General features: G+C 37.9%; 56 protein-coding genes, 3 long non-coding RNA genes and 2 other non-coding genes across 94 annotated transcripts; 30 read left to right on the top strand and 31 right to left on the bottom strand.

Moving 5' to 3' along the window:
* The first annotated feature begins 26,815 nt into the window (after nt 1–26,815).
* On the top strand, nt 26,816–30,477 carry LOC126373707 (protein insensitive-like). Its single transcript, XM_050019940.1, has 9 exons — nt 26,816–26,924; nt 27,014–27,090; nt 27,390–27,794; nt 27,880–27,963; nt 28,027–28,154; nt 28,265–28,408; nt 29,204–29,258; nt 30,035–30,118; nt 30,424–30,477. The coding sequence occupies exons 1-9, from the start codon at nt 26,816–26,818 to the stop codon at nt 30,475–30,477; spliced, it is 1,140 nt and encodes a 379-aa protein (XP_049875897.1).
* Nucleotides 30,478–31,994: 1,517 nt separating this feature from the next.
* On the top strand, nt 31,995–33,003 carry LOC126373706 (protein insensitive-like). The gene is made up of 5 exons (XM_050019939.1): nt 31,995–32,090; nt 32,197–32,280; nt 32,363–32,475; nt 32,586–32,729; nt 32,883–33,003. The coding sequence occupies exons 1-5, from the start codon at nt 31,995–31,997 to the stop codon at nt 33,001–33,003; spliced, it is 558 nt and encodes a 185-aa protein (XP_049875896.1).
* Nucleotides 33,004–80,922: 47,919 nt separating this feature from the next.
* On the top strand, nt 80,923–82,158 carry LOC126373705 (protein insensitive-like). Its single transcript, XM_050019938.1, has 5 exons — nt 80,923–81,081; nt 81,361–81,444; nt 81,522–81,634; nt 81,744–81,887; nt 82,038–82,158. Exons 1-5 carry the CDS (start codon nt 80,923–80,925, stop codon nt 82,156–82,158), a joined length of 621 nt encoding a protein of 206 aa, XP_049875895.1.
* A 51,561-nt stretch (nt 82,159–133,719) lies between these two features.
* LOC126373617 (protein insensitive-like) lies at nt 133,720–135,180 on the top strand. Its single transcript, XM_050019819.1, has 6 exons — nt 133,720–134,001; nt 134,112–134,189; nt 134,263–134,375; nt 134,485–134,628; nt 134,779–134,921; nt 135,111–135,180. The coding sequence occupies exons 1-5, from the start codon at nt 133,834–133,836 to the stop codon at nt 134,897–134,899; spliced, it is 624 nt and encodes a 207-aa protein (XP_049875776.1). The 5' UTR covers nt 133,720–133,833; the 3' UTR covers nt 134,900–134,921; nt 135,111–135,180.
* A 5,509-nt stretch (nt 135,181–140,689) lies between these two features.
* LOC126373616 (uncharacterized) lies at nt 140,690–172,021 on the bottom strand. Of its 4 annotated transcripts, none has more exons than XM_050019818.1 (11): nt 171,794–171,911; nt 171,575–171,623; nt 169,484–169,843; nt 168,185–168,277; nt 166,807–166,925; nt 165,259–165,396; nt 163,550–163,781; nt 162,167–162,366; nt 161,635–161,768; nt 161,469–161,519; nt 140,690–140,869 (listed from the first exon to the last, which is right to left on the bottom strand). In XM_050019818.1, exons 3-7 carry the CDS (start codon nt 169,832–169,834, stop codon nt 163,637–163,639), a joined length of 846 nt encoding a protein of 281 aa, XP_049875775.1. In that variant the 5' UTR covers nt 169,835–169,843; nt 171,575–171,623; nt 171,794–171,911; the 3' UTR covers nt 140,690–140,869; nt 161,469–161,519; nt 161,635–161,768; nt 162,167–162,366; nt 163,550–163,636. The 4 variants fall into 4 exon arrangements, with proteins under 4 accessions (XP_049875775.1, XP_049875774.1, XP_049875773.1 ...); XM_050019817.1 differs by lacking the exon at nt 140,690–140,869 and adding an exon at nt 159,195–159,364 and having other exon boundaries at nt 160,543–161,519; XM_050019816.1 differs by lacking the exons at nt 140,690–140,869; nt 171,794–171,911 and adding an exon at nt 171,939–172,021 and having other exon boundaries at nt 160,112–161,519.
* A 316-nt stretch (nt 172,022–172,337) lies between these two features.
* LOC126373610 (early boundary activity protein 2-like) lies at nt 172,338–177,771 on the top strand. Of its 2 annotated transcripts, none has more exons than XM_050019799.1 (7): nt 172,338–172,584; nt 173,543–173,658; nt 174,512–174,622; nt 174,975–175,541; nt 175,876–175,988; nt 176,543–176,686; nt 177,386–177,771. In XM_050019799.1, exons 1-7 carry the CDS (start codon nt 172,401–172,403, stop codon nt 177,549–177,551), a joined length of 1,401 nt encoding a protein of 466 aa, XP_049875756.1. In that variant the 5' UTR covers nt 172,338–172,400; the 3' UTR covers nt 177,552–177,771. The 2 variants fall into 2 exon arrangements, with proteins under 2 accessions (XP_049875756.1, XP_049875755.1); XM_050019798.1 differs by having other exon boundaries at nt 172,339–172,584; nt 174,969–175,541.
* Nucleotides 177,772–179,350: 1,579 nt separating this feature from the next.
* Nucleotides 179,351–180,170, bottom strand: LOC126373621 (U6 snRNA-associated Sm-like protein LSm3). Its single transcript, XM_050019822.1, has 3 exons — nt 180,005–180,170; nt 179,666–179,773; nt 179,351–179,583 (listed from the first exon to the last, which is right to left on the bottom strand). Exons 1-3 carry the CDS (start codon nt 180,023–180,025, stop codon nt 179,404–179,406), a joined length of 309 nt encoding a protein of 102 aa, XP_049875779.1. The 5' UTR covers nt 180,026–180,170; the 3' UTR covers nt 179,351–179,403.
* Nucleotides 180,171–180,719: 549 nt separating this feature from the next.
* Nucleotides 180,720–201,149, top strand: LOC126373604 (probable ATP-dependent RNA helicase DDX46). The gene is made up of 18 exons (XM_050019789.1): nt 180,720–180,866; nt 180,966–181,175; nt 181,425–181,572; nt 182,018–182,207; nt 182,988–183,097; nt 183,562–183,685; nt 184,152–184,321; nt 184,969–185,183; nt 189,274–189,508; nt 189,929–190,090; nt 191,335–191,454; nt 191,919–192,126; nt 193,536–193,698; nt 194,385–194,596; nt 195,984–196,147; nt 197,638–197,841; nt 198,489–198,656; nt 200,872–201,149. The coding sequence occupies exons 1-18, from the start codon at nt 180,853–180,855 to the stop codon at nt 201,112–201,114; spliced, it is 3,060 nt and encodes a 1,019-aa protein (XP_049875746.1). The 5' UTR covers nt 180,720–180,852; the 3' UTR covers nt 201,115–201,149.
* Nucleotides 201,150–207,990: 6,841 nt separating this feature from the next.
* On the top strand, nt 207,991–211,935 carry LOC126373624 (uncharacterized). Its single transcript, XR_007567337.1, has 2 exons — nt 207,991–208,699; nt 211,563–211,935. It is a non-coding gene; the product is annotated as an uncharacterized LOC126373624 (long non-coding RNA).
* A 17,915-nt stretch (nt 211,936–229,850) lies between these two features.
* LOC126373619 (enhancer of split mbeta protein-like) lies at nt 229,851–230,923 on the bottom strand. The gene has a single exon (XM_050019820.1). It carries the CDS (start codon nt 230,851–230,853, stop codon nt 230,242–230,244), a length of 612 nt encoding a protein of 203 aa, XP_049875777.1. The 5' UTR covers nt 230,854–230,923; the 3' UTR covers nt 229,851–230,241.
* Nucleotides 230,924–265,802: 34,879 nt separating this feature from the next.
* On the top strand, nt 265,803–266,670 carry LOC126373622 (uncharacterized). Its single transcript, XR_007567335.1, has 2 exons — nt 265,803–266,011; nt 266,245–266,670. It is a non-coding gene; the product is annotated as an uncharacterized LOC126373622 (long non-coding RNA).
* A 1,073-nt stretch (nt 266,671–267,743) lies between these two features.
* LOC126373620 (enhancer of split malpha protein-like) lies at nt 267,744–268,638 on the bottom strand. Its single transcript, XM_050019821.1, has one exon. It carries the CDS (start codon nt 268,591–268,593, stop codon nt 268,117–268,119), a length of 477 nt encoding a protein of 158 aa, XP_049875778.1. The 5' UTR covers nt 268,594–268,638; the 3' UTR covers nt 267,744–268,116.
* Nucleotides 268,639–315,983: 47,345 nt separating this feature from the next.
* Nucleotides 315,984–317,649, bottom strand: LOC126373654 (uncharacterized). The gene is made up of 2 exons (XM_050019871.1): nt 317,500–317,649; nt 315,984–317,319 (listed from the first exon to the last, which is right to left on the bottom strand). The coding sequence occupies exons 1-2, from the start codon at nt 317,581–317,583 to the stop codon at nt 316,954–316,956; spliced, it is 450 nt and encodes a 149-aa protein (XP_049875828.1). The 5' UTR covers nt 317,584–317,649; the 3' UTR covers nt 315,984–316,953.
* A 44,159-nt stretch (nt 317,650–361,808) lies between these two features.
* LOC126373704 (uncharacterized) lies at nt 361,809–367,457 on the bottom strand. Its single transcript, XM_050019937.1, has one exon. It carries the CDS (start codon nt 367,455–367,457, stop codon nt 361,809–361,811), a length of 5,649 nt encoding a protein of 1,882 aa, XP_049875894.1.
* A 13,318-nt stretch (nt 367,458–380,775) lies between these two features.
* Nucleotides 380,776–382,192, top strand: LOC126373651 (enhancer of split mbeta protein-like). The gene has a single exon (XM_050019867.1). The coding sequence runs from the start codon at nt 380,814–380,816 to the stop codon at nt 381,594–381,596; it is 783 nt and encodes a 260-aa protein (XP_049875824.1). The 5' UTR covers nt 380,776–380,813; the 3' UTR covers nt 381,597–382,192.
* Nucleotides 382,193–400,751: 18,559 nt separating this feature from the next.
* LOC126373649 (transcription factor HES-4-B-like) lies at nt 400,752–405,610 on the top strand. The gene is made up of 3 exons (XM_050019865.1): nt 400,752–400,846; nt 401,090–401,249; nt 404,228–405,610. The coding sequence occupies exons 2-3, from the start codon at nt 401,112–401,114 to the stop codon at nt 405,269–405,271; spliced, it is 1,182 nt and encodes a 393-aa protein (XP_049875822.1). The 5' UTR covers nt 400,752–400,846; nt 401,090–401,111; the 3' UTR covers nt 405,272–405,610.
* A 959-nt stretch (nt 405,611–406,569) lies between these two features.
* On the top strand, nt 406,570–415,626 carry LOC126373646 (uncharacterized). The gene is made up of 3 exons (XM_050019864.1): nt 406,570–406,971; nt 411,351–411,571; nt 414,500–415,626. The coding sequence occupies exons 1-3, from the start codon at nt 406,854–406,856 to the stop codon at nt 415,409–415,411; spliced, it is 1,251 nt and encodes a 416-aa protein (XP_049875821.1). The 5' UTR covers nt 406,570–406,853; the 3' UTR covers nt 415,412–415,626.
* An 85,085-nt stretch (nt 415,627–500,711) lies between these two features.
* On the top strand, nt 500,712–501,674 carry LOC126373702 (uncharacterized). Its single transcript, XM_050019936.1, has 3 exons — nt 500,712–500,793; nt 501,018–501,600; nt 501,644–501,674. The coding sequence occupies exons 1-3, from the start codon at nt 500,712–500,714 to the stop codon at nt 501,672–501,674; spliced, it is 696 nt and encodes a 231-aa protein (XP_049875893.1).
* Nucleotides 501,675–515,892: 14,218 nt separating this feature from the next.
* Nucleotides 515,893–521,388, bottom strand: LOC126373701 (uncharacterized). Its single transcript, XM_050019934.1, has one exon. The coding sequence runs from the start codon at nt 521,386–521,388 to the stop codon at nt 515,893–515,895; it is 5,496 nt and encodes a 1,831-aa protein (XP_049875891.1).
* A 17,563-nt stretch (nt 521,389–538,951) lies between these two features.
* On the top strand, nt 538,952–539,033 carry Trnas-uga (transfer RNA serine (anticodon UGA)). Its single transcript has one exon. It is a non-coding gene; the product is annotated as a tRNA-Ser (tRNA).
* Nucleotides 539,034–539,308: 275 nt separating this feature from the next.
* Nucleotides 539,309–539,400, bottom strand: Trnay-gua (transfer RNA tyrosine (anticodon GUA)). The gene is given in 2 exon segments: nt 539,309–539,344; nt 539,364–539,400. It is a non-coding gene; the product is annotated as a tRNA-Tyr (tRNA).
* Nucleotides 539,401–543,797: 4,397 nt separating this feature from the next.
* LOC126373645 (uncharacterized) lies at nt 543,798–609,145 on the top strand. Of its 2 annotated transcripts, XM_050019862.1 has the most exons (8): nt 543,798–544,020; nt 561,276–561,784; nt 604,180–604,242; nt 604,581–604,778; nt 605,091–605,217; nt 606,232–606,428; nt 607,365–607,519; nt 607,880–609,145. In XM_050019862.1, exons 2-8 carry the CDS (start codon nt 561,617–561,619, stop codon nt 608,352–608,354), a joined length of 1,383 nt encoding a protein of 460 aa, XP_049875819.1. In that variant the 5' UTR covers nt 543,798–544,020; nt 561,276–561,616; the 3' UTR covers nt 608,355–609,145. The 2 variants fall into 2 exon arrangements, with proteins under 2 accessions (XP_049875819.1, XP_049875820.1); XM_050019863.1 differs by lacking the exons at nt 543,798–544,020; nt 561,276–561,784 and adding an exon at nt 594,095–594,217.
* LOC126373650 (pancreatic lipase-related protein 2) lies at nt 578,494–601,030 on the bottom strand. The gene is made up of 8 exons (XM_050019866.1): nt 600,807–601,030; nt 598,838–598,937; nt 597,126–597,274; nt 594,393–594,459; nt 589,372–589,559; nt 586,284–586,502; nt 579,910–580,063; nt 578,494–578,733 (listed from the first exon to the last, which is right to left on the bottom strand). Exons 1-8 carry the CDS (start codon nt 600,850–600,852, stop codon nt 578,670–578,672), a joined length of 987 nt encoding a protein of 328 aa, XP_049875823.1. The 5' UTR covers nt 600,853–601,030; the 3' UTR covers nt 578,494–578,669.
* A 69-nt stretch (nt 609,146–609,214) lies between the features above and the next one.
* LOC126373652 (NADH dehydrogenase [ubiquinone] 1 beta subcomplex subunit 5, mitochondrial) lies at nt 609,215–611,058 on the bottom strand. Its single transcript, XM_050019869.1, has 3 exons — nt 610,864–611,058; nt 610,462–610,672; nt 609,215–609,808 (listed from the first exon to the last, which is right to left on the bottom strand). The coding sequence occupies exons 1-3, from the start codon at nt 611,016–611,018 to the stop codon at nt 609,602–609,604; spliced, it is 573 nt and encodes a 190-aa protein (XP_049875826.1). The 5' UTR covers nt 611,019–611,058; the 3' UTR covers nt 609,215–609,601.
* Nucleotides 611,059–611,658: 600 nt separating this feature from the next.
* LOC126373641 (brefeldin A-inhibited guanine nucleotide-exchange protein 3) lies at nt 611,659–640,623 on the top strand. Its single transcript, XM_050019847.1, has 24 exons — nt 611,659–611,893; nt 613,144–613,277; nt 613,834–613,953; nt 629,159–629,339; nt 629,504–629,633; nt 630,066–630,245; nt 630,765–630,863; nt 631,142–631,369; nt 631,775–632,011; nt 632,091–632,143; nt 632,401–632,569; nt 632,787–632,901; nt 633,183–633,350; nt 633,709–633,880; nt 634,095–634,218; nt 634,619–634,796; nt 635,038–635,179; nt 635,450–635,660; nt 635,729–635,822; nt 636,054–636,206; nt 636,725–636,925; nt 637,227–637,400; nt 637,602–640,214; nt 640,319–640,623. The coding sequence occupies exons 1-24, from the start codon at nt 611,809–611,811 to the stop codon at nt 640,529–640,531; spliced, it is 6,174 nt and encodes a 2,057-aa protein (XP_049875804.1). The 5' UTR covers nt 611,659–611,808; the 3' UTR covers nt 640,532–640,623.
* Nucleotides 625,896–626,933, bottom strand: LOC126373653 (uncharacterized). Its single transcript, XM_050019870.1, has 2 exons — nt 626,852–626,933; nt 625,896–626,497 (listed from the first exon to the last, which is right to left on the bottom strand). Coding segments are annotated over exons 1-2 (543 nt in total). The 5' UTR covers nt 626,854–626,933; the 3' UTR covers nt 625,896–625,956.
* On the bottom strand, nt 640,614–672,933 carry LOC126373642 (reversion-inducing cysteine-rich protein with Kazal motifs). 7 transcript variants are annotated; one of them, XM_050019853.1, is made up of 18 exons: nt 672,639–672,933; nt 668,417–668,765; nt 665,302–665,357; nt 648,750–648,833; nt 647,823–647,859; nt 647,065–647,244; nt 646,314–646,493; nt 645,591–645,817; nt 645,382–645,514; nt 644,964–645,105; nt 644,668–644,779; nt 644,389–644,554; nt 643,628–643,780; nt 643,191–643,370; nt 642,704–642,878; nt 642,233–642,378; nt 641,829–641,968; nt 640,614–641,734 (listed from the first exon to the last, which is right to left on the bottom strand). In XM_050019853.1, exons 2-18 carry the CDS (start codon nt 668,517–668,519, stop codon nt 641,102–641,104), a joined length of 2,847 nt encoding a protein of 948 aa, XP_049875810.1. In that variant the 5' UTR covers nt 668,520–668,765; nt 672,639–672,933; the 3' UTR covers nt 640,614–641,101. The 7 variants fall into 7 exon arrangements, with proteins under 7 accessions (XP_049875810.1, XP_049875806.1, XP_049875805.1 ...); XM_050019849.1 differs by having other exon boundaries at nt 647,065–647,247; nt 668,417–668,667; XM_050019848.1 differs by having other exon boundaries at nt 647,065–647,247; nt 668,417–668,590.
* LOC126373644 (golgin subfamily A member 6-like protein 22) lies at nt 656,200–688,122 on the top strand. 4 transcript variants are annotated; one of them, XM_050019861.1, is made up of 11 exons: nt 656,200–656,414; nt 666,739–666,788; nt 682,631–682,753; nt 682,923–683,095; nt 683,588–683,800; nt 684,282–684,393; nt 684,660–684,827; nt 685,565–685,692; nt 686,609–686,808; nt 687,526–687,707; nt 688,014–688,122. In XM_050019861.1, the coding sequence occupies exons 3-11, from the start codon at nt 682,703–682,705 to the stop codon at nt 688,068–688,070; spliced, it is 1,284 nt and encodes a 427-aa protein (XP_049875818.1). In that variant the 5' UTR covers nt 656,200–656,414; nt 666,739–666,788; nt 682,631–682,702; the 3' UTR covers nt 688,071–688,122. The 4 variants fall into 4 exon arrangements, with proteins under 4 accessions (XP_049875818.1, XP_049875816.1, XP_049875817.1 ...); XM_050019859.1 differs by having other exon boundaries at nt 682,588–682,753; XM_050019860.1 differs by lacking the exons at nt 656,200–656,414; nt 666,739–666,788 and adding an exon at nt 664,598–665,071 and having other exon boundaries at nt 682,588–682,753.
* Nucleotides 688,117–699,284, bottom strand: LOC126373643 (NADH-ubiquinone oxidoreductase 75 kDa subunit, mitochondrial). 2 transcript variants are annotated; one of them, XM_050019857.1, is made up of 14 exons: nt 699,204–699,284; nt 698,763–698,929; nt 698,086–698,417; nt 696,432–696,573; nt 695,855–695,980; nt 695,296–695,391; nt 694,727–694,900; nt 694,101–694,266; nt 693,328–693,479; nt 692,525–692,725; nt 691,857–692,031; nt 690,862–691,024; nt 690,300–690,447; nt 688,117–689,277 (listed from the first exon to the last, which is right to left on the bottom strand). In XM_050019857.1, exons 2-14 carry the CDS (start codon nt 698,925–698,927, stop codon nt 689,131–689,133), a joined length of 2,187 nt encoding a protein of 728 aa, XP_049875814.1. In that variant the 5' UTR covers nt 698,928–698,929; nt 699,204–699,284; the 3' UTR covers nt 688,117–689,130. The 2 variants fall into 2 exon arrangements, with proteins under 2 accessions (XP_049875814.1, XP_049875813.1); XM_050019856.1 differs by having other exon boundaries at nt 699,241–699,278.
* Nucleotides 699,285–699,775: 491 nt separating this feature from the next.
* Nucleotides 699,776–700,868, top strand: LOC126373934 (elongation factor 1-beta'). The gene is made up of 3 exons (XM_050020291.1): nt 699,776–699,932; nt 700,154–700,397; nt 700,477–700,868. The coding sequence occupies exons 1-3, from the start codon at nt 699,853–699,855 to the stop codon at nt 700,819–700,821; spliced, it is 669 nt and encodes a 222-aa protein (XP_049876248.1). The 5' UTR covers nt 699,776–699,852; the 3' UTR covers nt 700,822–700,868.
* LOC126373933 (erlin-2-like) lies at nt 700,863–703,943 on the bottom strand. Of its 3 annotated transcripts, none has more exons than XM_050020288.1 (7): nt 703,735–703,943; nt 703,402–703,516; nt 703,137–703,217; nt 702,625–702,748; nt 702,245–702,396; nt 701,631–701,783; nt 700,863–701,447 (listed from the first exon to the last, which is right to left on the bottom strand). In XM_050020288.1, the coding sequence occupies exons 1-7, from the start codon at nt 703,818–703,820 to the stop codon at nt 701,094–701,096; spliced, it is 1,065 nt and encodes a 354-aa protein (XP_049876245.1). In that variant the 5' UTR covers nt 703,821–703,943; the 3' UTR covers nt 700,863–701,093. The 3 variants fall into 3 exon arrangements, with proteins under 3 accessions (XP_049876245.1, XP_049876246.1, XP_049876247.1); XM_050020289.1 differs by having other exon boundaries at nt 702,640–702,748; nt 703,735–703,942; XM_050020290.1 differs by having other exon boundaries at nt 703,740–703,879.
* Nucleotides 703,944–704,129: 186 nt separating this feature from the next.
* Nucleotides 704,130–714,495, bottom strand: LOC126373922 (SET domain-containing protein SmydA-8-like). The gene is made up of 8 exons (XM_050020270.1): nt 714,349–714,495; nt 713,911–714,107; nt 713,380–713,603; nt 713,007–713,294; nt 705,559–705,796; nt 704,979–705,209; nt 704,638–704,726; nt 704,130–704,515 (listed from the first exon to the last, which is right to left on the bottom strand). Exons 1-8 carry the CDS (start codon nt 714,390–714,392, stop codon nt 704,288–704,290), a joined length of 1,539 nt encoding a protein of 512 aa, XP_049876227.1. The 5' UTR covers nt 714,393–714,495; the 3' UTR covers nt 704,130–704,287.
* Nucleotides 714,496–714,908: 413 nt separating this feature from the next.
* LOC126373924 (protein lin-54 homolog) lies at nt 714,909–732,093 on the bottom strand. 4 transcript variants are annotated; one of them, XM_050020272.1, is made up of 23 exons: nt 731,692–732,093; nt 731,202–731,349; nt 731,011–731,096; nt 730,796–730,921; nt 730,200–730,482; nt 729,574–729,725; nt 729,208–729,283; nt 729,010–729,134; nt 728,832–728,940; nt 728,674–728,753; nt 728,175–728,234; nt 727,891–728,002; nt 727,159–727,242; nt 726,551–726,615; nt 725,954–726,059; nt 724,949–725,085; nt 724,147–724,263; nt 718,392–718,491; nt 717,214–717,421; nt 716,645–716,756; nt 715,952–716,085; nt 715,674–715,875; nt 714,909–715,193 (listed from the first exon to the last, which is right to left on the bottom strand). In XM_050020272.1, exons 1-23 carry the CDS (start codon nt 731,737–731,739, stop codon nt 715,182–715,184), a joined length of 2,682 nt encoding a protein of 893 aa, XP_049876229.1. In that variant the 5' UTR covers nt 731,740–732,093; the 3' UTR covers nt 714,909–715,181. The 4 variants fall into 4 exon arrangements, with proteins under 4 accessions (XP_049876229.1, XP_049876230.1, XP_049876231.1 ...); XM_050020273.1 differs by having other exon boundaries at nt 730,796–730,918; XM_050020274.1 differs by having other exon boundaries at nt 731,011–731,090.
* Nucleotides 717,652–718,114, top strand: LOC126373925 (uncharacterized). Its single transcript, XM_050020277.1, has one exon. The coding sequence runs from the start codon at nt 717,764–717,766 to the stop codon at nt 718,094–718,096; it is 333 nt and encodes a 110-aa protein (XP_049876234.1). The 5' UTR covers nt 717,652–717,763; the 3' UTR covers nt 718,097–718,114.
* A 449-nt stretch (nt 732,094–732,542) lies between the features above and the next one.
* On the top strand, nt 732,543–737,076 carry LOC126373671 (COP9 signalosome complex subunit 4). 2 transcript variants are annotated; one of them, XM_050019903.1, is made up of 9 exons: nt 732,543–732,727; nt 732,811–732,890; nt 732,955–733,106; nt 733,405–733,508; nt 733,699–733,884; nt 733,985–734,103; nt 734,209–734,363; nt 735,668–735,884; nt 736,891–737,076. In XM_050019903.1, exons 1-9 carry the CDS (start codon nt 732,633–732,635, stop codon nt 737,022–737,024), a joined length of 1,242 nt encoding a protein of 413 aa, XP_049875860.1. In that variant the 5' UTR covers nt 732,543–732,632; the 3' UTR covers nt 737,025–737,076. The 2 variants fall into 2 exon arrangements, with proteins under 2 accessions (XP_049875860.1, XP_049875859.1); XM_050019902.1 differs by having other exon boundaries at nt 734,209–734,393.
* Nucleotides 737,077–737,413: 337 nt separating this feature from the next.
* LOC126373672 (voltage-dependent anion-selective channel-like) lies at nt 737,414–746,748 on the bottom strand. Of its 3 annotated transcripts, none has more exons than XM_050019904.1 (6): nt 746,598–746,748; nt 745,774–745,941; nt 745,424–745,587; nt 744,753–744,980; nt 738,565–738,773; nt 737,414–737,884 (listed from the first exon to the last, which is right to left on the bottom strand). In XM_050019904.1, the coding sequence occupies exons 2-6, from the start codon at nt 745,936–745,938 to the stop codon at nt 737,793–737,795; spliced, it is 858 nt and encodes a 285-aa protein (XP_049875861.1). In that variant the 5' UTR covers nt 745,939–745,941; nt 746,598–746,748; the 3' UTR covers nt 737,414–737,792. The 3 variants fall into 3 exon arrangements, with proteins under 3 accessions (XP_049875861.1, XP_049875863.1, XP_049875862.1); XM_050019906.1 differs by having other exon boundaries at nt 745,783–745,941; XM_050019905.1 differs by lacking the exon at nt 746,598–746,748 and adding an exon at nt 746,407–746,504.
* A 592-nt stretch (nt 746,749–747,340) lies between these two features.
* LOC126373674 (uncharacterized) lies at nt 747,341–749,965 on the bottom strand. 4 transcript variants are annotated; one of them, XR_007567357.1, is made up of 3 exons: nt 749,852–749,965; nt 747,849–747,959; nt 747,341–747,544 (listed from the first exon to the last, which is right to left on the bottom strand). It is a non-coding gene; the product is annotated as an uncharacterized LOC126373674 (long non-coding RNA). The 4 variants fall into 4 exon arrangements; XR_007567356.1 differs by having other exon boundaries at nt 749,837–749,956; XR_007567355.1 differs by lacking the exon at nt 749,852–749,965 and adding an exon at nt 748,476–748,636.
* On the top strand, nt 748,862–753,931 carry LOC126373669 (SET domain-containing protein SmydA-8-like). The gene is made up of 8 exons (XM_050019900.1): nt 748,862–749,160; nt 749,859–750,066; nt 750,790–750,988; nt 751,145–751,269; nt 751,628–751,854; nt 752,314–752,474; nt 752,736–752,928; nt 753,262–753,931. The coding sequence occupies exons 1-8, from the start codon at nt 749,031–749,033 to the stop codon at nt 753,492–753,494; spliced, it is 1,476 nt and encodes a 491-aa protein (XP_049875857.1). The 5' UTR covers nt 748,862–749,030; the 3' UTR covers nt 753,495–753,931.
* Nucleotides 753,931–756,130, bottom strand: LOC126373670 (myb-like protein X). Its single transcript, XM_050019901.1, has 4 exons — nt 755,866–756,130; nt 754,637–755,704; nt 754,441–754,548; nt 753,931–754,150 (listed from the first exon to the last, which is right to left on the bottom strand). Exons 1-4 carry the CDS (start codon nt 756,001–756,003, stop codon nt 754,013–754,015), a joined length of 1,452 nt encoding a protein of 483 aa, XP_049875858.1. The 5' UTR covers nt 756,004–756,130; the 3' UTR covers nt 753,931–754,012.
* Nucleotides 756,131–758,324: 2,194 nt separating this feature from the next.
* On the bottom strand, nt 758,325–762,534 carry LOC126373937 (uncharacterized). 2 transcript variants are annotated; one of them, XM_050020295.1, is made up of 2 exons: nt 762,484–762,534; nt 758,325–758,917 (listed from the first exon to the last, which is right to left on the bottom strand). In XM_050020295.1, the coding sequence occupies exons 1-2, from the start codon at nt 762,495–762,497 to the stop codon at nt 758,332–758,334; spliced, it is 600 nt and encodes a 199-aa protein (XP_049876252.1). In that variant the 5' UTR covers nt 762,498–762,534; the 3' UTR covers nt 758,325–758,331. The 2 variants fall into 2 exon arrangements, with proteins under 2 accessions (XP_049876252.1, XP_049876253.1); XM_050020296.1 differs by lacking the exon at nt 762,484–762,534 and adding an exon at nt 759,811–759,892.
* LOC126373936 (sedoheptulokinase-like) lies at nt 760,021–761,733 on the top strand. The gene is made up of 2 exons (XM_050020294.1): nt 760,021–760,301; nt 760,411–761,733. Exons 1-2 carry the CDS (start codon nt 760,021–760,023, stop codon nt 761,507–761,509), a joined length of 1,380 nt encoding a protein of 459 aa, XP_049876251.1. The 3' UTR covers nt 761,510–761,733.
* Nucleotides 762,535–763,740: 1,206 nt separating the features above from the next.
* On the top strand, nt 763,741–765,764 carry LOC126373676 (ubiA prenyltransferase domain-containing protein 1 homolog). Its single transcript, XM_050019909.1, has one exon. It carries the CDS (start codon nt 764,040–764,042, stop codon nt 765,027–765,029), a length of 990 nt encoding a protein of 329 aa, XP_049875866.1. The 5' UTR covers nt 763,741–764,039; the 3' UTR covers nt 765,030–765,764.
* A 936-nt stretch (nt 765,765–766,700) lies between these two features.
* On the bottom strand, nt 766,701–780,554 carry LOC126373675 (ubiquitin conjugation factor E4 B). The gene is made up of 20 exons (XM_050019908.1): nt 780,381–780,554; nt 779,586–780,227; nt 779,303–779,444; nt 778,666–779,231; nt 778,345–778,593; nt 777,901–778,147; nt 774,846–775,019; nt 774,140–774,260; nt 773,283–773,414; nt 772,530–772,787; nt 772,061–772,235; nt 771,636–771,803; nt 771,038–771,133; nt 770,622–770,740; nt 770,163–770,301; nt 769,742–769,855; nt 769,236–769,356; nt 768,960–769,066; nt 767,491–767,584; nt 766,701–767,075 (listed from the first exon to the last, which is right to left on the bottom strand). Exons 1-20 carry the CDS (start codon nt 780,402–780,404, stop codon nt 767,020–767,022), a joined length of 3,744 nt encoding a protein of 1,247 aa, XP_049875865.1. The 5' UTR covers nt 780,405–780,554; the 3' UTR covers nt 766,701–767,019.
* Nucleotides 780,555–781,922: 1,368 nt separating this feature from the next.
* On the top strand, nt 781,923–795,085 carry LOC126373727 (serine/threonine-protein kinase mTOR-like). Its single transcript, XM_050019962.1, has 12 exons — nt 781,923–782,375; nt 782,549–783,319; nt 783,417–785,986; nt 786,062–786,231; nt 786,306–786,591; nt 786,672–788,413; nt 788,490–788,649; nt 788,779–788,994; nt 789,394–789,765; nt 790,197–790,511; nt 791,817–793,688; nt 794,996–795,085. The coding sequence occupies exons 1-11, from the start codon at nt 782,153–782,155 to the stop codon at nt 792,249–792,251; spliced, it is 7,260 nt and encodes a 2,419-aa protein (XP_049875919.1). The 5' UTR covers nt 781,923–782,152; the 3' UTR covers nt 792,252–793,688; nt 794,996–795,085.
* Nucleotides 795,086–796,645: 1,560 nt separating this feature from the next.
* On the bottom strand, nt 796,646–797,871 carry LOC126373542 (cytidine deaminase-like). The gene is made up of 2 exons (XM_050019662.1): nt 797,699–797,871; nt 796,646–797,173 (listed from the first exon to the last, which is right to left on the bottom strand). Exons 1-2 carry the CDS (start codon nt 797,817–797,819, stop codon nt 796,749–796,751), a joined length of 546 nt encoding a protein of 181 aa, XP_049875619.1. The 5' UTR covers nt 797,820–797,871; the 3' UTR covers nt 796,646–796,748.
* Nucleotides 797,872–800,505: 2,634 nt separating this feature from the next.
* On the bottom strand, nt 800,506–810,244 carry LOC126373677 (serine/threonine-protein kinase mTOR). The gene is made up of 10 exons (XM_050019910.1): nt 809,869–810,244; nt 808,876–809,673; nt 806,214–808,795; nt 805,963–806,135; nt 805,601–805,886; nt 803,626–805,515; nt 803,098–803,313; nt 802,410–802,775; nt 801,946–802,260; nt 800,506–801,713 (listed from the first exon to the last, which is right to left on the bottom strand). The coding sequence occupies exons 1-10, from the start codon at nt 810,086–810,088 to the stop codon at nt 801,243–801,245; spliced, it is 7,317 nt and encodes a 2,438-aa protein (XP_049875867.1). The 5' UTR covers nt 810,089–810,244; the 3' UTR covers nt 800,506–801,242.
* Nucleotides 810,245–810,530: 286 nt separating this feature from the next.
* Nucleotides 810,531–819,416, top strand: LOC126373749 (probable actin-related protein 2/3 complex subunit 2). The gene is made up of 8 exons (XM_050019987.1): nt 810,531–810,766; nt 811,292–811,385; nt 811,606–811,705; nt 813,331–813,523; nt 813,994–814,129; nt 814,320–814,404; nt 814,998–815,205; nt 816,484–819,416. The coding sequence occupies exons 1-8, from the start codon at nt 810,693–810,695 to the stop codon at nt 816,509–816,511; spliced, it is 918 nt and encodes a 305-aa protein (XP_049875944.1). The 5' UTR covers nt 810,531–810,692; the 3' UTR covers nt 816,512–819,416.
* Nucleotides 819,412–821,220, bottom strand: LOC126373750 (transmembrane inner ear expressed protein). Of its 6 annotated transcripts, none has more exons than XM_050019992.1 (4): nt 820,958–821,220; nt 820,566–820,742; nt 820,145–820,234; nt 819,412–819,766 (listed from the first exon to the last, which is right to left on the bottom strand). In XM_050019992.1, exons 1-4 carry the CDS (start codon nt 821,079–821,081, stop codon nt 819,600–819,602), a joined length of 558 nt encoding a protein of 185 aa, XP_049875949.1. In that variant the 5' UTR covers nt 821,082–821,220; the 3' UTR covers nt 819,412–819,599. The 6 variants fall into 6 exon arrangements, with proteins under 6 accessions (XP_049875949.1, XP_049875950.1, XP_049875945.1 ...); XM_050019993.1 differs by having other exon boundaries at nt 820,590–820,742; nt 820,958–821,218; XM_050019988.1 differs by having other exon boundaries at nt 820,145–820,329; nt 820,958–821,213.
* A 675-nt stretch (nt 821,221–821,895) lies between these two features.
* Nucleotides 821,896–828,282, top strand: LOC126373665 (UPF0047 protein YjbQ). The gene is made up of 4 exons (XM_050019888.1): nt 821,896–822,264; nt 822,477–822,613; nt 823,657–823,785; nt 824,652–828,282. The coding sequence occupies exons 1-4, from the start codon at nt 822,108–822,110 to the stop codon at nt 824,724–824,726; spliced, it is 498 nt and encodes a 165-aa protein (XP_049875845.1). The 5' UTR covers nt 821,896–822,107; the 3' UTR covers nt 824,727–828,282.
* On the bottom strand, nt 828,032–853,983 carry LOC126373664 (putative leucine-rich repeat-containing protein DDB_G0290503). The gene is made up of 12 exons (XM_050019887.1): nt 853,787–853,983; nt 845,263–845,327; nt 833,706–833,925; nt 832,831–833,067; nt 832,325–832,523; nt 831,584–831,751; nt 830,945–831,096; nt 830,058–830,218; nt 829,486–829,642; nt 828,830–828,889; nt 828,589–828,754; nt 828,032–828,455 (listed from the first exon to the last, which is right to left on the bottom strand). Exons 1-12 carry the CDS (start codon nt 853,802–853,804, stop codon nt 828,406–828,408), a joined length of 1,653 nt encoding a protein of 550 aa, XP_049875844.1. The 5' UTR covers nt 853,805–853,983; the 3' UTR covers nt 828,032–828,405.
* A 1,162-nt stretch (nt 853,984–855,145) lies between these two features.
* LOC126373663 (uncharacterized) lies at nt 855,146–862,759 on the bottom strand. Its single transcript, XM_050019886.1, has 14 exons — nt 862,614–862,759; nt 862,438–862,519; nt 862,222–862,309; nt 862,016–862,118; nt 861,803–861,884; nt 861,431–861,527; nt 860,789–861,002; nt 860,168–860,249; nt 859,387–859,477; nt 858,716–858,821; nt 858,324–858,417; nt 857,390–857,486; nt 856,212–856,553; nt 855,146–855,909 (listed from the first exon to the last, which is right to left on the bottom strand). Exons 1-14 carry the CDS (start codon nt 862,633–862,635, stop codon nt 855,163–855,165), a joined length of 2,247 nt encoding a protein of 748 aa, XP_049875843.1. The 5' UTR covers nt 862,636–862,759; the 3' UTR covers nt 855,146–855,162.
* Nucleotides 862,760–862,987: 228 nt separating this feature from the next.
* On the top strand, nt 862,988–879,451 carry LOC126373944 (DNA-directed RNA polymerase, mitochondrial). Its single transcript, XM_050020320.1, has 24 exons — nt 862,988–863,246; nt 863,368–863,478; nt 863,562–864,129; nt 864,311–864,454; nt 865,014–865,188; nt 866,411–866,521; nt 867,046–867,207; nt 867,573–867,902; nt 868,160–868,300; nt 869,162–869,280; nt 869,622–869,781; nt 870,270–870,388; nt 870,944–871,159; nt 871,468–871,617; nt 872,105–872,332; nt 872,698–872,907; nt 873,304–873,458; nt 874,392–874,543; nt 875,089–875,248; nt 875,562–875,691; nt 876,117–876,239; nt 877,093–877,264; nt 878,080–878,171; nt 878,613–879,451. The coding sequence occupies exons 1-24, from the start codon at nt 863,102–863,104 to the stop codon at nt 878,737–878,739; spliced, it is 4,200 nt and encodes a 1,399-aa protein (XP_049876277.1). The 5' UTR covers nt 862,988–863,101; the 3' UTR covers nt 878,740–879,451.
* Nucleotides 879,452–880,094: 643 nt separating this feature from the next.
* On the bottom strand, nt 880,095–887,717 carry LOC126373700 (katanin-interacting protein-like). The gene is made up of 15 exons (XM_050019933.1): nt 887,641–887,717; nt 887,329–887,430; nt 887,033–887,136; nt 886,715–886,894; nt 886,173–886,477; nt 885,822–886,004; nt 885,599–885,736; nt 885,261–885,519; nt 884,863–885,099; nt 884,441–884,618; nt 883,999–884,195; nt 883,022–883,172; nt 882,066–882,159; nt 881,862–881,980; nt 880,095–881,546 (listed from the first exon to the last, which is right to left on the bottom strand). The coding sequence occupies exons 1-15, from the start codon at nt 887,715–887,717 to the stop codon at nt 881,429–881,431; spliced, it is 2,442 nt and encodes an 813-aa protein (XP_049875890.1). The 3' UTR covers nt 880,095–881,428.
* A 506-nt stretch (nt 887,718–888,223) lies between these two features.
* On the top strand, nt 888,224–890,524 carry LOC126373963 (arginine--tRNA ligase, cytoplasmic). Its single transcript, XM_050020367.1, has one exon. The coding sequence runs from the start codon at nt 888,347–888,349 to the stop codon at nt 890,396–890,398; it is 2,052 nt and encodes a 683-aa protein (XP_049876324.1). The 5' UTR covers nt 888,224–888,346; the 3' UTR covers nt 890,399–890,524.
* Nucleotides 890,521–934,203, bottom strand: LOC126374010 (monocyte to macrophage differentiation factor). The gene is made up of 4 exons (XM_050020456.1): nt 933,846–934,203; nt 921,371–921,561; nt 916,598–916,850; nt 890,521–894,127 (listed from the first exon to the last, which is right to left on the bottom strand). Exons 1-4 carry the CDS (start codon nt 934,008–934,010, stop codon nt 893,942–893,944), a joined length of 795 nt encoding a protein of 264 aa, XP_049876413.1. The 5' UTR covers nt 934,011–934,203; the 3' UTR covers nt 890,521–893,941.
* A 666-nt stretch (nt 934,204–934,869) lies between these two features.
* Nucleotides 934,870–935,926, bottom strand: LOC126374015 (BLOC-1-related complex subunit 6). The gene has a single exon (XM_050020461.1). It carries the CDS (start codon nt 935,714–935,716, stop codon nt 934,961–934,963), a length of 756 nt encoding a protein of 251 aa, XP_049876418.1. The 5' UTR covers nt 935,717–935,926; the 3' UTR covers nt 934,870–934,960.
* A 626-nt stretch (nt 935,927–936,552) lies between these two features.
* LOC126373949 (ATPase family AAA domain-containing protein 2-like) lies at nt 936,553–966,917 on the top strand. Of its 2 annotated transcripts, XM_050020334.1 has the most exons (28): nt 936,553–936,674; nt 936,888–937,007; nt 939,011–939,089; nt 939,328–939,412; nt 940,905–941,038; nt 942,564–942,736; nt 943,251–943,349; nt 943,940–944,106; nt 944,504–944,577; nt 945,376–945,504; nt 946,122–946,202; nt 946,429–946,525; nt 947,040–947,139; nt 948,033–948,311; nt 948,598–948,734; nt 948,952–949,163; nt 949,746–949,852; nt 950,930–951,108; nt 951,461–951,626; nt 952,534–952,725; nt 952,993–953,149; nt 954,149–954,315; nt 954,824–954,972; nt 957,619–957,803; nt 958,315–958,475; nt 959,137–959,339; nt 959,733–959,809; nt 959,986–966,917. In XM_050020334.1, exons 2-28 carry the CDS (start codon nt 936,915–936,917, stop codon nt 960,198–960,200), a joined length of 3,897 nt encoding a protein of 1,298 aa, XP_049876291.1. In that variant the 5' UTR covers nt 936,553–936,674; nt 936,888–936,914; the 3' UTR covers nt 960,201–966,917. The 2 variants fall into 2 exon arrangements, with proteins under 2 accessions (XP_049876291.1, XP_049876292.1); XM_050020335.1 differs by lacking the exon at nt 936,888–937,007.
* Nucleotides 966,918–968,957: 2,040 nt separating this feature from the next.
* LOC126373699 (ATPase family AAA domain-containing protein 2-like) lies at nt 968,958–973,631 on the bottom strand. Its single transcript, XM_050019932.1, has 9 exons — nt 973,566–973,631; nt 972,982–973,260; nt 972,488–972,624; nt 971,344–971,555; nt 970,773–970,885; nt 970,255–970,430; nt 969,857–970,025; nt 969,425–969,616; nt 968,958–969,137 (listed from the first exon to the last, which is right to left on the bottom strand). Exons 1-9 carry the CDS (start codon nt 973,629–973,631, stop codon nt 968,958–968,960), a joined length of 1,524 nt encoding a protein of 507 aa, XP_049875889.1.
* A 1,314-nt stretch (nt 973,632–974,945) lies between these two features.
* Nucleotides 974,946–980,258, top strand: LOC126373698 (ATPase family AAA domain-containing protein 2-like). Its single transcript, XM_050019931.1, has 10 exons — nt 974,946–975,011; nt 975,419–975,697; nt 976,118–976,254; nt 976,853–977,064; nt 977,256–977,362; nt 977,858–978,061; nt 978,249–978,410; nt 978,938–979,129; nt 979,506–979,662; nt 980,224–980,258. Exons 1-10 carry the CDS (start codon nt 974,946–974,948, stop codon nt 980,256–980,258), a joined length of 1,551 nt encoding a protein of 516 aa, XP_049875888.1.
* Nucleotides 980,259–981,732: 1,474 nt separating this feature from the next.
* On the top strand, nt 981,733–986,329 carry LOC126373697 (uncharacterized). The gene is made up of 5 exons (XM_050019930.1): nt 981,733–981,928; nt 982,483–982,616; nt 983,683–983,785; nt 984,163–984,349; nt 986,326–986,329. The coding sequence occupies exons 1-5, from the start codon at nt 981,733–981,735 to the stop codon at nt 986,327–986,329; spliced, it is 624 nt and encodes a 207-aa protein (XP_049875887.1).
* Nucleotides 984,815–1,022,199, bottom strand: LOC126373983 (protein jim lovell). Its single transcript, XM_050020412.1, has 3 exons — nt 1,021,147–1,022,199; nt 991,597–991,725; nt 984,815–989,588 (listed from the first exon to the last, which is right to left on the bottom strand). The coding sequence occupies exons 1-3, from the start codon at nt 1,021,907–1,021,909 to the stop codon at nt 988,939–988,941; spliced, it is 1,542 nt and encodes a 513-aa protein (XP_049876369.1). The 5' UTR covers nt 1,021,910–1,022,199; the 3' UTR covers nt 984,815–988,938.
* Nucleotides 1,022,200–1,153,433: the final 131,234 nt, after the last annotated feature.

Raw genomic sequence — 1,153,433 nt, 5'->3', positions numbered from 1 at the left:
GAGTATACCGAAGTACTTTCTTTTCTTTTAAAATATTTTAACATCTCATTGTTATGTGTTTTAAAATGTTAGATATTCGGTATAGCAAATTTGATTTAAAGTATAAGTAGTTATCTATTTTGTTTGTATACAGTTCGCAATGGCACTTTTCCATTTCACAAACAAATTGAAGAAAGACGCCGCCGTCGGCCCCGCTGAGGATCAGCTAGAAATTCGGGATAAACTTGAAGAGAATCGTTTGTCTGGTGGTAAGTGTTAAATTAATATTTTTTTTTGTCTGGATATATAACGTTGTGTTAATGTAGAAGTTATTCGGGTTGCTAATGGTGTTATATAATTATCATTGCAGCAAATACACCTGAACTGACGTATGATGTCTCCAGCAGCAGCGACGATACCGAACTAGCTGCACTTCGTTTCGTAACAGTAAGTTTTAATTCTAAGTGTTCAAATGATGGTATTTTTAAGAGTTTGAATTATTGTCTGGATTATATTTAACTGACATCACGTGGTGTCCAGTATTTGTGCCCGATTAATGACAATAAACTTACCGCCTATTACATGGCTGTGAAACAAAGCCGGGAAAGAGTGGGCGTGCATACTATACACCTCTGCCTTTCCCTTTGGGCATTCCGGCGTGATGATATGTTATATTGTGTTGTTATATTTACTTAATCTGGTTGTTGAAAGTTAGAAAAAGTGTTGTCATAATTAAAATGTTACTTTCAGTCACCTGTAAATATACTACGCCCCATCAGCAACCCTCGAATTGTGACTAGATGTATCCTTCCCGGAAATACGTCGACTCCGCGTCAGAAAACACTTGAAAATAACGGACCCAAATTGTATAAGAGATACCTGCAAGAACAAAAACGATGGTCTAGGGAGAAAGCTGCAAAACTCAGGCAACTAAAGTCAACTTCTCTAAAGAAAAATAAAGTTAAAAGATCCTCTAAAGTCAATATTACAACTACTATGCAAGAGAATCAAACAGTGTTAGAGGACAATAACAGAAAAGCACATGAAACTAACGAGCAAATGCCAGAGTCTAAAGAGGTTAATGTTTCGCTTCTTGATTCCTCTGCCCAGGACACATTGAAGAGTAATGAGGATCCAAATTCGAGTTGTATAACGGTAAGTTTATTTGTATAAAAACAACCGAAACGAGTATCTTTTCTATTATTTCAAAATATGTCCCTATATTACAGAATTTCTCAATAACATTAAATTAGGATGACGACAATATAGCGATGTAATTTGTATAATTATGATTTTATTGTGATGTTATATTGAAATATTGTAACGCAGTTTATAGAATGTGTACCTACTCATCGAAATATTTGTTGACGTGTAATATTTATTATGAATAAATAATGGAATTGAATATTAACATTTTCAATTTTTAGATGACCACGTCTGTTGAATCTGAAAAAGAAGCAGAACCTGAGGAACGTGCAAAAGTAAAACGCTCAAACGTTAGTATCAACTTGGTAAGTGAAACATTTTTAAGTCCTAAAATGAATTACTCCCTGTTTTGAGGATTGGTTTTTAATTTAGTAATTTACAGGTATCTATTGGCGACGGGAACGCTAAAGTGCCATCTAGCCTTCTGAATAGGCTGAACTGGAGTTCCTTTTTTTTTTTTTTTTTTTTTTTTTTTTGGTTACGAAGGGGAAATCCTCATGGATACCTCGCCACCCGGGGGAGCGACGAGGTTATGTCGGACTCTTACCGACTAAAACCCCTCCGATGGCCCTCTGCTGCGCATGTCGGGAAGCTCCGGGATCTCTAACGAACGCACCGGTGCTTCCCTCGCGCCTGCTATAAAAAGCGCGTCCCGGGGTAGGTCCCCACCCCTACGCCATCCCAGTTTTACGGCAATGCGAGGCCATGTCACATTGCCGTCCCTCCCGGAGACCGTATGAAGAGCGGCTCGGGCCCCCGCCCTTACCACTCACGGTCTCCAGTGTCCCCTTTCAGTCGCCTTTTACGACAGGCAGGGGGTACCGTAGCCCTATTCTTGCGCCCGGAACTACAGGGCGGGAACTGGAGTTCCTACACCAACGTGACAAGAAAGCTCCTCTCCGCCGTATTTTCACGCAAGTATGCAAAATTTATATATTATCATAGCATTTTATGATTTAAAACTTAAACATTAATAGCAAAATACGTGTGTTGACACATTAAGAACCTTTGTCGTAATATTTTGCAGTGTCCTCGCCACGCATTCGCTGACTGGCAGACCTTCTCCTGCCTTTCCGGATAAGCCGGCGAAGAAGAAACTTAACTCGGCGATTGTCAACGACATCGTGCAAACCGTAGTTCAGAGATGCAAAGTTGCAGAAAATCTCGTTAGGTACGTTCCCTAGGCCTTTGTTAAGCATGTTATCTCCATCTTTTTTTTATTCAACAAGTGGAAATGTATCATCAAACTAAAATTCACAAGGTCAAGTCAGATTTGCAGGATATTGCTATTTTATTTTAATATTTGTTGGTTTTCTTCCAGGGTCAGCATTACGACCAAATGCGCTGATGAAGCTAAAATGCTTCGCAAAAGAAATCAGCTGAACGAACGACGAGTCCAGAAGCTGGAAAACACGCCGCCATCCGACTCTGACAGCTCTTGAGAGAAATGTTGTTTTTGCTAAGGTGGGTAAAAATAATTACAATCAGAGGTTTTGAGATTATTGTTTCCAAATAGTTTGAAGCAATTCACTGATTGCAACTGTTTATTTTAATGTTGTTTTGAGTGTAATAAACAGTTATGTAATTGTAATTTATAGTGTTAGTACCTTGTTGTTTATGGTAATTTTTATTTCACAGGTCCTTCCTTTCGTCTTCATTCTCCAGCCCGTGGAATGACACCTAAACAACATCAGAGCACTCAACGAATAAACAGTGTGTGTTTTTTTTTGTAGTTTAGTAAGTAGTTTTAATTTTAAATCAATGCACTTTCTATCATTAATTGTCTTTTTATTGTCATGTAATTTTTATGTAAGTACTTAATATAAATATTTTGTGAGAAAAGTTCTTTAATATCGAGGTACTATATACGCCGTTTCGTTTTCTGTTGTATTCCTGGCGATACACAATTTATACTTACACAAAAGGGATAGGTAGTAAGAAATCACCGTCATAAAGGTTAATACAAATAAAAAAAAACTAAAACTGGTTAATAATGCATTTATTCGTGTGCGTACGTTATAATGTGTTACGATCATAATTAGAGTAGTATCAGTACAGTCCGCCAAAAATACGCATTCAAAATTTAGTTCTACATAATATAATGTTAGCGATATCGTAACGAAAACCTTGAGGGATGATTCAGACCAGTATTCTGAGTAGTTATCGAGTGGAACTGAAAATAATTTAAAAATACTCTTAAATTTTCTTGGATTTTCCGACGGGAAATTCCACTTCATGATCAACTCAGAGTCATGGTCAGAATCATTCTCCTCAGTATTTGTTACGGTGTCACTAACACACTTCTATACGCACTTCTATGGCTACCTATACATACTTACTTGTATGGGGCGAAAGTTCCATCGTAACGTATTCGTTACTGAAAGACCAACGAACGAAACGTATTCGTTACGCCGATATACTGAAAGGGGTTATTCAGCTCATTATTCTGAGTTATTGTGTTTTTTTTGATGTGACTTATTGTAGATTTGCCGCAGGTGGCATTAACTACTTGGCCGGACAAATGGGGAGTGCTGAAGGCTCTCACCCGGTACAACATTTAAGACAACAGGCCTGAGGGTGCCCAGTTGGGCGCGAACCTCGGCTCAGGGCGTCGTCTGTGAGGAAAAACTATTTGAAAGCATGAATCGACGCAAATGGGTCAATAGCGACAAGCGCTGATTGACGACTACCCAGTCGTCGACCACGCCGGCGGGGTCGGTATCGGGTCCTAAAGTGTTTGTTGTCACGAGCTGATTGGCTGCCTCTATGGCTAGAGTAAACGGGTCGTCGGGATCGTATATTACGTCCTTCGGACGCCGATACTTTTCAGTACCGTCTCTAAGCGGGATGTATTCGGAAGCCGCAACTACCAGGGGATGTGGGTGGTGCGGAACAGAATCGAAAAAAACGTTTTGCAGCTAATTTGAGCCATTGGGCAATGGTTGGCAGACCTAGGTCAATGTGCAGATTTCCCGTTGCTTTCGCACGAAACGATTTTGTATTACCTGTAGACGGTGAATTTGAGAGGGACTCGCTTGAGCGTAAACTACCCCTGCATAGGTCATGATCGGACGGATGCTAGTCGTGTAGATTTTTACCTTATTCCTAAGGGACTATTTACTACGCTTATTAAGGAGACAACGAAGATGGCCCATTACAAACGCGGCGCGATCGCGCACACGTTTGATATGTGCCTTGAAAGTAAGACGTCTATCTAAGACTACGCCGAGATATTTGACTTGCTCCTCTCAAGGGATCGGCTTGCCAAAACATCTTGATGACTTTAAGTTGACGGCGTGACCGTGGCGTGTTATAAAAGCCCCTTGAAAAGTACACCGCTGCACTTTTCTCCGGGTTTACCTCGATTCTCTATTTGCGAAACCACTTGTCCAAAGCATTGGCCGCACGTTGGAGAATTCCGGTCATCATAACTCGACCACGGCACGAAGAATAGATGGCTGTATAGCCAGCCGCATCCGCAAATAAAGCTAGTTCGGTGTTAGGGGATTTGCGATTGTCACTGAGAATAGTAAAGGGGAGAGGAAGGAGCCTTGTGAGACTCCGGCATGTATCGGGTGCAGTGACGAGAGCGTCCCTTCCACGCGGTAGCGAAAGGTTCGATTTGAGAGGAAGTCTCGTATGATGTGCACGAGACGGTCTGGCACTCCCAGTGAATAAAGCTTGTAGATCAAGCCGTTGTGCCAGACTTTGTCGAATGCTGTCGCCACATCGAAGATGAGTGCTCCCGTAGCGACAGGTTTTATTAAGTTTAAACTGAGTTAATATCAAGTAGGATTTTCTATCGCAAAAGTTTAGGATAGAAAATAATTTATAAAATCACAAAAAAGTCATGGATTTTGCGACAGAAAATTTCATTTGATATCAACTCAGAGTCAGGGTCTGGATCAGCCCCTCAGTATTCGTTATGATGTCACTAACAACCTGTATTATCGTGCTTTGAATAGCATTAAATTATAAAATTAAAATAAAACGTTTTCAATACAAATAAACTTTTATTTATTAAATAAACAATTCAAACTTGCAATAATATTTCAATAATAAAAAAACATCCAAATATTAGTTCTAAACTATCATCATCACTTAAAAAAAATCCGATATACTATAATAAGTCTTTCTGGCTAGAAATTTAAACAAGCGGCATTCAAATTTTGAAGTTTTAAAGCAGCAGAGTCAACAAATGCAAATGATATTAAACATTATATATTACAAAAGACTAAGGAAAATGTTACGTTGCAAGAAATTAATATGAAAGATAAGAATTAAGAACACAAAGCCTACAAAATGTACGTAACAAAGAACCGGTTGCCTATGTTTCTTGATGAAAAATTATGTGGCCTATGGGTATAATCTGTCGCCGTTTTGTGCATTTTAAGTAAAACGAAAATGTAGACAGACCTAGTTCTGATAACGCTACTAATAAACAATCTTAATGGATAATACACCACATAATTGTATATTCGTAAGTTTTAATTGTAAAAACGTAAAGCGTTCCGTAAACCAGATTAGGGATCTGTGTGACTTCGCTGACATCATTGCACTGCAGGAGACGTGGCTGATGCCGGATGACCTGGCTTTCCTGAGTACCATTAGCGATGACTTTGCGTGGACGGGAACCTCGGCCGTGGACACGGCGGCAGGCATGCTGCGTGGTCGTCCCCATGGTGGGACTGCGTTACTATGGCGTAAAAGTGTATTTCCATCCGTGTCAGTGATAGCGTGTTATAATCCCCGAATTTGTGCAATAAAAGTGCAGTCTTGTGATAAACCGTTATTAGTATTTAGTGTGTATATGCCCACGGATAAGGCGGAACATTTAATGGATTTCGCTGAATGCTTGAGTACTTTGAACGCTATAATAGTGGATAGTGATATTGAATGTGTGTATATGTTAGGCGATTTTAACGCACACCCCCGTGAGCTGTTCTACTATGAGTTGCTAAATTTCTGTGCAGAGCAACAGTGGATCTGCGTATACGTTTGTGAGTGAAGCGCATGGCAGTGAGCGCTGGTTAGACCATTGTGTTACCACACAGTCGGCTTGGGCCTCGATTGGCGATATTTTTGTGCAATACGGTGTTTACTGGTCAGACCATTACCCTTTAGTTATTAAATGTAATCTTGATTTAATTAAGCCAAAGACTTTTTGTAATGAGTTAAATAGGAATAAAATAGTGTGGAGAGAAAGAAAGCCATTTCAAATTGAGAAATATACTGTTAGTTGTAATGAGTTATTGAGAAAAATAGACTTCCCTATTGAATTAAGTAATTGTAGTGATAAGTTTTGTAATAATCCGTCCCATAGTCAAGTGATACAAAAAATGTACTGTGATATCGTATCTGCTTTAACAGAGTCTTCAATAATAAGTTGTAATTTTAATCATTTTAGTAGTAAGAAAAAACAAGTAATGGGTTGGAATAAGCATGTTCGAGATGCTCACGTTCAGGCCAGGCTTGATTTTCAGACCTCGTTACAATATGGGAAGCCGCCGGTTGGCTGGGTATATGATGCGATGTACACTAGTTGTAAAATTTTCAAATCTAGACTTAAGTGGTGTCAACTACACCAAGATCAGATTAGGATGGACATACTAGCATCTCACCATGTTAAAATCGACTTCCGTAGTTTTCGGAAAAGTACCAAACAGCTGAATAATAAGCCTGGACTGTCCGTTAAGTGTTGATGGGGAAACCGAGCCTAAGGATATTGCTAATATTTTTAAGGAACATTTATCTGTAAAGTCACCGTTAAATTCGACGAGGCCAGTGAGCGCTCATACGCGGCGGTGTTGAACACAAACCGAATTATTAGATGCCGAGAGTTATTCTTCACTCTGATAATAAAATGTATGGTATTTCTAAGAATACCCAAACATTATCGCCGCGACAGCGTTAAGACCCATAAATAAATTCATGTACAACATGCCAATAATAATAAATTGCTAGCTTCGTTAATATTCGGGATGATGAGAATGTCAGCGCGATTAGCGGGGCAAATTTATTCCAATTAATTATGCAATCTTAGCTTTCTTGGTCTGATAGAACCCGTGATAGAAAGCTTCACAGATTATCCTTTTTTTTCAAAAATCTCAAAGTTTGTGTAAATGCTCAATGTTTCGAAACGCTTTAAATATTTAACGTGCTGTTAGATTCAAATTGTGTAAAATTTTGTTGTCTATAAAATAGGGGTTGATTTGAAGTTTCAAATCTTCATACCAGAAATTAATTAAACTTATTAAAACTTTAATTTCGTGAAATCAATTTCAGAATTCACTTTTTATATTGCCTTTTACGTTTCTTGAAAAATGCCATGTGTACATTTTAGATTTTCAATAAGTTTTACAACATAATCTCCGTTTTAATCTTAAACGTATTGTAAAGTATAGCTACCTACAGGAATACAATAGGAGCAGGCTTCTTATCTTTTATAAAACAAAAGGGCAGTTATATTTTTCACTGAAACTAAGGTATTAGCAAGTTAACAATGATGTTGAAAGCGATTAGTGTTCTTCAATGTGTTTGTACCTGAATAACAATAGAAGAATAATAGGGATGTCTTGTACCAGAATAAAAGGGAGGGAGAAAAAAGGGTGGGAGGTAACTTCGTTAGACATGTTAGAGATGTGTAAGTACAATCAGTGTACCTCAGTGCTCCGTTGTGGCAAGTCGTCTCCATCAACACAAATCTAACAATTATAAAACTCATTAGTTTGAAGTGAAAACTTTGCCGAAAATAACTTTATGTGAGTATACCGAAGTACTTTCTTTTCTTTTAAAATATTTTAACATCTCATTGTTATGTGTTTTAAAATGTTAGATATTCGGTATAACAAATTTGATAAAAAGTATAAGTAGTTATCTATTTTGTTTGTATACAGTTCGCAATGGCACTTTTCCATTTCACAAACAAATTGAAGAAAGACGCCGCCGTCGCTCCCGCTGAGGATCAGCTAGAAATTCGGGATAAACTTGAAGAGAATCGTTTGTCTGGTGGTAAGTGTTAAATTAATGTCATGTTTTTTGTCTGGATATATTTCGTTGTGTTAATGTAGAAGTTATTCGGGTTGCTAATGGTGTTATATAATTATCATTGCAGCAAATAAACCTGAACTGACGTATGATGTCTCCAGCAGCAGCGACGATACCGAACTAGCTGCACTTCGTTTCGTAACAGTAAGTTTTAATTCTAAGTGTTCAAATGATAGTATTTTTATGAGTTTGAATTAATGTCTGGATTATATTTAACTGATATCACGTGGTGTCCAGTATTTGTGCCCGATTAATGATAATAAGCTTGCCGCCTATTATATGGCTGTGATACAAAGCCGGGAAAGAGTGGGCGTGCATACTATACACCTCTGCCTTTCCCTTTGGGCATTCCGGCGTGATGATATGTTATGTTGTGTTGTTATATTTACTTAATCTGGTTGTTGAAAGTTAGAAAAAGTGTTGCCATAATTAAAATGTTACTTTCAGTCACCTGTAAATATACTACGCCCCATCAGCAACCCTCGAATTGTGACTAGATGCATCCTTCCCAGAAATACGTCGACTCCGCGTCAGGAAACACTTGAAAACAACAGACCCAATTTATATAAGAAATACGTGCAGGAACAAAAACGATGGTCTAGGGAGAAAGCTGCAAAACTCAGGCAACTAAAGTCAACTTCTCTAAAGAAAAATAAAGTTAAAAGATCCTCTAAAGTCAATATTACAACTACTATGCAAGAGAATCAAACAGTGTTAGAGGATAATAACAAAAACGCACATGAAACTAACGAGCAAATGCCAGAGACTAAAGAGGTTAATGTTTCGCTTCTTGATTCCTCTGCCCAGGACTCATTGAAGAGTAATGAGGATCCAAATTCGAGTTGTATAACGGTAAGTTTGATGAGTCTAAAGTTGTATAAAAACGACCGAAATGAGTATCTATTCTATTATTTAAAAATATGTCCCAATATTACAGAGTTTCTCAATAACATTAAATTAGGATGACGACAATATAGCGATGTAATTTGTATATTATGATTTTATTGTGATGTTATATTGAAATATTGCAACGCAATTTATAGAATGTGTACCTACTTATCGAAATATTTGTTGACGTGTAATATTTATTATGAATAAATAATGGAATTGAATATTAACATTTTCAATTTTTAGATGACCACGTCTGTTGAATCTGAAAAAGAAGCAGAACCTGAGGAACGTGCAAAAGTAAAACGCTCAAACGTTAGTATCAACTTGGTAAGTGAAACATTTTTAAGTCCTAAAATGAATTACTCCCTGTTTTGAGGATTGGTTTTTAATTTAGTAATTTACAGGTATCTATTGGCGACGGGAACGCTAAAGTGCCATCTAGCCTTCTGAATAGGCTGAACTGGAGTTCCTACACCAACGTGACAAGAAAGCTCCTCTCCGCCGTATTTTCGCGCAGGTATGCAAAATTTATATTTTATCATAGCATTTTATGATTTAAAACTTAAACATTAATAGCAAAATACGTGTGTTGACACATTAAGAACCTTTGTCGTAATATTTTGCAGTGTCCTCGCCACGCATTCGCTGACTGGCAGACCTTCTCCTGCCTTTCCGGATAAGCCGGCGAAGAAGAAACTTAACTCAGCGATTGTCAACGACATCGTGCAAACCGTAGTCCAGAGATGCAAAGTTGCGGAAAATCTCGTTAGGTACGTTCCCTAGGCCTTTGTTAAGCATGTTATCTCCATCTTTTTTTTATTCAACAAGTGGAAATGTATCATTAAACTAAAATTCACAAGGTCAAGTCAGATTTGCAGGATATTGCTATTTTATTTTAATATTTGTTGGTTTTCTTCCAGGGTCAGCATTACGACCAAATGCGCTGATGAAGCTAAAATGCTTCGCAAAAGAAATCAGCTGAACGAACGACGAGTCCAGAAGCTGGAAAACACCCCGCCATCCGACTCTGACAGCTCTTGAGAGGAACGTTGTTTTTGCTAAGGTAGGTAAAAATAATTACACTCAGAGGTTTTGAGATTATTGTTTCCAAATAGTTTGAAGCAATTCACTGATTGCAACTGTTTATTTTAATGTTGATTTGAGTGTAATAAACAGTTATGTAATTGTAATGTATACTGTTAGTACCTTGTTGTTTATGGTAATTTTTATTTCACAGGTCCTTCCTTTCGTCTTCATTCTCCAGCCCGTGGAATGACACCTAAACAACATCAGAGCACTCAACGAATAAACAGTGTGTTTTTTTTTGTAGTTTAGTAAGTAGTTTTAATTTTAAATCAATGCACTTTCTTTCATTAATTGTCTTTTTATTGTCATGTAATTTTTATGTAAGTACTTAATATAAATATTTTGTGAGAAAAGTTCTTTTTTTACTTTTGACTTCATTTTATAAGATATTGATAATCTTTAAGGAATATGACAACATTTCATAAATTATACCGAGGTACTATATACGCCATTTCGTTTTCTGTTGTATTCCTGGCGATACACAATTTATACTTACACAAAAGGGATAGGTAGTAAGAAATCACCGTCATAAAGGTTAATACAAATAAAAGAAAAACTAAAACTGGTTAATAATGCATTTATTCGTGTGCGTACGTTATAATGTTTTACGATCATAATTAGAGTAGTATCAGTACAGTCCGCCAAAAATACGCATTGAAAATTTAGTTCTACATAATAATAAAATAATTTAAAAATACTCTTAAATTTTCTTGGATTTTCCGACGGGAAATTCCACTTCATGATCAACTCAGAGTCATGGTCAGAATCATCCTCCTCAGTATTTGTTACGGTTTCACTAACACCCATACGCACTTCTATGGCTACCTATACATACTTACTTGTATGGGGCGAAAGTGACATCGTAACGAATACTGAAAGGGGTTATTCAGCTCATTATTCTGAGTTATTGTGTTTTTTTTTTGACGTGACTTATTGTAGATTTGCCGCAGGTGGCATTAACTACTTGGCCGGACAAATGAGGAGTGCTGGAGGCTCTCACCCGGTACAACATTTAAGACAACAGGCCTGAGGGTGCCCAGTTGGGCGTCATCTGTGAGGAATAACTATTTGAAAGAATGAATCGACGCAAGTGGGTCAATAGCGATAAGCGCTGATTGAGGGAAGTCGTCGACCACGCCGGCGGGGTCGGTATCGGGTCCTAAAGTGTTTGTTGTCACGAGCTAATTGGCTCCCTCTATGGCTAGAGTAAACGGGTCGTCGGGATCGTATATTACGTCTTTCGGACGCCGATACTTTTCAGTACCGTCTCTAAGCGGGATGTATTCGGAAGCCGCAACTACCAGGGGATTTGGGTGGTGCGGAGCAGAAACGAAAAAACGTTTTGCAGCTTATTTGAGCCATTGGGTACTGGTTGGCAGACCTAGGTCAATGTGCAGATTTCCCGTGGCTTTCGCACGAAACGATTTTGTATTACATGTAGACGGTGAATTTGAGAGGGACTCGCTTGAGCGAACACTACCCCTGCATAGGTCATGACCTATGCATAGTCGTGTAGATTTTTACCTTATTCCTAGGGACAATTTACTACGCTTATTAAGGAGACAATGAAGATGGCCTATTATCTGTGAAGTCACCGTTAAATTCGACGAGGCCAGTGAGCGCTCATACGCGGCGGTGTTGAACACAAACCCCGATTCGCCGCCGCAAGCGCCCGCGTCCGTCCCTCCGAACGACGCCCGCACCGTCGCCGAAGCCGGTCCGACTCCAGCCGCCGCTCGCCCCAGCGAGCAAGACGATTCCGCCCATCGTGGAGGACCAGCTGCCCGACTAGCCGCACCACTTCCGCAAGCTGCGGGAGGTGCTCGGCCACGTCCCCAACGCGCGCCCGTACGGGAAGGGCGTCCGGTTCATGGCGAAGACCAACGAAGAGTTCCGGCTTTACCAACGCTACTTTGCCGGCCTGGAAAACGCGACTGGACTCTCCTGGTTTGCCTACGCCCCCCCGGCGGAGCGCATCTTAAAGCTGGCCATCAAAGGCCAACCGGCGGACACCAACACCGCCGAACTGGAGCAGACCTATCTACGACCCCTAGTACATCCGCCCCATCCAAGGCAGAGTGGGTTGCATCTTCTTTGCGGAGATCCGAAAAACCCTGGGGTTCCAAGCCATCTACGGCACCACCGAGCTCCTCTGCATGCCCGGTGTCAAGATTGAAGCATGGAGGGAGGACACCGCGTCAAGGAACAATTGTTCCGAACAGTCCTAACTTGTACAAGAGGAACTTGCTGGAGCAAAAACGCTGGAATAGGGAGAAAGCTGCTAAATAGAAACTATTCTTATCTTATCTTATCTAGCCTAAAATGTCCCACTGCTGGACAAAATTGAGACTATTAAAATCTGAATAAACTTCTGCAGTGGACAAGAAGTCCCGTAAAGTTAACTCATGTTAACTGTCTTTACGAGAGACACAATCCGAGTTTAAGGTTATAAAAAAGCTAATCTTCTTTCGAGAATTAAATGAAACTTGACGAACTAACACCAAAACCTGAAGCGCCGGTTGATATTTCCCTTCTTAAGACACTAAGTAATCGAAGTATAATGGAAATGCGAATACGAGTTGCGTCACGGTAAGTTTAGATGTGTGTATATAAACAAATTTAATGAGGACGAGGGTTGTTTTCTATTGAAATATTATATTAATATATTTTGATTTTTATACGACATCTGATGATTCTGGTAAAGAAATCGAACCTGAAGGAAATACAAAAGAAAGAGGCAACATTGACTTGATAAGTGAAACATTTAAGCCTTAAATTGATTTTCCGGCGTTTTGAAGTTTGGTTTCTAGTTAAGTAATTAATCTAATTAACCTGAAAAAGAAACCGATTCCGACGAAAACACGAATGTTAAGCGCAACAACATTTGCATTGATTTGGTAAGTGAAAAACTTACTCCTTAAATTGTTTTTTTCGCTGTTTGAGAGTTGATTTTAATTTAGTAATTTACAGGTGGCTATTGGAGACGGGAACGCCAGAGGACTATCCACCCTACTAAAGAAGATGAACTTGAGTTCTAAAACAAACGCGACAAGAAAGCATTTAACAACAGCAATAGTATTTTTGCACAAGTATGTATCTGAACAAATCTGATACATTTTAATATTAATTTCGAAATAAGTACCTATAAAATACCTTGTAATATTCCACAGGGTCCTCGCTACGCTTTCCCTGACTGGTAGAACTTCTACAACCTTTCCTAATAAATAGGCAAAAACAAGATTGAACTCGGCGATGGTCAACGATATCGTGCAAACAATTGTACAAAGATGCAAAGATGCGGAAAATCTCGTTAGGTAAGTAAGTTGTCTAGGCTTTTGTTAAGCATATTATCTTCATGTTTTTCTATAACAAAATCAAGTTTGATTGGCACGATCTTGCTATTCCATAATAAAATTAATTGGTTTTCCTCCAAGGTTAGTATTACGACAAGGTGCGCCGATAAAGTGAAAACGAATTTGGAGTTTGTATGGAAATACTGTCCTGTGACGTCATCAACAAAAGCGGTCACACGTCGTAGGTACTCATTGTATCTTAATTCATAAATTAAATTCGAAAATACATCCAAATGTAAAATGAGATTGATTTATGATCGTCTTAGTCTGGGTTTTAATTTATCTTTGACCCAATCATATCTTTGAATCAATCAAATCAAAATACCAATTGGCTAATGTGAGCCTACTATATAATACTATGTATTATCGCAGCTTAAGAGTGCTTAAATCTGCCAGTTTCTAGATATTAACGTACAGATTCTAGAAATTACCTACTTTCTAGGTAGGTACCTACTTATTATAAATTATTTGTCTGTAAAAATCGTCGTACTTGGCGCACCAAACCATATCAAGAGATTGTAGAAGATCACAAAAAGATCAGGCTTGTTTTCTAAACATTAAACTTAAGTTATAGGCACCACTAAACCCGCCACCCGCCGGCGACAGCTGAGCCAGATTTGTTACTTTACGTTAAAAATATTGTCATCGAAAAATGACTAGGCACTTAAAACATTATTAAATACTTAAATAAGTAAGAAGTTAAATTACTTACTTACTCGAAATATAGTTTTTCATTTTTGCATATTTTAACCAGTCTGAGTCTGAAAAAATCATTGTAAGAAACGAATTCGGTACCTTGAAACTGACGACTACCTTCTTATAAAGAAAACGTCTTATTTGGTGAGGCAGGTATCCATAAGTTGTTCAATTTCCTACCTACCTTCCTCTTACATACAGTAACAAATTATTTAAATAAAATATTAAACAGACAGGTTCATATCATAGTAGTGTGTTTGCAATTACTTACTATTGAACATAATTATTTTTATCCATGAAAGTGTGTGGGCATGTCGTAAAAACCGACAGAGGGATTGTGTCCTCTAACATGATGGACTAATGTTATGGGCGATAGGCTGATCCCTTATCACCATAAGGTTCATCATATCCAGCTTACGAGACATCGTATCAACAGTGGCTGCAAGTTGTCTTTGATTACTTGTGGCTCTGCCCACCCCATTAGGGATAACGGGCGTGAGTTTATGTATGTATGTATGAAAGTGTGTCTGTCGCCTTTGGAAACGAAATGAGTTTACATACAATTAAAGGTACATTTCAAGTCTTATAGAAAACTGTAAGTAGTAAAGTAAGTGCATAATGAGTAGGTATTTCATTATAATATATTATTGATTTTCTTTATTGTTTCACAAAACGATTTTCCTTCTTTGAATCAAGTTCGATATTTTATTTGTAAATTGCTTTTAGACAGATTTTAGAAAAATGCCATGTGGTTTTTTGGTTTTCAATACAGTGTACGACCGTAATTATTGTTGTTACCCAGTAATATTACAATTAAAGGAATACAATCAAAGCCGACACTTTATCTTTTCAGCGAAAAGCTTCTTGGAATCGCGTTCGGGTAGGGTATTCAGGTATAAACATACTGAACAGCACTAATTTATTATACTTCCTTTTACTGACCTTTTGTTTAACGAAAGATAACGAGTCGGCTCCTATTGTATTCCTGTAGGTACACAATACACAAAAGAGCAAGTAACATATTATCGTCATAAACGTTTTATTCAAAGAATTCTGAAAGCAATAAACCGAAGGAACTCTGTATTAGGTATAAAAAAGTTAATTTTTATTCCGAAATGAAATGCTGCTAGAAATGCCAATTCGATGCTACCCGAAACACTCCTATAAAGGATGTTAGAGACATCGTAACGAAAACTTTAAGGGATGACTCAGACCATTAATCTGAGTTCATTCCAAGTTCCAACAGCACTAATTTATTATACTTCCTTTTACTGACCTTTTGTTTAACGAAAGTCGGCTCCTATTGTATTCCTGTAGGTACACAATACACAAAAGAGCAAGTAACAGATTATCGTCATAAACCCTATTACAAATAAAAAATCTACACATGCCCTTTTCTTAAAGAATTCTGAAAGCAATAAACTGAAGAAACTTCGTATTAGGTACAAAAAAGTTAATTTTTATTCCGAAATGAAATGCCGCTAGATACCCAATTCGATGCTACCCGAAACACTCCTATAAAGGATGTTAGAGACATCGTAACGAAAACTTTAATGGATGACTCAGACCATTAATCTGAGTTCATTCCAAGTAAAATAAACACATAATTTTCATGAATTTTTGGACGGAGAATCATGGTCTAAATCATCCCCCTCAGTATTCGTTACGATGTTACTAACACCAATACATACTCGTATGGCTACCTGTATGTACTTGTATGGTATGTAGGAAAGTTTTTTTAATTTATTTAAATGAAAAACTTAAACGGTAGTTTTACAAATCATCCCCGCCAAACTTATGAAGTTTGATGGCGAGTAGCGCTCATATGTTTATATCTTAATAAGTGACATGGTTACGAATACTGAAAGTAAAAATATTAAAGAAATATTAAAAATATTTAATTCGGAAACTAGTCCACATTATGTTAGTTACAAATATTTGAATAATCTTAGATTTTAGCTTACAATTCAGATGAAGTTCACCTTAATTATAGAAAACAACAATTTACACAATTTGAATCTAACAGCACGTCTAATATTACAAAGCGTTTCGAGACGTTGGGCATTTTCGCAAATTTTAAGATTTTGAAAAGAAAAATAATAATGTGTGTAGTTTTATGTCACGAATGGAATGGAATTTGACATAGCAAAAGTGTAAAATTAAAAATAATTGGAAAAAAGTTGCGATGGAAAATTCCACTTGATATTAACACAGAATCATGAGCTGAATCATCCCCCTCAGTATTCGTTACGATGTCACTAACAACCTGTATAAATGGTGTAACAGGAACAGCCCCTCTACATACATCCCAGTGCTGGGCATACGTAGGATACCTCAATCAAAGGTAAGTATATTTAACTAAAATCAAATTCAGTGTGATTTTTTCAGAAATCAAATCAAAAACCAAAGCTTACATTGTATTCTTGAATGACACTACTTGACCATATTGTTTAGTCGTAGCTAACTGATGTACTTATAACAGTGCCGCGATTTATTGTTTCAATAGAAACTGTGAGAATAATCGCCATAAATTAAATCTCTGTTGTTATTATTACATAATTAATCGATATTTATCGTTACAAATCTAAATCCATCTTAGTATTATTTACACATTAGTTAAAACTTTAAATAAGCAGGTTCGTTGCTAAATAGTATACCTAATACGTATAATGGAAACTATAGTAATCCGCCCAGAAATAAAAAGACGTCGAAATAAAAGAAAAATGCACACGATAATTTAACTTTCTATTAGATGCCGAGTGTTATTCTACACTCAGATAATAAAATGTATGGTATTTCTAAGAATACCCTACTTTATCGCCGCGTCAGCGTTAAGACCCATAAATAAATTCATGTACAACATGTCAATCATAATTATTGCTAACTTCTTTAATATTCGGGATGATGAAAATGTCGGCACGATTAGCGTGGCAAATTTTGTTACAATTAATTATGCAATCGTAGCTTTCTTGGTCTGATAGAAACCGTGATAGAAAGCTTCACAGATTATCCTTTTTTTCAAAAATCTTAAAATTTGTGTAAATGCTCAATATTTCGAAACGCTTTAACTATTTGACGTGCTGTTCGATTCAAATTGTGTAAAATTTTGTTGTCTATAAAATAGGGGTAGATTTGAAGTTTCAAATCTGCATATCGGAAATTCATTAAGCTTAGTAAAACTTTAATTTCGTAAAATCAATTTCAGAATACTTTTTATATTGCCTTTTACGTTTCTTGAAAAATTCCATGTGTACATTTTAGATTTTCAATAAGTTTTACAACATAATCTCATAATCTGTTTTAACCATAAACGTATTGTAAAGTATAGCTACCTACAGGAATACAATAGGAGCTGGCTCCTTATCTTTTATAAAACAAAAGGGCAGTTGTATTTTTCACAAAAACTAAGGTATCTAGCAAGTTAACAATGATGTTGAAAGCGATTAGTGTTCTTCAATGTGTGTGTACCTGAAATACAATAGAAAAATTAAAGGGATGTCTTAAACCAGGATAAAAGAGTGGGAGGTAACTTGGTTAGGAATGAGACAGATATGTAAATACAATCAGTGTATCTCAGTGCTCCGTTGTAGCAAGTCGTCTACATCAACACAGATCTAACAATTAAAAAGTTCAATAGTTTGAAGTGAAACCTTTGCCGATAATAACTATCTGTGAGTATACCGAAATACATCCTTTTCGTTTAAAATATTTTAAAATCCCTTTGTTATACAAGAATTTTACGGTGTTTTGAAATGTTAGATAGTAGGTATAGGAAATTTGGCTAAAACTATAAGTATCTATTTTGTTGTTATACAGTTCGCAATGGCACTTTTTCATTTCTTAAACACATCGAAAAAAGACGCCGCCGCTGCCGCCGCCGAGGATCTGCTAGAAATTCGGAACAAACTTAGAGAGAATCGTTTGTCTGGTGGTAAGTGTTTAGTTAAAATGTATTTCATCTAGAATTATTTCGTTGTGTTTATGTAGAAGTTATTCGGGTTGCTAATGGTGTTGTATATCATTGTAGAAAATGGACATGAACTGACTAATGATGTCTCCGGCAAGAGCGACGATACCGAACTAGCTGCACTTCCATTTGATGATCGTTTCGTAACAGTAAGTTTTAATTCTAAGTGTGGATCATATTTAACTGATATCACGTGGTAATTATAAGCTTGCCGCCTATTACATGGCTGTGAAACAAAGCCGGGAAAGAGTGGGCGTGCATACTATACACCTCTGCCTTTCCCTTTGGGAATTCCGGCGTGATGCTCTGTTATTTTGTGTTGTTATATTTACTTAATGAGGTTGTTAAAAGTTACAAAAAGTGTTGTCATAATTAATATTTTACTTTCAGTCACCTGTAAATATACTACGCCCCGTCAGCACCTCTCGAGTTGTGACTAGATGCACTCTTCCCAGGAATACGTTGACTCTGCGTCAGGAGAAACTTGAAAATTGCAAATTGGAGAAAGCTGCAAAACTCAGGCAATTAAAGTCAACTTCTGTAAAGAAAAATAAAGAAAAAAGCTCCTCTAAAGTGAACATGAAGTCCATACAAGAAATTCAAACAGTGCTAGAGCATAACAATAAAAAAGCACATGAAACTAACGAGCAAATGTCAGAGTCTAAAGAGGTTGATGTTTCGCTTCGTGAGTCCTCTGCCGAGGACATATTGAAGAGTAATGAGATTTCAAATTCGAGTAGTATAACGGTAAGTTTGATGAGTCTAAAATTGTATAAAAACAACCAAAACGAGTATCTATTCTGTTATTTGAAAATATAAGTAAGTACCTATGATTATTAACATTTTTCAATTTTTAGATGGCCACGTCTGATATATCTGAAAATGAAACGGAGGAACGAACTAAAGTAAAACGCAAAAACATAACAATCGACTTGGTAAGTGAATCATTTTTTCAAAAATATATTATTCCCTGTTTTGAGGATTGGTTTTTAATTTAGTAATTTACAGGTATCTATTGGCGACGGGAACGCCAAAGTGCCATCTAGGCTTCTGGATAGGCTGAACTGGAGTTCCTACACCAATGTGACTAGAAAGCTCCTCACCGCCGTATTTTCTCGCAAGTATGGAAAATTAATATTTTATCATAGCATTTTATGATTTAAAACTTAAACATTAATAGCAAAATACGTGTGTTGACACATTAAGAACCTTTGTCGTAATATTTTACAGTGTCCTCGCCACGCATTCGCTGACTGGCAGACCTTCTCCTGCCTTTCCTGATAAGCCGGCGAAGAAAAAACTTAACTCGGCGATTGTCAACGACATCGTACAAACCGTAGTTCAGAGATGCAAAGTTTCAGAAAGACTTGTTAGGTACGTTCCCTAGGCCTTTGTTAAGCATGTTATCTCCATCTTTTTCTTATTCAACAAGTGGAAATCTATCATCAAACTAAAATTCACAAGGTCAAGGCTGATTTGCACAATATTGCTATTTCATGTTAATATTTGTTGGTTTTCTTCCAGGGTCAGCATTACGACCAAATGCGCTGATGAAGCTAAAATGCTTCGCAATAGAAATCTGCTGAACAAACGTCGAGTCTCGAAGCTGGAAAACACCCCGCCATCCGACTCTGACAGCTCTTGAGAGGAACGTGGTTTTGCTAAGGTGGGTAAAAATTATAATACTCAGTGGTTTTGAGATTATTGTTTTTAAATAGTTTGAAGCAATTCACTGATTGTAACTGTTTATTTTACCGTTGTTTTGAGTGTAATAAACAGTTAGGTAATTGTAATGTATACTGTAAGTACCATGTTGTTTATGTTATTTTTTATTTCACAGGCCCTTTCATCTTTATTCTCCAGGTCGTGGAATGACACCTACACAACATTTGAGTACTCGATAAATAAACAGTGTGTTTTTTGTAGTTCAATTAGTAGTTTTAATTTTCAATCAATGTTCTTTTTTCATATATATATTTTTTAATTTAATATATTTTTAATGTACTTAATATAGATATTTTGTGAGAAAAGTCCTTTTTTTATTTTTGAACTCATTTTATAAGATATTCATAATCTTTTAGGAATATGACAACATTACATAAATTATATCGAGGTACTATATACGCCGTTTCTTTTTCTGTTGTATTCCTGGAGTTACCCAATTTATTTACAAAAGGGATATATAGTAAGAAATTACTGTCATAAAGCTTAATACAAATAAAAAAATATCTTAAACTGGTTAATAATGCATTTATTCGCGTGCGTACGTTATAATGTTTTACGATTATAATTAGAATAGTATCAGTACACTCCGCCAGAAAAATACGCATACAAAATTTAGTTCTACATAATATTGTGTCAGCGATATCGTAACGAAAATCTTGAGGGATGATTCAGACCCAATTCAGACCAGTATTCTGAGAAGTTATCAAGTGGATTTTTCTGTCGCTAAAGCATGGAACTGAAAAGAATTTAAAAATACTCTTAAATTTTCTTGAATTTTCCGGCGATAAATTCCACTTGATGATCAACTCAGAGTCATGGTCAGAATCATCCTCCTCAGTATTTGTTACGGTGTCACTAACACCCATACGCACTTTTATGGCTACCTATACATACTTACTTGTATGAGGCGTAAGTGACATCGTAACGAATACTGAGAGGGGTTATTTAGCTATCAAATGGGATTTTCTATCGCAAAAGTTTAGGATAGACAATAATTTATAAAATCACTAAAAACATGAATTTTGCGACGGAAAATTTCACTTTATATCAACTAAGAGTCATGGTCTTAATTACCCCCTCAGTATTCGTTACGATGTCACTAACAACCTGTATTATCGTGCCTTTAATAGAATTAAATTATATAATAAAAATAAAAACGTTTTCAATACAAATAAACTTTTATTAAATAAATAAAAATTCAAACTTGCAATAATATTTCAATTATAAAAAACATCCAAATATAAGTTCTAAACCATGATCATCATACAAAAAAAACCGACATACCATAATAAGCCTTTCTTACTAGAAATTTAAACAAGCGGCATTCAAATTCATTAGTCACTCGACTTCAAAATAACTTGTGGCAAGTAATTATAAAGTTTTGACGCCATAGCACAAACATTTTTATGAAAGAGGGTAGTTTTGCAACGAACCAATTTTTGTTGTAGGTCTCGTCGCCCACTTACTACTTTGTTAAAGCAATTTAAATGATTTTTACAAATAGAACAGTTTCAAATACATTATTGACAGGATCGTTAGCAGTTGAAGACGTGTGAAGTGTGGCTTACAAGTATCTGAGTTTTAATCCAGTAACTGCTTGAATGCACCACCGTTTTTGTGCAATGAAGACATCATCACTAGTGTGACATTGCCCCCGAACATTATCCTGTAAGTATCTTAAGTAAGATAGACCTAACAAATTCACCGTAAGCCAGCATGTTATTAACAACTGCGTTGTCAAGAAGTACTTTAGATAATCTCCACAGTGCATATAAAAGCCTACATATTCTCATACATAAAACTTTATAACGTTTATATAAGCTTCTCTTACGTTAAATGAAATGTTCAGCTTCCGATTCATTTATGGCAATGATTTCATTATTTTATTGTAATCATCATTAATTTTATTTATGTTCTGTATGAAATTTAGTTTGTACTTAACCATTTTATTATTGATAATTTTTCATTAGTTAATCCATTATCATAATCAATGAAGTACATTTCTATTGTAAATATCAAAAACAACTACACTATGGTGTATAGCAACATTGGATATTTTGTAGATTGGGGGATACACTCAGATTATGAGCGAATGTAATTGCTTTGTCTTTTGACAAATATAAATTACGTAATTATCATCGCTGCGGCCTTATTCCCCTAAGCAAATGCCAATGATAATAAGTAATGAGCAATGATACTTAGTTCGTTTTACGACGGATGTACCTCTGACTACCCCATGGTATTTATGTTATTATGTAGGGATGAGCGGCACGATTAGCGGAGCAAAATTTATTAAAACTTTCAGCTTATCTGGAATACAAATAGATGTGCTGTTAGATCAACCAGAAAAGGCACTTTTTAATTTAAATTGTAAACCAAAACCTAAGATCGGATAAATAGATTTCTTTTTTTTACTTTCAGTTATCTAGTAATAGACCAATCACCGTCAGCGTCTCTCCAGTTATAACTGGATGCACCATTCGGAGAAATACTTCGACACCGCGTCAGGGAACAATTGTTCCGAACAGTTCTAACTTGTACAAGAGGAACTTGCAGGAGCAAAAACGCTGGAATAGGGAGAAAGCTGGTAAATTGAGACTAATAAAATCTAAAAATAAATTCCTATGAAGAAACTTCTGCAGTGGATAAGAAGTCCTGTAAACCGATTCAGACAAAAACACGAATGTTAAGCGCAACAACATTTGCGTTGATTTGGTAAGTGAAACACTTACTCCTTAAATTGTTTTATTCGCTGTTTGAGAGTTGATATTAATTTAGTAATTTACAGGTGGCTATTGGAGAAGGGAACGCCAGAGTACTATCCACCCTCCTAAAGAAGATGAACTCGAGTTGTAAAACAAATGCGACAAGGAAGCTTTTAACAACAGCAACAGTATTTTCGCACAAGTATGTACCTGAACAAATCTGATACATTTTAATATTAATAAGTACCTATATTTAAATACCTTGTAACATTCCACAGGGTCCTCGCTACGCTTTCCCTCACTGGCAGAACTTCTACAGCCTTTCCTAATAAATAGGCAAAAACAAGATTGAACTGGGCGATGGTCAACGATATCGTGCAAACAATTGTACAAAGATGCAAAGTTGCGGAAAATCTCGGTAGGTAAGTTGTCTAGGCTTTTGTTAAGCATATTATCTTCATATTTTTCTAATAATAAGATCAAGTTTGATTGCTTTTCCTCCAAGGTTAGCATTACGACAAGGTGCGCCGATAAAGTGAAAACGAATTTGGAGTTTGTATGGAAATACTGTCCTGTGACGTCATCAACAAAAGCGGTCCCACGTCGTAGGTACTCATTGTATCTTAATTCATAAATTAAATTCGAAAATACTTCGAAATGTAAAATGAGAATGATTTATGATCGTCTTAGTCTGGCTTACTTATATTTGTAGATTAGTATTTTATAATTTATCTTTGACCCAATCATATCTTTGAATCAATCAAATCAAAATCAAAATACCAATTGGCTAATGTGAGCCTACTTTATAATACTATGTATTATCGCAGCTTAAGAGTGCTTAAATCTGCCAGTTTCTAGATATTAACGTACAGATTCTAGAAATTACCTACTTTCTAGGTAGGTACCTACTTATAATAAATTATTATTTGTCTGTAAAAATCGTCGTACGTGGCGCACCAAACCACATCAAGAGATTGTAGAAGATCACAAAAAGACCAGGCTTGTTTTCTAAACATTAAACTTAAGTTATAGGCAACACTGAATACCCGCCGGCGACAGCTGAGCCAGATTTGTTACTTTACGTTAAAAATATTGTCATCGAAAAATGACTAGGCACTTAAAACATTACTTATTAAATACTTAAATAAGTAAGAAATTAAATTACTCGAAATATAGTTTTATAAATATAGTTTATTAATATAGTTTTATTAAATATAGTACATTTCAAGTCTTATAGAAAACTGTAAGTAGTAAAGTAAGTGCATAATGAGTAGGTATTTCATTATAATATATTATTGATTTTCTTTATTGTTTCCCAAAACGATTTTCCTTCTTTGAATCAAGTTCGATATTTTATTTGTAAATTGCTTTTAGACAGATTTTAGAAAATGCCACGTGGTTTTTTGGTTTTCAATACAGTGTACGACCGTAATTATTGTTGTTACCCAGTAATATTACAATTAAAGGAATACAATCGAAGCCGACACTTTATCTTTTCAGCGAAAAGCTTCTTGGAATCGCGTTCGGGTAGGGTATTCAGGTATAAACATACTGAACAGCACTAATTTATTATACTTCCTTTTACTGACCTTTTGTTTAACGAAAGTCGGCTCCTATTGTATTCCTGTAGGTACACAATACACAAAAGAGCAAGTAACAGATTATCGTCATAAACCCTATTACAAATAAAAAATCTACACATGCCCTTTTCTTAAAGAATTCTGAAAGCAATAAACTGAAGAAACTTCGTATTAGGTACAAAAAAGTTAATTTTTATTCCGAAATGAAATGCCGCTAGATACCCAATTCGATGCTACCCGAAACACTCCTATAAAGGATGTTAGAGACATCGTAACGAAAACTTTAATGGATGACTCAGACCATTAATCTGAGTTCATTCCAAGTAAAATAAACACATAATTTTCATGAATTTTTGGACGGAGAATCATGGTCTAAATCATCCCCCTCAGTATTCGTTACGATGTTACTAACACCAATACATACTCGTATGGCTACCTGTATGTACTTGTATGGTATGTAGGAAAGTTTTTTTTAATTAATTTAAATGAAAAACTTAAACGGTAGATTTACAAATCATCCCCGCCAAACTTATGAAGTTTGATGGCGAGTAGCGCTCATATGTTTATACCTTAATAAGTGACATGGTTACGAATACTGAAAGTAAAAATATTAAAGAAATATTAAAAATATTTAATTCGGAAACTAGTCCACATTATGTTAGTTACAAATATTTGAATAATCTTAGATTTTAGCTTACAATTCAGATGAAGTTCACCTTAATTATAGAAAACAACAATTTACACAATTTGAATCTAACAGCACGTCTAATATTACAAAGCGTTTCAAAACATTGGGCATTTTCATAAATTTTAAGATTTTGAAAAGAAAAAGAATAATGTGTGTAGTTTTTTGTCACGAATGGAATGGAATTTGACATCGCAAAAGTGTAGAATTAAAAATAATTGGAAAAAAGTTGCGATGGAAAATTCCACTTGATATTAACACAGAATCATGAGCTGAATCATCCCCCTCAGTATTCGTTACGATGTCACTAACAACCTGTATAAATGGTGTACTTACATAACAGGAACAGCCCCTCTACATACATCCCAGTGCTGGGCATACGTAGGATACCTCAATCAAAGGTAAGTATATTTAACTAAAATCAAATTCAGTGTGAATTTTTCAGAAATCAAATAGCTAGTAATAATTTCCTTTCAACCAAAGCTTACATTGTATTCTTGAATGACACTACCTGGCCATATTGTTTAGTCGTAGCTTACTGATGTACTTATAACAGTGCCGCGATTTATTGTTTCAATAGAAACTGTGAGGATAATCGCCATAAATTAAATCCTGTTGTTATTATTAGATATACAATCGATATTTATCGTTACAAATCTAAATCCATCTTAGTATTATTTACACATTAGTTAAGACTTTAAAAAAGCAGGTTTGTTGCTGAATAGTAGGTATACCTAATACGTATAATGGAAACTATAGTAATCCGCCCAGAAATAAAAAGACATCGAAATAAAAGAAAAATGCTACTTTCTATTAGATGCCGAGTGTAATTCTAAACTCAGATATTAAAATGTAAGGTATTTTTAAGAATACCTATATTTTATCGCCGCGGCAGCGTTAAGACCCATAAATAAATTCATATTGTACAACATGTTAATCATAACTATTGCTAACTTCTTTAATATTCGGGATGATGAGAATGTCAGCACGATTAGCGGGGCAAATTTTGCTACAATTAATTATGCAATCGTAGCTTTCTTGGTCTGATGGAACCCGTGATAGAAAGCTTCACAGATCATCCTTTTTTTCAAAAATCTAAATATTTGTGTAAATGCTCAATGTTTCGAAACGCTTTAAATATTTGACGTGCTTTAGATTCAAATTGTGTAAAATTTTGTTGTCTATAAAGCCCTATTTTTGTTGTTTTGAAGTTTCAAATCTGCATATCAGAAATTCGTTAAACTTAGTAAAACTTTAATTTCGTAAAATTAATTTCAGAATTCAATTTGTACATTGCCTTTTTCGTTTATTGAAAAATGCCACGTGTTCATTTTAGATTTTCAATAAGTTTTACAACATAATCTCTGTTTTAACCTTAAACGCATTGTAAAGAATAGCTACCTACAGGAATACAATAGGAGCAGGCTTCTTATCTTTTATAAAACAAAAGGGCAGTTATATTTTTCACAGAAACTAAGGTATCTAGCAAGTTAACAATGATGTTGAAAGCGATTAATGTTCTTCAATGTGTTTGTACCTGAATAACAATAGAAGAATATTAGGGATGTCTTGGACCAGGATAAAAGGGTGGGAGAAAAAAGGGTGGGAGGTAACTTCGTTAGACATGTTTGAGATGTGTAAGTACAATCAGTGTACCTCATTGCTCCGTTGTGGCAAGTCGTCTACATCAACACAAATCTAACAATTAAAATACTCAATAGTTTGAAGTGAAACCTTTGCCGATAATAACTATCTGTGAGTATACCGAAATACTTCCTTTTCTTTTAAAATATTTTAACATCTCATTGTTTGTGTTTTAAAATGTTAGATATTCGGTATAGCAAATTTGATTAGAAGTATAAGTAGTTATCTATTTTGTTTCTGTACAGTTCGCAATGGCACTTTTCCATTTGACAAATAAATTGGAGAAAGACGCCGCTGTCGCCCCCGCCGAGGATCAGCTAGAAATTCGGAATAAAGTTAAAGAGACTCGTTTGTCTGGTGGTAAGTGTTAATTTTTTTTTTCTGGAATTATTTCGTTGTGTATATGTAGAAGTTATTCGGGATGCTAATGGTGTTGTATATCATTGTAGCAAATAAACCTGAACTGACGTATGATGTCTCCAGCAGCAGCGACGATACCGAACGAGCTGCACTTCGTTTCGTAACAGTAAGTTTTAATTCTAAGTGTTCAAATAATAGTAATTTTATGAGTTTGAATTAATCTCTGGATTATATTTAACTGATGTCACGTGTCCAGTATTTGTGCCCGATTAATGACAATAAACTTGCCGCCTATTACATAGCTGTGATACAAAGCCGGGAAAGAGTGGGCGTGCATACTATGCACCTCTGCCTTTCCCTTTGGGCATTTCGGCGTGATGCTTTGTTATGTTGTGTTGTTATATTTACTTAATCTGGTTGTCAAAGTTAGAAAAATTGTTGTCATAATTAAAATGTTACTTTCAGTCACCTGTAAAAATTTTACGCCCCATCAACAACCCTCGAGTTGAGACTAGATGCATCCTTCCCGGAAATACGTCGACTCCGTGTCAGAAAACACTTGAAAATAACGGACCCAAATTGTATAAGAGATACCTGCAAGAACAAAAACGATGGTCTAGGGAGAAAGCTGCAAAACTCAGGCAACTAAAGTCAACTTCTCTAAAGAAAAATAAAGTTAAAAGCTCCTCTAAAGTCAATAATACAACTACTATGCAAGAGAATCAAACAGTGTTAGAGGATAATAACAGAAAAGCACATGAAACTAACGAGCAAATGCCAGAGTCTAAAGAGGTTGTTGTTTCGCTTCGTGATTCCTCTGCCCAGGACACATTGAAGAGTAATGAGGATCCAAATTCGAGTTGTATAACGGTAAGCTTAAGGAGTCTAAAGTTACGAAACGAGTATCTGTTATTTAAATGTATAAGTACCTATATTAAATTTTTTCAATTTTTAGATGACCACGTCTGTTGAATCTGAAAAAGAAGCGGAACCTGAGGAACGTTCAAAAGTAAAAAGCACAAACGTTACTACCGACTTGGTAAGTGAAACATTCTTAAAGTCCTAAAATGAATTATTCCCTGTTTTGAGGATTGGTTTTTAGATTAGTAATTTGCAGGTACCTATTGGAGATGGGAACGCCAAAGTGCCATCTAGCCTGCTGAATAGGCTGAACTGGAGTTCCTACACCAATGTGACTAGAAAGCTCCTCACCGCCGTATTTTCGCGCAAGTATGCATAATTAATATATTATCATAGCATTTTATGATTTAAAACTTAAACGTTAATAGTAGAATACGTGTGTTGACATATTAAGAACCTTTGTCGTAAAATTTTTTCAGTGTCCTCGCCACGCATTCCCTGACTGGCAGACCTTCTCCAGCCTTTCCTGATAAGCCGGCGAAAAAGAAACTAAACTCGGCGATTGTCAACGACATAGTACAAACCGTAGTTCAGAGATGCAATGTTGCAGAAAATCTCGTAAGGTACGTTCCCTAGGCCTTTGTTAAGCATGTTATCTCCATATTTTTCTTATTCAACAAGTGTAAATCTATCATGCAACTAAAATTCACAAGGTCAATGCAGATTTACACGATACTGCTATTGTATTTTAATATTTGTTGGTTTTCTTCCAGGGTCAGCATTACGACCAAATGCGCCGATGAAGCTAAAATGCTTCGCAATAGAAATCAGCTGAACAAACGGCGAGTCTAGAAAGCTGGAAAACACCCCGCCATCCGACTCTGACAGCTCTTGAGAGAAACGTTGTTTTTGCTGAGGTGGGTAAAAATGATTATACACAGAGGTTTTGAGATTATTGTTTTCAAATAGTTTGAAGTAATTCACTGATTGTAACTATTTATTTTAACGTTGTTTTGAGTGTAATAAACAGTTTTGTAATTGTAATGTATACTGTAAGTACCATGTTTTTAAAGTTATTTTTTATTTCACAGGTCCTTTCATAATCATTCTCCAGCTCGTGGAACCTACACAACATCAGAGTGCTCAAGGAATAAACTACTATGCGAGAATCTCAAATAGTGTTGGAGGATAATAATAAAAACGCACATGCAACTAACGAGTAAATGCCAGAGTCTAAAATGGTTGCTAGAAATTCGGAACAAGCTTAGAGAGAATCGTTTGTCTGATGGTAAGTGTTTAATTAAAATGTATTTCATCTAACAATATTTCGTTGTGATTATGTAGAAGTTATTCGGGTTGCTAATGGTGTTGTATATCATTGTAGAAAATGGACATGAACTGACTAATGTTGTCTCCAGCAACAGCGACGACACCGAACTAGCTGAACTTCAATTTGATGATCGTTTTGTAACAGTAAGTTTTAATTCTAAGTGTGGATCATATTTAACTGATATCACGTGGTGTCCAGTATTTGTGCCCGATTAATGTTGGCTGTGAAACAAAGCCGGGAAAGAGCGGCGTGCATACTATACACGTCTGCCTTTCCCTTTGGGCATTCCGGCGTGATGCTATGTTATGTTGTGTTGTTATATTTACTTAATGAGGTTGTTAAAAGTTAGAAAAAGTGTTGTCATAATTAAAATTTTACTTTCAGTTACCTGTAAATATACTACGCCCCGTCAAAAACTCTCGAGTTGTGACTAGATGCACCTTTCCCAGAAATACGTCGACTCCGCGTCAGGAGAATCTTAAAAATTGCGGGTCGAATTTGCATAAGAGGTACCTGTAGAAACAAAAACGATGGTCTAGGGAGAAAGCTGCGAAACTCGGACAATTAAAGTCAACTTCTGTAAAGAAAAATAAAGAAAAAAGCTCCTCTAAAGTCAATATTACAACAAATTCCCGCACAGTAAACGTGAAGTCCATGCAAGAGACTCAAACAGTGTGAGAGGATAATAATAAAAAAGCACATGAAACTAACGAGCAAATGCCAGAGTCTAAAGAGGTTGATGTTTCGCTTCGTGAGTCCTCTGCCAAGGACATATTGAAGAGTAATGAGAATCCAAATTCGAGTAGTATAACGGTAAGTTTGATGAGTCTAAAATTGTATAAAAACAACCGAAACCAGTATCTATTCTGTTATTTAAAAATATAAGTATCTATACTTATTAACATTTTTCAATTTTTAGATGACCACGTCTGATGTATCTGAAATAGAAACTGAACCTGAGGAACGAACAAAAGTAAAACGAAAAAACATTACAATCGACTTGGTAAGTGAAAAATGTTTTAAGTCCTAAAATAAATTACTTATTCATTGTTTTGAGGATTGGTTTTTAATTTAGTAATTTACAGGTATCTATTGGCGACGGGATCGCCAAAGTGCCATCTAGCCTTCTGAATAGGCTGAACTGGAGTTCCTACACCAATGTGACTAGAAAGCTCCGCATCGCCGTATTTTCGCGCAAGTATGCAAAATTAATATATTATCATAGCATTTTATGATTTAAACTTCTAAACATTAATAGCAAAATACGTGTGTTGACACATTAAGAACCTTTGTCGTAATATTTTGCAGTATCCTCGCCATGCATTCGCTGACTGGCAGACCATCTCCTGCCTTTCCGGATAAGCCGGCGAAGAAGAAACTAAACTCAGCGATTGTCAACGACATCGTACAAACCGTAGTTCAAAGATGCAAAGTTGCAAAAAATCTCGTTAGGTACGTTCCCTAGGCCTTTGTTAAACATATTGTTATGTTCATATTTTTCTTATTCAACAAGTGGAAATCTATCACCAAACTAAAATTCACAAAGTCAATGCAGATTTGCACGATATTGCTATTTTATTTTAATATTTGTTGGTTTACTTCCAGGGTCAGCATTACGACCAAATGCGCCGATGAAGCTAAAATGCTTCGCAATAGAAATCAGCTGAACAAACGGCGAGTCTAGAAAGCTGGAAAACACCCCGCCATCCGACTCTGACAGCTCTTGAGAGAAACGTTGTTTTTGCTGAGGTGGGTAAAAATGATTATACACAGAGGTTTTGAGATTATTGTTTTCAAATAGTTTGAAGTAATTCACTGATTGTAACTATTTATTTTAACGTTGTTTTGAGTGTAATAAACAGTTTTGTAATTGTAATGTATACTGTAAGTACCATGTTGTTAAAGTTATTTTTTATTTCACAGGTCCTTTCATAATCATTCTCCAGCTCGTGGAACCTACACAACATCAGAGTGCTCAAGGAATAAACTACTATGCGAGAATCTCAAACAGTGTTGGAGGATAATAATAAAAACGCACATGCAACTAACGAGCAAATGCCAGAGTCTAAAAAGGTTGCTAGAAATTCGGAACAAGCTTAGAGAGAATCGTTTGTCTGATGGTAAGTGTTTAATTAAAATGTATTTCATCTAACAATATTTCGTTGTGATTATGTAGAAGTTATTCGGGTTGCTAATGGTGTTGTATATCATTGTAGAAAATGGACATGAACTGACTAATGTTGTCTCCAGCAACAGCGACGACACCGAACTAGCTGAACTTCAATTTGATGATCGTTTTGTAACAGTAAGTTTTAATTCTAAGTGTGGATCATATTTAACTGATATCACGTGGTGTCCAGTATTTGTGCCCGATTAATGTTGGCTGTGAAACAAAGCCGGGAAAGAGCGGCGTGCATACTATACACGTCTGCCTTTCCCTTTGGGCATTCCGGCGTGATGCTATGTTATGTTGTGTTGTTATATTTACTTAATGAGGTTGTTAAAAGTTAGAAAAAGTGTTGTCATAATTAAAATTTTACTTTCAGTTACCTGTAAATATACTACGCCCCGTCAGAAACTCTCGAGTTGTGACTAGATGCACCTTTCCCAGAAATACGTCGACTCCGCGTCAGGAGAATCTTAAAAATTGCGGGTCGAATTTGCATAAGAGGTACCTGTAGAAACAAAAACGATGGTCTAGGGAGAAAGCTGCGAAACTCGGGCAATTAAAGTCAACTTCTGTAAAGAAAAATAAAGAAAAAAGCTCCTCTAAAGTCAATATTACAACAAATTCCCGCACAGTAAACGTGAAGTCCATGCAAGAGACTCAAACAGTGTGAGAGGATAATAATAAAAAAGCACATGAAACTAACGAGCAAATGCCAGAGTCTAAAGAGGTTGATGTTTCGCTTCGTGAGTCCTCTGCCAAGGACATATTGAAGAGTAATGAGAATCCAAATTCGAGTAGTATAACGGTAAGTTTGATGAGTCTAAAATTGTATAAAAACAACCGAAACCAGTATCTATTCTGTTATTTAAAAATATAAGTATCTATACTTATTAACATTTTTCAATTTTTAGATGACCACGTCTGATGTATCTGAAATAGAAACTGAACCTGAGGAACGAACAAAAGTAAAACGAAAAAACATTACAATCGACTTGGTAAGTGAAAAATGTTTTAAGTCCTAAAATAAATTACTTATTCATTGTTTTGAGGATTGGTTTTTAATTTAGTAATTTACAGGTATCTATTGGCGACGGGATCGCCAAAGTGCCATCTAGCCTTCTGAATAGGCTGAACTGGAGTTCCTCCACCAATGTGACTAGAAAGCTCCGCATCGCCGTATTTTCGCGCAAGTATGCAAAATTAATATATTATCATAGCATTTTATGATTTAAACTTCTAAACATTAATAGCAAAATACGTGTGTTGACACATTAAGAACCTTTGTCGTAATATTTTGCAGTATCCTCGCCACGCATTCGCTGACTGGCAGACCATCTCCTGCCTTTCCGGATAAGCCGGCGAAGAAGAAACTAAACTCAGCGATTGTCAACGACATCGTACAAACCGTAGTTCAAAGATGCAAAGTTGCAAAAAATCTCGTTAGGTACGTTCCCTAGGCCTTTGTTAAACATATTGTTATGTTCATATTTTTCTTATTCAACAAGTGGAAATCTATCACCAAACTAAAATTCACAAAGTCAATGCAGATTTGAACGATATTGCTATTTCATGTTAATTTTTGTTGGTTTTCTTCCAGGGTCAGCATTACGACCAAATGCGCCGATGAAGCTAAAATGCTTCGCAATAGAAATCTGCTGAACAAACGACGAGTCTCGAAGCTGGATTACACCCCGCCATCCGACTCTGACAGCTCTTGAGAGAAACATTGTTTTTGCTAAGGTGGGTAAAAATAATTATACTCAGAGGTTTTGAAATTATTGTTTTCCAACAGTTTGAATTTGTGAATTACACATATTGTAACTATTTATTTTAACGTTGTTTTGGGTGTAATAAACAGTCATGTAATTGTTGTCTGTTAGTACCATGTTGTTTATGTTAATTTTTATTTTACAGGTCCTTCCTTTCGTCTTCATTCTCCAGCCCGTGGGATGACACCTACACAACATCAGAGTACTTAACGAATAAACAGTGTGTTTTTGTAGTTTTTATGTTAATTTAATGTACTTTCTTTCATATATTGTCTTTTTAATTTAATGTAATTTTAATATACTTAATATAAATATTTTGTGAGAAAAGTCCTTTTTTATTTTTTACCTCATTTTATAAGATATTGATAATCTTTAAGGAATATGACAACATTTCATAAATTATATCGAGGTACTATATACGCCGTTTCGTTTCCTGTTGTATTCTTGGAGATACACAATTTATTCACAAAAGAGATAGATAGTAAGAAATTACTGTCATAAAAATTAATACAAATAAAAAAATCTAAAACTAGTTAATAATGCATTTATTCGTATGCGTACGTTATAATGTTTTACGATCATAATTAGAGTAGTATCAGTACAGTCCACCAAAAAATACGAATCCAAAAAAAATTGTTCTACTTACATAATAATAATTATATAAGCGTCGTAGTGTTAGCGATATCGTAACGAGAGCCTTGAGGGATGATTCAGACCAGTATTAAGAGCTACGAATAAATATTATTCGTATATTCTGTTATCAAGTGGATTTTTCCGTCGCTAAAGTATGGAACTGAAAATAATTTAAAATACTATTAAATTTTCTTTAATTTTCCGACGGGAAATTCCACTTGATGATCAACTCAGAGTCATGGTCAGAATCATCCTCCTCAGTATTTGTTACGGTGTCACCACTAACACCCATACGCACTTCTATGGCTACCTATACATACTTACTTGTATGGGCCGTAAGTGACATCGTAACGAATACTGAAAGGGGTTATTCTGCTCATTATTCTGAGTTTATATCAAGTGGGATAGAAAATAATTTCTATAATCACAAAAAAATCATGACTTTTGCGACGGAAAATTTCACTTGATATTAATTCAGAGTCATGGTCTGAATCACCCCCTGAGCATTCGTTATGATGTGACTAACAACCTGTATTATCGTATCTTGAATAGCATTAAATTACATAATAATAAATAAAAACGTTTTCAATACACATAAACTTTTATTTAATAAATAAACAATTCAAACTTGCAATAATATTTCAATAATAAAAACATCCAAATATTGGTTCCAAACCATCATCATCATACAAAAATCCGACATACTATAATAAGCCTTTCTGAATAGAAATTTAAGCAAGCGGCATTCAAATTCATTAGTCACTAGATTTCAAAATAACTTGTGGCAAGTATTTATAAAGTTTTGACGCCATAGCACAAACATTTTTATGAAAGAGGGTTATTTTGCAACTAAGCAATTGCAGTTGTAGGTCTCGTCTCCCACTTACTACTTTGTTACATACATAACATACATAAATAGCCTATATACGTCCCACTGCTGGGCACAGGCCTCCTCTCAATCAACCGGAGAGGGTATGGAGCATACTCCGCCACGCTGCTCCACTGCGCTACTACTTTGTTAAAGCAATTTAAATGATTTTTATTCATACATATTGACAGAATATATATGGAGCGAAATAAAGAAAAATGGCTGACGAAAAACATTGAAATTCATTGCAAGAGAAGAGATAGACTACTCATACAACATAAAAAAGATCCTCATAATGCTGTTCTTAAATTAGAATATAACAAACAAAGAAATATCACTAACACACTAGTATGGAAAAGTCGAAATGGTTGTAACATAAAAAAAATTTTGGAAGCAAAAATGATCCTAGGAAGTTATGGGAAATATTGAATAGTATGTCGGGAAGAATAAAAAAATCGGTAGATGACATTATTAGTAGAGCTTTCAATGTAGATGGAAGGAACGAAAACTATGTTGCGAACAAATTTTGTAAGGAATTTCAGAAAAATGTTAAAGAATGTGTCCCCAACTGTAACGTCCCTCTTCTTAACTTAAGCGATCATACTGTTTCTATTGACAAATCTATGCGATATCAGAAATCAAATAAAGAAAAAAATTATAAAATTATTAAATAAATTAAATGAGCACAAATCGCCTGGAGAGGACGGTATACGTCCTATAGATATATTTTTTTTTTTTAATTAAGATGGGTTTGCTCTTGACTTCGTTCTTCTACAAGAAGAAGAGATCGACGTTGGAACGAGCTTACCCAGAAAATGCCTATTTACCCGTGATTTAAAGGACCCCAGGTTATAAGAGTCAGGGAACACCGACGCCGGCAGCCCATTCCATTCCTTGGCTGTGCGCATTATGAAGGATGAAGCGAAGCGCTTGGTGCGGATTAGTGGTATGTCAACCAAGTAAGGATGGTAACCCGCCGTACGTCTGGATGTCCTCAGATGGAATGGACTTGGTGGAATGAGCCGATGGAGCTCCTGTGCACACTCCCCGAAGTACAATCTGTAAAAAACCGACAGACAGGCGACTTTACGGCGGTGGTCTAGGCTATGCAGTTTGGCTTCCACCAGCTTCCTGTCGCCGATCAACCTCTTAGCACGTCGCTCAACAGAATCCAACGCAGCAAGTTGGTACTTAGCTGAGCCATCCCAAAGGTGATATCAAGAATATAGGAGAAAAAATAAGTATAGCAATACATCTAATCTTATAAATAAGAGTGTCTATGCAGGAAAGTATCCTGATGGTCTGAAAAACGGAATTGTGAGACCGATTTACAAAAAAGGCGCTCACGACATTTACTCAAACAACAGACCCATAACCATACTACCGATATTGGATAAAATCTTCGACAAATACGTAGCTGAACTCAATAGCGTACTTACGGAGAAACAGTTTGGCTTCCGAGCAGAGAAGACTACAACTTAGCTGCTGTCTCAATTTACAGATGAGATAAATAATTATCTTGACCAGAGATTGCATGTGGTATTAGTATTCATTGACTACAGCAAGGCTTTTGATACCTATATTAAACATATATTAAACAGACGAGGCTAGTGACAAATAAACAAATGATAACAGGCCGCTCCCATAATACATAATAGTTTACCAATTGAATGAATAAATAAAATACATTCCAAAAACATAAAAATATATATTAAAACATTATTTCTTAAATATAAGCAAAATGCCTAACGTATAGTATATTTATACATAAAATAATATAATATTATGTATGTAATGCTATGTTTGATAACATTACTGTATCATAAAGTAAAATATGTAGTGTAGTATAACTATTTATTATACACAATCCGAGCTTGAGGATATAAAAAAACACTAATCCTTTTTTCGAGAGTTTCGAGAATTAAGTGAAACTGACTAACTAACACCAAAACCAGAAGCGCCGGTTAATATTTCCTTTCTTGAGACCTCTGCCCAAGACACTAAATATATCGAAGTGTAATGAAATGCGAATACGAGTTGAATCACGGTAAGTTTGGTGTGTATTATATAATGTTGTAAAAACAAATATGAGGACGAGGTTTTTTTCTATTGAAATATTATATTAATATATTTTGATTTTTATACGACATCTGATGATTCTGGTAAAGAAATCGAACCTGATGGAAATACAAAAAAGTAAAGGGCAACAACATTGGCTTGATAAGTGAAACATTTCAGCGTGGTTTTCCTCCAGGGCCAGGGTCAGCATAACGACCAGGTGCGCCGATAAAGTGAAAACGAATTTGGAGTTTGTATGGAAATACTGTCCTGTAACGTCATCAATAAAAGCGGTCCCACGTCGTAGGTACTCATTGTATCTTAATTCATAAATAAAGTAAATACGAAAATACATCGAAATGTAAAATGTGAATGATTTTATTTTTATTTTTTCAAATCTTTATTCTTTATTCAGGCAACTAGGCCCATACAATTCATTACATTAAATAAATTATAATTAAATAAATAAAATGCATTAAAATTAACATACAATTGTTAGTAATTCCCTATACTTACTCTATGTTAGTTATTTAAATTGGTCATATTTTTGATCGTCTTAGTGTGATTAACTTATATTTGTAGATTAGTATTTTATAATTATCTTTAACCCAGTCAATCAAATCAAAATCAAAATACCAATTGGCCAATGTGAGCCTACTTTATAATACTATGTATTACCGCAGCTTAAGAGTGCTTAAATCTGCCAGTTTCTAGATATTAACCCTCAGATTCTAGAAATTACCTACATTCTAGGTAGGTACCTACTTATTATAAATTATTTGTCTGTAAAAATCGTCGTACGTGGCGCACCAAACCACATCAAGAGATTGTAGAAGATCACAAAAATATCAGGCTTGTTTTCTAAACATTAAACTAAGTTATAGGCACCACTAAATACCCGCCGGCGACAGCTGAGCTGAGCCAGATTTGTTACTTTACGTTAAAAATATTGTCATCGAAGAATGACTAGGTACTTAAAACATTATTAAATACTTAAATAAGTAAGAAATTGAATTACTTACTCGAAATATAGTTTTTCATTTTTGCATATTTTAACCAGTCTGAGTCTGAAAAAATCATTGTAAGAAACGAATTCGGTACCTTGAAACTGACGACTACCTACTTATAAAGAAAACATCTTATTTGATGAGGCAGGTATCCATAAGTTGTTCAATTTCCTACCTACCTTCCTCTTACATACAGTAACAAATTATTTAAATAAAATATTAAACAGACAGGTTCATATCATAGTAGTGTGTTTGCAATTACTTATTATTGAACATAATTATTTTTATCCATGAAAGTGTGTCTGTCGCCTTTGGAAACGAAATGAGTTTACATACAATTAAAGGTACAATTCAAGTCTTATAGAAAACTGTAAGTATTAAAGTAAGTGCACAATGAGTAGGTATTTCATATATTATTGCTTTTCTTTATTGTTTCCCAAAACGATTTTCCTTCTTTGAATCAAGTTCGATATTTTATTTGTAAATTGCTTTTAGACAGATTTTAGAAAATCCCATGTGGTTTTTGGTTTTCAATACAGTGTACGACCGTAATTATTGTTGTTACCCAGTAATATTACAATTAAAGGAATACAATCGAAGCCGAAACTTCATCTTTTCAGCGAAAAGCTTCTTGGAATCGCGTTCGAAACTAGATAATAAACTTCTTTTAGAAAATGGAAAATGCCATGTGTAGTTTTTATTATTAGTAGGTAGGTTTTACTATTTTAACAATAATCCCTTACTTTTATTTTTTGTATAGGAATACAATGAGAGCTTATCTATAATTAAACAAAAGAATGGTAAGTAAGTAATATTGTTCACAGAAATGATGATTAGCTAAACGGCGATCTAGAAGGCGTAACGACTAACGGCTTAACAATAGGGTTGATTTAGACTAGGATAAAGGGTGGGAGGTAAGAATGATGCTTCAAAAATAGTAGTGTCATGTACCTACGTTCAATCAGTACACCTCAGTGGTCAGTTGTGACAAGTCGTAAAGCCTCTAACTACCTACTTAATACCTACAAATTATTTTTCGTCTTTAGTGAACCTTTAGTGCACCCTTAGTAAGTAAATCTGACTTTGTGTCTTCAGTTTTAAATATTTTAAAAACGCTTTATTTTCCAAGACCGAAATCCTTTTTTAAAAGTGATTCTTTTACATTAGTATTGTAGATTTTTGTGGGATGTTACGTAATGTAGTGATTAGTTAAGTTATCGTAACATTTAATTAAGGAGGCGATGCTAATGCTAACGTAAATCAATATTTTAATGATACAGTTCGCAATGCCGCTGGTACGGGTCACTACCTTTTTGGAGATGGAAGCGGCTACGACGCTGCTGCAGCTCAAGATTTCAGGAAGCCAGGCTAGTCGATCGTGTAAGTGTTTCCTCGATGATTGTCGTTTAAGTCTTGATAATCAACATTTGCTAAATGACCTACTTATTTGTTATTTTAGCAAACGAAGGGGAGGCTGAATTGGCGATTGACTTAGCCGGCAGCGGCAGCGTCAACGACGACAGCACTGCAGTTGTGGTAAGTTTCTAACACAAGTTATTATTGTTAAGTATATCTTGTGGACCAGCACTGTAAATTAGAACATGTTTAAATTCTAAAATGTTATTTACAGTCGCGGATTAGTATCCCAACTAACGCCGCGGCAACTGTAGTGCGACTTCCCGATGGAGCCAGCTACGTCAGAAGGAATACTTCGAGGCCATGCTGGCTCCCGCTACATATCCGCCGGCGAAACGCACGCACGATGGAAAGAGTGAAGGTAAATTCCAGATAATAAATAGAGTTTTAGGTACAGTTTGATGATTTGTAAGTAACTACTCATAAAAGCGTTAGATTGACTTCAAAATAGATAAACAAGAAGGAACGCACCATGCAAAAATATAAATCTGTTACTACAACACTGTTTGTAATTGTTACTTGACAGCGATTGGTTTTCAATTTAGTTTTTATTTACAGTTGCTGTCCCGTTTGCTGAAGCAGCAGGATTGGCGACCTTCAGGATCTGACAAGTACGTAAAGAAAGATTGCAGTTTGCAGTTTACTAAATCTTCTAGATGCTATTCAAATATAAATTGATAATTATTTATGGTTTTCTAGCAGAGTGATAAGCAAACGCAAGTTGCAACGCAGAAGACATCAGGCGCGATACTTCCTTCGGCGAATGTGTAAGAGGAAGTATTCGTCTTCGGACTCCGACAGCTCGTCGTGAAAGGCAGCTTGCGTTTGTTTAGGTAAAACATCTACTTTCAAATAATACATGAAATAGATACATTACATACTTATTTGTTACTAGCTAACCACTGCCACAGTTTTAAAAACGACATCTCTTGGTTTACTGTATAATATTTATTTAGGTACTTACTTACTGTTTTCTTATTTTACAGATGGGTGAAAATGATCTTGGTGGTCGTTCCACCACCCTTGTCAGAGGACTTTTGTCTCCCGACAGCGACAGGTTGGTGAGGGCGGTCATCGATCAAATAGAACTGACTTTTAAATGTTTTTTAGATTCTGTAAACATAGATTTAAGTACATAGGTACGTAGGTGCTTATATGTATTTTATAGTCGGTACCTATATTATTTTTACATATATTTTACAATTGAAATTCTTAACAATAAACAGTTTGCAAATAACGCTAACTTTTATTTATCTCTCTCAACAACTCAGTATACAAATACCTGTATCCTTATGCGGCCCAGATTTCCAGACACAATAGGTACTTAGTTAAAAAATAGCATTCAGGTTTTATAAGGTTTTTAGGCTCTAAAATCTTTACATTTAAGCTACATTAAAGCTTCTTGTTTTGATGACGAATGCACCAACAATGGTGCCATTTTGCTTCTTCTTCTTATCGTGTGGGTTGTGAGGTGGAATACTAGCCTCATCAACCCTGGTGTCAGGGTCAGGGCCATTTTGCTCTAACGTCAGTATATTTATTTTTTAATAATTTTGAGGCATCAAGTGTTTTCTGTCTATTTATTGGAGAGTCAGAATACATTCAGATAAGACAAATCGACTAACAGCGGTAAGTAGGTACAACGTTTTTTTTTCGTAGTTACTAGAGTGCAAACAATTGAGAATATATTTTGTAACAATAAAAAGACGTTGGACATTGCATCATAGATATTTATGGCCTATTATTCCACAGCAGCGATAGTTTAGTGCCCTTTGGTCACCCGCGAAAATGATCACCTGGGTGATCATAGGCGACTCCAATTCAAATTATTATTTCGGTATCCTAAAATCACCGGAACATTTTAGTCGTTTATTATACAAATTAATGAAAATAGTTTTATACGTGTTTATTAAATCAGCAAATCCTTGGCATGTATACATTATTCTGGTAATGTGAATTGAACAATTAAAAATTACATTAAACAAGGTTATATGGCTTATTACCTTTGCTTGTCCACTAAGACCTAATTTGGCAGTAAACAGAAGTGTTTTATTTTACTTCTTCATTAAATTTAAATAGAAATCAGTTCTATCGCCACTGCGTGTCCCTCAGCAAAGTTTTGGCTTTACCTCCGGAAAACAATATCCCTGAAGGATGGATTTATGTCAAAACAGAATTCTAAAATTATCCAGCACTAATGCAATTCCTGGATTACTTCGAAAACCAGTGGATGAAGGATGATAAGTTGCATATTTGGTGTGTGTGGGGAGAGCGACACCGAACTACCAATTTTCTTGAAGGGCGGCATGTTAAATTGAATAATGCCATACGTCGCAATAATAACTTTGTGCATTTACTTAGTGCACTGCAAAAAGATGCTGCTTTATATGCGGTGTATATGAAACAGAAAACTACACGTATGCAAGAAGAATTAAGTAATCGCAGTGAAATAGCAAAAAATCGTGAAAGCTTTATTAAAGAGTGTCAAATGGCATTACTGGATGGTCAACTAAGTATAGGGCACTTTTTAGAGAATTTGCGTTGAATAGAATTAAGATATTATCGTCACTGGAAAGGCAATATTACGTAAGCGCCAAAAGGTCATTTCGAGAAAAAGCCGTTTAAAGTTTCATTTTTTCGTTTTTATCATACCTTTTTATCCAATTATCCAATTTAGATGACGTCAACGTAAGGTTACATTTTTTTAAATTTTCTATGTCCAGCAATACATATCATAACAGCTGGATTGCTATTTTAGGATATAGTGGCGCTTACGTAAAAATGACTTCAGTTTACAGTAAAGCAAATTTACTTAACCGCCATCTGGTTAAAATATTAATTGGAAACAAAATTACATACAGCTCTTACGACAATGCATACGAGAACGACAATTTTCTTTAAATATAACAATACTGTAATGTTAGCGGAGTAAAAGTTACTGTAACGACTTTTACACATCTGCTCTCATTATGTAAAAATTATCTAAAAAGTGATCGATTGATTATGTCAGTTCACCAAAAATTCTTTAAAGTAAGTTTTTGTAATATCTTACATGGATAAAAAGACGTAAGAGACAAATAATTATTCTTAATACCTCCTTAAACTACTTATTACTTCAATTGATTTATAAAAATGGCTATTAAAATACTGAAGTGCCAGAAATAAAGTTACATAAAATATAAATAACAGCGTATAAACCGTTATATGTATGTAAAAGTTTCTTTTTAATCGGTTTTATTTAGCTCAACCCGTACGGTATTTATTTGGGTCAAAAATAGAAATAGAAATTTAAGTACCCTAGTCAAGTCTCTGGAAGGGCTATGTATTTAGGAATTAGATTGTAATAAATTATCTATAGTTAAAAAAACAGTTTTATTTTATGTGCAGTGAAAACTAGAAAATATCAACCTACGTAGGTGGTCCCGGTCATTACTATCTCTGATGATAGTGGTCGTCATAACATGAACCATGTCAGCGGCCGAAAGGCGGTTTATAAAAGAACACTAACACCAGGGTTTGCTTGGTAGGTAAACTAAGCAGCCCACACCATAACAAGTAGGTATTTTGAACTTCTAGTTCAGGAATATTTTAGTACTAGGCAGAATAGCTTTTAACCATATTAGACTGAAATAAAAACGTGGGGCCCCTCTAAAATCCTACCTATGGCAGAGCATATATTATCTTTATACTTTGGTAGATCATGAGATCGGCGTTCGTTGGTGAAGCTCCCACGGCTGGTTATTGATTGTCAAAATCTCCAGTTACGATTATAGTAAGCCAATGAAATCCAAACTTAGTATAGTAGAAAGTAATACAGGAATAGATAATGGGCGCCACGTTTGTATTCTATTAGCTAGCTGTTCTGCCTAGTACTAAAATATTTCTGAACTAGAAATTCGAAATACCTACTTGCGCTATTAAAATATCGGTTATGAAAGTATTAAATTAATACATATTTTAGAAAAGCTTCTACTTTTTACGCAAACGACGTTACTACATAGTATAAGGCACGCCTTTTAAGTTTTGTCGTTTGAAGAAAAAAAATCAATCAGTCAATCAATCCTTATAGTAAGTACATTTTGTTGTTTTTCAAAGTATTCACCACAAAGTTTAATATACTTTTCCATTCGCTCGAACCAGTTATTATAACATTTATTCCACTCCAAAGTAGAGGTGTTCAAAATGGCTGACCTGAAAGCGTTGGCCGCTTCTTCACCGCACAGGAATCTTCGACGGCGAAGAGTCTTCTTAATTTTAAGAAATGTAAAGAAATCCTTGGGGCTTAGGTCAGGACTGTATGGAGGATGGTCAAGAATTTCTACGTTTTCCTGTTTCAAATACTCAATCGTTTGACGAGCGGTGTGTGAGCTTGCGTTATCATGGTGTAGGATGATGCGTCGCTTTGGGTTAGATTTTCGAAGTTCGGCGATGACTTGTGGTAAACAAATTGTGGTATACCAATCCGCATTAACCGTCCTACGATCTTCAAGTGCAATTGTCACAACATGACCGATTTTCGCCACGAAGGTAGCCACCATCTTCTTTGAAGTGCTTCGAGAGCGAACAACTTTAGTCGGCTTTGACTCGTCTTGGAAGACCTAAACTGCGGATTGCTGTTTGGAATCAGGATCGTAGGCATAAATCCAAGATTCGTCACCACTGATAATGTCGTACACGTGATTTGACTCTCCTCGGTTGCACCTCTGAAGAGTTTTCTTACACCATCTGATGCGGGCCGCCTTATGATCGTCAGAAAGCAAATGCGGGATCCAACGGAAAACTAGTTTTTTCACACCAAGTGCCTCATACAATATCTTTTGAAAACGGTTGTCTCTGAAATGCCTAATAACGCCTCTATCTCTCGGTATGTCACATGACGATTTTCGAGGATTAGTTGTCTCACAGCAACGACTATCTTCAGTGAAGGCGGATTTTAGACGTACTTCACGAGATTTGTGACTGATTGTGGTATGTCCATGCTCGAATTCTAAATACCAGCGTTCGATGGTCCGCAGACAACTATTTAGGTATGTCACATGACGATTTTCGAGGATTAGTTGTCTCACAGCAACGATACTATCTTCAGTAAAGGCGGATTTTGGACGTCCTTCACGAGATTTGTGACTGATTGTGGTATGTCCATGCTCGAATTCTAAATACTAGCGTTCGATGGTCCGCAGACATGGCACTTCATCGCGGATTACAGATGTTAACTCTTCGAGTCACTGAAGTCGCGTTAGGCCTCTTCGAAAGTTATAGAAAATTATTGCACGGACATTTTCCTTTGTAAGATTCATTTTCGGACGTGACCTGACAGATTCTTACCAACGCTGTGATTAAACAATTGCATTAATCCTAATGCTTTCAATTGTTTTGATATTCTAAATTCCAACAAATTTGGATTTTGTGTTCTAAATTCAAAATTGGCGCCAAATATGCAAACGACACAACTTAAAATGCATAACAAAGTCGCTTAAAATGCATAATAGCCTGTATAAATGATGTACTTACATAACAGGAACAGCCCCTCTACATACATCCCAGTGCTGGGCATATGTAGGATACCTCAATAAAAGGTATATTTAACAAAAATCCAATTAAGTGTGAATTTTTCAGAAACAAATAGCCAGAATTTCCTTTCAACCAAAGCTAACATTGTATTCTTGAATGACACTACCTGGCCATATTGTTTAGTCGTAGCTAACTGATGTACTTATAACAGTGCCGCGATTTATTGTTTCAATAGAAACTGTGAGGATAATCGCCATGAATTAAATCCCTGTTGTTATTATTAGATATACAATCGATATTTATCGTTACAAATCTAAATCCATCTTAGTATTATTTACTCATTAGTTAAAACTTTAAAAAAGCAGATTCGTTGCTGAATAGTATACCTAATACGTATAATGGAAACTATAGTAATCCGCCCAGAAACAAAAAGACATCGAAATAAAAGAAAAATGCTACTTTCTATTAGATGCCGAGTGTTATTCTACACTCAGATAATAAAATGAATGGTATTTCTAAGAATACTTATACTTTATCGTCGCGATAGCGTTAAGACCCATAAATAAATTCATGTACAACATGTCAATCATAATTATTGCTAACTTCTTTAATATTCGGGATGATGAAATGTCAGCACGATTAGCGGGGCAAATTTTGTTACAATTAATTATGCAATCGTAGCCTTCTTGGTCTGATAGAACCCGTGATAGAAACCTTCACAGATTATCCTTTTTTTTTCAAAAATCTTAAAATTTGTGTAAATGCTCAATGTTTCGAAATGCTTTAACTATTTGACGTGCTGTTCGATTCAAATTGTGTAAAATTTTGTTGTCTATAAAATAGGGGTAGATTTGAAGTTTCAAATCTGCATATCGGAAATTTAGTAAGCTTAGTAAAACTTTAATTTCGTAGAATAATTTTCAGAATTCACTTTGTATATTGCCTTTTACGTTTCTTAAAAAATGCCATGTGTACATTTTAGATTTTCAATAAGTTTTACGACATAATCTCATAATCTGTTTTAACCTTAAACGTATTGTAAAGTATAGCTACCTACAGGAATACAATAGGAGCAGGCACCTTATCTTTTATAAAACAAAAGGGCAGTTATATTTTTCACAAAAACTAAGGTGTCTACCAAGTTAACAATGATGTTGAAAGCGATTAGTGTTCTTCAATGTGTGTGTACCTGAAAAAGAATAGAAAAATAAAGGGATGTCTTGAACCAGGATTAAAGACTGGGAGGTAACTTGGTTAGGAATGAGACAGATATGTAAATACGATCAGTGTACCTCTGTGCTCCGTTGTGGCAAGTCGTCTACATTAACACAGATCTAACAATTTAAAAATTCAATAGTTTGAAGTGAAAACTTTGCCGATAATAACTATCTGTGAGTATACCGAAGTACATCATTTTCGTTTGAAATATTTTAAAATCCTTTTGTTATGCAAGAATTTTACGGTGTTCTGAAATGTTAGATATTAGGTATAGCAAATTTGGCTAAAAATCTAAGTATCTATTTTGTTGTTATACAGTTCGCAATGGCACTTTTTCATTTCTTAAACACATCGAAGAAAGACGCCGCCGCTGCCGCCGCCGAGGATCTGCTAGAAATTCGGAACAAACTTGGAGAGAATCGTTTGTCTGGTGGTAAGTGTTTAATTAAAATGTATTTCATCTGGAATTATTTCGTTGTGTTTATGTAGAAGTTATTCGGGTTTCTAATGGTGTTGTATATCATTGTAGAAAATGGTCATGAACTGACTAATGATGTCTCCAGCAAGAGCGACGATACCGAACTAGCTGCACTTCAATTTGATGATCGTTTCGTTACAGTAAGTTCTAATTCTAAGTGTGGATCATATTTAACTGATATCACGTGGTGTCCAGTATTTGTGCCCGATTAATGATAATAAGCTTGCCGCCTATTACATGGCTGTGATACAAAGCGTGGGCGAAAGGAGGAAAAAGTGGGCGTGCATACTATACACCTCTGTCTTTCCCTTTGGACATTCCAGCGTGATGCTATGTTATTTTGTGTTGTTATATTTACTTAATGAGGTTGTTAAAAGTTACAAAAAGTGTTGTCATAATTAATATTTTACTTTCAGTCACCTGTAAATATACTACGCCCCGTCAGCACCTCTCGAGTTGTGACTAGATGCACCCTTCCCAAGAATACGTCAAATTTGCATAAGATGTACCTGCAGAAACAAAAACGATGGTGTAGGGAGAAAGCTGCAAAACTCAGGCAATCAAAGTCAACTTCTGTAAAGAAAAATAAAGAAAAAAGCTCCTCTAAAGTAAACATGAAGTCCATGCAAGAAACTCAAACAGTGTTAGAGGATAATAAGAAAAAAGCACATGAAACTAACGAGCAAATGCCAGAGTCTAAAGAGGTTGATGTTTCGCTTCATGAGTCTTCTGCCGAGGACATACTGAAGAGTAATGAGATTCCAAATTCGAGTAGTATAACGGTAAGTTTGATAGGTCTAAATTTGTATAAAAACAACCGAAACGAGTATCTATTCGGTTATTTAAAAATATAAGTAAGTAACTATACTTATTAACATTTTTAAATTTTTAGGTGGCCACGTCTGATGTATCTGAAAAAGAAACGGAACCTGAGGAACGAACAAAAGTAAAACGCAAAAACATTACAATCGACTTGGTAAATGAAACATTTTTTCTAAAATACATTATTCCCTGTTTTGAAGATTGGTTTTTAATTTAGTAATTTACAGGTATCTATTGGCGACGGGAACGCCAAAGTGCCATCTAGGCTTCTGGATAGGCTGAACTGGAGTTCCTACACCAATGTGACTAGAAAGCTCCTCACCGCCGTATTTTCTCGCAAGTATGGAAAATTAATATTTTATCATAGCATTTTATGATTTAAAACTTAAACATTAATAGCAAAATACGTGTGTTGACACATTAAGAACCTTTGTCGTAATATTTTACAGTGTCCTCGCCACGCATTCGCTGACTGGCAGACCTTCTCCTGCCTTTCCTGATAAGCCGGCGAAGAAAAAACTTAACTCGGCGATTGTCAACGACATCGTACAAACCGTTGTTCAGAGATGTAAAGTTTCAGAAAGACTTGTTAGGTACGTTCCCTAGGCCTTTGTTAAGCATGTTATCTCCATCTTTTTCTTATTCAACAAGTGGAAATCTATCATCAAACTAAAATTCACAAGGTCAAGGCTGATTTGCACAATATTGCTATTTCATGTTAATATTTGTAGGTTTTCTTCCAGGGTCAGCATTACGACCAAATGCGCTGATGAAGCTAAAATGCTTCGCAATAGAAATCTGCTGAACAAACGTCGAGTCTCGAAGCTGGAAAACACCCCGCCATCCGACTCTGACAGCTCTTGAGAGGAACGTGGTTTTGCTAAGGTGGGTAAAAATTATAATACTCAGTGGTTTTGAGATTATTGTTTTTAAATAGTTTGAAGCAATTCACTGATTGTAACTGTTTATTTTACCGAGTGTAATAAACAGTTACGTAATTGTAATGTATACTGTAAGTACCATGTTGTTTATGTTATTTTTTATTTTACAGGTCCTTTCATCTTTATTCTCCAGGTCGTGGAATGTCACCTACACAACATCTGAGTACTCGATAAATAAACAGTGTGTTTTTTGTAGTTCAATTAGTAGTTTTAATTTTCAATCAATGTTCTTTTTTCATATATATATTTTTTAATTTAATGTATTTTTAATGTACTTAATATAATTATTTTGTGAGAAATGTCCTTTTTTTATTTTTTACCCCATTTTATAGGATATTGATAATCTTTAAGGAATATGACAACATTTCATAAATTATATAGAGGTATAGACCTACGCGTGGATGCGGGCAGCGTAGGACCGATCGTCGTGGAGATCCTTGGGGGAGGCCTATGCCCAGCAGTGGGCGTCATACGGCTGATGATGATGATGATGATAGACCTCTATACGCCGTTTCGTTTTCTGTTGTATTCCTGGAGATACACAATTTATTCACAAAAGGGATAGATAGTAAATCACTGTCATAAAGCTTAATACAAATAAAAAAAACTAAAACTCCAACAACGTTCAGATATCTACCCTTAATATGACCAAGTGCGATAAATGTGGGAAATATATAACAAAATCCAATCCAGGCTTAGATTGTAATCGGTGTGAGAAACTAGTTCACCTCAATGTAAATTGCTCCGGACTCACCACCAAGCAGAGAACTGCGCTTAAGGCCGCTGGGAATCTGGAGTGGACCTGCACTGAGTGCCTTGAACACTCTCCGCGACGTAGCTCCATATATATACCTCATGAAGACGATGAAGAGGACGAGGAAGGTAACGTTGAATCTCAAAACAATTATGCCAAAAACGTCCAAATTGATTTCAAGCAACTGCTCAAAGATATTTCTAAGGAAGTGGACAAGGCTCTCCAAAGAGATTTAAGGGACATAACTAAAGCTCTTGAACATCAAAGTGATAAAATGGACGAGATAAATCAATCAATGGACGCATTTAAACAAACGATAAAAGAGCTACAGAAAAAAAATGTCGAGCTTCAAAATAAAAACAATTATTTAGATACACGCGTCGGCGTACTGGAACAACGATTAAGAGACAAACAATTAGAAATTGGTAATGTACCGTATAATAAATCAGAAGCATTAGAGGTTATTACAAAAAAAATGGCAGATAAACTAACGGTCTCCATCACTGAAATTTAAGGAACGAAACGTCTACAAGGGAAAACCGATAAGCCGGGTATCATTCAAATCAAATTCAAAAACGAAACAGCGCCTGCTAAATGGATTGCAGCAGTGAAGGAAACAGCCTTGTGTGCCAGTGACGTAGTTGACAACTTATCCGAAGAGACCGGGAAACTCCCCATATGTACGTGAAGCCCTATCCTACCAAAATAAGAAACTTCTGTGGGAAGCCAAACAGCAGTTGAAATCTTCCTACAAGTATGTCTGGTGCAAAGGAGGTGTTATTCGTGCCCGAAAAGAAGATAACGGGGAGATCATTATCATCAGACAAATAGAAGACATTCCTAAATTTCTGAAACAGATTAAGTAGGTAGTTCGCACACGCCCCCACAACATGAGGTACAGTGTCTGAAGTATTTACATTCAAATTAAATTAAAATGGCTTTCCTAGATAATATCACTGAAATAAAAAAATGCCCTAATATTAACCATTTTTTCAATAGCATTCCTAAAAAAATATATATAACATTTATTCACTTTAACATCCGATCACTAATTTTAAATTTTTCTAACCTAGAACACTATATTGCCACTTGCCCTCGCACCATTGACATAATAATTATAACTGAAGCTAATATCCCAGAAACATTGAGTTGTATCTTTCAATTAGATGGCTACAACATGTATACGAATCTTAGAAAGAAAAGAAAAGGTGGTGGAATTATCGTGTATACACTTAAACGACACAAAATTCCCACAAAGGACACTAAATCACTGCACTATGAAGGAATATTACTTATGTAAAATTACGAAATCCACAAATTACACTTTTAACCTTCTAGCAATTTACCGCCCGCCGGATACGAGTAAACACCTATTTATACGTGACTTACAAATGTTATGCCGCAGGATTGATAAGTTTGAGGATTTCTATATAACCGGGGATATTAACATTGACGTTGCCTTGAAAACTCCTATAAAACATAAATACACTACAATGACATCCAGCTACGGCCTGGTGAGTGGGATCTCGGAATACACGCGAATTGAAACAAAAGAAAATAAAACTAGTAAATCGTGCATCGATCACATTCTCGCGAGGTCCCGCTCACAAGACGTATTTACAGCAACACTACGAACTGTACTGGCCACTGGCTGATCACCGAGCTGTTACATTTGCTTGCGCCGGGCCGTACGGCCAGAATAATATACAGGGGGCTCCTAAAACATTTAAAACATATATTGAAAAAAGAAAATTAATTCTTTGTTGAATAATGTCGATTGGGATTCTACAAAGAACATGATATGTCCAATTGAAATCTATCAATTTATTAAAAACAATTTTAACAAATGTTATATTGAATCTCAAACTAAAATTCAAATAAAAAATAGCACAGCAACGAAAAAACAAAACAAATGGGTAAACAAATGGACGAAAAAGGCGAGTGAAAGAAGAGATTATTATCTTAATAGGAATAAGAGTAGTATCAGTACACTCTGCCAAAAAATACGCATACAAAATTTAGTTCTACATAATATTGTGTTAGCGATATCGTAACGAGAACCTTGAGGGATGATTCAGACCGTGTGTTTGCAGTGGATTTTTACGTCGCATGGAATTAAAAATAATTTAAAAATACTCTTAAATTTTCTTGGATTTTCCGAGGGTAAATTCCACTTCATGATCAACTCAGAGTCATGGTCAGAATCATCCTCCTCAGTATTTGTTACGGTGTCACTAACACCCATACGCACTTCTATGGCACCTATACATACTTACTTGTATGGGCCGTAAGTGACATCGTAACGAATACTGAGAGGGGTTTATTTATTTATTTATTTATTTATTTATTTATTTATTTATTTACACAGACCTAAATATTATTATTACAGGCATAACTCCCAATACAATAACATTTAAATGTCAATAAACAAAAAATAAAATAAAACTAACTTATGTCAACTTAAGATTAAAAATAACATTCATACTATTATGGGTTATCTAGCTATATATTATAGGGTACTATAGGTATAGGGTAGTATAGGTATATATTATAGGGTACTATATTATAGGGTTATTTAGCTCATTATTCTGAGTTAATATCAAGTGGGATTTTCTATCGCAAAAGTTTACGATAGAAAATAATTTATAAAATCACAAAAAATCATGAATTTTGCGACGGAAAATTTCACTTGATATCAACTTAGAGTCATGGTCTAACACACCCCCTCAGTATTCCTTACGATGTCACTAACAAATTGTATTATCGTGCCTTGAATAGCATTAAATTATAAAATGAAAAATAAAAACCTTTTCAATACAAATATACTTTTATTTAATAAATAATAATAATAATAAATTCATTTATTCCTGTTTAACATAATTATCCATATCTAATAAATTAAATTAATACAATTACAATTATCATTCAAAATTATGATTAACAATTTAAAAAATAAAAAAAAAAGTAAAGTAATTAATGGTTATTTTATCCCAACTGGGGATTATTATATATTTTATCCCAATAAACAATTCAAAGTTGCAATAATATTTCAATATTACAAAGCATCTAAATATATTATGTTCTAAACCATCATCATCATACAAAAAATCTGACTTACTAAGCCTTTCTGACTAGAAATTTAAACAAGAGGCATTCAAATTCATTAGTCACTCGATTTCAAAATAACTTGTGGCAAGTAATTAAAAGTTTTGACGCCATAGCACAAACATTTTTATGCAAAAGGGTAGTTTTGCAACGAACCAATTGAAGTTGTAGATCTTGTCTCCCACTTACTACTTTGTTCAAGCAATTTAAATGATTTTTACAACTAGAACAGTTTCAAATACATATTAACAGAATCGTTAGCAGTTAAAGAAGTGTGGCTTACAGGTTCAAAAAACCTTGTTTTACACAGATTTTATGAGGTAAGTACATTCCCATATTTATAACAATAACCTAATCAATCCCACTAAAAAGGTATCTATAGAATATTAAAATTGCAGCCGATACGATGCGAAACATCTGAAAATCTTGTAAGGCAAGTGTATTCTCATATTTAAAACAATAGCCTAATCAATTTCACTAAAAAGCAAGTAGGTATCTACGGAAAATTAAAATTGAAGCCAATTCGATGCGAAATAATAATAATAATAATAATCTTTATTGAACATAGGCTTACAATTTTACATTAATAAAAATATAGACAACTATAATAAGACCAATTACTCTAGATATGCGGCGGTCCCTGCACTAAGCTCAGCTTGTATCGCAGGGGCCAGAGTACGATTTCCTGTCAGGATTTACAAAATGGACACACGGACAGAATACAGAGCACTATGAAAAATTATAACTGCTTATATCAGAAAAAAGTGTCAATTCAAAAACCTTCTTTTTTAAATCGGATAAATATATTTAAACCTATAAGGCAGGCACGTAAATAATTATTAGGGTGAATATCAAAATGTGCCAAGTTTGGTGGCGAACGGTCATATATTTTTTTTTGTTAAAAGGATCCTTTTGGATCTTTTTTCATGTCTGAACCGAGGATCCTTTTGGATCTTTTTCATGTTCTCGTTCTTTTTTTTGTTAATGAAATTTTGATATTCACCCATTACATTCAAAATATTTTACGTTGAGTATTTTTTGTAATTTTTGACACCTCTCATTTTGAACAATCTAACAATAAGTACCAAATCTCAATGTAAGTATGTAATTATCATTGAGAACGAGTTGCATAAATAAAATTGAAAGTTTGGGTATAAGTAAAGCTTTCACGATTTTTTGCTATTTCACTGCGATTACTTAATTCTTCTTGCATACGTGTAGTTTTCTGTTTCATATACACCGCATATAAAGCAGCATCTTTTTGCAGTGCACTAAGTAAATGCACAAAGTTATTATTGCGACGTATGGCATTATTCAATTTAACATGCCGCCTTTCAAGAACATTGGTAGTTCGGTGTCGCTCTCCCCACACACACCAAATATGCACCTTATCATCCTTCATCCACTGGTTTCCGAAGTAATCCAGGAATTGAATTAGTGCTGGATAATTGTAGAATTCTGTTTTGACATAAATCCATCCTTCAGGGATACTGTTTTCCGGAAGTAAAGCCAAAACTTTGCTGAGGGACACGCAGTGGCGATAGAACTGATTTCTATTTAAATTTAATGAAGAAGTAAAATAAAACACTTCTGTTTACTGCCAAATTAGGTCTTAGTGGACAAGCAAAGGTAATAAGCCATACAGCCTTGTTTAATGTAATTTTTAATTGTTCAATTCACATTACCAAAATAATGTATACTTGCCAAGGTTTTGCTGATTTAATAAACACGTATAAAACTATTTTCATTAATTTGTATAAAAAACGACTAAAATGGTCCGGTGATTTTAGGATACCGAAATAATAATTTGAATTGGAGTCGCCTATGATCACCCAGGTGATCATTTTCGCGGGTGACCAAAGGGCACTAAACTATCGCCGCTGTGGAATAATAGGCCATAAATATCTATAATGCAATGTCCAACGTCTTTTTATTGTTACAAAATATATTCTCAATTGTTTGCATTGTAGTAACTACGAAAAAAAAGCGTTGTACCTACTTACCGCTGTTAGTCGATTTATCTTATCTGAATGTATTCTGACTCTCCAATAAATAGACAGAAAACACTTGATGCCTCAAAATTATTAAAAAATAAATATACTGACGTTATAGCAAAATGGCCCTGACCCTGACACCAGGGTTGATGAGGCTAGTAATCCACCTCACAACCCACACGATAAGAAGAAGAAGCAAAATGGCACCAACAACGTCATCAAAAGAAGAAGCTTTAATGTAGCTTAAATGTAAAGATTTTTAGAGTCTAAAATCCTTATAAAAACCGAATGCTATTTTTTAACTACCTATTGTGTCTGGAAATCTGGGCCGCATAAGGATACAGGTATTTGTATACTGAGTTGTTGAGAGTGATAAATAAAAGTTAGCGTTATTTGCAAACTGTTTATTGTTAAGAATTTCAATTGTAAAATATATGTAAAAATAATATAGGTATCGACTTTAAAATACATATAAGCACCTACGTACCTATATACTTAAATCTATGTTTACAGAATCTAAAAAACATTTAAAAGTCAGTTCTATTTGATCGATGACCGCCCTCACCAACCTGTCGCTGTCGGGAGACAAAAGTCCTCTGACAAGGGTGGTGGAACGACCACCAAGATCATTTTCACCCATCTGTAAAATAAGAAAACAGTAAGTAAGTAATTAAATAAATATTAAACAGTACTTAAACCAAAAGATGTCGTTTTTAAAACTGTGGCAGTGGTTAGCTAGTAACAAATAAGTATATAATGTATCTATTTCATGTATTTATTATTTGAAAGTAGATGTTTTACCTAAACAAACGCAAGCTGCCTTTCACGACGAGCTGTCGGAGTCCGAAGACGAATACTTCCTCGTACACATTCGCCGAAGGAAGTATCGCGCCTGATGTCTTCTGCGTTGCAACTTGCGTTTGCTTATCACTCTGCTAGAAAACCATAAATAATTATCAATTTATATTTGAATAGCATCTAGAAGATTTAGTAAACTGCAAACTGCAATCTTTCTTTACGTACTTGTCAGATCCTGAAGGTCGCCAATCCTGCTGCTTCAGCAAACGGGACAGCAACTGTAAATAAAAACTAAATTGAAAACCAATCGCTGTCAAGTAACAATTACAAACAGTGTTGTAGTAACAGATTTATATTTTTGCATGGTGCGTTCCTTCTTGTTTATCTATTTTGAAGTCAATCTAACGCTTTCATGAGAAGTTACTTACACGTCATCAAACTGTACCTAAAACTCTATTTATTATCTGGAATTTACCTTCACTCTTTCCATCGTGCGTGCGTTTCGCCGGCGGATATGTAGCGGGAGCCAGCAGCAGCTGGCTCCATCGGGAAGTCGCACTACAGTTGCCGCGGCGTTAGTTGGGATACTAATCCGCGACTGTAAATAACATTTTAGAATTAAAACATGTTCCAGTTTACAGTGCTGGTCCACTAGATATACTTAACAATAATAACTTGTGTTAGAAACTTACCACAACTGCAGTGCTGTCGTCGTTGACGCTGCCGCTGCCGGCTAAGTCAATCGCCATTTCAGCCTCCCCTTCGTTTGCTAAAATAACAAATAAGTAGGTCATTTAGCAAATGTTGATTATCAAGACTTAAACGACAATAATCCAGGAAACACTTACACGATCGACTAGCCTGGCTTCTGGCTTTTTTTTGTTCCTGCAGGTATCTCTTATACAAATTAGGTCCGTAATTTTTACGTGTTTTCTGACGCGGAGTCGACGTATTACTGGGAAGGATGCATCCAGACACAACTCGAGGGTTGCTGATGGGGCGAAGTACATTTACGGGTGACTGAAAGTAACATTTTAATTATGACAACACTTTTTCTAACTCTCAACAACCAGATTAAGTAAATATAACAATAAACATAACATAGCATCACACCGGAATGCCCAAAGGGAAAGGCAGAGGTGTATAATATGCACGCCCTCTCTTTCCCGGCTTTGTATCACAGCCATGTAATAGGCGGCAAGTTTATTGTCATTAATCGGGCACAAATACTGGACACCACGTGATATCATTAAATATGATCCAGACATCAATTCAAACTCGTAAAGATACTTACTATCATTTAAACACTTAGAATTAAAACTTACCGTTACGAAACGATCATCAAATTGAAGTGCAGCTAGTTCGGTTTCATCGCTGCTGCTGGAGACATCATACGTCAGTTCAGGTTTATTTGCTACAATGATATACAACACCATTAGCAACCCGAATAACTTCTTCATAAACATAACGAAATATTTCCACACAATAAAATGTTTTAATTTAAAACTTACCATCAGACAAACGATTTTCTATAAGATTATCCCGAATTTCTAGCTGATCCTCGGCGGGGGCGACGGCGGCGCCTTTCTTCAATTTATTTGTGTAATGGAAAAGTGCCATTGCGAACTGTATAAAAACAAAATAGATACTTATATTTTTTGCCAAATTTGCTATACCGAATATCTAACATTTTAAAATACCGTAAAATTCTTGCATAGCTATGAGATGTTAAAATATTTTAAAAGAAAAGGAAGTACTTCGGTATACTCACAGATATTTATTATCGGCCGTCCGTGTGGTTTCTTCTCGTCGCGGGCGAAGCCCGCGACGGGGAGACATTCACGGGGCGTAGCCCCTCTAATGTAGCAGCAGTCGCCGCCCGCAGAAACGGGCGTGGCACGGGGTTGGGTCACGGCGGGCGAGAACGCCCCTCCGTGAGCCCGATGATGTTTCGTCCGTGGTGCCGCCAGCGAGGTCGAGCCCACCGGGTGGTTCCCCATTGGGGGAGGCCCAGTGAGCGCCCGTCAGCCGGCGGTGGTGTCAGTCCGGTGAAGCTGCTCCGTCGCCGGGGCAGCTGGTGTCGAGTCGGCTGGAGGGGGGGAGAGGACTGCTTCCACTGCCACTGGAAGCGTCAACTCATCCCCCGGGGGGGGTGGCCACAATCCTGACTACTCGACGGGGAGTAGTGGATGTGGGCAGCCCCGGTCCAGTCCGATGTCCGAGGGGTCAGTGCCCACCAGTGAGTTGGCCCAGCAGTGATGCCAGGCCTCCCACGATGATGGGCACAGGGTCAATCCGTGAGCGGATGGCAGCGAGGACGTTGTGCAGCAGTTGGATCGTCTGCTCCAGCACTTCCAGTTTCTCACTGGATGGGGCCGATGGTTCCTCCACTTGGGGCTTCACCCATTACATTCAAAATATTTTCCGTTGAGTATTTTTTGTAATTTTTGACACCCCTCATTTTGAACAATCTAACAATAAGTACCAAATCTCAATGTAAGTATGTAATTATCATATGAGAACGAGTTGCATAAATAAAATTGAAAGTTTGGGTATAAGTAAATTACATTTTATCATTACAAATAAAACTTAAAATTAGCCATAATATAAATACATCCAAAATGAAATTATATACAGAATTAATTACATTAAAGTCATTTTTATTAAAATAAAAATATTTATTAATACTATTTAATATACAACACTAAGTACTTACTTACTAAACTTATAAAGCTAGGTACCTACTTATTTCCACGCGACACGGACACGACATCTGCAAAAAAAGATTCAATTTCAATTGTTTGCTTACATCCATTACTTATAATCGTAGCCGAGTAAATAATACACCGTGTTTATCTACCGTCTAACTGCGAACTTATGAGCAGCTCTCGGAGTCTGGTGGATCGTTCTCCAGCTTGGACACGCGACGTTGCTGGTGCCGCTGTCTGCTGCGAAGCATGTGTGAAGCATTTTAACACGAATGGAATAGAATCTCCCATCGCAAAAGTATACCATTAAAGATAATAGAAAAAAAAAAATACCTCAATCAAAGGTATATTTAATCAATCCAAGTCAGTGTGAATTTTTCAGAAACAAATAGCTAGAATTTCCTTTCAACCAAAGCTTACATTGTATTCTTGAATGACACTACCTGGCCATATTGTTTAGTCGTAGCTAACTGATGTACTTATAACAGTGCCGCGATTTATTGTTTCAATAGAAACTGTGAGGATAATCGCCATAAATTAAATCCCTGTTGTTATTATTAGATATACAATCGATATTTATCGTTACAAATCTAAATCCATCTTAGTATTATTTACACATTAGTTAAAACTTTAAAAAAGCAGGTTTGTTGCTGAATAGTATACCTAATACGTATAATGGAAACTATAGTAATCCGCCCAGAAATAAAAAGACAACGAAATAAAAGAAAAATGCTACTTTCTATTAGATGCCGAGTGTTATTCTACACTCAAATAATAAAATGTATGGTATTTCTAAGAATACTTATACTTTATCGCCGCGACAGCGTTAAGATCCATAAATAAATTCGTGTACAACATGCCAATCATAATTAATTGCTAAATTAAGTGATAAGAATATCAGCACGATTAGCGAGGCAAATTTTGTTCCAATTAATTATGCAATCGTAGCTTTCTTGGTCTGATAGAACTCGTGATAGAAAGCTTCACAGATTATACTTTTTTTTTTTCAAAAATCTTAACATTTGTGTAAATGCTCAATGTTTCAAAACGTTTTAAATATTTGACTTGCTGTTAGATTCAAATTGTGTAAAATTTTGTTGTCTATATAATAGGGGTTGATTTGAAGTTTCAAATCTGCATATCAGAAATTCATTAAACTTAGTAAAACATTAATTTCGTAAAATCAATTTCAGAATTCACTTAGTATATTGCCTTTTACGTTTCTTGAAAAATGCCACGTGTACATTTTAGATTTTCAATAAGTTTTATAACATAATCTTCGTTTTAACCTTAAGCGTATTGTTTACTTTAGTATAGCTACCTACAGGAAAACAAAAGGAGCAGGCTTCTTATCTTTTATAAAACAAAAGGGCAGTTATATTTTTTACAGAAACTAAGGTATCTAGCAAGTAAACAATGATGTTGAAAGCGATTAGTGTTCTTCAATGTGTTTGTACCTGAATAACAATAGAAGAATAATAGGTATGTCTTGGACCAGGATAAAAGGGTGGGAGAAAAAAGGGTGGGAGGTAACTTCGTTAGACATGTTGGAGATGTGTAAGTACAAGCAGTGTACTTACCTCAGTGCTCCGTTGTGACAAGTCGTCTACATCAACACAAATCTAACAATTAAAATACTCAATAGTTTGAAGTGAAACCTTTGCCGATAATAAATATATGTGAGTATACCGAAGTACTTCCTTTTCTTTTAAAATATTTTAACATCTCATAGCTATGCAAGAATTTTACGGTATTTTAAAATGTTAGATATTCGGTATAGCAAATTTGGCAAAAAATATAAGTATCTATTTTGTTTTTATACAGTTCGCAATGGCACTTTTCCATTACACAAATAAATTGAAGAAAGGCGCCGCCGTCGCCCCCGCCGAGGATCAGCTAGAAATTCGGGATAATCTTATAGAAAATCGTTTGTCTGATGGTAAGTTTTAAATTAAAACATTTTATTGTGTGGAAATATTTCGTTATGTTTATGAAGAAGTTATTCGGGTTGCTAATGGTGTTGTATATCATTGTAGCAAATAAACCTGAACTGACGTATGATGTCTCCAGCAGCAGCGATGAAACCGAACTAGCTGCACTTCAATTTGATGATCGTTTCGTAACGGTAAGTTTTAATTCTAAGTGTTTAAATGATAGTAAGTATCTTTACGAGTTTGAATTGATGTCTGGATCATATTTAATGATATCACGTGGTGTCCAGTATTTGTGCCCGATTAATGACAATAAACTTGCCGCCTATTACATGGCTGTGATACAAAGCCGGGAAAGAGAGGGCGTGCATATTATACACCTCTGCCTTTCCCTTTGGGCATTCCGGTGTGATGCTATGTTATGTTTATTGTTATATTTACTTAATCTGGTTGTTGAGAGTTAGAAAAAGTGTTGTCATAATTAAAATGTGACTTTCAGTCACCCGTAAATGTACTTCGCCCCATCAGCAACCCTCGAGTTGTGTCTGGATGCATCCTTCCCAGTAATACGTCGACTCCGCGTCAGAAAACACGTAAAAATTACGGACCTAATTTGTATAAGAGATACCTGCAGGAACAAAAAAAAGCCAGAAGCCAGGCTAGTCGATCGTGTAAGTGTTTCCTGGATTATTGTCGTTTAAGTCTTGATAATCAACATTTGCTAAATGACCTACTTATTTGTTATTTTAGCAAACGAAGGGGAGGCTGAAATGGCGATTGACTTAGCCGGCAGCGGCAGCGTCAACGACGACAGCACTGCAGTTGTGGTAAGTTTCTAACACAAGTTATTATTGTTAAGTATATCTAGTGGACCAGCACTGTAAACTGGAACATGTTTTAATTCTAAAATGTTATTTACAGTCGCGGATTAGTATCCCAACTAACGCCGCGGCAACTGTAGTGCGACTTCCCGATGGAGCCAGCTGCTGCTGGCTCCCGCTACATATCCGCCGGCGAAACGCACGCACGATGGAAAGAGTGAAGGTAAATTCCAGATAATAAATAGAGTTTTAGGTACAGTTTGATGACGTGTAAGTAACTTCTCATGAAAGCGTTAGATTGACTTCAAAATAGATAAACAAGAAGGAACGCACCATGCAAAAATATAAATCTGTTACTACAACACTGTTTGTAATTGTTACTTGACAGCGATTGGTTTTCAATTTAGTTTTTATTTACAGTTGCTGTCCCGTTTGCTGAAGCAGCAGGATTGGCGACCTTCAGGATCTGACAAGTACGTAAAGAAAGATTGCAGTTTGCAGTTTACTAAATCTTCTAGATGCTATTCAAATATAAATTGATAATTATTTATGGTTTTCTAGCAGAGTGATAAGCAAACGCAAGTTGCAACGCAGAAGACATCAGGCGCGATACTTCCTTCGGCGAATGTGTACGAGGAAGTATTCGTCTTCGGACTCCGACAGCTCGTCGTGAAAGGCAGCTTGCGTTTGTTTAGGTAAAACATCTACTTTCAAATAATAAATACATGAAATAGATACATTATATACTTATTTGTTACTAGCTAACCACTGCCACAGTTTTAAAAACGACATCTTTTGGTTTAAGTACTGTTTAATATTTATTTAATTACTTACTTACTGTTTTCTTATTTTACAGATGGGTGAAAATGATCTTGGTGGTCGTTCCACCACCCTTGTCAGAGGACTTTTGTCTCCCGACAGCGACAGGTTGGTGAGGGCGGTCATCGATCAAATAGAACTGACTTTTAAATGTTTTTTAGATTCTGTAAACATAGATTTAAGTATATAGGTACGTAGGTGCTTATATGTATTTTAAAGTCGGTACCTATATTATTTTTACATATATTTTACAATTGAAATTCTTAACAATAAACAGTTTGCAAATAACGCTAACTTTTATTTATCACTCTCAACAACTCAGTATACAAATACCTGTATCCTTATGCGGCCCAGATTTCCAGACACAATAGGTACTTAGTTAAAAAATAGCATTCGGGTTTTATAAGGATTTTAGGCTCTAAAACATTTACATTTGAGCTACATTAAAGCTTCTTGTTTTGATGACGTTGTTTGTCATTAGGTGTCATTTTGCTATAACGCTTAGGTATTTTCCTAGACAGCAAGCAGTATTCTTACCATCATTTCATCATTCATCATTCAGTATTTATACCATCTTGATTATATGGCGGCGCAATGCGCAAAAGAACCTAAATATCCTGCGATGCTTATCAGGTGTGTGGTGGGGTGCACATCCCTTCTCCCTTTGATTAATGTATAATGCAATTATTCGCAGTAAACTTGACTACGGTACCTTTCTACTGGACCCCGCCAATAATGCCGGTCTGAAGAAAATAGATCACATTCAGTCTAAGGCCCTCCGAATAATAACCGGTTCCATGAAGTCTAGTCCTATTACTGCCCTTCAGGTAGAATGTGCCGAACCTCCATTAGACCTTCGCCGTCAATATTTTTTGTAATTTTTGACAACTCTCATTTTAAACAATTTAACAATAAGTAACAAATCTCAATGTACTTAAGTATGTAATTATCATATTATGAGAAAGAGTTGTATAAATAAAACTGAAAATTTGGGTATAAGTAAATTACATTTTATTATAACAAATAAAACTTAAAATTAGCAATTATAAAAATTACATCCAAAATTACATTATAAACAGAATTAATTACATTAAAGTCATTTGTATTACAATAATAATTATTATTTATACTATTAAATGTACAATACTAAGTACTTAGGTACTTATTAAACTTATAACCTACTTATTTCCACGCGACACGGACACGACATCTGCAAAAAAAGATTCAATTTTAATTGTTTGCTTACATCCATTACTTATAATCGTAGTCGAGTAAATAATACACCGTGTTTACCCACCGTCTAACTGAGAACTTATGAGCAGCTCTCGGAGTCTGGTGGATCGTTCTCCAGCTTGGACACGCGACGTTGCTGGTGCCGCTGTCTGCTGCGAAGCATCTTGCTCTCGTCAGCACACTTAGTAGTTATGCTGACTCTGAAACCAAATAACTAAATAACTCAAAAGTGTCTTAGGTAAAGTGCTTACTTAGGTAATATAAGTAGAATGCTTCGTCTTTGTGGTTTGTTTATTATTTCCGTTAGTACCTACATGTAATACATCTACTTATATAAATATTTTTTCGCGTACCGACCAAGGCTCTCCGCAACCTTGCACCGTTCCACCACAGTTTGAATGATGTCGTTTACTAGGTTGGCATTCACTTACCGTGTCGTTATTGGTAACTGAGGTATTTTCTTAATAATTTTGGTTGATTTTTTTTTCTGCAAGGTGGTATCTTCGTCGAATGGAGATATAGATTTGCTGGGTTGGTTTATTTTGCATTCTGTATCGTCGGGAATAGTCTATAAAAAGAAATTCATAATTAACAAAGTATTATAACATCACACACTAACATTGCAAAGCATCACGAACGGGTAGGCAGAGGTGGATAGTACACCCACTCCTCGCAAGCTGTTTATATCCCGTGTAATAGTGATGTAGGTGTATTATTACATATAGTTGTTCTTACATCATTGAACACATGGGTCATACCGTTTTACGACGCGAATTTCGCTTGCGCGAAACGTTATTCTCTTCAGCACCGGGCAGCATGCTCTTGTCAGTTGTATTTGCTTCTCGGAGCCTTCTCGATGAACATGGTTCAGACTGAAAATATAAGTTGCACATAATAATATTGTAATGTAGGTCTAATAAAATTAAAACAGCAAATGTACATTGTCGCGCGTCGGCAATTACTTACTGTAACTTTAACAACATGAAGTGTCCTGTCGACAGGGGGCTTGGTAGCGTCGTCGATTGGTAATTGTGCTGCAATATTATAAACTTAATTATTTACTGTGATAATTATTTGTAGGTATTATAGCAAGAAACATTACGTTCATAATTATATAGATTTCAGATAACAATGTAGAATTTAGGTACTTACGTGTTTGGTCCTTACTGGGATGGATTCTTACACAATAGCTCAATTCCAAGAGAGCTTCGGCAGCTTCCCACTCTAAGTCACTGATCGGACGAACAGACGGCATTTCGAACTGTTTTATAGAAAAAAAAAAAACAAAATTTTTAAGTAGGTACTATAAGAATTGACAAATTTTAGCTGTTCACAGTTCAAACGAACATGTAGGTATAAATCTAAAACGAAAATGTTTAATATACTCACAGCTAGGAAAAGTTGTAACTTAGAAGACAACGAATATTTAATAATTGTCAGAGAAGTAGTTATAACGACTTGCCACGACTGACCACTGAAGTATAATGATCGTACATCTCTCACTTTCTTGATCACTCAACCTCCCACCCCTTTACCCTAATCCAGGCTTACCTTTTGTTTTTCTATGGGTATTATTGAGTATTCAGGTATAAACATACTGAACAGCACTAATTTACTATACTTCCTTTTACTGACCTTTTGTTTAACGAAAGATAACGAGTCGGCTCCTATTGTATTCCTGTAGGTACACAATACACAAAAGAACAAGTAACAGATTATCGTCATAAACCCTATTACAAATAAAAAATCTACACATGGCCTTTTCTTAAAGAATTCTGAAAGCAATAAACTGAAGAAACTTCGTATTAGGTACAAAAAAGTTAATTTTTATTCCGAAATGAAATGCCGCTAGATACCCAATTCGATGCTACCCGAAACACTCCTATAAAGGATGTTAGAGACATCGTAACGAAAACTTTGAGGAATGACTCAGACCGTGAAACTGAGTTCATATCATGCGCAAAAAACACAAAAATTTCATTACTTTTCGGACGGAGAATCATGGTCTAAATTATCCCCCTCAGTATTCGTTACGATGTCACTAACATCAATACATACTCGTATGGCTACCTGTACGTACTTGTATGGTGTGTAGTGTAAGTGACATGATTACGAATAGTGAAGGTAAAAATATTAAAGGAATATTCAAATTCAAAATATTTATTTCGGAAACTAGTCCATATTATGTTAATAACACAATACATACTTATTTGAATAATCTTGGAATGGTCTCGTCTCCCACTTACTACTTTGTTAAAGCAATTTATATGATTTTTACAAATAGAACAGTTTCTAATACTTATTGATAGAATCGTTCGCAGTTGTAGAAGTGTGGCGTATTTGAGTTTTAATCCAGAAATTGCTCGAATGCACCGTTTTTGTGCAATGAAGACATCATCACTATGACATGTGTGACATTGCCCCCGCACATTGGTGCTAATTCCTGTAAATACCATCTTATTTCCTTTTAAGTTATATCTGTCATTTTCTTATCCGCCGAAAAGGAAAGGGACGGATAATCGACAAACACAAAATTTATGGAACACACGTCAATTTTAATCACCAATCTAAAACAACCGTCTAAAATTTTTACATTTGCCAATAACCAGACAGAATTAAGTTAACAGCACACGTCAAACGGGTTGCATACCAGCGAGATACCTTTTTGATTCGCCCGGGTTATTCATTAAGTTACTCAATCTTTCTAAAATTAATAGCTGTCAATCATCCGTCCCTTTCCTTTTCGACAATGACAGGTATAACTTAAAGTAAAATTAGGAGGTGTCTGCAAGAATCAGGGCCAAGAAACTTAGAAACTTGCCTGCATTTGGCCGGAGCCATACTTTACCTTGTTACAATATTTATTTTTTATTTCACAGATTACCGTCTTTCCTTTCATCGTCATTCTTCAGCCCGTGGACTGACACTTATACGAGCCAACGATATACTTTAATTAGTATTTTTTTCTTATTTTATGTTAATTTAGTAGAATATAAATATTTGATGAGTAAATTTCTGTTTTACTTTGATCTTAATTTTATAGATGTTGATAACATAATTTTGAACCTAATAAAATCGACTATTCGCGTTTATATTTAACCACATAGCATATACACCACCCTTATTAACGATGTGGCCAAACGTTGAAGTTAGTGATTATTTAGAAGATATGAATGCACGGGATTAACTGTTTGAGAACTGATATTAGGCAGCTAAATTACTCAATTGTATACCAATATTTTGTTTATTTCTATTTTTTTTTAAGAACGTCTAGGGCCCTGTGCCGAGGTTTTTCTTGCAGCTTCTTTTCCCCGGCTATACAGGTTGTGAGAAGCTGCAGTAGTTTTAGGCGGATGAGACGTTCGTTATGTAAAATTGACGATTCAAAGTGTAACTATGTTCTCTCTCTTTATTTAAGAGCTGCGCTCTTGTCGGTGGAGTAATCGCTATTACTCCATAGATAGGGCGTGTAGAACGGTGGTTGCCCCAATCGCCTTCCGTTCCGCAGTACAGTGACCAATTTCTCAATCGGTGATGTTCTAGCTAGAGCCCTACCAGAATCCATTTCCTCGGCCTCCAACCAGTACTGATACCGCTGCAGCCCGGCATCAGGGGTGCGCTTTGTTACCTATGTAACGAACTACTACTGTTACTTTGGTAACTATGTTACCTATTGGATAAAGATATTTTTGAATTTGAATTGAAATACTTATTACTAAACGTTGACGTTTCAACGATATGGTCAACTTAAGTTGGCTACTTCAAGAAATATGACCATTTCATGAAATGGTCGAACACATCATGAAATGATCAATTCTACGATCTGGCCACGACATATTATTATATAAGTACACCTGCAAAATTTGGTACCTGCGTTTAGATGCTACATAGACTCAAATATACGAATGTGAGCAATTATTACGATACTACTAAAGAGTCAAATCAATAACCTCCTTTTTAAATCGGATAAATATATTCAACTCTATGTATTTAAGGTAGGTACGTAATATTATATTCATAATATTATTTTCGTTAGGTTTATTTTGTAATTTTTGTACACTCAATTTGAACAATCCAACAACTAGTAAGTACCAGAATGTATGTAATTATCACATGAAAAAGAGTTGTATAAATAAAACTGAAAACTTGGATATACGTAAATTACATTTTATTTTTTCAAATAAACTTAAAATTAGCAATTATAAAAATACATCCAAAATTACATTTTAAACAGAAATAATTACACTAAATTCATTTATTTTATAATAATAATAAAAAAATAATACAATAAAATGTACAACACTAAGTATTTACTTTTTAAACTTATAAAGCTAGGTACCTATTTATTTATTTGCAATAAACTTGCTGACACGGACACGACATCTGCAAAAAAAGATTAATTGTTTGCTTACATCCATTACTTATAATCGTAGTTGAGTAAAAATTACAACGTGTTTACCCACCGTCTAACTGCGAACTCATGAGCAGCTCTCGGAGTCTGGTGGATCGTTCTCCAGCTTGGACACGCGACGTTGCTGGTGCCGCTGTCTACTGCGGAGCATGTATGAAGCATTTTATCACGAATGGAATAGAATATCCCATCGCAAAAGTATACAATTAAAGATGATAGAAAAAAAATGCAATGGAAAATTATACTTAATATTAATTCAGAATCATGAGCTGAATCATCCCCCTCAGTATTCGTTACGATGTCACTAACAGTCTGTATAAATGGTGTACGGTCACGAGCATTCATATGTATACAATTTGGTACCATGTCACATTAACTTTTTGACAAATTGAAATGTAAGTCTCACTAAATGTCAAATATGTTAGTGCGACAGAGTCCTAAAGTGGGTACATTATATTGCTCATGACTGTACTTACATAACAGAAACAGCCCCTCTACATACATCCCAGTGCTGGGCACATGTAGGATACCTCAATCAAAGGTATATTTAACTAAATTCCAATTCGGTATGATTTTTTCAGAAATCGAATAGCCAGAATTTCCTTTCAACCAAAACAAACATTGTATTCTTGAATGACACTACCTGGCCATATTGTTTAGTCGTAGCTAACTGATGTACTTATAACAGTGACACGATTTATTGTTTCAATAAAAACTGTGAGGATAATCGCCATAAATTAAATCCCTGTTGTTATTATTAAATAAACAATTGATATTGATCGTTACAAATATAAATCCGTCTTAGTATTATTTACACATTAGTTAAAACTTTAAAAAAGCAGGTTCGTTGCTGAATAGTATACCTAATACGTATAATGGAAACTATAGTAATCCGCTCAGAAATAAAAAGACATCGAAATAAAAGAAAAATACACACGATAATTTTATAAATTAGATGCCGAGACTTATTCTACACTCAGATAATAAAATGTATGGTATTTCTAAGAATACCCAAACTTTATCGCCGCGACAGCGTTAAGACCCATAAATAAATTCATGTACAACATGCCAATAATAATAAATTGCTAGCTTCGTTAATATTCGGGATGATGAGAATGTCAGCGCGATTAGCGGGGCAAATTTATTCCAATTAATTATGCAATCATAGCTTTCTTGGTCTGATAGAACCCGTGATAGAAAGCTTCACAGATTATCCTTTTTTTTCAAAAATCTTAAAATTTGTGTAAATGCTCAATGTTTCGAAACGCTTTAATAACTATTTGACGTGCTGTTAGATTCAAATTGTGTAAAATTTTGTTGTCTATAAAATAGGGGTTGATTTGAAGTTTCAAATCTTCATATCAGAAATTAATTAAACTTATTAAAACTTTAATTTCGTGAAATCAATTTCAGAATTCACTTTGTATATTGCCTTTTACGTTTCTTGAAAAATGCCATGTGTACATTTTAGATTTTCAATAAGTTTTACAACATAATCTCCGTTTTAATCTTAAACGTATTGTAAAGTATAGCTACCTACAGGAATACAATAGGAGCAGGCTTCTTATCTTTTATAAAACAAAAGGGCAGTTATATTTTTTACAGAAACTAAGGTATCTAGCAAGTTAACAATGATGTTGAAAGCGATTAGTGTTCTTCAATGTGTTTGTACCTGAATAACAATAGAAGAATAATAGGGATGTCTTGTACCAGAATAAAAGGGAGGGAGAAAAAAGGGTGGGAGGTAACTTCGTTAGACATGTTAGAGATATGTAAGTACAATCAGTGTACCTCTGTGCTCCGTTGTGGCAAGTCGTCTCCATCAACACAAATCTAACAATTATAAAACTCATTAGTTTGAAGTGAAACCTTTGCCGAAAATAACTTTATGTGAGTATACCGAAGTATTTTCTTTTCTTTTCAAATATTTTAACATCTCATTGTTATGTGTTTTAAAATGTTAGATATTCGGTATAACAAAATTTGATTTAAAGTATAAGTAGTTAACTATTTTGGTTTTATACAGTTCGCAATGGCACTTTTCCATTTCACAAACAAATTGAAGACAGACGCCGCCGTCGCCCCCGCTGAGGATCAGCTAGAAATTCGGGATAAACTTGAAGAGAATCGTTTGTCTGGTGGTAAGTGTTAAATTAATAATTTTTTTTTTTGTCTGGATATATTTCGTTGTGTTAATGTAGAAGTTATTCGGGTTGCTAATGGTGTTATATAATTATCATTGCAGCAAATAAACCTGAACTGACGTATGATGTCTCCAGCAGCAGCGACGATACCGAACTAGCTGCACTTCGTTTCGTAACAGTAAGTTTTAATTCTAAGTGTTCAAATGATAGTATTTTTATGAGTTTGAATTAATGTCTGGATTATATTTAACTGATATCACGTGGTGTCCAGTATTTGTGCCCGATTAATGATAATAAGCTTGCCGCCTATTACATGGCTGTGATACAAAGCCGGGAAAGAGTGGGCGTGCATACTATATACCCCTCTGCCTTTCCCTTTGGGCATTCCGGCGTGATGATATCGTCACTGGAAAGGCAAAATTACGTAAGCGCCAAAAGGCCATTTCGAGAAAAAGCCGTTTAAAGTTTCATTTTTTCGTTTTTTTATCATAACTTTTTACCCAATTATCCAATTTAGATGATGTCAATGTAAGGTTACATTGTTTTTTAATTTTCTATGTCCAGCAATACATATCATAACAGTTGGATTGCTATTTTAGGATATAGTGGCGCTTACGTAAAAATGACTTCAGTTTACAGTAAAGCAAATTTACTTAACCGCCATCTGGTTAAAATATTATTTGGAAGCAAAATTACTTACAGCTCTTACGACAATGCATACGAGAACGACAATATTTCTTTAAATATAATAATACTGTAATGTTAGCGGAGTAAAAGTTACTGTAACGACTTTTACACAGCTGCTTTCATTATGTGAAAATTGCGTAAAAAGTGATCGATTGATTATGTCAGTTCACCAAAGATTCTTTAAAGTAAGTTTTTGTAATATCTTACATGGGTAAAAAGACGTAAGAGACAAATAATTATTCTTAATACCTCCTTAAATTACTTATTACTTCAATTGATTTATAAAAATAGCTATTAAAATACTGAAGTGCCAGAAATAAAGTTTCATAAAATATAAATAATAGCGTACAACCCGTTATCTGTTTGTAAAAGTTTCTTTTTAACACTTTCAAAGACAGAACGTATACCGACGTTCTGATTCCAAGGTGTCATACTACTTATTATGAACCACCAATCACCCATGGTCTCTGTCCGTGAAAGGGTTAAACGGTTTTATTTAGCTAAACCTGTACGGTATTTATTTGTATCAAAATTAGAAATTGCAATTTAAGTACCTTCCTGTTGTCAGAAATTTGGTACACACCTTTAATTCCGATGTCAGTACAATATAATAAAATCAATAACATTATAAATCTGAGATGGCAGCCGGTACATAATGGGGGATTACATATTTTTCCAAACCCCCTCAATATGGGTATCAAATGAAATAGCTACACAAGTAGAATACTGTGATTATGTCAAAATTTAAAATCCAAGATGGCCGCCGTTCCAAAATAGCGGACTAGGTAGTTAAGCGTCCAGACTGCCTGGAGAATGCGCCACGTTGCACATTCACCAAGATAAGCTCATGAAGCGTCTAGACTGCCTAGAGAATGCGCTACGTTGCATAAGATAAGCCATGATGAGATCAGACGCTTGGTCCCTTCCCATTAGTTTTTAAGGTAGTCTTAAGCTGAACTTCTTTTAGACAATACGTGTGTCTTATTCTAAATAAATAGTTTTAAATTCAATTAAATTGTCTTTTTAAAAACAGTCCTCTCACCCCGGGTGATTTATCTGGCGCAGCCGGTAGGATATTTGCATTAAGGCTGCACCTGAGGACTAGAAAATCGGTCGTCGGGTCAAAAAGTCGCAGATATCCACGAACCAAATAAATAAGTTAAACACAAGTGAGTGAGCGGACAGAGTGAAAATCGTTTTCACATAATACGAGAGACACATAATTCTACGAAGTTCAGTGCAGCTTTATCGTGGAGGATATGGCAGTGAGCAGATTGTGAGTGACTAATTCGCATTCCACTTCTTATGCTTATCTATTCCTGTTAGTTGCGGGCTCAATTATTAATAAGTGAACTCTATAGCTCTATATAGTTTGTTTCGGTTAACTTCACTGAGATAAAGAATATCTGATTTTCACATATCGCACTAAAATAGGTGATAAGTGAACTTTTAAGTATTTTTATTACTTTTGTTTGTTACATTTATTTTATTTTGTGTGTGTTTCGTTATAAAACTAAATATGGCTCAAGTAACGTTAGTTCCCAAAGAAATGCTGTGTTTGATACCGAAGTTTAGTGGTCAACCAGAACAGCTTAATTTATTCTTATCTAAAGCTCAATATGTACTAGATAGTTACACGATACAGGGTAACCTTGCTCAGAGCACATACCTTTTCCATTGTATAAGTAGTAGGCTTGTAGATAGAGCAGCTACCCTTATCAGTGAGAGACAAGACATTACGTCCTGGGATGCATTGAAATCTGTGTTACTTCAGCATTTCGGTGACCCACGCTCAGAGGAGTGCATTAGTATTGAACTCGAGAGCATGAAAATAAAGTCGGGGGAGTCCTACAATGAGTTCTGTAACCGCATTCAACATGTTCGCAGCGCCTTATTTGCTAAAGTAAACCGGTTGACCGACGAAGGCGTAAAAGCAGCCAAAATGATCATTTACAATAACAGCGCGCTCAATGTTTTTCTATATAACCTTCCGGAAAACCTAATACGTATTGTTCGCCTAAAAGGTTGCTCCACTCTCGAAAATGCGTTAGGCATCGTAACTGAAGAGGTGAATTTCCAGCACCAATATAACTCTAAACACAAACAGTTAACTTCAACACATAATGTACAACCACAAAATTCTCAAAATGTTCAACCCCAGAATTTTAAATTTAATATTCCACAAAATACACCTGTCTTTCGACCAAGTGCTTTACAACAGTTCCGGATGCCATTACCTGGAAATCCTCAATTTAAATTTGGGATTCCACAGCAGATGGGCTATAAGCCAAACCTGACCCAAAACCAAAATAATTTTAAACCAAACCCTCAATTTAAATTCGGTATTCCCCAACCTCAAGGTTTTAGACCCAACTTCAATCAAAACACACAGGGTTTCAAATTCGGGATTCCCAATCAGTATCGGTTCGGGATTCCACCCCAGCCTCAGGGATACAGACCCCCTGTAAACAACTCCAAACCATTGGACACTGATGTCTCTATGCGAACAGCAACAAGACAGTACATGTTAGATGAACCTGAAGGTAATAATAACCTTTTCTATAACTATGAACTTGCGGAAACTTACTGTCATCCAAATGAAGGAGATTATGAAGCATATTACGATCTGTATGAAGAGCCGACCAGCTCGGAAACAACCGAAACTACCCCGGATTTTCACGAGCCGGCCGCACCCAACAACCCGATATAGTAAATCTTAATTGTGATAGCTTATTAAAATTACCACACATTAACTTACCTGAGATAAATGCTCGTTTTATGATAGACACGGGAAGCACTCGATCGTTTATCAGCCCAAGGAAAGTTGACGAGTTCTTCGCCAACTATAAGTTCTTCGAACCCTTCGAGGTTGTAAGCACTCACGCTCGTAGCAGACACGACGAAGTCATCGTCATACCCCTTCTGAAAACTTTTAAGAGCATGTTACAACATAAGTTTTATGTTTATGACGTCGATAATCGCTACGATGGCTTGATCGGTTCCGACCTTCTAAAACAACTAGGCGCCACAATCGATATGCAGAATCAAGTTCTCCGAACGAAAAATGTAGAAATACCAATAATATATAACCCACCATACGAAGTGCAGCTTCAACCACGTACTGAAACACGCGTGACGATTCCTGCGGACCTGAAAGATGGAGAGGCGATTATTAATTTCGTAGATTTCGGTAAAGACGTGCGTATGCCGAGCGCAATAGTGACATGCAAAAATTATTTCGCGACAACTGTAATACAAAACGCCTCTAGAGATATCGTCACATTAACTTTTTCTAAACCGTTGCACGTCGAAAAATTCGAACGAAATGAATGCAACATCAACTTTACCACGACTAATATCGAGATTGACGAATTACTGAAAGACAATTTAAAACGACTCCGGCTTGATCACATGAACAAAGAAGAAAAGGATAAAATATTTAAATTATGCCATGAATTTCGCGACATCTTTTATTGTGAACAACTACCGCTAACTTTTACCAACGAAGTAAAGCATAACATTCGTACAAAAAATGAAGATCCCATCTATATTAAACCATTTAGACAACCACCAGCTCAAAATCTGGAAATAGAAAAGCAAGTGCAAAAACTCCTCAAGGACAATGTTATACAAGAATCCCATTCACCATGGAGTGCCCCAGTCCACCTCGTCCCAAAAAAAATGGATGCCTCAGGCGAGGTCAAATACCGAATGGTAATAGATTACCGTCGCCTGAATGACGTCACCACCGATGATAAATATCCACTGCCCAACATTACCGATCTATTCGATAAGCTGGGAAAGTCTACATATTTCAGCACAATAGACTTAGCAAGTGGATATCATCAAATAGAAGTTGCAGAGCAGGACAGACCGAAAACAGCCTTTTCTACACAATCGGGACATTACGAGTTCACTCGCATGCCGTTTGGACTCAAAACAGCTCCGGCCACGTTCCAGAGGGCCATGGATAGCATTTTAAGAGGATTGCAGGGTATACACTGTATGGTATATCTTGACGATATCATTGTATACTCATGTAGTCTTCAGGAACACATAGAAAAGCTCAGGAAAGTTTTCGAACGGCTCAGAGCAACTAACCTTAAAATAACCCTGGATAAATCCGAGTTCCTCAGGAAGGAAGTTCTCTACCTTGGCCATGTCATTACAAAGGATGGACTACAACCAAACAACGATAAGATAGAGGCTGTTCTCAATTTCCCATTGCCTAAAACACCTACCGAAATTAAGAGTTTCCTTGGCCTCGTGGGATATTACAGGAAATTCCTGAAAGATTTCGCCAAAATTACACGACCCCTAACAGTCTGTCTGAAAAAGAAAAACAAGGTTGAAATCACCGATGAGTTCAAAGCAGCTTTTGAAAGATGCAAAGAGCTCCTCGTAAGCGCCCCTCTACTTCAGTTTCCGGATTTTTCGAAACCATTTGTGTTAACCACCGATGCTTCCAACTTTGCCATCGGTGCAGTACTTTCACAGGGACCAATAGGAAGCGACAAACCCATTGCATACGCGAGCAGAACTCTCAATGACGCAGAAACTAAATATAGCACCATCGAAAAAGAGCTTTTGGCCATTGTATGGGCCGTAAAACACTTTCGTCCGTATCTGTACGGCAGAAAGTTTACAATATACACAGACCACCGACCCCTCGCATGGTTGAATTCCATGAAGGACCCAAATTCTAAATTAACAAGATGGAAGTTGCGACTTTCAGAATTCGATTTTGACATTATATACAAAAATGGCAAACAAAATAGCAACGCGGACGCGTTATCCCGTATAAGGCTAAATGCTTTAGGTAAAGACGATACTGAATCCATGCAGGTGAATGTAGACGAATCTGAAAGACGATTACATTCTTACTTGGATGATGTGGTTTCTGAAATTGAAAGGTTAAGTAACGCGCAACCAAATCGGGAAGACGAAGTAATATCAATAAGCAGTGGAGAGAAAGAAGAAACAACAAAGCATGAGTTAGAAACTGAGTACCCTATATTATCGCCTTCTGAAAGCACCATTACAATACCAGAAGGAACGATGAGTAACATGTCTCTATCACAAACTGTTCATTCGGCACCAGACATGGACACAAATGGCATACCTATTCTAAACGAAGCCATAGACTCTAAACCTAATCAGATGTTAATTTATACATGGAACAGAAACGAAACGGCTGTAAAGAATATCTCTAGTAACAATCAAAAGATATTAGAAGCACATTTACCAACAAATAGGCCAGATTTGGTCACTCAATTCCTAAAAGAATATGTAAAACCGAAAACTAAGCATTTCATATATTTTGAAAATGAAATTCACCGTAAACAGTTTACACAAGCGGCTATAAAACTTTTTAGAAAAGGGACAGTCAAACTATTTGAATGCACTAAAAGAGTTATACATGTAGAGGACGAAGAAGAGCAACGACAAATTGTTTTAAAATACCACGAGAGTAAGACATGTCATCGAGGAATCAACGAAACTCTCATGAAGCTGAAACGCGTATACTACTGGAACAATATGAACATAACAGTCAGTAGCGTGATAAACGCGTGTGAAATTTGTAAAGCAATGAAGTACGACCGCAAACCATACAAACCTGAATTGCAGTTGACACAGACGCAGACAAAACCTTTCCAAGAATTGTTTATGGATTTGTTCTCAATAGAAGGGAAATACTTCCTGACCATCATTGATGCGTTTAGTAAACTAGGACAGGCTTTCGAAATTCCTAATCGCTCTACACCGGAAGTAGTAAGAGCTCTGATAAAATACTTTTCATTCTACGGTGTCCCTGAGAAGATAAGCGCTGATCCCGGATCAGAGTTCAATAATACATTAATGAAAGAAACGTTAAAATTTTATAAAATAAACTTACACATAGGGACACCTCATAACCCGAATTCTATGGGCATGATCGAAAGATTTCACTCTACCATCCTAGAAATTTATCGCCTTGCGAAATATGAGCAGAAAATTACGGACGCAACTTCGATCATGACATACGCAATAATGGCGTACAATCACACCATACATTCGACAACAGGACTTACACCTTTTGAAGTCGTATTTGGACATACCGACTGTACTAATGCTTTTAACGTCGAGTTTGACAAATATTACACGCAAAAACTGGTAGCCGAACACGCGAGACGAACCAAATATCTGTATAAATATATGACGGAGGAAATGCTAAAAAAAAAGGAAAAGGTTAAAGAAAGACGGGGAGGAGAGACAGGGTTTAATCTAGCAGAAGGAGACACGATATTTATAAAAGGGGTAAACACAAGACGCGGTAAAGATAAGCCCCGGTTTCAAAAAGCAGAAGTGGTTGGAGAGATAAGTAGGAATGTAGTACCTGTCGATGTTAGGAACCGTAATACCAATGTACCTATTAAGGACATTCGTCGTCCTCCACAGGGTCGTGCTCCTGCTGGTGGTCCAGTTGAGCCAGAGCCAGGAGGAGGCCAAGCTACAACGGATTGAACACAATCCCGGGATACTTCCTGTAAAAGAGGGAACTGCTATTATAAGTTACGATAAGTGGATAATAATTAAGAATCTAGATTTAAGTTTAGTATACGATGATATAGAGTTTAATTTCAACCGCTATGCGAACCTCAACAAACACGTCCTAAACCATTTTGGCAAGAATGTTTTTAATTTCGAACTCGCGAATGTCAAAAGTCAAACTGATCACCTAAAACACATAACTTTCACTAAACTCAGACAATTAAATCCATCAAAAAGAATAAAACGTGGACTACTAAACCCTTTAGGGTCACTTATAAAAGTAATAACTGGCAACTTGGACAATGAGGATGCTGTGAAGTATGATAAAATGTTAAATGAACTCAAAACTCGACAAATTTCAGAATTAAAGAAAATTAGTCTGGTCACTGAAATGTTGGGGACCTTTACGAATAACAGCAATGTAACAAAAAATAATTTCATCCAATTGGATAGGGAAATTTGGGACATTAGAAAAATACTGAATGAGTCAATGACAAATTTTACAAACAATAGATTAATTCATATTTACAATTTATTTTTACATAACTTCCAAATGTTGTATATCAGATTGGATGAAATAGAAACAGCAATAGCATTTAGCAAAATGGGAACTCTCCACCAGTCAATATTAGACACTGACGAATTTGTAACTGTTTTAGGAAAAATTGAACGTAAAGAGAGCCTTGCATATCCCGTAAATTATGTAAATTTAATTAAAATAGAGCAGTGTGTAGAGATTAAGGCATATATCAAAGAAAATCAGATAGTCTTTATCATCGAAGTTCCCTTGGTCAAAAAGGGAATATACGATTATTATCACGTCTTTCCTCTACCTATTACAAACAACCTAAATCAATCTGTCCTAATTATCCCAAAACAACCTTACCTTATTGCGAATGGTTCGAACACATTCTCACTCACCAAACGCTGCAAAGAGTTGGAGAGAGGCTTCTTTATTTGCTACGAAGAACACATTCCCCCAAGATCCATGGAGGATACCTGTGTGGCGGACTTAATGAAGTTTACTATGAATATTACCACCTGTTATCCTGTCCTGGTGGAAGTGAAGACAATTAAAGTAGAGCCCATACAACCTAATCGATGGATTCTCTACTCTAAAGCCAACATCCTTTTGAAGACACGCTGTGGAAGTGAGATGAGCAGAATCTACATCAGAGGTACTTACCTGGCTGTGATCGATGATAACTGCGAACTAAAAATCGATGACGTCACACTGAGGCATCATAGTTCCGAAGCATCTCCAATACTATATCCCAAGTTACCTCTTATAAATTTTCCGGAAATCCCAACTTCAGCAGCAGCATCGCCCTGGAAGCCTATCAACTTGGATGAGGTCGACCTGCGACATCTCCAAGTGTTGTCGTACGCCCTAAAAAAAGCTGACAGTGTTGTGCTAAGTGAAAGTGATGAAAGTGTAAGTGCGGTAAATATAAATAGCATTAGTATAGGAACTCTATTTTTATATATAATCTTAGTTTTAACAATTTTTATCGGTATCTTCATAACTTTAAGAAGACGTCGAAATTCTCAGTCTCAAAAATCATCCCCTGAGAATTTCGAAGTTATGGAGGGAGGAGTTAAGCGTCCAGACTGCCTGGAGAATGCGCCACGTTGCACATTCACCAAGATAAGCTCATGAAGCGTCTAGACTGCCTAGAGAATGCGCTACGTTGCATAAGATAAGCCATGATGAGATCAGACGCTTGGTCCCTTCCCATTAGTTTTTAAGGTAGTCTTAAGCTGAACTTCTTTTAGACAATACGTGTGTCTTATTCTAAATAAATAGTTTTAAATTCAATTAAATTGTCTTTTTAAAAACAGTCCTCTCACCCCGGGTGATTTATCTAGGTACATATTTTTCCACAACCCCCTCAATATGGGTATCAAATGATAGGACTACACTAGTAGAATACTGTCATTATGTCAAAATTTCAAATCCAAGATGGACGATATTACAAAATGACTGAAAGAAGGATGTTGCCCTTAATTTTGTCATTGGCATCCACCGTTCATAATATGCAGGGCAGCACAGTGGATCGCTGGGTAATGATGCCGCCGACGAACTGGCAAGGAGAGGATCAGACACCAGGGTATATGGACCCGAACCAATCCTGCCGATACCTTTCAGTCAGTTACGCTCGTGGGTAAGGGACCATACCCAGCAACTACACAACGACAGATGGGCACAGCTGCCCACATGCAGACAGTCGAAGGATATCATGCCTATGATATCCAATTCACTCGCCGACTGCTTCGCTTAAACCGCAATGACCTCCGAATAGTAGTGGGCAGTATAACGGGTCACCGCCCACTCAACAAGCACCTATTTAACTTAGGGATAACGGACAGCCCACTTTGCAGAGGCTGTCTGGACGCAGAAGAAACTGCCCCCCCATGTAATCCTGGAATGCACGGGAGTGTCAGCACAACGGGTAAAAATCCTCAAAGGAATGGGGTCGCTCCGCGAAACCTGTGAAATCCCCAGGAGGCTTCTGAGCTTCTGGAAGGAGATAGGTTGGCTTACGTAGTCAACAATTACACGCATAATGGGCCACCTTAGAGTCTAAATGCGGAAAACAGAGCCCACTAACATAACATATGCAGGGCAGCACAGTCGACCATGCAGTAGTATATTTGGGCTCAAAATTGTTTGAATTAGGACAAGCATACGTGCCTCTAAGTCAAGTCAAGTCTCTGGAAGGGTCAAGTCTTTTTAATTCCTCAATATTTTTTTAATTCCTCAATAATTCCCCTTATTGTTTTTCAAAGTATTTACCACGAAGTTTAATACACTTTTCCATTCGCTCGAACCAGGTATTATTTAACATTTATTCCACTCCAAAGTAGAGGTGTTCAAAATGGCTGACTTGAAAGCGTTGGCCGCTTCTTCACCGCACTGGAACCTTTGACCGCGAAGAGTTTCTTTTTTAATTTTATGAAATGTAAAGAAATCATTGGAGCTTAGGTCAGGCAGTCCTGACCATACAGTTATGGAGGATGGTCAAGAATTTCTACGTTTTCCTGCTTCAAATAATCGTTTGACGAGCGGTGTGTGAGCTTGCGTTGTCATGGTGCAGCATCCTGCACCCCTGCGCATCATCATGCGTCGCTTTGGGTTAGATTTTCGAAGTTCGGCGATGACTTGTGGTAAACAAATTGAGGTATACCAATCCGCATTAACCGTCCAACGATCTTCAAGTGCAATTGTCGCAACATGACCGATTTTCTCCACGAAGGTAGCCACCATCTTCTTTGAAGTGCTTCGAGAGCGAACAACTTTAGTCGGCTTTGACACGTTTTGGAAGACCCAAACTGTGGATTGTTGTTTGGAATCAGGATAATAGCATAAATCCAAGATTCGTCACCACTGATGATGTGGTACACGTGATTTGACTCTCCTCGGTTGAACCTCTGAAGAGTTTTCTTACACCATCTGACGCGGGCTACCTTATGATCGTCAGAAAATGCGGGATGTAACGGCAAACTAGTTTCCTCACACCAAGTGCGTCATGCAATATCGTTTAAATGGTTGTCCCTGAAATGCCTAATAAAGACAACTATTCCTCAAAAATCGTCATGTGACATACCGAGAATAGAAATTCATTTTCGGACGTGACCTGACAGATTCAAACCAACGCTGTTACTAAACAATTGCATTAATCCTAATGCTTTCAATTGTTTTGATATTCGAAATTCCAACAAATTTGAATTTTGAGTTTTCAATTCAAAATTGCTAAATATGGCGCTAAATATGCAAATGACAGAACTTAAAAAGTATAACAAAGTGGCTTTTTCTGTCCCTATATCCCTATGTACGCTTAAATCTTTAAAATTGCGCAACGGATTTTGATGCAATTTTCTTTAATAGATAGAGTGATTCAAGAGGAAAGTTAATAGGTATGTATAATAACATCCAATAAATAGTGTAGAAATACTGTTATTTTTGAGGATTTTAATGTGATGTCGTAAATAATTTCATTTTTCCTCAGCATTGCACCCGAGCAAAGCCGGGCGGGTCGCTAATAAATTATAAAATCAATTCTAAAATAGTTTTACTTTTAGATCTATTGTTAAAAAATAACTTCCTGGGAAACTTACTGCTAGCCCACAAACTTGCTTAATAACAGCATAAAAATGCGAAGGCAAATTTACGTACACGCCTTACTTATTCTAAATACTGTAAGTCAAAATTACTTATTCGCCATTCACTGCATAAACATGCTAAGACATTTTTTTCTTATACGCCTTACTTATTTTAAAAGCTGTAAATAAAAATGACTTATAAATACTTAGTCTATTTTTTATTTTCAGAAGTCCAAAATTACTAATAAAATGATACTTTTCAAACTATAGAATGCCAAATTTACTTAAAGTTAATATGTAGTTATTATATAGGAACACAATATTACTTATACACCAGTCACGAAAAAAACACCAAAATCTTGTCGTTTAAGAAACTGGAATTGAAAAAAGTCAACTATTTTTAAATTTACGTAAGCGCCAAAAAAGTGCTCGTATCGCAATGCTACCCAGACAGATCGACGCAGAATGAAACGCTGATTCCGAATATATAAAAAACCCAAAATACCTATTTTGGCGCTTACGTAATTTTGCCTTTCCAGTGACGATATGTTATGTTGTGTTGTTATATTTACTTAATCTGGTTGTTGAAAGTTAGAAAAAGTGTTGTCATAATTAAAATGTTACTTTCAGTCACCTGTAAATATACTACGCCCCATCAGCAACCCTCGAGTTGTGACTAGATGCATCCTTCCCAGAAATACGTCGACTCCGCGTCAGAAAACACTTGAAAATAACAGACCCAATTTATATAAGAAATACGTGCAGGAACAAAAACGATGGTCTAGGGAGAAAGCTGCAAAACTCAGGCAACTAAAGTCAACTTCTCTAAAGAAAAATAAATTTAAAAGCTCCTCTAAAGTCAATAATACAACTACTATGCAAGAGAATCAAACAGTGTTAGAGGATAATAACAAAAACGCACATGAAACTAACGAGCAAATGCCAGAGTCTAAAGAGGTTAATGTTTCGCTTCTTGATTCCTCTGCCCAGGACACATTGAAGAGTACTGAGGATCCAAATTCGAGTTCTATAACGGTAAGTTTGATGAGTCTAAAGTTGTATAAAAACAACCGAAACGAGTATCTATTCTATTATTTAAAAATATGTCCCTATATTACAGAGTTTATCAATAACATTAAATTAGGATGACGACAATATAGCGATGTAATTTGTATATTATGATTTTATTGTGATGTTATATTGAAATATTGTAACGCAATTTATAGAATGTGTACCTACTTATCGAAATATTTGTTGACGTGTAATATTTATGAATAAATAATGGAATTGAATATTAACATTTTCAATTTTTAGATGACCACGTCTGTTGAATCTGAAAAAGAAGCGGAACCTGAGGAACGTGCAAAAGTAAAACGCTCAAACGTTAGTATCAACTTGGTAAGTGAAACATTTTTAAGTCCTAAAATGAATTACTCCCTGTTTTGAGGATTGGTTTTTAATTTAGTAATTTACAGGTATCTATTGGCGACGGGAACGCTAAAGTGCCATCTAGCCTTCTGAATAGGCTGAACTGGAGTTCCTACACCAACGTGACTAGAAAGCTCCTCTCCGCCGTATTTTCGCGCAAGTATGCAAAATTTATATATTATCATAGCATTTTATGATTTAAAACTTAAACATTAATAGCAAAATACGTGTGTTGACACATTAAGAACCATTGTCGTAATATTTTGCAGTGTCCTCGCCACGCATTCGCTGACTGGCAGACCTTCTCCTGCCTTTCCGGATAAGCCGGCGAAGAAGAAACTTAACTCAGCGATTGTCAACGACATCGTGCAAACCGTAGTCCAGAGATGCAAAGTTGCAGAAAATCTCGTTAGGTACGTTCCCTAGGCCTTTGTTAAGCATGTTATCTCCATCTTTTTCTTATTCAACAAGTGGAAATGTATCATCAAACTAAAATTCACAAGGTCAAGTCAGATTTGCAGGATATTGCTATTTTATTTTAATATTTGTTGGTTTTCTTCCAGGGTCAGCATTACGACCAAATGCGCTGATGAAGCTAAAATGCTTCGCAAAAGAAATCAGCTGAACGAACGACGAGTCCAGAAGCTGGAAAACACCCCGCCATCCGACTCTGACAGCTCTTGAGAGGAATGTTGTTTTTGCTAAGGTAGGTAAAAATAATTACACTCAGAGGTTTTGAGATTATTGTTTTCAAATAGTTTGAAGCAATTCACTGATTGCAACTGTTTATTTTAATGTTGATTTGAGTGTAATAAACAGTTATGTAATTGTAATTTATACTGTTAGTACCTTGTTGTTTATGGTAATTTTTATTTCACAGGTCCTTCCTTTCGTCTTCATTCTCCAGCCCGTGGAATGACACCTGAACAACATCAGAGCACTCAACGAATAAACAGTGTGTTTTATTTTTGTAGTTTAGTAAGTAGTTTTAATTTTAAATCAATGCACTTTCTTTCATTAATTGTCTTTTTATTGTCATGTAATTTTTATGTAAGTACTTAATATAAATATTTTGTGAGAAAAGTTCCTTTTTTTACTTTTGACTTCATTTTATAAGATATTGATAATCTTTAAGGAATATGACAACATTTCATAAATTATACCGAGGTACTATATACGCCGTTTCGTTTTCTGTTGTATTCCTGGCGATACACAATTTATACTTACACAAAAGGGATAGGTAGTAAGAAATCACTGTCATAAAGGTTAATACAAATAAAAAAAACTAAAACTGGTTAATAATGCATTTATTCGTGTGCGTAAGTTATAATGTTTTACGATCATAATTAGAGTAGTATCAGTACAGTCCGCCAAAAATACGCATTCAAAATTTAGTTCTACATAATATAATGTTAGCGATATCGTAACGAAAACCTTGAGGGATGATTCAGACCAGTATTCTGAGTAGTTATCAAGTGGATTTTTCTGTCGCTAAAGTATTGAACTGAAAATAATTTAAAAATACTCTTAAATTTTCTTGGATTTTCCGACGGGAAATTCCACGGGGAATTCATGATCAACTCAGAGTCATGGTCAGAATCATCCTCCTCAGTATTTGTTACGGTTTCACTAACACCCATACGCACTTCTATGGCTACCTATACATACTTACTTGTATGAGGCGAAAGTGACATCGTAACGAATACTGAAAGGGGTTATTCAGCTCATTATTCTGAGTTATTGTGTTTTTTTTTGACGTGACTTATTGTAGATTTGCCGCAGGTGGCATTAACTACTTGGCCGTACAAATGGGGAGTGCTGGAGGCTCTCACCCGGTACAACATTTAAGACAACAGGCCTGAGGGTGCCCAGTTGGGCGTCATCTGTGAGGAATAACTATTTGAAAGAATGAATCGACGCAAGTGGGTCAATAGCGATAAGCGCTGATTGAGGGAAGTCGTCGACCACGCCGGCGGGGTCGGTATCGGGTCCTAAAGTGTTTGTTGTCACGAGCTGCACGTCTCACGATTGGCTGCCTCTATGGCTAGAGTAAACGGGTCGTCGGGATCGTATATTACGTCTTTCGGACGCCGATACTTTTCAGTACCGTCTCTAAGCGGGATGTATTCGGAAGCCGCAACTACCAGGGGATTTGGGTGGTGCGGAGCAGAATCGAAAAAACGTTTTGCAGCTAATTTGAGCCATTGGGCACTGGTTGGCAGACCTAGGTCAATGTGCAGATTTCCCGTGGCTTTCGCACGAAACGATTTTGTATTACCTGTAGACGGTGAATTTGAGAGGGACTCGCTTGAGCGAACACTACCCCTGCATAGGTCATGACCGGACGGATGCTAGTCGTATAGATTTTTACCTTATTCCTAAGGGACAATTTACTACGCTTATTAAGGAGACAATGAAGATGGCCCATTATCTGTGAAGTCACCGTTAAATTCGACGAGGCCAGTGAGCGCTCATACGCGGCGGTGTTGAACACAAACCCCGATTCGCCGCCGCAAGCGCCCGCGTCCGTCCCTCCGAACGACGCCCGCACCGTCGCCGAAGCCGGTCCGACTCCAGCCGCCGCTCGCCCCAGCGAGCAAGACGATTCCGCCCATCATGGAGGACCAGCTGCCCGACTAGCCGCACCACTTCCGCAAGCTGCGAGAGGTGCTCGGCCACGTCCCCAACGCGCGCCCGTACGGGAAGGGCGTCCGGTTCATGGCGAAGACCATCGAAGAGTTCCGGCTTTACCAACGCTACTTTGCCGGCCTGGAAAACGCGACTGGACTCTCCTGGTTTGCCTACGCCCCCCCGGCGGAGCGCATCTTAAAGCTGGCCATCAAAGGCCAACCGGCGGACACCAACACCGCCGAACTGGAGCAGACCTATCTACGACCCCTAGTACATCCGCCCCATCCAAGGCAGAGTGGGTTGCATCTTCTTTGCGGAGATCCGAAAAACCATGGGGTTCCAAGCCATCTACGGCACCACCGAGCTCCTCTGCATGCCCGGTGTCAAGATTGAAGCATGGAGGGAGGACACCGCGTCAAGGAACAATTGTTCCGAACACTTGAACACTAACTTGTACAAGAGGAACTTGCTGGAGCAAAAACGCTGGAATAGGGAGAAAGCTGCTAAATAGAAACTATTCTTATCTTATCTTATCTAGCCTAAAATGTCCCACTGCTGGACAAAATTGAGACTATTAAAATCTGAATAAACTTCTGCAGTGGACAAGAAGTCCCGTAAAGTTAACATGAAGTCTTTACGAGAGACACAATGCGAGTTTAAGGTTATAAAAAAGCTGATCTTCTTTTGAGAGTTTCGAGAATTAAATGAAACTTGACGAACTAACACCAAAACCTGAAGCGCCGGTTGATATTTCCCTTCTTAAGACACTAAGTAATCGAAGTATAATGGAAATGCGAATACGAGTTGCGTCACGGTAAGTTTAGATGTGTGTATAATGATATAAAACAAGTGAGGACGAGGGTTGTTTTCTATTGAAATATTATATTAATATATTTTGATTTTTATACGACATCTGATGATTCTGGTAAAGAAATCGAACCTGAAGGAAATACAAAAGAAAGAGGCAACATTGACTTGATAAGTGAAACATTTAAGCCTTAAATTGATTATCCGGCGTTTTGAAGTTTGGTTTCTAGTTAAGTAATTAATCTAAACTATCCTGAAAAAGAAACCGATTCCGACGAAAACACGAATGTTAAGCGCAACAACATTTGCATTGATTTGGTAAGTGAAAAACTTACTCCTTAAATTGTTTTTTTCGCTGTTTGAGAGTTGATTTTAATTTAGTAATTTACAGGTGGCTATTGGAGACGGGAACGCCAGAGTACTATCCACCCTACTAAAGAAGATGAACTTGAGTTCTAAAACAAACGCGACAAGAAAGCATTTAACAACAGCAATAGTATTTTTGCACAAGTATGTATCTGAACAAATCTGATACATTTTAATATTAATTTCGAAATAAGTACATATAAAATACCTTGTAATATTCCACAGGGTCCTCGCTACGCTTTCCCTGACTGGTAGAACTTCTACAGCCTTTCCTAATAAATAGGCAAAAACAAGATTGAACTCGGCGATGGTCAACGATATCGTGCAAACAATTGTACAAAGATGCAAAGATGCGGAAAATCTCGTTAGGTAAGTAAGTTGTCTAGGCTTTTGTTAAGCATAATATCTTCATATTTTTCTATAACAAAATCAAGTTTGATTGGCACGATCTTGCTATTCCATAATAAAATTAATTGGTTTTCCTCCAAGGTTAGTATTACGACAAGGTGCGCCGATAAAGTGAAAACGAATTTGGAGTTTGTATGGAAATACTGTCCTGTGACGTCATCAACAAAAGCGGTCACACGTCGTAGGTACTCATTGTATCTTAATTCATAAATTAATTTCGAAAATACATCCAAATGTAAAATGAGATTGATTTATGATCGTCTTAGTCTGGGTTTTAATTTATCTTTGACCCAATCATATCTTTGAATCAATCAAATCAAAATCAAAATACCAATTGGCTAATGTGAGCCTACTATATAATACTATGTATTATCGCAGCTTAAGAGTGCTTAAATCTGCCAGTTTCTAGATATTAACGTACAGATTCTAGAAATTACCTACTTTCTAGGTAGGTACCTACTTATAATAAATTATTTGTCTGTAAAAATCGTCGTACTTGGCGCACCAAACCATATCAAGAGATTGTAGAAGATCACAAAAAGATCAGGCTTGTTTTCTAAACATTAAACTTAAGTTATAGGCACCACTAAACCCGCCACCCGCCGGCGACAGCTGAGCCAGATTTGTTACTTTACGTTAAAAATATTGTCATCGAAAAATGACTAGGCACTTAAAACATTATTAAATACTTAAATAAGTAAGAAGTTAAATTACTTACTTACTCGAAATATAGTTTTTCATTTTTGCATATTTTAACCAGTCTGAGTCTGAAAAAATCATTGTAAGAAACGAATTCGGTACCTTGAAACTGACGACTACCTTCTTATAAAGAAAACGTCTTATTTGGTGAGGCAGGTATCCATAAGTTGTTCAATTTCCTACCTACCTTCCTCTTACATACAGTAACAAATTATTTAAATAAAATATTAAACAGACAGGTTCATATCATAGTAGTGTGTTTGCAATTACTTACTATTGAACATAATTATTTTTATCCATGAAAGTGTGTCTGTCGCCTTTGGAAACGAAATGAGTTTACATACAATTAAAGGTATATTTCAAGTCTTATAGAAAACTGTAAGTAGTAAAGTAAGTGCATAATGAGTAGGTATTTCATTATAATATATTATTGATTTTCTTTATTGTTTCACAAAACGATTTTCCTTCTTTGAATCAAGTTCGATATTTTATTTGTAAATTGCTTTTAGACAGATTTTAGAAAAATGCCATGTGGTTTTTTGGTTTTCAATACAGTGTACGACCGTAATTATTGTTGTTACCCAGTAATATTACAATTAAAGGAATACAATCAAAGCCGACACTTTATCTTTTCAGCGAAAAGCTTCTTGGAATCGCGTTCGGGTAGGGTATTCAGGTATAAACATACTGAACAGCACTAATTTATTATACTTCCTTTTACTGACCTTTTGTTTAACGAAAGATAACGAGTCGGCTCCTATTGTATTCCTGTAGGTACACAATACACAAAAGAGCAAGTAACAGATTATCGTCATAAACGTTTTATTCAAAGAATTCTGAAAGCAATAAACCGAAGGAACTCCGTATTAGGTATAAAAAAGTTAATTTTTATTCCGAAATGAAATGCTGCTAGAAATGCCAATTTGATGCTACCCGAAACACTCCTATAAAGGATGTTAGAGACATCGTAACGAAAACTTTAAGGGATGACTCAGACCATTAAGCTGAGTTCATTCCAAGTAAAATAAACACATAATTTTCATGAATTTTTGGACGGAAAATCATGGTCTAAATCGTCCCCCTCAGTATTCGTTACGATGTTACTAACACCAATACATACTCGTATGGCTACCTGTATGTACTTGTATGGTATGTAGTGAAAGTTTATGAAAAACGTAAACGGTAGATTTACAAATCATCCCTGCCAAACTTATGAAGTTTGATGGCGAGTAGCGCTCATATATTTATATCTTAATAAGTGACATGGTTACGAATACTGAAAGTAAAAATATTAAAGAAATATTAAAAATATTTAATTCGGAAACTAGTCCACATTATGTTAGTTACAAATATTTGAATAATCTTAGATTTTAGCTTACAATTCAGATGAAGTTCACCTTAATTATAGAAAACAACAATTTACACAATTTGAATCTAACAGCACGTCTAATATTACAAAGCGTTTCGAAACGTTGGGCATTTTCGCAAATTTTAAGATTTTGAAAAGAAAAATAATAATGTGTGTAGTTTTATGTCACGAATGGAATGGAATTTGACATAGCAAAAGTGTAAAATTAAAAATAATTGGAAAAAAGTTGCGATGGAAAATTCCACTTGATATTAACACAGAATCATGAGCTGAATCATCCCCCTCAGTATTCGTTACGATGTCACTAACAACCTGTATAAATGGTGTACTTACATAACAGGAACAGCCCCTCTACATATATCCCAGTGCTGGGCATACGTAGGATACCTCAATCAAAGGTAAATATATTTAACTAAAATCAAATTCAGTGTAATTTTTTCAGAAATCAAATCAAAAACCAAAGCTTACATTGTATTCTTGAATGACACTACTTGACCATATTGTTTAGTCGTAGCTAACTGATGTACTTATAACAGTGCCGCGATTTATTGTTTCAATAGAAACTGTGAGAATAATCGCCATAAATTAAATCTCTGTTGTTATTATTACATAATTAATCGATATTTATCGTTACAAATCTAAATCCATCTTAGTATTATTTACACATTAGTTAAAACTTTAAATAAGCAGGTTCGTTGCTGAATAGTATACCTAATACGTATAATGGAAACTATAGTAATCCGCCCAGAAATAAAAAGACGTCGAAATAAAAGAAAAATGCACACGATAATTTAACTTTCTATTAGATGCCGAGTGTTATTCTACACTCAGATAATAAAATGTATGGTATTTCTAAGAATACCCTACTTTATCGCCGCGTCAGCGTTAAGACCCATAAATAAATTCATGTACAACATGTCAATCATAATTATTGCTAACTTCTTTAATATTCGGGATGATGAAAATGTCGGCACGATTAGCGTGGCAAATTTTGTTACAATTAATTATGCAATCGTAGCTTTCTTGGTCTGATAGAAACCGTGATAGAAAGCTTCACAGATTATCCTTTTTTTCAAAAATCTTAAAATTTGTGTAAATGCTCAATATTTCGAAACGCTTTAACTATTTGACGTGCTGTTCGATTCAAATTGTGTAAAATTTTGTTGTCTATAAAATAGGGGTAGATTTGAAGTTTCAAATCTGCATATTGGAAATTCATTAAGCTTAGTAAAACTGTATATATGGATTATATTAAATTGAGTATTTATTAATATATGTATGTATAGTATAGAGTATTTATTATAATATTAACTTTAGTTTTACTTTTAGGTATTTATTTATTTTTTTTTTTGTTGCACCATCCCGCATCCAAGTTGTAAATGTTTGTTTCCTTTTGTTGGTTGCCTGGAAGAAATTGCTCTAGAGCAATAAGGCCGCCCAAATTGTACTGTATTCATGTGTTGTCTGATTGTTGAAATTCTAGTTCTGTGCAATAAAGTATATTTGATTTGATTTGATTTGATTTAATTTCGTAAAATCAATTTCAGAATTCTTTTTATATTGCCTTTTACGTTTCTTGAAAAATGCCATGTGTACATTTTAGATTTTCAATAAGTTTTACAACATAATCTGTTTTAACCTTAAACGTATTGTAAAGTATAGCTACCTACAGGAATACAATAGGAGCTGGCTCCTTATCTTTTATAAAACAAAAGGGCAGTAATATTTTTAACAAAAACTAAGGTATCTAGCAAGTTAACAATGATGTTGAAAGCGATTAGTGTTCTTCAATGTGTGTGTACCTGAAATACAATAGAAAAATTAAAGGGATGTCTTAAACCAGGATAAAAGAGTGGGAGGTAACTTGGTTAGGAATGAGACAGATATGTAAATACAATCAGTGTATCTCAGTGCTCCGTTGTGGCAAGTCGTCTACATCAACACAGATCTAACAATTAAAAAGTTCAATAGTTTGAAGTGAAACCTTTGCCGATAATAACTATCTGTGAGTATACCGAAATACATCCTTTTCGTTTAAAATATTTTAAAATCCCTTTGTTATACAAGAATTTTACGGTGTTTTGAAATGTTAGATATTAGGTATAGCAAATTTGGCTAAAAATATAAGTATCTATTTTGTTGTTATACAGTTCGCAATGGCACTTTTTCATTTCTTAAACACATCGAAAAAAGACGCCGCCGCCGCCGCCGCCGAGGATCTGCTAGAAATTCGGAACAAACTTAGAGAGAATCGTTTGTCTGGTGGTAAGTGTTTAGTTAAAATGTATTTCATCTGGAATTATTACGTTGTGTTTATGTAGAAGTTATTCGGGTTGCTAATGGTGTTGTTTATCATTGTAGAAAATGGACATGAACTGACTAATGATGTCTCCGGCAAGAGCGACGATACCGAACTAGCTGCACTTCCATTTGATGATCGTTTCGTAACAGTAAGTTTTAATTCTAAGTGTGGATCATATTTAACTGATATCACGTGGTAATTATAAGCTTGCCGCCTATTACATGGCTGTGAAACAAAGCCGGGAAAGAGTGGGCGTGCATACTATACACCTCTGCCTTTCCCTTTGGGAATTCCGGCGTGATGCTCTGTTATTTTGTGTTGTTATATTTACTTAATGAGGTTGTTAAAAGTTACAAAAAGTGTTGTCATAATTAATATTTTACTTTCAGTCACCTGTAAATATACTACGCCCCGTCAGCACCTCTCGAGTTGTGACTAGATGCACTCTTCCCAGGAATACGTTGACTCTGCGTCAGGAGAAACTTGAAAATTGCAAATTGGAGAAAGCTGCAAAACTCAGGCAATTAAAGTCAACTTCTGTAAAGAAAAATAAAGAAAAAAGCTCCTCTAAAGTGAACATGAAGTCCATACAAGAAATTCAAACAGTGCTAGAGCATAACAATAAAAAAGCACATGAAACTAACGAGCAAATGTCAGAGTCTAAAGAGGTTGATGTTTCGCTTCGTGAGTCCTCTGCCGAGGACATATTGAAGAGTAATGAGATTTCAAATTCGAGTAGTATAACGGTAAGTTTGATGAGTCTAAAATTGTATAAAAACAACCAAAACGAGTATCTATTCTGTTATTTGAAAATATAAGTAAGTACCTATGATTATTAACATTTTTCAATTTTTAGATGGCCACGTCTGATATATCTGAAAATGAAACGGAGGAACGAACTAAAGTAAAACGCAAAAACATAACAATCGACTTGGTAAGTGAATCATTTTTTCTAAAATATATTATTCCCTGTTTTGAGGATTGGTTTTTAATTTAGTAATTTACAGGTATCTATTGGCGACGGGAACGCCAAAGTGCCATCTAGGCTTCTGGATAGGCTGAACTGGAGTTCCTACACCAATGTGACTAGAAAGCTCCTCACCGCCGTATTTTCTCGCAAGTATGGAAAATTAATATTTTATCATAGCATTTTATGATTTAAAACTTAAACATTAATAGCAAAATACGTGTGTTGACACATTAAGAACCTTTGTCGTAATATTTTACAGTGTCCTCGCCACGCATTCGCTGACTGGCAGACCTTCTCCTGCCTTTCCTGATAAGCCGGCGAAGAAAAAACTTAACTCGGCGATTGTCAACGACATCGTACAAACCGTTGTTCAGAGATGTAAAGTTTCAGAAAGACTTGTTAGGTACGTTCCCTAGGCCTTTGTTAAGCATGTTATCTCCATCTTTTTCTTATTCAACAAGTGGAAATCTATCATCAAACTAAAATTCACAAGGTCAAGGCTGATTTGCACAATATTGCTATTTCATGTTAATATTTGTTGGTTTTCTTCCAGGGTCAGCATTACGACCAAATGCGCTGATGAAGCTAAAATGCTTCGCAATAGAAATCTGCTGAACAAACGACGAGTCTCGAAGCTGGAAAATACCCCGCCATCCGACTCTGACAGCCCTTGAGAGAAACGTTGTCTTTGCTAAGGTGGGTAAAAATAATTATACTCAGAGGTTTTGAGATTTGAGATTATTGTTTTTAAATAAGTAGTTTGAAGCAATTTACTGATTGCAACTGTTTATTTTAACGTTGTTTTGGGTGTAATAAATAGTTACGAGTATGTAATTGTAATGTATATTGTTAGTACCATGTTGTTTATGATATTTTTTATTTCACAGGTCCTTTCATCTTTATTTTCCAGGTCGTGGAATGACACCTACACAACATCTGAGTACTCGCTGAATTAACAGTGTGTTTTTGTAGTTTAATAAGTAGTTTTAATTTTAAAACAAAGTACTTTCTTTTATATATTGTCTTTTCAATTTAATGTATTTTTAATGTACTTAATATAGATATTTTGTGAGAAAAGTCCTTTTTTTATTTTTGAACTCATTTTATAGGATATTGATAATCTTTTGAAATATGACAACATTACATAAATTATATCGAGGTACTATATACGCCGTTTCTTTTTCTGTTGTATTCCTGGAGTTACCCAATTTATTTACAAAAGGGATATATAGTAAGAAATTACTGTCATAAAGCTTAATACAAATAAAAAAATATCTTAAACTGGTTAATAATGCATTTATTCGTGTTATAATGTTTTACGATCATAATTAGAATAGTATCAGTACACTCCGCCAGAAAAATACGCATACAAAATTTAGTTCTACATAATATTGTGTCAGCGATATCGTAACGAAAACCTTGAGGGATGATTCAGACCAGTATTCTGAGTAGTTATCAAGTGGATTTTTCTGTCGCTAAAGCATGGAACTGAAAAGAATTTAAAAATACTATTAAATTTTCTTTAATTTTCCGACGGGAAATTCCACTTGATGATCAACTCAGAGTCATGGTCAGAATCATCCTCCTCAGTATTTGTTACGGTGTCACTAACACCCATACGCACTTCTATGGCTACCTATACATACTTACTTGTATGAGGCGTAAGTGACATCGTAACGAATACTGAGAGGGGTTATTTAGCTATCAAATGGGATTTTCTATCGCAAAAGTTTAGGATAGACAATAATTTATAAAATCACTAAAAACATGAATTTTGCGACGGAAAATTTCACTTTATATCAACTAAGAGTCATGGTCTTAATTACCCCCTCAGTATTCGTTACGATGTCACTAACAACCTGTATTATCGTGCCTTTAATAGAATTAAATTATATAATAAAAATAAAAACGTTTTCAATACAAATAAACTTTTATTTAATAAATAAAAATTCAAACTTGCAATAATATTTCAATAATAAAAAAACATCCAAATATAAGTTCTAAACCATGATCATCATACAAAAAAAACCGACATACCATAATAAGCCTTTCTTACTAGAAATTTAAACAAGCGGCATTCAAATTCATTAGTCACTCGACTTCAAAATTACTTGTGGCAAGTAATTATAAAGTTTTGACGCCATAGCACAAACATTTTTATGAAAGAGTTTTGCAACGAACCAATTTCAGTTGTAGGTCTCGTCGCCCACTTTCTACTTTGTTCAAGCAATTTGAATGATTTTTCCAAATAGAACAGTTTCAAATACATATTGACAGGATCGTTAGCAGTTGAAGACGTGTGAAGTGTGGCTTACAAGTATCTGAGTTTTAATCTAGTAACTGCTTGAATGCACCACCGTTTTTGTGCAATGAAGACATCATCACTAGTGTGACATTGCCCCCGAACATTATCCTGTAAGTATCTTAAGTAAGATAGACCTAACAAATTCACCGTAAGCCAACATGTTAGTAACAAGTGCGTTGTCAAGAAGTACTTTAGATAATCTCCACAGTGCATATAAAAGCCTACATATTCTCAACATAAACCTTTATAACGTTTATATAAGCTTCTCTTACGTTAAATGAAATGTTCAGCTTCCGATTCATTTATGGCAATGATTTCATTATTTTATTGTAATTTATTTATTTATGTTCTGTATGAAATTTAGTTTGTACTTAACCATTTTATTATTGATAATTTTTCATTAGTTAATCCATTATCATAATCAATGAAGTACATTTCTATTGTAAATATCAAAAACAACTACACTATGGTGAATAGCAACATTGGATATTTTGTAGATTGGGGGATACACTCAGATTATGAGCGAATGTAATTGCTTTGTCTTTTGACAAATATAAATTACGTAATTATCATCGCTGCGGCCTTATTCCCCTAAGCAAATGCCAATGATAATAAGTAATGAGCCATTGCATCGTAAAACGAACTAAGTATCATTATACTTAGTTCGTTTTACGACGGATGTACTTCTGACTACCCCATGGTATTTATGTTATTATGTAGGGATGAGCGGCACGATTAGCGGAGCAAAATTTATTAAAACTTTCAGCTTATCTGGAATACAAATAGATGTGCTGTTAGATCAACCAGAAAAGGCACTTTTTAATTTAAATTGTAAACCAAAACCTAAGATCGGATAAATAGATTTCTTTTTTTTTTACTTTCAGTTATCTAGTAATAGACCAATCACCGTCAGCGTCTCTCCAGTTATAACTGGACGCACCATTTGGAGAAATACTTCGACACCGCGTCAGGGAACAATTGTTCCGAATAGTCCTAACTTGTACAAGAGGAACTTGCAGGAGCAAAAACGCTGGAATAGGGAGAAAGCTGGTAAATTGAGACTATTAAAATCTAAAAATAAATTCCTATGAAGAAACTTCTGCAGTGGACAAGAAGTCCTGTAAACCGATTCAGACAAAAACACGAATGTTAAGCGCAACAACATTTGCGTTGATTTGGTAAGTGAAACACTTACTCCTTAAATTGTTTTATTCGCTGTTTGAGAGTTGATTTTAATTGAGTAATTTACTGGTGGCTATTGGAGACGGGAACGCCAGAGTACTATCCACCCTCCTAAAGAAGATGAACTCGAGTTGTAAAACAAATGCGACAAGGAAGCTTTTAACAACAGCAACAGTATTTTTGCACAAGTATGTTTCTGAACAAATCTGATACATTTTAATATTAATTTCGAAATAAGTACCTATAAAATACCTTGTAACATTTCACAGGGTCCTCGCTACGCTTTTCCTCACTGGCAGAACTTCTACAGCTATTCCTAATAAATAGGCAAAAACAAGATTGAACTCGGCGATGGTCAACGATATCGTGCAAACAATTGTACAAAGATGCAAAGTTGCGGAAAATCTCGTTAGGTAAGTTGTCTAGGTTTTTGTTAAGCATATTATCTTCATATTTTTCTAATAATAAGATCAAGTTTGATTGCTTTTCCTCCAAGGTTAGCATTACGACAAGGTGCGCCGATAAAGTGAAAATGAATTTGGAGTTTGTATGGAAATACTGTCCTGTGACGTCATCAACAAAAGCGGTCCCACGTCGTAGGTACTCATTGTATCTTAATTCATAAATTAAATTCGAAAATACTTCGAAATGTAAAATGAGAATGATTTATGATCGTCTTAGTCTGGCTTACTTATATTTGTAGATTAGTATTTTATAATTTATCTTTGACCCAATCATATCTTTGAATCAATCAAATCAAAATCAAAATACCAATTGGCTAATGTGAGCCTACTTTATAATACTATGTATTATCGCAGCTTAAGAGTGCTTAAATCTGCCAGTTTCTAGATATTAACGTACAGATTCTAGAAATTACCTACTTTCTAGGTAGGTACCTACTTATAATAAATTATTATTTGTCTGTAAAAATCGTCGTACTTGGCGCACCAAACCACATCAAGAGATTGTAGAAGATCACAAAAAGATCAGGCTTGTTTTCTAAACATAAAACTTAAGTTATAGGCACCACTAAATACCCGTCGGCGACAGCTGAGCCAGATTTGTTACTTTACGTTAAAAATATTGTCATCGAAAAATGACTAGGCACTTAAAACATTACTTATTAAATACTTAAATAAGTAAGAAATTAAATTACTCGAAATATAGTTTTATAAATATAGTACATTTCAAGTCTTATAGAAAACTGTAAGTAGTAAAGTAAGTGCATAATGAGTAGGTATTTCATTATAATATATTATTGATTTTCTTTATTGTTTCCCAAAACGATTTTCCTTCTTTGAATCAAGTTCGATATTTTATTTGTAAATTGCTTTTAGACAGATTTTAGAAAATGCCACGTGGTTTTTTGGTTTTCAATACAGTGTACGACCGTAATTATTGTTGTTACCCAGTAATATTACAATTAAAGGAATACAATCGAAGCCGAGACTTTATCTTTTCAGCGAAAAGCTTCTTGGAATCGCGTTCGGGTAGGGTATTCAGGTATAAACATACTGAACAGCACTAATTTATTATACTTCCTTTAACTGACCTTTTGTTTAACGAAAGATAACGAGTCGGCTCCTATTGTATTCCTGTAGGTACACAATACACAAAAGAGCAAGTAAGAGATTATCGTCATAAACCCTATTACAAATAAAAAATCTACACATGGCCTTTTCTTAAAGAATTCTGAAAGCAATAAACTGAAGAAACTTCGTATTAGGTACAAAAAAGTTAATTTTTATTCCGAAATGAAATGCCGCTAGATACCCAATTCGATGCTACCCGAAACACTCCTATAAAGGATGTTAGAGACATCGTAACAAAAACTTTGAGGAATGACTCAGACCATTAATCTGAGTTCATTCCAAGTAAAATAAACACATAATTTTCATGAATTTTTGGACGGAGAATCATGGTCTAAATCATCCCCCTCAGTATTCGTTACGATGTTACTAACACCAATACATACTCGTATGGCTACCTGTATGTACTTGTATGGTATGTAGGAAAGTTTTTTTTAATTTATTTAAATGAAAAACTTAAACGGTAGTTTTACAAATCATCCCCGCCAAACTTATGAAGTTTGATGGCGAGTAGCGCTCATATGTTTATATCTTAATAAGTGACATGGTTACGAATACTGAAAGTAAAAATATTAAAGAAATATTAAAAATATTTAATTCGGAAACTAGTCCACATTATGTTAGTTACAAATATTTGAATAATCTTAGATTTTAGCTTACAATTCAGATGAAGTTCACCTTAATTATAGAAAACAACAATTTACACAATTTGAATCTAACAGCACGTCTAATATTACAAAGCGTTTCAAAACGTTGGGCATTTTCGCAAATTTTAAGATTTTGAAAAGAAAAAGAATAATGTGTGTAGCTTTTTGTCACGAATGGAATGGAATTTGACATCGCAAAAGTGTAGAATTAAAAATAATTGGAAAAAAGTTGCGATGGAAAATTCCACTTGATATTAACACAGAATCATGAGCTGAATCATCCCCCTCAGTATTCGTTACGATGTCACTAACAGCCTGTATAAATGGTGTACTTACATAACAGGAACAGCCCCTCTACATACATCCCAGTGCTGGGCATACGTAGGATACCTCAATCAAAGGTAAGTATATTTAACTAAAATCAAATTCAGTGTGAATTTTTCAGAAATCAAATAGCTAGTAATAATTTCCTTTCAACCAAAGCTTACATTGTATTCTTGAATGACACTACCTGGCCATATTGTTTAGTCGTAGCTTACTGATGTACTTATAACAGTGCCGCGATTTATTGTTTCAATAGAAACTGTGAGGATAATCGCCATAAATTAAATCCTTTTGTTATTATTAGATATACAATCGATATTTATCGTTACAAATCTAAATCCATCTTAGTATTATTTACACATTAGTTAAGACTTTAAAAAAGCAGGTTTGTTGCTGAATAGTAGGTATACCTAATACGTATAATGGAAACTATAGTAATCCGCCCAGAAATAAAAAGACATCGAAATAAAAGAAAAATACTACTTTCTATTAGATGCCGACTGTAATTCTAAACTCAGATATTAAAATGTAAGGTATTTCTAAGAATACCTATATTTTATCGCCGCGGCAGCGTTAAGACCCATAAATAAATTCATATTGTACAACATGTTAATCATAATTATTGCTAACTTCTTTAATATTCGGGATGATGAGAATGTCAGCACGATTAGCGGGGCAAATTTTGTTACAATTAATTATGCAATCGTAGCTTTCTTGGTCTGATAGAACCCGTGATAGAAAGCTTCACAGATCATCTTTTTTTTCAAAAATCTAAATATTTGTGTAAATGCTCATTGTTTCGAAACGCTTTAAATATTTGACGTGCTTTAGATTCAAATTGTGTAAAATTTTGTTGTCTATAAAGCCCTATTTTTGTTGTTTTGAAGTTTCAAATCTGCATATCAGAAATACGTTAAACTTAGTAAAACTTTAATTTCGTAAAATTAATTTCAGAATTCAATTTGTACATTACCTTTTTGTTTATTGAAAAATGCCACCTGTTCATTTTAGATTTTCAATAAGTTTTACAACATAATCTCTGTTTTAACCTTAAACGCATTGTAAAGAATAGCTACCTACAGGAATACAATAGAGCAGGCTTCTTATCTTTTATAAAACAAAAGGGCAGTTATATTTTTCACAGAAACTAAGGTATGTAGCAAGTTAACAATGATGTTGAAAGCGATTAATGTTCTTCAATGTGTTTGTACCTGAATAACAATAGAAGAATATTAGGGATGTCTTGGACCAGGATAAAAGGGTGGGAGAAAAAAGGGTGGGAGGTAACTTCGTTAGACATGTTTGAGATGTGTAAGTACAATCAGTGTACCTCAGTGCTCCGTTGTGGCAAGTCGTCTACATCAACACAAATCTAACAATTAAAATACTCAATAGTTTGAAGTGAAACCTTTGCCGATAATAACTATCTGTGAGTATACCGAAGTACTTCCTTTTCTTTTAAAATATTTTAACATCTCATTGTTATGTGTTTTAAAATGTTAGATATTCGGTATAGCAAATTTGATAAAAAGTATAAGTAGTTATCTATTTTGTTTTTGTACAGTTCGCAATGGCACTTTTCCATTTGACAAATAATTTGAAGAAAGACGCCGCTGTCGCCCCCGCCGAGGATCAGCTAGAAATTCGGAATAAATTTAAAGAGACTCGTTTGTCTGGTGGTAAGTGTTAATTTTTTTTTTCTGGAATTATTTCGTTGTGTATATGTAGAAGTTATTCGGGATGCTAATGGTCTTGTATATCATTTTAGCAAATAAACCTGAACTGACGTATGATGTCTCCAGCAGCAGCGACGACACCGAACTAGCTGCACTTCATTTCGTAACAGTAAGTTTTAAATCTATGTGTTCAAATGATGGTATTTTTATGAGTTTGAATTAATCTCTGGATTATATTTAACTGATATCACGTGGTGTCCAGTATTTGTGCCCGATTAATGACAATCAACTTGCCGCCTTTTACATGGCTGTGATACAAAGCCGGGAAAGAGTGGGCGTGCATAATATACACCTCTGCCTTTCCCTTTGGGCATTTCGGCGTGATGCTAAATTATGTTGGGTTTTTATATTTACTTAATCTGGTTGTTGAAAGTTAGAAAAATTGTTGTTATAATTAAAATGTTACTTTCAGTCACCTGTAAAAATATTACGCCCCACCAACAACCCTCGAGTTGAGACTAGATGCATCCTTCCCGGAAATACGTCGACTCCGCGTCAGGAAACACTTGAAAATAACAGACCCAATTTGTACAAGAGATACCTGCAGGAACAAAAACGATGGTCTATGGAGAAAGCTGCAAAACTCAGGCAACTAAAGTCAACTTCTCTAAAGAAAAATAAATTTAAAAGCTCCTCTAAAGTCAATAATACAACTACTATGCAAGAGAATCAAACAGTGTTAGAGGATAATAACAGAAAAGCACATGAAACTAACGAGCAAATGCCAGAGTCTAAAGAGGTTGATGTTTCGCTTCGTGATTCCTCTGCCCAGGACACATTGAAGAGTAATGAGGATCCAAATTCGTGTTGTAAAACGGTAAGCTTAAGGAGTCTAAAGTTGTATAAAAACAACCGAAACGAGTATCTGTTATTGAAATATATAAGTACCTATATTAACATTTTTCAATTTTTAGATTACCACGTCTATTGAATCTGAAAAAGAAGCGGAACCTGAGGAACGTTCAAAAGTAAAACGCACAAACGTTAGTACCGACTTGGTAAGTGAAACATTCTTAAAGTCCTAAAATGAATTATTATTCCCTGTTTTGAGGATTCGTTTTTAGATTAGTAATTTACAGGTACCTATTGGAGACGGGAACGCCAAAGTGCCATCAAGCCTGCTGAATAGGCTGAACTGGAGTTCCTACACCAATGTGACTAGAAAGCTCCTCACCGCCGTATTTTCGCGCAAGTATGCATAATTAATATATTATCATAGCATTTTATGATTTAAAACTTAAACGTTAATAGTAGAATACGTGTGTTGACATATTAAGAACCTTTGTCGTAAATTTTTTTCAGTGTCCTCGCCACGCATTCTCTGACTGGCAGACCTTCTCCAGCCTTTCCTGATAAGCCGGCGAAAAAGAAACTAAACTCGGCGATTGTCAACGACATAGTACAAACCGTAGTTCAGAGATGCAATGTTGCAGAAAATCTCGTTAGGTACGTTCCCTAGGCCTTTGTTAAGCATGTTATCTCCATATTTTTCTTATTCAACAAGTGGAAATCTATCATGCAACTAAAATTCACAAGGTCAATGCAGATTTACACGATATTGCTATTGTATTTTAATATTTGTTGGTTTTCTTCCAGAGTCAGCATAACGACCAAATGCGCCGATGAAGCTAAAATGCTTCGCATTAGAAATCAGCCGAACAAACGGCGAGTCTAGAAAGCTGGAAAACACCCCGCCATCCGACTCTGACAGCTCTTGAGAGAAACGTTATTTTTGCTGAGGTGGGTAAAAATGATTATACTCAGAGGTTTTGAGATTATTGTTTCCAAATAGTTTGAAGCAATTCACTGATTGTAACTATTTATTTTAACGTTGTTTTGAGTGTTATAAACAGTTATGTAATGGTATTGTATACTGTTTTTATTTTACAGGTCCTTTCATCATCATTATCCAGCTCGTGGAACCTACACAACATCAGAGTACTCAACGAATAAACTACTTTGCCAGAGTCTCAAACAGTGTTGGAGGATAATAATAAAAACGCACATGCAACTAAGAAGCAAATGCCAAAGTCTAAAATGGTTGCTAGAAATTCGGAACAAGCTTAGAGAAAATGGTTTGTCTGATGGTAAGTGTTTATTAAAATGTATTTCATCTAGCAATATTTCGTTGTGTTTATGTAGAAGTTATTCGGGTTGCTAATGGTGTTGTATATCATTGTAGAAAATGGACATGAACTGACTAATGTTGTCTCCAGGAACAGCGACGACACCGAACTAGCTGCACTTTAATTTGATGATCGTTTCGTAACAGTAAGTTTTAATTCTAAGTGTGGATCATATTTAACTGATATCACGTGGTGTCCAGTATTTATGCCCGATTAATGTTGGCTGTGAAACAAAGCCGGGAAAGAGCGGCGTGCATACTATACACCTCTGCCTTTCCCTTTGGGCATTCCGGCGTGATGCTATGTTATGTTGTGTTGTTATATTTACTTAATGAGGTTGTTAAAAGTTAGAAAAAGTGTTGTCATAATTAAAATTTTACTTTCAGTTACCTGTAAATATACTACGCCCCGTCAGAAACTCTCGAGTTGTGACTAGATGCACCTTTCCCAGAAATACGTCGACTCCGCGTCAGGAGAATCTTAAAAATTGCGGGTCGAATTTGCATAAGAGGTACCTGCAGAAACAAAAACGATGGTCTAGGGAGAAAGCTGCGAAACTCGGGCAATTAAAGTCAACTTCTGTAAAGAAAAATAAAGAAAAAAGCTCCTCTAAAGTCAATATTACAACAAATTCCCGCACAGTAAAACGTGAAGTCCATGCAAGAGACTCAAACAGTGTGAGAGGATAATAATAAAAAAGCACATGAAACTAACGAGCAAATGCCAGAGTCTAAAGAGGTTGATGTTTCGCTTCGTGAGTCCTCTGCCCAGGACATATTGAAGAGTAATAAGAATCCAAATTCGAGTAGTATAACGGTAAGTTTGATGAGTCTAAAATTGTATAAAAACAACCGAAACCTGTATCTATTCTGTTAATTAAAAATATAAGTATCCATACTTATTAACATTTTTCAATTTTTAGATGACCACGTCTGATGTATCTGAAAAAGAAACTGAACCTGAGGAACGAACAAAAGTAAAACGAAAAACATTACAATCGACTTGGTAAGTGAAAATTTTTTTAAGTCCTAAAATAAATTATTCGTTGTTTTGAGGATTGGTTTTTAATTTAGTAATTTACAGGTATCTATTGGCGACGGGATCGCCAAAGTGCCATCTAGCCTTCTGAATAGGCTGAACTGGAGTTCCTACACCAATGTGACTAGAAAGCTCCGCATCGCCGTATTTTCACGCAAGTATGCATTTATATAATATTATCATAGCATTTTATGATTTAAACTTCTAAACATTAATAGCAAAATACGTGCGTTGACACATTAAGAACCTTTGTCGTAATACTTTACAGTGTCCTCGCCACGCATTCTCTGACTGGCACACCTTCTCCTGCCTTTCCGGATAAGCCGGCGAAGAAGAAACTAAACTCAGCGATTGTCAACGACATCGTACAAACCGTAGTTCAAAGATGCAAAGTTGCAAAAAATCTCGTTAGGTACGTTCCCTAGGCCTTTGTTAAACATGTTATGTTCATATTTTTCTTATTCAACAAGTGGAAATCTATCACCAAACTAAAATTCACAAAGTCAATGCAGATTTGCACGATAATGCTATTTCATGTTAATATTTGTTGGTTTTTTTCCAGGGTCAGCATTACGACCAAATGCGCCGAAGAAGCTAAAATGCTTCGCAATAGAAATCAGCCGAACAAACGGCGAGTCTAGAAAGCTGGAAAACACCCCGCCATCCGACTCTGACAGCTCTTGAGAGAAACGTTGTTTTTGCTGAGGTGGGTAAAAATGATTATACACAGAGGTTTTGAGATTATTGTTTCCAAATAGTTTGAAGCAATTCACTGATTGTAACTATTTATTTTAACGTTGTTTTGAGTGTTATAAACAGTTATGTAATGGTATTGTATACTGTTTTTATTTTACAGGTCCTTTCATCATCATTATCCAGCTCGTGGAACCTACACAACATCAGAGTACTCAACGAATAAACTACTTTGCGAGAGTCTCAAACAGTGTTGGAGGATAATAATAAAAACGCACATGCAACTAAGAAGCAAATGCCAAAGTCTAAAATGGTTGCTAGAAATTCGGAACAAGCTTAGAGAAAATGGTTTGTCTGATGGTAAGTGTTTATTAAAATGTATTTCATCTAGCAATATTTCGTTGTGTTTATGTAGAAGTTATTCGGGTTGCTAATGGTGTTGTATATCATTGTAGAAAATGGACATGAACTGACTAATGTTGTCTCCAGGAACAGCGACGACACCGAACTAGCTGCACTTCAATTTGATGATCGTTTTGTAACAGTAAGTTTTAATTCTAAGTGTGGATCATATTTAACTGATATCACGTGGTGTCCAGTATTTATGCCCGATTAATGTTGGTTGTGAAACAAAGCCGGGAAAGAGCGGCGTGCATACTATACACCTCTGCCTTTCCCTTTGGGCATTCCGGCGTGATGCTATGTTATGTTGTGTTGTTATATTTACTTAATGAGGTTGTTAAAAGTTAGAAAAAGTGTTGTCATAATTAAAATTTTACTTTCAGTTACCTGTAAATATACTACGCCCCGTCAGAAACTCTCGAGTTGTGACTAGATGCACCTTTCCCAGAAATACGTCGACTCCGCGTCAGGAGAATCTTAAAAATTGCGGGTCGAATTTGCATAAGAGGTACCTGCAGAAACAAAAACGATGGTCTAGGGAGAAAGCTGCGAAACTCGGGCAATTAAAGTCAACTTCTGTAAAGAAAAATAAAGAAAAAAGCTCCTCTAAAGTCAATATTACAACAAATTCCCGCACAGTAAAACGTGAAGTCCATGCAAGAGACTCAAACAGTGTGAGAGGATAATAATAAAAAAGCACATGAAACTAACGAGCAAATGCCAGAGTCTAAAGAGGTTGATGTTTCGCTTCGTGAGTCCTCTGCCCAGGACATATTGAAGAGTAATAAGAATCCAAATTCGAGTAGTATAACGGTAAGTTTGATGAGTCTAAAATTGTATAAAAACAACCGAAACCTGTATCTATTCTGTTAATTAAAAATATAAGTATCCATACTTATTAACATTTTTCAATTTTTAGATGACCACGTCTGATGTATCTGAAAAAGAAACTGAACCTGAGGAACGAACAAAAGTAAAACGAAAAACATTACAATCGACTTGGTAAGTGAAAATTTTTTTAAGTCCTAAAATAAATTATTCGTTGTTTTGAGGATTGGTTTTTAATTTAGTAATTTACAGGTATCTATTGGCGACGGGATCGCCAAAGTGCCATCTAGCCTTCTGAATAGGCTGAACTGGAGTTCCTACACCAATGTGACTAGAAAGCTCCGCATCGCCGTATTTTCACGCAAGTATGCATTTATATAATATTATCATAGCATTTTATGATTTAAACTTCTAAACATTAATAGCAAAATACGTGCGTTGACACATTAAGAACCTTTGTCGTAATACTTTACAGTGTCCTCGCCACGCATTCTCTGACTGGCACACCTTCTCCTGCCTTTCCGGATAAGCCGGCGAAGAAGAAACTAAACTCAGCGATTGTCAACGACATCGTACAAACCGTAGTTCAAAGATGCAAAGTTGCAAAAAATCTCGTTAGGTACGTTCCCTAGGCCTTTGTTAAACATGTTATGTTCATATTTTTCTTATTCAACAAGTGGAAATCTATCACCAAACTAAAATTCACAAAGTCAATGCAGATTTGCACGATAATGCTATTTCATGTTAATATTTGTTGGTTTTTTTCCAGGGTCAGCATTACGACCAAATGCGCCGAAGAAGCTAAAATGCTTCGCAATAGAAATCAGCCGAACAAACGGCGAGTCTAGAAAGCTGGAAAACACCCCGCCATCCGACTCTGACAGCTCTTGAGAGAAACGTTGTTTTTGCTGAGGTGGGTAAAAATGATTATACACAGAGGTTTTGAGATTATTGTTTTCAAATAGTTTGAAGTAATTGTAACTTTTATTTGAACGTTGTTTTGAGTGTAATAAACAGTTTTGTAATTGTAATGTATACTGTAAGTACCATGTTGTTAAAGTTATTTTTTTTCATAGGTCCTTTCATAATCATTCTCCAGCTCGTGGAACCTACACAACATCAGAATACGCAAGGAATAAACTACTATGCGAGAATCTCAAACAGTGTTGGAGGATAATAATAAAAACGCACATGCAACTAACGAGCAAATGCCAGAGCCTAAAATGGTTGCTAGAAATTCGGAACAAGCTTAGAGAGAATCGTTTGTCTGATGGTAAGTGTTTAATTAAAATGTATTTCATCTAGCAATATTTCGTTGTGTTTATGTAGAAGTTATTCGGGTTGCTAATGGTGTTGTATATCATTGTATAAAATGGACATGGACTGACTAATGTTGTCTCCAGCAACAGCGACGACACCGAACTAGCTGCACTTCAATTTGATGATCGTTTCGTAACAGTAAGTTTTAATTCGAAGTGTGGATCATATTTAACTGATATCACGTGGTGTCCAGTATTTGTACCCGATTAATGTTGGCTGTGAAACAAAGCCGGGAAAGAGCGGCGTGCATACTATACACCTCTGCCTTTCCCTTTGGGCATTCCGGCGTGATGCTATGTTATGATGTGTTGTTATATTTACTTAATGAGGTTGTTAAAAGTTAGAAAAAGTGTTGTCATAATTAAAATTTTACTTTCAGTTACCTGTAAATGTACTACGCCCCGTCAGAAACTCTCGAGTTGTGACTAGATACACCTTTCCCAGAAATACGTCGACTCCGCGTCAGGAGAATCTTAAAAATTGCGGGTCGAATTTGCATAAGAGGTACCTGCAGAAACAAAAACGATGGTCTAGGGAGAAAGCTGCGAAACTCGGGCAATTAAAGTCAACTTCTGTAAAGAAAAATAAAGAAAAAAGCTCCTCTAAAGTCAATATTACAACAAATTCCCGCACAGTAAAACGTGAAGTCCATGCAAGAGACTCAAACAGTGTGAGAGGATAATAATAAAAAAGCACATGAAACTAACGAGCAAATGCCAGAGTCTAAAGAGGTTGATGTTTCGCTTCGTGAGTCCTCTGCCAAGGACATATTGAAGAGTAATAAGAATCCAAATTCGAGTAGTATAACGGTAAGTTTGATGAGTCTAAAATTGTATAAAAACAACCGAAACCAGTATCTATTCTGTTAATTAAAAATATATGTATCTACGTATACTTATTAACATTTTTTAATTTTTAGATGACCACGTCTGATGTATCTGAAAAACAAACGGAACCTCAGGAACGAACAAAAGTAAAACGAAAAACATTACAATCGACTTGGTAAGTGAAAATTTTTTTAAGTCCTAAAATAAATTATTCGTTGTTTTGAGGATTGGTTTTTAATTTAGTAATTTACAGGTATCTATTGGCGACGGGATCGCCAAAGTGCCATCTAGCCTTCTGAATAGGCTGAACTGGAGTTCCTACACCAATGTGACTAGAAAGCTCCGCATCGCCGTATTTTCACGCAAGTATGCATTTATATAATATTATCATAGCATTTTATGATTTAAACTTCTAAACATTAATAGCAAAATACGTGCGTTGACACATTAAGAACCTTTGTCGTAATACTTTACAGTGTCCTCGCCACGCATTCTCTGACTGGCACACCTTCTCCTGCCTTTCCGGATAAGCCGGCGAAGAAGAAACTAAACTCAGCGATTGTCAACGACATCGTACAAACCGTAGTTCAAAGATGCAAAGTTTCAAAAAATCTCGTTAGGTACGTTCCCTAGGCCTTTGTTAAACATGTTATGTTCATATTTTTCTTATTCAACAAGTGGAAATCTATCACCAAACTAAAATTCACAAAGTCAATGCAGATTTGCACGATAATGCTATTTCATGTTAATATTTGTTGGTTTTTTTCCAGGGTCAGCATTACGACCAAATGCGCCGAAGAAGCTAAAATGCTTCGCAATAGAAATCAGCCGAACAAACGGCGAGTCTAGAAAGCTGGAAAACACCCCGCCATCCGACTCTGACAGCTCTTGAGAGAAACGTTGTTTTTGCTGAGGTGGGTAAAAATGATTATACACAGAGGTTTTGAGATTATTGTTTTCAAATAGTTTGAAGTAATTGTAACTTTTATTTGAACGTTGTTTTGAGTGTAATAAACAGTTTTGTAATTGTAATGTATACTGTAAGTACCATGTTGTTAAAGTTATTTTTTTTCATAGGTCCTTTCATAATCATTCTCCAGCTCGTGGAACCTACACAACATCAGAATACGCAAGGAATAAACTACTATGCGAGAATCTCAAACAGTGTTGGAGGATAATAATAAAAACGCACATGCAACTAACGAGCAAATGCCAGAGCCTAAAATGGTTGCTAGAAATTCGGAACAAGCTTAGAGAGAATCGTTTGTCTGATGGTAAGTGTTTAATTAAAATGTATTTCATCTAGCAATATTTCGTTGTGTTTATGTAGAAGTTATTCGGGTTGCTAATGGTGTTGTATATCATTGTATAAAATGGACATGGACTGACTAATGTTGTCTCCAGCAACAGCGACGACACCGAACTAGCTGCACTTCAATTTGATGATCGTTTCGTAACAGTAAGTTTTAATTCGAAGTGTGGATCATATTTAACTGATATCACGTGGTGTCCAGTATTTGTACCCGATTAATGTTGGCTGTGAAACAAAGCCGGGAAAGAGCGGCGTGCATACTATACACCTCTGCCTTTCCCTTTGGGCATTCCGGCGTGATGCTATGTTATGATGTGTTGTTATATTTACTTAATGAGGTTGTTAAAAGTTAGAAAAAGTGTTGTCATAATTAAAATTTTACTTTCAGTTACCTGTAAATATACTACGCCCCGTCAGAAACTCTCGAGTTGTGACTAGATACACCTTTCCCAGAAATACGTCGACTCCGCGTCAGGAGAATCTTAAAAATTGCGGGTCGAATTTGCATAAGAGGTACCTGCAGAAACAAAAACGATGGTCTAGGGAGAAAGCTGCGAAACTCGGGCAATTAAAGTCAACTTCTGTAAAGAAAAATAAAGAAAAAAGCTCCTCTAAAGTCAATATTACAACAAATTCCCGCACAGTAAAACGTGAAGTCCATGCAAGAGACTCAAACAGTGTGAGAGGATAATAATAAAAAAGCACATGAAACTAACGAGCAAATGCCAGAGTCTAAAGAGGTTGATGTTTCGCTTCGTGAGTCCTCTGCCAAGGACATATTGAAGAGTAATAAGAATCCAAATTCGAGTAGTATAACGGTAAGTTTGATGAGTCTAAAATTGTATAAAAACAACCGAAACCAGTATCTATTCTGTTAATTAAAAATATATGTATCTACGTATACTTATTAACATTTTTTAATTTTTAGATGACCACGTCTGATGTATCTGAAAAACAAACGGAACCTCAGGAACGAACAAAAGTAAAACGAAAAACATTACAATCGACTTGGTAAGTGAAAATTTTTTTAAGTCCTAAAATAAATTATTCGTTGTTTTGAGGATTGGTTTTTAATTTAATAATTTACAGGTATCTATTGGCGACGGGATCGCCAAAGTGCCATCTAGCCTTCTGAATAGGCTGAACTGGAGTTCCTACACCAATGTGACTAGAAAGCTCCGCATCGCCGTATTTTCGCGCAAGTATGTAAAATTTATATATTATCATAGCATTTTATGATTTAAACTTCTAAACATTAATAGCAAAATACGTGCGTTGACACATTAAGAACCTTTGTCGTAATACTTTACAGTGTCCTCGCCACGCATTCGCTGACTGGCACACCTTCTCCTGCCTTTCCGGATAAGCCGGCGAAGAAGAAACTAAACTCAGCCATTATCAATGACATCGTACAAACCGTAGTTCAAAGATGCAAAGTTGCAAAAAATCTCGTTAGGTACGTTCCCTAGGCCTTTGTTAAACATGTTATGTTCATATTTTTCTTATTCAACAAGTGGAAATCTATCACCAAACTAAAATTCACAAAGTCAATGCAGATTTGCACGATATTGCTATTTTATTTTAATATTTGTTGGTTTTCTTCCAGGGTCAGCATTACGACCAAATGCGCCGATGAAGCTAAAATGCTTCGCAATAGAAATCAGCCGAACAAACGGCGAGTCTAGAAAGCTGGAAAACACCCCGCCATCCGACTCTGACAGCTCTTGAGAGAAACGTTGTTTTTGCTGAGGTGGGTAAAAATAATTAGTTATACTCAGAGGTTTTGAAATTATTGTTTTCCAACAGTTTGAATTTGTGAATTACACAAATTGTAACTATTTATTTTAACGTTGTTTTGGGTGTAATGTGTCATGTAATTGTTGTCTGTTAGTACCATGTTGTTTATGTTAATTTTTATTTCACAGGTCCTTCCTTTCGTCTTCATTCTCCAGCCCGTAAGATGACACCTACACAACGTCAGAGTACTAAACAAATACAAATACAAATATTAGACAGTGTGTTTTTGTAATTTTTATTTTAATTTAATGTGATTTCTTTCATATATTGTCTTTTTAATTTAATGTAATTTTAATATACTTAATATAAATATTTTGTGAGAAAAGTCCTTTTTTTATTTTTTACCTCATTTTATCATCATCATCAATTTAAGAGCCACGCTCTTGTCGGTGCAGCATTTCTGTAAAATACTATCCATGCTACTTTTTTAGGGAAAAATAGGGCAGTGGTTTCCCTCTTGCCTTCCGCCCCGCAGTACTCTGTCTGACGCGAGTGGGATGGCGCCCAGAGTAGTCTATTACAAAGCCATACTAGGACTCCTGTCCTCTGCCTCTGAATAGTACTGACAGTTACTGCTGCCCTCTGTCAGGTTCCAGGTTACAGTCCCTGTGACATGCCCCTTCCGTCCTGCATTGCCGTACCGATGGCTCCCATCTCCGCCTCTGCAGCCGTTGAGGTCTTCACCCGTATCCCTGGGCAAGGGTTCTACGTTATACCCCGTAGGTCTGGGTCCCTATTCGAACTCAGCCACCATCTTACTCCGGCCTACTGAAGTAAGAGGCGCCCACCCCCGCGGCAAGGACGCGCCGAACAGGAATTGCCCCAGTGGAGGGCAGAGAAGATGACTCTGTCCCCCCTGGGGCCGGGTTAAGGTCTTGTATGGAACCAAGGCCAAGGGCACCTCATTTTATAAGATATTGATAATCTTTAAGGAATATGACAACATTTCAAAAAAGCTTCTTGGAATCGCGTTCGAAACTAGATAATAATCTTCTTTTAGAAAATGGATAATGCCATGTGTAGTTTTTATTATTTATTTATTTATGGATCACTTACAGCTATGCACATTATAACATTTAGTTAGAACATAATTAAACAAAGTAAAACAGTACTTATGTGTAAGCCTATTACAAGTGAACACAACATTCACCATAAAAAGAAAACAACATCTAGTCTGTTGAGACTAACTTCTCAACAGAACAGAATTTATTATCAGTAGGTAGGTTTTACTATTTTAACAATAATCCCTTACTTTTATTTTTTGTATAGGAATACAATGAGAGCCTGTCTATAATTAAACAAAAGAATGTTAAGTAAGTATTATTGTTCACAGAATTGATGATTAGCTAAACGGCGATCTAGAAGGCGTAACGACTAACGGCTTAACAATAGGGTTGATTTAGACTAGGATAAAGGGTGGGAGGTAAGAATGATGCTTCAAAAATAGTAGTGTCATGTACCTACGTTCAATCAGTACACCTCAGTGGTCAGTTGTGACAAGTCGTAAAGCCTCTAACTACCTACTTAATACCTACAAATTATTTTTCGTCTTTAGTGAACCTTTAGTGCACCCTTAGTAAGTAAATCTGACTTTGTGTCTTCAGTTTTAAATATTTTAAAAACGCTTTATTTTCCAAGACCGAAACCCTTTTTTAAAAGTGATTCTTTTACATTAGTATTGTAGATTTTTGTGGGATGTTACGTAATGTAGTGATTAGTTAAGTTATCGTAACATTTAATTAAGGAGGCGATGCTAATGCTAACGTAAATCAATATTTTAATGATACAGTTCGCAATGCCGCTGGTACGGGTCACTACCTTTTTGGAGATGGAAGCGGCTACGGCGCTGCTGCAGCTCAAGATTTCAGGAAGCCAGGCTAGTCGATCGTGTAAGTGTTTCCTGGATGATTGTCGTTTAAGTCTTGATAATCAACATTTGCTAAATGACCTACTTATTTGTTATTTTAGCAAACGAAGGGGAGGCTGAATTGGCGATTGACTTAGCCGGCAGCGGCAGCGTCAACGACGACAGCACTGCAGTTGTGGTAAGTTTCTAACACAAGTTATTATTGTTAAGTATATCTTGTGGACCAGCACTGTAAATTAGAACATGTTTAAATTCTAAAATGTTATTTACAGTCGCGGATTAGTATCCCAACTAACGCCGCGGCAACTGTAGTGCGACTTCCCGATGGAGCCAGCTGCTGCTGGCTCCCGCTACATATCCGCCGGCGAAACGCACGCACGATGGAAAGAGTGAAGGTAAATTCCAGATAATAAATAGAGTTTTAGGTACAGTTTAATGATTTGTAAGTAACTACTCATGAAAGCGTTAGATTGACTTCAAAATAGATAAACAAGAAGGAACGCACCATGCAAAAATATAAATCTGTTACTACAACACTGTTTGTAATTGTTACTTGACAGCGATTGGTTTTCAATTTAGTTTTTATTTACAGTTGCTGTCCCGTTTGCTGAAGCAGCAGGATTGGCGACCTTCAGGATCTGACAAGTACGTAAAGAAAAATTGCAGTTTGCAGTTTACTAAATCTTGTAGATGCTATTCAAATATAAATTGATAATTATTTATGGTTTTCTAGCAGAGTGATAAGCAAACGCAAGTTGCAACGCAGAAGACATCAGGCGCGATACTTCCTTCGGCGAATGTGTAAGAGGAAGTATTCGTCTTCGGACTCCGACAGCTCGTCGTGAAAGGCAGCTTGCGTTTGTTTAGGTAAAACATCTACTTTCAAATAATACATGAAATAGATACATTACATACTTATTTGTTACTAGCTAACCACTGCCACAGTTTTAAAAACGACATCTCTTGGTTTACTGTATAATATTTATTTAGGTACTTACTTACTGTTTTCTTATTTTACAGATGGGTGAAAATGATCTTGGTGGTCGTTCCATCACTTGTCAGAGGACTTTTGTCTCCCGACAGCGACAGGTTGGTGAGGGCGGTCATGACCAAATAGAACAGACTTTTAAATGTTGTGTAGTTTTTTAGTTAAGATTCTGTAAACATAGATTTAAGTATATAAGTACGCAGGTGCTTATATGTATTTTAAAGTCGGTGCCTATATTATTTTTACATACATTTTACAATTGAAATTCTTAACAATAAACAGTTTGCAAATAACGCTAACTTTTATTTATCGCTCTCAACAACTCAGTATACAAATACCTGTATCCTTATGTGGCCCAGATTTCCAGACACAATAGGTAGTTAAAAAATAGCATTCGGGTTTTATAAGGACTTTAGGCTCTAAAATCTTTACATTTAAGCTACATTAAAGCTTCTTGTTATGATGACGTTGTTGGTGCCATTTTGCTTCTTCTTCTTATCGTGTGGGTTGTGAGGTGGAATACTAGCCTCATCAACCCTGGTGTCAGGGTCAGGGCCATTTTGCTATAACGTCAGTATATTTATTTTTTAATAATTGTGAGGCATCAAGTGTTTTCTGTCTATTTATTGGAGAGTCAGAATACATCCCGGTGAGAAATAGGCGTGAGTTTATCTATGTATGTATGTTATTGGAGAGTCAGAATACATTCAGATAAGACAAATCGACTAACAGCGGTAAGTAGGTACAACGTTTTTTTTTCGTAGTTGGGCATTTCTACGGAAGGGTCTATTTTTTCTCAATTCGGTGCCGAAATTGAAATTAGGCTTTTATGAATATTTTAATAACAAATATTGAACTATATTTCATCTTGAATCTTATGATGCAATTGGGACCAGATTTGGTGAAGTGGTTTATGAGAAAAGTTAATCACCGAATTGGGCAACCACCGAATTGAGAAAATGAAACACCGAATTGAGAAGTGGCTCAGCGAATTGAGAAAATGAATCACGGAATTGAGAAATAAGGCAGCGAATTTAGAAATGCTGTCAGTTATTATAGAAATTATGAAATGAATGACCAATAATGATGTGGTATGGACATCTGATGAAGAGGAATGGAAGTCATATTAGATGATATGTGGTAAGTAAGAATGTGCATGGACATAGGGGGTAGGAGACGACCGAAAAAGGTGTGGATTGGATTGCGTGAGGACGGATATGTGTATGAAAGGTGTATTAAGATGACGAAAGACAAACAAATGAATATCGTAAAAAATAGGAAACTTTTCCCCACGAAGGGAAGAAAATGATATATTTCATGTCTTGCCTAGGCTTGACCATGTGAGATTACACCTTCCTCACTTCCCTTTGACATGCGTAGTTCTAAGCGTTAATCTCCCTTGCGTTCGTCTAGTAAAGGTTTCAGCGCTGGTGGAGGAAATACCCAAGCTAGGTCGAAGTCCCATGTTTTGCTGAATGCATCTATGAAAATAGCACCTTTGTCTCTCACATCTCAGGCCACATAAATTGGAACTACTTTCGAATGAGAAGTTGCGAAAAGGTCTATCTGAAGAATTCCCCACTTTTTGAATAGAAAGTTCGTCACTCGATCCGACAGATGCCAGTCCGCTAGAGATTTCTGCCGCGAGAGGCTGTCGGCAATCTTTTTAAAAACACCCAGAATGTAATAAGCAAAAATTTCTATTCTGTTCCTTTGAGCAAGTTCCAGAAGTTTTGCTACTAGGTCTGTTAAGAGACTGGAACTTGTTCCCCCCTGATTCCTTACATAGGACACAACCGTCAACAGACAGATCGACGTAGCATGAAACGCTGATTCCGAATATATAAAAAACCCAAAATACCTATTTCGGCGCTTACGTAATTTTGCCTTTCCAGTGACGTTATGTAGTTTTTCTTTTGTTGTATTTAATTGAAGTTGATTTTGATGACGTTGTTTTGTGGAAATTGGTTAAGTTTTATAATTATTTCGAATATATGTTTTGACCTAGATGTGACAATATGACCTACAGTGCAATCAATTGAGAATATATTTATTATTTATTCGTAGACGAGGAGTTAGTGGCATCGTGACGAATACTGAGGGGGATAATTCAGTTCAGACCATGATTATGAACTAACTATCAAGTGGAATTTTCCGTCGCGAACTTCATGGTTCTTTTTGAGTATTCTTACATTATTTAAAATTTATAATTAATATATAATTAATAAACAAAGCTTTATTTTCTCCCACACAGACAGTTTAACAAACAACATAACGACATAACAAGGGCATATCTATCACATCTGTGTGAGAGACTGTTGTCTGTACTAGGATGCCCTATACAGACAGATCACCAGCCTCTCCGCTCTCCAAATCAGGTGCTAGGTATTATATTATGTTTAAGTTACAGTTTGAATTATAAACTATATACAATAATAAGGGTGGGATATTTTTTTATAAGTACCTATTACAAATAAGAGATGGTTAAATAACGTTGGGCATGCTTGTGTGTGTGTGTGTGTATGTGTGTGTGCATGTGTGTTGTTTTGCGATGGAAAATTCCACTTGATATCAACTCAGAATAATGAGCTGAATCATCCCAATTAGTTTTCGTTACGTTCGTTAGTGACACGGTAACGAATACTGAAGGGAATGATTTAGACCACGATTCTGAGTTGACATCAAGTGGAATTATTTCTCAGAAAATGTATATAAGATTATTTGTGTTTTTTTTTAATTATTTTCAGTTCCATACTTTTGCGCCGCAAAATTACACTTGTTATCAACTATTACTATTAGAATCATTGGCTAAATCATCCCAAGTTTTAGATCCCAAGTGGTAGATAATTGTACCAAATTAAAACACCGAAACTTAATGACTTTAATTAATACAAACTACATGCAACATTGTGGTGTTACTGTGTGACAGAAAAAGCCAGAAGAGAATGCAGAGTTGACGTTAGACTGTAAACGTACAATGTAAACGTGAAGTGCCATTAGGAAGACTTGGTGAATGAAACGTTCAGTCTTAATTTTAATCAGCTAATTAAAAGCGGCGTACTCGAAGGCTTAGAACGCAACTCTTCATAACCACAGATTACTAAATAGACATAAGTACTCCCCAACTTGCACAAGAAATACCTACAAGAAGAGTCTGGTCAAAAGAAACGATAACCCGTGTAGGTATCTAATAAAATCGCCATGCTGCAGAAAATCAGAAGAACCATTGTCTCAATACGAATAATGGGATGGATTAGAATACAAATACCCAAAAACTAAAGACAAGTGTATTTATGAATGAATGAATGAATAAGAATTTATTTCGGATTTGAAATCCATAGATGTTAGTAAGTACAAAGTAACTTAAACCTAATGTTAGTAACAGATACATAAAACAAACAAAAGCAACAAAAATAAAATAATAATATGACATCTGATAATGACGTAGACATCTTATACGAGTTATAAATTATATCTACCACCAAAAATAAAATGACGGTAAAACTAGCTATCTTAGTACCGTTTGCATTTAATCGCCATTTTGTAAATAGAAAGAAAGCATCTAAAAAATTGATGTGGATTAAATTCTGCCTCCTGTAAAATGTTTCTTTCTGTTGAAAATGTTCAAATTCTAAAATCACGTCAGTAACTCACATCGCGATTCACACCTAAGTAACACACCCAGGAAACTTCGTACAAAAAATCTTGTTTTACACAGATTTTATGAGGCAAGTATATTCCCATATTTATAACAATAGCCTAATCAATCCCACTAAAAAGCAAGTAGGTATCTACGGAATATTAAAATCGAAGTCGATACGATGCGAAACATCTGAAAATCTCGTGAGGCAAGTACATTCCCATATTTATAACGATAGCCTAATCAATCTCACTAAAAAGCAAGTAGGTACCTACTGAATATTAAAATTGAAGCCAATACGATGCGAAATATCAGAAAAAAGGGTCAAATTACTAAACCTTCTTTTTTGAATCGGATAAATATATTTAAACCTATAAGGCAGGTACGTAAATAGTTATTATATTCATAATATTTTTCCGTTGAGTATTTTTTGTAATTTTTGACACCTCTCATTTTGAACAATCTAACAATAAGTACCAAATCTCAATGTAAGTATATAATTATCATATGAGAAGGAGTTGTCGTGTGTCGTGAGTTGTTGTGTTGTTGTTGTTGAGTTGTTGTTGTTGTTGTGGCCGCCTATTGTACTAATTCTATTTCTCTTTTGTTTTGTATTTTGTTTTTTCCTGTTTGTGCAATAACGTATTTGTTATGTTATGTTATGTTTGTCTAAATAAAATTGAAAATTTGAGTATAAGTAAATTACATTTTATTATTATAAATAAAACTTAAAATTAGCAATTATAAAAGTTCATCCAAAATTACATTACAAACAGAAATAATTACATTAAATTCATTTATTAAACAATAAAAATAATTTAAATACTATAAAATGTACTACACTAAGTACTTACGTATTAAACTTATAAAACTAGGTACCTATTTATATATTTGCAATACACTCGCTGACACGAACACGACATCTGCAATAAAAGATTCAATTTTACTTAATTGTTTGCTTACATCCATTACTTATAATCGTAGTCGAGTAAATAATTCACCGTGCACTCACGAGCAGCTCTCGGAGTCTGGTGGATCGTTCTCCAGCTTGGACACGCGACGTTGCTGGTGCCGCTGTCTGCAGCGAAGCATGTGTGAAGCATTTTATCACGAATGGAATAGAATCTCCCATCGCAAAAGTATACAAAAAAAAAATGCAATGGAAAATAATACTTAATATTAATTCAGAATCATGAGCTGAATCATCCCCCTCAGTATTCGTTACGATGTCACTAACATCCTGTATAAATGGTGTACTTACATAACAGGAACAGCCCCTCTACATACATCCCAGTGCTGGGCATAATGTAGGATACCTCAATCAAAGGTATATTTAACAAAAATCCAATTAAGTGTGAATTTTTCAGAAACAAATAGCCAGAATTTCCTTTCAACCAAAGCTTACATTGTATTCTTGAATGACACTACGTGAACATATTGTTTAGTCGTAGCTAACTGATGTACTTATAACAGTGCCGCGATTTATTGTTTCAATGGAAACTGTGAGGATAATCGCCATAAATTAAATCCTTTTGTTATTATTAGATATACAATCGATATTTATCGTTACAAATCTAAATCCATGTTAGTATTATTTACTCATTAGTTAAAACTTTAAAAAAGCAGGTTCGTTGCTGAATAGTATACCTAATACGTATAATGGAAACTATAGTAATCCGCCCAGAAACAAAAAGACATCGAAATAAAAGAAAAATGCTACTTTCTATTAGATGCCGAGTGTTATTCTACACTCAGATAATAAAATGTAAGATATTTCTAAGAATACCTATACTTTATCGCCGCGACAGCGTTAAGACCCGTAAATAAATTCATGTACAACATGTTAATCATAATTATTGATAACTTCTTTAATATTCGGGATGATGAGAATGTCAGCACGATTAGCGGGGCAAATGTTGTTACAATTAATTATGCAATCGTAGCTTTCTTGGTCTGATGGAACCCGTAATAGAAAGCTTCACAGATCATCCTTTTTTTCAAAAATCTAAGAACTTGTGTAAATGCTCAATGTTTCGAAACGCTTTAAATATTTGACGTGCTTTAGATTCAAATTGTGTAAAATTTTGTTGTCTATAAAGCTCTATTTTTGTTGTTTTGAAGTTTCAAATCTGCATATCAGAAATTCGTTAAACTTAGTAAAACTTTAATTTCGTAAAATTAATTTCAGAATTCAATTTGTACATTGCCTTTTTGTTTATTGAAAAATGCCACCTGTTCATTTTAGATTTTCAATAAGTTTTACAACATAATCTCTGTTTTAACCTTAAACGCATTGTAAAGAATAGCTACCTACAGGAATACAATAGGAGCAGGCTTCTTATCTTTTATAAAACAAAAGGGCAGTTATATTTTTCAGAGAAACTAAGGTATCTAGCAAGTTAACAATGATGTTGAAAGCGATTAGTGTTCTTCAATGTGTTTGTACCTGAATAACAATAGAAGAATAATAGGGATGTTTTGAACCAGGATAAAAGTGTGGGAGAAAAAAAGGTGGGAGGTAACTTCGTTAGACATGTTAGAGATATGTAAGTACAATCAGTGTACCTCAGTGCTCCGTTTTGACAAGTCGTCTACATCAACACAAATCTAACAATTAAAATACTCAATAGTTTGAAGTGAAACCTTTGCCGATAATAACTATCTGTGAGTATACCGAAGTACTTCCTTTTCTTTTAAAATATTCTAACATTATGCAAGAATTTTACGGTATTTTAAAATGTTAGATATTCGGTATAGCAAATTTGGCTAAAACTATAAGTATCTATTTTGTTTTTGTACAGTTCGCAATGGCACTTTTCCATTTCACAAATAAATTGAAGAAAGACGCCGCTGTCGCCCCCGCTGAGGATCAGCTAGAAATTCAGGATAAATTTAAAGAGAATCGTTTGTCTGGTGGTAAGTGTTAAATTAAAATATTTTATTCATCTAGAATTATTTCGTTGTGTTTATGAAGAAGTTATTCGTGTAGCTAATGGTGTTGTATATCATTGTAGCAAATAAACCTGAACTGACGTATGATGTCTCCAGCAGCAGCGATAAAATCGAACTAGCTGCAATTCAATTTGATGATCGTTTCGTAACGGTAAGTTTTAATTCTAAGTGTTCAAATGATGGTATCTTTATGAGTTTGAATTGGTGTCTGGATCATATTTAACTGATATCACGTGGTGTCCAGTATTTGTGCCCGATTAATGTTGGCTGTGAAACAAAGCCGGGAAAGAGTGGGCGTGCATACTATACACCTCTGCCTTTCCCTTTGGGTATTCCGGCGTGATGGTATGTTATGTTGTGTTGTTATATTAACTTAATCTGGTTGTTGAAAGTAAGAAAAAGTGTTGTCATAATTAAAATGTTACTTTCAGTCACCTGTAAAAATATTACGCCCCATCAACCACCCTCGAGTTGAGACTAGATGCATCCTTCCCGGAAATACGTCGACTCCGCGTCAGGAAACACTTGAAAATAACAGACCCAATTTGTACAAGAGATACCTGCAGGAACAAAAACGATGGTCTATGGAGAAAACTGCAAAACTCAGGCAACTAAAGTCAACTTCTCTAAAGAAAAATAAAGTTAAAAGTTCCTCTAAAGTCAATATTACAACTACTATGCAAGAGAATCAAACAGTGCTAGAGGATAATAACAAAAACGCACATGAAACTAACGAGCAAATGCCAGAGTCAAATGAGGTTAATGTTTCGCTTCTTGATTCCTCTGCCCAGGACACATTGAAGAGTAATGAGAATCCTAATTCGAGTAGTATAACGGTAAGTTTGATGAGTCTATAATTGTATGAAAACAACCAAAACCAGTATCTATTCTGTAATTTGAAAATATAAGTAAGTACCTATACTTATAAACATTTTTCAATTTTTAGATGACCACGTCTGATGTATCTGAAAAAGAAACGGAACCTGAGGAACGAACAAAAGTAAAACGCAAAAACATTACAATCGACTTGGTAAGTGAAACATTTTTTAAGTCCTAAAATAAATTATTCCTTGTTTGGAGGATTGGTTTTTAATTTAGTAATTTACAGGTATCTATTGGCGACGGGAACGCCAAAGTGCCATCTAGCCTTCTGAATAGGCTACACTGCTGCTGAACTAAATTGGAGTTTCTACACCAATGTGACTAGAAAGCTCCTCTCCGTCGTATTTTCGCGCAAGTATGCAAAATTAATACATATATTATCATAGCATTTTATGATTTAAACTTGTAAACATTAATAGCAAAATACGTGTGTTGACACATTAAGAACCTTTGTCGTAATATTTTGCAGTATCCTCGCCACGCATTCGCTGACTGGCAGACCATCTCCTGCCTTTCCGGATAAGCCGGCGAAGAATAAACTTAACTCAGCGATTGTCAACGACATCGTGCAAACCGTAGTTCAGAGATGCAAAGTTGCAGAAAATCTCGTTGGGTACGTTCCCTAGGCCTTTGTTAAGCATGTTATCTCCATCTTTTTCTTATTCAACAAGTGGAAATGTATCATCAAACTAAAATTCACAAGGTCAAGGCTGATTTGTATGATAATGCTATTTCATGTTAATATTTGTTGGTTTTTTTCCAGGGTCAGCATTACGACCAAATGCGCCGAAGAAGCTAAAATGCTTCGCAATAGAAATCAGCCGAACAAACGGCGAGTCTAGAAAGCTGGAAAACACCCCGCCATCCGACTCTGACAGCTCTTGAGAGAAACGTTGTTTTTGCTGAGGTGGGTAAAAATGATTATACACAGAGGTTTTGAGATTATTGTTTTCAAATAGTTTGAAGTTGATTGTAACTATTTATTTTAACGTTGTTTTGAGTGTAATAAACAGTTTTGTAATTGTAATGTATACTGTAAGTACCATGTTGTTAAAGTTATTTTTTATTTCACAGGTCCTTTCATAATCATTCTCCAGCTCGTGGAACCTACACAACATCAGAGTACTCAAGGAATAAACTACTATGCGAGAATCTCAAACAGTGTTGGAGGATAATAATAAAAACGCACATGCAACAAACGAGCAAATGCCAGAGTCTAAAATGGTTGCTAGAAATTCGGAACAAGCTCAGAGAAAATGGTTTGTCTGATGGTAAGTGTTTAATTAAAATGTATTTCATCCAGCAATATTTAGTTGTGTTTATGTAGAAGTTATTCGGGTTGCTAATGGTGTTGTATATCATTGTAGAAAATGGACATGAACTGACTAATGTTGTCTCCAGCAACAGCGACGACACCGAACTAGCTGCACTTCAATTTGATGATCGTTTCGTAACAGTAAGTTTTAATTCTAAGTGTGGATCATATTTAACTGATATCACGTGGTATCCAGTATTTGTGCCCGATTAATGTTGGCTGTGAAACAAAGACGGGAAAGAGCGGCGTGCATACTATACACCTCTGCCTTTCCCTTTGGGCATTCCGGCGTGATGCTATGTTATGTTGTGTTGTTATATTTACTTAATGAGGTTGTTAAAAGTTAGAAAAAGTGTTGTCATAATTAAAATTTTACTTTCAGTTACCTGTAAATATACTACGCCCCGTCAGAAACTCTCGAGTTGTGACTAGATGCACCTTTCCCAGAAATACGTCGACTCCGCGTCAGGAGAATCTTAAAAATTGCGGGTCGAATTTGCATAAGAGGTACCTGCAGAAACAAAAACGATGGTCTAGGGAGAAAGCTGCGAAACTCGGGCAATTAAAGTCAACTTCTGTAAAGAAAAATAAAGAAAAAAGCTCCTCTAAAGTCAATATTACAACAAATTCCCGCACAGTAAACGTGAAGTCCATGCAAGAGACTCAAACAGTGTGAGAGGATAATAATAAAAAAGCACATGAAACTAACGAGCAAATGCCAGAGTCTAAAGAGGTTGATGTTTTGCTTCGTGAGTCCTCTGCCCAGGACATATTAAAGAGTAATGAGAATCCAAATTCGAGTAGTATAACGGTAAGTTTGATGAGTCTAAAATTGTATAAAAACAACCGAAACCAGTATCTATTCTGTTATTTAAAAATATAAGTATCTACGTACTTATACTTATTAACATTTTTCAATTTTTAGATGACCACGTCTGATGTATCTGAAAAACAAACGGAACCTCAGGAACGAACAAAAGTAAAACGAAAAACATTACAATCGACTTGGTAAGTGAAAAATTTTTTAAATCCTAAAATAAATTATTCGTTGATTTGAGGATTGGTTTTTAATTTAGTAATTTACAGGTATCTATTGGCGACGGGATCGCCAAAGTGCCATCTAGCCTTCTGAATAGGCTGAAATGGAATTCCTACACTAATGTGACTAGAAAGCTCCGCATCGCCATATTTTCGCGCAAGTATGGAAAATTAATATTTTATCATAGCATTTTATGATTTAAACTTCTAAACATTATTAGCAAAATACGTGCGTTGACACATTAAGAACCTTTGTCATAATATTTTACAGTGTCCTCGCCACGCATTCGCTGACTGGCAGACCTTCTCCTGCCTTTCCTGATAAGCCGGCGAAGAAAAAACTTAACTCGGCGATTGTCAACGACATCGTACAAACCGTTGTTCAGAGATGTAAAGTTTCAGAAAGACTTGTTAGGTACGTTCCCTAGGCCTTTGTTTAGCATGTTATCTCCATCTTTTTCTTATTCAACAAGTGGAAATCTATCACCAAACTAAAATTCACAAAGTCAATGCAGATTTGCACGATATTGCTATTTCATTTTAATATTTGTTGGTTTTCTTCCAGGGTCAGCATTACGACCAAATGCGCCGATGAAGCTAAAATGCTTCGCAATAGAAATCAGCTGAACAAACGGCGAGTCTAGAAAGCTGGAAAACACCCCGCCATCCGACTCTGACAGCTCTTGAGAGAAACGTTGTTTTTGCTGAGGTGGGTAAAGATAATTATACGCAGAGGTTTTGAGATTATTGTTTTTAAATAGTTTGAAGCAATTCACTGATTGCAACCGTTTATTTAAACGTTGTTTTGAGTGTAATAAACAGTTATTTAATTGTAATGTATATTGTTAGTACCATGTTGTTTATGTTATTTTTTATTTCACAGGTCCTTTCATCTTTATTCTCCAGGTCGTGGACAACATCTGAGTACTCGTTGAATAAACAGTGTGTTTTTTGTAGTTTAATAAGTAGTTTTAATTTTAAAACAAAGTACTTTCTTTTATATATTGTCTTTTCAATTTAATGTATTTTTAATGTACTTAATATAGATATTTTGTGAGAAAAGTCCTTTTTTTATTTTTGAACTCATTTTATAGGATATTGATAATCTTTTGAAATATGACAACATTACATAAATTATATCGAGGTACTATATACGCCGTTTCTTTTTCTGTTGTATTCCTGGAGTTACCCAATTTATTTACAAAAGGGATATATAGTAAGAAATTACTGTCATAAAGCTTAATACAAATAAAAAAATATCTTAAACTGGTTAATAATGCATTTATTCGTGTTATAATGTTTTACGATCATAATTAGAATAGTATCAGTACACTCCGCCAGAAAAATACGCATACAAAATTTAGTTCTACATAATATTGTGTCAGCGATATCGTAACGAAAACCTTGAGGGATGATTCAGACCAGTATTCTGAGTAGTTATCAAGTGGATTTTTCTGTCGCTAAAGCATGGAACTGAAAATAATTTAAAAATACTCTTAAATTTTCTTGAATTTTCCGGCGATAAATTCCACTTGATGATCAACTCAGAGTCATGGTCAAAATCATCCTCCTCGGTATTTGTTACGGTGTCACTAACATCCATGCGCACTTCTATGGCTACCTATACATACATACTTACTTGTATGAGGCGTAAGTGACATCGTAACGAATACTGAGAGGGGTTATTTAGCTATCAAATGGGATTTTCTATCGCAAAAGTTTAGGATAAATCACTAAAAACATGAATTTTGCGACGGAAAATTTCACTTTATATCAACTAAGAGTCATGGTCTTAATTACCCCCTCAGTATTCGTTACGATGTCACTAACAACCTGTATTATCGTGCCTTTAATAGAATTAAATTATATAATAAAAATAAAAACGTTTTCAATACAAATAAACTTTTATTTAATAAATAAAAATTCTAACTTGCAATAATATTTCAATAATAAAAAACATCCAAATATAAGTTCTAAACCATGATCATCATACAAAAAAAACCGACATACCATAATAAGCCATTCTTACTAGAAATTTAAACAAGCGGCATTCAAATTCATTAGTCACTCGACTTTAAAATAACTTGTGGCAAGTAATTATAAAGTTTTGACGCCATAGCACAAACATTTTTATGAAAGAGGGTAGTTTTGCAACGAACCAATTTCAGTTGTAGGTCTCGTCGCCCACTTACTACTTTGTTAAAGCAATTTGAATGTTTTTTTCAAATAGAACAGTTTCAAATACATATTGACAGGATCGTTAGCAGTTGAAGATGTGTGAAGTGTGGCTTACAAGTATCTGAGTTTTAATCCAGTAACTGCTTGAATGCACCACCGTTTTTGTGCAATGAAGACGTCATCACTAGTGTGACATTGCCCCCGAACATTATCCTGTAAGTATCTTAAGTAAGATAGACCTAACAAATTCACCGTAAGCCAACATGTTAGTAACAACTGCGTTGTCAAGAAGTATTTTAGATAATCTCCACAGTGCATATAAAAGCCTACATATTCTCATACATAAACCTTTATAACGTTTATATAAGCTTCTCTTACGTTAAATGAAATGTTCAGCTTCCGATTCATTTATGGCAATGATTTCATTATTTTATTGTAATCATCATTCATTTTATTTATGTTCGGTATGAAATTTAGTTTGTAACCATTTTATTATTGATAATTTTTCATTAGTTAATCCATTATCATAATCAATGAAGTACATTTCTATTGTAAATATCAAAAACAACTACACTATGGTGAATAGCAACATTGGATATTTTGTAGTTTGGGGGATACACTCAGATTATGAGCGAATGTAATTGCTTTGTCTTTTGACAAATATAAATTACGTAATTATCATCGCTGCGGCCTTATTCCCCTAAGCAAATGCCAATGATAATACGTAATGAGCAATGATACTTAGTTCGTTTTACGACGGATGTACCTCTGACTACCCCATGGTATTTATGTTATTATGTAGGGATGAGCGGCACGATTAGCGGAGCAAAATTTATTAAAACTTTCAGCTTATCTGGAATACAAATAGATGTGCTGTTAGATCAACCAGAAAAGGCACTTTTTAATTTAAATTGTAAACCAAAACCTAAGATCGGATAAATAGATTTCTTTTTTTTTTTACTTTCAGTTATCTAGTAATAGACCAATCACCGTCAGCGTCTCTCCAGTTATAACTGGACGCACCATTAGGAGAAATACTTCGACACCGCGTCAGGGAACAATTGTTCCGAACAGTTCTAACTTGTACAAGAGGAACTTGCAGGAGCAAAAACGCTGGAATAGGGAGAAAGCTGGTAAATTGAGACTATTAAAATCTAAAAATAAATTCCTATGAAGAAACTTCTGCAGTGGACAAGAAGTCCTGTAAACCGATTCAGACAAAAACACGAATGTTAAGCGCAACAACATTTGCGTTGATTTGGTAAGTGAAACACTTACTCCTTAAAATGTTTTATTCGCTGTTTGAGAGTTGATTTAAATTTAGTAATTTACAGGTGGCTATTGGAGACGGGAACGCCAGAGTACTATCCACCCTCCTAAAGAAGATGAACTCGAGTTGTAAAACAAATGCGACAAGGAAGCTTTTAACAACAGCAACAGTATTTTCGCACAAGTATGTACTTGAACAAATCTGATACATTTTAATATTAATAAGTACCTATATTTAAATACCTTGTAACATTCCACAGGGTCCTCGCTACGCTTTCCCTCACTGGCAGAACTTCTACAGCCTTTCCTAATAAATAGGCAAAAACAAGATTGAACTCGGCGATGGTCAACGATATCGTGCAAACAATTCGAGGGTTGAAAGGCAAATGGGTTTAAGCGACATTTTGTGAACTTTACAGGAGAGCCATTTAAAGTTTTATTTTTTCGAAAAAAAATCATATAAAAAAAACTACTGAATCAAAAGTGTTCAAAATGCTAAGAATTATTTTAAATTAAACGTTGCACAATTCTGTATTTATTTGGTTCGAAAAACACATCAGTTATAGATTTTAGAAGTCGCTTAATACAAAATGCCTCAATTGAACTAAATTACAGTTGAAGGAAAAACGGTTGATATCCACTAGAGCCAAATATTGGCTAAAAGCAAAATGCTTTAAGAGACCTCTCACTTATTAGTTTGACTAAAGCTAAATGAGTTAAACGACTTCTTAAAAAAAGAAGACTAGAGGCAAATCAGCTTAACCTTCATAAAAGGTTATATGACAGGGAAGGAAAATATCTTAAGTGACCATCTGCTACTAATTTCAATTGTATGAAATCCAAATATTAGTAAGATCGGAAATAAAGTCGGTCCTTAAGCCATTTTTCCTGGGAGAGATTTTAGTCGGGCAAGGCATTTGTACCTTACAATATTAGGAAAAATCACGGCGGATATAATGAGTAAATCGATTTCATTAAGAAACAGGATCTAGAATATAACCATAAAGATTGTTACACATGCTTAATTCGACTTTTTAAGTATATGGTAAACCGCGTATGATGGCGGATGACAGATGACTGTCACCAACTGAATGCGGGCAATAAAAGAAACAAATAGCTTTGAAAAAGTCTTAATGTGCTTATACTCTGTGCTGAGTTTAATCTCACTATCACAATTTGTTTCCGATTTACTGAAAAATTTAAGACCACGTGCTTGGATGCAAGTTCCAAGCACTGGCTCCTACTAGATGGTACGCGGTACTAGGACAGACTGCAGTGAAGTACTGATTGCTCTCATATTAAGAGGCGGCCAGGGGTGGATAGATCAGCGACTTGTTTGATCAAAATTTCTGTTACATTTGCGCCTAAGACCTCCACTTCGAGCTGGCCATAAGATACCGTCGAAGTTGACAAAGAATAACAGAACTCGATCATGCTTTTAAAGCCGAGATACGTCGGACATCGCAGCAGACACATCTGTCGATGAGATAATATAGATGATAATAATAATAAATAGATGGTGTTCCTTTGCCGAGCATTTTTATAGCTGTGCTCTGCTCTACCGAAGTTATTGGTTGGTAAACCAGACCGCAAAACTAAGATTGGTGCGATGGTTCTAACGTGAAAATCAGCTCGTGGGGAACTACAGGCGGGCTTTTCTGTCACCATATGTCTCAAAAACAAATGCCAGGTGGAATAAGCTTGTGGAATTCAGCTCTATGCTGATTCCTATCAATCCAGTTCCGGTAGATTTTCGACAGCTTCAAGACTGTTTTCGGCCACAAACTTTGAAGAGAGTTTCAATCTACAACAAGGAAACCCAACGCCTCACTGATCAGAAAGACTTATTAGCAGCGCTTTGGACACATTTTAACGATGTCTTAAATCCCAATAGTAATACCAGTGAAGTTTGTTACAATATATCGGTCGAGTTTGTTACAACAAGGTCGGGGGTTTCGCTTAAGATCTAGCGGCACCCCCGACCTTTGAAGAACTTCTTACCGCGCTAAGAAGGATGACGAATACCAACACATCAAAAATACCATCTGAACTGTATAATATGCCTACACATTAATAACTGGTTATACAAACTCATCCTGAAGATATGGGAGTCAGCTGCTGGAATGATTTTAGACTTCTTCCTCTTTGCGAGTCGATGGCGATCGATATTAAATTTTAGCCTTAACGTTATTCTATCCCATGATGCAGAAAAGGTACTTCCGGAAACCCAATGATGATTTTGTCCGGACAGAGATATGGGGGTACGGTTTTGTTATTAAACAGATTCAGGCCAAAAGGCTTAAACAACATCGGCCTTTGTTATGTGCTGCGTGAGGCTTCACGCGGCTTGTGGATTGCTCTAAAGGAAACAGATTGTCCTGAAAAGTTATGACTTATCCTGATACGACAATATCATGACGACATGATGACGACAGTTTGATTTAGAAGTAACTTTTCAGAGCTATTCGTCGTTACCTACGGCGCGAAACAAGGCTATGTCATAACACATGGAGCCATGGTTCCTAGTCTATTTTCTTTATATATCGCTTCTGTATCACGCATAAGTGGGATACTCTGTGGAATTGTTATTTATAGCTTAATTGAAATTAAGGCTAAAATGAATAAGATCATTTTTGATCTCTCACGTCTCACATCTATGCGTCAGTTAACCAAACTTGCCGAGGAATGGCCGATTCAATTAAGTCACACACCAGAATATTTATAGTTTTGTGCAAAACCCTTTTAAAATAACCATCCAGAGGATGGTCCGGGGATGTAGCTTCTTCCAATGTTGCTTTAAAGGGCGCTGAGCTGGAGGAAGTTTCAAAATCAAAATATTTGGGTTCTCAAATATGAAATGACTCCAAAGTCATCTGAGTTGCCAGCCCGTATAACAGGTGCGGTGGCAGCCTTTGGAAAACTTAAAATATTAGTGTACAAAGTCTCAGCGGCGTACTTGATACGTAACACTTTAAATGTCTAAGGTCCATCCTTCGCATAAAGCGGCAAGATGGTTTTCCAATAACAGAAGTATTACGTCGTTCTGGCATATTCGGAATAGAAGCTCTCAACATAAAACATCACCTACAATGGTGCGGTCACGTCATGCGAATGGATGGCAGAAAGGTTTTCTATTTCGAGGTGTCTAGAACTGTAAACAAGGTGGACAATACCTGCGGTACAAAGACGTACTCAAGCGCAACCATGTGGCTTTCAACATGCCAACTGATAGTTGGGATGTGTGTGTCTGAACCTGGAATAGCGCGTGATATAGTCCTCGAAAATCTTAGTCCAAGACGCCAAATACGGAAAACTCAACGGAAACCTTCCTACAATTACACGGTAAACTCGGCTGGCCAGCTTGATTGTTTGCCATGTGACCAGATCTTCAATTCGAAGTTCGGTTCCGCTAGCCACGTCAAAGTCCACCACAATAACGACTTGGGATAGACACAAATAGAAGTCACCATCAACGGATACGGCTTGGGTGACATGATGACACGCACACTCCCGGTCTTCCCAATCGTATTTTTTAGCTGTGTGAACCGCCCAACCAGGACCTGCCCATACTTATTTTGATATGTTGAAGTGATGCGGGCACAAGGTTTCATACAAAATTGCGATGACTGAAATGTTAGCGTTATTTCTTTTTTGTTTTGGAAAAACGTTTTAAGTCCTTTCAAAAGAAAATGATAGTTGTTTTATACGACAAAAAATTAAAAAAAATGTAGCATAAATAGCTGAAGTCAAATTCTATGAATATTTTCGGTAAAGGCAAAACAGTTCAAGTGCCAATTTTACTTTTAAACTGTCGAAGGCAAAACGGTTGAAGCGACAATATTTATAAAATCTGGATTAAAGCAAAAAGATTTAAGCGCCAAATCTATTTTCGTTTCGTCTAAGGACAAATGATTTAACCGACTTATCTATAACAAAACACTGTCAGGGAAAACGCTTTAACAGACTTCGAATCATGAAAATGAAAAGACATAACAGCTTATGTGACCGACTCATATCCCGGAATACGACTGATATGCCACCCGCCCAGAATTTTGTGCATTTTTTTGTCGGTTAAAACACGGGTTTTTAAAAATGTACCCAAAGTGCTAATTGGTTGAAGCGCCAAAAAGTAGCTTCGATTGATCTGAAACCAAGATCAGTCGACGCGGAAAAAATCGCTGATTCCGAATATATATATAAGTCAATTTCGCCCAAAATGTCGCTTAAACCCATTTGCCTTTCAACCCTCGAATTGTTTGTACAAAGATGCAAAGTCGCGAAAAATCTCGTTAGGTAAGTTGTCTAGGCTTTTGTTAAGCATATTATCTTCATATTTTTCTAATAATAAGATCAAGTTTGATTGGTTTTCCTCCAAGGTTAGCATTACGACAAGGTGCGCCGATAAAGTGAAAACGAATTTGGAGTTTGTATGGAAATAATGTCCTGTGACATCATCAACAAAAGCGGTCACACGTCGTAGGTACTCATTGTATCTTAATTCATAAATTAAATTCGAAAATACTTCGAAATGTAAAATGAGAATGATTTATGATCGTCTTAGTCTGGCTTACTTATATTTGTAGATTAGTATTTTATAATTTATCTTTGACCCAATCAAATCTTTGAATCAATCAAATCAAAATCAAAATACCAATTGGCTAATGTGAGCCTACTATATAATACTATGTATTATCGCAGCTTAAGAGTGCTTAAATCTGCCAGTTTCTAGATATTAACGTACAGATTCTAGAAATTACGTACTTTCTAGGTAGGTACCTACTTATAATAAATTATTTGTCTGTAAAAATCGTCGTACTTGGCGCACCAAACCACATCAAGAGATTGTAGAAGATCACAAAAAGATCAGGCTTGTTTTCTAAACATTAAACTTAAGTTATAGGCACTACTAAATACCCGCCGGCGACAGCTGAGCCAGATTTGTTACTTTACGTTAAAAATATTGTCATCGAAAAATGACTAGGCACTTAAAACATTATTTAATACTTAAATAAGTTAGAAAATAATTACTTACTCGCAATATAGTTTTTCATTTTTGCATATTTTAACCCATCTCAGTTTGAAAAAATCTGACGACTACCTTCTTATAAAGAAAACGTCTTATTTGGTGAGGCAGGTATCCATAAGTTGTTCAATTTCCTACCTACCTTCCTCTTACATACAGTAACAAATTATTTAAGTGAATAAAATATTAAACAGACAGGTTCATATCATAGTAGTGTGTTTGCAATTACTTACTATTGAACATAATTATTTTTATCCATGAAAGTGTGTCTGTCGCCTTTGGAAACGAAAGAGTTTACTTACAATTAAAGATACATTTCAAGTCTTATAGAAAACTGTAAGTATTAAAGTAAGTGCATAATGAGTAGGTATTTCATTATAATATATTATTGCTTTTCTTTATTGTTTCCCAAAACGATTTTCCTTCTTTGAATCAAGTTCGATATTTTATTTGTAAATTGCTTTTAGGCAGATTTTAGAAAATGCCATGTGGTTTTTTGGTTTTCAATACAGTGTACGACCGTAATTATTGTTGTTACCCAGTAATATTATAATTAAAGGAATACAATCAAAGCCGACACTTTATCTTTCCAGCGAAAAGCTTCTTGGAATCGCGTTCGGGTAGGGTATTCAGGTATAAACATACTGAACAGCACTAATTTATTATATATACTTCCTTTTACTGACCTTTTGTTTAACGAAAGATAACGAGTCGGCAACTATTGTATTCCTGTAGGTACACAATACACAAAAGAGCAAGTAACATATTATCGTCATAAACGTTTTATTCAAAGAATTCTGAAAGCAATAAACTGAAGAAACTCCGTATTAGGTATAAAAAAGTTAATTTTTATTCCGAAATGCCGCTACATACCCAATTCGATGCTACCCGAAACACTCCTATAAAGGATGTTAGTGACATCGTAACGAAAAGTTTAAGGGATGACTCAGACCATTAATCTGAGTTCTTATCAAGTAAAATAAACACTAATTTTCATGAATTTTCAGATGGAGAATCATGGTCTAAATCATCCCCCTGAGTATTCGTTATGATGTCACTAACACTAATACATACGCATATGGCTTCCTGTACGTGCTTGTATGGCGTGTAGTGTAAGTGACATGGTAATGAATAGTGGAGGTAAAAATATTAAAGAATTATTCAATATATTTATTTCAGGAACTAGTCCACATTATGTTAGTAACAAATATTCGAATAATCTTAGATTTCAGCTTACAATTCAAATGAAGTTCACCTTAATTATAGAAAACAACAATTTACACAATTTGAATCTAACAGCACGTCTAATATTACAAAGCGTTTCGAAACGTTGGACATATTCACAAATTTTAAGATTATGAAAAGAAACAGAATAATGTGTGTAGCTTTTTGTCACAAAAGGAATGGAATTTGACATCGCAAAAGTATAGAATTAAAAATAATTGGAAAAAAGTTGCGATGGAAAATTCCTCTTGATATTAACACAGAATCATGAGCTGATTTATTGTTTCAATAGAAACTGTGAGGATAATCGCCATAAATTAAATCCCTGTTGTTATTATTAGATAAACAATCTATATTTATCGTTACAAATCTAAATCCATCTTAGTATTATTTACACATTAGTTAAAACTTTAAAAAGCAGGTTCGTTGCTGAATAGAATACCTAATACGTAGGTACTTAGGAAACTATAGTAATCCGCCCAGAAATAAAAAGACGTCGAAATAAAAGAAAAATGCACACGATAATTTCACTTTCTATTAGATGCCGAGTGTTATTCTACACTCTACAATCGTATTTCTAAGAATACTTATACTTTATCGCCGCGACAGCGTTAAGACCCATAAATAAATTCATGTACAACATGTCAATCATAATTATTGCTAACTTCTTTAATATTCGGGATGATGAAAATGTCAGCACGATTAGCGTGGCAAATTTTGTTACAATTAATTATGCAATCGTAGCTTTCTTGGTCTGATAGAAACCGTGAAAGAAAGCTTCACAGATTATCAGCTCAAAATTTCGAAACGCTTTAACTATTTGACGTGCTGTTCGATTCAAATTGTGTAAAATTTTGTTGTCTATAAAATAGGGGTAGATTTGAAGTTTCAAATCTGCATATCGGAAATTCATTAAGCTTAGTAAAACTTTAATTTCGTAAAATCAATTTCAGAATTCTTTTTATATTGCCTTTTACGTTTCTTGAAAAATGCCATGTGTACATTTTAGATTTTCAATAAGTTTTACAACATAATCTCATAATCTGTTTTAACCTTAAACGTATTGTAAAGTATAGCTACCTACAGGAATACAATAGGAGCTGGCTCCTTATCTTTTATAAAACAAAAGGGCAGTTATATTTTTCACAAAAACTAAGGTATCTAGCAAGTTAACAATGATGTTGAAAGCGATTAGTGTTCTTCAATGTGTGTGTACCTGAAATACAATAGAAAAATTAAAGGGATGTCTTAAACCAGGATAAAAGAGTGGGAGGTAACTTGGTTAGGAATGAGACAGATATGTAAATACAATCAGTGTACCTCAGTGCTCCGTTGTGGCAAGTCGTCTACATCGACACAGATCTAACAATTAAAAAGTTCAATAGTTTGAAGTGAAACCTTTGCCGATAATAAATATCTGTGAGTATACCGAAATACATCCTTTTCGTTTAAAATAATTTAAAATCCCTTTGTTATACAAGAATTTTACGGTGTTTTGAAATGTTAGATATTAGGTATAGCAAATTTGGCTAAAAATATAAGTAGGTATCTATTTTGTTGTTATACAGTTCGCAATGGCACTTTTTCATTTCTTAAACACATCGAAAAAAGACGCCGCCGCTGCCGCCGCCGAGGATCTGCTAGAAATTCGAGAGAAACTTCAAACTTAGAGAGAATCGTTTGTCTGGTGGTAAGTGTTTAGTTAAAATGTATTTCATCTAGAATTATTTCGTTGTGTTTATGTAAAAGTTATTCGGGTTGCTAATGGTGTTGTATATCATTGTAGAAAATGGACATGAACTGACTAATGTTGTCTCCAGCAACAGCGACGACACCGAACTAGCTGCACTTCCATTTGATGATCGTTTCGTAACAGTAAGTTTTAATTCTAAGTGTGGATCATATTTAACTGATATCACGTGGTGATTATAAGCTTACCGCCTATTACATGGCTGTGAAACAAAGCCGGGAAAGAGTGGGCGTGCATACTATACACCTCTGCCTTTCCCTTTAGGAATTCCGGCGTGATGCTATGTTATTTTGTGTTGTTATATTTACTTAATGAGGTTGTTAAAAGTTACAAAAAAAGTTGTCATAATTAATATTTTACTTTCAGTCACCTGTAAATATACTACGCCCCGTCAGCACCTCTCGAGTTGTGACTAGATGCACTCTTCCCAGGAATACGTCGACTCTGCGTCAGGAGAGACTTAAAAATTGCAATTTGGAGAAAGCTGCAAAACTCAGGCAATTAAAGTTAACTTCTGTAAAGAAAAATACAGAAAAAAGCTCCTCTAAAGTAAACATGAAGTCCACACAAGAAACTCAAACAGTGCTAGAGCATAATAATAAAAAAGCACATGAAACTAACGAGCAAATGCCACAGTCTAAAGAGGTTGATGTTTCGCTTCGTGAGTCCTCTGCCGAGGACATATTGAAGAGTAATGAGATTTCAAATTCGAGTAGTATAACGGTAAGTTTGATGAGTCTAAAATTGTATAAAAACAACCAAAACGAGTATCTATTCTGTTATTTAAAAATATAAGTAAGTATCTAAGATTATTAACATTTTTCAATTTTTAGATGGCTACGTCTGATGTATCTGAAAATGAAACGGAGGAACGAACTAAAGTAAAACGCAAAAACATAACAATCGACTTGGTAAGTGAATCATTTTTTCTAAAATACATTATTCCCTGTTTTGAGGATTGGTTTTTAATTTAGTAATTTACAGGTATCTATTGGCGACGGGAACGCCAAAGTGCCATCTAGGCTTCTGGATAGGCTGAACTGGAGTTCCTACACCAATGTGACTAGAAAGCTCCTCACCGCCGTATTTTCTCGCAAGTATGGAAAATTAATATTTTATCATAGCATGTTATGATTTAAAACTTAAACATTAATAGCAAAATACGTGTGTTGACACATTAAGAACCTTTGTCGTAATATTTTACAGTGTCCTCGCCACGCATTCGCTGACTGGCAGACCTTCTCCTGCCTTTCCTGATAAGCCGGCGAAGAAAAAACTTAACTCGGCGATTGTCAACGACATCGTACAAACCGTTGTTCAGAGATGTAAAGTTTCAGAAAGACTTGTTAGGTACGTTCCCTAGGCCTTTGTTTAGCATGTTATCTCCATCTTTTTCTTATTCAACAAGTGGAAATCTATCATCAAACTAAAATTCACAAGGTCAAGGCTGATTTGCACAATATTGCTATTTCATGTTAATATTTGTTGGTTTTCTTCCAGGGTCAGCATTACGACCAAATGCGCTGATGAAGCTAAAATGCTTCGCAATAGAAATCTGCTGAACAAACGACGAGTCTCGAAGCTGGAAAATACCCCGCCATCCGACTCTGACAGCCCTTGAGAGAAACGTTGTCTTTGCTAAGGTGGGTAAAAATAATTATACTCAGAGGTTTTGAGATTTGAGATTATTGTTTTTAAATAAGTAGTTTGAACCAATTTACTGATTGCAACTGTTTATTTTAACGTTGTTTTGGGTGTAATAAATAGTTATGTAAGTAATTGTAATGTATATTGTTAGTACCATGTTGTTTATGTTATTTTTTATTTCACAGGTCCTTTCATCTTTATTCTCCAGGTCGTGGAATGACACCTACACAACATCTGAGTACTCGTTGAATAAACAGTGTGTTTTTTGTAGTTTAATAAGTAGTTTTAATTTTAAAACTAAAGTACTTTCTTTTATATATTGTCTTTTTAATTTAATGTATTTTTAATGTACTTAATATAGATATTTTGTGAGAAAAGTCCTTTTTTTATTTTTGAACTCATTTTATAGGATATTGATAATCTTTTGAAATATGACAACATTACATAAATTATATCGAGGTACTATATACGCCGTTTCTTTTTCTGTTGTATTCCTGGAGTTACCCAATTTATTTACAAAAGGGATATATAGTAAGAAATTACTGTCATAAAGCTTAATACAAATAAAACAATATCTTAAACTGGTTAATAATGTATTTATTCGTATCAGTACACTCCGCCAGAAAAATACACATACAAAATTTAGTTCTACATAATATTGTGTCAGCGATATCGTAACGAAAACCTTGAGGGATGATTCAGACCAGTATTCTGAGTAGTTATCAAGTGGATTTTTTCTGTCGCTAAAGTATGGAACTGAAAAGAATTTAAAAATACTCTTAAATTTTCTTGAATTTTCCGGCGATAAATTTCACTTTATATCAACTAAGAGTCATGGTCTTAATTACCCCCTCAGTATTCGTTACGATGTCACTAACAACCTGTATTATCGTGCCTTTAATAGAATTAAATTATATAATAAAAATAAAAACGTTTTCAATACAAATAAACTTTTATTTAATAAATAAAAATTCAAACTTGCAATAATATTATAAGTTCTAAACCATGATCATCATACAAAAAATACCGACATACCATAATAAGCCTTTCTTACAAGCGGCATTCAAATTCATTAGTCACTCGACTTCAAAATAACTTGTGGCAAGTAATTATAAAGTTTTGACGCCATAGCACAAACATTTTTATGAAAGAGTTTTGCAACGAACCAATTTCAGTTGTAGGTCTCGTCGCCCACTTACTACTTTGTTAAAGCAATTTGAATGATTTTTGCAAATAGAACAGTTTCAAATACATATTTACAGGATCGTTAGCAGTTGAAGACGTGTGAAGTGTGGCTTACAAGTATCTGAGTTTTAATCCAGTAACTGCTTGAATGCACCACCGTTTTTGTGCAATGAAGACATCATCACTAGTGTGACATTGCCCCCGAACATTATCCTGTAAGTATCTTAAGTAAGATAGACCTAACAAATTCACCGTAAGCCAACATGTTAGTAACAACTGCGTTGTCAAGAAGTATTTTAGATAATCTCCACAGTGCATATAAAAGCCTACATATTCTCATACATAAACCTTTATAACGTTTATATAAGCTTCTCTTACGTTAAATGAAATGTTCACCTTCCGTTTCGTTTATGGCAAGGTTTTCATTATTTAATTGTAATGATCATTCATTTTATTTATGTTCTGTATGAAATTCATGTAAGTTGTTTTATCTGAGTTATTTTTAAGATATTTAGTAACCATTTTAATATTGATAAGTTTTCATTAGTTAATCAATTATCATAATCAATGAAGTACATTTCTTTTGTAAATATCAAAACAACTACACTATGGTGAATAGCAACATTGGATATTTTGTAAATTGGGGGATACACTCAGATTATGAGCGAATGTAATTGCTTTGTTTTTTTTACGAATATTGATTACGTAATTATCGCCGCTGCTTATATGTATTTTAAAGTCGGTACCTATTTTATTTTCACATATATTTTACAATTGAAATTCTTAACAATAAACAGTTTGCAAATATGGTGGTCGTTCCATCACCCTTGTCAGAGGACTTTTGTCTCCCGACAGCGACAGGTTGGTGAGGGCGGTCATCGACCAAATAGAACAGACTTTTAAATGTTGTGTAGTTTTTAGTTAAGATTCTGTAAACATAGATTTAAGTATATATATACGTAGGTGCTTATATGTATTTTAAAGTCAGTACCTATTTTATTTTTACATGTATTTTACAATTGAAATTCTTAACAATAAACAGTTTGCAAATACGGTGGTCGTTCCATCACCCTTGTCAGAGGACTTTTGTCTCCCGACAGCGACAGGTTGGTGAGGGCGGTCATCGACCAAATAGAACAGACTTTTAAATGTTGTGTAGTTTTTAGTTAAGATTCTGTAAACATAGATTTAAGTATATATATATACGTAGGTGCTTATATGTATTTTAAAGTCAGTACCTATTTTATTTTTACATGTATTTTACAATTGAAATTCTTAACAATAAACAGTTTGCAAATAACGCTAACTTTTATTTATCGCTCTCAACAACTCAGTATACAAATACCTATATCATTATGCGGCCCTGATTTCCAGACACAATAGTTAAAAAATAGCATTCGGGTTTTATAAGGATTTTAGGCTTTTAAATCTTTATACGTTAAAGCTTCTTGTTTTGATGACGTTGTTGGTGTCATTTGGTATAACGTCAGTATATTTATTCTTTAATCATTTTGAAGCATCAAGTGTTTTCTGTCTATTTATTGGAGACTCAGAATATATTCAGATAAGACACATCGACTAACAGCGGTAAATAGGCACAAAGTTATTTTATTTTTTCGTAGTTACTACAGTGCAAACAATTGAGAATATATTTTGTAACAATAAAAAGACATTGGACATTGAATCATAGATATTCATGGCCTATTCCACAGCGGCGACAGTTTAGTGCCCTTTGGTCACCCGCGAAAATGATCACCTGGGTGATCATTTCATTCATTCATCACCAGCCCATTTATGTCCCCACTGCTGGGGTACGGGCCTTCCCTATGGATGGATAGGGAGATCTGGGTGATCATAGGCGACTCCAATTCAAATTATTATTTCGGTATCCTAAAATCACCGGACCATTTTATTCGTTTTTTTTACAAATTAATGAAAATAGTTTCATACGTATTTATTAAAAACAGCAAAACCTTGACAAGTATACATTATTTTGGTAATGTGAATTCAACATTTAAAAATTACATTAAACAAGGTTTTATGGCTACCTTTGCTTGTCCACTAAGACCTAATTTTGGCGGTAAACAGAAGTGATTTTACTTCTACAAATTAATCAAATTTTATAACAAATAATATCTTATTGTCAGATTAAAGTATACTAAGTACCTAGTCGAAGTAAAAAATGTGTGAAATGTCTCGTTACAACATTTAATTTGTAGTAGATCCTCGGCAGATACACTTTATTAAATAAACGTGCAGCAAGTTCAATACAGTTTTTGTGTTTTCTACAGTTCGCAATGCCACTTTTTATTGCAATAGTGTATCTGCCGAGGATCTACTACAAATTAAATGTTGTAACGAGAACCAGCTAAGAGAGGATCGTTCGTGTGTTCCATCGAAATATCTCTACAGCAAGTTGATAACCGTAGCCTAACAGCTACGAATAAATAATTATTAACATTTTTCTCTAATTGGCGTTCTAATAATCATATTGGTTAAATTTAGAAAAAAGAGTTTCATATTATATTTTATTTTTCAGTCACATACAAATGTACTGGGCTTCATCAGCGGCTCTCGAGTTATAAATGGACGTAACATTCCGAGAAATGTTTCGATCCCGCGTCAGGAAGTACTCGTTCCGCACAGGCCTAACTTATACAAAAAGTACTTGTGGGAGCAAAAACGCTGGAGAAAGGAGAGACCAGCTCAGTTGAGGCCATTAAAATCTTAAAATAAAGACAGTAAAAAGTCCCATAGATTTATTATGAAGTCTCTAAAAGAGACACAAACCGAGTTTGAGGACTGTGAGGATAGAATTGAACGAAATCGGGGTAATTTAGCGGGTAGCAGGCTTCGAGAGTCAACTGAATCTGATGAGGAATTACCAGCAGCTGAATCGCCGATTAATAATTCTTACGGAAAACTGTAAGCGGAATTGCAAATACAAGTTGTATCACGGTAAGTTTGACGTGTGTATTATAATATAAAAAACAATTCAGTACTTACGAGTATTGTTTTCTTTTTAAATATCATATTAATGTACTAACTATGATTTATTAGGTGTCATCTAATGAATCCGACAAAAACACGAATGTTAAGCGCAACAACATATGCGTTGATTTAGTAAGTGAACTACTTTTACGCCTTAAATTGTATTTTTCGCTGTTTGAGAATTGGCTTTTAATTTAGTAATTTACAGGTACCTATTGGAGACGGGAACGCCAAAGTGCCATCTAGCCTTCTGAATAGACTGAACTGGAGTTCCTACACTAATGTGACTAGAAAGCTCCTTACCGCCGTATTTTCGCGCAAGTATGCAAAATTAATATATAATTTACGAGAGCACTTTATGATTTAAAACTTAAACCATTAATAATAAAATTCGTGCGTTGACACATTAAGAACCTTTGTCGTAATATTTTACAGTGTCCTCGCCACGCATTCCCTGACTGGCAGACCTTCTCCTGCCTTTCCGGATAAGCCGGCGAAGAAGAAACTAAACTCAGCGATTGTCAACGACATCGTACAAACCGTAGTTCAGAGATGCAAAGTTGCAGAGACTTGTTAGGTCCGATCCCTAGGCTTTTGTTAAAGCATGTCATTTCCATCTTCTTTTTATTCAACAAATGTAAATCTATCAACAAACTAAAATTAACAAGGTCAAGGCAGATTGACACGATGGACTTACTATTCTATATTAATATTTCTTGGTTTGTGTCCAGGGTCAGCAATACGACAAAGTGCGCTGATGAAGCTAAAATGCTTCGCAATAGAAATCAGCTGAACAAACGACGAGTCTCGAAGCTGGAAAACATCCCGCCATCCAACTCTGACAGCTCTTGAGAGAAACGTTGTTTTTGCTAAGGTGGATAAAAATAATTATACTTAAAGGTTTTGAGATTATTGTTTTCAAATAGTTAGAAGCAACTCAGGGACTATATTTGTTCATTTTAATACTATTTTGAGTGTGATAAAGTGTTTTTTAAGTCCAATTTTGGTAAGTGCAACTTCGAGAAAGAGATCTCTCGTCGGATCCAACTCGGACGGGCAGCGTTCGGGAAGTTGCGGAATATCTTCTCATCCAAAATACCTCAGTGTCTCTTGATGACCTACGGCAGTGAGACGTGGCCGCTTACTATGGGTCTCGTGAGGAGGCTCGATGTCGCTCAGCGGGCAATGGAGAGAGCTATGCTTGGTATTTCCCCGCTTGATCGAATCAGAAATGAGGAGATCCGCAGGAGAACTAAAGTCACCGACATAGCTCGGAGAATTGCAAAGCTGAAGTGGCAGTGGGCAGGACAAATGGCGAGGAGAACCGATGGCCGCTGGAGCGGAAGGGTTCTGGAGTGGCGGCCGCGTGTCGGACGACGCTCAGTGGGTAGGCCCGCTACAAGGTGGACCGACGATCTGGTGAAGGTCGCGGGAAGTGGCTGGATGCGGGCAGCGCAGGACCGATCGTCGTGGAGATCCTTGGGGGAGGCCTATGCCCAGCAGTGGGCGTCGTACGGCTGATGATGATGATGAAAGTGTTTTTAATTGTAATTTAGAAGGACGTAATCGATTGGCAACACTATAAAGATATAAGATAAAGATTTTTATTGTGTATAAAAAGTACAGGTATTGGTTTAGGTTTTAATTGGGGTAATTTAGGTACGGGTCTTTAAATACCTTGTAATTATGGTATTTCTTTTATTTCATAGGTCCTTCATCCTTTATTCTTCAGCCCGTGGAATTGACGCCTACACGACACCAGAGTACCCTACGAACAAACAGTGTAATTTAATAAGTAGTTTTAATTTAAGACTGACTGACTTTAATAAGGTATCTTTTTAGTTTAACGTACTTAATTTTATTTATTATTATATTTCTTTTTAATGTAACCGTAAAAAGTAAAAAAATTACAATCATAATAAAGTAGTATCAGTACATTCCGCCAAAAAATAGGCAAACAAGTTTTTGTTCGACAGAATATTATTATCGTACATTGAATATGAATTGAATAACATGCATTAAATTAGATAATTAATAAAACATTTTCAATACAAATAAAGATTTAATTTAATAAATAAACAATTCAAACTTGTAATAATATTCTAATAATAAAATTAAAATAAGATACATCCAAATTTTACTTTTAAACCATCATAATCATACAAAAACTTGACGCACTATAATAAGCCTTTCTGACTAGAAATTTAAATAACCGGCATACAAATTTATTAGTCACTCGATTTTAAAATAACTTGTGGCAAAATTAAGAGGTTATGGCGCGATAGTACCAACATAGGTAGTATTTCATTTAAACGAACCAATTGCAGTTCTACAACAGCAACCTACCTACATCTCGTCTCCCACTTTCTACTTTGTTAAAGTAATTTAAATGATATTTTTACCAATAAAACAGTTTGATACGACTCGTGATACCGTCTGAGCCAGGGGCTTTTTGGGTATGAAATCTTTTTATGAGACCTAATTCCTCTTCTTCAGTGACCTGTGGAAGAGGAGGATCGGTAGGAGGTACTTCTGTACGGGTTCGTAAGGCTTCTGCACTACGCTGAACTTCAGAGTTCAACGTCGAGAGGTGCCTACGATCGCTAGGGAGAGTGCTGGGCGAGCTTTGGGCTTCGAGACTGTCGGCAAGGCATTCGGCTTTTTCGTCATCGTCAATGTCGGTAGGCAGTTTCCAGCGATGGTCTTCCATGTCCGGAACCTGTTTTAAACTTTCGTTCAAAACCGACCTCACGTGATCCGTGAGGGAGTTAATAGCTGTCGAGGCCTCCTCTAAAGGGGTTATTTCTACTGGGATACTATCTAAGTATACTGAACTGGAAGACAGGAGGCCTTCGGCCACCTTCTCTTAGTCCAGCATTGTCTTAGGGGGTGCTGGATTATCAGGGGGTCTAAACGGGAGCCTAGTTTTAATATAGGTCGGTGGTCGGATTGTAACTCGTGTAGTACTTCTATAGAACATAGATAAACGTAAGTTTATGTTCTTTAGAAGCGCCAAGTCGAGTATTTCTGGTTTGTGGTTAAGTCAGGGGGATATCTAGTGGGCTGCAATGGTGTTATTATATCATAATAGAGGGGCTCGGCTAGAGTTTCTAATAACCCTGCCTCTTGTTTTTGTTGTTAATCAACTCCAAGAAAGATGTTTAGCGTTAAGATCGCCTGCAATTATGACTGAATTACTTAGATTAAAAAGGGCTTCGAGGTCACTTCTAAGTAACCTCTTAGAGTTATTAGGAGATAGATAAGCGGACACTAATGTGATCGGCTGATGTTCTGGCATGCCTACTCGACAGATCGAAGCCTTAATGTCAGTGAGGTCAGGCGGGTCTATGGGGATACAGTGAAGTGACTTTCTATAATAAATGAGAGTGCCCCCTTTGGGCGCAAAGATACTGTCGTTTCGCACTAGATTATAATTCGCCATCTTGGGGTCGCGATTAGAGGGTTTTAGGAAAGATTCCTGCACTAATAAAATATCTACCTGATGATGTTTTCAAACTCGTGAATCTCTGCACGTTGACCTAAGATGCCATCAGCATTGAAAAAACCTATTGTAAAGGAACGCGGTTTGACTCTACTTTTATTCGTACAATCCATTATTAGGTAGCTTTAAATTGGGACAGGGAGTCTAATAAACTATCAAGTTGACTAAGGGGCGACTTAAAGAGAATACTAAATTCCCTAACCTGGTTGACAGGAAACGCAGAGGCCTGAGGGGTCATCGCAGGAACCGGACGAAGTGCGAGAGGGGGTGCAGGAATACCTAAATTGCTACTAGGTTGGGCGCGGGGCGGATTTGTGGGTCGGACGATTGCCGGGGGACGAGTCCATGTGCCGGCAGTGCCGGGAAATCGCGAGTAGAGTGCGAGGAAGGGGCCATTTGGGCCTTAGTGGGACCGGGTTGGGAAGCTGCAGCGCGGGCGGCCCTTCGTAGAGCTACTTTGTGGTGGGTGCGTGGAGCCTTGGTGCATCCGCGATAGTTCGTAGGATGACTTTGCTGACCACACAACACACAGCTAGAGGGTTCTACCTCGTTTTTGCCTCTAAGGCAATCCGAAGTAGCGTGATCACCTAGGCACTTTACGCACCTAGGCTTACTACTACTGTTACTAGGCAATGCCTACTAGAATGCCCGTAAAGTTGGCATCTATGACACTGCGTTGGGGGGCCTCCCTTATGGGGAGTTTCGACTTTAAGGCCAGATAGACCGCAACAAGTCTTCAGGTTGAAGATCTTCTTGCCCTCATCCGTCCTTTCTATTATGACTGTGACCATGTCGTACGGGACCTGGCCACGACCGCGATGCATACGGTGCACCTCGAGAACCGGAAAACCGTTTTGAATAAGGTCCTCTTTACCAAGAGTGGTTTCCCACTCCTTAGGGATTCTCTTTAGAATGGTACGGAGGATACGTTCCTCCGGGAGGGCGTAAATATGGAATTGTATTCCTCTACCTTTTAGAATGGAAGTGAGCTTTATATGCCCAGAAGATGACGGGACGAAAAGACCTGAACCAACGTTTGATGTGTTCAGCAAAGCCATCGAAATATCTCTACGGCAAGTTGATAACCGTAGCCTAACAGTGAGTATTTTTCTCTATGAAAAAGAGTTAGTTGGAGTTAGTGACTGTGAGTTTTTTTTTGTTCTAATAATCACATTGGTGAAATTTAGAAAAAAAGGGTTTCATTATTATATTTTATAATTTCAGTAACCTACAAATGTACTAGGCTTCATCAGCGGCTCTCGAGTTATGAATGGATACATCATCCCGAGAAATGCTTCGACCCCGCGTCAGGAAGTACTTATACCCCACAGTCCTAACTTGTACAAGAGGTACATGCAGGAGGAAAAACGCTAGAGAAGAGAGAGAGCAGCTCAATTGAGGCTATTAAAATCTAAAAATAAAGACAGTAAAAAGTCCCGCAGAATTATTATGAAATCTATACAACCGAGTTTGAGGACTGTGGGGATAAAATTGAACCAAGTCGGGCTAATTTAGCGGCTAGCAGGCTTCGAGAGTCAACTGAATCTCACGAACAATTACCAGAAGCTGAAGCGCCGGTTAAAAGTTCTGTTACGGAAAACTGTAAAAGAAAATGCGAATACAAGTTATATCAGGGTAAGTTTGATAATATATATATAATACAAACCAGTACGATTGTTTTAAGTTTACGCGGTTATTATCATAATTAAAACACATAATAACGGGTTCTTACCGCGTTTAAATGGGGATATGAGACTCCCTGGGAGTCTCATGTGTGGGAGTATTATGTGTTTTAATTAAAACCAGTACGAGTACTGTTTTCTATTTAAATATCATATTAATATACTAATTTTGATTTCTTAGGTGTCGTCTAAGGAATCTGAAAGGAAACGGATTCCGACAAAAACACAAATGTTAAGCGCAACAACATTTGCGTTGATTTGGTAAGTGAAAAACTTACGCCATAACTTGTTTTTTCGCTGTTTAAGGGTTCTTATTTTATTTTAATTAAGTAATTTACAGGTTACTATTGGAGACGGGAATGCCAGAGTACCACCTGGCCTCCTAAAGAGGATAGATTGGAGATTACTTACTATTGAACATAATTATTTTTATCCATGAAAATGCGTCTGTCGCCACGAAATGAGTTTACATACAATTAAAGGTACATTTCAAGTCTTATACAAAACTGTAAGTATTAAAGTAAGTGCATAATGAGTAGATAATTCATATATTATTGCTTTTCTATATTGTTTCCCAAAACGATTTTCCTTCTTGGAATCAAGTTCGATATTTTATTTGTAAATTGTTTTTAGACAGATTTTAGAAAATGTCATGTGGTTTTTGGTTTTTAATACAGCGTACGCCGTAATTATTGTTGTTACCAGTAATATTACAATTAAAGGAATACAATCGAAGCCGATACTTTACTTTTTCAGCGAAAAGCTTCTTGGAATCGCGTTCGAAACTAGATAATAAACTTCTTTTAGTAAATGGAAATTGTCATGTGTAGTTTTAATTATCAGTAGGTAGGTTTTACTATTTTAACAATAATCCCTTACTTTTATTTTTTGTATAGGAATACAATGAGAGCCTATCTATAATTAAACAAAAGAATGGTAAGTAAGTAATATTGTTCACAGAAATGTGATTAGCTAAACGGCGATCTAGAAGGCGTAACGATTAACGGCTTAACAATAGGGTTGATTTAGACTAGGATAAAGGGTGGAAGGTAAGAATGATGCATCATAAATAATAGTGTCATGTACCTACGTTCTAACAGTATACCTCAGTGGTCAGTTGTGACAAGTCGTAAAGCCTCTAACTACCTACTTAATACCTACAAATTATTTTCAGACTTCAGTGAACCTTAAGTGCACTCTTAGTAAGTAAATCTGAAGTGGTGTCTTCACTTTTAAATATTTTAAAAACGGTTTATTTTCCAACACCGATTTCCTTTTACATTAGTATTAAAGATTTTTGTGGGATGTTACGTAATGTAGTGATTAGTTAAGTTACTAAGGTTACATTTAATTAAGAAGGCGATGCAAGTGCAAACGAAAATCAATATTTTAATGAAACAGTTCACAATGCCGCTAGTACGAGTCACTACTTTTTTTGAGATAGAAGCGGCTACTGCTGGTAGATATTATATCATTGCTATTTATTAGCACATTATACACGATACAGTATAACTTAAAATTATCATTAATTATTTATTATTAATTATACGGAGAGTTAGACATCGTGACAAATACTGACGTGAAATGGGAATGCGTTGGTACCGTCCCAACTATTGAAGAATCTAAACTGGGGGTCGTACAAAACTGCAAACCGTAAATTGTTAGCCACAGTATTTTCACGCAGGTACATATTTGTTTCGCGAGAAATGAACCTTCCTATTACGTACCTACCATACGTATATACCATATTCATAACAATAGCCTAATCAATCTCAATAAAAAGCAAGTAGGTATCTGCGGAATATTAAAATTGAAGCCGATACGATGCTAAACATCCGAAATCTTTGGAGATAAGTACATTCCCATATTAATAACGATGGTCTAATCAATCTCACTAAAAGCAAGTATTTATAACGATAGCCTAATAATAGACCACGATCTACGAGCAGTCACCTCGTGACGACGCCAGTTCTGGATCCAGTACCAAGACAATTGTAAGGCTACCTGGCGGTGAATGCATCGTAAGGAAAACTAAATCAAAAGTTACTGCACCACGTAACGTTGAGGCTTCACCTGAAAGTGGGTGTCAGCTTCCTATAGTACAGATGTCCTCCACGGTAGTTATCATATGGCAACGAGTACTGACAGAAGTATCGCAGAAAAAGGCACGTTACAATCGCGTTAAGAACAGCACGGACCGGCAAGTTGATAGCCCTGCCCAGACAAGGATCCAGCGCAGCCGGCAGGTCAAGACCTCCAGTAGCAGTGTGGTTCTTACAATAATTTCAAAAAATTTACAAATACTTAAGAAAGCTCAAAATTTTAGTATAACTTCATAATTTTAAGGGCGCTGATTATAGCGTCTTCAGGATACTTCAGGACTATGGATAATGTAATATTACTAAGGTATTATACAATATACATTTTATTCATTCAAATTCAATTTTCATAGTCTTAGCCACACACTTGTTAACTGGAAAAAGGTCGCCAACGTTTCCTAACAAACCAGCCAAGAAGAAACTGAATGCTGCACTTGTTAATGACATAGTGTATTTTCACGCAGGTGGATATTTGTTTCGCGAGAAATGAACCTTCTTATTATGTACCTACCCATATTTACAACAAAAGCCTAATCAATCTCAATAAAAAGCAAGTAGGTATCTGCGGAATATTAAAATTGAAGCCGCTACGATGCGAGACATCGGAAACTCATATGAGGCAAGTACATTCCCATATTTATAACGATAGCCTAATAAAAGACTACGATCTACGATCAGTCACCTCCTGACGACGCCAATTCTGGATCCAGTACCACGACCATTGTAAGGCTACCTGGCGGTGGATGCATCGTTAGGAAAACTAAATCAAAAGTTACTGCAACACGTAACGTTGAGGCTCCAATCGAAAGTGCGTGTCAGCTTCCTATAATACAGATGTCCTCCACGGTAGTTATCACCCAGGGCCCTGATGCGGTGGCTTGGCAAAGAGTACTGATAGAAGTATCACAGAAAAAGGCACGTTACGATCGCGTTAAGAACAGCACGGACCGGCAAGTTGATAGCCCTGACCAGACAAGGGTCCAGCGCAGCCGGCAGGTCAAGACCTCCAGTAGCAGCGTGGTTCGTATGATAATTTCTAAAAAATGTACAAATACTTAAGAAAGCTCAAAATTTTTGTATTACTTCATTACTTTAAAGGCGCCGATGATTGCGTCTTCAGGATACTTCAGGACGATGGCTAATGTAATATTACTAAGGTATTCTATACATTTTATTCATCCAATTCAATTTTTATAGTCTTAGCCACACACTTGTTAACTGGCAAAAGGTCGCCAGCGATTCCTAACAAACCAGCCAAGAACAAACTGAATGCTGCACTTGTTAATGACATAGTGTATTTTCACGCAGGTGGATATTTGTTTCGCGAGAAATGAACCTTCCTATTATGTACCTACCCATATTTATAACAAAAGCCTAATCAATCTGACTAAAAAGCAAGTAGGTACCTGCGGAATATTAAAACTGAAGCCGATACGATGCTAAACATACAAAATCTTTGGAGATAAGTACATTCCCATATTAATAAAGATAGTCTTGTCAATCTCACTAAAAAGCAAGTAGGTATCTACAAAATTGAAGGCGATACGATGCGAAACATCCGAAAATCTTGTGAGGCAAGTATATCGCAGAAAAAGGCACGTTACGATCGCGTTAAGAACAGCACGGACCGGCAAGTTGATAGCCCTGCCCAGACAAGGGTCCAGCGCAGCCGGCAGGTCAAGACCTCCAGTAGCAGTGTGGTTCGTATGATAATTTTAAAAAATGTACAAATACTTAAGATACTCGTAGCTCAAAATTTTTGTATTACTTCATTACTTTAAAGGCGCCGATGATTGCGTCTTCAGGATACTTCAGGACTATGGATAATGTAATATTACTAAGGTATTATATACATTTTATTCATTCAAATTCAATTTTCATAGTCTTAGCCACACACTCGTTAACTGGCAAAAGGTCGCCAGCGTTTCCTAACAAACCAACCAAGAAGAAACTGAATGCTGCACTTGTTAATGATATAGTGTATTTTCACGCAGATAGATATTTGTTTCGCGAGAAACGTACCTTCCTATTATGTACCTACCCATATTTATAACAACAGCCTAATCAATCTCACTAAAAGCAAGTAGGTATCTACGGAATATTAAAATTGAAGCCGATGCGATGCGAAACATCCGAAAATCTTGTGAAGCAAGTATATTCCCATATTTATAACAATAGCCTAATCAATCTCATTAAAAAGCATGAAGTTATCTACGGAATATTAAAATTGAAGCTGCTACGATGCGAAACATCGGAAACTCATGTGAAGCAAGTACATTCCCATATTTATAACGATAACCTAATAAAAGACTACGATCTACGATCAGTCACCTCCTGACGACGCCAGTTCTGGATCCAGTATCACGACCATTGTAAGGCTACCTGGCGGTGGATGCATCGTTAGGAAAACTAAATCAAAAATTACTGCAACACGTAACGTTGAGGCTCCAACTGAAAGTGCGTGTCAGCTTCCTATAATACAGATGTCCTCCACGGTAGTTATCACCTAGGGCCCTGATGCGGTGGCTTGGCAAAGAGTACTGATAGAAGTATCACAGAAAAAGTCACGTTACGATCGCGTTAAGAACAGCACGGACCGGCAAGTTGATAGCCCTGCCCAGACAAGGGCCCAGCGCAGCCGGCTGGTCAAGACCTCCAGTAGCAGTGTGGTTCGTATGATTATTTAAAAAAATTTACAAATACTTAAGAAAGCTCAAAATTTTTGTATTACTTCATTACTTTAAAGGCGCCGATGATTGCGTCTTCAGGATACTTCAGGACTATGGATAATGTAATATTACTAAGGTATTATATACATTTTATTCATTCAAATCCAATTTTCATAGTCTTAGCCACACACTCGTTAACTGGCAAAAGGTCGCCCGCGTTTCCTAGCAAACCAGCCAAAAAGAAACTGAATGCTGCACTTGTTAATGATATAGTGTATTTTCTTGCAGATAGATATTTGTTTCGCGCGAAATGTACCTTCCTATTATGTACCTACCCATATTTATAATAATAGCCTAATCAATCTCACTAAAAAGCAAGAAGCTATCAACGGAATAGTAAAATTGAAGGCGATACGATGCAAAACATCCGAAAATCTTGTGAGGTAAGTATATTCCCACATTTATAACGATAGCCTAATAAAAGACTACGATCTACGATCAGTCACCTCCTGACGACGCCAGTTCTGGATCCAGTACCACGACCATTGTATCGCTACCTGACGGTGGATGCATCGTTAGGAAAACTAAATCAAAAGTTACTGCACCTCGTAACGTTGAGGCTCCAACTGAAAGTAGGTGTCAGCTTCCTATAGTACAGAGGTCATCCACGGTAGTTAACAGCCAGGGCCCCGATGCGGTGGCTTGGCATCGAGTACTGACAGAAATATCGCAGAAAAAGGCACGTTACGATCGCGTTAAGAACAACAGCACGGACCGGCAAGTTGATAGCCCTGCCCAGACATGGGTCCAGCGCAGCCGGCAGGTCAAGACCTCCAGTAGCAGTGTGGTTCGTATGATAATTCCTAAAATTGTACAAATACTTAAGAAAGCTCAAAATTTTTGTATTACTTCATTATTTTAAAGGCGCCGATGATAGCGTCTTCAGGATACTTCAGAACTATGGATAATGTAATATTACAAAGGTATTGTATATATTTTTTTCATTTAAATTCATTTTTCATAGTCTTAGCCACACACTCGTTAACTGGCAAAAGGTCGCCCGCGTTTCCTAGCAAACCAGCCAAAAAGAAACTGAATGCTGCACTTGTTAATGACATAGTGTATTTTCACGCAGATAGATATTTGTTTCGCGCGAAATGTACCTTCCTATTATGTACCTACCCATATTTATAACAAAAGCCTAATCAATCTCACTAAAAAGCAAGAAGTTATCTACGGAATATTAAAATTGAAGCCGCTACGATGCGAAACATCGGAAACTCATGTGAGGCAAATACATTCTCATATTTATAACGATAGCCTAATAATAGACTACGATCTACGATCAGTCACCTCCTGACGACGCCAGTTCTGGTTCCAGTACCACGACCATTGTATCGCTACCTGACGGTGGATGCATCGTTAGGAAAACTAAATCAAAAGTTACTGCACCACGTAACGTTGAGGCTTCACCTGAAAGTGGGTGTCAGCTTCCTATAGTACAGATGTCCTCCACGGTAGTTATCATATGGCAACGAGTACTGACAGAAGTATCGCAGAAAAAGGCACGTTACGATCGCGTTAAGAACAGCACGGACCGGCAAGGTGGTAGCCCTGCCCAGACAAGGGCCCAGCGCAGCCGGCAGGTCAGGACCTCCAGTATCATTGTGGATCGTATAATAATTTCTAAAAAATGTACAAATACTTAAGAAAGCTCAAAATTTTTGTATTACTTCATTATTTTAAGGGCGCCGACGGTAGCGATTTCAGAGTAGAAAGAGCGAAACAGGATGTCGAGATATCTGACGATGATTCTTCTTTAAAGCATGGGCCTGTTGTTGCTAAAAATATGGAAAGTTCAATATTAAGGATGTTCAAGAAATTCCATAATATCTAGAAGTAAAAATGACACATATTGAGATATTTTGTTGAATTATAATTATTAAATTATTAACTTGTGTTGTGTTTATTATATTAATAACCGCCTGATTCCATACAGCGAGACGCGCTTTAGTTATTAATAGACTTATGGATTTCTTGATCTTGGCTTTCGAATTGTGTTCATGCAATTTTGTGTGGCTGGATATGTTATATTTTATTATTATTTTGCAGGTGCCCATTGGAAATGGGAATGCATTGGTACCGTCCCGACTATCGAATAATCTAAACTGGGGGTCGTACAAAACTGCAACACATAAATTGTTAGCCGCAGTATTTTCACGCAGGTAGATATTATTTGTTTCGCGAGAATAGTAAAATTGAAGCCGATACGATGCGAAACATCCGAAAATCTTGTGAGGCAAGTATATTCCCACATTTATAACGATAGCCTAATCAATCTCACTAAAAAGCAAGTAAGTATCTACAAAATTGAAGGCAATATTATGCGAAACATCCGAAAATCTTGTGAGGCAAGTATATTCCTACATTTATAACGATAGCCTAATAAAAGACTACGATCTACGATCAGTCACCTCCTGACGACGCCAGTTCTGGTTCCAGTACCACGACCATTGTATCGCTACCTGACGGTGGATGCATCGTTAGGAAAACTAAGTCAAAAGTTACACTTTGAGGCTCCAATTGAAAGTGCGTGTCAGCTTCCTATACCTAATACAGATGTCCTCCACGGTAGTAATCACCCAGGGCCCTGATGCGGTGGCTTGGCAAAGAGTACTGATAGAAGTATCACAGAAAAAGGCACGTTACGATCGCGTTAAGAACAGCACGGACCGGCAAGTTGATAGCCCTGCCCAGACAAGGGTCCAGCGCAGCCGGCAGGTCAAGACCTCCAGTAGCAGTGTGGTTCGTATGATAATTTCTAAAAAATGTACAAATACTTAAGAAAGCTCAAAATTTTTGTATTACTTCATTACTTTAAAGGCGCCGATGATTGCGTCTTCAGGATACTTCAGGACTATGGATAATGTAATATTACTAAGGTATAATATACATTTTATTTATTCAAATTCAATTTTCATAGTCTTAGCCACACACCTGTTAACTGGCAAAAGGTCGCCAGCGTTTCCTAACAAACCAGCCAAGAAGAAACTGAATGCTGCACTTGTTAATGACATAGTGTATTTTCACGCAGGTGGATATTTGTTTCGCGAGATATGAACCTTCCTATTATGTACCTACCCATATTTATAACAAAAGCCTAATCAATCTCACTAAAAAGCAAGTAGGTATCTGCGGAATATTAAAATTGAAGCCGATACGATGCTAAACATCCGAAATCTTTGGAGATAAGTACATTCCCATATTAATAAAGATAGTCTTATCAATCTCACTAAAAAGCAAGTAGGTATTTAAAAAATTGAAGGCGATACGATGCGAAACGAAGCATATTCCCACATTTATAACGGTAGCCTAATAATAGACTACGATCTATGATCAGTCACCTCCTGACGACGCCAGTTCTGTTTCCAGTACCACGACCATTGTATCACTACCTGACGGTGGATGCATCGTTAGGAAAACTAAATCAAAAGTTACTGCACCACGTAACGTTGAGGCTTCAACTGAAAGTGGGTGTCAGCTTCCTATAGTACAGATGTCCTCCACGGTAGTTATCATATGGCAACGAGTAGTGACAGAAGTATCGCAGAGAAAGGCACGTTACGATCGCGTTAAGAACAGCACGGACCGGCAAGGTGGTAGCCCTGCCCAGACAAGGGTCCAGCGCAGCCGGCAGGTCAGGACCTCCAGTATCACTGTGGATCGTATAATAATTTCTAAAAAATGTACAAATACTTAAGAAAGCTCAAAATTTTAGTATTACTTCATTATTTTAAGGGCGCCGACGATAGCGACTTCAGAGTAGAAAGAGCGAAACAGGATGTCGAGATATCTGACGATGATTCTTCTTTAAAGCATGGGCCTGTTGTTGCTAAAAATATGGAAAGTTCAATATTAAGGATGTTCAAGAAATTCCATAATATCTAGAAGTAAAAATGACACATATTGAGATATTTTGTTGAATTATAATTATTAAATTATTAACTTGTGTTGTGTTTATTATATTAATAACCGCCTGATTCCATACAGCGAGACGCGCTTTAGTTATTAATAGACTTATGGATTTCTTGATCTTGGCTTTCGAATTGTGTTCATGCAATTTTGTGTGGCTGGATATGTTATATTTTATTATTATTTTGCAGGTGCCCATTGGAAATGGGAATGCATTGGTACCGTCCCGACTATCGAATAATCTAAACTGGGGGTCGTACAAAACTGCAACACATAAATTGTTAGCCGAAGTATTTTCACGCAGGTAGATATTATTTGTTTCGCGAGAATAGTAAAATTGAAGCCGATACGATGCGAAACATCCGAAAATCTTGTGAGGCAAGTACATTCCCATATTGATAACGATAGCCTTATCAATCTCACTAAAAAGCAAGTAGCTATCTACGGAATATTAAAATTTAAGCCGATACGATGCGTAACATCCTAAAATCTTGTGAGGCAAGTATGTTACCATATTTATAACAATAGCCTTATCAATTTCACTAAAAAGCAAGTAGGTATCTACGGAATATTAAAATTACGATGCGAAACTTCCGAAAATCTTTTGAGGCAAGTATACGTACATTCCCAAATTTATAATATGTAATAGCCTAATCAATCTCACTAAAAAGCAAGTAGGTATATACGGAATATTAAAATTTTAGCCAATACGATGCGAAACATCCGAAAATCTTTTGAGGCAAGTACATTCCCATATTTATAACGATAGCCTAAGAATTGACTATGATCACGGGCCTTAGCCAAGTCGCAAACGTTTGCGAACAATGACAGTGCAATCGAATAAAAGTAAATTTTTAGTTTTAGTTTAGTAAATAAGTATTGTAATAAGGTGATATGTAAATCCCACGGGTCATTTTATCATTCGATTAGGTACCTACACTGTCGCTTTTCGAAATCGAGCAAAAAGTGTCGCAAACAAGCAACAATCTCCTGTGACAGTGGTTTTATTATCAGAAAATGTTGGTGTGTTTTAAAGTCTTCAAGCAACAGAAAGATGTTTCGTCGGGACTTTAATGAAAGTTGATTAGTCTTACTACCACACGCGACTACCACAAGCCAGATGCAGTCTTTGGCGCAGGACAGCGTCGCTACCTACTCCATTTGTCCCCATCTCGGAGAACCTTCCACTGGGTTTTGAGCTATCCAGGCCGACCTGGAAATCTTTAAATAGACTTCGCACACAGGTTGGCCGAAGTAAAGATAACCTGTCCAGGTGGGGTTTTCTCAACGGATCGGAACTTTGCTGCTTGTGTGGTGTTACGCCTCAGACTATGGCTCATCTAAATTCTTGCCCCGCGTGCCCTGATACCTGTACGCGAGAGGAGCTGATGAATGCCACCGAAAAAGCTGTCCGAGTGGCAAAATACTGGGCTGAAAAAATCTGAATGCCATCAAAACGACAAGAAGAACCACACGCGGCTATGAAACTTCTATCAGTTAAGTTATCACGCAATTGTGCCCTAGTAAATAGTTAGGCATTCAGTAAGTGAACAATAATAATGAATTAGCCCTGAAAACTACTTAACAAAAAAGTTATCAGCCTTATAAAAACACAAACGTTTTTAGAAGATTGCAACCTTAAGGCAAACAAGAAACAATTGGATATTATGGTTCAAGAAATGTCGTCATTCAGACAGTGATTGAACGTTGCACGGTAGCGGATAATCTTGTTCTGAGATAGGTGCGTTCCCTTCGCTCACTATAAAGCGCCTGCTTTATATTATCGAATGCAATATTATTATTTATTACTAAAGCAAACACCATACGTTTAGGAGTAAATGTAACGCTTGCTAATCTTGTCAGAGAGACTGTTACAGCTACTCCTATTTACATTGTAATTCTTTGACTTTAAAATAAGGTAAACGCTCCTATTACCGCCAGGTTAAGCTATGCTCTGATTACCTCTCAGAAATTAAGTACTTCTGTATTTGATAGTGCAGCTTATTTATTTTATTTGTATTTTTATGACTGTCTTCTGCTAAATACATCAAGAATTTTTAATTTTGAGTGAATATTTTGGATAAAAAATAATTTTATGTCCGAAAACTCACTTTCCTCTATTACCGCCACATAAATTGCGGTTTTTTCTATTACCGCCTTTGCTGCATCGAATACCGCCAACGAGATATCTAACCAACTATTCAGGTACAATAAAATACTTTATTTAAAAAAAAGTTGTTTTAATACCGTATTTTTACCACTGTTAATGTAGTTAATAGATACATAAATTGGGAAGGCACTGTCTCTCAAAATACAGGTTCACCTAGTTTGAAAGAGGTCGTCAATCCAGAACCTTTCCGCCCCAGCGGCCATCGGTTCTCCTCGCTATGTGTCCTGCCCACTGCCACTTCAGTTTTGCAATTCTCCGAGCTATGTCGGTGACTTTAGTTCTCCTGCGGATCTCCTCATTTTTGATTCGATCAAGCAGGGAAATACCGAGCATAGCTCTCTCCATTGCCCGCTAAGTGACACCGAGCCTCCTCACGAGACCCATAGTAAGCGGCTACGTCTCACTGCCGTAGGTCATCACTGGCAACGCGCGCTGGTCAAAGACTTTCGTCTTGAGACACTGGTATTTTGGACGAGAAGATATTCCGCAGCTTCCCGAACGCTGCCCATCCGAGTTGGATCCGACGAGAGATCTCTTTCTCGAAGTTGGACTTACCTAACTGGATTATTTGTCCTAGGTAAATGTACTGGTCTACAACTTCGAGTGTAACATAATTGGACATAATTTTTGTCTTTGCCATGTTCATGCTAAGACCCACTCGTTGGGATGCGTTACTGAGATGCTCGAGCATGGTGTTCAGTTCTTCCAGGGTCTCAGCCATTAGGACTATATCATCGGCAAATCGAAGGTGCGTCAGGTACTCACCGTTGATGTTGATGCCAAATCCATACCAGTCCAAAAGCTTAAAAATATCCTCCAATGCAGCAGTGAACAGTTTCGGAGAGATGACATCTCCCTGTCTCACTCCTCGCTGCAGTTGGATCGGATTAGAGCTCTGGTTCTGTACTCGAACTGACATAGTGGCATTTTGGTAGAGGTCCCTTAGCTTTTCGATGTACCTATGGTCCACTTGGCACCTCTGAAGAGACTGCAACACCACTCAGGTCTCGATCGAATCAAAGGCTTTCTCATAGTCCACAAACGCCAAGCAAAGTGGCAGATTATACTCTTCGGTCTTCTGTATAACCTGCCGCAGCGTATGGATGTGGTCTATGGTGCTAAAGCCTTTTCGGAAACCGGCTTGTTCGGGAGGCTGGAAGTCGTCAAATCTGCAAGCGAGACGATTCGTAATGACCCTCGAAAACAACTTGCAGACATGGCTCAGAAGCGAGATAGGTCTGTAGTTCTTCAGTAGGGCTTTATCGCCTTTCTTGAAGAACAGGATCACCTCGCTTCCGCTCTATGCCCTCGGCGTTTTGCCCTGAAATATGACGGAATTGAAGAGCCTCTGGAGGGCTTTGAGTATTGGCGTTCCGCCCGGTCTCAGAAGTTCTGCTGTGATTCTGTCATCTCCTGCCGCTTTGTTGTTTTTGAGCTGTTTGAGGGCCATCCTAATCTCGTACAGGCTGACGTCCGGGATATCTTCAGTGTAGTGTCGGGTAAGCTTGACTCGAGGGTCTCGAGCTGCTTTCGCCTGATGTTTTCGTGGAATATAGCTGTCTATAGAAACTCCCAATCTCCCTCAGGATTTCGGGAGTCGACGAAATGATTCTGTATGAGGAGTTCTCAATAAACTTTATTATTATAGTTATTTTTTTATTAAATGAATTATGACATAAACTACAGAAAAATCTTTTGGTTTCATAGATTTATATACATAATTGACGTCTATCTCTGTCCATCCGTCTGTCTCTGTCCGTCCGTCTGTCCATCCGTCTGTCTCTGTCTATCCGTCTGTCTCTGCCGGTCCGTCTGTCTCTGTCTATCCGTCTGTCTCTGTCCGTCCGTCTGTCCATCCGTCTGTCTCTGTCCGTCCGTCTGTCTCTGTCCGTCCGTCTGTCTCTGTCCGTCTGTCTGTCTCTGTCCGTCCGTCTGTCTCTGTCTGTCCTTCTGTCTCTGTCTATCCGTCTGTCTCTGTCCGTCCGTCTGTCTCTGCCTGTCCTTCTGTCTCTGTCTGTTCTTCTGTCTCTGTCCGTCCGTCTGTCCCTGTCCGTCCGTCTGTCTCTATCTGTCCGTCCGTTTCGGTTTGTCCGTCCGTCTGTCTCTATCTGTCCGTCCGTCTCTGTCAGTCCGAAGAATAATGCATCACCCTGTCTATAAATCATAAGAGGGAATCTATGGTGGCGGTAATAGAAACATGTATGTAATTTCTGTGTTTCAATTTCCGCCACATAAAAATTAGCCTTAAGAAAACAAATAAATATTCAAAATGAGAGCTACGTATGTAATAACCAGTTTCAAAGCATATTTTAATAAATATATAAAGTACTTAAATTAGAAATTCATAATTACTTCAACTACTTGTTCATACATTTCTTAAAAAAATACATTAACTTATATGCAGCACAGGATACTTGAATTCCACCAAATGTGTGGCGTTAATAGATTTTAATATAGTTCATGAACCATACTATAAAATAAGATGATAACATTATGAATGATTGGGCATGTTACCTTAAATAACTAAAAAATACAAATATCATACAAATATCGATCGCCGCCATAGGTGGCGGTAATAGTAACCAAACTGCAAATGTATGCTTCTATCACCGCCACATTTTAAAACTCAAATTAATCATTTAAAACTAACACAAATGTCAAATATAGCATGCTTTCTCAGTTCTTAAACGTATTAACAAGTAGTTATAATTACTAAAATGAAGAAAAATATGTTTCATCGGACACAAAACCTTAAGAAAAAAATGTTGTATGCTTATGCATTTCATTAGTGGCTTGTATGGAGCGCGTTGCTTGCGCGGACACTGCACACTTACAGACCAATCCCAAATTAGACTGTTGTTGCCCACGCTCAGGGGTATGTTCGTTTCATGGTCAATTAATACATGTATCTTTTGACATTTGAATCAATTTTCTATCTCGGACACAATTCAAAATATCCGCAATTTAAAAAAGGTGGCGGTAAACGATGTCGATTTTTGGGTGGCGTTAATAGGAGCGTTTACCTTAAATAAACCAAGTCGAAATCTCGAGTAATAATAGAAACATGGTTTCGTCGGATCCCTGATAGAAGTTGAGTAGATATCAATTTACTCCAATAAATTTCGAGGATTGAAAAAAAACCAAGACCCAATATTTACGGGAAAACCTTAAACGGTTTAAATGACTAGGATCAAAATATGGAAATGACATAGTACAGACTATAATAGAACGTTGTAAGGTACCGGAAAATATTATTAAATTCGCTCCGTATAATGTACAGACAAAACTTGGTAGGTAATATATTCGAAACTAAAGGAACACAGCGTACGAATGAAACATTTCTTATGACGATTGGTCCGAAACATCTAAGGACTTGTAAATGCAAATGAAAAATACAGAATAAAGAATAATAGGTACTAAACTAAGTACGTATACAATGCGGTGACTGTCCACCCTACATCACTTGATATCATTCGCCAACCTCACCCCCTCTGGGTCTTACTTTAGTCTTAAATAGCCGTAAGCCGCTATAAAGTAAAGGGAGAGCTTATTTCTGAAGAATTTGAATGATATAATGATTTTAGAGTGAGTATAACTACAAAGTATGGTAACATCGACAGTAGGAAGGTACTTAAGTACATACAAATGTTGTTAACAAAACTGGTGATCACCTTCTGACTCCGTACGAGAGTTCCCATGAAACAAATTCCTCAATGATATAATTAATGTTAATTTTAAGTTGTACTGTATCGTTTTATAAATAAGTAGTTACCTATTCGCAAAAAAAAATAACCACGGCTACGACACTACCCTGCTAGGTAAGTACTAAGTGTAGGAAATGGTAACGGTGTCGAAACAAACGTTATATTAAAAACTCAACTTCTTCTATCGTGTAGGATCAACCCCGGTGTGAGGGTTACTATTGAGAATCGACAAAGGCCCCTGACTTGGCTCATACTGTGACGATTACATCAGCGCGATCGAAACGTCGGGAAAGTAATTAATAAGGTAAGTAAATTTAATTTTCACCTATGAAGGTGAATACGCATAGACACGTTTAATAATCTAAAAAAGATGCCACGTGCGTGTCCTTTAAAAGTGGCATCACAAATGTCGCGACAAAATAGGAAGTAATTCCACGTTACGACTCTAATACGAGTGTATGAAACCTCTCACGACGTCACTCCAGTAAGTATCATAAATACTTATTTGAAATTTCGTCTTATTTTGAATATAAGTACCTACCTAACGATATTTATAATCGGGTCACGACTTAAGACTACAAAAAAACCTCAGTTACCAATAACGACATGGTAAGTGTAACATCGTCTGGTCTCTGTGATTAAGCAATTGTGTTGCAAGAATGTGTTATCACTTTGGAATGTTACAGGTGCCAATTGGAGATGGGCATGCCAGGGTGCCAGAGAGGTTGATGGAGCATTTGAATTGGTCGTTGTACACCAATGCGATGCGGAAACTTTTGACGGCAGTGTTTTCACGGAAGTATGTGCAGCAAACGGATATTTGAATGATATATTTAAATAGTAATGTCAGATATTGAAGGTTTAATTTTTAAATATTTGCCGGGTCCTGGCAACCCATTCCTTGTCAGGAAAGCCATCACCGGCTTTCTCCAATAAGCAGTCGAAAAAAAACTGAACGCCAACCTAGTAAACGACATTATTCAAACTGTGGTGAAACAGTGCAAGGTTGCGGAGAGCCTTGTTCGTTACGCGAAACAATATTTGTATTAAGTAGATGTATTACATGTAGTTACTAAAGAATATAATAAACGAACCTTAAAGACGAAGCACTCCGCTTATATTACCTAAGTAAGCACTTTACCTAAGACACTTTTGAGTTATAGTGTTATTTGGTTTCAGATTCAGCATAACTACTAAGTGTGCTGACGAAAGTAAGATGTTCCGCAGCAAAGTGTAGAAGCACAAATTTTAATGTCTTCGACGTCGCGACAAAGGTACCTAGAAAGAACATTTTTACCTTCCACTCCAATAAGAGATAAATCTCGTAGGTAGGAAGCACAAATAGGTAGGAAACAACAGAATGGTGTCCTATTACCTTCCAGAGTCAGCATAATTTCAATAGGTGCATAAATAACTAGCAGACGAAAATAAAGATACAACGTTTGGTCGCGCGATCGAAACGTCGGGAAAGTAATGAATAAGGTAAGTTAATTTAATTTTCACCTATGAAGGTGAATACGCATAGACACGTGTAATAATCTAAATAAGATGCCACGTGCCTGTCCTTTAAAAGTGGCATCACAAATGCCGCGACAAAATAGGAAGTAATTCCACGTTACGACTCCAATACGAGTGTATGAAACCTCTCATGACGTCACTCCTAAGTATCATAAATACTTATTTGAAATTTCGTCTTATTTAGAATATAAGTACCTACCTAAGAATGTTTATAATCGGGTCATGACTCAAGACTACATAATTAAAGCACATAATAACGGGTTCTTACCGCGTTTAAATGGGGATATGAGACAGTCATCCCGTGATCATGGCACTTGCAACAGTGTCGAAATATCGGGAGTCTCATATCCCCATTTAAACGCGGTAAGAACCCATTATTATGTGCTTTAATTATGATAATAACCGCGTAAACTCAAGACTACATTCCTAATTAGTCTAACCAGAGGTACATCCACCGTATATGAACTAAATATCCACGCTTCGCCGAGCGATATTGTAATCGTTATAATTAATGTTACTCTTAACTTGTACTGTATCGTATTATAAGTCGTTGTTAGTAATACTAATTAAAATATCAGGTAGCAGTATGTACCTATTAGTATAGTTTCGGTGTTTTAATTTAATATTATTATTTTATCAATAATTTATTTTTATGAATAATTATTTTGATTAACAGCAGCTATTTACTGTATCGTTTTATACTTAATACTTATTATCTATTATCTTTTCTGTCCCACGTTGACACGGGCGTTACGAGTTTTGTTCTTAGAGTTAAATAAATAAAAAAAATATAATTTAAAAGCTAGCGAATCTAACAGAACCGTGTTATTTTACAAAATAAACAACCGAAAATTTATTTTACAAATTAAATTCTTTTGTTTTGTAAATTCGTTGTTGCACTTTCAACGTCGACTCTTTCAGATGGTGAAAATGTGTTAAAAAGTGAATTTATAATTATAATTACCCTTCGTAACTTTTTAAAATTATAAAATAACACAAGCTTCATGTTTTCTTCTATCTTCTAACCTTAGTCATAGAATGAGCAATATACCTTATAACACGCCTTAGCAGTACGTACTGATGCGGTTTCGGCAATCGGCACCTTTAAAAGAAAAAAAAAGGATATTAGATAGGTACCTAACTTATCGGCTTGAAACTTTTTTAACGTGAGTATAGTAGGCACTTAATTTATTTAGAATTAAAACAAGCTGACTTACCTGATTAGATTATTTTTTAAATTAGGAATAGAATACGATGTCTGTATTTGCCAATTTGCCGAGTTCCACTGTCAAGGCATTCAGCATTATTTAGTCAATATACAATATCACAATCTGTTATTTTCATGTTCGTCCTGCAAATAAAAAAATACTAGAATTAATTCAAATTTAAGTATTGTCAACGATACAACACTATCAGTCACGTGCCCCCTATTTTCGGCCACGAATGTAAATGTTATGGAAAATACCTAGCCTTTAATGTACTTATTTTATATAGGTAGTTCTTTTTATTATTTATTTTGTTAGAAATTACTAACCCGCTATTATTATATTTGTACAAAATTTTCCTGTGCCCAAAGGTTGCCTGGAAGAATTGTTGCATGAGCAATAAGGCCGCATGTTGTCCTTTTCTGTATATGTTGTCCCTATCTCTGTATTTTGTGTCCATTGTGCTCAATAAAGTATTTTATCTATCTATCTTTAAGCAGACAGGATCACAATACAAGAAAAATTAAGTAAACACAATAATTACCCATTTTCTCATTACTCGAGTAGGTACATAATTATTCCAAAATACAATGTAATGGCAGAAGCATTATATAAAAATAATTGTTGCTTTATATTTGGATCACACTATGTATAGAATTATGTTGCTATGTTGCTTCTGTTTCTTATGATCAGAATATTGATGTAATTGTGCCTTCGTGTAATAAGACGGGTCATCATTTATACCTAAAAACAAAGATAAAAGATGAATATGTCTGCTATACATGAAATTAGAAGGTTAAAGGAAGACAAAACTGTACAGCGCCATCTACAGTTTTTTTTTGGCGAACGAAACCTGGAATGTCCCTCATTGCTTTTACATGAGTATGGGACAGGGACACAAAAAAGAAACTTGTTGGCTTTAGTACCTTTTTTTTGACGTGACTTATTGTAGATTTGCCGCAGATGGCATTAACTACTTGGCCGGACAAATGGGGAGCGCTGAAGGCTCTCACCCGGTACAACGTTTAAGACAACAGGCCTGAGGGTGCCCAGTTGGGCGCGAACCTCGGCTCAGGGCGTCGTCTGAGAGGAAAAATATTTGAAAGAATTAATCGACCCTAGTGAGTCGATAGCGATAAGCGCTGAATGAGGGAAATCGTCGACCACGCCGGCAGGTTCGGTATCGGGGTCCTGAAGTGTTTGGTGTCGCGAGCTGATTGGCTGCCTCTATGGCTAGAGTAATCGGGTAACTTTAGTACCTAATACTACTTATTATACCCGAACCTACTTATTATTGTTATTTTTTGGTTATTATAACCGAAATATTAAAACTTTTTTCTACTCCTCTACTTTAATCGGGCATTTAAATAACCAAAAAGTCTAATATAAGTACATACATAATTAAACTCTTTGAAAAAGTGTACGCTCTATGGCCTATAAAAGCATTGTTTACAAAGTGTAACTGTACTATAATGTCGCCAAAAAAGCATTGTTGTTGTTTTTTTTTTTGACCTGGAAACTGGCACCTTTACTTTGTTTGGTGCCATAGATATACTATAAAAAAAAAGTATACATTTGCCGCCATTTTCCCGCGCGTTGGAAAATAAATCGGAAAATTTTTGTGTTTCGTTTAAAATTACGTCGTCGTAGAAAAAGTATTGTATGCAACGTTGTATAACTAGGTCAAAAAATGCTCGTGGCGTCTCTTATTGCGATGTTCGCCAAGGCTCACATCGCAACTCACGCCACTCGCATTTTTTGACCCTTCTTATACAACTGTTGCATAAAATACTATTAATATTTTGTTATTTTTCGGTTATAATAGGTAGTATTAGGTACTAAAGCCAACAAGTTTCTTTTTTGTGTCCCTGTCCATACTCTTGTAAGTATGTAAAATAACGTAGATAATTACAAAACTTTTACGCACCTTTACATCTCATTCAATGCAGATATATTATAACTTAATAATAAATAATTGATAATTATATTAATAAGTATTAATTCCAGATTTAATTTAATGTGTCGTGGTAGACGGCCCTTCACCAGCTGAATCGGTATCATCACTAAAACTTTCTGTAGTACTCGTCTCGGAATCCTTATTTCTCTTACGTATGTCACATACCTTCCGTTCATCATAGCACATTGTAGTAATTACTTTCCTGACAAAGAAAATATACAAGTAACAATAAATAACTATTCATCATCATCAGCCCATTAACGTCCCCACTGCTGGGGCACGGGCCTTCCCTATGGATGGGTAGGGAGATCGGGCCTTAAACCATCACGCGGGCCCAGTGCGGATTGACGGTTATTAACGACTGCTAATGCAGCCGGGACCAACGGCTTAACGTGCCTTCCGAAGCACGGAGGAGCTCGAAATGATTTTCTTTTTTTTTTTGTGGTCACCCATCCAATGACCGGCCTTTGCGAAAGTTGCTTTACTTCAACAATCGCAGACCGAGCGCGTTAACCGCTGCGCCACCGTCATTTGAATTTCTACCGTCAGTTGAATAGGTAATATCTCAAAATCGCATATCTGCGTCCCGGTTTTCCAGTAAGTAAAATACTACGTACCCTGTTAGTAAACAGGTTTGTACTTAACAATATAAACGATCAATAAGCATAAAAATAAGATATACAGGGTGTTAGTAACATCGCAACGATGCATGATTCAGACCATGATTCCGAGTTAATATCAAGTGGAATTTTCCGGAGAATTAATTTTTCGGAAAAAGCCACTAGATATTAACTCAGAATAATGGGCTGAATCATTCCGCTCAGTATTCGTTACGATGTCACTTGCACCCCGTCCAAGTACATACAGGTAGCCATACAAGTAGGTGCGGGTGTTAGTGACACCGTAACGAATACTGAGGGGGATGATTCAGACCATGATTCTGAGTTGATATTTAATGGAATTTCCTGTCGGATAATTCATGAAAATTTTAGAGTTTTTTAAAATTATTTTCTGTTTCATACTTTTGCGAAGGAAAATTCCACTTGATATCAACTGAGAAAGTAGTTTTTTTGAAAATGAAGAGTTATTAAATTGAATTGAAAAGGTAGACTTCACAATGGTGGGTACCACTATAAAGACGACGATGCGGCTCACCACCTATCACGTCGGTCTAACAGAAAGCTCGGCGAGGCTTTTTTTTTTTGACGTGACTTATATACGTGACGTAGATTTGCCGCAGGTGACATTAACTACTTGGCCGGACAAATGGGGAGAGCTGAAGGCTCCCGGTACAACGTTTAAGACAACAGGCCCAGTTGGGCGCGAACCTCGGCTCAGGGCGTCGCCTGAGAGGAAAATAATATTTGAAAGAATTAATCGACCCTAGTGGGTCGATAGCGATAAGCGCTGATTGAGGGAAGTCGTCGACCACGCCGGCGGGGTCGGTAACTCGGTGAGGCGTAGGTACTTAGTTCATCTTGGGATTGATGTACCTCTGACTACCCCTTTGGTGTAGAGAACTCTAGAGCTCACATAAAAGAATTAAAAAAAAAATTTCATTAATTTTCCTACAGTAAATTCCACTTGATATCAACTCGGAATCATAGTCTGAATCATCCCTCAAAGTTTTCGTAACGATGTCACTAACGCCTTGTATATTTATATAATGGTTTACATACCTGACTGCTTTGACCGGCACCTTACAGAGCTGAACAACTGTGTGTATGATGTCACCTACCAGGCGCTCATCCAGTGGCTTCCTAGTACCCCTGCCTGGCAATGTTTCATTGCCTGGTAAGCAGTGGGTGGCCATAGTCCTGCAAAATTAAAAAAAAAATAGGTACGGTCACGAGTACTAATATGTATACACTTTGCAACCATGCCACATTAACTTTTTTGACAAATTGAACTGCAAGTCTCACTAAATGTCAAATATGTTAGTGCGACAGAGTCCTAAAGTGGGTACATTATATTGCTCATGACTGTACAATGAGGGCCTTTCTAGAGTTCCGGCCAAGTAGTTAATGCCATCTGCGGCAAATCTACAATAAGTCACGTCAAAAAAAAAAAAAAAAAAAGGCCTTTCTAGACTACATTCACCAGAAAATTTAGATAGCGCTGTATGACGTTGCCTTTTAACCTTCTAATTTTATGGATAACATATTTATATCTTTTATCTTTGTTTTTAAGTAGGTATAAATGATGACCCTTGTCATTACACCCAGGCACAACACAGTCATCTTCCACCCATTATTATTCCAATCAAAATAGAGAGAAGCAATACATACGTATCTCATCCAAAGATCAAGTTGGAATTATTCTTATAATTCCTCTGCCATTAAATTGTATTTTTGAATAATTATAAAATATTATTATTTATTTATATAATATTATTTATTGAAGTACACGTACAGCAATACATATAAAACTTTTACAGACAACATTATAAATACGAGTAGAAAGACTTGGTAGGTATATCTGCTTGTCAAAAATGCCGTAAGTAAATGAAAACAAACAAACTTTATAAATTATAAACTGAACATAGTTTTTGGCTTTGCCCTTTGACACGTGGCTTTACCCACCTCATTACGAATTACAGGCGTGTAAAACAATAGAATAAGCCGGCATTCGCAAGGATCTTTTTTCGAACTTTTCCCCATACTAGTATTTTGAAAGCGACTTCTTTGCCCACCTACTTTTTAAAAATAAGCGTTTTGAAACGTTCTAGGCTTCGTATTTGTATTAGTAAAGTAGGTATCTAATACTAAGTTGGTTGTATCCACGGTTTTGGACTGTGCGCTGTATAATTTCGATGTTGTGAGTATGTCCGTACGTCCGTACAACATTCCTACCTAGATTTTGTTTAGGTTTGTTATATTGGTTGTCCAACCAACTAGTTCTGCCATCACAGTCAAAACTAAAGAGGTCAGTGCATTTTTTTTTAGGTAAGTAGGTATCATCGTCACCAGTCGTACGACGCCCACTGCTGGGCATAGGTCTCCCCCAAGGATCTCCACGACGATCGGTCCTGCGCTGCCCGCATCCAGCGGCTTCCCGCAGTGGCAGTGGGCAGGACACATAGCGAGGAGAACCGATGGCCGCTGGGGCGGAAAGGTTCTAGAATAGCGACCACGTTTCGGACGACGCTCAGTGGGTAGGCCCGCTACAAGGTGGACCGACGATCTGGTGAAGTAGGTATAATAATATATAGTGTAATTGTTTCTTACTCGCGAGTGAATATGGCGGACATCAACTTTTTGGTCGCAATAGCATACGAGGCAGGATCCCACTTGATAGATTGGAAATAATTCAAAGACACCCTGGCAGTGCCCAGTCCAATTGGTACCTGAAAATATACAAATAATTAAATAGAGACTTTCCACGAAAATTACGTTTCACAGGACCATCTAGATAATTATCATAGACGACTAAATGTACAGTGCTTTTTGTCCGGGTGAGAGCCTTCAGCGCTTCCCATTTGTCCGGCCAAGTAGTTAATGCCATCTGCGGCAAATCTACAATAAGTCACAAAAAAGTGGTTTTTGTCCTGAAAAAGGAGACAAAACATCATAGAACACGTTCAGTTGAAATCATAGCGATAATCGACAACGGTCTATTTACCAAATGGGTCGTGTACTAGGTTAAAGATAAATTATGAAATTCTGATAACTAAATAAATATAGATACGTAGATCGAACAACAGTTTATTTTTTCTATTTAACTTATTTATGAATTTTAATCAAGAAAAATTTAATAATAAGTCCGATTTTTTATCACGTTTTTCTATGACGTCATCTATGCAAGACTAAGTGTGAAGTCGTTGGTAAATACCATTTATTTCCTGATATGTCATAAAACTGATTGGAGGATTGTGCCGATTCCACTATGATAACCTGTCACACGAGGGATTAGCTGATCATCTGTCACCATGTTTATTATACATTTTGGAAAGAAAGAAACAGACACAGACAGACAGGTAGGTGGGTATATTACATTCAACACGGGACAGATTACACACGGAAAAAAACTAAGATTAAAAAATATTAGAAATAGAAAATCAAACCAAAATCACAACAAAAAAACAAGTATTTATAAATGCAACGCACTGACAGTCCGATCCTCGCGATGGCGTCCGGAATAAAAGGACCTCGGGCGGTATAAGCCGCCGCGTGAGCCACGACTCTGGTATTCTGCGCGTCCTACCGAGTGACATTATCATCATCAGCCCATTAACGTCCCCACTGCTGGGGCACGGGCCTTCCCTATGGATGGATAGGGAGATCAGGCCTTAAACCATCACGCGGGCCCAGTGCGGATTGATGGTTATTAACGACTGCTAATGCAGCCGGGACCAACGGCTTAAAGTGTCTTCCAAAGCACGGAGGAGCTCGAAATGAAAACTTTTTTTTGTGGTCACCCATCCTATGACCGGCCTTTGCTTAACTTCAACAATCGCAGACCGAGCGCGTTTACCGCTGCGCCACCGAGTGACATTAGCGAGTGTTTTTAGGACTTCGTATCAAAAGTATCTGCAAATTATCTTGCCGTAATTGGCCATTAGGGGTGGGCGGACCTCAAAAATCCGTTTCGGGTTGTTTTACTTACCAAGTCTTCGAAAGGGGTTCCGTTGTAGACGTTACGATTTGCCGAAGGTCCTAGATCATCTGTGTCATAATCGTAATCGCTGTCGCCAGAAACCTTCAAATACAAAATTATGCAAGTTCATATTTAAATATTTATTTTATTCTTCACCCTTATATCGCCAACTCCCATAAAATACACTTTTATCACAATGTTAGCGTGCTAAGAGAATTTTAGTTTTGTGTTTTTAAGTGCAGAAATATTTTTTATTATTTATTATTAACAGCTTATTGAATAATAATAATTTATTATTAATTTATTACTGGTGACTTATGACTGACTGTTATAGGTGCCAGAACCGTCACTACACTAAAGTGAATCATATTTTTGTTTGGACACAAACTAAGTAACAAAAAACACTGCCAAACATAGCTTGTTAAAGATTTTCTACTATAAAAGAAGTTACAATTGGGTCGTGTACTAGGTTCAAGATAAATTATGAAATTCTGATTACTTACTAAATAAAGACACATCTAAAAGTAACGAAAAAAGTTTTCTTTTTTCAATTTAACTCATTTATGAATTTTAAATAAGAAAAACGTAATAATAAGTCCGACATTTTATCACGTTTTTCTATGACGTCACAGTGTGCTTTTTCAAACAAATTCCATAGTAATTTCGTGTTTTGACGTTTAGTAAAAAGTAACTGATTTGACTAGTTGGAAACTAGCCTATTCGACGTAATATTTAAGATTACCATTTAAGTCAACACAAAAAATGTTTAAAGGTTTCATTAACTTCCATTAATTCCCCGTTTGCCATTACATTGCATTTTGGAATAATTATGTACCCGAGTAATGAGAAAATAGGTAGTTATCACGTTAAAGCTGTACAACGCCATCTATATTGTTTTTGGTGAATGTAACCTGGAAAGTCCTTCATTATAAACCTTCATCATCATCATCAGCCCATTAACGTCCCCACTGCTGGGGCACGGGCCTTCCCTATGGATGGATAGGAAGCTCGGGCCTTAAACCATCACGCGGGGATTATAAACCTTACCTAGATGCAATTATTTCTGGAACGACTTAATGATTAACGTTAACTTTCGTTCAATGTTCCAAAAAGTAGGTAGTTTTAAATTAAAAAAAGTTAAAAAAATGACGATGATGATGTGATGGTGTTTCAATATTAGTGTTAAGTTAGGTAATATCGGGAGTCTCATATCCCCATTTAAACGCGGTAAGAACCCGTTATTATGTGCTTTAGTTAAAAAAAGTTATTTACGAAGTTCACTATCTATGCCTAATGTAAGCTACTTACATTTTTTTTGGTGCGTACAGGCCCACCGTTGGGTGGTTCAAGTCCGTTGTTGTAGTAGCGATTATTAAAATCTTCCAACACATGTTTATGCTCTGTAGTGCCTGGCTCCGACGAAGATGAAGACAGGTCGGATGAAATATTATCTTTAGCATTGTCAACATTGTAACCCGAAGTGGCTGTTCCTATTTCGTTCGCAAGACTATTTCCCGTTCTTTGCGCTCCAGGCGATACTGTAGCCGCCTCAATCATTTTGTTCGCCACATTTTCCAAGTCTGCGTGGTACGCAATTACATTAGATATAAGTTGCTCAGTTACCTCTTGCCGCATAAATTCGTCTTGCTGGGTTTCCATGCTTTTTTCCTGAAAAGGTTAGGCGGGTATTTTAGACCTAACTCCTTAGTTGTAAAGCTTTTTATTGTTTAGAGAAGCTGTAAAATTTTACTGCAAATCAAAAATGTAGGTAGTTGAAGGTTGTTCATTTTAAATTCTCACTTACCTCCATTAAAATTAGTTCAAAAATATATGTAGGTTAACGACACCTTTCCAATTCACAAAGAGTTACATTAGCATTATTATCTAGGAATTTTTCTTCACGCCATACATTTTACGGGAAAGACAGATCATAGGTGGTTTAGGTGCCTAACATAAAGGTAAGTAGATTATCGACAATAATGATCCTTAGTTTAGATAGGGCGCGAGCATTGCAGGCTGCTCATACGATTCTCCGAAAGTAAAATGATCCGTGCTTCGGAGGGTACGTTAAGCAGATTCCGGTTTGTTACTTTTTTTACCTTTGCCGGGTTTGCTCTTGACTCCAGATTTACTCGTAGGCATTAACGAGGCCTAAGCTCGCCCAAAAGGTGCCTGTTCACTCTGGCCTTGAAAGCACCCGGGTTATAAGTATGCATTAGGAAATACAGAATTCCATTCCTTACTATTTACTAACGACCTCCGTGGTCTAGTGGTTGAGCGGAGGTCCCGGGTTCGATTCTCGGTGGGGACTAATCACAAAAAAATACTTTATGGTCCCTAGTTTGGTTAGGACATTACAGGCTGATCACCTGATAGTCCGACTGTAAGATGATCCATGCTTCGGAAGGCACGTTAAGCCGTTGGTCCCGGTTACTACTTACTGATGTAGGTAAGTAGTCGTTACATGAGCCATGTCAGGGAGCCCTTGGCGGCTCAATAGTGACCCTGACACCAGGATTGATGAGGTTGGTACTCCACCTCACAACCCACGCGATAGAATTGGACTATTTACTACAGTAACCGTAAAAGTACCCTGGTACCTACTTATGTATTTTTTACACGATGTCACAGGTTTTTGGCGGTTTCAATAGCAACCCTAAAACCAGCGTTGATGAGTTCGATCATAGACCTGTTTGCCCATGCTAGATTACGTGTTTTTACACGCAATAGTCTGTCTTTTTTTAAAGCCAAGTGTTTCAATATTAGCGTAGTTACCTTGCAATAATTTATTAATATGACTAAGTGTACGTACTTACATGAATCCATCTTTTTTTGGGGTTATGTGTATACTTTTTTACAATAAAATAAGTACCAGATAATATTTTAAATTTGGCAGAAAATATACGTACATTTAAAGCTCATGTGAAGGTTACATTATGTAAAAAAGCTTATAAGATTAATGATTACCCCAAATTATGAAAATGTCTGGTGTTCCGCTAGTTATTAAATAACTTGTAATGTATACCCTCAATGATTTAAAAGATTTTACATTGACCTTCAACAAATTCATCCATGATAATTACGTTGGATAAATGATTCTGATTTCTGATCAGTACTTAGAATTTTTCGCGCTTAATGATAGGATTTTTGTCACTACTGGTTGGAGGCCGAGGAAATAGATTCTAGGGCTCTAGCTAGAACATCACCAATTGAAAAATTGGTCGGTGTACTGCGGAACGGAAGGCGATTGGGGCAACCACCGTTCTACACGCCCTATCTATGGAGTAATGAAGGCGATTACTCCACCGACAAGAGAGCAGCTCTTAAATAAAGAGAGAGAGAGAGATAGGACCCAACTCAATCTAATCGCTAACTTTATCAAAGTGTTAAAAAACTCACCGTCTGATTAGACGTCGTCGTCGTGCTGCAGAGTGTCGGACGTCTAAACCTGTGAAGAAAAAAATACATTAATATAGGCGAAAATGTCAAAGGAATCATTTCTACACGACTTCTACAATACGATCGGGGTTTCATAAGCAGAATTTCAGGTTTCACACTTTACGTGAACAATGACTTGCACTTTTGCCAAATCAGACGTTACTTTTTAAATTCACGTACCTAAGCACCTGATTTTATACCAAACAAATCCTTTTTACAGAACTTTTATTTAAATTATTTAATATTAATTTTAAAAATTATAATCTTAGCTACTTAATTTTATTTGTAAGTAATTATGATTAAAGAGAAAATTAAAAGATCGTACGTCTATCTTCAGCGCAACCGCTTGCGTCAATGGTTGGAACAAAAAAGAACGAACTTTTCAATATTCTAATGGTTTCAAATTCGAGACAAACATATTTTTAAATACCCTCATTTCATTAAAATACAGACTTGTGTTTTTTAAGCTGCGAATTGATATCTTGTAAAAAGTGCAAGCTGCGCTACGCTACGTTGATGGTTCTTTAATTTCGCAATGGTTTTTATCTATATTCTAATGCTATTATTTGTTCCTTTCATCGTTGGGGTAGGGTCCTATGTACCGTTATGGTATGGGGTGTAAGAAACTACTAACAATAGATTTTTACCTGCGCGTAATGCTAGATAGGAGCGGTTTGCTATTTCAGTTACACATCGAACATCGTCCTGACTAGTTCAGAATTAAAAAGTAGTGAATTAAAAAGTAAAACAACAGTGTTTTGTCAATTGTTTCTTCATCCTCCCCAAAATGTCTAGAAATCACTGGCTGTTAGTGGAGTGGGTGGATGAGCGCAACGTGTTTCCGTGTTATGGAGTAGTGAATGCAGACTCTTTGGTGAATGAAGAACCGGACCTACATCCGGGGAAAATGATTTTCGTACGAGCTAAACACGGGAACAGTGCGAGAAGAGCTCAAATTTTAAGGATTTCGGGTGAGGAAACTGTGTGTTAATTATTTCTTTTCTTTAGTCTATAATATATTAAATTGGTAACCGTATGTACTAAGTAAGTACAAAAACAGATAAAAATAGTGAAGGAAAACTGTTTTGACGCAAACGCTGTATGGTTGGCCTGTTGTGCCTGTCGTTATTTTTGCCTGTTTTAGTAGATACTGTATCTAGTATACAACAATGTTGGTATATTTAGCCACAATCTCAAGTAGGTAAGTACGATATTTACTTAATTGTAAACTGGTATGGTATTAACGTGGTAATTATTAATGTTAATAGAAAAACACGGACCTCCGCGGATCTAATGTCACATCAAATATGCTGTTATTTTTAATGCTAACTTTACCTAGAACATCTTAGTTAGATTCCTTTTGTTCCTGTATTGAAACTAGCGTGTCTGAAGATATGCGAAGTTTTGTTAACAAAAACCACATCCTAGTATTATCACAGGGTCCGCTTACCTAACATGAAGATTTGACAGGTCCGGTTTTTTAAAGAAGCGACTGCCTGTCTGACCTTCTAAACCGCGAAGGGAAAACCAGCCCAATACAGGTTAGGTCACATACCTCCGAAAATTCATTTCTCGGGAATGTGGGTTTCCTCACAATGTTCAAAAAATAGTAACATCCGAATGTTACCACGCATATACCGCTTCCTGTACTCTTCTATTTATTTTTAGTTTGTATTTTTTTTATTTCCTGCGTGTGCAATAAAATATTTGTTATGTTATTTCCCAAATAGGACATTGCAGGCTAAATCACCTGATTGTCCGGAAAATTAAGATGATTCCATGCTTCCGAAGGCTCGTTAAGCCGTTGGTCCCGGGCTACTAACCCAATCACATCCACCAACCCGCAGTGGAGCAGCGTGGTGGAGCTGCATACGAGGCCCATGGCACGTATATAAGCTGTTTATGTTATGTTTCCCGCATTATTTCTAGATGACAAAAGGCACGTGAAAGAGCATAAGTTATTGTTGGAGCGTCAGGATCACCAGGTGAAGAACATGCTGTCGTTATGCATGCGTACCATCAAGGAGATGAAGACGGATCCCTTGGTAAGTTGTTCCGTAAATTGGCTTCTCATGTGGGTTGTGAGGTCAATGGCCCACCTCAACCCTGGTCATAGAATAAGGAATAGTATTACGTATAGAACTGCAACTCTCAGGTTTACCTGACCCCCTCGGTCTTAATTTAATGTTCAACCGTATGGGCGTCAGACGTCACTCACCCAGATTCGCGTGTACGATTACGTCAATGTGTACCGTCTGTGTAAAACGAGGATTTTTGTATGAAGTGTCCGGGATGTGTCCTGGTAACTTTATATATAATTTATCTTAAATGCGGTTTTCACTAACACAGTGGGCTCGGACATTATAGGCGCCCATACAATCATGTTGCTCTGACTGAAAGCTCGGTGAGGTGTGAGTACTTAGTTCATCTTGCGACGGATGTACCTCTGACTACCCCAATTGGGGTATAGTCGTGAGCTTACATTATTAACCTTGTTGTGAGAGTTGCTATTGTAATCTCACCATCTTTGTAAATCATCTAAAGATGGGTACTGACTGGTAGTATGTGGCGTAACGTACCATTCGCAGGGAGCATGATACCTTACGCCGTGTGTTAAAATCAATTTTGATGCTCGCTACGAGCACCTTGATTCCCCGTACTGACTGCACGAACGCTCGCTGTGTAACACGTTACATAACCTCGTAACTCGTAACACATGTCAGCATCCACCTTTACACACGCGCACTTGAATGTCGCTAGCTACGCTGCTGCTGGCTCTGTAACGAATAGGTAAGTTGATTCTAAATAGGGACCATTTGTTTGTTACATAAACCCTCCGCATATACCCGTCGGCCATGCTTAAACGTAAAAAATGACAGCTATACCGAACTTTTGCAGATATTTGGATCATTCAACGCGAACCAACAATCAGTACCCGGCGTCGCCGGCGGCTCAGGAGCTGCCCCAATACACGATGATAGCGACTCCGACAGCGATAGCGATGGCAGGGTGAGAACCGCATCTTTCTATTATATTTACAAATAAATACAATATAATACTATACAAACAAGTACAGGCAGCCCCATTTAGCCTCTTTAAGCGTTTTCTTGCAGACAAGCATACCTAAGGCGGCAATACTAAGTAAAACTATAAAAAGTGACAGGTGCATTGTGCACCAGTTTATATTTGTTGTCAATGGTGTAGGTTAGATCCTAAAGTTGCGAGGTAGTAGGATTCAAATAGAATGTCGATATTAATTATGTTGCCAGATATAACACCACATCAAACGCTTACTTACCCGAATGACTTTTTATTGAGATTTTAATGCTACCTAATAACTAATGTTAAACTTTAGTTGCAGATAAACGAAGATCTGAGATCTCTTCCTTTGATCAACTCTACTGTTAAAACTCTAGCGCAATACAAGCGTATAGAATCGCCTCCTGTCGTGAACAATATGTCTTCTACTATTCAAAGTGCATCACAGAAGAAGCGATCTATAGGTACTATACAAAGCAGCACTCCGCTACCTCAAAGCAATATTGTGAAGGAAATACCTAAATTAACGTTCGACCAGGCAACTCAAACAGACGACACACAAGTGCAAGTGCCGGTGGAGAAGATAGAACAAATGGAGACAATCCTGAACCAACTGCACGAACAGTTTCTGGCACTAGTCGGACGCCTTCAACTTGACTGTCCTGAATCTTCAATATACAATTCTGACGCGGAGAATCGTGAAAGGGAAATATCTGACAGAGAAAATTATGCTGAAGTATCTATGTCGCGAGCGGATAGATCTTTGAATCAACCGAAGATTGAACCGGAGGACCTGAGACGCAATGTGAAGTCGCCGCAAGTTAGGAGAGTGTCTGCTCAAACGACTAATAATGTGGAACCGCCCGTACCGGCAAATAGGAACGATATGGTAAATAGACATTACAATTCGTTTGATAAGACAATTTTTGGAAACTTAATAGTGTAGGTACCCCACGTTGTACCTCTCACATTACTTCATTTAGATATATAGACACGACATTCGCTGGGTATTGAACTCCATTTATCTACTGCCTTTCTTCACTTTTTCTTTCATCAGCGGAAGAATAACTAGCAAATTCAGCCAATAGACGCACCGAATGCTATTGAACGAATACCTCGCTAACCAAAGTTGTCTATTTGCCTCCACCTAATTATCATAATTCATCTGACATTTTGCATATAGCCCGTATCTATTGATTCATGTCATGATGTAATTACTTCAGGTGCCCATTGGATCAGGCCATGCGACTGTGCCGGCTAGACTGATGAATGAAATTAACTGGGGATCGTATTCGTCGGCTACGAGGCAGTTATTGCAAGCTGTGTTTCCTCGCAAGTAAGTATAGCTCGTTTGATCAGTAAAACCTAATTATTATGTACGGTCACGAGCATTAATTATGCACTTTGGTACCATGTCACATTAACTTTTTTGACAAATTGCACTGTAAGTCTCACTAAATGTCAAATATGTTAGTGCGACAGAGTCCTAAAGTGGGTACATTATATTGCTCATGACTGTACCTAACGGCCTCCGTGGTCCAGTGGTTTAGCGTTGTACTCACGATCCGAAGGTCGGGACCTTCGTTCGGATCCCCGGTGGGGACAAAACACAAAAATCACTTTGTGATTCCTAGTTTGGTTAGGACATTACAGGCTGATCACCTGATTGTCCAAAAGTAAGATGATCCGTTCTTCGGAAGGCATGTTAAGCCGTTGGTCCCGGTTATTACTCACTAATGTAAGTACGTAGTCGTTACACGAGTCATGTCAGGGGCCTATAGCGGCTCAGTAAGAACCCTGACACCAGGGTTGATGGGGTCGGTAATCCACCTCATAATCCACACGATAGAAGAATTATGTGATTGAGAATCAATGTTTACTTTCTTGCAGAGTACTAGCGACCCATTCTCTCACTGGCAAACAGTCTCCAGCTTTCACTAATAAGCCAGCGAAGAAATGTTTGGACCCAAAATTGATCGATGACATTGTGGACACGGTCGCGGACCGCTGTGGGGTGCCGAAGAGATCCGTCAGGTCAGTTCTTTAGAAAAAGACTTATCGTAATTTAACGACTATACTCCTATTGCATGATGAACTAGGTACCTACCAACTATATATATGCAGACGCCTTACCTCACCGAGCTTTCTGTTAGACGTAACTTATTTTTTCATTGGTAGGTACCTACATAACACTTATATACGCTAATAGTGGCAAAAATTCAGGCCCACACTTACAATTTAATAAATGTGGGGAGGGAAGAACAACCAACCATAATGACTACAGAGGTGAGGATGAGGGGTGTGTGTGTGTATGGTGACAAATAAACAACCTGCAAATCGCATGGTTTTCCCTTCAAATTGGTAGTTGCTTCCGAAAAAAACGGACCTGTCCAATCATGGAATAACGCTAGGGATAATGATGATTTCTTCCATAATTTAAAATTGCATTGCAGTAAATAGCACAGCGTCGTGTAAATTTATTGTGCAAATTGTTTATAAGCATATTGTAGGTATTGTTCATTTTATTTCTATGATACTTACAATCAATCAATCAGTCGTGGCAGACCTCGAAAGAGATGGCGTGATGACTTGGACGCATGCCGGAGGAACTGGCCGGAATACGCACAGGACCGCAAAAAATGGAAAGAGGAAGGGGAGGCCTTTGCCCAGCAGTGGGGTCTAGTAGGCTAGATTAGATAAGATACTTACAATGTAAAATTATTGATTTTCCAGAAATTGCATAACCATCAAATGCACCGACGAAGCAAAGTTGTATCGTAATCGTATGCTGGGACGTAATTCGGGACAGATGCCAGTAACGACTAACCAGGACAACCGAGAGAATGTCCCGCCCTCGCCCATCTCACGCGAGTCCTCCAATGGAACGCCCACTGACTAGTTCAACCGATGTTTGTCGTTGTACCATAACCACGTGCTGGGACGAAGTGCGAGCGATTACCACGAGAATGTCCCACCATCCGCCAATTTCATGAGAATTGACCATCAAAACGCTTAAATACATGTTAATGAGTTCAACCAAATGTTTGTTGTTTATAAAAATGTACGTTAGTATTATTAAGTATTTGCAATTTTGACGATATTAAATGATTAAAAAGTAAGCACTTGAATTTTCATTTAGTAGTTTATTTTTCTTATCATGTTTCACGAGGATTTAATTTTCAGTCTAAAATAATGTCATCATCATCATCAACGCATTAATGTCCCCACTGCTGGGGCACGGGCCTTCCCTATGGATGGATAGGGAGATCGGACTTAAACCATCACGCGGGCCCAGTGCGGATTAATGGTTATTAACGACTGCTAATGCAGCCGGGATCAACGGTTTAACGTGCCTTCCGAAGCACGGAGGAGCTCGAGATGAAAACTTTTTTTTTGTGGTCACCCATCCTATAACCGGCCTTTGCGAAAGTTGCTTAACTTCAACAATCGCAGACCGAGCGCGTTTACCGCTGCGCCACCGAGCTCCTCAGTGCACCTATAAAATAAAATAAAATAAACTAAAATAATGTACCTACCCTTAATTAAAGATTTAATAATTATTATGTATGTAGGTAGGTTTCAAATGGAAATTTCTATGCCTAGAGCGATTTGATAGAAATGGATCTGTTTTGCCTTGCCTATAGATGTAAGGCCAGTTTAAAACGAAAAAAAACCGTTTAAAACCGAAATCAACCATTTAATTTCGGTTTAAAACGGCTGCTGTTGATGACTATGTTTTTCTTAATTATAACTACATTTTCTTGAGTTTACCGAGGTAGGGATAACGGAGTAGGTACCTATAAACAGTGTAAAGAATTTTTGAATGTGTAATAAGTATACTGTTATTGATAATAATATACTTTAATAGTCCTATGGATACTATTTATTGATATTCTATAAAAGCAGAAACTGACTGACTGACATATCAACGCACAGTCTAAACGTAGGCACTTGAAATTTGGAAGGGAAGGGACGTAGATTAGGTACCGTATAGGTGCACTAAGAAAGGAATTCTCGAAATTCCCACGGGAACGGGAATTAGCGGGAAAATCTTGTTGTATGAAAAATCTAAACCGCTTAAGATAGACGCTTAAAATTTGGCATGTAGGTACCTTAGTAAACTTAAAGCTTAGTTGCAACACGATATTGCAAAATTCCCACGGGAGTTAGCGGGAAAAACATTTGTATGAAAAAATCTAAACTGCGTAAGATAGATGTTTTCAATCTAGCATGCATATACATACCTTAGTAAATATAAAGATTAGTTGGCTGTATTTTGAAAAATGGGAGTTAGCGGGAAACAAATGTTGTATGAAAAAATCAACTGCATAAGTTAGATGCTTGAAATTTAACATGCATATACCTTAGTGAATGCACAGTTAAAAATTCCCCTGGGAACGGGAGGGAGTTAGAGGCTTGAAATTTATAGCTCGCGGTAGTGACAACCAAGAAACATCACATAAAGTTACTCAGGTACCATTCCCTTTCACAAGTGTGAAGGACTATGAAGCCTACATCAGAACTCCTTTAGGGAACACATCCCTGAGAAGGGTCACAAAAAGCTTATCAGATCCAATGTGATTACGATTATAATCATTGAACCAATGGGTGAAGAACTGCTTGTACCAAGAAACCGTAAATTCAAAAATGAGTCTGTTATCAAGTTATTAGGACAGAAATCTTAAAATAAAATTGATATAATGTTTACTTAGTAGTTTTATTATAGAAACTTATGAACTAATTCATTTATACTACATGCCAACACGCACAGGGGGAGATACAAGAATTACACCATCACCTCGAACAAATAACATGGGGATGTTTCTTTTTGTTGTTCTGTATACTTCCTCATACGTCTCTTCGTCAATTTCAACTGTTGTTATTGTCTCTTCTGCATCACCGAGTACCATGTTTAAATGCTGATCATAAGCCTAGAAAAATACATAGCGATTATTATAAGCCCAAATAAATTTGACATTTACTCCAGTAGTATTGAATAAGATAAGTACATACATGTAATTTCCCCCGGAGCTCACGTTCATTACGCATTTTTACGTATATTCTTTCATCTAAACTAAGCCTTATCAAATCCAGAGGTTCTTTCACCGTCATTACTGCCACCTGACAAAACAAAAAAATATATAATAAGTTCTAGGGTTTGGACGCCATTTATTTACATTTCACGACATTACACTGCAGTATTGTGACTAATGCTCTAAATTTAGTCATAGAAAACTAAACAAATAATCTTCTTTGCTCAAGTTTCTATTAATTTCACAGCCGCAACCGGGCATTATTACAGTAGTTATATTCTCATACAATATATACATGAATTGGTAAGTAAATACTCACATTTTCACCGTCATCTGCCATAATAATGGTTTTTGTATGAACTCGAGTTTGTAAATGTAGTAAATAAATCGAAATAAGCACAAAAGCTTATTTGTTAAGCAAAGAAAACAAATCGGTATTTTGAAATAGTTTTGAGGTTAAGTTAGTTGTCAAATTTCCATAGATTACAGAGTTATTTTTAGAGTAGCGGTGTGACTAATTATAGGATAAGCAAGTTATAGGCATTTTTTGCTACGTATTTCTTTACGTATAGTTTTTGTCACACTTTTATGAAATTTTCTACTGCTGGTCAAGGCTGTAGTGTATACGTTAAATCCGTTTAAATAGTTTTCGGACCCACCGCCGGTTTATAAAAAGTGAATTTGTATTAATCAGTACTAGCTATGAATAGTTATAATAATATTATTATAGCAATCCCTACGATATAAAAAAACAACAAAAAATCTCTATGGTTAGCTGTCAGTTACGTTTTTTTATGATGAAATATGCACTAATCTATAATGTAGAGTAATATTAACTATTATTAACAAACTCTTTAATTTGTTCTTAAAATGTAGGTAGGTTTCTTGACTAAACATAAGGATAAAGTACCTATCTGAGGTACCTACTTAGGAAGCATGAATATATATTTTTAAATGAGATAAAAAACAAGTTTACGAAAAAGCATTATATTTTTGTTTGTTGTTCATATCACAATTACTGTCGTTCATTTCAGACAAATTAATCGGAAGTTGCTTGTCAAAAACGCTGCATTGAGCTTTGGTTACGCGTGCTTGTTTCACGAAAATAAATCGGAATTAAAGACTAATTTTTGGCCCTGGAGTCTTTTAGTTCGTTTGAAAAGAAGTATGGTCCGCAGCGGGTAAGTTTTTACAATACTTTAGATACACAAAGCGAATAACGCCTACTTTTGCAGCAGACGTATTTGTCTACATGTCAATATAATTTTTTTGGTGTTTAGGCGTGACCGAGACAGGGACCGCGATCGCAGGCGGTCTCATAGCCGGTCGGCGTCCCCTGACCGCAAGCGCCGCCGGTCGCGATCCCGTAGTCGCGACCGCAGTCGTGACCGCGCTTCCAAGTCCTCGAAGCGAAAGCGTAGTCGCAGCAGGGACAGGGAGAGAGAGTCTAAGAGAGATCGTAGTCGAGACAGAGATAGAGACAGGAAAAGGTATGTACCTACTTCATATGTTTCCCTTGGCATAAATACCTAAATAAATAAATAATGACAATACATGATAATAAAACCCCCACAGTACCAATTGAACTCATTCTCATTTCATTGGAAATTAAGCCACTAACTATTGTGTAATATAATGCAATAAAAACATTTTGCTTTATACAAGAATTTATTTACATTTAGATTCTTCATTATACTCCATACTGTTTTAATATAACTTGTTAAATATTTGCTGCACAGTGACAAGAGAGATGACAAGGGCAAAAGTAGTAAGTCATCCAGGAAGAAGTCTCCGGACAAAGAAAAGGACAGAGACCGATCTAAATCCAAAGAAAAGTCTCTCAAAGCTGAATCTTCTGAATACAACTTAGGTTCCTCTGTTGATAAGGTAATTATTATATATTTTTTGTAACATTAATCCTTTTATAACAACATAACATTGCATGCATCATACCTGTATCTCTGAAAGGGTAGCCAGATGTGTATAGTATATACAACCACTCCTTGCCAGGTCTGTTTGTCATTAACAGGGCACTTATTCTGGAAATCATGTGATATCAATTATCTATGTTTCAAAAGTGAATTAAGATTTAGTAATTTAGAGCCCAAACCAACATTTGAACCACCATGTAACCTGAATAGGGCTATGAGGCATCTTTAATCTTCAACTTATTTAATTTAAATTGCCACTATGTGTAAAATTAGATAAAGTTGTAAAAAGTGATTGTGGTGGTTAGTTGTGACTGTAAAATGTATAAATATATTACTGTACCTATTTGAATATATTATTTTGCTGATCTGTAAAATTCAATAACCACATAATTCTTTCATAGGAGGAGGAACAGAATCGCTTAGAGGCTGAGATGCAAAAACGTCGTGACCGCATAGAGCGGTGGCGTGCAGAGCGCAAACGTAAAGAATTGGAGTCTACTAAGAAGGAAGTCCAGAAAGGCAGTCTTGTCAACAACATTCAAGTGCCCACTGCCAAGAAGTGGTCACTCGAAGATGATTCCGGCGATGAAGGTATGAGAAATCAGACTTTATATTTGATTTAGATAGATAGATATGATATAGCCTTTATTATGGACTTATTGTAACAATTTTTTTTTTTTTTTTTTTTTTTTTTAGCTTATACATAATATTAAAAAGAAATAAAGATGTGTTTAATTATGCTCTTCGTCCATTTGTCTTTTGACAAAGGCCTCCTCCAGCTCTTTCCACTTTTTTGAGGATTTGATTTATTGAGGATTAAATAAGGCTGCCCAGTTGTATTGTATCCAGGTATTGTGTCTGTATGTTGAAACCGCAGTAAAGTGTATTGTATTTGATTTTACTTGTAATATGTTTTGATCAGTCAAAAGTCAAACTTGACCTGGATTAACCTGTTGGGTACAATTTTTAGTGTTCTTAGAGCAGTTCAGATTATACACACTTAAGAACCCTGATACCAAACCCGCCAGGTGTTCGATGTTTCCCTCCTTCAGCATCTTGTCCCAAACATAATTCTCTCAGTCGACGTCCTGAGCCGACCGCAACGACATTTTTCCGGCCCCTATTTGTCGTAAGGCATACATACAATAAATTACGTCATAAAACGCAGATCATGATGGTAAAAAATGGATCCACTTCATTCTTTCATTCTAGAGAGTACTAAACACAATATAGTAGGTTCAGTGGACCTTTATTGTATTGAAGGACCAAAAATAAGTAACCAATTAAAAGCCCGAATAGACGTCTAACTTGGAAAACATACATCCAAATTAAAAGCCATTATGATTTATCCCTTTCCTATGTTTCATTTAGGAGAGGATGGGGAAGCCAAAGAGAAACCAGCAGTTGTAGAGGAAAAGAAGGTAGTAGAAGAAGAAGACGAAATTGATCCGTTAGATGCTTACATGCAGGAGGTGCAACAGGTAAGTCAAATGTAAAACACTAACAGTAAGACCAGTCACACTTTGATTTTGTTTTTCTGCTTATTCAACAACTTGCGGTCAGTGTGCACAATCCAACCCTTCGAAGGTTGGATTGTTTGTATACACATAAATAACTTGCACTCAGTGTGTGCACTCCCACTGTACTTCTACAATGCACACACTGAGTGCAAGTTGGTTGACATGAAAAGAGTTGAATAAGCACAAAAACAAAATCATAGTGTGACTGGCCCTTAGTGTATACACATAAATCGAATTAGAACGAAAATATTCAAAGTGCAACAGGCCTTATGGATCCAACTTGTCTTATAAATAAATATATATAAATTCTTACACAACATGTGAACATATACCCTTTTGACGAAAATTATGTTATTGAATTTTTTAAATGGATCGAAGTTTATCTCTCCGAATGAATAAAGTTACAAGTTTTTTTCCGTATGTAGGAGGTCCGTAAAGTGAACCAAATGGATCAGGAGCGCGGGATCAGCGTGCCGACTACTGGTGGCCCAGGCATCGTCATTCTCACAGGCACGGCCAAGAAGAAAATCTCCGAGACTAAGAATAAAGGTTAGTTTTCCACTGACTACATAGCGATTCGTTCCGCCATTCGTCTGGTCAATAAGAAATCCGTTGGTTGCAAAACACATTAACACTTTCAAGGACAGAATGTCTAATGACGTTCCGATTCTAATGTGTCATACTATCTATAATGAACCATCAATGACCCGTGGTCTCAGCTCGTGAAAGTGTTAAAGAAAAAAATCGACCCATCCACACTTGTCAAAATTCCTGGTGTCTATCGCGATACGGGAACGAACGACATAATAAGCTCTTAATATGCATAGTAACATAATTATAATAGTAACTATACTTGGAAACTGCAAAATACTTAAGATACACTTCGTAACTGCTTTTGCTAAAATAAATAAATAAAAAAAAATTTTGCCTGCCTTATTGCCTGGCATAGGGCTATCACTATCTCTCTCTATCATTCTAATGCTCTTATTGACACTAAGTATATCGAATTCAACAGGTGAATTAATAGAACAGAACCAGGATGGACTAGAATATTCCTCGGAAGAAGAGACTGAAGACATCAAGGACCAAGCAGCCAATCTCGCCTCCAAGCAACGGAAGGACTTGGCTAAAGTCGACCACTCCACTTTGAAATACATGCCGTTTAGAAAAGCTTTCTACACAGAGGTCAGTAGAAATGAAAATTTTTTAACCTCTAGCATGAAAAAGTGCGCTTTTTCTACCTTAAAACAGTGAGGAAACCTGCGTTTAGACAAAGTTTCTTTTTAATATTACTTAGATTTTCCCGTAACAGAAGGCAATCTCAATAGGAAATTATTGATCTCAGCTCTCAGGCTGTGTTCATTTCCCAACAAATAAGTTTTAACACTTAATGGGTATTAAACGTTCACCTCTGTGCCATGTCTGCCATAAGACAGATGAGCTTTGCCATATATTGTTGGAATGTGCCGGGAATTTAGACGTGGGAAGGGTTTTTCGCTCTCAGGGTGTGATTTCCCTCGGCATCGGAGAAGTTAATTGATCGCAGAGTCACTATAATGTAAGGCTTTTAGTTCACCAATCCTTTTCCTAAGGGATAGGTACTCGAAAGCACCTATGAGGCTGGCATGATCACTCAGAGTGTCCAAAGCCTCGTTAAAAATTAGTTAATAAAAAGAAAAGGCAAGGGAACACAAATATCTGCGCAAGTTTACGTAGCATTTATTTTATTTTAAGATCAATATTGCTCCTAACTGCTTATCATCAGTAACTTTAAAAATTTCAATACTTATAAGGGCATAAATTGATACAATAATCTTCTTCTATAACCTTAGGTGAATGAGCTATCAAGAATGACAACGGAAGAAGTGGAAGCATACAGGACTGAGTTGGAGGGCATCCGCGTCAAAGGCAAGGGGTGTCCCAAGCCTATCAGGAGCTGGGCGCACTGCGGTATCAGCAAGCGAGAGATGGATGTCCTCAAGAGACTGGGCTTCGAGAAACCTACTCCCATCCAGGCGCAAGCTATCCCTGCTATTATGTCTGGGAGGTGAGGACACAAAACGCCTTATTACAAAACGGAGACTAAAGATATATAGTCCGCGCCACGAAAGAATTCCCGCAGCCGCGTTGCTAGTGTGGCAGAATAGGGTATTTCATTGGGTCAAAAGTAAATTATAAAATGCTGATCTAGAAATAGAAGCCAGTCTAAGATGACCTAATATCAATCACATTTTAATTTTCGACTTAATTTCGAATTTTATTTATGGATTAAGTAGCAATGAGTTCGCTTTTATTGATGACGTCACAGGACAGTATTTCCATACAAACTTCAAAGAAATCTTAAGTTTTGACGTTATGTAAAAAGTATTTCATTTGACTAGGTTGGTAAGTAGCCTATTCGTAGATTCTGCATAGAATTACTGACTTTTAGTGCCGTATATTTTAAACCTAGTATTACCTTTAGTGATGCGGTAATAATTTCTCGCCCATAATACCTAGTCGGAAAGGTAATCAATGTATTTAGAAGACAGCTACATCATTACATCCATACAATATGCTGTGTATGTAGTGGATATATTCTCCTTGGAATCCATTGTACCTATACAATATACCTACCTAAAAATGAAAATACATAATAACACTAACAACATTATAAATGCCCGTTTTCACAAATTCCCATAACGCGTTCTTATAAAAACGCGTCTTAAGGTGATTCGTTTTCCATACAAAAGTTGATGCAGTGCTACAGGAAAACGGATAGAGGAATATTGTTATAAAACCGATAAATAGTAATATTTTGGTGTATTATTTTCGCAAACTAACAAAAATTTAGGGTCCGAATACGAGAAGTACCATATTTCAGACCCTCAATTTTGATCAATTCTACATTTGTAGTGGTGCAGATTACAGTGTATTTGCTGAGCGTGTAGTGGTGTCAATGTTAGTGTGTGTGCGTGATAGTTTTTTTTTCTCTAAAGGCTTTGACTACTTGACAAGTGTAATAGAATGTCAGTGACAATTTATAAAGAGATTTTGTATGAATAAATAAAAAACTAAAAATATTACAATCTGAGAAAAGGAATATTGGAAAAATATTTTTGTTTTAACGCATATTTTTTAAACATTTTTAAATAATGGGTAAGTACCGTGTTTTAAAAGAGGACATATATTATAATAAAAAATCAATACATAAAATGACATGGCTGTATGGGCATAGTTCCCTTTGCCTTACCCTTCGGGGAAAACCAAATCAAAAAAAAGTTGTTGCATTTGCCGGCCTAAATAGTAGTCATTTATAATTAATTGTTTTTCATCCAACATACAGATTTATTTATATTCTCTTTGCCGCGGACTTTTTGGTGGGACCGGGAACGAGAAGGTTGCTTTCTTCATTGAATAATCTTAATAATCAATACGAAGTGGTGTTTTGTGGTTAATGATCACATTAAGTTAGTCGGAAAACATTCCCGATAGTATTATTAAATCGGAATATTCAATAAACAAAGTGTACCTATCTATTTTCGCTTTGCGCCAACAAGCCGCTTACTTCGTTTGGGGTTTGGAGTAAGAGTCTGTGTGGGGGCTTAGGTTTCATCATTTCATTAATCATCATCAAGAAAAAAAAACACAAGACATGGCTGTATGGGCATAGTTCCCTTTGCCTTGCCCTTTGGGAAAAAAAATAAGATAAATTTTGAAATTCTTATCTATACTTATAATAAATCTGTAGAGAGGTCAATTCTGTACATTAAATATTTTTTCAAAATAACTATCAGGGGGTGATAAGTGGTCGATACTGATGCCAAAAATGCAATCAGTAAAATTTTTGTCTGTCTGTCTGTCTGTCTGTCTGTCTGTCTGTCTGTCTGTATGTTCCTTATAGAAACAAAAACTACTGGACGGATTTTAATGAAAGTTGGTACAATTATTCTTTACACTCCTGGACAGGTTATAGTATACTTTTCATCACGCTACAATCAATAAGAGCAGAGTAGTGAAGGGAAATCCTTTTGTATGAAAAATCTAAACCACTCAAGTTAGACGTTTGAAATTTGGCATGCAGATACCTTAAGTACCGTAGAGGTGCACTAAGAAAGGAATTCCCGAAATTCCCACGAGAACGGGAATTAACGGGAAAATCCTTTTGTATGAAAAATCTAAACCATTCAAGTTAGATGTTTGAAATTTGGCTCGCAGGTACCTTAGATACCGTAGAGGTGCACTAAGAAAGGAATTCCCGAAATTCCCACGGGAACGGGAATTAGCGGGAAAATCCTTTTGTATGAAAAATCTAAACCACTCAAGTTAGACGTTTGAAATTTGGCATGCAGGTACTTTAGTAAACTTAAGGCTTAGTTGCAACAGGATATTGCAAAATTCCCACGGAAACGGGAGTAAGCGGGAAAAAAACATTTGTATGAAAAAATCTAAACCGCGTAAGATAGATGTTTTCAATTCAATTCAATTAAATTATTTATTGCATTCCATGTAGTACAATGGGGTGTTACATAGGCATAGGAACTAAATCATGGACCCTATAGGGCACAGCAACGTTGAAGGGAAGAGAGGAAGTGTGTATTAAAATTAAAACTCAATGAACAATCAATTTAAAAAAAATCAATTCAATCAATTGATTCAATCTAGCATGCATGCATACCTTAGTAAATATAAAATTTATTTTTGGCTGTATTTTGAAAAATGGGAGGTATTGGGAAAAAAATTGTATGAAAAAATCTAAACTGCATAAGTATGCACTCCCACACACACAAAGATCTCTCTCTTATATAAGACGCCACGCGGACGAAGTCGCGGGCAAAAGCTAGTACACAATATAATTATTATGACATATTGTGGACTTTCCGGTAGACCTACAAAAATGGAACAATTCAACCATACGTTGTTTTGTTATATCTCAATGGGCTCAGGCAGCGTTTTCGCCGAAAGCTCCAAGTCGGCTATATTTGTAACGATAATTATGTTTGATATTCATCATCATTTTTGAACCATTTTATACAAACAAAAAATACTTGTATAAATTATATACCCTAAAGCACGCCCATGAATCACTCTACTCATTGGTGAAAACCGTATGAAAATCCGTTCAGTAGTTTTTTAGTTAGCCGCATGTTCACTGATGCGATTAATGCCTGTTAGAATTTTACAAAATAAAAAATACGGAAATTACGGAAGGTACTTTAGTGCAAAGTACATTATTGTATAATTATAATATTACTGGTAAAAGTGATACTTTTTGAAAATTCCGTAACAAATAAACGGGTTCGCCAAATTCAATTGTAAAAAAAAATACAAAAAGTAAAAACAATTAAAACATGCACTTGGGTTTGAACCGTGAAACTTAAGAATGGCGGCGACTGCTTTACCAAATGCGCCATTTAGAAGTTAGAAGTAGACTTCAAATTATGCATCTCTTTTAATAGCTAACCTAGTTCGCATGTGTGTGTGACAGCTTCGTGTTTGTACACAAATTGAAATGACACCAACTTTTGATGCAATGTTTTAATATGATATCTGCAGTAAATACTTCAAAATTGTAGCTTAACTTAAAGATAATGTATGTAAGATTTCGCCACCTAACGTTTCACTGGGTCAGAACTCAACACTAAACGAATAAATGGAAAAAAATACGAAAAATGCAGAAGTAACGCCATCTGCTGACGCAGCGTTACCTAGCTGACTGACACGCATCACCTTAAAGTTCATCATATCCAACCTTCGACTTTGTATCGAATTTGCAGGTTGTCTTATGATACTCGTGACTTTGCTTACCCCGTTAGGAACTACGAGGCTGGGTTTATGTATATTCGCCCCCGATAAGACCGCCGATAAGGCCGCCTTTGCCCACCTTAGAATAAGTTTATCCTGTTAATGTTTTGTGAATTTGTGTGCAATAAAGTGTTTTATTATTATTATATTCTAAACGTTTTACAAGAAACTTAATCGTAAAATTTTACGCAATTGTCTTTATTTACGTAACAACTCCTTATGTTACTCTATCCTTTTGATTTTGGTGCAATAAAGTACATTTCACAACATTATATAAGCTCTCGATTGTATACCTAATTGGGGTAGACACAGGTGCCCTCATTTCTATTCACTAATTTGATCATAATTTCCAGGGACCTAATAGGCATAGCAAAGACGGGTTCCGGCAAGACCTTAGCGTTCATTCTGCCGATGTTCCGACACGTCCTCGACCAACCGCCGTTAGAGGACACCGACGGGCCGATATCGCTCATAATGACGCCTACAAGAGAACTCTGCATGCAAATCGGCAAGGATATCAAGAAATTTGCCAAGTCTCTAGGCTTGAGGGTCGTTTGCGTTTATGGTGGTACTGGAATTTCCGAACAGGTAATTTAACTATTTAGTTTATTACTTTCTGATTTAGTGTATTTGTTAGCTTAGAAGTGGTTCGGCGTGCGTGTGAAAAACAATTGATGTATGTTGAGGAAGCTAGAGAAGTGTGTCAGGATCCAAGCAAATGGAATTTCACAGTCTGTTTACCCCGGTGGGAAATAGGTGTGAGTTTATGTATGTACCTATGTATATGTAAGGCGGAACTTTGGAGAGCTATTGATAAAATTACGAAGTAAAATTAAGGAAGTCTCAAGCATTACTCTGTATTATCTGAAAAAACTTTGACATAATGTAAGATTGTATTGAGCACAGTATAATAATATATCGTATCGTTCAATTTTAGTAAAAAAGGGGTACTTGTTTAGGCTTTTGCTCAATATTCTAAAGAAATAATAGAATAATGTCTTTCCCCAGATTGCGGAGTTGAAGCGCGGCGCAGAGATGATAGTGTGCACGCCGGGTCGTATGATAGACATGTTGGCTGCCAACTCCGGCCGCGTGACCAACCTGCGGCGGGTCACTTACGTAGTGCTCGACGAGGCGGACAGGATGTTTGACATGGGCTTCGAACCACAGGCAATTAATTTTATACCATACACCCACTGACATACTATAAAGAAATGGACTTATAGTCGCTAGATTTTTTTTAAAAAAGCATCCGAACCGCTTTGTAAATACCTATACTGCATTTTTTTCTAATTCTCTACAAAGATAGGTTGTCTGCGACCTGGTGACCCCCTGACATAAAGGCTGGATCCGCTTCTGTGTATATATATGTTACGGCTAATACCCGAAGTGCGGCTACACCTAGTTTTAGCCGGTTAGTACAAGGTGTAGCCACTTACTCTTGGTTAAACCTAGTACGAGCCGATTGTTTTCGGTTGAAACTAGGTCTAGCCTTCATCATGTCGGCTACAACTAGGTCCAGCCATTCCTTGTTGGATAAAACTAGGTCTATCCGATATCATTCCGGCTAGAACTAGGTCCAGACAATCCCTGTTGAATAAAACTTACATGCGTGTCCCGCCAAGCCTTCCGCCCCGCGTCACATCATTTGTACACCGGCACAACGCGTACTAAACTCAAAGCGCAAGGGCAAACGCTCACGCGAGACGCGTCGCGATCGCGCGCCCATGCCGCCCGCTACCTGTACACCAGCGTTTATAGATATAGAAATAGTTTATTATTAAAGGACGGCACACACAAAAACAAGACAGTAACATCATTTAAAATTTTCACAAAACAATTTAAAAAAATCAAACGACGTCCTGATTTAAAAGGGCTTCACTCAGCACAAGTTGCGGCGTAGTACAGTCTGCCAGTACGTATGTATTAATAACGCGTAAATACTAACGCGTAAATATTAACACGTAAGTACTAATCACCGCCCTCGGTAAGCTCACGGTAAGACGAAGAAGGACGCGATTGATTGTTTGGGTGACTTAAGTATAGAGCTGATTCAGTCAATCAGTTTAGATCTTCTTCTAACAAGGAAGGCACGTTAAGCCGTTGGTCCCGGTTACTACTTACTGACGTAAGTAAGTAGTCGTTACATGAGCCATGTCAGGGGCCTTTGGCGGCTCAATAGTAACCCTGAGACCAGGGTTGATGAGGTTGGTACTCCACATCACAACCCACACGATAGAAGAAGTTTAGATTGGCGGACTGAATCAGATCGACACTCAATCCACCAATCAGTGATTTTCTATCTTTCCCGTCCTGCAGTGAACATACCTCTGGCGGTAACTAGAGTTTCCGCGCATACGGAACTAACTACTAAATACATGTTATACAAGTATGTTATGTTCTGTTGGACTCAGGTAATGAAGATCATAGACAACATCAGGCCGGACCGGCAGACGGTGATGTTCAGCGCGACCTTCCCGCGGCAGATGGAGGCGCTCGCTCGCAGGATACTGCAGAAGCCCATCGAGATACAGGTATACATAACATTTAAACGGTATATACATCCCACTGCTGGGCATAGGCCTCTCCCCTCTGTCAAGCGAAGGGCGTATCGAGGATACTCCACCATGCTGCTCCATTGCGGGTTGGTGGAGGTGTTTTGGGCTAGTAGCCCGGGACCAACAGCTTAACAGGCCTTCATCTGAATCATCGTTACTTTTTCGAACCTTGAGGTATACAAGTATAACACTACTATTTACAATATTATTGATTGATGGGATTATTATTCAACGGGAAATAGGCGTCAACTTATATACGTACATAAGATGTATCGATTGGCAACCCTCTGTTGTAACATAACATAGCTTCACGCATGTAGTATATTATACAATACACCCACTCCTCGACAGCTATATTTAAACGTCTGTTTTACGTAGTATATAGTATATATTTATGTGTGTAGTAGTAATGTGTGTAATACGTATGGACTAACCCACAGGTTGGGGGCAGAAGCGTGGTCTGCAAAGACGTGGAACAGCACGTGGCAATTCTGGAAGAAGAGGCAAAGTTCTTCAAGCTTCTGGAGCTGCTCGGTCTGTACAGTCAGATGGGCAGCATCATAGTGTTCGTCGACAAGCAGGAGAACGCTGACAGTCTACTCAAGGACCTGATGAAGGCATCGTATTCTTGCATGAGCTTGCACGGAGGTCAGTACGATGTCTATGCTTTGAAATATGATTAGTGGCGGTTTTATTAAGTAACATCGTATGGGGAGAATGTTTTTAGATTTTGTGAAAAAAATGCTCGTATTCTCTGATAAAATGGGCAAGCCTTGCGGCCAAAGGGGGTTTAAAAAGGCCACATCAAAGCAATTAATCTAAAAAAAGCAATATTCCTATTTGACATTTGTTGGCATTGCGCACTTACGTTTATATGCGCAAATGTCAAATTGCAATATTGCTTTTTGGCCAGGCCTTTGGAGCCCCCTAGATGACACCCCACAGCCACTATTGTTTTTTATAGATAAAATGTTGATGCAACAGAAAGTATTTAATCACAGAAAATATAAAAAATCTAATTCTCAGTGCATTACAATTATTGAGACTCAAGTTCTAACTTTGACTATAATATAAATTATTTTTTACGATTTTTGCAACATCAAAATTCTTCAAAGGGCTTCGACGCGTTATGAATTTCTAATTACTTCCAAGGCAGTAAGTGTAATTAATTAAATCGGACTTTTCAATCTGAAGAAAAACTATCAGAACCTTACTAATTGACCACATATTTTTATTTCAGCCTCCATCGTCGAGAGAGGAGAACTCCTTAATTCTTTTTTCTGTTTTGCTATAGGCTGTTAGGTGTAAGCGGGCGTTGTACACGATTTCGGCAGGCGATATTGCATCGATCTTAGTCGATCCCAAACGATTTACAGAAACCGACTAAGCGAGTCTAACAGTCATACGGGAAAAAAATCAAAAATTTGAGGTGATACACTTGAATTAAATTTGATTTCCCGTCGGCAAAACAGATTATTGCTGTTTGTGTTGACGTCATTCATTCTGATCTTATGGCTTCTATAGTTACTATATCGCACCAATAACTTTATAGCCTATATACGTCTCATTGTTGAGCACAGTCCTCCCCTGAATGAACCGGAGAGTGTATGGAGCATGCGCTGTTCCAGTGCGTTGCAACATGCCTTCTGAAGTACCGAAGTAGTATTAGTATGTGTAACTTAACTTACTTAAGTTAAAGATACTATTCGTTGATTCGCTAGTGCACTTTATCACGCAGTTTACATTCTCAGCGGATTCTCCGCATTTTCTGACAAATCTAATCTAGTCTGTATGATGCCACTGCCAGACAAAGGCGTCCCCTTCATTTTTTTCCATTTTTCGCCGTCTCTGGCCATTTTCTAAATGTCAAGGTCGTTACGCCATCGAGCCACGAGACGCCTGAGGCAACTAATGCGTGACAAGCCACATTCTCCATTGCATAATATCTGATGCACAGCTTCAAGCAATATCTCTGCCGTGTCACGGTCTCGTTTGCACCTACCACCCTATAGCGCGCAGTACCTTGTAACGAATATGTTAACGGTGGCCTGTTACAGGGATTGATCAATTCGACAGGGACTCTACCATCGTGGACTTCAAGAATGGCAAGGTGAAACTCCTCGTTGCTACCAGCGTCGCGGCGCGGGGTCTAGACGTCAAACAACTTGTACTAGTCGTCAATTACGACTGCCCGAATCACTATGAAGATTATGTGCACAGGTAAGGAAGAATGTTGGTATTATAAAGTGTCTGTTGGGCTGACGTTGGGACAGCTGGATGTTAAAGCTCGTGAGATTTTATTATAATCTCTTGCAATGAGATTAATTGTAATGATTTTCCATGTAATTGAATAACTATTTCTACTTGATAGTTACTAGGAATGTACCGTAATCTATAGTACCATAATGATTTGACGAATGATGTTTCATTACCTTTAATAGAGTATTTGACTGGATCAAAGATAATAAAATTATAGATAATCTAAAATGAAATAGGTTTCGGAGGTATGTGATATAACCTGTATAAGGCTAGTTTTCCCTCTGGATTGGAAGCTCAGACAGAAGTAGCTTCTATAAAAATCCAGATTTGTCAAATCTTTAGGTTACCTAAACTGAAGAATCTGATGGGCTTGCCTAAGTGGGACAATGAGTACGACGTCGCTGTGTTGTATTCTCATGCAAACGTCATACAGTGCACCATTTTGAATAAAATATCTCATTTGACTAGAGCTCGTATTTTTTAATCATTCATCCCTAACTCACGTGAGACAATATATAACTGTCTCATCTAACAAATGACAATTTCGGATATGCTATGTGAAATGGGTATAACATACGCTAGTGGGATGGAACGATTCAAAAATACGGCTCTTGGTAGTTATGTAGCGTGTCGTATGGCGTGTGTAGGTGCGGTCGCACAGGCCGCGCTGGCAACAAGGGCTACGCGTGGACGTTCCTGACGCCGGAGCAGGGCCGCTACGCGGGCGACGTGCTGCGGGCCTTCGAGCTGGCCGGCGCCGTGCCGCCGCCGCAGCTGAGGCAGCTGTGGGACACATACAAGGAGGCGCAGGAGAAGGACGGCAAGAAGGTGCATACCGGAGGCGGGTTCAGTGGGAAAGGTGAGTACTGTCGCGAATGCGATGTTGTGCAAGGATTTACCATAATTGGGACTTGCATAAGAGACCGGTACATATTAGGTTGCAATCACTTGAGAAAGAGAAGATCTTAAATACAATAACAAGGGAACAAACTTGTTCTGAAGGTCTGACGGACCTCAGAAGTCAAATCAATAGCCCGAGCAGCCGAATATATACCAATTTCTGTAAAAAAATAAATATACGAAAATTCTAATAGCTTTATTTGAACCGTAAATTAAGTCACGGCCAGTAACACAAATCACAGTACTATCTTCCTCTACTTTAGAGTTGAGATAGAACCCAGCCTTAGGGCTGGATTTAAATCAACGCGGAGTTTAAAGAATACTGGTGTTGTGTGGAATCGACCAATCACAGTATGCAAGAGAGTGATAGAAGGTGCATACTGGAGGCGGGTTTTGTAGGAAAGGTACTATCTCCCTCTACGCTAAGGCTGGGTGAACACCAAAGCGGAGATTCGATGAGACGACTATAGTCGTGCGGAATCGACCAATTACAGTATTCAAGAAAGTAAGAGAGAAGGTGCATTCTGGTGGCGGGTTTAGTGGGAAAGGTTAGTACTATCTCCATCTAAGGCTGGGTTTACATCAACGGGGAGATTAGAGGAGACGACTGGAGTCGACTAACCTAACCACAGTATGCAAGAGAGTGAGTGAGAAGGTGCATACTGCAGGCGAGTTCAGTAGAAAAGAAGGATTAGTACATATTTCTTGAACATAGATCTTGCCAGTGCACTTGGTCGTTTATTTGCTGAATATAAATAAGGTGGATGTTAGGTCTTTACAAAGCGAAATGTCAGTTGCTTTATGCGCTATAAAAAGTCTGATGTCGCGTTGAACTGCGCATTTAATTGAGCGGCATCAGAATGTACAGCGCAGCGTTCTATACTGTACGATACACGCGCGTTCAAATTTTAATTTAATAAGTTGCCTTAGTATTGTTATTTAGTTTTACACGTGTGGTTTACGTGTGTACATAACTTTACATTTTGTTACCTAATTATCATTGTAATATTAATATAACAAGCAATTAGTGTCGCCTCTTTTATATTGCTGTGCCCTTCCAGGGCGTGACAACCTACCTAGATGCCTCCTTAATTGTTTTTGTAACATTCAAATAAATATGAATTTGTTTTAAACCCAATCATACCCTTTAATTTGTATTTAGAACACAGGTTTTCGATACTATTTTATCGCGCCAAATCTTACCTCTGTCACACCCTAGACACTTGAGACAAAACACCTCGTTTTACACAGCCACTACACATTGACGTTATCGTATATGCGCATCTGAGTCGGTGTGCTAGGTTTACCCCACCCCCCATTATTTCTTATTCTATGCCTCTGTTCAGGCTTCAAGTTCGACGAGTCGGAAGCTCAAGCGGCATCTGAGAAGAAGAAATACCAGAAAGCGGCGCTCGGCCTGCAGGACTCTGACGACGAGGACGTGGAGGGCGACCTCGACCAGCAGATCGAGACCATGCTCGCCGCCAAGAAGATTGTCAAGGAGATCAAAGTAACTACAACTAACTCAGTTATAGGCTACTTACCAACCTAGTCAAATGAGATACTGGTGCTAATTCCTGTAAATACCATCTAATTTTATTTTAAGTTATATCTGTCATTTTCTTATCCGCCGAAAAGGAAAGGGACGGGTAATCGACAAGCATAAAATTTATGGAACACACGTCAATTTTAAGCACAAATCTAAACCAACCGTCTAAAAATTTTACATCCGTCAATAACCCGACACAGTTAAGTAGACAGCACGTCAAATGGATTGCATACCAGCGACGTACCTTTTGATTCGCCCGGGTTATTCATTAATTTACTCATTCTTCCTAAAATTAAGAGCTGTGAATCATCCGTCCCTTTCCTTTTCGACGGATATGAAAACGACGGATATAACTTAAAATAAAATTAGGCGGTGTCTGCAGGAATCGGGGCCACTTTTTACTAAACGTCAATACACGAAATTACTATGGAATTTGTATGAAAAAGCAACCTGTGACGTCATAGGAAAACGTGACAAAATGTCGCACTTATTATTACATTTTTCTTTATTAAAATTCAGATATAAGTTAAATAGAATAAGAAAACATCTTTTGTCACTTTCAGATGTGTCTTTATTTAGTAATCAGAATTTCATAATTTATATTTGACCTACTACCGAATTGTTATAGGCGATAGGTTGGTCCCTTGGTACAACATGGTTCATCATACCCATCTTAGGATTCAGTATCAACAGTGGATCCAAGTTGTCTTTCGATTAGTTGTGGCACTGCCCATCCCATTAGGCATAACGTCTATGAATTAAGATAATATAATAGCAAATTGTGATTCGCCTAAAGTAAATAATTACCTCAGGGATTCAAGAAGCCAAAAGTCGTTTATTTTCAATGTAAGTCTGTTTTGAATGACTTTTAATCGACACGAAAGAAGAATAATGTAGGATCGTTAAAGAACACGTATTGAATTATAATGTCCGTTTTAAGCACCCTACTCAACTCAAGCTTTTATTTTGGGCATTTAGCGGCTCAATAGTATCTTGACAGCAGAGAAGACTCAAATTGTAATGCATTATATTCCTTCATAGGAGCTCGGTGGCGCAGCGGTTAACGCGCTTGGTCTGCGATTGTTGAAGTTAAGCAACTTTCGCAAAGGCCGGTCATAGGATGGGTGACCACAAAAAAAAGTATTCATCTCGAGCTCCTCCGTGCTTCGGAAGGCACGTTAAGCCGTTGGTCCCGGCTGCATTAGCAGTCGTTAATAACTATCAATCCGCACTGGGCCCGCGTGGTGGTTTAAGGCCCGATCTCCCTATCCGTCCATAGGGAAGGCCCGTGCCCCAGCAGTGGGGACGTTAATGGGCTGATGATGATGATGATATTCCTTCATATAAGGAAGTCAAACACCTTTGATAGACAAGAATGGAGAATGGCACACCGACAAGATCGTGGCTCTAATGTAATGATGTAATGTAGTAATGATGATATTCCTTCGTAGCCCGGAGTAGCGGCGCCAGGTGTACCGGCGGCGGGCGCGGCGCCGGTGGGCGCGGTGGCTGACGCAAACAAGCTGGAACTCGCTCGAAGACTTGCTTCCAAGATCAACATCGCCAAGGGACTCGGGTCTGAATACAAAGGCGCCACGCAGCAAGCAGCCGAGGCCATATTGAAGGGCGCTCCATCTGCACATACTCTTATTACGGTAAGAAAGTCGTTCTTTTTTCGTACGTAACTTCTACTTTCTGAAAGTACAACAGAATAAGGACGTTAGGTAAAATAAAGTAGAGTAAACTGAAATAGATAGTGATGATGATCCTGATATCAGTAACGCAACTCTGTTTATGAGAAAAACTGTGCTGATTTTTTTAGAGTAGTGTGAGATAGAGCATAAGTCTTTCTCACACGCTTTTACGCGTTTAATGTAAAATAAAGTATTGTAATATCTTAACCATCTTAATAGCTTTTAGCGCGTGGTGTAATTTTCTATCTAATAAACCGTGATAACCCTATTCGGAGAACGCGTGACTTACACCGTAGTCTCACAGGTTCGAATCCCGACTCGGGGTCTAAGTCACTGAATTCGTCTTTGAGTTTGAATTCATGTTTGAATCATACATAATTGATATCACGTAGTTTCCAGGATTTGTGCCCGGTTAATGGCGTTAGGCTCGCCCCCTATTTCATGGGACTTAAACATGGCCGGCGAGCAGTGGGTGTATATCGTCGTTGCCAATTTACGTTGCGTTTTTTTTTGTTTTTTTTTTTTCGCCTGTTCCTTTATGGATACAGCCGTGATGCTGTTGTATGTTTTTGTCTATATTTTTAAGTATATTGACTGTGTATTTCTAGGCTAAGACAGTAGCGGAGCAGCTGGCAGCAAAATTGAATACTCGTCTCAACTACCAACCTCGCGACGAGAGCGCGCCCGAGCCCGCCGAGGAGGTGTTCCGCAAGTACGAGACCGAGCTCGAGATCAACGACTTCCCGCAGCAGGCGCGCTGGCGCGTCACCAGCAAGGTAACAAAACATCTTGTAGGGGTTGAACACCAGAACTTCGATTAATGCTGTACCTATAAATACTTAACAGGTTACCTTTTAATATAAGAAATATAACAAAATACCATAAAGCAACACGGATTTCCGCGGACCGGAGGGGAGTAGCCATGGCGTTAGTTGCCAATACAACATTTTCTGCTACTTTTCGCGGGGCGGGAAGGTGTGAGACGTCACGTTGTGGTTGTACCAATTGTCGATAAAAGGAACTATCGATAAATTCAAAAATTCGTTCAGGGTAATCAAGTTTGAAATATGATAATAAAGATAGTTAGATAGTTAGTTTGAAATACGTTAATATCGATAGAAAAAGTCAACGAATGAGGTTGACTATGTTATGAATAATAGCGACAGTAATGGAGCAGCTACCGACCGAAAGAAAGAAAAAGTTGGCAATACAAACATAAACATACTATACATAGCAAATAAAACAATTCAGAGTTTATAGATGATTATTTTGGAGGCATATAACTTAGCCTAATTGCACATGGCAGTCGTTTCTGTAAAAATCCAGACCTGTCTGTCAACTTCAGGTTAGTAAACAACTAGAGAGATGATGATGAATTTAGCGTTGGATGTGGAACTCTATGACCATTAAACTAGGAGTTTTAGTTTCCGAAACAATTTAGGAAACGTCCCTTTTAAATAGTTGATCTTCTATAAAAGTTTCTAGTCAAAACATTGCGCAGTATTCAATTAAAAACAACGAAAGAGTCTTCGAACCTACGTTCTAGAAACAACCTTATTTATTGTTTTTCACCTCAGTCCTTAGTCTATTAATGTGTTGTTTATTTGTTCCTGACCTGTAGTATGATAACCTTTGCCAGTATATGCACAATAACTGCAAACATTGTCAGTGTAGCCTCCGGTATTGCACAAACCAGTCGAGATGTTACTCAAACTAGCACTTATTGGAGCGTTAGTATTTTTCTGCGTAAAGTTACTGAAGAAGAGACACAAGTGTTTCTATTGTAATTAATAATGATATTCAAAAAGGTACGTGATAATTCTAGCACTCTACAACGGTACTTATGACAGCAAGACAAAGATAGATTACAGCGTAGTGTGACTGAGACAGACTATATAAATGACAATGACAGCTGGCCTAAGTATGGTGCTGTAACCACAGCCTGGACACTCCATACAAAAATCTCTTCTTACCGTGTGTTGCCTTACCGCGGGTATGCGCGCGCTCCCTTGCACTAAAATAGACTAAAGTATCTTCCATCGAGTTGTGAGGTAAACCAAGCTCGGTAGCGGTGCGGGGCGGAGAATGTCCCTTCTATACGTAGTATTAATCTATGCTTTTGTGACAAAGACAGACAAAGAAAATGACTCTGACAGCCACCCTACGCTCCATGCTATGACGCAAAAGGTATTAATGATAAGATGCATTGATAGCTTAGTCAGCATGATGATTGAAAGCGTCATGTTTGTAACTTATCTGTTGATAAGTATTGTCTACCAAACAGGGTGTGATTGTAACATGTTTTGACTTCACGTCGATAAAGATACATAATTGATAGCAAGTTGCTTAGACAACTGGTCAGGAACTGTATAAGCTACTAAGCAAGAGTCAATAATAAAGATAATTCATAAACTCTCTTTGTTGCTTAGAAGTAGAATTCTACATAGTATTAGGTTATTAAAATATACGCGGTCCCTATAGTTTTACTAGTTACTACTATATAATATGTAGTATAAGTCTTACTGATGTAAGTATGTAGTCGTTACATGAGCCATGTCAGGGCCTTTGGTGGCTCAGTAATAACCCTGACACCAGGGTTGATGAGGTTGGTATTCCACCTCACAACCCAGACTATAAGAAGAAAAGACTAGTTAGAGTACTGGGAACATGGGAAAGTCGGTATTTTTGTGCCACGCATTTATCAAATCACAAACAAAACATACAAACAATTAGCAACAGTGCAAATGGGCGGCGTTATTGCTCTGGAGCAATTTCTTCCAGGCAAACACTACCAGGAAATGATTAATGAAAACTTCTAACTAGTCTAGCCTACAAGATCCCACTGCTGGGCAAAGGCCTCGACTTCCTCTTTCCATTTTTCACGGTCCTGTGCGTACTCCGGCCCGTCCGTCCCTTCGGCAAGCGTCCAAATCTTCACGCCATCTCTAACGCAATGTAAACTTAAACTAATCAAAATGTTTCGTTTAACAGGAGGCTCTCGCCCTTATCAGCGAGTATTCAGAAGCGGGTATCACAGTACGAGGTACATACGTCCCACCAGGGAAGACACCGCCCGAAGGAGAGCGTAAACTGTACCTCGCCATAGAAAGCTCGCAAGAACTCGCCGTCGCGAAAGCCAAGTCAGAAATCACACGGCTCATCAAGGAGGAACTGCTCAAACTGCAGACCTCTGCCCATCACATGATCAACAAAGCTAGATATAAGGTCATCTGAATGTCAATGTCAATAAAAGTGCTCGTGGATATTTAGTACTTTGTTTTATTTTTTCTAAGTCACTTAGGTCCTACACCAGCTTGCTTCTCAAACGGGGAAAGAGGGTTGGGGCGTCTGCAACTTGCACCAATGAGTTATTTAATTTATCTTAAGTGCAGTTTTCACTAACGCAATTGGCTCGGCCATTATGGACGGCTCATCAAGTCACAACATATAACGTTGGTATAGCGGAAAGCTCGGTAAGATGTGGGTACATAGTTCATCTTACGATGAATGTAGCTCTGACTACCCCATTGGGATATTGTCGTGAGCTTATGTTAAGACATGTAAGAATACACCATCTAATAATGGTGGTCGACGATATAATAAGTACTAACTCCAATCTGAGGGTCGTTTCCACTGGAACGGAAACATTTTTCTCTCACTCTCGTACGCTTTGACTGATTAACTACACACGTTTACCGCTCTGTTCAGTGAAACCCCACTCTTAACGGGACGGATTCATTACATGCTAGCCTAGTAATTACTACAAGACTACAAGTTTTCACACGACTTTTGGATATGGCTCTAACCTACCCCAATAAGCCACCGATATTATCTATATCTAGTGAATTCACTAGGTATTTCAATACTACTAGGTTTATCTTCTAATAACTGTATCTCAAATGAGAGACTTTCCAGGCTATATTCCCCAAAAATAATGTAGATGGCGCTGTCCAGATTTAACGTGACAATGACCTATTTTCTCATTACTCTGGTACATGGTAGAGATATATAAAAATAATTGATGCTTGATATTTGGATCAGATTATGTATAGAATTATATTGCTAATCTCTTTATTTTGATCAGAATATTAATGGGTGAAAGATATTGTAATTGTGCATGGGTGTAATAAAAAGGGTCATCATTCTGATATGGCAATGCAGGACAGATGGGGCAAGTCACAGGGACTGTATCCTGGAACCTGACAGAGGGCAGCAGTAACTGTCAGCACTATTCAGAGGCGGAGGACAGGAGTCCTAGTATGGCTTTGTAATAGACTACTCTGGGCGCCATCCCACTTGCGTCAGACAGAGTACTGCGGGGCGGAAGGCAAGAGGGAAACCACTGTCTTATGTTTTCCTAAAGAGTAGCATGGAAAATGCTGCACCGACAAGAGCGTGGCTCTTAAATTGATGATAAATCTGAAAAGTCCGTCATTACTAGAGTGATGTAATGTGTAAGTGAGCTCTTTGATTTCGGCCTATTGTTTAACTGGGTGTGTCGTAGTTTTTCAATGTCACGTTTTTGCCAAACGTATATTTCGTTTAGCAACAACGATAGCGCGTACGGTCGACACGTGTCCCCGAGATAGTTGTCAATTGTTTGTTTAGTTTCGAGTATAAATAACTAAGTATATTATCGTTCTCGTGCTCCATAGTGATGTAGCGAGTCTAGTATCTATGATGAATAAATAATTAAGTATGTTAATTTGTTTTAAAAAATGCCTTATAATAAAAAGTAGGTATTTACAAAAGGTGAGTCTCGAAAACAAGTCTGATTTGGTGAAATAGTCCGATCTATGACAAGGAGTTCGTCTAAGTTCTAAGTGTACGTTTATAGAGAAATTGCATCTTAATTATAAACAAGACTATCTACAAAATAATTTCATAAAAATGGGCACAATTTTCTCAACGTACTTTCTTATTTTTGTTATGCATAAAACCATACAGGGAACGTAAGGGATTACCTGTCCTCAATGTAGTACACAGTAGTTGATGGACGGTCACAACCAGACCAGTAGGTCTACTGGTACGAAGCCTCTTCCTCCATCCTCCTTTTATTTTTTCTTCCCTTGACCTTTTCTTTTTCTTTTTCGTCTTGTTGCGAACTTAAGTCCTTCGCTGGCCTGTGAAAAACATACTAATGCCTTTCTTCTTTTTAGATTTTTAAGTTAAATATGTTAATGTTAAGCTATGGGGAGGGATATTGTGTATGTGTGGGTACATCTCGGCGTCAGCCGTTCGATAATCAATATACGTCAGTGTGCAACTAGCCGGTCTTTGATTTACTCGTCCATTATGTTCGCATATGTAACAAGATACTAAGTACTTAAATAAAATATCCCGGCCATCACTAGCACGGGGCGCCTCGATAGCCCTGCGCGCCGGGTACCAGGGGTTATCTCGCGGGAAGATTCCACTGCAAACAAGTGCCGCGCAGACGCACAGCGGCGTAACTCACGCAATTAGCGATACCAAGACCCACTTGCCTGAGGTCGGGTCGCGGGAAAAGTTTCCTAGCCTATAAATAAGGGGTGAAAGTTTGTCGACCAATACAGTGTGATTGATGCTGATAACGCCGCGCTGCGCTGGTGCATCATTATTCGTGATGTCGGTTTTGATGAATAGACAAAGGCGTTTAAAATATAATAAGTAATTATGACTGTCTTGAATGAAGGCTAAGAGCTAATTATAAATGGTTTATCGTTCATACTTGCAGATTAGAAAGATCTATTGTGTATGTGTGATGATACTTTTATATTATAGCTTACGTATATGTTATACTTACTTAACATGTTGTAGTCCTCTTTGACCTAAGTATCCGATAACGACAACCCTAATCATTTCTTTTATGTACTCTTGTGTGGCTTGCGAAACCGAACTTTGCTGTCTGTCACTTTTACTAAGTACAGTCATGAGCAATATCATGCACCCACTTTAGATCCCTGTCGCACTATCATATTTGACATTTAATGAGACTGTTTAATTTGTCAAAAAAAAGTAATGTGACATGGTTTCAATATGGTTTCATATCATTCATGTCATTCATATCATTCATTATCATTCATGGTTTCATAATTGTACTCATGATGCGGAGGTTCTGTTGTGTAGACAGGTATAGGTATGTTGTCTTGTCGTATGGTAGGTTGCGGCTCTGCCCACATCTGTAGGGATTACGGTAGTTGTATCTAGTGTGTTGTAGTTATGTGTGGATTGGAGGTATCCTCTTATTACATAATTATTATCTCGTAATTATTTTTTTTTTCATGTTTGGTTGTTCTCTCTAATATTTAGAGATTTTGCAATCGTAGTCGTTACATGAGCCATATGAGGGCCTTTGGCAGCTCAATTGTAACCCTGATACCAGAGCTCATGGAGTTGGTAATCCACCTCACAACCCACGCGATTAAAGTAAAGAATTTTAAGTGTAGTAAGTGGGTAATTATCATTGTTGTAAACATTGGCTTTATATAGATCGTTGTTTTTTTTTTTCGCTAAACAGAGATCTGCTCTGGAGCAGCGTTGCGGAGTCCATACCCCTTCGATTGATCGAGGGGAGGTTCAAGCGCCTATGCCCAGCAGTGGGACATAGACTATTTAGGTCTTACCTAATTAAAAAAAATACTTAAGTTTATATTTAGCTATTAACTAAGTAAGTATAATTTATACTTATAAAAAAAGTTTTATCTATTGCGCGAGTGATCTTTCTTATTACGTACCTATTGATTACAATTATAATTACTAGGTATAAAAACTTAATTCCTGATAACGATATATTTGTGAATATAATATAGTTTTACGCGGCTATTTCGAAATTACGTCAGAATACAATTGATAAGTATATACCTACTTACATAAGTAATTAAGATTGGATTGCTACTTTTTTTTCTCGTCACTATGCTACCTTTGAACTGTTTATCTAATTATAAATATAATACATAAGTTTTACGACTATTATTCCCAATTGGGCTAGGTAAAGGTAGGTAAATAATATCTATCGCAAAATGAACTGAGTACCCACGCTTCAGCGACCTTTATGTTATGTCATACCTACATCATTTTCAAAATATCTATTAGGTAAATTGTGGTCTTTTCCCTTTGTGAAATAATATTTCAGTCTTCTTGTATGAGTTACTGATGATGATGATGATGGTGATGAAGAAATAGATAATCGATTTGGATATATTTGGTTGAATATAATGAACATAAGGAGCGGGAAAATAAAACGGCGTCGTGCTTGTTACTCCATTTTGTGTCTATTTTTCTATGATAAAATATGTGGATGTAGCCAGCTAGCTAAATTGTTACCTCGGTTTTTGAGTTACTATTGAGCTGCCAGAAACCCTTGACTTGGGTTATGTAACGACTACATATTTAGGTACCTATCTAATTAAATAGTAACCAACCGGACTTACGGAATCATCTTAATCTTACATCCAGTGTTAAACATTTTTCGTATACTTCTACCGGGGAATAGATCTTCCTTTCCTGAAAGTTCATGTTAAAAAGTTTCTTCTTTCCCTCGTGTGGGTTAGGGGAGTTAATGACTGAGCACACTACCCTCTCTGGCCGGTTATCCATCTCATTTGACACTCAGGCTGCCTGTGACTGTTTCTTTTGTCTTCTGCGAAACTAAATATGTCTGCAAATCCTCTTTAGACCGTAACGTCTACACCACGTTTATACATATTGCATTGTATTAGTGCCCGAGAAACCCTATCCATATTCATGTACTGACTAGGTACCTAATATGTAATAAAATAAATGAATATATAAGAAAAATGGTCGATTTAACGTGGGTCAGACGTAGATGTATGAAATCTTAAAAAAAAAGACCTTATCTCTGTTTTGTGGCTTATAAATTTTTAAGTAAGTATTCAACGAAAGCACAACAGGAAAAAAACAAGTGGTCAGTCGAATCATAATGTTTTCTTACAACAATAGGCAGGGGTCAATTCAATTTGATGTCGTGTCAAAGAAAGGGGTCTGGTTAATTAATGTCTTCTGTTCGTATATTGCTGTTAATTACTTAACTATCTTCTCGCAGAGTGTTATTTGGCGCCGGAAGTGATATTATTGTAAATGTCCTTGTTAATACAAAATGCGAAGGACTGCACACCCCATCAGGAATTTCGGGCGGGACTTTGTGTGTGTAACAATTATGTTCCAAATAAGAAAGAAGGTGAGCAGTCTAATGGCCGTGCCTGGTTTCAGCTGCTTAGGCGTTAAAATATAAAGGAACAGGGTCATTATCACATTTTAGACCTAATTACCTTTCTATAATATTCAACTATGGATGAAGTAAGTAGGCGTGCATGAGCTTAGTATAATTCTGTTTCAGAAGTCATGGCCAAAAATAAAATAAAACCGTGTTCACAAAGTAAACAGATAGGTACTTTTTTTACTTACCACGCGATGAATATCACACAGCGTATTTAAAAGGGTTTGTAACAATGAGACAAATCTCATTACTACATAGTATAAAACAAGTCGCTTTTTCTGTCACTATATCCCTATGTACGCTTAAATCTTTAAAACCACGCAACGGATTTTAATGCGGTTTTTTTTTAATAGATAGAGTGATTCAAGAGGAAGGTTCATATGTATAATAACATCCATTAAATAGTAGACAAATACTGTTAATAATAATTTCATTATTTCCTCAGCATTGCACCCGAGTGAAGCCGGGGCGGGTCGCTAGTAAGTAATATAACTGTTCATTGATAGGTACCAGTATCTACTTAGATTGTTGTTTGAACTTTTAACAACACAGCGCTAGATAAAACTGGTTCCATATCTGCAATAATAAAAATTAAAAAAACATTGTAAAATTTACTACGTCGCCTTTTTGAACTATTTCGATAATTTGAGATCAGGTTGTGTACCCACAAATTAATCAGGGGTCTTAGCTTGATTGCAATCGATTATGAAAAACCACAGTGATTTGGTAACAGAGGTGAGCTCCGAGTTGGCACGTGGCCCAGGCAACTTTGGGAACCAGTGGCATAAACTATTACAGGAAGAAACAAAAGCCGGTCAAGTGCGAGTCTTACTTGCGCACCGAGGGTTCCGTAGAAATTGCCACCTGGTTATCAGACCCTGAATACCAACCACCAACAGCCACTTGGCCAGAGAGCTCATCAAGATTTGTCTTGATGACACTTGATGAAAACTTGAACCCAAACTCGGTGGTCTTGCGTTATGGAAATATCGAGTTCCAATCCTATAACCATGGTCATCATCAGACGCTGAGTACCAACCACTTAGGGCTGGAGTGATCATCAAGACAAATCAAACTACGACATGTTATGGTTATAATTTGTTACAATTGCCGTGCAGAGATCGCTGATGGCTGTATAGCTATGGTGTGCTGTGCCGATGATAAAAGCTGAGCTGTGCTGTGCTGATAGAATTTAAGCTGAGCTGAGCTGTTATTTATTATTACGCAATTATTTTATTTAACAATCAAAATAATACTCCTTGGTGGAATTTAGTTGGTATAATCTAGCAAGGAGGCTCAATATTAAATTGATACAGGCATAATAGAAACTTGTTACGTTCGGTACATTTTTTAGTCTGTGGTTTTAAAAAGAAAAGGGTGAATTCTTTGTTGTTAGTTTTTGATGGCGGCAATTGTAAAACTTGTTATAGTATTTTATGCAACAGTTGTATAAGAAGGGTCAAAAAATGCGAGTGGCGTGAGTTGCGATGTGAGCCTTGGCGAACATCGCAATAAGAGACGCCACGAGCATTTTTTGACCTAGTTATACAACGTTGCATACAATACTTTTTCTACGACGACGTAATTTTAAATGAAACAAAAATTTTCCAATTTATTTTCCAACGCGCGGGAAAATGGCGGCAAATGTATACTTTTTTTTATAGTATATCTATGGCACCAAACAAAGTAAAGGTGCCAGTTTCCAGGTCAAAAAAAAAAAAACAACAACAATGCTTTTTTGGCGACATTATAGTACAGTTACACTTTGTAAACAATGCTTTTATAGGCCATAGAGCGTACACTTTTTCAAAGAGTTTAATTATGTATGTACTTATATTAGACTTTTTGGTTATTTAAATGCCAGATTAAAGTAGAGGAGTAGAAAAAATAAATAATGGCGCAATTATACACATAAAAACTATTTCGTATTTAATTCAGCATCTCCTCTTACATTCAGAAGCGGGATAAAGTTAAGTACACGCCTAGTTATAATTTTTAATCAAATTTATAGATAATTAAAATTGGTCAGATTTCTTTGTAAAGCAAGCTTCATGTTGATTATTTTGTAATAGGCACCAAATTTGTAACCGTGTTTATTTTTAGTAAAGGATAAAAAAAAAACGTGTTAGACTTAAAGACTAAGGTAATGTAACGCAATATTTTTCTGCGAGATTTCAGAACAATGGATGAACCGCCTGGTAACAAAAGTCGGGACCTGTATCGACCGAGGCTCCTGACTCCTGGCACCAAGGTGACACGCAGTGTCACCTGAAGTCCAGGCTGCGATCAGCCAGGTCGTGAGCGCATCCTTTTACTGGAAAGGGAGTTTCAACGCGAGCAAGAACGGCTCGCGCTCGCTTTGCAAGAACTTCGCCCCACGCCGATGCGATTGCCGGGGTGAGCAGCATGCTGAGCGTCGGCCTGAGCCGCATGCGGATCGTCGGGGCGGGCTGCATGCTGGGCGTCGGCCTGAGTCACGTGCGGATCGCCGGGCTGGGCTGCGTGCGGAGCGTCGGCCTGGGCTGCGTGCTGGGCATCGGCCTAAACTGCATGCGGAGCGGCACGCGCAGCGGCAGGGCGGCGCGGGACGGTTAAGGTGATGTAGGTGGAGGGATTTTGTGGATGTTTCGCATTAAGAGATGGTCTTTCATCGCAGTCTCGAGTGTAGGGCATACAATCAAATATTTCTATTTGGTAACAACCCAACGTTTGGATTAAAGAAAAAGTAAATTAATGTACCTCGGTGTATGAAAAAGAATGCTTAAAGATAGTAGTTAGCCGTTTGAGTTTGTAGAGGTGCTGCTACTTATTATGAAAGGGTCACACTTCAAACACTGATACTGCTATGTAGGCAAGCGTGGATTGTATAGTTCATGGTATCCATATAATATAAAAGGGAAAGGTCACGACGTAACAAAGTCAAGGTGCTGGGAGTTTTAAATTTTGCATGGGGATTCCGAAAGGGCTGCGTGATGGCGCATGCTGACTCGAGTGATGGACCGACAGAGGTTAGTTCGTTTTAGTAATATAATATAATAATCGTTTATTTACTAAAAAAAACACAGGTACAATTATAAATAAATCATACAGAGTTACATAACAGTAACAAGACGGATTGCGGCGGTCCCTGCACTGGGCCCGGCTTGTGTCGCAGTGGCCAGGATGCGATTTGTTACGTACCGATGCAATAACCGACGTACGGATCTTAGCCAGATAAAACATAGTGTAGGTATTATAAAGGTGAAATAAAGGGTCAAATAAAGAGTAACAGGAGTCTGGCAAGAGATTGAATAAGGCTTTTATGTGAGAAGTGTGCGAGTGTCTGTGGCGTGTGTGTGTGGGGTGGGCGGATGAGTGTGTGGGTGTGTGCGTGGGAGTGGGTGAGAGGGGGAAGGGTTGATGCAAGCGGCTTTCTTTCGGCATAGGAGCCTCTAGTTGTAGTTCAGCTCTTGAAACTAGCTTTGAATCGTTCTTTTTACCTTAGACGTCAATACCTGGAGATTTTATGGGCCGCAGGGCTCGACGTGCCATGTTCTGGAGGTAAGGATGTCGAAAGTGTGGATGACGTTTGGCAGAGCTAGTGCTTGCGAGGCCTATGATGGTGATGTGACTTGCAAGCGCGAGGGCAAGGGGAGCGGAGGCACTGTGGACTCGGAGTTGCAGCGGTTCGTCGGATTCCGGGGAGCGTGCGGTGTGCATGTGTGTTCTAATGGCGGCTCTGAATATGGAAAGTTAGTGCCGGACTCTCAAAGCCTTCACTTCATTGTATAGGTGTATACCATCTGTGGTGTGCCGATGGGGTATTCGTGGCATTGCTTTGAGGGCACCTCTTTGGGCTCTCAAGGTCCAACATTTGCCAGCACCACTCCAAACTCCAATGCAGTGTGAACGAATAGATTGACTTGGCTTTGTATACCATTGGAAGTGTCTCCCTTTGAGCTGCGCTGCGAAGGCGCTTCACTATAAACATGATTTTTCTAATCCTACCGGATAATAAAGGATAGCATGCTTTATTTGTGGGAGAGATTTCTGTCTAACACTACGCCTAGGTGCTTGATATTGCGGTGGTATGTACGGACGATTGAGAGTGGTGTGTTTGCTGTTGCTTTGCTCTCTTTGAGGATGATGGACCTGGTAACGGGAGGTGGGCTTGAGTTTTGTAAAATGCTGGATTTTTGGTTTTGGACAGGTTCAGCGTGAGTGGCTTTTTATCTAACTGAGTTGCAATAGCATTCATGCTTTCTTGCACTGATTTGTGGATTTGTCCCAGGGAAAGCCTCTGAAGATGATTGCAGTATCGTCAGCGTAGCGTGGGGTCTTGGCATTGTTGGGAGTGGGTTCCACGATGTCAGCCATATAAATGGTAAAATCTCTCCGAAATCCAACGGGGGCTGGTCACTGGCGGCTCCATCCTCTCTGACACACTGTTTGCGATTGGTGGGGTAGCTTTGGAACCGGTCATGGGCTTTGCCTCTGGTGCAGTGCCGAAGGCCTTCGCAGGATCCATGAGGACACCAAAACAGCGTGGTTTCTGGTCTAGGGCTGGTGAATTGCATTGGAAAGTTCCAAGATTGTATCCTCCGTTGATTTACCTTTACTAAAGCCAAATTACGTATTTGGGATTAGATTGTTCTTTACGAGGTGTCGAACTACTTTATTAACTAATTTTTCTAACAATTTTGAAGGGAAATAGATAGGTAATTGCTGGGGATGCATTTATCTTCTCTGCCCTTGTAGAGTGCACTTGTTTTCCCGTTCTCTGAGAGAGTCCCCGATGAGAAGCTTAAGTTGCATAAGTGGGTGGCTGCAGGATGGCATCCAGTTCGGGGGCGCTATTAAATTTCAGCTCACTAATAGGCATGGGTACTGGTTTCGTTTTCGCTAATCGGGGTCATATGAGGAGGAATGCAGGGATGACCCTTGGAGCGCCATATCGGCTGCAAGAGATCCTTGTGTGGCAGAAAGTCTTGTAAGGGTTGTGTTTGCTAGAGTTTTACCAACGCTGGAAAAATAACTATTGCAGCGATTTAGAGAAGCCTGAGGATCAGTATATATTTGGCACAATCTTGAGGAATCATTATCTCTTTTATTCGTATGACATAATGTATCGTTAATAGTAAGCCAAAGCTTCTCTGGATTATCTTGTTTAGAGTGATCTTTTAGGGTTCGTATTGTTTTTAACTTGGGAAGTAGATTATTTAAGAAATTGCGGTATCGTTTGTGGATTGGCTGGTGAGTTTTACTAAGGGTCTGACTTTGCTTTAAGATGTAATCTGTCACGATTTTTGTGACACTTTATGGGACGTGGCGTAATCCAAGGCTTTAGATTAAACTTAGACAGGGTTTTAGTGACAAGAAGAAGAATAAAATAAGCAATTGGATAAGGAAGATTTGGTTGATTCAATAGAAAGTTAACCAGTTGACTAATGCAATGCGCTCCCAATTGCGGGAGCAATTGTTGCAGGATGGCCGATTGTTACAATTGCCGTGCAGAGATCGCTGATGGCTGTATAGCTATGGTGTGCTGTGCCGATGATAAAAGCTGAGCTGTGCTGTGCTGATAGAATTTAAGCTGAGCTGAGCTGTTATTTATTATTACGCAATTATTTTATTTAACAATCAAAATAATACTCCTTGGTGGAATTTAGTTGGTATAATCTAGCAAGGAGGCTCAATATTAAATTGATACAGGCATAATAGAAACTTGTTACGTTCGGTACATTTTTTAGTCTGTGGTTTTAAAAAGAAAAGGGTGAATTCTTTGTTGTTAGTTTTTGATGGCGGCAATTGTAAAACTTGTTAAATAAATAATGGCGCAATTATACACATAAAAACTATTTCGTATTTAATTCAGCATCTCCTCTTACAAATTATAAGTTTTTTTGTCACTCACAATTACAGTAAAACTTAACATAGTTACTACTCACAGTAAACATGTTTCTATTGTGAGAGAGACTGGTGTCCATGTGTGTGTGTGTGTGTGTGTTTGTGTGTGTGCGTGTGTGCGTGCGTGCGTGCGTGCGTGTGTGTGTGTATGTGTGTATAATAATAAGTTTATAAACGTAAGATTTTTTCGCCATTGGAAAACTGTTGTCTCCGCATTTTGCCATATGGCTACGGAACCCTAACATAAATATAACTACCTACCAGTCGTTGGTAAGTTCTAGTACAGAAATAAATAATTGTGTGTTTTGTTATGTATTATATACCTAGATACCCATGGTCGCGTACACGTGGTGCCTTTAATGCCTTTGACGTCAGAGACGCCTGATCAGGTATTCCAACAACATTATTTACCTGCGTTTTATCTATACAGGATGTCTATTTACAACACAACAATACAGGGAGTTTACATTGTATCTTGGCGCTATTAGTCTAAAGACATACACGGACAGAATTGAAGTCTGTCTGTTTTCTTTGTATACTACAAGGAGTATACACTACTCCTTTTTTACTCAGTGTACAAAGACAAATTCGTTCAGAGGGTGGTTCTGCCAGATATCTGTCCGGTACTGGTCGATAGAGAATCGCTACGGGTATGCGACCCCGAACTGCTCTAGCTACTACTGTCACCTCCCTCTTCCTCCTGTGGCAGTAGTATCCTTTTCCCCCTTCCTCACCACTCCTATTACGGATGTCTCCCGTTAAGATCGACCGATGATCCCGATCGGTCACAAAACCTAGCTTGCTAGCTTTCGGTCCGCAGCGTTAGAGGCCTTGCTAATGCTGATGCCGTTCCTACCGCTCTCCGATCGTAGCGGCTCCCCGTTCCATTGGATATAGGGCGGTAGGGGCAAGAGTGCACCTGTGTTCGCGCGCACACTGTCAAACCTTTGTTCCGTGCACTATAATATTTCCTGCGCAAATGGCTCGGCTTCTGATAATGGACTCCGATTATTAAAAGTTCCGCGGCGATGGACAGAGGTAGAGAGGTCTGGTTTGATGCAACCAGGCTTTGTCTGATGTCTGCACGCGGGCGGTTCAGAGAGAGTGGTCGCTTCAGCGCTGCAATGGGCTAACAGTGCGATTCGGCAGCACTCTGGATGACAGAGCAGCCCTTTTCAGGGGGGCCCTGCTCTCCCCAATCCGGGGAGGGGACTAGAAAAGGTGTCCTAAAAAAGGCTTAGCCCAGCATATTCGGAGATAGTAACCACGGCTGTCTCTGCATCAACTCTCACGTGGTCGAAAGAAACAAAAGAACAGAAATACTGCAGTTAAATTCCGGAATATGACCTTTGCAGCGTGGAATGTACGCACCCTCCTTGATCGCGATGCCAACTTGGCTCTTCCTCGTAAAACTGCCCTTGTTTCCCGAGAACTTCGTCGCTACAATGTGGATATTGCTGCTCTCAGTGAGACCCATTTAGCTGATGAGGGGGAGAGGGTGGAACGCCTGGGCGGGTACACTTTCTTTTGGAAGGGTACTCCGTCTTCAGAGCCTAGGAGGTCTGGTGTTGGTTTCGCGGTCAAAAATCGTATCGCATTTAAATTGGAGGAATGTCCTATTCACATCTCGGACCGCGTCACTACCCTGCGTTTACACCTGGACAATGGCAATCACCTAAACGTCATCAGTGTATATGCGCCAACGCTGGACAAGGATGATGACATCAAGGCCAAGTTTTATGAAGAAGTCTCGCAAACTCTCTCTAGAATTTCCCCTAGAGAAAAGGTTCTTTTGATGGGCGACTTTAATGCAAGAGTCGGGCGTGACTTTGAAGCTTGGCCTAAGGTCTTGGGTAGACATGGTATAGGCAACATGAATGCTAATGGACAACTTCTTTTGTCATTATGCGCCGAATTCCAACTGGCAATTACCAATACCATGTTCAGACTCCCGGCAAAATATAAAACCACATGGATGCATCCGAGGTCGAAACATTGGCACTTGATAGATTATGTGATTGTCCGGCAGCGAGATATTTCCCAAGTGCATATCACTCGCGTTATGCGCGATGCTAACGCCGTTTGCTCAACTGACCACAGGCTTGTCGTCACAAAATTACATCTTCGCCTGCACCCTCCTCGCAGATCTCAAGGAGACAAGCCTAAGCGTCTAAGCATAGGCAGATTACAGGATCTAGAGACGCGTGAGGCCTACACACAGGCAGTTGATTGTTCGGTTCGGGCGATGGAGTTTAAGAGTGGTGATGCTATTGCGCACTGGCAAACTCTCTCGTCTAATTTGGTTATCGCCGCCTCGGAGACGCTCGGTGCTAGGGCCAGCAGGCACGAGGATTGGTTTGATGACAACGACGAAATCTTGACCAGAGCAATTCAAAAGCATCGACATCTTTTGCGTCGGCATCGTGATGACCAACAAGCGGAACATGTCAGGCAAAGTGGTGCTGAGCTACGTCGATATGTACGGGAAATTAAAGACAAGTGGTGGAAGGACAAGGCCGAACGTATGCAGTGGCTCGCAGATACCAACCAGCTGGGTGCGTTTTATGATGAGGTTCGCAAACTTGTTGGCTGTGCAATTCGTACTAGAGTGCCCCTGAGGTCCCTCGATGGCACTAAATTGCACACTAACAAGCAAGAAGTTCTCGACCGATGGAGAGAACACTTCGATAATTTGCTCAATGTCGACAGAGCTGCGGACCTTCCATACATACGCTCTTTGCCATCTTTACCCATTTTTAATAAGCTGGACGATTCATTGTCTCTGCGTGAGGTTGTTGTTGCTATTCATCAACAACAGAATAAAAAGGCGGTCGGCGTCGATAATATTCCGGGGGAACTCTTGAAGTACGGAGGTTCAGAGTTGCATCAGGCCATCTGGGAGCTGTTCGTCCGTATGTGGGATGAGGAGCGGGTACCTGATGATTTTAAAATCTCGCGCATTTGCTCTTTGTATAAAAACAAAGGTGACAAAGCCAATTGCGACTCTTATAGAGGTATATCTCTGCTGACTACTCCCGGAAAGATCTTCGCTCGAATATTACTCAACCGCTTGATGCCCTTGTCTGAAGATATACTGCCTGAAACCCAGTTTGGCTTCCGTCCAAATCGAGGCACGTGTGAAGCTATTTTCTCTATTCGACAACTCCAAGAGAAAAGCAGAGAGCAGTGTCAACCACTGTACCTATGTTTTGTTGACCTTGAAAAAGCTTTCGATAGCGTGCCTCGAGAAGCTCTGTGGGTTGTATTGACGAAACTGGGATGCACGGATAAATTTGTTAGGTTGGTCCGACTCCTGCATGATGACATGAAATGTTGTGTCAATGTACAAGGCGATGATTCAGAGTTCTTTTCTGTGACCTGCGGCGTGAAACAAGGCTGCGTGCTCGCACCAACTCTTTTTGCCTTGTACTTTGCAGTTGTAGTTCGGGAGGCCATGCAAACTGTGTCTGAAGGCATTCGTATTCGTTTCCGTACTGATGGTGGTGGACTCTTCAACCTGGCTAGACTGAAGGCTCACACAAAAGTGTCTCACGCGACTATAACTGAGATGATGTACGCAGACGATTTATGTTTTGTGGCGGAATCCCCAGATGGTCTACAAAGGCTTATGTCGAGTCTTGATGAGTCGTGTCGCTTATTTGGCCTCAAGATAAGTGTTAAGAAGACCGAAGTCATGGCTTCTGATACGCTTAACAGTGCCCCGATCGACATCAAACTTAGTGAAGACTCTCTGAAGCTGGTAGACAAATTTAAATATCTGGGCAGCACTTTAACATCCAAGTGTCTCCTTGACGATGAAATTAACAGCAGAATTGGAGCAGCTGCTGCAGCCTATGGCAGACTTCGTCCCAAGGTGTTCCGCTCTCATGACATAAAGCTCTCTACAAAAGTAGCTGTGTACATGGCGATCGTTCTGCCAAATCTCCTGTACGCCTCTGAAACGTGGGTCCTTTACCGTAAACATATCCGCACATTAGACAGATATCATCTGAAATGCCTACGCGACATTATGAGCATCCATTGGTCGCAGCGTGTGCGAAACACGGAAGTTCTGCGAAGAGCTAATGTCGGTGGAATAGAGGCCTATCTAATGCGGCGGCAGTTGCGGTGGTGCGGCCATGTCTCCCGGATGTCTGATGACAGAGTGACGAAGTGCATCTTCTATTCGGAACTTCAGAGTGGCAAGCGGAAACAAGGCGGCCAAATTCTGCGGTACAAAGATGTGCTTAAGCGTCACATGAAACAATGTGACGTAGACCCGTTGCAATGGGAGGCGGAGGCAGCTGAACGGTCGTTATGGAGGCGTACAGTGAACACCAAGGTGTTTGACTTCGAGAAGGAGAGACTTCAGAAGCTCGATACGAAACGAGACGAGCTCAAGGCGCGACCACCTGCTGCCATAAATTATAATTATTTAGGAGGAGTGCTGACGTGCATTGAATGCGGTCGTACATTTGATGCTAAGATCGGATATGTCAGTCACATGAGAGCACACGAACGACGCTCTCATTAGTTGTCGAGTCGCTGTGGCCGAATACGGTCAGGAAGGATTATTATTATTACAAAGACAAAACAGATTTTATTGTGTAATATATAAATAAATAATTAAGTACGGGCACGGTCTAGAGGTCTGTGTTCCGTTCCAAGTAAGATGATTTTGTGCTTCAGAAGGCACGTTAGTGTTCTCACTAACATCTCTCTCAAATTACGTTGGTCTTACAGAACGCTCGGTGAGGTGTGGATCATCACCATCATCAATTTAAGAGCCACGCTCTTGTCGGTGTAGCATTTTCCTCCATGTTACTTTTTAGGGAAAAATAGGGCAGTGGTTTCCCTCTTGCCTTCCCCCCCCAAGCAGTACTTTGTCTGACGCAAGTGGGATGGCGCCCAGAGTAGTCTATTACAAAGCCATACTAGGACTCCTGTCCTCCGCCTCTGAATAGTACTGACAGTTACTGCTGCCCTCTGTCAGGTTTCAGGTTGTAGTACCTACAACCTTAATAAATAAAAATATTAATTTTTTGTGTATTATGGCAACACAGGCCCAATGATTAGTATACAAATGAGACTTATATCTATGAGACTAAAAGAGTCTTCCAAACGTTTTGGAAGACGTCTGCTGTCGTTGGGAAGCACGCCTGGGCTTCAGGGTTGAGTTGTACCAACTACCACATAATATTCTTTGGAGGCTCTTTTAGTCTCATATCAAATTTACTCTTTAGATCAAAAAAGTACCTGAAGATTCTGAAGTAAAATATGTACCGGTTGGTTTGACTTTTTTTCCATTATAACCAAAAAAACTGCGTCTAATCTAATGCTTTTTTTGACGTGACTTTTTGTAGATTTGCCGCAGATGGCATTAACTACTTGAAAAAAATAAAAGAACAAAATTCAAAATCAACCATAAATCTTGTTGGCCAGTAGCATGTACATCACAGTCAGTGACACTGGGAACATTCCTCGCAGGAATAAGGCGCAAAACTTATGTAAAAAGAGCTTTATTACCTAACATTTAGGCAGATAAGACCAGAGTACAAGAAAGAACAGTTTGAACAAGAAAAACAGTGTCTTTACTATAAAGAGTTTTTTTACATTTCCAGTTTGGGAACATTCTCGGAAACGGCATATCACTGATCACAGCTCATCTAAGAAAGCAATATTGCTATTTGTCATTTTTTTTTTCATTGCGCACTTAGTTTTATATGTGCACTTTGTAGTGAAATTCACGTAAATGCCTTTCTGAAAAATTACATTCATATTATTATTATTATTATTATTTTATTAGATAGGTAAGCTAGTTTCAATCCAGGTAAAAAATGGAATTAACTTAATGAAATTGAGGTTTTGTTGAAGAAAATCACATCAGAATGTGATTTTTACCCGACCGCGTCGAAGCAAAGGAGTGTCGGATGCCAATTTGTCCTAAGAGTTTGCTTACCACGCATGTGTATACGGCCACGGATATCTTCTTAACATCACAATTCGGAAGAATCTCAGAGAAACATACCTATTTTCTTGTTTCATACTTTTTAGAGCGTGATTTTTCCGTAGTCGGGTTAAAACCCGAACATAAGTAAGTAAGTAGTATAAGTTTACAAACTAAAGTAAGATATAAGTTTAAAAACCGAAATATAAATAATAATATTAAAATAAAAATAATATTATAAATATAATATTTTTATTGAAAAAGACGCTTAAGTACATAGTTTTCACGCCGACGTTATTTCTATTCTAGTAATTCTGCTAGGCTCAGCGGAAGAAACCGCGTATATTGCAACTGCGGCGTTATATAATATTCAGGTTAATTGTAATTGTGCGGCCGGCGGCACGTGGATTAACATTGACGTAGGTGTTGTGGTGACTCAGCTACGAGCGAACGTCACTCGTTTGTGCACTGTGTATGATGGATTTTACAAAGAAAACTGTTTCGACTTGGGGATTTAAAAAGGCCACATTGAAGTAATACATATTATAAAAAAGCAATATTGCTATTTGACTTTTATTGACATTGCGCACCTGTTTTTATATGCGGAAATGTCAAATAGGAATATTGCTTTTTTGGAATTTGCGCCAATGTGGCATAGAGTACGAGTTGTGGACAAGGTGAATATCACCGTAATGATCGACCAAAATAAGAAAATTGACTTAATCGTTATTAAACCTATTCAATGTTCACAAATTTGATGCACACGTTACCTATTACTATGATTTAAAAAAAGCATCGTTTAATTTATTTAATTTTTCTTTTTTTGAAGTAATATCTTCCTGAACACTTTTTTAAAGTCGATGTTGATTTGTTTTTGTGGAGGTAGCAAGAGAAGTGTGTCAGGATCGAAGCAAATGGAGTTCCATATTATCTGCTTAGATGATACTTATGTACTACGCCTACTAAGCACGCGGTCTTTTATAATAATTCAATTCTACATACCTACTTACAGACAATGCTCTTTTCATCACCACTACAATTAATTATAAGTACCTAAATCCTTTGGTACTACGTACAGGTGATCGAACTCACGACCTCTGCAACAATAGGTAGGTCAACTTACTTCAGATAATTTCAAAAGTTAAAAAAAAAAAATTTTGAAATTTCAAAAGTTTAAAAAGTTGTCGGTGTACGGACAAACCAAAGTTGGTTTTTGTTGCACCGTCAATTGTAAACAAATGTATTAAGTACTGTACTTATTTTTAATAAATAAAATAAATAAATTTCAAACTACGTTGCGAATATTCATTAGGAATAAATTGTTATTTAATATTTATCAACTAACTACCTACTTACTCAGCTTTCACCTACCAAGTGATATATATATATATATATATTTTTAAAGCAAATAAGTATTACCTACTGTTATACGAGTACCTAAGTACATGATCAATATGCAGAAATACAAATGAAACCTGTGGAAGTGTATCTATACTCATGATAAATCAGGGCCGTAATCCCTTAAAGAAGCAGACTTCTCATAAGTCTGCCTTCTTCTTTCGTTCTTGTTGTCTTTTTAAGTTATGGTTAGATAACTCTGCTTATAACTTATAAGAAGACATCTTACAGCCACTTTTGCTGTGAAGTCCTTAGATCCATGATTAATAATGTTAATTGGTGGCCAGCCCGACGCCAATATCATTGCAAACTTTGGGTTTACGAGCCAAATCCGTGCTCGTCAAAGAAACTAAATCCAAGGGTTGCTGTAGGTAGAGGGATATCTCTGGGGAAGAATGCGAAAGCGTCCTTTATTTATTTGTACACAATAAAACAGACACAAGAATCATACAAAGAAAACACACACACAGACAGACAAACACACTCACACACAGATACAGATCCTTTCAGCTTGGCATAACGGTGATATGGACACCGGGGTTACCGGGGGAGTCAGTGCAAGTTCGACATAACCCGCTCGCTGCTCCCGCGGCGGGAGGGTATGCGGCGGGCATATCCCCTCGAAAAAAAAAGGTAGACGGACATCTATGTCAAAGCCATGGCAGCCGTGGTAGCCCAGTTGGTGGAACGCTTGCCTCTCACTATGAGGTCGCAGGTTCAAATTCAGCACAAACTAAACAATGATTGTCGAAGTTGTTTTCGAATTCATGTTTGTATCATAAATGGTTATCACGTGCTCAGCGGTGAAGGAAATCAAATTGAGGAGACTCACATTCTAAAGTTATGCATTTTCGGAGATATGTGACCTAACCTGTATTGGGCTGGTTTTCCCTTCGCGGGTTGGAAGGTCAGACAGGCAGTCGCTTCTGTAAACAACCGGACCTGTCAACTCTTCAGGTTAGGAAACGGGATAGCGCTAGAAAAATGATGGATAGCTATGTCCCGGAAGACATCATCATGTTTTTCACTCTCTATACCAACTGATAAAAGATAAGTATCATTTTGAAGTTATATCTTTATCTGTCATCGTATTAGTTTTGCCGCGGGGGCGTTCTAAATCTGAACATTGCTACTCAATTCAGCTGATAAGAGGTGGCTGACGTGCTATCTACGTGATAATAGTCACATGGAACACACGAGTCGACTCGTATTTACGAATTCACTTCAAGGAGATAAACAACTATTTTGTTCTAGAACGACATGTGTTATATTTTGTTTGCCGTATTTGCGCCATCGCCAAGAAAAAATATCGCTTTTTTTCTGAACTTTATCTACAAAGAAAAAGACGCTTTATCGATAAATCATACATTCTAAGCAAATTTTAACATCCTCAAGTGCATTTTCACTAATTGTTAATAGTTTTCGATATAATTTATAATAATTTACAAATTATTGCCACCCTCTTGCACAATAGGTACAAAACTTATGTTCTGAAAAGACAGTGTCTTGTACTTGTACAACAAATACAGGGAGTTAGTGACACCGTAACGAAAAATTTGAGGAATAATTCAGAGTTGATATCAAGTGAAATTAATAAAAAAAAAACACTAAAATTTCCATGAATTTTCCGACAGGAAATTCCACTTGATATCAACTCAGAATCATGCTCCAAATCGTCCCCCTCAGTATTTGTTACGGTGTCACTAAAACCCATACCTACTGGCTAGGTACCTGTGTGTACTTGTAGATACGGGGTGTAAGTGACATCGTAACGAATACTGAGAGGGATATGATTCAGCTCATTTTCTGAGTTACTTTAAAGTGGAATTTTCCAGCTTGATATTAACTCAGAATCATGGTCTGAATCATCCCCCTCAGTATTCGTTACGATGTCACTAACATCATGTATTTATTAGTTTCATCTTATTTGTTACATGCTTACCTCACGACTATATTCCTTATTGGGGTAATCAGAGGTAGGTACATTAATCGCATGATAAGCTTAGTTCTTCCCCATGAAGATATTGAGCTTGCTGACCAAAATGATAGGTTAGGAGCCGTGTTGCCGCCGTTTATAATTGTCGAGCCAACAGTGTTCTTTGTTCAAGATAGAATATTATTATCTTCTGTTTGTGTTGTCTGTTCTATTATTTATTTTTACGAAAAGAAAGCAAAAAATTGTATTTTTTTTCGTATGTACCTATACTATCGTTGCTAGGTATCGTTGCAGAAATTAGCGTGAAAAGGTCGTGTATTAACAAAACATTATTTTTCCATAAACATATTTACTTATTATTAATTAGGTATGAATATTTAGTGACTTATGTTAGCTAGCAGGCTGATGTAACAATTGGTCGATAGTTTAACTTTACAAAGGTCATAGGTACAGTCATGAGCAATATAATGTACCCACTTTAGGACTCTGTCGCACTAACATATTTGACATTTAGTGAGACTTACAGTTCAATTTGTCAAAAAAGTTAATGTGACATGGTACCAAAGTGTATTAATGCTCGTGACCGTATACACTTTGAAACCAAGTCATATTAACTTTTTTGACAAAAACCGTAAGTCTCATTAAATGTCAAATATGATAGTGCGACAGGGTTCTAAAGTGGGTACATGATATGGCTCATGAGTGTACACGACTTATATTTGTTGCACAAGTATTTTTTCATTTACTTCATCTTCCAACGACCTCAACACCACACTGTCATTTAATTTTTATATTATGGCGTTTACACTCTTTTGATTTCAGTATACTTACAATCTCCTTAGTTCAAAAAAAATATTATGTTTTTTTATTTGCCCATTCGGGCAGGCAAAGGGAACTTAGCCCATACAGCCTAGTCTTTGGTCATGTTAATCTTTTTTGGAGGAGCACCCAGAAAAAAATATTATGCTTTATTCCTCCGTATGTCACACTTTTTCTTTTTTCTCTTGCCAAATTTTAGCCCGGAAGATCGTACGTGTTGAACCTATTACGTAATAATTGTTAGTTACGTTTTTAATTATTTTTATTTTTTTTACTTAGGTACTTACTTCGTTCAAGTATAGTGTTGTGCTAATAAAGAAAAATACTATGTAAGTAATCCTAGTATATTCTTCATCTTTTAATCCGTAGAGCTGTTACAAGTCATTCCCACAATAGTTTTTTTTTTTATTATTATTTATTTATTTATTCCAAAAAGGTTGAGCTAGGAGGACCAATAATTCATCAGACACTAAGATGACATAACATAAACTCACGCCTATATTCTCAATTGGACTAGACAGAGGTACATCCATCGCAAGATAACTGAACCTACGCTTTTCCTGAGATTTCTGTCAGACCAACTTCAAGTATTTAAATGAAGATTTGCTTCAAGTACTAGTTCTAGATATTTATCACTTATCTTCACACTCGCTGTTTTCAGTATAAGAGCACGTGGGATTTCTACCGCATGACAGGATTAAAGCCCTTACTGTACTATTTATTAGATTATATTTGGCGTATAATCTTCACAGACACTTATCGAAATTGTGATCAGGTTTTCTTACATGATAAGATTTATATTCATACGTTTAGGTAGCTAAATATAACCATGACCGTTTAAGATTCACATAATATTTCGAAGAACAGATAAGATTATTATCACATGGTTTCCAGGATTTATGTCGGGTTAACGGCAATGCGCTTGCGTCTTATTACGTGGGCCTTCAACGTCGCTGGCGAGGAGTAGGTGCATATTATTACTTCTGCCTATCCCTTTAGGGATATAAGCATGATGCTATGTTATATTATATGTCAGATAAGTTATACCTAGGTACCTATGTGAAGTGGAAGGAAACGTTTAACCTCGTAACATCGAGATATTCAGACATAATGATTAAACAATGGGGTAGCCATTGGTCCCGGTTACTACTTACTGATGTAAGTGAGTAGTCGTTACATGAGTCATATCAGGGGCCTTTGGCGACTCAATAGTAACCCTGACACCAGGGTTGATGGGGTTGGTAATCCACCTCACAACCCACACGACACTAGAGAAGAAGTATAGGGTTTGAATTTTAAAAGAACATAATGGTCTTACGACCATACGTGGTGAGAGGAAGGGGTAGACCTAGGATAACATTTATGAAACAAATAAAAGAGAAGGTGCAGGTCGTGTCGTATCGGGAGGTGAAGGTTTTGGCGGGAAGAAGAGAGGAATGGTGATTACTCCGCCGACAAGAGCGCAGCTCTTAAATAGAGAGAGAGATGGTCTTACGACTTTAATTACACAAACAGTTTTGTAAGTGGTAAGTAAGTAGGTACCGTACATTTTAAGATTGTATTATATTTCTATAAGACTGAGTATTTGGGTCTGGATCAATAGTATCGTTGTAGACTAATACAGTGGAAGAGCTACAGCTGAAAGGCTCTGGGTAAATCTAGTCAAAGAGATATAAGTAGGTACTGTTTACGAAACGTGAAAATTATCTTGGTATATGGCGTCATTAAGAAAAGCGATAATAATAAAATAATAATAATAAAAAAGTTTATTTAAGCGATCAAAATGTCTTAATCATTTACGTAAGTCTAAAATAAATATGAGATTGTTTTTTAATTAATTTTTTATACTTTTGTTTCTGGATTAGCATTACACATATATTTTGTCTTCCACTTACTCATATATCTATTAGTGCATTCTTTTATTATTAGTAATTATCATCGGCCTTGATGTGTTTTGCATTGCAGACGATTTTATATCCATATTACATGTAAATCCTAGAATTATGTTCTACCTGATAACTAAATAATTATCAGTAACATGATATCAGATTTTACGTCCTAAACAAAACAATATTGGGCTATCTATAACAAGAAGCAAGCGGAAGTGGAAGGCAAGAGGGAAACCACTGCCCTATTTTTCCCAAAAAAGTATCATGGAGAATGCTACACCCACATGAACATCGTCCTAGAATTATCCCGTTTTGCACAGGGTCCACTTACCTAACCTGAAGATTTGACAGGTCCGGTTTTTTTACAGACGCGACTGTCTGCCCTTCCAACCCGCGACGGGAAAACCAGCCCAATACAGGTTAGGTCACATACCTCCGAAAATGCATTTCTGGGGAATATGGGTTTTTTCACTATGCTTTTCTTCACCGCTGAGCACGTGATAACCATTTATGATCCAAACATGAATTCGAAAACAAATTCGACAATCATTGGTTTATTCCGGTGCTGCATTCGAACTTGCGACCTGAAAGTGTGAGGTAAGCATTCTACCAACTGGGCTTCCACGGCTCTACACCGACAAGAGCGTGACTCCTAAATTAGTGATGATATAACAATTGATGGGTTGATTGCTGACCTGTCACCATATTATCCTAGTTGGAAGTATACTAATTTATGTGCGTCAAGTCAAGTTTGTAATCTAACGGGGTGGGTAAATCCCTAGTCATTAATGAGAAACCCCGCGAGCAACCCTGATGTTCATTGTAAAATTATTTAGTTACTTTGTCTATCTGAAAAGGAATTCCCATTTACTATCAAATAAAACCTGCCACTGAAATTAACTACAGTAAGTCTATATCTATTTTTATATGTATTTATAACTAGATGTTGCCCGCGGCTTTGCTCGCTTTAAATTCGGGGTAACATAACCCCGTTCTTAATGTATCAATTGTTAGCTCTCTACCTTGAAAATTGCGGAATGCTCCATACAAACTTCCACCTTTCATTTTAGGGTAGTGGGGGGTTAGAAAGAGACAAAACGCATCCTATGTCACTCTTCATCCCTTCAACTATATCCACTTAAGATATTATGTCAATTCGTCGCTCTGTTTCGCAGTGAAAGACGGATAAACAAACAGACAGACACACACATATATACATACATAAACTCACGCCTATTTCCCACCGGGGTAAGCAGAGACTATAGGATTCCATTTGCTTCGATCCTGACACACTTCTCTTGCTTCCTCCACATTCATCAATCGCTTCATACACGCACGCCGACATGACATATATACGTTCTCATTTATCATATTAGTGTGGATTATTATTGTTCTCAAGATGAATGTCCCAGTACTGGCTCGTGCGTCCCGTCCTTATCAACTGAGAAACTTTCCATTCATAATAGTTATTTTTCATACCATCACTACTTATTCTAATTATAGCGTCTTTATCTTTCTGCGCCCAAGTATGATGACTTTTTATAGTATAATAATATGAAAATAAATCTTCTATAAAAATACTCATTAGTGGGTTATTTATTCTACGATAGGTAAGTTGAGTTGTGCCCGGCAATCATTGCAGAGGTTACGGGTTTGAATCCAGCGAGTAACAATGAGTAGGTAGGTACTTTTAGAAACTACAAGTCATGAGAAAAGTATAAATTAACAATAACTTCAAATAAATTGAAAACTAATTGTAAGAAAAACTACTAAATTTGTATATTCGTACCTACCTATTTGCTTGCCTTACACCTAAATTAGAAATATACATAATAATCTAATTACTTGTTGCGTAACTAGGTACGTACCTATACCTACCAAGAACTTGTTGCAAATAATATACATGGTAAATGTTTAAACTGTTCTATAAGAATTTTATGTAATGTAATATTTTTTATATACTTACTGACAAAAATAATAATGTGGAATATGACTTATAATCGCGAAAGTAACTCTGTCTGTTTGTCTATAACTTTTTAGCGCCTAGATCGGATGAAAAATGGCACATAGCCGGAAAATTTTGATACAAATATCAAAAAAAAAACAAATATCATTATATCGATTAATATCAAATATAATTTTGATGCTTTTCAGGGACGGGCTTAGGATATTTTCCAATGACGGACTTATGCTTGACGCGAATATTACGCGGAAAAACGCGTGTATCAGCTACTTAATATAAATCAGCCAACATACGGTCACGAGCATTCATATGTATACACGTTGGTACCATGTCACATTAACTTTTTTGACAAATTGAACTGTAAGTCTCACGAAATGTCAAATATGTTAGTGCGACAGAGTCTGTCGCGAATCACCGCGAATTGATATAAAAAACATAAACGACAGAATATTAATAGATGAGAGGGTAGTACGAGTTTTCACTCTGACGTGACTTGTGGCCTGCCGCCAGTCAGACGGGTCACAACCTCGGCAGCTAGTGTGTGCGTGTTCTAGTAATTCGGTGAGTTTTTCATGCTAATCACTTTTATTATGGAGATTTAACTATTTTTTATGCCCTGTTATAATGTGTGATGTGTTGATTTCGTAATACTATTTAGAAGGGAACGTATAGCAGATAACAAGGTGATTGTTTAGTCATCTTGTTATTATGAGAAATTGTATGGATGCATGTGGCCGGTTGGTCCGCACCCAGTGCTCAGTACTCACTGCTTAGTGGGTATGGTTTAGTAATGAGATTGCTCGGAGGAGCCGTGTGGTAAGGGGTCGCTGTAAGGGGTGGTTGGAGGCGACTACTGAGTTTAGATAAACGTGATCATTAATAGATGGTGCTTACCAGATGAACACGTATATAGTTTAGATGGTGATCGTTAAGCGATACCAGTATAGTTTAGATGTTACTGCCTGCGTAGGCGGGAGTAACCTGTGTGCTTACACTGTAGACTACATATTATATAGTAAGTATTCGCTTCTACTGATGTGGATTGCGACAGAGTCCTAAAGTGGGTACATTATATTGCTCATGACTGTACACAGTACAAAAGGAAGTCTGTCTTAAATACCTACGTTATGGTCGGACTAATGTAGACAACCGCTGAATGAATGGTGAAGCGGTTTTTTTTACGTGACTTATTGTAGGTTTGCCTCAAATGAAGTCAGATGGCATTAACCCCTTGGCCGGAAAAGGTTTTTTACTTTTTTATTTGTTTTGGTTTTCCCCGAAGGGTAAGGCAAAGGGAACTATGCCCATACAGCCATGTCTGACGTATTTTTTTTCTTGATGATTAATGAAATGATGAAAGGTGATGATGATGAAACCTAAGCCCCCACCCTCGGAGTAGACTCCTACTCCGAACCCCAAACGAATTAACTCAAAAGTCCGCATAAACTTTTGAGTTATGAAGCGGCTTCCTGACACGAAGCGAAAGGTTTTTTACTGTTATAAGCTAGATATACGGAAGTGTCAGCTAACTTTGCAAGGCAACCGGTCGATACAGTCATAACAGCGCTCCTTTTGCCCGGCCAAGTATTGAATAACATATAAGGCAAATCTACAATATAAGTCACAAAACTATAAGCTGGTAAACATAATTAACATTACCTTCCTTTGCATGGCGCAGTTCGGTAAAATAGTACTATGTATATTTGAGCTAATCTTGAGAAACATTGAACGGTTTTCACTTAATTTTATGCGTTTCTCTAAGAAGACTAAAGAGGTAGTGTTAGTGGTAAGTGATTGGTGGCAAGCCCAACGCCAATATAATTGAAAAGTTTGGGTTTACGAGCCAAATCCGTGCTCGTCAAAGAAACTAAATCCATGGGTTGCTGTAGGTAGAGGGATATCTCTGGGGAAGAATGCGAAAGCGTCCTTTATTTATTTATTTATTTGTACACAATAAAACAGACACAAGAATCATACAAGTTCAGTGCAAGTTCGACATAACCCGCGCAATTTTATGCGTTTCTCTAAGAAGACTAAAGAGGTAGTGTTAGTGGTAAGTGGTGTGGTGTTGATGGTGGTGGTAGTGGTATGTGGTGGTGATTAGCATAGATCGTGGTCTTTGAACTTTTCGAAGACTGCTGGGTAAAAATTATTACAAGCGAAGCCGGATTAAGCCACTAGTTTCTTAAACTTATTACAATATTACTCGGTGATAGGCTGGTGTTGAAAAACAAGTCTTGAACCACGTGCGTTATCACATGGCGGCGTCAGCTGATACGGCCATGATGCAATAGGAAGAAACCCCGGGTAAGCCGGTTATTGTTTGCGTTCGACATTACATATTGTTTACTAGGAAAATATGGAGTAAACCCTTTTTATTAGTTTTATTCTTGTAGACTTCAGTTTACATTGGCAATGCCAAGTTGCCAACAAGCAAAAAGTATTTTCCAAACGATCAAAGTTGCTGATTTTTAATATAAAAACACCGATTGCGTTCTTATATACGGCATTAAATACACTGTGGGAATTGAATTATAATAATGGCTTTATAACAAAGGAACAGTGAGTTAGTTATATACAAAAACCAGAAAGATAAATAATTTTAATTAATTTATTGTTGACGCACTGAATAATATCAACCATAACTTGCATAATTATAACATATTAAGAGACTGTTCACATACGGAATATTTTGTATACCTACATAATATATAGTAAAATAATATTTATTAGTACAATAAAACCACAAGATTTGTTAAATAAGTAGATCTAAAATCTGTGTGCAATATAGGTAAGTAGGCTATAAAGGTGACGGCTAAAAGTACTTAAAAGCTCTCAGTTCTTTACGAAGTTTGTTATCTTAAAGCTATATTAGTTGAGGAGCTTTCCGACAGATGGCCAAGTGCTACGAGAGCTTTTAAGTATTCTATGGAGCTTACAGTTTCCCAGAGATCACTAGAGGTGGCGTTACTAGTACCGATTTGAGAAAGGATCGAAGTTAGATTGTGGAGGGAAAACCTATACTGAATAAATAGTACTTATTAATAGTAAAATTGTTTTTGAAAAATATCTGTGTAGATTAGATTTGACGTGATTTGCTTTACGACGCAATTTTATCTTAAATGAAAGAGGTTCAAATTCATGTTTTGTTTTGGATCATTAGTATTTTTATATTGCGTAAATTAAGTTTTCAGGAAAAATACGAGACCAACGCATTAGTGGATTTATTGACTAAATTTGAAATCTGGCAATTTATTTGGAAGAAACTTGTCTATGATGTAGTGGCCGTATTACAATTGAATACACCATCTTACTGTTGCGTGCAACAATAACAGATTAATTAGTAAATTACTCTCATAAGATTCGTCTAATATTTTGCTGTCGCTTAATGCGAATAAGTATTTTACACAAAGTATTACTTATCCTAATGTAAACGTAGCCTAAGCGTGCGTATGTTGTTTGTTTTTCCGTGACGTTTGGCACGTCTAGTAATTGACTTGATGTGTTATCTATCACAGCAATGTCATGTTGCTTATTATCTAGTGTACACGACTCGCCAGTATGTTGGTATATTGTGGGTATACTGTGTAGTGCACTACCCGTGTGTAGTGTAAACAGGAAAGTTACCGAGCACGCGCTAAGAGTCAAAGGTCCCCGTCGTGCCCTTCACCCCTTTTAAATATTTATCAGCAGAAGAAGTATTTATAGATTCGGCTATTTATTTGTATCTAATGGTAATTCTGAGATCTTGTCTGTGGTTTTCGACAACTATTTTCCTCATAGATTTTGTTAATGTCGTTGTTATTGTGTTGTGCAGATTTTTTTTGTGTTTTTCAATTTCTTGTGCTTTAGCTTAGAATTATTTTTTTCATGTCTATAGGTGTGTAAGGGTATCGCAGAATGAAATGCAGAAATATGATTAGAGATAATATTTTTTTATTAAGTTACTCTTTTGTAATTTGTTCACAAATCTGTGAAATCTTTTCAACGATAAAAAATAACAATCTGAACCAACTTTAAAGTTTCAAGGTTCGATACAACATCTTTTACTCTTACAATAATATTACTCTTTAATATCACAATACACTTATCGACTACATTTAAAGCTTTCAAGTTGAACTTACATCTAGGTTTTTAACACTAATTAAATTGTGAGATCTAGACTTCTCTAATTTTCTTCACGTGAGCAAATGATAACACTTGTTGGAGCGGGGCGGACACTTGTGAGGGCGTGTGCGACTCCGAACGGTGCTGGAACAGATGTGACCGTGGAGCCGGGCCCGCCCGTCCTGCAGGCCTGCTGCCTTACCAGGGGCGCCACACCGCCGGGCCCTTGCTCAAGCTGGTGGTGGTGCAGTCCAGGGGAGTGGCGGTGTGCATGGGCAGGGGTGACGCCGGCGGCGACGGGGTCACGTAGCCGGACGACGAGGAGGCTGTGGACAGCGCCGGGCTGGGCGGGCTGGCTGGTGGGGTGTCAGCGCCGGCCGCCGCGCGCTGCATGTCGTTCAGGCGATGTCCAAGGTGGGTCATCAGCTGGGTTCCCAACCTCACATCCACTCCGGGAATTGAAGCCAAACATCTAGACACTTCGTTGGCGGCGTGGGTGAATCCAGCTCTGAACCGGTCGGCATCCACGGTCGGGTTCAGGGATAGTCTCCTCTGGCGGCGAAGCTTGTGCAAGTGGCGGACGGTCAACTCCAAGATATCAGCTTTCTCCAGCTTGGCCACATTCTCACCCTCCGACTGGAGAGCACTGACCATCAGCTCCTTGAGTTCGTCGAGGCAGCGATTGATGCGAGCACGTCTCTTGCGCTCAAGCATCGGTTTCATCACTTTGCGATATTGGTAAGTTCGCGAGACGGGCTGCGGGCCGTCGTCTGCGAGCGAATACGCGATCTCGTAAGACATGTTGGACATTTGTGTGTAGTGAGTAAGCGTGCGTTAGCGTCGAGCGTAGAACGCGGAATGCGGAGCGACGGTCGGGCGGGGGCTTATATAGGGAGCGGAGGGCGCGCGATCGTGGGAACGCACGGAGCCGTCGAGTTCCCACACGCGCCACCTGTGCGGAGCAGCTGCCGGCGGGGCGCGGGGGGCCGCGCGTGCGCGCCGTAAACAATCGCCGGCGCGGGCGCACGGGCCGCACCGCGCACCGCGACGCCGCCCGGTAATTGCCGGGCCTCGGACGGATTCAGCGCTGCTACCGACTGCCTAATACGGAAGTCGTAGGTACACGCTTAGGTCATACCAGAGATCTTGACTTGCCTATCTTGTTGATCTGAGGATTGAAACACTGCTGTTTTGTAACCTTTAAAATGCTATGCTGCTTCGTTGGATATTTGTTGATGTATTGAATAATTTGATGTTTTTGAACCGTTGCGCTTCTTGGACTCAAAGTTTTGGACTGTGTTTCGGTAGCAGCATCGTTTGTCACGATTTGGTGCGGTCGAGGAGCTCGAAGTAACAATTAATCAACTGTTACTGCATCAGATCAAACATGACTTAGGTTTCATCACACACGTATCTAATTAAGCCCGCATCTAATTAAGAGCGCGGATTTATTCAGTGTCGCAAGCCTGGGGCGATCAATCACCTGGGGAGCACAATAGGGGCGTCAATTACTGTACTGGCCGCTACTGTTGGCATTCATCAATCTCGGATTACGCGCCGTAATAATTATTGACAGACAGAATTACGGGCATTGCGCCGCTGTTCCAACCCGAATAATGCTTGAATAATGCTAATGGTAGGGTGATTGGGTTTAGATAAAGTCGTCTGTGGAACACCTACTTTGGATGGATGTGTCGCAAGGCGTGAGATGTGGAGTAGCGGGTGGTGGTAGCTGGTGGTCGGATGGTGCATTACTCAGCGAGTGGGCGGTCGCCTACGCACTGGGTCCCAGTGAGAAATGTCTCCTTGTCCGGCTCCGACGCGATTATATTACCAGTAATCGTCGGCTGTACTTTCTCCGAATGACACCTACTTAAATGTTTATTGGTGTTTATATTTTGATTTAGGACCTGTTATTTGGAACCGATATGATCATGGTTCTTAGAGTGCATAATCTAAGAGATGAGACATTTGTAATTGTTTACATCAAACACATTGTCGTTAATTAGCAGCTAAATCTCCAGTATTATCGATTAATTGATAATGCTGAAGATTTAGCAGTTTTTAATGGAGTTATAAGTCAGCCCTTTGATAGGTATCTATGATGATTCATTTGACCCAAATGACGTGGTTACGTCCAGAAATTTCCTTTCTACGCGAAGCCGTCGCCTACATTAAGTAATGCATTAGAAATCATCGGTTCGGGCATTAATTTAAAGAAGTAGTATAAAAATTCCATTGGCCTAATGAGTGGCGAATGGAAAAATGACAATTTGACAGCAATCGACGGTATGCCGTCACGGCACGCGTTAATAGAGTGGCTTATTAACGACCCATCGAAGACTTGCCTAATTCCCAACTTAGGTAATGTCTTGATTCTATAACAATTGTAGATTCTCTATTCAAATGACGCTACAATGCAGTTTTGTTAAAAGGATACTCGTTGGTAAGTAGTCAGTTGTGATTGGAATTTGTGATTCTCATAGGTGTCTTAGCGTGTTAGATATTTGTAAGATCGTCAATATTGATAAACATTGTAAGACTCCAGTATCTTTAGTTTCTACAGAAGCAATAGCTATTATGATTGAGATCTTGTGTTGTGATGGGATATTTTCTGTGAATTAACTAGTCTAAATTAGTGTACAGGCGTAAATATTATCCTGTTTCAAAATGTGTCTTATTCTCTATCTATTTACTCAGCCTGTATCCACCCACTGCTGGGTATAGACCTCCTCTCTTTCACGCCATCCTTTCCGGTCCTGTGCAAGTCTCATCCATTGCTTCAACGTTTCAACGTTTCGTTGTTCGTTCGTCTTATTATTTTAAGACAAATATAATTATATGGTTAATATGGTTATATGGTTAATTATGTCAAGATATTCATTGATGAAGACTTCACATCTTTCCGGCTCACATTCAAAATTTTACATCATACTTCGAAGAAGGATGAAGGAGGAAGGAAAACCTCAGAAAGCCGCATCCATGACGTTAGTAACATCTACAAACCGCAAGACATAATTATAAATATACATCTTGGCTAGTATACTGTGTTGAATGACCATAATAGTCTGCAACAAATTGTTTGTTAGCTGGAAGCAGTGATTTATTAAGGGCTCGTGTTTCTTGCGGTTTCTAGAATGTATTCAGAAGGTCTCATGACTCAAATTCTACAATGAAAGCGTACACTGTGCCTTCTTATGTACCTCTATATTGAAGAAATATTTTATGCAGGGGAACGTAGAGCCACAATTCAGAAGCTAACTTCCAACCACTCATCTCATTATCATGTAAACTTATCATGGCCCTTTTAATGCCGTCACTGTTTACGTTACCTTGGAATATTTATAATTAATTCACAAGAATTTTGCTAAATTTTCCTTTCTTTATCAAATGTTAATTTCGAAACTCATCTAAATTCTATTTGCGTATCGCTTATCGGCTTTATATTAAGGTTAATGATTAGAGTCATGTTCTATTCATGTTTGTATGCACTTGGGCGTAATAAAAGGAATTTTCCTATCTATAATTAGAGTCTTTGTAGACAATTAGCTGTAGACGAGCACGCGTTATGATAACGATCAGATAAGGGCTGTGTACAATGCTATCTGAGTAATTTTGACTTCATTGTATCAATCATTCTGCGCGTGAAGCTTATTGCTTAAATCGCGTTTGGTGATATTTGCCTTAAAGACTTTGATAAAGGCAAGTGGTTGAATGTTGACATATACCTCTATGATCGATGGATGCCGCGTAATGTAGATACCGCTCACGTGGTGTTTTGTTACTATGTCTAAGTAATTGGTGCTGTCAACAACAAATTTTCCTCTTCACACTACCTATTATCACATGTTTTTGTACATGTGTTAAGTATTATTCATCCTTTGTATAAGCTCCATGTAGAGGTAAATTATATATCAATATTATCTCATGTTACCTATGCTATTGTATTTACCACATAGGTTGTAAGTCATCGCACTTAAAGTACACTTTGTTTTGTTTAAGTACTTAGCAAAGAGGTTTATAAGGTCTTTTCCCTTTGCACAACTTAAAAACTAAGAAACGACCGACCAATATCTCCAATATTATGTAAGCACATTCGGAACTGATACTAGTATCACCTAGTATTAACACCCAAGGTATTAACATCCCTTGATCCCTATGATTTCAGTGCACTAACGTGGAAGTATGTAGATTATCTTGCACCTTCATTTTTTGCTTATAAAAAGTATTATATTGTGACTGTTAAAATAAACGAGGCAAAAATAAATTTACTACTACCTCTACTTTTTTAATACGTCGATTAGTAATAAAGTATCCTTCAGTAATTGACTAATTGTCCTATTGTTGTGTACAAATATACCGATATTTATATTTTGTTGACGTGCAAAAACATTTTGACCTACGACCGCAGAATCCAGCGGTTTCGCGTACGTGTCTCGCTCGGCACTCTTGCGTGCGGCATGCCACGCGTCACGGCGGCGCGACCTCGGCGCTCGCATGACTCATGACATGACGCTCGCGACCCGCGCGTGCGCGTGACTCGTGCGCGACAACCAAACACTTCTCCGTCAGCCGTACTAGGGAAATAAGTGGAATATTCTGCAAATGTTATAGAAGATTTTAGCGTCAGTATTTCGTTAGAGACTTTAGGTAAGTACTAGGATTCATTGTGGCCAAATGGATGTTAACATGATGAGGGCTCTTTATGGATACGAGTATTAGTATTCTTTTGATGGTGAGAGTTCGATTTTTCTTAATCAACAAAGTTTATTTTCCCCTTTTCATAATACAAATATTTTACAAGTTAGTAAAGTATTTGATTACTTATTTGAAGGGCACGCCCCTCTACTGCAACCGTTGACACAGATTGGATGCTTTCAAATGATTCAACGTCAATGTTTTGTGTTGCAACAGCATGACCCATATGCTAAGCATTCATTTGGAAGTATAATTAAATTGGTTCACCAGAATTAGTCATTACATTCTAAATAATAACTCATTTATTGACGCTTCTGATTCACTGTTAACAGACGATTGGTCGTCTTCGCTAAGTCAATAGGTACATTTGACTTTGCTTTATCGTGAATTCTCTGTGACTCGTGAGTCATGGTGAAACTCCTTAGGCATTTGTACCAGGAACTGAAAACTCCCGTACTAATACGTTTATGGACTTACCAGATTACGATCGAGATGACGGCATGAGTTTTAATGACGTTATAGCCGGATCTCTGATGACGGTGTCAGTTCGACCGAAGCGCGAACCGGTTTTGCGGTGATCGCATCTAAACAACATCTTAAAGTTAGGATCTTGTATCACTTCCAGCTACTATTGATGAATCAGAAGATTTTATAGTAAATATGTGAGTAAAAACGCCATATTATGAGTTTGTCGATCACTTTTGATCATCATTTACGAAGTTTCTTGTTGATTTTACATTTCTAAAAAATTGTAATAGTAAATAGGATAGCATTTCTTCATTGGTTTAGTCAATTGTTCCGTTCCAGATACTTTGACATAATTTTATTTAGGATGCTCAGAGTATAACCAATGTTTAGCATTCATATTTTTCATTTGTTCATCCAAATTTATGTCCTTACGCGTGATTGAAGCGATCTAGTAACATGATCCTTATATTTGTCTACTATTTTAGCATATCGACGGGGAAGAAGCAAATACTCCTATCTTACAGTTAGGTCTGTGTAAGATAGGAGTATTTGCTTCTTCACCGTCGATATAGTGAATTATGAACCTACACAATGACGCTTGCCTTTTATTTCTGCGTGTTATGTGCGTCCCCGAGATGTATGGTTTTGACAGTAACACCTTACTGACGTCACTGAAAATGATTAAAGAAGCTAAAAGAAACCCTGCCTAATATACGTCTTGAAAGGAATTTTGTTGACTCAACTATCAATATAATCAGGATGATTATTGTACTTAGTAGGAGATATCAGTCGCCCGTCAATTTGATTATGTACAATACACAGACTAGGTGCGCTAATACTGATTGTGATTATCATTGTTAGGTATAAGCATTTCATATGAATAATAAAATATTGTGAAATACGCACTTCAGTTATCGTAATCCCGAGCACGCGCTGTTTTCCTCTTGGGATTTCATAAATGGATAAGGGTGTTGTTTGTGCGAGTACGGGAGCGTGTTCAGCTTTTAATACTGTGGAATTAGAGAGGATACATAATCCACATAATCCCACGGTCATTTGTGTTCATTCGCCGTTTAGCAAATATTATCGTAGCTGCCGTTCCATAAAAGTGTTTGGTGTCGGCGGGTAACTACAAAGTCGGCATCTTCGTCTCCCTGGCGCCGAGATTTGCAAGCCTCGCCAAATATTTGAGACCGACATGCCAGCCCTGACTAATGACTTACATGTGCACACCATTTTTTGCAACATATCTTTCTGCCAAGATAAAGATGCTGCGATTTTTTACATTTCCCTCTTGAGTTTGTAACTTTGTATGTTTCTGCGAGATGTAAAATATTTACTGCCGTTAGTGCCAAGTTAACTGTCGTGGGCCATAAAAGTATACTTTTTGACGCTATCAAGTCGGCATCACGAGGTGCCGGCGCTCGGCTAGACAGTAATCGCGGAGACAGTAAAGTTTTCCATCGTCATTATTAAACACCTGCTCGTGGCTAATTTTTCTGGGAAGTTCCATTTATAAACAATTTACAAAAAACAGGTACCGCGGCAAGTGCAGTGACTAAACAAAGAGCAGATTATGTGAGACAGTCGCTCCCTGGGGTCGGCGCGGGCGCAGTTGAGATAATACAATGTGGCGCCAATTTTTTTGCCACTTGTTACAGGGGAGATTACCGCCGCCGCTGAGAGGTGTCGGGACAAACGACGTGAAACGTCTGGCTTTTGTACAGATCTCAAGTGTCAGGGACGACAGGACACTTGTGTCTGGGCATTGCTAATAACAGTAATCACACCCGAGGATAGAGACCGCCACCGATGAAGAGGGTCACTAACATGCCTCAAAAGTAACCCATGGACATTTCTAGGAACTGCTCCCCAACTCAATTACACTTTCACGATTGGTACTCCATCCTATAATTTTCCTCATTGACTTATTCACATGTACACAAAGGGTATTATAAGCCGAGTTTATAATTAACTTATCTTTATTCCTTTAAGCAGATGTGGTGAATGGCAACAGACTACCGGATTTATTGGGAATCAGTAATTGTTGTGTTTATTATAATTAACTTTTGCATTGCAAGTTTCACCGACCGAATTTGCGGACTTTCTATGGCGTTCTGATAACTCGCATACAAACACAATATAGCGGCAAATCCGCCCACAACGCACAATAAACTCATAAAAGATCATTACATCGTGAATAGGTATATATGCAGGTATCCGTGAAAATTTGAACAATAAAAAGGTTCTTTCTTGGTTTGTGTAACTGTCCGTTAGGGCGTTTGTCTGTTTCCAGGGATGTTGTAAAATTAAACGCTTAAACCCCATTCTGGTTAAGTGCGAAACACTACCAAGGGCGATGCCGCCAAAGAGCCTCTCCTAGTTTAGAGCCCACTTCTCATTATTGTGAAGGACGCGTTAGAAATAGTAAAATCCCTCAAAAGCCTTTTCAAGAGCCGCCCGGTTTACTTGAATAGGCAATGATGTTTACGATTTCAAAAGTCATATTTCTGAAGATCGCAGCCAAAATTTTATGGTTGATTTTAAAGTTTTATTTGATGCCTTGGAATTTGTAATTTTACGAGAATCTTTGTTGTGTCACCGCGATTTTATGGTTAGTATAATAGTAATTATTAAGAATAGATTTTTGGTGTTAATGGGCCTTTTGAGAGATCCTTTTAGCATGTTTAAAATATTGTTAGATGATCTTGCTTATCTTTGGTCTTTGTAGCTTTAAGTACATTAACAACCCATATGCACTCACTACTGAGACTCACTGGCCTATCAAATATTAAAGGGGAGGCCTTTGCCCAGCAGTGGGATCGTATAGGCTAAATAAGATAAGATAAGATTTACTATGTACTTACTATCAGATAATTTATCGGAAAAGCTCTAAAACTCTCTACTTACCTAGTAAATATTTTTAAAAGCTCTGAAGTGGAATCACTCCTAAATAGGTCTTAACACTTGCCACATTAGATTTATTATCTTCGCAGGTGTTATTACACTCTTAACAGAAGCTACTCTCATAACTTTTAAGATCAATTGCTATTTTTCTTTGCCTATCTTACATTACATAATAACTGGCTTCAAGTGATATATGGAGTGGGCATTTGATGTCCATTGGCACAGTAATTCTAGCCTTCGTCTAGCTAACGGTATAAATGGTAGTTTATGACGACTACCAATCTTTGTCGATTGGCAGTTCGTACTCTATAATATTTAATTTGTGTTCGTCATGTTATTTAGTTAGCGGAGCCTTTACTCCGTCCTATTACTTTTATGATGTTGAGTAAATTTAATGTATATAAGGTTTAAAAATGAATGAAATTATGTTATCACAGTAGCTGCTAGATCCCGCTTCGCCTGATGGGTCCAATATTTACCTTAAATCGTTTTTCTTTATGGAGAAATGTAGATCATAAAAGTAAAAACCGCTTGTAAATTCATTCTGTAATTTTCTACTAAATTAATGCTAATCTCCGAATACACAGATGCCTACTTTTTATAATATGAATGAATATTGTAATTAAAAAAAGTTTACCCGCAATATTGGTCGGCGGCGGACGTGACTATATGCATGTATTTATATGTGTAAATATCACCTCAATAGTTTTAGTTGCAAATATTGCAATATTGGGTTCGATAAAATGCCTACCTTAATGGAAAAAGGCGGAAGAATAAAAGTGCTGACGGGTTTAAAAACTGATAATTACGTATATAATTAGTGTATACGTATATTTAGCTTCGTCAGTAAGTAGTCCGTATTCTTGTCTCGTGTGGATTTTGAGATCAATGACCGACGTCACCAACCCTGGTATCAGGTTTACTCTTCAGTCCCATGGGCCCTTGACATGATTTTAACGGCCTTACAAATAAACGTGTTGTAACTATTTATACTGAGCATAAACTAAGAATAGAAAAGTGTTTACTTATTTAGTCATATTGGCTGCTCAGTTTCTATTGACTAATTTACCTTTAGATTGCTTTTATTTATAACTTTTAAGTACGGAATAATAAGGGAAAACCGTTGGTCCCGGTTACTACTTACTGACGTAGTAAGTAGTCGTTACATGAGCCATGTCACGGCCCTTTGGCGGCTCAATAGTAACCCTGACACCAGGGTTGATGAGGTTGGTACTCCACCTCACAACCCACACGATAGAAGAAGGGAAAAATAAGTCGTTTTATTGGCAAACATAACTCATCGCTATAATAAATAAATGTTATTTTCAGATGTAATTTCAAGGAAGTTCTGTTCAAAATGAACATTAAAACAATGAGCAAATACAAAGGTCCATGTTCCATTCCAAGGTTACATTAGGTGACAACATTGTTAATAATTTTGGTTTTGTTATAATTTATCACTGAGGAAATAATTGCAGTCGCTATCTATTACGTTATTGATTATGTATTATACCTATTTCTTAATTCTAGGTAGGTATTTGAATAGCAACAGGCAGGTTCAAAGGCAGGCAGGTACAAATGGCTACCTATCAGGTACTTACGAGTACATAGGTACTTTACTTACCATAGAAACCGAGTGCATGGTCTTATTATTACGATGAGGATTTCTTTAATTTTGAATAAAAGCCAAAATATTCTATAATAATAAAAATAAACTGTGGGTATCTCATAAAATGTGATCGGGCTTCAAACTGCGCAAATCCAAGTAGCTATCTTTAATCTAGCTTCGGACATCGAAAAAGGAGAACGTTGTCTGATCAAAACTGCATCTTATATCTAGTACAATAACACAATAAATAAGATTCGGACGAGAGCATCGCGTCCGGCGGTCGTGTTTCTCCGATTACCATCGCTATCGGCCGGATTTACGACGCTGATATTAATTCACTATAATCATTCGAACACGACTGGCCGCTACCATGCGCCCGCGCCGATCGCCCGCGGCCTAACCAAACACCTATCTTTATAATCTCTTTAATAACTACCGGGCGTTTCCTCCTTTTTTACGTCATACAGATTAGTTCGAGACCAAAGTACGCGTGGTAACGTGATTAACTTGGTTGTTAAGTCGAGATGCGTCAGTGACAAAGTTCAAGTTCGAGTGATTATACTGGTGTAAGCATGCGCATGATTAGCGTAGGTATCTGTTGATCATATGCCTTCCGGTATAGATAGAGAGACTAGAGTGACAATGTCTTTACTTGACACGGTGTTCCAACTAGTGTAATATACACAAATATAAATTAATATATAAGTAAATATATATTTATTATCTGTGTTTTTTTATTCGTGGGTTAAGTAATTAATGTTGATAAATTATGTAAAGAAAATGTATGTCTATGACATTTGTGGTTTGGCCGAAATAAGCGTTTTATTATTTTGTATATTTTGTTAAGTACAATGTCGTATTAACATTTATATTACTTTGTGTTTTAGGTATATACCTACCAACGCGAATGGGCTTATGGGGTAAGGTAAAGTTTTATGAACAAAATATGCAGTGCCTTAAAACTTGAACCCTTTATTATCTTATTATACCTTATATATTATTTACCGTAAATGCCTGCAGGTGACAAATTAAATTCCAGATAGGTAGAAATTAAATCGAATTATGTAGTCACAGGGCCCTCCAAGACAGACCTTGAAGGGACATATACGCCTGCCACCACAGACTCTTGTTTTACTCCCATGTAGGTACAAAAAATGAGGTTTTCGTAGGTACAGACAAATTTCCTTATAAAGAAAAAAATTGCTGTTTTTGCGACTTGTAAATGTCACTACGTGTGCAGTCACATGTTGCTTTTTTATTCACCGTTTTTTGTGTTTAATTAATTTTGTTTATTGCTGTATAAGTATTATTCTTGCTTGAGCAATTTAACATGCATGGAATGCGTGGTCAGAAACGAGAAGATATGAATATTACTGAAACACATTACAAACTCATGTTTCCTTTACCAAATCTAAAACGGCCTCAGTAGTGCAATGGTTGAGCGTTGGGCTCACAATTAGGTCCCTGATACGAATCCAGATGGGAACATATCACAAAAAAAAAAATGTTCCCTATTTTAGTTAGGACATTGCAGACTGATCACTCAATTGTCCGGAAATAAGATTTATTTATTTACTTACAGCCACACGCTACAGTATAAAAAACAATTCGCTATAACAGGTACGGTCACGAGTACTATTAATATATGTATACACTTTGCAACCATGTCACATTATTTTTTTTTGACAATTTAAACCGTAAGCCTCATTAAATGTCAAATATGATAGTGCGACAGGGTTCTAAAGTGGGTACATGATATTGCTCATGACTGTACACCAAATAATATTTAGACTGATTAACGAAAATGAGCTTTTCTCGTAACAAATAACTAAGAGTGCTACTTTTATGAACTCACTCAGAGCGCAGATGAATAGATCAGTTTTTCTGCTATGTGGTTAAGAGAGATGATCCGTGAATCGATGAAGCAGTTGGTCCCGGCTACTATTAAGTTGGCGTTCATTTGGCGGCTCAATAGTAACCTTGTCACCAGGGTTGATGGGATCGGTCGTTGATCCCACAATCCACACGAGAGAAGAACTAATCCAATCGTACCAACCTTTCACAATAATGTAAGATGCTGTACATCTTCTGATGGGCTGAAGGGCTGGTGTGTGGTGGAATTACAACTGAAGAAAACCACGATTTGATTGTAGCACTTTCACGTATAATATAATTATTATGAGTACAATGCGAGCGAACGATGTTCGATAAATCAATATGGCGAATATTATTATAAAAAAATTATGACAGCTATAAAAAAAGGAGTTGGTTGTCAAATTGACAGCCAAAATTACGTTGGTAATGTTGGTGTTTCCAACATATTGCGGCCTACAAAGAACCTAAATATAACAAACATTTATAAACTGAATCTTAATGAACAAACTACACTTATATATAAAACTAAGTCTTAATAAACAAAATATTTTAACAACAGAGAAAGAGTTTCATTTAAACAGAAACCAAACTAATTATTTAACTCTAATTAATGTCTTAATTAAATCTTAATTTATTGGCAGTTGACAAACTTTGGTTACAGATCGCCTATGTGTTTTGCCATTGGCAGTTTTTACTTCAACCGCACGAACTAAACCATCAGAGCCTGGAAAAACATTTATTACTCGTGCCATAGGCCAATACATGGGCGAGCTGTTATCATCCTTTAAAATAACCAGAGAACCAATAGCAACATTGGGTAACATATTTTTCCATTTTGGCCTACTTTGTAGAGTATTTAAATATTGATTACTCCACACCTTCCAAAACGATTGTTTAAGATCATTACATTTCTGCCAAAAGGTTAATCTATTATTAGAAATGTTGGTTACATCTTTTTCAGGATATGAATTCAAGGCAGTACCTATCAAAAAATGACCAGGTGTTAGATATGAGTAATCGGTAATATCATTAGACAATGGTAACAGAGGTCTACTATTTAAAATAGCCTCTATTTCATACAAGACAGTTATTAATTGTTCAAAAGTAAGTAACGACCTTTGTACTACTCGTTTTAGATGGAATTTGGTGCTTTTAACAGCAGCCTCCCAAAGGCCACCAAATACTGGTGAATAACAAGGTATAAAGTGAAAGTTTATACCCCTTTCACTACTAAAGTCTTGTACCTGATTTTGGTGTTCTTTGGAATTATACAATTTATGTAACTCTGAGTTAGCACATTTGAAATTAGAAGCATTGTCGCAGTAGACATCCGTTGGAAGTCCTCTACGTGAGATAAAGCGCCTAAATGAAGCCAAAAATGTTTGTGTTTTTAAATCAGAACACAACTCTAAATGTACGGCCTTTGTGGTGAAGCATACATACACGCAAATGTACCCACTACCTACTATTGACCTACGCATCGTCGATTGTTTGACTGACACGGGACCACAAAAATCTAATCCAATTTTTTGAAAGGGACGACATACATTTATTCTGTCGTGTGGCAACGAGCCCATTAACTGCTCAGAAACCTTTTTCTTAAGTTTCCAACATATTACACACTTATGGGTAACCTTTTTAATTTCACGCAGAGCATTTACGATCCAAAACTTTTGATTTATTGATGACAACAGTAGTCTAGGTCCTGCATGTAAATTCTTTATATGCTCGCTTCTAATAATTAGTTCTATAAGACGGGAACCTTTAGGCAGGATAAGTGGATGCTTTTGCGAATATGGCAAGCTTGATTTTTCAAGTCGACCACCCACTCTTAACATACCATTGTCATCAACAAACGGATGCAACGATTGTAGGTTACACTCTGAGAGAGGCTTGTTATTACTAACATTATGAATTAAATCCTTCATATGTCTTTCTTGTTCATACTTTACTATTAACAATAATGACTTTTCTAGCTCCTTAGAAGTGAGATAGTTACATTGAACCCTGTCCAAGTTTGTGCGTGCATTTTTACAGAATCGGAGTATATGTGCTAGTACTCGCTGCATTTTGTGTAGGTTTGAGAACCTGTCTAAAAAACTTAGATTCAAAGGTACATGGGTGGTACATACCAAGGTATGTGCTGGTTCCTTTTTCGACTCGGGAAGATCCTCCATGACTGCAGGGACATTACAAGGCAAATCATACTCACTTGTGTGGAGAAATCCAGGGCCTTTCCACCAGAGTGGGTGAGACTCGAACTCGTGCGGGAGGAGACCTCTACTTAAGCAATCTGCAGGGTTATCTGTAGTGTTTATGTAAGACCAAGTGCACCCTTGTGTATTTTGTGTAATTTCCTTTACACGGTTAGCAACATACGTGTTTAGTTTTATGATGTCAGTAGCAATCCATGCTAATACGATTTGTGAGTCAGAATATAAAAATACGTTATTTATTTTAAATTTTAAAGATAATGTTTTGTGTACCTTAGCACAAAGTTTGGAAAGTAGTAAAGCAGCATTCAATTCCAATCTTGGTGTTGTGAGGTTGTTATTGAGTGGATTAATTCTCGATTTAGCGCATAACAAAGAAACTTTAACATTCCCTGCGGCATCAATGACTCTGAGATAAATGCAGCACCCATAAGCAACTGTGCTTGATGCGTCAGCAAACCCAATTAATTGAAAGCAAACTGACATGTCTAAGCATATGTACCTATTGATGTTTATAGGATTCATTTTAGTTAAGCTATCATAATAATCAAACCAAGCCTTTTTTAGGTCACCTTCAACCTTTGTATCCCAATCAACACGCGACTTCCATAAATTTTGTATAAAAAGCTTAGCTGAAACAACAATTGGGCCAGCCAGGCCCAATGGGTCGAAAAACTTGCTGATGAAGCTCAGGATTTCGCGTTTTGTTTGGGGTACATTTCCTTCTGAAACAGGAGAGGCAAGGATAAGATTATCTGACTTTACATTAAATTTAATTCCTAATGTTTTCAATAAAAGATTATTTTTTTGCAATTCAATATCATCAAAATATTGTTTTTCTAATGGTATATTTCGTAACAATTCGGGTGAATTAGATGACCATTTATGTAACTTAAAACCTCCTAAATCCATGATTCTACAAAGCTGTTCCTTTGACTCTATCAATGACTCTATGGATGAAGCAGTTCCTATTACATCGTCTACATAAGTCTGATTTTTTAAAATAAATGCAGCTTGCGGATGATCTTTGTAATAATTTTCGGCTAATTCCATTAGACAACGAGTTGCTAAATAAGAAGAGCTTTTCATACCGTAAGTAACGGTATTCAACTGTAAACAATCCAAATTATCTGTTGGAATGTCTCTCCAAAGAATATTTTGTAGAGATCTGTATTTTTTATCAAGATCTATAGCTCTGAACATATGTTTAACATCTGTAATGAATATGTATTTCTCAAGCAGTTCGTTTTGTACGACAGGTCCATTCAATAATATATCGTTTAAAGCTATCTTTTTACTACCTTTCATTGAAGCATCAAACACTGTTCTACATTTAGTGTTTTTTTTGTCCATACGTACAACAGGATGATGAGGCAGAAAATAAACAGGGTCCCTATCAAGATTATATTGATTAATATCAATTTTTGTGGCATGACCCAGGTCAATATATTCATGAATAAAGTTAGAATAAAGATCAAGTAGAACTGGGTCTTTTTGCAATCTTTTTTCTAAGTTATAAAACCTTTTTAGAGCTAAATTGAGAGTGTCACCCAAAATTTGGTTAACGGAGTCAAGTGGCAACTTTAGTGGCAGTCCCACTGTGAATTTATTGTTCTCAAGTGTTACAGATTCCTTAAATTGTTGTTCACAAGTTTCATGTTCTGAAAGCTTTTCAGGATATATTTCTGGAACTGATTCAGTTTTCCACAGTTGGGTGACGCTGTCATGAATATTGTGATCACATGTTTTGCAAAATAATGTTACCGGATTTGAAGCAGCAGGGATGTTTGGTAAGTTACCGGCTACAATGAAACCAAATTTTGTTTCTAGAAGTGAAGGTGTAGATGCAGAGGCTGGTGTAGGTATATGCAGTGCAGGCTGTAGCGTTGATGTTTCATGTTGCGTGCTCAGCACCTGAAAAAACACATCAGCTCCCAATAAAATTTGCACTTCACTTGGTTTATGAAACTCATTATCAGCAAGGATGATATTTGGGGGCAACTTGAACTTGGTCAGGTCGACTTCCTGCTGGGGCAACTTGGTGGTTATTTTGTTCAGAACAAAACATGAAACCTGAATGTTAAATTCATTGTTTAATGAATGTAATTTGATTGGCACATATTGGCTTAAGTGACTAACACTGTTGTCTATGCCTATAACGTTTGAATTTGTTTTTTGTGGTTTCAAATTTAATAATTTCACAAGGTCTGACTTTATAAAAGAAAGTTAGGAACCACTGTCTAGCAGAGCCTTGACATTCAGTTCTATGCCATTATCAGCAATTATTTTTACTTTCACAGTTGGCAATAGGACTTGTGTACCTTCTGTTTTCGATACCAAGGCGACAGGTGGTAATTGCTGATCTTGATGTAACAATGTGTTATGCTTTTTTCGACAAATATCACATCGAAAATGATATCTGCATGGTTTAGCATGTTTGTTTAAACATGTAGTGCACAAATTATGCTCTGTAGCAAATTCAGTTCGATCAGAGACATTCATCAATTTAAATTTGGGGCAAGAAAACAATTTGTGGTTTCAATATCTATATTTAGATTTTTTAATGCAGCCTTTTGCTGTTTAATCGTTGAAACAAACTGTCTAAGAATAGGGGCATTTGTTTTTGTTAATGGTTGAATATCAAGTAACAAATTCAAATGTTCCATTTTAATTTTAAACTCATTGTTGTAACGTTCATCTATGATTTTCAAAGCTTCATCATAACTACTTTCCAACATTGGTAAGTTCTTTATTAGGTTATAAGGTTCACCTTGTAAAAACATTTGAAAATAATAAAATTTTTGTATTTTTTCCAATCTTTTGTCCTTATGTACCACTGCATTAAATATACCTATGAATGTTTTGTATTCTGTATATTTTCCTGTAAACGTAGGTATATTTATTGGAGGCAAATTGACAGGCAATCTTGAGATCGGGTCACTAACCGGCTTTTCGTCTTTTGAAAGTTCCCTATTCGATAACAATTGTTTTATTTTAACAAGTGAGTGCATATATTTCTGCTCAACAGTCACGTCCATGTCAAAACTTGGATCTACAGATATAATTTGTAAAAGACACTCTTCATACTTGGTAAAGTGAGCGCGGAGGCGCTCTTCTTTGACTTGAACGATAACTGCTGTTGCAGTTTCTGCAGTTAGTGTCTCGACCTCGTTTGCTAACCTAGAAACCCAAGATTTAATACCTTTTAGTCGTTGTTTCAAGGCGGAAATCGAAGTTGATTGCTCACAATCTTGATCGGCAGGCATGGTGGTTTATGTTACGCACAACTTACAACAGTACTATAACAATTTGTACACTAAAACTATTGAAAAAACAGGGCACAAAGGCACATTATTTAAGTAGTAGTAAAGGCACTTATTATTTGTATTGCTAGTTTTCTTAAAATTAATCTTAAGTTAAAATTTACAGCTCGAGTTTCAACAAGCACGAAAAAAGGAAAAAAAATGGAATTCCGTTGAATTCCTGTTATAGGTCCGACGTGGCGTCCTTTTTCTTGAATTAGCCAATGAAATAATTTCCTTTGCGTGTCGGCTAATAAAATAGAAATTCTTTCCGGGTAGGCTGATATGCGGAATTCTGCTTGCTGATTGGTGGACGGGCGTCATGCAGCAACGCGTCATAACGCGTGATTCGCCGGAAAATTTCAATTGACACTTGTTCCGTCGGCGGCAAATTCAAGTATGTAGTTTGACGTTTTAAAAGGCAGGGTCGGCAAACGGCAAAGAATATATTATATTGAGCCTTACGTGACTGCGTAATTTTGATGTTGATTGATGGATTCCAAACCTGTTGATGAGCTTGATAAAAGACGTAATTTGTTGAAATTCTGCAAAAAACACTGATATCTTGCGTTCTTCTGTGTTTTGGTAGGTAAAATTTACGAGTTTTTGCAGGCGGGCGGATAATATGTATGACTTGCACTCGCCCCTCGTATATGAAACCTAGGCGTACTCAAACCAAATATTTATTACACACTGCACTCTGTAGAACAAATCGATCTGTGGCGTTGTGGCGGATGTAGCTTAATCCTGGCGTATATTTAGGTACTACTGCACAGAACAAAGGGGCGTTGTCCACGACTGCACACTGGTTTTCCTCGGTCCGTATTTCCTTGTTCTCGCTCGAAGGACCATGTACATCTTCTGATGGGCTGAAGGGCTGGTGTGTGGTGGAATTACAACTGAAGAAAACCACGATTTGATTGTAGCACTTTCACGTATAATATAATTATTATGAATACAATGCGAGCGAACGATGTTCGATAAATCAATATGGCGAATATTATTATAAAAAAATTATGACAGCTATAAAAAAAGGAGTTGGTTGTCAAATTGACAGCCAAAATTACGTTGGTAATGTTGGTGTTTCCAACAGATGCATTATTTTAAAGCAGGATGTCTATTACTTTCCTAGTGTAAGGCAAGTCGTAAATGTTGCTAATAAGCAGCTGTAAAGTTACCAAGTCAATTTGCCCGGTCTATTTGTAGGCAAGTTGAGAAATAATCCCGTCTTTGATTGGCCATTATTTTTCCCATTTCCTCTCGGAGATAGAAAAATTACATGAACTCGGCTTGCAATAACTACCTTGCTAATAACATTAGTATAATGATATCTAATTTAGATTTATTTGTAAGATTGGAGACTGAGAAACTGCGAAACCGAAGAAAAAACTAATTATTCTTGATAATTTTTTCTAAGTTTTGTAATGTAATATTCACCTATCTATCCATCTATCTACTCAGTCTGTATCCACCTTCTGCTACCTGAGTTAATTTTTATTATTTCTTATTACATAACATAGCATCACGCCTTTATCCCCGAAAGGGTAGGCAGAGATGTATAGTATATACCCACACCTCGCCAGTTTAGGTCCCATGTAACAGGGGACAAGCCTATTGCCATATTATTATTAATAGTCTTAAAGAAATGGATCTTACCACTAAAAACCTCATGAAAATCCATTTAGTGACAATGGTTCTTGAGACTACACTGATCATACAGAAGACAGACTTCGGATCGTAGTGAAAAATTTGTTGATTGATTGGTATTGGGTGTCATCATCATCAGCCCATTAACGTCCCCACTGCTGAGACACGAGTCTTCCCTATGGATGGATAGGGAGATCGGGCCTTAAACCATCACGCGGGCCTAGTGCGGATTGATGGTTTTTAACGACTGCTAATGCAGCCGGGACCAACGGCTTAACGTGCCTTCCGAAGCACGGAGGAGCCCGAGATGATTTTTTTTTGAGGTCACCCATCCTATGACCGGCCTTTGCGAAAATTGCTTAACTTCAGCAATCGCGGACCGATCGCGTTTACCGCTGCGCCACCGAGCTCCTCACGTATTGGGTGTAACTTCTTTTATTCTACATTTGAAATGTTGTCTTTAATTTCGAACTGAGCGCAGTGTGAATCGAATGCTCCCCAATCCCCTTTCAAGTTACCGCGTCCAATTAACAACGCCATATTGATATACACATCCACGGATAGTTCAATTTATTATAAGTAATATATGTAGATAATATTCAATTACTCGAAGCAATCATTGCGTGACTGATCGTGGCGTTATTTCACTTCGCCCATGCCGGCCTGTGGTCATTCATTGGCATTAATCAGCCGGAATTTCCTTTACACGCCTACAACTCGCCAACGTAATCGTAAAACTACAGCGTCTTCTAATCTCAACTCTGTGTCAAAGTGTGAAAGAGGTCAAATAACATTTCGAGAGCAAATATAACCGTGTTTTGGTTCAGTTTTCATGATTGACTGTCAGATATTACTGGCGCCATTGATTGAGCATCTCATTAGGTAAAGTCCGACTCGAAAGCTTCGGCTTGATGGGATTACCGCCATGTTAAAAACAGTAAAGACACAATCATTTATTTTTAGAAACGATCACCATTTATTCTTGTTGAAGTGTACTCGATTTTACAGAGCTTCTTGTGAATTTATTTGCATTTTTAAATTGAGTTAACAATTCGGGCTAAATTGCCGGAGGTTTGCGCCCCAAATGGTTTGGCTGGAGTGTGTTAATTAAGGTTGAAGACTATTTCCAGAGCAAAAAAGGTACTTTATTAAAGTAAATTAAAACCAGTCCTTTAGGTATATTATTAAATAAACTAAAATTCGACCAGAAAATCCTAATTATGCATACTAAAAACGTAATTTGAAAAACTTGAGCTTATTTCTGACAGCAATGGGAGTCAATATTCCGGGTACTAATTAAACTTCTTTTACGCATGCGCGGGAGGTTCATAAAATTTGAACGATCCCAAACTTAATTGGTTCAAATTGGTCCAATGGAAGTTTCGAAACTTAAGTTACGTGTGAATATAAAATAATATATTTTTAATATCTGTAAAATGAAATTCGAGGGTTCCCACAATTTAAAAACTGTGAGTGGTTCACGGTAGTTATATGTATAATTACAAAAAAGTTCCGAAGTCCAGAAGTAATACTACAAGATTATAAAAAAATAATATAAGAAATTAATGTATTTAACTCAAAAATACACACTTACATGAGATAATATATATGCAATATTAAGTAGTACTTACCTATAATAAACCGCCAAATCTTTGGCACGTCACTATATAAAATACAGGTTTTGTAGGAATGCCTAAACGTCGTTTGCCAACACCCGTAGCCTCACATTAGCATCGTATGTTTAATGTACCGTATGTTCCTGGGAATGCACTTTTTGCACACCGCGAAACCATGAATGGATGTGTATTAAGCACTAGTAGGTGATCCATCCACGCGAAACACATTGCATTTACGCATGTGCAGTAATTGCCAGGCCTTGGGAACATTCCATCAATGAATACAGCCTTTAAAAAAAACAAAGTCATGTGCAAATGTTCAGCTATAATTATTAGATTATTACTATCTGACGTCTGCAGAAAATATCGAGAATTTTCCATTCAATCTACAGTAGGTAACTAACTACCTACTACTCGTATTACGGCGTATAAATCTTTATTATTATCCTACTAAAGTACTAAGTAGGTCCGCCTACGTATAAATAAAAACATCATTATTAATCTTGCGGTCTGCAGCGGTCGAGTGACGGTGTGTGGCGTAACTCACTGATTGACGCTCAGATACGATCATTTAGTTATTGGAGCTTAAAAGGTATCTATCCCAAAACAATTAACGAAAAATTAATCCCAAGCTAAATCCGTGACGTGCGCCCGCCCACACGAACCATTCCTAAAAAAGTTACGTCCAGTACATCTTATAAAACGTCTACATACAAAATCTAATTCTCTAAGACACTGTACACGCACACAGAGACGGAACACCCATTAGTATGTGACGCGGACGCTGCGCGTGCTCGCCACTCGCTCCACGGCTCCTTATTATTATTATTTATTGTTGAATAATGTGAATGGTAATGCGTGGTTGTTCACGATCCCGCATAACACCTGCCGTCTTTTCCCACACTCGAGCTCTGGCTGACGCGGGCTGGAGGCGCGCGCAGGAAGCGTACGCGCGGCGCGCGAGTGCGAGCGGGACGCGCGATACGCGTGCTCAGCACGCGCGGGACTGCGATGGCGATACGACCTTAGAACGGGATAGGACGAGGAGCTTAGCGTAGCGCCACGTAGCGCGTAGCATGTAGCACTGAAAAAAATACAATATTCTAGAAAGAGGAAATTAATGGCTGTGCCTGGCCCACTCGTCGATTCAGAGTTAATTGAAACCGTTCAGTGAGTTATGAGAGGAGACATGTTATTGAGGGTGACCAGCTTGTTATAAATTGGCGGGAACACATTCGTTTTATTTCAACTTGCCAATGTTGTTAATTGATGATGGTTCTTATGGAATTATTAATTTGCCATGCGCCATTAATATAATATTTTATTGATCCGCTTCGCTTCTAGTCTGAGTAAAAATGAGAGTGCTATAAACTTATTAGTCAGATATATATCTTAAAACATGATGTCCCAAGGCGTATGTGGTGGTAACGCCAGTTGTTTGTGCAGTTTTGCTTTTAAATTATCGTTGAAAAAAATAGTGCGATAATTGCTGTTGAGAAAGAGGTTTTTTAAGAAATAAACAGAGAATATAATCACGAGTATATCTGCGAAAGTCGTATAATTTATTATGTAAATTAAGTGTTTTTTAATAACTTACTTGACTCTGCCCAAAGCGTGCGCCTAGAGGGCATCGAAAGAGTTTTTTAAAGGTATACTTAAACATATTTTTTAGTTTTAACGTAAACTTGATTACTTAATTTGGAAGCCGCGGGTAGTGTACGGTTCGAATCCTGTTGCAGCGTAATCACAGCCTTATGATTATATAAAAGTATTCGTACCCATTTTTCGTAATTCATAATATAAAGGCATTACAAATTAGGTATAAGGCCGTTAAAGATAAATCAAGGCCTCACACAAAGTTTTGGACTTTAACTTAATATTATAATAATGATGTGGAAAATTTGTCTTATAATTATGTAGCTTAGGGTAAAGATGGCATAAGATATTTGGACCAGGTGAACATATATTCCATCATTTTAGGAGTAGATTTTTCATATATACAGAGCAGGCAAACTATTGTTTACATCAAGTACCTACTCGATATCCCGTCGATTCCGCGATTTCTATAACTTCGACAACTGAGTAATGTCAACAACAATAACATATCAAATTACTATATTCATTCTTGAGTGCACCGAGCTTCCTTAACAAGATAATTTTCCTGTTATCCATGTCAATAGCACAAGCGGCACAACTGATAAACTACAACCAATAGACACCCCGGATGTTCGCAATTTAGTTTCGTTCAAACCAATGAATGCCTCTATAGTTGAATTAACAATAAAAATTGCTCATCCCGTGTCCTCCGACATTTTTATAACATCAAAACGTCGTAACTCAGTTTAGCTACTTAAAACTATGTATGCCTTGTAATAAGAAAGGTTTTTGGTTGTTGTAGTGATGGAAGACGGTCCATTTCTCCCCGTTCGAAGGATTGTCCATCGCGTAGGGCAGTCTATTAAATCTTGTCAGGGACCGGATGGGGCGATCGTGTTTCACTGATTTTGACAAAAGCACTTCTTATGTTACGTCACCCAACACTTTGTTTTCTTCGAGGGTGGTTTTGTAGCTTAGATTATCTAAAAGATAGTTGTCTTCTGGGTCTGCATATGATTCATTATGTAATTTCTTTATCTTCTTTCATAACATTTGTACATTCACACACTACGAGCATTGTGGTATCGTTGATATCTTTCCTATGGAAGAAATTTATATGATCTAGAAATATAAAAATATAATTATGACATACTTATTCCTATAAAAATCTGGAGTAGGTACCTACTTCATTTTGTATTCGAACATAACGATGTTAAATGACAGCTTTACCCTTGTATATCTCGGGTTATGTTCTATACAGTTTCCGTGTTTTTTGTGAAGCGCCTCCATTGTTTGTTAATCAATGAATCTCGGCAGAAGGTCAGGACTTCCAGGTCGGCGGCTTTCCGCCTCATTGGGTTTACTCCCTCAATGACTGCGTTTTTCGGTTTTTGCACCATTTGGTCACGTAACCAGTGTGGCCGCCAAATGTGCCATTTTGCATGTAACCTGATCCCCGATAGCCGATACGGCCGAGATTCACGTCACATGGCTCCGCACATGGTGCTAAAGGTCGCCCAAGGAGGTATTTTTTGTAGCCTTCCTGCAACAATGTGGCAAGTAAACACGGTCGCATCCAGCCGCTGAGTCCACATCATCGTTCGCTAAGCGGCCCCATTAATAACCGACTCGCTACCAATTTATACCACTGTAATAATGGCTCCCGACTCGATTACGGTTGTGAAATAACAAACGGCACTTAACTACAGTAGCGACGACTTGCCGCCAGCACCTCCCGATAAATCAACATCTCCATTACAGTTTTATTCTTACTTTCAAATAAAAAGGCCGGCCGATCTTCCCTTTCACGGTTCGCATCTAAAGACTCGAATCGAAATTCGAACGCTCACAAATTATTGTTGGTTGTCGTTATTTTATTGTCATATTATTTTTTCCTTTCATTTGGTGGTGTCCTTATCTTGCTAGGTGAGTTGGTATGTTGCGTCTCGCTCCGTCTCACGGAGGTTATAGTAGCGTCTCGAGCACGTGCGACACGTTAAAGGCAGAGCGTTCCCACGGTCGGGCTCGAGGCAACCGCCGCCGCCGCCGCCGCGCCCCGCTGCTGCGCGTGATTCGACTGCGCCACTCGTGCCAATGAAATAAAGTGCCCACACAGCACGTTCCAATTGCAAAACACTGTTTGAACTTCGTGGAGCGATGAAAGTGGCGGAAATGTACTTCACGATTCGTCTAGATGAGTAACGAAGATTTGCAACACTCGAGTGGCAGTCGTGTGATACAGTCGAGATAACTGTGCAAGTGCTAGCCGCGCAAATGTGCAGATTGTATCTATTTAAAGCTCATCTCCTTTTAGATTACAAGGTATTAATTGCATCGTAATTAGTCGCAAGCACAGATAAGGGAACTCGAGGACTCTATCTTGGTAGAGTGGCGCCTAGAAAGCGCAGTGCCATAAACCGGCTTTTAATGCGTCACCTTATTAAATTGTAACTGTACATGGGTACGTTAGAATAGCGTTGTAGCGGGGTTGCTAGGTTCCCATTACAGTTAGTCCAAGACTTGCTTATTCTGTAGGTATCATTAACATGTATCAGGGATTTAGAAACAAGCCATTAACGTGGTACATGGCGGACAAAATGTCTAGGAAAAAGTCGTTACACGGAGCAATTGCCATTGTCTCTATTACCTCTAAATTCTTCACATTATACATTGTGTAGTTATACTTACATAATATAGGTCCTATAACATTCACCATCCAATTCAATACGCAATTATGTACGCTTTGGTAACAAATCTGATAGAATAGGTGTTTTCGCGTAACTTATTGTAGATTTGCCGCAAATGGCATTAACTACTTGGCCGAACAAATGGGGAGCGCTAATAGACTAGACACTGCGTATCATTTATATCATGCTGAAATAAAACAAAAAATCCATTAGATCCAAGACTAAGAAGTTGGTACTGCCTGACCCGGACCACAGCAACACTGGGAGTCGTGACATTGTGCGCGTGCGTCCGCGACCCCGTCCGCCCGTGCCGTGAGCGTGCCGCGCATGCTCCGCGCCGGTCCCAGCCAGTGGTTGAAGCGAGTACGACAGGAATGTAAACTCTTTGGTTATATACCATATTTTTAAGAGAATAAGGAATGGAATACATTATTAAGTATGAAAATTCCACCTTCGTCTTTCGTATTAAAAGTAGCTGCAAATTGACGTCTGTATCTATATACAGACGTCAATTTCCTGACGTAAGTACCTATGTACTTACGAAAAGAATGGCTTAGAAGTTCCATGCTGCTTGTTGCGAGTCGATGGTGAGAACACAGATATTAAATAAGTAGGTATTCAATTGTTTGGAATTTCCATTTAGTATCAATGCTTATACATGTACTTACCTACTGAATTATAGACTTTTTGTATAAGAGCCATATCTCACCAACAAAACACCATCAACATTGAAATGCCTTTATATAACTGCATACATTTTGTTGGTGGCGTATCCATGGTGTCCTAATGAAATAGGGTTCTAAGACATGAAAAGCTTCATCCAACAAGTGTTCAAAAAAGTGTGTTCGTGTGTGTGTAAAAAGATAGATCTTTACCCAAAACGCAAAAAAGTGTTTTTCTCAAGCTTTGCAGCTGGGTATTCGTAAGTTTCTGTTAGCGATACAATAAAATTCCATTAATATGGACCTCATCATCTAAAGTAGAAGTAACACAGCATAGTCGCGCGTGCGACTGTGACCCCGATCTATTGGTAGAGCGTGCGGCGCATGCGGATAGCTGACGTAAGCCACGAGCAGAAGCGACGCGCGCACTCTTTTTAATATTTGATCATCTGCTTGCGAAGCATGTACTGACTGGTATGACTGCGGTTACCGGCCCCTTTGTTGTCCTTGATATGTACTTATAGTTATATTGCATAATAACATAAACTAAGAGCGTTATCTCAATGGGACACCATGGTGAAGACTACTACGGTTGTGCCATCTACAAAATGTAGTAAGCACCTCACTTAGTTGCGCACCGAATCCCGAATACTTTCTGAGGGTCCTTACTGTCCCAGGACATACAAAACCACAAGTCGATAGAAGTAACTACTTTACTACTTGTAAACTCTAAGAACTAGTAATGGATTTGATGAAAATAATTAAAATCTGTTGGTATTGCGGCACATGAAACCTTACCCAGAAGTTGTTTGTGCTATAACTAAGACTTTCTTAACCGCATCTTAGCCTTAGAAATGAGGTCCTGCGATAGTGTCACACGTTGCGTGTAATCGCGATACCCAACCACGTCCCTTCCTACACTAAGGTTTATCGCTTCGTGTGAACAAGCTCTATCTACCCGCACATCATATTAATTAACGGTTTCTTAACCCGAGATTTTCTACCATAACCCCTAATGCTATACAATTTAAAACGATTTTCTGGCCATAAAACTATAAAACAACAATAGCAAATAGTAGTTACAAATGTGTAAAAATAACAATAGCGTACGCTTCCTCTGCGCGGGAACTTCTCGAAAGAATCCAATGGCTAACGGAGCGAGATCGATTATCATTTTCATACAATCATATATCTAAAGGTCACGCGTAATGCTATTCAGTTTACACACGGCCGTGTATTAATCTATATTGAAGAAACCAACCAAGTACACTTGAACAACATCGTAAGTAACATTATTGTGTTTGAATTCTGAACTTTAGTGGGAACACAGAAGTCATATTTCAATAGTAAAATCCATTTCGACGTAACAATTCCAGACTATTTGTGAAACATGGAACAGGAGCGCGTAGTTATCGCATTTTAGCATCTTTGTAATAGATCTTTAAGGTGAAAATGAAGTTACGATTTCGAAATGCGATTGTGTGTCGTAAGCCAGGAAGCGCATTGTTAGGTCACGTTCTCACAACTCCCCCTTTCTTCCAGCGGGAATAAATAATTGCACTTTTTTCTGTCGCATATGGCCAAGGAAACGGTGGATTGCGCAAGATCGTTCCCACGGTTCGCCCCTCGGGCATAAAGGCGAGGTCAAGAAAAAATACGTGCCAGCATAATGTGGGGCTCTTTTGTAACGGCAGATGCACTAGGGTTAAGTGTGGAATCGCATGAAAAAGTGAATTGATTGACGTGATATTGTTAGTGAGTCTTATTGGAGGACCTTTTTTGAGGTCTTTTGGATTCTCGTAATTAGTTACGTTCCAGGATTTCGCGTAACCGAAAAGATTTAATGCTTTCGGTTTTTAGAAGAATTGTTAGCCGACTATTTTATTGCCTCTTATTCATCATATTCATGAATAATTTGTAAATAAATTAGTTCAGTTTATTATTTTTCTAAAAATACTGAAACCTTAACAAAGTAGCCGTTAGTCAGTAGCAATATACCCACCTACGGAAGGACGTCTCGAATCAGTTTACGTCAGTAAAAAATGGAAGCCTCACGCGTTTTACGAAAACAACTAAAAAACATCACAAAACCTCTAAAAGTAGCGAAACTGTAAAACCCAAAGAGTTGCACCAATAAACGTAAAAAAACCATTAGCGACATGTGACGCTCAAACAAATATACGTTTTTGCCGAATACATTTTAAATATCTGGAAAGACAAAATTCCTGAGGTCTCCGATTTCAAATCCACTCTCCAGTATGGCTGCCATTAGAGATAAAAACTTATCGAAAAAAAAGGAATTGCACCTTTTCTAAGGCGTTCTATATTTGAAAACTCGTCGCGTTCCCACGATCGCTCGCGCCAGTTGCGCGTCTTCCCCTCGATCTTATTTATTTTTTCTTTTTGCTTTTTTTCACTGCCATTATGAAGGCGATATTTGTGTGATGCTCGTAGGAGGCGCTCTAAAAAGTACCGTCATATCTGTTACATAAAAAGAAGGACTGTATTTGTGATAACAAATGTCCATAGATGATAAAATCATGCCTTTTAGGATGTTGATAAACGTAGAGATATAATGATTACTGACTCTATATTTGAAACGTTACATTAATGTTACATTAGTTTCCCCCTGCATGTTAGTGTTCTCTAATTTATCTTTCCAGAGTAGCTTAAGTCCACAAATTAATTAAAAACAAACACTTTATTGTATACACAATGTTTTCACGCGCACTTACCCACTGAGTAATCATAATACACGGTCAATCAATAGAGGGCATGTGCATGAAACGTCGTCACTTCATGCCTTTTCAAAACGCAGTCAAAAGGACCAGAGAATTGAGTTGCTTTTAGTTCAAACTTTCTCTTTTGGTTTTTACGATGTGAAATTTAAAAAGGTGCTTTATTGTGAGGTTTTTGGATCGAGTTTTGTAAGGGAGTGCGTTCAAGATGCGTTGACAGTTGAGTGTGCGCATATTGCGTGCGCGGGATCCGTTCCCACGATCCACGCGACATATGGCGCGAGCGCGCAGTCGGCGATCAACGGTGACGCGTGGACAAAAAACTTGGACTTAGCGGATCTACGGGATGATGGTCGCGTGTAAATTGAGATAAAGGAACCGGTACGGGCCGTCCTCTACTTTGTTTATCGTCTCATGAAGGCTTAGAGTAAATTACTGTGAGATCCAACTGTATATTTTGCTCAATTGCATCATGTTATCCCACGCATTTTAAAGTACGACAATCATATTGTGATATTTTTAAAATAATCTTGCGAAAAGTTTTGTTGCACTTTCACTTTCCTTTTTGTATATTAAGTAGTATTATTATATATATTATATAATGTTTATATGATAAGACAAAACATGTAAAAATAAGATTGCTGACGGCATTCCAAATAATATGAAATAAGTAAGTACTATCACTAATTAATCTCAGCTTCATACACGTTCCAATTAGCACACGAAAAACAAGTAAAGTTTGTGAACTACAAAAAACCTTTAATAAGCAAGGTCGAGCAAATCGTTCCGAATTCGAATTGGGAGTGTTTTTTTAGCGGGGGGCAGGTGGTGTGATCGCGCGCACAACTGTCGCCGTTCCCACGGCTCGCGCGCACCGGTCCCGCGCATGCGTCATTCATTACCAATCACTAAATTACGTACTGCAATATTTGCTATCTTTACGAATAATCTAAATATTGTTTATGTTTTGTGAGTTACTTTTGAAAGATTTTTGTGGTCTTTAAGAAAGTGTAAAAAAATACTAACTTTTACATTGCTGCCTTCATGAAATGTAGCTTTTATTTATCGAGAATCATTCTGCTGAAAATGACAAGATTTCAGTCAAATGTATCATGGTTCAGCAGGGCAACATGCGCAACGTGATAAAAGTTTGTTTTTTCCCTAACATACGTACCACGTGACTTTGTTCGTATTTTGACAGAACGTCATGACTTATTTGAATTCACATATTAGCACCAATCGTCAAAACGATATAATGATATCGTCAGAATCGATAATATGACCGTGACAAAATTTTATCACTTTGCGCATGTTAGCGCTACTGTACGAGTGCACTAAAATAATAATAAGCAAGTACTATACTTATTCGCAATACTATATTTAGTACTCTGATTCAGATCTTTACTTGTAAGCAAGCAATTAGCCAACCTCGTATGTAACGTGTGATATAATAGAGCAATTAATACTGTATGAACGGAGGTCTGCTACATTTTTGTTTTTATTGGCGCCTTTTATAAATATCTTACACAATCTTACTGATACGATGATTAATAGACTCTAACCTTTAAATAATGCGAAGCAAATGTCAAAATTATTGCTCCTATTGCCTTTGAAGCTTCAATAAAAGATAGTTTCTTTATTGACTACCATTATTACTAGTAATAACTACTATTATTGTTTGTAGTTACGTAAATAGAAGTAGAAGTAGGTACCTATAATGCGTATATAGTTTTACGCGTTGGGTCGGTCTTATTGCTATATTGTGAAAACTTTTTTTATGCGTCGGGTAACCTTGCGTCAGGCAACTTACGCATAAACCAACTAAACCTTTATTAATTCGCATTATACTTATAGTAACCTATAAATGTAACCATTTATCTGGTGTCCTTAGCTCAGTTTTACAACTTTTAGGGAATACCAGCTGACTCAGAATGAGATGCCACAACCTGTAATTCTCGTGAATGTGAACTAATATTGTCATAATTATTTAGGTTTTTTCAGAACACGTGACTGATTATAGATTCATGTGTTTTTGTTCACTTAGAACTACAAAATGATAGATGTTTAAGATTATTATGTATAATGTGCCCGCATTGTTGATGTACCTTAAATAAATAAATAAATATCAATAAGTGAGAGTCATTGAGCAAATACTTACTAACAAATAAAAGTCAAACGTGCGCGTGCGATTGTTTTGGAGTGCCACGCGGTTGATAGTCGTGACAATAACTTATAGTCGATTGACGAGTGTTTGTATTGTTATTGTATTGTCCATTAGTTACTGTAGTTTGTAGTACAAGTGCAATAAAGTTCTGTCTATGTTGTTTTGTTATTGTTTGATTTCAGTATGGAATTGGCTCTACCAATTAGTGAAGAAGTTACTTTAAGGAGTATAATAGTTTCTCTTTAGTTGGTCAGGGTAACTTGATGTTTGGTCCCCTATTGTGCTTATGTTTTATTCGTATGTTTATGTCCTTTGTATATGTTGTTGTGCAATAAAGTATTATTGATTGATTGATTGATTGGTTTGGTTAGTGGTGACAGATACAGGTTTAACAATAAATAAAGAAATAACAAAAAGTTGTTATTATTTTCAATTTATCATTGTTGAAAATTCGTTACCGCATTGATTTAATCGTACTACTTTTATTGATGATTCATCGTAATTACCTTAAGTGAAATGTTTTTTCTTAAATATTTCGCAACTTAGCACAATTTCCGGCCATATTTTTTACTTCCCGCCAAAAATAATTGCGCAATGAAAGTTTCACATGATAAGTTGGCTACCATGCCACCTAGCGGCAAACCGTTGAACTAACATAAGGAAGAGCGGTAATGTCCTTATGAAAAAGAACCCTAGGGGAGTAGGAAGTGTTTGCAAGACAATAGATCACCAGACAATAGTATCTTTGTAGGTCAAAGTTTATTAGGGGAAGATTTCGCGGGAATTCCCAGGGGTTACTTGTATATATTTAATAGACTTTACAGTTTTGAGTTCAGTTATTTTCGAGTACTCGAACAGGAAGTAACGGTTCAGTGTGGTGATTAGAAATGTGCAGTCTAGGCGTCAAGTGATAGTGCTGAAAGTTTTCAGTGTTAGTGTGGAAGTTTTTTGTGTTTGTGTCAATGGAAAAGTGGAAAATTTTGTTCAATTAGTTGTTGTGTGATTGAAGACATTACCCACGTATACAAATACAAAAGCGAAATACGTGGAGTTGATGAAATAATTTCTATTATACATATATGTTTGTGAATTACTACGGTTATTTAATTAATGCAGCTTTACGTTCACCTACCTAATTAATATGCAGTATCTACAATAGTGTTCAACACTAGTACGAAATACTTCATATATAGTCATTGACGACGATAGCCAAAGTAATCTGGTAGCAATACAGTTGATGTACATTGGTTAAACAAGTCTTATCAGTTGTGTAACTACATTTGTAAACAGAGGTTGACTCATTCGTATTAACTCTAATTAAGGAGAATGTATTTTTTTGTCCGCTTCGCCGGTTTAGGTAACTGGTCACCGAATTCGTACGAACTGTACGAGTAGGTAGGTACTGTAATGAACTTGATTTTTTCGAGAAAGGTTTCACATAAAATCGATTTTGTATCAGTTAAAGAATGTCTTTCTGAAAGTAATCCCTTAAGTATTTAGGTAAATGTAACTGTATTTTCAGATATTTGTAATTAAGACAATTGCTCACTTATGAGTCAGTAACAATTTATATAATATTGACTGCATTAGTGATTTATATACTTTTCAATAATCATTGTGTGTAATGAAAGTACTATTGCATTTATACTATAGAACATAATTGCATATGTTTAGTGTACTTTTCCTTCTCGTGTGTGTCATACGAAGGGCCTACATTATTATATGTAAATGGGAATAATTTATCATGAAGCCACTAACCAGTACAAACTACGTAAATTTTACCTACTAAAAAGTAATTTTCGCCAATTGAAGGACTTAGCCTTAAGTGTTTTTTTGCCAGCTCACGGATTGACGCAAGTAGAATGTTGACTCTCGTACCATACCTCCTATATACAAGGATGATATCATACTTTTTCCAAACCACAGTTTGATTGCACAGCTGTACTCTTTGTTCCACCTGTTTATCACTAAACTATGACTTATTTTGAATCAATAAAGCCGAAATACCCTTGAAAGATGACAGGGACGCCATAAGTGTATCGCACTTGAATTGAAGGCTGTTTGTTTCTTTACCTTTGTATGCGCCTCTTGCGTTGGATCAGAAAAGCCAGCCACAAGTATACTATCAGAAATGCTTTTTCTAAAAATGATAAGTACCTAATTATCAACGATATTTAGTGACCAAAACAATAATATTAAGAATAATTTATAATAAATATGCATGTAGCTGTTTATGCTATTAACTAGTGTTAATAATGAAACTAGTAAAACGTGAAGATTAAACAATAATTGGCTATAATAACCGTAGTTATTTGTAGTGGTCAAACTAGATTCAAAATAACGTTATTTTTATTGGCAGGATAATTTAGAAATTAACGTTATTTGGAGTGTATTTGTCACTGTTCTTTTTTTAAAGTTTGTTTGCTGAACAGTATGGAATCTGTTTTGAATGCTAAAGACTTAGCAAGATATTGAATTCATTACCTACCTAGTATTGTGTAAGTATATGTTTTAATATTTATTTCGATAGTTCTTTTATTTATCTAGCGGTTAGACGGCAGAAGAAAATAGAGACAACGGCATGTAATAAGAATAAGAAGAGTAAGAATAAAATAAATTTATTGCAAGTAACAATTTACATTTGCTATATGAACTAGGTAATTATGAATATTACGATTACGGGTAGAGTTTTGGAATAACAATACGTATATATGACAAAAATGTGAAGTTTTTTTAATGACGACTCGTAACTCTGCCTTCACACTCATAAGCATGGGAATACGATGAACATATCTATTAGTCGGCTTTTTATATGACGGAACCAATCGCCAGCATGTGTTTATAATGGGTGTGTAATAAAATTGATTCAGTTATAACGCAGTGGAACAATAATGATAGTAATAGTTCCTGCAAGTTTGCCGCGTGAACCCGTTCACTTACTCTAATTGCTTTTATCGGGATCGCATCAACTGCTTCAAAAACCAATTAAAGTGTAATTGAAAACTAATTAACTACCACAATCTCCAATTAGCCATACATCATGACTGTAATAACAGATGTTCAGCGCGATTTAATTGCCCATTCTTAAGCTTACGAAATGTGTAATTGTGTAAACCATTTCCTATTTTGAATTAAGACACTGACAACGGATTAAACGTTTTATTGACTAGATTGAGGGACATTTATACCGGCACAAAATGTTAGCACATATTGCCAAATAGGTACTTAAATAAAAGGAAAAACAAAACAAAGTATAACTTATTTGAAAGCCCTTTCTTCATCTTTTCTCGGAGGTCTTGCACACGAGCACACGTAGAGATTTAATAATACCCTGAAAATATCTAAGCCTAAAAATCCTTTCTACCTGTGCGTGTGCGTCCATCCATTTAAATTCGACATTTTACAAACATTCCAAACTGACAATTGCCATGCACGTGTCTAAAGTAAGTACAAGCCATTCGAAATTAGAACGCCGAAAAAAATATAACCCAAAATTTGCAAGAGTTGCGGAATTGGAAATAAGGGTTGCAAAAAAATCCTTTCTAACCCGAGCGTCCGAGATGCATCGAACACGTGCATTCACAATGGTCGATGACTCACGAAGCCTCGCGATACGGAGCGAACTTATTATTAAACTTGAGAAAAAAAAGATAAGCGCTCACTCGTCCTACCGCGTCAAGAATTGTACATCTGCCGAAATTTCTCACGGGCGAGTCGCGTATGGTATTATTACCGGGCTATCGGAGCCTCGCATTATAGACTGAGACGGTGCTCGTAATTATGACGACTTGGCTAGCGGTATTCTTGGCCACTTTTTAATCAATAGCCACCGATTAGCATAGCAGGTTTTGCTGGATAGTTCGCGAAAGAACTGGTGGTTCAACGCGATTAAAGAATTGTCATGCTGTTTTTGCTTACTGTAAATTGTGTTGGTTTGGTTTTGCATTTCTGCAAACACAAAAAAATGCATTGGTTTATTGATTGTGTGTGAATTTGATAGAAACTGATAACACATATTAAAATTAGTAATTGCTTAGTCTAGTTGTAACAGAGTTTTTTATGACTTCATGTTTGTAGAGTTTGTTACAGAGTTTGGACAGTAATCAAATCAATGAATAATTATTGTTATGATATGATTTCTATTGTATTTAGAATTTTTGAGGCTTCATCTTTTGACAAGAAAACTAATGTGACGTCACTAATATTTTTTTTAACTTGATTATTGCTTTACATAATATTATGTAGAGCTTTAGTGTTATGTTTATTGGACTCGTTTTTGGTAGTTTGTTTAAATAAAGGGATCTATGATGGCAGACACTTGGTAGAGTTAGTGCATCTAGTAAATCCCGCATTTTTTTTACTAAATAACTAGTTGAAACCGGGGTGATAAGTGAAAAACCTTTGTAGCCTCATGTTGAGGTCCCGACACTTCTGTACCGAATTACCTCTTTTAAAGGTACATTAGAAACCTTTTTATCTGGGATTGGTCCTTCAAGTTTTACCCTCATAATTTCGTCTGTAATTGGGATACTAATAAATTACCTTGTTTACTGAAATTTTTGGATAGTACTTAGCTGAAATCTCGCAGTGGTTTTTAACGTTGACCTCGTTGTACCTGGTGGGGATATTACATAATACATTTCGTATGATACCCCATTCCCCATTATTATTATTCCCCGTTTCGTTTGATAGCCGTTGGTCCCGGTTACTACTTACTGATGTAAGTATGTAGTCGTTACGTGAGCCATGTCAGGGGCCTTTGGCGGCTCAGGTTGGTAATTCACCTCTCAACCCACCCACACGATAGAAGATGAGTATGATATTTGAAAACGCAATTACATGTGACAACAATAATTAAACATCTGTAAGTAACTGAGATTATCACTGTTCCCAACTCCATCAATGGAACCCACTATATTTTTCATAAATCTGTATCCGTGATACTAAGAGAAGAGGTAAGAGGAATACTAAGTGCTCCCTTGACATCTTAGTTATCCAGGATTTACTGTAATAAATAATTAATACTAACAAAATATAGTGTTCTAATAGGTAACTAATATCGGGAGTCTCATATCCCTGCTTTAAACGCGCTAATAAAAACCCGTTATTATGTGTTTTAATTAGGTATCTATCAACACTGGGAAATTTCCAATATGCATGTCTTTTTAAATTCTATTATTATTTAAGAAATAAGTGGCATTAACAAAAGCCAAACGATTTATTACTTCTGTTGATAGAGAAAGCACGCACGTGCATCTTTAAAAAAATACGAAATCAGCATTGTCCTTCGCGCTTTGTGTGAAAAATAAGAGCACCACTGACTTTTGTTATCTGTATAAATACTTTGCACAATAATGGCTTTTTTACTTATAAATGGTTTCGAACATGTCTCGACCTGTGGAGGTGCGATCTTGCAACAGGTTGGAACATGTTTTGCCTGGGGGTGGTTTGCACAATTTTGCAGGATTTTTTTAGTTACAATGCCATGAAAAACTTTTTGCATTACCAACTTACTGAATTTTTATTTAGTTGAATTCTATGGTTGAAAGGCAGTTTATTTAAGTAGATGCTATAGTTAGGGGAAGGCTGGGCAAAGTGAATACCCCGGGCAAAGCGAATACTCCTCACTACTCCTAAAATATTAGATGTTAATTCAACACACCACTACTGTTACGTCGGGCCATCTTGGATTAATACGCGGCAAACATAGAAACGAGAGGCCGCGTCGTGTCCCTTCCGGGGAGTGGAGATTTGTGTTTTCGTAAATAAAAGATTGATTTTAAGCGGTAAGTACATTGATTAATTCTCCTATATTACTAGTTCTTGATTCTTAGGAATGTCTTAATTCAGTAGCATACCAAAGTAGATTTTTATGGTATATTTAACAGAAAGTCAGAATTATTAGTTTTTGCATGAAATGTGTTAAGCTCAAAATTTACCTAGTGGGGCAAAGTGAGTAGGGCAAAGTGGATACCATATCCACTGATGACTTATTATCTAAAAAGGTGTTTTACTTCAGATGATGAATAAATATAAAAAAAAACTGTTTTCACCGATGATTAGGAAAATATATATAAAAGAAGACGGTAAACTAATTGAAAATTGGATTCGATGTGACATTTGTCAACAATGGTGTCACGAAGATTGTTAACTGCTTTTGATGGCACATAAGGGTATTCCTGTGACAATTGTCAATCTTAATTTTATAATTTTATGGTCAATAAAAGTTATTTGTTTCAGTTAATCAAAGTTATTTCTATATTTTCAGAGTCTGATTATGGGTATTCACTTTGCCCAAGTGCTGTATCCGCTTTACCCGGGGTACCGGGCAAAGCGAATACAATCGTACTTTTTTTTATTTTAACTGCAGTTGATTATTGTTTAAATATTCTTGGTTACTGATGTTCGTATTTGTAAGAGCAATAAATAAAGATTGATTTGTGATAATTATTTTGTTTTTGTATTGTAAACCTTTTCTGCTATAACCTTAAATACCTTAAGGTATCCACTATGCCCGGCCTTCCCCTACATATACCCCCTCCGGTTGACTGAGGGGAGGCCTGGGTCTGGCATATTATAATAGGCTATTTAGGTACATTGATGGTTAAGTATAGAATGCCATGAAAATGAGTTTTGGTTTTTTATCTGTTTCAATTGTAGAAACAGACGTGTTGCGTGTGCGTTGTTGTTGTGTTGTTGATTGTTGTAGATTTTAAAACAGCACTGAATTTTATGATGCAAAATAATTATTGTTAATAGTTTAAAAATAAATACTAAGTAGGTTAGTTACCCTTCGTTTTGTTGTTGACTGTTGCATGGTCAGAAATAATGGTGTTGTCTACAGTTGTTGCATGTTGTTATAAATAAGGTTGATTGTGTGCAAGGTTCTCAGACCAAATACAAAAGCATGGCTTAGATTTTGCTACCTATTCAAAATGTTATCTTAATTTGATTTTCTGCTTGTAATAAAGAATTATTATCACCGATCACTATTATTTTAACTACTGCGGTGAAATTTATTCCATAAAATTATTAATGCATGTGAGCACAAGAAAAATACAACAATGATTTGCATTTAACTAGGTAACCACAGTGCTTGATTCAACCAAATTAATAGCGGTAGGCCACTCGTTTTAAAACAAGAGAGAAAAGTTGTTGTAAAAAGCGACCATTTAAAGCCAGTAGCTGCGCCGCGGGCGCTGCACGTGCGAGCGTATAGTTGCCGCTCTCCCGCTATGGCGCGACCAGCGAGTGACCAGTGTCCACGGGCCGTGGCTCGCGCCGCCGACCACTCGCCCGACCACTTTTTAAACCCGCCAGAATAAGACTCCAACACGACTCGCATAAAACTTTATAGCCTCCCAGACCAGTCTTATTAGTATACCAGTATTATAAAAGTGATACGACTACCGTATTACCAACGCATTGTGCTTTAACGATTGTATTTTCAATGATATGTTTATTACTGTGTCATTTGTGTGTAAAGGTTTATTATGGTGTTCAAATGAAAGCAAGGAATATGTTCAATATCTTTTTTTTATTTTCAACTCTTCATTCTTTTATCATCAGAATATTCTTACAAATAAAAATAATTTATTATTCCTAAAACAATTAAAGCTCAGTTATAGGAAGATCACAATTCGATCACTACGCCCTAACGCTAAGTGTTATACAATACAATATTCAAAATATCACAACGCGATTCGAAATTACAATTAAAGCTTTCGAGGAGTTATCACGAGTATTGAGCAAGCCCTAACTCTAACCTAACACTAGTATGGCACCGTAGAATCTAATACTAAAGCTAACATCACAGACGATTGCAGAAACCAACGGAGCAGGCACTGGTTTCACGGAAGACACTGATTGTTGTCGAAGGCGTGGGTCTAGTCTAGGCTTGGACCCAGCGGTCGTGGAAGATGGGGTGCTGCTGCTCGGCGGTCTGGCACTCGGTGTAGCAGTGCGCGGCTGCGAAGTCAGCTTCGGGCTTGGAGACGGTGGTCCAGAAGAAGGTGCCGGCGTCGGTGCGGGCGAAGTGCACCGGTACGTAGAAGTTGTCACGTGTGACGGGCACGAGGTCGTAGGTCGAGTCCTCGTTGTAGACGAGGAAGGCGGCGCCGGGCTGGCACGTCTCCATCTCGGCGTAGATCTTGCGCTCCAACGACTCGTTGCTCGAGTTCTGCTCGTCCTCGTAGCACGTGTCGCACGTCTTGGCGGGAACGCGCTTCGTCGTCTTCTTGATCATCTTCATCAACGGTCTCAGCAGCGCCTTCAGGCCGCTGTTCTTCATCTTCTCACTGTTGTATTTGTTCTCGTTCATCGAGTTGTTTGTTGCGATGATGTATTCGTTGTTAGCGTAATAAGACATTTTGGTAAGAGTGGAAATAGCTGGGTACGTGTATCGCTAGTGAGATCACAGGCGGGAATGTGGGGCTGGTTGAGCGCGGCCTCCTTTTATACCGGTCGGGCCGCCCCCGACATAAAAGCTCTGTGCGTGAAAAAGCTCCCTTGTGTGTGTGGGTGAACCGAGTGGATAACTCGATACCCTAATATGTTTTTCATACGTAATGCCACTTTATCAATTTTACCATCGTAGCAAGTTGATTATAGTGTTATGATAACAAGTCGTACTTGGTCATCTGTATGAGATAAGATTCAAAGACTTTTACTTGATTTTTCGCTCGAGGAATGTTGTAGTTGGATATGACTTAAGTAGACCGCGGGAAGTAGGTAAGTACTTTAAGAAAGTAACTAAGTGAGAAAAATTCGCATGACTCATTCGTTATTGCATATTTCATAAAATAATTTCAAGCTTACTCATAAGTGTTCTCAATTCTTTGGCTGAAACGAGTGCATATTAAGTGCTTTTACAAATGTGATTAGGGCTTCTATGGGAAGAGTGTCCACGTGCCGTCCACACGCCCAGCGGTGGGCAAACAACACATGGCATTCATTAGCCGAGGATAACAATAGGATTGTTATCGCCCCGTGCAAGGGGCGAGGTCACCAAGTCACGAGGGGTGAAGGGGAACTCTGACCCCTGCGTTGCTCACGCGCAAGTCGCGTGACAATGATGCACTTGATACTTTAGCGCATGGAGGTGATTAGGGGAAGCAATTGTTTGTGTGACACCATTTGTCGCATAGAGTTCTGAAGGATTTGCCTCATGCAAATTGACCTGCAATAAAGGATTTAATCCACAAGAAAGTTGTTAAGGAATGCTTTAGACCTCAGTAATTTAACCCTATCTTAGATCAAGCATTTGAATTATTCATTAGCATTTTGTTTACAAAAAGTATTACTAAACATAAAATGCCACCTACACACAAATATTCGGCTCGTACCGGTCCAAACATGTAGAATTTTTTCATCATACGTCCGAAGAGAGTTACAAAAAATTTAGTTAAAAAGAAATCTCTGTAGCGGTGATAGTGGTTGCTCAGCCAATGGGGTGCGCGAGCGCCGGCAGGTGTTGCGCGCCGAGAGCCGCGCACACACGCGTACGCCGCGAATATACGACCGCTGAACACGTGCATTCGAAGGGGATGAACATACCAACAGCGCCGACTCACGACAGAGACGCACGATATTTTTTATCGACATGAATAGATTCACGACTCCCTCATATCCGAAATAGGGTAACGCAAAGGCTAATTTGGTTATTGAAAATTGAGGGGTTGTTCGTGGGAATGCTCTCCGCTCGTAGGTTCCCAGGGTTGCTCGCACATTGAGCTTTTTTTCGGCGATGCGAGATTCGGAACCGCGACAGATGGCAAGCGGGCGATCGTTCCCGTTCTGCTTTGTTATAATAAATCGTATGGGGTATTGGAATTAAACATTCCATTTTGATGGCTCAGTGGGTTCGTGTTGAGGGTGGCGAGGGATGAAGATGTAAACAAGTGTAAAAGGGGTCAGTGGAACTCGCCCGGGCCTATAATTAAATGTCTATTAGAACCATTTTAAGATTATTAGGAGAGATTGTTAGGGGTTGAAGTGTAATTTTTTGGATAATTGCAGCAATCAAAGAGCTGCGTGGGATGGTTTTGGAGATGCCTTTGGGTTGTAAATTAGTATAAGATCCTCACTGTTCACTTCCAGATAACTGTCTGATTATCGCTTTTGCGCTTTCAGCTGCGCTATTATCGTTTCTTGAATATTTTGACGGCGGTACTTAGCACTTTCTGGAATACTCTTATTTGAGATAATTTTAAGATGTCCTACTTCGATAGCCCCAAAAATTGTCAAAGCCCAATCCAATAGAACGCTTTTTTCTGTCCCAGGGCCGTCCATCATCAAGACGGGGCTGAGGTTCGTTCCCACGGCAGAAGATGCAAAAAGGTTCGCAACAATAGATGCTCGAGAGAATAGATAGTTGGACACTTGCATCATAGTTAAAAAGCGAAAAAGTGGTGCTTTGTGCCCCACGGCGAGACAAGTGCGTGGGAGTGTAGGATCGGGGGTGAACTGTATACTGTTTAATATTATTTAAGAGGGTGCCACCCATCACCCCGCACCCCTCAGGGGCACAGATTTACACTTGTCACGACTACCTTGCCGGAGCAGGGGTCGGATTGAAAAGGTATTTTTGAATAATAAGTATGTTTAAAGTAAGTAAGGTGTAAATAAAATACTTTGAGCACAGAATAAAAAATACGTAGTACCTATGAGTCTTAATAGGTTTTTGATTATATTTTTTTATCAAATTTAAGTTTGACTCATGTGCTTTTCTTATCTTACCTTACCTACCTACCCTTACCTTATTTACCTTTATAAATATTTTCATTAAATTGTACAAGTACTTAAAGTAATTAATATTCAACTGATTTGTTTTATATTACTTTTCTAATTTAATTTTACTAAAGTAAAATTATATTTATATCTACTATTTATGTTAGTATTTTAATGTTTTATCCTGAAATAAACGTCTTTAAGTACGTAAATCTCTAATTTATTTTTCTCAGACACCCCAATACCTATTACCAACCGTCGTATAAGAGTAAAAAATCACAAAAGCCATAGTGGGTTCGAGTGTGGGAATTTCAGTTACAAGATTAGTTAAGAATTGGGGGTGGAAAATAAAAGGCATGTATAAATCACCCCTAATCGCATCTTTTGTTGACTGTACACTTGTTGCGTCACCCACACTATAGCATGAAAACAACAATGCATTTACCTCTCTTTACTGAAACCGGTTACCATTCTGAACTTTATGTTTTTACAAATAGAGCTCAATCATAAGCGAAGCGAAGAAATGGCAAAAGTAAAGTGGTGTTTAGACCAAAAATTATAAGGGTGAATATTTTTAGGGCAGTTTGACAATTATACGAATCGCAGGTAACCTACAACCAATGAGATGGGCGGAATAGATTGATGATTTTGCGTAATAATGCAAGGTTATAATAATAATGTGAAATTAATGTTTAGAGCATTACTAGATATATTTAGTCAACCAGATTCGGAAGGTTTGTTTAGACAACCAAAAGTGGTTGCTAGTTGCCTTTTGACAACTTATGACTTTTTCCATCCCAATACGCTTCACTGACTTTATTTTAGGTAGGTATGTAACAAAAAAAGGATTTATTTCAAGCCATATCCAAAAACAACTTCAGGTGCACATAACAGCACACACACACACACACACACACGGTACTTCTTGGCCGGGCAAATGGAGAGCGCTGAGGGCTCGCACTCGGTACTATTTCGCCGGACAAATGGGAAGCGTTTGAGGGTTCTCACCTGGTACTACTTGGCCGGCCAAATGGGGAGCGATGAGGGTTCTCACCTGGTACTACTTGGCTGGCCAAATGGGGAGCGATGAGGGTTCTCACCTGGTACTACTTGGCCGGCCAAATGGGGAGCGATGAGGGTTCTCACCTGGTACTACTTGGCCGGCCAAATGGGGAGCGATGAGGGCTCTCACCACATACACCTACTTACTTCATTTTTACGTATTCCAGTGTCGCCAAATAGGGCAATTTGGCTTGTATAACATGTCCTCATTTGCTTCCTGCATCTCACTTAATGTAAATGTATGTATAGGTATAATATGCAGTTGGATCCAACCATCTTCTAAGGTCATCTCCAATTTGGTCAATGTAAGATCTTCCTCTGCCAGCCCTACCATCAACTTTCGCTTTATATACCGCTTTCGCAATTCCATTATCCTTCATCAGCTCTACGTGTCCAAACCAACCTAACAACTCGATTTCTAAATGTCTTGATTTTATTCTGAGTACTTGAAATCTGAATAAATACGCATAGAAACAGATTTGATAACGAATATTAATTACTTAATTAGGTACCTATCCTTCTAAGCTCCAGAATTATTGGTGACTCCAGTATTGTCATAGTTACTGAACTGCTCAATAATTGATTGAGTTATCGCTAACTGATGTACAGATTGTCATTTACATCGATTGACTCATGTTTCATGAACACCACTTTAGAAAACTGTTTTGGTGATTCGTATAGGGAACTCTAAAATGGACAGCATAGTTATTGCTCCGAAGTTTTAATTAAGGATTAGACGCGCTCTGTTTGAGCGGTGTAGTAAAAATTCTTCAAAACTGTTCTTCCTTTTGTATCAGATCCTACTTGCTTACGATGTGGGCGTGATTTGGAAATGATAGCAAGATATATTTTTTTAATCGGTTGGGTAATCATAGACCGTCAGGAGCAGTGTGATGATTATTGTTTCAGTCTTCTTCTATCGTATGAGTTATGAGGTGGAGTATCAACCTCATCAACCCTGGTGTCAGGGTTACTATTGGGCCGCCAAAGGCCCCTGACCTGGCTCACGTGACGACTACGTACTTAAATCAGTAAGTAACCGGGACCAACGTCCTCTTCACCATGTCCGGCGGTAGCGACTCCTTTATTTATTTATTTATTTATTTATTTATTCGGGTTAACAACAGCTCATTTACAATACTTTACAATAATATTATGTTATAAGCTAGTGAAGCTAATTACAGTTAACCACATATTAATTAAAGTAGTAGGGGCAGACGAGTTCACGTATATCAGTGGTACGCGTGTGTGTGTATGTGTGTGTGTGTATGTGTGTGTGTTATGTGTTGTGTTATGTGTTGTGTGTTGGCCCTGCGAATTAGTAATTCTTGGGATCGGAGGCTGCTATGAAAAGAGCTTCCATAGCAGTTATATATTTAAATCCGTTAGTCCAATGATAGGCTCTATCACTCGTAAAACCGAATTTCGAAAACAAAAACTCAAGTCATGGTGCAGCCACCAAGAGGATAGGTTGCAGACTTCTCCAGTATAACATTGAACAACCGAGCTCTAGAAGACGTTTTAGATGGATAATCAAGTACTAACATAGACTCATAATAACCAAGGCTAACTGAGTCGATAGTAAAATCTACACATAAACAGCCTATATACGACCCACTGCTGGGCACAGGCCTCCCCTCAATCAACCGGAGGGGGTATGGAGCATACTCCACCACGGTGCTCCACTGCGGGTTAGTGGAGGTGTTTTTACGGCTAATCACCCGGACCAACGGCTTCACGTGCCCTCCGAAGCACGGAATCATCTTACTTTTTCGGACAATCAGGTGACTCAAGCCTAAAAAGTCCTTACCAAACAAATGACAGTCTCACAAATGTCCCCATCGGGAATCGAGCCCGGACCTCCAGATCGTGAGCATAACGCTCTAACCACTAGACCACGGAGGCTGTTAGTAAAATCTAGATCATTCTATAAAGTGTTTAAACTAATAGCGTCTGTCAAAGCCTGGACTGAATCCAGTCACAACGAGAACCCAAGAGTAAGTGGCGTAAACGGAATAAATGGCGGGAAATAAATGGACGCGCGGAGTGCAACGGACGGCTGATTTGAACAATTTGTGCTGCTGCAAAGTGAACGGTGTAGATCAGGAGCTGACTGCGATATTGTAGTCGATCACAAGGAAAACTGGCAAATGGCATAGAAGTTTCCAGGATTTGTGCCCGGTTAATGGCTATAGGCTCACCCCATATTACATGGGTCGAGATGTCTGTGTAGATTTGTGCTCGGGTAATGTTAATAGGCCCGATTGATCGCCCCCTATTGGGTCTAGAAGTAGGTTTATTACATTATACACCTTTGCCTACCTTTTCGAGGATACTGTGCTGCTATGTTATATCGTTAGAAAGACGTAAGTATCATAAACATAATTATTTTGCATGACATGAAATGTTTAAATATGTCACGCTAGTACCTCCTCCAGTTGACATCGGGTGAGAGCCTTCAGCGCTCCCCATTTGTCCGGCCAAGTAGTTAATGCCATCTGCGGCAAATCTACAATAAGTCACGTCAAAAAGAAAATAAACCTCCAGTTGAAAATTAAGTTCTAAATAAATACTTAGAACTCATAATTGAGTACAATCTGACTCACTACTCCATTTTGGATTGGTAAAGGTATCTGGGACACTAGTCAACCCAGTTACCAGGTATTTCAAGCCTAAACAACTTTACACCCAATAGAAAAATCTACTAATTCATTGACTACAGAGATTCAATCAACATTAGACCTAACTTAATAAAGGTACTTATTTAAAAAAATTGCGACAAAGGAAAATAAATAAATGCACTAAAACATATGATATAAACCGCCTGTTGCTTATGTCTTGTGGGTGCGCACGCGCTGTAATTGCAGTTAATAGTTGTCGCGAGCCGTCCATTAGCTCGCTTGCTTCGGATTAGCGGCCCGCGCTGACTAATATCGACACTGTACACAAACAAACCTAATGCATTTACGTACTTGTAATTAAGTACTTACTTTATAAGAATATTTTTTGTTAGTTAACAGCTTTATTTTTCTTTGGATACCACTTGTTGACAAGTAACCAAACTTTGCTTTTTTAGACTGACCGTTTATCCGTCGACTTGTGATAGCTACTTTGAGAGGAGTTAATAGTCAATGTATCGTATTATATTTAAAATTAGATAACGTAATAATAGAGTCATAGATATATTGGAATGTATTGAGTACATCACAAACCACTGACGGAAGGGTTAGTCATTACAATAAAATTACTATTGTGTACCGAAAGAAAATCTACCTACAATAAGGAGACTAGGTGACAGTTTCCTCGAAACATGACTTTTTTAGATAAAACATGATTTTTTTTACGAGTGCTGTATGTCCACGCTGTAGATACCAGAGGCCTGTTTAATAAAACTTACAATTGTAAATTACAACGACAATTTGATGTTCATTACGTAGCTAATATGAAACTTATAATGTACATCAATAAATTGTCATTGTAATTTACAATTGTACGTGTAGTGTATTGGTCTCAATATAATTATATAAATAAATATCGGCTCGTTGCCACACACTACGTCTTCACTCCACCCCCGTACATACCCGTACAGTTTACTTTTTTAATTGTGGCCACCGCATAGTGCATTGCCCGAGACGACAGAATATATATGTGAATCGATTATATCGATTCAAGTATTTTATAATATATTACATATGCCTGCAGTGGGACACTGAGTGTTACTAATAATAATAATAATAATTACATATTTATTTATACCTACGTGTATTACAATAAGATGTGTTTATGTACTTAAGTAAACACTACAGTACGTTTTATTAAATAGGCCTCAGGCCTTTATTGAACAATCTTCATGAAGACTCATGGAATATTGTCAACTTTGTAAACAAACTCATCCGTCTCGTAGCGACAAGAAATAATCTTTTTTAAAAGCAATTACGTTCCATTTTCAATCTACGTGCAGATTCCGAAGTGTCGTCAAAATAATGAGTTAAGGGACCGCATCTTTTTACTTAATCAAAGTTATTTCTCGACTTGAAATTAGAAGCTATTATTTAGCATCATTAGCGACAATAACATTCAATCTAACGAGCTTTTGTATCGCTTTTTTAGAACTAACTAATTATATAGTTAGTTGAGGTGATGGAAAATTAAATCGTAAAAGGTGTTTAGTTTTTATACATTTTCCACTTAAACACCTATTTACAAAAATTGGATCAACAAAAGAAAATTGTTTTCGGCATTTTTTGTACAGCTCGTTCTCACAAAAGCGGTTGAACCACAAGTTATTTATTACAAAATTAACACGTCAGTTAAGGGTTAAAAGTGATTTGGTAAAAATAATCCTTTCGTTGTGATGAGGGTTAATATAACCCTTTGGTTAACCGACAATCAATCGGTTGGAGGGAGAAATTACTGCTATTAACGACTACTGGTTTCGCTGATACAGGTTGAAGAGGAAATACTCTTAATGTTGCAATCAGTCTCAGCTACTGACAATTGTTACGCACTATAATTTGGAGTCGTTGCGTAAAGTGTAGGGTTACAAATAACATAATGCTGCTGTCGGTCAGTTTTGGTGTTAGGCTGGTCTTACTCTTAAGTTAGGTGCATCCGAACCAAAATACTATAAACACAAAATACATAAATAGCTATACGAATAAACAAACTGTTACTGCGCAGCAACCCAACACTGGCTAAAGTAAAAAGAATAATAGCTCTACATATTGTCCAGTGATAAAAAAGTAAATACCATGTTGCTTGGCATAAAGAGAAATAAGAATAAATACTTATGGTCTTTTCTAACATGATGGTTATCGAAAGGCAGAAATAGATATAGAAATATACAGTGACACCGTTACGAATACTGAGGGGGATGAGTCAGATCATGATTCTGAGTAAATATCAAGTGGAATTTTCCGTCGCAAAATCCATGTCTCAAACTAAACTTAACGTTATTTTACCTAAGTACGTATATAGTCAAGAGTTCCTACTAATGTGGTACACACAGTTTCCTCAACAGTTTGAAACCAGCCTAAGTCTAAGTCTTTTTTGACTGACCGAATGAATGAACGTTTGGGAGCAATTTACTTTATGATATTTTGCTCTAATTTCTCGTTACACGACAAAAACAGCACTAATGCGTTCACTTATCTCCGACAGCGTGCAATTATGGCGTCACTAAACGATGTTTTGATGGCGAATGATACTTAACCCTTCCGCCGTCCAAATTACGAGATGTTAATACATAATGAATTTAAAAAGTATAAAATTCTCGAATATAACACCTTTTTGCGGCAAAGTAAGTCCGGAACACCTAATTATCGGCGATTGGCATCGTTCGAGTTGATTTGTCCTAATGATGGTAAATTACAGTAGGGAATGCGATCGGCCCGTGCGGTCCTGCAATTATGTTCCAGGACCATTTACAGGGAATCTTACTTATTGACGTTCATTAGTTTTACTATTCCCAGTTTATGGTGCTTTTAAAAGGGCAGTTTTAGCGTTAGTTTTTTGTTTTACAACAGCAAAATAGATTGAATGTTGTATACAATTTTACATGTTTTGTGACCCTGCTAACGACGGCTGAACGATCTTTCAGTTTTTCGAATCTTATGAGAGTTTAAGAACCTTATTAAAAACCAATTTAGTACTATATTTACAAGCTATTAGTGTATTTATTACATAAGGCAAGAGCTATAAATAAATAAATAAAAATGAAAGTCACAGGAACAAAATAAAAAGAAAAATGTTTCAATCAAACCTTTTTTGCAGTCAAATACGAATTTCCAATTCCAATCAGACAGTATAAAACTCTAAAGCGACATAAAATAAACCTCAACCTTTTTAGGGGTTTATCTTTGTATCGTAAATAAGGTTGATAGAGTGGCAAATAAAAAGATGCCGAAAGATAAATTGTGTATTTGAAACATTTTATCTGGTGGATAAAATATCGCAGCATGACAACATGTGAAAAGGACCTTCTGACCACGCGGTCGGTAAATCTGACCTAAGAGTTGTGTTAGGTATGTGTTTATATGTATAAAGTAAACTTAGCCTCTAAATTAATATCCATTATATTTTATATCGAAAGAAGGACCCAACGATTATATTACAATAAGGGGCCTGTTTAATAAAACTTACAATTGTAAATTACAATGACAATTTGATGTACATTGCGGAGTGTGTGATCACAAATATTTTGCAGTTTCAAATTAACTACGTAATGAACATCAAATTGTCATTGTAATTTACAATTGTAAGTGTTATTAAACAGGCCCCAGATAACATATTGTGTGTATCAGTCGATACTAGGTCGATCGATTCTTTTACAAATATAAACAAATATAAATTTAAATACACGCATATTCACATAGTTACATACACATATGAAGCTGAATAGTATTCTAACTTAAACTTAGAGGATTATGACATAAATACCTATTATCGATTGTGGTAAAAAAATAAAGTATGTAATTCTAAAATCATCGTTGTCTTGATTTATATGTGTATTTATAAACCTTCGCCATACCTTAGCAACACAGCTTGTAAAAACAGTCATCAATTCGTAATGCTTCAGAACAAAAATATAACAACATCAAAATCGATTTACCGATGAACCTGTAAAAACAAAGAGTCATCATCGATCATTTTGGAATCGGACCGTTGGTGCCCGAGTATTCGGTAAACCGAAAACCGTGCTTCGAAATTACGGCCCTAAGAAAACAAAAAAAAAAATCCCGAAGATTTATTTAAGGGAGCGTAAAGATCTGTTTATGGTATGCGTCGGTAATTAAGGGGCGGCGTGCACACGTGCGCGCGCGCAAAAACGAACAAGAAAAAGTTATACCTGTTCCCGCTCGAGAGCGACAGGTCCGCTGACACGCTCTTCAGGTCCAGAGGTGCTCAATCTATAGGGGATATACGGGATAAGATATCTCCCCCAGGGTTGATTGAGGGGAGGACTTTGCCTACCAATGGAACATATTATTAGGCTGTTTATGTTATATTATACGGGATAATGTATTTCGTGAAAAGAACGTAGTTTACAAAGATTGCCTCTCATGGATTTTGATACCAGAAGAAATGCGTTTTCTTATAAAAAACACCATTGACTATTTCAGCGATTGTATTTAAATAGAAACTAACATATCAACTTTACAGAAAATGCTGTCATAGTAAAATAGGAAAGTTAAGTTAGTAAACCTGTACCTAAATCGAGGGTTGGCTACCACTGACTTTGACTTCCCTTAATGTTATCTTATTATAGCTAAAATGAGTCTGGTGTTCAGAGATAATGGCGGGTCCCGGGGTGCTTCACCATTTTTTACCGCCCTTTTTCAACTTGGCCTGATAATACGCTTTTAGATATCGCGTGTTAGAATTTCGAAGATTTGACTTCACAATAGCCATAAACTGTAAAGTCGTTAATTTTACTAGCAAGAGACGTAATAATGTATTAAATTACAGGGGTTGTGCTTTAGTTTAGATTAGGTTATGCATTGCAAGTTATACTGCATAGATTTATTTGTAAGTTAAGGCTGTCCTTTGCGTCAAATTTTAATTTTAAATTTGAATGGTTAAATGAAACAGTTCTGTAGAATATGTCTAATTTTTTTGTTGGTGCGTGACAAAAACAAAAAACAAAATAAACATAAAAAATGTTTATAAAATTCATAAACAAAAAACATTCTATTCCGTACAAACCTATTGTTTTCATATTCGTATCACGATTTCATTCTATCACAATCTTAACTCCTAAGAATACTACATTGAATGCGTGTCAGATTGATAATTCAGCTTTCTAGCTGCTGAACAGTTTTGTCCGTCTACTTGTAGGATAAAGTGGAAATAAGTCTACAGCGGCTGATAGGTGAAGTTAATGGGTATGATCCATGGGGGTTATGGAACGATGGCATTCCTTCGGGAATGGAGAAACAATGTTATCATACCATCGGCACGTGTTTCGAACACAAATCATATTGTTTTTGCTTATAAATGTATGTTTTTATGAGTTATGTGACTGTTTAAGAAATAAAATGTTGACCAAACCGCTGATGATTCTTTCTTTATTGAATTTAAATCGAAATTAGTATGTTTAAATTAAATATATTTAATTTATCTTATTTACAATTTCAGTAGATAAGAACTTTATATTGTGTAAGGGGAAAAAAATGAGGAGTTTTAGATAGGTAACAAAGTTAAATTAACATTTCAAAATAAAACTAAATAACTTCGTTTCACTATTTCAGTAGATTCCTATATTGTGTAAGATCTCTCTTGTCTCAATTTAACATGCGTTCCACATTTATCCGACTTTATACTTAGATGCATGCCATCCAAGGGAAATCTATACCTATTAATGTCATTCCTAAGTCAAGACCAAAAAAACCTTATTTGGTAATTAAGACGTGTTCTACTGACACATATATAAAGGCAATCAAATAAAAATAATGTAAGTACGGGTAACATATTACCACACGTGTGTAGTAACGCCTAATCATTATCAATATTTGGCTCATCCTTGACATCTCTTGTCCTGAGACTTCCTGTCATTACCAGCACATGATAAATCGAGCGCATGGTAAAAAAAAGACAAGATCTCACGCCGCAGGGGAGACCCGCGAACACGATTAGCGATGACAGATAGACTTGGTTGTAAGTTTAATTTGATTACTGCAGTCTCGTGGGAGGAGGTAAATGATGATGGAAACAATCCCAAGTTGAAAATGATTTGGGTACAGAAATTAAGTGTAAATTTATTTCTTCGCGACACCACCCGCCCAGTTGATTGAGTGGTTGGTTAAATCCGGCCAAATAGTTAATTCCATCTGAGGGAAATATAAAAATTATTTTTATATTATATTTTTATATTTCCCTCAGATGGCATTAACTATTTGGCCGGATTTAACCAAATAATTTTTATATTTCCCTCAGATGGCATTAACGATTTGGCCGGATTTAACCAACTACTCAATCAACTGGGCGGGTGGTGTCACGAAGAAATTAATTTACACTAATAAAAACGAATAAAAGCAATGATCGGCTTATCTGGTTGTATTGCTTCTGAAGTGGTGTTTGAAACAATATTTTATGCTATATTTCTAAAATCAAAACCGTGACACCAAACACTTGAGAACTTATGAAACTGATAAAATCAGCGTCTCAAACATCACCACACAAGTTCATAATTCACACCAACTGTATCTAACAGAAATCGCTAACCAATGTTCCTTATTTTAATGGCGTTGTGAACTTACCACCAGTAAATTACCTTCAACAAATGATCTCGTTTTATCTTCCATCTCTCTCAACCCAAGTGTTGGTTGACGAGGGATGATGCGATGCTATCAGCTGATCGGCAGTCGGTTTGTCCACAAATATCCTTATTTCTTATCTGGATCTCAGTCCTGAGTCACTGAGCTTTGTCGACGTGTAAAGATCTCGTTAATTACGTTAACGTATTTGTGTATTTTTTTTTTAAATTCTGTATTTTGCTTTTGGGTAATTTATATCTGCAGTAATTATTATGGTTTATAGTTAGTAGGTATAAATGAACTAACCTAATATGATCTTCTTCTTATCATATGGGTTGTGAGGTGGAATACCAACCTCATCAACCCTGGTGTCAGGGTTATGATTGAGCCGCCTAACATGGCTCTCGGGACCAACGGGTTAACGTGCCTTCCGAAGCACGGATCATCTTACTTTCGGACAATCAGGTGATCAGCCTGTAATGTCCTAACCAAACTAGGGATCACAAAGTGATTTTTGTGATATGTCCCCACCGGGATTCGAACCCGGAGTCTCCGGATCGTGAGTCCAACGCTTAACCACTGGACCACAGAGGCCGTTACCTGACCTGATATGATAAGAATCCACAGGCGCGTATTTTGTACAAAATATGGTGTTTTGTAAGTTTCGGAAATTTTCGGAAGTTTTCTTATTTTTTCTTTCAAGTTATATTATTAAAGCGCATGGTTACCATCTCCAGCCCAAATCATAAAAAGCACCCACATCCCTATAAGCCTCCTTTTGTCCACAACCACTGTGTACCTAGCATGTTATACACGTTTGCACAACATCATAATCTTGTCACGCTACACTTGACACCAATGTGGCTCCATTGATCAGGGATTACTGAGATGTTTATCAATATTTCCTTGCAAATATTTTGCGAAATCTTCACCTCCCATGACAATGAGGACATAATATTTATATTGTAAACTCTGATAGAAAATCTTCCCATTGTGTAACATTAAATCTTAATGTAAATTTTGAATGACACGCAATTTTGCTTGATATTTTATCGGGAATCTGTTATGCAAAAAGTGCGTACAATACTGCAATCGTAAGTAGGTAAGAACCTAACGCGTCGTCATATGGGATTCCAGAATTATACAATAGTTACTGAATGACACGTGAAAATGTCCAAAAAAAACCGTGTTATGTTCACGCGCTTTTAAGAAATTTTAGAAATGTAATGACCAGCAAAACAAAGTAGGTATATTATTAGTAGGTATAGTATTAGGTATATTATTAGTTTATTAGTAAATAGATTTTATACAAACAATCTCGTAAACGACATCGTATAAAACATTCTTACAAAGTCAGTTGAAATTCAAACAGTGCCCCGCATTCGTATATTAAGTACAAAACAAACAACCGTATTACAGCCATATTGTAGCTTATAACAAGCTACTCATAGCAGGAAATAAATATCTACTATCTTCACTATAACGTGTAATGTAAACATTTATACGAAGAGAGAAATAATACTCAATAAGCTGGCCTGTACCCTGCTCTAAATGGGCCGGGTTTAAATCCTGCCTTATCTAAGACACCATCGCGGCAAACGCATAGAGTTACAATGAGACATTCTACAAACTACCAAGAAAAGGAATTCAATGCTTCCATTTGACCCTTGAATGTGAAATTCACGCCTGAACTAATTTGAATCAACATTGAGCATCGAAAAATTGAATTCTTTCCGTATTTGTTGTTCTGTAATCGCCTGTTGTATGGTTAGCATTAGATGTTCTAATACAGTTGCGATTATAAGGAACGGTGACAATTTATTTTATGGTGTAAAAAAATAGTTTGCTTACTAAAGTTTTAGTTTCGGTTATGCTAATTCTTATTGTTATTTAGCCTATTCGATCCCACTGCTGGGCAAAGGCCTCCCCTTGATTTTTCCACTCCTCTCGACGTGCTTTCGATAAGCATTAAGGTCGTCACACCATCTTTTACTCACTGGATACCTCAGGGCGGGCATAGAAGTCGAGGAAGACCGCGTAAAAGATGCTAATGCCGTCGAACTAACTGAAAGATCACTAGTTAGCTCTCAGTATCCCACAAACTTTACTAAGTATAGCTACTCAAATACAGATTCTAAATCTGTGTTTTATTACAAATATTATCTAATTAAATTACAATATAGGTACCCGTATTCTAAATTGAAATATTTTCAAGAATTCATTTGCAGATAATATTATTAAGTAATTTAAAGTTCTTTTTAAAGTATTGGAAATATATCGAGGGTTGAAAGCCAAATGGGTTTAAGCGACATTTTGGGCGAAACTGACTTATATATATATTCGGAATCAGCGATTTTTTCCGCGTCGACTGATCTTGGTTTCAGATCAATCGAAGCTACTTTTTGGCGCTTCAACCAATTAGCACTTTGGGTACATTTTTAAAAACCCGTGTTTCAACCGACAAAAAAATGCACAAGATTCTGGGCGGGTGGCAAATCAGTCGTATTCCGGGATATGAGTCGGTCACATAAGCTGTTATGTCTTTTCATTTTCATGATTTGAAGTCTGTTAAAGCGTTTTCCCTGACAGTGTTTTGTTATAGATAAGTCGGTTAAATCATTTGTCCTTAGACGAAACGAAAATAGATTTGGCGCTTAAATCTTTTTGCTTTAATCCAGATTTTATAAATATTGTCGCTTCAACCGTTTTGCCTTCGACAGTTTAAAAGTAAAATTGGCACTTGAACTGTTTTGCCTTTACCGAAAATATTCATAGAATTTGACTTCAGCTATTTATGCTACATTTTTTTAAATTTTTTGTCGTATAAAACAACTATCATTTTCTTTTGAAAGGACTTAAAACGTTTTTCCAAAACAAAAAAGAAATAATGTTAACATTTCAGTCATCGCAATTTTGTATGAAACCTTGTGCCCGCATCACTTCAACATATCAAAATAAGTATGGGCAGGTCCTGGTTGGGCGGTTCACACAGCTAAAAATTACGATTGGGAAGACCGGGAGTGTGCGTGTCATCATGTCACCCAAGCCGTATCCGTTGATAGTGACTTCTATTTGTGTCTATCCCAAGTCGTTGTTGTGGTAGACTTTGACGTGGCTAGCGGAACCGAACTTCGAATTGAAGATCTGGTAACATGGCATACAATCAAGCTGGCCAGCCGAGTTTACCGTGTAATTGTAGGAAGGTTTCCGTTGAGTTTTCCGTATTTGGCGTCTTGGACTAAGATTTTCGAGGACTATATCACGCGCTATTCCAGGTTCAGACACACTCATCCCAACTATCAGTTGGCATGTTGAAAGCCACATGTTTGCGCTTGAGTACGTCTTTGTACCGCAGGTATTGTCCACCTTGTTTACAGTTCCTTCTAGACACCTCGAAATAGAAAACCTTTCTGTCATCCATTCGCATGACGTGACCGTACCATCGTAGGTGATGTTTTATGATGAGAGCTTCTATTCCGAATATGCCAGAACGACGTAATACTTCTGTTATTGGAAAACCATCTTGCCGCTTTATGCGAAGGATGGACCTTAGACATTTAAAGTGTTACGTATCAAGTACGCCGCTGAGACTTTGTACACTAATATTTTAAGTTTTCCAAAGGCTGCAACCGCACCTGTTATCCGGGCTGGCAACTTCGATGACTTTGGAGTCATTTCATATTTGAGAACCCAAATATTTTAATTTTGAAACTTCCTCCAGCTCAGCGCCATTTAAAGCAACATTGAAAGAAGCTACATCCCCGAAGCATCCTCTGGATGGTTATTTTAAAAGGGTTTTGCACAAAACTATAAATATTCTGGTGTATGACTTAATTGAATCGGCCATTCCTCGGCCAGTTTGGTTAACTGACGCATAGATGTGAGACGTGAGAGATCAAAAATGATCTTATTCATTTTAGCCTTAATTTCAATTAAGCTATAAATAACAATTCCACAGACTATCCCACTTATGCGTGATACAGAAGCGATATATAAAGAAAATAGACTAAGAACCATGGCTCCATGTGTTATGACATAGCCTTGTTTCGCGCCGTAGGTAACGACGAATAGCTCTGAAAAGTTCTGAAAGTTCTGTTCTGAAATCAAACTGTCGTCATCATGTCGTCATGATATTGTCGTATCAGGATAAGTCATAACTTTTCAGGACAATCTGTTTTCTTTAGAGCAATCCACAAGCCGCGTGAAGCCTCACGCAGCACATAACAAAGGCCGATGTTGTTCAAGCCTTTTGGCCTGAATCTGTTTAATAACAAAACCGTACCCCCATATCTCTGTCCGGACAAAATCATCATTGGGTTTCCGGAAGTACCATTTCTGCATCACGAGATAGAATAACGTTAAGGCTAAAATTTAATATCGATCGCCATCGACTCGCAAAGAGGAAGAAGGCTAAAATCATTCCAGCAGCTGACTCCCATATCTTCAGGATGAGTTTGTATAACCAGTTATTAATGTGTAGGCATTTATACAGTTCAGATGGTATTTTTGATGTGTTGGTATTCGTCATCCTTTTTAGCGCGGTAAGAAGTTCTTCAAAGGTCGGGGGTGCCGCTAGATCTTAAGCGAAACCCCCGACCTTGTTGTAAGAAACTCGACCGATATGTTGTAACAAACAAGTCACTGGTATTACTATTGGGATTTAAGACATCGTTAAAATGTGTCCAAAGCGCTGCTAATAAGTCTTTCTGATCAGTGAGGCGTTGGGTCTTTTCCTTGTTGTAGATTGAAACTCTCTTCAAAGTTTGTGGCCGAAAACAGTCTTGAAGCTGTCGAAAATCTACCGGAACTGGATTGATAGGAATCAGCATAGAGCTGAATTTCACAAGCTTATTCCACCTGGCATTTGTTTTTGAGACATATGGTGACAGAAAAGCCCGCCTGTAGTTCCCCACGAGCTGATTTTCACGTTAGAACCATCGCACCAATCTTAGTTTTGCGGTCTGGTTTACCAACCAATAACTTCGGTAGAGCAGAGCACAGCTATAAAAATGCTCGGCAAAGGAACACCATCTATTTATTATTATTATCATCTATATTATCTCATCGACAGATGTGTCTGCTGCGATTTCCGACGTATCTCGGCTTTAAAAGCATGATCGAGTTCTGTTATTGTTTGTCAACTTCGACGGTATCTTATGGCCAGCTCGAAGTGGAGGTTTTAGGCGCAAATGTAACAGAAATTTTGATCAAACAAGTCGCTGATCTATCCACCCCTGGCCGCCTCTTAATATGAGAGCAATCACTGCAGTCTGTCCTAGTACCGCGTACCATCTAGTAGGAGCCAGTGCTTGGAACTTGCATCCAGCCACGTGGTCTTAAATTTTTCATATAAAATTTTTCATACAGTAAATCGGAATTTAAATTTTTCATACAGTAAATCGGAAACAGGTTGTGATAGTGAGATTAAACTCAGCACAGAGTATAAGCATATTAAGTCTTTTTCAAAGCTATTTGTTTCTTTTATTGCCCGCATTCAGTTGGTGACAGTCATCTGTCATCCGCCATCATACGCGGTTTACCATATACTTAAAAAGTCGAATTAAGCATGTGTAACAATATTTATGGTTATATTCTAGATCCTGTTTCTTAATTAAATCGATTTACTCATTATATCCGCCGTGATTTTTCCTAATATTGTAAGGTACAAATATCTGTAAATGCCTTGCCCGACTAAAATCTCTCCCAGGAAAAACGGCTAAAGGACCGACTTTATTTCCGATCTTACTAATATTTGGATTTCATACAATTGAAATTAGTAGCGGATGGTCACTTAAGATATTTTCCTTCCCTGTCATATAACCTTTTATGGAGGTTAAGCTGATTTGCCTCTAGTCTTCTTTTTTTAAGAAGTCGTTTAACTCATTTAGCTTTAGTCAAACTAATAAGTGAGAGGTCTCTTAAAGCATTTTGCTTTTAGCCAATATTTGGCTCTAGTGGATATCAACCGTTTTTCCTTCAACTGTAATTTAGTTCAATTGAGCCATTTTGTATTAAGCGACTTCTAAAATCTATAACTGATGTGTTTTTCGAACCAAATAAATACAAAATTGTGCAACGTTTAATTCAAAATAATTCTTAGCATTTTGAACACTTTTGATTCAGTAGTTTTTTTTATATGAATTTTTTTCGAAAAAATAAAACTTTAAATGGCTCTCCTGTAAAGTTCACAAAATGTCGCTTAAACCCATTTGCCTTTCAACCCTCGATATAAAGGAAGTATAACCTACTGGCTGTTAGTACCTCGCATCCCCGCCTCCTACCGCCTTGGGGTGGTAGCGCGGCGTCACAAATGTTTTGGAAATATTTCTGCAACTTGTCGGCCTTTTATCTACCGCTTTCCGTTTAGTTGGTTATTGCGTGTTCGTATTTCAAAAATATACGTCTAAAAAACTTACACGTGTGTTGAGAAATTGGACCTTTCTTCCAATATATGAAGGATTATTTATGCGAATATAAAAGGGGCAGTTACGGCGTTTTTGATACCAGAAATATTTTATTATCTAACAGCGAAATCTTTACGAAAAACTTAAAATAGATGCGCGCAAAAACTAAACGACCCAGTTAGGGGTAGGGCTGTTGCATAATTTTTAATTTGGTTAATATCCTTAATTTAATATGATTGACGTTTATCGATGTTAACTGTTTATTAAGGGTCGTTGTTTCCCTTTAATCGGATTTTAATTGTTTTGATTTACTACATTCCTTAAACCTTTTTTGGGGAAGATATAGCACTTGGTGAACGTAATATAATATCTACCTAATAACGTACAGAAGATAATAATTATTTGGTAAGTTTAGTAATCCCGACAATGACATAATTTTACTGAAATGTTTGAGTTTTTGGCGCATCAGCCCTAAGGTTTATCTGACATCTCGTGCCGCGTAATTTGACACTTTCTGCCAACGTCAGCCATATTGCAGCAAACGTAAAGCAAAAACAGTTTACAAAAAGCAATTAGCATTTTTTGCCGAACTATTTCGTTTAAAATTAATATTTAGAGGAATTTTAGCAAAAAAGTCATCTCAGCACGTGTTAACTAAAAGTATGCGAACTGTAAACTATGTCTTATTTCTCTTAATTAGGCCGTGAAGTTTTTGGAAGCGGATTTGTGAATTCGGAGCGGAACGAATTAGGGAGGTCTGAAGATGATGTGGCAGGAAGTGGGAAAACTGTTTGGTTTTTTGAGCTAATAGGTAGGTCTGTTACGAATAAATCTATAGCAATAGCACACACATATATATGTGCTATTGCTATAAATTTATTCGTAAAATATTTTATGTTCAAGTCAGTCATTTTCTGTGAAAGTATAACAACAAAGCAGGAACTAAAATAACAATTGATCATCGCAAGCCGATAGCATTACGATCGGCACCAACATCAATCACACACTTGCGATTCATCCGCGATGTAAAGATACGAAGCAACAATTGAATGAAGATATGACCCCGGGCAACACGAGATCCGTATCTCGTAATCCGAACAGGAAACTCATTGTACACACCAGATGCGAAATTCCGCACAAAGTTGTTCGAATTCCAAATTGTACCATGAATAGTGCACTTGTGGGCGTGGCAGGATTGCATTCTTAATTTAAATGGGTATTCGGATCTAACGTTTCGCCTATATCAAATGATTTTCTTTATCTGTAGAAATAATGTTCTATTTACAAAACTGTTTAAAAAAATACGTTGCGGCTATTTGGATTGTCTGAATTCTGAATGTTAAGATACAATACGAATAGATTGAAAAGGCTGTATATAAGAACTGCTATTCTTCAAATGCAGTATAGATTTATTATAATTATTATCACGAATATCATAAAATTTATTTCGTAACGATCAACTCTACTCCACTTATGACCAATAGAGACACGGACACTTCTCTTTGACAAAACGTTGGAGGTCTTCATTGTAATTATTAACTGTTTTTTTTAAATAAAACTGTTAATCAAATAATTCTTACTAAGGACTCTTTTCTACGAGCTTAACCCGCCTGCATCGACGCAACTCCTTTCATCAAATCATAATACATGACAAATTAAAAAAAATGTTTTAAAACACATTGCGATCCAAAAAACGAATCAAATGGAGTAATTCAGGCGGCAAATTGATATCGAAAGGGATTCTCTACTGTTTTGGAAATAGAAGCATGCGAAGGCGGCATACTTTGTAATAAAAAAGGGATTTACTTCGGTTTCTGTGCAGGCTTTTATTCGGATTGTTTTTACAGCTTACGGAACCCTTTGTCGGTTTTGCGGAATTACGGAGTCTTGAGAAAAAGGATAATACATTGGCGGTGTTATAATGTGTTCAGAGCATTGAGGCACCAGTTTACGGTTGTTGAATGGTTGCTATAGTCCTCAGCATCCTTTGACGCAGAACCTACGTGCTGATCAATGGGTGTGTTTCTGTTTCATGCTTCCTTCAATAGGGCTGAAATCCTTTGCCATTTTGTATTTGTTCCGCCACCTAAGTTGGTTAACTCTTTGTTTGGAAGCAGCTGGACGCTTTCAGGATTGTTTATTTTACGTTACACTTGAGTTCCGCTTCTAGGTGGCTATTGAATTGATTTCTTTCTTTGCATTATTTCCATTTGGGGAGTAGACGGTAGGATTAACGCGAAATAGGAATAAAAAGCTAATACTGTTATCATGTCCCGTTAATCTATTAGTGACACCTTACATCCTAAGGTCTCCGCTAAAAGAAGAAAATGACGAGTATTTGCCTAGTATGAGTTGCAAGAGAATTATAATACGCGACCTAAACTAAGTGTCTATCTGACCCCAATACCGACCACGCCGGCGCGGTAGACGATTTCCCTCATTCAGCGCTTATCGCTATCGACCCTCTAGGGTCGGTTAATTCTTTCAAATATTCTTCCTCTCAGACGACGCCCTGAGCCGATGTTCGCGCCGAACTGGGTACCCTCAGGCCTGTTGTCAGGTCTGTTGTGTTGTTGTGTTTGTTTTTGTACCGAGTGAGAGCCCTCAGCGCTCCCCATTTGTCCGGCCAAGTAGTTATCGCCATCTGCGGCAAATCTACAATAAGTCACGTCAAAAAAAAATGTCTATCTGATTTTAACAGAATTCTGGTGTTAATAGAAGTAAAGGATAAAAACTTTTGCCCGACGGCAGTAGCAAAAACCAGACACAAACAAAAACAATAGGAAACAGGAATCCTTGTCGCCGAACAGTAAACACCATTATTTATTATAGCAAGAATACGCTAAAACCGGTAGGTACTTATCTTGAAATATTTGTTCGCTACCCGAGTTTCGCATATGTCTGATAATTAGTCTAACATAGCCACATAAACCGCTTGCCTATTGCGGTGTGCGCTACGACTCACGCACATGGTACGCACAAGAGGTCTTGTTATACAAAATAACCTGTTCTGATAAACTTTTTAATAGGCTACCTGTCTAGGACACCACGGTCTTCTTCGTATCGTGTGGGTTGTGAGGTGGAATACCAGCCTCATCAACCCTGGTGTCAGGGTTATGATTGAGCCCGCCAAAGGCCCCGGACATGGCTCATGTAACGATTACTCACTTACATTAGAAAATAATAACCGGGACCAACGGGTTAACGTGGCTTCCGAAGCACGGATCATCTTACTTTCGAACAATTAGGCGATCAGCCTGTAATGTCCTAACCAAACTAGGGATCACAAAGTGATTTTTGTGATATGTCCGCACCGGGATTCGAACCCGGGGCCTCCGGATCGTGAGTCCAACGCTCAACCACTAGACCACAGAGACCGTAAACCGTGGCGCCACGATTTCTCGCTGGTGAAGTAACCATGGTGGCCTAGTGAGACAGAACCCTAAGTGTCTCATAGCAGTTCTACTGTCTGCTGAAACGTACGTGATAGGCTATCAGTAAAGCAGGCCCGAAGATATTTCCTACATTTTAAACAAATTTAAACTTAGTAGATGTGGTAATGTTGACGTATGCCCATCGTATCTGAGCTAAGCAGGCAGTCAAACTTTATATACAAATGGTCAGAGAGAGTAGTCCGAATTTCGCACTCAGGCGATAAGTAGCCAGACTGCTTTGGACTACATAAGTCTCATTAAATATTTTATGTTCAGAGGAATTATGTAGATGTGTCTAAAAAAGAATTCTAAGAGATTATATCAACGAGGTTTATTTCTGCAATAAACTGTACAATATTGACACTATGATAGAAAATTCCATTGCTACCCGTATGAATCTAATAAGTTAATAAAACTTCTAAACATCCACGAATTCCTGTATAAGTATGTAAAAAACGAAGTGTCCTTTTTCACAAGATATTTTTAACTACATGAGTTTGTGTATTTTTTACTTTTAAAAATCCATTCGAATAGGGTTGTAATCTCCAAGAGTTCGCTATTCTTCAGACTCTATAATTTTGAAGACGGTCATATATTCAGATTAAGGTTTTCTATTGCACGTGGACCATTACTAATCCTATTTCTAGATGTTTCGAATTCATGCAAAGGTTAAAATCATATATCACGTTCAATATGCATTGTGTTGAAAAAGAGGGTTAGTTCGTTTCGTAGCATTTTTTAGCATAACCCACTCGAAATAGCCGGAAGCCATATGCGCACAAATATTTAAAAGTGGTTTGCCTACGGACGTTTTTTTCTAAAAAAAAAACCTTTTTTGTCGCGCCCTGAATTTATTTAATGGTTACTAAGTAAGAATCGGACCCTTTTCGTTTGACAATGGAAAACGTGGACGAAAAAGATTAACGTCACTATAGTCAGCCATTTTTTGAGTCGTTTTTTGTCATATTCGTGACGAGGACATTAATAAACAACAAATGGTCTAATAAGGGCGAAAAAATAGATTTAATATTAATATTTGTAAATTAGCGATGAAGATTTTTTACCTCAGATCTCTTGTATAGATGTTTGATGCTATTATGTCGGTGATTTTTTAGACTTTTCGAGACAGGATGTTGTGTGACTTTAATTGTATATAAAATTTCTAATCTATATTCCGTTCTTCAAGTGTCAAGAAATAAAATCAACTGATTGATGATATGTATCGTAGATATAATTTAGCACTGTCGCTATCCACAATAAGCATTCATAGCCCCGAATGCGCCTTCCGAGTGCGTCCTATAAATAATACATTATACACTTCATTGTTAAGGTTTCAATGCAAAGCTTTAAGGGTGGATGATCTCTTAAAATAACAAGTGTTTGCTTCAATGATTATCGACAATGCTGAGACCTTTAGCTGCCCATGAAAGCCTTCTAATAACACAGGAATAAAGAATTTTGTACTAAATCACATAAAGAAAACTTCAAACTTTTCAGCGAGATAATAAAGTCGAAATTCAAATGGAAGGTTACAAAAATTCACATGTTTAAGTTGCAATGGGTTTTGAGCTTAAAGTTCAGTATGTTATAGTAAATGTTTGTGTGTATAGAAATAGTGCAATAATACCTAAATTCGGTTTTAAAATAAAATGTGCGTGAAACATCACGGCCAAGATGGTTCACCGACACACAAAGAAACATTCAATCTATTGATACTCTACTATTTAAATGGTTTTACACATTTATAATATGAGTTACGGTAAATAGGGGCTATTGTGTTGCAGAGTTTTTATTTTGTTCTGAAGTTATTGTATGAAAATAATGCATTTAATTCTATTTCAATATTTGGACGATAAGTTCTAAGGGTGCTTGAAGGAATTGTAATTATTATGAGTAAGTATTAATTTGTAAAGGTTTAGCGATAAAGGTTTAGCGATAATGCTTTTGGTATTATGAATAAACAGTTTAGTTATTATACTTATGAACGGATTAAATAATATTTAAAGCATGTTTTTTTAATAGCCATTTTTTATTCTAAAGTTAAAATAATATCAATAATAATTACGTTATTTTCAAATAAACAAACCATAGAAAAAAAGAGACCTGGTTTAGTAAAAGTCATTAAAACTATCACCTGGTGACCACTCCTACTGAAATTAATTTTAAGATATTGCACATACTTATCATCTGCGTTGGCTATTTTTTTTAACGGGTCATTGACGATTCCCCGCCCTAAGACCGTTCTCCGCCCTAGCTACGCCCGCTATATCGAAATTTTAACAAGTTTTCTGCGAAATAGGTTGACTTTTGTTAAGTGATATTAATATTGTAAATAAGGTGGTGAGATCAGAGTTATTAGGGGATATAAAAAACTTATAAATCAATATACTTTTTAGAGAAGTTAAGAAGGTTCTCAAGACACAGACGTATCCTATCCTCTTTTCTAACACAAGAGTTTTTTTTTAACAAAGTATTGGCTTTTTTGTTGATGCTGATTTAATATTTTGTATGAGTATAAATAAGTACGATACCTACATGTATTTAAAATTATCATTGTTCAGGAATTTTAAAAAAAGAACATTGTTGGTCTAATAGAAAGCACGGTGAGGGTACTTAGTTCATCTTGCGACCTGTGACGTCATAGAAAAACGCGACAATGTCGCACTTATTATTAAATTTTTTAGTTTTTAGTTCATAAATAAGTTAAATAGAAAAAAGAAAACGTTTTTTGTCACCTTTAGGTCTGTCTTCTTCTTCTTCTTATCGTGTGGGTTGTAAGGTGGAAAACCAACCTCATCAACCCTGGCTGATCACCTGATTGTCCGAAAGTAAGATGATCCGTGCTTCATCGTCCGTTGGTCCCGGTTACTACTTACTAATGTAAGTAAGTAGTCGTTACATGAGTCATGTCTTTATTTAGTAATCAGAATTTCATAATTTATCTTTAACCTAGGAAACTACCCAATTGTGTCGTTATGCGCTATAAGGCCGTTATCAAAAGTGCCAAAATGTACAATGACTCGACAAAACTGCACCTTGAGGCGGCACTTTACATGTAGAAATATAATCTAACAAATTGGCATCGTTTTTCTAAGAATTCCTAACAAAAGTGTCTAGTGTAGTTTGGAGTACCCCGCCCTAGGTATTGAGCGCCCCGCCTTATCACGCCTTGAGCGTAGGAGTCGAATTCGACAGCCAATTCTAAACACACAGAACGACTAAGCCAAGTGTTACTCCTACATTGCTTGTTCAAAACTACTACTGATGAAATGTTTACTCAGACACCCAGCAACGGATATCGGAAATAACCCGTATATTTCCGCTAGTGTAGTAAATTTTGATTATGATTATGAGAATTATGCACATGAAAGTGGGCGGAGAAGGCGGAAGATGTAAATGTAAATTGTTTGGTCAAAATTCGAAAATTGCCTTCCTTTGTGTTTCAATGAGTTTCTTAGAAACCGTCGAATGTGGTGTCTTTAGAAGTAAAATTAATATCTTTCCAAATTACTTTTTTATTAATATTTTGTAAGTAACTCGTAGAATTTTAATAGGTACTCTTCAAGTTACCTTTAATAATATCCAATATATAGGTAAGTACATAAACAAAACTTGCTTAGGTACCTACTGAGATTAGTTCTTCTCTTTGCTTCATCTGTGACCAAGCTTACACCACAAGCATACGAATCACAAATAACATGGTATATTTTCTCACAGCGCAACAGATGTGTAAAGTACACACAAATAAGTACAGAATTATAAGAAATCCTAGATGATTCAGCACAACCATTATTGCTGGCGCTAAGCTTAAGAGCTGCATTGTACCAAACAGCGGGATTCTGCAGTCTGACCAGAATACCGTTAATACAAAAACATTGATTGACATAAAGGTAGTGCAAACATCGTCCTAAAATACAAAAACTCCTCAGTAAAAACTATCTTTTTTCTTTTTAAATGTAGACTAAACTTTTCCCGTATTGGGTCTGGGATTGTTACAACAATGAGAAGTTCAGTGTTCTTATCGGTCTGATCTTCGATTTTGAAAAGGATCGAGATGTTATCAGATTCGGAGATGGTCTTAAAGTCCCATACGGGCCGGGACAATGGGCCAAATCGAAACGACACGTGGCCTGCTATTCAACAATGACAAATTGGGCATTATGATCGAGTTTTTGTGTTGAATAAAGGCTATTGTTTCTCTGAGTGCTTTATTTGTTGATTTTCTTGATTTGTACTACTATAAAAGTTTATATATTAAGTAATGTCCAATAAGTCATGTCATATAATGACCGTTTTAAGGTCCTCTAAATACAAAATCTATGCACAAGGTATATTTTATTTGATTATAAGTACATAAACGCAAAAGTTCAACCAGAAAGTTTCCGAATTTTGCGAAGAAATTGAGACTGAACGTATAAAATTATAATAAGTAAAATAAGCGACACATCTGCAAACAATATTATCTACGATGCAAAGGTAAGTGACGTTGAAATTTTATTGAATTCCTTACGCTCAAACTATCTCGAATTTGAGACATTTTATGTAGACTTTTGTTGGAAATTAAAGGTGTTTCGAAGTCATCATTTCTTAATACACATCTTAACGATGATAAATTTACGCTAAATGTGATACACGAAAAGGATTCGTCGAAGCGAGAGATCGGTCCAATATTTTTTGTTCGCTCTATTATGGATGTTATTAGGTGCTTTGTCATATTTAGGCGCTTGATGTTTCTGCTAAACGGTTTTAGGTATACAGGTTGTTCTCAAATTGTGTAGCTACTTGTAGGGTCCATTGTCATTTTTTTAATAAAATTATTTGATTTCTAAATTCAAAATGATATTATTTACTTCAGGTAACTCAAAAACTCAAAATATGGACTAAGATAATTATTAAAATGTTAAGGTTTGTATTCTATATTTAAATGTGTCCATTTTAAAAACGGTTATGTACTTACCAGAATCTGTTTTGTTTTAATCAAAGGTATTTTATACGTAGGTATATCTTCTTTTAATACTACAAACGACAAAATAAGAACATCCTACACAAGTTATGTTCGCGTGATGTCGCAGTCAAATACAAATCAATAGCCAACAAAAGGTCGTTTAATAGACCCTTTAGCAGTTAAAATGTAGACAAATTCGCTTTAAACGCAAAATTCGAACACGTGTGCACTATAAATCAGAAGTGTGTTCATATATTTACGTTATTTCTTGTAAAATATAAAAACTGGACCTTGCATAATATAATGGGGACCTAACTACAGTTCATATGAATGCGAAATAAGAAGCTATATCACTTACAAGTTCTATGTACTTATTTGTATTCTACATTATGTTTATGTTTGATCACTTGTTTCGGATTAATTAAAGTATATTAATCATTTCAGCTATCTACGACGCATTAGCATGGTAAACTTTTTGTTGTAAGTCATAAATGTCAGCAAAACATCGCACCAATGTACTATACTGGATCCCATATGGTTATTAAGAACAACCGCTAGATTTATTTCTAAGAAAGTCTATGTCTGTATCCCAATTTTAGTCGATCATAACAAGTCCTACTTTTAACATCTGCTGCAAAGCTGAGAAAACATTCCAAGACGTCTTTCCGCCTAATATCATCCTTCTTACGGACTATAATATAATTATTGTCAAATGCCATCCGCGTACATACACTTCTTATCCGCTCGAATGAATTCCTGTGCAAAATATATGAATTTCTTACGCTCAATGCCGTAAACTGAATGGTAGCACGAATGATCTTTTGGAGGCAGAATCTCGACAAAAGGGGACAGGATAAAGCATCATATTTATTTCATAATAAATGACAATTATCGTAAATTGATTTCTGAGTCGACAATGCGTGGCGCAGCTAACCAAACATTGGCCAGAAAGGATCGTCCTTGTCATTGTTACGACTTGATATTGTAAAAAATATTTCGAGTTATAAGTCGATGGTCTGAATGACATAGGAATGGTTTGTATTTATTGTGCTAGAGGCAACAAATATTATGTATGAATTGAAATTCTGTTATTGGAGTAAATACTTGGGAAGTTAGATATGTGTGTAAATTGGTAGGTAAACTTCTATTATTTACTGTATCACACGACGTGGAACTTTCTTCAAATTTACTCTGTTATTATTCATGATTTAAGTGTTATTTAGGTAAGTCCGTTTGTTAAACTTATAGTCCTGTCAGAAACGTGTGTTTCGTTAAGTACCTTCCGAGGTGAGGTGATCAAAGTAAATCCTGTAACACATAGTAACATATTATACATCAATGGTGTAACAGATATAGCTAAAAATTAAACACCTAGACAGAGAGCGCAATTTGATTAGCAGTTAAAAGTAGTAACTAACAAATACGTTGATGATAGATTTGTAGCAATGACGCATCTCTATAGTTATCATATAATTATATCAACGTTAAAATATTTTTTGAATCCAAATTACTAAAATATAGTAATAAATATGTTTCTCCACCTACTTTTTTGACTTATTGTAGATTTGCCGCAAATTTGGTATTAACTACTTGGCGCCATTTATTTTATTAATTTTTAGGCCGCCATTTGCCATGTATTTATAAATATTAAATAAATATTTCCTTTTATTTTGGTGCAATAAAGTATATTTGTATTGTATTGTACTTGGCCGGACAAATGGGGAGCGCTGACGGCTCTCACCCGGTTTCCTTCTATTTGATTTAAATAATTTACTCCGCATTTACAACCCTTAGAACAAGTTTAGCAATTATTATTTCAAAGGATGCACTTAAATTTCAAGTAGAATACAATATGATAAAGCAAAGACCACCTGTGTTCAATAACACTTTGACAAGACCATAAACAGATGTCGCCTAATGACATGCAGTTCCCAAATGTTCGTAACTTGTTCTACAAGTACAATGAGTGGCAATCAATCTAATATAGACAGCTCTATATGTTGCCACTTCCCAAAATACGTCGTTTCTGTTAAAAACTAAATAAGTTTAAGGAAGAAAATAAGTCCAGGTGTATGGAGACAATTAGGGTATAATCACTATATTTGGAGTGTTGTCACGGAGGTTCGTGGAAGGGTATTGTGGACTGCCACCCAGTAGGTGATGTTTGCAAACTGGATGAATGGACGGAACCAATATTTGCTTTTCGAATGAACGAAACAATGCCCGTTGGGACAACGGTCGCGAGACACGGGACAATGTTAAGGGGCTGGTTCGTCGTTGCGATTTTGTGAATAAATCGCATTTATAAATCCGTAAGTATTTTAATTCCTTACAGTAAATGACGAATAATTCACTTTTCAGACTTGAACGTGGAATCATTTGTTTATAAATAAACTTTTTTATTATTAAGTATTTTGTTTGTCATTTCCATGTCTCGGGACTGTGGAGTCCCGGACTTTTGGAAGGCGTGCGTGGGGCCGAATCCAACACGTAGTGGCCCCTTAAGACAATTTAATCTCAATGTGTGTGTGACACCAACCAGCGATTATCCCTGTATACACTATGGGAGTGAACCCAAAGACAATCCCCGGTTCGTGTAGGACTATTGCAGATTATGGGAACAAAGGGAACTGGGCTATTATTATTAATAAAAAATAATTATTATTTCTTTTGTAACAACAATTTCGACATGAAACTTCAAATTATTTCGATTAATCCAGACTAAATTGTTTGCACAAAAACTCCGATGTCGTGATCCAGTTTACATAGTCAAACTTAATCAAAAAAGTCCGAAAGATGCCGTTGAAACTGTACCTTAACAAAATTTTGTCGCGAATGTACCTCAAGTTGTCACGTTGGAACCTTCACCGCGGGACCTCACACTATTATTGTCACCCTGATTGATCTCATTCTTGCTTCAAAGCCATTGAACCAGCACGAGCGAATTCATTTATTCCATTTAATAAGAGTCCGTCATAAATATTGCTAAGCCAATGAGTAATGGATGTTTTAAGGGTGTGACGTGTATTATTGTGTCTTTATAACGGCCTCCGTGGTCTAGTGGTTAGAGCGTTAGGCTCACGATCCGAGGTCCGGGTTCAAATCCCGGTGGGGACATTGTCGAAATCACTTTGTGAGACTGTCCTTTGTTTGATAAGGACTTTTCAGGCTTGAATCACCTGATTGTCCGAAAGTAAGATAATCCGTGCTTCGGAAGGCACGTCAAGCAGTTGGGCGTAATCGATTTCTTTTGTAATCAGATTAGTAATCTGATTTAATGTAATCATAATTACATCAATCGTGATTACTTTGTATCTTTGACTACTATCAATCTTAATTACATGTAATATTTAATCATGATTACAGTAGTTATTAATCAATAATTACGTGATTTATTAAATATTAAAAATATATTGATAAATATTATTTATTTGCCAATTAAGTAATAATTTTATTAAAATTCTTACCTATAGCGTGACAGTCTAAAATGGCAAAAGATTTTTTTATACAACCACAGTGCAAGGGTACATATAGTTGGATATAAACATAAATTTCATCATTAATAATTAAATTAAAATTATTATTAATAATAATAATAGTAAAAACACTTTATTGAACACAATATATTTAATTAATTATTTTATTATTATTTTTTTATTTTTGCGTCTTTCTTTAATTATAATAATCAATGCTAAAGTATGATCTGTGTTTTTGTTCAATTAACATGATTAAGAAAATATGGATATCAAATAATTATGTTCATTAATTTGAAACCTAAGTAAAATTATGTAATCAATTAATCTAAATTACAATTTAGATTTATTAATCTGTAATCAATGTCAAGATTAAACTCTTGATTTAATTTCTTATTTTGTAATTATGATTACAGATTATTACGTCTGTAATCTGTAATCATGATTGTAGATTACAAAAAGTAGTCGTAATCAACAATGAATAATCTAATTACTTTTTGCCCAACACTGACGTCAAGCCGTTGGTCCCGGTTACTACTTACTGATGACTACGTTACATGAGCCATGTCAAGGGCTTTTGGCGGCTCAATAATAACCAGGGTTGATGCGGTTGGTAATCCACCTCACAACCCACACGATAAGAAGAAGATAAGAGTATTTTTTTCAGTAACCTGGAAACTGGCAGAGGGCAGCAGTAACTGTCAGTACTATTAATGACTCTAATAAAATGAAATGATTCTAATAAACCTCAATAAATTAATAAGAAATAAGTATAAAAAATATAACGTACTATAATCTGAACCCACCCATAATCAGATTCAATAACTCAAGACCACAGAAAGGAGTCACATTTAATCACTCCAAACCTCCCCATTGTCGCGTCACGTGGGTCGCCAATCAAAGGAGGACCAGACATCATACTGGGCCATTATCCATACTCCAATAGTGTGACAGTATTGTGAAATTTCTCACTCTGCATGAGACGACCCGCAGTGTGTTCGGTAAACCAAGCCATTGTGATCACACGTGCGTACTCAAAAGGACTTCGAAACAGTCATTCTCAAAGTATGATGGGTAGCAGACTATTTAGTGGGCTTTGATAAACTTAAATTTCATACACACAGTATACATAAAATAACACATTTAATTCTTATTGGGATCACGTGGGCAGAAACACAAATCATCAAAATACAACATCTTGAAGCCGCTTGGCTTTTATGAACTATGCAGTCAGTACCTGTTAAGATCATCCCTTCGTTAACTTCTACAACATGGGGGGGTTAAAAAGGCCACATCGAATCAATTCATCTAAAAAAGCAATACTGCAATTTGACATTTACGCATATAAAAGTAAGTGCGCAATGCAAACAATCGGTTTGATGTGGCCATTTTATCCCCCCTGATTAAGATGACGAGCAACATCTTTCTAAAATATAGTTTTATTTTTTCGAATAAGGCGCTAAAGCGGATATTGTTTAAAAAATATACTAAGTTCATTAAATTTTGAGAACCACTGCTTCAGAAGGTTCTTTGACAACCCTATTTGTGTTTGCGTCTAATTGAATTATAGGGTATGCGGGATGACAATACGATTGTTGTATAATTGGTTGTTGTAGACCGGGTCGTTGGTACATTGTTTTGTGAAGAGGTTCATTGGGGAATGAGGGATTTGCGTTTGGGTTATAAGGGAAAATCATTAAGATTTTTTCAGAACATACTATGCTGTGTTTGTCTAGTCTTAACAATCAGTTTTGCTAAGTTTTCACTCGACTTTCTTTTCTATTTGCTAAAAAAAATTGATTCAAGGTTTCATAATTAAATTATGCTAGTTGTCCGGCAAAATCAACTTGATATAAAATACCTGCATTATTTGAATTCGGTATTTACGCAACCATTTAAAGTAGACCTTTAAAAATGGGTTTTCTTTAAAAAATCACCTGTAGATTCTTTAAACGGGAGCTCTTACTATCCTGGTTTCTTAAACTATAGAATTTTGTTGTTAATTTAAACACGAGTTTGGGTGTTTCAAGGGCTCGGTACATATTTGTTTTGCTTCAAGCTTTTGGGATTGACTCTGTGTTATCTTTGCAAACAGAAGTGGGTATTGTTTGTTATTGGCCAGAAAATGCCGATTGGGTATAACAAATGCCTTCCGATAGAATAAGTTTAAAGTGTTTATGGGTGTATCGAGGGTTGGGAGCGATTTGTGGTATTAGTATTAAAATAATAATATTATGTTTAGACATATTTCATTCATTTCAATGCAATATTCATTTCTTATCTGTAATATTGTGACTCCAGCATCGCAATAAGAGTGATGTAAAAATTACAATAAAATAATACACATATAACGAGTAGTGTTGGAGTGTCGCGTCGATGATACCTAAAATGCTGCCCTATGTTACCATTTAAAGCTTAAATATTCATATCTATTTACGTTTTCTATATCTTTATCCCCTTCCTCTCTTTCCTTCTAGCTTTCCTTCTAGCTTTCCTTCTATGATGTTTTAATGAATTCGTCGTGTCTTATTAGGTGCCCAATCATCTTGCCTCTTCTGTCCTCAATAATTCTCAGTATTTGTCTCTTTTCCCTTACTCTTACTAGCACTTCCTCATTTGTAACCCTTTCTGTCCAACTTATTCTTTCCATCCTCCTCCAACACCACATTTCAAAGGCCTCGAGTCTCTCTCTCTGTCCTTCTGTGCCAGTGTCCAAGTTTCACATCCATAGAGGGCTATACTCCATACGAAGGTTTTGACACATCTTTTAAGACCAAGAAGAGCTTACATGGAACAGATTAAAGAAAAGGTTAACGTCGTGTCTTATAGGGAAGTCAAGGAATTGGCCTTTGATAGACTGGAATGGAAAATGCTACACCAACAAGAGCGTGGCTCTTAAATTGATGATGATATCTTTATCATTGATGAGTATAACAACTTTCAATTATTACACTTCAACTACCGGAAATATATTGTCATTTCCCTAGCATTATCCCGTTTATCACAGGGTCCGCTTACCTAACCTAATGGTTGGACACATGCATTGCTGCACCGATTGCATAGTACCTCAACCCACTACTTTCTTCCTGCCTACTTGCTCATCCTCAAAACGAGAGTGCATTCCATAATACAAACAATTTTTAAATAACACTTACTTTTCACGTAAGCGTAACGTAATGTATATGTCGTGGCCAGATCATAGAATTGATCATTTCATGTTGTGCTCGATCATCATGAAATAGGATATCATTCGTTGCCCACATCATGATGTAGTTTGGCCAGATCAATGAACACAAAACGTTTAACGATATGACCAACTAAATGCATGATTACTTCATGATATGGCCAAACGTTGGCAATCATATCGTAAAATTAGTAACATTATCCACCGATTGTGGCGCTGGTGTCGATTATATTTAAAACTTGATTGATATTATAATCGATGAATCAATTTAATTGTTCAATTTTCCATATCGAATAGGTACATAATTTTGATAATAGTCGACTATTCGCATTTTTATTACACCACATAACATGAACACCGCCTACATTAACGATATGGCCAAACGTTGATTGATATATCATTAAACGTTGACGTTTCAACGATATGGTCAACTTAAGTTGGCCATTTCATGAAATTGTCGAACGCATCATGAAATGATCAATTCTATGATCTGAAAAGCCACCATACTTCAATAACAATGGAATTGAAGCACACACAATAAAATAAGATTCCACTAAAAACGTTCAGTTACCCAACTTGCGCGTAACTAATCAAGTGAACAGTGAACTCAGTTAAACTGCACTGTTCCATTCATAACTGCACTTATTGTATTGTAACAGTCTATACAATAAGTGTATTACAAAATGGCAGATAATAAGGAAATGCGAATTATGCGCGTCGGCTACGGATATAATTTTGAGGGAGCTTACTAAATGCTATGTCGTTTTCGGTTCGTTTTGATATAGCTTATACTTATACAATCCGCGCTACTTCACTTTGTGGTCGTACCAATTGTCAATTCGATTAGTCATTTAGGGAAATTAGGTTTAAAATATATTTATTACAATCAATATAGGACTAATTATTAGTTTATTAAATATAATTTAACAAAATTCAAATTCAAATTCAAAAATATCTTTATTCAGTAGGTAACATAGTTACACTTTGAATCGTCAATTTTTACATAACGAACGTCTCATCCGCCTAAAACTACTGCAGCTTCTCACAACCTGTATAGCCGGGGAAAAGAAGCTGCAAGAAAAACCTCGGCACAGGGCCCTAGACGTTCTTTAAAAAAATAAAAATAAACATCTTCTTCTATCGTGTGGGTTTTGAGGCGAATTACTAACCTCATCAACCCTGGTGTCAGGGTTACTATTGAGCCGCCAAAGGCCCCTGACATGACTCATTTATAACGACTACGTACTTACATAGTAAGTAGTAACCGGGACCAACGGCTTAACGTGCCTTCCGAAGCACGGATCGTCTTACTTTCGGACAATCAGGTGATCAGCCTGTAATGTCCTAACCAAACTAGGGACCACAAAGTAATTTTTGTGATATGTCCCCACTGGGAATCGAACCCAGGACCTCCGGATCGTGAGTCCAACGCTCAACCACTGGACCACGGAGGCCGTTAAAAATAAACATAAAATATTGGTATACAATTGAGTAATTTAGCTGCCTAATATCAGTTCTCAGACAGTTAATCCCATGCATTCATATCTTCTAAATAATCGCTAACTTTATAATAACCTATTTTGTAAAGTTTTTGTTTAACTACTATCTTAAAACAGTTGAAAGGCAAATTCTGAATATCAATGGGAATCTTATTGTAAAAACGTATACATTGCCCCTTAAAAGATTTAGTAATCTTATGTAATCGACTGACTTGTAAAGCAAGTTTATTTTTATTCCTGGTATTAACAATGTGCCGATCGCTATTTTTTGCAAATAATCCTATATGAATGTAATGTAATGTAATAAAATGTAATGTATATAATTTGAAAATGTAATAATATCTACACCGGTTTAATTCTGGGTACCCGACTTTTTCACTAACACAGTTGACTTGACCGTTATAGATAAGCTCAACACCTATCACGTTGGTCTAACAGAAAGCTCAAGGAAGTGTGGTTACTTAGTTCATCTACCTCTAACTCATTTAGGAATATAAGTAGGTAGTCTTTTCTTATATAATTATGTATATTTCTCTAAATAAATCTTATTTTACCTCGCATCAGATTTCTCCGTTGATCCAACCAATGTTCACCCAGGTTTACAAGAAGCCGTACCGCAGATTTCCTGCAACGGTAACCGTTACATAATTGATTGCGCACACGCCATACTCACTCATTCATAAACCCATCCAAGCATACATCCCAGCCTCAATGAATGGCCCTTAAGAAGTTTTCAAAACTCCCAAAATTCCCAAAAGCACTTTCAAGTTCCTCGAAGAAACGACGGTCTTTTACAAGCAAAGAAAGATTTGAATAGATAATAATGGCAATTGAAATGACCAATACAGGAGGAAGTCCTAAATTTTGAAGTACTACAGGACGATGGTTATTATTATCATCACGATTTTTTGAGAGTAAGAAGACGACAGATTTGATTTAATGAGGCAAATTTGTGCTCAACATAAATGGCCATTATTACTGAGATATTACAACTTCAGTACTTTTGCGACGTGAATTTTGAATATCAAATATAGCAATAGAAGTCATTATCAATTCATATTTAATTTAAACGAAAACCGACCTTGAGTACATTGCTTCTTAAACACAAAAGACATCAACGCGCGCAATTTTCATTTATTGAACTCCTCGATTTTACGAGAGCAAAAAGAAGGTTGAAAAATTCAAAAATTATTGGGCTTATAATGAGCCCCTATAGCGCAGCATGGGTCCGAAATTCAATCAAAAGGAATTTATTACCCAGATTCGCAAAGGCTACGCTTCTTTGAGGCTTCGATTGTGAGGCGGGGTATTTTTTTTTTAGATAATAGGCCGGCGCGAGACGCGACCGACTATTATGTGCTTGAAAGAAATGACAGTAAAAGTAACGCCCACTTTTTTAAATCTTTTTGTGGAAGCCTTCAAAAGTTTTTAAAGATTAAAGAATAGGGTAAGGTTTCTGTTACGGTCTTTTGTACAGTATATGAAGAATGAAAGGAGAATTTATAATAATCGACGTATTGGTACGTGAGTCCAGGAACAAGAGTTTGCAATAAGTACTTACTTAAAAAGAAAAAATGCACAGCTTATACAAATATACATATTTATACTTATAATGTACTTATCGCTTATTTTTATAGCTTATTTATGGTTATACAACGCCAATAAAATCACCAAGGCGCTATATTAAAAGGACATCGTAAAATACCTACTTTATTACCTACTTGATCTGTTAAAAACACTTTTCTCAGTTTTTAATTAAATTAAGTACTTTATCTACATAAACCGCATTTTAAGACCTACAAAAGAAACAAAGTAATAAAAAGGACATCAAGATATTTGAATACCTACATTTTTTTACACATATCTCTTTAAATAGCAAAACTAAGAAAGGATATCTTAGCCATTATCACAGTTACCATAAACAAGATTCAATACCATCATAGTGACCGACCAACACGTGTTCAGAATACATTGTCATTAAAATACTTTACACATAATGACGTAACTGCTATAAATATGATAGAACAAAATCTGTTTAATTTAAGAAGCTTAAGCATCAGTTTTCATTGGACGATAAATACAGAGTTGTTTATAGTATAGAATCAAAAAGTAGTAAGAGTATTGAAAATTTCATAAAAAAATGATTTCTATTTCTTTAATAATAAAGATGAAATTTCATGTAAAGGAATAAGAAGGGTAATAGATAAGAGTTACCTGTACGTAACAAGCATAAAAGTGAAGAATATCACTTGATTTTTAAGGGGCACTTTGAGGGCCTTCGTCGTAGCGAATGATTGTGTTACAGCCATCCATCAACCCGAGACTTTTGTAGGCTTCTATTCAGCTTTTTGCCGCCGTCTCATTTCCTGTACCAAACGAGCCCCGAGGCGAAGATTTTGACCAAATTTTTGCAATTATTTTTTCAACCTTTTTTTACTTTTTTTGGTCATCCCGTATTATGTTACCGCCGTTCGATAAAATAGCGTCGATTTTTTTAGCGGCAGATAAGGTCATTTACGAATGGTTTGAGATAGGTCCGTGGAGTTTTTTGCAAGGTTTTTGGTTCCTTTAGCGATTTTTTTTTGTGTCGGAAAGAAATAGCCGCGTTTTCTGAAAGAGATAAGTACCTACCTAGTTGGTTTTGATAATAAAAAATCGGAATGTGCATCTGCAGTTTTTTTATTGGACAGAAATAGGTATTAAAGGAGGAATATAGGTACTTATCCATAACGTGCAAACTACTTACTCCGTCGCAATTGCAAAGGCTAAAAATTTTTTTTTTCAAGTAGACTATTTGACTGACTACTACTAAAACTTTACTGCACCTTTTCATCACAGTAGATAATATAACAAGAACCGCATTCCACTTTATTCGTCAGATCTACCAGCGTCATTAGCAGAATCAATAATCATACAACAAAAACAACGGAAATGCAAGCAAATTCCAAAACCTGTAAATTAAAAAAATCTCCGAGAATATGACACGATTTTAACAGTAACTGTCGACGACCTTTCACTTTATCATCGGCAAAAATCCGCGGTTTCCGGTAAAAAAGGAATTCGCTGCAATTTGAGAACACACCAAATTACGGTGTGCACGTGTGTGTCAATATTTTTTTCCACTTGTAACCGTGTTTTTGGAAAAGGAACATTTTTTCACAAAAAACTTCGGGTAGATACAGTATGTCCGCAAATTACACATTTTTTACTGCGTACCTACCTACATTATTTTGAAAATCGTTATAGACTGTTAAATCTGAATATATATAGAATATATTCTTTAAATATTAAAAAAGTCTAGGAATGATTTGTTATCTTCATAAAACAGCACGATGGAAATGATAATGAGGTAATTATTAGTATATCGTTTAATAACACTGTATATTTTAATGCTTATGAAATAATTAATTACTTTCTACTCGTAGCGATTAAAAATCTAATGCATTGACACTAATGTATAACACATCATTTTCGCAATAACTTACTCCATTATTTCCAAATAAGTTGGTATAAAAAGTTTTCTTTACTAAAAAAACATGCTTTTTGCTCCATGTTTCGTTGTCACGTGTTATTGATTTGAGCGGGAGTGATTGTGCGTGTGTTTGAAATACATTTCCTCTGGCGGCAAACTTTGTGAATGTGTCGAAGGCGCCTGCGCATTGCGATTTGCTTTAGCTAATCTCAGTCGTTAGAGCTGATGGTTTTTTATTGACGTGACTTACTGTAGATTTACCGCTTATACTTGGCCGGAGATATAGTTTTTTTTTTTTATTTAAAAAAAATCTTTTTTAGGTATATACAGATGTATAATACTTAAAAAAGGAATGTATATACATTCTTCTTCTTCTTATCGTGTGGGTTGTGAGGTGAATTACCAACCTCATCAACCAATGTATATACATTAAAAAATAATACTAACGGCTCACCACCTATCACGTTGGTCTAACAGAAAGCTCGGTGAGGTGTAAGTACCTACTTAGTTCATTTTGCGATGAATGTACCTCTCTCTATACTACCCCAATTGGGATATAGTCGTGATCTTATGTTATGTTACTATCCACTACAGTCCAATACTTCATAGAATTCCACAGGAAGAAGCTAATGTTGATGACTTTGTTATAGGTCGGAAAGGTGAAATATTTTTTTTCAGGCGGTGGATGGTAACATCTACTCTATACTGTATTACCATCAAGATCGGTCAGCGGAGGTCCGTGTTGCTCTATGATCAAGATTAAGTAAATATCCTACCTAATTTCCGACTTATAGTAATAAGTTTTTCTAAAAAAAAACACAAGTTACCTATTCATAACATAACATAAACTGCCTATATACGTCCCACTGCTGGGCACAGGCCTCCCCTCAATCAACCGGAGAGGGTATGGAGCATAATCCACCACGCTGCTCCACTGCGGGTTGGTGGAGGTGTTTTTACGGCTAATAGCCGGGACCAACGGCTTAGCGTGCCTTCCGAAGCACGGAAGTTACCTATACAATTGAAAATAATTGCAAATAAATCCCTACACAGGCAAGCCTCAGCATACTTTACACCAATCGGAAGTGGCAAAGTGTTACACAACAAGACCTAATTATGAGGCTGTCTTGAGGGCCAATTTCCTGCACTTAACAGGTCCTTAGTAGTTACATCCTTGCCACTAATAGCTGAACTTAATGCTTTACTAGTAGCTAATGCAAGTTTCATGTTGAATGACAATGGTTTGGCGCCATGGTCACTCGAAGATTTGCGACTCGAAAAGTGGGTGTTGGACTTTGCGTAATGAAGTCTAAAAGTGACACTTGTAAAACGCTTTTTTGGTTACGACACGCTTTCAAGATGTACTAAGAATACTTACTTACCAAGAGGTTAAGAAAATGTACTATAAGTAAATTAAAAATACCAATAACTAAGTAAAAATACTAATATAAATAATAATTTGGGCTAATTTACTTACATTGTGTAGGTACCCGATTTTGCTACGACGTATTGATATTTATTTTACTAAACAAAGCATAATCCAGTAGAATGTAATATTCCTTACATTTTGTCAAAAACTCAAAATATTTATTCAACGATGGATTAATAGCAAATTCCTACTGCTTTTAACAATATCATCATCATTTTGCGAAAGTTCACGCCGGAATTCACATAAAAGAGGCAAAATTAACATCTTCCTTTACAAACTTTAGCCGCGTGAAACATTCGCACCTGAAGGATGCTTATTACGTCATAAAGACCAAGGGAACTGTGAAATGCGGCACTTTTGGCGATAAATGATAGAGGGATATCGATGCGTAAACTCTTTTTCTATTCGACAACTTTACACAACCCTATACAAAACAATTTGAATAAATTCTGCAGTTTTTATTCCTGAGACCTTAAGGTTCATTTTAAAAACGTTTTTGGATTTCGAAAAGTTACAATAATTTAGTTTTTGGGTAGTATTTTTCTTTTACAACAATACATTTGAATTCACTTTACGATTTATTTTGAATGTTCAGCATCTATTCCTAAGATGATAAGGATTAAAATTCGAATGCAGTAACTTGATTTAAAGGTAAAAAGTAATGTTGGTTTTGGACAGTTTTACCAACAACATTATCCGAATTTCACGGGAGACTTATTTGTCTTACGGCTCGCGGCTTCACACAAAGCGTTTGAGTTCAACTTGTGAATTTTAACAAGGCAAGTGACGATCTTTATTGATATTCACAGGTCTGTGAGTTTCCACAAAGTGGTGGGCTCATTTTGATGGACATTGCGTTAACTGAAGCTGGGATTAATATTGGTTTGAATCTGGAATTAGATGTGTCTGTCGTCGAGGTACAGTTGGCAAAGAAAAGTAGCCAGATAATCAATATTGTGGTTTAAAGAGTATTCTTATCCACTCATAACTCTTATTAAGCCTTTGGCAGCCTTTATAATCTACCATAACTATTTAATGAAAACGAAAGACAGCTTTTAAACTTAAATTGTGATATTGTCAGCAACCTAGCCAATAATAAAAAGAACACCAACAAATTAAGATAAACGTGTTGATATATAAAATATTAATAAAATGCACTAAGAGTGCTCGTAATCAGAATGCGTACTTAAGTTAGTGCAAATATATTTGCTAAATAATAATGGAATAGAAATTGTTTTTTATAAAAGGATACCACACACGAGAACAAATCATTAACATAAAAAAAATGTAAGTCGAAATGATAATGGTGGTGATGTACGTCCTGAAAAAAATGGTCTCACACGGCACAAGCCGCGGCATCAACCAAGCTGGTATTATGGTCTTCTTCTCCTTCTGTCGTGTGGGTTGTGCGGTGGATTACCGACCCCATCAACCTTGGTGTCAGGATTACTATAGAGCCGCCAATGGCTCATGTAACGACTACTTACATCAATAAGTAGTAACCTGGTATTATGGTGGACCCTGCTGAGTGAGGCATGAACATAGTGTTCCATAACTATGTGTTAATAGTGTACTTATATTATGTAATTTAACAGAATATAGGTGTTCATATGCAGAAATAATAAAGTACTTAGTAAGTACTCGTAGCTTCTCTTTTAAACATGTTGTAAATTTGATAAGACATCCACGCTGACCTTACAACAGCTTATCGCTACGTAAATAAGTAGCCAAGACGGTCTAAAGGCCCAATTCATCAGCACACAAACGAGCCGACAGCGGCGGCGACTCAAGCAAGACTCAAAAGGCTCAAAGTATCACAGAATACCGCACTGGGATTATAAGCTGAAGTTACGACACTGTCATACATATGTCTTTCATGTTCATAGCTAAACTTTATTATAAGTAGGTAGGGATGTATTTTGTGTAAGTTATGGTCTACGTTTCCTGTCGTGAATACTTGAATACGAATGACGTTGAATTGACCACGTTTTGTTTGAGAAAATGTAGAAGCATAAAATTTATCCAAGACATGTTTAGGAAATGATTCTTAGTGAATTGATAAAGGATCTTATGGTCATTAGATTGTTACCTACCGAAATAGGACACTATATTGTTTTTATTGGTTATCAGTGGATTTTTATAACAGTCACGATGTTACGACTTTACAGTCTTCACTCTTGACATAGGTTATACCTAATGCAGGTGTGATCATGTTGGTCTTACGCAGTTGTCAATATTATAAATGTTAAACCTACTTAAATACTTCAGTCCATATATCTTCTCTTCTTCTATCATGTGGGTTGTGAGGTGGAGTACCAACCTCATCAACCCTGGGGTCAGGGTTACTATTGACTCAATAGTATTAAGCCGCCAAAGGCCCCTGACATGGCTCATGTAACGACTACTTACTTACATCAGTAAGTAGTAACCGGGACCAACGGCTTAACTTGCCTTCCGAAGCACGGATCATCTTACTCCCATCGGATGTCTTTCTTCTTAGTCAATATATGAATAAGACTCCTTATTGCACTTAAAACAAACATTAAAATACGTAATTATAAACAGTTAGGAAGTACAACAGACGGGCTTATTGCTAAAGTGGCAATCTCTTCCAAGTAACCTTTAGGTATAGGAAATTAATTTAAGAAAAACGTAGCGGGATGTTTACGTACTTCATTTTCTCATGACAAGGAGAAAAGGTCAGTGGTATGAACATAAGCGGTCTATATACTTCAAATTTATGTAAGTATTTCTAACATACTTACTTATATGATTATCAAACGAATGATAAATGAACGTTTCTAAGTATACCACTGAAAAGGTTTATGTTCTGTCATGTCGTAAGATTCATAACTAGCAGCTGTGACGGAAGGTAAGTCAACATCAATGTAACGCGTCGCAAACCGTGAAATCGTACGCGAAATCCAAAAGCCGACGCGGATTTTACAATGCAAAACCATTCTAAATCAAAGGACATGTGTTTGTAATACTGACACCCGTTCAGCGAGACTAATTCGTGAAGAAAGCCCGTACAAATCCCTAAGAAATAACCGAAAAACCGAAATTTTTCTGCGATTCGATACGCGCCGCGATTTCACGGTGCCCTATTACCTCGTCCTGCTTATAAGACACGAATAAAACCTTCGTAGGTAGTTTCTATAAGGTGACACGATCGTAGGTGTCGCTCACTTTTGTCCCGTCCGATATCGCAGGGTCGGAACGAATCGTGTTTAGAATTGGGCCGATTTATCATCCTTAACAGTCGAGCCGCGTTCTTCATTGTAACCATTAAATGGACATCCCCGAGTTTTGTGAAATGTCACGTTTTCCAAACGGTTTCCTGACACGTAAGACTCATATAATGTTAGTTTTTTTTATAAAGAAGCGGAGGTTTAAAAAAAACTTGTATTTTTTACAGTCCATTTGTTTATTTACCTTTACAACTTCTTGCAAATCCTAAAATTTTGTCCTCATGATGTCATTTCCTCAGGAACAATGAGCGCGAGTTCCTCTATGTGTATAGTACCGACCCTTACATACCTTACGACCTCAATTTCTATCATAATAACTTGCCCTTTAATAGACCGTGCAGGACGGAAGGGGCAAGTCACAGGGACTGTAACCTGGAACCTGACAGAGGGCAGCAGTAACTGTCAGTACTATTCAGAGGCGGAGGACGGAGTCCTAGTATGGCTTTGTAATAGACTACTCTGGGCGCCATCTCACTTGCGTCGGACAGAGTACTGCGGGGCGGAAGGCAAGAGGGAAAGCACTGCCCTATTTTTCCCTAAAAAAGTAGCATGGAAAATGCTGCACGGACAAGAGCGTGGCTCTTAAATTGATGATAACGAATAAACCGTGACCACCATGATACAAAACCCTGCACGATGGTAACGTCTTATACGAATAATATGAACACAGCTAGACAATTTTTGCGTGATTGAAACGCAAACTTAAATACATAATTATATCAATTCACTATTATAGAAAACAAATACACATAGTCGTCAGAACTATAGTAACATATTATACCTACATCATCCTACATCATTGGTCAGAACCAGTTATGTGCCGTTCCTGGAAATTTTCCCACTTTGGGACAGTTCCCGGCAGTAAAAATGCATAAAGCTTATGTTAAAAGAGCTGTATTATCTAACCTTTAAGCAAATAACACCAAAGTACACGAAAGAACAATTTGAAAAAAAAAGCAGTCAGTTAAAGAGTTTTTACAACAGGAACATTTCACTTTGGGAACTTTCACGTCACGGTCGGAACATAACTTGAAACTTTGGTATTTCAGGAGCTTTAAAAAGGTCACTTTAAATCAGTCATTCTAAAAGAGCAATATTGCAATTTGGCATTTGCGCATATATACGTAAAAGCAAGTGTGTAATGTCTAGAAATGACAAACAGTCATAATGCTATTAAGATGAATTAAGTACTTACTTCAATGTCGTCTTCATACTTTTTCAGATATAAGTACCTAGTTGAAATACTATAACTTCTGATTTTATCTTTGTTCGCTTGGTTTTCGTTTACCTTATATTTTGCTATTACAGGCGTAACTTTATGCAATTTAATCACGCTAATTAATTTAATATGACATCTTATCATTAACGATTTCACAAACGGAAACCAGTTGATTGCTTTTTTAGCTAACATCTACACTTAATCAGACTCATCAGTCGTAAACAAATTGCTTCCTCTTGTGGCTGTTAGCATTCTTTGCTGCATTTCTACGTATTATTTTACTATAAAATAAGTTTCTTACTATCTTCATTTCCTCTGACCTGGGCTGTCGAAAGTCAATGGCCGGCCTCACCTACCTTTGATGCCAGTTTATCTCTTTCTACTGTTGTTGTTGTGAGTTTTAATGTAACATTAAATGAAAATATTTACGTACCCACGCTCTCTAGACTGGCTCAGAAAAGAAGTGTACTTAAACGGATGTCATCATCTCCCTAGCATTATTTTAGCAAATTAGCAGTTCCTATGTATGTGTAATGTGTGTGTAGGATAGGTACTAACATAGTTTAAGTTCACATTGGTGCTAATTCCTGTAAATACCATCTAATTTTATTTTAAGTTATATCTGTCATTTTCTTATCCGCCGAAAAGGAAAGGGACGGGTAATCGACAAGCATAAAATTTATGGAACACACGTCAATTTTAAGCACAAATCTAAACCAACCGTCTAAAAATTTTACATCCGTCAATAACCCGACACAGTTAAGTAGACAGCACGTCAAACGGATTGCATACCAGCGACGTACCTTTTGATTCGCCCGGGTTATTCATTCATTCACTCATTCTTCCTAAAATTAAGAGCTGTGAATCATCCGTCCCTTTCCTTTTCGACGGATATGAAAATGACGGATATAACTTTAAATAAAATTAGGCGGTGTCTGCAGGAATCGGGGCCATTGTTACTAACAAATATGGATTTAGATTTGAAATAAAAATAATTCATTCATCGTCCCGTTTTTCACAGTTTCCACTTACCTAACCTGAAGTTTTGACAGGTCCAGTTGTTTACAGAAGCGACTGCCTGTCTGACCTTCCAACCCGCGAAGGGAAAACCAGCCCAATACAGGTTCACACACCAGGTTCAGCTCACATACCTCCGAAAATGCATTTCCCGGGAATTTGGGTTTCCTCATGCTTTCCTTCAACGCTGAGCACGTGATAATAATTTTATGATCCAAACATGAATTCGGAAACAAATTCGAGAATCAATGGTTTAGGCCTGTGCTGGATTTAAACGTGCGACCTTATAGTTAGAGGCAAGCGTTCTACCAACTGGACTACCACAGCTTCTCACAGCCACGGCTTACTTTTTCCGAAAAAGTAAGATGATTCCGTGCTTCGGATGGCACGCTTAGCCATTGCTGCCGGGCTACTGCCCAAACACCTTCACCAACCCACATTGGATCAACGTGGTGGAGTATGCTCCGTACCCCCTCCGTTGATTGAGGAGAGGCCTGTGCCCAGTAGTGGGACGTGTATAGGCTAGTTATGTGTATTTTTATAGCCCTTAAGAAAATAATCTACAAACTGATCAATTCAATGACGAGTAGCGTGCATTGTAGAGTTATAAATAGAATATTATAATGTGTATTGAATGCTAGTCAACGAACGTTGGTAGTTAATGAAGCGGCTTCAATGACTCGAATCCCCTGCGCGTTTATGTAGTGGACAGTGAATGAATATTACTTGCAACAATGGTAGTATGTGACTTGGAATACGAATGAGTTTTGATAGCTTTGAATTTACAATTGTTGTTTTGGCTGTTATCGAAACAGCTAAAGTAGCGAATAATGTGAAGATTAAGGCGATATACGAAGACAAACTGTCAAAAAAGATGTATTTAAAATCGGCAGTACTCCGCCTTGAACGTATTTGAAACCTTGAAATAACTTGTATAACATTAACTACTCATTTATTTATCTATTTAAAATAAATAAATATATAAGAAATAAATAACATTTGTAAATTATGATATCTCAAGAGACTGACAAAGTTTATTTCTTCTATAATTTTGTGTATGAAACGAAAATAGATTATGTCTTTTACTTTATTTTTAACAAAGTTTTATGTTGTTTAAAATCTATTGAGTATTTATTAGAATCCATCAATCTAACTGCATGTTATGTGTGTGTACTTATATATAAGTTTTAAAAAATGTTTGATTTGCAGGGAGTTTCGGGTGCAGATAATTAAAAGGAAATATTATTTTAAACATCATTTATTAAGATTAGAGATCAAACGAAAGTCTTGAATTCCTTAATAATATCAGTCTACATGCATGACATTACAAGAATATTAATTACAACTAACGTAATGTACTTATTAATGTCAAAAATTAATGGAAGAATTTATAAAAATACTTAAAACTAAGCTTAAAGTATCTAGCATGCAAACTAATTTTAACAAATAAAGAGTCCGGACTCAATTAATCAAAGTTACACAAAAATATTCCAAAATGAAAGAAAAGTGAAATATAAATCTTAAACTAAACAATTGGCACCTTCGGCCCGCTTCCGCTCGAAGCAAAATTTTCAAAATTTCTTCAACTGCTCTACGTACTAAAAATTACGAACTATTAAAGCTTCATTACTGATATGTACCATTCATATCAACACGTATATCTATGTATTAGAACTTTACTGAGCGCTTTAAAGCGGTGTACATTTAATGTCACGAGAATCGCTAAACTAAAGCTAAGAAACTAAAGAATTGGAGAATTATTCCGCTTGTAGTCTCACGATCTTTAAGGCACTTCAGGAATCATAATAATCTTATTAAATCTCTACTTAAAAGTTTATAAATTCTATGATAAATCTCTCTTAAACCTAATTAAAGCTTTCACATTTATACTCTTGATATCACAGTCAATAATATAAAACTCTCTTACGAACTAATGGAAGACGTTGGATATAGATATAGAAAAGAATTGGAAGCAGATCTCTGCTCAAGTTTAGGAGATAGCTGGAAACTGGTGCTTGATAATTACAGTGCAGTCACGTTAAAGCTGTCTACCAAACTTGCTGACAATTTATACTGTTATTAAACACTAATTTAAGAGTGAAAACACAACGCGTCACTGGTGCGATTATCGCTAGGAATCACAGTCGGAAACTACTCGTTAAATCACAATGAAAGCACTGAAGGAAGCGTTGTGTCTACACTCACTAAGTCTAATGGAAGACATTGGATATACTCGCACTCGAGTGGACACTAAATCTACTGTTGGAAGACAAGATTTTGTTTCACTGCATATTTCGATTCAAAACTAGCGAAGAAAATTGGGAAGGTCGAAAGAGTGGACGTTATTAGAGCGGGAACTAATAACAAAGTTTACATACGATACAGTTGGTGTTGGCCGAGTAGCAGATTTCGCGGACTTCGTTGGCCATGTTGTCGCTGATCTCCGAATCGTCGGTGACCAGCTCGAAGCGACTCGAGTTGAGGATGTTCTGGTTCTCGGCATTATCATTGTCCTCCACCGGGATCGGTTTGACCGGGTCCACCGGGTAGAAGAAGTCGGAGAACGGGACGAGGATAGGCTCCTCAGGGTATGCAGTCTTTTGCGATGGCAGGTCAGTGCGCGGCGACGCGTTGGAGATAATCTCCCCAAGCTTCGACCAGCACTTGTTTAAATTCACACGCGTGGAGCTCGTTATCTTCCTCGGAAGCCTTGGCTTTGAGTTCTGTAAATAAATCAAAAATACTGTTATTTTTTGAACTAACAAACTAATTGGATACCTACTTAAGTGGGAGTAAAAAGAGTAGGATATGGAATCAAAACAACTCTAAACTGAATAAAATCTGAATAGAAAATCAAAATCACGATTGAAAACTATTAGTAAACGAAAGGATTGTCGTCTTACCTGGCGGTTCAGAAGCTTAGCCCATGGCGACCGAGGCGGCGAGGCCTCCTTTTGCGGCGAAGATTGATCCTTAGCTAAACACATGTTAACTATACTACGAACTACGTATTTACAGGAGAGAGAGCGAGCGACACGTACGCGTTGAGCGTCAGTCAGGGAATGGTTGAGTCAGGAAGGGCGAGTGGGCTTTTATAGAGAGTCCCCTCTAGCGCGCGTGCGCCGAGCGGCAACGGCGGGAACGCGCCGGAGCGCGCGCGCGCAGCACGAGCGGTAGCGCGCGCCTTCAGACTGGTTTTTACACCGCACTTCTACGAATGGAGGCTTTGACGTGCCGCGACTTAGAATAGTTACTGCACTAGTCTTACCACGACTCTAGATTACGTTCATAAACCTTATTGATGAGTCCGCCGAGATGAGGCCGTGATTGAAGATAACTTTTTTGAGTTGTTTGATTGATTGAGGCACTGCGCGCCTGTAATTGATAATGACTTGTATGTAAATGTCTTATCTGGCGCGTAGTAGTAATTTTAGATTGGATTTGAGGCAATGAATAGATAATTAAGTACCTGTTCTTGTTGCGCTTTAATAACACACAACATGAATAAATAATTTATTAGTTTTCATTCGGAAAAAATAAATCGTCACTAAAAGTAACCTTCATCCCACATCATAGAATACTAACACACCTACATATAACACTGTCCTCTCTTAGTTTAAACCATTGACATTACCAAGTCGACTTCATTAGTCTTGTCAGCCCCGCCATTTCTGATTTCCTTATCGGCGGAAAAGCATGTCCTTTGAATCCTGTCGGTTCGTTCTTTACACCCGTCGCTCCGTAGGCTATACGCAAATAGGCTTTAATATTATATTCTAGACTATCGCAGCATGAATCACGCCTAACAGCTGCCGCCGGAAGTCTGCCCGTCATTGCATAGATCTAGCCTGTGGAAATATCTAGCTTTAAATAGGTTTCCTAGGATTAGAATATTTTAAACGAACAGGTGGTGTTCCTTGCGTAGGTGCGCTGTCTAGTTTGTTTTGTTAGACATCTATTTGATTGGTTAGGGTTAGTTCAATGTACTACTCTTTCTTTTGGGTTCAATGACCTGTGACAACTCCATAAAAAAGATTCGACCGAATCAAACCGAAAAATACATTTATTAAAAGTAAAGTGAGTATAAGTAAGTATTTAAAAAGCAAAAACATTGGTTTCAGAAGAACTTCTGGAAGGAAAATGTTTTATCATTCATCATCATTATAGATAAATTAGATACCTATCTATGAAACCTATCTATCTATTGAATGAGGGTTTTATAAAATATTTATTTTATAGGTAGAAAATAAATTTATTCAAAACATATTTCTAATGTATAAATAAATATTAATAGAAACAGCAAAACAATTCCTTGCAGTAGAACAATAGTATAAACTGCAGCTTTTCTCCCGGCGTGTTCTAGCACGGCGGCTAGATAACTCGGCAGATTTATCGCGCAGTGTCGCTTCCTGCGATTAAATCGGTGCGCCCGCGCCGCCTCGCGCCAGCTACTCGCAAATCACGTACAACCCTGATGTATCATTTCCTCCGGTCACTCGCGACGGCTAAATTATATTAATGCCAGATACATTTGATATCTACTGTACTGTGATCTATCACGGATTGAAGTAAAGCAAACTGTGCTATCATTATGCATGTTATTGAGTGCTTTGTAGACTTAAAATATAAATAATATATTTGATTTTATAGTAGTTGAGGAAAAACGGTAGAAAAACTGTGCTACGAATTCGTAGCATTCGTAGACGATACTTTGTTAGCGGCGTAGCAGCGTAGACGAGAGTTCATTGTAAAAAAATGTCTTGTAGGATTTGCGAAATGTTATCAATATGTAAAATTATTTCAAAAATACGTACTGAGCCATTAAGATTTTATCTCACAAGTAAATGTTTTTCGCTTGGCAATTAGCGGTTCGTAAAACATAACATGTGGGGAATCTTTTCGGTGAAATAAATGACGACATCAATAAGATAACTGTTTGTGCTGTTTTAATGTTTGTAATTTTAAATCAATGCTTATTTGGCTCCTGTTTGATGGGTTAATATTTATTATAGTCACCGCTTACTTACCGCTTTTTTAAAATCTTGTTTATGTTTTAAAAACAGAATTGTTTAGGAACGGAGCTTTTGGTTTTTTTCTCATTATTAATAATTATTTTTAACAGATCAGATGTGATAGGGAATGCAAAAGAGCTTACGTTTAATGTAGATCCTTTTAATTTTAATAAAAACTTAACTCTGAGATAGTGAAAAAAAAACATTTTTAGACAGTTGATAAAAATGTGATAACAATATTACATACATAATAAGTTAGGTGATTAGGTAGTAAGTACCTTTCTCTGGAAGAGCTCGGTGGCGCAGCGGTTAACGCGCTCGGTCTGCGATTGTTGAAGTTAAGCGATTTTCGCAAAGGCCGGTCATAGGATGGGTGACCACAGAAAAAAAAAAGTTTTTATCTCGAGCTCCTCCGTGCTTCGGAAGGCACGTTAAGTCGTTGGTCCCGGCTGCATTAGCAGTCGTTAATAACCACTAATCCGCACTGGGCCCGCGTGATGGTTTATGGCCCGATCTCCCTATCCATCCATAGGGAAGGCCCGTGCCCCAGCAGTGGGGACGTTAATGGGCTGGTGATGATGACCTTTATCTAAGATAAAGAAACGAAGATCTAGATTAGCGACAAAAAATAATCCCTCGGCGCAAGAACTCATCTTGCATGTAAGTATATTTTATTATTGCAATAAGAATGTCTTGTAATGAATGTGTTTATCTAGTACTATAAAGTGGCTATATTAGATTATATTACGACATAAAATGCGGTATGTATGTTTCAAAACAACATTAAGCGCAGTACTTATAAAGACAAAAACAATTTTATGATTGTTCTCCTCACTCAAGATAAGGTATTACTTTGTAATAAAACGTAGAATTAGACTCTGTTTGTGCTTAAAAAGACATAAATGCCATTTAAAATTACATTTTATGATGACTTCATTCCTAATAAGAACTATGCAACTGTTCCAATGAGATAAATAAAAACCGTTTGCAGGTACATAATAAAGATTCTAATCAGACCTGAAAGTTAAAAGTGTATTTTCTTATCACAAAATCTAAGATGTCTTGGTCAATAAATATAGTCGGCATAATCATTAGACCGCAAGTCCTGTATAACTCGATAATCCAGTAATTATAATCAACTCGTCGGTTCTCGATCAAAATTGATACTTGCTTCAAAAGCTGTTGTAATCGACACCAGCACTCCGCTGAAGAATTTTACACATAATACTTTCATAAAAGAAAAAAAAGCTAGACCACAACCCGACCACGTGCAGCCAGAGGTTTTGAAAAAAGAAAACGAAATGCGTTTTTTGTCTCGTCCCACAGCGGGTAGGGTTACACAAATGGAACTTTGTATTCTGAACGTATCGGAGTATGGTTTTTGAGTATGTTATACACAAGTATAATGTGAAATATGCATGCATTGAGTGTGCCATGTGTATATGTGTGTGAAGCGTGCTTTACACACGCCTTCCACGCTTCTCTTATTGTTAACTTTGCTTTCAATTGTAACCCTTATATGCTGGTAACAATTATTTCACAGGTACGAAACTAGTTCACAGTAAGTACATAACTTTTATATTTTAAAGGTTGAGTATTGGATTCTGGGTTTCTAAATTATATGTAATGGAGGAAATATTTCATTTATAGATTTAGTTTTTCTCGTCGGCGTGAGTATGTAATACTAAAAACCCACATAAAGCAAAGCCACGCATTTTTTTCGGGTCCTGAAATTCCTGTTCTAAAGAACTATAGAGAGAAAAAGTCTAATTATAAATACATAGTAGGTAACTACTTTATATACCTCTATATAAACATAAACATACAGGGTGTTAGTGATACTGTACCGAATACTGATGATTCAGCTCGTGATTCTGAGTTAATTTCCGTCGTAAAATGCATGATTTTGAAAAGTTATTTTCAGTTCCATACTTTTGCGACGGCAAAATTCCACTTGATGTCTGCTCAGAATCATGGACTCAAAGTTTTCGTTACGGTGTCACTAACACCCTGTATAAGATTCTAATGCTATCCCCGTGCCTCACTTATTTGAATAAAATAATAACACAAGTGAACTATATATTAAATATAAAATTATGACAGACAATAGCAGTTTATGACATATTTATTGGAAATAGTTTCGTATTGAATAAAACAATCACGCGGCGATAACAGCGCGCGCGCCGGCCACGCGCCGCGGGTGACAATCGCTTGCGCATTCCGATGGCGAGGCCCAGGCAAGTGTTGTCAATCACTTTTACAACCCACCGTGAATAGGGGATAAAAGATTGACCGCGGAATAAATTATTCTGAAATATATCTAAATATATTATATAGAGTAGGAGTAGTAAGACCGATACCACATTGTTTAACTATTGTGTCTGGAAATCTCGGTCATAAGAGGTTATAAGTAAAGACAAATAAATTAACACATAAGATACAAACAGTAGCTTATTTCTCTCTTCTCTTCCAACAGACCATATTTTATATAAAAACCTGTTGTATTTGGAAAAATGAGTTTTTCTTACTTACTTAGTTATTTTTAAGATTAGAGATAAGTAAATGCTTAATGTAAACCATGTGGCAGTACTTTATATAAATAGATAAATAAATAAACAAATCACGAAAAAACATAGGTATTATAAGAATGACTGGTTGCGTTTGACCAATCAGCAAAAAAGGATAGGTATAGGAATGATAGGAGCTTTACTCTACGTAAATATTTATAAAAATAAATGCCTCAATACATATTTTTTTTACAATGTTTTATATTTTTCATATTTTCCGCAACACACTCAACTAAATGATTATAATGTGCTTTCAAATAACTTTAGTGGTACGTACCTACGCATCTACAATAAAACAATTACATTGCAATCACTGCGTGCGCCGGTCACGTGTCTCGTGTGACAATATCCGTCGAGGAGGACGTATGCAAGCATTGTTATTAGCGCATGCGACCACCTTTTCAAATTGGTGTAAAATAAAATATTTTTGGACAATTATGTAATTTGAAAATCGAATCAAATAATCTTTTAACCTACACTTAACGTATTTCTAGGGTAGTTCTCCGAACACCGGAAGTTTTTTTTTGGACGTGACTTAGATTTGTAGATTTGCCGCCGATGGCATTAACTACTTGGCCGGACAAATAGGGAGCGCTGAGGGCTCTCACCCGGTACAAAATTTAAATCAACAGGCCTCGAACCTCGGCTGGTCAATATGATTACAATACTTAGCAACACATCTATTAAATCAATGAAAGTATAAATTACAAGTTATTTAATAACTAGAGGTGTTCCTCTAAATCTAGTTAAATGTGTTCATTTAACTAGAGAAGACATCAATAATTTCGAAATTTTCGAAAGTCAGACAGGTTTCACTTGATAAAATTAAACAATTCACCAATGAATGTAAATTCCAAAACTCGATATTCAGAAAAATGTTTATTGAACATATTATCCGTAACATTAGTTTGACTAATCGACAGGGCAATCATTTAGGGGTGATCATGAATACATAGAGCGTCGCGCGGCGCGGGCGCATGCCGCTCATTTAGATCGCGTGGACTATTGTGTGAAGGGCGCGATGTCAATATTTGTATGCATACCGCCACTCATAGCCGCATAGATTCATAATATTGTTTATGAACCACACCACCAATACTAATGAAGGAAACATGCTGGTATTATACATCAAACATGACCATTTAATTTAATCACTGCCTACTCAGGACATATAAAAGCACGTTCCTATGCAGTGGTTTGCTTACATATCCCAAGTCAAGTCATGTCACCGCAACCTACCCTGTACTTTAATCAAAGTTTATGATATAATTTAATCACTAAATTACAGGATGCGGGCATAATATGCACAGGACTAGTAAACAGGAGAAAAACGACTTGGTCCGTCGTAATCGTTATCATAAAGCTAACAGCTTGAATAAATCAAACACCGCGACGCACACAGACACCTGTTGAACGTAAACAGCCCTTCTAAGGGTACTTAGTTGAGTAAATGGTGTGGCGACGCACACAGGCGCAGGCGCGTGTCACACACGGGCGCGTTCTAATCGGCGCTTTCCTTCGCGTGGCGGTCGTGTGTGTAGCATCCCCGTTAAGGGCGCAGGTGTGGCGTGGTGAATGACGCGCCGTGGGAACGCACCACAACCCCGAGTTCCCATGCTACCACCACCTGCCACCTGCCGTACTACGCATAATTCGCGTTCGTAAATGAACGGTAGTGACCACGTGTGCCCACTTTTTTCAACTCGGGACGCGGAAGACCGGTGGTGCTCAATTAATTTTATCTTAATGACCGCTGACTCGTTTCGGCGGGGGATGATGACGGAGATTTCTTCGAGGTAATCGATTACCATGATAATTTTACACGGAAAGCTTATTTATTCGGAGCATCTTAAAAATATCCGGACATTTTTTCTCGAAGCTATAAAAAGGTTTCGGTAAAAAGCCGCTTCAAGTTTTTTGTACGTGGCAATCAATCGCGTCTTCATTATCTAGAAACAATATATTTAAAACAAGAAAATCTCCTTTGAAATTATGAACACTGCACTTTATTGTAAATTTGTTTTGCATAAGTACTTAACTTGCAAACCTCCTTCATTCCCCTCGAGAGCCTTCAGCGCTCCCCATTTGTCCGACCAAGTAGTTAATGCCATCTGCGGCAAATCTACAATAAGTCACGTCAAAAAAAAATAAAAAGTCAAACTAAATACAACCCCACACGTCCGCACATCTACGAAAGCCGTTACACCCCTGCTACGTAAATAGATTTATAGATAACAATATGTGACAGTTGACCTTTTGGTCGATGCGACAAGTGAGTACACTACAGGGACTTGTTCTTCAACCTGTACCCTTGTTCCGGTCTGTTGGTATTGTTCCGTTTCGACTTACCGATGTTCCGCGGTTCCGCTCGTGCGCTATGACGGTTGACGCGACGGTTGCTCATTAATGCTAATTGGTTAACGAACAAGTGCTAGGTCGTTGTGGTATTATTATATGACTGGCGAAACTACATACATAAAAAAGTATACGTCTATTTCCTATTGTTACTACATTGCAAAAAGTCACGGAATTCAACATATGGCTACGACCGTGATTCACCGCTAATGTTATGATGACGTTAAAAGAGTATTATATCGTACAACCTACATATTTTTGGCCGTATATTTAATTCTTCTTTTTCTTAAGCAACTATACCAAGCATACTTTTCTTGACTCTCAAAATATTTTAAAGTAATACATTATACCCGATAAGTGCCTCGACCGTGAGCCTCATTAAACCCCATATTTGGCTCTACTTATACATTTTCTGTCAATCACTGGTCATCCACCACTTTATTAAACTATAGAGTATTATTACAATATTAATGCAACATACCCAGTATTATAATTCAATAATGCACACCACTTTCAAAACGAAAGCTTTAATGAGTCGACATTCAGAAGATCTTTACTTAGGTACTTACATCAGCGTAAGGGAAAGTCACAAAATTAAAGTCACTAGTCAAACTAGTCCAAATGCCAGATAAAAGTGTCCTCAAGTACTCAATATATAATCTGTAATAAGAATTGAATATGGATAAAAGATACTAAAAGGGAGCGCCGTGCGCCGAACTCTCGCAGGCGCAAATTAAAATCGGGCGAAAAAAAATAAGTTTTACTCAATCAATAGGTGGCGCGTAGCCGCTAGCAGGGTGACATTTCTTCGGTGCATAATTGAGCTGCAGGTTTAAACGTGTTTTAAAGATAATTATTTACCTGCGGGGCGTGGTGGAGTTAAAAGTTTTGCGCCCTGGGGTGGCAATCACATGGGCGGGGCCGCTACCGAGTACTCGAGTCGAGAAGACCGGAATATTCCAAATGGCACCTTTACAACGCATTCAAAGAAGGCATGAACAATGACAGAATTTCTTTTTTTTTTGTTTAAAAATAAAGGAAAAATCAGACGTTTATTTCGTATCTTATAATCAGAGAAGAAGTGGGAAGCTTCTTTACTGAATACCAATTTGAAATATCTTTCAGGTAAAACTTTATCACGCTTCACGATTTCTCGGGACGATTTCCACGGATCTTGGGGAGTAAGGATCTCAATTTCGCAATAGCGCCCCGTACGCTCCCCTATACATCAGACCTGTAAAAAATGTGCAGTGTAATAGAGTCTTTAAATTGTATAATAATATTATACTGTGATGACATACGTACCTATAAGTTTACCTACGCGAATTTATGATATATCAATTCGGTTTTATAGTATCAAACTCCTTCTCTTTAATTTGTTCCATGTAAGCTCTCCTTGGTATTCCCCTTCTTCTCTTTCCTTCTATCTTCCTTTCTATAATGTATTTAATAAATTCGTCGTGTCTTATTCACTGTCCAATCATCTATCCCGTCTTATGAGGAAGACAAAGAATTGTGGCCCTTGATAGATAAGAATGAAGAATGCGACACCGACAAAAGTGATGATTAGTATCAAACTCAAAAAACATAAACATAACATACATAACTATAATATAAACATACTACTACTATAATATAATATAACATACATAATACTATAACATACTAATATAATAAACATACATAACATAACTAGCATCACGCCGGTATCCCGTCAGTGGTAGGCAGAGGTGTATAGTATACACACCCACTCCTCGTCATACTCAGAAAATTTTACTTAAAATATGTTTAAACAATAGTATGTAGGTTACCTACCTCAACTTGTATGTAACTCTTTTTAGACCAGGATTTTTAAGTCCACCGACGAGTGACTGCAATTACATATGAAATTATATTTTATTTCTAAAAGAATTATGTCCAAATGACTGTTTAAATTATACGGTAGGTATTTTAGTTGCAATTTACTGTCATATTTGCCTCATATACTATAATTTCAGCACTAGTGTAGTGTTCGGTGTCTGTAATAGACCTAAAGAGGGTCATTAATGTCATTATATTATATAGTATTTTTAAAATCTCTTGTTCCCAGAAGTAGCACAAAGTACTGGTTGTCCGAGAACAATCATTTCTAGGCACTTGTTTTGCAGAAGCTAATATATCGGCAGTTAAATATGGCACCTACTAAAGTTGATGTAATCCTTGAGTTAATTTTATTTATTTTCATGCAAATTAGGTATGCACAATAAAAAATCTTAATATTATTAATATTTATTTTTGTTGACTCTATAGTCTTAAAAGTTATTCATAAAATTAACACTAGCAAATTAATTCTTAAATACATAAAGTACATAAGTAACCGAAATACGTCCCACTGCTGGGCACAGACCTCTCCTCAATTAACCGGAGGTTGTATGAAGCATACTCCACCATGCTGTTCCAACTGTTTAAAACCAGATTGAATGTCTCTATATGCTTTTAAATTTAAAAAACAAATATTTTCAACAATCGATTGGTATACATAGCCCTAGCACCTCAAACCACCGCTCACAATACAACCGAGCAAACCCAACATGTCATTGAGATAATACTCTAGAGTGTTGGTTCCCGTGTAATTACTTATTACGGTCAACACCTGGTGCAGGCAATACCCTGCCCTGTACTATTCCATGCCTACGTGATTTTATTCTTGAGATTGTCTAGTATATTGTGGTACTTATAGGTACATTATTAGGACTCTACAACTGGTATTGTGGTTCGTATATATTATGAGGACTTGTTAGATGATTTGGTAGTTATAGCGATACATAGATACCCGCTTTTTACTTAGCAGCGACAGAGGAGGTTTAAGATACGTTACAGTATAATTGCGGTCAACTGAGTAATGACAACCCCCTGAGTGATGATGCCGCTGGATGCGGGCAGCGCAGGACCGATCGTCGTGGAGATCCTAGGGGGAGGCCTATACCCAGCAGTGGGCGTCGTACGGCTGATCATGATGAGTAATGACAAAAGAAAATGCCAAATGCCATCCAAGGTAAAACTACAATAAATCACGTCAAAAACAATTTTTTTTTTTAATAAGTAGACTTGTTTAGATTAATCAGCTATTATTAATTAAATACAAACTAAAAACGACATTTTAAGTTGCAAAAAATGCTTAATTAATTTTTGTAGAAAGTTAGCCCATAATAACATTTAATACTTCTTACAGAATAGAGGCTTCATTAAAAAAATTTACGCCTTTCCCAAAAATGATACTTTTACTTCTTCTTCAACCCTGGTGTTATTGAGCCGGCAACAGCCCCTGACATGGCTCATTTAACTAATGTTTGTAAAAATGTTGTGTAATAATAAATATATAAGTTAAAAACTACTAATTTACTAGTTTTACTTATAAAAACCCAAATATTTATGTTTAACATCACGTACCAACCTAACTCTGGTGTACCTAAGTTGAAAATGTAATAAAATACGTTTTCTACATTCAACAAGTCACAAGCAACTCCCCTAGATACAGACTAAAAATATCCAGACAAAAAGCATAGTATTTTCAGATACAACTTTCTGATGATTATGTCCATATTAGCCAATAATTCTAGGCGTTTCTGGCACACCTGGTGAACGCAATTACTGAGGCAACTACTGAGGTAAGTACTGAGTCCAACATTGCTCTACCATCTCTGCGTGATTGCTATCCTTGCGATTGTCTACTGCAAGTAATTAGGGCTAAGAAATGCTAGAAATTACGCAGATGGTGCATCTAAATTAGACTAGTACTAGTTATCTCCTTGAGAAAGCTGGTTTGTCCTCGGATGAAATAAGAAAAGTTTAGGCGCCATCTAATGATCCAATTGGACACGCTATATGAAAACGTTCTTGAGGTTGCCTATAAAAGATTTCTTTAAGCAATAAGGCTGAAAATTTTCTTCAAGATTAAGTTACTTGAATCATCATCAGCCGTACGACGCCCACTGCTGGGCATAGGCCTCCCCCAAGCATCTCCACGACGACGGTCTACCTACTTGAATATAATAGTCAAAATATAAACAGGTAGTAATAGGTTCGGAAAGCACGCTAAACCGTTGATCCCGGGCTGCCAGCCCTTATACCTCCATCAACCCACAGTGGAGCAGCGCAGTGGAGTATACTCCATACTCCCTCCGGTTCATCGAATGGAGGTCTGTGCCCAGCAGGGGCTATTTATGTGAATATAAGTATATTACAATACCTTTTTGGCAAAAATGTTAAAGTTTTTATGGTAGTTAGTATCTATTAGCTATTAGCATGTACCATGGACCATGGCAGACATGAAAGGGCCACTCACTAAGTGCTTATTTTTCTCAAAGCAGCTTAGCAATTTTCTATGCCTTAACGTATTAATATACCATACTAAATATTCATATGGGTCTTTAAAAGTGATATTCTTATCATGAGCTGTTAAACGACGCAAATGCCTTGATAAAACTAACAGGCCTTTAACATTAATGCGGTGCTATTTGTCTGCTAGTGGGCACTTAAGAAAAATTGCGGTACATGCGCATTTACCATATCAGTCCCCATCTAGAACCTACTATGTTATATTTATACCCTCTGATAGATGACACATCTACGCAATATTTATTCCTACTCGTTAAAATTCATGTCCAAGAAATACGAGCACTCTCTAGCAAAGTAAACAGAGGAAAAGGTCACGCATCGCTTTAACGACTACACTTCATTTAGCTGCACCAATTAAGGGTAACTTAATAAATTTTACTAAAATAAAAGACAAGCCACATTCAGCCCCTCAAAAGCGTCGCAAAAAACCCTGTCGTCTGATAGCGCGCACCAAAAAAGTAAGCAGTATCATTAAGCACACAAAATATGTTTTCCATTTACACAGACGCTTCGAGACGGTTATAATTTTGTATACGCTGAGTGTTTACTCAGTAAGAAGTGCTGAGGATCGGTAACACCTGCCACGTTTTCCCACGACAAGCTTCGGGCGCCTTCGGGACCGTTCGGTTAGACTCGGCTACGCGCAACTTCGCGCATACAAAGTGATAGATTGGAAAACATTGTTGCGCGCACGCTTATCGCCCGTCACGCGTCAAAAGCACCATAGAATAGATACGACGGCATGCGACGCCTTACCACTTTGGTATCGGAGTTGTTCTGCTTTCTTTTGCATTGAAGATAGTGTTATTTTTCGTTTATGTAAACGATAAAATGTAACCTACCTACTATTAATAGGATTTCTTGAAAACATACCTGTGTGTAGTAAGCATACTAAATGCTAATACCTAAATTTAAACTTAAACCTAATTATCATTACCAAGCCAATAATGACTGCAACACAAATAGCTTTATACGAACACAATAAACAGTTAAAGTTAACAAGTAGATTTTATTTTTAAATCAACAGTACCGTAGACATGATTACCATATAAATGCTCTCTTTGTAAATATAAACCTTGTCCTTTACGAAGCATTCAATAAAAAACACAACGTAATGCGATATTTGCAGAGGCCCGTTATACAAAAAGATGCGAATAAAAGATACATTTACGCACAGTCAGAAGCAAATAGTGTAAATAAAGACGGTATTAAAAATAAAGAATAATTGGTCGGGGACTAGGTAGTTGGCTTGTTTATCGCGCTATAAATTACTAGGGCATACAAATAAAACAAAATAGCAAGCACCGTTATAGGTACCGTGCTCGAGACAATCTTGTGACAAATCGACGGGACTATGAAAGTCGCCAGGCTGCTCGTAGGCTGTGTACACATTCGTATTATGTTAACATTGCTAATTAAATTAATCTATGTAGAAATTAGAGTTGTATTGGAACGATATGCAGGATTTTCGCTACTATTTGTTCAATGAAGCGTTTTCTAATTAATAATTCTATTCAATACCATTATGATGTGAAACATCTGCATTATTAAGTACCTATTTACTTTTAAACATTTTTACCTGTAGAGAGCATTCTTCTTGTTTCGTATTCGCATTCCTTATTCGAATTTTAAATTTTCCCGCTATTCTAGTAAGTAGGTTTTCATACGCAGCAATCTGGACCACTGATTTATTGTTGGAATGTCACCCAATCGCAGAGTGTCTGGTATGCGACACTCATACGCTCCGTCCAATCACAAGCCGTGTCTGGCTTGCTACACGGCGGTGACGAAATCGACGTCATTGAGAACGACTGAGGCTTTATGGGTCGAAAGATCTGCTCCGAAGCAAAAATCGAATTTATTTAAAAATCCTTAAATATCTTGACGCCGCGAGTGTTACAAATCATCAATGACTGTTTATATAAAGGTGTGGTGTATTTTCACGTGTAAATAACGTAATTGATTCAATCCTCGACTCCTGCTTGTGAGGCACGTGCCCGCCTGGATCCCGCAGCCGAGCTGATGAACGCAGACGCTGGATCGGAGACGTACATATGCTGATCGGGTAAGTTCCCAATATTTCAGTGATTCCCAGACGCTGCAGCCTCTTTACAAAAACGTAGCTGCCCCCAAATGTGTATCGACCACGTTGCTGCACATTTTTTTGGTGCCGAAACCCGGGAATTAAGCAAGTTTCCCCGATAGATATGCTTATTTTCCCATTAATATTCTAAATATTACCGACTACACGCATATTTTAACAAAAATATAGTGTATTTCACGAGATTTCTAGTACATTCCATAGTTTTGTGTACGTAATCACCACCATTATCGACCTTTCGCATTCGACATTCCATTGTCATTCATTCAATTCTATCTTGTTTTTATGAAACAGTTGTATTCTAAAGCATATGAGCAAGAAATTAATGTTTTGATACGTATAAAATTGTTACATTTAGCTATTTGGTAGAAATTAAGTATGTTCGGTTTTGTATGAAATCTTTTTACAAATACCTACCGTTTCGTTTGAAAAAATTGACATAAGATTGTTCGGTATGGTTTGGTAGTAGGCATAACCCGGACGAATTCCGAAGCTGTTCGTTTACTTCTAATCGATACGTACGCACGCACCAACTTTAGTTATTCGTATTATACATTTTAAACTTAGAACTATACTCGCGTTATAGGTGTTTTACTTGTAGACTTCGTAAACAATTGGAAATCGTTTTTACGTTATTGACTTCTATTCTCCCAATTGTTTTAGTAGCAGATCTTTATACATTTGTACTTATACGAAATATACGCTTTAAAAATGTCTTTTACGTCTAGACGAAATTCCAAACCTAAAATGACAAAGGAAAAGGATATTGTCTTCTCTTTACATGACCTACCTGTTTTGCGCCGCAAGCGCACTATCGCGCTAAACCGGTTAAGGAAAATGTATGAGGTGGCCGAGTTAGCTAAAACGGACGAAACACAATTGGAAGCGTTTCTATCTCATTTCGCGGTCATTAAGAAATTATGTGACAATTTCGAAGAGGCGCATTTTGATATTCTCAGCGTGATCGAGAGCGACCAGGAGGAGCAGGAAGATATAATTCGCGAGCAATTCGATAATATTTATTTTAGTATCACGACCATTCATAGGCAATTAATACCTACTGATTCTTCGCCGTCTTCCGCAACCGCTGTAGATCGCCCTTGCGTTCCTAACGTCAAGCTTCCTAAGATAACAATACCTACTTTCGCCGGCTCATTGAAGGCTTGGCCCGAATTCTATGACATTTTTAACTCATTGATACACATGAATGATGCCTTATCGGACACGGAGCGCATGCATTATCTTGTGTCTTCTCTGTCTGGGGATGCCCTCGGTCTTATACGTTCATATCCTGTTCAGGGTACTTTCTACCAAAAGGCATACCAAACTCTTATCGCGCGATATCAGGATAAGCGTGAACTTGCATTCATGTGCTGGAAAGAAATATTAAACGTTAACTTCAAATGTAATTCTCCTATCGAATTCCGTCGTACACTAGATCTTATTAGTGAGAATTTAAATATTTTAAAAGGATTGAATTTACCTACACAACACTGGGATTTTGTTCTCTGTTATTTAATTTTATCTAAATTGGATTCCAATACTCGTTGTTCATTCGAACAAAAGTACACTACTTCCGAGTTGCCTAAGTATGAAGAATTAATAAAATTCTTAAATTCAAGAAGTGATGCACTTATTCGAGATATACATTTCACGTCGCAAGGCAATACTAGTCGCGTACAATCCCAAGGAAAAATGAACGTAAATATCAATCATAAACCAAATAATAAACAAAACACAACTTCTGTATTTCTTTCCAACACCACTGCGAAGTCTCAGTCGTATAATTCAAAGCAGCCTCAGTCAACCTCCACACCTGTCACACCTTCGCTTCCCGTGTTGAATTGTTCGTTCTGCTCAGGGAATCATTCGATCAACTTGTGTAAAGACTTTGCACAGTTGCCCATCTCTGAGCGAATCGACTATGCTAAAACACATCGATGGTGTTTCAACTGTCTCCGACCGTCTCACAAGGTGACCGATTGTAAATCTATTTTTAACTGTCAAAAGTGTCGTCAACGCCATCACACGCTCCTTCACCAAGAAGCCAGTGTGACTAATCCTTCTTCTCAATCCGCTTCGATTAGTCAGACTACTGAACATGTTCGCGTACTTACGAATATAGGTGAATGTTCCCTGGTGTTACTTTCGACAGCTATCGTTCAACTTCGTGACTCGTCAGGCAACTTTCAATCGTTTCGCGCCCTCATAGATTCTGGAAGCCAAGCTCACTTCATAACCGAACGCGCTGCCTCTCGTTTGGGGGTAGGTTGTACTCCCACTTCTCGGCGGGTTCGGGGTTTAGGTCAATCGTCTTCTGCTGTTACCGGAACAATCAGACTCGAAGTCGGTGCTCATGGTAAGAGTCTTCTTCATGTTGACGCGCTCACGTTGCCTACCATATGCGGCAAGATGCCAACTACACGTATTGATAAATCTTCGTGGCATCATTTGCAGGGCCTACAGCTTGCTGACCCGGAGTGTCACAAGCCCGGTCCTATCGACCTTCTCCTCGGCGCTGAGGTATTTGCTTCGCTGTTACTGCCCGGTAATATTCGTGGCGATTCTAAGCAGCCCTCTGCCCTCAACTCAGTTTTCGGCTGGCTACTCCTTGGAGGTGTAGGTGGTAAGGAGGAGGAGATTCAATCCTTTTTTGTCAAAAATGACGATCAGTTAAACGCAGATATTAAACGCTTATGGGAGTTAGAAGCTTTCGATACTCCTAAACGTTTAAGTCTTGAAGACGAACGATGTGAGGAGATTTTTGCCTCTCAATATTCTCGTGAATCAACCGGAGGTTACATTGTTTCTTTACCTTTCAAAACCAAGGAGAAGGTTGAAACCTTTCCTGGTTCTCGTGAAATCGCTCTTCGTTGTTTCCACACGATTGAACGAAAACTCGTTAAGAACTCCGACTTGTACCAACAATACAGCGACTTTATGAGGGACTATTTGGATGCAGGTCACATGAGTTTGGTTCCCATTTATGACTTGAGGAAAGGAAAATATTATATTCCTCATCACTGTGTATTACGCCCCGACTCAGCTACGACCAAGCTTCGCGTCGTTTATAATGCTTCTTCAAAAGATGCAAAAGGCATTTCACTTAATGACACTCTCCTCATAGGACCCAAACTTCAATCAAATATTGTCGAAATTCTTCTTAACTTTCGGACTCATTTTGTGGTTTTTACAGCTGACATGAGACAAATGTATAGAATGATTTCAATACACAACGATGACCGTGATTATCAACGTATCTTCTGGCGTTTCAATCCCGATGAACCTGTGCAAGAGTATCAGCTCAACACCGTTACGTATGGCGTGTCTTCCGCTCCCTTCCTCGCATGCCGTACTATCAAGCAACTGATTGCAGACGAAGGTTCAGCGTTTCCTCTCGCCAGCAAAGTTTTATCTTCTGACTTATACATTGACGATATTGTAACCGGATGTGACACCCTCGAGACTGCTTTACAAGCCAAGTCCGAAGTCATCGACTTGCTTCGACGAGGCAAGTTTGAGCTTCGTAAGTGGGCAAGCAATTCACCAAAACTTTTAGCAGATTTACCGCCAGAGCACTGCTTAACCGCTCCTGTCACTCTCGACATAAAGGAGAACCCCACGCTTAAGGTTCTAGGCCTTAAATGGGATCCTCTTCGTGACTGTTTCTTCTTCGCGGTAACCCCGCAAGTCCAGAAATGTACGAAGCGTAACATTCTCAGTGAACTTGCTCGCATTTACGACCCTTTAGGTTTTCTTTCGCCACTGACAATCATTGCAAAAATTCTCGTACAACGTCTCTGGATTCTTGGTGTAGGGTGGGATGAAGAACCTCCTGAAGATATTGTTAACTTCTGGTATCGTTACCTTGACGAGCTACCTCTTTTGCGATCGTTACAGATCCCTCGATGCGTCACAGTAAAACGAATACAATCATGTGAAATCCATGGCTTTTCCGACAGTTCTGAAACCGGTTACGGAGCGGTTATCTATTTACGTACTATCGACGCTGATGAAAACATTCAAGTCTTCTTTGTGTGCTCGAAGGGTCGTGTGGCTCCTACCAAGTCAACGTCATTACCTCGTCTTGAGTTGTGTGCTGCTGTCCTTCTCGCCGACCTGCTAAAATTAGTAAAGGATTTATACTTACCTGTATTTCCGTGTACCGGTGTGTATGCGTGGTCGGATTCTACCGTTGTGCTTGCGTGGCTTCGATCTCATCCTTCTCGTTGGAAGACTTTCGTTGCGAACCGCGTAAGTCACATTCTCGATATCGTTCCCGGTGTTCGATGGAGTCACGTGAGTTCTGAAGATAATCCAGCGGATGTAGTTTCCCGCGGTCAACTTCCGTCAGCTCTTGCCGATAATTCGCTATGGTGGGCGGGTCCGTCGTGGCTCTCTCAACTTTCTTCTCATTGGCCCTCTCGTTCTGACGAGGTTCCCGACGAAACTGCTCGCGATTGTGAAGAGCGAGCTCTCCGTGCCCTCTTCACACACGATGATTTTTCCGTCTCTTTCATAGACACTTTACTCGACCGCTATTCATCAATTCGTAAAGTTCAACGTATTATTTGCGTGTGGACCAAGTTCATTGAATTTCTTCGTAATAAACGTACACGCTGTTCTGATCTCATTCCTAATCGTACAGAACTTCACAATGCGCTTATGATCGTCGTAAGACACGTTCAATCAATTCATTTCGCTACTGAAATTCGTCAAATTCAGACTAATAGTCTTTTATCTAAACAAATGCGAAAACTGAATCCATTTTTGGACGCCCTCGGAGTTCTTAGGGTGGGCGGGAGACTAGCCCGCTCGGGACTTGAGTTTGAACATAAACACCCCGCTCTACTTCCTCGCCACGCTAGATTCACTCATCTTATTATCGATGCGTTTCATCGTGAGCATTGTCATCCCGGTGTTAACACGATGCAATATCTTTTGACACAACAATTCTGGATTCTCCACCCTAAACGTGCCATTCGTCATTGTTTGTCAAAGTGTTTGCCATGCTACAAGACGAAACCTACTCCTCTCGAACCGTACATGAGCGATCTTCCTGCTACTCGCGTCAATCAAGTTAAACCGTTTTCTATCGTTGGTACTGACTACGGCGGTCCCTTTCGCATAAAACTTGGAAAGCATCGCGGTGCAAAAATTGGCAAAGCTTATCTGTGTCTGTTCGTGTGCTTCAGCACTAAAGCGTTGCATCTTGAAGTTGTTTCCGACCTCTCGACTGACGCATTTCTTGCCGCGTTACGAAGATTCGTTGGCCGTCGTGGAAGGGTTAATATTATACATTCCGATTGCGGGACCAATTACGTCGGCGCGAGTAATCAACTCAATTCACTCATGAACTCAGCCGCTCAGAGTGAGAACATCGAATTCCGATTCAATCCGCCTTCGAGTCCTCACTTTGGGGGAGTTTGGGAAATACAAATAAAAGCTGTTAAAACGCATCTTTATCGTATCGTTGGTGATCAGGCTCTAACGTTCGAAGAGTTATCTACCCTCTTTGTTCAAATCGAGTCTATGCTTAACTCGCGTCCGCTTTGTCCGTTGAGCTCTGACCCCAACGATTTAAACGTTCTGACACCCGGTCATTTCTTGACCTTAGAACCGTTAACGTCGGTTCCCGATGAAGATTTTACTTCTTTAAACATTAACCGATTAGGCCGCTGGCAATTAATTCAGCGTTTCCAACAAGATTTTTGGAATCGTTGGAAGACTGAATATCTCCAAACTTTAACACAACGCGCTAAGTGGACTAAACATTCGAAACCGTTAGACGTGGGAACAGTCGTTATTCTTAAAACAGAGGATGCTATGCCATTGCATTGGCCTCTAGCACGCGTTCTAAAACTACACACTAGTCCGGACGGCTTGATTCGTATCGCTACTGTGCGTACTGCGAATGGCTCTCTCTTAACGAGACCATTAGCTAAACTTTGTCCATTACCTAACCAAACCGAATAAGTAGTTCGTAATTAATTCGTTAGTTTACACGTTTTTTACTTATAATTATTCGTAAGTAGTTTTAGTTCATATGGTTTCATTAACTGTTTCAACTGCCTTCAGTGGCTTAGTTTTCTAAGATAGAAAATCCACTAATGTATTTTGGTGGGCGGGATGTTTCGTATTCGCATTCCTTATTCGAATTTTAAATTTTCCCGCTATTCTAGTAAGTAGGTTTTCATACGCAGCAATCTGGACCACTGATTTATTGTTGGAATGTCACCCAATCGCAGAGTGTCTGGTATGCGACACTCATACGCTCCGTCCAATCACAAGCCGTGTCTGGCTTGCTACACGGCGGTGACGAAATCGACGTCATTGAGAACGACTGAGGCTTTATGGGTCGAAAGATCTGCTCCGAAGCAAAAATCGAATTTATTTAAAAATCCTTAAATATCTTGACGCCGCGAGTGTTACAAATCATCAATGACTGTTTATATAAAGGTGTGGTGTATTTTCACGTGTAAATAACGTAATTGATTCAATCCTCGACTCCTGCTTGTGAGGCACGTGCCCGCCTGGATCCCGCAGCCGAGCTGATGAACGCAGACGCTGGATCGGAGACGTACATATGCTGATCGGGTAAGTTCCCAATATTTCAGTGATTCCCAGACGCTGCAGCCTCTTTACAAAAACGTAGCTGCCCCCAAATGTGTATCGACCACGTTGCTGCACACTTCTAGTTTTCCAAGGGTCCAAATATAGGAGAAGAGTCTAAAAAGAGGGTGTAGTGTCCAAAATTGTTTTTATCTTCAATTAAGTCTTAAGTAATGTTATAAAATCACTCATTAAAACTTTTTTATATGCAACGCTCATTTTTGCCGTTAAATTTAAATTCGCTCGTAAATACGTAAGTATGTTTTTTTTCCTTACATAAGTTTATTATCAATTGACTCATACGCGAAGACATCTTAACTGGAAGGCAGGATGTAAAAAAAATATTAATTCGGATTTTAAAGACCAGTTCGGTAATAAGAGTTTAAAAATCGTTAATAAGAATCTCCGATTCCGTGCAGTTACTTTAACGGGGACTAATTAAAAATCAATAAAAGAACTGCAGAGAATTTCCGGCTTTAGCAAAGATTGAGGCAAAAGTCTTCACAACATATTCTAAAGCCCAATTCACTACATAGAGTAGGATGAGTGATATTGACGATTTAATAGTACCAAAGTAGATGGATGACCGTTTAATTGAATCTATGTACAATTTCTCGGCGTTCAGTTTTAACACACAAAGTGTCACTATCAGGAGCTGGCATTTCAATGATATAGTGAAATAAATAGAAGCCATAAACTATTTCACTATGACACTATCGTCACCAACAAAATGCATCAGTGGTATAAAACATTTTTTCTACTATATTTTGAATTTGTTAGAAAATAAATTTAAAGCTTATGTAAAGCTTATTATGAGTTTAATGATTACCTAATTAATAAAAAATACGATATTCAACGTGTTCCTCTAGTTATTAAATAACTTGTAATATACCTACACCTACATTGATTTAAAAGATGTGTTGCTGTTGCAGTTTCTTGTCATTTCGTCTCCCCAGCCACCTTACCAAATGACGTTAGATTCAAAAATGTTACATTGACCTTCAGCAGTTTATCCATGATAATTAAGTTAAATAAATGATTCTGATTTCTGATCACTCACCTGGCGTCAGCATGGTTGCGCAACAAATAATGTTGCTGGCTAACGAATCACACCGCTGGTGGCGCAACCATGGTGTATTGGTGTCCCAATAAAATAGGACCATCAGAACGGCTCACTAGAAGCTAGCAAAGTTAGCTAATAAAAGTAATAGTAGACACTAGCTCGACAGTCTCCAATAATCATAAACATAAACAGCCTATAGAATCCACTGCTGGGCACAGACCTCCCTTCAATCAACCAGAGAGGGTAGCATACTCCTCTAATCAAAGGATTATAATCATTGAAGTTGCATCGATAACGAGACTTGCAAAAAATCAAAACACAAAAAAAAGACAACATCATAAAAGATATTAAAAAAAAAACCTAGCCTTTAGCTCTTTAGCCTTTTTGTAAAAGTCTTTCAAAATTCGCCTTAAATAGATCGTTTCTCCCAATTTCTTGCCGCATAAAACTCTCAAATTAAACATTTTTATTATTAATTATTGCAGAATATAATATTCTTGTGTCGTGCGTTGTGGTCGAGTCCGTATCGGCGCAGCGCCCACCTGCTTGGTTCTCCCACGGCATCGCGGGTTTTTGCATTTTTTACACTCTTTTGCATTTTAACCACTTTCCTTCGAGTTTTACAACTCCTTATGGGCGCACCTCGTTTTTCATTAATATATACGCTTTTTTATCATTATAAGGCTATACTGTTTATCATTATTAGGCCAATATTAGAATAGGCTATTCATAGCCTATATTTATGTTGATAGAAGTGCTTATGGAGGACCTTTTTCCCTTTATGGAGCATTCTAGTACTTTTCATGAATATGATAAATTGGGTATCATTAGAATCCTCATATACAGGTAAAAAATAATACATAATTACCAATAATTAAGATGTTTTTTTTATAAAGTACATTTTATAAAGGATAACCTAGACACAACATGCTATGGTGCATAAATAATAATATGATAATTTATTATATTTACCTGTATCGACTTTCAGAGTAACCAATCGGTTGTGATTTTATTATATTTACCTATATCGACTTACCAACCGTAACCAACCGTTTGTGGTTTGTTGCCGAAATTATAAAAATATATTTATAAAATATTATAATTACTTACTAAAGTGATAACGGCTTCTAGTTCTTCTTTATATACAACTTAAGATTTATACGGCTATTAACATTTTTTATCGATTAAATATATTTTATGCTGACACGTCAGATAGATTTATATAACTTAATGTTAAAACTTAAAACATTAACATGAACCAATCAATTAAATCTTTTTTTTTTTCAGTTTGTCAGTATCCAGTAACGCAGTTGGTAGAAAGCTTGCCTCTCACTTTGAGGTCGCATGTTCGAATCCAGCACAGGCATAAGCCAATGATTGTCAAATCTTCAGGTTAGGTAAGCGGACCCTGTGACAACGGGATAATGGGATAATGTATCGAAAGCACATGTAATTCCATGGAATAGTCTCTATAATAGGCGTGAGTTTTTGTATCTATGGATGTAATATTTAAAAAAAAATGACATCTTCATCATCATCATTGTAGGCCCCATAGTTTTAATTTGATTACTGATTGACCTAATCTTGATTACTAACATAATATAGGCTGACGACTGTAATATTTTTATGGTATATGTACCATAAAAGTATTATACTCCGACTGTTATTACATGCTTAATTCAAGTTACAAATTAGTGGATTCTGTCAGGTTGGGATATATTTTCCCTATTGGGCTGACTAGCCCTAGACTAGACTTCTGACTAGAAGTCCATCAATCGAAAAACTTGAGCACCCAACTTCCAACGCTTCATCACAATGACTACTGGTTATAAGAAAACATTATTAAATCGCATATTAGGTAGGTAATGTACCTGTCGCATAACTTCACGGGCACATTTTTTGCACCTCGGCAGCACCACTCTTTGGACCCGTGTAAAAAAGTATTTTACAAACAAAAAGTGTAGAGTACAGGTGTGCTATTGTTGTTGTTCAAATATGCATGGGTTTCGTATTTTATACCCCATTGTGTCGCGGGGGCATTAGGGCAAAGCCTTAACAGATATGGCTGGTTATTTTTTTAAAGCTTACCATATTTTAAAAAGGTTCAGGTCATTGGATATTTTTAAAATGATCTGATAAGGAATTCTATTTGTGGTAGCTTCACCGATTTAAAAAGTAAATTATTTACGATATTTTTTCTTGTGATATGTAAAAAATAATACTTGTTTTATAATATTCTTTATTTCATCATCCTTGGATTTTGCATTTGTCAAAAAATAAAATAGGATTGTAATGTCTTTTAACTGCTACTTAGAATGTTCCTTACATTACAGGCTCTATACATACCTACTTACATAAGAAAAAACAGGCGCCCAAAATAAATGAACTCGTCCGTAAATACATTTTCCTCATTAATCCGGAAAAGCGCATCATAGGCCGACCTCTAGCTGTGATTGGCGGCGCGACGACCAATAGAAAAGATTGTTTCAACCCACGGGCGTGCGTGCGCACGCCTTCCTAACTTCTATTTTTGAATTTGAATAGATTCCAATCGTTCTAATTTTAAACATTACTACTGTAGGACTGATCTATATGTCAGCATGTTCGTGCTTAGTTTATAAATATTTTTCAAAGAAAGGCGCTTGTCATGTCGTATGATACTAATAACATAACTTATTTATGCTTTTATCTAACAACTGTCAGCTTTTTTAACCGACTACTACGAATTTGACCCGTATGTATGTAATATCGTTGGAGTTGCACATTATTTGTATATGTTAGACTATGTAGGCTTCTAAACGCGCGTGTGCCTTATTTCGCTGGTGTATGTATAACAACAAACATAGCATCACGCCTGAATCCCCGAAGGGGTAGGCAGACGTTTATACCTAGTATAGTACACCCACTCCTCGCCTCCCTCGTAAGTATTAGGTATGTTTTATTATGGAAAAATAACAATTATCTCGTTGATGTCTTTTGTATGAAGGAAACCCTTATCAGTGTTGAAAAGCCGTTAGAGGTCATTTTAATAGGTAGTATGTATTGCAAAAAATATTTTTTATTAGATTATGTCCTTCAAGTAAAGAAACAGTGCAAATTTCATCAAAATCGGTTTTTTAATGTCATGGTATAAAAACCGTTAAAAATCAACACGTATAGGTACCTAATGCTGACACATACATAAACTCACGCCCTTAATCCCTAATGGGGTGGGCAGAGCCACAAGTAATCAAAGACAACTTGCAGCCACTGTTGATACGATGTCGTAAACTGGATAATTATGATGAACCTAATGCTGAAATTAGGTAATAGGAATTTTGGTTTTCGACTCTTTCGACCATATTAATATTGTAAAAGGGTGTAAAAGTACATTTTGAAGTCGTCATTTTTTATATTTTTAAATTACTTTTTTCTTTATCTCATATACTATTTAAAGCATTTAACTGGGCACCCTCAGGCCTGTTGTCTTAAACGTTGTACCGGGTGAGAGCCTTCAGCGCTCCCCATTTGTCCGGCCAAGTAGTTAATGCCATCTGCGGCAAATCTACAATCAGTCACGTCAAAAAAAATAAAAAAAATAAAGAATTTAAGGATATTTTATTATGTATGTGAACTTCAATGGAAAGTAAGACAGATATATTTAAGATAGATTTAGATAGAATGAATAAGATTCTGGCTTGCACCTTGACTGGTACCTTTATTTTCCGAAAAAATCGTCCTCACATCAGTCGAGGCTTGTAAAGTCTGAAATAATCAGATAATTATTTCATAATAAACACACAGACAAGAATTATTTACTCTATACGTTTGGGCCGGGTCAGCCACAAGGCTTACCTCTTTTTTGTCCTGCCGGCGAAGTACGGTCCGGTCACGCACGAGCATTAATATGTATACACTTTGGTACCGTGTCGCATTAACTTTTTTGACAAATTGAACTGTAAGTCACACTAAATGTCAAATATGTTAGTACGACAGAGTCCTAAAGTGAGTACATTATATTGCTCATGACTGTACACTACAATAAGTGTCATTAACAAATATTTCGACGTGTCAGAATACAGAACTTCCAGAAATAGCTATGAAATGGAGTCATATTGTTATGTCTGAATACCCACAACGGCGGTAAAATGATAAAAACATTCCTCTGTATTTTCCAAACAGAACCACGTGAAACCCGTGCCTTCATCACAACAGAAGACGACGTATTTTTAAAACAATATTACACCTTTTGAGAAACATTATCATAAAGTTTTAAAATAAGTAACTGAGTCGTGCGTGTCTGATTGGTTTTCTAATCAGGTAGGTACGTAAATCTTGTTTCACGAAAAAATCAGCCAGTCTACAGATAATTAAAACCTTTTTTCCAATAACCTTTTACCTTTTTTTCTATAGTCTCTGCTTACCCCGGTGGGAAATAGGCGTGAGTTTATGTATGTATGTATGTTTTTCCAATAAGTAGCTACTAGTAGGTATTCTATAACTCTGTCTGTATTATTCGTTTAGAGGGTAGGTTAGGTATTTATTTGTACGTTTTAATTTATAAATGTATAATTAACCTTTAGATAAAAAGAAAACGCTTTTTTATTCATAATAATTATTAAAGTTTTCATGCTGTAATAGAAAGTATTATTTAATACCAGCAACAATATCAACGAGCGCCATCTATCCAACAACAAGCATACTACGTCAGAGTTTTACAAAAGACCCGCAGCTGGCGCAAAGCGCTAGTGTCGCGAGTAGAGTCAGCGAATGTCCTGCATGTAGAGTACCTAATTTGTTTCAAGATTTCCATGTTAATTATGATGACTTTTCTGGTTTAATATGTTTGTCTGGCAAAACAATAAATACAAACTGTACTTTATGAATTAATTTTCAAGTTCTTGTACCAATAAAAAAGAACAACATAGCAAACTTTTAAAAAGTTTACCTGCGTTTTACCGGCGCAGCGCGTTCCATGTTTTCTCAAAAGTTAAAAACAAGAAACGCCGGAGAAAACAGTTATGATGGCAATATCCGGCAGAAATATCATCATTTGATAAAGTCACCGGCCTCAATTAACAATGGTTAAGCCGGTAGATCCACTTCCTCATTATGTTTAGTAAACTCATTATTGTTCCAGATTTCACATAACTCCATTCATACGACTTTGTTATAATAAACGTTCACAATTCTGTAAGCTAAAACCGCCTGAAAACAACGCCCTCTATCCACCCGGCGCGGAAAATGCCCGACTCGTGCGCTGAAACCGCCACGAACCATAGGTATGCCCTCTCTTTTTCCCCCTTCATAATATCAGTATAATACTTCTCTTTCCCGCAGCGTTTAGTGTCGTGCTTCTCACTCTTATCGCATCGATCATTGATCTTTGAAATTCGAATGCGGTAACTCGAGCGGCGCGCGCGCGGGCCTTCGGCCACCGAGTTCCGTCCCGCTCTCTCGCGCGCGCTACGGTTACCGTTGTCTCGTGTTTCTTTTATTGCCGTTTTATTATTTCTTGTAGATGATCACGCGATTGTGAGCTGTCGCTTGGCGCGCACACGTCACGTTCGCCGTCCTTGTTGTTTGCGGTGTACTTTGAATGCTGCGTCTCGTTCTGTCCGGCGCACGTCGGGCTCGCTGCCGTGCGTCGATGTTTTGGGAAGTGCACCCGCCCGGCGTTCCCACGGTTCACCTTCGGTCGACTTCCTTACGAAAAAAACAAACAAGAGCACTTTGTTGAAGAAAATCGACGTCTGCCGGTCGCGTTGAATGATTAATACAATTATGAACGCGCACGCTGCCTACTGGCCGGTAATAATAGTTCTTTATTAGACACACGTGGGCACTGCCCGGGCAGGGTCTTGCCTTTGGTTTAGTAATAGATGTTACGTTATGTTGCGCATATCACAATGCGGTAGCTAGCGAATTGTTATTATCTATGAGTAAGCTTCAATGCGGGAAAAGTGTGCTCTACATCCGTAGACCATTTTTCGTAGCTTATCTCGTAGTCGTAACGCAATGTCGTAGGCGGTTTTATATTGTAAATGTGGAAGTGATGAGTGTTTAGTTTACCTACTTATTACATCATCATCATCATCATCAGCCGTATGACGCCCACTGCTGGGCATAGGCCTCCCCCAAGGATCTCCACGACGATCGGTCCTGCGCTGCCCGCATCCAGCGGCTTCCCGCGACCTTCACCAGATCGTCGGTCCACCTTGTAGCGGGCCTACCCACTGAGCGTCGTCCGACACGTGGTCGCCACTCCAGAACCTTTCCGCCCCATCGGCCATCGGTTCTCCTCGCTATGTGTCCTGCCCACTGCCACTTCAGCTTTGCAATTCTCCGAGCTATGTCGGTGGCTTTAGTTCTCCTGCGGATCTCCTCATTTCTGATTCGATCCAGCAGGGAAATACCGAGCATAGCTCTCTCCATTGCCCGCTGAGCGACACCGAGCCTCCTCGCGAGACCCATAGTAAGCGGCCACGTCTCACTGCCGTAGGTCATCACTGGCAACACGCACTGGTCAAAGACTTTCGTCTTGAGACACTGAGGTATTCTGGACGAGAAGATATTCCGCAGCTTCCCGAACGCTGCCCATCCGAGTTGGATCCGACGAGAGATCTCTTTCTCGAAGTTGGACTTACCTAACTGGATTATTTGTCCTAGGTAAATGTACTGGTCTACAACTTCGAGTGTAACGTTCCCAACCTGAACTGGAGTGGGTGCGACATGGTCGTTGGACATAATTTTTGTCTTTGCCATGTTCATGCTAAGACCCACTCGTTGGGATGCGTTACTGAGATGCTCGAGCATGGTGTTCAGGTCTTCCAGGGTCTCAGCCATTAGGACTATATCATCGGCAAATCGAAGGTGCGTCAGGTACTCGCCGTTGATGTTGATGCCAAATCCTTTCCAGTCCAGAAGCTTAAAAATATCCTCCAATGCAGCAGTGAACAGTTTCGGAGAGATGACATCTCCCTGTCTCACTCCTCGCTGCAGTTGGATCGGATTAGAGCTCTGGTTCTGTACTCGAACTGACATAGTGGCATTTTGGTAGAGGTCCCTTAGCACTTCGATGTACCTATGGTCCACTTGGCACCTCTGAAGAGACTGCAACACAGCCCAGGTCTCGATCGAATCAAAGGCTTTCTCATAGTCCACAAACGCCAAGCAAAGTGGCAGATTATACTCTTCGGTCTTCTGTATAACCTGCCGCAGCGTATGGATGTGGTCTATGGTGCTAAAGCCTTTTCGGAAACCGGCTTGTTCGGGAGGCTGGAAGTCGTCAAACCTGCAAGCGAGACGATTCGTAATGACCCTCGAAAACAACTTGTAGACATGGCTCAGAAGCGAGATAGGTCTGTAGTTCTTCAGTAGGGCTTTATCACCTTTCTTGAAGAACAAGATCACCTCGCTTCCGCTCCATGCCCTCGGCGTTTTGCCCTGAAATATGACGGAATTGAAGAGCCTTTGGAGGACTTTAAGTATTGGCGTTCCGCCCGCTCTCAGAAGTTCTGCTGTGATTCCGTCATCTCCTGCCGCTTTGTTGTTTTTGAGTTGTTTGAGGGCCATCCTAATCTCGTACAGGCTGACGTCCGGGATATCTTCAGTCTTCTACTTATTTAATTGCACAAAATGCATGTTTTCCTTGAATCTATTGATACATAAGTTTTTAAGTTAATTTTGTAACGGTTCTTTACGTCCTTCTTTTTTAAGTAGGAGGTACCTGCTTTACTCCGAATGCGAAGCAAAGTTTTTGTACAGGTTTTTAGGCAATCAGTAGTAAATAGATAGTAAGTTTTTAACAAGATAAGGTAGCTGCTTCTGAATTACTTACTAAAAACGTTTGAGTAAGTATCTGCAGTTTCGATACAATAGGAAATTCTTCAACTTTTCTTGTTTTGCACAAAAAGTGTTTTAATAGATTTGACAGGCAAAGTCGACTTAAGTAGGCACTAAAATATTTTATCATTAAGTTGGTACATTTAAAAAATTACATATTTTTTTATTATTATTTTTCACTCTTAAAATATGTAAGAATTTGTAAACGTTAGAAACTTTAGAAAAAGATCATCTAGCCTTTAGGCACATAGGATCAAAGAACAAAAATAACAATTTGAAAAAAACAGCCAGTGTCTTTACTATTAAAGAGATTTTTTACAACAGAAATATTCACACTTTGGCAACGGCACATAGCAATGTTCAAAACAAACCCAAAAAAGCCTAACCCTTAAGCAAGAACCCTTAAAAAGCCCAAATCATAAATCAACAACCAACAAATTCCCTGAAGCAACTCATTAAACAAATGGGATAACTCAAATCAAAGCTAAAATCTAGGGCATATACGTTCTGGGAACTAAAGTGTTTATTTGACGTAATAGCCATGATGTGAGTCAGGACGACGGCAGATGGCAAATCTTCCTTTTGTGCGACGCGCATTCAATCAACCGGGAGCTATCGTGAGAATAGGGTGGATAAGACAGGACAACTTTGGTTAATTTTAGTGGGTTTTGACAACGAAAGGTATTATGGTGTTTTTATCTATCGATACCTGCTGTGTGACTACAGATCTTCAAAGGATTTTCCTTCTAATAATAAGTCAGATAAGGTCGATACCTTATAGAAACCTTGTTTGTTAGCTACCTACATTTTAATACGTTATCATATCTAAAGCTTACGTTTTATTTACTTTGTTAATACGATGATTAATATTATTCACTTTGTGATCCCTAATTTGGTTACGACATCACAGGCTGATCACCTGATTGTCCGAAAGTAAGATGATCCGTGCTTCGGAAGGCACGTTTAGCCTTTGGTGCCGGTTACTACTTACTGATGTAGTGAGTGATCGTTACGTGAATCATGTCAGGTCTTTGGCGGCTCAATAATAACCCTGACTGCTGTCTGAACTGAAGGGTTGATGAGGTTGGTTCTGATTCACCTCACAACTCACACAATATAGATAGAAAAAGAAGATTATTCAAATAAATGTCAGGGGAGACATTTCAAATCTACAATGCATACATTATTTCGAAGTTACTTAAATAAAAGTGGAGTCATATCCACACTACTCCTCACGTAGTGCCGGCATGTGCTCAAGAAACAATATCCCTACTTAAGACGACGAGAGGGCGACGTGTTCCCACGGTCTCCCCTCCTCTGTGTGCACGTGGCTGTCGCATACCTATATATATTATGAGTTTAACCACATTATATATCTTATAATATGTGCAAATTATCTAAATGTTTTTGTCTACATTCTGATATGAGAGAAGGAAGCGAAAGTGGCGTGTCAGAGTTGCAGTAAGTAAAACTCCGTAGTTTCTACCTACCCTATTGCAAATAGGTGTAAATTATGCTAACCCATCTTAAACAACGTATGTTCCACAGAGCTAAGAGCTCTTAATAAAAAAAAGCTTAAATAGGCGATATAGCTGTGTCCCATTTGTTAACTACAGTTAGGACATTACAGGCTGATCACCTGATTTTCCGAAAGTAAGATGATCCGGGCTTCGGAAGGCACGATAAGCCGTTAGTCCCGGTTACTACTTACTGATGTAAGTAACACATGAGTCATGTCAGGGGCCTTTGGCGGCTCAATAGTAACCTTGACACTAAGGTTGATAAGGTTGGTAATCGACCTCTCAACCCATACGAAAGAAGAAGAATTGTCGCAGAGTCATGTACTTTTTTCATGACTGTGCAAAGCCAATTCTGGAGCGGCAAATTCTATCGCACACTCACACACGCACACAGGAATTTATCTATCAGTAAATCAGTATTCTGCTGATCATCTTTGCCAGCGTATCGTATCACCTCGTGATTAAATGATGAACGTAGCTTGAAATCCCGTCATTACACCAACAGCCTAACAGAAAGCTCTGTGAAGTATGGGTACTTACTTACTTAGATCATCTTACGGTGGATGGACCTCTGAATACCCCAATTGAGAAATAGTCATGAACTTATGTTGTTACCAACATATTGTTGCAAAGATTTAACTTGCTTTGTAAAAAATATAATGTTTAAACCACGGACTATCTTCGAACTAGTTAGTTTCTCGTTGATCCACGTTTTGCAATAAGGGTGGGTTTTAGGGTGGTATTAATAATCTCAGCTTTGAGACTGCCCTAAAGATCATGTTAATGTGACAGTTCTTATACAAAACCAGGGACTTGAGCATGGTCTTGAGGACAGCCTCAGCTGATATTAGTTTATTAATACCACCCTTAATCCTAGTTTTAAAGTTAGAACAGTAACAAACCTGGACCAACTAGTCCGGGTATAAATCTGACTAATGTATTTTTTTATAGTGAGACGGTATTTGTTCTACTTTGTGCAAATCGTGTACAACTGTACCGTGCTAATCGTGTAACTATAAAAAATACTTTTTAACGTTTTCATTTGGTTCATGAGTTTTTTAATAGGTACGTGGTAAAGTAGCATGGAGAATTCTACACCGACAAGAGCGTGGCTCTTAAATTAGTGATGATGAAGTACCTATATATGAAAACGTTAAATTATTATAATTAATGTATTGGTGTAAAAATGTGTGTGGTGGTGTAAAAATATGACATCGACAAGAATTTATTTTTAATATTTCTTACATCTAAAGGTGATATCCCTCAGCGCCTCTCATTTTTCCTGCCAAGTAGACAATACATCACGTAAGAATGCTAACGTATGCAAAGAAATGATACGAAAAGAAAGCCTATTATGCTTTCTATTTTCGTAACGTAATTTTGCCTGTATCCTTGAATGGATAGGCAGCGGTGTATTATTATATACAACAACACCCATTCTTCGCCAGCTTTCACACAAATACACACAGACAGATATCTATGCAATATTGAGGTACTAGTAGTGAGATCAGTTACATAACTTGTCTTAAAGTAAGTTTATGCTAGATGAATCATTTGCCGGTCACGGCATTACATCCCGCTTAGGGACGGTACTGAAAAGTATAGGCGCTTAAAGGACGTAATATATACGATCGCGACGACCCGATTACTCTAGCCATAGAGGCGACCAATCAACTCGCGACAACAAATACTTCAGAACCGCGATACCGACCCCGCCGGCGTGATCGACGATTTCCCATATTCAGCGCTTAAGGCTATCGACCTACTAGAGTCGATTAAATCTTTCAAATATAATCCTCTCAGTCGACGCCCTGATCCGAGGTTCGCGCCCAACTGGGCATCCTCAGGCCTGTTGTATTAAATTTTGTACCGGGTGAGAGCCCTCAACGCTCCCCATTTGTCCTTCCAGCCAAATCAAGCAGTTTATGCCATCTGCGGTAAATCTACAATAAATCTAAAATAACTCGTTGACAGCATTATACCTGACCGTTAGCACTTATCAGGTTTCAAAGTAACTTGATATCAAAACACTTTTTACTTGCTGCAGATTTCAAGGTCGAAAAAAGTGGAAGTGGTGAGTGAGGATATACGTGTAATCAGGATGGTGTTGTGAGGTTTCTCACGACCGTTAAAAAAGTTCTGATGATAGGGAGAAAGTTCTAGAACTGATACCGAGACAAAGTAGCTTAGGAGCTTAGCAAATACTTACCCTCTCTTAGCATTAACATTGAAAAAGTCAGTACCTAGGTAATTAATTTCATAATTGATTACTTAGATAGATAGATAGATAGATAAAATACTTTATTGAGCACAATGGACACAAAATACAGAGATAAGGACAACATATACAGAAAAGCACAACAGGCGGCCTTATTGCTCATGCAGCAATTTCTTCCAGGCAACCTTTGGGTACAGGAAAATTTTGTACAAGTATAATAATAGCGGGTACTTACCGTAAGTACTTGGTTTCATTATACAAAAAATAACATACTAGGTCCCCTTAAAACCCTATCTCACTAGGACACCGTGGTATGCACGTAATGGTATGTACGCAGTTGTATTATAAGTACCTCACCTAGTTGCGCAACCAATTTGTTGCCGGCATTCGAATTCTGAACAATTTCCCGATGGCGGCGCGAACAAGTTTTTTTTTACGTGACTTATTGTAGATTTGCCGCAGGTGGCATTAACTACTTGGCCGGACAAATGTGGAGCGCTGAAGGCTCTCACCCGGACGCGACCAAGGGGTTCTAACAATATAGGGCGCATAAGACTTTCACGGGATTAGTGAGAAAAATAAAAATCAGCCTACTGTTGAATGGTTTATTCCGGACTGGCGCAACATAGTGGTTTTATGTCTACAGACAATACCGACATATTTAGTTATTAATAATTAATTATAAAGCATGTAATGTGTTTTGTAATTGTTTTTAATGTTGTGTTTATATATGCAATAAAGCGTTTTTGTATTTGTACCTAGATTACAATCCATGCAAGGCTATGCAGCTGTTTGTCCACACTTTTCCTTTACTTCCATACCAGCAGCGAAGTTATTATATTAAAATAATAATCTGGCCATCGCCTTTGACATATTCGTGTCGACGTCGAAAAAAAAACTCAAAACCGCACGCAGTGATTCACTTAGCACGCGTAAATGTTTAAATTAAATGCCTACTTTCAATACTGTTATGACTGCCACCGTTCATTTGTGAGAGAAATTGATATCTTATCTATATTCATAACACGAAACATTCTGCACCTTATAATTAAAGTATGAGAGTCGAAATAAGGTTGTGTTGTGGAGGTAATTAAGGCGTTGGTGGCGGTCGCGATAAGTAACAACATAACACCTGCCCGTTTTCCCACACGGAACGGATGTCACATGTCAAGCTATCTGAAAACATTTATATTGTACGTGTGTTATGTACGTAAGTATACTTATATACATGTGGAAGTTTGGTTTGTGCTATGAAATTGTACTATAACCCTGCCGAATCAACTAGGTAGGTCCTAAACTCCAAGTGAGTATGCAATCCCCTTGACGCGAGATGTCTTGTTAATTCTAACAAAATCAGAGGCCGATTTACAATCATGGATAAGGGGGCCCACAGCTTATTGTTAACTGAGACGCAACCCCACGTGCGCCCCTATTATGTAACTTATTCGCATAAATAAGAAGTAATACTATCTCAGAATAATACAAAGTTTAATATTAGGTCATTTTCTTAGAGACGTAAATGGTCTGATGATTATGAAATGGTGTGGTGTTCTGTACATAAGTACATAAGTACAGAATGTGTTCGCCACGTTATATTTTTTGTAATTTTAGGCTGCCGTCCTTAATATCTGGCCGCCCTAGGCTCGGGCCTAATCAGTCTTAAGCTAAATCTGTCACTAAACAGGATAAATACATGGTAACATTAAAAAAATACAAAACAATAAATGTACTTTTAAATGTTAGTTACATAGTATCCTGTTAGACATAAGTACGTCTTTTGATGGAAAATCGTAGGTATAATAGAGCAAGCTGAAAGTGCGGCTGTAATATTTTTCATCCGTCGTACCTAAGTGTCCGAATCCTCACATGTAATAACGTTTTTTAGTTTTTTAATTCGACCGCAAGATGGCGCGTCTAGCACTTATTACTCCAACTCTCAAAATGTAAACTATAATATTTAAATTCATACCAGCTATGCACAGTAAGTGGCCGTAATCCGAATTAGTTATACATTCCGAATTTCGGAGAACTAAACAAAACTTTTATGTTATCTTACTATAACACGAAAACACAATAAAAATATATTGTTATTGATACGACTACAAATGTAACACTTTATTATACGTGTCCAATGGTTATGGTTCTTCTTTTGTTTTCTACAGTAGCGGGAATTGATAAATAAAAAAAAATATACGAGGACATTATTATGATACATAGTCCTAAGTAAAACAATAGCGTATTTTCTATCGCTTAGATAATGTTTAGATTTGAAGATTGATAGTAACACAGTAGTAACATCAATTCGGTAGCTTCGAACAGAAGAAAACATAAATAAAACGTGTTCTTTTTCTATATTTATTGTAGATATCTATAAGTTATTACGTACCTATCTATTATATAATATACACTATGTTATATATGGTATATACACACTATATATACGTACAGGTTGTTAGTGACATCGTAACGAAAACTTTGAGGGATGATTCAGACCATGATTTTTAGCTGATATCAAGTGATATTTTCGTAAATTTATATTAGTATATTTCGTCGCAAATTTATATATAATATTAAACAGAACGACTATTTCAGTACATTTATTATTTATAATAAGATAACAATTTACAATCGTCTCAAATTCTCAATGCGCGGTAAGTATAAGATCTGTCAAAGTTCGTAAGCTATTATCAGTATCAGTCGATATTAGGTAGAGTGATTCTTGAAGAAATAATCCTATATTAATCCTATATATACACACACACATACAATTTATTCTCTACTTTCATCCGAGATAATAGGTTATCTACCTCATTTTTCACATCGATTAATTATGGTCCAATCATTAGTAAACAATTGGTAAACAACAGGTGTATAGATGCATCGGTTTTTTATTAATTACTAGATCAGTGAGGTCCAGTGCGGCAACCGGACCACCCAATGGACCTGTAAATCATTAACGGAAGCCGCTTTTATATTTCAACACTGCGGGGTGTATTTTTTTGGTTTTAAGAACCAGTAATCCAAATTAGATCATAATTCAAATCTTCCACTTTATTGTGTCGATGGCTTTATTCATTTGGGATTTGAATGTACTTCTCCAGAAATACCTAACTGTTACTTTTTTTCTTTAATTTTATTGAGGGTTTATTCTGATTAGAATATGCCACCCTCATAGTGTTCACAGGTTTGTGTTTAATAACCGAGATTTGCAACTAACAATCTACGTTTAACAAATATTTCTACAAGTTTGTACACTGCCGTAGCTTCCTCCGACCTGGGGTCTGATAGGACACTGTTACAGAACCCTACTTCACCATTACAATTAAACTGAATTATGCCTATTCAACGCGGAAACGCAGCCAGCATTATGGATACATTTGCACCAGGTACGATTAGAGGCGGGCTTTTTAATTAATGTTAAGTTTAAGTGTGAATTGTATACAATTTATTTTATTTTGAGTTTTGTTTATTTGTTTTAGTTATTTTTAATTTTATTTTTGTTTTGTTTGATATTTTTGTGCTGTAACTGTTTTTTTTTCTGGTTTAAATAAAGTATTTTGTTTTGTTTAAAAACTGAAACATAAATTGAGATCTTTCAGCTTCGTTCCGGAGACATACCTACCTAACTCTTATAAAAATAGTCACTGTCATATTTGTTAAGGATTGTGTCCTTTCTACATGACGGGCAAATTTTAGGGGCGATAGGCTGATTGTTCAGTCAGCCAGCCTTTGGTTTTTTGTGGCTCTGCCCACCCCATTAGGGATTACGAGCGTGAGTTTATGTATGTATGTCATATTTGTCAATGTTACCGTTTTAGTATGTTTTTATCAAAATTTTCTTAAAAACTACAAATCACAGTGACAATTATATAGGTACTTTTATCTAGCTTATGTCTGTAGAGTGCAGTGAGTGCAGTGCCCGAGAATATTCCTTCTTTAGAAACATTCCCAGGAACGACATATCACTTGTACAGTGTACAGTATATGTATATTCAATCCGAAAGCGATGTTTAAGCCATATCGTCACAATATACTTTTACAACGCTCTTGCCATATAAACGTAAAAATAATCACTGCCTATCTTAAGACTAATCACTATATTAAAAGGAAACTTCCATACTACAAGAGATACAAGGTCGGCAATTCTAGCGGTATGTTTTGAAAGTCTATCCTCAATCGATATCTTGAGAACAATGTTGTAAATTATATGGCGTTTAGCTGAGAGAGTACAGGAAGTCGGACTATTGACCCTCTAAGTACTTTATAGAGCAAATTGACTTTAAATAAAATCGATGCCTACTTTATGACGGTTCACACATAATGCCGGACGCCGCAAAGATCATCCGTATGAGTCGTACCAATCATGCTATTTACGCGCGCGACATATATCGCGACCATCAACCAATAGGCGCATCGGAGGTTGTCTACGAAAGCAAACGTTGTAGGTGCATCTGGTGATGACGCAGTCATCTGTGCAGGAATACTTAAAGTGCATTGCCCTCTCTCGGCCCTTGTACCCCAGTGGAACGGAAACCGATAGGTAGATCTATTGGTTGAGAAAAGCCGTGATATCGAGTCTAGTCGAGTGTAACTTATACTGCAGAATTTGATTTTAGAAAACACACGAAGCCGCTCACACCCAACCCTCAGGCCTATTATCTTCAATTTAGTACCGGGTGAAACCTTCGGCGCTCCCTATTTGTCCGGCCAAGTAGTTAATGCTATCTGCGGCAAATCTACAATAAGTAGGGCATGCAATCCCGATCTCGCTTATGACGAGATCCCATTCGAGATTGACGGGATTGCGCGAATCTCCTTAAGTATATATTGTTTTGATTATGCTGATTTCCAAAGAAAACTCAATTATTTAGTTAGTACTATTGACGAATAAAGAATTTTGTTTTGTTTCAAAAAATATTTTGTTTTAATTAACCTCACTATCACAAACAAGCAGTTTTCATCGTTTTCAGAAATTCTTACTTTACTTTTTTTTATGACCCGTACGAGATCTCGCGGGGTTGACATTTCCAATCCCGCGGGATCTCGAATTTACGTTCTTGAGTCGAGATTACATTCCCTACTCACACCCAACAAGAATGCTATCATACAACAAATACACAGAGGCATAAGTCGCGCCTGACGAAATGAGCTTGGGCAGAGCCACAACAATTAGCAGTCACATCTGGTAGTGATGATCCATGTACAGATTCTAGCGATGCAGCCTCGTATAGACTAGACCATTGTTTTGTCAGAATTGTTACAATGGTAATCCGTTTTGAAAGACTTCTCGTTTTCAGATAGACCATATAATATTGTAAAATTACCAAACAATTAACTTCACATCACGTACACAGGATGCCAGCAATCAAACTGAAGGCAATTGTTGATAAATCACCATGAATAAATCGATATTTCTGGGCTTTTAACCGTATAATCATAACTGTGGATATTCAACAATACGAGTACGAATTTAGTACAATTACAGGGTAAATGTGTCTGATTGCAGGATTTAAAGGATGCTTGAAATCTCAACGACTTCATTGACACGGTTTTCACTTGGTTTTTGTACGATATCTCTTAATAATTCCAGGTTATGATTACTCATAACCCCCAATTCACTAAGATAATTTCGCATGTACGTTGTCGGTTAACATACTTTTTTATGGCGCGCCGTCACCGGGTTTTATTTCATCTTAATTAATAAGGGAGGTAGATACTAAATCGAAGGATAAATCGAAAGACTAAATAGAAGGATATAAAACAAACAGTATAAACATTTCAGTTAGGCGATTCACACACGACACTGAGGTATCTTTAATATAGATGGCACTGTACATATTTTTCTTTGTATAACCTAATAAATTCATGGATAACAGACATAATAAATGCATCTTTTATCTTTCTTTTTGGGTATAAATGATGACGCTTTTTATTACACCCAGGCACAATTACATCTTCCGCCCATTATTATTCTGATTAAAATAAAGAGAAGCAATATAGGTTAGCAACGTAATTCTATACATAATGTGATCCAAATATCAAGCAACAATTATATATAATTTCCTACCTTTCCTTACTTGTTCAGTACATACTATATACGTATTATTATAAGATTAGTATCTGGAAGATATGAATACATGGGATTAGCTGGCTGGGAACTGATATTCGGCAGTCAAATTACTAAAAAGTATTTTGTTATAATTAAAAAAAAGAACGTCTAGTGCCTTTTGCCGAGGTTTTTCTTGTAGCTTCTTTTCCCTAGCTATACAGGTTGTGACGAGCCGCAGTAGTTTTTGGCGGATGAAAAAATGACGATTTAAAGTGTAACTACTATGTTACCTACTGATTAAAGATATTTTTGAATTTGAGTTTGTATACTTACCATACTACCGTAGCCCATGGTTTTCCCGCGTGGTATAGTGGTCCATCGTATACCAAAAGCCTTAAAAACGATTGTTCTCAGCTACACATTTATAATGTAATAAAATGTCAATAAAATATAAATTAGCAACACTCCACAGTCCCCTCGCCATCTCCGACTCAAACCACATTATTTGTTTAACGACCACATAAGAGGGTTTTTTACGATTCATTTATTTCAATGCACAATCCATTGCATATTGACGATTGGATATGCTTACTTTTACTAAGTTTGAGAGATCAAACTTTGTTAATTTGCTAATAAGGAAAATTTAAAGATTTTGAAGTTATAAGATTGAGCCTATATTAAATAGCGTTTTTCCCACAGATATATAGTTGGGGAGGAAAAGGAAGGGAATTTCCTCCCTGGTATAACCCGAAGTTACGGCAAAATAAATTACAGTTAGGTCACTTTTCAATAGGTGTTTTTTTGTTGTTGTGGTGTTACAGTTTTACAAATAATATAAATACGGAGTAGTTTGAGGTGGCCATTGCATGGTGTACGTTCGTTTTACAGACGTTTATTAGACCAACGTGTCTGCGTCAGTGAAAATTCAACATAACATAATATTAAGTGAAAACCACGTAAGCGCCCTTTTTGAAAAATCATATTCGGATGTGATTTTTTCCAAAACCTTGATAAAAAAGCAATCTAAATAAAAAAAGTGGTGTAAATTTTTTCCCGACGTGAAATAAGTGAAAACTACGTAAGCGCTCTTTTTGTATTATCATATTCAGATATGATTTTTGTTAACAAAACAATGTTGATAATGAAAATGTGGTGTCAATTTTTTCCCGGCGTGAAATTAATTGAAATAAAACGAGATTTAGGTAAAAAAGAATAAGGTGTTGACAGACAGACGGACAGACCGACGGACAAAAACGTGATCCTATAAAGGTTTCGTTTAACCTTTTGAGGTTCGTAACCCTCAAAATCGTATTCCGTCATTTAAATTTAGATTTTGAAGAAAAAAATAAATAGTTATTTTGAACATAGCCCTTATATCTGTAGATTTAACAAGACAACAGCCGAGATTGCAGGACAGGACGAGTGCTAACTGACGGACGAGGCAATCTGTCCGCCATTGAGGGAAATGTAATTGCAATTAAATTGAATCTGAGTTGCATGTCGCATGTCAATGACCCGCGCTATTGTGTCGGTGATTGTATATCGTAAATCTTAGACGGAGTGAAGTATAGATTTCCTAAATTGAGTAGTATTCTACCTAAAAAAAATTTTTTTTATTCAACTTGTTTATGAATTTTAGCCAAGAAAACTGTCCAACATGATATCACGTTTTTCTATGACGTCACAGGTTGCTTTTTCATAGAAATTCCATAGTGATTTCGTGTTTTGTCGTTTAATAAAAACTGATTAAACAAGCCTAATTTAGATTCGTTTTCTTCGGAGAAAAAAATACTTATATTACTGCTTTTCATACATAAATGGGTGTATATTATATATATTTTTAGTTGAAAATTGGGACATAGATAAACCGAACACTGTTCCAAAGAGCAACGGAAGACTGTGCTAAGTGGCAGACCAGCCAAGTATTTAATGCCATTTACGGGAAACCTACATATCCTTTAAAAAATAAATATTTCGTAAGTATCAGAAGAATTTGCCTCGTCTAAAATACTGCGCTCCAAAAGAAGTTGCTGGAAAAAAGGGAAAGCTAGTCAATAATAAAATATAAAAATTCGTAAAAGATATAATTCTCAAGTCTTACTTGAACTAATATTTAATTGTCATAGTTCATGTGAAACGTAGGTACATAAGATATAACCGCACAATCAATCTATCAAAACGAGTAGTTAAAATGTTAGACCGTAAAATTAACACAACGAATCCTAACAAACGTAACATAAATAACGTTATTTTATTCAACTTCTCGATAACAATAGATCTATACCCGTTTTGTACTTTCACCACAATTTTTTTTCTTTCCATTGCTTAGGTATTTAAATTGTGGTGAAAATTTTCGAAAATTTAAACTAATGAATAACACACCTTTACATAGAACGCTGCGTGTTAGAAAAAGCTTATTTTCAATATTTTAAAACATAGAACTAATTCAGTGGTTTATCATCCGGAATATACTTATCGTAAAAGTCGACTAAGTAAGTCAGTACATACTTAAGTCACTTAGTCGACTTTACTTATATATTTAAAAACAAAAAATCAAAGAGCCTTCCCGCGGACACCTTAAGTAGCTGCCATAACAATTTTGATAAGAAAATTATGATTTGTCTGGACAGTATACCGTTTTGGAAGCCGTCAAAAAAGTATCGATCGTGATAATTATCTTGTGTTTCAATAACGGCCGCCAGCAGCTGTTGAGGAAATCGGCAGTTAAAATATAGTAGTGTAAATAACCGTTCAGTGGCTGAAGTGACCGTATTGAGGATATTGGCCCGTTACCATCGCTGGGTAAGAGAGTGGCTTGACTACCGGCCAGTACCTAGCGGCAGAGGGGCCCTATCACACCATGGTGGTTTAATTTTGTCGTGACTTATTGTAGATTTGCCGCGGATGGCATTAACTACTTGGCCGGACAAATGGGGAGCGCTGAAGGCTCTCACCCGGTACATCGTTTAAGACAACCGGCCTGAGGGTGCAAAGTTGGGCGCGAACCTCGGCTCAGGCCGTAGTCTGAGAGGAAAAATATTTAAAAGAATTAATCGACCCTAGGGGGTCGATAGCGATAAGCGCTGAATGAGGCAAATCGTCGACCATGCCGGCGGGGTCGGTATCGGAGTCCTGAAGACACCATGGTGACGCTACCAACAAAATGTATGCAGTTGTTGTTGTTGTTGTTGCGGGTACCTCACCCTGGTCGCTCTCAACCAATTTGTTGCCGGTGACCGAATAGCGAATAATTTCCCGCTGGTTGCGCAACCATGGTGTCCTAGTAAGATAGGGTCCTTATGAATCACGTGTGATGGGTAGGTACCTATACGTACCTGAAATAGAAAAATAGATGGCATTAACTACTTGGCCGAACAAATGGGGAGCGCTAAAGGCTCTCACTCGGTGGTACGATGTCACTAATATACACAGGTGTATGATATACATTCCATTATATTATTTAGTTACCTATGGTTCTGCCCACCCCAATAGGAATTAGAACTAGTTTCTCTGGAACACTTCAATTCTACTTTCTAAAGGGACATAATAGTTCTGTAACGATAGCCTGTAGAATCATTTATCCAGAGCGCTAGAGTGCGGTTACATTAATTTACTAAATTTTATAAGTAAAAACGCAACAATAAGTTTAATATTTCATCACGTTTTCGTATGACGTCACGATTTACGTTTTCATACAAATTCCTTACTTAAGTATTTCTTGTTTTGACAAAGTAGGTAAATTATAGATACTAAACTACTTTATAAATGTAGCAGGCTGAGCTGTAGGCCATCTACGGGGTCCACAGGTGGCGAGTAGTGGAACAGCCATCAGATATGATGGTTAGCTGCGAATTTAAAAATAAGCAGTCCCCGACCAAACAGCGACAGGATTAGCACAACGTAGTGGGTAGCTCACTGGGACGGGCTAACCTATAAAATGCTACTTAGGCTCTATGACGATCTTGTGACGTAGCGAGTAGGCGCCTCAAAAGCGCACCCCTGATGCCGAGCATCAGCGGTATCAGTACTGCTTGGAGGCTGAGGAAATGGATTCTGGTAGGGCTCTAGCTAGAACATCACCGATTGAGAAATTGGTCGGTGTGCTGCGGAACGGAAGGCCATTGGGGTAACCACCGTTCTACACGCCCTATCTATGGAGTAATGAAGGCGATTACTCCATCGACAAGAGCGCAGCTCTTAAATAAAGGGAGAGAAACTACATTATCTTAAGTTATATAAGTATATACTATAGGTATATAAGTATATGGTATATATAAGTATATACGAGTACATGTATTTCCACAACTTGTCTGACCAAAGCATTAGGAATAAAATCCGGTATTTCCACAGATATTAGAAAGACCAATCTTAACACCGTGGTGGGGTCTGTGATATGGCGATATGCAATATGACACGTGCTAAGATAAGCGTAAAGCTGAATGGAAACGACCACCGGAATGCATCGTTATTACTTATGCATATAAAACAGTTTTGATTGAATATTATTTGTACGGGACTGTAAACCGCACGCTATGTTCTATGGGATGCTGGTTCTAAATAAAAACAACTATTTAAGATTCATTTCTGTACAGTTGTGTCTGTACCTAAGCTATGTTGTGTAAGGTCCTATTGCGACCTTCCTAAAAATAAACCTCGAGTTGCGAGGTGTGCGAATTGTGTGTGTTTTCGACGCCGTCTCGCCCTAGTCATATACGATTTTACGGTTCGCAACTAGTGGGCCTTGCGCGCATTAAGACGAGACGGCGCCGCGAATGAGGTGAGTGTAATTTATTGGAACAAAAATAATAATATCACATACAATCGTTATCACAATATTTTCTTAACTATACTTATTTAACTATCTATATCTTTATTTCAAAATCTAAGTTATTTACAATAATTTGTTAAACTATGAGATCGTTCTGGGCGTCGTCCGGCACATTCCTCCCGCCGTATGTTGACGGCGCTGGAGTCTACGTCGACATACTCCTTCTTCTGTTGTGCGGGCGGCGTCCCTCTACTCCTTCTTCAAGCTCCCATGTGCATGGAGGGTGGCATTTGCGAGCCTCTGCTCCGAATTTCTTGTGGTAGTAGCAGATTGTCGCGTCGGAAGTGAAGTAGTCCCGAGAATATGGAGAGCCTCGAAGTTGGCTCGCTCTCAGGTAGATGATCTCCCTCTCCAATTGTTCTATTTTCCGTTGGAGATCGCGTAGAAAATTCGTCGATTCTGTTTGCGTCGCGCGGGAGCGGACGCGAGGGCCGAGGTAGCGGCGCGGCGGCGGGGGGGCGGAGCAAATTCGGACGGCCTCTTCTGTTGTTTTCTTGGCCGCTTCGATTGTTTTCCCCAGCGTCTTCATGTTTTGCTCCACCACTCGCGCCGCCTCTTCGAAGGTTGTATCAGGCTCCATGCTGTGATTGGTTGAAGCGGTTACTTGTTGAGCGGAGATGTTACTCGTGCCGTGGCTGAGCGAGTTGTGTGGCGGCTCGGCGCCATTTTTTTTCTTATATAGAGAATTATTGGTTCGCGATTGGTGGGGGTTGCGGGGAGTAGAGAACCAATAATTTCTTGACGGGTCTTCTAAGTGTCCCCCCCTTCGTCTTGACATCGACGACTCGTACTATGTTGTCCGTTCCAGGGTAGGTAGCGGTGATTATTCCGCGGGGCCATACGTTTCGTGGTAGCGTGTTGTCGGTAATGAGCACGACGTCACCCATTTTTACTGTTCCTTCGCCGTGTGGCTCCCGCCGGTTTTGGAGCTCGGGGAGGTACTCTCGCATCCAACGAGTCCAGAATAGGTCGGCGAGTCGTTGAGAGGCTCTCCACTGGGTTCTGTTGGATAAGTCGCTGTCATCGAAAGTGCCCGGCGGGCTCTCGCGGGCAGTGCCGCCGAGCAAAAAATGGTTCGGAGTGAGTGCTTCTGGGTCCGCGGGGTCCACGGAGACGTGTGTGAGTGGACGGCTGTTGACCGTGTATTCCACTTCGGCGAGTAAGGTGTGTAGGACCTCTTCGGACGGGCTCGTTCGTTCTAGTACGGTGTATAGAGCCGTTTTCACACTCCGCACGAGACGTTCCCATGCTCCGCCCATGAAGGGGGCGGCGGGGGGTATGAAACGCCAGCTGATTTTTCTGTGTGTGGCTTCTTCTTCTGTCGCTCTGTCTATAGTTTTGCGAAGCTCCTTGTCGGCGCCTTGTAGATTCGTCCCATTGTCGGACCAAATTTCTGTAGGGCACCCACGGCGCGCGATCATGCGTCGTAGTGCCATAATCGCCGAATCTGTCGTTAGTGAGGCGGCGATTTCTAGGTGTACGGCGCGTGTTGTGAGGCACGTGAACAGTGCGACGTACCTCTTTTGTGTCCCTCTGCCCACTGTGACCGTGAGGGGGCCGAAGTAATCAAGCCCAGTGTATGTGAAAGGGCGTTGATGGTGCGCTAGTCGGGTCGGCGGGTGGTTACCCGTCGGTGGTCGCGGTGGTGTCGACCGTCGTATGCGGCAGGGCAGACATCTATGTATGAGCATGCGTGCGATTGGACGCAAGCGTAGGATCCAATAGTACTGGCGGCATTCGTTGATCGTAGCTTCGACGCTCGCGTGATGTAGGCGTCGATGTATGTACTCCACGTATAGTTTTGTTACGTGGTTGTCGCCGTCGATGACCGCCGGCGCTCGTGTCTGTGGTGTTATGTCCGTCGCCGCGTTTATACGTGATTTAAGTTGAATCACGCCGTTGACTAGTTCGACCGCGATAGGACGTAGTCGGCTCGAATGGGGTATGTTGCCCCCTTTCTGCAGAGTGTCTATTTCGCTCTTGAACGACTGTTGTTGACTGGCGCGCACTAGGAGGGCTTCGGCCTCCTTGCTATATCGGGCATCTAGTGGGATGAATTTTCTGTAGCTGTCGTCCCTCTGTTTTGTAGGCCGGGGCGTGGCGGTTCTATATTTTCGCCCCCATGTGCTGTCTGTTTCTCTGACTTTCGCCGTACGTTTGTAGTTGACTTTCTCGTCAGCGCTGCGGCGGCATAGAGCTATAAACTGAAGGACGCGAGCGGTGGCTCGCAGTAGGCGTTCCCATTTCGAAAATCTATTACTGTCCGGGAGCGCTGTTGTTAGTGTCGTTGTGGTGACACTTCTGTGTGTTGTATAGTGCAGTCTCTCTTCGCCGGTGTTTTCTATATGTGGTGGCTTCTCCGCAGGCCACGTAGTTGGGTCGTCACGTAAGAATTCCGGGCCTCTGAACCATCTGTGTTGTACATCGAAGTCACTTGGTACATCGCGGGTCGCGTCGTCGGCGACGTTGAGTTTAGTTGGAACCCAACGCCACTCGTTTAGCTTGCTGACCTCCTCTATTGCCGCGATTCGATGTGCGACATACGGTTTGTACGAGCGAGCGCCCGTTTTTAGCCAGGTGAGTACTGTGCGGCTATCGGACCAATACGTGACTGACGATGGTTTTCGATCGTGTTCTTCTATTACAGTCGCGGCCATACGACTGCCCATGACGGCCGCTTGTAGTTCGAGGCGTGGGATTGACGTGACTTTGAGCGGTGCGACTTTGGCCTTCCCCAAGACCAGTGATGTAGTCACGTGTCCCTCCGGCGACTGTATGCGCCAGTATAACGCGGCGGCGAAGGCTGTTTCACTAGCGTCGACGAAAACATGTAGTTGCATGTTACTAGCGTCGCTGTAATGTAAGTGACATCTGGGTATCGCGACGTGGGTTAGCTTCTTGAGATGTTCTATCCACTCCGTCCATTGTGCGGCGAGGTCAGTGTCGATCGGCTGGTCCCATTCGATGTTTCTTCTCCATACTTCTTGAAGGAGTTGTTTCGCCTTAGATGTGACAGGCGAAGCGAGACCGAGAGGGTCGAACAATGACATGACTATTTTGAGCGCCTCACGCTTGGTGGGTTGTTTTCTGTTTAGCACGTCTTGTGGCAGACGTGCTAGGTCGAGGTTGAAGGCTAACTCGTCGCTGTACGGCTTCCAGATGAGACCTAGTATCCGTTCGGTCTTCGTGTTTTCGTCGAGTGAGACTGACTGAGTTGTCGTCGATGGCTCCGAGAGTGCTGTGAGAACCTCCTGCGAGTTTGAGGTCCATTGTCGTAGCTCGTAGTGTGCTTCGCTGTGTATCTCGCGTACTCTGTTCGACGTAGCTACGGCCTGTTCTATTGTCTCGAAGCTCTGTAGATAGTCATCGACGTAGTGATTGCGGACTATTGCGTCGTACGCGTCCGGGTCTGTGACTTTGTACCGCTCGGCGTTGCTATTCTTTATGTAGATTGCTGTCGCAGGTGATGACTTTGCTCCGAAGATGAGTGATGTCATGCGATACTCTCGGGGAGTCGTGTCGCCTCTATTGTCGCCTCGCCAGAGGTAGCGGAGGGCGTCCCGATCTTGTTCACGTATCTTGACTTGCATGAACATTTCCTTGATGTCGGCGGACACGGCGTACTTGTGCTGGCGGAGGCGCATGAGTACCCCCGGTAGAGACTGTAGTAAGTCGGGACCGGTGAGCAGGTAGTCGTTGAGTGATACACCTTGCGTTTTAGCTGCGGCATCGTGTACGACGCGTACTTTTCCCGGTTTCATTGCGTTGAGAACGGGGAAATGAGGTAAGTACCAAGTTCTATTGGCTGTTTTGGTACTCGGAGCGGGCTCGGCATAGCCCTTTTCTATAAGCGCTTCCATCTGTTCGTTGTATTTCTGTTTAAGTAGTGGATCTTTATCTATCTTTTTTTCTGTAGACAGTAGGCGGTTGTACGCGTTATTGTAGTTGTCGGGCATAGACGCGTTGTCTGTGTGCCACAGTAGCGACGTTATGTAACGACCGTCGTCGCTACGTGTAGTGCGTTCGGCGAGTATGTTGAGCGCACGCTGTTCGGGGTCGCTTTGTGGCCTTTTCTGTTCTATAGCGAGAGACTCGATGGCGAAGTACTGACGAAGTTGTTCGTCCATACTATCTTCGGGTGTGGGTGCGGTAATGTAGTTGATTCGATGTCCTATAGTGCGCGTGTGTGCGCCGTGTAGCACCCAGCCGAGAGGGGTGAGGGAGGCGACCGGTTGATGCCGCGCCCCTCTTCTTGTTTCGGTGGCGAGGAGTAGCTCCCAGTTGTCCTGTCCTATTAGTATCTTCGGTGTCGCCTCGTAGACTAGTTGTAGAGCGATGTCGGACAAGTGGTGGCACTCGGTGAGGTCGTCGTTTTCGATGCGTTGCGGTGAGAGCTGTAGGTTTTCTATCGTCCGGGCATGCGTGTCGAAGGTGTTAGTCGCCCCGTGTAGCGTGAGTGTTACACGCTGTGATTTCCTGACTCCTATGTCGGTTGAGAGGGCTTCTATGCGTAGCGGGTCGCTCGGTCCCTTTATGCCGACTTGGTTGGTGATGTCGGCGTCGACTAGGGTGACTGTGGACCCGTCGTCGAGTAAGGCGAAGGTGTCGACATCGCCTTGTGGACCGGAGACTTTGACAGGGAGGATTTTTAAGAAGGTGTGAGTTCTTCTCGTCGTCCATGCCGTGCTGACTGTTTCTGTTTTCTCTTCGGGGACCTCTCTTTTCAGGAAATGTAGCATAGGGTGATGAGTGCGGTTGCACTGGTTGGTGTTGCATGTTCGGGCTTTGCACTCATGTTTGAGAGTGCGTCGAGTGAGGCATCGAAAACATAGTGACTTGTTTTTTGCCATTTCCCATCGTTTGTCTGTGTTCGCGTCGGTGAATTGTTGACATTTTACCGCCGTGTGTCCCGTCTTGTCGCATACGGGGCACGCTGTCTTATCCTTTTCCGTCGTGGAGTAAGTACGCTGTTGTGTCTGTTTTCGAATTTGGACGGCGCCGGGTGCTGTCCGCTGTGTTTGTGATGAAGCTGTGTCGCGCTCTGGTTGCGCGTACGGTCCACAGCGTTCAGCCTCGCGTTCGAGGAACCTTGCGAGTTTCAGTAGGTCGGCGTCGTCTTCTGATTGCTCAGCCGCGAAGTCGTACCATCTATAGCGTATTGTCGGTGTCAGTTTGTCTATAGTGAGCTTAGTTATCTCGGGGTTATACAGGTACTGTTGTTTTCGGAGGGCGCGTAGTGTGGCCACAATGTTGTTTACCCTCGTCGCAAATACGCATACTTCTTTGGCTGAGTCGCTGAGGCGCGGTAGAGCTCGGAGGCGGTCGAGCTCGGTGTGAGCTATAGCGTCGGGGCGGCCGAATCGAAGCTGTAGTGTCTTCATTACGTCGGTGGGGTTCGCGTTGTACATGAGAAGACTTTCAACCGTTTCTTTCGCCATTCCCTTCAGGCTCTTCCGCAGGCGTACTAAGTTCTCCTGGTCGGAGTAGGATGGAGCTGTCGCTGTGTAGGCTGCGTAGAAAGACAGCCATTCTGTGTGAGATCCACTGTATGTTGGAAGCTCGAAGGTGCTGCGCGGTGTGGGACACGCTGATCGCGCAGCTAACGTGATCGCTTGTGCTAACTGTGTAATTTCTATCGATGGTTGTTTGGCGATCACATGTTCTCCCGCCGTGACGGGAGTTGAGATGCATCCACCTTGTGTAGTGGGTGCCGCTATGCTGTGTTTTGCCCCCTTGTTTATAGGTGTCGCGTGACTGTGTTGAGTTTGCGACGGTTTTTCTTCTACTGTGGTTCTGTATTCACCCGTTATAGTTAAGGGTGCTATGTTGGTGGGCAGCGGGGGGGCCAGCGTTGAGTGCTGGTCCACCCACGTCTTTGTGCGTGTGCGTACGTCGCTCACACTTGCTATCTCTATGTCTGTGTCGTCGTCGGATTCTTCGGCTAACGTAGCGATGCGTGCTGCTGCCAGTTCGACTTCTTTTTTCAGGAGTTCCTCTTTTGCTTTAAGTAAGGCTAGGCGTCGTTTCTTTGAAGCTGTAGAGTGTGGCGCTGATGGGGCTCTGACCACCGATCCAGGTCGTAACGTCTCGTTCTGTACGCTATCTTCTGTGTTGGATTCCCCCGTAGTCCTATCTGTATCGTCTGTTGTGCCCGTCGTCGTCGTTGTGGTGCCCGAGCTGGTCCCAGTGGTAGTAGATGTTTCGGTACTACCACCACCAGGCTGTTCTGTAACCAGCGGGGCTGCTGTATCTATTCTATCTGTGACGGCGGCGGCCGCGACTGCGGGAGTTGCTGTGTTGGTGACCGGTGGGTCTTCTGTTGATGGCCGTTCCATCTCTGTCGACTTCATACTCCTGGTTTTCATACTGTGTCGTGTCTGGCTGTTGTCCAGACACTCCTGTATCCCGGCTGTTACCCGGGATTTAACTATACCCGGCTGTTATCCGAGTTGTACTATAGGTTTTCCGACTGTTGTTCGGAACTATGTTTTCGATATCCGACTGTTATTCGGAATCTTCTATGTTCTATCCGGCTGTAATCCGGCTCGAAGGACCAATGTACGGGACTGTAAACCGCACGCTATGTTCTATGGGATGCTGGTTCTAAATAAAAACAACTATTTAAGATTCATTTCTGTACAGTTGTGTCTGTACCTAAGCTATGTTGTGTAAGGTCCTATTGCGACCTTCCTAAAAATAAACCTCGAGTTGCGAGGTGTGCGAATTGTGTGTGTTTTCGACGCCGTCTCGCCCTAGTCATATACGATTTTACGGTTCGCAACTAGTGGGCCTTGCGCGCATTAAGACGAGACGGCGCCGCGAATGAGGTGAGTGTAATTTATTGGAACAAAAATAATAATATCACATACAATCGTTATCACAATATTTTCTTAACTATACTTATTTAACTATCTATATCTTTATTTCAAAATCTAAGTTATTTACAATAATTTGTTAAACTATGAGATCGTTCTGGGCGTCGTCCGGCACATTATTAATATGGTAATTAGTAGTGTGGTGGTCATTTACAAACATGAAGGTAAGTAATTGAAAACGGTTGACTTGTTTTTATTTTGCCTAAGTAAGTATGTCCAATGTCGTAGCGTATAATTGCTTGAAGCCCTCATAAAATAAAAAAATGTCAAATGGGCAGCATGATATTATATTTATTTTTCTTTTTCGTTGGCCAAGTATGAAATGAAATGGCATTTTAAACGAATTTAACAGAATTTTTAAGTCTTGACACTTCGTTTTTATTTTTTTAAGTATTTACGAACTTGTAATGAAACCTACTAAAGATATTCATTTATGTGTATGTATATATATATATGTGTGTATAGTAGAGTATATACTCAGCTGTTTCACAAAACAGTAAAACACCAATTATTGTAACCATACATACATAACAAACGAAAAGTATGAATTTGAACGAGCAGCAAACGAATTATTACCCGTACCACCAAACAATGTGTAATAATTACACGATTTTTTTAATAATTTTTCTTTCTTTCTCTTTACCAAGTATCAACACTGTATAATATCTAGTATTGTGACCATATTGTGACAAAAACGTCATCGCTAACCTCTTGTCCACTTAAAGTCATCATTACCAATTCTCACGGGTGTTTTTGTGATGATAAGGCACATGCAGATTCCTAGACTTGGTCATTCCCAGGCCTGCCAGCTGTTAGGTCGGGACAATTTAAATCGCATTATTGTGATAACTCAATTCAGAAGGTGCTACGAGTTCAGACTTGAATATGCTCCATCTTGAGAATGTGTAGAAGTGGGTGTGAGAATGTTGATATGAAGACCGAGTGACTAGCCAGTCAGCGTACAACTTAACCTGCAGGGAAGAAAAAAATAATATATTGCAAGAATCTTCCTTATAACCGACTAAGTAAGAAATACTTTTTGAAAATTCAAAGTCCTCGGGGTGAAAGGCCTCACGGATGACCACATCTAACATCCAATTTAGCACATAAATATTAGCACGGTCTACTATTAGACTTACTAAAACGATTTTCATATTCATAAACACCACGTATTTATTATCCATGTTTTCAATTATTTGTTAATAAATCGCCTTAATAGAGCTAAAAATCAAATAGCGGAACGGATTCTCGTGAGTCAATATTTTGAGCGAGCTTGGTTTATCATCCAGGTCTATGGCTTTCTAGCTCTTGCAGTCGGTACATTACTTATGGATATGTGCCCATTAAGCTTGATTTAAATGTTAGCGCTGCCCTGTCCTGGGGGCAATTTGTCCTATAAGGGGCATGCATTATGGCAAATGAGGATGGAGTGCAACTTAGTAACCCTAGAAATGAAATTAAGGAGACGACTGACGGTTCCTGTGACGGAAATTATATATATTTTTTACGACATACATAAATTTGATGAATTTTGTTTAGCACTTACCGGTGCTTAGGGAAACTCACAAAGAGAAAATTCACATAGAAAAAAATCTGACACGATCGGGACATGAACCCGCGGCACTTGTCAACAGACAAGCGTGTTAACCATTACACCACCGGGTCCTCCTCTGTCCATGGGAAATTATTTCGATCTATGTATCGTCATTAAACCGATCAAATTTTCTCTTCTCGTCACTTTTATGTTTTCAGGTGGCTGTAGATACTGATTGGACTCCCAAATCAGAAGCCTCCACGTGATTACCCTATAGAGGAACAGCTTAGCGTAACTTTACAATTTATGTTATTAGAAAGAAAGAAGAAAGAAAAAAGAAAGAAAGAAAGAAAGAAGAAAGAAAGGTTTATTATAAAGGGACACTACTGTAACAAATATAAAACTAATAACAAATATATAATATTATCATCTTCTTTAATGAGTAAGCTTGCTTAAATTCTGAAAGATGCAGTAGTTATAACCCCATTGACAACATAGGACAATTTACCGCCAATTTTGAAATATTATATATTATTATAGATAGATATAGAAGCCAGAAAGAAAATAGACTAACAAAAAGCTACATTTTGAGTTACCACATTTTACTCTGGGTCAAAACATTAGTACAACGTCGTCAATGCCACCGTACCACACCAGATACCGCATTTTAATGCGTAAATAGTGCGACGTCGATAAGGGTCGTTAGCGATTCACTTTTTGTTATTTTATCCCTTATGCTAGTAACTACATGTCGATTTGCAAAACCTCAATTAAAGTACCATCTACCCCAACGAGACAATCTTTGATTATACCTGTAATTTATATTTTTCTCTATAACATATTTCTTTACGGTTCAGAATTGACTGCTAAGAGGTGTACCTGTGGGGTTTTTATAGTTTATTATACTGATTATTCTATCCGGATCAGATAATATGGAGTTAAGATCATAAGTAGAAGTATGTTGTTTTATTACCAACGTTATTATATTTGGATACACTTTATGAAAGGATCGGGTTGATGAAGACATTAACTTTTTGTTTCGCAGTGCTAATGTGATGCCTTACGACTGGTGGTTGGCATTTATAAACATCTGCTATAACTTTATCCCGTAACTTTGCTTGCGTGGATTTCGATTACAAATAAAAATACGTGACACTTTCTGCGTGGCAGAGTCCAATTTAAGTTTAGCATCGTTATAACAGCCTGTACATTCTTTATTCGAAGAAATCACTCGCAAATATATTATAATGATTAAATGTCAGTCTTTATTTAGTTTCATCCATATATAAGACTTGTTTTATATTTGCATTCTAGAAAGATCTAGCCAAATCATTTCTCTTACACACAGACACTCCGTGCATAATAAATAGGTATTAATTTATATTGAAATTGTAAAGTCGATCGATTAAATGCTTAAGTGTTTAAGAGAATTTAAGTTTTCTTATTTTAATAAAGTTTTATTACTTGTTAAGTAGTGGACTACGTTTATGGATTTACATTAAAACATGGATATGTCAACTTAATGAAAACAAATGTGCTTGACGTTTAAACATTTATTGCAATGTCTTTACGATATTAATTCTCTTGCTTCTTCCACATTCATCAATTGTTTCTCGCATGCCAGTTCAGTGTGAATCGTACTGAACCTTTTCTAAGGACTTCTCCAATTTGGCCATGTACGTCCTTCTAGGTCTCCCTCTGCCAGCCCTACCACCAACCTTCGCTTTATATATGCTTTCATAATCCTACCCGGGTCCTGTCAGAATCGAAGCACATGGAATTTCATAGTCTCTGCTTGCCCCAGTGGGAAATAGGCTTAAGTTTAGGTCATCATCATCATCATGATCAGCCCATTAACGTCCCCACTGCTGGGGCACGGGCCTTCCCTATGGATGGATAGGGAGATCGGGCCTTAAACCATCACGCGGGCCCAGTGCGGATTGATGGTTACTAACGACTGCTAATGCAGCCGGGACCAACGGCTTAACGTGCCTTCCGAAGCACGGAGGAGCTCGAGATGAAAACTTTTTCTTTGTGGTCACCCATCCTATGACCGGCCTTTCCGAAAGTTGCTTAACTTCCACAATCGCAGACCGAGCGCGTTTACCGCTGCGCCACCGAGCTCCTCATAAATATTTTTTCCTCATAAGTTTATGTATGTATGTATTAACGATATAATTAACTGAAAACAATGCACATTATAGCGACATTATGTGCATTGTGCTCAGTACCATAAGCAATATCGTTATTATTATAAGAAAGTTAAGTCTTTTGATCATAAGAGAAAGAAAAACTAGATGCATATTATACGTATACTTATTACACTGTTAATATATTATCCTATTATAAGTCTTAAAACATAACGGCCTCTGTGGTCCAGTTGTAGAGCGTTGGGCTCATGATCCGGAGGTTCCAGGTTCAAATCCCGGTGGGGACATATCACAAAAATCACTTTGTGATCCCTAGTTTGGTTAGGACGTTACAGGCTGATCACCTGATTGTCCAAAAAGTAAGATGATCCGTGCTTCGGCCGTTGGTCCGGGTTAGTAGCCCAAACACCTCCACTCCACCCGTAGTGAAGCAGCGTGGAGGAGTATGCTCCATACCCCCTCCGGTTGATTGAGAGGAGGCCTGTGCCCAGCAGTGGGACGTGTATAGGCTGTGTATGTTATGCTTTTATATGGAAGAAAAGAACAAACCTGGGATGTTAGCCAGGTTGCAAGCGATTTCGAAAAGCGACAGAAACAGTGATAAAAATCTATGGGATTGACATAAGGTGACAAGCTTGTTAATTCCATATAATGTCATTGACGTTTTTGTAATCGTTTGCAACTTGGTTAAGCCCCTGTAGTATATACCTACCTGCGATATGTCACCTTAAATATTTAGTATACTAACTAATTGCGAACTTAGCACAATGAAAGATATTCTTATCCAATGACGTAAATGGCGGTTGTAAAGTGCAAGATAAGGTGAAATTGGACGAGTGGCACGTGTGTTAGTAGCACGTTTAAGTGTCGCCTTGTGCCCTGGTGCAGTCCGAAGTACACTATAGTGCATCGCTATTTTATTGACATAACGTTTGCCTTATTAAGATTCGAATATTTCGACCGCTGTTAGGTATCAGGTGACCATCCCCCTAGCATTATCCCGTTTTTCACATGGACCGCTTACCTAACCTGAAGATTTAACAGGTCCGGTTTTTGATAGAAGCGACTGCCTGTCTGACCTTCCAACCCGCGAAGGGAAAACCAGTCCAATACGGGTTAGGTCACATACCTTCAAAAATGGATTGCTCGGTTATGTGGATTTCCTCACGATGTTTTCCTTCACCGCTGAGCACGTGATAATCATTTTATTGTTTTTTTCATTTATTTTGTTACGTATTAGGTGATAAAACTGTTATATTACTAGCCTTTGCTCGTCCGGCATCTCTATCGCCTCCTAAGGGAACTTCTCCTAATGGAGATACCTCAGATATCGCATGGAAGTACTATTTTATTATTAAGATACCAGTAATAACAACTTATGATGAGTAAAACCATTTTATTTCTGGGCATCCACCAGCACCTTATGATCATTTCGACACCCTTTTATCCTATTTGTAATTGTTTTGTGACTTATTTTTGTGTGGCGTCGTTTTATAATAAACCAATTTCTATTCTATCACACTCTTTGACGACGTCGTACTGAACTCATTATTTGTCAATTTGTAAAAAGTAGGTTGTCATCTACCCTGTACTCAAATCGTCATTTAATAGCGTCAAGAATAGCATCGCGTCATGAAAGCTCGCTTAGACTATCGAGGTTTATCACGATGTCTGGCGTGACATAACCGTGGGCTGATCCAGGGGGGTCATGACAAGGCGACAGGTTGGGTCATGGCTGGCCATTGTTTATTTATTTGGTCAACCAACGGCAAGTAGCTGATACATGGTTACAGTTTGCAGTTAATACATATAAAAAACTAAGCGCCTCGCCACTTACAGGTGGACACAACATGCACTAATACTTTAGGTACTTAATTACAAAATTAAATTAGAGTTAGAAAAAGTAACAACTTCAATGACTAAAAAGGATCTGTTATAGATAAAACAGTTTTTTTGATTGTCTGAGACCTTGTGACCCCCCCACCCCCTGTCACAAAAGCTGGATCCGCTCCTAGACAGAGTGTGGATTTGTTTACAAATTGACCAACTAGCTTGAATACATCATATCATCACATAAACAGAAAGGTGACACAGAGCAAGCATCAAAACAAAAAATCTCATCTAAACTTCTCGGTAACCTTACCTCAATTTGTTTATGCAAAGTAACAAAGGCTACCGATGTTCGGCACGGTGTGGTAACCACACGCATGACCATAACCCGAGTGGTGTACGATTTCGCACGTCCGCGTTAAGTGGGCGGTCACCTTATTGTGGTATATCCTGCGTGCTGATTCACTACTACAGAAATGTATTTACTCATTTATGTACACAATAAACCAAACAAAAGAAACATACAAAGAAAACATAAGTACAGGTAATCTTATCGCTAGGATGGACATTTTAAACTCAGAAGCAATAAAATTAAATTAACTTTTATACAGAACTGTAATCACTAATAATTTTCACTCATTCACTAATATTCTGTAATTATCATCACTTCTCTCGTGTTTAGTTTAAGAAGGACATTTTCAACTTAAAAGCAATTAAATTAAATTAATTTAACTTTTATACAGAACTGTAATTCTTAAATTCATTAATATTATCATCACTTCTCTCGTGTTTAATCCATTTTTATTTTTTTCACGGAGTCTGTTTATCTAACCTATAAAAAAACAACAAGCATGTTTGAGACATAAAATTGACAATACTGAAATGCACTTAATAATGTAATGAATATTTGCACTTATTTTTCCCGGAAATTTCATTAACAAAATGTATTTGAAAAATTGTTCAAGATTTTTTTTTGAGCCTATGCAAGTTAAAGTCAAAACCAAAATATTTTACCCATTTAACCTTATCTAAAACTTTTCCTCCGCCATACTAACAACGTTTATAATATCTTTAAAAATATATATTTAGATTCGAGAATACCGCTAGTACCAGTAGTAACCCATCGGCCACAAAGTTCAACTAAAATTTTGACGGTCAGATGAAGTGCGCAATTAGTTTTATGTTACGTGCTGGGAACGTCGGCCGTTAGTTTACACTCCATAGCACCAGATCGGACGCGGTGGAACTGATGTGCTGCTGCTCTTCAACCCACTCTGTGGGGTGAATGCCTTAAGAAGGCTTCTGCCTGATTATCAGCGAGACAGATTTACTCTCAAAGAGAAAATTTAAACGAAATCTGACTCGGACGGGACTTAAACCCGCAGCTCTTGTGAAGCCAAGACGAGTGTGTTAACCATTTCACCACCGGATCCTAATTGTGTCCATGCGAAATGTTTCGATCTATACCGTCATGAAGCCGAGTTTTACTTTTACGAATATTATTTTTTATGAATAAAATTGGTTTTAAGATGCTCCAAATTAGGTACTCGTCCTCAAAAATCATTCATTGCGAGATAAAAGCATCTTCACATAACCATACGGCATATTTCTATACTATCCAGTTAAATGGTCCAGTTTTATCGTAACCTTTCATCACAATGACAATCGACACAAACAGAAATAAACATAACTACATACACATACTGTTCGCAATTTTAACATAACACGTAAGATACGCTTACAACTATATCCCAATTGAGGTAATCAGAGGTACATCCATCGCAAATTGAACAAAGTACCCAGACCTCACCTCTGACTACCTCAATTGGGATATAGCCGTGAGCTTATATTATGTTATGTTAAAACCTAAACCTATTCCGTGATCCGCTACTCGCCCGCAGACAGACTAAAGCCTTCTTTAGACATGAGAGCCGAAAATTGAATTATAGAGTTCAACGCGCTCGAGTAGTTAACATACATATCAATGTCAATCACCGCGAAGACAGCAGTAACATTATGAATTATAAAACGTCAAACTGCATATCGTGTGAAAAATAAACAATAGAATACCTATCTAAGGTCTTTAGAAAATGTCATGCGATATAAGCATTGCGGCGCTTGAGTTTAAGGTCGTAGATCGGTCGATAATCGTATCATGAAGTCATAGAAATAGAATGTCATGTCAGGCAAACGAGAACTCTCCCTGTGAAGAGATGTTACAAAAATGATAAATTCGAGTAAAATCGCCAAACGTAGGCCGCGACCGCTAACACACTTCCTTCCACACCCCGCCGGAGTGGTCGATGATTTCCCTCATTCCCACTAGTCGATTAATTCTATCAAATATTATCCACTTAGACGACGACACCCTGAGCCGAGGTTCGCGCCCAACTGGGAACCCTCAGGCCTGTCGTCTTAAATTTTGTACCGGGTGAGATCCCTCAACGCTTCCCATTTGTCCGTTAGTCCAAGTAGTTAATGCCATTTGCAGCAAATCTACAATGAGTCACGTCAAAAAAAATTGCTAACACACTTTAAAAGCAATGTCACCGTTTTTTTTTTTTCATATCAGGCCAATAATCTTATTCTGCCAACTTACGAAGTTCATAAAAAAAATCGTATGCCAAATACGTAAGTGCGCAGTATGTGAAATAGCTGTGGTTTAGCACGCCTCCAACCACGCCCGCACGCAAACACTTGATGTGCAAACACCGCGATCGTCGCAAGCGCATGTTTACACACGGCAGTCGGTGCCTACTGTCTGTAGCGATAGGCGGGCTATATTGACTGTAAATTGAGAATGTCATATGGAAATACTTCAATATGAATTTGTGGTATTTGTAGCGGAACCATTATCTCCCATAAGGTTTTGATGCCTATTTCATTTAATTCAGAATCCACTTACCTAAACCGAAGTTATTGACAAATTTGGCATTTACCTATCACAGAGGCAAAAGAGACATTTGTTTGTTCTGAGAGCACGATAAGCAGACAGTCCTGGCTACTAATGGGCCAATAGGAAGCCAGTAGTAGTAGTGATAGTTATGCTGTAGTTAGGACTAGTCGTTACATGAGCCATGTCAGGGGATTATGGCGAATCAATAGTAACCCTGACACCAGGGTTTGCTGAGCGCGCGATCTGATTTCAGAGCAGAGAAGGGAAGAGAAGCTGGATTGGGATCACTGAGTCATCCATACGTAACTGAAGTTTCCGCAAACTCCGTAATACAATATTCAGTCAGATTAGCCATCAGTGCAGACAAATTCAAAGTAAGTTCTTTCAGGTTCACGTGTGGCCGCAATCCCACAACAAAAAATCAAAACTATTTATTCTTCAAAATTGGTTTATATTGCTGAGGGAAAGACGTGGCCAGAAAACCTCCCAGCGCAGGGCTCTACTCCTACTGTTTCATGTTTTCCTTTCTTTTTTTATTATATTGTATTCCAATTGGAGACGGAGGAAGCAAAGTGAAAAATAAAGAGAATTTATGTGACTTTTTCACAGAAACAGTGTTTTACGAGCTCCCTGACAGAAGCAGGCCTGTCCACATACGCAGCACCCGATCACGAGTTGACGCGAAAGTCAGCCATCGCTCTCTTCGCACCTGATGATAAGCGAAAACATGACGACTCGTATGTATTATATACCATATGCAATCTAGCTTCGCAGATTCCAAGACAAGTTCGAGAAATACAGACTGTGTGGTAGGATGTTAACCCGTTTCATGCAATTTTGCGGTGTACATAACATGTTATTTTGAAATATGCAAATGATGTAACGTGAACACGATATTGAATATAGTGTGTCGGACATGACTGTCGGTTGATTCTTATTTAAATGTTAATGATTTTCGGAAATCACCCAGACATACGTAGTCCGGTTGACATTGCTTACTGCACTGTTAATACTGTTATATTACAGTACTGGATAAAGTATATAAGAAATAATGCGCTTAAAAACACATACTAATTTCATCAATCACGTTGCACTATCTACTGGTTTTGTCATCTGAAAATAGATATAAAGACAGCATCTTTACTAAATATATAACTCTCAAGTATCATTTATGCAAATTACACTTACTTATTTATATATATATATATATATATATATATATATATATATATATATATATATATATATATATATAAATATATATATATATATATATATATATATATATATATATATATATATATATAGGTACATACACAGTATGGTCGTCAGAATATGTAAATATTTAAATAAGAAGTGCAAGAAAGAAAAATAAAAGAAACATAATGGGCGTCTGAATTTTACGATGTTTTACCATAAAACGTGAGTTTACTTAAACAAAAGGCTATTTACAATATTTGTTTTTTGTCTTTTAAATAAGTAATATAATTTGTAATTCAACGCGATACCTATACTTACGTACTTATAACAATAAAGTTATAATTTTAGCGTATCAAGCTTTACGTTTTGGCGATACAACTTTTTTAAATGTCACTAACTGTATCAACCTGTTGATATCAAGGAAAAAATACGATAATAAAATATACGTTTATTTCGTATCAAGTGTTCTGTGTAAATATTAACGTCCAATGTTGATTTTTTATAGATTAAAGTGCGATATAGCGAGTGTCAATACTGTCGCCCGCGCCGCCACAGAGTTCAATACTCCCGAAACTTTACAAATATTTTAATCTTACTGGAAATTAAATTATATTCCCATCTTTATAAACATATTTACATAGATATGATGATTATATCGACGATACATTTACATTTTTATAGTGTGAAGTTTCAAGATAAAATTATTATTCTAAATGATTCTCGACTGCTCAGCTCCCGTCCTTCACTTTCAACATGCTTGAAGCTCTCAGTAGGTGGAGCATTGGAATTCCCCTTTCGTTTGTTCTTCACACGAGCACCCAGTTTACGGTATAAATCATCAGCATATATTACGTCGCCTACGTGGAATTTATTAGCTGACATAAAATAGATACGTGATAGAAAAAATAAAGATGCAGCCCGGTGGGTCGCACTAGTCGAGTCCTTCGTCCTTACGTCACCGCGCTAACAAAGAGCCATGCCCACGCGCTAATGTATTCAACGCGTCGATTGATGAAGTATAAAATTTCTTAGTACCGTCTCACTCACAATGGAATTATGATAATTTATCGGTTGGCTTGTGCCGGCCGAGTGTGTGGGAACGCGCGCGGCACGGGCTTTCCCACGACGCGGTCTCGCGAGGGAGAACGTCGCGAGTTACACCGCGCGAGCCGTCGCTTACGACCGTTATCTCTCGAGACATATTTCACAGTCATTGGCAATAGGTCGCAAGCGCCAAGTAGCCGCCGGAGAGTGGTACTTTTCGTAGATTGTAACGACTCGTGTTGACACTTAAGACGTTTTGCCGTCTGTTGTGTTAGACAGAATTGGAGTAAGTAGCGTCACGGCGGTTTCGACCGCACAATAGCGCGGTGTCTCGGCTAGCGGTGCTGGGAACTAACTCACACCTTTGCAATGATGCGGTTATTGTTTAGGGTGACTAATTAGGATGGGATGGCTTTTTATTAAGGATTACGCCAAAACAAAAAGAAAAGGCGGTTAAGCACGTCTTGTAACTTAAGGTTGCTTAGTTGAAGGACGTAAGTATACCTACGTCATGTAGGTATGTCACATGATTAAGTTACAACATTACCTGACTCTTATGGCACATTTTAGCCACAAAAAAATTACCAACACTGTTGAAATTGTTTCGCAAAAGCTTATAGTTTTGAGTAACATAAGTCAAATACTTACAGAAACGGGTAACGCGAATTTTCAGTAGCAGCACAGCAACTCCGGTACAAAGTGGGTAACTTGGTATCGAATGCATAGTGTATCTAGGACAGCTAGTAATAAAATTAATAAGTGAATATGCTGGTAAAAAGTGAGTGCAACAGTAGTGTTCGTCAGTTCGTCTGTCGGCGGCCGACGGAGGCGATAACACGCAGCGTGTCGCCTGCGCCCGCGCACCGCAGGGCTGCCTCTAACAATATGAACTGCTTAAAAAACTTGTACTTTTTGGTACACAATTAAAAAGAAAATCAGTTTATTGCACATAAACAAATACAATCGGCACACATTACTGAAAACTATACATTTTGTAACCTATACTTTCATGTTATGTTAAAGATACTAAAATAAATAAGTATTATTTAATTTAGTAACACGTGGAAAATAACAAGAAAAGCAGCCGGCAGGTTAATAATTTACTTTTGTTTTTTTTTGTCACACGTGCAACATAAAGTACTGGTTAGTTGCCACAATAGAAATACGATAATGGATTTTTGGTGCGTTTCTTTACCTGAAACAATTAAAAAGATAACAAAAAAATAGACAAAAGGCAGCCTTCTTTTCAGAGAATTAATGGGTACCTACTTACTTAAAATTCTCGGGATTTATCAATATTAAAAAATATGTTGAAAATATTAAATATTGTATTTAATATAAAAAATATACCCTTCACTACAAAATAGACATATTTTCATCTTTAATTCTTAACCTTCCAGTTTAAAATAAGCAGAGGAAACATTTTTAAATCATAGCAAAAAACTCCTTGAAATTCGCATTTTACTGTTTTACCCTGTTTTTAAAAATGGCGAGTAGTGACAGTGATTTAAAAATAAAACATAATAATGGCCACGAGACATAACGGCACAGCGGTAAAAATGTGACGTCACAAGGTGAGGGGTGCGTCTTGCGTGCGCCAGCGCAAGGGTCGCGCGTGGGAACGTGCTGGCCAGGTGCTACGCACTGACACCCTTGATCATCGCACAGCTGTTTCGTCTTAAAGTTTAAGAAATAATAAGTAAAATCATAAAATTGAGGACGAAAGAAAACATAGAATTCAAGATGAAAGAATTTGCATAGTTTTACCAAATTGATTAATCACGTATTATATTAACTATCTGTAGATGAAAAATAAAAAGGAAATTATTTACGTACCCATTTTAAATTAAATTACTTACCTACATTAAAATAAAATTAACTATTTAGATACTTACATAATTATCTTTACTTAGTTATAATAGTCTTATAAAATATTTTGAACTAGATAAATGTATTTCACATACTTTTTTTAAATAAATCTAGAAACCTCAATACAAAATCAAGTGAAAACAACTGAAGTTAAAATACATTAATATCATATTTTCCACGCATGACACCCCTGCTTTTATCACGGGCGTTTTGCCACAATCGGTGTAGGGCGCATAAAAGCTGTGCGAGCGCGGCGCGCGCGCCATTCGCTAAGAGACCGCCGCGCGCTCAACATGATCCTCCCCGCGCGCACCATGTCCCCGCCGCGCGGTGCCTTCCACCCGCCCGCCGCGCTCGCGCCCTGCAACGCCAACCCCGAGGAAGAACCTGTCTCCCGGACCTATCAGTACCGCAAGGTCATGAAGCCCATGCTCGAAAGGAAACGCCGAGCCCGCATCAACCGCTGCCTCGACGAACTTAAAGACCTAATGGTCACGGCCCTCCAGGCCGAAGGCGAAAACGTCTCCAAACTCGAGAAAGCCGACATCCTCGAACTCACCGTTCAACACCTCCACAGCCTGAAGCGAAGAGGACAACTAGTGCTCAAACCTGAAATGTCATACGCGGAGCGATTCCGCGCCGGATTTACACAGTGCGCCACTGAAGTGTCTCAGTTCATCGCCAACGCCACCCTGGCTGCAAACGCCATGCAGCGCCAGGGGCCGGTTGATCCTCAAGCTGGAGCGAGGTTACTGCAGCACCTCACCAACTGTATCCGAAGGTTGGAGAATCCTCAAGTGGTGCAGCCTCAGCCGATTGCGCCTAACGGTGTGGCGAGGCCGACGCCTCTGCAACCCATAGCACCAGCGCCACCGCAACAGCAGCCACCGCCGGGGCCTCAACCGGTGATGGCACAGCAGAGGACGATGCTGCCGGAGCGAGGGCTGAAGAGGCCCGCGGAGGCGCCGATGGACAGCGAGGCGGCGTACGCAAAGCGCGCGTACGCGCCGCCCTCCCCGCCGCACAGCCCCGCCTCCGAGCCGGACTCCGCCCAGTCGATGTGGCGGCCCTGGTGATCACCAACACTGACCGCCTCCTCCTGATCTCGCCTGCTTCCAACCAGGACTGTGTGTCTGTGTGATATCACCAAGAACGTTTTGTTGTTTGTTTCTATTGACGTTCCTAGAACCGATGTGTGTTAAAGTTAACGATGCATGTTGTCCGTCGCTTTGCTTGTTGAAGTTTGTTTTTAATTTAAATAAAGTAAGGGTTTTGTTTTTGATATCGATCTGTGTTATTTTGATATTCCTAACTTCAACGTCTTCCACGTCGGTGTAAGCCTTAAGCATTTACTTTAAACTTAAGAAGTACCATAATGTAGAATAGCACCTAAGCTAATACTGTGATATTGTAGTTGTCTCGATCGACAATCGATCGTCTAGTTTGATATCGATAAACAATTAATACTGTTAGGTTATATACCATAATGAACAAATAAACAGAATAATAAATACTGTGTTCTATGCTAAACTTTGATTGTTTCATGTTCTTTCAACCTCGTTACATACCACTCCTAACACTAAAATCATGTCTTTTCTCTTAATAATAATTTTATGAGCTGTTACTTTTGTCAACTGTTTTTATCTTAATAAATACCTACGTATCTTAACGATTCACGATCATTTTATTTGCATTGCATACCCATATCATACCACTTAAAATAAAAGCATTTAAAAAGCTGTTAAGGTATACTCTTATCCTTGCGACTGCTCGAGATAATTGAAAAGCTTCGTTCCCTGACACGCCCTTTTAAAAACTCATTTCCTTACAAACATGAGATCCTTAACCATTTTCATTTTATTACCGTCTATAAAGTACCCCTTCAGGTTCTTATTTTAAAGTTGAAATTACTTGAGATGATTTGCGAACTTTCAACGCGCAATTATCACTTAGCAGAAAACAATAGGTAATAAACTGATTAGAGTGCTCTTTCATGAAATATTCAAGAATTTCTTTGTTTTACAACTAAATGTCAGTTCTCACGGTGTTCAGCGGACGCTTCAGATCTGTTTTGGTGTATCTTTGTTCTTGTTTTTGTACATTAGACGCTTCAAGGTTACTGACACTATACAAAAAGTGTCGGCTGTCAACGTTAATCTCGGTCTATTACTCAACATTTCAATACACTCTTTTAACATAGTCATAGATTTGGTAAATGTCAGAGATAGTAAGTAAATCATCTTCGTTACTAAACGATTGGCGATGAATTGACAATGCATTTCCTCTGCTGTGCAAAGGGTTTGTACTTGACTTTGCGTTTAAGTAATCGCAAATTCTAGTGTATTTCATTTTGCCTTTTTTATATCATTAAGTACTCCAAATGATTATGACTTATGACCAAATGTTTCAAAAAGGGCTACTTTTGTCACATTTTATCACCGCACAGAATTCGAGACCTAGCAAGTCTGTTGATTAGAACTTTCTTACAAACCAAACAATTGCAGAAGCCAAAAGTTTGCTTATATTATACTTACAGATCGTAGATATTGTACGACTGCTTCAAAACAGCGATAAAACATTTACACTGTATTTCTCTAAAGAAAAATACAAATTATAGTTCACATCACTCATAGAAATATAGTGCTCATATTATACTAGACCGACGATGAACTCATTTATAAAAAGCAATTTCTAGAAGTGCGCATAAGTCTAAATGAAGCAATTTTCTCACACCATCTCTTTACCTATTACGCCATTCTTAACTGAGGGAGCTCCAGGAAACTTCAAGAAAAATCATGCATACATTGGTAGTTACAGGAGCACGCACGCACGAGCGATTCTTGGAGCCATATTCTCACGACTCCTCTTACAACAGCCTTCAAGCTTCTTAACTGAAGAAGCAGCTATTACCGGTGTAACGAGGGGCGCGCACGCGGTAGAATTAGTTCGGCGCGATCTAATTGGGGCTCGCTTGCGTGCGCGCCGCGGTCGTGGGAAGCGCCCGCGCCGGTGAAATGCCACGGATACCCGCAATTTGAATTTAGTTATGGCCGTAAGCTATTTGATTTTATGAACCCAGTTTTATTGTTTCGTGAAATAGTACATCGTAGGAAGACGGTATGTTACAAACAAAACAATTAGCCTTTTGGTCGTTGCCCTCGCCTACCTTCCATTTGGTCTCACGGTTAAATTATGATTTACCCAGTAGCCATCGATTGTTGACACAAATGCGTCAGCTTTTCACAATGACCAATGATAAGTCGAACGTTCGCGTGAATGTGTAATTTATGACAAAGCTACTCGAATTTTATGACTGAAAAAGGAGTTACTAGAACTTTACGACTCGTGAGTCTTGTTCACCAAATTGAGTATGAAATCTCGTTGATAACAAGTGGATAGGCACTTACCTATTACTAAGGATTCATGTTATATTATTGCATGCAATAGTCAAGGTCTTTTAGGGCGTAACCACTGTACAATCGATCACAGATATTTACATAAACAGTACCACAAAAACTGTAATGTCTTATCTAGAAATCCTCTGAAATAGTGTCAAGTTCTGTGATAACAATCTATTGTTGAACAATGAAAATAAATAGTATTACCTGTAAACGGTAAGGTGTGTCCTTTCTTTCTCATTTTTTTTAGATGTTTTATAAACGGGAGCGTTCGAATAATATAGTGATCGCGTGATTGACATTGTTCTATAATGTTGTCTGTAATTGCTTAATAAATGCTATCAGATTAGTAAGTAGGTCATCAATTATAGTGAAACTATTTTGCGTGGTCAATGTTGGGTACCACCCATAATCTAAGCAATCGCCTAAAATAGGTAAGTTTCACTTACCTAGTTTTGGTATCACAAAATCAAGTACCTAATATTTTTTATGTATGTGTAATTAAACTAAGTTTTTACTAACATAAAATGGCAATAAATTTTTCTTATTCCGTGTATAAGTTAAAAGAGATATTTTTCCATCAATGATATCACAAATTATACTTCATACTTTTTAATGTAATTTTTCCTTCTTCTTTTACGATCGACTGCAACGTAACATGTAATTTTTGTCTCTAAATGAAAAATATAACGTGGTCGACTCAAGGTCGCCGTATTCTTTTCACCATCTATCATCTGTGTGCGACAATATCCATAATTAAATTAATCATTATTATAAATTTTATTAACTATTTCATTATTAAACAATTCAGATTAATTTTTATTAGTGTGTGATAGCTTTGCCATAGCAGTGAAAGGAATTCAGCAATCAGTAATCAGTCGCATTTAAAAATTAAGAAGTATACTTCTTTTACGCCAAAAATCAATTGTTATCCGACAAAATTATAAAATAAGTAGCTATACTTAGTTTACGTCAATTAAACTGTGATTGTGTGATGCTCTGTCGCGGGGCCACCACCTCCAATTCAGTTGAAAACGATATAGATTACTGTACGTACCATGTACATAGTGTACGTGAAAAGATTTTATGTGTACGTGCTATAATTAGAAAGAAAACAACAAATTAAAGTGGCTTCGCTGGAGAGCATACTCCCCAGCGGAGCCACTCAGTTTGCATACTTCGAGATGTTTTCTTCCTGTAAATTGAAGTATAGTTTGATGTACGTACTACGTACATAGTGTACGTGAAAAGATTTTATGTGTACGTGCTATAATTAGAAAGAAAACAACAAATTAAAGTGGCTTCGCTGGAGAGCATACTCCCCAGCGGAGCCACTCAGTTTGCATACTTCGAGATGTTTTCTTCCTGTAAATTGAAGTATAGTTTGATGTACGTACTACGTACATAGTGTACGTGAAAAGATTTTATGTGTACGTGCTATAATTAGAAAGAAAACAACAAATTAAAGTGTATATGACGGCATGAACAAAACGTGAAGCGCTGAAGATTTTAAGAAACAATCTCCTTGCGAGAACTTTTTATCTATGCACAAACTAAACCTATTTCAGACGAACGTCTCTCATACAAAACAAAGAGCCTCAGAATTTAGAGTATGACACTTGATTTGACATATAAAATTATATTGCCACACGCAAAAATAATTGTGGGGTTGCCATAGTAATGATATGGCACGGCGTGGCAGTAGTGATAGCTTTAAATTATTTAGATTACTTTAAATTTTGATGACAAGGTTTATAAAAAAAAGATTGCAGTTTACTTGTATAACATTTTATTTTTTAATTTTGTTTTATATTTTATGGATTTTTTTTCTGAAATAGAGCTTTATTATTGTTATTTTAAATATGCCTTTTTGCATTAATGGCAAACTTTCCTCTAAACTCTCTAATCTAGAGACATCTGTACCCTTTAATATTTTGTTTATAATAACACTGCTAATCTTGAGAGACCCGGAAAGTTTCTAATAAAAATGTCTTTGTGCAATCCGCATGGCAAACACAATTGTTCCCAGTAGTCCTAAGCCTTCGCAAATTGTCATCACACAAACACTGTAACTTCTGCACTTCTAGAGTTCTTCCTAGCTCACTTTTAGGAAACTGGTGAAATGCGTCTTTTCGTCTTTTCGCTTACTTATCTTACACTCATACTGTATGGATATCACAGTTTTCTAGTTGAGAGGCTAACTACGGAATTTATTCAACGCAAATTTCACTCGATCACTTACATTTATAAAACTACAATGAAACAATGATTGATTTTGGATTTTGTTTGGTTAGGATGCCGGGCGGACAGCGCTTGCCCTTGTGTCTATGTTTATATCCTAACCTAAGATTGTCCCAAGATGGCGGAAGATCGCAGAGGGGTGAAATGAAGTAGGAGAGGGGTGAAGTAGCTGTCATTTTCTAAACTCGGTACATTTGCGCTATGGTACAATTTTTTTGTATGAACATTTCCGGCCGTGTATCTATGACAGATTTGACATAAATTGTCAGTGCCGTACCGATCCGTCACCAAACCTTGTCATCAAAATTTAAAGTAATCTAAATAATTTAAAGCTATCACTACTGCCACGCCGTGCCATATCATTACTATGGCAACCCCACAATTATTTTTGCGTGTGGCAATATAATTTTATATGTCAAATCAAGTGTCATACTCTAAATTCTGAGGCTCTTTGTTTTGTATGAGAGACGTTCGTCTGAAATAGGTTTAGTTTGTGCATAGATAAAAAGTTCTCGCAAGGAGATTGTTTCTTAAAATCTTCAGCGCTTCACGTTTTGTTCATGCCGTCATATACACTTTAATTTGTTGTTTTCTTTCTAATTATAGCACGTACACATAAAATCTTTTCACGTACACTATGTACGTAGTACGTACATCAAACTATACTTCAATTTACAGGAAGAAAACATCTCGAAGTATGCAAACTGAGTGGCTCCGCTGGGGAGTATGCTCTCCAGCGAAGCCACTTTAATTTGTTGTTTTCTTTCTAATTATAGCACGTACACATAAAATCTTTTCACGTACACTATGTACGTAGTACGTACATCAAACTATACTTCAATTTACAGGAAGAAAACATCTCGAAGTATGCAAACTGAGTGGCTCCGCTGGGGAGTATGCTCTCCAGCGAAGCCACTTTAATTTGTTGTTTTCTTTCTAATTATAACACGTACACATAAAATCTTTCCACGTACACTATGTACGTAGTACGTACATCAAACTATACTTCAATTTACAGGAAGAAAACATCTCGAAGTATGCAAACTGAGTGGCTCCGCTGGGGAGTATGCTCTCCAGCGAAGCCACTTTAATTTGTTGTTTTCTTTCTAATTATAGCACGTACACATAAAATCTTTTCACGTACACTATGTACATGGTACGTACAGTAATCTATATCGTTTTCAACTGAATTGGAGGTGGTGGCTCCGCGACAGAGCATCACACGATTTATTGTCAAAGTAAAATAGTAAGTATATGAGTAGTATATTGGTGATAGTAAGGTAGTGAGTGGTAGGTGGTAGTTATAGCAAGTTAAAATACGTGCAGTTTTGTCTTAAAAATCATTTGAAATTTTATATTTCTAAGCAGTTTCACTGCACTGTAACCTAGACGAAACTACGCGCATCCTATAAAAACATCAATTGTAAGTTCACACAGACTTTTATGAATCGCCAGCACGAGCTACTATCAAAAATATATAAAAAAACCTAACCCCATTTATCATACCGACGGATTGGGTTATCCGAAAGCGTAACAGCCGACAAAAAGTAAAAGTTATCTTTTTATCTCGGAGCATCGATTCGCTTCCAGTTTTACGTAAGTCCCTTTCGACGCTCTGGGATCCTCAGCACTCGTAATCGTAATATTTCTTGCTTGTATTGACCGTCTTATTTCGTCGTGATCTTACGGAAGTCAAAGGCCTCACGACCGACCGGAAGCAACATTAATCACAATCGAACAAAAAGTTACATTGTTATTGATGATTCTATCAGAAAGAGAGTAGAACTGTCTGGCCATTTGTTATCTGAGTGCTACTTACTTCACTATACAAATCATAAAATAAACTACAAAGTTCTTTGAACAATAATATCATCTACTTACCCTTCTTTAGTGTTCAATTCTTCCTCAACTATTTAAAATTTACTTCAACATTACATAAGCTTCCGACTATATCTCAATTGGGGTAGTCAGAGGTACCTACCATCCATCGCAAGATGAACTAAATACCCACACCTCACCGAGCTTCCTGTTGGACTAACGTGTGAAACTTACTTCCTCTTTTAGTTTTACTTTTTGTAATTAGCACCCCAATTAACTAGATCGGCCTCGCAGCGCGCACGTTCCCAAGAACTTAAAATAAAAACGTGATGACCTTTTCAACAAACTCAATCGATTACAAAAAGACTACAGCGGTTCTCGTGGCAAAACAGACTGCGATGAGTTGTAAAGATGATAATATAGCAGATAGCTACAATAAGCATGAAACAAATCACTTGCAAGATGCCGAATCATTATGAAACGCAAACGTTTTTGTTGTTTAGGACAAAAAGTTATTTCAGCAAACAAATTACGTGAAACTCAGTGAAGACCTGATTAACCGGGAAACAAAATCGTTTTCTTTTTACTGTAAGTAAATCTCGAGCCAGTTGTTTTGCAACAATCGCAGCATGAGCGGCTTAGTGTGATGACCCATGCAAACTTACATCATCATCTTACCAAAACTCACTGCGAAATATAGTTTTTGACACAACATACCTACCTTCTACTCAAACGAAACCGAAAAGCATCATAACATAGCGTACTATTATGTAGCATAAAGACCTATTGCGTCGAAATGTCTGAAGTCAAGCATGACAAGACCTTACCGTGGTGATCGAGCCTTTTCTTGTAAAAAAGCATATCGAGACAAAACAGAAGCAAACTGAACAGCCGGACTGCATTGCGTTGAGTTACAGAAGGCCAAAATGATGATGTCTTGAACTCAGCCATGTAACATTGCAAAAAACAATTTATGTTACGCAATTGAATAAAAGCCGCATAGAGTATTGATGATAAGTTGTACCAATAAATGCTAGGTTAAGAAAATTTCCACCCTGTCTAGATCTATGAAGTAAGTAGTTGTTGTTTTATTTAAATGTCTCCTATAATAAGCAGGTAGGTAGGTACTTGTTCAGGGCTTTTCCCGCATCATATTTTATTTGACTTTGTATATACCTATAAGTATTGTTCACACTTTCCCCTTTCTAACTAGCACACTACATTTACGTCTCAAAAGCCTTTTATCAACACGTATTTGTCATTCATATTTTTTATTTTCATATCAATCGTATTTTTTTTTCTGTGTGAAGTCTGCCCTGTGTTAAATGTAGCGTACCTGTCTGTCTGTGTCTATAGTGTCTGAAAATAATTAATGTTTCTTAATTTCCTCTCACACGAAGGTCGCCTCATAAACTTGGCGAAGTGTATGACCGACAGACCAAGTCCAAAAGCATTGGGAACAAGCTGGGCACGTTACGTACGGGCTGGGAGGCAGGCGTTGCGTCAAGAAGTCGCGCGAGTCGTGATTGCGGCGCGCGCCGCCGCCGCCGTCACGCGCCGCGGTCGCTGCACGAGCACACAGGCGCGGACTCGGGTATCGCAAGAAAGGTACCTTCTTGTTTCTAGAATTCTCTCATAATCCTACTTCTAAGCATCCCTGCCTGGGCGAAAAATAAGTAACAGTTTAAGCTCTGGTTGGGTCTTGTGGACAAAAAACATCGAATCATCTAGAATTTGCCTTAGTTGTCATTACGAAATTCGTGAAGGAATTTAATACCCTACGATGGGGTGTTGTAACTTTGGATGATTACTCAGGTTCCAGTTGTTATTACAGAGGTAAAGCCAGATACGAACATTATCTTTAAAAAATGCCCGCATGCCGTACGCCGCACGCATTGCTCTGTGTTATTGCGCGCGTATGCGTGCATAGCACTTGCCTCGCCAAGAATTATCTAGTCTATCTAGGTATATACACACATTGAGAGTACTTGCGAGGCGTGCGGGGCACTAGACAATTTTATACGCGAAAAAAACAGAATACAATACGCCTCGAAATTAAATGATAATTTGGTTTGGGTGGGTGGGTTAAACATGAAAAGAACTACTACAAAAGAAAGATGCGCTCTTGGCGTACTCTAAGTTGTTTTTTGTAAAAATCTTAATAACATTTTCAGGAAATGAAAAGTACTCTAGAATTTAAAGTGCCCACTGACCCTAACTCATCTACTACTAAGCACGCTGTAGTAACTAAAAGTATCTAAAAATCGGTGTTTCACGAACATTTCTGAAATACTGCAAGATATTCCAAAACAAAAAGCTCTAAGTAAGTAAAAAGAGATTGTTGATCTAAAACTGAAGATATGTATGTCACTACTTTCTGCTTTTATGTATTCTTTGCCGTGTCGCGTCACGATGTAACTTTTTCACGATGTAAGTACCTTTTTTACGATGTAAACTTATGAGTAAGTAATTGTAATTAATGTCGCTAAACGATAGCCCATTATATGATTGACGTCATCAACGGCGCTTAACTTGTATCATTCTAAACTGGACAGCTAGGCTCAAAGTCCGAGCACTATCTTGCAGAATTAATTAAGCCATTGAATCATGATACCTATTAGTATCAATATAAAATAAAGCACCATGATAAATAAACAGCAACCGGTCTTAGTGGGTCTCTGTCCGCAGCTCGCCACGGGCGATAGTTTTCCCACGGTCGCGACCGCCCGCTCGTCGACCAACTATAGCGCTGCCATTTGCATCCCGTCCCTCACTCCTACTGTATTAACCGGCCGAACAACTCCTCACCTCCGACCAACGACATCCGACCACGCTAACCCACTCCTCAAACCCGCCGGCTTATCGTGTCCGACAATTCATTTCTTAATAGATGACCAAGAACCTGGTACTAGTTAAACTAGATTCGAGCGGTGATTTATCGTGTCGTTATACCGTTGTGATGTACCCTCAACTTCGGCAAGTTTGTTGGGTGATAGGAGTTTTCTTTATATTATTGCTATAGACAGAACACACCGCGACCTTCTGATTATCTCATCTTACGCGTCTTTAGGATTCCATCGAACTCTTTGGAATAAGTTACTAAATTGTACCTTTAACTTGACTGAACAATATGATCGGTATTCCGCTTCTTTACAGTACTTATTTATGATTAATTCCACAAGTTGCAAACCTCCCTTCTTTATCTTGCTCTTGTTTCTTTACACAGAAACTGACAATTTGTGGGTAGGTACAAGGCTGTTTGACTGCAGTAGGTAGTTTATATCGTTAAAGAATCAATAACTGCATATTTTGAAGACAGTGTTTATGTGAGAGTATTTTGCATACAGGATACACGCTCAAAAGATATTACCCTATATTTTTACTTAATCGAGTTTGGGGTTTATGCACCTATTTCCAGTAGTCTTACCAGTAAGTCTATTGGGAAGGAAATTCCCAATATTTCAACTGGTAATACTATAATGGTAATATATATATATAGGTACTCGGTAAAACTACTGGGAATAGGGGGGGTTTATGAATGTGATGTTAAGTCACAAAAAGTAAAGTAGGTAAGTAAGTAAGTGTGAATGTGGTGTGTGGATGTGTATGTGTGTTTGTGATGTGTTATAAGCTAAAATCTAAGAATAAAAAGAAAGGGCAAGTTGGTTTACCTACTGAATACCAACAGGACATAATAAAATATAATATAATTAAATTATAATATTAGATAGACCACCGAGGCTGTACAGACAGGCAGGCAGGTCTAATACTTATATACCTATTTTTAAATTGACTACGAATAAGCCTCTCATAATCAACATTAAAACTACCATTAGGAAGCCAATTCACTCCACTCTCATCTAAACATCCAGCCTAATCTTTGACCGTCAAAGACGTTATTATGTCCAAGGGTATAATTTGTCTACCGGAGAAGCCTTCAATTGACCACTACCAACGCCCGTGACGCCCATCTCATCTTCACATACAATTAAATTAATACTAAACTAAAAGTTCATCAATATTTTAATGACTTCTAAAGAAATATGAACGATTTAGCAGCTTCAACTTTATTTTTGAAGTGCTGTGAGCTACTTTATTTATTTTATTTTATTTTATTTTGTTTGGGGAGCTTGCAGGTATTAATGAAGGGGTTTGTCTGATAGCCACACAGCTTCCGTGGTCTAGTGGTTAGAGCATTAGGCTCATGATATGGAAGTCCGGGTTCGATTCCCGATGGGGTTATTGTCGAAGTCACTTGTCCGAAAAAAAAAGATGATTCAGTGCTTCGGAGGGCACGTTAAGCTGTTGGTAACGGCTATTAGCCGTAAAATCACCTCCACCAACCCGCAGTGGAGTGTGCTCTATACCCTCTCCGGTTGAATGAGGGGAGGCCTGTGCTCATCAGTGGGACGTGTATAGGCTGGTTATTAACTATAATACTACTTAACTATATGCTGGAGCTTCTCAGACAGTAATATCAGTAAGTGGTGTAAATATTTACTTCGCGACTCTAAAGTTGTATGACACATAATACTACGCACTTAAAATATGAATGTGTGCACTTATAATATATATGAATTCTCAAAGGAACCTTGTTTTTCCATCATCGCATTGGGTCCGCCTGTAATGGTGATGTGTTTGTACTATTAGATATAAGTAAATGAATAAATTAAATAAAAATAAATAATTAAATAATTTTTAAATTGACATGTTTTATTAATTGAACATCAATGTTTTCTTGGACAGTCCTATTAATAAAAGCTATTAAGTTCTCGCGAAATCTCCAAGGCGGCTGAGTCTATCACGGGAAAAGGAAAAATAAAATAAATCGTTTTACAGTGATTTTATTGAGAAGAGACGGGGTCCGACGTTCCCACGCCGGTTTCCGGCCGCGGCGAATTTTGACTGATAACTTCAGAATCACTAACTTTATTGGTACACATTACAAAACAACTAGACTTAGGGTGGTATTGGCCCCGATTCCTGCAAACACCGCCTAATTTTATTTTAAGTTATATCCGTCATTTTCATATCCGTCGAAAAGGAAAGGGACGGATGATTCACAGCTCTTAATTTTAGGAAGAATGAGTAAATGAATGTGTCGGGTTATTGACTGATGTAAAATTTTTAGACGGTTGGTTTAGATTTGTGCTTAAAATTGACGTGTGTTCCATAAATTTTATGCTTGTCAATTACCCGTCCCTTTCCTTTTCGGCGGATAAGAAAATGACAGATATAACTTAAAATTAGATGGTATTTACAGGAATTAGCACCATTAATAAACTAATCTCAGCTGAGACTGTCTTCAAGATCATGCTGAAGTTTGAAATGTTTATTTTTATTTTTTTAAAGAACGTCTAGGGCCCTGTGCCGAGGGTTTTCTTGCAGCTTCTTTTCCCCGGCTATACAGGTTGTGAGAAGCTGCAGTAGTTTTAGGCGGATGAGACGTTCGTTATGTAAAATTGACGATTCAAAGTGTAACTATGTTACCTACTGAATAAAGATATTTTTGAATTTTGAATTTGAATTTGAATTTTGAAGTCCCTGGTTTTATATAAGAACTGTCATATTGACATGATCTTGAGGGCAGTCTCGAAGTTGAGATTAGTTTATTAATACCACCCTTAGTATATTTGTTACTCCATGGCTAAACATTATAAATGATCTATGATCGATGACTTCTAACTTGATACTGCAGCAAAGGGGTTGTGATTTCTAAAATCAATTAAATATTTTATTTTTTTGTGAAAATACCAAAGCCGAAGAAATTATTAAATTACATGTTTGATTGGAAATATTGTAAAAGAACCCCTGAGAAATACTTCAATTCATCATTTTGTTGAATCGGTGATTAAAAAAGTCGATTTGTAACATAATCGTGCGTAAAATATCAGTAACTATTCTAAGGAATGACATCGACCTATTTATAATACCTACCTATCTCTAGTAGAAAAGAGTATTCCATCCGTTTCTAATATTTGCTATCTACGTCTCTAAGCAAGATAGGTACTAATAATTAAAAAAATAAAGAATATCTAAGTATATAACATTAAAAACATATTACGTTTCGATGACAGTGGACGATGCGAGGGTGATGAGCCAGAAACCTTAGTTAGGGCCTATGTAGGTATTGAAAATATACAAGTGGCATAGAATTTCTCTGCTGACGCTGCGCCGGCGCAGAGCCTGGCAATTAGTTGCGCGGGCGCCGCGAACTAGTTCTGTAAACTATCCGCTGCGTGGAGTAAGCGCCGTTTACAATCACCACTTTTATTGGCTGTCTTTTATTTTTGATGGTGGCACTGCCTGCTCCAATAAGGCTTACGAGCGTGAGTTATATGTATGTATGTAAGGCTTTTATCTTTTTTCATAACATGAAGGCGTTTATGAAATCAATACACCAACAGGAAATTAATAATATCTAGATTAGTAATCTAAAATTGCACATGTACAATAGTCAAATGAAAAAGGAATAATTTTAATATTGATTCTTAATCGTTAACTTCCGCAATCCCACGTACGTTTTTTTTTTTGTAATAAATATTACTTTATCAAACATCAAACATTTAGGTATTTATATAGATTCATAAGGTCGTAAGGCCCAAAGTCGTTTTAATAGCAAATCAGCGTTGATTAACTAATGTATCACAAAAATAACGCGTGTGTGCCTGTGGTTGCTTGGGAGAAATTGCCACCATCTGTTCGCCATCCATTTGAGAAGCTCCATTTCAGCATTTCCTCGTTCAATGGCTACCATCTACCAGCCACCCACCATCACCACCACCTCCGCTGGCAGTCTTAACTCAGACCTTCACTATTTCGTGATTTACTTTCAGAAAACGTTTTGAAGTACTCAGACCCGTACGAAGATACATCGTTAAAATAAATCGTTTTAGAAGGTAATGGTGCTAATTCCTGTAAATACCATCTAATTTTATTTTAAGTTATATCTGTCACTTTCTTATCCGCCGAAAAGGAAAGGGACGGGTAATCGACAAGCATAAAATTTATGGAACACACGTCAATTTTAAGCACAAATCTAAACCAACCGTCTAAAAATTTTACATCAGTCAATAACCCCACACAGTTAAGTAGACAACACGTCAAACGGATTGCATACCAGGGACGTACCTTTTGATTCGCCGGGGTTATTCATTCATTTACTCATTCTTCCTAAAATTAAGAGCTGTGAATCATCCGTCCCTTTCCTTTTCGACGGATATGAAAATGACGGATATAACTTAAAATAAAATTAGGCGGTGTCTGCAGGAATCGGGGCCATTGTTATATTAAACACATTTTATAAACATGTGGGTACAACGAAATCCCGTTCTGCGCGGTTACCTCAAAACGAATTTTAAGCAAAGATATATCTGCTGAGCGCACATTAACGAGAACAGATTTTTTTGTTTTTTTCATTAAAAAATAAAAAGCACCTATTGAACAATATGCACAGAGCTTTACAATAACCGCTGCACCGTGTTTTGTTTTCAAAATGCTTTTATCTTGTCTAACTGTAGCCGGTACCGGAGATAACGCTATTGCTATGATGGTGTGGAACCACTTTATATTTGTTAACATGCAGATTTGTTTTCGGCGTAAATAATTATAAAGTTTATTGTCAAGAATAAATATAAAGTAAAATCTTTTAAACTATTACGGTTCATTCATCTACAGACTTCCTTATTGTAGAAACATAACGAAGTAGAAACATAAGCTCCCAATTACATCTCAATGGGGTACTCTCAGATGTACAGTCATGAGCAATATCATGTACCCACTTTAGAACCCTGTCGCACTATCACATTTGACATTTAATGAGGCTCATGGTTTAATTTTTCAGAAAAATTTAATGTGACATGGTTGCAAAGTGTATACATATTAGTACTCATGACTAAGTAACCACTCTTCAACGAGCGTTCTGGGGGGTTGAAATGGACACATCGAAGCAATTCATCTAAGTAAGCAATATTGCAATTTGACATATAAAAGTAAGTGAGCAATGCAAACAAATGTCAAATAGCAATATTGCTTTCTTAGATGAATTGCTTCGATGTGGCCATTTTAACCCCCCTGTTATTGTAAAAAACTTAATAACCAAATGAAACATGACATAACATAGGTACCATCACGCCTGCATCCCCAAAGGGGTAGGTTTATACACACACACTCTTGGTAGTTTTAATTAAGTCTCATGTCATAGGGGGCGAGCCAATGGCCATGAAACGGGCACATCGAACTAGTCGAATTCAGCGGTTTCGAGCGAGTCAGGGTTCGAACCTGTGACACTACGATGGAAGTCACGCGATCTCCGAACAAGGCTATTACGAATTCATAATATACATAGTGGGTCGTGTACGTTCACGAGTACTAATTTACTAATATGTTTACACTTTGAAACCATGTCACATTAACTTTTTTGACAAATTAAACCGTAAGTCTCATTAAATGTTAAGTGTTGATAGTGCGACAGGATTCTAAAGTGGGTACAGGAGCTCTTGACTGTACTAGGTTCAAGATAAATTATGAAATTATATTTACCTACTAAATAAAGACACATGTAAAACTAACGAAAAACATTTTCTAATTTCTATTAAAATTATTTATAAATTTCAAACAAGAAAAACCTAATAATAAGTCCGGCATTTAATCACGTTTTTCTATGATGTCATAGTCAAACAAATTCCATAGTAATTTCATGTTTTGACGTTTAGTAAAAAGTAACTGATTTGACTAGTTGGAAACTAGTCTATTCATCTATTTACACATACTCGTGGTTTGTACATCATAAAAACCCATCTCAATCATCCCAGCACATGTGAACATGCTATTTTAATCCAATAAGAATGAGAAACAGTCGGGCTAAGTGTTTATTTTTTTGATACGCTAATACGGCATGTGTCGGGTGTCCAGTGACGTGTGTAGTCGTGTGAACGGATCCGCGTTCGATTCCCACGCGTGCCACGGGCATGGCATGCGCTGCGGCTGAGCGTGTGGCGTATAAACAAAGACACCTACACACCTTAGTTAATGATAATGAAGACAGGACTGTATGTAGGAAGAAAGTTCGAGAACTCAAGAAAACACCGTCTTGCAAAGGCAGGTGTGAAAGAGATGAACGATGATCGGATGTAGTGTCCGACCGAACTTTCGGTTTCGGTAGAAAATCCTGTTTCGAGCTGATACTGGTCGGATGTCATACCACCAACTTTGTGGAGTAATCACAATGAAAACAGGACTGTAGCGGTAAAGAAAGTTCGAGATCCATGAAAAGGTAGACTTGTATTATGTATTCTGTGGTCTTGCAAAGGCAAATATGTAAAAGACTCATTACTCCACAAAGCTGGTGGTAAGACATCCAACCAGTGTCCGATCGAAACAGGTCAAATGTCTCACACACCACTAGCTAATGGCATTGCGAAGTACGCCAAAGGATAGAATAAGCAAACTGGAAAACACCGCGAGATGATGATACAAGTTACAAGAGGAAATGACTGAAAACCAGCGCTGGATGGCGCCATAACATGGCTCCATGGTAGCACAAACTGAGCCATTTCCTTTTGCCCGTATTCGCAATATTCATAATTACTTAGTTTATATAGCAAATGTAAATTGTTACTGGCAATAAATTTATTTTATTCTTATTCTTAAAAAAAGTTGATTGACAATATTAGGCGGAAACCACGGAACAGTAGAAAGAAAAATTTATCATAAAAAATGCTATAGTTGAATATATCGGAAGAGCTAACCATTTGCTTAATATATCAAATACTAAGCAGCGGGCATAAGAAGTCGCTGCAAAACATCGCGAGGAGTGAAAATCTGTTATTCGAACCCTACATCCCAATAAGGGATAAAAGGATTAGAAGAAGAAGAAGAAGAGAAGCAACGGGCATAGTCAGACAGACTTATCAATCAATCAATCAATAATACTTTATTGCACAACAACATATACAAAGGACATAAACATACGAATAAAACATAAGCACAATAGGCGGCCTTATTGCTAAACAGCAACAGCAGCAGACTTATCATCTCACAAATTCCTGCATATCATACTCTAACTACGGACCTGAGTGAAACAATTATACCTACAGAAGAGACATTCTGACCGTTAGACTCGTGCGAACCGAGATCTTGAACACTTTCGACCGTTTTATGCCATAAACGATGTTTACATAATTGAGGATTATGTCGTTGTCAACGATTATAGCCATAAGACGAATAGAGCTGCGCTTAAAACGCTTGCTATCGATACTCGCGCCATTACCAACCATAAATATTGATTATTAAGGGTCACAATGTTTTGATAACCGGACATAGTCGTAAAGGCTAATGTGTTAATCGACTATAAAGTGACTATGACTCCATAATTCCTACATGTAAAGTTTTAAGAACTAACAAAAAGTGTGACAAAATATTGTCATTACGTTCACATTTTATCGGCTTACAGATTGTGTGACAACTTATAGCGTATAGCCAATTAGCTACACTATGCATAAGTATGTACTCACCTTGACTTCGTGTGAAAATCTAGTAGGCCTCGTCTACTTAGGCTTATACATGGCCACACTACCTATGCACTGAAGAGAAGATCTTACATAACATAACATAAACAGCCTATATACGTCCCACTGCTGAGCACAGGCCTACCCTAAATCAACCGGAGGGGATATGGAGCATACTCCAACACGCTGCTCCAATGCGGGTTGGTGGAGGTGTTTTTACGGGTAACAGCCGGGCCCAGCGGCTTAACGTGCCCTACGAAGCACGGAATCATCTTACTTTTTCGGACAATCAGGTGATTCAAGCCTGAAAAGTCCTTACCAAACAAAGGACAGTCTCACAAAGTGATCAGATCAGATCAGATCAGAATCATTTATTCAACGTCATTATCATGGATAAACTTGTTGAAGGTCAATGTAACATTTTTGAATTTACGTCATTTCGCAAGGTGTTATGGCTGAGGAGAAGAAATGACAAGAAACTGCAACAGCAACACAACAGCGACAATGTCCCCATCGGGAATCGAACCCGGACCTCCAGATCGTGAGTCTAACGCTAATGCTGAAGATCTTATTGCTTATTTTTTATAACAAAATTATTTTATTAGCTTACGTGCGTATCGTCTGCCACAGTGAGCGAGCGGCTTGATGCCCACGGCTCAAACCTGCGTAATGTAATGTCGGAGTTTTGTGATGTTTGAGTGTTTGACCAACTCTCACTCGGACTGAGTCACCCGGAATGTGTCATTGTTTAGTCTAAGCAAACCCGAGCTCAAAACTCGGTAACATTGGTTAGCATTTTATTGTAGACAAAATACAGGCTTTAGTCTCACCGCAGGAAGTCACACCGATAACGCGTGCATTTGATTACGTATCCTCTTGAGAATGTCTGATTTATTTGAACAAGAACCGACATTCTTGGGTCCTCGAAAATCTTGGGCATAAGTGCGATCTTTATCGGAGTAACTCGTCGCGAGCTTACAAGCTTTTAAGGCGAATTTGTAAAATTCTTTATTGGTGCGCTTTCTTATGAATTGATTTTTTTTTGACGTGACTTATTGTAGATTTGCCGCAGATAGCATTAACTACTTGGCCGGACAAATGGGGAGCGCTGAATATGAATTGAAGTAACTACCTACTTACTATCCAATGTAATCAAGAACTCCACATATCTCATAAACAACTTCCATCTAAGTTTCCATCTTATCGCGTGGTAAATATATATAAAGATAACAAGCGTAAAACCATTAAATAATAGATCTAAGTCTTTGTAATCATAAAGTCCATTCTAAAAGGTTAAACTAACGCGGCCTGTCAAAAGTCTATAATTACACTGCAATTATACAGTTTTAAAACTGTAATTTTATTTAAATGGGGTCCGAAACGGACAATAGCGGGCCGATTGTGAGCCGAAGATCGCGGCTCGCGCCAATTTTTACCTGGCCCGAGAAAAAATCGTACAAGGGCCATTTTGACTTGTGTCCCATTTTAGGGCCCCTTCCATTTGTTACGCGAGGTTTTTCAACGTCTTTTGTCTAAGTCACTGAAGGCACCGACAAAGTGAAGGACGTGTAGCGGTCGGACAGATCGAGCTAAAGGTAATTAACGATAAAAGTCAATAGGAAAAAACGAAAATAACTGTTCTTCTTAAAATTTCCAATGTGCGGGAATTGCCGGAACCCATAATATTATGAGCAAGCTATACAAGTATTTGGAATTGAATAACGATATAACGTGATTTTTGGAAGGAAAAGGATTCTGCAAACAATGCTTTGTAAGTCAATAGAGGCCGACACACGTGGTACTCTGTGGCAAAACTATAAGTTTTCTAATTTATTTCCCATTATTTATGATATTAGTAAAGTTTATACCATACTACTTATTAAATGATTCTGTAAATCTAGAAGTGCTTATGGCGGTGTTTATGTAGGTAGGTATTAAATCTCAATCTACACTAATCGGGAAATACTGAAAACATGTCTACTTAATAAAGCTATAAATTAAATACAGTCAATAAATCTAGTTTAAGCCAAGACCTTATTTCGTCAATCACGCCACCTTTTACACAAATATTTCTTTGTAAAAAATGGCTATTGGAGCGTACCCTGGGAAAAGTATGCGACGCATGCATGAAACTCGATAGTCGGGCCACACGTGGTCGTAGGGCATGAATGGGCGCGGGGCTTGCGCCGGCGCAGGGCTGGTGGGCGGGGGTGGGGACGGCGCGGGAGGGGGCTAAGGCTTTTTTCAGGCAGTACTTATCGAGGCGCGGGCGGAGACGCGCGCACGAGCTTAAAAGCTCCCGTGTAGAAGCCGTTGTGTAATTTGAATTCAAGTGTTTCGTGTCTAAGTTTTTTCTATAAGGTTGGTACGGTTTTTAATTCATTTTGGTTTGTGATGTCTGTTAAGCATAGGTTATGATGTTTTTTCCTATAGTTTGGAAATATTTGTATTTTTTAATTTGATATGTAGGTACTTTATTATCTTTAAATTACCTACCTAATTTATTAATTTGTGGTCTCAATGTTAACTGTTTAATTTATTTCAAATTCAAAAATTAACTTGAAATGGCACTCATAATTAACACTCAGTTTATCTTTTTCTTAGATAATAATATAACATAAGAATCATGTCTGCTGATCCCGCGCCGCTGTCAAAGACAGCCAAGTACAAGAAGATAACGAAGCCATTGCTTGAACGCAAGCGGCGCGCGCGCATCAACCGCTGCCTGGACGAACTCAAGGACCTCATGGTCGGCGCTTTGGAGGTCAGTACAATAATTTATTTGTCCTACCTTAACAGCTTTCTTTACATTTATTACCTAAATATAAGAAATTGTCAGGAAAATCAGCCTTTTAGCAGTGAAATAGTGAATACAGTTATCTCTCTCCTTACATGTTAGCTGGATATTAAAACTATTATTGATTATCTATAACTTCTACAACTTATAATTTTGCCTTTTGACGCACAATGACCAATAATACAATGGTTTTTTTCGCAATATGACACATTCGCATATTGACCTATTAGCATTTCTACTAAAACGCAAAATGACGCGTACGTGAAAAGACGTATACGTATAATGACTAACGGAAAATTCGAATTTAGACATACACGCAAAACGTCCAAAACGCATAATGACGCTTTAGCAAAACTAACAATACGCATAATGACCAATACCAAATCATTTATTGTCATTAAACACGAAACAACAAATACGCTGTTAGGTTAGCCAATACATAATAAGAAACAATACAATATAATAAATAATAGTCTATGAATGGGGCAAAGAAAATAAAATCACACATAATATGAGAAGTTGAAAGTCCACATAATATGAGAATAATGAACGGTTTATTAATGGATATTTTTGAACTACAAAAATAAACTTAAAAGTGACTCTGGTAATATTCTTACATTAAAATAATAATCATGCAATACGTTTCAGCCGCGAAAACACTATCTTCCTAAGATATTGCATGGTGTTATTTTTTTTTGCATGCAGTTCACGCAACAAAATAGACAGTTTCATATCAAAATCGATATCACATTTTCTTCGATTTACTTTTGGCTCGCGAAATAACGATCTTGAAATTTCATGGTCATAAAATTTTGTTTCCTTTTTAAGTTTAAAAATAAAACGGTAAAGGCTTGGATGTATGGACATTCTCACGTTCAAACGGTGGTGCCACCCTTCTAAACAGTTGGTAGTGCGGTGTAGTAATGTGGCAGAGCTAAAAACATCAGGTGAAAATGTTTTAAGCCACTGTCGCTCAAAGTAGTGTATAAACAAATGCATTTCTTCGCATTCAGGCGATTCGGTTACAATCAACTCCCAAGCTTCCTTGATACGGTTAGCAGGCAAAAGTGGCATTTGGCTTATTAACCTCAGTATTTTTCGACCTTCACTTATTTTAGTCAATTTAATTTGTTTAGCTTTTTTCCAAATAGCTCTTGAAAAATGATAGTAACATCCAGATATTTGGCAGTCTGAAAAGACGCGTCTGACAGCATTTATAGCTGCTATCTCGTAATCACACTTGAACGACTTAAAATGGACTTTCAACTTCTCATTTAACAATTTAAAGAAACGTGTGTATGTATCCTCACTCTTATCAGGTAAGAGACCATAAATTACTGGAACTACATTAGTTGATTTATGTGTGGATCCCAAATCAACGTGAATTGTGTATAGCTGATAAAATGGAGACGGAACACATTTAAACGTGCCGTCGCCAAAATAATCAAATTTCGAATTTTGAATAAAATTTTTAGCAATATTGGAACAAAATATTAGGATTTTCCTTGAATCACCATCCTCACAAACCAATAGGTTTTTTCCTAGTACCTCAGGGACCGTGACATGTTCGAATTTTATGAACTTTAAGCTATTGCAATCAAGATATTTTTTTCCGGCTCTATATAAAGAATCTTGTATTTCTTTTACTGAAGGAATGTAATGTATATATTCAAGTGCATCTTCAGCCTCTTTTATAGGCTCAAATGTGTTTTCGACAATAGTCTGCACAGTTGATGATAAGTCTTCACACACTTTCCTTTTACAATCCGCACGAAGTTGAAATATTTTATTGAATTTAGGGTCAGACTGGCACAAGTGATCACTCGATCTCACTATATTATTCATATTGTCTAATGTTACTGTAGCAGAACATATCTGGCGTTTTACACATCTCCAGATAGTCGTATCATTGAAATTTTTTCTCGTGTTCTTGTTGTAGCGATAGCCATTATGCAATAGAGATGGGAATCCTTTTTGGTTATTCACGAATTTCATATTGAATTAGTATAGTAAACGTCGTTATTCTCTTCAATACAATAATAATTAATAGGGAAAATATTAATGAAAAATGCTATTTTATTTCCTTTTATGCGTCATGTAATGAAATGATACTTATGTCATCATAATACTTTTTTTTTCTAGCAATACCTATGGCTATTGGCCAGTACCTAAATTGTATCAAAACCTTGTTGATTGAAAACTTTTTTTACAGACAAGCTTAAAAAATGTAAACTTGTTGCGCGTTAGTCAAAATGCTAATAGGTCAATATGCGAGTGTGTCGAATTGCGAGTTGGTCATTATGCGAGTTTAATTGGTATTGGTCATTATGCATATTGGTCGTTTTGCTTAGGCGTCATTATACGTGTTGGTCGTTATGCTTGTGTGTCAATATTCGTATTACCTGTTGGTCATTGTGCGTATTGGTCATTGTGCGTCAAAAGGTAATTTTGTTACTACTATTTCGCTAGGTAACTTGCTTACTAATTTTTGGCAGCCTCACACATTCAGGGGCCTTTAAAAATATTATGTCAGCTCTAATCTTCTACCCTATACCTAATTATATTTAATATATACGTAGGTAATTAATTTAACAGCTAGGCGAGGTGCTTGGCAAAAACAATATGATCTCCATCTATTTATAGACAAGCCCGTCCTATCCCATAAAAAAACTGATCTCAGTACTCATCAAAACGCGATCCATCATCAATTCACGCGCCATTTATTTATATCGCAGACCGGTTGTCCTTCTGTTTATTACTCGAATACTTATCATGTCCCGACTCGAGGCTAAACTGGAATATAATAGTACAAGTTCCATTAAGGATCAAGGCCCCGAGTACCTCCTTGTTTTGTCGTACAGTTATATTAATGTGACGCTGCCCGCCGGTACCGTGAGAAACATCGCGCGCACCTGCTCCTGCCTACATTTTGCTTTTTTTTCCAGATCGATGACGACAACCTGAGCAAGCTAGAGAAGGCAGATATCCTTGAATTAACCGTTAACCACCTCACAAAGTTGCACAGCCCTAAAGACCCAGTTATAGAAGCGAAAAAGTTTCAAGCGGGTTTCGGACAATGTGCCGCGGAGGCGTGCCGGTTCATCATGTCGGTTCCGGACTTGGAACCGAAGGTTAGCCAGAGCCTCATCAGTCACCTGTCCAGACTCATCACGGCGCAGCCTTTGACTATTCAAGTGCCGGACAGACCACACTTCTCGCCACCGACGTCACCATCTTCCATAGTGTCCGACAGACAGCACTACTACAGCGACCCCGAAAGGTCATCATCAGATGCTGAAGATTCCGTGTACTCCGGAGACAGCACCTCCAAGCAGTGGGCCTACAGCCGATCACAGCCATCAGGCCCGAGGTCAAATCCCCCCCTGTCGGGGCTGCTGACGACAGTCGACAAGATCCCTCAACATCACTCTGAACAAGTATCCGGAGTACCGAGAAACGGAACTTATTTCAACAGAGTTCCAGCAGAAGCGAAAGACGTAATATTGCAGAAAATCAGACAACACATTATGGACAAACGCGGCAACGACGGCGTCGACGCGAACATGACCGCGGACCCGGCGGAACCAAAATATTTACACAGAGAGGAGCCATACAGAGGCGAGTACGTGCACCAATACCCCCCGCCCAGCGTACCTAGCAGCAACGCTACATTGGACTTAAGAAAAGTGAGATCCCCAATAAAATCAACGCCGGAAGTTTCGCCGAAAAAAACAGTCGCGTACTACAACGCGAATCAATTAGATGCGACGCCATCTGATAACAAAGTTGAAGCGCCAGTCAGTCTTCCGGAACAGTGCGAATCGCCTATGGATTACAGCAACTTGCCGCCTAAAAAGAAAAGGAAATTAATCGAGTACCAGGAGTACAAAAAACAAGAGGAGGCGAGGCGGCAGCTCGATGCTTTTTATGCTGAGAAAAAAGGCGAGAGACCACCGGCGGACCTCGAGGACAAGTGGCGGCCGTGGTAGACCGCGCTCGCCGCCGCCACCGCCACCGCTGCACATTGTGATATTAATAGTCTCTTCCATGACAAAGCTTTAATTCGTACTTTTAAGTATGTTATCATAGATTAAGTAAATCTAATAATGTTTTCACGTGCCTTACTTTTATGATTTATGAAATGTCATAGTCTCGTAGTTATAATTTCACGTTGTTTGTAAATGTGCCATTTTTATTTGATCTCGATGTCTTCCTGTGAATGTTCACTTAGGAAAGTCTTCCGAAATTTTAAACTATGTTGCTTGGTTATTTCTATTAATGTGTGATTCTGATTATCTTATATTAAATGTGTACTTTAAAAGAATAAACTGTCTTTCTCTGTCTGAGTAGAACGGTCAAGCAATTCATTCTCTCATTCTCTCTAGACCTACTAGAATACTTGCCGCTCTACGTAACATAAGCTCACGACTATATTCCCTATTGGGGTAGACAGAGGCTCATCCATTGCAAAGTAAACAAATACGTAGATACCCACGCCGCCCCAATGCCGCCGTGCACAGTGCGCCCTATCAAGCATCGTCAAAACGAGTAAACCTATCCAACTCCAAACACATGCCTGACATGATAAACAGTACGGGAAATAATTAGGTTTTCTTTATATGCACGGTATCTTTCGACAACTTCATACATAGTAGGTGGGTACCTTGATTTTCCTGACTAGGTAGCTACCGCAGAAAAACATTTGTAGGTGTTGAGAAATAGTAGGCACCTACATAAATATTATGTAAATGACAAACGTAATGAAATAATTATAATTACCTGACCTAATATTGTACTAATTTTAATTATTATTAATTTAGTTATTATAATATATTTGAAACTTGTAGTGACATCTGTATAATTTTATTAATACAACTACGAAATAAAAGCGCCATCTGTTGTATCTAAAGTATACTATTATTTTTAGACTCAACATAGCAATGTAATACTGGCGTTCATAAAATGGACTAGAGGTCAGCACCTCTGAACTTAGCGACATCTATTGATAACAAAACATTAAATATTAGTATCACAAGATGGCAGCACTAGCGTTAAACTTGTACCCAACAGTGACATCTATTGATATAAAAACATTGATGATTAGTATCACAAGATGGCAGCACACACCATTGTCTACTCGACACTAGATGGCGGTTTAGATTAAAATGTATTTCATTTTAGTACAAACTATTAGCTGATAGATGGCGCTATGCAGATGTAAACAATATTCTTTGTAGTAATTTCCGATTGGTCTCGTAGTAGCGGAGTAGGGCGAGTGGGGCAAACGCAAATCAACTCCATTCATTCATTGACGCGCCGGCCGGCCGGCCAGTCGTCAGAGAGAATCTGAAGGTAACTAACGACGGTTACGCGCCGATTTTATAACGAACTCTTCGAACATTTAAAAAAAAGAAACGCGTTTGACATAAATGACAGTTGTTTTGAATTGAAAATATTGACTAGCGTTGTAAAGTGTATGGTGTATAGACGTGCTTATTGTGGATTTTATTTGTGTTTTGATGATTTTGGTGTGGTGTGACATGTCATTTGGTGTGATGTTGTGGTAAGGCGATGCTTGTGGGAGAGCAGTCGCCGGCGCCGCGGGTGGTGGCCGGTTTGCGAAAACTCCGGCCAGAGCTTACCCCTGGACCTGTACCTACTCCTGCAGACCCCAATTTAAGGATATCAGGTCAGTACCAGTAACATAACATTTAAACACGATGAAAATATTTTATCTCTTAGTCCCTGTCCGTAGTAGGTATTCTTTTTCATGTTTCCTACTAGTAGGTAAGATTAATTTCGTATCCGATAAGAACATTGTAATGATAAGAAAAAAAAATTGGTTCCTGTAAAATTATACCTACCTGTCTACCTGGATTAAAAGATGTAGTAGGTCATTGAACTCGAAATATTATGTGCATACTTCTGTTTTATAAACATTAATCTATTGTTTTAGTTTGTAATCAAATTGGTAGGTAGGTGTGCTTATAACCATGATGCCTATTCGGCCAAACTGTAGGGTAGGTCAGTTCGTATAAGAAATCAAACTACCTATATTCGTAGGCAGGCTATCGAATCGTTGGCTACGTTTTACTTAGAATCGATTATTATAAAACATCTGCCGTTATCGAAGCTGGTGGCTAGTGGTAGACTTGATGGGGCAAAACATCTGGCATTGTCTATCAGCTGTGATCAACATGTGCGCTAAATGTCAAACATTGCATTCGGATCCCTTCGCCTTCATTCCAAAGTTGTGAAAAAATAAACAAAATAAAAGGCGTAATACATGTACTAGCTATTAATAGGTAGGCTATTGGTAGGAACGGAAGGCTATGGTTATTTCAGCTTTCTAAAATAAAAAAGGTCATCTCATCATAACCTAAATTAATCGGCTCTTACCTACCTACCTATTTTAAATCACACACAGATCGATTGTATGTACCTACCTACCTAACAGGTTAATAATAAAAAATAGAATTAGGACACCTGTCTTAATGCTTGCATAACGTTTTAATGATTCACTACATTGTGTATCAATAACGTGTTAGGGTGAAAAACCAGTAACGCATTTTTCTTATCAGTTGTAATGTAGGAAATACATGATGCAATTCAAATTCACATAGGTATACCTACCTGCCTTGGTACTTACATGCATCCCCCCCCCCCCCCCCCAGCGTTATTCTGTTTTCACAGGATTCCCTTTCTTATCCTGTGACAGGTTCGGTTTTTTACATGCTTACCTACCTACCTACCTATCTATTGGGTTTATTAAGTCCCCCAAAACGTTTAACAGGTAAGCTGCATATTATTCTGATTACCTACATTACTAAGTTGAAACTCAAAGCAGTAACATACCTAAAATAATAATAACAGCACCACAATTCATGCAGCAACTAAAAATAATGACAAACAATGCTTATTCTATTGATACGCCATACTTACATGGCCAAAATATGCACATTCGCTTCCTCACGGTGATATGGATTATGATGGTCATCCGCCTACACGTTCATGAACTTGACCGTATAGATAGATAGGTAGGTAGGTAGCTACCTATAATATGTTATGTAAATGTTACACTACTCCGTATAAGTACCACAATTAGGTATGATGACATTAATCCTTCTTCTTCTGATCGTGTGGATTTTGAGGTGGAATACCAACCTCATCAACCCTGGTGTCAGGGTTATTACTGAGCCGCCAAAGGCCCCTGACATGACTCATGTAATGACTACATACTTACATCAGTAAGTAGTAACCGGGACCAACGGCTTAACATGCCTTCCGAAGCACGGGTCATCTTACTTTCGAACAATCAGGTGATAAGCCTGTAATGTCCTAACCAAACTATGGATCACAAAGTGAAGCTGGAGCTGTTCGGTCTAATGACCTAAAGTAAAGAAGACTATTCATTATCTTAAACTGTAACTGATATTAATGTAATGATAATCTAGCATTCATTTCTATTGAGAACTAGTAGCTTTTTTTTTTTTTTGACGTGACTTGTTGTAGATTTGCCGCAGATGGCATTAACTACGTACTTGGTCGGACAAATGGGGAGCGCTGAAGGCTCTCACCCGGTACAACGTTTAAGACAACAGGCCTGAGAGTGCCCAGTTGGCCGCGAACCTCGGCTCAGGGCGTCGTCTGAGAGGAAAAATATTTGAAAGAATTAATCGACCCTAGTGGGTCGATAGCGATAAGCGCTGAATGAGGGAAATCGTCGACCACGCCGGCGGGGTCGGTATCGGGGTAAAGAACTAGTAGCCTAATTGGTTTAGAAGTATTGTAAAAAGAAAAGGTCAGTCATTGACTATAATCGTATCTCATTGATATTACATACACAATACTGTATATATTTTTCGCCTTTGAGCTTGAATTTACAATAGATAATAGTTTTAAATATGAATAGGGCTCGCATGATAGGTATTTTATAAATATAAAAGAGCATCATATTCAGAATTAAGAACAATTGAATTTGGTAATTTCGTAGTGTTTACGCTTATCTCAATTACCTATACTAAAGGGTCATTAGAAAATTCATTGTCAACATTTATTTACTGGTATTACCAACAGCATAAAATAATATAAACAGTTTATGTTCGTCACACTGCTGGGCGCCAGTCTCTCCTATAAGATATAATCCCTTTACAATTCACACAGACCCTAGTGTATTTAGAACCGCTGGTTTCTCCCTAAAGAAAGACTTAAATACCTTTCTTGGAGAATCTCTTGCGCCGCCGCATCTTTCATTCATAAAATATGTTAGATGGTTAATTTTTAACCCTTTAAGTGCGGTGTGGTCGTACCAAAAATGTCTTCCACATCCTGTACCAGCGACACACAAAATGTTCGCTTATATATTCGTCGATAAACGTGTAAGTTGGTTGACGCGTATATTATAAGAGCACATTTTAGGAATTAACACAATTGGGTATTTGACGGGACAAAGATAAATAAAATGCCAATCTAGAAATAGAAGCCCGTCTAAGATGACCGAAAAGCAATCTCATTTAACTTTTCGACTTATTTACGTATTTTATTTAATAATTAAGTAACAATGAGTACGACGTTTGACCGCTTTTATTGATGACGTCAGAGGACAGTATTTCCATACATATTCCGAAGAAAACTTCCGTTTTGACGTTTTGTAAAAAGTATCTCATTTGACCAGGTTGACAAGTAGCCTATTGACTCTTTCATTACAGACGATACGGTTCACCATCACCACCTATCGTTGGTCTAATGAAAAGTTCAGGTGGATGTTCAGGTCGTCAAATCAAATAACATCAACAACATCCTCTTGCTATGGATGTACCTCTGACTAACCCCATTGCTTATGTTATCAGTAGTTCGACAGCATTGAAAGGTTTAAAACGAACCCTTGATGTACTACTAACCCTTTATGTGTTATGTATGTGTCTTCCTCTGCTCATTAAGCATTAATAAGTATAAGTAGGAACTTGCAGTAAAGCCTGTTTACTTACCAATCCCCATAAGCTTGCTCAAACAAGATAATCTTGCTCATTGCCCTACTTTCGTATTCTTAGTAATTCACACTCGAATACAAACAGATTAAAACCACACGCGATGGCTATCGCTTTTCTGAAAATACAATGTTTGATGTGACTTTTAAAGTACCATCTGTACATATCTTCATTACTTCGACGTATTAGCTGTTGATAATGTTATTTTCGCTTCATAATACTCAAATTTCTTATTATTGTTTTAAGATTTATATCGCCACGTTATACAAGTAGGTAGGCTAGGTAGTAGGTAAAAACCCGTGGTAGCCCAGTTGGTAAAACGCTTTGAGGTCGCGGGTTCGAATCCAGCACAGGCCTAAACCAATGAATGCCGAATTTGTTTTCGAATTCATGTTTGGATCATAATCACATGATCAACGGTGAAGGAAAACATTTAATCCACATTCCCGACAAATGCATTTTCGGAGGTATGTGACCTAACCTGCATTGGGTTGGTTTTCCCTTCGCAGGTTGGAAGGTCAGACAGGCAGTCGCTTCTGTAAAAAACCGGACCTGTCCAATCTTCAGGTTAGGTAAGCGGACCGTGTGAAAAACGGGATGATGCTAGGGATGATGATGATTCAAGTAGATACTCATTAGTTCCATTCGTCGGCGTACGAATCCACAATAAATATCTGGATTTGACGTGCGTGTGTAGGTACTAGATACCTAAGTACACTTAGTTTAATATTCTAATACGAAGCAAACACCGTCTCGCCTTATCGACCGATCTGTTACCACACATTCAGTAAAGTTTATTGTATTGTAAAGACGAAAGATCGTCTGGGATGCTCCCTTTTTTGCACCCTAAGCTTGCGCTTTGGAAGTACGAATTTTCTTCACACGTAAACGTATATCTATGACGACCAAAAGTTGAGAGAACATTGGAACTGTCCGTGCGTGTACGACCGGCCTTATACAATCACCATAAGCCGAACGCGCTCGCGAAGTCATCGCATCGTATCTTATATCCGCGCAGCACGACCCGCAATTTGCCGCAAAATGCACTTACTCCTTACTAACTCCAAAATCTCTCTCACAGGCGTCCTTCGCCAGTACTACTCCGACGATGCCACGTCCTGGGCGTGGGTGCGTGCTGCCGTCCGCGGCGGCTGCCTGCTCGCCTGGCGTGACGGCACGCTGCCCCGCCGGCCGGCGGCCCGGCTGCCCCTGCGACACCTGCACCTGCGGCCCGCGCCGAGCCTCGCCAACGCCTTCCAGCTGTCGCGACTGCGGGATGACGCCTCCGTCGCCACTTTTCAGGTGAGCTCTGTCTTCACGCTTGTTAAAGGCCGCTGCGTACAGGACCACATTGACAAACGGACCACAAACCTCGGGAAATTTGTTGTCCTAGAAGCCGCCGGGTCCGGACGTTGTGTCCAGTAACGAATAAGTAGGTGAGTATATTAGGTAAGTACTTTGTTGTATTAGGGTGGTATTTATAAACGAATCTCAGCTGAGACTGCCCTCAAGATCATGCTCTAAGAACTGTCACATTAACATGATCTTGAGTGCAGTCTCAAAGCTGAGATTAGTTTATCACAAAGTAGGTACTTACCTAATATACTCACCTACTTATTCGTTACTGGACACGACGTCCGGACCCGGCGGCTTCTAGGAAAACTAATTTCCCGAGGTTTGTGGTCCGTTTGATTTCGTGAGCGTACAAATGCTTTGATTAAGTATGGAATGTAAAGCTTTGTTGAATATATGAGCAATGCTAACGATGCCCGGCATTTTGTGATCTTGTATTATACACGAGTACCTTACCTACACGTGTTTCGCGCGCAAAAGTACCAAACAGTTTTATTATCTGACGTGGAATAAAGCAAGCAATAAGGTGAGAAGTATTTATTACCTACTATTCTCGCTTGTGAACGGGTATGATTTCGTACGACTTTGTGTTATGGTTGTCTAGATTTTAATAATATCTTTTTTCCAGCCAGGCCCATAGCTTAAAATTACAAAAATAGAACATAATTACACCTACTACATAAATAAATCATAATTCATAAGTTTAAACACTGAATAATTGGGTCGTGTACCTACTAGGTTCAAGATAAATTATGAAAATCTGATTGCTAAATAAAAACAGATCTAAAACTAACAAAAAACATTTATTTTTTTATATTTAACTTGTTTATGAATTTTAATCAAGAAAAACGTAACAATAAGTCCGACATTTTATCACGTTTTTCTATGACGTCACAGTATGTAAATGTTATTAGAGAATTTCGTTCTAAATTCAAAATATGTATTTTTGTAAATTGGCTTACAGAAACGAGCTTTTACGGAACTTTTTCTGTTCGTTCAGTGACTTATGCTGTGTTCGTATTGACAGCATTTGGGTAGTCTTTGCGTAAATAGTATCCAACAATTCGTATTCAAATTCGTGTTCATACGCTTCATCTGTATTCAAAGAATAATTATTTCGTGTGGAGACATTTTGTTCCTTAGGAAATAAGTTATGATTGGTATATTATGATCACAACTAGCTCTTGCCCGCTGCTTCGCTCGCGTTAAATTCTGAGTAACAAACTCTTTAAAGGGCTTGGTGGCAGATTTCTAAAATATGCACATTTTTTTAGTCATCATCAATTTTTATTTTGCCTTTCTACCTTGAAAATTCTGGAATGCTACATTACAAATTTCACTCCCCATTTTAGGAAAGGGGGCGGTTAGAAAGAGACGAAACGTATCCTATGTCACTCTCCATCCCATCAATTATCTCCACTTAAAAAATACGTCAATTCGTCGCTCCGTTTTGCCGTGAAAGACGGACAAACAAACAGACACACACACTTTCACATTTATAATATTAGTATGGATAACAGTGTGAATTTAACGGGATTCGTACATGTTTCCTCTTATAAGTTAGATTCAGTTTTTACCATTAGCAAAATATACAGTTTGTATTTCATTTCCGCGATATGAGTGATTCTGCTGTATCCGGGAAATGTAGCTCACCGAAGAACCAGAAAAACTTTTCACGAGCAGTTTGATTTCGATCATTATTCTAGATTTGCGGTTTGCGGGTTCCGAGCTGATCTGGGCTAATTGCTAGCACACTGGACGCATTATGGCTGTGATCTAGATAAGTAGATTCTAATGAAGTGCAATAATGCCAGCTATTATGTGAACGTGTTGGTCCGTGACATTGACTGCGTGAATGCATGGTTTTTATTATTTTACGTACTTGGAACGTTTTGTTTTTGGTATGGCATGAAAAAAGCCTTACAATGTTTCATGCTCAATATGTGGATGTTTCCGAGTTCCATTTATTTAAACATGGCCGATTTTATACTCATTATTTAATCAATTTAGGCATCTGCTTACTTCGTGTGTCGTTGTTTAGTCTTTATGGTCATTCTAAGCTAACAATAAGGCAAGTTACAATATTGCATTTCAAACAGATAATAGAATATCGATAATTTAACAAATTATATGCACCTATGCGACAATGTCCATGTCGTGGTCACGTCGTCATATCATTGTTCATAGGACAATGCCTTCATAAATAATTATAGACGCCAAGTTATATAGCAGCCCGGCTTCCACACACAAATGAGAGTGCAAAACATTTTACAACGTTGGATGCTAAAACTAGACAAAATCCATTGAAATGCACAGCCTTTTGTATAAGCTGTTTATGCTCTAGACAAATTGACAACAAATATACTTTACTACAGATTTGCTGGGACCGTAAGAACAACCAGTTACTTCTTTCGTAAAAATAGTACTTGATTCTCAGGAGTATTTGAGCAACGTCTTGCAAGACGCCTCGGACCCCTCAAGACGCGCCTTTCTCACGATTCGTTCGCTTTAATAGACCTCAATAAAGCGAAACACCCGTAAATCACCGCCATTGTACCTAGCGACCTTTTGATAGCGCTATTTAACATAAGAAGGGCTAGACGCGCGAAGGTGTTGACACCTAAAAGAAACACGTTTGGACGACAAAGTCATAATCCCCGTATAAAAGTTCTCCTTCTTGTCGCGTAACATGACTAGTCCTGATTGTAGACCAAAAGACCCCTCGTAGCTCCCATTGATCACATTTGCATACGGATTCGGTTGGCCTATTATTGCCATTCAAAATTCAATATCATCTTTGCGTATAATGTTATGATTAAGTCATAAATTGTGAGCTGCATTGTAGCAAAATTTAAATGTAACGTTTCGTTGTTGCAGACTTGCAATGCGGCGGAATACGCCCGCTGGGTGCGCGCGCTGTGTGTCGAAATACTACGTCAGACACCACTGCCACAAGTCCGGTTTCTGGACGTACTACCGGCGGCAGACACAGGCAGAGAACCAAAGAAAGAGGCTCCTCAGCAGGAGACGCCGGCGGGCCCGCCTCGCCCGCCGCCGCGAGCCCGCCGGCGACTGCTGACGTCACCGGAGACCCTCCTACCGCGCAGGGACCACTCGCCGGCCGCGACTGATGAGGGCATCGTCGTAGAAGACGACGACTACGACTCATCGTCCGACCGCAGCCTCGACCTGACCCTCTCCCTCGACGCCTTGAAGACCACAGACGTGGTCGATGCGCCCGTACGGACGGCTGAGGTCATCAAATGCGACAATTGCAGCAAATTGAGCGCGAGCGCGCAGCAACATCACACGCTGCCGCGCGCGGCGAGATCTAGCGAATTGGAGCAAGGTCGACACCGGTACCTCAAGCGCTGGGAGGGGACGGCCGGCGGCGCGGAGCGGGGCAGGGTCGCCATGGAGGCGGCGCGCCGCAAGACCTCCGCGCTCGAGAGCCGCGCGCGCTCCTGCTCGCCCAACGCCCACGAAGCGATAGCTCAGTATGTTCCTGTCAGAGAACGTAGGGCATTGTTCGAGTCCCTCTCGCAGAGCGGCGGCAGCCTGGCGCGCAGCACGGAGCAGCTGCCGACGCGGCCGCCGGCGGTGCTGGAGCCCGCGCCGCGGCGCGCCGCCTCGCTGCACGACCTGCAGGCGCCGCCCTCGCGCTCCGTCAGCGACCTGCGCCAGTTCTTCGAGGCGGTGGCGCGCGGCGGCCCTTGCTCCGCTGGCTTGCAGCGGCACAGTGCACCACCCAATCCCATACGCGCTTTTGCTTCTCTCACCTGCGCCTGATAGTGACTTGGAATGTTTCCATTGTGAGATTTGCGGCGATTGTTAGCGATAAACTGCAAAAAAAGTGCTGAATAGACTGTGCGCGACAAAAAACACGCGATTCGAATGTGCCAATGAGAACGATTTGTGTGATGGCGCCCTGACCGTTCCTGTACATATTGTAGATAGACTCACGGCGTTGACCGCCGACCGTCTCACTAAGTCGTTCGTTTTAAGACTGTTAAAAGTATTGTTATAAAGTACCTAATATAAATAAAATGTATTATCTATTATACAAAGTTTTTTTGTTGTACATTCGTAACCCAGTCTGTCGTAACTACTAGAGGCAATAGCTGTCGCACATGCGAACGCATTGTGTAAAGTTTAATTAAAAGTGATTAGTTTTATTGCTTGCAGTCGTCACGCTTTGTTTAGACGGAGCTGATATGGCAGGTAATAACATTTTGACAAAGAGGTAGAAATGTCACTAGTTAAATGGCGCGGCAAAGGTCGCGGGCGCAGGCGCGGGCTCGCTTCGCGTCCTCCACTGATTGTGTTGTAAAGCACATTCTCTTGCAAACTGCTAAGTACCTCCCGCACTGCGTTCAACCCGCTCATTGTTATCAAAACTTATTCATGCTTTTGTTATGTTTCAAAATGGTCACTGAACGGCGCGGGCATTGTTGAAATTTTGTGAGATAATTATCTATTATTCTAAATAACGATCTGTAGTTACTACGTCAACAAGTTGCCATCATCTGTGACCTGTTTGTGTGCAGACATGTCACCTTGGATATTCATCTATTTATGGACAGAATCTCACTTGTGAATATTCATGTTTGTTGGACTATTTCCATCCTCTTTGCATCGTTGATTTCCATGCTATTATTTCTCCTAATACAATTTATCTGCGTGACTTCGTGGCGAAACAAACGAAGGTGACGTCATTGTCTACAACTTGTATTATTACGAGGAACGTCGGATATTCCCATACTAATGAATGAAGCCGATAAGATTAGGAAATGCTTCCGAAGACAAGTCATCAAAGGATAAGTAATGAACTTGAATGAGTCAAGTTTTTCAGAATCGAATTAGCTAGTACGCAAGTCTTATCAGAGACTAGATAATGTAAGCAAATATTGGTATCTGTTTCACGACGCTATTGTATTTAGTATTATGCCTTCTTAAGCACGGAATCATCTTAATTTTAGGGATATTCAGATGATTTTAGTCTGCAATGTCCTGACCTCAAGGGACAGATCACAAGGTCATTTTTGTTTTACGTGTCCAGAATCGAATCCAGGACTTCCGGCTCGTTATTCATAGGTTAACATTTAAATCCCTCAGTATCATGTTAAAGTTCGAAATGAACGTTCATTGAAAACCAGTTCTGACTGTTACCATCACCTTACTTGGTCAGTCTTAGGATTTACCGGTAAATCATAAGATTTAGTTAGGTACCGTACTTCGGGCTTTTACAGTAACATACTTATATTACATACCTCTTGTCAGGCCCGACTAGATCCCATTTCAAACATGACCACGTCGACATGAACCGACAAAGGCCATCATCCGTCTCCTTCTAACACCAGGACATGCGTGTTCCATTTAATAGTACCAAATTAGCAGCGAGAATGCCGCCGTGTCGAATGATGGCTGCAACCTCACAACCAGTAATTCAATCTTCACAAAAAACGGACAAAGAGATAGTCAAGAAAAAATATAAAAGGAGCCGAGGGATGATACAGGTAGCCCGGTTATAAAGACAGGGATTTCGATACCCAGGGTGACTCTATAAAATTTCTTTAACGGATTACTTTTGGTCGGTCGTAAAATGACCGTTCGTTATAATGGTCTGTTTAAAAGATCTGTTTTATAGTTTCACTATTCACTACTATTGGCTCATTAAGGAGATATTGTTTTTCTAATCTAATTAACACGGGTCCCTTTAGGACGGATTAAATTTTATGGGCATTGACTAGAAGAATTTTATGTTCACTCTGTTAATTTACTTTGCTGGAATATACTTAACAAAGGCGTGATGTTATGTATGTATGTGTGTTAAAATATTATCCTATACTTAGGCATTTTGTTCCTATATTATCTTTCTATTCTATTCCCGGGAAGAATTTAGTATGTACCTATGATTGCTTGCATTCGGAGATGCGTAGTCACACTATTTTTTTACGAATTACAATTTTTTTTAATTAATTTAATTTATTAGAATTAGGTACTTACAATTTTTGACACATTCATTAAAATAAGTTTAGGTAATCGCAGATCCGTAACGTCGACACAAACCTGCTCTGGGTCACCGATGATGTACCTACGTATACATACACCTACATTGATGTATAATAAGTACAGACCTTACCTACCTATATTTCTATTATAAAAGTATGAAATGGTATAATATAAACAATATAAGGTCGTACCTACCTAAATAGAGTCAAATCTAATAACTAGATAAGATAGTCCTACTACTCTCCCTACTATCCTACCTGTCTTGACTTCATGACCAATATAAATAAAGTTTTAATAACAACAAAATAGAATCGTGACTTCGATGCAGTTCTGGGTCACTTCACTCGAGAAGCCATCCATTAGATAAAATTGATCTATTCTGTATATAACCCAAACAAATCAAAATGTGTATCTCGGTCAGATAAAGTGACCTTGATCATGTCGGGTGGTTTTTTTAGGATGTCAGTATACAAGGTGCAAGGCTTGTCGTGTCGTGAGATTGAATCGATTTGAGCGTGCTACGTTGGGTTAAGAAATAGCTAAGTACTAATAGGTACTTATCACAGTAAATGGCGGTACCTAACCGAACATTTTAGAAGGATAGATAAAGCTATAGGAGTACGATCAAGTTGTAGTCTATAGGAGATTATGTGAATTGATTTGGAATAGTAAATTACGAGTATTATTTTGTCTACTGAACGAGAATGTTACTGGTATTGCACATGGGAATAACGAAATTATCATTAATTGGGCTTTGATATTCGGGCCATTTGGGGGCTTTAATATGCTCGGCTGTGCAGGTTGTCAGAAGCTGCAGTAGTTGTAGGCTATGAGACGTTCGTTATATACAAAAATGAAGAATGATTTAAAGTATAACTATGTTACCTACTTAATAAAGATATTTTTGAATTTGAATATTAGGTAGTAGGTACTTAAATGCATGAAACGCGATAAAAAATATGAGACAATTAAAACACCTTCACCAACCCGCAGTGCAGCAGCGTGGTGGAGTATGCTCTATACCCCCTCTGGTTGATTGAGGGAAGGCCTGTGCCCAGCATATTTTCACAAAATGCACAAAAGAGAAGGTGGAGAATTACGCACGACTAACAACTTACAAGACAAGTTAGATACAAGTTGTTAGTCGTTAGAATTAGACTATACTGGGATCGAGAATGGAATCTTCAGCCAATAAAACGATACGGTGTGGGTTGTGAGGTGGATCACCTCATCAACCATAGAAGATTCTCGATTGAACAGATATTTAATTTTGGGTGAATTGCAAAAGCGAAAAAAAAAGTTGTCTTGGCTGAGAACGGTAGTGCAAAGTTCTGCTAAATGATTTTGAATATTTTTTCTGGGTAAAGTAAGTAGTCCTCTACCTTGGCAAAAAAAATCATTCAGTTTCAGCAACTGTAACACGCTGAAAAAATTTTTTAAAGTGTCATTTTATCATTTCGGTAGCTTGTCCGTAACCCATTATCGCTTATAAAATGTCTTGCTCTACAATTATTTTCTATTATTGGGATTTAAATTGATAGAATTTCGTTAAATTATTAAATAATCTAACAACAAAAACTATTTCTGTCTGTTTACCTTCCTTCTCATACATTTGACAGGCAGTTAAATTTTGTCCGAAAAAAAGTTATCATTTCAGAGGACAGTAAGTTTTGGTAGAATAACTCCGTCAACATTGCGTCTATGACACCTCCTTACCTGCCAACACCTCGCATTGGTTCGGCTCGACCGCTAGACGTGAACATACCCGTCACAGCGTGTAATGGTTTCCCGCCAAAAAAAGAAATTTATCATTTCGGTGATAGGGGGACAAAAAAAAATCAGTAAAAAATCATTTCGGTAGCCATTATAACTCATGTTAGATTAGTTCAATTTATTTCATATTGATGTGTTAAATCGGCTGCAAGTACTGTTTTGTTTGAGAAGTGTCGATTTTTCGATAGTTATTTAAATTCACAGTTTATACAAAAATAACCTGTTTTTTATCATCTCGGTGTTATCATTCCGGTGGATTCGGTGGACTGAAATGCCAATAACAGTCCATGGGAATGATAAGTAACACTGAAATGATAAAACCGTTAAGTTTTAGAGATCCGTGTGTTAAATTTTAGTTTCGAATTAGGTATTGTTTTAAGGGCCTTTTTAACAGTTCTGTGGAGCTATTTTATTTTTCCTCGAGATGATCTCATGGTTTTCCAAAACCATTTTGGGTGATTGGAAAACGTCATATAACCTTCTATCAAACTCCTCTTTCTGCTTGTCTCGGTAACGTTGAATACCCAGACTTATCCATTCTTTAGATCCTGGTGGACACTGGCCTGGATAAAATAGTTTACACCAGTGTCTACCGATCGCACAGCGGTAACTCTGAGACAAGCAGGTTATTCACCTACCTCAGTAGGACAGTGGAGTTGGCACGGCGGAGGTATCTCTCAGCGCAACTTGTTCTTCTCCGGGACTCCAACGCCCACCAGCAAGAGTGGTTGTTCCCATTCCAGAAGACCAACCATGCTGGCAAAGAGGCGCAAGCTTTTGCCATGTATGGCAAAACCTCTCACATCTGGTGAATTGCGTTACAAAGATACCTGACGTTGCTAACTATAGCGCCAACTGCTTGGCCTTTTTGCTGATAACTGATCCGGACCAATATCAATCTCTATCAGTGACTTCCCCCTTGGGACCATCCGACCATTGTCTGGTGAGATATGTGTCTGTCTATTCCTCACCTGATTCTAGCCCCAGACGATCGAGGCAAATATGGTGACACACGCTAGCAGATTGGGATGAGATGCGGCACTTCTTCGCAAACCTATCCTTGGCGTGAGGTTTGCTTTTCTTCAGAAGACTCGACGAGCTGCGGAGATGCCATATTAGTTGTCAGGCAATGGAATACTCTATCCCATTTTCTGACATATCATCTGACGATAAGGCTCGCTCATGGTACATCGCGGAGTATGCTAGTGCAGAAGCTCTAATATGCCTCCTAACATGCGGGCTCTGAAAAATTCCCTGAATACCGCTGCAAAGTCTTGCAAGAAGACAATGCGCAGGGCACGTTTCGACAATATTGGCCAAATTGATGCCAAACTGACTGAGCTGGTAGTAAAACCTTTTAGCCGCTAGTCAAATCGGTCGAAGCAAACTTCTGCCGTATAAAAATGCTTCGCACTCTAGACGTGAATAAGGTCAGTAGTCCTGATGATATCCCAGCAATAGTACTGCGGAACTGTGCACCTGAATAGTCTCCTACTGACACGCCTCTACCTGCTCTCTCTGGGTTCAGGACAATTCCCGAAACCATGGAACCTTACCAATGTTCAGTGTATGCCCAAAAAAGGCACTCATACCAACCCTGCTAACTACCGCCCCATCTCGGTACAACCGCCGCTAATCCTGAACAACCGCTTCCTGGCGTACCTTGAAGCCAACAATTTACTCAGAGATAGGTCAACTGATGTTCTTCTTGTGTATGCTACACGCTTATGGAGTGAGGCAATCTAGAATCAAGGCGAGGATCTTGTTATGTCCCTTGATATATTCAGGATCCCTTCTAGCCTATGTAATTGGATAGATAGGGATAGATTGATTCGGGTAGTAGTTGATGGGTGCTTGTCTGATCTACATGCTATTAATGCCGGACTCCCTCAGGGATCTGTTCTCTCCGCCACGTTTTTTCTATCAATGATCTGCTGATTATGCCGGCATTATCATTATTTATAAGCATTATTTAGGCATGCAGACGATAGCACAGTGACGGAGAGATACATGTCCAATGCACGCGTAAGCACCAGAGATGATAGTGCCCTCAGAGAGGATCTTATGAATCGTGTGAAACTGCCCCTTAAGTCCGTCTCAGACTGGGGTGACAACAAGTAGGTTGGACTCAACGCTTCCATGACCCAGGCGTGTCTGTTCACCGCAAAACGGAGTCCTTTCCTCCTGACTGGGACTTTCCGGAGTGAATTACCAACCATCTTGAGCTCTTGGGTATGGATATAACTTCCAACTCGTTATAATCTAGGAGACTTCAAGACTAGGGTGAATAGGCATTTGCTAGGTAAGTGTGATCCACCCTAGACCACATCGTCATTTACCATCAGGTGAGATTGTGGTCCTACGTGAACCTATATTATTTAAAAAAAATGTAGGTAAGTAATAAAGAAGCAATGACAATAGCCACAAAAAAGACATATTGACAATAAGCATCATCCCCCTAGCATTATACCGATTTTTCACAGGGTCCGCTTACCTAACTTGAAGATTTGACAGGTCCAGTATTTTACAGAAGTGACTGCCTGTCTCACCTTCCAACCCACGAAGGGGAAACCAGCCCAATACACATTAGGTCACATACCTCCGAAAATGGAATTTTCGGGAATGTGGGTTTCCTCACGATGTTTTTCTTCACCGCTGAGCATGTGACAATCATTTCTGATCTAAACATGAATTACCTTACCACCCACCCATTAGCTACCACGGCTCCACATATTGACAACAACTAAATGCATTTTTTATTGCTCGATGAAAGAAACGAACAACAATCTATTACTATTAGTAAATAGTATTAAACTATTTTTTATTTAGCAAGTATTGAACTATTTATCTAAGAATGTATAAATCGATCTCCACCAACCCGCAGTGAAGCAGCGTGATGAGTATGCTCCATACCCTCCGCGCCCCCCCCCCCCCCCCCCCGGTTAATTGAGAGTAGGCCTGTGCCCAGCAGTGGGACGTATATAGGCTATTTATGTATAAATCGAACTTCACTTTGTACGGAACCCTAGCTAAGCAGCACAATTTTTTTTGACTGTATCATTTCCGTGGGTTAATTTCATTTCAGTGGACTCATTATCATTTCAGTGTACATTTATATCATTTCGGTGTATATTTATATCATTTCAGTGGGTACTTATCATTTCAGTGGACTCATAAAAATTCAATTTTAAATATCTCAGTAAGTTTCGATCGTATTTGATGCCCACTCACGCACATAATTCAAAATAGGTTAAAGTTTTATTTGTCGTCAAATATGTGAAGAAAAGTATTAAAATAAAAAATCTCACCGAAATGATAAAAAAATGAGACTTGTTGAAATTCACCCTTTTGTTCCAACATTACCTGACGCAGAATACAGTATCTGTTCAACGAGGAACTTTCCAGGCTAAGTTCTCCAAAATAAACTATAGGTGGCCCTTACAGAGTTAATAACAACAAAAGTTACTACTTACTCTCCTATCTTGCTATCCTATCCCTTATTAACCTTATAATTTAATGAATATTATGCATCTTTTATCTTTGTTTTTGGGTATAAATGATGACTACCCCTAATATTGCACCCAGGCACAACACATATTTTCACCCATTATTATTCTGATCAAAATAAAGAGATGCAATATAGATAGTAACATAATTCTAAGTATACATAATGTCATCCAAATATCAAGCAACATATTTTTACATTGTATTTTGGAATAATTATGTATCCGGGTAATGAGAAAATAAGAAATGATCACGTTAAACCGGTACAACTCCATCTGTATTACTTTTGATGCATCGTTAGTGTCAGTTCGATACTATAGTTATTATAGAAAAAACCTACTGATATCTGGGCAGGTACCTACCAGAAAAGTCAATACCTACCATAAATTGCAATTTGTGGTTGCACCAGTAGTGGACTTACATTCAAATATCACATTACATAAAGTCATTTCTGTATCAGGACACAGCTGAAATTCAAGGGCATCTTAATACCTATCTAAATGTTAATGTACCTAGTAATAAAGCAGTAAAATAGCACAAGACAGACCGTGAACTTAAATAAGAAGGTTTGTATAATGTTGGCTCTCACACAGCGGTGGGCTATTATCCATAATTAAGAGAATAAACGAACTGACCTGTAAATGAAGTTCTATCTCAATTATTATTTACGAAGCTCCTTGTTCGAGACGGAACTCCCTTCAATTTTAATATCCCGCCCTAAAGACCCTACAGGTGATAGAGTTGTATATAAAACATGCTTTAAACATAATGACATTCGTTGTTCCCGATTCCTGAACGTACCTTTGGATAAGGGCTTTGAAAAAATTGACGATGCTGGGGCATAAGACTTAGACTACACTGTTAAATACCGTCTCGAACAAGGAGCGAGTATAATTTAGTTTCCTGGTGTACAAATTATATACAATACCAACATGTATAGGTATAATATTGTAAGTATATAAATTTACTACTAGGCACAGGATACCCTCAACCAACTGATGGGATATGCAGCGTACTCCTAGGATGCTAGCAATCTCTGTCACGCTACACAACTAATAGGAATGATTTAGGCACTAAATCATCAAACCAAACAATAGGTAGAACAGGTAAATGGTAAATTCTAACTTTTACTACCGGGCAAACAGAGAAGCGTGACTACGTACGTAGATATATGACGTCAGTATATTAGTGGATTACACAATTAAAGTAAATTACCTATTGATTTGGAGTGTCTATTCTCGAGCTAGTTTATATCGGACTTTCGTCAATAGATAAAATATTAAGCAGGGGATGAATTGTACGATGTGTCACATTTTATAATAGCTACCGCTTGTATCGCAACCAGTTATGGATTGCATGTACCTACATTGTACATTATAACTCCGTGCTACACGAAACTGGTTATTCAGAAAACAGCTGATGCATCGAAGACAGTGATTGCCTCGTACTCTCGCTTGGATGACATTCACTACTTGGTCGGACAAATGGAGAATGCGAAAGGTTCTGTAACCAATACTGTAATCCCGTTGATATTCAATCCTGTCAGGGGAGGCGTGAAGTTTCTAAAAAAAATACTTAAAATGAACTTCAACCACGACTTATGCATGTATAAATCAAAAGTAACTTTGAATTACATAATATTTAATTTTTTACCACAATCGGGAAGTGTACCTAAATGTGTTTAGTATAGTGTGGTAGGTGCCGATGAGGTCAAAGGTGGGACACGTTTAGTAAACTCCAAAAGTTTCGGAAACACAGAATGCGACTGGCTATTCTTCAGTCCGCTCATGACCTACCAATATTTTTCCTATACTAACCACTGTTTGCAAATCATGCAGTAGGGGAGTCGCGTCAATTAATGGTGTCATTCCACAATAGACGTCCATTGTGTTATAATAAACTGACCTACATCACAAATTCTTTTGGGAATCAATGTTCTCTCTAGAGGCATGTATTCTAATGATAAAAAGAGAGAAATTACGTTCGCGACGTGATTGTTTACTACTGGGCACAGGTCTCTCCTCAATTAACCGGAAAGGGCATGGAGCATACCTATACCTACTCGGACATGCTGCTCCACTGCGGGTTGGTATAGGGTTGAAGGCTAAACATGTACCTACACATAATTTAATTATACCATCATCATTAAATATACTTTATTGCACAAACAGGAATATTCAAAACAAAAGAGAAATAGAAAGAATTCAATAGGCGGTCTTATTGCTAAGTAGCAATCTCTTCCATGCAACCTTTAAGTATAGGAGACTTTCAATATTACATAATATAGCGGGATAGTGCAGCATGTGAATACTTGTACATATAAAAAAAATACAAAGATAGATACACTTACGAGTACATAAAATTATTTTAATATCACAATCAAAAAAGAAAGTTTCACATGTAGGTGTAAATTATAGTAATTCCTTTAATTACGAACGAAATCTAAGGAGTATACCCATAGCTATGTCGAAATCTATAAGCTGTTGACGTGTTTACTCTAGCGAATTTTTAAAATGAGAATGAGATCAATTTAACCGCTTCAAATCACACATACAAAAACACCTCCAATCTAAAGCTCTACATATATGTACCTATTTACCTAATAGTACAGTTCCGTTAGAAAATTAGCAAAAAATTCACTCAACAAACAATGTGAAGTTTTGACAGCAACTTAAATAAGTTACGGTATTGCAATGAGGCAGCATAATTTCAATTCAGTTCACTCGATTGATTTCTGCTACTGCGCATAATAATTATCGGACAACGATCTTACGTTTTTGGATTGAGTGACTGTACCGCATGAGATAAGTTAGTCTGATGTTAGTTTTACAGATTCAAATCTTACCTAAGAGGTATAGTATAGGTACGCTTATTAAATTAATTAAATATAGGAATTACTCTCAGAAAAAAGTAAATACAAAAATGTCGGTTATCCAACAGGCATTTTTTTAAAAGAACATTTAATAAAAAAAACTTGCTGATTTTTATAAAAATGTCTTTGCAAATGCCATAAAAATATTTAAAAATATATGATTTCTTTTTTTATCGAAAATGGCGTTTCATAAATTATTTCGATAAGCAAGTAATTTAATAAAATATAAAACCTTTTTCGGTTTTATAAAACAACGAATAAAATCAGTAGTAGTTTGTCCTGTGTGCAATGTTTTATAAATTTGTGTGCAATAAAGTGTTTTATTATTATCAATAAATATTTTTAGGTCGATAGACAACCAAACTGTAGTAAAATATTTAATATTTTTTTTCAACGAAGTTAATGATAAATTGCCAAACATCGATATTTTTAATGATTCCCCTCGATGCTACAAAAGTAAAGTGCTAAATCACTTTGGTTGTCGCTATAAGCGTTAAACAGTACTTACATTAATATTTTGTTAAAAAATGTGTTAATATATATATATAGTTTATAATTTATATAGTTTAGTATTAATATAGTTTGTTTGTTTCCATTTACGGTGAATGCTGTGTACGCATGTAATTGGCAAACATATATACCAAGTATTTCTTTCTATTTATAATGTTGTCTGTAAAAGTTTAATATGTATTGCTGTATGTGTACCTAAATAAATAAATAAATAAATAAATAAATATTTAAATAGAAAGTACGAATAACGATCACGTTTTAGTTTTTACGAACTACTTATTGAAATCTTTACGGAAGTACTTACAACTTCCTTTTAAAGTACATATTTTAAGAGCACTATAAAACAAATGTGTAAAAGCTTTAAGTCGAACTTAGTAATCATTTCTCACGTACTTAATAAAAAAACTTTCAACGTTATTGTGCCCTTTCAATGGCAGAGTGGAGTGTATAAATATATTACATTCTATCGACCAATTCTCGGTGAAAAGTATGTATCTAAGTGCTTTACATAGCACTGAAAATATTGCGTGATGCCTATACCAATTTACAACAGGGTACTTTCTTTAGGTATTAGAATAGACTAGTTAGACTAAAAAAACAACACCATAGATTTCTTAATAGTTACTACGTCACATTGAAAGTTCTCCACATTCGCCTATTTGCCCTTGAATGCACGAATGACACACAGCATCATAAAACCCACACTAGTATTGTATTGTCATCTATCCACGGACAAAATAACAGGGCATAAGTACAATATGTTACTTAACAACCAATTAGCCGAATTGGTATCATATAGACACATCTGCGCGTGTGAAAGGTCCCGAGGTCAATAGGTTGGCAATTATTTGTATCAAGACATAAAACCAGAGATCAGAGAAGCAAGGATAAGTGGTACTTACTTAAAACGTATAAAAACTCCCAGCATCTACAGAGGACATACATAGTACTTAAATATTGTTGGCAACATCAAAGTCATAATATTTTTATTAACTATAATAATATGTGAAAAACGGGATAATGCTATAGGGGGATTATGATTATTGACTCTTAGATCATTGACAGACGACAAGGAAGTGCTAAGTTTTCTTTACCATTAATGTATTTCGCTTCACACATTTACCTTAATAAAGTTGCCATCACACCTAACAGTACATACACTCGATTCGATAGTGACGTCATAAGATATCAACTTTGCTCTCCACTTCCAATTAAGGTTTGGTCTCATTAAAACACGTACTGAACGGTAACGGTTGAAGGCGCCATCGATGACTTACTTTGGTAATTATGACTCAGAGGCCCATAAGTTACCATGCCGTTCCATAGATGGTCATATTATAGATAATAGGGTATTTTACTGGGTCAAAAATTAATTATAAAATGCTAATCTAGAAATAGAAGCCAATCGAAGATGATCAATAATCAATCTCATTTTGCTTTTCGATTTATCTTCGAATTTTATTTATGAATTAAGTAACAATGAGTATGACATTTGACCGATTTTATTGACCGATGACGTCACAGGACAGTATTTCCATACACAAACTCCAAAGAAACCTTGCATTTTGACATTTGTCGAGGTAGTAACGTAAAGTAGCCTATGATTATTGATAATTGAAAATATCAACACCGCGAGATTCCAAAATTTTTGGGATCTCGTCTAGTCTTTAAAAAAAATCTAAAGTTAGGCTGGCTGAAAACGATAAAAACTGATTGTTTGTGATATTGAGGTTAATTAAAACAAAATATTTATTGAAAGAAAACAAAAACCTTTATTCTTCAATATTCCTAACACAATAATTAAGTTTATTCTTATTCTTTTCTTTGGAAATCGGCATAATCAAAACAAAAAGTATAACTGACCGGAATCCCTCTCCCAATCCCATCAATCTCGAATGGGATCTTGTCATATTATGCTTCGGGATTGATCTCGAAAAATTAGATGAGATCTTGCGAGATCAGGATTGCTTTCCCTAGTGTTGAGGGAGGCGCTTGCTAGGGATTTCCTAATAAAACTCCGGGGCAGTTATAGAACGATGCACTCCATATTATGGTTGCACAGGGACAGTTACGGAAACGTGTTACCACCTTAAGAATAACTATTAAAAAATAATCTATTTTAGTTGGTGTTGCCAACAGTAGACATTAAAGTTATTTAAGTACGTAAGTATTCTACAGACACGTTGTAATGTTGCGTTTTTGGCGCCACCACATTAGGCCGCCACCGATGACTTGCCTTTGACTCAGCAGTCCGTATTTTGGAGGATTATTTAAGGATATGACTCAAAAGGACCGATTCTTACAAACGTCGACATTCTTAATTTAAATGATGGTTTGGAGCCAATTAATGTTGTGTTGTGCTTCATAAAGTATCTACCTAATAAGTAGGTTAAAGTAACTTTAGCTTATAAACTAGGAATGATTTTTGTGATTTGAGCAACGTGGAATATGTAAAGAAAGAAAGGCAACATTTAGGTATTTCTTTGCATTCGATAACAAGGAAAAGATAAAAAAGCACTTTAATAATTTATTGTTAGTGGTTTTTATATATTATGTAAAATACAGTACCTAGAGAGATAGGTACATTCCTTTGCAATCCTTACGTGTTCGTATGCATAGCGTGCACACAAGTATTTAGGCCAAGACTATAAATTGAATTGTTACCTATTACTGCAACGAGATGTTACATCAACCTTAATAGATAATGTGCACTGAAAAGTTATAGGTTTAGAAGGCCATAGAATTAAATCAGAAGTTATTTTTACCGACTTCAAAAATGAAAGAGGTTTTTACATTTGGGCTGGTGTAAACGACTTAACAACACATATGCTTGTCGAAGTTAGATCCCGACCCCGCCGGCGTGGTCGACGACTTGTCTCAATCAGCGCTTATCGCTATCAACCCACTAGGGTCGATTAATTCTTTCAAATATTTTTCTTCTCAGACGACGCCCTGAGCCGAGGTTCGCGCCGAACTGGGCACCCAGACCTGTTGTCTTAAATGTTTTACCGGGTGAGAGCCTTCAGCGCTCCCCATTTGTCCGGCCAAAAAAAAGGTACATAATTATAAAAAAAATATAATGTAATGACAGAGGCATAATATAAAAATAGTTATTGCTTGATATTTGGATCAGATATGGTATAGAATTATGTTGCTACCTACGAATAAATAATAATTATTCGTAGGTTGCTACCTATATTGCTTTTCTTTATTATGATCAAAATAATAATCGGTGGAAGATGTGTTGTGCCTGTGTGTAATTACAAGGCTCATCATTACCTAAAAACAAAAATGAAAGTGACGTATGTCTGTTATGTATGAAATTAGGATGTTAAACGAAGGCCACTGTGTACAGTGCCATCTATATTTTTTTGAGGAACGTGGCCTGGAAAGATCCTCCTTTAATTTATTGGTATTACTTTAGTACCTAAACTTTTTTTAAATTGGTTGAATTTTAAGTCTTTACAATTTTAGTAAAATCCTAAGGACGTACAACCGTCTGAACTTCGTCATTTATACGATAGTTTATCGTGATAAACAAACAAGAAAGAAAAAATATTTATTAAAAAATATGATATCATTTAGTAAGTATACAAGAATCGAATACTCAAAGAGTAAATTAATCTCCCGCGAGTCGCGACAGACGATAGATGGGCGCGACGTCGGGACTCGCTCATTACTCATTCCTCTCAGAAGTAGAACGATTAATAAACTCTTAAATATACAAGTAATAGCCATAGGATGTGGTTGGTGAGGACTACCAGCCGGCAGATGGATTAGGTTCATTTAAGGAACTTCTACTTATTACTAGATCTAATATTACGAAAGCGAAACTCATTCTGTATATTTGTGACTGGCAAACAAAGTTTGAAGTTACCGGAAAGCCGGTAGAAGTAGTAGTAGTTTTGTAAGGAAAACAGGGGGGTTAAAAAGGCTACATCAAAGCAATTTCTCTATAAAAGCAATATTGCTATTTGTCATCTGTGTGCATTGCGCACTTACTTTTATAAGCGCAAATGTCAAATTGAAATATTGATTTTATAGATGAATTGCTTTGATGAGGCCTGGGGGGCTAAAATGGCCACATCGAAGCAATTCACCTAAGAAAGCAATGTTGCAATTTGACATTTGCGCATATAAAAGCAAGTGCGCGATGCAAACAAATGTCAAATAGCAATATTGCTTTCTTAGATGAATTGCTTCGATGTGGCCATTTTAACCTCCCTGTTTGCCCCCTTTGTTTTCCGTACAAGCGACCGTTGTGCGGAGCTGGAGTTAATTTAAATAAAATTTCACATAAAAGTTAAATTTGGACCGTATTTATTAATATTATAGTTACATGTTGAATGAGTAAGCAAAGAGTTTAAGTAAACCGCCATCTTGTGGTCGAATTAAAAAACTTAAATCTAGTGTTGCCACATTATTTTATGTGAGGATTCGAACAACCGTCACTGTTTAATAATAAGTACTTAATAAAAACGTTTATTTCGTACAAACCACGTAGGTATGTGTACACGGGTATGTTTTCAATTATGTCAAAAATAGGAAAACACCCACAATTTCTCTGAACATAACATGTGCTCTGGAACGTCATGCGTGTCGGTACCAAATGGAGCGAGCAACGCCAGGGGAAAGTATGAGTGTGTGTGCTAGACAACTGTGCACGCATTTAGAAGGAATAGAACCCCATTCCCAAAAAAATGTTTTATTATTTATTTGTGACTAGGGCATGAAACATGGCCTCTGTCGTACGAATTACGCAATTATAATAATTCAATCAGTTTAAATAATATGTAGGTAGGTAGGTATCGTCAATTCGTAACTTAAAATAAAGTAAAACATGCTTCTCAACTAGAGGAAATTTCTATCTAGCATTTGGCGTTAGATAGTTTTTATAGATTACTTACTACAGGATGTTTTTTTTTTGATGCGACTTATTGTAGATTTGCCGCAGAAGGCATTAACTACTTGGCCGGATACTACAGGATGTAATAATAGGAAAAAGTATATAAAATAGTGTGTGATGTACTCTTTTGTTGTTAAGTGAAAAGCGTAGCGCATGTAACCGCCGATAATGCATCAATTATACATAAATGAATGAATTATTAATCACTTTCGTACAAAATGCGGTGAGATAAGTAAATATTGGTTGAGGTGGGCGAGATTTGAAGAGTGTTTGGCGCCTTTCTCTTGATTGCGGTGAAGATGTAACGTACTAAATATTGGTTAAATTCTTTTGTTACTTCTATTGTAAAATTAGGTGATATTTTTTAAGGTGCTTAGTTAATCACATTACTTATGTTAAAAGTTTGAAGTAAGGTAGCTAGACACATAACACTTTATTGCTCGAAAAAACACAAAAAGACATTTTTAAAGCTAGGTAAGTACCTATATCCAAATACAAAACTGGGCAAACAGACCTTGTCTCTAAAAGCGATCTATTTTATTTGCAATTGCTTTTGCGAGCTGATTCATGTACAGGATACACAGACTTAAGTAAATAAGAAGATAAAACTTGTTATATTCAAAGCGACATTTCATAAATAACAATATCACACCAAATAAGTAATCAATGCATACTTTCATCACACTTTAGCCCTAGTTCCCGAGAACTCTCGGAGGGATCCCGATACGAGAACCTCAGGTTTCAGTCAATGCTCATAATCTGTGTAGGTAGGCATGTCAACAGTTGCTCGACCTATTCCGATACAAAGGTCGTAACCACTAATTTCACTAAAACTACTTTTTCATACTGTCTTAGGTGTACCTAATCGATAAAACATAAAAAGTATGCTTTCTTTTTATACCCTTTCCATAAGGGTCGAATGTAGATAACTACAATAAAAATAGTAACTTGTACGACTTACGGTTTTAAGCTGTACTTCATCTCCCTAGCATTATCCCGTTTTTCACAGGGTCCGCTTACCTAACCTGAAGATTTGACAGGTCCGGTTTTTTACAGAAGCGACTGCCTGTCTGACCTTCCAACCCGCGAAGGGAAAATCAGCCCAATACAGATTGGGTCACATACCTCCGAAAATGTATTTCTCGCGAATGAAACCCACATGAATTCGAAAACAAAAGTCAATGGTTTAGGCCTGTGCTGGATTCGAACCTGCGACCTCAAAGTGAAAGGCAAGCGTTCTACCAACTGGGCTAGCACGGCTCAAGGTTTTGTAAGCTGTACTTAAGTAGATGAATTTTCCCACAAAAAAGTTCTTTTTGCTTGTCCCCGGGTTCTCGACGACCCGATTACTTCCCGACGACCCGATTACTCTAGCCATAGAGGCAGCCAATCAGCTCGCGACACCAAACACTTCAGGTCCCCGATACCGACCCCGCCGGCGTGGTCGACGATTTCCCTCATCCAGCGCTTATCGCTATCGACCCACTAGGGTCGATTAATTCTTTCAAATATTTTTCCTCTCAGACGACGCCCTGAGCCGAGGTTCGCGCCCAACTGGGCACCCTCAGGCCTGTTGTCTTAAACGTTGTACCGGGTGAGAGCCTTCAGCGCTCCCCATTTGTCCGGCCAAGTAGTTAATGCCATCTGCGGCAAACCTACAATAAGTCACGTCAAAAAAAAAATTCTTGTCCCCGGAAGTTTGCAATTTAAAGTTACGACCTTTAGAAGAGTGTTGAATTGTGTGTGTTCAGAAGCTCGAAGCTCATTTTACTCACTTCACTCAATTGCTCATTTGCTCACAACACCCACGCTCAGGACGAACGTGTGATCAAAGAGAAAGTCTAAGCCTTTTATAACTGCCGCAAGCGATGACCTGAATCCATCACCTTCAGGTGTTTGGTAGCTTTTTTGATTATCATACTTAGCATGCATAAAAACAGTTTAAAATATAAGTCACAACGTTCCTTTTTAGGTTTAAAATGATAGGAACGTGTCCATTCGAATTATGTTTCTTCGTCAAACGGTAAAATATCTCTCTTATCTACAAAACTAGTTCTTCCTTGGTCCACTTTCGGCATGTTGACGATTCCTTTCTCAATGTTTCTGCTTCGGTAATAATTCTTTATCATCTTTTTAACAAATATCTACCTAGGTAAATTTAAGTTTAATTACATTTCCCCAGCGATATCTTGTTTTTCGCGGCTCCACTTACCTAACTTAAAGATAATATATGACAGATCCAATCGTAAAAGAAAAAGTTGTAGACATAGTTAAAGATAGAGAGTAAAACCTGAAAATTGACTTACTAACGTCGTCAACCAAGTAGCCGCAAGTAGTCTTCTCACGAGTTGAAACTACCCATCTCAATAGTGATTATCAGGGTTATAAGATTTTTCCTTGTGAGAGGCAAGACAATTTAAATGTGTTCCTCTAGTTATTAAATAACTTGTAATGTATACCCTCATTCATTTAAAAGATGTGTTGCTGTTGCAGTTTCATTTCTTCTCCTCAGAAATAACACCTTGCGAAATGACGTAAATTCAAAAATGTTACACGACCTTCAACAAGTTTATCCATTCTTATTTCTGATCTCGCCTTTCTCTCTATCTTCGACTTTCGGGTAACCTACGGACTAAAAAGAGAGGTCCACAGACGAGACATCCAATCCTACGTACACTTTTACAGAGTACGGGTGTAAGTTTGTTTGCACGTAGAACTATACTTTAGAAATGTTTGCTATACACTGGTGTAAAGATCATTATCGCTGATCCACTGTAACAAGACTAGCCTGAAATAGTAGACCAGACAGGCGCACGAGTTTCGCAGAAACCCCACTACGCTTTCTTCATCGGATTCTCTTTGTAAACATACACCTTTTAGTAAACTTGTAACTATATACTATTCGCATTTATTTTGTGCAAATATGTTTTGGAAATTAGGTACTTACTTACTTACTTATTTATGCTTCATCACCATCGTTAATTTAAGAGCCACGCTCTTGTCGATGTAGCATTCTCCACATGCTACTTTTTAAGTACAATAGGGCAGTGGTTTCCCTCTTGCCACTTGCTTCTTGTGCTTATTATTGATAAAACACTTGACACCTTAGTTTCTTGTCCATTTTATATAACACAATTAAGGATATGAATGTTACGTAGTGAACATAACTAGGACACCATAGTGGCACAGCCTCAGTCGCGCCAAAAATAAAAAAACAAAATGTATGTAGTTGTATAAAGGCCACCTCACCTAACTGCATACATTTTGTTGTACCTGGTGTTCTAGTAAGATATGATCCTTAATGTTACTTAAGATATTTTTTATATAGTAAACAAAGTACAATGTAATCGCTTTATTTTCTCACAAGAGACGAAAACATTTACAGTTTTAAATTATAAGAAAAAACAAAAGCTATCTCCACACACCGTGTAATTCAATGTCTCTATAAAAACGATTGAACACTTATTGAACATAAAAACTAATTTATGTTTATACCATGACATTGAACTATGATTATCATTATTACTCGTGAAACGACATTGTGTGCAAAAAGTTGAATAACACCAATTATTGTGTAAACAATGTGATACTATACACGATAGACAAGTCGATGGCAGTTCGCATGAACTTTTGTAAGAAGAAAATGTTCTAGTCTCATTCGTTGTAAAGTCGAGTTTACTCTGCGAACAAAAACATTTTGTCAGAGTCAAAATCGTTTATTTAACGAAATTATCAAATATGATCTTTTAGAAGGTCAATTTCAATTTTTTAGAGTTATTTCGTTAGATATTATGGCTGAGGAGAAGAAATAACAAGCAACTGCAACAGCAACAAATCTTCTAAAACAATGTGAGTACCTAAAAACGCACTTTACAACAAGTTATTTAAAAACCAGAAGAACATTATACAATACAAGTATTTTATAATTTCAATAATCATTCAGCATTTTTATTAATTTATTGCTGATCATTGAACCAATACGAGCTCTGTACAAGAAAATGTACAACGTGTATCCTTTCTACCCCCTAATGTATCCAACACTGTTTGTCTTGGGAATGGTAGGCTACTGCAAACTAGAAGTGAGGAGGAATGCCGCCTTGGTTTTATACGTCTTTAAGGTATTTAGAGGAATGATTCATAACCCTCAGATACTGGAATCGTTACACTTGAGAGTGCCCAGAGACGCGAGAGAACCAAGGCGGAGACCGCAAATGTTTCGGGTGCAGCCCTCGAAAACGAACATGGGGGACTGTGCTCCTGTCACTAGAGCCTTGCACTACATTAATGATATAGCGGAACGTAACTACGAGGTTGACTTATTTACTTGTTCGGTGGTGAAATTCACAGAACGGTCTCTAAATTATTTCAGTGGGTACTAGATGTTATGTTGTGTGTGTGTTCATACTTTGTTTTATAAAATATTTAATCGCATTTATGTATCGATATCGCATTGGGTATACCTGTAAAGATATTGTTTAAGAATTATGGAAATAAATAAAAAATAAAATAAAATAAAAAAAACGACAAATACACAGTGAATATAATAAGGATGATAAACTGTGAATAATACGAAAAAGATAATCAACGAATTTAAAGGTTTCTAGATGATTCGACAACACATCAGTATCCATCAACCCCGCTGAAAACTTGCGTGGTAATGTTTTATAAACAAATTGATGTAAATTATATACACCAGATCATTCGCTATAAATGACCCTTTACAATAGCATTATTACTGCATTATTTGTACACAAGTTGCGTAAAAGTGACAACAAGAACGTCAACAATTATCAGTGTGAAAGTGTCGAGTTTTTCACGACACCACCGCTCGCAGGCTAACTCCGACCACGACCCGTCGTGTCTCGTGATAGAAGACAAAATAATGTCGGAGAAATAGACAGACACGGCTCAATTGAACTATTTGTTTTGCACATACTTTTGTATTTGCTAAGTATACTTATAAGTACTTCAGTTGTCAAAAAATAAAAAAGAGTAAAACACATTCGTCTTTTCGCGACTGTGGTAATGTGGACAATTGACCTAACAAGCCCAGATGTCAGGGTTACTATTGAACCGCCAGAGGCCTTTGATATGGCTCATGTAACGACTACGTACTTAATTCAGTAAGTAGTAATCGGGAGGGCGTGCATTCCGAAACACGAAATCATCTTATTTTCAGACAACACATACTGAAGGTAGCCTTATGAAATAAGGTAAAATAAGTAGGTATACAAACATTAATTTTAACAAGGTAAATTTTGACTTCTTTGCTATACTTACAAGGTAAATAGGTTACAAAGTAAATAATCTTCCTTACTAAAACCTCCAGTTTGACCACAACAACAATCTTGACAATAAGTTGCCAGTCTAAGTAGTTTCCTGTGTCTGCGGCTAGGTCGTTGAAAGTGAGAGTGATGGGATGCGCTCGCGCACCTCGCTTTGTGGTTCTGCCATGAATGGCCACGGTAATTAAAATGGTCGAACGTCGTGACTGTCAGGTAAACAATTGTTGACTTTTGCTTTCCGTGCCGTAATCATTGCTTGAAAAAGTAACGAAAAGATAAACAGTGTTATTACAAAAAGAAGGCTAATAGATAAAAAAACTAGGTTTAGAATATAGTCCATATCCCGAAAGAAGTCCCGCGGCCGTGGCGCTACTGCCGCAAAATATTATGATTTATCAATTAGTTTCATTAAAATCCGTCGACTTCTTTCGTAGTGCGGATTATTAATTTAAACCCAGTTTATTTACTCTTTACACTTGGTTTTATAATGACACTGAAATTGAATAGACTAGGCTAAAGTGTCCCAGCATAGACCACATCTTCATCATCACTAACCATCAGGTCAGGGGGGTTAAAAGGCACATCGATGCAATTCATCTAAAAAAGCAATTTTTCTATTTGACATTTGTTTGCATTGCGCACTTACTTTTATATGCGTAAATGTCAAATTACAATATTGCTTTTTTAGATGAATTGCTTTGATGTGGCCTTTTTAACCCCCCGAAATCATTATAGTTAAACTGTTTGATTGAAAAGCTGCCAAATCATACATATTTTAGCTTATTTGTAATCTTGTCAAGAGTTCAAGTCTGCATTTTGACAAAGAAATGTATTATTATCGTTGGGTATTTTAAAGTATTCTTACTTACCTTTCTTACTTATATTTCTTACCTAACCAGCCATTAATGTTTTGCTACACTTCAAAAAGAGAATGTAGCCAAAAGTTTCGAAACTTTTGAACAATGTGTACTTAAGTTATTTAAAGTCAAATCTAGTTATGAAATTTAGTATTATTCTAAAGATAATATCGACATAGTACTTATATACCTAGTCATATGTAATTATTTACTTGGAATTTGTAATTGTAATTAATTATGCAGTCTTTGTGCCAATAGACGGGAATCGGAGCAAAACGGATTACCAACCATACATACATAAAGTGCAACAATTAACTATCTATGCATGTAAATATGTAACACAACACAACACTTACTTGAACAAGTTTTAGAAAATTAATGCTAGAGAAAATGAATCACGTAGATATGAGTAAAGTTATCAATTGGTAAGATTTCGCTATAACTTGTTTTCTCGTATTTGACTAAATTATTTATCTCTACATTCAGTAAATCTGGTATACGAGTACATGTTTCACAATCTTCTTGAAACAACAGAGCGATAAAACGACATTACTTTTACCTATTGTTTTTACTTCGAATTTGCTGCAAACTATGTATTCGATGACCTTCTCTAATCGTACAGTCTTTCCTAGGCTTCAGGAAATATTACAAATTCCGAGTCGATCTAGCGCATCTGGGGTTCCTAACTAACTATTATAACAAGTATAATAGAACAAAAAATCCTTAGTTAAAACAAATATCCGATAAATAAAAACGGGTCTTTATTCTTTTACACAGTCATACAATTAATAATAATAAAAGTTTTAAAGATGCCTTAATAATAATAAAATGAAATTAAAAGGAAAGAAAGAAATGATAAAAGGAGAGAAAATATATACAATAATAACATACGTCAATGAAGTTATAATAGTAATAACTGTGCAGCCAGATGCTGGCCGGACAATGGATGTAAACAGTGATACAGCTGGACTTTCACTGGCGGGTTTAACGATGTGTGCACTCCGGTTATTATAGACGAGACGGCTCTGTGATAGTACGATGTATAAATTTGTAAGCGGTGAGGTGACAGCTCATAGGAGACGACTTACACACACACCCATATATTTATACGATGATTTAGATATTATCCGTCTTCGTAATTTTACACATAACAGAGACACGCCTGTTTCCGGTAGTGGATAGAAGACGTCGCAAATTGTAATTTTAGATGTTCAATATTGTAGTAGATGAGTAGGGATTCTGAATCTGCAGTACTGCACTACAAAAATTCTAAGTTATTGCAAACAATCCTTAAGAAGGCGTGCATGTGTCCGGCGTGCGTGTAGAAACGATTGATGAATGTGGAAGAAGCAAGAGAAGTCTGTAAGGATCGAAGCAAATGGAATTCCATAGTTTCTGCTGACCCGGGTGAAATAGACATAAGTTTATGTATTTATGTATGTATGTACAAGACAGTGGTGTTCAACTATAAACTTGGTTACTTTCCGTAGGCTATTAATCTGTTCGTATATCAGTTATTTTAAATAGGTGAGATAACTAACATAGTATCGTATTCGACTTCGGTCCAAGGAGTAAATATATTTTACTATCAGATTCCAAGTAGTTCATCATAAAATCATCACAAAAGGCTCTCATCATCATCACAATATTCTAAACATAGGTACTTATACTTCATTCACCCTTTTGTAATCACTTCCCAACATGTGTAATTTTAAAATAATTTAAGTTTTGTTCGCGAAGTAACCTATAAATTAAATTTCCTCAAATTACAATGTCACCAGCAGCCACTAAAATAGACCGTCTACATTTATCTTTACAATTTCAATTATCATTCTCATTCATACTCTCGATTTCAAAACCGGTTTGAATACCGTAAAAACTTCTAACAAAGCTTACAATATTCATATTTCCGACTCATTACCGCTTTTTAACTTCAACCACCGTCTATTCATGTTTTTGAGAGGCGGTAGTTCCATGCAAATTGTCAAATTTTGGCCCTAGAACTATTCCCACGGAAGCAGTGATTCTTATACTAGGGTCCGTAGGGTTGTTTTCATTGTCCCCTTAGTTGAATTTCATTTTTTACCACCGAGTGTCGTTTTAATGACGCCACCTTTACTTTCTTGTTTACTTTGTACTATTATCTATGTCTTTGTGAGTGTTCGAAGGGTGGTGTCTTTGGACAAGGAATGAATAATGCCTTTTCTATAATTGAATCGGATGTTCTTTTACCGTTATTTGTTATTTACGAATGAGATGTGGACTGGGGATTAAAAATCTGTTTGATAATTTGCTGTACATGTTTTTTTAATCTTTCCTGTCATGTGACTTCTTATAAGCATTAAGCCTACAACTTCATTGGTCATTTAATTGCTTACTTTATTGTTCAAACAGCCTGTTACCATCTCATCACAAGGTATAATTAGTTAATTCTCATCTTTAAGAGTCGTAATGTTAAGAGATACACAAAATTACGGAATGGACAGACAAATATAATAATATTATTCATAATGCTTATCTTAACGATGTATGTAAGCATCAACATAAGCCATTACATTATCAAGCTGCCTTTTTAAGCATTTTAGATATCTCTGATGATCAGCATACACATTTGAATAAATTGTCCCGATGCGGTGCTACTGGGTAACATGACATAATAATAAAGATAACTAGTATTTTCTAGAAAATTTTAATATTGTAGAGACTCTAACCTTATTAGTTTCTAAGAAAAACATATTTTTAGCTAATTACGATCTTTTATTATATTCTATTATTAAGTAATTTGGCAATTAGCCTGTATAATCTATTTGTCTTTTCTTTCCTCTCTATGTCACTTTGCTGGAGATGTCACTTTCTAGAAACCAAAACACAAATAACATTTTGGTGGTGATTGGTGTTTGCGTCCTAAGATAGGTCCCTTTCGAACTATGCATTACAGCGATGGACACCAGGTAACCAGACCATCCTACCTAGATCTACATGTTGGTAGGTAATCCATCATTATATTAGACAGAACGTGAATCAAATCAAGAAGTCAGGTCAGAGATCGTATACCTCAGAATTTTGGTTCGTCCCTGACGATCAGTCCATCTGGGCCTCGTCAAGTCTTTACCAAGTCAGTTTAACCTGGCTGACACTAGAATTCCTTCTGATCTGTAACCTACAAGGTCGGCTCATTTACATTCACGGCATCTCCAGAGCCATAAGACTCAGTCAGAGCGACACATTCCTAATCCAAATCAATTCATCTTATGCCGTCCATTATGAGGTAACCCGGCGTAACCCGGCCCGCATTATGGAAGATAATGGCCACGTCGGTATAATGGTTGGACTCAGTCCCGATGTCCCATTGTCCCGCTAGTTTGGGACCAGGAGCAAAGAAAGGCAGGATCCAGTTGGGAATTAAGGGAAAAATATTACGTTGCGCTTTATTTTATAGTTTGTTATTCTTGTAATATTAGTCCGAATTTTATAGCTATTATGGCAATTTGATATTCTGGACAATTCTGTAGTACGTACCAGTATGGAAATAAAAAAATACTACAAACCGGTACGGAAATATTGGTACTTATTCCTTATTATAATTATATTACTTATTATTCATTGCAGAAAAAAAAGTTTCTCAGGCAGGTGATTACTTAATTAATTCATTGATTGGTTTTGCTACTCCTGCTCTTGTTTTATATTGTAGATACCAATTTGAGATGACCTAAGGATAGTCAATCTCTTCACTTAGATATTTTTTGTAAATCAGAATCATTTATTCAAGGTGGAGTTATGCATCATGGATAAATTTGTTGCAGGTCACTGTAACATTTTTGAATCTACATCATTTCGCAAGGAGGAGAAGAATTGTCAAGAAACTGCAACAGCAACACCTCGTTTAAATCAGTGTACGTATACATTACAGGTTATTTAATAACTAGAGTAACACATTGAATACCAAGCATTTTTATCATTTAGGTAATCATTCATCTTATAATAATCTTTAATTTCTACTGGTTCGCTTTCGGCACGCTGTCACTGTTAAATCTTTTTGCCTAGTAAAGTAACATTTACGTACCTACGTATTTTCTTGAGAACATCCATTTATCCCGCCACCGTACTCCCAAAATTCCCGTCTCCCAGCTGTATATTAAACACCTCAGCTGTCAATCGTGAGCGATCGCCGTGAAATCGTTGACGCTCTTTAAGGCGACCTACCGCGCGTTGGTTTATCTTGACTCTCTAATGGACGTCATTTGACGTCTTTAACGTTTCCTAGGTTATGATGTGATATGACTGCTATATATATATATATTTTTTTTGTTTTTGATATATGTTCGTTGGTGCTTTATTACTTTTTTTTACGAAGAATTAAACGTCGGCAAAACAATCCTAGTACTTTATATTTACGTCTTGTTCACATAAACTACACTTTGTCCTTTAATAACGTAATGTAATTTGAAATAGGTCCGTATTGAACCTAATTGTTTTACTTGGTACCATATTATGTTTGTGCGCGTTGAGTATGAACTTCATATTTTTTTTATTTAGCTAACAGTCGTTCTTCAAATATATTTTAACTTGTGACATTATACTTTTCGCCACCGTTTATGCGACGAAAGTTCTGCATCTCACTAAAAAGTTAGTCTTAAAATAAACTGCATTCATAAAAATAAACACAAAAACGTAATTTCTCATAAAAAAACAGGGAAAGTGCAAGTCCATTCGCTAAAGTTGCAGTGTGAGAATGGGAACATTTCAATATGGTAATATACCTACAGCCATTTTAGGAAATTTTATAAATGAAGTTGTTTAACGCACTTATGTCCGGAGATTATATACAATGCAAATTACCTCACAATTTTTTATTATTTGAAAAGTTGTAAGTTATAAGTAGTAATTGTCGTTTTATTTCAAATTACTCGTATAAAGTGCGTGCATTATCTTTGCCTTTCTCAACATTTATACAATGTACAACACACAAATTCACCCGCACTCACACACACACACAACTCACACATCTTCACTCCAACATTTAAATGTAATGTAGGTAACTAATTATTCTTACTCAAATTTCGATTTAAGGTTCCCAATTGTTTTTATTTGGCAAATTTTGCTTCAAACTTCAAGTAACCCTGTTTTCTACGGTTTCCCAAGATAAAGGCTCTGCCAAATTTAGAAACCTCGGTTCATTTGTTCAATTTATAATGACACGTGCCTTCAATATTTGCATTTTTTCTGATAATAAACACATTTTTATTTTCAAAACTACGCAGACAGTACGACTCATTATACCTAACGAACATTCCTAGACATTTTTTTTTATATTAATGTTATCGGTTATAAATTCGTTAGAGAGGTGTTTCAAGTAAATCAAATCGTTATCCCATTATTTTTACTTTCCTAAGTTTTCGCTCAGTAACGAGTAAGTAGAATAAAATACCTCAACTTCATTATATCTTCGTGTCTATCGGTGCTGCTAAACTTGAGCATTCACTTGTAATGAGCATTTGTGCGAATGTTACAGCATATGAGAAAAATACGAGAACATTTTAGCGAGCATTCTATCGAGTGTTCTTGCTCATGAAAACGTTCATAGCAGTATTTGGCTCTATGCTTGGCTCAGGTGGTTGTTAAGTTCGACAAATACAGGGTGTAAATGACATCGTAACGAAAACTTTGAAGGATGATTCAGACCATGATTCTGAGTTGATCTCAAGTGGCATTTTCCGTCGCAAAAGTATGGAACTGAAATTAATTAAATTAACAATTAGACAGGAAATTCCACTTGATATCAGCTCAGAATCATGGTCTGAATCATCCCCCTCAGTTTTCGTTACGATGTCACTAACACCCATACTTACTTGTATGGCTACCTGTGTGTACTTGTATGGGGTGTAAGTGACATCGTAACGTATAGTGAGAGGGATGATTCTGCTCATTATTTTTAATTAATATCAAGTGGAATTGAACATAATTTAAAAATACTAAAAAGAAATCATGAATTTTGTGACGAAAAATTCCACTTGATATCAACTCAGAATCGTGGTCTGAATTATCCCCTTAGTATTCGTTACGATGTCACTAAGTCACTACCATCCTGTATAAAAACGGCGAATGCTCGATGTTCTGTTACAAGTGAATGCTCAAGTCTATCAGCACCTTATTTTCTCAGCTATCTATTTCTATTGCTTCTATGCTGTTCTGGGAGCATATAAAAAACATAGAACACGTTCAGCTGCTTCTCTTCCCGGGCATGTCGTAAAAACCGACAGAGGGATTGTGTCCTCTAACATGATGGACTAATGTTATGGGCGATAGGCTGATCCCTTATCACCATAAGGTTCATCATATCCATCTTTGGACTTCGTATCAACAGTGGCTGCAAGTTGTCTTTGATTACTTGTGGCTCTACCCACCCCATTAGGGATTACGGGCGTGAGTTTATGTATCTATTTCATACAGTACGGAATCACAGCCATCTGTCGCCACTACCTAATAAGTGCGGTTTTATTGTGTGAAAGTAGAAATTGCAGGTTTCATTATGAGTTTTTATTGTCTCTAAAATCAGATAACACTTTCGACTTGACAGTTTTTCCAAAAGTATTCAAGACAATAATATCTAACTAAGATGATTCTGTATTATGTAATTTATACTTACATGATGATGTGATTTAGCCGGTTTCGGCTGCAGTGACTGCTTCAATACTTATGAAATTGGGTAGTTTCCTAGGTCAAAAATAAATTATGAAATTCTGATAGACAGATCTAAAGGTGACGAAAAACGTTATTTTATTTGTTATTTAAGAAATTTATGAATTGTAATAAAGAAAAATGTAATAAGTGCGATATTTTGTCACGTTTTTCTATTTCACAAAGTGATTTTTGTGATATCTCCCCACCGGGATTCGAACCCGGACCCCCCGGATCGTGAGTCCGACGCTCAACCACTGGACCACAGGAGGCCGTTTGGTATTCTGAACGCTATAACCTATATAATAATGTATGTGGTGACTTGAAGCTTAACACTAGCGTAGGTATATACCTTTTAGACTCATATTCAAATTCTTTAATAAAAGGAAATTACATTGTCCACACAATAACAACCTTGACAATAACATAAGTATAAGGAAAAACGCAAGGGAAGTGTTACAATTGAGTGGCTGAGTTTGCCTGGTTGTCTTCCGAGTTTCCTTCCCGTTACATTTCCTAACGCATGTCATGCTGCAGTGGCGCAGTTTCAAAACTGCGCGTGCGACAGTCGAAGCGGAAAATAATATCGTTTGTTGTTGTTTTGTTTGCTATGTTCATGAGGAAAAGCGAAGATGGTTGATTTAGTACTTTAGTAGATAATGGAGTTATTAACTGCGTGTTAATAGACCAAGGAGGGTTAAAAAGGCCACATCGAAGCGATTCATCTAAAAAGTCAATATTGCAATTTGACATTCGCGCATGTAAAAGTTAGTGCACAATGCAAACAAATATCAAATAACAATATTGCTTTCCTAGATGAAAAAAAAAATGAAAAAAGCTACAGAGTGGGTTCCTGCAAGTGCTGTCAGACGTCGGGGAAGGCCACGGAAAAGATGGCGCGACGAGTTAGACCCCTTCTCGAAACGGTGGCGCGAGCAAGCTGAGGACAGGGAGGAGTGGAAGAAGGGAAGAGAGGCCTTTGCCCTGCAGTGGGACATTGAGGGCTATTAATAATAATAATAATAATAATAAGATGAATTGCTTCGATGTGGCCATTTTAACCCCCCTGGTTAGAAAAAAAAATCTATTTGAAGTTCTGATTTCATTGAAGCACTTAAGTTTTAATAGAAATAACAGTGTTCTAAATGCTGAGATTTTAATAAGTACTTACCTAAGTATGAATAATTTTATTAAAACATAAGTAATTAGCTCTCAAATGCCAATTTAGTAACCATTTTATGATTTAAGTAGGTATACCTACGTAATGTAACTTCCAGGTTTTTGTTCTACAATACCTCAGTTCCCAAAATTACACTGTTTATTATATTAATGTACAAAATGTAACATTCTTCTAATTCTCGAAACAGTGGGCGTCGACAATGAAACTGTTTCATTTTGTTTGCGAAAGTCCGCACTTGCTACGTGCTGTAACAATGCGATTCTATCTTGTAACTGTTTTAGTTGCGACAGTAAGGCTACATGTTGTATACAAACGGTGAAACTTCTTAAATTAGCACAGAGACAGAAGAAAGAAGAGTACCTATTCAAATTCAAATAATATCATTATTCAGTTGGTAACATCACACTTCGAATCTCATTTTTTACATAACGAACGACTCATCCGTCTAAAACTAGTGCAGCTTCTCACAACCTGTATAACCGGGGAAAAGAAGCTGCAAGAAAAACCTCGGCACAGGGCTCTTTAAAAAGATAAACAAAATATTATTATACAATTTAGTAATATGTCTGCCTAATATCAGTTCCCAGACAGTTGATTCCATGCACTCATGTCTTCTAAATAATCACTGACCTTATAACCTTTTTTATTCAGTATTTAAAATCAACGTGTTCGCCTTTGAAGAGATTGACTTCGAAAATCTCAGTATAATTAATCGGCCATGTACACCCAACACATGAGCCCAACTAGACAGCCTCAGTCTTAAATTTTGTACCGAGTGAAAGCCATTGGCGCTCTTCATTTTTTCGGCCAAGTAGTTATTACCAGCTGAGGCAAAACTACAAATGGTAGGATAACTCCATAGAACTGTCTCTCTCACAAATGCACTGCTATGTAGAAGCAAGTCTAAAACTACTTTGCTGCTACACACATAGCGTCATGCTTGTATAGTATGCAGATGTGTAGTATTGTGTGTTTTTTTTTTTTGGTATACATTCCCACTCCTCGCCAGCCCCACATGACTACACTGCCCTATGATAGAATGTAATAAATAACTAAGTATATAATAAACACACATTCTACTCTTATGACGAGGTTAATTGTTAATTTAAAAAATATATAGGTAATTTGTTAGTACCTATCTACGTATCTATTTTGTTAACACTTAATAAGAGTTATTTTAACATGTATTAATAGGTATTATGTTATCTATTACTACGAAACTTTAATGATAACAAATATGTGACGTGTAATAATTCTTACCAATAAATTATTATAATTTTGAAACAACTAAAAAAATGCTTCGGAAGGCACGTTAAGACGTTGGTCCCGGCTGCATTAGCAGTCGTTAATAACCACCAATCCGCACTGGGCCCGCGTGGTGGTTTAAGGCCCGTTCTCCCTATCCATCCACAGGGAAGGCCCGTGCCCCAGCAGTGGGAACGTTAATGGACTGGTGATGAGTTGAGTTGATGAGTTGAAAAAAATACAGCTTCCTACGATAGCACAACCAAAAGGTCCTTCACATAATTATCAGAAACAGATGAGATGATTCTACATTTGCATACCTACTGTACTGATTATATACACCGTCTTAGCATGCCCGCTGAAAAATCGCTGGGTGACGAATGCACGTCATTTGTAGCTGCATGGGAATACAGCAGGGGTCCAAAACAGATTCGAATGTAAAGAGAATAAGGGTACAATATTTGTCCACGTCACCAGAGAATTGGTGTGAATTTAAAGTCACGTAAATGTTCTTTAATGGTACGTTTATGTTGTCCACTTAAAAGCGTTTGATTATTTGGACGGATGTATATTCTCTTCTTTCGCATTCCTAAGTATTTTTCTGACGTGGCTTGCCGCATATGGCATTTAACTACTTATTCCCTTACCTGTTTAATGGATTTCATAATGACTGTAGGTACTTACCGTACTTACTTATTACATAAAAAATAAAACACTTTCTTTTGAAGCGAAAGAGACACTCAATGTTTTGTGCATTTGATATAATACATGTTATTTCAGTTTTTATTCCAGTTTTATGACACGGAACCTCAAACTCGCATGTTTTGGCAACATTAAAACCATTACAATAGCACAGCACGGGTACATTGAGCGTATTGTGCAACTCCTGCGCCGATCGTATCGCGCTCTCTCCGTTAGATCTACAGATAAAAATAAATTCGTGACAGGAATTTTGAATAAAAAAACATACAATGTTCGGAAGAAATGTATTGTATAATTTTTGAAGTGCGATTCAGAGCCTTGTATAATATTTACGACCTTGAGATTTGATTATCATCTTCATCTTATTTTTTTCTAATCTATGTTGGTATGAGATTTAACTTATTCATACAGAATAATTAAAATTCGGGCTGCATATTATACATACCGTTGTATATTAGGCAAGACGTACCTACATATTTTAACATAACTAATATTATTAACATTAATTTGCGTTGCAGTATAAATGTTATGCATTACGCAAAGTCGTCATTTTGGAATTTAGATATTTAAAAAAACATATATCATAAATATTGAATTACTTAATGAATAACAGGTTTTCACTGTGTTTTAGCTAATTTAACTCCTTTAGACTCTGGTGACAGTACACTATAACGTAAGTAGAAATTCTACTATTACGAAATGTAGGGTTCGTTAGTTATACGGCCAGATAACTAAAACTAAAGAAACGAAACAGAATTATACTCTACTATATTCTTAAATAGTTTAAACTTAAAAAAATAAAGCTACCTAACTTTAAAGTTTATTTCTTTTTTTTCTATTATAAAATTTTCAAGTTTTATAAGTACGTAGCTTAAGCTCGCTAGGAACATTCTTACAAAGAGAAGTTTCCAAACAATTGAACTTCAAATCGTCAGTTCAACAACAGCTGAACTATCGGTTGAACTTTGTTCCTCGTTTCACAATCCCTGTAGTCCATGGATATTGGCAACTGTTTTCTTATTGTGCAAGTTCATTCAATATTTCATTTTTTACGTGATATTATTGGGTAAAAATTTGTTTACCTTGAAACATGACAAATATATAACTTTATAATACAACAAATATACTCATTTACTATAGACGGCTTGTTGTGGATGTTTTATTACAAATATTATATTTTTTTATTCAAAATGTGGAAATGACGAAAAGAAAGAGTTACTTAACTTAGAGTTAGTTAAGACCTATGCTGTTCAATATTCAGGTATGGCAGAAGTTGGCAGTCGTCTTGTTAGGATACTAACAAATCATATAAACATGTTTTAGTCTCGACATATTCGCCGTACCTATCTATCTCTTCTCGATGTTCTCGATATTTACTTACCACTATGGTGAAGCAAAGGAATGTGCTAAGATTTCGAAGTTATCCGAAGTGTTTCGAAGTGTCACGTCTCTCATAGCGACTTCCCGTTTTGCACACAATATGCCTAATATGATGGAAAGGCACAAAGCTCTCTTTTACATAACCCAAGTCAGCAAATTATTAACCGGTCCCGTATTATTCCATTTTACTAAGTGCGTAATACTCACCGGATGCATTCGCAGCGTTATTAAGTACCTCTCCATTGTCCTTACACATTAATATTGAAGGGTTCTGTTCCCACGTCACTTTGTATGACGGAGCAAATAATTACTCCGCGGGTGGTCTGCGAATTGTAGAATAAGTCACTCTATGTAGTTTTTTACAGGGTCCTTATCTACTGACATTCAGTGCAAATGTCTCGCCTGTGACCTTTTAAAACAAAATTATTTTTATACATAATTATTTTTTCTTTTAATAGCTGCTGCTAGCGACTGAATTTCGTTATATGCAGCTCTGACAACCTATATACAAAATTTCATGATTATCGGTTGAATAGTTAAGGCGTAAAAGCGTGACAAACTGCCAAACTTTCGCATTCACAATATTAGTTATAGATTTCCTGTCTATATAATTTCTGTGATACTGTTTGAGCATGTATATATGAGTTTTTAACCAATGTATACAATATACATAATATATATAACGTTTAATGTCCATTATATATAGGTATATACCGATTTTTCATTAATTCAAACATAGCATGATATCCAGGGAAATATAAGGTGAGGTGAGGTGTTAGAGAAAGATGAATATTATAAGTATATTTAAATATCAGTTAAATATTGATTTACATAACCTTATACAAAGATAATACAATATCTCGAACTTTATTCCACACATCTTTAACTACATTTAACCTGTCGCATAATGTACCTAGTATAGTTACCAAACTATATACAAATCGATCTTTTGTATGTAGGCTTGATTACTTATGTACATGTTCAAGTAATTAAGTACTAGCAGTCCCAGTTGCCATTGATTGTGATGAAACGAAGTTGCTTAACAAATCTTGATTGACACAATGTGTTTTACTAAGTGGATTCTATGTGAACAGGCGAGACGACTGCAAGAAAACGTCTCTTGTAATGGTTAGCTTTCCAACTAGTCACATCATTTGCTTTTTACTAAGCGTCAAAACACGAAATTACTACGGGATTTGTACGTGTTGCTCTAAGGAGTTAATATGAAAAAGCACACTGTAACGTTATATAACTTTTACAAAGTTGTAAAAGTGTTTTCAATTCTTATTTACTTTTCTTACCAAATCCTTTATTTTTTTAAATAATGCGTGGACTTGGTATTAACAAAAAAGCGCGGAATGACCGAATAAACTATTTCACTTAGTCATATTTTAATTCGACCTAACGTTACAACAAGCAAAGAGACTATTGTGGGAACAAACTATATTATGATTATGACACAGCAGTAAAACAAATTTACGAATCAAAAATCGATTATCGACGAATTTATAATAACCAAAATTAGTTATGCAGCTGCACATGCATGATTAGAAAGAAGTATTAGCAAAGTAAGTATATTGTTCTGTTTGACACGGTGTTAACCCACTTCGAATGAAAGAGGGGTTCTATTATGTTGGTTATTGAATCACCGATGTGGAAATAATTTTGACAAGCGAACGAGTGAGCAAAAGCTTAGCGCGTTATTGACAGCCAGTCAAACAAAGCGATTATATAAAGTATTACCCACAGTGAGAGACGATACGAGACATACTGGTATTATGATGACGAAAGAAGTAGAACCTAGATACTTATATGAACTTATTTGTTTAGTGCCTAGCAAATACGTTCGTAGGCATTTTTTTTTTTACCTTTGATGGGTTTGCTCTTGACCCCAGACTTGCCCGAAGGCATTGACGAGGCCTAAGATGAATATTTATTTTTAAAAGATATTTTTTTATTTGGATGGATATTAGCCTGGAAGAACTATTTTCTGTTTCGAGTTATTTTCTTTTGTTCAATATATTATTTCAGTTCATTGTATTACTTATAGTAATAACAAGAGGCAGAGCTTGTTCAAGGATTTTTAAACAATGATTTCAGACCAAAATAATCGAAGCTAGAAAAGTAAAATATTTGACAGGGAATAGGGAAACTAATAAGCTTAGATTAATCCCTGTGATGATGATAACGGCAGTTCAATAACTATAAGATCCTAGACATATATTTACATTATGAGCGAGCATTTTTGACTCTATTATTTATTACTAACAGCTTGGCTTTAGGTACAACTCTAGCGAGTAGCTAGTGAACAGACGTTTCAAACAACTTTTGTGAGTTATTACCAGATTCGTAAGAGCATTTCTCTAAGTGTCGAAGTGTGGTAAAGTGGGCATGCGGCGCGGGCGCAGTGGGCGACTAACACGGAAAAGGTCAACCGTCACGTAACTCATCACACATTATGTGAACATTACAAATATGGACAACAATACAAATTAGCTCTCAGTCGGTGTATGTTTGTTTGGATTTTGGTGTTTTGTAATATTTCTTCTTTTTACTTTCATTCAGAAGTAGATCACGGGCCTTAGCCAAATTGCAAGTAATTATAACAATCGACAGTGATAAACAGTGATAAAAAATGTATAACATAACAGAACAAACACTTTCTTGCACAAACACGAAATTCAAAATACAAAACAAAAGAGAAACAGAAAGAGTAGGTACAATAGGTGGCCTTATACGTTTTGTCCATTAATTGGCAATTATCGACATCCCACCCTGAAGCTTCAACAAAGGTAATAACAGTTATAATCGTTTACATAGAAATAAAGATAATCTAAATGATTATAAAATAGCCATGATCGTCAGCTGTCACTATGTAATAAAGTGAGTACACACCATTACACTGTTATGTAAATAAAGGTCGGAGCACATTGCACTCGTGACCGGTTGCAACGTTGCACACTCGTTTGTTTTGTTACGTTATGTGAAGATCTAGGTATGCCTGCAACCAGTGCTGTGCCGTTCCCGGGGAAGTTCCCAGTTTGGGAACATTCCAGGCAGTAAGGTGCAAAAGTTATGTAAAAAGATCTTTATTGCCTAGCCCTTAGGCAGATGGAATCAGAGTACAAGAAATAACAGCTTGAAAAAGAAGCAGCTAGTGCCTATACTATTAAAGTTTTTTTTTAATTTGGGCACATGCCGGCAATCTCTTAGTGCAGCAGGCAGAATAAGTCGTCGGACATGAGATATGCTCCCTATGCCATTGGCAATTAAAGTATTTATTAATAGGTAATAATGTGCTACAGAGGCCGTAAAAGATTGCGAGGAGTGGAAATCTATTATTCGCGCCCCACATCCCAACAGAGGATAAAGAAGATTAGAAGAAGAGAATGATTTTGTGACAAAATAAAATATTTACAAAAGTTGGGTTTATTGAGTCAACCCTGTATGGTGTAAATGGAGTTTTTATTCAATTATTAAGGACATTCTAATAAGGGTGCATGGAGTATAGTCCATAATCTCCTGTTGATTCGAAAAATTTATAATAGATATGTTGTTATTTACCTTTACCGCACTACACTTTTGCAATATCGAGTATTTCAAGTTTACTTCGTTAAGGGATAGGCGCTGGATTGCGGACCAAGTGTTATTGTATAAAATTATACATGGTCATATAATATGTCCACAATTGCTGGCTAAGTTAAGATTCTCGATACCACGATCAAATGCTAGATTACAAAATTTCCGCCCTTTTTTAATCAGGAACTTTAAAACCAATCTTGGATTTTTTAGCGTTGTACCTAGAATGTGTCGTGAACATAATAACTTTTATAAGGAATCCAAAGTCGATTTGCTATCCTGTTCCTTACCTAAATTTAAAAAAATATTAAATAATTTTGTGAATGTTCGTTTGGCCGAGTGATCTTTAACCATTTAAGTTAAGTGTTGTTTTATTCTTTTTAAGATTTATTTCTCTGTTGTTTTTTTTTATTTTATGTAGATTGTCGTCCTTTGTAGCGTTAATAAAGTAGCATGTTGTGTTTGCCTATAATTGGACGAGCACTAGTCCAGTATTTGTAAATAGGTTAAGTTATATGTAAAAGTGTTTTTGTCTGTTGGCAAACCTAATAAAAAAATAAAAATAAATAAAAATAAAAAATAAATATTTAGCTGCGTGTACGCAGATGTAATATATTATGTACTATTACACAATGCAGGATAGGTACTGTAATGTTGTTGCCATGACTCCTGACACTAACATTATCGTAATGTGCTGTAATCGTTGTAATAGCTTTATATAACTCTGTAAATAGTCCTGCGAGCGATGTAATGATTCTACTACGAGTAGGAATGAATATTTAAAATAATTATTTCATTATTTATTAATTTCAAGCGTGGTTTTTGTAAAACATTTTTTTTGTTTATTAGATACACAAACAGATAATAGATAACACATAACAGAATTATAGTATACAGAGTACAGATCTACTTAATCTAATATCCACAATGGTGCACAAACATAACTACATAATAACAATTATAGTGAAAAACGACTACTACAATGTTATACTAAAGTATCAATAGACAATTTTTTTGAAATCACAAAAACGATGAACAGAGGAAAAAAAGAGAAACAAAAGATTAGTACTCGTAAGTAGGTAATTATTCGATTATATTATTTATGCTTAAGGCGACCAGAAGATTTCTCCTAAAATTATTTAGTATAAAATATATTTGATATAAAGTATTCTTCCTTTATACTGTTATGACAAAAGTGATAATTTGTAGTTTTCTGTGTCAATCGATTAGACATGTGGGAATCTCGGCCTTTAAGTAAGACATTGTACCATAACATAAGTTCACGACTATAGCCTAATTGTAGTCCGAGGTGCATTACATACATCTCAAGATGAACTAAGTACCCACACCTCACTGAGTTCTGTTAGACCGACGTGATAGGTAGTGAGCCGTATCGCTGTCTATAATGGTCGAGCCAACTGTTTTAGCCATAATAATACTATGAATAAATAATTTCCGTTGATGATTTTTCAAATAATATTCCACAGACGCAAAACAGACTCATACAAATCATTTTTTTGCGTACAAGTACTAAAGGAACTTATTGCAAAAACCTGACCAACGTGTTATTGGATATCCAAATAACGGTAGGCAATTCAATTAGGGTCGAACGTGAAGGTTTTATTACTGAAAAATATCACGCTAACTTGTATGGATGTCGGAATTGATGACGAACTCACGACGCGGATAATCTCCGTGCAATGTTATTTGATCACATTCGTACATTTGCTTTTGAAACGTGCATTGATTGGTTACTTCGGGATAAGAATTGGAAATGTCATTATTAGTGGACGCGGTCAGCAATATTCAGTCAACATATCTAATATGGTTCACCATATCGATCTCACTCCCAGGTAAAAACTATGTGGTCTCAATTTTGCCCTGCATGAATCTACTTAGCGTGTGCCTATCGAAGTTTTGTCAAAGAAAATCTAAGTAAAGTAAATGCGCTTACCAGGTTTGCACTATAACACGATGGTATCCAATATCACGTTGAGGCTTAGCGCAAAATTACGGGAGTAATTGTTCGTTTGTATAAAGTATCTTATTAGTTTTATTTTATACTACTATGAATGCCTACGTATTTAAAAAAATACTACCTATACGTATTATCATAAATAACATTAATCATTGTATACAGTCAATAGATTGCAACCTATAATAACATTTCCTGGTCATATTTTATGCAATTAATGATGTCAATTCCTGTAGCTAAAGTGACCGAAACTAAAGTTTGAAGCGTCTGGAATCCGGCTTCTCTATCAACCTAAAAAGAGAGTAATTTGAAATTGTAGAAAATAAAGACTTCTGGAAAATTACATTAACATGCTATATCCTCGTAAGGCCCGGATTTCCAGACACAATAGTTAAACAATGGGATTTGGATTTTAAAAGGCATCTGGGCCTTACGACCATATACAAAGAGCTAAACAATAGATCGATATAAACATACAAGCTGCAGTGCAGTGCCACTTATCATATATGATGCTGTCTCCTCTTATCGCTCTCAATAAATCGTTCTTGATAAACATGTCACTGTTTGACACGGCTGCATTGTTTTCAACTTGATATTCGGACGTTGTTATGTAACAACAGCTGATTGAGAGGTACTTTCCGTTGACCTTGTTTAAACCGGTCCGGTAAGTATAACTATAGCTTTATAGGTTAACTATTGATCTACAAAGAGCGTTCTACGTCGACCGCATGAATCGGAGCCCGGAAACGAATCGGTGTAATGATAAACCACGAAAAAAAAATCGGTTTGTAAGTCAAATGTTTAATTGACGATTGTTGCGATTTTGACGGTACGATTAGTTTGTTTCTCTTTATTAAAAAGATACATCAAAGATGTTCGATTTTTAAACGCTTGACAACAGCTTAGAAGCTAGAATGAGTAGAAAAATGTTTTTTGAAAATGAAGTACACCGAAATGCCGTTGCGAAGTGGTAAGACGTCGATGCAAAACGATTCTGGCTTGCGTTCTGTTTGGTCGGTGTGAACTAAGCCGACGAAAACAGTATAACTTCATTTGAATGTAGATTGTATTGAGATTACTTGAAACGGTAGCTAATTGTTATATGTTATATTAACTCACTGCAATTTAGATGATGACAGATATGTCAAACAGTTACGACTGGTGTAAAACGCTACACGTTTGTTATATTAATGACGTTGAAGTATAATACATAAGAGTCTGTAGGTAATTGCGTTCATCATCATCATCATCAGCCCATTAACGTTCCCACTGCTGGGGCACGGGCCTTCCCTATGGATGGATAGGGTAATTGCGTTACTAATAACTTATTGATAAAGCCAACTTAATGAAGGTATTGATGTAGACACCTATATATAACTTAACGTAAGATTCAGTAGCTTTATGTAAATCAGATGAGGAGAAAGTACGTTGCCTTCCAAAATAAATGTTCGTCACGTAGTTATTGTTCGTCTAATCCCACTAACTTGATCTGTAGGCAACCACCCACCAGTGGTTGTTACCAACCACCCACGGGTCTCCATTGACGTCAAACATTTTTTGTTTACCCCTTAGTTTCCAGTAATAAGAGATAAATATGTCTGAGCAATTTATTTATTTATCCTTAGCTCATCAGACTACGTTTGACCCGTGTATAATTAATGTATTTATAAGTTAATAGTTATATAACATACTAGGAAGAAAGATACCTAATAAGTAATAAGTTTAATACCAATATAGAGTGTTAGTGACACCTTAACGAAATCTTTGAGGGATGATTCAGACCATGATTCTGAGATATATATTTTTTTTATTTTGATATGCATTTTGACGCATATGATTTACGCGTGACGCGTTCAGTTTTGCGAAGACTAAGGACAATTTATTTTTATGAAATCCAGAATCTTACATAACACGTAGTGGTCTTTTCCTTGCAAAAATAGAAGTCGGAAGGGCATCCCACTACTCGAGAAAATATGTTGTATATAATCATTTTCATCATCACGCCACGCTGTAACCAACTGCAGACGTGTTTCCTTCTCGACTTAAGGTATGAATTTATTACTTGTAATAATTTTGTAATTGCCGTCATACTGGTAATCACGCGGAACCATTATAACTGCCCTTTATTAATATTTCCGATGTCGACCAGCTTCCTGAGTTTATGTGAGAACGATGTTTTTTTTTAATTAGTATAACTTCGCATAACGTTCACCCGTTTCGTTCTACAGCCTACAGCTGGGTACATAATAATCATTAACGCCAAAATGGCAGGACCAATTGCCTAATGTTGAAATTGCATATTGTTAGATACTAACTATCCACTAATATTTGATACCTAAACTAAAAAATCTACTACTTGACGTCAAGATGGCGGGACCAGTGTTTAACGTGTATATCTTTTGAATGAGAAAGGTACTACATTTTTTAGTGTAAGTATTAAATAGTAGTGGATAGGTAGTATAACAATATGCAATTTTAAGAAATAAACATGAAGAATAAAGGATTAACGGAGGATTAAAGGATTAAGGATTTTTTTAAGGAAGGGTTAAGGGTTTGGGTTTATTTTGGATTTATTAGGATTTGAGATTTTTTACATTTTTCCTCACCTTATGGTTGTCTGGAAGAAATCGCTTTAAGCGATAAGGCCACCATTTGCCATGTACTTAGTTAAGAGACTTTTTGTAATTATTTCTTTTCATTTTGGTGCAATAAAGTGTATTTGTATTGTATTGTAAGAAATTGGTCCCGCCATTTGAACGCTAATATAATATCTTCCTCTTCTCTTCGACAGAGAAAGTACGTATAGGTACTACTACTGTGCTCTGTAGGTTAATAAAAGCACTCAGACTTCCTAAAGTTCCTATGTTTCTTAAATGAACTCGACCGGGTATTGTAATTCCAGCCGGATCAATACCCCATAAGAATTTTTATATACTTAATTTTTTACAACTACGCAAGTATGAGTGCTTTCTTTGACTTTCGTAGAGTTTCGGCATATGGCTTTACTTGGAGCTGAGAGCTCTCACCTGGTTCTGAGTGGTACGTACACAAGAAAAACTAACTGTAAACCATTATTCTACATTAAATAAACACGTAACATGGATCATTTACAAGATTAACAAAGAACCAACAAAGTGCTCGATTCGCACTCGCCACTTGCAGGGTTATCTGCGGGTCAGTGCAATGCTATAATTAGTTGCGCACACGCACCCGGCCACGTACCCATTCATGTGGATAATGATTCAGCTGCAACAAAGTCCTTTAAAATAATCTCGTTTTGTATGATGAAAGGTCATTGAAACAAATTGTGTCAAGTTACTTTTTGAGTTGAGTAAAATAAAGAGTTCTTTTAATCGATTTTCGCCCCAACAAACCTGAATGGACTTGTAACTGTTGCAGCCGACCACTATAGTCTTTCTTTTAACATGACTTATTATAGATTTGCCGCAAATGGCATTACCTACTTGGCCGGACAAATGGGGAACGCTGAGGGCTCTCACCCGTGCCGCTACAGAGTTGGCTATATTCATTTAAAATATTGATACCAAAAATACACAATATTTGAATACTCTTCTAAGGGATTATGGGCGTTTAAAGATCAAAAATACGTCAAGTAGGTGTGAACTTTTCTACAATATTAATAAATTGTGGAACCAACATATAGGTACTCTTCTTCTTCTATCGTGTGGGTTGAGAGGTGGAAGACCTACCTCATCAACTCTGGTGTCAGGGTTATTATTGAGCAGTATTATTATCATTGAGTGATAGAGTGAGAAACAGTGTGATAAGACAGAGATGTGGTGTAAAAGACGATATAGTGACTAAGATTGAGAAGGGAATGTTAGGTTGGTTTGGACACGTAGAGCGGATGAATGATAATAGTATTGCAAAAGCGGTATACAAAGCGAAAGTTGATGGTAGGGCTGGCAGAGGAAGACCGAGAAGGACTTACTATGACCAAATTGGAGATGTTCTTAGAAAAGGTTTAATACGATCTACTCTGAACCGGCGTGCGTGTATGAAGCGATTGATGAATGTGGAGGAAGCAAGAGAAGTGTGTCAGGATCGAAGCAAATGGAATTGTACAGCTCTGCTACCCCGGTGGGAAATAGGCGTGAGTTTATGTATTATTATCAATAAGAATAGAAAAACAAGTAAAACTCAATGCAAACATTCCTATCTCCCAATCAGCTTGTCCATTTTTGTCTTAAAACCTTCGACCGCCACATTTCTCATGCCAGTGACACTGCTGTTTCTATTAGCTCACCTAATTAGGTCCTAAAAGCCATGTCTAGATCTAGCCTAGCCAAATCTAGATAAAGTGGCTAACAAGGCATATCCACTGCAAGGCTGGGCCACTTACGTAACTTTATGGTTAATGCATGTATTGAACTACACCTAGGAATGTTACCTACATCGTAGTAACTGATAGTTCTAGAGCTTGGTAGGAAATGCTAATCGTATTTTGTTCTAAAAAAACGCTTTATAAATTAATTTGCCAGTGTAACTATCGACTCAGAACTAAACATAAAACATCTATAAAAACAACAACAGCATCTTTTCTTTTTTTCTGTGCTTTTTTGCGTTGTCACATAGGGCGCAAATGGAATTCCATAATCTCTTTACCCGGGTGTGATTTTATGTACGTGTCATTTCTTTAAAAGCGATACTATCTCAATTAATTGTTATATTCATCATATTTAAGACTCAAATGAACTTACCTGTTAAGTGATGTTTGATTCCAATTATGCGAGGGTGTCAACCGAAGACGATTACATATTTACTTGCAGCAGTATCTTCATCACACATTGTTTATTAGAAGAAATGTGACTAGGAGTAACTATGAGAAACCTATGTCATTTAATTTTCTGAATAGGCCTAGGGGGTCGGTAGAAATTACGAGTGTTACTTTTGTTTATGATCTCTTGGTCTACGTATAGTCCCCCAATAGCGTGCGCCCTCAGCATACTATTATCTTGTTGACAGACGCCGGACGCTCGCTGACGTTTGTCATAACATTCGTCTGAGTGCTAGCGATTAGCGAACAACGAAGAATGATTTGCAAATAATTATTTCGAGGGGAATCATACGGTACATTTTCATGGTCTATCTGCGTTGGTAAAGCAGATGAATGCCCACCCGATATTTGCATCTATCTTCGAAACTACAATTACCCACGTGTTGTCTTATATTGGTACCTAGCGTGGCATATTTCAGAAATTCCTACACAGATCACTAAGTATTGGTTGCAGTAGAAACCTATCGACACTGGCAAGCAAGCAAATCGGAAACGCAATAAAAATATAAGTTTAAAAACTAAAACCCGACTACGGAAAAAATACGCTCTAAAAAGTATGAAACAAGAAAATAGGTAAGTATAGGTCTCTGAAATTCTCCGGATAGTAATGTTTTGAAGATAGCCGAAGGTCGTATGCCGTAGAAAGCAAACTTTATGGACAGATTAGCATAAAATGTACTAATGAACTTGTATACTCAATATCACAAATATACCCGGATATTCCGTGCAAGGTCTGCAGCGTTTCGCGCAGTTTTGTGTACTTACTTAAATACAATCTGCTAACGCATAACGGCTAAATGCTCGCGTAAATGTTAATCGCTTTTACGCGAATTGTTGGACATCTACCATAATCTCCGATTGTTTATTGTACATTATATTACAATATAATAGAGGATATCGTCGCACTACGCTTATGAATACTCGAAGCTAATTATTATTCCGTCGAAGCTCTGCGCCTGATGGTATGCGGGAAATAATGGAGTTTTAATGGATGAATTTAAATCAAGACGGCATTTAAGGTTTATAAGGAAATAAGTATATTATTTTAATAAAGAGTTTCCTTTTGGATGATCAGTTTTATGTCCCCTTAAAGGTCATGCAAATGTGGAGAAAAGATCTTACATTTCTGGGTAGATAGAGTTAAAATTTGCTTTGCCACGGTCGAAAGAACTCTGCAATAAATGTTATAAAATATGTCTAATGTCACTGATTTCTTTAAGTACATACATCCATATAGTAGGTATCATCTCCCCTCTCTACCGGAGGAAATGTGCACTCTACACAGCTCCACTGCGGATCAACTAAACACAGGAAGTTGTTTTGTTCCAATACTAAAACGGTTTAATATCAGATTCCTAAAAAGTGTTGAATAACAAAATGCGCTTAACAGAGATGGAAAACATAGTGAAAAATCCTGTTGCCTGAGAACAACTTCGGAGGTATATTGTAACTTTGCTCCTGAAAATTTAACGGTTACGGTAGGTACTTAAGTACATTAAACTGCCGGGTCGCGGAAGTATGCTTCGGCGATTCCCGGGTCCTGGCAACACAGTGGACAAGATGGAACACCGTTGGGTTTTAGTGGGTATACCGGGTGGCGACACCTGGGGAGCCCCACATAACCACGTCGTGCCCCCGGGGGACGTGAGACGTAAAAAGTACTTAAGGACATACACTTTATCGCACCAAACTTAATATTATATACAGACATAACACATGGACACAACACGAAGAGGGGTTCTGAAAGAAAACGCTATAATACAAACCCTGGTTCTGCTAAAAACCAAATTTGTACAATATTACGTTACATTTCCAGTAATATGTACAACATACCTGCTGTAACCACAAATATTACTGCAATTACAGCAATGTGTATCGATTGCGGTTTTCAAAATATCGGTCAAATCATTTGCAATAACAATTTACTGAATTGTGTCCTGACCTATGTCACGTTTGCCATTTTCAAGATTTATGGAGACATTAAAAGTGATGGAGAAAGTTCTTTAGGGTTTTATGTGTAAAACAACATACACGTATAGTTTAAGTATAGGTAATCTGACTGACGGTCATTATTGATATACCAACTCATTATATTGTACATAGTAAGTAAAATTCTAGGTTCTGGTTAGTAGTTATTTTTATATACATAATTGCTAGAAAACTTTCAGGGTCACGTTCATATTTCAACCAGCCCTGAAAATTGATAATTATATTAGATTCAAACCTACATGATTAAACTTACTAAGAGACATGATTTTCAAATTTTCTCCCAGGCTTTCAACACACACTCACTAACACAGACTTTCAACTAGCAACTTGTTGTTGTAGTAAGTTTGTAAAATAAATTTTATATTTAATGAAAAAGGCAATGAGTCTGAAACTGCCAAATAAGGTCTAACCTTAACTTACACTATTATTTACGGAATGATAAAGGACAGCCGCCATCCGATGCATGGTGACATTTCGGTGCCTCAAAGGCTTAAAAGTCGTCACAGCTTCCTTAAAGAGGTGGCTCCATTGGATTCCGAACCTAGCCAAGCCCGCTTAAATCTTTGGCGGCGGAAGTGTTCTCCCACCCCTTTTATCGCGCCATCGGAGGGTCTTCCGCCTGGAAGTAATCTAGCGTGGCCCACATGGAAGTCTTTAAATAGGCTCCGGACACAGGTTGGCCGCTGCAAGGATAATCTCTGCAGGTGGGGATACCTGGTTGATGGTTGCGATGATTGCGAGTGTGGGGTATCACCACAAACTATGGCTCACCTTTTGTGCTGTCCTAAGTGCCCTAACACCTGCACTATTGAAGACCTGTACAAAGCCACTGACAATGCCGTAAGCGTGGCCAATTATTGGTCAGCAAAAATTTAGCTTCGATCGCCATCGACTCGCAAAGAAGAAGATTTACGGAGATAAAACAAACGTCATAGGAAAAATTGCGGTTTAAACATAGCATGTGCTTTATTTACTTACGCACTATAACATATAAAAAAACAATGTACGTACGTCGTACGTATAACTATATAAGTCTATCATGCTCATTTATATTTTGTGGTTACGTATGACTCATTTATAATATGACATACCTACATAAGGCAGACACTATGGACTTACAATATTTAGCAAGGTTGGGATTGGAACCATTTAGTCTTCTTCTATCGTGTGGGTTGTGAGGTGAATTACCAACTCATCAACCCTGGTGTCAGGGTTACTATTGAGCCGCCAAAGGCCCCTGTTATCGCTCATGTAACAACTACTTACATCAGTAAGTAGTAACCGGGACGAACGGCTTAACGTGCCTATTTACCCAGTACTTTCGCATTCGCAAGCGAATCAAAATCTAAGTATTCAAAAATACGGCTCCCTGACTCATACCCTAATAAATAAGCCTACAGGTAAGCTCATAAAGTTCAATTTTCTTGTTGATCTGTTTAGCTCTACAACGCACATTCTGCGGCGATGTTTGCCTACGGGGCCAAGGACAAGAGCAGTTGGTTCTAAAGTGTATTTGCACGTAGTACTACGAGTTATGTGAAGTTTATGTCTGTTTGTTTGTCACACCCACGGCCGGTTTATTGCCGGTACGAAGTTCTTACGAATAATGATGATTTACGTCCTCGTGGTACGTAGGCATTCTAATTGGGTAGTTTAGTTTCCTAGGTCAAAGATAAATTATGAAATTCTTATTAGTAAATAAAGACAGATCTAAAGACGAAATAAATGATTTTTATTTTTTCTATTTAAGTAACTTATTTATGAATTTGAATAAAGGAAAATGTAATAAGTGCGTGTCACGTTTTTTTATGCGACGTCACAGGTTGCCTTTTCATACAAATTGCATAGTAATTTTATGTTTAGTAAAAAATAATTGATTTGACTAGTTGGGAACTACCCTATTGTATATTTGTCATTATCTCAAGCAAGTACAACACTCTCCTGAAATCGCCTACCGAGGCGGAGTGAACTACGAGCCATAGGTTATCATAATTATGATGACTGAATGTTCAATCCCGGTGGGAACATATCACAAAAAATAACACTTTGTTATATCTCTAGTTTGGTTAGGCTTAGAGGCCTAGCCGGGATCCAGATGGCATTAACTACTTGGCCGGACAAATGGGAAGCGCTGAAGGCTCTCCGCATCCGTGATCCGCACCCGTGACACTATGATGTAAGTCATTATAATAGTACCCTAGAGAATACATACAATTGTAAATCAATCTTAGAAAGAGATTTATAGAAATAGAGAGAATAGAGATAGAAATGAAATCAAATTAACTTAGACACAAAACATACCTAAAAAAAACTAAGCACTTGGACTAACATTTTTTTCAACACGCCTTCGCTTTCTACATTCTACTATAGGTAAGTTTCTAATCGTCGTAACGTAACAACAAAACTACACTACCTTACTCATGTTAAGACCTAATTCCTTTGTCTATACAGATCTTTACGAAGCCGAACATTTCTTAGAAAATCCATTGCAATAACTCCGTAGTAAATAAAGGAAACGCTTGTAGGACAGCCGCGTTGCGCCACCACCGCCGCCACCTAATACTGTTGTTACTCATACTTGTTAGTAAGGGGTGTGGTGTATTACAAAATATCCTTTGCAACGATCGATTCGCTTCAAATTATAGTAACGAGCTCCGAACTGTCGCTTGTTGCATTATAGTGCATAGGTATAAGGTATTATTTATGTTTGTTCACTATTTTGATATTGTACGGTCACGAGCATTTATTAATATGTGTACACTTTGGTACCATGTCACATTAACTTTTTTGACAAATTGAACTGTAAGTCTCACTAAATATCAATTATGTTAGTGCGACAGAGTCCTAAAGTGGGTACATTATATTGCTAATTACCTTAATAAGTCTTCCCTTCTCTTCGTCCTGAGCGTGTCATGCACGCTACGATATTGGCCGGCGATGGAACAGTCTAGCGGGCGTTGCCTTACTTGGGTGCACGGTAGTGCCCCCTCCAAAACGAGCAAAGCGAAGCGCAGTGGCAGGGGCACTACCTACCTTTTCATCAAAAAGTTATCAGATCTCATGTCAAGCTAAGCTTCTAACTCTACACGGGCTAACTATATACAAACACAATGTTAACAAATTCTACATGTTAGGTAAAATATGTGGCTTGGTTTCGCTACCATCACATGAGCGTAAGGTGGAAAAAACTATTTTATGTCGTCACCATGGGCAACTTTATTGACTGTTCATTGCCGTTCTGTTATTACAGTTCTTGTAGGAACGAAATGGACAAGACCCATATTTTGCCTAATGTGTAGAATTTGTAAACATTGAGTTTGTATATAGTTAGCCCGTGTAGTGTTAGAAACTTGGCTCTACATGAGATCTGATAACTTTTTGACATTGTGATCGATATGATCTCGTTTTGGCACATTTTACATGACAATGTTTTTGTTGAGATACAAATTGATACAAACAATATTTTTTTGTCTGTGCCGTGACGCACAAGGTGTTAGAATGAAATATTTCTTAATTTATTTATGGTAGGTATCTACGTAAACACTTTGAGGTTACAACGGAATAAATGCACGGACTGGGCATGGGACTGTTTAAGCAGCAAGGGAGCTGAGATGGTAACTTTTGTCACCCTTACGGTACGGTCACAATATGGTAGGTTTATCAAAATCAAATCAAACACACTTTATTGCACAGAACTAAATTTCAACAATCAGACGCAGCCTTATTGCTTTGGAGCAATTTCTTCCAGGCAAACTATCTACATTATTATAATATTATGTTATTCTCCACCAACCCGCAGTGGAGCAGCGTGGTGGAGTATGCTCCATACCCCCTCCGGTTGATTGAGGGGAAGCCTGTGCCCAGCAGTGGGACGTATATAGGCAGTTTATGTTATGTTATTCAAATGTCTCATGTTAAAGAACTGTGTGGCTCTGTCCATCCCAATACGGGCGTGAGTTACGGTTTCTAGTATTTATTTTTTTATTCTACTAGTTCCTTTTAGTATTCTAGGTTAAACACTAAAGACGAACCAGTTTGATAGAGTTGGTATTGACCTTAATTTCAACCGTATTGTAGAGACGTATGAAGATACATAAGGTATCTGTCAGACCTTGATACCATTTACAAATTGATAAATTATTGAAACAAATGCACGATAATTTCGGCATTGAGGTGCCGAATGTTGGCGGAAGAAGATAAATTGCAGTTTAAAAAACTGCATAATGTGTTGATAAGAAAATCGACCAGACTTAGATGATTGGTAATCGTGTAATTCATCTGGTACTTACATCAGAACTGTTCGGAAGACATTAGTGTACATAAAGATACGCCCGTAATTCTCAACGGGGTAGGCAGAGCCACTAATCTTCAATAAGACTCCCTTCAGATGGACTGTCGTCAGATACCAAAGAGAAAAATACAGAATAGATAGCACTAACATATTAACTGAAATTACTATCATCACATGCGACGCTATTAGTGACATGTTTGTCGCATGCACCCTGAGCGATGGGCACGGATCGTCACGCATTGGGTGCCTCATGACGGGTACAGGCGTCGTGGTAGACCTTGAAAGAGATGGCGTGACGACTTGGACGCTTGCCGAAGGGACTGGCCGGAGTACGCACAGGACCGCGAAAAATGGAAAGAGATTAAATTAGATTTCCTTGTCAACCGTCAACGTGCCAAAATTCTATTACATATATACAATACTTAGACCTTAGCACGGTTATGCAACGGAAATGTCCTCAATATGCAATCCAGTTCACAATATATCTTGTATAAACATCCTGTGTCCCATATTAGACAATACACTTTCTTTTGAACAGTCTAACGATAAAGTTGTGTTGCATTAGTTTACTGTTTCGATAAGATTAGTTCCATAACGTTATCAAAAGATTCGAATACCAGCAAAAAAAAAAAACCACAAAAAGCCATTTAACAACAATTTAGAAGTTACAAAATTAGTAAGGAGCAAGTTACAAAATAATAATTTCAGCTGATGCCTAAATAATTAAACCAGTGATTTTCGAATTTATGTTTGGATCGTAAACGATCATCGCGATCCGAGACCGTTTCTCTTTTAAATGCTCTGTCTTTGATAGTACCTTGCGTTCGTCCCACATCTTTTCCTTAATATCCCTATCCACTCCACTGACTTTTATTTTTGTTCTTTCACATTGTAGGCAGTCGGACTCTCTGCTTGAGTCAGTCAAGAGAGCCCCTTCTCTGGACTCTTTCAGAGCAAGAGTGAAGGCGGTTTTCCTGTTGGATTTATTCATTTTTATGTATTTTTTATTCTCCTTTAGTGAAAGTAGAATGTCAAGATCGTAGTAAGTGGAATCGTGGCCTCTGCCTACCCTAACAGGAAATAGGCGTGATCTTTTGAATGTATTATATATGTATTTATGTCAAACTCAGACTTCGAATCAATATGTTATGAGGCGGCGACCACATCTTTGAACAATAGTAAGTTAGTCATAGACGTATGACTAGTAATTATTTAGTCATTTAATTGTGAACTGTGCCCTGTAGTCTGTAGTTATCAACAAACGGGAAACTAAATTCCAATTTCGGCGTCTTTTCATCATCCTATGGATGATGAGCCTAATGCCGAAAGATTATATCTGCAACTTCATCAGACTGATGATGGGAGGGGAATGCCCACAGTGTAACGGACCTACTTGGTAATTATGCGTGATAAGTATGTGTTTACATACTTAGTTACGACATAAGTAGTATAATGAAATACGATAGTTATACGTAAATGTCATTAGCCAAGTGCATAAATCACCAAGTCGCACCCAGATGCAGATTCCTAACTTCAGGCACGCATCCAGCATCTGATTCAAAGCGGAGTCGAACAGTAAAGCATTGATTACACTCATTTCATTAATACATAAACAGGATTATATAGGTCTGCTGGGCCTCTGCTGGGCAGAGGTATCCTCACTCAACCAGTAATATGGTCTTTCTTTACCAGGATGCTCAACTGTGGGATGCTAAAGGTAATTCAATCGTACTCACCTCTCAGTTAAAAATAGACTTTCCATTTTTAGCAGTCAATGAAAGTCATTCTAGACAAATCTACTTACAACAAGTCACGTCAAATAAGATTTTCCAAATTATATTGACATCGAGATTATCTAAAAGAGAGTGAAGCATCTAATTCTTCATAATGTACCATACATTTTTATGTATGTCACTACTTACTATAATGAGACAAGTTGCCTGATTAACATAAGTAATGAAAAATTTAACAAATTGACTCCATTTAGGAAAACCTCTGATAGTCTTGAGGGCCGTTACCTACTTAACTACTGCAAATTTTCAAATACTCTCTCTGAATACGTCCCACTACATCGTACATTGCTTGCAGAACAATGAAGACACACAGTCATTATCAGCACTTTATCAGCGGACCTCAATCTGTCATGTCTTCATTATCGCCAGCTGACCTTACAACCTGATCGTAAGCTATTGTTTGAATACCTCCGCAATCTTGTATGTTGAATCCAAAGCTTTGCTTCTGTGGTTTAGTATGTTTTCGATTGTTTACAATGTTAGAGTAAGTATGAGTTTTAACAACTGAATCTTTATGCATGTGTAAATTAGGTTGGTCTTAAGAATTATTCAGCGTCTATTTATCTCTGTTTAACTCTATGTATTTAACAGTATCTATATGTAACTAACAGTATTGTTATATAAATATTGTTACACTCGTGACAAGAAGTACAAATATTAATTTCGTGATTCGCAACTTACAGCCAAATAAGTCAACTATTGTAAATAATGTATTACAGCCTACAGGCTGTGGAGCCATATGACACGATAATAATTAGAAAAAGACGAAGAGGTCCCAGAAGGAGATACAATATTTATTTTTAGGTTAAAAAACTTGTTCAGAGCATAGGTACGTTGTGTCTCCAACAGATTACGTTAGAAGAAGCTTTATGATGAAATACATCATCCCCCTAGCATTATCCCGTTTCTCGCAGGTTCCTCACGATGTTTTCCTTCAGTTTAAGCCTGTGCTGGATTCGAACATTCGACCTCAAAGTGAGAGGCAAGAGTGCTACCACGGCTCTAAGACGAAATACATTACAAATATTTGTAAGTAAGGGATTTATTTTGATACATTTCAACTAAAACTAAATTTTGATAAACTTCCTATGTCCATTAACGGCTTTAGATTTTCTGCTGAGTCTGTTCTCTAGCATTAGAATTGATTCTGCGATCTAGAATCTAGGCATTAGTAAAAACAACCTCTATGATATCCTTGTCAGTCTGCCAAAACATTTAATTTCATTGAATTTCGCAATCGTCCTAGAAGTCCGCAGAGCCATTAATTTATTTAGAGTCTGTTAACGTTAACAAGTTTGTTTACAGGCTCTAATGCAAGAGTCACACTAGACCAGGCTAAGAATAAGTATTAAACTAAACTATTATTAAACAATTTATTTATGGGCAGGTCGTGAGCTATGGTTGGTAATTTTCAGCTCAATAATAACTAATTAAACGTCTATGTTTTACTTCGATCGTAAACAACATACCTATTAATAGATAATATAGCATTATGCCTGTATCCCCGAAGAGGTATACAGAGGTATATAATATATACACCCATCGTCAGCTATGTTACTTACTTTTATGTATGTAGGTACTCAATACTTTGTCCTATAAAGCACAGCTTTCCTTATTAAAATCGGGTTCCTTCATCATCTGTATATCTTCTAGGATCTGTGCAGAATAGTCACCATACGCTATGAAGTATTTGGCATAAAATACATTTATACAAAGCTCTGGAAATGGCCTATGTTTCCGGTGCAAAACAAATTGTGAACCTAAAGTAGAGATATTTAGAGATACCTAGTTTCGGAGTCTGTCTAATCTCTTTGAGCATCCCCACACTAGCGCCTTTCGAGCGTCGTCGACGTGCCAGCGTCTGCGCAATGTCGACGCGATGTCGGCGCCAGCGCTGGCCGGCTGCCGAACGCCGAGCGAACGAGGCGCTGGCGTCGCGTAGCCGCGCCTCCTGACGCGTACAATCAGTGTAAAAATGGATTCCGACGAAGAAACACTGTTGTTGATATTACTGATCCAAAAATTACGGTGTCGCGTCACCGCGGCGTCGTCGTCGTATCGACATTGCTCGGACGCTGGTCTTTCGACGACGCTCGAAAGACACTAGTGTGGGGGGTCTCTTTTTCTACTACTTACTTTAAACAATATATGGATAGGCGTGAAGTTCATTATGAAGTTATTACCAAGTATAACGTATAAATCGTACAGCATGTTAATCACGAATGAGAAAAATATGCAAATATTAAATTGCTCTGTGGACACTGGACAGGTAAATCGCAATTATTTCCTCGTTCACATTCCTACATAATAAATAATTACTTCTGTATAAATTACTTGAACAGAGCAAAAGGATAAGGACAAAATAAAGAGGGATAAGAAATGTATTTTACAAAATAAGATGAAAAGGAAAATGGGCCAAGTTTATAAGTGATATAAATAAATACCACGCCAGCTTATGGTAAATGTCAATGAAGAGACCACGTCTTAAATGAGTGGAGTTGGGGATATTGTAAGTTATGGCTTCATTATGAACCTTTAAATTATCTTCTAGAGGCCTGCGTTTTTTTAAAGGTAGGTATGCCAGCCTCCGTGGTCTAGTGGTTAGAGCGTTAGACTCACCATCTGGAGGTCCGAGTTCAATTCCCGATGGGGACATTGTCGAAATCACTTTGTGGGACTGTCCTTTGTTTGGTTAAGGTCTTTTCAGTCTTGAAACACCTGATTGTCCGAAAAAGTAAGATAATTCCGTGCTTCGGAGGGCACGTTAAGCCGTTGGTCCCGGCTATTAGCCGTACAAACACCTCCACCAACCCGCAGTGGAGCTTGGATTATGCTCCATACCCCCTCCGGTTGATTGAGGGGAGGCCTGTGCCCAGCAGTGGGACGTATATAGGCTGTTTATGTTAGGTATGCCAGGCGTAGAACCAGGTATCTATATCCACTGTTCATGGCCAGACAAAACCTTGATCGCTCGTAATCAGTCATTTTAAGCCGCTCTACCCTATCGATCTATCTTAGATTCGGAGAACACTGGAGCTGTCAATTCGCATCACCGTCAGATAAGCAAGACGGATCTCTTCAGATGACAGCATGACCGTGACCTTCAGATATTGATTGGTTCCTCACGTGCAGTAACACGGGAATGATGAAGATTGGATTATTTATTTAAACAATGACCAATTCATAAGACCAGATGGTTATGGTCACGAACAATAGGTATATATAGGTGTCTAAATACCGTCGCGTCGACACAGTCGCAATCCCTAAAGGAAACAAACGTTAGGAAACATAGTCAATATTTTTACATTGACGTCGTAAGAACTATGATAGGTTATTTTTTATTTACATATAAATAAAATTACATACATATATACAGTAGTCAGGTAATATTTTGGTTCCTTGCAGATACAGACCCATCGGGCAGGGTCTCGCAATAAAGTATGGTTTTCTTCTTCTATCGTGTGGGTTGTGAGGTGAAGAACCAACCTCATCAACCCTGGTGTCAGGTTTACTATTGATCCGCCAAAGGCCCCTGACATGGCTCATGTAACGACTACTTACTTACATCAGTATGTAGTAAGCGGGACCAACGGCTTAACGTGCCTTCCGAAGCACAGATCATCGGATAAAGTATGGTAATAGTACCTAAATTACGTACTTATTACAGTACTTACTCCAAAGTACCTAGATTCATTTACAACATACCAAAAGGCACGCACCCCTCTACATATGGAGTATTCCTTGACGATTTCTTTACCAATTTACTAATTAAACATTATGTAAGTATTTCCTTCCTCACAACATAAGACTATCCTGCCTAAATCGAGAAAGCTAAATAATATACGGCGATCCGGTACCTCGGACAAACGACTCACTAGTTACTTTCATAAGACGTAAAACTGGTATCGTTTCGTCGAATAGGTAATAAATCCGGCTAACTAAATCTAAAAAGAGAAAGTTATAGACTAATTGCACGAGAAGAAACTTTAATAATAACGAAGGGTGTAAAGTCGGTTTTATGTTGGAGGGAAGTACGTACTTTCACTGGCTGTTAACCGATTTAGCCGATGAAGAAAAACGTTTCCTGGAGACAGCACATTAAGGTTACATGTAAAGATTACGAAGAGCTCGGTGGCTCGGTATGTATGAGGAGCTCGGTGGCGCAGCGGTAAACGCGCTCGGTCTGCAATTGTTGAAGTTAAGCAACTTTCGCAAAGGCTGGTCATAGGATGGGTGACCACAAAAAAAAAATCATCTCGAACTCCTCCGTGCTTCGGAAGGCACGTTAAGCCGTTGGTCCCGGCTGCTTTAGCAGTCGTTAATAACCATCAATCCGCACTGGGCCCGCGTGATGGTTTAAGGCCCGATCTCCCTATCCATCCATAGGGAAGGCCCGTGCCCCAGCAGTGGGGACGTTAATGAGCTGATGATGTAAAGATTACGCTATATATAAACTTCGACCAAAATGTTGTGAAGAATACCTATACTTGGTCATAAGAGAAAGGAGACGGCTTGGCTTTTGTCACGATGTCAATTCTTCTTGGGAAAAGAGTTTCGGAATATATCACAACTGTGGGGATGACTGTCGCTGAGAGGAAAGACCGATAAAAAATAGAAAAATTGGTCACGTAGTATGGGCACGTCCCCTTGGGCCTCCAATACTATTACTGCGGCTGCCAGTTGCCGGCCGGTGGCTTTGCTCTTATAGTCAACTTCGTGGACTTTATTTGTATCACTAGAGGGATTGCTTTTGTGCAAAACAATTATAACAAAACTTTCGCCAATGATTTCACATGTATATCAGATAAATCACTGAAAATAAAAGCACTAATAATAAGTTCATCAGACATGAAATAAATCCTAATAATGATAGTATCTGGAACACTGTAATTACTTCGTATCGATCACAAGAACAAAACACTTTAAAGATATTGATTAATATTTTACATGAAGTTCTTCTGTACATAATGAATCAGTGTTTTAAATCTTTGACTTTTCCTTTTTTGACCGACACACTTTTACCTCGGCGTTAGTTAGTATTGGAAGTATGAGTTTAATAAGTATTAGAGTAGAACGTAGATCAAAAAAACTACTCAACTCTCATTTAAACTATTCCAAACATTAACCTACAGGTCAAGTAACTTCGGTCAACGCGGAGTACTACTCAAATGAATTTAACAGGACTCACTGTACTAAGAAAATACTTTATCAGACCCGCGCTTGTATTTCATTTCATTACCTTACTTTATGGATCATTCATAAGACTATGTTTGCCAACTCTTGGATATAAAAATGCTTTATATTCGAGTATATAACACAGATGTAATACTTTAACAACAAACTACATACATACTTATACGAATATGTGAAATAGCCAACTCTAATAAGCAAATCGAACTGAATAGAGACATAAATAAGAGCTGTCAATTGGAAAATGACCGATAACGACTAGGTCGAACCGGCCGCATCGCGCATCGTTAGCCAATCAGCAAACCTGTTGCGATGCCCCACTGCGCCGGCGCAGGTGCGGCGCCGAGCCGTCTCCCGCGCTTTCCACACCTCGCGCCATTTTCTACAAACATTACGCAAGGCTGTTCACATTTAATTTTTACGAAATTTTATTATTTCGTCCTTTGTTTACCAGCCTTAAAGATCTTTATGACTTAATCGCTCAGGTATCTACTTAATTGGATATGTCACAATTGAATGTTGTGCTGCTGAATTCGTTTTAAGGGGCTCGTACTTAATGAGTTGTCAATGATTATAAGTACTTATTTTCATTTTTAAAATTAATGCCGACAAAAGTAAGTACCTAGGTGCCTTTCCATATAGATTGATATACATATTTGATCTTTATGTTGAATCACTTCCGGCGATTTAGATGATGTAAGTAGTTCACAAAGCTAAAGATAAAGAAGAAATTGAAGAACGTTATTCAAGAATATTTCGCAACACATCAGCAGTAAAGTATGATGACGTGATCAAACATGACCTTCTGAATTCTGTAGGATTGGCACGACGAGCATGAACCAACACTCCCTGTCACACCCACACCGAAGATTCAACTCAATTATAAAATCGGGAGTTGCTTCATTGAACACTGCAACAATAGTTAATAACTCATCAAGATATCGGCGAACAATTGAAGCGTAGGTTCACTGCAATTACTCAGACGAGGAGCGAAGTTAGGTTTTGGAACCTAAGAAGACTAAACTGAAAAAGGACACTGAACCAAAAGATGCAATATTATGTCCGTATTCGGGCAGTGCGGAAGGAATGATATGATGATGATGATGTTGATGTCCTCCGCGACGAATCCACCGAAGGCGAATCCTACCACACCCAAGCCCAAGCCCTGACACATGCCAAGAAGTCAACAACGCGTGAATGATATGACGAAATTGACGTAGCACTGTTTTTTGGTGAAGGCGTTTCAAAAACATACTTCAACAGACAATTTTTTTTATTACTGCCATTTGGTGAGAAGTCTACTACTTATCATAATATTAATAACCTTTACATCTACGTTAACATACAATACGATCGAATTTAAAAAACATTTAACATCTGTACATTAACGTAATTCAATATCAATCGATCATCATCATCTTGACCCTTTTAATTTACTAGAAGCTGTGGCCTTAATTTATGGAGCTGGTTTATTTTTAAGGACATACTAAGCTCGCTAGTCCTTAGAGGAGTGTGACCACCTCATTGTCACATTAGCTTTAAACTAAGTAGTGTCCATTGGTATTACAATACTTCTATACCTACTTACTCTACAAGTCTATGTAACCCGATAACAACTCACGCCTCTGCGGCCGTCCCTGTCAAAGTTATCTCCACAACAATGCCTTGTCAAAGTACATATCAGTTACATTATAAGCTCAGACATATTCCGAAGTTCATTGCCCTAGTCAAATCAATTTGATTGGCTATCATATACCATTAATGATGCCCCAATAACTTCAGTTATGTTGATACTACTACAGATAGTTGAAGAATGCGACCATCTACTACCGCAAAAACTGTTAGATAAAATAAAAAGTACAGTTACTCTGAATAAAAAATAATTACAGCAGAATTAAAACAGGTACTTACTATAATTATGTGTAGGTATCAGCCTTTATTAGCTCGATAAGTAATCTAAAAGCTTAGGCTAGTTACGTCCATCAAAAAGCGAATTACTTTAATCAATGTATCCTTAAATGGAGACCGTGACTTAGCACTGTAATGAAATGAAATGTATTTATAGTGTTATACTTACCACCATCATTGGCCACAACATCTTGACAGAAGATGGTAACAGTAGCCGTGTAGCTGTCACGTTTAGCTGCAGGACCTCTGACTTATCAAGCCAATAGCAGCACAGCATCATTTCACACAAATAAAACGTGGGGGGGGGACAGTAGTGAGAAAGTGAAGACTTTTCTGCTTCAGCTTGTCCAGCCAGGCTTCGTCATGTCTCGACACTCCAGCAGACAAATCGTGGCGCCACTCCGGTCGTATATGACCGCGAGTCTCCTAACTTCTAGTGTCTATGCCAAAACTTTCCATATCATGCTTACACGAGTCTTTGAATAACAACATGGGGTGACCTACTGGTCTTTTGGCGTTAGCAATTTGTCCGAGCATGACTTCACGTGACAATCGAAGGGAAGCCATGCGATGAACATATAGTATAGCCATTGGAGTCGTCTCTACTTAAGGATCGCTGTGATGCTGTTGCAGTTGGATCTTTTAAGGACAGCCCCGTTACCTTACCAAGAACTTGACTTGCGAAAAACCATCAAAGGGAACAGTCATACCTTGACACATTTGGTTTGTTTTAGATTCTATCTTAATCAAGTGTCTAGAATTATTTCCTTCTGCATTCTGCCTTGCGTTATTTTTGACTGAAAGACTAAGTACTCAATCAAAAGAATCAAGGCTTGATGAAGCAGAAGCTCTAAATGCTCCTATGTCATGCAACAGGAATTCAATAGATATAACAAATTATGATGTTCTGTGACCTTCGCAACCTACATAAACATCAAGCACAATGTTTTTAAAGTTGCACAACTTCTCGGTTGGTTGATGTGTACCGACATCAACCGCTTTTAGTTGTCATGCTCATTGACTCGGTAATAGTAATGTGTTTATCATAAAGATGATTTGCTTTTTAGAATATTAATTTGTCGTCATGATTTGATAGTTTTTTTTTTTGGGATATACACAAAAACAAAGTGTCAAGATGTAGTAGGTTAACATATTATTGTCTTACAACAATAATGGCCTTATATTTCAAAGTTAATTTCGCTAACTATAGCGAATTTGATAGATCGTTCATGTCTAATGCCAAGATTTAGAAAGTGATTGTCTTTTGTTTAGCTTTGTTTCCGTTACCTAGCCTACTTTTCAATGTTCTATGCAATTTTACAAATGCTGTTCATCGCCTATATATTATCCTTTTTTGATCTAATAGACATTAATAATAATAATAATACAAATTTGTCTTTGAGTACACTGCCATAGTGTATACAGGGATAATCGTCGGTTGGTGTCACTTTGTTAATTTAGATTTAATTGTCTTAAGGGGCCTCTACGTGTTGGATTCGGCCCCACGCACGCCTTCCAAAAGTCCGAGACTCCATAGGCCGGAGATATAATAATATATAAAACAAAAAATAATAAAATCTTCAGAAGAATATCACAATGATTTGGTCTAGGTAATGATGCTTCTCCTTGCCTAACTTGAAAGTTAAAAATTACTTGAAAAGTGTTGATACTAAATCTTAGGAACTCTATTGATCTGATTATGCTAAGTAAAGATGTGAAAGTCACACTTTCAACAAAAGCTGCGACAACTTTTTAATGTGAGAAAATAATGAATTTCAAATCTTAATGGAAAACAAATATTTATTACTTACTAATAAAGCATCTCGGGAATACATAATAGCTTACATCATATAATAATAATGAATATTCATTTTGATGTTTATTTTTTCCATGTTAAATAACTAGTTAATATCTGTTAGTAATAATTAATCATAAGTTTACGAGTTTGTGCCCATTGAGTCATGCAGTCGAAGCACGTGGAATGTGGAACAATGCACGTATTTGCACGTAACTATAGTTCGTGCTATAGCGCGAATATCTAGTGCGATTCAATTGCTATAATTGCTAATTCATTCGTAAATTCAATTATACGCGTGCAATTGAATTATTTCTGGCAGTGTTTTAATGGATTAATAAATTGAATTCGAGTTGTACCTACTTATAATACTTTTGGCATACTTATAATACTTATAAGTTGTATGTTCCGTAGTTTAAAGACATTTATAGACTGATAAACATATGGTGATATGTAAAGGAACAATTCCCACCTCAACATCGAGATAATGTACAAAATAATGTAATTTGATTTTGAATGCGTAACCAATTAAAGGTAAACACAGCTAACAATTTTTAAAAACTTATCAAGCTAAAAGTAACGCGTGGGTGTGTGTCCGTGTCCGTGTGCGTGTGCGTGTGCGTGTGCGTGTGCGTGTGCGTGTGCGTGTGCGTGTGCGTGTGCGTGTGCGTGTGCGTGCGTGCGTGCGTGCGTGTGTCTGTGTGTGTGTGTGTGTGTGTGTGTGTGTGTGTGTGTGTGTGTGTGTGTGTGTACTGTGTGTTTGCATAAGTATATATATGTATATAGTATATAAACATAGATACATACGATATAATATACTTACATAAATATCAGCCACCATAAATTGAGAGCCCTGTTGATCCTGCATTAAATGATTGTAATATTTGCGACTTTAGCCCCAATTTACTGATAGAAAATGAGCAAATGATATCTTTGAACTGATTGTTGTAGGTTAAAATCATTCGACTAAGTTTACTGTAACACGTGGTAGTACAATATATTATTTTAGTACCTATCCTAGGTACTTACTACGTATTTACTTAAAATATTTCCATTTACATTTTGGATAAAGAATACCGTTGGCAATTAAAAAATACTTACTTACCTACTTACATGACATATTATTATTCAACTTTTACCTACCTACCAGCTTTGCAATCGCGGAAGCCTTTTATTATTTGCCCATCGACTTGTAATTTATTTTGTAATGAAAGAAAAGAAATATCAGTAGGTAGTGGCAACACTCGCGACATTACACAATAGATCGTAATTAATCTTGCATACACAACTCAACATGATTTATGTACTCTCATAGCATAGGTGAATATTACCAATGCCTTTCGTATCTTCGTATATAATTAATCTATCTAAAATCAAATAAAAGCACATAAAAGTGCAATAAAAAAGCGGTTTATTGAGGGGAGGCTTGTGCCCAACAGTGGGACGCATACAGGCTGTTTATGATTTTATGATAAAAGCAAGCTGTTATTAAAAGGAAAAGGAATAATGTATATTATTTAACAGAAATTGAACAATGTTTTGTCACACCAGGTATAATTATTATGTCGCGGAAGTATGCGTCGCCGGTTCCCGGGCCCCGGTAACTTAGTGGACAGGACGGAACATCCTGGGTTTTCAGCCAGTAAGAGTCCGGTATAATAACTTCGTCGCTCCCCCGGGTAGTGAGGTATCCATGAAGATTTTCCCGCGTTCTTCTTCTTAAATCGTTGTTAGGTGGATTACCAACCCCATCGACCCTGGGTTATTATTGAGCCGCCATAGGCCCCTGACATGACTCATGTAACGACGTACTTACATTAGTAAGTAATAACCGGGACCAACGGCTTAACGTGCCTTCCGAAACACGGATCATCTTACTTTTGTTGTTTCCAGTGTTCCCAGATTAAAAATAAAAATACCTATTATATAAGTAAGTACGATATTTTTAGATCAACTACGCACGCGATTAATGGGGCTAGCGTAATCACTAAGTGATCAGAAGACTTAAAAAATATATACGCAAAAACACAAATAGGTTCACACAAAAAAGCTGCGGATGCTACGTAAATGTAAAATAAGTAAAGCGATCCATTACAATTTGCGCTCGTCACGTAAACAAATCACTGGGGATTAAAACCCAATTTATTTTGATTGTACCTAATTGTACTTATTATTAGGGTTCCTTACCAAAGGGGTAAAAACGGGAACTTATTACTAATACTTCACTGTCTGTCTGTCCGTCTGCCTATCACCAGAACCGCGATAGTTATACAGTTATTTTTTTCATTAATTATGTATTTCTGTTGTCGCTATAACAAAAAATATTTAAGGGGAGCTCCCATACAACAAACGCGTTTTTTTGCTCTTTTTTGCTCGCTATCAATACCTACTGTTGTTTACCTATCCAATGGTACGGAACCCTTCATGCGCGAGTCCGAATCGCACTTGGCCGGTTTTTTTTTGTTGCAGAGAGTTCGGAGGAATTTTCCGGCTCCAATCCGGCCTCGTGGTGGAATTAAATAATTTATAATTTGTCTAAAACAAAGACGAGGTCGTGCAGCCATTACTGTAGATGCGTTGTGTTGGTGATTGCAATAGCATTTACCCAACACTGTTGTCGACACTTTGTTACTTACGTTTGCGTAAAGATCATAGCATAAAAGCATGTTAGATATTAAAAAGCTTGAAAGTATACGTTTGAATTGTATAAAGCAGGTCTAACCATTTTTATCACAAATAATGAACCCGCTTTTTTACTCATTCCTTCTAGGTGATTTTATTTATTTATTTATTTATTAGGTGATTTTAGTCAAAATCAAAAGTCAAAAGCAAAACATTTTATTAAGTAAATAATTTTCTCTCTCTCTATTTAAGAGCTGCGCTCTTGTCGGTGGAGTAATCGCCATTCCTCTCTTCTTCCCGCCAAAACCTTCACCTCCCGATACGACACGACCTGCACCTTCTCTTTTATTTGTTTCATAAATGTTATCCTAGGTCTACCCTGTTTGTAAATAATTACAGGTAAGTAATTCTATTAACAACATCCGCTATAGTTTACCCCTCTAGAGGTGTTCAGTAATCAGAGAAACACAAATAATAATTATATATGATCGAAGATGAAGGCTCAAAGAAAACACACGAAGCATCTACTATAGGCATAAGTAGGTAAGCATACACGACGGGCATATACTTGCAAGCTTGAGTGACGTCTAAGGACCGCGCATGCGCCGTGGGAACCATCCTCACGTGCGCAAGGTTGTTGTATGTATCACCTCTGTTTCCAACTCTAAGGAACAATAGCGCGTGTATTTCAACAAAATGTAAATAATATTTTATTCTGTCTTATAAGTCGTACGAAGTATCAGTGACAGATGGTAATACCGGGCATCTATTGAGGGATAGTCGTATCCGTCCTATCCAATGTGATAAATTTAATAAAAGCTTTAGAATTGGGCTTATGATTACTAAAGTATTTAAACGTCTCGTTAAACAGCCAATAATAACTATGACCACTATGACTGTGGCTCAATGATAGATAACTGTTTGACACTAGGACTGTTGAGATCGCACTTTGATTCTACAGCTCATAAGAAAAGAATAAGGCAGCTACTAGACACTAGTAGCTACTTGTCCGTTGGTGCTCTACGTGGAATAGTTTTGGTGATCCAAGAATTGGTGATCTAAGCCGTGGTGCTCTGCGTGGAATACGTCGCTTTTCGTAATCGTTTGCAACTTGACTACGACGTTATCCCATTGATAATTATTATTACTGTATCTTCATAATGGTCGGTATACGTACCTAATGGTAGTCGCAGTCATGGGCAATATCATGTAACCACTTTAGAACCCTGTCATATTTGACATTTAATGAAACTTAAGGTTTAATTTGTCCATACAGTTAATGTGACATGGTTTCAAAGTGTATACATTAGTAGTCGTGACCGTACCAGAAACCACATAAATCTGTTTCCAGCCAAGTAGTTAAAGCCATTTGTGGCAAATTTACAATAAGTAATTCCAAAAAGAAAAACACGTACAACACGTACAAGTACTTACTGTTTGGAAAACCTTTACAATGACCTCTGAGATGGTTTACTTTAGAAGTATATACGGAAAGGCACTCTTAAGAGGGGATAGAACCATAGAACGGTGGAACGTCACCATTTACCATTTGTCACGGCCACATGACATCCGAGCACCAAGGTTGCCGGCAACCAGACACCATCGTATCGCTTCGTAGAATCTAAGTACTCGTATCAAGTGCATACTTCAATAAGTCTCAAACGTACAAACTATCGGTTGCTATTTGACCATGACCGTGCAACCACAATTTTGGCACCTCAATGATAACTCCACCGACAAGAGCGCAGCTCTTAAATAGAGAGAGAGAGAATGATAACTCATCGGCCTTCTAACCCATACGAGAAGAAAAACATTAGAAGGCACGCTACTATAGCTTCCTTGAGCTATCATAAAATCAGATTTTACAAAAAAGTACCTTTCTCTATTCGCTTCCTATCTATTACAATAATTGTACTTCCACGGTTCATTAAAGATTATCCTGCAAATTAAAACCATTTAAGTGCCGTGAAAATTGGACTTCAAATTGCTACCGTTGGTTACCAACAGTTGATTAATGAACATAAATACAGAACAAATTACTTTGCTTATTAATTGAAAACTTACGGTGGAATAACTAAATAAATACCTACCATAAAAGAACGTTAGGTAAGTTGGTTTGTTGTGAGTAAAATGAACTGACGCTACATAAAAAATGCACACAAAGACGTTATACGGTAAGTCAAGAATTGCGACGTCCATGCAAGTAGCACAATGTATGGACCGGGCCTCCAAACATCGTAAACATTACTGACAAAAGACATTCTATGAACATTGTGCTTACCTTCCTGTGACCCATTATGTGGCATTAGATATACTCCAAAGACGGAGTGAGCTTTAGCCAGAAGTAAGATACGAATAGTTTGATAAATTTTATAAAAAATGTTTTGTATGTAATCTAATCTCACATACTAACTTAAACAAGCATGAAAGTTGGGCTAGTCAGAGATAGGGAACTTACGTACATCCATCGCAAGATGAACTGAGTGCTCACGCTCCGTCCAAGTCTGTCCAACATAATAGGTGGTGAGCTGTATCGTCGTCTATAATGACGGAGCCAACTTATTAGTCGTTTCCTGTTTGAAAATGAAACCAGTGGCTGACAAACAGGACCATCATAATAAAGTATCAATAAACCCACCAAGATCTTAAAAGAAAAGTCGTTATATTGCAGCGAATGTTAATCAAATACCTACTTCTACGAATAAATAATGTTGTTTGTGGTTCTCGCAACATCTGCTACTCAAATGTCTGAAATAAAACTGCATTGTTCGTAGACAAAATTGTCTCCTATCGGAAATGGGACCATTTTGTAATTCATCTCTACAAAAGACACGTTATCCCCAGACGGATTTGGCTATAAAAAGGGGCGCCAAAAGCTTCTGACGCCGCAAGCATTTGTGCAAGTGCATTTCAGATGCAGTATGGCGGGCAACACTGGCGACTGTTTTTTGCGTAATGCACTGGTTATTTGTTAAAACAAAGGGGTTGTTATCTATATTTAGTGGCGCCAGTCGGCCAAATGATAATGTTGGCAGGAATTTATCGCAACTTTGGAGGTCATTTCGGCCCGGGTCCCGGTTCCGTTCATGATTCATTGCATGTTTTGTTTTCTATGTTTTTGCCGATTCTGTGATGTCATCATTTGTGCAAGTGACGGAAGAAGTACTTATAGATGCATAATTTCATAGTGCATTGTTACAAAAATTGGTTTCCAAACATAAACAAGAGCCACTCTTACTGTCCTCTGGGATTTGTTCAAAATTTTGAATGTTGAAATATGTTCAAATTCAAATGAATACACACTCACACATAATAATTATATAGCTATAACAAAGATCAAGTAAGTAAGTTTCAAGATAGACATCAGTGTAATAGACAGAATTTACATTGAACTTACACATGATCTTAAATTTTAGTATCGGTATTACGGATTTAATCAAATCATATTTATGTGGCGTGAAGTACTGAAACTTGACTAGGATACAATAGTTCGCGGAGCATCTGTCTGGGATGGTCGAGTTGGCTACATTTTACGACTATTTTAATAGCCTCCTTAAATTTTATGTCATAAAACTTTAACTAAGCACAAAGAGATGTTTATGATGGTCCATATTTCACTCTATTATGATGTAAATGTCTAGCTTATTGTAGCAATATATTTACCGAAAAGTAAAAGTTAATGTTGTAATATTACGAAATCTTCTATTTAAACCGGTATTATGAATGTTTATGGTAATTTTTGACTATCTTTTACTTTAAAATCAGATGTAACTTATATGGGAGATTAAATGTGATATTTTTTTTAATCACTCTAAATGTCCCATAAATGTTAGTTTAGTTTGAATGATGATAGAAGGGAGGTAGCTGTGAGATATTTCAAAAATCCTAATCTTTCATGTTGACATATGAAACTACCTACCGTCACTAGTCTCTGGGGAAAAAAAATAAGAAAACAACCCATACATCATCTATAGATTATAAAAAGTGAGGGTTCTAATCGCTTCGATGCGTTTCTTGCGCTACCTGTTTTGTATATACCCGAAGATCTGATCAGGAATACTTTTCTAAAAAGGGTAAAAAAGCACGTTGAAGGCCGTAATCATTATGAATCTATACCGTTTATTGCCTTTGAAGTAATAAAATTAATATGAGTAGTCACGAGAACAACGGGTCGCTGACCTAGGAGCCGTGTTTAGAGAAGCAACGTTGAAACCCTTTCAACAACTTTTAAAACTAATAATAAACACATTGTTTTCCACACCGCCATAAAATCTGTCATCAAATTTTGATTAAATAAACAAATCTCAGGCATTGTTTATTAAATAAACTCCACGTTCCGAGAAGAGATACACTTAAACAGTTTGATGAGAAAACTTCACACCTAGGGATACATTAATCTTCCTTTTTTTTTATAAAAACAAATAATTTTAAGATTCGTCTGATTTCCGAGAAAGATCTCCTGTCAGCATGTGTGATCTGACACTCATGTTTGGATGAGGATTAGAAGCCATACGCGCACTTGTTCCCATGACCTTAAAGATTATTTTCTCGAAGATTCGGACTTTAAAAAAAGTAGCCCGAAGACGTGATTTGTCGCCCTTCACGAGGTAAACTACTCGTGATATAAATACAAAATTATGTCCTTGGGAACCGAGTCCCCTTTTATTTGTCGGCTTAAACACAATAAACATGTTTTAAAAATCTTTAGAATGTGGTTTTTTCGATGGTAATAAAGTTTTCTCCCCTCTTTCTGTACTGGCTTTCAATGTTTGTTATTTAATTTATTTGCATTTTATTAGTTGGTAATAAAATTAACGTGACCTTTAAATTTTGGGACGGTTTTTAGATTTCTATCAAGAAATTTGATACTGCACTTTTATCCATTGGGGTTATGAAATCAATGTTGTTGTTCTTTTGTATTGTATTATTAGCCTCCTCTATAGGCTGTAGGCATTAGAAGTTGTCTTGTTAGGCAACAGTACTTACTTTTCGCACCAAACCTTTTACATTTTGGCACCAAACAAGCAAACTCTCGCAATGTCGTCCGTCTTTTACTGCAGACTGTGGCTTCTTATTTCAAACTTGATGAAATATTGTTTGACCATTTATACCATTCATAAAAACATTTTTGTTCTCAAACAGTTCTATCCGTCTCTCCTGGTAATAAGATCGAACTTCGACTATCATATTGAACATTAGGATCTCTGTCCTTCGCCGAACTAATTCCAGTTGCTTATTCAGGTGTATCCCCTCGGTTCGTAAATTAAGATTAACTAAGATTATAGTAAGCTTCCAATGTAGGCATAAGTCAGCATCTAAGATACAGTTCCATTAGAATAACATTACTTCATGATATGGTATGAATAAATTGAGTAGATTAATTTAATATAGAAATAGCCGTAATTTTAGGAGTTACAAAGGTTATTTAATTTTAAGTTTATTTAATACTAAATGGGTTAATGCTATCACGATTAATAGGCATTTCAGTCGTTTCTCGTGTGGGTTGTGTTTTGAGATCTATGACCGATGTCATCAACTCTGGTGTCAGGGTTACTAATACTATTGAATGTCATTTGATAGTTGATGATTTTGAAACTGAATTTTAGTTATATATTCACAAAAATATTATATATGAAGGATATTTAGCTTAGCGTCATGAAATTGATTGGTTTCTTAGTTTAATAGTTTTAACTATATTGATGGATTTCAACTTGTGATTAAATGGTAGGTAAGGGGTGTTTATAAAAGCTCATGGTAAAAGCTCTAAGAAAGTAAGTAGCGAATTATTATTTTACAAACATGAGTAAATTGAGTTCCGTCTGTAATAGCATAGGGAGGAGACAATAGGAAAAGTGAAAACGTTTCTTACAACAAAACATGATAGCTCTAGAAATCAGAAAATTGGATCAGTCACAAAAGGTTGTCGGTGGGCGCGTCCCGTGTACGACAAACCAATGCTAAATTAATGCCAATTCATTCAATACATTTTGTATCGAATTCAACTTCAATACAGAAAGTGGGGAAACCCGAACCATCGATCAAGGATAAAATGTAGCTTTTGATAAAGTAGGTTATACGGTTACACCCTTTTGACACGAAACAGAAAGCAGAATCGATCGCACTGGTCTGATTTCAGTTAAGCCCAAATTCAGATTTTAATAACTGTTATGTGTAATTTATCTTCGTGTCAATTTATTTTTAATGTAAAAGCACACTTACCTTAATTTTGATAAATTGACAACATAAACTACATAATATATCCTTTAGGACAAAGTGGTTGTTCTTTTTTGGGTAAGCACCACGAACTCATTATCCGGTATATTCCTTCCCGCTCAGAATATAGTACATGGTCCTACAATCCTCTAACTGGTACAGGTACCCTTTTATTCCTTCGGAGTATGAAAATCTCCTTGGAGGATTTGTCGATAGTCATAAGATGGACTAGAACGCAAAGAATGTTTGAAAGTGGTAACTAGCTTCTAAAAAGTTCTGTCTGCCTTTTGTTAGTAACTATTAACGAGACCAACCGTAAGGATGTTCATAACTACATATAAAGTTGGTTTTGACAGAGATTAATGAATTTTACAATCAATATACCAAATTAAAACCAGCTACACAAAAAAAAAAACAATCAGATGCTTCTCATCGAACGGAGGAGTAAAAATTAAATTATCGGTATCTCTGTATCCCATCAAGGATCTTATGATATTAGTCGTTAAAAACATCCTTTCTAGTTGATTAAAATTACTTTACAAGCTACAATTAGTATAGATTTTGATCTTGGTAATATATATTTTTCTAAGTTCGTTAGAATGGATTTGGACTTGTTCTTTTCACAAATTGAGTCTTCTTGTAAATATAAGTATTAATAGATATTGTAAATATAGCATTATGGACAGGTTATTTGTATAGTATTTTGTTTAATAGTTTTAATTTGTACTTAAAGTACAAATAAAAACATAAATAAATACTTTACAGACGTATTTTGTTATAAGTTGGTAAATGGGTATTGTTCGGTCGTAATAAGGGTTCTATAAAGATAGAAATTTCCATAGGCGACACTTATGTGGTGTCAATCGAGTACCCAGTCCTCGACCTCGATGCTGCCGCTGGTGACCCTCCAAGCATGTTATGTTGGGATAGAGCGCTAACGGTACTAAAGTTATACCGTAACGGTACATTTTCGACGTGTAATAATTGAATCAGTCTGTAATTTATTTCGTAAAGCAATTATTTCATCTGTAATATGGAATTTTTGATGTAATTCATTTTGCGGAATCATCTCTAATTCACTGTGATTAGATTTCTTAGTAGCGGTAAAATATTTCAATCTCCAATCATTTATTTCACGGAAAATTATAATGTGGGTGGTATTGTTTAGATGCCGTAGGGTGATGCTATGAAAAAGTTATGTATGTAATAGGTATCTATGGTGCGAGGATCATTTTGCAATGTAAAAATACAGTGAGGTCAATGCTCTGTTGTCTTTGTATTTAAAATAAATGCTTCTTAATGATATTAATCAATTGGCAATTTGATCCGAAGAATAAAGTCACTATTTATAACAGTATTACGCACAAACATTTAAAACAAAAGATACTCGCCATCGTTTTTCATCGATGATAATTTATAGTAACCGAAATTATGTAGTCTGTGTTGTGAGATATAATGTAAATTTTAGTGTTCTAAGATTTTGTTTACTAGGTAAGGAAACGGGGTTCGTCTTCGGCATAAACTTCTGCACGAGTAAGGCTAAACCAAACCCGAAACAAAATAAAAGCTTAACTCTATACGTCGACCCATGCTATTATTCATATTAATATTAATATTTTAATTATCCTCCTTTGATATTTTTTTTCTTTTTGCTAACTGCACTATCCTCTTGATATCTTTGCAGTCAGGGAAATACGTGTTATTAAAACTGCAATATTGTTAAAAAATATTATTTCTCTTTTTATATGTGTATCACATTCGAAAATACCCGATTCGCTGGAAGGTACATCCCGTCTGAATCACCATGTGACACATTTAGGGCATCCCGCGTTCAAATATACTTACTGCATAAAATACATACAAACACGATCACGCCAAACAGTTTAACTTACATTGCAGAGAGCTTACACGATTATCTTCATAAGGGACGGGTAATCGACAGGCATAAAATTTAAAAAACCCTCCTAAAATTGTATATTGGCTAATATCCCGACAGAATTAAATTGACAGTACACGTCAAACAGGTTGCTACTACCGAGATATATATTTCATTCGCCCCGGTTTTTAATTCAGTAAGTCGTTCACTTTAAAATTAACAATCATCTGTCCCTTTCCTTTTCGGCGGATAAGAAAACGACGGGTACTTATAACTTCCAATAAAAGGTGTCTGTAGAAACCACCACTTTTGTAATTAGTTCTTTGCCTTTAACGACTAGGAACGATTGATAAATAGCGTAAACATAAAACCATTTTTGTTCAGCCTTGATATTACCAGCAATGGATTTAAAAATGTTGATGTGTTAATATTTCAGTAGCAAGCTATGTATAACTTAGCAGGAGAGGGAAGGTCCACGCGTAGACATATTTTTAGACGCCGTATCTTATTAGTCATGTTAATGTACTGTCCCAGCTTTGGTTGAGCTTTTTCTTTTATTGATAAATGTATTTATAACTTTATTACAACGAAATTAGATTCTAAATCTACAAAAAAAAAACGATTTAATTAGTAGCGCTCCTGCTTTGCTAATGGCTTCAGATTCGCAAAGCTCCTAGGTCAGCTTACAATCGATTGAAGTGTATTTCCAGCCTTCCTCTGAGACTGTTTCTTAATCACGTCTGATACGATTATTGTCCACCGCTTATTGTTTGTCACTCTCATTCCACTAAACTTCTATATTATCATAATAATGTTGTATCATCTATCTCAATTCACCACACACAAAATGTATGCAATTGTATAAAGGGTACCTTGCACAACCAATTTATTGCCGGCAAACAAATCCCGTATAACTTCCCGCTGGTGGTGCAATCATGGCATCCTAGGAGAGATAGGGCCTGTAAACATCAGAATGCTTTTCACCTAAGAATTTATAGTACTTAGGTATATATACATCATAGTACTTTTCACAAAAGGTATGTCTAGTACTGCTAGAAATGTCAACCTAGGAGAAATCGAATTCGTTCAATCAAATACAATTTGCGATCAAAAGTAAATTCCCTAGCCATCCCCAGTTCGTTTAATGTCACAGAACGTTTACAGTCAATTCCGATCTTTTTAGATTTTTCTGAGCACTTTTCTTAAAGGTCAACCTTTAATAATACTGCGAACCTTAGGGATCTCTTTGACATGATTGAATTTGGACTACCCTTTTCAAATACATGTCCATAATATAGGTATAGGTAATATTGATATAACAAAGAGCACAATAGACTAACATGGTGTTTTTGCTTGATATAGATCTCCTAATCATATAGATAGCGTAATCATAATAGTCAATATCACGTAGGTTATATCCCCAGCATCATCATGCATAATGCTGCTTCAGTTTTAATCAAAAAATTATAAACATCTTAATAGCAATGGCATGTACCACCGGGGTAAGTAGAGACTAGAATTCCATTTGCTTCGATCCTGACACTTCTCTTGCTTCCTCTACATTCATCAATCGCTTCATACACGCACGCCGGTTCAGAGTAGATAGTACTAAACCTTTTCTAAGGACATCTCCAATTTGGTCAATGAAAGTCCTTCTAGGTTTGCTTCTAGCAATGGCATGTAAGTATAGAATTAAAGATGTTTGTCCAGAACACCAGTACGAGTAATTAATCCGCAAGTAGTTGGATGGGAACAAACAGTCGTCTTATTCTGTCTGGCTGTCTGTCGGTAACAGCAATTGAACCCGCGGCTCTCTGTTAACCCTTGTGAAATGTCAGGCTAAAGAAAGCAATGTAATTAGTTCTGTAACATACACTTGTTGATTGTTCTCTTTGTTTTGAGGATATCTTGTGTTTGGAAGCTTTTTGCTGCGGTCTTTCGTAGAACGGGCTTTTACAACCGTTCTGTATTTACTCTTAATAATAGCTTCGCCAATTTAATGTACATATTTATTTATATATATTACGTGCCCGATATTTAACTTTTGCAATTTATCTTTTTGAAATTGAGGTGCTATTTTGAAATTGCATCACTGCAATTTGTCATTGCTCAGTCTTCTCAGTGTATTCCTGTCAATGTAGACTATGGCAACAAAGCTTTAATAAATTTCATCTGAATTTCATGATTGTTTGACTTTTCAACCATTAAATTATGGAACTCTCCTCTTTGATTATTTTAATCAACTAGCACTTTTTTTTAAACAGCACATGGAACTAATGCATAATAAAAGGATAAAACAAAGCAGTTTCAAGGAGGCATCATTACATAAACATTTTGCCGTTAAATCCCGCACTGGCCTTCTAAATTGTATCCAGATACTATCACAGATCATTGCATTTGATTACTACCAAATTTGGCCACCCGTATAACAAAGTTTGTCCAACATGTGTTTCGACCACGTGTGGTATGGTAACTTTTTGTGGTTGTTTTTGCGCCGCATTCCTTCGGCGACGGTTTTAAAAAAAATAACCATCCGATTAAAGTCTCATTGTAATTGAGATCACGTCGCGTGGGTGAGGCCCAAGGACACTCTGGACGTGTCTTCGAGATTTTGCTAATACCATCAATAATTCAATACGTGGCTTGCAAATTGCCCATAACAAAATAACTTTAAATGTGGAATTTACAATGTCGTTTTGAATAAACCAGTTGCTAAAATTACCCACCAACGTGAATCAACCCACTAATTTCATGAAGCTTCAGAAAATGCTAACCACCAATTGGTAAGTAGGTATCCTTTGCTGACAAAGTTTATCGTTTTAGCAACGTATTTATTATCTGCTATACGTATATTTTCTTGAAGTCCATTGTCGAATGATACGATTGATCTTCCTACGTTATGTTTGCTCGTAGACTATTATCAAAAATATTTTTATATCACATACCTTTTCTTTTTTAACTTAATAATTTTAATATACCGGAAACAATTCGCATTAAGTATATAGGCACTTTCTACGATGACCTCAAAATCTATTTTTGTCAGTTTCCTGTCAGAAATCTGTGTTGTTATAATACCCATCACATGTCCAGTTCGCATAGTGTTTGTTATCAAACAGTGGGATGTAACGTGTGGGTTAATCTTCATTCGAATTACATAAAATTACCGTCCCACTCGTCCTCGAACGATCACGCGAAACGTAGCCGTAATTATACATGGAACACGCGTTTTTGGATACGAAAAATGAGAGGCGTGGTGAGTTAGGAAATAAGAAATGAAATATGTGTTTGATGTGGCTTGTAAAGAAATTGTATGAAAGCTTTTACGACTCTTGTTTCAAGTAACTACGACTTTTTTTACTTTTGATGGGTTTGCTTTTGGCCCCAGACTTGCCCGAAGGTATTGACGAGCGCCACCAGCGGGAAATTATTCGGGATTCAGTTGCTGGTAACAAATTGATTGCGCAACCAGGTAAGGTACCCGTTATACAACTGTATATACCTACCATTGTGTTCTAGTAAGATACTGCAGACCTAATGGGTCTAAAGTTGACGGGATCTTTCTTTCAGTAACAGAAATTAAGCATAAATACAGGTAGTAATTGACGATGATGATTAAGATATATCTTAAATAATATAACAATAATAAAATAAAATAAATATTTGAACAGAATCGTATCCATTACCTTACAGATCCATGTCCGTCCAAGCTCCCAACTTAAAGGCAATTACACACGCGACGGTTGTAATCTGTCTACTATTATTATATCATTAAGGCCCGTTACACATGGGTGGCTAAAGTGGGCCTCCAAAATCACTTATTGTGGTTTCCTTGATACGTGGAATGCCTCATATATCGGTCACCGTTGATTGCAGTGGTTGGGAAGTTAACAAGACTGACTTCTGCGGATTATTGCTCATAAAACTCAGCATACATACCTACTTAACTACTTTTAGCAGCTGTTTTTTATTTTTTGTGTTGCCTCTTGTTTCCATTGCAACTTTGGGAGGAAATGTCACTCTCTTAAAGCATCATAAAGTTTTTAATGAATAGTCGAGTAAATAGAGGCGACCATACTTGACTTTAAAAGCAGTTTCTTTCGTAATAGTTTGCTAATATGGAGTTATTGCCTAATACAAGGTTAGGCAGTGATATTTTTTCATCAGTTAAACTATATCACCTGTCGGCTTAGCGAAACTATAGAGTACATCAATTACAAACGCATTAGGAATGTCACAGTAACAATATAAATCATCAGATCGCTTCAAGGCTGCATTAATATTCATATTCATGGTCGGTTCCAAAAATGTTTGTTAGAGTTGGTTTATCGTAGCTTCTTTTTGGTAAGGCACTACTATTGATTATTTTGCTTTCTCAAGAGCATAATCGACTATAAAATTGAAAACATTTATATAAAATACCTGGGGGGGTTAAAATGGCCACATCGAAGCAATTCATCTAAGATATAGCAATATTCTTATTTGACATTTGTTTGCATTGCGCACTTACTTTTATATGCGCAAATGCCCTGTTGTAGTTGTCATGGAGTTTTTGCTTGGGCAGCCACTGGCTGGTCTCCGGTCCCTCATATTATAAAAGTACTTACTAAAGTGAAATACTAGATCAAAGACAAAAATTTCTTTCTTCTTTCTTTCTAGAAGCATTATATATCAAACTCTGTTTACTGTTTGTTAAGGCTATATTTGTGCAACCTGGCCTCATGCAAATTCAAATACATCCAATGAATGCAATAATTCCATACAGCCGTGGTTCGCGTTTGTAGATAATTTTGACGATTATGTCGACTGTCTTGATATATTTACGATGATTGTACAACTGCTTAGTATCGAAATAAAGTGGTCCACTTGATTTAGGAGTAGCATGAAATTGGTCGTAATTTCAATCAACAAACATTTAAATAATTTATGTTATAATTTAGTGAATTTTTTAGTACTTACTTTTCAATGATCATTAAAACGGGCATTTAAAGAAATGGCCTCTGTGGTCCAGTGGTTGCGCGTTGAGCTCACGATCCGGTCCCGGGTTCGAATCCCGATGGGGACATATCACAAAATCATCTCTGTGATCCCCAGTTTGGTTAGGACATTACAAGCTGATTGTCTGAAAGTATGACGATCCGTTCTTCGGAAGGCACGTTAAGTCGGTGGTCCCAGTTACTACCTACTGATGTAAGTGAGTAATCATTACATGAGCCATGTTAGCGGCCTTTGGCGGCTCAATAATAACCCTTACACCAGGGTTGATGGGGTTGGTAATTCACCTCACAACCCACACGATAGAAGAAGAAAGAAATGAAGCTCTTATAGAAGACCTATTAAACTACGGTAGGTAAGTATATACCTATCCTGCATCCGGCTGTTATAATTTACAACATAACTCACCTTACTAGAATTCCTGTTGAGGGTCTTAACACAAAGGCTAACACAGTCACACCCAGGCTTAAAACATATAAAAGGGTTGTTCCAGAGCTTTACAAACGTTTGTTAAATCCCTTTGTGGTTCGGACACACAATAAAATATAGTACCTACATTGTATATACATATATTGTGCGGATTATAAACCAACTATGCTGACCTTAATTAAACTACATTTAAAATAGATGATATAAAATCATTATGATTCTAAAATTCACATAAATAACAAACCAAAAAAATAAAAAAACAAGAGAAGAAAATAAGAGTGAGCATAAATGCTGATGATGGTGATGATGTTGATGTGATTTTGGTTTGTTTTTCTTTTTGTTGTGGATTTCTTTTTCTGTGTTCTTATTGATTTCCGTGTGGTTTCTGTCCTGTGTTGAATGTAATGTACCTGTCTGTCTGTGGCTGTGGTGTCCGGAAGTAATAAATGTTTCTTTCTTTCTTTAAATATATTCTTTACATAACATTTATAATGCAAGGCAAGAAGACAAGAGGAAACCACTGCCCTATTTTTCCATAATAAAGTAGCATGGAGAACGCTACACCGACAAGAGCATGGCTCTCAAATTTGTGAGTGTGAACATTATTAAGCTCACGACTATATTCCAATTCGAGCAATTAGAGTTACATCCATCGCAAGATGAACAAGTATCCACACCTTATCGAGCTTTCTGTTAGACCAACGTGGTGAGACGTATCGCCGTCTATTGGCCCCGATTCCTGCAGACACCACCTAATTTTATTTAAAGTTATATCCGTCATTTTCATATCCGTCGAAAAGGAAAGGGACGGATGATTCACAGCTCTTAATTTTAGGAAGAATGAGTGAATGAATGAAGAACCCGGGCGAATCAAAAGGTACGTCGCTGTTACGCAATCCGTTTGACGTGCTGTCTACTTAACTGTGTCGGGTTATTGACGGATGTAAAATTTTTAGACGGTTGGTTTAGATTTGTGCTTAAAATTGACGTGTGTTCCATAAATTTTATGCTTGTCGATTACCCGTCCCTTTCCTTTTCGGCGGATAAGAAAATGACAGATATAACTTAAAATAAAATTAGATGGTATTTACAGGAATTAGCACCAATGTCGAGCCAATTTTGTATATTCTTTAACACTGAATAAATAATTCAATAAAGGTTTTCTGAACTGGGACAGGTTTGTGGACGGGCTGTGTGCAAAAGGTCCGTCCTTGAAGGTCGTGGAGCCACGTGCCTCCATAAACACATGAGGCCCGGAGGACCCGCTAATACCGGTTTCTGTTCGGACACTCGAATGCAACTGCACTAACGGCATACTATAACATTCGTAGTAGAGTATGGAATGTGTAGACTGGTGAAACCGCTTTACTATTACTGTAACATTTTATGGCCTCGTAGAACACATTATGGAATTGGAAATGAACTTCCGTTTCTTTCACGACAGTCTTTCTGGAGCTTCTCCAGGTTTTCAGAGAATGATGAATTTTGTGTCCTAACCTGTATTTGGCTGGTTTTCCCGTCGCGGGTTGGATTGGAAGGTCAGACAGGCAGTCGCTTCTGTAAAAAACCTGTCAAATCTTCAGGTTAGGAAAGCGCACCCTGTGAAAAAATGGGATAATGCTAGGAAGAAAATGGTGAATTTTTTCGCGCAGTATTTGTTACTGGTCCTTCCGTCAGATCAGGTGTAGACACCGCAGTATCCGCCTGAAAAAATAAGGAAGAATGGTATTAAGAACAGATGTTATGCATAGTATACTATTAAAATTAATGATATTCTCGCTTAATAGGATTAAAATTCACATTGGTTTCAAGGCGACTGTTAACTATTATCATAAATCACTGTGTAGGTTCGACGTTGTAGCAAAATTTTGCACAAACAGTACTTACACCTCAACAAACAAAAAACTATCGTAGGTACGTATCGTAAATCACGTGCTTCACCGATCAATATCTAATAGAGTGAATAGAATCAATCAGTAGAATCAATAAGCTTCTGAGATAACAACAGTAATATTAATGATGCGGCGCAGATAGGCGTGTGACAAACAGGCAAAATTGATGATCGTGCGCAGATCGCGCGCCATACAACATTTGTACGCGATTGTACATAAATGAGTGCGCAAGAGTGTCGCGTCGACGGTTCGAATAGCAATTTAATGGTCGTAACTAACAACCAAATCCAACGGAAATTCTCAGCGGGAACCAAACATTTCGAAACACATCGTAAATTTGACTTTGGTTGGAACGTTGAAAATATAGGTGCTATTTACTAAACCGTTAATGACGGAGTCAATCAACGTTACAAAGGCTCTGCTTCTATAACGGAACACGTGAGGTTTTATAATATTTTATTATAATATGATAATAAGAATACGCTACCAAATAGTATAATGCATATGTAAAGCCCTCACTTCCTAAGTAACTTAAATTATCAAGATTATGTAAATTATCCATAATACAGTAAGTACTTAGCTACGTAGTCATTAAATAAGCAATATCTAACATATTTCGCAAGCTCGCGCAAATACGGTCCGAGTCAAACATAATAATTACAAACGAGGTATACGCTTTCCAAACACGCAATGTTGACTTTTCCATAAAACATTTTTTTATTTAAATTCCAAGTCGTCACCTTGAATTCAGGTAAATATCCATCAGATCGTGAAATTGGCTAAGTGACCGCAACGAAATTAATAAGCCGCTTACGGTAAGGTGGAATGGAATTGCCTTAAATCCAATTTTAAAAACGCAAAATTCAGTTTTCTCTATCTCAGGGTATTAGCAAGTCAACACGGTTTAGAGTATTAATGAGAAAACCTTGAAGTTTAAAATGTGTCTAGAGTAGATATCGAACAACTTATGTTGTATCTACCTGTACCTACTATAACAGTAAGTACCTAGGTAATTAATAAATCAGCGTATGTACCGATATTTTAGTGGTACAAATTTTCAAGAACTTAAAAAAAAAGAAACAAAAGTTTTTTCTAAGATCAATGATCTGTCTTGGGTGTTTTGTTTTTTATTATGATCTTTTCAAAAAAGGTACTTTGGATGACTTGTTTTACTAGTGCGATAGGCTTTTCAAATTAATCGGAGAGATCATAATTAGGTCGTAGCTGCATCATAACTATATCTAACGCAACTCCATCTGGTGGAGAAATGTTACCAAATACTTAATTTATTAGTTTTGAACAAATTCTCACTCCCCCACTTATTCCTTATGCTATTCCCCCACACCCCACATCCGCAGATTCACTCACACGGGGTGACGAGCACAGATGCAATTGCCCACACAAAGGACCTTCCACGAAGGGACGTTAGCTATTGTTTGCGGAACGTGCCATGTGATCCGGACAATTCCGGACCTTTGTCGCAGTTAAGTCCGGTTTAAATTTTTGGGTTGATTCTTGTTTGTTTCATATTCTGTTTACTCTATTTAGTTGAAAACTTGTTACAAAGTTCATTTACTATAAAATCAACTTAACTCATTAGATATGACTTATAGGTACCAAATAGGAAGGACATTCGCTTAGGCAAGGACATACACTTCGCAAAAAATCGAAGCACCTCGCAAGTTTATATTTCGTATGGATAAATAGTTTAAATATTTAAATGCGAATATTTGGAATAAAGAATAAATATCATTTTATAGTGGTGGGTATTATAATAAGAGTTTTTAAGTCTTACCAGGTAAGTATTAATGTTCCTTTAAAAAAATGAACTCGTGTTTTGTTGAAATTTGCTTCTTGTGAAAAAGATTGATTGATTGTTTCTTCTTGAGATTATATATATACAGGATGGCCCAGAAGTTCACGTTCAAAATGAAAAAATAGATAGAGGGACTCATTAGCTACCAGAAACACCCCCATGTATGTTTAGCGATTATTTACGGTTTAGGAGATATGACCCATTTTGTACCTTTTCCTTGATTTTCTACCTTACTTCTTTTTTTACCTGAACTTCTGGGCCATCCTATATATATATACGTTACATACACGTTCACGTTATATATAAATATATATATGTGTGTGTAGCAATATTGCTTAGACGAATTGTTTCAATGTGGCCTTTTTAACCCCACAGTTATCAATAAAACAATAACGTGCCTAACCATCTTCAATACTAAAAGTAGATCTGATTACAATTTTGTTACCTAGAGGTACACACCTATTAGATAATCTACGAGTATTTGTTATATGCTTATCGACTGTATATAACACACGTTTGCTCCAGTTCTACTGGTCTAAGAACCAGACAGTCTAACGTTCCATAATTCATAATTGTACCACAAAAAACTAACAAGTATCTACACGTACCAGATACTTCGTATTCGCGTGTTGTTCTCATTTATACAGACCTTAATTACATAAGGAAATAATTGGTAGTTACACAAATAAATAGCCCAGTTCGTTACAAATTGTCTAGTGTAACTATTGATGAGGTAATACGCAGATTCGGCAATTAAATCGAATTATATGTTACACACACTCATTAGGCAACATTAGGGTAATACAGTACGTAAGATCATGTCATACTAACGCTGGCCGTTCGTAGGTGCTGTTATTTACTCGGTGCTATTACGTACCAGTACGTACTAAACTGAACTGTAGTACGTAACGTACTAGAGTTTGGTAGAGACTTCTGTGACTTCTGTCATGTGGATTTTGTTTATAAATTCAACTCTTCTTCTATCGCTTACATAAACTCATCTGCTCTTGACCGACAAGAGAGTGGCTCTTAAATTAGTGATGATGATGATGAAAGTCATCTGAATAACACTTTTTACAACCATTGCGTTGTGGCGCAAGCATTAACTGGAAAGGTCCTTACTTCCCTCAGGATAATGTAAAGAGAATGCTTTGGACGCATCCTTAATTATTATTTAATAATGAATAAGTACTATACTAAGTTAGCAAATATTACGACATTACCTTACTAAGGTTACTTAGGTACTTAGGTATGTACATAAACCATCAGAGACCAGAAATCTGAAATTCTATCACAATATTTGCATAGTCAAACTGATAAGTTTGTCGTCTTTCCACAGGACAAGCAGAAGTTTTGATTGAATACGGAACTTGGTCAGAACTCGGGAAATCAGGCCGATTCAATTTATAGTCAAACTTTGAATGTCACATGAATCAAATCAACATAATTGAGTTTTCTATTATTATTGTTATAAAGGTTTAACAATCAAAACCATATCTGATTTCTAATATAATAGTAATACTTAGTAAATATTGCACTCTTTACCGAGGAAGTTCAGACCCCAAACCTGCCATTATGATCTTTACTTCTTCTATCGTGTGGGTTGTGTGTTGAATTGCCAACCCCATCAACCCAACAACATCAACCGTGTCAGGGTTATTACTGAGCCGCCATAGGCCCCTGACACTCATGTCATACGTACGTAGTACACTCATGTGATAGTACGTAGTCGTTACATGACTCATCATGTAACGAGTACGTACTTACATCAGTAAGTAGTAACCGGGATCAAAGGCTTAACGTGCCTCCCGAAGCACGGATCATCTTACTTTTAGACAATCAGCCTGTAATATCCTAACCAAACTAGGGATCATAAAGTGATTTTGTGATTTGTCCCCACCGGGATTCGAACCCGGGACCTCCGAATCGTGAACAGAACGCTCAACCACTGGACCACGGAGATCGTTATGATGTAGGTAACTAATTGTACCTTTAGGCATTCACTACATGGCTGGACAAATTGAAAGCTCCGAAGTCGGCCGGTGGTATAAGCCTGCACTTATGAAAGGGTACATTAATAAAGGAATTGAAAGACAGTAAGCTATAAACTTAACAAGATTAACAGAATAGCCACATAAAACGAATGAAAGTACAAATGGAACACGGCTTGTAATAATTGATCTAAATACGATCAAATTGTATTCTAAGTGAAAGCACAGTCTGAACCAGGTAAATGTTGTATCACCAGCCCTTTAGCGTCCCCACTGCTGGGCCACGGGCCTTCCCTATGGATGGATAAGGAGATCGGGCCTTAAACCATCACGCGGGCCCAGTGCGGATTGATGGTTATTAACGACTGCTAATGCAGCCGGGACCAACGGCTTAACGTGATAACGTGCGTCATCCCGTGATCATGGCACTTGCAACAGTGTAGAAATATCGGGAGTCTCATATCCCCATTTAAACGCGGTAAGAACCCGTTATTATGTGCTTTAATTATGGCTTAACGTGCCTTCCGAAGCACGGAGGAGCTCGAGATGAAAACTTTTTTTGTGGTCACCCATCCTATGAGCGGCCTTTGCGAAAGTTGCTTTACTTCAACAATCGCAGACCGAGCGCGTTAGCCGCTGCGCTACCGAGCTCCTCCTCCAATGTTGTTTAAACACGCTTTATTACGACTTCCTTTACCATTCTAAAGATATTGGATTTGGCTGCAAAAGTGAGTAATATAATACTAGTACAATACTAATCACTTTGTCTTAAGTCCCACTTCACAAGGCGTTCTTGTCTTCCTGACGCTAGGGTAAACCGCCCTGTGTTGTACAGCGTTGAGAAGCAACAAGTGCCCCTTGTTCTGAGATAGATATACTTTAACTTGCTTATTTCCTACTCATCATCATCTCCCTAGCATTATCCCGTTTTCTAAAGGGTCCGCTTACCCAACCTGAAGATTTGACAAGTCCGGTTTTTTACAGAAGCGACTACCTGTCTGACCTTCCAACCCGCGAAGGGAAAACAAGCCCAAAAAAGGTTAGGTCACGTACCTCCGAAAATGCATTTCTCGGGAATGTGGGTTTTCTCACGATGTTTACCTTCACCGCTGAGCACGTGATAATCATTTATGATCCAAACATAAATTCGAAAACAAATTCGACAATCATTGGTTTAGGCCTGTGCTGGATTCGAACCTACGACCTCAAAGTGAGAGGCAAGCTTTCTACCAACTGAGCAACCACGGCTCTTAACTTGCTTACTTCCTACTTAATAAAAATACGAAACACTTTATAGCAAGATAAACACAATATAAAGAACAATTACAAATTGAGAGCAGAAGCACAACCGGCGGCCTCAGTACCTTAATAAGTAACAAAATTACGTTCGAGCATGAAAACATCTGTCCGGCCAAGTAGTTAATGCCATGTACTGTAAAACTTCAATAAGTCATGTTAAAAAACGAACATAAAAACTTTTACTAGACTTTGCCCGGGTGAGAGCCCTCAGCGCTCCCCATGTGTCCGGCCAAGTAGTTAATACCATCTGCGGCAAATCTACAAAAGTCACGTCAAAAAGAAAAACTAGACTTTGCCTTCCTCTACACTTCCCTTACCAATATTATTTTTATTGCACAGAAACAAAACGAACAAAAAGGATTAAATTCAAACAAAATTCTCACTACTTCATTGAATACGAATTGTATTGCACCAGCGGTTTACATTCACTTCCCAATCTTCGTATCTCATCAGAAATAAATCACAAAATAAGCGTTACGCGTGAACTGCCTGGTCAGGGTCGTTTGAACGTCGATTCTGCAGACCACCTGATACATCCAACACATTAGCTATAACGTGACTACACGATGGATACGCCAGAACATCGTGGTAATCATCATCATATCACTATTATTACATTTTATATGATATGACTGTTTGATTATGTTTTTTTTTGGTCCTGTGAATAGAACCCAACATAATAGGTGAGTAATATATTTTTTAATCCGACACAAATTACTTGTTGGGTTTTCGATCTTTAGTTGTTCCGACTAATAAGCAGTAACCATGAATAAATTATTTAAAAGTTACTGTTTACCATCATCATCGTCTCCTGTTACCAATTTTCACAGAGTACTAGCCTGAAGATTTGACAGATCCATTTTTACAAAAATCAGCTCAATACTATACAGGTGCGGTCACGCACCTCCGAAACGCATTTCTCAAGTATGTTGGTCCCATCACGACATTTTGCAACATAGAGTTTTTACCAACTTAAGTTCAAAGTTCAACTTAAGTTCGTAAGGCATCGATGTAGACGTATAATTTTATGTTACTGTATTAAGTAGGTGTAATGTTATAGGCCTCATACATTTTTCCAGATAATTTAACAATAAATATTTATGTAAAACAACACCAACCACACAACGAGATACATAGGAAAAAAAATGCAAGCATACTCTATAGTCAACACTAAATCATTATACCGAGATTTGAAGATACCATTGATGAGCCGAAAGAGGAACAATTTGAAGCAATCAGAGCTGATAAATGCCAATGATACTAAACGCCGATGAACCTTGAGATAAGCTGAAATTTGACGGCAAGGGTTCTAAATTAGGATGCAAATCAAATCTTTGTGATTTATGTTAAGCCACCGGAGGGTATCAGCCTTGGAAAAGAAGCACAATCTCATTACAATAACTAAAAAGCTAGCTCAATGAGATTTTTTATAATATTTTAAATTATCTTTCGTCGCTTCATACTCTAATATAAATTATACTTATACTTAACTATGGTTTACTAGTAGTACCCTTTACGTACTCGGCAATATTCGCACATTTAAAGAAAGAAAACAATTTCTTTTTATTATACAAAAACACTACCTCACTTCCTGTCATCCCCACTACCGCACTCACATGATGGCCGCCTAGTGCGGCGCTGCCTCATTCCTTTTCTGTGCGCGGCAGTGTTCGCACGTAATAATAGCACAAAAAAAAAAAAAAAAAAAAAAAAAAAAAAAAAAAAAAAAAAGTAATAATGCCGAAACAAAAGCGTTCTGCGGAAGAAAAGATGGAATATTATAAAAATAAAATTCGGAAATATGAATTACGACGACAAGGTAAGCATTTTGATTTATTTTGTAAAATGCCAGGAGGTTAACTGAGGGTTAACACAACGGCAATTAACTGTGCCTAAGGCTGGTCGCGAACTAGCACGTGGCACATAAAGTTTAGCCTAGAGGTTAACCGCGAGTTAACACAATGGCAATAAAATAGCCTAGAGGTCGACCGAGAGTCGACACAATGGCAGTTTATTAAACAAAATGGTGTATGTACTTTCCAGGCGCTGGTCAACAACCTAACCAGAGTCCCTCCGGTTATACACCATGCATGGACTATTCGGAAGAAGGGCCTATAATTGAGGCGATACCAGTGGATCCTGTCGATGATACAGTAAACGATAGTGACGACTCCTTCGAAACCATCCCGTCTACTACAGCTGATCCGGTATTAGACCCGTCATCAGGTGCCGAAGAAACAGTTCCTAATAATCCTGAAATCGAGAACGTGGTACCTGAAATAGACCCGGAACTTTTACAAGCCTTAGGCGAAGTAACAGAAGGGACTCCTGAATTCGGGGAAAAGATCCACGAAAACCTAGCACAACTGTGGGCACCCCTGCTTAAGAAAGGATTATCAAAGGAGAGTAAGGAAAAGCTTACGAAAGATTATCTTATTCCCGAAAATTGTAAGTTATTTCAAGCACCTAAACTAAATGCTGAAATAACAGCAGCTATTTCAGAACTAGCAAGGAACTGGGACAAGAAAATGATGGCAACCCAACAACAGTTAGGCATTGGCCTAACGGCTGTCAATAGAGCCATGACAATCCTTCTAACCAGCGATAACAAAGTTAAGGCAATGAAGTATTTAAGCGACGGGTGCCGCATATTATGTGATTTACATCAGCAACAGGGTTATTATCGAACAAAATGCATAACGCCTTGCCTTGATAAATCGTTCTGCCAAGTAATACAAGACGTAGAAAGAGACAAAACTCTGTTTGGCGCTAAGTTGTCGGACCAAATAAAGGCCTCTAAGGCTATAGAACGTCAAGGCCTTCAAATTAAGAAGTCTAATCCGAAACAATCTACGTGTCAAACCACAGCTGGACGACCTGCATCTGTTCCGGGAAACTGGGCAGGTCCTGCTCGCTCGACGAACAGGGGGGGGCGAGGAGGCAACCGGAGAGGCGGTCATGCACCGCAGCACAACGCACCGCGAGCCCCTCCACCGCAAGCTCAGACATCAACCCAGCAACAAGCTGTCAGGATGCGTGCACCACCGCAGCAGCAGCAGCAGCAGCGCCGCTAAATCAGGTACACGCAGGGCGTATACAAACGTATTATTACTCTTGGCTTACGGTTACAAAAAACGCTGAAGTTTTAGATTGGATCCGTAACGGAATTACCATACCCTTTTCTGGTGAAGTTCACCAATTCTCAATACCGAAACCTAAATGGTCAATACAAGACAGACAAGAAATGATTTCGTCAATCAACAAGTTAATAAAGTTGGGGGCTATTACAAAATGCTATCCGTCAAACGATCAGTATTTATCAAAAATATTTTTAGCTCCTAAGCCTAATGGCGATAAAAGATTCATTCTAAATTTAAAATCACTTAATAGATTTATTTCAAATTCACATTTTAAAATGGAAGATTTTAGAACCGCATGCAAATTAATACCAGAAAATGGATACTTAGCTAACATTGATTTAAAAGAAGCCTATTTACTTGTGCCTGTCTCACTAGAATATCGCAAATACCTTCGATTCAATTTCCCATACGACCATTATAACTCTCTCGAAACCTTTGAATTCACAGCTATGCCATATGGACTCTGTATAGCCCCAAGAATATTCAGTAAAATTATGAAAGAAGCCATTACAACTTTGAGAAGTAATGGATTCAAATCTGTTACATATCTCGATGATATTTTATGTATAGGGAAAGATTATAATGAATGTATGGCAAACGTAACAGAAACATTAAAATTACTAGAATCCTTAGGATTCGTTATAAACTACGATAAGAGTTCACTTATACCTAAACAGGCTTGCAAGTTTTTGGGCTTCGATTTCAACACGGTTAATTTAACATTATCATTACCTAAAGAAAAACGTGTAACGATTAAATCTTTACTGGAAAAAATTAAAACTAACACTAGATGCAGTATTAGAGATTTTGCTAAGTTAATTGGTACGCTCACAGCTGCGTGCCCAGCCACAAAATATGGTTGGGTATATACTAAGATTTTAGAACGAGAAAAGTATCTGGCTTTAAACAAGTATAAAAATTATGACTCTTTTATGAATATACCTAAAAACATTTTTCACGATATAAATTGGTGGTTAGAAAACATTTTTTAACATTGAATCACATGCGACCCTTACCTTATAAATTAGAAATTTTCACGGACGCATCCAAATCCGGCTGGGGAGCATTTTGTAATGGCGTAAGAATAAATGGAAAATGGAAAACTGAAGAACTTCACTTTCACATCAATTATTTAGAGTTGTTGGCAGTTTTTCTATCACTAAAAACTCTCGCAAAAGATACAAATAATTGTTCAATTCTGTTGCGCGTAGACAATACAACAGCAATTTCTTACGTCAACCGTATGGGGGGTATACAATACCCGCACTTAAATAAATTATCTACCTCCATTTGGCAGTGGTGCGAAATGCGAAATATTTGGATATACGCTTCGTATGTAAACACAAAAGATAATTATGAAGCTGACCATGAATCACGGAAGATAAATCCGGATATCGAATGGCAACTGTCAAATACAGTCTTTAATAAAATCGTGAAGGCTTTTGGAGAACCAAAAATTGATGTTTTCGCTTCACGAACTACTGCCAAATGTAGTAATTATTTTTCATGGAAACAGGATCCAGATGCAATTGCCGTTGATGCATTTACTGTTACTTGGAACACATTTTTCTACGCGTTCCCGCCGTTTTCATTACTTTTGAAAACTATCCGAAAAATTATACAGGATAAGGCTATAGGCATTTTAGTATTTCCAGTGTGGCCATCTCAACCATGGTATCCACTTCTGACAGATATTTTGTCATCTGAAATTATGGTTTTTAAACCAAGTAAAGAACTTTTATTTTCCGATTACAGACGCGTGCATCCCCTACACCGACAGCTTACGCTGGGTGCCGCGAAAGTCTGCGGACAGCATTTGTGCGGAGAGGGACGCCAACATCGGCACTTAATCTGATGCTTGCTTCACTCTCAGATAATACGCTTAAACAGTATAATGTAAGTTTGAAATTTTGGTGGCAGTATTGCGCCAGTAACGGAATTGATACATATGAAGGGTCAATTCAATCTGTTATTAGTTTTTTATCCGAACAGTTTGACAAAGGCGCGTCTTTTAGTTCCTTAAATACCCACCGATCGGCTCTCTCTTTATTATTGGGCGGTCATATTAGCTCCGATGGTAATATAAAACGTTTATTAAAAGGAGCGTTTAAATTACGACCGGCAGCACCTAAATATAATTACACATGGAACCCACAAATTGTATTAAATCACATTTCTAATTGGTATCCAAATTCAAATCTAACAATAGAAAAAATTACTAAAAAACTTGTCATATTGCTTGCTTTATGCACCGCCCATAGAGTTCAAACATTTTCCTTAATAAAAGTACAAAATATAAACATTACGCCAAACGGAATATACATAAATATATCGGATATTATTAAGACGTCTGCCCCGGGGCGAGAGCAGCCCGTCCTACATCTTCCCTACTTTTCTGAAAACCCTTCTATATGCCCAGCTACTGCGTTAAAAGATTACTTAACGATAACTGAACATATCAGACCAACAGGCGTGGACAGGTTACTGTTGACCCATAAACAGCCACACAGATTTGCCACATCACAAACCATAAGCAGGTGGTTAAAGCAAGTATTATCAGAGAGCGGAGTAGACACATCCATTTTTAGTGCCCATAGCACGCGTCACGCGGCCACGTCTGCCGCAGCGTCCGCCGGTGTCTCCATCGAGACTATCAGACGCACAGCAGGCTGGACCGAAGATTCTAACACATTTGCAAAATTCTACCATAGAAAAATAATAACTGGAAATGATTTTGCTAGCTACCTATTAAATCCATCGCATTTGGATCCTACTGATTAGACATATATTTAATTATTTATACATATGCATGAATAAAATTGTTAAGATTGATAATATAAGCCGGGCGATAATTAGAAAATAAAATGTCTTTAATTATAAATCTATATTTTATTTTTTGCAAAACTTCCCTATCTCTAAACATCTACTAGTAAACCATAGTTAAGTATAAGTATAATTTATATTAGAGTATGAAGCGACGAAAGATAATATAAGATCAAACGAACTTCTTGAAGTGAAGTTCGATCATTATTATCTGAGTCGCTTCATACGAATAATATAAATTCCCACCCTCCCACATAACCCAAGAAAGGTCAGTTTTGCGATTTAACTCAAAAGAGTGTATCATAGGCCAAGTGGAACTGGCAAGCTCTAAAGGAATGAGGCAGCGCCGCACTAGGCGGCCATCATGTGAGTGCGGTAGTGGGGATGACAGGAAGTGAGGTAGTGTTTTTGTATAATAAAAAGAAATTGTTTTCTTTCTTTAAATGTGCGAATATTGCCGAGTACGTAAAGGGTACTACTAGTAAACCATAGTTAAGTATAAGTATAATTTATATTATTCGTATGAAGCGACTCAGATAATAATGATCGAACTTCACTTCAAGAAGTTCGTTTGATCTTATATTATATTCTGTATATTTTTTTACGTCTCGTCGACGTATATATCCATACGTTATGTTTCTAGTGAAGTATTGTGTGCTATCCGATGTAACAACAAGTCGCACCAAGTAAAAAAACTAACAAAATGGCTAATGGAAACATAACTTAATTTACCAAAGGCTCAAAGAAAAAATTTAACAGCTGTAGATAAACCACTACTTAGAAACGAACCCGTATAAATCAAGTAAATTAGCACCTCAGGTACTTAAGGGAATTAGTAGGAAGTGTTAGTGAAAGTATGCCGTGACTAATGAGGTAGCAAACGGACACTCAAAGCGATTCAGCATAGTGCTTGACCACTGGGTGAAAGGTGCAAGTGCCGGGTGCAAACGAAGCATGAACTACAAACTATTGGGTGATCTAGTTCTCAGTAGTGTTGATTGTTTCTATCTTGAACACTTTAAGGGATATGGATAATGTGATATAAATGAGATTCATAGTACTTTTTGTACATAATGATATCGAAGTAACTGTGAGTGATCATAGACAAAATACGATCATAGACAAAGTACTAAGCAAGGGCGAGCTGACTAGGTAATTAGTAGTCTATTTTTAAACGTGACTGTAAGGTTAGCCTCAGGTGGCATAAACTATATGGCTGGTCAAATGGGGAGCGGTGATGATTCTCACCCGGTAGTAGTTTAAACGTGAGTTCTGAATATTTATATTAAATAATGTGTTATTATAATAGTTTAGATAACTTATACTATTCGTTTCCTGAAATCGCAACTAGTTTGAACGTTTCCTCAAAAATTATCAGCAAATGTGATAATTATGGTAATCTTTATAATTGCAGCTATTATACAATACAATAATGTTAACTTTCACGGAAATGCAGCTTCTAGTCAAGACACGTTGATTGTAGTAAATTAGTAATGATACGTCTGAGAGTGGTATCTAGTATTTATCGTATTCCTTTATTGCTAGAAAATAACGAGCGTGTATAATTCTGAAGGAAATAGCAATTTCTTACTCTACTTACCTAATATGGAGCATTTCGAATAACAAACGAAAGCTGGTCTAAAAACAAAGTGAAAACAAACTTTGACTTAGATGATAAGATACAATCGATTTTTACGAAAGTTCTCTTCAATTAAAATTATATCGCGAAGTAGTTAATATTAATTACAAAATAGAAACAGCGTATTAGCAGTAAGATAAAATAAACATAAATAAAAAGTAATCAATGTTTTTTTTTTTCTGGAACACAGATATAAAATAATAACAATCCATGTCAGTAAAATTCCTAAAACCTAAATGCTAAATCATGTAAAAGTATTGCAAAATTTATCAGTGCAGGGTTGCGTAGGATGTGGACACTGAACACAGATACCACAATATGTTGTATACAGCCGGTGTAGTCACTTTACGAATAGTTCATATTGGTATATCGAGGGTATATCTAGCTCATGCACACGTACCAATATGTCGAAAAAAGCTTAGAAATAGTTACTAAGTACATATATAACAATGAAATAGGAATAATAAATATAAAGCAACGATACTCTTACAATGTTTGCATGAAGCTTTGGCACACTACACTGTACAGTAATAACACCCTTTGTATAAAAGTTTGAGGCTATCAAACTGTTACACATTATCCTACAAGTTTATTGTGTCCTCGTATCAGACGGCGAGGTACAATTTCAGAGTCGGTGAAAGTGCTGATAGCATACCCGCATACCGGTAGTTGAGCAATTCTTCTGCAATATTTGCTAATATTCTCGTAATTCATTATTTTTATCAGCTCACTGTTTTTGAAACCAAGTGAAATAGGCAGTGACTTCATTTGATAGGATTATTAGGTTTTGTGTTTCGTCAGCCAAAAGGCTATGCCATTTAGGCACAATTTACATTGCATACGCACAGTTTGTGTGTAGATATGTTTTCTGAAAAGAAATATGGCGCTAATCCTATTTGATAATGGCCTATCGTCTCTCCTCTAACACCAAGCAAATGGCGTATGTAGGTATTTATCAAAGTCAAAGCAAAAACCAATTATCTTTACAGAATTCTTAAATAAGACTTCACAATTGATTGCCTTGAGGATACCTAAACAATTAAACAGAAGTCAATCGAGTGAATCTTCAATCGAATCTACACAATAAAACTTTCTGGTCATTCATTTCCAACCAATTTTAAATAAAAACGTTTTTTACTGAACGAATTTTACAGCAAATTGTTCCATAGATTTACAGACAATTCAGTGCTAGATAAGTAATTTGCTTTATTGCTTTTTAAGGAAAGAAATCACAAATCATTTCAATGGTAATTTGTCTCTGTTCAGTGAGATGTTGAGTTCTACTTGTCTACGGCTAAAATGCTCTTTACTCTGTAAAAATATACACTAAACCAAAACATATATTTAATGCACATTTAGCTTCACATTCACATTATGGCGTTTTACACACGAGTACACCACACACTAATTTACTAATTTCCCTATTCAATCTTGCCTTGAAAACTCCAAGATTATCACAAGTACTATGATTGATTTGCATCAAATACACTATGGTAATGTTTTGTTTATCGACAGCGGTCAGCGCAACCGGAGCGGGAAGCGGCGGCGGTGGTGCGCCAGCGCAGATTAGTGCGCGCGCCCCGTGAAGGTCGCCGATAAACGCTTCCTACCACGTGCGATGACCGTTGTGGGATCTCGCTCTGAACAGCCTGGGAAAACACCAGCTGATAGACAAGCCGGAAGAGATAATTCCATTATTTTCATTGTATTTTATTACAATGACGATAAAGAGGAGAGTGATGAACTGTGGAAGTAAAAAATAAAATGAAAAACAAGCCGCACATAAACATTTATAACCAACGATTGCAATTCCTATTGGACTGGGTAGAAGGATTGGTAGACAAAGTCACAATTTGTCACAATGGTGTAGGTACTGTTACTGTAAATGACAGGTTACCAGCTCTCACAATTTCCTACGTCCATCATGTGAGATAATTATTACGTCGAATTTTAGGACATGACCGCGATACATAAACAGCATGATACATTCTAAGTTCATCTTTTAGTTCCATAGGCGTCCGATTTGCAAAGATCACTGACAGTGTCAATAGCTGGCCACACACACGATGTTTATTTTTTCTCACGTATCCACATTTGGTGGGTTTTGGATTTCAAAAGGTCACCGCCTTGTGATGGACGACGACGATGGGGTTCACTTCGTCGCAGAACACACACAAACAAGTTTTTATAAACACGAGACAAAGGCGGGACCATTACATCGCAAAACAAAAGACGCTCTAAAAGTTATTTTTATAACACATGCTTAGGCCTTAGGCAGTTAACAGACGATAGACAATCATACATTCACGTACAAAATTTTAATGACAATGGCAATCGATAAATTCAAATTTGCTACTCTTCTACTACTTTGGAACTTCATGTCTATAATGAAAAACGTTCAAAATACGGAATATTATATCTCAATAAACTTTGTTTGAGGTTAACGCGGTATTATTATCATTAAAACACATAATACTCGTACCGGGTTCGTTCCATGATCATAGTACTTGCAACGGTGTGGAAATATCGGAGATGTACTTCTGATGTGTTTTACTGAAGTTTGGTTTTAAAGAAGTTACAAGCAGTTCTTAACAAATAAACAAGTTTCGAACTGCCTTTATAGGTTTTGTGCCACCTCATAATGTTTTAATTTCACAGTTTAAAATATTATTATCCAGTCATCTGTAAAATGCCTTAAACTTCTCAGAATGGCAAAGAACTGTTGACCCTTAAAATATTTCAGTTCATTTATCTCAAGAGACAATTTACGACATGACCAAAGTATCGCCTTACGAAAGATTGACGTTCCATGAAGATTGTTATCCAAGTAATTATTAAGAACGTAGTCAGGTTCCAATCTTGATTTTAATAATTATATATCCTGTGGAAGGAATGAGAATAAGCGTGTAAAAGGATGAGATCATCGCGAAGACATTTGATTTAAAGAAACAAGGTGCTTTCGCAAAAAGCTGATGCAAGTACTTTCATCCAATTATCGAGAACAGGTTTCGTTCTCTGTCCTCTGTCGCCAATTGACTGATTGTCTCCAAGCCCACACTTGACAGGTTACAAATTGTTTTGGGAACAATTTCTCTTGTTCAAACAGAAAAATACACCTATCGTCTTCTGTTGGAAATCTTAGTATAATATTAGAGATTTTTCAAGCTACAATGATCAGTAGCATGTCCATTTTTTTTTTGAGCGATTACATTAGGAAGCTGTAAGTACTTTTACTTTCCGTGCTTCGGAAGGCACGTTAAGCCGTTGGTCCCGGCTGCATTAGCAGTCGTTAATAACCATCAATCCGCACTGGGCCCGCGTGATGGTTTAAGGACCGATCTCCCTATCCATCCATAGGGAAGGCCCGTGCCCCAGCAGTGGGGACGTTAATGGGCTAATGATGAAGTACTTTTACTTACATTGATGAAGATTACACCTGGATAATACTGGTAGTCTTATTATTTTCTCGACACTGTTTAACTGAAGGCTCAAATATTACAGTATTCCAACCTAAACACAGGTCTATTCGACCCATCATAATCCCCAAACCGTTATAATTTTCATCATCACTTTACAATTTCTGTGACATTTGTCTCACGTTACATTGGGTTCAACGGCACCGGTCATTTTTGCAAATGGCTGATATTTTTTGCTCTGTGTACTCGATTCTTTTATACTGTGCTTCCTCCTCATTTTCTCAGGGTTCACATCCGTCCTCAATCTTTGTAATGACTAATTTAGGAAATTACAAAAACATGACTTTACGAAACTGTTGCTTTTTGTTAGACGCTAAGCTAAAAATAATATACTTGGGTTAAACATCTTCCTGTTTATCTACGTAAAACAATCTTAATATCCGCCAACTTAATTATAAAAAATATTATGCTTCACGAAGAAACTGCAATGGATGACTTGATACTGCAGACAATACAAACCATCTATAATCAAAATATAAGTTCTTCAAAGAACTTAGTTCTCATAACCATCTCCCTAGCATCATCCCATTTTTCACGGGGTCCGCTTACCTAGTCCGGTTTTTTACAGAAGCGACTGCCTGTCTGACATTTCAACCCGCGAAGGGAAAACCAGCCCAGTACAGGTTAGTTCACATACCTCCGTAAATGCATTTCTCGGGAATGTGGGTTTCCTCACGATGTTTTCCTTCACCGCTGAGCACGTGATAATTATTTATGATCCAAACATGAATTCGAAAACAAATTCGACTATCATTGGTTTAAGCCTGTGCTGGATTCGAACCTGCAACCTCAAAGTGAGAGGCAAGTGTTCTCATATTAAATAATAATTGCTACGCTCCTCAGATATCTAACAGTAAACATATTCTACCGAAGCGGTATACTTAAAGAATTTTACAAGGCATTAGACCCCGTCAATCACGGTGTCGGGTAGCAAACTGCGCATGTGTTGTGCAAATATTTCTCTCCGTTTGCTATTACATCCTCCGCTTTGTTACGCATGCGTACCGACGGCCAGTCGGCAACAGTCACTATTGTGCTCACATCATTATTTTGTAAACATCTAAAAATTGCCCCAGGGCTTTGTTCTTGGACCTGTCTTGTATAGTTGTGTATAAACATCACCTATTGATCAATAATAGTCTTCACTAGTACTTTATTGAAACAATAATCTCTGAACTTTGCAACTATCAGTTTACAATAACTGTTTAATAGTGTTTTATAAAACTTATTACTTTTTCTACTAAATTCTTCTTACGGTTACGGCATTAAACATTAAATTATTGTCCTGTTATAATCATCAAGATATAGTTTGCCATCAAAACAAACTATCAATTATTAATATTCTTTTAAACTTTACTATCGCGTTCAATCCTCAGTCATACCTACACTTCGTGCATAATTTAATGCAATTCTCACCCAGCGGGATATCGTTAGATCTTATCAAAAAACCTTAGGGAATTTGGAAACCTTCAAGACAATTAATATGCCTAGTAAGTATAAAATTAATTAGTAATCTTACAACTTTTTGTACTCCAGCAAAGGGTGAATGCTAAAATTCGCATACAATAATTGTATGGAAATCTTATCCAGCCTAGCCGGTGGGAAATTACCTTAAAGCAAGATTTTAATCAATGGATTTCCTAGCGACCATCCCTGGCTAAGACAATGCGCCGGTCATCGCCCCCGGGTCGCTAATTACATGCAGCCATCATGTTATAAGGCAGCATTTCCCAAACTATTATATCTCACTCGAGTGGACCCTGCAACTACACCGATAGACCGGAACTAGAGTACAAATGAATAAAATTTTCTTTGCTAAGATACCTTAGTACAAAAACGTCTAAGATCTGATGAAAAAATATTTAAATAAAATTTTTAATATATAATAAACAGCAGTAAGTATAGTGAACCTTTTTCCTGAACAAATAAGATATAACTAAAGTATGTAGTTCTGCGACCTAACGCAAGAAAACCTTAACATCACTTACACATAACTATATTTACGTTCTATGCTTTATTAAGACACATGAGCAGTGAATCCCGAATTTCGAAGCGTTTGTTAGATATGGGTCGCAGTTCAATCAACTTTGGAAACCACTGTTATGCGGTATCATGTGCCAAACGTTGTGGGTGTAGACACTAGTAGAAGGCTCAATGCGATATTAATCATATGTGCTTAAGACGTTTTGTTTTAAAGCCAACCTAATGTTTGTGTCAAGGTTGTATTATTCACGTTCATCGCGGTGTGGGATTCCGATTGTCTTATCGCCAATGGTTATGTTTATTCGCAAAGATTAACATCATTACTCGCCTTTTAATGTTATAAATGTTTATACGGAACAGAAATATAATATATGTACATGACTCGTTTTGAGCTCAATTTATCTATACTATTATAAAACAGTTGTTATCAATTTAGTTTCTACATTTTGTGTAGGTATGTGTATGTCTGTGTGAGACGTTTCCAGCTCATTCAGCTGAGTACTGATTGCCATCCGAATCTGATGTACTTTAGTAACATTAAAAAATACAAGAGTACCTACCAAAAATACAAAGAATAAAACTATGTAACTGGACTGTACAAAACATTTCATATTGTAACAAACCTTAATTGGCAATAAGGAATATTCCTACCACAAACAGACGAAAGTTCAAAACAAATCTATTATGACACTCAATGGAAAAAGTGTTAGAAACAATTGTTGATTATCGTTTAACACGCTTCCCGCGGATGAGAGGGCTGCAAACAAGGAAGTATGTTCGGATTTGATTGATAACACTGCGCCAAAACACGATGCAGTTTCAACAGTAAATATACACTCGATATATTTACGTACAGCTAGTCAGTTCTTGTGTTTTCTGGGATACTTACGCATGTTCTGCTAGGATGAATAACACTCCATTCACATTTTACAATGTTATAAATGAAATCATACCGAAGAAAGAGACTAACGCAATAACATCAAGTTTTATTTTCTTAGATGTACCTTATTAAAATAAGTAATCAAATCTGTTCAAGTACGTATTTTTTTTCAAGTCAAGTCAAGAGACTTAAAACATAAGTAGGTACATACATAAAATGTACAACCAATATATTTTTTTACAATCATTATATCCATACATTTACAGCTTGTTGACACTAATATATTTATAACTTTTTGTTGGGTACACGTTCACGATTAGTTTTTGTTGTTGTAATTAATTCATCTGGGCTGAGTGTTTGAGTTCAGTACAATTAGTTAAAATATGATTGATCATTAAGACAGGTTCGTATTAAGAAAATTAATTACTTATTTCAAAAGTGAGAGAGAACATAGTTATAAACTTGTAGTTAGATTGTTTTAGGTAAACTCTTGTTTAGTTCGCTTATCTGTACTTCTGTAAATTCCTGGGAAAGTATTACTACGATTAACTGACAAACTGTAACAAGGTATTTTGGTAAATACGAAAGAAACAGAAAATTTAAAAGATGATAGATACAGTTAAAATATACTCAAGAGTGAAACGCACATAAGCTAAGAAGATTATTATCGATAAAGTAAACTAGAAGTTCTTTAAGAGGCATTCCTCAAAGCAAGTAAGTATGGAAAGAAATACCTAACATACTTCAATAACAACAAATGATACTTCTAAAATAAAATTAAGTGGATTTAGCTTGGTGAAAACCAGTGCCTGATTTTTTTGTGTGTTTATGTTAAGCTAACGGTCTTCAACAAAAACGGGATAAACGCTACAGCAAAAAAGACAACATGACTCTTTGAAAAGTCACCTCGATCCACCACAGTGCTGTCAGCATGACGAATGCCAAAGCACTTTTTGCTAAAACCGCGAATGCCAACCATCATCAATTTTCATCACCATATCTCATCACGACGTCACTCAATTAGCCAGAGTTCACTGACTCTAAATACAAAATGGTAATTTATCCTCGCAGCAGGAAGAAAGCTCTTTTATGCAAATCCAAAAGAGCACTTCGCAATGTTTAAAATGATAATAAAGTGTAAGCTTCATGGCTTAATTGGCAGTTTCATAATTAATTGCTTGTTTCTAAATGTGTCGGATTATAGCTTTGCGTATTATAAACGTGGGATCTGATTACACGCTTCCCTTCAAAGTGCTTGCTTCAGAGGCTATTAATAACCCAGAAGAGCTTGATTATTTTACTTTAGAGAAACATAACATAATAATCTCTAAAATTGCAGTTATTTAATATTTTGTTATTTTATTTGTTACGTTAAAGAAGTCCCAGATTCTACATGATCCCACGCTCCTGGCATCCTCCACCTGACAAGACCTGACATAAAAATACCTCATGTAAACAAAAGCCGCTCAGATCCGTTTCAATAATCAATCCTTGCGCTTCATGTAAGCCAGTCACGCATGTATCAACAATTTGATTTGTGTAACTCCTGCAAATCAACTAGACACTTCGCTGGTATGCAACTCCTTTACGCGTAATGTCTTTTTAATTCGTATGGGTTATAAGTTGGCAGGAAGTGCAGTGATGTAGAGCGCCAATTTGTCTGGCTATCTGGCAGACATCCAGCCAGACATGGCATCGTCGTTGCCAACTCCGCCAAATCCATGCAGCGGTTGTTGACCCTGGCAAATTGCATGTGTCTGCAGTTCGGTTACTTTCAATAACTGCGGTATAGATTTGCGTCATTTTAGAATTTGGAGATTTGCGTGATAATAGCATTTTGCACGAATTGCATTATGTAGTCGGTAGAAAGTATAGTCTTATATAAAACTTCACTTAAAACAGAATAATGCTATATGTATTAGCTCATCTATTGAAACACTTTACCGCTCTAACTAACAAACTCAAACGCCTTGGTCGATCACATTCACTTTGTTTTTTCTTGGACAGGTCAGGGTTATAATTTCAATACATTACGTATCAAACTATCGATATTATAGGAACAAAGATCTTCTCATTATCATCATTTTGTAGAAATATGAAACTATGACGATGCTGTCGTGAACCATACATAATCATGTAAGGTCACGAATTATCTGAATTCTGAATCATATTCCAATACTGAATATGTGCATTAGATAGATATGCACATGCATCTGACTACACTATGTCTCTGCAGTGCTCTTACCTACTACAATAATTGATGGAATCAACAAGTTGTTTAACTATCTGAATATGGGGTAGAACCCCGCGAATGGCCTCCAACCGCCCCTTACAGCCATCCCTGTCCACCTGATTGAATTGATATGTTCAACTGATTGCCTGATAGAATCACCACAGCGATATTACCTACTGAATGCTTTACTGTTTACTGTCTGTTGTTCTATTTGGTAGTAACATTTCTGTATCAGCTAACACACATATAGCATAAGTGATAATTAGTAAAATATAACCAGGAAAACTGTATTAAAAGACTTACTGATAATTCTCCTTCCCCAACACACTAATATTGCTTATAAAACAGAACTATTCTTCTGGTTTTAACTACTGTAAATTATATCCTTTTGTTATATTCGTAAACACCGCCGGCCATCTTCCATAGAGTCATCGCATTCCCTTTTTTCTGGTGTCAGTGTTGTCATGTCATAAATGACACTACAAATCGATTACTCATTCGAGTAAATATAAAATCGATTGGATGCTTTTATTATGACAAATTATTATGAATTCGATTATTTAAATCGAGAACTGATTAAAGTTCGAGACACTGCCCGCCGCGAAAGTTATGAAATAATATAACAAAATTAGTTTGACATTTAGCTTTAATATTCGAAAATTAAAGAAATAACAAATAAAAATGGTAGTAGCATACTTGAATCATTGAATTGTGAATAGTAGTAATTAAATGTTTCTTTCCCTTTTACAAAATTATACTGATCAGCTGTTGCGTCCACTGTTTGACTTTCTCTCTAGCTCTCTGGGCAGCTTCTCTCTTCGTCCCAGTTTTAATCTGGTCAACTTGTTCAGTAGAATCTGTGCGACCTGATATGTCTAGTCCTGATACGTCATGTGTCGGGGTGTCTCGATATACAGTAGGTGTTGTTGGTGTTTCTGAATCTGTTTTTGCTGTAATATGAACTCCGTCTGCATTGTCATCTTCACTGTCTTCGAACTCGAGGGGATATAAATGACCGATTGATCGGGTCAAAGTTTCTCCATTAGGCATAGTTACTTTCACAACTCTGATTTGACCGTCCGAACCCTGGATTACCATTGAGATACGCCCAACTTTCCAAAATGCTCTACTCTTATCGTTTTTAATTTGTACTCTATCTCCAATATGAGGAATCTTGTTTACAACAACTCGTGATTGTTTATGAGTGTTTCCTCTCTCACGCAAGCTGGTTAAATATTGTGAAATAAACATGTTAATATATTCTTTTAAAATCATCTGACCTCTTTTCCATCCTTGAATTAAGTTATCCTTAGTCACTGTCGCGTTGTCTAAAAATTCTGTTTCCGATATATCTGTCAACTGTGGACCACCAACTTTTAAGAAATCAGCTGGAGTTAAAATTTGTTCAAATTCTTGTCCAACTGTAGTAAGAGGTCTGTTGTTTACCACTGCCTCTACTTCTTTTATAGTTGTACACAATTGGCTGTGGTTAAGCAGATGTTTATCAATTGTCCTTTTCAGGCAATTTTTAACTATACCAATCAAGCGTTCATAAAAGCCCCCAAACCAAGGCGCTAGTTCGGGAATAAAACGCCATGCAATTTTATTTTTGATGCAAAATTCTGAGGTTAATACGTTTGAAGTCAACTTAAACTGAGTGGCATTATCTGATGTGATAACTTGTGGAAGTCCTCTTACAGCGACAAATCTTCTAATAGCCATTAAACATTCCTCGGCCGATAAATCTCTAATTACCTCCATATGTATAGCACGGACCGCTAGACAAGTAAACAAGCAAACCCATCGTTTTTCTGCAATATCCTCCTGAATTTTAAGAGGACCAAAATAGTCTAATCCCGTAAACGTAAATGGAACTGAATATCGTACTCGTTCTGCTGGTAAAGGTGGCATTAACGGCATTTTGTAAGGCCCTCCCCCATATTTCCGACATTGCATACAATTACGTAAAACTCTTTGAACTTGTGAGCGACCTTGCAAAATCCAGTACTTATTCCTGACTGTGGCCAAAGTATGTCCTACTCCAACATGGTAATTATTTTTATGTATATCCTCTATAATTTTGTCTGTGAATTTAGAATTTTTAGGGAGAAGTATTGGGTTCTTCTTATCATCACTCCAATTTGCGTTTCCAAATCTGCCACCACATCTTAAAATACCTTTATCGTCTTTAAATAAGTCAAGTGACCTGGATAAATCTGTTTTGCAACCTTGTGTTTCTTTAGGGAAGTATTCTTTTTGCAATTTAATAATTTCTACAGATTTTGCGGTTTCTTCATTTTTTAAATTATTGCTTGCTTCTCTCATTTCTACATCTTCCTCTGTCATTTCCTCTACGTCTTCATCTGTTACTACGTTTATTTTTTCTGTGGTCTTTTCTTTATTTTTATCTGTTATATTTGATGACTGATTGTTTTCCTGTATCTGTGTATCTATATTTGTATTTTTAGAAGATTCTCCGTTAAGCGAAGAAGTTTGAACCTGAACCTGATCGATATTGTGATCGTTTTTGAATAATTTAGGCCATTTTTCTGTTGATAATGTTAAAAATTTAGGGCCTGTCAGCCAATATTTGTTATTAACTTCTGCATTTATTGGTCTGGTAGCTCCATCTGCTGGATTTAATTCGCCAGGAACATAACGCACGTGCAGGGTTTTATTCTGTTTTAATTCCTTTATTCTTCGTGCAATAAAAGGCGGCAACAATTTATTAGAATTGAACCAACTTAATACAATCTCGCTGTCAACCCACAAGAAATGATTTTCTATATGCAGTCGTAAGAATTTGGCGACATATTGAATCAATCGGTTTCCGATTACGGCACCTAACAATTCTAATCTTGGTATTTGCAATTCTTTCTGATCTTTTATAGGGGCAACTCTGGATTTTCCCATTACAAAGGTCGTGTAGGCTTTCCTTTTATTATTACTGTATACACGTAAATATACGACAGCTGCATAAGCTTGCATCGATGCATCTGCAAAACAGTGTAGCTCATAAACCATCTTATCATCATTTTTATTGGCAACGGTGTCAATGAGTGGTCGAGGAATATGCATGTCATTTATGCAATTGAACGTAGTCTGTATAGTTTTCCACTTTTTTGATATTTTTTCAGGTAATGTCTCGTCCCAATGTAGTTTCTGTTTCCAGAGTTCCTGAAGCAACAATTTCGCAGGTAATATTATCGGAGCAATAAACCCACATGGATCATAAATAGCTGCAGTTACTTTAAGTACTCCTCTTTTTGTGTTTATATTTGTCGCAGGTTCATAATTGGGCTTTAATCTTAATTCATCTCTACTTGTGTTCCATTCAATACCAAGAATTTTAATCACTTCATTGTGATCACGGTCATCTATAGGAATTTGATCAACAAATTCTTTTGAATTTGAGTTCCATTGGCAAAGATTCATAGACAGATCTTTAAAAGTGTCCTTTGCTGTTTTATATAATGTTAAGGCTTGTTCCGTGGTACAGCTACCAGAAACCACATTATCAACATATATATCTTCAGCAATTTGTTTGTTAATTGTGCTATCTGATTTAATCAAATGAAATCGAAGCGTCGCATTCAACAAAAAGGGACTGGAAATTACACCAAACGGAACACGACAAAACCGTAAATGTAAAAGATTGTCTGATGTCGCTTCTTTGCTGAGATCTTTAAGCCATAAAAATCGAGTGACGTCGCGATCATTCTGTTGTAGCCCGATTTGCAAGAACGCCTTTTCTACATCAGCTACAATACCAATTTTATGTTCCCTGAATCTAATCAAAAGTCCCGTTAACTCCTCTAATAAAAGAGGTCCTTTGTGTAGACACTCATTGAGACTGCTATTGTTTTTAATTTTAGCAGAAGCGTCGTATACAATTCTTAATTTAGTTGTTTTATCTTCTTGTTTGATGCAATGATGTGGCAGGTAATGTACAGGATGATCGTCAGGTAATGAATGATCATTAATATCTTCAATAATACCTTTGCTCAATTGATCTTTTAAAACATCGTCATATTGTTTGATGGTAACAGGATCAAGACGTTTAAGTAAATTTGTTAACCTACCCAAGGCTAAACCAAAATTCACTGGCAAATTTTCAGGTGGATACTCCGTCCACGGCCATTGCACATAATAGCGGTTTTCAATATATTCAGTTGTCTCGTTGAACCTTTTTATGGCTTCTTCTTCCCTTGTAGTTTTAGGGGAATCTACTATTCCAATTGATTCTAAATCCCATAACTGTTTTAGATTATCATTTTGAAGGGGCAAATCAGGTTCGTAAAAAGGAGTCATGGTATCTATGCTGGATTGAAAATATGTTAATACTGATAGGTGATCCTTTTCATGTTTGGACATTAGACACTGTCCTGACCACATCCAACCAAAATCTGTTTTAACCAAATATAAGTTTTCGTCAACTTTGACTCTTTTATTAGCCATAAATGAGTAATAGTAATCATTCCCCAATAGAATGTCCACTTGATCATCTCTAGAACCATCGTCAGCCAAAATTATATCTTCATCATGTATCAACTCCTCTACATTTCGTATATTGTCGTAAGGACACGGAACTCTATTTGTTATTAGCGGTACAATATTTGCATGAATAGTTGTTCTGGTGTTTGTCCGAGTCACGATATCAAAGGCTACTAATGGACTGTCAATCTCTTTAGGCGTTTGTGCACCGAAGGTAAATACTGTTAATTGATTTTCCTCTATAACTGGTAAATTCAATTCCTTTGCGACCTTGCTGGTTACGTAAGAGCGTTGACTTCCACAATCTAACAATATACGACAGTTAACATAGCTTGAGTTATCTCCTACTCTGTGAATATGCGCTGTGCTGGTTTGTAAAACTGTAATCGATTTAGACGTATTAACATGAAGCGTGTTAATATGACTCAGACTAGGAACAATACTGGGGCATAGAGCACGATTATGTATTCCGTACTTATCACAATGTCTACAATTTCTCTTTGCTTTGCAATCACTTCCTTTATGTCCTTTTCCAAAACAGTTAAAACAATGACCCTTTAACTTTCCTTTTCTGTCCTGTAGTGTTTTGAATGTAGAACATTCATCGTTAAAATGATCTTTCTCACAAAAAATGCAAACAAGTTTATTCCTTTTTGGTGCTGATGATTCGTACTGAGTTGGTTTAGTATTGTCATAGGGCCGTTTTTTATTGAAGGGTCTATCAAATTTCTTGTTGTCAAACTTTTTATAGCTTTCTGTTTTATTTTGTACATTGTATTGTCGTCGTCCTTGAAATCTCTTTCTGCTATTATTCTCTGTTTTTACGTGAAGTGTTTCAATAGTAATGTTTTCTCCTACATCCTTTTCAGTTTTTCTTTTAATTCTATTTGAAGTCTCTCTGGCTGATATAATGTATTCTAAATTCTTTCTAATATTCTCAATCGAATCTTCATCTGAGCCTAATTTAACCCTAAGCTCATAAATCAAGTCTTCGGGAAATTTCTCCATAATCATCACTCTTAGGTGATTATGATTTACATCTTCGCCTAGAGATTTCAAAACTCTTAAGTGACTTTCGACTTCACTGAATACGTTTCGACACTCTTTAACTGAACTACCTGCTGTGGGAATACGATACAGTGCAACGTAATGAGCATCAATAATTACGTTTGGTTTGCCATAACGTTCTTTAAGAGTTTCAATAGCAATTTTGTAGTTCTTGCTTGTGGTATCCAAGCCTTCAATAGCTTGTTTAGCTTCACCTCCTAAGACGGATTGTAAGTATAACAATTTGTCAACGTCATTGATATTACGACTGTCTACGTTTGACGCAAATTGATCCCAAAACTGGTGCCATTTAAGTACATCGCCATTGAATTTGGCTAGCTCCATTTTAGGTAACTGGCAAGTAACATTAATACCAGAATTTTCTCCAATTGATGTTGGTGAGTTTGGTTTCAGTTGTGTACGGACATCTAGCTCAGCTACGATTTCATCTGCTTGAATTTGGAGTGATGTATACTGAGATAAGTCATCTGCTGAAGGCACTTGTACTAATTTGTAGTAATTGTACATTTCTGACACAAAACGCTCGTTCATAGTTTTAAGTTTATTATTCGTAATACACGCCTCTTCAATAGTAATACTTTTATCGCGTAATTTTACTAGAGCATCTTGAGCATCGATTAGTAATTTTTCTACTGAATCGTTTATGAATTTTAGACGGGTTCGGACTACTTCCTCCATCTTAATCAAACACCGTATGTACGCAAACGAGAATGTTAAAAAACCACCGACACAAGACTATGTTGACAGTAAGTATTTCTCTCTGTAACAATATCAATTAATATTGTTAAAAACATTGATGAATTAAGAAAAAAAATCTAATTATGTATTTGATTTGATAAATTCTACTTTTTGTATATCCCTTTTTTTGATAATTTTATCTATTTATTTATTGAATTTATATTCAACTATTCCTGTTACACTAGCAAGACATTTAAATTACAAACAAACGACAATCATAATATTTTACTCTGAAATATATGCATACTGATGATTTACTACCTAACATTATGATGTATATAATATGCGTATTAAAGACAATAAAGTAAAAGATAAATAAAAATATAGCCAAATAACACAATTTTTTCAATAAAAATATTTTTAGAATCGATTAAAAAAATCGATTTTTATTTTATTTTTTACTAAACTTTCGAATAGGCTGACTATGAATGATTTCATTGCTTGTCCAGAATTTGTGAATATAACTTATGGCGGTAAAAACGTTTCCCGCTTACCAAATAAAATTGTTATTATGATGTTATTGTAGAATCAACAATAATCATTCAACGCTTACAAATGAACTGAATTATTCAGAGATGTTGATCTCTGCTGACCAAGTATTGATTAAGCACCTATTATGTATCTGCTGACTTTGTACTGGGTTATAACACTAAATTACATTATTTAATCACAGATCCCAGCATCTCCACCATGTCGTGAACCATACATAATCATGTAAGGTCACGAATTATCTGAATTCTGAATCATATTCCAATACTGAATATGTGCATTAGATAGATATGCACATGCATCTGACTACACTATGTCTCTGCAGTGCTCTTACCTACTACAATAATTGATGGAATCAACAAGTTGTTTAACTATCTGAATATGGGGTAGAACCCCGCGAATGGCCTCCAACCGCCCCTTACAGCCATCCCTGTCCACCTGATTGAATTGATATGTTCAACTGATTGCCTGATAGAATCACCACAGCGATATTACCTACTGAATGCTTTACTGTTTACTGTCTGTTGTTCTATTTGGTAGTAACATTTCTGTATCAGCTAACACACATATAGCATAAGTGATAATTAGTAAAATATAACCAGGAAAACTGTATTAAAAGACTTACTGATAATTCTCCTTCCCCAACACACTAATATTGCTTATAAAACAGAACTATTCTTCTGGTTTTAACTACTGTAAATTATATCCTTTTGTTATATTCGTAAACACCGCCGGCCATCTTCCATAGAGTCATCGCATTCCCTTTTTTCTGGTGTCAGTGTTGTCATGTCATAAATGACACTACAAATCGATTACTCATTCGAGTAAATATAAAATCGATTGGATGCTTTTATTATGACAAATTATTATGAATTCGATTATTTAAATCGAGAACTGATTAAAGTTCGAGACAGATGCGCTATTGCAGTTTATCAAACGATTTTGCTTAATTTCACACTTACTGATAGGTTATTGTTCTTGGGAACAGGCATTTGCACTTAGGCATTTGTTTGTTTTGTTTGTGTTTTTTGTAATTTGTATTTTTCCCAAATTGTACTGTATCCATGTGTTGTGTCTGTTTGTTAACATTGAATTATGTGCAATAAAGTGTATTTGATTAAAAAAAAAAACAAGTCTTTCTTTCTATTTATAATGTTGTCTGTAAAAGTTTAATATGTATTGCTGTATGTGTTGATTTCTTGTTTCATTTGACATCATCTTATCTTATTGATATAATTGATAGGTATCTATCCCATATGAGATACTTCTTTGTCATAAGTTAAAGCTTTACCATCCTACAAGTGCAAGAATGCATCAGTCATCCAAACGTCCTTGTCTTCAGTTTACCTTTTTGAGTAATTCCTATTAGGATTCCAATGCCATCATTCATCATTTAGTCATCTTATACGTCGGCGTATTTATGATTTGCAATGAAATGATCATTAATTTACATTACAAGAATCTACACCTGCGACAGTGCAGTATTATTCTCTACTAATTATAAAAATCTCTATGTATCACGTTGGTCTAACAGAAAGCTCGGTGAAGTACATCTACATACATCTTGTGATAGATGCACACCACAGCTTATTTACTTACAGTTATCCTGTTCACAGGGACCGCTTACCTAACCTGAAGGTTTGAAATGTTCGGGTTTTATACACAAGCGACTGCTTGTCTGTCCTTCCAACCCAAATACAATACCAGCCCAATACAGGTTAAATCACCTACCTCCGAAAGGCATTTCTCGGGAGTATGGGTTTCCTCACGGTGTTTACCTTCATCGCTGTGCAAGTGAAAATCATTGGTATAGACTCTTGATGGAATTCGAGAATATAACCTCACATATAGAGTCCAGTCAATCAAGCGTTCCTCTTACTGGGCTGTACACCTGAAATATCAGTCATCACTATTCATCTTAGGATGCAAATACCAAGTGTGGCTGGGTGTTTTCTTTAACAACAAATTTGACCAACGACGTGCATGACTGGGAGAGCAGGTATGTTCCGTACCGCTTCCGCAAGCGCCCAGCCATGAGATGTTAAGTACCACTGCAAAATATCATGAACATGTCATCAGTGGCACTCTATTATAATAATAATAATCGCTAACTAATCACAGGGTATTCTGTAGTTAATATTAAAAGCTTTTATGATATTATCTACAATAAGTCTACAACTATAACCGATAGGTGAGTGAATGGAAATGTCAATGACATGGCACTTTCTGACTGACATTGAGCGACTTTGTGCAATCGCGCGATCTGAGGGCGGGTCATTCATTCTCTACTCTACCACAGCGCGGACACTGCATACAATAATATCTTTCTTTACTTTTTTGAAGTGATTCATGACAAACATGCTTTCTTATACGGTTTTATTAAATAAACTTAACGACCTCCGTGGTCCAGTAGTTGAGCGTTGGGCTCACGATTGTTGTTGTTGTTGTTGGGTTGGTTCGATTCCCGGTGGGGACATAAGATTACTTTGTGGTCCCTAGTTTGGTTAGGACATTACTGGCTGATCACCAGATTGTCCGAAAGTAAGATGATCCGTGCTTCGGAAGGCACGTTAAGCCCCGGTTACTACTTACTGATGTAAGTAAGTAGTCGTTACGTGGGCATGTCAGGTGCCTTTGGCGGCTCAATAGTACCGTGACACCAGGGTTGATTAAGTTGGTAATCTACCTCACAACCCACACGATAAAACAAGAAGAAATAAACATAGTTTCTTGATAAGAGCCTAACCCTTATCAAAAAAAATTACGTAGGTACATTATCTCCACCACGCTGACTGTGTGTGTTCAATATTTTCATATCTATAGAATATAGTACTCTACCTATACTCTTACACGCTTATGCGGGTAAACGGGTGGTAGCATATCACCCGTTCTAAGGAAGTGTCAATCATAGATTGATATAGACTTTATCTATTTGATACCACGATAATTTTGATAAGATATGATTAGATTAGATCGTTTCTCAGGATCACTACAATGTGAAATTTACGTCGCGTCGTAAGAAACTAATGTTGTCAATACCAGGAATCAAAATCAATATCTTTTTACTCACCTCGGGTACTTATGTCAGAAGTAAGATAAACTTGAAGGTGTATGTGGTATGAAGGTACTTAATAGAAATTCTATGATATATATGAATGAATAAACACTTTATTACACATACAAACATAAAGAAGGTACATGGGAAAACTAAAAGTACGCAAAGGCGGCCTTATCACTAAAGGCGATCTCTTCCAGAAAACCTTCGGTGGAGTATTTATCCAGAAATTTCAAACTCACTCGTATGTTGTGGTGGTATCCTGCTAAAAGGGCCTGGCGATCGTTTGATGGCGGGATGAAAATAAAACCCATATTGAAATCCAGAAATGTCAGGCAGACGGTCTATAAAAAGCATGCAAGCCAGCTAACCTAACCTAACCCAAACTCTTTTGGATACATAAAATTTATTATAAGTACTTAAAAGTCTTAATAGGAATTGACCTAGTATTTTAATACGTATTGCTGACTAATAAATTATATACGAATATGAACGCAGAATTAGTTCGCAATTGTAATTAAAAAATCATCAACGACATTACTCAGTAATTATTATTTATTCCACACAGTCAAATTAACAACTATGTTATTAGTTTTTATGTGTCTAATTGAAGTCTTATTAAAACAATGGAGATGGTAATCAGGTATGTTTTTACGTGTGTTTAGACACGAACCAATATTTAAATGTTTAGATGACTCATAGCCACTTGAAAATTACTCCGAAATATCGTCTTTAATATGGTGCAGTAAGAATTGGATTACGATCCACCCATGGGATATAATTCACCGCTTCCTATATGGAAACAAAAGAATTGGCATTTATGCGTTTTTTATGGGTGATCTTTTAATTTAATACTACAATAAGTTCACATCCTTGATAGATTGAGATCGACATAAGCTGTGGTTAGTGGCACGAAAACGCATCGACTCGCAGGTGTTTTTGGGTGTTCCGTATAATCAAAACCCAACAAAAACATTTTCATGTAAAAATGTTGCCAAGACGAGATCATATCGATCACAATGTCAAAAAGTCATCAGATCTCATGTAGCGCCAAGTTTCTAACTCTACACGTCCTAATTATACAAACTATAAGTTCACACCCTATACGTTGGGCAAAATATGGGGCTTGGCCGTTTCCATATCCTGAGTGTTTAGTTTACCTACTGTAATCCAAACCTGAGGGTCAACCAGCTCGTGGGAAACCAGTTACCGTCACGCTGGTAAATCTAAGTTGACGGACAATCAGTCATTCGGACTCTCGTCCAAAGAGGGGTATGCCGGACAAAGTTCGGTAGCCCCCTTATCCTGTGGTAATGTGTGATAACATATTATGTGACTGAAACGAATGAGATTATGAGGGTTCAAAAAATCGGCGAAACGTTTCGAGAAAAGGTAGGTATGCCTGCCCTTGCGCTTCGCATTGCTCATCTTGGCGGGGGCACTGCCGTGCCCCCCGATAAACAACGTGCACGTAAACCTCCAAATTGGGGCGTAACTCAGTTTTTACATTGACATAACGAAGAAAATAAATCCTATCCTGTGATTGGTTGAAACTAACAACACCTGTAATCTCATTAAAATTTTGGCCAATCATAGGATATGATATAGGGTAGGATAAGAGTCGAGACAGACACCGAGTTACTTCACGAACACCCCCCAGTTGTAAGTAGATAGCAAAAATATTCCTTGACTCGCAGAACAAAGAAAATCTGAAAACTAATAAATCCCAAGAGAAGTTATTTTTTCAAAAACCTTTCTGTAGACCTTCTTCTATCGTGTGGGTTTTGAGGTGGAGTACCAACCTCATCAACCCTGGTGTCAGGGTTACTATTGAGCCGCCAAAGGCCCCTGACATGGTTCATGTAACGACTACTTACTTACATCAGTAAGTAGTAACCGGGACCAACGGCTTAACGTGCCTTCCGAAGCACGGATCATCTTACTTTCGGACAATCAGGTGATCAGCCTGTGATGTCCTAACCAAATTAGGGACCACAAAGTATTTTTACCTAGGTATTTTACCAAAGTAATATAATAAATAAGTATAGTAGTAGTTATGTAGTGATAATTATCGGAAATGTTTATGTAACAATATTTGCATGCTATTGTTGATAGCTGATAAGGAGACACTTTTATGAGCATCCATCTATTAATGTACCCTTTTCAAAAGCAAATAAAGAGTATTTCTATTTCTATTAGTAGGTACACAACAACTCAGGGAAATATGTAGGTGCCTAATTTCAACAAGCATTTTCACTTGACTAATCTTATCGTGCTATCTTCGTGTTATTGTGCTCCAAATATTGCCCTCGTTATCTCAAGTGGACTCTAATACATTTTTGGAGAGCCAACATGGCGGTGACAAGTACATTAAGGTTTGTAGAATAGTGACCGTTTAGAAATTTCTTCTTTTTCGAACCAACGATATGTCATATCGTGTAAAAGGATTAACAAAACGTACGAACGGCCTCCGTGGTCCTGTAGTCCAGGGTTCGAATCCCGGTAGGGACACATCACATCATAGTTTGGTTAGGACATTACAAGCTGACCTCATTGTCCAAAGTAAAACGATCCGTGCTTCGGAAGGCACGTTAAGCCGTTGGTCACTACTTACTGATGTAAGTAAGAAGTCGTTACATGAGCCATGTCAGGGGCCTTTGGCGGCTCAATTGTAACCCTGACACTAGTGTGGATGAGGTTGGTAATCCACCTCACAACCCTCCGATATAGTTCGTCCGGGTAGTGTTGGAGGTAGGTACATTGTCATTGGCCCTGATTCCTACATACACGTCCCTTTCATTTTTGGGGTATATAAGAAAATAAGTTTTAGATTTCTGCCTAAAATTGACGTGCGTTCCATACATTTTATGCCTGCCGATTACCCGCCCCTTTCCTTTTCGGCGGATAAGAAAATGACAGATATACTTTATGAAACCAACGCCATTATAATTTGTAGACTGGTGATAACTGGTACGTAAGCATCTCTCTATAACGTGAAACCGAACATTACTTTTTAAAACTATTTTCGATAAATAGAGGTAATGACCCCGATTCCTGCAGACATTTACTAATTTTATTTTAACTTATACCCGTCATTTTCATATCCGCCGAGAAGGAAAGCCCGGGCGAATAAAATAGGCGTCTCGCTCATATGCATTCCGTTTGACGTGTGCTGTCAATTTCATTCTGTCGGGTTATTGACAGATACAAAATTTTGGAAGGGTTTTTTAAATTTCTGGCTAAAATTGACGTGTGTTCCTTAAATTTTATGCCTGCCGATTACCCGTCCCTTTCCTTTTCGACGAAAAAGAAAATGACAGGTGTAATTAAAATCAAATTTGCGCATATAAAAGTAAGTGCGCAATGCAAACAAATGTCAAATAGCAATATTGCTTTCTTAGATGAATTGCTGCGATGTGGCCATTTTAACCCCCTAGAATCAGCACCATTATAAGAATAAATTAAGTTTTTTATAAATAGTGGGTACTGTCAGTGGTATCAGCCAGGGCTACTTTGTAATAGACTACCAACCATTATGCCATACTCAATTATCAATACCTATTAAAATGACAGTAAAAGGCCACACCACCTGACGATAAAATGGGTAGTAAACAAAAGGCAGATGCTTTGTAAAGGTAATTTTCACGGAAAGTTACATGTCACATGGTAATAGTTTAAGTAGACAGTAAACAAAAGTATATTCCTTAGTAAGGTGGCAGCTAAGTTACGAATTGTTTAAAATAAGCATTTGTTGGTTTTGTATTTTTAGAAATGGACGGATCCTTTTGAACATCTTAGACGCAACATAACATTATTCTTTTGTTATTGTGGAATTATGTATTGATTATTTTGGTAAATTTTACTTAGTGCAACAATCTCCGTGGTCTAGTGGTTAGAGAATTAGGCGTACGATCTGGAGGTCCAGGTACGATTCCAGATGGGGACATTGTCGAAATCACTTTGTGAGACTGTCCTTTGTTTGATTTGCTTTTCAGGCCTGAATCACCTGATTGTCTGATAAAGTAAGATGATTCTGTGCTTCGGAGGGCACGTTAAACCATTGGTCCCGGCTATTAGCCGTAATAACACCTCCACCAACCAGCAGTGCAGCAGTGGAGCAGCGTGGTGGAGTATGCTCCATACCCCCTGCGGTTGATTGACGGGAGGGCTGTGCCCAGTAGTGGGACGTATATGGGTTGTTTCTGAAGATGATAGGTACTTAGTACATATTTGATTGCTGTTTTAACTACCTACTTGGCCAGACAAATCAGCTAGATAAAGGGCTATCACCAGTAAGACCTGACACCGGGTCTGAGAGCCTTCAGCGCCCCCTATTTATCCGGCCAAGTAGTTAATGCCATCTGCGGCAAATCTACAATAAGTCACGTCATAAAAAATAAAAAGTAAGACCTCACGCAACAACGACAACGAGCAGGGGACAGAGTGCTAATGCTTTGCCTGTCCTCTTCAATATTAGGTATAATCAGTGCAAAATAATGCATGTTAAAGACTTCTAACATCATCATCATCATCAATTAAGAGCCACGCTCTTGTCGGTGTAGCATTTTCCATGCTACTTGTTTAGGGAAAAATAGGGCAGTGGTTTCCCTCTTGCCTTCCGCCCCGCAGTACTCTGTCGGACGCGAGTGGGATGGCGCCCAGAGTAGTCAAAGCAATACTAGGACTCCTGTCCTCTGCCTCTGAATAGTACTGACGGTTACTGCTGCCCTTTGTCAGGTTCCAGGTTACAGTCCCTGTGACTTGCCCCTTCCGTCCTGCATAAGTTCTAAAATAAGGATCCCTAAAAACTAAAACTACATCTCCTAAAAGCACAATAAATGTTAAGAGGTGCTTACAATCTAATTACGTAAGCACCTATGTCTCGTTTTAAAGCAAACCATGAGTGTAAAACATAAAATATATCGTAGGTACACACCGCTCGTAAAATTTTACAATCCTATAGAAATTCGTAAACCACCATTATCTGCAGATAATAAAAAATTATGACCGAAACGAATAACTCTTAATATTGGGCCGAAATACGGTGTTCTTTCGACAGTCTCACTTTCATTTATATTACAGCTTTTTTGTATGTTCTTCAATTGTTTTAATTGTAAGTACTTAAATAAGTTTGTAGACACTAGTAATAAATAAGATAATATATTATAATAAGTTACCAGACTAATAAGTATTTCCTATTTTGAATCTTTTATGTATTTTTGAAAGTTTTTACAGCTTGTTTTAAAAGGAACTGTGTCATAACTCCATAATCTGTTAATGTGTTATTTTTTTACTATAACGTTTAACTATTTTTAAACATAATAAAGAAGTCAATCTTTTGGAGTACCTAAGTGTTTTTTTTTTATATTTCCATCTTTCATTTATTTATTTTTTTCATTTATTTTCATCATCTTACTTTCGAACAATCGGGTAATCCCTGCAATGTTTGCAGCAAACTAGGGATTCCAAGTGATTTTTGTGAAATGTCACCACCGAGATTCGAACCCGAGGTCGTGAGTCGTGATCCCATCGCTCATCCACTGGACCACAGAGGTCGTTAATGGTTATTTCTTTCCATAATATTTATTTAATTTTTATTGGAAGACCAACAGCTAACGACACAAAATAATAGTTAACAATAAAAAACAAACAACCATTCACCAGTAGACACAACTAAAAAAATGCTTTCAAGAGCTCTTACAAAATAGGTACACAAGTAATAATAATAATGTAATTAATATGGTAGAACACAATGCAAAATGTTATTAATTTATTCAACGAAGAAACTCTGACTTAAAAGACGCTTTATATTGATTGATAAAGAAGTTACGTTCGTTTGTAGGAAAGTCGACGCAATGAATCGCGTCAATTCGCGTCGCGTGTTCCAAGAATGCCATTGTCGATGCTTTTACATTCTGTGTACTGTACGGACTGCACCCGATCTTGCATGTCCCTACTATAAGACGATTGCTTCTGAAAGTAATGTTAGTTTCTCCAAACACGCATTCAGTACAACATCATCATCATCACCAGCCCATTAACGTCCCCACTGCTGGGGCACGGGCCTTCCCTATGGATGGATAGGGAGATCGGGCCTTAAACCACCACGCGGGCCCAATGCGGATTGGTGGTTATTAACGACTGCTAAAACGCCGGCGCAAAGGCCGGTCATAGGATGGGTGACCACAAAAAAAAGTTTTCATCTCGAGCTCGTCCGTGCTTCAGAAGGCACGTTAAGCCGTTGGTCCCGGCTGCATCAGTATAACATATTTCTGGAAATTGCATTTTAAAAAACTAGATACACAGCAGCATCACGCCTGTTTTCCCGAAAGCGTATGCAGACGTGTGCACAAGTAAATGCGATTCACACGAAATAAGCACTTCCCTAGCGCATCCATCTTTTATGAAAGTTTGAATTAATAAGTGCTTTGTTTTAGTTTTGTCTCTCGGATAGTAGCTAAATTGTCTGCCTCGTGAGAAATTGAAATTAGTAACTAATATTGTATTTTTCGCGTTCTGTCAAACTTGTTCTCTAGCTGAATTTGATTTGATTTGATTTGGTTGCCTGGCAGAAATTGCTATTTAGCAATAAGGCCGCCTATTGTACTTATGTTTTTATTCGTATGTTTATGTCCTTTGTATATGTCGTTGTGCAATAAAGTATTATTGATTGATTGATTGAATTTGAAGGTAATATGTACAGTCATGAGCAATATAATGTACCCACTTTAGGACTCTGTCGCACTAACATATTTGACATTTAGTGAGACTTCAATTTGTCAAAAAAGTTAATGTGACATGGTACCAAATGGTGTATACATATTAATGCTCGTGATCGTACCTTACAAAAATAACACAGTGTTTATTTGCATTTATGTAGGTACCTATCTCATCATTATCATCACTAATAGGCTACTTGGCAACCTATTCAAATGAGATACTCTTTACAAAACGTCAAAACGAAAATTTTCTTCGGAATTTGTATGGAAATACTGTCCTGTGACGTCATCAATAAAAGCGGCCAAACGTCGTACTCATTGTTACTTAATTCATAAATAAAATTCTAAAATAAGTCAAACAGTAATGAGATTGCTTTTTGGTCATCTTAGACTGGCTTCTATTTCCAGATTGACATTTTATAATTTATCTTTGTCCCAGTGAAATACCCAATTTAAGAGCCACGGTCTTGTCGGCGTAGCGCACCATGCTACTTTTTTAGGGAAAAATAGGACAGTGGTTTCCTTCTTGCCTTTCGTCCAATATAGGTGCCTCTCTATTCATTCAAAAATGTTGCTTTTAATTCAAAAGAGATCAACCATAAACGTAAATTTATTATTAATTTATTACTATTTTTTAATTACTGTATTAAATAAAGCAATAGCTTTATTTATTTTTTGTATCATAGATCATTTAATTTTAATTTTCACATTTAACTTATTTATTGCACGATTAAAAACAAAACAAACACATGTTATAAATAAAACACCTCCTCCAATGCGTCACATCGATGCAAGGTGCCCAACAGGCTGGCAGCATTATCCCTCTGAATCGCCAGACTAATTCTCTGATAGAAATAACTACCAGCCCTAGCATCCCCCGAAACCCCGATAAGACGCATTGAGAGATAGAACAAATAGTTTTGCTTCCGGACCCCAAGGACCGATAGCTCTATTTTAGTTTTGAATCGAAACATACCAATAATTTATGATGTAGTAATATGTATATATATATTGTATGTATTTACGTAACACTGTCACACCTGTAGCATCCTCGTGATGATAACCACAGCAACCAATGCTTGTGGTCAGGTACCCTATCAAGTTGTTAGATTTCATTTCAACCGCATTTACGGTTTTCTTCCTTTTGTTTACTTGTGTAACTCTTAATAATAGTCATATTATAGGCTCACCCCCTGATTGCTGGCGAGGAGTGGACGCATTGTATATAACTCTGCCTACCCCTTCTGGAATACATGCTTGATGCTATGTTATTATTAAGCATTACTGGTTTTTTTTACTTAACAAGCGCGGTTAGGGATGAAAAGGGAATGTTCCTTTTATTTTTTCTGGAACGTGTAACATGTAGCAGAAGTCAACTAAGGAGGGAATTGCCTTTGAGTTACTTAATGATATACTTAGGTACTTACTCTTCTTCTTCTATCGTATTGGTTATGAGGTGAATTACCAACCTCATCAACCCTGGTGTCAGGGTTATTATTGTGCCGCCAAAAGCCCCTGACATGACTCATGTAACGATGACTCACTTACATCAGTAAGTAATAAGCGGGACCAACGGGTTAGCGTGCCTTCCGAAGCACGGATCATCTTACTTTCGGACAATCATGTGATCAGCCTGTAATGTCCTAACCAAACTAGGGATCACAAAGTGATTTTTGTAATATGTCCCCACCGGGATTCGAACCCGGGACCTCCGGATCGTGAGCCCATCGCTCAACCAGTGGACCACAGAGGCCGTTATGGTATGGTGGTGTATATCCAATGTTTCCTAATTGTTGTCCGAATAATATCTACTTATCAAATTTCATACTCCATGTGATCAACAATCAATTCTATCATTGTTACGTCACAGGCTTCCTGGACGTAGCCACAGGTCATCAATAACGTCAATGACGTCGTAAACGATTGATCAATGGAGTCAATCAAAACAATGTGTTGATTCGCTGAAACTTGCGTACGTGATTGACAGGTAGTGCGCACGAGCCGATATGGTCAACTGTTTGGAGAAAGTATCATGTAAAGTATTTCTACTTGGCTGCGCAGTGACACGATCTTTCTACTTACAGCTACTTTAAAAGCCTGTTTTACACAAATATAAATATAAACTCACGACAATCTCAACTGTACGTATATTTGGCTATGTGATAAATGTTATTATTGTATAAAAGATTATTTTGAAGATGCTAAGAAGTTTAATATTAATAATGTTTAGAGAATTTTGAGGCTATATATGTATTTTTGTTAATTATTGTAAGCTTGTTTTCTTTATTTTTGTTTTTATTAGATTTATGTTAGGTTAGTTAAGTTAGTAAGTAGATTTAATTAGTTAATTAAGTACCCACCTACTTACCTCCTAAATTTTCGCATGCTTATATCTAGCGGATCATGTGATACTTGGAACATAAAACCCATCAACTGTTATACAAAACCATGAATCCTACGCGAATAAATGATTTGATTTGATTGATTTGATTTGATTATATTAACTGGGGTAGTCAGAGGTACATCCATCGCTAGATGAACTCACCACACCTCACCGAGTATTCTGTTAGACCAACGCGATAGATGGTGAGCCGTATCGCCGTCTATAATGTTCGAGCCAACTGTGTTAGTGAAAACTGCATTTAAAATAAAATAATAAATCAATGGTGCAAGTCCGGTACCCGGGTTCTAACCGAGGAAAAGAACCTACATGAAAATATAAAAAGCAATCAAGTAAACTAACCAAAACAGTCATAATTTTTGGAACCTATCTATCTAAAGGACGCAAGTTTTTTTTTTTGTTAAATTTTATCTGGCTGTTGTCCCATTGCGTATGCGCCCAAAAATGTTATCAACCTGGTTGGTCCCTTGCAAACATTATGACAGTTACTGCATTGATAAAAGTGGCGCCACGGTACTTAGGACTAACACATTTTTTAGATGAATAAATAAGTATACAAGTTCAAATACTCTTATTGGTTTAAGTCTATATCTAAACTTTTCTTTACACGCAAAAAGGAGAAACAATATTTTTTATTTAAAAAACTAAATAGTACTAATCAGTGCGATCAAAAAATGATTGTACAAAACTCAAGGTTCGACTACATGCATATAAAGTATGGTGTAACATACTGATGTTAAAAAAAAACACACTGGCGTTTTTTTATAAAAAAAATAGATATTTTTAAAAACACAATAAAGTGACATGACAGTGACAAAATATACAGGGTGTTAGTGACATCGTAACGAATACTGAGGAGGATGATTCAGACCATGATTCTGAGTTGGTATGAAGCGGAATTTTCCGTCGCAAAATTCATGTTTTTTTTTTATTATTTTGAGTTCCATACTTTTGCGATGGAAAATCCCACTTGATATTAACTCAGAATAAACAGCTCAATCACCCCCCTTAGTATTCGTTACGTTGTCACTTACACCCCATACTAGTACGTACAGGACCCATACAAGTGCGTATGAGTGTCTTTTTTATTATTATTGTGAGTTCTATACTTTTGCGACGGGAAATTCCACTTGATATCAATCCAGAATCATCACTCAAAGTTTTCGTTACGATGTCACTAACACCCTATCTGTCGCACGACTCTTTTACCTCCTTTCTATTTCGGTAATCTTTTAGATTCTTATTATATTTCAGTCACAATAAGTGTCTTCAATCACCTGTTTTACACAAAAATGTTTCTTGTCACATGGTAAACAACGTCTAATGCAAATTTTACGATCAATTAAAGCTTTTTAAGATCGTAAGCGGTGTTGTATCGTTCTCGGGAATGTTCCCAAAGCTCTAATAGTAAGGACACCGGCTGTTCCTTTCTTCAAATTGTTGTCTCTTGAGACTTACTGAATAGTTTGCCTGAGAACATCCGTCTAGAACCAAATAAAAGTAAACATAAAAAAATACTTGAACAATACCTTTTAGACTCGTGTCCTAGCTAAGTTATGATGTTAATTGTTAATTATTATTTTTTAAATAATCAAATCAAATCAAATCAAATCAAATATACTTTATTGCACAGAACTAGAATTTCAACAATCAGACATAACACAAGAATACAGTACAATAATGTGATAGATTCATTGTGCTCCTACTTACAAATTACTATTAGATATAAATTCATATTATTAGTAGAGACTCTTTCCTGCAGACAAACTGTTTAAACAGTTTTGCAGGGCATTGACAAATTGCATATTTAGTATTAAGATTTAATAAATAAAAAATTGTACTCGGTATGTCTAATCCTAGCTAGGTAATAAACATCCTTTTACATAACTATTGCGCTTTTTTACTGCCGGAAATATTCCCAAAGTGGGAACATTCTCGAAAACGTCACATCACTGCTCGTAAGGCCATTTTATGTTCGTTCCTAGTTTAACACATACCTAAGTTTTATTACATGTTGATGTTATTTTTACTGCTTTGTTAAACCTTTAAAAGGTTTATCTTGGGAATCACTTAGTTTATAGTGACTGTTTATTTATAAACATAGGTAGGATACCGAAATACATTGTGAACTTAGTAAATTGTCGATCAAACCTTGAGATTAATCGATTAACGATTTACTATGCTTTTTTGATCAGTTACTTTTATTTCTACATACAGGATACCTAAAACATAGTACCATACACATTTATACATTTTTTTAATTCATTTCCTCATGAATAACTTCCAGTCTGTTATTATCAGAACATGATCATTCATATTTTTTTTATCATAATTATCATTGTTGGACACCACTCAATTTTCCAAACACACAATGAGTTTTTCATATCCATTTTCTTAATACGAGTAGGTATTCTACTCATATAATATACCTACATACATAAAACTTAACATCACGACTATATCCCAATTGGGGTAGTCAGAGGTACATCCATCGCAAGATGACCTAAGAACCCAGACTTCATCGAACTTTCTTTCATACAATATAGGTACCTACCTACCTATCTATTGTCAAAACATAGTTCAACTTACGTAAGACAGATTAACAAGCATTGTATAAACTTTTTGTTCCCCGCTCGGCTACTGGTTCCGCGTTAAACTACAAACCTATTTACTTTCGAACAAAAACTTGGTGAATAAGCGGTTTTTGTGACACGAGTCGATATAACAGTTAGCTGTGAAGGTCGAATCGGGTTTCCTCACAAATTGGATTTGAAAAAATGAGGTAAGTAAATTGAAAACTTGAAAAAGTATAAATTCGATTATGTAGTTAGTTGGGTACCTATATTAATTGACCTATATTAGTCATTCCTTCTTTGTTTCTTCTCGCATACATAAACACATAAACTCACGCGCGTTACCACTAATGGGGTAGGCAGAGCCCGAACATAACGTAACATAAGCTCACGACTATATCCCGATTGGGATAGTCAAAGGGACATCCATCAGTAAGTACCCACCACAACTCACAGAGCTTTCTGTTAGACCAACGTGATAGGTGGTGAGCAGTACCACCCGTCTATAATGGTCGCCACAACTGTGTTCATGATAAATGCACTTGAGATAAATTAATTTATCATTGGTACGAAGTAGAACCTTATGTGGTTAGGATATCAGTCCATCACTCATAGGTACGGTCACGAGCATTAATATGTATGTATACACTTTGGTACCATGTCACATTAACTTTTTTGACAAATTGAACTGTAAGTCTCACTAAATGTCAAATACTTATGTTAGTGCGACAGAGTCCTAAAGTGGGTACATTATATTGCTCATGAGATTAGAAAGGACAAAATCCCTCTGTCAATTTATACAAATTCCTTATGTTTATGTCCTTTGCATGAAGTCAAATGGTAAACACACTTTTATCTAATTTACTTCTACATAAACCTCACCTATTCCCAGTAAAATAGTACAAGATTTTCTAATCGCAGGTATAAATTAAGTGTCCATAAAAAAGTAGTAGTGCCTAATAGCCGCCGAGTGGTAGCCAACCTGTTCCTGACATTCGCACCTTGCTACTGGGCTAGTGGTTCTAGTTATAAATAAGGCAAGATGCTATCGATCGCATGCGCCGCTATACGAAAGTGCACCTGATGCACACGCGCGCGCCTATATTTAGACGATCCTAGTTTTAATTACAATGGTTGTCACAGACGTAAGTATTTTAGAAATGTACCTATGTAGAGTGTTATTAAATACATACCTACCTACCTACCTACTTTTTAAATAAATAAATAAAGTGCAATAAATAGCTAGATACCTACCTACTTATACTAATATTTATATTAAGCTGGCCTTTCAAAGAAGTTAGGTGCCTTATTTATTATTATTCAAAGCAGGTACTATTTAACTCAACCGAACTTCGATTTTATAGAAAGAAAGAAACATTTACTACTAAACACATCATCTCACAACACATAAACATCACCATCATCATGTTACATCATTTGATACAGACCTATTACCTACCATTATTTAAAACATTAGTATTATAGGCACCTATTCAGTGAGCAACCCTAACAAGTTGCGTGTTTGCAAATATTGCGGGTAACTGTTACCACTTTCCTGCAGGTTTCCTTATACAGCCGCCCCGTATCTGCAGATGACCCATCCACCTTGATATACATTATAAACAAACCCTGATACCTACCTGCCTACCACTTTTGTATTCATATAGGTAGATAGGTATGACGAATCCCTATCAGTATAAGCAGAACTTTTAGTAACCAACAAGATAACTTGCAACCAATCCTGACTTTATTTTGTGTAGATTCTATAAAAATATTCAGGTATATTGCAAGAAAAAATTATGCTGTAGAAATACTAGTAACGCCATCTTGTGGCCAGTAGATTAAACATTTCATTTGCAAAGGTTCGTCGACATCTAGTGTCGAATAGCTGTACCAAAGACAAGACTTATTTTAGAAGTTGACATTAATATTAATGACTGAAGGCGACAGGTGGCGCTTTGCATTTGAAACTAAAATTATGAAAATTGTGTCTTAAAAAAAATATAATAATTAACCATTCCAGCTGACAATGTCAAGAGCTAAGAAAACGATAATAAATAAATAAATTTTGCATTACCAAATTACCACTGACTTTTGCAATTAGTTAGGTTGGTTATTATGATAATTGTTGATTATATACGATAAAGATAAGCATATTTTACTAATTTAGAGCTACGTTGTACAAATTACTTTTTAATTTTAGTGTTTTTCTTTTGATAAAATACTCTACTGAAAGTGGTTCGTTATTTCGCCATATTACCTACAAGCTGCGGTGTCCGAGTGGTTAAGGAGATGGACTTGAAATCCATTGGGTTCTACCCGCACAGGTTCGAATCCTGTCCGCAGCGACTTTTTGGTTTACGAATTTCTTCTTATACTAAGTTATACTATCTACTTAATAATATTTTTTATTGTTGAACTTTTTATTAAATAATAATAGTACATTACACAAAAATAATATTAATCCGCCCACCACCCCTATTTCCTTATTTTTTATTATTACTAAAAAATAATCATTTTTTTGTTATTAGTTTTTTGTACAAAGCCCTGTTTTTATCATAATGATGAAAATAACTCGTCGAACTTTACACATAAAATAACTGAAGCCAAAAAGTAACACAACTCCTTCGAGCCGGATTTGAACCAGCGACCTATGGATGTCCATATTATTTTACACTCTACAGTCCACCGCTCTACCAACTGAGCTATCGAAGGTTGAAATGTTGTGGCCAATTATTCAATAACAAGGTATACAATGTTAAAATGTATGAAGTTATATTGAATGACAAAATTTAGTAAGAAGTTCATTCATTTGAATGAAGCGTGAATTACATAACTGAAATAGTGACCCCTCGAAAGAAGCTTTATAACCGGCTTTAGCCCTTTACTACTTACGTAAATTAGTGATATGCGGGGGTAGACTAAAAGTACCTACCTAATTAACTGCTCATTTACATTGATAGGTACTACACGAAAGCTATTGGGTATTACTATTAGTAGGTCAGTATTCTGTGCTATTATTACTTTTTTGATACCTACTACACATAACAAAGTTTGATAGATATTGCAGCCGTTATAATGCCCAGTTACACGAGATAATAACTTTGTTACTTGCGATAATCCGGTACCCAATTTCCTGTTTTTCACATGTTGGATGCACGTAGGAAGTTAGAAGAACAATGTTCAATGGAAGTAGAAATAACCCAGTACAATTGGTTTGCGCCTATTAAATTGGATACTCCGCGTTTGCTACTGAACTGCTATTATAATTTTGATAGGCGCTACCGCAAGATACGAACATACCGAGTCGTTCAACTTAAGGTGATGTGTTTCAGTCAGCTAGGTAACGCTGCGTCAGTAGATGGCGTTACTTCTGCAGTTTTCGTATTTTTTCCATTTATTCGTTTAGTGTTGAGTTCTGACCCAGTGAAATGTTAGGTGGCGAAATCTTACATACATTATCTTTAAGTTAAGCTACAATTTTGAAGTATTTACTGCAGATATCATATTGAAACATTGCATCAAAAGTTGGTGTCATTTCAATTTGTGTACAAACACGAAGCTGTCACACACACATGCGAACTAGGTTAGCTATTAAAAGAGATGCATAATTTGAAGTCTACTTCTAACTTCTAAATGGCGCATTTGGTAAAGCAGTAGCCGCCATTCTTAAGGTTCACGGTTCAAACCCAACTGCATGTTTTAATTGTTTTTACTTTTTGTATTTTTTTTTACAATTGAATTTGGCGAACCCGTCTATTTGTTACGGAATTTTCAAAAAGTATCACTTTTACCAATAATATTATAATTAAGTATACAATAATTTACTTTGCACTAAAGTACCTTCCGTAATTTCCGTATTTTTTATTTTGTAAAATTCTAATAGGCATTAATCGCATCAGTGAACATGCGGCTAACTAAAAAACTACTGAACGGATTTTCATACGGTTTTCACCAATGAGTAGAGTGATTCATGGGCGTGCTTTAGGGTTTATAATTTATACAAGTATTTTTTTTGTATAAAATGGTTCAAAAATGATGATGAATGTCAAACATAATTATCGTTACAAATATAGCCGACTTGGAGCTTTCGGCGAAAACGCTGCCTGAGCCCATTGAGATATAACAAAACAACGTATGGTTGAATTGTTCCTTTTTTGTAGGTATACCGAAAAGTCCACAATATGTCATAATAATTATATTGTGTATAAAGAATTGTGTATATGTATTGTATGATTTTACAAATAACGATCACAGTACAGTAATAATAAGGTAGATTTTTCCTAAATTGCGTAGGTTCAAACTTTGTCGCATCGCGTTTGAAAGATGTAATAGCGCTTCAGGACGTCCCGCAAGCACGGCGCTGATGTCGCAGTATCCGCATATAATTATTATGACTTGTCATTTAGTTCCAATAAAATCCGCGGGACTTCATACGTATGTCAGTGATAGCTGGTGATAGCATGCGGGACACTTAGCACCTAATCGAATTCTATGTTGTTTTCGCGCCCAGTCCAGACGACTCACAGCGCATTTCTGGACATATATTTACGCGTGGTGTTTATTGTTAGGTTAGTTAGTTCAGGTTAGGACGTCTTTTTATAACGAGGACGTTAAAAAAAGACGAGGCTGGGACGTATTGAAGTAGTATTTCCATATATACGCGGCCTGAAATGGGCTGTTTCGGGGACCTGAACTGGTTGCTGTCGAACTTATTATCACGTTTTCTTGATTAAAATTCATAAATAAGTCAAATAGAAAAAAGAAAAAAGATTTTATTTAGTTTTAGATCTGTCATGATGTCTGTGATGTTTGTTTATTATACATAAGAATTTCAAAATTTATCTTATTTTTTTTCCCAAAGGGCAAGGCAAAGGGAACTATGAACATACAGCCATGTCTTGTGTTTTTTTTTCTTGATGATGATTAATGAAATGATGAAACCTAAGCCCCCACCCTCGGAGCAGACTCCTACTCCGAACCCCAAACGAAGTAAGCGGCTTGTTGGCGCAAAGCGAAAATAGATAGGTAGTATAGGTACACTTTGTTTATTGAATATTCCGATTTAATAATACTATCGGGAATGTTTTCCGACTAATGTGATCATTAACCACAAAACACCACTTCGTATTGATTATTTAGATTATTCAATGAAGAAAGCAACCTTCCCGTTCCCGGTCCCACCAAAAAGTCCGCGGCAAAGAGAATATAAATAAATCTGTATGTTGGATGGAAAAACAATTAATTATAAATGACTACTATTTAGGCCGGCAAATGCAACAACTTCTTTTTTGATTTGGTTTTCCCCGAAGGGTAAGGCAAAGGGAACTATGCCCATACAGCCATTTCATTTTATGTATTGATTTTTTATTATAATATATGTCCTCTTTTAAAACACGGTATTTACCCATTATTTAAAAATGTTTACCTAAATAAGATACGTTATTACAAAAATATTTTTCCAATATTCCTTTTCTCAGATTGTAGTATTTTTAGTTTTTTATTTATATTTATTCTCTTCATACAAAATCTCTTTATAAATTGTCACTGACATTCTATTACACTTGTCAAGTAGTCAAAGCCTTTAGAAAAAAAAAAAACTATCACGCACACAAACTAACATTGACACCTCTACACGCTCAGCAAATACACTGTAATCTGCACCACTACAAATGTAGAATTGATCAAAATTGAGGGTCTGAAATATGGTACTTCTCGTATTCGGACCCTAAATTTTTGTTAGTTTGCGAAAATAATACACCAAAATATTACTATTTATCGGTTTTATAACAATATTCCTCTATCCGTTTTCCTGTAGCACTGCATCAACTTTTGTATGGAAAACGAATCACCTTAAGTCGCAAAACTTTCAAATCAAAAAGCTACAACGAGGAAGAACTGAATTAGTATTTAATTCCAATATCCGATGGATCTATTTCCATCTGTCTAGATCCAGCTCGGAGGCTGGTTCAAGAGCAATGACCGGTGTTCCGTATGCAAACAAGCCAGATTGAAATAGTTTGCCTAAAATATACGCTAGTAGTAAACTTGCCTAGTCTCTAATTTTGGTTATATTTTTTTAAGTCGTAGAGAGATTTATGAGGATAATCGTAATGTAATCATCAATCCTTCATGTAAAGTCATATTACCAAATAAAAATACAAAAAAAAATACTTAAACAATACCTATTAGACTTGTGTCCTAGCTAATTTTTGTTATTATTATTTTTTTTTAAATAAAGTGATACATTCATTGTGCTCCTACTTACAAATTACTATTAGATATAAGCTCATATTATTAGTAGACTCTTTCCTGCAGACAAGCTGTCTAAACAGTTTTGCAGGGCATTGACAAATTGTATATTTGGTATTAAAATTTAATAAATAAATAAATAAAAAATATATAATTATAACTGATCATAAATAATCAGTTATAATAAACTGTTTTACTGTGACAGATGTAACGTGGTAATTAGTCAAAGTTACTCAAGTCGCCAGAACCAACTTTTACGATACATTCCAGCAGCACAGAACATACAAAGAATTAATTTTCGTACCACGTTATTAAGTAGTTAACTAAATTCGAAATGAAATACAATTAGGTAGGTACCTACTTACCTACTGAACTTCAAATTCTAACAATCAAAACCAGCGACTCTGACAAGTTTGAAATGAAATTATAAATACAAAGCGAAACGAGACAACATGTGAAAGTTGAAATTTATTTATGAATGCAAATCTTTGTTGTGAAGCTCGCGTGCGACTAATTAGGAGGGCGGAGCGGCAGGCTCCGTCGTCTGCAGATTGACGTCACCAGGTACAGCAGCCTCCGGACCAGTTACTATTGTCAAACACATATTTAATTACCGTTGTGTGCAGTGCGGCACGCGAACAGGACCTTAAGAAGGACAAAACAGAACCTTTTTTTTAAAGCAAACTCGATCTTTTTCAGTTGACGTTTAAGTTACTTTTCAAAGGTACACCTAGAAGCGGTTACGTCCTTCTGCGGGGTACCGACGCGGTGAATTTCGGCCGATCCTGTGTTTCAGTACGCCTGCGCTAGAACTGGTTTCCAACGCGTTTCAGTCAAACTAAGGCGGCGCGCCGGCTTGCGCGCTCGCCCGCCGTCCGCCGCGCCCGGCCCTCGACACCCTCACCATCAATAAAAAGATGCCTCCCCCAGTGTAAATACTCACGTGTGTTGTCGTAACATGTCAATTTAGCCGCGTAGTAAACATTCAGTACGTGCGAACCCGTGATTGTTAGCTGCCCGTAGTGTCTTCCTCTGTAGATGTATGTGATTGACTGTTATAAGAGTGCAGTTTGTTTTGATGAGGTGAGTACGGTACGGTTTAAGGTCGGGGGTTGTCCTTGGGAGTGGCAACCCTGAGGACATTCATGTGGCAAATTGCAGGTCTCGCGTGACGGCCACGGCGAAATCATTGAGTAAATTGCCGCTCGCCGCGCATTTTTAATCATTAAATCTGTGCAACAATTTCATGTAATGGAAGGCCAACCGTAAAGTTGATATAACAAAAGAAATGACGCCGATAACGTAATACGCAAATATCGTGGAGGAACTTTGCTAAAAGTTGTTTTAATTCCAATTCAATGCTAGATAACATAACATACATTATTATATAACACTTGTTCTACCTATAATATTAAATCTACAGCAATTATGTTTGATAAACCATTCAATTCAATTATAGAAATAGATGAATCTTCAAGCAACCTAGCGCGTGCTTACATAACGCAACATACTTCGAATCAGCAACAATTTTATATTTCTCATGATTGACACTAACATACCTACATCTTGAAATTTCTGTCTGTTGACATTTTGGATTCACGAAAAACAAAGGTAAATAAATAATGGAGATATAATTCTACACTAATGCTCCCCAAAGGTTACCATAGTACTGTATGATTTGCCTCAAATATAATAGTTATTAATAATCCATTAAGTAATCATTCCAAATGTGTAACATAACACCTAGATTCGGAATTCAAATGAGCCATATTTTCAAATTCTATTAAAAAAGTAATTAACTCGCAACCACTAGAAACTGTTAATCTCTACATAGAAATAATTAAGTAAAGACGTTTTCTCATCTTGTTAGTTATGTACGAAAAGTACTTCGTACTGTAAACAAGGGAAAAAGATATTACTTTTTTGTACGACCACAACGAATAAGAAAGTGAATTGAACGCCTTTATACAATAAGGGAATTGAAGAAAAGACATGGAAGACAAAGAAATATCAGCAACTTGGCAATACATTTGAAATATTATAAGTGATGACACTTATGATTTTGCTCACTTATGATATTTCTTATCAATGTTCTATACTAAAACCACGCTTAAGATGAACAACACTCGTTCGTTTTAGCAACGCAACAGCCGTATTTTATGAAATCTTATCAACAATGTGAAAAAGATTGACTCGGTCGGGACATGAACCCACAGCTCTTGACCCATCCGAGTCAGACATTTTCGATTTAATTTTCTCTCTGTGAGTTTCCTTAAGCACGAACGAGTGCTTATAAAACACGAAAACGAAAGAAAGAAACAATAAATATTTATTTGGCATAACATTAAAAATCTTATCAACAGAATCAGAATCATTTATTCGACGTAATTATCATGTATAAACTTGTTCAAGGTCAATGTAACATTTTTGAATTTACGTCATTTCGCAAGGTGTTACGGCTGAGGAGAAGAAATGACAAGAAACTGCAACAGCAACACGTATACAAGTTATTTAATAACTAGAGGAAACAACACAGAGAAGGTATGAAGATGACAGTAATCAACTTGAAAGTATCAACATCAAAGTAGACCACACCACGGTAAAATGATGCAGGAATAGATAAAATAATTATTAAAATATAAGATATAGGTATTTAAAAGTACTTATGTATATTCGTTTCAAAGTCATCAAAAATATAAAAGGGCTTTAGCCACCGCAGCGGTTAGACGCGAGACAACTGAACAAACGGCAGGTACAAGCTACATCCATAAGCCGCTTATTTCGTTTCACCCCCGCCCGTTATGAAAGGTCGAAAGACTAAAAGGATTTACGAAACGGAATGATTAACGAGACAACTGACAACAGTGTTTCGTATTCCCTTTGTCCCGACACTCGCTGCTGAAGTAAATTGGATTCAAATTTTTAACACAGCTTCGGTTTGTGGTTGAATTATATCCAAATGAAGTACAGTTTTTGCTTTGATTAATGGACCGGTTATAAAGGATGAAAGGTAGTGAGACTTTACCTTTGAAACCGGTGCAGGCGAGTGCTCAAGTAGAAAGAGCATACTGACTCATGTAGAAGCCCTCCAGACAGAGCGGCTCTAAGAAAATTGCTGGTAGAGCCTAAAATTAAACAAAAAAATGCTGTCTACGCAGATTTGTCGAGGTTATTAGATGTTAGTACTTATTTGTTCAAGTAAGTACTTACTATATATAACATATAATATAACATATTTGGCGACATAGTAATTTAACATTTTAATATCAAGCACAATTTATAAAGTTTTTGATGAATAATCTATTATTACACGCGACATGAGTTATAAAGGAATTCAGCCAAAATATGACTAAAATATGAAATACGACAGATAGATAGGTGTGCTGAAAACTTTTGAAATAAGTACCTAGTATGTCGTTATTTTCGTGTGTACTACTTTATTACCACATCATTGGAATTATTATGAACTTGAGACTTGTTATTATGTGTTACGAATATTTTGGGTACTGTGAAGAATATTTTGTACTTTGCAACCTTTTAAGAAGAAACAATCATGTACCTAACTAGTCTCGCAAGAAACATTTACCTATAAAAGAAATTGATTAAGCTCAGATGAGTGCATACATACCTGCTAATTCACCGAACTAATATGGATATAGCATCCTTAAAAACTAGAAGGAAATACTACATACATACATAAGTAGATTCAACATAATATTTTCCGTGTAAAGTTCAAGTTTTTGCCGCAATTTGTCTACGTCAGAACATTTGCAAACGGACATCGCTGGCGTATTGGGACGGGGGACTCTCTTGTCGTACATGCGCATGCATAAATAGCTTCAGGCTATATATGCCCTATGTCGTAGTACTATGCCCACATACTTATCATACTACGTACTTCGCTAGGCATGTTAATAACTCAGCAGGGTCCACAGAATACCAGCATCGTGGCCTACGGCATAGCGGCTTGTGCTGAGTGAGGCCCTTTTATTCAGGACGTCTACCACCACAGAAAGACACCACACCACAGATTAGTGCTGGAAAGAGTTGAAGAAAAAAGAACCATAATGAAGACTATAGAGAACCGGAGAGGAAATATGATTGGCCACCTGATACGACACGATTCATTTATAACAAACATCATAGAAGGAAAAACTGAAGGGAAGAGAGGAAGGGGTAGACCTAGGAGAACATTTACGAAACAAATAAAAGAAAAGGTGCAGGTCGTGTCGTATCAAGAGGTGAAGGAATTTTCGGGAAGAAGAGACAATTGGCGATTACTCCACCGACAGGAGCGCAGCTCTTAATTAAAGAGAGAGACCACCACCATTGTACGATACATCTTTTTTGGTTTATTTTAAGCCAGAAACATATCCCCTTTTTTAAGCCAGACAGTGTCCTCGCCTTAGATGAACATTAAAGAAACAAATTTAATAAGTAGTGATATAGGGAATTTCATACGCCTATACACGATTCCATCAATGGGGATAAAAACTAGCAGCACTGTTGAGTGTTCCTAAATTTTGACGGTTCTCCATACAGTCCAGCTAAAATTCTTGATAAATTGCTATAAAATGTGGGGCAACGTGGAGTGTATCCCGTCTGAAGGATGATGAGTTACGAAAAGAAAAGCAGCCGTCAGTTGGAAAAGAGCATTATTATTATTTTTATTGAAATTAATTTTTGTTCTTTCCGATCTTTAGGGAATAAATATAACACTATGAAATTGCGCAAAAGGTTATGGTGTAAAAATATAACCCAAACAATATGTTTGTTTACTCAAATAGTAATGCAAAATTTAAGAACACTCCACAGTAGCGACACCTGATGGGAGAAAATAGGCAGTTTTTATCCTAATTCCACACAAAAATGTCATGCCTACTACGCTTGCTCTATGGTACTACGTGTGTAACAGCCAGTGGCGTGTAGTCGGTCTAATCAGAGCCGGAACTTTGTGAACAACTTCCACTGATGTTTTTTGTTTGAAACTTGGAACGGAATTGGCATTATGTAGTATACATACATATATACATTCACTCGATCTTTGATAAAGAGTTTTGTTATTGTTTTATTATTAGATCAACCAACGAGGCTTAGCTTCTATGCTGAACTGGGAGCGAATCAAAAACAGATCACGTTCAGCTGCCTGTCTTCCCGGTTGTCGTAAAATCCGACAAAGGAATTATGTCTTTCTATCATGATGGACATAATTGTTAGTGGCGATAGGTCCCTTGTCACCATAAGGTTCATCATATCTATCTTACGACTTCGCATCAACAGGGCTTTAGTTTATGTTGACTGTTTCAACGCAAGGAACGCATTCCACTGTGTGTCGAAGTCTAGTTTATCGGTCTTGTTGAAGAGTTTGCTTCTTTTTAGTAACGTAGTCAGTACATAATAATTAATTAGAGTTACTTAAACAGACTCTTAAAATAATGAGTTACTGACATCAACATAAATAACCATGCTTAGAGCTTTGAAAGTGCACGCACGCACTACTCAGGAGTATCTAATCTGAAAATTACCAAAAAATCCACAAGTAACTCAGGATTAAAATATTAATTCCATCCACAAAATATTCATTCAAAACATAGTGTAAAAATAAAATACTTTTGAATAAAACAGTCAGCTGAATTTGTAGTTGTCTAACTTTTCATCCTACTTGCTATGCCAGCCGGGTTCAGGCACCTTCAGAAAGTTTTTACTTTACCTATATTTTCAGCTACCTATTATTATGGTATTACGTTTTATGTTCTGTGGTATTACGTGTTTCTAACTTCTACGAAACTGGCCCGTTAGTTCTTTGACCTACTGACTACTTTCATTTTAGTTTTAGCTATATTATTGTAGTCTAATAAGAAAGTGTTTCAAAAGATGTTTTAATTGCATGTATTTATCTCCAGGCACAAATGGGAACATAAAAAACTGAGAAAAAAATGAGTGCACCTAAAAGTGACGACTGATAGGGATAGGGATGTAAGGAAAAAAACATACTCAGCCGAGCCTAAATATAAATAAAAGCTAAAAGAAAAAGATATTTCAGTACCTTACACTCCTTTACCTACCTTTCGACAATTTGCCATTTTTACTAGTGCCAATACTGTTATTCTACAACAGGTATCACAATTTAGATTTCTGTGGTTTCATTGTAGTTTCACATTACCACAGTCCAATTATATCGTGTGAATGGAACTTGTGTACTATGTAAACTTGTAAGTCAAATCAAATAGGAACTACGGCAAGGCTTAGAATAGCACACACTGGCTTGGTGTGTCGGGTGACAACGCGTTGTAAGTTCTCAGGTTCCCACACAATAGAGACAACATAATTTATAATTTAAATGGACTCATAGAAGTGACACATAATGAACATTGAAGTTATACAGTACCTATTGTTGGCAGTGACCGAATTATTAGAACAGGTGAGGAAATTATGATAAATTCTATTGGAATTAATAGCTGAAAATCATTTTTTGATAACGCTTAAGAGGATTCAAATTCAAGCACACGATTTTGAACTGACGTTCGCAATCATCAGAAACTACGTTCTCTTGGTGTAACGTTCGAGGATAGAAGATGGAATCTTTAGCAAAAGTTTACATCGTCTTTCATTTAGACCGTTCCGATAGACTTATCGAGACGCTCAATTTCTAAAACTTTTCCGGAATGATAAGAAATAAGTTTCTTTTCACCCATAAAACTTTCGGTACTTATCTTTGTTTAATATATTATTAACCTCTTTTATTGCTTTGTTTGTCTGTTGTCAGTTGAGAGTGGTTGAGAGATGTCCAATGAAGGATTTCTGAAACGACATCAGTTTTTGACAGCTTGTATTGTTGAGGTGGGAGAGCTCTTGTCAACGTGGCACCAACTAATGGTGGAATGGGTAGTTTCCTAGGTTAAAGATAAATTATGACATTCTAATTAGGTACTAAAAACAGACCTAAAGGTTACATAAAACGTTTTCTTTCTTCTTATGAATTTTATTTATGAATTTTACTAAAGAAAACTGTAATAATAAGTGCGACATTTTGTCACGATTTTCTATTACGTCACAGGTTGTTTTTTCATACAAATTCCATAGTCATTTCGTGTTTTGACGTTTAATAATAAGTAACTGATTTGGTTGGAAACTACTCTATCGTAACAACCGTCACCCCATTATCATTGATCATGGAAGGCGTGGGAAAATAAACATTGAAATCATCATAACCCACTACGTCTTAGAATGTTGTCGAATTAAATGAACACAGCACAAAAATAATAAAACCTTAATATTTAAAAAATATCCTTCTAGAGTGCGCACACACGTCGTCATTTATCCCTCTTCTGTCCCTTTCCTCTTTACAATTACGTTTTCACTCATAAACTTTTCTCTTTCACACACGTATCTTGCATCCCTGTCTCAAGTATCTCTCTCTCTCTCTCTCTGACTTGTTCATCTTATATTACCTTACTTTTTTACCTACACTTTCATACATCCCACACTGATGTATGTTACTGTAGATAACTAGTTACTTACTTACTATTAATATGTTTCTAGTAATCTGTAGTTACATAATTATACATTAATTTAATTTATTAATAGTTGCCAGATGCATGCGATGCGACGTTAGGTGTCAGAAAAATGTCTAACACCCTCATTGCACTCGACTGCGCTTTGTCGTTACTCCTCTGAATACAAGTTAAAGCGACTTAAGGTATTCAGTAGGCAAGTTCATCCTTGACACAATATATTTATATTTCGCATACCTATATCCAGTTGGCCTTAGGTGCCAGAAATGTAGCCTCCATTTGTCGTTTATAAAATGTTTGAAAACTTTATAAGTTATGGGAATATATTTTACAGCTATACATAATAAGCTAGAGATCTTCTGAATACTGAATATTTTATACGTATATCTCTATTATTAGCATTCAATAGTTTAGCTTCAAAATGCAGACGATACTTACTTGAAATAAAAGCTCAGTGAACATGATTTAAAAATATTTACAACAATATCAACTAGCCGGCTTTCTAAAGCCGACTAATCAATCATACGGCCAAAGCCATAGAACGCTAGCTACATTTCTATTATACATACAGACACATACATAAACTCACACTTATCTCCCACCAGGGTAAGCAGAGAATATGGAATTCCATTTGCGTCGATCCTGACACACTTCTCTTGCTTCCTTCACATACTCGTACATCAATTATTATTGTTTCTTACACGCACGCCAGTTTAGAATAGATCGCACTGAACCTTTTCTAAGGACATCTCCATTTTTAATTTTTCTATTATACGAAGGGCTTATCTATTTTTTATTTATTTCCTTCACGGTTGTGTTTCCATTTTCGAAAAATAACTTCTATGAAAAATAATCGCCATTCTTATAAAAGCGTACTTAATATTATAGTAGTTACTCTGAAATACGACATGATATTGCCGTCTCATAAATTTGAACCAGAATAAGTCATAATAGGTATTTTCCCCGAAAAAACACTAGGATAAATCCGTACAAAGCACAATTAAAAGCTAAAAATCCAACGTGCAAACAGCCTTTCATTACGACGCGACGCAGCGACCGTTGTTGGGCTGTTAAGGCTTCGGCACACCAGAAGCAACAACAGGGGGGTTAAAATGGCCACATCGAAGCAATTCATCTAGAAAGCAATATTGCTATTTGACATTTGTTTGCATTGCGCACTTACTTTTATATGCGCAAATATCAAATTGAAATATTCCTTTCTTAGATGAATTGCTTCGATGTGGCCACTTTAACCCCCCAGGTCAAGGGTAAGCGAGGGGCAATATCTACGCGGGTCCGCGTTACATTCGCATTCAGTTGCATATTTAATTTCCGTGCAATATACTCTCACAATATTGTGTTTCTGTAATATTGGTCTTTTCCGCGCCGCGCTTGCTCTGGTAATGCTTTTTAACCCCGACCGAGGCAGGACAGGTGTCATATGTTTCATCAATTTCTGTCTGTCTGATTCGGTAGCGATCCTTTTTGGTTAGGCATGAGGTATTTACCCGGCCATAAGGGAGAACAGAGTCATCTTCTCTGCCCTCCACTGGGGCAATTCCTGTTCGGCGCGTCCTTGCCGCGGGGGGTGGGAGCTTCTTACTTCAGTAGGCCGGAGTGAGATGGTGGTTGAGTTCGGATAGGGACCCAGACCTACGATGCAGGACGGAGGGGGCACAGGGACAGTAACCTGGAACCTGACACCCTGACACTTGACACAGGGCAGCAGTAACAGTCAGTACTATTCAGAGGCGGAGGACAGAAGTCTTATTACGACTTTGAAATAAACTACTCTGGGCGCCATCCCACTTGCACCAGACAGAGTACCTACTACGAGGCGGAAGGCAATAGAGAAACTACTGCCCTATTTTTCACTTAAAAAGTAGCATGGAGAATGCTACACCGACAAAAGAGCATGGTTCTTTAATTAGTGATGATGATGTAGTAATTATGATGTAACGCTCTTCATACAGTTTTTTTCACCGCGTCGCACCTGCGCTGCTACTGCGTTTAGTGTGCCTAAGCCTTTACACCGTTTCAGCAAATAAACTAAAATAGCGGGCAATAATAGCTTGTCAACTGGACGGCACATAAAGAGGAGCGGAGCACAATGCCATAATTTGTAGTGGACAGTTGTTGTAGTTATGGCGGACGGTAGTTGTGGCGTTTGGCGCGCTGCGGCGGCGGATGCGGACGTGACGTCATCGCCACTCGGACACTTGACTCGAAAGTAAACTCTTCTGGGACCCCTGTCTAAACTGTGATAGTTAACACTTGGAATCTTATGTAGTAGACATGCTTAAATGGATGGTAAAGGCTAAAATAATGGGTAAAGGAGCTATTTAGTTTTATCGATATGATTTTATGCCTACCTATTTTTTTATTTTAAATTTGGGATCTATGCGGTTTATAACACAATAATTTTCCGTTCCGTTTCCATCCATCGTGGTCTGAATCATCCCCCTAATATCAGCTCAAAATCTACAAGACTAACTAAAGACTACAAGATGTTCTTGTTTCGACCAATGTGTATGCAATATTGATTCTACGTGTCCAGTCTATCACCACCCACCACCACCTTATATAAGTACGCCATTCCCTCCTTCACGATGTATATATGTATAATACCTATTTAAGTATACTAGCTTTTTCTAAGAAAATAATAATATAAAAGCACTAATTATTAAGAGTACGCCATTATTTTATCCGATGACAATGGCTGCATTACGGGCTGCCCTTTCTATTATAACACCAAGAATAATCTTCACTCTAGAAGAACACAGTGATGCGTCAGTACAAAGGAGATGGGAAACAAAAGAATTGAAACAATGCCCTCAAAGGAAGAATATTAAAAGTTGCTGAGAAACCAGCAACTGAGTTTATGCATGACGGATTTGCAACTTGGGACAAGTGAACGTAGTTTTATAGTTCCAAGTTTAAATTCAAATTCAAATATTTTTATTTCGAACTTGTTTTTTTACACCCGTAAGTATGTGTTAGTAGAAATATTATAAACTATATCAGAAAACAATAAATACAAATTAGGTATGTGAGACATGGATTGCGTTCCAAGTGTGTTCTAAGTTATTAATAGTTAGTTATGTTTTTAGTTATCTTAATGATTTGCAGACTGTTATTTATAAAGAAAAGAGATTGTTTTTATGTATATGGTACACAGCATTCTAAGTATATTACAGAAATAAGTATGTTGTTTACATATGTCGCAATAGACATGTACCTTTAATGACAATATGTATTGAATACCTTAGATAATAAATAAATAACAAAAGTACTGTCTCTGGGACAAAATTCGGGAGATAAAATCCTGGTTCTCACGCGATGTAGCAGGGATGCGGTTCTTTTAGTCAGCTGATCAAATGGGGCTCAGTTTCCCTTCTATTATATACGCAAAAATACAAGAACCATTACGGAACTCTAAGAACTTACCTATTTCTCTTAATTCCTACCATAACGTAACTTTACTAGTATATTTTAAGTCTTCTTATCCATAGGTAGGTATTTGTTTACAGAATCACACTGCTATGACCTGTTTCATGCAACTGGGTTTATTAGCATTAGCTTCGTATTCAAATCCACTCTCAAAGAGAATGGGAATAGGTATAAGTACGCAAATAGAGCTTTTAGGTGATTAGTGTGATTACCCCTTTGACGCCAGAGGTTCTTTTGACAGCATGATCATAGAGAGATTTCATTCTCTATTTGAAAGACTGTAGGTTTACGTACTTAGTTCAAAATAACTTTACTATTCTTGGTTCTGTGACTAAAGCAAATAGTACACTGGCTTGCTTCCCGAACCGGGAGTGCCGGTTTGAACCGCGGTACCAGACTCGCACCAATGAATTACGGCCTTCGTTGAGCTTACGATCCGGACGCCTCGGTTTCGAATCCCGATAATTACCTATTGTATGTCAGAATATGACTGAATGTGCTGAACCATAACATTTACTTCCATCACTATGTATTACCACATTTACTGCAATAAATTTCATTTCATTTCTTTTCATTTCATTTCATTTTCATTTCATTTCATTTCATTTCATTTCATTTCATGTCATTTCATTTCATTTCATTTCATTTCATTTCATTTCATTTCATTCATTTCATTTCATTTCATTTCATTTCATTTCATTTCATTTCATTTCATTTCATTTCATTTCATTTCATTTCATTTCATTTCATTTCATTTCATTTCATTTCATTTCATTTCATTTCATTTCATTCATTTCATTTCATTTCATTTCATTTCATTTCATTTCATTTCATTTCATTTCATTTCATTTCATTTCATTTCATTTCATTTCATTTCATTTCATTTCATTTCATTTCATTTCATTTCATTTCATTTCATTTCATTTCATTTCATTTCATTTCATTTCATTTCATTTCATTTCATTTCATTTCATTTCATTTCATTTCATTTCATTTCATTTCATTTCATTTCATTTCATTTCATTTCATTTCATTTCATTTCATTTCATTAAAATTACTTTGTGGTCCCTAGTTTGGATAGAATATTACAGGCTGATCACCTGATTGTCCGAAAGTAAGATGATCCGTGCTTCGGAAGGCACGTTAAGCCGTTGGTCCCGGTTACTACTTACTGATGTAAGTAGAAGTATGTAGTCATTACATGAGTCATGTCAGGGGCCTTTGGCGGCTCAGTAATAATCCTGACACCAGACACACGATAAGATTAGTGCAGTTTTCACTAAGACAGCTCGACCATTATAGACGGCGATACGGCTCACCGCCGATCACGTTGGTCTAATAGAAAGCTCGGTGTAGGTACTTAGTTCATCTTACGATACTTCTGCCTACATTGATATAGTCGTGAGCGCATGTTAACATTCACACGGAGCCCGTCATTAGCCTTCGTTAAAATAAACAACAGGTAGGTAGGTATGGTTATGACGGAAGCATGTTCACATTTCATACAGAATCAAGTATTTTCGCGATTCGTCAAAAAATCTGAATAGGATATTCACACTTGGATTGTAATTTAAAGTTTTGGCTTGGATGAAATACCCGACTAAATCATCCCGGATTCTTAAAAAAAATAACGATTCTTGTTTTTAAAAGACGGGTCACTGTGATAGTATAGAATAAGGAATAATACTCCGTATAGCACGGCAACTCTCCGCTCCCCACCACCAGCGGCTAAGCTAGGTTTACCTCACCCCCCTCGGACATAGTTTAGTTTTAGTTTTCAATCGTATGGCGTCAGACCTCACACACACAGATGTGCGTGTACGATAACGTCAATATGTGGTGTCTGTGTAAAAAGAGGTTGTTTGTATGAAGTGTCGGGGGTGTGGTGATAGTGTGAACACTGGCATTTTAAAATGCCGTTAAAAATAATCCTCATGTGAACACTTACGTATATACATTAACTAAGTACTTAGCGGCGTCGTGAGCAAAGCAACAAGACATCAAAAAAAATCCAGTTTGCCAATCATAATAGGACCAGAAAAAAAAGTTGATAGACCGAGTAGCAATCAAACAATCGATGATCGATTACAAAACCATTCTCATGATTATATATTCCACGTGTTCTAATTTTGAATTGAAACTGACCTACCGTCTAGTGTCATAGACGTCAATGGCCTTTTGGCAAACAGGACAGGTATAAAATTACCTAGATTTATCAGTTTCTGGTAACACGCCACAGTTTGGCCATTGTCCCAGTTCTATTGTTCTCTCCACCTATGTGTCTATTCAAAAAATAAAACAATAATATTATTTGCTTATCCCTCTTATACCTTTACAAAACTAGGTTTCAATGAAATAACGTACCTGTTCTACTTCTCTTCTATCGTGTGGGTTGTGAGGTGAATTACCAACCTTATCAACCCTGGTGTCAGGGTTATTATTGAGCCGCCAAAGGCCCCTAACAAAGCTCATGTAACGACTACTTACTTACATCAGGCTTAACGTGCCTTCCAAAGAATGGAGTATCTTACTTTTGGACAATCAGGAGATCAGCCTGTAATGTCCTTACCAAACTAGGGATCACAATGTGATTTTTGATATGTCCTCACCGGGATTCGAACTCGGGACTTCCGGATCGTGAGCACAACGCTCAACCACTGGACGTCGGTCGGAGGCCGCCGTTCTACTGAATCACTTGTAAGCTATACAAACAGCAATTTTAGTTTCATAACCTAGACTGAGCACCTGTTTAACACTTGAGTCTGGAAAGCAATGGGGTCTAACCACGTTACCGCGAGGCAATTGAGCGAGTGGCATTTTGCGTCGTCTCGGCCTCGGCCTCGCGAGGCGGTTTTCGAGGCGGTCTCTGTCGAGGCACACAACTTGTAAAGCTGTGTTCACATTATGTGTAAATTTACCAACACTCTCAGACGACTGCCTGAGCCGAGGTTCGCGCCTAACTGGGGACCCTCAGGCCTCGGACCTGTTATTTTATTTTTTCGGTACCGGACAGCCCTGTTTGTCCGGCCAAGTGAGGTAAATCTACAATAAGGCACGTCAAAAAAAATCCCTATCTGATTATGATATTCTTGCGTGACGGCGTAGCAGCTCACGACACGAAGGTTCTGAATTCCATTCTATTATATATATAGACATGTCTTTAATTTTTTTGTCCCCAAATTGATCGATAATAAGATGTTTCCGTGCACCGGAAGGTATGTAATCATTTAACCCACGCGAAAGAAGACCGCTGACTCGTATCAATATTATTCATGACAGTTATAGTAAGATACACAGGGTGTTAGTGACACCTTACCGATTACAGAGGGGGATGATTCAGCTCGTGATTCTGAGTTAAAATCAAGTGCAATTTTCCGTCGCACTAGATATTAGCTTATTAGATATTGAGGAGCTCGGTTGCGCAGCGGTAAACGCGCTCGCTCTGCGATTGTTGAAGTTAAGCAACTTTGGCAAAGGCCGGTCATAGGATGGGTGACCACAAAAAAAAGTTTTCGTCTCGAGCTCCTCCGTGCTTCGGAAGGCACGATAAGCCGTTGGTCCCGGCTGCATTAGCAGTCGTTAACCAATCCGCACTGGGCCCGCGTGGTGGTTTAAGGCCCGATCTCCCTATCCATCCATAGGGAAGGCCCGTGCCCCAGCAGTGGGGACGTTAATGGGCTGGTGATGATGAGATATTAGCTCAGAATTATGAGCTGAATCATCCCTCTCAGTACGCGTCATCAGTACATCAATGATCTCTAGCGTGGATACGCTTATGATCCACGGTCTGCATACGACGACAAAGATACGACACCGTAACACATAATATGTGGACCCAGCTTATAATCCAACTTGCCGTGAGACTTTATCAGAAATTAACCGACAAACTTGATTATCTTTGGCAGGGGGAAACACGTGAATATGTGGAACGAACGATTGTAATCAAATTACAGTAACAAGCAGTAAGTTTGGATGTTGTTAATTTTGTGTGTTTTACGTTAAGAAAGCGTTTAGCTCTATTATGGTTGGGAGCTCTGGTATATACAGAATGTCAGTGACACCGTACCGAATACTTTGAGGAATGCAGCTCATGATTCTGAGTTGATATCAAGTGAAATTTTCTGTCGCGAAAGAATAGAACTGTATATAATTAAAAAAAAAGAACAAAACAAAAAAAATCGTGAATTTTGCGACGGAAAATTCTACTTGATATTAACTCAGAGTCATGAGCTGAATCCCCCTCAGTTTCACCCTGTATTATAAAGAAATATGTAGTAGGTACTTACGCTGTGTAAATAGTATGTAAAACGTTGCTTAAAATACCTATATCTGGTAAACAGACCTAACGCTACTACTACTTACTTTTAGGTTAAAACGTTTCAAAATTCTCCAGTTTCTGAAATCCATACTTTATCTAACCTACCCTTCCAATGGTTCCGATTTTCCATTAATACCATTGACCGGCAACCTGAGAACGATCAGAGCTCCCCCTGTAGTATTATATTACCTGTAATATACGTACTATTATTATTATTAAGGCCATAAATAACATTGGTATAAATGTAATGTCCTGCAAAATTGCATAAGCAATTTGACTGCAGGATCAGTCTCACTAAGACATGGTTAAAATGGATATTTAAATTAATAAATAGGTACCTGCTAAATTAAATCAAATAAATACACGTGTGCTAGCTATTTTTCTGGTCAAGCAGTAAATGTCGTCCAATACATATCTATAATGAGGACCTGGGTGGGGTGGGGGGGTTAAGAGGCCGCATTGAAGCAATATTGCTATTTGACATTTGTTGGCATTGCGCACTTGTCATTATATGCGCAAATGTCAAATAACAATATAGCCGTTTAAATTAATTGCTTCTATGTGGTCTTTGGCGATTCCACCCCCCCTCCCCCCCAACCTCTTGCTCCTCCTACCTATACCTACATTTAACTTATAAAGTAACCCCTTCTTAAAGAAATTTCCGTTTACATAAGGATAAATAAAGTACAATATTGCACACACAGACTTAATAAAGAGTACAATAGATTGCTTTGTTATTAAGAAGCAATCTCTTCCGGGAAACCTTTGTAGCCCATCTTACGCCAAACGCTGCACTTCTCACCCACATTGCTCGCGCTATTTCCGCGCTATCGTCGCTCTGAGGATCACATTATTACCTACAACTCCCCTGTATTGCGTTCACTTTGCATTGAGGTAATTTCGACTGCAGATAACGACGACGGAAACCAGCCAGAATGCCAGCGAAGGAAATGGTGGAAATTTAAACACCATATCAGATGGCCAGGCTCTAACGAGTCACTTCATTGTACTAGTCTACTAACATAACATAACATAACAAATACCTTATTGCACACACTTTTTTTGACTTGACTTATTCTAAATTTGCCGCAGATGGTATTAACTACTTGGCCGGACAAATGGGAAGCGCTGAAGGCTCTCACCCGGTACAACGTTTAAAGACAACATTCCTGAGGGTGCCCAGTTGGGCGCGAACCTCGGCTCAGAGCGTCGTCTGAGAGGAAAAATATTTGAAAGAATTAATCGACCCTAGTGCGTCGATAACGATAAGCACCCATTGAGAGAAATCGTCGACCACGGCGGCGGGGTCGGTATCGGGGTTCTGAAGTGTTTGGTGTCGCGAGCTGATTGGCCGCCTCTATAGTAATCGGGTCGTCGGGATCGTATATTATAGTAAAGTAATTCCAAAAGCGTGGTTATAAGTATAGTACAATATATCGATATGTGTACGTCACAAGGAGATCGGGAACTCGTTCGAGGTTTGATCCCGTATAACCCTGTGCCCAGCACGGTCTCGATGCTATCTGTTACTTTGCGACGTAGTTCGCGTTCGATCGACAACCGCAACATTATACCCCATTTCGTGCTTTGACATCGGATTATTGTTTTCCTGCCTTTGTTGAAAGACGGAGTATTTTAAATGGGGTGCATAGTATTCATATATATTATGAATATAGAAAATCACGCCCGTAATCCCCAACAGGGTGGGCAGAGCCACAATTAATCGAAGGCAACTTGCAGCCACTGTTGATACGAAGTCCTAAGATTCTTCTTCTTCTATCGTGTGGGTTCTACCTAACAAACAAACAAAAGGGTTTGTTAGGTGGATTACCGTGTGAGTTTATTGGATATCAGCGAGATGCCTGTTTTATTCATCCGCGTTATTCATTCATGCACTCATTAATTTAAAATTAACAGTTGTCAATCATCCGTCCCTTTCCTTTTCGGCGGATAAGAAAATAACAGATGTCTGCAGAAATCGGGGCCAGTGTGAACGTGCATTTCAGATGGTCGGCAAATGACCCATTGTAACGTAAATTACGCAATCACATCGGATTCCCGTGGGATTCTGGAAACAAATTACTCCTTGTTGGTGTTTGATGGAGCTACTGGGGACTTCACGGAACTTTGCATTGACAAATTCTGACTTTAGGCATTTGACTATAAAGTATCATCATAAAATTTCAAACAGTCACATCATGTCATCCTCCTGAGAAATAAAGCAAATGGAATTCCATAATCACTGCTTACCCCGGTGGGAAATAGGCATATGTATCTATCCTTGTATGTATGTATCCTTGTCGAAGAAAAAATAGATAGAGTAAGACGATGATTTGACGAAGAGGATTGAAACAGTTCTGTGACCTATGTATGAGCAACAAAGCCTTTTTTTATAAACCAAGACAACGATTACGATAGTTTAAGACATACTGCCACATATTAACTATAGTTGTTAGGTGGGTACCAAACCCCAAAATCAAACCTTTCCTTTGACACAGTCGCTACGCTGCCAACTACACAAATCGTCAAGTTACTAGCTACAAATAAACCTGAACTCGAGCGTTTTATTCCCCTCGAATATGATAACGCGAAGGCAATGAGGAAGGGAACCGATTACAGTCGTATAACGGTCCTATAAAGGAAGCTATCAATCAACCATCGCTTATTAGCTCTATTTTGGGCTCGCGAAATTGCCTTGACGTCGACAACTTGGTTAAAAACTAATTTGCCACATCGATCGTCTTCTACGCTGCGAGTTGTGGAGAAAATTCAATTTGGGCACAATTCAACACAACTGTATCGACTTATACATCCAATTTGTGTTTGTTTTGCTAATTGTAAAGATGTTTCTTACCTTGAGAATATTTTTTCAATAAATCGGACATAAGGCCCAGATTTCAAGTATTTATAGAATATTTTAGCTACAGGAAGTGAATGTAATGGCAATCAATAAGTGTGCTCGAAACATACTACGAGTACGCAGCATCCTTTACCTATTGATCATTTCGAATTCTCATTATTTTGAACTTAATAAATGTATATTTTCTTTGTTTCAGGTGTGAGCAATGAAAGAGTACTGAAAATTAAAAATATGTAAATAGGTCTATTATTAAAAGCAATAATCCTCTTTAACGTAGAAACCCCGTAGCAACTAGAGACGCTGCCGAGTGCTAAACTTATATAGTTCTAGACGACTTTGATACAAATTCTTCCATATTTAAATAGTGTTGTAAACGGTAGTGTAAAAATAAAGATGGTTGACGTTTAAAATTTGAAAAAAGAATCAGTGAAGAATGTTTTTAAAAATGGATGGAATACCGTTAAGCCGGTTGCAGCCGGAGTACAGTCAGTTGCGAAAGTTGGTTTGAAGTTGGACAAAAATAATGTTAATAAAAAGATGCCGCAGCGTGCGCCGACGTCGTCAAGCTTGATGCGGCCGTTCGTGGTGTTGGCTCTGCCCGGGATGTATTTGCTGTATAAGTACAACCAGTACCGACAGCAGCAAATGGAGACCGCGCGACGCCGCGTCACTGAGCGGGAGCTTATGCACCTCAACACTAAGATCGTGAGTACTAACTTATTTAGTTCTGTCTTATTTTCTCTTACAGATGAATGTACACTGTACGCGTGTACTGTTCTCGTTTCAACTTCAGCTACTCTGTTTATTCGTTCGAAACAATGCACTCCACATACGGAATGACAGCGAAACGACTACTTCAATAAATAATTGAAGCTCAACTTTAACCTTTTAAACTTGACTAGTACAATATTCACATCAGCAATGTTGAATTAAAGTTGGTCGCTGCTCACCCGTAAATGTGCGCTGACCTTAAGAAAAGTTGAAATGTCAAACGAGATTGTTTATAAGTACTTATATTGAGTTTTCTTATGCCAACGGCTCTCGTATCTTCTAAAAACACACGCGTCGATAAAAAATAAGAAGGACATATTATGCTTACTTACCTATAAAAGAGCTCAGTTAGAAAATCAGGGTTGATGAGGTTGGCAATTCACCTCACAACCCACACGGTAGAAGAAGAATAATAAGAGTTAGAAAATGTAATAATACAACGAATTATCTAAGAAAACTTTAAACTTTATCCCACAACAAATCTACGAATGTACAATCCTCGTTTACGTAATACCAGATGCAATCCGCCATTAATAAACAAGAGAAATGTAATTATTTTCATAGACGAGAGTACGCGGCTCTATCTGGAAATCTGTTATTACTCCGATTGTTGAGAGGCGACGTTGTTCGCGAGTGTGCTTTCCACAATTTTAGTGTAAATTAATGAAAACGTTTGACATTGTTTTCAGTTTAAACAACGAGTCTAGGTACCAGCACCGTAGTTTTTATTGTTAATGAATAATTACTTCCTTACTGTTCTACCTGGGTCGTATCTGGGTGATTAAAATGGCCACATCGAAGCAATTCATAAAAAAACAATATTGTAATTTGATATTTGCGCATATAAAAGTAACTGCGCAGTGCACATAAATGTCAAATAGCAATATTGCTTCTTAGATGAATTGCTTCGATGTGGCAATTTTAATTCCTCTGTTCTGGAAGAAAAAGCAATTCTTATATATAACATTGGACAAGCTGCTTACTATCTACTACCTACATTAATTATGTAATTCTACAATGGGATTACGTATTAAATATTAATAAAGGCTAACCATTTCATTTACCACAAGGAGTACTTAATTATAAATGGTAAAAAATCACCTCTACACCGTGCCTCAATACTTACTAAATGAACGAAGGCAACCCAAGTGTGCTCTTACATCTGTTATCGAGCCACAAACGCTCATGGCCGAGGGTTATTAACTGAAAATTGAAATGCCGCTATCAGATCAACTGCCTCGTGCCGACCTGCGCTGAAATTTTGTTTGCAACCTATCGACAGTTGCCTTTACAAGTGTATTGGATGTAGCGCAACATGAACACTCGATTATTTTACAATCTCTCTTCAGTCAGTCTCGTAAAGGTGTCCGAAAGTTACGTAAAGGAGTCGAGTTCGATTTAAAAAATGTTTGTTTTATAATGAAAATATATACAACAAGCAATCAGCTTTAGGATACAGATCTTTCGTCCTTTATCTGAGACTGAGGTGAAATAAAACACGTGTAGATGTGGTTAAAAACTTTTCACAAACTTTCTGAGTTTGCCTGTTGCTTGAACACTCCGCAGAGGTAATAAAGTTTCAAGTACTTTACACTTGCCATTATAAAATGAATGTGTTTTTTTTAATGCATGAATGAATGAGAAAATTGAAAAGAATACTCACATAGGTAAATCGTCGCCTTATAGAGAAACCACCTTTAAGAAAGCACCTTTAAAAAAAACACATTCGGATGTGAATTTTGTTGACAAAACCTCACAATAGACGAGCAAGTTTTAATCCAGGACAAAATTTGGTTGTTGAGGTCTGTGTGGAGTTTTTACCAGGAATGAAAGTCATTGAAAGCAAGAAATATATAATAGCAAATTTTGTTGAAGAAAATCACATCAGAATGTGATTGTTCAAAAAGGCGCTTACTGGGTTTTCACTATCAGGCGGCGATATTTCTGTTTTCGGCCTAAATAACGTAAGCTATGAAACAACCTACTTACATAAAACGTGAAATTAGAGTTATTAAGCGATACGTGAAGGCGATGGTAGAAGGTCGAGGGTGTGTGTTAGCGAAAATCATCAATCTTGTTGGAAACATTTTCTTTGCCGCGTACCGTGAGCTATGAGAAAAGGTCAATATTTACCTACAATGTTAGTTTTGTACCTTATTCTTACGTTCACTCTGATAAATATTGATAATATTTTCTTAGGGATTAAATTCCTAAGCTAAGGCATTTTGTTCTGTCATTGTATTGGTTTTTGTCGCTCTGCATATTGCGCTACTTTAGTATGATGCGTTGTTACTCCAGAGCCCAATTTGCATTTTACCCATAGCGTCTTAGCAACACCATTTAACCAACCAGCCTAACCTAAAAGTCCTAAAACTGAAATATTACCAACGATATGATACCTACTTATAATTCGTATGAAATATAATATTGTTAAGTACATCTTTGTCACTACGAAACCTAAAACACACGAACTAAAACGTGATTAAAATCGTAACATAAGTAACGTTGCAATAGTTCCCAAGCTTAATTAAATTGCAACTGAGAACATGTGCAACTCAACTAGTTACACTTTTGCAACTTTTGACTCCACTCAACACGCTTTTGTACCGAACAACAAGTTTTAAGTGGAATAATATACCGTAATATATCCGTGTACGATGAGATGGTTAGGATGAATTGTTAGTGAATGACAGTTTGAAACTTAAAGTGAGTACAGAGAGTAGGGACATCATTGGAAAGAATATCACAAGATACATGAATGATTAAAAATATCTACATGAAAAGCTAAAGCAGAACATGCAAATACAAACATAGCATGTTTGCAAATATGTACAGTCCACATTAAATTAAATAAAGCTGTTGGAAGGACGAATGGTGTCAAGGCGAGGAGGCTTATTTCTGGCACTGGATATATACCTACAGCTGTATATAATGGTTATAACTCAGCGCTTAAATACGAGTGTAAAATTTTCCTGACCTGTGCAGATTTTAAATGCACTGAGGTAACAAAAATAACGTCACATATCATAAATTGATACAAAAATATGTTACCAATCCTTTGCTACATAATAACATATCCAAATTCTTGCAGAAACCAATACAGTAGACGAAGCAAGCAAAGAATTGTCAGTGATACGGAATCTATAAGTAGGGGTCTGCGTGGGCTGAAAGCAGGGGCGTATGCCAACATGCGATGAACATGCTACGAAGTTCCCCATGAGTCAGGCTTCACTGGAAATTTCATGTAGACAAACAGACATAATATAATAGCTGTCGTATGGGTCGATGCGGTTACTGTACGTTTGTGTTCTACGTTCATAAAAGGATGACTGGTACATACACATACATACATAAGATCACGCCTATTTCCCGCTGGAGTAGGCAGAAAACACAAAACTCCTCTTACTACGATCCTCACAAACCAGTTTCTCTTCTTCTACTCTCATCAAAGCCGTTTTAGAGTATTCTTGACCTGGCCTTCCATTAAAACATCCTGGATTTGATCGCGACGTACCGCGACTGGCTAGGCCTTCTTCCAACTCCACCACTTATAAGTCTTTTTCGTAAATCTACTTTCCGGGTTTTACTATTTAGGATGACTGATAGTTTATAAAGATACGTCATCATCATCAGCCCATTAACGTCCCCACTGCTGGGGCACGGGCCTTCCCTATGGATGGATAGGGAGATCGGGCCATAAACCATCACGCGGGCCCAGTGCGGATTGATTAACGACTGCTAATGCAGCCGGGACCAACGGCTTAACGTGCCTTCCGAAGCACGGAGGAGCTCGAGATGAAAACTTTTTTTTGTGGTCACCCATCCTATGACCGGCCTTTGCGAAAGTTGCTTAACTTCAACAATCGCAGACCGAGCGCGTTTACCGCTGCGCCACCGAGTTCCTAGTTTATAAAGATACAATATTTGCTATGTTTAAAGAACTTTCTTACAACTTTACAAGTGATTATACTATAAGTATTACGTAATAAGTGTACGTATGTAGTTTCAAATGTATGTATATCGTACTTCAATACATAAATATAAGTAGACAATGATGGTAATACCAGTTTCAATAGATAGGACAATACTTACACAACTAATTATATATTTAATACCATAAATTTAAAAGTTAGAAACCACACGTTTTCTATCGCAGCCTAAAAAATTGCATCACGTCCTTTTAGCTTTTTAGATATCACCATCTTTCCGAATAATCCAGAATTTAATATTATCTTACCTTATCCAATAGCACCGTTATCATTAAGGCTAAAAGGTGTAGGTGTTCCTAATTCACCTTGGAAAAAGTAATAGGAGTTAGTGACCTATTGGGGCCTGCACGGCGATCCGTCAGGACGTCCAACGCAGGAAATTGCGTGACGAATATACTACTTTAGCTCCTCTGCTGAATTGGGAGTAGAGAAACATAGATTTCGTTTGGTTGGGTAGTTTTCATCCTGGGCAAGTCAATATCTGCAACTGCTGCAAGTTGTCGTCCAACTAGTGTTTTTTTTTTTATGTGAGTTATTGTAGGCTTGTCTGAACTTGACCGGACAAACGGGAACAATGAGGGATTTCGCTGGGTTTAAAATTTAAGAAAATTGCTCTCAGGGTGTGCAGTTGGGCGCAAACGTCGGATCAAGGCGTCGTCTTATGGAGGATTATATTTGAATGAATCAATCAACCCTAGTGTGGAAAAAAGTCACTATGCCGACTTGTGGTTCTACCAACTCCTGTACAAGTCTACATATTTCAGTAACCTATTGAGGTCTGAACGGCGATCCGTCACGATGTTCGCCGCAGGAAATCGCCTGATAATTATTTTGGGGTTTATGCTCACAATTTTTGCTACAATGAAAATTACGTGCTGTAAAAAAGTGGTGCCTACATATTTTAACGATTTCGCGAAATTATATCCTTTTTACGCAATAAGTTGCTAGGATATTTCATTGAGAGTCGCAGTGATAAAATAGTTCATAATTGATCCTACGGGTTTTTGTATCTATTGTACATAAGTATCTATTGTAGTCACAATACAACTTACAGCACAATATCATTCCCAGTAAACTTACAATAAAACTTATAAGTAACTCTAGTCTTGCTCGTAAAGAAACATGTTTCAAACGCAGACTTGATCCCAAAGGCAAAAAACAAGGCACTAAATTCTTGAAAACTATGAACAGGATAAAACAACTTGCTCGTAAAATTTTCAAACGACTTTACATGTCAGTTTATTTCCTTGTAGAGTAGTTGTTATATTACGTTCAGGGTAGTTTGAAGAAAGTGCAGTAAATTCACTCACCAGATTTCTAGATCCGATCCAACAGAATTCCCTGTAATTGGTCGTTTCGTTACCTACTCAAAACTGTGCTGACTACTTCTGAAAAGGTCAGCAAAAAATTTCGTAGACGGCTTTTTGTTTGACCTTTGAACTTTTACTGGTAAATCTGAAGAGGTTTCTTTATGACAGCAAAACATCAAAAGGGTTTATTACTAAAGTAGGTACCTAGGTTTTAAAAATAGACCACTTAAACCATCGACGACCTTATCTATTCTTTGACTGAAACAATGATATTAATAAAACAGATACAATAAACTTTATTGTTATTGTGATAGAACGGAAAGAAACAGTCAACGTGGATATTCATAGAAGCTATTGCAGGAAATAGGCCAATATCAGATGAGAGTAGACTATAAATAAAGCAGTGTCAAGGCAGAACATTGCCTTTGCCCAGCCCTCACCTCGAGCTTTCCCTTTCAATACTATGCTAGTGTTCACTTAGTTCTAAAAATATTATGCATCAGCCTATGTTGTACTATGGTCCAGATTGATGTCACCGTGTCTTTATTTCCTCAAGCTATGAGACATTGTTTTTGTTTAAGTTATCTTCATCAGTGGATGTAATTGTGATGTACTTAAGGGTAAATAAATATCACTGGACATCAAAAGGACTTCCATGGTCACCTTTTCAGCCAACGAGTCCGTCATAATAATTTAACGCTCAAGTGGATTCTACTGATTCATGATAAAACATCCATCCAGATATAATGCAAACATTTTGTTCCAATACTGTGAAGGACATACTATTTACAGTAAAACTTTTCCTTGAAAAAGTGACTGGCCGAAATAAATCTAACTTTTACGGCGTAAAAAGAGTAATCCATGCCATTATCCCACCATTATTATTTAGACGTCAAAATCGTTAAGTAAAATAATACAGCAAAGGGGCAACAAAATATTTAAATTATTTGGTATTTTCACAATTTAAAATTTACAATGTCATTTCTCAGTGCACTGCCTAAAACTAGATGTTTATTGACAAATTTGGCGCGTATTCCGCAGTATAATAGTATAACTAATAATGGACTTGTGGTGAGGCAGTATGCGAAAGGGAAAGGCAAAGGCAAGCACCGGACAGATGCGTGTGATGGCTGCAGGAGAGCTCTCGTGGACATACCCGATCCAGGGGATCCGGAATGCCCTCTTCCGTGTGAAGTGAGGAGGAAGAAGAAGAAGAAGGGACTACTGTACAAATTTAAAATGCGCTTCGTTGAGGGTGGCGCTAACTTTGGAAGTTAGTATCATTTTTATGATTATAAACATTTTACTATCTTGTGCTCTGAAATATGTATAACTGACGTGGGCAAAAGGGTTAGAAAGCTCATATTTACAGAATATATCCAGATAGGAGGACGAAATCAGTCACCGAATGAATAGCCCAGAGTGCTCTTGGGCGCAGAGGTAGGAACCAACCTAAAAAGGATTGGAGAGATAATTTGGATGTTTTGAAAAAAAAAGCAGGGAAAGACTTTTGCCCAGCAATTTTAAGCCAGGAAAAATATATCATTACAACTTGATCGTTTTGTCGCAGCACCATTTAGGTTTCTGCAACCCAAGAAGCAAATTTGCGCAAAGGATAAAAAAGAAAAGGAACCTAAACGCAAGGCATTGCCTGCACCTTCGAAGGAGGTGCTTGCAGTGCCGGACCCTCGACCAGGGGTGCAGGTATCTATACTTGGAGCCGACACCGCAGTTGGCCAGTACGTCGCATTGCTGCTGAAACAGTGTCCCTGTATAAAGAAGTAAGTGTTACTGCATTTGTCTGTATAGTCTATGATGAGCAAGATGTTTTCTCAAGTACGCCTCCGTATTATGGCGTAAGTCGAGCCGAAATTGAAAGGTCAAGCCTGTTTTTCTTATGTTCTTTGTCCAGAAAGTATCATCTAAGTCTACGCCTCTTGCCCAAGTATATTTTTCATGCTCAAACGTATCAAACACCATTCTCCTTCTCTGATACAAACACGTATTGCATACACTGGTGCAATGCGTCACGATTAGTAACAAACGCCCCATAAATATTTTGGCTAGAGCAAAATTTGTCATTTTAGTTTTTAGGATACAAGGTCTAGATATTATAAAAAACAGTCAAATAACTCCTCAAAAACTTTCATCATACTTGGATAATACACCTACAACCTAAAATTTAAATCCGCAGTCTTTATGATAAACACAAAATATATACTTAAGTAAGTTAAGTCTATTGTACGACAGTAAGAGGTCTATAGGAAACAAAGGCGCTCAGTTGGTGTAAATAATCTGTTGTAAGCCATTATAGTAACATATTATATAAGTACCGATGGTATTAGGATTATGACACTCTTCTTTGTGCTTCACCAATATTATCTTATACCTAACGAGTTGAAAGTGTCGGAGATCGGAGCATTACATCTGCATGCATGATCAATAGATATACTATTCTAAGCATGATTTATCATTGTCAATAATCAATTTTATCAAAGTAGGTATTATAGCCAAAACTCAGCTAAACTACGCATTGTGGTGAAATCATTCGTCCAAATCGTTTCTATATTTAAATGATGTTTGGTCAAACACATTTAGGAATTGAATGCTCAAAAGTCATAAACGAAGCATATCAAGGTAGAAATGTGATTAAAACAGTTTTATTCGTCTGCGTCAAAACCATAAACGATATCGGGATTTTGTTGACGTTTAAATTCGTAAATATTTATGTGCAGATCGTTTCCCGTCGCGGACGGTCAGGAGCTAGCGTGACGTCACAGCCCGTGTACTCTGCCCTTTAGGGACCGTCCGAGCTACGACATCCATTTATTTAGTCATCTCAAATCTGCGTCTCAAATTCGTAATATCATAGCAAGTGTTGCAGGTATTAGAGGGGCATTTCTCGCCCTAGGCTTGGCCTTTAGTCGTGTTATGCCTTCAGGGGTCGCCTACGTTACAAAGTCGTTTGCCGCGGTCGGGGCTCGCGTTAGTTTCGTTTAGTGTCAAGCCCGCAGTAGTTGCCTGGTTTATTCGTTGTACGGACGATGCTTGTCCTTGTTCTGTTAGGGTTGATCCCAAAGTCATGTAACGAATGACTTGCTTTATTTATTTATTAGACAGTAACTATTAGGCTACTGTATAATATAGCACAGTAGGGTAATGGAGTATTTGAAGCTCACGAATACAGTGCTTTACGAACAGTAAGTTCTATACGTTCTATTATATCGCACGTAAACGTAACGTACTGTGTGTAACATTTTCTGTATTCTGTATTAATATTTACGAGGTCAGCTTAAGAATTTAATTAACCTTTTCGTGCTCCAAGTCCAAGCTTCATGAGCTATGTTCGTTGACCTGTCTGTGTTAAATAGTACACGACCTAGTAATTTGTCCCTTAGCAACAAGCTAGCAGCTTACAAGGTTTCATTTTTCTGATAACCTGCATCTGTCGTGCAGCTTAACTTGTCTGACTAAATAACTTTCTCTGGAAGATTTTATTCACCCCTAATTCTTTTATTTTTAAATGCCTTAATGCCTTTTTTGTCTGCAGTTAGTAAAGTTATACTTAGGATCTGTAATATCTTTTTAACATCTAAAATACTTATATTGAATTGTCAATGTCGAATAAAGAACATAAAATCATATTTGACCGACAAATAACAAAAGAGACAACACAACACATACTTGGTAAAACATAAGCTTGCAATAACACTTAAATTCTTCGTATTAACATCTTCAATGAAATGACAAATAGGCAATCGTTCGAAATCAGCAATAGAAACACTATAGCCAAGAAGAAAAAACAAGCCACATAATATCACAATTATACGCAGCAAAATTCTACTTATCAAGTTAAATAAATTGGAACTAGCAAAACGTTGAGCAGGGACATAAAGTTGATGGGAACGGTCACGGCCCATGATTTGGAGCGCCCCTGGGGAGCGACCGGGTCCACCACACAACTACTGTTTTATTGCCATCTCCATTCACTGAATCGCGTGACTTTTATCACTTTACATTGACGGCGGATTGATAATGTAATTAAGTACTATTGATTTATTGACAGTGTTAAGCAACTACAAACGATGTTTGTTGAAACGTCATTGCATTTTTTCAATTATTACATTTTTCAATGTAAATACATGTTTATGGTAACAATATGGTACACTTCGTTAAAAAAAGAAACTGTTAGTGCACCCGCAAATAAGACGCGCTGCAGCAACGCGTATAATTTGGAGGCGACATTAGGATACTTAATAAAATATATGAATAACAGCTACCACAAAAACACAAAAATTATAAGTAGATAATAAAAAGACACTGTGGACTACGGTGGTAATCACTAACAAAAGAAATTCAACAATACGTACTTACAAAGAAAGCCAATAGAATACTAATCTCAGCTCCTGTGTCTATTCATCAACTATGTTTACTGAAAATCCTCACTCGACATTCCCGTCACGCGGCTATAAGCATTTCACTGGAACACATCAAACTTTCAGAGGCCTTAGACATGCTATTATATGGACCATTCAACCGAAATGTAATAAAGGAGTAAAGATTTTACGATCGTCCGTGACTACCGTCGCTGTTTATCACAGCCTTTTATTGTTGGAAAACGGAGATATTGAAAATCGTCAAATCTGTCCAACTCTATTTCTCTTAATAGGTTTATCTTCTTGTGTGTTTTATGAATGTATGGTTGACTTCCACATCCCCACTTATACATAAATAAATTAAAAATCGGAACTAATAATTAATAGTAGTCGTAGGTTTATTGCTATTTTACGAGTTACTTAGTCTTGTATGAATAATTAAGTTTTTTCTACAAGTAGGTGCTGATAAATATTTGGACAAAAATATATTCAACAAAGAGTCTATCAAATAACCCCATTTTATGACCACAAAATTAATATGTTCAAGAAGTTATCAAATATCTGTAACATAACACTTTTATCATACAAACACTACGTCTAAATGATCTACATATCTAATAAAATCAAATCGGTTTTTTTGTCTAAATCTTTGCAGACATAACATGATCTTAATCATCATTTACCCATCCTTCTGTCTCTATAATATTCTAGGTTGCGTCTGTACGAAGCAACAGACACGACAAATTCTCCATGTAACCGCGACATGTACAAGGTGGTTCAAGATCTTCAGCACATCGACACCAACTGTCTGGTCCAAGCATTCAGTTGCCACTGCTATGACTTGGAACTGTGTTTACAGGTGCGCAACATTTGTATTCTTCATTTTATTTGTCTTGAAGACCAATAGACAGTCTCATAATATTAGTAATTAGTATTTTAGTAGTAATATTAAACTTGTCAGCCTGTTATGAAGTAAACATCTAAACCATTGTAAGAACTTATGTAGTTATAGGCATGTATTTACCGTACGTAAGTATGTAATTTTAAGCATCCAGAACTCATATAAATGTGCCTACGAGTAACTCAAAAATTAGGAAACTACTCGTGGAATATTCAACATTAGCATATCTACGAATCCAGGCTGCACTTTGCCTTTATCTTAATGCCAAACTCAGGAATTACCCAAGGTATAAGTAAGCAGTTGGCAACCTATTATCTTTTGACCAACGAACCGGGGATAAAAACTTTGCATTTTTCAAGTCTGTGTATCGTTCTTTTTGAAAAATGAAGCCGATTGGAGCTGCATTACGTAACGAATGGAACGAGCTGGTACAGACTCTTAAACTTATCCTCAATCCACAAACATTCTCATTTTAAAAAGGGTGTTTATTAAAAAAAAGGGAACACAAACGCAGGCAATCTAAAGTACAATGGCGCGACTCAATTGACGCTTTGATTTTTTGTTCCGTTTCTTCGACCATGCATGGTATTTGCAAGTGGGTGGCGTCGACCTCAGGTGGCTTGCCAATCAATACAACACACTCGTTCTAGCGCCGCAAAAATATACAAGGCTTATAGTCTAACACTCAATGGGCGATTTATAGAGTAGCTTAGGCACGTTTATAGCACGTTTGGAATTCAAGAGCGTGGAATTGATGATGTGAGAGAGCGGCGCCAATCTGTCTAGAGGCGACGTCTTATTCCCCTCAAATGGATCGTCTCGTATTCGCTTCCTCACGCGCCACATGGGGCTCGGATAAATCAAGATTGCCGGTTTTATTGCGTCTTTTTGCGATAGTGTTTAGCTAATCAGTAAATTGATTTATCGTTTATGGTCCTTTATATAGATGACTCGGCAAATGCGTATCGTTTGTCACCGAGCCCATCGTTGCTTTCAGTGCTTGTTACGTATTAACGATTTCGCAGTATGACACTTTAATGGATGTTCGATGGTAATAAATAGACTGTGAAATGGAAAATTGATTTACGTTAGCGTAACGCGGCTAACGTATGAAATTATTTTTTGCAGAGCTGGTTTTCATAAAACATTATTGTACTTAATGATAATGATCGATCTTTTCTACAATGCCTGAATGAAAAACCGAATCATATCAAACTAAAAATGTTTATTTTTTGTCTCCAATTAACTTACATTCTTCTACATGTCATTCCTTACCCTTTAATCTTTCTCCATTACCCCACAGAATACGGACATAGTATTAATGTTGGAAAGCGACTATGCAAATGTGAATATGCCTCTGGACAAGAGGTTTGCGACTCAGGCGCCGATTGTGAAGCGGTATGCAGACGCTATTGCGCACGAGTGTCCGAAAGCGTTCGTCATCGTGTGCGCGACACCCGTCGAGTGCATGGTGCCTTTGGTTGCAGAGGTAATGACGGTTACTGTCATATATTTTAATAAGTTCCTCGTATTGAAATCTGCTATAGGTAAAACCCAGTAGTCTATAGTCAACTAACACCATTTTAAACAACTTAACTATTCAAATTTTCCAACCCTTTAGAAGATGATTCAAAACTGTTAGTGTCATCAATGTTTTTAGTAAGACGAAAAAAAACTCCCATCTTCATTTGAGGAGGGATCTCATCTCGAGAGGTGAAAGCCTGCTCTCTAAAATGTTAAATTCTTGACTCTATATTGAAAATGCCGACGAAGCCAGCCCTCATTCTTTCTGAATACTGTTCCGCTCAGCGCTATGACGTGGCAGAATTCTAATAGGTCAAAACGTTTCTGCTTACAAATTGTAAACAAAGAGTCAGGTTGGGAAATGAAAAATCAATAGGTCTTCTCCCTTCTGACCTTTAATATCGCGAATGAATGTTTCATAGTTAATATTTTTAAAAAGAAATTCGCTGTGGTTTGTAGAGCTTTTGTAAGAACCAAGGTTATATAATGATATTACAACACCCTAGCGATATACCATTTTCACAGGATCCGCTTACCTAACCTGAAGATTTGACAGGTCCGGTTTTTACAGTTTTTGCAAAACGGTGGGGGGGGGGGGTAAAATGGCCACATCGAAACAGTTCATCTATGAAAGCAATATTGCACTTTGACATTTGCGCATATAAAAGTAAGTGCGCAATGCAAATGTCAAATAGCAATATTGCTTTCATAGATGAATTATTTCGGTGTGGCCATTTTAACCCCCCTGCTTACGTTTTATATTAATTAACTACCCAGAAACACACATGTGTTTAAAACACTTCTTGCTAATTAAATGGATAAGCCATGACAAATCTTTGAACTCCCAGTCTGAAGGAAAAAATATACAAAGATCCTATCGTGCTTCACCTTTCACATAACGAGTGTCTTAGACTTATTACGGCTGTTATGGACTAGCACGAGACTGTTAATGATACAAAAATACCCAAGTATTTATCTAAAAAAGCAAATTATGAAAAAACGTTATACAAAATTTTAATAATACATACAACTCATTCAATGATTGGAGGATAAACCATAAAACAAAACCAAATGTTCAATCACGATGCAGCATTAATGAAAGCTTTTGGATTAATTGAAATACCGCAAGCTTTTTGGACTGGCTATTCAAACGCGGCTGAATGGCTGTCACAATTTTTATGAACCAATAACTTCCGAATATCAGCAGTTTATGGACTACACATGGACGGTATTAAATCCCAATAAATTCACGACAGAAAATATATTTAAACAATTGTTCCTGTTTAAATATAAAATAATACTTCTTTTAGTCAAAATTTGAAAGATAAATGGCAAAATGAATATGAAGTTATTAAATTGTATTACATTAGTACCAACCTAAGGATTATTTCCGTACTGAAAGTTTCGTTAAATGATAAAAAACTTAATAATTTCATATTAAATGAATGAAATAAAACTACGTAAGTACAAAAAACAAAACCTCAACACACAACTATCTATATCTTTTACACAACTCTCGTAAGGGAACAAAGAATCGTGTCGTTTCATACACCTCGCACCGCCCAAAACAAAAGAAACACAAAGGAAATGTACTTTGATTAACGTTATTATCGGAAAACGAAATAACCCATAACGTTTCCCCTAATATCACGTTGTCGGAACCAATCGTAGATCTGTTTGTCCATCGCGATAATTTCGGTCAGAAAACTTTTACCACCCGATGTAATAGCAAGTCGATCTTAGCACTTACCATCAATTCTAGATGTGGAAACTAATTGAAGGATTACAAATCACATAGGGGAGACCTGTATGTATGTATTGTATCTAAATATAGATATTTAATTGTCTTATTTTGACTTGTTTTTCTACTTGAAAATGCGTGCTCAGTTATCTTTTTAATTTTACTTTCATCAATACTCGTTCAGCAAAATATCCTCGTCGTCAAATTGTAATTGGAAATCTTATCACGTTTTCTATGACAGAAAACCTTGGTACGAGGTAAATTCGTCTGGAAAGTTCTGAAGAAATTACCCTTTGTTTTTGTTAGGATTAGGATCCGTAACAAAGCCTTCATAAAAAGGGGACTTATTTTTTGTTACATCAATCCCGACCTACCACCATTTATAGCCTATAAGAATGGAGCCGTAAACAATCTGATATTGATCATCTTCGAGACTAATATTGTTGTCCCTTTCTTGGTTCCCAGTTCTAATGAACAACTGAACATTACCTACTTTACAAGGTTGTGTTCATATTTTACGTTTTATTGTATCGTTGTCCCGAACATTTATAACCGTACAATAACACTTTCATGAGCAGTAATTCAAATGGAAGTTAGCTCGTTTACGTGGAAACTAAATTCCAATACCGGATGAGCACAATTTGAGCGAGCTTCCCGACGGGAGAACTCTGTGTTGCTTTTAAATCAATAAAACGTAAAATGAATAATAGTTGTTGTGGGCTCAAAAGATGCAAATAATTAATCATTTAATAACAGCGCTTTGAAGTTGTACCATAAAGCGATGACATCGCTTCATTCATTGCAGTATTAATATGTATGCTCACATGGTATTTATGAATAGATAACACAGCCTAGGTTTAGGTTAAATATTGAATATGATGGTTAGAGGTGAAAATTTTCAGACGTTTAAAGAAACTGGTTGGTATGACCGGCGTAAGCTGTTGGGGTCAATGGCCGTGCCAGAGATGCGCGCGAGCACACTCGCTGCGCGCGCGCTTTGCCTAGAGCCCCGCGTCACCAGGGTGCCATGCGTCGGCGGCAGCGAAGGAGAAGCTCTAGTGCCTCTGTTCTCGAAAGCTGTCGAATATTTTGATTTTGCTAGGGTAATATTATGTTTTAAAAAAATACTTTTTTTTACAGCTCTAGTAACAAATAAAACTTATCCCTACAATTCGATATGCACCTATCTGTTCCCCTAATCTGTTGCAATAAAGTCACGTTTACGCTCTTCATTGTAGGAAGCCATATAAGTGCGGGACAATCGATGAAATACTCGTAGTTTACACTAATCCAAATCCATCAAACGTATTGGGATTTACTAAATCCGTCTGGCAAATCCACAGTACAATGCAGAAATGATGACCGATACAGTTCGAGCAGCGTCGGTGGCAATGTCTAGATGTGAAGGCGTCTGCTTAAGAAATGCGGCTCTAAGCGAAGCCCATGCTTTGAGTGGATTGGTGAAAAGCGTAGCTCATGCGCTTCTCTGTCAAGATATACCAAGAGTTTCTGGATTCGTCGAGACAGACGCCGGACAAGTTATATCACCAGCAAGGTATCATTGTATATAACGCACCTCTATTCATATTTTATAAGGCTGGATCTTTTAAATTTCAGTATTTATAAACTTGGTTCAAATATAAAATCACCGCGACCAAGAATAATCGTACCGTGCATTATTTAAATTATAAAAAAAAATAAAGAAAGTAATCGTGAATTACTTTCCGATAGGTTTCGTTGATACATTATTTTAAGTCTGCGGTGTGATAGTGCTTACGGACGAAGACTACATTGAGATCTTCTGCCTCCAGATTCATCGCGAACAAGGTGGATATAAACGGGAGCGGCATTTGGACGAACCACGGTTTACCCTTGCTGACAGAAACTGAATTGAGGCAGGTCAGCATGGCATTGCTAGAACTCGACTGCAAACTAAGAATGGTCTACGATTGGTACTGCAGATACCGCAGCTCTTACACAAGACTGGATGCTATTAAAAAAGATTGGTGGCACCCAAGAGCTTACAAGCGATTTGACGACTGTGCTTATGCATGTGTGAGTGGATAGTTATCTCCCTGATTAATTGTTGTGTCATATATTTATTGTCTTATTTGGTGAAATTGTGTTTTTTATTATAATTATGAGTTGTATCGAAAATATGTGAATAAATTTTAGAATCTTACCCAAAAGTTGTTTTAATTATTTAAATAATGAAGATATTAATAATGAAATAATATTTAAGAGAGAGAAAGAGTATTCCAATTATTATAATAGGATTTCCTCCTACGTTAAAACATTTTCTAAAAATAATCAAATTATGAGTCTGAGCTGGTTATAGTCACGATGGGTGAGACAAAATTCTATCATTCGATTATAAAACGTTAACTTTGGTTCGATTTCTTCAAAGATTCCTCGCATTGGATATGCTGCTGAACAGACATGGGATTTGCAAGAAGTTCGACATCCCGGGTCATCTGAGCGGCTACGAGCTGGATTTGATGGATTCAATGTGGTGCCCATTGCAACTAAACGTAGCAAAAGCTCTCAATTGGTACCGTAAAGCCTTTGCCGAAGACTGCGTGAAGGGAGAAGCGACGTACCGCAAGAATTGGCACCAGCCCAAGCACTACGACCACATAGACGACTGTCAGATACACTTGACGACAGTTTAAATTTGTTTATTTTTCGTTATCCTCAATCAACGTCGATATTTTACTCAAAGCCCCTTGCTGTCTAAAAATTGTAAAAGTGTGTGAACGTTAAAAATGTACAAGTTACAATAAATAGTAATTGTCAAAACAGCACGTTTCAAAAAAATTTATTCGATTAAATATATAATGTACAATCGAGTTTCTAGTTTTTCTTTTTTTTATAAAAATATCGAATATATTTCTCTGGCACTTCAAATAACTAACGATTACATAAATATTTGTTATTTGCTAAATATCACATCAGACATACTTAAACACGATTTATTTCTAAGGTCCATTCTTCGCAAAGGGAGGTCTCTCGTTCGTTTTCAAATACATTTTGCCGGTCATCCTGGGAACAGAAAAAGCACTTTACATAGTCTACACATTCCTTGAAAATCCAAAACTCACATTTAAAAATGTCAACTCGAAACTTGCCATTTAATACAAAGAGCATAAACTATCCTTCTTTACCAAGAGTTTTTGTAACCGGGAACATTTAGTCGTGCCCGGCTTCAGTTATGGCGCCCCTAAATCTGCGTACGTCGGATTCATGGGCCGTACGTGCCCTGTATATTAGACCCATAAAACGACCGCAAATATTGACGCAACCAGTGATATGAGACTCTCGAGTAATAATCAGACCAAAGCGAAATCTCGTTAAGTACTTACCAGAATATAGGTATCAGCAATTATTATGAAGCAACAAATCGCATTTATGTTTCTGTGATCTCGTATAGGCAATTATAGTGTAAATGTAATATTATTATGGTCTTAACAGCGTTTTCGCATTTAAAAAAATATTGATCGCTATTTTGATTAACGGCCTCTGCGGTCCCGTGGTTTGATCGTCCAGACTATCCGAACGTCCCGGGTTCAAATCTGTGGGGACATATCACAAAAATCACTTTGTGATCCCTAGTTTGGTTAGGACATTACAGGCTGATCACCTAATTGTCCGAAAGTAAGATGATCCGTGCTTTGGAAGGCACGTTAAGCCGTTGGTCCTGGTTCCTATTTACTGATGTAAGTTAGTAGTCATAACATGAGCCATGTGCGGCTCAATAGTAACCCTGACACCAGGATTGATTGGGTTGGTAATCCACCTCACAACCCACAGGATAGAAGAAGAAGCTATTTTGATTAACATTTCGCTGTTTCGAGTTTCACTTGAGTCTGAGTTATCTATTCTTACTAACAATTATCATTAATAGGAACTAATAGAAGATAGTCTTAATATTTGTCACTTGAGTCTGAAACCTTGTAGCTGACACGATTTGGCACAAGAACTCGGTAAGGGCAGCCTCCACAATTTCCTCAAGGACTATATCCAGTGTCATTACATTACATTTTAAAACTTCTTTTATTTGTTAGGACTTACAAAGACACAGACTCAGTTCAATATTTTTTGGCCTATGTTGAGTTTCTTCGTTCCTATGAGCTGTAAGGTCGAAGACCTGTCTCACCAACCCTGGTATCAGGGTTCCGATTGAGTTTTAATAACCTATTCTAGAAGAAAGGTACTCACGGTAGTCTGGCCTGGACACCCAGATAGCCGTCGACGTGGAACCTACAGGAGCTGACCCAGGAAGTCCAATCGCGACACAGGGTGGCAGGAAACCCAGCCGGGTTGTACAGAGACTCGGCATATAACCTCCATGCTCGGTTGTGGCTGCAACCGTCTGAAACAGAACACCAAAATATAAGTATACTTACTTACTAACCAAATATATATGAACTCATTAGGAGGACAGAAAAAAACAATGCTCTAGAGCATAATATTTTTAGCTTGAGAAAAAATGAAACAATTACAAAGTAAAAGTTGAGGTACCTACATCCCTTAAATAACAATGAGGGACTTAGAAACAATACAGATGGCGCTGTACAGTTTTTCCTTAGTTTAACCTTCAATCAATCAATAATACTTTATTGCACAAGAACATATATAAAGGACATAAACAATCAATCAATCAATCTTCTAATGTCATGGATAACACACATAATAATATGCATCTTTTATCTTTGTTTTTGGGTATCAATGATCACTCTTGATATTACACCCAATTACAACAACCTCCACACATTATTATTCTGATCAAAATAAAGAGAAGCAATATAGGTAGCAACATATTTCTATACATAATCTGATCCAAATATCAAGCAACAATTATTTTTATATATGCCTCTGCCATGACATTGTATTTTAAAAATAGGTAATTTTCATGTTAAAAGTAGTAACACTATACAACGCCATCTATATTGCTTTTGGGGAACATAGCCTGGAAAGTCCCTTATTGTATTAAAAATAATAATTTTGGGTCAACGTTCATGTTGCTTGCCATCATTCATTTCACCAAATGGGATATGAGTAGGCATATCTATAACTGAATCAAAATTTCTTTCAAAACAACATTATGCCATGGATTAACCTACTTTGCTCACAACCTGCTAACATTTGGGGTACTTATATTGCATGTTTACTGGGGGAGGAAAGGTCCCCAAGGTAATCCCCTATTGACATTTTGACTCAACAATCTATATTTGGCATAGAGCCAAGTTGTGGGGAGTCTAATTGACTGGAATCAGAATAGAATCTGCTTGAGCGTCAGCCTGGGGTACATACACGATCCATGAAATTGATTTTCCCATGGCGGTCGAGTAGGCTTAAACCTCATTCGTTGACAAAGCTCATGCCTACAAAACAACGGGTCAAAGACCTGAATTTGCCGAAACTGCACGCTAGATAGCTGAAGTCATGCAAAGTACTACGAATTACTTATGTTTAGTTTTATTAAAATTAGATCAGATTGTTACAGCAAGTTTAATGGTCTTCAACGCAAGTCAGATAGTGAAAAGTTCAACAAAAGGAAAGTTAACTACGAAATAATTTTGTACAATTTGCAAGTGTGACTTGAGGGCGAAAAATCAATGTTCTTTCATTTATAATCGTGAGGATTGAAAATTTTAGAGCCAAAAATTTATTCAAAATTCAAAAATATATATTCTACAAAATTGGCTTACATAGTTAGCGCTTTTTGAACGTCAAAAATTAAATTACGTATTATGTAACTGTCTGTAAAATTATTACCACATTGGAAGCTGTATCGCTGAGGGAAAGACGTGGCCAGAAAACCTCCCCAGAAAACCTCCTCAAAAAGCTTTTTAGAGAGGCGTACTTTACAAATGAAATGCGTAGATGTACCTTACTTCTTTTGGTTGCATTGCAGTTTGGTAAAAGTGAAACAGGCTTGCTATATAATATTTTAATTTACTCGCATACTACGATGGAATTGAAATGCATTATTATGCCGTTCGCTACGCTCTCTCACATTAGGGGCCCGGAAAAGCGCTGTAAGTAGAAATGCAGGTTGTTTCACCAACCGACCCTTTTAATCCGACGTAGACTGCACGGCAAACAATAAAGTGAAACCTGAACGAGGCAATTGGAAACCCGAGACTCTTCGTGTAGTGTAGATTTGCTGAAATATTACCTGCAAAATATCTAAAGATACTTTATAAGTAAGGTTTTTGAAATACACTTGTTTGTAAGAAATTTTTTGAAGAAGTTTGTAAAAAATACAGTATCACGCGTATTGCTAAGTTGTAGAGTTTCCTGCTAGCGTATCTTTTCTAATACCTAGAACCGATAATGAAGAATAGATTCTTAAAGATATTTATCATAGATTAACTACTGCCGTAGATTGAACATCAGCGCTCAAATAGTGGGACGCACAGAAACTGTTAATATAGCGATATTGACAGTACTTTACTTCAGTGCGCGATTAGGCGCCGAACTGGCAACACGGGGAAGTGCGAGGTAAAAACTTACAAAAATAGAAGCTCGAAGCGAAAAATAACGCCAAGTTTTCGCCGTATCTACGGTAGTAGTAAATCAATTATATTTATACAATCAAGGCAAGGAAGACATTATAAGAATAATAGAAGATCCACTCGAATCGATATCGTTAATTCATCAGGAGCAAATTCCCCCAACCAATAATAAAAACACACCTTGTACTTAAGTAAACTCTTCAATTTTCCATTTTCACTTCGACTTTAACCTCTGGCAAGACGTTTATTTCACTTTGTTTCACCATGGGATTTAGTTATTATTACCAAGTCCATGGGCATGTCTGTTATGATGATATTTAATTTAAGCTTAGACAGTAAACCATGTTAATTATGTTCGCGTGAAGCTTGGAGGTTTGGGCGTGGGCTAGGCGGCGCAACATGAAGGGAAATTTTATTATGATAAGTGTTTTTAGGTTTTTTTATTAAATATTCGCTATCACAAAAATAACAAAATTATTAGAATCAAGTCTTTATGGATGCATGCATTATATTAGTCTCGACGCGACGATGACGTAGGTACAAAAACTTTTATAACTAACGGGATTGAATAATGTTTTTGTGTATTTAAACATTTTCGTTCCAAATTCAATGCGGCGGTGCGTGTTCAGAATATATTATTTAAATTTTGCCTTCATCGTTTCTGCGGACAGCGTAATCAAGTTATTATAGGTATAACTTCCCTGTATTTATCGTGATTGAAAAATTGTTTAAGTGAAAATGACAACTGGCGTGTGTTTCCTCTTTTTAGGGGAAATTAATATTGTTTTTGGAAAAATGAAGATAAGGTGTTTCGGAAATCAATCAGTCAGAAAAAAGTGTCATAAGATTTGAGAAATCCAGCTGCACCATAAATCTCTGAATAGAAAACTTCGTTAGCACAAAATACTCGTAGTTAACATTGTTATGTATTCAGCGTTAATTTTGTTTGTAAAAAAACAATGAAAAGCTGATGGCCTCCGTGGTCTAGTGGTTTGAACGTTGAGCTCACGATCCGGAGGTCCCAGGTTCAAATCCCGGTGGGGACACATCACGAAAATCACTTTGTGATCCCTAGTTTGGTTATAGGACATTACAGGCTGATCACCTGATTGTCCGAAAAAATGATGATCCGTGCTTGGGAAGGTACGTTAAACCGTTGTTCCCGGTTACCACTTACTGATATAAATAAGTAGTCGTTACATATGCCATGTTAGGGGCTGACAACAGGGTTGATGGGGTTGATAATCCACCTCACAACCCACACGATAGAAGATGAAATGCTGAGCTTACGGCTTAGGCTTAACCACACACATATTTTCTACAGATAAATACGTGTGTAGAAATGACAGGGGCGTCCAATTTTGGAGCGTAATCGCTGCGTGCGCGAAGGTGTGCGACCTTCCAATGAAAGAACTTCGTAAAGGGATGTTAAAGGTTTTATTGTACAGGAACATTTGGGTTTTTTCAACTTTTTGTGTGTACCTTTAAAGAAAATGAATAACTTGAATTGAGTTGGTATGTAGCTTTACATATAAGTACAGGTTATTTTCTTTTACGAGCTGATTAACGAATGAGACGAAAAAGACGTATACGTGTAAATGCTTTGTGCGCAGTAACCCGACCACCGACTACCGTTTAATTTAGAGAATTCTCCGGTTACTGCTATCGTCTAGGTTTGAGAAAATCATAACATAAAACATAAACTGCCTATATACGTCCCACTGCTGGGCACAGGCCTCCCCTCAATCAACCGGAGGGGGTATGGAGCATACTCCACCACGCTGCTCCACTGCGGGTTGGTGGAGGTGTTTTTACGGCTAATAGCCGGGACCAACGGCTTAACGTGCCCTCCGAAGCACAGAATCATCTTACTTTTTCGGACAATCAGGTGATTCAAGCCTGAAAAGTCCTTACCAAACAAAGGGCAGTCTCACAAAGTGATTTCGACAATGCACACAGCCTCCGTGGTCTAGTGGTTAGAGCGTTAGGCTCACGATCTGGAGGTCCGGGTTCGATTCCCGATGGGGACATTGTCTTTGAGAAAATCAATAAATTAAAAAACGTTAGTCTTAGATAAAGCGATAGGGTTGATCCTGATCATAGAGCAACACGGGCAGACAGACAAAGCTCAGACAGAAACGTAGACGCGGCCACAGCACAGAATACTAACTTACAGATGCTTCACGTTAACGAAACCTTACCATCTCAGACAGACACGGCAAACGTTGTTAGGTTACTGATTTTTCAATAATAGCATCTCAAAGACTTTATTCGTAATCCTTTAAGGTTTGGTGATACCTACTTGGATTTATTTTCCTTGTATATTAATTTGGATATAATTTTGTGGTGTATCAAAATTTTGGACTTAAGTATACAAAGTTGACTTCAGAGATAATTGATATTGATATTCTTTCTTCTTCTTTATTTCTTTTCATAGTCTTCCCTGTGCGAAAAGTTCTTTATACGTGTCACTAGCATTATATATTGTTATCTGTGACAACAGCCACTATGTGAGAGCGAATTATGCGAAGCAGTGTGTGCCTCGGAATAATCCCGCTGATTTGTTGTAGCCTGTACTTCCCTACCCCCCCACCGCTCCCCGCGCAGCATCCAGTGACGTCAGAGCATCGATCGCCCAACTTGCGGCAGTAGGGTTGCCTGCTGCATTACACGCTTAATGAGATGGAGATTAGCTTTTCAAACTTGTTACAGATAAAAAAGTATATTTTCACGTTTTTAACTAGGGCAGCTCCAGAGCCTGAGTCTCGAGACAATTGGCTGGGAGTGTTTATTCTACTTTAGCACCGCATTGTATACCGACTCATAGGATTAGTCGAGCTATTCTCTCGTGGCCTTGAATACCCTGCTATGTATTTGTTTATGTGAACGTTATTATCTTAATGTAAATGCTATTCGAGTAACTGTTTTAGGTAATATACATTTTAGAAAAGTAGAGCAAGGTAAAGCAAATAAATTTGGGAAGTTAAGCTGTACCAAATGTAGGTAAAGATGAAGATTTCAAAGAAGCTTTTTGAGAGGGGGACAATAAATACAATACTTGTTAGTAAGTTAAGGAAGAATAACGCTACAAATATCAACACATGTTTGCACCGTATATAAAACAGTTTAGAAGTTCTTATTGCTAAACTCCACCAAAAATGTTTAGGATGTAAGGTAAGAAAGGACGATAAAGGTACAAAACGTGTGCAAAAATCGCGATTCTCTAATGAGAACAGTTAAAAACATCTAACAATTTTTATTCAGCAAACGTTCAAAGTATAGAGTAAAGTATCCAAAACGAGCGACTTAATCAAATCAGCTTTAAAGCCCCGACTGGGCGGCTCGGGGCTAGATTTCCCAGAGGAACTGTACATTTTGTACAGTTAAAATATTATGGCAAATCCGACCCGGCTGTTACTTAATATTTCATATAAAATCGGTTCCAAGTACGTGCTGGGCGGGTTCTAGTTTGTGAATAAGGAATAGAATAGATATATAGCAAGTGCATACAGTCCAAGATTCCTAGCGTGTTTATTATGTTTTGTAGAAACGTGGGTGCATAACGGGAAAAATAGTATCAAACTGAGCTGGTCTGATGTCACGAAGTATTTATAATGACATAGGTGTCTCTTAGTTATTCGGCGCTGCTTATCACCCAGTGAGAGTTGTTATAGACAAAGAAATACATTAAATAATCATAGATATAATCTACATTAACGCTCTCTACCTTACTCTATGTATAAAGAAAGTAATTCTATCTCTAAAAAATATAATATGTTGATAAAAGAAAGTGAGCCGTCAACCTGGCATGTATTTTTGTTTCTGAAGGAAGTATGAATTTTGTACGTATAGATTAACTGTCATTATACCTACCCGAGGAGTTAAAAACGCCACATCGAAGCAATTTAAAAAAGCAATATTGCAGTTTGACATTTGCGCATAGAAAATGTAAGTGCGTAATGCAAACAAATTTCATATAGCAATATGTCTTTTTTAGATGAATTGCTTTAACCCCCTGGTTTGTGGTCTCTATTTACAAATTACTATCTATGTAAAAGGGATCACACTCACTGACAAAATCGAGCTCATTATTAGTGACGAGCTGGTTGATCCAACAACCGGGTTGGATCCAACTGCCGGCGTTGGGGTAGAAGTCCACGTCACCGATAGGCAGCGGGAAGCCGAAGATGCCAGGGTTGGTATGAATGACGTCAACAAAGGAAGCGTCGCCCCGGGAGAGATGACCCTGGCTATTGGTGAAGCTGTAGCCCGGGTAGGCAGGGTCAAGACCTGGAATTATGGAGAATAAGTAGATGTTACCATTACTTACAATGTCATTCTGATCATTCTTTACAATAATAAATTAATGGTGATGTTTCAACGATGAAGAAAACATCTACAATACATATTCTTGCACGTAGGATAGACACAACAAACAGGACAACTTAATAGTAATTACCTACTTAATCTCTTGATCAGATCAACTTAGTTGGTATTGACAATACTACTTACTTACATTGCCATACTAAACCATGTTCTGGATTATATTAACATCGACATAACTTTAGACAAGAATGTGTCTTTGAGTTCATATTTACATTTCTGTACAAAATACTCATACTTCTCTTGTGGTCGATTAAATTTATGTCATATAAAATCAACCACCTAGACCTGAAGAACACCCGTCCCGACGAGTTCTGATCAGGTATGCGCATGGAAAACGCCCCAAACAGACCTGGCGACGTTCGGTTGACCGAAAGTTAAAAACTCTCGGCATGTCATGGGAGCAAGCTACAGGGGCTGCAAAAAATCGCGAGGAGTGGAAATCTGTTATTCGACCCCTACATCCCAACAGGGTATAAAAGGATTAGAAGAAGGAAGAGATATAAAATCAATAGTACTTACGACGAATCATCATCTTCCACTCGGCAACAATTTTACCGTAGGTACATTACGCCAGTAATAGTATTAATCAAGTAATCCACTTAAGTTCGCATGTTAACCCAACAAATCCTACTTAGTCAACAGAGATAATAAAATTGCATTCAAATTATGTAATATCATCATCAATTTGGGATCATTTACCCTCATTATGAGTATTCATGACAGTGTTATATCGTTTGCAGTTCCAGGCTACATGATTGGGCGATGATTACGGTAATGTAATAAGTGATAATTCAAATTCAAAATATTTATTTCGGAAACTAGTCTATATTTAGTTAGTAACAAAAAGCTTAACCTAGTATTAGTAACAGATTCGAAATAATGACATTAATGTAATGTTTAGACCAAGAGGACGACCGAAACCAAGATGGGCGAATGTGGTCAAAAAGGGCCTGTGCTCGTGCAATGTCTCCGAGAACGACGTCTGATAGGACGAAGTGGAAGAGAAATACGAAGAAGGCAGACCCCACCATCAGATGGGAATAATAAATGCCAAGGATAGAGAGAGAGAGAGAGAGAGAGAGAGAGAGAGACATTTATGTAATGTTATACTTATGTAATATCTGGCGTTGAACTTACCAAAAAAAGAAAGATCTCAATAGGCTACTTAACAACCTAGTCAGAAGAGAGAAATACTTTTTACGAAACGTCAAAACGAAAGTTTTCATTGGAGTTTGTCCGGGAATACTATCCTGTGATGTCATCAATAAAAGCAGTCAAACGTTTTAATTCATAAATAAAATGAGATTGATTTTTGATCATCTTAAGCTTCTATTTATAGATTAGCATTTCATCTAACTCTTGCCCGAACTGTATGTATCAATATGTAATCACTACAAATTGTTCATAAGATTTTCAATATTCTCTACTAAAATAAATAGTTACATTTTCTTACGTCATCTTATTCAATTTCGGACAAACGAACCGATTTGATTCTCATCACTTGGTTCCACGATCGAAACTGGTCGAATTGGGGGTTTTGTCCATTTTACTATATTATAGCTCTATTCAATGCTTCCATAAACTGTGTTTACGATAAGAATGCGTGTAAACGTCTACTCAATTTATCGAGAACCGGCCATTTTCCCATACTATCTCACTTTTAATATGACCGTTACTGTTTTAATAGTAGTGGTTATTAAAAGCCGTTTGGATTAAATTGTCCGTGAAAAGATGACTGTTACATAGGCAGACACCTTGTGCTAGATTTGGTTCACCTTCTTCTTGTATTGTCCTTGCATTGTAATTAACCTTATCTACAGGTCATTCTATCTTATGAAAATCTCATGCTCGAAACAATCTAATGCGTATTTATTACGTAAGTACATTGAAAAAAAATTAAAACAACATTTTTGAATTTGAATTTTTTTGCTAAATTTTATATTACTTACTACAAATACATATTTTTTAAATTTAGAAATCGAAATAAATACTAACAGACTACCTACTTCAATTAACAGTCCCATTGTTTCTAGGACTTGTACTAAGACATAGTATACACTTATGTACGTATATCGAAGGTGAAGTGACTCTAATATAGTTACTTCCTCGCCGGTTAATTGACTTAACTGGATTGATGCACTATGGACTACCTGTACTGTACCTATGTGGTAAGTAGATACTATTAGAGCATAGCGGTCTCCTCAACCAATCGGAGGATATATTGAACATTTCACATGCTATTATAAGATCATTAAAACAGGCTTCTCGCGCATACAGCTCATACTTTTTTCTTTGCCATATTCTTTGCTAATAGCATTAATGAGTGAGTCAAGAATAAACTATAAAATGGCAATCTAGGTAGAAATAAAAGCTAGACTAAGATGATAAAAAATCAATCATATTTTGGTTCTGACTTATACAAAAACGAGCACGAGGTTTGTCCTCGTTTATCCGTTTTGTATTCTCATTCAAAAGCCATATAAATGAAACGTTATGATGTTTCGATGAAGTATCTCATTTGACTAGGGTGTCCTCTAGCCTAAACTTAAGACCTTTGGCTTTAATAACATGTATGTACCCATTTTAGAACCCTGCCGCATTAACATATTTGACATTTAGTGAGGGTTACACTTAATTTTTTTATAAACGAATGAGACATGGTGCTAAAGTATATATGTACTTACACACACAATCGAAAATTACAAAAAACCTCAGCCCAGTACGCTTCCGGTGCAGCTTTATGTCGTATCAATTAGCTACAATATTGCCTCACCAGTGATCCTGCCAAGCATGAGGCCGCGGCTCTTGAGCTCCTTGCCAGCAAAACCTGCTGCCTCTGCTCCGAGGGAGAATCCGATGACGTGCAGCGACCCCGGTCTGACCCCTACTGCGTTGAGGAACTGCACGAACGTCGCCAGTCTTGAGCCCATGTAACGCGTGTTGCGGACTGCTGTTACGTACCTGACGAATAATAATAATACCATTTATTTATATTATTTTTTAATTTCTTTTTATTTTATTTTTTTATTCATTCCCTTATTTTTATTTTTTTGAAAAATAACATTTATTTATCTTCCACAAAGTTCCCCTGAATAAAAATATAATACCTATTATTGTTTATACAGGAGATTTTTGTGTATTTATATAGGACACCTTTGGGACAACCTAGTAGACCTACCAACTAGGTGTCCTAAATAAATAATGATATAATTGCGATATCGCATCAGACTCCTTCGATGCAAGACTATCAAGTCTTGTATCTGCCCCAACTGGGCACCCTCAGGCCTGATGTATAAAAATTTTGTACCCGGTGAGAGCCCTCAGCGCTTCCATTTGTCCGGCCAAGTAGTTAATGCCATGTGCGGCAAATCTACAATAAGTCACGTTAAATAAGGTACTTATTCGCAAAGTTAATAAGAATAATGAGGATTTTTTTTAATAAAAATTAGTCAGATTTTACCTATTGATAATTTCCACGGAAATTGCGGACGTATTTCGTTATATTATTAATATAGGAATTATTATGTTATTATTAATTTGCGAGAAGGAAAAATGCGCATGTAATTAAATTAAATGTATTAAGTAAGTATACAATCCGATAGGTACAGAATGTAAGTACACTTATTGTTTATTTAAAAATGTACTTATTCTCTTCCCCATAACTCATATTTTCGGCATTTTCTATGAAAATATTAGACAAATTACGAAAATAATTAAGTATAGGAAAGCGAACCTTGAAAACGGGATAACGCTGAGGAGATAATTAAGTATCTACTTACTTACTTATTATAATATATGTTCCAGATGCGCTACGCACAATACGGTAGTATTTTTTAAATGTTTAATCCAAAACTGAATGCCAACCATTTGGAATATTCAGATCGTGGCAGTTAAAAAGCATATCGGCTTTGAACAAAAGCTGTTATATAACTTTAATGACCGCTTGTTCTTTACTTCGTCAGTCAAGTCAAGAAACAGTGGATTAAGTACATATATTGGAACCAATTCCGTAAAGTAATAGTTTTTCTTTTAAATCATATTAGTATTTATAGATCATTATGTAATTTGATTGAAGGGAGGCCTGTGCCCAGTATTGGGACGTCTATAGGCTGTTTAAGTTATATAATATGTAATTTAATGTATTACCTATGTGTGCGCCTTATTGTTAGTTAATAAAAACGTTAAGACCGATACTATTTATAATGTAAATGCACTTCTATTTCTAATCACGAGATTGCATAGAATGGAATGTAGATTTTGTGGGCGTAACAACTGGAGGCAGCATTTCAGATTTTTTTTCGACGTGGCTTATTGTAGATTTGCCGTAAATGGCATTAACTACTTGGTCGGACAAATGGGTAGCTCTGGAGGCTTTCACTCGGAACAAAATTTAAGACAACAGGCCTGAGGGTCAGCATTTCAGAAAACACATGCGGGTCATATGGAGGTTCTGAAAAATAATTTCTAAAGTTTATAACTCTTATATAACAGTCACCATATGGCAAATGGTGACCTAAATTACATTTGGTCAATTTGCACTAAATTCCATTTAACAGCATTTAGTTCTATCTTAATGAGCCTCAATTTTTTTGCGTCAAAGTTGCGTAAGTCGCCATAATCGTCTGCCACAGCAACGTAATCGTGACGAGCGATTATGGGCGTTACTTTCCAATTTACAATTGATGGTCTACTAACCTCAACGACAAACCTTAAAGAGGTATTTTAGAATTAGAGTACCATAGAAGCGCAAAAATTCTAAGTCTATATTTAATATCTACCTATTCTCAAGCTAAAACCGATTTGCAAGACTTAAATTCTGACGAAAAATCAGCTACTTCGTGATACATCTCATATCAAGATCACATTATAATACTAAATATTTTAGCAGAGCATAAACCAGCTGAATCCACAAAATATGAAAACCAATACACAGGGCATGTGTATGTACAGTTTTCTGTAGATTTTCCTCGGATAGCATTTGCTAGGTAGTAGATCGGAAAAACATACTAAACGGAGTTAAAAAATAATAACAATAGACAATGTACAATGTACAGTTGATTGCCTGGAAGAAATTGCTCTAGAGCAATAAGGCCGCCCAAATTGTACTGTATTCATGTGTTTTGTCTGATTGTTGAAATTTTAGTTCTGTGCAATAAAGTATATTTGATTTGATTGATTGATTTGATTTAAATGTAATAAGAAAAAGAAGAATAAATAATAGCTTATCAAATTACTTGAAAAAAAAAATGAAATTGGAAGAAATTGCTGCTTAGCAAAAAGGCAAAAAATCTTCCGTCCATGTGTGTAAACTTGTTTTGTAATATATTATGTGCAATAAAGTATATTTGTATCAAACTAATTTTGAAGTCTTTAAGGTATCTTACATTCATCAAACCTGTAGACAACATTCATATTAATTTATTCATTCCAAGTAGTTAAGGTGTTAGATAGTAGGCAATGGTCATTACTTTGACCATGGTTGCCAAAAACAGCTATCATTAGATTAATATCGGTACGTTCTACCAATATCTCAGCAGCAAATCTCTACAGCGAGTCTCAAATACTTACTCTCAATTATACTCCTGTTACCCAGTCTGCGGTTTGTGGTCGTAATATTAAATTCGAGATGACATTTTTCGATATGAATTCCAGTTGACATCATCGACATTTCAGAGGATTAAGTGGCAACGTTTATTTTTAGCTGCTTGAGGAGCTCGGTGGCGCAGCGGTAAACGCGCTCGGTCTGCGATTGTTGAAGTTAAGCAACTTTCGCAAAGGCCGGTCATAGGATGGGTGACCACAAAAAAAAAATTCATCTCGAGCTCCACCGTGCTTCGGAAGGCACGTTAAGCCGTTGGTCCCGGCTGCATTAGCAGTCGTTAATAACCATCAATCCGCACTGGGCCCGCGTGATGGTTTAAGGCCCGATCTCCCTATCCATCCATAGGGAAGGCCCGTGCCCCAGCAGTGGGGACGTTAATGGGCTGATGATGATGATGATGTTTATTTTTAGCATGACGTTTTGAATATTCAGCAGAAATGCGTCCTACGCATACAATACAATACAAAAACTCTTTAACGCAAACGCTTTTTTCTTTTTTACGCATGTGTTTATAAATGTATTATTATTGTTAAGTAGCTATATACTGAAAAAAAAAATATTTATATTACAAACAAAACCTACATTTCCAGGAATCGCACAAACGATTAATACATATACCCCAATTTCAATAATCGGACCCACATATGTAAATCGTTCGTCATAGGTAAAATGTAACTTTCATAAGTAAATAAGCGATCTGTGTATATTACATAAATCCCGCCGGAATATACTGAGCTAATGGCCGAAATAAATAACGGCTTAAAAGCCTCCGAAATTCGGAGAGTCCGATATTTTCACGAGCATAATTTCTCGATATGCCTCTTCGTATGTTATTGGGCTTGCAAATGTTTGTAAAATACAGGGTGTTAGTGACATCGTAATGAAAACTTTGAGGGATGATTCAGACCATGATCCTGAGTTGATAATCAAGTGGAATTTTCTGTTGTAAAAGTAAAAAAATAACACTAAAAATAATTTAAAAAAAACTAACATTTTCACGAATTTTCGCACAGGAAATTCTGCTTGATGTCAACTCAGATTCATGGTCTGAATCATCCCCCTCAGTATTCGTTACGATATCACTAACAACTGTATATATACAATCTGGGAAATGTAAAGTGCTTTCGTATTCTATCTAGGTATCTATCGCGTGCTATAAAGTTCTGTTCCTGGAATAACTGACAAAAGAGAATATCCGATAATATGTTTTAGTCTTTCCTACGAATGTCGATGTTACGTCCATTTCCATTTTGCATATTTTTCCGAACGAGACTTATTCCGCGGAATTCACTACACAATAAAAAAACACGAGAAAAGTCCATTTTGACAGCTGTCAAACTCATAGGAAGGAAGTAAAACCAAAACCATGAAGTTAAAAAGACTTCAAAATAAACTTCTCTTGTTTTTTTTTACTTAAGTAAACGTAAATAAATAATAAATAGTAAGTATTGTTATTACGTACCACATACAAACAAACACACACACCTACTGAGTTGGGCAGAGAAATAAGTACCTACTCAACCTGAAAACAACTTGAAAACAGTATAATTATGTGATCGATAATCGGTCACTGTGCAGTTGACCATAATTATTCATCAGGTTGATCACACTGACTTTTAAATATTACTTACTTACACATAGATACAGATACAAGAATATGATGCAATAAAAATATGATTAAAGAACAATAAATATACATTTATCTTCACCTACTGCAATTCTGCAGCGTTAATTAACCTTTCGATATTCACATTCACATGTCTTTTTATAGAAATGTGCTGAAGCTAAAAAAATACCGTGAAACAGACCGGTGCCTACTAACGTTTGTAACCTCTGTAAATCGATTAAAAAAGAAATAGAACGCTCTTTGAATTTCTCTATCATCGAGTAGACTGTAAAACGTTTCAGTGGAATATAAAGGAGGAATAACAGTGTTTGAAAATTCCTAGAAAATTAAACCTGAACTAGTATTTATTAGTTACGCTCCAGTTGTCACCGAAACTGTTCTTTTTATTTAGTAAGTATTATAAAATACGCAGAAATGTAATTAATTATTTTCTGATAATAAATTTGATATTCAACTACATACTCTCTTAGTGTCTTTGGTGTCTGGCGTACTCTTTACCTCTCTTTCATGCTTCTGTGTGTTGCTAAAAATCATTTATTTCCTCTAAAACTGTCAATCCACTTACCAAGGAAATGCGACGAGCCGTGACCAGTCGACGGCAATGAAATTATAATCACCAGTCGCCAAGTAAGCTGAAAGTTAAACAATATTATAAAAATGACATTGACACATATAACAATTAATTAGAAAGTCCGACACAATTATAATAAGTAAATTAATTATAGTATGCTTAATTATTAGCCTTCGAATTCAAGAACTTCTTGCAAATTATATCTGAAACGCATTTCAGAAGTTCTATTTCAAACACACTTCTCGTCAAAAAATAGAAACAACTCGTAAATGTCAGTTTCGTAAAGATTAAAATATCACATAAATATTTTATATTTTGTTTTTAGTAGATAAGGGCCTACTTATCACAAGAATGTTCCAAATTCAAATTTTAAATTTGATTGTACTCGTGTTTTGTTAAACTGAAGTTCGAAAAAATTTAATACTTATTCGAAGTGATTCTGTTTTTTTGATGAGTAAATATATTTCTATACCAAACCGCATTTAAACCATCTGTTTCTTAAGATTTAAACTTGTGTCTAGGAGAATTCTGTCTAACGACATTAATCAACGGTTTATCGCCAGCAGAAGCATGGCTCCAATAAATATCAAATGAGATTATAACGCGCTCGTAAACCCAACACTGCAGTCATAACACAATTATTAAATTGCCAGAACAAACATTAGCTCAGTTAGTATATTGATTATTCATGAACTACACAGATTAATGTTATGCAAAATCGGTTGTGTTTTGAAGATTCTTCTTCTTCGTGTCGATGGGCCAACCCCACCTATGATGGGACAGCTCCACCAAGCAGTGGAGCAGCGTGGTGTATTATGCTTCATACCCCCTCCGGTTGATTGAGGGGAGGCCTGTGCCCAGCAGTGGGACGTATATAAGTTGTTTATGTATATTTATGTATGTGTCGATGGGATGTCATAATCTTTCATCAATCTGCGTGGGAGCTTTTTCTTAGATTACCCAGGGATCTACTATGTCACTAACAACATTGACAAGTAGCTTAATTGTTTACACATACTTACCTTGACCTTGTATTGTATTCTATATTTTTTTGTTTGACATGATTAAGATTATATTATTATTAGCATAACAGTCTATTCTATACGTCCCACTGCTGGGCACAGGCCTCCCCTCAATCGACCGGAGGCGGTATGGAGCATACTCCACGGTCATTTTTTTTTTTATTTTGCTGATCAGAATACACATGGATCTATATTTATGTACTACAATAAAGATATTCTGATTCCATTAATGGTTTTTATAAGTATTGTGATTGTGGATAGGTCTTCGCACCAACATAACCTATCTTCAGTCGTGTAGGTTGTGAGGTGGATTACCAACCTCATCAACCCTGGTGTTAGGGTTACTATTGAGCCGCCAAAGGCCCCTGACATGACTCATGTAACGACTACGTACTTACATCAGTAAGTAGTAAACGGGACCAACAGCTTAACGTGCCGCCTTTCGAAGCACGGGTCGTCTTACTTTCGGACAATCAGGTAATCAGTTTGTAATATCGTAACCAAAGTAGGGATCACAAAGTGATTTTTGTGATATGTACCCCACTGGGATTCGAACCCGGGACCTTCGGATCGTGAGCTCAACGCTCGACCACTGGACGCCGGAGGGCGTTAACAACCTGTGAGCTTAAGTACTTCAATTACTGGCTGTCATTATTACCAAGCAGGAGGAGGAAGTGTGTTTTACTGTTTCCCTCTCCTCATTAGTCATTGATTGATTGGTTTAACAACAATCGCTTTGGCTACGTTAACTAGTGCAGCTTTCGATACTTTTTAGGGCGTTCATGAAAACATCAATAGGCTTGTGACGACTAAGAATAAATCGCATGGATTGAAGTTTTTAAATATGAATTATGATTTGCAGATATATAAAATATATCAATTTATCATAAAAATTAAAGATTATTCTTATTTTTAGAAAATAAATTCTAAAAAACTGGGCGTCAAGTCACGTGACAGTGAACACCAATCAGACAACATGACGTCACTCTGTGGCAAACATCGTTGTTAATAATATCAAATTAATGATACTTACGTTTTGTAGATAAACTAATTTCTTACGAATAAACGGCGGAATTGCACATTTTATTAAGCAAAAAAGAATTTGCTATATTTAAATACCTAATGCCTATACCTATATTGTCAAGATCGCCGGAAGTGATTGGAGTAGACCCTACGCAATATATCTTAGTAGCCTTAATGACTAAGAAGACCTTCACTCAACAATAGATATATTCCTATAAGTAGGTTGAAGGAAGCAATTTTGTATAACATTATTATGAATAGGTACCCAAGATAAATGCGTATATTCATATTAGTGGAGTCAATGAAGGGTTTCACTTCTATCTTGCAGGCAAGATAGGTCCTGTCTCAGGAGACAGGACCGATTTTGATGATTTTTCTCCTGTAGGTGTAGTTGTTTATATAATTTAAAATCAGAAACATCTTGAGTGACGCAAATAAATATTTCGATCAAATAAAAAGGGGTCTGTCTGTTTGTTTGTCAGAAGTAAAAAAAAAACAAAAATTGGCGAAACTGATTTGTACCTTTTACAATTGTCAATAAGACACAAACCACTTTAGCAATAAATTACAGATAAGTACATCAGTTAGCAAAGTCAGCCACGATATAACCTAGAATAAGGGGATAGTAGGATCGTTGTTGTTTACATATTACCAACACTGATGAAGTATTAGGAGAACTTACAGTTTCTCAACGTGGTGGTACTGGGTCCAGTGGAGACCTCAGTAAATCCAGGCAAGTAGATGATAGTAGGGAGCCGCGGATCGAAGTTAGTCCCCCTCAATCCTGCTGCGTCGCCTCCCTGGATGATTTGAAAATCCCTGGGATTCGACCTAAAATTAATACACATAGGTACGGATAGTGCTCTTACATAAGCAACCGAATAGTGTCTTGGAGGGTTAGAAAGACCACATAGAAGCAATTCATCTAAAGCAATCTTGCTATACGACATTTGTTTGCATTACGCACTCACTTTTATAAACGCAAATGTCAAATTGCAATATTGCTTTTTAGATTTTTAACCCCTCCGATACGAGTAGATGTGGGCTAAGTATGTGAGTGCTCTGTACATAAAGAGCTTTATTATAATATATTTGCGACGTTAGAAGAATGACCTGAATGCTTTTGAGACGAAGTGGGATCTTTCGCAACACAAAAGAATGGAAGCATAGAAATGAAGCCTTTGCTTGGAGGTGGGATTTCCATGATCAATACATAATAATATAAAGAAATCTGTCCGCTATAAGTTTCTGTTCGGGCTAATCTTGACCCCCTCATTCTCCTGCTACGGTTTCTACTGGAAACTGATTCTCAAAGAGTAAAATATATATAAAAATTGTACCTGGGATGTTTCTGGATAAGAAATGGTACAATTATGCGGTTGTAGACGGATTAAGCGTTACTTTACTCATAATTTGACATCCTTAATAGTTCTTAGCTAAGGCACAGATCATGGATTACTGACTGGATTATGACTGGTGCACTGCCGAAAACAATCACCCGGAGATAGTGTGGAGCATTTTTCACCATGCTGTTCGTCTGCGGGTTAATGGAGTAAGGTCTCTCATACACAAAAGCCTCCAGCATGCACTCTCATACACAAATATCTAACTACTTCATACTTATCTTTCCAACGGCTGCTGTATTCTTTCAACTCAAGGTACACAAAATAAAAGTTCGCAACTTGCGACAGACTGAAGCGAATTATGTTTTCATGGTTTTATATTTGCTTTACGACAGAGTTGCTTTATATTATACACAAATATTCTATCTGCATTACCAAGGATAACGAATATACCTATGTAAAACAAGGTTAAAAAATATTTTAGCTAAGAAAACTGCAATCATGCTGCTTGCAGCCACTGTTGATACGAAGTCCTAAGATGAATATGATGAACCTTATGGTGATAAGGGATCAGCCTATCGCCCATAACAACTGTCCATAATTTTAGAGCAATTGTGACGTTCTTATTAAGATACAGAAAGAGAGAGTGTGGTACAGTTTGCCGCTCTAGGATTGGCTTGCACGAAAGAAAGTGCATTTTTTCGAGGCAATGACGTCATAAATCGTCTGAAACAGTCGTATAAGGCCAATGACGATGATGATTAAGATACAATCCCTCAAACTATAGGGCTTATTACACCTACCTATCCGACAGGCTAGATGCGTCAAGCTGGTTACCATGGTTACTCTCCACCAACTCGCTCGAGATCGTTCCATGGTTTGGTTACGACCCGCCGATTTCCTTTTAGACTACAGGATCTGATCGGGAAACGGGAGTTAGTGGGGAGTAACCATGGCAACCACCGTGACCTTGTCGCATCTAGCCTGTCGGTCAGGTAGGTGTAATAAGCCCTTATACATGGTTTAAATTAAAAAGCGTTTTAATACCTACCTAGTGAAGAGTTTATACTGTATATCCACAGTATCATCTCGTGGACAACAGTAGCGGCAATCCCCAACTGGCCCCGTCATGAAACATATTTCAGACACACCTGGAAACAATAGAATTTAAACTGAATATATAGATACATACATACATAAACTGACGCCCTTAACACATTATAGAAAAGTCATAGCATGTCTCCTCCGCGTCTTGTAGCTCTGCCTACCCCAATGGAGGTCATCATCTATCTAGCGTTATCCCGTCTTTTTTTTCTCGAGGGGAAATGCCTTCCGCATACCCTCCCACCGCGGGGGCAGCGTGCGGGTTATGTCGGGTTCACACAGACTAAAACCTCCCGGTGTCCGTATCACCACCGTTATGTCAAGCTACGGGGACGCTTTCGCATTCTTCCTGGGCTTGGCGTTATCCCGTGTAACCTAACTTGAAGATTTGACAGGTCCGGTTTTTTACAGAAGCGACTCCCTGTCTGACCTTACAATCCGAAGGTATATGAATAATGGTTACGGTATAGGTAAGACTGATAAATAGGTCATTATCACACCCGGAACACTTCATACAAAATACTTCGTTTTACACAGACACTACACATCGACGTTATCAAACACGAGCATCTGTGTGTGTGACGTCTGACGATTGAAGACTGAAGTAAGACTGAGAGGGGGGGGGGGGGGGGGGTGAGGTAAACCTATCTCAGCCGCTGGCGGGGAGCGGAGTGGCCGTTCTATTAGTAGCCCTTATTCTATGACTTTATGTTATCTAGTACATTTAATATCTCCCGTACCCAAAATGTGCCCGGAAGAGATTGCTGCCTTAGTAATAAGGTCGCCTTTAATTGTACTTTTAATTTCTCTTTGTAAGTGTTACCTGTGTGTACCTTAAAGTATCTTTGCATTGCATTGTTAAAAAAAATGCAATAAGATTTTCCGTCCTATTTATAACTAAGTTAATAAATTAATGAAGTACTTAGTTAAAAAGAGACAGCCACGCCTTGTTATCTATGTTGTAATGTTTTGTCATTAATTTTAATTTCTAATGCAAATGCAACTGCAGCTGTAAATTATGAAAGTGGGGCAAAGATAACAAAAACAAATGCAATTGTCTCGATTAAGAACGAACGAGGTACGCACAAATTAAAAATTATTACTGAAATAACGATCTTTTTTTTTAATTATTTTAACTTATATTCGTTGGTATCTTCATAATATTACTAAGTATAACCTGCCCATCAACCATCCTCCTGATATTACCTAACCTGAAAATTTTACTGGTCCGGTTTTTTATAGAAGCGACTGCCTATCTGACCTACCAACCCGCGAAGGGAAAACCAGCCCAATACAAGTTAGGTCACATACCTACGAAACACATTTCCCGGGAATATGGATTTCCTTTATATGTTTTCCTTCACCGCTGTATACGTCGTAATAATCAATTATGATACGAACATGAATTCGAAAACAATTTTAAAATATTTGGTTTGAACCCGTGCTGGATTCGAACCTGTGACCTCGCAGTGAGAGTGAAGCGTTCTGGCTATCACGGCATTTATAATATTACTTACTACGAATAAAAAATATACACCTAAAAGTTATTTGTTTCTCGGTACATACCTAACATTAGTCAAAATTTGCGTAGGTAGGTACGTGACCTAATAACAATGTCCAAAATTATCGAAGTAGGTACGGTCACGAGCATTAATATGTATACACTTTGGTACCATGTCACATTAAGTTTTTTGACAAATTGAACTGTAAGTCTCACTAAATGTTAAATATGTCAATGCGACAGAGTCCTAACGTGGGTACGTTATATTGCTCATGAGTGTACATCGAAGTCGTCTTTCATTTACTTACTTCTAGGCCGCTGCAGATAAAGCCCATTTTCAGAACAGCATAACTACGGATTATTTCGGTCTTCTGCAAGTTTGTGAACTGTCACGCCAATAAAAATCGGGACTCACCAATAAAGAAGGTCATCAATCTACAGGATGCTCGCCTTGGGTACATATTCGTCTACTAGACGAACAATCATGAAAACTCACTGCACCAGAACTCATCCCAGCGAGGGTGCATTTTCCATTACCAGTTCCACCCTCACCCCACACAATAGCACTCACACAATGCCTCCCAACTCGTTATAAACTTTTTATTTTTTCACTCAAGAATTTTTATTATAACATCCGTAGGCACACGCCACCGACTGAAGCTCACGTATGCAACAGAACAACTTTTTTTCACGCGCGCAACCTTAACCAGCTATCATAGTCGGAAACGAATTAAATCGACAAGGTCGTAGAAAACAGCTGTAAACATCACGATATCTAAACGTAACTTATTTCGTATAAAAAATTTTTATTTTTTAATTCATAATGACTAAAAAACGCAGTAACAATACAATAGCGCCACTCTAGCCCCGCCAAAGCGCATTTGGTAACTGCCAAATTTTTTACACAAAAAGTACCGAGCATTGTCACGCCGTTGCGTAAAGATTTTGAGATAAAACCGATGAGGATTGCGCTCTACAAATTGATTGCATTAGCAAAATTACTTTGCGAACTTCCAAGCATTTAATCAAAGTTTGCAATTTAGACAATAACGTAATCGGTTATCTGTAGATTCTAGAAAACTTCTTGCTTCCTGCACTGTGTTACGTATTTAGTCAGATAAGGTACACACGGTAAGGTAATTATTACTATTAAGCGTTACCTATATATAAATATTAAGCGTTATAAGCTTTAAAATTAAAAATATATAAAAATTATATAAATATCTCCCATATACCTAAGCGTGTATGTATAATAATATAGGTACAAACTGTGGTAGTAGGTACAGGTAAATATACCTAATGGATTCGCCTTGTTTTCACGTATCTCCATTCTCGTATAATTCGCAAGGGCTTCCGGTTGCCATGTGAACTGTTTACAATAGGGTTTTTGCCCTTTAATTTGATTTCCTCAACATTGTTATTAATATCACTTATATGTAATTTTATTACTAAAAATGACTGTTAATAACTGGTTGGATATAAATAAAATATCGGCAAAGAGTGCTTGTTGTTTTTTATAGAATGCACTTTTGGCAGTTTGCAGTACTGCACATTCTGATAGCACCCAAGACATCCCATCTTAAGTGTTGACCTACTAGACGTTATCGTGGTGAATATTCCATCAATGTTCATCACTTCAACAAAAAATACGACGTTAGAATACCAACAGTGGCTGCAACTTGTGAAGAATCACAAGTCGAGTCAAAATGCAACTGAATAATGGGTAGAGTAGAGACCCATCCCATAGCGATAATTTTATGTAAATTATGTTGATCGTGTAAGTAGATAGTTAAAACAAAACACGACGTCGTAACTGTGCTAATGAAAGCAAAGAAATAAAATATCTTAATAGTAGAACCAATCCCGAAATTAAGTCAATTTCATATCTTGTAATCGTATTCGAAGGAACGAATCGTTTTCGAGGAAGGAGGAGGGTCTTCTTAAATAATAGAACTTTACACGGTAGAAGAGGAGACATTCATGGCCGAAGGTGAAAATATAGTTACGTACGTGTGAGCCATACGAGCGATATAATATTATACCAATGTAACCTTACTGAAATAAGGTTTGATAATAGTTATTAAAATCATATTATGTCCATCTTTATTATTTTTATCATAATATGTGATAAAATATTTTTAACTATGACACTGTTATTAATGGAATAGTGCTTAAAATAGTATTGATAGAGTATGTGCTCTATCAGCAAGTAAAGTTCCAAAAATAAAGAACTATTTTAATCACCATTCCATTAACAGTGTCATAGTTAAAATATTTTATCACATTATATTTCTTTTTTTTAATTTCTTTTTTTTTAATAAAAGAATTTACTGTAAGAGGTTCAATCGTTACAAAAGGGTTTACTCTACCACACATTACCTACAGTCTTCATTCACTATCTATGTATTCTAACTCTGTATGTGCATTTCCCGAGTCCATAAACGAATATACCCAGTCTATGAAGGCCATTGATACCATTTAAGTAGCTCAAACGAGCGAAGAGGCAGCCTCTGAATAATAATTCTTACGGTAATTAAAACAGAGGGCTCCAGACGGGGAGAAAATCCATATTAATTACACCGGTAACGATACGGTAACGAAGCAGACGCACCCTTGTGAAGCTAGATCAGAAGTTAAAATGAAGGAGGTTGATATTCAGAGAGTCTAAAAGGCCACATGGAAGGAATACGTGTAAAAGTAACATTGCAATTTGACATTTGCGCATATAAAAGTAAATGCGCAACGATATCGCTTTTTTATTTTAAATGAATTGCTTCAATGTGGCCTTTTTAATGCGAATTAAAACTACAATAAGTTACGTTGAAAAAGGGATTATGGGAATTTGTTGTTTGATTCTGTGTTTTCTTTAAAACAGGTACCTAAACTTTATGTACTTAATAATTTAAAATTATCTGGCTCTCCCTCCCCTCCGGGGATATGAGCGTGATGCTTTTTTTTGCAGATGGCATTAACTACTTGACTGGAGAGCGTAATACTAAGTTATGAACTTAATAATGATACACTTACCTATAAAAGTAATTACGTGTTGAAACATAGACAATCCCAAATCCACAATCCACTTCATGGCTCTGCATCTTCTCAGACACTACTAACGAAATAGGTAGTTATAAGAGTTATGAATAATCCGTAATTAATGAATCCATTAACATCAATTCCAATGTGATATAATACTAATATTGTTTTGGTCCGGTAACTACGTAATATTGAACAGGAAATGTATTCTTATTTACAATTTACTTACATAATTATCTATTTAACAATCAAATAGATAATATAATTAATAGCATAGATCAATTGTTAGTATCACTATGTTTCGGAAGACACGTTAAGCCGTTGGTCCCGATTACTACATACTTATCAGTAAGTAAGTGATAAGTAATCGTTACAGGAGCCATGTCAGGGGCCTTTGGTGGCTCAATAGTAACCCTGACACCAGGATTGATGAGATTGGTATTCCACCTCACAACCCACACGATAAAAGAAGTATCATATCACATTAATAATTAATTAATTGTACTGTATTCATGTGTTCTGTCTGATTGTTGAAGTTCTGTGCAATAAAGTATATTTGATTTGATTAATGATAATTAACTTCACATCGGCCTTCATGGTCCAGTGGCTGAGCGTTGGGCTCAGGATTCGGATGTCCAGGGTTCGAATCCCGGTGGGGACGTCAAAATGATCTTCACCGTGCATATAGGCATTTTTGTACCACCTAGAACATTTTATTCTTTGTCTTCATGTAGATATTGTCTTTCTTGTTCCAGGACAAACTGCTCAATAAACTAGAAGAAAACGAGCCCGAACTAGCCACTTCGCCAGAGGAAGAAGTAAGTCTCAATTAATATTATTAAAAGAAAGAATTTATACACCTTAGTATTTTAAAAAGGCAAGAATTACTTGCATATCTTAGTAACCTACCATCCATTAGATTATAGACGGCGATACGGCTCACCACCTATCACGTTGGTCTAACAGAAAGCTTGGGATGGACTTGGACGTACCTCAATTGAGACATAGTCGCAAGCTTATGTTAGTGACCAACCACCCCTGGCTTCGATACTGGACTTCAGTAGTAAAGTTTAGAATTAGGCCGGCAATTTGTAAATAGCTACTTGCGCGGCGCTTCAATAAACCCTTAATTACTCTAACCTTTTCCCAATTACAGTGTGTAATATGCGTGAACGCAAAAGCGACGATGCAGACGTCGCCGTGCGGGCACCGCGTGGTGTGCCGGCGTTGTTTCGTGAAGACTATTCAAATGGCGGTCAGTCAGCGCCTGCTGCCGCTGCGGTGCGTCATCTGCCGCGCCAAGATCCTGCGCCTGCGACAGGCACCAAGGCTAGTCACCAGCAAAAGCTGGCAGGTACGGTTACTTCCCTGTTTACATTCTAGATGCTATAGAAGCACCTATTGTGTCGACGTGACTGACTCCTGTAAGGTGGTGCTTCGTTTAGACGATCCATGGCAAGCCAGAGCCTGCTGCCGCCGCGGCTCTTAACCAGTAAGAATTGGCATAACTTAACAGGAATAAATACCTCTTACTTCGTTTAGAGAGATTTCTCTCATTCCCACATCAACTGATGTCTTCCTAAGTTCGAGCTATAGTAGCGTGAGCCTAGCCTGAGAGCCTGAGTACGGCAAATGCTTAATAAAATGTTTTATGGTAACGTTTCAGGTGTCAACCAGCAGCGGCAAGGGATGGGGCGTGCCGGGCTCGGTTTCCAGCTACTCCGTGGGGGCGCGCTCCGTGCCCGCCTCCGCCAGCCTCTACTCCGTCACCAGCGGCGAGTCCTCTCTCTCTGGTAATGACTAATGACTCAACAGCCTCCGTAATTTAAAAATCAAAACTGCCACATTGAAGCAAATCGTCTAAAAGAGCAATATTGCTACTTGGCATTTGTTGCCATTGCGTACTTTTGAATGCGCAAATGTCAAACTGAAATATTGCTTCTCAGATGAATTGGGAGTAGGCAGTCGACATTTTAGGCTTAAACACCCTAATTTCCAATAATTCCAACTACCAAGACCCACAACACTGTATCGTAGCGAAATACCTAATACTGTTAGATAGGTGCCTACTACCGCGTAGCAAAAAGAAAGAGGAGTCAAGTAACCTACACATATCATACAGGACAACGGACCTCCGACACACATAGATTGCTAAGTAGAATCGTGACATAGGTAAAATATCTATTTAAAGACAATAGCTTATATTATCCGTATTACGAACAGGAAAGTACATTACGATGATACCTACCCACGAGTAATTGAAATAAGAACAATGACTATATTATCGTGGCCGGATGTGTCGGACAAATTGTTGACAAGGTAATGTCCCAGTAGAGAAAGTGGCAGACGCGCAAAACATAGGCCTATTTTCATCAAACTAATTTCCATTGAATGGTGAGTAGGTAGGTACCTAAATATTTTCAAATCTGTAGATTGTGAAATGTTCCTATCCCCTGGTGCTCGTTTGTAAAGATATTTGTAGGAAAAGTATATATCCTTATTACAGTAGACAGGGTAGATTGGTTTAATCAAACAGCGGATACGATAATTGCACTTACCCTACTCAACATAGGATTAGCAGCCCAAGTAACTCAATTTGGTAACCAACATCTCTCCAACTATCGCATCAATACAACACATAGGTATTTTTATTGCATGACAAAACATAATATAAGCTCACGACTATATCCCAATTGGGGTAGTGAGTGGTACAACCTTCACAAGATGAACTAAGTACCCACGCGGCACCGACCAACGTAGTGGTGGTTACCTACTGAAAGTCATAGAATTTATTCTGAATACCACAGGAGTGTCTTCCGTGTCGTCAAACAGCGGCGGCAACGTGAGCAATGTGAGCACCCCGTGCTCCACGAAGCTGTGTGGCGGCGCTAAGTGCGGCGGCGCGTGCCTGGGCGCGGTGCCGCGGGCCACGGCGTCCGCGCCGCCCCGCGCGCGCCAGCCCGCCTCTAACGCACTGCGACGCTCGCAGCATCATAGCATGAAGGTGATCAAATTATTTATTCTTAAACGACATGCAACAGATAAAAATACTTCGGGTATTCGACTCTACTGGACTCGTAGTACTTAAATGAAACACAGGTATTTACATACGTTAACTAACGCTTCTAATACCCAATAGGGTAGACAGAGCCATAGAGTAAATACGAAAATACATTTAATTTAAATACATATCATCGTGAATACCGCTCCGAAAATGTCATAAAAGTCAAATGTTCAGCTACTAACCTGTCAATGTATAATAGTTCTTCATATAAATGTTAAGACTTTAGTACTAACCAAGTTCTGATGACTTTGTCCAGTTACCAGTACGTATATGATCGTGCATGCGTGTGTGTTGGTACTGAATGTTAGGTATATCACACAGAAAATGAGTTTCCTAACAGCAATTTGACGGCGCGCGACCAACTGACGGACATCTGACGCTTATGCACATGAACACAACACGACATAAAATAGATTCACGCCTGTATCCTGGTAGACAGAGGTCTTCTTGTCCTACACCCTCTCCTCGCCAGCTATGTTTAAGTCCCCATATAATAAGCGGGGAGCCAATTGCCATTAACCAACAACATAATACGTACATATTTATTTATTTATTTACATTTCGCGACTTTACAGTGCAGAAGCGCCAATGCGCCGTGAAACTGTTTATATTTAATAAACAGTATAATAAAAAACATATGAAACTTAAGTTTAAACAATATAAAAACATATAAACTCACGCCTATTTCCCACCGGGGTAAGCAGACTATGGAATTACATTTGCTTCGATCCTAACATACTTGTCTTGCTTCCTCCAAATTTATCAATCGTTTCATACACGCACGCCTGCTCAGAGCAGATCGTACTCAACTTTTTCTAAGGACATTTCCAATACAACCAAAAGAAGTACCTACTTTAACTAACTTCACTCCCGTAGGCTCGCCTGCAAGAGTACCAAGTACACAGCTACACGGGCGGGCCTCCGTCGGGCGAGCCCTCAGGCCGCCTGCCTCCCATCCGGGAGTTCCAGAGAGAGTTCCGGGAGGGACGCCGCGAGAGCGCCGCCGCTGCCTCCACCTCTACTAGGATAAGGTAGAATATTGTTTCCTCATTAACAAGTACGACGCGTATACGTCTGACTGCTGGACAGGGACTGACCCCCTCAATGAACCGGAGCGGTGTATGGAGTATAATGCTTTGGTTGATAAATGGTTTGGTTGCTTTGGTTTAGTTATAGTTTGCACTATTTCGATCGAGAAAGATTATCGATAGTGATAGTAAGAATTTAAGGTCGCCTGGAATAAATAGATATTTAGCATTAAGGGTGCCATTTGCACATAGTTTTCTTCTATTTGTAACTGCCTGTTTTGTGTTAAGTGATATAAAGAGTTTTTGCATTTTATTGAATTTATTGTAATTACAATTGCCTAATGCCATATCTTTTTTTTGCAGATGTGCCCAAAAAATAGTGACGCAGCTAGAAACCTCGCCGCAAAAGAAATCGCAGCACTTCTTCCGACCTTTGAAACCCTCAAACAAGGATGACCCTCCCAAATCCAGAGATCAAAGCAAAGAGACTGAACGGAAAAAGGAAAACCCCAAAGCGAAACCCAAGAAAGACGACAAGAAGAAAAAAGATGATGAAAACACAAAACAAGAAGATAAAAGTAAGAAGGAGGAGAGCAGTGACAACAGAAAGAACGAGATTGCCGAGAGGAAGAAGGAAGAGAAATTGAGGCTCAAAGCCGAGAAGGAGGCAAAGAAAGAAGCCAAGCTTCAGGCCAAAGAGGAGGAGCGGCAAGCCAAGCTGCTAGCCAAGGAGGAGGAGAGACAAGCCAAACTGCTCGCGAAGGAAGAGAAGAAGAAGGCCAAAAAGGAGGCGAAGCTCGCGGCGCAGGCTGAGAAGGAAAAAGAGAAGAATAAATAATTATACCGTTTAAATTTTTACATTGTAGGAACTCGTAGCCGTCTTTAGATATTAGATTCGAAATTTGTTATTATTGACAATTTTAATAGAATGTAAACGAGTCTATTGTAGTCAGTCCATACATTAACATTTTCTCAATTCCTTTGTAATTTTGATTGGTATGTGTTTGTCATTACTTTTTTTGGTTTTGTTGACTTGTTTAGCTGCAACTTCCTCAAATTGTTATGTAACTAGGAATGTATATAGTTTAAAACATTGTTATTATGAGAAGCAATCTAAATTCATAGTTGTTGGGTCATAGTTGGAACTCTACAAACCGCGAAGACTGAAAGAATGGGATAATGAAATCATATCGTTTTGTATTACTTACGTAACAGTGTAGTTAAGAGCTTCGTGCATTCCAGCACCGCCAAAGAATTTATTTAAGGTACTAATTTGTCGTACTTAGTTCGTAGTTTGTTTTAGGCAAAGCTTACATTATGTCTAAGAATTATTTTCATAAACAATTGTGTACAAACTGCAAATATTTTCATAATTTTAAGAGTTCAAAGTCAATAAGTTTCCGGTTGTCGTTTCAGTAAATACGCGAATATAGATCATGAAGCCTCAACTATTTTCAAGCTTCAATAACTAATATTGACATAAGATTTCCTTTTCCATAATAAACCAAGACAATGCATGTGAACCATAGCTAACCAAATATATTTTAACCCATTGTAAATGTTAACGTAGAACCATATCAGGTCGCGAGTAGCGTATGCTAGATAAGTGTTGACATTAATTTTGTAAGGGTTCCACAAGTCGGAATTTATTGTCAATCGTTAGAAGTTTCCCATAAAATAAATAACAATGTTACCATATAACAGCAGTTTCAGTTTACTTTATTGTTTCCCAAAACACTACATACAACATTATTAAAATGGAACTAAATAAAAGTCAAAAATCCTAACTAAAAAGCTATTGATGGTATCTCTTTTACAAATCATGGTATAAGAAGCAATTACACACTCAACAATAGTAAGACATATCTTATGATCCAATCTTGTTCAGCAACATATATTTTGCATTAAATTAAATCAATTCTTATTTCTGAGTTTTCTGTTGAGTAAATAAGTACTTCTTAGTTAAATCATTGTTCGGTAAATAAAGATTGTTGCAACAATCAGTTATTTTATTTTGGTATCTACAGATTGCAATATAAATAACAATTCACTTGATTTTCTAAATACATACTATCGGTTCTATGTTTATTCCTTGTAGTTGTCACCGATACGGTCATACAATTCCTCTCCTGTCTTCTTGTTGATGCGGAGGTATTTGTTGACCAGTGGCCGGTAGTAGTACGCCTGGTAGTCCAGCCTCTCAGACATCTTCTTAAGAATCTTCTTCTCTAATTCACGCAGCTTGGCCTTCTGGTTTTCCTCATCCAAGAAGTGCAAGAATTTTTCGTAGTCCTGAAAAATAAATATTATCTTATTTACATTTCTTGTAGACTTCTTATAAGACAAGAACTGGAGGGTTAAAAAGGCATATTAGAAGCAATTCACCTATAAACTAATTATGCTATTTGACATTTGTTGAAAAAGAGTGTATTCCCATCTAAAAGGCCGGCAACGCACATTTGTGACTCGCCCTGGTGCTGCTGATGATGGTGCTATGAACGACAGTAATTGCTTACCATCAGGCGATCTGTTTGCCATATGCCCCCTATATTATATAAAAATAATCATGCACTTACTTTTATATGTCCAAATATCAAATAGCAGTATTGCTTTGATGTGGCCTTATTAGACTCCCTTTTTAATTCTAAGTTATAACTGAGATTTCGTCAATCTTTATGAACATCAATTACAACCATAAATAAGAATGACTCTGGCCAGCAGGTAAGATTGTCAAAACCAGAATACAAAAATCTAATAATTTTGAAATAAAGCATTCTTGAAAAAACAACTGGGGTGAATAGAATACTACTATGCATGATACATGTTACATGAGCTAAACTAGATGTACATACATACATAAGTTCCCGTACTTCCCCTTGGGGTAGGCAGAGGCCACACAATTCCACTTATTATGAGCTAAACTAAGTAAATATGGTTCACAATACCTGCTGAGGGTTGTTATGTATGTAACGAGCGATAAATCTTGTAATAGGGTGGCGATGGTACTCCCAGTGCTTCGGATTGTACCCCTCGGGGATAGGAGCCAGCTGAGCTGGACCAATGAACACGTTAGCATAAAATACGATGGCGGTAACAGGTATCAGGCCAACCATTACGTAGTAATGTAACATATCCTTGAATTTGTGCCATTGCCATCTGAAAAACATCAAAATAGTGGTTAAGGTTAGGTTAGAATATGAGATACAAACAATAACAACTCTTGGCTCAAGACCAGATTTTATTAAGCTAAAAATGCCAGTACGGATCAAATAAACATGCTTTTTCAAAATAATATAGCAGCTACACCAAAAAAACTGATTAGATAATCACTATCGACACCTTCGTACCTGGATGGCTGCAAAGCCATAGTCCTATGGCCATGACCGCCAAATGGGACTTTGCTTGTAGAAAATAGAGCATTTTGAATATTTACTGGTGTTTTTACATTATTTTTTAACAGATTTATGCCAACAGATCGACCTAAAGCACTCCAAGAAACCATTTTTATTTTGGACTGACTGATTGACAACTTCTGCAACAATGTTGCTACAAGAAAATATAATAGACTAGACACCATACCAGAAGCCACACCACCACTTTTTCATATTAAAAAAAACCGGTATTATTACCGACAATGCAGTTAAAAATATACTGTCTATGGCGCCTCACTATATGTCATGGAGACTTCCGGAACTTCATCCAGCGCGCGCAATTTGTAAAATAATGTCAAACCAATCAAAACGTACACAACAAATTCCAATGATGTATTTTAATGATTATATTCATGTACGTATTTATTACGTGAAAAGCTTAAATTCTTCGACAAACAAAACTTGTAAGATAATTTATTGGTAAGATTTACAAAATACTGTAACTTACAAAAGTATATTAATATTTCATCACCACACAGTTTTTACATTTTTGCTTCCACACGAAATGCTCGCGATTTTACTATTGTTGTACTAGGCTTATCAACATAATTCAATAATGTTTAGTTTTGTGATATTGTGAACCACCTGTTGCCTCCGCACAAAAGAACTATGGCGATGTACGTTGCACCGAATTATTGATTTCCCCGACTGAGCATGCTCGTTGCCTACGTCAACTGATAACTAAAGTGAACGTACACCCACACAAAAAATATAATTTGTATTCTAGATACGCAGTTTAATCAAAAATAAATCATATATTCTCGTGTATTTGTTGCCTTTTGTCTATAAAAGTGTTAATTTATCTGAACTCAAATATAGTCATATATCTACTCAATCAGATGTTTGAAGATATTGGTTGAAATGGAAGAGTTATTACAAGATATTTTCAAAGAGGCCACCGGACCCAAATTGACTGCGTTGAGGAAATCTTGTCAAGATGCTTTGGGTATGTAGGTATTACTGCTATTTCACATTGTTCATCCATAATACCTAAGTAAATACTCAATACTACATTTGACCTTTCCTAAAACGTAGGTATAGCAAATATATGCATTCATTGCATAGAGTTTGTGCAGTGCGCCGCGAATAGGTAGGTATAGGGTACCTATTATATCCATTGAATGGTAGGTAGTAGGTAGCTACCACAGTATCTAGTACCTAAGTAATCCAGCTACCCAATGACTTAGATAATATGATGTAGGTTTCCTTACAATAAGGGAATATGCGATTACTAATTTTACTTTTAAGTGCGATTCCCACTAACAATCTTTTTTGTGATTAGTATATTCAGGAAGAGATAAGAGATGAATTGATTCGGTGGTACCAATCCCACTGCGTCTAAGATAGTTATTACTCCAGCAGGCGTAAGGTCGGTCGACACTTTACTTAGATAAGTGAGGGCTGAGGACTCACTTATTTTATTCCTAAGGTAAACGTAAGTAACATACCTACCTTTCCTATCTCCATTTCCGTACTCCTTTCGGTAACATAAATATCATAAATGACCCATGTGTGATTCGTATTGGAGGAATTAGTGAGGCTGTAATAACTCTGAATAGAGTTAAAGAGAATAGTTACTTGTCGTTTACAATTTAACTTGTTGCCTGCCGTGGTGAAAGAGTTCGCACTAAACAATCAGCATATCTAAGTAGAATAATGTCTATAGCCATGATCATCATCATCAGCCCATTGCAATCTACTGCTGGACGTAGGCCTGTCTCAAGGCGCGCCACAAAGCCCTAACCTCAGCGTTACGTATCCAGACGCTTCCAGCCTTCTGCAAGTCATCCCGCTATCTTGCCAGGGGTGAACCCACACTGCGTTTCCCTAGACGCGGTCTCCATTCTAGAACACGCTTGCACCAGCGGGTGTTTATAGTAAGCCGGATCTAATAGGTCACTCAGGGGACACTCCTTTATTAGGTACACGACCAGATCCGAGGTCCTAGCCAAGTAGCAAAATGACCTTATGTCTACACTCGTAAGGTGTTTATTTAAATAGACGGACGGATTATTATAACACATAACAACATACACTCACGACTATATCCCAATCAGCGTAGTCAAAGGTAGGTACATCCATTGCAACGAACAGTCGGACACGAACACACGAATGACCACGACGGGCGGATGGATGGATTATACTAACATAATTTTATTTATTTATTTACAAGAACTAAATGTTTATGCTTGGCAGAGGTGCTGTGCCTACAAGAGAGCAGCGCGCGGCGAGCGTCGTACGAGCTGCGGCGCGCGTGCCTGCTGCCCCTGCAGATCGCGCTCGAAACCAAGCGGCCGCGGCTCGTCGCCTTCGCGCTACAGGGCTTCCACGTAAGCCACGTGTTATAAAAACTCAACTCATAAATTAACAATGACAGCCAACACCATCCTACAGACGAGAAAAATAATCTACCTCTTTACAGCTAAAATAGAAAACTATTTATAAGTAGGTAGGTACAATACTGAATACAAAAGTAGATACTTAATATACACAGGAATACAAATTAAACAAACGGACAAAAAGCGGCCTTATTGCTAAAGCAGCAATTTTCGGCCTACCCGCTTACTGCTTTTTCGGCGTGATTAATATGGTATTATATCGAATATATGTTGGTATAAGCCAAATCACAGTTTTCCAGTACCCCAGTAGTAAATAATAGTCTTTGAGCTAAGTGACAGACAGAAGGACAGTCAGACGGACAGACATGGCGAAATTAAAAGATGTCCCCATTAGTGACTACTAAACCCTAAAAGCTAAACTCATATAAATCGTCTATCACTCACTGAACAGCATCAACTCAACAATATTTTACCTAACTATCAAGACTTAAAAAGTTAAAAAGGATTGGAGTACCTACCTACTGCAACGGTTACGATTGTTTTACAGAAAATCCTTCGCGACGACAGATTTCACCGAGGACTCGAACCAGAGGACGATTCGTTATGGACCCCTTCCCAACTTCTCTGCGCTACTGCTTCTGTCATGAACCATTTGCCGGATACACAGGTTATTTCGTTTTTTCGAGTCCACATCAGCGTATAGATGTGTTAGATTAATTCTGCCTTATTTTATAATACCTAGTTAACCTATTCGATAATATCGATCTGATAGGTATCAAATAACTTCCCCTTATACAAGTCTAGTCACCAAGATGGTCAATCAGTTCGCGGCAGCAGACACTATGGTTCCCCGATAATTACTACACGACCAACGACCACACCAGATGCTTATCGTCTAAGGCCAGTCATACGTTTTTACACGTATCATACGTAGAAAAAAAAACGCGTAATAGGTACCTACATGTATATAAGTACGCAAGAACAATGCCAACCTCCAACATTCTTCATTCACTGATTGCAAGCTGGTTGTCTTTGAAAAAAGTTCGTATACCTACGAAATGAATTTGCTACGAAAACGCATCAAAAGTTGCACCGGTCTAGCTTCTGTCGTTCGATGATGTGGTAACAAGCACAAAACAAAACACCTCGTTTTACAAAGACACTACACACTGACGTTATCGTAAGTAGTGTAAAATTGGGGATTCTGGATCAGAAAAGATCCAGAACCCCCAATTTTACCATTTGAATTAATAGTATATCCACAATCTTCTATTCAAAAGAGTTATCTTCGTCTATTCTAATTATGAGTATACTCCACAATCACTCTACAAACGTAATGTAACAATACATCAGAAAATCCCTCGACTTGCCGCCCAACCGAACCGCTGACAGACCAAACAAAAGCAACTCAGTGTTGCCATAACTTAATTCAATATTCTAAAAGATACTAAGCAACCAGCTTTTCTTATCGATTTATTCGTAAAACTATGCTTTGAATGAGCAGTTTAATTAAAACTGCTATTGAACAGAACCTGATAACAAATAGCTTTTTCTCTGATCAGATGCGGGATAAACGAACGCTGATCGTAGGCTAGTCTGATCGTGATGAATCATTCTCTATTAGATCAACGAACTTTCTATCTATTCGGAGTACTTGACATAGTAATTTAGTACCAGGTCTTTTCCAATTTTTCTTGAATGTATTTTTATTATTATTACTATTAAGTAATAAAAATCCTTCATATTGTTCAAACCCTATGATCTCGACAGTCCATCCAAAGATACACCACTCCATAATTGATATTTCAACCAAATCTCCAATATTTAAAGTCATCTTTTAATTAATGGGATGTCGTCTTTGTAGTGTTTTCTCTATTATAATGAATGAAGTAACAGAGTAACGAAGATATATTCATTTGAATGTTATTCACAGATATCGGATGGATAGAAAAACATAAAAATACAAAAAACAGTTTTATATAAAAAGTTTATTTTCTTTACACCATTTCTTTAGACAAATTACATTTTTTAATGCACATATTCTAGGATGATAAATACAAGAAAGTACATCTTCACAACATTTATACTTATCATACAAATTTAATAGATTAGGACAACCTTTATCTTCTAAATTATACACATGTTTGTTTTGAAATATTTGTTGAATCCATATCTGTTTTTCATTACCTTTAGTGAAAATAGTTTTTTCTTTAAGAAACTCATAAATATAGCTCTTATAGCTTGAATATGGAATGTAACCTTCTCGCCAATATATTCCTCTATTCCTTTCTATCCAAGATACTTGCTTTCTTTCAGTGTTAGTTAAGTCATAAAATGGGTATGGCGGTCTTATTAAAAGAACATGAGTTTGATTTTTACAGACAATCGCTATCTCTTTTAGTATAAACTCGTTTGCGTCAGTTTTAAAACCTTGAACATCTACAATAGCGTTCATGATAACTTGCGCACTATATTACTCAAAGGTTTATATTCCACAAGTCGGTCGTTAATAATAAGGCAATATGCTGTTGTATTATCAGGAAAATCAGACAAACTCTCTATCTCCAAACGGACATCTACAGGTCCAGATTTAAAATTTTCATTCTGCCTAGAACAATCAATAATAAATAACGGTGCCTTGGTTTTAAAGTTGTACAGATCGAGCAACGGGTCGAGTGAAGAGTTATAATAAGACTGACGAAATTTTGTATATATGTCGTATAATATACAGTATTTACTTTCATTGAATTTTAAATTAAGCGCATCGTATGGATAATATTGTGAATTTAAGAAAAGGGTAACGTTAGTTAAATTACAATGGTCAAATATAGAACAATCTTTTGATTGATTGTTTTTTCTATCAGTTTGCAACCCAAATATAACATATCGTGGCTTTTCGAGTTGAGAAGCCGTTTTGATAGACCAGGAATGTTTTGTAGTTTTAGGTAACAAAGGATACTCATATAAATCCCAATTCCTGAAAGCTATTTGAATAGGTTTATCTTTATCTAAATGTTTAAGTAATAATATCCTTTCGCGATCCGATACTTTTATATGCGGTACACGCCATTGTACTCTCTGTATGTCTATTTTGATGTCATCAATATCTTCCGAAAACTTTACGCTGTTTAAGTTGGAATTACTTCTAGTTAGTATAAGTTCATGTTTGCAATTCATGATTATTTTACTATAATCTTCTGCGAACCCCATTATTCTGTTTAGCGGTAAAACAGCACTGAAACTACCAGTTGTACTTATAGTTCCGGTTGTCGTGTTCCACCCCCATAAAGCTGCAACTTTACTTTCACCTTCATTCATCGATACATATGATTTAATAGTTGTTGTTATTCCAGAATTTTTAATGCGATCTATTTCAACACCGTTCATCTCGTATCTGATATCTTGGAACAAAAACATAGCAAAGTTATTCGTGAAGCTCACTGCTTTGTGAATAGGCTTCCGATCTTTTCCAATGAGGGTTGCATGTCCTTCAATGTAAATAGAACTGGCTGATGGTAATATGTACAAGTCTTGCTGATGTATCGGTATCCTGATTTCATCATTTTCTTTAAAACTGTTATTATAGGGATTATAAGTATGGATTTCATAACTTTCTATTGAATTGTCGAATTGCGGTAAATCAGTTATTTGAAGTATATTCATATTTTAAATCCGAGAGCACGGAGAAAATCTTTATTGGTTTTAGTAATTTTTCTTGCTGATTTGATACGTCTTTGCACTTTCACTCTTTGCGTAGCATTGATGCATCTTAAAGTATTGTAAGGAGTTTTATTAAATAAAATCATCTTGATTTTCGTAAATGAAGACACAGTTGAATATTTTCTTCTCTGAAGTCAATATAATTATTGTGCTCATCGATAATATTTAAACATACAGACGAAATACTGTGTTTCTCAACAGGAAAATAAATTATATTTTTGGGAACTTCTATGTAACGATGACCTGGAGATACGTTTGGTATAAATTCGTATATAATATGCGATGGTAAGCCGTTAGTAAATGAGCCTCGCACGAGGTCACACTCGATCCTGATTACGGACACTGGCAAAATGTTAACCGGATTGATGGACTCATGCCATTTATTAGCTTCTAATTTAATACTCGAGAAACCCAGCAGATGTCCTAAGCTATTCTTTGCATCAAAATTGACAATTTCTGAACAAAATAAAGAACACGTTAAAGTATTATTGTTGGGTCTTATTATTAATTCACAATCCTTTAATTCACTTTGAAGGTATTCAACTATATCAAATAAACTATACACTCCATAAGGAATTTTTATTTGTTTACCTTCAATCCCGTAAGAAAAAATATTGTTATGTGCGTTTATATTTGGTATTGAGTTCACAGCAGAAAAATAAAGTAATCCACATTCATATTTATCATCTATATTCAAGGGTGGTTGAAAATATGATTCCAATTTTGATTTTTTTCCAGCAATGCTTAACGTGATAGACATGATTGCATACTAAATGTTGTATTCCTTTAAAGACTTATTTATTTGATTTTGTTTCTACGCCAGAAATCTTTAAGGAATTTTATACACAAATGTCCACAGTTAAAAGGGTGATCTCGCTGTACATTATCATAATTGTAACGAATATTACATCCAACATATTTTAAAAATTCTTTAGGCGGTTTTAAATTACCATAACTATCAAAATATTCAATGTAATTATCCAACTTAACATAGGCCACCCAATGAGACCCCGGATTATCTGAACTGTCTAAATTAAGGATCCCACATTCTTTACGAAGTGCGTAGTTCGGCAACGTATCTCGCATAAATACTCCTCGAAAATATGGGATGTCTGTTGCATGATTCAGAATATCGATATTAGTAAGAGCTCGATTGGGTAGCCTTCGATTTAGTTTTTTCTATCTGTTACATATATTCCAAATCCATCCTTATGCGGTTTAAGATGTAACCCTTTTTCTATACAAAGTGCTTCCATTTTTTCATTATGTCTTTTTAACTCGGTGAAACGCTTTTTAGCAGCTTTAAACTCATTGACTACTTTAGCGATTCCTGCAGCGCCACCGGCTAAACTCCCAGCAGCAGACAATCCAGCAAAAATTGGTATTAGTGGTAGAACGCCTCCAGTTTTGGGTACAGGAATAACACGTGGTAATTTAATAGATGAATCAGCTGCCAATTCTTTAGCAGCAGCTATTGCCAACTCTATTGCAATTTTTTTACACTTAGGTTTCATTTTATTTACATGTTTTTTGGTATGAGCAATGATTTGTTTTAAATGCTTCCTTAAACCAGTACCAGAACTTGCTTTAATAGCCAACTTATTTTTGTTTTTATTTAAACCAGCACCAGTGTTTATTTTGGTAAGCATAGTTTTATTTACTAAGTGAGCAGCTATCTTTTCTCCAAGACTACAGTCAGGAGCTGAAATACGTTTTCTTGCCATATTCATTAATTTTATATCAGCTTTATGACGATCACTTAAACAAGATGATAAATCGTAGGCAATATCGTGTTCCTTGCAATATTCGTCTAATTGATTGATTCCTTTATCTCCACGTGCAAGTCTTTTATGCAATTTAGTACCGGGCCCGCAATAATTATATCCAGGTAAATGTAGCTCAAAGGGTAAATGATTAATAAACCAATTGAGGAGACCACTTTGGTTCATGCTCTATATAAGACTGATTGAAACGCTCGAATAAAATTTTATTATATTAAGACGCACAGTTTTCGTGATAATTTATGAGTCAGTTACAGCACATTAGTCTTTTCAATCCAGCTGTTTTCACTTGAAGGTAATCCTAACCATTTTACTAAAACTTTCTTCCGATTTCTTTTCAAAACTTTTTCAACTAGGTAAATATGAGGGTGTTTTGTTTTCTGAAGTTCTTGTGGATAAAATGCTCCTAAAATAGGCTGTTGTCTTGTATCTTCTATTAAATAAGTAACTGGACTTGTATTTTGAACTTTAATGATTTTAAATAATTCTGTCGACCAATTAGGAGTATATCCTTTTTCAAAAGTTCCTTTGTATTTACTTATTCTAACGAAGTCGCCAACGTTTAATTTTTTGTTATCTTTTATTGATTTTGAATATACTGCAGTGGCATATCTCTTTAAAATGTTTTTTTTATTGTTTTCATTTACCTGTATTGGCTTTAGACCAATTGTTCTATGATATGTTTGATTATATTCTCGGATAACATTATCTAAGAGACCATCAATCCATTTATAGTTTCCTTTACAACTGAATCTTTTATACATTTTCGATTTAAGAGTTCTTATGAATCTTTCCACTATGGATGCTTTTTTCGTAGAATATGTGGAATAATGATTTATTTTAAATTTGTTTGTTAGTTTTTTGAATTCTTTGTTATAAAATTCCGTCCCCAGATCAGTTTGTAAATTTTTAGGAATACGCCCTTTATTCAGTAATTCCTCTAAAACTTTGCATACGATAGTTTTAGTTTTCTGTTTTAGCGGAAATGCCCAAGCAAATTTTGAAAATGTGTCAATAATTACTAAAATGTAGTTATACCCATGATTTTCTCTACAAAAAGCTTGCATATCAACTAAGTCCGCTTGCCATAAATCATCAATATCTTTCATTATTACATGCCTTCGTGGAAAATTGACTCTTGCATTTTTATGTATTTCATTTATTACATCTATTTTGCTCATTTCTTTTTTAAAGATTTGTTTTCTAAATTTTGAATTCTTAAGATAGCTTGTTGAACTAACTGATCTAGAGTTTTAAGAGTCTTAATGCAATTTTCAAAAGATTTATCTACGTACTCCTTGGTAGCGCAATCATCATCATCCAGAGGGATTTGAATATTTTTAATAATTTTATTTCGTGCAGTTAAATTCCCATCATTAGACAGTTTTAAACCACATTCTAATAATGATTCACTACTACCAAACTTCTTCCTTTTACATATAATATGATGTCCGAATTTGTCAACATTCATGTTTAAATAGCGCTTCGTTACTGAAGTATAATTAAAAAATGTGCTATATTTATTCCTTTATAAAGCCAGCTTCCTTCAACTCTTCAATAATTGATAAAATTTCATTATCGTGATTACTATTACCAGCATCTCTTGATGCAATTAATAGCTTCAATCTCTCAATCAATTCGTTAGGATCATCCCAATATACGAAATCAGCATTTTCTGTATATTGCTTTAACTTGGGCAAATTTCCTCCGTGTTTATGTTCAGTTTTAGCTAGATTACTATTAATCGACTCTGTAAAAAGTGGTTTAATTATTTCGCGATATTTTATACCTTTGTCTCCTTTAAGCTGGCCAGTGGGATTAAAATCTCTCTTATGTGCATTAGTACTGTTTAACAGGTCTTTGTATACTAGTTTATCTTTATCTGATATCAGTGTAGTGTCAGGTTTCCTACACAAGAGAAGTTCTCTTAAGCCTGGTGTTAATTCATAACGATGGTTATTTCCTATATTTATGTATATTGTATCTTTATTTAAGGGATCATCTATAGCAGAAAAGGTTACTTCTGTATTACCCAATTTAAATTGATTGTTAACGCTCCGTATACCAAATGGAATATTTATCGTACCGTAAATTTTAGCAATATCCTCTTTCTTCAGCGACTTTTCCAAAGTATTTTTTTTGTTCTCTTCTTCTTCCAAATCGATGTCTGTACTATTGTTACGCGCATCATCAAAAGTAGTAGAAAAACTTAAATTCATACTATCTTCGTCATTTATAGAATTAGGTTTTTTTACATTATAATTATTTTCAGGGTACTTCATTTCAATTAAACGCTTTAAAGGTTCTGCAACAGGCTTTAGCATCCTATTCATTGTAATATCGTTTTGATATTCTTCATCTCGCATCTGCTTAATTTTACTTTTAATTGATTCTACAGACTGTATTAACTGTTTCTTAGTATGTAGATCCATTTTATACAACCAAATTTACGACTGCTATTTATAAATCATTAGTCAAAACTGACGTTAGTTTTAATAGCGTCAATTTATGAATTGAAATTAATGAACACATCAAACCCTTTCCTATATCTTCCATTGTTAACAGAACAATCTTTGTTAATTGTCAAAAAATTATGAGACTCTTTCCATATCTTTGAACAAAGATCTTTAAATTGAAGCCATGTCATATCGGTATTTACATGTTCATTAAATATGTGTTTTAAATTAACATCATCTTGTTTAAATATTATTATAAAATTTGCATTATCTCGTAACAACTGTTTTGGTATTCTTGAATAAGTTTGAGATAAATAAAAGCAGTCTAATTCTTTATGCCTTCCCATAGCAAAATAGTTTCTAATGTTAGTTTGTTTTTCACATACTATGTCATCGAAAATCATAATAGAGCTATTGAGAGCATCTGTGGGGTGAATAACTTCCTCGTCATTATTATAAATGAAAAAGTTTACTTGTGGAATTTTTTTTATAACTTGTTTTAGAAACCTATACTTTGACTGAAATGCAGTCTTTGAATATAAATAAATATTTCTGAATTTAAGACCATTTTTATGTAGTAATAAACTGAGCATAACATTAGTTTTACCACAGTTCGAAGGTCCACATATTATGCAGCGAATAGAATTGGGTAAAAGTGCACTGTGTTTCACCCTTTGAGGATTTTCTGAAATGTCAACATTTTCAACTTTTAGAGATAGATCTTGTTTTACCAACTTCATTTTGCTTTATGATGTGTAGAAATGGTGATTTACTTATATATACGAACTAGAAGTTTGCAAAACTTTCAGAAGGACCTTAGCTAATTCAAAAAACAAAAAAAAACAATATTTTCTAATAAATTCTGTTTATTTAAAATACTCCTTATATTAATAGTACTATAAATATATCACCTATGACTATTGCGTTAGCAGTATATATAAATTACTTTAAAATATTGTGTCACAGTGCCCCCAAGGCAATGTTTTTACCTGATTTGAAAGTATTTGTCTCTTGTCGTCATTTCGAGATAGGATTAGTTTATTGACTTCTTGTGAAAACAATACATGCTTAATAGATCTTATGACATTCATCTTACAACGCATTTTTTTATCTAGCAATAAACATTTAGTATAATCTGAAAATTCCATTTTTTTTGTAACACATTTAGTCACACCTTTTGCTTTTTTTATTTGCGTTTCCATGCTGTTTATACAATAAAGCTTTGCTCTCAAACCAACAAATTCATTTATTACATCTCCACCTAATTCATCTTTAAATAAACCAGGAACTTTTGCATTAACTCGGGGTATACCGTAAGGATTTCTTTCATCAAAATTACTAGTATCAAACTTCAATAGATTATTTCGTATATCTTCATAAAAGTCTTCTGTCTCAATTAAATACAAAAGACTATCAGTATCAGTGTAACAAAGTAGCGCTTTATTAGCATAATTTGCTTTCATGTATTCATAATGAAACTGATACAGGTGTTGTTTCGCATATTCTAAAACTGTAAATCCAATATATATCGGTCGATCTAATTCAATCTTTTCAGGTTTTAGCTGAATAGCTACAAAATTCTCTGAGAATATAGATAAACTTTTAAAATTTGGTTTTGCAATAAGTTTTTCTGCTCCAATATGTTTATTTGTTGTATTAGTTACATCGCTCCATTTTGTCACTAATTTTACATCGACTTGCTTACGCTTATTTTCAATAGTTTTACCGAAAATAGCATTATTCATTAATTTAAAAAAATCTTTTTCGAATGACGTGTTACACATTTGACGAAGATTAGTATTTAAATCAATGTAATTTTTCAAAAAATCTCTTTGCTGAAAACAGAGAATTCGATGAATGTTTTTTAATTTAAGTCCATTTTGTAAGCATTTTTTTAAGTGGCAATAATGAATTACATAATTAAATTTGTCATATAAACTAGCAATTAATTTAGGGCTCTTACCGCCTGGTGGAGTAAATTTCTCAACAGCGAATGGTAAATCAGTATGCAGATTGTGTAAATAATCAGGGTACGCCAAGTCAACTTCTAAAATATAACCTAATTCAGAGTCATCTTCAATACGTAAAACATCGAAACCATTAATTTCATTCTGATCTAAAAATCTAAAGTCTGAAGTAGGCAGCATTTTTGTCATTGCATATCCATAAAGGTTATTACAGTCTAGATATATCAAATAACTTGATGATTTGTGTGCATCGTAATCTGGTAAATATTTATTATTAGGTCTTGCATAGCGCAGCGAACATTGAGCTAAACCTCCTCGTATTCCCTTTTCAAGCATACTGTAAATCTCCAAATTATTAATTAATTCTAGTTGAACACCTGTCAAAAGAAGCATAGCATCCCAACTTAGACCAGGTGAAGAAACATAGTAAGCAGGATCAAGTTTATAGTGATGTAAACTCATGTTTCTAAATTTCTCGAACACGTCACATAGTATAAGCACATCGCACTTTAAATATAAATCAGTGTATTCGCCCAGAGAATGTAAATTGAATTCGTCCCAAATAATAAGAGCATGGTTATAATCTTCATCACTTAATGGCTCCATAGTCAAATTATTGTAAAAACATTCTTTTGTTGGTACTTGTTTATCGTTATATTTTGTCCAGGAGTCCATGTAATCGTATGGATAAACACCTTTTCGTCGCAGTAAATCAATTTGTTTTTTGTTATTTTGAAACTCTTTAGATAAATGTACAAAGTCTTGATCAGATAAACCTCTACATAGTACATCTAAACTTGTGCTAAGAAATTGGAAAGAGTCAATAAATTTTATTTGAACCGAGTTTGTTCCTTTTCCACTTTCTATAATTTTTGTTATAGACATATATTTTTCCTTAGTTTTGGGTATGATCTTGATAGCGCCTTTATAATTAGCTAATTTTTCAATAAACAAATGTGAATCATATCCAGATAAGTTGTGAATGACAACTGGAATGAATGGACATAATTTACTTATCAAATTACAGTATGAATGTGCTGCTCCTCTATATTCAGATGTGATGTGATCGTGATCGCGAACTCTGTCATCAAATAACAAATGATTACATATGTGACAAGTAGACGTGTTCCAATAACTATGCTCCTGCTCTTTTGTCAACAGTTTCATTGGTTTCTTGCTACATGAGATTGATATTTCGTGTAAGCGTTTGGCATCTGCAACTAAATATTTGATGAACACTTCTATACAATCTAAACCTCTGTATGTGATAAACTTATTTAAATTTGGATCATGCGAACAGCATATGTAATACGCAAAACAAGAGGGTTGATGCTGTTTCAAGTTTCGAGTATATTCGGTATTATTCCCAGAGCAGTTAACCAGTAAGCTTTCAAAATCGGCATAAATTATAAAATTACTTTTTTGTTTCCTTTCGTAATTCTTGAAGTTAAGTACAGTATTCGCCTTCGGCAAAACTGTTAATATATTTGAACAATTATGAGAGGTGTATTTCGTTTCTTTCGCGAAAAATTGTAAACATGCTTCACACAAATACATTTTACCCTTATGTTGTGTAACTTGACGTCGTACTAGTCGTGCAAGATCTTTAATAAAACAATAATGTCCTTCACCATTTTTTTCAAAGTACAACAAATTGACATGTCTGTCTTTTCGTAAGTTTGTCAAATATAGAGGTCCAGTCACAGTAGCTTTCTTGTCTAATCCATAAACGTTTACACTTATGCCAACATTATTTCTTTCAAATGTTTTTATGTCACTGGGCGATGGTGGAAACGACATACCTTCTACATTGAAAACAGAAAAGGGTTGCGGGTAAGAGCTTGTTCTGCAAACGTTTCTCTTTGCAGGATATAAAGCCGCCACAACACTCCATATAAAACAGTAATTATCTTTGTTTTTCACATTTAAACAACTCTTTGAATTTTTAATACGTAATGGCAATTCTATATAGGTACCACCTCTCATTGGAGAATATTTATTTATATTAACTTCTAAATGACTTACTGAAAGAAACGTCCAACCAGATTCACAATGTTCAAATTCTGAAAGCTTACGTTTAAAAGTATCTATTAGATTGAAATATAGCTCATTTATATCGGTATTGTGATACACTATTTCGTATTTTGTGTTGAAAGACTTTAAATGCTGCTCGCATGACTTAGGTAATATAAAATAAGCAAAAAAACTCGAAATTCAATTTCACACAATGGTTATTCATTACTGATTTACTAATTACTCTTAAAATTCGATCTCGATTATCTTCTAGGAATCGCTCTGGAGTGAGGAAATCATCTTCCACCTCCGAAGGATTAATTCTATAAGTAACAATTCTGTTTTTAAAGGCACTCGCAATTAAGTATATCAATATTCTCAAATTCAGACTTTTTCAAACTATTCGATTTATGCATATTCGATCTCAAATGATACTGATATTTTGTTCTCGGTATTTCAATATTACATTTATCACATTTCATTATTTCTTTGACGGGCCTTGGGGTACTGTGAAACATAACTGTGAAGAGAAACAAAAAACACATATTGATCAAATACAATATATTGAGTTATAATATGCAATTAACAATAAAAAATATTAATAGAATATATTGCCTATTGCATAAAAAAGTACATGATTACACAGGTAGCAGCTAATTTAATATTTAACTTTCAGTAAGTACAATGAAAAATTAGAAGAATAGAAAAACAAAACGCGCGAAAGGAAAGTATTTTAAAAATAGGAGCCTATGAATGTAGGCGGACAATTTTTAAATTCTTTGCGCGTTGCGCTAATATATTTTGACAGATGCTGCCAAGCATCAGTATCGTCATCAGTTCTATTTTTTATAGTGACGATAGCATGCCTCCATCGATTGATGGCGGACACCTTCTCGACTTCGTCACACTTATATATTTTCATCTCAATATAATGTGATCCTTTTTTATCTTCGTCTGCTTGTCGAGCTAGACCATTCGCCACGCGCCTAGTCAAGTAAGAATAGAGTGGTGTGAATTTCTTATTACCAGATGAACTGGGTTCCTCAGTCTCATCCTCGCTGTCAGTACCGAATAGTTCCCGAGCTGTTGGTTTTTTGTGGACAGGTACTGGGCTGATGCTTGGCATACTGCGACCGCTGGGCTTACTCTTCTTTGATGAGCTCGACTCACTAGCCGCAGAAGATTTCCCACGTTTCTTCGTATTCTCTGGTTTTCTAACCGCTTCAACTTCATCGTCGTCCGAAGCAAAGAGATGGTCGGCTGTTGTCTTTGACCTGAGAATAAACAAATAAAAAAAATGATATGTTTGTTATGTTTTCTATTTCTCTAATTGTTCATTCTATTCACCATTCATCTACTTATAAATTCGTGTATTCATACATGAATCTATTTACCTACTGATCAACTCTTGTAATCATTCAATTAATCTAATTATTTATTCATGTAATTTATGTATTCATCTACTCATCTATTCATCTATCCATCTATTCGTCTAAACATCTGCTCATCTACTCATCGCCTCATCTATTCAACTACTCATCTATTCATACATTCGCCAATTCATATATATCCCCCACAGATTAAGCGTATAGGTATAAAACTTGATGTAGTTGTAGGTAAGTACTTACATTTTAACTGTAGTGCAGCAAGTAGGTAGCTCTGGACTCTGGAAGTCTTAAAGGTCTCACTGTTGCAACTTGTAGGCGATCGAGGAGTATGGTGATTGTGCTCCGGTGCACTCGGTTTTATTAACAGTAAATCACGTGGATTCATCCCTTTTACGATTTTAAGATGCGTGATCAATTGTTTATATTGCAAAGTTTGCAATTCAAAACTAGCAACATTTGCATCAACCTACATAAAGACCTTACTCACTATACAGATTCGATTTATCGGTACAATTTGTCAGGCAAATTCGTCGATATGATACTGAAACTCATTAAAATTCTTGCATATTTTTTTATGTTACGTAAACAGTTAGGTGGCGAATTCGAAAACTTATCTGGGAACAGATTTTATTTGCACTCGAATATCATATCGACTAATCGAATCATATGCAGTGGACAAAGGCCTTTATTTGCCTAGCGACGCGCCATAATGTCAGATAGTAATCGGATAGAGGATACTGTATTAGGGAAAGTGCTGAATATCGTAGGTATTCGAGGAAACTAGACTTCAAAATTTTAATTTTGTTTGTTTACGGTAATGCGTATATAAAGCGGGTTGCTAAAGTAAAAACCAGCACTTTGTCTACGGTTTGAACGCGTGTAACACTCCGAAGAATGTCGGTAAGTACTTACAAATAATAAACTAACATAAAACAGTCTAATGTTTTATTAAATGAACACTACAGTTTTGACGATTATTATCTTTTACAGGACTCAGGAGATCTATTCAACTTTGTCCCGAGGAATGATCCCACGCCGTCGCATAGAAATGCTGCGGTAGACAATCGACACGATTCTTCCCGCAAGAGGCCGAAAAATAACACCGCATTATATTCATTCATGAAAAAGCCTACACGACGTGGTGGACTTAAAATTATTCGAATCGAAATTTACGATGCTGATAAAATCGAAAATGCTGTTGAACACTCGATGTGTAAGTGTGATGCAGAATTATGTGTACAACACGTAGTTAAAAACATTTTATTAGATGATGTGTATAAGGGTACACGCGATGTTATTAACAAAATTGAAGAAAGCTTAGCGTCGGATAGTTATAATGGATATACTCTGTAAAACTCTAACTATTAAGTATATAATTATAGATTTGTCTGAAAAATTAAATAAATAAAACCATGCGTTGTACGGATTCAATAGTTTTATTTCACTTACACACATGCTATCCATATTGACTGAAATGACTAAGGCTCAATTTTTTAAATATAGTGTTCATCTGAAATTGTAGTACAGCATCAAGAGCCTACTATTATAAATTAAAATCTTTTAAACTATTACTATGATACGTAACTGGCTGTGGATTATACTTTGAATATGTTTGTTCACTTGAGTCGCTCTATTTGTATCGACCCTTAGAAATAGCTGCACTCGGGGGAGACTAACGCACATATTCGGTCGATATTATTGACATACGCAGATGAAATAATTCAGTTATTGTAGATAAGCTTATAAGGAAAGTTCTTGCAGCGACCAGCAACAAATAAACTTTGAACGCACAGTGGTTTCTTACAACGATAAGTTATTTATATTAAAAAATCTAAACTAACCGAATATGTGTGTACGACACATTTTCATTGTCATATCACAAGTCAGGTCTTCCGTAAAAGGACAGTGTTTGTAAATATAAACTATCTCGCTGCGTTTTACTGATGTCAGTCTTGGGGCCGATTTGCTTAGTATGTAATAGATTGATTTATTAATAGATTGACTAAGTAAGTTTTTGAATAGACGATAATTGATAACAGCTTATTTGAAATTATTAGTATGTTATAACAATTAGATACCCCCCACTTATGATCATTGACAAGAATTAGAAGAGTGCAGATTATTATATAGTATAAATAAATGATTACTTTAAGTTTTCGAAACATTGATGGTAGCAAACAGTTCTTTTGAATAGAATAGACGATTGTGAAAATGTGATATCTTATAGTTTTTAAATAGATGATAATAACTCTTTTGAATAGAAGATTGTGAATATACCTCTTAATCAGAATATATGAAAATACGTCTTTGAATAGAATATTGTGAATATACTATTCATTCAAATGGTAAAATTGGGGGTTCTGGATCTTTTCTGATCCAGAATCCCCAATTTTACACTACTATCGTACATGCGCATCTGTGTGTGTCACGCGATTGAAGACTAAAATAAAATGAGACCGAAGGGGGTGAAGTAAACCTAGCTCAGCCGCTGGTGGGGGGCGGAGAGTTGCCGTTGTATACGTAGGATTATTGGTTATTGTGTGACAGGTGCAAGTGTTCCGACTGTACCTGTCGCTGGCGCTGTCCCCGCGGCGCACGCTCAACGGGCGGCTGTGCGTGTGGGCGTGCGGCCGCTGCGGCGAGGCGGCGGCGGCCGCGCCCGCGCCCGCGCACGCCGCCGCGCGCGCCGCCGCCGCGCAGCTGCTGCGGGCCTACTGCGCGCAGCTCGGTCAGTGCCGCGCTTGATCGTACGCAGCTTTGTACGTGGACCAACTCCGTAGACCATGTCTACCTTATCACGTGTCCGCTATTGCAATATTGCTTTTTTTAGAACTACCTGAGAAATTCAAAGAACCACATCACAAAAATTCATAAACTAACCATCGATTCCAGATGAGGAATGCCAAGAGCTGCTATCAGAAGGCTCTCCTCTCGGCAGGAATCACATAGTAGCAGTCGGCTGCTACAGCGAAGTGATCCCCGTCATACAATACTTGTGTGGCAGACTGACCGAAACACAACTGTAAGTTTCAACATTAGTAAACATAATTAAAAAAAAAGGCGGGCGCTCTCTCACCTCCAGCCAAAGACTAAAGTGAAACCCAGCGGAAGAGGGGTCGGGGGGTGGGGGGGGGGTATAATCTAGAGCAGCACCGATACGAATTGGTGTCGAGTGTAATGTCCATCCTATACGTAGTATTATTCTTTATTCTACCTATATCTACCAATCAAGCAGTTCGAGCACAACATCCCAGCAGTGGATAATAGGATTAAAAGAAGAAGAATGTTGGCAGGCTCCTGAGTTCGTTCCCCAGTCGAATTAATAGACTACCTTTCCCAAATGTCGATAAGGTATCCCCTTCGAAAAGCTTGACGGAATTACTGTTATAATGGGTAAGTAGGTACTTAGAATGCGTCAAAATTCGTATTTAACGACAACTGCAAATGTTTGCAGGATCCCCAAACAGAACCCGCTAGCGCTGTTCTTCCTAGACTGCCTGCTGACTCTGATGTCGAGCCTGTCAGAGCGGGTGAATGGCAACTCGCACTTCACAACCTTCCTATGGCAGAAGTTCTGCCCCTCGCTCATATCGTTCCTGGGGACGCCAAGAGTTGACAAGAATATTAAATCCAGGTACTTACTTATATAAGCTCTTTTTGACGAGATCAAATTTAGATTTATCTTAGATGGTATTAGCTACTTGGCCGGACCAATCCAGGTAAGTGATTTGCGATACCTATACTTATACCTACCACCTACAACCGGTACCTACCATTTTTAAGGCGAATAAATGAATTATGAATTATATGTAGATGCATTTTTTCTGATGATGTTTTTATCAGAGTAGGTAACTCTTTGAGTTTTGTTGTTAAGCTCCTTCACCTGAAACTGTAGCACTTAACAAAAATATGTGCAAGAAATAAGTAAATCTAATCGAAGTCATAATATATTAAGTATCATACAGAACAAAAACAAGAAACAATTTTGACAATTGATGTAAAAAGAAGACACATATTGATGTGTACCACATAGACCAGACGCGTGCTACATAATAGTTAAAGAACTCACTATGTTTAAATAGAACTGGTTTAGTAAGAGTATTGTAATCGCAAAGGTAAAAGTATATATTTGGTTCCTTTTTATTACTTACAGGGAACATGACGGTCACTTAGTTGACGACTCTGGTAGAGGCTCCGGTGCTCTTGTTTGCGCTCCCAGCTTCAACAGTAAACAAGCTAAAGCTATTTATAGGTAGGTACAATACGGACTGGTTGGTTGTTTTACAAGAAGCAATGGAGTATGGATTTTTTACAAATGAAGCCTGAATGTAAAGTCCAAACAAAAACTTAAGAAGAACCATGAACTAGTATTGCATCCAGCGTAGGATATGAAGAGAACTTTTGCGGATTTTGTTTGTTATATCTTTAGAATCAAACTGAGTAACTTTTATTTTGATGGTCTCCAGAAAAGATATTCTACTTTTAATTTGATTCGAGACTTGTCTCTAGCGTCTTCCAATTTACTTCCAGCATAGCCAACCAGCTAGTTCGTCTGGTAGGCTCCACAGCAAACCTACGACCGGTCCTAGAAGCGTTATACCACAGGATGTTGCTCTACCCGCCGGTGTCACACCGAGTAGAGCCACTTCGCAGCACTAGGGAACTACTGCAGAACCCAAAGAGGCTGTGCCAGTTGGTGTTGTTGAAGAAAAACGATCAGCAAGAACGACATAGTGATGATATGGCTATTATTAGACTGTAAGTATCGTCTTTGGTACTAAAAATCGAACCAAGCGTTGTCTTTTACGAATTAATTAGAGAACGGAGTTTTAATGGCAATCAATACAAAGAAGAATTCCTGACGTTCCGTCCGATTCGATTCATGTGGACGCAGAGCTTAATATCTAATACATTTAATCACTTACGAAGATTTTTGTTAGTCCCCAGGTAGTCTCCGGAATTGTGTAGTTGTAACTAACTATAACCCCCTTTCTTGCTTCGCCACCGTCGAGTAAAAATTACTTCTATAGAAGAGCAATACACTTAAGTTGAGGTCCTAAGCAAGAAGTGTCGAAATTGGTTGTATTCTTCCATGTAATGACGTACTTGATGCAAATAGTAACTAATCATGACTCAAAATTAAAACGAGCCATAACTTTCCAGAATCATGGATGGCATAGAAGAATGTGGGAGAAGCGGAAATCCAGAAGTGATCGCCGCAGCGGTTGAGTGTGTCGTGTCTCTGCTAGACGCGTTAGAAAAGCTATGTTCAGGGTCAATAGAGTACCTAACCCCAGAACTAGCGTCTCTTATATTGGAACACTGGCCGAAGCTGCAGGACGCCGATTATACGGGGCCGTTGACGTATCAGACGTTGGCTAGGTTGCCTAGTCCTTATCGGTAAGTTCTTTATTATCTTTGTTCATTTGAGTACTTGGACTTATTCCAAATATCCGACTGATTTACTGGTCTTTTTCAGAGATGTGGTGGCTGTACTACAAAGTACTGAAGAGAAAGAACATGATTCTTCAGGTATTTATTTTTCATCAAAGTCTTCATACTTGGTTTGGCCTTTTTTGAAACATCCTCAATTTGACGATGGCTGGCATATTGGTTTTAATTTTTCCGACTTTCCTCCTGACGAGAGCCAGTTTGTTTATCGTACTACACGACATCGACTATATCCAAATATTTACAATAAATCTTGATCACCCGGGGCCAAAAAGCTATATAATGCCAAATCTTTTAAATTATTGTTCTCATATTTAAAGTAACCTTATTTCCGTCAGATACATCAGGCCCAGAAAACGTGTCCTCAGGCAGCGACGGCGAGGCAGATTCAGATGCGGACAACGTGTTTCTGCCATCGCGCGCCAACAACCCCACCTCGCCCGACACCGAGACTGACTCGTCTCAAGAGAAACCCAAGTCCATACCTAAGACTTTGAATTTGGGAAGGTAACAACAAACACATTCACTCTGCAGTTCATGGATTATCTCTATGAAATACTCCGTTAAAAAATGTGAATTACTTATTAGCCTATGTTGACGAAGCTTGTTGCTGATAAAGTTTGTTCTTTGACGAAACTTGTGTGGATTTCATTGTGTGTCTGTTTTTGTGAATATTAATAGGTATCTATTACTTATTAGTTAAATTAATTCAATTCTTTTTCAGGTGCACCGTGACAGAATGCAATGTAGATTTGGAAAGGCACAACGCGAGGCAATTTATAAAGACGCTACAAAACTCTCTTCTGCCAAAGTTGCTAAATCTAAGGACTTGCATTGAGGTAAAAAACTTTTTAGATTTCTGCTATATGTTGCTGATAATTTCGTCCAGTTTTTGATAAAGCATCTTCTTCTCAACCCAAAATAAATGTAAGTACTTATAAAAAGTATTGTCAAAGATACCAAAGCATCTGAAACTTCTCTACCTTGAAGACTTGATCATTGGTGTTAGTAGTACATCATGGACTCGAGATTTGCATCAAAAGACTAACTACAACATCCTTTCACAATAGTTAAACAAAGGAGATTTAATATTGACGGCTCACGGCACTTATTCTTGCAGGTGGACGAAGCTATGCAAGAGTTCGCATCAAAGTGCTGCCAACATAACGCGGCGCAACCACCAGCTACTTCCTGTATCATGAACGCTGATGGCGTGTACCTCGCCACTTATGCGGCTTTGTTGCTCACACTGAAACAACGACGCACCAACTACTACGTCGAACCGGGGGTAAGGTTTATATTGACACTGACTGAGTGAAAGGTTTTGATGATTCAATCATAGAAACATTTACTGGACATTTTCATTATCATTTCCTCGTGGTTTTTGGACAAGGTAACAAGTCCAAAAACCAGAAAAGTAAGCCGATAAACTTTATTAATAAATGCACTTCTTTTGTCCTATTTGTAAGTAATTGTTATTCCTCTTGTGAGTTATAGAGTTTTCGTATTGTATTATCGAGCAGGCGGCATCTCCCATTAAACGAAAAAGCAGACGCATTGACGAAATAATTGAAATAATAAAAAATAAGTCAACCACACAATAATTTCCTCTTAGTTTAAATCTTTTACTTCCCAAATTCCAACAGAAAATCCCAGTAGCATTAACAGAAGACGAGTTCGTAGAGGAGGTACAAGGCAGCGGCGTGCTAGTGTACCTATCGGCTACTTGGCTTCGAGAGCTGTATCAACAGGTGTTAACTAACGATCTACTCAAGGATGTGCCCACATCTGACCATCCGCTCATACATCTGTTGTCAGGTTTGTATTTGCTGTGTTATAATAAGTTAGTTGTATCATCATACTTTTTTTATCTTTATTCGTAACATTATTTGTAATAATAACTCTGTATCTTCTTTTCTGTAATCTTCACTTGTGTTTAAAGCTTTTTTTCTATTCAATGCATCTCTCATCTAAGTACATTTAAAAAATTAACCCAAAAGCAATCTTGTTTACTAAAATTACTAATTCTTAGACATGGGCGGCCTCGACCAGAGCCCAGTGATGTCGGATTGGCAGAAGTTGAAGGAAGTTTCAATGCTGTACAACACCGCTGATGAAACTCCGCAATACCAGGCTAGCCTGCGATGGGCTAGAAGGTAAATTTATCGAACGTTATCATTGCAGACATTCATAACCTACCCAAGTCTCTAAAATATAAAATAATAATAAGAATGACTCTTGAGTTTTTATAATCATCATTAGCTATAGCTAATGACGTTATAACGTCATCGAACCGGAGTAAACAGCTTCCTTTTACACGCTGCTTCTTTCCATGCCGTTTTTACTGGGTTTTTACCAATAACGCTGATAAATGTGAGACTGAAAAGATTTCAGTAACATTTCTTGAAGAACCTGGTAAGTCATTTTAGGATTGTAGCGAGAATCTTGAAATTAACGACTTTGACAAAAAAATATTGAGTCACATATGTATTTATAGGTAGATACCTACTATCGATGGTGAAAATTCCAAATGGAATCACTTTTTTGTTATTTCAGAATATTGACCTGTATCTGGGAATCGATGGTAACAGTTCTGAGTGTACCTTTAATGGGGTACAGAGACAAAAAGCAGAAACTGCACGGAATTATATCTAAGAAGATCAACACATTTGGGAAGAGGAAGCGCAAGGCTTGGGAGGGACTTACTATACAATGCCTTGAAGGCCTACACAAGGTAGGTTATTCAAAACAAAATATAGCCTTAAAAATTGTATTTAGTATTTCAATAGAATAATGTATATAGTTTCGAAACCGTAAAATAAACATGTATGGACTGTTAAAATAAAATAGGCCAGAAACAATAAAAGTTAGACACGACGAATATTAGCTGATATAATGCAAAATTGAAACAAATTCTATAACACGTTTGTATAAATTAAGTTTGTAATAATTTTAATGACATATGTTATAATCAGGCTGCAAGAGTGAGCAACACATTGAGCCTACAAAATCGCTGCAGCAGCATCTTGGCCTTGCTTGCAAATTCTGCCATATCACAGCCACCTAATGGAAAAATACTGTCTACACATGCACTATCACTTGACATACTGATTACAGGTAAGCATTCCTCTTTACCTATGACTTTGTTTTAAAACACAACGCCGACGTACGCTGTCTTTTTAACTTATGCCGTGTAAGTTCTTCTCGGTCGCCTCGTTTCTCTTTACCTTCCATGATATTTTTCACAAATAAAAATTCAGGTAAACATAAAGCTTTGAGTTCAAACAAAAGGGAATTCCAGTCAAATATGTTGTAAAAAAATTTAAATCCCTAATTGTCACGTGAAAGCAACATTTGCTTTAACAAAAAATCCGTTTGTGTCCATAGGGGGTCTGGAGCTCGGTTCCAAAGCTCCTGAATGCTGGGAGCACATATTTGCGGCTTGCCAATACGTGTCTAGTTTCGAACACTCCTTATTTGGCCAACAAGGTAACAACGCTACCCCCATAGTGACCATGCAGACTGGACGAAACAAAACTGTTTCTATACTCCAGGCAGATGCTAAATTAGGACTCGACGGCCGAGAGGATGAAACGTGGTAAGTTAAACAAGAGATAGGTAGAAATACTAAAGTTGAATAGTAGTTCATTCTGGGTTTTCCTGCAGTGTGGATGTCTTCAACTTCTTGCAACCAGTTCTGGAGAATAATCTCGGCAATGACATGTCTGTCGCTAAAATTGTGGAGACTTGCAGACAAGAGGTGAGTCACCTTCATTTAGCATTTTTAGAACACTGCTCACAACCCTCCTATATCCTAAAGATATCTGATTGTTGGCAAGGGACCTGGAATTATTCGTTTCAAATTTGCTTCAATTTTCAATTCTTGATAAACTCATCCAGTATCTGACTGCGCCCTTATCGTCTATGGCTTTTCATGTATAGAGTGGCCTATCTGTATAGTCGTAAAATTATGTCCACTTACTAATTTCAGAGTGGTAACGTAATATCTGGCTCGGGTGCGGCGCGCGTGTGTTGCGCACTGTCTACAGCAACTGATACATTGTTCACTCGTCTCGCTGCTACCACCACTCTGCCTACATTGCGAGCCGCCTTGCAAAGACTTGCTTCCCATCAGCATCGACTGGTAAGTTATTTCTTGATTATTTTAGTTCTGAGCGTTTTGACATTCAATAATCGTCCTTCGCAGCTAACCGGACACGGGTCGTTTTTAAACAATGCTAAAGGAACACAAATACACAAAACTAATAAAAAATTTTAGACCGCTTATCTATTCGGAAAAAGTCCTAGTTTGACATTTCATTAGGTATATTTAGAGGAACATTAAAGTTAATAATGTTGTTTTGTGCAACAATTTATTGGTCCATTAGTATTTAAAGATGCCTTTATAAAGAGCGTTTCTGCAACTTACCTACATGGATAATAAATCAACGCAAGATCCTGTAACATTATAATCTTCTTTGCGTTATTATTTCCAATTACTTGAGGTCGTCTTCATATTTGGAATGTCTCCACCTATCCTGCTCCCTCAGCTTTCAACAAGTCCATCTGTGTTTAGGTCTTTCCCTTCCTCTGAATGAATATACTTACAAATGTATATTTTGGACAAAGCTAAAAAATCTTGACTATTTGGCATTCCCTTAGCTGTTCTCATCGTGGGAACAAGACGTAGCCAACAACAACGCGTGGTGGCGGCGCGGGCCCCGCAGCCCGGCGGGCGCGGGCGGCGAGGCGGCGCGCGCGCTGTGCCGCGCGGGGGACGTGGCGCTGCGCTGCCTGCGGGCGGCCCGGCCGCTGGCGCATCGGATGGCTATCTGGACTGTCGTCGGCCCGCATTTCATGCAGGTATTATTGGGTATTTTTGGATTACTTTATAAATTGGTTGTGTACAGTGGCGAGCGTCCGAGCAAATCTAATCATATAATCAGGTCGAAATAAAACGACTGTGTTAAACGAGATATCAATAATTCCACGTTTTTGTTTGGTTTGCTTTTATTGGATATTTATTGTAAAGACTCAGACAGACAGACTCAAAATAACTGTCTGTTGGCTGTTCTGAAAATTAAGCAACTAATCAATAAAAAAAATATATGGTTAGTAATAATCTTTTTTCTGGTATTTCGTTTGACACCTTTGGTGTTCCCAGGCGGCGTGTCACAAGGACATCCAGATCTCAAGTTTGGCCATTCAGTGCCTCCACGACTGCGCCACCGCGTTACTAAACCAGCAAGTCGAGTTGCCGCACTTCCACTTCAACGAAGCTCTGTTGAAACCCTTCGAGAACCTTCTTTGTTTGGAACTGTGCGATGATGATATACAGGTATTTCCTTAGATGTTGTGTTTTGAAGTGATATTGAGTGATTGTTTACTATAGTTTTAGTTCGTGTCAATTCTAAATAGATAAAATTATAGATTGGTTCAACGGAGTGAAGAACAAGCGTCACGCATCTAGTTGGGACTGAAACAGATTGTATTTAAAAAAATATAATAAAATAATGCTTCTCCTATTACTTTCTTTCAGGAACAAATCATATCATGCATATGCGAATTTGTTGAAACCAATAGAATGGAAATCAGGTCCGGGTGGCGACCTCTGTTCAACACTCTCCGAGCAGCCAACAATGCCAACCAATACTCAGCCATTTTGGAAATATTTAAAGTATTCCTCAATACAGACAACACTCTGGTGTTCGCAAACGCCGCTCTGGATTGTATTCTTTGTCTGTTAAGTCACATCAAAGGCTTACATTACGATGAGGTCCAAGCCACTGAAGTGAAACCAAAGAAGGTCACATCTCCAACTCAGCAAAAGCCAAGCTTAAGCTTGAAATTCTCAAAGAACAGTAAATTCATACCACTCAGTGAAGAAAAATCGGAAAAAGTCATCGTCGACATGTGCAAAGAAGCGTTGTTTCATCTAGAGAACTGCGCAGAAATATTGACAATGATGTACAATATGCCGAAATGCCCCATATTCAACACAGGTAACAGAATCAAAGGCGATATGCCTCTAGCAGTGGTCGATCCCATAATACCAAGCGCCTCCCTGGATATTACCAAATACATTGCAAACGATCATTACGAGGAAGAACTAATCTCATATCGGAAACTGTCTACAAGTTTACCGCTCTCAAACACTACAAATAATTGTCTACTAAAACTTGATCGGCCAAGCAACATACTAAAAGTTTGGTACGTACTTATTGAAGGACTCATCTCGGCCACTGTAGTGTGCTCAAAGAAAAACCAACCAGCGGCTATGGAGACGTTATTCAAGCTTTTAAGGAATATTGTAGATGTGCCAGGAACACATTTTGGTCTTCATTGCATAAATCATCTGCTCTTACCAACTGTGCAGAACTGGTTGCGTCAGATTTCCAATGTGAATACACACTGGGACAGTGTTATGCCTAACTTCAAACAATGTTGTGGTATGACAACTGATACTATCGTGGTGTACTTACATCATTTGCAACAGATTAACGTAGAAAGATCAACGCCTGATGATAAGAATGAGGAAATTGAGCCCATCGAAAGTATTGAGGCGACCTTTGCTTTGAAACAAACCATGTTGATTTTAGTAGAATGCATCGCACAGCCACAAGAACCGATAGCTAGACTAGGGGCCTCTTGTATTAGGCACATAATTTTGACTTCAGGCCATTTATTGACGGATAACCAATGGGAAATAGTATGCATGAGTCTCCATAGAGCTTGCAACGTCAGCTTGAGTCCACTGAAGCAAATCACTTACGCTTTCAAAGAGAATTCCAACAGCTTCTATGGAGACCTGGCAATGGTCAAAGTTGCTGCTAGACGAGATTGTTCAGTGAATGATAATGTTAGGCTACACGCTATGGCACAACAAGTCTTTCTAACTGAACAATTGAAAACGGATGGCCATACTAAATTGACACCAAAGAATTCATCACAAAACTTGATGCTTATTGATGACAGGAGTTATATATTCCTAGTATACCTCCAGGAGTCGATTAATTCTCTAAATCCTGAGTTGTATACAGTAAGAGTTCCACATAGGGGACTAGTAGTTGGGCTTCTTGCTCACCAGATATTGGTTCAAATCATCGCAACAGTATTAATTCAAGCTTCGTCAGATATCTTCCAAGGTATTAACAGTATTCTGATTGAAAGTCTGAAAACAGGATCTAATGTTTGCAACTACAAGTTCTTCATAAGCAGTGACAATGTAGATCTGTTACTAAAGGGTTTGGAACTATCGTATATGAGGGCCTTACAATTTGATTCACGACCAGGCTTGAAGTTTCTTGTACAAAAAGTATCAAATCTAGAACATGCAGCGAGTCTTTACAAACAAACAACTTCATCTTGGTTGATTAAAGTAATAGCTTTAACCGAGATATTCTTTGGCGGCGTGCACAGATTCAAACTAAAACCAAACGACATATCGATGATACTCAACCACTACACGACTTCACTGAATTTGACGTTGGAGTACGACCGTTTTGTCAGAAAAATATTTGACTTGAAAACCACTTGGGAACTATTATGCAGTAGTTATATAAAGCACCTGATACATGTATCTGACTTTGATCATGATGACGTCAAAGACCGAATCTCATGCAGTTCCGTTGATACAGACTCGTCATCTAATCACTATGAAGAGTTTTATGCCCAAGAACCCAATGAATCTAATAATACAACTGCAGACAAAAAAGATGTGAAGGAATCCTCCGATAGTTCAGTAGAACACAAACCAAAACCATTTACATTTGCTGATTTCAAAGCAAACAGTCAAGCGTCTATAACTGTGGATAGTCCGGAAAAAACAACGGTATCAATAAAGTCTTATGACGAAACAGATGTAACTAATGGTGCTTCCGATACTGAAGACACTATTGGTCCAGAAACTATACTGGAAAAAGCCAAAGATCTTACGGATGAGGCTCAGAATACTAAATATAACGAATCTCCTGCTAAAGATAACAGAATCAGTGTGTCTGATGCACTCGATAGTCACATACACAATCGCAAGGTTAACATCACAATTTGCGATCCGCCTGCGTACGAAAAGAACAAACACGTTGAACCTCTAATTCCGCCACAGCCGGTCCCTCCGGAGATAGAACAGCAGAGAGCGCTGAGCATCGGCAAGGTGAGGATTTTAGACATGTTACCTACTTAAATAGACGAGGAATTTGCTTCCTGGTGTCGGGAGCAATCTATTTTCAAGAGGTATTAAACTCGCTCTATTTTCAGGACATAGAAGTGCAACGGCACTGCTTCCAAAACATTCTGATGGCATACTTGGAGCTGGTGCTGACGTTCCCGCTGGACAGGTTCCAACTGATCCACCCGGTACTCCGCACGGGCTTCGTGCAACTCGCCAAAACGGTCATCGACCCGCAACTCCTCGACAGAATCAATATATTTTTTGACAAAAAAGACTTGACCGAATTTAATTATAAGTGATCAATTAACTTGTGATAATATAAATTCACATTACAATGTATATTCCTGTATTGTTCAGTGTTACGTGCAAAATAAAATCATATTATACTGAAGTGATAGTTTTATTAATCTTTTCAGCTTTAAGCAGGTGAACAAATATATTTCTTAAAAATCTAAAATCTTTAAACTTCTATCAACAAAATGTAACAAATAATTCATATTTGGTATAGCGACTATATTATATAAATTGTCTTTTGTAAAATTGATATAAAATGCTTATTTCAGTCTATTCACTATACTTCTACATTCATTTTGCATTACAAACAAAGGCGTCAAAACCACTATATCTACAAACATGGCACATTGAACTCACAAAAATAATTATGACTACAATAATGTGCCCTATGTAATAATTATTTATAAAGCGGACCAAAGCATAATCTCAAACATCTACGTACATTACGTACAATGGCACTATTAATATTTGGTGTATAAAGTTTCATTTACAACTATACAAATATAAAATTATTCTTCTTTACAACTTAATTATGTAATACTATTTACAAAATATTATGCCGACTGTGCAGACTTCTATCTCCAAACATAAACGCTAAGCGACAATATTGATAGAATAATGGACACACCTATACTAGTCGCACTACTCGTAGGATATGTATGTACAGTTATAGCATACGATAAAGCACTTAAACCTAAATCACTAGATATTAACGCACTTTCTCTATTTATCAGATCAGCTAACTTCTCAGCTTCTAACACACAAACATTCAGCTGCAATTCTGTAGGATTCTGTAACACTGACTCGACTGTGACGAAAATCTCCATCTCTATAGTCAAAAATCCCCTAAGTGCACACTCTGCTATCTTAACGTGTCTTTCTAAAACTTTCATAACATTGTTCAAATTTATAACTGTAGCCGATATGTTAGTACCGTATAAAGCTCTATCGATTTGTTTCTTTGAATATAGGATTCTTAAAGCTCCACCACATTTCGGACAGCAAGCACCAGGGGCAGTGAATCCAAGGCATCTGGGTTTCTTTAATGCTGGACAGATAATTCTGTCGAATTGGCACTTGGGTTCCATAACATCGGAGATAGGGCCCACGGCTAAGCAAGGTCCATTGTAATCGACGCTGACGAATTCGGCCCAAGCAGCACATTCGGAGAAATAAGTAACGCCATTTACACCGCAAACTGTTCCAGCCTGTAACAAAATAATACCAAACGTTAGAAAACTACCTGGAAAATCAATCTAACCAAACATCCATCTATTACTTGTAGAAAATCAACTTAAGTACATTTGAACATTTCTGTAGACAATTTCCCCAGTAAGCAAGCCGTCTGCCACTCATGACTAGGTGACAAGGATTGGCGTGGGTTCGACCGTCTGTGTCGCATACTGGCATCGCAGGCTGCGCGTTACAACTCGTTGTATTAACTGTAACACGAAATATCACCAAATTAGGTAGAGAATCAGGACAATATACTTAACCTAAAACAGAAAAAAAGTAAATAGATCAAGAGTTAAAACGATGAGAATGGTTGGTGAAAAAGATAGTAGTCAAAGTGGTTATTGGGCAGATTACAGGCCTGGTGACCTCCTGGTGACCGATGAATATCGCTACGATGACAAAAAATATGTGAGTGAGGTCAGTGCGGGACCAAAAGATAGGGAAAAAAAATAACCAATGGAAAGACGTACCGCAAACATGTTGAGGACAAGAAGTCTGCAATCTGGATAGACAGATATTCGGCGCTGGTAAGCAAGCATGTCTCCGCGGACATGATATACCAGCACATGGCGCTCGCGAACCAAATTCTATCTCTGCATCAGTTGCTCCAGCACATCTAAAAAAAGGAAAAGAACATGATCAAGATAAATTGGCGAATATTATTTTCGTTGTGGAGGTCAGAAATCAGTCTTTACGTGGTGTTAACTTCTGATTGATTTGCTTCGGACCGATTTTACTTTCTCGAAGTAGATATGTAATACGTAGGTACAAGAGATAGGAAAAAAATATAATTGAAATTATACAATAACATGCTGTTCTCAACCTGCCATCCTGCACTTGAGTTACAGAAATCAAAAGTGAGAGACTAAATTCAGTAGCTGTCTACAGCATCATATGGAAGACGACAAACAAAAAAATCTTAGTCGTAAATCTGAACTCACTTAGCCAAGCAGGCATTCGGATAGAGCCGTCGCGGCGTGTGCACGGGCAGGTGGTGCGGCGGACAGTTACAAGGCAGCCCCGTCAGCAACGCCGCACGCCCGCACGCGCGACGCGAACACACGCGCTCGCCTAGCACGCACGAACACGGGTTGCATTCCATGTAGTACTTCTCACCTGACATAAGAGTATAATTTATTACGCAATTATATCAACATTGAACTTACACATACCGCAGTCAGTATGCAAATATACCGCAATCATAGCCCGCGCGAAAGAAGAAAAAAAATGCGTAGAACTACTTATTTGTAGCTACGTTCTCCATTTTTCGGATGACAAATACACTTGTTCATACAAAGTTCATACAGGTCACATTTCTACGATTATTTTAAAAACATTCAATAACTTTTACAACGGTCAAGATTGGAAACAACTTAAAGAATAGTTGGTGACATTTTAAACTAGAATAAAGATGAAAAAATAACTTACCATGTTGAACAATTTTGTCGTGCAGACGACAATTCTCCTGCGCAATACACGGCAGAGGCTGACAGTTGGTTAATCCTTTAGTAGTGCATTGACAGATCTTATAGCAGGCCTTCTGTGCTGGGCTGGACATCGGCACTCTTACTCTTGTTCCGATAGGAACCACATATGTACTGCCGTCACCTGAAAGGATAAGGAGTTTCACTTTTACCGTATTTTTTTATAAGTACTAGGTACTCTTTACGAAAAGACACCAAAAAAGTCATCAGCAATCTCATAGATCAGTACTATCGGAATTTTTGATTTTTCCTGATCAGTTCCTGTAAGTATTGTAATATCCAGAGGTAAGTTTAAAATAAGACACTTTGATTTTTCGCAAAAAGGCGGGACGGCTTATGTAATATAAACAGGGAATAATAATAAAAAAATAAACAATTTACCCAATGGACACCCATCAACACAAGTGTATCGCGCGCACGAGCCTCCTTGCAAACAGTTTCTGTTGACGATGCAGACTTGAGTAGCGTTGCAGGGAGACCCAGCACACGGTGACGTCACCGCTTCTGTTGCTGATAGTAATGGTGGTTCCATGCCTGTGAAGAGAGTAATATACTTACATTGTAAGTAAGTACTTAAACATCACCAAACAATCGAAGCCTAATCATTCTCGATAATAATAAGTTTTATTAGGAATACCTAACCTAAAAAAATATCAGAATTTAAGTTGGTAAGTACTTAATAATCCTAAAGCCATAAAAAATATCTTTATTGGTCATTAGACAGCCTCCGTGGTCTAGTGGTTAGAGCGTTAGGCTCACGATCTGGAGGTCCGGGTTCGATTCCCGATGGGGACATTGTCGAAATCACTTTGAGAGACTGTCCTTTGTTTGGTAAGGACTTTTCAGGCTTGAATCACCTGATTGTGCGAAAAAGTAAGATGATTCCGTGCTTCGGAGGGCACGTTAAGCCGTTGGTCCCGGCTATTAGCCGTAAAAACACCTCCACCAACCCTCAGTGGAGCAACGTGGTGGAGTATGCTCCATACCCCCTCCGGTTGATTGAGGGGAGGCCTGTGCCCAGCAGTGGGACGTATATAGGCAGTTTATGTTATGGTCATTAGAATTCACTCTTTTTATTTCTAAACTGGGTAAAATAGTATCTCAATCTTGTACTTTTTTCCTAACCTAGTAGGTACACTTACTAGGAGCCATGAACTGACGGAGTGGTACACAAGGAGCAGTGTTGGACTGCGGTGCTAGTCGGGCGCATAGTGATCTTGCTGTGAGTTGTGGAGGAGTTCGAGACCATTCCACACACGATGACACCAATCTCATGCAATCTTCCATGCATAGGAGACTGCTGTGACCCTGCAAATAATAAAACTGTTACTAAGTTCTGAAAATAGAATTCATCCTATGCCAATCTTCCCCGCATTTACTATAACAAATACACCTTAATGGTAATAATCAAAAAAACTAACCTTGGAAGTACATGGTTTTACGTGAAGAGCGCAAGCGACACTCTTCCAAACGTCTGAAGTACACTGAGAAGAGTTCTTCAAAGGCAATTGTAATCCTGACACCGTGACAAACCTGAAACGTTATCAAGTTACCATGAGAATAAATCATTATGCGGACATTTCTTGAAATGAAAACTCCGTATCGACTAATTTTCCTTTGGTTATTTTGTTTCACTCTTTAACTAGGTACGTATCTTTTATTAAAAAGTAAAGTAAAGTTTATTATATTCTTAAAAGAGAAGAATTGTGTGTTTTACCCATTTCCCTTTTGCTCAGCGACAGCCAAATGCGCGTCAAGATCTGCTTGAGCAGAACAAGATCTGAAAAGACTCGTTGGACGATTGTTTAGCTGGCTGCAGTATGTCAAACCAGCGCAGCCCAGGGAACACGGGGTGTCCACTGAAAAACATAGTCAAAGAAATACTATTATCGGAATCTTTTTATGTGAACAACGAATGACTCGAATAACTTGTCGCACGGCCCATCAGTGTTTTCCAAACAATAAATATTTAATATTCTTGGAGTTTTCAAGACTAGAGGTATTTGCTAATAGATCAGGGTGTCCCACCTTAGGCTGCATCATCACTCAACATCAGTGTGGTTAAACATCAACCTTTATTACTTACTTACATAAAAAATCTTGGGCACTATAATTTTAACACTTTCAAAACCTACCTTCTTCTATGCATTGGGTCAAGTCGATTTCTTGAGGGTCACCTAGACATTCAGCGTAGAATTTCTGCCAATTGTTCTGCCAGTCATTGTTAAACGTGTTGAAGCATAGTCTCCGACAATTTATTGTTGTCGCCTGTTCGGAAACAAACATTAGTACCTGCGCTATACGAAATTCAAATCATATACTTATCTATAAGTGGTTTTTGTACCTTTTGGCAGCAATGTAACTTAGCAACGTCGTATGGAATCACGTCTTTGGCGTCAGTAGGTGCATCAGTTCTAAGGAAACATTGCCAAAGTCCGTCATGTAAGGCCGGAGCACCACATTCTTTGGACAAGGCGTTGGCAATCTCCTGGGAGTCTCCTGTGCGACGCAGAACGGACTCGCAAGTAGTTCTGCACTCTTGACTCTTGGATTCGTGGCAACATGGTAGATCTGGAATGATATGTGTATTTGTATTATTAAGCTGTCTAGAAGCTATTCGAAAAGGTCGACAAGGAAGGTCGGGAGGTATTCCAGAAGGTACGTCGAGGACGTTATCTAACCAGACTTTTCAAGTTCACTTTCTCTAAATCTGAAGCTTGATTAGTTGTAACACGTACTAATATTATTGGTTGATTATTACATTTGAACTTCAACGCAATATTGCAACCATATCCCCGGTAGGTACCGGACTTGCAACAATGAGTTATTAAAGTTATTGCAAGTGTACTTTTCACAGCCATTATACCTATTCACCAATCACCACCCATCACGTTTGTATAACAAAGAGTTCAAGTGAAGCATGGGTACCTACTCAGTTCATCTTGCGGTGAATGTACCTCTGACTAACCCAATTCGGAATATTATATGTATTTATATTTTGCAAAATCATGTGAAATCACGAAAGACTCTACAAAAAATAATTTAATGCACCAATAACCAGTCTTACATTTAGAAGTATCAGCATGCACAGTAGAAGCGGTCAGGTCGCGCAGGCAGTGCATCAACTCAGGAGATTGGTCGCAGGCCTCGACTGCGCGGTCCTTAGCCGTGATGTCAACACGCGCCTGCCCCAGACGCCACAACACGCTTCGACACGCCTCGTGACATGTCAGTGATTGCGTCTGCGCTGCATAATAATTGACTGTTAGAGTGGTAAGCTCGGACGTAAACGTCATCCTAGGTACGCTGGAGGGTGCTGTCACGTACGGCCCAGCATAGCAATCACTTGGCTTGACAGAGCAAAATTGGCAAAAAGGTTTTAATCATTCCTGTCTTCCTTTACTACTACTGGCTGTCACGAAAAGAAATGCTGTGAAAATATTAAAAAGTCTTATCTTATCTTTGTATGTAGCCTATTCGATCACTGCTGGGAACTTTTTGAATTTTGATATTAAAAAGTAAAAATAAAAAATAAATACAAATGGCATTCATAAAATAAAAAGAGTCAAGTGGCTATTGAAAAAGAATCTCAAAAAATCAAAATCTCTTTTAAATAATAAGTACTTTTTTAATGCCTGTGTTTTAAGTATTATTCATGAAGTATTTTGGAGTAGCGCAGCCAACGAACAAAGAGAAGACCTTGCGGAAGTCCGACAGTAGAACTTAATTAGAACTAAAAAAATCCTAACTTTCAAAAACTTTTATAAAAACTTCTTTAATAAAGTCCAGCAATCGAGTAATTAATAAAGCACACTCACAACAACACCACTGCGCCTCCTGCTGCCTCTGCACACAATCGAAGAAGGCGATCTCATCGGAGCGGCGGCAGGCGTCAGTCAGCGCTGTGGTGTCGGCAGCAGTTGCGCACGCGCGCCGGCAGGAAGTCGCGCGGCCCAGCGCGCAGCACGCACGGCCCCACCACCCCGACCCGGACACCACTTCTAGGGATAAATACCATACATCATCATCATTGGCTTTGCACGTTTATTTTAAATGATTTACAACGTCATTGTCAAAAGCATTTGCACTTTTTTCAGGGCCGTGCAGGCTTTTGAAGCAGCAAATTCTCCAGAATCCTCCAACCAGTGGATTTCTGTCAATTATATTAGGTTATGCGACACTTTGGGGACGCCACACTTAATTATCCGGAGAAAATTGACTTCACCGAGTTAGAGATGTGTAAATACATACTTCTTACTTCACTTATATACTACTTACTCATATTATTTGCTTGCCTGGTCAGGGGTGAAAAAAAAGGAACTTAGAATGCTTCATTATCATACGGGACTAAGTAAAGGCGACAGGCTTCCTACTAAAAGCTTGTGACACTTACTTAATATCAGCATTCCTTTCGTGCTAAAGTCTAACTTTTAGACGGTTTGTTAGAGAAGAGTTGCACGGACTATTTCCGCGAAATTGATTATTATTATAATAATTATCCATTCCTACAATTATTAATTCGTATTAAACTATATAAAAATAACAGTTTCTGTATAATCTATATAATGACTCTTACCTTGAATAGTTTGATTCATGCATATCCAAAACTCTATCTGTGAACAAAAAAGCATTGTCAAACTTCTTCAAAATCTATCCTGCTGTTCGATTTTATAGACCTTATGTCATTTTATTCTTTTATTCCTCGCCTTTTTATATTTTTGGGTAACCGGATACCCTGTACAGAGACGTAGATATGTAGAGACGAGAGATCGTTGGTAACATGAAACGACCCCAATTACAATACAATACGATAGGCGGTTTATTGACGGCGTTCAATGAAGATTTATTTCAATAATGCCCACTCAATACACTTGGCGGGGCTTCGTGGTTCTTTGTATGGAACGATATCACCTTTCCACCCTCAACATAAGCCATTATAAGCGTGTTTAAAATATTTCTCCCACAAAATATGGTCGGATGTGATGTTGTAGATGTTAACACGACGCCTGTTTATTACGATCAATTAATTTAAATATGCTGGTTGTATGATGGAGAGAAACTATTCGGAAAACAAGATTGCCTTCACTTCGCATGCGTGTTAACAAATCTTTATGTACCTACGACTTTTGAATACTTTATTGCACATGCAGGAAATACAAAACAAAAGAGAAATAGAAAGAGTAAGTACATAGATACAATAGATAAGTCTGAACATGATACGTAACAAGTAAGAAAACTTTAAAACATTGATGATTGACTCATTTTCACTAGTATAATATTGTAATAAAAAGTAACTTGAACTTTTATTACTTACAAAATTAAAATTAAAACAATATAAATAGGACCTAAAATGGTCTAAAAACTATCTCTGATAAATCAAAGAGAGAGAGCTCTAACCGAAATTGTTTTCTAACCGCTCTGCCATCGCAAGCTTGCGGCTAAGAAGTTTATGCACGTACTAATACTAGGTAATATTTACTATGATAGTCTAGACTAGACTAACCAAATGCGGCGTGCAGAACTTGTATATGTTCTGTATCCTCTCCTCTCTCATCGCCGAGTCGGAAGCAATCTCCACCAGCGACATCTGAAACGAATTACCTCTTCAGTACATTTGCAAATTAAAATACTTGTAGCTATACTTTTCTTACTTCATCCTAATATTTCCTTCAGAAAGAATATAAAATTATCCTATGCAGCAGGAATGTTTGACATAATCATAGGTTCTAGAGAAGAGTAGCGCGCTAAAGGAGCAATGCCCAGGATTTAGCCGCTCCCGGTTGGACTAATAAATTATTCAATGACCGATGTAACTGGTACTATCATTATATTTCGACATCTTCGAAAAATCATTTAATTTCAAGACTACAACATACACTAAGTATTTCTTTTTATTTATTTTTTTGTTTTTATTTCGGTAAGTAAATATATTATTATGTAGGTAGGATTGAGTACTCATTTTAAAACATTGAATATAAGTAGTAGTAATTATCAATGACTGCATAATTCCAGCTATCGCAAATATCAAAGATAATTGATTCTGATATTCCTTTTTGTGCAACCATCCAATCAGTGCTTGGGCCGTCGTCTCTAATAAAGCGGTCGATGGTCTTTGAAGATACAGGCTTGCATCTTCCAAATATGCCTATTAGTATCAGTAAATCTTGCAGCTACGCAGGCCTATTAATACTGGGAATGTATTATGTGTTACAATTCAATCTAATCCTATCTGTTAAGGCGCAGCTCACCCTTAATTTTAAAATGAAACTGTTTCTCCTTAATGGGTATATTAAGTAATAATTCCTGTCCTTTTGTCTGTCATTATGTAAAACCTACTTCTATCCCTTCAGTATTAAGGATGCAGTCTCCAATTCAATCCAAGTCTGACAATTATTTTCCTTTTTTAGGCAATTTTACAATATTTCTTTGACTACCGTTTATTGTACGTATAATGCTACCCGAGAGGGGTGAAAATATTCAAATTCTGAATTCTGCAACCGGAGACTGGGCCCTTAATGTTCGTTATTATTTTGAACAGTGGAAACATGGTCTAATATAGCCCTCAGTATTGTTGATGATTACGGACATAATCACTATATCTACTTTAAAAAAAAACAATAAGTACTTACAAAAAAATATCATACTTACTAGTTTAATTTGTTTATAAATAAATTATAGAACGTACTTTAAAGTGTTCTTCATTGTTTCATTCCGTGTCCAGGAGTGGGAGATACTTACATGTTATGTTAGGTTGTTTATATTCCCCCCCAATGGATTCTCGCCTTGTCGTGGCGGGGGGGCTCAGTAGCTGCATCGGCGGGTGCCGCTTTAGCCCAATGATGCAGTGAAGCTAAGAGGAATCCAGCGCGGCGGTGGCAAAGTCCACCGCTGCGCAACCCGTAACCCTTAGCGCTTTGTGGTGGGGCGCCAAAGGAACGGGGGCCGCTTCCACATTGAGTGGAGGGGGCCGCGAGGAGACAACCTCTGTAAAAAACCGCCGGGAGGAGGCGTTTCGCCTGCGCGCGGCGGTCGTTCGTATTGCACGGCGGCCGTCGGGCCACCCGCAACCCTCGGTATTCCGAGGCGTGGGGGCCGCTCCCACACAAGTGGGGGGGGCCGCGAGGAGACAACCTCTTTAAAAAATCCACCCGGAGGAGGAGGGCGCGTGGCGCCGTCGGTGACGGGTTCGGCGGCCATGAATACATGCCCGTCGGACAGGCTTCGGCCACCGTCGCCAAACTTGTTATCCTGGTTAGGTGTCGTGGACATGTCTCGCGGCCTACCAGGACCAAGGGGCTTGCCTTGGTCGGCCGGCCCAAGAGGAGCCAACCTCAATAAAAAACCCCCAAAGTCCCGGCGTTGAGGTGCCTTCGGGCCTTCGCGCGGCGTCGGGGCGCCGGAAGGTGGCGGAGGGGGTATTCTCCGCCAGCTAGCGACCAACCCTGGGGCACCTCCCGCACCCCAGCGGTATTAGGGTTATCCGGGTACAGGGGGCACTGCCCGGATGGACCACCCTTTCCCCCATACTCGTGGGTTTAAAAATGGAACATTCAAAAAATAATATAGCCGAAGTTTCGGAGCTGAGAGGAGGAGGCAGAGAGGGAGAAAAGGGAGAAGTTGAAGGAGAAAAGAAAAAGCGTGCTCCGGCACAGACGTTTTGCGGCCGTAAAGCGGGCACTAAGTCCGCGGGGCACCCTGCGATGCAACCGGGAACCACCACCCCGGAAGCGTTGCAGGGCCCTGGCCTAGGCGCTTGCGCCACCCGTCTCCGCAAGGGGACTGCGGAGAATGTCAACTCCGTACGGCCGATCCTAAGCGGCAAGGATCTGCTGTCGGAAGTTGAGAAGGAGAGACGGCTCAGCGTGGTCCTGTCACGCTGTGACACGCCCGTCATCGCGAACACCGCTAGCCGGGAGGAGGAGTCCATGGACTCGGACGATGATTCCTCCTGCGCTAGCATGGTGACGGTGGGGTCGGAGCTGTCGGGAGGAAGACGGTTCCTGAAAAGGAACCGGTCAGACCTCGAGGTGGAGGATGACTCCGGGGACTCTGTTGTGTTGCCCCTTGAAGGGGCGGCCCACAGGTCTAAGAGAGGGAGAGGACGCCCGCCCTCCACCGGGAAGTATGTCGGTCTGGCCGCAGCCAGGGCGGCATACAATCAGGAGCTGGCGGAGAGCCTCCGGCTGGAGGCAGAAGCGGAGGTGGCAGGGATGACCCGGAACCTGAGGGAGGCTAGGGCCTCTTTACAGCCCAGCCCCCACCTGCCCATCCAAGAGGAGGAAGAGCAGACGAGCGCTGCCCTGGCCAACGTTGTGAGGACTTCGTTGGAAACCATTACGATGGTTGCCACCAAGTCCTCACATCTAAAGGGGACGTACGTTCGGGCCCTAAAAGATGCAGTGAAGGGCATACAGGAGGCTGTATCCCAGATAAGGGAGCGGACGATGTCCGAGGAGGTTATGCGGCTGGAGGCTGCTAACTCCAAGCTCACGAGGGAGGTCGCCGATCTGCGCCGCGACTTGCAAGAGTTGCGGCAGCGACCCTCCCAGCCTCAGAGCTCGGAGCCAAGCCTCCGGCAGCTACTGGAGGAGACAGCCCGCGCCAACGCCGAGATGTTCGGGAACATGTTGAACGCTCGGCTGGCCGGGATTGAAGACCGTCTCCTCCCAGAGCCGCGTAAGAGACCTCCGCTTGCGGCGGACACAAGAAGTGCCAGGGCAGACCCTGCTCACTCTGCGCCAGCAGGGGCCCCGGTCGCCTCGGCAAGCGGCAGTGGCCGCCTCGTCAAAGAGGCTCCCACGAACAGCCAGGCTTCTTCTGCACCCGCTTCTTCTAGTAAGAAGGGGAAGGGCAAGAAGAAAAGCCTGGCTGCGCAGGAGGCAGCAGAGGCACGGCGTCAGCCCGCCTCCGCACCGGTGGAGCTGCCTTGGACCGCAGTCGTTGGTCGAAAGGCCAAGGCCAAGGCGGCCAAAGTGGCGAAGGAGCCGCAAAAGGCTCAGCCCACGGCGCGCGCGAAAGTGAGGCTTCGCGCGCCCAAATCGGCAGCGGTGACGCTCACCCTGGCGCCAGGGGCGGAGGAGAGAGGTGTGACGTACGCGTCCATCCTCTCCGACGCCAAGCAGCGTGTCCGTCTTGCGGACCTCAAGATCAATAGCTTGAGGTTCCGCAAGACAGCGACCGGGGCTCGCATGCTAGAGGTTGGGGGTGAGGCCTCGGCTGAGAAGGCGGACTCCTTGGCCCAAAAGCTTAAGGAGGTCCTGAGTCCAGAGGCAGTCCGGATCGCCAGGCCCGTGAAGCGGGCGGAAATCCGCGTCACGGGGTTGGACGATTCGGCCGACGCTGTGGAGGTGGCGGAGGCGATTGCCAAGGAGGGAGGCTGCTCCTTCGAGGCAGTGAAGTGCGGCAGGATCGTGGTCGGTCCGCGGGGAGACGGCTCCCTCTGGGTGAGCTGCCCCGTCACCGCTGCCAAAAAGGTGGCCGGCTCCGGCCGGGTCCAGGTCGGATGGACCTCGGCAAGAGCGAGGCTCCTCAGCCCAAGACCCATGAGGTGCTTCCGCTGTCTGGAGCCGGGCCACATGGGAGTTAAGTGCTCCTGTGAGTTCGACCGCAGCCGACTGTGCTTCCGCTGCGGACAACCGGACCACAGGGCACGAGACTGTGACGCCGAGCCTCACTGCCCAGTGTGTGAGACTGCGGGCAAGCCGGCGTCACATTCGATCGGTGGGAGCGGCTGTATTTCTGCGGCAAACCAGCCAAAGAACCAGGCCCCCGAGAGGAAGAGCGCCCCGAAGACCAAGGGGAAGCGCAAGGCCAAGAAGGCCAAGGCCAAGAAGGCCAAGGCCAAGAAGGCCGGGGTGGAGCGGATGGATACCATTCAATGAATGGATCCTGCTCCACCCTAACGGGGACCTGTGGACGGTGGTCGGGGGACCGCCGTCCACAACATAGGTCCCGTGCTGTAGGGCTGCCCAAGTGTTCCGGGCAGCCCTCGGCGGAGGGGGAGGCGCTTGTTGCGCCCCCATAGGCGCTGGGCCCAAGAGGGCATCCGCCGGCGGGGACGCGGTTGTGTGCAATTGCGTTCCCGCATCCCCGCCACATGGCGGCGAGGAGGAACACCGTTGGGTTTTAGTGGGTATACCGGGTTTCCCGGGGAGTCCCACATAACCACGTCGTCCCCCCGGGCGGCGTGGTATGCGTAACGCATTTCCCAACGTTAAAAAAAAAAAAAAAAAAAAAAAAAAAAAAAAAGGTTGTTTATATTGATAAACTTGGACACTTGCGCTTTGCTTGTTTTTTTTTTGTTGTTTGCCTATAATCTCTATTTATCTGAATCAAGTGTCAAGCGTAAACCTAAGCGTAATGATGAAAACATCGTCCCATCCAATTCATTAGGTAAGTACTTTACTTTGAAACCTACATTTGTATTCAGTACGTACAATTTTAACACAACTTACGTAATAGCTAGCTCTTAAACAGTAGCCTCTTAGCAAATGAAGCTTGCGTCGGCTGTGATCAAAATAAACACATGTTGTTATGGGCTCATCCCGCCTAATGTAATTAATTGACGCGGACTCCAACGCGTAACGTAACATTCCGGATCGAATGACGCTTTTACACTCTAATGTTACATGTTGTGTTTTGGTAACAGTTATTAAATGATTTAATTAGTAACAAACCTGCATTTTTATTTTTAAAGATGCTAGCAGTAATTGTTTTATCCAACTCGTACGCACATACACAAAGAAACCTACCAACAAGCGGATTGATAGGTATCTTTTATATTGGCGCTATATATACCTACCTGTGATGAACTCAATATATCTACGTACTTATACTTAAAGGTTTTTTATAGAGCTACATTGTTAATTACCTGCCTACTCTATGTGACTCCCGAACTAAAAATAATACAAAAAATATTAATCCTGTGTCCGCTCTATGCTTTCACTTTTTGCTGTCTGGCATCAATATTTTCTATCGGTTGTGTGATTCTATAAATATTATTCACTGTTCGTGTCCGGTTATTATCGATACCATATTTTGATAAACGACCACTAAAGTGCATAAGTGCTATACACAAATGCATTTCGACGTAAACATCGACCACTATCGCCTACGAGTGCTAAAAGGTTATCACGACTCCACTTTAACACACGAATTCCAAACAACAAGGAAGACTCAGATATTTTTTAAATTACAAAACCATGTCTGTTAAAAGAAATATTACTTGTATTTGTTTTACCAATGTTTTATTAATATATGTTACGGTCGGGTTCGATTCCCGATGGGGACTTTGTCAAAATCACTTTGTGAGACTGTCCTTTGTTTGGTAAGGACTTTTCACGCTTGAATCACCTGATTGTCCGAAAAAGTAAGATGATTCCGTGCTTCGGAGGGCACGTTAAGCCGTTGGTCCCGGCTATTAGCCGTAAAACACCTCCACCAACCCGCAGTGGAGCAGCGAGGTGGAGTATGCTCCATACCCCCTCCGGTTGATTGAGGGGAGGCCTGTGCCCAGCAGTGGGACGTATATAGGCTGTTTATGTTATGTGTATGTATATTATGGTCGCCGCAATACTAGCAGACAGTACCTATTAAGTACGTTCCATTTAAAAAATCTGCTCTTCGGAAATGCAAAAAAAAAACGACTTTACGGTATTGCTCCACTTGCTTACTTATTTACAGTCGGCAACGAAAGTAGCGCGGCACTGAAACTTTTATTTATACCTAAAATTGAAAACTGTTCACCGACTTTCGTTCCCAGCTGTACAGTCATATAATCCGTAGGTATAGTGCCGAGATCGTTAGTGTAGGGGCTCCATTTCTTGCTCGAGTTTCTCGTCTCGTCTACAGATCGCTCTATTATGCTAAATCTGACCCGCACTAGGTCCATTGTGTGCAGAATTACGAGAATATGATCACAAGTCAATATTGGGTTGACATAACACGTTGATCGATTAACCTTCTACCTCGCGAACAATGTTCATTGTATACAAATCAGATGTCGTTTAAACAAGTCTAATTCGGCCCACACCAGCGCAATCATCGCTTTATTGTCTCGCCAAATTGCAAGGTGTAATAGCTTTGGAATTAAAATTAGCAATCTTCTCTTTTCGTTTGAACACATGAATTATGGATACATTAGCCCCGAATTGTCGCATTTTTTTCTTTTATGTGGCCCAATTTATATCAACGTGACGACATTTCGATGGATTACTGAAAAATATTCAAAAGCTTTCCACCTCCGACTTACAATAAACAAAGATAAAAAAGAATGACCCAAATCAAGGTACGAAAGCATCAAACAGTAAATGATTAGTTATAAACACCATTTAAAAATCTGCGTGACAAAAATGAAGCATCAAAAACATCAACAAATGCGAATGGAACGCAACGCGCGACTCTTGAGCAAATTGAAATCAAAAATACGGCGGTTCTGAGAATCTTATTACTGCAGCATGAAGTAGAGGTGACAAGACAACGAGTCAACGAACAACGGAGCCGCGGGTGTATTTTTATGCGTTGGTCGGGCAGGCATTCGAAAACATCGCTTATTATTCAATCCTCGGCGCCCATTTGTCAATGGCGGTGAAGTTGTAAGCCTATTTGAAGAGAAGTGTTCCGCAGGATTTTAATGTAGATAAGGCCGTAGATTATATAAATAAACCAGGAGCGTCTTCATCTGTGTCAGAGTAGAACATCATTTTCACTACTGATGACTGAATTTTAATTAAAATTATTTTAATTTATTTATTCAGCAATTATTCCGATACCTACTATAATTCTATCAATTTTGTGACGCCTCTAATCATGGAGGTATTGTTGTAGTATAATTTATAATAAAAGATTTTTGTCTCATTAACCGTTGGGACGTGCCCATTGGTCTAGTAACTTTTTTTTTTTTGACGTGACTTATTGTAGATTAGATGGCATTAACTACTTGGCCGGACGGTCTAGTAACTCTACATCGTGGATCCCTAGCCAAGAATATTCCGTTGTATCACGACGATATTGAGGAGGTGGCCCATGACATTAGCATGGAGACAATCGGAGGCTGGTTGACATCATAGCACGGTATTGACTTGACGCCATGACACGTCCTGTCACAGACGTGCCTCGCATGATGGAGGACGCTCGAGCCTTCCCGGAACATCATTATTGAACAAACAATGTATTTATATGTATTTTAATGCATGAATAATAAGTAATCTTACAAGGTTGAATAAAATAAATATTACATTGTAAAGCTTCATAGTCGTTCACATTCATTGTTAAATGCGTGAATGAATGCACTTCACATTAACAATACCTTCATAATGCTCTAGTAACGGCAGAACCGCCCAGAAAAATTAATAAAAATATCGTTATGAACCGACACAATGATGAATACCTAGTAAACTAAACTCTTTGGTCACGTTTGTCGGCGTTCTTCAGTAATCTATGAGGTTAGAAACCTAGCACTAACAGCAACGGATGGTTGGAATGATTCACAAGAAGCCATCAACGCAATGAATCTATTACGATTCGGAACGCACCTCACTTTGCAGTGCGCCGCGACATGTCGCACTAAATAAAATATGGTTGGTGAAGTCATTGTGTACTGTAGTGGCAGGAATACCTACTCGTATTTATGTACACACATTGCTTTACGCTATTTATCTTTTATGCTTCGGCCAAGTAGTCATCCAACCAAACTAAATTTACAATAAATCATTGTCAAAATAAAGATCTTTTGAAAGATACTCAAGAGTTCAAAGACAACTAGGGCATAGGTCTTTGTGCCGAAACACTAATAGATATTTTCTTTGATGTCCGCAAATCTCAGTTCTTTCTCAGGATATTTAAAAATCCTACTTTTCTTTACATTATATAATACATGTGTACTTACGTGTAATGTTGTATTTAACCAACAAATTCTATCTATCATCATCATCAATTTAAGAGCCACGCTTTTGTCGGTGCAGGATTATGCATACCAAACATGCCTAGCATGGAAATTCTATCCGACGAACTAATAAGTCATTATACTAATAAGTCGTTTCCTTCTAACATGGATTACTAAACATTTGTCTTCTAATAGACAATGGTTCAAAACCCGAACAGAATCCGACTACTAACAAGTAACAAAGTGCACCGATAAAATTTGCGTCGGGTAGAGCGGCGAGGAGCGCGATATTACAGCATTCCTCTACGTCGTCAGCACCTGCGAACCTGGATAGTGATCACACGCCAACCCGCTCAAAGTGGATTAACATCCTAAACTTAATTTCCAACAACAATTTGCAAATTTCAAGGGACAAAGAACATGATTCGGGAAACTCTCTAAATTAGTCTAACTGAGGGTAATTTGATTGAAAGTTGTGTTACATGAAAATCAGGCCTGGCGTAACAGCCGTTTCATTAAGCAGGTGACTGTGACTTTTGTAGACTTGCTAGGAATGCCTTACTCAACATCTAAACAAATATAAATGATGATGTAAAAAACGTGATGATGATGATGTAAAAAACGTAAAAACTGAACAGCACTGGGTGGTGTGTAAAACGGGAATATCCCCTTCTTCCAGAAACAATTGCAATAATATAGGCTTTATTATGTAAGACATTGATGTATCTTCCAACAATCTTGGTGTCAACAGCTTTTCCTCTAACATGGAACTATTAATGTCCACACACGAGTTTATTGGAGCGTACCCGCGGCTTTATAGCGAATGTTAATACTCCATTAAAATACATTAACGCCATCATACGATCCCTTAGTACCACCACACTCAATAAAGATCTCAACTGCTTACAACAATTCTGCTAAATGTCAATGCAATTATGAAGCAATGTCTTTATGCATTTACGACTATTCGCGAGAAATATCAATACAATTTATGAAGATAATATCACAAAATAATAATTTTGTATGTTGTTATATGTAGTTGGAAATCTTTGCCAAAAGTAGAGCAACATTTTTTCAAAACAAAGCTAACTATAAAGTTTCATTATCAACAGCAAACACAGAGGTCATTAATAGCAATTAGTAATTTTAAAACTTTCTGAAATTACAAAAAGAGAGATATCGTGTCCCACTTTTTTAATTACGAACTTTTGAGTTCCACCGACTGTAGGTACTGTTCCTAACAAAAGACTGAAACCGCAATGGATGTTGGAGCTATCTCTTCAAAGCGTTTCAGGATCGTTGTATCGAGCTAATTAAAACACAAAGGGGTTGACGAATAAAACGATGGCAAGTGTACAACGGACGCCCTAAATAGTTTAGCGGCCGCCGGTAATTATTCCCGTATTGCTGTACTTAGCTCGGCTACTGATGGATGTGCCACAGGGCTAACAAAACATATAAAGCGCGTTAAGTACCGAATAAGCAATTTAATGAAAGAAAACCCTTTCTTTGGTCCTAGGGAGAAAGAAAGATATTTATCCGAATAATATTTTAAGTCCAAGCAACAAGCAAAGCAATAGTTTAAGTAGGGATTGAGCAGTTCTATATTTTTATAGGTACCAGAAAGATATAAACTTCGGAACATTACCTACATTTAACTTAATTAAGGTATGGCGGTGTATGGTCATGAAAACATTAAGTAAGTACATACCTAGCTGTTATCAAGTTCTTCATCACCATATCTAGCAAGTATTAGTAGTATTTTTAGAATATAACATTTATACACAAAAACCAGAACCAAAACATTCAAAATCGTGTTCAAAGTTGTAAGTAACATAATTCTTTCATAAAGCATCGGAATTAGGAAGAACTCGGATAAGATTACAAAGTTGACGTTTCTTCAGAGTTTCATTAATTAGACTCTTATTACAATACTGTAAACATACCACGAGTTTCTTAATTTTTCTTATACTTAATTAGGCATCCAAAGAAAATCAAAACTTCTTAGGACAAAAAGCGACAAATAAAAGTTCCACAATTAAATTAAATGAATACTTACTAATTTTGGTTTAAATCGAAACAGATGCGTATTAAATCACAAACTCATAGTCCTGACTATAAATAAGTGGCAACCCTATCGGCAGTGACGGCTATACACGGTCGTTCTAAAATAGCGCGAGTTGTCGCAGCAATCAAAGGACGGAATCAAATCGTGCCTCCATCACAGCTTTGATGTCTCCCACTGAATTTGTCTTGATTTACATACCTACACGCTTTGATACTCGAATAGATGACTTTGAACCGAGTTACAAACGCGACAAACTATTATTGGCTTTTCAACCGCTGAAAGAATAAAGAAATATTGTTTTGTGTGAAACAATCGCGACGCGAATATCTTTCGAAAAGCTTCTCTATTGTTATGCAATAAGTTTTTCTGTAAGTATAGCAAGAAAAAATATCCTTTGCTAAAGAAAATATTTTACGTTGGTTAACTTGCCAAGAACTGTGCAGCAAACTTTCTTACAATAAAATACATTATTCAATATTCCTTTTTCATTATGTTTAAAAACCTGACCAAACATTATTAGCTCGTGACGTACTTAATTTTAAAGCGACATTTACGACGCTCGGAGTATGTCTTTTTCCCAAACTCATGTCTGGCAATAAAGTTTGTCTGGGAGCGGGTGAAGACGTCACGCCGCTGACAGGCGTGATTAACGAGCTGAAGCAAGGCTGAAGAGATTCCTGTCCCCCCACTTCATGGCATTTCCCCTTGTATTATCGCCCTTCTGAGAAACGATAAAGACGCGATAATATGTACCACATACTTTGCGCCGATATAGTCTCCCAATATCACGTTGTATACCCTCCGCTACTGAAGAACGGGTCGTGTTTTTTTCTCCTTGATATCATTTTAATTCCCGTAAGTACATATGAGTCGTACCTATACTACCCGCTCTTATACTTTTATTCCAACATAACTAACGTTAGTTATTCTTTCCTTACTTTAACATAGATATAGGTACCTGCTTACTTTCTTTCTTATTTATAATATTAGAGTCAGCTAGTTCAGTATTTATTCTGCACACAGTACAGTCCCTATCCACAGCTTGCGTGTCCATTGTGTAACGTAGGGATATTAAAGTTTGCCCACACGCGGTCCATGCCCGAGCTCGTATCGCTATTAGTGCGATCCTAGAGGAACTTTCTGAAGTTAAGTAACTTTAATATTTACTTACTTTAGTTTAAGCCACTACAGAAAAGAATATGAAGAAGAATGAGAGCTTAACTAGGTAGGTACTTACATACTAAATCGGTTCTGCCTTGTACAACATTCAAAATATCCTCTAAATCAAAACCTGATCAAATACCAAAAAAGTATTTAGGTTACGGCGATTACAAATGTTATAAAACAATTAACATTACCAAATAGAAAAAAAACGTAAACCGAATACCAACTTCCAACTTTTCGATTGAAGACTTTCCAATTCTCAAAGTCGTTTTATAAATTGTTTTATCGTGTTTTCGGGGAAAAATACGGGATATCGAATACTTTTGGAGAGATGGAAATAATTTCCCGAAGCCACGAAGCCAAGGGAGGGTGTATTATATTACGTAGTTTCAACGCTTTCCCAAAGGGACGATAGAGTTTCCATCAGCAGAGTTAAAACATGCGTTGCTGTAAACTCGTACTCAAGATATGCAAGAAAGTTTTGAAAAATGTTTCTTTTAAAACAAGCAATATTTGCAAATACACGTTCAAGTTTTTCTTTAAGACTTCAAGAAGAAAAGAGTTTATATAAAAAGGAATAGACAAGCAATATCAAAACTACAATAAAGACAACTAGTGTTTTACTCGTGCGTATCATCAGCTGTTATTTTTTATGTAACTGAGAAGTTTCGTTTCATTCCACTTTCATCTATATCTCAGAAATCCGGGCTCGAATATCTGAAGACTGCGAGTGTCGCGGACGTGGGACGGACCGACAGACATGAAAGGAGTCCGATGAATCTATTTCCACCGCTTTGAACGACTCACGCGCATTCGTTTGTTTGTTTTCGCATCTTCAAGTTTGAAGGGAAAGCGACATCAGTGCTACTATCCTCACTACAGATTACCAACGGTATTGCTTTACACTTTAACAAGGCTATAAATAAGGATAATGATGTCAAAACAAACTCGAAAATACGCGCTACAAAATAATTACTCAAGGAGTTAACGCAGTTGCTGTGAAAAATATTTCTGCTGGTTTATTATAAAGTAGGTATTAATTATAAACCAAATTATATTAGGTACCTAATTCTAAAATACCTCATAACTTTAATAAGCATTAACATTATATGCGGCTTATAATTTGAATACTCTACAAAGTGGACGCCTCCATCACCACAGGTAGCCAATAACTCACCAACGAAAAAGTAAACAGAGGAACATTCAAAACACCTCGTAAATACGTCAAGACTGATTTATTCCGGACGCAAACTAGAAAAATTCGGTAAGGTAGCCAGTGAAATTTCCTAAGTAAGTTGTACGGCGCGGTAGGGTAAACGGCACTAAAGTTGCCGGTACGTGGGCGGCATAGGATAGTCCGGATCGGCAATGTTTGGCATCCCGATCACGGGGCGAATTCCCGGCAGTGGGGACCACGTCGTGATTGTCACGCGCTGGCCAACAATTCGAGTAACGAATAGTCACATTCGGGACATCATGACTTGGATATCCAATCAATGACAAGATTCAATTTGCGGGATGCCAATCAATATCAATTCTATTTTGAAGATATAACGCTTTGTGATAGGCAATATAATGAAACTAAAAATTACCTTGTATGATACGCGACTTCATGAGCAGTGTGACTGTAAAACTTTGTAACAAACTATCTGTTCTTTACAGCATACAAAAATATTTATGGGTCCTTTGATAAAAACCAATTTTAGATATTAATACATACGGTTGTGTGCAGTTGGCGTGCGTACGTCGGTTTTCAGTTGGTTAGTTCAAAGACATCGGCTTCTTTGATGTGCTGAGTGACCCAGGTTGGCGGGGTCGGACCAGCTGTGGCTAAATTTATTCTGTAGCCTATTAGCGGTACTTATACTAAAAAGTCTAGTCAAACTGAACTGCGTTTATTGTAAAGATCATTTTAAATATTTGAAGGCGGAAATGATTAAGTAGTTCACATTCACGCTCGTAATTTCTATCGAAATAAAGGGCTCTATAAGTCGCTAGAAGACAAACCAGCGGTATTTTTTGGAGTTTGCGATGTAAGATGACATTTTGTGACAGGGTAAGATAGTAGTCACCTTCACAAAGAGCAACACGGGAGGTCCGTATTGCTCTATGCACCTTCACGTTCACCTACACAGCATTGACCTGACCCATTTTCTTTACAAAAACCAACAAAATTACACGTTATTATATTATTTAGTTTTTACAAAAAGAACCCGAATTTCCGCTCTAGACCATTCCAATATAGCATCAGCATTATTTCAGCAATAAGTCAATATAATTTTTAAAAAAATCAAAATAATATTTAAATTATTGCCAACGAAGTAACTAAAATATGCATGTTTGACACCTAATCAGAGAACACAAGAAGCAATAAAACTATGTGTTTACACGTCGTTGAAACAAATCTTGAGCCGTGTTTACACGCCTCTTCGCCAGTTTCGAGTGGTGTGTTTTTCGCAGCTCATTGCCCGTCGCACTATACTCGCCACTCGCCTGTCCAGCTCACTAGATCAATCATTGCCACCTCGTAAACGTGCTCGAACCGACTTAACGGCTCAATTACTCAAACGCGAAAAGATAATAGAATTAACAAAGCACTTTAGCTGTGTTTACCTGATTTCAACTTTTTCTTCTTCTCTTGTGTGGGTTGTGAGGGTATTATCGTGTCAGAGTATTATCAAGGCGACAAAGGCCCCTGATGTAGCCCAAGTAAAGACTAAATTACTAGGGTACTTAACTAAATAGTAGCCGGGACTGCATAAAGTGCCCTTCGAAGCACGGAATCATCTTATTTTTCATAATTATTACAGTCTGCAATGTTCTGACCAAACCAAGAACAGTCTCACAAAGTGTTTTCTTATTACACGAGTTTCCATCGGAAATAGAACCTAGGTGCTGAGGATTTCAACTAGAAAATGTAATGATGAGGTAAATAAATATAATGTGAAAGTAAAAACATTTGCGTTTTAATAACAACGTACCGTACTATATATTGTTTATTTCCATAAAATAACAATAAACACGATTACCAGAGCGCCAATTAATAGCGTCCACGATAGTGACATTATCAAGCCTGACTAGCTTTGGGGAAAACCCTATGAAATAGGAAAGCTTGTTATTATGTGCATTTTCTAGGCCATTACCCTGTCCCCACCACAGACCGTCGTCATTAAGTCATTATCCTAGCTGGCTTACCCTGTCATCCTGGCTACAACGGTGCCAATTACCCTATCCCATATGGTAAACAGAATAGACCGTCTAATTGTCAAGCGATTTGTCCTGTAATTATTTTTCTATTTAAGAATTCGTTACTAGTTCAATTCAATTACAAGGGTACAAAGGGTTAAACGCGCTTAATAGTGAGTTTAACAAGCATCCACTTTATTTAGATTGTCTGTCTCGTCCTGTCGCGCATTAAAAATTACAGGATGCGTAGGGTTGGAATTAGGAGTAGGTAAGTAATATAATTATCGATATATAAGGCATTTTACTTTGTATGCGGGTTTAATTCGGTAAACTTAAATACCTAATTGTAAGTAATGAGCGACTACGTTACCCCGAAAAAATATAGATGGCGCTGTACAGACTTTTCTTTGTTTAACCTTCAAATTTTAAGGATAACAGAAATATGCATCTTTTATCTATGTTTTTGGGTTCACAACGCAACACCTTCCACCCATTATTATTATGATCAAAATAAAATAAAGCAATATAGGTAGCAACATAATTCTATACGTATCTGACCCAAATATCAAGCATTAATTATATTTATATATGTCTCTGTCATTACATAAACATATTTAAAGAATAATTATGTACCCAAAGCAATGAGAAAATAGGTAATTATCACGGTAAATCTGAACAGCGCCATCTAGTATATTTTGTTGGGGAACTTAGCCTGGAAAGTCCCTCATTGACAATCAATCTAAGATTTTATCTCTAATAATTTGTGTTTTAACAATTTGATTCAATAATTTTCAAATTAGTCGATTACACTACCAACGATCATCACCGATAGCGTAGAGGATGCATAAAACAGGATCAAGTAATATATTACATTTTCCCGCTACACAAAGTTCGCTATTTGAGCGGTCAAGTGGTGAATAACATCAGATATTTCTTTTTTATCAAATTAGACATTATAAAATCGTCTGAAATCTCTATCGACGTTTTTAAAATATTCAAGCAATGTCTCGGAACGGAAGCGGTCGTCACGCGTGTTCCCTAACGAGACAGAATTAAACGAATGTATTAGTCGGTGTGCGCGTCTCCTCTTACATTACGTTTTAATAATTTTCCCTTATTCACTCCACACGCATTCCCCGAACCGGGAGCTGTGACGCGATTTCTGATTAGGCCCGACACGTCGCCTCTGTAATTTCCATACCATAATATTTCAATAACGCAGGAAGAAGTCCTAGTTGATTTCGTATACGTCAACATAATATCCTTTATTGTTTCAGATGAAACGTTACATCAAAGTCTTTCGAGTTTCTTTGAAATTCAAAGCTTTGTTGTGCATTTATGTAAACGAATATTAGACGACCTTAATTTTCGATAAAAATATCTTGGGACGGAAAAGTTTTGGGAAGCAATAAATCTGGTTAATTAGTCAATTCGGGTGAAAAGTTTGATTGGAAATCTGTTGGGATGTGGATTTAAGATTCAGGGGGAGGCGTTTGGAGGAATGTGGGCGTCGTCGGGTGAATACGTAAGTGAGACGTGCGGCGAGTGACACGGTCAGCGGCGGGCGGCTGGTGGGAACATGGAGATTACATCAGGATGCAACTTACTTAAAAGCACTTATATGAAATCTAAGCTTATCTAGGCTTTTACTTGTGAATATTCTAGAACCAGTAAACTGTCCTGCACTATACTTGTCTTACTATTTTTTCGATAAAATATGCATGTCATTGTACTTATTAACGGAAATAATTTTACCTTCTCACAAACACTCCGGCATCCCCCAGCCGCTTTGTCACAACACGCCGAGATATCTGAAAAGAAAACCCAATAAAACAATTTTTAGACGATTCAAAATATTTGTATAAACGTCAAGATGCATCAGGCGACAGCTGGTGTCGCCACAATAAAGTGCCGCGACAGTTACAGATTACTGTTTAAACAAGGTATAAACCGTTTGATCTATTTCCCCTAATAAACTTTATTCCCTTTGACACTGTTCCAAATGTTCAACATGTTTGGTGAAGTAAATCATCATTCCTCAATGAAATCTCTAGTACATATAATAATATAGATAGATATAAACCATAAATATTTAATGGAATTTCGCTTTGATAGACGCTGAAGGTATCGCAGATATTCTGACCGAACTTTAATAAACCACAAAATAAAATATATTATTATTTAGTTACTTGTTACTCTTCAGATAACGATTTCTGAACATGAAAATTTAAAAGGCCACATCGAAGCATTTCATCTAAAAAAGCAATATTGCAATTTGACATTTGAGCATATAAAAGTAAGTGCGCAATGCAAACAAATGTCAAACAGCAATATTGCTTTTCTAGATGATGTGCTTTCATGTGGTCTTTTTAACCTCCCCCAGTACTTATATATATATCATTATACACTATTAGAACTAGTTATTGGTAGTAATCCGACGTAACGTAGGCACTCAATATGTATTAATTTCAACATGGAATTAAATCGAAAGCGCAGATTATAACCATTTTACAAAGTCGTTGTGAACCTGTTTAATAAGCCCGAAGCTGATTTCGATGAAGCCAAATTATAGGAAACACCGAGATGGATAGGCAGATGACAGATCTAGCACAGGGATGCACTTGTTGAAAATGACTCCACTCTAATTGGCTTTAAAATATGAGTACGACGTCATAATTATCACAATCCATGACATATTTTCATTACAATAATTATTACATACATACATACATAAACTCACGCCCGTAATCCCTAATGGGGTGGGCAGAGCCACAAGTAATCAAAGACAACTTGCAGCCACTGTTGATACGAAGTCCAAAGATGGATATGATGAACCTTATGGTGATAAGGGATCAGCCTATCGCCCATAACATTAGTCCATCATGTTAGAGGACACAATCCCTCTGTCGGTTTTTACGACATGCCCGGGAAGAGAAGCAGCTGAACGTGTTCTATGTTTTTACAATAATTATTAATTTGCAAAATTCCCACCTTACAATTTTTTAATGGATGATGAATAAACCAATTATTTATGATGGTGGATATTACGGTTAACGTGATAGAATTCGGGTCTGGCACTCGCCGCGGCACGCTCGCTTCGCTTGCTCGGCTCATGCGCTGCTGTTATCAGCATACTTACTAACCTAACCGATTTTGTAGTGAAGTTAACCTACATACAAGATTACATTCCAGATTTCCGTCCGCGATTCCATCCCCGTCAGTAAATATCATCAGCATCATTGGTAACTATTACAAATCGCTTTTTATATGTCAAACCAGCGTAATAAAAATAGGCGTACAGATTCTGATATGTCAGTCAATGTATTTGGAAAATGAAACAGATAGCATTTTTACGCGAACGTTAATTGGCAATCAAAATACAGTGAAAGTTTTTTTAGATATTTTTATGATACGTGGTAAAAAATATCTAAATTCACAAGCTCCTAGGTCTCTCAGTACCTATCTGTGTCTAAACCTCAATTACTGCCAGTAAACCGGATAATCGCATCATATTCTATAAAGTTACCGTCACCGAAGCTTTTACACTAACCTATTTAGCTAATACTGGCTATCCTAGCCTTCTGTACTGCTTCAAGACGTGCAAAATATAGACATAAAATGCCGCTATTAATAAATATGGCCTCGTATTAACGATAACAGTATTTACCTGACCGAATTCCTCCTATGAATCTGAACCACTAATACTTTAGTAATATTGTGGCTAAAAGCAGCTAGATCCAGCTGAAAATAACCCAGCTCTACAAAGTATTAAAGCTTTATTTTTATTGTATTGCACCAGCTTTCTAAGACACGACTATTGGAAAACAATATCCAGCGAAATCGCGCGGAACTCCATTTTCGACGGGACCTATTTTCTAAACGAATTTTGTTAAACTTCTTGCATTACCGCATTTTAGAGACTTTAGAAATACTTAAGTACGTTTTTTTTTTTCACATGCTAAGTATGATGAGTCTTCGGTTTTTATGGAAGTAGATGAGGAGGGCTCTATTTCTACGATCAAGGAAACTAGCAGACATTATGAGTGCCTTAATGTAGGTAGAAGTTTTTTTTTAAAAAATCGGTACTATAAATTATTCTTCCACATATGAGATTATGCTTTCAGTGTTTAATAAACGGCAATAATTTGGGGATTGCAATACAGTAAACTCGCAGCTAATTCAATTAATCCGGACGCGGGTGGTAGTAAATTATCGGATTGGCTGCTTTCAGTGCCGAATACGGCACAATACAATAAATACATAATTGTCCAAATAACAAATAGGTCACACGCACAATTCAATTTGCCAATTCACAAATCACATGCGAATTACCTTTGTTATTGAAAATAAGTATTTATTCATGAAATAAATGAAGATTACAATTAAATAAACTATATTATTATTATATCATGGTAGTTATAAAAGTGAGTGCAAAGATCTATAGAAATCCCTGGTTTTAATATGGATAACATGAAACCTATAAACTAGATACTCTACATTTATATCTGATAGTAATAAGAACAAAACGTTTATTTTGGACGAACTTCGAACTTACTTACCCCTTCGACCCCTTTGTCTAAGTCTTGTGTCCAGAACAAAAGGGAAACTTCTTTGGGAAATCCCGAAAGAATCACAAGGTATTTATGAAATCTTTCACTAACCCGCAAAAGAGGCTTTAGCAGAGTTAAAGTTTACACGTGTTACGCTTACTGATAAATATTTCAATTTATTTCTTCTTCATTGGGCATACATAGCTAACTTCATTGCAGTTTTTTCCTTCAGACAAATTTTCTGCTCTCTCAAATCACGGGGGATTTTGTCTTTAGTCAATAAAATAATTAAGCAAGTAAGTACTTAAAAGATTCCTTACCTTGTGAATGAGCACACGCCAACGTGACCGCAGCCACTATCAGTCTGGACTTCCACCAGTTGCTGCTTATGGCGAATTTTCTTTTATGCCGTTTGATCGCCATTTTTGTTTGCGCTTCACATTTAAGCTATTTGATATTTTATTTTTCGTTTAGTTTATTTTAATAATTTTGTACTTAAAATAAATAATTTTGGAAATATGCTTTGAAATGTTCTCTTCTACGTTGAAAGGAGGCCGGAGACGTTTATAGGCTATGAGATACTGATGTGTATTTAAACAACCTTCATATTTTTTTTAAATTACGCAACATTCAGAACTAGGACGGTTACTTCAAATGCTTCTCGGCAAACTAATTAAATTGAAAATATTTTTATTAGTAGTAAACAGGCAGTAAAACGATGCGATATCAAAGGCGTTAATTTATCGCTTCACCGCGATTATCACCAGTGAAACTAATTAGAGGATGTTCACGTTTCCACACAACACATTCTGCTCTAAGATGTGCCTTTGATATAATGGTGGAATATCGTGTCTACAGGATATCTAGTATCAGGGCTGTCTTAAATAATTTTGACGACGCTATGTTCTTACAGTTTCGGCGTGTTTGTGCTTGCATTGTCTGAGATGAAAGGAAAATCTTTGAATGTTCTATAGTGCTATTGTCCGTGTTGCCGGACTCTCTGTAGGTGTCTAAATGATGACTAGACTACGAAATGGTCACCTACTACCATCATATTATTTTCCAAAATAATATTTTAAAATAAAATAATTTAAAATTTTCCAAAATGCCGCAGGGCATTATTGGCTTCTACCTACCTGGGAATCTACTTAACACTTTCAAGGACAGAACGTCTAATGACGTTCCGATTCCAAGGTGTCTTACTATTATGAACCATTAATGACCCATGATCTCTGCCCGTGAAAGGGTTAAAATCGCGCATGTTATCTAGATGTATGTATGAATAGTCACTAAGATTGAACATAATATATTTACGGAATCATGAACCAAGCTCATTAGCTTTCACATAGCTAACATACCTATTATATAAAATACAGGGTGTTAGTGACATCATAACGAAAACATTCAGGGACTATACAGACTATGATTCTGAATTGATATCAAGAAATTTTCGTCAAAAAAGTATGGAATGGAAAATATTTTTAAAAAACTCTACAATTTTCATGAATTTTCCGGCAAAAAATCCACTTGATATCAACTCAGAATCATGGTCTGAATTATCCCCCCTAGTATTTCTTACGGTGTCGCTAACACCCATTCGTACTCGTAAACTACAAGCTAGACTTCGTATTCGAACAGGGTGTAAGTGACATCGTAATGAATACTAAGGGGGATAATTCAGCTCATTATTCTGAGGTACTTAATATCAAGATACATATTCAATAGATACATCACAAAAGTAAAGAATTAAAAAAAAAAACTCAAAAAGTCATTAATTTTGCGAATCAGTGTTCGTTGCGATGTCACTAACACCCTGTATAGGCACAGCAGAGTTAGGTACTAAATCGCCATTGGAGTTTACATTGAAAGTTTCATTAACATAAACTAGGGATACCGGGTAATCTATGGAGAAACATACAGGTTAACGTAACGACAGAAATGGGCTCGATTATGTACACTAATTACTTGAGTTTCTTACTCTTACTAGATATAACTTAGGCACTCCTTGAAGCTTAGCTTGTAAGTTACGACTACCGTTTAAACATGACTTTTGAAAGCTTAATAAAGAAATCTAAAACAACGTAAATTCATACTCGGATCTCGGACCTACGCGAATATATTACTTACTTATTTAATTTATTAAACATTTTTTGTTAGAACATTCTCGTATTGTTAAGCTGTAACAACATTTTTGTTTTATTTTTCGAACTTATGCGCAGGCATAAGTTGTTCATACAGATGCACAATCAGCCATGGAGATAAAAGTTTTACTGAAATAGAGAACCACACCCAGTAGCTGTCAAGCAGAAGTCAACATACTGCCACAGAACAGCCAGCTGCCAGGCACCAATGGCCTCTATTTAAGTACATTGAAAGTACATTTTTCCCGGATAAAAAAGAATGAATGGTATTGGTTGTAAAACAGTGAATGCGACTCGCTGGTCGTAAAACCTCGCACCTGAACAATTTCATTTTTTCACGACACTGTAGCTAAATGAGCATCGTCAGCTACATACATGATATTTTTAACAATTTTGTAAGAAAAATATATTTTATTAAACATCTGATCTAAGTGAACCTCGGTATGTACCTACTTTGTAGATTCCAGTGACTCTACATTTTTATTTTTATAACGGTTTCTTGGTTGGTAAGTAAATACAAATCTACCCACTCATACAACATTTTAGTCATATCTAATTATTATAATCCTTGATGGAGGTGGACAGCCCCAATTGTCATTGATAAAAACAAGAAAATGCCCACGTTTCTACTCAAACATATCATAGATGACAATGTAATAATGGCTACATTACAATGTAACATACCAAAATTGATAAAACATGAGCACGAACGCAACATAGAGACAACAACCCTCTGTTCCTAATGACTCTTAATTGTTAGAACAGATATTTTTATGTAGTTGAATGAGTGTATCGAATTGAGCGCATTTGTCGGTGGCCCGCATGACATTTTATTGGCCATAAACTCTATAACATGTGCGTTGTCGTTCGCACTTGTTGAAAAACTTTGCACACAAATCACAAGGAGACGATAAGAACAGGCGCGTATTCAGAATAGCTTTTAAGGGGCTCTGGAATAAGACATTAGGATTTACGTTCAATAAGAATAGATACAACGGATTTTGAAAGCTTTTGTAACATAAGCTTACGACTATATCCCTATTGGGGTAGTCAGAGATTCATCCATCACAAAATGAACTAAGTACCCACGTCTCACCGAGCTTTCTGTTAGACCAACGTGATATGTGGTGAGCCGTATCGTGGTCTATAATGGTCGGGCCATCTCTGTAAGTGAAAACTGAACATAAGATAAATGAATAAATTATTGATGCACCGGAGTTTTAGGAGCAATTGGCGCTACCCGTTTGAGAAGCAAGCCGCTAAACCAGGACACAGGGGCTACGTTTTTTCTTTTTGTTTGTGCTTACATGGTGTTGATTTAGTCTGTAACGTACCTACTAAACATGAAATTGTATTTTAATTTGAATATCAAAATCGTTTTAAATACTGATTATTCGAACGAACGTTATAGAAGTAGAAAAATTTCGCACAAAATATTATCTAGAAGTAAGTTTTAAAAGTATAAGTAGGTACTTTTAAATTAATTTAAATTAATTTATCAAACATAATAATATTAGACCACAACGGTTTTAAGACCTCTAAATACGCGTCTAAGTTGTTCGGCCTGGAACTCAAATAAAAATGCTTTATGGCCTTCATCTGGAGCCATTATCCCCAAAGTTGCAAGTTGTCGCACAGAAGTTGCAAGTTGTCGTGACTCCAACTTCACACAGACACTGGTAACATTAATGTATGCCACTCTACGTGCTAACTTCTGCAACTTAATCCGACGTTCAAAACTGATATAAACAAGTTTATCTTTTGATGCTTTTAGCCACATGTGCTTGCATGTGAGTCTAAGTATTCTTGTTTGTTTAATCTTATATGAAAGAGTAATTTTTCCTTCTTTCAAGAAATGTACCAAAACTGAACTATAATATTTATAGCGGCAGACTGAATGAAAGGTCCGTCCCTCTGGAACTACACACAGTCCCGTAACTACAGAGGGTTCAATCGTCCCTAATACAATTAAGAAGTAAAATATTGAACAGAGATTTACTAGGATAAAGCAGATGTTTTAGGTAGGTAACCTACCTAAAACAAACCTACCTAAAACCTGAGTTTTTTAATAGTTACCTATCCAAAACGTTATTGCAAAACAATAACCATATGGTAATCATTACGATTTCTGCACATGTTAGTTTCAGAAGGTACTTTACTACCTACTAAACTAATAAGACCAAATCTTCAAACTAAAATACTTATTGTAAATGGCTCAAATAAATGGCTGCTGTTTAAAGCTTCTTGTTTCTTTGTTAAATGATTTGATAAAGCCGTAACTCGCTGTTATTGCCCAAGTGTATCGTTATTTCTAATATCTTCTAGTTATTTTTGGCCGCGCTCATCTCATACATCACTTCAAAGCATACTTCCAGGCATTTCTTATCTTTATTGTGTATACCTAATCTTCCCTCTCGCGACGATAACTTCAGTACACCATCGCACTCAATTTAACATCCAATAACATATAATTTTGCTTCCGATAAGTAACTGAACTAAATAAGCACTTTGTTACAAAATAAACTATTTATGTTTATTGCAAAGTTAATTAAAATATTAGTTTTTACTTCAAATATTTTTTGAAGGAAAAGAAACGGTATTTTGTTTAAAAAAATAAAACACAACACGACACGTCTGTTATTTTCCCGCGCTTTTCACCGAGGCGACGGAAGAACACCACCCACAACCTTTCTCGCGCCAAATTGACGCGTTACTAAATAGACCGGCATAAATTCATTCAACTCCAGACTCTACTCGCGTCGTCCTTTTCTTTCTAACGACATTCACATGTTGTTTTATCTTCTTCTCGCTTCCGCCTGATGAACCCTATTGAGCTCGTTAGTCATTAATTAATTCTGCATAAGAAAATTACTTTTAATTTAAACGGTGCACAGATGGGACTTGATTCTGGTTGGGAAGCAATTGTCGTAAATTTTGGAATTGGCGGTAAAGCTTTGGTCGACCATAAAATAGACTTACTACTCCTGCTAGGGATGTAGGCAACGAGTGCTCCTGAACTTTGTGAACGTATGAAGTTTATTAAGCAGGTACCTAAGTACTCCGTTCCTTACATTCAAAAGTTTCAGGAATTTAGGTAAGTATAAGTAGGTAAGTACCTCTATAGATGCTTATTATAAAATAATATACACAGAGACAGAAAACCTAAAATCCTGAGCTTAGTCGACATTCAAAAAATAAACAAAAGCAGAACAAAATAATAGAGTCTGTTATAATTTTTGGTTTTTTTTATACACAGATTTACGAATAAGTTACTTACATACAAAAGTTCACATGTGCAAATTTTTACAAAAGAACTTATTATATTGTACACGTACAACACATATAAATATGTAAGTAACATAGTTATTTTCCTGGTATTAGATTTTCGACTAAAAAAAATATTAATTAATATTTCTCGGAAATTACGAGTAAATTTACTTACTTTGAACGACAACTTTAACATCCTTTATATGACTCAATTAATGAAAAAAATATATTAATATCTTCGTATTTTTCATAAAATGTTTCTTGTAAGCAGTAGTAAAGTTTCCTTTACAAAGTAAGTAATATTTATGGTATTCCGAAGAGGTTCACTCAGAGGCTGCTACTTTGTAACTGCGTCTGTCTTCATTATGGTTTATTGCTAGAATAAAGACAAATGTCTCAATGACTCCACAGCTGAGGGTAATATACTTACTTGCTTGAAGAAATGTAAACTCAATTAATCAATTGATGAATTGTTTACTTTTTTACTACTTAATACTTAAAAGGATTTTCATTGAGTCGTCTATACGCATTATTTGGATACGTTTGGCTCAGTTTGCTCTACAAAATCCATAACCTCAAACTCTACATCGAGTAGGCACCAACCAACCAATAACCAATAGGTAGTAGTAGAACTACCAACTTAATTAAAGATTTTTATGTATCTTTTCAATAAATTATTCTTTTTTACACATTTATTGTGAAGAAACTTTCTTCTTATTTATTATGTATTTACTTACAATTCTTAGATAAAACTCCAGACGCTTGAAACTTTTCACTGCAGGCAAGCAGTTTCCGATCCATTAAAATTTCAACGACATTACAGCAGCGATTTAATTCTATCGTCCACTTGAGTTCTTGTTAGCGTCTTCTACCTGCTAAAAAGTCAAGTGGCAGCGACAGACTGGCTCGAACAGACTCAAGAGCCGAGTGCCGCCGATACTCGCCAGAGCTTTTAATGCATTAAGAAATTATTACCTACGAACACTTCGCCTTTGATAGAAACCGTACCAAAGTTTCCCGAGGAAACTCATTGAATTACAGTTCTATCTACTTCTTTTTAATATCTGAAGAAGTAGCCCAGTTCTTTAGTAAGTTTTATTTTCATGATTGCCCGTCTCCAGATATACATGTAATGTTGTTTATGTTGGTAATTTAAGTTACCTCCCCATAGAACTTCTCCTTCTTTCTTGTGAGTTGAGAGGTGTCAAGATTACTATTGAGCCACCAAAGGCTCCTGACATGACTCATGTTCATGTAACAACTACTTACTTAAGTACATCAGAAAGTAGGAACCGGGACCAACGGCTTAACTTGTCTTTCGAAACACGGATCATCTTACTTTCGGACAATCAGGTGATCAGCCTGTAATGTCCAGACCAAACTAAGGATCACAAAGTAATTTTTGTGATATTTCCCCACCGGGATTCGAACCCGGAACTTCCGGCCTTAACGCTCAACAACTGGCCCACAGAGGCCGTTACTACCCACAGAACTAAAAATATCGATTATGCCATTATTGCTTAGTTATTTAACTTGTTGCGTGTCGTTTTTTTCTATAACTTCATTAAATATTAGCAGAAGGACAGCAGAAGAATGCATATGCATATAACTGTACCTAAATATGACACAGCTTAATAGAATCCCGACATGGGCGATCCAATGCGATATCGGCTACTACGACCACCGTGCCATGGACAAAAAGCTTGGTAAAAAAAAATATTCGTCCATGAAAATATTGACTGTACAGAGGAGATTTTTAGTTTTAACCGAAGGGATCTGTATCAATGCATAGGATACGGCAGTTTCATGAATAAATTTACATGCCATACACGAAGATATATTCGTATCTCTGAGTTTTCCAATAGTGTTTTATAGGTATCTGTAATGAACAAGTATCAGTAGTATAATCAGCAGTGATGGGCAGGGAAAGAAAAAATTGGGTGGGAAAGAAAAAATATCGGGAAAATATGGGAAAATAAAATAAACACCGGAAAAATTCCCGAATTACGAATATTATGAATTAAGAACCCAACACTAAATCAGCATCATAATAGTGTGTACTTATAATGTGATGTCATTGTAGGTATGAAAAAATAAAACAGTTTACCTACCTATTGCTACAACTACATTACATAAATATCTAAATAACGAGATTAAATTATATCATTAGGTACCTGGGTGAATTGCAAAAGTGAAAAAAAAAGTTGTCTTGGCTGAGAACGGTAGTGCAAAGTTCTGCTAAATGATTTTGAATATTTTTTCTGGGTAAAGTAAGTAGTCCTCTACCTTGGCAAAAAAAATCATTCAGTTTCAGCAACTGTAACACGCTGAAAAAATTTTTTAAAGTGTCATTTTATCATTTCGGTAGCTTGTCCGTAACTCATTATCGCTTATAAAATGTCTTGCTCTACAATTATTTTCTATTATTGGGATTTAAATTGATAGAATTTCGTTAAATTATTAAATAATCTAACAACAAAAACTATTTCTGTCTGTTTACCTTCCTTCTCGTACATTTGACAGGCAGTTAAATTTTGTCCGAAAAAAAGTTATCATTTCAGAGGACAGTAAGTTTTGGTAGAATAACTCCGTCAACATTGCGTCTATGACACCTCCTTACCTGCCAACACCTCGCATTGGTTCGGGTCGACCGCTAGATGTGAACATACCCGTCACAGCGTGTAATGGTTTCCCGCCAAAAAAAGAAATTTATCATTTCGGTGATAGGGGGACAAAAAAAATCAGTAAAAAATCATTTCGGTAGCCATTATAACTCGTGTTAGATTAGTTCAATTTATTTCATATTGATGTGTTAAATCGGCTGCAAGTACTGTTTTGTTTGAGAAGTGTCGATTTTTCGATAGTTATTTAAATTCACAGTTTATACAAAAATAACCTGTTTTTTATCATCTCGGTGTTATCATTCCGGTGGATTCGGTGGACTGAAATGCCAATAACAGTCCATGGGAATGATAAGTAACACTGAAATGATAAAACCGTTAAGTTTTAGAGATCCGTGTGTTAAATTTTAGTTTCGAATTAGGTATTGTTTTAAGGGCCTTTTTAACAGTTCTGTGGAGCTATTTTATTTTTCCTCGAGATGCTCTCATGGTTTTCCAAAACCATTTTGGGTGATTGGAAAACGTCATTATAACCTATCAAACTCCTCTTTCTGCTTTTCTCGGTAACCTTGAATACCCAGACTTATCCATTCTTTAGATCCTGGTGGACACTGGCCTGGATAAAATAGTTTACACCAGTGTCTACCGATCGCACAGCGGTAACTCTGAGACAAACAGGTTATTCACCTACCTCAGTAGGACAGTGGAGTTGGCACGGCGGAGGTATCTCTCAGCGCAACTTGTTCTTCTCCGGGACTCCAACGCCCACCAGCAAGAGTGGTTGTTCCCATTCCAGAAGACCAACCATGCTGGCAAAGAGGCGCAAGCTTTTGCCATGTGTGGCAAAATCTCTCACATCTGGTGAATTGCGTTACAAAGATACCTGACGTTGCTAACTATAGCGCCAACTGCTTGGACCTTTTACTGATAACTGATCCGGACCAATATCAATCTCTATCAGTGACTTCCCCCTTGGGAACATCCGACCATTGTCTGGTGAGATATGTGTCTGTCTATTCCCCACCTGATTCTAGCCCCAGAGGATCGAGGCAAATATGGTGACACACGCTAGCAAATTGGGATGAGATGCGGCACTTCTTCGCAAACCTATCCTTGGCGTGAGGTTTGCTTTTCTTCAGAAGACTCGACGAGCTGCGGAGATGCCATATTAGTTGTCAGGCAATGGAATACTCTATCCCATTTTCTGACATATCATCTGACGATAAGGCTCGCTCATGGTACATCGCGGAGTATGCTAGTGCAGAAGCTCTAATATGCCTCCTAACATGCGGGCTCTGAAAAAATCCCTGAATACCGCTGCAAAGTCTTGCAAGAAGACAATGCGCAGGGCACGTTTCGACAATATTGGCCAAATTGATGCCAAACTGACTGAGCTGGTAGTAAAACCTTTTAGCCGCTAGTCAAATCGGTCGAAGCAAACTTCTGCCGTATAAAAATGCTTCGCACTCTAGACGTGAATAAGGTCAGTAGTCCTGATGATATCCCAGCAATAGTACTACGGAACTGTGCACCTGAATAGTCTCCTACTGACACGCCTCTACCTGCTCTCTCTGGGTTCAGGACAATTCCCGAAACCATGGAACCTTGCCAATGTGCAGTGTATGCCCAAAAAAGGCACTCGTACCAACCCTGCTAACTACCACCCCATCTCGGCACAACCGCCGCTTATCCTGAACAACCGCCTCCTGGCGTACCTTGAAGCCAACAATTTACTCAGAGATAGGTCAACTGATGTTCTTCTTGTGTATGCTACGCGCTTATGGAGTGAGGCAATCTAGAAGCAAGGCGAGGATCTTGTTATGTCCCTTGATATATTCAGGATCCCTTCTAGCCTATGTAATTGGATAGATAGGGATAGATTGATTCGGGTAGTAGTTGATGGGTGCTTGTCTGATCTACATGCTATTAATGCCGGACTTCCCCAGGGATCTGTACTCTCCGCCACGTTTTTTCTATCAATGATCTGCTGATTTTATGCCCGGTATCTTTAGGCATGCAGACGATAGCACAGTGACGGAGAGATACATGTCCAATGCACGCGTAAGCACCAGAGATGATAGTGCCCTCAGAGAGGATCTTGTGAATCGTGTGAAACTGCCCCTTAAGTCCGTCTCAGACTGGGGTGACAACAAGTAGGTTGGACTCAAGGCTTCCATGACCCAGGCGTGTCTGTTCACCGCAAAACGGAGTTCTTTCCTCCTGACTGGGACTTTCCGGAGTGAATTACCAACCATTTCGAGCTCTTGGGTATGGATATAACTTCCAACTCGTTATAATCTAGGAGACTTCAAGACTAGGGTGAATAGGCATTTGCTAGGTAAGTGTGATCCACCCTAGACCACATCGTCATTTACCATCAGGTGAGATTGTGGTCCTACGTGAACCTATATTATTTAAAAAAAATGTAGGTAAGTAATAAAGAAGCAATTACAATAGCCACAAAAAAGACATATTGACAATAAGCATCATCCCCCTAGCATTATACCGATTTTTCACAGGGTCCGCTTACCTAACTTGAAGATTTGACAGGTCCAGTATTTTACAGAAGCGACTGCCTGTCTCACCTTCCAACCCACGAAGGGGAAACCAGCCCAATACACATTAGGTCACATACCTCCGAAAATGGAATTTTCGGGAATGTGAGTTTCCTCACGATGTTTTTCTTCACCGCTGAGCATGTGACAATCATTTCTGATCTAAACATGAATTACCTTACCACCCACCTATTAGCTACCACGGCTCCACATATTGACAACAACTAAATGCATTTTTTATTGCTCGATGAAAGAAACGAACAACAATCTATTACTATTAGTAAATAGTATTAAACTATTTTTTATTTAGCAAGTATTGAACTATTTATCTAAGAATGTATAAATCGATCTCCACCAACCCGCAGTGGAGCAGCGTGATGGAGTATGCTCCATACCCTCCTCTCCCCCCCCCCCCCCCCCCCCGTTTAATTGAGAGTAGGCCTGTGCCCAGCAGTGGGACGTATATAGGCTATTTATGTATAAATCAAACTTCACTTTGTACGGAACCCTAGCTAAGCAGCACAATTTTTCTTGACTGTATCATTTCCGTGGGTTAATTTCATTTCAGTGGACTCATTATCATTTCAGTGTACATTTATATCATTTCGGTGTATATTTATATCATTTCAGTGGGTACTTATCATTTCAGTGGACTCATAAAAATTCAATTTTAAATATCTCAGTAAGTTTCGATCGTATTTGATGCCCACTCACGCACATAATTCAAAATAGGTTAAAGTTTTATTTGTCGTCAAATATGTGAAGAAAAGTATTAAAATAAAAAATCTCACCGAAATGATAAAAAAATGAGACTTGTTGAAATTCACCCACCTACTTACCTACTTTCAAACAATATCAATTTATACCTACTTATAAAGTAGTAGGTAAGTATATAGTAAAATTATACACTATATCTAATGTAAACATTTTCAATTTTAATCTAAAACATAGGAAACAGCGCTTTTTCAGGGGCGTGTTGGGCGCCGCGTGCGGATGTTTTACGGTTATTACACATTTTGTCCGGGTCCGGATGGTATGGTGAGTAGAAACGTGTCCGGAGTCCGGACACTCCGGACACCCGAGCGTGTGGGGCCGCCCGGCCATAAACCGCCTGGCGCCCTTTTTACATGTGGATACTTTTCAATGTTTTTGTTTATCAAAATTAATGGCACGCCAGACGCGTTGATGACCAGAAATGATATCGTGAGTTTAGAAGGGAGTAGATTATATAAAAAAGCAGTGATTTCAATGTAAACAATGCGTTGCGCTCACGGTCCTGGGTTCGATTCCCGGTGGGGACATATCACAAAAATTACTTTGTCGTCCCTAGTTTGGTTAGGACATTACAGGCTCACCTGATTGTCCGAAAGTAAGATGATCCGTGTTTCGGAAGGCACGTTACGCTGTTGGTCCCGGTTACTATTTACTGATGTAATTAAGTAGTCGTTACATGAGCCATGTCAGGGGCCTTTGGCGATTCAATTGTAACCCTGACAACAGGGTTGATGAGGTTGGTACTTCACCTCACAACCCACACGATAAAAGAATGTAAACTATCATCCTAAGCTTTCAACAATGACCAACTTAATATTTAACGCTTTTGGTTTGATAGCAGCTGCACTACCTCTTAATTGATTTCACGAAAAACAAATTAAGTACTAAGAACGGAATTAGTTTGAAGTCGTTTGCCATTTATTTTTGCGCAGAGAATTACTTGAACGCGCGGCGGATGATGGAATTGATGAATCGAGCGTCGCGAGCTCGCTACGGTCGCCTCTCTCCTGTCTTGCTCGATTTCACCTCGCACTCTTAAAATGACGTATTACTTTTATTAATTGGTTTTAATTACACCATTTCCTTTAATTAACTTCAAGTGCTACAAAAAATACACAAGATTCATATAGATACTTCATTTATTAACAGAACTTGACAAAGTTATTTTAAGTAAAGAACAAAATTATAACGTAGTAGTATTAAGTAGGTACGTTTTTAATGTCTGTTGTACCTATATCTTGTTGAGTACATATGTAAGTCCATCCTTAGTGCAGACAGTAGGACACACGGAACAGTAATATACCTCGTAGCCAACTACTCGCCAGCAACTGTGTACTGGTAGATTCCCTGGTTTGTCTCGAGATACTATTTCCCTCTTTCCACGCAGCTCTGCCATCATACGAGGTGCAACAACCATTCCTTGCTCAGGAGTGAATTCAAATCTATGTTGTCTCATGAAACCGCTATGATAATTATTCTCAATATGATTTTCATTATCACGATTATTTAGACGACCAGTATAAAATAGGTTGTCGTTCGAAAATTCACGTCGTTTACGTAACGTAGGCAGAAAATTTCCAATCCTATCACCGTATACCGGCATATCATGATTCTTGGTGAATTCTGGAGCGTTATCTTTAGAGTGCGCAAATCGTTTTTCTTGTGGACTGGAATTCCTTTTTCTACGTACATCTGTATACATTGAGCAGGCTGTGTCTAGATAATCGGAATACGTAGCACAATCTATAGAATGCAAAACATCATAAGCCACTACTTCATCATTATGACCGCAGCAAGTGTCCAATAAAACCGCTAATCCTCGTCTTTTGCGTAATTTATGCGTGACAGAAGCATCGATGCTTGTAGAAGGTTCAGCAGTATTGCGAATTCCTTGCTGAGGAATTTCACGTTTATATACATTTTTAAAATATGTACATCCCTTTGCACCCCAAGGATGATCAAAATTTCGGTTGTAATACATTTGTGGATATCGTGAATATCCTATTCTTGAACCACTTGAAAAGTTCGGGTAGGTTCTGTAGAATTTTCCAGTAACAGGCTTCACAATATTATTATGCTGAGCACTCACAATTAAGGGTGTAGAGCTAGGATTGTTGAGGTGTAGATCTTGTAAACTTTCTCCTTCGTGATGTGGCTTTAGCTTAGGTTCAGCGGCATCTTGAATGCTGGTGTCGTCGACGTATTTGTTAGGATGTTTCTTGATTTCCTTAGTACAATATAGTTCAGAAACTAACACGATCAACACTCCTAACAATAATATTACTTGTCTCGCCATTGTGACGAGTCTAACGTTCAGATTGTAAATGATCAATTATATTTTCTTATTCCTATTTATAGTGTATGCATCGCGAAAGAAAAATAATTTACTGGTAAGTAGGTAATAAGATAATGTGTAGTTCTTAAGAACCGTAACATCCGATAAACAAAATGCAATGTTTATATACGGGTAGATGTAGATGGTTCTGGCGTATGTACGTGAACGTGCCATCGCATCCGGATAACCTGAGGCCGCGACACTCGACCCTCAGCATATTATCGATTAGGTACTAAGCTATCATTTCTAATAGACGTAAATACTAGTGAATCCGCGATAGCATTGTTCGGAGAACGAGTGACTTGCATTGTAGTGTCTCCGAGTATACACCACTGAATCAACTGGATTAGAATTTGATTTTGAATTCATGTTTGGATCATAGATAATAATATCACATAGTTTCCAGTATTTGTGCCCGGTTAAAGGCAATTGGGTCGCCCACTATTACATGGATGTGTACATACTATACACCTTTGCCTAACTGGAATACCTCCACGCATGTTGCTATATTGTTATACGTAAATACAAGTAACGCCCAGCCTATTTTCCGAAGCTATTAATATTAACAGAACAAAACAAATCTATGTTTATCTCAGCTTTATTACTAAGTATCATATTATAACATCTTATTACTAGGTACTTAATGCAAATAAGAAACAACACCATCGAAGGCAATGCTTACTTGATACAATTGCAATTACTTTACATTTAAATAAATTCTTTACATTGACCAAGACATGACCATATAGATTTTTTATGAAGATTTTTTGTAATGACAATATAAACCATGGACTGCAGAAGATGTTTAGTTCTTCATAAAAACCAATGGGACCGCTTAAAGAAACAAGGGGGTGAGATTGAGAAACCGCCTGAAGATGTTCACTTCCAGCAGAGGATAGAATACGTGAAGGCGATGGATGAACGATCGCTAAAATGGAAACAAAATTGGCCAGATACTGTTGAGGTAGAGTATGGTAACCTACCCTATTACCTATGTGCTAGAATCAGATTTAGTTAAGTAAGTAAGTTAAAAGGCTGATTGATATGTAAGACTTGTCAAAATCTCACTTAAAGCTTGGAAATATTTCAATCCACATAATACTTAATTTTATTCAATAGCGCTTTATTTGCAGGGTGTCATAAAAAAATTGGTAGAAAGTAAAAAGAACCAGCGCAAAAAAGACGTAGCATTCGTTAAGGCTTTCAGGGAGTCAGAGGATGCCAAGATACGGCAGGATTACTCCGCCATTGCAGAAGCCAAGGAGAAGATATTCAACTCAACCTGCTACGGCATAGAGCTGATAAGGTTCGGTTCATCTTTACAGATTTAAATTATAATATCTGATCCTAAAAGTTCGTTTTATAAGACATTTCTTATGAAGCGAAACCAAACACTACGTTGCAAACATGCAAGACGTTGTATACCTACGCCACAATATTGACAAACACGGGCCTCCGGCTGTAAATGCTTCATACTAGGTAAACGAGGAAGGAACTGGTCTTATTGAGCTTCTTGTCATTTCTTCTACTCAGCCATAACACACCTTGCGGAAGACGCCGACGAATCAAAAATAATTCTACTTAAATTCAACTTCGACGAGTTTATCGTTGAATAGGTTTTGAATTTTGACAATTTTTGTGCAAGGAATGAGTACTTTTTCTTCATCTAAGACTTACTCTTCTTTTTCGTTTTCTTTTCTTTTTTCACCTAAGGCAGGTATAACATACTTATAGATTGTACATTATTTAAGACGCGTATAATCATTTTCATAGGACCTATCTAACAAGACTTTTACAGTACTCTCCTTGAATCAAAAGTAATTGAAGAGAGAGAGGCCCAGATTGAGTTTAGAAACGTAATAGCAAAAGACAAGAAGGAACAAGAAGATGCATTGCAGGCCAAGATAGCCTCAATGAGTAACAATCTTTACGACTTTTACAAGAAAGATGAAGATGCTGCTGCAAAGAGGAAACAGGATACCGAAGGACACGCGAAAATTAATAAAATTATGTAAGTAAGTGAAAATACGTAGAGCGCATGAATGTACATAGATATAGGGGTACGGGACGACCCCAAGGTAGTGTGGATGGTTTTTGTGAACTCTGAACATACAGGGTATATGTGGTGTGACTAGAGAGAATAATAAGTACATGTTGTGCCGACTCCATTTACAGTGAGATAAGGGCAGGAGGATGATGAAAATACGTAAAGCACATACGTTTATTCGTTAAAGAAGAATAAATAAAAATAAGCTTGTAGTGTACTCCACAACTACAAAGGCGGTTGTGCTAAAACACATAGGTACCAGGCTTTCAGCCTTCGCGTAACGTATTTCAGTATTGTCAGTGTCTCAAGATGAAGTTCTATCTTCTGCTTGTTTCTTTTATTTTTTATTTTCTAATACGACCCTATCTATTATTGCATATTTTATAAATAATTTAAATATTTCAAATACTACATAGTTTTTAAAGTAGGTAACTGCATTATCCAGGCATGAAGAACTAACAGAAAAAAATAAAAAAGCAAAACAAGAGGAGCAACGATTAGAACTTGAAGATACAAGGCTGATGAAACAATTATTGGATTTTGAGAAACACGAAAAGGTTTGAAAAGGGGTTTCAAAGATTTTACTACTGTAGAATAATTGTAACGTAAATTAAAATAAGTACGTCTCGCTGTACGGCGTTTATTAGTTGAAATTGTGGAAAAAAAGTTTTTATGTGAAAATAAAAACTGAACGGCTTTTTTTGTGCTTGCCTCAGATCTCAAACCAGCGCTTTAGGTGACTTACTATCGTCACCACATACTTACTTAATAAAGACGATTACCTATGTCGTAGGGTTTTATATGTATTTATTCTATATTACAGGCTAATTGCAAAGAACAGCGCATAAGAGAATATGACCAGTACTTAGAAGATCAGAGAGCATTCCAAGAAGCCAAGAAGAAGCGGGAACAACTCGACGACGAGCTTACTGCAAAGTGGCGGAGCTACCAAGATCGCATACGGTGCCGGGAGAGACGTGTGTGGCAGGAGGTAACTCACGTACAATGTACATCCACCCACCCACACCATGATTCGTCTAGCGTGCTTACCGGGTAAGAGCCCTCAGCGCTCTTCATTTGTCCGGCCAAGTAGTTAGTACCATTTGCGGTAAACCTGCTATAAAGCATGTCAAAAATAAATCTAGGTCCATACTTAGAGCCAAGAAAAAAAAACAGTTGTCTTAAGATTATATAACATATTTATTTTATCAGCAGCGAGTCCTTTTAACTACTTGGCCGGTATTAACGACGGCCTCCTTGGTCGTCCTAAGTTATTTTTAATATACTTAATAATATTGCCATATTCAGTGCGTTCTATTGATTTTTTTTAAAGTTAGTTTTCGTTCAATATTAAAATCAGCTTATATTTTTTTCTTTCTCGATCTTTTCATACGTATGCACTCTCAACAGCCAGAGATCTCATTTCTCCTCTTCATACTTAAATACACACCGTACACACATATTACACTCAATAGGTACACACATAATAGTAGTATACACATACCTAGTATTTATTGTTGGTAGATAAACTTAGATAATTTTGAAAATAAAGTCACTGACCTCCAGTTTTCACTATACGATACGGCTCACCACCTATTATAACACATTAATCTAACAGAAAGCTCGGTGACGTGTGGAACTTAGTTCATCATGCGATGATGTACCTTTGAATATTGTCGTGTGCTTATGTTATTCTAAGTAAGTAGATATAATGTTTTATATTCTCAGATTATAAACGAAAAGACAACATCTAATCAACACAAACAGCTTTACGAAATGATACAGAAAGTACATGAAAATGAAAATAAAACCTATGAAGACTTTGTCAATAAAGGGATCAAGAAAGCTGAAGAACGGTAGGTGTCTTTATCACATAAACCTTTATTTGTAGATACTTACGCGTAATTGTTTTGACCTTCTTCTCTTCTTCTTCTTCTCTCGTGTGGGTTGAGAGGTGGATTACCAACCTAATCAACCCTGGTGTCAGGGTTACTATTGAGCCGCCAAATGCCCCCCCGCCAGATGACTCATGTAACGACTACTTACTTACATCAGTAAGTAGTAACCGGGACCAACGGCTTAACGTGCCTTCCGAACGACGGATCATCTTACTTTCGGACAATCAGGTGATCAGTCTGTAATGTCCTAACCAAACTAGGGATCACAAAGTAATTTTTGTGATATTTCTCCACCGGAATTCAAACCCGGGACCTCCAGATCGTGAGCCTAACGCTCAACCACTGAACCACGGAGGCCGTGTTGACCAATAAATGTAGTTATCTTAACCCATGTGGGACAGACGTGCTATCAACATTGCGCACTGTCCATAACCAAAGTACCAATGTGTAGTTGTTATTTGTTACCTATAAGTACCAGATATATACCTTTTCTTTTTTTTATATACTTTTTGTTTAATTTCGACTTTTACTAGGTTTGACTATTCCTAGTATAACCATGAAAAAAGGATGGAATAGTAAGTTTTCATTTGTAAGGCTGATAGACACCACAGTTATAAGCAGGAGCATATAACATGCATACACCATAGATAGGGCGAAAATGTAAGTCTATGATGTACAAGTTACACTTATATATGTAGCATGGTAAGTTTAGTGAAATCAAAATATTTTACGAAAATACTACAATTTTCGCCAATTCTATTTAGTAATTGGACTCCGTGTGTAATAAGGGAAAATAGAATTAGGTAGAGTGACGATTATGTCTTGAAGGACATTCCAAACTTCAAGTTTGTCATGTAGTGTCTTGTAATTACAGTATTTTGGAGGAAGATACAAACCTTGCAAAGAAGGAAAAGTTACTTAGCGAAAGATTGCATAAACAAATGGCTGAAACCAAGCGTTCTGTTGAAGAAGTAGAGAAACTAAAAAGAAACTGCAACATACTCTATTGCGATAGAACGTGTATCATTCCTAAATCTTCACATAAACTTGTGGATTCTGATTCGAAAGACAAAGGTATTCTTGCTTACCTAACGCCAACCAAACAGCCAAATGCACGAGTTCATACAACTCCCTATGCAAATGGCAGCGTTAAGTCGGGTGTTCTTATTAAAAATGGTAGTAGAACATTGTACATTTCTTATTTTGCAAGCTTCGACAATCACATATCTAATGTAGGAGCAATCTGAAACAGTCCCATGTCGGGCGCCAAAAAAGTAACTAACGTCAGGTATGAACTTTGAAACCATGGTATAACAAAACCAAAGTGACACCTAACATTTCAAGGTTAGCTGCGCTGACGTCATCTCATTCTCCGTTGCCATTTTGAAAAAAAAATGCCCACGGCTCACGTTTTTAATTTACTTGTCAAGGCAATTAGGGCTAGCAATGACGACTTTTCATACAGGATTGAGCATACCTGCGGGCTTATCACCGTAAGCACGCGACTCTTTCTCGCCGCGACAAAGATCGTCTGTCTCTTTATGTGCAGTCCTGTGAGAGAGTGAAGGGTGACGTATGTCGAGGCGAGAAAGAGTCGCGCGCTTACGGTGCTAAGCCCGCTGGTTTTGTTATACAATGTTTGGAACAAAATAAAATATACAAGCAAGTTCGAATGAGGATTATTTATGAATCATATCATGGTAAAGTTTTATTTCCAGAAGCGAATTAAGTAATCAAAAATCGACTGTTGTATGATAAACGTCGCCACTGTAAACAGAATTCAATCCTCAGATGTACAAAAGCCTGTCTCGTTCCTCGCTCCGAAGAACAAGTTGGTTGAAGCGCTGAAGAAGCGCGAGCAGCAGCCGAGTGAGTGGACCGCGCTGAAGGGCTCGCACCAGTACTTTGCTGACAAGGCGAACAGCATTTTGAAAGAGTGCAAGCACAAGAAGATGGCTCAAAAAGTCGTTGACGTTAGTATTGTTTGAAAGTACTTCAAGGAAAAAATACCCACGGCTCGTTCCTGGTTCAAAGGCTGGCCATTGCCATTCAGCGCGGTAATGCGGCTAGTGTTGTGGGCACCTTTGCTCCGGGAACAGTGCGGGGCGGGTTATTTAATGACTAGTTTTTATGTTTGTATTTGTGACGTATTGTTATTTTTCGACTAGTAAGTACTTCAAGGATATTTATTTTCATATCAATATTATCATAATAACAATAATATCAGCGTAGTGTTACGGCGATTCTTTCTTTAAATTTATAATACTTTTTATTTACAGAACTACAGAAAAGTAACTGGCATGGATTCTACCATTTTACCTATTCCAAACTATTAAATTTTGTATTTGATGTTTATATGAAAGATTTGAAATAAAAGATAGATTCGACAATCATTATACTACATTTATTTTATACTACAACGTTTCTTATTTACAAGTCGGTCCTTAGATTACACCCAGTTAACTGCGCTCCAATACTTCTACTGAGTAACATGATTTACATAAATATGAGGATAATATCTGGAAAGTCTGACAACACTGTACGCTTATCTATTAAATAACAAAATAAATAGCTTCAATCACAATGCTTAGAACAGTCGACGACTGGCGAAATATTTAATTAATCTAAAATTTAGTTTCACAAATACTTGTGATTATAGTTCCACTGAGAATTGCATTTCTGTAGTATTTTCTTCGTAAAAATGATTGCAGAAAGGCGTATAGAAATTCATTAATTACCCTAAAGTCGCACCTGCTGTCACTTGAATATTGAAGAGGTGCTCAAAAATATACTACAGGACGTTCAAAGATTTGTAAAGCCTATGCAAAGATTATTTAAAGTGATCAAAATTACGTATTTTATCTTCAATATTCAAGTGATAGCTGTCAGGAATATTACTTATCTTTACATCGGCCTACGATGTTCAAAACAGGAGTCCTCTTCACTTCAGCTATTTTCAAAACTTGCAGATATCGCTTGGCAAGTTAACACAGACGTTGCTTGCAATACATCAAGAAATTGCTTTATAGTCAAATCCTTGTTTACCTGATTTCAAATCGGTTTATGGACCCGAAACCTATAGCATTCTCACTCCTGAAGCGTTTACCCCGTTTATATTTCAGCTCAGCAACTGTATCACTCGCGGCGTGAATTATATCAAGAATGCGAATGCTATCTACGTAGATGGACATCGTACGGCTGGCTAATAATAGCCGAAGGCCTCGATATAGTACACATGTGTGCGGCGCATTTGCCGCACCGCGACAGTTGAAAGTACGGACAGGTCTCTATTAACTTGTCAAACCAAATTAACTACCTATTTCAGATTTGATTTTTGTACCTAAGTTATCTCCAAGAAGTCGTCATGCTTTGAGCATCGGTTGCGGTCGCTGTCACCTAATACGGGGCCTGCTTCTGCTTGAGCACGGCCTGCACGCACTTGGCCATGGTGGGCGAAGCGCGGCTGATCGCGTCCGTCATAAAATAGTCTTCTAACACCTTCAGCTGCACGTCCAGCTTGCCTGATACCGGCTTTTGTAGTTTCTGCAACCATAATAAAGCAATGTTAGGATTTGAGGATGATACTTTACTACAGTCACGAGTCGGACGTCAGTCGGCAGCGACTGTGAAATCAATAGCGACGTTCAGACTATCTGCACCTCACCGCTGTCCTGTCGTCTAGATCGTGTTGTTCTTGTTATTAATAGATAATTCTAAAGCGGCCTTTACTCGCAAACTTATTTTATCATTGCCATATATTATATATTTTGTGTAGTATTATTTAAGGTTCATCATATCCATCTTTGGACTTCGTATCAACAGTGGCTGCAAGTTGTCTTTGATTACTTGTGGCTCTGCCCACCCCATTAGGGATTACGGGCGTGAGTTTGTGTGTGTGTGTGTGTGTGTGTGTATGTGTGTATTATTTAGAAGTAAAACAAAACTAGGTATGCTAACCAGGGCATCAAGGATAGAATAGGATCCAAGTTTTATGAGGTTGAGGATCCGTCGTGATATTGTGATACTGTGTCTACATTACACAGTACATTTTACATTATATCTCGTGTAAATCTGGGTTGCAATAGTCTTCTCACACACTAAGTTTGTCTTCTACGTCGACGTACACCTATACGATAATTTAAATATAACTTAAATAGCCTATATACATCCTACTGCTGGGCACAGACTTCTCCTCAATTAACCAGAGGGGGGATAATTTAATGAAATATAATATTCAAATAGGTATTTCGTTACTGTGTTAACGGCCTCCGTGGTCCAGTGATTGAGCGTTGGGCTCACGATCCGAAAGTACCGGGTGCGAATCCCGGTGTAGACATATTACAAAAATCACTTTATGGGTCCTGGTTTGGTTAGGACATTGCAGGCTGATCACCCGTTTGTCCGAAAGCAGGCTGATCCGTGCTCCAGAAGGCACGTGAAACCGTTGGTCTCGGTTATTACTTACTAACGTAAGTACGTAGTCGTTATATGAGTCACGTTCAAAGGCCTTTGGCGACTGAATAATAACCCTAAGGGTAGATGAGGTTGGTAATCTTTTAAGTTACCTGTGCTAGTTCTCTGGCCTGCGCGAAGTAGTTGTTATTCTGCACGTCTCCATAGGCCACGAGCGCGGGGCTCAGCTGGCTCAGCCGGTCGCGCACCGCGTCCAGGTCGTCGTACGGCAGCTTGGCGCCCACCACCTCCGACAGCGCTCTGGGAACACGCACATACAGCTATACAGGACAATTTATAATTCGAGTTATTTATAAAAGATTTCGTTTCGTTCGTTAAGCTTGTACAACCATCGCAAGATGAACTAAGTAATTCGTTCATCTTACCTCTGATCGTTATGTGAGCTTATGTGTTATGTGTTGTTTTCGTTATTATAAAGGGCTATAGTACCTAGTTACAAGAATACCAATACTTTTCAGAAGTATTACTTGTAAATACAGGTCTGATCTGGTTCAATCATATGAATATCCAAAAATAGGGTAATGCCGTTCGGAAAGCAACCATTGGTCCCGGATACTGTTTACTTAAGTACATAGTCGTAACAAGAGCCATGTCAGCGGCATGTATGGGCAACAACCCCGGCAGGGTTGGTGAGGCCAGTGTGCGCATGCCTACCGCAGTATTTTCCAGTCCTCCCGCGCCCGGCCGGGCGGCGTGACGGCGGGCAGCGCCTGCTGCGCGCGGCCCTCCGCGTTGACGTACGTGCCGCGCTTCTCCGTGTACGCGGCGCCCGGCAGCACGATGTCCGCGATGCTGGCGCCCTGGTCGCCGTGGTGGCCTGGCCGGAGGGGAAGGAGAATAAACCAGCACTTTAGCGGAGACAGAGTAGGGTTTACTTGTTTCCCAACTACGCGAGATAGATGGTGCCGGTGTCGGCTTCAATGATAATACAAATCGAAAATTTCGCATGGACAAGTGGAGTTGTAACGGTTAACTCGCTCGTCCCGGCTTGACAAGAGGGTGAATATCAAAATGTGTCAAGTTTGGTGGCGACTGTCATATAATGTTTTCGTGAAAAAATGCTGAAATTGGGAAAATTGGGAATTGAAAAATTCCTTTTTCATGTTGGAACCGAGGATCCTTTTGGATCTTTTTCATGTAACCCAATTTCACGAAAAAATAATATGTAATTTCGCCACCAAACTTGAAATTTTGAGATTCACCCAAGAGCAGCAGGTTCAAGTTCCGACCGAGTCAGATTTTTTTATTTTAATTTTCTCTTTACGTGAGAAAGCCCGGAAAATTCCAGGCATTCTCAGGAAATAAGCCCCAAGAACGAAAGTCGAAACCCTAAAGTAGAGGGAATCAATTGCCCAGCATCAGTTGCTGCAGTCAAAATACGCATGAAATACACAAGATACAATCTGAATGCAGCAGTATGGTAGGTAGCCAATTTCTTGAGCTGCGACTTGTATTCAAAAACAGTAACGAATCCTTTGGAGTTGATTTATTTAATCAACATTGTAAACTGACTGATCTTTGGTAATCTTGGATGATTCTAAATTTAAAGTAGGTTTCTCCAGTCCCGTTTTAGTTTGGCAGACTTTTTCTGAACATCATTGAAACCTGTCCTGGAACGCAATGTGTCATATAGAATAAAGAAGTCTCACCCTGGTAGATGACGACGCAGTCTTTAGGAAGTGCGTCTCTAGTAACCACGCCCGCGTCTGCGCCTAGCAAGTACACCACTTTGGGTCCCGACTGTAGCACTGCGCCCAGCCCCGGCTGGTACCCGATGTCCAGAGCCGCCACTTGCGAAGCTGTGCGCTGGAGCACGTTCAATACCTGCGAGAAACAATAAAACATGTATCAGCTTTTCCTCAGTTGTGTAAGCTAAAACAATGTTTCTGACCAAGAAGTAACCGCCATCCAAGGCATATCTATAAGAACTTCAGAACAAAACAATCAAGCTAACGTATGCATACATTTTGGTACCATGTCACATGATTATTTTTTTTTGACAAATCGCACTGTAAGTCTCACTAAATGTCAAATATGTTAGTGCGACAGAGTCCTGGGGGTACATTATATTGCTCATAACTCATAACTATACATGTATCTCATTTTTTTAATTTGAACAGTATCATCAAATCATCGTATGCTGATTTGGAAATCTCCTTTACCAGCATAATAGTTCACCTATAAAACTTAATCATTTAGATGTTCCTATGCATTTATATTTACGAAGATCCTGATGTCTACTATGATATTTCATGACTATGACAACTTTTAAAAGACCCTATCTTTAAACTAAATAGAAGCAAACACCAAAACGTACCTTCCACTCCTTATCCTCAAGATTCTCCTGCAGCTTCAGGGCGAGTTCCTGCGTGTAGGCAAGTATTGCGGGCCCCTCCGGCCCCTTGAGCTGGTCAGCGCCCAGGATGACCACGGGGCGCTTGGCCGCCTGCAGGCGCTTCTGCAGCTCGTGAGACCCTGATGCCAGGTCTTTTACGATAGATGCTGACTCGCCCACGTGCTGGATTGAGGAGTCTATATTACTTCATTGTCATTTCTAATTTATTTGTATGTATGTTGCCTAGTACATGTCACTATTCAAGGACCGGAGGCGTATACTTTACGTTGTTAAGTATTCCATTTCGGCTACGCGGAACCTTCTAGGCTTGACATTGAAGAATATCTGTATAGCGACAGTTTGGCATGCCATCCAAAACATCAAAGAATTCAATTAACACGTTGAAGAACACATGAAAATTTATTTTTGACGACGCGAGGTAGGGTACGAAAAATAACTTCATGGGACATTTCTTGTGACACTAGATCATAGTATCCGTTGTACCGCAAGGCAAAACCAACTCCTTGAAGAACCGTTCTGTCCTAATGTTCACTAAAAGATTGACGAGTATAGCAATTCTGTCAAAAAAAGTTAGTCAAACTGGGCGGCTATAACCGTTATGTCCGTCAACGTGTTAACTGTTAAATCGTTGGTGTTCTGCCGATAACATCAGATAATAATGCCCTCTAAAATACGATTACAATTATACTAAAGGCATATCCTCACTATAATCAATAAATCGTCTATCAACTACAACACAAACAGTTAATAACAGTAAGACATACGGTGTAATCGTAGGTGAGGTCAACTTTGGGCCCGATGAGCGCGACGTCGGTGTCCTTGTGTATGTACGCTTTGCGTATGCGCGCGTTCAGCAGCGGCGCCTCGAACCGCGGGTTGGTGCCGATCAACAGCACGAAGTCTGATTCCTCCACGTCTTTATACGGAAAAAACACGGTTTTGTTAAACTGTATGTTTTAGGGTTTTCTATAGATGACTAAAGATTGCTGAACTAGTCATGTCATCACCTTATAGTGAAAACAACGTAAGCGCAGTTTTCATCCATCTGGATGTGATATTAGTTAACAAAACCTCGCAATAGACATGCTACTTTTAATCCAGGACATTTTTCCTGCTTCCTTTTTTGTTGGCCTCAAATTTGACCCGAAATGAAATTAATTCAGTGAAATCGAGTTATTGTTGAAGAAAATCACATCAGTTCATGATTTTTCAAAAAGGCGCTAACACGATTTTTACTATAAGGCGTCGATATGAGCAAAAGTACGTTTAAAGAGCTACTTGAAGTAATGAAGAATAAAGGAGAGCAAAGATTTGTACCCATTGCAAATACTAACAGGTTGTTCATAAAAGGAAGTCCGAAGGATTCGCTACAAGCTTTTGCGTGTTTCTTTTAATGTAACACTGTTGAACCAAACTTTCTGAAAACATCATTCAATCATTTCTAGTGTAGATTGAGAGGGCAATTGTCGAGGATGTTGGCAAAAGTAAAATGATAGTAGAATGAAAATGTAAAATCGTTGAGTAGAAAGTAACTTACTAGCGATCTTAGTGTTGAGCAGATACGAAGATCGCAGGTCTATGCCAGCGCCATCCAGCGGGAAGTAGTGTTCGGTGCACACGTGCTCGGAGCCCAGCCGGTTGAGCAGGTCCTTCAACGCTACCAGGGACTCTGCGCAAGCGAGCTCACCTGCCACGCCCACCAGCTAAACATAACACTTGATATCAACGTGGGAATATCACCATCTCCGTAGCGTTAACCCGTATCCCTTACCTGCAACTGCCTTTCTGATCTTCCAACCCGCGAAGGGAAAACCAACCCAATACCACCAGTACAGATTTTGATTTTTAAGTTTTTTGTTGACGACTAGTTAACAAAGACTGTAGAAAATTTGGCTTTTGAATAATTGTAAACCGCGTATGCCAATCAACTAATGCCACTAAACTGAATTCCACCGCCTCTAGCAGCATTGATTTACAAGTATTGGTGTGATGAGAACGCAAGATCTAATCTACGAGATAACGAGCTTTGAAGATTTAAGTTTGAGAACCGCGACAAATAATTCATGTCTAAAATAATTATTTCAGCACATTTTTTATGCACTTCTAACTTCAGCACAATACCAAATACCACTATATACATGTTAAATTCATAAACAAACGTACCTTGTTGGGCGGGCAGTCCCGTATAGCCCCCGCGGCGGCGAGCACGGCCTCCTCCCAGTCCACGGGCGTGAGGTTCCCGCGGCTGTCCGCCACCATCGGCGTCACCAGCCGCTGCCGCTTCAGCCCGTCGCACGAGAACCGGGACTTGTCTGATAGCCACTCCTCGTTTATCTCCTGCATAATTGGAACTTGATTAGAGAAATAGAGGGACGGAGAGAGATTGATATGGGGGAGAGGGGGACAGTGGAGAGGGGGAGGGGCGAGGGGGGTGGGGAAAGATTGACAGTTTCACTATTGTCTGACAACTCGTCGATAGCGGCGAAGCTCACAAACAAGGAAACATACTACAGTTAGATATCCAGTTGTGAGTTTATTTATTGTAGTGAAATGTAAAGAAGTCTACTTATATTTTTTAATACTTAGAAACAAAAAAAAACTTGGACGCATGCCAGAGGGACTGGCCGGAATACGCACAGGACCGCGAAAAATCGAAAGAGGAAGGGGAGGCCTTTGCCCAGCAGTGGGATCTTGTAGGCTAAATTAGATTAGAAACAAAACAGGTTACATACCTCATTGGTCCTGGGGAGAATGCGCAGCACTTCGTTGGTGCGTGTGGTGACCACGATGTTGCTGCCCAGCGGGTCGAGGACGTCGACGGAATCAATCTGGTAAATACATTAACATTTACAAGACTAATTTTCTTAACAAAGAAGAGCATAACCATCTTCTGCGCCAACATTCCTTTAAAGCCTAACCTTAAGGTTTTTATTAGGCGAAACTGAAGTCACAAGCAAACCTAAAAAAAAATATGTTTGTAAGAAAATATTATATAAAATCTTCGATATAGTCGACCCACAAATTCTGCACTGTCTTTTTTAATCCTCCTTATAAAGCAGTCAGTAAGGACATTCATCAATATTTTTGATTGTCCACATTATCAGTCTTGCAAGGCATGGAACCATTGTTCCATCATAAATGGTTACTTGATTAAGTCATGTGGTGCTTTCCCCTTCAATCTCGAAAAGTGTTTGGGTTTCTCATTAGCTTCACTTGGCATTTAATTTGGTTTTTCAGCTTAATCACTGTTTAAACACATTTTTTATTTAAAGTAGAAATTTGTAATGTTACCCTCCGCGTTTCCCAGGGTCTGGCGGCGAAGGAGTATGGCTTGGAGGTGAGCGCGCCAACCGGACACAGATCGATGATGTTGCCAGACAACTCCGAGAGGAACATCTTCTCCACATACGTTCCCACCTGCGGACGTAACACACCATTTCAATAAGTTTGTTAATTTCAAGGTCATTAGAGTTACAAAATGTAAACATGCATTATGAAGTCAAATTGTTTATGTTCATTGTAAACGTGACGCACTATGTGGGTGTCAGCCTTAACATATCATCACGCCTGTATCCCCAAAAGGTTAGATAGGGTGTATGTATAATATATACGCACACTCCTTGCTAGCTACATTAGCCTTAAAGAAACAAGTCTTAAAAGGAATAGCCTTTTAACATTATTGTACATAGAATCACACCTATTTTTCAATGGGGTAGGCAGAGATAAAAAACTCTAATGAGAGAGGAATACATTAAAAGCTGAAATTAAGCTACTTTAAACAGAACTGAAACAAAACATAGAAATTATAACGAAAATTAAAAAGATATATAATTTTTTTTAAGTAGTTGATAATGTAATCATATCAAACCTGCATGTTACTACCACGGCCAGTAGTACCAAAGTCGTCGACGCCGGCCACCTCGGAGGCGAAGCGGATGCAGCGCGTGCAGTGGATGCAGCGCGTCATCGTCGTCTTGATCAGTGGACCCACATCCTTGTCCTCCACGGCCCTATGGTCACATGCAACTCAATAACCTATATGTTATAATTAAAACACATAATGACGGGTTCTTACTGCGTTTAACGCCATGATCACGAGATGAATGATGAATGATCATCCCGTGATCATGGCACTTGCAACAGTGTCGAAATATCAGGAGTCTCATATCCCTGCTTTAAACGCGGTAAGAACCTATATGTTATACATGACATACTCCTTCTTATTCTTCTCCCGCGCCTATTCCCATGTCTTTCGAGGAGATGTCCCACTGTGCCGTGAGAAAAAGTGTTTTTCGCTCTCATGGTATAATTGCCATTGGCAACAGAGAAGTCAATTGCTGGTTGGCAGAGCTGCTATCATGGAAGGCTTTTAGTTTATATTATCTGGTTGACCAATCCTTTGCCAAAGGGACAGGTACACAAAAACACCTATGAGGCTGACATGTGCAATTGGGGGGCCTGTTGTATTTCCTAATGTTTATAGTCCTAAAGTCGATTTTCCGAACATCATTTTCCTAATATTTAATTGTACTAATGTTCGATCATCCTAAATATTGATTATCCTACCGTAATACTTGTCCTAATATTCTTTAGTTCTAATATTAATGTCCCTAAAGTTTAAAATTCCGAATTTTTCATTCCCTATAATGATCTATTTGACATATTTTGGTTAGTTGTGACCATCGAGGCCCGAAGGGCCGAGAGGCGGCGGTGAAGATTTGTTTCGTAACGACAGCAGTCACGGGTGCGAGCGAAGCGAGCACGGAAATTCGCGGCACCCCGACACTGTAGATATAGGTTACGAAGGCTGTATGGCAGGGGGCGAGCAACGCGAGCCCCCTGCCATATAGCCGAGTGGGTTAGGTTACTTGTGACCATCGAGGCCCGAAGGGCCGAGAGGCGGCGGTGAAGGTTCTCTATTGTATTCCCTAAAATTTCTTATCCTACTTTTTATTTTCCTTCACATTTTATTTAGGACTATACATTTTAGGAATATAAACGATTGTAACTATGGACATTAGGGCTTACCATCATTAGGATGAAAAAAAATAGGGCAATGAACACTAGGAGTTAACAAAATTGGACTAGGATCATTAGGACATTCGATACTTAGGACTAAAATGTGAAGGAAAATAAAAAGTAGGATAAGAAATTTTAGGGAATACAATAGAGAACCGTGCAATTGGGGTGAATAAAGCCTCATCAAAAATTTGAAAAAAAAGGAACACTTCAGATGTTATTGTGCCATTTAAATTCATTGTGTGTTATGCCCATCATCTTTAGATACTTTTATTATAGTTGATATACAATAGTGAAATATGAACATTACATAATTGTAAAATATGCTGATTTACCACTAACAACTTTGCAAATGTAAACTAACAAATGTACACTAAAACATACTCTCAAAAGAGCCACTAAACTGATTCACTTTAAGTCTTCATTAAGTAAACATTTTATGCAAAAGTAAACAAAGAAACCCAAAATGCAAAATTTATGCAAAAGAATTATTATTCACTCACCTCTTTCCAGAGAAATGAATGTCAGTGAATCTGCTCTTGTCAGATCCAAATGCCATGGACTGATCTTGGAGGTCACATTCACCACCCTGGTCACAGATGGGACAATCCAGGGGGTGGTTCACCAGGAGGAACTCCATAACACCCTCACGGGCTTTTCTAGTCAGGTCGGAGTTAGTCTTCACACGCATTCCCTTCATCACAGGGAAAGCACAAGCTGCTATGGGCTTAGGAGACTTCTCAACTTCAACCAGGCACATTCTGCAGTTACCAGCCACAGCCAACCTCTCATGGTAACAGAATCGGGGGATTTCTACACCAGCTTCAGCTGCAGCCTACAATTTAAAAACCCATTTCTTATGATTATTGATGTATTAAATTTTATATTTGTCACAAGTAGTCACAATTCAGATAATAATTGACACAAACTGAATGCTCTCAGTTAACTGGACTATCTAGCAGATTATATGTACAGATGTATTGCAGTATTAAGTAACCTTATGAGGTTGGTGGAGTCACCAAAAACCAAAAATGTAAGAAAATTAAGAAACAAATTTAATTATTTTTTGTGTAATCTAATTCAGAGAAAAATACTGTCAAATATGTATATTAGCATGATATATTGACAATCTTGAAAGACCATCCAAAGGATAAATAGTAAAATGTTTATAAATACACACCTGTAATACTGTTGTGCCCGGAGGGACAAGTATAGGCTTATCATCAATGAATACTTCCACTTTGTCGGCAGCAGCGGGCTGGTTGGCATAGCGGCGGGCTGCTAGCGGAGCCACGCGCGTCGGCGAGCCCAGTGCCAGCGCCCGGGTCAACGGCTGGCGCAACATGACTGCAAACACCACACACTCACTACCAACGCAGATGCATCAAAATACTTAATTTATACCACTTATTACACTAAAAAATACATTCACGACTCCTTTACGTATCAAGGTGTCTTATTGACCAAATTTAAACTCGTATACATGAAAATAATACAGAATATCTACTATTATTGTTACATAAGTAGATACACCTAACCTAAATAAATATTACAAAAGATAGAAGAATTATTTGTTGCTAATACAATGTCGTAATACAATACAAACAACTAAAACAATTACTTTTTAAAATTACGTCGTATTTTCGAAATAATCGTACCTAAAAATATTGTAAATTTTTCGTAAATCAATGACAGATACAAATTTTTTTTTTTTTGTTTGGTTTTCCCCGAAGGGTAAGGCAAAGGGAACTATGCCCATACAGCCATGTCTGACGTATTTTTTTTCTTGATGATTAATGAAATGATGAAAGGTGATGATGATGAAACCTAAGCCCCCACCCTCGGAGTAGACTCCTACTCCGAACCCCAAACGAATTAACTCAAAAGTCCGCATAAACTTTTGAGTTATGAAGCGGCTTCCTGACACGAAGCGAAAATAGGCAGATACACTTTGTTTATTGTGACAGATACAAAATCTGTCAATTCAATATTTAATTTAGCTGCGTTCACAAATCTTTTGCGGTAGTTACCGGTTTTGTTATAATTATAATCGATTCCAATGCGATTTTGTCAGACTGACTATCAAATCCATGGATTTTATTCAATTTTCCATCGAACATCACTGAAAAATCAAAAGAAAAGTATAAAGTGTCTATGATCATTCGGTCTTTATCTCTTTCTAACATGTTCTGTCTCTTTCTTTCTTCCATTTGCTTGTCAGTCGGGCCGTGTGGTGCTTGTGTGAAAAAAATCCTGATAATCCGCTAAAAATGACTATCGGAGATGTTAAAACCGCTCAAGGTCTCAGTGATCTGAACAAATATTTGGCTGATAAAAGTTACCTGTCTGGGTAAGAAGTTTTTAACTTTTTAGTAGAGGTTAGAAGTGTAAACCACGTCAACCTCTAAAAACCTGTCTTATAACCTATATTTTTAGAGAAGTTAATATATTTTCCAGCTGTTATCATTCTCATCCTTGGCTTTAAAAAAATGCCCATGCTGCCCTTGAAAATGTAATTATTGTAATTTTATCCACTGTCTATCCCTTATCTTATGAGAACACAAATTTTAGGTACACTCCATCACAAGCCGATGTTCAAGTTTTCGAGCAAGTAGGCAAAGCGCCGGCCGCTAGCCTGCCACACGCGCTGCGCTGGTACAAGCAGATCGCGTCATACACGCCCGCCGAGCGCAAGGCCTGGCCCGCAGGAGTCAGCCCCCTCACAGCCGGCGGCAAACCCACGGCCCCCGCCCCCGCTGCCAAGGACTATGACGACGATGATGTCGATCTGTTTGGATCCGGTGATGAGGAAGAGGTACCTATCCACTGTTTATTTATTCACCTTTAGTGTCTGTTGATCAATTGCCATATCAAATGTATATTCATGATTACAGGATGCAGAGGCAGCCAGAATCAGAGAAGAACGTCTAAAGGCATATGCTGATAAAAAGTCAAAGAAACCTGCCCTTATTGCCAAGTCATCTATAATCCTAGATGTCAAACCTTGGGATGATGAAACTGACATGAAGGAAATGGAAAAATTAGTCCGTACTATTGAGATGGACGGCCTTCTGTGGGGTGCCTCCAAACTTGTACCAGTCGGCTATGGCATCAACAAACTGCAGATCATGTGCGTCATTGAAGATGACAAGGTCTCAGTTGACCTTCTTACTGAAAAGATCCAGGAATTCGAAGATTTTGTCCAATCTGTTGACATTGCTGCTTTCAACAAGATCTAAATGAAGCATTTCTTATTTATAAGCTTAAAATAAAATCAAAGTTTTTATTACTTAGTTTTATTACAAACACATAAAAGCTATTTACAAAAGAAACATACTTCAGTCAAAAAGAGCTACACACTGACAAGATATCACGTCTTTATGAGTGTTACTAGAAGTGGTATAAAATTATCAGTACTCATATATTCCACAGAATATAAAGTCAGACCACATAAGTGACAATAAAAAACACCTGTTGACTAGTTGACACCTAACAGGGTGAAGATTCTTCCTCAGTCAACCTGAACACCTTTATCACCAATATTTGCTTGTAAGAACATATTTGGGATGTCATTTCCAAAATAGATTTTGTTATTGAGAGCTAGTGCCTCATATTTCTTAAGCTCTAAGTACTCTCTTGTTAATAAAAGTTGGTTGGCTTCAGCCTGTTTCTTGAGATGGTAGTAATCTGCCTCAGCTTTGGTTTGCTGTTTAGCCTTGTGTATACTGTCTTCAATGAGTTCTATTTTCTGTAAAGATTCTTTCTCCATGATTTTCTGTTCATACTGTATTTTAGCAACTTGAGCCTCTTTTTCTGCTTCAATGACAGCTTTTCTCCTTGCGGTTTCTGCTTCCTTCTCCACAACCTGCAAGAACATATTGCTGACAAAACTTTCAATTTAATGATTTCCAATAAACTTGAAAGGATTCATTATGAGAGTTAAGTTTACTAGGAAACCACTTCAATTCTTAATTTCTATTGTAGCTATTTGCACTTTTTCATCTCTAGTTACATCATCAGTCAAGCCAGTTACAGTAATCATAAATACCTTTTGATGTTGTGCGGCAATTAGAAGTTTGGACTTCTCTGCCTCCATCAGTTCATAGTTCTTCCGGATAGCCTCCGGAATCTTGGGCTTAGTGACGCGCACCGCCTGCACTCGCAGCCCGGGCGCCATCTCGTTCAGATCCTTCTGTAGTGCCTAGCAAGCAAACAACTAATTGAACTTTCTAAATAAAATATTACAGTATATTTGCTTATGCCAAATATAAATGATTGATAAGAAATTCTTATTGATATTCATTACAATTACATAATTAATAATAATTAGTTAATTAGTGGGAGAAACGAAAGTGATGTGTCAGGACTGTAGTAAGTGGAATTCCATGATCTCAGCCTACCCATTGGGATAGGAAACAGATGTGAGTTATGTATGTCTTACTGATTATTGTTATTTTTTCCATATTTTTAATAGTTAATTGTACACAGAGGACAAGACATACAAATGGTTTATTATTCATTTGATTATTTAACAAACTATCCCTCTTACTGGATATGGATACTACAAATAATATTTGGATGGCATGGAACTAGTAGGGATACTTGGAACAGAGAGGCAATTAAAACAAAAAATTGTATGCTACGATTACTACTAATACTTACAGTTCGTAAATTCTCATCAATCTGATCAAAGAGGTCAATGTACACCTCATGCAGGGAGTGGGCACTGCAGAACTGGTTGAGTTCATGATGTACCTTGTTGAAAATGAGTGTCTTGTCGTAGTCCGCCGTGAAGTTGCGAACCACATCCAGAACTTGAAAAGGTGACATAAATATTAGACCATCTCTATCTGAGATTGCAAAAACAGCCTATATACAAACTACTATCTACTTTCCTTTATCCTTTTAACTGCAAAGGATACTAAATGCTTCATTGTGAGTTAGTGGAGAACTTCATATTTAAAGCTTGTAATCATCCCTTGTCTCGCTTTTGCAAACCTATCAACAAGATAATTATTCATATGAGGGATGTGGAAACTTACTCAATTCCTGCATACCTTGGTTTGGCTCCAGTTTATTGACAACTTCTATTCTCTCAAAGTATATCATGACTCCACCACTGGTGCCGCACGGTACATTCTTCACTTCATCAGTTTGAAGAGTAGTCTAAATGAAAAATATTACTAAGTAAAACTAATTTCAAATATACTAATTAATAAAACCAAATAATATTTTTTGTTAAGGCTGACAATGGTGCTAATTCCTGTAAACACCATCTAATTTTATTTTAGGTTATATCTGTCATTTTCTTATCCGCCGAAAAGGAAAGGGACGGGTAATCGACAAGCATAAAATTTATGGAACACACGTCAATTTTAAGCACAAATCTAAAACAACCGTCTAAAAATTCGCCCGGGTTATTCATTTATTTACTCATTCTTCCTAAAATTAAGAGCTGTCAATCATCCGTCCCTTTCCTTTTCGGCGGATAAGAAAATGACAGGTATAACTTAAAGTAAAATTAAGAAATGTCTGCAGGAATCGGGGCCAATACCTGTATAGCTTTATAAGATGTTAGAAGAGGTATCATCATGTGGAAGCCAGGTTGACTGGTAATTGGCAGCAAAGCCCCACCCTAGAAAATAAAATAAATAAAATTGGTGATTTAGGTACATAAATGACAATTGAAATTTTATTATGTATAACAAATTAACCCATCCTTGTATACAAAAAAAAAGTTTTTTTCACTAGTATGACCCCTATTAGTAAATACCTACCTACCTTTAATTATTAAAAATATATCTTCCACTAGTACTTACACGATAATAAACACCAACATGGCCTTCCTCAACTTTATGGAGTGAAAAGTGTACAGTTACCCCAACAGACAGGATGATCAATGCTAGGATCGAGGACTGATCTGCCATAGCCGGGCTGTAAGAACAGATATTTAGATGACAATGGATACTTTGGTCTACGATAATACATAGGCATCTATACAAGCTATAATTAATTCAAGTTATCAAAAATAAGCGTTTACTACGAATAGTTCAATAACCTAGTCTGGCCAGATTTTACTATAAAATTCTATCACGAAGAAGGCAAGATCTAGAGGAAAAATAAAAACAGAATATAATAATAAAGAGAGATACCTTACGCGGAAAATCACTATCCAAACCGGCGGTATGTTGAATGCCGAGAATTTGAGTGCAAAAATTACAAACTTAAAGACATGCATAAATTGCAACTAGTCTTTAATACAGTGTACAGCTGTACAACATAAATTACTACGAAAAGTATGAAAAAAGGAATAAAACCATCACTTCACTTTTCGCCGCCGCCGCAATATGTCAATTTTGACATTGGTAAATGTTGGGTAAATGGCCGGCCGTAGACTAGAACTGAATGACATTTCATTTTCTATTTTGAAAGTCAAAGGATACCTAAAACATGCAGCCTTGAATGAAATTCTTAAAAAATCAATTTACTAAGGGGTGGTCCGCCAGAGGCCCATGTTGCTCTACGACCAAGAGGCAAAGTACAAAAATCTAGTGATAAATATTTTTATTTTAGCACAACATATAAAACTGAGAGTAACATTGAGAATAACAATAAATAACGAAACAAAGTCAAAACGATTGTAGGAATATCATAAAACAGGAAATAACAGTCTCAATTAAGTAACACAACAAATATGCCCCGTCTTTAGTTGACTGTAGCGTCAATAGGTTTGGCCCGCTCGCGTTCGGCGCTATTGACATAAGTTTTTCCCTCGGCATGTATTCCATCGAGGACAGTGTTCATAGTGACTTTCAAGGCGCGGTACTCTTCCAGTGCCTTGGCACACAACTCCCCCTCCGGCGAGTTCCCGGGCTCAATGAACAGCATCTCTAGTGATCTTTTCAAATGTTTCTCAGCTTCCATAAGCTCGTCCTGTGAAGGAAGAAACTGGTAAACAAATTGTTGGCGAAATTCTGTCCAATGACTATCCAGTCACTGGACAGAATTTCGCAACTGCTATAGGATATTTACAAGCTATCTTGTTCTAAACATACCATAAATGCTGATCCTGTGATTTCTCTACTGTCAAACAATTTCTTTGCTAGCTGAACCATCGTAGCGTGTAGTTCATATAACGTAATTGCTGAAAAATGTTATCATTATATGAGTTATGTTGTCATATTATTATTATGTTACAGTTCGTCAACGAAATAAAGTAAGCAACAATCTCTATTAACTTGCTAAGAAAAAATATTTTAAGGTTTGTTTCGGTAGGACTCTCAATTCAAATGAGTTAAATATAATGTGAAAGCTATGGTTTGAAAGGAACATACATTAGATGTAAGTACGACGATTTAGCAACAATATATTTATTTATATATCTCATTGTAATCACCTGTAGTTCGACATATCCCGGGGCTGAGTTTCTCAATAACAGGCAGTATTTCCTGACAGAGTTGTATCTTGCGCCGGAGTAGTTTCTTGGTCGGTCGCGGTTCGCGATTGATGACGTCACGAAGAACACCAGCCAAGGTCTGCTTCGCTTCCAATAGCAAGTAGTGGTTCGGTCCAAGTACCAGTGACACATTCTTAATATACTCTTCAAGCTCCTTCTCGTCCTTCTTGTCTGGAAATGTGATGAAATATTAAAAAAAAACATATATTATGCGGTTATATTTTATCTAATAACTTCTCAAAGACTCAGGAGTCGGTAAGTGAAGCAACGAGTAGCGCGAGATGACTGATCGAACATGACAGACTTTTATCTTTCTTCTCTTGCTAAAACACAGCAACGTAGTAACCGCGCCGCGCGCGGGGTGGATTATATTGTGGGCGTCGACCAATAGCCGTACGACGTTTATCTGTAGACAGTATTCGCTATGTGTAATAATATGATTCGCGCCGCGCGATTATTATGCAACGGGGGGCTGATAAAGCCAGAGATGCCATACATCTAACACTTCACGAACACTCACTTATAATATCAAATTTATCCGAGCAGCATTGTAGTTTATATCCGAGAACTTCAGACTCCAGTTTCTTGTCACATTTGGTACATTTCCATTCGCCTTCCAGTTCAGTGGCGAGCTCTTTGCAATGCGGACATAGAGCTGAGCTGATGTAAGTGCCGAGTTCCGTGTTATCGCTACATCTAGCACACGTGCATTTGAAGTATTTACCCACTAAAAGGTGTTGTTGGCGAAGAGCAGTACCCTGGGAAAATAAAAAAATATAAATTAAATTGTAAATGTTAGTTATTGAACAGTGGCGTTGAAGAAATCCTTGGGTGTCGGGACGGTGAAATTTATTTAATGAAATAAAACAGCAGCGTCTTGTCTTGTGTTGTATTGAGAGAAGGGAAGAACGAAAGCTCCGCGAATGAATGTAATTACAAAAGTGTTTCCATATTTAAAATACAAATCTTAAATATATTTATATGTTTTCAACATAACTCCCAACAAGGCAAAAGATAATGCTTCGATAATGGACTGTAAGTATATAATTAATAGGTAACTGATTCAAATGTGTGCGATAACTTTTGCATTTGTCAGTGCTATGAAGAATAGTTTGAACTATCTATTACAATTACACATTCAACTTATTATTTATAATATTATCTATTTATAGTTTTAGTTTAAGTAGGTTAAGTTTAGAAGATAAGTACTTTTAATTTATCTAGCTTAAGTTTGGAAGGTAAGTACAATTATGTAAGTATGGTTTACTAGTATATAAGTTACTGTAATTTTACAATAAACATAACTACAATTATTTTTTGTTTTTCACTTAACCTTTTTAACTTTTATGTTATACAACCACTGAGGTAAGTATTACTGGTAAGTACCTATGTAAGTATCTAGTATTTATTTTTTACATTTATAATTAAGTAAAGTAAATTAAATTTTAAGTTTATGAACTTGTTACATAGGCAGCTAGTAATAGTGAAATCAATTATTTGCTCTTATAGTTATTATTCGATTATTTACTCTTATATATAACTTAGGAATTGTTCCTTTTACAAACGTAAATTGGTAAGTAACCAGTCTTAGTGACATAACTATAATTTAGTTAGGAAAATGAATAGTTTTACAATTCAACTTAATTAAACTTATTAATTAACTTAGCCTAAGTCTCTTGGCATCCTCTCAGGCACAATTAGGTTACCTGAGAAGCATCTAGGCCTACGAGAACTGGACAACCTTATACACAGGTAATAATAATAATAGGTAGTTAGACTGAGCCTGATAACAACTTACTTAAATTGTTAGGTATTTAATTTAAAGGCAATATGCAAACTTTAGTTATAGAAGTTTTGTGATAATTACCATTTGCTTTTTTAACTTCCATGGCTCTTATTTTTCCATCACTACCTGGAAATACCTTTGTGACTCTAGCCATTGGCCACGTCATGGGGGGTGTGTCCAATTCTTTCAGAATGACAAGATCGCCTATCTTTACATTTGGCATGTTATCTTTCCATTTTGGTCTATTCTGTAATACATTTAAATATTGTTTTGACCACTGTCTCCAGAACTGTTGTTTTAGAGCTGTACATTTTTCCCAAAACTTAAAAGTGTTTATATTATTTTGTGAGATATCTTGCTCTGGTAAACAAGTTAAGGGGCTTCCTGTCAAGAAGTGAGCAGGAGTGAGATATGATACATCATCACAGTCTGTAGACATTGGTGTTATAGGTCGAGAATTTAATATGCCTTCTATCTGTACAAGTACAGTGTACAGCTGCTCATAGGTGAGAATGTGACTACCTAATACTCTCTTTAGATGGTATTTAACGCTCTTTACTCCCGCTTCCCATAGTCCACCGAAGACCGGGGAGTAGCTGGGTATAAAATGAAAATTGATTCCCAACTGTGAGGCTGCACTCTGCACCTGTTGCTGATGAGCTACTGAGCTATTAAATTTGTACAATTCTTTTAACTGTGAGTTTGCACATTTGTAAGTACTAGCATTGTCGCAATAGACTTCTGTTGGAACATTCCTTCGTGCTATGAACCTTTTAAAGCTTGCTAAAAATGTGGCGGTAGTAAGATCCGACACTAGTTCTAGGTGTAAGGCTTTTGTTACAAAACACACATAGACAATTATGTAAGCCTTTGTTGTAATGACACTTCGAACACGGGATTGTTTAACAAGAATAGGCCCAGCAAAGTCCATTCCGACCTTTTTAAATGGTCGACTAGTAGTTACCCTGTCCGCAGGGAGTGAACCCATCAGCTGTTTGGCTGTTTCAGCCTTGAAACGAAAGCATGTTGTACATTTATATATTACACTCTTAATTAAGCGTAAAGCATTGACAATCCAATAACGTTGGTTTAAAGTAGACAAAATTAATTTTTGACTTGCGTGCAAAAGCTTGTTATGTTCATTTTCAATTATCATACAAGTAATTAGAGATTGCCTAGGTAATATAATTTGATGCATTTGGTTATATGGCAAACCAGAATGTTGCAGTCTACCTCCTACCCGGAGAAGACCGTGAGCATCTATAAACGGGTTAAGCCCTCTTAAAGAAGCTTGTACTTGCATACCGTTTTGCAAAGCATTTAAATCTTTAGAAAAATACTTGAGCTGTTCGTGCTTTATAAGCAGAGATAATGCATTGTTAGTCTCAGCAAAGGAAACAAAGTTTTCTTTAATTTTGGCCGAGTTAGGTTTAGAATTATTACAAAATCTAATGACATATGCAAGTACACGTTTCATTCTGTTAATATCAGAATATTTGTGAATAAAATTATCAAGGAATGACGACCCATTTGAGCTCAGCGATACCGCCGCACAGACCGCCTCGTTCTGTGAACATTTAATTTCAGGAATGTCCTCGGGTAATTGGTAAGTACAATTTTTAAATTTATAATTACAATCTGACATTTCCTTAGGCCCTGACCACCATAAGTGGTGATTTGGTAAGTCGCAGGGACTTGTTCCTCTGCTCAAGCAATCTGCAGGATTTTTATCTGTCTGTATATAGGATCAATTAAAGTTATTAGTACATTCAGTAATTAATTTTGTTCTATTCGCAATATAAGATTTTAATTTGATTGGATCGGTCTTCAACCACGCCAATACGACTTGTGAATCTGTGTAAAGGTGAACTTCATTTACTATCTGTTTCTGACTAATAGTATTGTATACTTTTGAAGCTAACTTGGCAAGTAAAAGCGCAGCGTTTAATTCTAAACGTGGGATGGTTAACTGTTTAGGTGCAATGGGATTTATGCGTGACTTAGAGCATAATAGTGACATTTGAACTTTACCTTGCATGTCAATAGTTCTCACATAAATTGCACAACCATATGCCACATTGGATGCGTCTGAAAATCCTATTAATTGAAATGTTTGATGTTCACTTTTACACATTGTATTCCTTTCAATATGAATACTTGACATGTTAGTTAAGTCATTATAAAGTGATTGCCATTTATTATTTAATTCTGGCGGAGGAATAGAATCCCAGTCTGTTTTGGACAGCCATAGCTTTTGCATAATATGTTTGGCTTGCACAAAGATTGGTCCAATCAGTCCAAGAGGGTCATAAAATTTACTGATAAAACTTAAGATTTCTCTTTTGGTCTTGACAGATTGCTTAGGCGGGGGGGAAAATTTAAAAGTGTCTGAATTGACGTCAAAATTCAACCCTAACGTTTTAACATCTTTTTGCATGTTAATTTCTCCAGAATACCTCTGTTCCTTCGGAATATCCTGTAAAATACTGGAATCGTTGGCTGACCATTTATGCAAGAAGAAACTACCTTTAGATAACAATTGTGAAAGTTGACTTTTTGTTTCTATTATTACATTTAAATCATTATGAGTATACAATATGTCATCAACATATGTTGCATTTAGAATTACTGGGACAGCCAAAGGATATTCATTTTTAAATCTATAAGCTAACTCATTTAAGCACCTTATTGCTAAAAAAGATGAGTTTTTTAAGCCATAAGTAATAGTGTTTAATTGTAAACATTTTATGGATTCATGGGGGTCATCTCTCCATAATATATTTTGGAGTGACCTCTGACTTTTTTCTATTAAAACATTTCTAAACATACGCCTAATATCGCAAGCGAAAAAATATTTATTTAGTCTGAACAACAATAGAGTGTCGAATAATTCGTTTTGGACCACAGGGCCATTCAACATAATATCATTCAGAGAAATTTTATTTGTTGTTTTCATAGATCCGTCAAATACTGTACGTAAACGAGTACTAACTGCATTTTCACGTATGACAGGGTGATGTGGCATAAAGTATACCGCATCTTTGTTAAAATCGTAACTAGAAATATCGACATAGCTGGCATGGCCAAGGTCTATGTATTCATGAATAAAACTTTGATATTCTTTGAACAAAGCTTCATCTTTATGGAGCCTTTTCTCTAAATTCAAAAATCTGCGCATAGCGAGAACTAGAGAATTCCCTAAAGTATTGTTTACATCGTAAATTGGAATCTTTAAGGGCATTGAGACTTCAAATTTATTGTCAACAAGTTGAACCGTTTCATTAAAATATTCCTCACAATATTTTTGTTCAGACGTGGGGTGCTCAGGATATATTTCTGGTACAGCCTCAGATTTCCAGAACTGAATAACATTAGAATTTAAGTCTGTTTTACATTCTTGACAAAACAAAGAAACAGGGGTACTCTGAAGTTCATGGGGAGACTGTACGGGGACTTTTCCTGCAACCAAATAACCAAACTGCGTGTGAACGAGTCGGGGTGTCGCGGGATCGCTGAGCTCATTGTGCTGGTCCTCAAGCTGGGGCAGCAATGCCTGAAAAAAGATGTCAGCAGCTAATAAAATGTCTATCTCGCTTGTTTTATTGAATGTGTCATCGGCTAGTAATAAATTTTTTGGAATGTTAATAAGTGACAGGTCAAAACTGTTTTGTGGCAAGTTAGTAGTTATTTTGTTCACCACTAGGCAGTTAGTATTAACTTTATAGGGATAAGCACATGAAAATATGTCCACTTGCAAGGAACTTTGTATTTTCTTTCCAGTTTTAGCAATGCCAGAAACCTCTGTGTTTGTAGCTAGTAGATTTCTCCCAATTAGATTAGCTAATTTAGTTGTAATGAAAGATGACTGACTGCCAGAGTCTAATAAAGCCTTGACTATCAATTCCTGCCCATTTTTAGTTAATATTTTTACTTTGGCAGTAGGTAACAAAACTTGGTTGTTGTCATTTAAGCCTGACAGCAACGTTACCCCACCCTCAGTACTAGATGATGATGTTTCATTTCCATCATGCAAGAGCGTGTTGTGATTTTGCTTGCAGTGAGTGCATTTAAAATGAAAGCGACATTTCCCTGTATGGCTGTTTAAGCAGGTTTTGCATAGCTTTTTAGCTTTTATACATTCAACACGTTCTGCAATCGATGCAAGCAAAAACTTGGGGCATGAAAATATTTTGTGATCTGACTTACCACAGTAATAGCACTTAGCTACATGATTATTTGTTACTGCAGCAGTAGCTTGTACTTTCCTAGCGCCGATGACATCATTGTTGCTCGAGTTTTCGAGAGCTAGGGCTCTTGTTTCAAGATATTTTATGAAATCTGTAAAAGTTGGGGATTGAGATGAGTTCCTATCCAAACAGTAAGCTCTATTAGTGACTGGGTCGAGTTTGCGAGATAGAATGCATACAAGTATGCTGTCCCATTTGTCAACGGGTTCATTTAAATTTTTTAGAGCTGCTACATGCTGTTTTGCAACAGAAATTAAATTACGTAACATGGTTACATTTGGCCTGGGTATCGAGGCAAGATCCAATAACTTGGATATATGTTCAAATACAATTTTGTGACTATTATCATATCGATCACGCAGGATTGTCAATGCTTCACTGTAACTTGAGCCTTGTATTGGTAAATTATTAATAAGATCGAAGGCTTCTCCTTTTAGAAAACCACGTAAATACACAAACTTTTGAATGTCAACAATGTTAGAATCGTTATGTACAAGCGCCGTAAACAATTCGATGAAAGGTTTGTATTCTAGGTACTTGCCGTCGAATGGTGGTATTTGGATATCAGGGAGTTTTAACTTGGACGTGACGTTATTAGAACCGCCACTTGGCTTTGCCGCCGCCGCCGTCGTCCCGAATCTTGACTGCAAAGTAGTGCGCAGTAAGTCCATACACACAAAGTAGGCCTCTTCAACAGGAGTGGGATCATGGTCGTCGTTGACCTGAACAGTCAGGTCTATATACTCCTTGAAGATGGACTGGGCATGTTCTTGCTTCGTGCGTAACATTTGTTCGGATGCGGACGCGAGGAATTCCGACGTTAGCGAGTTGCGTAGGCGCGTCATCGTGCCTTTCACATATTTCCGCCTGTTAAATAGCTCGTTGTCGCTTGCCATATTGCTGACTAATTACGTAAACAAGTACTGAATTGTTTAAATTTACTTTTCCTGAAAAAAATATGGTCGCTCGGTATACGAAAACGTGGTAAAAAAATGATGCAATACAATTCCTGTTAAGATTGGGATCGAGATCGATTGTATTGAACGACAACGTTGATTGCTAAAAATCGCTCACTTCACTCCGAACATCGCGTTTTTTGTAGCAATATTAATGTTCCGTAATATGCTATGAGTGAGTGAGATAGCAATTTTATTTGTATTGCGTTGTCCTTTGTCTTCGGCGAGTTTGACGAAATAAAATCGTTACAAATAAACGAACACTATTGAAGTTCTTCTTTGTAAATTCGGTTACACGCAGATGAAGATTGCTTTCTCCGGTTTTGAACACTTCGACGTCGGTGTGTCCTTCCGCCGCGGCAACGATGATTGAGTGAATGAATGAAGTACAATCTTACCGCGTTGCTCAGGAATAATGGCGACTGGAATGGACTCACAAACTTGCCCGACGTAAACTTCTGACGCAAAAATCGTGCTGATCCGTCGCACCGTTTTGGCCGCAAACACCTGTAGATGAGCTGCACACTATGCTCACGTTGCTCGAAGGACCATGAAGAAATCCTTGGGTGTCGGGACGGTGAAATTTATTTAATGAAATAAAACAGCAGCGTCTTGTCTTGTGTTGTATTGAGAGAAGGGAAGAACGAAAGCTCCGCGAATGAATGTAATTACAAAAGTGTTTCCATATTTAAAATACAAATCTTAAATATATTTATATGTTTTCAACAGGCGTGACTCAATTCCCCATTGATCAAAACAAAATGAACAGCTGGTAAATCTTTCACATCATATTATGGGTCATCACATCCATCGTAATTGCTAGTAGAACTTTAATACCACTGGCTGGCAGTCGTTTTTAGGAAACTTCTGGCCCCATCTACCCCGATAGTATGTAAATTCGTAAACCATCTCGCGTAAAGTAAATGTGACTAGGACTACACTAGGATAAACCTCACTCCGTTTTATAAATAAGTCTCACCTTCAATGGATCAGTATAGTTGTAATAAATGATGTCACCCTTCTTGATATCAGTACTAGCATGGCACACGAGCAAGTTGTTGTCGTTGATGGACATGTGCGTATTGGGTGTACAATCGTGGGCCAATAATGCCGCCTTGAGGTACACCCCGCGAAGAATCTCCGAACACCCGATACCAACGACCAGCGGGCCGCGTACTTCGATACTGTTCACGTCTATTGCGGCACAAATCTTCTGGACTAAATCCTGATCTTGAACACCATCGAGAAGACCAAAAGATTCTATGAACTAAAACGATAAACATTATCTGAAGCATATGCTTGAACCAATCACAAAATGTATTTTTGAAATCTTGTATTTTTTTTTAACTTACTTTTACAGTTCCGTTGTGATATTCCCAAATGCTAGTTCCCTTTCTTTCTTCCAAATGTGTCTCAAGTTTCATGAATTCTGCCCATTCTTCGGGCTTAGTAGTCCTCTTCAACAACGCGCGCAATGCAGTAAGTGAACCTACGTTTTGTACCATCGTCATAGGGTTTAAACCCTTTGTAAGTTTCAGGTCACGGAATACGTCGCACTCTGCTTTGCTGTGCCATTCTGTAAGTAAGTAGTTAGTATTATTATTAGGAAGTAGTAGTAAATTATCAAAACACCATAGAACATAATTATATTATTTGAAGTTTGAAGAAAAAACTGTGTTCATGTGTGTTTTAATTCATATTTAACATAACAATTAAATATATAATAAAGACTATAGTAACATAATTATAGTCTCTAATCAGTGGAATGAAGAAGGTAGTCAGAAACGGTAAATTCCATGCACTCACGTACGTAGGTAAGCAAATCGAAAACTAGCACTCAAGTTACACGTAAGTACCTTATGTACCTATTTTTCTAAACTTACTTGCAGTATTCTCGGGACACCCTTCATCCGGGCAGAGCGGCGCCACAGCACAGTTCTTGCAGACGAAGAACTTACTGAGCACGGGCAGATAGCAATTGAAGCACACGAGCCCCGTGTCGCTGCTCGGACCCAGGACGAACGGCTGGTCGGTCAGGATCGACTCCCCTGCTTTCAGATCCTTGGCAGCCACTAAGTGTCTAAGGATTTAATAAATATTCCATATATTGAATAATGAGTGTTGGAAATGAGGAGTCTCTGTCATCCAAAAGGCCAGCAACAAAATTCTTAACATTTACTTTCTTCAATACAAGAAATCGAAAGGGAAGTCTTTGCCCCGTAGTAAGACACAGCAGATAAGAAAAACATCTAATTAAATTACATGTGTTTACCTCCTCAGTGGACGAAAAAAACAGTAATTTTTAATAATTATACACTTACCTGCCAAGTTTCTCGGAGGTTTGCACTTCGTATCGTGCGGTCATGTTGCACTATTTGTGTGTAATCCACTTGTGATAATGTCAAATGCCGGTATTACGGAACTGCATCTACACGTGAGCGACTCAGATGTACACTGCGTATTTATAGACGCTCACGCGCGGCGCGCTATATTTAACGTGGGTGCTATGTATCGCATTCATTGCGCCTTTTGCCGTGTCGTATCTATAAAATACGGCTTTCATAAAGACTAAACGAGAGGTATATCAGCTTTATAATTTTAGCGACAAATTCCCAAATGAAATTCATACTGGCGTGGCCAGGTAACGTTTATTACAAATAACCTTCGAAGAAAACGTAAATACTTAAAATATAGATAGACACAACATAGATAGGAGGATACTTCCCTGACTCTGCGGCAGTTTCGTTTACCTTCGCCTCTAAAAGCCATACTTCTACAAACGAATTTAGCAAGAAATAAAATACATCCGATTCAGATATAAACATTATAGTTTTATTTATAAAAAATGTACACTACCTTACTAGAAAGGTATTTCTTATGATTGGCGAACTATACTAACTATACTAATTTACAAAAAATGCAAACTATTTTATTAAAAAATCTTTAAAAATAATATTTACAAACATTTTATATCCATTCTTAAACGGATTCACACTTCATTATAGATTAATGCATTCGAGTCATATTGTCAACTACATAGGTCACTATATACAACAGTCTTTAACATTAGCTGATGATGAATTGTACATTTATAATCAAGGTATTCTATATCACGTTCATATTTCATGGCTTGTCTTCAAATGCAGACAATATATCACGCGTGCGTCTGGAACAAAAGTCAGCGATAATATTTGTGAAGGTTGATTTTAAAATATCTTGATTTTTACGCATCCTAAATTCAAAAATAAGGAATCTGAAATGTTTCAAATAATAGTATGTGGTAATGTTTATATAGCTGTGGTAATGTCTCATCAAGCAATTATTCAAACCGCAACGTAGGAGAGGAGACAGGAGGAGGAAAAGGAGGAGAAAAAGAGGGGGGAGAGTACAAAAATATGGTGAATGAATTGTGAAGAGATGACGGGGGAGGAGAGATGAGGAGGAGAGCAGGAACATAAAATGAAGGTGGATGAAGAGAAGAGGAGGGATAGAGGAAGAGATGGGAAGGGGAGGAGAAAAAATAAGGAGGGGGAGAAGCATATGAGGAGGGATGGAGGTCTCATGCCTCCTCATCTCTTGTTGAGAAAGGGAAGACAAAGAGATGAGAAAGAGATAAGGGAAGGTACTAATCGTATGTAGGCGATACCTCATCGAGCAACGCGAGCGGCGCGGCCTGGTGGCTGGCGCTGATGATGTCCTGCAGGCAGCGCGCGAACTCCTCCAGCACGCTGCGCAGCGGCGAGCGCTCGGCGGGGACCGGCGCCGGGCCGCCGCCCTCCACGGCCGCCGCCAGCAGGCACTGGCACACCGCCTCGATCACCTCCGTCGTCATGAAGCTGCACGGCTGCCTGGCAACAGACAAGATCCCGTCAGTGCCGCGCCCCGCCCGCCCGCGCCTCCTCCCCCCCCCTCACCCCCCCGTACTTGTGTCCGGGCGGCGGCGGCGCGCGGCAGTGCGGCGGCGGCGGCGGCGCGGCGCGGCCGCGCGCGCGCTCCAGCGTGTCCTCCACGTTGCGGCAGCCCACGCACTTGCAGATGCTCGTGCACGCTATCTTCGCCTGCGGGAACCGAATACACACTCTATTACTATAACTGATTGTCAAAAACCACATTCTTTAGGCTTTGTTCAGACACGGCAGGAATCGCGCTTTTGCATACCACAGACAACTTTGATCTACTACCACACCCCGGACACTACAAAAATCTCATTCTTATCGTGTCCCGTGTACCGCCTTACCGCTCCCCCTTTCTCCTGGCGGCCATTTAGATTGGACTAAAATAAGACCCAGAGGGGGTGAGGTAAATCTAGCTCGCGCAATTGATGCGACCGAAAAGTTACCGTTAAGTTCTTTATTCTATGTCATTTTTGTATGGAATGTCCGGGGTGTGCTAATACTACGATTAGTAGTCTGTGGTATGAAAACGCGCGAGACCCGTATGGCTCCCGCTTAAATAAGCGAAGCCTTACCGTGGAAACTTGTGATTGGCCTTTGTCTGATAATTTGTTCATCTGATGTAAATTTTAAATGGTAAAACAACAGCAATACATTATTTTTTGAATTGTCAAAAGTAAATAAAAATCATTATTAAAATTATTTGACCTCCTACGATACACACCTCGTAACACTCGCAGTAATTTTTGAGACAACCACTTCTCTTACAGTTGCATCCTTTATTATGTCTTCTTATAATTTCCGGACCTCCCGCTTTCGATTTTCCGATCTTAGGCCTGCAAAAGGTAAGGTTACATTAATTTCTACATCGAACAAAGTGAACGGTCGATTATATTCTCGCTTGAGTGGACAATAGCTATAAGCAAGCTATCCAAATGGTCACCATTCCGTGTGACTACATATTTTCATTCAGGTTCGGCACGCTAGTAAATATGCGACAACGTTTCAAGCACATTTAGCGAGGCCCGTACGACGCTAAGACAAACAATTAAAAAGCTTACAAGGAAATGTCCTAAATTAGTTTGTTATAAATTCACAAAACTTGCTGCACGCTCCGCAATCGCTTTACACTTTACTAAGTTTGGTTGTGACTATATCTAAGTAAGGAGGAAGAATAGATGAAAAGAGATGGAGGACGACAAGAGGAGAGGTGGAGGAAGACATGAGGAAGGGAGGAGAAAGAGATAAGGGGAGGGGTAGAGAAGGTATATAATACTAGTACCAATACTTCACCTGAAGGCGTTAGGGTTCCTGTCGAGGCAGCCGCGGATGGCCTGCTGGCGCAACTCCTCGTTGTCGAGGTTGTTGTGGCAGTTGATGCAGTTGCAGCAGTTGCAAAACTCTCCATTGGCGAAGCAGTCACAGTACAGCTTCAGGCACTGAGACTTGGTGCAGTTGCACGCCTTCCGCGCGCGCATGCCCAGCTCCGTTGATACCAAGTCTGGCGCGTAAAATTGGTTCATTTTTAAAAGATCTATGGGACTTAGTCGCAAACATACTCGTAATTACAATACAACTCAAATATATTAATTGCACAATCACATAAATAAAGAACAGTAAACAAGTAGGTAATGAAGAATGGGACTCTGAGCAGGAGATAAAAACTCGGATTGAAATTGCCCGTGCCTCCTTCACTAAGATGAAAAACGTGCTATGATGTCGTCAGCTGAACATAAAACTACGTGTCCGAATCTTATGTTGTTACATATGGCCCGTGGTGCTTTACGGTTGTGAAGCATGGACAATTAAGGAAGACACTAGACGGCGTCTCGATGCCTTCGAGATGTGGTGCTACCGTCGCATGCTGCGACTAAGCTGGAACCAGAAAGTCACCAATATGAAGGTTCTCCAACGCGTCGGTATGTCCCGGAAATTGATGCAAACTGTCAAAAAACGGAAAGTAGCGTATTTGGGGCATATTCTTAGGAATGAAAGATACCAGCTGCTTCAATTAATTATGATGGGCAAAATTGAAGGGAAAAGACGTCGAGGGAGGAGGAAGAAGTCATGGCTGCGGAACATCCGCGAATGGACCGGCGTTACAACCGTAGAACAGCTTTTTCGTCTTGCTTCTGACAGAGAAGAGTTCTCAAAGCTGACGGCCAACGTCCAGTAATGGACAGGCACTAGAAGAAGAAGAAGAAACAAGTAGGACGGAAGACGTTCGAGAGGCGGCCTTACTCGCTCCACTCACTTACGTAATTGTACACTAAAAGAAACATACCAAAATATTAATCATCTCTGCCCGCCCCTTCGGGGGTACAGAGGCTAGACGTGACGCTGTATTATGTGTAAAAATATTATTTTTGTCTCTTATAGTTCAGCAGATAAGTACAAGTAGGTTTAATGACGGTCGATAGTTTTCGGAAGACTCAATATTCTACTCGATTTTACTTTCTTTAATTACTTACCGGTGTCGGAGAGAACTTGCGGCGCGTTGGGCGAGTGGTACGCGTTGTACGGGTCAACTTCTACGTTAATCATCGTGCTGTCCAATCTTCTTGAGCTCTCCTACAAACATGGCATTTAATATAACCTTTATTTTTAAGTACTTAAGTATTAAGACTACATGCTACACTGACATCCTATAAACAAATAGACTCACGTTCGCTAAGGAGTTTTTCAAAAAAATCTACCAAACAGTGTATACATCAAGTTATGTAGATAATATAAGTTCGTTTCCTCAAATTAAAATATTATGACTGTTAATATAAAGTGAAATATCGGCTGTTGAGTGTCGTTACACGCCGTCGCTTGTACGAGATGCGCCGCGGACACTTTTTTACAGAGATTGGTTGTCCATTTGTAATGAGGTCTATGATTCGCAATGACAATTATGTAGTTTCCTAGGTCAAAGATAAATTATGAAATTCTGATTACTAAATAAAGACAGATCTAAAGGTGATAAAAAAAAAACGTTTTCTTTTATGAATTTTAACTTATTTATGAATTTTATTAAAGACAAATGTAATAATAAGTGCGACATTTTGACACTCTTCATCTATGACGTCACGGCTTGCTTTTTTTAAAATTCCATAGTAATAAGGGCGTTTTACCTACCATTAAAACGCAGATTATATCCGGAGCCTTATTCGAAGCCTTGTAGACATATTTTGAGATAGCATTCCTGTTTCACGACTGTGGCAACACCTTGATACACGTAGTTTCCGCCCCTACCCGCCGTTTACCCCCACCATGTTCACCAGGCAGGTAAGGGTTTAGCTATGATGTGTCTTCATTGCGGGCTCAAAATATAATTTTAATTAAATATATAAAATACATATTATATAAGATAAAATTTTCTCCCACCAGGCAGGTCTTGAAGCAAGGCTTCGAATAAGGCTCCGGATATAATCTGCGTTTTAATGGTAGGTAAAACGCCCTTATTATATCCTCCGCCGTTATTCGAAGCCTTGTAGACATATTTTGAGACACTGTTTGTTATCGCCTGGTGAACTAAACGCCAATGTGACATAATAATATTAATTTTGATTATATTATATTAATGTTTTTTATATTAATAAGTAATAAATATACATAAAGTATGAATACAAAACTACAATATAGAATTATAGGTTTACGTATAAGAAAATTATATATAGTAAAGAATACTCAAACAAAAACTTCAAATAGCTTCAAATAATGAACTAATGGAATGATGTACTGCCCGTCCACGTGTCCCACCTTGAATCTCTTTTCTGTAAAATCTTTTAAAAGTGTTTCCAGACCTCCAATTTGCTCTGGACATGATGACGTCCAAAGATTCATTATCCAACCAACTGCGGGAGGCTACAGCAGATCGAACACTACCTGGCGTCGCGTCTATACCAGCTTCTTTAAGAATAGACTTTACCCAACCTGCTATAATAGTTCTACTGGCCGGCCTTTCTATTCCACAAGCAGTAACAAATAAGCTTTCAGTCGAACATGCCAGACGTCTCTGTTTTCCTAACTCAATCAGTCTAGTTACCCAAGCGACTGGATCAAGATTAGGATATTGCTGATTGCTTAAAAGCTTCCAACCTGATTGAATATATGATTCAGAATCAGTTTTCGACCCGAACTTCGGCCAGAACACCACGCTATCTCTGGATATAATACAGGCATCCGGGGCTACACTCAATAACGTTAAATCATGGATTCTACGACCCGAACAAAGTAGTAACAAGATTGCACATCTGCGAGACACTTCAAAGAGATTGTCATTGTTAATCGTACTGTTTAATAACCAGTTTTCTAACACTTGAGAGTCCCATACATTTTTTGAATTTTGTTTAGGTTTTTGCAAAGAAATAGATTTTAAGATTTGCTTTACAAGAATATTTGAACTAAGACGTGTCTCGTTAGTCGCGTTAAATAATTGAGAAACAACCGATTTATGCAACAATATACTTTTATGGGACAACTTTTCTTTTAGATGCAAATCCGCTAAGAATTTAGCTAAATCACTCCCCGATGGGTTGGTAACACAAACATCTGATACAGCGCACCATTGAACCCACCTTCGCCATGCAGGTCGATACGTATTTATCGTGGAAGCTCTCCACCCTCTTGATAAAAGCAGTTTTTGCGCATCAGACCACGAATTTACAGCTTCCGACCACCCCCACATTTCCATACCTCCAGCGCTAGATCCTGGATCTTGGGAGGAGGACGGCCGGTCGAGGTATCCACCAGTACCTTCTCCAGTCTGTGAATTGTAAAAGGTGGTGCTATTGCCCGCGCCTTGAGGTCCGCTCTCCAGAATGACTGAGGCCACCTTGGGGCAACGATTAGATAAATCCCTACAGCTCGATTTAAATGCATCAGCACTCGGGGGATCAAATTCGGGGGAGGAAAGACCCATGCTATGTTGAACGACCACTCGAGGGAAAAGGCATTGTGTGCCCAAGCTGACGAGTCCCGCTGATCCAACGTTACGTACCTTGGAACAATGTGAGCTGTCTTCGAAGCAAACAGATCCACTTCCGGAGTGCCCCATTTTGCGACTACTACTTGCGTTACTTCTGGTAGCAGGTGCCATTCGGAAATTGTTGACTGACGAGACAGCCGATCGGCAATCGTGTTGTACTTCCCGGGGATGTGATACGGTAGAACATGAATGTGATGTTTGTAAAGAATCTGAAAAATATGATAAGTCAGGTCCATTAACCGTTTCGATTTGTTCCCTCCTTCGTTTTTCAGGTGAGCCACTACTGCTTTGTTGTCCGACTGTAACAGAAGAGATGAATGACTCAGAGAATGACCGTAACCTGACAAACATTTCAGTATAGTCAACATTTCTTTGTGGTTCGAGTGAAGACGCCCTTCTTCTGCTGTCCAATCCCCGCATAGAAGCTGACCGTTGAGTTCTGCCCCCCAGCCCGTCATCGAAGCGTCTGTTGTAAGAAAATTCATCTTCTGAGGAGGATGAAGGTCTGTCGTTTCCGTGCAATGTAACGTCCACCACTTCAACTCTGTTAGAGTTTGAGGAAGTAAAGGGTAACTGATACCTTCTGGAAGACGAAGAAGGACATTGACGTGGCGAAGCAAGTGACGAAAATTGAGACGACCTAGCGGCACAACTAGCCGAGCAAAGTTCAAAAGACCTACAATCCTTTGGAGCTCCTTCAGAGTCGCCGCCTTGTGCAGTAAGAGGCTGGTAGCAACGTCCCTTATCTTTTGAATTTTCGTCTCTGGAAGAAACTTTCGATTCTGCCAAGGATCCCATTGCAAGCCCAAATATTCTATTGATCTCTGAGGAGTAAGAATCGATTTGTCGAAGTTGACTTCCCAACCTAAACTCTGCAACGTTCGAGTTACCAAATCTCTCTGGTCTAGAAGAAGAGATTTGCTCTGCGAGACTATGAGGTAGTCGTCTAGAAATACCACTACTCGAATACCCTTTTCTCGAAAAATCTCGGCTGTCCAATTTGTCAGCGACGCAAATACCTTTGGCGCTGTGGCTAGCCCGAAAGGTAAACAGGTCATCTGTAGTAGCTGACCTTTGTATAACAGACGTAGAAAGCAGCGATGTGATTCCGCTATCGGGACGTGGTAATATGCCTGCGTCAAATCTAATTTTATCATCCAGTCTTTTGGTTGCAAAAAATCTGGAATTCGATTGACAGAGATCAGTCGAAATTTGCTCACCTTCAGGTACTCGTTTAATCTTTTTAAATTGAAAATCGGCCGAAAAGACCCGTCGTGTTTGGGGATTAAAAACATATTGGATATAAAACTTGGGGTCCCGGGGGCTATCTCGAGAACCCGTTGTTCCAAAAGGCTGTGTATTATACGATCCATCTCCGGCGACGGAGGAGTCTGAAATCGGTTGATTAAGTCTGCCACCGACACCAGAGGTGGTTTGCTTTGAAAGGGGATTCGGTAACCTGATATTATATTTAACAGAGTTTCTGAAGCTCCCATAGTACGCCAAATTGGAACACAATCCTCTAAACATCCCCCCCGAAACCCCGTGTGGAAGTCAGAATTTCCTTTGGTTATTGGCAAATCTGGGGCGCAAGTTACATGTTTGTCCGGTTCTAGAGAAGCGCGGACCTTGTTGTTTTTGACTGGGCTGTGCCTGTTGAGTCCCTGTCCAACGTGGCCGGAACGCGGGACGAAAGGACTGCTCACTCATGTTAGTAGTATAAGCAGGGAAAAACTGTCTAATTATGCCCTGATGGGGCGCAAATCTATAATTCATAGACGGTGCCCAGGAGCGAGCCGTCATTTGTTGGCCGCTGGAGCTAGGTACTTGCGTAGCCTGAGCTCCCGGCAGTATTCTTTTATCAGTAAAATTTGGTTTTTGAGCAATAAAAACTTTACTAATACCTCCAGAATTTTTAATAGAATTGGTAAAAGCTTCTTTGTCAAAAAGATGTTCATGTGATGGGGGTATTTTGTTAATTATTGTTTTTTGAAACTTGTCCTTTACATTTGTCAACAATAAATCGCGTCTTTGTTCTATTAAATCGGCACGGCGCCCACAAACCATTTGTAAACAATCATGAGAAATTTTTTGATAGTTGCCTGAAAATATTTCTTGAATTTTCTCTAATAAGGAACTTGCATCGACTAGGTCGGTGCCAGAAAACCACTCTAATAGTTGAGAAAAGCCCTGTTGCATTGCCTCATTTTGCATAATTAGACCATGTGTCAATGCAGCCATAAATCTTTCCGCCGAATTAAGACTACCCGGGCGGTCGAATGATTTAATTTCGTCGTTAACCTCCAATTCAACAAAGCCAGGCTGAGAGTTGTAAGATTTCAAAGTATCATAGTACCTAACATTTTTCCAATCAGTAGATTGAAAATGTTGCAAGGACTGAAGCAAACTCAAATGTTCTGAGGATGTACCAGGGACCTTCGGATCTTTCAGATTAGTAACGAGCTCTAGGCCGAAAACATTATCTTTCTCCTTCGAAGACACCTGTCCGACAGGCACAGATGGGTCCACTTCATTATCAGCCTGATACATATGAGAATAGTAAATAAAATTTTGCAATTCACTTACTTGTTGGGTAAGGCGTTCAATTGCCTTACCTTCTTCGGTTTTCCGCCGCTTAGAGCCTGCATCCTTAGAGGCTCGCTTCCTCTTCCTTTCCGAGACACGTGGACGGGATTCTGGCTCTTCCGATTGCTCAGAAGTGCCGGAATAACTTGACGAACTATCACTATCCGCCATTTAGAACAAAATATAATACTAAAAAATTTAAATAAGAATATATATAATGAAACTACGTAATATTATATATAACAACCGAACACTAGCAGCGTTTCCTTTAAGACAGGTGTGCACAGCGCGAATTCAAAAACGCCAATGAAGACACATCATAGCTAAACCCTTACCTGCCTGGTGAACATGGTGGGGGTAAACGGCGGGTAGGGGCGGAAACTACGTGTATCAAGGTGTTGCCACAGTCGTGAAACAGGAATGCTATCTCAAAATATGTCTACAAGGCTTCGAATAACGGCGGAGGATATAATTTCATGTTTAGACGTTTAGTAAAAAGTAACTGATTTGACTAGTTGGAAACTACCCTATTAAAATGAGCAATGGAATGCCTAATGATCCTTGGACAAGTTTTCTTTTGATATCAAATCAACATTCAACCTTAACTAGCCAGCATGATTATTCACGAGTCTGCAGTGGGGCGGCGGGGTAGAGCACGTAGTACTCACATAGCTGTCATCGTCCGGACTGACCACGTCCTGCTTCATGTAGGAGGGGATCACGATCACGGGGTGGTCACCCGACTGCGACTCCGGACAGTCCATGCTGTCATCACACTCGGGGCTCTGTGGGATAAATATATTACGATAAACACTATGATTGTAGCTGAAAATCAGCGATTTGCTCGAAAGGGCAAATACTTGCGCTGAGCTATAACGCTGAGCTATGATTTTGCGCTGCTGCAACACACATACATACCTGGCGCGTTAAACATTTTGTATGTGGTGTGTATTGTTGCTGATTTGTATTGTATGCATGTGTGACTGTAGACTTGATAAATGATTTATTTATCTATCTATCTATGATGGACATGACGTACACCTGCGACCGCTGCGGAGCAGGGGCGCACCACGTTTTTTTTTCTGACGTATCTCATTGTAGGTTTGCCGCAAATAGCATTAACTACTTAGCCGGACAAATGGGTAGCGCTGCGGGCTCTCACCCGGTACAAAATTTAAGACAACAGGCTTGAGAGTGCAACTTGGGCGCTTAGGGTGTCATCTGAGAGAATTATATTCTTCTTCTATCGTGTGGGTTGTGAGGCGGATTACCAACCTCATCAACTCTAGTGTTATTATAGAGCCACCAAGAGGCCCACATGACTCACGCATGTGACAACTACGTACTTACATAATTCATTATTATTTTGATAGAATTAATCGACCCTGGTGGATCGATAGCGATAAGCGCTGAATGAGGGAAATCGTCGACCACGCAGACAGATATATGTATGTATACAGTTTAACTCACGGGATGTCTGTCGTAGTCGACCTTGACGTGCGACTGCGGCTCGGGCCCGTGCGTCACGTCGTGCGCATCAGCCTCGGAGCCCACCGCGTCCGCGATCAGCGCTTGCAGGGCCGACTTCGAGTCCGTTTCTTCGTGCACTGAAAAGATATACATAGGCTTCACAGTCGAGAAGTAACAGTTTCACCATTAGCATATTATTTAATTTATTTGAATTTTCTCAACATACACCAGATCCGAAAATCCGATCTTGTGATGAATACGATTTTTATTTTACTGCAAGTAGCGAAAAATAAATTAATTGCGAATATTCATAAATATCCTAAATAAATAAATTAATCCACAATAAATATGTCGATACATTTAAAATCCCAATGTTAATCTTCTCACAAATACCTATTTCTGTAAAATGATGTTATTTATGTTTGTGTAGGTATTTAAGAAAATAATTCTGCTAGTCTATCTGTTTAGACCCTGCTTATACGTGAAATATAAAGGATTTCGGTAACTTGACTCGATCTTAATAACAGCGTTCTTTCATACAAGTCGAATTGGAAAAAAGGGTAGGGCTATGTCTATGTCAGGTTTCTTCTGGCTTCGCCCGCGACGGGGAGACATCCTCGGGGCATGGCCCCTTTAATATGGCTGCAGTCGCCGCCCGCAAAAACGGGCGTGGCACGGGGTTGGGACACGGCGGGCGAGAACGCCCCTCCGTGAGCCCGATGATGTTACGTCCGTGGTGCCGCCAGCGAGGTCGACCCCACCGGGTGGTTCCCCGTTGGGGGAGGCCCAGTGAGCGCCCGTCAGCTGGCGGTGGTAAAAGGGTAGGGCGCGGGTGGCGCCTCATATTTATAGCAATAGAGAAACTACGTCACTAGGGGGCGCTGACGGTCGCCTTGGTGAAGTAATCCTATCCTACCCGACAAAACGTCAAAACATTTTTTTAACCATGATCTGATTTTCATATTTTTTTCAACAGCGATATCATCAAACGAAGTATAAACTCACCGATCTCCTCCACAACATGGTCCGCGTCGTGCGGCGCGGGGTCGGCCGCACGCACCTCAGCGGGCGGCGATAGCGGCGCCAACAAGCTCTGCCCGCGGCTCTGAGGCTGCAGGGCGTTGGTAGGTTACCGTTAGCAAAATATTAGTACACTCAATATTGTTTTTTGTAAAGTTAAACAAGATTTATGTACGAAAGAGACAACAGTTGTCCTACACACTATGCTATAAAGCATAAAATATTCCTTCGAAGGCTCCGACAGTTTACCGTTAAAATATTTAATTAAGTTTTATTTCTCTTATTTAAAAAGTAATAACTAATTTTCCGGTGGTCACCGGAAATGCATTGTGGATAACATGACCATCTTGATCAGTATACAAAGTACAATGGTACTCCGTAAATAAAAAGATTTTATAGCTCAATAAGAAATTATTCACAGTACATCTCTATTGACATATTTATATGAAGCAGCAATAAAAAAAGAATAAGTGAATTTAACAAGAAAAAGCTCCTCGCGAAGTATCCTTCAGACTAAAATTGCGCGCAATTTTAGGGAAACAAAAGAAAATTATCATAGGTGATAAAAGCAAAATAGCTTACCATTGCCAACTGTCCTGCTTTCGACGTCACAGGCGCTATCCTCACCAGTTTCTGCGGGGCCTTCACTGCGATCACGGACAAACAGACATATAACACTCCACACAACTTCTAGACAACGCGCGAAAACCGAACACCAAACAATATCTTTGTAGGAAGTTATAAATTACAATAACTGACGCGTAATACCGACCGACTCCTACAAAAATTTTCAAATATCTGCAAATAATGTTCCAGATTTCAGTTCAAATATTTTCAAATAGAGAAATAGAGAAACTTAGAGTGCGTCATTATTTGAATTCAATTTTGAGTTTTCCATTTTCTAAAACTTTGTTCCATGAATATGTCATTCTAACTTTAACAGGTTTCGCGCCTTGTAATATGGAATAATTATAAAAAATAGATCAAATACTTAAATAGATTGCAAGTATTGCGATTAACCTCATTTGAAAAGTAAAAAAGAACGTAAGGTCTGACTAGAAATATAAAATAAAAAACCGGGTGACGGATGTTATTATAAAAAAGCAGTTCTTATTTTCTTCACATTTTTTTTTTATAATTTGGTCAGTCTCTAAAATCCTGCTATGGAAATAAGGCATAAAAGTACTTACGTTTGTTGGGAGCACTGACGTTACTTGTGACAAGCAGTGGCGGCGGTGTGCCCATCTTCTTAGCTGTCATTTGAATCACATTACCTGCAAGCAAAGTGGTCCAATTATAATGTGTTCCAATTGTACTGAGTTCTACTATTCACTTATTGTTGTTGTTTCAGATTGTGAATGAACGTTTATCTGCATTACTAAATGACTGCAGTTACAGATCTGAGAAGCACCCGATAGCGCCTTTATATTACGCATAGGCTACACGGGCTCTCGGCGCGCTCCGCCGTTCACGCGTTTTAAACTAATTCAGTTTGCTGTTATTCTTCAGCAAAAACAGTACTGTATATTAATTGCTCTCATCATAAACCGGCCGCTAAATACGACGAACAACAGTAAAATGGAAATTAACACTATACCTGATATTAATCGGATTATCAGGGTTATATTCTATCCTAGCGTGGTGGAGTATGCTCCATACAACCTCCGGTTGATTAAGGGGAGGCCTGTGCCCAGCAGTGGGACATATAAGCAGCGGACTTTAGAAAATTAGATAAATGGAAACTTAGTTTGGGTACTCAGCTGTCTACCAACATGCTGAAAATTTATTACTTGTCGTTTCACTGTATACATGCTAGCCCAGTGCATTGGCCCAATGTGTCCAGAGGTCTTAAAGTGGGGCCTCCACCACAAGGCCCACAGACCCTAAATTGCGGCGCTGGCACCTAAAATAACTTTACTTACCTTTGCTATCAGTTAAGACGAAAGTTTTGGAAGCTTGGCCACTGGACTGCGTTTTAACAACCTGTTTCTGTGTATGTTGCGTTGGATTCGTCACCAGTTTGATGTATTGTATCTGAAAGAAAGGTCATATTTTAAAAGCTTCTAAGACATAGGATATTTTTTTTAAATTCATTTTAAATTATTTGTATCAGTAATTTTCTCGCCACTGGGTAATTATTATGATAGTAACAGAACTATCATTCTGTAGAGGAATGAAGTTCAAAATATTATTATTTAATACTCACTCCTTTACCAGGGACATTTATTTGATGCAGTTGTGTTCTCTGACCTGCAGCTTTTGTGACCTACACAACACATGTTGATGAATTAGTATATTTATCGCCATTTGCCAAAAATATGGCTTCTTAATATTCTTCGTAGCAGTCTCTGCTAGATTTTTATTTGAACGTTTAGATTGAAGCAATTAGTTTAAAAGTAATATTGCTATTTTTCATTTATTTTAATTCCGCACATACTTTACGTGCGTAAATTTCAAATAGTAATATTGCTCTTTTAGATGAATTGCTTCAATGTGGCATTTTAGACACCCAGTTATTTTTTATTTTTTTTTAAATAAAATAGAAATATTTTATTGCGACCATGTGTTCGTTCAGAAGTAATTATTATAGTATCAACATGGATCCGGTAAGGGCACTGCAACTGGTAGAGAGGACAATACTTAGTTATAAGTCAGTGATAAAATTTATATTTGTAACAAACAGCCACATTAAATGTAAAACTTACGTGTCCTGGTTTAGAGGGAGCTGTGGTTCTCAATATCACGTTTTGAGGATTCGCTGTTATCACTACTTTCTTTGTTGTGCCTGTGAGCAAAACAATTTGTCATTAATTTTATTTACTCCAAATTTGCAGTTGTTCAATATTTTAAAAATAATAGGTACCTTGTTGCGAGGATACAGGCACTAATTTTGGCGGCGGCGATTTTATAGCTATGACTTGCTGCTTTTTCGTAAACCTAACTCCTGGTTTACTACCTGGTGATAGCAGCACCTAAAAAGAAATGCTCAAATTATTACAAATCGAGTATCGGGTAATTTTATTTTAGTAGCAAAAGGTTACCTTGTTACCGCCGAATTTCTGTTGAACTGTGACATATCGAGTCGGCGTTGAACCCGCGCTTACAGTGGGCAGAAATTTACTTAAAATCGCACTCTGATTCACCATGTCTACCTTACTGGAACCCGCTGGAAGTAATAAAAGCATGTAACATTTATATCGTCATACAACTTGTTATGATAAAAAGTAAAAAATACTAACCTTGAACAATAACTTTCGTCATAACTTGCTTTGATCCCTGTGTCGCTGGTGGTTTCTGCGAATTACCCATTTGGATCTAAAAATAACGGGTTAGTTTTAATAGCAATATTTTGACTTCAGAATAAAACCACTAACTATAAATATCAAGGCCAATAATACACTGGGCTGTAGGCACTATAGTGGGTCCTTTGAAGTTTATACTTAAGTTGCGGTTACACAAGCAACATAAGCAACAACTTTTCCGAACTGCCATAGTATGCCTGTACTTATGTTAGCACACAGGCTATACAAGTAAACACAAAGCTGAACATAAAAAAAGTTGTTTAAGTTTGTGATAAAAATGTACTTTTCAAATGTTTATAATACCTCTTCTAAGTTGGAAGCGTTTATGAGTCGCACCGAAGACATGGCGTTGGTGCCGGCGCTGGCCGCCGCGTCCCCCGAGGGCGCGGGGGCGGCCACCAGCTTGATCTTGTGGCCCGAGCTCGGGACCATCACTAAGTGCTTGCCCAGTTGTGCTGACAACAAGTACTTTTTATAAGTGTCATCATCATCATTGGGGCCCATCATCTATCCAGTTTTGGATTTGATGCAGAGGCCGCAAGACCGCCGGAAGTGGAGAAGAGGAAAGGAAGTCTACATCCAAAGCTAACACAAATGTATTCATTTTTATTTATACATTTATTTTTAGAAAATATTGGTACAAATATTATCATTATGGGTTTTGTAATCTCAATATTCTCAATTCATTGTGATTTGATGTATCTTGATTTGCTCCATACCCCCTCCGGTTAATTGGGTCATACATAGGCTGTTTACATATTATGTGTTATGTAGGTATAACACATAATAATATATCATTGATATATATCATTGACATGATATATGATCATTTAATTCTTCTAGTAAAGTATTTCAGTAAACTATCAAAAAAGTAACTGCAGTTGCTAACTTAGTGACTACAGTTCCTACTTTACATCCATATTTCTTACCCAAAACAGTGTTTCCTTTCCCACCTTCTTGTGTAGAGGGAATGTTAATATTCTTCATGGTGATAGCAGATCTGTTTGCCAGTAGTGTGACAGGTTTCGCTCCAGATTTGATTGGCTTGGGGGCGATGGCAAACTGTTTACTAGCGATGAGAGAGCCTGACTTGGTGGTTTGTACCAACTTCGGAGGCTTGGGCGCTATGGCCACCTGCCGCGGTGGTATGGTCTTCGTCAATACTACTGCTTCTTTCTTAGGAGCAATCTGCCGCATAGGCGGTAGTAATGACTAAAAAGAAAAAATAATAACCTTAATAATTTTCACATGCAACCTTAGGGATAAATTATGCTTATTTAATTAGCCAACCAACTCATTATGAGACATTGAATTAAATCTGTAATTTAATAAATGACATAATAGTGTATATCTACATAAAAATCATATTTACTATAATTTTGTCATAGAAGTTGAATTTAAATTAACCTCTCATCTGCCGAGATACCAGACCCAATACATTTTACATTGTGTCTGGTCGAGATCTACATTCCGGCGTTCGAAAGGTTAACACAAACTTAATTAAAAAATTCTGTGAGTAAATGACCTTGACAGTGATAAACTTAGGTTGCATCTGCACTTCCTGCGTGATAACCCCAGATGCCGGCACCGAGATGGGTTCCTCAAACTGGAGATCTACACTCTCTTCAGTATGAGATGGCAAATCTTCCTGCTGATAAATGCGTACAATATTTGAGATTCAGTATGAATTTTTAAATTAAGATATTTCAATGAAATGTATTAACATGCGAATGCACTTACATTTCTCTCAACTTTACATGTCACCCCAGATATCTGGTCATCAGAATATTCCTGCAGAGTAAACTGCTCCCCCATGAAATCTGAAACTTGACAAGACTTTTATAAAGAACAGAGAATTAAGAACTTGGGTTGTTTCAAATGAGCTGTAACATTTCAAATACTAAAACAATCACTATAAACAAGAATATTACCGATAATCTCATCATTTCCTGTATCCATAAGTATTGGTTGTTCCTGAATATGCTCGAACTCCATCTGCATGCTGTCCTCATGGCTGCCTGCATCAAGAGTGATGTCAGCCTGGGTAACCACTGTGTCTTCAGCCTGGTCGAAATCCACCTTCAAAAGAAATACTTATGTATATTATTTCAGAATCAATCTTCTTTAACATGCAATGAAATTTGAGAACTGAGAAATAGAATTCAGTTCTTTATTTTTATATTGATATATGATTCGGTAAAACAATAATATATCACATATTCTTTCAAAATTTAGGAAGAATAAGCCATACTTATAGTGTAAACAATATCTTTCAAAATGTATACCTTATAAAGCATTGGTACTTACATAATTTAATTAATTACACATCATAAATTGTAAATAAAGCAAGTTCTTTTTGGTAACAAGTAAAACAAAAGTACAAATACAAATTATTTTTCAAAAATAACACGCATAACTCACCCCTATAGCACTTTCCAAATTAAGAGAATCATCTAAATTGTGGTCCATTGTGGAAAATAAATATACCAAACTCCACACTAAGATTATATTACTACATCAACAATACAATTCTAAGATGAAAGTCCCAAAATCAAAATATTTTGAGTTCAAAAGACGCCGCCATTTTGCCTTGTCAAATTCACTCGAAGCCTCCAGCGAAGTCGCCACGGTTGAAAACAAATTGTCATTTATAAATTGTTACTGTTTACTTGCAAAATAGCACATTAAATGATAACACATTCACACCTAATGATTACGTATAAGTTATATAATAGTTTAAACAGATTTTTGCACATTTAACATGTATTATTTTCAAGGAATCAGTAATATATTAGCGAAAATCTCCGATGGCGCTTCTTTCAATTTTTGTATGTCAAGTATTACCAACATACAGATAAACTCAACTCAAGGTAGCGTTCAAATTAAATAATAGATTTTTATTCTAGCTTTCCATACCAAAGTTATGCGAATATTGTTTTTAGACGAATACTTTGACTACGACTACGACTATGACTTTTTTATTTATATTCCAAGATAATTTCTACTATCCGTCATTAAGCTATGATATAATTTTATTTAACGTTTCTACTATGATATCAAGAACCAATTTGAACGCTACTTAGAAACAACAAAGAAACAACCATTTCTTTTTTTTTTACCTGGTTACAAAGACTTTTAGGCCATAGCAACAACCATTATCATCGATGATAAGTATAAATTATAACACACCACCGCCATAAAAATGTCGGTACTTACCGGTATTTTAAAATGATACCTCTAATTTTATCTTTGACACTCTTTTGACCATGGTTTTCTTAAAAAGTAAAAAAAAAATGTCCGACTGTCAATTTTGTTCGGCAAATATATCATAACATTATTGGTATTTAAAAAATAAACATTTTATGCAATTAAATATGCCTCTCAATCTACAAGGAGTAAGGCAGTACCTTAGTGAACTTAGAAATTCTGGCGGACTTCACAAAGATCAGGCAGAAAAGTATGAATTACCTGTTTTGTGTATGTACTCCATCTTGCCTTAGTTTACTAAATACCTGAACTAAATACTTATGATATTTTAAGGTACCGCAATGTTCTCATGGAAATTTTGAAGAACCCTGAGGGAGAATTAGCCGAATGTCTGAAAGCTTTTGTGGAAGCAAGTAAGTTTCGTACATTGTTTGCTAACCTGTGTTAACACATCTTCATTGTCATGTTATTTTTCAGTTGTGAACGAGAATGTAAGCCTGGTTATATCTCGACAACTACTCACGGATGTCAGCACACACTTGGCTCTGCTGGCTGATAATGTTTCACAGGAAGTTTCCCATTTTGCTTTAGATGTTATACAACCAAGAGTGATATCTTTTGAAGAACAGGTAATCATTAGGTATAATTCATTAATTTTGGGACTTAAAGATAGCTGGGGAGGAATGGGTATAACTACCTATACTATATGCCTATACCTCTGCCTTCCCCTTTGGAAATACAGGTGTGACACTATCTTATGTTGTTCATTAATTTTGGTTTATTTTATATTATACACATATGTGCTATCAGATATTAGTCAACAGTTATTTTTGTGACATATTTTTGCAATGTAGGGTATATTTCAAAAAAATCAAATAAGTGGCGTACCAACTACTCTGTATTTATGAAAGTGATGCATATTTTCAGGTGGCCAGCATCAGACAGCACTTGGCAGATATTTATGAACGTAACCAAAACTGGAAGGAAGCTGCCAATGTGCTGGTGGGGATCCCTCTGGAGACTGGTCAAAAGTAATTTTATCAATACTCCAATTTAGCAATTTAAATTGAGTTATTCATTAGTCAAAGGCTAGATTATAATTTTAAATGAAGTATATTATGTACTTCAGTGTAATAAAAAGAAATTGTACTCAATAAACTTAAATAGTATAATGTATAATATCAAGGAAATAATTTTATACAATGTTTTTATTTATTTCAGACAATACTCAGTGGACTACAAATTAGAAACATACTTGAAGATAGCTAGACTGTACCTAGAGGTGGATGACCCCGTGCAGGCAGAGGCCTTCGTCAACAGAGCCTCCCTGTTGCAAGCGGAGACCACCAATGAACAGCTGCAGATCTACTACAAAGTGTGCTATGCTAGGGTTTTAGATTATAGGAGGTAATTTTGAGTAAAAAAATATTCACATTTTGGTTTGTTTTCTAATTTCAAGAAAACATATCTGAATAAGTAAATTATAATGATATATCATTTATTTCAGAAAATTCATCGAAGCCGCTCAAAGATACAATGAGCTCTCTTACAGAAATATTATACATGAAGATGAAAGGATGACTTGCTTGAGGAATGCTCTTATATGTACTGTGCTAGCATCTGCAGGTATTATTTGTTTTGTTGTAATTATAATTATAAAAGGTAAAAATTAGTACCATTTTGTTTTTACATTAACACTCTCTTTATTATAGCTTTCTTTCTGTACTTCAGGTCAACAAAGATCGCGAATGTTAGCTACTTTATTCAAAGATGAGCGCTGTCAGCAGCTACCAGCATATTCAATTCTAGAAAAGATGTACTTAGACAGAATAATTCGTCGCTCAGAGCTGCACGAGTTTGAAGCACTCATGCAGACTCACCAGAAGGTGTGGAACATCAGAAATCATTTATTTAACGTAATTATCACAGATAAACTCTTTCCTTATTTTTATGGTAGAAAAAACATGGTATGTTAATCTGTGACGGACCAAAAGCATGGTTGTTTTTCTATTTAGATGGATCTCTGAATTTAGTTATGGGACAGTCAGACAAACCTATGATGTGGACAATTGCATGTTTCATTTGCATTGCTTAAAACTTACATTCAATAATTGGTTTGTGATCATTACAATCAAAGACATTACGCAATTAGATATGTAATGAAAAAAAAGTAATGCTAATTCAAAAACTATTTCAAGAATTTGTCTATATCTTTGCGATATATTGTCGAATGCCAATTTAATATAATCTTTTATAAAGTGACCGGTTAACAAACTTAGTGTAATCACTCACATAACAATGACCATCACTAACCCCCATCATGTTTATTAGAAGTACAAATTATTCAACTCTAAAAGAAGCATTCAGTTAACAATATGTTACTTATTCATAACGTGAGCCGTAAATCGTGAAACATATGTGGCCATAATACTACTCACATATTAACATTTAAAACATACTAACCAAATGCAAATGTAGACACATCATTCAGACTACATTAGATGTTCTATTAAAAAAATAACTATAATATTCGTCTTTCTAATAGCTTCTTGCAATAAAAATACCTTTAAAAATACTTTATTTATGTATAAATGTTTTATTTTGATGACCTACATATATTGCTATTTTTGGTCCCGCCGCCCCTGAATAGCATACCTTGTTTTTTTTACCATGTTCATTTAACTTTACCACTGCCTCTAAAGTAGATAACGACGCAAGAAACTCTACTTCAAACCTTACCAAATCAATTTTGTCCCATTAATACTGATTGCATGAAGGTGTCGAAGAAAGAAAATGATAAGTAACTACCGTATAAGTATCGGCCGTGTGTACCGGAAGCATCGGAACGCGTTGCAAGATTATATGGAGCAAGTGAGCGAATGATTTAGCTGCTTGTATTATTAAATTAAAAGTACCAAGTATTTTTTTAGTATCTTCTATGCTACAGGAAACCTGATGGTTACTTTTGGGACATATTTTGACTCTAATAAACACAAGGTTGAGTGAGATTTGTTGCTTTGTTTCATACCAAGACAGATGGGGCCCACTACTACGTCTAAGCTGCCCCTGTGCGACCTTTTAGCGTTGTATCTCTTAACTGTAACAGGTAGCAGTTTGAAATTTTCACAGAATAAGTGATTTTTTATTTGTAGTTGATTAGTAGTATACAATGATATTGAACTGTTATCAGGCGACGACATCAGACGGGACCACGATACTGGACCGCGCCGTGTTCGAGCACAACCTGCTGTCGGCGAGCAAGCTGTACAACAACATCACATTCGAGGAGCTCGGCGCGCTCCTGGAGACTCCGCCCGCGAAGGCCGAGCGCATCGCCAGCCACATGATCAGCGAGGGCCGCATGAACGGGTACATCGATCAGATCAGCTCCGTCGTGCATTTCGAAAGTGAGTGTTCTCATTACAACACATGTAACAGAGAAGGCAAGAGTAGGTATTTTCTCTCTTTATCGATAGATGAAGAAAAATACTTTATATGTTTTTGACGTTGTTTTGGTAACCTGTCGATACTCAGTTCATTATGTTGAAGGCAAAAACATCCACTCGTTACAAATTGTTTCCTTGAATGGAGCAAGATATTTTCTTATATAATTTAATTATGAATTTATGAGGCAGTTAATGGGTCTATAATAGATTTTGGTAATGAAAGCGAAAACAATTGAATGGTTTCCAACAAATTGATGATGCTCGTAACAATTTCTAGCGTCTAAAATACGTCACAACGGTAATAAGCGTGTTGTCTTATTTGCGAGTCGTATACCGGTCGGGTGCCAAATTATTTTACTATTTTGGTTCACAATTAAAAATGTAATTTTGCTACGCAAATTAACTTCCGAACATGATTAGTTATAAATAACATCGATACATGATATCTAAAAGTTGTAACCACCGAAAAACGCATAAACCACTTATTGCCAGAGCATGACACCATAATTTTGCATGGTATCTTCGTTCTTACTTATCTCTCTCACGACACGCGATGATTTAAATGTATATATATGTGTGTCGTAGGTTTTACCTAAACAAGCTTTTTTATATTATTATTATTTAGAGCCCATCTTCAGACAAGAGCTCTGCCTACTCTTGTGATCCGCATGTAAGAAACGAGCGTTAAAAGCCCTATTACACTACAGTCTATCGGATAAAATTTATCGGGTGTAAGTAAAGTGTATGGCGAAATCAAGCCCCCGGTCAAATACACCGCCCGGTCCTGATAGATTATGTAGCGTAAAATGGCCTTGTAACCGGGCGCACTTTTAAGGCATTCTCGTACGTGTGCGAGTTATTTGTTATAGAGTTCAAAAACGAGGCTAAAAGTGCGCCCGGGGCCCTATGCAAACAAGTTTGGTTGAGTTATATATAATCTGTAATGTGTGCCATAATTCCTATTTAGCACGCGAGATCCTACCGCAGTGGGACAAGCAGATCCAGTCGCTATGCTACCAGGTGAACAGCCTCATCGAGCAGATCGCCGCCGCCGAGCCAGAGTGGATGGCCAAGCTCATGGAGGAAGAGATGATCCAGTAATGTGTCAACACGTTGTAACGATTTTTCAAATAAAGCCCAAATATTTATCAAATGTCTTTTATATCTGTATGAATCCGTCTATCGTGTGCATCAAGAATATTAAAATAAATATGACTAAGTTTTATAATTGAAAAAGGAGCTTTACTGTAATTGAAATATTACAAAAAACTTAATAGGAAATATGTTCAAAAATACTTTATTAACATCTTAATCAAATCAAAAAATAAAAATAATTACAAATATAAATACGCCAAACTAAAAATTCTAAAATATCACTCCTATCCCTTTTATTCACTCACTGGACAACAAGGCGGACGCAGTATGAGTCGGGAGCAGGACAACCGGGGATTGATGCGTGCTGGCGGTGACAACTAATAAAACAACTATAGTACTGATTCCAACAGACTATTCATTTTTATTTTCAATCAATCAATAATGTATCACACCATAGGTGCTTATTTACAAGACATGTCGACTGATGGATTGCATTAAATTCATTAGCAATTAAAAGGGATGCTGTGACGCGACGTGCTTAGAAATACACAAGAAGATACAAAGGAACGCTAACAGAGGAAGCTGCGCGTCCGCCATTCGAGAGGATACAGGTGATGGCGGAGAGGACTGCACTGCAACCGGTGAACAATATGCGTTTGACGCTCAATACACTAGGACACTGAGATACTGCTTCATTGATTATGCTACGCTCTCTCTGTATAACAGTAAAGTGGTATTTATCTACAAGTCTAAAAGCCAAGGCTTGGTAAATGCCTAGGGTTCCAGTTCCAGAGCCAGGCCCATTTTGTGTCCGCCAGCGTTGAAGTTCTGTCCGTCGATGGCGGCCGACAGCGTCAGGGTCACGCCTGGAACAACAATATCACGTCATGCTTGTTATCAATGAACTCACTTATTACATAACTCCCTCCAGGTATATGGCAAGATAGGCGATAACAAATCATGCGTGTCAAACTGAACAAAAGATCATAGGATGTGTGGAGATAACAATAGCCAATAAAAAGTTACAGAATTATTACACTGTTAGTCCTAGCATTGGTTGATAAAATTCATAATATTCTTATAACCAAAATATCCCTTATTCCCAACCAATAAGACCTATTTATTAAAAATAATAAAATATTTCTAACTCTTCACACGAGTCGTCCCGACGACATCAAATAGTCGTGTTAGGTGCCAATTCTAATTATAAATAAAACTCCATGTGGAGACCAGAGCGTCAAGACCCTAATCGAATTGAAGTATAGACCACATCCTAAATAATGCAATAGACTCATTGACTAGCTTGACATCTAGCATCAAGATTTGCATACCAGCTAGGCGTTTGGTTGATTCGCGGGTTTGCTTGCATATGTGACAGGAGCATTGTGTCCGTTACGATATGATAGACCATATCGGGCGATTGCCTGCACCATAATTATGGTTCATCATACGCATCATAGGATAAGTTACCAAAAGTGTCTGTAAGGCGTCTTATTTGTGTGACTCTACTGAGTGAGTTTATGTGTGTACTGAAGTAGGAATGTACCTGGGCGCAGCTTCTGTTGGTACCCGAGGCCGATGAGGGCCTGGTTGTTGACCTTGGCGTGCAGCGACGCGTCCTGGTCGAGCATGTACTTGAGCCCGACGCCGAACAGCGTGGCGGTGGAGCCCGTGCTCCACTTCATGCTGATGCCGCAGTCCACCTTATCCGTCGCCTTCTGGTAGATGGAGCCGCCGAAGTCCTTGCCGTTGTCGCTGTGATAACAAGTTTACTTCGTAAATAACATAAGCTCACGACTATATACCAATTGGGGTAGTCAGAGGTACACCTATCGCAAAATGAGCTAAGTACCCACACTTCACCAACCTTTCTGTTAGACCAGCGTGATAGGTGGCGAACCGTATCACCGACTGTAATGATCGAGTCAACAATCTTATAAATACTTTAACTTTTAAAGTGTTGTCAAACAAATTTTTTTGTTTGTATAATTGTAGTGCAATGCAAAACATTTTGGTTCTATGACATCAATGCAACTTATGAACTTGTTATTAGACATCTTTTACATGTTATTGCAACGCGAGTAAGTGGCCGAGATATGGGAGTGTAGTGAAGTATAATGCAAAAATGGCGTAACATCATATCGTCACTGGAAAGGCAAAATTACGTAAGCGCCAAAATAGGTATTTTGGGTTTTTTATATATTCGGAATCAGCGTTTCATTCTGCGTCGATCTGTCTGGGTAGCATTGCGATACGAGCACTTTTTTGGCGCTTACGTAAATTTGAAAATAGTTGACTTTTTTCAATTCCAGTTTCTTAAACGACAAGATTTTGGTGTTTTTTTCGTGACTGGTGTATAAGTAATATTGTGGTCCTATATAATAACTACATATTAACTTTAAGTAAATTTGGCATTCTATAGTTTGAAAAGTATAATTTTATTAGTAATTTTGGACTACTGAAAATAAAAAATAGACTATGTATAAGTCATTTTTATTTACAGCTTTTAAAATAAGTAAGGCGTATAAGAAAAAAATGTCTTAGCATGTTTATGCCGTGAATGGCGTATAAGTAATTTTGACTTACAGTATTTAGAATAAGTAAGGCGTGTACGTAAATTTGCCTTCGCATTTTTATGCTGTTATTAAGCAAGTTTGTGGGCTAGCAGTAAGTTTCCCAGGAAGTTATTTTTTAACAATAGATCTAAAAGTAAAACTATTTTAGAATTGATTTTATAATTTATTAGCGACCCGGCTTCGCTCGGATGCAATGCTGAGGAAAAATGAAATTATTTACGACATCACATTAAAATCCTCAAAAATAACAGTATTTCTACACTATTTATTGGATGTTATTATACATACCTATAAACTTTCCTCTTGAATCACTCTATCTACTAAAGAAAATTGCATCAAAATCCGTTGCGCAATTTTAAAGATTTAAGCGTACATAGGGATATAGGGACAGAAAAAGCGACTTTGTTATACTTTTTAAGTTCTGTCGTTTGCATATTTAGCGCCAATTTTGAATTGAGAACTCAAAATTCAAATTTGTTGGAATTTCGAATATCAAAACAATTGAAAGCATTAGGATTAATGCAATTGTTTAGTCACAGCGTTGGTTTGAATCTGTCAGGTCACGTCCGAAAATGAATCTTACAAAGAAAAATTTTCTATAACTTTCGAAGAGGCCTACTGCGACTTCAGTGTTTCAAACAGTTAAAATCTCTATTCCACGATGAAGTGCCATGTCTGCGAGCCATCGAACGGTGGTATTTAGAATTCGAGCGTGGACATCCGCATTCACTGAAGATAATATCGTTGCTGTGAGATAACTAATCCTCAAAAATCGTCATGTGACATACCGAGAATAGAGGCGTTATTAGGCATTTCAGGGACAACCATTTAAACGATATTGAATGAGGCACTTGGTGTGAGAAAACTAGTTTGCCGTTGCATCCCGCATTTTCTGACGATCATAAGGTAGCCCGCGTCAGATGGTGTAAGAAAACTCTTCAGAGGTTCAACCTAGGAGAGTCAAATCACGTGTACGACATCATCAGTGGTGATGAATCTTGGATTTATGCTATTATCCTGATTCCAAACAACAATCCACAGTTTGGGTCTTCCAAAACGAGTCAAAGTTGTTCGCTCTCGAAGCACTTCAAAGAAGATGGTGGCTACCTTCGTGGAGAAAATCGGTCATGTTGCGACAATTGCACTTGAAGATCGTAGGACGGTTAATGCAGATTGGTAGAACTTCGAAAATCTAACCCAAAGCGACGCATGATGATGCGCAGGAGTGCAGGATGCTGCACCATGACAACGCAAGCTCACACACCGCTCGTCAAACGATTATTTGAAGCAGGAAAACGTAGAAATTCTTGACCATCCTCCATACAGTCCTGACCTAAGCTCCAATGATTTCTTTACATTTCCTAAAATTAAAAAAGAAACTCTTCGCGGTCAAAGGTTCCAGTGCGGTGAAGAAGCGGCCAACGCTTTCAAGTCAGCCATTTTGAACACTTCTACTTTGGAGTGGAATAAATGTTAAATAACACCTGGTTCGAGCGAATGGAAAAGTGTATTAAACTTCGTGGTAAATACTCTTAAAAACAATAAGGGGAATTATTGAGGAATTAAAAAGACTTGACCCTTCCAGAGACTTGACTCGACTTAGAGCCACGTATGCTTGTCCTAATTCAAACAATTTTGAGCCCAAATATACTACTGCATGGTCGACTGTGCTGCCCTGCATATGTTATGTTATGTTAGTGGGCTCTGTTTTCCGCATTTAGACTCTAAGGTGGCCCATTATGCGTGTAATTGTTGACTACGTAAGCCAACCTATCTCCTTCCAGAAGCTCAGAAGCCTCCTGGGGATTTCACAGGCTTCGCGGAGCGACCCCACCCAGCGATCCACTGTGCTGCCCTGCATATTATGGACGGTGGATGCCAATGACAAAATTAAGGGCAACATCCTTCTTTCAGTCATTTTGTAATATCGTCCATCTTGGATTTGAAATTTTGACATAATGACAGTATTCTACTAGTGTATCCTATCTTTGATACCCATATTGAGGGGGTTGTGGAAAAATATGTACCTAGTCCGCTATTTTGGAACGGCGGCCATCTTGGATTTTAAATTTTGACATAATCACAGTATTCTACTTGTGTAGCTATTTCATTTGATACCCATATTGAGGGGGTTTGGAAAAATATGTAATCCCCCATTATGTACCGGCTGCCATCTTAGATTTATAATGTTATTGATTTTATTATATTGTATTGACATCGGAATTAAAGGTGCGTACCAAATTTCAGATCAATCTGACAACAGGAAGGTACTTAAATTGCAATATCTAATTTTGATACAAATATACCGTACGGGTTTAGCTAAATAAAACCGTTTAACCCTTTCACGGACAGAGACCATGGGTCATTGGTGGTTCATAATAGGTAGTATGGCACCTTGGAATCGGAACGTCCGTATACGTTCTGTCTTTGAAAGTGTTAAAAAGAAACTTTTACAAGCAGATAACGGGTTGTACGCTATTATTTATATTTTATGAAACTTTATTTCTGGCACTTCAGTATTTTAATAGCCATTTTTATAAATCAATTGAAGTAATAAGTAGTTTAAGGAGGTATTAAGAATAATTATTTGTCTCTTACGTCTTTTTACCCATGTAAGATATTACAAAAACTTACTTTAAAGAATTTTTGGTGAACTGACATAATCAATCTATCACTTTTTAGGCAATTTTTACATAATGAGAGCAGATGTGTAAAAGTCGTTACAGTAACTTTTACTCCGCTAACATTACAGTATTATTATATTTAAAGAAATATTGTCGTTCTCGTATGCATTGTCTTAAGAGCTGTAAGTAATTTTGCTTCCAAATAATATTTTAACCAGATGGCGGTTAAGTAAATTTGCTTTACTGTAAACTGAAGTCATTTTTACGTAAGCGCCACTATATCCTAAAATAGCAATCCAACAGTTATAATATGTATTGCTGGACATAGAAAATTAAAAAACAATGTAACCTTACCTTGACATCATCTAAATTGGATAATTGGGTAAAAAGTTATGATAAAAAAACGAAAAAATGAAACTTTAAACGGCTTTTTCTCGAAATGGCCTTTTGGCGCTTACGTAATTTTGCCTTTCCAGTGACGATATATATAACATTGACTAAGAGTTTAGCTACTTATTCAGCCGTACCGTCATAGATTTTGCAAATGGTATATGGAGGAAGTTATGTAATAACATAACTAGTTCAGACTTGCGACTATATTGAAGGATACAGCCTAAGTAGTGGCTATTGTCACGACAATAAGGCCAATGTCGTGTCGTCATTGTTATGTAAGGCGGGTCGGGTGTCATATTTAGTTTAGTTACGCACCACGCGTATGATCACGTTTATTTCGCTCGACACATTACGCTTTGTAGACGCTCAAAGCTACTTGCAATCTACCACTGAGAATGTTTCACAAACGACCCGATAACTGTAACCAATACGTGAATCCACGCTTTTGAGGAAAGCACTTTTATTCCGTTATTTAATTCATAATTCAATTTCATAGGTATCTACTTATGTGCGGCAAATCGGTTACAGATTTGCCACTGGTTTTCCAAGTTTATACGGCTCGGCTCAAAGCTTAATGACTTCTAACCCCCTTCGCAACCAGGGAAACTCAAAAAGAAACTACTCAAAAAACTAGTTACAAACTCAAAATAGTTTCTTTTGCGTCACCGCCCATACATTTCAATATGAACTCGCATCACTAAAACTAGTAGTGTAAGAAAATTGACCCAAAAAGTAAAAAAAAAAAAGTGTAATAATAGCTCGTAGGATGGATGGGCGGAGTCACGATTTCACCATACACCAAACACCATCACTTGGCATTACGGACATATTTACCTTACCGTATGTGACAGGGGTAAGAAAACTATTGTAGGTAGCAACATAGCATAGCATCACGCCTGATCCCCGAAGGGGTAACCAGAGTTGTTAATAACACCCACTCCTCGCTATCTATGTTTAGTGTAGGTAATCCCGACTATTGCGGTCGCAGTAATATTGGTTTAAGTGCCTATACCCATCAGTTTATTATGCAAAAGAGAAAGTTGTATAATTTTTTGCAAATTTTATTAAATTATACCTACAAAGTCGCACTTTTTGTATAATATAAATGCGGATTATTGGCTTCCACTATCATACTAACTACAACAGACATTGTTATCTATTTGAATTCCTTTCTGTTTGCATTTTCTGTTTGATTAGATTATGATGTAACTTTGCAGAACTATCAACATATTCAGTGATCTATCATTTTCTGATGTGATTTCCTTTTCATCTTCTATTTTGCTTTATCCAAGGATTCAATCATTTTAAATAAATCAATATAGTTTTAGATACTTACCCTAGACTAATTTTAGAAGTAGGTAGGTACTTTTACACAAAAAATACCTAAGTACCTATGAGTAATGACTGTAACAATTACGAATTTAAGGCAGGGGCTTCACCAAGTATAATGAAAAATACCGTTACGTAACGTTATTTTCATAATGTTGCCATGGTATCAATAAAATTAACCAACGTAACGGTATAGTACCGATAATTTAGACAGTCAGTTTTACCGGCAAATTAAGGATATTTTTTGCGACGTTTACACTTTTCCATTTTTGTCTGTCAGTTCAAATCATATATATTTGTCTATCAGTTCAAATCAGTTCTAAAACAAAACTTACAAACATTTAGCAACAGTACAAATGGTCTGTCTATAACAATTGTTTGTATGATTTTCTGAAGGAAATGGACAGGCACAAACATCAATACCAATCTCAATGGGGTTTTAAGTGTAAAACTAAGCTCCCGCCGTAAAATAGGTTTTGTCTCATTGCTATCAGTTCACAATAAATATCCCTTGATATCATAACTTTAACACAATACAAATAATAAAAGAAACAGTTCTAAATGTTACCACTTCTACTGCTATTTATTGCTTTTTAAACCATTCCATGATATAAAATAATCATAGTTTTTGGTATCAGTATATTCCCAAATTCAGAAGTAATGTATTTTTTTTCACTGGTATAAGTACTGATTTAAGGATATTTGTTTATCTGTATACATATATCATGCATGAATAATGTTACAATATGGATACTTCTTATGGGCATAGAAAGTATTTAAACACATAAAAACAACAATTTGAAAGTACTTACACATTGGTGTGCAGGACGAAGTCCTTGGTGAGGTATCCAAGAGAGAAGTTGTTCTTGGTGAACTTGGCCTTCTGCACGTCGAACTGCGTATGCGCACCGGCGATCCAGCACTTGTTCATGAGCACAGCAGCCACATCCACTAGTGGGCCAGCCAGGTTCAGGTCCCAGTTGGAGTTCAATGCAATCCTCTCATTAGCAAACGAGGTCTTGAGCTTTCCCGCCTTGCTCCTACAAGAGATATTGTGTTAAAATATTCATATAATTAAAATGCTTTTTTGGTTCAAGTGGAATGTTCTTAAGGCATAAGTTTTCGAAGTCAATGAACTATCACTGCTCTCTTATATTAATTGTTCCATTTGTCATTTAAGTAGGTATATTCAGAAGCATATCCAAACTTTCTGTTAAAGTAATGCCAATTTTCGAGGAAGTTGCAATTCAATAAAAATGTATTATGTAAGCTGTTTAAAAGTTTGGAGAGCACACCAAATATGGTAGCATGACATTGGACTATTTCATAAAGGTTGTGCCAAATATTCTTAGCCAACTAGGAAAAGATATTCATGATGGCACATGTAGGTATCTGAAGGATATTCTACTACACATTATTCTGTTATTGTTTTATAATTCAGATAACACAATTATATCAGGATTGTAAAGGAATGTTCTCTCACCCTGTATGTGGTGCGAAGGTTCCTTCTAGAGTAAGTTTAAGGCCGGGAGTGCCCAAGTCTTGTAAGGTGATGTCAGTGACAAGTGTGTTTTCGGTGTTCCATTTCTCTGTGAATACCAGGCCGTAGTCCTTCACAGAATATTTGGATGAAAGACTGCCAAACACCTGTAATAATACTATTGTCACTGAATATGCCTCAAGAACAAAAACAAAGCATGCATAGTTTAATTATTATGGTTTCTATTTAATTAATTTAAGACATGCAACATCCAAATACATTTCTTTACATTTTGTGTACCTGACTTCCTGCCTGCCTGCCATGGTGTGAACATAAAATTTAAATTATGCTACCTTAGTTACCTTTCCGCTTTCGTGGTTGGAGATGATACCACTGGCGAATTCAACTCCTTGCTCACTCTTGGTCTTTAAATCAAATTTGAATACACCAAAGTGGTAGCCTTTGCTGAAGACATCATTGGCCTTCTTTCCAATATCGGCATAGTAAGGGGCAGTCATATTCTGAAAGGAAATGGTACATCAGCTGAAACATCAAGGGTGCAGAAAAAATATAATTAAATTATAAATGTATTGATATAAATGGATAAAGAGATTAGTCGTATGCCCTCAATATAAAATGATAAGTAAAGTCATTCAGCTTTATGACCAGGTCTCTAAATTAACAATGAGTGCCAGCTGTGTCAGGGTCGGCGACGGATTCGCAAACTATTTACAAGCTCTTCAGTAAACTATTACATAACATGCAGGTTTATGACTTAGCGATAAAAGTGTATCTTCTTTACACAAGTTCAATAAACTATTATTACAGATTACTTCTTTAGCGTGACCTTAACCTAGACCTTCGTCAAGACACAGAATTCGATATCAAAGGTTCATCAAGCAAGCTTCGGCCTTAGCCCCGTGGGACTTCCTGCGAGCACATTTTAAATTAATGAATAGTCCTAGTTTATATATCACTACACATACGCTCAATGAGCCTTCGTACTCCAACTTTATGCAGAATCACAAGTATTGAATCCTAAAATTCATGTATGACGTTGATAATACTCCGGTTATGATAGGAGATTGTACTATACTAACCTAAATGGAATCCTGTCAGAAAAACGCAAATATGTCAATAACAGTATTGTAATAGAATAGAACTAAATAATACTTACTGTATATTAGTTTAAATTTAAAGATTTCTATGGAATTACGGCAAAAATATGCCGAGTAGAGTGTAGAGTAGACCCTTTTGCACCACACCACAAGACAATTTGTAGTTTTTCTTGTGGCCGCTAGAGGGTGCATTTACTTACCGGAAATAATACTATTGATATTCTTCTCAATATCAAAAACCTTGAATAATAAATTGTTTCCAAAGTGGTTTTAATTTTTTAAATTGATTAAATGATTATTATAAAAAATAACAAAGTAATAATTATAACACAAGTGTTTTATAATTATATAAACATGAGCTTGATATTTTAAGACGTCGCAATTGTCGCAGAGGAGTTGGATTATCATATTATTTTCTTTTTAATCGATAGCGTTCATATTTCTGCAACCTATGACCTACAATTAAATTAACGTAGTTAAATAATTAACTTTGTAATTATGGAAATATTTTAGGGCTATTATATCTTTCGATTTCATTAATCAACATTTACATTAAAACAAGGCGCGACTTTCAAAAATACAATACTCTATGTACTGTGTTACTGTGTTACACCATTGTTACATAGACTATGCGACCCGTATTATTTCAGAAGTTTGTTAATTTAAAGAGTTATTTTATGAGGTAAACGTCTTCCATCTAAGATCTTAGGTAGCAATACTAGCAATAAAAAACGTGCTGTATGAATGAATGAATAGGTAATGATGGTTGAATGAATAAAAATAAAATATTAAGTACTTCGTCCTGATATTCGCAGCTTCCTATGAAACTCCAATCTCGCTTTTCATCGCTGGTGTCGTCGCTACCGTCGCCAAAGAAAGGAAACCCTCTTCCTGCTAGGCCGCCGCTCCTCGTCATAGCGTCTTTGAAGCACTTATCTGAGGGACATTGGACGCGCTCCCCTGTGTCCTCATCAATGCAAATCTCCTTTTCACCGATCGACCCATCCTTTAGGCAGGAAAGTGTAATTGATCAAAATATTTTCTTGCAGTAGATACCTACTTAAGTACGTAAGTATGTTTCATTTCATATTGATTTTTGTGTATAAGTAAGTAACAATTATTATTGATTGCGATTAAAAGTCTGCAATGCGTATAACTAATACTTGACGCCCTTATTGACGACGGTAACTATCGGGTGTGAAGATAGATTAAGAGGGATTCAGATCGACAAGTAGAAGGTAGATATATAAGCTTTTACCTGGGAAATAAAAAATAAAATAGATTTGGGAATGGAGTTCGATTCTGCTTACCACATGCACACATTCAATAGTCTCTCGTTTTACGCCGGCGCTCACAGATGGGAATTTTATATAACATTTCCAAAGCTCGCAAATATCAGCATTTGCTAAATTAGATATAAACTGGAACATTGACATAATTAAGAAAAAACATTAAATAATACTAAATATTATAATATCAAATCGTATATTTTTTAAAACTGTCAAGATAGTACGACTAGATTCATGAAAAATTTAAAATAATTTGAACTACTGGGCTGCGGTTTTATGACAGGCCCAATAGGTACACCATTTGATGAGTGTATGCGTATGTAGATTAGGTACATACCTACCTATTAACATAAGTAATTTAATTTAAAGTTGACTTAAATAGCATGAAGTCGAAGCCTGTGCCACCTAGTCGATGTTGAATGCATTTTTTATGGTATCGTTGTTATGTGGCTGGTTGGCAGTGATCCAGCTGTAGGCATTGGTAGGTACCCGACAAGACAGCAAATATAACCACACGAAATAGGTATCGTTTAAGCTTGTAGTTTTGACCTTTACGAATCAAATATAGATATACTTAATACAGTACTAGTATATTCTTTTCAAGTTAGAGATGCGGCAAAAAAAGTCGCAAAGTATTCATAAACTCACATCTGCGATATTTAATGGGGTGAGCAGAACCACAAGTCAGGCAACTTTGAGCAACTTTTGATACGTTGAGGAAGTCCTAAGATGGATATGATGAACCGGGTGGTGCCAGGTGATCGGTCTGTCGCCCATTAGTCAAAAGTCTTTCAAAGCAACGCGGTGGACTCAAGACAAATCACCAACAAATGTAGGTATTATAACTGTCACCACTGTAAACATCGGCGTATAAAAACTAAGCTAATATGACGTCGCGACGAAACAGACAGACAGCTACATGAGCGACGGCGAATTCCAGTGACCAAGCTATTTTCTGCCAAGCGACAGACGTTCTATTTTCAACTTATGGGCATAATATAATGTTTTCAATGTAGGTACATAACATCAACAACACAACAGAACGCTAGAACTCTCGGCCCAAATTCTCGAATCGTCCAGTCTTATTTTAGCCGCTAATGTTATTCGGACGGTTTCAGTCTTCAGTTTCAATCATTATCCGGCAACCATACACGACAGGCATTTGTTATCATTAGCGGGACAGTATATTTGAACCGTTTCGAAATGGGTGAAGCTTGTCACTACGATGTGTTACAAAACGAAAAGTTCGGACGTTATTTAGTGGCTAACAAGGATTTGGAAAGTGCAGAGTTGATTTTCACGGACAAACCGTTTGCGGTCGGACCTAAACCAGGCAAGTACTAATGTAGTATTACTGTGATGTTTGAGATTTTAATCGCTTTGGACTGGTAGACACTCGATACATATTAACCAGGTACGCGTTTCATTTGCTCTTTTTACTTGATGTTACCTATGTTGCAGATAGTAATAATAAATGTTCCTTTAAGTTTTATAAATCAAAACCTATTCTGTAACTTTTAGTAGCTAAGCGTAGGTTAGGTTAGGTACCTAAGTACTTACTGCCTATAAGGGAAGGATATCGTACGTATACCTATATTATTTAGAAACAAGTTTTTTATAGCCCGGCAGACAATGTACCTATAGTAAATAGGTACTTACGTCTGTAGTATCTACTAGAGTCTAGACTTCACAAATAAGTAAAAGTAATGATGTTCCTCGAACGTTTCTAATGCTCAAGATCGAAATGTTTACACTCCAACCAGTCGCCGATCTAGGTTTATTATAGTAGATATAGTTGCTACCTGTTGGTGGGTAAGTACATCCTTATTTACTCCGTTGGAGTAAGTTATTCGAAGGAGTGTTTCTCGTTTCGTTCTATCCACCACCAGTACCTACGTACTCGTGATTAATTAAGATGATCGTCAAAATTATCACAAGTAATCCGTGTGTCGTCAATAAACTCAACCGATCTCGCCGCTCCCTGTCACATCGTCAAAACCCTTACACACCTTAATCTATACAACCTTACAGATACCCCGCCTCTCTGCTTGAGTTGTTACTGCCCGGTAGACAACACACTATGCTCCAAGTGCGGTTGGCCAGTGTGCGGCGCGGAGTGCGAGGCTGCGCCGGCGCACGCGCCTGAGTGCACCGTATTCGCCGCCGCGAAGGTGCGTTACCAATCGCCTTCGGATTGGACCGCCGCTTCGCCGCAGCTCGACTGCATCACTCCTTTGAGGTTGGTGTTTAATGTTACATATGTTCAGATCTGACTGTATGTTGCCTTTTCTAACGTCAAGGATTCATTTTAAAATTCTGAGAATAAATAGGTCTTTGCCTAATAATATGAGATTGACCGTGGGTTATCTCACTTACTGACGAGCCTGTCCACCCTGTTAGGGATGAAGGGCATGTCAGATATAAGTGGAAAATAATGTTTAGTACGATTACGGAAGTACATCAATCACACACATCAATCTTAGTCTCATGCCCACGCCGATAGGAATTGTATCGTAAATACTTAGTAGTTAACGTGCTTTGAGCAATAGAACTTTACCACAAGTCCACACGCGCTATTAATAGAATAGCAAAACCGACATTGTTGCTGTTTCAACATTTCCGTTTGGCATCACGGATAAACTGTTTAAAGATATCTCTATGAATTCTTTACGTGTGTATATAGGTACCTAGGTATCTGTAGGTATCACAAAAAAACATTGAAACAATGAGACGCTAACGGCGTTTACCTATATCAAATAGTTATGTAGCCTACAAATCTGGATAACTTTTAATCGCCAATACAAATGCTGCAGCCAGTGATCTTCTATCGGATCGATTCCGACCCAAACAGTTCTTCCACAATGGTTATAATTAATTTCCGCAAAGTACCTACATGTTAGGTAGTACCTAGGTAGGTATGTTAGTCTTGGTGCTATTTTTACAAATGAGTCCCTTTCATTAGGTTATTGCTAGCCAAAGAGCAGGACCCGGATACATGGAAGCGCGACCTAGAGCCGATGGAGGCGCACACGGAGGCGCGCAGGCAGCGGCCGACATGGGCGGCTGACCAGGTCAACGTGGTTGACTTCCTCATCGACCACTGCAAACTGGGCGCGCGGTTCGACAAAGAACTCGTGCAGCGCGTCTGCGGGATACTAGAGGTATGCATCAATTTTGTAAGAAGGCACACGGAACATCTTACTTTCAGACAATCGGGTGATCAGCCTGTAATATTAGGATATTACCCCACCGCGATCCGAACCCGGGAGCTCCGAATCGTGAGCTGAACACCCAACAACACAAGTTTTATGTAACAGGTGAACTCGGTGGAGATCCCGTCCCGCGGCGGGTACAGCGTGCGCGCCATCTACCCGCGCCTCGCCATCGCCGCACACAGCTGCGTGCCCAACATCGTGCACACCATCCTACACAACGATTGTCAGTAAGTATACCCAACTTTTACCTAAATATAAAAAGCTGGGATGCTTCCTTTATCGAGCCGTCTTTGTACTACTAACGAAACTCTATACTACGCTGTACCGTGGGTGCATGGAGGACAGTCTCATGAGCAGGTATCTCCGGTTATGAAATTCGGTATTAACGTTATTTTTAACGATAATTAGATTTTTTTATTTATCTTCTTGTCAACAAATAATAACTTAATGAAAACCTATGCTGTCCAGTACTCCTACTTGAATAGTAGAGTAGTTAAATGTTTTGACGGACACCGAAGCTTCCGATGCCATATAGCTCTCAAACTTCTGTACATTGTTACGCTAGTGTAAGATTTCGCCTTACAGAGTGCAAGTCCGAGCAGCGGTCCCAATAAAGTCAGGCGAGCCTCTGCACCTGTGCTACACGTACGCGCTGTCCCCCACCCTAGTCCGACGAGAGTACCTCATGGAGTCCAAGTTCTTCAACTGCGAGTGTCCGCGCTGCGCAGACCCAACTGAGCTCGGCACGCATCTCAGCACGCTCAAGTGCCAGAAGTGCGATAATGGGATCATTATATCTAGTAATCCTTTAGGTAAGGCTTTGTAATCGCACACTCATATATTCATAATCAGTAAGGTGTAAGCAGAGCCCCAAGTGTTCATAGGACAACTAGAAGCTACTTTGGTACGAAGTCCTAAAGAAGCTTTTGAATGTGTTTATGTAAAACCTACAGGTTATTGAATCAAGAATATCCGATCCTAGCATATAATTATGTTTCATCACGTAACCTAATTTAAATGTTTAATTGAACCGAAGCCTAACGGACATCGAGTAAAACTAGTGGTATTGACTTATTTCCCGTCTAAAGTAAAAGAGCGCTTTCAATAAGTTGATTTTCGTTCTAGAAAAAAGCAACATACAGTTAAAATATAATATCTAATAATAGCTTGTGCTGTAGGTATTATTTATTTATTTATTTAGGTATAATTAATTACTTACTTACCTCCTATAGTTTCAACAAATTACTTGATCATCAAGTCATATTTCGCAGACAACGAGGCGACTTGGAAGTGCACAGAGAAGAAATGCGAGTTCAAGACATCGAGTGCGGCGATGCGCAAGATGTTGGCCGTGGTTCAGGCTGAGGTGGACCAGCTAGACGCGCTCGAGGGCGCCCAGGCTATCGAGGTCCGCGAAGCCACACTCAACAAGGTAAATCAGCTATTTATGTTTAGAAGTGGCGGTCAGTAGGTCCGCTGGACTAATATGGGAAAACGCAGCGGGCCCCCAAGTAAACAAGGTCCGCAAATCAACACCACAAAACTTATAGTACCGCCACACTTAAAAAATAAATAAGGCACTTCGGCTACTTTAAGTGTACCGTATTCTGTAGGCCTAAACATGGTGTTCGCTTTTTGGTTGGTCTAGATTCCAGTGAAAAATCTGTAACTTAACTATTATTCGTGATTGCAGTACAAGTCAGTATTTCACCCGCGGCACGCGATCCTGCTGGGCGTGAAGCAGGCGCTGGCACAGCTGTACGGGCGCGTGGAGGGCTACAGCCTCGACGAGCTGCCCGACCTCGTGCTCGAGCGCAAGGCTGAATTCTGCCGGCTCGTGCTCAGCGCGCTCGACGTCATCATGCCGGGAGAGAGCCGCATGAGAGGTTTGTGAGGGAGGGAAATTTTCCACAATATAACTTAAATAACACAGTGGACTTTATTTCCAAAATAAATTTCACTCACACGATTCTTCCAAAAATGAATGTTTTAATTTTAAATGTAGAATTGTATGTCAGGGTGTTTAGGTAACTCCCTAACGTGGGGACTTTTAGTAAGTATGTTAACTTCCTGAACACATTTCTGAAAGAATCGTTTAGGCCCCATCTCACGCATTCTACACCGTCTTCTGAGCAACTTGTTGACCAAACTAGTAGGGTCGTCGATCCGTCGTAGGCCTTGTTTACCTTTCCCTTTACATAATTAGAGTAACTCTCCAGGTATGATGCTGTATGAACTACACGCGCCCATCATGTTCCTGGCACGAAGCGAGTACTCCGCCGGATTAATCGATCAGGACAAGTTGAAGGAGAGACTTCAGGAACCCATTAAACTGCTAGAAGTCTCTGCTAAAATCCTAACGCGGGAAGACCCACAGAGCCCTGAAGGCATCACTGGACAAATCGCGTTACAATCCATGGAGCAACTCAAAGCTAGTCTTGAGTGTTTGTAATTGTTTTATTTTTCCCATCATCACATTTTGAATTAATTCACGCGATTCTATACTAACAAAAAGGCCTTGATTTTGCTGTGATTAAGTGGGATAGCTACTAAAAACCATCCGCCCAAGCAGTGAATGCCATCCAAGGCAAGTCTAAAATAAGTCACACTAAGAACCCTTGTTCACTTGAGCATCAGTGCTTGGCAACAGATTGCTAGCCAATCCTGGATAAAAATTAGGAAATGTGAAAATACAACAAATATAACTTTCATAATGCATTATACTGGGTATTTACTACCTTATTCTGGGTTACTAACTTCACATTTAGTTTTAATTGAATGTTTTTGCATTTTACTGTAAGCAAAGTTTATTGTAAAAGACATGTTTGATCTCTTATGTATTTATATTAGTTGTAGAATTATCTGTATAAAATATACTATTTAAAATCATGGGACGAGTACTTTTATTTATGATAAAACATTTTCATTTATAACATTAATAAGTTTTATTTACATTCAATAAACTACCTTCTAGAACTTTATCTTTTTAGGTTTTTTGGTGGTTCCGTCGGACATGGTTGTGTTGTTGTTGAACCCAATATCCTCAATATTTTCTGCTTCATCTAGTGTGTGTAGTTTCAGTGATGTATCTTCTTTTTTAGTATTTGCCTGGAAAATAGAAAAAGTTGACTGAATCATTCTGAATTTTATAAATCAGTTATTTAAACTTGAGAATTAGATTGCTAATTTAAATTTCAAGATTTAAAATTTTTTCAATCTAATTTGCCAAATATAGAAATAAAAAATATAATCCAAAAAAGATAAACAATTGTCCAACTGGAAACAAGTCAGACTAGATAACACTAATTACAATCTAAATAATGGCAAACATAACGATGAAGTTTGCTAAACTAAAAAATAGAAGATCATCTATGGACAGTACATGTTTATATACTTACTGTGGGGCAATCCTTCCTCAAATGTGTTACATCTCCACAGAGCTTACAGCAGCCCCCATTGGGATACAATCCTTTAGGGTTATCTGGACATTGTCTGGCTATGTGACCCTGAAAAGTTGCAAAATAACATTACCTATATTGACTTTCAGGAGCAAGGAAAATAATAGATAAAAATTTTACTGTAATGTTTACAAACCTGTTCTTTACAAATAAAGCAAGTGGCAAATCGAAACTCCTTATCCCTTTGTACTTTGCATTCAAACTGCCTGTGCTCAGTAGAACCACACTTGAAGCAGACTCCTTCAGCCGCATCCACTCCTGGTATTTTAGACTTTAATTCGGGACAGTCAGACAGGTTGTGACCACCTTTCCTACAGTTGTAACACACATCTCTCTTTATTCTAGCCAAAGCCTTCTCAGCCCTTCTCCGTTCAAGTTTCATTGTCCTCTGAACTTCACTCTTTGGTATACCTTTCTTTATCATGCTGTTCTTCAACTCTGTTAGACGCTCTGCGTCTCTCTTCATAACTGGAAAGCCATCAAATCTTACTAGTTCAATCTCTTTGCCATTGACAATGAGTTGAAAACTACGATCATTGATTTCCTTCCTCCGTATTGGTTTTCCATCAACAAGTTTATTTTTCTTCTGCTTTTTATTTTGAGTTTTGTTCTGGTTTTCACCACATAAATTTATATTATCTTTGGAACCATTATTTGCTGTAGGGTGAGAATTTGTTTCATCTTCATTCTTCTTGAATTGTTTTTTATTTTTCTTTTGTTTCTTTTTGTTAGTTTCCCCACTTTGTTTTTCAGTTTTACCAGTTTCATTATCATTTTCAATAACAAAGTCAACAACACTAGTATCTTTTCTAGGTTTGTTTTTCTGTCTCTCCGCTTGAGATAAATCTTGCTCACTATTCTTAATTTCTGACTGTTGCCCTAAATGTTTATTTTTGTTTTTCTTCTTCTTGGATAATTTTGATGTCTCTGGATCATTATCTTCAGTTTTAGATTCTTTAAATGCATTTTGATCTTCTATTAACTTTTTAAAATTTTGTTTCTTATTTTTCTTTTTTTCAGGTGTCTCTATAGTTTCACTATTTTGTTTGTTTTTTTTCTTCTTTATAGGCGATTGTTCATCGTTCGATTTGGAAGGATTTACTTTACGTTCAGCCTCAGGAAAGTCACACCAAGTGATTGGTCTTTTTTGAGTCTTTCGTTCTTGTAGAAAGTTTTCATAGTTTTCTATACGCTGTTTTTCAGCCTGAAAGCAAAATAATACATATCAAATTAAATTGTAATGTGTTTAATTAATCCCTAGTTCCTGATAGAATCATCAAACAAAAACAGGTGGAATATTTTAGGTTAGAAAGTTATAAACATGTTTTGCCACACAAAAATTAACACAGCATTACATTAAGTTACCTCTTCTCTTTTTTTTGACTCCTCGCTTTCCTTCTTTGCTTGTAACAACTGTTCTTTCATCACCTCCCATGGTGTGCCATCTTCTGGAGTTCTCTCATTTGAAGACTTGGAGCCTTTCGCCCGAGCAAATCTTGTCATTGTACAATTTTTTATTGTTAACAGTTTGAATAGTATCTAGATATTTTAAGTTCAAACAGAAATACGACTAATTAAAATAACTAATATGAAACATCCACACGTGCATCCGTAGGTATATACATTTATTTTATTTGTCACATCACACTGACACTAGTGTTGCCGCTCGATAGCGCCCTATCGATAGTTTTCAATCGAAATATCGATAGTTTACCAAAAAACGATAATATCGATAATTAATCGACAGTATCGACTCTATCGATAGTATCGATTGCATTTTTTTAGCGATACTATTGATAAGTAACGATACTATCGATACTATCGAAAGTTAAAAAATTAAAAAGTATTGATACTATCGATAGTTGAGAAATGAAAAACTACCGATACTATCGATGTTATCGCTCTTCGATATTGCGCAGGCTATCGATACTATCGATAGTTTTGTACGATCGATAGTGACCTTAATTTCGATAGTATTGAATGTAGCATTGTGTGGAACAATTCACACTATTTTAAAGCTCGTATTTAATATATTTTAAGGTTCGTGAGTGTTTTCGCAGTGGATGTTTGGTTTTGAAGTTGGCTATCATTTCTCTCGTCAATGGACGGCATATTGCAGGTATCTCGCCATTTTACTGTAGGATATGCATCTGTTGTCAGTTTACAAACCGCCTGAAGACTTGTCTTTGAATCGCCTTAACGACTAGAAAAGAAACTGATAAGTGAGTGGGTAGGATTTTTTTACCATACTATCGAAATTAAGGTCACTATCGATCGTACAAAACTATCGATAGTATCGATAGCTTACTCGATATCGAAGAGCGATACTATCGATAGTATTGATAGTTTTTTGATTTTTAACTATCGACACTATCGATAGTTTTTCATCTTGTAACTATCGATAGTATCGATACTATCAATAGGCCTATCGGTTGGGTAGATGATTTTGGCTGTTTACTATCGATAGTAAAACTATCGATTTTTCGGCAACACTAACTGACACTTTACTGACATTTGTTGTTGTTGTTTAAATTCGCCATAACTAAGGCAAGCCAAAATCAGACGCCCATACAGCCTGGACTTATAATTTATTCTCTGAAGTAGACTTAAAAAATACAGTGACAGCACAGCACTGATAAATACATAGGGACGTTTGTTGTTGCTTTATCGAAATTATAATAAATAGATCATTTTATTATTAGGGACTTGTTTGTTGTAACTAGTGAACTAAAAAGTTAACACCATGTGTATGCGACTTCACCAGCACGGGCTAAGGACATAACGCAAAACAGATTGGTTAAGGACCCCGCTTGGCTTGACGGTTAATTGGACAAATACTGATTAAAACGGGATAACTCTCTTGAGTGATTACCTCAAACTGGGAATATAGCTTAAGTTAGTAAGCAGGTGTACGGATTAGATAACAAGCGATATTGGGTATTCCCAAAACTTATTTCCAATACGTGGGTTTATACACATTAATTATTGCCGATGTCATCACCGGCAATAATTAATTTTGTGATGCGTTTGCTGTCATCATACCGTACCACACATTAATGTTGTTCTACGAAACTTGGCACGCATATCAGCAAACGGTTATAACAAGAATCGCGTTCAGTCTAGAACATAAGAAAAAGGATGTTAATAATGAATAAATTGATAGTGTCCCGTTCCGCTTATCATCCGGATCTGACCGTAAGTCGACAAGGGGATTAGGTAACCGTTCAAAACCAACTTACCTTTTAATTCGGATTGTTTTTAGCTCTGCCCACTCCGATAGGAATTACAGACGTGAGTTATGTCTGATTTTTTAGTTCCGTGGCGTGGTTGTTCCACTTACGAGAAATTTACCGATGATGGACTAAATAAAATCTCTTTTCCTAATCCTTTTATCCTCTGTTGGGATGTAGGGCTCGAATAAGAGATAAAAATCTACTAATACTAGTGTATGGGATTTATACAAAGACCAAGTATGAAAAATACATGGTCCTTGGATTTATATATTATTTGTCTTCTTTTTCTTCTTGATGTCAACTTGAACGATGATTTTACCCACACCTAACTGAGCTTTTCGTTAGACCAAGTAAAGTGCGAGGTAGTGAGCCAAATGATCGATAGCCAACGGTGTTAATGAACATTACACAAGATAAATAACTCATTGGTTCAAGTCCGGTACTGTGCCGTGGATCGAACCGGTACTCTTCCTGAGAAATTCGCCGGTGAACAACAGGACCAGTGACTTCACGTATTTCGCGGGTATGCGGGTATTTTTTGAATTTGAATATTATTTACTTTCTGAATTAGTACGTACGAAAAAAAAAGACTAAGTAGTTAGGTGTTTATTTGTTTTTTATTTGAATGTAACTTATCTTCTATTAATTTGACCCAATCTTCGTACTGTTTATTGTCTTCCTCATCTAGCTCATCACAAAACTGATCGATATCTTCTTCCTTCACTTCTGCTTCGTCATCGTTTAAAAACTTTTTATTATTTTTCTCGACTGAACTAGTACTTGTTTTTGAGCTAACCGGTACTTCCTTAGGTTCGTCGTCAATAAATACTATCTTTTTACTTTTCTTATTACTGGTGAGAGTTTCGACACTTTGTGAATTTTTAACTTTCTTTTTAGTTTTTGCTTCGTCATCGGAACCTACTAATTTGGTGTCTGTGATTTGTAAATTTCTTGCCTTGTTTTTCAGTTTTTGTTTTTTGATAGTGTTTGCTAGACCATCTTCTGATTTTAATACTTCAGTGTTATTGGTTTTAAATTTTTTGCTACTTTTTTGTTTGGATTTTTCAATATCATTAAGAATATTGAGATTTACTTCTTCAATTTCTTGTTTTTCTAATTTAGTTTTTTTCTTTTCAATATGTGTATGTTCAGTACTCGTAACTTTGCTTCTTTTCTTCCCCATTCTGAAACAATATCATAACAGGGATGAATATGTGAGCTAACGACACCCCATTAGCGCGCCTGTAGTTGATGTATTTCGCAGGGAGGTTTGTCGTCTGTGAGTGAACGACTGTACAGGGCACTTATGTTAATATTAGACTAAATTAACCTTACAGCCCTCGTTACAGTACTCATTAAGATTTATTTATAGAGATATTGATCAGTTATATTGGTGGGCCGTGGGTGGGACCGTTTTGCGCAATTTCCTAGCACTCATCCCAAAAAAATATTTTTTCCTCGTTCATTGTTTAGATAGTAAATACTCAGTAGATTTGCCTCAGATGGCATTTCCTACTTGGCCGGATAAATAGATCGATGAATAATATCAAAACTACAGGATTTGTAATGGTTTTGTATGTATGGTTTTGTTTTGTATCGTTCATTAATTACCTACACGTTGTATTCCGTCCACGTGAAATCTACCACGAGATTAAGCAAAAGGTAGGTAGGTACAGGCAAAAGTCAAATAGTAAATTGTTAACTACGTTAATTCATTAAAATGATAGGTTATTAATTACTGGTCTATTTATAACAAAGTCACGCGTGGAACACTACACATACGATTGAGTTCAGGGTAATTTTTTTAAATTCTGTTCGTACTAAAAGACGTTTTACGATCTCAGCACATGTCATTCAAGTTTTTGCTATGCTAGTTCTGAAGTAAATTGATAGCTGTAATGAAATACATTCGCTGCTCGTAATCTTGTTTGTGATGAACACATAAAACAGAAACAATTTGTGATGTTATCACGTTATCAGCTAATATTGACAGACGTTATTTATTGGCTGTAATAATAAAGAAGTCGAGTGTGCGATAAACATAAAGCACTCGACTAGGTACGAGCGATATACAAACATTCTCATTCTCTGGTTAGTTTTTACGTAATCGCAAGCCGAGGCCGGCGCGCGTCGCTCAGACCGACCGCCTCCCACCTCACCTCGCGACGCCGACAAACTACCGCAATCAAGCGATTTCAATCAACTTCTGAGTCCCCCGCACGTCAGCTTTATACGTTTCCCCTTCTAACTAAAATATCTTTCTTGTTTCTTCAATTGTGTGTGCACCATGAGTGAAAAACAATATATTTTGGGCATGGACATAGGCACAACTTCAGTCAAAGTGTGCGTGTACGATCCCGTAACGACAGAGATTGTGGCTAAACAAAATAAGGATACAGCAGCGAATATACCAAGTGATCAAGGTATCGAAGGGAACAAGCAGGATGTTCCAAAAATAGTGTCAGCCGTGCACTACTGTGTGTCACGGCTTCCGAGAGATGTGCTGCGACATGTGACAAAAATTGGGGTGTGCGGCCAGATGCACGGAGTCGTTCTTTGGAAGAGCGGGTAACTATACGTTTTTAAATATTTCCTTAAAACTTGTTTAAACATCAAATATCTGTAAAACTATGGTGTGAATCGGATTCATTAACTTTGTGTCAACTTTTCGTTACAGTGCTTGGGAAAAGATCGAAAAAGATGGCGTTGTGGTAAGATTTGAGGGTATTAGAGAGAATATGTCGGCTTTGTATACATGGCAAGACGTAAGGTGCAAGCCGGAATTTCTGGATTCGCTGCCAAAACCAGATTCGCATCTCAAATGCTATTCCGGATACGGATGCGCTACCCTCTTGTGGATGTTAAAACATAAACCCGAAAAGCTAAAAAACTTCAGTTATGCTGGAACTGTACAAGATTTCATCGTGGCAATGCTTTGTGACTTAGAGACCCCGATAACGTCAGATCAGAACGCAGCGAGCTGGGGTTATTTCAACACGGAGAAAAATGAGTGGAACGTCGATATTTTAAAATCTGTTGATTTCCCGGTTGATCTATTGCCCAAAGTTGTGAAAAGTGGCGATTTTGTTGGACAACTGAAAGAGTCATGGAGTGGAATTCCGGAAGGTACACCAGTAGGTGCAGCTATGGGAGATTTACAATGCTCGATATTGGCTACACTTGAAAGTGAATATGATGCTGTTCTAAACATATCAACTTCAGCTCAGCTTGCGATTGTAGTAAAAAACATTTCGGATTTGGGATGTAGTACCGTAGAACATTTGCCATATTTTCACAATACCTATTTGGTGGTCGCGGCGTCGCTGAACGGTGGAAATGTTCTAGCCACTTTCGTAAAAATGCTTCAGCAATGGATGCTTGAATTCGGTTTCCCAATTCCTCAATCAAAAGTATGGGAAAAACTTATTGCACTTGGAATGCAAGCACCAGAGGCATCTACTATGAAAATAAGCCCCCATTTATTGGGTGAGAGACATCTACCAACTGCAAAAGCAGCTGTGGAAAATATAGATCTTTCTAATATACAACTAGGATTGGTTTTTAGGTCTATTTGTGATAGTTTGATAGAGAATTTACATGACATGATGCCGAAAGAACTATGTCGTAATGCAAAAATAAAAAGAATTGTTGGAAATGGATCAGGGTTGTCAAGGAATCCTGTTTTGCAAAGGGCTGTGGAGCACTATTACAGTTTACCCTTGGAATTCACAAAGGGTGGCGACGCTGCAAAAGGGGCAGCTATAGCTGTCTTGTAAATATAATAACAAACGAAATATGCCCCTTGCTGGGCACAGGCCTCCCATAAATCAACCAAAGCAAGAATGGATATATCATATTCCACCAACAACAATATATTATATAATAATAGTTTTTGAATTATCTTCTATATAATAAGTTCAACATGACAATGAATATAAACACATTTTGTATAATGAAAAATGCACTGTTAATAATAAATGACTCCCACAGGGATTGTTAATTTTTTTCATTACTTATTTCATGGAATGAATATCTTATCACATATATTTTACAATGTGAGATAGGCAAGCTGTCCTGGCTTACCTACTTATAGCATAAGTGACTGTGAGTGAAGTACTGATAATGAATATTGTATTGTATATAAATTATTGACAATAATAATATAAAACAAAATAGTGTGAAGCCATTCATATTGTTAGGATCTAATGTTGCATAAAGGCAAATATTGAATGATTTAATTCTAATTAAATTATTGTGACAGGCAGACACAGAACCAAACCACACCTGGAATTCCTCTAAGGGTGGGCAGAACCACAAATCACCAATAGACGCTTTGCAACCACACACAAGTCTAATCTTAGGTTTTATATGACGAACCATATGACAGCGCATTGTTTTTATAGTTCATCATCGTCATCGGAGAACATATAATCCTTTGGTTAACATATTTCTATATTACTGAACTTACATTGAATAATTTAATTTAAGAATTTAACCAAAGCAATGTGTGAAACTCCAAGGAAAGGAGCACTAACCAGCTCAAATAAATAGGTTACACAGGTTTAAATATTATAATTTTCGAGTAGGTAAGTACTAGGTATGTAACTATACAATATTTTTAAATCTAAGCATAGTACGACGATTAAAACCACCGGGCGCCGAGTTCATTCTCGCTGGGTTTTGATAGCCGTAAGCCGCTAAGGAGCAATGAAGAGAGCGCGCGAACTGTACCGCGAGGGATCGCACTTACGCGTTAGGTGGCATTGGCGTCTAAGAATAAGAGTTTTGTATGGAGTGTTCGGGGTATCTAAGCCAGCAAAATAATTAAAGTTACAGTACAATACAAAAACTCATACTAAAAAGACGTTTAACTTACCTAACTGAAAACACAAGTGTAATGTGTAATGCAAGTCAAAGATCGTTCAATTCAGTCAAAAAATAACACAGATATGATTATTGATAACGATGTAAATGGTCATTATTTTAATAGGTGCAATTTGCGTATCGTTTCGTATTTTAAATAATAAGTTTTATTTTATTCAACAAAAAAAATAGCAGACCGTCGCGTTTTGAGGTTAACTTTTTTTTTGCCCAATATTTTGTCACTTGTCTGTCAGTCACATTTTTTTGTTCCGACTCTAAACCATGGCTGTTTAGTCTTCTTTGGGCAAAAATTCAATATTCCAAGTCGACCAATGATCAAGTTACCAGCCAGACCAGAAGCAGTAATAGGTAATAAAAAATATCCAAGTAAGTAGTCATTCATTCATCAACTACTGTGCCAGTGCCGCAATAAGAAAAAATATATAATATGCTTAAGACTAGGCAGCAAGGTCTAATGACCTTAGCCTGTTCCATATCATAGACGAAAACTTGGAGTGGACTAGTGTTGCAAAAAATCGATAGTTTTACTATCGATGTTAAACAGCCAAAATCATCTACCCAACCGAGGCCTATCGATGCTATCGAAATTAAGGTCACTATCGATCGTACAAAACTATCGATACTATCGATAGCTTGCGCAATATCGAAAAGCGATACTATCGTTACTTATCAATAGTAGGCTTTTCGGCGGGAGACGGGAACGGGACAGTTGCTTTCTTCATTGAGTAATCTAAATAATTAATACGAAGTGGTGTTTTGTGGTTAATGATCGCATTAAGTTAGTCAGAAGACATTCGCGAGTGTTATTATATTGGAGTATTCAATGAACAAAGTGTATCTGCCTATTTTCGCTTCGTGTCGGGAAGCCGCTTCATAACTCAAAAGTTTATGCGGACTTTTGAGTTAATTCGTTTGGGGTTCGGAGTAGGAGTCTACTCCGAGGGTGGGGGCTTAGGTTTCATCATCATCATTCATCACCTTTCATCATTTCATTAATCATCAAGAAAAAAAAATACGTAAGACATGGCTGTATGGGCATAGTTCCCTTTGCCTTACCCTTCGGGGAAAACCAAAACAAAAAAAAAAAAATTATCAATAGTATCGCTAAAAAATAGCAATCGATACTATCGATTAATTATCGATACTATCGTTTTTTTGGTAAACTATCGATAGTTCGATCGAAAACTATCGATAGGGCGCTATCGAGCGGCAACACTGGACGATTGTTAAAAAAAAATGTCTAAGTTTATAATGTTCTAACGGGAATCTGTTTATATTACTTTAATTCATGTTTTCTGTTGAGTTTACAGTCGAGACGTGTCATTCAGTTGTGGTTTAGCTTCTATAATGATATAATATTATTTAGGTGCCTACTGAACGAATATCAGTGTAACTTTTAAGAGTAGATAAACGATAGTCGCAATGGAAAGCGAGAAAAAAGTTGAAGATGCTACAAATGCGGAAGGGAACCTACTGGAACAGCCGAAAGAAGAAATAATTTCGACGCGGAATCCCTTGATGAAAGTGCGTACCTACGTGCTGGCGCTCCGACCGTGGTCATTGAGCGCGAGCTTGCTTCCGACCCTTTTGGGCTCTGCGCTGGCTTATCGTCTGCCTGGAGACGCCGGGTTCAGTTGGCTGACCCTCGTACTCACAATATGTACGGTTTTACCAGTTCACGGTGCGGGGAATGTCGTAAACACATACTTTGATTTTGTTAAAGGAATAGACAATCGCAAATCTGACGACAGAACTCTTGTTGATCATATTTTAACTATAGATGAAGTTGTCTCACTTGGTGCTATTCTGTACATGGCAGGTTGTGCATTCTTTGTCCCGTTAGTGATATCATCACCAGCTCGAATGGAGCATTTAGCTTTAGTTTACTTTGGAGGACTGTCATCATCATTTTTGTACACGGGAGGAATAGGTTTGAAGTACATCGCTCTAGGTGATATTTTAGCTCTAGTCATATTTGGGCCTGTATCAGTTGTATTTTCTTTCTTAGCACAAACAGGAAGAGTTGATTGGCCTATTATTTATTACACAATACCACTTGCTTTAAATACTGAGGCAATTTTACATAGCAATAATACAAGAGATCTAGAGGCAGATAGCAAAGCAGAGATTGTGACATTAGCTATACTGATTGGAACAACAGCTTCTTATTTATTGTATGCATTTTTACTCTTTACTCCTTACATTATGTTTGTAGTAGCATCAGTAAGGTGTTCACTTTGGTTTTTAATTCCCATGCTGACTTTGCCTCGAGCATTTGAAATTGAGAGGAGATTTCGCTGTCCAGAGACTATGCGCTATGTGCCGCGACAAACTGCCAGACTCAATTTTTACTTTGGTATGTTGTACATGATCTCTTGTTTATTTGCTTATAGATTACCATTTCTTCTATAGGTTTTTTTTTTCAACACTTAATACTTGTTTGTGTACTTAAAACTACTATAGACTGTGCTAGCCTCCACTGATTTATTCATGTAAATATTTAAACCAGTATAATAGCTTTTTATATGTGTGCATGGGATCTGAGGGATTTATGTGTGCTTGTTTCATGTCAATTACATCTGTGAGTTGGCAGATAGTTGGCAAAGTTATTGTATTGTAAACTTTGACAATTACAAGATGCCGACAGAAAAAATACATTTAAAAATAAACTGTATGTTTTCTTTGACATGTTTCTATTGCATTTAACTGCAATACATTTTGTAGAACATCTTTAAATACAAATGTATTATCAATTAAAATATATTTGTAGCTCTTGTTGCAATGTCAAATTCTAAGATTTCAGTAATCTTGTGTTGAAGAACTTATGATGACAGTTGTTGATAACATTTCTATTCAAATGCTAAGCAGAGTTCATTGTGAAAGGAAAGTAAACCATTAAATATTTATTTTTAACTCTAGGTAATTTTATATGAACTACCTCTTATTACTTGCGTAAAAATTGTGAAATATTTTTTATCCATTTATTTCTGGCTTTTGTAGTCATAAGAATATTAGAATCTTCTCTAGGTTAAGTAACAGAATGCATCGACAATAATTTATCATAAGCATTGGAAATATATTGTAATTTATTTTGTTTTATAATTACAAAAAGGATATTTATATTAAAATGAAAAATATTGTTGCACATTTATCATATTTTATTGACATATCAACATAAAGATACCTTTATCATAGAATCTTCATAATATAAAGATAAATACAAGTCAAATTATCATACAAGTGAGACCAAGTAATTTAAAAGAAACAGATTAATTAGGAATGCTTGCTATTTACTAAGCTGATTATCCTGGCAGTGTTGGAGAAATTTTTGAGATATTTGTAAAGTTAGAGTTATGTATGATGCAGATTATGCTAATGGTGACACTATTGAGTACTATTTCTTAAGAATTATCAACTGAAGATCCATTTCAAATGACAACTAAAGGAACAAAATCACATCAACATTAGAGATAACATAATCATGTCAGCTAACGAAAACTAAATGTAATATCACTATGTATATGCAAATATAGTAATCAAACCCATAATATTTCTAATATCCATTTCTGCACAAAAACAAAAGTCTTCAACATTCCATACAATATCTATGTTATAGTTTTTAGAATAATTGTTAGTTCGACTAATGCGGGGCTAATATGCTAATCGTATTACTTGCACGAGATTTCGGAACGGACATTCCTATAAAATGCACAAAGGCGTGTCGGCCTCTCGCATCAAGTCCGCGGTCGGGTCACGTGGACACCCGACCGCCGTTGTTCAGGGCCGATCCTGTTAGGCCTATCAAATATTTCTATGTGTGATGCCTCAATACAATTAAATCGTATTTTATTCACCTCTCTCGATTGTAGAGGTTTCTGATTTAAGATGTATTACGAAAAATATAATTATTTTTTGTAAATAAATCACAGAAAAATATTTCAAGTGCGACAATGCAAAACTTCCAATAAAACTGAACCAAAATATATAAGGGTTCTGTGGATCTTTGATGTATTAAAGATCTATTGGATTGTACGAAACGAAACATTCGCACTGAAACATACTTAGAATAATCTCACATTCATACACAAGGACCTAAGAAACTGAAATGGGGCACAGCAGGGCACTATAGAGAACATGCTATGGTCGGTGTTACCATTAATGATATCTTGTTACATTGTATCGTGTTTGGAAATAATAAAATCACTATTATCTTGTGTAGTCACGATGTAAAACTGGTTAGTATAAGTGTTCATTAAAAACCAAATAGCATTTCAGTTTAGCGCCGCGCTATTTCAGTCTCCTACTAAGTGGACAATAGTCCGCGTAGCACCGGAATACCGGCGCAAGTCTTTATTATGTATTAGATTATATACATCAGACTTTATACGTTGGCTTTCACGACTTACGACGACTTCTTTTCGCGCTGCCATTGGATGATCTTCTCTTTTAGTTCAGTCGCTGTAATGTAACAGAACGAATGTTATTTTTATTTACTACTAACATACTAATGTCATTTTCAAAAATGCAAAAAGGAATGATAGAAATCATAGAAGAAATTGGGCCTTACGAATAACATATGATTGCAAAAGCGGATCTAGTTTTTATATCGGGGGGGGGTTTGTCACCAGCCGGGTCTGCATGACAACCGCGGCGCGAATTATATCGAGCGGTTGGACCAATAAACGATATATATGCAGACCCGGCAGGTCGCAGACAGCCTACCTCAGTAGAGAATTAGATAAAATTTAATTTAAAATTTATAAGCGCAACCTGTCGCCCGTGGGGGTTCATGACTCCCAGCCTGGATCCACCCTTGTATGATACTGAATAAACAGGACATTTTTTAAGCGGTGAAATAATATCGGCACGGTACCTGGGCGAAGTTGGTCTTCAGTGAGCGGCTGCCGGTTGAATGGGTCGGTAGCACTGTTGAGCAGATGGCGCAATATCACCGACCGGTCCATCACCTGCGACACATATGCGTCATTTTAATAGCCGATCTTGAGTTAAACTAGATTTCATTGTCCTTAAGCTTTGAGTAAGTATGTCGAAAAAGTAAGCGGGGCGAGCCCTCCGGTCCGCGGAGGTCCGTGTTGCTCTATGGGCAAGCCTAAACACCAGGGGCGCTCAGTGACCGTAGGTAACTAGCTACTGTCATAGAATAAAGAATAATAGTATGTATAGACCGGCAACTCTCCGCTCCCCACCAGCTGCCGAGCTAGGTTGGCCTCACCCCCCTCGGTCTTACTTTAGTCTTCAATCGTATGGGCTGCGCGCGGACCTTTGTTTTTAATTTTTATCAGTATATCTTATATACTATTTTCTTTCGTTTGAATCCAAATTTGATCTGACAGTAAATAGCGCGCCCGCGCGGCGCCTTTACCTACTTACTTTTTCTTAGTGAAACATCAAAAAATGCTAATAATTAGCAATAAAATTCTACCTAGGCTAAGTGCTTAATATAAAAATAAAGTGAATGCAATTAATTCAATTTTTTTTTAATATAAAAAAAATTATTGAAGTGCCTATATTTTTGTACTATTAACTGATAAAACGTTCTTGCGTAAGTAGTGGTACCTATCTAAGTAAGTCATGCTCATGCCGGATAAAATTAAGTATTGTAGTACGCAGTTCTCAGATGTCACACACAGAGATGCGCGTGCACCATAACTGTCTGTGAAAAGTTTCGTTTTTGTATTCATGAAGTCCGCGGTGTGCTATCGTCTTGACCTCAAGACCATAGCACACCGCGAACTTCATGTGTAACCTTACGAACAACTTACGTTATTGTAACCTTACAATAACGTAAGTTGTTCCGAACTAGTGCGTCGTTAAGACATATTGGATTCCTGCAGATTGTCTTTAGCGCTATCTTGAAATATTATTACTAACTCTGTATCATCATAAATTCATAATGTACATTTTCCCATTTCTATTTTTAATTTTATTTCTTTTGTTTCCAACAATACTTAAGTTTGTTCTATATTTATAATGTTATAGTTTTAACTCTTATGTTTGCTAAGAAGATTTATGGCTGTTTTAACTTAGAAGTTAATTTCTATTTAAGTTTTATTCATATTTATTTATATATACACCTAGATATATACGTTTTGTTGTTGTAATTATGAATGCTGTGTGTACCTGTAATTGGAGCACATGTACAAAAACTAATTTAAGACTTGCATTTTATAACTTTATAATATGTGTACTGTTGGTATACCTATCTAAATAAATAAATATTTTGATAGCTGGCTACTTAGCACAGACACCTCCACGGACCTGCGATGAATCAGCTGTGTAGGATGTTTATAGGTAATATACTAGACTTGTGAATGTGTTCACCTTTCCGGAGGGCAGGTAGACGGGGTCCGACATGAGCGTGTCCATGAGCGGATCACGGAACTCTTCGGGCGCGTCCGCGAACTCGTCGCTCTTTTGTTGGTTTGATACTGGAATTAAACAATACATTCAGTATTCATTTTCATTTCAAAATCAGAAGTAACGTGTAATATAATGTGACTCAGGAGCACAGAACTGATCAGTATCAGTTTCATTGAACTTTTCCTACCTAATAAGCCTTTTGAGTTAATAAGGTTATGGAAGTGAACAACTCCTTACTGGCGATTTGATAAGCGTTGTCTGCGAGGGCCTTGAAACGCTCGATCTCGGAGGGAGTCTTAATGCAGGACTTGGCGAGCCGCACTGCCGCCTCCTCGAACAACTGCTTGCGGAATGACCTCTGTGAATTACAGATTTAGATTAAATAAGTATTAAACATGTAAGTAAAGACCCTCCCACCCTCACGTGCCACGTTTAAATCACCAGTCATTGAAATGCACTTTCTAGTATGTAACACCTTACCCGCTTGGCGTACCGAGTACGATACAATAGTTAGTCGTAACTCATTATCGTATTATTATACCTTATTGCTATTCTGATGCTCTATGCGCGATGTGATGCTCGAGTGTGTGCTCTAGGCGCATCCACCCTATAAGGTTTTGTACGTGGTAGAGGTACTCAAGTGGGTGCAAATACCCCTTATATTCATGGCACGCTTGAATGAATCCCCAATTCTCCTCATGGGCTCTACTAGCAGGTAAATCACAGCAGGTGGAGTGCGGTACCTCGTCGGCGGCGAGCGCGGCGTGGAAGTGCGGCGAGTCGAGGTGCAGGTAGATGTCCACCAGCTGGCTCAGCAGCCGCCGCGGCTCCCAGCCGTACTTCTCGGGGCGGCGCACCTGGCACACATGCACATAAGTTTTACTCCTACGAATCAATTAGACATCTCGCTAATATGCAACCCCTTAACGCGACAAGTTTAGTTGAAATTAATTTTAAAAAAATTCGGCGCAAGATCGCTATCGATGCGGAACTACCCTGTCAATAGTCACTTTATGATATTGTCCTTTTTAGAATGTTCCAGTTTGAACCACATAATTTGTCCGACGGCACTTTACGCCGTTACTATTGGGGTGGAGGAAGCACGTCCTCAATTGTTCTATGGATTTTAATTCTGATTGGTGACGTCTTATGTGGTGCATGTACCTTGAGGTTGTTGCACTTGGGCCCGCAGAGCTGCTGCAGGTTGAAGTTGAGCATGGAGGCGAGCCGGTCCACCAGCTCGGGCCGCAGGAACGGCTCCTTGATTTCTACCGTGAGATACTCCAGCATGTCCACCGTCTCCCTGCAAACGACGTATACATTCATTATATTCATAATTTCTCAACTAATTTCTCAATGGTTGACTGGAAGAAGTTACTCTGCCTGTATTCTTTTTTATTATTAGATAGGCCATGTTAGGTTGGGGCCGCACGAAACGTCGACATTTCAGAGCCGGCAGCCATTTTACATTGGTAGGAATCAGAAGTAAGAAATCCTGTTGTTTCGCATTCTAATTGAGCGCACTCCAATTCTGCCCCACGTGCAGCTTTAAGTAAAATACTGAGTTTCGATAAGCTTTCTGGGGGGTCAACAAGGCCATAAAGCAATAAAGCAATTCCTGACCTAGCCAGCGTGAGGTAGGAGCGGCACTGGCGCTCGTCCTGCGCCAGCGCCCTTGCGCGCGCCTCCGACGCCGCGCCCGCCAGCTGCGACTCCTGCGCCTCGTGGATGCGCTTCAGGTACTGCAACACACAACACACCACCTTATATACATGACACTTTACTACAGCCTGAGAGGTACAAAACACAGTTCACGATAAACCATTATATTGTAGACAATTTAGCTTTTACAAACGCTTCAATGCACGGCAGGGGATGGAACTCGGAAAGAAAGAAAGCGGCGAGTTACCGCTGTAATTATTTTTTATAAATAGTCACAGGCCACAATATCTCGTTCGATCTTTACGATATACTCCGGGTAGTTTACTTTAGTTATCCAAGTCACGCTACTCGAGTAAGTATAATACCGGAATACTGACTGTAAGACACTCGTCAAGCAGGAATGTGGTGTCATTCATCAGCATGTTGATGAACTTCACGAACTGCCGCCCGGAGCGTGATTCCTTTACGATAGCCTGGAAAATAACAATATCACGTTAATTACTACTTATTATCATTAGTTTGGATCATACATAATTGATATCACGTTGTTTCCAGGATTTGTGCCCGGTTAAACGTCGTTCGCGCGATGCGTTTGCCATGCCGCGAGGGTTGATCAGATTTAATGATGTGTTTTATTGTACCGTGCTTATTACAAATGAAGAGTACAAATCTTATCTAGCCTACTTGATCTCACTGCTGGACAAAGGCCTCTCCTTAATTCCTCCACTCTTCTCGACTCTGTACAATCTCAGGCCAACCTCTCCGAAAAGCGTTCAGTCACACTATTTTTTACGGCCTGCCTCGACTTCTGCATCCATCTTGAGGCACCCAGTGAGTAAAGACTGGTGCCCATCCCTTCGGATGCATTCAACAAACGATTTTTTCCCAACATCAATGATGGCTGTTTTGGAACGCGGTGTGGTATTTCGAACACGGTCGATTCTCTCAAGTCAAGGAGTACAAATAATTCGTTACCTGTTTATGTATAGGCCGCTCCCACATGCCCTTCAGAATGATGCTGATGTGGAAGCGGATGGTGAACTTGTCGTAGAACTCCGTGCTCTGGCCCGTCGTCTCGATGTCCGTGTAGAACTTCATCAGCGCGCTCGCCAGCAGCGTTTGCGACATCGGGTGGTCCATGAACTAGGGACAAAATATTTTATTATTATTTGCTATTGGCCTGGGCTAACCTATTCTTATATATTTCTATTCAATTATGTCAATATTGTTCGTAGCAGTAAGATTGTTTTCCGGTGGTTTATGGCTCTGCTCACTTTTTAATAGATATTCTTGAACTTGAGCGGCAGTTGAAGAAGATATCTCGTTGATCTCAACGAAGAGGTAGGGGTTTTTGATGGAAATCAACCTTATGTATATTTCAATAAAAAGCTCAATATTACCTTTTCGTATACATTCTTTAGCTTGAGCGGCACGGAGAGGTTGATGACAAAGAGCACCTCGACGATCTTGGCGACGAGGTAGGGGTTCTTGATAAGGTGCGAGTGGCAGATGGCGCTCAGCAGCCACGTGATGATCGGGTCTTCTATATAGTCCGCCACTATCTGAGGCACGTATCTGAAACGTCGCGTACAGCTTGTTGCAGTGAGTTTTTACAATAGGCTAGTATCCAACTAGACAAATCCGTTACTTTTTACTGAACGAACGAAATTTTTTTTTATAAAAGAACACTGTGACGTCATAGAAAAACGTCATAAAATGTCGGACTCATTATTCCGTTTTTCTTGATTAAAATTCGTAAATTAATAAAATAGAAAAAATAAGTGTGAAACAATGAAAGATGGGAACGATGTGCAAGTCGATATACTCGTCGTATATACATATACGTAACTTTGAATACTGAATACTAACTGCACAGCAAAGAGCATAAACTCTGCGACGTCCTCGGCGTACCACTCGGGCGTGGCGCGGAAGGCGTCCGCGGCCAGCCCCTCGCCGGCCCCCCCCCCCCCCCCCGCCGCGGGCCCCGCGGCCCCCGCGCCCGCCCCCGCCGCCCCCAGCTGCCGCTGCAGCAGGCGGCACAGCAGGGCGCACACGGACGAGTAGAACTGCACGCTGCGACGCATCAGCTCCGAGTCTAGAAGCGCCGTTTCCGCGCATTGTTTCGATCTGAAAAGTCACATTTATAAGTTATAGATTGTTTCACACAAAAAATAATTGCGTGCGTTTGATAGCAGGACAGAAAGATATAGTAGCGTAATGGGAAAAAGACATACCAAGAAAGTGGTTCATGTTCAACCGCGTTAACGGCTGTCATATGCATCATGCTTTAGCGCAAATAGTATTAAGCAAAATTCAAACGTATAATTTGACAATAAATAAAGCGGAGATATGCAGGAATCGACCAATCACGACTGGCGCGAGAGCGCCAGAGCTTCTTTCTCGCACCCTTTGGTTGGACAAAAGGTGCGCGCCGATTTATACCCTTACATCACAGCAATAAAGGCCATAGGGGCATATTAACGCTTATTATAATGACGGTATAATTTTGAAGCCCCGCCCCCTGCGGTACGATTTCTGCTGCCTCATTTTTGAACCACAACTATGCTTGTTTATTTCCGCTCACCGGAATCGACTTTGTATATCGGGTGTATGTTTGGGTACCTGTGTAGCCTCTTGATCTGCCGGCGCCAGCGGCGCAGCAGCTCGCGGTTGCGCAGCGCGGCGATGGTGTTCCTCCACGCAGGCTCGCCCGCCATCATCTCCTCGATCACCTTCTGCAGGTCGCGGAACGCTCTGAACAGAGAGAACATCGTTCTATTTATTTATATACTAGCTGCCTGCGACTCCGAAGGCTACAGGTTGGAAGTAGTCAAATCAGTACTTTCTACCAAAGAGGCTTTTACTAAACATCAAATCAAGAATCCGTATGTAAACACACGTTATGACGTCACAGAAAAACGTGAAAAAATATCGAACTTAAATCCTAAGTATTAAGCTACTTTCCAACTAGTCAAATCAGTTACTTTTTACTAAACATCAAAACACGAAATTACTATGAAATTTGTATGAAGAAGCACACTGTGACGTCATAAAACAGCGATATAAAATGTCGGACATATTATTATCTTTTTCCTGATTAAAATTCATAAATAAGATAAATAGAAAAAAAGAAAATAGTTTTCGTCAGTCTTCGATTTTAGAAGCAATTCATCATTATACATTGTTTTAAGTTTACGCGGTTATTATCATAATTAAACCACATAATAACGTGTTCTTACCGCGTTTAAAGCAGGGATATGAGACACCCGATATTTCGACACTGTTGCAAGTGCCATGATCACGGGATGACTCAAAGATGGTGAGTGTGAGGTGATGAGTGTCGAAATATCGGGAGTCTCATATCCCTGCTTTAAACGCGGTAAGAACCCGTTATAATGTGTGTTAATTCATCATTATTTAGTGATCAAAATTTCATAATTTATTTGAGACCTAGGACACTACCCAATAGGCGTCGTTACCTGATGCGCCGCTGGTGCGTGTGCAGCGCGGGGATGAGCGCCACGTGGTGCATGTGCAGCGTCAGGAACCAGCACACCGTCTGGAACTTCGCCTCCGGCCACTTGTGCTCGGGGTCCGCGTCTGCAACGGACAAATAATAATAAAAAAGTTTATTTAGGTAAAACCTACGACACACATATCCTCGTAAGGCCAGGATTTCCAGACACAATAGTTAAACAATGGGATTTGGATTTTAAAAGGACTTTGGGCCTTAAGACCATATACATTTACAACATTAAAATATACACACTATAATATTTAGCTGGAAAACGTAAAGGTATATATATGGGTGCCACAGCTCACCTAAAAAAGGCCAGGGTTCAGTGAAAATTTACCCAGAAGGCAACACTGATTTTCAACCCACGCCGATCGGTGAAACGCGAGTACCGCACAATAAATTTAATAAAAATATTACCGATATTTAGGCCGGTCGCATTTTGAAGGTGTTTTGGTACAAATTTGTCGTCACACAGGTACAATATCAACCATCCAGGTACTATGTGCCTGAATCACTGGGTGCAATTTGGGTGCCTTGTGTGGTCATCTTGTGTTCGTCCGTGTCCGTATGCTTCACTGCGGTTTGGTGGTGTTTGGGTTAGCAGCTAACCCATTCGACATGGTTTTCAAGACGCCTTGGTTATACATATTAAGATAAAAAATATTTACTAAGCGCGGCGAGCCAATCAGCCGCCTCGTTGGCCGAGAAGCCAAGCCGCGTGTCGTTGCGCACGCGCGCCACCGCGTCCGGGTGGAACGTGTACAGCGGGAACACGCGCTCCAGCTTGATGCGCACCGACAGCAGCTGCAGCACGGAGCACACGTTCAGCATCCACCCATCGCCTGACAACAAACACACATTATTTAGTTGACACATAACATAAACAGCCTATATGTATACGGCCCAAGGCTGGGCATAGGCTTCCTTCGATCAACCGAAGAGGGTACCTATGGGGTACAGAGTATTTAGTTGACAGTTCTATTTATTTTGTTAAATAAACTAGATTACACATACGACCTACGAAGAATTCAACTAATTTCTAGTAGAAATCGCTGACGCTCACGCAGCTGACCAAGAGATACATTTAAACTAGGAGAGAGTACATCGTGTTTGGTAAGAAAAAGACAAAATTGATAGCCTTCGCGCAAGGTGGGATAGGGGAAGACGCGATGGACTGAGTGTCGCGCTGACTCAGGCTGCCAATAAGTATTTGTCTACCTCTCCGTCCTGCCGTGAATTTGCGCAGTCTCATAGTACTCGGTTTATCGTAAGGTCGGTACGAATGACTTTCCCACCGTAGCATTTGCGTTGTTCGAGATAGAGAAAGTAACCCGTTTTTTGCATTAAAAAGATGGTTTTTGTAACATAAATATTTCTAACATATTATTTTGTTTGGTCACTCAGAATGCATTGATTTCAATTGACACAAACAGCGCCTAAGTCGAACTCAGCATAGTCCGCATCTTTTAAGAGATAAGCAGGATCGCTTGAATCTATCGTTAGCTAAATGGGACATTTATTTGCACATTTTCTTAGCCATGAATTCTAAATCGTAGGCGCTGTTCTTTCTATTTTACTATGTAATGTAATGTAATTTTGTAACATAGTTTGCATAATAAAAGATTAGCACTGCGATAAGCCCATTCACATAGCACTTGCATAGTTAATTAACCTTTTGATCGAATCATTCTGAGATTATGCTGAGAACGGTACGCCTCTGTGGCTGTCTATATTAAACGACGGACCATTCCAACGGTAGTACTTCTACAATTAGGCCCCTCAGTATTTCGAAATAGATTCAAAGTTGTGATACGCAGATTGAATCAACGTGATGTTTGTTGTTATTATATGAAGTTTCTCTCATAGCTCCGAGACTTGTTTAAACATCCTCACGAATTGTCTTCAAACATGAATAGTATATCCACATAGGTCACAGTTCAAATGATAAGAGGTTTATTTGACTCGGTTTGAATTTACCCGCGGTAGCAGAGTACCTACAGTAATCGTATGCATATCAATTTACATAACTTATATCTGTGTGTCATTGTGTAATGTATTCGAGCTAAAATGCTAACGAGGTGACACAATTATATAAGAATCGAAAACTGTTTCAGCAGTTCAATGTGAATAAAAACACGTTTAGTTACCGAAATAAAGACATTGGTACTTGTTTACGTGTCGACTGTTCTACACCTAGAAGTTTCTTAAAGAGTGAGGAAAATAGTAAACATAAATATTTACTCGGAATCTCTAAGGTGCGTCTGGATCTTCGAAAGTAAATAAATTGGAATAATGCCAATACAAAATTGTATATTAGACGCACATGAGGTGAGCGACATTTGAACGGAATATACGATCTATTTTGGCTAGTCATTATAGAGTAACTACGCATTCAGGGCGGGCAGTAAATTTATTAGACCCGTCGTCATTAGGCCAGAGTTTATACTACGATGGCTTTATCAGTCGTTTGTTAAATAATTGACCTGAATACAACGACCGTGCCGCGTGCGTGCGCGATCAATGACACATTATTTGAACTTAAGGCTACCTGTATGGGTTATTCATAGTTAACGGTTTCAGGCACGGGTCAAGAAAATATGTGAATAAACCCAAGGAATAAATGTTATACATATGGAGAAGCACAACATGATCATAAATCAGGTGAATGAACTCGCGGCCGTCACTGCGTTTAACACATTGTCTCAACTCGCCACAAGGAAATATAACTGTAGCAAGGAAATACGAGCAATCTAAAAATAAAATCTGTCTTACTCCTACGTGTACTTATATTCTGTAACATATTTCTCAAGATAATAGAGATAACTGCTTATTTCTTTTTTCTACTCCTCTACTTTAATCTGGCATTTAAATAACCAAAAAGTCTAATATAAGTACATACATAATTAAACTCTTTGAAAAAGTGTACGCTCTATGGCCTATAAAAGCATTGTTTACAAAGTGTAACTGTACTATAATGTCGCCAAAAAAGCATTGTTGTTGTTTTTTTTTTTTGACCTGGAAACTGGCACCTTTACTTTGTTTGGTGCCATAGATATACTATAAAAAAAAAGTATACATTTGCCGCCATTTTCCCGCGCGTTGGAAAATAAATTGGAATTTTTTTGTGTTTCGTTTAAAATTACGTCGTCGTAGAAAAAGTATTGTATGCAACGTTGTATAACTAGGTCAAAAAATGCTCGTGGCGTCTCTTATTGCGATGTTCGCCAAGGCTCACATCGCAACTCACGCCACTCGCATTTTTTGACCCTTCTTATACAACTGTTGCATAAAATACTATAAATCATCACTCACCACGTTTCGAAGCACCAAACCACCATATCATCAATCAAATCAAATGGTGAATTTTAAACTGACAGAGGTTACAAATATGATCAGGGGGGTTAAAATGGCCACATCGAAGCAATTCATCTAAGAAAGCAATATTGCAATTTGACATTTGCGCATATAAAAGTAAGTGCGCAATGCAAACAAATGTCAAACAGCAATATTGCTTTCTTAGATGAATTGCATCGATGTGGCCATTTTAGCCCCCCAGATTTTATTTTGTCCAGTATGAACAGATGTATTCAAATTGTAATCTATACATCTGGAAGAATTTTCATGGCCGGCAGACATGTGATGAAACATGATAATGATCACAGGGCCGTAACTAGTTTTGTAAGGCAAACAGACCATATTATTTAGTTCACAGATTGATTTTACCTGCCAACGATCTTTCATCCGTGAGCATCTGCGCCCTCCGCTCGTTGCGCTGCAGTATGGCGGCGAAGTAGTTGAGGAAGGGCTCGCGCGCGTCGGGGCACAGCAGGATGTTGTGGCACACGTTGTGCAGCGTGTTGCGGCTCGCCTCCACCTCGCGCTGCAAGGCGAACGCGAGGCTGCGGTCGCCCGAGCCCGTCGCGAACAGCCGCTCCGCTAGGCGGGGGTTCTCCTCCGCGAATAGGGATATCTAAAGGGAGGTACTTGATAGTAGATATTTGATAGTCATTTACAAGTCTTCCTATATGTCTGAATAATTCAATATAGAATCATTTTAGCCATTCATCCGTCTTACAAAACGTTTCACTACGCGGAGCTCGGTTGTTTAAAATTACACTACAAGAAGTCGACGGCATCTTTGACTACGAATGGTAAAAAAGGACTCACAGCAAAGAAAGGCCCCAGGAAACTGGCGCGCGCGATCTCCCGGCCGGGCGCCGTGGTGGCGGGCGCGGGGCACAGGCTGGGCAGCCGCGCCAGCAGCGCGCACAGCGGCCGCGCCGCCAGCCGCGCGCCGCAGCGCAGCGAGCACAGCGAGCGCAGCGCGCGCAGCGCCGCGCCGTGCCCGCGCCCCACCGCCGCCGACACGCAGCGCCGCATCTCCTCGCGGATGCCCATCAGCAGCGGCACGAACACCTGCGCCCCGGCACAATGTTACTGCTTTCGAATGTATACAACTGAACCACCCGAACATTTCAGAGTATTTACCTCTTCGAAAACTTCCTTATCCTCGTATGTCCCTTGCAGCAGCTCCGGAATGAGCCCTATTGGAGTGTTTCCGATCAGAATGTAAGGTAGCAGTGGCGATTTCCGACACTTCTCCAGGTCGAAGGCTCCCTGGAGGACTAGCACTAGATGGTTCACTAGCAGCGATCTCAAGTTTAGCAGCAGATCGCTCAGAGGCGGTTCTGAACTTTTCTTTGGATGTTCTCTTTCATATATGTTGATGTTATTGTAGAATTTCAAAATATAACTAACAACTAGACCCTGAGTGGGGATGGTTTTTGGCATGGGCAATGATGGCGCCGGGCATGTCTCAGATTTATCTATGTCAGATTCTGATCCGAGAGGACCATTCGTCAGTGTGTCATCTCCGCAATCTTCACTTAATCTCTTTGAAGTTTCAGATACTGCAATGAGTTTTTGGTTTAGAGGATCTGAGCCATCAGCTATCTGTGTGATGACATCCATGACTGCTTCTGATGCTATTTCATTCAGACTTAACTTAGGGTTGTCGAGTAAAGAAGCTGCTACAGATGGCACAAAAATACCTCCTGAAACAAAGAGCATTATCTTGTTTAGACATTCTTTGTGTTTAGTAATTTCACAAGTAAATAGCACCTACCAGCACTATCCTCTGACCAGGACACCTGCAGGATCTTGGAGATGATGTGCCGCAGCTGGTCTTCCGTCAGTTCGGAACAGCTCACTGTTCTAGGTCTGTAAATCTTGCGTGCCGGTGATTGTGATGAGTCATTATCTTCAATCTAATTGGATCATAAATTGTTGCTTCTTATCAAGTAGGTTTACAAATATACTATGTCATTATACATAAAATAGATACGAAATAAACTTACTACAAGTAATAAATCAAATAAGCACAAACATAATGGTTTGGTTATACATACCTCCATTGGTTCAGGCTGCTGTTCTGATTGTGAATTTCGTTCTGATGTATCGTCAACTTCCATGGATAGGGATCTCCGTGAACAACTGGGAGATGCATTGCTTGGCCTCGGTCGCACTGGGGATGGTTCAGCAAACTGAGGTGGTGACACTGATCGAGATGTACTGTCTTCCCTTGTGGAAGCTCCTTCTGAGCCACCTGTCGGCTGTGGTAAGCTCCCAACTCTCACGGGTCCACATCTTAATAACAAAGCTTCATGGCCCATTGAATCAAAACTATTGTACTGTCTTGTCTGAGACAAGTCTGTCATTTTTGTGTCAGGCATTTCATCTAGTAAGTTATTGTCAGTTTTTTCAGTAACAATTATACCATCTGCTGGTATTTTGGTCTCATCAGATACTTTGTTTTTATTGTCTGCGTCTGAGTAAGCTGGCTCTTTGTTGGCATTGGTGGCATCTGAAGGTGAGCAGGGAGTAGTGGTGGAGCCTCGCGGCGCCGCGACGGGGGAAAAGTGTGCAGGGGTCTGTGGGGATGTCTGTGCGTCGGGGGCCGAGGCACCCGGGGTCACGGGAGGGCTGGCGGGGGTCGTAGCCCCCGCGGGGCTGCTGAGTGCTGCTAGCCTTGCTAGCCGACGTCTTCTGATCTGTAACAATGGTTACGAGATGCTGGAGCACGTGGGAAAACTGCGAAAGTGTGAGCCAATATGAAACGCCAACGCTTTGTTTTGTTACGAAATTAGATTGACCAGACGCACTATGCCAAGGTCCGTACACAAAACAAAATGTAATATGCTTACCTCCTCTTGACTTAGTTCACTCATGATGAAGGAATCTTGTACGTATAACTGCAAAAACTATTTCTCAGAATTTACCCACAATAATTCTCAACATGAAAGAACACAGGAGCAAGCCACACAACGTCAAGCAGTCAGTCACCTCTCAGCTGAGATTGGTTGTTTGACGTTTGTTGGTTGGAGGAATGACGAGTAGAAAGTATTGAAAATACACGCGTCATCGTAGAGATGGTGCGTTCAAAACATTATAAAGCACTTCCTGTAAATATTTTTTATTTACTGAAAGTGCAAAACATGTGCAAAAAATTATTTACTTTAATATTTATTGATAGTGTTAAAAAACAAATATGCATCCTTTCTATCATAACTGCAGTTTTATTTTTTGGTAAGGACGTTTGATGTACAAAATAAAATGAATAAGATTAAATATTATGAACGTATTTTATATATACGTTCAGAAATGCGGACGTTCCTTTACCAATCTCACAACATTAAAATAAAATTCGCCGCCATTGTAAATATGTAGCTGTAGATAATCGTTATAGAATATATATTTTTCGTTTTTGAAAATGGAAGAAAAGAAGAAGAAAATTCGTTCAATTTTCACTTACATTTTGGTTATTTGGATTGTTATGAGTTTTTGAACGAAATATGTCATGTTCAATGGCCGGATGATTGTATTGTCAATTTGTTTACGTTCAGGCTTTTCGGCGGGAAACGGGAACGGGACAGTTGCTTTCTTCATTGAGTAATCTAAATAATTAATACGAAGTGGTGTTTTGTGGTTAATGATCGCATTGAGTTAGTCGGAAGACATTCGCGAGTGTTATTATATTGGAGTATTCAATAAACAAAGTGTATCTGCCTATTTTCGCTTCGTGCCGGGAAGCCGCTTCATAACTCAAAAGTTTATGCGGACTTTTGAGTTAATTCGTTTGGGGTTTGGAGTAGGAGTCTACTCCGAGGGTGGGGGCTTAGGTTTCATCATCATCACCTTTCATCATTTCATTAATCATCAAGAAAAAAAATACGTCAGACATGGCTGTATGGGCATAGTTCCCTTTGCCTTACCCTTCGGGGAAAACCAAAACAAAAAAAAAAAAAAATTGTTTACGTTCAGTTTGTTGTAATTTCGGCTTTTCGGCGGGAAACGGGAACGGGACAGTTGCTTTCTTCATTGAGTAATCTAAATAATTAATACGAAGTGGTGTTTTGTGGTTAATGATCGCATTAAGTTAGTCGGAAGACATTCGCGAGTGTTATTATATTGGAGTATTCAATAAACAAAGTGTATCTGCCTATTTTCGCTTCGTGCTGGGAAGCCGCTTCATAACTCAAAAGTTTATGCGGACTTTTGAGTTAATTCGTTTGGGGTTCGGAGTAGGAGTCTACTCCGAGGGTGGGGGCTTAGGTTTCATCATCATCACCTTTCATCATTTCATTAATCATCAAGAAAAAAATACGTCAGACATGGCTGTATGGGCATAGTTCCCTTTGCCTTACCCTTCGGGGAAAACCAAAACAAAAAAAAAAAAAAAATTGTTGTAATTTCTTACGGAAATACTGTTTGTGTTTGCTGTAATTCTAGTATTTTATTAACAGAATGAGAGTTACATTTTTATTTTAGATTTGTAGGTAGTGAACTGGGAAATTTATTGATATAAAAATGTAAACTAAATATACATAGTGTTCGTGTACTTCTCATACGATTAAATAATCCAATGCTACCTTCAAATATTGTTTATATTAAAGGTGTTTTAATGTAATCTGGTACAATGATGGGTTCACAAGTGGCGGAGTTTGTATCTGGCCTAAAATCTCGCCATGCAGATACAAGACATAAGGCTATTCGGGAACTGTTACAATTCGCTAAGAATGATCTGCGTGAGATGTCCCAAGAGTCCCTGGTGCAGGTTTTGGATGATTTCAATCAGCAGATACACGCCCTAACCTCTAGCTATGATAACAATGAAAAAAAGGCTGGGATACTCATTATTGGTAAGTTTTAGGTTATGATATTACCTTGTTGCTACTTTTTATTTTACTTTTCAATTCAACAACTGTGTTCGTGTAAATCACGAACTTTTTGTATTAAACTATCTTTGGTTTATTGTCTAGTGTGTTTCTTGAACTGAACTGTGAAATCAAGTGTACTATTATTTTTTCCCTAGTTTGTCTTATTGGAGCTGACACAGAAACAATGAAAACTAGAACCACCAGATATGCTCACTACTTGAGAAATATATTTCCTGCAAATGATTTGGGTGTTTTGGAGTTAGCAGCAAAAACCATGGGTCGGTTAGCTACAACTCTGGGTATTAAGCGGGTTGAATATGTAGAATATGAGATAAAACGAGTTTTTGAATGGCTGTCTGAGGAAAGAAATGAAGGCAAACGTCTCTCTGCTGTACTGATACTTCGAGAACTGGCTATTTCAATGCCATCTTGTTTCTACCAACAAATTAATGGTTTCTTCAATAATATTATAGTGGGACTCAGAGATCCCAAGGAACAAATTAGGGAGGCTTCAGCTAAAGCTTTAAGGGCTGCTCTTGTAGTGACAGCACAAAGGGAAGGTCCTGAACAGGGCAATAAAGTCCGTTGGTATGCAGATTGCTATGAAGAAGCAATGATTTCATTTTCTGATCAAACTGCAAGAGAAAAGGGTTTGAGCAGAGATGATCATGTTCATGGAGCTTTATTAATCCTGAATGAACTACTGAGATGTTCAAATGCCAATTGGGAAAAGAAGTACACAATGCTGATGCAGAAGCTGGATGCAGATCAGGATGTTTCAGATGAAATGACATCTTTAAGTTCTAAGCTTCAGACAACCTGGTCATCACAGCAGTTTTCTGACAATGAGCAACAGGTCACAGCGATTTATGAGTCTAATATTTGTAAAAGACTTGTTTCTGAAAAGTATGAGAAGATTTGTTCAGGTTAGTTAATATCTAACTTAATAGAAATGTTGTTAATGTTTCTTACAAAATATTGTGTCTTATTTAGTTGAGCATTAAACTTTCTTTTTATTTGCAGAGGTTATGGCTCAGCAGATATCCAGGTCTCACAGTGTTCACCAGATGTTGCTTCTGATGATTCCAAGACTAGCAGCTGTCAATAGAGATGCTTTTGTTAAAAAGCATCTGAAGTCAACCATCAATCATTTGATAACCTTCCTTCGAGGACGCGAAAAAGAAAAGGCTATGGCCTTTACGACTTTAGGCCTTATTTGTGTTGCAGTTGAGGATGACATTCAGCAATACTTGCCAAGGATCATTGAAATAATTAAACTGACTTTACCTACAAAAGAGACTCCTAAAAAACGCAATGGTACTGACACTCCTCTCTTTAATTGCGTCACGTTGTTAGGTTTCGCCATGAAAGAAAATGTCGCTAATGAAGTGAAAGAACTACTTGATCCTATGTGTTCAACAGGATTAAGTCCTCAACTCACTACTTGTTTCAAAGAATTGAGTCAAAACTTGCCTTCTGTAAAGAAAGATATAACTGACAGGCTTTTAAACATGCTCTCACTGATATTGAGGAAAAAGCCTTATGCACCACATAATGGAGAGCAGAGGGAGATTGTGCAAATGTTATCCTCTGCTTTACTGGAGCCACATGACGCTACGAAATTAGTCTTAGCTTTACGCACATTGGGTACATTTGATTTTGAATGGAATAATACTCTGATGTCCTTTATAAGGAGGTGTACTGATCATTATTTACTCAGTGAACAACATGACGTTCGATTGGAAGCAGTAAAGACCGCGGCTAAATTGTTGATCAAGGCTATTGAAAGGTGTGCGCAGACAAATTCACGAACCTTAAATTTGTTAGTGGACGAATCACTGGGGAAACTCCTGTCTGTCGGAAGATCTGATTTTGACCCTGAAGTTCGGTATAGGGTTCTCGAAATATTTACAAATCCTGTTTTCGACAAGTATCTGGCTGTGGAAGAACATTTGAATTGCTTGTTTGTGGCTATAAATGACACAAACTCAGAAGTCGGTGAACTCGCGTTGTGCGTGGTTGGAAGGCTTAGTAACTTAAACCCAAGTTACACAACACCAACTCTACGTCAGATGTTTGTGCAAATATTAATGGAAGTGCAACACTCAGAATCAGCGCGAAACAAAGAGCAGGCGCTACGAATGGTGAACAATATTATCTCTCACGCGCCACGTATCACACGACAATTTGTTGATACTATTCTTAGAGTGTTGGTGCCAAAACTACGAGTAGAAGAGAATAACTCTACAATGGTTTCTTCTATTTTGAAAGCTATTGGAGATTTGGCAGAAGTCAATGGAGGCGGAAATGCATTGAATCAATGGCTACCGGAACTAATGTCAATTCAACTTGATATTCTCTCAGACCCTAATCAACTCGAAAAAAGAAGTGTTGCTCTATGGTCCTTTGGGCAAGTAATTGGAGCCACTGGCCATGTGGTTACACCATACATGGAATATCCTAATCTCATGGATATGCTCCTGGGCCTACTGAAGTCTGAACAACAAGCTAGTGACAGACGAGAGACTATACGTGTTTTGGGTTTATTGGGAGCATTGGACCCATATAGACACAAAGTTAATCAGGGGCTAATAGATTTTCAAACTGTGTCAACTTTAATTCCTACAACTGACGCACCAAACAATGATAATTTTGACTCTAATATGATGCTCGTTAACATGTCACCTCTAGTTCTGGATGAATTTTATCCGGCAATAGTTGTGACGTCTCTGATGCGTATGTTCCGGGACCCGTTGCTGGCTCAGCATCATGACAACGTGATCCACTCAGTCACATTTATATTCCAATCGCTAGGAATTAAGTGCGTCCCATATATATCTCGAGTCACGCCAACTTTGTTATGCGCTATACGGACCGCCGAAAACATAAATTTCCGTGAGTTCTTGTTCACTCAATTAGCAAAGCTTATTGCTGTTGTGAAAATACACATTCGGAATTATTTAGAAGAAATTTTCGAAATTATTAAGGAGTATTGGACTCCAGACAGTCAACTGCAACCGACGCTCATCATGTTGGTGGAGCACATTACTGTCGCCGTCGGGACCGAATTCAAAGTTTATCTTAGAAAGATTCTACCAAACATACTCAGAGTACTAAAATACGACAGGAGCAAAGACAAATTCTTGACTGAAAGACTTCTTATGACTATTCAAAAGTTTGAGAATAATCTAGACGATGTTCTGCTGTCGATTGTACCAGCAATCACAGCATTGTTTGATGGAAGACACATTCCGGCTTCTATTTCGAAACAGGCGATGGAAACAATGGAACACCTATCGATGTACTTATATCTCAGACCATACTCGGCGGTTATTATACAAGCGCTTGCAAAAGTTCTAGAAAATAACCCCGCGTTGAGACAAACAGCGATGAACACGCTTTGTGCATTGATTGTGCAATTGGGACGAGAGTACATTGATTACATACCATCGGTGGAGAGATTACTGTTCAAACATAAGATTCAATGCCCTAACTATGTCGTGCTTGTTACTAGACTACAAGTAATATCAACATTAGCATCAGATGATGACTATTTGGATGAAACTCGGCTACGATTGCGGAATCAAAAGAGTGTGAGTTACTATTTCTTGAAATCAAAAAGATTCAAAATGTTTCTTTATTTACCATTATGAATTTTCTATTTTCAGTTAATGGCAAACACAAACGAAATACCAACCATTCAGAAGCTCTCGGTAAACGCCCAACACCTGAAAAAATTTTGGTCTGTTAATAATCTTATCTCCAAGGAGGACTGGCTCGAGTGGCTCAGACAACTGAGCCTCACGTTTGTAATGGAATCCAACAGCCCAGCCATCAGGTATGTATTTTTTTAGCGCATTCAATTCTATTCAGGTATGTACTTGGTGTGATAAATTTGTTTTCTTCTAACAGAGCCTGCTCAACCCTGTCTCAAAATTATCCGCAATTAGCGAGTGATCTGTTCAACGCAGCGTTCATGTCTTGTTGGACAGAGCTTGACGAGTCATCCCGCATAGACCTGGTGGCCGCTCTAGAGAGAGCCCTGACAGTTCCCGATTGCCCTGAACTTGCATTATCTGTGTTGAATTTGGCAGAATTCTTGGAACACTGTGAGAAAGGTGCTCTACCTATTTCAATAAGACTGCTTGGAGATACTGCTATCAGTTGCAGGGCGTATGCTAAAGCTCTTTACTACAAGGTAGGTTGTTTCAAAATTTTTGTTGTTGTATAATTTTTTTACAAGATGATGAATCAAAAGCAACCCTTTTTGTTTTATAGGAAGAAGAATATAAAAGAAACCCCACTACAAAAGTAGTTGAATCTCTTATACATATAAACAATAAACTTCAGCAGAGGGAAGCCGCCAGTGGCTTGCTGGAGAAAGTTATAACACAAAAGAAACATGGGGACTGTTCTTTGAATGTCCATGTCCGGTGGTATGAGAAACTGCACAATTGGGAACAGGCTCTAGATCTTTATAATAAAAAGCTGGAGGTTGAACCGCAAGATAATAACTCCAGGTTAGGACAAATGAGGTGCCTAGAAGCCATGGGCGAATGGAGGAAACTCTACAACAACACTACTGACCAGTGGGAGAACATGGGAGAAGAAATCAAACATAAAGCTGCGAAAATTGCGGCTGCTGCGTCATGGGGGCTACAAGAATGGGATTCGATGAAGAAGTTTGTAGAGGCTATACCGGGAGACACACAAGAAGGCGCATTTTATAGAGCTATCATTGCTATACACGAGGGACAATGGCCAGAGTCTAGACATTACATAGATTGTGCAAGAAGTGTATTAGATTCGGAGCTGTCTGCAGTGGTTGGGGAAAGCTACCAAAGAGCATATGGAGCTTTAGTGAATGCTCAGCTGCTAACGGAATTAGAAGAAGTGGTCACATACAAACTTGTTGAAGAACGAAGGACAACTATTCGGAAAACTTGGTGGACTCGTTTGCAAGGAGGCCAAAGATTAGTTGAAGATTGGAGGAAAATGCTTCAAATACGCAGTCTAGTTTTAACTCCTCGAGAAGATTTCCAGACATGGCTTAAATTTGCTTCTCTATGTCGGAAAACGGGTGCCATTAATCAAGCGCATAAGATTGTCATATCCATACTAGGCTGTGATCCTGTTTCTAATCCAGATGTTTTATTGAGAATACAAGATCCGCGCTTGATAATGGCTTATAGTAAAAACTTATGGGATGCAGGGAATAAGCGATACGCATACGATGTTCTGCAAAGGTTCGTTGATAATTCTGAACCTGATACCGATGAGCATTGCAGACTTCTTGCGCGGTGCCATTTGAAATTAGGCTCATGGTGCGAAACTCTTCAAGAAATCAATGAATTGTCCATACCAGAAATTCTGAGGAATTACGCAGCAGCCACGATATTAGCCCCTGAATGGTATAAAGCATGTCATGCATGGGCCTGCATGAATTTCGAAACTGTTCTCTTTTATAAACAACAAGACAACATTTCCGAGAGCAGCTTGGCAGGTGGTTCTGGCGAAAAGAAAGTTTCTCGAACAGATTTCATTAGCACACATACTATACCAGCTATAGAAGGTTTCTTCAAATCAATAAGCTTATCTAACGGGAGTGCTCTTCAGGACACACTGAGACTATTAACTTTGTGGTTTGATCACGGTCATCACTCCGCCATATACGATGCGTTGTTTGAAGGTATCCGCCAGATTGATGTTAAAATATGGCTGCAAGTGATACCTCAGTTAATCGCCAGAATTGATTCCCCGAGAAGTTTAGTGGCTAAACTAGTACACATTCTTCTAATAGACATTAGCAATCTTCACCCGCAAGCTCTGGTGTACCCGTTGACAGTTGCTACAAAATCTTCCTTCGTTACACGAAAGAATGCAGCAAACTATGTACTAAAGACTATGTGTGCGCACTCACAGAACCTAGTCAACGAAGCTGCCATTATATCTGATGAACTAATCAAAGTAGCAATTTTATGGCATGATCAGGTTTTCATAGCGTTGGACGAAGCATCCAGGTAATTAATATTTCCTATTAAGTGTTGCGTATAAATAATTACTTAACGTTCATTTAATACAATGGTTACATTTCAGGTTATATTTCAGCGAAAAAGACTACAGGGGCATGTTCAAGACGCTGGAAAAAATGCATGCGATGTTGGAACGATCCCCGGAAACTCTGAAGGAAGTATCGTTCTTGCAAATGTACGGGAGGGACTTGCAGGAGGCTCAACGCTGGTGTGATCAGTATAAAGTAAGTTTCAAAGAAAAATATTATAACTTCATTTCCAGCGCCAGTGTAGCGATTACTTTGATGAGCATTGAGTAAAAAAAAATACCATTGTAGCTCAACGAAACTAAAATTTCTTCATTATTTTATCAGGAGTCTGGTGACGATAAGTACCTAAACGAAGCGTGGGACTTATACTACCACGTGTTCCGACGTATCGCCTCCCAGTTTCGATCCCTCACATCGCTAGAATTGCAGTATGTGAGCAAACGCCTCCATACATGCAAGGACTTGGAGTTGGCAGTGCCAGGGTCCTATGTGCCTAATGAGAAGATTATCAGGATCTCTTATATTCATAGCCATTTACAGGTAAGACAGTTGACTGACATTATACTTAAGAAATATTCTTTACTTCCGAAAGCACCAATTTCTGGGGGGTCAAAAAGGCGACTTCAAATCAATTCATTTAAGAAAGCAATATTACAAAATCACATTTGCGCATATAAAAGTAAGTACGCAATGCAAACAAATGTAAAATAGCAATATTGCTTTTTTAGATGAATTGCTTTGACGTGGCATTTTTAAAACCCCTCTGATCACCTTCAACATCGATATATCGTATATGTTACTATAATATTTAACGGGTGTCACGCGTATCACCTTAACAGCTGTATTTGAACTTGTTCCATTCATATTAAACCGACAATCTCTGTAAGCTGGTTGGTTCATAGTTTGAGTACAACAAATAATCCAGTCTTATATTTTTAGGTTATAAAATCCAAACAGCGACCTCGTAGACTCACGATACAGGGTTCAGACGGCAAGCAATACATGTTCCTACTTAAAGGCCACGAAGACTTGAGACAAGACGAGCGAGTGATGCAACTGTTCGGCCTAGTTAACACTTTACTACAGGCCGACACCAACACGTACAGACACGATCTCGCCATACAGAGATACGCGGTCATCCCTCTATCGCCCAACTCGGGGCTTATCGGATGGGTACCTCAGTGTGATACACTGTACAATTTAATAAGTGACTATAGAGACAAAAAGTCTAATAAGATGGCTTTGAACACGGAGCAACAGATCATGTTGAAAATGGCGTCGGATTACCAAAAACTTATGTTAAAGCATAAGGTCAGTTCAGTTAATTATTATGTGGATATGGATTTAGTCGAGAGACTTATTCGTTATTAAGCTTGCCGGTGAAGTTACCCGGTAGTTTCAATGAAAATTGGTGTCTTTAAATATTTAAAAGACCTGGGGGGTTAAAATGGCCATATCGAAGCAATTCATCTAAGAAAGCAATATTGCAATTTGACATTTGCGCATATAAAGTAAGTGCGCAATGCTTGGATGTGGCCATGTTAACCCCCCTTCCGAATTTCAACGTTGTCAACTCGTGCCTTTGCCGCTCGCACCGCCATATTGGAAAAATGTTGCCTAAATCTACCTGGGAAGTGGCAATATAAAGGATATAAATCTAAGTCTGTATACTTTTATTACACAGTATACTTTTTTAAATGCTTTAGCAATATCTTAACTATGACTACAATTTGAATGTTTAGGTGGAAGTGTTCGAATACACGTTATCGCAGACGCCCGGCAACGACCTCGCGCGCCTCCTCTGGCTGAAGAGTCCGTCAGCGGAGGCGTGGTTCGAGCGGCGCACCAACTACACCCGATCTCTCGCCGTCATGAGCATGGTGGGCTACATCCTCGGGCTCGGGGACCGACACCCCTCCAACATCATGCTGCACAGGGTCACGGGCAAAGTCCTCCACATCGACTTCGGAGACTGCTTCGAAGTCACGCAGACGAGGGAGAAGTTCCCAGAGAAAATTCCCTTTAGGCTGACCAGGATGCTTATTAATGCTATGGAGGTAAGAATCTTTAAACTTTGTTTTTTAAATTCGTCGTTGAACTTCCATTGAATTACCTATAAACTGGTCGGGCGCTCCATCCGCTCGCGTCAGACTCAAATGAACACAGAGCTTTATTAAATCTTACTGGCGTAAGAAAACGAAAAATGTGGATATGATTTTCGTAAAAACTAGAAAGGACCGATCACCGCAGCTCTTGCTAACATGTTCTAAGTAATTCTTTTGATAATAATAAAATCTTGTAAATAAAATACAAGCACAAAAACTTGGGTTCACAATTAAATTATTACAGCTGTTGCAGATAGTCCCATGTATCAGTGAGATATTTATTGTTAGTTTTATACACTTTATTTATCTATTTATAAAATACATCATATTAAAACATTTTCATTTTACAAAGACGATTTGCATATGCGGTTATAATTACGCAATTATTGCATTATTTAAACGGAAAATTATATAATAGGCTAATGAGCCACACATGTTTTTACTTTCCATTACACGCTTATGATGTGTTACGTAATAGTTTGTGTATTTCTTGCAATTTAACCGCCGCCGTGGTCTTTAGTAAAGACTGGATTATATGCGACATAAAAAGCTATATGCATGGAAATAAATCTACATGAAAAATGCGTAAAATATGCATGAAAATTGGTAAAATATGATAAGTTCTTACTTTGTTGCTAATTTGTTTGAAAAATTTAGTATGGCCGAATACATTTCTCAAAAGCTAAAACCTTTAACACTCTAATGTATATCAAGATTTATATCGGGATATCAAGGACTTGAGAGTAAGCCAGTTGAGGTTTATAGCGAAAATATGTAGTGACCACTGAGAATAGGGTAAACATACAATGTCATATGCAAATGCATATATATCTTTATTGTAAAAGGAAAATACATTTTATAGCTGGTCTTATCTATGTGACCACGTCGGCGTAGGAATCCATTATCCATATTTACGGTAAATCGCGAGGGATTTTGCAAATATAATGATTCAGCAAGAACAAAACAATTCGTAGTTTCACATAACTCCTATTTGAATTTCGAATATGACTGAATTTAGCATGTTACGAATTAATTGGATAAGCGAAAAAAACCTAACAAACTGTATTAACTGGTCACCTTTGCTGGCACCAAAGTTATCTTTCACTGAAGTTAGTACAGGTAATTATCACTTAATTTATCATCAGCATCTTTATTCTTTTTTTATTTATTCACTTCTATACTTACTTCGAAAGATTTTAACATGTTGTAAGTAGATAAATTCCGCTAAAGACGTACTCAAAATAATATTCTCAACAGGTGACAGGCATAGAAGGCACTTATCGCTTCACATGCGAGTCAGTGATGCACGTGCTACACAAACATCGAGACAGCGTTATGGCTGTGTTGGAAGCCTTCGTGTACGACCCGCTGCTCAACTGGCGACTCGTCGACAACGACCGACACTCACTCACAGAGTCATCCTTCTCCTCAGACATTGACTCGTCATACACCTTGCCGAGTCGAAGCAGGAATCACTTACATTACGAGTCTTTGGAAATACCACCTGAAGCGAACCTGAACAAAAGAGCTTTGTCTATACTGAACAGGATACGAGACAAACTAACTGGAAGAGACTTCCCACAGATTGAAGCTGTAGTGAGCGTTCCGAAGCAAGTGGACTTGCTGATCAAATTGGCGACTAATAATGAGAACTTATGCCAGTGTTACATTGGCTGGTGTCCGTTTTGGTGAATGTGGTTATAAAGGAAATGCATTATAGCTTCAGATGCCTTTATGTCATGTAAATTTGGGTTAAGAGATATAATCTAAAGTTATTCATTAAGTGCCCTGTTATAGAGCGATTGCATCGATTTCTGTAACGCCTGTGAAGTGTGACAATATGTCCTACTAATCTTTTTTGAATAGCAGGTTTTCGCCGCAGGGTTTGTAACTTCATCGTGTAATGCCACCTTTAAGATGTGTAGACTTTGTAAGTGTATTATATTAAGTTTGAAATTATAAGCTTTAATTATAAAACAAATGCTATAGTCATTGTTATTTCTACATTTTATTTTAGAAATTTACTTTTAACTTTCAACTAATGTATAATAAAGTTGATTGTTTATGTTTGTTTACCACCGCATAGTGACAGATTGTTCCTCGTATTTATTGCATTTTATGTTGTTAAACTGACTTTAGACCAAGCGGCGTGGCGAGCACTTTCTGACCATCATCATCAATTTAAGAGCCACGCTCTTGTCGGTGTAGCATTTTCCATTCCAGTCTATCAAAGGCCAATTCCTTGACTTCCCTATAAGACACGACGTTAACCTTTTCTTTAATCTGTTCCATGTAAGCTCTTCTTGGTCTTCCCCTTCCTGTATTTCCTTCTATGATGTTTTTAAAAAAATCGTCGTGTCTTATTAGGTGTCCAATCATCTTGCCTCTTCAGTCCTCAATAATTCTCAGTATTTGTCTCTTTTCCGTTACTCATACTAGCTACTACTTACTTTCTGACAAAAACCTGAAAAATTGCCATTCTTACAGTAGCATTATACATCAAAGCCTATTCTCATAAAATGCAGTATTATTCAACAACAATGAAATTCACGCTAGCTCGAGTCGGTATTTGGTAGGGCAGAATTGAACTTTATGGCAATGGTAGTAAACACTTTGAAAGGTTCACATACTTAGGTGAAAACCTTAACATTTAATTGGGTATCAACCCTTTAAAAAAACGTTACTAACTGTAATAAAGTAAGTTTTGTGTTATCACAAAGTGCTCGCCTCGACGCTGCCTGCGCTGACCCTTAGCGTGGGTACTTAATCTTGCGATGGATGTACCGTTGACAATCCCAATTGGGTATATACTTAGTCATGACCTGTTTTATTTTATTCATGTGTCTTTTGTATTTGGGGTTGAGGTGAAGTGGTTGTAAATACTTATTTATGTACACCGTCGTGTTTGCGAGCAATGACCAGCATAATTTTTATGTAACGCATACTGTCTGACTGTTCGTCATTTGTCGGCCAAGTGATTACCTATTGAAACAAAACTACAAATACGTTGCATTGTACACATAAAATAACAATGCACATAATATTATGCAAGCAAACACTTCCAATACAATCCCGAAAGGTCAAACCCATAATATGATTGTTTGTTATCATAAATTATTTTACGTGTACGTAGTCGGTCCCAAAGTTCTGTCATATATGAAAATAGTGATAAAATAAAAAGTACCAATAAGTTTATAAAAATTTATATATCAATTTAAAGTATATTTATTAAGAAATGAAAATAACTTAAAATTATTCGAAATGACCTCCCTTGTTTTTAATAACATCCCTCAAACGCCGCGGCCAGTCATCTATCGCAGCACGCACCATATTCATGTCTATTTCAGCGACGGCTTTAATTATGGCTGACTTCAGGCTCGCCAAATTTTTGTGGGGTTTAGCACAGACCTTGTTCTCTAAGACCTGCCAAATTTTATAATCCAGAGGATTAAGGTCCGGACTGGAGGAAGGCCAATCTTCGTGTCTAATAAAGTCAATTTTTTGATGGTCGAACCAGGCTTGAGTAGTTTTGGCTTTGTGTGCAGGCGCAGAATCCTGCTGGAACACGAAATGATGTCCTGAAAATAGCGAGTTGGGCAGATCTTTGACAAGCCGATTCAAAACCGTCTCTTGGTACACTTTTGCACTGGTTTTGACATTTTCGCAGAAATGAACCTCCGTTGGCCCATAGTAAGAGACACCTAACCAGACCATCACTGAAGATGGATGATGCCCATGTTGAACCCGCGGAACTTTTTTTCCTGCTTCTTCAGAGTTCTCTGCGTACACTCTATCGTTTTGCTTATTGTACTTTTCTTCTATATCAAAAATTTTTTCGTCTGTAAAAAGTATGTCACGGTGTCGGTTTCTCGCGTACCGTTTTAATAACAACCGGGATCTTTTGAGTCTAATTGCTTTCAGGCGGGCATTAAGTAAGTGTCCACTCTTTTTCTTGTATGCTCGCAACTTAAGGTCTTCGTTTAAAACCTTTTTGACTGTTTTTCTACTGACCCCCATCTGCAAAGCCATCAGTTTCTGTTTTCGGACAGGATTTCTTCGTATGCGCGCCTTTATCGCTTTGATCACTGCTGGTGTTCTTGCGGAGCGAGGCCGGCCAGTTCTTTTCTTGTCCTCAACACTTGAGACTTCATTATACCTATTTATGGTACGATACACAAACCTAAGTGTTATTTTCAAATTTTTGAGCAACTTGAAAATGGTACTCGGCGAGTGTCCACAGCGATGCAACGCTAAAATTGCGATTCGGTTTTCTTTCAAGGTCCACTCCATCGTAATAAATCACGGCAAATGATCATTTTTTGTTTTAAAATAATTGTCAAACATTCAAAAATGGAACGCCATAAAATTTTTCTAAAAGCATGTTCGAAATTTAAAAATAATGTGCCTGTGACAGAACTTTGGGACCGACTACGTAGTCGTGTTATATTAATCTTTGTACAGACATAACATTTTATACGTGTAATTTTCGTGTTAAATATTATTACAATAAAACAAGACAAATATTACTCTTTATTTTTCATACATACCTAAGCCTTATGGCCTTTGGCGGCTCAATAGTAGCTAACCCTGACACCAGGGTTGATGGGGTCGGTACTCCACCTCACAACCCACAGGTTAGAAGATACATACCTACGTAAATAATGATTTCACTTCTTTCACAGAACTCACTATGTAAAGACAAACAGATCGTTAAAGCAGCGAGGTATGCACAAATATATATTTCTTATTTATCTATTTACTTACGCTTATTCGGACTATCGCTGCCATAGCGACGTTTTCGTTTCTCATGTGGGTTGAGATCTTACCAACCTTGGCTGTCAGGGCCGCAAAGGGCCCTGTCATAGCTCATGTAACGGCTACAAGTTGACATGCGGCTGGTATACAAAACATAGCAGCCGGGACTAACGGCTTTACGTGCCTTTCCAACCACGGAATCATCTCTAAATAAACCAATGACAGTCTTACAAGGTGATCTGTGACGTGTGTCCATCGGGATTCAAACCCAGGAACTTCGCGTTGGGAGCCGAACCCTCTAACCACTAGATCATGGAGGCCGCATAGCAAAAAATAAATTTACGTAGGGGTACTACATTTGTTATGTAATTATGTTGTTTACATCACAGTTATTATCTACAACAATATTATTTACTAGATTTTATCACCATTAGTCTTGTGATATGAGATAATTTATGTTGACGATAAAACTTTCGGTAATAAGTTTATTAAGTATACCTAATTTATATTCTAGTGATAACTCGTAAAATAGATTCTTTTTTGAGTTATTTTTTTAAAGCTTCAGTACGATCTGCTCTGAACCGGAGGAAGCAAGAAAAGTGTGTAAGGATCGAAGCAAATGGAATTCTATAGTCTCTGCTTACCCCCGGTGGGAAATAGGCGTGAGTTTATGTATGTATAGTTCCTTTTAGACAAATTGTTACCCGTTGTGTAGTAGCTAAACTAACTCAATAAACTTGTAATTTTACACCGCCAATGTATGGATGATGGGTACTGATAAGATAGTGATTTTAGGGAACAACTAGGTATTATGTACGCAAGAATTGACTTCGAAATTCGTGTTACAATAGATCGATGATATCCCGTGGCTTTCAGGATAAAACGAACACAGCTGGTGAGGATTGCGTCTCTGCGTACCCCTTTGGGGATTCAGGCGTGACTCTACGTTCGTTACACAATAGCGTTCAGCAGGGCTAACATGCGCAACGTGATAAAATTTTGTCGCGATCATTTACCGATTCTGACGATATAATTATGTCGTTTTGTCGATTGGTGCTAAATGTGAACCCAAAATAAGTCGTCGTTCTGTCAAAATACGAACTAAATCGCGTGGCACACATGTTAGGCAAAAAACAAACTTATCCACTTTCGACAAAGTCTATTGAATCGATCGATTATTTTATCACGATGCTCATGTTAGCCCTGCAGGTCGTTAAAGTATAATCTATCGATACCGTCGATATCAACTATTTATTCTGTTTCTACTAGTAGCAGTGTTAATCGAGTAGGTAAATCTATTAAATTACCTCTATGAAAATCAAACAAGCTAGAACTGACACATACGATAAGTTTATTTTACATTCAGAATCATCACAAAACAAATCAGTCCTTGAGCGCTTCAGTAATACTTTGCAGTGTAAAAATACATTATCACTATGATTTACCACCATCCTCGGTATACCTCACGAAGGAAAGTGGTAGAAGTTTGGACAGCTTCGTGACTAATACTTTGTCCATCACTGGCTTGCTCAGGTAAACGTCTATGTCACCGTTTGAACCTCGGAACTCACTTAGCGTTTGTCTACAAACGCCACAGGGCGCCGTGAAGCTGGTCTCTTGATGGGCCACGACTGCGATCATCTTGAGCTTCAGGTACCCGTCGCAGACGGCTTTGGGCACTGCGACCCTCTCTGCGCATATGCTCGGGCTGTGCGCCATATTCTCCACATTGCACCCGGTATACACCTTCAAGTCCTCCTCCGTAAGGACCGCGGACCCCACCGCGAAGTTAGAGTATGGAATGTAAGCACGTTTCCGTATTTCAACCGCCTGCCTTATCAAATTCTGCACTGTCTCACCTGCGAACAAATACAACTGTATATAAAATGTATCGGCAATTTGGTCTTAGACTCAATTTTGTTAGGTTTTTACCTGCATTTCTGTCATGAATGCCTAGCTACCAAAATGGTTCACCCGTCAAAGTATCATGCATTTACCATGTGCACTAAGATGTACATAAGCCGTAAGTGCTTGTAATTAACAAAGCAATCGTCTTGATGAGATGACCCGCTGCTGTTTTAAATGAATAAGGCGTGACTTGATCACATGACCCAGTCCGTAGATACAGACCTACACAAACTTTTTTAATCATCTCTGAACTAATTCATAATAGTATGAAATTCATTTGATTTATTTTTGTTGCGAGGTTAAAACAGTCTACTGTAAGTTATAAGGCCGAGCGAAAATAGATCTCTACATTACTTTTTCATAAGAACGCAATGGTTATTACAGCTATTACTGGATACCTTGTACTGGTATTGGATGGAGACAATGATATTTGATCAAATTGGCGAAATGCAACAAAACTTATTGATAAAACTTACTTAAAGAACTGAAGTCTACGATTTCGTAGTTATCCATGGACGCGCGTGTAGAGTACTGTACGCGTGCGACACGTCCACTTCGTCCCGCGGTCACCGGCCAACTGATTATTCTTTTCATCATGAGTGCTATCTCGTACTCGGTCCTTGATTAGATGTGGTGCTTCCCCATAATTGAATGAGTGGCTCTTGTGCCCGGAGTCGGGGGCTGCAAGAAATGTTTCTTCCTGTGCACAAGCATAAAGACGACTCTATTCACGCTATTGATAAGAAAGCGTGTTTAAACAATCAACATAAAATCAACACAGTTACAAAAGGAACATAGAATTTCATTTTGATCTAGCTTTTCTTTAGCTGGCTGAGGCCAATAGAAACAATGTTTGCAATGCAATAATGCGTAATCGTACCCACCTGGAACCGCAAGGACTTTTCCAATGCCAGCGTGAATTGCTTAATGAATTCATTAATTTAGATTAACTACGCAAGGTGTCAGGGAAATGTTAATGAGTTTTGCAAGGGTTAAGTCGGTACAGACGTTATTGCATTACATTTTAATATTACACTTTGCTTTCTAATTAATGACATCTCGCCAGCAAATCGAACATGCCATAACGTTCACTTTATGTCAATGTATGTTACAGTTCTTATTTCATTTGCATTATGGCTGCTGCTACCTGTGAGCATTAAGCTTGTCCTAAATACCGACTATGGACGATGGGATCATTTATCACCATATACGGTAGTACATAGGTACATGACCAAGGCTCCTGGGTTCGCCTGAAAAGTACTACACGTGTATACATCATGTCTGAGTGGTTAAAGCGCAACAAATGTCGGACTTTCATATTTGTAATATTAAATAAGATCATGGAATCCGTTTACCTAACCTGAAGATTTGACAAGTCCGGTTTTTACAGAAGCGACTCTCCGTCTGACCTGACCAACCCACGAAAGTAAAACCAGTCCAGTATAGGTAAGGTCGCATTCCTCTGAAACGCATATCACCGCTGAGCATAATAATAATAATAATAATAATAATAATAATTTTTATTGCCAAAAAAGTAGGTACAATTTTTTTCCTTAAAATAGCATGTGATAATAATGTACCATCCAAACATGAATTCGAAAATCATTGGTTTAGGCCTGTGCTGGGATTCGAACCTGCGACCTCACTATGAGAGTCGAGTGTTCTTCCAACTGAATTACCACGACTCCATTAAGTGAGATGTCTGTTAAATGCAAATTCATTCCATAGTCTCTGCTTACCCCGGTGGCGGGAAAAAGGCGTAAGCTTATGTACCTATGTATGCTGTTAAATACGTGAGTAGGTATTGTGTTGCCTTATGGTAGTCGTGCCATTTGCTCAAATCTTAAGTCACGTCATAAAAATAATAATTCACGTTACTTATAAACGTATATAGTACTATTAGTACTCCAATCCCCCAATAACCTTTAGTACATTGTTCTGAACGTTTGTGCACTAAGTGCAACGTAATGTCAGATAACACACGCTCCGTTATCTACCAGTCATTTCATCAGTAACAGTATAAATCATTTATCTTGATGATAAATGATTTTCTGTTTATAGTCACTAACAATAATAGAGGTCGCCCGTTCGCGCGTCCAATCCAATTCAACCATGATTTCTTATCACACAATTGGTAAACTACCTCCTTTTCATACATTTTATCATAATCCATTTTGTGACTCCAACCAAGTTATGTATACAGGGTGTTAGTGACATCGTAACGAAAACTTTGAGGGATGATTCAGACCATGATTCTGAGTTGATATCAAGTGGAATTTTCCGTCGCAAAAGTATGGATAGGAAAATAATTAAAAAAAAAACAAAAAAAAACATGAATTTTTTGACAGGAAATTCCACTTGATATCAACTCAAATAATCATGGTCTGAATCATCCCCCTCAATATTCGTTACGGTGTCACTAACACCCATACCTACTTGTATGGCTACCGTATGTACTCGTACGGGGTGTAAGTGACATCGTAACGAATACTGAGAGGGATGATTCAGCTGATTATTCTGAGTTAATATCAAGTGGAATTTTCCATCGCAAAAGTATAGAATTGAAAAAAAAAATTAAAAACTAAAAAAAATACATGATTTTTGCGACGGAAAATCCACTTGATATCGACTCAGAATCATGGTCTGACTCATCCCACAAAGTTTTCGTTACGATGTCACTAACACCCTGTATAAGACTAGTTAGTCCGGATGTTCAATATATGCGACTTGTGGCTCTGCCCACCCTGTTAATTTCAAACGTGAGTCATGTTTTTTTACATAACGTCGCATTCTCGTGTGATTCTCTTCAACAAAACCTCCATTACTATCAATTAATTTTAATCTGCGTAAAAATAGAGACCCGAATTGATACTAGCTAGGCGATTACATACTATTTCGTTATGTAAGTAGAGCCGGAAGGTAAAATCTACTAAAGGGAAGGTCTAGGTCGAATAGATCTTTTTTTTTTGACGTGACTTATTGTAGATTTGCCGCAGATGGCATTAACTACTTGGCCGGACAAATGGGGAGCGCTGAAGGCTCTCACCCGGATAGGTCGAATTGAAGATGTTGTAGAAAGACAATGAAGTTGATAGAGCAGTGGTGTCGAAGGATCGTACTCGCAGTAAATGGAATTTTATGGTTCCTGGCTATGCCAATAGCAAGCAGGAGGTTGAAAAATGCTGCATAAGTCTAAAAAATGCTATATTTGAAAATAGCAATCTTAGTAAATATTTGGCGTCAGGAGCAGCATGGTAAAAGATAACAAATGTAAACACTGAAATATAAATGCATTATTTTATTATTTACCTGAATAACAAGCTGTTTCCGACATATAAAACAGTGCTTGCGAGATTTACAGTAAATAAAGACAATTACAATTAATTACGAGTAGGTAATTTTCGTCGAGTTTTGACTTAGTTAATAGGCATCAAAATTATAATTAAATTCATACTAATTAATTTAAAAAAAACACCTAATTTAAATGCAAACAAAATCAAATGTTTTATTATAATTTTATGGTATTCGGTTTGAAATAAAAAAATACCCACAAATTTATCCCGATTTAGATGCTTCATTTTACGCTCATGGCTCTCGTAAATCCTCTTTTCAACTATACTTAGGCTTATTTGATCGCACCACAATTTTTTTCATCAAAAACTTATGATTGCTATCTCCTTGTTCATCAAACCTTTACTTATTTTCATTTCTTTTATCACTCGTTATCTTATCTCAATCTTATATAGCACCACGACTGTAAACGAAGTAAAACATCTTAAAACACACAATCTTACACGCTACTACCACATCACATTAGTTTCAAATGCGTATTTATTGAACAGAATTTCACCCGAACCTTAATCTAGCTTAATCTACTGTTACATACTTTGACTAAAATTATATAATAGAACTTAATAGAACATAGTATCATTACAAAAACACGTATCAAAATCACAAAATCCAAATATTCACTTACAAGCAAGGCTACTGAGACTATGAGGACCGCGGACACTTAAACCTTTACCAGAACGGGCACCACCCAACGTAGCACTGGCATAGATTCTCGTTGCTTGTCGCCTGTTGAATGAGAAGGTCGACTTGCCTCTGGACGGAGACGACTTCGTCGATATGCTGGAAGTCGCGGCCGGTGAGCTTGTCGCGAACGCGGTTGACGATGGCGAGCGCGCGCTTGTTGAGGTTGGTCTCTGCGGGCTGGTCCAGCGGGTCGGACACCCCGAGTGGCGCGCGGCTCCTGCTCGGCTGCGGCGACTCCGCGGCCGCCCCCGCCGCCGCCCCCGCCCCCGACGTCCCCGCTGGCGCCCCCGCCTCGCAAGCGTCCCGCGAGCGCCGCCCCGCGTCTATGAGCCGCCAGTTCAGCAGCGGGTCGTACACGAACGCCTCCAACACCGCCATCACGCTGTCCTTGTGGCGGTGCAACACTTCCATCACCGATTCGCACGTGCGGCGATATGTGCCTTCGATGCCCGTTACCTGGGGAACGTTTATTAATTAACTTCGTGTTTGTTTAATGATTATGCGATTGAAAAATGAAATTTACATTACGTTTTTCAGTGAAAACGAGATTTTATTGCAATTGATTAAAAGTCGTAAGACCGAATGTCCTTTTAAAATTCAAACCCCGTTGCTTAACTATTGTGTCTGGACATTTCGGCCTTACAAGGTTAAATTAAAAATAAAATATAGAATGATTTTCGATAATGACCTCCATAGCATTGATAAGCATCCTGGTTAGTCTGAACGGTATTTTCTCGGGGAACTTGTCCCTCGTCACGGCGACTTCGAAGCAATCTCCGAAGTCGATGTGAAGAAACTTGCCGGTGACTCTATCCAGCATGATGTTGGAGGGGTGTCGGTCCCCGAGCCCGAGGATGTAGCCCACCATGCTCATGACGGCGAGGGATCTGGTGTAGTTGGTGCGCCGCTCGAACCACACTTCTGAAGACGGACTTTTAAGCCAGAGGAGTTTAGCTAAATCATCGCCTGCTGTGTGCTCTAAAGCGTGTTCGAATACTTCCACCTGTGAAGAATACAAATAAATTATAGGAAATCAAAGTCAAATCAAAATGTTTGCTAGCAAAACACTTAGTCCTCGGCAAGAGGTCTTTGTAATCATAGTATAACATAAACCCCAAGTTTAGCGGTGCAGTGAAGAAAGTCAATACGAACCTTTTGCATCAGCATCAATTTTTCCAAATCCGACGCCATCCTTTGCATGATCCTGTGTTCAATATTAAGAAGACACTTCCTCTTGTCTCTGTAGTCTCTTATAAGCGAGTGTAGTGTGTCACAATGGGGTACCCAGCCAATGAGTCCAGAGTTGGTAGAGAGAGGTATGACTGCATATCTCTGGATGGCCAGGTCTCTTCGGAAGGTATCCGGATCTGCTTGCAACAGAGTGTTGACTAGGCCGAACAGTTGCATAACTCGTTCGTCCTGTCGTAAGTCTTCGTGTCCCTTCAGCAGGAACATATAGTCTTTCCCGTTTGAACCTCGGATGCAGAGGCGGCGAGGTCGTTGTTTCGATGTTATCACCTGAGAATTTTGTATTCTTTCAGTTTTTGATTTGTCATGTAAGTGGGATTAATTCTTATGCGAATAACATTTCTTAGATCAGAAATATAATGAAGGTAAACATTTTACCAAGCAAAAAAGAAGCCTAAGAAAACAGACAAATATAAGATTTAAGAGGCGGAGGTAAGTGGTAGAGTCGGAAGTGGAAAGCTTAGGCTCATCCCACGATCAAATTCAGGACGCTTTAAATGACAGGTAAAGAGTACCCGAAACCGTTGAGCATGTATGTAGATTTTGATAAGAGTGGATGAAGCGAATATGTATTTGTAAATATAAGTCGCACCGACAAACTGCTCTGTATGAGAGCGATGCGGATGAGGTCCTGGTCGGGCACGTAGGAGCCGGGCACCGCGAGCTCCAAGTCGCGGCAGCCGAGCAGCCGTGGGCTCACATACTGCAGCTCGAGAGACGTCAGCTGCGGCAGCTGCCGGCTGATGCGCCGGAACACGTGGTAGTACAGGTCCCACGCCTGGTTCAAGTCACGCACTAGGCCCGATTCCTGGACGGTAGAGAGAACCAGTTTAGGGTGGATTTCCACCTAAGCGAATAGGAACGGGCGAAAGTGAGAGAGAGGGCGACAGAGTGTCTTTTCTCTCGCTCGATGTGGTCAGTCCGCACGTCTCCTTTCCTCTTCGCTTTGGTGGATACCCATGTGTATGGTTGACAAAAGGATACGCTATTGCGATTAACATCAAAATCTTCATTGAATTTGTGAAGTTTTTGGATTTATTCTTTTAGATGGTGTAACAGTTTTGAGTTGTTTTTTTACAAATTTAGATTTCTAATGGAAAAAAGTAGGGTTAGTTCTTGCCTTATATCGGTTGCACCATTCCTGCGCTTCATTTAAATCTCTTCCATAAGCCTGACTGAACGACACCTCTTTAAGTGTCTGCGGACCTCGCTCCAGCATCGCGTGAAGAGGCTCGAGAGTCTTGAACATAGCTTTCACGTCGTGTTCGCTGAAGTAAAGTCTGGACGCTTCCTCTAATGCTTCGTGCCACTGCTCGTGCCATAAAATTGCAACTCGAATCAACTCCTCCGAAATCATAGCTGCCTGGTTAACCAAGTTACTAGAGTGGGTACACATTGATTTCAAAATCTGATTGGCGGCGTTCTTTCGAGCGACAAACGATGACTTCGAAGCAACCGTCAGCGGGTATACGAGCGCTTGGGGATGCGACTTTCCGATGTCGATTAGAAGCGAATGAATCAATTTGCCCACCAAAGCTCTTGGAGTATCGATCCTGGCAATAAGTTGCGGTATCACTTGAAGCCACACGTTGATTTCGATGGTTCTAATGCCTTCCAACAATGCTTCGTGCACTGCCGGGTGATGACCATAGTCGAACCATAACGTAAGGAGCCTCAAAGTGTCTTGAAGGGAGCTGCCATGAGAGAGGTTTATTGATTTGAAGAACCCTTCAACGGCAGGCACAGTGTGCAGCTGAATGTATTCTGGGGCGGGTCTTCTCTCCCCAATTTGAGAATTTTCGAGGTTATTTTCTTGGTGCTTATAGAACAAGACAGTTTCAAAGTTCATGTAGGCCCATGCATGCCAAGCTTTGTACCAGTCGGGTGCTAGTTCTGTAGCATATGCATAATTGCGTAAAATTTCAGGAATAGACAAGTCGTTGATCCCCAGTAAGGACTCGCACCAAGATCCTAGTTTCAAGTGGCAGCGAGCTAGCAGCCGGCAATGTTCTGGGTCGCCAGTCTCTGCAGTATCCACGTAGAGTTGCAGCTGGTCAAATGCCAGTTGTTTATCTCCAGCCACCCACAAATGTTTAGCGTACGCCAGAGTTAACCTCGGCTCGTGAGTAGGCAGAGGTAGTTCCTGATTCTGACTAGGATCGGTGCCTAACAACATTACTAAAGTCCTGTGTGCCTGGCGCGGGGCTCCGCTCTTCCTGCACAGTGATGCGAACTTTAGCCATGTGGCCATATCCTCCTGAGGCGTCAACACCAAACTACGTACTTGAAGAATCTTTCGCCAATCCTCAACTAGTCTTTGGCCGCCTTGAAGTCTGCTCCACCAAGCTTGACGAATAGATTCTCTTCTCTCGTGAACTAGTTTGTACGTTATTACCTCCTCAAGTTCAGCTAATAATTGAGCATTGACCAGTGCTCCGTAAGCTCTTTGGTAGCTCTCGCCGGCAACGGCTGTAAGTTCAGAATCTAAAATCGTTCGTGCTTGATCGATGTACAGTTTCGATAGGTCGAAATCGCCATTGTGTATACTGAGAACAGCTCGATAGAAGGCTCCGTCCTGTGTATTTTCTGGCAAGAAATTGACATAACTAGTCATTGAATCCCACTCGTTCATGCCCCAGGCGGCGGCCGCGGCGAGTCTCGCTGCTTTGAACTTCTCATCATCTGTCATTTTCATCCACCGGGTGGACACCGTATTGTATAACTTCACCCATTCACCTAAAGCTTCAAAACAGCGTAGTTGACCGAGGCAAGATTCCATATTTTCAGGTTCTTCTTCTAACTTTTCTCCATATAAATTGAGTGCTTTCTCCCAATTGTGCAATTTTTCGTACCAACGTATTTGAACTTTTAATGTCATATCGCCAGCTTCACGTTGAGCCATCACTCTCTCAAGGAGACCTTCTGCAGCTTCCTTTTGTTGCAATTTGTTATTTATATGAATAAGTGCTTCTACTACTTGAGATGTTGCACCATTGCGGAATTCTTCTTCCTAAAACACAAATAAATGATAATTATGTTACTACAGATTTCAAGAAACATCAAAAAGCGAATCAATATAAAAAAAGTATGTTTACCTTGTAGTGCAACGCCTTAGCATAAGCTCTGCAATGCATGGCTCTCTCTCCAAGCAAGTGAGTTGATATTGGCAACGCGCCGCCTTCGCAATGTTCCATGAATTCTGCCAAGTTAAGCACCGTGTGTGCCAGTTCCGGAGCATCGGGAGCCGTGAGGGCTTGTTCCAAAGCATTCGATAGTTCAGTGCGCGAAGGCCCTTCCAGTTCAGTCCAACACGAGACGAAAGCTGCGTTAAACAAGTCTCGAAGCAGTTGAGAATAATTATGAGCTAGCGCCAAACATGCTCTGAAAACAAGTAGGAATTTAGGAAAAATATTTTAAATAAAATAAAGAAAAAATCGTTCAACCGTCGACTCCATACCTTAAAGCTGGGCTGTGTGACTCGGTGAGTAGGCCGATGCTGAAGCGTCGCAACCACTCGAGCCAATCATCCTTCGATACTCGACTGCTGACTGTCCACGCGAGCTTCAAGTTGTGAGCATTCACATATAACTTGCGACTCGATTGCGACAAGTCGCATATTACAAGGCGAGCCTGAAAGATTATGGGCAATGTTTAGATTTGATCTTCTAAAGTATACAGTACAAAATAAGAATTGTATAGTAAAATTACCTCCTGATTATTATTCTTTGGTTTACGTCTCGTACTCTGTAAAAAATCATCCACACCTAGAGATGAATTCGACTGCAACTTCGATATCAGCAATTCATAGTTCTGATGCTGAATTCTGTGCTTTGCAATTACTTTCTGCACAAGAAGTATAAAGTCGTTGTATTTGCGACCTTGTTGGACAATTAAAGCACATAACGTGTCCATCGCCGTGGGTCGCAGAGTAGGGCAGGTGTCCAGGCTCCTGACGAGCGGGTGAATGATTCTAGAAATCAACTCCGTATAGTTCAAGGAATCTGACAGGTAATCAACTGTTTCCATAGCAACTTTGGCTACGGTCACAGGACAGTCAGAGGCGTCGAACAATTTTACTATAGACGGAATGACTAAATGCATGTAGTCATCTAAATTGTCCTCAAACTTTTGCAAAGCAAAAAGAAGTTTTTCCGTAACAAATCTGTCTTTACTGGTATCATGAGCCAGGACTCGAAGTATCTGTGGCATTAGCTGCGGCAGGTATACCTTGAATTCTGATCCAAGTGCCACAGCAATATGTTCCACTAGTAGTATCAATGTGGGTTGCAGGGGACTGTTTGGTGTCCAGAACTCTTTGATCAGGTCGAAGATTTTGTCTAAGTAGTTACGTATATGTTGTTTTACAATGGCAATGAGTTTCGCCAACTGCGTAAAAAGGAACTTGCGAAAATCATTATTATCTGTCGCTCGCGCTACATAGAGCAGACTGGGTGTAACCCGTGATATATATGGCACGCATTTAATTCCAAGAGACTGGAATATGAAAGTCACAGCTTGAACAACACTCGTGTGATGCTGTTGTAAAGTGGGATCCCGTAATATTCGCATCAAGGTAGATATGACGATCGCTGGGTAGTACTCCTCCAGCACTGGCGACGACATGTTTACTAGCATCTCGCTGGTGGTCATGTCGAAGTTGTTTTCTTCAGCTTTGCTGTCAGTCACAGGAACCAAGCTGGAGTCAGGTGGACCCTCTAAAAGTCGTTTCGTCATTTTGTGTTTGTATGGATCCAATGCCCCTAATAAACCCAAAACCCGAATAGTTTCTCTTCTATCTTTTGGTTGTTGCTCAGTCTTCAAAAAATTGAGTAGCACATCCATGAGATTTGGATATTCAGTATATGGAGTGACCACATAGCCTGTAGCACTGACAAGTTGACCAAAAGCCCATAAAGCAACACTTCTCTTTTCATGGGCACTGGCATCTGACAGTAATTCCAAAAGGGTGGTCAGCATTTCTGGCAGCCACTGTTTGAGCCCAGTGTTGTCGCCATGAACATCAGCTAAATCTCCTACAGCTTTCAAAATACTAATCACGACACCTGGATTAGAGTCAGACTCTTTCAGTTTCGGGACAAGTACATTCAGTATTGTTTCCATGTATGGTTTGACCAGGCTAGGAGCATGCAGTATCAGGTTATCCAACATTCTCGCAGCTTGTTCTTTATTTCTGCTCATGCCAGAATGTTCCACCTCAGTAAGAAAATGTATCATTGTTTTCCTCAATCCTGGCATCACATAAGCAGGATTTACAGTACTTAATCGCCCAATGGTGCATATGGCTAACTCTCGAATTTCTAACTGTTCATCATTCATAGCAATGAAAAGGAAGCTAAGATTTTCAACTTGTGCTAAATGAATGTTGAATATCTCAGTCAATGATTCTAGAACCCAATAGCGAACTTCATAGTCGGGATCTGTAACTGACACCACCAACAATTTTCCCACCACTTCTGCAGTGAGCATAGTTAAAGTTCTTGAAGGTGTCTTCATGGTTCTCACTATAGCATCAGCTAGAAGCTTAGCAGAGGTTTTTACAGCTTCCAATCTCACCTCCTGTTGATCACTTTGTATGAAGTGGTCAGCACAGCGCCTTACAAATGTTAGTAAACTATGTTGACCTTCAAAGTGGAATGTGCCAAGAGTTCTTAGAGCTAGCACAATGCTAGCAGTATCCTGAGGCTCGATAACCAGACTCATATTGCTCAGTTGTTGTTCCAAGCTTCTTGGGACCCCTGGATGAAGAAAAGGTTTATTCCTCAAAACAAGAGAAAGCATGTTCAGCAATCCTTCTGAAATTTCAGTCCTGAGTGTTGGTAAGTGGTAACTCAATTCCTTGAGACATATGGTCAAAGATGGGCTAAGGCCTGTGGCAAACATGGCATCAAGCAGTTCTTTTATATCATTGGTGACTAAGTCTTTGACAGCACTTGCCAACAAAGTAATGCAGGCAAAGATTGAGGGATCAATCCAAATTCTTTTTTTGGTTTGTGAATCTCTGATGGGTAAGGCCTGCTTGACAACATCCATTATTCTTGGGATGTATGGTTTGATATCATCTTCAATTGCGGCTGCCATAAGGCCAAGAGTAGTAAAAGCCATGTTACGATCCTTTTCTCTGCTGCGAAGAGATGAGAGGAGATAATGCATTGTGCCACTGAGGTATTTTTTTAGGAACAGTTCTTTATTGAAAGCAGCCAGTCTTGGGATTATGATAAGTAGTATCTGTGGAACTCCTTGAGTTTTAAACATTCTTTGAGCCATTACATCTGAAAATGAAAAATAATGTTTAGACATTAAACTGGTATTAAAATTTAGATTGTTTACAAAAATAATTTAGACAACTTACCTTGACAGATGGTTTCAAATTTTTCAGTCAGTAATTTACAGCAAACTTCAGATTCATAAATAGGAACTGGGTACTGAACATTTTCAGTCTTAAAACCATCACATAAATATCCTCTCTTCACAGATGGACTGTGTATTTTTGAACTTATGAAAATAATATCATCTGTTACTGTGATGTCCTTTTGTGTGTCCAAACTTTGCATGAGAGTTGAATATTTTCTTTCCCATGTTGCATTTGAACATCTCAGGAGTTCATTTAAGATCAGAAGCCCTCCATGAACTCTATCTTCTTTGGTAATACCTTTTTCTTTTATAGGAATATCTTCAAATGAAGCCATGGCTTCTTCATAGCACTGCATGTACCACTGAGGTTTAGAAGTTGACTGTTTAGCAGTTTCTCTTTGGGCAGTAACTACAAAACCAGCTCTTAAAGCTTTAGCAGCCGCTTCTCTTATTTGTTGCTTTGGATCTTTCAATGCAACCAGGATATGATCAAAGAAACCCGAAACTTGTTGATAGAAGTAAGTCGGCATCGCAATGGCCATCTCTTTGAGGAGTAAAACAGCTGAATGCCTGCGGCCTTCGTTTCTTTCTTCTGAGAGCCATTCAAAAGCCCGTTTAACTTCAAATTCGACATATTCAGCTCTTTTGACACCAGATACAGTTGCTAATCGTCCTACAGTCTTTGCAGCCAGTTCCATGACCCCCACATCAGATGATGGCAACAAATTGCGCAAGTAATTAGCAAAGCGTGTTATACGAGTTTTTGTAGTATCACAGTTACCACCAATCAGGCACACTATAAGAAATACAAAAATGATGACAAAATAAAATGTTTTCTTTTTTGGAAACTTACACATAAATCAGCTGATTTTCAAGGTTGTCATACATAAGCCACAAGATATAGCATAATTGTAGTGTCTATATTATGCATTTCGATCGTAAAGATCACATTTTAGATTCTTAATAAAATAGAAGGTAATCTAAAGCTTACCTATGGCTAGCACGCCGCCTTTTTTCTCATGAACGTCATTGCTGGAAACCATTTCAAAAATTTGGTGGTTGAATTCATCGAGAAACTGCGTGAGTTCCTCCTGTGGCACTTCTCGAAGCTCCGTTTTAGCGAAGTGGTATAGCTCCCGGGCTGTCTTGATCTGTATGTCCACATTTCGGGACTTCAAACCCGCAACAAACTGCGCCACTTGATTCGTCATTTTGTGTAGTGATTTAATGTCTATTAGTACTTAAATACCATTATGAGCACTTTAGCTGATAAAGCTAACATTTACATATACAAATTCTACTGAGTATTCACATCAATAACATAGTTTTTTCGAAAAATAATAAACAACCACACTCACATTTGGGGATCATAGACAAAATGGTTTGCTTTTTTAAATGTAGGTTTTGACATCAGTGATGCTCTCCGGAAGAATCGGTATTTTCCGAAAAAAAATCATAATCGAAATATAGAGCGAAATCTAAATTAGAACTTCATACAATTATCAAAATATGTTAAGTTTGAAAAGCAATAAATTCATTTCATAATTACTTAACAGAAATTTAAATAATTTGTTTGGAAAGTCGGTGGTGTGGAATAACGAAATCAAAAGATCGTTTGTAAAAAGAAAAAGAAAAGAGCATTGTCTTTGGTTACATGGCCGATATTTCATTCATTTTGGGCTTCCTTTTCTTTCTGTCTTGTATGGATATCTATACACGGGCGGTCATCGTTCAAGATTTCCGTATAAATTATTAAATGAAGGTGCTATAAGCGTTGATTTTATGAAAAAGCTGTAGGTTATAAATTGTTAAATAATGATCTTACTCGAGATCAATAATAGAATTATAGAAGAAACACTAACAGTAAAATATAAAAATGCACTGGCACGGTGAGTACGTTACGCTTAGAAAGTGTACTGTTTTTATAATCGTGATGTGTTTTACAAGCATGCATTACATTTGCATAAATTTCGTGTAGTTATAGTAATTGGCACAATCCAGAGGCGGGGGCTTCGTCCCGGGCATAACCCCCTTTCGGGAGTAATTTGACAAGTGTCAGTTTCCTTGGGTGGGCCCACGTTGGCCGCTGCTGTTCTGAATTCATGTAATAAATGGATAAAATTAATTATGGTCTTAATTTAGTTTTCCTTATGGGATGGTTAAAACGTATGTCGCGTTACCGCCTATCTCTGCATGTATGACTCATAGGTTGTTGTTGGTACTTTGGTGCGCGCGGAAACGTCCTATAAAAATGTTTTCGGATTCCATTAGCAGTAAACAATATAATGCATTTGTTATAATATGCTCTGACAATGTATGGTTGCCGAAGGATGAGTTGATAACTGTTGCATCTACTTAGGAACAGAGTTATTTTATCAATTTATTTTTATAGAATTGTTTATTTATCTTTTCAGCTTAAAGCCTGAATCCATAGATGTCACAGTTGCAGATTTTGATGGAGTGCTTTTTCATATATCCAATATCAATGGAGATAAAACCAAAGTTAGGGTAGGTAATCTTGCTTTACAAACATTTAAGTCATGCATCTTCTGAGTGGAACCTAACAAAAAGTAAAACCTTACTCAAACTTATTTTCAGCTTGCATAATTATGAAAATATTTTCTTATAATGTTTTATAATACTTAGGTACTGGAAATATTAACTCCCAACAATTAGGTATGTCATATTGTTGAAGAATGTGGCTTATATTATAATTTATTTATTTCAGGTTAGTATATCACTCAAGTTTTACAAGCAGTTAGAAGAACATGGAGCTGATGAACTTCTCAAAAGAGTGTACGGACCATTGCTCATAGAACCAGAGTCTGGTGAGTTGGAACAGTAAACTGTGCCTCTTTTTGACCATTTGGAAGTCACATTGATCCTCCTTGTAGACATTTTAGCAATTTTCTCTTAGCTAATTCATATGAGTTGCACTAGTCCATTGATTGTCATTAAACTGAAACATAAAAAGCAATTTCTTTGAGACCTGCTTCACTCCATTATTGCATAAAACTGAGAGTGAGCTGTGTGGTAGTTTTTGCTGCATTATATCACATGTGGAGCAGCCATTGTTCTGGTTCAGAGACTCCAGTAATCTAATCTGTTTCTGTAATGCTCAATATCTATTTCCATGCATTAAAAAGTTACCTGGCTTCTCCACAATTATTTCTTTACTTTGCACATGTAGGCATCATTATTTCAATTCAAAATTTCGATTAATGCTAATATTCAATAATAGGAATTTAACTAGTGACAAATGCTGTTACTAATCAGAGCCCTTCATGGTATCTTTCATTACTAATATCATGAGTCATGGTCTTATTTAGTATAATAACACTACAATGTTTTGTCCAATACAATACAACAACTTGGTAACAAATATATTCAAAGCCAATTAAAATAGGCTTTATTTATATTTAAATAATTGTTTACGCTTAAAAGAAATTGTGTACATAGTGTAAATTGTATACACTTTATCTGCCAGTACCAAATTGATAAGATTAAAAATTGTTGTTTTTAAAATAAAATTTTGATAAGATTATAAGTGTGAACTTACTTTAACATTATTATTGGTGATAAATGAACCATATTGTTGCATCCAACTATAAAAGATGGTTAAATTATGTTCAATGCTTATTGAAGGTTGAAATAACACTATTTTTAGATGAATGACTTAAGGATATTTAAACATATTTTTGAGCAATACATAGTATGAGTCATACAAACCAGAAATGACATAATTATTTACCTAGTGTAACATTTATCAAAATAAATTTTGAGGAAAACTTATATCATGGTTTAGATGAATTGTCACTGTATTATTTCAATTATGATAGGAAACTAAAAAACAATAAGACTTGATAATAATATTATTATTATTATGTATTTTACTATGTTTAGTCATCAGGGCAGGGATTGATTTTGACCCCTTTGAATGTCTTTGACTTTAACTATATTGCAGATGTACTCTGGCTGATGTAATTTATAGAATATAATGTATTCTGATACACAGCTGTAGATTTATTGACAATCCTGGGCAGAAACCTCTTTTGATTTGTGACAAAATTGATAAATGTTAGTCCTACTCCTGGAAACTGACTATCTTAATCACCGGATAGTATGGGGTAGGTATACCTGCAGCAGATTAGTGGAGATCTGATTATTAGCACCTTACCCAGTTGCTAGAGCAACCAAGCCACTCAAAGACCTCCGATTTATATTAAGTCGCTAGCTGTTACCCGCGACTTCATTTGCGTTAAACCATACTATTAAAACTATATAAGTTGCATACAAACTTTGTCTTTCCTTTTTACCCTTTTATGAAAATGAAACTGTAATTTCATGATGAGTGAGCCAGTCAGTCACTGACTTTTCGCTTTTATATTCTTCTCTTCTATTCCTTTTATCCTTTTTTCGCTTTTATTTTATAGATAAAAAATCATATTTACAGGTTACAATGTGTCGGTGTTATTGGACGTTGACCCGGAGAACATCCCGGGCGACTGGGAGGAGACGGTGAAGAAGGTGGGGCTGCTGAAGCGGAACTGCTTCGCATCCGTGTTCGAACGTTACTTCCGGCTGCAGGAGGACGGCGACGTCGCACAGAAGCGCGCCGTCATCAACTACCGTCAGGACGAGACACTGTCAGTATACTTATTTGTATTTTTAATTATATTTTTATTTGTTTATAAGGTTGCCTTTCCTCGATTAATTTACTCGGTTCTATTGAGAATCTTCTAAACAGTAAATTCTTGAGTAAAACAGTACACACAAAGTGGGTCTTTATCCACTTTTAGTTTTAAGTTTTTTTTTTGTAAATGTTCTGTGTGCAATAAAGTGTTTAATCTTTAATTCATTCATTGATTAAATTTACAAAATACTTAATTTTTATTTCTAGTGTCAATTAAAACATTTATATTGTTGTGTTATTGTGCAAATATCAACTATATAACAAACCTATTATGGATGAAAGGCCAATACCCATGGTCTGTGACTAAAAAGTAATGTTTATTATGCAATTAAAAAATGATAATATCTAAAAATAAAAAATAGTAACACCTTAATAACTGCTTATGACAAAAAATAATATAAAAACAATATGTAATTATTGCAGATATGTGGAAGCGCAAGAAGACCGGGTGACTGTTGTGTTCTCCACCGTGTTCCGACACGAAGATGACATGGTCATCGGGAAAGTGTTCATGCAGGAACTTAAAGAGGGACGAAGAGCATCCCACACTGCACCTCAGGTTATAACAGTTTATAGCAAGTTAAATAAAAAGCACTTTTTAAATGGATATCAGCGTAGAAGTGTGTGTTTTCAATAAGTTGGAAAAGTTTGCAGAACAAAGTACTTGGTTTTAGGCCAGAGTATCAAATGAAGACATAAATTAAAATGAGTTATATGACAATGTTTACAAGTGAGATTATTGCTTGCAGGTTCTATTTTCGCATAGGGAACCGCCTTTAGAACTCATGGACACAGATGCGAAAGTAGGAGAAAATATCAGTTATGTTACATTTGGTAAGTTATATGCTAATTATTTACTTCTACCTGTGTTGAGTGTGTATTATAAATTATGAAGAGATCTAGACAAGACAGATGGTGCATAGTAGTACTATGTATGTAACTTCCAAGAATGGAAAGCTGCACCTTGGAGGTGACATTCCACATTCCAGTTGCATTTACAAGTCGCACTGTTGCCTAGAATGCATGTTTGTAATACATGTTTAAGTTTATTAATAAATATCTTGTAACTCCTACAAAAATCCTGATGCAATTTTAGTATTTGAGTTCTAAATATGGAATTATGCCGAGTTTACGTATTCTAATCCATCAGTCGACTTTTATTTTTAGTTTTTTTGTTTAAAACCTAGAATATATAAACAGTATTTCTATCAACAAATATATAGATCAAAAAATTTTAACTCAGGTAAGATTCCAATCCGCATCTTGTCCATGCGAATGTTTCGATATGTTGAAACCTCAACATATCCTTATATACCGAGGTCGGCGTCATTATCCAGTTTTTCTGTCTATTTCCTCTTTTCCTTTGTGTTTCCCTAAGCACAGTAAGTGTTATAAAAACAAAAATGTAACATTTTTGTCTTGGGTAGTGTTGTTCCCGCGGCACACGTGCGCGGCGGCGCGCGACAATACGATCGACCTGCTGCACATGTTCCGCGACTACCTGCACTACCACATCAAGTGCTCCAAGGTGTACGTGCACTCGCGCATGCGCGCCAAGGCCGGCGACCTGCTCAAGGTGCTCAACCGCGCGCGCCCGCAGAACACGGGCAGGCCCGTGGAGCGCAAGACCATTACGTTAGTATACCAACTACTAGTTTGTTCTACATTCATATGTACAAACCAAACATTCTGCATATTTTCAAGATATTTCTTAAACTGCATCAAATGGTGCAAAGGCCACATAAAAGCAATTCATCTAAAAAAACAATATTGGTATTTGACATTTGTGTACATTACGCACTTACTTTTATATGAGTAAATGTGAAATTTTGCTTTTTAGATGAATTGCTTCGATGTGGCCTTTTTAACCCTCCACACCAAGAGTACTCAGAACCGACGAGCATACATGAAGATATTGCCTATGTCAATAGGAAATAGGCGTTCTGAAGTCATTTGGGGATAATTGTATGAATACATTCAGGGATAGACCACAAGTCATTCACTTTTCATTCATAATATCATGCATGATGTCACTCTTAGAGATGAGATGATGAGATCCGGACATCGCCAAAGTGTTAAATAAGATTGAGGATCGTGGGCACGTAATGTAACTTGTATATAAACATCGTGGTAGGCGGAGCGTTTGGTATTTGAAGTTCGTGTGTTATTGTTTCTAAAACGAATTATGTAATCGCCGGTTAACGGACCGTCTCCACCGACTTCTACGTAATAGCTCGATAATAAGATTTTCGTTTTCTACCTAACCATGCAATCATGCATGCATGGGTCTTCTAATGTTTCTAAAACGAATTATGTAATCGCCGGTTAACGGACCGTCTCCACCGACTTCTACGTAATAGCTCGATAATAAGATTTTCGTTTTCTACCTAACCATGCAATCATGCATGCATGGGTCTTCTAATATGCTTATAATTGTGTTAATAAAGGTTTAGTTTACTCAAGGCGAATGAATAGGCCTCGTAGATACTGAAGTCTATAGCTTCGGTAACATTTCGCTTAGCCTCTCATCTTCTTATCGTGTGAGTTGTGAGGTGGAATGCCAACCTCATTAACCCTGGTGTCAGGGTTATTATTGAGCCTCCAAAGGCCCCTGACATGACTCATGTAACGACTACATTGGTCCAATGGTTGGTTTACATCAGTAAGTAGTGACCGGGGCCAATGGCTTAACATGCCTTCCGAAGCACGGATCAAATTTCAAACAGTCAGGTGATCAGCCTGTAATGTCCTAACTAGGGATCACAAAGTGATTTTGGTAACATGTCTCCACCGGGATTCGAACCCGGATCGTGAGCCCAACGCTCAACCACTTGACTACGGAGCCTCTCTAATTTAAGGATTGTTAGCAAAGTACCTAATGAGATTTTATTAAAAAAATGTGTTTTATTTCAGTGGAAGAACATTTGTGAGGCGAGACTGAGTGTTGCGTTGCGGCGAGACGTAGACGCCGAACTCAGCGCAGCTGTCTCCCTCGTGTACCGTAACGCCGCCACTCTGTAACATCTCCCACCCTCCTCGTACCACGTACCGATGGTATCTTAGTCAAATGCTCCGGATCAGGTCAATGCTGTGGAAGCCGCCGAGATCTTATTCGAGTGGACGCGTTATCCACCTTGGAACTCCACAATGTGCGTATTTCATACATCCACCATATTATAATCTAATCTTGTAAGGAGAATGGACACGTTTGTTTGGAGTTTGGTACTCGAAATCAATGTTTCTTGCCACCTCTCGCGCATGGTGTATTAAATCTGACAATGTATTACTTCGTCCCTAAATTAAACATTTTTCACCTAGAATATTCTTCAACACATTAAACAGGGTCAATAATCTTGTTAGATGTAATAGATAATGTGTTCACGTATTGACTTATTGATCCCATCAATCGATTAATACATAAATAAGCGAGGTGACCAATCAAATTGACTTTCAGTACCAAAACGCCCATTGTCCTTCTATTATTTATTTGTTACATATTGTAAAGTAATAATTGGACTTCATAAGATCGTCACAAAGTACTTATTCATAATTATTTTGTTGCCATTCGACATAAATTCAAATGCCAAATATTTATAAAAGATATGCTCAATATTTATAAACTGCCGATGTTTGTACCGTCAGAAATGTGCACATTGTATTTATAAATATTTATTGTCAAATCTTCAAGCCTAGCGTAAAGTCAATAAATAATGTTGCCGTAGTAATTGTTAATAACAAAATTATGCTTTATTATAATGAGAGTTCTATTTATAGTGATGGCACTGTAACACTCAAACTTGGGTTCCTAATGTTAGTGTACACTTAGATATGCGTTCAACTGGTCTCAGGGTTCAAATGGAAATCTGTCTTATAATACTGTGTTTATTTGGTGAACAATGTGAAGTGTTTAGTCAGAGGATTCGCAAAGTATCTCAGACACTAAGGCGGAGTTCCACGTGCTATTTCAAGTATACAATGTGAGTGCTCTTACAGAACAGGTCAGTAGCCAATCACTACAGCGTTTTCTAATCGCGTCCTGAACTTGAACCATTCTAGATCACTAGTGTCCATCCGAGAACCACTAGCTTACGTAATTTTGTTGTAAGTTGATACAATTACCAATCCTCATGTAGGGTAAAACTGTATTATAAAAATCTAGCTTATGTTGTTTCGATCTACAAACTTGTATAAATGTATATCTACATCATCGAGACAGGTAAAATGCACAAACTCGTAAGAATCATTCAATGGTTATTTTATAAACACTCCTCTATATTATTTAGTTTCATAATGCAATACGCGAACAATAATAATTTTTTCTACTCCTCTACTTTAATCTGGCATTTAAATAACCAAAAAGTCTAATATAAGTACATACATAATTAAACTCTTTGAAAAAGTGTACGCTCTATGGCCTATAAAAGCATTGTTTACAAAGTGTAACTGTACTATAATGTCGCCAAAAAAGCATTGTTGTTGTTTTTTTTTTTTTGACCTGGAAACTGGCACCTTTACTTTGTTTGGTGCCATAGATATACTATAAAAAAAAGTATACATTTGCCGCCATTTTCCCGCGCGTTGGAAAATAAATTGGAAAATTTTTGTGTTTCGTTTAAAATTACGTCGTCGTAGAAAAAGTATTGTATGCAACGTTGTATAACTAGGTCAAAAAATGCTCGTGGCGTCTCTTATTGCGATGTTCGCCAAGGCTCACATCGCAACTCACGCCACTCGCATTTTTTGACCCTTCTTATACAACTGTTGCATAAAATACTATTAAAGTTCACTCTTATGTTTTAGGTAGGTCCGATTCAATTATAATGTAAGTGAAAGTGTATAGTATTTCTCAATAGATTCTTCCATAGACAAGAGAAACAAAAATTATGGCCTTATTTATGAAGAGATCCCTTTGGTTTGAAAAAGCCGCGATCCGGCTTGGGTTGATAGAGTCGCTAGTTTAGAGGATACTCAACGTATCGAAATATTTAAGTACTTTGACGCCTCTAGATATGCTCTCGGGTGAAAACAGTTTGTAATGATATTTTAGATAGCGGACAGAGACCATTTTCGGCGTGTTTTTAAATTTAGCCAATGTATTTAGGATAAGGAGCATATCAAGAGGAGTCATTGAATAAGTGCAATTCTATCACTGTTTAAATTCCAATTTGCATTTATTTTATAGATGGACTATGAGAACTGTTTTCTTAAATTTATTTCTATATTTTATGTAATATCCAATTAAATCATAATTTGTTATCATTATCGTCGTCATCACTTTTTCTGCACCAAGAATTAATTGCTCAACTTTGCAGAACACCAAGTAAAGTAATACTTCCGCAGCATAAATTACAAAAAAAGATATATAGCGTAAGATCTACGTTTGGGCGATTGTGAAAAATATCGAGTCATGGACTGAGAGTTGTTTAGGCTATCAAATCGATTTTCTGGGAGTCATAGGATTATGAATGTATTACACTTTAGTCATTAAAATAACGTGACTTTTAATTTAACATGACAGGTTCATAAAGCAACATACGGCGTATGAGCTAACGTAATGATGCATGTAGAAACAATTTAACTATTTAATAAAATTTTGTAGCTAACTTGAATTTTATGTAATTTTTATTTGCAAGATGTATTATTTATGTATTATAAAGTAAGTTAAATGTTGCTTTAAAGTTATTGCTTACAATTTGATCATTGTTTTTACTGACAGTTTTAACGCGTGATTATGTGAACTGTGCAGAATACGGAGGTTATTTGTGAATATGTAATTATTCTTGTGGTTTAAAATCCGTTTATACTGTATTTTTTATTTCTAGATTAAAGAAAACATCTTACTGCAATTTGATTATTTATTTTAACCACTTAACATAGAAATCCTCTAAAAATATCATTTCATATCAGCAATAAGTGATTCCTTAGAATTTTTATTCTGACGCGAATCATGGCTTTTTTAACCCTTTTCATTTCATTCTATATACTGATGATTGATAAACTATATGTTTTATAATTATAGTTTTATATATTTAAAAATTCATCTTATTATCTGACGGTGTCGGCGACGTAGGTGATTTAGGCGCGCCCAGTTTGGACAGATTGGCCACTTTAGTTGCGAACTTAACAAAATTAAGCCCCGAAACTTGAGGCTCTGGCTTCTGACCTCCCTCCGGCTGAAACGATGCGTCAAGGGAACCTGAAAATTGAATAAATACTTATTCTCAGACTATTAATACATCTCATACTGCCGTAAAAAACTATAAATACGAACTTTGTAACTCGCCTGACGCTACTATCTATTTTTTTTATATAGTTCAATTACATTCAGTTTTTACGCTAAACTTTAGGTTTTAATCTACATAAGTAACAAATATACCTTATTGAGCCATAAGTTGGTGTTGGGGGCTGTTGGAAATGAGAAGTATGTACGATTGCCGTTTATGCGATTATTTCTTCGGACAATTTGACCAATATTTGCCACTTAAATAATTCATTATCGTCCTTGGCCTCGGTCCAATTTACTTGCCACTTAAGTAATTAACTACTGTAACATTCTATACGGGTAAGTACTCACTTTGCTGCGGCGACATGATGGAGCTATGCTGCGATCCTTGCTGGTTATTTCCCTCCATGTCTTTCTTCTTCTCGTGCAGAAGTTCCAAGGCTTGCGTGGAAGAATAATGCGACAGGTAATGCAGGTACAGTAGTAAGATAATGCGAGACAAAATACGTGAATACAATCTCGTATCTTATCTATTACTGAAAAGAACAAACAACAGAAATGATACGAACAGAGGCAATCATGCTCGCACCCCGTATTGGGGTAGACACAACTACGAGTCTTCAAAAGATATTAAAGATTGGAAGGACTTGTCCACCCGAAAACAAAAGACGATGAAGAGGTTTCCAACGGAGTTAATTGACGTTTATCAGACCGTACCTACTGAAGAAATGCGTACAAATTAAATATAATTATTAGCAAATTTGTTTGTTACGATTAGATTCAAGAGTGAAGTCACCATCTTTCAGTGACATGGCGTCCATCTTGGAGTCCTGTATGGTCTCGAGCTGCTGCCGAAACTTGGAAGTGATCTTCCTCCGCTGGTAGTCCGCTTCTATCTGCTGTTTCGTGCGCGGGATCCGGAATCGGAAGCAGCAGCATACCATTACAACTGAAAACGACAACTCATTAGCGGAATTAAATTAACGTTACGTTAAGCATTGAATCCGATTTGGTACGAAAAATCTCACGCCTCAATCATGAACTAAATTGTGTTTGACTGACCCGTTCGCAAACAATTAAGTAAACAGATAAAATGTGCCAACGAGGTGTCAAGTTTACAACTCAGCCTTTCCATCAATAATAATTGTTTTTCTAATTACTCACTTAGTGATGTCACACCAGCCAAACAAAGGAACATTATCTGCCACAATCTTAGATCGCCAACAACATTCTTTTCTAGCCATTCCGGTTCTTCGGAGTCTTTTGTGACATCCATTATAAAATCCATGGTGCTTACTTATCTTTAAACGATTATCTTATCTTTTTTTTTAATTTATCGCACTTCAAAACTTAAAAAAATCTGGAACAAAGCCTTCAGTAATATTTCTGCAATATGGTCCAATTGGTAAAAACTAATTGTCCCAATTCGAAGGAGTGGTGGTTCGCCACACCTAGCATTACGCTATCACCCGTGGCACTCCCTGAAATATATTCCTAGCATAGTTGTGTCTTTCGAAATACTTTACAAAGTTATAGAAATACTATAGTAACTGTGATTAATATAAACTATAATATTTTTTATTACTTTTTATCTTCTAGTCCTAAACTGTGAATGGTATTTTTCGCGGTTTTTTCGTTGAATTTCAAATTTCCCTCGTAATTTTACAACCCCTGCAGTAGTTAGGTGTTGTTGATATAAAAAATGGTATAATAATCTGTACCGTTATAACGAGTCGTTCGTTAGGAGGTAATCAGTTATTTATTTCACACTTATTGATTTGTATTCAAGTATTTTATTTACCAAATGTGAATAATTACTGTAATAAAACGTATTCATTCACTAATTATGATAACTCGCATAGATACATTTGCATTTTATTGAACCATTCGTTAACTACAATATTACAAAAAAACATAACAAAATAGTGCAAAACTACTGTATAAATGGTATACACATCCTATTCTTTCGTAATTCAATTTATTTCATCTGTTTCTTTACGCTTATTAGGCATTTGTTTTTTGTAACTAACTAAACGAATTAATTTCATGAATGAAACTTACGCAGTCAGTTTTTTTTTATATTGACAACATTATGTTTTCTTTCTCTTTCGTTTGACGACTGTTTCACTTTCCCGCAGAAAATAGGGTGTCGAATCTGTCCTATAACCTCAGTTATATTTATTACAATTTAAAGATCGAAGATGAATCTTTTATGATAATTGTGGATTAATTCGTGTAAAGGTTGTCCTAAGTGATGTTGTGTAAGATCGTTTGTGTTCTTGCGGTCACTGTGTAGCGTTTTTAAAAATTAAACATGGCCTCGAACCGAGGGATTCAGATCGGATCCGCGTGGTTTCAACGGAAGCTGAACTTGCGGCCGCAGCACCGAGGTGTGCACCTCGTTACCGAGGAGATCCTGAAGCAGGTGCCCGAGCTGTCGCAGTTCGCGGTGGGGCTCTGCCATATCCAGAGTGAGTAACGTCAGGACTTGCCGCCTTGCCACCCCCTCCCACTTGTCACATTTGCCCTACATTTATTCTCGCGCGATTTTGTAATTATGATAATTTCTTAAGCACTGGCTTACATTAAGGATACAAAACAATTAGTAGTATAAAGTGCACATCTTTCCGCCGAGTCTATCGTGCGGTATGACACCAGCTGATCAGCAAGATGTTGTTTCCAGTAATGCACACATCGGCGAGCCTAGCGCTCAACGAGAGCTGGGATCCTGACGTCAGAGACGACATGGAAATGATGCTCAACAAAATAGTGCCTGAGGGCCTTCCATACCGCCACTCCTGTGAAGGACCTGATGACATGGTAAGCTTGCAACTGTACATAATTTAAGTTATTATTTTTAATGTTTGGCCTGCAACAAAAAGTGATACAGCAGAATTCAGTTATTTGAATTTTAAATGTGTACGCTGTCATTGAATAACATTCATTTGTTTATACTTTTCTCATAATTATTAGTGATTGTACATGCTTTATGTGGGACTGAATGTTATAGTGTCATAATTTTGTTTTACATTAGAATACCTAGTTCTTGTTTTACCCAACCATTACTTCTTTTAATAAAATGTCATGTTACTGAGTGGTGCTAACACTGCCTTTATTATCATATACTTGACATTTTGACAAGGTCATAGAATTGTTTTCATTCTTTTACTTTGCATATTACATGTACTGGACAAACATAAATCTACTTTATATGTGTATATAGTAAAAAATTTAAGTGTCATAAGCTATCACTTAACCTTGATATGTTATCAAGTGTTTAAAATAATTGCACATATTAATTTTTCTTTTCTAAACTAAGTTTTGATAGAACTATTAGAATATAGTATCTTACAGTATGGCTGTACTTGGTATTGAAGATCTAAATATGATATTTTAGTGACTTGATATCAAGTCTAATGCCCAATATAAGATGATAATAACAATCTGATGTGCTGATCAGATGAATAGCAATCTTTTTTTTTTAAGAATGTCTAGGGCCCTGTGCGGAGGTGTTTTTTGCAGCAAATTTTCCTCGGCTAGCTATATAGGTTAAGAGTTGCTGCAGTAGTGTTAGGCGGATGAGACATTAAACAAAACATTATTTATGTAAAATTTCATTATTCAAACTGTAATTATGTTACACACTGAAAGATATTTTTGAGCTTGAGAAAAAAGTCACTAATAATTCTGGAGAGGACAAGGACAGAAGAAGGTTTTATTTAACAGCTAAACACATTCTAGGTTTTTCTTTACCAGCAGAGAAGTGTTTATTTAGGTTTTACATAAGTTACAACTGTTTACCATTGTTCCCTCGTTTATCAACTGCCTACATCTTTAATAATAAATTGTGTTGTGTTTGACAGCCAGCCCATGTGAAAGCCTGTTTCCTGGGTTCTTCACTGACCATCCCCATCACAGACGGCAAGTTAAACCTTGGCACGTGGCAAGGCGTGTGGCTATGTGAGCATCGGAACCACGCTGGCAGCCGAAAGGTAAACAACACAGACAACAAACACAATTATCAAAATTACTTAAATGAACGGGTTAGACATTATAAGTTTGAGTTTATGTATGCATTTTACTGAATATGAAATTATACATGGTCTTAAAAAACACTGCTTGGGTGCAATTTACAAATAAACATGGATATGAGTGATGTTAAAAATGTGCACCTCAAGTATTAAAAATTCCTTACAATCATGGATTAAATAATGTCCCATATTCCATAACGGGGTGAGCAGAGCCACAAGTAATCAAAAGACTATTTTGCAGTCCTGTGTTAGAGATTATTTGCTCCCAGTCCAACGTAGAAATCAACATATTACTAATAGTGTCATAGTTACCTACTTGGCAAGCCGGGTCATTTGTAACAGTGTAAACATTGTTAAGCCAATGCAGCGGTAGTGTGTTGTATATAATGATCAGCCCGTGGAGTGTGACCGGAACAAACAGATTAGAAGGATTATTCCACCAAAATGTACATGGAGGAGAGATTGTGTGCCTCTTGGCAGATCCAGTGTCCGTAGCGGCAAGGCTTGTATATAAATACTGCACTGTGTCTCTTAGGAATAACAATCCCTGAACAGCATGGTGTAGTGCTGTAATGGTATTCTTTTGTAAATTGATGATTTGATCATCATTAAACACTCTAAACTACGAGGCTGGCATAACCACCAAGAGTGGCTCAAACCTCGAAAAAAATTTGATTAAAAAAAAAATCAGCCCATGGTATTTTTATCAACCTGCTGTTTGAAATAGCATAGTGGGATAAACTTGAACCTTCCAGTCTACCGAGGGGTTGCTCGTACAGTTGTGTGACACATTATGAAGCAAGCGCTGAAGGTTGTTGTTGTTGCAGGTGGTGGTGACGCTGTCGGGCTGCCCGCGTGACTCCCCGCTGTCCCCGGTGTCGGCCGCGTCGTGCTCCAGTTAGGAGCGGGGGGGGGGCGCGACCCCGCACACGCACTCGCACTCGCGCCCCTCCTCCAAGAGCACGCGGAGGTAAACCCCGCACCTTTTGTATCCCCACACCTAACCTAGGCGATAGTTCTTACTCTTATCTTCGAGCGACAATATGTACATAAGATATGATATTTTGTAACGCTTTGCATGGCAGTTTGGACAGTACGATTTTAAATTTTAAGCTTGGATAGTTTCGGTCTGATGTCGCCGGTGAACCGCCGACGTGGGCCTTGCGGGGCGTAAACGCCTCCACGACGTCCGGGGACCGAGATCCCCTTGTAATATAGCGTTTATAGGAATTGAAAATCGATCGTCACCGAAGTTAGCTTCTCTATTTTGGTTCTGTAGCGAAGTGCCATGCGAAGACCGAAACCCTATTGATGTTACGTTCGGTCAGGTTTAAACTGAACCCGTTGAATTTGTACATAAGAATTATGTGCGACAGTTTTAAAGTATACATAAAATAGTAAATTGTTGTTTTGTTATTGCGATTGTCGATATGTACATAGATCACGCGTGGTGACATTTGCTTTGTAGGTTCGGTCGAAGGGGTTGAAGTGGCACCTACTTTTACCATTATTAATCATAATGTTAAGAGTAATACGAGATAAGAAATACTGATTTGTATGGATTGACTATTTTCACTACTGCACTCGTTCAAATTTTTTCGGAGTTTTCCAGGTGACACCAATATTTTTAAACATGACAGCACGTTAGACATTTTACGAAGTCCGACACTCATTTTATTACACCAATTTTGTATGTAATCGCACTGGTTAACGGTCAGTTCATGTAAGACTTAAGAGCTGAATGTAGGATACGATATTTAAGTACTTTGTACGTCTACGATAGCTCCCTTCTCTCTCCGTGTTAGGTTAGACTTGATTAACATTTAGTACGTGAAACATGTCCATAGCTTTAAATGTGTCACACCCGTTGTATCAACGGGTCCTTCTCGGGAAGACAATGAGCTAACATTTGGTACCACTAGTTCGTAGTTGTATATCATTACTCTTAAGGTCATGTAAGTGCCTCGGATTTATGGGGTGGTCATGAATTATTTTGCAAACTCGTTTTCGAGACGTGGCGTCACAAGTAAGTCTAGTTGTTTGACTGGTTATTCAGTTCAAGTACCTTGAGTGCAGGTACTGTTTGGTTGGGGTTCTGGCCGGGAGGCGCGGGCTGTCTCGCGCTGGTGGGGAGCATCGCCGCGAGCGGTCCACGTCCGGCCTCATTTGCTAATATTTAGTCTAAAGAGCTGTATTTTTATTACATGGACTAATAATATAAATGCAATAATCTTGTTAGTTTTCATTCGTTTACATTCAATTTTAATTTCGTGATGTCTGTTAAAAGCGTATGTGTATAGTTGTATGTCTTCCTATGTAAGTTCCATCACGTAAGATCAACTAGTGTAACTGTCAGAGTAATGTATCTGGTACTCGTGATCGGTATTAGGGTAATAAACATCACCTTTATATCCGGCCACAACTGTATTTCTTAGATAATGTATTGAAACTATGATAGGGGACTCCAATTTTGAATCCAAAATATGAGTGTAGCCATAACTGTAATGTCAGGAGGAGTAAGCATTAGCGGGTGTCATTTTATATGAATGAATCGAGTCGTAGTGAAAATTATTTACTTGTTGAGGACCTTAGTTTTAAAGGGGGGATGTAAGTATTTTCCATTGTGAACATTCCATGGCTCGCTCGTTGGGTAGGGGCCGCTGCGCCGGGTCGGGTTGCGGCGCCGGCGCGCTCGGAGACGGTTTTGTTGCGTTTGGCTTTAAATGTCCCATTAAGATTGCTTGTGTGGCACAATTTTACACTTGAGACTTAGTTAGGAGTTAATAAATTATAAATAGTAGGGTACAGTATGGAGATAAGGCAAAATTTTAGCGATGTTGACGGTGGGAGAGCAGGGCGCCGCCTGCAGCTGCGAGGCACACATACACGCACAATCCGCTGCGGCCGCGTCAGCATCGCGCGCACGTTGTGACGATGCCGCATTGTACAAACAGTAGATGTCACAGACATGAACAGTTTTGTCTCATGGACAACTTAGACTTACATCACTTAGGGAGCTTGTTGTACTTTCATACTCGGGCTTTTGATAGATTCACCTTACCTTTCGGTTTCATCACGTATACATAATAATTGAGTATCTAAAAGCGATATTACGCTTTATGCTTTGGATGAATTGTTTCGTTAAATTTCGTGTTTCCCAAGGATCTTCTTTATATTATTTTTGTCTTTGTAAAGTGTTTAATCTTACATCGTAATGTGATATCTGATCCCTATGAGAGGAGTTGTTGGGAACTACTTCTTTATACCTGCATGCAGGCTATACACTGTACTTATGTCTTTTATATTTTTGTCGTTTTTGTTTAACTTTGAGCTTATTTTTAATTACTATTCTCTTTTGGATACACTTTGGGGTGCGGGCTTAGGGAAAGCTATTAAGTGCTTTTTAACACAATTAATTAAGGATTTGTAAATATTTTTTGCATTAATATAGTGTACATGTAAAATTATCCATGTACATACAGTGATTCATAATATTATGTAAAAATAAAAATTGTTCAAGTGCTATTTGTGTATGGGTGTTAGGTATGCCACTGCCATGAAGATTTGCCTCTATAATATTTGAAATTATTTTTTACATTGACAATGTAGTGGTTCCTTTGATCAAATCTGCTTATAAAGTACCTACACGGTTATCAAAAATAGACACAAAATTTCCTAAATAGATAAGTTGTAAGAGATATAGCGACTGGTTCGCAGACATTCGCATTCCTTTAGTTGTTAAGTGTTTTTTGGGACATTGTTGATTTTGTTTTTCCATTACGTTGTACTTAGCTTGTAGACTGTCCCGTTTAGGCTGTTCATAACAACGAATGTGTCAAGTGTTATACCTTTAAGTGGATTCCAAAGTTTCATTATTTTTTAAATGGTTATCCATCCCAGTCATGGAATGATAGTTACGTTCCAATATGTTGTACAATCATATTGTCTAAATTGTCCCAAAATATCTCCATATATTTTGTATGTCTAAAACACAAATAGCCCATTATAAGCTATTTATTTGTTCTCCTATAAATTATCGAGTGTATTCACTATTCAAATATATTTCGTAAACGTAACAAATTCACTATAATGGCACGAATTTTAATAAATTATTTGTATTTAACAGTTGGTATAATTTGTTAAGTAATTAATATTTAAATTGCACATACAAAATGAGGTTGTAATCAGGATAAATAAAATAACCAAGAAGGGAGACAAATAATTTGTGTGTATATTGTTTAAGATCAATAATTATTATATCAATATATGATTGTACAGTTCATAAAGTCACAAGTTCTTAGATCCTCGTCAATGTTGGTTTACTGACGACGCGACGTGTGATGAGGCACGGTGACGTCGGGTACTGTCACGGTCAAATTTAATTGTATCATATAACTTGTACAATATAAATATATAGATCCACAATTATGAAAGAGATTAAATATTTGCAAAAGTTAATTTGCACGAGTTTCATTTCACTTATCTATACTCCTAATTCAGTCAACTTACAGTTAATTTCTACGCGGTAAAAGCTTATAGTATTTGTTAATTAAGTCTACGTTATTTGGTACTGTTAATAATTTAAGTTGTTTTTTCTGCACTGGTGATGTTGTGTGGGCCGGGGCCGGCATCTGTGGGGAGAGGTGGCTCATTATTTACGTTATTTTTACAAAGCTGTAGCATGTGTTCGTGGTAGCATAAGCAGCTAATTCGGTTGTGCCAGTGACCGTTTGGCCACAGTTATCAGCAGTCTCAAATACTCACCATCAAGTCTAGACTGTACGGTAAGGAAGCTCGCTTTGACCTTGTCCAACGCATCCCCGAGCCCCGTTTTGATCTGATTGAACTCCTGAGCAACAAGCGACAGTCGACCGAGCAAGTAGTTCAAATTGTCGTCCACTTCCGTCATACGAGTCGTTATCAAACCCACCTGGAATACATCAAGTTAATTAAATAAACGTATTATGACTTTTATGTCATTGGCATATGAGTTGTTTCAGTTTACCTTGTCTTTCATGTTGTCCATAGTGGTGGCGCTTCCATTAACATATTGCTCGGTTTGTTCCTGTGGACATAACAGGAAATTACTAAGTGAATTAAACACTTAGATCGATTCTAGTAATTGAAGTTTTTAACATGCATACACGCACGTCCGTGAACGACCTTTAAAGTGCAAAGGATTTTTAAAGGTAACCGAACAGGCGGTCGTTTCGTTACAAAGAAAGGACCTGGTATTCAGTAGCCACTGTAGGCGTGGAAATCTCCGCAATAACGCAAGAAGATAATTTTATGTCTGACCATTACACCATCGCCTTATAGTCAAAACTACAGAAGCGCCTTTTTGAAAAGTCACGTACGGAAGTGTTTTTCGTTTACAAAACCTCGTAATAGACAAGCTAATTTCAAATCATATAAAAATATATATTTTTCTGGTCTCAATTTTTACCCGGATTGAAATTGAAGGCACTCGAGGTTTTGTTGAAGATAATCGCATCAGAATATGATTTTTCATAAAGGCGTTTACGTGGTTTTCGCTAAGATGACTCTGGTTCATCATTCTGAGGAATTCGTGTCAAAGGTGGGTGCGAGTTGTTTTCTGAAGGCTTGACTGTGCCCGCACAGTTAAGGGCTACGTGCTTGGTGGATATGGTAAGTACTTACGGTAAGTTTGTCAAGCGACATCTTGCTGGCGGTGAGCTGCTGGTACATGATGCCGATCTGCCGCCACACTTGCGACATCTCCGATTCGATCTTGGAGCTCAGGTTGGTGAGTGCGCCCGTCTGGTTTTCCACTATCGTCGTCTCGATGTTGTCGAACCTTATAGAAAGAGAGAGTGTGGTAAATAAGATAAATATATTTTATGGAACCCAAAGAACACAAGAATAAGACAGTTTGCAGCATTTTTTTCCAGGCAACCTTTAGGCACACCCCCGGACACTTCATACAAACAACAGTCTATTACAGAATACTAAGTTTATGTTTTAATTTAATAAACCGAAATGTCTTCGAGACCCTACCCTATTGTGTAATTTTGCAATTGTGAAGATACTGTCCAAAATGTGGCCCTTTGATATTGTGTCCCATTGAAATTGTAACTGCATGAAATTATATCGTATTTCTTAGGTAAGCGTGTCCGACCTTAAAACATCGTCACTTATCAACAAGATTGTGGTCAAACGCAAACTACAGGCCTGTAGCACAGCTTTTGGTAAAAAGTGCTGCCAAGCGTTACCTGTCGTTGATAGTCCGGTTGAGGTTCTTGCCCTGCATCTTGATGAGCTCGCCCACCTCCACCAGGATCTGGTGCACGCCGTACTCGATGCGCTTCTTGTTGGCGATCACGTTGTCCGCCGTCTGCAGCATCACGTGCTCGTTCTTCGATAACGTCTGCACCTGCGGGGTTGACGGTCGGTTTTTAGTAATTATATTACATACTTATTTATATTCGGTTAGTACTTCCCTGCTGGATTAGGACTCTAATACCAGGTATAAATAATCTCCCAAAGTATTGGGGCTTACCCTCTAATTTAATATATTGTATTGCCCCACTGAGTATGTTGTGCTCTACCAGTTGCAGGTCCACGTTCTTCTCCTCCCGTGTGGGTTACCAACCTCATCAATCCTGACATGACTCATGTAACGACTACTTACTTACATCAGTAAGTAGTAGGTAATCGGGTCCAACGGCTTAACGTGCCTTCCGAAACACTACTTTCGGACAATCAGGTGATCAGCCTGTAATGTCCTAACCAAACACAAAGTAATTTTTGTGATAATTTCCCCACCGGGATTCGAACCCGGGGCCTCCGGATCGTGAGCCTAACACTCAACCACTGGACCACGGAGGCCGCAGGTCCACGTTACTACTGTATTTTGTAACACTATATTTGATACGAACACAAGGTTGCAATAAAACTTTTTTATTTTTATACTACCTACTAAATAATTCAAAGCCGTTGTTTTTGTTCGACTTGGCGGGGGCACTGTCGTGCCCCCAGATAGTGGTGCCGATTGTGGCGAACTCAAACTTCTAAAACTAGTTCCATCTCTGTCTTGCGCTTATGTAAGTGAAAGACGACATATTTTTTGTTGTGTAATACATTCCCCTGCTGATGTTACCTCAGTTCTTAGCGTCTCGTAACTCCTGGAGATGTCGTTGTATGCATGCTCCGTCATGGTGTTGCCCTGCGTGAGGCTGCGCTGGATGTCCTCGTTGGTGCCCACCAGCCGATCGCTCATCTCACGCAGCTTGGTTGACACTTTGCCAACCGCTGCAAGAATAGGAGAGATTTGGTTAGTACACTCTGTACGGTCACGAGTACACACCGAGTATGTAAACACTTTGAAACCATGTCACATTAACTTTTTTGACAAATTTAACCGTAAGTTTCATTAAATGTCAAATATGATAGTGCGACAGGGTTCTAAAGCGGGTACATGATATTGCTCATGACTGTACCGCGAGGTTTAGATAGGTAATTATTACAGTACCTAAGTATACACAGCCTACCTACCTATATGATAATGTGTGTATGATAACATTATAATTATTGTAACTATTCATGAAGGGGTTGTAAGAAATTAACAGTTTGGTCCTTCGAGCCGGATATCGAAATAGGTAAGTAAGTAGGGTTGTATTCCTAGAACTGAATTGGACAAATATGAGATGATGATTATGCTAATAGTTAACATCGATAAACCTTTGTTTATTTTTGAATAGTACCTCCATAATATTTAACAATATTTGCCGCAACTTACAAGCATCATCATTTTCCTTGAGCTCATTCTTCGCCTGCTGCACTGCATCGAGCGTACGGTTTGTGGCGGCGGTCAGGTCCGCCACTCGCGGCAGGTCTTTCCACATGCTCTCCGCGTCGGTTAACAGCTGCTGGATCTTCTGGATCTCCTTCTCTTGTCGTTCCATCACTGGGAATAAAGAAAGCTTTGTCACTTCTAATTAGTAGTGAATCGACCCCAGTACATCCAGATCAAGGGTCGACCGCTTAAACAACTGGCCACCAGATCGCGATGGAGGCTGTTGCTGTGAAGTTTGCTTGGAAGGAATGCTTTTTTTAGGAATATGGCCGCCTAATGCTTTGAGTATTGAAGGGAAAACAGGAAAGGGTAGACTTAGGAGAACATTTATGAAACAAATAAAAGAGAAGGTGCAGGTCGTGTCGTATCAGGAGGTGAAGGATTTGGCGGGAAGAAGAGAGGAATGGCGATTACTCCACCGACAAGAGCGCAGCTCTTAAAGAGAGAGAATGCTTTGAGAAGGACTGTATCTAAATATTCGAGCTGGATAACTGATTAGTACAAAATGCCTGTTACTGTTACCTACAGTTATTACCGTATGTTTTTACCAAAATTTGTAGAGTCAGGAGAGTGCAAATGAGAAAGAGCTTTGAATCTACCGCGCACACCTCCCGTGATTTGGTTAATATTGGTATAGACTGTAACATAGCTGGTGACATTTGTCCGCATGTAAACTGGTATTACCTTCAGACATCTTGCTATGCCAGGCTTCATCGGCCAACGTGACCTCACTGAGCGGCACGAAGTCTGTCTGCACTTTGGTGCCGTTGAATTCGTTCAGCTTCAGCTCGTACCGCGTCAGTAGCTTCTCAGCCTCCGAGATGTGCTTCTCTAGCGGGTTCACCTCGGACACCATCGCCAGGCAGACCGACCGGAGAGAGTCCTGTGTTTTGGATTGGAAAGTAAAATAAGTGACAGGGTTTCTTGGCAAACTACCCAGAGCAGGATCACATACTTTCTGGAATGAAGTCCAATGTATTTCGCCTCACTTTAGAAAGCGTGTGGAGACCCGTGCATTATCACAAAGGCGTCTAGATTTAAGTAGATATATTTGTCTTGAAAGACCTAACCGGGGATCGAACTCAACTTTTTCGACAACTGCCAGACATTACTTGAGCAGAAAGGGAGACCTTATCATAGGTACTTAGGTTCCAGGTACTGCTTTTTGAAAAGAATTACAACAAACTCACTTTGCTCAAACTATTCTTCAAATTATCAATCTCAGTCTTCACAGCGTCCAGCTTCGCATCAGTAGCGTCACGCTTTTTGTCCGAGCCATCCTCATTGGTGGTCAAGTTGTCCTCCACAACTGATCCTCCTGGCTTCAAGTTCTTGGGTAGAGATGCAGTGAGACTCTGCAGAGATTTCTGGATGCCGTCTAAAGCCTCGTCTGTTTTCTTCTGGGTGGCTTTCTCGCGTTCTTCTTTCTGGAATTAAGTAAAGTTTTATTCATTTGAACACCCGTAACAAACCGTGAAAAAGAAGTATTATGGGATTTCCTTATGGCTGTAACATTTTGTTCATACATAAATTTTTGAAGGAAAAATCTCAATGAATCAAAACTGTGCGTGACCTAATTAAATTTTGCCCCCGTACGTTATTCTGGTTTCCAAAATATACAACTACGTTACTAGTAAGTTTTATAAAGGTTCAGTCAATCTTATTGAATAGTTACTTCAAATCTCAAAGACAATTATTAGATGTACTTAGGTACCACACCCGTTTATTGCTTAATTGAATTGAATTGATTTAAGGGCCAATAAGTATTGTACGAATGTGTTCAGGTCAGTCACGTAATAAAATTATTTGGTCCACATTATGGTACACGCTTATCCACTAACGATTCTGAACCATAGAATAAACAATAACATTACAACTATTCTACCACAGCTTACGTGAACAAAAGCTTTACCTATGTACCAGTTTGAACTTCGTTCTTAGCTAAGTTCATTATTACAATTGGAACCTACTTACTTACTCCGGGAGCGTTCTGAGCTAGGCAATTTTTGTAGATGATGTTCGGTTATACATGCACGCTTGCATGCTTTTTTGTCTATCTACTTACCTGTAGAAGTATAGTTTCAACATTGGACAGTCGTTCGTCGAGCCTGCTGAGCATTCCTTTCAGCGGTTCGAGCGCGCGGTGCTTCTTCTCCAACCCTGTAAGCATCTTCTTGACCTGGTCTCCGAGCACCTTCTCCCGGTACTCGTGGCGTTCCAGCTTGTCTTGTGACGATCGGAACATGTGCACCAACGACATCATCGCGTCGCGGATGTCTTCGTGGCTGCAAGGGTAGAGAGTAGGTACTTATGTAGAAATAGAAACTAGTTTATGATGATCCAAAATTAACCACTTTTTCGTATTGATTTATTTACCAATTTTAACAATAAATCACATAACAATGGGTACGATATTTGCCCATGTTTTGTATTTTCATACAAATAACTGTTTGACGTTTCGAAAATGGATTTCATTTGACTAGGTTAATACTTATAACAGGGAACCGCGGGATTTCTTCAAAACCTTTCAAAAATGTTCATATTCAAGTGCCAAACGCACAATAAAAATATAAGTTGTACTTTTGCGTACTATTACAATTGTAAAATATATAGAACAAGGTACTTAAATATAGTACAATACTATATAATATGGAACGCGTTGCAACCCTACTTTAAACTTCCCGCGCGCGCACGTACATCCCCACATCAACCAGCCAGTCACGTGAATATAACGCTGCTCTCCATATACATACAATATAAATAATTGGGGATGCTTGTAGTCTCAACTTTAACTCAGTAAAGTTGTCAGGGGTTTTTAAGCTTTTTACAGGAATCAGGTGGACTTCAGCAGTAGGTTACACTTACGTTGTTCTCCGAACTGCAGAGCTCAAAACAAAAATAAATATATATACCTAATCACCAATCTTGAGTGGTTGTTGTTGACAATTAAAAAGGCCAATTAGGTTTATTACTGAAACTAAACAGTCATGTTCGTCGAGGGTATTTTATTTTAGTAACAGCACAAAGGAAATTAAAGCAGTGTCATGAGAAGGAATAACAATGTTTTCCGAATTTAGAACGAGCTACGCGCGAGCTTTGGACATTTTGAGAAATCTTTGGATATTTTTCAGTTGTAGTTATACTTGTAGATAAGAGGCTACAACAATAGTTGAGGTAATTTATTGCACGTAGGTACTTACATCTACCCACCTATACTAGGTAAACCGAAGTAGTAATTATTGTAAAACGCTTAGATCAAGAAGCTTTGTGGAAGAACAACTGAGGTCAGTCTATTGCAATAGTGATTCTAATGAAACAAAGGAATATAACACGACATAAGCTCACGACTATATTCCCAGTAAAGGTACATAAGTAATTAAATTAAGTAGGATAAGTAGGGCCTATCTAATTAATACGGTGCGTCAGAATGAAACGGTGATAACAAACTGTCTACGGGCTTTTAGTTTACTGCCGCAGGAAAAATATGCTAAAATAATATACATACATAAACATAAACTGCCTATATACGTCCCACTGCTGGGCACAGGCCTCCCCTCAATCAACAATATAATATACAATAATATACATATTTACCTAAAATAAGAAAAATATGATTACTGTTTAGATATAAATCACATATAAACAAACCTAATTCAATTTCTGAGAACTTGTGTGTTTATTTCAGACGTAAATCAGAAGTATTAAATGTGCTAAGGTTATCATAATTATCTCTTAAACTAATGATTTCAATGTCATAAATATTTTAAAGCAAATTGTAAAAATATTATTTCAAAGTTCAAGAATTACTTGAAGAAAAGATTTAATAAAGCGTGGTAAGAAGAGTCAATTGGTTACGTACGACATCGTGATAAACTGTTTTCTTCGACTTTGTCCTGTCTGTATTGCACTTTTTGTCGCAAGGTTATATATACATATATATACATGACTATTATACAAAATAGGTGAGTAATAAAAACAATCCTATCTTCATATCTTGCCATGCATAAGTACGTAACTACGTACTAAAGTTGTATAATGCGTTATTATAGGTAGTTAAGCGTATATTTTCATTTTTAATAATCGTCCTCATTACTATGATATAAAGGTATAGGTAGGTACCTATCTGCTTATTAATTAAACTCGACGCCTAAGATCTGTCAGTAGGTGAATAGGTAATATCAGACAGCGGTCTAAACAACCAAGAGTCTCTGGAGAAGCGATGTCCATAAGCCTCGCGACTGAGTTTTTAATATAGTAACCAGGAAGTCATAAATTAGAGACACCTATAAAATATGTATACGCACACACTCACACACTGTTGAGTACTTAAAAGGCCTCGCTCTGCCTTTTCGCTAGGTCCCTACATTTTCGTTCGTTAATGGATTTACTACATTGTACGCCCTTTAAATTCTAGTGAAAAGACGAAAATACTCTTTAGGTGCAGAATCGGGAGCACGGACTTATAATTAGAGTGCAGTTCTAGTTTCTAAAGTGCAGGCGGAACAGCAGGCCGGCTGGAAGCTTATTGCCGATAAATCATATTAGAATTAGCTCAATCTCTATTGAGTCATCATTTCAGCCATCATTGCTTATTGCACACAGAGGTGGACCGCGAGGGTTGGGTTCGAATTTCTAACTTTGAAACAACGCCGGTTATTAATTTAACACAGTTGGTTCGATCATTAAAGACGGCGATACTGCTCACCACTTATCACGTTGGTCTAACAAAACGCTCGGTGAGTTGTGGGTACTTAGTTCATCTCGCGCTGGACGTACTTCTGACTACCTCAATTGAGATACTTACACTTAGTGACCTTGTTATGTATGAAACCGCGGCGCGGCGGATTTCAGCCCGGAACTCTCTTGGTATCGCTTATGTGTGCAGCAAGTTTTCTAGACTACTGTTTTCTATAACACATGTTTGTGTTTTGTATAATGAATACCTACATCATCGACCCAAAATGAATCGGAAAATAACATCATATAGGTACTATAAAATTCATAGGTTAATCTTATTTAGCCTCATTAAATGAGCCATAAAATCTAAAAAACAAAGTCATTAACGATTTCGATATCAACAAAACAGTGCCCTCATAAAACTCATCGTAAAATGAAAAGATCAATGCTCTGTACACTATACGTGAATAAAACCGGCAGGTACTGTTGGTGAGACAAATAGCTCAGAAAAGTGAAAAAGTGAAAAAAAGACGTGGTCGACAATTTCCCACATTCAGCGCTTATCGCAATCGGCCCACCAGGGTCGTTTAACACTTTCAAATGTTATTCTCTCGGACGACGCCCTAGACTAAGGTCAGCGCCCAATTGGGCACCCTCACGCCTAGCCTGTTGTCTTAAATTGGGTCGTGTACTAGGTTCAAGATAAATTATGAAATTCTGATTACTAAATAAAGACACATCTAAAACTAACGAAAAACATTTTCTTTTTTCTATTAAACTTATTTATGAATTTTAATCAAGAAAAACGTAATAATAAGTCCGACATTTTGTCACGTTTTTCTATGACGTCACAGAGTGCTTTTTCATACAAATTCCATAGTAATTTCGTGTTTTGACGTTTAGTAAAAAGTAACTGATTTGACTAGTTGGAAACTAGCCTATTATGCACCGGGTGAAAATCCTCGGCTTACATCTGACGAATCTTGGATCTACTGCTACGATCCTCTCACAAAGCAGCAATCCACGCAATGGGTGTTTGAAGAGGACGAGTTGCCTACCTAAGTGGTTCGCGGTCGGAGCGTGAATAAAAAAATGATAGCGGCTTTTTTTCGACGCAGTGGACCAGTTGCTGTTATTCCGCTAGAAGATCGTAGAACAATTTGACATGGCTCATGTTACGACTACTTACTTACATCAGTAAGTAGCAACCAAGACCAACGGCTTAACGTGCCTTCCGAAGCACGGATCATCTTACTTTCGGACAATCAGGTGATCAGCCTGTAATATCCTAACCAAACTAGGGACCCCAAAGTATTTTTTGTGATATGTCTCTACCGGGAATCGAACCCAGGACCTCCGAATCGTGAGCCCAACGCTCAACCACTGGACCACGGGGGTCGTTATCATTATGAGCAAAGTATTTAATATCAAATTTGCAAAAAGCATTTTGCTCTTGACTGTACCGTCGCTATACGATGTGGTTAGTGTTGGGTTCTTACCCGGAAAATTCCCGCGTTTTGGGAATTTTCCCAATTCTGAGGGAAAAAACCCGAAAAATTCCCATTTCAAGGGAAAATATTTTTTATCGCATATATTTGTATTAAAAGTAAGGATTTCCAACAAAGACCATTTAAATATAAGGTATGCCTACTTATGCCCAATTTATCTTCTGTCGTAGTGTCGTATGAACTCTTAAAAAACTTAAAGGAGATCATCGGATTTCGGCCTAGAAGTCAAAGTGCCGGCCAAAAAATAATTTTGCTATATTCCGTTAGATCTTATCCATATGAGCATTTATTACTATGGCACCAAAGCTGTAGGGTCAATGTCTTCGGTTTTATTCGATTTTAAAAAACTGTATTTTTCATACATTTTTGGTGAAAATGTAAAGTGCGGGCCAAGTAACAATAATGGTATATATCCTTAGAACTTATCTGTCTGAGCATTTATTACTATGGCACCAAAGCTGTAGGGTCAATATTTTCGGTTTTATTCGAATTAAAAAAACTGAATTTTCATACATTTTTGGTGAAAATGTGAAATGCCGGCCATGAAACAATATTTGTATATCCCGTTAGAACTTATCCATTTGACCATTTATTATTAGGGCACCAAACGTCTATGACCATTATTTTGACTTTTGTTGGACTTTACGTTATAGTTTCTGTGTGAAAAGTGCCGGTCAGCAAAAAACACATGTCAAAGCTATCGAGAAGATACCTGTAAACATTATTTATTCACTATGACAAAAATGTGTATGACCATTAATTAGTTTGGCTTTTGTGGGATTTAAAAAAAACTTGATTTTTGATTCATTTTGTATAAAAATAAAATATAACAGGCGCGTTATTTAAAGGATCGTCAGAATGTTTATTACTATGGCATTAAACGACTATGACCAATATTTTGAACTTAATTCGCTTTTCCAAAAGTCAAAAAAAAGTTTTATCTACGGATAATGGAACTATCTTGCTAAAGGCGTAATATGGTGGTCGTCTTTTGAAAAATAGGTTTGCGTTTGACCACTACCCTACCTGATGGTGATACACGCTTAAGAAACTACTTTTTTTAAAGAAAAGTGTATACAAGGAATAAACAGTGGGGTGATAGAGGTACCTACTATGTTATCGGCCGAGTAGCACCAGGACATTGTGATAGGCATACTTGCAAAGTACAACTACCCGACTCCTGTTTTCCCTAACAGATACTACAGACGTCATGCCAATATACGAGTTTCGTCACTAGATGGCAAGCTTATCTTTGGAGGGTGGTAACCATTTACAGTCAAGGTGAATCAATACCATAATTCAACCTAAACTTAGGCTGTAACGTTGAGTCGAATGCAAAAACTACAGCCAACGTCATATCTCAAATCAGATAGTATTAATATAGAAGTTCACCTAACAACACACAAAACAAAAACACAAAGTATTTATCTGACTAATAACTAGTCATTGGGAAAGCTCTGCTTGTTGTCATTGTTAAAATGTATAAAAAAAGTTTTTTTTAAAAGTCCAATAAAAGCCAAAGTCGACATTTGGTAGTATAGTAAAAATACGTCGTTCAAGTCGTTTACCAAAAGATTTGACTTATTTTGTTTCGCTGGCTGACATTTTCCCATTTGAACCAAAACGGAAAGAGAGACGAATAAAAAGTCAAGAAAACGGTCAAAAATGTTTTGCGCCAGATTATTAAATGTTCTAAAGGTCCTTTGTAATCCGCCGTACCGCATTTTTTACCCAAAGCACTTTATTTTCATACAAAATAAATAAGAAATCAAGATTTTTAAAATACACTAAAAGCCAAACTAATGGTCATACAAGTTTTTGTCCGGCCAAGTAGTTAATGCCATCTGCGGCAAATCCTACAATAAGTCACGTCAAAAAAAAAAAAAAAAAAGGTCATACAAGTTTGGCGCTATAGAAAAAAATTTTAACAGACATCTACTCGATACTCTCAACATGATATTTTTGCTGGTCGGCATTTTTCATATTTAAACTAAAACGTAAATTCCAATAAAAGTCAAAATAATGGTCATAGATGTTTGGTGTTATTAAAAAATATTGAAAAGCAACTATTAGACAGATTCGACGTATTTTTTTCGATGGCCGGCATTTTAACATATTAACCAAAACTGAAAGTCCAAATATTGGTCATAGAAGATTTTTAAAATACAATTAAAGCCAAACTAATGGTCATACACGTCTGGTATCATAGTAAAAAATGTTCAAAACAATCTACTCGAAAGGTTTGACACATTTTTTTCTCTGACCGGCACTTTCAAATTTGGGCCGGCCAAAGTATGGAAAGCCGATGATCTCCTTTGTAATATATTTTGAATGGAATGTTCGATTTTAATAATTCCATGCAAAGATATCTACATATTATAGGATATATAGGATGCTTTTGGCACGAGAGAATGTCATCATCGAGGAGCAACATGGTTTTGTGCAAGAAATTGGGAGGCACGAATACCTACAGATATTATTTACTTGAACTATGAAAAAGCTTTTGATCGAGTTCCTGTCACACCATTGATTGCTAAATTAGAGCCCTTTGGAATCAGAGGCAATGTCGTGAAGTGGATTGAAGACTTCCTGTCAAATCGCACATTCTCTGTGCGCATCGGAGAATCATACTCTGTTCCCAGAAAAGTCCTCAGCGGTGTGCCGCAGGGATCGGTGTTAGGACCTATTTTATTCAGTATCTACCTTACAGATCTTAAACATGGTATAATGTCTGATATATCACTCTTTGCACATGACACGAAAAAAACAGGGAATCCACTTATTAGCCATAATATAATCCAAGATGATCTTGATAGAGTAATTGCTTGGACCCGAGATTGGCTAATCACATTAAACGTAGACAAATGCACTGTGTTGCATGTTGGCAGTAACCACCCCACGTTGAGTTACACCATTGACTCAAAACCTCTCGAGTGTGTTAAAAAACAAAAGGACCTTGGCATAACGATAACACATAATCTAAAGTGGGACGAACACATTATTGGAATCATTAAGAAGGATAACTCCCTCTTATACATAATTAGAAAAGCTTTTTATCATATAGATACGGAATTGTTTCTTAGGCTTTACAAAACTTACTTACGTCAAACCGCTGTTAGAACATGGGTTTCAAATATGGAGACTTTACTATCGGAAAGACATTGCACTACTAGATAGAGTCCAAAGAAGAGCAACAAAGATGGTGACAGTACTGGCTGGCCGGAGTGGACCTTAGCGGGGGCCGCAGGACTCTCACCTCTGGCTTGACTTCATTGGCCAGCCAGAGTGGGGCGTTAGAGCTATACGCTCGCAGGGTGGAAGTGAAAGATGCATAAGTCGCGAGTTGGTAAGGCGGGTAAACCGCCTCGCAGAAAGCGGTGTACACCTCTTGACACCCTGAGATGCTCACAACCATGTTGCTGCCTTGCCGTCCAGTCGCGTCGGCTAGATAGGTGGCCCAACCAGTGAGTGACGAGTCACCGCCTGCCCAATGTATCTCTGTTATTAACATTGGTCGAGCAGGCGCCATAGTCCCCCATAGCCCCAGTATATAGGTTCACTAATCCCCAACCCAACAGCCCAGTTCCTTTTGTTCCCATAATCTGCAATAGTCCTACACGAACCAGGGATTGTCTTTGGGTGCACTCCCATAGTGCATACAGGGATAATCGCCGGTTGGTGTCACAACACATTTAGAGTAAATTGTCTTAAGGGGCCTCTACGTGTTGGCTTCGGCCCCACGCACGCCTTCCAAAAGTCCGGGACTCCATGACAGACCCGACCCGAGACATGGAAACGACATACAAATAATAATAAGATTAAAAATAATTAAATAAAAAATATTTTCCCATGATTCGGGAATTTTTCGGGTGTTTATTTTATTTTCCCATATTTTCCCGATATTTTTTCTTTCCCACCCAATTTTTTCTTTCCCTGCCCATCACTAGATGTGGTCAATCAAGCTATGTTGTCATTTTGCGATCAAGTAATTTTGCGATGAGGTTAGTATACCTATACGAACTAAGTAAAATTATATCAAGTCGTTTCGCGATGTAGTTAGTCATTGATATATCTAGACAACCTGAGACCAAATATCGAAGCTACCTACTGAATTTCTCCGACAAACTACTTGAAATCACTATCTGTATGTCTATTCATGGAGTCAATCAAATCCCAAAGTGGCATGGTACACTATTCAATAGGGATTTATGCTTCCCGACTGCCGACGTTATACGTATCTCCAGATGCATTTCAATTAGTTTCACATAATGAATGAGTCTTCAAGATTTATGTGCAAGAAGCCCTTGTAAGAACTTTGACCTCATGATTCCGAGTGCTTGGAAAAATATTTTATTACTCAGATAAGTAATATGAGTTGATGTTGACAGAGCTATATGTTTTTTTTTTGTTTTGTTCGGCCGAACACAAAGTTGGTAGAGTTTTATGGGTTTTAGTATTAGAATAATGATTTCATAAATAAGTAGGTAAGTAGTTAATTAGGTCTCTACCTAGAAATATAAAGTTCCTATTATTTTACCTAAAATTACCTAATCGGATCGACTTTATATGCCAACATCATAAATGCGAAAGCAAATATTACAAATATTATGTTAGGTAGTTATTCATTGTTTGACCGTTGGGCTCATGATTTGCGGTGCCGGGTTCGAATCTCGAAGAGGAAATATCACAAAAATCACTTTAGTGATCCTTAGTTTACTGATGTAAGTAGTTGTTACAAAAGTCAAGTGTCCGGAGCGCTTGACGGTTCAGTAGGTAACCCTGACACCAGGGTTACTGACGTTGCTCATTCACCTCACAACCCACATACGATAGAAGGAAAAAAAATCTAAATCTAGCTATATATTACGCGCTGAGCCGATTTGGATAAAAATCGGGATAGATCGAATCCCAGTTTTTACGCTAGTCATCACGTTAGTCTAACAGAAAGCTGGGTGAGGTATGGGTAGTTAGTTCATCTTACAATGGACGTACCTCTGACTACCCCAATTGACATATAGTCGTGAGCTTTTGTTATGTATCCCGGTTATCTTCTTCTATCGTGTGGGTTGTGAGGTGGATTACCAACCCTATCAACCCTGGTGTCAGGGTTACTATTGAGCCGCCAAAGGCCCCTGACATGGCTCATGGGGATGGACGTAGGGTAGGTAGGTACTTTCCAAGGATGGACCTACTGTACCTAAACCTACTTACCGAGATAACGGTAGCTTAGTTTTCAGTAAGTCAAAATAATTAGGTACAGCGGGTGGGCTTTTTTTTTAATATTGTACCCAATATACCTGACATAAACATTACTGCAATGTTCCGGGTGTATTTCTGGACCCCTCGCTGTATTATTACCACATTATGACACCGCAAACTATAGCACATTTCACGCAAAACGCCGATAATTGTATTTACGACGCCATAAAGTAGTGTAGCGTGAAACTGATGTTTATGTACTAGTTCATAGTTGGTTAAAGACTGACGTCATAAATCGGAAGCCTGGGGGGTTATAAAGGCAAAAGGGGGAGGGGGTCAAAGCAATTCATCTAAAAAAGCATATTGCTATTTGACATTTGTTTGCATTGCGCACTTACTTTTATATGCGCAAATGTTTTTAGATGAATTGCTTTGACGTCCCCCCCCCCTTGCCTTTTTAATCCCCCCGGCCTCCGATTTAGGTACAACGTCAGTCTTTAGTTACAATCTTTTTGCTTCTATGATGGACTGGGAGGGGATAAAAAACTAATAGGTAACACGTTCCGCTGCTTGACCTCCAGACATGCCGTAGGATTTAACAGAGGGATTGTGTCCTATCTAACATTATGGACGAATGTTATGGGCTGATCTCTTGTCACCATAAGCTATGCCTGTTCCATAAGGTTCATCATGTCCATCTTAGGAATTGCTATTGACAGTGGTTACAAATTGTCTTTGATTACTTGTATCTGTCGACCCCATTAGCGATTACTGGTGTGAGTTTATGTATGTATATAGCCTTTAAACCCCGAACCAAAGAATGGGTATTATTGTCACGAAAGATAACGGGCCTGAAAGCTCGAACTTAGCGATTTAATCGATCTTTGGAGCAGATAAGATGGCACATTCGCTTGAGGGTGTTTACCAGGTTTTTCCGAACAAGGAATACGCAATCTATAGACAAAGATACCAATCTTATGTAGTTCTCATAGTAGGTATAACGAATTCGATGTAAATCTTTCAATTTCGAAAACGTTAGCAACAACGGAATCCTAAAAATATGGTTTGGAAATCGTCTCTGATAAAGTCAAGTGTTCAAACAAACTACCGAAGGTATTTTATGGGTATATAACTCTATAAATTGATAATGGTACGTGATGGTACTTACCTACTTATGCAAACTCAATAAAAGTTAGAAGCGTCAATTTTATTGAGCGTGCTTTAGCAGTGTAATAATTACGTATATCGGCCTACACGAGTTGAGTGAGTATTGCTTCATTCGAAGCCTGGGCGAAGGGCATAGGGCTAGGTACCTAGCAGTCAATTTTCACTTCTCATCTGCATGTTGCATAATAAAAGCTTACACCGTTACGTTACTTACAATTACTTACTTGCATAATGTGCGTCGTGTTTAGATAAATGTTGCAGAACACCACCTATGCTCCTATGCTCCTCGGAGGCAAGTTTACTTTTGGTTATGAATAGTTATTCAATCCGGCCCTCATATTAATCTACGTTAACTGTTGAGGATAGATCTCTTCAATCCATTTACCTACTCCAGTGCTTTGAAGATCCGCCGAATAACAGTCGCCTAAGTAACATTGACGAATAAAAACTTACTAAGTCTGTTTTAACACAGTTGGCTCGACCACACTACCGCCGGGGATACGGCTCACCATCTATCACGTATCAGAAAGCTCGGTTAGGTGTGGGTACTTAGTTCATCTTGCGATGGATGTATCTCTGACTACCGCAATTGGTATATAGTCGTGAGTTTATGTTTTATTCTGATTATTATTCCAAACATTCCATAGAATCTGCGAAGGGATAATTAGGGATAACTTCTTAAAGGGATGGATTAATAACTTTCAATCACTATGGAGTTGATCATAACCATAAAGTTACTAAGTATACCTACCTATCTATATCATAGCTATCTTAGCTAAGAGATACATTATAAGAGCCTTACTTTATGAATAGGGTTACTTACCTACCAAACTAACTAACGCGGTTACGAGGTAATAAGTAAATGTATATCTTTCATCAAGGCAAGATTCGTTAATACAATAAATCCCACAAAATCAATTCCTCGACTTGTCTGTGAGTAAGTACTAAGCTCTTTTGAATAAGATGGTTAAAAAAGATTTACTTACAAAATTTATTCCTAATGCACTCCTGTGTATTAGGTATAAGTACTTAGGAAATGTAATAATAAGTAGTTACTATTTAAGTACTTACGTAACTTCTCTGCTATGCGCGTGTGGAGTCCATAGCAGCACGGCCACCGCCAACCACCACACTCTCTGGGGACAGACGAGGTAGGTCATACAGGTATACTAGCTCATAGGACTCTGTCCTACACACTCTATACTATAGGCATGCCTAGCTAAGCCCGCAAAACAGCTTAGTTTTGGAATTTGCGTTTTGTGTTTACGATACAGTCTCTTACCTGACTTTTACGATGTTTAGCAGATAAATTAGGGACCTACTTATGTATAAGTATGTTGTAAATGTATAAAGAACAAATACAAATATACTTTATTGCAGCAAAATAAAAATAAATAATTACAAAAGACTCTTAACTAGGTACATGGCAAATGGCGGTCTTATCGCTTAAAGCGATTTCTTCCAGACGACCATACCCTATTGATTACCACACAATGAATCTATTGACTAAGCTAAGTTATAAATTAACTCCTACTTTAACTGTTCACTATCGTATTAATTTACTAAATCTACACGAACATGAATAGTTCAAAGCCTATGGTATTTTGATATCTATTAATTTAGCAAGCAACATGCCCGGATCATAATAAATTGTAGCATAACAATGAAGAAATAAACAAACATAACTCTGCATTTAGTATTTAATATAATTAAGTATCAATAAATAATTGGAATTTGAATAAATTGAATTACAAATAATTCATACACTTCACATTTCCGTGGGCCGAGCAACTTGTCTTGCAGATTTATGACTTGGCAAGCAATAACAATATGCAATAGAATGCGACTGTTATTGAATGAATATATTAAGGTACCTAGTAAAATTGAAATTTGAATTCCCTGATTGCCAATTTCTAATTTCGGTTGATAGTTATACATAGATATAGAGAGAGTATAGAGGTGTGCGTCAAGCTAGCGGCCTCAAAAAAAAAATGGCCACGAAAAAATAATTTGACCATACCAAAAAATAGTACTCTTATTGAAAAAAATAGTACCTGTTGTAAAAAAATTAGTACCATCACGGTTCTGGATTTATAGCCATGTTTTATTGCACTTGCTAGCTTGACGGTGAGCGAAATTTGGCGAGAGTTAACGACAAGGTCTTTCGCTTTGATTTAAACGCCAAAAAATAGTATCGAAATAGTACTCACCCCCTGCAAAATACCGAAAGTAGTACTTCAACGGTTCCAAAGTTATAAAGGTAGTTCTTTGATCCCGCTAGCTTGACGTTTTGAAAATACCTATTATCTGGGGAATGCTTGCATACTTCAGTTTGTAACTAATGTCAATAAACTCGTATGAAATAGTACTCCCTACCATCATAATTTGGACCTGATTCTCTTTGTAGAAATATGTCAAAAAGTCATTATAACCTATGTCATACATTTATCAAGACAAGTACAGTCGCGAACAAAATTATTACACATGGTCAAGAATGTTGTCAGATTTCAGTATTTTTCCCCATTTTTGGGTAAAAATTGGTGAAGTGCCAGGGTTGTTAGATGAAAGTAATATCATTGTTGAAACTCTTTGAGTTATTCTACAAATACTGCAAATTGTTTATTAACAAACACTTCGATCCGTAACAAATTCAACATGAAGGTATAAATTATAAAATAAAACAGCAGATTAAAAATGTATTATGATGTATTAAAATCACAGATTGTTTTCGATAAGAACTAGACCCATGCAGCCATTTTCTATTAAAATTAGTGCATATGGGTGTATGCAATAGGAATTTTTTGTAATAGCAGCACTGAAGTGCAAAGAAATGGTAGGGTAGACCTCCAAAATGGCAATACTTACGAATAAATTGTGAGGTTATGTAATTGTCTACGTGACTGTATCAACAACAAATGTATGGCATAGGTTATGATGATTTTTTAACATTTCTACAAAGAGAATCGGATCAAAATTATGATGGTAGGGAGTACTATTTCATACGAGTTTATTGACATTAGTTACATACTGAAGTATGCAAGCGTTCCCCAGATAATAGGTATTTTCAAAACGTCAAGCTAGCGGGATCAAAGAACTGCCTTTATAACTTTGGAACCGTTGAAGTACTACTTTCGGTATTTTGCAGGGGGTGAGTACTATTTCGGTACTATTTTTTGGCGTTTAAATCAAAGCTAAAGACCTTGTCGTTAACTCTCGCCAAATTTCGCTCACCGTCAAGCTAGCAAGTGCAATAAAACATGGCTATAAATCCAGAACCGTGATGGTACTAATTTTTTTACAACAGGTACTATTTTTTTCAATAAGAGTACTATTTTTTGGTATGGTCAAATTATTTTTTCGTGCCCATTTTTTTTTTGAGGCCGCTAGCTTGACGCACACGTATAGAGACCCAGAGGGGATGAGGTCGGTTCCCTATACGAATTGGTGCGGAGCAGAGAGTTACCGACGACGAGTCCTATACGTAGTAGGTATTATTCTTCATGCTGTGGCTTTACTTAAGTACCTACATTTTAGGTGGAAAAATGGTCTGACTGATTAACAAGTAAATCTTAGCTTCAATACTTATAATCGAGGCTAAGAAACGCACAATAGACACCAAGTAGGTAGGTAAGCGGGCAGCCTAGCCCCCGCTAACAGTTTAATAGAATGCTGAATAATTGAGAAGGCGCAGATAACCCGGGGTTATCTCGTCAGCTAGACGGGATCTTATTTGCTCAGTACCGGCCTTCCTTTATCAGTCCCTACCTATCTATGTTGTTTCGGCCATCTGCCTCGAAGTGGTTTTTTAACTATTGCTTACTTAAGTATTAGGTATCTGCCAGTAGCTTGGGTCCCTATGAGATGCAGACATCCCACGTGATATGTGGAAGAAAGGAGAAGAACTGGGGGGTTAAAATGGCCACATCAAAACAATTCATCTAAAAAAGCAATATTGCAATATGCGCATATAAAAGTAAGTGCGCAATGTAATCAAATAAGCAATATTACTTTCTTAGATAAGGCCATTTTAGGGTGAATCTCAAAATTTCAAGTTTGGTGGCGAAATTTCATATTATTTTTTCGTGAAAAATTGGGTTCCGACATGAAAAAGATCCAAAAGGATCCTGGGTTCCGACATGAAAAAGGAATTTTTCAATTCCCAATTTTCCCAAAAAAAAAATTATATGACAGTCGCCACCAAACTTGACACATTTTGATATTCACCCCCCCTGTTCACACTATATATTCCTGCTGCCCTTATTCCACTCTTAGTGGGGTCGGCACAACATTATTCCTGTTCCATTAATTTCTGTCACTCGTCAAAAACTCTTTATTGCACTTACTACTACTACTACTTTACTTTTCTTGTTTTTTTTTACTCGTCATCTGAGTACTCACACCTTTCGCACACATATCCATCTTTACATAATCCATCCACACTTTCTTGGGTCGCCCCCTACCTCTATATTCATCCACATTACTTTTGAGTGGAGTCCTTTTAAAATCTAAACCATATTGTTTAACTATTGTGTCTGGAAATCTGGGCCGCAGGAGAATAAGTGAGTACACTAGAGACACCTACTAACTACACCACATAGTCCTACATTGACTCCTACTTTAATTGTTCGCTGTCGTATTAATTTGTATTAACTTTTAACTTGGGTTATTTATGTTATTGAAATGTAAACAGGAAAATACTTGGCTTCTGTTTACGACATTTTATTTAATTCACGTATTATCTCCATACATGTAGGCGACAATTACATCCACAACTATATTTAATGATTTCTTGTTGTATTTGATTATTATGTACTATATTTAGCTATAGACAGGTATATTTGGTTATAAATACATATACCTACACTAACACCCTAGTGACATCGTAACGAATTTGAGGAATGATTCAGTCAGACCATGATTCCGAGTTGATATCAAGACGTATATCGTATTGTATATAGCTGGCGTCAGGTCCGGGCCATATACCTTACAAAGTCTAGCTTGTAAACCACAGATATCGGTCACACGCACACGTGATAAAATATTTAATAGATTCTCCTCTATCTGAAACATTGACCTAAGACCTAACACATCATTAATTCTTGGTCACAAACATCGTATTACTTGAGAGTCACTATATTTACGACCACTCTACGTGGCCTGTGATACTTAATTATCATCATCAAACCCCGGCCCAAGATATATCGGCGATAGTTAAATCTTCAATTATGTTAATGCGGCGGATGAGGCAATGGCGTAATAAAATGATCATTTTTCATGATTGCCTACGACTGTGAGATGGAAGGGCGTGATGATTCGGTAATTATTCGGTTGCGCTTAATTCGGAGGGATTGGCTTAGGTTGACACTACACTAATAGTGTTTTTATTGGTGTAACTGTATACTTATGCGAGTATTATTAATAGGTATTGAGCAATGCTCGGCTTAGACGAACAGATGTATTAGACTGTTCGTTTTCGTCTTCCGTGACACATTTCACATCGAGAACCTAATTCTAACCATTGCCTAGAAATCTAAATCTCTAATATTATTCTCATTGCCTGTTTTTCAAATAGCTTTAGCTAATGCATAAACCTAATTAGGTAGGTTCATTTACGTGCCGGCCTCCGTGGTCCAGTGGTTTGAGCGTTGGGCTCACGATCCGGAGGTCCCGGGTTCAAATCCCGGTGGGAACCAAAAAATCATTTGTGATCCCTAGTTTGGTTAGGACATTACAGGCTGATCACCTGATTGTCCGAAAGCACGTTAAGCCATCGGTCCCGATTACTAAACATTTTACTTACTTACTGATGTAAGTTCTACTTACTGATGTATCCTCAAGTAGTCGTTACATGAGCCATGTCAAGGGCCTTTGGCGGCTCAATAGTAACCCTGACACCAGGGTTGATGGAGTTGGTAATCTACCGCACAACCCACACGATAGAAGAAGATTAGGTAGGTACCTACAAAAAGTCTTCACAACTAGGTCCCTAGACAATAATTAATAGTCTAAACTAGCGTGCCTTATCTTCCATCCAACGATCTTCCAGCTTATACCTATCGGTGTTATCATAATGTTATTAATTAATAAGTTTTACATTCGCGATGAACTGTTTGACGCATGCTCGGAATGAAACTTTAACCTATTAGGTACTGTAGGTATTGCTATACCATTTTAAGTCTTTAACTTCTTCTATCGTGTGGGTTGTGAGGTGGATTATCAACCCTGGTGTCAGAGTTACTATTGAGCCGCCAAAGGTCTTTACCTGCTTATAATAAATTAGAATGTCGTGTAAGGGAACATTAATAGGTTAGTCTTACGTGATGGACGTAGGTATTATAGAAGAGGGTAGATGTGTGTTACCTGCTACTAACTTAGTCATAAGATTTACTTGTTACTAACAAAATATGGTTATACCGCATAGAGCAATTCGAACCGCCGCCGCGGACCGGTTACACCGAAACAAAAATATTGTTATTCTAAACCTTAGGTTTCTTCGGCTTGTGCCGATTTACTGACGTCATCATCATTAAGAGCCACGTTCTTGTCGGTTTAGCATTCTCCATGATACTTTTTTAGAGGAAATAGGGTAATGGTTGCTCTCGTGCCGCCGCGCAGTATTCAGTCTGACGCGAGTGGGTTGTCGCCCAGGGTAGTCTATTTCAATCAAAGCCGTATATCACTCCTGTTCTCCGCCTCTGTCAGGTTCCAGGTTACAGTTTCTGTGACTATTGCTCCTTCGGTCCTGCATTGCCGTACCGATGGTTCCCATCTACGCCTTTACAACCGTTGAGATCTTCACCCGTAACCCTGGGCAAGGGTTCTACTTTATATCCTGTTTGGATCCCTATCCGAACTCAGCCACCATCTCACTCCGGCCTACTGATGTACGAGGCGCCCACCCCTGCGGTAAAGACGCGCCGAACAGGAATTGCCTCAGTAGAGGGCAGAGAAGATGACTCTATCCCCCCTGGGGTCAGTTAAATAGTTTGGTTTCAACCAAAACGAAGGGTACTCACCGGGCCGAAGTTAAAAGGAGTTGGGCGACTACTGCAGACGTTCTTGTCATTCACTCTGTAGTGATACTGTCCATCGCTGTTAAATTAGTCCATCTAAGGCGACTTTTAAAACGCGCTCGGCATGATAAACAAGTAGCATTGGTCATTCTTTTCCGATTGTCCAAAAGTAAGATGATCCGTGCTCAGGAGGGCAACGTTAACCAGTCGGCCCGATCACTATTTACTGTAAGTATGTAGTCGATACATGAGCCATGTCAAGGGCCTTTGGCGGCTCCATAGTGACCTTGTTACCAGGGTTGGTTGCGTCGGTCATTGATCGCACATTGAAAGAAGAAAATAAACAAGAAAAGCCCTAGTACCTATCACATCACATAATTTATATAGAGCTACCTCTAGTTCTTAGACCTGTCGGCATGGAATATAATTTAGCAAACTACACACCTATGTACGTAATTACGTATAGTTCCCCTGAGTTTTGTCTGCAGGCGCTGTACGGCTGCTTACTTCCTTTTTTTGACGTGACTTATTAAGATTATTTATAGATTTGCTGCAAAAATCATTTAACTACTAGGCCGGACAAATGAGGAGCTCTGAGAGCTCTCGTCCGGGCCGCTGCTTACTCCGATTACGATTATCTATATGCGTATCTAGGCATGAATGCGAATACAAAAGCTAATTGTTGGCCCTCCGAATCTAATTTTAAACTGTACTGATGACGTGATATGAAGGGAAAGGATCTCGACCTTGGCCGGGATCCAGCGGCAGTAAACAATATCCCAGGACACTCGCGGCTCATTTGACTAAGTGGTGTTATGCTGCTTCATTACATGGGAGGAAGAAATAGATTGTACACAAAATGTGCGTAACAATACGGGGTAGAGTCAGCAGACTGCAGGAATGAATATTTCTTACTGAATAAGTATGTTATGTATTATGTTATAGCTGTAGTAGTAAGATAAATAATCATCATCATTATTTTAAGAGCCACGCTCTTGTCAGTGTAGCGGTCTCCATGCTACTTTTTTAGGGAATAATAGAGCAGTGGTTTCGATCTTGTCTTCCGCCCTGGAGTACTCTGTCTGACGCGAGTGGGATGGCGCCCAGAGTAGTCGAGATAAATAAATGTATCGATTTAGTTAATGAGATTCGGAAGAAAGGGTGGAAAACAAGTGTTAGGATCAGATAAGAAGTCTTTGCTCTTTAGTTACAGATCTTGTAGATATTGAAAGAGGACACATACGTATGTTTTAAACATCCCTTCAAACATGCTTCAAACTAACAAAACACGGCCACTAAATATAATATGATAGAACGGAAATAGTTGAAGGAAACTTAGTTTTATTTAAAAGAAATAAGAATTACACGACGAATTTGTAATGATCTAAGGATATTAATCTAGGTAGGTTAGATATAGATAGACACTTACTTATTTTATTAAAGCACCCACGAAATACTTATGAATTTATTTTCAAGCTTTAGATGTGGTTTGATTACCCGTGTAAATGTAAATAAAATAAAAGTAATATAGCATAAACAAGAAGTTACGACTTGAAAGTGTGTCGAGCGAGACGCCTACTTGCTGTTGGCAGGAACGCAACGACACTAAATACCAGTAGTAAAAAGCCCTTTGCAGATTCACAGAAGTGAAGAAAAAGGTAATAACTTATATGCGACGCACGTCGTCGGCCGAGGCGTGAAAACCGTGTAATAGCTTAGGGCAATAAACCTATTTGACAAGACCTAAATAGATATGCACCTATATATAAGGTATTTCTCAAGTACACCCAGTTCTAAGTTTCAGCTTAGACGTCCTAGGCGTTGGATTCGTAAGTAAAATTTATATTTCCTCTACCAAAATACATGGTAGATATTTGTAGAGGCTGGAGCCGACCGAAACTACTACCCTGTGTTTAGGACTCCAGGCCTCCACCTCCAGAAAGTCAAGGTCAAAAGAAAATAGAAAAATTAAGCAACTCTTTTACGGAATGGTAAAATTCACACAACACCTTCGTTTTACAAAGTTTTTTGGGCAGTGCATGCAAATTTCTATCACGGAAATGTCAGTGAACTTTTAAATTAAACTTAGGAACCTAATTATCTACTGCTTCTTTTGTTTGAATCGTAAGTAACAACCTATACAGCATTGATCATTTAAACTCTACCAGAGCTTAAGTAAATTTCAAAATAAGAAGTTAGTAACGGGTCAAAACGCATTAATTATCATTAGTTTCAATTTATTTATATTCTGTTAGTTTAGATGAATAAATACCTTTATATGCATATATGTAAGTGAATGATAAAATTGACAAAAGAAACTTTGTTGCATCGAACCTTCGTAAAATAAGATGAGTAATAAATTATACAAAAGTGGATGAAACAAAGAAAGAACTTTGTCATACATTATCTTCGTAACTCTATAAAAGTAAGTTCATTGTCAGTCATCTAAGAAATGAATCATTAAAATGTACTTATCTGAGACATGTTGCTCACGTAACCTGGGAGTCCCTTATTATAATCTCATCTTAATTATAAGCCAATATGTGTTGAAGCAACAGTAAAATAAATTAAAAGGTGCTTACCGTCCAGCGTAGCGCCATTGCGTCCTTTTAATTCTAAATTAAACTAGGCACCTTTTCTTCCTTTTACTTTTGAACGTCGTGCCGGGATCTAAATTTAAATTTGAAATGTGTGAGTACTGCGCGCGCACGCAGCCAATCGCGAACTGAACGATGAACTCTGGGTACGCGCCGGCGCCCGCGCCGCGCCTGCAGCGCAGGACCGCAGGGTGAACGAATGCGTCTCTTTATTACTTATTGACGTATACCCTGATCAACATTCCGTAGGGTTAACCGAACCATCGAAGCCTGTATTTTTGGACACTATCGGTCAATCAACGCAGCTGTGAGCTGTCGGAGGAGCTTCGTATGACCGGACTGTCGCGGGCGGAATCACGATATCATATCAGCTGTTAGGTTAAAGTAAACAGCTGTACCGGCTTCACTCGAGCCGAGATACTAGTTAAAGTAACTTTAAACATCAAACACAGATACTCGGCGGCAATCGCTACTGGGGTGGGCACACCTATAACTTGTAAGAAACATTTTGCCACGACTTTTATTATAACTGTACGAAGTGTCCGAAGTAGCTGTTATGATACAAAAAAAATAATATTGCACACACAGGAAAACAAAGATACATAAACAAAATAACATTGCTATCTAGTTCATCGAATTGGACAGTTTGAAATCGTAATAGAATTGTTGCTCCTACTTAGGTACTTATTCGTAGGACGTCCGAAACGTGTCACGAAGAAACGGAACTGAAAGTCTAGAGCACTTTTTCCCTTATTTACGCGACTGTACATGTCTCAAGACCCATACGAACATGATGCATGTGTAAACATCCTCATGTGGATCGTAACATCTCACTCATCAGATAATGGGAAAGGACGTTGCACTGTGATTTCGGTCATGTCAACAACAAAGGCGCCATGCGTTTACGTTGATGAATCGTCCCACCTCTACTTAGCGTGCATTTAGCACACGCCCGACGATAATACAATAGGTTACTTAAAATCCTTTAGTCTATTATGTAAACATTTACATGCTCACGTCTGTTGTCCTTACGTGGAAAGAGAGATATATAAATATCCTTAAAGTCACTTCAGTAATCCCTTACGACGATGTGTCAGTGTATCGTCATTTGTGACACGTTATATTTTATCGCGCAATTGCTATTCTACTGATAGCCTACATTGAAGTTTCCTAATTTGTCTAGGAATTTATTTCTAACCGTAATTCATAATGTAAAGTTCTAATTTACGCACTGAAATAAGAATACTATTCGAAAAGACAAATATTGTCACCACGAGATAGCGTCAAGAATAATACGTGAAACGAACGATAAAAGGTCAAGTCAAATTGAATGATAAACAAAAATTAATTCAACAAAACTTTTATTGGTTTTTTATCGTTCTATGTACAATTCTTTTATGTCTGCTAACACACCCGGCGGTTCGGAACGTCTTGCCGCATTCAGGACACGGGAACGGTCTCTCGTCTGTGTGCGTTCTATTGTGAACCTTCAATATATCTAGAGTATTGAATCGTTTTCCACACGTTTCGCATTCATACTTCCTTTCATTCGCATGGTACACGAAGTGTCTTCGATATTGAGCCAGGATGTGGAACGTCTTCCCGCACACTTCGCAGGTCTTCCTGGGCGTGGGGTCGTGACTAGCTTTGTGTATGATCAAACCACTTTTAAACTTAAACTTCTTGTCACAAACGTCGCAGGAGTAAGCCTTCCCACTGGAGTGCATGTCCAGATGGCTCATTAAGTTCTTCGTGTACTTGCCGCAGATCTCGCATATTTTCATGTACTCGTATTTGTCTTTCCGAACCTTCTTCTTTTTCTTCATAATTTTCGGTGGTTCCTTCTTTATTTTTGGTTTCTTTTCTTTCGTTTCTGAGAACTTTTGGATGTCGTCGAAATGCGAGTCGTCGTCTAACCTGTCCGGGTCGTCCTTGGCGTCATGATCGTTGTCATCCAGGTGACCTTCTACTTTAATCTTGTGACTGTCGGTCGGGTTTCGAAATTCTTTATCCACCTCTTGACATTTCCGCCTGAATTTAAACGCGTTTTCTAGCTCTCGGACGCAGTTCAAGCAAATTTGTGAAGGTAGACTGTCTGATGGCTCCACCTATAACAAGTAATGTAGAATGGAATTGACGGCGTAATCAGAACATTTTATGTTAGATGTGCTTCTTTCTGTTTAGGTACATAACCGACGAGTCCGCATTCTGTGTAACCTTGTATTCAACCGTGTCAGAATGATATTTTTTATGTACGCATAAATGAACTTATAAATTTTAACGATTTAACTTTTCGCAGATATTCTCTCATTGGCGAGCAGAGTCCCTTTTCTATCGTAATATAAAATTTTAAAATTGACAAAAATCTAAACTACGTATTAAAAAATCTTGTGATGCATTCAAGTCTTACCTGTACATCGCCAACGATCCTCAACTTATGCGCTAGGTCCAGCCCATCATCGTCTTTCTGATCGAAGATATTGACGCAGCCCTCGTCATTGGAACACGATCTACACTGATTGGCCTCCAAGTACTCCAACTTGGGCTTCACTTGCAACTCCAACTTCTGCTTGAGATCGAACAGTTTAATATCATCGTCAAAGTCGTTATCATCATTGCAGTCATCATTGTTGCAGTCGTACTCCAATTCCTGTTTTTGTTTCGGCTGGTGAGCCTTCTCGTATTGTGCCATCGCTTCAAAATACGGCCATTGTTCACTCAACATGCCTTTGTCAGCGAATTTTCTCTTCCACTGTAAACGAACGCTGTTATTACGACTTGCGGAAATGTAACAAACATTTACAGCACATATAAGTCCTACCGCTCAAAAACAACTGGACCTGTTAAATCTCCATGTTAGGTAAGCAGACCCCGTAAGAGCGAGATAACACTAGGGGAATGATGATGATAAGTCCTACCGCTAAGAACAAACAGGTCTTCACTTATGAACAACAGTTGAAAGGAATGTGAGTTCACTGGCAACCATTTATCTTATTATAATTTAGGAATAGGGAACCAAACCAAATCAAACTTTATTGCACAAAAACATACAAACATCCTTTGCGAATCCTTTGGATTTGTTCCAGTTGACTTAACAACTTTTACACACACGTGTTTATACTGTCTATAACCTGGACAGACCCATTTATACGTCATTTAACGTATAGTGTACATTTAAAGGAAAGCTATTAAACGATTACCTATTTAAAGGCTGATTGTGCTTGAAATTGTTGATTGGTATCATGCAACAATAGTCCTTAGGCCATTGATTACGGTTTGGGCAAATCCTCCCAAAGACCGCACCATATTGAAGGATCAGTTTCTTGGAAGGGCTGCGGTTTTCTCGACTAAAAGTTAGATGTTTGAAAACTCTTTCAGTATTTTTCAATGTTACATTTGTATTAACATATTTTAAAAGCATGCCGATTCGAAATTCCCGAATTATGTCCGAGATTGAAGCTGTCGTGTCGAATTTCAATGAAATATAGGTCGAAATCTAATTGACTCTATTTTCGGGATTCCCCGATTTCGATGTTCGATTTATGTATTCTAAAGAAAAATTTGTGGGAACATAGTTTAATTCCTTACCTTATAGGTTTTTATTAGATATGTCCAAATCTCCGGCAAGTCTAGTAGGCTGTGGTCCAGCGGCAAGCCGATATTTCGCAATCTTCTTTCGACTTCCCTAATAGATAAACAGGTAAGGTCCAACTTTTAGTAAGTTATAGGATATCTACTAGAATAGAATACACAATACTGACAACACCGACTTTTTGGACAATACTGGCTGATCACCTGATTGTCCAAAAAGTAAGATGATCCGAGCTTCGGAAGGCACGTGTTGGTCCCGGTTACTACTTACTGATGTAAGTAAGTAGTCGTTACATGAGCCATGTCAGGGGCCTTTGGCGGCTCAATAATAATCCTGATACCAGAGTTGATGAGGTTGGAAATCCACCTCGCAACCCACACGATAGAAGAAGACTCACGTTGTGTTTATGCATTGACGTCCTAAAGTGATCGCAACAATGGTCCATAGTAGGCCTTTGTCACCATCAGGCCTCATACATGTTTTCTAGATGATTTATATAGTGTCTAGGGCTCCCCATTATTATACATGCCTTCATACCTTTAACCTCATAAGGCTAAGATTTCCAGACACAATTGTTAAACAATGGAATTAGCATTTTGAAAGGACATTCGGTCTTAGAGCACGAAAAACGTAATAATGCGTCCGACATTTTATCACTTTTTCTATGACGTCACAGTGTGTTTTTCTTGCCGATTCCATAGTAATTTCGTGTATTGAAAGTTGTAAACTTGCGTATTCAGGAGCGCTGTGGAGCGCATAATATTTTGTGGAATTATCGGGAAGGAATATTCCACAAGATATGCGCGACGCAAACATTGTAACCCTGTATAATGGTAAAGGTACCCGCGGTGACTGTAACAACTACAGCGGGATATGTCTCTTCACCATTGTTGGTTAGTACAACAACTACATTTAGTAATGTATACATACCTCCAGCCGTCGTTTCGTTCCTTGTAAGACACTACGAATAAATAGTCTAAATCTATCCTCGCGCTTATTAAGTTGGATACCCATTCCTCTTGCCCTGTCAAATAACAATAATAATATAAAAACTTTCAAGATTAGAAAAGGACAGAGTAAGAACTGATACTGTTTTACTGTTTGAAAAGCTTCCTTCTCTCTTTTAAACTTCTATTGTGTTGTGCCCGAAAGGGCCTGTGATGTAAAACTCATATGTAACTTACCAACTTGTACACCATCATAGGATGCAAATGAAGATTATTGAAGAAATAGAGAGAAAGAGAGATGAGAACACTTTTCTTTTTTAATCAAACTTACGTTTTCTTACATGCATTTATACTTATGACGAATAATATACTTACATCCGACGACTGGATTCAAACTGAGTGATCCTTCTCCCAAATATAATTCAAACAGCGTATAGTACACCCAAGACTTGTTACCCGTAGCTTTAGCTTTTTGGTACTCCTGGAACAAAAGTTGGATTACTTTTCCTACGATAATACATTATAAGTGTGTTGTGTTGTGGATAATATGGAAGCACACACCCCGGGTACCAGATACAAAAACCTCATTCTTAGTTTGCCATCTAACCCGCAAGGGCCCCTAACTCCTAACTCCTCAGCGGGTTGCCGCCATAACGGGGGGTGAGGTCAGCGCCCCATGCTAATTGGTGCGGGGCGTAGAGTGACCGTTCTATACGTAGTATTATTCTTTATGAGTTATATGGTTTGATCTATGCGTACTGTACTGCCATGGAAGCAATTAGGAATTTCAGCAAAAATGCGGGGAAATGTCGACTAACAGTATGGGGTTGTCCTATTTGGGGCCGGGGATGAGGGCAGCTTAGACAATGCGCATAACATGTGGAAATACCACGCCGCTTAAGAGTTCAAATGAAGATTTTGATGATGTTTTTATATTTTTTATTCTGTGAACTTGTTCCTTTGACCTACAGTAAGTTTGTTGATGTTGTTTATAACAGTACATGTTAAGGTTTAACATTTCATATTTCTGATGGGCTATAACTTACCGAGAAAGTAGAGGACCATTTCCGGGATATTTCCCTGCCGGTTAACATTTTAGGGAAGCCATACTCCTCAACCATTATTGCCACGAGATCACTACAAACAAGCACGTCATTTAGATGTATCAACATTCATTCTGAAGAATTGTAAGTGGCTAGTTAGCATAAGAAACTTAATAGTACATAACATAAACATAAATAGCCTATATACATCCTTCTGCTGGGTACAGGCCTCCCCTCAATCAACCGGAAGGGGTATGGAGTATACTCCACCACGTCACTCCACTGCGGGTTGGTGGAGGTATTTTTACGGCTAATAGCCGGGAACAACAGCTTAACATGCCCTCCGAAGCACGGTAAAAAAAGCCTAATTAGTTATACAGTATAAATTGTGGTGGGGACTTAGGCCGTATAACTTATAGATGTGAGTCAATATTAGAAAAATACTGGAATAGACTAGTATTTGGGGCAAATATTTACTTGTGAAAACAGCCTCGCTTTTTTAAGTACATTGTACATGTGAATATAAAAGGTGAATATGAATGCACAAAAGGCTAAGAATGGCTAAGATAGAATAGACAGAAAATTATAACTATGTATAACGGTTATTAGGATGAGCCTGATGCGTCAAGGTCTCGGCGATCAGGATCGTGTAGTCTAATAGCAAATTGGTGTCCATGGTAACCACGACCTCAAGCTCTAATAGCGTCGATTTTTCGATCACGATGCGCGAGCTGGACGCGAGGCTGGATGGATTGGCAAAATGTAATAACCACTTATAACTTACTTCCAAGCCCACTTCCTCTCTCTGAACAGCCAGTCATTCTGCAGTCTAATCTGTATAAATGTTTCCGTTATATCTTTAGTCCCTGAAAATATACAATTTCTCCAATCATTGCGTTTTGTAACGTCTATTTTCTGTGTAGCTTTATAGGATTTGGTAGCAGGTGCAAAGCAAACAAATTGCGTCATAGAATTTATGAGTTTTTTTAAATATATTTTAAAGCCATGGACTCAGCTCCACTGCCCAGTTTATAAGATATTATTTAAATTAACTATTTGTATACTAACAATACTAATAAAAGTTTTTCTGCTTACTACTTTTATTATATAGCTGGTATACTATACACCAGGAATGTTATGGATATGAAATTTCGGATATGGATTGGATATGGATTTAAGAATGATTATTATACCGGATACGGTGTACGGATACGGGTAATAAATTAATGCGGATTATCCGTTAGTTTCGAATAATTTCGGTTACGGATATAATTTTTTAAGGAATCTCAAAGTAATATACAAATATACTAGATACCAGGCGTGTGATGCTGTGTTATGTTAATTACTTTTGGAGTCTATGTGTTGTCTGAAATAATTGTGACAAACATCAAACTTTTAAACTCACATTGAAATTCGTATTCATCATCGCCACCTTCGACAGTTTTTTTTTGCAGGTAGTGCTTGCTGGCGCGGCGGCGGCGGCTCTCGGAGACGGCGGCGGAGCCCCGCAGCGCCTCCAGGTGCTCTGCTTCAAACGCCTGGTAGTACTCCAGCATGGCGGCGTACAGCGCCCACTCTGGTATTAGCGCGCCCTTACGGAGCTTCATACGGTGTTTCCTCTGTTAACATAATCCAATGTTCCCACTGAGGTGGATCGGAGATGCGCGAAATCGAACAATCAGCGTGTGAGAGAGCGAGAGAGGCGACACTTTGCCGTTCTCGCCCATATGGCGATAGGATTCCTGCACATCTGCTCTCCATTTCAATGGAGTACCTTTAGAGTAGTTTACTCTACATCTGTCTCTACTTTGGAATACAACTATCAGTGAGGGATAGGGACTTGCTAATCTGCCAAAATTATATTGAGATTGTATAATGTGGAGTGCACAGAACAGGCAACACAATGAGCATAACCATTTATTGCCACAAAGCCTGTGAAAACCCTATGAGGCTTCTGGTAGGAGTTAGATTTAGTCAATGATCTCATCAGTCTAAGTTTCGAAAACTGAGAACATAACTATGTTTATTTACAAAAAATTAAACTCACACTGAAAGTTGTTCTCAAATGTGACCACAGTCCCTTTATATCCTGTATACAGCAATCAGTAGGTAAGTCCTGACACCTCAATGCTCTTTCCACTGTCCTGCAAATAAATTACACAAAAATTTGTTATTGGATATTCTGGTAACAAAAAGGAGGAGAATGAATATATGTCAAATTTATATTTGATCCTTATGAAAACAAGGATATTATAAAGTAAACCATAATTTTATATGACCGATACATTATAAATTTACCATATACAAACCGAATGTACATATATATTTATTGTAAATTTGCCATAAGTGGCAATTACTACTTGGCCAGATATATACCTACTACCTAATACCCAAGAAATAAATAAATTGTATTATTTACCACCACATGTTCTGGTAGTCAAGCTTGAGAGCCTTTGCCTCAGTGATGCAGGTGATCAACTTCAACCTCCATTCATCATTCCCTGTTTCAGACAACAAAATGGTCAGTAATTTATAGAAGGCCAGTTTTAAATATTTATTCAAAATTAAATGCTTCATTAGGTCTTGTTCTAAATTGGGTATATTTTATATATGTGACTAAATGCATACTTACATGATTCGTATTTGTCTAAAACCTTCATTTTTCCATAATGTTTATCAAAAGCTTTGTAATATTTCCAGCTTTTGTTTCTATCTCTTTTTGCTATTTTGTAGGTCTGAAACATTATTCATCACATAAACAAAGTTGTTATGATGTTTGTGTATTGAATATTAGATGTGAAACTTATAACAATAGTAGGTACACAATGAAAAACTTACATCACACATGTAGGACCACTTCTTACTGACATGTTTTACAGTCATTTTATGTGGAAACCCATTTTCTAACAGGATTTTGTGAAATTCACTGTAACGCACGAATTATAAAACTATATAGAAATCGACTGCATAAAGGATACATTTAGGCAAATGTATAAATAATAATAAATTTACACATATTGTAGACTAAATTGAGGATTCTAATCATTAACTAACCTCCAAGGCTGCTTTCTCTTCTTAAACAACCAGTCATTTTCGAAACGTAATTGAATTAATCTCTTGACAAGCTCCGGTGTCCCTGAAATAATAAGAGTCTGTATGTGCAAGAAGTGGAAAATAATGGTGGAAAACAAACTATCCTCAACAATAAGTTTCAGTACTGAAATTCTTACAAAAAAATGGTTTCCCTTCCATTATAACAATATTAAATTAAAACTGCACAACAGCGTAATAATTAGCTATAACAATAATAAATTAATTATTTAAAATAAACAAATAATTTTCAACTCTTGTTCACAAACAAATGTCAATTTTGATTGATTGATTCAGTTGACATTTCATTCATTTTCATTCATTCTATTATACAGGGTATGCAACTAAACGGAAGAAAGAGAAAGCGAGACAGAACAATAGTGCTTCAAGCTCAAGTTAGAGTGGAAGAAATATATCGATATCGATTTGTTTCATTGGCTCTGACCGTGTATCCGAATTTATGCATAGACAAATATATAGACGACGATTAAGCATAGACATAGTAGAAGAGAAATTGTCAAAAGATATTTTGGTTTTGCGATGTGCGTGCTTCAATTTCACGTGGTTCTCTGTCTATCGGCATGTTTTATAACTATTTATTTATAATTATTGGAGCAACTGATTGATAATGCATCGAATTTCAGCAGCTCGGAATTTATGCCAAAGTAATTTTTATAGTTTTTCTTTACCTTCAAATAATTCATTGAAGACCTCTAGTTCCGAAATAAAATGCTCGTTTTGCCGAAAATTTCTTCTAGGACGACACAATGCAGGTGATTATAAGCCTAATAATTATTTTGAAGAATATTTATTATTTAATCATTTTAACATTTTGCATCTATCTTAAACATAACCTACTATTAAGAATTGCGTAACTTTTCCGTGTGGTTTTAGAAAACCTCATCCTCACGAGGCATCAGTCTACGCACACGGCTAATGCTGTTCGCTCGCTCAAGAAAAAACTCAAACACAAGAACTACAAGAAATATGGGGAGTTGCTTGAAGGTAAGTCTTGTTTATGGTGTTACAAATTATTGTAAACAAAGTTGGTATTTTGAGAATAAAATAATAATTTGGTTCATTCGCAGTGGGAGAGCAGGCGATGACAGAAACTAAGATCCAAATAAGCAAATTAAAAGCGTCCCACCTGTCAAAGTTAGCTGCCAGCTCCGTGTCTCTTGGTCAGCTGCACCAACTGACCATGCAGCGCAAAAGCAAGCCTATCTTGAAGGAAGTGGATCCAGAACTACTGCAAAGCATTAAGGAGAAAATATTAAAGAAGTCTGCATCAGCAAATCCTAAGGAGATTGTTCTAGAAGATGACCAATGTGCCCTAGTGTACACTAATCAATCAATTGCTAGCATAGAGGACAAGATTAAAACTAAACAATACATAGATGCAGTGAAAGAAAGTTATTACAACTTTAGGAAGGCAACATTGTATGACCAAAGGCTTCAGGACCTGAGATATGCCATCAATGAGGGTTTGACTCAGGAGTTTGACCTGGAGATGACATCAGCCAAGGTTGATACGAAGGAAGAATTCAAACCATCAACTTTACCAAAAAGTCCACATGCAATATTCAGAGAGTTGTTTATAGACAAGCAGTTAGATAGCTATGACCAAGAACTTATGACCCATATAACTAATTTACAGTAAGTTGTTAAATTACCTAGTTATATAAAAAAGTTTTGTTCATTATTCATTTGTTAATGAAAAAAACTTGAAATGAATTTATTAAAAAAGCTACATGTTAAAAAAAAATATATCCTAGCCTCATTAAAAAGTTAAAGAAATATAATTCTCATTAACTAATCCTGACACAAAATATTTCAGGACTCAAGGCATAGCCCACCCAGCCATAGAAGACCTGTATGATGACCCGGCATTGCACGGAGAAATAGCTGACGTAGCTGAGGATTTTGAGATGGACCACATTGAACATATCACTCCAAGCACAACTTTAAATATCAAGAAAGCGTAAGTAATTTAAGTTGTTGTAATTATTACTATTTAACTAGTCTTTATTAAACAAAAAATTTACAAAACTTAAAAATAAAACACAAATCTTAATCTAGTATTAAATGATATTTACAAATTAACAAAACAACTTAAAAAATAAAATGCACATTAATATTAAGATTAAAAAAACTTATTATTTAAGTTGTTAGTATTTATATATAGTATTACACTTGAATGAAGCCTGTGAAAACCCCAGGTGGCTTCTGAGCTTCTGGAAGGAGTTGGGTTGGCTTACGTAGTCAACAATAGCACGCATAGTGGGCCATCTTAGAGTCTAAATGCGGAAAACAGAGCCCACTAACTAACTAACTAGTATTACACTTGCATGTACAAACCTACATAAAAATGCCTAGGCCCTGTTGTTTAAAAAAAATTGTGAGCATAAACAGTTATTTTCTTTTACATATTTTTCGGTCAGTTCAAGAGCTTTTGGCTATGGCTACATCATGACTCATGATTGGTGAGATTGCTCTTCTAAACTCATCACAATAAAAATAACTGCAGTAATTTCTTGTAGCAAGCAAGAACTGAGACAGAAGAAGAAAGAGCGCCGCGAGAAACGACGCGCGCGGCAGGAGCTGAGCATGAAGCAAGACATGCGGCAAATGGAGCGACGCGGCAAGCAGGACTCGCTGCACCGGCTGCTGGCCGCGCACCTGCAGCTGCTCTGCTCGCTGAACATGACGAATGAGGTGAGCACATGACGTTACTAGAGGCAGCATTAGAAACAGTAGGGTGATTTCGAGATAGAAGAATGTTAAGGTGTATGGGTAGCCAACGATGAAAAGATAGGAAATACTGAATAAATGGTTTATTTAGTACAATCCCTGTCATACATCGAGCGTAGAAGTAACCGGAAAAAGCTGTCAGAAACAAGATCAAAGTAGCCGAACAATGTTGCCATTTGTAATGCCACAGATTACAGAATACTTATTTCTATTTGCTCAACACTCCCACTAAATAAGTATTCGCAAAACACATTTAGAAACAATATTATAAGCACTCCCACCAAAACTGCACTCTACCATAACTGCATCCAATAAAAATTTTACAAACTTATAATACCTATCATTTCTCAAATTTTCTGAAATTGAATTTTAGGCAAACCTTTAGTCAAAATATCTGCAGCTTGTACACTAGAACTAACGTACTTTATATCTACAAAACCTTCAGCATATTTCATACTTCAGCAGAAACATTAACAGAAAGATGGATGTACCCCTGGCTAACCCAATTGGGATGTAGTCGTGAGCTTATGTTAAGAAGAATGAGCGTCGCAAGAGTTGACGTGTTTGATGATATCACTGTTCAAAGACGTGACAAAAGTGCAATATGTCGTAGTTGTAAAAAAATTAGATCTTTGGATTATGTTGTTGGTAAGCAGAAAAATACAATTTAGAAATAACATATTTGGTAAGTAGGCAAATCTTTAGTTTGACCAATTTTTAGTACATTCAACTATTTATCTCCAAAAATACTTATCTGTTACTGACCTCCATATCATTTTTGAAGCAAATCTGTGTCACTATCTATTAGACATTTATTTGGCAAACTAATTTTGTTTGTTAAAAGGTCATTGATCTCCACTATATGTGTAAATATTGTGGTAGATGAAAATGAAGCATAGCGAAAAGAGCAGACATGAAGTAAATTATCATAGGGTTAAGCAGAGACTATGGAATTCACATTCATCAATCGTTTCATACACGCACGCCGGTTCAGAGTAGATCATACTAACCTTTTCTAAGGACATCTCCAATTTGGTCAATGTATGAACATTCAGTTTTATTTATTTATTTCTTTTTTAAACAATACCATCTTATATAAATAGAATACCTCTTCCAGCTCGCCAAGCGTCAAGTTTTATTATAATTGTGCGTGTTTACGTTGACTTACGAAGTAATCACATTCCAGGGTCGGCAAATTCTACAGTATTACAGACAAAGGAGCTCCAAGGCGTCGGAGCAACCCACGGTCACCGATGTTAAAGTTTACAACACTCTGTTGCACGGATATGCAGCCACGGTAAGATTTTACACTTCCTAAATAGCGCTATGCGCACCCATAGCAAATGTTAAAGTTTTCAGAACCTTTTTTATTGTCGTGACTTATTGTAAGTTTGCCTCAGATGGCATTACCTACTTGTCTGGACAAGTGGAGAGCGCTGAAAGCTCTCAGCAGGTTTAAAAGTTTAAGACAAGAGGCCTGAAGGTGCCTGGTTTGGCAATTTTCAGAGTCTAGATATTATAAGCATAGGCCTTTTTCTCACAATAATATCAATTTATCTCGATTTCGAAGGGGGTCGAAAGGGGTTCTACTAATCTGACAGTCCAATATGAGTTTAATTACAGGTTTTATTAAATAATAATGAATATCACATGGTTTCCAGGATTTGTGTCTTGTTAATGGCAATATCGTCGCCCCCTATTACATGGGACTTAAACATAGGTGGCGAAGTATAGGTGTATAATAATATTTACTATACTCTGCCTACCTCTTCGGGGATGCAGGCATGATGTATGTGTAATATAATTAATGTATTATCACAGGGTCACCTGGAGAACACGACGGAGCTGCTTAGCTTCATGCGCGAGGACGGCATACAAGCCGACGCGCAGACGTTCGCCGCCGTCTTCGAGTGTATTGAGAGGAGCCAGGTCTCCGACAAACTCACCCTGCTCAACTTCTATTATAGGGAGATGCAGGATAAGGTGCGGTTGTTTTTCTATTAAGTTTAATACAAATTAAAGTAAGTTTAGAGTGAAAGTAGAGTATAATTCCGTGTTCTCTACCTACTACAACGGGAAATAGCCGCGATCTTATGAATATGTGTATGTAAAGAGAGAGAATGTAATGCCAAAATGTTGAGGCAATTTTTTTATTCAATGTTTTTTAATACTAGGCACTGTGAATATCCTCGATAACTGATATCCAGCGGGATATCCTGTAACGGAATTGTTGCTACGAGATTCGTTTTTAGCCAGACTGCCTTCCGGAAAATTACTTTTTAATAATGAATTATATACAAAACAAAGTAAAAATATGTACTCAATAAATATTTTACTTTCATTTACAGAACATAATCTTAAACGACTTGCTAGACAAAACCAAATTCCTGTACGACCAGAGAGAAGTAGTACTCAAGGCAGTCAGGCGTATTGACCCTAACTTTGAACCACAGTACACCCCACCCGTCCTTGACTATGACTGCCCTTTGCTAGACAAACTAAAACTAACAGAAGTAGAGAACAGGAGAGGTCTCCTCTCTTCTCCCGCTGAAGGGCTCCTCTCTATAGAAGATATGAAAGAGCAAGGGAGAAAGCAGTTGGAGGTTGAGATCAAGGGAGACATTGAAGTGCTGAACATTGATGTCAAAGATGACGCCTCCCCGAGTGTGAAACTTTATGTAAGTTGATTAGTCATAAGTTTACATTATTAGTCTTTTTATTTCCATCTAAATATAAACAACGTAATATAACATACGTCCCACTGCTGGCCACAGACCTTCCCTTAACCGGAGTGCTTCCATACTCTACGGTCGAGCATTCACATGGCCAGATGGGCTTCGACTTAGCTTAACGTCTATTAATAACGACACAGATGAGTTTACGTGCCTGACGCACATTATAAATACGTGCAAATGATAAAAATATGTTGTAACAGAGAAAGAAGTTGGAAGAAACTGAGAATGAATGGCGCGTGGTGATCCGGCAAGCGTTCGTCCGCAACCTGGGCACACTGCGGTCACAGAGCAACGCGTCACACTCCGCTATCACGCTCTATCCCTATCTGAAGGTGCTCTCGGTATGTAGCTCTTTGTTATTCATACTTTTTTCTTACAAAATTCCATGAGTTATGGTAGTACTAAGTCTATCCCTGGAAAGTACCTATCCTATATACTTAGCTCTCAAACTCCAACCCTTCAGCTGTTTAAGTGTGTATATAATAATAATATTTATTTATTCAGAAAAAAAGGTACAATTTTTACAAAATCAGCATTACATTTTTAGTGTAAGTTTACACTTTTTACTGAGTTGGTTTTTAAATGGGTAACGATTTCGCATTTATAATATAACGAGTATAAACTCGCAGAACGAAACCCACTATGCCACTGAATTAAGTGCTATATTCATGGATGTACTATATATGTATGATTTTATCCAAGAAAAATCCAGAGGCATATGATCTAACTTTGATTGGTTTATGTCAAATAGCACAGTTTCCTGTGAAGAACCGATGGTTGTTAATTTCTTCAGATCACTTTAGTCTCCGAAATAAATATTATAGCAAAGTATAAATAATGGTGCCTATTCGAGCGGATGGTTTGACAGCTCTTAAATTACTGCCGTTCTTCACTTACAATACGTGCAAGAAAGAGATGTAGCTAGTTTTAACTCTGTCAAATTAAGTTGGTTGCCTGAATATACACCTATATGTGAAAGATATCGATACCTTTTTTCATTTTGTTTTTTTTTTATTCTTTATTTATTTTAGCTTTGCATGTCAACTATTTAGTGTTAACAACTAGGGTAAGAGCGAGCCATCCCCAACCCAAGCATTAACCTTGCTTCCTAGGGTTGCCTCATAACTTGAATGTTGTTTAAAACAAGAAATAAACACTTTTTTTTATTTTACTTATTTATTATTTAACGATGATGTGTTAAGGAGGATCAGTTCGTGGAGCTGATGATGGGCGAGCTGAGCAAGCTGGTGGACGGCAGTGAGACGTACAGCCCCACGCTCAAGCTGCTGCAGCGCGACCTCGGCACGCAGGTCTACCACAAGTACGTACCACTTATATTTTATCCTTCTCATTTTCCTGTCTTTTTTCTTAGCAGTATTCTCATGTAATAGCGGGGTATAATAATATTTTATGCTTTATTTTAAGAATGTCTAGGACCCTGTGCCGTGGTTTTTCTTGCAGCTTCTTTTCCCCGGCTATACAGGTTGTGTGAAACTGCAGTAGTTTTAGGCGGATGAGACGTTCGTTATGTAAAAAATGACTATTCAAAGTGTAATATGTTACGTAATGAATAAAGATATTTTTGGATTTGAATATACACTTCTGCCTACCCCATCGGGGATACAGGCATGATGTTATGTTATGTAAAATATGTTTGTTCAGGTATCAGATCGAGCAGTTCCGCCGCAACGGCGTGCTGGACAAGATCTCCCGGTTGTACGAGCAGTACTGCGAGTGGTACATGACCCGCGGCTCGGACGCGCTCAACCCGCGGCAGGCGTGGCAGACCATAGTGCACAACAATAGGGACGGCGCCAGCTTGGTCAGTTAAGGATTTTCATATATTTTATAATGTGTATAATAAATGAAAAACCGTGATCTAAGCTTCATTGGAAATTGAAAATTGGACAACTTGCGAATGGGACATTTGGGTCGAGTACTAGGTTTAAGATAAATCATGAAATTCTGATTATTAAGTACAGGCAGATCTAAAACTAACGAAAAACATTTTCTTTTTCTATTTATCTTATGAATTTTTATCAAGAAATAAGTGCTTTTGCATACAATTAATTCCCTTAGTAATTTCGTGTATTGACGTTTATTAAAAAGTAGAAGTTAGCCTATTTGAGAATTGGGCAAATTGTGGATTCGATAATTGGACACCGACTACTTGCACTGCAGTATTACCAGTAAAATAATTAAATCGTAATATTCGGATATGTAGTTCACTTGGATGAACGCTTGACTCTCACTGTAAAGTCGCAGGTTCGAATCTAGCAAGAGCCTAAACCAATTATTAAATATTTTTAGGACATGGAGGAAGCCCCGTGGCCTGTGGAGATGCGGCAGAACATCGGCAAGTTCCTGTACAACATCATCATCAATGACGTCAAGATAGACGTCAACATGTTCAAGAACAATGCCAAACCGTAAGTCGTGTATTTAACTGTTTAATAAAAATAACAATATTTTTGTATAGTAACCTTTGAATACTCGTGGCTCTGCCCACCTAATTAGGGATTACAGGGTTCAGTATTTTCATTTGGTGGTATCTCATCTTCAAGGGTGGGTTAATACCATTTGACGTACTGGCCGTACACAACGTCAATAGAGCGAAAGAGAAGAATCTCCTGTCGCTTTCTTCCTCGAGGTCATTGGTCGATTCTTGTACATCTGTGCTCGTTTCTATTCTACTTCAATTTAGTGGCAACTTATCGTGATGGCTAGATGGAAACTAACATAATTACAGTCCAGTAGTATTTCGGATTTTCCAATGTTCTTCTCGTTCTCGTAACGTCGACGACGACGACCGACGCCAATAACTCTAGTACTCGTTACCATCGCTAAAGGCCTGATATTGGTGTCGATTCGGGCAACCACCACCTTAAAACTAGCTCCGTCTCTTTCTCGTATGTAACGGAAGTGAAGGACGGCGCTGTTTGAAGTGGTGAGAAGGGTAGACACGATCATGGGTGGTGTTCCAGGAAGAAGCTGCCGGCGGTGTACAAGGTGCACCGTCCGTGGGGCCGGCTGGTGCGGCTGGAGCTGAAGCCGCAGCCGGCGCTGTGGCGCCTGTGGGGCGGCGCGGCGCGCGCCGGGCTGCGCATGCGCGCCGCGCTGCTGCCCGCCGCCGCGCCGCCGCGGCCCTGGGCGGCGCGCGCCGTCGGCGCCTACCTCGTCACGCCCACGCCGCTCATCAGGTCGGTTACAAACAGGGTCAGGTACAGAAGCGCCTGCCTCTCTGACTTTCCAACCCGTCAAAGGAAAACCAGCCCAATACAGGTTAGGTCACATCTGATCGAATCGCCGCCAGGCTCCTTTTGAATAATCTCGCGCAGGCGGCTTACCCGCTCATTACGCTAACCCGACGGGTATTGACGCGTGTGTGGATAGACCTTTATTCATTATTTATTTATTTTGCGTACACCAACAGCTTATACTACTTTACTTTTCATAACCTCACGATCATTAAAATGAACGCGTAGCTTTATTGTGATATTGTTAACAGGATGCCGTTCTTTGTGATGAACCAATGGAAGCGTCTAGAAGAAGCGCCGCAGTCGGCGCTGTACCCGGTGTTGGACAGCCTCAACCAGCTGGGCGAGGTGCCCTGGCGCATCAACCAGCCCATACTTGACCTGCAACTACAAGTGTTCAGGTATCAAATCAACAACTTGTTATATCCAATCGATGGAAGTGTTTGGAAGAAATGTTGCATCCGTCATTAACCACGTCTTACTGGATATATAACTTCAATCGTTGTAGATTTATTTTCGTCGCCAATGGACTATTTAAATGGATGATGGGATAGTTACATGACACCCTGTTTCATCCTATCCATCTTATAGGACTAACAAGTACAGCTGCCATTTGTTATATGGTGTCTTGTGACTCACCTTAAACATTTTCAAGAAGATACTTTGTAAACATAGCAATTTAATAAAATTTCATAAATTATGTAATACAAACTGGATTTAAAAAAGAAAAAAACAACATGAAACAGTAGGACTAGGGCCCTGTGCTGGGAGGTTTTCTGGCCACGTCTTTCCCTCAGCAGTTTTACAGCTAGTTACGTTCAAAAAGCGCTGACTATGTAAGCCAATTTTGAAAGAAAAAATTTCAAATCGGTGATATTATTTCTCAAGGGCTGGCGGCAACAAGAAGTTAGACATCCCCCCACCAGCGTCTTCTATAGACCCGTCAGACTTCGCAGTCCCCTCGCCAGCGCCCGCGCCCGACGCAGGCGCGAGCCCCGCCAAGGCGGCGGGCGCGGCCGCGTTCAAGCAGCGGCTGGCCTACAACCGCGCGCGCGCAGAGATGCATTCCCTTTGGTGCGACGCTCTGTATAAGCTGTCTCTTGCGAATCACTACAGGTGAGTGGATTGATAACTTTTGTATTTTAGATCTGAATCTACGCTACGCTTTATTTTGCCGCAGTCGTAACATGAATAATAATATTATTGTAAATAAATTTCCCCTTTCGTGTGGGTTGGGTAAAGTCAACCGTATCAAGTATAAAGTATCAACCGTGGTGCCACGTTTAGGGCCACTAACGTTTTTCGAGCATCGTCGTTGTCTGACAGCGGTGCGTAAACCCGCCTTCGGAAGACGATCATCGCCGAACGCCGACGTTGCGTCAAAGCTATGCGGGGCCCCCTTATTATTGAATAACTGGGGCCATTAGCTAGTTAGTATCATTCGTATGTCCCTCGAGTACCCCATCGTTTGTTCCCCGCAGGGACTCCATGTTCTGGCTGCCGCACAACATGGACTTCCGTGGGCGCGTGTACGCGTGCCCGCCGCACCTGTCGCAGCTGGGGGCCGACACGGCGCGGGCGCTGCTCACCTTCGCTAAGAAGGAGCCGCTGGGGCCGCACGGGCTCAGCTGGTTGAAGCTCCACTGCGTCAACCTCACTGGGACCATGAAGAAGGCTACTGTTGCTGAAAGGTTAGTCTGTTTTTTGCTAATTTCTCTAAAGATTTTAAATCTATGTACAAATGTTTCTTATATAAAATTATGGCAGAAATATTCGAGATGCAAAGAAATCATTCGTGGTCGTGATCCTTGCAGTCCTCGGTAATTAATGAGGAACCAATAGAGATTTTCTGCTCTATTGTCGACATTTTCTTATTTTTTGTGTGGTCAACTATAAATACCCCTTTCAGCGTAGCGTGCTTATCTCACGTTTCTTTCATGCTAAGCTAGTCATCGTTAGTGCGAAAGAGACACAGCTTGCATTTCATTAGCTTTAGGCATTGTAATAGCCTGTCCTGTCATTCTAATCATGCTACGTTAAGAGGGGTATAACGCAGTACTAGTGGTCACCTATACATATGGTCATAGACTGGAGTACGCGGAGAGCATAATGGACAAGATCCTGGACTCGGCGGACCATCCGCTGGACGGTGAAGGCTGGTGGCAGCAGTCCGAGGAGCCCTGGCAGACGCTGGCGTGCTGCATGGAGGTGGCCAACGCCGTGCGATCACCCAACCCGGAAGGTAGGTCATGTTTATCATCATTGGTTTGAACCATATCAAGAGCTTATAATAAATTTATTACTCTTCTTCTATTGTGTGGGTTATGAGGTAGATTATCAACCTCATCAACCCTGGTGTCAGGGTTATTATTGAGCCGCCATGGGCCCCTGACGTGACTCTTGTAACAATTAGGGCTTAACGGGCATTCCGAAGCACGGATCACCTTATTTTTGGACAATCAGGTGATCGCCCTGTAATGTCCTAATCAAACTAGGGATCACAAAGTGATTTTTGTGATTTGTCCCCACCGGGATTCGAACCCGGGCTCTCTGGATCGTGAGCAGATTGCACTGGACCATTGAGGCCGTAATAATCAATAATAACCGTTATATTTTTTTCGAGAAACATGACTCATATGTGTCAGTAGCCTTATCTAATATTAGAATAATCGAATATTCTTATGGCGGGTCAATAATAACTCCGACCAACCAATTAGTGGGCTTAGTCATCGACCTTCCAACCCACTCGAAAGCTTCCAACCCACATGCCATACAAATATCGTTCTTACCGCTTAACGTGTGTGCGAGCGAGACAGACGCGCTCCCTTACCCCTTAACGGCTTTCGGCCATGTAAGCGAAAGAGAGACCCAGCGGTAGCTCGGCACCGATACAAATTGGTGGGGGAGAGTGTCCGCTCTGCACGTAGTTATTATTCTTTTAACTTTTGTACCTAATGCTATTTTTGTTAGCCATGACCGAAAGGAAAATTTGAACTTTGTTATTTCCTGTAGGTTACTTAGTCCGCAGGTTAATCTGAGTTTATTGCGGGTGTTACCTTCGTCCCAAACTCTATATATAAGTCTCATCATAATGAAATTCAATGGTTTAGAAAGTCGTTTGGGACTAACAAACTTTTTTTTATATATGAATTCCTAAATCCCGTGTTCTCTGCAGAGTACCGGTGCGGGTTCCCGGTGCACCAGGACGGGTCGTGCAACGGGCTGCAGCACTACGCGGCGCTGGGCGGGGACGCGGCCGGCGCCGCCGCCGTCAACCTGGCGCCCGCGGCCCGCCCGCAGGACGTCTACAGCGCCGTCGCCGCACTGGTGCGGACACTCACAATTTACCCCATCAGTCTAACTGCCCAGTCCTCCCTTACAGGGCCTAAACTGTAATTGATTTCGGACCGGAAGGTCACATAACATCAGGTTTTGTAAACGGGGGTTGAAACGGCCACATTGAAGCAATTCCTCTTAAAGAGCAATATTATATATGTGGGATATAGAAATAACACAGGATATATTTTACTCCTTTTATTTTACACACACCTTATATTAAAACTAAAAACCTCTCACCCGACCGACATCGCACCAAAGACTCCCCTTTCTTACTTTTAAAACTGCCTTACGTCCCATCCATTAACCATCCTCCTTTCATACCATAAACAATCAAATTCCCATTCATTATCCTTCCATAGTATTCTTACTTTCCTACATATATTATGTAGCGACGACGATATCAAATAAGAATATCTATGAAGCATTGTTAAAGTGCCGCGCCGCTACTTTGTCTGTGACTGCGAATAGATTCTCGGAGATATGATTATTTTTCGGTAGATTGTTCCTAATTTAAAGACTAATGTCTATTGTAGGTGGAAGAGATGCGGGTGAGGGATGCGGCGGCAGGCGTACCAGCTGCCGTGATTCTGGACAAGTTCGTGCGCAGGAAGGTGATCAAGCAAACAGTGATGACTACTGTTTATGGAGTCACCAAGTTCGGCGCGCGTCTGCAGATTGCTAAACAACTCAAAGGTAAGCTTCGCTTTTATTGCCAAGGGCGCACTCTGAATGTGCTGTTTCCAGCAAAGAGGATAAGAGAAGAGCGGAGCGGAGAAGTGCGGAAAGGGACCAATCACAGTGTGCCAGAGAATAAGAGAGAAGATCCTCTATCGGTCTCTCCCTCGCGGTTATTGGTAGATTCCTCAAGTCTCCGGTCTTCTCCGCTTTGGTGGAGCCCACCCCACAAAATTTACGCGAGTAAACGGGTTGGTTAAAATAAGTTCGGTTTTGCTTCCAGAAGCTTATTAACCGGAACATGTTTTACCGTTGTTCGTTTTGATGACAGATATCGACGAATTCCCGAAGGATCAAGTGTGGACGTGCTCGCAGTACCTGACAGCGCGCACGTTCGACAGTCTGCGTGAGATGTTCACCTCCACCAAGCTTATACAGGACTGGTTCACCGACTGTGCCAAGTGAGTACATGATACTTGCACGGAATCGATCGATCGAAAGAAGACGCTTTGTCGCATTCTCCATGGCGGTGATAGATCGATTCCTGTACTTCTTAGCTTGTCTCTTCCCATCTTCGTTTTAGTTAAAACCCACATTTCTTTAAATAAGTTATACTTTATTGAGCCAAAAGGAAGGCCACAGATATACAAACAAACACAGAGAGGCACAACTTCTTTAAAACCAGGGTCTTAAGTTTATTACTACCACCCACCGCCTTATGATCATTACGACGAACATCTGTTTTGTTTTTGTTTTGTGAAAATTTTAAATGATGTTAGTGTCTTGTTTGTGTGGCGTCCTTTTATAATAAACTGTTTCTATTCTATTCTTTATGAACTGTTTGTATAGAGTGGTCGTAAAAATCCGTTCATTGTCCACCCCTCAGGCTGATATCGGGCGTGTGCGGCGAGAGCGTGGAGTGGGTGACGCCGCTGGGGCTGCCCGTGGTGCAGCCCTACTACCGCCGCGCGCAGCCGCACAGGCAACACGCGCCCATCGACCAGCTGCAGTACGTATATCGCCGCCCGCCGCTACCACGCTCCGTGATATAATACTCGTTTATTGTATTTGCTTGACCGAAATACACGGTTTATTATTATCATTGGCCTTGAGCCATAGAAAACATTGATTCATTGACTTATTATAAATGACGATTCGGATGATCCCAAATGAGTGATTGAGTGATTGATGTTTTTTTTGGATGATTTGGACCAATAGACAAAAGACGTTTATTTATGTAAACAGCATATCTACGCTCCGCTAACCCGCAGTGGAGCGGCGTGGTGAGAATGCTCCATATCTCCTCCAGTTGATTGAGGAAAGGTCTGTGTCCAGAAGTGGGACGTATATAGACTGTTTATTTTTACCTACGCTGCGACTCGTCATGCTCGTGTTGGATGTCACGAGCTATATTACGGCTACTTTCCTATAAGTGGAGATTTGTATTTAGCACATCACATATACACTAGTGACTTTTACTGTACCAGTCAGGTGTAAATCTTCCAAAAAGTAAATAAATACTGTTTTCTCACTTATTAATCATTAATGACCGGAACATAATGGGGCTTAAAAAGTCCACTTTGAAACAATTCATCTAAAAATAAATATTGCAATTTGACATTTGCGCGTATAAAACTAAGTGCGCAATGTGAACTAATGCCAAATAGCTAAGCTTTCTTAGATGAATTGTTTCAATGTGGTCTTTTTAACCCTCCTTAAGTTCCAGTAATCGAAAGTGAGGACACAGTATTTAAGTACACTAGGGTTTATGAGGTAACCTATACACCTAGGGTTTGTGGTACACCTCATAACCCACACGATAGAAGAAAAAGAAGAGTATTTAAGTAAATGTTCCTCCTCAGGCGTCCGTGCACAATGAAGCAACGCAACGCATTCCCGCCCAACTTCATCCACTCGCTGGACTCGTCACACATGATGCTGACGGGGCTGCACTGCCAGGCCGCCGGGCTCACCTTCGTCTCCGTGCACGACTGCTTCTGGACACACCCCAATACTGTAGCACTCATGAATCAGGTAAACACAAGTTCATGTTTACATTCACTTTAAGCATAGAATAAGGAATATTACTACGTATAGAACGGCAACTCTCTGCTCCCCGCCTGAGCTAGGTTGACTTCCCCTCCCCCCTCGGTCTTACTTTAGTCTTCAATTGGGTCGTGTACTAGGTTCAAGATAAATTATGAAATTCTGATTACTAAATAAAGACACATCTAAAACTAACGAAAAACATTTTCTTTTTTCTATTAAACTTATTTATGAATTTTAATCAAGAAAAACGTAATAATAAGTCCGACATTTTGTCACGTTTTTCTATGACGTCACAGAGTGCTTTTTCATACAAATTCCATAGTAATTTCGTGTTTTGACGTTTAGTAAAAAGTAACTGATTTGACTAGTTGGAAACTAGCCTATTGTATGGGCGTCAGACATCACACACACAGATGCGCGTGTACGATAACACCAATGTGTAGTGTTTGTATGAAACGAGGATTTTTTATTTTGACTTGAAATTAGTGGCAATATAGTAAATGCGTTCAGTTACAGCACAGTCTGGACACTCCATACAAGAATCTCGCCAACTAACCTCGTGCGTGCGAGTGAGACACAGCCCGCCCGCACTCCCTTACTCCTTGAAGGCTTACGGAGTTACGGCATATATAGACATGGGGGGGGGGGAGTAAATCAAGCTCGCTCCCAGCTGGTATTGTTGGTGCGGGGCGGAGAATGTCTTTTCTACACTTAGTGTTATTGTTTATGCTTGCTACCTTTACGCAAAAGTCAATTGGCTTATGAGTTATTTTCGCTACACATTTCCCTATCGCTTACAGATCTGCCGCGAGCAGTTCGTCGCGCTACACTCGCAGCCAATCTTAAACGACTTGTCGGACTTCCTGGTGAAGAGATACAGTTACGACGACAGGTAAGTGTACAAGACATGATTAGAAACCTGGATACTTAAATATGTAATAAATGGTTACAAAATTTTATTTGACACCTAAAATTTAACCTAGATCTGTCATTTTCTTAACCGGCGAAAGAGAAAGGGACAGATATTGACAGATATTAATTTTAAAATGAATCAGTATATGAATACGCCGGGCAAATCAAAAAGGCATCTCGCTGGTATTCAACAACGTGTACTGTCAACTTAATTCTGTCAGGTTATTGGCCAATGTCAGACATCGAAAGTGTGGTTGAAAATTTCTGCCTAAAATTGACGCGTTCCATAATTTTTATGCCTGTTGATTACCTGTCCTTTTCTTGTTAAGCGGATAAGATAATGACAGGAATAACTTAAAAGTAGGTGGTGTCTATAGTAACCAGCACCACTAACTAATTAATCTTTGATATTCCGTTCTAGTGAATTGCAAGATAGCAGCATAGGCGCAGCAAACAAGAAGCGCGTCAACAGGTTGCTAAAGAAAGTGCCAGGGAAAGGAAACTTCGACCTTCAGAGCGTCCTCAAATCCGTCTATTTCTTCAGTTAGGCGGCTCGGTTAGTACGACTTATATTCCTAGTTCCAAGATATGAAGGACTGAATTTCTTTAAAGGATATTCATCACAGTGTCTTATTAATTATTATCTACTCTAACGATGATCGTTAAGTTGTTAACATTGAAGGACTACTTTTGTAGCATGACGTGGGATTTTGAAGAATTTTGTAGGAAGATTGTGTGTCATATTATTATTCAAAACAACATTTTCTTAAATTGTATCTTTTAAAAGTTACGTTTATGTTTATTTTATACTTAAAGTCTGTTTCATAGACTTCTCAAGTTTCCTAAAAGGGCTAAAATAGCAATTTGCTAATTTGACGTCTCATCATTTGGATGTAATTTTATTAGCCTCGGCGATATTAAGATAACTCAGTGCTATTAGGAGAAAAAGGTGGTGTATTTTTTTTTAAATAACCTTAATACACCTGTTTTAGCAAACTATTCATGAAAATTTTGTGAAATAACGAATTATTTTAGGATTACGTGTTGATTTGATAGTTTTATTATATAAAAGTCTAGTTTATTTGAAAAAGACACACAATCTAGTTAATGATAGACTGAAATTTATGTAAGATGGCTAGAATTTGCCTACGAGCAATTTTGTAATGTAGAAGGTATTGCTACAAGGTTGAAATACCTCGGAAAATTAAACACCAGTTTTCCAGTAAAAGACAAAGAAAAACTTATTACAGGTAATAAATTCGTAATTCGTTGTTTGTGTTGAATCAAGGCAATGGAAAATTAATAACTATACATCAAGTATCACTTTGATACATCTAATGATTGTAATTCATTAAATATTTGTCGATTACGCCGTATTAATTGACTTAGTTTGGACTTAATAATGTTAACATTTCCAATGATTATATTAGTTTCTCTTTTATTATTCTTGTAGCTTGCTCTTGTAGAGTATAAATGTTTAAATAAGCATTAAACTGTGCCATTGCATTGGTAAACTTCGATGAAATTATATGCCACTTACCTCGCTTAGATGTAATAGATACGCTTGAAGCCATGAGCCACAAATATATATATTGATTGTTAGCTAGAATAAGAAAATTATATGTGAAACCATTTACATAAGGCGGCCGAAAATAAAGGCACAATGTTTTATAAAAGTCATGTGCAATGGATTAAACAGTCTGTGATTTGTTCGTTAACAATAAATTAAGTTGAATTGTACATTTCCGTTTTATTTATGCTATTTGAGGTACTCATCGCCGCCTATAATGTGTACCATAAATGTGTGTGTGTGTACCAGAAATGTATGCATAATTTTATTAATCTAATTATTTGTTGAAGAAAATAACTACACAGTTTCAAAATCTGCATTTATTCATGGTACAAAATTTCATTTGACGATACACCGAAGGTACAGCTGTCCTACAAATACATCATAATTTATGAGCAACTAACTAACACTGGACGGATCACACTTTACTTTAAATAATAAACTAATACTCGATAATTTTCTAAATAAGATTTGCATTTTTTTTCCGATTTTTTAATTGTATTTTATCTTGTATAGTAACAGATATGGTAAATGGATCACAGTAACGGACTAGTAAAAGTAACAAGTATTTTGGCGGGTGCAGTCTACTTACTGTTTATAACTTTGCGTAATGTACCATTTCTGTGCTCTCTATAATTAACTATTCACAATTTAACCATCAAACATGAACTTACATCGACTTCAATGCTAACATATAACATGCTACTGGTCTTAAAGTGGGGCTTACGTTTGGGGATCAATTGCAAAAGCAAACTTAGCAATAAAACGATAATATGAAATGATTCATCTTTTGTAAGGCATTTCCATAAAGTTTTAGCTGCTCAATAACATTTTACTAAAAGAATATGTTTAGGATTTTATTACGAATGTAATAGATCACTCACAATTATGTTTGGCATTATTTAACTTACAGTGAAAATTATAACACATATACTACATTTTGAGACACTAACTGAACATCTATTGTTTATATTATAATGGGCAGTTTTTGCCCTTATTGTACAATGAAATAGCGTAATAATTACACTAGACATAGAGTAAAATTCGTTAATTTAATCTTTCGCATTTACTAGTTCATGCATCTATACTCAACACTGATAAGGATAAGCACATCATTACACATTCTTATGAAATGTAACGTGTAGGTAATTCCAATAAGGCAATTTCTTCATACAAGCCTGTAGTAGTAAATAATTCTATTTTCTTTAATTTTGCATAAATATCAAAGTTGCCTTACATTGAGCGTAGTCGTGATTAAAATAATATAAATAAATAACAACGACAGATGTATAAATATAAATAATAAACTACTCAGAAGACGATTACGCTCAAAAATACGACGTAAAACTCAAATCGTTTGTAAAAAGCATGGACAGAATTATTTACGTTTGATATGGAGGGATAATCCATGATGGATCAGACCTACTTTCGCGTTCGGGTTTTTTATTTTAACTAGGCCTAAGACACTTCCATGAAATAAGGTAAGTTTCCCACTATAACATATAAACATACTGATCACTCTTTAACGTAAACCACAGCAGAACGCGTATTTCCGATCTTTCCGAAGTCCAAAATTTGGGGTGGTCTCAATTTCAAACATGAGCGAGCACCCCGGTCCGAGATATTGTAATTTCTAAGTACATATATATAAGTAAATGTAATGTCCATCAATGACGATGTTTCTGGAAGGTCCGCACCTGGTTGACGCTGGTGTAGGGACGCGCGCTGGGGTCAGCCGACGCTTGAGACCCAGATGTCGTAGTGCGCTGACTCGCGTCTGATGGACTGCGAAAATGAGGGATTTTTTATAGTCAAACAGACATTACAAAAATCATTTATTCTTACTTTCATGTTGGAGTGTACGAAAGAAGACTGCCCGAGTGAGTATTGTCAAATCCGTTCTTAACAGTCATAGATCAAATTCCTGGTACATAGTGCTAAATTCACTTTTGGACACGTATCTAAAGATGACTGGTAAGAAAATACTGAGTTTAGATGTCAGCTTGGTAAGCTGGTTAGTGCCAAGGAAAAGGGAAGGAGAAAGTACGAATAGTCAACAATGTTTTATTATTGGTAAAGAAAATAGAAAAGAAATATTACCTCGGCGTCAAATTCTCTACGTCTACGTTTTGCAGACAAATCCACTGGGGCGTCAAGGTATCATCGTTTTTGGCACAGTCCAGGGTTCCGTTATAGATCAGCAGATCATCCATTAGCACCTAGAAATAATTATCAAATTGCACATAAAGAAGGGAGAAATTACGAATTTTCATGTCACATTCTTACACTTCCAATAATACTTACGCCGAATTCTTTTACACCTCTCGTGGGCGTCTTCCCATAGTTCCATATTTTCATACCGTATACGGAAACTGGGATGTCGAACACGAAAAAGACCCTGAAATATAATGCAAGTGAAAAGTCTTTGTTAAGTGGTCATCCAGCTTTATACGTAGAGTAAGTTCAGATATAGCAATAAAAGAAAAATTTCTAATTTAAAATGTCGAAGTCTGTGACGATTGACGTCGCCAATGTCAGAGATGTTATTCAGCCCCCAAAGGCTACTAATGTGACTCATGAAAAGACCACGACTATATACCATAAGCTCACGACTATAGCCCTAATTGCCCTGTCCATCGGGTTAGATGCGTAAAGGTCACGAGTTTGCCGATCAGATCTTGTACTCTAATAGCAAATGGGTGGTGCGTAACCATAGTAACCGCGATCTCGAGCGAGTTGGTGGGAGTAACCATGGTAACCACGATCTCGGGCGAGTTAGTGGGGGGTAACCATGGTAACCACGATTCCGAGCTTGTGTAATAGCATCGATTTTCCCAATCTTGACGTGACCTTGACGCATCGCTCTGGGTGGATTGGGTAATGTTATTACCTCACATCCCAATTGGGGTAGTCAGAGTTACATCCCTTGCAAGATGAACTAAGTACCTACATCTCAACGAGCTTTCTGTTAGACTAAAGCGATAGGTGGTAAGCCGTATATAATTGTCGAGCCAACTGTGTTAGTGAAATGACCAGCGGGCTTAGCACCGTAAGCGTGCGACTCTTTCTCGCCTTGACATACGTCATCCGTCACTCTCTCACAGTACTGCAGAGAAAGAGACAGATGATCTCTGTCGCGGCGAGAAAGAGTCGCGTGCTTACGGTGCTAAGCCCGCTGGTACCTTTATGGTATAAATAATAAAATAGCCGAACCAACGGCGTAATGTGCCTTCCATCGTCCACGTACGCATGTATAGTACCTGTTGAGCGTGGCGGGCAGGACGGGCGCGAGCCACGAGTGCGCGGCGTCGGCGGCGCGGTGGTTGTGTCCGTCGATGAGCTTGTCCGGCGTGCGCACGTCCATGGCGCGCCGCTCCAGCACGTTGACGCTGGCCGGGTGCGCGCACACGTCTGGCAGACCACACTCATCATTGTCTAGGCCTACTGCTACTACGCGTCCAAGTCAATTTGGAAACTCGCTGGAATGTAGCTCTTCTGCTAAATCTTTCCGCTTCGGTTCGCCTTGTGTGTTGCGAACTACGCTACGTATCGTTAAGTCATCATCAGCGCGATATTCCAAGTTGACTCGTACGAATTGTACCTTATAATCAAAATGATTTTAAATTATATATGTGTTTCCTTTTTCAAATGAAGACGATTTGGCGTAGATTTATACATTGGTATTCAAAAATTTGCAACGCAAAAGATATCACAGGTCACGAAGCCTCCTGTGTAGTATATTCCGTAGTGGAGCAGGATATTGTCACATGCAGGTGATGGTAGTACACCCTGGGTGGTGATGAGGTGGATCGAAGCAAACGCAGTTACATACATAAACTCACGTCTATTTCCCACCGGGGTAAGCAGAGACTATGGAATTCCATTTACCTACTTCGATCATGAATCATGCATGACACACTTCTCTTGCATAAACACAAGTTTGAGGCTTTAAAGTTGACTACGGTACTTATATTGAAATGTGTAGAGGCACCCACAATAGAACGGTGCGTAGGTATATATGCGTGATGGTAGGAGAAGTATTGGTATGTTTTAAAATTAAAAGGATAAAATTAAAACTGGGTGTTGTCCTGTATGTCACATGGAGCCTAGCCCGCATATCGCGACGCGATATCAAAACTAATATATAATTCGTTTATTTATCGCCTAGCTGGGTTTATGTTTCTTCAGAGATCGCGTCGCGCGATATGCGGGCTCCGTGCTCTGGTTTCGAGCTTACTAGTTTCAGTCAGCGGGATCATATTCCCGTGTGGGTCATATAACTCCACGCCGGTGAGCCCCACATAGTAGGGGTCGCCCCAGGTGGAGAAGATGCTGATCTGCAGCACGAAGCCCGTGGGCGCGCCCATGTCCAGATTGCTGCCGTACACTAGGCAGTCCATATGAAAGCTGTCCGAGTCCTTTGCGTCTTCTAGCCTGAAGAAAATAGTTGCTTAATGCTACGCAATATTGTTCACCTGTGACCGTGATGTAAGGGGCATACATTTGCTTAAAACTATATTTTAACTGATGTTTGTCACTTTGGAAGACCAACCTCCATGCACTGTCACCTGAATTATCGGATTCAAATCATCTGTATTACATAAAGGTACCTATAGTTATAGAGAGTTGGCTATATGCTCCCGCTCTTGTAGATGTAAGAGTACATGTCGCCACAGTACCTGTCATCCAGAGCAGCCAGTTCGAGCTGGTGTACGTAGTCGTAGCATGTGTCTCCGGGCGCGCGCCGCAGCAACACGGGGCGGTAGTGGAGCGGAGCCTCGTCTAGGAACACCCGCGCGTGCTTCCCGCCGATGTATGATAGTTCCATGTTGGCGTTGTAGTTCCATATACGGATGCCTACAACAGAATACTTACTTTTTTAAAACTGTACTAGACCTTGTTATACTTTATTAAAACTATGCTGGACCATGTTGTAGGGAACTCTGTCCAAATTCTGTCTTCATTAATTAAGTAGATTCTGAGAGATCATATTACTTGACTATTACTTCATTTAAGAATACATAGCTATACTTTTCAGTGACTGAATTGGTAAAAGCTTTTTGAAAATAATTGAAAATATTAATTTCCAAATATGACTTACTAGTAATTTCGCTGGGTTCTCTGAGCTCCATCACAATATGCACGTACTTCAGACCGGGCGAGAAGTTAGTGCACCACATATCTTCGAAGTCCGTGGAAATGTTCCTGCCGTTGAAGAGGTTCTTACACTCCGCTATTGCAGGGTTTTCAGGAGACTCGTCTTCTTCGGAAATGTATGTCGTGTAGGCATACGCGCGGTGGATGGGAACCGCGTCATTGTAGCAGAGGATGTCTATACCTGAGGATGGACTAAAGGGTTACACTGCACAAATGGTAAGATTATAGGATTAGGAGATATACAATAACGTCAAAATATTATACAACACCTACAGAAGTCTGATATCGCCTTGTTCGAATGTAAAAGCTGAAGTACTTATACCGGTAAATTTAATACTGCACCTGTCAGGCCAATCAAATGCCTCTGTCCCCAATTCGACATTAGCGTCAACTTGATTTTCTGGGCAATGTACTTGACTTCCATTTCCTCGGCCTGTCCTTCCAACATCACTGGACTGTGATTGTGGTTGCTGTCGTTAGCCGTCGGCGGTCGCTTCTCTATAGACTCACTGGGCTCAGTATCCTTTAGTAGCACTTGGAAATTCTTATCGTTCAACATTACAGACTCGAGAATTAACGGGTCTTTGGTGAAGAGTATAGTCTGAAAAAGCGGCAAGGCGTTAATATTTGAGCATCGCGGATCATTGTCATTATCGGAATCTCCTGTTTTTACTACTTACGTCACCAAACGATGTCAAAGGACCTTTGAGCTCGCCGCTCGAGCGCGCAATCTCGCCGTGAAATATGATCTGATCATCCAGTTTGATTTGAACGAGCCGCACCCCTCGCGATGAGTATATCCGCGATTTGTTGTAGTTCTGTTAACATAAACCAGTTCAAACCAAATCGGAGGTGGGGTAAACTCTGTAGTATTATTGTTTATATACTTTGCCTAGATCTTACCCAGAGTCGCAGTAACGCCAGTCTGGAGCATCTGGCCAGCAACACACTCAGGGATATAGGCACGCCCCGCGGTGCCGGCGTGGTCCACGCGTGACGCTCATCCCGCGTACGTACCACTCCATCCGCAATGTTCTCTGCTTTGCCGTGCTTTGATTGGTCACCTGTATCTGCGTCGGACCATATCTACAACAATGGTCATGTATTGATAATTTAATTTCCTTTTAACTAGACTAGAGTTTAAATAGCGTAGTAGGCTTACATATTACTTTCGCGGCTTACCATTGCCAAAAACGACACGAAACCTCAAATCTAATGTATCGATAGAAGCCATTTTTTTTATGAAAACCTTACCTTTTCAATATTAACCGTCGCACCGTTTGAATCAAACAGTTCTATCCCATTCAAACCGACAAGGTACTTGTCGCCCCAATTGGAGAATATCTTGATCTCCAACAGTCTACCTTCAGGCAACTCTGGTATGACAAACTCTTTCGTCTTGTCTTTCGCCTGCTTACTTGGCACTGAGCTGAGGGATGCTGGTTTCTTAGTAGGGTTGCTTTTAGACGCTTGTATCCTATTCGTGTTATTGTTTTGGTGCAAGTCTAAAAAAGGTTCCGTGTTCATTTGTTTCCGAATCGTTGTCGGTTCTGGTCGCCCTGAAAGTGAATATCAAGATGTAATAAATGTTTTAAGCCTTTGGCGGGTCAGTAATATCTCTGACATCTGATTCCTAATGATACGGTTCGGTAAGATCGGTCGGCACGAACCAATGACGAAAACTTGATAACAGGAAACAGATTCATTATTTCAAAAAAAACCTGAGCAAGAGAAGAAACAGTTCGTTGGAACGTTTCTTCTTAACGGCAACGATAATGGAAGCAAAGTATGCTTACTGGTCCCCATAATGACGTCATGAAAGTCGTCGTCTATTTCATTTGGCACCCGTCTGTGTCGTGGTGTGACGTAGTGTGGCAGCAGATCTGAGAGGAAATCATTGTTCTTCGACCCGTTTGGAGAGTCACCCCAGTCTAAATCGTTCCTCACGTATTTCCGCCGACCGTTTTGTGAGAAACCTGTTGGATGTAAAGGTAAAGATTCTTGAACAAATCACCAGCTTAATAAAGTATCAATGGCTCCACAATATTAGGGGAGGCTTTGCAAAAGAAGTAGCACTATTGTAAGTACCTATGTTATGTTAATTATTTACTTACCCTTATTATGATGACGTAACGTCCCAGCTGAATGTGCTGCTGATGGTACATGTGGCTTCATAAGTAAATCCATGGAAGTGTCCAGTGATGTCCTGCGAGTGAGTCTGAAACGAATAGAAACATGAAACGTAGCATGGAAAAGATAATATCGCGCAGTGCGAATTTTGAAGTATCATCATCATCAGCCGTACGACGCTCACTGCTGGGCATAGGTCTCCCCCAAGGATCTCCACGACGATGGAGTATTGTAACTGCGTAAATAGATTTGGTTTTAAATAAAGAGTTGGAATTCTTACCTGCTACTGTCGAATTTTGTATTTCCATATCTAACCTTCGGTTCATCAAACGACGGCGACGAATCTGGACTGCTATTTTTAATGTAAGTTTCTTTCATCTCCCTGCAAAAACAAACTGTACGTGGCGAACGCTGAACACAAATAACGCCGTACTTCACACCCTTTGACTATTTAATGTATTTGCTGGGGGTGGGTGACCTTGAGGGCGGAAGTTATTGAGTGCATTGTGCTCAGAATTGGCTTCTTTCACGTCATTTGTGGTCATTAATCATTCTACCCGTCTCAATAGAATATGCTGAAAAACCAACTCACTTGGTAATGTCTTCGAGCCAGAATGTTTGTTCCCCGTCCTTGTGCGTGTATTCAAACCCATTCTTCTGCTCTGCCATCCTTCAGCCATGGGAGTATTGTTGACTTACGTTCTCTAAATTAAATCAACAGTTTAAAGCGCAAACGCATTATAAAAAGTAAAGTAAAGTAACAATTCCTCCGGCCTACAATTTAGAGGAGTTTATTTGGTATAAAAAAAATAATAATTATTCAGTTTTTATAGCGAATATTTAATAATTTAAATCTTCATTCACACTTGCCACTTTTGAAACATATTTTTGGCGCTGTTTGTTTGACCTTGGTTACCATAGTTACGAAGGTTTTTTTTTAAGGAAGGCACAGGGACGAAACATTTAACGGCTTTACGTACTGTTTCACTTAAACAGTGATAATTTGTGATAAATATTAAAAATTATGATTACAATAATTTTAATCGACAACATATTATTTTGCACTAGAAGGCTGTATGTATGATGTATTTTTTATTTATCTAAAAAGTTTATTTCTGATTTATAAACGTAACTTCTAACGTCACTTTTGCTCTCCCTCGATTTCTACACGTATATGACAAACGTCAAATTTTGCTGATGAAACGTGCGGCAAATAACCTAGTATAGATTGTATTCAATCGAAAAGATTGTTTTTATTTATTAAATTATAACTTAAACGTTATTAAAACATAATCACAATGACTGAGGCGGAGGTGAAAATGTTAGAAGAAAAAACTGCGCGCATGGAGAAGGAAGCTAGCGCGATTGAAGAAGAATTAAATAAGCTAGCGGCCGGGGATGTCGCCTATACAGGAGACCAGCAGCTGGACAAACTGCTAACTGAGAACGAGAAACTGAAACATCGATTGGCAATACTAGAAAATGCCATTAAGGTGGAACAATCCGGAGCGGCGGGAAAACCTGCGAAGAAAGAGCCTAAGAAACGACCAACCTTAATTACTGATATCAACTCAGTAGAAGGCACCATCTGTATTATTGATGAGCTTAAAAACGTGTTCGAAGCCGCTATTACGTCAGCATATCCTGACCTAGAAGACCCACCCATTGCTCTTACACTCTCTGGCAACAATCCTAAATTTGGTGATTATCAGTGTAATTCTGCCATGGCAATATCACAATTACTCAAAGCCAAGAATGTGAAAACAAATCCAAGAGAAGTTGCCAACAATATTTTGAATAAGACTCCAACATCACCACTTATTGAACGAATGGAAGTTGCTGGAGCAGGATTTTTAAATATATACATCAATAAAGCATTTGCTGAACATGTACTCACCTGTATACTCAGATTTGGAGTAAAACCGCCTCCAGTAAAAAGGGATCGAGTTATTGTTGATTTTTCATCCCCTAACATTGCCAAGGAAATGCATGTAGGGCATTTGCGATCAACAATTATTGGTGAAAGCATTTGTCGTGTTTTGGAGTTCTTGAACCATGATGTTCTTCGTTTGAACCATCTGGGAGACTGGGGTACTCAATTTGGAATGCTAATTGCTCATTTACAGGATAAATTTCCTAACTTCAAGACTGAATCTCCTCCAATTTCTGATTTGCAAGCATTTTACAAGGAGTCGAAGAAGAGATTTGATGAGGATGAAGAGTTTAAGAAACGAGCTTATGCTTGTGTTGTGAAGCTACAGTCAGGTCAGCCAGATTACATTGCAGCCTGGAACCTTATCTGTGATGTTTCTCGAAAAGAGTTCCAGAAAGTGTATGACCGTCTTGAGATTAAAATCATACCTCGAGGAGAATCCTTCTATCAGAGCAGGATGGACAGTATTGTTAAGGAACTGAAGCAAAAGGGATTGTTAGAAGAAGATGAAGGAAGGTGGATTATGTGGGGTGATGAAAAACACGAAGGCATCCCTCTAACAGTTATCAAATCAGATGGAGGATACACATATGATACCTCTGACATGGCTACCATTAAACAAAGGGTTGAAGAAGAAAAAGGGGACAGATTTATTTATGTCACTGATGCTGGACAGTATACTCATTTTGCCACTATTGATGCCTGTGCCAGGCGAGCTGGTATTCTCAAAAATGACCAAAAGTTAGAACATGTAGGTTTTGGTGTTGTTTTAGGAGAAGATAAAAAGAAATTCAAAACCAGGTCTGGAGATACCGTCAAACTTATTGATTTACTTGATGAAGGATTGAAGAGGGCTCTTGACAAGCTTAAAGAAAAGGGTCGAGACCAAGTTCTGACTCCTGAAGAATTGAAGAGAGCACAAGAAGCTGTTGCCTATGGATGCATTAAGTATGCAGATCTGTCTCATAATAGGATCAATGACTATGTGTTTTCATTTGATAAGATGTTGGACGACAGAGGTAATACTGCAGTCTATTTGTTATATTCTTTAACCCGCATCAGGTCAATAGCCAGGAATGCACAAGTCTCTCTTGATGAGCTGTTAGCTCATGCAGAGAAGAATGGTTTCAAAATGACCCATGAAGCAGAATGGAAGCTTGGAAAGGTTCTTCTTAGGTTCCCTGAGGTCATCATGAAGGTAGCTGGAGATTTGTACCTGCACACTTTATGTGAATACTTGTTTGAAATATCATCAGTATTCACAGAATTCTATGACAAATGTTACTGCATTGAGAAGGACAAAGAGGGTAAAATCATCAAAATATTTTATGAAAGGCTGATGCTCTGTGAAATCACTGCTAAAGTTATGGAAAAGTGCTTCGACATCCTTGGTATAAAGACAGTATCTAAAATGTAATGCTACTTACAGTAATAATTATATTTAGGTATTTATTCACTTAACATTTTGTAATGTAACTCAGTGTGTGCTCACTAAAACAGCAGATATATCTGTATAATAAAATAAATAAAACAATAAAATTGATTGTAAATTTTTTATTGAGTTCCCAAAAACCTCTACAAAACTATACCAGGGTCCATTATCAAAGGTAACATTCATGAAATAACACCGATAGTAACATTCACGAAATTATTACAAATACTGGGCGTTTGTCGGATGTCATACCTCCAGTTTTAATAACACATTTGCAAGTCGATTCTAGGACTTTTCTTAGTTTAATGTCTAAACAGGAGGTACCTACGTTAAACTTGACATTAATATAATATCAGATGAGAGTATTTGCTTATTATCTAAAGTTACGCGTTACAGACAACAATGTTAAATGGATCAGACAAAAGTTTAGATAAATATTCTGAACATTTGTGGAGGTACTATGTGAAATTAATTTTCATGACAATCTCGAATCTTGCTCTTCGAACAACAAAAGAATTCGTATAATTTCACTGAATCATCCACGAAGCGAATTCTGTAGATTTTCCGAGGAATACAAAAGAAAGGAACCGTAATCTCATGAAACATTAATAATATATGATTATTCCTTCCTCTCGGCTGATCGTTACGCTAAACTTTTGTCTGAAATAGCACAAGGGGGGATCCACTACAACACCGAAATACCTACAATTTGTTTAAATATTGACACAATTCCTGCAGTAGTTTTATAAAATGAGTAAATCTAGTTCTACCGATAATTACGGTTAGGTGAAGAATGTACGTAGAGGTCCTCTTAAGGAGTGCACACATTAATATGCAATGTGTGTACCTCTTAAGACATATTGGGGTATGGATTATTATTTTTCTATATATTGGAATAGTAGAAATCAACTATAGGAATGATGAGGATTATTTCAGAGACAGAGAGTAATATAATGGAATATCCACGGAGTATCCATTCTATTCCTAGCTCTACTTATTTACGAAGGTGGTTGAAAATAAAAAGGTTCAATTCAATTTTTTTAATCTACTTAGGTAACGACGAAAATGTATACGTTTAAAAGATCGTACGATTTGAGAACATATCGAACGCTTGTGGCAATCCCATGGCGTCTCATGGAAGACTCGAGATACGAGATGGTATCGTGTTCAATGCACTACACACCCACAAGGACCCCAATCATATCCCGATCATAAAAAATAACTTTTACTACCCTTTCCCTGTTTAAAAATACTTTGCACTGCCAACATCAGTATAGCTTCAAAATTGATCGGGAAGATAAACATCCCTAGTAACTACCACACCAAACTCCAGTGCTATTAAACGAAAATGTCTACATAACTAAATTACCTTTATCATTCCATCTAATTTAAAAATAATGCCTTTCGAAAATACATTTACGTATGAATATAAATAATCATTACCGTCAAAGGTACATTTAAAATTAATTTCGTGAAATTTTGTGCCATCAGTTATATTTGTTATACACCAAATTACCCTGTGATAACCTTGACTACCCGGCGAACACGGCGAACAGTTACAAAATTACTCCAAAAACAATATATTTTAAATAAAATTCATCTATACATTGATCACTAATTTGCGAAAGTTTGTAGCAAATATATGACTAGAAACGGTAATTATCGTCTGGAGATTTTGCACATTACAAAGCAATTGATTAAAAATAAAGCAAGTATAGAGATTACATTAAATATAACTGGAACAAAAATGGAAAATCTCTTGATAGAATATTCGTATTCTACGTTGCCATCGCACATCGTCTTGAGGCAAAAGGTTAAATGTCAGATGTCATTAGAACAGCGTTCCCTTTGTACGGGTATCAAATAATGAACGTCGGACGCACATTCTGTGTCCGGTCCAGTTTGCAAACAGAGCCGATTGTGTCGCTCTGGTAACATGACACATCTAGAGAACAACGATGGGTGGCGTAATCGTGAGATCAATTCATCCAACTGTATTTAGGCAGTTACATTAGGTAGGTACTTTTGATCAAAACCAACTTTAGCTGCAAACTTCGATATGATAATTGCAACATCAAACAGAGATCTTGCACAGGTTAGTAGACAATAAATACTTTTGGAAGTCTATCAAACACGTCCATACGAACAATTGAGCAATTCTTAACAAATCTAATAAAATTGGAAATTATAGGTACGTACTAGCAGGCAATCAACGAACTCATAACTAATGATAAAATCTATAAAATGACCACGTTTGTAAAATCTATTTCATTACGAGATGGTACACAGATCTACACTAAAATGTATAACCAACTAATCTACGGAAAATTCACATTGAGGTGTATAAAAGATTTCGCTGAAAAACTGGATTTATATAAGTATAGGTATAAATGTTTCTAAAAACCCTAATACATACACATTAAATACTCTAAAAAGGGTTGGATTGGTCTCGAGATTATGAGATTCTACAAACACTAACTACAACAATAGTACATAAGATTCAACAATATTTTACAAAATATATACACACGTTCAGATCTTACGTAGGTTTGGCCGAATGCGGTCCGTGTCGAGGCATTTCGAAATCGTTCACACATGAATACATAAACGAGAAGATAATTAATAAATCAATCTTTGCGGCTTGTTACGTTTCTAATAATTACCAACGATTCGTTTTCGAATTTGATTCGAATGCAAACACTAATAAAATTTAATTGTTGCCTTTTTAGAAAGAGGTATACCAATTACAAATTCAACAAGTTTATAACACGGACCGCTTACAGGAACTCGGCTTTCATCAGATCGATGATTTGATTTATTCTACAAAATCACACAACAGATCGTGGCCGTGAAGGAATTAAAGTTTGCCCTCAGGGTCAGTTCTGCGCTGGGAAGAGAGTTCTAAGGTCTGACTAAGGAGGTTCGATGGAAAAATACCTAGCTGAATAATATTATCGGAAATTCATCGCACGCTCTACAAAGTTTTAAATTACATTTTACTGAGAATGCAAATTCTCTATGCCGGGAAATAATTAATATTGGCAGTTTGTTTACTTCGTTTTGTTTACGGGAAAATTAATAATTACGCGATCGTTCGGTTACGCGTTAGGTATATCTACGAGTAGTATTAACAAAGTCCGTTGAAACAGGTTCGACCCTAGCTAAAGAGACTTGGGTTTATACGATGCAAAGCTTTGGTTCTATTCACATATCTCATAACACATAAATAAAGTGGCTTTAAAAATACATGCGATGTAAAAAACACCTGTTGATTATTCGGGACCTTATTCGCAAATCCTGGTTTATACAGATCGGTAAAAGTACAGCAGAACATAAACTACACATAGATTGAGATTCTATAAACTGACCTTACTTAGGTGACCATTTTCCACTATTTTACCAAGCTGTACACCTTTAAAATTGTATACTTTAAATGTAACAGATCTAGCCTCATATCCGGACACACGAATAGACCTAGCTTTCAAGGGGCTACTAAGCTGAGATTCACTAGTTGCTGGGCAGTCTTCATTAAGTTTTTAATTCGGGGAAGAGATGGCGAAGTATGGCCAAGTAGTGCACGGTGGCCGCGAGGGCGACGAATATGTGCCAGATGGCGTGCGCGAAGGGGATGCGCCCGTCCGACTTGAAGAAGAACACTCCTATCAGGTACAGCATGCCGCCCATCTTCAGGTCGTTCATAGCCGGGAACTGGTGCTGGAACAATTAAATACATTTATTAGAAAAACGTCACTGTGGTGCGGTCGTACACCGCACCGGCTTGCTGGTCGGAGGAGTGTCGGTTGAACCACGTTATCGGACTTGCACCAATGGGTTATTAATTTCTCTTAAGCAGTTTCTATAGATGGCTCGACCATTATAGACGGCGATACGGCTCACCACCTGTACCTCTGACTACCCCAATTGAGATAGTCGAGAACTTATGTTACGTTATTTAGAAAAGAAAACTCTCGTTTCAAAGGTGTCTTTAAAACAGTCGTAGGTATTGTAAACAGACGGACTTTGTTAACGAAGTTTAATTTGTTGTTTATGTAATGTCATAGATATCACGAATGACTCCTAGAAACTACTAGTCTAGTTAATTAAAACACCTCCTAATTAAACGACAGGTTGACACATCCATTCAGAAAGATACCTTTGACGAGTATTCACTAATTGGACTACACGTAAGTTTACCCCTGCGTACAGATCATGTGTCAAGAGTTCATATTAATTAGCAAGTTAGTACCTGTAGTAATTTCTATTAGGTCGCAAAAGGTAGCTAATTGACAAAGTGTTGACGCCTACGCCGCGTATCGAGTTGATCGACCGGCAAAGGTTTAATTAATTCCTTGTGGGAGTTCATTTAAGGTACCGACCGAAGTTTCCATGGCTTCTTATTCTAAGGGGAAAAGGCCATTAATAATATTTTTTGTCGCCGCTTTTTGCCTTATGACGAGACAAAGTGTATTTTTATTGTGCAATAAATATTCCTATTTTTGTGTTATATAGTTCTTCTTATCTTATCTAACCTAAAAGAAAAAAACGTTTCAGCACAAGTGCTTGCAATCATGATTTAATCAAAACCTCTGTGAGTATAATAGGTCGGTTCTAGTCAAGGCAATAGGTCGGAACGGAACGTTAATACTTATATAATATATATAATAACAATACGTTCCGCATCGAGAAACATATTTGGGTGAATAATTTTAATAGCTAATCTACAATCAACACAGATTATATGTCAGATAGCAGGCACGCGTCATTAAATGGCAACACAGTATTTCAAATGTATGTTTCAAATTCAAATCAGGAATTCGAGAGACACACTGTGTGGTAAACAGGATTTCAGAAGTGGCTACAAGGAATCCAAGAGTACTGAAGGCAACGTACTCCAGGGTTGTTAAAAAGCCACATCGAAGCAGTTTATTTAAAAAAGAAATTATGCTATTTTAGAAGAATTGCGAAGATGTGGCCTTTTTATCCCACGATAACCTGATGTTATAACATATTAATCTCTGAAGAAGCACGTGGCGTGAGAGCGTTCAGCGCTCCCCATTTGTCCGGCCAAGTAGTTACTGCCTGTTCAGAATTGTACTATATTTCGCCTGGCAACATCACAAACATAACTTTAAAAAAAAAAAATAACTTTTTGAAAATTTAGTTTTGGAACGTCTCCCTCACTCTCTTGCTTTCGTGTCGTTATAGAGGTCAGACGTGTGACCCTCGAATAATTTCGAATCTTTCGAACCATTGTCGTAATTGCCGAAAATATTCCTAGTGCAACAGTGCCTTTAGATTGGGAAGACAATCCATCGCTCGAGTGTTTTGCCACAGTTATAGGTAACTCGGTAATCTGAGGTAAGTCGGCGAGCTGAAGGTACTGCAGGAGCCTCCCTGGCTGTTGGTTCTCGAGCCTGCGTATGTCACAGCAGGACATCTAGGTGAGTCTTTCTCTTTTAAAGGCATTTTTCTCGTCTATTGTCGTATTTTGTATGTTGCACTTTCGTATCAATTGTTTACCCAAATTTAGTATATCGCAATTTTCCCAATACAGTCCACTTTTAATATTCATTTTTTGGTCCTTTGAGCACGATATTTCATTTGTAAGGCGATCTAAGGATTCCATAATCAAATTTTTGTAGTTGAAAATTAATTATAAAAAACTTGAAGGTAACTTTAAAACGACACATATTTTATTTTGTGTTAACCTTCAAAAGATTGAAGACCGTTTTGTTTCAAATATTATTTTTAATTTTTGAACTTGCTTCTGAACGCACCTTGTCAGTCTGCTGTCACTGTCATTCGTACGTCAAGTTGACTACTTGTCAATCGAGTCTAAAAATAACCTCATACATATCACATTGTTATTCATTGTTTTTTGTTGGTTTCGATTGTTTTTCGTGTTGTTTTTGTTAAAATAACTTAAATTAACAATGAGTAACGATGATAGTATGTCGGTTACTGGAGACAGGAACCGCATTGCTCGGGATTATGCATTTGCCCGTATCGAAAGTATGGAAAACACGGACTTGGTAGGATATACTTTACAGGACGTGAAAGAAATTACGGATGAGTTTCACAGAGCGCAGATAGAAGTATTGGCGTCAGTCTCGAAAGAACACAGACCAGGCGAGTTAAATTTTTCGGCTCAGTTTGAAACAAAAGTGAGGTCAATAAAGTATCGTATGTTGAAGAAGTCGCAAGCTGATATAAAACCTTCAGTTTCAGTTTCGGATAATCAGTGCTTAAGTGTAAAGCTGCCTAAAATAAACATAACGCCTTTTGATGGAAGGATTGAAAATTGGATTTCTTTTAAACAACTTTATGACTCACTTATTCATAATAGGGAAATTCCAGCAGTGGAAAAGCTACATTATTTATTGACCTATGTTCGAGGATGTGCATTGGATTTAATAAAGAATTATCCAATTTCAGATGAGAATTATTTAAATGCATACAATGTTTTGAAAAATCATTATGAACGTAAAAGAGTGTTAGCGTCAATATTCTATGAAAAATTATTACACTGTGAATCTGTGAAGTCTAAAAGTAGTACAGAATTAAATAGAGTTTTTCGTACCTTTAAAGAAAATATTGAAATTTTAGATAAATACCAGTTACCAGATAGGAATTTTATGCTGTTCCATTTGTTATGGTCCAAGCTTGATGTAGCTACTAGAGAGGCTTTCGAGTTACAATTAGAGTCTGATGTTGATATTCCGGAATATGCTGACTTGTGTAAATTTATAGAAAAGCGAAGTCAAGCTTTGGAAAATTCTGGTAAATTGAACATTGTTACTACAAAGCCAGTGTCTAAAACAAAGTCATCGCTTATTGTACCACCTGTGATCAGCTGTACGTTGTGTTTAACGGTTGGCCATAATATAGACAAATGTCCCAAATTTTTAAAATTGACACCTCGTGAGAGGTTTGCTTGTGTGAAGGATAAACGACTTTGTATTGTATGTCTTCATCCCTCTCATACAGTCAAACATTGTAAGTCATCAGTTCACTGTGACAAATGTAAGTATAGGCATCACGCGCTACTTCATTTCCACACGTCTGCTGATGATGACATTTCTCAACAATGTATCGAAGGGACTTCGTCGAATATTCCCACAGCGTTGACTGTTCCTGGAGGTCATTCCCAAATTTTATTTTCGACTGCTATGGTCTTAATTAAAAATAAATTTAATAAATTGACTCCTATTCGCATACTTTTGGACAGTGCTAGTGCCTGCAATTTTATTACTTTGACTTGTGCTCGGAAGCTTGGACTTGACATAAAGGACAACGCCCATCCTGTGAATGGTATTGGTACGGTATCGGCCGATACTCTTGGCACTGTCGAATGTGAGATAGTACCATCTAATGGTGGCTCCTCATGTAACTTTTCGTTTAATGCTCTCGTTTTGTCGCAAATTTGTACTGACATGCCGTCGGGACAAATTGATATTTCCTCTTGGAAACATATTAGGGGATTAGATCTTGCTGATCCATTCTTCCACCAGCCTGGGCCTATTGACATGTTGGTCAACGCCAATATTCTCGCTTCGGCACTTCAACCTGGTCTTGTCAAGGGCGAGTCAGGTCAGCCTATTGCTATCCGCACTGTTTTCGGCTGGATAGTAATGGGTGAATGTGCAATTGATGTTGACACTTGTCGTTCTCGTTTTCGTAAAGGTTCCTGTGTTGTGACTAAGGACTGTCTTTTAGTGTCGAGTTTGTCTTTGGACAACAGTTTAAAGAAGTTCTGGGAGTTGGAGAATTTAGATCCTCCTAAGCCTGTCGTTTTTTCGAAAGCTGAATTGTCGTGTGAAACCTATATGGAGGCTTCTTATTGTCGTAACCCTGAAGGTAGGATGATTGTCCCGTTGACCTTTGTCGACCCTCAGGAGAAGCCAAGGTTTTTAAATTCTCGTGAGGTCGCACTTAAGCGACTTCTGAATTTAGAGAGGAAGTTTAAAATAAACCCTCTCTTTCGTACTGCTTATATTAACTTCATGGACGATTACCTCAAATGTGGTCATATGGAAGAAGTTGAGCCGCCTCTGTCGTCTGAAGGCCACTTCTATTATATCCCTCATCACGGAGTTCTACGCCCTGACTCGGTTACCACACCCTTGCGTACGGTCTTTGACGCAAGTGCTAAGGATGCCGCTGGCGTGTCCTTGAACGATTCGTTGCTCCCTGGCCCTAAGTTACAGAAGAACATTTTCGATCTTCTGGTTAGGTTTCGTTGGCATGCTGTAGTCTTCACCGGGGACATCAAGCAGATGTATCGCCAATTCTTGGTCGAGTTGCGAGACTGCGACTATCAGCGCATTCTTTGGCGAGCGTCTCCAGAGGATCCTGTGAAGGATTTTCGCCTCCTTACCGTAACTTATGGGGTATCCTGCGCTCCGTACCAGGCGCTTTGGTGCATCGCTAAGGTAGCTGAGGAATTCTCATCTCGTGCTCCTCAAGGTGCTGCTGTCTTGGCGAGAGATACTTACGTAGATGACATTGTGTCAGGTGCAGACTCTATTGAGAGTGCTCTACTAATGCGCAAGGAGTTGCTGGACATCTTGTCGTCTTCTTGTCTCCATTTGCGGAAATGGGCCTCCAATAGCCCTGAATTCTTGAATTCTTGTCCGGACTCTGACTTATATTCCGACCGCCTCCGGAGTTTCGAAGATATAAGTGATTTATCGCTTAAAATTCTGGGTCTCTCTTGGCTCCCACAAGAGGACAAATTTACTTTTCGTACTTCAATGGATGATTCACGCTGTACTAAGCGATCTATCCTCTCGGATATCGCAAAGATTTTCGACCCTTTTGGTTTATTATCGCCGGTCGTATTTTTTGCGAAATATCTAATACAACTGTTGTGGTTGTCTGGAACCGATTGGGATAGCGAAGTTCCTGTTACTATCGCGCAGGAGTGGCGTAGGTTTAAGTCGCAGCTATCATCCTTGAGCTCGCTTTCCATTCCTCGTCGAATGGTCGAATCTTTTACGTCGTTGCAGCTTCACGGTTTCTGTGACGCCTCAGAAAAGGGTTATTGTGCGGTCATTTATTGTCGTGTCGTTAAAAATGACAGCACTATCGTTGTGCGACTTTGCTGTGCGAAGTCGAAAGTGGCCCCCCTTCGTAGGTGTTCCGTTCCTCGTTTGGAGCTGCTAGCTGCTGTTTTATTATCGAACTTAATCGCTTCGTTCAAAAAGGCTTTAGATGGTTTTTATAATTTTGACGACATCTACTGTTGGTCAGATTCAAGTGTCGCTCTGACATGGAACCGCTCTTGTCCATCGAAGTGGAAAACCTTCGTGGCCAATAGAGTCTCGGATATTCAGGAGAAAGTGTCCCCTCAAAACTGGTACCACGTGGCTGGTTCTGAAAATCCAGCGGATTGCGGTTCTCGCGGTTTACATCCTGCTGACCTCATCCAGAACGTAACATGGTGGGCGGGGCCTAATTGGCTTTCTCAACCTCAAGAGTTTTGGCCACAGTCTGAGATACAGTTTGACCACCTTGCATCTGATGAACAGAAGATTTATAGCCTCTTTACAGCATCTAACATATCGTTCGTAGATGAAATTCTCAATCGATATTCATCTTTTAAGCGGATTTTAAACATCCTAGCTTATTGTTTTCGGTTCAAAAATAATTTGAAAAACTCTTCTTCGAAGGATTTAAAATCACAATTGTCGCCTGAGGAAATAAATAATTCATTTCGCTTCCTCGTGAAGCATGTCCAAGAGTGTGCCTTTGCTACAGAAATTCGTCTGTTGTCGAAAGATAGTTCTTCTCGTCCCTTACCTAAACCCATGAGAAAGTTATCTCCGTTTTTGGATGAACATGGGCTTTTGAGGGTGGGCGGTCGCCTATCTAAAGGAAGGCTGACTTATGACGTTAGACATCAGCTATTATTGCCTCGTGATCATAGGCTCACGAAATTAATAGTTGATGATTATCATCAGCGCTTTATGCACCCTGGACTGCAAACTCTCCAAAACTTGTTGGCCCAAGAATTTTGGATCTTGTCTTCGAAAAGAGCAATACACTCTGTTGTGTCGCGTTGTATAAAATGTTTTCGCGCCCATCCGAAAGTGGCACCACCTCCTCTTATGGGTAATTTGCCAGCCTTTCGTATCAACCAGATAAAACCATTCTCGTCTGCTGCTGTAGATTATGCGGGGCCTTTTGATGTGTGTTTGGGTCGGGGTCGAGGTGTGCGCACGTTTAAGGCATATATTTGTGTCTTCGTATGTACAGCCACCAAGGCTCTTCATTTTGAGCTCGTGTCGGAGTTGACCTCCGAGGCCTATCTAGCCGCCTTGAGGCGTTTCATCGCACGGCGTGGTCGCTGCTCGAAACTCATTTCCGACCAAGGTAGAAATTTCATCGGAGCCTACAATATACTTAGTGACCTTATGAAAGGGGCTTCCGGAGCCGAACGAATCGAGTTCGTGTTCAACCCCCCTGGTAGTCCACACTTTTCAGGCTTGGCCGAAGCTGGGGTCAAGTCTGTAAAAACGCATTTGTCGCGTGTCGTTGGCTCGCAACGCCTAACTTACGAGGAATTTTACACAGTCCTCACGCAGATTGAATCCATGTTAAACTCTCGTCCTCTTTCGCCCGTTAGCTCAGACCCTAACGACTTCTCGGTATTGACCCCTGGTCATTTTCTAACTATGGAACCCCTTACTATTTTACCCGAAAACAACTTCCTTGATGTAAAGTTAGGTTCATTGCAGAGATGGAAATTGTTGCAACAAATCCATCAAGATTTTTGGCGCAAATGGCACCTTGAATATTTACACACTTTGCAACAGCGTCACAAGTGGTATAATAGTCGAAGGGAAATTTCGATCGGTACTCTTGTACTCATTGTTAACGAGCAATGCAGTCCAATGAAATGGAAAATCGGTCGCGTCTCGAAACTTCATCCCGGGACTGATGGTGTCTGTAGAGTTGTCACGGTGCGTACAGAAGTTGGCGAATTCAAACGACCTATCGTTAAACTTTGCCCTCTGCCAATGGAGGATTTGAAATAAAACAGTACTCTTTGTTAACTTGTAATGTCGTAAACAAATATTTTTTCGTTCGTGTCGTTTTATAGTTTTAATTTTTGCTTATATATCGTGTTATAATTTAATTTCGGTTAAAATACAATGTATTTTGGTGGGCGGAATGTTCAGAATTGTACTATATTTCGCCTGGCAACATCACAAACATAACTTTAAAAAAAAAAATAACTTTTTGAAAATTTAGTTTTGGAACGTCTCCCTCACTCTCTTGCTTTCGTGTCGTTATAGAGGTCAGACGTGTGACCCTCGAATAATTTCGAATCTTTCGAACCATTGTCGTAATTGCCGAAAATATTCCTAGTGCAACAGTGCCTTTAGATTGGGAAGACAATCCATCGCTCGAGTGTTTTGCCACAGTTATAGGTAACTCGGTAATCTGAGGTAAGTCGGCGAGCTGAAGGTACTGCAGGAGCCTCCCTGGCTGTTGGTTCTCGAGCCTGCGTATGTCACAGCAGGACATCTAGGTGAGTCTTTCTCTTTTAAAGGCATTTTTCTCGTCTATTGTCGTATTTTGTATGTTGCACTTTCGTATCAATTGTTTACCCAAATTTAGTATATCGCAATTTTCCCAATACAGTCCACTTTTAATATTCACTGCCATTTGCGGCAAATTTACAATAAGTCAAAAAGAAACAGAACGGATACGAGACACGAGGAGCTGGATGACCCGATTTGATACTCACTCTTAAATCACTAATTACAGGAAAGCCCAATAACAGCTACATTTCGAATGCAGTATCTACATTATGGTGCTTTGGCTATTGACAGCACACCAGCTGATAAAACACCACGACACGAGTTCCCCTCGAATTTTACAACATACTCGAAATCATAATAAGCACGAACTTTCTAGTCTTTAAATTATCTTCCAGGCCTATGTAATACAAAAAACTGGAGATGTTCTTAGAAAAGGTTCAGTACGATCTACTCTGAACAGGTGTGGGTGTATAAAATAATTGGTGAATGTGGACGAAGCAAGAGAAGTGTGCCGGATTAAAGCAAATGGAATTCCATAGTCTCTGCTTCCCCCGGTGGGAAATGGGCGTGAGTTTATGTATGTATGTATCTATGTAACACACTTGCAACCTTGCAATCAACTCAGAAACAGTCGTACATGAATACTTTAAAGTTGTTATTGATTTTAGTTACCCAAACCACCAAAACCGGACTACTCATTATTTAGTTACGAATCGAGTAACCCTAGTGCACATAACTCGTACGTAGTACCTACCTACTATCTAAATGTTAGAACCACTGCATTACCTAAATGGGTTGATTGGCTGCAGGTTAGTTTAGGTATCATTATCAAATATAAACTGTTAGCTTTCGATGTATGTGTTGCTATTTGTGACTTTGTGTGTAAATGTTTACCGTCGTACTTTAACGATGATAGAAAACAAACTGAATTGGCAAAAGTATTCAACGTTAACACGTAGTGGAGTACTGATGGCTGAGGGGAAGCCTGTGTCTAGTGGTAAAATAATAAACAATAAAATAATAATAGCCAAAATTTTAAATTATTCCTTATTTTATGTCATGGAGCTGGCGTCTCGAGAGAATAGATTTCGGAACACATTCGAATTTAGCTAAAATCAAACTTATTTATTTATAATAAATTGGAAACAAGCTGTAAAGCAACTGCAAGTCATTAATAAACTTCCAAGATTTCGCCGTATACGTGTAGTGGATGGCGAGCCAGACGTATCTATTTTAAAATCTGGATCGGACGCTTCCTCGTGCATGTGCGTATGTAATGTAAACATGCAGGTCGGGAATAGAAGTAAGCCAAGGTCCGAATACAATGGATTGATACGAATATTTCAATACTATTTGTACCTTGTTAGAATTATGCGTATTGTATCCCCTGAAAACATACGAACGTACATTTGCATGCAAGTAAGTGGCACATCAGCCGTTTGTTGCTGCCACATGTCACCACAACTCTAATCGATGTCACCTTTTTTTAGGGTTATCAGGCGTTCGCCTTTCATTTAATTTATTCCCCATTGCGTTTAACAAAATGTCATGTGACCCGTAAACAACTATTACGAAATACCAGTGACGTTAAGCTAAGCAGTATGTTAAGTTTCTTTTTATCAAAGTTTAAAAATGAAAATACCCTTTTATAAAGTTATTTAACCTCTCATCTGTCGACATACCAGACACAATAATTTTACATTACACAATTTTTTAGACGGTTGTTTTAGATTTCTGCTTAAAATTGACGTGTATTCCATACATTTTATACCTGTCGATTACCTATCCCTTTCTTTTTCAACGGATAAGAAAATGACAGGTATAACTTAAAATAAAATTAGATGGCGTCTGCAGGAATTAGCACCGTTCCTACAGACAAGTTGTTAAATGGGAAAATGTTGTAGGTATATTCGTTCGTGTCGAATATAGGAAGTAGGTATACGAGTATTTGCAAAGTTGTAAAGTTATTTACATTTACATGTTTAATATGACCCGTGCTTTTGTTCAGTGTTGCTTGGAGACGCGCTCGTAACCTAGTTCCGCTTGTAAATCTGTCGTCTATCGCTTGTTGTTGTTGTAAACAATTTACAAAGTAATTTATTTTTTAATAAATAAAATAGGCTCGCGTTTGACCACAATCTCACCTGATGGTAAGTGACGATGTGGTCTAGGGTGGATCACGCTTACTTAGCAAATGCCTATTCACTGTAGACTCCCAGATTATAAGGAGTTGGAAAAACAGGCGACGGTTCCAGTCCTTTGCTATTCGCATCAAAAAGGAAGAGGCAAAACGTTTAGTGCGGATTGTTGGTACTTATATCCACAACATAAGTATGAAATGTCTGCTGACGTCTAGTCGTCCGTAGATGCAATGGAGTGGGTGGAATTAACTCGTGAAGGCCCTGCGCACACTCACCGAAGATTTAGGGGAAATAGACGTGACCTTATGTACTTAAGTGTCATTTACGATATAAACAGTAATCAAAGAAAAGATTAGGACATATTGTCGCCTTATAGTGAAAACCACGATTTTTGAAAAATCATATTCTGACGTAATTTTCTTCAACAAAACCTCGGTCTCTGTCAAACAATTTCAATCCAGGTAAAAAATTAAACCACAATTTATTACCTAGATTGAACCTGCCGTGTCTATTGCGAGGTTTTGTTAAAAAATCGTGGTTTGCACTATAAATCCGACGACATAGAACTGGCGCTAGTATTAAGACTAGTAGGTAATTACTTCGGCTTCAGACTATCATCTAGGATCTTAAGGGGGCCAAACATCAAAAGCATCTGCAATCATCCCTAACAAATCTCAAATTAAACCTTAATATTGCCAAGCAGGGCCCAAAGTCTCAATGGAATGATACATCGACTGTAATAAGCACACATCACGTAAACAAACAGTAAGGATTGAATGTGAGACGTGAGCGATTCATTTCGTCCGTGACATTCAAGTTTCATGCATGAACTTTTATAATTACGTTCTAGAAACTTGTACAAGTAGGTAAGTAACTAAAGAATTTCTTACGCCTCATTTGTTTTTATAGCTAAGTATAAATATAAATAGCCCATCAATGCAAAAACTACATTAGGTATTAATTATTTACGTAAGAATATAAATATGATGTACCTACGCAATTCGTATGCTAAAACTGAAGGTTATACGTGTAAAACGTTTGTCAAAATTGGTGGTGTAAAATAATAAAATTAATTAAAAGTATTTACTAAGTTTTACTTAGTAACTAAATATTGCGGCTTTGCCTGGCAGCATTAATTACTTGGCAAGAAAAATGTGAGCGCGTACGGCTCTCGCCGCGCCGGGTCAAAAGAAAAACATTGTGACTACTTGTAAAAATAAGGGTGCTAATCCATGTAGACACCACCTAACTTTATTATAAGTTATACCTGTCATAGTTATATCCGCCATAAAGGAAAGGAACGGGTAATCGATAGCCACAAAAATTATGGACACTCGACAATTTTAGGCAGAAATCTTAAACAGCTCTTTCCAAATTTTACATTGGCCAATAGCCCGATAGAATTAAGTTGACACGTAACATTAAATGGGTTGCATACCAGGAAGATTCCTATTCAATTCGCATAGATAATTCATTCATTTATTATTTAATCATCCGTCCCGTTTCTTTTCGGCGGATAAGAATATGACAGGTATCACTTAAAATAAAATTAGGAGATATCTGATGAAATCTCTCTACTAGGCGCAGATATTTTGTCGTTTCTACATGAAAAAGCCACGGACATCAATGAATAAAATCAATAATCGCATTCAAAATCCATTTATAGCACTTCGTAGAACGAGACGCGACAATGTACTTAATACATATTTTATTACAGCAATAGATGCAACTAACGGAACGAATTGTTTCCGACCTTTCAATGGGTCCGAGTTTATCCGGGATTTAGAAAGTTTCGAGGACAGAACGGAACACGGAACACATGGACTGTTTGTGTAAACTCCGTAATTTATTATAATGACCAAGTTTGGCTGTTGTGGAGACTCTACAGCTGTTCGAGTACATGGAAGTTTTCTTTTTATTTGTTTACGGTATAGATGGGGAAACTGATAAAAAGGGGCTTCAATTGTAACTAAGCATTAATTACAAAAACGAAAATCTGGGAACTAGATGTATAACAACCTATCTTTGGCCTAGTATAATAAAATATTAGGTATATCTCTATCCTTCTATTGAAGCTCTATCTATTTCTCTTTTGTTTTGTATTCTTGTATTACCTGTATGTGCAATAAAGTATTTGTTTAGTTATTATTTCCTGTCTTACACTAAGTTAAGATCTTTTCGTCACCAACCTGCAGGGTCTGCACGATAACCGCGCGCGGCGCAGTTGTTGTGCCGTGAGGGCTGTCTTAATATACTCTTACACCTCAAATACTACTTGACCTTCACCCTTCATTCAATTACAAATATCACATTATTAATTCATCCATAAACAGTTTACAATCGTCTTGGTAATGGATACAGACATTTTTCACGACAATTGTATTTTTTTACCAAGGTCAACGTTTATTAGAAATTTATCTAATCATAGAACCCCCAAAAATCTAACTATATTACTTATGTGCGTACGTAAATAATGGCTGTTCAATCGATATTCCGAATATTACCGAATAACACAAGCCCACGGCTAGTCAAATCAGTTACTTTTTATTAAACGTCAAAACACGAAATTACTATTATGGAACTTGTATGAAAAGCACACTGTGACGTCATAGAAAAATGTGATAAAATGTCGACTTATTATTACGTTTTTCTTGATTAAAAGTCATAAATAAGTTAAATAGAAAAAATAAAATGTTTTCGTTAGTTTTAAATCTGTCTTTAGTAAGTAATCTGAATTTCATAATTTATCTTGAACCTAGTACACGACCCAACTACTTAAGTAAAAGTATCTATCTAAGTAATAATCGTTATAATGAGCCATGTTAGAGGCCTTCGGGTCAATAGTGACCATGACACCAGGGTGGGTTCACAACCCACACGAGAGAAGAAGACATCCATAGCATCGATGAACTGAGTACAGTCATGAGCAATATAATGTACCCACTTTAGGACTCTGTCGCACTAACATATTTGACATTTAGTGAGACTTATAGTTCAATTTGTCAAAAAAGTTAATGTGACATGGTACCAAAGTGTATACATATTCGTGAGCGTACCCACGAATCACCTGAGCTTTCTGTCAGACGAACGTAATATTACCGAATACCGTGCAGAATAAAGTATTTATACGAATGTTTACACGCATTAGTCGGTGTGGGTCGAACTAATGGGGATTGATGGGGTCATGTTCGTTCGGTCACGTCGATACCTAGTGCCTACTCGTATTGTTGTGTTTATAGACTGATAGCAGGATGGGCTCTCACATTAGCTGATTGGTTGCAATCAATTTAATTACAATTTGTAGCATGATTATTTAACATAAATTACCTACATACGTCCCACTGCTGGGCACAGGCCTCCCCTCAATCAACCGGAGGGGGTATGGAGCATACTCCACCACGCTGCTCCACTGAGGGTTGGTGGAGACTGCGGCATGATTATTTATGCACCTAATTAAATCACAGCATATCAATCAAGAAAATGGTTATGATAATATAACATAGGCTTACGACGATATCCGAATTGGGGTAGTCAGAGGTACATCCATCGCAAAAGGGAACTAAGTGCCAAACCTCGCCAAGCTTTCTGTTACCAACGTATTGGCTGGTGAGGCGTATTGCCGTCTATAATGGTCGAGCCAACTGCGTTGGTTCAAATCCAGGTCCAAGTCCAGAATGATCTAACAAATAAAATACGTGTTCCGGCAAGTATCGATTTTCTTCAATATCTAAATCGATTATTAAAATTTTAGATACATAAACAGCCTATATAAGTCCCACTGCTGGGCACAGGCCTCCCCTCAATCAACCGGAGGGGGTATGGAGCATACTCCACCACGCTGCTCCAATGCGGGTTGGTGGAGGTGTTTTTACGGCTAATAGCCGGGACCAACGTGCCCTCCGAAGCACGGAATCATCTTACATTTTCGGACAATCAGGTGATTCAAACCTGAAAAGGTTTGGTTGAAAAACCTTGCCAAACTAAGGACAGTCTCACAAAGTGATTGCGACAATGTCCCCATCGGGAATCGAACCCTGACCTCCAGATCGTGAGCCTAACGCTCTAACCACTATACCACGGAGGCTGTTTTAGATAATCGACAATAAATATAATTCCCTTAAAGAAATATAACCGATAGTTGTTATCAAAATCGTTTTCCTATACAAAATCGATATAAATAATAACTTGGCCTTAACTACCGTGTCGTTCTGAGAATACCTGCTTAATGCTCCTATTATAAATCCGCTTATCAAACGAGCGTGGAATGACTACGGCTAAGTCTTTAAGCCGAAAGTTATTAATAGTGGCTTGTGCTGAGCTTTTTAAATCGGAAGACTTATATGTTTATAACCATAAATCCAGAGATATTAGCCAAGTTACAAACGATTATGGCAATTTACAGTGACGGTGATAAAAAAATATAGGATTGACATAAACTGACTTGTCAAATTCATAGATATACTTTTAACACTACAATAGACACACTAGTTTCACACTAGGACAATCCAGGTTTGTAGTTTCAATTTTAACTAGAATGAAATTAATTGATTGGAATCGAATCGTTTATTTCAAGAAAATCACATGCAAAAAAGGCCACATCGAAGGAATTCATTTAAAACAGCAATAATGCTATTTGACATTGTTTGCATTGCGCACTTACTTTTATATGCGCAGATGTCAAATTTTAATATTGTTTTTTTAGAAGAATTGCATCGATGTGGCGTTTTTAACTTCCCAGAATGTGATTTTTTCAAAAAGGCGTTTACGTAGTATTTAATATAAGACTATGATATGGAACTAGACACTCAGAACCCCGATACCGACCCCGCCGGCGTGGTCGACGATTTCCCTCATCCAGCGCTTATCGCTATCGACCTACTAGGGTCGATTAATTCTTTCAAATATTCTTCCTCTCAGACGACATACGGAGCCGAGATTCGCGCCCAAATGGGCACCCTCAGGTCTGTTGTCTTAAATGTTGTACCGGGAGAGCCCTTAGCGCTCCCAATTTGTACGGCCACGTAGTTATTGCCATCTGCGGCAAATCTACAATAAGTCACGTCAAAAAAAAAACTAGATATTAAATGTACCTATAGACTAACTTTGTTAGGTATTCTATATTTGAGCCTTTATTTCGTTATAAAGAATAACCTTTGCAAATAACGCCTGTAGGTATTAACACCCACAGGCGTTTCAGCGGGAATATCGCACGACATATAGCAAACTTGCCTACATCCGCCGACATTTACTAGTTCCGATATAGTCTGTTATCAGCTGATGTGAAAAGGTCAACTGAGACAAGCCTGTCTTGTCTATATCAACTGACGGCTCTATTAATCTATAATATACCCGTCTAACGATAATACCTAACCAAGCAAATAAACATAGGCTATTTCCGTTTCTTTTGCGACGAGGTTCATAATAAAAATAAAACATTAATTTCAGTCACAGGACCATAGTGCTTTAGTATATAAAGAAGCTTATCGTATTATTTATGTAAAGAAACGATGACGAAATTTTTACCAGAAAAATATGACATAATAACAAAACGCTCCAGGAATAGCCTGAGGCAACTCTATTTTTTTAGAAGGCCTATTCAATCCGTGACAACTATAAACTGATACAATCTTGGTAGTCAATGACATAGGGTTTGTGACTGTCCGCTCTCGTACCAAAAAGGTTCAGAACAATTTGTCGTATTGCCGAAAATTTTTTTTTTAATAAAATCTCTATTGTTAACTATTATGAAGCTCGATTGACCGGGAATTAAAAACTATCGGCATCGTTGCAAAAGATCGCGAGGAGTGGAAATCTGTTATTCGATCCTTACAACCCAACAGGATAGAGAAGTATAGTTAACCATTATGTCTACAAATCGAGTCTTCGTGGAAATCTCTTGGAATACCAAATAGATTACAAAAAGATAAAAGCAAGCTAGTGATTATTTTAACAATTTCCAACTTAGGTTCTGAAAGTATTGTTATGGCTTTTGTTAAATTATATACAGGTCAATATTTATAGTTAACACTTTGTACTGCCGCCTGATTTACCACTGCTTCGATAAACAGTGCATTTAACACATGCATAGTGTTTAAAATAAAATGAGTGTGAAATTGAACACGTATTATGATTGAATAACGTTGTTTATCAGTTACTACCCGGCGATGAATGGAAGGAAGCCCGTAGTGTAAAATACGCCTTTGTTTTACACATATATGCATTACTTACAAATATACATAATAATTATACAAATATACATCACATAACATAATAAACTTTAAAACGTTGTCTTTTACAGTACAATGGCCCTGAATCTTGCAGACACCTCCTAAATTCATTTTAAGTTACACCTGTCCTTTTCTTATCTTTCGAAAAGGAAAGAGACGGATGATTGACAGCTGATAATACTACCCGTTTGACGTGATGTTTGAACTTAATACTGTCGGGTTATTGACCAACGTAAACATTTTGAGAGGGTTGTTTAAATTTCTGCTTAAAATTGCCGAGTGTTTCATAAATTTTATGCGTGTCGATTACCCGTCCTTTTCTTTTTCGGCGGATAAGAAAGTGACAGGTGTAACTTAAAATAAAATCAATGATGTTTACTGGAATCAGCACCAATTACATACTATAAACTGCGCTTAAACCGCTGTATTACATTATGCCATTCATCGGGTGTATACTGTAGGTAAAAAATGTATTGTATTGTACTAAGTCCTTATCATGGTAAGCTAACAGCTTACGCTATGACAAATCGATACACTAAGATTAGGCTAAAAAGTCGTTTCATATTGCCCAAAATGTTTTATTAAAAATAACTTAGATCTTCGGCGAGCCAGAATATGCTATTTCGGTTCGAGTTTTCCGCTCAATGGGCAGTAAGGCGTCCTCACTTATTTATAGCCCATTTACGAAACTGATTAGATTATAATATGGCTTGCATTGAAAGGTTTTTCAATCATTATGAAATAAAAAAGCGAAATATTATGATTCAAGTGAGTGATTGTCTTTTTTAGTTTCTAGTTATTAACGTATCTACAATTGCGTTATAATATGGTCTATTAATAATGAACACAAATTATTAATAGGATCTCTAGAAGCATTGACTGATAAATTTTGGTTTCTACTTTTACCTGGATTGAAATTGTTTGACAGAGACCGAGGTTTTGGTGAAGAAAATTACGTCAGATTATTCAAAAAGTTCTTACGCGTTTTTCACTATAAGGCAACGACATGTCCTAATCTTTCCGCTTCTTCTATCGTGTGGGTAGTGAGGTGGAGACCAACCTCATCAACCCTGGTGTAAGGGTTATTATTGAACAGCCAAAGGCCCCTGATGTGACTCAAGTAACGACTACGTACTTACATCAGTAAGTAGTAACCGGGACCAACGTCTTAACGTGCCTTCCGAAGCACGGATCATCTTGCTTCTGGACAATAATCGGATGATTGATAAGGATTTATTCGTTTGTCACCATAAAGTTCTTCACATCAATCTTAGATTTCGCATCAAAAGTAGCTGCAAATTGTCTTTGATTACTTGAGCCTCTGTCCATCCTGACTTGGATTACTGGCGTGAGTTTATGCACGTATGGTCAACAAGAACTATTTATTTATTATTTGCGATTAGTCACTATATGGAAAATAGAATAACAAGATAACTAAATATAATAAGTATTCGTAATATTCATAATTACCTAGTTCTTAAATGTAAACTGTTACTGGCAATAAATTTATTTTATTCTTATTAAATAGTTAGAAATAGGGATTGCTACCTTAGCGATAAGGCCGCCTGATGTACTATCTAACTGATTATAATTGTTTGTTTTGAGTTTTGTATTGTAGTTACATTGTCAAGCATTCATGTATAATAATTATGTTACTGTGAAGATTTTCGTACGACACGTCAAACTATCACCGTAATGTTGTTATTTATTGTATTTTAGCGCATGCGACAGTCTGATGCTCTCTTTTTATCTTCCATCAATGTCAATCGCTAAAACCGCGTGGTAAATGGCCAACGTTTCCGCTCATGTCGCGACGTTTTAGTACATTAGCTCCGGAACCGAGTCAAGGTAAACAACATAAGCGTAAATTCTATGTACATTCCAACTTACCTCGTCGAAACGCTATTTTCCGATTTTTCTGTCTTGAATTATATTTTCCCGCGTCTTATATTCCAATTCCAATAGAACTTTCTATAGGTATTTATTTTCTAATATCTGCGGGTATTTGGCTGCACGGGTTTGCCTTTGCCTGTCTGTAAGGGTATAAACTAGTTAAAATAAATAGATAGACCATCGTGCTTATATAGACTGATCTTTTGGCTGGCGGATGATATTGACAGATGCGCGCCGGTGTCCGGCACCTACATACATTCTCCCATAGACTATAGACTAAGATTGTTTCGCGCCATTCTCCATTCATAGCTGTCAAAAGTGTCAAATCGTGTACGCGCGCCAAAACATCATTGTCGGAGTTGTCTGCCTAAAGGCAAAGTTTTGCAAGAGTCATGCAAAAGTTTATATGTATGTACTCACTCATCATAATGAAAATAAATATTTAATCAAAATTACAGAACAATTCAATTCTTCGTGTCCATTCTCATTTAAACAATCGTATCGTATAGATTATTGTTGTCGTTGTGACACAACTCACACGTTATTAACGTTATTTCTTAAGCGGGAAAGTATTTAGTTCATTGTCGGCACCAGCGGTACAGCAAAAAAATGTATCTTTACAAAACCTTTAGAAAACCATGCGTGTCTGTCTAGCCATTAGAAACATATAATTATCACTTATTACAACTATAATCATATGGATTTCAATGCGAAACTGTATTATAATAGTGGTTCAAACTTTAATACGCGTACAAACCACAAGGTAAGTTGGTAACTTCTGACCTTTTTATGTCGTTTAGGTACATAAAATTAAACTACTTTTGTTGTCGTGTACGTGACATGCCAGTGGTCGTCAAGCTTTTATATGTTGACTAAAGTCCACGGGTTCAGCTAAGCCTTAGGGATGAAAATGTAATTATTCGAAGCATCTGTCGGCTTTATTCAACGTTATGTTAGTATCTTCAGGTAAAATGCTCGCTCTTTTATCCACATTTCGTGCCTACACCCTCGGTTGCCTGAAAAGACTTTAAAAAAAATAGTTATATCAATGCCGATCTTGCTTGTTTCTTGTATTGTATTGAAGATATGCTTTGTTGTGTTTGTAATGAATATTGTATTGTACAATATGTTTCAAGACTAAATTATATACGGACTTTGATAAAAATACAATACTGTACTCTTCGAATATAATGTAGGTTTGTACAGCAGAGTATAGGGGTAGGCAGTCTTCAAAAGAATGTTTGCAACATTGCAAGCATTGAACGCCACATATGAATAACAATCGCCTCTCTCGTTCAAAGTCCTTGTTCATCATTAGCCATAAACTTGTGTTCTCTTCTCTACGTCAATGTATATTCGTGAACTACACCTAAGTCTTGTTTATTTTCGCCACGAAATCGGCACTAAAGGCGGTTCCAAAGTAAACCGAAACATAGGTAAATAAAGTTGTTTACGTAATGGTGGATTTATCTGACGGGTTGATAAAACCAGCAACCGTAACACACGGGCGAAATTTATTACTCCTCGGTATAAGAAAATATATTATGTACGTACCTAGGTTATTTTTTTAGCTATTCAAGTGAAGGTTGACGCATGGTGGTCATAATGAAACGGCAGAAATACTGCAGTGTAAATAACTATATTTACATGTATATATATATGGTCGTAAGACCGAATGTCCTTTCAAAATCCAAACTATATTGTTAAACTATTGTGTCTGGAAATTTTAGCCTTATGAGGTTAAAGGTATGGAGGCTTATGTATAGTAATGGGGAGCCCTAGACACTGTGTAAATCATCTGGAAATAATGTATGAGGCCTGATGGTGACGGAGGCCTACTATGCACTCTTATTACGATCACTTTAGGACGTCAATGCAAAAACACAACGGGAGTCTTCTTCTATCGTGTGGGTTGTGAGGTGGATTACCAACCCCATCAACCCCGGTGTCAGAGTTATTATTGAACCGCCATAGGCCCCTGACATGGCTCATGTAACGACTACTAACTTGCGTCAGTAAGTACAGTAAGTAGTAACCGGGACCAACGGCTTAACGTGCCTTCCGAACCAGGATCATCTTACTTCCGGTCAATCTGGTGATCAGCCTGTAATGTCCTAACCAAACTAGGGATCATAAAGTGATTTTCGTGATATGTCCCCACCGGGATTTGAACCCGGGACCTCCGGATCGTGAGCTGAACGTTCAAACCACTGGACCACAGAGGCCGTTGAGTAAGCGAGAACAACTCACGCGAAGTTCGTGTTTGTCATCTCGTTTGAGCAGAAGGATTCAAACGCCTGAGTAGTTTTTTTTTAAAACCTGAGTGGAATAGTGGTTAAAGATAGAAAATCCCTTCCAATAGGTAATACAGGTGGTAAGAGGTTCACATATACCTGACTTTACCTACTAGATATGCTTGTAACGACATTTATGTGCAATTATTTATAGTGAATTGTTTTTTTTTTACTCTGTGCTTATCTCGAGGAAATAGGCATGAGTTTATGTATGTATGCATTGATGTTTGAAGAGATTAATAACTTCTTGTCCTCAACTGATCAGAAACGAAGAATTAGTTCCGAAGTACGTACTGATAACGCTCTATAGGTACCTAATTATTATCGGAAGTAATTTCCATGAGAAGGACACACCTAATTAAATATAATTAAGTTTTTAGAAGACGTTTTGTACTATAATCCATAACCCGGGTGCTTCCAAGGCCAGAGTGAACAGGCACCTTCTGGGCGAGCGAGCTCCATCTTAGGCCTCGGCCCTCGTCAATGCCTTCGGGCAAGTCTGGGGCCAAGAGCAAACCCATCAAAGGAAAAAAAACATAATATATACTTGAAGGTATCCTTAATATTTTACGTGACATCCTTTAAGATCCAAACATTAATCCGAAATCAAATCTAGAAATAGTATGCCATGAATATGAACCTGCGGCATACATTATGCATAACGTACAAATAGGTGTACTTGCATACAAATAATAAATCGTATTTACGTACTTATCCTACTTCTTCTATCGTGTGGGTTGTGAGGTGGATTACCAACCCCATCAACCCTAGTGTCAAGGTTACTATTGAGCTGCCATCTCATCATCATCAGCCTGTAATGTCCTATAACCAAACTAGGGATCACAAAGTGATTTTCGTGATGTGTCCCTACCGGGATTTGAACCCGGGACCTCCGGATCGTGACCCCAACGCTTAAACCACTGGACCACGGAGGCCGTTTACGTACTTATCTTATCAGTGTCACAGACACGGAAGGGCATTTCTCAACGTTGACCTGGACTGTCGCTGAAGTATGCTTATGTACGTAATATTTATTTATGCAGTCCCCGGTGAGATTAGATTGCACTGCTTTTGATGAAGAGAAATGTCAACCGTTGCGCATCGCAGGGGCTTTATAGATATAAATACTATGTGTAAATAATAGTCAAGAGTTGAATAACCACGTCCAAAATTGAAGAGTAACTTAATGTATCAGGCGGGCTTCTTAGCCCAAATGAGACAAGGTCAGTTTAGATAATACCGAATACATCAGAAAAAATCGATCACTAATAGAAAACCGAGCAGGCCGCCCGGCAAATATCTGATCGGATAAAAAACATAAAAACCCAAAAGGTCAATAAAGCTTAGGACGTCTGCGGTAACTCAAAGTCACAACAACACAACTTTATTAGCAAGTTTTAAGTCTATCAATTTGTCGCAAGTTGGAGTAATTTTATCAACGTATTGAGTCTGCGATTGGTCGTAACTTCACGGAACGTGTGGGTCACGAACAAAACGAAATAGTTACGAAAGTTATGTCCTCGTGCGACTTTTATGCTCGAACCGCAGGAATATACACGTAGTAACATTGTACAAACGCCGAAAACAAAACCACAACACAAACAATAAAGACATTGCGTAAATCATGCATTTGAATACAGAACAATGAAGCTTCATGTACAAAAAAGAACGAAAAATAACCTTCCAGTTCCACATTTGAAAGTTAAAAAAAATAAATTTTATTTCATAAAAAGAACTTTAGCAAATGCACGAGGCTTCTAAGTGCATGTGTACGCTAAGTAAATGGAAAACCACAGATAAGGCAACCTAGTATAACAAATTGCGTATACAATAATATAAACAATCAAAGCTGATAAAACCAGATACTATTGATATAATATATTATTTACAGTTTTAATTTAACAAACGCATGATATTTTGTTAATTCTAAGATAATTTTGTAGAAAAGAATCAGTATTTCATAATTTGACATAATATTCCGTTTCCAGTTCTACTCAGCTTTTTCATCACACGTTTACTTAAACAGTTACGTCATCTGTGTTACCAGCACAAAAAAAAACAAAAACAAAAGCGTACATACATTTGAAGTAACAATGATGGCGGCGGGCCCCAATCCCATGACTAGATAGAGCAAGAGCTCGAGCATCTTGTACCGCTCGTGGAAGATCTGCTGGTAGGTGATGCCGAGCACTGCTAGTAGCCAGATGGCCCATCTCAGCTCGCGGAGCATCCAACAGGACAGCGTCCCCACGGTTAGCCATGGGAAGTAGGAAGACGCGATGAATATGTAGATCATTGCTCGGTCACAGCGGTGGAGGAAGTGCTTCATTTTACTGTAACAACATTTTGGCGTTTAGTTACGGCATCATAACATAAGCTCACTATATTCCAATTGGGGTAGTCCATCTTGCGATGGATGTACCTCTCCATCGCAAGATGGACTAATTACGCAACCCACACCTCACTGTGATTTTTGTTAGACCAACGTGACAGGTGATGAGTCGTATCGCCGTCTAGCCGAGCCAACTGTGTTACGGGATGTTAGGTTTGTTGTGGGGTTGTTCTAGAATTTGTGTTAAATAAAGGTATTTGTCGGGTTTGGGTACTTTGCACCAATAGTATAATAATTATATTGTTCACGTATTTGAAAAAAAAATATATTGTAAATCTTGGAAGTCAATAGATCTTGTGACCTCCATGAAATCTGACCTAATAGGCGTTTCATTTTGATCGAAAAAAGAAGATTCTCTAATAAGATCTGTCAATATTTTGTAAAACATGAGATAAGATTAGTTTGCTACTGAGAAGAGCAAAGTCATGAAACTTTTTAAAAAAGGATCATTAAATAAAAGTCACGACTCTAACACGAATTCCATTAGTGGCTGATAGGAATCTAAAAAAGGATGTTTATGTCCATACCAGATCTTTATGCTTCAATTTAAATCCTCAACCGCATTCTCAATTACGGTAAACCAGGCCTTTTGTGGGGTCCAATTGAACTGATGTATAGAAGCATCTGAATGGTAACAGCCAACATAATGGTCCTAAAGACGTCGCCGTCAATTGAATGACAGTGTGGTCTCATCCTCTCAATGGTAACGAATAACTTCCTGCATCATGAGATGTGACCTTCACATGACTTATTCGCGAACTTCAACAAGGATACCACCGAAAATAACGTTACAATTACGACTTCTTTTTTGAGGACTAAGGCACGACTTGCTGTACATTTGTTACGATAAATGGTTGCTCTTGTTAGAGCACCAGTGGTTCAGTAACCATATTATAACTTACATTTATACTTCAGGGGTAAAATATGTTCGGACCAAAATTAACGAAAACAGTTTTATTTGCACAAAATTAATGTGCCTAGAGACGAAAATAAAAGCTCATGAAAGTACTCATAAGGGTAAATAAAGGTCAGGTAGGTACAGCAACTAATTGCCGTCTCTCATCCTGAGAATATAATAGGAGACTCCTAAAGGTGGGTACCTACTGACCGGTATTATGAGACTTAATGTATCGTGTTGCACAGCGAGCGTTCGTGCGTACTGATTAGTACGGACTTTAGCATACAGTGTAACATAATCATGCTCGCTGCGACTCAGTCATTAGGCTTTGTAAGACCGGTCACTCACGCACCACCACGGGCCCACCTTTAGGGATCGTGTAGTGTTAGGTACAATTGAAAAAGTAAGGAGTATGATTACGGGCAATAACGAAGATTAGTAACCAGATGACAACCTGTCAGTACATTTACTGCTAATCTTTCTTAATAAAAAAGACGCCGAAAGTGACTGCAAGTTGTTTTAATATGAACATGTGAAGACTGACTATGATCTACACCTACGACCTATGAAATTCTGAGTCAACAGAACCTTATACAATATGACAACTATTACGAGCGAGATAATAGTATATAATTTAAATATTTTGTATTGAATTTATGCCTACCTGTCAAAGTCAACAATCCAAGTTTTGGCGACTCAATAATAACGCACGCCAGGGTTGCTGACGTTGGTAAACCAACCTCACAACCCACACGATAGAAGAAGACAACCAAGGCTTAGAGTCTTTTTAAGTACCATAGAACTCGATTTCAACGACCACGTTTATGCGTCATATTATGGTGTGACCTTCGCATTACTGACACTACGTAATGAAGCCGTAGTAGGATTATATAAGGATTACAGCTTACAGCTATTTCTGTAACAAACCCTTTACTCGACTTACTTTGCTAGAGTTTCCTGAACAATGACAAATTACGAGCTATTTTTACGTACATAACATACACAAACTTATGCCGGAATCCCTAATAGGAAGGGCGGTGCCGCAAGCAATCAGAAGACTTGCAGCCACTCTTGTTACGAAGTCCTAAGATGGATATGATGTTCGTGCCTCACTCAGCTGGGTCCTTTTTGCTGTGGTGGGTGAGTCCCTTTTATTTGCAGGACGTGCACCGCCTCAAATGATAATATGATCATTTTGACGAACGTCTTTTATTCATATTTTGAGAACACTTTAAATGATGTTATTGTCTTGTTTTTGTGTGGCGTCCTTTTGTAATAAACAATTTCAGCCCATCGCCTATATTATAGGGGAGTTTTTGCATATAAGCTGTTATTTTTTTATGTCACCGATGGTTTAGATTTACAAGAGAAATAAAAGATTGTTTCTGAATAAGGACAATACAACTGGCAAGTATAAGGGTCTCGGAGTGTCGACGTTAACGACCGTTACAAGAAGTTATGTCCTATAAAAACTGCATAGCACACACACAGCTGCAGCTGTACTAGTTTGCCGTTTAAACAAAAGAATTTGGACTATACCTAGGGATGTCTCGATTTTTTCACAAGTAATAAATGCAACACCTAACGACTAGCAACCCAAATGTCTAGCAGTATATTAAAAGGTCGTCTTGTGTATTATTACCTGCAGGGCCAAAAATCAAATATTGACTATCGGAGACCTCTTGGGTCAGGAGGGTAAGGACGGACCTTATCACAGGAAAGCAAAAATTCTTAGTATGATCGGCTGCTTTTAAAAAAGAAAAAAATTGGTATGAAGTATAGTAAGTAATGATAACATTGCAGTCTATTACATAAAATGCACATTGCCAGTAAAGTGGATATGGAATTTGAGAAGCAGTAGAGCTATCGTAGTTATCTGTTTGCATGAGTAATAGTAAAAGAAAGCGGTTCTCATACAAAATGCGCGTTAGGGCCTTTCTAACCTCTTTCTTCTATTCCGTGGTGTATACTATATACCTCTACTTACCCCTTTCAGGTGTAATGCCTTGACATATTTATGTAACAACATATCATGACGCCACTAACCCAGTAGGGGTAGGCAGAGGTATATAGTAATATACACCCTTTAAGCGATAAGGCCGCCATTTGCCATGTACTTAGTTAAGAGACTTTTTGTAATTATTTCTTTTTATTTTGGTGCAATAAAGTGTATTTGTATTGTATTGTATTGTACACCCACTCCTCGCCAGTTAAGTTTAAGTTCAATCTTGTAAAGCAGATTTTAAAGAGATGGAATCCTTCTAGAACATTCAAGATACAAGAATCGATAGACAAAAGAGAGAATTAAATACTACGTACAATATAAGATGAAGTTAGCTTTCCTTGTTATATACTGCTCGTGTCAGCAGAACCGGACAAAATGACAGAAATACCGGACGAAATTGGGAAAAAACGAAATGGGAGATAAAAGGAACAATTTATTTTCACGTTATCCTTGACAATTATTGTCAGTTTTCGTCGATTGTTATAAAAATATTGAGGAAAAGCGATGCGATAAAACAGAATAGAAATATTTTGAGGCAAAATTGAAGACGATCTGTTGCTGTTGTAAAAGGACATTTATTAAATCGGCACATTGAAGTATCTTAAAATTGTATTAGAACAAAGGCCCTCACGAATCTGCTAGCTAACTGGCTTGTTATCCCAAGTTTGAGGATTGCCAGATAATTCAAAGGAAATTTCGCTCAGTTTCCATAGTTACCTATTGGAGTCCCGATATGAAAAGATAATCCTTTTAGGATAACAATAGCCAAGCCAATTTCTAAACTAATGAGAAGACAGACTACCTACGGGGCGTATCTGGTATCTTTTCTGAATCTGGTACTTTTATTTATTTATTATTAACAGCCTCGATGGTCTAGTAGTTAGGGCGTTAAGCTCACGATCTGGAGCTCTGTGTACGATTCCCGATGGGGACATTGTCGAAATCACTTTGTGAGACTGTCCTTTGTTTGGTAAGGACTTTACAGGCTTGAATCATCTGATTGTCTAAAAAAATAAGATGATACCGTGCTTCGGAGGGCACGTTGAGCCGTTGGTCCCGGCTATTAGCCGTAAAAACACACTGCGGTTTGAGGAGTGGAGGTGTCTGGGCTAGTCGTCAATCCATTCTCAAGAGTTACCATGTCGCCAGGAAGCCTTCGACTTGATTGACTGGCACAAATTAAGTTGTACAAAATGAAAATAGGGTAAATTAATGCATGCCCCGAAAAACGTTCTATGATAGATATGATTATCTTTCAGAGGCCTAATCGCGTAACTCAGTTTATACTTTGACAGATAGAAATCCTGTCCTGTGATTGGTTGAAACTATAAGTCCTGTCTATTCATTATCATTTTATTTTTTTTGTAGTTACTTACATACATTCCTATGTAATGATTACAGGGGCCTTTGGAGGGTTATTATTATAACGCTGACATCAGGTTTGCTGAAGTGGGTAATATACCTCACAACCCACACGATAGGAGATTGTAATTTTAGCCAATCACAGGATAGGACTTGGCAAGATAGAAATTGAGTTTCACGAATACCCAGGACTCACGTGTCAGAGCGGCAGCAGCACACGGAGTGGAAGGTGGTGGAGACGGCGAAGAGCAGGCAGAGCGCGAGCCCGTACACGACGGCGGCGATCGCTTGCGGCGCGTTGATGGACCGCGTGAGCAGCTCGCGCGCGCCCACCGACGCCGGCGCCACGCACACCGCGTGCGTGCACACGTTCGCCATGTTTTCCACCTAGGGCATAGAATAAGAAATTATACTACGTATAGAACGGCAACTCTACGCTCCCCACCAGCGGCTGAGCTAGGTTTACCGCACCCCCTCGGTCATACTTTAGTCTTCAATCGTATGGGCGTCAGATGTCACACACACAGATGCGCGTATACGGTAACGTCAATATGTAGTGTCTGTATAAAACGAGTTTTTTTTATGAAGTGCCTAGGGATAAAAGAATGTTTTAAGCCTGGGCAACATAACATAAGCGTGAGTTTACGCTATGTTGCCCCAATGAGGTAGTCAGAGGTACATCTATCGCAAGATGAACTAAATACCCATACGTCACCGAGCTTTCTTTTAGGTCAAATCGTTTGAGTCAACCGTGGAAGTGAATACAGCACTTAAGATAAATGAATAACTTATTAGCGCAAGTCCGGTACAGGGGTTCCAACCGGCGCTCACGGATTGAGAAGCAAGCCACAGCCACAGGACCTTAGTAACTATCATACATAAACTCATGCCCGTATCCTCAATGGAGTGGGCAGAGCCGCAAGTTACCAAAGTCAACTTGAAGGATATGATGAAGCTTGTGCTTGAGCTCGAAGGACGGGGTAGTATAATAAGCCCTTTGATTGAGTTCTTGGACCGGTCACCGCACATGTTGTACCATTCAATATAAGTATTACTATTGTACAAGGTTCTAACGTTCAGTCACGTAATAGAAGATATTAGCTAAAGGACGTTTCTAGCGAAAACACTTTATCTTGATGCTATTTGTCAACGGGTAAACGACATTACGAAGCGAACGTTTCCGATCTATCATTCCACATGTTACTTTCAGACGATTAATCTTCTATAGCACTATGTAACCCTCTCATACTGACATATTTGACAAATTAAATCAGAAGTCTTAGGAAAGGATTAATAAGTTGATGCGACAGAGTTCTAAAGGGTCATGATAGAGCTCATGGCGGATCCTTTCAGTTACCTACCAATTAATTTGTTTCCAGTGAAAGTAACGATAAATTAAGATCATTCCAAAGTTCAAAATACGAGAAAATATCACATATTTGAACTTTGGAATGAGTATGATATCAGTATCACACACACAGTTCTGCAATAACTGATCATTTTTATATCTGTCTCCGGTTTATTGGAGGGAGGCCTGTGCCCATTGAGTGCATAGGTTATTTATGTTTATACAGTTATATAAGTATGACAATATTATTGATAAACATCCGACTGTGCATCACATTTTATGAAGAAGTTTAATTTTTAATACTCTTCACTTCTAATTTTATTATCGGGGAAAGAAGATCCCTTAGTATACACAATTACACACGTGCGTGACCAACTGTCGATATCCAAGATCTCATGATAATTGACAAGCAGCATAGTTTTAGAATCCCGGTGGGGCAAATCACAAAAACCACTTTGTAATCCCTAGTTTGGTTAGGACATTACAGGCTGATCACCTGATTGTCCAAAAGTAAGACGACCTGTGCTTCGGAAGGCATAGTAAACCATCGGTCCCGGTGACTACTTACTGATGTAAATACGTAGTCGCTACATGGGCCACATCAGGGGCCTTTAGTGGCTCATTAATAACCCTGACACCAGGGTTGATGTGTTTGGTAATTCACCTTACAACCCACACGATAGAATGAGAAGCATAGTTTTGAACATTTTCTCGTTTTAAATAAAGCATCGTCTATGTTTACATTTATGTAACTACAAGAATTTGCGAGTTCGAATTTCTACTAGACGTAGAGTTGTAGACATAATAAATTATGTAGCGAGTGGAAATTGGCGGGATGTGGGATGTAAACGAGTGTAGTTTGTCTACTGTCGGATACATTTTCGTCTTAGAGAAGAAGACCTTGCTTTTCCAAGCTTTTACATTAAGGACGCCAATAGCAATGAAGTATGTGTAATATTATTTCGTATTGGTGTAATAAGCAATAGATATTTGACTTGATATGTATCGACTGAACGCGATTGACCGTTGAATTCTATTCAATAGTCTACTCTCAAAATAGCAACTGAGTTTAAAATTGAATTCATTATTATGGCAAAAAAGTATCCTGTGTGGATCATATATTTCAATCATGGATCACATGTGTCCAGTTTAAGCTCCCTCAACCAAGTGGGCTATGCCACCTGGAAACTGGTGTAGGGATAACTGAACTAAAATGCGATACTTTTTATGATTTTTTTTATGAAAGTACGTTTGTGTCCTCGATTAAATCGGTCAAACGTCTGGCTTCTATTTCTCGATAAGCATTTTATGATTTAAATCCAGTCAAGTACCCTATTCTTCAATTGGTTCTTCTGCTCCTACGGTCTGCTAGCGTTAGCATTTCAGTTTCAAGTTTCCAGACAGCTTGAAAAGCTGTGTACTAAGCAAGACTCAGCCCGAACAAAAGCTAGAGAAATAAATTATGTAGTAACCTAGTAGCGGGAATGTAAATGAAAGTAGTCTGTATATTTGTCAGACACGTGTATTCTTTTCAGAAAAAAAAAACAAAGCGGTTCCAGAGGTTCCTAGTTAGATTTTTCTGCGTACCACATTTAAATAAAAAAATAAATGATTTAGCTGAAGAAATTGTGCTTATGTTTTATTCGTATTTTTATGTCCTTTGTATATGTTGTTGTGCAATAAAGTATTAATTTATTTTATTCTTATTCTTAAAAACCTAACTGTCAATGTGGTCCTGTGACCGGCTTGCTTCTCAGTCGGGGAGCGTCGGATCACACCCTGGTACCAGACTTGCACCAATGAGTTATTAATTCATCTAAAGCGCCATACGTACCTACGGCTCACGTTAGTCTAACAAAAAGCTCGGTGAGGTGTGGGTAAATATACTACCCACATCACATACTATGGGATATAGTGTGAACTTATTTTATGTCATAAAAGCCTAAGAAAATGAAGTGAGGACGTCGTCCCCGAGTCAGTCTGGGTGACCAAGAGCGTATTCCGTGCACCACGTCAATCAACCTTACGTACGCGTATCTATAATAAAACTCACCTCCTCCACTTTTACAATCAAACGCTTAACATAAACATAAATCAAACGCTTATCAGCATACGAGTACAATACAACTTTTATAATTCTATAACCACCAAAATTAAATCTACGTATTTATCCGTATCCTTGAATAACCCTGATTCCTATCCAAACCAAAAAGCAATCTCCCGCCGAACATCCTTTTTCTTTTTCCAACTTATTTTTTTAAAAAACCGGCCAGTGTTGACAATTTTTCTGAAATATTTTATTGCTATTGTTGATAGCTGATAAGGAGAGACTTTTATGAGCATCCATCTATTAATGTACCCTTTTCAAAAGCATAAAGAGTATTTCTATTTCTATTTCGTTGTAGAGTTGACCTTACATATCACTCATTCAATACTCCAAGTACGAGTACTTAATAGCACTAGTACCACTAATTGGCAACCACTGCAACAATTCGGGAACAATTAGGAAAATTAAGCACACTGCGCACTCAGCTACTTATAATGCTCGCTGGTTTCGTAACACTCTATGAGTTCTTTAGTGTATAGAGGGGGACATTAATGACGTCATTCCTGGTCATTGACACAGTAGTGAGTAGTGAAGTGGCCTTCAGAAGGCTTGAGAATTGCTACGACTGGGTTGGCGTGGAGCCAACGTAAGTGGAGCGGCGTTAGAGCACATTCGACTTCTCCAAATGGTGTAGAGCAACTTGATGGAGGGCTGAGCAAGGTTGAGGAGGCCATTGCTCAGTGTTAGGATGTTTGTATTATCTTATCTAGCCTCCTTGATCCCACTGCTGGGCAAAGGCCTCCCCTTGATTCCTCCACTCTTCTCGACTCTACGCAATATTCAGCCATTCTCTTATAGGTTGGTATATTCAAGGATAGTTTAACCGGGCACAAATCCTAGAGACCACGTGATATCAATTATGTATGATCGAAACATGAATTCAAACTCACAAAGATGAATACAGTGGTTCAGAGCTTGAGCCGGGATTCTAACCTGTGAGTACGATGAAAGTCATGCGTTCTCCGAACAGAGCTATCACGGATTGTGACGTACCACAACCCAGGAGTACAATGCTTGTAATTCTTCTCCAGGGTTACCACCACCACCAGTGTCAGGGGTACTATTGAGTCGCCACGGCCTCCGTGGTCCAGTGGTTGAGCGTTGTGCTCACGATCCAGAGGTACCGGGTTCGAATCCCGGTGGGGACAAATCACAAGAATCACTTTGTGATCCCTAGTTTGGCTGATCACCCGATTGTTCAAAAGTAAGATGATCCGTGCTTCGGAAGGCACGTTAAGCCGTTGGTCCCGGATACTACTACTGATATAAGTACGTACTCGTTACATGAGCCATGTCAGGGGTCTTTGGCGGTTCAATAGTAACCCGGACACCAGGGTTGATGGGGTTGGTAATCCACCTCACAACCCACACGATAGAAGAATTGAGCTGCCAAAGGTCCCTGACTCAAATAACGACCACACAAATTCGTTAGTCTATGCTCCTGTACAAATCACAAGGATAACGGATGTAAGCAAGGAAATGGAGACATGAATTACATAAGTAAGGACGCAAACAAGATGACAACAAGATAGTATCAAGAACATTTGGCGAGACGACATATCTCGCACGTGTCGCCATTGCAATGTTATTCAATTATGATACTGTATACGCGTGCTTATGATTATGTGTGTTGCGGTACGTAGTTACCTACTTATGTATGTAGGTAATTATGCTGTGTGTTTATTCACTTACATAATATTACATACATAAATAGCCTATATACGTCCCACTGTTGGACACAGGCCTCCCCTCAATCAATCGGAGGGGGTATGGAGCATACTCTACGACGCTGCTCACACGTAAGGGTACCGTTTACTATAAAATTATTTAGCAGGCGGTTTACTCTTTAGTTGGCCTCGTTTATCATCCAGTTCGTGCCTTCTTTAGTTTTCAAATGTATACTTAGAATATGCATGCATTTAAGTATGCATAAAATATGACGATCACTATGAAGCACTACTATTAATTTAAAATATATGTGGGTGATTCTTATTCTTACGTTTTTTTTTGTGAGTTGTAAGAATTGTATATGTTTTTTAGGAAAATCAGTGACCTCTGAATTATTTTACTTAGGTAATTACTTCTAGTATCGTGTCCGGATATAATTTTTGCCTTAAAATTATTAGATATTATATTAAAAAAAATTAGAAGTCATAAATGTCACGGAACGTGTCGTGTGAGATTGCCAGAATTGCAGATAAAATGATTTTTTCTGAAGATGTGGCATGTTATTATTCGAAATATTACAATAACTATGCAAGACGAACCTTTGTTCTATAAGACTGTTTAACAAAATATATAAATAATGCACACTATTTATGATTTTGAACAACATACATTTTGTGAGCAGTTTTTGTGTCACAACCGTGTGCGACTCTTTAAAATTGCAATACTCTGTAGAAATAAATCTATGACATTGGCAACCCTTTCTAAGTTTTTTTAGAACGGCAACAATATGTTCTTGTCAGTATTGCCAATGGCTAAGAGCGTTGAGACCAGTATAAAATCAATCTGCTTTTACATTTTAAAAAAAGGACAACCTTAACTCGTCAACGCCGTGTTAGAGTTTTAAACTTAAGTATCAGTGTTACACTATTGTTTGAAATATAATATGCACGTCATACAGTGTAGTTTAAAATAGTTACTTAAGATTTGCAGTATCGTGGATAGCTTTTGGGTTATATCGAACACGTTTCAAATTGTCACGACCATGTAATGATAAAAATGTCACAGCCGTAGACATTTTAAACACATGGTTGTGACATATAATGCATGATCGTGACATTCTTTTTTATTTCAATTATTTAGTGGGTTTTGTTGCTTTTATTTATAAATTATATTATTGTTTGATATGCTTACATACGAGTACTTACTTTACTAGTCCATATAGATCCCAGTACTGGGCAAGGGCCTCTTCCAAGATATTTGGAAGGAATTTATTCATAACCACACTAGGCAGGGGTTTTTAGGCGGTTGTATGGTATTGTTACGGAAGTGGATTTCGGGATTGGAACGAAACTCACTGAGTTCAAGGAGAAATATTGGTTGGTCAAATTGTTAGTATAAATAACGACAACCCTGATACCCCTTGCTACCGTGTCTCCTGATATCACGCTAAGAAGTATCATAGCGTGATATCAGGAGACTACGGTCTTTACCTGGAATAGCAACGATTCTGCAGATCTTGGCCCTGAAGTTCCCAGTACAAATAACCTCCTTAGAGGAGGCCTTGACAGCTATTAACTCCCTCACGGATCACGTGAGGTCGGTTTTGAACGAAACTTCAAAACAGGTTCCGGATATGGAAGACCATATCGCTGGAAACTGCCTACCGATACCCGAGATCTGCCAACGGAGAAAAACGCAGCCACCCGCGCATATGATTCCAATCGCACCGAGGAATGTCGCCGTCATTTGCGTCTCTAGCAGCATACTGTAAGAAAACGTATTAATGACATGCGACAGAATCGGTGGGATAATCTTTTGAGCGGCATTGAGCTCCACCACCAGGCCATCTGGCAGCTGTCTAGGTCTCTTCAAAAGGATACGCTTTTACCTCTCAATAGGCCTAACCAACCCCCCGCTTTTGACGATGACAAAAAAGCCGAATGCCTTGCCGACAGTCTCGAAGCCCAATGTTCGCCCAGCACTCTCCCTATCGATCGTAGGCACCGCTCGACGGTGAACTCTGAAGTTCAGCGTAGGGCTTCTGTACCTCCCACCGATCCTTCTCTTGCACAGCTCACTAAGGAAGAGGTACTAGATATCATTAAAAATCTTCATACCCGAAAAGCCTCTGACTCAGACGGTATCACGAATCGTGTCCTTAAAAACTTCGGTGCTCCCCTCATCTGTTTACTAACGGCAATATTCAACGTCGCCATGATCAACTACGTCTTTCCACAGCAGTGGAAAGAAGCAATTGTAATAGGTATACCAAAGCCTGGGAAACCTAAAAACGAACCTTCGAGTTACCGCCCCATAAGTCTCCTCAATACCATGGGGAAGATTTATGAGCGGCTCATATTGCTAGATTACAGGACTACGCCGAATCCAATAGTCTTATTCCACCAGAGCAGTTTGGTTTTAGAACCAAACACTCCTGCGTTCAACAAGTGCACCGTATTGTTGAACATATCTCTAGTAGATTAAACTTAAAAAAATCTGTCGCTACGGGAGCGCTCTTCTTCGATGTGGCGAAAGCGTTCGACAAAGTCTGGCACAACGGCTTGATCTACAAGCTTTATTCACTGAGAGTGCCAGACCGTCTCGTGCACATCATACGAGACTTCCTCTCAAATCGAACCTTTCGCTACCGCGTGGAAGGGACGCTCTCGTCACCGCACCCGATACATGCCGGAGTCCCACAAGGCTCCGTCCTCTCCCCTTTACTATTTTCATTGTATACTAGTGACATTCCCAAATCCCCTAACACCGAACTAGCTTTATTTGCGGACGATATAGCCACCTATTCTTCGTGCCGTGATCAAGTTATGATGACCGGAATTCTCCAACGGGCGGCCAATGCCTTGGGTAAGTAGTTTCGCAAATGGAGAATCGAGGTAAACCCGGAGAAAAGTGCAGTGGTGTACTTTTCAAAAAGCTATTATAACACGCCACGGTCACGCCGTCAACTTAAAGTCATCAAGATGTTTGGCAAGCCGATCCCGTGGGAGGAGTAAGTCAAATATCTCGGCGTAGTCTTAAATAGAAGTCTTACTTTTAAGGCCCATATCCTCCTTAACAAGCGTAGTAAATTGTCCCTTAGGAATAAGGTGAAAATCTACACGACCGAGTCCGATCATGACCTCTTGAAAAGTATCGGCGTCCGAAGGACGTAATATACGATCCCGACGATTCGATTACTCTAGCCATAGAGGCAGCCAATCAGCTCGTGACACCAAACACTTCAGGACCCCGATACTGACCCCGCCGGCGTGGTCGACGACTTCCCTCAATCAGCGCTTATCGCTATCGACCCTCTAGGGTCGATTAACTCTTTCAAATATTTTTCTTCTCACACGACGCTCTGAGCCGAGGTGGGCACCCTCGATACTGACCCCGCCCAACTGGGCACCCTTAGGCCTGTTGTCTTAAACGTTGTACCGGGTGAGAGCCTTCAGCGCTCCCCATTTGTCCGGCCAAGTAGATAATGCCATCTGCGGCAAATGTACAATAAGTATAAAGGTTTTTGTTTCCAAATCCTAACTTTTTTATGACGCGATCTTAATTATTGTGATTTAGTTAAGTATCACATATAATCAGAAAGAAGATTACCAAATAAATACTTTTGATTAAACCAATTCAGTGTTTGCTTACTGCCTAATTGCTCCAATCAATTGAGACAAAAAACTAAGATGACAAAAAAATAACAGCAACAGTTACAATGAAAAATGCAAAACAGTCACATCCATGTCATATTGTGTCACAGCCATGTTTAGTGATGTCACGACAGAGGCACAAATGTCACAACCGTGTTTTTCTACCCTTATTTTTTAATATTCCTGAGGGTATTAAGCTTGTCCATATGCATCCAAAATATGCTTTTGACATAAACTTTTGATTTGCATCATAAAAACTCATAAAAACAAATATTTTTTTTTTTTGGGTTCTCTGCAAACTATTTAAGAATTACCCATGTAATCCTAACACATTAGGTGTGGGTAAATAATTGATGAAGTAGTGGAACGTAGCCTAAGACCTAGATATATAAAAGGTAGGTTAGGTATACATACTACGTGGATAGAATAGAATACTCGAAGATATTATAAGTTTTACTACGACGACATAGCTGCAAACTTTACGGTTTATTCGTGTTTTCATTTCGTATAATGTCTACGAGCAAGCAACGAAGAAAAAGAAAATGATGACGACTGAATGGAATGAAAAGAAGTGGACAACAATGCAAAAAGTCTTTTTGCAATTACAAAACTGCACGTTCATCTACGTAGTGTTGTAGTTTTCTGGGTGCTTTCAAAGCCAGAGTGAACAGGCACCTTCTGGGCGAGCTCGCTCCATCGTAGGCCTCGTCAATGCCTTCGGGCAAGTCTGGGGCCAAGAGCAAACCCATCAAAGGTAAAAAAAGTTATCATTTTTGTTTTATTGCGAGTACATTGGCCGGTCTTGGGAACATCGGTCTATGTATCAAGATAATACATACATGTAAATCTATGATAGAATACGCCCACGCGTTCCCGAGGAAAAGAGACTTGACAGACCGATGGACATCAAAGTGATCCCATAAGGGTTCAGTTTTTCCTTTTGAGGTTCGGAACCCTAAATAACGAACCGCTTTTGTTAGTTGAAAGTCAAAATTTGTTACGCGGCCGTTGATGTACAATGTGTTACTATAGTATGCGACGATTTATGGCTTTGCATGCCCAATCACACTACGACGACGGCAAGTCTACACGCACATATTATGTCTTCGAGAGCAGACAGAAAAGAGAGCCAATCTCCGGGCAAACCACGCTCCATCATGAGACTATAACGACGGTAATGATACTTGTTTTTCAACCGCACGTAACAAGCCGCCAATTATAGCTAAACTATTATTAACTGCCCTCTAAGTACCCACCTACTGGGTGTCATTTATAATCATGAGACTGTATTTATAATGTAGCGACGTCCTGCAGCTCTCGTGACAGAGTCGTGATGCCAATGCTTCCTATCTGTCGCGGTGTAATCTGCGTCCTGCACGTACGTTCCTATCTACTGTAAACATTATAATTTGTTTGTAATGTTATTAAAAACGCACGTCATAGGTATGTGACATTTGTCTAGCGCCGACCGTGTATTTGGATATGATTTTCCACTAGCGATACGCTAGACGTAGGGGTCGTTTCTTTCTTAGAGACATGCGTTTTAAACACACACGTAAGTAAATAAAGAGGAACGTAGAAGTATTCTGAATAACGAAGAGATATTAGGTATATGTTTTAAAGGGGTAGTAAGAACATATATAACGTGGAAGAGTTCTGTAAGTATAACGAACCTATGCTGAAGAACCTTTTTCTGGGTCAAGTCGTTTCGGACCGCATTACGAATCGACTAATGCATTTTTTGAATGGGTCTCGCACAGCTGTGATTGCCCAGGTGTCTTTTGAAATGTGTGGATTCCGACCACAGAGTTAAATTGTATTTGAGTAAAGACTATCTTTACTATCCGAACACAAAGCGGACCGAATTGACCCATTGCAAAAAAGTTTTTAGGCGATTCACTTCGCTGTGTGAAACGACCCATTCAAAAAGAGCTCTTTAAACTAGCAGCACACCTCTAGCTCATCAAGTTTCGTATTAATTATTAACCGCGTTAAAGCAGCAAATAGCTGTAGTTTATTATGTTCATTTAGTTTCTTATTTCTTGTTAATTTATAACTATATTGGCGGCGCGAATTGATGCACTTTAGTATGTCAAAACGGCTACATCATTTCTCATGGCTTTGTAATGGCTTAGTTGATCCGCACCGTGGTACGAACCGCTTGTGGTCCGATAGAGTATAGACCCCTTTTTCTGGGTTTCTGGCTGCTAACTCTATGGCCAAGTGCCTAAACAGTTGCCGCGAATATGCGTCGACAATAATGGTTTTACATTCTGACCTACGCAAATATGTCAATGAATGATGTACAGTCATGAGCAATATCATGTACCCACTTTAGAATCCTTTCGCATTATCATATTTGACATTTAATGAGAGTTATGGTTTAATTTGTCAAAAAAGTTAATGTGACACGACATCAAAGTGTATATATATTAGTACTCGTGACCGTACCTATTTAGTAAATAGTAATCAAATAACTAGTCACTTATCAAATTTTACGTCTACCTCTAGGGTAATTTATGATTAACAGTTTCCGTTTCCAATGGAATGTAGAAAAACGACATTTGAGAAAGTCAATTTCAATGTGCTACTGACATTAAAACATATGGAAAATATAAGAGTAGTTCTCACTAAAACATTATGGAAGTCAGTATTTTCTTACTATAAAACTACTTACTGGTCCATAATGATGGATGAGTAAAATGATATTATAATTTATAATTATTCCTAACAAGGATTTTTTTTATACATAATAATTGATTAACTGTAATTTGATTTATTTTACATACAAATACATACATAAACTTAAGCCATAATCCCTAATGGGGTGAGCAGGGCCACAAGTAATCAAATACAACTTGCAGCCAATTATCATTTCAATATTTTTTCTAATTTTATTTTTTCATATTTTTTTGGGATTTTCGTTATTTTACTTATGAAATGAAATTGATAAATGTTTATTATGTAAAAAAATATCCTTTAATTTTTCAAAAAGTAATAGAACATAAACAAAATTACATTACAGGTAGGTAGATAGGTATGTACCTAGTTAGATCAACTAAACTTTTCTTTTATAAATGATTACAGACCATAAACAAAACCTCTTAGCTGATGAAATCTGTCTAAAAGCCCTTTAATAACATTTAAGCTCCTACTAAATTATGCTCTACTTAGCATTCTGAATGCTGCTCAACCATTTACCAAGTCTCCTGGGAAGTCTAAGCTGGCATTAAACCAAGCTACTATGTTGTGACCTTAAGAAATAATCCACTTACTCCACACAAGTTTGTGGTGGGATTCCTAAGAAACTAAAAGAATATTTTATTTTTATTTACCTAAATTGTTATGTGAGAGTTTTATTGCAAACATTTATGTTAAAATGTATATTTTTAATTCTCTCACTTGTTTCTTTATACATTTATACAGAAGTAATAAGAAATGCCTAATAATTAAGAAAAATCTTTTTTATAATTTAAAAAAATATATTTTTTTTAAAGATAATATAATAATAACTCATCACAACAACATGGTTTATTTTATAATATTTAATTATTTATACAATTACAATACCTATGCTGGAATAGAAAGCTTCTGATGTTGTAAATATAAAATATTATAAAACTTTGGACAATGGCCTGCTGTTGAAGATAACATTATAAATATTTATGTCTTTATTAGTCACGGGAACCAGTTATTGTTTTGTATTATTACTGAATGAAGTTTCTAAACAATTGTTTTCTTTTTGTTAAGTATACAAAGTCCACATGCAATGGGACGAGAGATGTGGATATCTTTGTGATTATAGAATGAGGGTAGCGGACTATTGTACTAATAAGATGTACTTATAGCTTTATAATTAAAAAAATATATTAATAACAAGCAGGCATGTACTTACCGTAGTTGGCACATACGCCTTGTTCGACGAGGCCCGCTCGTTCATCCATTTCACCGACTTTAGCCTCTCCCACGGAAGATCGAAGTGGAAATAAATTTTACTCTCATTGAACTTAGATTTAAACTTCATAATTATCACAGAAAATAAGCTAACAACGTCACCCATTTGCTCTACGATTTCTCCGAATGGGAGCTAAATGTTAAATGGTCATGAGACCAGCAACTGTACGCTTAATCTTATAATGATGTTACCACTCATGTTAGTAATTCAATTTACATTTTCTGTTATGAGAACACATTTTTAAAACCTTTTTATTTTACAACCACCTTGGGCGATGTAAGTTGACAGAATGACGGGAATGAATGGTAACGAGACTGAACGGAACGAAATATTGACAGATTTTATAAATAGTGATGTACACTTGTGCCTTATACACGTACGATGTTATTATCGATAAAATGAGACCAAAAAGAAGTTATTTTATACTAATTTAATTAAATTTCGTATAAACAACAATAACGAGCCATGTCAGGAGCTTTTCACGGCTCAATAATAAATCTTATACAGAGGTTAATGAGGTGGGTCATAGATTTTACAATCCACACGAGAAAATAATATAATTATCCTTTATTAGTAGGTAAGTTTGACTGAGACTATCGGTTTGTAAATATAATACCTAACATGGTATTCTTATATTACGTGTTATGGAAATTGCTGCCATTTCTTGTTGTAGGCAATATACATATTTATATAAGAATATAGTTACTTATTGCATTAAAATATTACACATAGAATAATGTACGGTAAACAAAAAGACTCAAAAGGTTGTTAAAAACCACGTTTTTCTGATTAGGAAAGCAAATTATATTACAATCTATCGACATAGATAGGATGGATTTTGGAATCCCTAACACTGTTATCATTATCAAAAAGTAGGCTTTATTATATTCAAGTTCTCTTTGGTGAGGGTTTAAAATATCTATCAATCAATAAAAAGGGTGTAAAAAGTGTATAAAAAAAGTAGTTCTTTCATGATTATTATAATCTATTTATATGGTGTATAGACATATTTACAAAGCATTATTGTTATTTATTTAGACCTAAATGGAATGTAATTAAAAATTATTTTCAAACACTTGGAGTAGTCTTTTGATTTCAGCAATTCTTGCAGCTTGAGCTTGCACGGGGACCATTGCTTGAGAGACTTCCTCACCCTTAGCAAGTATTGTGTACATACTCTTAATATTATTATCCATTGCATCACAAGTTTTCCCCACAGCATCTTTATAAACTTCCATGTTATCAGCTGTTAAAGAGGAATTAGAATGCAAAATGCTTGATAAATTCTCTATTAAGTTATCAACAGACTGGGCAATTTTTTGAGCCTCATATTCTAAGTCATTTAATACAGTTATATCAATTTGACCTATTTGAGGAGCCAGTATCTGTCTGTAAAGTTTCCCTGAAGGTGTACTGGAACGAGAGGCACTGTTGCTGCCAAACACTGGGGTTTCTCCACGCTTAGTAATTGGACTAGACAGTTTGATTTTAAATTCTAAATCATCTGCAACATAGTGAGTCATATCTCCTTCATATCGGACGTGACCATCTATGTTCAAGGGGATTTTTTCTTGTTTTCTGTTCTCTGATGGTAAGTCGTATGGCCTAGATGGGCCAGCTGCTTTGGCAGTGTCATCACTACTCTGTCCGTGGTCAGAATGAAAGGATATTTCACTGTAGGAAGCGGTCATCCGAGCTGATATCTCTTCATCAATATCTCTGTCAATATCTCCTTGTTGTTTGTGCTGTGTTTCTTCAGGATCAATTTCATCTGCTGTTAGTGACATTGGTTCTGGTGGATTGTGGTCCATTGCGTTTGTTAATCTTGATTTCTTTTCGGAAGTAATAATGAAATTAACATCAGTGGGTTTTGTACCAATGCCTTTTTCAACGTTTTAGCAACTATAACTCAATTTACACAATTATATATTTAGATAAGTTTAAACCAATGAACTAAATAAATATTTAGAAAAAAGATGAAAACAAATCCATCGCACTTTTCATCTTTACTTTTCATTACATTGAATGAATGAAATGTTTGATTTTTTTTTTTTGTTTTGGTTTTCCCCGAAGGGTAAGGCAAAGGGAACTATGCCCATACAGCCATGTCTGACGTATTTTTTTCTTGGTGATTAATGAAATGATGAAAGGTGATGATGATGAAACCTAAGCCCCCACCCTCGGAGTAGACTCCTACTCCGAACCCCAAACGAATTAACTCAAAAGTCCGCATAAACTTTTGAGTTATGAAGCGGCTTCCCGGCACGAAGCGAAAATAGGCAGATACACTTTGTTTATTGAATACTCCAATATAATAACACTCGCGAATGTCTTCCGACTAACTTAATGCGATCATTAACCACAAAACACCACTTCGTATTAATTATTTAGATTACTCAATGAAGAAAGCAACTGTCCCGTTCCCGTTTCCCGCCGAAAAGCCTGAAATGTTTGAATGAAAACAATGAAATGTATCATCAATCAATTGTTTTTTATCCAAGAAGAAAAATAACTCTATTGAAAAACATTATAGTCTCGTTTATGGTATATGAATGCGTGTATCCAAACATAGTGTTAGTTTCTGTATGTTGGCTGTAGTCAAAAAATGTCAAATTTGCGGGAATTTTTGACAGTTGTCAATAAAAACACCTCGAATGTGGTTTCTTTTTGAAGTAGTGTGAATTATTGCGTTAAAATTTGTTTAACACCCTTTTAACCATCTTTATTTAATAAATTATTGCCTTAATTTTGCAAAGGCGACTTTGATTGGTGAGTTTAGAATTTCACAAACTGTTGAAAGCGTAGGATTACACGGCAGCTCTTTTAACATGGCGCTCCCTGGCGACATGTGCGGACGATAACGCTCATCCTTTGTCGTGTTAGCTTCTATTTAGAGAGTGGAGATCGCTTAATTTCTTACATTTTGAGTGCGTGGAACATTGATCATTCATTACATAACATATTTGTGGGTTTGAATGTAAGATTTGGCGGAAATACGCGAATGCAACGATGGTGAAAACCCGTCGCAGTAACGGAGAGAACGGAGAGGTTGACGAGGGGCATGACACCCTCAACGACGTTGGCAGCGTGTCTGATGAGAAGGTGACCCTTCCTCAATGATAATAGTTTACAGCAAGGTGGTTTTCGAGCTGTGCTTTGTTTAGAAATCTAGTGTGAATGCCAACTTCCTGTTCCCATTTTCCCAGGTCCGTGTGGCGATTGCACGTAGTTGCATGATGCTTTTGTCGCCCAGTTTCTTATTAGAGACGCCAATTTTGTGTTTATTCGGCATGAGACTCACTTGACCCTTAGTACGTAATGTCTTAGATGGAAGTATTATGTTGCACTTATTAGAATTTGGTGTTAAAGTCTACTAATAAATGTGTTATCTAAATGGTCCCTGACTAATGTTCTTGCTGGTCAGCAAGCATTACTTGTTAAAAAATAAACTAAAAAAATAAAAGCTTTTATATTAAACTATATAGCTATCTATAGAATGGTTTCATATCATTGTTGTTTTTAGTATAAGCACCCATGTTGTTTAAATCCTTGATTGAAGTTTAGATAACAGCATGACTATGGCTGACTTTATAAACATTCCTCATGTCAACAAAACAATAAATTGAATGACATTGCAATGGCATGACATGGTGAGAAGTAATAAATTAACAATAAGGCTACAATATTACAATAAGTTTAATATTAGTCCTAATATTACTGTCTAACTCTTCTAGATGGGACTTTTATGAATATCAACAATAATGCCTGTAATATTCCCATAGATAAACCCAGGTATTGGGTTTTTATTGTATCAACAAATTTTGCTTCTTTATTTTATTTTTATTTATTAGGCACATCAACAGTGCAAACGCACAACAGTTAATATAACTTTCCTATAGGCTAGTGCTAGTGCTTGCACCAAAAAAAACAAAAAAAAAATACTTTTTTTTTTATGAAAAATAAACATTTTACTTGCTTATATATTATCAGTAATATGATATAACTTATGTTCAGTTAGACTTGTGTAGGCAACTTGTTCAGAAATTACATCATCATGCATTTACAACTTGTACAATGAAAGTAAATTGTATTGGTAGAAAAGTATAGAAGTATTAAGTGTTAAAAAGGTGTAACTATAGAGTGATAGACCCGAGAAAATTACTAGAGGCTGCACCTTATAAAAGAAAACCTATATTTCCAATTTGATAGGTTATTTTCCTTATGTGTTTGTGAACTAAGTGTTGATGTTGGCTTGACTATTATAGACAGTAATATGGCTCACCACCTATCATGTTGCATGAGCTGTGGGTTCTTAGCCCTTCATGCGATGAATATATATCTGACTACTCCAATTGGGTACACTATAATGTATAGTTGTGAGATTGTTATGCTATGTTGGTAGGCAACAATTACAGAAGTAATTAAAAAGTATAACAAAAGTCATAAAGAATGGTTGACTAACCACCTAAACCTCTTAGCAACAATGTTGTTGGGAACTAGCAACAGGGTGACGAGGCTCAAGAGGAAGAAGGATGTTCTTGTGTGCTAAATACTATGGAAGATAGCATTGGTTGCTTTACTTCTGACTAATCAATAATCATGTATCAAAATTGATTAAAATCTTGAGACTGATTGCTTGAGATATATTATATATTTTTACTGCACTGCAATCTGCCATTGAATTGAAAGTATTTATCAGATGGTCTGTGGTTGTTTTTATTTATTTAGAGTTGCAGTCCAGTAACTGCTGTTGATTGCAGATATTAAATAAAAAAATGTTGGTGGGTCCAATTCTACATCCAAGACCCTGCACACTTTATAGTTACACCACTGAGACATTCCTCATTTAAATTACGATAAGAAACTGTAATTACATTATAGTTTTCGCCACATTACATATATATATCAATATACGGTCACAAGCATTAATATGTATACACATTGGTACCATGTCACATTAACTTTTTTGATAAATTGAACTGTAAGTCTCACTAAATGTCAAATATGTTAGTGCAACAGAGTCCTAAAGTGGGTGGGAACATTATATTACTCATGACTGTACATCTTTTACGGTCTGTCTATTATATGTGATGTTATAATTGTAGGCATCAAACTGCTCACCGCGTGAGCTCCGGAGTAGTCAGTACAAAGTGACAAGGAAAATACAACGCTGGCCAACAAAATGTGAGTATTATTAGAGCTATTCACATGTTTTGCTGACTTCTCATTTGTGTCGATTATGGACTTTGCAGGCTTGAATCATCTGATTGTCCGAAAAATTCCGTGGTTGGGAGGGCACGTTAACCCGTTGGTATTAGCCGTAAACATCGCCTCCGGTTGATTGAGGGGAGGCAGTGGGCAGCCAGCAGTGTGACGTACATAGGCTGTATATGTATGTTATGTGATTGTTTTTAATATTCAGATCGCGAACGCAGACTTCGTGCCATCAAGATGTCTCGAATAGTCTTCCCTGAGAGTGACACTGAGCCTGAGAAATATTCTAAAAGGTTAGTACATTAAATTGAGCTTGTGTATTTAAAAAGAAGGTACTTTTGGGACTCATGGAATAGAAATTATTTATTATAAAAGGACTCCACACACTTACATGAATGAGAAATGTTTATGAAAAGTTTAATTGCAACCATGTGTACGTACAAATTGTGGTGTTATAAAAATACAGAAGTAAGTATTATAGTATCAACATGGACCCGGTAAGGGCACTGCAAGGTCTTTATTTGAAAGATATTCTTTGCGATTTCACGAATACTTTATTCTGTAGTACTTTAGTCAACTTTACACATACAATTTTAACACGCACATTACAATATTAAAGTTCCACTCGAAACTTCGAAAGCTGCACTAAGTAAATATTATGTCCATTTATGTAGCTGGTAGTAGTGGTGTGTACTATACACCTCTGCCTATCCCATCGGGAATACAGGCGTGAAGATTGATGTTTAATAACGTTAGCAACCACTTACCTTAACCTCCTAAGGCCGAAATTTTCAGACATAGTAGTTAAGCAACAGGGTTTGGATTTTAAATAAAATATAAATTGTTTTTAAATATAAATTGGAGGAGCTCGGTGGCGCAGCGGTAAACGCGCTCGGTCTGCGATTGTTGAAGTTAAGCAACTTTCGCAAAGGCCGGTCATAGGATGGGTGACCACAAAAAAAAAGTTTTGATCTCGAGCTCCTCCGCGCTTCGGAAGGCACGTTAAGCCGTTGGTCCCGGTTGCATTAGCAGTCGTTAATAACCACCAATCCGCACTGAGCCCGCGTGGTGGTTTAAGGCCCGATCTCCCTATCCATCCATAGGGAAGGTCCGTGCCCCAGAAGTGGGGACGTTAATGGGCTGGTAATGATGATAAATTGTTTATTTTAGAATGTCGTTCCATAATTACATAGCATTTAGAATTTACACAGGTGCATTTTATATTCTATTCCATTACATTTATTCAAAATAATAATGTTAGCAACATTACATATAAATAAGTAAATAAGGAACATACCGTTTTACGACTCTTCTCCTTCTTTCGTGTCGTGGTGTGTCTTGTGACTTTAACAGTGCAGTAAATCTGTATGTGTTATGTAAGTGTACTGACTCTACGTTTAATAAACTATCATCATCATCAACAGCCTATATACGTCCCACTGCTGGGCACAGGCCTCCCCTCAATCAACCGGAGGGGGTATGGAGCATACTCCACCACGCTGCTCCAATGCGGATTGGTGGAGGTGTTTTTACGGCTAATAGCCGGGACCAACGGCTTAACGTGCCCTCCGAAGCACGGAATCATCTTACTTTTTCGGACAATCAGGTGATTCAAGCCTGAAAAGTCCTTACCAAACAAAGGACAGTCTCACAAAGTGATTTCGACAATGTCCCCATCGGGAATCGAACCCGGACCTCCAGATCGTGAGCCTAACGCTCTAACCACTAGACCACGGAGGCTGTCAATAAACTAATTTTACAAAAACCTTTTCCCTCAATCCCTAGATCGCGAAAGGTGCGCGTGTTCTTCGCTGACGACAACGACTCTACGAACCGCAGCGTCGCGCGCATCCGACGCAGCCGCGGTGCGCGCAAGAACTCTCTAGAAGACAGCGAGGATAAACCGCAGATACAGCAGAGTGAGTTGTTCAGCAATTAGGGGAAGGTTATGATCCTTGCATCAGCACCAGATTGTGGATCTGTTTGTGAGGGCGTGGACGTATGTGTGTGGTGAGTGTCAGAGGTTCTTCGAGATGATAAAATGATGTGTTTAGTTGTAGTACATTACTAATTTAAGAGCCACGCTCTTCTTGGTGTAGCATTCTCCATTCTTGTCTATCAAAGGCCAATTCTTTTACTTTCTAATAAGACACGACGCTCGTCTTCTCTTTAATCTGTTCTCTTCTTGGTTTTCCCCTTTCTCTCTTTCCTTGTAGCTTCCTTTCTATGATGTTTTGAATAAATTCGTCGTATCTTATTAAGTATCCAATCATCTTGCCTCTCAATAACTCTCAATATTTGCGTCTTTGTAGTTATCTAATTTATATTTGTATTTTATATGTATGTTATGGAGCTCGGTGGCGCAGCGGTAAACGCGCTCGGTTTGCGATTGTTGAAGTAAAGCAACTTTCGCAGAGGCCGGTCATAGGATGGGTGACCACAAAAAAAAAAAAAAAAAAAGTTTTCATCTCGAGCTCCTCCGTGCTTCGGAAGGCACGTGAAGCTGTTGGTCCCGGCTGCATTAGCAGTCGTTAATAACCACCAAACCGCACTGGGCCCGCGTGGTGGTTTAAGGCCCGATCTCCCTATCCATCCATAGGGAAGGCCCGTGCCCCAGCAGTGGGGACGTTAATGGGCTGGTGATGATGATATGTATGTTATGAAAGTTTCTTGGTGCACTGGCGATTTTTGTAGTGTAGTGTCGTGGAATGTAAAAATAAATAAATAAAAAATGATGTTATTGGCATATTGACCGCGAATATTTCCTCAAGTAACATAAGCTCACAACTGTATCCCAACTGGAATAGTCAGAGGTACAGTCATCAGCAATATAATGTACCCACTTTAGGACTCTGTCGCACTAACATATTTGACATTTAGTGAGACTTACAGTGCAATTTGTCAAAAAAGTTAATGTGACATGGTACCAAGTATACATAATAATGCTCGTGACCGTACATCCGTCACAAGATGAACTAAGTACTCACACCTCACTGGGCTTTCTGTTAGAGCACCGTAATCGGTGGTGAGCCGTATCGCCGTCTATAATGGTCGAGGCAGCTGTGTTAGTGAAAACTGCTAAGATAAGTTAATAACTCATTGGTGCAAGTAGGGTCGATTAATTCTTTCAAATATTTTTCCTCTCAGACGACGCCCTGAGCCGAGGTTCGCGCCCAACTGGGCACCCTCAGGCCTGTTGTCTTAAACGTTGTATCGGGTGAGAGCCTTCAGCGCTCCCCATTTGTCCGGCCAAGTAGTTAATGCCATCTGCGGCAAATCTACAATAAGTCAAGTCAAAAAAAAAAAATTGGTGCAAGTTCGGTACCGGGGTGCGAACCGGCGCTCTCCGTTTCAGAATCAAGCCGAAGTACTACAAGATCACAGGATCTCAGTGACTTTTTACCAGACTCTAGTCTACAGTTTCAACAAGATGTTTCCTCACAGATGTTAGAAGAAGTTGTCGCAAACGCAAGCTGCTGCATCACAACTTCAACGAGAGTTGGATCACCAACGAGCTGAAGGTCAAAGGCTACCCGGACCTGTACGGGTACCCCGGGTTCAGCTCGTCAGATGAATTCTCGTCCGGAGAAGATGCCAGGGGCCGCAGCAAGAAACTGGTAAGAGATGAGACCATGTTACCCTAAATACTTTAAGGAAAAAACTAAGCTTTTCGTATGTACTAGTATTTCTAATATTTTGTTTCAATTGTTCATTTTGTGAAACAAAAAGTCTGTGGTCTAAAAGGCCGCATTGAAGCAATTCGTCTTAAAAAGCAATTTTGCTATTTGCAATTTATAATTAAAATTGCAATATTGCTTTTTTAGATGAATTGCTTTAATGTAGCCTTTGTAGACCTTTGACTTGTGGCCCCTGTTCGGCGTTGCATTTCTGTTTTAGCGATTGATTACCTTAAACAGTACTAAATTATAAAGCATGACTAAGGTATCCAGTGCTTTTTATACTTATATTAGTGGTATAAGAGCAACAGACAATTGAAGTGACTTCAAAAAGTTAGCAAAACCTTAATGTGAAATGATACCACTTCGTACGTTTCAGGGTCATTCAATCTTTCGATTGGACATTTCGGACTCATTTTGTCTCTTTTCTGTAAGAGATGTTCTGTCTTTATAGAGTCACAGTCACCCCCCAACCAACACCGACGAGGACACGCAACTGTCCCGCCAGCGCAGGACCTCCGCTCGATTCTCCAACAAGAAAGTTCTTATGAATGTATGTTTGAGTTTTCTTATTAGAACAATGTTTATGGTGATAACCACCAAAAAAAAAGGTGATAACCACATAAGCACCCTTTTTGTAAAAATCACATTCGGAAATGCTTTTTAAAACATAGATAGACTAATTAAGAATATTCAACTCTGTTGCCGTTTCAAATGAAATATCTGAATGCAAATATTAAGCGGCAACGCAAATATGTGGGACCTGGTATCACAACCAGTACCAATAACGTAGTATTTTCAACTATAACTACAATTTTACACTCTTGAATTATCAACAACAACAACAACAGCAATCAACAACAACAACAGCAATCAACAAAACAACCAACAACAACAATCACCAACAACAACAGCAATCAGTCTTCTTCTATTATGTGGGTTGTGAGGTGAGGTACCAACCTCATCCACCCTGGTGTCATGACTGATGTAACGACTACTTACTTACTTAGTAGTAACCGGGACAAACTGCTTAACGAGCCTTCCGAAACACGGATCGTCTTACTTTCGGACAATCAGGTGATCAGCTTATTAAAAAAAAAAATAGTAAAATGCGTTTTAATATTTGATTTGTATCTCCACCAGGATGAATCAGATTCAGAAGACGAGAACAATCAGACGGTGATAGAGAAGAAGCCGGTAGCAGTAGTAGAGAAGAAAGAAGAAGAGAATATGGACGTAGAGGACGCAGAGAACAAGGGAGAAGAGAAGAAGACCGAGCTTGAGGCGCCCGTGGAGCAAGACAGCGAGAGGTTTGTACATTTGTATAAATAGGGGAGAAGATGGACGTAGAAGACAAGAGAGAAGAAAGCTATTTAGAGAGTTATTTGGACTATATCTAATGCCCCCCCCCCCCCCCCCGTTTGATTGAGGGGAGGCCTGTGCCCAGCAGTGGGACGTATATAGGCAGTTTATGATTATATGATTATATCTAATGACTGACATAAGTTTGCTGATGTCAGTAGAAGAAAGTACATCACACGTCATGTAGATTGCATACTAGTGAGATGCCCATTTAATTCGACCGGGTTATTGTTTCATTCATTCACTCACTAATTTTAAATCAATCATCCATCTTTCCTTTTCGGCGGTTACAGGTGGGATCAACACCTATGTGATTTTGTTTCTTAAATAGATGCTCTTTTACAGCAATCAAGGCCCTGCTAGGTCAACAAGAGGCAGAGGAAGGCGAAGACAGAAGAAGGAGGATAGTCAGGAAACAGGTACTTCTATTTTTAAACCGTTTTATTTAGCTTGATAAAACCTTTTAGCTTGATCTTTGTATGCTTCAATACTTGTATGTAGAATCTCTTTTTAAATTTATGTTATCTGTATTAAATAAATAAATAAATAAATATTCTTGCCAAATAACAGATGATAAATTTAAATACAACCCTTTAACTTCAAAAGTTAATGATGAAGATATATTATTTTTTTATATAGCTTTTCTTGGAAAAGATTGTATATGACGGATACTGCGTTACTCCTTAAATTTTGCTTACTTTTCTCTTTGGCCTTGTAAATTTAGACTTCTAGCTATAGAACGTATATAAAACCAGATTTGCCCGCGGCTTCGCTCGCGTTATATTCGGGGTAACACGGGTTCCCTTGCCTAATGTACCAATTTTCTACCTTGAAAATTGCGGAATGCTTCATATAAACTTCCACCCCCCATTTTAGGGAAATGGGGGTGAGTAAGAGGCAAAAAGTTACCTAAAAGTCAATCTCCATCCTTTCAAATATCTTCACCTAAAACAGCAAGACAATTTGTCGCTCTGTTTTGTCGTGAAAGACGAACAAACAAACAGACAGACACACATACACTTTCCTATTTATAATATTAGTTTAGTTAGTATTAGAAGTTGTTTATGTTGTATGAAACGACTATTTTCACTTTCCAATTTAAACAACCGACCGATCGCCATTCACTCGTCATTACGCAATCCTCTCTTCCCTCTCGCTTACACACCGCTCTCTTTTTCACACACCTTAACGTTTTGTGTATATGTATCTATTCGTAGCCTCGGAATCATCATCATCGGAGTCGGGCAGCGAAATCACACTGACGCGGCAGCCGCGACGCTCTAAGCGCACGCGCAAGCCCAAGCCCGCCTTCGTGCAGATCGCCCAGCGGGAAACTAGGGGCAGAGGTGAGTATTCTATTGTTGATAAATTACTAGTCTTAAAATCAAAATTAAATCGTTAATCTTATTTGTTTTAATGTATGACTTATTAAAAGTAGATATGTGATAATCGCGGCAGGCTCTTACGCCGTAAGACATTTAATTTCTGTGAAAAAAGGTAAGTATATTAGAGTTCCATTTTTCTTTTTGAGGTTTGGAACCCTAAAATAATCTATATATATTGTCAGTAAAAATGCAATCCCGAGTCGATATCGAAAAGTCGAGATCCCGCGGTATTGGAAATATCAATCCCGCGAGATACCGAAAATTTCCTACTTCATAAAAAAATAAGTTAGGATTGCTGAAAAACGATGAAAACTGTTTGTTTTTAGAAAGAAAGCAAAGACCTTTATTCTTCAATAAAAAAAAAAAACAAAAAAAATAAGTTTTCTATGGAAATCAGCATAATCAAAACAAAAAGTATACCTCAAGGAGATTCGCCCATTCCCGTCAATCTCAAATGGGATCTCGTCATATTATGCTTCGGGATTGATTCTGAAAAATTAGACGCGATCTCGCGAGATCGGGATTGCATTCCCTAGTCGTTTTGTCTTCAGTAAATATTTTTTTGTATTTTCTTCTAGCAAAAACATTCACCATCAGAAAGAAACCTTATTCTTTAAGAGAGAGGAAGCCCAAAATACTTCGAAGAAAGACTATTCGATGTAAGTATTTTAAACGACAAAATATGTGATTATTATCTCTTATCATCTGCTAATTGTCATAGAATGAAATTGTCCACATCGATGCAATTCATCTAAAAAAGCAATATTGCTATTTGACATTTGTGTGTTATTTGTCATTCGAGTATCATTTGTTTCTTTTCGGCAAATGGTCAAGTAACCTGAGCCGCAATTAATAAAAAAAAACTGATAAACAGTAATTTGTCAGCTCAATCGCCATCGAGCAGTACCAGCAGCAGTAGTTCCTCCGGCTCCGACATAGAGGAGGACCTCAATGTCTCCATGAAGAACAAGTCTAAGGGCAGGTAATGTAGAAAACTTTAAAACGCAACTAAAAATAGCAAAATCTTCCCCATTTGGGGCTAAAATAAAATCTAACTATGCCCATCGATATATGATAGAGGCTTAGGCATATGTTTGTGTATATATATATTTTTAAACGGTTTTATATGTAGATATAATTATTATAATGTATTTAATATATTGCACCTCTTTTTATTCTTCCGCAGTTACTCTAATACTACCTCTGGGTTGGCTGGAAGAGATCTCTCTTAGAGATAAGTCCACCCTTGTAAACGTCCATTTCTTGTTTGTGATGTAACTAGTTGTTAAGTGCAATAAAGTATATTCAATATCGATAGGCCACAATCGTTAGTTTAAAAAACCAATAGTATCGAATCGTCTCGATATTAGATCGATGGTTATCGATAGCAAAGATGATTTTCAAGGTCAACTATCGATTGTCAAACTATCGAAGTCACTGTGGTCTTGTCTGTCGCCAGCTTGCTACTCAAACTATACCACTTATTAACTTCCCAGACAAAAAACCAAGGCGTTATCAGATGACAAGAAGAAAGACGACAGGGCGTTACGAGACATTCAACCTGTGACCGTCGATGGCAGTGTTAGATTTACTTCGGTAAGTCCTAAAGTATACAATCTCTAAGGTCTGGCGGTCAGTGCTCTGGAAAGTCTCTGTTAGTTAGTGGTTCTGTTTTTTTTCGCATTTAGACTATAAGATGGCCCATTATGCGTAGTCTCATCCAGTGGTCTGGAATTTCTGGGCTTGATACCCGCGGAAGACCCTGCTTTTGTGGAATGTCCCTATAATACGTACAGTCACGAGTACTAATATGTATACACTTTGAAACCATGTCACATTAACTTTTTTGATAAATTAAACCGTAAGTCTCATTAAATGTCAAATATGATAGTGCGACAGGGTTCTAAAGTGGATACATGATATTGTTCATGACTGTACATGTAGAGCGGATGAAGAATAATAGGATTACGAAATCGGCATATAGCGAAGGTTGGTGGTAGGGCTGGCAGAGGAAGACCTAGAACGACGTACATAGACCGAATGTGAGATGTCTTAGAAAACGTTTAGTACGATCTACTCTGAACCGGCGTACGTGTATGAAACGATTGATGAATGTGGAGGAAGCAAGAGAAGGAATGTCTGCATCGAAGCTAATGGAATTCCATAGTCTCTACTTACCCACTGGGGTAAGTAGGAAATTTTCGTGAGTGAGTGTATGTATGCCCCTAGATTTAAACCACGGAGTAGCATAAATAATAAATGATTCCGTGGTTCGAAAGGAACGAAAAGCCCCGGTCCCGGATACTATTTTACGTCAGTAAATACTTCTTGATTCTATGATCCAGTTCAGATGCCTTCGACAGCACAATCATTTTGACACCAGGTACAGTCATACTGAGGTCAATCTATGATGTTACAACCTACATGACATGACCAATAAGAAAAGGTAATTAGTTCTTTTGTATTAATTCTTATTCAATTTCTCGCAGGTCGGCGGTCTAGAAGAGCACATAAAGTGCTTACGCGAGATGGTTTTATTTCCACTGATGTACCCGGACCTCTTCGCAAAGTTCAACACTAGGCCGGCCAAGGGTGTGTTGTTCCACGGCCCTCCGGGCACTGGGAAGACGTTACTGGCGCGAGCTCTAGCCAACGAGTGCAGTCTAGTTGGCGGAAGGAAGGTCTCCTTCTTCATGAGGAAAGGAGCCGATTGTTTGAAGAAATGGGTTGGGGAGAGCGAGAGGAATCTGAAGCTGCTGTTTCAACAGGTTAAAACCTAAATTTAATTATCGTATTGCTATTTTATTTTCAGAATTGAAAACTTATGAAAATGGCCCTGATTCTAACAGACCCCTCCTTATGTATTTTTTCTAATTAGAATATTTTAAATAAGGTTGAGGTGTTATTTCTGTGCTACTAAGTCATTTTAAGACAATATAGTGGGATATGAAGTTGCTTTTGTTCCCGCTGTTTCCCATATTTTTGGGGGCTCGTCCAGCATTTGAACCTAGGACCTCTCGATATCCATTACAACAACTGCCCCATATGCTACAGGCGAACAAGATGAAGCCGTCAATAATATTCTTCGACGAGATCGATGCGCTGGCGCCGGTGCGGTCGGTGCGGCAGGACCAGGTGCACACCAGCGTCGTCGGCACCCTGCTGGCGGAAATGGACGGGCTCTGTGACAGGTCAGTGTGAACGTGGAATGGTTCCTCAAAACATGGAAATATCATTTCCGTAGCCAAATACTGGGAGCGCACTATATACGCCTGCTATCGACTCGGAAAGAAGTAGAAGAGTGCTGCAGAGGTAAACCTAGCTCAGCTGCTGGTGGGAAGCAGAGAGTTCCTGTTCTATACGTAGTATTTAGATCCCAAGTACACGTGATTCTTCCCGTGTTCTCAGGGGAGAAGTGGTGATAATCGGCGCCACCAACCGCCTGGACGCGGTGGACCCCGCGCTGCGCCGCGCCGGCCGCTTCGACCGCGAGCTGCACTTCGCGCCGCCGCCCGCCGCCGCCCGCAGGGACATCCTGCACATATACACCAAGGGCTGGGCGCCGCCGCCCACCGACCACACGCTGGACTACATCGCGGACGCTACCAGCGGGTATGGAGGTGAGTCATTCGTATCTTCTCCAAGTGCCATCTCCACCCCGGAGATCTGGTGACCACTTGTCCCTATGTCGTTGTGTCTTCATTCATGCGAATTAGTGGATCTGTGCTGTCTACCTTCAAATCTTACGTTTTAGTCCATGAACTTCGTCTTCCACCGCTTCCTCCTTTTCCTTCAATTTTGCCCTCGATAATGACTTTCAATATTGTATTTACTATTCTGTGACCAAAATACGTTGACAGATTCGAATAGAAACAACTTATTTATATGTCATTTATTGTAAAAAAAAACTTTTCTGTGCGGTCTCAAATGAACGACCCTCCTCTCTTTAAGTGGGTATGATTGTGCGGTTACCATGTTTAATTACTTACTGAATGTTGACTCTACCTTGACTGTGGGTGGGCATAAAACACAAAGTGGTAATATGAAGTTATATAAAAAGGCAGAATAAAAAGTAATATAAAAAAAATATAAAAATATTTTGACTTGACTTCAAACCTATCGGATTCACACTATTAAGGTTGCGGTACAGAACCCGAATATAAGATATTGTTACGTTTCTATAATTGTGATTGTTGTGACAGGTTCGGATCTCAAAGCGTTGTGTTCAGAAGCAGTATTAAAAGCATTGAGGCGGGTGTACCCGCAAGTGTACGAGAGTGAACATGCGCTGATCATTGATACCAAAAATGTGAGTATATGTCATTCAATACCCTTTTTATTACGTAACAAAACTTCGCGCCTTATCCACGAAGAGGTTCAAAGGTGTATAGTATAAAACACTCACTCTTCACCAGCTATGTTTAAGTACCGAATGGCCTCCGTCGTCCAGTGGTTGAGCGTTGGGCTCACGATCCGGAGGTCCTGGGTTCGAATCCCGGTGGGGACACATCACAAAAATCACTTTGCGATCCTTAGTTTGGTTAGGACATTAAAGGCTGATCACCTGATTGTCCGAAAGTAAGACGATCCGTGCTTCGGAAGGCACGTTAAGCCGTTGGTCCCGGTTACTACTTACTGATGTAAGTCCGTAGTAGGGCCTTTGGCGGCTCAATAGTAACCCTAACACCAGGATCGATGAGGTTGGTAATTCACCTCACAACCCACACGATAGAAGAAGAAGAGGTACCATGTAATGGGGGTGAGCCTATTGGGTACAAATCCTGGAAAACATGTGGTATCAATTATTATCTATGATCCCAACATGAAATCAGACTCATAAAAACGAATTCAATGGCTTAGAGCCCGCGTCGGAATTCGAATCAGATGATAGAGTAACTTACTGTATTTTACTGAGTCAATCTACTCACGTGAATATGCTGACCGTTTTTCAATATCTCATCTAACATCAGATATATTAGTGGTTGAGGTCAATGCTGGGAATGCTCCGTCCCGTTCTAGCGAAACGGCATTTGTATAATTATACCTTGTATGATACTAGCAATATGTGACGTCACAAGTTCCTATAGTAATTTCTTTCTCTCTGATTTCGAATGGTTGTCACCGTTTAATTTTTCAACGAATTTCGATACTGTTTTCACATTTGACTATCAATTTAAGTGTATTTTAGAACGATAGTGAAAACGCGGCATTTTCTATTCTTGCGCAATACTCTTATTACATGCGCGTCTGTCAGTATGGTATTTGACTAACTTTATTTGTCTATGTTTGTGTATTGTACCTTTTAAGTATTTTTCTTTTCTTTTCTTCCTAGGTGATATGGATGTAAAATTGTCGGAAAAGAAGTATATGAATATGTTGTTACCAGGTGGAAGTAACGAAGCAAGACATGGTGGAGGCGATGCGGTCGCTGGTGGCGGCGGGCGCGCGCTCGTGCCCGCTGGCGGCGCGGGCGCTGCCGCCGGCCGCGGCGCCGCTGCTGGCGGCGCAGCTGGACGCCGCCGCCGCCATGATGCGCGCCGCCTTCCCGCCGCCCGCCCGCCGGGGGTAACTGCCTTGTTATAACCATCATATTTGACCTTTCTTTTGGACTTATAAAAATATCCATATTTGTTAGTAACATTACAAACTTAGATCTAGTATTATTAACAGAGGCATCACAAAACGAACGTTTCGTCGCTTCATTTTTCAGATATAATATAAATCAATACAAGGTAGTCCCTTTACCCTACAGGCAACATCGCCAGTTCTTTAGAGTAAATTGAAGTTGATTCAAGTCATTGATTTCAGATTTAAAACTACTTTTTAGTCGACTGTTTGTCTATAATGGGGTAGTCAGAGGTACATCCATAGCAAGATGAATAATATTGCACGTGAATAAATTTAATACTACTTCCAGACACGCAGACGCGACTCCTGCTGTACTACTGATAAGCGGCGAGTGCGCCGAGACGTACATCGCGCCGGCCCTGCTCGCCCAGCTGGAGCGCTGCACCGTGAAGGAGCTCAACATGGCCACGCTGCACTCCGTCCACTCGTTCACGCAGGAGCAGGCCATCATATCGGTGAGTTGCGCTATACTTGACGACCTAAGGACGTAGGCTCGTCTAGAAGAGCTAACATGCTCGACGTGATAAAATGTTGTCACGGTCATTTTATCGATTCTTACGATATAATTATGTTCGTTTATCGATTGGTACTAATACGTGAACCCAAATCAATCATGCCGTTTTGTCAAAATATGAATAAAATGACGTTCCATGCATGGTAGGGAAAAAACAAACATCGATTTCGACACATCGATAAGTCGATTTCGATTATTGAATCGATCAATAATTTTATCACGTTGCGCATGTTAGCCCTGCAGGCTGTTAATTGGCGCCGAGTAGCCGAATCTTTGTTGGTTAGGAAGCGGCGTGATTGGTTTATCATTCGGTTTAAAAATCGTAAGCATCGAAACGCCATTTTGGAAAAAAACCGTTTAATTTTTTTATCATAACTTTTTACACATGTTTTTTTTTTCATTTTCTATGTCTAGCAATACATAACAGGAATCCATGCTACAATATTTTTTTGACTAATTGTGATTTGTGAAGTTATATTTTAAAAATAAATAACTTTTTTATACATAGCATGAACTGCTATTTTAGGATATTTTAACGCTTACGTAATTTTGCCTTTCCAGTGACGAATTGGGCCCTGTACTATGTTCAAGATAAATTATGAAATTCTGATTGCTAAATAAAGACAGATATAAAACTAAAGAAAAACATTTTCTTTTTTCTATTTAACTTATAATTTATGATTTTTTCTCAAGAAAAACGTAATAATAAGCGCGACATTTTGTCACGTTTTTCTATGACGTCATAGTGTGCTTTTTCATACAAATTCCATAGGGATTTCGTGTTATGACGTTTAGTAAAAAGTAACTGATTTGACTATTTGGAAACTAACCTATTGTTTGGTCGGCAGTTGTTCTCGGAGTGCCGCCGCGCGGATGGTGGCTGCGTGCTGTTCGTGCGGGACGTGGCGGCCGTGTGGGCGGCGCTGGCGGCCGGGCCGGGGGCCGCGCTGCTGCGCCAGCTGTGGCGCACGCAAGCGGCCGGCGCAGACACGCTGCTGCTGGCCACCTGCAGCGGCGGATACGACCAGCTGCCGCCAGAGGTGGGGCTGGTGCAATCTTTTTTAATTTCTATTTTTTTTTTGTTTTTTTTTTTTTAATTTTTAATTAAAAAAAGTAGCCCGGATACTGCTTACGAATATCTCACTCTTACCGTGTACCTGGTGCAGAGGTTGAGTATTGGGCTCACGATCCAGAGGTCTCACGTTCGTATACCTGTTGTTTTAGTAGTTTGGTTAGGACATTACAGGCTGATCACCTGATTGTTCGAAAGTAAAAATCTTTATTCTTATGTTGGTTGTCCTGCACAGCTCCACGAGCTATTCCCGCTGTACAAAGACTGCGTGTACCACGTGCGGCAGGCGAGCGCGGCCGAGGTCATCAGCTTCCTGAAGCCGGTCATCACGGAGGCGCCGCTCGAGCCGCCCATAGTGGAGCACAACGAGCCGCCGCCGCCACTGCCGCGGGGTGAGGCTTGTTGGACCTTCGTTAAGAGCAGGGCATCACCACGAACGGTTTCCCCTGTCACCAGCTTGTTTAGCCCGCCAAAGAATGACTCAATAACCCCAATTTTCGAGTTCTGTAGATTTGAAAGACTAAAAAAATCTTTATTTATCAAATAAAACAAATCAATTTATGTGCCAAAACACGTAAAATAAAAAAAGGTGGTAAAATAATCTACATAACAGTGTTGTGATGTGTTCGGCCTGTATACAGGCGTACAAATATTAAAAAAAAAAGAACAAATGGTACATTGAAAAGAAGATACTGCTTCATTTCCATTTCGTAACTCGAATATTTTTTTATTCACAGGATGCCCCATATAAATTTTATTGAGAATTCTTACAATAGCAAACAGTCTAAGCGCGCTCCTTATTCGGACTGAGGAGTTAGTCTTATAGGCTGAAGTGAGTACGCAAATAGGGGGTGGGGTGATCATGCTCGTATTGGTAGGGGGCGGGGTAACTCATCTACACTTAGTATTATAGTTTGTTTGTTCTATATGAACTGCACGTGTGGCATGGGTTCTGCGCGATTATGTGAAGGTCTTTGACCAATAACCGTACAATCTATGTCTACTGCGTCTATTGGCAAAACCCAATTAGTGATATAATTCGCGCGGAACCCGTGCCGCCCGTGTAGTTAGCATAAAATAAACGATAATACTTGTTAATACCTGTCCTGTCTTTTGCAAGAACACTGCAGGCTGAGTCACCTGATTGTCCGAAAATGTGAGACGATTCCGTGTTTCGGAGGGCACGCGAACCTGTGCCCAGGTTTCTTGTTTCAAGTTGGTCCAGGTTTCAAGCGCAAAAACATCTCCACCAACCGTGGTGGAGCAACGTGATGGAGTATGCTGTATAAACCAAGTTGATTGAGGGAGGCCTGTGCCCAGAAGTGGGACGTATACAGGATGTTTATGTTACGTTTATGTACTTGTAAATAAACTCCCGGATGTTCCCCCAGCGCCCCCGCCGCCGCCGCCGCGAGAGAGCGCGGAGGAGGTAGCGCGGCGCAAGCGCAAGGAGGACTACAAGCTGCGCGAGCTGCGGATCTTCCTGCGCGACATCTGCCGCAAGCTCGCCTCCAACCGACGATTCTATAAGTTCACTAAGCCTGTGGACTTGGAGGAGGTAAGATTCTATGCTAATTAAATAAATAAATAATAAACGCGATAAAAAAGAAATTGGTTATGGTTGGTTGGAATTAAGTTAGGGATTCTTTGCAGAAGTTTGACCCTCTGTTTTACTCAAACACCTAACCTAACCCGCCCGTGTGTCGTTTTACACAGACACTACACATTGACATTATCGCACACGCGTGTCTGTGTGTGTGACGTCTGACACCATACGACTCAAGTCTAAACTATGTTCCAAGGGGGGTGAGGTAAACCTAGCTCAGACGCTGGTGGGGAGCGGAGAGTTGCCGTTCTATACGAAGTATTATTCCTTATTCAGACGTCTCTGCTTATCCCGGTGGGAAATAGGCGTGAGTTTATGTATGTCTGTGTATGTACAAGTGTCAAGTGGTTGTATAGGTTAGGTACCAACGATTAGAGCGCCATCTACATAGCTTTACCTTGGGCTATTGGAATAATTATTATTGAAAAAACAGACAACGATATTTCCTTCTTTGTTCCAGGTAACAGATTACCTAGATATAATAAAACAGCCGATGGATCTCGAGACGATGATGACTAAGGTGGACATGCATAAGTATAACTGCGCCAAAGAGTTTCTCGACGACATCGATCTTATATGCGCAAACGCATTGGAGTATAATCCTGATAGGTAAGATTTTATACTTATTTGCTTTTGCCATTTATAGTACGTGTGGATTGTGCCTTCTTTTTTGTGTCTAAACTACTTAGAAATAACATGATATAACATCACGTCTGTATACTCGTAGGGCTAGGCAGAGGTATACAGTATATACACCCACTATTCGCATATATGTATAAATTAAGATAAATATAAGAAGGATTTATAAGATACTTCGGATACACCTACGAAATAAGCAAAAGGAGAAAGGTATCTATTAGATGTTGTATTCTTCAACTATGGATCTTAAACTAACATATAAGGCCTATTATCGTGTAATATCAATAGCGAAAACCCGATTCACATAACTGCAAGAAATACCAGGTTCGAATCCAGGTCCTTAGCGAGACTGTTTATAGAACATAATTTAAGTCTTATATCAGCGTGTTGTTTCCTTTGTGTGTTTAATTTATTTCAAAATCGAAAATAGTGGTGATTCCTGCAAACACTAACTTCACGTTATGATTTAAAAAAAAAAGTAAAAATGATTCGTATTTCTTTATAATTCCAAAATAAACATAAACTGATAGCCGTATATGAAAACAAAATCGGAATTCGTTAAAAAAATAGTTACAGCCATTTGAAATCAAGGTTGCTAGAAAGAAATGGCAATAGGAACATGCTACATACAAAAGCTGTTTTGCTAGAACGCGACGGAACATTCCGCACCACTGTCTTTAGCTTTTAATATCTCTGGCGATAGATAAGGCATTGAAGAACAGATTTCAGATATATCTTCAGCATGTTCACGTCAGAATATTTATGAAAAGAGAAAGAAACAGTCAATAACCCTATTTAGTTTGACAGTTCTGAGACTAGCTCTATCTCTGTCTTACACTCTTATATGAAAGATCGCACTATTTTTACAGCCAGACTGAAATAAAATTAAGTTTTGTCCGCCATTATCATGTTTAATAAAATATTTTTGACGGGTCGATATGTGTTTTACAAGGTAGAATACTAAATAAAGTAAAAAAAAGTAGTTTAATTTGTATAAAAAAATGTGTATCACGTAAAAAACTGAAAAAATATATAAAGTAAAAAAGTGTGTGATTCTTTAAAATAGACCATTATCGTGTTACTTAAAATCATTTCCATCATACCTACTAATCTTTCACAATTCATCTTTTAACCCTTCAGGGGACTTATTTTCGATTCGGTCGCTCTCAAATCACGGTCGACAACATATGCCCGTTTCACGTAGCACATCAGAACTTTTCACTTGCAAGATGAGACGGGTATATATTTTCGCACGCGAGTTGAAGGCGACCGATTCGAAGGAAGGCCCCTGATCTTTTTTTAACGTTGTCATCCTGTTTTGTTCCACACTTCCTCCGTGCCTATCAAAGGGCTAGAGGGATGTATAGGTATGAAACTAAACGCTTATAAATTAGAATTGTAAATTCATATAATATTGCATAAGTAACTTGAAAGTATACGTATTCGCTGAATCAATATAATATGTAATTTACATCCTCTAACCTTTTGTCCTCTCATCAGTGGTTTTATTTAATCATATTAATTCATATTTTACTATTTTTAACTATGCATGTTATAGATTTTTATATATTATAGATTATATCATAGCTTTAGAGTTTAAATTCGTTGACGATTCCTTCGACGACATGTAGAAAATAGAGAAAACACGTCGTTTTATACCAGTGGTTCTCAACCATTTTTTTTTTTGACTAGGGACCACAAGATAAACTGTATCAATTTAAAAACCGACAATTTCATTCAAAGTTTGAAATCTTTCGCGGATCATATTTAAAGCTCTCTCTGAACACATGTGAATGGTTGGGAACCAATGTTTTATATAGAAATTTCAATAGCTCGTATATTTTAAGAAAATGTCTGTCAGGGAAAGGACTATTTATTAGTTTTAATTAAAAACCTGAATTCTCAAATAGCATGTTATCAACAAGTGATAGTTGGCTATGCGTTATTTGGCCTCGAAAATGCTATGTAATGCCTTGAAATGAGCAATATCATGTACCCACTTTAGAACCCTGTCGCACTATCATATTTGACATTTGATGAGACTTACGGTTTAATTTGTCAAAAAAGTTAATGTGACAAGGTTTCAAAGTGTATACATATTAGTACTCGTGACCGTACCAAACACCTCCTCATAGTCACTGCTCTGTGGAAAGGTATCGATAAAAACTTGCATGTTATTGGCAAAAACACTTATGGCCCAAAAATAATAGGTCGGTTAGAAAAATCCCGCGTGAACGTGCCTTTTGAAGGAGGTACTTGCCTCAAGTATTATTGCATTTTTTTCTAAAATGGCTAAGAAACTCGAGCGAATGCGAGTCTATGTACATTCGTTGGAGGTTGAACTAATCGAGCTACTTGTCACCGACCTGTTATTTCTATACCCCTTATAACGTAGCATTAGAATGACAGCAGGACAGAGATATAGAACATCGCCTAGCGCGAAAGAGATGATATGATGTCTCTTTTGCGCTAACGGTACACAGCTTTGTACGAAATAGACGTGTGATATGTTCCTCTACTGATGCTGCGTTATATAAGTGCATATACATACACTAGCTTTCCTGACAGACAAAACTCCACACTCCATTCCTAACTACAACTTTACCACCCGTATAGGACGTCATCAGACAAGCAGATCCGTCATGAGGCGTGTTCGTTGCGCGACCATGCGCACGCGCTGATCGACGTGGAGATGGACAGCGACTTCGAGCTAGAGTGCCAGGACATCGCACGCAAGCGGCAGCAGGAGGGCGACATGGACAATGACCTGCCCGACTTTATTTATACCGCATCTAACTTGCGTAAGTAGATTTAATCTGTCAATCTCTAACAATATAACACCAATTATCTATCGTCCTAAACAAATAAAAAAACAAATAATTATTATCTTTTTTATTCTTGCGATATCGAAACAAGTGACGATTTGACCATAGGATAGATAACAACCTAGATAATACTTTTTAAAATTTTTTACAATGTTCGCTTATATTTTCAATTGAGCTAATCAGACATCCATCGTAAGCTATGACGACATAGACGTCATTAACAGTGATGCGCCGTTGTGAACGGCTGCGTTTCTTTTTCAAATTGTTCTTGCTTGTACTCTGGTTTTATCTGCCGAAAGGTTAGGCTAGCTCTTTTTACATAAATTTTGCGCGTTTTTACTGTTGGTAACGTTCCAATGTGTGGAAACATTCCCGATAACGGCACATAACTGGTCATTAACCTCGAAGACCCGGTTTTCCAGACACACTAGTTAAATAATGGAGATTTGATTTTAAACGAAAAGTTCAATTAATATCTTACCTACAGAAATAACAGCGCAAAGCATCGAGGGCACTCCAGACAACAAAGCTGCGCGGACGTCGCAGAACGGTGAAAAGAGCGAGTGCCAGTCTGCCAAACGCAAGCGCAGAAGAATGAACGCATGGTCCAAAGGATTGGTTGTCAAGAGGCCCAAAACTACGCCAAAGGTAAGTGATTCAGACTGGCTTTCGCTAGATTACTAAATCCGAGTCGAGCATTGTTGTGCTAACGCATCAGGCCTCATACATGTTTTTCAGATGATTTGATGATTTTGTCTAGGAGACACTGTTTTTACGACCCATAAGCCAATACGAGAGCCAACTAGCGACATGTAAATCGCAGTGTACCGTTCTTCCGCTCCGATCCAGCAGCACCAAAACGGAGAGGAGCGGATACTTGCGAAATCGACCAATCACACAGCCTGCGAGAGTATGTTAGACAAGATGCTTTCTCTTTCTCGCAGTGATCGGTCGATGCCTGCGTATCTCGTAATGATTCGTACGTACCTACCCAAATAAATACCGGACGAGAGCCCTCGGCGCTTCACATGCGACAAATCAACAAGTCTAGACAAAAAAAAAAATGCTGACAGAAAAGTCCGTGATAGCTGTGTGCGGAGAACGCGCCATTTACTTCGCAGTGTCACGGTTTCAAATCGAGTGAATTCCGACTTAATGAAATTGAATTCATGTTTGGTTTCCAGGATTTGTGCTCGGTTAATGGCAATAGGCTCGTCCCCTGTGGTAGGCTCGGCGTGGATGTGTAATACTGTATGCTTATGCATACTCCTTCGGGGTTAGGCGTGATGCTCTATTATGTTGTCCCCAGAACTGCAAAGACGCGAGCATGGTGATAACGGACGAGGAATCTAAAGAGAACAAGCCGATTACGTCGACGCCGCTGCCCAACGGCGACGCGCTGGTGACGTCATCGTCGTGCTCGGACGACGACGCGCCGCTGCGGCGCCCGCACGACGACTCCATGTTCAGCATCAGTGCGCACGCGACCGTCAACAACCACGTGCTCGATAGGTCGGTTGAAATCCAAACAGGGTGTTAGTGACACCATAACGAAAACTGAAGGATGATTCAGGCCATGATTTTTTTTTGAATTTTGATTCTGAGTTAATATCACGTGGAATTTTCCGTCCGAATATACAGGATGTTAGTGACACCGTACCGAATATTGAGGAGGTTGATTCAGCTCATGATTTTTTTTTAATTATTTTCAGTTCCATACTTTTGCGTCAGAAAATTTCACTTGATATCAACACAGAATCATGGACTGAATCATCCTTCAAAGTTTTCGTTATGGTGTCACTAACACTGCTGTATATTACAATTCGTAATCGTAATTACAGATCGTAGTTGATAATCAGGAAATAGCATAAACGTGCTAACCTAATAAGGAATATGTCTTTACAGCCCAGCAAAATCAACTGAGAAGTCGCCTACGAAGGCATCACCAAAGAAAAGAAATTCTGGCCACGACGTAGCCAGTGGTAAGGGTCTTCATGTTTTCGTTCATTTCTTGTACTTTTTCTTAACTTTCTAATCGTAATCAATATATCTATGTAACAGTGCGAAAGAGACGAGAGATACGTCATTTTATTCAAGTTACATTTGTTGGATCATAGATTTTTGTTGAAATCCATTTGAACTGTAATATTTCTTCCAGAATCGGACAAAGTACTGATAAACAAGACTGAGTTAGACAACGTGTTATACAAGAACGCGAAGGCGCTGCGCAGTATCGGGTTGGAGCCTCTGTTGGAGTTGCATGCGGAGCTGAGCAAGGCTGTGCACGCGTACACGGAATTACGCGATCGCACGCGATTGCCACAGGAGCTGCACGCGATCGTCGCTAGGTACGTGCAGCTGGCGAGGAAATGAAAGGTTGTGTTGCGGTCGGGGCGCCGGTGCTCCGTCTTTGGATTCTGTAATATAGACGCGTTGCCAAATCCTTTGGTTATGCTCACAGATTTTGTTGCAAGAAAGTACCCTGGGAGTGTTCACATAAGTCAGCTTCTAGAAATCCTATCGTAAATTTCAAATAAATTGACCGCATTTTCAACCAAAAATATGCATTTTGTTTGTAATAGGAACAAAAGATATTCAATTAGCCTTCTTTCTTTCATACTTGATGGCAAATTCTTATTTTTTATGTTCAAATCTTATTTGGACAACTACAGATCCATTTATTGGTTACAAATGTTACAATACAGGATATTATGATACCGGGTCCGCTTACCTACCATGAAGATTTTACAGGTCCGGTTTTTTACAGAAGCGTCTGCCTGTCTGACTTTCCAACCTGTGAAGGGGAAACCAGCCCAATACAGTTTAGGTAACATACCTCCGAAAATGTATTTCTCGGGAATGTGGGTTTCCTCACGATGTTTTACATCTATTGATACTAATTGTTTTATATTTGCGGAACCAATATTTCCTTTTGTAGAAGATTACTCGACCTTCTTATTCCTGTCGCGCCTCTCCATTACTGGAGGTTGGCGATCAGCTCATGAAATATATGTCTCCCTGGTCATCCGGAATGGCTCTTCGACCGTCACCGCCACATTTATCCACACCTTGATGTTGTCCAAGCATGTTTTCTTCGGCCTTCCCACCTACCCAAGGATTTGCCCGACAATATAACTTAAAGCGGGCAATATTTACTTGATAACTTTATTTTATTAATTTCCAGCTAAAATGACCACTGTAGTTTGCAATATGCGCCATACTATATTTGAACGTATGACTCGACTCCTTTGATCGAACGCCAAAGTTACCCGACCGCAAAAATAAATGAATATGTATTGTTGAAGTTAGATAGGAGTTGTTGTATTGGTTGTTGATAAGGCGTTGGAATATAACATTCCATGGTTAGCGAGCAAATTGTAATTATTTTATCACAATTAGCGTTTCGAGTTTAAAACTGATGTTGCAAACAAAATTATTAGATTAAGAATTTATCGAATTATACTCGTAAGATCAGTGGAGGTTAGGAAAATGTGAAATATCGGAACAAGACTTAATTTCTTAATACGTTAAGAAATAAATGTTTGAACATCAGTTTTAGGTTTAAATAAAAAGCGTTATTATTTAACTTGCTGGTTTTTGGATGGATTCACTGTTTTCTATTTATTGCACCAGAGGGCAGCACCTAGACATGAGGTTTGCTGTATCTGAATTATTTCTGGTGGCAAAATGAGAACTGTTAGTCCTTATTTTAGTATAGGCTATATAAGGCGCAAGACAGATAGTAGACGAGAGACGAAGACGCTTTACAGAAGCGACTCTCCAATGAAGAGACCAATCCGCCCCGTCTCTTCTATAAGTTGTTTCGCGATGCTTCTATACGTCTTATATGAAAGTCCATTATAGGGGCGCCGTGACTTCGACTCCTCCGCGACACATTTTCTAAGGATCTACCCATTACCAGTCAGTCAGATAATAACCATTGTATTTTACAAATAAACAATGCGCAATGTAAGCGCTCGCTTAGAATAATTATTTTAGCGCGAAGGTGAATTGACGTCTAGGATCTTACATTAGGTTTCATACAATATTCGCAATAGTTTATATTCACAATGTGAACGGTAAGCTGTCTTCATAGAACTGTACGGAAATCTTTTGTAATTATCTATTGCCTATGTAAAAAGGACGTAGGTAACGGCTCTTGTAGAATAGGTGAATTAGGTTTGAAGTACATCTGACATCACCATCATCATCATCGTGCGGGTGACGTCATCAGTATGCTTCTATCCTTGTCTGTAACTCAGAACCTTCATTTGCTAGAGTGAGATAATGCGCCCGCATGCGTTGGAAGCCACGAGGCGGTCAGACTTGGAGTGTGGTCACCCTCCCGCTCTTTATCTGAGTAATTTATTTATTTATTCAAATTTACATTATACAATAAATAGTATCATTACAGAAAAAAGAAAGGGATAGAAGCATAGATAAGAGTGTTGCGGTGCTGCCAGCGGGCTTAGCACCGTAAGTACACGACTCTTTCTCGCCGCGACAGAAATCATCTGTCTCTTTCTGTGCAGTACTGTGTAGTGACGTATGTCGAGGCGCGAAAGAGTCGCGCGCGTACAGTGCTGAGCCCGCAGATTTAGTTAACCCTAACTGAACATATCTCAGCTTTTGTGTTTGTACCTTCAATTTCATGCCGTTGCTATCTGTTAAGTCACACACATATAATGAGCGAAGACGGTTATATAAAGATAGCTTACTTTTACAGTGCTATATCAAAAGCGACCCTAACAGTAAGTTTCCTAGACACTCGTAATAACGAACACTGCCTAATGGCTCTAAATATAATAAAATCTTATATTGTAACCATTCCTAACGAGCCAAATTGTGAGAACCAATACTAGGTTAGTTTGTGACGTTTGTAAATAGCCCACTACAGGTCTGTGATATACGTAAGAGTTATTATGCTTGTGTCTATATTTTTGCTTCTATTTGATACGTTTCTTTCGCCGCACATTATTGTTAGTTGTCATACGATCCTCTTTGTTTAAATGTCATTAGACTATAAAGGGTAGTGACATCGTAACGAAAACTTTGAGGGATGATTCAGACCATGTTTCTGGGTTGATCGTCATCATCATCCCCCTAGCATTATCCCGTATTTTTTCACAGGATCCGCTTATCGCAAAGGTATAGAACTGAGAATAATTAAAAATAAATCATGAATTTTGTGACGGAAAATTCCACTTGTTATTGCCTTAGAATCATGGTTTGAATCATCCCCCTCAGTATTCGTTACGATGTCACTAACATCCTGTATTTTGGAACTTAGGAAATTAAGTAATTGGTCGAAAATCGAATGTGTCTGATCAGTTTGGCTGAAAAATGACAAGATTAACTGGTATATAGACGGCTTTTTCAATTTGAATTCCGCATGTACATAGCGGCAGTATTAAGCAAAAGTTTCCTGGGATTGCTTTACCGACTTGAGGTTTATTATGGCCCGTGACATAGAATGCTCCAACAGAGATGTGTCATAGTTATTTAGCTGTAATGAAACTGAACCTGATCGTAAGCCCCATAATTATCATGGCTAAATATTTATCATCATTGTTTCATGTCATCGTACGAATTGTGTGAGCATTTCGATGTTTCGATTTCAGTAATTGGCCCCGATTCCTGCAGACACATCTTAATTTTAAGACAAATTATACCCGTCATTTTCTTATCCGCCGAAAAGGAAAGGGACGGATGATTGACAACTGTTAATTTTAAAATGAATGAATAACCCGGGCGAATAAAATAGGCATCTCGCTCATATCTAACCCGTTTGATGTGTGCTATCAACTTAATTCTGTCGGGTTATTGGCCAATATAAAATTTTGGAAGGACTTTTTAAACTGCCTAAAATTGACGTGTGTTCCATAAAATTTATGCCTGTCGATTACCCGTCCCTTTCTTTTTCAGCGGATAAGAAAATGACAGGTATAATAAATAAAATTATATGATGTGTACGGTCATGAGTACTACTAATATGTATACACTTTGAAACCATGTCACATTACCTTTTTTGACAAATTAAACCGTAAGTCTCATTAAATGTCAAATATGATAGTGCGACAGGATTCTAAAGTGGGTACATGATATTGCTCATGACTGTAGTACAGGAATCAGCGGCATTATCTTCCTAAGACTAAATATAATAAGCACAGGCGATGGCGGCTATCGTGTGTGCAGAATACTCCTAACAGGGTGTTTATATTACAATAATCATAATCTTAGATACTATACCTTACTTAGTGCGTACATATACAATTTGGCTTCTTAGGTCTGCAAAATTAAAGCACTGATTTTTATTTTAAATGAATTACCAAATAAGGAAATTAACCATCCTTTATATCGTAGGCTAAGCGTTGTACTAACAAACTAATTTTGGTGTATTTAAATTATTAATTAATATAGTAATTTACTAAAACTGAATTGTGAATGTACCCACCTGGTTTATATTGTTTTGGTGTGAGTTATAAGGAATACAAAATGGATGTTGAGTGTTATGGTTATGATAAATAAATACGATTCGCGCGCTAAAGTTAGGCTAGTGAGGTCTAGGTGTAATATTGCCATTTCTTGTATGTAAAGGAAAGTGTGAAAGTGTACTTTGTAACAGCGCTGAGCGCATCTGTTAGATGAAAGACCAATCATGTGATAGTTGGTGAGAATCGGTACTGATAAATGGCCTTAGGGTCAAGGCATATCTGTCTACTTAAGGCGACGTGACTGTATCTATTTCTGTAATAGTAGTTCAATGAGGATGAAAACTAGAAGCTCAAATGTAGCCGTAGTTTTATCCTCATTCAACAAACGGATAATCAATACATACCCGCAGGAAGCCTGAAGGATATTAATGTCGACCTATGTGTTATTAAGTAGTAATATAAAATTGTGAATTAAATTTTTAAATAGTGGTTTAGTGGTTAGACAACCCTCCAGTGGTTTGCTCTGACCTTTAGCGCGCGAACCCGTTTAGGTGTGTTCATCGAATGTTTAAGTCACGATTGGAACACAGTACCACGCAATGTTTTAAAAAGGAATCATTGCGACAAGAAAAAAAACATCACTTAAAATATCTGTTGAGAATGGCTTGATTCGAATCAAGATATTTCGATCCGTCACTGTCTCGATTATAGGTAAAATAAAATACATTGAATGTATCAAAAGCGAAATAATATGCTATATCAATTTGAAAATATGACCCGTAGATTAAGTTAAGGGAGACACGGGATAATATTGACTGCCACGATGATTAAAGATTGAAATTGATTGATAATGATTGATGTTTAGCGATTGTCAGTTGCGTTGGAAATCGATTATTTAATGTTATTGATTTGTACGTACTTAAATATATTTATTTGATAATTATTTCTAAGTATGGTTTTGAAACGTAGCGTTTGTACTTAGTCACTAGAATGCCGTTAACAATAGCTTTAATTTAAAAAGGAGTATTAAAAAGTTATATTCCATAGTCTCTCCGTACTCCGGCGGGAAATAGGCGTGAGTTTACGTATGTATGTATTATAAAGGTGACAATTTATGTAGGAAAAAAAATACTATATGTCTTTCAAATGCACGGTTTCAGCTGCGTCTCCTTTCAGAACCATACTTAGAACATTTTAATAATAAAATAGTTTTGAATGTTTGCGTGGGTACGTTTAGTGGGATATGTTATGTATAAATTATATATTTATCGAATTATTGATACAAAACCGTGTGATACTTAAAACCGTAAAATAATCACGTTTTACTTGAGTAGCTTATTGTGTGTTTCTCAAGTAAAATCGGAAATAGTTACCTCGTCAACATAAGAAAATGTTATTTATATGGCCATAGATACAGGTACGGAAGACCACTGCCATCAACCTTCTCACTGTGCTAAAAAACAGATAATCATAAAAACTGACGTAAACGCATCAAAGGACGTAAAAGTGGCCAATATTACGTGAAGATGTCAATAATTGACGTAACATTGGCGAATATTCCGTCTAAAAACCAAAGTTTAAAGTTAAACTTTAAAAAAATAATATTACGTCAAAAAAAGAAAAAGAACAAGTGGGAAATTGATCAATCAGTAGTTGGATTTGGCATTGATGGTAGATGTTCTTCTTCAATGTCCGCTTCATAAGGGGTCCATTACATAACTCTTGTTTATAATTAAGTGCGTTTCCGTCAAACCGCGTTTTGAGATTTTTATTTGCAGATTTAAATGTTCGTCACATACACCATATTTTTTTAAACTTGGGTTATGAATAACTGGCTGGTTAAGAAGGCCACATTTAAGCAAATTATTTATTACAAAGAATATACAAAGAAAACAGACAGTACAGGTAAGCTTATCTCTAAACAAAGAGATTTCTTCTAGCTGACCTATGTGACTAGAGACATTCAACGTATAATATTATATAGATTGACATACGTACTAAATATTAAATTAATAAGTACTAATATTAAACAAAAACGGACGACGCTCAGTGGGTAGGCCCGCTACAAGGTGGACCGACGATCTGGTGAAGGTCGCGGGAAGCCGCTGGATGCGCGGGACCGATCGTCGTGGAGATCCTTGGGGGAGGCCTATGCCCAGCAGTGGGCGTCGTACGGCTGACGATGATGATGATTAAACAAAAAATACTAGTATAAATCGTGTCATCTTAAAAAGCAGTATTGCTATTTGGCATTTGACATTGCGCACTCACTTATATACGCGCAAATGACATGTTTCAATATTGCTTTTTTAGATGAATTACTTCAATGTGACCTTTTTAGACTCCCTGTTAATTGTTTGAAGGTGTAGTGTACGTGGCGTGCCTAAGAATAAATAACGACTGACTGTTTAACGTTTTTTGCCTGTTTCGGCCCTGTTGATATTTGGCCAACAAAAATATTTAAAAAGTAATAGACCCCTTCAGTATAATAAGTGTAATATAATATTTATGAAATGAATCTGCTTGCATTTGCTCAATCGAGAGTGCGATCGTATAACCACTCACTATCCACCGTTTAACTAGTGTATAATTTTGTATTTAAAAGTTGTATTTAACGAAATGAAAATAAAAGGGTATGATTTCATGTGATAAAGAATTATGGTGGTTTCATTTTCTATGTGTTTCATAACTAATGACGTGAAATATGTGTGTGTCACAAGAGGATTTGTATTTGAATTAGTATAGGCAGTGATGTATAATGTTACTATTGAGTATAGGCATTACTTGATAGTCCTCGCGCAGGTTGTCCTCGCCTGAGGTATGTAAGAGTGGATAGGCTAGTTTCCAACTAAAGTGCTGCCGTCGAGAGAATGCGCATTTGACAGCTGGTGATTCGATATTCGGGATATCTTTGAAGCGGGGCGCGCCGCTCGCGACAACTTGCGCTCGCTATAGTTCATTGCAGACTGGACTGATGATATATTTGTAAGGAGTTTGGTAACAGACCTTCACTGACGATTCCCCCTTATTACGCGAATGAGACAAACATAAAAAGTGACCAATATTTATTTCCATACTCACATTAATTTTCATAAATACAAATACCAATACATGTCACTAGCACAATACACATACATTTTGATATACTTAGTAAAAATACATTTTTTTAAAGGTATGTCTAAGTAAAGTATAAAAATCAATACTTTGACAATGTTAACCGTTTTCCAGAAATTCGTACATACCTTATAAATTCGGACTAATTAAAAGCACTTTAATTTTTAATTACGATTTTTGGCAAGCTTCAGGTATCGAATGGTAATCGCGTGTAACTCTTTAGGCAATAGCATGCGATCGCGTGGACTATTACACGCGTGCACCGCTTTGCTGAGCTGCGAATACATGTCTGTCAAAGTCTCCAATCCCAAGTGACATAGCAAATCTACGTTCGATTTGAAAATCTTTTCGAGATCGGAAAGCGTATCGTGTTTGTCATTATCATCTTCTAATATGGTGCAGTCTTTCTGAAAAGGTGGAAAGCAAAAGCAAAAGGGATTAGGTTAAATTAAAAAAGGCGTGGTACAGCACTTTTTGCATGCTGCTCGACCAAGTAATTAGATAAAGAACGGTTTTATATAGTGGTAGTTTCCAATCGGAGTGGGCAACTCTAAGAAGGGCTGGAAATATGAAGAAAATCCCTAGTTGTCACTCCGTGTGTACATTTTTTGTTGAACCATCAATTTGACGCCTGTCAAAAGTATCAGTAGTACATCAATACGTTTATCAAAAGGCCTAGGTCAAAACAAGGTAAGGTCTTACAGAGAGATAAGAGGACATATTGGTGCTAATTCCTGTAAATACCATCTAATTTTATTTTAAGTTATATCTGTCATTTTCTTATCCGCCGAAAAGGAAAGGGATGGGTAATCGACAAGCATAAAATTTATGGAACACACGTCAATTTTAAGCACAAATCTAAACCAACCGTCTAAAAATTTTACATCCGTCAATAACCCGACGCAGTTAAGTAGACAGCACGTTGCATACCAGCGACGTACCTTTTGATTCGCCCGGGTTATTCATTCATTTACTCATTCTTCCTAAAATTAAGAGCTGTGAATCATCCGTCCCTTTCCTTTTCGACCGATATGAAAATGACGGATATAACTTAAAATAAAATTAGGCGGTGTCTGCAGGAATCGGGGCCAATATCTACCATATATTTAGTTCGCTTATTGTCCGCCCTCCGACTGTAGCACTCCATCCTTCTCTTGCGGGAGGTGATGTCGCTCAATGCTGACGCCGCACTGCAGTTGGCTGTAGTGTCCACCGCTTCTGGTGATACTGTTAAGAAAGATTGAAAATGAGTCCTGTCATTGGCTGAAATTCCAATAAATGAATAGGAGTTGTAATTTTCTACTATTTTAATTGCAAAGTACAATTAGGTCTCTGCCCATGTCTCAGTACTAGAAGCACTACCAGAGACAAGAATAACCTGAATTGAATCGGGGCGTAGTTTGAACCGACCTAATAAAGTCGTCGACAAATAGTGATAAATGCCAAAGCAGAAAATAGTACCATACATAAATAAGCTATCGGGAGATTATCCCGTTTGTCTAAGTGATCAGATCCTCAGGAACGCAGTGAAAAGCTTCTCGCATTATCGATGCGTGGATTTCATTAAAATTCTACTTGAGTTTTAGTTTCCATGTTTTTCCTTGTGCATACCAAAGTTAGTTGTTTGATCAGTCTTTTCATTAGTCGCTGGAAGCGGAGATGTTTCGGCAGTGATGTGTTTAAGAAATTCCAACACTTCTGTCGCAGTAGGATCCCGCACTCGGTACACACAGTCTTGGTACATCGGGAACAGTTCTTGAAGCTGAAATCACAATTATAAGCAGAGTCAATTATTTTTTCGTGACTTTTGCGATATTACCGTCCATATTTGATCATTAGATAAACGAAACCAGTATATTATTTGACCTGTCTGTTATTAAGTATCACGCGAAAACGCATCCCACGTTGCTTAGTTTTTTGGTTGAAGACAAAATCTCTCTCAGTAAACGGTACGGGTACCAACTACAACCAAAGCCTGTCACTTGTCTAACCTCACCTAACGTGTAGTGTAGGGGCTTAATCAATGCTACAAGCAAATGATAAACTCGCCTCTTCAGGCAACTCGCTGTGCTCCACGTTGCAAGTGGCCAGCAACAGAACATTGTCGCCGGCAGCTCGGGTGCGCCAGAGTTGTAACAACAGTGACTGGCCGGGAGTGTACGCTAGCGCCTCCCACACAGCCGCCACGTTGGGAATGAAGATCACACTTCTTCTGTCCGCACGGCGGCACTCTGAGAAGATCTGTCAGAAGATAAAGACACTACATATTGAAGAATAAACTATTTCTAAAGCCGTTAAACCGTTGGCTGAACCCTTGAGACCTACTTTAATGCGGCAGAATTTCTGACGGATAACAGTATCTTTCATTTTAAGACAAGGGATTAGTAAGAGGTTTTCGAAAAAACGGTTATCATGGCGGATCTTTGTGTCAATTAATAGGATGTGTTCTTCTAAATCTAGACCAATGTCAGCTGTTCTTACAGATATAATAGCTCGTTCCTGTGACAACACTTGTGTAGAATGTAGCGTGGACATGCTCAACTCTTGGAAGGAGCAGTGTTCCATCTGAGCCAGCAGCGCCGGCGCCAGGTGAGTCTCGGCGCAGTTGCCACTGATTAGGAACACGCTTGGTGATACGTCCTCTTCTTGACTGGAGAAATAACATAGCATCATGCGTTTATCCCCGAAGAGGAAGGCAAAAGTATAGTATGTACACCACCTCATCGCCAGCAGTGTTAGTGGAGAACTGTTACTTTTAAGTGACATCGTAACGAATTGTTTGGGGGATGATTCAACTTACTTATTATTCTGACTTAATATCAAGTGAAATTTTCCATCGTAGAAGTAGTAAAGAAAAAAACTTCGGTTTTCGTTATTACCTGGCGTTTACGTGCGGGAAGGCCTGCTTGAGTAGCGAGGCGGCCGCGTTTACCTGCGCCCGCATTAAGGGCTCGTACTGAGGCGCCAAATGTCGCGACACTATAGTATTGCACCGAGCTCCTGTCGGCAAGAGTGATCTCTTCGCGGCCAGCAGGTCTTCCACTGTTATTTCCACCTGACACAAGAAAAAATAACTTCTATAATAAAAGTACTTGCCAACTTACGGGCCGTTTAGTGATGTTTATGATTCAAACTTTACTGTTGGTTGGTTCTAAACGAACGACCGACGCCGGTGGCAGACCTCGGCGGCTGTGATTAAGAGCATTACACTACTACACTACACTATTACATTGCACTACTATACTACACTACACTTCTACACTAAACTCCTACACTACACTAGTACACTACACTGCTACACTACACTACTACACTACACTACACCACTACACTACAACACTACACCACACTACTACAATACACTACACTTGTGGCTTGTGCATTAAGATAAACTTACTTTCCTTGTGTCAATATTGGATATGCAGTGGTAATCACCGTCGTACACTTGAGGGTACATTCTTCGCAACGCTCTTAGAACGGCTTCAGAACAAAGAGCTTTCAGGTCCGAACCTACAAAAAGAAGAAAAGTAGCTAAAGCAAGCTTAAAGGTTGGTTTTCTCTAGAGTTTTGCGGTAAACTTCAACATGAGCGCTTAATTTTTCTACAGCAACCTCGCTCAGTGTATCCTATAAGTAGGTGATTATATGAACTTAAAGCCCACGTTTGAGTGATGTTTTATTAGTCGTGTACGATCAATGTACTTTATTAAGTATATGAGTTTAGTAAATTTATCATTTCTGCAACAATAATTCAATTAGTGTATTACGCACTTGGCGGTAAGTACTTACTGATTGTTTTACTTTACTCCCCCACCTTTATAACGTGTCATTTCTATCAAACATCGTTTTATATGACTATTATCTGCAGTGTAGGCGCACCCTACAAGTCGGGTGGTAGCAGAGCCGTTTTGGGTCGTTTAATGACCTTGAGGCAGATCCTGCAACTGCCCACGTTACTAGGATGCTTACCAACATATCCACTAGTGGTCTGCGCGACGCGGTCCAGCATCTCATCAGTGGGTCGCGGCATCCAGTGCCGGGTGTATATGGCGAGGATGTCTCTTCTAGCCAGCACGCTGGGTGGAGGGAAGTACAGTTCGCGGTCGAAGCGGCCCGACCGTCGCAGCGCCGGGTCCAGACAATCCGGTCGGTTGGTCGCTCCTATCACTATTACGTCGCCTCTGTATTGTCATAATCGTAAATAAATACTAGGAATTCAAAAGGCCGCCAACTCTATGACAGATAGCAACGGTGACGACTATGAAACAATTGGAACGGCTGCAGATACGGCTCACCACCTATTACGTTGGTCATCAAACAGAAAGCTCGGTGAGGTGTGGTATTTAGATCATCTTAAGATGACATCCATCTTCCTCCTACCTCTTACTAGGTGCCCCATCGGGATATAGTCGTGTGCGTATGTTTATATTTCGGTTAAACCTCGTACCTTAATCTCTTTGACTGCTATTTGTTATTCGTTGTGAACGAATGAATGAATGTAGTATAGTGACTGACCGGTCCCACAGCCCGTCCATCTCGCCGAGCAGTTCTAAATACAGAGATATATTCAAACTTAGACCCAAATAAATCCATCTCTTAAAAATTGAGCAGAGGTCCCCAAACTAGGCACAGCCTGTATCTTGGGGAACCAAATTACAATTAGGTTGCTGAGTTTGTACGAATAACGTAAAATGAAATGTAGGTATATTAAAATTTAGGTTTACAAAGTTTCCCAAAATTATCACTAAAATTAACGTAGTATAGTGACTGACCGGTCCCACAGCCCGTCCATCTCGAGAAGTAGCGTGGCGAAGACACTGGCGCATGCCTTCCCCTGTGCCTCCACCCGCGATTGAATGAATGAATGAATGTAGTGTAGTGACTGACCGGTCCCACAGCACGTCCATCTCACCGAGCGGGGTGGCGATGACGCTGACGCTCGCCACCCTGTCCCACCACCCGCGATTGAATGAATGAATGAATGTAGTGTAGTGACTGACCGGTCCCACAGCACGTCCATCTCACCGAGCGGGGTGGCGATGACGCTGACGCTCGCCACCCTGTCCCACCACCCGCGATTGAATGAATGAATGAACGTAGTGTAGTAACTGACCGGTCCCACAGCCCGTCCATCTCCACGAGCAGGGTGGCGACGACGCTGGCGCACGCCTCACCCTGTCCTTCCACCCGCGCCGGTGCAAGCGCGTCCACCTCGTCGAAAAATATTATCGATGGCCGCATCTTGTTCGCCTGAGTGAATTAAGAATGAGAGTGAGAATGAATCACCATTATATACGGCGATGCAGCTCACCGCCTATCACGTTGGTCTAACCAAAAAGTCGGTGACGTGTGGTACTTAGTTCATCTTCTGGTGTACGTATGACTAACTACTCCAATTGGGTTATTGTTGTGCGCTTACGCATGTTATGTCAGAGTGAATCAATATCATTACTTTATTAGTGTCATTGCAAAGAAACTTGGAATTTGTGAACGTAAATTGTAACTGGATTTGCAATAAGACAGTTCCAGCAGTTTAGCAGTAAGTAAGTGCAAAAATACATAATTACAAAAAAGATTCTGAACTGCCCAAGTCAACAGTTGACTCACTTGTTGAAACAGCATTTTCAAATGTTTCTCACTCTCGCCGTACCACTTGCTCATGATATCGGCTCCTTTCCTCATGAAGAATGCGACCTTCTTCCCCCGGACAAGACTGCTTTCTTGGGCCAGCGCTCTAGCCAGCAAAGTCTTCCCAGTACCTGGTGGCCCGTGGAACAACACTCCCTTTGGTGGCCTTGTGTTGAATCTTTTGAAAAGGTCCGGGTACATAAGCGGGAAAAGGACCATTTCTCGTAAACATTTTATATGCTCTTCTAGACCGCCGACCTGTGGGGTTTGATTCAGAGGATCGATAAAATAATGTTAAAACAATTCTTAGAGCGGTAAATCTACTTACATTTATATTTCTAGGTAAATAGACAGCTTTTCGCAAACCATTACTGTGCCTTAGTCATCATTGTTTCTAGCGCCGTCTTCAGCGTGCTTAGCTTATTCTTCTAGAAGAAGCTTATAATATCCCGTGTGAATAATAATGAAACACATTTTTGGTACTAATACTAATAATCATCATGACGCGCCATATCTGTGGTACCTACCTCAGGCACTATATCATACAAAACACACAAACTTACCGAATTAAAATTAACATTACTATCAAGTTTGAGCGGCTGAATAGTCTTGGATTTCTTTGGTGGCATCTTCAGCAACGACTTGTTACACAGGCGTGAATTCAGACAGATAAAAGCTTTGCAAGTGCTAAAAATACATACAAAAGAGAGTTCAAGTATCAAGATCAGTTATAGAATAAAATCTGTGAATAATAAAGTTCGGAAAAAGCATATTGGGGCATCTGTCCTAAGAGAGGAACGGGCTTAAACATATTTTTTTGTTTTACCACATTAAACAGACTCCTGAAGTCTCAGCTATATTACAGAGACATAAGTTACAACTACCTTCCTTTACTCAAAAATTTATATTTTAATCTATTTGTAATTGAGCAGACGACACGTTTTTTTATATATTTATAAAACGCATAATTTGTAAATGACACGAAACCAAGAAAATAGTAACGACAATTTGGATTTGAGATTTTTTTTATATCTTTATAAAAAGTTTTCTTTATTTAATATCATAGCCACAGAAGTATTTGAAGAGTGTGTATATGATGATGATGATGGACTGTCATATCTCAGCTTATTCTTGGCAAGGAGACACGTGTTGTGCTCTATGATTCTTGGTCCAGTCGAGGACCTGCGCACAAATACCTATGGCACATTATTTGGACCAATATAATTCCTTCATTTATCGCCTAGCCAATAGCGTTAGTTTATTTATCGCAACTCGCACGATATGCGTGCTGCGTGCTACAGACCTTGCGGCACAGCAACCGGCTCAAAATATATCGAGGGCTATCTACGTAGATAGCATTCGCTTCATCTATTGGCCGAAACCCTCGATATAATTCGCGCCATGCAGACTCTGCTGGGCTTGGTGTATACTCATAGGGTTGGGTGTTTTTTTTCCGTTTATCGCTACCGGTAAGAGTTTAGACGATATTTTATGTAAGTATTTTTTTTCCAACTGCGTAGATGTAGTTGCTATTGTGGATAAAATTTTCGGAAATCCGTAGTCTTACTTGCATAGCTATATATTTTAGTTTAAACAATAGGGAATGAAAACATAGAGCAATATGGACCTCCGCGGACCGGGGTGAAAATGAACAAATTCTAAGTCCATGACGGTGACAACAACTTAGAAGGCCCGTGTTACTCTATGCTTGGGATATATTCTTTCTGTCATGAAAAGGTATTTCTGTCAATTAGGTTTGTTGATGTTTCATTGAACAGCCCTCAATTTCAAAATTTAATGTTTAAATTATGATATTAAAATAATAGTAAATTTAACGTACTATAAAAATAATCGAAAAAAATAGCAATATATTAAAACATGCTAATTTGTAGCGAATTATGAATAGTATTTTTATGTGTCGTTTTTATCATAATCTATAAGTGATGAATAATTTCGGACCATCCGATATTCAGCCCATAAAGATTGACAGTAATGTTAGGTTCTCATCTGTAAGTATCCACTCATTTCGTTAAATCCGAAAAATCCGAGAGGCTATGAAGTAACAGATCAACGCTTTCCAATCGTCATGTTGGGAAAGTAATGGACCGATTTTTTTTTGCGACGTAATTATGTAAAAAAGCATTTAAGGATAATGTAGGGGTCCTTTATAAGATATAATTAATAAGTACTTATTTAGCAAATCTGGTTAGACTTCCATTACTGGAACAGTACTAACAGTATAATCACCCTAAGGTTGCCCGGAAGACATTGCTATGTAACAATAAGACCGCATATTGTACTTCTGGTGTCACTTTGTAATTGTCATGCTTTTTGTTTTTTCAATAAAGTACTATACTATATTGTAAAAAAAATCACTAAGTCTTTGCAATACTTTGACATTACTCCTTATTTTAAGATCGGAGGCCTAAAAGAGCATATAAGATGCCTCCGGGAGATGATAATCTTCCCGCTGATGTATCCGGAATTATTCAAGAAGTTCAACACTAGGCCGGCCAAGGGTGTCTTGTTCCACGGCCCACCGGGCACTGGCAAGACTTTACTGGCGCGAGCTCTAGCCAATGAGTGCAGTGTTGTCGGTGGAAGGAAGGTTTCCTTCTTCATGAGGAAAGGAGCTGATATTATGAATAAGTATTATGGAGAGAGTGAGAGGAATTTGAGGATGCTATTTACACAGGTAAGCTGGGATATTTCAAAATTACGGAGAGTTGAATTTTGCGGTCTTTATATGTCTGATTTGCAAGATGATTGGACACCTAATAATACACGACGAATTTATTAAAAACATCATAGAAGGAAAGAAAGGAAGGGGAAGACCAAGAAGAGCTTACATGGAACAGATTAAAGAAAAGGTTAACGTTGTGTCTTATAGGGAAGTCAAGCAATTGGCCTTTAATAGACTGGAATGGAAAATGCTACACCGACAAGAGCGTAGCTCTTACATTGATGATGATGATATGTCTGATGTTCCAGGCGCCTCTGCTCTCTCTTACCAACTGCAAAAGTTAAACAGACAGTAATACAAAATCGTGATGCCTACTGATCAGTAGGCATGATCATGCAGCAACTTTGAAATCAAAATTACCATAAATTTTAGGCGAGGAAAATGAAACCATCGATAATATTCTTCGACGAAATTGACGCGTTGGCACCAGCTCGTCGGCCGTCTGATGATCATACTCACTCCAGTGTGGTGGCCACGTTACTGGCAGAAATGGACGGCTTGTGTGACAGGTGAGGGAAATAATGATGGGTACATACTATACTGGGGAGTGCATGAAATCGTAACTTAGTTGGTCAATGCATACAGCAGAACAGATCTGCATTGGATTCCGATTCAATACTATAAAAGAATGATCTGAAAAGTCAACGTCAAATAACTTCATCATCATCTTACTAGCGTTTTCTCGTTTTTCACGGGGTCCGCTTACCTACCATGAAAATTTGATAGGTCCGGTTTTTTACAGAAGCGACTGCCTGTCTGAGTTTCCAACCCGTGAAGGGGAAATCAGCCCGATACAGTTTAGGACACATACCTCCGAAACGCATTTCTCGGGAATGTGGATTTCCTTATGATATTTTCCTTCACAGCTGAGTACGTGATAAACATTTAAGATCCTAACATTAATACGAAAAAAACATAGGTTAAATTAAATTATTTAAAAAGAGTAACGGTAGTTTAGTTAGTAGTAGTTTCAGCATACGCTACAATATAGTCTGTGAAAACATCGGCAGGATTCGTGGGTTAAAATCTATAGATTGGAGATTCACAGGTTTCTACATCGCTCTGTTTAGAACATCCTTAAGAATAAATGAAATGAATTACCCCTAGGGGTAACGTGATAGTGATCGGTGCAACTAATCGACCAGACGCGATGGATCCGGCAGTGCGTCGAGCTGGTCGGTTCGACCGGGAACTCTACTTTCCGCCCCCCGAAGCTGACGCACGGAGGGACATCCTGGCCATCTACACCAAGGAATGGGAGCCTAGTCTCACAAACGACACCCTCGATAACATTGCTAAAGTCACTGTTGGGTATTTGGGTAAGTATCTTATATAATGGCTGTTGTTTTTAGGTTCTTTAGCAGATTTTCCTATGCTATTAATAAATTTAGGTGAGTTTTTGATTCACCGATATATCGTCTTCATTATTATTCATGTACATACATGCTCTCAAGCACGCAAAATGTGCAAAGCAAACAAAGTCGTGTTACAGATTTTTGTACTTTTGTAGGTTCAGATATAAAAGCGCTATGTTCTGAAGCAGTATTGAAAGCAGTGAGAAGAGTGTATCCGCAGATTTATGAAGCTGACTACAAGTTGGTCGTAAATGCTACTAACGTAAGTAGTTATTGGTTGTATTCAACTGGTGTCGTTTTTGGTAAGAATTATTTAAATCATTATGAATGAAGAAGAGTGTAAAAGAAGAAGAAGATAAGAAAAATAGTAGTTGTTTACGAGAAGATATGTGAAAAATTTTGAGCTTGATCAAGAGTACTCTAAACCGGCGAGCTTGCATGAAGTCTTTCATGAGAGTGGAGGAAGCGTCTTCCGACAAAGAGTTCATTAGACAGAGACCGCGGAATTCCACTTACTACGATCCTGACAAACCAACTCTGCTTACCCCAACGGGAAATAGGCGTGACCTTATGTATGTGTGTACCTTGATCACGTTTGGTAGGTGAGTATTATTTTTATATTCTTCTGCAAGTTACGATCAACAAGACAATCTGCATCCACACTCACCATATACTTTTATTATCTCTGCAGATAAACATCGTTCGTCCATTGGTCCATACGATGGCTGTTGGTCTTTCACAGCTTTTTAACTAACAGGTGGAAGTAACAACAGAGGACATCCTAGCAGCAATGGAGGAGATAGTCCCAGCAGGGAACCGCTACGTACCGCAAGCAGCTCGCCCTCTGCCCCAGCACTGCGTGCCGTTGTTGCAAGGCCAGATACAGGCTGCCGTCACACTGCTTCGACGCACTTTCCCTGTTCCTGCTGAGCGTCAGAAGCAGAAGACTCAGCCTAAGTTGGTGTTCTAGTAACAATAGTAACTCTCTAGGTTCAAAAAAGGGGCCTAAGAAAGAAGCAACAGCTCGTGGATATGAGCAACGACTATTACAGTATAGTGTAGTGTAGTATACGGTATTTTTCAAATATGAGTCGATTGTGATATAGTCAAGAGGGGCTCATCTAACCTTGTATACTTTCAGAAACGAGTCAACATCTGCGCCGTGTGTGTTCCTCATTAGTGGCGAATGTGCAGAGACGTACATAGCGCCTGCCCTCTTGGCCCAGTTGGAACATTGCATCGTGAAGGAGCTCAGTATACCCTCACTGCACTCTGCGCATTCGTACTCACCCGAACAAGCTGTCATTACGGTAAGTAGGTGCTTCGGTGCTTTGCCAAACGTAGATGGAAAACAGATAGGAAAAACTTTAAGTGTAAAAAATATTGAGGGTTTTGGTCACAATTTCCTAAAGCCACGGGCTGTCCTTTATAATATTAAAATCCAAGAGACAGAATGCGCCTCAAAAACACACGTCTGCACTTCACAGTAAAATAGGTGCATCAGATGTCACTTGGGAAAATCTCTGTTATGTCCGTATGCACCTTAAGCAATCTGCGAAAACGTCACAAGGCATAGGAGCACTATTGGTTTACGATCCGCAGGTCCCGGGATCTAATTCCGGTGGGGACATATCACAAAAATCACTTTGTGATCCCTAGTTTTGTTTCCTTGGGTCATTGCAGGCTGTTCACCCCATTGTCCGAAAGTAGTAGTTACATGAGACATGTCAGTGGCATTTGGTGGCTCAATAATGACCCTGAGACTAGGGTTGATGAGGATGGTAATCTACACACACTCGTTAGGAGTTTAAATGCGTAAAATCTACGTTTTATCCAGCTGTTTGCAGAATGCCGTAGAACAGGTCGTGCTTGCGTGATATTCGTGAGAGACTTGCTCGCCATCTGGGAGACTCTGGTAAAGAAGAACGGCGCCGCGGTGTTATTGCAGCTATGGCGCATGCGCTCTGTTGGCGACAACACTCTGCTGCTCGCCACTTGTAGCGGGAGCTATGGGGAGCTTCCTAAAGAGGTAAGGTGCAGAGAAGTCCACACAATAGCTTATTTGCAGACCTACTAAACCAAGTACATGTCAGTTCATGTTGAGGGAAATGGTTGCATATTTTAGGACATACGATTTATGGTATTCAAAGGATACGAGACTTCCTGACCAGTGGAGTAGAGTGTATTTTGCATTGGCACTCGAGGCTGAAATCAATGGTGACACTCATAGAAAATCGATATCGCATTGAGCTCTGTCAACTCACTCAAGGTTAAGCTAATTATAAAATCCGATAAGTATAAAGGTACTCTTAGGTACTCACTGACTGAATCCTATTCTGCAAAATGTGATAGGGTTTTCTGGAAAAGAAATCTAAATATCAACACAATCTTTTCAATATCTTCAGTTACAAGAAGTATTCCCAGTGTACAAGGACTGCATTTACTGCGTGCGGGAGCCGACGCTGACGGAGGTGAACAACTTCCTGGCTCCAGTCGTGACGCAGTTGCCGCTTGTACCGCCTGTTGTGTTCAACGTCATACCACCTCCACCGCTGCCAAGAGGTGCGCTCTTTCACTTAAGCTTCGCGTCCACTGATGCGTCGGCATTCACAACATAACATGACATAGGCTCGCGACTATATCCCAATTCGCAAGATGTACTCAGTACCTACACCTCACCAAGCTTTCTGTTAGAGCAACGTGAGTGTGGTGAGCCGTATCGCCGTCTACAATGGTCGAGCCAACTGAGTCAGTGAAAACTCATCGGTGCAAGTTCGCAACGTCCGGTACTGAAGTACGAACCGGCGCTCCCCGTTTGAGAAACAAGCCGGTGAATCATAGGACCTCAGTGACTTTGACCACGCAGACTTTTAAACGTTTCGAAATTCCGTTAAGGTGCACGCGTAGGTTTAGGCTGTGATATGATGTATATGAGGACTAATACATCTTCGTCGTTTCGATGACGTCACGACACGTCACCTTTCTAACATCTTCTTATCATGGTTCGCTAATTAGTAGTGCCTTGGAAGTAACAGCGGCAGGTATAGTAGCTCTTTTCTCGGAGTCAATACAAGAGAGAAGATTTTCGCCAAATATATCCGCTAAAGCGTTAACCTGATGCAGATGACGATATGGTGTCGATTCATGAAGATTGTTAAATTCAGATTTTCTGACTCGCTTCCAGCCCCGATCGGTCCCAGGTCCAGATTTCTGGCTACGAGATAAACCCACATACGCAGTGTCTTTCCATTACGAACACGAATGGTCTATATATAGGCTGCTGACCTTCCTTACTGTTACTTCTTCCTATATTTCTTTTTCATTTCCCTATGAGGAGAAGAATAGTGCCCGCCAGTGGAATCTGTTATGGGCTGTTTATGACAGATGCAGTGCTGCTATTGGCTTGACAAGTCACAGGAGATCCTGCAGCAAAACTTTATAGCTACACAGCTACTGTTACCATCATCTGCCAAGGTGTTGTGGCCAATGACGATGATACTGACAAATATTCCTTGTTTAAACCGAACCCGTCGACAAGTGTTTTTATAATATATTAAGTATGGTGATTTATTTATCAAACATTCGTAAACAGCCTACATTATATATCCCAGTGCTGGGCACAGGCCTCCCCTCAATCAACCGGAGGGGGTACGGAGCATACTTCACCGCTGCTCCACTGCGGGTTGGTGGAGGTGATTTTACGGATTTATTTATCGTCTTATTAAAATTCCTCTGCCATAGTTTCCAGATTATTTTGAAATAATAAAACAGCCAATGGATCTGGCTACTATAATGGGCAAGATCGACAACAAGGAATATTTCTGTGCCAAAGAGTTTCTCGACGACATCGACCTGATGTGTAGAAACACATTGCAGTACAGTAGGTAAAGTAAATATTTTTTAAATATAGTATTTATAAAATAAGGCGGACTCAGTGCAGGTACTTACCTACAGCGAGAATCGAAGTCAATGCGGATGCTAATAGACCGTCATTTTATAAAAACTATTATCCACGCGCGAATGTTAGAAGTAACCTGTCAAAGTGAAAAGTGTGTAAGTCGTGGTTTGTTGTCTTTATTCGCCTTAATAGATCAGGCAAAGGTCTTGACACCATACAGTCTTGACTATAAAGGGGATATGACATAGGCAAGCGTGTCTAAATCAGTGATGCCTCAAGTTGATCGATCGGGATAGTCAAGGTACATCCATCGCAAGATTACGCTTCAACATATCTGATGGCAAGGAAGTAGACCGGCTCCCTGCCAACACCGGCTCACGTAGTAGCTACGGACCTCTTAGATGAACTAAGCACCTATCTATACGGGACCGAACTTTTTGTTAGACTAACGTGGTGAGCCGTGTCGCAGTCTGTAACGGTCGAGCCAACTGTGTTAGTGAAAACTGCACTTGAGATATTCATAACTCATTGGTGCAAGTCCGGTCCGGGGTTGAACTGGCGTTCCCTGTTTGAGAAGCAACCATAGGACCACAGAACCACAGTGACTATTATGTATTTATACAGTTTATACCAAAGTAACATTATTATAATGTCAATTGGTTATACTGTCTAGCTGTTTTATAGCCGATTTAAAAAAAGAAGGATGTTTTCATTAAAATATTTTCGTGGACAGGATGAAATCGGACCGCAAGAGTCGCCTGGAAGCGTGTTCGCTGCACACAGACGCGTACACTATGGTGGCAGATGAGATAGATCCTCAGTTGGAGCTAGAGTGTCAGCTGGTGGCCCGGAGACGACGCGACCAGGGGGAAGACGACGATAGCTACGAGGCCACCAGCTTCACTGACTTCATATATCTGGCTAAACTGTGTGAGTAATCTAGATTTTTGTCGACATTTATTCGATTTGCCTTGGATGGAGTAAATATAGGGGACTTGAAGACTTATATGAACAATGCGCATGATATTTTTCATTTTTTATTTGAATAGCAGTCAGTTGTAGTTGCTGATGATTGTTTGTCATTAAAGGTCTGGCTGAAAATCGGTGTCATGTCGCTTCCAAGTAGATTGATACGACATCAATCTACTTGGAAACGACCGAGCTAGTACCCTTTTTAGTTATAAGTCGTACATTTCAAATATGTTTAAAAAATATTAAGAAGTTAAAGTAAATTACTTTTTAATATAATTAATTCAAAGTTTTTAATATCATAAAAAATGTTATCTAAACGATTAGTTAAATACAATTTATTAGGTATCGAAACGATGGTACCTTAGTCCCTTTTATAGGTTAATCAACCCCCCCTAAATTAAAATTGCCCATAACACCCGCCGCGTTCCCTCTTTGGATCGCCATGGATAAGCGCCAGTTATGTGGTATCTAATTAATATAAAACGCCAGACTCACCAATAGTCTTGTTCCAGCCAGTTCTCAGCCGGACACGACGTTGCCGGCCCGACAGGTGAAGGTGGCCAAGAGCCGCGGCAGCTTGAAGAGACGAAGGTTGGATACATGCTGTAAGGGTCCGAATGCTAAGCGACCTCGAGTTACTACCAAGGTGAGTTCTACGGAAGATAATGTAAGAGCATAGTGTAGCTAGATATTTTATTAAGGGGACAACCGTCTAGCTAAACTAACAACAGATTAAACAGTAAATATTTTTTAATTCTATCTACTTTTCTAGGGTGTGCTCAGAACCCCCTTAACCACCTTTGCTCCCCCAGCTATCCTAAACTTTAAAGTCTTCAGTCAGATACCTAGGTAGGTACTTACATAAAAATTTACAATCTAATAGGCAAGTTGACAACCATATTATAGCATGACGGTTGAGTTCAAGAGTAAAGAAGTCTGCCAATACTCCGTGGTATTAGTACAGAGACAGTGTCTGTGAGCGACTAGCAGGCTGCACTCCGCTCATGTCCCGCCCGCAACCTACCTATGTTTCTTTAGGAGTCCAAGATTCGAGGTTATTAAATATTTACTTTTACCATGTCTGGTACCTTCCATACATATTAATTTTAGTACCAGCTTGCTACCAGCGCTTTTTTTATCTACTCTCTTTCGCCATGGAGTAACTAGATGTCGCTAACCGCGTTAGCTTAAAGATGGAAATAAGTGCCATCTAGTGACAGCGTGTCGTATCATTATGAACATTTTGAGAGTTAGTACAACTGCTTACCACTGGCTTTCTATTTGCGCGCGTTTTTACGACAATTTTTCTACTATTATATTGTAGTGAGGGCTTCTGTTTTAGTTACTCCATGCTTTTAAATTGAGTCAAATAATCTGGATGCCAGACAGGAGAAAGCTAGCTAGGGTAGTTTCTTAGGTCAAAGATAAATTATGAAATTCTGATTACTAAATAAAGACAGATCTGAAGGTGACAAAAAACGGTTTATTTTTTCTATTTAACTTATTTATGTATTGTAATAAAGAAAAATGTAATAATACACGTTGTCACGTTTTTCCACGATGTCACAGGTTGCTTTTTCACACAAATTCCAAAGTACTTTCATGTTTTGACGTTTAGTAAAAAGTAACTGATTTGACTAGTTGGAAACTAGTCTATTACGATATGCAACATTATTAAATTTATTTTAATTATTAAATGTTCAAATTTCCAGAACAAAAAACGAAGTGTGACGATAATAAGAGAGCGACAAACTCAGAAGGATGCAGATCGGGCTGGTGTGACGGCAGCTAATCCTAACGATGACATACTTCCAAGTAAGATATGGTATTTTCTAGTTTATTTCACCTCACTGCTTGGCAAAGGCTTCCCGTTGGTTCTTGTACAAGCGTTGAGGTGCCATACCATTTTTACTGTGATTACCGCGATGTCTGAAGTTCTTCATTTCAACGTACCGGCTTATCAGCTATCTTTTCTTCGTCATAATTATTGCATCCTCAATACTCGATGGTCTTGGAGTTTCGAAACTCGATAATGTGTCTTTGGCAATAAAATGTCCCTTGAGTTTGAATTGTCTTCCGATTATTACTACAATTTTCATGTTCTTGGGTATTACTTATCTATATGCTGCAGCTCTCCGGTTGATTGCCTGGGAAGCCTGTTTATGTTTTATTATTATGTATCTTTATTTCAGATTCAAAAGTGATAATAAACACAGCAGAGTTAAACGCTATAATGAGTAACAATATAGTGCCTCTCTGCCAAGTAGGATTGGAAGCCTTGATAGATTTGCACGCACAGCTGAGCAAGACGGTGCATGCATTCTCAGACGCATGCGATCGCACGCATTTGCCGAAAGAATTGCATGCAATCGTCTCAAGGTACGTACAGCACGCTAAAAAATGAAAACTACGAAAAATTAATGGTAAGAAAAAATTAAAAATTAATTTCAAGTTTTATGAATTGTGAAACAAATTGTAATTAAGTACTTAAAACGTTTCATTTTCTATCTTCTTTTAAGAATATTTGTAATGTTTTGGTATCAAAATATAATAATATATCAAATTTTGTATGTGCATTACTAAACTTTGTTTTTTTGTATTCTATTTTAATACGTGAACTTTCACTTCAGTGGTTGACACAATTACGTTGGTTGCTGTCGAAAAATATTTAATTTGATACCTTTATAACAAAAATTAAAATGGTTTGTGTAACTCGCTTGTAATTTCGTGTCGTTTACTTGAAACTTACTTATTTCCACGTAAAAAACTGCTAGCTGGTTAGATAAAAAGAGGTGAAAGTGTTGGTGTCAGGTAGGTATCATTGCGGACAATAAAACATCCAAGCGGTATTTGACATTTTTATTTTTTACACTTTACGTCGGTGACCGTAAACGAATTTTACTACAACGCTCCATCATTTCAATTTCAATTACACGATAGAATGATACTAGAACATAAATATTTTCTCGTATTATTTAAGATCAAATAGATAATCTTTTTTACACCCTAATGTAACGATATCATTTAATTTAATTTGTCATTATATTAAGCAAAATACAACAAATTAAATTACACAACTTATAATTAATTATACTCTTTAATCGAAGAGAACAATTACCTAAAAGCTAAATCATTGCAATTATTTATAAATATTCGTAACAAAAATTGAAGGAACTAAATATTTGAATCTAGTAAAATAATACAATCACATGTTTATCAACTAAAAGTACTGTCTATAATATCTAACTCTTTACGTCCTTACATTTGGCTCCTGATACAACGGTATATCTAGGCTTAATTAATGAAAATGTGCCGAAATTGCATACAATTAGTTACATGACGTGTAGCGCCTGCTAGGGCCGGGGCCATGCGGCTTCCAGTAAAATACAGGAACTTTAAATTTAAAACGCTGACATAAAACTTAATAAAATTATAGTTAATGGAATGTGCCACTGCGGGTATACAAGGTCCCGTAAATCCCACCAATATATAACGCATCACTAACAAATAACAAAACTTAATTAAAATGTCAATTAAAACTTTAACAAAATCACTCTAATACTGCTGAATTTGTACGAATTAGGTAAAATATCCGACAACACAATCGCAAGTCACAACACGAGGCTGCACAACTTGATGGAGAACACGCCTCAATCGGTAATTTCACGCCGTATCCTTTTATAAGGTAGGCAGATTAGAGAGCTTCAATCGACGATACTCCTACCATTTCTACCTTTTAGTTAGTACACAGCGTGCTAGATGATAGAATCCAAAGCCGAATTAGTGTTATAGAAATTGAGAATTATGAAACGTAATGATTATGGAGCACAAAATTACTTCAAGATAAATTCGTGTAAAATACAAAGACTTGGTAATTTTTCTACTAATTGGAAGGAAAATAATAAAGTGAAATTGAAACATTCTTCCCCTCAATTCAGTCGCGTTCTCTACCAACTTGTTAAATATAAAATAACGAATGAAATAATTCAAATAGTGCCTTATAAAAATAAAATACGTTTTCGAGGGTGAATTCCTTACATTTTTGGCACATGTATTACATTTCATACATCCAAAGTAACATCGATATAGACACAAGCTTAGTCCATCCATTAAAAAATTACCATACATTGTACATTATGAAGTTTATGCCAATTAGTGTCATGCGTAGACATGAGGCGGTTTTAGGAACAAAATGGCGAAGATTTAGTAAGTTCTAAATTATTTTGTGTAGCTGTACAGAAAATATTGTATGGACAGATTTAGTATTCTGAAAGCTTTTTCTGTTGTATTTAAAGATGTGAAACTTTTAGTTTCATTTCCAGTTAAGAATCCTAAATCTATTCAAACTTTTTCAGGTAAAACAGTTCTTCTAAGTATTCTATTTTATGGAGGAGGTATGATTGTGTGAAATATAAGTAATTACGAAATATGTTTAGATTAATATTTATTACTTACATTAAGATTATCATCGTCCATTTTGTTCCTAAATTAGCAAGTTTGATGAATTTCTGAACGAAGTACTAACAAAATTGCGCGCGAAATTAAAGTCTAGAAAAAGCAATAGTTTGTTCGTTAAACTATAGGTACATTTAATAATTATACAATTCGTTAATATATAAAATCCCTGTAATGATAATATTGTTATCATGACGTGACTATGTGTACTACAATTGTATGAGTTTCACTGCTGCTGTGGTGGTTCGAGTTTACTATGGACGCCATATTGAAAGTGCGCGGAATGTTTAATGTAATTTGAGAATAATATTTTTTCAAAAGGTCTTTTATGATAGGTAGAAGCACTTTAAAATAGTAAGTACATCGAATATCTTGCATCACAGATAATAAAGTAAAAAAAAGTAATATTATTTCTACGTCTCGTTAGTTTAGAAAAAAGCTTGCAAAGTTAACAGCGACCATCGTAAACTCTTACGGTGATTATGTAATGTATAATTATATAAAATAGAATCGTAAATAGTGTTCAGTCTTCTGTTAAGATTTGCAGTTACTGTAGCTTCACTAGATTTTATTTGGACAGTTTTCATTTATCTTTTATTGATTAGATAGGTATTGATGTACTTAGATTGATTTCAAAAAATTGGCATTTTGTTTTCTAAACACCATGTTTTCTGCTGAAAGGTAAGTCTGCACTTAATGTTTATAGGCTGCATGTATGACTCTCGTGCCAGTTATATTTTAAAACACAATGAAAAATGTCCATTAAAAATCAAGTTGCAATGCAAACATCATGATTTATGCAGAGGTAAGGTTTCTATGAAACAACAAATAAAATATTATAAAATTCTGGAATGTCTACATGCCTGTTATAAAGAAAAATGTTCATATATTCAACTATCATACTAGGTGTCCATTTAGTGCCTTAGTTTTGTGTTAGTCATAATATGGACGTGACACTTCAAATTCTTGGAATTAAATATAGTTTCAAATATAACTAATATTATTGTTCTTTGTTACTTGGTTTGTGGTCAGATATCAGACATGCATATTTATGAATTAATGAATTCATAAATTCAGAGTGAGATCAATTATTAATAGGTGACTAAAATGAACACCTGTATACAAATAAATTGTATTTACATAGACGGGTGTCTATCTAGTCACATGGTATCACTATTCATTACGAAATCATTGTATACAATTATCTAAAGCCAGGTAGGTCGATTTACACTAAATTTATTCACTAAAATATTGAAAAGCTCCTTTTTATTTGAACATTGAGTGCAGATACATTATTTGTCTAAACCTGGCGACCACTGTCTTTTTTGTTCCGTAATTTTTAACGTAAAAGTTATTCGTAAGTTATTTTATGAAACAATAGATGAAATATTGTGATGTTCTTAACATTTATAACTTAAAATGATCGAATATGATATTATTTTCGGTTACATGTCGTACCCGTTGTAATAATAAAATGAAAATTGGGATGAGAATTTACTCAAAGCTTGATTTTCAATACTTGGAGTAAAAAAATGTCCATAATTTAAAATTTTGGAGTTCTCCATGTGTATGTGTGTGACTAGTGCGTCGCGGACCCTCTGTCTGCTATCGACATATCGACGTCGACGTTCACTGTAATCACTTCACTAATACTACAACAATTACAAATACACTACTTTTTCTCATTTTAGACACTTACTGTCCCCTTAGCAATGGTTACTTTTCCCATTTTATCCATAACTATTTATTTACATTTAAAATTGTTTATCATCGAATATAACTATCATTACGAATTATTTTACAAACTTTGGTGAAATGCAGAAGTGAACTCGCACATTTAACACATAATATCTACAGTATTCAACACAACAGGGTAATCTAAAGGCAAGAGTCCATAGTTAATAAATTATAAGTACATCCACCCAGACATTAACATACGAAAGTAAAATGGAATGTTGGAACGGAATGTTAACGATATAAAGTCGCGTGAAACGAAACGTCTTAACTATAACAATCACAACACCTTTCATACTTATTGCACGCCTTCAGAATAAATTATCGGCTATCTTACGCGAATATACATTTACAATATTAACACATCTTTAAATATAAATTTAACTAATTTAAATGTGGACGTCGCTCGCGCAGAGCTCCGGTTGAGATATTAAAACGACGGGCGTATCCACGCTAAGCTAGCATTTCCAAACTTCGACGTAAGTCCGTGAAGCCGAAACTGGGAGCGCTCAGTGGGAACACGCCTCACATCGCCGGGAAACTACTAACACTGAAACTTTCCTAACTTAACTTAGATTTCAAGTTTAACAAAACTATTCATGTCCAAGTAAATAAACGATGTAGTGTTTAGTATTCAATCACTAATGCACCGTATTGGAGCGAGTTTAACATCGTTCCCAATGAGAAAAAACGTCCGTACATTAGCCTTAATTAGTATAATTCGCTCGATCGTAATGTTAACGGAGAAGTTGACGTTGAACTAATGGAAGCTACGAGATCTAGTCCTGTCCGTTGTGGTGCAGCAGCGTGCGCGTGTCGGGCGGGTGCGGCGGGTGCGCGGGCGCGCGGTACGTGTCGCCCTCCTCGTCCGCGGAGTTCTCTTTCGACCGATCGCTCTTGCAGTCCTCCTCCTTGGTGACGCCCGACAGCGAGTCAAGCGCCATCGGCATCGACTGGTACAGCTCGCGAGCCTTGTCGTTGGGCGGCAACAGGTGCAACATGTTGAGCGGCATGGGGAACCCCGGCGGGAACTCCGGGTAGAACCCTTGCTGGAACGGGTTGAACATCGGGTTGGAGGTGATGTCGGGCTCCGAGCTCGCCGGTCGTTGGCTCGTGTTCTGATGCTGCTCGTCCTTCTCGTGCTGGTGCTTGGACGGGTGGTTGTTGTTGTTGTTGCCCGAGTTCATGTTGAGCATGTCGAGCGGACCGCCTATACAGTCTTTCCTCAACTGTTCGAGTTTGAGGCTCTTGCCGTATTTGCCGCGGACGTACATGAGGAGAGAGTTGTACGGGATGCCGAAGATCCGAGACGCTTGGCTTGTGGTCATCTTTTTGTTCCAGACGTGTTGCAGCGCCTCTGTGAGTTCGGCGTTCGTCCACGAGCGAGGCGGGCCGCCGCGGGGCGCGCTGTGCTGCCCCTTCGGTCGCCCTGAAACAACACACCAACCTTTTAAATTGTATTCATAAATCCAGGCACACCACATCTGGTAATTTACGAAACTCCGCCAATAAACATCCTCAGCGGTTCGTGTCTGCCACGAAATATTTAGTTAACTAATTACGTTATGAACAGCAGTTGGAATGGAGTTTTGCGCTGTGATTTACGAACAAAATGCAGCCGCAGTCGGCACGACATGTGCGGCACGCTACGCGGCTATATCCGAATGCACCGGTATCTAATAACCGTGTTTTGGCGACTGTGAATGCGCTTGCCCATACTGACACGTCAGCCGGGATACAGCTCGAAGATTTAATTATCGACTATTCGTCGCTTGACGAGAAAAAAGCTTATTCGAAATCTGGTAGAATCCCCTTTAGATTAAACACGTTCCGCTTAATGATGTTGGTTTTCCTTAAAATAAAATTCGAATTTATCCTTGTTGGAAAAAAGGTTTAATATCAGTCATGACGTATGATGGATTGGAAAGCTCGGATGGTTGTGGAAGCGGTGCGGGCCGCCGCGCCGCGCGACCGGCCGCGACACATGAAATGAGCGGGTTGCGCGACACACCGCGACCGGGACTCATTAATTCGCTACCAGCACGCGACTATTACGGCGAATTTGTCAAAAAGAAAAGACATGCATACACCGCGATATCGCCCCATGTAACTTTATAGTTTTATAATTTCAGTCGCGCACGTTAACTCGATTCCGATCAGATACCGAACCGGATTACGGAATGATATTTTATTATGGAAATTAGTTTTTCTTTAATAGTCGTCGGGGTCACGCGAGGTTGTGAAATTAAAAGGATGTACGAGGATCGTTAGTTGGTTGGCGTTTTGTTGGCGGAGTAGCATGCATGTCTCGGCGATGGCGATGGATGTAATCGATCGAGACTATTATGCGTCGAGTGCGACAGTTGCCGGCATTCAGCACACGAGCGGCTGCGCTGTCTGCTGGCGCGCTATCAGATCGTCTTAATAAACATTTGCTGGAAACAATGGGCGTTTAACATTTGCGATGCGATTGCGAGCGCGATGTGTGAGGGATGCAAGCTTGCTATTATTGCCTCTGTCTTTATCTATCGGTTGCGCAACTGCCAATACACCCAATACACTAATAACATTTCATTGCACGAAGGTACTCTTTCGCTGGAATTGTGTTATTGTTTTATAAAGATTTATTTCAAGTTATTTGTAACGGGATTTGCATGCTACTCGTGCTATTTGTTTGAATAATGTAGTCTTGTACTGAACTATTTCTTAGTTTCAAATGAGGTTTGTGTTCTGTGAATGGCTCTTTTGACGATTATTTCTAAGTAATCTGTTTGTTTCAATGTCATGCGAATAAATCTTAGGACATACTTATAAAGTCAACCATACCACTTTATTTAAGTACGTATAAAGCAAGAAAATTTAGTTTATGGTTGAACAAAGTACAATATTGTTGTGGAAATTGTTCATCATATCCATCGTTAGCATACGTCAATACAAAGTGGGGCTGCAAATTGGAGTCGAGTAGCTTGTGGTATTTACCTATCCCGACAGAGATTGCGCGGGTTGGTATCTATGTTTTTTTTACTAACCTTGCCTATTATTTTTGCCCTACTGCTGAGCGAAGGCCTTCCTCTTCCTCCAAATATCCGCCTGTAAACCATAATAATAGTAACCTTCTCCTATCGTGTGGGTTTATATTACCTATTACCAACCTCATCAACCCTGGTGTCCCAGTTGTTATTGAGCCGCCATTCCCCTGATATGGCTCATGTAACCACTACGTACTTAATCATTAAGTAATAAACGGGATTAATGTCTTATCGTGTTTTACGAAGCACGGTTCGTCTTTCGGACAATCGGGTGATCAGTCTCTATTGTCCTAAGCAAACCTGGGATCACGGTGTGATTTTTGTGATATGTCCCCACTGGGGCCTCTGGACTGAGCCCAATGCTCAACGATTGGATCACGGAAGCCGGTAAAATAGTGATGTACTTACATTTCTTCTTGACGTTAGTGAAGAGCTGCGCGTCGAGCGGTGGGCCGCGGTGGTCAACGTCCATCAGTGGATACATCTTGTGCTCCATCCCCGGTGGGAACAGCCCCAGTGGGGAGTCCAGTCCGAACACTGAAATGGAGAGAGTTTTTGTTAACATTGGTATGTTATAATTTTACTTCTATGAACGGCTAGCTCGCCGGTGTATTTAAAGTGTTTGGTAATAACAAATGTTCAGGAGCTCCGCGATACAGGGTTTCCCTAGTGCGGGGTCCGCCAGTAATGTATACATGTTTAAATTGTTTGATAAATAAACATATTCCATTCTATTCTAATTGATGTACTAGGTGTCTGAGATGACATCTACGTATATCGGGTATATGGGTACGGTTGAAATTAGAATGTTTTGCCACAGTTTTATAAATAATATTTATCACTTGTAAGTTGAAGGGGACTGGCAAAAAATCTGCGTCGATAAGGAATTCTGGAAAAAGAGAGGGGAGGCCTTTGCTCAGCAGTGGGACATGATAGGCTAGAGAAAAAAAAGTGAAGTATTGATGGATGGCACTTTATTTGTTCTCTCTTGTATAAGTTGTTTTTATTACGTGTTTTGCTTGATTATTAAAACACATAATAACGGGTTCTTACCGCGTTTAAAGCAGGGATATGAGACTCTTTTGTTTGATTGTAAGTTATGTGTTATTCCGTGTTTTTGTTTTTATATTTCTTACTGTGTCCTTATGTAATATATCTCTTCGTCTTTCTTTTCTTCAATTGGTTTAAAAAGTATCGTTTAAAACCTTCTATACAAGTTTGTTTTCCGATTTGAAGAAAAAGCTTTTGGAGGAAAACTATCATCCATCTAAGCTTTATGGATTTTCTTTACAAGTGTTTAAGAACAAAACATAAACTGGGTACATTTTTAAGCAATTAATATTAATCAATGCTTGATTTGAGACGCATACAATGTATTGATGTCTGATTTAAGTAGTAAAACCAAACAGTTTTAGGTAGACTATGAAATCATGTTAAGTACCTATTTTATAATAAACATATTTACGAAAACAATTTACGAAGAGATTGAAAATACGGTTAAACAAACATCAATTAGCTCTTTGATGGTAATATTTGAGTTAAATAAGGAAAACCCGCAAGTTGAACGCATTACGCGAAGCTTGTATCGCTACTCGATACTAGATGGCGCTAGTTGTTACTAAACTTGTTTTTACGGAAAGTATTCGAAGCGGGTATCGGAATCTAAAATAAATATAAAAAAGAGTTTAGAGGCGTCACTACCTATATTTACATAAATAAATCAATTAAATATTTACTTCTTTTACAGGAACAAAACTATCTAGGTTTCCATAGGTAATAAATAATATATAAAACTCTTATTTGAATTCTTGTTTAGCTAGTGATCCTTTGTGAAATCTACTTATCGAGAATAATAACACATTATGGTAAGTACTAAGTCAGAATGTAGATATATTTGCAGTGAGAAAATGCGGAATATCTCAATTTTAAAGCCGTTTATCAAGTGGATTATCTATAAGTACATTTCGCATATTCTAGCGAATGAATTCCACTCGTACGTTATAGAATAGAACATCTTCTTTGCCTCTGTCTCCTTTGTACGTCTGCAGTTCGAGAACTGTACCGGTAAATTATATGTATTTCATTTTACTTAGAGATTTCTTGCTTGGTTGGGAATGAAAGCAGAATGTACGTACGTATTTTCTTCATTGTATGGTAGATCTATATAAGTAAGCTAAAGTTAATTTCGTGTTTGGATTAGGGTAAATGATGATAAGGAAGCCGAAGGGGTAGGCAAAGGTGTATTTAGTATAGTACTTACCTATATATCCACTCCGTTACTCAGTTATAAGTTATAAGGGAGGTATAAAATATATAGAGGGTGGGTTTTGGGCCTATTGTATGTAATTATAAAAGCTGTTACGGCCTCCGTGGTCCAATGGTTTGAGCGTTGGCCTCACGATTCGGAGATCCCAGGTTCAAATCTCGGTGGGGACATATCACAAAAAACCACTTTGTGATCCCTAGTTTGGTTAGGACATTACAGGCTGATCACCTAATAAGATGATTCGTGCTTCGAAAGGCACGTTAAGCCGTTGGTCCTGGTTACTAATTACTGAAGCGTTTAGAAATCTCACCAGTTAATTTAAAAGAATTGATTCGTAAAAAGTAGATTGACTAGGTTCCTTTTGCCACTCTAACAGGTGTAGGTAATTTTTTAGAGAAGCAACTGCCAATCGGACCTCTTCATTGCAGGTTACATCACACACACTATAATTGTTGCTATATAGTTATGTAGTGTGCACTATTGTGGATATTAGATTAGACCTGTACTCTGTATACTATAATTCTGTTATGTGTTATATATATTATCTGTTTGTGTACCTAATAAATAAAATAAAAACATGTTTTTAAACACATTTCTTCTCAGAAAACTACAGAGTGAATACTTAAGAGAGAGTAGGAGATGTAAATAAGTTTCGCGAGGTGTCGTGAGGTCCGTAGGAGCGACGAATCGATACTCCGCTTTATTGCGCCAGTACTCTTCGCTATAACCTGAGGACTCGGATAATCCATGTCGCCTAGACGCCATATACGTTATATTTCTTTTCTTTAAAAGAACGTCTAGGGCCCTGTGCCGTGGTTTTTCTCGCAGCTTCTTTTCCCCGGCTGTACTGGTTGTGAGAAGCTGCAGTAGTTTTAGGCGGTTGAGACGTTCGTTATGTAAAAAATGACGATTCAAAGTGTAACCATGTTACCTACTGAATAATTGAATTTGAATAATTATGAGTATCACCTTATAGTCTCTCTCTCTTCTATCGTGTGGGTTGTCAGGTGAATTGCCAACCTCAGCAAACGTTATTATTGAGCCGCCAAAGGCCCTTGACATGGCTCATATGACGACTACTTACTTAAGTAAGTAGTAACCGGGACCAACGGCTTAACTTAAAACCAAAGCACATTCTGATATGATTTTTTCAACAAACCTTTTTTTTTCTTTCAAAATTTCATTCACAGTAATATTTTGATTAGATATCAAATTTGTACATGGATTAAAACTAGCGTGTCTAACGCAAGGTATGGTTATTTTTCCAAAAAGGCGTTTACGTGTTTTGCTGTAAGGTGCCGATAGTTCGATTAGACTGTTGAGACAGTTAGATGTGTCCCCCACAGTTAAGACAAAGGTACTTACATCAATTTAAAGTAGGTAAGTGTAGTTTGCAAAGTTGTATTGCGGGCTATGATGAATAGTAGTTATTGCTGCTTAGCAATAAGGCCGCCAGATTATACTGTATCTATCAACATTTGTGTAAAATTGTTTTGTATGTTGTGTGCAATAAAGTATATTTGATTTGATTTAATTTGATTCTTTTTGGTCCTGGTTGAGAGGTTTTTTTGACGTGACTTATTGTATATTTATTAACTACTTGGCCGGATCCTGGTTGAGAGGCTACTCATTGTAGATATATTGCTATTTGACATTTGTTTGCTTGCGCGTTTATTTTTAAAATAAATAAATGCGCAAATGCCAATGCATTTGCGTATATAAAAATAAATGCGCAATATTGCTTTTTAGATGGAATTTAGAGGCTTCGATGTGGCCTTTTTAACCCCCCAAGTCTATTATGAATGTAGTATTATAATCTGTATACGTCGTCAGTCTGTAAGTCTGTATACGTCCCACTGTTGGGCATAAGCCTCCCCTCAACCTAAGTCTGAAAACGTCTAAACATATTATTATAATCGTAACCACACCCCGGACACCTCATACAAACAACCTCGTTTTACGCGACACTACATATTGACGTTTTCGTACACGCGCATCTGTATGTGTGACGTCTGACGCCATTTGATTGAAGAATAAAGTACGACCGAGGGGGGGGGGGATCGGGGGGGTTGACCTATCTCAGCCGCTGGCGGGGAGCGGAGACTCGCCGTTCTATACGTAGTTTTATTCCTTATTCTATGCCATAACATTAACGGAATGACTGCCTTTAGATGACTGCACAACCGTTTAACTGCTCTAACTGCTAGCTATGTACATAGATTATAAAAGTCGGCAGCGACACGGCCTGGCATTATGCCAGTAAATATAACGATATGTGGATACGACCACGAATGAAACTGCAGCGATTGGTGAATAGAATATTTACATGCTTGATAATCGTGTGACGTTAGTACCTACGTAGGCGAAATACAAAATTTTGAATTCAGTTTATCATTTAAACGGATGAGGCCTTGATATTTGCATGACAACCGCCTATTCTGAATTTATATAACAGAAACTGAAAGTGTAAATAAGACCATGACAACGTTATAGACGAACATAAATCGTTTTTTAAATAGCGTTTCCGAAAACAGATATTTTCCGTTTACACAAATCGATGACAAACGGTCGACACGCTTTCACGCGTTTATCTAGACATCGGTCTGTTTCTTACATGACTATTAACTAGGCCTAGATTTTATAGCCGTCGGATTATAACTAACGAACGGTCAAATCGTGTCACTCGTTAAAATTCTCGTTGCCGCCAAGGTATTTGCATAATTACTACAATCAATAAGTGCTTTCATATTGGGTGGTAATTGCGCAATGGCAAGCGTGGATTCACTGTTTATTAATTAAACATGTTTCATGTTCCATGTTGTTAATTTTGCTTTGTTTTTAACAACTATATAAACATGGATAGGCAGGCAAGTTGTTTAAAGATGAAGCATAAACATTTGGCAAGTTCTTTTACAACGAAAGACATAATTTTATGGTTATTTTTGTCAATTTTACAACTATATCAAACATTAGTTTGTCTCGAGATAAATCTTATTTATTTTTCTCTCGAGACTAGTATCAGTAATAAATAATAAACCGTATATATTATGTTATACATAAATATGACCCCTTGCTCGAATTCTGCGGCGTCGTAAAAGCTCCAAAAGTGTGAAACGATCCCAGGGCAACTGCTAGTAATATTTATAAGTTAAAACTTCTGTCTCTAAGGACGGTATTAATAAACTAACCTCAGCTGCAAGACTGCTCTCAAGATCGTGTCAATGTGACAGTTGTCATATAAAGACAGGGACTTGAGCATGGTCTTGAGGGCAGTCTCAGCTGAGATTAGTTTATTAACACCACCCTAACTGTAGCAGCTAATAATCATCTAACAAATCAATGCAGCATATGGTACGATTGCATAATTTTCCGCAGATCGGAAACCTTGTGGTCAATTAGAGTATCGGGTTCTAGTGACGCTTTCTAAATCCGTCGGGCCCACCCGACCATAGACAATAGTTTGCGACACTAAGGGGCGGTAACAGGTAAGTATGTCGAGAAAATAAAGTTGTTCTCCGATAGAATTCGTTCCGGTCGCACGAAAATAGAGGAAAAAAATAGTGAACAATAACTTTTATTTCGTAAATCTTAGTTTTACATACCCAGTTGTACCAGAAAGTAGTGCTTGAATATTGTGCTTGTTGATTTAAAACGGATACAGCGGAGTCACTGTGGTCCTGTGGTGCACCGGCTTGCTTTTCAAATGGGCAGCGCCGGTTCGAATCCCGGTACCGGACTTGCACCAATGAGTTATTAATTTATCTTAAATGCAGTTTTCACTAACACAGTTGACTCGACTATTATAGATGGCGATACGGCTCGCCACCTATCACGTTGGTCTAACAGAAAGCTCGGTGAGGTGTGGGTACTTAGTTCTTATTGCGATGGGTGTACTTTTTCCCACTGGGATTTAGTCGTGAGCTTATGTTATGATGCAAAGCGAATGCTTAAGCAATTATCTGTTAGTGAAGTGAGAGTGGAGGCTTAAGTCATTGAGATATCTTTTTTTTTTGAGTGCGTTGGGACCACGATCCGGCCTGGTCTAAAGCAGCGTGGTCTAAGTTGGAGCATACAAACTCAAATAGTGCCTATTCACTCTTGCCTTGAAACAACTCAAATTAAATGTATCGGAGAACAGAAAAAAAATAAAAAATTTGAAATTAACGTCTTTTATGTTACTGAAGACTCATTTGCTATAGTTAAATAAATGGCTGACCGCCATTCCGCCAAGTACGGAAAACTCGCCGTTTTCAATTGTGAATTGAGGTAAGTTAAATTATCGTGTTACCTAATTACCTCGATTTTTTAAATAAGTACCTACGCCATAGATTTTAGGGTGTCGAAAGGTTGATAGCGTTTTCCGTTCTAATATCATAATTAAGTATAGCATTTTATTATTCCTTTTTGGCTTGACCGCCTTAGTAGATACTAGTTTTCTAATAAATTCTTGTGTTGAAGTTGAGATAGCATTTGTAACATCAGAGGCTGTACTGCACGATGTAATATATATCGGCAATTAATATCAATAACAAGCGATGGGAGGACTTCGCTAATGATTGCAGCGGCCGAGGAAAGCTGCGGGCTGTCCACGACAAGCTTCGATTTAACTTATTTTACTAGCTTCCTGTTATTTGTTTATACATTCCGTTTTAAGTTGCAGGAATAAGAAATACAAATATACACAAAAACAAACTTCTAAAATCAATCGCCTACGACGCGGCAATAAAAGGAAAACTTCGCCCAAAAACATTATCGGAATCAAATTGGAAATGTTTTTGGTCATCTTCATAGTAAGTGGGTTAATCGGAGTTTTTGAACTAATTCGCTAGCTCAATCGGCACTTGGAAGTTGGTCGATCGATCGCGGCCCATATGCAACACGCGTCGAAATCGAAAGTCCCAACTTTGTTCGCAACTCAACCCTTCTGTACACAACTTGTCAAAGTTGCGTTCATTCATACAAAAGTTGGGGATGCACTGTCTCGCTCGCGCACGGGTCACGCATACGTGCGATGTCACTCACATGCGTGTCTGTCGTACTACGCGGGCGGGGAGGGCTAACGGTGAATGTGCGCGGAAGGGTGAGCCGCGGTGCGTATGTCGCGCGTCGATGACGTCACATGTTTACTGGAAGGGCCCATTCACACTTGCGCGGGCGGGCCGCGGCGCTCGAGGCCGTGTGGGAGTCGCCGTTGTCTATGGTCAGGCCGGCCGCGCGTGCCCGCCGTTTATTTTGCAACGAGATTTACAACTATAACTGTAAATTAACTTTATCAAGCGGAGCCGAATCTAGGTCGTATGGAATCAGCATTAATTATCGCTTTAATCTAATACCGATGTCGACTGTACGTACAATAGATCACATGATAGATACCGGTGCACGCCAAGGATACGACAGTAGGTAATAACGGACAAGAAACGCCATAACTATTAGAAAATAAAGCGTAATTAGGTTAATCTATTGTTTTAGTACTCGGCAATACGTAGTATCGATGTGGGGAACAATTAACGTGGAAAGAAGTCTAGGTCGAGTGAAGACTATCCTTGCATTGTTCGAGAGGATCGCGTGTTTAATATAAGTCCCCATTGCATAAATAATGTGGGGTGTTGGGCCGATGCAGCGGCGTACAGTAGCGTCTATGAGTAGACACTCGTACACCTTGAGGCGTCTGATTGCCGCAACGCAAAAAAACCTTAACGAGTCACGGATTTAATTTCAATAATTCAACAATGAACATGGATCTTTCTCATGACTAAGTGCCGCATGTGTGAATCATGCGATTATTATTTCATAACCCGAGGTAATTATAGAGTTTCCAAATTAGCGTTCTCAATAGTAATTGTAACAAGAACACATTAGTTGAATCACACACGGCCTGGGAACGCGCATACAAATGAATTACGACCTAACGTGTTAATTTCGTAAGCTCGCATCCAATTTGGTCTTTATCTATTGAAATGTATTTTCGTTAACTTTCCATGTAGCCGTGTGAAGGCGGGCCACTTTCTATTGTTTCTGAAGTCCGAAAGAGGCCGAACGTTCATTGTGTGAACGCAAAATAGCGAAGATGGGGCTTTAATACCAGACATCTCATTTTCTGAATCCGATGCTCGATTTATGGCACATGACATTCACACTCCAATTGGGATTGGCCATTGTTGTTTTAGAAAGTCCCGTTATCTAATTAGCTGATGATTTGTGAATATTACGTTGAAGGACCGCCCGCGGGGCGCTAAACGCATTGAGTGTGTGAACGGTCCGATAAATGACCTTGATTGCACTTCAATCTTTTATTTTTTTTATTCTTTATTGAGCTGTTCAGTTTCCAGTTATTAATTTTATGCTGTATTGTTTTCGTTGCATGACAAAACATTAAAAATACGTGTTTTGTGTAAGTTTCATTACGATTCAACGCTCAATGTTGGAGTGTCATAACATTTTGCTGAGTCGATGTCCCTTTTTAGAGATAAGGGGGGTTAAAATGGCCACTTCGAAGCAATTCATCTAAGAAAGCAATGTTGCAATTTGACATTTGCGCATATGAAAGTGAGTGCGCAATGCAAACAAATGTCAAATAGCAATATTGCTTTCTTAGATGAATTGCTTCGATGTGGCCATTTTAAACACCAAGGTTTAAATTTATTCTTTTTTCACTTCTATAAGTATCTATACACTTCTGTAAGTGAAAAAAAAATAGGTTTAAAAACCACAAAGCTACACAGTAGTGTACCTACTTATTAAAAAACTATACTTATGTCAAAAATCGTGTGCTTACTATAAGTAAGAATCTTATATCGTCGTAAGGCTCAGACTTCCAGACACAACAGTTAAGGACATTAATTAGCCTTTACGATAATGATGACACAGTTCAATATTTATATTTGGATATGAGTACCAAAAATAGCTGCAAATTCGAGCGACTTAATTAATTAATTAAATAATTAATAAAATTAATGGTTTCTCAACTAATTTCTTTTTCATAACAAAATTTGTAAATACCTACCTACGTACATACATACTAACGACTATTTGCCACAGGGGTAAGCAGAGACTACATGGGATTCCATTTGCTTCGATCCTGACATATTTCTCTGATATGATTCAGATTAGATCGTGCTAAACCTTTTCTAAGGACATTCCCACTTTGGTCAATGTACGTCCTTCTAGGTCTTCCTCTGCCAGCCCTGGCAACGATCTTTTTTCTATACCGCCTTTGTATTATCTATTATCCTAAAACATGCAGAAACTTGTAAAAACTTACGTATAAGGTCCGGTAAGAGCCTAATGAAAATGACTACTTGCCCTAATATGATTGTATAGTTTGCTGAGGTTGCAAGGCAAATCAATCCTATGCTGGGAGGTTTTCTGGAACCGTCTTTCCCTCAGCGATACAGCTTCCGATGTGGTAGTAGTTTTACAGCCAGTTATATGATATGTAATTTAATTTTTGACGTTCAAAAAGCGCTAACTACGTAAGCCAATTTTGAAGAATAAATATTTTTGAATTTTGTTACCCAGTCCCCTGCGGTTTGGTGCCACGTTGGAGAAAGGGTCTACAGTCTACTCGTATTGTTTGTGCTATATCATTATAATGTGATCTACATCGCTGATGGTCGGCTGACCAATTTTCTCACACGGCAAGCATTATGTGGTTTCTACAATTGTTGGCTTCTGTGCGCGCATCTTCGTAAAGTACGAAATACGAGAGGATTACGCTACTAAGTATTTTTGGATTCTGTTGACGAGGACTATAGTTGGCGTAGGTAACCCGTGGTAGCCCAGTTGGTAGAATGCTAACCTCTAACTTTGAGGTCGCAGGTTCGAATCTAGCACAGGCTTAAACCAATGATTGTCGAATTTGTTTTCGAATTCATGTTTGGATCATAAATGATTATCACGTGCTCAGCGGTGAAGGAAAACATTGTGCAGAAATCCACATAGGTACCCGAGAAATGTGTTTCGGATGTTAGTTTCCCTTCGCGGGTTGGAAGGTCAGACAGGCAGTCGCTTCTGTAAAAAACCGGACCTGTCAAATTTTCAGGTTAGGTGAGCGAACTCTGTGAAAACGGGATAACGCTAGGGAGATTATGATGAAAGTTCGGCTCTTGAAAACATTTCAATCCCATACTTTTAATCCTCAAAGTTCGTATACGCTTGGCTAACATATCGTTATTTTATTTTCATTAACTTATTACTATAAAGTCTCAGAAACTACGTGTGTGACGGGTGTGTAACGACTGCGGTCTGCAAAATCGATTCAAGATACGAGTAAATAAAAATCGATACAGTTATTACTATCGAATGTTAGCCGGCGACTTTCTCTGTTGTATAAGAAATAAAAATTGCTGTAATAATATGTGAATAGGTTATTTAACAATGTGTGAAATTACATCGATACAACTTTGATGAAGAATTTAATCGTTTCTTTTGAGTTGAGTTCTAAAATTGTACTTTTTATTAAAAATAAAACTTAGGTAAGTATTATTTAATCTAGACAGCGAATGTTATCAGATTTATTTAAAAAACTATATATCAAAATAAATGATTAATAGCAGTTTTGAAGTGATACTTTTTGGTCAGTTTCTTGAAATGAAATACCTACCTACTTCACAAAAAACACCATGGTTCGACTACGAGTATTATAGACGGCGATACGGTACAGTTCATCACCTTTCACGATGGTCTACTTAAAAATCTTGGAAGCGTACCTTATTCATCATCAACAGTTTATCTTCATCTTCATGAATTCATCTTGCGATGGATGTATTTGACTACCCATATTGGGAATAGTTATTTAAAAAATACGTTTTTGAGGAATTGAAATGTACTTTACGTAGATTTATCGTTTCACCATGTCATGCTTTTAATTATGGCTTATACCAAGTTATAGAATTAGCAATCATACTACTTACAGAGGGGACACACTCTGCCCCGCACCGATACCTACCACAGATTAGATAATCTCATATGAACAGTCATGAGCAATATAATGTACCCACTTTAGGACTCTGTCGCACTAACATATTTGACAGTTAGTGAGACTTACAGTTCAATTTGTTAAAAAAGTTAATGTGACATGGTACCAAAGTGTATAAATATTAATGCTCGTGACCGAACATGGAGGGAGCTTGAGTTACGCCAGGTCGCAGACAGCCTATCTCTGTAGAGACTTAGATAAGGTTGGTGGTGTCATGACACCCTTATAAAATTGCAGTGGCCACCCATGATCCAACCAGTCGCCCAGGGGTTGATCCCCATGCGTGAAGCTGTGATCATCAGTGATGTGCCATTTCCAAGAATATTTCTGTAGTAAAATCTCTTTAATATTAACTTATTACTGACACTAGCTGATTTTTTCTAATTGTTCTTTGTTGTAAGTATTCTTACCTGCCTAAAGATTAGGTTATAAATAACTATTCCTTTAGGAACGGAACAACATAGTACATTATATACTTCTGTATAAAGGCGCAGGAATAGTTGTGAAAACCTCGCGATCTAAGTTCCGTACCTTGGCGAAAACGAAAAGTGTCTAAGTACCTAATAAATCAATGTTTTATTGCTTCATAGTAAACTTAATAAAAAATGTATCTGTTGATCACAAATTAATGTAGTACAAACATAATTAACTGTTATCAATAACTTGATCACAAGCGGAGTTGTAATTATGAATTGTAAAATTACATAGTTACATACTTACCTACGTATATATTGAGTACGCCATCGTAATTTGGCTTACGTATGTCAAAGTTTTTGAATGTTTTTCCCGAAGGTTCAGAACATGAACATTTATTTTTTCTTTTTGTTTTGTTTTACGAAGTTTGATAAACTTGTTTTGCCTCACGCGTTATATAATGTTTTGTAAAAGAAATTGATCGAAACGTCTGTTTTGCATCTTTTAAGTAGGTAATTTTACGCAATTCGGTCCAGAAATGCGAACATAAAATTATATTCCTTATTTAATTTTTATATTTTTAATAAATTAGTCGGAAATAAATTTTATTATGAATCATAAGGCAAATCAAAACAATTCTGATTTTAAGCATTTCAATGTGAGCTTTATTATTAAAGCAATAAGTTTTAATGACGGTAACTGTCTGCACTGAGATATTTTCCTCAATATGTAATTCAGCGCAATCAACGAGTGCGGTTAAATAATAAAATTAATTTATAATCAGGAGACAGCAATTATAATGAGTAATATGTTGTGTAAATGCTCCAATTTCGATGTATTTGGTAAGAATTCTACGTACGTACTACTATGTACTTACCGGTGTAATGACTGGTTACTTGTACAAAGTTCGATATTGTTCGACAAACTCGATATGAGAAGAGCTTACTAATAATAGTTAGTTCTTTTAGTCCTATTGGTTGAAACTAAATTAATATGATATGAATAAAATAAGGAACTAAATTATACAGATAATAAGTTACGTGAGCGAAAACGAAAGTAGTTTACATCGAATTAAGTAGCTTTTGTTGTGATAACACATTCACATTGTAATTATTTATGTTGGAAAAAAGTTTATCATAACATGAATAACATTTAATAGACAAGGTTCTGTTCCTATCTATTTAAAAGCTCGGTGGGTAAACTAAAAGAAACACGCGCGAAACATTGGTAGCTAAGTACCTACTGGTTTGGTTTATTATGCAATTAGAAGTTTTAATATAATTTGCTTAAAGGTTTACGTCACATAGCCAGACAATCACGTTACTTCTAGTGACGACACCTCATTTGAGAACAAACGTATGTACACACATACATACCTACATAGTGGCAAACACATAAACCTCCTTTTTGTTGTAGTCGTAGTGACAGGTTAGGTAGCCTACCAACATCTAGATTTATCCATTATAGCAACTTTTGTGTTCCAAGATAATGTGCGTACCGTAAGCATGATTTTCTTAAAACTGCGTAGTGTTCCAAAAATAAAAATAAAGCAGGATTTACACATCGTACCCGCAGACCCCTAATCGAATAGAGGTGTGAATGTGTATCTCATTGACTGCATCGAAAGCGTATTGGCGCAAACGAGTTGATTGACTCTGAATTGTTATTTACGTGTGGTTGTGTGGTCGCGCTGTGATTGCTCCCGGCGCCTACGACTCACTTCCATCACTCATAACGTGACTCATACGTGCCACTAATGTGGACTACCATTCGTAATACAATTACCAAGAATTACGCAGCCATTAAACATTTCCGAGTACAGTTTTTAACTAATTTGCAATATTGCAAAATAATGCGTTAATTAATCATCGCCTTATGAATGAATCCTAAGCGAAAACATTGTTGTTTTCATTCCGGTTTTTAAGCTTAAAAGACAGTGATACATTCAGCCTTGTCGAAAGCCGCGAGCTTCGAAAATTAGTTTTTATCGTCGTTTTGTTTCGGAAGTCACGTTCATAATAACACGCACGCTACCTACATGTAGGCATGTGGTCAAGATAAGTTCTTGCAACCAAATTGTGGTTTCCCGTTCTTTGTGCCACTGCCGAAACTTTATGATCGCAGGACCCGTAATCTGATTTCGATTTCTTGCCGCCTTTTTGTGGCAAAAAGTAAAGTCCAATGTTAGAGTTGAGGCTCCCATCGCATCGTTTTTCATCGTATTACCAACAAAGTTGTCTTGTATCAAAACAAAGCTATTTACGAAGCCGTTTCACGTGGTTCGCGGAAAGATTTTATATTTCATGATAAGTTATTCGTGAAAAGACATCCTATTTTTTCGTTGTTAGTAACAGAGACCAATTTTTATCTCTACGTGATATTTTATGTCGTATTATTGCCGAGGTTCAAACTAGCTGTTTTTTACAGAAATCATTTTTGATTCCGAGAACCGTTTTAGCCAGCATCACGCGTCCGATTAGACTTCAGATCAAATATAATTTGAGAGATTCGCGGACAAAGCGCTGCGTGTTCGATAATTTTATATGTCGCACTTTTTGGTCGCGTTTGGCTCCGTGGGCTTCGATTTTAATTGCTTTCTAAAGTCCATTCGTCGCTCGATTCCCATGACGGTCTCTGTGAAATTGACTAGCACACGTAGATGCATGACATGTAGTTTTTTCGTGGCGTTTTTTTTGTGTTTTATCAAGAGAGAGATCTGGTGTATGCGCCGCGCATTGTCCGCAGTGAGAGGCCGAGCGCGGTCGGGTTTTAGAATTCGACTCGTGATCTTATTTCTGTTTCCATTCACAACACTCATTCAAATTTCGAATTTTACGGATGGAATCGATTGTGACGTGTGACGAGGACACATCGCTACCGTCGAAGGTGAAAGGAGCGCGTGTGGGGGTGAATGGGTTATGGAATATTAATTACCCGCGCCACGGGTGCGCGGCGGGGCGATACCATCACGCATGGACATCAATCTCGGACGGATACGTCGGCACCTCTTTATCGCGAACAAAAAACCGGACTTTTCTCATGGGGAGCACAATGGCGGGCGAGCATCTCACTAGTTATTAAATTCGTATAAAATTAATTGTAATGTGTGATTCGGTTCGCGTGATGGGAACGGGGTAACAGTTAGTTATTTATGAGGCCCGCTCGGATCGGCAACTGTATTAGCATAGAAGCTCGTGGCTTTTGTTTACACGACCGAAATCGTGTAGGTTTTTTTTTGTCGAAGATAGTAGCTGTAACTACTTAGCATACATTAAATATGTAGGTATACATCTGAACGATATGTGTAGGTACTAATAAATTCGAATCGATTCGCGATGAACTTAATTTGACATGGACCATTCTTCGGCGAAATAAATAGTTACAGCATTAATCATACCATAAAGGTAATAAAGTTAGGGTCATAAAATCTAAAGGTAATACTTAAATGTGTCGTAGCCTTGCAATATAAGTACTAATTGACTACAGTTCCCTTTTGACTTTCAAATGACTTATATGAAGTGATGTGCCCTGGAATGTAAAAAGGCTCAAAATTTGCTTTATTACCTAACCTTTAGACAGATAAGACCAGAGTACAAGGAAGAACAATTTGAAAAAGAATAGAAGCCGGTTCTCACTCAATACAAAAATTTAAGATTTAAGAGACAGGTCTGAGGGTGCCAGTTGGCGTGAATCTCGGCTCAGGGCGTCGTCCGAGGGGGTTTATATAGGAATAATAACAACATAAAGATGGCGGTCGGTTGTTTGAAAAAGGGAAAACGTACAAAATTATAAAACGTTTTAAATAAACAAAGGTAAACAAATATAATCGTTTCCTTCATGTCCCATCCCACATATTATTAAAAATATGAATTATCCGAACAGAGCCTTTAAACTTGTCTAATAAGCTCGAGTGAATATAATATGTAATTATTGCAGAACATGATTTAAACCTGTAATGAAATGGAAACATAAAGGTATTTGAAAGCGACACTGCACCGTCATACTTACTTAAACATTAAAATAAATTACCTTTAACGTAACGAGGAAGTATTATGACACGACGTGTTCTCCTTTAGGTAAATGAATATTAAATATCTAGGTATCTATCAAAACGTTATTTAATGAATAATTAGGTAACAAAAAAAAGGTTAGGCATTCAAAACTGATTGCAAAATTCAACATAAAACGGGGGGGGGGGGGGGGGGGGGGGGTTCAGTTTGTATGAAGCTTGTTTCCAGCCCACCCCGATAATGATTACGGGCGTGATTTGCGTCTACCTGTACTACGTAAAGCAAAAGAAAATCATAATAATATGTCGAAATCACTTTGTGAGTCTGTCCTTTGTTTGGTAAGCAGTTTTCAGGCTTGAATCACCTGATTGTCCGAAAAAGTAAGATTATTCCGTGCTTCGGAGGGCACGTTAAGCCGTTGGTCCCGGCTATTAGCCGTAAAAACACCTCCACCAACCCGCATTGGAGCAGCGTGGTGGATTATGCTCCTACCCCCTCTGGTTGATTGAGGGGAGGCCTGTGCCCAGCAGTGTACTACGTAAAGCAAAAGCAAATCATAATTCTGTACCGTCGGTGAAAAGTAATACAACTCGAGTTGTATCACTTTTGAGTTATTAGCACACACTTCATGTTCAAAAAATTCTCTTTCTTTCTGTCTAATTCTCGTAACTGTAGCTATTATAAATACGGAGATAATTTTTGTGTCTAGTGATATAAGTACTGTTTGTGAAGGATTCATGCTGTTATAACACGTGTAACATAATTCATCTTAACTTGCATTAAAGTGAAATGAAGATTTTCACTAAATATTTTGGTGTAAGTAAATGCAACTCAACATATATTAAAATACACGCAATCCTTGAATTCTCACAGTCCGTGTTTAATGATATAATTTTAGTTGTAACATCAAACACCAAATTTATTTTTTCGTGAAAAGTAATATAAATTAATATATATCAAAATATTTCAGAAAATACGATCTTAGATATCAATAACGTGTCGTGTATAATGATACATACAAGTTCGATTCCATGCGCCACCAGTGTGTATCCTAGGGTGACCTCCGCATAAACCTGTCTATGGGAAGACATTTTGTCTAGAACCACAGCAAACCATATCTGATCCGCATTGCGAATGGGTATAGGTTAAGTTAGTACTTCAGACCAAACCGTGTTTTTTCTCTTTCTGCTATAACAACCTTGTAGTACTTAATTACAGTACCTCAATAAGTTGTGGGTCCTGATCATGGCGTCGTTATCACCATGGCAGGGTTAGTCAAGAGGTATTTGAGATTTGTCATAACTGTCGTTAGTCTCCTTCCCTTAGCTCGAAGCATAGCTGTTTTACATAGTTTTCTTGATTACATGCAGGTTAAGCGGTGGCAGATTGAACGCTGCCTTCATTGCTAAGGAGGTTGTAGACGTGAAATAATGGCTCCAAATATTATCGAGCTCCAATTAATATGCAAGCCATTCAATACACGCTGGTTAGATCTTTTATGCAAGCGCCGGTAGTGGTATTTTTGAACCTACACAGCCGTAGATGACAGCTCGGCATCGGCAGCATCGGGATCTGCCACATCTTCTCAAGAGAAGATTACCAGTTTCTCAAACACGTTGAATGGTGTAAATTTGTCGAGCTTCCTCATTTTTATAAAGGGAATAACTGCTCTGAACTCTTGAGCACCACAAGTAATATTTGTTTTCTGTATTTTGATTACATAAGAGAGAATTACGCACAGGACTGTGAAAAATGGAAAGAGGAAGGGGAGGCCTTTGCCCAGCAGTGGGATCTTGTAGGATAGATTAGATTAGAATAAATAATTGGCAACACTACGGGCACAACCCCTTAATTAAACCAGGTCACAAAGTTTGTAAAAATCCCAGGAGGTATTTGAGCTTCTGAAAGGAGTTAGTTGGCTTACATAGTCAATAAAAGCACGCATAATGGACCACTTGTGTTTATGCGGAAAACTGAGTAACTGAGCCCATTAAAATAACATTACATATGGGACATTCGAGTATTCATTGAGTCAAGTCAGGGGCCTATGGCGGCTCAGTTATAACCCTGACACCAGGGTTGATGGGGTTGGTAATTCACCTCACAATCCACACGATAGAAGAAGAAGAAGATGGGACATTTGCCCATACATGTTGTGCCGACCCCACCTAGAGTGAGATAAGGGCAGGAGGATGATGATGATATAGTGGGAAGTTTTCCCACTTCACAATAGTGGTCCATACGCGAGGATACGCGGAAAGTCCCCCACGTGTGCTTACGTGTAGAGTTTTGCGGAAACGAGCTCATTTAGCTTAACCATAACAGACCATGGTCCATGGTGGTCATGGTCATGGTCTGAGGATAGCCCTGTGTAACCTATAGGTTTGGAGGTGAACCAATGATCTTCATTTTCACTACCTATTCTCATCGTCAACATTGATTCGACTCCGTTTATCGTTCTGTCAATGTTGCGGGCTACCATTAGACCGGGAATTTTGATAATTCGAAATATCGAATTTTACTTTACTTTAGGGGATTTTGATTGTGGAATGAGTTGTGATCTTTTAAATAGTTTCAGCAAGAAAGAAGTAACACTTACCGGTTTGTGTGATTTTGGTTTAAAAGTACGTAGGTACATCACCTTTATCTCCTGGCAATACTGCCAGGCTAGCCCGAAACATTCCTAATGACTAGTCTTAATATGATTCCTCTTACCTTCATTTGTTAGGGGTGGAAATATTATCATAATTGAATTTGTAAGATTTTGACTGCAAAAATGAACCAAAAGTGGTTTTGATTAGGGGCGTATTGTAGTGGACAAAATGTGTTTGTAGTGGGCAGCAGTGGTGGTTTTGACCGGTTATTTATGAGTTTTGAGAGTAAAATCATAACAAAACCCTCCTCCTCCTCTAACATGATGGACTAATGTTATGGGCGATAGGCTGATCCCTTATCACCATAAGGTTCATCATATCCATCTTTGGAATTCGTATCAACAGTGGCTGCAAGTTGTCTTTGATTACTTGTGGCTCTGCCCACCCCATTAGGGATTACGGGCGTGAGTTTATGTATGTTTATGTATGTATGTAATCATAACAAAAATATCTTATTATCGTCACCTTACACTATATATACGTGTACCATCTTTATATGTATTTATTATTAGAAATTCGTAAAAACATGTATCATTTTACACAATAAAACCGAAAAAATAAGTCATGTTAAACCACTTGACACAAATTCGTTATAGTTTATCGTTTGTGTCAATTGATATAAGTTACGTTTCTTTACTTTTTAAAGAAAATAAATAGAATTTTGCCTTTCTACAACATTATGAAATAAACTTTCTTCCAAGACATTTTGTTTTTTGTAGAATAAGACTGTAAAATTAATAATTGAAATATGATATATCAACGATGACTTTTTTATAGTTATGTGTGTAAAAAGGTATAAGTAGACTTGTATCAATTTACACAATATAAAAGTTGGTGTCAACTGATACATGTAATTTATTTTGATCCTCTACCATTTCTGTTTAGGTTCTAAATATAACTAAATATTAAAAAAGAAACCTTCCATCATCACCTATCGACACATCTAACTTCTGTTCCATTATTCCTTATAAGTCGCGAGCTAGAATATTTTTAACTTTAAACTCGATTTTCTCAAAACTTGAATTTTGGACTTGTATTACTTTTCACCGACGGTACAGAATTATATTCAATTCTGCGTAAATAATGTTTATATCTCATAAAAGTTAAGGTGGGTACACACATTACCGCCGCACACCGCTTCTCATGCTATGTGTTATAAAAGCGTAGCCTCGCCACGATTAAAAAAAAGACGGTACTAAGTGACCAACTGAATAAAGATATTTTTGAGTTTCAGTATGAATATGAAGGTACATATTACGAGGCGTGCGGTGCATGGTGTTCGGAGCACATGCCTCGCAATGTTTGTATCTGCCTTTAGAAGTAATGCGTATCTAACCTTAGCAATAATCCCGCCGTTTTTAATGTATATCTCTAGTGGCAATAAAGTTGGAAACTAGATGGTAACTGTCAGCTATGATTGTATCCTAACCTACATACGATCTTCCTGACATCGCTACGCGATTCCTGCGATATCGCACTCATATCGTTAGCGATTTCGCCTATCGATCGTGCTGTGAAGGAACAGTGGGAACATCGTTAAGATTTAGGATATTGTTAGCCAAAACCATACTCAACCTGATTCTAATACTTATCTTCAATTACTTATAGTTTAAAAAGTGTTTTTATCTATACAAACAAGAGGTTTTTTACCTAATAAAAACGTATTGTATATCGTTTGGCCCATAATTCTTACTTTGAGAGGCTGAGCTGCGGCTTCAGCGCTAAAGGAAAACATCGTGAGGAAATTCACATTCGGAGGTGTGTGACCTAACCTGTATTGGACTGGTCAAACCTTTAGGTTAGGTAAGCGGACCCTGTGAAAACGGGATAATGCTAGGGAGATGATGATGAATATTTTTAAAGAAATTTCGGACATATTAAGCAGTTTTAATCATTGTTAACAGCCTCCGTGGTCTAGTGGTTAGAGCGTTAGGCTCACGATCTGGAGGTCCGGGTTCGATTCCCGATGGGGACATTGTCGAAATCACTTTGTGAGACTGTCCTTTGTTTGGTAAGGACTTTTCAGGCTTGAATCACCTGATTGTCCGAAAAAGTAAGATGATTCCGTGCTTCGGAGGGCACGTTAAGCCGTTGGTCCCGGCTATTAGCCGTAAAAACGCCTCCACCAACCCGCAGTGGAGCAGCGTGGTGGAGTATGCTCCATACCCCCTCCGGTTGATTGAGGGGAGGCCTGTGCCCAGCAGTGGGACGTATATAGGCAGTTTATGTTAATCATTGTTAAGTCCTTTGAAATTATAGGTACTTGCAAATTTACTTAAAAATATATATTAATTATTCCGCTTAAAGTCATGCGTGAGCTATAAGCTTGTCGCTCTAGATGCCCGTTTAGTGCCTATAAAGTTAGGAATCGATAGTGCTACGCTTTGGTTCCGTGGCACTGGCTCTAAAACTTTTGCAAATTGTACCGTAAAGTAACCAAGTGAAAGTGGGCCCTTGTGCGTTCTAGACAGTGATGTACCGACTATGGTAAGCGGATTACAGATTTAAATAGCACCTTTAAAAGGCAACATTATTCTTGTCCAACTAGACTCTGCTGTGTATTTGAAGTGACGTATCCTACCTACGGGGTTCATAATTATGTTTGATATTAACTGTCCGTTTGTTGGTTTTTCATTCAGTAGATTTTAACAGAATTACTTTATTGCACGGGGCTCTCAATTTATTTCAGTGCAATCTAAACGGATTATTTACCAAGTTTTGGAGTCTAGTCTATGATAGTATATCTATAGATACCTCATCATCATCATTCTCCATTTTTGTCTATCAAAGGCCAATTCTTTCACTTCCTTATAAGACACGACGTTTACCTTCTCTTTAATCTGTTTCATGTAAGCTCTTCTTGGTCTTCCCCTTCCTCTTTTTCCTTGTAGCTGATGATGATGGTGTTTTTAAGAAAATTGTCGTGTAGTATTAAGTGACCAATAATCTCGCCTCTTCTGTCCTCAATAACTCTCAATATTTGCTTCTTTTCCCTTACTCTTACTAGCACTTCCTCATTTCTAACCCTATCTGTCCAGCTTATAACAACTTATACTATAGATAACCTAAAATAAATGCTTATGAGATATCATAATTTAGCACGAGACGAAAATATTAAAGGAGTTTATTTCTATGGCTCGCTTTTATGCTTATGGCTCGGCCTCGCATTCTTTGGTAATACGCTAATACCAGTAACTGCAACACAAAACTGAACTAAAGCATTGACTTTCCTAAATTATTATGTATGTATTCGATACTAAATCCCGAAACACCTTATGCGAATACATTGGCAAACGCTAAGCGATATCACACCCGGCGGTGGGCGTTCTATAATGATATGCAGAATAGTGTAACAATAATTTATGTGAACATTTCTATCTGGGCAATTTATTTAGCAGGTGACTCGTGAAAGGTGAGAGCTGATTCGTGAGCGGTCTACGAGACACACGGACGTTGTGTCTTTTATGTATGCATGGGATAATGTATGTAGGTATGTCTGGCATACGTATGTGCACATTTGAAACTTCAAAAGCTTGGGTAGATTTTCATATAGCTATCAGTATAGATATAATAAAAATGTAGATATAATTAAACTGAAGCTGTATTTATTTGGACGCCCAGGGCTAATTTTCAAGTTTTTTCTTGTGTCATCCCAACAGGGCAAGAAGATAATTGCATTGTACAGTCAATATGGCACCTTGACATATTAATATTTTTGTCCTTTAGTGAGACTTCAAATTCAATTTATGAAATGACTTATTGTGACATGGTTCCAAACTGTACACAACATTTATGCGTGACTATTGTACGTCAGCTTCCACGTTACCTCAGACATATTCTTCAAGTAGGTATTTATTTCATAATTTACGAGTTCTAAAGCATGATATACGATCTCCTTTTTTAAAACGAAGCTTCTTTCTCTGGCACCTAATCAATAAGGCTATTAATTTTATTACTCGCTTGTTTAAAAACCCTTTGTAACTCATCGACAACCTCTACGACCAATTAAAGTCACTTATACATAATAACATAACATATCTGCGTGTTGGAGCGTTAATTATATATAACCAGCCATTGTTACGGGTTTTTGTGTGGCCACATGACACTAGCACGTGTGTCCAAAGCTATTATAAGAATTATAATAATTTATACTAGCAATGGCGCCAGAAAACACAGATTTTTTTTATTTTCTTCATTGTTTTTTTTAAGAAGTTATTAGTAAATTGAAAGTGGACAATATAAAAAACTCTGATATGGCGCCAGATAATGACATAAAGACAATGCAATTTTGCAATTTTTAATTGCATTCTTAATTTGAAATTAAAGGCTGCCAGTTTGATTTTCGATTGAGTAGCGGCGTTCCAAACAGCAATTTTTTTACTTATTTGTGAATGAAACCTTAAGTGATGACGTGTGGCTGAAATTAGGGTTTTTAATTGGCTTCTTATTTTAAAATTGAAGACTAGGTACATATTGGTTTGATTTTAGAAGCGAGTAGTCGTTTGATTTTCTAAGCATTTCTTTTTTATTTTTCGGGTTTATGCTACAGCTACGATTAATCATAATTAAAATGTTTCAATATTTTACCTATAAAGGTTTTTCTGAAATGACGTCATCTTTTGACAGTGATACTTGACATGAGTTGAGACACCTCTTGCCAAAGTGGCGCCAACTAGTGGCGTAAATTTTCGTAAAAATCCTCATTGAGAATCAAAATGTGAAAAGAAGAAAGATTTTATATTCTATAACATAAGCTCACGACTATATTCCCAACTGGGCTAGCCAGAGGTACATCGACCGCAAAATGAACTGAGATTGAGTGCGAACGTATCACCATCACCAAGCATTTTTAAGAAGTAATTAGCGTTAGATAAATATTTTTAATTTCTTTTGGTGCATGGAGATTTAGATTTATGCCAATTGGGTAGTTTCGCAGGCCAAAGATAAATTATAAAATTCTGATGAATCAAGACACATCAAAAGGTGACAAAAAAGTCTCCTTTTTTCTATGTATTACTTATTATATACTTATTTATTAATAAATTAAAAAAAATAATTAATAAAAAGTGCGACATTTTGTCACGTTTTCTGTGACGTCACAGGTTGCTTTTTGATTTGAATTCCGTAGTAATTTGGTGTTTTGACGTTTAGTAAAAAGTAACTGGTTTGACTAGTTGGAAACTACCCTGTTATGCCATTCTATAAAATACCTCATTATATTAGCTACTTGGCTCTAAATGTCTATTAATGTTAATCTTTAAATTATGTTACAAGATAGTATAGAAGACGCGACCAGATGTTGCAGGGTAGACAGTAGACACGGCAAGGTGCGACACAAGTAGGTCACTGACGGCGATTGAATGTAAATGCGCGCGCTTAGGCTATCCTTGCTACGGTGCGCATAAATAAATGGAGATATTGGATAACATTTTTTGGAATTTTCGCATACTTAGTCGTAAAACCGACTACGGGATTATGCTCTAACCAACATATCAGCTGATAACATGCTGTCATATTATAAATTTAATCACATCAATTTCAGGATTTATATACCAACCAAGGCGAAATTTGTCTGTGAGATGGTTTCTCTTATTACTTACTTAAGTAATATTATTATTTCTAAGTATATGGATAAATACATCTTTAAAAAAACTGTTGTTACAACACTCGTAAACATTTTGCAGTAAATAAGCAGTAGTAGTAGTAGCAGTAGGGGTAGTGTGGTAGTTTTTGTAGTAGATTTTTTGGGTTTAGGTCCAGTATTATTCCTTATTCTATTGTTTAGAGTAAATGGTTTTTTCCTAAAGGATTAAATTAGGGAGGAGGATGAGCACGAAGGTTATCAAGTATTGAGAGAATAAATAAATAAAATAATTTGATTACCTTCCACAACCTTAATATTTATTGTCGCTAAAGAACGGACGACCTCAATTAGTCCTTTTTACAGCTTTAATTTATTTAGAGTTCAAATAGACAATAGGTAAGAGGAAAAGATTGTATCTATGACTACTGCTTATCAAACTTCACATGGCTAAGTGAGAAAGCTCGCCATTTATCTAATAATCTAATAATATCTAATAAGCTGTAAAATAGCAAAAAAATGGGTCTCCAAATTCAGTATCAAGATTTTCGTTCTGTTGTACGAGAACAAAAGATTCACACTTTTAATTATTATAGCTTATATAAATTGAATTAACTATATATTTCAGAAATGTTATTTGACTTGTTCTGTTATCTACATAAACCTAGTTTTTTTTTCAATGGTATTCAGCAATTATTGTAGACATTGTGGTAGTAAGCAAGCAAATAAGTATACTGCAAGCAATGGTAATAAGCATACTAATTGTTCAAATATTTTTCATCTGTTTTCCATTTGTCCACATTTGACCGTCACGCGTGGCGAGCGTCTTCACCCTTGCGTGCGCGACGGCTCGCTTCGTGCCAATGCCGCGGTGCGCCGGCGCAAGTTTTTGTCGCTTTTCATGCCACCCTTCAAGGCTGCGTTCCCGATGTCAGACCTCGCGTGCATGTGAACAATAGTGTTAATTGCTATACCACCGGTCATTACGGTTCTGCGTGGATTTTACCGTTTATTAGATCATTGGGTTGCAGCTTAGGGCTTAGGTGTATCTATGGATCTCATGCGGTACAGGGTTATCCGGTGTAATTGCAACTTTGTATCCACACTAAATTCTCTTTTATGTGAATATATATGTACTTATTATAATTTCCGACGCATTTATGATTTAAATTTTTCTTTTAAAAAATATGTACCTAGATATCTAAGTAAGATTTGGGGGCCTATAAAGGCCACATTGTAGCAATTCATCTAAAAAGCAATATTGAAATTTGACATAATAAAAGTAAGTTCAATGTCAACAAATGTAAAATAGCAATCATCATCATCTTCCTAGCGTTATCTCGTTTTCACAGGTCAGCTTACCTAATCTGAAAATTTGACAGGTCCGTTTTTTTATACAGGCGAATGCAAGTCTGCCCTTCTAACCTGCGTAGGGAAAACCAGGCCAATACAGGTTAGGTCACATACCTCCGAAACGCATTTCTCCTGGTTGGTTTCCTCACGATGTTTTCCTTCACCGCTTAGCAGTCGAGAGATGGTAAAATGGAACATTTTTAATTGAGCCTTACTTAACTGTAAGTCTTGTCTGTTTGTTTAGTTTTAATTATTTGTAATTGACAAGTTTAAGAATATTTACTGGAATTAGCTTTAAGTAATTTTATTTCATTATTTGTAAAAGTTTTGAAAGTGAAATTAAAATCTTTGCGACCCGTTTAGCAAGTGTACTTTTTGAATAACGGTCAAAGGGTCTTGAAGGCTAGACAGATGACGTCATTCAACAGTAGTTTAGTTTGAATGTACCTTGAGTCAGTGTTTTTTTTATAATGGCAAATGACTAAGGGATAAAAAATGCTTCAATGAAATGTGTACTCAGTACAATTTGTCGTTTCGGATAAGTACGTGATTATATAAAACCGGCTGTAGCACTGTGTAGTACTATCTTGTTTTTAATCGCAGGTCGTCGGTTCGATTCTTGCCTAGGGCAATTATTTGTTTTTATTGAGTTCGATGTCTTTTGTTTGTCAATGCTATCTTGTATATTATTAACACCGCCGTGCAGTTATATTTTTGGATGGTTGGTTTTGTTTAGAATTTGGACTTGTACTTTCTACTGTACCTTTTTGCTTTTTTTGTACGTTTTTGTATATCGTGATTGTGCGTGCATTTTTTGTATGTTACGTAAGATCGATGTTACTATTAAATTATTTATTGTACACATAAATTAGTAACAAAAACGCAATGAAAATATGTAATAAAGATGGGCTTATGATCGGGCCGTCAGTGCGGTCCATTAAGAATACTTAGTTTTATTATTATTTTTATGATTTTGGTTTGCTTTTCTTCTTTTTTTTGTTAATGATTATTGTTTTCTTTTTGTTTTGTTTTTTCTTTTTTTCTATGTATCGATTTGCGTGTGGTTTCTGTCCTGTGTTGAATGTAATGTACCTGTCTGTCTGTGGTGTCCGGGAGTAATAAATGTTTCTTCTTTCTTTCTTTCTTTCTTGAAATCTCTTCCAGCGAACCCTGCATGGTGGATACTCACTGGCCTTCACTACTTGGTCAGTGACTGAGCAATTGAGCGAGATATTTATTCATGAATGTATTCAAATTCCAATGCAAAAATATCTTTGTTCATTAGTAACATAGTTACACTTTGAATCGTCATTTTTTAATCCGGGGAAAAGAAGCTGCAAAACCTCGGCACAGGGACTTAGACGTTCTTTTTTTAAAAAAAAAATAGTGTTATACAATTTTACGTAGTAATCTATTGCATCAACAGATGTCTATTAAATAATAGATACTTCTAGAAATTCCTAAGTGACAGGTGAATGGCCTAGGTCAAATAGACAGCTGAAGATGGTTGTTAGTAGAAACATCGGCCTATGTGGTCCAGAGGTTGTGCGTTGGACTTTCGGTGCGAATCTCGGTGGGGACATATCACAAAACTCACTTTGTTATACCTAGTTTGATTAAGAAATTACAGGCCGATCACCTGGTAGTTCGAAAGATGATCCGTGATGATGAGGTCGGTAATCTACCTCACAATCTATACTATGGATGAAGAATAGAAACTCGCCTACTTAAATAAAATAAATAAAGTAAAAAAAATCGATGTTTCATTAAAGTAGGTTTTACTACTAAATATAAAACGAGCTTCATTAATAAAATAATGATATTTTGGAAGGAAAATTAAAATATTGTTTATTTTGAGAAGGAAATCCTGTTCCGTGAGACGTATCTGATTACTTTGGTTAATATAGCACCATTTATATATGCGTAACGTTTGATTTTATCTCATAAAGGTCGTTTAATATTCAATATTATAATACAATGCAATTCCATACACTTGTTGCTACAAGTTGCTCTAGATTTCGCTGACAATAAAATATGATAGTACTAAATCGTTTTATACCAGTACTATTAAAGATCAGAATAGACGGTATTCAAAATAAATTACTTAAAGATGAAAAATCTTAAGGCGCTTTTAAGTTAATACAACCGTAATGTTTAAAGTCTTATAATTAAACCATTCGTTTCTGTATTTACGGAGTTATAATAAAACACCATTGTCACAAATAGCACCTCCAATTAATACCTATAAGTACAAGGTTTGGACCGCCGTAAGAGCAATGAAGCTATTCAGTCATTGCCAGTCTTTCAAACCTTTATTATTACATTTACCGTCATTATCATTACCCTTAATCAACCTGCTAATGTGTAAGAATACAGAGGAAATAATAAAATTAACGTTCACAGAATAAAATCTTCTTAAATGAAATAACGAATAAAACTGGCAGCATGAAAAGATAAAAAACAAACCGTAGTTTTTAAAGAATTAAAATTGGCTGCTTTTGTTTTTAAAGCTCTCTCAAAATTTGAATATGGAGCTAGCATTTCATGCGGGGATTTCAAATTTGACAAGTGCGGAAACGTTCAAAAACTCCCCCTGCATTAGTTCCCCACGCACGTCGTCGGCGAGAGAGTGCGTGCAACCCTTCATTACAACTACGACTATTATGGCGCAATCAAGCACTCGGCACATACGCGAAACTAAGGAAACAATAAAACAAAATTGACGTATAAAACCACTCCTTGGACTAATTCCGAGTCGAGCCTTTAGGCCTGTTGTATAAAATACATTAGACTATAATTTCTGAACGTATAGCAATGTTTTGTTCTAATAGCAGATACACTTACGTAATGCAATCAGATGTTATGTTTGAGTCTCAACTTTATAGTTTGATAAATTGAGTGTGCATGAGCAGTATAGTTTAAAGTTTATCCAGAAGTTTTTCTTGTCTTATCGAGAAGTCAAAAACGTTTAGTCAAATTGCTTCATAAAGCACTTTTATCGGGTTGTTATTAAAATGAAGTTTTGAATGAATATCTATAAATAAAATTTCCATACTAACTACTTCTTCAGTAACAAGTTTAGAAATCTCTGAGGGTCGTAAAACATGATAACTGGTGGAATTGCTTCCTTTTTAATGGTTGTGTGGAGTAAGGTAATAATGATTGGAGTGTAAAATTTACACTGACAACCCTTTATGTTCGCATACCTCCTTGGAGGCGGAAGGCGGTGATCATTTAAGTCAAGGCAATCTGAGACTCTGGTTACCAAGAGAATCCACTGCACCCTTTATCTAGTTCTTCATTAGGCATTTTTATTACGATCTCCATTTTAATTGTATTTTATAACTTTACAATATGTGAACTGTTGGTATACCTATCTAAATAAATTAAATTAAATTAATTATGGTTGATAAGAAGATACAATATAATATAATCCTTTATTATGTATAAGTAATTTAATAAATAAACAATATGTCTTCTAACTAAAAAAAAAAAAAAAAAAATTATGGTTGATTAAAAATAAGTGTTGGACATTTCAAATTCTACAAACAGTACTTAAAACTGTTGACTAGGTCAAAATCTGGTACAAATATCACTTTCCTTTCCTGTCTTCCTGTCATGCACCACTTGGAATATTGTTAAAATTTAATCTGGTCAATGAGGAAACCTTTGCGCTGATTAATTAAATCGATACAAAAAATATCCATGGAGAGTGATTCCCATTTAAATTGAGCACAAAAACAATTTAGGCAAATAAACAAACTTTAGGCATAGAATAAACAATACAAACTTCTTTGATTTGACACGAAAAGTTCAAGACTAACAGAGTAATTTATGTAGCAAACGAATAGAGGTAGGTACGTTCTTAGTTTGAAATAAGTAAGGTTTTTATAGCCAATGTTTGCCACAAGCTTAATGGAGCTGAGCCTTTCAAGTAAGATAACGTGGACGGTTGAATAGGTGATCTTAATTTACCTGAGAAAGGTTCCGGTTAACACTCGCTATCGATGCCTAATCGAATCGCATACACTGATTCATTGAAACGATAACGGAGCTTTTAGATATTTTAAACGGTTAGCAGGAATTTCAACATAGCCAACTGATTAACATACCTATTTTTATGAGCTATTGCAAGACTTATTCGTTTCCAATTAGAACAGAAGTCGTTCTAACGTGTGAAACTACCCACTACACTACCGATTCTGGTTAGCAATTCCAATTTTAAACACCAATAGTAATTTCTGTCAAAAAAGGTTCGTTCAGAAATCGGCACCTAAATATTCATTTTTCTTTTTTGCCACTTGTCTCTTATGTGACATTGATCAAAAATAGTCTGACAATGATTAGCGAAGGCCGGTTTTTGTTGTAATTATTTACCTACGTAGGTAATTGCTCATCCACAACGGCATTGTTAATCGACCTTTACTTTTTTTCAATAATTTTATTAATCTTGTGCAGTGTCGTAGGATTTATTATGTTGGGATCTAGATTACCTATGGATTTTTGACACTGAGCCATTGCGATGCGTTTGGAAACTGCAAGATCACTTGGCACTATTGTAAATCAGTCACAATTTCACAAATCGAAATTGTTACTAATAAATAACCGAAATAAAATATACTGTTCAAAAAATGTATCTAGTTTCGGGCACTTTCAGAGTTCACTCCTGACGGATGGCAATGAGTAATTTATGTTGTACTTACTGTGTGGTGGTGTTAGCGAAAGTGCTGAAACTGCGGAGGGTGGTACGGGCGGGAACATGTCCTGGTGCGGCGGGAACATCCGCGGCGGCGGCGGCGCCTCCGACTCTGGCTCTTCAGCCTCCTGCTTCGGCGGCGAGCGCGGCCGCGCCAGTCTCACGGCCTTCAGGCCTCCACTCGGCGAGCGTCGCATAGATAAGTTTTCAGGCGTATCCGACTCCCCGGAGCGGCGACGCGGTCGGGCCTGCTTGCGGCGCGGCTGTGGGCTGGCGGGGCTAGCGGGCGGGCTGGCAGCCGCGGGGCTGGCTCGTGCCGGGCTGCGGCCGGCGGGGCTGCGCCCGGTAGGGCTGCGGCCCGGCGTCGGCGGCGGCGAGCTGCGGCTCTCGTCGCGCTCCTGGTCCGCCAGGCCACGCACTTGCAGCGACTCGCCCGCGCGGATCACCGTGCCCAGCTGCTCCTGTGCCACCGATACCTCTCCACGGTACATGAAGTCCACGACTGCCTGCACCTCCCATCCTTGGAAGTCTTTGAGCACGATCACCGGGTGCTTGCACGGATTCTCGCTAAAGATCCTGCGGAACAGTGGGCTGCAGGCGCCGAGCAGCACCTTGTGTGCGCGCACGCGGCGCTCGGCGCACACGAGCGTGACGTCAACGAGCGTCTCCGCATGCAGCAGCGCTTCGAAGGAGCGTAGCAGGTGAGCCTGGTGGTTGTTCCAGCGCAGGCTGTAGTGCTCCTCGCCGGCCGGGCCGGGCTTGTCGTCCATCGCGCGCGCCGGGTCGGTCGCGTGTGGCGCGATGCCGCGGGGCGCGTGCGCTCGTGAGCGCCGCCCTCCGCCCGCTGGCACCCCGCACTCCAACCCTTTCGTCGCTCAAGTCGTCTTCCCGCCGGATCACGATCGCATCACACTCCTCGATTCACAAATAAAATTCTGGTTCGCGGCGAGATCACGATAGTCACAGAGAGTTCCGAATCGGTTCGGGCACTGCACACGCACGGAGCACTGCGTCGAGTGAGAGCGAGGGCGGAGGAGCACGAGCGAACGTGCGTCGTGTGCGGAGCGCGAGCGCGGAGTGAGGCCGGCGCGGCGCGCTGGCGGGGCGCGGAGTGTGGGGCGGGCCGGCGTGGTGCCCCGCCCCACAACATGTGTCACGTCCGAGCGTCACCGCGCCGCGTACCTACACATATGCTACATGTAACGCCTCCTCCACTCTTATGTATTTTTCGGATACCTACCGTGTGTGACCGAGTGTCGGCCGACCTCCAGGCGTCTTGTATCGGCGTCGCCGTGGCGTCTTATTTTGGTTGACATCTCGCGACCGTGGGAGGGAGAGGATTCGCCCGGGAGGAGTACGGAGCGAACGGGAGCCTTTGAAGCCTTTTAACGTGGGAAAAGGGATGAATTCTGTATTCGAACACGCTATATGTCTGTATCGTTCTAACCCTTGGTTCACTGGACGGTTGGAGTTAATAGAATCTTCGGTGGACGAATCTGAGAAAAATGGCCGTGAAGTTCATAGTAAATATTATTATGCGGAAAATGGTCCGTCCGCCACGAGTTGTGATTTTCCGTGTTCGCCGCTTTCAGTGGAAACCATTTATCATTCACCAACTGAGCGGGCACTACTTCGCTACCTGGGTAATACATTTGTCCGAAATAATGTGATATGATTTCAACAACTTTCAGGATTCTTTATTTAAGTATTTATAAAAAATGAAGAGTACCTACTGTTTTTTACCTATTAATATTTTATGATGAGAAACTAAGTAACTTAGGTATTTTGATACTAGGCTAAGCACGTATGAAGGTACTTACTTAATAAGCTTTCAAAATATTCTTACCTAGCATTTTAATAAATGAGATATAATTTTCATTCCCTTATCGAAATTATTAGGTATTTGAAGTAGGTGACTACTTAGTTTTGTTTTACTCCTGAGCGTATCCAGAGCCCTAAGTATTCAAGTGTTAAGTCTGATCATAGGACTCTATAGTAGGCATGTCTAAGTAAGTGTAGATTTATGGAGTTGTTTGTAAAACGACTTGTTTTTAAAAGACACACATAATCCGAATTTACTAATTGAGTTTAAACCTTTATATTCTCAAATTAACCGCATAATATAATAGACTATCTAAAACATTGTTTAAAGACAGTTATGAAATAAGTCGAGTCAGTAACAAAAGACTGAAATCCCGAGAAATTCAGCGAATTCCCGATTTCCTCCTGCTTTTGTTCCTTTTTTGATTTTTGGAACCGGAATATCCCGGGAATAATTTCTATCTGTAACTAAAGATTAACATAAATAAATGATAAGTTACTTACATCTAGTAGGGATATGAGTTAGAACCCAGACTTATACGAAGGACGACCCAGACTTATAAAATAAAAATCGAGATATGTTATCTGAAATGAACTGTGTTTTTGAAGTTGAGCAAGATTTTGAAATCCTTTGATTTCGATTCTGCACACTTTATTTTAATACGCGTCTTCATTCCGTAAACTACAAATTATTTTTACACAACTAAAAATACACAGGACAGGCTATAAAATATAACAGTACAGAAATGTTGTTCAATAACTCATATAACACTTACCTACTGTAAAATTATATTTATGTTTATATCTCCTTACGAAACCTATACTTACTAGGTGTTCTGATGAGAAGTGTACTTACCTATATGTATTTAATTATGTTATATCACCACGCTAAACATCTCCTAACGACCAATTTTTTTTCCAGCCAACTTTCTCCTCGAGATAGCCAACTTAAATTTCAAGGCTACGTAAATAAAAGAGGATTTTCCTTGTAAGTTCGCTTCAGTTTTTTTAAGTAACGCTTCTTCAAAGTATTTGGGTGTCAAACAATAAACTTTTTATCGTAAACATCTTTGTTATCCTTTCGGAGTGGGTAGAGAGTGGTGTATTAACGATCTTGACAAATAGGACAGGTACTTTTTGTTAAATGTCAAAACATTTTTTTCAATCATGAAAATTATTGCTTAAAAATCATTTAAAAAAGTATAGCAAATATTCTAAGTTTGATAAAGGAATGTGGGAATTTATTTAAATTCGAGTATTTTAAACATCGTGAGGAAACCACATTCCCGAGAAATGCATTTTCGGGAAATGTGACCAAACCTGTATTGGGCTGGTTTTCCCTTCGCGGGTTGGAAAGTCAGACAGGCAGTCGCGTTTCTAAAACCGGACTTGTCAAATCTTCAGGTTAGGTAAGCGGACTCTGTGAAAAACGGGATAATGCTAGGGAGATGATGAATCAAATTCGAGTAGTTTATATTTTATAAGTCATATCGACATCGTAGTCAATATAGACATTCGCACTTGTTTAGGAGTAACTTTTAGACATTCCAACGACGTCATAAGAACATACTTAGTAGGACTCGTTACTAATGATTAGGTTACTCAGAAATTCCAAACTGTAAGCCGACGACATGCAAAATGACCATACCAAACCCGTGTTTATAGCTAGTTGTATGGCCGGTGTCCTTTGCAATGTATTAAACAATTGCTTTTTTTCTTGGCGGCCCTTCCTAACGGGACGAACAGGTAGGGCGTAGAACTGGCTATAACAATGGCTATTTTACATCCGTACTTGACTGTTAACAAATATTGCACATGGGATTTTACGTCAATACTGAGTAAAGAATTACCCATGCGTTAGGATGGAAAGTGTTTTAGGCTCACGTTTGACCACAATCTCACCTGATGGTAAGTACTAGCACACTCACGCGTACCTAGCAAATCCCTATCCACTAGCCTTCAAAACTCCCAGATTATTACGAGTTGGTAAAACAGACGACGGAAGACAGTTCCAGTCCTTTGCCGTTCGCGGCAAAAAGGAAGATTTTGTGACGTATAGGGACCGGGTTTCGAACCCAGGACCTCCAGATCGTGAGCTCAACGCTCAACCACTGTACCACTAGTTAGTAGCCCTTATGCCCTGTGACGTTATCGCAGGTTGCTTTACCAGCGTAAGGACGTGACAAAGATTTTCCCAAGTAACATCTAATGCACCTACATTGCTGTGAAGTCCAGACGTGTGTTATTGAGGTAAGGCGTATTCTTTCTCCTTTCATATTATAAAGGACAGCCTGTGGCTTTAGGAAATTGTGATCAAAACCCCCAATATTTTCTACAGTTAAAGTTGTTCGTATATGTTTTCCATCTGTTTTTGGCAAAGCACCGAAGTACTAAACACTGGACACTGTGGCTGTTTATTGGACCGCCGAAGTGAGACATTACAAGGGACGAAGGGGGAAGGTTCGTAGTACCTATTATCACAGATTAGGTAATAGGCCACTTGACAACCTAATCAAATGAGATACTTTTTACGAAACGTCAAAACGGAAGTTTTCTTTGGAGTTTTGTATGGAAATACCATACTGTGACGTCATCAATAAAAGCGCTCAAACGTCGTACTCGTTGTTACTGAATTCGTAAATTAAATTCGAAAATAAGTCATTAAGTAAAATAAGATTGATTTTTGAACATCATAGACTGGCTTCTATTTCTAGATTGGCATTTTATAATTTATCTTTGACTCCGTCAAATACCCAATACTTACTACTAAATTTGGATTAGAGCAAGTATTATCTATGCCAATATACCACTATGGCGGCGGCGATAGGTTATCCACCATACATATTGTATAATAAATAGTCGTTTATGTTGAAGGATGTATATTTTTAGAATTATATAATCAGTTAAAAGTAATTGCTTTACTCCCACTTCAGGTGAGAATTTAACTGTCTAAAACAAAATACTTGGTATGGACTCAAAACGTAACAAAGGTCTTTGACATTGCCAATAATGCGCTAGGCAAAAAATACAAATAGACTCGGACTCGAGTTCACAGTAAGGAAAAAAAAAACATATTTTTTTTATTAGTCACCTTGTTTTTGTCTCAAATGATAATGGCTACGACGAACATGCCATTAAGAGGGATTAGAACATATTACCATATCAGTGTAATTTTCTTTAATCACTTAATACGGATTATGTTGAAGTAATTTTGTAAAAATGTATCAAGTTAAGCGAAAGTGCTATTCGGGTTTTTTTGTTTTGTTTTACCTTATTTTAAGAATATAATTAATTAATGTAGTGAATAAATATAAGTACCTACCTCAATGAGATTATTGCCAGATATAACGTGTTAAATAAACTTTTATTTATAATTTAATTCATTGATTCATTTGAGACGGAGTTGTTTTTATGTATTGTTATTCGGTTTTAAGTGACCAATGATTAAATATTTATGATTCACACATTTCGCATGTACCTACTACTACTATGAAAAATATTAAATTACTTATTTACATTTTAAAGTCCATGACAGTCAGAAAAAACACTAGTAGGTACCTACCATAAACATACATGCATTATATAAACCCCGCCCGTAATCCCTAATGGGATGCGTAGAGCCACAAGTAATCAAAGACAATTTGCAGTCACTGTTGATATAAATAAAGTCCTAATATGAATGTATGATGAACCTTATGGTATTAGAAATGACACAATCCCTGTGTCAGATTTTACGACATGCCCCGGAGCCAAGCAGCTGAACGTGTTCTATGATTTTTATTCGCTCCAACTCCAGCATAGAACCTACCATAAACGTTTAGACAATTCCGGGACGGAACACTAAAAGTAACCTCAAATTCTAAGTAATGCATAAGTAATGCGTAGATCGCGGGCTGAATACAAATAGGAATTCAAATGTTTTCGCGGAGGTCTACACAAACAAAGTACTTAGTACATGTTGCTTTTAAACGTCATTAGTGGCGTGGGAAATAGGCAAATAATTAAGTGATGTAAACAATACGAATTTTGAATCATAATGCTTTCACCAACCTAACCATTATAGACGGCGAAATATTTTTATAATTATTTGTATGTCGTTTCCATATCTCGGGCCCATGGAGTCCCGGACGAAGCCAACACGTAGGCCCCTTATTACAATTTAATGTAAATTTGGTTTGACACCAACCGTATGCACTATGGGAGTGCACCCAAAGATATCTCATGGTTCATGTATTCTATTGCATGTTTTTATTTTGTGTTTCATTGCACATTATGGAAACAAAGGCTGAGCTATTGGGTTGGGGGTTAGTGGACCGGGATACTGAGGCTATGGGGGACTATGGCGCCTGATCGACTAATGACAAAGATAGAATGAGCAGGAGGTGACTCGCCACTCACTGGATGAGCCACCTATCTAGCCGAAGCGCCAGGACGGCAAGGCAGCATGTTTGTGAGCAGCTCAGGGTGTCGAGAAGTGTACACCGCTATATTATAATTTGAATAATTTCTGCTGTTCATACCTGGTTATAACATAGCTATGAAGTATATAAATATAACATTAATAACGTGACTAAAATGCCCAGTAGTCGGTCATTGCACACTAATTCAATAAGATTGTAAATCACCACGCGATTTGATTATTAACGATATTCACATTATTTTGTTAAGGGAAACAGAAGGATTTTTAATTAAAGAGTTTGATAAATTTACGTTCAGAAAATATAAATTTAATGGAGTTCCATACTCCTTCAGTTGATTGAGGGCAGGCCTGTGACAAGGCATAAATGTAACTTATGTTTATGTATGTCTCCAATATCTTACCCTTATGTTACTCTTTTGTACAGGTACCTTCTTCTCTTCTATCGTGTGGGTTGTGTGGTGGACTACCAACCCCATCAACCCTGGTATAGGTACGTATTAATAACTGACTTCAAAAAAAAAAAGAAGGAGGTTATCAATTTGACCAGAATGTATGTAAAATTGTTGGAATTAGACTATACTCGTATATATGTTAGCCTGTATGCCAAACATAGGTGTATAAATGTGCTGTCAAGATATGAATTTTCTTCCCAAAATAACTCAAATAAAAGCGCCATAATAAACAAAACGCGGCGAACATTTTTCATCGCAAAAGTTAGTAGGGCGAATGGTCCCGTGCGTGACCCATACATCACGTCGATTACCATTACGTGTGTGCGATTAGTGTAGATAACATCGCCGCTTAATAAAGGTGCCCGAAACTGACCGAAACATGCCCACTCACCCTGTTTTTGAGTGGGCTTGTTAATACTATGAATTGTTTTTTTTTGTTTGTATGTTTCGGGGTGGAAAGTTAGTTGGTAGAGTTGGTACATATTGAGTGACTTTAGGGATTTTCTCCACTTGGTACATTATCGACAGATAATTTAAAAAAGTAAAAAAATTAAGGTATCAAAAGTAATTTACTTTAATCATTCTTATCTATAAAGCATGTCAAATATCAACTTGTATTTTGTTAGTCTACTTCTTTTTATATTCAGCCTCTGTCTACCCTATTTGTGTGACAGTGCGAGATAGTAAAATGTATATAACCTGTAGGTAAAAAGTATACTTATTAAAGTGTATCAGTTTCATGTTTCAGCGTAAGCTACGAATAATTTTAAAAGACAATAAATTATATTTGAAACAGTAACGAAACATCCGATAGATGGCGTTGCTAGTAATTGAAATTCATAGCGCTTGAAGGAAAATAAGGTATTTATTGAAAAAATATTAACATAATAATATGAGTAGCATAACATTAGTAGTTCTGAATAATTTGTTTAATAAATTAGTGTTATTTATAAGTCTCACTCAAAAAAGCGCATTTACGTACTGTACCGAACTGTGAAAATTAAAAAAGAAGGTTCCGACCAAGACATTCCATTCGAAATGAATCAACAATTCATCATACATACATGCACAAACTTCTAAATTCAAAATCTCTAATGGGGTAGGCAGAGCCACAAAACCAAAAAAAAAAAGAAATAAAATCAGGTACCTACTTATACCGCGCGTAGGCAAACTCTGGTGTAAAATGCTAGTCTCATTCGCTTAATAAAACAGCCAAAAACATGTCGTTTCACCCCATGTGGGTAATTACTAATAACGCACGAGTAATTGAGGAAATCTTTGTTGCCTTTCAATGCAAAAGGCACCATTTCGTCTTTGGTCGTTACGACTTTTTCGTTTCCGACTGCAATATACTTCTCTAACAAACTTAAAGCTTAAAGGTAGTAACAGACAGTTACAAAGTAATACATTTTACAGCTGAAAGTAGTTACAGTGTTGGAAGGTAAAGGAAATTTTAATAATACGTTTTAATTCGAAGGTGTAGGTTAATCGACCACGATTATATTGTCAAAATGTTTCATTATTGTTACGATAGTTTGAATGGGTGTTTACTGTTTAATTGTAGAGTTAGTAATCTGATTTTCTTTTGTTAAAATGTAATATGAGCTAAATAAATTGCGAAATGTAGAGTACAGCCATGAGCAATATCATGTACCTGGCTTAGAACCCTGTCGCACTATCATATTTGACATTTAAAGAAACTTACGGTTTAATTTGTCAAAATAGTTAATGTGACATGGTTTCAAAGAGTATACATATTAGTACTAGTGACAGTATAAATATACTTACATGATATAAACAGCCTCTATACGCCCTACTGCTGGGCACAGGCCTCCCCTCGATCAACCGGAGGGGGTATGGAGTACAAAATAATATAATTTAATAAATAAAAAAGATAAGTTTAGGGATGTTAGTAGGTAGACCCCATACCCAAGTCGCCAAAAGACAATTTGCAACCACTTTTCGTATTGCTGAGCATATAAATAATCATCTGTATAAGGTTACCATTTTAAACACATACATACATAAACTCACGCCTATTTCCAACCGGGGTAAGCAGAGACTATGGAATTCCATTTGCTTCGTTCCTGAAACACTTCTCTTACTCCCTCCACATTCATCAATCGTATCATTCTAAAGAACAAGATAAACTAAAAAATAAACATAATTGAGCTCTTCATTCATTTTACTTCACACAGTTCCAATATTTCGTAAAAATAACATCTTTTTTTAAAATGTATATACGCCCGTAATCCCTAATGGGGTGGGCAGAGCCACAAGTAATCAAAGACAACTTGCAGCCACTGTTGATACGATGTCGTAAGTTGGATATGATGAAGCTTATGGTGATAAGGGATCAGCCGATCGCCCATAACATTAGTCCATCATGTTAGAGGTCTTTGCTTTTTACAAAAGACCGAAATTTGTTGTTTAGTATTTTCGATATTTTTACCACATGCCTAACCAATATAAAACAAACTTTACGAACTGACAGAAAAGTGCATACTTATACGTGACGTACACGTAACAAAAGGCTGCGATGCACAAGTGCAGTCAAAGTGCAGGCGACGCGACGGTGCGAGAAAATGAATATTTTGGAAGACGTCCGTCGCGGGAAGCTTACTACAGAGCAGTGTGGATACAGAGGCTGCAAGGTTTTTGGAAGAAAACAATGTTTTTTAAATGATGATGATGATGAAGCGGTCAGGTACGCAGGATATATTAAGGTACGCAGACGTTCGCGCGCATTTAATAAATATACTTCTATTAACATAATTAATACCGCTTACATATTCTATAAAACATATCATCGGCCTTGTACGTCTGTTTTAGACGATTTATGACTTCATTGCCTCGAAGAAATGCACTTTCTTTCATGGCTGTGCAAGCCAATCCTAGAGCGGCAAACTCTAGCACACACAGCAAAAAGTAAGTTGGAGATAAAACATAAGTTGGAGAAGTAATAGTTATAACCAACTTAGTAAATGCCTATTAGCACCTAAAAAGGTATGTAACTGTACCTAAAGTGCCTGTTTGTGTCATAGTAAGGGGGAAAATGATTTTGTCCGGCCAAGTAGTTAATGCCATCTGCGGCAAATCTACAATAAGTCACGTCAAAAAAAAAGGGAAAATGCTGCAAGTATGGTCAGAATACTACTTAAGTTTTAATAGCCCAGAACTTGACCTCAGAAACCAAAATTTAAGAAAGCTATACGAATGCAATCAAGATAAATTTATATGATTTCTGAAATGTATTCAAATTCGTCTATGTTATGATGATTTGATCCTTTTTCCATCGTGTGGATTGCGAGGTGAATTACCAACCCCATCAATCCTGGTGTCAGGGTTATTACTGAGCCGCCATAGGCTCCTGACATGACTCATGTAACGACTACGTACTTAAATCAGTAAGTAATAACCGGGATCAACGGCTTAACGTGCCTTCCGAAGCACGGATCTTTTTACTTTTGATGATGATTTGTAGAGACAGTATGACGCCTGTATCCCCGGGGTAGGCAGAGGTGTATGTATCCTCGCTGGCTATATGGTCCAAAATCACATATATTCTCTTCTCTCGTGTTGTATTGTCAGACCAATAATCGACATATTAGGTATACTCTTCCGTTCGCTTTTCTGTGTTCTTTCACTACTCTGCCCAACTCCTTCATGCATGCGATGTTCATATCAGTCGGAGCTTCGTGTTGGAGCTGCAAAAACTTGGAAAAAAAATCTTAGCCCACGTCGGTACTTGTCTGGGAACTTGCACTGTACTTAGATTAGTTTGCAACTCTTATAGGCAACTTACAGGCAAGTTACAAGCAGTGCAGGCTTGTTTACGATGCCGGATGGCTCATGCTCATTTCTCACTTCTATGATTGTCGGAATGCGAAGATAAGTTCTATTGCGTTTGAATTAGTTTTGAACTTTTTTATTTTAAATTATAATTTAAAATTTATTAGATTCTAAAAAAAAATATTAGATTCTATTTTTAAATACGTGTTTTACTTTTAAGTACGTTTCATATTTATTATTCTGGTTGACTGAAGGGAAGTCTGTGCTCAGTAGTGGGACGCATTAATTTGTGTTCTTATTTTGAAAGTTTGATAATGATAGAATGCGAAGCTAAGTTCTATTGCGTTTGAATTAGTTTTGATAAAAAAGTTCAAAATTATTATATTCTATTTTTAAATACGTGTTTTACTTTTAAGTACGTTTTATATTTATTATTCTGGTTGACTGAAGGGAAGTCTGTGCTCAGCAGTGGGACGCATTAATTTGTGTTCTTATTTTGAAAGTTTGATAATGATAGATTGAGGAATGTATGCCCTGTCTAACGTAGTGAACTGATTGTAAGTAGTACGTACAGATCACGCTTATTCCCTCTAGGGTAGGCAGAGACTATGGAATTCCACTTACTACGATCTTGACAAACCAGTTTCGCTTCTTCCACTCACCTCAAAGTCTTCATGCTAGCAGGTTTAGAGTACGCTTATAAAATAAATCTTTGTATTCTCTTCACAAAAGTAACACAAATTATGTAAACTTACCTAGGGTAATGATACACACTATAGTGCCTTTGTGAGAGACTGGTGTCGATACTAGGACCCTGTGTGACAGATCACCAGGCTCCCAACCTCTTACGGAACTCCTAGTTTATAACCTTAGAACTATAGGAAAGTGAAGCCAAAACAAAAACATAAAATATCAAAATTGAGTGGTACACAAAAGAAGTATGTAAAGTAAACCGTAAAGATTCTGTGTGCGTTTGAGTGCGTGTGTGTTTGAGTGTGTGTGTGTGTGCGTGTGTCTGTCTGCTGTCTGCTAGTCCTACGACACGACCGTATCTTGGGATCGGAAACTAGCTGTCCTAGCCCCTAGCAGCATCCAAACTCTTGACTGTACAGATTATATTATCGATTGCAAGTTGTGTTGTCATGCGGCTCTGCCCACCCTGGTAAGGATTACGGTCATATCATTATGTTTTAAAGGACATGGCGGTCTAGAAGACTTGCCTAGGATGATAATCAGAAATCAGAATCATTTATTCAACGTAATTATCATGGATAAATTTGTTAAAGGTCAATGTAACATTTTTGAATTTACGTCATTTCACAAGGTGTTACGGCTGAGGAGAAGAAATGACAAGAAACGGCAACAGCAACACATCTTTTAAATCAAAGATAAAAAGGAATGCATTCAAACATTTTCTTATCTCCAATTTCTGCCAGTAAGTAGTTTTTTTTATAATAAAGAGCTTGGTTCTAAATTTAAATTGTGACACACGATAAGTCTAATACCGAAATCCGGTACCGGACTTGCACCAATGAGTTATTTTTTTTTTTTTTTATTTATTGTTGAAAACATTTTACATAAAGATACAATTGAATCGCATTGCTAAACCTTGCAGGTTTGTCTCAATGCAATATTCCGCTATTGTTACAGTTTGTACTTCAGAAGTATACCACTAATTAATATTACTATTCAACAAATAAAGTACACATGTCAAACGCCAAACGCATACATGTACGAAAGAACCGGTAGGATAGGTAATTCGCCACAAGTGAGGCGCATCATACCTACGTATGAGCGGGCGATTCCGAGAAACTGGCAAGCAGCAAACAAGTAAACAAGATAGTAAACAGGGTGCTCCAAATTCACACATCAAGTCACATACTTTGTAGGTTTTCAAACATGTACCTTTTTAATATATTGTTGAGGTTTTTTGGTGTGATTTTATGCCTAATTTCAATTTATATTAATTTATCTTAAGTGCAGTTTTCACTAACACAGTTGGCTCGACCATTATAAACGGCGATACGCATCATCACCTATCAAGTTCGTCTAATAGAAAGCTCGTTGAGGCGTGGGTACTTAGTTCACCTTGTGATGTATGTACTTCTGACTACCCCAATTGCTATATAAATCCTGGGCTTATGTTATGTTGAAATTTCTGTTTAGCAATAAGGCCGTCTATTGTGCTTATTGTATTCGTCTGTACATGTCCTGTGTTTATATGCAATAAATAATTATTGACTGATTGATTGAAATCTTATAATTGATAAACATGGAAATTATCATTCGTTTGTACTTGGGAATGCGATAATTGCTGAGGGACATTACTTTAAGATACTAGAAATACTGGAAGTACTGTAGGTATACCATTCCCCCCTCCTCTGACTATTACCCCCCCCCCCAACAATAGGAACAGCTCCAAATCAATTTCAAAACTAGAATCACAGTGATTTTGTAACAAGATGGCCAAGATATAGTTAGATAAAGATAAAATATAACCTTTACAATTGAATTCTAGTCACGAAACGCGGGTAGTAGAGACATCAGAGGGATCTTGATAGCTGTTTTTGGAGTGACAACTGTATAATGGGCTATCTGAGCATACCATAATCATCTATAATCAACTATCTCGAGTGTGTCGGTACATAAATCATGTGTTGATGTCTTAATAATACTTACACTTCACTCACTTCACTTCATTTCACTTCGCTTTGAGGTAAGTAAGATGATCCGGGATTCGCAAGGCACGTTAAGCCGTTGGTCCCGGTCATGTAAGTGAGTAATCGTTACATGAGTCACGTCAGAGGCCTTTGGCGGCTCAATAATAACCCTGACACCAGGGTTGATGAGGTTGGTAATTGGGTAGCCAGGTCAAAGATAAATTATGAAATTCTGATTATTAAATAAAGGTGACATAAAACGTTTTCTTTTTTTTTTGTATTTAACTTATTTATATATTTTAATAAGGAAAAATGTAATAATAAATGTGAGATTTTGTCAAATTATTCTATGACGTAACACAGGTTGCTTTTTCATAGGAATTCCATAGTAATTTTTTAATTTTGACGTATAGTAAAAAGTATCTGATTTGAGTAAGTAATTCGAAACTAGCCTATTCACCTCACAACCCACACGATAGAAGAAGAAAACTTATAAGTAGGCTAGCTTATTACGGTGAAGACTCTACAAATTTTCCTTTACCTTACTTATTTTGAAAGTAAATAAGGTTATGTTTGCGTCCTTTTATTTTGTGGGCTTTTTTGGGAGTGAATGCGACGTTTACAAAATATTGGCCATGTGCGTCAAAAATAATTTAAAAATAGCCATTTAAGCAAAAAATGAAGAAATAACACTTATTTTTAAATTATTTAATGGCAAATATATTTTTTTAGTGATAAGGCCAGTGATTTAGTTTTTACCTACACATATGCAAACTCCTTGTCTTTTGGACTTCCATACTTTTTGTAAAAATAAATTACTTGAAATGTCTTATTTTAAATAATTATTTACTTTATTTTCATCATTTTTATATTCATATTAAGAACATCATAATAGGTGCTACGCCGAAGCCATCTTTGTTTGCGATTAACATAAGTACTATTTATATTTTATTGTAATACTTAGGTAATTTTTTTTGTATGTATATACTTATAAAATTCTACTATTACTATAGTATCTCAACAATATAATATCAATCAATATATTTATAACTCTCTCTAGAGATTCATGTACAAGGTTTGCAGTGCAACATGTAAGACATGTTCTCGGCCCGATGTGGTGCGGTATGGCCGCGGTATAGATGCGGTAATGAATCAGATGTGTATCGCCGACGTGTGGGAACGTACGCCCGAAATACCCGCAGTAAATACTGGCTCGCGTGCCGTCGAGGCAAGCTTGGAACAGTGTTAGAACCGGCAATGTGTTTTATTTCAAACTTCTTAAGACTTCTATACATTCTCTCCCTATACAAGCGCTCCCTATTTGTCCGGCCAAGTAGTTAACGTCACTTGAAGAATACCTCCCATAAGTCAAGTCTAAAAGCCAAGTGGCTGCAAGTATACCGTACAGGTTTCCTGCTGCATACGTGTAAGATGTGGAATGAGCTTCCCTCCGAGGTTTTCCCACTGCGCTGTGATAAGGAGTACTTTAACAGCCTCAATAGTTCGAACAGCCTCCGGGGTCCAGTGGTTGAGCGTCGGGCTCACGATCACGGTCCCGGGTTCGAATCCCGGTGGGGACGTATCACAAAAATCACTTTGTGAGCCCTGGTTTGGTTAGGACATTGTAGTGTCCGTAAGTAAGATTATCCGTGCTTCGGAACGGACGTTAATACGTTGGTTCCGGTTACTACTTACTGATGTAAGTACGTAGTCGTTACATGAGCCATGTCAGGGGCCTTTGGCGGCTCAATAATAACCCTGATACTAGGGTTGATATGGTTGGTAATCCACCTCACAACCCACACGACTTTATACACGAGGTAGATTTTATATTTGGATCTTAGATAAATGATATCACGTGGTATTCAGGATTTCATCATCTCCCTAGCATTATCCCGTTTTTTACAGGGTCCACTCACCTAACCTGAAGATACGACAGGTCCGGTTTTTTACAGAAGCGACTGCCTGGCTGACCTTCCAACCCTCGAAGGAAAAACCAGTCCAATACAAGTTAGGTCACTTAACCCTAAAAAATGCATTTCTCGGGAATGTGGGCTTCCTCACGATGTTTTCCTTCACCGCTGAGCATGTGATAATAATTTATGATCCAAACATTAATTCGAAAACAAATTCGACAATCATTAATTTAGGCCTGTGCTGGATTCGAATTTGCGACCTCACAATGAGCAAGCGTTCTACCAACTGGGCTACCACGGCTCCGACGTGGTTTGCAGGATGTGTGAAGATTAATGATTACCTAATGATAAAAATGTCTGGTATTGAATGTGTTCCTCTAGTTATTAAATAACTTGTAATGTACCCTCATTGATTTAAAAGATGTGTTGCTGTTGCAGTTTCTTGTCATTTCTTCTCCTCAGCCATAACACCTTGCGAAATGACGTAAATTCAAAAATGTTACATTGACCTTCAACAAGTTTATACATGATAATTACGTTGAATAAATGATTCTGATTCTGTACTCGGATAATGGCAATAGGTTCCCTACTAGAGGAGTGGGTGCTTTTTTTTTTGACGTGATTTATTGTAGATTTGCCGCAGATGGCATTAACTACTTGGCCGGACGAATGGGGAGCGCTGAAGGCTCTCACCCGGTACAATGTTTAAGACAACAGGCCTGAGGGTGCCCAGTTGGGCGCGAACCTCGGATCAGGGCGTCGTCTGAGAGGAAAAATATTTGAAAGAATTAATCGATCCTAGTGGGTCGATAGCGATAAGCGCTGAATGAGGGAAATCGTCGACCGCGCCGGCGGGGTCGTTATCGGGGCCAAGAGGAGTGGGTGCATATACTCTGATCTAGTAGGGAGCCTATTGCTTATACTCTGCTTATCCCCGGGGATACCTCCGGGATGCTAAGTTATGTAATGTTATGAAAAACGATTTGCATTTTTTGCCAGTTCTACGTCCTCGATAGGTTTCCACGAAAAATTCGGACACACGCGCCAGCCTCGGGCTCAAAATAAAAGTTAAAGCTCGCCGATAAGCGCCGAATTTTCAATGTTGCCGCAATCCGCATAGACAGCCACTATAGCACATGTGTTTATGTTGGCGCAGGGCTGCGAAACTGGTGGATATGGTAGGCCAATTAACAATTTAAAGAAAGAAACATGTATTATTTTCGGACACCACATACAGACATGTACATTACATTTAACACAGGACAGAAACCACACGGAAAATAATAGAAAAAAAAGGACACTAAGATTAAAAATTATTAGAAAAGAAAAACAAAACAAACTAACAATGGTCCGGGACTCCATAGACCATACATAAACAACCATATGGAAACGACATACATACATAAACAGCCTATACACGTCCCACTGCTGGGCACAGGCCTCCCCTCAATCTACCGGAGGAGGTATGGAGCATACTCCACCACGCTGCTCCAATGCGGGTTGGTGGAGATGTTTTTACGGCTAATAGCCGGGACCAACGGCTTAACGTGCCTTCCGAAGCACGGAATCATCTTACTTTTTCGGATAATCAGGTGATTCAAGCCTGAAAAGTCGTTACCAAACAAAGGACAGTCTCACAAAGTGATTTCGACATTGTCCCCATCGGGAATCGAACCCGGACTTCCAGATCGTGAGCCTTACGCTCTAACCACTAGACAACAGAGGCTGTTGGAAACGACATACAATATTCTTAAATGCAACGAACTGACGGCCTGATCATCTGCGATGACGTCCGGAATAAAAGGATCTCGCCCAGCAAAAGCCGCGGCGTTAGCCACGACAATGGTATTCTGCGGGCCCTGCCGAGTGAGGCCACGGACATTTATTTTCCTTTATTTACATAAAGGTTGTTTGCAACAGGTCCCTAGCCAAACCCTTTATTCTAATAAAATCTAGCTTACAAAATCCCACTGATAGCCAAAGGCCTCCCCTTCTTCTTTCCATTTTTCGCGGTCCTGTGGATCCTTCCCTATGGATGGATAAGGAGATCGGGCCTTAAACCATCACGCGGGTCCAGTGCGGATTGATGGTTATTAACGACTGCTAATGCAGCCGGGACCAACGGCTTAACGTGCCTTCCAAAGCACGAAGAAGCTCGAGATGACTTTTTTTTTTGTGGTCACCCATCCTATGACCGGCCTTTGCGAAAGTTGCTTAACTTCAACAATCGCAGACCGAGCGCGTTTACCGCCACCGAGCTCCTCCTCATTCTTTTCCTCATCCAGGCTCATTTGTAATATGTATGAAATACTTAAAATGAAGTAATATGATATGACACCCGCGAAAAAAAACTTTTGAAGTTTCGTACCTCTTCGTACAAACAAAACACTAAATAATAGCGTTACTAGCATAAGCAAGGCATGCCTCGTTCACACGGCAACTCCGACTAGCCGACTACTCGACTACAGACTACATGTGCTTTTTGCCTATTTTGCATCCAGTTAGTTAGCAGTTAGTCCGTCTGCTGTGTTTTGTTTTTCAGTTTTGTTCCACAACTTTTTGGAAGCTATTCGCACGGCGCGGAATCACGGCATCGAAATATGTACCGTATAATCTAGGTATGTATTTTATAGTTCATTTTTTAGTTAATTAACTAGGGTTATAGGAACAAAAAGTTCAAGATTGTAGGGCTTGACAATTTAAAATAAATACTAGCAATCATTACTTTTTAATATTAATATCATGTTTGGTATAATATACAAAAATGTTGCTCATAAAATACCTGAAAAAATAAACGTTTAAAACAAAATGGCGCAAATCAAATGATGAATCATTAGCGTTGTATGAATTATTTTTGTGATATGTAGGTATATGGTCTAAAATGAGTGAGTCTAGTTATGAGGACAGTAAAGTTGTCTAACTTCAAAACGTTTTAACGAAAATATGGAGTAAATAGACGGATAGAAAATAAGTAAGTAGTTAAATTCCGGGTTCGAATCCCGATGGGGACATTGTCGAAATCACTTTGTGAGACTGTCCTTTGTTTGGCGAGGACTTTTCAGGCTTGAATCACCTGATCGTGCGAAAAAGTAAGATGATTCCGTGCTTCGGAAGGCACGTTAAGCCGTTGGTCCCGGCTAGTAGCCGTAAAAACACCACCAACCCGCATTGGAGCAGCGTGGTGGAGTATGCTCCATACCCCCACCGGTTGATTGAGGGGAGGCCTGTGCCCAGCAGTGGGGCGTATAGGCTGTTTATATTTAAGTAGTTAGTTAAATGAAGTTGACCATAACACACAATTATTTATTACAGTCAATATATACGAATTAGGTACTTACCTACTTATCTGTTGATCCAATAGGGTCTTTCAACCATTGACTAATTGGTTGTGTATAGGTAACTTATAATATTGGATGTCGAAATGACCACGTGAGAATAAAATTATGAGCAATCGCAACTCCACATTATATACCGAACGTAATCCTCTTTTCTTACTTATTTTAAACATATTATTCATTTTTACAACTTCCCGTGCATTGTTTAAAATATTACAATAACGTGTACACTTTTTTCAGTGGGGTATACGTTCCATTTGTTGTCCATCAGTTATCAGTTCTTAGGAGTGTAGCGTGTGAACGCAGGTAGGGTAACTGTATTGTTTTTGGCCATTTGAATTAGGGCTGTTACACCGAAACACAAGTGCTTAAAATGCTTTTTCAATATTTTATCGAGATTATATATTATCTGTGGCATATACAAGTGTGACCGCAATCTCTTTGGGCGATGGACTTGATAACTTGTCACTATTATTATCATATTATCATCTTGGGGCGAATATCTATTGTTTAAGACTTGTGACTCTACGCGGTCCGGTAGAGATAAGAGCGTAACTATAGAGTTTATTTTGTCGCTATATCGGGAAAGCTACGCAAGCGCATTTTCGGAACCTCGCAATAGACAAGATAGGGGGGTTAAAAAGGCCACATCGAAGCAATTCATCTAAGAAAGCAATATTGCTATTTGACAATTGCGCATATAAAAGTAAGTGCGCAGTGCAAACAAATGTCAAATAGCAATATAGCTGTGGCCATTTAGCCCTCCAGTTTCAATTCAGATAAAAACATGTGGTCTCAAATTTTTACATACATCTGAATGTAAGTTTTCAAAAACGCGTTCGCGTGGCTTGTGTGGCGTCGACATGATGTCTGTGGCAGCCCTGTATTGCACGTAAGAATTGTTTCTACCTGTTTCTATTGTTCGCTGTAATACGGGCAGGCTCCGGTTTAAGTATGATTTCTAAAACTATATGAATGTTCAATATCGCATTGTTTTATGTTCTTAGAAGTGGTAAGTTATTAGGATAAAATGGGAGGTTTTGAGGGTAGCCATTGAAGGCAATTATGTTTTTCAAATGATTTAATAGCTAAGCCGTAGCCCAGTTGGTAGAACGCTTGCCTCTCAATTTTAGGTCGCAGGTTCGAATCCAGCACAGGCGTAAATTAATTATTGTCGAATTAATTTGTTTTTATGTTTGGATCATAAACGATTATCACATGCTCAGCGGTGAAGGAAAACATCGTGAGGAAACCAATATTCCCGAAAAATGCATTTTCGGAGGTATGTGAACTAATCTATATTGGGCTGGTTTTCCCTTCGCGGGTTCGAAGGTCAGACAGGCAGTCGTTTCTGTAAAAAACCGGACCTGTCAAATCTTCAGGTTAGGTAAAACCAGGATAATGCTAGGAGGAAGAAATAATTAAATAGATGTTTCTATAAAAAAACCCGTGTGAAAACGGGATAACACTACAATGATTTCACAACTTACTGATAAATACTGACTAGAATTCGAACCCGAAACCTCTAGCTAGGTAATAAACACATAATAACGGGTTCTCTAGCTAGGTAGTCAAGAAGTTTAACCACTACACCACATCTTAAGTACTTAATTAATACTAGGGCAATAAACTGAGCATACATATAAATAGCCTCTTATAACAAATGAAATTGTCAAACGAAGTAATCTAAAGCCAACACACACAGAGGAGATCTTTTTTGTAATGTACCAGTTCGCTTTCATGTGTTCAGAAAGAAATCCACCATGTCACGGGCGCGGCGTCAAATAAATTGCGTTCTCCGCCCTGCAAAGCTCGCGTTACCGCCTCTATGTACATTGAGCTTAAAACCCCTAAACCAGCGTGTCATGTCGACCGCTAATAAAGGAGCATACACACTTTAAGTTTACGAAACACACGAAGTCGGAAGTCGAGATAAGCGTTAATGGATTGGCTGACATAAATGTGACGTCACTCCACATATTTCAGACGTAGCATGCTCTGTTTGGCCAGTTTTATGTGAACTCTGGATTTTTTACACTGTGAAAGGATTAGAGATAGTCAGGGATATATTTTAAAGCCTGCCTTACCTGGATACTCCAATGTTTATAGTAGGAGGATTTTTACCACATTGCTACTAACAGCCATCATAGATAGAGACAATATAAAATGTAGATGTGAATGTAGATGTAAGTAAGTAGTAGTTACATGAGCCGTGTCAGGGGCCTTTGGCGGCTCATTAATAACCCTGACACCAGGGTTGATGAGGTTGGTTCACCTCACAAACCCACACGATAGAAGAAGAAGATAGATAGAGACAGTCAGAGTTTTCAAACTGTATTTTTCTTGTCTTAATGAACGCTGACATGAGTAGTAGGAAACACCACGCTTGTATCTCCGAAGGGGTAGGCAGAGGGGTACAGTATACACCTACTCCTCACCAGCTATGTTTAAGTCTCATAGAGGTATAATAGGGGCGAGCTTATTATGACTAGCAGGTACTGTAAATAGCCCTTTTCCAGAAGGGTTTGATGCTAATAAAAACGTATAATTATTTGTTATGTTATGTTGTTTGTTATTTGGATATTTGTTATGTTATGTTATGTTATGTATAAATGATCGAAGTATATACCTAAATTCATTCCCTTAGTCCTTACCGGGGTGAGCATAGACTCAAATGACCAATGAGACAAAGTGCGGCAATCCTGGATGTGGTTGTTGACTATCAGTTCATTTCCTCTTCTCAATACTAAATAACTTTATTGCCGTTCCATAATGTAGATTCATGTGGCATTATAAAGTAAGAACATTATGAACACTGGATGCTATAGCAAAAGTAGAAGAGAGGAGTATAGCGCAGAATTTATTACTACGTTAAATATTAGTGTTGGCTGTTATAATTATTGCTGTATATTTATTTTTCTATAAATATATTTATCTTGTATAAATGTTTACCTATACGAGTACAGTCACGAAAACTCTCATAGAGAAAGAAAAATGTTTATTTATACATCGTAACGAAAACTTTGATGCATGTTTCAGACCATGATTCTGAGTTGTTATCAACTGGAATTTTCCGTCGCAAAAGTGAGGAACTTAAAATAATTAAAAGTTTCAGAAAATTCCACTTGATATCAACTCAGAATCATGGTCTGAATCATCCCCTTCAATATTCGTTATGGTGTCACTAATATCCATACCTGCTTGTATACCTGTACGTACTTGTACGGTGTAAGTGACATCATAACGAATAATGAGGAGGATGATTCAGCTCAGCATTCTGAGTTAATATCAAGTGGAGTTTTCCATCGGAAAAGTGTAGAATTTAAAATAACTAAAAATACAACAAAAAAGCTATGAAGCTTGCGACGAAGTGTAATCACTTGATATTAACTCAGAATCATGGTCTGACTCATCCCCCTCAGTATTCGTTACGATGTCACTAATACTCTGTATATTTTTTTACTGGAAATGCAATACCTATCATGTCTATGACCGGATCTTATGAAGGCTCGACTGTCCTGTCCATTGAACGTAGACCAACAGTTACTGGCGTCAACCAGTCTCCTTATCAGATAACTCAAGGGTTACATTTACTGGGACCAGTTCGCACGCATTACACGCGATTATATCGCACGCATTAGCATTTTTCGATAGTCGTGTCTTTGAGGTCATGTGTTAATGTAAGCAGGCGTCACGCAAACCTTAAGTGAAAGATCGTATAGTTGATTTCGGAGGCGATTAAGTTGTGTTGTCGTAGTGGTAGATGTGTATGTGTGTGTATGTATTTTATGTGTATGTAAATTAGGGTTATGAGAGTCTTATTTTAAAGACTGTAGAGGACTGGTTGTTGGTGTGCTTCCTGCAGTGAGTTCTGCAAGTACTTAATTACAATTCACGCAATTAGACCAATTTGACATGCTTTTATTTACACATGGCCCATACAATGTACATCTCCCTAGATTTATCCGGTTTTCACAAGGCCCGCTTACCTAAGCTGAACGTTTGATAGATCCAGTTTTTCACAGAACCTACTATCTGTCTTACCTTTCAACTCGCGAAAGGAAAATCAGCGTGATATAGATTGTCACGCACCTCCGAAACGCATTTTTAGGGAATGTGGGTTTCTTTATAATGTTCTTCTTCAACGTAGAGCATGGTGATTCTGATCGTTTGCAACGAATTTCGTTGACAGCGACTGCCCGAACGGCGATTCCCGGTACGGCGAGTCTACTTGGCTAACCCTAATAATAACTAGATACATTTTATTGGTGTTTGCGCCGCCACTGGCGTCCTAGTGAGATACTAGTATCTGGATACCCTACCGTTATGAAGGATAAGAGTCGTAGTATAACTTTTTTATCTACTTATGCACTTTAATAAAATAATCATAATTTAAAATCTGAACCAATTGATATGATTGCACAAAGCCTGTGCCTCACAAATCACAATCCTTCAAATGTAAATTTATATAAATTAGAACAAACTAGATGTCTACAATCAGTCGTCACGTAAGGGGCGGGGCACACGATAAATAAAATCAACTTCTATTAATATTAACATGGAAACGGCGTGCCTGCGCGATTAACCACGAAATATAGTGTAGATACAACCTTAAATTGAGTTATTTATTGTATGTATTTTTGTTCCAATTTTGTTTTATGTTAGGGAAAGCTGCAATTTGAAATTCATAGCTATACGACTTCTTCAAACGACATTTCTGTAGTCTTTTACTTACAAAAACTCATTCCAATCATAATCACCACCAGTCCGTACCAAACAAAGGACAGCCTCACAAAGTGATCTCGACAATATCTCCATCGGGAATCGAACCCGGACCTCCCGGTCGCAAACCCAACGCTCTAGCCACGAGACCACGGGGCTGGTTGTCAAAGACTACAAACTCTGAACTACAAATCAGTGGAAAGTGTTACGTTACATTGTAAAATATAACATAGTCACGACTATATCCCAATCAGGGTAGTTAGAGGTACATCCATTGCAAGTTGAACGAAGTACCCACGCCTCTATATCGTCGTATGTATCGCCGTCTATAATGGTTGAGCCATATAGTCTATATTTTAGTGAAAATATATTTTCGGTCCCGGGTTCGAACCTCATTTGAGAATTACAGGGCTACAGTGACTTTACTCTAAATAAATACTTACAGGATATTTTCATAAATATCTGAAGAATAAATATGAAGATATTTACGTCTGCATACTTTAGTCTCCGGGTCAACAGCAATAAGAAATGTACGATATTCTTGATTACTTTTCCTTCTTTTGTAAGTCTTTACAAAGATGCCGACAGTCAAGAAAACAATATAAAATATGTTATTATCGTTTTATTGCGTTATTTGCCTTTTACTAAACAAAACGTACGAAATACGTAGGTACCTACATAGAGTCATAAACGTTAATTTCTTTTTACCTGTTCCATACCTGCGCTCTGTTAATTTTACGACAGTTGTCGTAAAAATATTCAAAAGTAGAACAAGCATAAATGTGCATACGGTAAAGATTTTAATAGTTTAAGGACGTTTAAAAAAAAACAATCTTTTTTCTGACAAATAAATAACTTTAGGGATTGCGCTCTCTCTCTAATATTTAAAACTATTTCTATGGAAGCTTCTGGATTGTTGATTTGTCTTCATACGATTCCTCATAATCTACCCTAAGGGACATATCCCATCTTATCTCACTAGGACACAATGGTAATGCACCACAGTTGCGCCACCTATAAAATGTGTGCCTGACACACTCACACACAGTTACAGTACCTGTCACATACAGTGACAGCCACTGTCACTGTGGGACAGGTGTCTGGGTGTGTTGACAAACTGCGCAACCAGCAAGACACCCTTGTTTTAGCCAAGTTGCAAATAATTAAGGTAATGCACTGTTACAGTGATAAACATGTATGCTATAGACATAAGGCGACATTTAATCCTATTTATTTTTATCTCACTGTTTTTTTTCCACTGTCGATTGCCATAATCGTTTCAAACTTGACTAAGACCCCTGGCCAGGTAGTGTTTCTACAACTCAAATAGAATAGAATAGAAATAGTTTATTATAAAAAGGACGCCACACACAAAAACAAGACAATAACATGATTTAAAATTTTCACAAAACAATTGCAAAAAAAAGGCAAAACGGATGTTCGTCGAAATGTTTATAAGGTGGTGGTGGACGTCCTGAGATGGTCTCACTCAGCACAAGTCGCGGCGTGAACCACGACACTGGTGTTATGTGAAATACGAAGTGAGGCTAGCAGTCTTTAGTCTTATTCTAGAGCCACATGGTATATAGTCGAAGAGCCGGAATTCTCTAAAAAAAAAAACAGCTAGACGCAAACTGTTTAGTCCAGCGAATCATCAAATAATGCATAGGGGTTCAAAAAGCTAAATTGTAGCAGCCTGTTAAAGTTGATGTCTACCTATATTCCCAGTAGTTTTTCCGAGTGGTCTTACCAGTTGAAGTGCTGGGAATTTCCTTCAGGGAATTTTGTACCCAGTAGACTTACCAGTGAAACAAAATTCTCAATAGTCCTACTCGTATATAACCTAGGTAATTGATAGACAAGTGAACTTGAATCTATGACCCAAGATAAAACATTTGCTTGACTGACGACGAGAGCCCGCATGTATATGCCATCATATGCTGGTATATGCCAGTATAATATGCTGGTATATGTTGGTATATTCCGGTATCGATCACACAACGTAATGAGGAGTTAGGCAAGTTTGGCCGTGATTCATTAGGGCGATACATCGTCGGCTCATACAATCCCACTATGGCATGGACATAGATTACGTTGATAAACAGACGGGTCTATTGGGTTTAAGTTAGTTGGGCTTGCTTTAGAAGATTCAACCTTTTAACGCCCGTGTAACCTTTTAACCTTTTAGGCGCACGCATTTAGATAGGCAAAGCTAGGTTTCATAGACCTATGGGATATGTGGGGTGATTCTTACACGGCACTGAGCACCGACGCGGTTGACGGTAGAACAGTCGGCAAGGTTGTATTGCCCTGTATTAATCCGCTGATGCCTAATACACGGACAGTAATTTGCTGGGGGGTTAAAAAAGCCACATCGAAGCAATTCATCTAAAAAAGCAATATTGCAATTCGACATTTGCGCACATAAAACTAAGTGCGCAATGCAAACAAATGTCAAATAGCAATATTGCTTTCTTAGATGAATTGCTTCGATTTGGCCATTTTAAGTTCTAGGCAGTTTTTTTTTGCAGTAAATACGCGCAAAAGTTATCTAAAACAGCTTTATTGCCGAGCCATTAGGCAGATTAGGTTGGCAATCCACCTTACTACCCACACGATAGAAGAAGATTGAATCCAGAGAAGCACAACCAGCTGGTTTCCCCGCCTTTTTTACCTACTAACCAGTCTGCGTTACTGATCTAGCCACTAAATACAGGATGTATGGCGATATTCGTATTTTCGTAATACACGCTCGCACGCGATATCACACGCGGCATGACAAATGCAAATGAATCGTATTACGTAAACAGGGTGTTCTATCGTTAGTTGAATCGTTTTTTAATTCGTTAGTGTTTTAGTAAGCTGAGAAATTAGTTTGAAGAATTAGTGGTGAAGGATTTGTGGGTGTGTGGATTATGTTGTGAAAGGGGCACGTTACTCGTTTTAATATGAGTTTATAAATGGGGGGAGTGAAGTCGGTGAAGAAATGATATAATAATAAACTAACTGAGAGGATTCACAATGGGTATTTGGGTTGGCTTTTTAGTTGCATATTTAACAAATTAAAATTGTATGTTCGTTTATAAGTTGTAATTGTAACAATTTACGAATCATTTCAAATTCATCATATACTGAGATGGGATCAGACATATTCGGTAAAGTTTGCCAACAAGAATTGTAAGTACCCGACTTATTGTTTCTGTCATCTAGGTTCCGGCCAAGTAGTTAATGCCAATCTACAATAAGTCACGTTAAAAAATAAAAATAACCATCTAGGTACTCTTGGGTACTTCATTTTCACGTCGACGTCTCCTCAAGCTGCATTAAAAAAGGGTCGATTAATCCTTTCAATATTCTTCCTCTCAGACGACGCCCTGAGCCGAGGTTCGCGCCCAACTGGGCACCCTCAGGCCTGTTGTCGTAAACGTTGTACCGGGTGAGAGCCTTCAGCGTTCCCCATTTGTCCGGTCAAGTAGTTAATGCCATCTGCGGCAAATCTACAATAAGTCACGTCAAAAAAACAAAAATGCATTAAAAAAAATAAACAAAAAAATAGCAAAACAACTTTAAAACACCCTGTTTTAGGGTAAACGGCGTAAATTCGGGTAGTTTGGTGCCAGGCCGCGCTCGCGCTGTATAATTGCCGGTGGTATACATTAGCCGTCATACACACACGTCACTGTACACTTATACAGTAGACAGCTCACCGGGAATTATACCCTCATTTGTTCTTTTTTGGGGAAAGAAATCCGCAGGCACGAGCTTTGGAAAATGAGGTGCATAGGGCTTAGATATTCATCACTAATTTAAGAGCCACGCTCTTGTCGGTGTAGCATTCTCCATGCTACTTTTTAGCGAAAAATAGGGCAGTGGTTTCCTTCTTGCCTTCCGCCACGCAGTACTCTATCTGACGTGAGTGAGATAGTCTATTATTAAAAAAAATATTATTGTTATTTGGCTTCTGTTACTGACAGTTGCTGCTGCCCTCTATCAGGTTCCAGGTTACGCGTTATCCCGTTTTTCATCAGGTCCTCTTACCTAACCTGAAGATTTGATAGGTAAGGTTTTTTATAGAAGCGACTGCCTGTCTGACCTTTCAAGCCGAAGGGAAAACAAGCCCAATAGGTACAGGTTAGGTCATATACCTCCGAAAAATGAGTTCATTTCTCGGGAATGTGGGTTTCTTCACGATGTTTTCCTTCACCGCTGATCAACATGATAATCATGTACTGTGATTTTACCGTTTATCATAATTAGCTTCATAACTGTTTATGTTACCCGTCACAAATGTCTCAATCATAGTGTCGGACCTGTTTCAGTGTATCCAAGTCAAAGTAACTAATCGAATCGACGAGCATGAACGCCGACAATTCTGCAATGTCTGTTTTGACACTTTACGACAATTAAATGGTCCTTCAAAACCGATTTTCCAGCGGATTATTTTGCAATGATACAATGGGTCGACACGGTCCACCACATAGGTCGTGAGTGTCAGACACAGTGCGACACAGCGACCGTGGGAGCAGCTGCGTAAAACGGAACGCAACTGTGAAATCGATTATCCAAGACTCCAAGAATCGACTTTTCAAAATAACGGTAGCGCTAAGCGATTTACATCTCGATAGTTACGTAGCAATTTGTGAGCGTGATCGATGAAATTTCTTTTGCGGATTTGCTCATTGAAGCTTCAACGTTTCATAAGGCACGGCGACGCAATTGCACGAATGTTGGACAGAATGATTGTAACATGTCCAGTGTTATTTGAGCTCTATCTCGTACTTGTAGATGTCTCCCGAGTCTATGCTTGGCTAGAAACAGGGGAGCTCCAGTTAGGTTGGTCGGGTGTCACATTGTCACCGGTCGCACGATTTCGCTGTCCGGCGAGACGTGACAAGTTACGCGTGGTCGCCGTTTTTATTTCTGCCAATGACTGGTGTTGAGGCGTGGTGTGGACTGCTGTCTCCCGCCAACTTCGATTTACGCTGCATATGACCCTTATTGTCGAAAAGCTAAGGTCGCTTTTATCGGTTTGGAAGCTGGTGGAAGTTGGTGTGTGAGTAACCGGTTAAAGTGGGAGTGATATGTTTTTTTCACGCTACACACGCCCACCGAGCGAAATCTGTGTATCGCTCCGTTGCGTCGCGATTTCTAAATTGATTTTTTTCTTTCGCCAGCCTAGCCGAGTCTTTAGTAGTGTGATGTTTGTCCACGGCCTGCATCGCTGCAGCATTAGAAAGATTAGACTCCTTTAGAAAGCGTGTCTATTGTCCAATTTGATAGAATGATCTCTGTAATGCAAGTTCATTATCAAATATCGTGTAGAGAACTTAACAGTAACATAATTGTGGTTAAAATTTGTAACGTAATCCGGTCGAGATATCTCCGAGATTTGATTTGTCTTTGTATTTTTGTCCGCCATTATGATTATGACATGACTAGCACATCTGCGCACGCGCCGCTTCCCGCCAAAAAGGTCAACGAACAGTTTGAAAAATAGATTTTTTTTTATTAGTAGCGATCCGAGTTTGTTTACTTCGTTTTTGATACTCAATTTTGTTACTATAGAAGTTAATTGGGACTTCTGTTTCTGGTTCAGATTGTTGTTTTTGTACATTTTGTTTTACTTTTAGAGTTTTTTTTCTTTAAGCTTTTATAAGTTCGACGTCATTATAAAAAAGAAAAATGGTTCGTTGCTATTAAAACTAAGTAAGTACTTACTAAAAATACTCAGCTTACTTAATCATCCATACTTAATTAAAATTTTCTTTATAGTTTGTAGGTACCTGCTTTTCTAATCCCACACATGAAAGCAGCGCGTCATTGTCGCGGCGCGGGCGCAGAGCGGCGCGGGGTCGGCGCGGGCGATTGTGCCCGTATCGGTAATGGGCGAGCTATCGACGACACATCTGGATCTTATCGATAACATTCACACGTAGCACACGCTCTGAACGCCTGTCGGTACAGATGAGCTAGTTGTAGGGCTGTCTCACTTGATAGAATTGGTACATATTAAAAACTGATAACTTCATACCTAATTTCAAATAAGGTCTATTTAGCCGGCGTCGGCTTAATGACGATACATAGATCAAATTTTGCATGAACAGGAGGAGGAGCTGGTGGTCTAATGGTTTTACACGCTCGTTCCAGCTTGACAAGAGCGGTGTTCAAGCCCTGTCCGAATCATTCTTTTTTTCGGTTTAATTTTCTCTTTGCGAGTTTTCCTAAGCACGGGTGAGAATATAATAACAAAAGTAAGTGCTTCACAAAAATATTAACAGACAGAAAAACCATAACTTAACCTAAAACAGTAAAAGCATGATAAAAAAAATAACAAACATATTTAATTATCATTAGTCCTGTAATTCATCGAAAGCCTGAGATAATAAAAAAGTTTATTTATTAAATAACGCTATATTCCTTGAAAACTGCTATTATACTTATTAGAATTTGGAACCATATATTGAAGGAAAGCTAATTGGAATTCTAGTGAACTTCTCACAAGAATTATTATCCGTTCTCTTCAAATTCTGTTTTCCATGTGTTAGGACACCGACCATGAATCCCTTCCAAAAACTCCTTTGGTTCGCGCCAAAAACTCCCGCCACCCCAAGCCAGGAAAAAAGAAAAATAAAGTGGACTCGACTACCGCCGTCGCGCGTTTCTATACTAGAAATTTCTAAAATAACATAAAAGTGTATTAATTCAAGTTGTGCTGTTTAAAACTTAATCTGAAAGTGCACTAGCAGTCTCCAGAGCACCCCGGGGTCAGAAGAAACCAAATTCAACAATCCTGTAAGTACCTTTCCTTTGGTCGGTGTTTTGTATGGGCAAGTCTACTTTTCAGATTCAAAATTATCACTAATCTCAGTTATCCAACATTTATGGTCCTTCGAGCCGGATTCAGTATATCAAAATAGGTATTAACAGACTATTTCATATATAATTTATGTTATTTTATTCAAAATATTAAATTTACAACATCACATTTCATTGTGCAAGTATTTGTTCAATAGTTCTATTTGTCACAGTGTAATATCATATTTAATATATTTTTTATACGTAGTCAAATACTTAGAATCTATTTCTACAGTGTAAATTACTTTTTGTTCGGTTTTACATAAACAGGCAGTTGTAGGGACGCGTTGTTCTCGAAGTTTCTAGTACATTTTTCTTCAGTTCAAAATGGCGAAAGAAACACCTACAACTCCATTTTTGACCGATCTTGATATCAAAATAAATACGTTAATAAATAGAAAAGAACGTTATTTTAGGCGTGTTCAACAGATGTACGATTTATCTAAAATTGTCGAAAGTGATTCCACGTTAGTTAACAAATTGTTGGTGCGGGTCAGTGAACTCGAATCTTCTCGCGAATCATTCGAACGAATTGTTGATGATATTTCTGCGCTGGAACTAAAGCGTAACCCGGCGTATATAATTAACGACCAGGAAATAAAGGCTTTCGATGACTTGTATTACGAAGTTAAACGTATTTTTCATCAATACGAAACTGTTTCGAATACGTCAAAAAGTGGCGGTGAATTCAAATATGAGCGAAGCGGCGGCTCTCAGCCTCGCTTACCTAAAATTGAACTTGTTCATTTTGACGGAAGGTTAGAGAATTGGATTACATTTCGCGATACATTTATGAGTTTGATTCATACAAATAATTCGATAGGTAATGTCGAGAAGTTCCATTATTTACTTTCCGTAGTAACCGGGCCAGCACTTCAAATAGTGAAAAGTTTGCCTGTATCGAGTGACAATTATAATATTGTCTGGTCATCTCTGTCGGACAGGTATGAAAATAAGCGTGCTATAGCTACCCGCTATTTGGATAAATTGTTCGCGTTCAAACCTTTGCCGAACGAATCTGTTAGCGGATTGAATTCCTTTTTAGAGACATTTCAAGAATGCGTTCAAGCGTTAGAATTATTAAAAATCGATGATTTAGCGGGATTTATTCTTTGTTATATCGGTTTACGTAACCTGGACCCGGTTTCTAGACGAGAATTTGAACAAAAAATCGGTATAAAGGAAATACCTATTTTTAAAACATTAAGCGAATTTGTATCGAATCAGGCGCGTATGTTGGAAATGTCTAATCCTCCTGTTTCAAAGCCCGTTTCAAATAAACCCATTCTAAATGCGGTTCAAAACAAAACTAATAATAATAGTAAACCTATTACAAAAAATGTCAATTCAAAAACCTGTTTGGCGAGCAATGCGGGCCCTGATAATTCTAAGAAGGCATGTTTGTATTGCAATAAGCCATTTCATTCGATTTATAAATGTTACGAATACATTGCGCTGTCTCCTAAGCAGCGAATTGAAAAAATAAAAGATTTGCGTTTATGCGAAAATTGTTTGCGTCAAGGTCACACATCTAATGAGTGCCCATCGAAGATAACATGTACGGTGTGCAAAAACAAACATCATCACACGTTGCATTTAGATTCCAATGTAACTTTGATAAGCACGGGCTCTGATGACAGTTGTGATAACGACTTTAATAACGATCAACAGAATCGGGTCTCCTTGGCATCGTCATGCTCGTCTGGGTCGACAGTTATGCTGGGTACTGCGGTTGTACACGTTACGGATGTTTCAGGCAAATATCAACCCGTGCGCGTAGTGATCGACAGTGGTTCTCAAACCAGTTTTATCACAAATGATTGTGCACAGCGATTAGGGCTTCCACGTCAGAAGTGTAACACTCAATTGTCGGGCCTAGGCGGAACAGTAGTTCGCGATCACGGTATGGTGTCCTGCACTTTAAAGCCGACCATGTCTAATGACCCTGTTTTTAATATAAAAGCTGTGATCATTCCGAAAATATCTGGCGATATGCCATCTGTCACTTTGTCACAGGATTTAATCAACGAATATAAACATTTGGTGTTGGCTGACCCTACTTTCTATCGCTCGAGTCGCATTGACATGTTGCTTGCCAGTGACGTGTTTCCATTCATTTATGATGGTGGCAAGTATCATCCGTCACGTCAAGGGATACCGCTCGCGTTAAGTAGCATTTTCGGGTATGTCATTACAGGCCAGCTGTCAGTGAATACCGGTGCTGACGGTGTGTCGACTTGTATGTTCACTAGTAGCACAGTTAAGGTGGACGATTTAATTAAATCTTTCTGGGAAACCGAAAGTTTATCCTGTGACGTACCTAAAAATCCAGATGACGTCATCGCTGAACAGATGTTTGTCAGTGACCATAAGCGTGATAATACCGGTCGATACATTGTGAGCTACCCATTCAAACCTGACGCGAAACTGGGCGATTCTAAACAAATTGCATTAAAACGATATCAAAATTTGGAACGCAAATTATCTCGTTTACCCGATCTAAGGGGCGAATATAAAACGTTCATGGACGACTACGCGTCGCTCGGTCATATGGTCTGTGTCGGTGACGTATCGGAAGTGGAATCGGCGTATGTCATTCCCCACCACTGCGTTCATAAGCCTGATAGTAGTACGACAAAACTTCGCGTAGTTTTCGATGCTTCGTGTCAAACTACAAATAATCAATCTTTAAATTCCGTTTTATATACGGGGCCCAAACTGCAAGCTGATCTTGTGGAATTATTAATACGTTTCCGTTTACGTAACGTTTGTTTATGCGGTGACATATCAAAAATGTATCGTAATATATTAATTGACAAATCACAACGTCAATTTCAACACATATTGTGGCGAGATTCGCCCAACGAGCCTATAAAGATGTACGAGTTGTGCACAGTCACTTACGGGGTAGTCAGCAGCCCGTTTTTAGCCATTCGCACGTTACAGCAGTTAGCCGCGGATGAAGGCGATCGTTTCCCTGATGCCGCCCGTGCTCTGCGTGAAGGTTTTTACGTTGATGACTTGCTTTGGTCAGTGGATAGTGTAGACGACGCGCTGACACTTCAACATCAGTTGGTAGAATTGCTAAAGCTTGGCGGTTTCGAATTGCGCAAGTGGTCGAGTAATAGTGCTCAAGTTTTAAATAAATTGCCTAGTGATCAACTCGAACCACCTGTTCAGTTCGATGACGGCAAAACTATGGCTATCAAGATTCTCGGCCTGCACTGGCTACCTGAAGAAGACGCTTTCTCCTTCCGTACCACACAGATGGAAAGTAACGTGACGAAGCGCTCCGTGTTGTCGGAAATAGCTAAGTTATTTGACCCTTTGGGGTTCGTTGCGCCTTGTACTTTTCTCGCTAAAACTTTTATGCAAAAGTTATGGTGCGCCAATTTAGGTTGGGATGACGCGCTGCCTAATGCGCTTCTCAATGAATGGCGTTTGTTTTCATTTCAAATACCTTTATTATCGAAACTAAAACATGACCGACATGTTTTTGTGAAAAATCACATTACAGCTCAAATTGTGGGTTTTTGTGACGCGTCGACGAATGGTTTCGCTGCCGTCGTGTATATTCGCAGTCAGGACGGGCATGGCAATGTCAAGGTTAGCCTACTGTTATCAAAATCTAAGGTTGCGCCCTTAAAAACAGTATCGATTCCGCGTCTTGAATTAATGGCCGCTCATTTGTTATCGAAAACCCTACAATATGTCGTATCGATATTAGCCAAGGAAGTACTGATCAGCGAAGTACTGGCTTTCACCGACAGCTCAGTGGCGTTGACGTGGATCAATACACCTGCATTCAAATTAAAAACTTTTGTTGCGAATCGTGTGGCTAAGATTACTGAATGTTCAGCCGGTGTTCAATGGTATCACGTCAACGGCACTGACAATCCTGCCGATGTATGTTCGCGCGGCGCCACGCCGGCCCAGTTGCTGCACATCGCTGATCAGTGGTTCCGCGGCCCACAGTGGTTGTACGATCCACAACATATGTGGCCAGTGAGGTCTCTAACTGAGTTCAAAGGAGAACCCCTGGAACTAAAACCTGTAAAGGAAAGTACGTCATTACTCACTGAAGGTGTCTCTCTAAAAAATAACTTTGATAATATAATAAATAAATATTCGAATTTTAACAAACTGCAGCGCATAGTCGCCTGGTGTTTCAGATTCTTACACAATTCCAGGGTTTCTCGGCCTGATAGAATCAGGGGCGCATTGCTCACCGCAGAGTTAAATAAAGCTCACGATAAACTTATTCAAATAGTTCAATCCGAACATTTTGGTGATGACATTGAGTCATTAAAACGAGGTAATCGATGCTCTCAAAGCCTACGTAAACTCGACCCGTTCATTGATAGCCGTGGTCTTCTCATGGTGGGGGGTAGGCTTTCACACGCAAACTTACCATTTACTCAACGTCACCCTTTAATTTTACCGAAAAAATGTCATTTTACGAACATTTTAATTGATTATTATCATAAAGTTTATTTACATGTCGGACCTAGGACTTTACAAAACATATTAGTTCAAAAATATTGGATTATAGCCGCTCGCTGTGTTATACGGTCTCGCCTTTCCAAATGCGTTACATGTTTCAGAAATAGGCCCACTGTAAATCAACCTAAAATGGGCTCTTTGCCTAAGTGCCGCTTACAGGACGTTTACCCGTTTCACACGGTCGGTGTCGATATTGGAGGTCCATTTTATACAAAAGAAACAAATAGACGCAATGCTAGAATCTCAAAGTCTTACTTATGTCTATTTGTTTGTTATTCGACTCGTGCGGTTCACCTTGAGGTCCTTTCGGCGTTGACTACTGAATGCTTCCTAGCTTCATTCGATCGGTTTACGGCTAGGCGTGGTCTTCCACATACCATGTATTCGGATAACGGTAAAAACTTTGTCGCGGCCGGTAAACACTTAAACGAAGTCGTTCAATTTTATAATGCAAGTCAACGGCAGCTTATTGACGGTTTTACAGTCAGAAAAGTGACATGGAAATATAACCCCCCGACAGGTAGTCATTTTGGGGGCATTTTTGAAGCCGGAATAAAATCGGCAAAGTACCACTTGAAGCGCGTAGTAGGTACTCGTGCTTTATCTTTCGAAGAGTTGGGTACTCTTTTTGCTAACATAGAAGCGATTTTAAATTCGCGCCCTTTGTGTAGTTTGTCTAATGACCCGAGTGAATTCGACGTCCTTACGCCAGGACACTTTTTAGTCGGTCGTCAATTGGTATCGGCTCCCAATTACGATCTTTCAGATATACCGTTGAATCGTTTAACACGATGGCAATGCATTACGCAGGCCGCTCTGCACTTCTGGCGCCGGTGGAAGTCAGAATACTTGCACACATTGCAACAAAGGCAGAAGTGGTTTGTTGATACACCTAACTTAAACGTAAACGATTTGGTCTTAATTCATAACGATAACGTACCGTGTCAACAATGGAGTTTGGGTCGTGTAGAACAGATTCACCCTGGACGTGATGGTAGAGTTCGCGTTGTTACATTACGTACACAAAATTCACGGTTACAACGGCCTGTTTCCAAATTGAGTCCTCTCCCAAAAGAGCAGGACCAATAACTTTGTTATTTATTTCTATCATAATAATATCATTCATACACTTAATTATTTATTATACAGTCCATTAGCTTATCTTATTATAAAAAATATATAACTTAGTTTTCTTTGTCAACAATAAAGTACATTATAAGTAGTATATTTAATAATTCTACTCTTGTGATGTTATTACCTATTTTGAAATCACTGTTGATTTCGGTGGGGGGTAAATGTTAGGACACCGACCATGAATCCCTTCCAAAAACTCCTTTGGTTCGCGCCAAAAACTCCCGCCACCCCAAGCCAGGAAAAAAGAAAAATAAAGTGGACTCGACTACCGCCGTCGCGCGTTTCTATACTAGAAATTTCTAAAATAACATAAAAGTGTATTAATTCAAGTTGTGCTGTTTAAAACTTAATCTGAAAGTGCACTAGCAGTCTCCAGAGCACCCCGGGGTCAGAAGAAACCAAATTCAACAATCCTGTAAGTACCTTTCCTTTGGTCGGTGTTTTGTATGGGCAAGTCTACTTTTCAGATTCAAAATTATCACTAATCTCAGTTATCCAACACTTATTATAGAAGTACATTTGCCTCGGAAAAAAGTACTCTAGACAGGCGAGAAAGCATGAAGACTTTGATAATAGTGGAAAAAGCGAAAATGGAGTGTCAGGATGGTAGTAAGTGGAAGTCCGTGGACAAGCGTGGTCGGCGAGTAGCACCGTGTGTAACATTACACGAACCATTTGGAGCCACTTTTAACGCCCTCATAATACAATAATTATTTCACATAAACGTGTTAAATTTGACTAATGTATTGAGACTTGCGGGATACACATGGGCTCTAAATTTCATAAACACAACTCAAACGGTTATTTAGATATTAACGTCCAAAAATCGTCATTTTTATCACTAACTGACATATAATTATATAGATGAAAGTTAAAATTTGGTATGCAGATAGGTAATTCTTTTGTCGCTGAATTCAACAACCAAGGCATAGGTATACTCATGACCACAACTGGTTTGACTCACTGGCGAGCAGGAGAATGAAACGCCATCAAACCGACAACAATCTACCAGTTGGAGACTTCTCCTGCAGAGTATGTGGTAGAGTTTGCCGCTCTAGGATTGACTTGCACAGCCATGGAAGAAAGTGCATTTCTTCGAGGCAATGACGTCATAAATCGTCTGAAATAGACGTATAAGGCCAATGATGATGAACTTGGCTCTCATTGTACATTGATGTTTTTGTTGGGATGTAATTCTATATGCAACTTGTAGCAACCCTAGATCGCGGTGCTTTGTGTCCGTATCTGCTGGAGCATCGACGTCCATTTTTCGATGGCGGTCTTGTCACTCAAAAGTTTTCGGGGTTTTGTCCGCCCGTCGATATATCGATATGTTGCGGTGCAACTTGAATTCTAAGAAGATATTTCCTGGTATGATTCTTAGAAGAATTCTGACAAGATTCTTGTGTAGTCATTCCTAACTGGATCTGCTTATTCTATTATCTTTAGGTACTTCATTGTGTGAAGTTTGTTACCAGTAATGCCGAGTACAATTTTTTTTTAAATAAAGCGTTACAAAGTCTTAAATATAAAATATGCTTTATAATAGTATAATGGCCCCGATTCCTGCAGACACCGCCTAATTTTATTTTAAGTTATATCCTTCATTTTCATATCCGTCGAAAAGGAAAGGGACGGATGATTCACAGCTCTTAATTTTAGGAAGAATGAGTAAATTAATGTGTCGGGTTATTGACTGACGTAAAATTTTTAGACGGTTGGTTTAGATTTGTGCTTAAAATTGACGTGTGTTCCATAAATTTTATGCTTGTCGATTACCCGTCCCTTTCCTTTTCGGCGGATAAGAAAATGACAGATATAACTTAAAATAAAATTAGATGGTATTTACAGGAATTAGCACCAATGTAGGGATTAGTGGGCAGTATGAAGCAATTTATCTACAAGCTAAATTACTATAAAATAATTATAATGAGGCTAAAGTCAGCAAAAATGCCTTGACATAAGTCCATGCTACACAAAATAGTTGGCAAAGCTGTTTAGCGATTTTATTTATTTATTCTTCAGGTAATTAAAAGCTTATAATATTTTTATTATATTCTTGATAATTGTTTTGTTAGTAGTTTAAGGTTTTTGTATTATTTTTTAAGGGTCTGGCTGAAAATAGGCGTTGTATTGCTTAAACTCAAAGCCCCCCTAACATTTCAAATAAGTTAAAATTTTTATATTAAGAAAGTAATGTAATGTCGTAAACTTACATAAAGATCTTATCTATCTATTTAATATACCTAGATAATTACTTACTTAGTTACACTGACTAATAAATACTTACTGTTCCATTTGAAATGCTCCTTTTTCCCAAATTCTCACTTGCCCAGTAACAGATGAGGATATGTCGATAGTATTGGTGATATTAAGTTGTGTAAAGACGAAGTATCGGCCGATCTCAGTCGAAAGGCTTCGTTTGACTGACCGCTCGATAGCGTTTTTTTTTCCTAACACCCGATCTATTGTAATTGCTGTTTGTTACAGAATTGTACGAGTGTATGTAGTTATAGATAGGTATAGGATGAGTCTTAAAATCGTTTGCGAGTGTTTTGTTCTATGTGCTATAAAAAAGCCACGACACCCAAAAATTTGTATCGCTAAACACCTTAACTTCTATGCTGGACTGAGAGCGAATAAAAAACATAGAATGCGTTCAGTTGCTTGTCTTCCTGGACATGTCATAACAACCGACAGAGGGATTGGGTCATTTTTAACATGATGGACAATTGTTATGATCGATAGGCTGATTACATGTCACCATGAAGTCTATCATATCCATCTTAGGACTTCGTATAGGTACAGTGGCTGCATTGATTACTTGTGGCTCTGCCTATCCTATTAAGGATTACGGGCGTAAGTTTATGTATGCATGTGTACTGTTTTAGTGACAACATACACTAACAACCTTCCGTTGTGGATCGCCGCCCCTTTAGTTTTAATGCATGTTTTTAACTTGCATTAATTGCGTGTTGAGTTGTTCTTAGTAAGTTTTTACTTAGTAACTCACCACGTCACATCATACACAAACTCAGCGCTTCTTTAAAAACAGCTGAATGAGATTGTGACAGAAAAATCAAAATGGCGGCAACATTACGCAAGGGCTATTCACTGACCGGTTTGATGACCTTCGCGTTAAAAAGTTCCGGACAATGGGAAAAGTAGGTACATTTGAAAACAGGACGTCAATAGCCGCCGGCCGAACCTGCCTCACTCGCCCTTGACTTGCGGAGATAAAAAGGGGGGAATGACCACCCACCCCCCGGGGGGAAATGCCCTCTGCCCACGTTTTTATTGCTTCTTTCGAGCCCCAAACTTACCAAGTTCGTTGCAACACTTGCTAACAACTTCGCAATTGCAAAACATTTCAAGCATCAAAGAGGTTTTTTTCATTGTCTAACTATTACTTCGATAATTAATAAGTTGCGTCATAAGTTCTCTTGTTAATTTTCATGTTTTTGCTGAGGTTGTGTTGTGTAATCGCGTATTTTTCCGGTTAGTGGTTGTTACGCATGCTCTCTGGTGTATTTGTCTTTTTAGCAACATTTGTTTAACATAAATACGAAATATTAATAAAAAAGTGAAACAGGAAAGATAAACAAGACTTAAAAATCTTTCTAATTTTAATAAGTATTATGGTTTTATTTTCGTAGAGATTAGATACAACAAACAAACCCTAATAAGTAAATCTAAACAAAATATTTAAATTAAGAAAACTGTTTACAAATTCCCTTCCCGCCAAAGAGAAAATTGAAATAGCCAAAGGACAAGAGGTCGTTCCAAAAAGTTTTACACCACAGCTGATTTAAAAAGAAAAAATATTCCGCCAGCCAGTTTTACAAGCCATCAGCTGATATAAACTGTCCCCCTCGTGGCCTTGAGCCGGCGACCCCACTATTGAAATTAAAAAGGAGCAGAGGTTACTGGCACTTTGCACTTTTAAAAATTGAATTACGAATTTCGCAACTTTGAAGCGTTTTTATAAGAGCGTTTATTTTTCTTTTTTCTGTTTTGTTTAGTGAGCGATGTTTTGGATACATCTTCTTTGATATTAAACTACAGTGACCTACACGTCGTGTATAGTTTCGGAATACATTTATTTAACGTTACAAAATGTTAAGTAGGTACCTACTTATTGAAATATTATTTAAAGTATTTTGACAAAGCTACTTAAAAACCAATACGACCAAAACGTGAAAATTAAAAGTACACCATTAATTTTCCCTCCGAAGGGTTTCGTAACATTACAAAGTGGGCACTTGTCACATTGGCTTCAAGTTGACCGGATGGTTGACCAAAGGAAGGAATTTTCTCAATGACCACCATTACGCAAGCAACGGGAGTGTATTGCTCGCTCATTCTGTTCAGCCCTAAAAAAAGTTAAGCTTCATTTCAATGACGCTCCCACAGTACTTCAACAGTGAGCAGGCAACGAAAACAGAGGTTTGTTAAGCGGTAGCGACAGCGGCAGCATTGATCACGATAAATAAATTGTCTGTGGGCCGATAAAATAAATACTTAAAAATCGATGACAAAAAATTATAACATTTCATAGTCTCTGCTTACCACGGTGGGAAATAGACGTTAATTTATGCGTTCATGCATGAATGTTTTTAAAACTTGATATTATAATTTTTTACTTTAAAACACAAAGTAGTACTTATTCCAGAATATTAATGTAGACAACCCAAACCAAACTGAATTTTATTATAACATTAATCGTGCAGTTTGTGGCTAGCAGAATCAGATAAGGGGAAGCAGATAAATTAAATAATAGTATCGATATGAAATAAAAATAACTAAAATTGTTTTTTTTTTATGCCAAATCATTAGGAGATACTTATCACGTTAAGATTTACTACTCACTTCAAGCATGAACACTCTTATACACTAATACTACAAGCATAACATAACATAATCTCACGACTATATTGCAATTGGGGTAGTCAGAGGTACAACCATCGCAGGACAAACTAAGTACCCACGCCTCACCGAGCTTCCTGTTAGACTAACGTGATAGATGGTGAGCTTTATTGCCGTCTATAATAGCCGAGCCAACTGTCTTAGTGAAAACTGCACGTAAAGATAAATTAACAACTCATTGGTGGAAGTCCCGTACTAGGGTTTGAAACGCTCTTCGATTGTTAAGCAAGCCGGTTTACGACAGGACTACAGTGATTCGAGTATGAGTGAGTCAATTTTCCGCTCACGTTTCGTTTCGTTTCACGTTCGTTTTAACGGTATCTGTGGTCCAGTGGTTGAGCGTTGGACTCACGATCCGGAGGCCCCGGGTTCGAATCCCGGCGGGGACATATCATAAAAATCACTTTGAGATCCCTAGTTTGGTTAGGACATTACAGGCTGATCACATGATTGTCCGAAAGTAAGATCGGAAGGCACGTTAATTGGTCCCGGTTACTATTTACTGATGTAAGTGAGTAATCGTTACGTGCGTGAGCCGTGTCAGGGGCCTTTGGCAGCTCAATCACAACCCTGACACCAGGGTTGATGAGGCTGGAATTCCTTCTCCTCCTCCTCCTCTAACTCACAACCCACACGATAAGAAGAAGGGTTTTTCGCTGGTTTCCTGGCCGTAATAAAACACAATCGGCAGGCCAATGTCCACGGTGTCCATTGAGCGACTTTCTTAGAGAAATCACGTCGCGCGCCGGAAGACGATTCGACGCGCAGATACCAGAACGGCCATTCTTAACTGCACACCGAACAAAAACACACCTTAAACTTTACCTCACACCTTACATATTTCTTTAAACTACACTTTATGAATTTATCCCAAAGTCATGCGATTGTGAGCCTTATTATAACGTGGTAAGAACGTGTGGAATGATAGTGGGTTGCGAGTTCCTTCACGCGCGAGGGTGTGTAAGTGCCAAGTCACTGGCAGATGACGCGTTACGCGCTGATAGGTACCAGGTGAGAGCCCTCAATGGTCTACATTTGTCCGGCCAAGTAGTAAATTGCTGCTGAGGTAGCTCTACGTTGTTAATAATAAGTCACGTCAAATAGTGTTAAAACTCTTTGTTGTAATCTACAATACGTACAATGTTTTTATATTGACTTATCTGTGTACTTTTGTCTTAGCAAAAACTGTCACTACGATATATACGTATTTACCAATACGACCTATATTTTCTCTGCTAAGTATATAACAAGTGGTCTGCTATGACAAGTAATAGTGCGCTGGTTTGTCATTGTGTCTGATGGTGATAGTCGTCTCACGTATACCAGGCCATAAAATACAAAGACCGGACTCGGCGCTGTATAAGGACATTTTGCCCGAAAAGCCAGACATGTTCTTTAATAGCGAAAAATACTGTTTTTACAGCTGGGCTGATGAAAAAAAAGGATGTATAGCCACACGCAGTTCGCTCTTCCGCTCGCCTGTGCCCGCCCGGGCGCTCGTTCGGCCTGTCGTCATAGGTATCGCCACTCTAACAAAAAACCGGACAAGCCTAACACGCAAATATAGACCGGACACGACCGCAAAAATCCAAACATGTCCAGCTAAAGCCAGACACCTGGCAACTCTACTCACGTGTGATGTTTTCTAAGAACTTCCAACAGCCTATATTACGTTACCTCTCACTGGTGGTTTCAGGCGTCCTCTCGCTTATAGGAGAGAGTATGAAGCATGCATAACGGGTCATCCCGTGATCATGGCACTTGCAACAGTGTCGAAATATCGGAAGTGTCATATACCTGCTTTAAATGCGGTAAGAACCCGTTATTATGTGTTTTAATTATGATAATAACCGCGTAAACTTAAAACAATGTATATAACTGCTGATTGGTAAGAAGACACCCAGATTAGAATTGTTTAGATTTGTTTCTTAAGTTGACCTGGTGCCTAGAGCGAGTGTGGTACTTAAGCGGGATAAGACGCGTCGGTCACACGAGAGTCAAAGCCGTAGCGTAGCGCGGCAGAGGCATTATCTCTCTCAAATGCCAAACGCCTCCACCTCTCAATTTAGTCGTGAGGTCATGTTATGTTATATTGTTACCATACCTTGAGCCATCATCACAAATTTAAGAACCACGCTCTTGTTGGTGTAGCATTCTCCATGGTTCCTTTTAGGGAAAAACAGGGCAGTGGTTTCCATACCATTGAGGTCTTCACCATCGCTGGGCAAGGGTTCTACGTTATACCCCGTAAGTCTGGGTCCCTATCCGAACTCAGCCACCATCTCACTCCGGCTTACTGAAGTAAGAGGCGCCCACCCCCGCGGTAAGGATGTGCCGAACTTGCCCCATGAAGGGCAAAGAAGATGACTCTGTCCCCCCTGGGGGCCGGTTAATGGTTTTGTATGGAGCCAAAACCAAAGGCCCATAGCTTGAGTACATAACATTAAAATATACTTAACTAGTGACCTGCCCCGGCTTCGTTCAGGTGCAATGCTGAGGAAAAATGAAATTATTTACGACATCACATTAAAAACCTCAAAAATAACAGTATTTCTCCACTATTTAATGCACATTATTATCAACCTAAACCATTTAGGTTTATATATAAACCTTTCTCTTGAATCACTCTATCTATTAAAAAAAGCCCCATCAAAATCCGTTGCCAAGTTTTAAAGATTTAAGCGTGTAGGTATATAGGGACAGAAAAAGCGACTTTGTTTTATACTATGTAGTGATTTAGTAACACCTGTACACCTCCCACGGCTAGTGGGAGCGCCTATAAACAGTTCATATTAACACCGTTTACACTAAATTAGCGGCAAATTATCTTAAGTCGAATTAAACAGTTTGATAGCTACTGTTAATTATTCATACGTTTGAATTTATTTGCAATTTCAGCCAATTGTGAATGCAAATTGATGACTATAATAGTCATGTGACAAAAGTAAAGGGTTCCGATTGATTAGACGTACTTATTGAATGTGTTACGACATGCTCAGGATAAAAAAGTGTCATCATCAGCGGACTTTCCGTTTTTCTTTGTCCATGTATGGTACTGAATTATGTGCCTTGTACTTGTCATTATAATAAGTATTATATTATTATGTTTGTCAGATGACTTATTAGTTAAGCACTGAGGGCCTAAAAAGGCCACATTTAAGCAATTCGTCTAAAAAAGAAATAATGCTATTTGATATCTATTTATTTATTTAATCCATTTTTATTTATTTATTTTATTTAATAAATAAAATAAATAAATAATATATTAATATAATATATTAATATCTGTTTATATTGCACTAAATGCGCATTTTTATATGTGCAAATGTCAAATAGCATTATTCCTTCATAGATGAATTGCTTCGATGTGGCCTTTTGAACCCCCTGATTTCGACTTAAAGGAGTTTGAATTCATGTTTGGATCATAGATAATTGATATCATGTAAATTCTACGAGTTGTGTTAGGAAATGGCAACAGGTTCGCCCCTAACCTTGTAACCCTGATACCATTGGTTGATGAGGTTGGTTATCCACCTCACAACCCACACGATAGGAGAACAAGACGGATTTTTTAGCACTGAGGTTGAAGTCTTGTTGAAGTAGTTATATCGTGAGCGATCTCGGCTTAGAGAGAGATATGTATTAGGTATAATATATATTTCATCTCACAATAGCAATTTACATTAATTGACATTTATTGAAAACATAAATGTTACACGTAGACGTAAGTTATAAGATTGTCTGTAGACTCATTACTTGAACCGGCTTATAATTACCAAGTATAAATAGATCAAATAATAATAAACTGTGTTAAAACTGTAGTTGTAGTATTAAATTGACATTTACATAATTACAATTGCAGCCTAGAAGCCTTTGAGGATTAGAAACGATCGCGTAAATTCAACGAAGAATAAAATTTAGACAAAAGAAATGCAAATAATGAATGTTTCTTCAACAATGGTTGAAAATGTAGCTAAATGAAGTAGTTAGGTAGTAGTTAAGTAGGTATAAATAAACAAAAAAGAAAAATATTTGAATTAAAAACTACCGTAGCATATGTGACCGTTGAACTCTTTTGAACGTATGTTACGCGTCTACGCATGTGTAGCGCGTAGCAGCGTACGCGCATATTATGCTACGTCGTATTTCATTGCTTTTTTATGCCACGGAATCTACGTGGTTTGTTTGCAAGTGATATGATTACCGTTTTATTCAATGATGTTTTTATGCTTGTAACATGCATCAAAAATATTTTTATAGAGATTTTTAAAGTGATAGAAATGAGATCTTTTTAACGTTTTTAAAATCTCTATTTATATATGATGGATAGCTTTTATCCATTTTCAGATTTAAACGGGCTGGCCCCCTATTACATGGAACTTAAACATAGCTAGCGAGTGTGTGTACTACAAACTTCTGCCTACTCCTTCGAGGATACGGGCGTGTGTTTTGTCAATTTTCACATTTAAATAACAATTTTGTGATTTGCTTAAAAATAAGTAGGTATCTACTTCGTATTTTCTGTAAGAGAAATGGTTAGCTCACTAAAATTGACTATATATGCTTTTCTTAATCGACTACAGAAAGTTTTCTTCCCAACATACTCTCGCTACCAAAAGAAAACAACAAAAACTTCAATGACACCCCTCGTAACGTATGAAAAAAATATTTTACGCTCCCCCACTGAGTTGATTACACATCGGCAGACCAATCAAGCTTTCATTACAGCTACAATCAATATTCATATCCCATGCGAAATCTTCATAACGAACCGTGCAAGGAGAAAACAAAAAACAAAAATGATAGATGATCCGCCGCTCGCATTCGCAACGAAATTAAAAAGAACAAGCCATATCACTTAGCGCACACTAAAGCGGCGTTTTTATTAAAAAATTCTACATATCTCACTCCCCCTCACCCCCTTAGAGAGGGACAGCGAACAAAAAAAGTGAGGAAAGAAAGAGACAAACGTGTGGAGGATACGAAAATTATAATTGCTGAGTGTACGTAAATTAACACTGTGGCGAAATCGGGGTTTTTGTTTCTTTCGTTTGTTTTCCTTTTCCGCAGTGGAGAGTAAGACGACGATAGGTCTGCGGAGGCGTCTTGAAGCGAATGATTTACATGTATGCTCACAAACACAATAGGGACAGTTGGGAATCGAATGCGATCGGTTTTCCGATGTCGATGGCCGTTGCGCCGGGCGCTTCTAGCTGACTGCTGCATAATAAATGCATCGCGATCGAGTGCAGCCGGATTACTGAATCTTATGAATGTAAATACCGTTTTCGGTATTGCAGTCGCTGTGGATATTAAAAATATGCCGTTTTGCATATTACTCTACTGTTTTACTGACATATTTCTTCTCCTAGTTGAACAAGAGGTAGTTAAGTAGGTACTTAACCACCTCATGTTCACCTCGCATTAAATGTACTTACATGATTTCTTTTTTCTATATATTGATTGATTTTATTTGTATACAAAATTAAAATGTGTATACAAGTTTACATTTCACGCGTAATCACTACATAATAAATACATAAATAAATAAATTTAAGATCACGTCGATGTCGACGTTATACCCAATTGATTCTTCAAAGAAGTGAGGAGCATTTTTCTTCCGCTTGTATTTCATTTTTAAGTATTTTAATTTGTTTATGCAAGAATTGTCAGTTTAATAGTGTACAATAAAGTTTCATTACCTACAATACTCATGAAATCTATTGGCGGGAACTTGTTAGTAGCATCGTCTCATGTATATTTAGTTCATTTAATGTATAATTAGTCTGTAAGTTCTCCAAATAAAATAAATAAACTAATTTGTCATCCTTATATGTAGATAAATCTGATTTATAAACAATTATTATTTTAAGAAACATACTTTGGGAATCATGAAATCACGAAGACTACATAACAGGCAATTTTAAAAAATAATATTCAAATTTAAAATAAATAAAAAGAGTTTATTTCGGACATGTTCCATAGAGGTTAGTAACAAGCAATAAATAAACAGCTTAATCTAATGTTAGTAATAGAGCGATTAAAAAAATAACATTTACAATAAAATCACATTTGAATTTAAAATCAGAATCGAACTAAGTGGAATTCCAATTCCGTGGTCTCTGCCTACCCCAACGGGAAATAGGCGTGATCTTATGTAGGTTTGTATTATATTATATATAGCTACAAACCCACTGACTGACTCACTCACTGACTCACTGACAGGGTTGTTCTCCCAGAAGGAGCGTCGGGGGGTAAAAATAATGTATGGGGGGTGTGATCAAGATCTTCCGATGAGTATGGGAAAACTTCCAGATCTTGGAAAACTGCTCCGCATCAGGGAGACACCCTACGGCCTGGCGAAACTATTATACCTGCATCAAATTTTTTTTCGCAAAACCTACTTAAATCTTGGTCAAATTCTATCGTGGGTGAAAAAAAATCAAAATGGCGGAAAAACAAGATGGCCGCCATACAAAAGTTTGTTTTTCCAGAAAATGTCTCGGAGGTAAAAATGATGTATAAGGATGTGATCGGATCGTCATGTTGAGTATTTCAATACTGCTCGATCTTGAAAAACTGCTCCGCATCAGGAAGACACCCTACGGCCTGGCAAAACTATAAAACCTGGAGCAATAATTTTTTCACGAAACCTATTTAAATCTTGGTCAAATCCAATCCCCGGTGAAAAAAAAACAAAATGGCGTAAAAACAAGATGGCCGCCATACAAATTTTTAGTTTTTCCTGAAAATGCCTCTGGGATAAAAATTATGTATGAGGGTTTTGATCGAAACGTATTGTTGAGTATGGAAATACTTCTCTATCTTTGAAAACTGCTCCGCATCAGGGAGACACCCTACGGCCTGGCGAAACTATAGGTCCTGGAGCTTTTTTGTTTTCACGAAACCTATTTTAATCTTGGTCAAATTTTATCGCCGGTGAAAAAAAAAACAAAATGGCCGAAAAACAAGATGGCCGCCATACAAATTTTTGTTTTTCCAGAAAATGTCTCGGGTGTAAAAATGATGATTAGGGGTGTGATCGGAACGTCATCTTGGAAAACTGCTCCGCATCAGGGAGACACCCTACAGCCTGGCGAAACTATCACACCTGGAACTTTTTTGTTTTCACGAAGCCTATTAAAGTCTTAGTCAAATTTTATCGCCAGTGAAAAAAAAACAAAATGGCCGAAAAACAAGATGGCCGCCATACAAATTTTTGTTTGTCCAGAAAATGTCTCGGGTGTAAAAACGATGTATAGGGGTGTTATCGGAACGTCATCTTGGAAAACTGCTCCGCATCAGGGAGACACCCTACGGCCTGGCAAAACTATCGCACCTGGAGCTTTTTTGTTTTCACGAAACCTATTTTAATCTTGGTCAAATTTTATCGCCGGTGAAAAAAAAAACAAAATGGCCGAAAAACAAGATGGCCGCCATACAAATTTTTGTTTTTCCAGAAAATGTCTCGGGTGTAAAAATGATGATTAGGGGTGTGATCGGAACGTCATCTTGGAAAACTGCTCCGCATCAGGGAGACACCCTACAGCCTGGCGAAACTATCACACCTGGAACTTTTTTGTTTTCACGAAGCCTATTAAAGTCTTAGTCAAATTTTATCGCCAGTGAAAAAAAAACAAAATGGCCGAAAAACAAGATGGCCGCCATATAAATTTTTGTTTTCCCAGAAAATGTCTCGGGTGTAAAAATGATGTATAGGGGTGTGATCGGAACGTCATCTTGGAAAACTGCTCCGCATCAGGGAGACACCCTACGGCCTGGAAAAACTATCACACCTAGAATTTTTTTGATTTCACGAGACCTATTTAAGTCTTGGTCAAATTCTATCGCGGTAAAAAAATGGCGGGAAAACAAAACACGCGAGCAGCTTGCTGCGAGCGAATCACGCGACATCTAGTTATATTATATAAAGCTACAAACCCACTGACTGACTGACTGACTGACTGACTGACTCACTGACTCACTGACAGGGTTGTTCTCCCAGAAGGAGCGTCGGGGGGTGAAAATGATGTATGGAGGATGTGATCCAAATCTTCCGGTGAGTATGGGAAAACTTCCAGATCTTGGAAAACTGCTCCGCATCAGGGAGACACCATACAGTCTGGCGCAACTATTACACCTGGAACGATTCTTTTTTTACAAAACCTTCTTAAATCTTGGTCAAATTTTATCGTCGTTGAAAAAAAAACAAAATGGCGGAAAAACAAGATGGCCGCCATACAAAATTTTGTTTTTTCAAAAAATGCTTTTAGGGTTAAAACTGTGTATGGGAATGTAATCGGAGTGTCTTGTCGAGTAAGGAAAATGTTCTCAATCTTCGAAAACTGCTCCGCATCAGGGAGACAACCTACGGCCTGGCAAAACTATAGCACCTAGAACTTTTTGGTTTTCACGAGACATATTTAAACCTTGGTCAAATTCAATCGCCGGTGAAAAAAAATCAAAATGGCGGAAAAAAAAGATGGCTGCCATACAAATTTTTCGTTTTTCATTAAAATGCCTCGGGGGTGAAAATGATGTATAGGAATGTGATCGGAACGTCATGTCGAGTATGAAAATATGTCTGCGTTTTCGATAGCTGCTCCGCATCAGGGAAACACTCTACGGCCAGGCAAAACTATCGCACCTGGAACTTTTTTGTTTTCACGAAACCTATTTAAATCATGGTCAAATTTTATCACCGGTGAAAAAAAAACAAAATGGCGGAAAAACAAGATGGCCGCCATACAAAATTTTGTTTTTCTAGAAAATTCCTCAAGGTCAAAAAATATGTATAGGGGTGTGATCGGAACGTCATCTTGGAAAACTGCTCCGCATCAGGGAGACACCCTACGGCCTGGCAAAACTATAGCACCTAGAACTTTTTTGATTTCACGAGACCTATCTAAGTCTTGGTCAAATTCTATCGCGGTAAAAAAATGGCGGGAAAACAAGACACGCGAGCAGCTTGCTGCGAGCGAACCACGCGACATCTAGTTATTATATTATATATAGCTACAAACCCACTGACTGACTGACTGACTGACATAGTTGTTCTCCCAGAAGGAGTGTCGGGGGGTGAAAATGATGTATGGGGGGTGTGATCGGGACCTCCCGGTGAGTATGGGAAAACTTCCAGATCTTGGAAAACTGCTCCGCATCAGGGAGACACCCTACGGTCTGGCGCAACTATTATAGCTGGATCAAATTTTTTTTCGCAAAACCTATTTAAATCTTGGTCAAATTCTATTGTGGGTGAAAAAAAATCAAAATGGCGGAAATTCAAGATGGCCGCCATACAAAATTTTGTTTTTTCAGAAAATGCATCGGGAGTAAAAACTGTGTATGGAGATGTAATCGGAACGTCTTGTGGAGTATGAAAACACTTCTCTATCTTCAAAATCTGCTCCGCATCAGGGAGACACCCTACGGCCTGGCAAAACTATAAAACCTGGAGCAATTTTTCTTTCGCGAAACATATTTAAATCTTGGTCAAATCCAATCCCTGGTGAAAAAAAACCAAAATGGCGGAAAAACAAGATGGCCGCCATACAAAATTTTCGTTTTTCCTGAAAATGCCTCGAGGGTAAAAATGATGTATAGGGATGTGATCGGATCGTCATGTTGAGTATTTCAGTACTGCTCGATCTTGAAAAACTGCTCCGCATCAGGGAGACACCCTACGGCCTGGCAAAACTATAAAACCTAGAGCAATATTTTTTTCACGAAACCTATTTAAATCTTGGTCAAATTCAATCCCCGGTGAAAAAAAACCAAAATGGCGGAAAAACAAGATGGCCGCCATACGAAATTTTCGTTTTTCCCGAAAATGCCTCGGGGGTAAAAATGATGTATGAGGAATATGATCGAAACATCACGTTGAGTATGGAAATACTTTTCGATCTTCGAAAGCTGCTCCGCATCAGGGAGACACCCTTCAGCCTGGCGAAACTATCGCACCTGGAACTTTTTTGTTTTCACGAAGCCTATTAAAGTCTTGGTCAAATTTTATCGCCAGTGAAAAAAAACAAAATGGCCGAAAAACAAGATGGCCGCCATACAAAATTTTGTTTTTCCAGAAAATGTCTCAAAGGTAAAATTGATGTATAGGGGTGTGATCGGAATGTCATCTTGAAAAACTGCTCCGCATCAGGGAGACACCCTACGGCTCGGCAAAACTATAGCACCTAGAACTTTTTTGATTTCACGAGACTTATTCAAGTCTTGGTCAAATTCTATCGCGGTAAAAAAATGGCGGGAAAACAAGACACGCGAGCAGCTTGCTGCGAGCGAACCACGCGACATCTAGTTATAATATATATAGCTGCAAACCCACTGACTGACTGACTCACTCACTCACTGACATAATTGTTCTCCCAGAAGGAGCGTCGGGGGGTGAAAATGATGTATGGGGGGTGTGATCTGGACCTCCCGGTGAGTATGGGAAAACTTCCAGATCTTGGAAAACTGCTCCGCATCAGGGAGACACCCAACAGTCTGGCGAAACTATCGCACCTGGAACGATTCTTTTTTCACAAAACCTATTTAAATCTTGGTCAAATTCTATTGTGGGTGAAAAAAAATCAAAATGGCGGAAAAACAAGATGGCCGCCATACAAATTTTTGTTTTTCCAGAAAATGTCTCGGGGCTAAAAACTGTGTATGGGGGCGTAATCGGACGGTCATGTTGAGTATGCAAATACTTCTTGATCTTCAAAAACTGCTCCGCATCAGGGAGACACCCTACGGCCTGGTGAAACTATCGCACGTGGAACTTTTTAGTTTTCACGATACCTATTTAAATCTTGGTCAAATTTAATTGCCGGTGAAAAAAAATCAAAATGGCGGAAAATCAAGATGGCCGCCATACAAATTTTTCGTTTTTCCTGAAAATGCCTCGGGGGTAAAAATGATGTATAGGGATATGATCGGATCGTCATGTAGAGTACGGGTATACTTCTAGGTTTTCGAAACCTGCTTCTCATCAGGGAGACACCCTACGGCCTGGGGAAACTATCGCACCTGGAACTTTTTTGTTTTTACGAAACCTATTTAAATCTTGGTCGAATTTAATGGCCGGTGAAAAAAAAACAAAATGGCGAAAAAACAAGATGGCCGCCATACAAAGTTTTGTTTTTCTCGAAAATGCCTCGGGGGGTATATGATGTAAGAGGGATGTGACCAAAATGTCATGTTGAGTATGGAAATACCTCCCGACCTTCAAAAACTGCTCCGCATCAGGGCGGCACCCTACGGCCTGGGAAAACTGTCGCACCTGGAACTTTTTTGTTTTCATGAAACCTATTTAAATCTTGGTCAAATTTTATCACCAGTGAAAAAAAAAATGGCCGAAAAAAAAAATGGCCGCCATATAAATTTTTGTTTTTCCAGAAAATGTCTCGGGTGTAAAAATCATGTATAGGGGTGTGATCGAAACGTTATCTTGGAAAACTGCTCCGCATCAGGGACACCCTACGGCCTGGCAAAACTATAGCACCTAGAACTTTTTTGATTTCACGAGACCTATTTAAGTCTTGGTCAAATTCTATCGCGGTAAACATACAAAGCTTCGAACTAATACAAGACACGCGAGCAGCTTGCTGCGAGCGAACCACGCGACATCTAGTTATTATATTATATTATATATAGCTGCAAACCCACTGACTGACTGACTCACTCACTCACTGACATAATTGTTCTCCCAGAAGGAGCGTCGGGGGGTGAAAATGATGTATGGGGGGTGTGATCGGGACCTCCCGGTGAGTATGGGAAAACTTCCAGATCATGGAAAACTGCTCCGCATCAGGGAGACACCCTACGGCCTGGCGCAACTATCGCACCTAGAACGATTCTTTTTTCACAAAACCTACTTAATTCCTGGTCAAATTCAATCACTGGTGAAAAAAAATCAAAATGGCGGAAAAACAAGATGGCCGCCATACAAAATTTTATTTTTCCGGAAAATGTTTCGTTGGTAAAAACTGTGTATGGGGTTGTAATCGGAACGTCCTGGTGAGTTTGGAAATTTTTCTCTATCTTCGAAAACTGCTCCGCATCAGGGCGGCACCCTACGGCCTGGCAAAACTATCGCTCTCGGAACATTTTTTTTTCCACATAACCTACTTAAATCTTGGTCAAATTCAGTCGCCGGTAAAAAAAAAACAAAATGGCGGAAAAACAAGATGGCCGCCATACAAAATTTTCGTTTTTCTCGTAAATGCCTCGGGGGTAAAAATGATGTATGAGGAATGTGATCGAAACATCATGTTGAGTATGGAAATACTTTTCGATCTTCGAAAGCTGCTCCGCATCAGGGAGACACCCTACAGCCTGGCGAAACTATCGCACCTGGAACTTTTTTGTTTTCACGAAGCCTATTAAAGTCTTGATCAAATTTTATCGCCAGTGAAAAAAAAACAAAATGGGCGAAAAACAAGATGGCCGCCATACAAAATTTTGTTGTGGTCAAATTCTATCGCGGTAAAAAATGGCGGGAAAACAAGATGGCCGCCATACAAAGCTTCGAACTAATACAGTACACGCGAGCAGCTTGCTGCGAGCGAACCACGCGACATCTAGTTATAATATATATAGCTACAAACCCATGTACCTATTGACTGACTGACTGACTCACTGACAGGGTTGTTCTCCCAGAAGGAGTGTCGGGGGGTAAAAATGGTGTATGGGGGATGTGATCAAAATTTTCCGGTGAGTATGGGAAAACTTCCAGATCTTGTAAAACTGCTCCGCATCAGGGAGACACCCTACGGCCTGGCGAAACTATCGCACCTGGAATGATTCTTTTTTCGCAAAACCTATTTAAATCTTGGTCAAATCCAATCGCCGGTGAAAAAGAAACACAAGATGGCCGCCATACAAAATTTTGTTTTTCCAGAAAATGTCTCGGGTGTAAAAATTGTGTATGGGAGTGTAATCGGAGTGTCTTGTCGAGTACGGAAAATGTTCTCAATCTTCGAAAACTGCTCCGCATCAGGGCGGCACACTACGGCCTGGCAAAACTATCGCACCTGGAACGATTTTTTTTTCACGACACCTATTTAAATCTTGGTCAAATTCAAAAGCCGGTGAAAAAAAAACAAAATGGCGGAAAATCAAGATGGCCGCCATACAAAATTTTCGTTTTCCCGCAAATGCCTCGGAGGTTGAAAATATCTGTGAGAAATTTGATCGGATCGTCATGTTGAGCATGGAAATACTTTTCGATCTTCGAAAGCTGCTCCGCATCAGGGAGACACCCTACAGTCTGGCAAAACTATTGCACCTGGAACGATTCTTTTTTCACGAAACCTATTTAATTCTTGGTCAAATTCAATCACCGCTGAAAATAAATCAAAATGGCGGAAAAACAAGATGGCCGCCATACAAAATTTTCGTTTTTCTCGAAAATGCCTCGGGGTGAATATGATGTAAGAGGGATGACATCAAAATGTCATATTGAGTATGGAAATACTTCCCGACCTTCAAAAACTGCTCCGCATCAGATAGACACCCTACGGCCTGGCGAAACTATCGCACCTGGAACTTTTTTGTTTTCACGAAACCTATTTAAATCTTGGTCAAATTTTATCGCCGGTGAAAAAAAAAACAAAATGGCCGAAAAACAAGATGGCCGCCATATCAATTTTTGTTTTTCCAGAAAATGTCTCGGGTGTAAAAATTATGTATAGGGGTGTGATCGGAAAGTCATCTTGGAAAACTGCTCCGCATCAGGGAGACGCCCTACGGCCTGGCAAAACTATAGCACCTAGAACTTTTTGGATTTCACGTGACCTATTCGAGTCTTGGTCAAATTCAATCGCCGGCAAAAAACAAGATGGCCGCCATACAAAGCTTCGAACTTATACAGGACACGCGAGCAGCTTGCTGCGAGCGAACCACGCGAAATCTAGTTATATTATATATAGCTGCAAACCCACTGACTGACTGACTGACTCACTGACTCACTGACAGGGTTGTTCTCCCAGAAGGAGTGTCGGGGGGTGAAAATGATGTATGGGGGGTGTGATCGGGACCTTCCGGTGAGTATGGGAAAACTTCCAGATCCTGGAAAACTGCTCCGCATCAGGGAGACACCCTACGGTCTGGCGCAACAATTATACCTGGAACGATTCTTTTTTCGCAAAACCTATTTAAATCTTGGTCAAATTCTATTGTCTGTGAAAAAAAATCAAAATGGCGGAAAAACAAGATGGCCGCCATACAAAATTTAGTTTTTTTAGAAAATGTCTCGGGGGTAAAAACTGTGTATGGGGGTGTGATCTGGACCTCCCGAAGAGTATGGAAATACTGCTCGATCTTGAAAATATGCTCCGCATCAGGGAGACACCCTACGGCCTGGCAAAACTATAAAACCTGGAGCAATTTTTCTTTCGCGAAACATATTTAAATCTTGGTCAAATCTAATCCCTGGTGAAAAAAAACCAAAATGGCGGAAAAACAAGATGGCCGCCATACAAAATTTTCGTTTTTCCTGAAAATGCCTCGAGGGTAAAAATGATGTATAGGGATGTGATCGGATCGTCATGTTGAGTATTTCAATACTGCTCGATCTTGAAAAACTGCTCCGCATCAGGGAGACACCCTACGGCCTGGCAAAACTATAAAACCTAGAGCAATATTTTTTTCACGAAACCTATTTAAATCTTGGTCAAATTCAATCCCCGGTGAAAAAAAACCAAAATGGCGGAAAAACAAGATGGCCACCATACGAAATTTTCGTTTTTCCCGAAAATGCCTCGGTGGTAAAAATGATGTATGAGGAATGTGATCGAAACATCATGTTGAGTATGGAAATACTTTTCGATCTTCGAAAGCTGCTCCGCATCAGGGAGACACCCTACAGCCTGGCGAAACTATCGCACCTGGAACTTTTTTGTTTTCACGAAGCCTATTAAAGTCTTGGTCAAATTTTATCGCCAGTGAAAAAAAAACAAAATGGCCGAAATACAAGATGGCCGCCATACAAATTTTTGTTTTTCCAGAAAATGTCTCACGAGGTAAAAATGATGTATTGGGGTGTGATCGGAACGTCATCTTGGAAAACTGCTCCGCATCAGAGGTCACTCTACGGCCTGGCAAAACTATAGCACCTAGAACTTTTTTGATTTCACGACACCTATTTAAGTCTTGGTCAAATTTTATCGCGGTAAAAAAATGGCGGGAAAACAAGACACGCGAGCAGCTTGCTGCGAGCGAACCACGCGACATCTAGTATTATATAAAGCTACAAACCCATGTACCTATTGACTGACTGACTGACATAGTTGTTCTCCCAGAAGGAGTGTCGGGGGGTGAAAATGATGTATGGGGGGTGTGACCGGGACCTTCCGGTGAGTATGGGAATACTTCCAGATCCTGGAAAACTGCTCCGCATCAGGGAGACACCCTACAGTCTGGCGCAACTATCATACCTGGATCAATTCTTTTTTCACGAAACCTACTTAAATCTTGGTCAAATTTTATCGCCGGTGAAAAAAAAACAAAATGGCGGAAAAACAAGATGGCCGCCATACAAAATTTTGTTTTTCCAGAAAATGTCTCGGGGGCAAAAACAATGTATGGGGACGTAATCGGAAGGTCATGTTGAGTATGCAAATGCTTCTTGATCTTCAGAAACTGCTCCGCATCAGGGAGACACCCTACGGCCTGGCCAAACTATCGCACCTAGAACATTATTTTTTCCACCAATCCTATTAAAATCTTGGTCAAATTTTATTGCCGTTGAAAAAAAAACAAAATGGCGGAAATTCAAGATGGCCGCCATACAAATTTTTCGTTTTTCCTGAAAATGCCTCGGGGGTAAAAATGATGTATAGGATTGTGATCGGATCGTCATGATGAGAATTTAAATACTGCTCAACCTTCAAAAACTGCTCCTCATCAGGGAGACACCCCACGGCCTGGCAAAACTATCGCACCTAAAACGATTCTTTTTTCACAAAACCTATTTAATTCTTGGTCAGATTTTACCGAAGTTGAAAAAAAATCAAAATGGCGGAAAAACAAGATGGCCGCCATACAAAATTTTGTTTTTCCATAAAAATGTCTTAGAGGTAATAACAATGTATGGGGATGTAATCGGAATGTCATGTTGGGTATAGAAATACTTCTCGATCTTTGAAATCTGCTCCGCATCAGGGAGACACCCTACGGCCTGGCGCAACTATCGCACCTGGAACTTTTTTGTTTTCACGATACCTATTTAAATCTTGGTCAAATTTTATCGCCGGTGAAAAAAAAACAAAATGGCGGAAAAACAAGATGGCCGCCATACAAAATTTTGTTTTTCCAGAAAATGTCTCGGCAGTAAAAACTGTGTATGGGGGTGTAATCGGAACGTATTGTTGAGTATGGAAATACTTCTCGATCTTGAAAACCTGCTCCGCGTCAGGGAGACACTTTACGGCCTGGCGAAACTATCTCACCTAGAACGGTGCTTTTTTCACAATACCTATTTAAATCTTGGTCAAATTCAATCCCCGGGGACAAAAAAACAAAATGGCCGAAAAACAAGATGGCCGCCATACAAATTTTTCGTTTTTCCTCAAAATGCCTCGGGGGTAAAAATAATGTATAGGGGTGTCATCGAAACGTCAAGTCGAGTATGAAAATACGTCTGGGTTTCCGATGTCTGCTCCGCATCAGGGCGGCACCCTACGGCCTGGGAAAACTATCGCACCTGGAACTTTTTCGTTTTCACGAAACCTATTTGAATCTTAATAAAATTTTATCGCCTGTGAAAAAAAACAAAATGGTGGAAAAGCAAGATGGCTGCCATACAAATTTTTCGTTTTTCCAGAAAATGTCTCGGGTGTAAAAATGATGTATAGGGGTGTTATCGGAACGTCATCTTGGAAAACTGCTCCGCATCAGGGAGACACCCTACGGCCTGGCAAAACTATAGCACCTAGAACTTTTTTGATTTCACGAGACCTATTTAAGTCTTGGTCAAATTCTATCGCGGTAAAAAAATGGCGGGAAAACAAGACACGCGAGCAGCTTGCTGCGAGCGAACCACGCGACATCTAGTTATACTATATATAGCTACAAACCCATTGACTGACTGACTGACTCACTGACTGACTGACAGGGTTGTTCTCCCAGAAGGAGCCTCGGGGGGTGAAAATGATGTATGGGGGATGTGATCCAAATCTTCCGGTGAGTATGGGAAAACTTCCAGATCTTGGAAAACTGCTCCGCATCAGGGAGAGACCCTACGGTCTGGCGCAACTATTATACCTGGATCAATTTTTTTTCCGCAAAACCTATTTAAATCTTGGTCAAATCCAATCGCCGTTGAAAAAAAATCAAAATGGCGGAAAAACAAGATGGCCGCCATACAAAATTTTGTTTTTTCAGAAAATGCATCGGGAGTAAAAACTGTGTATGGAGATGTAATCGGAACGTCTTGTGGAGTATGAAAACACTTCTCTATCTTCAAAATCTGCTCAGCATCAGGGAGACACCCTACGGCCTGGCAAAACTATAAAACCTGGAGCAATTTTTCTTTCGCGAAACATATTTAAATCTTGGTCAAATCTAATCCCTGGTGAAAAAAAACCAAAATGGCGGAAAAACAAGATGGCCGCCATACAAAATTTTCGTTTTTCCTGAAAATGCCTCGAGGGTAAAAATGATGTATAGGGATGTGATCGGATCGTCATGTTGAGTATTTCAATACTGCTCGATCTTGAAAAACTGCTCCGCATCAGGGAGACACCCTACGGCCTGGCAAAACTATAAAACCTAGAGCAATATTTTTTTCACGAAACCTATTTAAATCTTGGTCAAATTCAATCCCCTGTGAAAAAAAACCAAAATGGCGGAAAAACAAGATGGCCGCCATACGAAATTTTCGTTTTTCCCGAAAATGCCTCGGGGGTAAAAATGATGTATGAGGAATGTGATCGAAACATCATGTTGAGTATGGAAATACTTTTCGATCTTCGAAAGCTGCTCCGCATCAGGGAGACACCCTACAGCCTGGCGAAACTATCGCACCTGGAACTTTTTTGTTTTCACGAAGCCTATTAAAGTCTTGGTCAAATTTTATCGCCAGTGAAAAAAAAACAAAATGGCCGAAAAACAAGATGGCCGCCATACAAAATTTTGTTTTTCTAGAAAATGTTTCGTTGGTAAAAACTGTGTATGGGGATGTCATCGGAACGTCAACTTTAATATAGAATAACTTCTAGATCTTTGAAATCTGCTCCGCATCAGGGAGACACCCTACGGCCTGGCAAAACTATCGCACCTAGAACAACACTTTTTTCACAAAACCTATTTAAATCTTGGTCAAATTCTATCGTGAGTGAAAAAAAATCAAAATGGCGGAAAAACAAGATGGCCGCCATACAAATTTTTGTTTTTCCAGAAAATGTCTTGGGGGTAAGCACCTAGAACTTTTTGATTTCACGAGACCTATTCAAGTCTTGGTCAAATTCTATCGCGGTAAAAAAATGGCGGGAAAACAAGATACGCGAGCAGCTTGCTGCGAGCGAACCACGCGACAACTAGTATAAATATAAAGCTCACGGTATATAAGTTTACGATATTGTGATATAAGTACGTAGAATGGTCATTACATGAGCCAAGTTTGGGATATTGGCGGCTCAATAATTACCAGGCTTGATAAAGTTGGTTATCCACCTCACAACTTACACAATAGAAAAGATTTATTTATTTATTTATACTTATATCTAATAGTACAAACACATCACCATTACAGGCAAGTCCAATGCGATGATGGAAAAACAAGGTACCTTTAAGAAACCAAATAAACATTCATACAAAATTAACAGGTGCTTAGAACTACACTACGTCAGGGAAGCTAATTAGCAGCTTTTCTTGGTTTAAAATGTGATCAATATAACATAGGCTCACGAATATATCCCAATTGGGGCAGTCAGAGGTATATCGCAGCATGAACGAATTACCAACATCTCACCGAGCTTTCTGTTAGACCGACGTGATTATTAGAGCCGTATCGCCGTTTATAATGAACTTAAATGTGATGAATTTTGTGGTAAAATAACAAACGGTTCGACTGCATTTTTTTAAGTATTCTCCAGTATTATGACGTCAGTGTTCAGTCCAGTGAGTGTTGGTGACTCTATGTCATTAAAGAGTGTTAACACCGCGTCTCATTTGAATGACAATAACCGACAACCAATCATTGCGACCTTTGATATTTATTCAAATATTATGAATATACTTAAACGCTATTATTTAGTTTTGATGTTGTTGTTCAAATACCCCGGTGGGAAATTTTCTGAGTATAATTATGACGTAAAAAGCCGTGAAAACTTAAACTTAACATTGAGTATCTACAATTTTTTTCTTTAACGGCCTGTGTTTTGTGTGTTTGTATATAAGACATATTAAGTCTATGTCCTTATTATCATCATATAAGTTGATGAGGTTGTTCATCAGGAGTCCCTGTGTATCGGCGCGGGCACGCACGAAACAATGGCGACGGTTGACCTCGCCCGTGTTCCTCCCGCCGGTAGCGCCGCGTGCAATTAATATGCCGAGGCGCCGCGTGTAGCGCGACGCACTCTACCTGACACTTGTTACTCTGTTACTTATATTATTGTTATGGCGAAACATGTATTCTTCCTCCTCCTTATCGTGTGGGTTGTGAGGTAGAATACCAGCCTCATCAACCCTGGTGTCAGGGTTAACATGTATTGCACCTACTTCTAATACCCACTTGCCACCTTATTTCACCATGTTTGATGCAAATAAAGATTCTATTCTAATATATCTTAAATAAAGAAATAATCAAAGAAAACATTTATTATCATGTCGGATGTCACATTAACAGATCTACGCAACAAAAATGCTAAATAATTGAAATATAAATAAAATTAACTAAAAAAACACAAAAAAATAAAATATAAATAATATAGTATCTGGCTACACTAACGGGAAATAAGCATGATTTTATATAATATGTATGGCTGATATAGCTAAATATACTATTAGCAACAATCTTTAAGGGTTTTTCATAAAGTAACGCTAAAATTAATCATAATTGTTTAAGTGCTTATATTTTTTTTTTCGTAGTAATAATTCAGAAGGTTCCCGAATATTCTTCGTATCTAGACCAAAAAGAAATCTCCAACATTATCTTAGACGTTGAAATTAGAATGTGAAAGAGACGCATTACATTCTTCTTTCTTTCAGCCATTTCTGAATATTGCAAAGGAGAGACAACGAGTACTTATTCTTTTACATCGTTTGATGATGTATCTTTTAGGATGTAGTTGCCTGATTGTCGGTCAACGTTCTTTTTAGTAGGATTTTAAATCTAAGTAGGTATACTAGATCTGGATTTTAAGTTTTAACATATTTTTAAAAGACGTACCTACCTTTTTTGTTTGTCTTGTGGCGGAAGGCAAGAAAGAAAGCATTGTCCTATTTTTCCCTAAAAAGTAGCCTGGAGAATGCTACACCTACAAGGTGATGATGATGAGTTTGTCTTGATGCAAAATAAAACTGTAAAGAAATAAAAAATATCTAAGAAAAATGATTAAAATATCTAATTACAACGATCAAAGTATACCGGTTGACACATAACCCGTCCAAGTTTTCTTTTGCGAAAGAAGAGAGAGAATTTTTGATCAATAATTGTCACTGGGCGGCCCCTCCCGCGGGGGGAGTGAGGGGAGCGGGGGGTAATTACGAGTGCGTTTTGTTACCGAGATGATAGGCGCGAAAAATGGCTTGCGCGTGCCTTTACGTGTCTCCTCTAGTTTTGAATATTCAGAGTCGGCCTCTCGGCCTGATGAAATATTGAATAGACGGAGTAATTTATTCCCCGAAGAGAGTTTTCGAACATCCACGTTCCGTTCGGATATTGAAATTAGGCGCTGCTTTGCTTGAGGCGTTTGACGCTCAGCTCTTTATGTGTCCAATAACGCTGAAATTATTTTTTTCAGTCGCGTTCCCACTTTAAATTTTCTTTTGTTTTCGGTTATATTCTATTGGGCCTAGCACAGGGTCATTGGCATTGATGTATAAATGTTACCATCATCGTAAAGTCCTCGTGTGTCTTTATGAAATATGTATTTTTAAATTAAGTAGTTATTATAAACTGTTACAAAAATATTTCTTTGTTTACAAATCAACGGGTCCGGTCTTTTATCATATCTATGGCTTTGTGGCTAGTCGCGATTGAATATCTATGAGTTTGAATTTATGTGTGGATCATAGATAATAATTGATATCACGTGCTTGCTAGTATTTGTGCCCGGTTAATGGCAACATAGCGGGCCAGAAGTGGGTGTACCTCTGCTTGCCCCTTCGGGGATATACGCGTGATGTTATGTTATGTTTCCTGAAGAAAACACTTCAAATTTTCATTTTACTGGTACAAGAAGTCAGCGATTCCTTATAAAATCATCGTACAAGTATAGTAATTAAGAAAGCGAAGGAAGAGTAAATAGGAGGAATATAGAGTGCGTCCAAACACGCTATTGCACTTAGTGAGCGGATATGCAGATTCATGCTTTATCCGTTTGAGTGTGGGTCGTATGCGGCAATAGCACAGGAGCGCTTGTGGAGTAGCAAACAATTGTTACTTATAAAAATTATTTTATTTAAGCAAGTCGACATACACTGACTTACCGTCTGTTGTCAATTAGACAGTTCTTATTTAATAATAAGAACACACTGATGTGTGGAAGTAGCGGTTGTAGAGCAAGAAAACCTCCATTTTCATAATACATGTATGTACTTATTTATTTTTTGGAAATAGTTTCATTTGTTATTAAATTAGTGTCGTATTTTACCATATTCTTTCTAACGATGTAGACAGTCGATAAAAAAAGAGTTAATAGGTTTTTAAACCATTTCCCGAACGTTATCTGAAATAGACAGAATTTATTTCTGAAAAATAATAATAAAAGAAACGATTTATAACTCGTCTCCAAAGTTTTCTCTATCATAGAGACAGCATTGTAAGAAGAGGGTGGTTAATGAATAAAAAAATTCAAGTTTTTTTCTCTCCATAGCCCAGTGATTAGTTACCCCTATAATGAGTAGTGTATGTGTGTGTATGGGGGAGGGAATTTGGCAAGATTTTTTATGACAGTTTATAAGGGGGGAGCTTTATTGATCGCTTTAAGTTTGGAGAAATTAAGAGGGTGCTTCTAGATGTATTACGATTAGCTTTGCGTGTGTGTTTTTAAGAAATAATTTAATAAGTATTTCTAGTTTATTACATAACACAAGTCATGCTCACGGCCACTATTGAAGTAGGTAGATTTTCTAAAAATGATGATCTACCTAATTGGGAAATGGGCTTGTTACCCGTTTATACTTCACTGTTTTGGGACGAATATCAAAATTAGTTGCCTGGTGATCTGTAACACAGGCCTACGCCTATCACAGACACCAGTCTTTCGCCTGCTTTATTAATCTGTACCCGTATACATTGGATATTGTATTTAAGTTCTAAGCTAGTGAGAGAAATAAGTAAACATTTTATTTTATTTAATTGAGAGTATCATATATGAGTAGTGGTTCTGCCAATATCGGTAGAGATACGGTCATGATATTAAGACATAGGTATGCATTGTAGTCCTCAAATTGGTGTGACGAACCCTGAGATAACAGGTTAGCCAGCCCTACTCCTAGGATATAGAGACTATACACTAATGTCGAAAATATGAAAACTGCATTTATTTGCTAATTATATTATAATACATACGTGTGTGAGAGGTATGTATCTGTGTGTGGGTTTGGGACTAGATAAGTAGATCATATTAGTTGACTTTTACGTTCACATTACATTCTGATTTTTTTTTTACTCCCAATCCCGCAAAGAAACAACTTGTTAAATATAAGAAAAAGATAGGACCACCTCAAACCTCTGACACAACATGATCTTATCAAGTCATTTGCACGTGATAATAAAATCCTTATACCATAAACAGGTAGGTATAACTCGCATATTATAAAATATACGACATAGTTAAGTAAGTATAGCTCAGATAAGCCAAGGGAAAAAATAAATAGGCCAGTTCCCCATTACGGCGTAACTTCGCCGCAAACGTGATGAGGTGAGCCGAAATCGCCCGAACACCACACATACATACACATCGCCTTAAGGAGTGGGGACTCCTTACTTTTGCCTCCCCATTCGTAATATACAACCAACCAACTCAGACCCTCAAGACGCTATATATTTGATGATACTTTCATCTAGATTCCCAAGATGGAACGAATACAATGGCTCCAACTACAGTGGTCGTTATTCAAGGGATGTAAGAGTGACTCAAGTTAAATTAAGAATGTGGAGTTCCTTTTTTTACTTTTTTCACTCACTTTGTTTGTCGACGGCGACTTTTTTGACATTGTGGACTTTGTGCGAGTTTTCTTTTTTAATTCTCCAAGCGTTGGTGTGCACCTTTACGGTTTTACGCCTATGTGTGTGGCGGTGGTGTGATGCTGTCACTGAGATGTAGGTATTAAGAGATTTTGTGAAGAGAGGTGTTTTGGGTAGACTTTGATGTTCGTGATTACGGCCCGGGATACGGTTTTGTTTGCTTTGCCAAGGGTTCTGATCTAGGTAATAAATATCACGTGTAGCGCCCCAAAATAATTCCTGTTCACATAAAAAAGGATCAGGAGAAGGGATGATAAAGGTAGATCAAAGAATATACATGCTTGTAAGGAATTACGCGTCTTTCCTGACGAGATAAGCAGAGTGGAAGGTCTTTAGACAATAAGCTGTTTTCTATTCCTTTCTGGAGGTAACTCTCAAGATATACCTACTCTATGTATACGTATGATGACCTCTGTAGTATAAAGGCTATACACATGAACCATCAAGTCAGAGGTCCTCAGTTTGATTTCCAGTTGGGTTAATATAAAAGGGTGATTCTTAAATGATTCGTTTCAGATTGTTTCTCCACTAACCCGCCAGTGGAGTGTGCCACTAATTGCCACCTCCTCGCTAGCTATGTTTAAGTCCCAAGGGAGAGAGCCGATTGCCATTAACAGGGCACAAAACCTGGAAACCACGTGATATCAATTATCTGTACGAGTAGTCAAAATGAATTTAAACTCCAAGTAAAATTCTGTGGTTTATAATCCAAGCCGGGTTGCGAACCCGTGACGCTACGATGTAAGTTTTTTTTTTATTAAATCTTTTTATTATTACAGAGGGTTTTATCAGGGACTGATAATGCCACCCCCGATGAAAGACTCAGTACAAATGAGTGTGTGTATATAAACAAATCCTGAACTAAGCTATCTTCTTCTTAAAGCACAGTTAACAATTTTATACAAAGCTTTTGCTTTTTCAGAAGTAGGATAAGCCAAAACGCTGTTAGCCCAACCCACCTCCTTAATTTCTATACAATATTTACTTATATAATTGTATCTCTCGGACTCGTTCCGCACACACTCCTTCATCACGTGTTCAACATCTTCTATGACGCCACACTCTGAGCACAGTGGTGAAGCCACTTTACCCATTAAATGTCCAAACTTATTCAAAGGAATGTGTCCTGAGCGAAGCCTGTGAGATGTTACAATGTCTCTTCTACTCATATTGGTCCCCCCAAACCACGGATATTTGGAGACGTTGGGCTGTATTGTTTTGAACCAGATGCCTTTTGATAACGACCTCAAGTCAAAATATTCATTCCATATTTTTGCGCATTGTGCTTTAGCAAGTGGTAGAAGATCCGAAAAATAAGGCATGACTTGGTATGAAACCCCGTGAGTAAGTTAATCGTTCTGCGAACAAGACTATCACGGATTCAATTGATAAGCTAACGACCTCCGTGGTCCAGTGGTTGAGCGTTGGGCTCACGATCCGGAGGTCCTGGGTTCGATTCCCGGTGGATACATATCACAAAAAATACTTTGTAGTCCCAGTTTGGTTAGGACATTACAGGCTGATCACCTGATTGTCCGAAATTAAGATGATCCGTGCGGGCCTTTGGCAGCTCAATAGTAACCCTGATACCTGGGTTGATGTGGTTGGTATTCCACCTCATAACCCACACGATAAAAGAATTGATAAGCTTATTTATGTAAGTATGTAAGTTGAATGACTAACTTACTTATTGAAGTTGTAATGTTGTAGAAGTTGTTTGAAGTTTCTCTGGAAGTAGGAGGTAGATCAACTTCTTACTTATAATCTTACCTGTGCCAATGTGCGTGTTTAAAACTTTACAATCATTTTCATATTTGAGTTTCTTGGTAAATTAATATCGTGCTAATTATTTTGAAGATTAAAATTAAATTTTATTATTTGTCATCTTTGATTGATGGAATTTGATCATTGATTAGTCAGAATACATAAAATACTCAAACAATTTTTAATTCCAAATTTAAATCTACTTAAATCACCTCCCTCTTTTTCCTCCATGGTCTAGTGGTTGAGCGTTAGGCTCATGATCCGGAGGTCCCGGGTTCGAAACACGGTGGGAAAATATAAAAAAAAAATACTTTGTGATCCCTAGTTTGGTTAGGACATAACAGGCTGATCACTTCATTGTCTGAAAGTAAGATGATCCGTGCTTCGGAAGGCACGTTAAACCGTTGGTCGCGGTTACTACTTACTGATGTAAGTAAGTAGTCGTTACATGAGTCATGTCAGGGGCCTTTGGCGGCTTAATAGTAACCCTGACAACATGGTTGATAAGGTGGGTAATCCACCTCACAACCCACACGAGAAAAGAAGAAGCGTTATCCTGTTTTTCAGGTCTACTTACCTAACCTGTAGATTTGACAGGTCCAGTTTTTTACAGGAACGTCTGCCTGTCTGACCTTCCAACCCAATATAATTGTTAGGTCATTATACTTCCGAAACGCATTTCTTAGGTATGTGGGTTTCTTCACAGTGTTTGCCTTCACCGCTGAGTACGTGTTAGTAATTTATGATCCAAATATGAATTCGAAAACAAATTTGAAAATCATTGGTTTAGGCCCGTGCTGTGATTCGAACCTGCGGCCTCAAACTCAGAGTCAAGCGTTCTTCCAACTGGGCCACCACGGTTCATAAATAAAATATTTAAAATAAAGGATGCTTAGATACTTTAGTCATGTAGAGAGAATTAATTAAAATTTACTTCCTCTAAACCGGCGAGCTTGCATGGATACTTTGATGAGATTGGAAGAAGCGAAAAGCGTAGTAAGGAATTCCGTGGTATCTGCCTACCCCCACGGGAGTTAGGCGTGATCTTATGTATATAATGTTTGAAAGGAATGTAGGGTGAAGAATCGTATAGTTGAACCTCATATGGCGTGCATTCGTGGGATAGGGTTGATTGTGCAAGCAGCGCTCCTGTACTAAATTACTTTTTGTAATTATCTTGTAGATCTTAATAGTAGTTACCGAAGTAAGTTACCATTATGTATTGTGTATTTTTTTCGTTTTATATAAAACTAGCGTCGGCATACGGCGCTTACTTACTGTACTGTACTCAGCACATCACTGTACTCAGTACTGTACTGTGCCAGTAGGTTGAGAAACACTTAATCCTTAATTATTTTCATGAAATCAAACCCTGCGGCCTCTGGAATTTTGGTCAGTGTGACATTTTTTTTTTCATTTTCGTTTCTTATTTTGAAAAAATGACAAATCGAGTTCTCACGAACGGCAGAGGATCCTGCATAACGGCGAAAAGTTTAGTAAGTATGTAGTTGGCGAAGTTCAAATTCAAATATACCACCTACTTTCATTCCGCCGAAGTAAAAAGAAATAGTTACAAAACAGATAACTAGGTACGTGGCAAACGACGGCTTTATCGCTTCAAGCGATTTCTTCCAGGCAACCATAAGGTGAGGAAAATATGCAAAAGTCCAAAGAAGTTTGGAGATTTTTTGGCTATCAGCTCGTAGTAACGTGGCCAGAATGCCAGAACGTTGTTTAGGCATTTCTGACTTGATTAGATTACGTCACTCTCTTACGTTTTGTGGTAAGCTTTTTGTTTTATGGTTGAAAATAGAATTCGAAAACTAACTTCAAAGTTACTTTAGTAACTTTCGACATCAAACATACGTTAAACATAGAAATCAGAAATTATTTAATAACGATGTAATATATAACATTATAATATATAAAATATATAAAGACATCATGGAAGAGGAAAAAAGAGGAAGGAGAAGACCAAATAGACCTTACATGGAACAAATTAAAAAGAATGCGAGCGTGTGTCTTCTACAGAAGTCAAAGAATTAATTTTGGATACACAAGGATGGAGAATGCTACACCGTCAAGAGAATGGCTCTTAAATTAATGATGATAATATACAGGGTGTTAGTGACTTCTTAACAAATACTGAGGGGGATGATTCAGACTATGACTCTGAGTTGATATCAAGTGGATTTTCCTGTCAGAAAATTCATGACATATTTAGTGTTTTTTTAAATTATTTACCGTTCCATATGCGGTGAGGAGCTCGGTGGCGCAGCAGTAAGCGCGCTCGGTCTGCGATTGTTGAAGTTAAGCAACTTTCGCAAAGGCCGGTCATAGGATGGGTGACCACAAAAAAAAGTTTTCATCTCGAGCTCATCCGTGCTTCGGAAGGCACGTTAAGCCGTTGGTTCCGGCTACATTAGCAGTCGTTAATAACAATAATGCACTGGGCCCGCGTGATGGTTTAAGGCCCCATCTCCCTATCCATCCATAGGGAAGGCCCGTGCCCCAGCAGTGGGGACGTTAATGGGCTGATGATGATGATTTAAGTACTTATAAAAATCTCGCACTTAGTATTGCGACTTGCGTCGTCTCCTGCATCTTTTAAAACTGAACTGAAGTCTTGGCTACTGGAACAACAATTTTATGACATAGAAGAGCTTATGACAAAACAAGTCCGTAATTGACAAAAAAGTAATATAATAATTATAATTGTTATCGATAATAAATATTATAATAATATGTAATCATTGATAAGTTAATGTGTAATATGTAATAATATTACCTTTGGTATATCGGTGTTTTTGCCTATTGACAATGTTTATCTTTTTGTAATTGACTTGTAACGACATGTTATTAATAAAGTTCTGTATTCTGTTGTAAGTGCGAGTGAGACAGATAGCACGTAGACGTTGCCTTATTTTTTAACTCACAGCCATTTAGACTGCAGTGACACCCAGCGGGGGTGAGGTAAATATAGCTCGGCACCGATACGGATTGATGCGGTGCGGAGAGTGTCCGTTCTATTCATTGTATTCTTTATTATCTATTCTATGAACATGCTTATGTTTTATTTTGATTCCTAAAATAAAGTTGCCAGTACACATTCTAGATTTCTCTTAAACCGAGTTTTCACTATACGAGTACTCTCGGCCTGAAAGCGCTCGGACTTTGTCGGATAACTACTTGGTGCATTCAGTTTGACCGAGTGCGCTCGGAGTATGTGTTTACACGCTAGTAGCGTCTAAGTAGTTATCCGAGCGCCTTTGGTCATAGTTAGTGATGGGCAGGGAAAGAAAAAATTGGGTGGGAAAGAAAAAATATCGGGAAAATATGGGAAAATAAAATAAACACCCGAAAAATTCCCGAATCATGGGAAAATATTTTTTATTTAATTATTTTTAATCTTATTATTATTTGTATGTCGTTTCCATGTCTCGGGTCGGGTCTGTCATGGAGTCCCGGACTTTTGGAAGGCGTGCGTGGGGCCGAAGCCAACACGTAGAGGCCCCTTAAGATAATTTACTCTAACAGAGATACATTGGGCAGGCGGTGACTCGCCACTCACTGGTTGGGCCACCTATCCACCTAGCCGACGCGACTGGACGGCAAGGCAGCAACATGGTTGTGAGCGTCTCAGGGTGTCAAGAGGTGTACACCGCTTTCTGCGAGGCGGTTTACCCGCCTTACTAACTCGCGACTTATGCATCTTTCACTTCCACCCTGCGAGCGTATAGCTCTAACGCCCCACTCTGGCTGGCCAATGAAGGCAAGCCAGAGGTGAGAGTCCTGCGGCCCCCGCTAAGGTCCACTCCGGCCAGCCAGTACTGTCACCATCTTTGTTGCTCTTCTTTGGACTCTCTCTAGTAGTGCAATGTCCTTCCGATAGTAAAGTCTCCATATTTGAAACCCATGTTCTAACAGCGGTCTGACGTAAGTAAGTTTTGTAAAGCCTAAGAAACAATTCCGTATCTATATGATAAAAAGCTTTTCTAATTATGTATAAAAGGGAGTTATCCTTCTTAGTGATTCCAATAATGTGTTCGTCCCACTTTAGATTATGTGTTATCGTTATGCCAAGGTCCTTTTGTTTTTTAACACACTCGAGGTTTTGAGTCAATGGTGTAACTCAACGTGGGGTAGTTACTGCCAACATGCAACACAGTGCATTTGTCTACGTTTAATGTGATTAGCCAATCTCGGGTCCAAGCAATTACTCTATCAAGATCATCTTGGATTATATTATGGCTAATAAGTGGATTCCCCGTTATTGTCGTGTCATCTGCAAAGAGTGATATATCAGACATGATACCATTTAAGATCTGTAAGGTAGATACTGAATAAAATAGGTCCTAACACCGATCCCTGCGGCACACCGCTGAGGACTTTTCTGGGAACAGAGTATGATTCTCCGATGCGCACAGAGAATGTGCGATTTGACAGGAAGTCTTCAATCCACTTCACGACATTGCCTCTGATTCCAAAGGGCTCTAATTTAGCAATCAATGGTGTGACAGGAACTCGATCAAAAGCTTTTTCATAGTCCAAGTAAATAATATCTGTAGGTATTCGTGCCTCCCAATTTCTTGCACAAAACCATGTTGCTCCTCGATGATGACATTCTCTCGTGCCAAAAGCATCCTATATATCCTATAATATGTAGATATCTTTGCATGGAATTATTAAAATCGAACATTCCATTCAAAATATATTACAAAGGAGATCATCGGCTTTCCATACTTTGGCTGGCCCAAATTTGAAAGTGCCGGTCAGAGAAAAAAAATGTGTCAAACCTTTCGAGTAGATTGTTCTGAACATTTTTTACTATGACACCAGACGTTTATGACCATTAGTTTGGCTTTAATTGGATTTTAAAAATCTCGACTTTTCATACATTTTGTACAAAATAATATTATGTCCGTTGGGAAAAAGAGGTATACAGGCATATTACAAAGGACCGTTAGAACATTTATTAGTATGGCGCCAAACTTCTATGACCATTATTTTGACTTTTATTGGACTTTCAGTTTTGGTTAATATGTTAACCAAACTTAAAATGCCGGCCATCGAAAAAAATACGTCGAATCTGTCTAATAGTTGCTTCTCAATATTTTTTAATAACACCAAACATCTATGACCATTATTTTGACTTTTATTGGATTTTACGTTTTAGTTTAAATATGAAAAATGCCGACCAGCAAAAATATCATGTTGAGAGTATCGAGTAGATGTCTGTTAACATTTTTTTCTATAGCGCCAAACTTGTATGACCATTAGACCATATACATTTTAACAATGACAACAAGCAGAGCTTTCCCAATGACTAGTTATTAGTCAGATAAATACTTTGTGTTTTTGTTTTGTGTGTTGTTAGGTGAACTTCTATATTAATACTATCTGATTTTAGATATGACGTTGGCTGCAGTTTTGGCATTCGACTCAACGTTACGGCCTAAGTTTAGGTTGAATTATGGTATTGATTCACCTTGACCGTAAATGGTTACCACCCTCCAAAGATAAGCTTGCCATCTAGTGACGAAACTCGTATATTGGCATGACGTCTGAAGTATCTGTTAGGGAAAACAGGAGTCGGGTAGTTGTACTTTGCAAGTATGCCTATCACAATGTCCTGGTGCTACTCGGCCGATAACATAGTAGGTACCTCTATCACCCCACTGTTTATTCCTTGTATACACTTTTCTTTAAAAAAAGTAGTTTCTTAAGCGTGTATCACCATCAGGTAAGGTAGTGGTCAAACGCAAACCTATTTTTCAAAAGACGACCACCATATTACGCCTTTAGCAAGATAGTTCCATTATCACTAGGTAAAACTTTTTTTTGATTTTTGGAAAATCGAATTAAGTTCAAAATATTGGTCATAGTTGTTTAATGCCATAGTAATAAACATTCTGACGATCCTTTAAATAACGCGCCTGTTATATTTTATTTTTATACAAAATGAATCAAAAATCAAGTTTTTTTTTAAATCCAACAAAAGTCAAAATAATGGTCATAGACGTTTGGTGCCCTAATAATAAATGGTCAAATGGATAAGTTCTAACGGGATATACAAATATTGTTTCATGGCCGGCACTTCACATTTTCACCAAAAATGTATGAAAATTCAGTTTTTTTAATTCGAATAAAACCGAAAATATTGACCCTACAGCTTTGGTGCCATAGTAATAAATGCTCAGACGGATAAGTTCTAAGGATAATACCATTATTGTTACTTGACCGGCACTTTAAATTTTCACCAATAATGTATGAAAAATACAGTTTTTTAAAATCGAATAAAACCGAAGATATTGACCCTACAGCTTTGGTGCCATAGTAATAAATGCTCATATGGATAAGATCTAACGGAATATAGCAAAATTATTTTTTGGCCGGCACTTTGACTTCTGGGCCGAAATCCGATGATCTCCTTTAAGTTTTTTAAGAGTTCATACGACACTACGACAGAAGATAAATTGGGCATAAGTAGGCATACATTATATTTAAATGGTCTTTGTTGGAAATCCTTACTTTTAATACAAATATATGCGATAAAAAATATTTTCCCTTGAAATGGGAATTTTTCGGGTTTTTTCCCTCAGAATTGGGAAAATTCCCAAAACGCGGGAATTTTCCGGGTAAGAACCCAACACTAGTCATAGTAGACTTGTATAGTGAAAATCTGGCTTTAAAAATAGACGACCAATACGTTGTGCTCCGTCGATTGTGACCAATCGGTCGACCCTTGTTTTAGGACAGTCACATCGCCACACAATCCATGTAACTCGGTTAAAAAAAGAGGTTTTTACACCAAACTTTTTCACGGTTTTTACGTCATTAGATAGGCCGCTCGTTTCTTAGAAGTACCGGTCTTTAATTACTTGGTAAAGTATGCCGTTTCTTTAGCACTAGTATCAGGGTACTTTCGGTTGAATTTCTCTGGTGAAGATGATGAGTTTTTGGTAAAAAATATCTCTGTAAAGCTCATTTCCTTATTGGAATTTTCTATTCAATAGTACTTTTTGCTGTAAGTAGTTCTAGAACAAATACGAGGAATGAATTGAAAAAATATGTTTATTGATCTTAAATTTCTAATCACTGAACTCTGAAAGCAAACGCAAGCAGACCCTAGTAAGTTAAGTACATCGTTTAAGCTAGCTGAAGTTTGTAGTTTCATTTTTATCACATAGGTTCATACTTACTAATCTATAAAGAAAACAAAAATTAAAAACAAAAAAATAACATACTAGATACTTTATTGCATAAACAGACAATAATAAAATAAAATAGTCATTAATAATAAAAAAAATAAAAATGTATATTAAAATAATAATAATTCAAAAGGTGGTTTACGTCCAAAACGGAAAATTAGATGGATGGGTTCATTGCCCCAAGTATGTACAGCGATTATTTACGGTTTACAAGATATAACCTAATCTGTACCTTTTTCAAGAATTTATACCTTACTTCAGAAATCATCATTGTGACGCTATTTCTTTCTTAATAATTATTTTATTTTACTTAAAATCTATTCCTGAGGAAGTGTACCGCAAGTTGAAAAAATAAAAACAGACAAATCAAACGTACAAAAAAGTGTTTGGAAGTCAAAGTGAGAATTTGGCCTTACTCATTACAGTTGTTTACTTGATTGTTGTAACTTCGCTTGATTCTTCACTGGTTCTCACCCGGAATCCTCAAACCCTAACCCGGACAAGGTAGTAAACGTATTACTAGTGACCACAGCAGGTGTCTCCATAGACCGTGGTTCCTCAATCTGAACGGAAGGAAATTTGCGGTCGATACCTTGCCTGTGTTTGCTACTCATTATTTACCGCGGTTGGTTACCATGATGTGGGATCTGAATTTGTATGCTGGAGATCATGTCTTATGTTCTACTAGCTTTTGCCCGCGACTTCGTCCGCGTGGCGTGTTATAAAAGAGAGATCTTTGTGTGTGTGGGAGTGCATATCAAATTTCAAGCATCTAACCAATGCAGTTTAGATTTTTCATACAAATGTTTCTTCCCGCTAACTTCCGTTTCCATGGGAATTTTGCAATATCCTGTTGCAACTAAGCTTTAAGTTAACTAAGGTACCTGCATGCCAAATTTCAAGCGTCTAACTCAAGCGGTTTAGATTTTTCATACGAAAGGATTTTCCCGCTAATTCCCGTTCCCGTGGGAATTCCGGGAATTCCTTTCTTAGTGCACCTCTACGGTACCTAAGCTACGTCCCTTCCAAATTTCAAATGCCTACGTTTAGCTGTTTAGGCTGTGCGTTGATATGTCAGTCAGTCAGTTTCTCCTTTTATATATTTAGATGATAGGACATTTTCAGCTGCTTATTTTCCCGAGCAAGTCCTTAAGCAATCCGTGATAGCCCAGCAGGGCTAACATGCGCATCGTGATAAAATTATCGATTTGTTTTTGTGTTTTATTTTATTTTTGCGTTTTTTAAATCTATTTACATTTACATTTTTCTTCAATAATAATTCATAAATAAGTTATGTAGAACAAAAAAGTTTTTATGTCACCTTTAGATCTGTCTTTATTAAGTAAATCCTTTTGATCTAGGAAACTACCCAATAATAATTGTCGTACCAAGTTGTTAATGCCATCTGAGGTAAACCTACTATAAGTTACGTGAATAAAAAAAATACAGTGCGGTACAATAAAAGTAACGCATTAAACGGTTGAAATATTCCAAATCCAAATTACGATTAAGCAGGTGCCTTGCGGTCGCACACCACTGGTTACGTGTGAAAGAGACGCATTATCCCAATATTCCCAATACACGCCGACCACAGACAATCGATGAACACCTGATGACTTTTTTACAAGCCACTTCTGTGAACCGAGGATATAATTCATGTTCATTCGCGTACATGCTATCAATGTTCTTTTGAATATCCTTGGGGATTACGCTGATAAGTTTTGTAGTGCTAATTATTTTTTAATAATTAAGTAATTGGCATTATATAGGCTTGCCCCCTATTACATGCGACTTAAACATAGTTGGTGAGAATTGGGTGTAAATACTATACACCTCTGCCTACCCCGCAACGCTTCAACACGCATAGGCGTGATGCTAATGTAATGAAAAATATTATAGGATACTAAAGCTCAGTGAAACGCGGGTCCTCAGTTGAATTCGCGATCGATGTACCTCAGACTAGCCCAATTGGGAATTTAGTCGTGAGCTTATGGGCTATAACAGTATAAAAGTCTCCTTCGATTGGAAACAGCTCCGATAAAGTAAATAAGTCACGTGAAAAAAAATAATTGAAACAGATCTCCTTGTGTTTTTCTAAGGCCCAATTGACAAAAAAATATATAATTATTACTTACTTACTTACCTTACAAGTTATTTAAGTTCCAAACAACAGTTAAAATGTGTGACAAAAAGCATTTAAGTCATGTAAGTTTGAAAACTATATTTTGAAGGAACGTTGTATGCATCTTATCGCAACGATTAATCGTGATTCGAAAACGTGTGAACACGACCCCATACTGTTTTATATATCACACACGAAGTATTATAGTTTGGTCATGATTATTCTATATTCTATATTACTTTGATTTAAAAAAAAAAAACAATAATATTAAATTATCAATTTTGGCAGTTAACTGCCGATCTTTTGCCGAACAAATTAAATGATAAATAAAAAATTATAAAAATTCTTATATAAAAATGAGTTTAATTTTATTTTCTATCATTAATGGCCAGTGTTTTGTAAAATACGTCAATCACTTTCAATATTTTGAAAATGAAATATATTTTAAATAGTAATTTCAAAATTAGAACACATTTATATCTCATTAATGTTGTATGAATTTTCAGGCGAGACATAACAAAACGTGTGCGTGCTGAACCTACGTCGAAGCTTTAACTCAAAAGATGGTATCGTCGACCTCTGTTATTAATTACAGCCGAATAAAGCACTGGAAGGGTTTGTGAGCATATTAACCAGTATAATTTATCGCTCTACAACCGACGATACGTGCTCCACGTATTTTGGTAATGCGCACCCCTGATTTTTATGACTGGCAACACGCAATGCCATAGTTTGATTTTGGAAACGCAACATACGTTAAGTGCGGTGTGAATATGTAGGGTAAGTAGGCGAGCTATTTAGAGATTGGTGTGATAAGCAACATGTTACCGCTATTTCGGTTCTGTATAGAGTTTAACTAGACATCAGTTCGCTCAGTAACAGTTAGCTGGTACACTCATTCCAAAAAGGGTGGAAGGAAATAACAATTTATAATCATAATTCTATCTATATATAGGATTTTGTTTTCAAAACCTGTCAAATTCTTTTATTTTGTTCTTACTTCGAAACTGGCAGGTATGGTTATAAGATTAAGCGAATTATTGGCAAAACAAAAAAAGCAGTTGTTTATAGCTACTTACATACTAGTTACTTGGTAATAAAGGTATACTAACGAGTTTGTTAGAAAGGTAAAGTAACGTATGTAGATTTACAATTACTTTATACAATTCTGCGATGATTACTAACTCTTTTTATTTTTTGAAGTGAATGGTACATTTTATAAATAAGTTAAACCAGATTACCAGACACATCACCAAAATAGATTAAAAAATGAAATATTTTAATTTATTTAATAGAGGTGTTAAAATAAAATCCGCAAAGAGTGTTTATTATTATTATAAGTTGAGTATAGTTCTTTTTTGTTAAGGAAAATTGTAGAATTTAAATGGTAGGTGAATAATTTTGACAAAAGTGTTCGCTCGTAATTTACTCGTAGTGTTGTATAATTTTTACTTTATGTTCGGAGTCACGCACGATCAGTTTGTTCTAGACGTGATTACATTTATGAGAGTTTAATTCCCAATTTGTTTCTTTCATCAAATTATGTTATTTCCTGCGTTCATTATGTTTTTAAGAAAGTTGTTATTTAATTTTTAAAAGCTATGCTGGAGTGGGTGCGGATAAAAACATAGAATACGTTTAGCTTGTCTTCCCTCATTCGGGCATGTCGTAAAATCCGACAGTGATTCTATCCTTTCTAATATGATGGACCATTGTTATGGGCGATAGGCTGATCCCTTAGGACTTCGCATCAACAGTTGCTGCAATAGGCTAGTTTCCAACTAGTCAAATCGGTTACTTTTTTACTAAACGAGAAAACACGAAATTACTGTGGAATTTGTAGGAAAAAGCACTCTGTGACGTCATAGAAAAACGTGATAAAATGACAAACTTATTCTTGCGTTTTTTTATTAAAATTCATAAATAAGTTAAATAGAAAAAAGATAATATTTTTCGTTAATTTTAGATGTCTTCAATCTTCATTTAGTAATCAGAATTTCATAATTTATCTAGCACATAGTACACGACCCAATTGTCTGTGAATACTTGTGGCTCTGCCTAAAGGTGGGTACTGACCGGTGTTACGAGGCGTATTGTACTATTCGCGAGCATGATATGTTACGTTATGTGCTTAAAATCAGTGTTGATGCCCGCTACGAGCGCCTTATTTCCCTGTACTGACAGCACGAACGCTCGCTGTGTAACACATTACATTACGCCTCGTAACACCAGTCAGTACCCACTTTAAGAATAAAGAAAATAATAATGTCACCTTGAGAATGGTAACGCTCAGCCCCGTACAAATTTGTAAGCTAGATGTACCTCACCCCCTTGGGCCGTAAGTCGTTAAGGAGTAAGTGGGAGCGCGCGTGGACAGTCTGTCTCGCTTGCGCTTACGCGGTAAGGCGGCGCACAGAATCAACAACATGACTTTTTGTATACAAAAGTCGACATCCCATACGAATCAATACAAAACAAAGGCAAAACAAAACGAAACCAGCACATCAAACACTTTCCAATAACAACAATCGATAAATACCAACACAGACAAAATTATTTTCTTTCAAATATATAATTAGCGTCCATTTTCATTTGGTCTTTATGTACGGTACATAGGCATGTTTATATACATGTTGGTTGCCGCGACTCCGTCACTCGGCGACGCAAATTGCTTTACTGAACGGGAAAGGAGAGGACGACGGACGGTATTAGAGATGCGCAGATAAACAGAGAAAACCCTGGCTGGAAAACTTCTGGTCATAACTTACGTTAGCGGTTATGCGGTCTCTAAGACATTGAGGAGATACTTGCTGCTGTTAAGATTTTCAAGAGACTTATTTAAATTGTACTGTCTGAGAACTGATATTAGGCAGCTAAATTTATATATAAGTATATTAATTTTATTTAATTTATAATTTAATATTTAATTTAATTTATTTGAATGTTTTATTATATAAATTATGGATCATTGTTATCTGAAATAAAGAAATTTTAATTATTAATTTAATTTTTAAATTACTCCATTGTATGACAATATTTAATGTTTTTTTTAAAGAATGTCTAGGGTCCTGTGCCGAGGTTTTTCTTGCAGCTTCTTTTCCCCGGCTATACAGGTTGTGAGAAGCTGTAGTAGTTGTAGGCGGATGAGACGTTCGTTATGTAAAAATTGACGATTCAAAGTGTATCTATGTTACCTATTGAATAAAGATATTTTTGAATTTGAATTTTTTACTTTTGAAGATTTTGTATGTTTATTATTTGTTGATTGTGTAACTAAGTCACTTTTTTGTAGATCATATATTATTGTAATACTTGAAATACGTTCTACTCCTTTATTTAAGTAGTAATTAGAGTATAATTGTTACTGGCTATGGTATGGTAAGTAATATTGTAAAACACATAGTTTAGCTGTTGTTGTTCCACATAAACATAAATAAATAAACATAGTTACTGTGATTTGTAACCTTATCAGGGTTGAACTTTTATCAGGGAAGACAGCCTTACATGCTTGCATACCTATCTATTTTGTAAAAAACCTAATTAAGAAAACATATTTTTCAAATGCAAATCATAGAACACGTTCAGTTCAAGGCATCGGGTATCTCGTAAAGTCTGTTAGAGGGATTGTGCCTTTTATATCATGATGTAGAATTAATGGTTACATGTGATAGGATGATCTCTTGTCACCATAAGGTTCATCGTATTCATGCTGCAGTGGTTGCAAGTTGTCTTCTCATAACTTTTGGCCCTGTCCCTAACTTACACCTAACTAAAAGACACACACACTAAAAGACACACACTTAAAGACACACACACAAATAAATTGTGGGTGGCCTTAGTCCTTTCACGGGCAGAGACCATGGGTCATTGATGGTTCATAATAGATAGTATGACACTTTGGAATCGGAACATCATTAAACGTTCTGTCCTTGAAAGTGTTAAGGATCATGGATTTCAAATGTTTAGATGTTCTTGTGTTTTTATCAATCTACGTACTAGTACTTCATAAAGGCCACCGTGGTCCAGTGGTTGAGCGTTGGGCTCACGATCCGGAGGTCCTGGGTTTGAATCCCGGTGGGGAGATATCACAAAAATCGCTTTGTGATCCCTAGTTTGGTTACGACATTACAGGCTGATCACCTGATTTTCTGAAAGCCGTTGGTCTCGGTTACTACTTACTGATGTAAGTGCGTAGTCGTAACATGAGTCATGTCAGGGGCCTTTGGCGGCTCAATAGTAACCCTGACACCAGGGTTGATGGGATTGGTAATCCACCTCACAATCCACACGATAGAAGAAGAAGTTAGCTTCATAATACAGAACCCCAAGCCTTTAACCCTACACTGCCTTATAAATTTTTCCATTCGCCGCTAAAATTAGCAGACGGATTGTTATTGGTTAAATTATTCAGAGAGCGTGCGGCGTCTTTAAGTGAATTTCGCGATCCACCGCCAGTTTTTCTATTCTGATCACCATCTAGAGCTAAGCAATGCGAGGTACAGTCTCGGTGAGGTGTCGCACGGCATTCAGTATGGCGTCTGGTTCTAATCGATGCTGTTTAAAAGCTTAATAGAACTTAAATTTCGCTTCAGTTGGGTAGTTTCTAAGGTCAAAGATAAATTATGAAATTCTAATTACTAAATAAAGACAGACCTAAAGGTGACAAAACCTAAAGCTTTTCTATTTAACTTATTTGTGTGTGACATTTTGTCACGTTTTTCTACGACGTCACAGGTTGCTTTTTCATACAAATTCCATACTAATTTTGTGTTTTAACAGCCTCCATGGTCTAGTGGTTAGAGCGTTAGGCTCACGATCTGGAGGTCCGGGTTCGATTCCCGATGGGGACATTGTCGAAATCACTTTGTGAGACTGTCCTTTGTTTGGTAAGGACTTTTCAGGCTTGAATCACCTGACTGTCCGAAAAAGTAAGATGATTCCGTGCTTCGGAGGGCACGTTAAGCCGTTGGTCCCGGCTATTAGCCGTAAAAACACCTCCACCAACCCGCAGTGGAGCAGCGTGGTAGAGTATGCTCCATACCCCCTCCGGTTGATTGAGGGGAGGCCTGTGCCCAGCAGTGGGACGTATATAGGCAGTTTATTATGTTTGTGTTTTGACGTTCAGAAAAAAGTAACTGATTTGACTAGTTCGAAACTACCTTGTTTGACGGAATACATTTGTCAGATAATCCCGGAATGATGGTGAGTCGTTCCTCACTGGGTGCCTAAATACGGGTGCAGAAATTGAAGCAAACCCCATAAAAGATGGTGAGATGACCTCAACGCTTATTGGAGAGTTTGGCCGGAGATTACGCAGAGTCGACAAGAATGGACGAATCAAGGGAAGGCCTCTGCCTGATCTGATCTGATCAAAGAAGCTATATGAAAACACTTTATTTGGCGTGATTTATTCTAGATTTTCCGCATGTGGCATTAAGTACTTGACCGGACAAATGGGAACCGCTGAGGACTCTCACCCAGATGTGAGGTAAGAAAAAGGTACACAGGTAATGATTTTGTTTTATGATTAAATGCTGAAACAAAATACCTATAAAACTACGTCGAACTTTTAACAGTAATGTCCCCTTACTTTTCAAAGGGGTTGAAACTGGATGGGTAGCTGTCACGTAATCAGTTGTACCGTTGTACCTTTTAGTTAAACTATTTGTTTGGACACAAACTTATTTTGCACAGACGGACGCACCAAAAGTACGTTCGGGATACGTGTAACGGCTAAATTTGAATAACTTGTATTTGTTAGGCGGTTACCACACAAATAAAAATCTACAACGCTCGCGGTTTCGCCTATCCGGTCTGTGTGACGTGTGCTCAATATTACAAATTAACAAACTATCAACCAACAAGGTATAAGCATCAAAAGGGAGTTAAAATTGTAATATTAAATCAACAGTAGTTAACAAAGTAGATATTAAAATGAAGTTAACGACCAAGCATATCATTAACTTAATTGGAACTGTGTAAGCAAAAATTAAACACTGGTTAACTTTAGTAGTTTTACTTAGCTTATTGGATTAGTATATAAACTAGAAGTAATAAATGTACGGAATATGAATATTGCATATTTAGGTGAATATCTCACGAAACTGCGCACCGGCCGACGAATATTTAAAGAACCTGCCAATAGGCTAGTTCACAACTTATTTAAATCTTTTTCTATCGTGTGGGTTGCGAGGTGGATTACCAACCTCATTAACCCTGGTGTCAGGGTTACTATTGAGCCGACAAAGGCCCCTGCCATGACTTGTGTAACGACTACGTACTTACATCAGTAAGTAGTAACTGGAACCAACGGCTTAACGTGCCTTCCGAAGCACGGATCGTCTACTACTTACTTAAATAAGATGACAATGTTTTTGTAAACATACATACATACATAAACTCACGCCCGTAATCCCTAATGGGGTGGGCTGAGCCACAAGTAATCAAAGACAACTTGCAGCCACTGTTGATACGATGTCGTAAGCTGGATATGATGAACCTTATGGTGATAAGGGATCAGCCTATCGCCCATAACATTAGTCCATCATGTCACACATCATGAGGACACAATCCCTCTGTCGGTTTTTACGACATGCCCGGGAAGACAAGCAGCTGAACGTTTTCTATGTTTTTTATTTGCTCCCAGAACAGCATAGAAGCAAACTATTCTATCATATATTTATGTTTTTGTAAACTTTAGAAATAAATGAATTTGAATTTGAATTTTGAATTTGAAATAAGATGCTTTTTACGAAACGTCAAAAAGAAAATTTTCTATTGAATTTGTATGGAATATGACAGCTCGTTGAGGTGTGGTGTGGGTACTTAGCTCATTTCGCAATGAATGTACCTCTGACTACCCCAATTGGGAAATCAGAAATCAGAATCATTTATTCAATGTAATTATCATGGATAAACTTGTAGTGTGTGTCAATGTAACATTTTTGAATTTAAGTCATATCGCAAGGTGTTATGGCTGAGGAGAAGAAATGACAAGAAACTGCAACAGCAACATATCTTTTAAATCAATGAGGGTACATTACATACAAGTTATTTAATAACTAGAGGAACACATTCAATACCAGACATGTTTATCATTTAGGTAATCATTAATCTTATAAGTAATAAGCTTTTTTACATAAAGTAAGCTTTACGGGAGCTTTAAATTTATTCTCTGACAAATTTAAAATATTATCTGGTATTTTATTGTGAAAACGTATACATAACCCCAAAAAAAGATGAATTTAATTTACTTAATCTAGAATTTTGAACAACAATTTTATTTTTATTCCTTGTATTGTAAGTATGCCTTTTGATATAGGCAAATATACCTTATTGCACACAACATACAATAAAAATATTACATAAATGGATGATAGACACAGTACAATCTGGCGGCCTCATTGCTAAGCAGCAATTTCTCCCAGGCAACCAGTGGAAAGGAAACATCTATTACAATTTGGTGCGGGACAGTGCAACATCTTGTATAAAAATATAAAATACTAACATAAAAAATGAAATATACGATGTTATGTTATTTGTATGGAAAAACTCTCCGTATGACGTCATCAATTAAAGCGCCCACTGTCATACTCCTTGTTACTTAATTCGTAATTCAAATTTGAAAATGTGTCAATAAGAAAAGTTTATAATATATGTAGGAACGGAACGACATCAGAACGAAGTATGAGCATGTGCGAAAGAGTAAGAGGATAAAAGCGTGAAGTATGAAAGAGACAGAGGATATTAGGGTAGGGTAATTTTTAAGATGGCGATAAGACGTTATACGGTGTAAAGGTCATTTGGAGAAAAATAAAAGAAGATATTGAAAAAGCCTGTTTAATTTCGATCATCACCCCACATATATATTTATATAATCTACATATTATATATAACGTTTTATAATTTTATCTTTGACCCAGTAAAATATCCTATTCAATCCCACATTAAGTCCACTGGAGTTGTCCTATCATGTCACTCGCGCCCGTATTCCACTATTTACATATTAAATGATGTAGAACGTCTCAGCTCTAATGAGATGGCTCACTACCGATTGAAACGCCGTACTTGTTAGTGGGAGAGATATTATGTTTTACTTCTTTAGAGTTGTTTTAATGGGTATTTCATGCGAAAAATTGACGATAAAAGTTTTTTTTAAATAGTCAAAGATAACTTCTAAGTCCGTCCGTTTTAATATCTTTACTTATGATAAAGATGACTGCATAGGGATGGATTTCTACTCTTTTTTTTTTGCAGTAAGACCGTTTTGGTATAATTAGATTATTACCGGGTGAGAGGATTCAGCGCTCCCCATTTGTCCGGCCAAGTAATTAATGTCATCTGCGACATATCTACAATAAGGCAAAAATAAATTAGATTATGGCGTGTTATTGATACATTTTTATGAAATGCCTTAATAAGGTTTATAATACTTAATATTTTTTTATATTTACTTTTAAACTCTATTTTTGGTAGTAAATATAATAAACTTTTTTATAAGGTACCTGCGTGTTCTTCTCATTAAGATCACCGAGTTATAGTGTCCTATCCTTAATTTAACAAAATATTAATGAGCGTCCCGTACCAAGTCCAAAACAGATCGCAAACACACATATCCAAATCACAAGCGCGCATGACATATAATGAGACTGCGCATTGGCCGCGATTGTCATTGGTGCACTATTGTCCACTCTATATGGTGGCGCCACTGTGCTCGCTCCATTTGGACATGTCTAAAAGGGCATAGATCTATGTGCGGCGAGCTTTTGGTAACGGTAGGGTTGGTACTTCTCTGTGGAACTGGGAATAAACATACTACTTTAATTTAATCATAGCCAGAAAATAAGATTATTCCGTGCTTCAAAAGGGACCTTTGGCTGTTGGTCCAGGTTACTTTTTTGCATATTTAAGCTTACAGTAAATAAGTAGATAACCGATGAAGTCACATCATAATGTAAAGGTGATTAACTTTATGAATAAAATCTAAATATCGTCAGTCATGTATCTTAATTTGGCTTGATTATTATTGCAATTTTATTACAATATTATTTGTGTTTTCGTATTTTATAATAACAGACTAGTATTTACAATAAATACAATTTCTAACTATAATTGCTCAATTTTCTTCCAAAACTATTTTTACTTCACAGCCAACCCTATCCATAACCAAAAACTCTGGACCTTTTCCACCCCATATCTTAGTCCATTACCCAGCTCTTGCTCCACTGGTCGGTGCCTCGTTTACGTATGGTACATTGTCAAAGTTACAGCTGTGTAGTTGACTTAATTAGCGAGGTGGATATGTGAATGGCAGGCCAATGCGTGTTGTCGCTACAGAAACATCGTTATACTGGAAATATGGCTGCTTGAGGACTCTGTCCATTGTATTTTACTTTGGAGTCTGTGAATCTAGAAAGTAATATAAGTACGCACAATAAATAAACTCTGAACTGAGAGGAAAGGAAAAACACAAGAAGTTACATTGCTTATCATCTCGGGCGGGACATACTGGCTGACATAAAATGTTTCTATGCATTATTGCGGCCTATCAAGCAGTCCAGTTGGTAGAACGATTGCCTCTCACTTTGAGGTCGCAGGTTCAAATCTAGCACAGGCCTAAACCAATGATTGTCGAATTTGTTTTCGAATTCATCTTTGGATCATAAATTATTGTCACGTGCGCATCGGTGAAGGGACGCGAGGAAACCCACATTCCCAAGAAATGCATTTTCGGAGGAATGTGACCTAACCTGTATTGGACTGGTTTTCCCTTCACGGGTTGGAAGGTAAGACAGACAGTCGCTTCTGTAAAAAACCGGGCATGTCAAATCTTCAGGTTAGGTAAGCGGACCCCGTGAAAAACGGGATATTGCTAGGGATATTGTACTGTTTACTGAGGTCTATCACGTGGGTCTAACAGAAAGCTCGGTGAGGTGTGGATACTCAGTTCATCTTGATGGATATACCTTTGACTACCCCAATTGGGATATTGTCGTGAGCTTATGTTAAGTTATGCTGCTGTTAATAAAATAATTCGTCTGTTCATCTATCATGTCGTATTAAGTTGTTACAGAGAATATGCTTAGCCATAACTTAAGCAAGCAAGCAAGCAGAATGCAATTTCATGCGTGGTCACAGTACTAATATAACCCATAACCATTTTTGATAGGTGGGTGGTAATTTTTCCATTTGTTTATGAACAATATGAAATATGAAAATATTTGAAGTCACAAAATAGGAGAAATTATGTTTAGGACAATAACAATTATGAAATGACGTTAGAATTAGTGACTGATTATGAATACTTAGTGATTATTATAAAGAACAAAATATGAGGAACATGTTATACTTGTCAGGCCATGTTGTTTCGAAATTCAAACCCCATTGTTCAAGTATTGTGTATTGTATTCCGGAAATCCGGAAAATGGGTGCACTCATTTTGGGCGCATAGAATCGACTATAAAAATCGATAATAATATGATAGATCCTATCACCCATATCATGTTAGACAGGAAACAATCCTTCGGTTTATACGATGAACCAGGTAGACCGCGTTCTATGTTTTTATTTACAAAACTTATTATGTACTTGTTCTATTATGTACGATAAAATAACCAATAAATAAAACAAAACAGCACGAAGGACGCGAAACATCACGAGACAAGTTGAAAATTCAAGGATTTATGAAACAAAGTTCCAGTTACGCTATCCGGAAACTAATGACGTCATTAGTTATCAGCTCGCTCGACGTCATGAATATACTGTAATTAGTTACGTCATGAAAGTCACTGCTAATTGCTAATCAACGAGAGAATAAATAAAAATCTACAATCGAAAATTACTCCTTTAGTGAACTGTGGAGCAGCGTAATGGAGTGTGCTTCACACCGCCTTTTGGTTGATTGAGGGAAGGAGCATGCCCAGCAGTGGGTCATAAGTATATTATAGTCATGTTATATACAATCAAAGAGCAAAAGTGCAATCAGTGATAAGATAACATCAGCTGGTCAGACGGTTGACGGCTGTAACCTGTAATCAGAGACACACAGGGATGTGAAGAATTAATGTACAGTAATGTATTTATGTAATATGAGCAATATACCCACTGTAGGACTCTGTCGCACTAACATATTTGACATTCAGTGAGACTTACAGTTCAAATTGTCAAAAAAGTTAATGTGACATGGTACCAAAGTGTACGTATACATATTAATGCTCGTGACCGTACTTGCCAATGTTTTGGCCGTACTTGACCGTACTTGTCAATTCATAACTTAAGTTCTTGACTATGATAAAGTTCCCAATTGTAGTCAGAGGTACAATGAAAGAGCAAAAGTGCAGTCAGTGAGCCCAGTGAATTATTTGTAAACAGTGGTGAAATTATGAACCCTTAGTTGTCATAATTATAAAATTAATGTTTTTGTAGCTGTCTTTGTCTATTACAGAAACGACATGTAACCTGGAGGTGTTAAGTGCAACCAGTTAATTTCTTATTTTGAAAGAAACTGACTGGACCTTTGCACCTTATCGTACGTTTCTTCTTTGGATAGCAATTCCAAATTCTTTGCAAAATTATGGACTATTTTTCGTGTTTGTGTTTCTAATTTTCTCGAAAAATTCTTATGACGTCATCAGAAGAATAAATTTGACGCCTAATGTCACTGGATGGTATTTGAGATTTTCTATTTAACAATAAGAAACTGAAATTTCGGTAGAATTTTGAATTGTTTTCAGTATTACTCAGAATGTGTAGTGCCACACCATACAAACAACCAAACATTCGGTCAAGAACCACTAAGTAAGCAAATTACGAGCCATAAACAACAGACGACCCCAAACAAACATACATCAAGACACAATACTAGTATTAATTAAGGCGATTCATACGATTGCGTGCGCATAGACAATGGTACACTCGCGTAATAAAGAATCAATAAGGCTAAAACCGTGTTAAATCAACATTGGGCGAGCGCGAGCAAAGACAAGAAACGAATCCCGGAATTTATGGTCGCGTTTCAGTAGAGCGAAGAAACTGATACACACGGCAAAGGAAAGAAATAAAAAAGCATAGGATATGGAATAATACTTGCTGTTTTAGCAATAAAGCCGCCTGCTGCGCACGTCGTCACTTTTGCTTGTTTCTGTACTATGTGTTCAATAAAGTATTTTCATAGGTAGCATAGGTAGCACAATTTTCACACAACACTGCTACTCCATAGACCGTAAAGGTGAGTATAGACTACAACATTTTCTGGAGCATTTCTGTGTAATGTAACGTTCTTACGAATGATACAATACAGGCAAAAGCTCAGTTTCCAAAGCATTTCCATGTAATGTAACGTTCCTGCGAATGCTCGGCGTTATGTTACGGGTAAATGCTCCCTCTCTCCCTCTCCCTCTCCCTCCGCGTCACCCCGCAACCGCGCATCGCCCGCACTCGTGGCTCGACGAAATGTTACACCAATACGCTCGACGAAATGTTACACCAATATGCTCGTTGGTTTGTAACAAAGAGCCCAGCGTGCTCGACGTTTAGTTCGTAAGAGGATGATACACTAGAACATATCATAGAGCGGCTCGTTGTTCTGTTACAAGTACTTAAATGTTGTAGTCTATACTCACCTTAACACTCGCGGTATCAGAGATAGCTTGTATTGGACGTACTACTTAAGTATCAATACAATACAATACAAAAACGCTTTATTGCGCATATCACATTGAATGCCAGACTAAAATTCATGGTCTAGCCGAGTAAGTTGCGGGAAAGATGTCAAATGGTAGACACTGGTCTGGTGTTTGACATTTCGGAAAATAGTGAGTAGAACGCGTTTTCCTTAGGCGGCCTATTATTTTTTAGTTATTTCCAGACAATATTCAATCAATCAATCAATCAATAATACTTTATTGCACAAGAACATATATAAAGGACATAAACATACGAAATATTCACAAAAAAGTCTCTACGATTTTTGGATAATTCTCACATTTTTGGCGTGGCCCCGAGGGTAAGTCCGTCGCCGGGCATATGGTGTCCGTCATAGCGTCCAACGTGATATAAACACAACACTTAAGACAATTACAGAAGTTACAAAAGTTGTCGAAAGTTTTAAATCAGTAGGTATAAATAAACAGCCACCAGGTCTAGCGTTAGACTCACGATCTGGAGGTCTGAGTTTGATTCCCGATGGGGACATTGTCGAAATCACTTTGTGAGACTGTCCTTTGTTTGGTAAGGACTTTACAAGCTTGAACTACTTGATTGTCTGAAAAAGTAAGATGATTCCGTGCTTCGGAGGGCACGTTAAGCCGTTGGTCCCTGCCGTTAAAACACCTCCACTAACCCGCAGTGGAGCAGAGTGGTGGAGTATGCTCCATATCCCCTCCGGTTGAGGGAGGCCTGTGCCCAGCAGTGGGACATATATAGGCTGTTTTTGTTTTTTATGTTAGGTACAAATAATGATGTCATGGTTAAAATATTCACGTGTTTTCATTAAGTCTCGGATAGCGGACACAAATGCATAAATGTCGGAGTAAAAGCTAAGATTGACCATTATTAATATGCAAAGTAAAACCTGTCTGTTCATATTATGTTTATCCGTAGTAACTATGCAAATATATCAATTGATTTCGCAATTAATAAATCCATCACTTATGATGTGATAATCTGACAGAAGCATGTTAAGTCAAACCCGTTATGTTCTGTATAATTTTCCTGCATTTAACTTTTACTTTTTCACTACTGCGCTGAACTACGAGTAAAAAATATATAATACGTTCAGCTGCTCTTAACATCCTGGATATTGCGTCTTCATCAATGATGTTTACGATATGTCCCTAGTTTGGTTAGGACATTACAGATTGACCTGACCTGAGATTGACTGAGACCTGATTGTCTGAAAGTAAGATGATCCGTGCTTCGGAAGGCACGTTAAGCCGTCGGCCCCGGTTACTATTTACTGATGTAAGTGAGTAATCGTTACATGAGCCATGTCAGGGGCCTTTGGCGGCTCAATCATAACCCTGACACCAGGGTTGATGGGGTTGGTATTCCATTTCACAACCGACAAGATAAGAAGATCAATGATGTCGGTCTAGATATCGATTCAATACCTACCAAGTACAGTAGTGTGTGCGCTTCCTTCATAATAATAGAAAGTGCGCAATCTAAACAAATGTTAAAATATAGCAATATTGTTTTTTAGATAAATAAAGCAAAAAAGTTTTTTAACCCCTGGTTATTTGGTTTAGATGTGTAATTTGCGTTTGTCTGCTGTTTATTCCCAGCCCAATAGAAAATTGGGTAGTTTCCCAAGTCAAAGATAAATTATGACTTTTTGATTATTAAATAAATACAGCAAACGATCGAAGCAAATGGATTTCTATAGTTTCTGCTTACCCCGGTGAGAAATAGGCGTGAGTTTATGTATGTAAATAAATACAGATCTAAAGGTGACAAAAACAATTCCCTTTAAATTTAACTTATTTATGAATTTTAATAAAGAAAAATGTAATAATAAGTGCGTCATTTTGTCACGTTTTTCTAAGACGTCATAGGTTGCTCTTTCATACAAATTCCATAGGTAGTAATTTCGTGTTTTAACGTTAAGTAAAAAATTAACTGGTTTGACTATTTGGAAACTATCTTATTGATTAAAAATAAATTGTTCTATCCTTATGAGCACGATCGTAGGTAATAATTGTCCATGTCACCTGTATCAGTTCGAAACTCTATGCTTACAGGCCTAATTTTATTAGGGACGCGCCCGCGCCCGAAAAGGCGCGAATCACACGCGATATAAAAAATGGCGGCCGCCGATTTGAATGCGTGAATTATTGTCTTTTAAGCAGAAATAATACACCTTTGGAAAATAATATGAGTACCACCCACTCCACACTTCTGTTGTTTGATAAATGGTTCGCTTTTCTATTATTATACTTATTTTTGTAACCTTTTTCGGAACGGGGAACTTTTTTACATTTGAGCGGATCGTGAATAGGTGAATGTAAAAGGACTTGATTTTCCTGAGGATGTTTCGGCGTGAGAGCAATTAGCGAATGTTATTTTATCAAACAATTTATATAATTATAATTGAGTAATAACAATAAGGATGCGAATTGATTAGATTACTCCTACTCTACTTATTTATGGCTCGATTGTCTGATATTACTTAATTATTTTATTAAACCAATTAGGTTCAATTTAACTCTCGCGAATAACTTCTTGCAGAGTCACAATAAGCTGTTTTGCGTACTTAGTCAAATTAGGTACTTATTACGAAACGTCAAAACGATAATTTTTTATTTTGATTTTGTATCGGAATGCAGTCTGAGTGACGTCTTAAATAAAATAAATCAACTGATTCTTTTTAATTTTATTTTTGTGTAAATTTTAAGTTTGATGTTTTGTTTGTTTTTGTATTGGGCGTAGGACGCCACACAATTTTAAAATAAATATTTCACAATTAAAATTCGAAAATAAAATCAATCAAGAAAGAACAATGAGATTGATTTAAGATCATCTTAGGTCATATTTCTAGATTTGTATTTTATAATTTATCATTTACTCTCACACGATGCGGATTTTGTGTCGGTGCACCGCGCGGTTAGGCGGTGCTCGTGTCGTAGGCATCAGCGGATAAAAAAATAAAATAAAAAATTCTGAATATAAATGCGATTGCCATTACGGTTACGATTGGAATTGCGTAAATAAAAATATAAGCCATCCTGTTGAAGAGGATATCATATCTGGAATGATAAACTGAGCATGCGTTTTCTCAACTCCAAGACCAGTAAAGCAAAATGCACAACAAAATACGATTTTATAGGAAATATACAACACGAACTCGCGTCCCATTTTTTATGGCCCCATTAGTAAATACAATCTTCCTCCTTTTGCTCATTACCCATAATGGCGGACAGACAAACGGACAATCAAACCACGCAATGATCTGAAACAGTGAACGCCAAGGATATGCAAAAACGATGCCTTGTTACGAACTAGTTTTTGCTATAGTAAATTATCTGGGTCCAGTAAATAATGTGGAATATTCTACGTAGGTGTTTTATTAAATTGGTCGTTATGTTGGCCTTACATACTTAATATTGGAAATGTATCCAGTTTAGTAGGGTTTGGGATAAAACAGACTTACTTCAATGAGAACATTTATATCGAAAAAGCACTGACTCGGACGGGACTTGAACCCACAGCTCTTGTCAAGCCGGGAAAAGCGTGTTAACCATTACACCACCGGGTCCTCCTCCTGTCCATGCGACATTCTTTCGATCTATCGTCATTAACATTACTTCAATTAGTTATTAACTTATCTCATGTGCAGTCTTCACTGTCACAGTTGGGTCAACCATTATTACAGACAGCGATACGGCTTACCACCTATCAAAGTCTGACGGAAAGCTCTGTCTTCTTCTTCTATCGTGTGGGTTGTGAGGTGAATTACCAACCTCATCAACCATGGTGTCAGTGTTATTATGGGGCCGCCAAAGGCACCTGACATGGCTCATGTAACGATTATCATTAACATCAATAAGTAGTAATCGGGACCAACGGCTTAGCGTGCCTTTCGAAGCATGGATAATTTTACTTTCGGACAATCAGGTGATCAGCCTGTGATGTCTTAACCAAAATAGGGATCTCAAAGTGATTTTTGTGTTATGTCCCCATCGGTATTCCAAGCCAGGATCTCCGGATTGTGAGCCCAACGCTCAACCACTGGACCACAGTGGCCGTTAAAGGTGCGGATACTTAGTCCATCTTGCGATGGATGAACGTCGGTCTACCGCGGGGAATCGATCATCAATATTACTTAAAATACCAAGTATCAAGAGTAGCTGATAACTGTCTCTCTGAATAGATTATAGACGTAATTTTATGTATATATGCCTTACTCACACACATTTTACGTTTATAGTGTTGTGAATAATTTAAATTTATTCCTGCTTCCTCTAAAAACCAGTCTCGGGGATAAGCTAGAACAAAATGGTCTATCAATCTGTCCATCGGGCGCGGCTACAAGACCACAATTAAGCCCACTTCAAGTTTTCTAACGAATGCGATTCAATCTACCGATTGACAGTTCCCACATCGGGTACATGGGTTAGTACAGTTTTGAGATATGAGAATAATTCAAAGCTTTTTTCTGGTTTGGTAAGTACCTATTTATTTAACATGGTTGGCTTACTTTTTACTTAAATATTAATATAATCCAATTTTATTTAAATATTTTGCAAGATTTTAACATTTTGGGCTTGCTTACCAACCTTTGACGAATTAAAAATAATTTCAAAGATTACGAATTCTATAAAACATAGCGTGTTGGGCACATTTGCACCATTTACGATCAGAGGTGGTCTGTTCGAACAGACATCGATTTTTTAGTAATATTTTTCTTATTTTTTAGGTTAAGTATGTTAGTTTTTTATGGTTGTAAATATTTCATATTTCTAGAATTAAATGAAATTAAATTAAAAGAATAACATTGATCTTACGCTAATTCGTAAGTAATATCTGTTTTCACATTTTACTCATGCAAAAAACTTACTTAAAAATGCAGTATTTTCAATAATGTCGATGGAAATAGCTACCTGACGACTAATACTCCAGTTACCCCACTACGCTGCCATATTTGGAGAGGGCGTTTGCGCATCTGCATATGCACGTATCTTGTTATTGATCAATCGCTGGACTTGCGCGTCTAATAGCCACCTTCAATCTTAATGAAAATCCGCAAACACTACGCATTCTGTAGACGTTGACAACGTTTGGAAGGATTTTTAAAGTTTTCGTTTATTGATGCAAATTGAATTCCATAGTCTCTGCTTACCCCGGTGGGAAAAAGGGTCAATTTATGTATGTATGTCATCTGTATTATTCTCAGTTCTACCTTCTACTTCTGTCCAATCATGACTTATACAGGGGTAGTTTTCATTATCGGTCTACTGGGGAGTAAATAAAAAAATATATTCACTGTTTATCTTCCTTTTCTTTTGACGTGACTTATTATAGACCCCGATATGCCAACACACGCCAGCGGGGTCGGCCCCGCTGGCGTGGTTGGCAATGTCGACGATTTCCCTCATTCAGCGCTCATCTCTATCGACCCACTAGTGTCGTTTAATTCTTTCATTCAAATATAACGCCCTGTATAAAATGTGGTCTGCGCCACGAAAGAAGACTGAATGACTTGTCAAATTTTTTGTTATAAAAACCCATAGAATCTTTCGTGCCGTGGATTATAATATACGTAATTTAAGCCTGCAAGCCTTAAAACTAAGACTAAAGATAATAATTTTAAGTAAGAATCTTTAATAATCTTTACTAAAAAAAGAAAAAAACAGAAAAAAAAGAGGAGGAAGAGGAGGTTTTTAAAAAAGTGGACTTACTTTTACGCAATGCGATGAAATATAGCTAAATAAGCAATATCCTTTAAATACTTCATACAAAATTACTACATAACTTGAAATCAATACGCATTCAGTAATTTGAGTACTAGCACTTAAACGCATGCATTCCACGACATTTATTACATTAGTGCCTATAACGCTGGTTACAAAGACCTCTTGAAGTATTACAGCAATCTAAATTAGATATTGCCTATAAAATTGTAAATGAAATCGAGAATTTCTTAACAAGTTACACACGTATGCAAATGTGTCGCATAATCCCATACTCAAAGGGTGATTTGTCTAACAAATACACGAATTCGCCGTTGGTTACGTCAACACATTTTATGACCGCCATAACACTTTATCGCGCAGTAATTCCAACATTCTATTAAACGTATCGCCAATAATATCTTTGTGATAAAATGAAACGGCGCACTCGGTTGTAAGGTCCACTTATGTAGCCGCAATGGCCAGATATGCATTTAGGAAATTACCACACCTCAGATACTGCATACAAACATCTCGTTTTACACAGACAATATACATTAACTGTGTGTGTGACGTCTGACGCCCATACGATTGAAGACTAAAGTAAGACCGGGGGGGTGAGGTAAAGTTAGCTCAACCACTGGTGGGGGAGCGGAGAGTAGCCGTTCGTAGTATTATTCTTTATTCTATTAAATTACTCACGGCCTCATCGGTACTCTCTTGACATTTCTATGGGAATCACACAAAAAGGTATTTTACAGGTCAAAGACAAGTAAATTATAAAATGCTAAGGCTGCCTGTCCATTAAAGCGGAGCGAGCTTGCGGAGCGGTGAAACGGATAAATATTAACCAATAGGATTGCATAAAAACTCCGCTCAGCTGCAGTGGACAGAGATTGGTTAATCCTATTGGTTAATATTTATCCTTTTTACTGCTCCGCAAGCTCTCTCCGCTTAAATGGACAGGCAGCCTTCTAGAGATAAAGCCAGCCTAAGTTGATCAAAATTTGATTCTTCTTTTTAACTTACGTATATAAGTTGGTCATTGATGACGTCATTCGGATAGTATTTCCATACAAATTCAATAGAAAATTTTCGTTTTGACGTTGCGTAAAACTAAACATTAACATGAGCTCATGACCAAATCCTAATTGGGGTAGTCAGAGATACATCCAACGCAACGTACCTAAACCTTACCGAGTTTAAAGCCCGACCTAAATGAATCGCCAAATACAAAATTAGGAGGATTCTTATCTAATCTAATAGATTAGATCCCACTGCTGGGCAAAGACCTCCCAGTCCTCTTTCCATTTTTCGCGGTCCTGTGCGTATTCCGGCCAGTCCTTCCGTCAAGCAACTGAGGATTATTACTTCTTAAATAATGTGGACCCTATGAATCCTTCCTAAGTACACCCCTGTCAATATCGCTTTCGCATATCAGAATTGCTAATAAAGCGAGTGAATGTGTGCCAGCGCAGCAGCCTTATTAGATACAGTGGCGCCCTCCGGACAATTGTGGAGCGTGAATGAATTAATGTCCGAAGGTTGATGTTCGCTGGCTTTGTGGCCGCACCTATGTTGTACTTGTAGGAACTTGTAGGTAGCTTGGTAAGAGACGAAAAAAACCGTAGAATGTCCAATGTTGCTTGTATCCAGTCAAATTGATATTGGTCTAAGCATAATTTAAGTGCGAGAACGGTAAGTAATTCTCAAATTATTGAGTTCCGAACGGTACTCTCATGCACCTTTTCATACAGATTTTTAAATTCTTCTTCTTCTTATCGTGTGCTTTGTGAGGTGGAATCCCAACCTCATCAACCCTGGTGTCAGGGTTATGATTGAGCCGCGAAAGGCTGACATGACTCCTGTAACGATTACTCACTTACATCAGTAAATAGTAACCGGGACCAACAGCTTAACGTACCTTCCGAAGATCGGATCATCTTACTTTTGGAGAATCAGGTGATCAGCCTGTAATGTCCTAACCAAACTAGGGATCACAAAGTGTTTTTGTGATACCTCCCCACCGGGATTCGAACCCGGCTGAAAGATGTTAAATTTAAATACAAAAACCCCAAGAGCCGTATTTGAGTCGTCTGAGCTACAAGTCCCTTGAAGAATGCCATCCAAAAATGACATTAAACAGCTGGATTATGAGGGTTAAAGTCCAACCCTAAAGTAAATCCTCCATAATTAGCAGAAAACAATCTTTCTGTCGAGTGAACAAACAGTGAAACAAACATTCTTTACTCTTAAAATCAAAAATGTCTTTATTCAGTGTGTAACATAGTTTACACTTTAAATCGTTTATTTGTCGAACATCTTATCCGCCTAAAACTACTGCAGTTTTTCACAACCTGTATAGCCGAGGAAAAGTACCTACAAGAAGAACCTCAGCACAGAGGTCTAGACGTTATTAAAAAAAGAAAATTCTTGAATTCCATTCCGGTGTCCTGGAATGTCCTGGGAACACCTTAAAATCACTTCTCAAAGCTATTCTTCGATATCTATCCTGAAACGTTGACCACACCTGCCCACGATATAGGTGAGCTCATATTCCGGTAGCATCTACCCTGGCAGATAACTCGGGCGTGTACCAGTTTGTCGATAAATGACGTCGATAGCGGCGATTTAAGAACATGCGCGGGCGCACCGCGGGCGTCACACGCGCGCAGCTAGTGTTGTCGGGTGTCCCGATTTATGCGGGATGAAACGATTTTCAGATGTCTTAAAATTACACATACTTATATGACATAAGCTCATGACTATGTCTCGATTGGGGTAGTCAGAGGTACATTCATGGCAACATAAACTAAGTACCCACGTCTCACTCAGTTTTTTGTTAGACCAACGTGATATTGGATCCTTATGTCCCGCTTTTTGTCATATCGAACCCAGCATCACTGTACAACGTTAGCTATGGCGGCGCTTGGGCACCAATTAACAAGCATTAGTATAGATTTGCATGTGTAGTGCGTCGCTGCTAAGTATAAAAGGAGCCGACGGAGATTATTTTATAATTTTGCTGTTGGAACCGGAAGATGAAAGATGCCGACTGAGCTTAACCTGAGAATGCCTTAAGACATGCATGTTTAAATAAGGCTTCCTTATTTGTAGCTCGGTAGCAATGGCCTCCGAAGTCCACTACACAACAGAAGTCTAATATAGAAAGAAAGAAGAAAGAAAATCAGTTATTTTGGAAATAAATAGGTATAGCGAAATGCCGCCTTTTAATTTAGTCATAATCATAACATCATAAACAGCCTATATATGTCACACTGCTGGGCACAGGCCTCCCCTCAATCAACCGGAGGGGGTAAGGAGCATACTCCACCACGCTGCTCCACTGGAGGTTGGTGGAGGTGTTTTTACGGCTAATAGTCGGGACCAACGGCTTAACTTGCCCTCCGAAGCACGGAATCATCTTTACTTTTTCAGACAATCAGATGATTTAAGCGTGAAAAGACTTACCAAATAAAGGACAGTCTCATAAAGTTATTTCGACAATGTCCCCATCGAGAATCGAACCCGGACCTCTGGATCGTTTAGTTTAGTATTCTGTCAAAATTACTAAACTTAACATCCTAAATGTTTACCGAATTTTTGAAACTAGTAAAGATAAAAATATACCGATTAGATGGGTCGACGCAGCTTGCTTTACTGAATCTAATGGTATCATTAGTTCAAAAATGACCAAAATGTTACTTAACAGCCTTTTTAGGAGGGCAGCATACTATTGCTATACTAAGCACGTACCCGCAAATCAGAAGCGGTTTCCTTGTCAAACTAATGAGCGATGTGAGAGCAAGTTTGCCTATCTGTTTTAATTACATACTTGGTAATGAGCGGTGGAGTGTGGCAAAGATAACATCAGCTGGTCACACGGTTGACGGCTGTAACCTGTAATCAGCGACACACAGGGATGTGAAGAATTAATGTACAGTCATGAGCAATATACCCACTTTATTACTCTGTCGCACTAACATATTTGACATTCAGTGAGACTTACAGTACAATTTGTCAAAAAAGTTAATGTGACATGGTACCAAAGTGTATACATATAAATGCTCGTGACCGTACTTGCAAATGTTGTTTATTCATAACGTAAGTTCTTGACTATGATAAAGTTCCCAATTGTAGTCAGAGGTACAATCAAAGAGCAAAAGTGCAGTCAGTGAGCCCAGCGAATTATTTGTAAACAGTGGTGAAATTATGAACCATTAGTTGTCATAATTACGGATTTATGTTTTTGTAGGTGTTTTGGACCTCATGACAGAAACATCACGTAAGGAGGTCTTAAGTGCAACCAGTTAATTTATAACTTCGCAAGAAACTGATTGGACTTTTGCACCTTCACTCTAATACTTAGATGTAAGTTTAATTTTAAGTTTCCTTTGGCAAACTATGCACCAACATCACATGTACCTTTTTTTAACGGTTTCCCAAGATACAGGCTCCGCCTGGTTCGGGAACCTCTATTCATTTGGATATATTTTTAATATAAATACCATCCTACTTTATGTGCATCATTGTATTGTTTTCTGGCAATAAAAACATTTTTCATATTTTTTCATTCATTTCATTCAATCCATTTATCTTAGGCGTATACTATCGATATCATGTTATTATAATATTGAGAAATCTCACATAGGTACTTAACATAACTCTAGAATAGGATAGTCACGACACGAAATGGCGATATAAACTTAATACGTCAATTTTATAGTCCTTGCTTCACATTTACGTGTAATTATTAGTATAGTTTCTATGTGTATTTGTTTTGAATACTTCATGATAAATATAATGTCGGCCATCTTGTATGTGGAAGTGGATAAGTGTCTGCAATTAGTTTTCTACCAATTTACGGTACTGCATAACTCATTAAAGTTTTGCATTTATATAAGTATGTTTTGTATTTAAATTAATATACAGATTGTACAAATCTCACAAAACCAAAACAATGTCACATAACTTCATACGTCCATGATTGTAAAATGGCGGACAATTTTCGCGCCATTTGTATTGTTTATACCTCGCTTCCAGTTTAAAGAGCTTATTGTCTTTTACCGTCCATATATCTCGGGTGTAAATTGTCCGTAGAGCGTGTAACAAGCGAATGTTGAGGTTGTTGAGTAATCCACATGTCCAGTTGAAGTTTAGAGCAGAATGGTCACGACACAAGATGGCGGATTACTTTCGCGCCACTTTTATTGTCATTACTGCACATGGTCCGTGCACGACTGTCGTACGTGTTGACGGTGAGATTGAAATGCGCCATGTTGTAGTCATATTGGGAAATGTCCTCCATTGGTTGAGCGTCGGGCTAACGATCCGGAGGTCTCGGGTTCCAATCCCTGTGGGTACATATCACAAAAATCACTTTACGGCCCTGGTTTGGTTAGAACATTACAGGCTGATCACCTGAGTGTCCGGAAGTAAGATGATCCGTGCTTCGGAAGGCACGTTAAGCCGTTGGTCCCGGTTACACTACTTACTAATGTAAGTAAGTAGTCGTTACATCAGCCATGTCAGGAACCTTTGGCGGGTCAATAATAACCCTGACACCAGGGTTGATGAGGATGGTAATCCACCTGACATCCCACACGATAGACGAGTTTGGGAAAATTGATCATTTATCCAGATTGTGTAGTAGTCCGAAACCGAGCGTTGAACTTCGAATGTTCCTCAATATTCGGTCTTTGAGTTCATCTATGGATCATAAATTGATATCAAGGATGAACGGTGACGAAACGCCACGTGAAAAAACAGTTGGTATTGTTTGTGGCATATGATTTAAGAGATAGGTAAATAGATCGGTTTTCGCTTCAAAATTTTCATAATCAGCCTTTATACGTCCTACTGCTAAGTACAGACTTACGCTCAATCAAAAGGAGGGGAATGGAGCATACTCCACTATGAAAAACTGGACGTATCTTTGATTTTTTTTTATTTATTTTTTATTAACCAAAAATGTACATACAGGGTCTTAGTGACATGGTAACGAAAACTTTGAGGGATGATTCAGGTAATGATTCTGAGTTGATATCAAATGGAATTTTTCGTCGCAAAAGTATGGAATGGAAAATAATTTAAAAAAACACAAAAAATTTCATGAATTTTCCGACAGAAAATTCCACTTAATATCAACTCGGAATCATGGTCTGAATCATCCCCCTCAGTATTCGTTACGGTGTCACTAACACCCATACCTACTTGTATGGCTACCTGTATGTACTGATACGGGGTGTAAGTGACATCGTAACGAATACTGAGGGGGCTGATTTAGCTCATTATTCTGAGTTAATATCAAGTGGAATTTTCGATCGCAAAAGTATAGAATTGAAAATAATTAAAAAAATACTAAAAAAAAATCATGAATTTTGCGACGGAAAATTCCACTTGATTTTAACTCAGAATCATGGTCTGAATCATCCCCCTCAGTATTCGTTACGATGTCACTAACACCCAGTATACATGAAATAATGCAGACGTACCAATAAACCGTCTTGGGTTTGTCCTGGCATGCCATCGCTTCATTATATCTTGTTTTAGAAATTGTTTACTTACTATTTTTAAACAGTGATGTGTTTTATTTCAACAGTATTTCTTTTTATTTATTATTTATTTCTATTGTTGTTTATAATATTAGGTTTAAGACAACACAGATGTTGTGTATATCACATGTACATCTGTGATGGTGGAGCCTCGAATAAAAGGGATACACATTGTGTTTTTTTAATATTCCCATTTTGACAATATTCCTGCGACATAATTATACATGTTCTCATGTGGAGACTTTATGTAGATTAATTTGGAGTTAAAAGCTCACGACTGCAATTTTGATATGAACATGATACGGTGATTCAGCTCAGAACAATTTTAGTTGCAAGTTTATGACTTTATGGAATCGAGGAAGGTGCGCCGAGTTCTACTGAGTTATTTAGAGAGTGTAGAGTTTAATAGAATCTTTAAACGATAATATAGAGCAGTTGGATTCATTCATCAAGAAAATATAATTTAATGCACAATTATTAATAACAATTATTCTTATCGCTACGGTCCTGTGGTTCACCAGCTTGCACCAATTTCTAAAACTTGGAGCACCTGTTCGAATCCCGGTACCGGACGTGCACCAATGAGTTATTAATTTAAGTGAAGTTTTCACTAACAAACGCTCAACGCCTATAGTTGGTCTAAAGGACGTAATATACGATCCCGACGGCCCGATTACTCTAGCCATAGAGGCGGCCAATCAGCTCACGATACCAAACACTTTAGAACACCGACACCGACCCACCCAGCGTGGTCGACGATTTCCCTCATTCAGCGCTTATCGCTATCGACCCACTAGGGCCGATTAATCCTTTTAAATATTCTTCCTCTCAGACAACCACCTGAGCCGAGGTTCGCGCCCAATTGGGCACCCTCAGGCATGTTGTCTTAAATTTTGTACCGGGTGGGAGAACTCAGCGCTCCTCATTTGTCCGGCCAAGTAGTTATTGTCATCTGCGGCAAATCTACAATAAGTCACGTCAAAAAAATATAGTTGGTCTAACAGAAAGCTCGGTGAGGTGTAGGTGCTTAGGTCATCTTGCGAGGGATGTGCCTTTGACTACCCGAATTGATATACTTATAGTCATGCTTAGCTTATGTTATGTCAGGCGAAGGTAGAACAAATAGCGATGTGTGTTAGTAGAAACTGCACTAAAGTTAATTAATAACTCATTGGTGTTAATCCGGTACCGGGGTTTGAACCGGCCGGCGCTCCCCGATTGAGAGGCAAGCCGGTGTCCACAGGACCACAGCAGCCCCGATTCCTGCAGACACCTCCTAATTTTATTTTAACTTATACCCGTCATTTTCTTATCCGCCGAAAAGAAAAGGGACGGATGATTGTCAACAAGTTAATTTTAAAATGAACGAATAACCCGTGCGAATAAAATAGGCATCTCGCTGGTATGCAATCTGTTTGACGTGCTGTCTACTTAATTCTGTCGGGTTATTGGCCGATGTAAAATTTTTAAACGGTTGTTTTAGATTTCTGCTTAAAATTGATGTGTGTTCCATACATTTTATGCCTGTCCTTCCGTCCTTTTCTTTTTCAACGGATAAGAAAATGACAGGTATAACGGGAACCATATAGCGTTTAGAAATTGCACCAACCACCTAACTTTCACTCTCATATTCAGCATTTATAACCCACAAGTAGTTGGCTCGTAGCTTTATTATGAACTACTTTTGTATCTATCGGTTCACCATCTCCCTAGCGTCATCCTGTTTCTCGCAGAGTCCGCTTATCTAACCTGTAAGTTTGACAGGTCCGGTTTTTTTACAGAAGCGGCTGCCTGTCTGACTTTCCATCTCGTAAAGGCGGCACACGGTAAGAATCAGAAAAGATCCATAACCCCCTATGACCTATGGTCCCCTATGACCGATTCTGGACGACAAAATGTCCATGGGTGAAAGACTCTACTGGGGAAACGGAAATAAATGTATCGTCCTGGCGACGAACAGTCAATGGCGAATCGGTCTTAGGAGAACTGTTGCGGAAGAATGAGATTATTGTATGGAGTGTCCGGGGTTTTTTTCATCCCCCTAAGGGGTGATTTCCGCCAAAAAAAAAACTGTGCTATGCAGGACCTAAAGTATCTCCATACCAATTTTCACCTAAATCTGTTAAGACAAAAAAATAAGTCATTACAAAACCTCTTCGATTTCTAAAAGAAAAAAATAATTTGTGACCATTAAAAGTAATTCGCACCGCATTACCTAAGTGATAAGGTTAAAAACTCATTAAGCGATAATAACTGCATTTACATTGGAAGTGGTTGCGCGCGCGCCGGTATTGTGAGCAGATAATCAGGTGTTACCTGGTACCCTATAAAACGCGAAATGGAAACGCCACGGGTCCGTTCTTATACAGCCTGTTGTTTTTGTTACAATTTCAATCTTTATATTTTAATAAAAATCAGGAAGGAATTGTCATTGATTAATCAATAACATATAGCATCACACCTGTATCCCGGAAGGGGTGGGCAGAGAGGTATGACTGTATGTACGTATTACGGAATAAAAGTTGTACAACGTTTAAAAGAGTGGGAGCCGTAGTATGACAATAGCGCGCGATATAGTGTCGTGTCTTATCTGACAGCTCTTGTCATTGTTGTCATACTACGGCTCCCACTCTTTTAAACGTTGTACAACTTTTATTCCGTAATACGTATATACATACTCCTATTTCCCACCGGGGTAAGCAGTGACTATGGAATTTGATTTGCTACCATTCCATTATTCATTAAATCGTTCGAAATTCATAAAACAGTTCCTCAAACACCCTTTAGTCCATGTTTCTCTTACGGTACATTGTCCTTCGCGTCGTGGGTGCTACCGCTCGCCCACGGCTGCGGGGTGCGCGCGCGCAAGCAACAGGTTGCTTTATCTTATTAATATTATACTTATTATTATTACCTTATAATGTTGCGATCGCGAGCCGAGTAAGTTGTGTAGTATCTTTAGCGCAATCTGACGGTGACGTCATTTGTTCGCGTTGATATTTGGTAAATTGTACTGACGTCCTTAAAAATAATTCTTAAAACATTAAATTAACTGTTAAAGTGTATTTAAAAATTGCAAATATTCCAAGGCATGTGCCCCGCACACCATGCGCCGCACGCCAAATGGGTACACATAATATTTGGTGCGACGCATATGCTAAGCACGTATCAAATCAAATCAAAATCAAAATAGTTTATTTGCTTTAAAAGAGTACATCATATATAACCCCGTTATTGGGACTTCCTAGTAAGCCTCATTTAAAGACCTGTGTCAGGAAGCCCCGCTCTTCCTAATCGGTATTACAACTTTGATAGTACATATATCTATTTATTTCTTTTAACAATAATAATAATCAACGTTTAAATAAAAGTTAAAGATAAATACTTATACTTATATTTAGTAAGCCGTATGGCATACAGCATGCGGAGCATATGCTTCACAACGTGTGTATCTTTATATTAAATTATAATTTAAAAATTCTATATATTAGTTTGTTTTGTTAGTTTTGAATTAATGTAAGTGTGATTTTTGTCATACTGTCTGTGATTGTGAGGTGATGAAGTATAAAAGGATTACGAAAGAGGTATATAAAGCGAAGGTTGATGCTACCATCAGCCCTACGGCTGGCTGAGGAAGACCTAGAAGGACGTACATTGACGAAATTGGAGATGTCCTTATAAAAGGTTTAGTACGATCTACTCTGAACCGGCGTGCGTATATGAAACGATTGATGAATGTGGAGGAAGCAAGAGAAGTGTGTCTCTGCTTATGTATGGATGTATGTCTGTGACAGTCACTTCCATATAAAATAAAAATAAACACTATATACGACTTTCCTTAATATTTATAGAAATGCCATTTAGCACATCTTCAGCTAACAATACAGGAAATACTCCACCACACTGAAGTGCCAATCAGATATGCTGCTTACACCCAAAGATACGACTCTATGAATGCATTGGAAGATTGGAATACTCCAGACACCATGTCCAATTGATTACAACTTGACTAGCGACTTGCCCTGACTTCGGTCATCTAAGTTAATAAAATTATTCTAGGTGTTGGCGTCAGATCTGGCAACCCCCGTTGCCTAGGTATTGTTGATTGTATGGCGCTTAGCAACGGGGGTGTAAGTTAGGTTTTTTACAATATTATTTTTGTGATCTTTTACTCTTTATTATATGTTAATACTGAGTTGGTCATCTTTGATTTCGCTCGCTAATACTATGGTTAAACGAGCTCCCCGTTTGTCCGGCCAAGTAGTTAGTGCCATTTTCGGCCAATCTACAATAAGTCACGTCGAACAAAAAAAAAAATAATGATTAAACTCTAATTGTTGCGAACTCTTCGCAGGTTTTATAGTCTTTTTATATGTTTTTTATATTTCTTATTTTTTGACGTTTTTGGTATGTTGGTTTTGTTTCGTTCTTACGTCTTGTGCTTTTTTGATGAACATTGGTGAAAATACATTAAAAATATCTCTCAGAGCTAAGTATTTGTTATTCCTCCATTTCATTTAGTAATACAGTCCACAACATATTCATCAGCTACCATCGTAGCTCGCACTAATAATATTTTCTCGTCATCTTTCTAGACGTATCCCTTTCCTCGTAAATGATTTGGGCATAGCTTCCATAGATTTTGAATATATTTTTTACATTTTGTTAAGTAACTTCTATACCCCGTGGATTCAATCAGTGGTACTTTCACTTATTATAACTCATAAATTTATCTTGCGATCGATGTACGTTTGAATACCTACCCCATTAGGTATACAGTCGTGAGCTTATGTTTATGATTGGCATATGTGGCGGAGTGATACGCGAAAATCGATCGACGCGCAGACGTTCACACAGACAGACAGGTTCTAAGGATTTATTTTTACACTATCAGATCGATTCTATCGCATTACAGCATAGACGGGTCTTTATGATAGCTATTTACAAAGTAAGCCATATCTTACGCTTTATAGGTTTTAGAAAATGTCACATTAAAGTCCTTGACGTAAATATATGCAAAGTGAAGTCTGGAATTACGGCGACTCTACGTAAATATAGTTAGAAGTAAGCTAGGTAGCTTCTCTACTGAACTGGAAAGTAAAGAAAAAAAAACCGGCCAAGTGCGAATCAGATGTGCGCACGAAGAGTTCTGTACCATTGACTAGGTAAATAACAGTAGGTATATTTCGTATTGCCTATCTGTTGCCATTATTGATATCGAGCAAAAAAGGTAAAAAAATCGCGTTTGTTGTATGAGAGTTTTATTTTTAGTATTTGTTATTGTTGAGGTTCTTGAGATACAGTCTGGCGACAGACAGACGCACGGGCAGAAGACAGCGAAGTCTTAGTCACAGGGTCCCGTTTATACCCATGACACGGAACCCTAAAAATAATGTATTCACTGTTTATCTTCCCTTTTTTTGACGTGTCTTATTGTAGATTTGTCGCATATTTGTCTATATTAGAAAACCAAGCATGGTTAATTCTACAAGCTACCATACTACATATATATCAAGTAGGAATGTAAGGCCGTCATGAATGCCCCATGTCTGTATCTCAGTGTGTTTTGTTACGAATTCATAGATATATTTATGAGGATCAAAGTCTGTCTCAATCGGAATATTAGCATGGAGACCGTTTTAGGTCTTTTGTTGCTAGAATAGTGAAAAATAATGTATTATGTCATTATTAGTAACATAGCATAGATGAACTAACTGCTCTGGCTTCACTGAACTTTCTATAAGACTAATGTGATCAGCCGTATCGCTGTCAATGATGGTCGAGACAACTCTGTTGGTAAAAACTTTTAAATGCAAGTACGGTACAGAGGTTCGAACCAGCGCTGTCTGTTTGAGAAGCAAGCCTATTACACACAGGACATTAGAGTTATTATCAGTATCAGAACCAATTTTTCAACATCAGATAAACTTGTTGAAGGTTAATTTAACATTTTTGAATCTATGTCATTTCGCAAGGTGTTATGACTGAGAAGATATGTCAAAAAACTGTAACAGCATCACATCTTTCAAATCCAAGTATACTTAGACCACGAGTTATTTATTGAATATCTAGAGGAACAATATTGCGCAGCAATTATATCGTCAGAATCGATAAAATTACCGTGACAAAATTTTATCACGTTGCGCATATTAGTCCTACAAATATGTCAATACCAAGACTACAAGAAAGATGTCTTGGGACCATTTGAAGTTTTATTTTTTTACCTTTGGTAGGTTTTCTCTTGGCCCCAGACTTGCCCGAAGGCATTGATGAGGCCTAAGACGGAGCGAGCTCGCCCAGAAGGTGCCTGTTCACTCTGGCCTTGAAAGCATCCGGGTTATATACATTCGGAAATACAGAAGACGGCAGAGAATTCCACTCCTTAGATTATCCCAGCCCAAGAGGGATTGTGAGAATTTATGTATGTATGTATGTATACATACAAAATCAGTTTCAAAGATTCAGTCTACCAGGCATACATAAATATTATTCACGACCCAATCACCAAGCCCAATCACAGAGAATGTTAGTAAAGTTATACACAGAACACAGTTAGTTTCGAACCCGCATCCTTACACGTTAGTTAGCATAGTTAATTACTTAGTTCAAATAAACCATTATAAAGTTATAAGCGATGGTATACGATGTTGTATAATCTGTGGTAGCGGAGTGTTACAACGCAACATCGATCCTTTTGATGCTTTGGAAGCTGTTGATTCAAATCCCGGAACGTCTCAGGACATACTTTTAGACCGTGAAAAGATCTAGGAGGAAAAAAACAAAAAGATTTCAAATGTACATATATATTATTTCTACATAGAAATAGTAGGCTGAATGAAACGAAACGTAAAGGTGTGTGAAAGAGGCAGCGAGGCGTGAGTGAGAGAGAGGGAAATGGCGGTCGATTGTTTTGAAAGAGAAGTTGTAGTAGTTGTAGTAGTAGTAGTAGTAGTAGTTGTTGTTGTTGTTGTGTTGTGTTGTTGTAGTTGTTGTTTTGTTTTTCCTGTTTGTGCAATAAAGTATTTGTTATGCCTAGCAGAGAAGAACATATCACAACTTCTGTTTTGTAATGACCCGAATCTGCTCATAGATCAATTAACTAATATGGTTTCGGAATCATTGAAAGATAATACTATAACAACTCCCATTCCTAAGAACAAACGCATTAAAAAACCGTGGATAACAACGGGCATACTCCGCTGCATCCGAAACAGAAATAAACTGCAAAAAAAACTACGTAAAGACCTTCATAATGACATATTGAAAATAACATACAGGCGATATCGTAACTATTGTAACAACCTAATCAAAAAACTTAAAAGAATATATGAAAGACGTTTGCTAGAAATATCTGCAAAAAACCCTAAAGACTTATGGAAAACTATTAATGAAATTACTTACCTAAAACAATCTCGAAATGATAACACACGATTACTTAAAATAAAACAAACGCCTACTGAATCTATCAATTTTGTAAATAATTATTTTGTTAAAATTGGAAGTGACTTAGCAAACCAAATAACTATACCACCTGTGCCTAACATGTTAACTCAAAAATATATACATCCACAGCAAAGGCAACTTACCTCCTTTGTCTTACTAGATACTGATCCAGAAGAGGTTGAGGCGACTTTAATGAATTTAAAGAGCTCAAGTGCTTCTGGCCATGACGCAATTCCCACTAGTTTTTTAAAACTTGCTAAAAATTATCTAGTACCAGTTGTTACACATCTCATTAACCTTTGTTTTGATAAAGGTATTTTCCCTAATCCACTTAAAAAAGCTATTGTGACACCTGTGTACAAGAGTGGGGATGAAGGCGTTGTTGGCAATTATAGACCAATCTCAGTATTGACTGCTTTTTCTAAAATTATAGAAAAGATCTTAAATAAAAGACTTGTTAACTATTTTGATAAATACAACCTCATATCTCAATCTCAATTTGGTTTCACAAAAGGTAAGTCTACAGAAGATGTTGTTATAGCTCTAAGTTCTTCGATTGCTGAACAGCTTGATAAAGGAAACAAATGTCTCACAGTATTTTTAGATTTAAAGAAGGCGTTCGACACTGTCTCCATCCCCATTCTTGTACAAAAACTTGAACATATAGGCATAAGAGGTTTACCACTTGCTCTTTTTAAAGGTTATCTCTCAGAGAGGAAGCAATGTGTTAAAGCTGGGAAGTATACAAGTTGCTACTGTGACATTGAGTTTGGAGTACCCCAAGGCAGTGTTCTTGGGCCTACTCTTTTCCTTGTTTACATGAATGACCTGCTCAACATACAAATAAACAATGCTAAACTATTCTCATACGCTGATGACACAGCTATTGTCTTTACAGGCAAAACTTGGCAATCACTTCGAGAAGATACACATCGTGGACTTAGTTTGGTTGACCTTTGGCTAAAAATTAATCTACTTACCTTAAATACACAAAAGACTAAATACATATGTCATACTATAAATAAAACTACGCAACCTTCATCAGATTTTAAAGTACAAATACATGATTACAACTGTAACAAATCTGACGATAGCTGTTCCTGCCCAACTATTAACAAAACTAATTCTGTTAAATATCTTGGCATTCACTTGGACCAACATCTGTCGTGGTATATTCACTTAGAAGTGATTAGTGGTAGGCTCAGGAAGTTTATCTGTATCTTCAAAAAGCTACGACATCTGGCATCAAAACCCTTACTTAACTCTATTTATACAGCCCTAGTTCAGTCAATTATTATTTACTGCATCCCTGTATGGGGTGGTGCATTGAAAACGAAATTCGCAGTAGCAGAAAGATCTCAAAGGGCTCTTCTTAAAGTTATGTATTTTAAGCCCCGGTTATACTCCACTGATCTATTGTACCTTGAATGTGGTATATTAACAATTAGGAAACTTTATGTTCTATATACAGTTCTCAAAAGACATCAATCTGTTAAACCAGATCCCTCATATCTATTGAAAAGAATAAAAAGCAAAGTTATACAGGCTGCTAGGGTGAAAACTAGTTTTGCGAGACGACAATATGATAGACAATCTGCACACTTATATAACCAACTCAATGAAAAACTAGAAATCTACTTCTTATCTAAATTCGAATGTAGAAAAAAGATTACTGCATGGCTCAAATTATTAGATTATAAGGAAATAGAAAAGCTTTTCGAATACTTGGTATAACACTTATCCCTAATTAGTATTAGTGTAGAGGACCTAATTAGTGTCCTTGACACATACATACACACACAAACACACATACACACACACACGTTTGTTTTCATATTTATTTTTCTTTATTGTTTACTTATAATACGATGCAGGTATACTTCAGGCTTTTGGTACCAACAAGTACTTATGGATATGGAGGAGCGTGACCTTCTGACACAGGTGTTTTACACTTACTAGGAGGTCACAACTGCAAATATTATTATGTACCATCTCTGTTAAAGAAATAAATATTTTTTATTTTATTTTTTTTTTTTTTTTATGTTATGTTATGTTGTAGTAAATTAATAACACGTTTTAAATAAACAAGGATTCAAGAAATATAATCGTTTCCTTCCTGCCCTATCCCACATACGAGTATATTTCAGCCTTATCAGCCTTGTCAGACAGGCAGTAGCTTCTGTAAAAAACCGGACCTGTCAAATCTTCAGGTTAGGTAAGCGGACCCTGTGGAAAACGGTATAATGCTAGGGAGATGATGATATATTTCAGCCTTATAGCCAAAACCACGTAAGGCCCTTTTTGAAAAATTACATTCGGAAGTGATTTGTGTTAACAAAACCTCGTTATAGACATGTTAGTTTCAAGCTTGATCAAATTTTGTGGTCTCAATTTTTGCTCGGAATGAAATTAATTGAAAGAAATCGATGATTGGTTGAAAAAAAAAACCATAAGTATCAGAATGACATTTTTCAAAAAGGCGCGTGACGACATATTAAGGCGGCCATATTGTTAAATTTACGTTTGTTGCGCGAGTGATTGAGCTCTCAATTTGTACGCCCAAGTAATTAATGTCATCTAAAGGGAACCTACATACAAGTCATGTTAAAATGCTTCACGTTGTTACAAAAACCATTGGGTAGTTTCCTATGTCAAAGATAAATTATAAAATTCTGATTACTAAATAAAAACAGATCTTAGGTTGACAAAAACGTTTTCTTTTTTTCTATTTAACTTATTTATACATACATACATAAACTCACGCCCGTAATCCCTAATGGGGTGGGCAGAGCCACAAGTAATCAAAGACAACTTGCAGCCACTTATTTATAAATTTTAATAAAGAAAATGTAACAATAAGTGCGACATTTTGTCACGTTTTTCTACGACATCACAGGAATTCATGTTTTGACGTTTAGTAAAAAGTAACTGAAGTGACTAGTTGGAAACTACCCTATTCAAGACTCCATCCATGCTTTTCAACATAGGTACTTAAACATATATTATGTAGCCGCGTTTACACATGCAAGTACGCTTTGCCAAGTAGCTCGCATTCGCCATACAGCAGTAGTAGAATTATCATAGCATTATGAGTAACGACTGGCCCTAGTTTATGCTAGTGTCGACGTGTGCTCCTATCGAGTAAATAGAGAAATGGGCTAGATAAAGAAACTGGCTCGCCTCTGTTTGTTTAGAAAGTACTACGGGCAGGGAGCTGGCTAGTATAAGTTGTTAGTTGTCCGTAAGTGGCTATTAAATGTTAATTATTTAGGATAGATGTATGGATTTTATGGTAAACAGAATATGAACCTCTTTCACTCTAAGGTTGCCTGGCAGAAATTGTTGTTTAGCAATAATGCCGCCTATTGTGCTTATGTTATTCGTCTGTACGTGTTCTGTTTGACAAGTTTTTGTGCAATAAAGAATTATTGATTGTTTGAAGTCTAATGGGGATTATTTTGGGGTTAAGGACATTACTGACTGATCACCAGATTGTTCGAAAGTAAGATGATCCGTGCTCGCGCCGTTGGTCCCGGTTACTCCTTACTGATGTAAGTGAGTAGTCGTTACATGAGCCATGTCAGGGGACTTTGGCGGCTCAATAGTAACCCTGTCACCAGGGTTATGATGAGGTTGGTAATCCACCTCACAATTCACACGATAGAAGTAGAATATGGACGATAGGCTGATCCCTTGTCACCATAAGGTTTATCACATATTATCTATCTTAGGGAGGAGCTCGGTGGCGCAGCGGTAAACGCGCTCGGTCTGCGATTGTTGAAGTTAAGCAACTTTCGCAAAGGCCGGTCATAGGATGGGTGACCACAAAAAAAAGTTTTTATCTCGAGCTCCTCCGTGCTTCGGAAGGCACGTTAAGCCGTTGGTCTCGGCTGCATTAGCAGTCGTTAATAACCATCAATCCGCACTGGGCCCGCGTGATGGTTTAAGGCCCGTTCTCCCTATCCATCCATAGGGAAGGCCCGTGCCCCAGCAGTGCGGACGTTAATGGGCTGATGATGATCTATCTTAGGACTTCTTATCAACAGTGAGTGCAAGAGAGCAGGTTGGCTTTGCCGATCCCTTTAGGGTTTACTAGCGTGATATGTTACGATGACTGTAAAGAAATTACATAAAAATGGTAACGCAAAACAAAATGGCTGTACCTATTCGTGTTGTTATATTATTATGTACCTTTTTTGACTTGACTTATTGTAGATCTACTTGGCCGGATAAATGGGGAGCGCCGTATCGCCGTCTATAATGGCCGAGCCAACTGCGTCTCTGCTTATCCCAGTGGGAAATAGACGTAAGTTTATGAATGTATGTATTCTAAGATCTTAACCCATTCCATGCATCATACAGACTTACAGCCAACCCAGCACATATTAAAGGCCACAATGACATTCCACATGTCCAGCGTGGGTGTCGTACCACACCACACCACTATAGTGCGCTCGTGATTTGTGTCGATTCATACTCCTAGTATCAACATCAGCCAGCTCGTTTGCAGAGATTGTTATTTACACTTTAAAGCCGTGTGCTCACTTATCGGGGATATTATGGGGTCTTTGTCATGAAACATGAGCTCACGACTATATCCTAATTGGGGTGGTCAGAGGTACATCCATTTTAAGCTATTGCATAGCTTCTATCGCGGGCCTTGAGCGCGGGGACCGAATCCAGAAATTCCGTAACGAAAAAACCTCACGCTCCCCACTCCGACGGACACGAAGGTGTGGCTTGAAGGCCGTGCATCGCTTAACGTCGTTTCAGTTCGGCAGTCTTCGACACGGCGTTGTCGACACCGCGTTGCGTGCTTGCGATTAGACGTATTGTACGAATATCTATTCTATTCTATTCTAAAAAGAAATACTGCATGAATAAAATAAATAAATAATTATAATTGCATAAGTTGATACAAAATGCAATAGCTTTACCGCGGCAGTCCCCGAGTGCCACACGTCTTTTTTTTTTCTTTTTTTTAGGAACTTTTGTTTTTAAAACATGCCAGCTCCATCGATCCTTAACAAGTACTACAATCTATTATAACATACTTAAACAGAACAGGTACATCCATCGTAAGATGAATTAAGTACCATCACATCGAGTTTTCTGTGATAGGTGGTGAGCTGTCTATAATGGTCGAGCCAACTGTGTTAGTGAAAACTGCACTTAAAGTCCGGTACCGGGGTTTGAACTGGCGCTTTCCGTTTGAGAACTAAGTTAGTGAACCGCAGGGCCATAGCGGCTATACTTTCTATGTTTTAACCATCTTGCATACCCCGGACACTCAAATGTTCTTCTTACCGTATACACATATATACTTTATCTTCGGAAATCTTGTTCTTACCGTATGCCGCCTAACGCATAAGTGCGAGTGAGACAGATAGTCTATGTGCTCCCTCTTACTCCTTAACGGATAACGGCTATTTGTAAATACAGTGAGACTCAGAGGGGGTGACGTCGGCGTCGTATACTAGTTGACGCGGGGCGGAGTGTTACCGTTCTATACGAAGTATTATTCTTTATTTTATGCCTCTTGTTGAAATTCTCATCAGAAATCCCTACTCTCACTAGGGGGCAGGTTAGGATTTTAATAAGAGCCCTCACGGGGCATTGCAGACTCAATAAGCACCTACACAGAATGGAGCTGACCGAGTCTCCTTTATGCAGATTCTGCTTAAGGGAAGATGAGACGCCACTACATCTGCTGTGCAGTTGTGAGGCTCTCATACATAGTAGAAGCCGTACACTTGGGGGCCACATAATGGACCCCCAGGTAGTCATGGAGCTTTCTCCCAAAAATACGTTGGATCTCTTCGAACGGATCGGTCTAGAGGAGGATTTTTAAATGTAGAGATTTAGGTCGCAATAGATATGACAAGGTCGCAGTGATCTCGCGTGCTGGTTTTCAGTCCGGCCCTCACAATTTTCAATTAATAAAAATGCCTCTTGTTAGAAAAATAGAACGACAGGGGCTTCCTTTTATAACGTATTTAAGTATTTTTCTACAATACATAACTATATGCTTAGTTGGGCTAGTCAGAGGTACATTCTAAAATGAACTGAGTATGCACACTTCATAGACTTTTAGGTCCATTCGCATAATGCACCACGCTACAGAAGATCTTCTTCTATCGTGTGGGTTGTGAAGTGGATTACCAACCCCATCAACCCTGGTGTCAGGGTTACTATTGAAACGCCAAACGCCCCTGACATGACTCATGTAACGACTACTCACTTACATCAGTAAGTAGTAACTGGGACCAACAGCTTAACGTGCCTTCCGAAGGACGGATTATTTTACTTTCGGACGATCAGGTGATCAGACTGTAATGTCCTAACCAAACTAGGGATCATAAAGTGATTTTCGTGATATGTCCCCACTCGGATTCGAACCCGGGATCTCCGGATCGTGAGCTCAACGTTCAACCACTGGACCACGGAGGCCGAAGACTACAGAAGATTAGAAGAGATGTGTAAATAGTTACTGGCAATAAATTTATTTACTTAATTCTTATTTTATTCTTATGTGTAGTAGAAAAGTAAGTCAAACCGTACTTACCTATAAAATATACAGAACTACTGCTACAAGAGGCAAAATCATCTTCATTTTATTGTATACATCAACATTCAAAATAAAGCCCTATACTGACTCTAAACTAAAGCATATTTCCCGGAAGAATCAGTATGCTCTAGACTTAACAGTTTATAGTATGTATATGGGTTAGTATTATTTGTGTACATGCCAAATCAACCTGTCAACGGGCCCGGTATGAGTTAGAGACACAGTCTATGTCTAAATTATGGCTTCCCTATGCATATGTGGGGGAAACTCACTCGTTAGGGACGTACGTTTTGATTGATGTATGGATGTTTAAATTATACAGCCCACGAGCTACGGACGGCGATTGCATTTTTGCTGCATGATAAACGAGCTGGTCTTGCACTTTCTATAGGAGTGGAAAATGGCTGATTTAGAGCAATTGTAGATTCCTAGGTCAAACATAAATTATGAAATTCTGGTTACTAAATAAATGCAGAAGGTGACGAAAATAGTTTTCTTTTTTCTATTTAATTTATTTATATTTTTTTTGTCATGTTTTTCTATTATGTAACAGGTTGCTTTTAAATACAAATTCCATTGTAATTTCGTGTTTGGATGTTTAGTAAAAAGTAACTGATTTGACTAGTTTAGTAACGTTTACATCTTAAGAATAGGGCAGTTCCCCCCCCCCCCCTTATTCTTATAATTGATATCACGTGGTTATCGGGATTTGTACCCGGTCAATGGCCACAGACTCGGCGTCTAACACATGAGACTTACTATTTCATACTTTGCTTGGCCATTCAATTCTTAGACACTGTTCAACGCCTGCTTTTTGTGCAATGTTCGGTGTTTTTGCATAAAATTCAATAAATTCTGGACTGCTTACATAATTTGTAGGTGACGGGTGGTAAGTCATCAACAACTAAAACAGGACGGTAACCTGCCAGTTTGACCTGGACATCAATAGCAAAATTGGCTGCAATTTCACTTAAGACGACTTGCTTATTCTTACTTACCCTGACAAAAATACGGTTTATGGAAAGTATTTCCAATGTAAATGTTTCAATTTTTTTTAACTAGTGAAACTTTGCATACTTACGTTTGTGATTTTAGTCAGTTTTTTGTAGAGTTTGGCCACATTGAGTACCTAAAACAACAAGAATAAGTACATTAATACTTTGTACTTCTTTGTGTTGCCTCTGTTTAAATTTTTATGAAGTTTCTTAACAGTCATCGCAACATATCATATTCATTCAGACGGACTAGTTATTCAAATAATGACACACACATAAATATATATATTTTTTTTATTTATTTATTAGGCACATCACAACAGTACAAACACGCAACAATTATAATAAAACTTTCTTAAGGCTAGTACTAGTGTTTGCACCATTTACAGACGTGCACAACTTATGTAATTAACATGTATGTAGAATTTGTTTAAAAAAAAAATTAACGGAATAACAAAAGGTATGAAAAGTTACAGCCAGGCAACACTACAACAACAAAAAAAGAAGAATAGGTACAAGAAAAAAACGACTATTTTTTTTTTCTATTAAACCAGTTAAACTAACGGTCATGACTAGATGATTGCACAATGAGTTTCTTGAATTTAGGCAAACTGTTATGAAATATGTCAAGATCATACTCCTCATACAAATATTCATACAAACACTCACGCTCTTGATACGTAATGGGGTGGGCAGAGCCACAAGTAAACAAAACGACTACTAGCAAGCCACTGTTGAAACTTTGATAACTTTTATCAAACCTAAGATGAAGAGATAAAACGATCTTTTCTGAAGTCAGACCATGGCAAATATTGTGTATAGAGCTCAAACACTAGCGTCAAGTATTGACAAACATAGAACAACGTGTCTATATTACAAATCCAGTCAAGTGGTATAAGTTCAGGCTCGGTCGAGAGGTACACCCACGTGAAGCGAAACCGTAGGTGACCGTAGTAGAAAAAGAACAGTAGGTAGATCTTCTATCGTGTGGGTTGTGAGGTGAAATACCAACCTCATCAACCCTGGTGTCAGGGTTCATCATCATCAACCCATTAACGTCCCCACTGCTGGGGCACGGGCCTTCCCTATGGATGGATAGGGAGATCGGGCCTTAAACCATCACGCGGGCCCAGTGCGGATTGATGGTTATTAACGATTGCTAATGCAGCCGGAACCAACGGCTTAACGTGCTTTCCGTAGCACGGAGGAGCTCCAGATGAAAACTTTTTTTGTGGTCACCCATCCTATGAGGCCGAAAGTTGCTTAACTTTAACAATCGCAGACCAAGCGCGTGTCAGGGTTATAATTAAGTAACACTGGTAATTATTGGAATATTGAAATAGAGATATCAATCGTAATTATTTCCTGAAGACCGACAGTGTATATGACCCAATATTCCTCTTCTTTTGTTTTTATCCCCATTCGATGGTAGATCTCTATCTCTCTTTTCTACCTTGTTTTCTTCTATCATGTGGGTTGTGAGGTGAATTACTAACCTCATCAACCCTGGTGTCAGGGTTATTATTGAGCCACTAAAGTCCCCTGACATGGCTCATGTAACGACTACTTACTTACATCAGTAAGTAGTAACCGGGACCAACGGCTTAACGTGCCTTCCGAAGCACGATTCATCTTACTTTCTGATCAGCCTGTAATGTCCTCACCAAACTAGGGACCATAAAGTAATTTTTGTGATATATCTCCACCGGGATTCGAACCCGGGATCTCCGGATCGTGAGCCCAGCGTACATTTAAAGTTCATTTGCATGAAGATGACCCACTGTATATTATTTACTATGGCCACCGGGGAAGTGGTGTTTATAATAGTGAGTTTAGTGGGAGCTACCGTTTGCATAGCCTAGGTGTTGGCATAAACAGCTGGTCACATTGGCAGATCGTTTACGAACAGATAACATGTTTATGTTTGTTTAGAGTAGCTAATTCTCTTCAGAGTTTTAAAAATATGTTACGTGCTCAATACGGGGGAATTATAATATATACGTCTGATATAAATGGGTACTTATATGTATATATGTATTTATATTTATATATTTCTATTTTATTTTTATTTATTTATTTTACTTTTATTTGTTTTTTTTATTTATAGTCTTTATTATTTTATACAAGATGCACCAAATTGTAATAATGTTTCCTATCCACTGGTTGCCTGGAAGAAATTGCTGCTTAGCAATAAGGCCGCCAGATTGTACTGTATCTATCATCATCTGTGTTAATTTGTTTTGTATGTTGTGTGCAATAAAGTATATTTGATTTGATTTGATTTGATTTGATGTTTATGTTACAAGTTAAGATATAACAACATTGGTGCTGCATCCACTACAAACCATCTAATGCTTCCTTCTCTCTTTTAATATTTTGTTGTGCCCGAAAGCGTCTATGATGATGTGAAACTCATATATGTAACTTACAAACTTGTATATCATCATAGTAGTATGCAAATAAAGAATATTGAATATAATTTCATTTTAAAATATACCTGTCGTTTTCTTATCTGCGGAAAAGGAAAGGGACGCCCAATCGACAGGCATTTTGGAACACACGTCAATTTTAGACAGAACTTAAAAAAAAATCCCTCTCAAAATTTTACATTGGCCAATAACCGACATAATTAAGTTGACAGCACACGTCAAACGGGTTGCATATCAGTCTAACACACCACTATGGACCGTTGTATTTATGTTGAGTTTTTTATCTATATTATTATTATTTTTTCTTTCTACATAAACATAAGCTCACGACTATATCGGCCTCCGTGGTCCAGTGGTTTGAGCGTTCGGCTCACGACCGAGGTCCCGGGTTCAAATCCCGGTGGGGACATATCACGAAAGTCACTTTGTGATCCTAAGTTTGGTTAGGACATTACAGGCTGATCATTAGATTGTCCGAAAGTAAGATGATTCGTGCTTCGGAAGGCACTTTAAGCCGTTCGTCCCGGTCACTACTTACTGATGCAAGTTAGTAGTCGTTACATGAGCCATGTCAGGGGCCTTTGGCGGCTGAATAGTAACCCTGACACCAGGGTTGATGGGGTTGGTAATCCACCTCACAACCCACGATAGAAGACGACTATATTCCTGTTAGGGTAGTTAGAGGTACATCCATCGCAACATGAACTAAGTACCCTCACCGAGCTTAGCGTTAGTTTTTTTTTTTGGCGTGACTTATTGTAAATTTGCCGCAAATGGCATTAACTACCTGGCTGGAGCTTTCCGTTAAACAAACTGTGGCTTTGTATTGCTTTGTCTTTTGTCTTTCTATTGTTTATTTCTTTTTATTATCTTTACTGAAAAAAATTTTTTTCACTACCACGACCATCCTCGTCAACCCTGGGTGGGTTACTATTACGCCGCCAGAGGGACCTGACATTTCAAGTTTCAAGTTTATTTATTTCTGAACAATTTTTACATTGTGTCGAAAATTATACAAAAAAAAAAAAAATAACAATATATCAGTATCAGTAAAACAAAAGAAAACAGTGAATACAAACTGCCACACACTAAATGCATTGGCGACTATTTACTTACTACTAAGTAAGTAGTCGTTGACACTAACACGTTAACTTACTTAAGTAAATAGTAAGCACGGATCATCTTACTTCCGGACCATATAGTGATGACGGCATGTAATGTCTAATAAACCAGGTCTATCAATGTGTTTTTTTAATATTTTGTCACCGAGATTCGAACCTGGGACATCCGGATTGTAAGTAACACTCAACCATTGGACCGCTGAGGCCATTTGTTGTAAGTTCCTATTATTATTCGCTCATGAATTTTACGATTTGTTCGTTCACCAAACGTTACCCAATATATATTTACATTGTAACGGCATTCGGTTTTTATGTATGAACCTATGAATATCAAGCGGTCTGTCTGTGTATCATAAAGCATAATATCTGGGAGCAAAACCGACCCTATTCGTTATCATGCGACTTGTACATGCAAATCAATTCAGTCCACATCCACTGGAACTACAGTTCGGAATAGAATGGCCAGGATTTGCAGGAGGATTTGGATAGAGAGGTTTCATTCATATTACTATTATATATACCCTGAGACAGCAGGGTTGCTAGGGTTGGTATTCCACCTCACAACCTACACGGTATGTGTATTCAATCGTGCAATGATAACGCAGGTGTATGTATATCTTTACGATGACGTTATCCACGACTTTTGACTTTTTATGTCCATTTTTATGTTTTATATACCTTGGTTTTGTTTCACGACGAATTTATTAAAAACATAGAAGGTAAACTAGAAGGAAAGAGAGGAAGGGGAAGACCGAGAAGAGCTTACATGGAACAGATTAAAGAAAAGGTCAACGTCGTGTCGTATAGGGAAGTCAAAGAATTGGCCTTTGAAAGACTGGAATGGAAAATGCTACACCGTGCCTCTTAAATTGATGATGATGATAAACTTTTGTATTTTTCCGTGTAAGTTATTGTATTCTGCCAGGGTTGCTGAGTTTTGTCATCCAAGTCACAACCTACACGATAGAACAGGAAGATTGTATTTTTATTGTTAGTCCATGTTGTGTTTGATATTGTTATTTTGGCGTCCTGCCATAATAAATTATGTTTCTTTCTAATAACCCGGCCGAATTAAATGAACACCTCATGTCAAGCTCCATTCGTATCTGCGAGTCGTCTCGATCCATGCGAATTGTATCGCTATCGAAACTCCTTGCAACACATAGACTTTATCCAAAACAACCTCAATTTATGGCCACTCCAATTAGTCCAGGGCAATAAATAATAAAGTTTTGATCAGAGAAAATCTTTAATAACTGTATGTTTATTCATATGGAAATTAATTGGGGCGTATAAAATGCGTCTAAGACCCACGTCTATTTATAGAGCAGGTCTACAAGATCTAGTCCAGGCACTTCCTTAGTCTAATAGCCAATTACGGAGCTGTAAAAGAGGTGATTAAAATTCAGTGTAAATTGCTAATCAGTTATATACAGCCAATAGTAGGTTGTAACGTGAGGTTGAGGGAAAAATTATGGATAAGTTGTTAAGATTAGATTGAATTTACGATGGTGCCTTCCACATACATTGTGCAGTTGCATAAGGGTGTTATAAGTGTACTTCTACATTGAAACTAAACTTATAGGCATTCTTCAAATTAAAAATTAAAAATATTTATTTCGGTAACTAGTCCATATTATGTTAGTGACTGAAAGCTTAACCTAGTTACGAATAAAAATACATACTTACATCGCGTATTATATATTAGTTGCTTCCCGCGAAAATCGACACTCAAAATTTACCTTTTAATAGTTTTAAAAACGTAGTTAAAGAGAAACTTTGCGAAAAGGTTACTAGGTACATTAATGTCCACATAGAAAACAAGAATGCTAGGCAAATCAGTCTAGGATCCAATATTGGGCAGGCAAACATTTTAATTATATCATGACATTTTGAAGAACGTCCATGGCCCTGTGCCGAGGTTTTTCTTGCAGCCTGTTTTCCTCAGCTATATTATATAGATTGAAAAGCTGTAATTGTTTTAGGCTGATGAGACATTCGACAAAATACAGAGTGTTAGTGACATCGTAACGAATACTAAGGAGGATGATTCACACCATGGTTCATATTAATAATCAAGTGAAATTTTCGTGTTTTTTGAAATTATTTTCTTTTCCCTACTTTTGTGATGAAAAATTCTACTGGATATCAACAGAATCATGGCCTGAATCATCCTTCAAAGTTTTCGTCACTAACCGCTTGTATATTTTTATTGACGATTCCACTTGTAACTATGTTACTAACTGAATAAAGACAATACAATACAAAAACTCTTTATTGCACTTGAATCACATGAAAGACGTGTTTTAGGTTGTGTCCATTCTAACATGATGGGCGGTGGCAGGCTGGCTATTCACTTTTTCCCATGCGGTTCAAGGACCTGGGATCAGACATGGCTGCAAGTTGTCTTCCGATTGCTCTGCATAGAATTCGTGTTTTGTAATAAGTACCAAGAAAGATGAGATTAGCACAGAGCCGAAAGAGATTTTGTACCAGGCAAATATAAAAAAACTTTTATTTTCATTTTTTCTTCTGTTCTGTAAGTAACTGTGGACTTATGGTACATTAGCTTGCTTTTAAATTTGGAGCGTCAGTTGAAACCCCGGTACCGGACTTGAGTTATCACTCGGCTCGGCTTGACTCGACCATAATAGAAGGCGATACGGCTCTCCACCGAAAGGACGGTGATATGTGAGTGGTACTCATATCACTTTAAGATGGATGTACCTCTGACTACCCCATTGGGATATACTCGTAAGCTTATGCTGTGTTATGTGCCTGTGATATCTAGCTTGCAAGTTCTCAATAACCCTTATTTACCCGGTAGCAATGACGTTCGAAGCGTGCAATTAAAACCAACTTTATTTATTGCACACACTTTCAATATGCAGAGTCAATTATGCACTTCCTCAGGTAACTGTACTTATGCTTTTAATGCATCAATGCCAAATTGTGTTAAGGGGACAGGTAAACATTGAGATTTTTTTGTAACATCATGGAAGGGAAGATAGAAGGAAAGAGAAGAAGGGTTATGCTTTTATTGCAATTTTGTTATGGGGACAGGTACAAGGTATATATTACGATTTTTTTGTAACATCTTGGAAGGAAAGAAAGGAAGGGAAGACTAAGAAAAGCTTACATGGATCAAAATTAAAGAGAAGGCGAATGAACCTTATAAAGAAGTCAAAGAGTTGGCTTTTGAGAGACAAAAATAGAGAATGCTACACCGATAAGTTCGGGATGGTTTGCTATCCCTTTTCTGGACATTATATTTGTCAAAACAGAAAGGTATTATTAAAGTGTATTGTAGGTTAGTTCTTGTGCAATAAGCAATTGTGAATTGTATTATCACAGAGTTCTTATTAGAGATGCCGCGGGAGCATAGGCGGTAGGACCGAAATATGAACAAAACACACGAAGCATCACCCCTAAAGGGGTGAGCAGAATTGTACACTCACTCCTTTACAAATCTTGGGAATAACGTGAAAAAATAAACTTGGGTAAAATTATACTACATACCCCCCACTCCGCCTCTTGAAGCCTTTGCCCAGCAGTGGGACATGAACAGTCTATAAAAAAATACTCAGGCAAAGTCGGGTCGAGTAGCTAATATAAACTGAATGCCCTTAAGTTATCAATGTTAAAATTTCATTAAAACATATCCGTTGTAAACTTGTAAAGGAATTCTCACGATATCTCGATTGTTAAATAATATGAGAGCGGACATGTGACATTATTCCGAGAACCGTTATAATGTTCAGCATGTCCAGAAGTTGAGCGTTTTTTTATTTTTTTTTTATTTATCCAAAAAATGTACAAAAAAAAATGGAGACATACCAATAAACCGACTTGGGTTTGTCCTGGCATGCCATCGTTTCATTATATCTTGTTATAGAAATTATATAATTATTATTATGTATATCTGGATTGATTCCATCTCGGCTCTTTAAGGCCGGTACTTTTAAGTGATCACGGGCCTAAACCAAGTGATCACTCATTTAATAAATTGGGTTAAGTTGCAGGTCGGTCTGTCTGTAAGAATTTTCGGACTATTCGGCATGTATTTAATATTGTGGCTTTTTGTAGAACACTATAGATTTGTCGGGGTAGGTCAAGGAGTTGAATATTGTGAAGTAACTGTTTGGGTATTACGCCAGTAGTAGAAATGACTATGGGAACTATTGTAACTGTATGAAGGTTCCACATCCGTGCTATTTCGTATTTTAGATCCGTGTATTTGTTCAGTTTTTCGGATATTGTAGACTGTAAATTATGTGTATTGGGTATGGCAATGTCTATTAGTAGTGCTGTTCGTTTTTCTTTGTTAATAAGGGTGATATCTGGTCGGTTATAATGAATGGTTTTGTCCGTAAGTATCGCTCTGTCAAAATATAGTTTGTGAGTGGTTGATTCAAGAATAATTTCCGGGCTATATTTATAGTAAGGCGTAGGTGAGTTTTTTGTCAAATTATACTTTATTGCAAGCTTTTGGTGGATTATATTGGCTACCTGGTCATGCCTATGTTTATAATCTGTCTGCACTATTGACTTACACGCACCAGTGATGTGTTGTATGGTCTCAGAAGCGCTAGTGCATCGTCTACATGTGTCGGTGGGTAAATTGTGAACTTTCATTATGTGCTTTTGATAGTTTCTCGTTTCTATAACCTGATCCTGTATCGCAAGCATGAAGCCTTCCGTCTCTGGAAACAACGCACCACGCCTGAGCCATTCGTTCGACGCAAGTTTGTCGACGGTAGGTTGGTTCAGGTCGTGGTGGTGTCTTCCGTGCAATGTCTTCCGGGCCCATTCACTATGTTTAGTCTGTTTGTCGGTTTGTGCTTCGTTCTTCTGTGAAACTTTGTCATGTAGATTTAGTGGAGTGAGTTTAATGTCATTTTGGGCTATTGCATTATGTAAAGGGGATGTCTGCGCTTTGTAATGGAAGTAATTTCGGAGACCGGTTATTTGCTTGCTGTGTAAGTTACTGATATCTATGAGTCCCCTACCCCCCTCGCTTCGTGGTAGCGTTAGTCTTTGAATACAAGATCTTGGATGGTGTTTACGGTTCCGTGTCATGGTAGTACTTATTGTACGTTGTAAACTCTTGATTTCCGCCTTTGTCCAATTTATGATTCCGAACGAGTAGGTTAGGATGGGGATCGCATAGGTATTAATAGCTTTGGTAGTATTTTTTGCGTACAAGTGGGATTTTAGAATGGAATTTAATCTATGTTTGAAACTTTGTATAAGTGTGCTTTTTATCTCTTTGTGGTGGATTTGCTTAGATTGATTATACCCAAGATATTTGTAGGCTCTGCCTTCTTCTATTGACTCGATCAGCTCACCACTCTGCATCTGATAGTTGTACTCATGGATAAGTCCTGCTTTGACCGAATTAATTTTGCACTTGTCGATTCCAAATTCCATGCATATATCTCGGGAGAAGATTTCTGTTTCATTAGCTAATTCGTGGAGTTCTTCTTGAGTTGAGGCGTACAATTTAATATCGTCCATATATAAGAGGTGATTTAATTTATATTCGGATTTGTCAGTCTGTATGCTGGGTTCATCGTTTTGAAATTTTAAAGAGTATCCTGTACTTAATGTGTTTAGTATATTTGATAACGGATTCAAAGCAAGACAGAACCATAACGGGCTCAGCGCATCACCCTGAAAAATGCCACGCTTAATCATAATAGACTCTGTCTCAATTGTGTCTGTGGGTGTTGTCAGTCTAAGCTTTGTCGCCCAATTATTCATTGTATTTTGCAAGAATAATATTATTTGTGGATGAATTTTGTATATCTCTAAAATTTTAAGCAGCCAAGAATGAGGAACTGAGTCATAAGCCTTTTTATAATCTACATACATACTAAATAAATTGTGTTTTTTCTGTTGTACCTGCCTTAGAATAATGGAGTCTATCGTGAGCTGTTCTTTGCATCCCTGGCTGAACTTACGACATCCTTTTTGTTGTTCTGTTAGTATGTTGTTTGTAGTTACGTGAGAATAGATTAGTTGTGTCAGACATGATGTTATGATTTTATATATTGTTTGTAAACAGGTTATAGGTCTATATTTTGCAGGATTGGAGCGATCATTTGGGTCTTTGGGTAACATATAAGTGGTACCGACAGTAATATAATCAGGTAATGTATGTGGGTTTTGGATAAAGTTATTTATATGGTTGTGGAGGTATGGATGAACGTGTGTTAGTTTTTTATACCAGTAGTTATGGATGTTATCGGAGCCAGGAGCTTTCCAGTTATGCAATTTATCAATTACAGATATAAAAGTTTCTACAGGTATATGTTCAAATTGCATCGGTTCTGTGTTTCGTTGGTTAATCTCCTCATTTTTTATCCACTCTGCTTCATTATTATGTTCGACAGAACTCTCCCAGATACTGGACCAAAATCTATGTAACTCCTCTGTTCTTGGCGCTACTATCGCATTTAGGGTGTCTTGTGGATGTGGAGCATGTTGGTTTCTACTTGTGAATTCTCTAAGAGTACGATAAAATTGTTTTTCATTACTTGTAAATTGTTTGTTTTGGGTCTTACGGAATGTACATGTTTTGTATCGTTTTAATCTATTGCATGAAACTGAAAGTTTTTGTTTAAGTGTATCTAGAAAATGTGAGAGTTGTGTGTTTGGTTCTTCGTGGGTGCTATGAATTTTATACTGCTTCATTATACTGTCTACGTGCCTATTTAAGTTGGTGCTTCTACTTCCATTGATATAGTGTGATAACCTGCCTATTTTAGTTCTTAAATCTTCTACTCTGCGTTCTAACCTTATTTGCCATTTAGGTTTCTTTTTCTTTCCTCTGTAACATTGTTTGTCTGTCTTGGGTGGGATTTCTAGCTTAGCTCCATTTAATTTAGCAGCTGTCCATGCAGCACAGTATATAATCGTCTGTAGAGATATAAAATCTGTGACTATATCAGTATGATTTGGTAATGTATATGTGTTTAAATACTCAACTATTGTAGCAAGCTTTTTAGATGATCTCTGTTTTGGAATATAATCTCTATTTGTCGGTTCAATATGTTGGTAATAATTTAAAGCTTGTTTAAATGTTCTGTCTATCTCTGCGTTTCTTTCAGTAGTATCAGGTGTTTCAATGGGAGAATTTTCTGTTGTTACTAATTGTTCCAGGTCTATATTCATTAAAGAGTCAATATCCGTTTTTGTATTATTTTCAATATGTGGTTCAGTATCATTTATAAAAGGTAGTTGGTTGGCAACTTCTTCTTTGATTAGTCTTAATCTATCTTCACTTATATATTTGTTTGCTATAATAAGTCTCCTTTGATCTGCAACTCGTTGTTCAGTTATATGAGCTAGGTGTGGGAATGTGGTTATAAAATCCTTATGCAACGCTTGTCTGTATGTTGTGAGGTTAGTTTCCAAATTTGTGATTCTATAGTATGCCCTTATTATTGCTTCATTATGTTCAGGAGTCCATCTCATCCTTTGACTTAATGCAGGATTATTGAACGAATTCAGTGTTGATGTTGGCTGTGTGAATGTTGCAGATGTTAAGGCCTGTGTGGTAGATGTACTTGTATCAGATGGGCGTAGGTGTTGTTCAGCCCGCAACTTTATATTATCTAGAATCTCTGCTGGTATTACTTTTCGTGATATGGTACTACGCGCTTGGTTAGCTAGTGTATTTGCGGACAGTTTATGTATTTTGGTATTAGAAGGATTTCTTTCTTTGAAAAGTTCAAAACATCTTTTGATGTATCCATATCCCTCACCTTTAGCTATAAAATAGCAGAACATTAATTCTTTTAGTTCTTCTTGTGACCACTTTGTTCTACTAGTATTTTTAGATGAACTCTTTGTGGCCAATTTGGGATCCGATATACCGGCAGAGTTATCAGGACTGCACGAGTCCCTACTCCGCAAGGTATAAACGGTGTCAGGGGTTGCGGTTGATGAACGGGAAATGGATGAATTTTGAAATGAATGAGGTGATGAGCTGGGTGATTGGAAGAGGCTATGCGTGGATGATATTGGTGATGACGGGTTTGAGAGTACTGGGTCGTTGAATAATATACTATTGGTTTCGGCTGTAGTCAATTGTTCGGGGGGAACCCGCCTGCTCAGTCCCCCACCGCCGATGGATCGCATGCTGTTACACCCAGCATCGGCTCCAGGTGCGCCCCGGCGCTCGCCCCCGGGCAGCGGCCCTTTACGTAATATTTTCTTTGATCGTAGCTCCATATTAAATGGGTTCCTTTGCCTTGTTGGCCGCGTAAGTTTCAACAGTACGCGTGTCCGCCCCCCACGTGGATCTGGTGTTCGACCCGGACGTAAGGTAGGATTTTAGGGGGCAATTATTATTATTATTATCTTGTTTTGTTAATTATTATTGTTTATTGTTGAGTCCACGAACCGGAGGTCGATTTCGAAACTCGGTTCGAATCACAAAAAAATACTTTGTAATCCCTAGTTTGATTAGGACATTGCAGGTTGATCAATCGATTGTCCGAAGCTAAAATGATCCATGTTTCGGAGGGCACATTAAACAGTCGCCTATTACTTATTCTGTATTTTTGGTTGATGAGGTTTATCATTGGTCTCAACCTCAACTCATGACTGCAGATTACCTTGTTGTTTAATTAGGGCTTATATGTTTACCATCAGGCATAGTTGAGCCAACATACTTGGATATAAAAAAAAAACTTGTGACTCTGGGCGCCCTTAGGCTGTTGTATTAAATTTTGTACCGGGTGAGAGCTATCAGCGATCCCTATTTGTGCGGCCAAGTAGTCACACAAAATATGTGTGCAATCCATTAGGAATCACTGTGCCAGTTTATAATGTATCCATGACCGGTCCACGTGGGTCCTGTTTGTCCTAGTTTGTGTCATTGTGGAATATCTGCAGACAAGTAGTATGTAGTATCACCCTGAGACATCATGCAATTATAAATTGTGCGTTCCGACGGGTTATTCCCTGTATTTCTCACGTGGAATTCATGTTTTAGTATTTTTGTTTTCAATTAGTATTAATTCGTTTTTATCTTTGATTTAAATCGTTGTAAAATAACAAGTAACACAGATAGGTAGGTACTGAATAACGTGTACAATGAAAGTAATTGTCAGATCGGTACATTTTCCTAATAGATATGTCTCTTTTGCACTCGACTGCACTTATTGTCTTGCCTACAATTATATTATGTGTGTCTAAATGATAAATTAGTAATAATTACGAATAGGCACCTACTGGGTAAGCTCGTTACGTGGGCACTTCCTTAACCTCTTTAAAGGCCGAATGGTGTCAAGAGCAAAGCCTTTTTTTTTAAAGGATCCTTTTTTTAACTTTCAGTCGAAACAAGAATGGCCCACGCATCGACATGGGCTCTCGACGTATCGACATGCAGACAAGATAGATTTATAGCCAGTAGTTACTTGCATGTGTTAATTAAAGCCGACCAACCTACTAACCGCTACTGAAGACTTGCCGACCAATCGACCTAGTAGGAAATGTACAACCTATCAGCGAGACAAGGCTGTATCGGCAGGACTTGGAGATAAGCCTATCGCATGTGGGATGGACAGAAGATATGGTGACACAGCAAACTTGTTCTGGTGTAGACTTTCCTTTATGTGACACTCTTGCGTGGTAACCATGAGTCTTGGAACGGTACACGGACGCTAAAGTTCTTTCAAAATTCAAATTTCATTGCTCATTGTGTTTAAAAATATGGACCGTAGAAGGATTAGGTCACCTACTGTCAAAGCAGGTTTTTTTTTAAATAATATAGGTTTGCGTTTGACCACATCCCTCAATCAGCGCTTATCGCTATCGACCCACTAGGGTCGGTTAATTCTTTCAAATATTTTTCCTCTCAGACAACGCATTTAGCCGAGATTCGCGCCCAACTGGGCACCACGTTGTATCGGGTGAAAGCCTTCAGCGCTCCCCATTTGTCCGGACAAGTAGTTAATGCCATCTGCGGCAAATCTACAATAAGTCACGTCAAAAAAAAGTTTGACCACAATCTTACCTGATGTCAAGTGACGATGTGGTCTAGAGTGGATCACGCTTACCAAGCAAATGCCTTTTCACTCTAGCCTTGAAGACTCCCAGATTATAAAGAGTTGGAAGAACAGACGACGGCCGGCAGTTCCAAACCTTCCCTGTTCGCATCAAAAAAGAAGATGCGAAATGTTTAGTGCGGATTGGTGGTTAGGGCACTCTACTGCGGGTTCGTGGAGAAGTACCCAGACCCGAAGTACGTAAATTAAAAATAAATCGTATTCTAAAATGAGTCAATAGGGAATCCTCGGACCTCTGGTTAGGCTAATATAACCTACCTACCTTTTATTATACCTGCGTTGAAAATGATACAAAAATCTCATCATAAAATCGAGTGTGGAAGTTTTATGCGGCCTCCGTGGTCAAGTGACTAAGCGTTGTGCTCACGATCTGATCAACCCGGGTTCGAATCCCGGTAAGGACAAATCACAAAAATCACTTTGTGATTCCTAGTTTGGTTAGGACATTACAGGCTGATCACCTGATTGACCAAAAGTAAGATGATCCGTGCTTCGGAAGGCACTTTAAGCCGATAGTACCGGTTACTACATACTGATGTAAGTACGTAGTCGTTACATGAGTCATGTCATGCCTATGGCGGCTCAATAATAACCCTGACATCAGGGTTGATGGGGTTGGTAATCCACCTTACAACCCACACGATAGAAGAAGAACTTTATTTATACATAATATGAAAGATAACCTTATTTTCTGAAGTCGGTTAAAAAGCTTTTTAAAGGCATTGTTCATATAACACCGAACGGTTATAAAAGTCATTCATCCAAGTACCACATCGCAATGATCGCAGGCATTAGCTAGATACAGCCTAGGTGATAAGGTGACGCGATTTACGTCCGTGTCCAAGTTCGATTCCCCGGCTGGACAATGCATTGTACTGTATTCATATGTCAACACTTTATTTATTACTTTACCAACTTGTATTTACCATTTATAAAGCTATGAGACGTTCTTATAACAACCCGCATAAGGTGCGGGTTTGTGAATGCAGAAGTTTGATAGAGGTTAAAATATTTTGATCAAAAGAAGCGATTGCTTGAAGCAGTAGCTAATTTATGCATGCTATGGGGTAATTATTTTGCTCTGAGTAATTGTTGTTTGATGGAATATCTTTAGGACCTAAGTGGACGTAGCATAGACTAGCTAGCGCTTAGTAGAGATCGCTCTCAAAATAGAAAAACGATGTAAAGTTAATTTATTAAATTATCTTTTTTATTTGTTGTTTTGGAAGCCAATAACGGCTCAATAGCCCTACCATGACTAGGTTATTGATAGTTCTTCACGATTCTGTTGTTTATCCGAATTATAAACGTGTTACCTTTCGGTCACTCCGTGTTAGTCTGTCTCGCTCCCACCGTTTGCCGCTCAAAAAGGTCTGAACTGTGTTTTTATTTTTTATGTTATCTTCATAAATAAAACGGATTAATTAATTTTGTTTTATTGAAGACTAGCGATTCGCGACGGCTTCGTTCGGGTGCAATGCTGAGGAAAAAATGAAATTATTTTCGACATAACATTAAAAACCTCAAAAATAACAGTATTTCTCCACTATTTAGTGGATGTTATTATACATATAAACCTTCCTCTTGAATCACTCTATTAGAAAAAACAGCATCAAAATCCGTTGCGTAGTTTTAAAGATTTAAGCGTACATAAGGATATAGGGACAGAAAAAGCGACTTTGTTTTATACTATGTAGTGATATAAAGATTATCGACGAGGATGGGATTCGAGCCCACACGTACACAGCACATTGGATTATGGCTGAATATTTAACTACTTAACCAGATTAAAAAGAAAATAATCTTCCCATAAATTGATTAAGCTCATCAGCTTTATCAGAAGCGGAAGCTTTTCAAGCAGGCTGTACAAAGTTTAGCTAATCCATTGATCAGTGTAACCCGATATCCGGTAACCTTACACCCTATTGTACTGTCTTCCAGACGCCTGTCGGGTAATTAAGTAGCGGATTTAAGTTTCAACACTTAGCAGAAAGGATGAACAAAACAACAGTGAAATTAATTGATGAGACATTATTCAGGATGTTAATTAATTTATGTGAAAAGCAGGAAGATAGCCAATGCCGGGTTTTTTACATAAATAGGTACATAAAAGATAGGTAGCTCTGCGATGGATGTACCTGTGACTACCCCAATTGGGATATAGTCGTGAGCTTATGTTGTTGTTAGGAACATAAGTCACTCCTACTATAGGTAACAAGGGTCACATATCATGAATATAAGTGTGAATTAAATAACATAATATTAACAGTTTACATACGTCCCACTGCGAGGTACAGACCTCCATTCAATCAACCGGAGGGGGTATGGAGTATACTCCTCGACGCTGCTCCATTGCGGCATAGAATAAGGAATAACACTACGTATAGAACGGCAACTCTCCGCTCCCCTCCAGCGGCTGAGCTAGGTTTACCTCACCCCCTCTCTTTTCTTACTTTATTAGTCTTCAATGGGTGTCAGACGTCACACACACAGATGCGCATGTACGTTAGCGTCAATGTGTAGTGTCTGTGTAAAACGAGGTGTTTTTTATGAAGTGTCCGGGGTGTGATTGCGGGTTACTCAATCAAATATTATTTTTATTTTATAACATTTTTTTTTTAGACAAAATAATATAATGATACAGAAACGAAGGTAAATAAGCAAAATATTCGGCCTGAAGTCCTCGACATGACAATAGGTTAGTTACCAACTAGTCAAAACAGTTACTTTTTATTAAACGTCAAAACAAGAAATTACTATGGAATTTACATAGAAACACGTGACAAAATGTCGGACTTATTTTTACAATTTTTTTATTAAAAGTCATAAATACGTTTTTTAAATAAAAAAAAAGAAAATGTTTTTGTCACCTTTAGATTTGTCTTTATTTATTAAAACAGAATTAAATAATTTATTTTTGACCTAGAAAACTACCCAACTTTTCTTGTAATGTTGTCCTTATTTTTCACGTAACACGACTGACTGGGAGTTGAACCCGGACCGCCAGATCGAGCGCCCAACGCTCTAACCACTACACCACAAATACTGTTAGACTCACTATAATGATACCCGTAAAACGCGCATCGTATGTTTTCACCGGGTAACAGCAACGTGTTATGGACACGTATAATTTATGTTGCTCTCATGAACGGTATATCGAAGTGGATCAATAAATCAATTAACTGGTATTCTCATTAATGTGTTATCGTATCGGATCGTCGCGTGCGCAGCGAAAGTGTCTGTTTGTACCCTTGTCGGTTCATTAGACCGATGCAGATTTATAAGTCCACTGAGAGTTTCAGTCACTGATTCGTTACCCTAGTTATACGATTAGTATTGATAAATGTTGGAGTAACGTGTGTTTCAGATGAATGTAGACTAGAATGAAGCTAAGAAGTGAGGTCACAATGAGGGCTTCTTCTTCTATTGTGTGGATTGTGAGGTGAATTACCAACCCCATCAACCCTGGTGTCAGGGTTATTACTGAGCCGCCATAGGCCCCTGACATGACTCATGTAACGACTACGTACTTACATCAGTAAGTAATAACCGGGACCAACGGCTTAGCGTGCTTTCCGAAGCACGGATCTTTTTACTTTTTGGACAATCAGGTGATCAGCCTGTAATGTCCTAACCAAACTAGGGATCACAAAGTGATTTTTGTGATTTGTCC

The sequence above is a fragment of the Pectinophora gossypiella genome, chromosome 16, assembly GCF_024362695.1.
Source record: "Pectinophora gossypiella chromosome 16, ilPecGoss1.1, whole genome shotgun sequence".
In the NCBI taxonomy this organism is placed as follows: Eukaryota; Metazoa; Arthropoda; class Insecta; order Lepidoptera; family Gelechiidae; genus Pectinophora; species Pectinophora gossypiella.
Note: the sequence above shows the minus strand (reverse complement) of the source record. Positions and strands in the feature narration are given on the sequence as shown.

Coding starts and splice junctions, on each gene's coding strand:
- LOC126373707 (XM_050019940.1), top strand. CDS start 26,816: ATGGCACTTTTCCATTTGACAAATAAATTGGAGAAAGACGCCGCTGTC. Junction 27,795..27,879: donor CAAATTCGAGTTGTATAACG/GTAAGCTTAAGG, acceptor TTCAATTTTTAG/ATGACCACGTCTGTTGAATC. Junction 28,409..29,203: donor GTTGCAGAAAATCTCGTAAG/GTACGTTCCCTA, acceptor TGTTGTCTCCAG/CAACAGCGACGACACCGAAC.
- LOC126373706 (XM_050019939.1), top strand. CDS start 31,995: ATGCCAGAGTCTAAAGAGGTTGATGTTTCGCTTCGTGAGTCCTCTGCC. Junction 32,091..32,196: donor CAAATTCGAGTAGTATAACG/GTAAGTTTGATG, acceptor TTCAATTTTTAG/ATGACCACGTCTGATGTATC. Junction 32,281..32,362: donor AAAACATTACAATCGACTTG/GTAAGTGAAAAA, acceptor AGTAATTTACAG/GTATCTATTGGCGACGGGAT.
- LOC126373705 (XM_050019938.1), top strand. CDS start 80,923: ATGCAAGAGAATCAAACAGTGTTAGAGGATAATAACAAAAACGCACAT. Junction 81,635..81,743: donor TCCGCCGTATTTTCGCGCAA/GTATGCAAAATT, acceptor AATATTTTGCAG/TGTCCTCGCCACGCATTCGC. Junction 81,888..82,037: donor GTTGCAGAAAATCTCGTTAG/GTACGTTCCCTA, acceptor GTTTTCTTCCAG/GGTCAGCATTACGACCAAAT.
- LOC126373617 (XM_050019819.1), top strand. CDS start 133,834: ATGAAGTCCACACAAGAAACTCAAACAGTGCTAGAGCATAATAATAAA. Junction 134,190..134,262: donor AAAACATAACAATCGACTTG/GTAAGTGAATCA, acceptor AGTAATTTACAG/GTATCTATTGGCGACGGGAA. Junction 134,629..134,778: donor GTTTCAGAAAGACTTGTTAG/GTACGTTCCCTA, acceptor GTTTTCTTCCAG/GGTCAGCATTACGACCAAAT.
- LOC126373616 (XM_050019816.1), bottom strand. CDS start 169,834: ATGGAAACCCAGCAAGACGAATTTATGCGGCAAGAGGTAACTGAGCAA. Junction 165,397..166,806: donor TCCGCCATATTCACTCGCGA/GTAAGAAACAAT, acceptor TTAATTTTGCAG/GACTATGGCCACCCACTGCT. Junction 163,782..165,258: donor GTGCCGGTCAAAGCAGTCAG/GTATGTAAACCA, acceptor TTTCTTTGTCAG/GAAAGTAATTACTACAATGT.
- LOC126373610 (XM_050019798.1), top strand. CDS start 172,401: ATGTCTAGAAATCACTGGCTGTTAGTGGAGTGGGTGGATGAGCGCAAC. Junction 174,623..174,968: donor ACAGCGATAGCGATGGCAGG/GTGAGAACCGCA, acceptor GTTAAACTTTAG/TTGCAGATAAACGAAGATCT. Junction 176,687..177,385: donor GTGCCGAAGAGATCCGTCAG/GTCAGTTCTTTA, acceptor TTGATTTTCCAG/AAATTGCATAACCATCAAAT.
- LOC126373621 (XM_050019822.1), bottom strand. CDS start 180,025: ATGGCAGATGACGGTGAAAAT. Junction 179,774..180,004: donor TGGCAGATGACGGTGAAAAT/GTGAGTATTTAC, acceptor TTGTTTTGTCAG/GTGGCAGTAATGACGGTGAA. Junction 179,584..179,665: donor AGCTCCGGGGGAAATTACAT/GTATGTACTTAT, acceptor GTATTTTTCTAG/GCTTATGATCAGCATTTAAA.
- LOC126373604 (XM_050019789.1), top strand. Junction 181,176..181,424: donor AGAGATAGAGACAGGAAAAG/GTATGTACCTAC, acceptor TTTGCTGCACAG/TGACAAGAGAGATGACAAGG. Junction 184,322..184,968: donor GAAAAGCTTTCTACACAGAG/GTCAGTAGAAAT, acceptor CTATAACCTTAG/GTGAATGAGCTATCAAGAAT.
- LOC126373619 (XM_050019820.1), bottom strand. CDS start 230,853: ATGTCCAACATGTCTTACGAGATCGCGTATTCGCTCGCAGACGACGGC.
- LOC126373620 (XM_050019821.1), bottom strand. CDS start 268,593: ATGTCTTATTACGCTAACAACGAATACATCATCGCAACAAACAACTCG.
- LOC126373654 (XM_050019871.1), bottom strand. CDS start 317,583: ATGTGTTTAGCTAAGGATCAATCTTCGCCGCAAAAGGAGGCCTCGCCG. Junction 317,320..317,499: donor CTAAGCTTCTGAACCGCCAG/GTAAGACGACAA, acceptor ATTTATTTACAG/AACTCAAAGCCAAGGCTTCC.
- LOC126373704 (XM_050019937.1), bottom strand. CDS start 367,457: ATGGAACGGCCATCAACAGAAGACCCACCGGTCACCAACACAGCAACT.
- LOC126373651 (XM_050019867.1), top strand. CDS start 380,814: ATGATCCTCCCCGCGCGCACCATGTCCCCGCCGCGCGGTGCCTTCCAC.
- LOC126373649 (XM_050019865.1), top strand. CDS start 401,112: ATGTCTGCTGATCCCGCGCCGCTGTCAAAGACAGCCAAGTACAAGAAG. Junction 401,250..404,227: donor TCATGGTCGGCGCTTTGGAG/GTCAGTACAATA, acceptor TTTTTTTTCCAG/ATCGATGACGACAACCTGAG.
- LOC126373646 (XM_050019864.1), top strand. CDS start 406,854: ATGCTTGTGGGAGAGCAGTCGCCGGCGCCGCGGGTGGTGGCCGGTTTG. Junction 406,972..411,350: donor CCCCAATTTAAGGATATCAG/GTCAGTACCAGT, acceptor TCTCTCTCACAG/GCGTCCTTCGCCAGTACTAC. Junction 411,572..414,499: donor CCTCCGTCGCCACTTTTCAG/GTGAGCTCTGTC, acceptor TCGTTGTTGCAG/ACTTGCAATGCGGCGGAATA.
- LOC126373702 (XM_050019936.1), top strand. CDS start 500,712: ATGCCGAAACAAAAGCGTTCTGCGGAAGAAAAGATGGAATATTATAAA. Junction 500,794..501,017: donor ATATGAATTACGACGACAAG/GTAAGCATTTTG, acceptor TGTACTTTCCAG/GCGCTGGTCAACAACCTAAC. Junction 501,601..501,643: donor AACAAAGTTAAGGCAATGAA/GTATTTAAGCGA, acceptor GATTTACATCAG/CAACAGGGTTATTATCGAAC.
- LOC126373701 (XM_050019934.1), bottom strand. CDS start 521,388: ATGGAGGAAGTAGTCCGAACCCGTCTAAAATTCATAAACGATTCAGTA.
- LOC126373645 (XM_050019862.1), top strand. CDS start 561,617: ATGCCGCAGCGTGCGCCGACGTCGTCAAGCTTGATGCGGCCGTTCGTG. Junction 561,785..604,179: donor TGCACCTCAACACTAAGATC/GTGAGTACTAAC, acceptor TTCTTGTTCCAG/GACAAACTGCTCAATAAACT. Junction 605,218..606,231: donor CGGCGAGTCCTCTCTCTCTG/GTAATGACTAAT, acceptor TGAATACCACAG/GAGTGTCTTCCGTGTCGTCA.
- LOC126373650 (XM_050019866.1), bottom strand. CDS start 600,852: ATGTACCCAAGGCGAGCATCCTGTAGATTGATGACCTTCTTTATTG. Junction 589,560..594,392: donor CGGCTCGTCGCATTTCCTTG/GTAAGTGGATTG, acceptor ATTATTCGTCAG/GTACGTAACAGCAGTCCGCA. Junction 578,734..579,909: donor GGTGTCCAGGCCAGACTACC/GTGAGTACCTTT, acceptor TTCTGTTCCCAG/GATGACCGGCAAAATGTATT.
- LOC126373652 (XM_050019869.1), bottom strand. CDS start 611,018: ATGGTTTCTTGGAGTGCTTTAGGTCGATCTGTTGGCATAAATCTGTTA. Junction 610,673..610,863: donor ATGGCTTTGCAGCCATCCAG/GTACGAAGGTGT, acceptor GATGTTTTTCAG/ATGGCAATGGCACAAATTCA. Junction 609,809..610,461: donor TACATAACAACCCTCAGCAG/GTATTGTGAACC, acceptor TTTATTTTTCAG/GACTACGAAAAATTCTTGCA.
- LOC126373641 (XM_050019847.1), top strand. CDS start 611,809: ATGGAAGAGTTATTACAAGATATTTTCAAAGAGGCCACCGGACCCAAA. Junction 611,894..613,143: donor ATCTTGTCAAGATGCTTTGG/GTATGTAGGTAT, acceptor TATGCTTGGCAG/AGGTGCTGTGCCTACAAGAG. Junction 633,351..633,708: donor ACTACTACGTCGAACCGGGG/GTAAGGTTTATA, acceptor AAATTCCAACAG/AAAATCCCAGTAGCATTAAC.
- LOC126373642 (XM_050019849.1), bottom strand. CDS start 668,519: ATGGCGATCAAACGGCATAAAAGAAAATTCGCCATAAGCAGCAACTGG. Junction 645,106..645,381: donor GACCCAATGCATAGAAGAAG/GTAGGTTTTGAA, acceptor TATGTTTTTCAG/TGGACACCCCGTGTTCCCTG. Junction 643,781..644,388: donor CCGTCAGTTCATGGCTCCTA/GTAAGTGTACCT, acceptor CTCTCTTCACAG/GCATGGAACCACCATTACTA.
- LOC126373644 (XM_050019858.1), top strand. CDS start 682,577: ATGGACTGCAGAAGATGTTTAGTTCTTCATAAAAACCAATGGGACCGC. Junction 686,809..687,525: donor TTCTGATTCGAAAGACAAAG/GTATTCTTGCTT, acceptor TTCAATCCTCAG/ATGTACAAAAGCCTGTCTCG. Junction 687,708..688,013: donor TGGCTCAAAAAGTCGTTGAC/GTTAGTATTGTT, acceptor TTTTATTTACAG/AACTACAGAAAAGTAACTGG.
- LOC126373643 (XM_050019857.1), bottom strand. CDS start 698,927: ATGTTGCGCCAGCCGTTGACCCGGGCGCTGGCACTGGGCTCGCCGACG. Junction 693,480..694,100: donor GCTCAACACTAAGATCGCTA/GTAAGTTACTTT, acceptor TTCCGTATAAAG/ACGTGGAGGAATCAGACTTC. Junction 690,448..690,861: donor GAGGACTGGAAAATACTGCG/GTAGGCATGCGC, acceptor GCGTGTTCCCAG/AGCGCTGTCGGAGGTGGTGG.
- LOC126373934 (XM_050020291.1), top strand. CDS start 699,853: ATGACTATCGGAGATGTTAAAACCGCTCAAGGTCTCAGTGATCTGAAC. Junction 699,933..700,153: donor GATAAAAGTTACCTGTCTGG/GTAAGAAGTTTT, acceptor CACAAATTTTAG/GTACACTCCATCACAAGCCG. Junction 700,398..700,476: donor GATCCGGTGATGAGGAAGAG/GTACCTATCCAC, acceptor TCATGATTACAG/GATGCAGAGGCAGCCAGAAT.
- LOC126373933 (XM_050020288.1), bottom strand. CDS start 703,820: ATGCATGTCTTTAAGTTTGTAATTTTTGCACTCAAATTCTCGGCATTC. Junction 703,218..703,401: donor ATGTTGGTGTTTATTATCGT/GTAAGTACTAGT, acceptor TTTATTTTCTAG/GGTGGGGCTTTGCTGCCAAT. Junction 701,448..701,630: donor TTGCCGCACAACATCAAAAG/GTATTTATGATT, acceptor ATGTTCTTGCAG/GTTGTGGAGAAGGAAGCAGA.
- LOC126373922 (XM_050020270.1), bottom strand. CDS start 714,392: ATGACCGCACGATACGAAGTGCAAACCTCCGAGAAACTTGGCAG. Junction 705,797..713,006: donor ACTATACTGATCCATTGAAG/GTGAGACTTATT, acceptor TTATTTTCCCAG/GGTACTGCTCTTCGCCAACA. Junction 705,210..705,558: donor GGATAAATTTGATATTATAA/GTGAGTGTTCGT, acceptor TCACATTTCCAG/ACAAGAAGGACGAGAAGGAG.
- LOC126373925 (XM_050020277.1), top strand. CDS start 717,764: ATGTGGTGCTACCGTCGCATGCTGCGACTAAGCTGGAACCAGAAAGTC.
- LOC126373924 (XM_050020272.1), bottom strand. CDS start 731,739: ATGGACCACAATTTAGATGATTCTCTTAATTTGGAAAGTGCTATAGGG. Junction 727,243..727,890: donor CGTCTTAACTGATAGCAAAG/GTAAGTAAAGTT, acceptor CTTTGCTTGCAG/GTAATGTGATTCAAATGACA. Junction 726,060..726,550: donor AAGCAGGACAGTTGGCAATG/GTAAGCTATTTT, acceptor AACGCCCTGCAG/CCTCAGAGCCGCGGGCAGAG.
- LOC126373671 (XM_050019902.1), top strand. CDS start 732,633: ATGCAATTAAATATGCCTCTCAATCTACAAGGAGTAAGGCAGTACCTT. Junction 733,509..733,698: donor CCTCTGGAGACTGGTCAAAA/GTAATTTTATCA, acceptor TATTTATTTCAG/ACAATACTCAGTGGACTACA. Junction 734,394..735,667: donor TCAGAAATCATTTATTTAAC/GTAATTATCACA, acceptor AACTGTTATCAG/GCGACGACATCAGACGGGAC.
- LOC126373672 (XM_050019904.1), bottom strand. CDS start 745,938: ATGACTGCCCCTTACTATGCCGATATTGGAAAGAAGGCCAATGATGTC. Junction 745,588..745,773: donor AAAGCGGAAAGGTAACTAAG/GTAGCATAATTT, acceptor GTATTATTACAG/GTGTTTGGCAGTCTTTCATC. Junction 737,885..738,564: donor CCAACAGAAGCTGCGCCCAG/GTACATTCCTAC, acceptor TTGTTGTTCCAG/GCGTGACCCTGACGCTGTCG.
- LOC126373669 (XM_050019900.1), top strand. CDS start 749,031: ATGGGTGAAGCTTGTCACTACGATGTGTTACAAAACGAAAAGTTCGGA. Junction 750,989..751,144: donor GCGTCTGCGGGATACTAGAG/GTATGCATCAAT, acceptor TTTATGTAACAG/GTGAACTCGGTGGAGATCCC. Junction 751,855..752,313: donor TATATCTAGTAATCCTTTAG/GTAAGGCTTTGT, acceptor CATATTTCGCAG/ACAACGAGGCGACTTGGAAG.
- LOC126373670 (XM_050019901.1), bottom strand. CDS start 756,003: ATGACAAGATTTGCTCGGGCGAAAGGCTCCAAGTCTTCAAATGAGAGA. Junction 755,705..755,865: donor AGTCAAAAAAAAGAGAAGAG/GTAACTTAATGT, acceptor TTTTGCTTTCAG/GCTGAAAAACAGCGTATAGA. Junction 754,549..754,636: donor GCTTTATTTGTAAAGAACAG/GTTTGTAAACAT, acceptor GCAACTTTTCAG/GGTCACATAGCCAGACAATG.
- LOC126373936 (XM_050020294.1), top strand. CDS start 760,021: ATGAGTGAAAAACAATATATTTTGGGCATGGACATAGGCACAACTTCA. Junction 760,302..760,410: donor GTCGTTCTTTGGAAGAGCGG/GTAACTATACGT, acceptor TTTTCGTTACAG/TGCTTGGGAAAAGATCGAAA.
- LOC126373676 (XM_050019909.1), top strand. CDS start 764,040: ATGGAAAGCGAGAAAAAAGTTGAAGATGCTACAAATGCGGAAGGGAAC.
- LOC126373675 (XM_050019908.1), bottom strand. CDS start 780,404: ATGAGTGAACTAAGTCAAGAGGAG. Junction 772,236..772,529: donor TTTATGCTCTTTGCTGTGCA/GTTAGTATTCAG, acceptor GCGACGTTTCAG/ATACGTGCCTCAGATAGTGG. Junction 767,076..767,490: donor TGAAGACCAACTTCGCCCAG/GTACCGTGCCGA, acceptor GTTACATTACAG/CGACTGAACTAAAAGAGAAG.
- LOC126373727 (XM_050019962.1), top strand. CDS start 782,153: ATGATGGGTTCACAAGTGGCGGAGTTTGTATCTGGCCTAAAATCTCGC. Junction 786,232..786,305: donor TCCAACAGCCCAGCCATCAG/GTATGTATTTTT, acceptor TTCTTCTAACAG/AGCCTGCTCAACCCTGTCTC. Junction 788,650..788,778: donor GCTGGTGTGATCAGTATAAA/GTAAGTTTCAAA, acceptor TTATTTTATCAG/GAGTCTGGTGACGATAAGTA.
- LOC126373542 (XM_050019662.1), bottom strand. CDS start 797,819: ATGATGAAAAGAATAATCAGTTGGCCGGTGACCGCGGGACGAAGTGGA. Junction 797,174..797,698: donor CGTAGACTTCAGTTCTTTAA/GTAAGTTTTATC, acceptor ATTTGTTCGCAG/GTGAGACAGTGCAGAATTTG.
- LOC126373677 (XM_050019910.1), bottom strand. CDS start 810,088: ATGACGAATCAAGTGGCGCAGTTTGTTGCGGGTTTGAAGTCCCGAAAT. Junction 805,887..805,962: donor TCACACAGCCCAGCTTTAAG/GTATGGAGTCGA, acceptor ACTTGTTTTCAG/AGCATGTTTGGCGCTAGCTC. Junction 802,776..803,097: donor TCATACAGAGCAGTTTGTCG/GTGCGACTTATA, acceptor CAAAATTCTCAG/GTGATAACATCGAAACAACG.
- LOC126373749 (XM_050019987.1), top strand. CDS start 810,693: ATGATCTTACTCGAGATCAATAATAGAATTATAGAAGAAACACTAACA. Junction 814,405..814,997: donor TATCAGTTATGTTACATTTG/GTAAGTTATATG, acceptor TGTCTTGGGTAG/TGTTGTTCCCGCGGCACACG. Junction 815,206..816,483: donor GTGGAGCGCAAGACCATTAC/GTTAGTATACCA, acceptor GTTTTATTTCAG/TGGAAGAACATTTGTGAGGC.
- LOC126373750 (XM_050019988.1), bottom strand. CDS start 821,081: ATGGATTTTATAATGGATGTCACAAAAGACTCCGAAGAACCGGAATGG. Junction 820,743..820,957: donor GGCTGGTGTGACATCACTAA/GTGAGTAATTAG, acceptor TGTCGTTTTCAG/TTGTAATGGTATGCTGCTGC. Junction 820,330..820,565: donor CTTCACTCTTGAATCTAATC/GTAACAAACAAA, acceptor TGTTCTTTTCAG/TAATAGATAAGATACGAGAT.
- LOC126373665 (XM_050019888.1), top strand. CDS start 822,108: ATGGCCTCGAACCGAGGGATTCAGATCGGATCCGCGTGGTTTCAACGG. Junction 822,265..822,476: donor GGGGCTCTGCCATATCCAGA/GTGAGTAACGTC, acceptor TGTTGTTTCCAG/TAATGCACACATCGGCGAGC. Junction 823,786..824,651: donor ACCACGCTGGCAGCCGAAAG/GTAAACAACACA, acceptor TTGTTGTTGCAG/GTGGTGGTGACGCTGTCGGG.
- LOC126373664 (XM_050019887.1), bottom strand. Junction 833,068..833,705: donor TTGAAACTATACTTCTACAG/GTAAGTAGATAG, acceptor ACTTAATTCCAG/AAAGAAGAACGCGAGAAAGC. Junction 828,890..829,485: donor TGTCGCTTGACAAACTTACC/GTAAGTACTTAC, acceptor TTATGTCCACAG/GAACAAACCGAGCAATATGT.
- LOC126373663 (XM_050019886.1), bottom strand. CDS start 862,635: ATGGAAGGGAAACCATTTTTTT. Junction 862,119..862,221: donor AGTGGTCCTACATGTGTGAT/GTAAGTTTTTCA, acceptor ATAATGTTTCAG/ACCTACAAAATAGCAAAAAG. Junction 858,822..859,386: donor AATGGTCCTCTACTTTCTCG/GTAAGTTATAGC, acceptor CTTTTGTTCCAG/GAGTACCAAAAAGCTAAAGC.
- LOC126373944 (XM_050020320.1), top strand. CDS start 863,102: ATGCATCGAATTTCAGCAGCTCGGAATTTATGCCAAAGTAATTTTTAT. Junction 865,189..866,410: donor CGCTGAACATGACGAATGAG/GTGAGCACATGA, acceptor ATCACATTCCAG/GGTCGGCAAATTCTACAGTA. Junction 874,544..875,088: donor ACAGCGCCGTCGCCGCACTG/GTGCGGACACTC, acceptor TGTCTATTGTAG/GTGGAAGAGATGCGGGTGAG.
- LOC126373700 (XM_050019933.1), bottom strand. CDS start 887,717: ATGGCAGAGCAGAAGAATGGGTTTGAATACACGCACAAGGACGGGGAA. Junction 887,137..887,328: donor ACAAAATTCGACAGTAGCAG/GTAAGAATTCCA, acceptor TATTCGTTTCAG/ACTCACTCGCAGGACATCAC. Junction 885,737..885,821: donor TGGCGTTACTGCGACTCTGG/GTAAGATCTAGG, acceptor TTATGTTAACAG/AACTACAACAAATCGCGGAT.
- LOC126373963 (XM_050020367.1), top strand. CDS start 888,347: ATGACTGAGGCGGAGGTGAAAATGTTAGAAGAAAAAACTGCGCGCATG.
- LOC126374010 (XM_050020456.1), bottom strand. CDS start 934,010: ATGGGTGACGTTGTTAGCTTATTTTCTGTGATAATTATGAAGTTTAAA. Junction 916,851..921,370: donor TGCTGCTGCCGCTCTGACAC/GTGAGTCCTGGG, acceptor ATGTTGTTACAG/TAAAATGAAGCACTTCCTCC. Junction 894,128..916,597: donor CCATCATTGTTACTTCAAAT/GTATGTACGCTT, acceptor TAATTGTTCCAG/CACCAGTTCCCGGCTATGAA.
- LOC126374015 (XM_050020461.1), bottom strand. CDS start 935,716: ATGGACCACAATCCACCAGAACCAATGTCACTAACAGCAGATGAAATT.
- LOC126373949 (XM_050020334.1), top strand. CDS start 936,915: ATGGTGAAAACCCGTCGCAGTAACGGAGAGAACGGAGAGGTTGACGAG. Junction 954,316..954,823: donor AGCCTGTGGACTTGGAGGAG/GTAAGATTCTAT, acceptor TCTTTGTTCCAG/GTAACAGATTACCTAGATAT. Junction 959,340..959,732: donor AACAACCACGTGCTCGATAG/GTCGGTTGAAAT, acceptor ATGTCTTTACAG/CCCAGCAAAATCAACTGAGA.
- LOC126373699 (XM_050019932.1), bottom strand. CDS start 973,631: ATGCCACCAAAGAAATCCAAGACTATTCAGCCGCTCAAACTTGATAGT. Junction 970,886..971,343: donor GACCACTAGTGGATATGTTG/GTAAGCATCCTA, acceptor TTCTTTTTGTAG/GTTCGGACCTGAAAGCTCTT. Junction 969,617..969,856: donor AGGAACGAGCTATTATATCT/GTAAGAACAGCT, acceptor ATCTTCTGACAG/ATCTTCTCAGAGTGCCGCCG.
- LOC126373698 (XM_050019931.1), top strand. CDS start 974,946: ATGAATAATTTCGGACCATCCGATATTCAGCCCATAAAGATTGACAGT. Junction 978,062..978,248: donor AGAAGACTCAGCCTAAGTTG/GTGTTCTAGTAA, acceptor TTCAGAAACGAG/TCAACATCTGCGCCGTGTGT. Junction 979,663..980,223: donor ACCTCCACCGCTGCCAAGAG/GTGCGCTCTTTC, acceptor AACCTGATGCAG/ATGACGATATGGTGTCGATT.
- LOC126373697 (XM_050019930.1), top strand. CDS start 981,733: ATGAAATCGGACCGCAAGAGTCGCCTGGAAGCGTGTTCGCTGCACACA. Junction 982,617..983,682: donor GACCTCGAGTTACTACCAAG/GTGAGTTCTACG, acceptor TCAAATTTCCAG/AACAAAAAACGAAGTGTGAC. Junction 983,786..984,162: donor TAACGATGACATACTTCCAA/GTAAGATATGGT, acceptor TCTTTATTTCAG/ATTCAAAAGTGATAATAAAC.
- LOC126373983 (XM_050020412.1), bottom strand. CDS start 1,021,909: ATGGACGACAAGCCCGGCCCGGCCGGCGAGGAGCACTACAGCCTGCGC. Junction 991,726..1,021,146: donor TTCGCTAACACCACCACACA/GTAAGTACAACA, acceptor TCTCCATTTCAG/TGTTCGGACTGGACTCCCCA. Junction 989,589..991,596: donor CACTAACGTCAAGAAGAAAT/GTAAGTACATCA, acceptor GTGTTGTTTCAG/GGCGACCGAAGGGGCAGCAC.